The following is a 958725-nucleotide window of genomic DNA, read 5'->3' as shown; positions in this document are numbered from 1 at the left end:
CTTATTTTTAAATGAAAAAATTAAAGGTGGTGTTACTAACTTCCAGTGTTTATCAGATTTATTATATTTTTACTTTTTCAGATGTCTGCTATTGTCAGAATTTAACAAGCTAAGATTATGTTAAGACTGAAAAAGAAGAAACCTAAAACTAGTCCATCTGCAATGAAATTGAGAACTGTTTGATGCAAGAAAATGAGAGAACTTATCAAGGGATCTGATTACAGCCCCCCTATTCCCTGATTTGATCTACACTGGAATCGACAGCAATATTTGACTCCTGAGCCATCCATCACAGGTCAGCCAGCCTCTAGGGAATGCTTATCTTTCCAGTTAAGATATAGAGCCTTAAATTGGCTGAGCAGCACATAGAGATCAGGGAATCTAGCTTGCAGTTTTTAATTTATCAGTGTATCATGATCCATTGATTGAATGCTTAAAAGCAGACTTGTTTCAATGTGATCTAATATTAGAAAGCGCTCTGTGCTGTCTGATGAAAGACTCCTGTGCAATTAGCACATCCGAACAGGTGTGATGCTTTTGGCTCTGGAAATACATTGACTATGGAAAAATTTATATATGGAAACAGGTTTGGGCTTTTTTTGAAATTATGGTAAGGGGGAAGAGGAGGGGGGTTTTTTCACAAACCTACTGTGAAGACTTCGTCCCTTTAGCTCTCAACCTTCCTGTTGCAGTTCCAGTTTAGGACAGCTCTTTCACCTCTAATTTCATTCAACTGCTAATGAAAGAAAATGCCAGTTACAAGTTTATTTTTTTCTTAGTATTCTTTCTGCGTTAAATGTAATTCTTGCCAGCAGAATTTTGTACCTTTGCCACTTTTTCACCATGATATTCCTTTTTTCATTGGTAATATAGGAGATTTAATGATAGAATACTAAATATCCATCATAAACCTCAAAGCAGGAACCTTGTTCATCTGTCTTATGAATCATTTGGAGAAATTCCCCATTCATAGGGTGGAACATCCACTCCTGTCAGTGGATTTCTTTTGAGCACAGCGGGGCCCAGGCCAGGCCCAAGCTCTAGACAGTTCCTAGTGATGCAGCAGGGGGCCTGTCAGGGAAGGAACTCGCCTTGACAATCCCAGGTCTGACTGCCCTCCCTAGTCCTCACCAGGCTACTGCTGTGTGGCTGCTGTTGCTCAGGCACCCTCATCCCTTCATTCAAAGGGTGGGACCCCACCATAGTATCTTTGCTTTCCCTCGTTGCCTTTTTTTTAATTTTTTTGTAGCCTAGGGGCTGCCAATCTCATCATAATTTTCTCCCACTAAAGAGGCTAACTGTAGGTTAGGATGGCATAAGGAGATATGAATTTTTAAGTAGTAAGGTTTTTGCAATAGTAGCCTGCTCTTTCAAAGTTGGTAGTCACTCCTTGGCTTTACAAAGAGCAGTGCATCCACGTTTATTAACACTATTCCATAAGAAAATAATTCTGTGTCACTCAACCCACTTAGTCGTATCCAGTAGAAGCTCTATTATAGAGAGCAGAAAAGTTCATGGAAAATGCTCAGCCTAGAAGGAAGATTCCCCTGAGAAGTCAAGTAAGTGTTTTTGTTTGGTCTTTGATGCTCTATTGGAACACTCTGAACTACAACAGAGAGCAAAGGGAAAGCTTTTAGAAGTAGTGATCCAGAACAGAAAAAGAGCATCCTGTCTCGTCTATTATTTAACTTTTAATAGTTTCACCAGAACCTATGACTATTCTTAACATAATCTTGTACTTACAAAGACACATAATGTAATTTCAGTGTAGTCCTGTGGTGGGTTGACCCTGGCTGGATGCCAGGTGCCCACCAAAGCTGTTCTATCACTCCCCTTCTTCATCTGGACAGGGGAAAGAAAATATAACAAAGAACTTGTGGATCGAGGTAAGGACCGGAGAGATCACTCACCAATTACCATCACGGGCAAAACAGACTCAGCTTGGGGAAAATTAACTCCATTTATTACAAATCAACCAGAGTAGGGTAATGAGAAATAAAACCAAATCTCAGAACACCTTCCCTCCACCCCTCCCTTCTTCCCAGGCACAACTTCACTCCTGGATTCTCTACCAACCCCCCCAGCAGCACAGGGGGGACGGGGAATGGGGTTTACGGTCAGTTCATCACACGTTATTTTCTGCCACTTCATCCTCCTCAGGGTGAGGACTCCTCACACTCTTCCCCTGCTCCAGCGTGGGGTCCCTCCCACGGGAGACAGTCCCCCACGAACTTCTCCAACGTGGGTCCTTCCCACGGGCTGCAGTTCTTCACAAACTGCTCCAGCATGGGTCTCTTCCCTGGGCTGCAGTCCTTCAGGAGCACACTGCTCCCACGTGTGCCCCCCACAGGGTCACAAGTCCTGCCAGAAAACCTGCTCCAGCGCGGGCTCCTCTCTCCACAGGGCCACAGGTCCTGCCAGGAGCCTGCTCCAGCGTGGGCTTCCCACGGGGTCACAGCCTCCTTCGGGCACCCACCTGCTCCAGCGTGGAGTCCTCCCCGGGCTGCAGGTGGAGATCTGCTCCCCCATGGAGCTCCCTGGGCTGCAGGGGGACAGCCTGCCTCACCAGGGTCTTCCCCATGGGCTGCAGGGGAATCTCTGCTCCGGCGCCTGGAGCATCTCCTCCCCTCCTTCTGCACTGACCTGGGGGTCTGCACGGTTGGTTCTCTCACATGTTCTCACTCCTCTCTCCAGCTGCTGTTTTTGTCTGTCCCAACTTTTTTTTTCCTTCTTAAAAATGTTATCACAGAGGCGTTACCACTATTGCTGATGGGCTTGCCCTTGGCCAGCGGTGGGTCCATCTTAGAGCCAGCTGGTATTGGCTCTGTCAGACACAGGGGAGGCTTCCAGCAGCTTCTTACAAAAGCCACCCCCGTACCCCCCCCCCCCCCACTACCAAAACCTTGCCACACAAAGCCAATACAAGTCCAGACAATGTTCCTTTCCCCAGCTGTCATTACCATGAACTTTCCCTAATTTTTTTTTTTTTTTTTCTGGTCACAGCATACCCTCACAAAAAAGCATACCTTCCTTTAAAAGAAACACATCACAGGCAATGGTCCAAGGAGTTTTCTACTCCAAGATATCAGAATGCCTTGAACAAGATTTTCTAATTTTTTTACACTAGAAACTATGTACTTAATTTCTTTTTTTATTTTTTGCTATTCAAAATAACCCATGTCAATAAGCATTAAGCTATAAAACTGATGATGGTCTGAGCTCAGTTGTTCTTGCTCCATTCTGAGTTGCTATCAAACATATTGTTCAATTCTAGATTTCATCCCAGTATATTTCTTAATAATACTTCAAGTTTATAGTCATACAACAGCTTTAGCAAATATTCTAGCCTCTAGGTCACCACCAGGTTTGCTTCCATCTGTTACACTGAGCAGGACAACAATATTTCCCGGAGAGAACATAGAGAGAGGATGAGCTTAACCCAAAAGCATATTATGTCTTCAGCAATAAGCAGCTGAAGCAAGAAAGACATGCTGGAGAAAAAAAATGGAGAGGAGCACAAGTGGCTTCTTGATTGTTTGCTGACCCACATTTCTTACCAACACCACAGCAATGGGCAGGAAAATGCAAGCATCCACACTTTGTGCCTTGTGAAACTAGATCCTTCCTCATATGTAACACATGAAAGCATGGTTTAAGAACACTACTAGAGCTGAAAAGTCAGGCACTTGAAAGTCAGAAGGTATCAAAATGAAGATGTGCACAGCTTTAGCCTCACCTTTGGTTATGTGTTGAAAAACATGATATCTTTAATTACATTAAGACAAGTTACTTATTCCACACAAACTGTTCCCTACTTAGTGCTCAGTCCGTGTCTGCTCTATGGATGATTCAAAACCCTTGCTGTTGACAACACAGCAAATATTCAGAGCTTTTTGTCCACTCATTGTTCAACATATAGCTCTACACTTAATCTGCTTCATGCTATTCATACCCAGCTCTGAGGACAAAACCGTTAACTTCTGCTATGGCGTTACTACGGTACTATTCACTCCAGCCCCAGAATTTCACAATGATTCACGTATCTTTCCAACTCCCTGTAGGTTTACTTATTGCCGTTTTACAAATGTACAGTGAGACTAAGTTAAAAAATTTCTATGAATTTGGGGAACTCAGGGTGAGATGTCTCATTGTATAGCACTTGTCAACTCAGAGCACCTGTCTCCAGCTGCTGTTGTGGGCACTTAGCACTTGAATCAGACTTCAGGTTCCCAAGACAGACACAGAAAGTAAGCGCCACGTAACCAGAGCTCTCCAGCAGCTTTAATCAACTACAGGCCTATTCTTTCAGAATGACAAAGTGCAGTAATCTCATTCATCCTTTAATTTAGCACAAGAGGAGTGGATACCTCAGGGGATTAGTTATCGGTTGTAAAATCCATTCACCAAGTATCAAATCTTACAGATTAGCAAAGATGGCTAAAAATAGAAGGTTTTAACTGTTTCTGAACTCCCTCCCATTAAAAGCACCTAATTAATTTAAAAATTTGTCTCCCTATTGACATTTCGAATCAACTTTGATCAATGGCAACCAAATCTAATTATTCATTGCACACCTAAGGGTTTTGACCTGCTTTTCAGAGAAGAAGAACCCATGCGCAAAAAAAAACATTTACTAATGTCTAATAATTTAATCTGGATATACCACCTTGGTATGCTCAGACAGTAAGTTTTTCAGCTGTGGTGAGAATGCTAAGCACCCATGAAAATCAGTAGGAATTCAGGTGGGTTTGATTTTGAAATGTGTCTCCAGTGACTTCAAGATAGGCAAGTCACAGTTTAGCCTCTATGTTGATCTGAGATGATGGTGGGCATTAGCAAGAAACCAGGCCTTTCTCAGTTAAAAGGGGCCAGCTCTAGTGCATATCAGCAACCTGTGCTTGTTCTCATAGAGGCCATCCCTCTCCCATTGAAGCCCAAATTACCTTTCATAGCCTCACGCTAAATATAAAGATGTCAGAAGTGGCCTCAGAGTGGTTGTGAAAAATTGGAATGTGCTTCCCAGGGAAGTGGTTGAGTCACCATCCCTGGAGATATTCAAAAAGTGAGTGGACAGGGTACTTCAGGATATGGTTTAGTGGGCATGGTCAATGGTTGGACTCGATGATCTTGAAGGTCTTTTCCATAAATGATTCTATGATTCTATGATTACTGTATCGCTGTCTTGAGACACTAGAGGTCTGTTCTTCATAGGTTCTGAACATCCATACGTTGTTACTTGCAGGTTGCTTCATGCCACCTTTTCCCTCTCTTCAACCAGGTTTATACCAAACACAGCTTCAGCACCCTGTTTGAAGTAGGTATCACCATAAGTGGTATTTGAACAATTCAGCTAGACTTTTAAATGAACCTCAAATAAATTTGGGTTCAATCCAGCCCTGCAAATGTCTACCTTTACAGAAGCTGCTCTCTCTAGCATGCCTAGCAAAACAGCAGAAGAGATTATGGAAATTTTCCTCACAAGCCCAAACTACCATGCACACTAAAGTGGCTGATCTGGTACCAAGGGTTCCTACAGCCTCAGAAGTCAGCTCAGAACACGCTACTCTGCGCACTTATATACACAGATGTTTAGGTCTTCAGTTAATGTAAGTCAAATTTATAGTTTTCAGTTAACGTAAGTCACATCTCCTGCTATTCTCACAGGCAATTTTCTCTAGCTGCATTTCATCTCTTAGGGCCTGAACACTCCATTTTAGGCTCCTTTCCAACTGTTCTTTCCAGCGACACATAAAAACCATTATCATTCAGTTACAGCACAGGGAATAAAAGACCAGCTCACAGCTTACCAGTCATAACTAAAATCAACCTACTTTTTTCTGCTTTCCTTTTTTAAACTCTACCAAACAGTCATACAGTTGCACAGTTCTCAAGGATTTTTCCTTTTGGGTCTGTGTTGAACTCCTGTTCCTCAGTGATGCAGAAATTATCTAGAGTAAAACTTTTAGCATGCTCCAGAGTAAAGACATTTTCTAATACAATTTTGGAAACAAGAAGAAAAGCTTTAAAATAGCTGAAATCAACAGTACATTAAAACATTATTCCTAGATACAACTTAATTACTGTCATATTCATAAAATTAATCCTACCACACTCTTCCATCAAGCAATCTGACATCTTCTAGACCCTGCGAATATTTATTTTCATGCTAAACTGAATTCAGTATGAATTCATTTTAAAATCTCAGAGGTTCTGCTAGTTTTATACATATGAAATAACTAATATTGAAATTCAGTAATTTATGGATTGGATGGTAAAATCCTTTCAAGTACTTTTAGTTATACTAGGAAACATTCAATAATTGAGAAAGAAAGACCACAACCACTGCTGATATGACCTGGAGCTACAACTTTTTACACCACCTAAAGATTTCTCCCTTTAGAAACTCTCTATTCCTTTAATAAACTTAGTCCCTGAATGTAAAATTCAGCCACTAAATTGAAATTTAAGTGAGTATTTGTACAGCTCTGGAGAGAGTTATATGACTTTAGCTCTCAGTAATCCAGGCTTCTGTATAGCTTCTCATATTCTAAACACTCTTAGTGTCTCAGGCACTGGATGGCTTTTTGGACATATTGCTTATCACTATTGCAGGATAAAGTCCTTCATTCTTAACTGCTTTAAAATATTAACTATTTTAATTCTATATTTTTAAAATATTAACTATTTTAATTCTTTATTTTTAAAAATGTGTACGTGGAATAAGTGATATGTTTTCTCTTAATGAAAGAGTTGAATATACAGAGCTATATAACCATGCATGTAGTTTTTCAACATACATAAATAAAAGAAACTACTTGTAAGTTCATAGTGCAAAATTTCTGGGTTTTTTTTTTATAGGTTTTAATCCCAAGAACTATTACAGCCTCTATAATACAGTTGAAATAGCCCCCCCCCCCAACTTAAAAAGAAATCTTGTCACTTTAAACTTTCCATCAACAACAGTGAATAAATATAATCAGAATATTCCAGGATATGAATGTGTGAACAGTTCTGCAGTCACTGTTCAAACAGTGTCTTTGCCAGATCATCCAGTGCTCGTCAGCCTCCTAAACCAGAGTTTATGACTGCTGACACCACTATGCAAAGCAGCAATATCAGTACTGTTCCTTTTGTAACCATGGTACTCCAAGATGTGGCTCTAGAGATGTTTTTTCTAGCCTTATTTTTCCCAGTCTTCTGAAAGAAGTCCTCAAACCACAAGCAAGGTGCAGAAGGATTACTGCTGCTCAACCAGCTCCTTCTGCCCTCAAAAAAGAAGTGTGGTGAAGGTTACACATGCAGCACTGAGCCTCCAGAAGAGTCCCTTTGTGTCTGTATATACATCTACAGGCTTTGAATATTTTACCTATGTCCTCTAGAGCCAGAAAATGTAAATAACAAATGTCTAAATTCTGCCGTGTCTGGGCATGGATATAGCACAAATCTCTCTATCTCTTTCTCTCCTCTTTCACCCCTACCGCCCCCCCAATAGATCTTAAAGCTCTGCCAAGATATGTAGGTTATTGAATCTTAGACAAACTGCCTGATAGATATTGTTCCCTGTGGATTTTGGACCCATTAACAGGACAAATGATCTGCAATTAACGTGCTCAGAAGTCTTGATTTGGGGAGGGGCGGAACAGGAGGACGAGAGGAAGAAAGAAAACGAAGAAGGTAATTTCGATGTCTTTTTTTTTTTTTTCTAAGGGTGTGTTTGCCTATGCAGGTCGACTGTATTCAGCATAGCTGGACCTGACCTTTTGTTCAGACTCTTCTTTATACTTGGATAAACTGACAAATAGCTCTGTGATCCTTAGATGAGACATGCAGTTCTACGCTGTTCAAATATACCTATATAATTTCTACAATCCTGCAGGTGTACCTATGCTTGTACATATAATTCCCTTTTGTAATTAAAAACCAGACCTGCAAAATGACAAGCCTAGGTACAAACATGACTTCAGTGGCTAAGTACACAGTAAATCGCAGATGCTACTTTCGTGTTTTATACTCCTTATACTTAGCCTTTAGCTATCATTTAACTATTATTTTAACCCTGTTTACAATATTTTACTCATATCACTTAATTAATTATAAGTATATAACTATTTATTAAGAGTATTTTCCCTTTGTGTATTTTTATGCCTAAATTATTCTCTGGCAATGTTCTACTGTAACTGAATCCTGTGTTTATCTTCTTTTTTACCCCCACCCAATTTTTGGCTCATGTAGTTTTTGCACCTTTTCTTCTTACATCTCCAAAAATTCTATCATTAACTCAGCTTCCCAGCTTATTAATTCCTTGCTTCTACTATTTCATTCTGAGCAGTATTAAATTTACAAAATTAACCTATACTCATCTTCTTGCCTCTTCCACTTCTGCCTTCATGTCTTTTCTAGCAGGGCTGTTTGCTTGTAATATAATTTTGAATTGCCCGGTGAAATTGAGAGAGAGAGACTGACCTTATGTCCAATGTCCATGTTAGATCATGTCTTTGAATCAACCAGAGCAAAAATTTGAACCTTTAAAATATCAGCCCACATGTCCTGGCTACCAGGCAATTAGCCATTCTGGGATAATTTCTGGCCCTTTCTGGATAATTTCTGGCCCTTACTAACAGATTTTTTATTAAAACATGTATGTTTCTTATGAAAAAACTTAGTCAGACAACACATGATTTTCAAACAGAAAAGTGTTTCCTTGAAAAACTCCTGTTCAGCTGTGGTTACCATGGATAAGAATTTAAATCTTTCAAACGTATAAAATCATATAGATTATCCAGCTCTTCTTTCACTTTGCCTAGCATGTTTTTCACACCTATATGGGTATCATATAGAGACTCAGCTCCAGCAATTAAGGACATGCTAAACTTCAATATGTTATTCACTCTCCTAAAATTTTCCAATCTATAATTTCCAGTGTCATTCTCCATATAGCCTCACATTCACCTCCAGATACATTAGCAATGCAGAGCTGATATTCTACCCTCTCAGCCACCATTCAGTATCTTTACTAGTTTAGAATCCCTTACCAAAAAGATTTAAATATGCCCTTACATAAATAACCTACTCATACCCTCTTCTATTCCTTTTTCAAAACTATCAAGTCCTACAGTTTTCTTGGAGCCCCACAACTTCCCTGACTGCAAGAATGGAGTTTCATTTTTCTAGTCTTTCTAGTAAATTTCACAAATGACTTATACCCTTTAGAATTTCTTTTTCCACAGTTCAGAAACTTATTGAAAACATGATAATAAAAACCACAATCGAAACAACCTCACAAGGTTGATAGACCTAAACATGGATGCTGAATTTATTATACAAACTATTAAAAACCTTGGCTCTCAGAAATGTCTTGAGAAAACGACTGTGAACCAGCAAGTAACCTGCATGTGTCATAACATGTTATTTACACTGTGATTCTGTTATTCATCTAATTTACACACAGACTCAAGTCTTGCAGTTTTTACACATCATTAACAAAATTCATTACACTTAATACCACTGGCTTCAATCTGTCTGTTCCTGGGGCTTTAAGACAGATCTGTGTATCTTTGCTAGGTGCAGGCTACTATAAAACTGTAAAATACAACCAGGTAGGGCATGCTTTACACTTTCCAGTCCTGAGAATTGCTACTTGAGTTACTTCCAAATGCCCAGTTCACCTACCAATTGACTCTTTACTCTTTCCTTGACACCTTAGTCCTGTCTTTACTAACCTTGTGTACGCAAGGATTTCTTCCTGTCTTCGATGAATGCCCTTTCTCTCTTGATTTTTCACATTGCTTCACACACATTTGAACAAATGTCATTATTTTGCTAATCCTCTGCACAGAGTGGCTATGAGAATTTTAATTTCCTTTCAAAATCTGCATAGTATTTGATCATAAATTCACAGGAGCTATGCAAATCATTCGTTTCAGAGCTGCAATGACTTCCAGTAATACTGCTGCTAGTTTGTATTTTGATGAACAACTCGTTCTCTCGCTGTGCCTGCCATTTGCTCCTTTCTTACCTTCAGTTGTTTTGCAGTTCTCTGCTAATTCAGATGACCTTTTTCCTTGTTCCTACTACTAGCTTTTAAAGCCAGATGGTTTGCATAACCCATGAGAATATACTAATTTATGTTTCAGCACTTTCATTTCTCATCTTGTCCTTGCCATAGAATGCTTTTCCCTCCTTTTTTGTTTCTCCCCTTTCAGTGCTCAGATTTCTTTCAGAGTTGTCAAAACTGATTTTCCTGAGGTAAAGGGTCCTTCTGGGTTAGTGAAACCACTCTCTGCAAGATGTAAGCAACCATGTAACAGAGCTCAAGGACAGAAATGCTTGAGAAGGACCATCCAACCCTTTTGCAAACCCTGGGCCAGCAAACACTATCCAGTATCAATATATTTTTTTGAAATTTCTGTTTTCTGAATCAAATATTGCCCTTTTTTGCATCTGAGTCACCAATCTGAACTACAAAGGACAGGCAGTGACTACACCAGCACTAGAAGCCATGACTCCTTTTCCCCGGCACAGAGGCTCACACATTTCCCATGGAGCAAAACTGAAAGAATGAGAGAAGTCCGCAACTGTCTGTCAGGGAACCAGGAGCCCTAAGTGCCTTGCGTGGTCCCCTGAGCCACCCCTCAGCCCCCCTGCCCTGAGCCTGGGGCAAAGTTCCAACCTGGGCCCCCAGGCTTGGCTGACCACCCCTACGGCAGGTCCCAGCTGGTCCCGGCGTGGTGGCTGAACTCCTTGTGTCCACCCTCGTCTAGACGTGTTGGCGTTGTTTTCTCTGCCACCTTCGAGGTGAGCAAGGAGGAACAGCTGTGCTCTTCCAGGGTTAGTTTGTTCTGTGGGCTTTTGTTACTTCGTTTTCTGGTCTACGGCAAAGCCACTTCATGTATTACCATTTTTACTCCTCTTAAATACCCGGAGTGTGAGTCTGTTATGACTGTACGTGGTTAAGGCCAGGGATGAAGCATGTCAGGGAGTACAGTTAGAGCTGTTTCCCTCAAGTATGAAGAAGATCAGGATAACCTGAAACTTCAGGGAGGAATAAAGCAGATGTCAGGGTGACAGAGGGAGCTGGGACCAGCCATCACTTGCCATGGATGGCATGGAGCTGGCTGTCCAGGTCAAAAATGCATCCCCTGCCAGGAGGCATGGCAGCTGCACTGTTTCACCCCGGTGACTGTGACTGCTGCGTTAAAAGGCTAAACATTATTACACCGAGTTTGTGAGAAAAATGAGAGCCTGTGAACAAGGAGGGAGTCAATGGGTTCCTGCCTGGAGACTCCTGCTCCCTCCTGGAAGCCCAGACCGAGCGGTCCCACTCACATGGAGTGAATCGGGGACAGGAGGTGGAGGATAAACACGTCACCCATGGGGACGTCTCCCAGGCAAACATGCAAACCTCAGCTGCGGGAGGTATTTACCTGAGGGCTTATAAAATCCTTCAGGATGGCAAGTCATTTTCTGTGGAAAAAACGGCGCTAAGTAAACCACTACCGAGGAGGCCGCAGGGAGAATCCACCCAGGTAGCGCGTTTTTCAGGACAAAACTTTGACAGGGGCCGAATCGTTTTTCTCATACAGGTGTGTGGAACAAGCACATTTAATGACTCCCTTCCCATTCTCAGCCATCTTTCCGGGGGATTCAAGCGAAGAGCCGTTCTGGCAGGAAGGATCCCCCCTGCCCCTCGCCCGCCGGCGCAAGGCTCGGGCAGTGCCCGGAGGCTCGCGGCCCGCCTCAGGCGGAGCCTCCCTCAGGGCCGGCGGCGGTCTGAGGGCCGGGGGAACATCCCCCGCCCTCACCTTGCCGGAGGCGGGGGGCCGCTACCCCGCGATCCCGGCAGGGAGGGCAGGGCCCTCCCCCGCGGTCGGTCGGGCGGGCGGGCGGGCAGCGGGGAGAAGAAGCGGGGAGCGGGGAGAAGCGGGGAGCGGGAAGGCGGCGCCGCCGAGCTCGGGAGCGAGCTGCCCCCTCCCGCCCCCCGCCGCGCCTGCCGGGCGGGCGGGCCGGGCCGGGCCGGGCCGGGCCGGGGCGGGGCCGGCTCGGGGGCGGGCAGGCGGCGCTGGTCGCTGTCCTGGGTGTTGAATCTGCTGCTGCCGCCGCTCGCCGGAGCCGGGGAACGGCTGCGGGAGGCAAAGGGCGGGCGGGCGGCATGGAGTGAGGGCTGGCGGCGGCGGGCAGGGGAGCGGGACGGCCGCCTGCGATGGGCCAGGCATGATGGGGGCGCTCGGCTCCGTCCTCCCGCTGCTGCTGCCGCCGCTGCTGCAGGTCCTCGCCGCCGCCCCGCGCAGCCAACCGCCCTCCGCCGGAGCCGCCGCCGAGGCGCGGATCGGTGAGTGGGGGCGAGGGGCGGGAGGCGTGGGGCTGACGGGGAGCGGGGCCGCGCCGTCCCCTCGCTCCCTCCGCTGCTGCCCGAGGGCTTCCTCAGAGGCAGCTCGACAGGCCCCCGGCGGCCGCGCCCGCACGGCTGCCGGCGAGGGGCCCGTCCTCCGGTCCCTCACGACCGGCTCCCGCTGAGGGGCCCCCGCCCTCCGGTCCCTCACGACCGGCTCCCGCTGCGGGGCCCCGTCCTCTAGTCCCTCACGACCGGCTCCCGCTGAGGGGCCCCGTCCTCCCGTTCCTTACGGCGCGGCTGCCTGCTGGGGGTCCCTGTCCTCCGGCCCCTCACACCTCCGGGGTCCCGCCTCTCCCCGCCGGTCCCTGGTCACCCCGAGGCCGGCCCAGGGCGCCGGCTGCCCCCGCGGCGTGTCCCGGCGGGATCTCTGGGGACACCTCTGAGGAGCCGGTCTCACCGAGTGTCCCCACACGCTGAAAACTTCCGCCGAGACAATCACGAGGCCCCTAAAGTCGAGGTGCACCAGTGGCGAGTCACCAAAAATGCATCCAGCCTCCGCGTATTTAACCCTCCTCCCCGTTTGGTGGATTCAGCCCACTAAACTGCCCTCATACTTGGACACCCCAGGAAGTCCCCAGGCCACAGACCCCCAGGTGCAGCCCAGCCTTCTCCGGTGTCCACCCCTGACTGGTTCTGCTGGAGGTGGAAGCCACCACTGGCTCCTGGTTAAGGCTGGTTTAGAGGTGTCTAAAAATACCCAGCGCTGCCCAGGGAAGAACATTAAACAGCCTCTTTCTGTTGAGACATTCTCCGACCAACCCCTTCCTCTTGTAGAAAATACCATCTGCACTAAACATGCGCAAATGACCCACAATAACACGAAGGGATCCTGAAAACAAACTCTGTGTGTTTAAGATCAATGCTATTCTCCTGTGCCACTCTCCCTGGCAGTCCTTTCCTTGCACTTAGACACTCATGACTGTGGGCTCACCAGAATTATCTCCAATGATATCTACTAATTCAGTCCATCTCATTTCACTTACAGTGTCTTTCCAAAAGTCACTTTAAGTCAAGAAGGTCATAACCTGGAGAATTTTGTATGTGGTTATAGAGATTAGAGAGTGAAAGCTAAACTGGCTGTCCCTAAGAAATTTTTTCTTCTAAGACAAAAAATGAAATTACTGTAAGAAACAAAGGAAGCCTCTCACAGAAGTATCAGTGCAGCCTTCCTCATGTACATTCTGTTTATTAAGAAGGACTTAAAATCAGCTGACCATGTTTTTAATGAGGCTTCAGACAAGTGGCAATAAAAATGAGCTATTAAATGCTTGCTATAGTGAAGATAGTGATGCAAGGTTTTAAGGAGAAATGGTTGCTATAGATATAGACTGTTTCTCCTAATCTACTAAGGAGAAAGCTTGCATAAAAATATTGAAAGTAATAGCTGTAATTTTTACCTTTAATAATGCAATAGGCTATACATTGTGCTTTCAAACTAGTCAGATTTTGATTGTCTCTCCCTAAACATAAACTGCAAATCAGTCTGGGTGACAAAATATTTTTCAGCGTGTTGTAGCTACAAAGCAACATTTGTGTGTTTGTCACTTTCCTGTAGCTCCCTGTGCTTCTGCCTCGGCAAGGATGCCTGCCTGACAGTTAAGGCTGTCCTTGCATGGAAGGGAATGGGGGAAGAGAAGGCTTGATTTTACATAGTGAATCCGGTAGTCTGAGCGGTATAATTCAGAGATATTTCAATAGCAGTAAAACAAGTTGAGCATTTCTACTTCTTGCTGGAATAGGGAACTAACTGATATCTCATGGATCTCTGTGAAAGATGGGAAAGGATCTATTGTGTTTGACAAGATGCAGGAAAATGTTTGCACTGCTGGAAGTGAAACAGTTTTAGCTGTCTCTTCCCTTAGAGTTCCTTTATTTCTTTTATTGACCAGTGTTTCAGATCTCATTAAACTTGAGTTCAAACTATTAATTAGAATAGATTCCGTTCAATTTTAGAGTACAATTTTTAGACACAGTCAGGAGATGCAACTGTAATTTTACAAGGTATCTGAGTTTTGAGATTATTTGTGGTTATAGGTGGAAGATAATAATTTGGTTTCTTCTTGTGCACAGTCCCATCTTCTTTAATTGAAAATTGAACACAGATGCATTATGAAACCTCTATAATATGTGCTGGAAACTGCCTTAAAAGCCATGTAATTATAGAAACAGTTTTTTATTAATTTGTTCCTATTAAGTGTTTCAGAAGTCTTCCTAAAAGCTGGTCCAGAAGTAGAAGTTCCTGACCTTCACCATTTCATAGGATGTTTTCATCCAATTTCATTCTTTTCCTCTTTTTTTTTGGTCAACTTTTGTCTATGCTTTCCAATATAGTAATCATCTCCAAATGGTGACCTATTTATTTTGTAACATACTTACAAACTTGTTTAAGAAATTGGAAGTTTTAAAGTACAGTTAAATAAGGTAAAAGATTTGGTTTGTGCTTCTTCTGCCTATGTAATTCATGAGGCTTTGTAGATTGTTCCTGTGGGAAGGTGTTTTTATAAGATGCTATTATCAACAAAAGCACATATTCTTCCATTTCTTGACATTTACAGTAGCATTTTAAATGTGACCAAATGAGGAGAAGTATAGCCCTTCCCCTCTCTGTCTCTTGACCAGGTTTAGCCTAGGGGAGAGATTCTTATCCTTTCTGAAGAAAAAAATCAGCTGACTACGTTGTAGTGCTCATTAGTCTTTGATGAAACACTGGGGCTGGGAGATTAATATTCTAAATAAATCTTTATTTGTTTATAAATGGACACAGTCCATTTAAGATTATGGAACTTCTTTTTAAGTGTTTTACAAAGTGAAAATCTGTGAACAATATATCCTGATCATGTTTGCTAAATTCCACAGATTTGGGTTATTCTGCTCCTGTAGCGATGGTTGTATGGATTTTTTTTCAATAAGACATTTTCTTATTAGCAAATAATTATGGTGAGGAAGCTGTTAAACTTAAAATGCCTTCCAGTAAACACTAAGCAGTTACTTCAGTGAAAATTGAAGCTCCAACAATTAAAGTATTTTCATGCAGTTGTACAGCTTTTTAAGTAAACTAATCTATTCAGAAAGTTGCAGTGTTATTTTATTTTCATATCAGATAGTCTGGGTGAGGTAGAAAACTTGGCAACAAAGTAAACTGTGAATATTCTTAATCACATTATTTCATTAGTCCTAAAATACCAATACTTTACAGCGGAAGTCATCCTCATATGTTTTAGAAAAGAGAGTAAGTGTGTGCTTGCTGCAGTTGCCTTCACATTGACCTCTAATGTGTAAAATGATGCTTATAACCTTCAGTGAATATAATTTTGCAATATGATTTTATCTTTTGTGCTGCGTGCAATCCTATTTTTCGGTCTGCATTTTCTTCTTAAATGAGTATATTTATATGCTGTGGAAATTTCCAGAAACAGTTGTTCCATACACCATGTGGAAGTTCCTTCAAAGTTGTATTCAGATCATCATATGCAAAATTTTTGTGAGTCAAATGCCTGTGAATTTAGTTTTTAACTAACTAACAAAAAGACAAATCTGTCACATTTCATCTTATAAACATGAAATATTCTGCTCAACCTGTAGCTGTGAGTTCCTAGCGTGCAGTGAGCAAAGACAGTATCTTACATTTCACTAGGGTTCAAATGTAGTTGATAGAAACTTTACTCAAAGACTTGTAAAAAATGTTGCATGTTAATTGTAGGACTTTCACAAAGTATGATCTGCATGTTTAACAGCTGAAAAAAAATATTTTATACATGGGCTAGGAGTTTCAAGTGATTAAAGTTGATCAGAAGTAAGAAATTACAAGAGCAGGGACTTCATTTACCATTGGTGGAAAGCATTTCTCCATTGCTGATTCTTAAAATTACAAGAGAATGAAATAGAGAGTAGGGCAGATGAAAAAATACACATTTTTTGGCTTTTCAGTCAGTGCTTCAAATACAATCCAAAGGAAGTAGTGACAGAGATCTTTTGTCTACGGGTGTTTCATGGGGAATAGCAAAAAAGTTTATCTTGGTTTAGTTCTTGTTGAATAGATGTTACCATAGCAAAATTAACATAACTGTTGTTGTTCTCAGCCATCATTGTCAACTGTCTTGGAGATCCATGAGGACTGAAATTTTGCTTCTTGCACCAAGTCTGAACTGAGCTGAAACTCACCGAAGTCAATGTCAACCTTCGCATTGACTTCAGTAGCATTTGGATCAAAATGCTGCTTAAGGCTTGCAGCAGACTGGCTGAGAAAGTAGGGGAATTACAGTGTTACCATCTGTTCAGTGGATAAAATTGCCTGACTTTCTAGTTACATTAATTTGGAACTTCTCATAGGCACTCAGGTATTTCGATATCATGTTGATTTGATGTAATTGTTGGTGATGGAGTGTAATTTACGATATAATGCCAGCAAATAAAAATATATAAAAAAAATTTAATTAAGACAATGCTATGTGCTCAGAACGTGAAGCTCTGTGCTTCCCTTCATCAAAAGTATTTTTGTATATCCTAGAAACGTTTCTTAAGTAATCAGTTATGTTAGAAAACAACTTGAAAGTAGCTTGATACTAAGGCATGTCTGTCTGTTAGTTCCATTGAATTAAAGGTAAGAATATGCATTAATGTTTTTGGCATCATACCATAACTGTTCTACAATATCTTTTTACTATCTAATTTGTATTCATTGAAAGTTTTGGATGGACAGGAAGTGAATTATTTCTCTATCAATAAAAGGAAGTAATTGCAGGGTGCTCTAAAGGTTGTTTGTAGGATGGGATTTCTAGGGAGAGTTTTCTTCTTTTTGTTTGGTTTACTGGTTGAGAGAAAACAGACAAGGTTTTGGAAATAAAAGCTCATTTCTGCTTCCCACCTGAGTGTACCCCAACATTTCTCTGAATTTGGTGAAATAAAAGAGAATATTTCTACTTGTCTTCCTTTTTTTTTTTGCTAATTATGACTAATACCAGTCCCCAAAACTTCATCATACCACATCGTCATCATCATACCATGCTGTCAGTCAGCCTACTGAAAGGAAATTAGGTTACTCCTAGTTGTTAGATCCTGGAATATTTGGGCAGTTCTGCTAAAACAGCAAAGGGTGGTTAATGTTGACACACTAATGATAAATAGGCAGCTGCCAGCGTACTTAGTTACAGTGAACAGCAATGCTTATAAACATCAGCGTGGAGAGACTGTCATTAGTGACAAAGGACGACCGCAGCCCCTGAAGGCAGTGGAGCCCACTGGTAAGCAGGGAGTTGAGGTCTTCCACATCAATCAGGTTTCCATTGGCTGGAAAGAGCATACGAACACGAGCTCAGATGTAGGTGATTACCATCGGTCATATGTATCCAAATCCATAAGAAGACCTGTGGAAGCCAAAAGGCAGTGTATATTCCAAGTTGCGGAAAATGATATATATTTTGGCCTCATCCCACTTACACTGTGGCCTAAAATTTAGATAAAAATCTGTGAAGTTATTCTTACAAATCAGTAGATATAATGTCTTGCTAAAATCTGTGTTGGTGTTTACAGGCAAATTTAGGAGGGCATTCAGTAAAGATTGGAGGAAAGATTGATTTGGTTTTGGTGATAAAATTGGCAAAGGAGGGAAAGTATCCAAGAGGGAAAGCCCACTGCTAGTCTCCGTCAAAGACAGGATGCTAAGCTGGATGTATTTTTGGTTAGGCTCAGGATGGTCATGATTAATAAGTCTAGGAAGGCAATAAGTGATATTGTTGCTGGTCAAACAGTTTTATGTTTACAAATGAAGAATAAACAGTTGAAGATGCAGATGAAAAGAGCGCGTTTGCAGGGAAACAGTCAGAAGACATGCCAAGGAATAGAGGCATGTTGGGAGTGTGGATGATTAAAGGAGGGGATGAGGGGTGAAATGTTTAGTAGAACTAAAATTATTGGCATTGGAGATCACGAATGGAGATTAGTGAGTTGTATACAATCTGTAAAGATGTAAACTTAAGATTGGGTGGAGTTACTTTTTGTCATGGCAGAGATGGTGAAATGCAGCAGCAAAACTGAGATGTTCAATGGACCGGTTTGAGGCATGAGAAAATGAGGCAAGGTGACAAGAAGGAAAAGGGATTCACAAAATAGAAATTTTAATTCATTCATGTAGGCCAAAGCTGTGGCAAAAATGGAGTCAGGAAATGAGTGTAGACTGTGAGAAACTTCTCTGGGAATAGAAAGGATTTATTTCTCTTAATGTAAGGGGTGGGAGTCGTCTAACTAAATGTAATTATTTGAGCTAATCAATCTAGTTTCCTTTTAACCTATATCTAGTTTATAAATTTCAATTAATTTTACCCAACTGTACATATCTAGCACAGGTCAGATAAGCGTCTCCCTGAACGCAGCTATTACTTTCCACTCAGTACTGTCTTCATATGTTTCCCAGGCTAGCGTGAGTATCTGGCTGTAAATATATACATGGTAGGTACTGCACCTTAGCTATTAAAAAATCAGATGCTCAGGTTAAACTTGGGGAGAGGTAAGCACATTTGAAGAGTGATTCACCTGTCTCTCCCCACTGAGGTGAGACTAATGAAGCAGCTTAAACTAAAGTGAGGTTGGTTGAGGATCACCTACTACATTACTTCAAAACCACAGGCATGACTTTGCGATATATGAGGTCTTACAAGTAAGCTGTTTAGGAAGGTCCTGTGAGAAGTCAGGCAGGTTTGTCACATAAGGGACTGAAACAAGTGAGGTGGCTGAAGGGTATTAGTAGTCCTGGAAAAAAATTTCTCAGAGAAAATCACTCTGGTAATCGCAAAAAAATGAAGGTGACTCTGAATGAGACAGAGAAGAAATGGGCACCATGGAATGAGCAAGTGAAGGGAAAAAAGCAGGTAAACGAATAGGAGATCTGCAGGTAAGATAGACAGATGGTAGGGGAGTGTGGTATTGGAGAGCTGAAGGAAAGGGACACTGAAGACTTACTAGTTTTGGACAGTCAAGAGAAAGCATGAAGGGCATGGAGGTTAATGTGTACATAGGATTACTGAGTTTTCTTATGTGAGTTTTAGGGGCTTTACTTGTGAGGGGGGTGGAAGGGCTCTATTTTTATCTCAACCATTTCATAGCATCAATATACTATAGCGTTCCCAATAACAGTATGCCATTCAGAACAGCTGTGCTCATCAAAAAATTAGGGAACTTTTTTCTGAAAAGATTAGAGGGGCTTAACTTTATAGAATTTATTCCTTTTGAGAAGGAATTTTTTGAGAAGTAGAGTAGCTTAGTAAATTACGGCATCTGACTGCGTTTTTTCCTATAGTTTCTTTCAGTGAAACATACTTAAATACTAAACATAGTTTGTTGATGCACAGTCTGTCTGAATGGAGAGCACTTAACATTGCATACCTATTTTGCTTCAAACTAATACGTTGATAAAACAAGCTATTTTAAGGCATAAAAATCAGTAACTAGAAGTTTTATGGGAAGTACAGCTGGTTGTAGTGGGTGTAAGGTCTTTTCTTTCAGTCATAGTTTAACAGCATGCAATGATGGTTACATAAGCTTGAAATCATAGCCAAGAAGTACAAGTTAATGCACAGAGATATATGTGCCTCCCAAAATGTAATATACTTCCAGATGTCCTCATAGAAAACAATGCAGCTGAGACCAAACACACACTACATATTATAATACAAAGTTCAACAGAAGTTAGGAAATATCCGGATACATGTAAAAACCCCATTTTTACCCCCTCCCCCCAATTAATCTTTGATCTCTCAAGTTTGAACCTCAATAAATTCTACAAAATACCCTACGCAAATCAATCTTGGATGCTGAAAAACTGATAGATTTTTTGGATTTCTGGCACACAGAAATCTTCTGCTCTCATTATTCTGCAAGAGATAATTACCTGTCTGTCTGTTGCAGTCCTAAAAGGGCTAAAGATATTATAACCTATTCTCTTATTAATATTCTGCTCTGCACCAGGAGGGCTATCTTTTCTCTACAACATCTTTAGTTCATTAATACAATTCATTAAACTCAGGGCAGTTGTTTCAGACAACTGCTTTACTTCACCTAGAAGGTCATGTCTCATCTTTAGGCCTGAGGAAGAGTTTGTGTATTAAGAAATTGTCTGTGTTTTCTCAACTATTATCAGGCTGCAGCTTTGCAGTACAGAATGTTTGGCTGTAACAAAAGTTTTTGGTATTCCTGCCAGTGACTGCTTGATCTGACCTTTGTAAAGGGTATTGGTTTGGGTGAAACAAACAAATAAAATGGATCTAAATCACAGCCACGTTCACAAGCAGTGAAAACAGTGCTGGTATTAGTGCTGGTATCCATGAAATGGCAACAGGGAGGTGGGTTTGGGGATACGATCAATTTATGCCACTGGTGCCCCTGAGCTCTCCATGGCATGAAACATTGACTTGTGTTCTTATAAAAGATAGTCTCCTATTAACCTGACCTCTTTTACAGAATCGATTTGTAAGTTAGACTTTAAATTCTGTTTACTCTTCAGTGCTGAATTAAAAATGTGGCATCAAAGATTATAACCCTTGATTAATGCAGATAAATCACCACCAAAGAGTGTGAATGTTTCTTCTGTTTTTTAGAGAATGTATACATTATGGTGCATTTCTCTTGGCAAAATGATTTGTTATAACTTTAGTTTAGATTGTGGAATACTTTATATACTTGCTGTTTATATTTCAGCTCTATTTGATATTTGATATAATAGATGTTAGCTATCAAAATCTTCAGTGAGCTATTACTCATAAAATCTTCCTTCCTTTTCTAGATTTTCACAGAGCTCAGTACTCTTTCTCAGTATGTAGTCACTGCAATGCCTTACTTACACTAGCAAAATATTATACCAGACTTCTTCTGTGACCTGGCCTCGCCTCTCATCCCAGCTTCTCAGCTAAACACTGTTTCTTACTTTCATGGTGTCACCCTGTGGATTATAGCAACTCCTTCCATTTGTTGGAGAAGGCTGTAGTCACTGGTGGCTATCCCCCTTCTTAGGTACAACCTAAAGGAAGAAAAAAAGGAGGGGAAAAGGGAAATTTGGGAATTGTACATCTTTCATGACTTTCTGGAAATAGCTGGATGTTATTGAAGACAAGATACCAAGATAAACATCATCAAGCATTTAGGTAGGTGAACACATCTTGGAGTTAGTTACACAGCTGACAGAGGTACTGCCCCCCCCCCCCCCCTTCTTCAGCACAGTGTATTCCTTTCAATTTTTTTATTTTTGTTTGATCTGTATTTCAGAAATGTTGGGGGGGGGGGGCGCCCTTGAAATCTGGGGTCAGATTCTGCAATTTTCCCTTTCCTCCATTATGAGGTGAAATTTCAAAGTTGTTAAAATATTCTTGTTAGTACTATCTATCTGGAGGTTTATTTGCTTAACTAGGTCAGCTCATAATTACCATTTACTAACATGTATTACAAGCAGGGGATGATTTCCAAGGACAAAGGGCAGCTATAAAATTTGCATAATCAAAATAAATGCAACAATAATGAAAACAGAAAATTTGAAGGAAAACCCAAAGTTAACTGATGCTATCTGCTGAATTTCCATCATAAGAGCTGCAGAAAAATAAAACAATCATGTTCTTTGGGAGCAATCACTCATACTTTTAGGTGGTATAAAATTTATAATGCTATAATCAAATAGCATTTAAAAAGCAGAATGGGAAGGTTGTTTTAGTATTATGTGTGTTTGGTTTTATGCTGCCCAACAAGACAAAGATCTAGTTGAGGGCTTTTTTTTTTCCTGTCCATTTGCTTTTGTTTCTCTGAGTAACACCTGCTCTAACGAGTTTATAATCTGAAAGTAAATAACTGAGAAGGGAGGAGGAAATGGACATAGCACACAGGCTTGAGAATAAACAGCTGTCAAATGGCTGACATTTTAGAAAGCAGAACAAACACACAGCTTTTATGAAGGATCTGATTCAGCTTGAATGATGGAGCTGATCACACCTGTTTGTCAAACTTTCCTAATTAAAGAATTACTTGAGAGAATTTTAGAACAATAATTTATCATCTTCAGGTTATGGAACTATTTCAGTTTAGCAGATAGTGAAGAACTCTGACACGATCAGCTGCCCAGTGGTGGGGTGGCTACACAAGTTGTTAAAAGGAGCATGGTTGTGCTTCTTTCTCTTGCAGTTTAGGGAGGTTCATGCCAGAAAGACTAAATAGTGGTGCGTGTAAGGGAGGATGAGCCTCACCTAAGCCTCTGCATGAAGCTGCCAGAATCTGAATTTGGGTGTACATCTGTCTGGCCACCTAATGCTCCTTTAACAGGGTGGGCTTCTTGTCATTACTTTTCTTTCTTTTTGTCCATCCGGTATTAGAATAATACTAACTTGCTTTCAGATGAAAGTTCATCTCTGCACAAGGAGCCTCTGTTATCAACAGAAGTATGTAAAATGCAGCATTTTATGAATAGCTTCACCAGTTTGCCTGAAGTTATTTTTATGTTTGGTGTAAATAAGAACACTTGCAGGTTCAGTTCCTTCTGATGTCCCTGATATTAGTGCAGGTTCCTGGTTTTAAGGTGATTCAAGGCATCAAATATTTGAATAAGGCTTGCCTAGAGCTGGTTTTATAGAATATGTTTAGCTCTATTTAAGACAGAGTATTAGCAAATAAGTATTTGAGCATTTTCTTTCTAGTCACTTTTCTATTGTCTCTGTTGCAGTCTGGAAGATAGCCTTGGCTTTGGGGCACCCATGTTTTCATGCTATTGACAAAGATACTCTGCTTAACTCTTCTCAGTTGAGAGAATTCTTCTTGCCGAAGGATGGGCTTTGGTGGTTCGGTGGTGTATCAGCTCACAAGCCTCATCCTGCAGAATGGGGTGTGAGCGTTCCTTTATTTGGGATTGTCACTCCCTGGAAAACAGAGGATGTAGTGTTCTGTAGTTTGCCAGCCACACCTGAGTCACTTCTCAGCGTTAGACAATGTTCATGTGAAAGACAATGTTCAAATGAAAAGAAAGCAAGTATTCAACATTATGCAAAGTTCAGTAAAACAACTATTATATAAAATAGGTGCAGAAAAAAAATCACATAACATTCTTATACCTGTAATCCTGGTTTGGCTTCACCAGACTGTCAGATTAACCTGATTATCAGAATGCTTAATGAAATTTCCCAGAGACAGGTTATTTTTGGTCAGCTTTCATCCTCCAAAATGGGTAATGACTTAGGTGAAGAATCTACCTTTCTGCTGTGGTTTCTGTTGAGTGAAGACTTATTCATACCTGGGATTTTTTTTCCACCTTCCTGTCCCTTCAGCTCTTGTCAGCTGTGCTAACATAACTCTGTTTGACCTGCTTCACCACTGCCATGTGACTTCTGGAAGGTCCTTCCCTGTTGTGCAGATGTCAACTAAATACCAGTTTGTAAAAAAACCAGCTGAAACCATTACAGATGGCAGATATGACACTTCCTGAATACACATTAGAAAAAATACATAACCTTCTTACGTGTATAAATGAAAGCAATGAATGCTGGTAGAGACCAGATATGATGGCAAACACAAAAACAGAAAAAAAGGGGGAGAGAGAGTGTTAGGAATAAATAGCCTTTAAATGTGGCAAGCTGGAAGCTAGCATACTATAATAATCTCTGTTACGGTGGAGTCAGTATACAACACCTCTTTTTCCTAGTCTTTGTAAGTAAAAAATCAGTGAACTGGCAGCTTTGTTGGAAGTAGGTTAATTTCATTATGTAGTTTATTAACACTAGCTCATTCCACAGTATTTTACATTATATTTATTCATAATCTATTGTTAGCCACATTTCATTTGTGAATAACGTAGGTCAGGTATTAAGATGATAGTTTTTTCACGTCATAAATCACAGGACAGCTGTTTCTATAATAGTTTATTACCTGAAAGCTATGATTAAGTCTGTTTAATTTTGGTTCTGATTACCAATGCAAATACTTAGGCATGTGCCTAACTATAGGTAAGTGCTATTGTGACTTAGTAAATGGGGACTCTTTGCCCCTTTTGCTTTCAGAGGGGGGAAAAATAGGTCACAGCAGTTTTGGTTATACCTTGAATTTTTGCAAAATCAGGATTTTTATTTCACTCATTTCTTTGGTATTTGATCACTTTAACGTCATCAAAATTTCACACACTAGAAAAGTCTGTAATAACAAACTTCATAGTACAGTCACCTGTGTACATTTAGGGTTACTTGTGGCATTCCAAATAAGATAATTAGGACAGTTTTTTTTAAAATGAAGATAGATAGGAATTCCTCAAATTACTTTCAATCTGCTACTACTGTTTGGAGTGCCTTCTGCAATAATAATACTTCACGTGTTTCATTTACTTTTTTAAAATTGATATAGCACACCACTTTAGGATGAGTTAGAAGCTTTGGTTTTCATTTTCCTCTGATGAGTAGGTATCTGGTGACATCTGGGAAGGACTGTAAAAACCTACATTTGAGAAGATGCAAATTAACTGAAAATTTCTCTGAAACCAGATTGGTGCCAAAAATGCACTAAATGATGCTTTACAACTGCATGAAAACTGAAAGAGGTTGTTCCTCCTTTTCCAAAGATGATCCCCAGTATGCATACTGTCAACTCTCCCCCAGAAGAATGACTTAAACTCTGGACCTTAAAGATCAGTGAGAAAACACCAGATATCATGTAGTTATAGAGCAAATAAATACAAATTCCTGTTATAATCCCCAGGTACCTCATGAATGATTTTCGTATTCGCTCTGCAATTTCTCAGTTCATATATTATCTATGTGTAGCTATTCTCCATATGTGAGAAACTGGAAATAGCTTTTTATTCTTGGTCTTATCTCAGGAGGTGCAAACTTACATCTGCAAATATATCTTTTTGCAAATCTAAGCTTTTTTTTTTTTTTTAATGAAGATGATATGTTGCTATAGGATAAAAAATCATTAGGAATTTTCCCTTAGAGGCAGTTGAGACTTCTCTCCTCGGAAGAGAGACTACTGGATGGCTAAGGGGAAAGAAAGTAGGACAGACCACAGCAAGTGAGAAGTCATTATGGAAATAGCTAAAACTTTAGTTCACCTTTTCTGTTGCATTCTTACCCATGCTGAATATAAACTTTATTTCTCTGAAGAGCTTGTCTGTGCTTTTTAACTTGACCTAGAACTCTCTTAAGACAGTGTTTAAATTTAAAGGGCTTATTAGGGAGATGTTGCTGTAGCAACAGTAAAGTAATATTTTTCAGATTTGATAAAAAGCTTTAGTGTCCTTTTTGACTGAATCTTTTCCAGATTTCACAGTAAGAATTTTTTTTCAATGTCATATATGGTATTTGTGGAATGAATTATCAAAAAATAGTCAAGTGATGCAAGGAGGAAAAGGATGATTTCAGATAGTGACTTTCATTTTTAAGAATCTTACCTACAGTAATATTTTGCCATTCATTTATATGACACTTTAAAGTCTTAATAGAGTGATGATTCCCTTTTGCTCTCTATCTGCTGAGGGACACATCTCTGTCGGTGGATTGGCTCTCCAGGCTGGTATGAGACCTGATCTGAGGGTTGTCTGACACTGGCGGACGGTTGGCAAATGGGAAGGTCATACCAAGACCAAGTTGAGTGTCATGGTATATTTCCCCATTCTTACCCTCTTTCCCTCAGCAACTGCTGGTGATCACTGTGAGAGACAGATTTTTGGTCTAATCTGATATGGCACTTTGTGTGGTTTGTTCCTATGAAACTTTTGACTAGAGCAAACTGAGTAAGCACAAATAGCATCCCCCTGAATAATGCTTGTATTCCCCTATAGACTGATGGGGACAAGAGACTCGCAGTCCTGAGGGTATTCTGAATAATGATAGAAAAATTCGGAAGCAGACAAATATTCTAGATGCAGATATACACAAACTTTCCTTAAAAGAAAAAAACCTGTATAGCCACAGTAATTGTGAATCAAAAATTACACTAGTATTTGCTCATTAGGCCCTGAAACACTAGTATTTTGTAAGAAACGAAGTGGATTTTTGCTAGTAAACTGCTAATACAGTGTTAAATATTTCTTGCCAGTGTGGGCAGAAAATACACTAGGTTAGATTTTTTTTTAAGAACTTTGGCCAGAAGTCTGTAGTCCATATTAAAGTGCTCCTACTGGGTTCCCATAGCCATGGAAAGTATATAACTAACTTTGGTGGCAGAAAAAAACCATCTCTTTGCATTATACTTTGGATTTCAGTACAGATGAGAAAGTGTGAATGGAAAGATACTACATCATGACAGAACGCACATTTCAAGTATTATGGGCTGTTGAGCTGGATCATTCTACCCATCTAAGCAATACCATCACTTCAGTCTTTTGCCTGTTGCAGAAGGCAGCAATTTAAGACTGCGTGGCAGTTCTGTCTGGTAGCTTGTGAAAGCTATTGAAATCAAGTTACATGGACTTTTGAGTAAGTGAGTGTAAGTGGGATTTAGATATGCCCTTCAGCTAATTTCTTTGCTCTTGACATTAGGAAGGAACAGGACAAGGATTTGTTTTAATTCTTGTTTTAAAGACTTGTTTTTCAATAATCAGTTACCCTTCTGTCTCATTTTGGAACAAAGGGCCAGTACTGCTCTAGAAGGATGTGTGCCATTCGTAGAATTATGGTTTCTGCAACACTTGTGTAATGTGGAGGTTTCACATGAGCGCTGGTGAGATCCATTCCTATTCAGTTGATGAGAATTTGTGAGCTACTAATCTGTGGTACTGTATTTTGCACATAGAGAAATATATATGTAATTAACAGAAGAAAATGGAATTTTTTTTCCTCGGGTGTGAAATAATAACAGTGCACCATTGTGCATGACATCTGCATGAGAGGGAAGATTAAATTGCAAGTAAGCTGAATTTAAAGAGAAAATCGGTCTGTAGTGCACTCAGAAAATTTGTAATTGAATAAAGTAGAAAGAGGTACAGTAGGTGTATATTTTACTGATTTATCATGATCTTATACCAGATTGGTGGATATTGTAACCTCAGCTGAACCCATCTTTTCATTGCCTTGGTTTACTTTCACAAATAAACAAAGTCTTAAAAAATAGTCAGGTGTAGAGACAAGCAAACAGAAGATTATAATACTGATGAGAAAGGCAATAGAGCTTCAGGAAGATCCATTAATATTTTGTAACCTTGAAGTCACACAGTTTAAAGAACTGTATCTTTTGAAGGCTTCTTTAAAGGAAGAAGGTGAGAGATTTTAATTAAAATGAAGCATCTTTGTTCCTTTTAATAATACTTCTAGTTATCTGAATCTGCAGTTTAAAACAGAACAGGTCCTTGAATCTTCTAGCTATCAGAACAGGTTTGTTCTTCTAAAATAAGCCTATAAATATATATTTATCACTTTAAAAAAAATAAAGATAATGCAGGAGAATAAATAAATTTAACTCCACCAAAAATTACTACAGTGACAGACAGTGGCTGTTGTTTTTCTCATCTTTGGCTGTTGTATATAGGTTATTTGAGCAATGATTATGAGTTTTTGCTTGAAGAGCAAGAGATCTCAAATTACTCCCAAGTGTAATATGGCTATTAGATACCATATAGCTGCTATTTTTAACTTCTTGAGCCATTAGTTTTGTGTGATCATTGGATTAAAACTAAGTGCAGTACAGATACTACAGTTATGTTTTATAGGAGCCTACAGAACAAGGAAATAAACGATATTTTGGGATGATTCTGCCTCTAGACTTTTTTTTTTTTTTTTTTTGCTTTCACTCCTTAATTGCAGCAGAGAGTGTTCCTTGAAGAGGTTTTAATTTTATCTGTTCAGTATTTGGAATTTTTTTCTTATGGGAGCTTCCTATATTTCAACATTTGTTTTTACTCCCTGTCAGGACAAAAATGAAAAATGAGGATGTTTTAACGGAATAAAATATTTTTAAAAAGGTTATTTTTGGAGAAGGCAAAATACTGAAACATTAAAAAATAATTTTTAAGGTAACACTGAACTTTGTCAGCCTGGACTGCCAGGTTTGTCAGCCTGAGGACAGAGAGAAGGTTTTGCTACTCCTGATGCTAGAAGTTGTATCTTTAGATCCTTGTATGCCCATGATGGGCAGGAGGGAAATTGCTGAGCTACTGCTGTGCAACAGAGGCCCCAGTCTTGTCACTGGATCAGGTTTCCTTGTTCAATGCATCCATGAGGCGTTGCCACACTTTAGAAGGGGGATTTGAAACACCTGAAATCAAAGTCCCACCATTCATATCTGGCTCAGATGCATTGCAGTGTTAAATTGACCCCAAATTAAATATTTTGATTCAATTAACTGGAATACTTTTTTATAGTTTATCCGGTGAAGTGTTTCATTAGAAGTATCCTGTAGGACCTCGATTTTCTGAAAACTACATTTTTAATTGAAAGACCTGTTGACAGTCTCCAAGCAAGTTTAGTTTATATAAAGATTAGAATGTTCAGAGAAATTAGTTGGTTTTGTTTAAAAAAAACATAAAAATAAAGCAATCTTTTATTTTTGCTTATGTAAGAGCAGAATGTAAATGGAATTGTCCTGGAAGTGATATTTCTAAGCTTTTACTTCTCCTTCTTGAGGTATCAGCTGCCTGGTCTGTTTTTTTATAGCAGGAAAAAAAGCCTGTTTTCCAACTGTCTTCAAAGAATATGCTGGTTTCAGTAAAATTGGTGTGTTTTTATGTACTTTCAAAAGCTCCAGCTTTTTCAAAAGATCACAAAATGTATAGATATCTGTCCTCTAGAGGGAATCACAGCAAAAATGGGTTCTGCTCAATTTTTCAATTATTTCCTAATCCCAGACAGACTGGACATTATACCTATGGACAAACACTATGAGAAATAATAGCTTGCAACAAATTCTTTTCAGCTCTAGCAATTTAGTACTTTCTCAGAAATTAGACTGTATTAGACTAGATATTTAAAATTCTGTCTTTATTTTGTTTAAATATCCTTTTGATAAGAAACATTTCAACATTATTTTATTAAGAAAACTTATGCAGGATAGTTAGTTGTGGGGTGTGGGATTCATCTCACTTCAGATGTCTGTAGCTGAGTCAGTCACTCTGTGTCCCATTTATAGTCATTGAAGAGAAAGAGGTACTTATGGGACATAATTATCTGACCTATTTTACGTGTCTGCTTCAGGATGAGATGAATGACACTCCAGGAACATTTGGCTAAACTGACTAGATTTCCATCAACTGCAGAAGCAGCATCGTGTGAACAGAGGCTGCATTGTAGACAGAGAAGTGTAGAGGAGTATAAACTCCCATCCAAACTTTCTAATATATCTCCATGAAGTTTTTAAACTTGAGATCTGCATCTTACCTTCAAATGGGATAGTTTCCAAATCCTCTCTCTTAAGAGTACTTTTTAATGCTGAAGTATATCATCTTTAGCTGTGCCTTTGTTGTACCTAAAAACCTTATCGCATAAGAGGCAAATATATCCTCTTGCAAAGTTTTTAAAACTTAGAGAACCATAATAATAGGAACTCTGTAGAATGATAGCATGATCTTCCTTCTCTTGAAGTACATTTTAGCTCTACAGCAATGGAGTATATTATAGTTTGGGATTAAATGATATTTTTGAAAAATCAATTCTTTTGAATTTTTAAAGTAATCTTCTTGATTTCTTTATAGATTAATTCTTTGTTTGAAAGAAGCAATTAAAATATAAGAATTTCCGAAGTAAATTCTAAGTAATCCTTAACTCTAAACTGAAAAGATGCAGTTAAATTCCAGTTTGTTTCTAATCTCAAAAAATTGTTGGCCATGAAATATAATCATGCAAATGTACCAGCACAGACACACTTGACTGAAAATACATTCCTTCCTTCTTGTTCTACAGTATAACAGACTTCATGATTTTTGATGATTATTTGCTTCATAATGCTTTGCTCATATTCAGCATAGTCTTTTATTTCCTCAGAGTACTAACTTGCCTTGATAATGTGAAAAGTGCGGAGACACTTTTTAGGGATTTTTCTTTCACCTGTGTTCATTAGAAAACAAACCTTGTATTTACATCTGATGTAGAGTACTTTATATATAGAAATACTGGTGTTTTTTTCAAATTTCTATAATGAACTATATAGTGCTTATTTATTTTATGTTGCCACCAAGTGTGCTGGGAATTTTAAAGACCTTTGAAAAGATGCACTCCAGCCTGAAGGGGCTGATGAATTAGGTAGACAATATAATAAATGCAAGGATTTAGAACTTGCATAAATGAATAGTAATATAAAGATCGTTAACAACATGCTGTTTACATTAACTTATTTTGACAGTGAATGCTTTTCTGTAGTAAGAAGAAAAATCTTTTAGCTCATCAGAGTAAGAACAATATGTAGTTATTGTGTGCTGGCAACTCAGTTGCACTAGGCTAGAGGAGCTGAAAAATTGTCTGTAGATACGGGTAAGGACCAAGAATTGATTACATGTAGGGACATCTGTGACAATCCATGACAGTCAGGAATGACTGTGTTTTAAGCTGAGCATTAGTAAGTAAAGGAGAAGCTGTACCTTGGTTCAGAAAGGGAACTCTAAATGTATTAGCATCATGAAAGGAAACAGGGAATAAGAATAAAAGAAGTTAGAGGACTCGAGTGTTGAAAGAGGAGGGGGTGACAGGGGAGGAGAGGAATATTAGGAAGCAGATTATGAAGGGCTTTGAATGTCAAGTGGTCATAGAACAGGATTTGATTTCTGTTTCCTGCTATGTGACATTAGGCAAATCATGACATTCCTCTATTTTTTATGAGCAGAAAATGTGGATAATGCTTGCATACCAAGTAGAACTGTGGTGACAGCTCTGGTCTTGGTGCAATGTAAATGAGATATTTATACTAATTTTAAAAATTCTTGAATGAACATGCTGATGTAAAATCAGTAGATTTACAGCTTCCTTGACCTTACACTTTATTTTTTAGTAGCACCCATTAACATATTTTGCTGCAATCAAGATTTCTGCGGAGCTTGATTTCTGTATACAAAGCTTTTTATTTATGGAAAGCAAGTTTCTGCAAGGTAATTTTCTTTCTAATCTGTAGCCATATTGAATAGTTAATGAAGAAGAGTACTTCTTTTTTGGACTGCATGATCCCAAGCTGCTTCTTAAAATACAAAGATAGGAGATTATACTGTATCACTAACTTAATTTTAGTGTCCCTATTCATTACATAAGAGAAACATGTGAAATAATACTGTCAGCGGGAGCAATCCTTGCATCAACTGATGTGTTGATTCTATTTTCCAGATAAGATCTTGCCACATAAGATACGCTTATAGTGGTACATTTTGTAAAAGTAAAATACAGTACAGCAGAGAAACTACATTGTTCTGGAGGGAACACTTGGTTTTACATAGACCATTTTTGTGTCAAATGAGGAATTTGTAATGATTCAGGCTTGCCAAAGGCAGGAGAAAATCAATGGCTTTCTTGATAAATTGCATAAAAACAATAGTTTACGTATGGTTGGTCAACCCCCAGAATACAGTGTTGAAAAAGGAAAATATTTAAACAGTTTAGGAAAACAATGAGTTCTACCGATGCCCTTCTTATCTCTTTCTCATGTGCCAGTTTGCAGTGCTCTTCTGTACACTTTTTGAATTTATATGGAAGATATGCTCACAGTTACATGAAATTCTAAATTGTACCACATATAGAGCCCATTAATTGCAGGTGCATTTAGGAGTTTTAGCAAGAGATTGTGGTTCCTTTTGTTGAAGGTGAAAAACAGCAAAGAATTAAATCCGTTTGAAGTTCAAGAATGGTTGTGAGGTCCCTGATGATTTCACACAGTACTATCTCTAAGGATTCCTGTTTACCATGTCCAGCTGGCTAAAGTACTATGTCTCATGCTGATTGATGGTGACCAGACCTGGATTTTACACACTTTCGCTGCCTCTCGTCTGGATTTCAGTGGTGTAATACACTGTGGTTTAAAGTTATTGTTTCTTAATAAAGAGTGGGTAATACAGAACATAGCCCTGTATGTGTTCAGCAACACAGTCAGAGGTAAGTGCATTTGAATTGTTTTGACACTGGTCTCCTACAGATCAAGCTCAAAGCCTATACCCTTGTTTACAAGACACTCACTAGCCACATTCCTGATCCTCTAATAGTCCAAGATATCCAGTGGTTCCACCACAGATGTAGGATGAGGACTGCTGATAAAAACTCTGCTTCTCAAAGACAAATCTTGTCTGCACAGTGGAGAGGGGCTTTTGAGTAATTTGAGACTTACACAAAAAACCTGAAGCAAGACTGAGAACTGAGAGCTGTGTCACATATACTCATTATGTATGAACTCTTTTATATTCTGTCCCTTAATACAGATACACAGTACATATGCTTATAGTTTGTAAAAGACAAATAAGCAACTGTCCTCCAAAACAAATTCCACTGGAATTGAACAAGCAAGACTGGGAGAAAGTCACAAAGAAAGAGAGAAACAGAGAGAAAACTATTTCCAAAAGTTACATATTAGTCATGTTACTTGACATGCCCTAGAAAACATTTGGACATGACAGCAGTCCAAAACCATAATGATATGAAGTTCTTCACAAAAATGGGATGGAGTTCACGTTTGAAGATGGTAATAACTTTATTGATATTTGAAAATAATTTATCTTTTCTGAATATAACATTTTATGCAGAATGAGTGAGAGATCTGGGGAAAACCTGTATCTGCATGAGTCAGTTTGTGGGTGTGTTGGTGGCTTAGGTAAATTAAAATGCAAATAATTTTTCTTTCTATTCATATTTTGTTTTTTCTCTCATCTGTAGTAAAATACTTGCTGTTAATATTCCTGGTATTTTTATTAAAATTTTACTTACTATTAATTATGACACCAAACCCATTTATAAGATCCAATGCAATAGATGTCCTCTTTATACTTGTGCAAAAAGTAGATTTTGAAACATGGAGGTTTGGACTGTGGAGAATTTGGAGACTTTCCTTGAGGGCAGCTTTGGACTTCTGGTAAAAGAAGGAAGTTGTTAAATTTGTCAAGAAAAAAGCCATAGTGAGTGCTGGAAAATGAAACCTGAAGCTGAATAAATGCATGCTAAAAGATGAGTATATTTTAATCACTGGCATAATAGGCCATTGAACTGATTCAAATGGGGCATATGATGCAATACTTTTACTCAAAAAGAAATTGTGGACTGATTGCAGTGACCACCTGATGATACTTGATGATATTCTCTGATGTTTTTAGTGCAGAATGCACTTACCATGGTCTTTTCTGACCTTGAAATCTATCTATCACACTTCTGTTTATGTCATACGTTAGAGTGCATTACATTACTGTGAAATGTATTCTGTATAGATTTTTCCTTCTTCAGTGTTCCTGTACTGTTCATGCAGTGTGAATGGTTGTACCCATTAATTCCAGAGTAAAATGATTTTATGGCAGTTTTATGATTAAAACAAAGCAATTTTTACTTACTCTAAATAATGGGGTCTAAGAAAATCTGGCCAATCTTACCAGCATACGAAGACAAAAATGCTTATCACCTTCAGTTAAAATCTTACTTGATTGCAAAGTGTCTTAATGTATTTTGTAATGGATTGACCTGTAGGAAGTTGGTACGGATGACTATTTTGTATGCATAATTTTTACATTGACTGCATGTAGTCATATAAGTAAGTATATCTAAATGTTACATACTATTTCTGTACAAATTGCAGAAGAAAAGGATGGAGGTCCTTATTCTATAATAATGACTGGCTAAACAGAAAATATTTTTTCTTTTTTTTTCCCCTTTGTACTATTTTTAAATTGATGTTTGAGGACTTGCTCCTGAAGCACTCAAATCAATAGGAATAAGATCACATCCTGAAGTAGTAAAGCAGAGAAATAGTTTCTTAAATAAACTGTCATCAGTCTTCTTCCTAGTTCTTGCTTTTCACCTAGACAAGTTGTGGAGAAGAGTGGATTCTTCCAAGGACAGTTTTTCCCTTGAGGACAGTGATTTTCATCTCCACCAGAACTTTACAAACTTTGCTAAAATCTTTCGTTGTTGTTCTGTCTTAGAAACGTAGGAGCATTTCAAGCTCAGTTTCAACATAACAAAGACTGTATGAGTTATTTACTATCAAGAAAGTACTAAGATGAGAGCATGTAGTTGTTTTATGTTGAAAAACAGAAAGAATGAGCATTATTACCTTGTAGCACTCTCTTACCTGTCACTCATATTGCTCAGTCTAAATTGCTACATTTTGGGATAGACAGTGAAATCCTCAACATGTAACAATTTTCCATGTATGTGTGTGTACATATATATATATATACGTATATGTTATTAATATTGAAATCAAGTGCAGGGTTCTCATGCATTCATGTACTAGTTCAGTAGCACTCACTACTACTCAGTGTTTTCTTAAACACTGTGTTACAGACACATGCACACTGAAGTCTTCTTCAGAGTTCTCTGTTGCGATTCACCACCAGTATTAGAAAGCATTAGAGCCACCACTGGATTCTTCTGCACTTGTCTGTTTAGTTCCTTCTGCAGTGTTTGCAGTCGGATAAACCAAATATGGCTGGCTGATTTTATGATAACTGGGAATGAAGTTACACATAGAAAAATCTGACTAATCTGAATTTAAAATATAGCAATAATATCTTTTGACCCAAAACCACTAATGAATGTTTATTCTTTTGATGGAAAAGGGATCATTATTCTTTTTGGCCTGGTATTTTGCTGCAGTGCAGCTTTCTATGCCTTCTTCTGCAGCTTTTTCTGGTCTATTTCTCACTGAAGAAATAGAATGAGTCCTGTGAATTCAGGTCAGTACAGAATCATGGCCCAGTGGGCACTGTATCACTGGCTCATATAGACTCTTTAGTCTTCTTATTTATTGCCAAACTCTACATCAAAGAAAAGGAAGCCAGCAGGTGTTTCACATATAGCATGGAGAGAAATGTATTTGAGCTTCTGTTTTTTAGCATTCCACAACTGCTGCAGAGATTTTTAGGGAAGCAGAGACAGAAATATGGTCATCTCTAAAAAATGAATAGAAAGTTTATTCAGACAGTACTTTATCCATTACCCCTCTACTATTTTTTATGATTAGACAATAGAATTTTCTTATTTTTAGAAATGGTTCCTAATGGCTCACCCCTCTGCTGTTGTGTTTAAGTATCATACAAATGACAAGAAAAATAAGTGGTAGACAATGCAGTAATAGTAAAAAAAAAATAGCCATGGCCATAGAAACATGAAAGGATCCCACCTGCCCTTATTTTGTTTGAATTAGAATCTTATATGTAACAACAAAAGTATACCTAGAAAAAAATTTGTGTTTTTTAAGAAATTTTCCTTGAAAATATCTGTCCTGCCAAGACAAATGGCATATGAGTCATTAGGAGGCGTGGTCTAATTTACATGCAGCTAATGTCATGTTTTGCAAGAATAGATTAAATGATTTTCAGTAGCACTAAACCTTTCTTGTTGATAGCGGAAGCAGTTGTGGTTTACATAATAAAACAGGCAATATAAAATAATTTCATCGTATTTTGCGTCCATTTTACAATGTAGGAATTTGTGTAAATGAAAATGTCAATAAGGAGAAAAATTACTGGCTTTCACAGTGAAAAAGTAACAGTATGATTTTCTCATGGCAAAAGATACAGCAGGTATCTATGAAAAAGTAAGACAAGAACAGGTGTTATTGAAGCAGCAGAGGTTTCTTCCATATTCTTGCACATATTTTTTCTAGCTATTGAAATGTTGCAGATTTTTTTTCTAGCTGCTGAAGTAATGAAGCTACTGAAATATTTCTGTCCTTTCAAAATTGTTAAGAGATAGCTGTGATAGTTAGGGGGTACTTCAAAATAGTGTGCTGTTCTAGCACTTTGTTCTAAAGAAAGGCATGTCCTTATAGACTGAGAGTCTTAACGTATGGCCAGCTTCAGCTTGTTTGGGATAATGGTGCAAAAGTGTCACAGCTGTTTTGCTAAATGACAAGAAATGTTGAAAGTGAGCTGAAAAATGTTTAGACAGTGAAAGCAGCAAAGAACGAATATGTTCAATGATCACTAAAGAAGGCTGTTAGCTGATATTTATAAGTACATGACTGAAGCCACAGATAATGCTATTATATGTGTGGTGACATAGTATAGCTATAGGTGATGACCCACTTTGTAACTGTCATCCAAATAGTGACCTACCTCTGTTACTCTTGGTCAGACAACTTGCTTGTTTTCTGGGAAGGATTTTTTATTTCAGCTAGTAAGACTGATTCTTTCTTTTATTTTTAAATATTTCTTTCATTAATTTTTATCAGCAACATAAGAAATGACAATATTTAGAAATGATTGCATGCCTTTTACAAGGTCTTATGTTTTAGAAACCTGATGGACACACCTCAGTGTGTCACACACCTCAGAGTACTTTTTGCAATACAGACTTAATAAGGCGAGCTTCACTTGCAACTGTGTGTTGATTGTGGATCTGAGAATTACAGAAATAGTGAGGGAATTGTCTTGCTAGGAGTGAGGTGATTCAAGAGTTGGGAGATTTCCCCTCAGAATCACGGGGTAGTTTTACTGAAATTTTATCTGACATAGCATACTGTCACAGCTCAGCAAATGAAGGCTGGAAACATGATATAGGGCAGATTAGTAAAGGAAAAAAGAGAAGACAAGAATGTTTTTAAAATCTGAATTATGGAAAACCTAAATTATGGAGTATATGTGTATGGTTCTATTTATATAATAATGGACATTTGAAAACTCCTTATCTAGCAGTTCTAGTCAACACTAGTGAATTAAATCCAAATTCTTACAAGATGTGCTTACCTAGATCCAGAATAGAACTACCCTGGTGATGCATCTACCCATGACAGAAAGCCCACATTCTTGATGATGGTGCCACTCATTTCTAGAGGAGAGGTTTCTGGTTCTGGTAGACAAGAATTTGAGTAACTTAACATCATTCAAGGTTGTATCACCTTATGTAGAACACAAGGTTACTGAAGGTGCAAAACTAAGATTTAAAGGTGGGACATTGTTAGACTAGAATCCTCTACATAAATTTGAGATAAAGAGCTGCTCTAACTGAAGTATAATAAAAGGCAGTGTGGCCAGAAAAACATAAATTATTGGTGACTGAATTGTGACAAATTTATGTTGACCTGAAATTAAATTCTTTGATTTGTAAAGGTGCTTTGTTAGATTAATTTTTAGGAACAAAGGCAAACATCTCATAAGTAAGAATAAAAGAAAGGTGGAAATGAAGAGCAGGACTACCGCAGGGCTTTAGGCATAATTTCCAAGATGGCAGAGGTGGTGCTTTCTGCCTCTCTCACCAAGCTACTCAGCCGGTCCATTGTATTCTGAGCTCTAAAGATACTCAAGGGCGAGTTGGTCCTGCTGTAACTGTCCCATTCTGTATAAAACTAATTAGGTATTAAGCAGGCCATAGGAACAGTTGGTGGTTTGGGTTGTCCACGGAAACCAGGGTGCAGGTCTTTTGTCTCTATGAGGCTGCAAGGGCATTTTTGCTCAAATTCCTCACATTGTCTTTAATGAGGTGCAGCATAGCAGAAAACACCAACCACATTGTGCTTTCTCCATCAGGACTATTATAAAAATTCAGATCAAATTACTGAACTAGAGTTGGATTTACAGACAATATTTCTGCCATGCAGCACTAGGATGAGATTCTAGGATTATGGCCTAGAAGTACTACTCAGATAAGACAGTAACAGTTCATTTTGTCCAGGAGGGAGAATTACAAGCAGCTATCATTACTAGAAGCAGATATTTCCATTTGTCACAGTAGGAGTAACTATTTTTAATTGCTGACAGTTAACAATTCCCTGGAAAATGGAAACACCGGTAGCCAGTAATTACAGCCTCTTCTTACCCTTCAGCCCTGGGGGATTCTAGCCCCTGCTAACAATTGCAAAATCTGGGACTCCTGGACCATGCTGCATATGAGGTTAAACCTAAGTAGCTGTCAGGAAGGGGAGATATCATGCCCAAGACAGGCAACCAAAGTACCGTTACATTTCCAAAAAGTTTGAGAATTGCTGCTTTATGCTGTCCTAGAGGCATAGATTGGAATGAGCTGTCAAATACAATTTTTCACAGACTATTGTTGAGTTTATATAATGAGGTGGAATCTACCTGCAGAACAGGATGAAGAAAGAGAAGATTAAAAGAGACATTGAGCTCCATTGGCTGAACTCTAGGAAAGCAAGAAAAAAGGTGAATGAGATTTTTATAAACTTAGCTGAAAACTTGTTTTGGGATTGTGCGGTGGGGTTTTGGTAGCAGAGGAGGGGGCTACAGAGGTGGCTTCTGTGAGCAGCTGCTAGAAGCTTCCCTGGCTCCAAGTTCGGCCCACCTCTGGCCAAGGCCGAGCGCATCAGTGACAGTGGTAGCGTGTCTGGGATAACGTATTTAAGAAGGGGAACCTGCAGCAGAGGAGGGGATTGGAATGTGAGAGGGACACCTCTGCAGACACCGAGGCCAGTGAAGAAGGAGGGGGAGGAGGAGCAGGAGGAGGAGGGGATGCCCCTGCAGCCCGTGGTGAGGCGGCAGGCTGTCCCCCCCCAGCCCACGGAGGGGAGCAGGGGAGCAGATGCCCACCTGCAGCCTGGGGAGAAGCCCACACTTGACCAGGGGGATTCCCCCCAAGATGGCCCGGACGCCATAGGCAAGCCCGTGCTGGAGCAGTCTGTGCCTGAAGTACTGCAGCCCGTGGAAGGGACCCACGCTGGAGCAGTTCATGAAGAACAGCAGCCCATGGGAAGGACTCACATTGGAGAACTTCATGGAGAACTGTCTCCCGTGGGAGGGACCCCACGCTGGAGCAGGGGATGAGTGAGGAGTCCTGCCCCTGAGGAGGAAGGAGCGGCAGAGACAAGGTGTGAGGTACTGACCACAACCACCATTCCCCATCTACCTGTGCTGCCGGGGAGGAGGAGGTAGGGAATTCAGGAATGGAGTTGAGCCTGGGAAGGAGGAGGGGAGAGAGGGAAAGGTGTTCTAAGGTTTGGGTTTACTTCCCATTATGCCTGTTTTGATTTGATTGGTAGTAAATTAAATTGATATTGTTTTTTCCCCAAGTTGAGTATGTTTTTTGCCTGTGACCATAAGTGGTGAGTGATCCCTCCCAGTCCTGTCTCGACCCACGAGCTTTTCTTTATATTTTCTCCTCATCATCCCACTGGGGTGGGGGAGTGAGCGAGGGGCCTTGTGGTGATTTGTTGCTGGCTGAGCTTAAACCATAACAACTCTGTATCTAGTTATTTTAAAGGCAGGAATAGTAAATATCTGAGGTTTTGGGTTGGGTTTGGCTTTTTTTTTCTTTTTCCAAAGCTATATATGATAAAGGCAGAAACTCAGTAATGGATTATTTGAGGTGGCCTTACAGAACAAATTCCGTCTTCTGCAGATACACACAGTTCTTTGATGAGCTGATAGCATGGACATATCAATTTGAGTGTGATATCCAAGCTTGATGTTTAAGTAGATTTGCTTTATATTAAAGAGCAGGAATTTAATTGTATGAAAGTAGTATATGCAATTTTTTCCAGTAAGAATGGCTCTTTTAGCTTCCGAGCAAGATTTTGCTGCTCTTACAGATCTACACTCGTGCTTAGTTGCAATGCTAATAGTGATTTACCATCCCTGGAAAACAGATGTCAGTTTTCCAAGTGTAAACAGCACAGAAAGAAATACAAATGAAGGAGACAAATAGATGTACGCTGCCTGGCTAGAGGAGTTATATCAGGTTGACTGATTCATGAACGTATACTGAAAGAATTTAATATGTGGCAGTCTGAATCAATGATTTGTAAGAGATGACAGATGTAGCCAGAAACACCTTACTAGCTGAGGACTGAACACAGTGTTTCTGACCATCTGAAAGTGTTGTTATAAATGTCAACTACAGGCTATGTTTTCCCTCTGCTGCATATCTTTGTTCAGACAGTATGTACTTGTCAGTTATTCTGATTTGGATAAAATTGCAAGTATCCATGTGCAATGTGGTTTCCTCTGCCCTCCTCTTTCTACAGGAAACATGCTCTTAATTCAAATATTTCCTGTCTTCTTGGAATGAGGGACAGTGATAAGGTGTAGAAAGCCAGAATTAGCAATTTGGACTTATCCATTCTCTTTTGCTCAAGGAAAGAATTTATTAGATGGATGTTGATCTAGCTTTCTGTTGATTTTTTGGTGTGCTTTTTTGGTTTTGGGGTTTTTTTAAGAATAGAAAAAAATGCAAAATACAGTCTGTTGAGGTGTGAGACCTAATACAAAAGCAATGTGAGACAGACTGTTTTGCATAGATGTTAGATTCTTACTTGACTGGCTAAAATCCCAAAAAAGTCTCCTGTGATTTAGTTTTAACTAGTTGGCAGATGTTGAATGATCTCAGCAAGTGTCTTTGTTGCTGTACCATAGTAAATATGTAGCAGACTGACTGTTTATAATCTCTCTAACAGGGGATTTGTCAGTCTGTCTTTATTACCTGTAAAATGGATTAGGAGAATAGTAAGATTGCACTGGTTCTCTTAGGAACCTAAGAGAGTTAAATGCCCATCCTTATTGGGGATTTTAATGAAAAATATGTCTTCAGTGATTATATTAAAAATATCAAGACTACTGGCTCTCTTCAGCCTTCTCTATTTCTCCTCATCCAACTAGATCACAGTACTCTCACAGTTTCCACCTTTTCTAAAATTACTGGGAAATTACATTCATCTTTGGGCAGAAAGTGCTGAGCATCTTACTAGAGCCAATTTATGATATAAAGTCTGTTCTCGGTGATGCAGTAGTAATGAAGATGCAGATCTGGCTGGGCAGATAGAAAAGGTTTATTTTTCCACAGATGCATGTTTTTCCATCTCTTATCTTTACGTGTTTTTTTCTTTTCAGGCTTTATTAGAAATGAGTTGAAAAGATCAACTTTGACACACGTGGTGTGTCTGTGATTCCAAACTGGAAACTATTTCTAGCTTCCTTGCTGTGGAAGCACATTACTGTTCAGCTGAAAAAAATGTTCAAATAAGTCCAGTCAAATATAAAACAGTTGCATGAGAAAATGTACATTTTAATGAATTGATTTTAAAACATCACATGGCAACTGGAAAAAACCACACAATTTAAGGTGATAAAGAAAAATTACCCCACAAAGAGCCAGTAGGCATATCTCATCAGTTGAAGTGTACACATGTTGTGTTGGACCTAAAGTGTATACATGTAAAAAAAGTGTATACAGTAAAAATAAAGAACCTGATAGACCAGTCTGGATAAGTCACATAGTTAACAGTCAAAGAGACACTCAAGAATCAGGTTTTTATTTCATCAATGTGAACGAATCATCCTGTGGTTCTCTTTTGGAGTCTAAACCAGTTTGTCTTTCTTACCCACTGCTGCTAATAGGAAAATCTTGTGTGTGTAAGTTCATTTATATGGTATAGCAAGAGAACATAAGACAGTCAAAGTAATTTATTAGAATGAATGCAGTCTGTTTTACTCAGGAAACAGATAGCTCACAGTGAAACACCAGAGTAAAAACAGTGCTAAGACTGTCACATGAGTAAGGACACCCTGATTAACTGTTTATCTGAAGAAAGATTCACAGTTTCAGCTCTTCCAAAGTAACAGCTAAATATTATTGTGGATACATTGGTTCAGTGTTTTCTGGGAACATAGAAGATGGCTGACAGCCAATATGAAGTAGAAAGTAAAACTGTTTTATTTACTGAGGTATTAAGCAAACTTCAGCAATCATTGTTAATGCTTTGGATGATATCCAAGGCAGAAGACAGGAGTCCTGTTGGCTCAGGAGTATAAGAAAGCTTACTAGAAAATAAGAATGTTAATGAAAAGACTACTTATCTTACATACCAGGACTTGAGCAAAAGGGTAGAGCATCAGATAGAAGTTCAATGGTGATTTTTCGGAGAGGTTCGTTTTTTTCTGAGAGGTTCTGACTTCTTTTGGAATAAGACAGCATAGGATCGGGTCCATACCTATATATTTATACTTTAAAAATAGATGAGAACTTTTAAGGTTGTATAAAAATCATTTCGAACTATACCTAAGAGGCAAATATATCACAGACATATCCCCAACTTGGTCAACGTTTTTATTATAGTTCAAGGTAAATAAGACTTGAGGAAAGGCAAGTAAAAGTTGTATCTGTAATAAAATGCGAGTGGCTAGAGGGTTTTGTCAGTAATTTTCCACTTAAAACCAAAACCTGAAAAAGTAGTCAAGTTAGTGACCAAAACTCATGTGAAAATCTTGGCAATCCCATACCTTTTCCAGGCAGCCTGGAATGCTTAGAGACTTTGAGGGAAAAGGTAAGTTTTATAGCTTTTATATGCCCTAAAGTTGCACAGGTAATGTAAATGATTTGTGCAAAACAGTTATGTGTGAATGCTGGGTGGAAGTTGTCTTGATGAATACTTCTCTGAAGTGCTTCTGTACCACAGGGAGGTCATATACCACTAATTTAACTTACAGATAGTTCAAGGTGGATGAAATGAGCCCCATCCCTCCAGTAAAACTGAACTGGTTTATAGTTTCATTTGGTTTTACCCAGCTGCCACAGAAATCTCTGGAATATATTTATATTCTATATAAATTAGTTGCCATCCATTACAGTAAACAGAGCTCTACAAAATTCCTTTAGCTTACAGAGGTTCAAACCCAATAAATGTTACGTGGTAAATTCTAAGATCTTTACAAAATAAATGTGTGTGAAGATTATGCTAGTATGAACACAGTAATACCTAAACTACAAATTCCCAAAGGAACTTTCATCATACTCCTTTATTATTTTTAAGAACATTTTTGCTTGCTTTCCAGATGCTGTCATTCTGTTGCTTCTATTATATTACATTTGTTTTTCTGTTCAGGATTTTGGCAATGCTATCAGGTACAGATTTACTTGAAGGCATGAAGGAGTCTATACCCTCTACTAAATCCAGCCACTTAGATGTGATACCCATGTGCAGATATGCAGCTTCCTCATTCAGATGGGCTGCATTTATTCCTGAAGCTGAAAGGAATATTGTTCTCATATGTTTCTCTATTTCCTTTACAAGTTTAATTTATGATAAAAGAAAAAAGAAGTTTTTACCTGCAGTTTTTAATGTGGATATTAGCTGTGATTTAAAGTAATCTCCACATTTAGAGGTATTAGGTTAACTGGCAACTTTCTGCTAAGTTGCATCATATAGTTGCATACTATTGGCAGTTGGAATAGATGATCTGTGTTGGTCCCTTCCAACCAAAATAATATTCTATTCTATTCTATTCTATTCTATTCTATTCTGTTCTGTTCTGTTCTGTTCTATTCTACTATTATCAACTGCTGAGTGTCTATTTCCAGAATACTATAATCAACTTTAAGCAGTGCAAGTTTTGGAAGGACTGGTCAGAAAATGATGAGAGAGGGCAAGCTCAGAACAGCAACAGTACAGTGAGGGGTGTGAAGGTAGAGGGAGAACAGGATTGAAAAGACTCTAGTAAAAAAAAAATAAATAAGATTGTAACAATATTGGAAAACAAATAGAAAAATCTGTAAGTATTTAAGAACAGAAATGTTGACATATATTACCATATCTCATTAAAATTGATAAGGAATATTTTTGCCTGTGTGTTACCTCGTGAAAAGATTTTTCCTTTTTCTTTTTTAACAGTAATAGTATTACTGACACATTTCCTTCAGCTACATGAGATGCCATTTATGCTTAGCTGAAGGGCATGGTCAATTCTTTGAGCATACTGCTCTGTAGGCAAGCTATCTCCTGAGCAAGACTATTCTTAATCCACTAAAAATTAGCAAGGTATTTAATATTAAAACAGTTGTGGAAGTGAAGTAGGTGTCAAAAGAAGTGACTTTCTATGACTGCAGTGAGAACAGAGGAGCAATATGGCAGAAAATGAGGGTTAGTGGTAATTATCTGCTAATGATGAAATCCTGTGCAAAACCTGCAAGCGAATGGAGTTACAGAATCATCAATACACATGAAAGGTCTTGTGTAGCTCATTAAATAAAAAACTAAAAATAAACTGAGAAACTGGTTCTCAAATATGCAGCAAAACATAGTGATTACAGTCTGCACTAATAAACCAAATGTCTGACCCATTGTCTGACCCACAGTGACAGACTATAGACAATTAAAACAGAATTTATTAACTTCCGCATTTCACACAAACTGCTGTTCTTGTTTTTGAAAGTAGCACAGATTGATCACTGTATTGTGGAACAAATCCAATATAAAATCAAACTGTGAATAATTTATGACAGTGCTTGTAAGCCTATATTAAAAAACTCCTCAAATATATAAGTCCTCCAAAGGCCAGAGAAAAGTAATGAGTTTATATTTGTCTTATTTCTGCAGTGTAGACAGGTTCTTCACTGTATAGTGAGAGACTATTCATGACTTGAAATCACAGAAGTGACTTTTTTAAAAACAAAATTGCTGAACACCTATCTTTTTTGCAGCATTCTTGTGAATTTTTTTCCTGATTTTATCATAATGCTTGACTAAGACCAATGGTATTTCAGGTGGCTTCCTATTGTTACTGGCATATATAGATTGAAAAATACTGTTTAAATGAAAACTTTACCAAACCCTCAAAAAAACCCCAATATAAGCAGAGGTACCTCCTCCTCCCAGTAAATCTAGGGTATCTAGATCTCATTCTAGAATGGGGAGTCTAGCTATATGATAATTTTATAGTTATCTTACTGCCCAAATACAAACATTATAATGAAAAAAGGACATAATACTAATTGTACTGGTCAGATCAGCACTACAGTTCTGATTCAGAATCTATTTCACCAGTCAAGTTGTGCAGAAATGCACATCTGCCATTATGCTAATGAAATAAAACTATTTGAAGATGGCAGTATGAGCCATGAATCTCTTCATAATTGTCACCATGTAGTTTGCAGGTGAGATGCATGGCTATTTATTTAAGACTCACTGAAAATATGACCGTTTTACCAATAGGTTTTATATTTTCCTTTGCCCTTGGGAAAAAATTACTCATTGTTCTGTCTTCTGTTCTGTCCCCCATCCCCCACCCAGAGACAGTACAATTCTCCCATATTAAAAAGTTTGAGAGGCTAATTTGTTGTGGTGATAAGGACACTAATTCTCATGATGAACATGGCTCTGCGCTTTGCTGTGAATTATTGACAAAATTAGGGGAATTTAGGAACGCTGCCTCGTTCTGCTCTGCTGAATTCTGAAGAACACAAAAAGCAATATGAATATTAACAGTAACCCTGTTCCACTCCCCCAAGCCTGCTCCTGCTAATGAGACCCTCAAAATTTTGCTGCTGGTCTATCAGAATTTCTCCCAGTTCCATCTCCCCTTATTGTGTTCAGAAAACAATATATAATTTCTGCTTGGAGCTGAGAAAGATGAGGAAACCCTTTGGGTGGGGATATTAAGGTTTGCCCTCCCTCACCTTCCTTTGGCCTGTACTTAATATGGAGAACCTGGTAGAAAGTTGAAATATCAGAAAAAAGAGGGAGATGGGTAGAAGGTGAAAAGAAGATACTTGCATCTTCTGTTACTTTCGGTCACCAAGAAAACCTCTAGTTTATAACCAGGTTTATTCATTGCTTTGAGAAGCAGATGAAGGCTTTCAATTAACATCCCCTTTGAATGTAATAATAACAATTCTGATGTTAAAGATTAGAGTGCTGTGATCATAAGACTAACTTTTTCTAAACTGGATCCCAACTGATTTTGGAAACTTAAGAAAACCTTACATTTCTCATGTCATGTGTCACCCTATTGTTGAGTTCTGGAAGTTTGCTGCACTGCGCACATATATTTAATGTCTATTTTATGGTAATACATCTTATGAGACAAAATGTAATATAGGCTTCTTAAATCCATTATTCAAAAGTTACATTTATGTCACTGCAGTAGATCTGTGGTGAGTAATTCCAGTATTTTGGAAAGTAGCCATCAGCTGAATGACTCAGAGCAAAGGGTTTTACACAAATGCAGATCGTAATAGTATAAATTCTTTCATAAAAAGGTAGAATCATTGACAGTAAATGTTGTCAATAATGACATATTCCAAGGGCCCAATTAACAGGAACTTTTTTCATGCAATCTTTGTGTTGTGAAAGAGAGAACTTGTATTAAAAAATAAAATTACATGTACTTTCTAGTTTAATCTTATTTTTGCCTAAGTATTCTGCGTTCTCCATAATAAACTTATGGAGAAGAATAATGTGTTACTGTACATGAAAGGACAGGATGGGCTTTAGAGAAGCATTGAAGCTTTCAGGTGGAGTAAACATTTAGATGCTTGCATCTAATGTTTTCATTTTTAATTGTAATGTCTTTGATAAAAAATTAGATAAGAACAACAGAAGGATGTGACAATGAAATAGCTTTTGCAACAAAACAAGTTGGTGACTGTTCAGTCTTTTGAGGGGTGTTAAAAAGAGGTGTTGAAATAGAACTGAAATGGTGAAAATACGGAAAAATGTAGAAAATAAGAGACAAAACAGTATTTCTAAAAGTATTAAAAGACCGAACAGTTCATACCAAGTCCAGACCTCATAGTACATCTTTACATTTGAAATATAAGAGGAGTGCAGATGGATAGAGTAACTTTTGAGTAGTAGTAAATCAAGGTGACAACTGAAGAAGACTAGGATTTTCCTAGTTTATAGTTGTGTTCGATTATTTGTCTCCATGGAGTCAATAGAACTAAACCAGGAAGAAGTAGTAAAGATACTGCAGAAAAACTAGAAAGGCATGTTTTCAATATAAGAATAGAAGCTGTAGCTTTGAAGAAGAAAAGTCTCTTTAGCAAAGGCATGTGAAAGAAGGAAAGCACTACAAAGTGCTAAAAAGGAAATTGCTAGACTCTTGAGAGATGCTTGTTAATAAAGGAAAGCGATTATAATCTCCATATTTCCTGAAAGGTTGCTAAGAAAGAAAAGAGAAAAAAAATATTTGATTGTATGATTACAAAATCCAAACCTGCTTCTATCATAAAAGGTAAGACTGATACACACTATCTAAATAGTTAAGAACAATAGTGAAAGAAGCAAGAGCTTTTTGAATGCATTTGTCTCTCAGATGGTAAAAGCCAAGTGCTATTTCAGCAGAAGTAAAAGTCTGAATGAAAAATGGCTCAGAAAGGATCTGCCAGGGAACAGCAACGGCAGTCTGCTCCCTAAAGGAAAGTGAGCCAGAAGCTGAGGATGGTAACAAGGCTGGCAGAGGCAGTTACCTCACCGACAAGGACCCAGTCCCACTACACCTGAACAAGGCAAGCAGGGCAGATCGGGTGACCTTAGCCAGGTTTAGCTGAGAGTCCAGGCCACTGAGCAAGCCCATAGTGATGAGAAAGCCCTGAGAACAGACTGGGATATTACTTCTGAAGGTCTGGGTCAGGGTCTGGATCAATAGGGTGCATGCCCAGGCATTGATATGGTGGTGACACAGCTGCAGCACAGTTCAGGCTAGCGCCCGGGGTCTCAGCTTAACAGCGGCTCCCAAGAGACAGAGTGGGGAGCCCCTACTTCCAGCACTTTTTTCATAAGAGCCCCTATCAGTGAGCTGGCCTTGAACTGCCATGCTTCTAGGAGGAGAGGAGGGAACTCAGAGCCCTGAGAGCATCACGGTAAAATGGTGGTTTGCATAAGGAAGAACTCACATATAAAATACATGATTTGGGTATCTAGAAGAGGATTGGGTGAAGGAAAAAATCAGAATATAATAAGGCAACGGGTAATTTTTTTAATGTGCGGCAGAACGGACAAATAACAGACCTAAGACAAGGAAGAGCTTTCCCCCAGAAAAGCTAACGAAAGAAAAGAGGTGAAAGGGAGGACATGAGATAAAGCAGCATGTTGTTTAAGGAACAACTGATGTTTTCAAAATGAGAGAACCGAAACCAGAGAAATATGAAGGGACGGAGAATGAGAATAGCGTAGGAAAAGTGGAAATGATATCTGAATTAGGCAAAAGAAGGCAGCAAAAATGTTGAGGACCAGAGCCAAAGAAGAACTTGGTCAGTGTTAGGACCACCTGTACTAGCAAAGCAATATAAATTAAGTGTTTGGCTAAGCAATTTTGGTTTAGGCAACAGAGTTTTCCGGTCAAGGAACAGGAAGAGCTAGGCACCTGAAAGAAATGGGGCTCTTAAGAGCATGCAGGGCTCCAAGGCTGGAAATACACAGCAGTAATTTGGAGTGAAGAAGAAGCAACAGTCTAAACTCTCTCTTGTCTGGATTTGGGCACCTGTCTCAAAGTTGTAGTTAAACTTCCATGTAGTTGAGACGGTAGGTCTTCACCTTTTTACTTTGACACTTATACTGTGAAGGTGAATTGAATAGACACCTCTCAAAATATTTTTGTTAAGGGGTTTGTTAAGACTGTCTTCTGAAATTCACACTGCCAACCCTTGGCAGAGAGAGCCCGCCACACTGAAGAGATGACTAAGTGATTTTTGAGTGATTTCTCCATTTTCAGAGTATGTCATTACATCTTCAGGCTAAGAAAGGACAGGGAAAACTACATCCCCAGGGAAGAAAATAATTGCTTTAGGAAAAAAAATCTTCAGTGAAATATACCCATCAAGAGGTCTGCTTCTCCTTACAGTTCCAGACTAAAAAAATCCAACTGTCACCCAAATTGCATCATACTCTAGGAGCATGAGTTTATGTCTTTGTTAATAAACTAATCATGGACAGAATTTGGGCCTGATATATGATCATCCATACTGCTGAATTGCTAGCATGGTCATGTCCATGGTGGGGTTTGGAGTGTTAAATAAGCACTTTTCCAGACAATACTCAGGCAAGGACTGGGGATATATTATGGGCCAAAGACCACTTCAAAGAGGCAGGTAGGATGCAGCTGTTCTGTTTTGGAGGGCAAGGAGATAGGAGTAGAACAAGAGAAGTCAGCCAAATGGATGTGAGCCATGCTGTGCTAATCAATATCAGGGTCAGAGAACTGTTGCTGGCCCATTTAATTTATTTTTAGAAGCAGCCTGAAAGAACAAGTACTAGCATCCCAGAGTTATCTTGACATTTGAAGTTATGTGTTAAGGAATTATAAGACTGGCTAGCAAGCTTGTAATGGTACAGGCATCAGCTTTGGTTGTAGTCAGGTAAGTAGCTCCTCATTTTAAAAACAGTCCTTTAAACCATGCTTCGTGTCAGTGATTACCTGCTGTCTGTATTGAGTCAGAGTTGCAGAATGTGAATGGTTATAGGAGTAAGATAAGGAGTTTCAGAGAGTTAAAAGCCCAGTTCCCAGTGACTGCTAATGAGAGCTGAGAAGTCTAATCCTTTAGGTCTCTTTGAAAATCCTATCTGAATATAAAAATTGGATGAAGTGTGGGATTTATTGGTTCTGACTAAAAAAATGAATAGTAGTAGCAAGTTTTCAGACAAGCTGCAGACTGAAATAACAGAAGAGAAGTGATATGCATTTTCCAACAAGACTTGTCAGTTTTCCTGTCCTTATTAAGAAGAACAGAACATCTGCAAATGGGGCAGACATGGTCTTGAAAATAAGTCCTGACTCAATCAATTCAGCAAAGAACAATATGTACACATGATTTTGATTTTGGCAAATCATCAAACAGCTATTAACTGGAAAGCTAGATGGGAGCAAAGCCTGGCTGAAAGATAATAAAATCATAAACGCATTATAATAGACATTTTTTAAATATGAATACTTAAGGCACATTTGGATTATATGTGGCAGGATTCAGCTACAGATTAAGACACCTATGTTTAGATGTCTCCATGTAGGTGTCTATACATGAATTAGTTATCTAAGCTCCCATTATAGTCAACATAATCTGTCAAGTCCAGAGAGGTTTTCAGCTGATCAAATGTGGGTAGTTAAGTTCGAGTGAATGAACAGCTGTTGGCTTTTGTGTCTACTGGTTACCTATCACAGCTACTTCATTCTTTGTGAAGAATATGCCTTTAGTCAAATCCGTCACAGGAAACTTCTGCAATGTTTGCATTATAAACAAAGAATTTAGGATTATTTCCAAAATACCTTGGTCACCCTATTGACTGTTTCGTCAAATTGAAATATATATCCCTTCACTGCAATATCTGTATCCAGCTGAACAGCCATACCCATATGCTACAGAGAAATAATACCTGGAACTGAATATCATGTGGAACTTCTGTATCTATTTCTGGTTTCTGTTTACTTTTGTGTAACCTTGGTCCTATTTTTCACTGTGGAACATCGCTACCTGCCAGTGAACCTGATAAGAGCTGTTACAGGCCACACTCAGGATCCATACAGCCCCATACACTCTCTGCCCATTGCCTATAGCATTTACCTAAAAGGGTACAAAAGAATAGGGCAAGTATATAGTCACCCTTCTCTGGTATACTTTGCCAGCCTTCAGAAATTTTCAGCTCAGGGAGTCCTAAATCAAAGATTATATCACATTCTTGGGCACTATTTTCTAGAGTTTTATGAGTCTTTTTAAAAAAATTGTGCTTGCTGTGGTTGAAGGGATGGTGAACTTAGTTCTTCCTATTTACTTTTTCCATGCTACTTAAGAATTTTTAAGCCTTCTGTCTTACCCCCTCCCTCAGCTGGGGAACAAGCTGAATCCTTTCACTGTTTTTTTCTGGATTTATTTGTTTGATCATAACTAAGGACAGAGACAATGTTTTCATGGAACCTTGTATCATAAGTCTAAGATCTTGTTCCCTAGTCATAACAGTTAGTTAAAAGGAGAAATGAGTTCCTATTCATCTAACCTCTATGTTGGCAAACACCATTTACATCCTAAGTGTTGTTAATCTAATCTTCGTTTGCACTAATGTCAAATAAACTTCATATGGAACAGGTTAATAAAAGCAATTTTTCACAATAATTGTGGTTCTACATTTTGGACTTTGCTAAAATTGAGAAATATTTTGTAATCATACCTTTTCAAGGGGCAAGAACATTAAGGATAACAAAGGTTTTCTAAATCAATAGGAAACAGATGTGGTTCCCTAGAAAACTCTTGCATTCACGCTTCTTTACTATTTTGTTCAGAATGTTAATCAGCTCTAAAATAAATAGTACTGTGGGGCAGAGGATATCGATGAACTACCCGAGTTTGGAGGGCAGTTCTACCCAAGTACAATTTTACAGGCATAAAGAGGAGCAGAAAATTTCAACTTGTTTCAATAGTAGCAAGAAACCTGTGGTTTATTTGTCCTATAGCAATATATACTCCATTATATATTTTCCTTTTTAAGACTATTTATACAAATTAAGAATGTTACTCTATGGTCTAGTTTTGGTTTTTGCTTAATTTCTATATTATAGTAATATAAAAGAGCAGTTGTTCATGGGATTACACATAGATAGTAATCCTAACCAAAACAATGAATGGGATATACTTTGAAAAATTATATTAAAAATTAATGAAATGAGAAGATGCTGTTGCCTGAACTAGTGTAGTTCTAAATCTCCAAATTAAGCTGATAATTGGAAAAATTAGGAAACAGTAAGTGTGTGCTATTTGAGTAGAATTATATTAATTGCTGTAGCTTGAAAAAGCCTGACACAGACAGAATGGTTGAGGTAAAAAAGCTCATATAACTTGTGAGGCTTTTGGATGGAAGTGAATGGGAATATAGCTCTGGCAAAATTTTGATTGTAAATAAGCTAGCTTTTTAAGTGTAAAGAAACAATATCAGCATGAATGTTATATTTTGCTTTGGAGATGCTAATTTGCTATGTTTCATTATGCTTATGATTATAGTTATTAATATGAACAATAAATTGTCAATAATCTTAATTGAAATTTGATTATAATTTTACGTTTATATTAAAAAAAGTGATAAAATCTAGAAAAGTTTTAGGCTAAAAATGTCAATCCTTTCCTTTTTTGATTGATTTGCTAGAATTTTTTACTTCTCTTTCCACTGTATGTTAGGCTTAATTAATCTTATTTTTTTCTTCTTTTTGCCTAAGTAGCTAATTTTGCATGTAGCCTGGAGAATGGCTGGCAGCTTTGGAAATAAAGGTTTTAACTATGATGATATATATACCAGTTGCTTCTGAAGTGAGGTCATCTGGGATTTTTTACCTCTCACTTTGAGCTCCGGATGAAGTTCAATCACCCCAGAGAGCATCGCTATGGCAGGATACCAGATGCTCTCTGTCCTCCTTACCTTTCCCATCCCAAAGGATTCAGCTTTCTGCCTCCACACTGTTGCCTTTCATCATCACAGGGACTGAGTGACTACTTTGATTTTCATTCTGCATAAAGTATGTTATGATAGAATTTGGCCAATAATATTTGTTTCCACTGCACTACAATAGTAACTCTGCATTAGAGCTTAAAGAAAAAAACTGTGTTAATTACGAAGTAGTATAAATTTTATATTTAGAGACTTTTTTTCAAAGTGGAGATACATCACAGTGACAAGTAAGAGCAGCTGAAATGTAGTAGTGTGTAATAACTGATTACTTATTGGCAGACAGAGCAGTGATTTACTGGTGAGAAAAATTCTTCCTCTGTTCCTCCGACAATCACCAATAAATTACTGTGTCTTTTCCCGAACTTTAAATATTTACAAGCAGCCCAGGAGAAGAATGTATTCTTCATTCTCTGTACATATTTCTGTGTCTTGTATTATCCCTTACTACAGGTATTATGACACAGTGCTATTTAGTATCTCTTAGAATCCACAGCTTTAACACATCTCTGTCTTCTGTTCAGCTATATCACAAATAAGGTGACATGTTTCTGTTTCCTTTTAAATATGTCCTGTGGATGTGTTAAATTTAGTTGTTGAGTTTAATGGAAACCCAGAGATGAGTTAAACCACTGACCTCCTGCAGCAAGCAGTTATCATTAATCTTGCAGTTTTGTGAATGTCACATTTGGTTACCAGACTGCTTTTAAAGCAAACTGCTCCAGACTCTTCACTGGTATGAATCAGAGTGGACAAAAAATAATTTCTTCTATCTACACCCAGGAATTTTAGAGGTTTATAAATGTGCTAATACTGCCGCTATAACTTGATTACTCACGTTTCTTTATTTGGAATAATGTTTAATTTTGGCAGAAACTATGTGACCATTTTAAAAATCAGTCTAGCATTTTTATTCAAATTTTATGTATATAGGTATGTCCAGAAACTGAAAGAAGGCATAGATGACATTCTACAACTTAAGAAAAAAAAAAATTAGAGAGAAAGCTTTTAATATTTTGGAACAGTTGTCTGGTTTATATCAAATTTGTGCCTTCGCACAGGAGGGCTACAAGCTAGTGTAACTTAGAATATCTTTATCTCTCAAAAAGTTTTCAGTTGTGAAACTTTTGACAAGTTACTATTTCAGCCAGGGAGTGTGCTGGGAGTGCTAGGCAATCTTTTTAAGAAACTGGAAGCCAGATTTGTCCTCAGTTATTTGAAACAGCAAAATTAATATTACTTTACAGAGTATATGTATGTTTGCTTTAACGTGAACACCTATGTTCTTTATACACAGTAGCAAACTTGACAAAACTACACAGAGTAATGAAAATGTTTGGGATTAGGATTGTTTCATCATCCTTTTGGACTGTCACTGTCTTGAGGCATCTAAACTTATTCTGGCCAAATATATCTGCTGCAAAGAATGACCTTGATTTGGAAATGATACTCATTCGGCATTGCTTGCTAGCAACAATTAAGCACAGGAACTGGTCTGGAATACGGGATCTTTCCATAGGAACTAAGATCAGTCTGTGGCAAGAAGCAGGAAGGCACAGGGCTCTCAGTAGAGATAAAGGGATTTGGTAGGAGCTGAGCTGGCCTTCAGTTTAGGTTTGGCCACAACCTCCAGTCAAGGACTTGGAACAGTACATCTGAATACTCTTCCTGCAGAATTCCAAGATTTTTATAGGAAGCGGACTACAGAACAAAATAGTACTTTTCAGTTCTGGCAACAGTATAGTAAGTATTAACAGCATAGTTCCATGCACATTTTAAGCTAGCACAAAGTTACCCTGCTGCCAAACAAGCTGTCCTCCTCATCTGCCTTCTACTGAGCTGGCAATCATTTCGTGCTCCCACTATGCTGCCCTCGTACTGCCCTTTTCCTCTGCAGGTTGGGAGAACTAATCCCAGCTAGAACTAGCCAGAGGTGAAAGAGGCAGGAATAAATAGTCAGGGCTGTGATCATGCCAGTCTATGCCAGTATTAAGTGCTCATGGAATTGTTATTTTCCAGAGTTTCTTTCCTTCTCTCTATCTCTGCGGATACTTATGTCCTCTTCTTCCTGAGACAGAGCCACAGTAAAATCTCCTCAAGGCTACTCATCATCAACAAGCTACTATATTCTAGTGTCACAGAAAGATTTGCTCCAGGACAGGTATTTTTTCTTAGAAAATGAAAGTAGCTGGAGCTGGTAATGGGTTGCAAATGGCTCAATTAACTTGTCAGGTGTCAGAAGTTCAGGATGGTTGTCAGATCTAGTCACAATGAAATTTCTACCAGCTATGAGGATTTTCTGCCAGCAGTGTATTTTTAAAGTCCTTAATTACATATTCTTATTGTCTAAAACTGTCAGGATTATTTTTATTTTGCTCTCTGTCCTTTTATCTCTTTTTACTGCTTTATCCTCGTTAGGTTGCTGTGGTTTCTCATATCTACAAGACTGCCTTCAGTTATTTGTCAGATCAACAAATTGTCAGGATTTGTTAAAATTAACTCATAAAATTCATAAAACTAATTCAAATACTGTTTTTGACTACAAGAAGGCAGAATGAAGAAAACAATCTAGCATGGAGCACTAAGATTTTAGCAGAGGCTTATTTTACTTTAGCCCAGTGCCTATACCTAAGGGGCTTTGACAACATGGTACTTGACTTCAGAAGCAGGGATGGAGAGAAAATGGCAACACTACTCTGGCATGAGAAAACTAGGAAAACCAGTGTTGAAACAGCCTCCTAGTGAGAAACATTGAGTCAGTGAACTTGGATATCTCCTAAAAGCATTTTTGTGTTGAAAGTGGAGCCATATACTCCTGATGAATTGTGCTGCATCTGTAGTATATTCACGTCCCAATGTGTCACATCAATAGGGGATTCAAAGAGAATGACAAGTAAAAGCAAGGAGTAACAGTGTGATGGAATGTAAGTAACATTAGAGCGTCTCTTTTTTTCCAACATGCTATTTAAGAGGTCTGTGCTTTGATGTATAATACAAAAGGGCACTAGTGGAGTGAAATGTGAAGGATGGGTAGGCGTTAGTGATGTGCAAAATAGCAAGCTTGCTTTTAAATGGTTTGGCAAAGACCTAGCTGTGAAAAATAAGGCACTGTTGACAACTTGGAATCCCCCTAAGTGTGATGTCCCTTCTCCTTGAGTAGTCTTAAAATTGAAATAGTGATATGCTTTTAGTTTTGTGCATTTGCCTTCTCGTTATTGAAAATAAGTTAGGAAAATTTTTATTAATTTATATAAGGAGAAGCAGAAGGAATGCTTTCAGCTTGAAAATTATGTTTCTATTTTTAAATAATGAAGGTATTTTACTTACATGTATACCCATTTTAAAGAAAAGATGATCGCAAATAAGGTGTATTTACCGTGATTTTGTTTTATTCTTGTGACAAACCAGGTTAATGTCTTTGCTGATGATCTTTTGCACTTCCTGGCACATGCCTTCCATGTTGCTTTAGCTTAAATTCTTATATGTAGCTTATAACTTCAGGTAGAAAATGTTTTTAAGAAATACATACTATCATGTACTACTTGATATTTTTAAAATGAAAGTACTGAACTGCTCTGCTACCCCAATTTGTGGAATAAATATTCTGATGTAGTTAGAAGTCTGATTAAAGTTTTAGATAGAAGGAAATGTTTTGTTATGTTTTGATCTGAAAGTGTTCTTTGCACTTTTATCTCCAAAATGGAATGACACAATGAACCACCCAAGTGTAAATGCACACCACCTTTGCAGAAATAACAGTCCTTGCAGAAGGAAAGCCTGACATCTGTTGAAGTAGTATGAGGGGAAAGAATGGACTCCTGGAAATTAATTCCCAGCTCAAGGTCAGCTTGATGCAGTGCCAGCCTCGCAATCTTCTACTGCTTTTAGCAAAGGGTATACGCCTATAGGTTAAGTGCTAAAGGCCTATTCTACAGAGCAGACAGCTGCTGATGCACAGGTTTTGCTACAGTTGCAGATTTTTCTGTTTCATTTGAGTTTGTTGTTTTTTTTTTTTTTACTTTAAAACAAAAGAGTAAAGAAAACATATTCCCAAATTATGAAAATATCGCTTCTTAGAGTTATTCTGCATGTGCCCACATAAGGAAGATAACCTGAATTATTAAAAGTGTGAATTTGAAGGGGATTTGTTGTGCCACATTTGTTACACACCCACTCTGTGTGGGCACTCAGAAGTAAAGTGATTTTCTTTTAATTCAGCTTAACTGGTGAGTTAGCTTTTTCCACAGAATCACAGAATGGTTGAGGTTGACAAGGACCTGTGGAGGTCATAATGTCTAACCCACCTGATCAATCAGGGCCACCCGGAGCCCAGGACTGTGTCCAGACAGCTTTTGAGTACCTCTAAGAGAGGGAGACGCCACAGCCTCTCTGCGCAACCTGTGCCAGTGCTGTCGTCCTCACAGTAAAAAAGCATTTCCTGATGTTCAGAGGGAACCTCCTGTGTTTCAGTTTGTGCCCATTGCCTCTGGTCCTGTCACTGGGCACCACTGAGAAGAGCCTGGCTCAATCTTCTTTGCACTCTTCCTTCAGATATTCATACGTATTAACGAGATCTTCCCCAAGCCTTCTCCAGGCTATACAGCCTCAGCTCTCTCAGCTTTCCTCATAGGGGAGAAGCTCCAGTCCTTTAATCATCTTTGTGACCCTTTGTTGGACTCTGTCCTGTCTGTCCATGTGCTGAGGAGCCCAGCACTGGACCCAGTACTGCTGATGTGGCTTCACCAGTGGTCAGTAGAGGGGAACACCCCTTCAACCTACTGGCAACACTCCTCGAATGTAGCTCGGTATACCATTAGCCTGTTTTGTGGCATGGTTATTATATGTGGCCAAGTCTTTGGCTGTGGAATTTGGCACTTCAAGCTGGAAAACACCTGTTTTAAATTGCTCCCTTTGCACACATACACTGTGATAGTTTTTAAAATTATGTACTCAGATACCATTTTCGCACAGATCTCTCTCTCAATCAGTCTCTATTCAGTGAATAAATCTTTATGGAAGGTTACATGGTCACATGTACTACTCTTTGGCTTGATTTAATGAATGCCTGGAACTTAAATTTCCAGAAATGCTGATGTATAATTAAGGTGTATATTCTGTGAAGCATGCTTGGAAGGGGGTCACTGTTACTGGGTTCTTCTCTGTATTGGAACTCCTATATGTTACTTTAATGGAAGTAATGACATGTTCTTCAAAAGGCTTCCTCATTCTTTTCTGGCTTTGGGATTAGCCATATGGTCTTCAGTCAAGTGCTGACTTCAGCCAGGCTGTGAGAACAGTAGGAGAACACACCATTCATACCTGAACTGCAACGATTGCATTTACCTGCATTGCTGATAGTTCGGTGCAATTTAGCTCTCTGGCTTTCCCAGATTGGCGTTCAGTAATAATGCTGAGGGCTGAGACCTATGGACTCTGTAGCACCTATGATGATGTTTTGGGTTCGTTCTGAGAGGAAGCACCATTTCAGGTACTTCTATTTATCCCTGTAACCACGAACATCTGAGGAGACTACCCTTTCCTTTATTGCAGAGTAGCCCAACGGGATGAGCCTGGCTGCATTTTCCTTGTCAGTGGAGCAGAGGAGGTTATTTGTCAGAGTAAGGGATGCCGTCTCAAAACTGCTCTGGCCTGAAGCCTGCTGGTTACACAACTGTGGCAGCTGACTAGGAGATAGTGCGTTTTTTATTAATGTCTTAATTACTCTTCTTTTGTAAGAGAGTCACTAAAAACTGAGCTGTTGAAGAAAATTGTCCTTACTGCTGACTTGTACATATTTATACAAATGTAGCTGTTTTCTTCCCTAAAAGAGGAATGGACATTCTTTGCAGAAGACATTGCTATACAGTCTACCATCATGTTATTGTCCAAGAAATGCAAGTGTAGGAGTTGCAGTTGATTGTTCTGGTTATTTTAAATGGTGCCCTGACAAGTCTGGGGCTTGCTGGTAGACAAAATTTCCTCCCTAAGGCAACGAGACTGTCTATAATGTATTCAGTCCATACCTACTCCATTTCCCTTGTGCTCCATCTTTTGGGGAGTTAACTTTCTGTGGTAATTTAAATATTTTGATTATCGTTCTCTACTCTTTGCAGTAAGCAGAGTGGGAACAGGAAATTCAGTTTAAGCACATAGCAGCTGCGGACTCAGAAGGCCTCTCAAACTCTTGGATGTCCTGCTACCTCTTTCAGATGACCCTCCTCTTTATGGATAAAGAGTGCTACAATCAAATGCAGATATTATTGACCAGCTTGCAATTTGGGAGCAGTACACCTACATGCTAACGAAGTGCACTGGCTGGGGTAATTTATTGGGTTTCCAGTACACAACCTAGCACCAAAGAACCCGTAAAGACATTCTTAGCCATTAAGATGGTGGTGTTGAACGGCATATGGCAAACATGCCCTCTACATCCTTTTTTCTAGAGGAAGAGGTGTGTGCAGCCAGATGCATTGCCACCTGGCAATTTAAGAACTTACTAGGGTGACTGGTGAAACTTTATTTAGGGTGTAAATATTTTAAATAGCCTTGGATTCATTAAGCATTTCTTTCTCTAGCAGAGCAGAGACCTTATCTCTTTATTTATTTATATATTAATTTTTGCTCTTGGTCTGCAAAAATAATTGAATCTTTGCTATCTAACTTCTTGCACACTAGAAATCTATACAGATCAATTAATCAAGGTGAGCTTTAAACATTTCATTTACAAAAAAGTCAACACCAGGAAATTTTTCTTTTTTTTCCAAAAGTCTCTTTTTATGGCAAGATGACTAGAAAATGAATAGTGCAAATTCAGTTTAAACATAGAAGCCTATGATAAGATGCTTTTTGACTTGTGCTCAACGTATGTGTATTATTTATCATCCTCAATATTTTGTTTCTGCTAGTCTTAGCATGTGGCTTTGTTTCATTTAAGTACTATATTGTCTGGGAGGACTGTTTAGGAACAAACTGTACAAGGTAATGAAAATCTCTTTCAATTTTTATTTTAGAAATCAACCTTTCCATGAGAAAAATTATAAAGTGCAAGGAATGCCCAATACAAAATTCCTTGCATTTTGGTAATGTATTTATGAAGAAAAGAATTACTACAAATAAGAGTTTAGGTAAAATCTTCTATTTTTCTATTGTGTGTTTGCCTCTGTTAGCATAGGTGATGTGTGCCATGAAATGCAACCAGTGTGCAGGAAATTCTGAAGGTAAGATAGCTGTAGGATGGAGACAAGACCTTCAATAGAGTTTTTTAACTGATAGTAAACTGAGTTTTCTCTATTTTTTTTTTTCATTCACTAAGAAGCAAAAGCAAATTCATTTTGTAAGCGTTTCTTAAAAATCATAAAATAATGTCTGTAGCACTTGGGCTTCTTACACATTGACAGTTTGATTCTCGGTTTCAAATTTCTGGGTGCTTATGCTTTCTTCCAAAGCACTGAATAATGCACCTGCTTTAATTTAGCACTCCTCCAGACTCCTTTTTTTGATTTGCTAATTTTTACTTTAGTACATTCTTTTCTACTTTGGCTTCTGATCACTTGTACACAGTTATTACAGGGAAGTTAAACATCAAAAGTTAGTGTTCTGCTCTTTTTGTAAAGTAAGGTTCTCTCACAGTCTGTTTTGTTTTCTGTATTATGGTTATCACCTTTAGTTTGCTCACGCTGTGTTTTCTGTTCCATTTCTTGTTTGTCGAGTGTCAGGAACTTGGTCTTGTTATCCTAGTGGGGATCTGTGCTGCTGATTAATAGCACAAGGGACTAAAAATAGGTGGAGTTCAAGTAGGCTGCATTTGCTGATAATAAAATTTTATGCTTTTAACCCAGTGTTCTCAAACGTAATTCTAATCAGGTGACAAAATGACCACTAATACTCACAAAATGAATGAAACGTTATATCATTTTGTTAAAGTCATCCTCTGCAGAATGAAAATTTCTTGTGTGTGTAACGGGGAAGGCATAAACGTGTTAATCAGTTTAAATGTTATCTACTGTTATTTTTCTGCCACTGGTGAAAGGCTCCTGCTGAGGGAGGCTGTTGTGAGTGTTGTGAAGAGCACCAGTTGCAAATGTCTTTCATTCCTTTCCAAAGTGGGAGACTTGCTTGCTTGTCTAATAAAATATAATGAGTTTTGGTTTCATTTGCAATTCTGAATTCTATTGAGCAAATGTATGTGTAATGAAGACACCAGTCGTTATTTTATTGCTTAGCTGGAAATATACGTTCTGATACTTATTTATGTTTTCTCTAAATCCATATGTAAGTTGTAATTATTCTTGCAATGAAGTTTACAGTTATGGTTGTCATTAACTTTCATGTGGAAAGCCAAATACAAGCAACTGCAGGGAACTATCGTACCCTTCGGCATTTTTCTTCAGTACTGCTACAGTTAGGTGCACTGTGCTGTTTTGTAGGATAAATTGTCCTTCCAAAAAGTGATAGACCTCTAGTGCACAATTATAAATATTACATGTTATGCTTTAGACGTAAACTGGCAGTATTAATTAATCCTCAGATGTATTGAACAGATTATACTCACCTAAAACTTATGAAGCAATGCATAAGAAAACTGAGCACTTTTATAGAAGAGCTGGTGGCACAGGTTACGTAGCAAGTATAAAAAGTTTCTGGTCTTGCCCCCTTTTATCACATGCTAATACATTTCCAAAAGTTCCATCTCTAGAGCTTAAACTTTGCAAGTTTTGTTCTTCCCAGAAGATTTATGTGCTTGGGAAAACTGTGGCAAGTCCTTTCAAATGTCTTAGTTAGATGTATATGTTCATGTATTTGCCCACTGGAAAGGAAAAGTCAGAAATTTTAAAGTAGCTCAAAGAGCAGTAAAACTCTAATGTATGAACCATAGATTTTGTGTTTTCCTTTGGATATACTTTACTGCTTGGATAAATGAAATAATGATTTTTACTTTTTTTTTTTTTTAATGCTCAAGTTGAAAATATTGTTTGGTGCATAGAGAAAGAAAATTTCATTAGCATGAAAAAAGCTGTTAGTTGGATATAATCTGTGCATGTTTGCATAACTTTCCTCATATGAACACAAAATACCCTACCCTACCTATCTCCTTGGCATTTAGATCCCAGAAGTCTATCTCTGAATTTATTGAAAGTAAAAATTGCTGTTCAAAGGCAGAAAGATTAAATACACTGAAACCTGATTTCCAGCCTAGCCTAAATTCTAGTATTTGAATCTTTTATACCTTAGAACTTATTTTATGACTGAAGAATAGGAAAATAATATTATCTTCACTTTACTGATGATCTAATTGGACTGTAATGAAGATGGTAATGCCTTCTGGCCTGTAAAGTAGTTTATCTTCTGCTGATGGCTTAAAAATGGTTTAACTATTATATGTGGGAAAAGTAATGTACTGAGAAAGTAAGAGAAAAACAGGGAAGCATTTCGGTCTAATAGTGTTGTATCAGATATTAGGAACCAGAAGGCCTAATGCATTAAAATAGAAGAAGAAAAAACCAGTCACCCACTCCCTATATTTAAAAATAATAATAATAATAACGTTACCAAGTGTCAGGCTAGACACTTTTTCTGTTCTGCTGGAGTATTTTATGCCATCTGTCTAGACTGTAAGATCTTTAAGGCAAAAAGAGATACACAAGTGGCACATAGACCACTGCTAGGACTGTTAATTGCCTACTTTTCAGAACATCTGGCACACATTATATAACACATTTTCTTCTGCCTGTTAAAAGTAGATAATATTTATTTACCTGCCTGTCACTAGGGCTTTGAAGAGTCTCATGGAAGCCAAAACAATAAATGAGCTCTGAAGGGGAATTGATATTTCTCAGACATCATATTCCAGATACAGCCTCTAACTCTAAGTTTTTAAACAGTGCATTGCCTCTCACTGGAAAGGTTTTCTGATGCTCTCTCCCCAAACATCTGCTGATGGCCACTTTCAGAGCCAGAATCCAGGTCTGGACAGAGCTCCCCTGGTGCAAATGGCCAGCCTGATGTTCTTAAAATTTGCATGCTATTGTGGGACACATTAAATTTCATGCTGGTGATTTTATTGTGCTATCGGTGCCACCTCAGTTGACCAAATGGCAGCTGTCATAAAAGGGGAAGAAAAACATTCCATCTTCTGTTGCCTGTGTTTCCTTCTGCTGAGCTGAGGAGATATAAAAGAGCCCTTGGAGTATGGAAATTGAAAAGGTCTCGGCTGGAAATGCTTGACAATGTTGCCTTCTACAGAGCAGAAGAACAGGAAACAAAATGGGAGGAAAAAGTTCACTGTGCAGGAGTAGCATATACAGAGTTAAGTTTGAACTGGGTCACATAACAGGAATTTATTCTTTTTTCCTTTCTCATTATTTCTCCTGACTTTGAATCATTTCCATTAAAAATGAAAGTTCTTCAGTTAGTCATCATAAATTAGTCATCCACCAGTGTTTGAGGTATTGGCCCCAAGTGAACTAGCTTACTACAGTAAAGTACGATTCAGATCCTGTGGAGCCTTTCTCTGTGAACTGGGCAAATGAGCTTGGATGCGGTCTCTGTTTCTTTGTGCTTGGATTCCAGCTGCTCTAACTAGTTATGGAGGGCTTATACATTGCTGTTCTTTATAAGGACCTTACTGTGGAAAGTAACCTGCTGGTGCTGTTTCTTACATCTTTCTGACTGCATGAAACATCCAGATCCTATCTAGCCATATTTATCTGCATGAAGCTGCAGAAGCTATAAAGTCATCCCACGGTGTTTTAGCATATGTTGAAAAATGAAATACTGTCAAACTCCTACTTGAAATAGACTGGAAATAACCTTACATTTTTGCTCCTTCACACTTTTTCTGTAGAGATCATTCAGGGATTCAGATGCAGTGGGGCACAGAAATAGAGAATGAATCTCTCACTTGTCGAACTAAAAATTAACCTTCTGAACTAAGATAGTTTTAGATAACTAGAATCTCTAGTTTCATGCCTACCTTCTGTGTTACACAGTATTAGCGCTTCTTATTGTTCTGTGCAGAATGCATAATTCAGTAAGTGATACCCAAGTTTATGTTTTGAATAGAGAAATGTCTAGAAATTTTGTATGAATGAGATCTCATCATTTTTTAAGCTTGATTACTACCAGCATAGACGATGGTCTAAACAGGTGCTATTTGTTTTTCTATCATACCAATTCAGTGTATCCAGCAATGAAATTTTATGTTCTGATCAGTAGTATAAATCTGCAAAATAACATTCTCAGAGCCTGTTGCAACAAGTGGGAGTTTGCCATTAATTTTAAGGTGGCAAAATTTCACTGCTATGTGTACAGTTAAAACAACTTCAGAGATGGGAGAAATACTGAATATCAGTGCCTCATCATAAACAATTATGAAGCCATCCATCCCGGTTCGAGTATGGTGGGTGCTGTGCTGCTTGAATTTTGTAGTTTAATTATTTTATCTTTTGTGTGTATATATACGTGTGTGTGTGTGTTTGATGGCAGTCTTCTCTACAGACTGGTTTCTTACCCCATGATTTTACGGTGATTAAATAGTAATGCAAGGAAGATTAAAGTGTTAATTTCCATTATCCTACTGTTCTTTAAGCAGCCAGCATAAAGTAGGGTAAACCCCCGTTAAAACAATTTCAGCTCTAATATTGACTGCAGAAGTACAGAATGAGATTTTACTTTCCCATTGAGTTGAAAGGAGAAAAAAAACAAGCTAAAGTTTCTAAATCATTGCCTTACTTCCACAGATGAACATTTTTAAGTTGGCAGTTGAATGTTTCTAGAATCAAAAATCTTAATGCTTCCAGAGGCACTGTTTTGTTAGTTTTCTAAACTGCTTTTTAAATACTGTTTAGGTATACGTAACACACACAACAAAAAATATAATCCCAAATACATTGGTTAGAAGCAGACCTGTGAGGAACGTTCTGGATTTTTTCATGTATGCAGTGATTATTTGAATCCATTCCTGGCTATGTTCAGTGGATGATTTTTGGGCTGCAGCTGTCTTGCTGAATATTCATTATGAAATGCTTGTATTTAAAAATAAACCCATTAGATTTGTTTTCATCACACAAACTTGTCTTTCACTATGTGCCAGTGACCTGGCATGGTGACTGCATCTCTGAGCCTTAGGTCTCCATGGAAAATCTTCATGTTTTAGACTTCTTTTTCTAAGAATATTCAACAATATTTAGATAATTTCAAGTATTTTTGTGAATGATTCCTAATAAATATAATGCAAAGTTATTTAGCTGTATTCTACCTTCTCCTTTAAAAGCCAAGGTGGGCCTACTTTCTTTTGTGCTAGGCCTCCATCTCTACCATAATACTTGCAGGCAAAATTGTGTGGTTTTCAGTGTGAAGTTATTTCTGATTCATAGAGTTGCTTACAAATAGCAGAAGGCATTCTGTGCGACTAAAGCAAAATATAGGGAAGGGAAAGCATATTGCTCCTTTTTCAAGTAGAAAGAAAGGCTAATTCACTTTTCTGTTGCTAGTTAGTTGAGGAACAGTATCTCTTCTGTAATGAAGCAAGAGCACTTCTCCAGTCTGCTTTAAGTCCTGTTCCTGCCCTGAACATTTAGGATCCAGACTTGTTATTTCAAAAATCAGTGAAGGCTTGTCAGTGCCTATACCAGGAACAAGATATTCCCTTGGTGAATGTTGCACTCTATATTGTGGAAATACAACCACCTGCAACACTGGAAAATGAGGCACATCATAGGAGCAGACAAGCCAAGGTTACAAAGCCAACAGAACTAGTATCAAGTAGAGACATTCAACAAACCTTAAAACCTCATGAAGAAGTTAAACACAACATACTGCACCTCCTTTTTAGTTCTTCCTTCCTCTTGAGTCCTTGTGTCCTCTGAATCTATATTTTTCAAAGGTATTCAGATGATTAAGTCTCAACATTTTTTTGACATGTCAAAGACATTAGAGGGGTCTCATCTCAGGTAATTAGTAGTACTTAGACAGTTGACATTTACCTCTAAGATCACTAGAGGGAAACCTGCAAGACTAATTGACAGAAATAGGACTTTTGTGTCATGGCTCACCTAAATTATTTTAGAAAACAAGGCTGGATTCAGTTTCCTAAAGAAGGGCACCTTGTGTTTAAGGTGCTGTGGGTATTTTGCCTAACCTTCCTGACACTCCAGAAAGGACTGAATCTCCCACAAGTCCTGTACCATAGGCCTCAGTGCTCTGTGGGTATCTTAGTCTGTGGTATCTCAGATGGCACTAGATGCTAATATTTTGGCAACAAATCTTATCCTTATTTTAGCATGAGAATAATAATAATTAAAAAAATCCTACGTATATAATACACATATAATATATACATGTTTAATATATGTATATTCATACATGCATAATACAGATATATACCTGTAGTTTTCAAAGACAAAGATTGATTCTGTTTTGCAAAGTGGATGGCACTGACTGAAAGTGGGAGAACTAACACATAGCAGTTAGTAAGATTAGCAGTCATCTTTGATCTGTAATTGCAACTGTTTGGTTAGTGCTTATATCAGCCTCCTGCTGATATAGGTGGTATGCATTCAGGAGCTACTCAAGTAAAAACATAATGTACATTATTATTCTTATAAAAAGGGAAGGTAGAAACTAAGCAGAAAATAACAAGAAACAAAGCAAAGTACTTTTAGCTTCCCTTCATCATAAAGGAAAAGACACACAGGAGGAAAATAGCTTCCATATTTTTAGGCATTTGTGAGTCACCTTAAATCTCTTAGGATATTTTAGTAAAAACTATATTAAAAATGCTTCTATGAAGTAATGAATTAGTAAGTTTTTCCTTCTGAGATATTTAACTTTTGTGTTTTCTTTTTTTTTTAAAAACTTCTTCAGGGTATAGAATCAGTTACCCACCTGGGAATGCAAATGTTGTGAAGTGAGCTATGTGGATTGTAAAAAGAAAGAAGACTGGGTAATGTTTTCTGAGGCTGGCTGTTAGAATTCTGCAGTTATGCACTAGACTAGTAGTAGCAATAAAGGTGTTCACACATCTGGAAATGTAGTGGTTGGGGGGGGATAATCCATCTCCTAAATGCACTGTCCTGCCCATAAGGTCCTTATCGGTAAACTGTTAGGGTCCGTGAGATTAGGCAGGCTATGGAGGTGTGGTGGAGATCTCAGAAGAGACCAGAGTAGAGCAAAGTAATAGTGTTGGCAAAGAACAACGACAAGGGAATCACATCCTTAGAGAAGGTTTTATCAACAGTGCAGGTAAAGGCTTGGGAGCTCTGGAGTGATAAAAGGCTCTAGTACTGAGTCGTTGTTTTGAAAGTGTGCAGACACTTTCATATCTCTGTAAATAAAGCATTACAATGAAAAGCAAGAGTAAATGTATAGTAATTATATTTTATATGTGTGTTCTACCTTTAACCCAGAATTACATAAATTGCATGCTATTATATCATTAGATGTCAATGGACAGAGCTGCTGAGTATAAGGAAAGTAAGGATTTTCTGGGAGGTAGGGAACATGCAGGTATGTTCACATACTGTCAGACATGAGCAGCCCTCTCCCATGCCATCACAGTTGTGCCCTGTCCTCATGCTCTGTTTAAATTGGGAAGATGAAGAGCTGGGTTACTCTGATGTAATACTCCAGCAGGCTTGGGCCACTCTGAGAACTATTTTTTCATCGAACCTACACATGTTCACTTCATGGTTTTAGCTATCTAAAATTGTTAGAACTGTTTGTGGTGATTACACAGAAAGTGGTGCAAAGTATTTTTTGTTTTGGTTGTTCTGACATTACATTAATAGCTAAAGGGAAGTTCAATTGACAGACAAAACCTTTTAGCTGTAAAAATCCCAAGGCTATCCTAACCAAGTTCCAGCCAGGAGTCTGCCAGTGCATGTTTTTCAACAGCAGAATAACAATACAGCTCATATTCTGTGCACTCCAATTTTTTTTCCATGTGCCCCTCAGTGAAAACATTCCCAGAAATTATACAAAAGGAAGAGAACTGTATATAAAGTGATTGTTGTTCTGGTCCTTGACCTGATACTCTTCAACTGTCTGCAGGAAACTGAAGCCACCTTCTCTAGAAGGCTAGTACTTGATGTGAATTTGATAGTAAGCTTTATTCTCATCAAAGCTAAATGAAGAGAACTAGCTGTGTATTGTTTCCTTGTACAGACTAGTGTGTGATAACACATCACTCTTCCATGTTTTGCATTTTTTGACATACCATTAATGAAACAATTTCAGAGCTTTCAGACATTCTTGTAATCTCACGTTGGTTTGAAAGAACACTTCAAATGAGGTCGCACTGCAAAAAAAAAATCATTCATTTACACATTTGGGCATAGTTTTAATATTCTTGTTCCTGTACTTCTGCTGCATGATGTATAGTTTGTAGAACAGAGGATAAAGGTCACGAAGCTTTGTTTTGTTTGGGTGATTTATTGTTGTTTTTTGTGGTTTTTTTAAAGACTTTTATAATTGGGATTTTTTGTAAACACTGTATTGATGTACAAAACATTGCATACACATTGTTCTTTGCTGTCTGAAGAGTATTAAATTCAGAAACAACACAAGATTAAATTTGTAAGATATTCATCAAATAGGAAGTCTCCAAGAATACTTTTAAAGATTATGGTTTAGTGTTTTGGCTGAAGTTCAAATCCTGAAGGAAAAAAAATATTTTTTTGAATAATACTGGTTCATTAAAATAATTTAAGAATTCTTAAGAAGGCTCCCATATGAGGTGCCAGACTGATTCTAAACCTCATTGAATATTATGTCTCACAGAATTATGCAAATGCCAGTCAACTTACAATCAACTGTAGACTGAAGACTCATGTCTGGAACTTCATGAAATATTATCACCAAGCATTTTTGGAGGAAAAAAAGTAAAATCCAGTCTTGAATTAATGAAACTCTGGAATAGGCTTGCAAACTATCAATGGGATTATTGTAAAACAACTTCTGTTCTCAGGATGCCTGCAAGAAATGAGGCAGCACTCCTGTAAAGTCAGTGTAACATGCTATCAGGAAAACTCAGGTCTGTTCTTATATCTGCCACTGGCTTATCTCTGTACTTTGGACTTTTTATCACTTTTAACTTATCATGCATTACAGACATTTCTGTGAAGGTTATTCTCCACTTCCTTTCTCAGACTCTCTTATTTTCTCCTGTTTCCTCTTTTCTTGTACATTTTTTTCCTTCACTTATTGCATAGTGAAATGTTTACTATTTCCTCTGTAAAACCATGGTTCTCTCTCCAGTGTTTTCTTTTAAATTTCTACCTCTTACTCTTTCTAAGTTTCTAAGTTTCCTCATCCATCTTCATTCTCTAAAAAAAAAAAAAAAAAGCCTCTGAAGTAAATTTTGGTAATCCCTTTATGAAGTTAACATGCCCCATTCTTTTTTCATTGCATAGGCTCTGGGCTAATTACCATTACTAGTGAGAGGCTGGATTCAGCAGGCACAGCCAGCTCTGGAGTTCAGAGCAGCTTTGTGGGGCAGCGGAGGAAGCTGGGAGGTAGTTTCCTATTGCTGAATAGTGATGCGAAAATCCCCATTCCCTTCTCTTTTCTATTATGTCCCTTCTACCTGGTAACTCTCAGGAGCAAAGAACATCCATGACGGGATAGGGAGTGAGCACAGAGGAGGCTGTAATGATGGGAATAAAGATTGCTGCATAAATGCAAGCAGTGAAAGGTATTTGGCTTTTTATAAGACATGCTGTTATGTCGAGATGTGTGGAAATTCAATGAAGCACCTGCATATTTTTGTGGGATATGTTGCCTTCTGTATGGAATTTATTTTCAGCAAACATGATTTGGAGACTTTGAGTGATGCTAAAGAAATGCAGACGTCCTTGACTTCAGTTTTCGACTTAAGTTTAGATGGGAATATGAAAAATATGCAACACTAGCATTCATTTGTTCTCAGAATTGGATTGTTATCCTCAGGTGGATCATGACACTCTACAACTCCAGTATGCTACACATAACATGCATAGTACAGGCTTTATGAATTGTAACTGCAGTGTAATCATGCTGACTGCAGTTCCTGCTCATCCAAAAGGAATATGATAGAGGATGGACACAAGATTCATACATACTTTTCCCTTACTTTATATATGCCTTATTTTCCCTTTCATTAAAATCAAATTGTTCAATAAGTCAACCTCACAGTAGAAAGAAACAATCTGAGCTGAGACTTGAAGAGCAATCCATCACTTCATTACAAGTATCTGTATAACAAGCCAAGAAAGAATGACAGATACTGCTCCTGAAGCCATACAGAAATTTGTACAGCTTGTCACCTGAGGCTTGGAGGTCTCCTTGCCTGTCTGATACTTGGTGACTTTAGGGCCCTAGCTAGAAATCTTGTCCCCTGCCACACTTTTCAGTCCCCTGCCACCACCCCACCCCACCCCACTTCTCAGGGAATATTGTAGCGTTCGCTACATATCAAGTTGCCACGCTTAGATCACTGGTCGGCCCGGACCAGGGAAAGAGACAGATAACACACACAGTGTGAGCGGCAACTTCCCCCTTTTGTTGTGCAGTTAATTCCTTTTATACTAACAAGGGGAGGTGGGGTTACAGGTACATCACAAGGCTGCGACTAACCCTCTAACTTTCCGTGACATCGCGAGATCTTCCGAAGGCCGAACGCTACAAATATAAACTCAAAAGCTCATGCACTGTAGAGTTCAGTGGCAGGCGAGGAGCTGTTTCATATTCTCTGTTGAAATCCCTGCACTTTTTGAGAAGAGGTAGAGGGCATTGGCTTTACTTAAATCGCCATTAAAAAATACTCCTCAGGAAATGCTTGTTTGCAGTGTACTGACTGCTTCCCAGTATCTTTATGCAGCTACTTCTTTTCTTTAAGGTTCAAAACATTTCTGCGAGATGTGGAGAAGTTAAATAAAGACATAAAAATGTTATTATTTGTATTACAATGATCATTAGCACTCCACACTTGACCAGATCTCTGTTTTGCCAACCACTTATAAACACATGATAACAATCATAAATTTTAGCATTTAACTAGACAAGACACACAAAATACAGAGGGGAAGTCATGGTGAAATGATTTGCCCAGGCCAGCAGCAAAAATCAGGACCAAGACTAGAATTCCAGTCTGCTGGATTGTAGTCTGGTAACCTTGCTAGTAGGTTTGGCTTACAAGTAGCTTCGTATCTCCTCTTTATGATATTCAGGTATTCAGGGGACCTGCAACATCAACTGTTTGTTAACATCTTTTTTCTTATCTGTTCAATAGAAGTTCTAAAATTTTTCTTCCTACTGCACAAGTTTCACACAGACACTTTAGAGGTTATTATTTACGGAGGAAATATAACAAAGGTAATAAACATGAAAAAAAAGTAGATATTTGGGCCCTAATTCACAAAGCTGCTCAGATACTTCAATTCCATCAAAATCAGTAGGTGTTAGAGGCTAAGTTAATGAGAGCTGGTGACTATATGGCTATAATATAGTAATGACTTTTAGCTACTCTTAATGGTGAAAGGCACCTCAATAAACTTCTGAAGGCATCCAGGCTTCAGATTTTTTTTCCTAAATAAATGAAATTTCTCATTTTCTCAAGGGCAGTTTTTTCTTGTTGTTTAAACAGTTAGATGAACTTCTAGAATCTGGGAGGTTTAGTTGTCTAATGATCTTTTTTTTTTCTAGAGAGAAAAACTGTCTTTTGTGTACTTTTTAGGAAGGAACCAGAATATGAATTGTGGTGCTACTCCACATGCATCATATTTGTAATGTTTCAGAATTATCTCTAATTTTCTTGTCTTCCTCCCCAAATTGCTTTAATTATTAGTCTTTTTCTTAACTACTTCTCTGATATGTGTCATTATGGTGGCTGCCTCTCAACAGCTAGCCTGGGAAAAAAACATCCCACTGGTATCACAGGGTAGGCAGAGCTACTTCACGGAGACAATGGCATAATGTATTCTGGGACAGCTGGCTCTAATGCCAGCCTCAGATAGATCAGGGTGAGTCAGAAGTAGTCAGGGCACAATTACTGGTCAAAATCAGGACCATTCACTCGCAGTTCCAGATTTTCTTTGAAATTGGTGTAATTTCACAAAAGGAAGTAGAAGAGGATCATTTTACTCTATAATGAACTTAAACTACCACCTGGAATGAGTTTTGAATCAATACAGGATAGATTTAATTCTTTATCAGCATAAAAAAGTATTGTCCTAAGTCTGCCCCTTGTCATCATGATGCCCATGTGCACGGTTACATATGCCACAAGTCCAACAGGACTTGAACAAAGGCACAAGGTGCTACACATTGATTATACGTCAAGAGATAATTTGTATTGATTGGAACAGCTGAGTTCTCGGTAGCTTTAAAAAAATTTCTGGTACATACACATTTATAAAATTCTTTCATTTTTCTGTGGAAAGGGAAAAGTTTTAGGCATCTTCACGAAGTACTGTTAACTTTGATGTGCTATCAGTATCCTTGTATGACCTATTTCTCATAACTCTGTCCCATACTAGAGAATGCTGGAGCTTCATTCACAATTCACACTCCCAGGGTGAATTATATAGATAAATCATGGTGCCACAGTCCATTGAATTTTACCTAATATTATTCTTTTTCCTTCAAGAACTTTAAGAGACTATGACTTTCTGCACTGACTTTCATTATTTTTCTCCAACACATGAATAATTAATGTGGATTACTCTGGACTGTTTAAACTCTTTATTAAAGAAATTGCCAAGTGTATATAATAGTGTTGCTTTCATGAGATGAACTCAGATGATTTTGGCACTCTAAATAAACATTATAATGTGATTCAAAATTGCACAATAAAGGTATGAAGCTGTTTTTTCCAAACACACTCCCAATAATAGCAATAATAGCAATTTAAAGTGTTTTCAATATCTGGCAGGCTTCAATATGGATACACAGAAATAGACAGTTTTAGAGTACTGTTTGGGTCCTGTCTCCCTGTTTGGAGCTCATCTGTTAAGTGTAGCTCCCAAACCCATGTGTACTGTTGTCCAGATTAGAATTACTTCCCTGCAATAAATGACTGTGGACTATCTCCTTGCACTTCAGACTCCCCTGAGTTGTATGATTCTTTTTTTCCTTCCCAAGTTGTTTTTACCAAGTCCACATGATAATTTACCCAGCTCAAATTAACTGTGAAATTGAGATGGAACAAAAAGGAGGGTGATTTTCTAAGAAGAATGAGGAAGGGAAAAGATGGGTTCATATGTGACAGGTACTGGTCATACTGCAGCTGTTGGCACAGGCATCATCAGTTAAAAGATGCTGTACTGTTTTCTAAATAAAACGGAACAGAAAAGCCAATCATTCCAAAGAGGTCCTCTGCAAAACATTGTTTCTGCCTTTGAAGTCTGCTCGACAGTGTTGGGAGAGGCACATTATCCCTAAATATTGGGTAATTACTTACTTTTAGAGGCAATATAACTAGATGAGAATTGCTGTGAATTCCAGTTATGTTTTTTTAAGCACCAAGGAGATACACATTAAGAATCTCTGACAAATAATGAAAAGAAAATTTTGGTGCTTGTTAGAGGAAAATGATAAACATATCTCTTTTCCTTCCTTTGATTATGTGAATAATGGGAGTTTTCCCAAAATATGAGCCACAGCTTTAAAGAACTGTTTTAAAAAAAACCCTGTCACTGAATGTGGCTCTTGGAGACTGATTAGCTTCAGATAATGGGACATAAGCTTCTTTACCATAAGTGTTTTGGAAAATTTTATCTGAAAGAACTATCTTCCAAAGTGCATAACCACCAGACACAGTACCTGTTTCCTCTAGCTAATAGTTCATTACTTCTTTGACCCAGTTTGTCTTAACCCTGACTGGAAGAAGGCTAGAATTATGTTATAATTAGGACTTGGAATTCACTCCCATTCTGCATTTTTGTAAAACAAGTATACAAGAATAGACTGACAGTTGATGGGTAAAATGAGGTTGACAGATATAATGATGACAGTAGTTCTTTCACAGAATAAATATGACAGAAGCCGCTGAACTGCAATGCTTTCTGGCCTATGTGCAATAATATTGAGGAAGGCTTTGCTGGTAACATCATACTCTGGTGTATGTAAGCCTCAGTGTTACCTTTTTAGTATCTTACAGCTACGAATAATAATAGAAGGCTTTGTGGGGAGGGATATTCTACAGGCAATAGCAGGTAAAAAAATCAGGCTGTTCGTTGATGTATTTAAACAGCAAAGTGGAATTACTCATTTAGAGTCAATGGCGTTCAGCCCTCAAATTCTCTGCTAAGTGCAAAAAAATTTTGCTTAGTCGCAGTTGTGATTTCAGTGGGTGTTGGGTGATTTCAGTTTACTGCCCAGTAAGAAAATTAATTTTAGCAACTGGTGACCAGAAGAAGGTATTGAATCGCAGTTATTAAAGGCCTGGTCTGGGTCTTTATGGCATTTTGTATAGAGCTTATGAGCACTTCAATTAACATTTTTTAATTTTGAAGGGACAGACCATACATTTTATATTGTAGAGATGATAATTTTGTCTCAGTAAGGGCTACCAACAAGGCAAAGGTCTTTTGTCTGGGGCTGTGTTACTTAAACAAAATCAGATTTGACCCCTCCTGCCACAGTCAATGGGTGTGGGTAAAATATTTCAGTCTTGATCCCAAGAAATAATAATTTTAATGTTAGTTTTTAAATGATGTGCTATTTGTTCTCCAATAATGGGTTTATCTGCGAATCTTTTATTTAAATAGAGAGCATCTTAGTGTTCAGTTCAGTGTAACTAGGTATTAGTGGAGCTACTTGTTTGCCAGATTATATCTCTGCTCCCCATTTGCCGTGTGAGCTAGTGGTGGTCTCTGCTAAAGAAACAGAGATGGAAAATGTAGCATTGAGAGAACTGTAATTTTTCAGGGGACACAATGCAAGCGCTTTTAATATTTATTGTGAAAAAAATTACAAAAAGCCACAGCAAAACACATTGCCTGTATCAACCATGTTCTTTCTGAGCCCTGGGCAGATGCAAATGCTGTTCTGGAGCTTTCCCAGTGATGGCCTTTCCCTGTCTCTTTGCCTTATGAACTATTATTACTGCTCACATCTTCAATTATTCTTAGCAGTGACCTTTCCTCAGTGCTCCCCAGAAGAAAAGCCTTACATCATTGCAATCATGGCATTAGTAATCAGATAAGTTAATAGTATTTTCACCACAAAGCAATTCCTTTCTTTAGTGGTGGACAGGCTCAGGACTAATTACATGCAAAGAAAAGATGAAACCATTTTTTTTTTCTAAATGCAGAAAGGACAAAGTACAACCCTTACGTAGTGAGAAATAGTATCATACATCACAGCGTTTTTGTACTATTTTGCCTATTTAGTGCGTCAATCCATACATGTTGAAGGGCAAGTCATATAAAGAAGGTAACTGAGGCACTAATATGTACTGACATTGAGGCTTCAGTGGCAAATCTTGGCTATAAGTTTAGTACTGACATTTTCCCTTTTTGAATGAAAACTCTTTTCCATGGTGAATTGTTCTGGCTAGGGTCATATTTCAATATACAAAATCAGTGTGTATGAAAAATGATTGAAAGAAGGAGTAATTCTGAGATGAGGAAGTGTTAACACCATATGGTAACACTTATGGGAAATCTTTCCTTACTTTAGTAAGGAAACTTTTCATGTAAGAAATTGCACAGTCCTCCAGTTAACCACTGCAGGGATTTCTTTTGTCATCTTTATGACTGTTAATTTGGATTACAATAAGGCCTGGGTTCCTCACCAGGGATCAGTGCTTCATTGTATTAGGCTTTGTACATGCACACAATTAAAAAAAAAAAAAATCTGCTCTCAAAAGTTTACAGTATTACAAAAACATCAGGCACCTATTACATTCACAAAACATAAAAGGTGGAGTAAAGGAAGAAGATCAAAGCTCAGTGCTTATTATAGAGTCATGTATTTTTCTTAGCTTCTGTCTTGGGAGAAAGAGCCCCTTTAGTATGATGTGCTCCTTTAATATTATTTTTGACCATATTGATTTACTTTTCTTTCATAGTTAAACTACTATTCCAAGCAGTTGTTGATAAACCATCACAGGTTCTGATGTCCTGATAAAATGCCTTTCTCAATGAAGATTATTCTGGATATCCTGAGAACCCAAGGAGAAAGAGAGAATGTGGCTGAACCTACTCCACTCCTGAAAAGCTCTGAATAGAGGGAGCAAGTTGGAGCAAATTCTGCCCCTCTCTTACCTCCTGTCTCTTTACCTCTCTCCTAGTCAACACACCAGAAGGGAGGTAGAGGAGGAATGGGTTGAGTGTGCTAGAAGAAGGGAAGTGGAGGGCACCCATGGGAAAGGGTGAGATTGGAGATCCAGAAATTGCCAGCAATCAGTAATGACAAAAAGGTGACAGACATGCTGTTCACCTGCATGAGTAAAAGGAGAGGGCACTGGTAGGAAGGGCAGTGCCCGAGTATGGCATGCACATGCTTGGGAGGGACAGAAAGGGGCGACTGTATTCTGGTGGTGGAACAATGCTTTCTTGGAGAGTAGAAGAGAATGGGTAGGAGTTAGAAAAAATGCTTCTCAGAAAGAGAATGGAGGAGTTTGGAACAGAAAAAAAAAGCAAAGAAAAAAGGGGATAAAACCGAAAATTTAAAAATGGGGTCAGGGAATATCCAAATTTATTACCAAAGTGAATGCAAAAATAAAACTAAAGAAACAGTAGTTGATTTTTCACATGCAATTGATAGATTTTGAGTATGAGTAATGCTTACATTACATGTGTATGTACACCTATGGCACCTATGCAACCACAGAGTTCGGGAAACTGAGTGGAACTCTGCTTAAAACTGTGATCAGCTTAAAGTACATTTTTCCCAGCCATTCTTGCATTTTTGTGTAATTCTAGACTTGTTAGGCTTACATGTACAGCAGACAGATGAGGATGTGTTGGAGAGATCACAGCTTTAGCAGACTGAGCAAAATTTTCTCTCACCTCTATTAATGAGAGGAATATGTCTCAATCAGATGACTCCTCCATTCAGTTTTCTGCTTGAAAACCATGTTTGACTCTTCCTACTGGTCAGTTCATGTTATCATTTCTTATTGTTGTTGTACACTACCTTGACTTCTTTTTAGTTAGAACTATCCCAGCAGTGTGAGCTGAGCACTTTAAAAATGTCATTCTTGAACCATATTTCTTAATCCTACTATTGGAAAATAAACATGTGTTCTCTATTTAGAGTCATTCACAGCTGGTGTTAAAGACTCAAGGAGGCCCATCAGGGATATCCAATGTTGGCATACCCAGGTGTTTCCTTTTTAGTTTCTCTCATTAGCAGTATTTAGTGGTACTTACCCTTCAAGGTCTCCTTACTAGATAGGAACTAGATCTGAAAGCAGCAGGTAAGTGTGGTGTGAGCTTTCACTCTAGACTGTTAAAAATGCTAATATTTAATCATTGACATATTTTGATTAAAGAAACACATACTGGTTAAAACTTTGTGATGCGGTGAGGTTGTTATTGTCTGCAAATGTGAAGAGACATTAGGTGCTCACACTACTGTGTTGGGTGAAGAGTATGAAAGGAAGAGGTAGAGAACCCTCAACAACAGAAAGGATTTAGGAGGTTTGTATTGTCCTAGTTTCTGACTGATAAGTATAGAGAAACTTAGCTGTTCCTGCCTATTGTTTGTTTTCTTGTTTCCATGATTTTAAGACAATTTTTGACAAAGAGGGGCTATGGCCTAATTTTTATCTTGGTTAATAAAAATGCTTACAGATTTTGGGCATTCTTAAAAGAGATGTGTAATGTTAAAATCATCATGAGTTGGTTAACTGGGGGAAAGGATAGAGAAATTAACATCATCTATTTGATAAGTGGATTTTAAAGAAATATTTTTCTGGTAAGTGGATTACTACAGCTTTTCTAGATGAAGTTCAAGTGACTTCAGCTGGTGCCTTGACTGTGGTCACCTTCAGAGGCACCTCTTATAAATCCAAACAAGCAGTATATTCCAGTGTGATTTAAACTTTCCTATTTTGTCTTTAGGAAAGCAGAACTGCTGTATATCTGATGAAAGGAGGAAGGCAATAGTTTTATTAGAGTCTCATGAAAAGAATATCTCAAGAAAGAGATTTAAACTCATATGTCCTGTACTTGCAACAGTATTTTGTGATTATGTTGTGCTGACTGTCTGAGAAACAATACTGAAGGTGTAGGGTAGAGGGAGAGGAAAGGGAGATAGATAGAAGATCTTGTGAGGCCCTATGGAATCTCTTTTCCTGGCTAGTTAACAAAGAATGCACCATGTAAATGTACTGTAATATATAGCATAGATACCTACCCTTGTTTTAAGCAGTCATAAAGAACATTGAGAAAATGCGTGTATACATGAGTGCGTTGAATAGAAATGGTCCTCGTACCTGACACAACTTAGTAGAATTGAAGACTACCGAAGTCTGTGTTAGGAAGCAAGGATAAAGTTAGGTATGTATTTATTTATTCTTCTTGACTTGTCTCTGAGAGACCTACTTACCTTCGCGTATGGATGTTCACTGTATTGGTTTATATTATGCAGTCAGCCTGGGCTTTTCTGACCTGTAGCAAGCTTTACTCAGGTAAACCCTTGTGGAATTCACTGTGGTAAATTAGCAAAAAGATAGTTTATAAGTGCATGATTTATGTCAGTAGAAGTTAATGGACATATACCACACCTTTGCAAACCCTTCTGTTTAAGAATGTGAAAAAACATATAGTTATCCAAGTATATGGGATAATCCTTACTGCTGTGTTAAATGGATTTTAAATAGCTCCAATATGTGTCGGAGAACTACTCTCCCTATATGACAAGATGTGCAGTGTAGGCTTGTGTGCCTTGGTTACAGGGGGAGGGGATGATCAGCTGAACTTCTTGTGGGTGCTGGTGCACCTGTGTGCAAGTCATTGCTCCAACCTTCTTTGTCACTACTGGGATGTAAGGACCATACAAGTGTTAGTGAAGAGGTGAATCTTTAATGTGAATTAAGAAAGAAACCTGTGTTTAAATTCTAGGTTAAGCAAACCAATAGATGTGTACCTGGTCAGTTTTCTTCTCCGTCAGCTGGTTGAATAGTGATATGGAGAATTTGTTACTTCAGGGCTGCTGTACAGAGTAAGATTGGGGGATCAGTATTGGGTGGTTTGGGTTTTTTTTGTGGGGTTTGAAGGTATTGCGTCAACAGTTTATGTGGTTTAGGAGATGATTTTTGGTAGGAGGGTTGTTTGATAGAAAATTAAATGTAATTTTGATCCCATAAAGCCTGAACTGAATTAAGTGCTTTTTGGAGACAATACCACTTCTCTCTTCAGCAGTGACTTATTACCACCATTGCTATTAGTAGGTAGAGGATATTTAAAATGAAATATGATGCTTCTTAATGTCATAGCAACAAAAGATAAATTAGTAGTTAAATTAGCATATTGACTGGTTGGGTGACAAATGTATAACAATCAACTCTAGCAATAAGTAACTTGAAACAAAATATTTTTCAAGGGGTTTTGGAGGTCCTTGTCTATTTTAGAGTTAACATAGTTTGCCATGCATTACCTTTTATTAATTTGCTCTCCAAGACATAAATTTCCAAGGCTAATTGCATCAGATGCCTTGCTGTGGTGAGCATCAAATAACCAACTATTATTAAAAGAGAAACTAAAACATGATAAAATCAGTTTTCTTTTGTGCTTTTCATGGAAAATATATGAGGTGATAAAGCAAAGCGTATCAAGCAAAATCAGAGTGCATTTCAATCGGAGTTCTGTATGGAGGTAGCCTGGTTGTTTATTTCTTTGTACCTGAGCATATTCATTTTGTTCATCTTGTACCTGGATTTTTCTGCTTCTGAGAATATCAGTACATTTAGTGGGTGGCCATGGGCAGCATGTGCCTGTGATCCCAGCTCCCAGGTGCTTCAATCAGCAGGGTCTGGGTGAACCAGTCACTGTTTTAATGTGCCACTCCACTAGAAACATTCCGGGTTGTAACTTCTCATCTGACACCTTTTGGATCTACAACACGGCTTCTGCAGGATGGGGAGTCAACTACAAACCTGCCTGACTTTCCTCCATCATAGGATACCTTCTGCAGGCCTTCACTGGACATGGACATTTCAGGCTTCTGGTTTTAACTCTTTTGTGATCTCTCAGGAAAACAAGGCAGAGATTTAATGAGGCATTTTTTCCTAACCATAAAAACTTTTCTTTTAGAAGAGAACTTCAGATTTCTGAAAACAGGAATATTGAAGTATACCTTTCATTTGTCTAGTTTATATTTGCATTTGAAGTCTATTACCTTTTTTTTTCTGCAAGCATTCCTTTTTTTAAGTGGTTGTTACTATGCTTTTAATTAGAGCTTTTCTGCTGTATACTCTGTGCTGATGTGTTTTGGTCGCTGCCTGTCTTCGTTCTTGTCTTATGTTCTTTAGGAGTCAATATATAGTTAAGGCATCCTTCTGCTTTGCTGGGTCACCACCAAGGTTGCAAGCAGATATCTTCAGTGAGTTTTCAGACACCATTTCAGGTCAAACGGCTGTTACAGTAGACTTGTGTGGAGCACAATTATACACATCTCAAAAATATGTCAGGAACATGTTTGTGGATTGTGTAGATGCATGCTGTTCTACCATACTCTGCTTGCAGAAGTTTTCATGGTCTGAAACTTCATCTACCTTTCAAAAGCTGCCAAATGTATATCCACAGTTTATTTGTGCACAGGTAAAAGGATGAGAGAACACTTTTATTGGTGTGCATATTGTAGGCTTTCATTATCTGCTTAAGGTTATGTATATGTGGTCTTTGCAGGCAGGTGTGGGAGAGATGTAAGGGACTCTGCTGGTGCTCCAATATGTCTCGAATTCATGTAAATGTGCTTACCTAGCTCAGACCTAGCACTGTGCTAATAAATCCTGCTGAGAGACACAGTATATTAGTTCAGGCTTAATGATGTGCTAATACAGTTACCTGCTGAAAAGCTATGCAGGCATGCATAAGTCACTCTATCCCCCTGAACTTTTCTTTTAGCAGGATTAGGACTCAGGTAATTCATAGGCAGAGAGTCTTGAGCCTTTCGGGTTTTTTTTAATAAGAACAGCCTACTTAATCCATTTGACTCTGATGAATAAAGATGCTTGTACTCTGTGCTTCTGTGGAGATACGCACAGCTGGGGAGAGAGGATTTGCTCCTGTGTTTAGATGTGGTGAAGTTCCTGGCTGTTTTTTGATGCAGTGCGAAACTGTTCAAGATCGCTTAATTTCTATAACTCCCTGTGTCCATTTATAAACTTAAAGGTACTTCCCAGAGAAGCTGAAAGGTTTAATTGTGAAAATGTGTTCTTTAGGGCAGTTTCTGCGTTCAAAATACGGCCTCATTCCTTGGATTTTATCCAGTCCAAGCTCTTTATCTTTGTCAGAAAACAAGGTAAAGAAACTACTTGTTGGGTTAACAGAGTGCCTGCCCTTAACAGCAGCGTGACGTTTCACGCTGCTTCTGTACTTGGTCCTTGTGCCCGTCCCCCAGTGTGGAGTGACCAGAGCAGAGGTGCATCTTGCCCACTGGTCTGCTGTCCTCACAAATATCAGCAGGAGTTCATTTTATTTGAAGATAAAGGGAATAATAGCTAGTGTCTCGTTACCTGGCTAGGTGATACTAGCAACAGGGGAACAAAATACTTCATCTGTGAAGATGTGTATAAGTGGATAAGCTGGGGTTGCCAACCTGGATGCAGTTTCTAGGGTGAGGTATGGAGCTGGTGTAGCAGGGCCCCATAAAGCAACATGTTTTGCAGCAAATTTCCTACTGTAAATGGAAAAAAACCCCTGGGATATTTTTCATAGATGTCTACCCATTTGTCAGCTGTCTGTGGAGGTATCATGGTGTTGGTATGGATGGCTTAATTTTTAAGCCTTTCTCCAAAGAGTTAGTTCTCTTGAGCATCTAGGTGTGGTCTATGGTTGCAGTTACTAAATCCAAGCCTATTTTGAGCAATTTATACCTGATTCCTAGGCTTGTCTCATTGAAGTAGAAATCTCTTTAGGAAACTCCTGATTTCTTGGTGTATACTTCTGTAGTGTATTGCTGCATTACTGTGCTGTGGTATAATAACATATTCAAAATTGAGAGAATGTACAGTTCCTCAAACTACTAAACAAGAGACAGGCATGGAGAAAACTGAACCCTCAGTAGAGGAATGAGGAGGAAGAAAAACATTGGAGGTTATTCTGGACATAACCACTTAGTAAGATGTACTGGCTAACCAGACCTCTTTGCATGTTCTTGACCTTCTGTACTGCCCAATTTAGACTCCAAAGGCCAACCAAATGTCTGACTCTTGCTGAGCGTTTAATAGCCTGAGAGGTCTTCAGTCTGCACTAATTATCCACAGTTTGAAACCTGTATTAATTTTTGCATTTCTACTGTGTTTTAGGCTGCCTGTTTGAAGATGACCTTTGCAAATCTTTTGAGATCTGTGTAAATGGTAAGTCTTCAATGTTTTGTTTTACTACTGTGTCCTCTGCTGTGTAATTGCTGTGTGGTTGATTCAATAAGCCAAATCTATATATGAATGAGGAGGAGAGCAAAAAGGCAAAAAAAACCCCAAACCAAAACAAACAAAAGAAAAACCCAAACCAAACTACCAGGTGTGACTATTCTGGTCAGCAGTTAGGGGAAATTTAATAGATTTAAAAATATATATAAATATTCTCTCAACCTTGAACAACATAATCTCCTCTTATGAGAAATAGATTGTAATTAAATTAAACACTGAAATATGTTAACATTTCATTTGTCTTAATACAGGGTGCAAAGAACTGTTTTGTTATCTTCAGGTTGTTCATCCTTTCAGAGGAGGATGTTAAGTAATTATCAGTCTCCTTTTCTTCAAAAGGTTGTTATTTATTATAGTAAGAAAGGTCTCAAAGGAAGACTGCCATTGCTCTTGATTATGCTGCTTCCTTTTTCTGTGACTTTACTTGAACTATGCAGAAGCAGCTTTCTTTGGCTCTCCTTCACAATTTCTTTTCAGTAAGTCAAAAAAGCCAACACAAATGTATGAATGAGTCTAATGGAATAGCAGGAAAGACTTTTTCTGACAATAGTCAAAGATTTTTAATGTGCTATGTGAAATCATTTAAGTTCTGATGAAGGACAATGTTTAAAGATAGATCTTTTGAAGCAATTAGTGTTGTAAAATATGTAGATCAGTAATTCGGCTTTTTTAAAATTAAGTATTATATATGAAATTTCTCTTTGTGAATGTATGGCATAAAGAAGTAGTTTTGTTTTCCATCAAACACAGGAGACAATAATATGGGTCTATTAATTGATAAACTTTATTAATATCCTAATTAAGCATCTAAGATGAAATGAGATTAATTTTCCAGTATTGCTGAACGTCAGACAAAAGCACACAGGAGAGGAAATAAAAGACAGAACTATGATTGAGGAGTTGGGAAGAATTAAAACAGGTAGAAGGTTAGAAACAGTGCATTTATTAACATCTCCAAAGGTAATTCTTGTGTGAAACTGTCATTTGAAGTTGTTCCAATAATTGCAAAAACTCTGCATTGTTAATTTCCTTGACTGACACCAGGAATGTTAGTGGCACTTTTCCTACAGTGGTACATTTTGCTGACTACCAATGATATTCAGTGCCTAGCTGTAGTCTTTCCCAATGCAAGTATATTTGATGGGGTTTTATAGTAGGCCACTATTATATCTGGCAGACAACGTATAATGGAGAATTTATGCAACAGATGATAGTAAAGAAATGTATGTACTTTAAATGATAGCAAAAAGTCTTCAAGAGAGATGAAGTAACCTTTATAGGAACATAGCTTCTTGATTTACCTGTTTTCTTAATTGAAGATGTGCTTTCTAAAAACTCAACGTGACTTTCTTTAACATCAAAATTAAACTGTGGAAACTGTATCTTTGAATTCAGAATGGACCTTTTCTATAGATCTACTCTTATTTTGGCATAACTAACTTAAAGTAAGGTCAATAATAAGCTAGTCAATCAGTGATATTTCCTAATGGATGATCTTAATTAAAAAAAAATACATGCAGGGAATCTGTTAATGTGTTTAAGGTCACTGCAAAATATTTCTTTTTTTGTTCATAACTGGAAAAATGTTGTCTAGAGTGGGTTTTAAATGCTGTCCTTGAGGCAAGTAAAAATACATCATTCTTGAGAAAATTCACAGGATCTTTGGAAGATCATACTTTGAAGTACTAAAATACCATCAGAATTTACTTTCTATATGTACCAGAAAAGTAGAGGGCCACCTGCTTATGAGCAGTCCTTCCCATTTTTCCTGTCCAAACTGTTTCTGGTTCAACTGTATCTCTGAAGTTCTTCAGAAATCCTGATATATTAAAATACAAGTGCTTTGCTGGATTGAAAGCTCAGGAACTTAAGTCTGTGTAGGTCACCATGCTCAGGAGCAGAGCTTTCTTTGTGTATTGCCAGGTCATGGAGAGGTTTGCCTCCCTTCTTGTCACACAAGTGCGTATTTCTGAAATACATTGTGAATGTGGGTAAGAAACAGCAGCTACTTTTGGGTAGCATCTTTGAAGCATCTGTGATCTGCAGATCTGAGTCTGACTCCTGCAGGAAGGCTGATAATTTTGATCTTTCTCTTGGCCTCCAGCAAAGGTAACTGAACTGACTGTGTTTTCAAAAATGAAACTGGGTTTGCCTATTGAAGACATAAGTCACAGTATTTGCTATCTCATGTTATGTCATCAACTGGAGACTTCAGGTACCTGTCATGCATCAGGCTTGTGAAAGGATAACCAAAACACCAATTACTGAGCTGTTTCATAACTTTCAAAGAAATACTATCCTTATTTACTTTGAAGAAGAGATTGAGTGAAAGACTTTGATAAATGTTCATTTGTATAAATAAAAAAGGAAAGTTAAAAGAAATTTCTTTTATTGTTAAAAGCAATGTAATTCATTTGTAAGACCTCCTATAAACAGCATAACTGTATCAGTTACATTGCTTACATTTGTTTAGGTCATGTGCCATTTTCACAGGGCAAAGAACCTGCTGTAATAATGATTGTTGACTTTTCTGTCACTTTCCTTCATCATATAAATGTGTCTTGGCTTCAGTGATGGGTTCTCACTTATGTTTGTTTAATAGCTCTAGCAGCATTCATGCAATATTAATTTATTTCCATAAACCTTTTATCAGTTTCCTGAGCTGCACTGACTCATCAAGTGGTTAAAAAGGGACATATTGTGTCATGTTTACTTTCATGGCATAAGGATAAGCCAGGCAAAAAGACTGAGTTTGTTTTCCTGGACTCCTCCTTAGCAAAGCTAGAACTTTGCAGGGTAAAGTGGCTTAAGGGTCATTTATTTCACTTCTGGTACATCATTACTTCTGTTCTACAGTTGGAGGAACTGATATTTTCACCCATCTAAAATGCTTGAAGCTTGCATCTAAAAAACTTGATATGAAAGGTGGATATGCTTATGAGCTGCAGACCCTAATAGAAAATAATCTGTCATGCTATAAGCTTGGAAATGCTTGCTCCTTAAGAAGTGCTGATAAACTGCTACAGATGCCAAAGGAAGCAAATAACATCATCTTAATTAAACAAGATGTATAGAAGGAAAAAGAACAATATAAGAGAGGATTTGAAATGAGGGTATGTGTAGTGGCTCAGCTGTGGGTAAAGAAGGATATGGCGTTCACATAAGTTTTGCTGTCTGGGTTAGAAGCTTAAGCAAATGAGTTTGCACGTGTGTGTATTTTCATTTTCTGCACTATTATGCCTGGAAAGTGTTTGTATGAAAAGGAAAGAAAAAGAAGTGTCAGGAAGGGATTTTTAGACAATCTCTGAGATGGAGTTCCTTCACTTATCCTTGAACACTCCTTGTATTTATATATGAAACCTAGTACAGTTAGATAAGTGGGTATATGTCATGTTCTGTTTTGCATTTTAAGTTATAAGTAAAATGGTTCATGTAAAACATCAGCTCCTGTAGCTTCCTCGTTGGAAGGCTTAAACAAACTGTCTCCTGAAAGCAGCAAAGCTAGTTCTTATCCTCTCTTATGAAACCATGCTATTGAATTCTGGTAGTGCCACTGGGAAAGACACCATGTGGTATAGATAAAAGCATTCATTTCAAAATAACCATCCTTTATTGTCCTCATTCCTCCCTTTATTAAACTGTTTGAACTGCTCATTTAGAAGGATGGCATTCTTTCCTTTAGGTTTAATCTCCAGATATTTTGCTTCAGAAAGAAGCTTTGTGCTGTGCTTTGTCCATGAGTGGATACCATGATATCTTTGCTCCTTATCAACAGAGCCTTTATAAATCAGGGCAGTTTTATTTATGAAGGATGTTGTGGCTGCAAGCCTCCTTCCTGCATGAAATCATAACAGGGTTCATGCAGACAAGATCAGATTGTAGAAAACAGCTCTGTGAGGCCAACCAAAAAAGTTAATTAAATACAGTCATTGGTGCAGTGTGCATCATTAAGTCAAGCCTCACTGACAACCGCTAAACTTCTAGGAAGACACGGTCTAATGTCTGCAGTAGTGTTTGAAGATGCTGTGCTCCTGAAAGGCTGTATAAACAGCTATGCACAGCTGAATCAATATTGCTTTATGTATGCAAGCTGCACTTGTTAGGAGGGACTTAGGTTAGCATGGTGTGTCAAAGGTGTCCAAGCATTGCAGTACAAAGTCATAAGACTTTCCAAGTTTGGATGTCTCCAGATAGTTCAGAATATTAATGTACTTTCTTCCTCAGCTACAGAGCCCCTTGAACATTTGGAATATAAGTGATTGCATGTGCTGGTGATGAGCCATAAATGGTAAACATGTGCTACAGATGATAAGGGAGAGGAGTCAGGATCCCTGAAATGGTTTCTTGAACTTAATGTGTTACACTTTGAGGTTTTCCAGATCATTGCCTAGTAGGATGGAATTACAGAGGGAGATGCACCTCAGCATTGTTTAGGTAACAGATGTCTGCAGCTACATCTGCATTTGCAAGGCACTGCTCTTACAAAGGCTGTTGAATTTTTGTCAAATGACACTATAAATCTGTGCCTAAGCTTTCTGAAGCTTTTCAGTAAGCATCAGTGCTTGTTGTAACTAAATTCAGACTTCTGAGGAGTAATGCGAAGTGGTACCTCTACATACTGTTGCTTTACTGTGTGTACAGAGAATTTCTGTGCTTTCCAAGGATGTGGGAATTCTTCACAAATAACTGAAGCCCTAATAGCACCCTATGAGGTAAACCTGATTTTGTCATTTCTAACCTGAATTACGTGGTAAATGGGAATACATGTATGTTTGGAGTAAAAACCTGACCAATTATTTAAATACAAGGATTTCCTTTCTATGGTTCTTCCATACCAGTTCAAGGAGATTATGGGATTTTTTTGGTCAGACGTAATTTTTTAAAAATATGCTTTGAATAAGTATGTCAGAAGAATGTCAGAATCTGGTGTGATACTCAAGAATGAGTAAACTTTAAAATTTACCATTGTATAATGGTATTCTGAAATCCCACACCTTCAGAAGTATTTATACACTTAATTCAACTGAATTCAAGGGTAAGTTAACACCTAAATATTCCCAAGAATCTGTGGTTATGAGGATGGTGCCTTAGTTATTAGGAATATTTTACATTTCTTAAAGAGTTCATACACGCCTTCTAAAATAATTGTGTGGAAATAAATACCAAGATTAAAATTTGCTCATTTTTTTCCCCCCAGACTTGTTCTCCATTAGATTATGTGACAGTCATGTAATAGGAGCAAGTAAATGATATGGACTTTGGGAAGAAGACTTCAGGTTCCCATTAGCCTACGTACTCCCTCACGTTACCTCTCACTTCCTTTTGTCTTATGAAGGTCTAAAGACACCTGTATTATTAACAGTGTCAGAGCTTCTCAGGCTTAATGAGCGAAAGAGATGTTGCAACACAACTTCTATTACCAATGGTGATAACACAATGAAAGGGAGCAAGTCATTGTGACTGGATGAATTTGAGGATTTCTCAGCTCTAGTCTGCCCTACCATGCTGCTGCTTTGCAAAAAAATTGTACCAGCTCAGCAGATACACTGTGTTCACTAACACTATCAACATTGGTAGTGAGTGTTTCTGAGTTGTATGAGGTAAAAACACTGTGAAAAAATAACATTTGAGTTTACCATGAGGTTAAAAATGCCAGTGCAGTGATGACTTCATCTGCTTTACCTTGCAATAGTGTGGTGCTTTTCTCTCCTTTCTGAAGGAAAGGCCTATCTATCTTCCAAGCTATCTATTTGTGTCTTGTGTTTGTCTCAATGTGGTGCTAAACCAGCTACCTGTGTGATGGTGGGGTAGAAGTGTCTAGCACAACTGGCATTAAAACTGAATTAGTGATGAAAGGTGAAGTTATAATCTTCTCATTAGAAAAAGATGCTTAGCTTGATAATGCAAATATGGTTATCCACCATCCCAGCTGTCACTTACTGTGGGGTTTCTTGTGGAGAATCTCAAGTTGTAGCTCTTGCAGGGAACAAAACCATCACTCAGACTTCACTGATAGCCTGCTGTTCAGCACCACGTGGGAGGCAAGTATGTGCAACCATAAATCTACCACCAGCCATGGGTAATCCTTTACATTTGTGTCCTGTGCTAGGAAATAAGTCTTGGAGTTGCTGAGTGTTGCACAGTCTTATTTCCTGTGGACAGACCTCCTTTTTCTTACAGCTCAGGTGAGAATGCTGCTGTGTTGTCACATGGAAACTTTCATTTCTATCTTAGTGTTGTGACTTGTGGTAGTGTATTTTCTTGTTCCAAATATCAGTATTGGGTTTCACAGAACCAGGGCAAGCACTGCAAGTAAAACTGCTTAACCAGTGTATGTGTGGGCGATTTTGGTGGTTGATTCAAGAAGTTTGGTTAAAAGACTCCACCTCCCCCTGTAGGGTGGGGGGGCAGGAGGGGCCTAGATCATTGGAGAGTAAACTTAATTATCTAGTATCTCTCTCTTTTACCCAAACTATGTATTTGCAGTGATAAGGTGGATGAGTCTCCAAAATCTAATGTAATGATCTGATACTAGGTAAGGTTGAAGTTCTGGAATTTTTTTATTTGCCTGCTTTTTTTCTTTTAAAATAGTCAGTATTTCTCCATTGAATATTTGAGTTGTAAGTGTGATGGCTGCATATCAAGACCTGTGTGTGCTTTTATTAGAAAAAACAACCAAACCCTATTTGTCTGCTGCTTTTTGGAACTTGTACTAGGCAGGATACATACCATTTAGGGTGACTTTGAAATTGTATGTTACACAAGCATATCAAATGTTTCATTAAAACTCTTTCTGGGTAAGCTGTGTAGCAGCTGTTGGTAGATTTGTTGGACATGTTCAGAGTTGTTCCCTATTTCATTATTTTATTGCACTCAAAAATTAAAAAAAACCCCAACCTCAACCTGTAACATTTGGGAGACCATGGAAAAGTACAGCCCATTTGAAAAAAGGCATTAGGGAGTCTCAGTAAAATTCGTGCCTGATGAATCATGAAACACAAGAGCCTGAAAAGGACAGCGTGGTCTGTGGAGAACAGGAGAACACCAAGGGATCATGTTCTGGCAATGAGGTGGAAAGCAAATGAATCCTGGTTTGGAGTGACACTGCAGCAGTGTGTGTCTGCTGAAAATCCATCATACTTTCTCCCCTTCTTGTGTCAAGGGGCATTCAGAAGTGGTGTAGTTTACTTCATGATTAAGGTGTTTGTGTTGTGGCTCTGGAAAAAAGAATAATATCCACATTTTTTCTTTAAATTGTTCACCTCTACTAAAAAAAACCCCAAACACACCACAACAAAAAACCTGCATAAACATATTTATGAAAAAATAATAGTAATAAAAATAGTAAAAACAAAGGAGATGTGAAATTGGTGAGTTGGCAGTGACAGCCACACAGCCATATTGTGATTATTGGGCAACTCCAGATTTGAATGAGATACCCTTTAAAATTCTTTTTTTTTCCTAGTGTATCTTCTGCTTAGCATGTTGATTACTTACGAAGGTGTAATTCCAAAAATGAAGTGCATAACTTTGGATCTGCTTGCTTATTTTGGGCTTCACCTAATCTGTTAGATGTGAAACTGTGATATTTGCCTTTGTCTCTCTGAATAACAATAAGTGAATATTGTCTCAGTGCAGTGGTGGTTAACTGGGTCAATCAGATTAATTATTATCATTAATTATCAGGGTACCTTGGTAATTAACAGAGGCATTAACAGGAGTCTCTAAAAGAGGATAGACTAGAAAACTTTGAACACATTTCCTGCCGGAGAAAAATTGTATGCTTTTTTAAAATAATCTTGTTGCTTGTATCTTTCTTTTTGAAAACTTCAGTAACCTTGTCTAATAGTACATATGCTTAAAATATGGGATAATGAATCAGACTATATATTTTCAAAATGTACCAATCTTACAAGACCATTAATGAATGACGCTTGACTATTCACCCTGTGTTTTCTTGTGTGTGTGGGAGGCAAAGCTGTAGATTTCTTAAACGTCTTCTGAATAACATCCTTTCGGATGTTTCTTTACAGTTACAAGTTTCTCTGTGCTTAAGATGCCATACCTCCCCCCCCCTTTTTTTTTTCTTCAAAAGTTCTGTCAAAAATCCTTCTCCCTGTTTGCTGGCCAGACTGTGCATCGGTTGACTGCTGTTGCATTGCAATAATCATTTAATGAACACCTTTTTCTTGCTGACTTTATAGCATTTAACAAGCACTAATAGGTTTTTGACTCTCAATCTGCCTTTAGACAGTAAACATAATGTGGGGAAAAAATTAATTATGGCTTGCAGGGGGGAAATGTTGTGGTCCTGGCCAAGAAACTTCTCAAAGAATATGAGAGCAGCAAAACCTTATGACTTGGATTACCTGAAAGCATATCTGCCTCAGCAGAGCAAAACTCTGATTGCAGTTTCTGCAAGGCACAGTGACTTTTTTGTTTGAAGATAACTTGTATGTGAAAACATATTCAATAATAATTAACATTCATGATGTCATGTAAGAAGCTAAGGAGGAGGGAATTACTTTATAATATTCTAAATGAGATGCAAATTAATATGCACAAGAAAAATGTAAATATATAATATATATGAAAATAACTTTCCATGACTATGACTGTTCTGAACAGATGAACTAAACAGATACAACATTTTCTTTTCTTTTTTTATTTTTAAATAAAGAATATAGAAGTCTTATCCCAAGTTGTGTACCTTAATTTGGACTGGATTGGTTCCAAAGTAGAACATTCATCTAAAGAGAGCTGGAAAATATATACCTTCTCTCTATTCTAATGCTTAGAATAAGTGCTCTGTAATAAAGAACAGTGAGAGGCTTTTTTGTTCTATGGCCTCACTTAATAAGTAAGAACAATCTGAAAGTGAACGAATCATAGTACTGTTGATTAACAGGTAAAGAACTGTTAATGAGAAGTCATTCTCTATTATAAGCCATTCCAAGCCTTTAATTTAACAGTTTTCTTTCATGCCCTACAACCTCCATGGCAACAGCAACAAAAGTTGCTCTAGAGGTAGACAGAACAATATATTTTTTTTTTTTGTTTCCAAACTATTTATTGTAATTTGTCCTTTACTTAAATAGCTTTGGCTTCTGCTCTGCATAAGTTGAGAAATATTTGGTTGCTTTTGCTGCTGTGTCAGAATGTCCCTCTATTGGCCCCAAGGTAGGATTGGCATGATTTAAGAAGTTTGGTAAGAGTGGTGGATGTAAGGGAATACAACATTTAACATTTGGACTCTAAACTCTTCAAGGAAAGGAGTATGTCAAAAGGAAAATATTTTGGTTTTTAATATAATGCAGCGGACATTTGTGTTAATATTGAATTTGCAATATTATGATAAGGTTGAAAATGTGTGCCTAACTTATTCCATTTAATCTTAGTCCTTTTAGGATTGTATTTAGTCTTTCAGCTGCATTTTCTCACTGGCTCTTTTGGAGATTAGACTATACCATCATTGTTTTTTCCTGGAAGTAACAGGACAGTTATGACTGTGAACAGTTCCACACTATGCAATTTTTCAATGGCAAGAATGTCTTTTGTTAGCTTTCTCTACCTGGTATCGGGCTGTAATTGATTCGTTCTCTATAATGGATGAGAGAGAGATATTATCCAACCAGAAACTGTATAATGTCCCGGGGAGGGGGGAATGAGGGTAGAGTTGAAAACTAATGAGACCTTCCTTCAGATTTTCTTTTCATTGTCCTGTCTTGACTTTTTTCATTGTCTTCTCTCTTGATTCTGCATCATGCTGCTGTATCTCTATTCCTATGAAATTCAGATAAAAAGGGTATTAGGGGTAGATTGACAATTAGATGGATGGACATTTCGATGGTATGATTGCAATAGTTTCATAGTTTATTGGACACTTATAGAAGACAACCTGCAATACCCAATCACAGTGGAAGCAGTTATATGGCTTGTGTATTTCCAAAATTAAATCAATTTGTTTCCTTTGGAGGTGGAGTGGTTTCTCGGGGGGGTGGTGGTGGTGGTGTTTGTTTTGTTTTTAAATTTTAATTCATTTTCTACCTTTAAGTAATGAACTTGACTGCTTCTTGTGTTTATTGTGATGTAAAAAACAAAACCAAAAAAACCCAAAAACCCAAACAACAAAAACAAATCAACAACAAAAACCAAACCCCCAAACCTTTCCAAGTTATGGTAGTCTCCTGTTAGTCTTCTGATTTCACTTCTCTTTCTAGGATGTTGTTTCATTTCCCTCCAATGTTTAACTTCCAAGTTTGAGATGTAAAGATTTACTAGACTTCTACAATAATTAAGAGTTCCTACTTTACTGACAGCCTGCCTTCATTTTAATGCAATTTTGCTGATGCCTTATACTGGGTAATTTAATGGAACAAACTGTTCTTTCACTGACAGTAGCTGTTAGAAAAGTTTCCTCTTGAATTTGTACCTATAATTTTGATGTCTTACATGTGTTTGATTGTGTTCTAAATATTTGATTCTTAAATGAGGTAATCTCTTTTAAGTCTTCCACTTATTTTTTACTTAGTTAAAAAATTTCTGTGAATAATGTTTGCATAAAAATGGACCAATATGTTCAACAAAACATACGATAATGTAATGCTGATACACAGTTACATACCAGTTGTATTCTATGTCTCAAATTCTTTTTATTTGCTTCAATTTTGTTATGGTAAATTTAGATGCCAAAGATCCACTCAATATTTTTGTTAAAAATGTTTGAAATTGAGTCTAATACGAATGTTTCCTTTTCTTTTAGTAGATCAGTCACTGTTTTAAATAGGGTCACTGCCTTTGCCTTGAAAGCCCAAGGGGTAGTCTTTCTGCTCCTTCAGTTAGAGCTCACCCATGCAAACATTTGAGTCAGAAATTATTATAACTGAAGAAATGGAAACATCTGAAAGGATTTTGGGCAGAAAAGAGTCCCTTTTTTTAGCACTATTTTACTGGAGGGTGGAGTACTCGGTGGCAAAGGGTTGATGGACATGTTTAGCATTGCAGTACAAATTATAAATCCATGTTCACTAAAAAGGTAATCAGCCAGTTAGTGCCCATTTCATGTCTCTAGATCTAATGCATTGCTGATTAGAAGTCATGACTTCTTGCTGGGTTTTATTTCAAATTATCAAAAAAGATATTTATACTAGCCCCCAAAAGTCTTCCCCCCTCCTCCCCCCAGCTCCAAGGAATTAGGTCATTGGGGGGGTAAAATGATTTTGTTATTTCATGAAATATCACCTTCCACAAATGATGCCAAAAAAAGTTTTTTACAGCTTTCAATGTATTTTGTTGGCATGGTAATGGAAAATAAGTTATGACTGGAATAGAGGTTAATAGCATATTTTAGAATGGAAGGCAGCTGCAGCTTCAAACAGGTTACTCCACCTCAAAAATCTGTAGAAAGAATCAGTCTACCACAATTCTTTTTCTATACCCAGGCATCTCTTGGCCAACACACATTAACTAAAAATCTCAGTTCTGGAGATGCCATACTGTGCTGATTTTGGCTGGAGTAGAGTTAATTTTCTCCACAGTAGCTAGTATGGGGCTATGCTTTGGCTAGATTTGTGCTGAAAACAGTGTTGATAATTCCGGGATGTTTTCATCACTGCTGAGCAGTGCTTACCCAGAGCCAAGGCCTTCTCTGCTTCTCACCCCACCCCACCAGCGAGGAGGCTGGGGGGGGCACAAGAAGCTGGGAGGGGACACAGCCGGGACAGCTGACCCCACTGACCAAAGGGATACCCCAGACCATATGGCGTCATGATCAGCAACAAACTAGGGGGAAAGTTGGCAGGGCGGCTGCTGCTTGGGGACTGGCTGGGTACTGACTGGGTGGTGAGCAATTGTTTTCATTTGCATCAGTTGTCTGTCTTGGGCTTTATTTATCTATCTTTGTTTGTTTTTTTTTAATTACAATTCATTATTATTTTATTTCAATTATTAAACTGTTCTTAACCCATGAGTTTTCTCACTTTCCCTTCCAATTCTCTTCCCCTCATCCTGCTGGCAGGGGAGGAGTGAGTGAGTAGCTGTGTAGTTCTCAGTTGCTGGCTGGGGTTAGACCATGATACATCCTTTCCCAGGGCTGCAGTGGCTTGTGAAGTTAATGCAATGGTTCCTTCCTGCTTTGCTTAAACAAGTATCCCACAAATGCAGATCAGCTTGCTCAAATAATACTTTATGATTTCTGTCCAGTTATGGGGGGAATGACTACATTACTTTATCATAGACCAAAGGAAATGATAGTTCAGAATTCTAGGGCTAGGGTTTTTTTATCATATGTTTCATTCGCATACAGTAGTACATGAGTAAATATTTCCCTCTTTTAATCTGAATGTCTCTACATTAGATATAAACGGGAAACGGGTGTTTTTTAATTAAGCTGCAGTAAGTGCAAATTTTGGTGCCATTACAAGCTGCCTTTTTAGAAACCATGACAATGACATTAAGCATTTGCTAAACAAAATCTGTTCCTGTATGTCATGCAGTTTGCATCCTGTTTACTATTAAGAAGTTGTTGGCACAGGCAGAAGACTTTTTGTTAAAAACAATAAATAAACAGAATTTTCTTGGTCTGAAATCAGCTGTTTTCAGAAGTATAGGTTTAGATGGGAAAGAGGAGGCATAAATAGTTTCCTTACTACCTTTTTATGTCTGGTTTTTTTATGAGCTAGTGCTTGTACATCAGGTGTTATAATTTTTTTATGGACCTGCAGCTCTCATTATTTGAACCTGCATCTTCAAGCAGAGAAATACTTTATAACCACATGAAAATATAAATCTGTTCCATTCTCACAAGGAAGTCTTACAAGGAGCTATTTATAGATGTCTCTTACAGGCCATTGGGGACCATGGTTTTGGGTCCCTGTCTGCCTCACAGAGGTGGAAATGTTAGTTCTTGCTCCCAGAACAGTGACCTGGGATAATATCTGCCCTCCCCATGGCAGCTGGTCATCTTGCAGTAACATGGACAGAAATCATGCAGCCAGGAGAAGAGCAGGAGGGGATTTAATCCCGTTGCATGGAGTTTGGGATGCTCGCTTGGATGTCAGTACATATGCTACAGAGAAAGCTTTTGGATTAAAAAAGAAATTAAAATCCAGAGATAATGCCAAATCCCCTGAGGTTGAAAATTGTACGTAAGTAATTGGCTATGAACTGCCTCTTGTTTTCAAAGTGCTGCAAAGCTTAGTCCCATCCTCAGTTCATATCCCCTAGACTGTACGTTGTTTCAACTAGGCAGGAGCTGCTCTGCAGTCTGTGAACCCCAAGCTGACTCTTTTGCTGGAAACAATTGCATGTTATGGCTATATAATCAATGACACAGTCTAAAACCACTCCATTAAAGGAGGAAAAAAATGCAAACAATGTGAGAACTCATCTATCTCTTGTATAGAAAGATGATTACGATGATATGTAAGGTTTTCTTGGTGGAAAATACAAATTAATGCAGGTCATTGATTTTTAAAAAGCATTATCCTTTGCTAGATAAGGAGGTTTTGTAGGCAGTCTAACGTACTTGCAGAGGAGCAGAGCCATATGTCACTGCAGCAGAGTTGTCCTTTGGCTTGAATAAAATGAGAATGTGAAAGATTTTATTGCTTTGGGTGTTAATACTGGTTGTAATCAGGATGAAACAGAATTATCTACAATATCAGTGTGGGAGATACTGCAGTTCAAGTGGCAACAATTTTATGGGGGAACAGATTGATTTATTTCTACTTGTTTACTGTCTGTGCCCGTGAGCCGTGCTGTCTGCATGGCTGGATCCACGCTCTGCAGAGGTCTGTGAGCACCGTGTGCCGAGTGGCTTAACTCTGCCTGTGAGCAGCATCTCGGAAACGTCTTGCACAATTGCACTTGCAGAAACTGCAAAGGCTATTGATTGGTGGCCATTTTTACGAAAGGTGGAAGAGAATCTGAGTGGGGATTTAACAATAATCATAATTTTGTCTTTTGCTGTTAACAATATCTGAATCAACTTCAGACTCAACTGAAGAATGCAGCTCTTTCTGGCAAGGCTGAGAAGATGATGATGAGATATTCTGACTTGAGCTGCTCCGTATGGCAGCTTTGTTGTGGGAGACAGGGTCAGTAAAAGTAGTGGTTTTCTCTTCTTTCAGCTGGGCCAGAGTAAGCTCTGTTGTCTGGAGCTCTTCAGCGCAGTGTTGTTTTTCCGTGTCCAGCCATGCTGACATCACCATATCGGAGCGGAGTCTGACTGTGACCTGACACCTTTCCTGCTTGCCATAGTCTGGGATGCTCTGTGTGAGCAGCAGTTGCTGCTCGAGGGAAGGAAAGCTGAAAATTTTTTTTTTTGGCAAACTGAGTGTGGGGATACAGAAAGGATGCTGAAATGAGGGAAGAGAGATGCTTCGGGATTGTGGAGGGAGCCTGGAGGCATGTAACAGAGGGATGAAGAAGTGAGAGAATCCCAAAGGTGGTAAAAGGCTGGGGACACCTTGGTTCTCCCCAGCCCTCCTTCCCATACACACCCTCTCACCCTTCCTTCCCAGGGTGTCACCAGAAGTGACATTCAGTTTTGCTTCCATGGCTGAGAGATCTCCTAGGCAAATCAAAGGAGCCTCAGAGTTGGGTGAGGAGAAGACATGACTCTGGGTACTTTTCTGAAAAGGACAGCTATGGAGAAAGCATGATGGTGGAGAGATGTGGAGCCAGTGCAAATAACTTTTATTTTTGCTTCATCAAGACTGGGATAAAGAAGCTGTTTCTGTTGGGCCAGGTACTCAGATTAACTTGCATATTGTCTTCTGCAGCAGCCAGACCCAGTTAGGTCAAAAGCACAGAAATCGTTTAGCTTACCAGACCACTACAGAGAAACCTTGGACCTTGTTTCCATTGTCACTCCCTTATACCTCCACTTCCATCCCCAAATCTGTTACTAACCCAAATTAGTATTAAACTCAAATACTTGTTCTTCAGATTTGAATGAGCCTTCCCGACATATTTCTGTGGTAGGTCTTGAATTCTGAGTCAAGTGTCAGGGTATATTAGTAGCTTACGGGTTTATAGAAGCTTATATGATCCTGAGAGATATGTAATGTTTTGGTAAAGCTACACCTCACCAGCAATTTCAAAGAGAAAACAGTAAAAAAAAGTACTTAATAAGGGTTCTTGTATATATTCAGAAATAACATGTGAATACTATTTGCTGTAGGCACGCTTTGACTTTTATATTTGAATCAATCCATAATTTAGTTTTGTTTAAAAATATAGCAAATATTTTCATTTTTGGAAAAGAATATTTACTTTTAAAATGGCAAACTTGCCTTTTTTTATGGGGAAAAAGTACAACACTCTTGGGAGAAATAATATATGGAGTTGGTCCCTAATTTTATTCCATGAGTCACTGTTTGCTCATTTGCATCAAGAGTGCTTGTGTGAGGAAAGGGCTAAAAGTCTTGGTTTACTTGAGGAGTGAGTTAGCTTCAGTGCTAGAGGTCTGGAACATCATATCCAAGATGGAGACACATAATAAGAAGAAACTTTCTTTTCCTGATTCTTCCGTATCCTTTTGAGGCCTTATTCTTGGAGAATATGAAGCATGAAAATATAGTAAATTAAATTTTCTGTCTAAAGTGAGAGCTTATGAAAGAACATGTCAGAAAAGACCATAAGAGACAGCACTTGCATGGACATCGCTCTTGTTCTGTAGGTTTTGTGAGAGTTCAGTTGTTTGGTTGGTTGTTTCTTTTTCCTGTCAGTCAAAAAAGCAAAAATTTTGTGATGGGCTGATGTGATTGTTTGTATTTTAATAACTCTCACCTGATAATTCTGAGCAGTCAACAGTCTATCTGTCACCAGTGCTGAATAAAGCCAGTAGGCAGGGATAGCAGGTTAAGGTGTCTGGCTATCTCTATTAATCACTATGCCTGTTTAAATAGGTTTAGTCTGTTATCGTTGTCTTGCCCTAACGAGCAGCGGTTCAACAGCAGCTGGATGAATTGGCTAATCTCTAAATCCCATTACTATTTGTTTTGCCTGATGCATTTTCTAGGTTGCTACACTAGGATGAAAGGTGCTAGCACTTGAGAGCTGTCAGCTGGACGGCCTCGACTGACAGCCCCACAATGTCAGGGTCGTGACTGAAACTCCTGCAAAGAGAAGCATAACTGGAGCAACATAATCTGTGATTCTGCATAAAATACCATTACTTAAGTAGCAATGTGATCTGTCAGGGGTTGGTGCCAATGTGGTATGTGGAGTTGTGGGTAGGTGCCATAAAGGCAGCTCCATCAATATTACAGGAAATTCTGAATTAATGGATTAAGCCAGATGCCAAGTTGTACTCCAGAATTACCTAATAGCTGCCTTTGTGTGTCCATTGTTATTTCAGTGGCAGACAATGTGAAACTGGTAAGCAAAAACATTACAGAGGTGAATTCACTACTCTAACAAGTTTTAGTCTCTTAAAAATACTTGCTTAGTCTGAGGTGAGCTTGAGTAACAATAACATGGCTTAGAAAGTACACTTTAGTACTGGATTTGAAATACTTGATATATGTTCTCTTTTTGTTCCTTTGAGATGATTGATTTATCAGATGTGGTGGCATTATGCATGCTAGAAAGGAAATCCAAAGACATTGTGTTTCCTGAGACTAGTCTGAGGCAGCTAGAAATACTAGTTAATCTGCCATATATTCAGCCGTGTACCTTTTCCTGCTAAAATTAGTTGTCATAGAATGGAAGAAAATCAGTGAATTTGGTGTGCAATAATAAGGAGCAATAACATAATGCGGTGTGGAAAGCTGATGGATTCAGGACTATTTTTGGTAATAGGCAGTAGAAGTAGCAAAGAATTTCATAGCTGCAGAAGATTCAGACAATTTGATAGAGCTGGCAGATATCAAAGAGAAGAAAATATCAAGACTTCAAAAAGTAATTCAAGATGGCAAAGTTTTGCAGTATTTATGTGAACACTTGCAACTTTGCAAACCTTTGCTGTTTAGAATGATGCAGCATCAGCCACAAGTGGCAGCAGTGACTGATACTTTATTGTTTGTTTAAGACTATTTGGGTTCCCTTAGTAAGGCCACTGTTAATGTCAGCCAAAAGTTTGTTTTCTAATGTCTTAGAAGTAACTTGTTGAAATGCAATTATTTTTTCTTTGTGACATGTCACCTGTCTTACAACGTTTATGTGTACCTGTAAGCACCACAAATATGGTCAAATATGATGTGCAAAAAGTCTTAAACTGGTATTGAGAAGTTTTCCTACTATGCAAAAGAAAAGATAAAATTATGTTTGTGTTATCCATACCTGTGATATAGTTTTTACAGGTTTTGAAAACTCACATGCTTAAAAGAAGCTGTTACCTAAATAATAATATTATGGTCTTATGCATGGCCTCAGCAGATACGACTCTCTCAAGTCTGCCTTGTTTGTGCTGTTGTGGCCAGGATGCTTCTTCCAAATCCTAAGCCTCATTTGAGACTCTTGGTTGCTCTCTCCAGCTTCCAGACACTCCTTCCCCATCCTCCCTGGGGTCTTCATGAGCAAAAGCAGGCAGCCTGGCTGTTCTCATGAGTCTCTGCCTTTTTCTTTGCATCTTCTGGTCAGAAATATTGCTAATGTGAAAACTGCACTTACTGTTTTCTGTTCCCTGACTGTTGCGGCTGGATTGTCTGGCTCAGGGTGTCTGTGGCTGATTCTCGCAAGGATGATGTGGGATCCCCTTTCTATTCTGTACCCCACAAGGGTCGTGTCCTGTGTGGGCTGTGCAGTCCAGTGGGTATTAGGATGGAGAGGGTTGCCTGTTGGGCTGGATTTGGGCTAGGCACACCTTATGAAAACCTGTCTGGCCCTTGGCGTGGTGCCTCTTGCTTTCATCCCAGGAATATCCTGGGTCCAGCTGAAGTACTTTTCTTGGTGCATTTGGGAAGACCTGGGTATATGCCAGAAACGGTGTCCCCTCTGCCACTTTAAACAGGTGGCAGGAGGGAGCAAGATGTTCCCCCAGGTTTTCAGCCTTTGGTTTGCATGGAGAGAAGGAGGAATAAGATTGATTGTTAAGCTGGGTTGTGTCTTCTGCATGGTGAGGGCATGTTAATGTTGGCCAGACGTAGGTTGCACGGGACCTTTGTGCAAATAGAAACTGGTCTGCCAGAGGCCATGTTGTGATGTCCTATATGCTAAACTCAAAAATCTGTGAGCACATAGCTAAGGTGACACTGGGATTTAAACTCAGCTTGAGGAGTGTGTCCTGTCCTTCATGCAGCTCCATACCTCACTAAGGATCTCTTCCTAGATGATCAAAAAATCCGTAAGCAGAAGCACAATCCCCATTTTTGCTCCAGGGAGAGTCCTTCTCTCCTCCTGACCCAGTAGAGGCCCAGACTTGGAGCCTGTCGCTGGGTATGGTAGTCTGATTGCCGGGTGGGCCAAAATTTGTGTTGGGGGTCTTGCGGCTGGAGGCATGAATTTGGCTAGTGAAGTTCCTCCGGGTTGTGCCTGAGGCTGTGCTGCTGGTGGGAGGCATCTCACAGTGATCCCCGCCAGGCTGGCAATGTGGCTTTGTGGCTGGAGATGTGCCCACAGCACGAGGCTGCTGTAGCCACGTGGGTATTTCCCTGGGCCCTTTCAGTTAAGAACAGAGCAGCAGTGGTATTTTTCATACTTTTTTTTTAAACCCCAAACTGAAAGCCTCCAAAAACTTTTGCTGAATGTGCTTTGGGAGCGCAATTTGGACCATAACTCTAACTACTGATAGTCAGTCAATCATTATGTCCCTTTTGGGGGATAGTTCTCATCCTTCTTCCCTTCTCCCATATGTACACAGGTTTATTTTGCTGTAATCATCACAGATGCATAATAAGGAATGTTCCATTTTCAGACAGTCCAGGGGTATGCAGTGTTCATGTTCAAGGGTATGGCTTTAACAAACTAATTTATTTTTAAAGGAGAAAATATAGCAGTACTCGCTGTCTGGAAAACGTACAGCTAAAATGACTTATTTGATAATAACCATATCTATAGTGTAATGGTTACCTTGTATGTGATGAGAGTATTGTCTGGGGAGCAGTTGCTGCAGCAGAGCTCCCCTGTTTGCTTTGCAGTTCTCTGACCTGCTTATTAGATGACATTCTTATTAAACAGATGAATTTATAGGAGATGTGTTTAGGGGGACTGTTAAGGGTCTGTCAGCACTTTTTGTTTTAAATGTTTTATAATAAATGCAAACTCTGTTTTAAGCAGCTGCTCATCCTTGGTCAGTAATAGGCAGAATACAGCCTGTTATGTTCAAAATACTGTTTTATTTGCAATTTTATATGAGAAATAGCTGCAAATAGAAGTAGGGAAAACCTGAAAATGCTAAAATACATCAATCTTTTATCCATAATTAAAAGATTGTAGTTTTCAATTGTGCATTGTTTTACAGTTTATAATATTTTTCTGGGTCGTAGTAGGGGGGAAATGAAATGTTTCAGCAAAATGTAATGTTTTGCATTATGTCATAATTATTTAGTGGGGTTTTGTTTCATATTTTTTATTATAAGAGTACTGCTTTTGCTGAGAGGGAATTGGTGTACCAGTACTGTTGTACTGGAAAAAAATAATTTAATTTTGAGAGAAATTTCTTAGCTTCCCATGAAATATAAAATGGTGAACAGTCTGTTCTCCCCCAGAATGAATTGCTCACTCCTTCTGTTCCCTTTCATTAGTCCCTCCTTGAGTTCTGACCTTTTATTTTCCTGCATTAATGCAGTGCGCTCTCTTGACTGTTCATCAACCTCTCCCTCTTGTACCCTGCTGAGGCAGGCATCCCTCTGAAGCAAGTGCAAGAGTGGATCATACAGGAGCCACAGCTAAGGATCCAAATATGCCCTGTGAATGTCATTGAAGGGTGATGACAGGTAGAGCTGATCAGAAAGCAGAATTCATAGGCTGGGCTGTTGTGGTAAATCCTGAAATTTCACAAGGAAGGGGAATTTTGAAACTCAAGTTTTAAAAACACAAGAAACCAGCCCCCTCTCCCCACAACTGATACAGCATTTTGATTCAGTTATTCAAGAGAAGATTGACAACTTCTCAATTTTTGGTGGTGGTTTGGTGGGTGTTTTTTGGGGGGTGGGGTTTGGTTGGTTTGGTTGGTTTTGTTTTATTTTTTTTTAATAGAAAAGCAACCTGTTAGAAGACTGTAGAACTGAGTTCTTAAAACTAGGACTGCTACAGCATAATGATAGTGTAACTAGCCTTAAGTGTTATGCTTCAGTGGTAGCTGGAGCAAATGGTAGCTGGTAAATCCTTTTATTATATGATGTGGTTGGCAGTTACACATGCAGTATAGCTAGGGAAGCCTTTCAGTAATGCTTGTACAACTCAAAGTCTGTAGATAGTTTCATCTTAGTACTCATGTGTTATTTATTGGTAAGTCAGCATGAATAGGTGTAAATTACTTTGATGTAACATTGTGCTGACCCTGCTTATATCATAGATGAGCAGATGGTATGGAAAACACTTTGTACTTATGCCAGGGAAAGGCTATGAGACTGAAAAGTAAACCTTAGGCTGAAAGTCTTGGGTATGCTGAGTTCACTGTTAACATCTCTCGATGAGCTGGCTGGAGAGTAGCCCGGCCATCGCGACTGTGAAGGCACCTTTCCCCAGGATTAGCAAATCCCACAGAAGGCACCAGCTTACAGGCAAGGAACTGCCTTGCCAAAAGAGTTGGAAAAACCAACAGTGAGCTGTGACTGGTATGTCATAGTGTGAGGAGACTGTTAATTACCTCCCAATCAGTTAGTCACAAGTGCAAAAGGAGGAGTGGATACGGGAGGGTTACAGGTCATTTTGGGCTTGACCTTTTTTACCACTATTTTCCTTTTGTCTGCATAAAGTTGGATTTGGGAAAGCCAGGGAATGTGCTGCTGAGTGGGGAAGGTTTGCATCTTGATGCCCTGATGTGGTAGTTGGGTTTCCAGATTTCAAGGTGAGGATTCAAGTTGGTGCTTTTTCTTAGCAGTGTGCAGTGCTAGAGATCAAAATGCAGTTTTCTGACTAGCAGCCAGTTGCTAGGAGAGTACAAATATAATACAGAAATGAATAATTTAATTCATACTAGCACAAGTGTGTAATGGGACAGGTTTCTGGAGTGTCTGTATATGTTTATCAAAAAATTGTTCATGTGTATGTCAGCACAAAGTTATACTAAGTATATGTTATATAAATCAGGAGAAATACAGAGTGTGTGTCAATCGTTAGAGACCCAACTCAGTTCACATATAGAACTGCAGGAGAATACTGCTAAGGCTATGGGAACTGTAACCCCTGCTTATACAGGCTCATTTATGGCTGTATATTGCTCTTTATTTTAGATGCTGTAGTGGAAATCCACAAGGAAATCATGCTTTTGAATTCACAAAAGTTTTTATGGAGCAAGAAATCAGTTCACACCCTCTACAGCCATAGATTGAGATGCCTAGTTATGAGCCTTCAACTATGAATGCGGAAAGGGTTCTTTAGGGGTAAAATACTCTGTGTCATAACATATAGGTACAAAGGACTGGCTTAAGGGGTGTTAACCTGTGTGAGTTTTATTCTTTTTTAGGTGCTTGACCTTGCACATAGAATTTTTAGGTGCAGTGTTTTGTTTGAGATGCTTTGAAAAGCAACAGCAGTCATGTTACCATCTATATAGTAAACACTTTAATCTGCAGTGCTTGCTTTTTTAGCAGAATAACACTTTTGAACTAAATGTAAATGCCTCACAGGTGTTGTTTCCATCTTCCAAGTTCCTGACTTGCTTCATAAATGTCCGTACCTCTGAGGATTATAAATCAGTTAATCACCTAAGTATGTGGTTTCTGTTTACTGGAGAGGATGGGAAAGGGCATATTAATGAATGAAAACAGAGCTGTGCAGATCTCAAAATTCCTTAGATTGCTGCTGAAAACACCTGTTGGAGAGGCAATTGTCACAGCTGCATGGTGTGTCTAAAATTGGAGATGTTTTAAATATGAGTTTGACTTGTAGCTGTTACTGGTTCACAATAAAGTGATACAATAGCTGTGGAAATATGTCTTTCATATGTATTATGTTGTAGATTTGTACTATCCAATGCCGTTATGTAGTTTGAAAGATTTCTATGCAAATATCTTCCAGGTGATCTCACATAATGAAATAAAGTGGATCCGTATGCACAAAAATACAACGTGATCTGTTGGATGTGGATGAACATAGATTTATATGCATTAAATGCTTTGCTTTTATTTGGACGTCCTCATATTCAGCTAGTGATGCAATTTCCTTTCTGAAACTTGAATTTCCTTGATGGTATGATGGCTGTTCTGATTTGGAACAAATCTGCAGTAGTAATTGTAAAAATTAGTCCTCTTCTGCAGTGATTTGGAAATGTTTTTCTTCTCATTGTTCTCCTACCATTTAGACCTTAATGAGAAGTATGGTACTAATGATTACTGAACGCTTCTCTGAATGTTCAGAGAGGCTCATAGTGTGAAGCAAAAACAACTTCAAAAGCATGTCCTGTTGTAAATTTTTGATGAAAAATAGTGCACGGTGTTGGAAGTTGATATAGCATGGGATTATTGTATTGCATATGAAGAAGAAAACTGTAGAGCAGAAGTGAGGAGGTGGGTTGCGTTTTTCGCATGAATAATATACCTTTATGAAGTCTGGTAAATACCTTAACTGAAATAAATATCTTAGATCAATCCATCTGGATCCATTCATCTTAATTTAAAATGAAGAAACGAATTGTGCTAAGGATACAGCTAGTTTTATGACAAATTTAGATGTTCAGTATTTTTTTTTCTTAAGGGGAAGGAAAGTTAGAGTAATGATTTCTATAGAAGCATGTAAACGATTAATTCCCTGTCCATTTTATTTTATAAGTGGCACAAAAATTGACCTGAGGAAATAATACACAGTGCACGTGTAGGGGGGAAGGTCTTTTGTAAAAGAAATCTCAGCAAAGACTCAGATTAAGCACTTTGCCAGAACTCTGGGAATACTGCACTACATCCACTAATTTCAGACTTTCCTTTAAATTTACTATTTACCTTGGGAAAGTAAACATGCCAAGTTATGTCTGCAACACACAAAACGTTTTATTTAAATTTGTTGCATAGCAGAATGAAGCTGACTATACAGGTCTTGAAACTGGAACCTGTGCAGCTGTGTAGTGTCATAGTGTTGTACTTGACCTAAGTAGGTCTTCTCAGAGGTGAATTTTAGGGTGCAGTTTGCTATGGTTAAGTCAACCAGATGACCATTGGGGTGATTCCTGCCTCTTCTACCTCCCCAGCCACAAGCACACGTTGCTTTCCTTGTGCCAGATCTGGGGCTTTCTCTGGTTTCAGGGCCCTTGTTTTCAGATCTGCTTGGGTTTTGGTAAATCTTCCTGACGGATAAGTAATGTGCCTGCATAATTATGTGAGGGAGGGAGACAGGCATCTGTAGCAGACTGTTTGGGGGAGAGGGAACTACCGTGTTACTGTCAGCAATTTTGCCTTACCTATGATGCAAAGCAGCTTCCTTATTAGCTCAGTTCCAGAACTAGAATTATTTTTTTCCATGCTTTGTGGGCACTTCAGCTTGTCTGGCCCTCACTGCAGGGATGTCTGTGCCATAGCCTCAATTCCTATGATTCTGCAACCTAATTCGAAATAATGGAGTTTAATGAATTTACTTGTCATTTGCATTGTGGTTCACGTGTTGCTAGGGGAAGTGTGGTTTTTTAAAAGGTCTATTTTTTTTGATTTAGAAACTAAAGTGTATAAAAGAATAGAGGGTCAAAATCAAATTAATTCTGTTTTTTTTCAGAGGTTGTAATTAAGAGAGACTTGAGCAATAAATCAAGTCTTTACAATCTTTTATTAAATGGGTTTGAGTCAGCAACATGAAACAGTTTTAGTTGGGATCACGTGGAAGAGCTCACCCTTATCTGTAATAATGTATTTTAACCAGATTGCATTCTTCAGAGTAAGCTTGTCCTTTTAATGATAGCATTAGGGAATAAGTACTTGTACTATTTAAAAACAATAATCTAGCTATTTCCAATAAAAGGTGCATTTTTCTAAAACTGATTTTATAAATCGAAACAGAAAGCATGCGTAAAAATAAGCTCTAAGTGTTATGCAAGAGCTGAGCTTTTTTGTTTACAAACCAGGTATTGGGTTAAACTTTCTCTATTTTGAGAGAATGTGGATATTTAATATTTGCTAGAAATAGATTTTTTTATTATTATTATTTTTTTAAAGATTTGGAGTTAAGTATGCAAAATACCTGAAATTCTTTTGAAATTCTTCACCTCTAAGTCATCTTAGTACTAGAAGACAAAACAATGTGTGCTATCTTTGTAAGGAGTGTTGGACTGGTGACACTGCTTTGAAGGCTTTATGGGGCTTCCAATCTCTAAAAGCGCATCCTGATTTTAAAGAGATTATTCAAAGATGTAATTAAATTACATAACCATTTTGGAGTTGTTGACTCACTGTAAGGTGTGCTGTGTAGGAGGTATGCAGCTATTTAGCTGAATACTTTTATCTTGCAATGAATAGGCTTGTAAAGGTGCAAGTTCTAGTTCAGAATTGGAACTTGCAGCTTGTCCAGAGTTTGGGCAACAAAATAGCCCTGAAGCTTTGGCCAAACTTCAAGTGAAACTTCAGTTAGTCTTGGAATAGGTAAATACATATTTTTAAACTGGATTATATGTCTTCATCTGAATTCATAAGAAAGTTTCCTGGACAGCTTACCAGAAAGGGTTCAGGCTACTTTGTAGAGGTGGGTTCAGCTTGAGTGCCTTATACTGGGAATGAAAAGATAAACCAGTCTCTGTCCAGGCGTTTGCTGATCTCACTGCTACCCACAACTCTGTTCCAGGTGGGATTTTTACATGCCATGTATGGGCGTGATTGTTTCTGTCCCCTAAAGGTTGGACAGGGGTCATCAGATCATTTTGCCATAAAACAGAAGTCTTAATGTTACAGGTCTTAAAGCTCCAATACAATGATACGATGAAAAACTCAAAGTCCAGGTGTCCCAGTGTGGGAAGTGCCTAGCTGTGCAATGTCTTAAACTCTTGGTGCCTTCAGCAGACTCTGAATCACTTCATGATAGTATAAGACACAACTGCCAAAAAAAAGAAAGTGTTAAATCTTGACATGTATTTACAAACTGGTAGTTTTTAGGCTTCTTTGGAATTACTTCAGCTTTTCTGAAATTAACCCTGTAATAAATAAATATCTTGTTGGTAATGCAGGGGGCAGCAATGCCAAGGCACAACTGTTCTGGAGTATAAGGGTCAGCATCTTCTCTTCTTGATTTTTTTTTTGTGTGTGTGTGTGTGTGGGGGGAGGTGGGGGATGGTGGTGTGCCTTCTGGCAATAGAAAGAAGTGCAGGTGTACCATATCATAACTACATGTAGCAAGCTTTGCATATTGAATGACCAGGTGTGGGAAACAAACACATACACCCCTGCCAAAACCCCTGACAAATATATGTATAAACACATACATATGTATATATAAAAAAAGAAGAAATTTTCATTAAGGTACAGAAGCTCAAATTAAAATTCTCCTTAATTCTTAATTTGTCCTTCTATTTTCAATGAATTAAGCTCCCATATTGTAGCTTTTTCCCCCCCTTCCCAAACATACAGCAAAAAGCTCAGGTTCATGCATAACTCAAGAGGGCAGGGATGACACTGAGCCAGAGCTTAGTTCTGCTTTATTGACAATAGAGCTGACAGTTAAGAACAAATCTACAGGATGTAATCGCAAATCCTTTAACCAAGCAGCATGCTGAACATCTGCAATGGAATTGGCACCTAAATTAAAGTTAAGCATTAGTTTAAGTTCTCAGAAAGCAAATTAGGAAGCTAACTAGATCTGTAATTGCAGCAGAGATTGTAATGAACACAAAGCTGGACTTAGGAATTCATTTGGTTTTTAAATGCAACAGTAAGCAATTGTAAACCTCTTGTTTGCAGGTATGGTATGCGTTTAAGTGAATAATCAATGTGTTTTGTGCGTCTTGCACACTTGCATGTTTTCACTATTTATATAGCTACAGTAGCAGTGAGCTCCAGTCATGTGGTAGATGCATTACAAGCAGAAGAGAAATGGGCTTCCTTGCCCGCTTCCAATGGACATAAAAACCAAAAGGAGACAGATAGGGACTGTGAGGATGTGGAAAGTATAAATGAAACTAAACAATAATAATCTTAAATCCAGGATACCAAATATACTGATGTGAGTATGCAATTCTTAAAACCAGCATGCGTGTCTGTACAGCTTTTGTTGATTTTTCTTAATTTCTGCTTCTTTAATATATTAAAATTAAATATGTTAATTAAATTAGCTTAAATTAAAATACTAATTACATTATTTAAATATATTAATGAAGTTAAATATATTTTTCCAGTTATGCAGAATGTAATTATCCTCTCGTGCTCTGTGCTCTCTCTTGCCCTCCAAGATCTCTTGTGAAGGAAAAAAAAACCCCATCTGTAATGTCGCTGTTATTATTAAGGGAATAATAATTCCTTAAGAGATTTAAGGGCATAAATCTGGTATAACTATAGAAGAAAAATCTAGCCATGGTATAAGTTCATTTAACAGATATGTACATCTATTTTTAAATAATGTCATAAAGCCAAAAGATTTTGAAGTAGAGCTAGCAAAGAAAGTAGGAATATGGCTTGGCCGATTTGGCCTTGTTCTCAGCCAGAGTTGATTGATGTCAAACTAGTCATGAACTGGATTTTAAAGTAGGGTTCAGCTTTATTCAGTTTTACAGATTATTAGGAAAAAAATAGATAACTTCTTTCCTACAAATAAGTAATTGTGAATGACACAAGGAGTGGGCGGATTGGTTTCTGATGAGGTATGTCTGCTTTTGTGCTTTCAAGCATGAATAGTTTTGGTACACTCAAATGTAAAGATGTGCTTCTAGAAGGGGGGAATGCATGCTGTACAAAACAGGGGAGGACAGTCTCCCAAGCAGTTCCTCAGTAATGGATATAGGTGGAAAACAACTTGATATAGGTTTTTACTCTGGTATGATAGCAAAAAAAAGTTAATATAATTCATGATGTGAGAACAAAGAGTAACTTGGGGACATGGGGGGTTGGCTTTGATTTAACTTTCAAGTCTAATGGTAAGGCCATTAGGAGAAAGTTGCATAAAACTGTCGTGCTAGTGTTTAAAATTATTGTCAAAAATTGCAATGGAGACAGAAGAGAGTAGCTGAAATTATTTTAGGTTTGAGCAAATGTTAAGGCACATGAGACTTAATTTGTTCAATTTCTCAAAGAATATTGTGAGATTGCATGACGGCAGTGTGATAGTATTTTAATGCTTAACAAATACCATGCACTAGGACCTCTTCAAAGCAAGAAGATGGTCTTAATATGAACTGGTAGGCAAAACCTGAAAGTAGGTAAATAGATTATTTGTCACTTGTCTTCAAATAAGCCTGATTGTCTTTTTTTGAAATATATTTTTAGTTGAATGTGTTTTTCTGCAGCATTGGGTAGTTGACATGAACAGAGGAATGAAGCTGAAGGCTGAGAGGCATGAATAGTTTGGTTAAATGGCCAAATGATCTCTTCTGGCCTGAACGCTGGCTGTTCAATTTTTATAAAGCAATGGAGCAGTTTGGGTCACTTGCTGTATCAGTGCATTGGAGCACACAGACTGCAATTCAGGAATAAAACTTTCTGTAAATGGACTAAAGGACATTTGGAGTATAATTTGGGAACCAGACAAATCATGCTCTGCACGGTTTCTGGCCTGCGTGCTACTGTGGGGACACAGCTTGTCGTGATGGAGTTTGAGCCATCACTAACACTTTTAACATGGCCTTAATCTGACTACCTCAGATCTAAATAACTGAATTCCTAGGGCAGGAACTGTTGTATTAATTATAGCCTGGCCATTACTAGCAGAGCTGCACCTTATAACAGGCATGGGGGAGGATTTTCATTAAAATATCCTTAGCAGAGAAGGTTTGAGAAAGACGGAGAATTTGATCCTGGGTCACTTCCTAAATTAATTCTTAGTTCACTGCTTGCTTTGTAGGGAACATTTCTTTCATGGCCAACAGTCTAGTGCCTCACTTTTGGAGGCATTCTAGTCAGGTTTTTTAATTAATCTTTTCTGCTTTAATTTTGTCTCAGAATAATTTATGGATTTATTTCAGCTTTCTTAGACCTTTTACTGTGTATGTTATCTATGATAGCCATTCCTAGCCTAGTCCATCCAATTACACTTCTTTTTGAAAAGAAATTGGCCCTGAAGAGAATGTTCTCCCAGGACATCAATGGTATCAGCAAGGTGCAATCTGACATTCGAATTTGAAAAACATCTTCTCTAACAGTTAACAAAGTAGGTGTCTGTGTGTTTAATTTCCTTTGCAAAACTAGTGATTGGCTTTTGAAATTTTTCATTAGATCTAATGGGTGAACTGCAGTCTCTTTTTTTTCCTCCTTTGGGTACTACATATGGATTTAAATTTATGGTTGTACTGCAAATTTGTGATAAGTACTTGGTCTGTTCTGATGATGAGAGTTACTTCAATTTACTATTTAAATTACTGAGAGTTGAGTAGGGAGTGAGATACAGAATGAGAACCTCTAAGTTTATAAGGTTTGATCTAATGCTTATTGAAGTTGAAACCTACCCAAAGCACTATGAAATAACCCAGTGTATTTTGGGGTTTGGCTCATCTTCTCCTTTGGCCCAAAGCAGGATTGTGGTTAGTATGTTCATGTCAGCATATGGGAGGCTGAAGGATGAAGTCAGAGAAAGCTCTGCTTCAGAGACATGTGGAGGGGCATTCATCAGGCTTAACCTTAGATATTTGCAGTTTGGATGCCAGTCTCTGAGCTGGGTGCCCAAAGGTTCCCATATCATTGAGAGTAAAGTAGGCATTTTGATGTGACAGCTGATCTAACATGCTTTAGATCTTTTCTGTAAGAGGAGATAAATTGTCCCCTTGGCTACAGCTCTGCAAAAGAAGTGGATAGGATGGCTAGGTGTGCTCTATACATGAGACCTACTTTTAACCACGCGAATCCCATCCATGCTGTCTTGGCTAATGGCCAGGTTTTGGTACTGACAGGCAAAACAAAAGAACTGGCAGGTACAAAGTACCTAATGCAGTCAGCACTCCCCAGGATAACCGCTGTCCCCTTCCTTTGATTGTCTGAAGGGAAATCGAAAACCTACCCCCTGTGAAGGAAACTTGCTCTAATTAGGTAAAGCAAATACTGGTCATGTCGGGCAGGTGAACAACAAAACATGGCATAGCCTTGGCCAAGGAATCTGATACCACAAGAAGTCAGGGAGGATAGAACCTTTGCTGGTACTAGTAGCTGTCACCTTGCACCATTCCCTTCTTCTCAAACCATGGTTGATTAGATATGCCAACAGTTTAAAAGGTGTCAGCAGGAACACCTGAAAGTACAGTCTGAGATCTTATTAACTCCTAGGGGCAGCACAATAATTACTAAGCTACAGACTGCATGGAGCGAAGACAGACTTTCCCTTTTGCGAAAGCTATTGTATAGAAAAGATGACAAGATTTGCAGAGCTGGAAAAGGACAAGAGGGAACAGGATTGTACCCTCGTGGTTACGCTGTGATTGAGTCCTGTTCTCAAGATTATGTCAAATTTTCACTGAATAGCTACTTAATGTACAATGCATTAACAATCTTGGGAGCAGAAGCTGGAAATGATAATTGCACTCTCTCCAGCTGAATATCCTATTAGGGTGCAGAGTCATGCTTTTCCCTTTGCTCTCTTTCTGGCTCCATGCAGCTTTTCTATTTATTGGCATGGATTCAGCAAAAAAGGAGAGTTGTCTCAGCCCCTCTTAAAGCCTAATAGCTAGGGACTAGCCTGTGATATGGCAGATAAGGGAGTGAACCCTCTTCAGACTGTTACTTAGATTTCTCATTTCCTGAGCAGAAGTGCTAGTCAGTTGGGGGGGGGGGGGGGAAGGGGTGTGTGATAGATATATATATATATATACACACACACACGTAAACGTAACTCCCTCACAGTTCCTACTAGCCAAGAGCTGCTTTTTAGAAAGACTATACCTTCACTTTGAGTATTTGGATCCAGTTGGTGTTCTCAACACACTGAGTACACTGAGCTACTGGCTTGTTCAGAGGCAGTTCCAGTTTGTTACTGACAACAATGCAGGCATCACGTTTTTTTAAAGCAGAAAAACACAGGGCTTTACTGGTATTTTCTGGGCATTGGCTGGACTTTCAGTTGCAGTCTGGCTCCTGGTGCCTTAGTATTGAGGATTTATGCTAGCACACAGAAGCAGAGCTGTAAGTACTTGTAGAGTCTTCAGGTCAATGAGGGCTATACTTGTGCTGCATCTATGTAAGGATGTATGTTGTGGGTTTGATTATCTGGTTATTCCTGTTGGGGTATGCTGTGATTCCCTCCCTGCCAAGATACAGAAATGAAATTTTATGCCTTTTTCTGAGCGTGCCCTTGGAACATGACTACTTTGAGCATTATTGTACGCTGCAAGTCACTACCGTGTTTTGGGAACTTAAGCATTCTGCAGCCTTTTGAAAGGTTTGGGTTTGTATCCCAGATTTGAACTCCAGTGCATGATTTCAGATCTATAGTGAGAATATTGTAAATAGTATTACACATCAGACTATCACTCTGACTTTTGTACCAAATGCAGGTTAAGAACAATTTAACAATTAAAATAGTCTCCCTAAGAAGGAACAGCTTACTGTGTGATGGTAGGCTTTATTTATCCTGAGGTATCAATACCTTTTGTAATGCATTTTATATTTTAACTTAAATACAAGTAGACATTTTTTTCTGCTACTCTATCCTGCCTCACATACAACGCATCAGGTGATAATCTTTAAATGAACTATGTAAAGCTAGAAAAGGAAATATATTTTCCTTTTAGGGACAACACAGTGCTTTTATGATGAAGTTTTAATTTGTTCCCAGGTGACTGTTACTGAGCTAAAGTGAGTAAATCTTGGAACATTTGGTGATGGAGCAAGGAGCTGTGTTCCACATACCATGCTAAAATTTATTCCTGAGCAGAGCAGTGCCTTATTTTGGGATTGCTCAGCATCAGTTTGGATATTGGATATTGGTGAATGTATTTAGCTGACTCAAAAGTCTTCTCTTAGTTTTAGTTAAAGGGCAGCAATTAAGACACCTAGTAGCACATTTGTTTATGAATCATTCATTGGGCTTTATCATCACTAAATACACTGGCATCAGTATTGTGGAAATTGCAGCTACTTGTAAGTGGGTTTGTTGAAAATTTGTTGCGCAAATACTGAAGTATTTTGTGGAAAGCTGTTTGATATTTCTGGCTGGCTTAAATAATTTCATATTTTGAAAATGGCTGGATTTAACCTTAAGTACTGCAACAATTATCTGTAGAACTTGCTGTCATAACTCTCCATAGGTGTTTACCACAGCATTAACCGAAACTTCTGTTTATTTTTGATATTTCCCTTCCCTCAGCTACAATCTCCCACCCTTTTTTGAAAGGCTTTAAAGTACTATTTCTAGTACTGTTGCTGCAGTTCATAAAATGCTACTTTATAAAACATTTCCCTTTGCCTTACCAGCAGTAATTAATAGAATTTCAGAGTCCATTAAGTTCTGGGTTTATTGATTTGAATGAATGAGGTCTACTTTGTATTTTAAGGTGTGACTTTAGTTTCAGTTTCATTCTTTTCACAATGCTTTGTACATTAGTAGTGCTTTTCTGTCAGTGGTCTGAAAACACCTAAGAAACTGTGTTACATGAAGGTCCTAATCATTGCTAGCCACTCCCCTAGAAGTTCAGCAAGCTTTGTGGGGTAAGTCCAAGCAGGAGAAAACTGAGCTCTGCCACTTGTCTTCTACCAAGAATCTGCTTCTCTGCCACATAAATACAAGAATTTTCTTGCCTATGAAATAAAGAATTAAAGCAAAAATAGCCCTCACAATGAGAAAAAACTAAACTCTGTTACTGGAACACTTCCTTTAAAACATGGTTGGCACTGTACTGGAATCTGTTCAGAAACCTCTGCCAGATCATGGTTTTAAAAAAACCCCCAACACTTCCAGTGAATCTTTAAGCATTGCATTTCCTCCTTCGTTTGCTATAGTTGATAACACTTTGGCTTGTAAACTACTTGAGGATGCGGCTGCTTTGAAGCCACTGAACACAAACCCACAATCTTGGACTTGGTACTTGAGTACGAGGCCAGGTGAGGCCACAAAAGCTGGAATTGTAGCAAGCTAAGATAGGGCCAGCTCTTGGATCCTGAGGATTGCAGGTGACCATATCCCCACACCCTTTAGGAAGGCGAGTGTAAGTAGTCATGGGTTGTATTCATCTCCTAATGGAAGATAAATGGAAATTTAGCCACCCACAGTTTGGTGACAGTTGTCATCTTAGCCAACACTAGAACTGGGAGCTGGTTGTGTGATACCCTGCAGCTGGGATTGATGAACCAATATGTGTGGCTGGCTGTAATAAATTTGCATCCTTTTGGAGATATTTTACACAAGAATTGAGGGAAATCTTTTAGTTTACAAAATTATAGTAAGGAACTGAAGTATGTGCTCAATAGCAGGTAACACACACGGCTCTGTTTCTACATACTGTGGGAATGTCTCTCGGATCTTGAGATATAGTTATGTATTAATTCAATTTCTTGCTCTTTAAATTTTACATGAGCTTAATGTACTTAAAAGTTAACTGAAAATGTATTGCCAAGTTATATTGTTACACTGGGGGCAGTTAAATTACAAGTTGAGTTCCTCTTGTTAAAGGTGATAAAAACATCTTTTCTGGCACCCCCTCCCCCCTATATTTTCAACTTTATTAGTTATATTACAAAGAACCTGTTTTCTACACAAGGGTGCTCCATTACAAAAACAACTACCTAGGTTGTCAGACAACAGAGTAGGTTTCAGTTAAAAGAAAAAAAGCTAGAAGTAGCTGCTGCTGTTGATTGATATGCTTGTATTTGAAATATGATACATGGGAATATAATAGTTCTGATGAAAAAAATGTAGTAGGAAGGTGGTTCAGTATGGCCTGTTTACATTTATGAGAACTTTTATCTAGCTAGCTGAAAAAAAAATGAAGATCCAGAAGAAGGAACGAAAAACTTCCAGGCCAATTGATGTATTATCTTATATGTGGGGCATTTCTAGAAAACATTTCATTTAGCATCGTTTGAATTTAGCATCTCACAGTCAGACTTTGCTTAATCTGGTTGTCATCAGAACAGTAATGGACCACTGCAATTTAGATGCTTCCTGGCTGCAACAGTAGGAGCTTTGTTAAGAGCATTTTTTGCTATCATGTTGGCAAGCTGGGCTTTTCTGTTGGGATAACATTTCTCATGCTCAGCACAGCCAGCGTTTCACATGCAGTAGTCCTTTTCATCAGGAATGGATGTCATGGGCACTACTATTAAGGTACCAAATAGCAATAATTTGAACATAGGTTTGTGTGTATGTCAGATATCTTTAAGATCCTGTTGGAGAAAAATACTTGTATATTGATGAATATCATGTATATTTTCTGTTACATATTCCATCTTGAGAATGAATGGTCTTAAATGTAGTTATGCAAACGTCACTGACCAAGTTACTTCCCTGAGAAAAGGGCTGGTTGCACAGCAGAATATGTGAAGTATACTTTACCCAAAGAGCTTTTATAAACTTTGTGTCCTTATGTGTAATTAGCTGAAAAACCTGATATCAACCTAAACTGGAAATAAACTTTTTTTTCAGATACTGAATTTTTGCACAAGGATTATTTTTTTCTACTGTTCTGCTGTATGTTTTACTTTATCTTCTATATCAAGCTTTCATTTTATATATTTTAATTCTTCTTAAAACTTTCATTTTTATTTTTTCACTCTTAATTTTTTTTTTGCTTAGCTGGAATATCAATAAATGTACAGATGAGTTATTACGTGGTATTATCCTTAATATCCCAGAAAGCAGGCATATATCTTTTGTGATATCATCAACTTGTCAAGTGTGTAAAGACTGCCTGATATGATTACTGTTATTAATAAAGACCATAATATGAAATTGCATGGACAAACATACACAGTTTCCAAAAGGAAACCATTTAACTGACGTTTAACATCCAGTACTGCAGTTAAATGACATATTTGCTGATAGCTAGCTTTTACATATTGACATGCATTTTTATTTAGCTTTACCTGGAAATGTCAGGAGGAGAGTTCAGGGAAAACAGAAGAGAGATTTTAATTAATATTGCTCGCGGTGGGATGCAAGCATTGTTTCAGTTTCAAATTAGAGCAGTGCTCACTCAGGCATGCACTGCTAATATGTTATAATTAAGAACTTGTAGAGCAAGGAAAAATTAATGGCCAGCATCTCTAATAATGATGCTATACTTCACTCCTGAGTTGCATTACAGCAGAGGGAATCAATATGGCCTCATGGTTTGTCTATCATTTGCCTTTGCTTCAGATTTCTTGGGGGGGGGGTGGGGGGAGCTGATGTATATGTATGTGTGTGTATGATTAAAAGTCACCAAAGGCCAGAAGTTATAAAAGGTATAGAGATTTTCCGTATATGTATGGCCATCAAATAATCAAAAGGTGCTTTTAAAAGTCTAGGTGCATGCTTGCATGTGATATTTTGCAGTAATAGGAAATTTAGCACATTTATAAAGTTTTTGTCATCTTATATCCCCAGGTTTAATAACAGACTAATATATTCCCTGCAAAAGCATTACTCTCAAAGAATCCTGTGCATTATAATTTTATAGGTAGACACCTGGAAGGAATATTGGTTGTGGAAACTACTGATATGAGGAGGACTAGTTTTATCACTCTTGCCTCTCCCCTTGGTCTATCATAAGTCAAAATCGAACTGTTACTTCACAGGTATATACATAAGATTGTAATCATTAGCTACTCTACAGAAATAATAAAAATTTACTGTAGAGAAAATAATTCAGGTAAGGGAAATTTCGTGGAAGTCATAGAAATGTATTTATAAGCATGATAATAGTAACAGCAAGAGGGATCCACTTTGACTTGCTTGTCGTATGGAAGATTATTTAAATCTTTGGTCTCTTGGGTTTTATTCAAATTTTTAAAATAATAACTAACTGACTAGAAGCATTTCTTATTTAAAAAGCTTCCTGCGAGAAGTATGCTCATGTTATGTATTACATATTATGGATCTGAGGATGGCATGGCTGCTATGAAGGTGGGAGACTAAGTTTTGTATTTGGTTTGAGTTATCAACTGAGTATCTGAAATTGCTGCGTCCAGATGGCTAGTAGCTCCTTCTCTATATACTTGTGAAAAGAGATTGTCAGACCTTGTTTTGGTGATGATTCATCCCTGACTGATAGTTTTACATAATTATATGATTCTCTGCCTAACATGAACCTGGTATTTTTGTGTTGTGGAACAAACACATCTTTCATGAAAAAAATGTAGTTATTATGAACTTGCAGTTTAATTTCCATCCAAGGATTTCCAAACATTTAACAAACTTAAATACATTAGGATTCATAACAATATCTCTTTTAAAGAAAAAAATAATAGACCTTAGATAAGACATCTAAGGGTGGTAAGAGTCTGAATCAACCATACAGGCTGAATTTTGAAAATTTTTTGATTCCTGATATGTACTTGTACAGCAAATCACATAAAATATAGCATTAAAAAACCACAAATGAAAAAACCCAGAAGACTAATGCACAAAATAAACTGGCTATGAAATGAAATTTTGGAACTTTCACTTCTAATGATCAGTTTTATGTGTACAAAAAAAGAGGGTTAAAAATTTGTTTGCCTGCCATTAGAGAGGCATAGATTGCTTCTCCCACCAATATAGTCTTAATCCTGTAACTGTACCTATCTGAGTTCCAATGACTAGATTTAACTAGTATGTCAGACCTAAAAGTTGTCTTTTGATAGCTCTTGAAATAATCTGAGAGATCCCCATTTAAGCAATGTCAAAGCAGAATGAGATTCTTGCTGTTGAGTGTTCCTTAGCCATGTTGTATGGTGGTGATTTGAAATAAAATGTGGGTTGTTTGGGGTTTTTTTGGGGGGGGACAGAGGGGGGAGGAACACAGACATGACAACTTTTCTGGAAATAACTTCATGCGCAACATATATTATTTTCATTGCAAGATATGAAGTTCTCAGTTACTCTGAGAGCTGTCATAGTGCAAACACAATCCACATGTCTGTTGACATTTACTGTTTCTCTTCCACCCCACCCTCCGCAAAAGACACCCCATGATAAAGCTGCCTCTTAAGAATGTGTATTATACAAAACCAGTATTTTGGCAGTACCTACCAAATCTGAAATGTAGCACAGCAGTAAATCTAGAGTGAAATCCTCAATTTCCTCAAATTGAAACAAACAGAGCTTGTACTAAGTATTGTACAATTTGCATCCCTGTTGTGGAAACTCAATAGTCTCCTGCAGTTTGAGGCTTCACTTGAAGTGTTCAATCCTGCCTTGTAGTTAGAACAAACTTTTAATCCTACCAACTTTGGCTTTCATATTTACCTCCTTTATTTGTTTGTTACATTGCCTGCACAAATCTGATGACATAGGGCTCATAGGAGACTTCTCTTCTAAGGATCTTGAGGTAAGTGCAGTGCAGCAGCATTTCCTTATGCAACTTCTGTGATTCTCCAAATATAGACTATAGACTAATTTTTAATTTTTTTTAATGACCATTTTGTGGTTAGAGAATTCAGAGCTGTTTGTATGACTTCAGTATTATAATGTCTATTATCTTTCCACTAAAGACAAAGTCAGATTTTTTGATGCAAAACTTATTGAAGTCACCCAAGGTTGTAGACAGTTATCTGTAAACGTATTCTAAAGGCTACTAAGTTATTTAAATCCCTTACCTTACTCTTAATGTATTTTTCCACATCATAATTTCATTTGGAGTTGAAGTCCTCTTCACTTATTTGACCTGTGCCACTGGTGTGGCTAGCTTCAAGCCAGTTAGAATATAGTTGTTCCCGCTGCTGAAAAGGATTCTCAGATGAGAAGAGATGCCCTTCTGAGACCTCTATTATGGTACATAGGAGATATTCTTTTAGGGAATAAGTCTTTGAGAGCTGTCTCCTAGTCTAATAACATGTGACTAAGGTGCTTCAGGAATTCGATCCTAGGATAAGTGCAGCAGAAAACGTACCCAGATTTCCACTCCATCTACAGACTGCTGTTGAACTGGAATGTAAGCTTGTATTTAGACTCTATGGAGCCTTAGAATCTGTATACATTATTTTACTAAAACTCATGCTTTGTAAGGGTGTGATAATGTTTTTTCATGTAGTTAACCCATTAAAATTCCAAAATTTCTTGTCAGGAAGTGTTATTCAACTATTCTGTATCTTGTACAGCAGACTATTTCTACCTAGGTATAGTATCTCACATTTCTCCTTACTGAATCATGTCCTTTTTTATGTCATTTTTCCAATTTGTCAAGATTATGTTGATTCTAATCTTGTTATCTAGGGGCTTGAAAGAAGCTGCAGGCCTTGTATTGTGTGCAGACAAATGTCACATTTAATAAACATTCACTGGATTCCATCATCTAAATGATTAATAAAATTACTGAATAAATACTACCAGACTCAGGACAGACCCTCTGCAGAATCCTACTTGATACATCCTTTTCTGACATTCTGTTTTGACAGTTCTCCATTGATAGGTCTGAATATGGTTTTCAAAACAGTTTTACTCATTTTAAAGAGGGTTCACCTAGAGTTGATAATGAAAACGACATGTGAGACAGTACCAAAAGTCCTGCTAAGGTAAACGTAAGACATCTGCTGACTTTTCCCTTCATATAGGGGCTTTTTATCCTTTTGTGGAGAAAATCAACTTGATTCAGCAGTCTGTTCTTTACATAAGTATTGTCAACATGGATTTTTAATCTGTTTTATCTTCTAGGTGCTTTTTAGTTGTTTCAGTGTTTTTCTGGGACTTCAGTTTAAACCAAGTAATCCACGTTTCCCAAAGCTTTCAATTTTCTCTCTCATGCTGAAGATAGGTATTTTTGGTTTACTTTTTCCAACCTTCTTGAGCCACACTTCTTTCCCATGAGTCCTCTTAAGTACTAAGTGCTCTAAATTTCCTCTAGTGTGCTTTCTAAGAATGAATTTCATCAGGTCTGTGACTTGAAAATGTAGGTTTTGGTTAAATGCTCACTTAAGTTATTTTAGCTTCCGTTTTATTCTTTTTCCTAGAGTGTTGTGATTAATTGCCTGATCAGAGTTCTCTTTCTAATGAAAAATGAAGCTAAAGTAATTTGAATGTTTTCTCATGGTCATATATTGAGAATTCTCCTGAGTAACATGCAGTTCTTACTTTCAGTATACATATTGTTGTGGGGAAAAAAAAAACCCTGGAGAAATCCATGCATTGCCTAATAATTTAAAAAAAAAAGTTTTTTTCATATGTGTAACTATGATGACTTTTATTTGTGAACCAACTGCAGGATTTTATTACCTTTTCTCTTACTCTATTTTTTCCTGCCAAATCCTGCAGAAAATTGTACACATTTTCAAAGTCTATGTGGCTCTTTTTTGTCATAAAATCATAAAGTCCTTTAAAGGTCATCTAGTCCAACCCCCCTGCGATGGGCAGGGACACCTTCCACTAGATCAGGTTGCTCAGAGCCCCGTCCCACCTGACCTTGAAAGTTTCCAGGGATGAGGCATCCACAGCCTCTCTGGGCAACCTGTTCCAGTGTTTCACTACACTCATTGTAAAAAATGTCTTCTTTACATCTAGTCTAAATCTACCTCTTTTAGTTTAAAACCATTACCCCTTGTCACTCTTCTCTACTATTATATATGAACCATCTTCTGAGGGACCACAGGTGATCTACTAACTGTAGACAGAAAAACTGGGGAGGATTGAACTGTCTGTTTTCTGACTGTTTTCCTACTATTTCTGTGTCTTTATAGCATGTCCTTTTTACCTGTTCCTTTATGTTATATGCTATACTTTGATCTTGCTGACTTTTATCGCACTGTGATCTTGCTATTTTTATATTCCTACTTACTAACTTGACTTCCAAAGTCCAAAGAGCTTGCAATTTATCTGCCTACCAGATCTCTAGGCACAGTGAAATTGGTCTTTCCAGAATCCAGTCTTGTCTTCACCCTTTTTCTCTTATGAAGAATTCATGACCTTTGCCATTTTACCATCTTTTGCACCCCTAGCTCCTTTGACAGGTTTTGAAAAGCCCTTCTTTTCTGCCAGAACAAGCTGCTGAGGCTATTCCTCTATTGCTTTCACATGCTTTTATATAAATAAATAGCCTAGAGTGTCCTGCTGCATTCTGCTTCCAGCGAGCATTTGGTAGCTCTCTTCTACTTTGTGCTTAGTGTTCTTTTTTTTATGATAAAACATATTAAAGACCTATGAAACGCTGTTCAGTAGTGTACATAAACATACAAGTATATGCATACAGAAATGTCTATGTCTATACAAAGTGCAAACAAACTGCAATGAGAATGCTGATTTAGTTTTGTTTTGTGCTCAGAATTAGCAAAGGTTAGCACCTGCTTCACAACACTAATGGTGTTACTTGAAGACTGTATTTTCATGATACCTAACCAAGTTTTATCATTTACAATGAACTTAGAGTTAAACAATAAACCAGTATCATTTGAAAAAAAATTTTTTGGTAGAAAAGGTTGTATGCTGACATTTTGCCTTCCTCTGAGTATTTTGGTTTGTCTTTTCAATACGATTTCTATACAGCTGAGTGAGATATATACTCAGTGTTTTATAGTAAAAACGGACATTCTCATCGTGAAATGTACAAGATTTCGCATTTTGACAGCACCAAAATAATTTGGGATTTCTGGTAAAAATTAGAGTTTTCAATCAACTTGCTAATTTGGGCAAACTAACAAAAATAGTATTTTTTAAATAAAAGCAGTAACTTGTCCAGGTTACATTATACAGATAAATTTTACCTTTATCTCCAGAATGACCCTATGCTTCTTCCTTGTTTCTGCCCCAACCAGGTATAGTAGAAACACTCTATTTCTGCTATTTTGACATCATCTGTTATTGGCTTTTGTGGCAAGAATAACAGAATTTCAGTTGTCATCTAGAGCAGATGAGAACTGAAAACAAAAATTAAAGCCATTTGCATTTAAAAAATCATTAATATAGGGAAATTGGACAGTTACAGCATTCTCGCAGCTATCATGAAGCCTCTAAGAACTGGTGGATTGAATATCAGACAAAAATGATACTATCGTGAAGAAGATTCCTAGTTGCTGTTTTTCGAGATCTAAGCTTCCAGATGTATGGTCATTGTTTGAAATAATAAAATATGTCTAAACATAATGATCTTTAGGAAAGTGTTGTTTTTTCCAGAGGTTGTATGACCTTCCACATGTATACTTTTTATTTTTATTTTGTTCTGCCCTAAAGTGCGTACCCCAGCAAGGCTATCAGCAGTGGGCAAATCAGTTGTGTGCACACAGACTTTTTGTTAACATTGAGAGGAATTAACATTTACCATGTAGAAGTGGTGGAAAGCTCGTCCTTAAGTAATTTGCTCTTTTAGACAGAAGATCTTGTGGCTTTGTGGCAAACACAGTTCAGTGCTTTTCTCCTATGTATCTTTCAAGTGGCAAAAAAAGAGCGATTAAGAGAAGTTTAGGAGTTTCCTGGAAGCTGTAAAAGGCCTTCTCCAATTTGATTTCTTCCTGCAATGTCATCACCACCTTTCTCTACAGATAAACCTATTTATCTGTACCTGTCTTAAGGCTTTTCTTCAAAGTAGAATGACTCTTTCTCTCTTCAGTACTGCAGTTGTGTAGTGTGATAATGAGAAATTCCACCTACCATCTATATGTTTCTCCCAAGACATCTAGCAAATGTTGTTGAGGATGCTGAAGCTGCTAAACCTTACTGCGTTTCTTGTTTTTAGTTCTCTAGGTGAAGGGAAATGCCTTAAGTATTCAGTTTTCTTCCTGCTGTTTTAGTGACATACGGATGAGAAAATTAGAAAAAATCATTTAAATGTCAGGGACAGAGACTTTATTCTACTTTCCATAGATACTGTTTACCTACGGTATTCCTATTCATATAATCCCTGTGTATTAGCATTTGGATTTATGTGTATATCCTCTGCATTGGCTGCTAGTTGCCCTGTTTGTATAGAATAAATGCATTTTTGCTGCAGCAAAGCCTCTTTTGGCTCCCTTATTTTATTTTCTTGCTGTTTCAAAGTTGAACACATTTCTGAGGTACCAGATGGCCAGGTATTAAATGCATAAAGTGCATTATTTCCTCCTTCCCTTGCCTGCAGCAGTCTGTTTCCATTTAGCTATGCAAATAGGAGTGGTTGAGATTAAAAGCAGGAGTTGCAGCTGATATAAACCCCGATAAATTCAGGTGGCATTGAATATGTCTGAAAAGTAAGCAACTTTTAGCATTCTTAAGCTGCTTAGAATAGTGTTAAATAACATTGTTGGCTGAAGAGTATTCATTGTGTGTTTCATGCTGACTGCAGGGAGAGGGGATTTTGGAGGAAGAGCTCCTTAGTTGGTAATAACATCCATTACAAACGAGCTGGGGTTCTTCGAAGTCAACGTGATAGATTGTATGATAGAAGTCACTCTCAACCTAATGACTTGAGGTGAATTTTAGCATGACAGTGAAGAATGTGTAGGGAGTTCAAATAGTTAACCATGCTGTTGTTGACTTGACATGGTAAGGCTACACTAAGAAACTGTTACTCCCTTATGCTGATTTAAAAACCTTGTAAAATGCAGATATAACTACTAACTCCTCGCTCATCTTGTCTAATAAGCAGAGCTGTGTCTTGCATAAACAGGGCATGTCAATGTCAGGTAGGTATAGCTAACATATGGGTTTCTGGTGTTCTATAACATGGTTCTCAAAGTAGTAGAGTGTTTCTGCAGACACACTTTAATTAAGCTTGTCTCAGTAGGCAAAGTTGCATAACATTCCAGCTTTGCTGGGTAGTCTGTGTCCTCAGACCCTTTTGCTTCATTGGGTTAAAGTTGTAGATTGCCGTTTAGCTCTTAAGATTTTGCAAGTAAGACAATGTACTATAGAGACAAAAATGAGTATAATAACTTTAAGATTTTTAAGGTATCTTGATCTTTTGTACGAAAGTATGAGGTATAATTTTTTATGACTGTATATATCTGAATATCTGAGATGAATTTCACAGCTTTATGTATATTATTACTGTTTCCAAAGTATTTTAGTTCATCACAGGGAAGCGCTCCTGTAAAATGCGGGGCTGACTTTATGCAGCCGTGGAGGCTGTAGTATACAGGACTACCGAAATTACTTGTGACCTTGCCTGTCATTTGTTAGTGAATGCAGCAGCAACATTAATCAAAATGTACTCAGAATTTTCATCTATAGTATCCTGCTCCCATAACTCTTCCTGTGTTTTTCCTAGTGTCAGCAAGATCTGACATTTTTAGAGCAGATGTGTAATTTCTGCAAATATTTGTAATTCACTTTACAGGGCAGATATATCACATAAGAAATGCTATGATATTCAGGCTTTAACATGTACAACATTTTATGGTTCTTGTGGTCTTGACCTCAATTTATTTGCAAAATATTTTTTCGAATACTAGCACAGAAACTTTATAATACAAAGTATTTAAGTCTCCCAAACTAAGTTGGGTTGGTGATCTGTCATAAAATAGCAAACAATATATTTTAGTCCATGAGAATTAGTCTGTGGAAATGCTAGAGCACAGCACCTTGAATCAAATTGATGCATAAATCATACTGATTTCAACAAAGTCAAAATATGACCTGCTCTCTCCCCTAGTGTCTGTCATGCTTGGCTGTGAGACCTCAAGCATCATTGTCTTTCTGAATCCTGGTTCTGATGATAATCTGACCAGGCTGGTGGCTTATTGGTTCTCATCCTATGTGTTTGTTCCAGCACCTTTTCTCTGTACCAAAGTATGTGACAGAATTTCATCCTTGTTTTCTGACAAAAGTAGATCAAGAGTAGGTACATCCCTGTTGTCAGTTCAGACTGATGGAAGGAAATCTCAGCATCTCTCTAATACCTTGTTATTCTTGCTTTCACCTCTTGCTCTCTGTTTCTTTGCAAAGTACAAAGTCTTAAATTTCTAATGTAGGGCTGTGTTTAGCAGCAATGTTAAAATTTGTTTCTTTGGGAGTTTATTCAGGAAAACAGGTGCATTTGTTAGTCTACAATAAATCCTTGTAAGGATAGCCTTGTGGTAAGAACAGTAGGAAATGTGAATGGAAAGCCATCTGGTCTGTGCCACTACCCCTGAGGATACGTCTGTGCAGACTGGAGTGACTGTTGTGGAAACTGTGTGTTCGTAACAGGCGTGCTGGGGTGTTCCTCCATCTATCCTACCCGTTCCTTGACTATAAGCCTGGGGCCCTGGTGTGAAACAGTGCAGGGGACATTACATCTTAGTGGTCATGCTGCTGGTCAGGTCCTTTGATGAAATGTGAACAAGCAAAAGATTACTATAATGCTGAGTTAATTTTTCTCTGTGGTCATGTATGTATGTATTGCATATGCCTTGAATCATACATTGTGAAAAGGGGTATTAGGTTCAAATATTATCTTGCACTCTCGTGTATAATCTCAGTCCTTCTCCCACAAGAGGGAGACATAAAATATGATTGAATCAAAGGAGGAAAGCATCTGGTATGAGGAGACCCTAATTAGCAAGCAACTTTACCATTCCTGAGGGAACGAAACTCACAGAATGAGTAAATATCAATAGTGTGGGAACATTTGGTATGACAGAATGTTTTCTTGTAAAGGAGAGAGAAAGAGACTGTGTAAATGTGATTATAGATTTTGAAGGAAGGCAAAATGTTTCTCAGCTAGATTCTGGCTGTGTTTATGTTCGCACATAATGTGGTGCAATTGGAGCAGACCTACCAAGCAAAACACTTGATTTGCAAATCTGACATCCAGGCTTGCACAGATTTCAGGAGGTGCTTTCCCTTGGAAGACCTTTAGTCCAGTCCCAGGACTTGAATGCTGCTAGTGCTCATTTCCATCAAAAAGGTGAATGCGTGTGCTCCACTAAAGAAACCAAAGTGTGTTCACGGAGGGTGAAGCAGAGATTTGCTGCAAAAACATATGACTCCTGAAATAAAACACTGCTGTAAATACACCTTCCTCCTTACATTTTTGTAAGTCTTCATGCCAAAGATTGCGTTTGACATGAAATTTCATATGGAAACCCTGTCCAAACTCAGGTATCATCTGAAATGTGTTTCCTTGTTATGAAATCAAGGGATTTTCCTAGAGAGAAAAGCAATGAAGCTGAAAGTGCTATACTAACACCATCTTCCATTACTTGAAATGCTTACCAACCTCTGAAATATATAAACTAATATAAGACCATTTTGTAGAAAAGGACACCAGAAGAGATAAAGTCTAGTTTGTTTGTTTGGGTTTTTTAATGATGCTTACATAGGGAGCAATGCTGACAATCTCCCCTAAACAGAGGAGTCCTATCTATCCATTCATCTGCAGAGGTGCTCTCAGAATCAAGTTATTATTGATGGTCATGGCTACATTCCTCAGTTCCTGGATTTTTTTGTTGTTGTTGTTGCTGATATATTTTTCAGCAGTATTCCTCCCTCTCAGGGTTATTGATTGGTTCCTGCCATCAGAGCTGCACTGCTTTCTGCAACAGTGTCTTCAGCTTCTGATTCTGCCTGAATTTTTTCTGCAGATTTGTACATGAACATCCTGATTTTGCTTTAACCTTTATCTTCTTTTGTGAACAGCCTGTGCAGGCACTGCAGTAGCAGGGACCTAAGATTCTGGTACATCATCCAGAGGTTTTTTTTTATTTTTTTTCCAACTTGTTTAAGGGCACCCTTTCTCATTAGGAATAAAAGCAAAACTAAACAAACAAATAAAACCTTCCAATGCAATAAAATTGTGAATGATCTGAGAAAAATGAGATTAAATGAGAATATTTATTTCCTCTTCTTACTCCATCCATTGCTGCATGGACTAATGACAAAGTTGTTTTGCTCCCCAATGGAAAGATAACAATGGAAGATTACTGGGAAGATGGAAGTGTTTTATGTTTTGTTCTCCCTCCTTCAATACTACATCTGAAAAAAGATTAGCTCTGCATCGTTGACACAAGCAGCAGAGGAGTAACAATGCTGCTGGAACAGGAAAGAAGCAAAAGTCAAACCATTTAAGTGAGATGATTTGTGATTTGCTTCACCCTAGTTCCAGGTGCTTTGCAGTGAAATTATTCAATCCAGTCTTAGAGCAGCAATCTTATTCGTCATAGAGAGAATCTGGTGTTCTGGGAAAAATAAAGGGTAACATAGAGCTAACTCAAAAAAGGAGGATGCAAGACAGGTAGAGGATGCATTCTCAGCTTAACTTAAATTCCTAGGAAAAGGCTGAAGTATGTATACTTCACCTGCCTGTTTATAAACCTCTACATGATTTGGGAAAAAAACAAAGTGGTAAGTAACAGACAACATGGATTTGTCCAAAAATAAACCCCAAAAGGATTTCATATGACCTAATTTCATCCTTTGACAGGGTAGCAAGCCACAGGGATAAGCATACACAGTAAACATAATTAAATCATGACCTTAAGGAGGCTTTTGACCCTTACGTTCTCACAAGCAAGTTGTACAGATACTGTCCATATGAAAGTCCCTAACCTGGTGTGTGCATCACTAATGGAGCACAACCCACTCCAGGATAGGATCTGGTACTGGTGGAGACCCTGTGGGCAGCAGGATGACCTGGTTTTGCCTGTGCTGAGTCCTTTCACCCTATGACTCCAGTCAGTGTCTCCATGGGGGCAGTTACTGACCAGCTGCATCTGCTTGTTTGGAGATGCTTATCTGGTGCTTTTCAATGTTTTCATAATGATTTACATGATACAGCTGAGAGCGTGCTTGTGGAATCTGCTGGTGACGTGCAAGCCAGGAGGGCCTGTTAATGTGTTCAAGGACACGCTTGAAATCCATAATGACTCAGAAAAAAATTTGGAGAAATGGCCTGAAATAAATGCAGTGCAATCCAGTAAAGTGTAAAGTAGTGTATGACATGTGGAAGGGGCAAGGCTAGCTAAGAAGCAGAAAATGCTCTGGGATACAAAGTGCATTGTAAGCTGTGCTTGAGTCAGTCCCATCATTACATTGCACAAATATCAAGCGTCCTACTGATATGTTTAAGAGGGAATGTTATGTTGAATGTATGGGAGAGAATCCTTCTACTCCGGTCAGCACTTTTGTGAGGCTTATTTTGGAGAAATGCCCCGTTTCGGTGCTGGAAGGGATCCATTTGGAGCAATGTAGGAATGATGTGAAGAAAGACAGATGAAAGAATCGGTGTTCTGAAAAAGAAAAGGCTGAGAGGGAAGGAAAAAAGCTCTCCCTGTATTGAGAACAAAACCTTGTAGTTCAAGCTACATCATGGGATATCAAGAGAAAGCATGAGGAAAAAACGTCCAACCCCTACAGACAGTGAGTAGATTCCTAGTGAGGATAGATTCCTATAACAGATTCCTAGCCTATAGGAATCGGTGAGAGATTTTGCTTGTGCCTGCAGGTGGGTGATGGGCTGTCTGATCTCACAAGGTCTGAACGTACATCCCGTTTTTCCTGAGATGCCAGCTTGCCTGGGTGGAGACCTCAGTGAATTGAGAGCCAGAGGAACTGTGTGCAAGAGACAAAAAATGGAAGCAAAATATGTTCAGCTTCCCAGGACTTTAATCTTTGAGTAGAGAAAGACACAGGTGCAACCAAATGATAGGCAGTAACTGAAATGTGCCAGAATACAAGGATATGCTGCGCTCTACCATCTGTTACATTAGTTACGATTCTCATTGCAGCATCCTTCAGGCCTTGCTCTTGCAAAGGATTTTGCCTGCCTACACACTCATCTTGTATGCCAGCCTCAAGCTTTAAATTGTCTTTAAACTTTGAGACATGAAAGTTTTTTGTCACTTTGGTCTTTTATATTGCAAATCATTTGAGGTATCATATGGCTTGTGGGGAAGTATTTGGATGGTATAGAAACCTTCCAGATAAAATGGTTCTTGCAGGATGCCTGTTGTTGCAGTTTTCCTTGTCCGTTCTAAACTGACTTCTCAGGTAAGTACTGTAAATCTAATTTTCTAGTTGCTGATGTTTTTATTCACTGTTATCACCGCAGGTCCTATTCAGTTGGATGCTTCAGCTTTGAACATGGGATTAATTTTGCCTAATTTTAGCAAATTAGAGGCTTAGCTATTTAGCCTAAACAACTCTGGGCTTCTCCTCCAGGCAGTGGATGGCAATAGGTGCCTTCAGACAAGGATTTAGTAGTTAAGGTTGAAGGAAAGGACTTTACATCTGGAAAGAAAGGGGAGTAAAAGCTTTGGTTACAAAAGAATGGGAAAGCATGACTTTGGTGTGGAAAATGTCTATTTTTTAACTAGCCGTTAAGGTAATAAGTTTTGTGGTCCATTGGTTTGTTAGTTTTGGAATAGGTTTTGCTTAAAAAGATGAAAAACAACTGAGGAGCTTTTATAATAATTTTTTTGTTGTTTTTACTTAGTCATACATATATTTCAAAGATACTATGATTTATTAAGACGTAATTAAGTCATTATTATTATTGTGATATGAATGCAAATGGAACTGGATTGAATAGTTACTTGTATTTTGTTGTGGCATCATGTATGCAACCTATGATTGAGTCATTAGTGTGTAAATAAGCTGGATGGAGGTTAAAACAATGTCAAAAAATGGCTTTTGGGGTTCTCTTTCCCCCAAGTTTCCTTATGACATCTGTAGTTTAATCTTTTTCTCTGCTACATGAGTCTGGAAGAGCTTGTCTGACTTTTGTAGGTGGAAGCTACAGAAAATTAAGCCCATCCATGGAGTTATGTTTCTATTTGCATGCAAACATTTTGCATATTTTTAAGGAGGAAAGTAAATTGTGCCAGGCCTTTACTTTGCACAGTGTATAGCGTACTTGCGATAGTCTCAGGTAATCAGCAATGTCAATGAAGCTTACTGGGGATTAGTATGATCCAGCTTTGTAACTGAGATCTGGCTTTTAGCTGCTCCCTGGAAATCGCAGTATAGCCATAAATGTATAAAATTTGGCCATTTATGGGAAGAAGTATTTATTTAATTCATTTTTGCATTGTAAAGATGTGAATAGTTCTTGGATGATCTTCATGAGTGTATTAGTAAGTTTTACTTGTAAGTTTTGATTGTGGAATAGTAATGTGTATTTTCGCCTTTGGAAGTAAAGCCTTTTGAGAAGTCACATAGATAGAAATATGCAAAATATTTCCCACAAGCTACTTCTAATATGCTTTTTTTGTAATGAAATACATCTTGGCTTCATATTTACTTTTTTGGCTTTTATTCATGATTTCCATGATTAATCCATGTGAAAAGTATGGTAAAGTTTGGATTCTTGCAGTCCAAGACCTAATGTCACTATGAAAAAGTCCGTAACTGTTGGAAGTGATTTGGGACAACTTCCTATTCCCTTTTGGAGGCTGCCATCTTGTGTTCTGAAATCAAAATTTCCAATACCATTATCTCACTAGCCAGTGTACTTATGAAAAAGGCTTTTAAATTGTGAACACAGTGCGGATAAATGCTGCAGTATTTACCCTAACGCATAGATAGTCAGATATACTCATATAAAGTCATTCTTTCATCTTAAAGCAATGTGTTCCTAATAATCTTTGAAAGATGTTTACTCTGAAACCCATTGCTGGTCATTGAGAAGACAACTGATATGAAGAGCTTTGCAGCAGGCTTGGATTTGATACTGAAACATCCTTTTCTCATAAATTTTACATGAGATTGCTAGCAATGTTTTTCCTGTAAAGTTCTTGCTTGGTGATAAGCTAAGAGTGAGTTATGCAGGATTTGATATTAAAGAACACATTTTTGGGCTACCTCTTCCAACTTGCTCTATGAAATTGTCTTAAATTTTAAAATTAAAAGTAAATGTCAAATGAAGATTCAAATTTCGCTAAGGTTCTTCTATTTTGTTCTATTTTATTGTTTTAGACTTGCTTCTAGTTTTAGGCTAATTTTGTCTTCTGCAGTATTTTCTTGTATGAAAAGTTGAATGTGCAAATGCAAAGGCTATCTCATCTTTACTAGCAGATAATCAAATTGGGATCTTCCAGAGCTTTGATGGTCAGGGGGATGCCTAATGAGGCCCCAAATGTAAGAATACAGGGGATTTGTATCTTCTGCTATTTAGTGGTAAAGGTGATCACCGATCTTCTTTAATTTATAGCATTAAGTGAGTTACTTTTAGAACAATTTCAACATCAGGGAAAATGTTTAGGGAAGTTTTCATTGTCTCATATACATAAAAATGAAAGCTGGGGCTGGACTTCTGAAAGTTGATGTGAACAGGAAAGTTTTGGGGGTTTGCAGACATCAGAACTGATTTGCCTTGTGCTTCTTTATAATAGTAGTATATTTTCCCAGTCTCTTTACAGAGTGACTTAAGCAGAACTTTGCTGTAATATCTACCACCTATCTTTTTGAAATTAAATTCAAAGTGGTATTTGGAAATTCACTTCCAAGTGATATTTTCCTCACCCGTCAAGATATAAGGGTTCTGAATTATTTTTGATTCGCATATGAGGAAAAAAGAAAGTATATGTGATACACCTAGTGAAGAGGTGTTGCAATTGTTCTTGATTCATCCATGCTCACGATACAGTTATAATTTTAACATAGCTGCTCCAGTGTATGATGTACTTTTACGAAGCTTTGCTTATTATGTAAAGCCTTTCATGTTTATTTTTAGCACAATTTACGTTGGGCTGAACATGAAAACATAATTAATAGTATGGGCTGTATTCTCAATCATTGAATAAATTAAACCTCCTTGAAGCAATCAACAGCAGGTAACAGAAAAGCAAGGCATTTTGATTGTGAAACCATTAGGAAGCATGTGAGATGGCTCAAATGCAAATTTAAACCGATCAGTGAATTATGAATAAAACATAAGTAAAAAGCAGTTAGAAAAGATACTGTTTCTAGAGCTAGTATACAGACTCTACAGTTGCTTTTAGGGTAATCTGTGTAATTGCTAAGGTTCACTGAAGGAATGGAGGACAGAACAGTTCACAGTGCCAATTTGTGTACATCCCTAATCCAGCAAAGCAAAATAGACTTTTTTGAGAAAGTCAAGTAAAATGCACTATCATTTATTAACAGCCCGCCCCCCCCCCCAAAAAAAAAAAACCCAAACAAAACAAAAACTAACCACAACCACCCAAAACCCAGGGAAATTATTGTCCCACATGGCTTGTGTTCTAGAAAGGACTCTACCAAGGTCTGCACAGTACTGTGTAGCTGCAGATCTCAAAGGGCCAGCTGAAATCAAGGATGCGTTTGTTTATCCAAACGTAGCAACTTTCAAGCCTAGTTAGATAAGAAAACTAGGACTTGCAACGCTGAAAAAATCAGTAGCTTGTCGGTGGTGGTGCATAAAATGAAGACACAATTGTAGACACAAACACAGAACAGGTCAAAATCAGGTACTTTGCTACCACACCGTCAAATATTGCTGTACGCGTTAACAGTGCAAATCTGTTATCATCAAAAGTACCAGCAAAACCAAAAAGTCCCCAGGCTAGCTGTTATGCTGGCAGTCCTAGCAGATGGAAGAAAATTGCGATCATGTATCACTCTTAAAGACAATGCTAAAGGAGAAGTTGCCACAAGGTGTCATCTTCAGATGTCAGGGGAAGGGATGGATGACATTGTAAATTAATTTAAGACTACTGTTGGGCTGCTTCAAATTGGTTAAGCCAGTGCCTTATTAAAGCAGATAGCAATGTGTGGTGCTTTCCAAGGAAGAAACAAGAGGAAACGAGTAGTAGTCTGGAAGAATAAAAGCTGCTCTAGAGGCTATTGGGTTCCATTAATTCCATTTGGATAAATCCAGAAGTGGATTTTCTGCTGGGAAAAAGATTCTTACTACTAGCCGAACATATCTAGCAAGCCTGTCACTAAATGACTGGAAATACGTTACATTACAAATACTGCAGAAAGGGCTGGACCAGGGGTATGGTTAACATTTTTCTCAAGTTCAGTAGTAGAAAGAGCACTGTCATTTCTTTGGATTAGCTAAAATACAAGAATTGTCCAACTGACTGAACTTGCAAAATCCTTATCCTTGTCCAAAACCTAGAATAAAGCTATTCTCTGTTCTTATCATTATTCTGAAACTAATATAAGGTCTTTCTTTCAGTGAGTAGCAGTTTTTTCTCAGTCAAAGCAAAGAGGTCTTCTCTGCAATATCAGTTACTACTTCATCTTTTTTCTTTCAGCAAGAAAGAGACATAGCAATTTTAATGTGAAAAGTCTTCAATTTTGTAGGTAGAGAACAAGGGAAAAAGGTAGAAATTAAACCAAATTCAGGCTATTATTTGATGCAGCAAGAAAGAGGGGTGTCTCAACTGTTGTTTCAACAGACATGCTAAAATTACCTGCCCCAATAAAAAAAGTAGACTTCATTATTTCAGTGAGGATCAAAAGCATTGAGATGAAATCTTGTAATATTCCTTTCCTAGGGGAAAAAATGTGTCCAAAATCTCCTATAAGATCTGTGATGAAGACTTTCTTTCCTTGGCTTGCTACACCAAAAAGATTTAAATACGATCCACTAATCTTTGCTTAAAGAAACAAAGTTGTGGTTACTTTTTCTGAACTTTAGAAGTTCAGAAATTTCCCATAGACTTCCTTCCCAAATTTCACCCCTGTGGAACATCAGGTTGCTGTGGCAGGAGCAAAAGGAGAGGGATGGAGACACAAGCTGTGGCATCCTGGAGTCTTCCCATCACAGTGCTCTAAGTAAGACGAAACGTGCTGTAAGTAAAGAGCGGGGTAAACTGGTGAGCAGCCATTTCTGCTCATTCCCAGGCTGTTGCTAATCCTGTGACTGCAGGAATAACATACACACACAAGAATATGGGACCAAAGAAGGTAAACGTCCCATGTAAGCAGCTCTTCTTCTAGGGTGCGTGTTGCCTTAATTCAATCATTTATCAAGTGACTGTCTCCAAGTTACTCTGCATCTCTTGAATACCTGTTAGTGGTAGAAAACAGCTTGAAAAGAAAAGGAAAAATAAAATACCTCCTGACATGACTTTCTGCCTGAGGGCAAGAGCGCTCTGATGCAAGTGTGCTGCTGGTTCGTTCTCCGCAGCATCGTGCTTTCCCTTTGCATTGTGTACAGACAACCTGTTCCTTTAACAGGAGGCCTGAAGATTTGTCTGACAGAGCTTTCCATCTGTGGGAGTGCGTGCTGGGAGGTGCATCACACTGTAATTTTGCTGTGAGACTGGCACAAGGGGACGTCCCACCTGCCACGAACTGCCTGATGATACGGTTTAAAAATCCATCTGATTCTTCTTTTCCAACAAGGTATAAACTGCAACTATTTTTTGTAGCTCTTAAGAGATCATAATGTGGAAATGAGTAGCACTAAAACTACTCATAATTTTTATAGCGTTTAAGGCTTTTCACAATGTTGTGTAAGCTTCTGCCAGTGAGACTCTGTGTGTACTTGGCACTCGTTCTGCAAATGCAACAGAACGCGGGCAGCAGAGGATTCAGCTGGTTATAGGCTTTCACCAGCATCTTGGGAATTTGCAAAGCCAGTGCAATTATCAGGTGTTCTTTCTGCCATCCTGTGGCAGTACTGATATACTGCAAAGGACCGGTCTTGTCAAGTTTTCCTTAAACATGGACTACAGTGTGATGCTGGGGCTGTAATGAATCATGCCCTGATCCTTGTTTTGAATTGAGGAGTTGTTATTCCCGGTGTATATCCATATGACACGTGTACTTAAAGGTGTGGTATGAACAATATGGATTTATTTTTCTGCCACCTGTGTATGCAATTTGGCATACGCTGCAGCTAGCTGCAATTGTTACTTGAGCAAACAATGACGTTTATTGTGCTTCCTAAGAGAAAAATGCAAAGGGAATTTCTTCTGAATACTGCTCTTTGGGTAATTCTATATTCTTGACATATTTCTGAAGTAAAAAGGAGTTATATCAACTATTAATGTTAAAATAAAAAAAAAAAACCAACAAACCACAACTGGTTACTACTTAATACACTTAGAAATAACTTGTCTTTAGCTTTTACTTTAAAAAGAATAATTTTGATGGAATTTCTGGGAAGAAATTCTCTTTAGTTTTGTATTCCCAGATAAGCCAGCATTATTGTTATTAGTGTTTTAATCTTTCTGCCCTGGAATGGCTAATTTCTGTAAATTACCTTTATGACAGCTAGATAAATTTTTAATGACATTTCATGCATAATGACAATATGCCTTAAATTAGAGCTCGGAACTTAAATTTCTTAACACCTCTGTGGAATAAGCCCAAAACATATATAATGAAAACATCAGATGCATGTGATTTTGTTCTTCAATTACTGGTTTCTTAAACACATTTCTATAAGTTGAAATTGTATGAGTGGAAGAGCCTTGAGCACAGAGAAAGTGTTTGTGTCAGGCATTACTAATATAAATCGAAGTAGATTAGTGAACTACCTAAATGCAAGAAAAAACTAATCTCCATCCTTAAAACCTAACTTTAACTTTTTTAAAAGCTGAAAATTATACCTCTGTTCATGGATAATGATGTTTTAGTCTGTGGCTATACATGCACTTTGGTGCTCTCCTAGAAGAAGTGTTGAGCTTTCTGGAGGAGTGGCAGAGGTTGTGTACACTAAATATTAGAAAATATTTGTGATATAAACTCGGAAAGGTCATTCCATGTTGTCTGGCATAGAGACTCTGCAACACATATGGCGTGTGGATGGGACATGGATGCCACTCCAAGAGTTCACGTACTGCAGGTTGGTCTGGTTTTAGTGGCATGGACAGGTCGTCATTCTGGTGTACTTGGCACAACTGTTTCAGATTGTTCTGGATGTGGTCTTCCTGAATGCCTTTGGTTTTCCAAGTCTTTTTATGTAACTTGGATTACATAATTTCTAAATGGAAAATTTATCTCGAAAATTTTTTCCAGCCTGTAAGAAATATTAAGCTTTCCAGTCTTGTTAATCACCTTAGTATTTACTATAGAGGCGTGATGAAGCTATAGAGACAGAGCAATTTTGAATCGAGGGAAATTCTGGGTGTATAATAGAAGCAGTAGAATACAAACAAAACAAAACTGTGGCTGAATTCATACCTTCATTCTGTATTCCTTGCATGTAGATATTTGTATTTTGACTATCTATATCTTAACTGGGCATTTGACCCTTTATTTTCTAACATACACTATGAAACTAAATCATTTAGGAATGTTATAGCTTTTGAGGCCTAGGCACCTATATATGTTTATATCTTAGTATATTCATCCTGTTTGTTTGAACTAAGTCACAAGTAACTCTCTGTTTGGTGGATACAAATGATATTTCTGTGTTCAGCAAGGCTGTTCTGGAAGAGTGAATTGTTTTTCTGGTTTATGAAACCTGTTTATACCCATGACCCGTTCACAGTTTAAATATGTATGTATGTGCATTGGGCTTTATGTAACAGTGTGTATTGTACAGCAGAGGGAGTATTTTGTCAGGAATCGAGAACGCTATTTGCCTCTGCGTCACTGGGTACTTGGCACATCACCGGCTTTAGCAAGATATAGTATATCTTTTTATAAGAAACAATCAGGCACTAGCATGTTAAACAGTATGCAAGTGCAGAGGTTGGTTGGGATAAGCTTTGAGTTACTAAAATCTTCCATTTTGTCAGCTTGTACAGAATAGATATCAATATTTCTGAAAATGGAGTGGAAAATGGATATGCATGTTAAAGATTAAATGTTTGGTTGCTATCAGTATTTATCTTTTCTCTAGACTAGGATTTTTAAATATTCTTTATGAATTAATTAGTTTTGAAAAAAATTCTCCTCTTTCTGTTCCCTAAATCAGTATTTTCTAATGTCTAAGGTTTTATGCTCTTTATGACTTTTCTGCCTCTGCATGTAAATTTGCAATAGTCCAATACCTAGTGGACTTTATGGCATTTGTCACACTTCTGCTGGAGTTAAAATGTTGTATTTTGGGCATTGGTAGGGGATCCAAACTGTGCAATGAGGGATGTGGGTGATGCTCTAAATGTTCTTCCATTCATGGTTAAAAACAAAAAAAATTTAAAAAGACTTAGAACGAACAGGTTGAGCAGCTGGAAAGAGTGGGATCAAATTAATCCTGATATTCTTGTGACTTATTTTATTACCATGTTGCCCATGATTTCAAATTTTGGACCAGTATCTTTTGTACAAGGCAGGTATTTATTAAAGCCTCAAAAGATCTCTTTGCTTATAGTATTACAGAAAAGGTGTTCATTTGCAGCCTAGTAACCACAAAGGCAAATTGACTTTAAATTGATGATGTCTTTCTGCCTTATCCCTGTGCTCCCCTCATCAAAAGTGATTGTTTAATTCTATCGGAATGCTATTTAATTCTATTGGAATTCTAGGGAACAAGTTGTCATCACAGCTCTGTTTCTTCTGTTTCATTTTTTTGTGGTTTTTTTTTTTCCTTTCATTAGAAGCTATTACTTGTACTTGCAAATCTTTATACTGGTAAAAACTGCCAGTCAGAAAAGAAAGTGGATACAGTATGCTAATGGCTTAAAATGTTAGCTCACATTTCTGTTATTTCACATTTCCTATTAGAGTTTCTTTTGAAAACTAGATTTATTGTTACCTGGCATCACAAGAACCAGACAAAAACACTGTCCTTATCAGAAGGCTCTTGGCAATTCACTCATCACAGAAGTGTGTGTCAGCAATGCAGGGCTCAAATCCTAGTGGAGTTTAATTAGTCTTCATTCTTGTCCATTAGGCTGCTTGTTAGAGATGTGTCGAAACAAGATGCATTCAGTTCTGTGTTGATGCGAGAGACCTCACCTTGCTTTCTTATTTCAAAGATATTTTTTTTTTCCGTAAGAAGATATCTGAATTAAAGGTACAAAGACAACTTCCCCACTGAATAAATAGGAAGCTTCCTGGCCAAGTCATGCACAAAAAATTTTGTTGACTCCTCTATGTATATGTTATGTAAAAACACTGGTTTTGCTTTTATACTGAATGTCAAACAGTTCCTTCTTCACTGCCCGATGCAGATCACTCTATTGCCTGGTTGAATCCACCTGGTGCACAAGTCTCATCTGCAAGTGCACCCAGACCTGGGACCTAGCATCCTTCCAGGGCAGCTGGCCCCGGTTCTGGCTCACTTGCCATTTCTAGTTTGGGCTCTGTAAGGCCTCTCATTGACACAGATTTGTTATCAGCTTTTGCATCTGACACAACAAAGGCAAACTCTCCTAAGCCTTGAAACTTGTGATGCCTTGCCAACAAAATAAGAAACCTTTTGTATTGCACTAGCTTTTACTCAAAGCTGGTCTTTAAGAGAACCAGCAGAAGTCTGGACCTTTTCTCTAGCCTTTACTTACCTTTTTTTGTCTCTTAGGGCCTACTGAGTATGACACGTGCCTAGTGAGATGATTGTAGCCACCCTAGACTCCAGTCCTGCGATATTGTTCCCCTCAGTTCAACTTTTCTGTGTAGCACAACTGTTGGTCTAGTGGTGGAATTTCCCATTTAAACGAAGATCTCAGTGCCTAGACATGTTAATCCTTCATTTTGATGTTCTTGATAGATGAAGCAAGACAGTGCAGTGCATCATGCCGCTATCTCAGAATAATACATCCATTTCTCATGATTTTGTTTACAATTCTGAATACAGCGTGGGGCAGAGATCCCTGAGCTACTGCTGAATAATCTAGCTCCAGAACCCAGAAGCAGCAGAGTGATATCAGTATGGTGCTGTACTGGGAATAATTAGCCTTGCTTGAGAGGCAGGCCTAATTAACCCATGCACAATGTTGCTCTAACGAGGTTATATTCTCTCTGAGACCTCAGCTAATATCCCTGCATGGTGCTGTATAAATGTGCTAGTTTGGCTAGCTCTGACATGGTGTTGCATCGCGTTGGGTAAATATGCATTTGAAAGGGTAAATGGGTGTCCAGAAAGAACTTTTTCCTTTTTTTTTTTTTTTTTTAATTTATCCTTTGCAAGGGTATTTTATGTGTATCTGTGGGGTACTGTTCTGTCATCCTTGCTCACTAGGAGCGTTCTACTGAAATCAGTAGAGCCACTTGCTTATAATTCACTCAGAAGAGAGCTGTGTCATTCAAGATCTTAGAGTTTTAGACTTATGAAAATGTGACTTCTCATAGAAATATATATTAATATGACTGACTTATAATCATGCAAGTTATCGGATCTCTATTAACATGCCTCAGTGGCAGCAACAGACTTTACTTCTCTTTGTTAATTCTGTCAAAATGTTAGACAGATGTGGTTTAGCCAATTAAGAAACTCCCATTAATTTTTCTTCTGCCAAGTTGAAAAGTATTGCTGATGACCTAGTCTCAGTGCAGGCTGTCTTTCATCATTGTTTTCAGTTTTTAGTCCTGTTATAGCTTTTGAGGCCTAGGCACCTATATATGTTTATATCTTAGTATATTCATCCTGTTTGTTTGAACTAAGTCACAAGTAACTCTCTGTTTGGTGGATACAAATGATATTTCTGTTCTCCTGTTCTCCATAACTTTCTGGCACAGACTTGTAGAAAATATGTCTGCTTAAGTGTCTATTGATTATGGGAGTAATTTGTGCTTCTTTTTCAGCATTGTCAAGGCCGATTTGGTTTCAACTTTGATTTTGTAATTTTTTTTTCCCTCTGTTGCTAAACATGCATCCAAAATATTTAAAACTTGTCCCAAAGCACGTGAAATGAAGTGCCCTGAAGGGTGGGATGACCCAAGTAATTCCCAGATATTTACCTTGTGAATTTCTAATGCTCTAATTGGGCAAAGTGAGACATTTGGTACTGGAACGCTGCTATGCCCTAAGGCTGAGAGCTTCCCGCGCAGCGAACAGCACAGGCACGGCACCACCCTGAGCGCTGGGCACCGTCCAGGTTGTGGGTGCTTAGCTTCCCACCAAGCTGTCTAGCGATTGCCACTCAGATAACTGACCCGGAGAATAACGCCAGCAAAATTATTTCAGAAGGGTAGGGAGGAAGGTAATACTTCTCTGTACCTTTGTCAAGCTCTGAATCCACTTCATGGCCAGTATCATAAAACTTGTGACTTCCACTGAAGTGCTGATTGCACTGGACCAGTCTAGTCGCCTTCTCTCACCAGTGTGGAAGTGACACTGCTGCTGGCCCCAGCGCTGGGACAACCGGGGGTCTTTTTTGACCCCTGTAAAAAATATCTCCTTTCACTTCTACACAGAGTAGTTGCATCCCTACAAAAGTTGGTCTTGTATAAAGAATGAACTTGGAATTTATGTGAGGAGGGCATCTAAGGCCATTAAGAAAAGAGTGTGACAGTGCTTTAACATGGCAGCATCTGAGATGTGGGAGCTGTTTTTTTTGTTATGTTAGGCACTACAAGTAGAATTACACAGTGTTTACAATGAAGAATTGATGAACGATGGGAAAGTAAAGCACAAAATGGAAGTGATCATGAAATAAGCCTCGTCCTGACTTTGTGGCTCAGCTTAGGAACTCTAAGCTTATTGACTAAGAATGCAGTAGTTTGGCAAATGGAAAATTTTTTTCCCTGAATAATTTTTTTTGTAAGGTCATCTGAGAAGAATTTTATAAACTAAAGTTTTAGACAGTAAAATGGAAGCTCACCATGACTGCATATTCCACAACTGAGATTCAGATACTTATGGCAGGCGTATGCTGTGTGAATGGTTTTTAAAGAATGTAGTACTCCAATGTACAGTGCTACTTATGCTGAATAATACAATCTCTTTGGTGGTTTATGAAAATGTTTACCTACTGTTAAACTACTAGAAAGAAAAATTGATTCCATGTTCTCCACTGTAATTCTTGCTTTAATGTTGAAGGAATTTTATAAAATACCAGTATAAAATATTATAATCCATTGTGTCTAGATATAATAGGAAGGTATGAAATACCTCATCATAGAGTGAGCATAGTTTCAATCTTTGGGTTTCTCCCATTACATTTATTGCATATTTTGATGTTGCTCTTCCAGTGCATGTTTGTATAAATTCTTAGTGGTTTCACTGGGGATCACTGAAAGGAAGAAACGTGGACTCTGAAGCACAAAAATTTTGCTCCTGTTCAGTATTTCTCTCTATTCTTATTCAGTTGTGATCCCCCCCCCCCCCCGAGTTGTTTTATATGTCTTTTATCTCAAATACTTAAACCCTTCTGAGATTTTCTTTCATTCTTTTCTTGGTCTATTTGATTATGTTTCATGTCTGTTTTCAAGGATAATTTTCATCTAAAAAAAGCCATGGTGTCTTAGTATGAAACATGATTATTTTATTTTGGATAATATAATTTGTGAATTCAGTCACACATTGAGTGTACCTTGCCAGAATATTAATTTTCTACAAACAGGAGAGCAAATAGTGAGACGTACTGTACATTTTGATCATGAGGTTAAGCGCATTCAGCTTACTGCAGAATGGAATACTGCTCCACAATTGTTATTTTGTTTCTTCCTGTTGATTACCGTATTTAGATCTAGAAGGAAGCTTTTTACAGGAAAAAAGCTGGAGAAAGTATCGGAGAGAAATTTCAGGGTTGGGGGAAAGAGGAGAATTGCACAGTAATTTTCTTATGTAGGAACTAAGCATGTTAAATATTTCAATATTCTCTTTTAAAGCAAATTAGATCAAACAAATCACTCTACTTTTGATCTGTTTCAAAGGCTTCAGACAGTTTTGTCATAGTGTTTTGATTGTTTCTGGTGTTGTTGATGCCTTGACTTTTAACAGAAGCAAAACAACCCCCTAAACATTTCTATTTCTAAGCAGAATATGTAACCGAAGACTATGGCTGTACTGACACCTATCCTATAGAACAAATAGTTTTACTTCTTAAATAAAAGCGACCTAACTGATCCACAGTATCACTGCAATTGCATTGCAAGGCTAATGTGGACTTTTATTCACCAAGTGCCCTAACATGTTCGTTGTCCAGGTACTAAAACCTCTATATGGAGTTTGAAGGTTTTAAAACTTAAAGCTTAGTCTTTCTGGGGGGATGCAGGCTAGCGTTCACGTGGCAGGTAAATGGATTAGGTTGCAGTGTACAATATGTAGTGAGTCTGCACATAACCGCATTCCTGCTAAATCTCCCAGCACCTGAACATAAATGTTGTATTGCAAACAAAACTTCAGAAAGCTAGAAAAAACCCTACTAGCCACATCTTTTGAGTCTTGCCCAGTGGTTACCCTTCGGTTTTTGAACCGAGTTAATGATTTTTCCAATGTACGTCTCCTTTTTACACAGGAAATTTTTGCAAATAAGTAGTACACACAGAAGAGTAATCACATGGAGAAAGCCTGTTCTTCATGTCAGTCAGTGTGTGTTGCAATTTTTTTAATAATGACATTGTAAATGGTAATCTAAGTCAATCTTTCAGATCTTCAGTAGTTTTGGTATCTAATCTTAAATGTCAGCTAAAGAAATTGAAGAAAACTAGCATAGGTTCTGTCAGGAACACTTTTAGCATTGTATATTCTTATTTTGATTTGATCTACTGTACTTTTATAAATAATATATGTATTACATAGATATAAAAATAGATAATTTTATAAAGCATATAGCCAGAAGGGTAGTCTCATGGTGGGATGAAGGAATGTCTCATAATTCAGCTCAAATTTGTGACCTGTCTCATTACTTAATATCTTAAAAATTTTAAAAGTTCCACATACTGGTGTTCTCCATTTTTCAACTAGAGAATTAATTGAACTGACAAGGTATGAGGAAAGCATTATAAATCTTTTTCTAATGAGCCTATATGTCTGAAGCTTAGACCAAAAGCTATAGGCAGTTTTAATACAAGTTAGGTTTGACTTCATCTTGGCAATGAATTCACTAGTATCCTGCTGCAGCCACTTCTTTTAAAGTTGATATTTTGCAAATAGTATCTTATATACATATAGATCACAAGGATAACTATGCCATGCCATGCCAATCTTTGTGCTCTGTACAGGAGTACATAAAAAATGCAAGGAGGTAGAGCAAATCTTTGGCAGAATGGTTAGCTAGTAGAATTCCAACAAGAATTAGTTTCCTTTCTTCTGCTAATGGTATTTTGTGTACACTCACAATAGATACTCAATCTTGGTTTTGGTGTTCCCCCCCACTGCCCCAGAAGTGGTGGTTCTAGCATTTTTAACTGTAAAGTTTAGACATGTTTTGAAATAAAGCATCCCAGGCAGACAAGATCAGTGGTTTTTTCTTCTTTTCTGTGAATAGCAGATGCCATAAATTATTGGCCATACTTGAGTCAGTTGTCATCAGTTTGACTAACGCTATGTAGTTATATGAAAATGTTTACAGCTACTGAATGAAACCAGTTTATTTTCTTACCATAAGGATTTTGAGGAAAAAAGAGAAAGATAACTGTATCACTAGTGAGCTGTTGGCTTTGTATGGAATTAATTACTGCTTTTTAAATATAAAATATGGCACTTTTATGCCAAAGTCCTTTTAATGCCAACAGTCAAAAAATTCCATTTATGATTCAAAACCTATGTTATTTCGCTGCTAATGCCTTCAAATATACTGGAATCTATATCCCCACTTGAATTCAAGTAGTGAAATGGCAAATTTAATCAGTGCAAGAAAGAAAGTAGACACATTAGATTTTACAATTGTGTCCTCAATTTTTTTTAATAGCATTATGTGAAATGAATAAAATTATTCTGAATGTAGTATTTTATTTGGGATAGAAGAGGATGAAAAAAAGTGATGGAAATCTATTAAATATTCAGCAACTATTTAAGTGTATGGTAAATTCTTGGTGGATTCTTGACAGTGGAAGTCCATATCTGTACAGCTGTATTTGGTTTCAACAAGCTAGGATTTTTCCTGAATATTTTGCTAAGTTATCTATAGAGGAATGAGTTATAGTATCCTGATTTTCATCCTGAATCATAATACAGATTTAGAGTTTTGGGAGCATATCCTGCTCAATCCTGACCACATTCCCTTTATCTTCTCTCTGTGGAAATACTCTGCAAGTAAAAGACTGCATAGGATTTTCTTCACCGTGTTGTCTGCTCTGAGTGGCTCTGAGTTTTCCCATATTAACCAAAATATTAACAGCTAAGAAACTCCAGACCTGAATACACTTTCTAAATAGCAATTTAAGGAATAGTCAGAGGGGAGCAGGAGGATTAAATCAGGTGAATTTTCATATCTAGGATTGCAGAAAATACAGCTTTATTTTTTTTTGGGGGGGGGGGGGGGGGGGAGAATCTCAGTAGTACCACACCAGTTTACTATCAGTAAAGAAAAGTCAAAAGCAAGATGTAACTTCATGGGCAAGAAAAGTCAATGGCAGAAAAGTCAAGGGCAAAATATAAAATTTAGGCTCTTAGCACTTTCATTTTCTTTCTTACCTTAGAAAAGTTTGCAGATCACGGAATCTATTTCTTCTATCTTTTCCATGATTCCTCAGCTGGCTTTTCTCAAGATATTTAGGCTGGTGTGATGAGAATTGCTGCTTCTAGTTGGAACTATTTCATTTCTTTTGTGCATATTAATCTTAGAGTGTCTGTGCATACCATTCCTTACTCTTTTATTTTTTGTTCTGTTTGTTTTCCCATTCCTTTTTCTCACCATCATTGCTCATTGGGGAAAACCAGCAATTACAAACCCCTGTGCACTTGTTTATTTTCCAGCTTATGACATTATTAATTTCCAATTATTAAATAGTTGCCCAATATTGCCTATTGCAAAGTGAAGCAATTCATTCACTGACAATGTAGTAAACCCTTCCTGAGCAAGATGAAGAATATACAGGAAAAGAAGAGTTTCAGTAGTATTTGGATTCATTTCCATTGGGTTACAATACTGACATTTTTCTCCTAGCTACCATGCCTTTCACTAAGAGTGGTTTAAATTTAGGAGAATTATTTTGATCGTCAGAGAGGTCTTCTAATTACCAGAGCTTAATTCTGACAATTAAGGTCAAACTCATTAACAAAAAAAAAAAAAGGAACTGAATACTCCACTGCTTAAACTCCCAAATTTAGAATGTCCAAAATTCTTCTGTTTCATACCCATATGCAATGTCATGAAAGTTGATCACCCTTCCTGTGTGTTTTTTCCATGCTGATATAGTTTGGGGTGAACAGAACAATTTCTTTATTAAACTAAGTAAAAAGCCGATCTGTATCAAAGTGATTTTTTGTATGCTGTGCTCCTGTGACTGTTCAGCGTCAAGACCAAAACCCAGAAGCATCTTCAGCGCTGAGTACTGTTAGACTCTCATTCGGATCCCACAGTCACATTGAATGTGAACGCTACTCTTTTGTAAGTGAGTTTGGTTGGAGGGCTGGTACTATAACTTCTAGTTGTCAAGGACTAAAATTCTCAGGAGAGGAAATTGCAGTAAACAATGTAAAGTCAAATAGATGCCCTGGGTGCTTTGCTGTAATGAATATAGAAGAAACATAGTTAAACAGTTCCCAAATTGACTTTATGCACTGGTGACCTGTTTTTTCCTTCGGAGATGTTTACTTACTAGGCATACACCATGGTCCAAATCCATTTCCCTGCCAACATAAATAAAGCTGCAAAGTCTATTTAAATTAAATAAGTAAGAATAATGATATTTCTTTGTTTCAAAACCACAGAGAGGTTTAGAAATTGAATTTTTATATTGCTGGCTTCTGAACCAAAGCTATAATCTTGAATTTAAAACCTACTTTTTTTGTTGGGTTGGTTTTGCTTTCAAGTATTTGTATATTGTTGATGAAACCAAGGCATTTGCCCTTTTGAAAAACGATCAGGTGTGTAAATCTAGTTACCCAACACAAATGTTAGCAGATGTGTATGTTGATAGTGGTTGGGCTGCAAGAAAATATCTTTCAGAGAGACAATTTTTCTGTTAATATGAATTCTGGTTTTCACATGAAGACATTTAACATATTCCCATAGGTCATATTTGTCCTCCATGTCTGTTCACATAAATATAAATCGCTTCTTACCCTTTAGGATGATGTCACAAGTGATATTTATTATCTAACATTCAGAAGTGGCTTATTTTGGGCCTGAGTGGGAGAGAGAATTGCAGTTTTTTGCCCTGTGGCTTCATACCTGAAAGAGGTTCAGAATCAGTGGACCAGATCCCCAAAAGCACTTCTGTGACCAGACCTGTGCTTACGCAAGTCCACCTTTAAACTGCTATTTGAACATAAGCATCTGAGGGTGTCTCTTTGTGCTCAATGAATACTACCTTTTCCTTATTTATTTTTATTTTCATCAGTCTGTGTATACTGCACACCATATCCACACCCGATGCTGAATGCAGTTACTAATTTACTCTTGAGTGTTTCAATGTCAATCACTACTGTACTATTTACATTTTTCAGGAGGATTAATGAGTTTACTCAATGGGGAAAAGTGATATTTCACCAATTGGGAAATTGGAGACCAGGGACAATAAGGCTGAGACTGTCAACATGGAGCATGTACAAACAAATTTTTTCAGTCCCTGAGGCTTATAGGTACACTAAATGAGAGTGGGTTTCCACAAAAACAATTCTTGGAGTTGAGAATGATCATCTGCCGTATTCTAATCTCTCCCCAAAGTGTAGAATTATTGTATTTGTTTTACTTATATTTTTTAAAGTATTTACATATGAGGATGCGCAGGGAACTGAACTGCTAAATCGGCTGCTTGCGTGACAGTTTCCCTGTAAGCGACTGCAAATGGACCCAGTAGTACTGCCAAAGCTGCTACTGGCCTGCGCAGTGATGACAGGGATGTGCCCCAGGGTGCGTTCCCCATCACGCGCTGGACCAGCCACACTGTCATGTCAGAAGGGAGTCCCAGATGGAGGATTCGGCCATCCAGGTCTCAGGGTGTATAGACAGCCTGGTGCCTCGGCTGGGGCTGGGGCTGGCAATGATGTTGGCCTTCCCGGTGAGGGGTGTGCTCTAGTTGAGACACCGAGCCACGTAGCCATCACGCCAAGGAGCTGTAGGAGATGGTGTGCAGACTATGGAGACGAGCTGGGTTTTTGCAGAGACCGTGCAGGGCAAAAGCTCAAACCCTACATTTCAAGGAAGGAGGGAGGGATGTCTGGCTGCACCTGAATGAGTGGAGGCTGGAGACTCGTACAATGGGGGAGGTTGGAAACTTGTGATGTCCAGGAGGAGGAAGGCTCTTTATCTACTGGCAGAGGTACCCTTACAGAACAGATATAGGGCCATGGTAACAGGTGAAGGGGAACCAGTTCCCTCTGGGGAGACGTCAGCCAAGCCTGAACCACTTAAAAGCACCAATGGGAAATGAATCCCTTCTTGTCATCTCTAGGATCCTCAAAGGGATGTTCAGTGAGTGTGGTGCTCGGACACGCACACAGGCTGTGCACAGAGTCTGTAGGGGCTGACTGTGTGTCTTCACTTGGGTTCGAAACCTTGCCTGCTTGTTCCTGCCTTGCCAGTGAGGGCCGTGTTGTTAGAGGAGAAACACGGCTTTAGCAAATGGAAAAGGTGTGGTCAAGAATCATCCTCAGACAGGTCACTTGACAGATCTGCTTCATTCACTGTCTCTGTTCACTCCCTCTCTGTATATAACTTGAATGTCTGTTATATGAGATTTTTGAAAACAAGTTCCACATTTCTTCCTTAACAGTAAACTTTTCAGTTTGAACTGTACACACTTATGACACAAAATATATGACAGAAAATTTGAAATGCATGTAACTAACCTCGTGACTGAGCTTTGTAATTGTGTTGAGGTCCTTTCTTTGCCCTGCTGATTGCTTTTTGAGCTATCTTTGAAGAATCAAGAGTACATTATCCATTTGCACTGATGTGCATCATCGTTTTCATCGTTCTTATCTTATTATTGATACTTATCTGAGATGTTTTCAGGCAAAATAACAGATTCAATGTCCTTTATCCTGAAGAATAGGCAATATTTTCTCCAAAGGTTGCGTTTATTTATAAAGTATACCAACATTGCAGGACCAAAGGGCATCCTCTTAGAAAGTCATCTGTGGCAAACGGCTCTTTTGTTTTTATTACACATGCACGCTGTCTCAATTTCTTGAAGTTTTGATAATTGCTAGATCCTGAAAACATTAATTTTCCTTCTGTGTTGTCTTATATGTCTGTGTTGTGCCAGTTCTTCTGACATCAGTGTTACTGCAAGCATTCTTTCTCATTTTTTATTGTTGAATAAAATGTCACCGGGTGGTGAATCCATGCTTAATTCAGACTGTTTTATAACTTAACAGCATTATAATGAACTAGAGTCCAGCTCTAAAAGCTTTCTCATTGTGATATTAATTCTTACTAATTTGTTTTTGAGGGTTAATGGTTATATGTCTAGCAATAAACATTGCTGCAGTCTGGTTGAACTCAATCATTAAACTTCATCTCGTTTATCACATCTCCTGTTCTATGTCCAGCAAAAATAGTTTCATTATATATATTCACCTATTCGTAACACTTATGGGGAGTCACCATGGCTCCTCCTCTTATTAACATGGCATGGATAACCACAGAGAGGAATGCAAGAGTAAACAGTGTGTGTGAATGGAATACCCAAAACTGCCTCAGAGGATGTTTGCCTAAAACCTGGTAGTGCTAAAGCAGAAATCAAAAAGAGCAAAGTTTGCTTAACGGGACTATCAGCTGGTTTCAATGGTAACTAGGGAGCTACCTAGAGACTTCTGGGAGCTTTAAAAAAAAAAAAAAAAAAAAAAGCAGTAGCTTGAAAAGAAGTGTAAAAGAAGCATGAAAACTTGCTACAGTGGGGAGAGAGAGATAGGAACAGAGCAGCATCAAAATGGGGTTTGCCAGTTGCTGGTTGTGCTGCCCCACAACCACCACAGCCTACGTCCAGGGGGGTGCATCCTCCCTGCTGGAGGCTGTGGTTATCCGGCACTGCTGGGACCCACCTTGGGTATTCATACCTGGCTCTGGGAGATGTTGTTCACTGCCTGCAAATTATTCAACTGAAGAAAGCAGGAGAGGTATGCACAGAGCTGGAGCCGTCACATCTCCCAGAGGAGGTCCTTGTAAATAGGAGCCTGCACCCCAGAAGAGGGAGATCCTCATATGCTGCCTGTGACTAGGTTGTGGGTGTGCAGGCGACTGTGTGAATGTGGCCGTGGGGATTAGGAATTTGGGGGGCTAGCGGTAGAAGGGTGTTTAGAAAATTGTAAGCATTTGCTATCATTTTGTAAGTGCCTGGTATTGTGGTTTATCTGTTCTTTTGCTGATATTGATCCTGAATGTATAGCTCACTGATTGCCAGTTAATTATGTACCATTAATAAATCAATAAACCACTTCAATCCTGATTTCATTTAAACCATGTGACTTAGCCAATTTTTTCCTGTCACAACACTGTATGTAAGACTGAGGTAAAGGAAGATAATATCTCCAGAAAATACATAATGAATGCCTACTTTATTTAGCACATCAGTTTAGATCATGTGGGTTTTTAGCATGGTGGTTCAGGCTAGCATGTTGTGAGAGCAACATGGGTTTTGTTCCTCAACTGATCCTGTTGTTTTGGTATGTGTGGCTGGCTCCAATAACTCCCTCAGTGTGGCTATTTTCATACAACCAATATAAAATAGCCATAATCTTTCTTTCCATTTAGAAGTTTTGATCTTTAATCAAAAGTACAATTTTTCATAGTGTTTTAACATTTGTTGTCTTCTGCTTCAACCAAATTTCCATTAAAACTTCAAGTGCCTCTTTGAATTGTACAGCACACCTGGGAACATGCTATTCTGATCGCTCTGTGTTGATAGTCATAATCACTTTCTGCAACATCTTAGTCTAAGCCATAGCTCTGGCAATCACTGTCTGTTTTGTCTGAAAGTGGGGGAATAAAAAAAAAAAAAAATTCTATCAGTATTTATAGTACTAGATGATAGACTTTGTGTTTTTACCAGATGAATTACGGAGCTCCACACCTATCATGTCTCTCTGTATCTAGTTTGCATATCATATATTAATAAAATTGAAGTGTTTTATCAGTCAAGGTTGTATTAAAAGCCAAAGAACCAGGAAGGCTTTCAAAAAGTATTTATTCTCTGAGTATATATGGTATTTTCAAATACCCAGGCTTAGAGTTACAGAATTAATGGCTATTTTGAACTTTTACTGCTGTTAGTGGTGTTGTGCTTTATGTTTCAGCTATGTAACTCTAATTTGCATTGTGAACTTTTTCTCTGGTGGGGTGGTGTTCGAGATCCCTCTGAGACAACGTTGCATAGAGAACCACTTCATTAAATTTGTCAGTTCTGGCTCTAAATGAATGCCTTAAAAATGAATTCCACTCTAGAATAAGAAAATGCTTTTAGGGATGAAGTTCATAAGGACCGTTTCTGCAGGTGATCGAAGCTAAAGGCATTGACACATCTATGTTTTTCTCTAGCTAATGACTTGTAAAGGATGAGAATAAGGAAATTCTAACATTCATTGCTCGTGATAAATTATGTCCATTAAATGATTTCAGTAAAGTGTTTCAACTTCTGTAAAACCTCTCTCAGAAAATACCAGAATAATTTTTGGTTGATAAAAGGCTCATGTCGCTCATCTGCAGGCTGTGACTTCAAATGAAACTAATAAATTAGAGGGCCAAGATCTAGAAGGAGAAGCAGGATTCAATGCGTGTTAGAAGTATATATGAAAAAAAAGATACGCAGGCCTTGGGATGGTTGTTTAAACAGTTTTATAGAACAAAACATTTAGAGTTAAAATATTATTCAGAGGTAAGCCGGAATTGTACCAACATAGATGCTGTCATTTTGCTTAAAGTTTGCGTTTTAGCTATTGGAAGCTATCTTCCTAGAAAAGTTGCAGGTTATTTTGAAAACTGAGAACAATACATGCGGGTGAAATTTTTGTCAGCAGGGTGCTTTTGCTACTGCAAACCTTCAGACTTGATTTAATAGCAGTCTGGCCAGAAAATCAGCTTCAGTCTGGACAGTGTAACATTGGCATGTACCAAGAAAGAGTCTGCCATGTTTAATTTTAGGACCTCAATAGGCTATTGCTTGTGCATCAGCAGATTAATCTGTAATGAGGAGCATGTAGGAGTTCTTTCCATTATTGAGTGTTTTGTGACCACTGCGGTGACTGCTCTGTTCTTACACCCCACATCACAAATTCGGCACAACCTTTTATACTAATTGGCAAAACGATCCAGAGCTTCACAGGTTATGGAAGCAGAACTGCCCTTCAGTGACACCAGGAATAAATTCAGGCTCGAGGCAGGCTGATGGATAGTTGTACAAAGAGAGCTTTCTTCAGCTCAGTAGAAAGCTGGAAGTTGGTAGTCAGGTCTGCCCAGTAATTTCTGAAACACTTCACAAAGTTGCAGCTTGTGCACGCTGCCATGCGGACTTGGAAAACGGTTTCTGGGGAGTGCACAGAGAAGTCTGCGTGTTGACAGATGTTATATTCATCTTGGCAGGTGCTATTCAAACTTAGTTATTTGTATAAACTATGAACATTTTCTATAAAGCTAATAAATGGTTGTTATGGCTCAATGCAGATGGCATCAGTACCTGGTTTGGGGCTTATGAAATGCATATATGTATTTCCATAGATAACATTTCTCAGAGTTTAACAAACTATTAGAAAGAGCATTATGGAAGATTTGTATGCTGTGTACATATTTTTGAGACCTGAATTCTGCCCTTGGGGAATTGACACTGCTACTGCTCAAAGGAGAAGCTATCAGGGGAAAAAATATTGAAAATCCAAACATGAGCAAATAAGAGATGTTTTATTTCCCCTTCCCCTTTTTCCATTTGCAAAAGATTGGAAAATAACTGATATTGGAACCGTAGTGGCAGAAGCCACTGAGAAGAAAAAAGGATCTGAGAAAAAGCAAATAATATTAGTGCTTTGCTTTCTATTATATCTTCATCCTAACCTGCTGGAATTACAGTTGTATCATGGCTCTGACAATGGCAGGGTTGTTTTTTTCCTAGATTAATGTTATTTTTCTTTCAGTTGTTGTTACAGGCTATAAATTGCATATCTCTGCAAATTTTCTATAAGGTACTGCCAGAGCAACTGGAAATATATTTTTATATTGCATGTAATTGCTGTTATTTTGGATTTCCTTGCCCTATAATCTGAGTAGATTCTAGATCCCATATATGAGTATTTCTTATGTTTAGAGATTCATTCTTACCGTGTCCCTAGATGATAAAGAACATGCAAGAGAAGAATAATTTACTCCATATTCAATTAGGTGATAACTTTGAATTTTCATGAGAATATTTCTCCCCATTTCAAACATTATATCAAAAGGCCTCGGTCCTGTGCATTTGTCATTTGGTCAATACAGATTATTTCTCATTCTGAATCTTTGTGTGTTGAGAACTCATACATTTGTGTAATAAAATGCACAGGTTGTTTTGATCTTAATTACTTGGTGGTTTGCAATATTAGAGCAATACAGTCAAATATATATTTTCCTGAGGTACAGCTATTGCTGCAAGAGGTGTACAATAAATGGATTTTGTGGCAGGGCCTTGGCATTTCTTGCCGTACGAAGCAATATTCCTTATTGTCAGCCCTTAGTTATGGTTTGCTGCTCACCAATTTGGAATTAGAGCCTCATCGAAAGCCTTGATTCAGCAATTGCAAGTGGGAATCTGTATGATGTTTTGTTGGTTTTAAAGGGCCTTTGCACAAATGCAGCAGTTTATCAGCACAATCTGATTAGAAGATTTATGGCGTAAGAGGAAAAATCAGATGTCTGATATAGAAAGGAAACACCCAAGAAAAGGAACTATGATTGGGGTAATTTTAAGCACACTTCTTACTGGTTTAGTTACTGAAAAGAAAACTTTTATTTTTTTGCTGGCAGCCTTGTCAGCTTCCACATTAAATAACCCTCCAGTACTCTGTTCCTATTGCACCCTGTAGATTGAAAGCCAGTGTGAATAAATAAATGGTAAGTCAGATGGTATCTGTTTTAATCCAGGGCGCTAGAAATAGAGACATGACTTTTAATGCAGGAGCAGGCACAGCCCCTGGCCATAAAGGCTATATCAACTCCTGCTGCTTTCTTTCTCCCCCTGCCCCTCTTTCCCATGAATAAAGTAATGATGGAAATTGTGCCACAGCTACATCTTCACTTGGGTGATTTGTCCTCTTTTGGCTGCTACTGAGTAATTCTGGGAAGCAGACAGAAAGCTCATCCCAAATGAATGTTGCTAACCTACGTGTAACACCACAAGCTCAGAAAATGTGTGTTGCAAAATGTTACTAAAGATTTCACTATCACTGGGGGCCTTAAAGTTATTAGAAATCTAATGATAAATATTTAGTTATGATATACTTTACAAGCATGGGCTCAGAATGGTTAAAATCTTCAAAAGCACCTCAAAACTATGTTTAAAAACATACAATATGAAGATTTGACATCTGTCATCTGTGTAGGTCAGTATCTCTTTTGGATGGTGGATATCTGCAGTGTCCGGCTTAGGAGGCCCACCAAGAAGCTGATTTAAATGCTTTTCAATTTTACATGTAGATAGTAGTTGCTGATGCTGAACTGATATTTCCGAAACTGCTGTCATTTGAATGTTAGCCTGCATTATGGTAAAGGTACATAGTGTTTGTAGCTATGCTGTTCTGTATGTAAGCAATACATAATGTATGTTTGTGTAGACACTATCATATCTCATTAATACATACATAAAATATTGTATGCGAACATTACTGTGGCAGATGTGTTGGAAAGGCTAAGCCTGCTTATAAGGCTTGCATGTAAATATTTTGATTCTGAATATATCCCAGTGTTACAGGCAGAGCATACAGGGATCCAATGAGTGTGTGGAGCATGGCGGTATCCTTGCTAAAGTATAAAATTGCTTCTCTGTGGAGATGTGTGGAACAGAAATAACCAGTCAGTGTTTCTGAATGCCAAGCAACTACACAAGAAACATCCAGAAGGCCAGACATTAGAAAATCCCTTTTATTCAAGAAAGCAACTTTCGCTTCTTAGAAGTCTTAGCTCACTGATGTTACTGCTAGTGGAAGCAGAGATGGAGCTGGACAGCTGTTGAAAAACAGATTTAAAGGACTCTAACAGGAAGAAAATACAATGCCTATCTTCTGGGGGTGGGGTGGGGTGGAGTTTTTTCTTCTTCTATTGCCCCTTTCCATTTTGTTTGTAGGTATGGAAATTGTTTGGGAATAGATAGTAGCTGAGGTGAGTGCATGAGTTGCTGTGCAAGGCACCATATCCTTTGCTTGACTGTACTTGTGATCTGGCCTTGAGTCGCAGCTGGTTTTCCAAGGGCAACAGAGTCTGAATTCTCCACAGTGCTGCTGTTTCGCTTTTGCCGGCCCCTCGGCAGCAATGCTGTGCACATAACGAGTTTAGGGTCAAATTGCAAACTCCTTGTTAAACTAGACTACACTGGTTGCATTGCACTGTGAGAGTAGTTAGCTGGAGAAAAAAGTTTTTATGAGCTCTTGCTTTAATATTTTCCTTTCTTGATATGAAGTCCCAATCCTCACCCCAACTGCCAGTTTTCATGTCCCAGTCTTTTTCTGCATTTTGGGATCTAAAGCTGAGGAGCACACAGAGAAGCGCATACAGTATATTCACATATCTGATGAAAATAGATTTTTAAGTTAATTAGCAGATGGCTTTTCAATTCCTCTGGAGTGCCTGATTTAGCAACTTTGCATTCATGTGAGTGATCCCATTGACTTCAGTGGGAGCCTGTATGAAAGGCTGTACGCTCAGGAGCCTTTTGCCAGCAGCTGGCAGAACTTAGAAGGGTATTTCCTCTAGTCTTTTCTGCAGATATGAGAATAAAAAGGTATCTGTATCCAAGAGGCAACGCACTAGAAATCTCTACAACTTCCTAAGCTGCTCGGTGTCTCTGTCAGCCTATTGTCTGCTATTAAGAATGAGGCTGCTGACATTAGAGAAGCACAAAAAAGCAGCGTAACACTTGTGGGCTCTACCAGCGGTAGGCCTGTGAATTAGGGCAGAATGTTGACTCTGGTATCTTTTTCTTTTTCCCTCTTTAGAAGCCTCAGGCCCCCTTTGGGATAGCTGTCTACATGCTATTAAGCAGTAAAAGCATATGTTAATAGCATCTTACTTTTTGATCCTCGGAGAGATTGACAAATTCCATCTGTTATATGCAGAAGTGCTATAGTGTGGGAGAAATTGGGAATAGAAAGGCAGGGGAAAGGGAATGACTTCTTTAGGACTCTTGCATCCCAAGACCTGCCAAAGTGGCCGTCTTGTTCTTCGTGGGCTCCAGCCGGAAAAGTGTCTGCCCAAACTTACAGAATCGCTCCTCTCTTTCAACATCACAAGCACAATGCTGCCTATGTCAGAGCCGGAGGCAAACTTAAATAGCAATAGATATGTAAAGGAACAAAGTGAAGAAGTCTTTTGAAGCCCAGAAACCACTTTGAATAATTTAGGGATCTTCCTTATCATCCTACTGTTTTCGTTGGCAGTTTAGATGTACAGATTCAATGGCTTAGTTTGTCAGAAAGAAGGCAGAGGTTGGGTGAATGAAACAGCTCAGGTTTGGTTTTGTCTGTAGCTCATTATGCGCAGCCTCTTTCTCCCCCTGTTGGAAATAACCAGCTTTTTTTGAAGATTTTGGGTATTTATGAATTATGAAGGACACTTAACATAAAGGGGCTTTTTTTTCCTGAATGCGTTTATTGTAATGGTGCTGAGCTCTCGGAAAGTAAGTTAATGACTATAGATTTGCGTTTTGAAATACGAATGTCCTATTTCTTGCAAAATACTTACAGGGTGTATTTTGTACTTAAAATTAATAATCTGGCTTTTACCGAACAAAGTGAGAATGCTTTTTTGGAAAAAAGGTGCACAAAGGTTTGAAATATTCATGAAGGTCTAAAAATGACTACTGACTTTTGTTTACTATAGATTGCATTGGCTTTCACAGAGATGAGAATTGGCTTTTAAAAGAGAAACCTAAATCCCTCTGAATGCTTCGTTTTGGGAAGGAGGGGGAGAACCGACACCGTCTGATGATTTGTTTTCATGAGATGTCTGCATTAGCTCTCAAATTACAGAGCTGATTCGATGGAAAATTGCAAGAGGCTGCTCATTTGTGACTGACCCTGCCATCTAACAAGAAGATAGACCTTAGGCATAATTGGGTTGATGCTGATTTGATCGCACTCAAAAAAAAAAAAGCTTAAAATAAGTCTTAGATCTGCAGAAGCAAGGCAATGCTCCGTCCTTAAATTGCCCCTTTTGTTGGTTGTTACAGGATTTTGCTACACGGGATGACTGCTTATTGGAAATCATATGCCTCGTTCAGTGGATTGAGGATAAAGTTATTTTTATTGATGCTTTATGCAACTATGTTTTGTGTATATGTTTGGAGAAAGAAGTATTTGCCCAACATCCTATGCCAAGAAATGCTATGCACCTTACACTGTGTAACTTGAGAGGAAGCAATAAATCTAGTGAGATTAGACTCCCTGAAAACTTCTCACTCACGCGTTTTAAGTAGCCTTGCATTAAGAACAGGTAAAACACCAGATTTGGCTAATGAAGGTAACGCGAATCTTGAACAGTTTATGGGGAAGTGATTTTATGGGTTTGTTTCCCTTTGCACTGGAAATCCAAGAATGCACGAGACCATGAAGAGGGCATTTGTCTGGGAAGGATACTCAGTCCTTATTTCACTGTGTATCTGTATACATCTTGGAAGATAGATCTGGATATTCTATGCTACCCCACATATATGAAGGCAGCCAGCATAATTTAGGGTGTCTGGAAGACTTGTGGGGGCAGGGCTGGTTTTATAAAGCAGAGAATGAGTGAGGACTGGGAAATCTGTGAAATGTGTTAATTCGGCACCTCTCCAAGCTAGTCTTCACTGCTCCTGTGGAGCACGGCCAGCCAATTAAACTGCCTCCACTCAGCCACCAGTTCTTGCTCGGACGCCCATGTAGATGCAGAGGATTGTAATTTGCAACAGCCTATACAGGTGAAAATTTTGTCCAAACGCCCTGCTGCTTGAGGACATAGTTTTCATGCTTCCAAAAAGATTCTTAATTATTTGGGAATCTCACAACTTGTACTAATAATGGGCTTGCAGAAAGACATTTTGCATGAGGTTGAGAGTATTTTGCTCAGATCTGATTAGAGATGTAGACAAACAAAACGTTCCTCTAAACGTAACCTGATATTTTGAACAGCTATTATTCTGAGGCCTCGTATATTGCAATGGAAAAGATTTTTTTAGGCTCATTCTCACAACATCCCCAAAGATGCTGCAAATAAGTTTCAACTATATTTCAGCATAGTTGCAGCAAGCATTGCTGTGTTTGTGATAGACTTCTCCCTTTGATAAGGGAGTAAATTTGCATGGCTGAGTTAAGCCCTCTGAAAATAAGGGCTTACAATGAATAAAACACCAATGTACTGTACCCCTTTAATTACCATAGTTCTAAGACAGCATAGTTATAACATGTAATTAAATTTCATTGTATAAATGGAACATGGGCTGTGGTAGGCACATCTTTCATCTTTTGATGTATAATGACATTCAAAATATTCTCTAGTACTCAGTTGATAAACAACTTGAAGAGTCAGGGTCTACAGAGTAGCTTGTTTGATTTTAAATTTGTAAGATTGGCACGTGGTCTCTTTTGACGATACTGCATTCTGATGTGATCCATTTATCTAATGTCATTAACAGTACATGCTGAATGTACAATTAAGCTTGAAACTGTCAATGTCAGTGGCTGTTAAAAAAGGGTTGATAAAAATGAGAAGAGGAACCGCTGTTTTGTAATAAGCATCTGTGTTGCTTTTAAGTCAAGAAAAAAAAAATCAATGAATTTCAATATATTGCTGTCTTCATTGCCAATGTAATTCAATAAATATGTTAATTCACTTTTCTGAACACTGAAGAGAGTTGAGAGCTTTTTGTGTCATTTATTTTTGTCAGTTCTGGTTTTCATGGTGTTTTTTTTGTTTTAGTTAGACTTCCAGCTTAAGTCTAGTAATAAAAATGCTATTAAATTGAAGTAGAGAGGAAATATTCTATATCTCAGATTTTTAACTAACTGTGGGATTTTTTCTTTATTTGCTGTCTTTGAAATAGCAAGCCAGCAAAGAATGAATGTATGCTTTTATCATTAACAGTTCTGTTCCTGCTAGAACAGAAAAGGAGCACTTTGAGGTTCAACAAACAATACAATTGTCAGTCCACATGCAAATTTCAGTGCAGAAATTTCTTCCTGACCACATTGCTGGTCTTTGCCATGAAACATGATAGATAGACTTCATGTATTTTAATCCTATTTAGGAATTTGCATGTTCTGTACTTGCAGGAATCAAATCTGAAGCATTTCTTTAAGAACTCTTTGACATAATGCCATTATTTGGTAGCAAATTATATAAACTGATGTGAGAAATACCTGTATTTCTATCTCTCCACAAATGTTCCCTTATTTTGTAATAGTTACATCTGTTTTCTAAAGAAAATAATAAAATATTGCTAAATGCAACCGTATAGGGAAGGCAGAGAAATCATGCTAACTACTGTAACAACCTTTGCTATTGTGGTTTCCAGAAAAACTAGTAGGTGTGCAAATACTAGAAAGGAGATGCCTACTTGCGAGTGTGCAGAGCTGCAAGCTCCTGGGTGTCTTGCCATCAGCTCAACTGGTGTATTTTGGAAAAGACTGAGAGGTGATTGCTGAGTGAGTAGGAAAGAGAGCCTGTGTTAGAAGCACAGAATGCTCTTAGGGGTATCTACGTATCAGTCTTGTCTTTTAGCATGTGAAATCTTTCAAGAGACTCCATTGTTATTGCATCAGACCTCTTTTGATTCGCCCCTCTTAATGCTTTTCTGGTTAATCTTCTAAATAAGAGCCAAGAAACTTAATATAATTGTCAGAATATATATATTTATATATATTTTTTCTTTTGCCTAATTAAGGGCTGTGGCTGCTCGGACCACATGTTACTAAACATCCATCTGGAAGTAGTTATTCAAAATGTGGCCTTCTAAATGGACAGGAGATACACAAACAAAGCTTCAGTTTATAAAATTACCCCTCACCAGTTAATATTCCAGGTAATAAAGTAGCAACAGATTTGCCAGCCAAACTACTTTCATGCTGATGAAGGTTTTCAAAGGAGAGAATCCTATGGCTCTGTTAATACTTTGCCCTGGTTTTTATAAGATTGATGTTAACCAAGATGAGTAATCATTAGCTAAACCAGAAATTATGATAAGTAAAACCCATTTAAGAAACTTGATGCTGAATAATCTCCATTACAGCTTCCTGAAAGAACTGACACACCAAACGGTGGGTCTGGCAGCTAGTACTGTAAACACAGCAACAGAGTGGGGAAGATAGTATTACTTATATGTAAAAGGCAGAGAGTGTGAGTCAGGCAAATGCAAGCCTGTAAATCTGATTGGAGTTAAATGGGAAGAAGACAGTATAAATCTACCCAAGATGCATCTTACCAGTGGCCTGAGAAGGTTTGCTTTGTTTTGTTCTGTTGTATTTTTGAAGGAGAACTGACTTTCTAGACAGGAAATGGAGGCAATGGCATCAACTGGACTTCAGTGAAGTACTTGGTCTGTATAAGAAACTTTTATTTAAATTTCAGAGTACAGACATTATGAAAAGAATTGTAGAGTGAATACAATGTCTTAACAGAGTATGCCAATGGGTTGTATTGATGAGAGAAGTACTTGGACTGAGCTTTGTAAAAGAATTTCTGAAGAATTTTGTAAAAGATCTCGCTTTATTTTTATTAGTGACTTTAGGACAAATATTAAGATAGTGCTGACAGAAAACTGAGCTACTTTCTTGGTAAAAAGAGAAGAGGAATATCACACTGAAAAGAACATGTAGCTCTGAGAAGTGGAATGTTAGAGTCATATGAACAGTACAAAGTGAAAGTTCATACAGTCAAGGACTAAAAGCTCGACTATTAGAACATTCACAGTTGGAAATGGCAGAGGAAGAGAAGGGCCCAAATGGATTTTTCAACTGTGGGATGATTGTGCACCCTGACTATGATGTTACTGTGAAAGACCATGGACAATTTTAGTATGCATCTATCTAAGCACATGGAGGCAGAGATATGCGAGTAGCAGTGTATATAGCCTTACCAAAAGATGGCCTGGAATACTCATATGGACGTTTTCTTTCCAAAGCATTGAAGAAGATTTAGCTGAAACTGAGAGAGTGCAGAAAAAAGGCTGGTAATAAGATTAGAGAATGAAGTCTCTCACAGTAAGGGAGCTCGAGGAGGACATCCTATTTAACCTTGCAGATTAAGCCAGAGAGATGATACCTGATATGCAGGTGATACCTGATGATGCAGTTGATATCTGTAATTATGTTATTGATAAAATACCGGGGGGGGGGAGGGGGGGGAGAGGTATTTAAGCTAAAGACCAGTATTAGCATGAGAACAGATAGGTATTAATGAGTCATGGGTAGGTTCAGAATCGGACTTAGAGGACCCTTCCAAGGCTTTGGGCTCTGGAGCCCACCTTTCAGGTAGGACCTTTGAAGGAAAAAGTGAGAAATGTCTTGAAGATTCAGTTGGTATATTTTTATTACAACATATATTAGAGGAAGTTCCTTTCATTCTTCCTATCCTATGCTTGGCTTTAAACTCAGTTGCTACACTGCCTGTTACACAAAACTGCTCTTCTGTTAATGGTCTCAGATGCTTGTGATATGCATAGGCTTTTCAAGAAAAAAAAATCTTAAGAGAATCAATATCCACTGCTGTTTATGCTGTGTGCTTAAAAAATATGTGGCTATATGGGCTATAAAAATGACCAGGGCTCACTGTCTGGCCCTGCATCTGTGCAGCATAGAGTGGTCCATCTCTGGTCAAGAGGTGGACAGGTACGCACTGCCTCCTGTAAGTGTGTCTTGAAATGTCGTAGCTCATGAGCTATCCACATGGTTAGCGTGGAAGAGTATTAGTTGGGACAAAACCACGCCAAAGACCTTTCTAACGTGTTACTGATGCAGGCCAAATGCCAGTGCCCAGAAGGGTTCTGTAGCATGGTTTTGTTTACCAGTGCATACGGAGCTCTTGGGCGCTCTCTTAGACTGGGACTGTGGCTTGAGGAGCACATGAAATACAAATTGTATTGCTTTATCTTATCTCTGATATAAAGCAATAGGTCAAATATTGATCTAGTGTAGAATGAAACAAGACTTTTTTAAAAAAAAAACTTGGTAAACTGCTACTGAATACTATCATGGATTTCTGAAAGGTTTTCGCTGTTTGTGCTTGATTCCACTTTAGTAGACAAAAGAAAACCAATAATATACTGAAGAGTAAGATTTTGTAAGAGGTTGCTAATTTGAAAAATATGGGGTTTTAATTTGAAATTTGCTAAAATACATAGCAAATTTAGAATCTCTGTGTTTAGACATGTGATTTGAGAATTTTTCTCACCTTGAATACAGGCTTAGAATGTCTTAGGCCTATTTCTTATAAATAATACATGTTTTAATTCCTTTTTCTGTTTTACCAGTTACCTCAGGCTTTATCTTCTTTGTATTCATTTCAATAAGCACCTTTGCCCTTCTCCCTTATATCCCCCATGTTTGACAGAAGATTGTGTAACCACTCATGAGCAAACTTAAAGCTGTCTTTCAGATTCCTTCTTGAAATTCTCCTCTGTGAAGCATACAAAGTTCAGGGAACTGGACTGTGTTTAGTATTGCTTGTCATTCTGGCTGGTATTGCCAAGCTCTTACTTGTGTATCCATGTCCGAATGCCATAAATACTCATCTATGAATGTAATCTCCTTGGAGGAGAGTTTTTAAAATTACTATTTTATTTTATAAGTATATACGATACTAAAATATCTAGATGCACATATAAAATATAGTTATTGTAAATATATATATGGATGAATTTTTTGTTGTATGTTTGCATTTCTAATATATTCCCTGAACAATTCTTAAGCATGCTAGGTACTACTATCATATCAATAATTAAAACTAGTGGTGTAAAAGATGTGCTGAAAGACTTGTGGATCTTACAGCACGTTCCTTTCCTTTGGTTCTTGGTGCTATTTAATATATGCCTGGTACTTTCAAGGACAGTACTGCATGCAAATTTTTTACTTTGCCTATAGTATGATCCATCTGTGACTTCTGCTTTGTTTTGATTTATTTTAGTTCTGGCTTTAACCGCCATATTATGACATTTACCCATTCCCTGAAATGGATGCACTGATGGCCATTATTAAATAAGTATCATGTTAAACAAAACTCATATTTTTAGCTGTTATTTTTTTCTACAATGGATGATATTTTTTACCATTATTTGAAAGCGATACGACTATTTGAAGGAATGTTCTCATGTTCTGTATTTCACGTTCACTTATAATATCAAATGCTCAGACCAATGGATCCTGTTAAATCAAGAATAAACACTTGATAAATAAGTATAGTACATCCAACTGATTCAGCTGTAGCAGGTACTTCTCTCTGAAGTGATTTAAAAATTAACTGTTAGAAATTGACTATGATACAAATCACAGAAAACTAGTTCTGTTTTTCTACGAATAAAAATAAGACTTGAAAATGTATTTGAATACACTTAAATAACTATATTTAAGAACACCCCACTTAATGCTAGGAAATTAACAGTCGTTTTATTCATTTGGAATAGAAATGCCTTCAACCTTTCAGGGAAAGCAAGAGCAAATTACAGCCAAATTTTCATTTCACAAGTCATCTTCATCCAGGATAAGCCAGGGCCCCAAGGTCAATTCTTCAATTTGGTATCCTATTTCCATAATGTTATTCTGCAGTGTACTTCCATTATTACTGGAGCAGTGCTCGCTTTCCTATTAGTTTTATAAATGGCTATGTTAATGCCTTTTTGCAGACAAAACCACCTTTTGTTAATATCCCAGTGGATTTCTTAAGGATTAAAATATATTTTTAAGCAGCTATTGGTTCTATTTATATTTTTTCATTGATGATTAGCCCTTGTCACCTACCCAAAAGTGGCATTGTTCAAACAGAGATCGAAGTAGTTTTTAAGATGTGTTCACTGATTGGCTTGACTGACAGAAAAGAAACAATTAGAAGCTGAAAATTCTAAGAATCTTTGTAAAATTTAGTAATAGCTAAAGCAGTGCAACAGTGCGGGGGAAGGGGGGGGGGGATGGGGGAAAAATGTATTCTGGCTGGGGAATAGCCTTTTGTTAAGGCATGGAGTTCTACAGATAAAACTGTTTTCTTTGTCTTTTCTGTGCTGTTAGTAGTGATAAGGTACCAGTTCAGCTCAGCTTAGCTGGGCTACAGCTGTTACCCCTAAAAACTTGCCATTTTTGTTTTAGATAATTAGAAATTTACTTCTACAGTTATAATAATTTGTGTATATATTATATGTAATATCTTATCCAAGATAAAAATGGATGGAAGATGTCTGCAGTGTTCAATATTGTATATCCTTACTAGGAGGATTTGTGTTTACTGTGCAGCCAAGTATTGAGTAAGTTCTCCTTAGACCTTAGATACAGTGGAAAATGCCAGTTCTTGGGAGCAACACTGATGAAATTTTTTTCCTGGGGTGTTTTTTGATAGGAGGATAAGTGATTTATATACATAAAATATAAATTTATTCAAGAAGTATGGTGAAAGAAGCTATTGATTACTTACCTTGATTTTCCTTAGTCTACATATCTTGTAAACACTCTACAAACATTTTAGTAAATATATGACAAAATCCTGTTCACAGTAGCATAGTATTCTGTTTTGCTCTGAAGCTGAACCTTAGAATAGAATATTTGCGTTAGAAGGGACCTACAACGATCATCTAGTCCAGCTACCTGACCACTTTGGGGCTGACCAAAACTCAAAGCGGGTTAAGGGCACCGTCCAAGTGCCTCAAACACTGACAGGCTTGGGGCATCAAGCACCTCTCCGAGAAGCCTGTTCCAGTGTTTGGCCACCCTCTCAGTAGAGAAATGCTTCCTAATGTCCAGTCCGAACCTGCCCTGGAACAGCTTTGAACCGCTCCCATGTGTCCTATCACTGGATCCCAGGGAGAAGAGTTCAGCACCTCCCTCGCCGCTTCCCCTCCTTAAGAAACTGTAGAGCACAATGAGGTCACTCCTCAGCCTCCTTTTCTCCAAACTAGACAAACCCAAATCCTTAGCTGCTCCTCATAGGACGTTCCTTCCAGCCCTTTCACCAGCTTTGCTGCCCTCCTCTGAACGTTTTCAAGGACCTTCACATCCTTCTTAAACTGTGGGGCCAGAACTGCACACAGTACTCGAGGTGACACTGCACCGATGCTGAACACAGCCTGGTAATCACCTCTTTGGACCGGCTGGTTGTGCTGCGTTAGGTCCAAGTTAATAAATTTAAGTGGATTTTTGTAACAGAAGATATGTCTGAACTGGAACATTATCTTCCTGAGAACAGCTATCCAAATGCCTATGTTTAATTTCTGAAATCAGACTGATAAATGTTTGATACCTGACCCTGACCTGCTGCAGCTGGAACAAAACAAGTGGGCTTAGTACCATCAAGACAGAATGGTCCTTTAGCTTTGGTCAGCACAGCTCCCTCTTGTGTTTTAATCAGGTCTTTTAAAAAAAGAGAAGCCTTTCTGCATGACTTTTTTGTACATCCTCACATATTTGTGTGTCTTGGAGATGTATGGTCTAGCAATTTGTCATGGAGCACAAGCACTTCTGACATATTGTCTCTGATGAAGTTATTTAGGTTGAAATGTTCAAACTTAGATGCTTAAATATGAGTATATATGACAACTTAATAACAATCTGCTGAGTATGGTTTGCTGTTCTGTCACTGGCAATTTGGGATAAGCAGACACTTTAAAAAAAACAAAGAGAAGCATTTTTATTTTAGTACCTAATACTAATTCAGGTTTTCACGGCATGCTATACTCTGATTTGGAGCAAAGTTCAGAGGTCCTTGAAGTGATAGACTTGACCTAGCATCCCACACTGTACAGATGGAACCAGTTTAGATCCTAAACATATTTGCATACTCTCAGAAAGGCTTATTAACACCTGTGAAGAACACCATTGTAGTTAAATTGCTTCTAGACCCCCTCTGCATGCATTTAGCTAACTCCAGTGCACCTGCTTTTTGGGCTTTCCCCAAGTGTCCTGTTTCTAATTAGGTGCTGGTGTGAGCACCTGCTGCTGGAGACAGGCTCTGGCTTTACCTGACCTCAGTTCAGGCACTCTGCTGAGTGTGAGTTAAAAACTGACAGTCTCTCCAGAGTTGGTGCAGAGAGGCACTTTTGCAGAGTGCAATTCATCCTACCTAAAATTTGAAATATCTTCTGAATGTACTCCCTTCTCTTTTGCTCTCTTGGAGATTCTCCTCTTGGAGACTTTCCCCTTTCCCTGTAGTGTTCTTCATTTCTTCTAAAAATCTCCATAGGTCTTGTGGCTTCCATTGTATACATGCTGTCTATTAGTTAAGATACTTTATATTAAAAACTGTCAAAGAAAGGAAAGCAATTTCATACAGTTCCCAAATTAATGACAGTCTGCTTGCACATTGGTTGCTTTCTGTTGGCATCTGGGTCCTAGTACAGACTGCCATTCTTAATCATATTTTAATTTTCAAATAAATTGCTTTCATTATCCTTTCATTTACAATACCATGTGTGCATTACTGCTCATTAATGTTTGTCATCTACTTTGCTGAGACTGGGTTTTTAAATAGCCATGGTTGCAATACAGTAATTAAAGATGATCCATGTTGGTTTTGTAGAAATTATTCTGAAGCCTTCTTACAAAAAAAAAAAAAAAAAAAAAGGAAAACCAAACCGAGAGTGCTGTTGAAATCAATTCCTTAAATGTATGGAAGCAGCTTAGCATAAGGCTTTGCCTGTAGGTAAAAAGAGGGCACTTCTAATGGTTTTACTAGAATGATGCCTAATGATGGATCTGTATGAAAACTATATTTCTCTGTAATTACTGACAGGCCTGTTGTTTTTGAGTGTAAGATTTTATACTCAATATAAAGTAAGATTTTTTCATACTGCTTTCCAAAATTTTAATTCCAATGTCTGTTTAGCACTGTTAGTTTCTATTCAGCCAATTCTTTCCCCCCTTTTTCCACTCCAGATACCAAAAACATGAAGGGACTGAAACAACATGACAGGGATTTTAAAATTACAGTTTTGGAACAGAATCCCTGTGGGACAGAAGTCAAAACAGTAGCAGTAACCTCTGTCCTGATTTTGGCATAGCCATCTTCCATAGCTTGTACATCATAATACGGAAATTCTTCCTGTATCTGCACTTGCAATTAGTATTTGCTTGCCTATGACACAGCCTGTATGACTGATTTTATGCACACACAAAACTGTGGATCTCAATACCTGTGCCTATCTGATATTTTTATTCCTTTGCTCCTTCAGTGTATGTGCTCAGCTTTGAAAATCTGGCCCTTAGGGATCCTGATGTCAATGTTCAAAAGTAATGTCTCTAGTGATATGGCACAGGAGTAAAGGAACAATTATACATTATTCAAAGAGAAATTTAAATGGATTTTTGAGGTATGATACTCTTTATGAACTGCCAGAGAATTAGTTGTTTTTCTTGTACTAATATTTTAAGAACCAACTTCAGGTGATGGATATATCCTAACATAACAGTGCTTGGCCCCAAGAGTTGGTGCACTCTTCTTGATGGGACTTGAGTCCTGCAATCATCTGCAGCGCTTCTGTGTCACACTATGTGGTCATGGCTGAAGAGGTCTCTCATTTATATCAGGCTGCATTTGCTTCTGAGATGAGATGATGAAATACGTTCTGCTTCTTTCAGTCTATGCCATTATTTGCTCCTAAAGAACCTTGCCCCCTCTCCATGACTAAGATCTTAACACTCTCTCCCTGGCTCAGAGCAAAAAGCAAAAGTCTTAAGAACCAAAATTACTGATGTTCCCAGTTTTTTTCTACAGTTTGTATATCTTCATGGAAGTGTAATGAAGGGAAAATATTTGGAAATGTGAAAGTATAGTAGAAGCGAATATATTTGGAAATACAATTTTTTTTGCAGTGTTGTTGCACTCTGGTTAAAATAACACTCCATAAATTATTCAAATAGTATAGTAATAATTGCAAATAGTTAGATTCAATTAATGATAAATCAATAGATTCAAATTAGTAATAAATTTTTAAATTTGCTTATTTGACCGATAGAAGAAAATGCGACACCTTTCTTTTTGAACCTTCTCTTACTTTGTTATTGTACTGAAGCAAGTTGAAATAGGTGTAATGCCTCCTCTTAGTGTTTATTAGCTGAAAAGTCAAGCTGGGTGAAAACTGAGAGTAGCGCCTCAGCTGGGATTGAATCCACAGATTTTTTTTGAGTTTGTTCTTTTGTTATGGCTAATCCATTCATCACAGCTTTGTGGCTTTATTCGTATCAAGGTATATATCTGTTCAGTTTAATGATTTAGATTTTAGTTTTGCCAGATCACCTTCAGTATGTGCCCCTCTCTCTTTGGTAGCTCTGGAGGAAACCTGTCGCAACTACACTACTAATTCATCTGTCCAATCTCATTTGCAAGGTTCGGTGAGCTGAATCAGATTTAAAAACACTTTTTCCTAAAACTCAGGCCATTTAGTATGAAAAGAAACATTGCCTTTGTTCATTGTTAGAAATAATACTTTCTCTTATTTGAAATTTCTCTGTTCTCACTAATGGTGAAAAATGGAAGATGAGAAGGTAGAGAAGTTGATAACCCTGCTCTAGGTCATCTAAATACATTGTGTAGGTAAAATTGCAGGTTTACTAGGGAGAGTGTGGTGAGCTTTGGGAGTATATCTCAGAAGTTATTTTTCACTGAAAGAAGGCCAACAATTATGCCTTTGTGAAATGAATTCATCAATCCCATTCTAAATGTAAGAGAGCCCGTAGCCATATCACACTGTATCATGATCCCATAAGACATTTCAACCTAAGTGCAGTCAGTACTTTGAAATCACATCTGCATAGGAAACTTCAGTGCCAAAGAAAGGTGTGTTTCTGCTCCAGTAGATGGTCTTCATCTCATGGGCTCCGTGTTGCAGCAAAGCTTTAAAATTTCCTGAAGGGTATGATATGATAGATGCAGCATTCTGCAACTGCTTTTAATTTTCAGGTTTTTCTAAAATTGTGGGAAAGCAAGACAGCCATGGAACACTAAGGCTGCAGTAGAGACAATTGCTTAAGCAAATAGTTATTTTTAAGCATGGAAATATTCCCAGTAGCATCTGGGAGACTTGCAATGAATGTAAATTTAGGCATGTGCTTAACAGTAACTGAATGCATTGGAGTTTGTACGGAAAGAGACTGTAACACGACATCCTTCAGAAGTACTTGAGACCTCAAATGCTTATAAATATTTGCCTTAAATCCAAACCTGAACTTTGTTTGAAAGACAGAGAATTCCATGAGTGTAAAATTTGTTGCAGGATATTCCTTCCATTTTCAGGGCATGCATAAATATACCAAAGACAAAACTTTGAGGGGTCATAGCTCTCTGGATATGGTGACTTGTGGATGGTTAGTCATTCTTTTGGGTGGAATAAAGGTAAATAAATTATTTTCTAATTTTTGCAGTATATCATTACATTCTCTGATAAAGTGAGTGTCTCTAAGTATATGCTCTTCCTATTTACAACTTTTCCTGTGGTGGGTAATGGTGTAATTCTGTATAAGCTGATTATAACATGCAAATACAGTGACAGTTACAATTCATCATAATTCTGGATGGGCCCAGATTTAGATTTCAGTAACCAGATAATCAGAAAAGGTGATTAGACTAAAAATCGTAATCAGAATGGGTGCAATAAGGCTTTGCTACTCCTGTTCCAGTACATGAAGGGTATTAATATTCGAACAGAAAATCAGAATCTGTGCAGAGATGAAGACAGGAAAGAGAAGTAGTAATGCGGTTAAAGAAATGTAATGTTGTCAGTTTTGCATAGATTGTCTTACTATGGTCATGTTTATCAAGGTTTGAGGAATATCCCACCTACTGTGAGAAGACTTCCCTTAATGCACTGAAGCTGCTGCAATAGCTTTAGAGTAAGCAGTGAATGCTTGCTTTTCAGTAATGTAATAGGGATCTATGCAACCCTTGTCTCTCTGTATAAGAGGTATCAGTAATGTCAGTGAATTGCTGAGGACCTGCCAACAATGTTAAAAAAAAAATATCTTGTTTATGTAGATATTTTTCTGTTTGTTTCGTGGTATTAAAATAAGCAGAGCAGAAAATAATAGATGTTTTGGGTGGTGGGTTTTTTTTGTTGGTTTTTTTTTTTCTTTTTTTGAGTAACAGTCACTGTCCAGATAAGGTGAGGGCTAAAAGATTTCTCTTCTTCATACCACATAATATGCCATTTTCATTTTGTGCTGCTTATAACCCTGAGTGTCACAGCTTTCTATTCTAGTCTGAATAGTCAATGAAACATTATGAAGCCGATAAGAAAAGCTGGTCCCCGTTACTTGGCAACGGCTGTTAAGCAGAGCTGAGTGCTGTTGATTGAGAAGATTAGCTGCCATAGATAAACCTCCTCTTTTTGCTGCCCTGCTGCTTATCTTTCCACCCATAACAAGTTGCACCAAATATGACAGCAGTCAGTGGTTTAGGCAGAATATGAACTTTGTGGCAAACGAAGTTTGTGCAAAAGACTTGGGGTGCTGCCTTTAAAGTCTTGAATTTATTAAGATTTGCAGGTTGTTTTCTGGACTGTCCTTTCTTGACTTTGGGGTGAACATTTTTATTTTAAAGGCTGATGCTCCAGGTGTGAGAGAAAGGGGATGTTCAGCTCCTACATTGTCCATTCATAAATACTGAAAATAGCAGCAAATTTTTTTATCAGTTGTCTCTGGCTCCTGTTCTTAGCAACGTTGAAGAAATAAATGACATACGCTGTAAAATTACTGCAGTTACTAGATATGTAGAAGTTGGATTAAAAGATAAAAATTGACTATTTTGTTTGATGCCTTTGGGAGAAAATGCCATTGTAGATTAAACAAAAATGTCTGGCTGCATCAAAAATTGTTTATATATGTACATGGCTTGGAAATCTTTCTATTTTAGGTATATCCAAATTACGTTTCATCAGAGAAGGATTTTGTTGACAGGCGAATTAGAGCTGAAATAGGGCTAGGGTAGAAAGTGGTGGTTTTTTCACGATGTCTTTTCTCTTTCCTCTCACATTTTTAAAATGTTGCTTTATCCTTTTGCTTTCATTAGTGATTGTACAGTTCTGTTTACATTTTTGCCTTTGGAGAGGTCTTTGCAAACCTTTCCACTGGCCAGAACGAGAGTGTAGGCTTGACTGGTTGAATAACTGGGGAATGGCAAAGCACTGGCAGAAGAGTGAAACTCTGAGGTGACATCCTTAAGAAAAGTAGTCTTTGTGCAAGGATCTGGGTAAATAGTTACTCATCTAGTACGTGTTGTAAGTTCAGAAATATTATTTAAATGCGTGTTGTTGTTTTCAGTAATCCAGCAGAAGCTTCAGAATCATAGATTTTGGGTCAAAGCATTTTTCTTCACTTAAGATTGCAATCGTTTTTGTTAGCTCTATCAAAACATACTAAAAAAAAGTGATGGTTTCTGCCTGGAAGAGCATTCATCTGGAGTATAAGAAGAGACAACAAACAGATATACTGTTTTCTGTGTAGTTCTGTTATCCCAAGCAAGAACCTGGCACTTCATAAGCAATATAGTATGAGGGAGAAATTTAGAAAGATACAGTATGGCGCTCATTAGTAAAATATTATTTCAGTGGGTTTTTTTGCTGATCCTGTAGTCCTCCTGGCTTTCAAGTTTGTTTGGTTTTTTTTTTATTTTGCATCTTTGATGAACTGTTATTTCCTCCTTTTGTAAGATGAATACTTTGTTCAAAATTATTCTTATTTATTCTAGCTTTGAAGAAGTACATGTGCTGAGTATACAATTTCTGTACTTAACCACTCGAATTGCAGGAGACTCTTAAGCTGTGAGCAGCTTAAATTCTGCCCCCAAACTCCAGTTAAATAGTGGCTTTTGTGTACAGTATGTTAAAAAGCATATTACAACTTACAAGTATGCTCAAATGTTAAATATTTCCTGTGAGCTGTATGTATTCTGTCAATAAGACAGGAAGAAATTTGGAGTTGCACATTTCACAAACATCGAGGAGTCTCTGCTCTGCACCCATTGCAAAAGCAGAAAAATCTTGCTTTTCAGATTCATTCTTACCATAATTTTAGACACTGCAAATCTTAAAAGTTGTTATGAACTGTAACACACACAACTGAAGAGAATTAAATACTTCTGAAACTGCTCCCAGTCCTGTTCCAGATCTCTGTTCCCATATCATTTCATCTGTCTGCAGGCTTACTTATAGAGACAAAAGATCATCCTCTATTCTGAAGACTTCTGCGCTGGAAAAGGCATTTCACCATAGGGCTTTTTCCAGCCTGGAGATAATCTCTTTTGCTTCTCTCAATGTCCTTTCCAAAATTTATCACTCATTTTAAAATTTGGACACCAGAACTCTGTATTCCCACACTGACCTCATCCATGCTGCATACTGAATGACGTCACCTCCTCATTCCAATTTATTGCTGTCATGTTCCTATATCCGCAAACCTTATTAACGCTTTTGCCCTGGTATTGCCTCAGACTGAATGCCGGGGTCTGAACCAAGCAAGGAGGACTGTAATGTCTCACGCCCTCCACCTATTGCCATTAGCAAAGCTACGGGCAGTGCTCAGGCTGCGTCCCACAGCGGGGGGACAGCTGTGTCCGGACCTCTGATTCATTGTGATAGAAATAACTTTTCCAAATGCAGCTTCTGATAGGTGGTCCTAGGTATGTAACATCATATTTAGCTACTTTAAAGCACAGTTTGCTTGAAAACTGTCAGATTTTTCACGCTCTCCAGACTGTTCAGCAGAAACTGTTAGCATCCCTCTGTCAAAGTTTGCAGTGAGGTTCTTGGCTGTTCCAGTGCCCATGATGTGCTGTGGCTTCTGCAGGCATGCTGATATTTCATACTTGAGCAAGGTGCAGAGATCTCCGAGATAGCTTCAAACACTTTTAATCAGTCCACAGGGTGCAACACTCTGTGAAGTTATCCTAGTTTATAAGGGTTTTCCCTCCCCTTCATAAAGGAATGCATTTAAAATTTTTGCTGATGTGTTCAGGTTGGCATAACGTAATTTTCTGTAATTTTTGTAATACTCTCCAGCTAGGGAACAAGATGGAGATCTTTATTACTATAATTTCATGCATGTCTGAAGTCAATTCCATTTAGAAATAAATTCAGTAGCTCAGATTACAAAAGTAATCTGTGGTCTCAATGAATATTGTCCTGCAAAGATCTAGAAAGCTTCAAGTTTGGCAAAGGTCAGAAATAAACCAAGTTTGCTCTAACTATTAAATACTGCATCTGATGAATATGAATGGAATGGTCATTAGTCATGTTTTCACAAGAACACTGTCTCCTGCAAACTCGTAATAACTAACTCTTAAAATACAAGTTCTTGGCACTTAGACAGCACAAGTTAAAACTTTCACTACTTTGTTTTTAATACAAAATGAAAATTAATGCAGAAATCCATTTTGCTGAACATGTTTCCTTGCAGAGTTATTTTTGCCTTGGGAATACAGATGCAAGAGCAGCTACAGTCAGATCACACAGTGAAGACATTGCCAGCACCAAAGTGGTTCTTGGCACCAACCGAAAATGTAATGGGGATCCTTCAAGTGACTGAAGTACATCTCAGTGATACTTGGAAAATTAGTGTGCATAAATAAGCATTAGTATATTTGCATCTCATTGCTTCCATAAATAAATTCTTAGTCCCTCCAGTAACCTCTGTTCATAAATGCATACTGAGTAAAAAAAAAGAATTGTTCATGTTCCATCATTCCTCATTGCTCTGGCTTAATTTTAAACAGTGCAAGCAATAGGAGCTCCACTACTCTTGCAGGAGGGGGTTTAACAGCTTCAGAATAGTTTCTCCCTGCTTGAAACGTGTTCTGATTCAGAGTGTTCAGTTTTGTCTTTTCACTGCATTTCTCCCAATAATGTCATAAATAATTGATCAACCGTGTTGCATAAATTTTTAGTCTTTTCCCATAAAGAATCAGATAGTTCAATGCTTAAGGATCTATGTGGCTATCTCCTTTCTCTCCTTTTTCTCTGAACTTCTCTAGTTTAGCTTTCTGGTAATGATGTGGTCAGAATTTGGTGCAGTATTCCATCTTTATTCTGGAAAATTATTAGCTTTTTCTAGATGAGGGGTGCTACATGGCTCAGATTTTTCACTAATGAGATAGCAATGTAAAGTATAAACTTACACGTTATTCTTGCAGTCCAATGACTAAATATGCTAAAGAAAAAGAGATAGCTTTATTGTAAGGCTACTAATACTTGACTTATACTTCAATTTAAAGTAATTTTCCTTTTGGAGAAGGATTTATATGTTTATGTATTTTCTCCCTTTTCTCTTTAGTACAAGTATTGACAAAAAAGGAGTTGCTGTTCAACTGATTTTGAATGCAAGCTCTTTTTTCTTTGAGACATCATAGCTAATATTGAGTATGTAGTTTTGCTTAGAAAAGTCATCTTAATGTATTACAATTAGAGCTTCTTGGTTTTCTCAAGTCTGGATTGGTCTCTGTGATCAAAATTAGAGGCAGGTGGTTTCTGTGGCTTACAGACCGTAGTGGTCATCTGGATGTGGAAGATATTGATTCAGTCACACTTTGTCATCCTTTGTTGTCCTCATCATGCAGCCAAACCCAGCTTCTATTCCACATAGTTACCCAGGCTGCAGAAAGTTCAAGTCTGATTCTCTAAGAAGTACCAAGCTATTCAAGCATCACTCAACTTGAACAGTAACTCTAGCAGCAAAAATTTAAGACTTGCTTTCTTTTCATCTCTACTTTTTCCTCTCCTTAAACTCCCTCCTGCCCTTTCCTCCCAAGGCATGGCCATTATTTCTGTGGTTGGGAGGCCTGTGTGCGACCTGTTGAGACTGAGGTTCATTTCTGTACTCCAGATTGCAGAAAGTAGGCATTGAAATTTGGACCTCTCATTCTCTTAGCTGAATAACTTAACTCAGGGGCTTTTTGGAAGCGGGAAGCACTTCCTTTCATGGCAAGCCTGCTCTCCTCTTGCTTTGTTAAACTGTAGCTAGCTTTTTCATGGTCCTTTCCTTCCCTCCTTTTGCTGTACACAAGAGAGCAGGATTTTTTAGTTACTTTCTCTACACTTTACATATTTCTATTTTAACTTAAAAAAAACCTCTCAAGTGAAAGTGTGCATAATATTCTGGGACCGTCCAATCCACCACTTAAATTAGCAGGTTAGCACAGAAATAGTTCCTGAAATGATATTTCCCCTCTGTTGAAGGTTATATCTTTTTTTGAGGAAGGAATAACGGAGTCCTCCAGAACTTGCTCTCAGAATTACTCCTTGAGACAAGGGGACTGTAAACCCCAGAGGAGCGATTTGCTCTCAGATGTGCCTCGGGATGATTTGGAGCTTTGCAAATCCCAGCCCTATCACACTGTTTGCACAACAGCTAACTAATGCTGCTGTTAATGTGAACTTTTATCTTTGAATATGAGCACTTTCATAATCACTAATATGCCATCAAGTTCTTTCAATCAGCAGAAATAGTCTGGGGTTTTAGGTTTGAGATTTTTTTGGTTGAAAGCAGACTGTCCATCCACTTTTTTCTTTAAATATCTGTGTCCAAAGAGGTGAGGAAAGGCATTAAATCTTGTTAGAGTCCTTTTATAGGGCTGTCAGGTGGTCTGGCTTTCAGCAGAATTTACAAAGTTACCTTTGCCTTCCAGGCAGCAGTTTATTTAGTAGCTGAGAAAGAGTGTATTTACTAGACTGTTCTTAAGACTATCCACTGCATGGTACTTTCTGGTTGGATTAAAAAAAAAAAAAAATTCAAATTTAGAACATTGTTGTTTTCTGCTTCTTATGGTGTTTCTATTAAATCTACAACATAAATCTACAAAAAAATATGCTTTGTGTTTTATTTACAGTTGAGGATTTACTTTTATTGCATAATGTTTTGTGGCTAACACACTAGCAAAAGCAGAATACCACCACATACTCTTTTTAAAACAATCTGTATGCACTTTGCTTACTTCTCTTAATAATACATTACTTCCAGAAATAACTCAGCCTCTTTTTTTTAAAATTGTATTTCTTAATTTTAAATAACTGCCTTAAAAACTTCCACATTCCTATCGGCCACGTGGATAAGCAAGACTGAGGGTGGCTGTAACTGCATAGCACTGTATTCCAGATGAAGTCAAATGGATCTGAAAGCAATAAATTTAGAAGGTGAAGAGCTTGAGCTCCAGGACTGATCCCTGAGCACGGAACTGTCCACTAGATGCCACTATGACTGCTCCGAAATGGAAATCACCCAGGACTACTGAGGCTGCACAGAGATAAGCAAAATAAAATGGTAAAAAGGTTTTAAAAGTTTAACAGGGGGAGATTGCCTCCTAGGAAAGCTGCATTCTCGTGGAGCGCTGCAGCTTTGCAATGCAGTTAACTGTGATTGCAAGCAGCAGCTTTTGTGACGAACTGCTGCAGTGAGACTTGTAAGCATTTGCTGTTTGAAAGCATTGGAGTAGTATTTTCAAAACATTGCATGAGAAATGACACTGTAGAAGCCACTGTTGCTCTATCCATATGATCTCTACCTTGCTTGTAAAGAGAATTTTAAAGTAGAGGTATAAATTATGAACAAATCTATTTAATAAATGGAATATTAAAAATATGCAGTTTGCTGAAGAGCTTACTTGTAAATGTTGAATGTGAGTTTGTGGACTATGTCTTCCAAAATAAGCCTCCCTCCTGGTATGCAACTTAAACATTACCATTCCTTGAAGAGGACATTAAGTTTTTATTTTTTTTATTTTTGGAAAAGGGTTTTGAAAACAAACACCTTACTGGAGAGAAGCAGCAGGGAGAGAAGAGTAAAATACTTTAACAATCTCTCATACTTCCTAAAACATTTAATATCTGTGACCTTGAAGTCCAGTATCATGAGACTTTTGAGATGCAAATATTATGTTTCCCATTGGAAAATGACTTAAATATTTCTGGTAGGCAACTCAGACTCTAACCTTGGGTTATAAGACATCAAGCACTGGCCTTTTTGTTAGTCCTGGACTGCTCTTGGATCTTACAGCACCTTAAACCAATAGCTGGGGGAAGGAGTGTGAAATAATGTCCATATTCAGTGAGAAGAAAGAATCCTTTTCTTACAGAAGGTTAAGTGGCCAAAGAATGATGCCCACTGAAAACTCCGCAGAAACACTAGAGGAAGTTCTCTGATTAAGTGCAAGAGCCCAGATGATACAGTCCAAGGTGGCAGCAGAGGCCCTCAGACACACCACTGAGCTGTGGATTTTCTTGCTACAGTACGACACAGGAGCAAAGCACAATGCCTGCAATATGGGGCAAAACTTCTGTTTTACACAAAGCTCTATGTGATAATCTTGTAATGATTGTCAGGTGATTAGGGCGAGGAAGCTGAAGCATTGGTCAACCCAGGTATGTGAACACGCTCGCTGCCTGGAAAGCCGCTTCTTTTCCGGCTGCTGTGGGAAGTTTGAAGAGCAGAAGAACCGGGTGCTTCAAAGCATCTGCTCGAAGGCTCCTTTGCAAAGGTCACTTGTCACTGCCATGTGAAAATTTCACTGCATGTAGATCTAAATAATTAATTACTGCAGAACACAATCTTTTAATTTACATCTATCAAGCTTTCATCAGCCTGCAGACGAGCTCCAGTGTCTCTACCAGTCCTCACAGCTTTGCTCCGTAGCAAAATACACTCAACAAGAACTCATTCTTTTTTTTTCTGGGGTTATTCAAAACTGTGCCGAGTCTTGTATACATCTTAGTTTCAATTGTCAGATTAGCCATACTTAGTGGTTCTAGGATGGAACATGTTTCTCTAGCCGAGGACAGCTTATTATACGCTAGGATGTTTTTTTGTAGGAAACACTACTTAGAATTTCATGAATCAGCTGTCCACAAATAGTCTTGCCTTCAGGGTGAAGGTGGTCACTCAGTGCAAATTTCCAAAGACTTTTTAGTACCTGTTAAGCATGTGATGCCTGTCTACCATACCAAGTGAACATGCTGGTGCAATCAACTCTTCAAAACTGTTTCAAAGTAGAGATTTTTGTGCTTTCCTTTTACATAATTCAGTATCTAGATGTCAGTCATGAACGTAACGTGGTGCTTCCTTCCTCAGTAGGTAATAGAGGTCATAAATATCCACCAATTCTTGGCAAATGGGCAATAATAATGAATTAAGATGGGAGTTTTCCGTTTGCTTCTAAACCTCTCTCAAAAAGCACCTTTCCAGAACTTGTGTTTTGACTTGTTCAAGGTTTAATCTATCGGTTGTAATTTTTTGACTGGAAGTTGATAAATATTCAGTGTAAATACATGTACCATGCTTCAGGGTGTTGTCTCTAACAAAGGAGGTTCATCTGCCACTATTTGAGATTTATTGGGCACCTGGGTTACGTTAAATTTGTGTCTTTTGATCTTAGCACCTAACTTTGTAATATGTAGTTGTCAAAATTCAAGATTTTAAATAGCAGCTTGTAAAAATTTAGGCTTGCATTTTTTCTCAAATATTAAACCTATTAGCAAAATAGCCATATACATAAAGAAGCATCTCACTGTCTCCTTGGGTATATTATTCTTCTGTTTTAGTCTCTTCTTTGGAAACAAACGTAGAAGCCGTCTAAAAGTCAACATTACCATGCTGTTAACGCAGATGTTTCCAGGTCTAAGTATAACTTGTAAGATATTACTATGGAAATTTCAGATACTACTTTTTGCTAACGGTTAGCAAATGATAGCACTTTAATAGCAACCATATGTGTATATTGATCGGTTGTCTCAGCCTTCCCTCATTCCGGGCATGTGTAAAGAGCAGATGTCTTTTGCATATTACGTTCCTTCTCAGAATACAATTTTAATCAAAGTTCAGTATGAACACACTCTGAACAGCTACAGGCATGCAGTGGATGGTGGTTATTAAAGCATCACTCATGCTTTGAACTTCCTCTGCTGTATGACATTTGCTGTAAAATCTGGGAGCTTTTCCATTTTTCTTTTTGCTTCATGACAACTTTGGGCAGCTCGCTTGTCAGAGGCCGTTAGAGGTCAAATGGGTGCGTGACAGGGTGCTCAGACACCAACACGCTGCAACAGCCCCGCATCGCCCTGCGCCAGAGGTGGGTGCAGCTGGTCTGGAAAGACGCACTATGTATTTACCCACTGTAAAGATCACAGTGGGTTTGGATAGTTCGTGGCAGACTAGGCTGGACAGTTTTTAAACATTAGCTGTAATTTAAGTGAAAATGAGGTTTGTGCTGGACCAAAGCCATTTCTGAATTTGGGCCACATCTGCCAAATAGATTTCTTGGGAAGTAAAAGAGGGGGAACTTTTACAAATATTTTTTTTTGTAAAATGGCTCTCCCTTGCCTCCCCCCCCCCCCCCCCCCATGTAATTTTAAGAAGGTTTGATTAAAAGGTACCCTGAAAATTGAATGCTCAACCTCAGTTTAATTTTTTAGGTTTTATATCTTGCCACAGAAACCTCACAATCAAATAAAAAATAAAAAAACCCAAACAAACCAACCCCAAACAAATAGAAAAACTCAGGAAAATTCCTACTTTTTTAAAAAAAGCTACTGAACTGAACTATGAAATCTACTATTTGCACAACTCCAGTCCAACTGTAATCCCCACTATAAAGACCCTCTGTAGTTTAGAGATGGTATTTGCCAACCGCTCCTTGGGGCATACTACTCCTTCTCCACTCTCCTAGTACTGCATTTAGCAGAGCAGAGCACTATTTGTGATTGCAGCCTCTTCAAAGCTTATTATGCCCATATTTCAAGTACAAAAGCCAAAGTAACTTGCAGTTTCTCCCTAAGCAGCCCCAGCATTTTGGGATAGATTGTATAATGCAGCTCAGACTCATGCGCTAACTGTTAATTTTAGAATTTAAATAGGTTTTGTTCTATTCAAGGGCAGTAGGCTAAATGTTTCTGAAAACTCTGGTTTTAGGAAGAAAAGTTAGGTCTCTTTTAGAGTTTGTGTGTGAATTAGCTTTTGCATCCATGGAGATATCTTTAAATGATACTTAACACAAAAACTTTAATTCGTGTTGAATGTGTATGCTCTTCTGGACTCTAAAATAAAGTTATATTTATCTTTAAGGTATGTTATCTTCAAAAAATCACGGAATATTAGCTGTTTATATAAACACAGATTTTTGTCCTAATTATTTGTGGCCAGTAATAGTGCTATTCTGAAATAGAGCTGGCTCGTTCAAGTTATGTTTCATTTTGAACAATCTTGTTCTCCAACATGGAAATGTTCTTCTATCCCTTTCTGATTCAAGACCTTATTTATTCCTGTTATCCATCCATTTACAAGTGACTGGTATTTATATACTTTGCTTATTTCCAATGCAACAGGTTTTTAAATGGAGATGAATATTTTAATCTGCTGTTAGGCTGCTTTATACATTATATGGCAGAAAACCAAAGCAGATCTGTGTGTGTGGTTTCTAAATTAAACCTAGTTTCCAATAACAAAATTAGTCAGAGGTAAGTTTTTAATTTGGATTAACTTAATTTGGCAGTTGTAAGTGACAGGAGGATTGGAAAGGCAAAGAAAGAAAAAATTGGCTAATTTCAATGAGGTATTTGTGTTTAACAGTGAAGGCTAATAATGCCCTTTTTCTGTATCCTGTATTGGTTTATTTTCTTTTATGCCATTATTTGTGTTTAGTGAACAGCTGGGCCAGTAGTTCCCATTTGTAGTCTTTTAGCTCTGTGAAGTAGCAGAGAAAGTAATGGACGTTTGCAAATTAATACTTACCGTTATTTTCTGCTAATCTGATGTAGCTATCCTTTTTGAGCATAGATGTAATATCAGAGCAGAAGTAATTACTCTGTTAAAACTAGTACTGGAGTAGAAAATTTTGCTAATTAAACTTGTTGCATTTAAATTGCTTCCTTTGGATCACTATATAGAAGAGAACTGTTTTGAACAATAAATGAAACCACTTTCTTTCTCAGAGGCCTAGAATTGCAGATGGTCAGATTGTGTGTGAAGCACCTAGGCTCTGAATTAGTCTTTTGTATGAAAGAGAGAAAGGTAATTTGAATGTTTGAACTCCCTGTTCCTCCCACGCATACACAGGAAGCTTGTCTCAAAATGAACAATTCTCTAAATAAAGACTAATAAGAAGCTAAATTAATTAGAAGGTGTGATTTGAAAAGACATTGATGAGAAGAGTCTGTCATTTTAGACAAATGGAATGGAGCTAAATAAATTAGGCCACATTAATATCTCATTGTTCTGTGAGCAGCTTTCTTTTATTGCATTCATTAGAGGGTACTTCTTGAAATGAGCCTTTACTAGCCATTACGGATTCAGTTCTCATTTACCAATGCCTAACACACAGCTTCTGCATTAAAAATGTTTCAGCAAATCCTCATAGTTTTTGCAAATTAATATTTATATTTCTGGATGCTGCACTTTTCATCTGCAACATAGTAGGCGCTGAACATTAAGGTTTTTTTCCCACTGAATTGTCAGTAAAGAAGTCTTACATCAAAAGATTTGGGAGGCAGAAGTCTGAAATGACTTTATAAAATAAACTGTATGCATAACTTGTACAGTAGAATCTTCCTCCAACTAATATTCTTTCCAGTATTTATTTATTTTGATAGAAAATACCCTGCCTCATGACTTCAGTAGTCCTTTGATAGCTTTTTAATGTGTCTTTTAAAAGGTTCCTTCAGTATATAATTAGGATACATTAGAAATGCGCATCTCATCACGCGTTTCTTCCTCTCAGAAAATGGAATGTATATTTTTCCTTTTCTTTTTCTCTCTCCTGCAGATGGAATATTTGGGAGATGTCAGCGAGTGCCAGTAATAGACATCTATAAATATGACATTTCACCCCCTGTTCTTCAGCGCCTAAGAATCATCCTGGAGAAGCTCTCACACAGAGGTATAGTAAAAATTCTGGAGTAGGCTTAGTTGCACTGGGGGTTACAATTATTTTGTGCTCCCTCGGAGGTGATGTCTTCAGAAGTTTTCGAACGCAGTGTGTTTCAGGCCTGGTAGTACAGACTTTATAAAAGTAAAAAGCCTTCTGACTCACTGAATCTACAACAAGGAGTTGGTGAAGCAATTTCAGGAGAGGTGCTTCCTCCCTAAATAGTGCATGTCTGTGACTGACACTCTATACAATAACATTTTAGCATCTGTGATTGCTGGTGTCATATAAATAAATCAGTGGGAAAGAAAAACAATTTGCCATGTATACTTTTGCACCACAGCATATTTCAGAGTGCATGGGCAGAAAACAAAACTTCCAATTAGCTAGAAAGAGTTCTTAACTTTCTAATGAATTCAGATAAGTAGAACTGCTCTGACTTCATTACAAGCTGCATCTACTCTGTTCCTTTTAATTTTTATTCAGCTTTCTGAAGTCAATCTCTGTGCTCTTTCCAAAGCCAGAAAGCATGTTCTAGCTTCTGAATGGCATAACTTGAACTAACGAATCAAAACTTGGATAAAATGAAAGCCAGTATGGCAAACAAACTTTTTAGGTACTAATACATGAAATAAACCTCTGCTGTAGACAGCCACAGGACCAAGAAATCTTTGTAATCTAAATTGTTCCAAGAACATTGTTGGAACAGTTAATTTTGCAATTGCATCATCTGTGTGTGTGTTTGTTCCTAAATATTTTCTAGTTACAATCTCAATTACAAACCTAGTAATACTGTATTAACATAATGCTAGTTTAATTGTGAGAAAAAATTGATTTCTTGGAAGTTCATGACTATGCTTAGAGGCTGGACTACTAGTTTGGAAACCACTGATTTAGAGGTTTCAAAAAATTTCCAGGGATTTATTTCCTGTCCAGCAGCCCATCCAAATGAAGCAAACTCAGCAAAACTTGATTGTAGTAACTCCTGGCTGATTAACAGTTATGTGTGAATAGTACTTGTGGCTCTTTCACTTGTCATTTTCTAAAGGCTAAGTTATGCAAGCAAACTTAGAAAAATACTATTTAATCAGGGCAACATTGTATGAGCGGAAAAGCTATTATCTGCTCTCTGTTTGAATATAATGAAGATGGGGGGGGCATATTCCTTGCACTAAGACACCTAAATTGATATCTAAATTGATCATGCTTGCATGGACAGCCAGCATTCATTTACATTGCCTGAATATCAGTGATGAGTCCTATGTAAAGCTTCCTTCACGGGAATGCTGGAGGTAAAAGACCTGCAGGAGCCCCATGCCCTTCTGGAGGGGCACATATAGAGGCTGATGGGATACCCGAGGTCACCTCAGAAGATGCTTACCTGTCTCCATCTCCCTGACTACCATAAGGTTTTGGTTAGTTCAACGGAATTGATGTGACCTCCCGCTACTAAGTGCTTCTCTGATCAATAAACTAACCCTTCCTAGGATCTCTGTTACCAGCAACCCAGTTCCCTGGATATATCTGTTGCAGTAAACTGCAGTATGCTTCTTTTAAGGAAACTTGGGCATTGAAATTTGGACTTGTCTCATACTTTTTCATAGCAAGAGAATGACAAGGAACACACAGCTTGAAACTGTGGTGAAGAGTGAAAGCAGTTTTGCTTTTATCTTTTCTTACTCATGACATTTAGAGGTGCATACACAGATGTGTATATGCTTTGAACTGATATAAAAGTTTTGCAAGCAGTTTTTGTGGCCTGTAGGTATCCCAGTGAAAAGAATCTTAAATATATCTGTAAAAGATAATAGAATGCTAGAACACTTTTGTTCAAATGGTTGATGTGATAAAATCACCTTTTTTTTTTTTTTTTTTTACTCTCAGTACCCTTAGCGAATTCTGAAGTGTTTGGTGAGGACAGAAATATGGAAGGACTAGAATCAATACGGGCTATCAGCTTAATGTATTACTGACAGCAGATTGCTCAGACAAGACTCTGCTGTTTGCTAGTGCTATCAGATGTAGTATATCCAGCCCTTAGGTTGTGTTTTCTGGCTGTGGTGGTCACTTGCACAGTTAGTACTGTTCTCCTGCAAAGTGCGTGCAAAACATCATGACCATTTCTGCAGTATAGGTTAGCAAGACATTGTCAAGACCACACAGATGTTCCATGTTCCAGGTAACTTCAAGAAAGGGCTTCATTTTTTTCAGAGGTCTTACTTCCTTTATCTATATGATACCCTGTTGTTCTTGTCCTCTCCAAAAAGTACTGGCCAGCTCCACTTGGTGATGCCCACTTTCCCTGGAAAGGATAGGGGACAGCATCTGCTCTCTCCTTTTTGTAAACAGCAGGACAATTTTCTCTTGGAAGACTATATAGTAGGTCCCATGATAAGCAAAACTTTTAGTAATGTCTGTATTGAACACTGTCTACTTTTATTAGATGTAGATACAGTTAAGGACCAGATATTTTGGAGGTTATTAACTTGAGTGGTTTTCTAGGTTCTTACTTATTTATTTTTCTAATGTGAATTGGTTTTTCTTTTTTGTTTCCTTCCTGGTGTCTTCTTGCAATATTACTAAGCTCTTCTTTTTTTTTTCTAGCAATACTCTGTTGACATCTATTTCCATAGAATTAATAAAAAAAATAAAAATCCATAGAAAGCCTCGTAAAATTTACGTCCTCTTTCTTTTCTGTTTGCTGATCACTTTTAAGTGATGCCTATATTTCAGTCATGGTCCAAATGGAATATTGTATGGTCAGGTGCTATAAAACAAAGGACAATGTGATATGAATAGCAAATATCATTTGTGATTCTGCCAGCTCGAAATGTTTACTACAATAGGGAAGCATAGGACAGAGGCTTAGATGAGTGGCACACCTGATGATAATCTGTTTAATAAAGGACTTTGACTAAAATTGAATTCAGATTTCATAATGATACAGTTTTTATGTCTTCTTTACACATTGAGTCTATCTTTGTCTACACTGTCTACTAGTAGATTGATGATAGAAATGAATGCCTTGGAATATTAGATAGTTTCCCACAAAGAAATGATCTGTTAGCATTCAAATACCTTTGTTCATGGCATTTTCACTCACGCTGCCTTTGAGTCAGTCAAATCTTTCAAAATACCCTTCATGAAGAAGATTTTTCTGAAGATTCAGGTTTTATAAATGTGACTATCTATATGGGAAAAGCCCTTCTCACAGTTGCTGAAATGTGATGAATCACTTTCTGAGTTGGTAGTACTATGATTTATAATTTATGAGGAGTTGAAACATTTCTCATTGTCTGATAAACAGGACAATCAAAAGGATGCTGTTTAGATAGGACTAAATCATTGGTAAAGGGAAATGAAGGAAGCGTCAACACAGCAGGGTGAATGAGTAGTGCCCGGAGGAAATGGAAATACTTATCCCTATGGTTGGACTTCTGTGTCCTCCTGTCCAACTTGGGAGAAGATACTTCTTGGACTATACCAAGAACGGTAAATTATCTATGCACTTCCCTGTTTGAGCTAAAATGCACAAAATACTTTTTTTTTTTTTTTTACTTTAATGAATTAAATAGATTATAAAAAGTTTTGTTTTCTTCTTGTTCCAGCAATATTACTGCAAAGGCAAAGTGATTGCATCACTAAGATTGTGGAAAGTTTCACACTGGTGGTTGACCTATAAGACTAGGAGCATGGAAAATGAGATAGGAGGACTAATCATGGTACATTATAACTCAAGCATGTATGCATAAATGGTACTTGAATATCAGCATAAGCAATAATAAAAGAGAACAGTAGTATTTCTTGACTTGCTTACTTCAGGAGGGATTTCAGTTTCATAGAATAGTTTCTAACCACTGATTCAGACTAGCTGATAACATAACATGGTACTAACTCTGTGAAAGCGCAGCTGCCATAGCGATGACCATTACTTGACTAAAGAGGTCAGAGATGGAGCCTGGAGGACACCCTTCCTTAAAGACATCAGAACAAGGGTATTTGCTCAGCATCACAACAAGTGCCCACCTCACTTATGATTCTGCCTCTGCGAGTGGCCACTGTGCCTGTTCAGAGAAAAAAAGTAAGGGAAGTTCAAGCATTTTTCAGCGTTTGTACCTTCTCAGCATTATGTGCTTGGTGGCATAGGGTTCTCCTGAGCTAGAAGTTCTATTTTTGTGTTTGCTGGATGCCCTGTGGACACTGTTTCTAGCACAGTTCAACAGGACACTGTGTTGTAGAAACAAAGCACGGTAGACTAATAATCAGTAGTTTAGCTTCTGTTTTCTGTTTTACTTAAGTTTTAACTAAATTACAGCTGTTATCACTTTACTGCAGGAACCTTGCAGCATGGCTATTTAAAAAACAAATCTGATAAATGTTTTTTGGTTTGTTTATGTCAGTTGGAGTCATTAATAATGATTCCTGAGTACACTTGTTGCTACTTAATCTTTGCTATAACCCCTTCTTTTTCAAAACTGTACTTTAAAGGAAAGCGATTTCTTTCACACTGTTATGAAGGAAGTCCTGCTTAAGATATTCAAATATCAACAGTGTTATTAAGAGAACCAAAAAGAGTAGGATACACTTTTAAATTTATTTAGCAAGTCAGCAAGGTATTCTGGAGAGGCTCATGGGCTGTGGAAAAAGGCAACAGACTTACAGACTATTTGAAAAAAAATAGCACTTTTTTCCTCTTGTTTATTTTCTTTGCAACCCAGGAAGCTCTTGAACAGGAGAAAAAAATATTTGTGCTGAATTAATTCTAACTAGTTAAATGTAAGGTGATTAATATAACTTTGCTAGAAATAATATTATATTCTTACAGCAAATTTGTTTTAAAAACTAAAATGATTTACAATCAGTTAACTTGAAAATTGAAATGAATGTGACTTGTCACATGCAGCTTGTGAATTACGAAAGGGTTGCTAAATGTTTCAGTCAGGACTATTTTTCAAGGCAAAGTATCATTTGTTACTGCAAGGAAGGTAACGGACTTGAAAGTGAACCTTTATAGGCTCAGTTTTGAAATAAACTTAAAAGGAATAATGCAGTTGTTGCACACATTTGCAAGGTGATTATCACATCATTATGGAGGTATGTAGAAAGATGAAACCAGGAGAGGTAGAAGAAAGCAGGTTTTTCTTTAAATTTAAATATTGATATAAAAGAAGGCAAACTGTTCCTGTGGCCTTCAGGAAAAAAAAAAAAGTAAGTTTTACTTGAAAAGAGCAGTGCATTTACATCAAATTTCCTGGGCATCAGCTTGCTTCAGACATCTGTGTACGGAGCAAATTCTTCTCCTAGATGGCTCCTGAAGCCAGGAATTGAAGCATAAACCCCATGACATGCTACACTGGAGGAACTCAGCTGGGACTGGACATATTTACCTTCTCCCGGTATCACTGTCACGCTGCCTTAACTCTTTGGCTCAATGGACAATAATGCACTGAAAAGGTTGTAAAAAATTCCTGCCCTTGTTAAGTGCTAAAGCACCACTGATATTTTTTGGTCTTCAAAGACCTAAACAGAACTTCAGAAAACTAAGAATGAGTTTCAGAAAAAACAAAAAGATTTATTTATAAAGCAGCAAAAAGGATACACTTTGAAATCCTTTTTGGCACACCTATGTGTTGCATAGCACAGAATTAAAAAATATAGATTTTTTTTTTTTTTTTCCTATTTGGTTCCTTGTGTGGCTGCTCTGCTTACCAGACATAGTCTGATATGGCATTGACTTGCTCTTTGCCATATAAGACATTTGTGAAAAATGTTGTTTTCAGGAGCTTGGTATTTATGAAGAAAGTATTGGCATTCCAAAAATTTATTATAGGAGCAAAGGAGATTCTGTGTATTGTGGGAAAGATATTAGAAAGTAAAGAAGAAACCTTTTTTATATATATTTAGTTTTATCTGCGTTCATAGCACTGTTGTGTAAAGCTTTCCAATTTCGCATCATTTGACTATTGCTTTTATGTCATCCCAATAGCATCATATTCCTTTTGTTTAAAAAGAATGATCAATCAGAGCTTTTACTTGTGTTTTTGATAAAATAACACATTAACTAATATGTTTGATAGAAAGGAGAAAAGGTCTGCATGTCTCCTTTGTGTCATGTTTCTGTCAACTAGCAGCGACAATTGCTGACTGGGATCAGGATGTATCAAATTCTTTGTGGCCCAGATAACTTTACAGCTCTTCTTCCAAAGCAAACATAGAAATTAGTGATAATATAATGCAAATATCAAAGGCTGTCAATCAGTTCTTGCCTTGCCTCCTTTGTTTTTAAGATCTCTGTGGCACCTCATGGATTTTAACCTCTGCTTTAATGCTCAGCATTTTCCGTTAAGCTCTGTATGCTGGCTCTTCCACAGTTTGTTCTCTTTCTGATCTTTGAAACTTGGAGACAGTCTCGTTTCCTCCTTCTGTGGAAGAAGCTAAAGAAGTTTCTTCTCGTTACTGTTGGACTTCACTGAGCAAGCTTGCCAGGCTTCCTCTGGATGGCCTCGTTCTCAGCATTAGACTGAGCAACAGCTCAGCAGCAGAAAGTCTTCATATTTGGGTTATTCATTAACATACTGCCCTGTTAATGATGTCACATGTGGCTCTGAACTTCATTCTTATTTTCTTAGATCATTCTTTAAAAAATTGACACCTTCCACAGGACTACTGGACTGGGCATATACCAGGCTTGAAGTGATATGGGTACATAATATGTTTTTAAAACACACTTGAAACTGCAGCAATCAAATTGCAGTTCATTATCAGTTGTTCCCACACTTGGAATGTCAGCAAATATCAATTCAAGCATGAGATTACCTCTTTAGCTGCTGTATTCTCTAATAATGCTACTTTTGGAAACTGTGAATAATAATACAGCATAACCAAACTAATTATACCATTTTGTACAATTAATCTATAATTATAACACATTCACGTATTCAACAGAAGACTTTTTTATCACTGCACTACCAGTGTTTTCTTCCTTATTTGTTTATTACTAAGGAATTTGTTTTCCTTTTTTATTTCTACATTAATTGCATTTCCTTATCTACAGCTTTTATCTCTATGTGGCCTCACATTCTTTTAAGTTATCTCTTAAGGACACCTAGTGTTTGACATTTTTAGCTTTATAATAGGTACTCTAAATTCTGAAACATTTAGGCTTACTTTTTCAAAATCATTATTTTAATCTTATTCATACAAAACCTCAATAGGTAGATCGTGTCCCTCACAATACACCATAGTATGACTCAAATTTTACTTTGTTTTAATAATCAGTATGATTTCCCACAAAAGTTCTTTTTTCCCTTTGCTATACAGAATATATATACATTTTTTTCGTGTAAGATGTTTTCATTCTTTATCTTATGGCTTTGGCAGAATACTTCTTAAATATCTTTTTTAATTCCACTTGTGTTTTCTTTCATACTGATTCTTAGCATATACTCACTGTATTTCGCAAGTTGCTCCTTCTGTTTTGTTTTGCCTGTACATGTGTGTATGGTCACGGATAGACAGTGCAGTTCATGATAATGAAATTGTACTTTCCCTCCAACACTTGTCCATTGCTCAGTTTTTCTTTTGCAGCTTCTCAGAGTCTTAAAATTGCAAAAAGGACTTTTCCCCCATTTTTAGTCTTTTATTCCTATTGCTATCTGGTTTCTAATTAAGCACTGCACAGACCTGCTCTGCATATTTAACTAAAGTATCTCCAGTCTTTTAGGAAAACTTTGAATATTTTTCCTCTCTTTGACTTAGCATATGTCAAACATATAGCTATTAAACTACTTTTTTTATTCTTTACCCCATTTTGGGAGTTGTGGGGGCTTTTTTGAAAGCAGTATTTTCACATTTCTTTAGCATAGTCAGATAAGTGATTTTCTTTTCCTTATTTTACCTCCAAGCTACCCTACAATGCAAAACCTCTGACTCGGAAAGAAAGTGTAAGGTTGCTGAGCTTGCAATAATTTAGAAGCTTACCTTTTTTGTTCCTTTTAGTTTTTTGTAGCTCTGCTTGCTTCTGTGAAGAGGCAAAATTCCTGTCTGAGCATCCTCTAGTTGTTTGATACATTCCTAGGAAGCTGTGCTGAGTCTTTAAATGCCCCTTCATACTTGCTATTCTATTACTTTTTTCTTTGTCTGATAAAAAAGTGCTGTTAGACATGGAAGCACTCTCTGTCCCCCTATCGCTCTCCCTTCTAGTAGTTTTTCATCTGTCCCCAGTTTAAATATTATTTGACCAGACTTGAGCTTTGCATGTTGTAATAAATATCATGAAATGCTTTTCTGCCAAATCACGAGCTACGCAGGGGAGCAAAAGGGGCATTAGTGTCACTGCTGGCCTAAAATCAACTGTTACCCGTTTGTTTAGAAGCAGCTGACTCTTGCATATGTATGTTACAGCCAATGCATTATTTCTGTTTTTTGGAGCTGTTCGTACCCAGCCTGTGGTTTACCCAGCTGACAGGCCAAAAAGACTATCTGAGACACATGGAGAGGAGTCACAGATACTGCAGAAAAATGCAGGGGGGGTGAGATCAGGCAGGGGGAGAGCATGTGGTATAGGGGAATAGCATAGGTGCTATTCTGACCCGAGAGAATTGTACCAGACGCACGGGCTCAGGGTGCTGACAAACTTTTTTATAACAAAAGGAACTGACTAAAAAGGCAATGGGTGGAGGGAGAGGGACTGTAGGGTTTTCTTCTTCATCAGGCTCTAGCCAGCTGACAAGCAGCAGCTGATTTGCATCCGAGTGTCCCAGATCTGGCCCTCGAGAGGGCTGCTTACTCTTATAGATACTATCACACTGATTGACTTAATTGATGGCACAACTGAAATGTTAAAAGTATAAAACAATCTAAAAATAATAAAAGGTAGTTAGCCTTAGCCAAGAATTTAATTCCATAATCACTGGATTTTATTTAATCATGTTTTGTGGGTTTTTTTTTTTTCCTCACAGTGCGTGCCTGGTTGGTAACACATTGGAATATCTTTGCTGTACTTGAATGTTAAGAAACAGCCATGGTGAACAGAAGCCTGTGTTAGTTGTGGAGGTAAAGGAATGGAATGAAGGTCACACATAGTCACAGATGAGACCCGTACCTCTTTCTGTGCAAGACCAACCGCACAACTTGACACTGACTGCAGCTTGTCTGATGTCTTGGCTACTCAACTTTCTGAGTTTCCAGGAAGTTTGTATTTGCTGAGATATTCCAACCAATATATATTTTACAAAAGATTTTTTTTTTCCTCTGTCTTCAAGGACCTATTACGTTGCCATTTATTCCTATATTTGCAAGGTGAGATCTTTTGGCAGGGTATTTTTCACAAACTTTAAATTCCACATTGGTCTTCATTGAGAGCTGTTAGTTTATGACCTTCATGGTAAATGACCAATATGCAATATTACATATCTGTCCATAGTGAAAAAGACTTTCTGAGAAATTACTAGGTTATGTTACTGTATAATTTCCTTTAGTGTTGTCCTTATGTGAAAGGTTTAACTACAGGTCAAATAATTAATGTTAAATAAATGGAAGTGTTTAGAGGAATCACAGAAGCGCTGGTTAGATGGACTTCTGGAGGTTGCCTAGTTCAGTCTCTGGCTAAAAGCAGGGCAACTGGAAAGTATATCAGATTGCTTACTTGAGTCTTGGAAACTTCCAAGGATTGGGATTTTAAAGCACTTTGTGTTTTACCCCAAGTTTGACCTGTTTGGCTAGCTCCTGAGAGAAGAGTTTCTTGCCATGTCCAAACTAATCCTCCCAAACTACAACTTGCAGCTTTTGTCCCTTGTTTTATTATCAGCCAAAAGTAGGAAGAATTTGTCTCTGTTGTCTTTTCAAATACCCTCTATGCTGCTGTAAGCTGCATTGGTGGTGGCTAAGGTCCACCCAATAGCCACTTCTTCACAATACAAAAGCAGCTCCTGTGCCATCTCTTCTTACTGGTCATATGACTCAATCAGCTTGGTGACCCTCTGTTGGACTTCCTCCAGTGTCTCAATTTCTTTACTGAACCCCCGTTCAAGAAATTGGGTCAAAAAATGGACACAGTAATCTAGATGTGGCCATCCTGCTGCTGAGTAGAGGGGTGTAATACCCTCCTTTGAACTGCTGCTTATTCTCCTACTGTAGCCCAATATGGGCTAATAGAATCACTTCTATTTTATTATTTTTTAGTATGCCAGGAAATCAAGCCAAGAGGCACTCCTTGGGCCACATTACCTCTTTCATAAACAATTCTTTGAATTTAAGTAAGTACTAAGTTGGGGACCGTTATTTTTCTCCATTGTTCTGAGAGTTGCTTATGCATTTGGTACAGATGCTTTCTTCCCCTCCTCTATCCCTTCCTTAGTAGCGGAAGAGTAAGCACATGAAAAGACTTTAGCACTCCAACTCAGCTTTTTCAAATAGTTTGGTGAGTTTCAGGTCTTTCCACATAGGCTTTAACCGAACTATGTTAATTTCTGATACTGTTATAGTTAGTGACATTCAAAATAGCATCAAAGATCGAGCTTTTTATTCTGTTCATTGTTACTAAGTTTTAGAAGGCATCCAGCTAATAGTCACATTTAAGATGTTAGCGGGATTTAATACTAGCCAATACTGCAAAACAATGTAAAAAAATCCCCCCTAAATCAAAACTCTGCATGATCAAAAGGTCGGTTATTTTGTTCAGCCACATACCTTTTCTCTTTGCAACTCTTCATGGGATAGGTCTGTTCTCTGCAAAATTCCCGCTTTCCCGTTTGAGCAGCAGTGTAAATATATAAGCAAGAGGTAGTTCCAAACCAAAAAGACACCTTCTTTCATCTCCTACTCTTTCTGCCCCCCAAATGTTAGCTGGAAGCACAGCGCTTCCCTGCCTCCGTGGGGCCTCCCTGCTGTTACTCACTTGCCCTCGTCCCTGCACGGAAGCATCACGCTGGCAGTTTGTTCCCGTGCACAGACCTGAGCTGGTCACTCAGCATATGGAGCCCTCCTGAATTTTTGCATCATTTTTCTCTGGAGTAGTTGCTGGACAGAATTTCCACTGTCAGACTCCTAACCCATCCATCTCCTCCAGGTTGCTTGCTGCTCCCACAAGCTCTTTTTCCATACAGCACGTTCGTGGAGTACCAGCAACCTCTTCTTATCTAGGAGGAGGGTTGGTGCAATATGGTTGTGCTAAGTGACTTTCTGGGCCTCTTCCCCTCAATCTCCTCCTGGTAGCTGCTGTAGTTTTTCTTCTGAAAAAAGGAAAAAAATTAAAGTTTTGGGCTTTTCCTCTTTGAAGAATAATACTTCAATTCTTCAAACAACACTTGGTAATCCTAAATTTCTAACCTGATAGGCTTCTTATGCTTATCCTCATTTCAGAAAAAACTCCACATCTGTTAACTTTAATGAGTATCACCATGCACTGAAAGTATTTGCTAAGGTCAGTTCTATGTGACTTGGGCCAGTAACTCCCAGTGGAAAAAGAAACAGAGATTAAAAAATTCATTAAGTTTAAAATTGTTCACCTAAACACTTCATAAAATATTTATGAATAATGAATACTTTTACAGAAGTCAGAAATGAATTGGAAACAATTTATAAATAGAAGAAGGGTTAAACTCACCCCTAATGAAATCATAATGAATAAGTCAATCAGCCTTACATAGGAAGGAAAATGCATTGTCTTATGTTTTGAGTTATAGCTCTGACATTACCACCAATCTTTACTGGAAACTCTGCAGAATTGGGCATTAGCATGTGTTTGCATATATGTGGGAGAGACAATGATAAAATATCCTTCCCTGTCTTTCCACTGAACTGAACTTTGTTGGGACACTGCCTGCAGGGTTGAGCAGAGGGCAGTGAATGCTCAGAAAGCAATACACTATATTTAAATTTAAAACTAAATGTTCATCGACACTGAAAACTTCTTACTACCATCTTATTAACCTGTGAGGTAATTTCACCAGTCAATAAATAAAAATGACATGTGGCCCTCAGTGTGAGTTGCTTAAAATGGGAGAATTTTCTTTAAGCTGAGAATAACATTAGAAAGACTGGAGACCAAATTCAATTCAGAAATGAGAAAAATATGCTTGAACCCATCTCAGTGGAACTCAGCTTTTTCTCCCTTGTGGCCAGAGCAAAACCTGTCTGCTTTTAAATTTTAATTAAAACTTAGATTAGTTATGATCATCTAATCTTTCCTTTGCACTGCAGTGTCTGATCACTATGTATAAGTATCCAAAGTTTAATCTACTTCTGGTCCTCCTAGATTTGACAGTCTAATTAAGTGCTCAACTTTAGCACTTAGTATATAAGAAATCCCACTTCATGTTTCGGTAAGATTTTAGATAAATTGGTCACTTACATGTTCTGCTGAAATCTTTCTGAATAATTTTATTGTTTCATCTTTACTACTGCATTCATCTGCTTTAGGAACCAACAGATTTCCTTCCTAAACTGTGCTAAAAAAATTATTTGAGGGCTCAGTCAAGCATTGATAGTAAAGCATTACTGACCTCATACTGGGTTGTCTTAAAGACATACCTCAGTATCAAAATTAGTATATAAAAATATGTGAACACACAAACATTGGTTCTAAAACTAGTGGCTCATTGGTAATAAAATCTACTCTGTTTTTCTCCCTAGGGAGTGGTGCCTGAACAACATGTGCAAATATCTCTTTGTTATTTCTTGCACATGACCTTGCCCTTCTCTCTGTTGGTCTGTTCTTCACTTTTCTTCTGTCTGGGAAGCTGCCCTTCACCTCATCCTAAGTTCCTTGTGACTAATTTTTCCCTTTGAACTTTGGGAAGAGATGACATTCATCTCTTCTTAGGCCAGCAGCTAATCATCACAGAAAGCTCTAGCACAAGCCTACTGTCTCCTCTTAAGGAAGTTGATCTTTTTTCCTTATGCCAGTTTGCTCGATGTGTAGGCAGGTGATCCACATTCTGGTAACGCCAGCACGTAGTATGTGGATGGAGATGTTATTTCGATTGCTCCTAGCAACTTTGTTGATAGCAGGCTTGCATTTGCTCTATGGGGGGCCATCTTGACTCAAAGAAATATTTAAGGGGTTGCAAATTTGCAAAACTGTTAATCCTCCCCACCCTCACTTTCCGCCCACCCTGTCCCGTCCCATTCTTAATGACAGTGAGTGCCAAGACGGCGCTTCCAGCACTTTGCCGCCTGGGGTTGACTCTGCCGTTGCTGAACTGAAAATGCGTGCTCCAATTGTGCGGATGGCGTCTGTCTCGCACAGCTGTGGCTCTACAGCCTCTGCCTACTGGGGCTCTCTTTACGAACAGTAGAGAAACAGGCGCTTTTAGGGTGCGATTCATCTGTGTAATTTCAGGCAACTGTAGGATGAAGCAAATCATATCCTAGATTTCACTGACCGTATTGCTTAGCTCTCCACTGACTGGGGAGTCCACGGCTGATTACATCTGCTCTTTCATTTAGTCACGTGAATTTTGTCCTTTGTGTCTCACTGAACGCAATATTTATATTCAGCCATGTTCCAGGCCCTGTGGAGAGGTGTTTAGAGGAATTAAGTTGTACTTTAAGGATAAGTAGCTTCTGGTACAGCTTTAATAGTCTTATACAGACTGAACAGAACCTGAGAAACAATTCCAAATTCCCAGTGCCAGGGTCACTGAAAAAAAAAAAATCAACTTTGCTGCAGTTTGCCCTGGCCCATACTCTTGAAACATTTTAATTATTTTTCTGAAATCCTCTGGGTACTCATCAGTTATCCGTGTAGCCGCATAAACTAATCAGTGCTCAAATTCTGACCTTTGCTGAATAGCAGGCACTCAGGTAATTTCTAATCCTGCTGTGTTATTTCGGCATAAACTTTTCTGTGCAACTTCTCCTAATATAGATCCTGGTTTTATCTTGAGCTTTAGTTTGACAGGTCATGGTAGGGGCCCTGGCCTACAACTGGTGGTATGAACTTAACTTCATTGGAAGGTGGTTCACCTTTTAGCCTTGAGAATATTCTTGTGATCTTAAAATTTCTGTTATTTTATATTTCACCACTTTTTTTTAAACTGGGGACAAGATAAATCTGTTTACATGTCTTTTATTTTCTAGTGACTCCATGTCACATAGTATTATTTTCCATTTTCCTTAAAACAATGCTTTGAAACTATGCAGTATATTGACTTGGATCTTTCAGAATATTTGTCTTCTGTGGGGGAAAAAAAAAAAAGCTATTGTATCTTTATGAATTTCACAAATGCTGTGGTGACATATCTGTTGGAATTGTCAAACTACAATATTTTTCCTCTTTACAAAGAAAGTACATCTGGAATGTCCTTATTTGATACTATTTCATTAATTTCAAAATACAGCACCCGTCTGTTTCTATGTTAGTCACTCTTTGCTAAGGCTACTGAAAGTATCCATTTTTATAGTAAAACCTGCCATTTTAGAGGCTTTCACATCCCTGCTGTTTTACCGAGCAAGTTGCAGCTCAGAGTGGGTGATACTGAGAAGGAAATGGCATTGATTTTCTACATTTTGTTATGCAGGAGTATTTTGAGATGTTTCTCTTTATTTTAATTTCTCTTTTTCAAGGATTCAAAAAAATAGAAGAAAAATACTTAGAAGTACAAGTCTAGGACTGTGAAAGCAAAGCATGCCTGAAAAAACCCACAAATGTTCTTATTTTCTTGAGGATTTGTGCTAACACATTGAAAGGCTTGGGAGAACTAGCTTTTCCAGACCAAGTTTTATAACGGTACAACCATCTAGGGCTTGAGAGATCAAAGGGTAAGAATTAACAGTCTCTTAGTTTCCCACATGGATGACTGAGCAATAGGTCAACAAGCTCTTCCTTTAAAATGAAACTTCTTGCAGAAGTATAACAATATTAATTCTGGGAAGCAGCATATTATGAAATCAATATTGCTTTTTGTTGTTATGCTACCAATGACTAATGGTATAGACAGTGTTTGCATTAAGAACAAGGTATAAGTGTAATAGCTTTTCTTTATTTATTTTATCTATTTTTTTTAGATTTTTTTTTCACCTGATTTCTCTTTTAAGTTTTTCACCTGCATAAATAATTTCAGAAATGTATCTACTTAAAGACCTGATAAGCTGACTGTATGTCTACTGAAAATGTACTTGGGTAAGTTGGTAAGTTGCTTTTACAGGTAATTCTAGGTATGAAAATCAGGCATGATGTCAGAAATCAAGTGAAACCTTTTCTAAAAGTCAGAGCATTTATAACTCTTTATAAGAATTTCCAAAACATCCAACATCACCCTGCATAGATGCTGCAACTTTAGCAGCGCAATAAAAAGTGAGCAGCAGGTGGAGCATGCATATTGATTTTTGCCCTGCAGGACATTGAATCCCCAAAAGCAGAATTTAAACAAAATACAGGAACCCTGAGAGTAGTGTCACCAGTCCTGAGATGGGAGAAAATGTCCTGAAGCTATTACCCGTGTTATAAGTGGTAGTGGGGACTTAGAATTTTCTTCCTGGTGGTGCTTGCTGTATTACTCAGTACTCTGAATAATGAATCTTACATTTTCCATGTGTTCTTTCAATTTTTGGAGGATTCATCAGGTATCTGTGTCTACTTTTGAAAGAAAAATTATCGATTTGGGGTTGAATCACAGATATATGGAGAATAATCAACAGTCTCCTCACCTGCTTTGCTAGGACACCAATTAAAGGATTTAAGTTCGGTGTTTCTAGGTTTAGTTCTCATAGTAAGCACAATCCATTGTTGCTCAAGTGTTGCTTACGTTCTTTAAGATTTGTGAAATGCAGTAAGAGATTTAAGGAACTTTAGATCAAATTAAAGTGTATCCATCATCTCCAGGCTGCAGAATTGCTCAGCTTTCTTTTGCTGAGTTAGGCAATAAAAAGTCAATCATTGCAGAGTATGTTTATAGGCTGTGGTGTTGGAAGGAAGCTGATTTTTATCAGTGGGTTTACCGTAGTTGGACCACGTACGGCAAGTGAGCTGTATATATTCATTCCGTCAGGACTGGTCTTATACAACACCAGTTAAGGTTATGTGGCTCTTTGTGCCAGTAATTATTTTGTAACTCATAGCTTTAGAATTGTGAAAATTACATTCTCAACCTCAGTAATCATTTTCATTAACCTTTGTATCTATTTGCTTTGTTTACAAATTAAAGATGAAAGGTCATTGGGACTTTGGCTATTTGCTTCAATTGTCCACCATTACATCCAGTGTTTCTAATATTGAGTGAGGATTGTGACCTTGACCTGCCGTAGGACTATTCAAAGAGAGTCTTTGAGCTGCTTGAATGACTCATTTCTGTTTTGCTTCCCTACTTCACACGGGCTGCAGAATAGAATCCAACTTGTTTTGATGTATTGGCAAAGGGAGGTGAAAACTTTGTCAGAAGATACCTGGAAGATGCAGAAAGCACAGTCCCATCATGTAGCTGGCTTTTTTGGTTACAGCTGAGCTTTATTTGAAATAAGCTTTTATTGTAATTACCCCATGGCAGCAAAACACCATTTTGAATTTTTACATTTGTTCCTGCCCTCCCCTTTAAGCCATTAGGCCTGCTAACATATTTCTGCAGATTGAAAGAAAAAATCTAGAAGTGATTGTCTGTTTTAAGGAGCTAGACAGTCTGGATAGGAGTAAAAACTCATTGCTCTGGGCTGGTAAATGGTGAAGAAGTGCAGTGTTAGCTCATTCTGATGATTCATCTAGCTGAACACCATCCTCTGACAGTGATCAGTAGCAGATATTTAGGGATACAGGAAAGGAGTGTAAGATACCGAGCAAGCATAGAATAAGCTTTTCCCATGTATGACTTCTGACACTGAGTGGTTTAGGGACTTCACAATTCTTGTGTATTACTAAGGAAAAACTATCTGTAATACGTTGAAGCAACTGAAGTACTAATGTTAAAGCAAAGAAGCCATGACCTATGATGAAATAGGAGTAAAGATGAGCAATAATTGCAGCTACTCAGCGTAGACAGCATTCCCGTAAAAGTCCTTTGTAGATCAGTGAGATTCAGTCTATGAATATTAGAAACATTCTTTTGGAATATTGCCTTTCCTCAAGCAAAAAAAATCCTTATTATTCATAATGACTCTTGAGTTCTCTCAAGAAAATGATACAGCACATTTCTGGGATGGCTGTCCTGTTTTTCATTGAAATAACTTCTACAATAGTTAATAGTTCCTTCTTTCGACCAAGGCTTCCAAAGCTTGTTGTGAACACTGCTTGGCATCCCTCAGAGGAGCCTGAATTATTCTGCAGTAGAGCCACAGTTGCAAAAAGTTCTGCATTTCCAAGGACAAACATTGTGCTGGTGCCAGAGCACAGGGAGAACACACTACTCCCCTGCCCGCTCCGCCAGAGGACACTTTCTCCTTAATTCTAATTAGTGCAGTATGGTGTAAATGAAACCTGGATCTAGTATTTTTATCCTAATGTTTTTTGGCCACGACAAGGAGTAAAGGTGGGTTTTCTTAATAAATGAAGTTAACTGGTTTCTTGAAGTCAGATTTGTAAGTGATGATAGGCACGCTAGTGACACGTTTCATAGGAGGCTTCCTTTAGGTTTTCACAGTAACAGCCCATTGGGCTACTGTCCCATATTCGCTTTTCAGGATATCACACAGACATTTCCATGGTATCTTCTGTCTCCTTACTTTGGCTGTATCACCACTGATTCTCATTATGAATTTTTCTTACGTCACGTGTTAGTGCTTTTAATGGAAAAGGAAAACATCAGCACCTTCTGGTTTGGGTAGGGAAACAGATGAACTAATTTTGCTGAAATGGTGGCGTTGTGGAAAAGTACAGGAAAGTTTAAGATCAAAACTGAATCTGCCATGGATCCATTTCAAATCCTTTTTTGGCACCCCGAGATTAACTGTGATCCAGCTGTGGATGGGACCCAACTATTTGCCCCTTAATCTATTGCAAACTGAGTTCCTGGAAGCTGCATTCCATCTGCCTTGAAATCTGTGTGTTGGCTTATTTTTCACGAAGAAATGCTGCAGCCTCTAAAGATGGACAGCTTTGGGATTCAGAGTGACTATGCCATATGATACATCATTTGACTGTTAGACAAGCTGTTTCTTTATGGACAGTATATTTAGTAGATAATCTAATAGGTCCATTTACCCTTTGATTTCTTACATTGCTGTTAATTAGTATCAATTTCTGACTGCATTGAAACACTGCTGTCGGCCCCATCTCCCATTGCTATCTGGGATCAAGTTTCATTTTTAATGTTCTATAGTGAATTTTCATTACTATAGAAAAAGAAAGGATTTTTAACTATTAAAAAAAAAGGATTTTTTTTTTTTCTTTCTGTATAGAAGCAATATCAAGGCTGGTGCTTTGGGGTAATTTTGTTGGAAGTCTAATATTAGCAGAAAAGCAGTGTGCCAGAAAAAGTGTGCCAGTATCCTCTAGATGCTGCCCCAAAACGGTTTAACAGGATCTGGGCTTGCTGTGTCTTACCTATATTCTGTTTGTAATCATTGCTATGAGGTGTTATTTTGGACAAGATGCCTTTTAAAGACACTTCTGGGTTATCCACTAACTCTCTTGAAAGCTGGCTACCTGTAGTAAGCATAAATTTTAACAGGTGCTCTTCTTGAAAGTATTTTAATCAGATTTTTGCCCTATGAATTTTTGAAGAAGCTGAGCTCACTGAAGAACCAGACTTGCTGCTGGCATACTCTGCTTCAACTCTGCTAAGAAAAATGATAGAGAAGGTGGCATCAATTCACAGCGGAGCATGCACGTCTTGATGGAAGACGCCTGGGTATCTCTTTGGGCTGAGGAGGAGTGTTAAAGGTCTCTCTCCCTTAACTCAGAGACCTCAGAAATATTCCAGGATCACCTAAAGACATGTTGCCAGGCAAATAAGGTGAAACTGAATTAGTTTGGCTATTTTGCTTCTGTGTTCCTGTTGAGGAAACAGGTTCATCTAAATGAGGCAGCAAAAACATGGAACAGAGTGGTTGGGCTTAATGTTACAATTTATGAAAAAAATCATGACTGTCAAAGACTTAAAAGGTTCAGCACCTGCTGTATCGTATACTGCCTGCATCTGCAGGGCGATTCAGGACAGCGTATTCCAGAAAAGCAGCAATAAGAGAAAGGTACTATTGAGTTTAGAATCATTCCTTTGTATCTGAGAAAGTTTACACTTAAGACTAACTAACTCATCACTGAGTCCAGCTATGTTTTCTCCTCCTCCTCTGATTTTAAGGCTTTCTCCCTTTTAAAATGTTTTTTTTGTTTGTTTGTTTGTTTTTCCATTACAGTGAAATCTGAGCACCTTTTAATTTTCCGTATTTGTGTTCTCTATCTCTGGTAGATAAAAAATTAATGTTATCCTCATTTTACAGATGGGACATGGAAGGACTAAAGGGTCAGGTTCACAGAGATATGTAAATGTTTATATTTCCATTGATACCAGTGGCAAGTCTCTTACCTATATAAGATGCTTAAATGTGTTTTTGGTCACGGACCTTAGTGATTAGCTGAGATTTTACAGGAAATCAGTAGTGACACAGGGATCTGAACCCTTTAGTGTTCTTTGAGTTCATCTTTTTTGTTGTGTGCTTGCTGGGATTATGTGAAGTCTAAGCCTTCCATTCTCACCAAGCTGGTTTTAGCATAATGGGACAGAGGTAGAGAAAGCTGCTTTGATAGCTGTTTGCCTTGGGCATTATAAAACAGAATTGACTTTAAAAAGGCATTTATAAGTGATCTAGTGCTTGCTAGGAGATGGCCGCTGCTGTTGGATCAAAAGCTAGAGGAGATACAGCTTCAGGACAGAAGTAAAATCTCTTTGTGCTGTTAAAAGAATCAGTATCAGAAGAATTGGAGCAGGGGTGAGGGGAAAGCACAGAGCAGGTAAAAGTGAAAATTTCTGAATATTTATAACCTCTTTTGTGCTATTGCACAATTGAAAACAAAGGAGGTGGAGCCTGTATTCATAATTAAACTCTAATTCTCCAGGTCAGAGGGTAAGGTGACCTGTGTGCGCTATCTGCTTTTCAGGACAACATATGGTGTGATTGTTATTGGCTCTAAAGAGTGGTCCTCATACAGCTGTAATGATGGGGATGCGAATATGATATCAGTTCTCTAGGGAAAAGTATAAATTTAACATTGGGGGATAAAGTGAATACAGTATCAATAAAAAGATATTGCTGCTATTTTTGTCACTTGTGCACTGACACTTGCAGTATTGGCAATAACATACAGGTCAAAACACCTTCCAAAATGTGATGAAGAACTGTTACTCTGTTCTTCAGTTTCACTGACTGGGAGCACAGATTGGATTTTTAAATAAATAATTAAGGTCCCTTGTTTCTACTTTGGGAACACAGATCGGATTTTTAAATAAATAAGGTCTCTTGTTTCTACTTTGATGTAAGGGCTGTTGATACGGTAGCAAAGGTTACTTGAATTAATTCTGGAGAGGACTGTAAATACCAAAATGTAGGATAACAAGATAATTATATCGATTGTTACAGTAAGGGTATTTTCTTCCCTTGCATGAAAAAAAAGTCTTTTTTGTTTTAAATATAAAATGAAAGAATAAAGGAAAGGCAATAAAAACAATATAGAAAAAACAGTGGGAAAAAAAAATATAAAAAGCTGCCTGCCATCAAATATATAATCTCTGAGTTCAAGAAGGTAATACATGATGCAGGGCTACTGATTTAGATTGAGGTTGGCTTGCTCCTAAGAACACCATTGTTTTAGTTCTTATTATCTTGAAGATAAAGATAATTACTCATTCAATATCTATATAGCAATTCCATTTCTGTAGTGAACACAATTATGAAAAGTGAAACAGACTTTTCTTGTGTACGTGCAGATTAGGCAGATTTTTTTTTTTAAGCTGTGAGCACAAAATTAAATAAATAAATTCCAAAGCATAGAATTGTGATTCTTTTAACCAAACTCTACAGTATTATCATAGTGCTTAGAAGCTCTTCTTGTGGACTTTGTTTTTGTTGCTACAGTATAGAATCAGTACAGACAGGTTCTGGAGAACCTACAAGTTAAGAGACAACAGATGGACCCTTAAAGAGCATCAGCGCAGCATGCAGAAACTGTGAAACAATATGGGTCAGTGTGTAGACAGTAATTTTGCTATGGCAGGAGCCCTACGGAGATGAGGAAAGGGTGATACGTCTTTGCAGGAACAATTCACTATGTCAAGACTTGAACATACAGCTTTAGGCAAGAATATTAGATACCTCAAGTCTGATATATGCAAAGGCATTTTTCCTAGTTCAGTCACTTCTGTACTTTCCAAATGATTGGTGAAAGGAGATCAGTAGGTTGTAGCTGGGGTTCCTGGCTGATTTTTCCTTCCATTGAAGGTCCAAGGAGAAAACTGAGAACTTATCTGGGGATTTTAATGGTGAAAATTCGATACTGCAGCCCCATTACTGTTCTGTTATGGATTCCCTTCATCCAATATCTTGATATTAGCATTTATAGCAGTAAAATTGTTTCAGTTTATTAAACTAAGTGTTTAATAATGTTTAGTTGCAGAAAATCAAAAGTGCATGCTAATGTCACTGTATTGACAACCCTTCATCCTTGCTGCTGAACTGCCTGTATTTATGTTACCGTTCAACGGGACGTTCTCTAAATGTTTGAGGCTGAAGTGGTAGTGAAGACATTTCTGTCAGGTTGCTGCTGCTTAATTAGACAATGTTGCTTTCAACAATTCTGCCCAATAGTTGTACTCTTTAAATAACAGCCTTTACCCGTGACTTGTGTACATTATGACTTGTGGAACATGGTCTCCAGTCTAAGTACTTCTAAAAATTCAGTATATAGATATTCAGAATGATTTTAAAAGTCTCCTCTTCAGTTAGAAAACTGGCAGTATAAAGAGTTTTGGTTTGCCTAATTTTGTAACATGTTTGCACATATTTTTTAGAAATAAAATTTCTATGTTCCTAACTAATTGGCTGAGGCTTGATTGACAGACCAAAATATTTGTAACTACAAATTCTAAATCTAATTTAAATCTCATTTCATCTATTCTAAAGAAGCTTGACTGATTAAAGGCATTTCATGTCATTGCCACCAAACAGATATGATCTTAGTGCAACCTTTTTTTAGCTGGCTTTTCAAGGCCAGCGGTGGAAGTGAAGCCTGTAGTCCTGAAGGGAGACAGAGAGTTATATAGTCTTCTGAGTACAAAACTTTAGTGTCTCATCCACAAATAGCAATGGCAAAAGTTGAAGAATAAGACAGCTTAGTGGTCGTCTTCTTTAAAAATACACCTTGAAACTAACTAAATAAAAGTTATCATCATCGTAAGGGTGAGTGTCAAGTTATCTATCAGAACAAATGTTTTAGAGTGCTGATGGTAAGAATGCAAGTCTTTCATGTCTGGACTAACCAGCTTAGATTTACTGCAGGTGATCTGAAGTTGTCATACTGTTTGGGCAGTATGAAAGAAGTTAAAGTTAAGTTAATATCAGTTCGAGTGATGTATACTTTGGAGGAAGAGGTAATAAGATTTTTGTAATAGCTGATATACTTGCAAAAAAAAAAAAAAGGACAACTTTCTGATGTGTCAGCTTTTCTTCTAAAGTATAAACGGCAGGGGTTGAACAGGCATAGGAGCTGAACTGATGTGCCCCTAGATGGAGGCATATTGTCAAGGTATTTAAGGAATTATGCTTTGCTATTTCCCGTGCACTAATTATTTTGTGGGTGAAGTTTTAGCCTCTAATATTGACAGTCTGATAGAAGTCAAATGAGTCTTTCTGGGGGGAGGAGGAATGGCTCTGTGTAAGTGTTATGAAAAAAAGTGTCTGTATGTGGAATAATAATGCAAATTGCAAATGGATCAGAGAAATTGTCGTCTATATCTTATTTCTGGCAGTACCAGGACAAGATATGCGAAGGAGACATTGGTGGTTCTGTAGATTCTGTAATTTGGACATTTTCCCCCTCCTATGTTAACTAGCAGTGGAACAGTGCTACAGGGTACCTCTCTTCTACGTTACAAAGGAAGTCTGTTGCTCCTGTCTGATAGAACTTTGGATATTTTTTGTATTTACTCAAATACAAATACCTATTGGTAGTCTTCTACCGGGATCCCTGTGAAGTCAGGTATCAGTGAGTCCCTCTCAATTATTTAACTGATGTGATTTTATTGGATTTTTTAACATAGCATTGTAAAGATGGGAACTGCCTGCCCATTGCATTAGTTCAGCTCAGTCCTTCAACAATTTTTTAATTTATTAGCCAATTTGACAGAAAGGCAAGGTCCCAAATATGTTCAGTATCCATGAGCTTTGTGGAAATTGGTGGGTGGGTCAAGGAGAGACTCCCAAGTGAATACCCCTACAGAGGGAGAGACCACCCCATGGTTGGGGTGATGTGTTTGGCTGGGTGATAAGCGGATACTTTGAAACCAACCACAAGGTGCAGGGAGGCACCTGAAAGAGAATTAACATTTTAGAAGAATAAGAAGAGTAAATAAAGGTGAGAAATAGATAATGGTGTAGGACCTGTGGTGACATAAGGAGAATGGGAGAGAACAGCAGGAAAAAGCCACAGAGGATACTTGAAGGGAGTAGGTATTTCTGTGAAGGTGGGACGTGTACCTGAAAAGATAAAGGGTTTAGGTATAAAGGAATAAATGCTGTCAGTATAAAGGAATAAATAAGAAGAGCCATTCCAATATTTCTTTGTAAACATGCTTTCTATTTCTTTAATCATTCTCACTGTCTGGTGTTGAGCCTGTTCTTCCTTTGTTTTTAGATAAACAGGGCAAAACTGCTCAGCGTATTTTAGTGAGGGCATTCAGACATTTTAACATTTTAGGACTAGCAACAGCCTTCCTGTGCTCCTCAGCATTTTTATTATCGTCTGTAGTTGCGCATAGAGAGGGTTTCTATTTATTCCCACCACCCACCCCCCCAAAAGAAGAGAATTAAAGTGGCTCCCAACGAAGTATGGGCATAGATTATTTTGTCCGAGGTATACAAATTTGCATTTTTCGGCAGTTACCTTTCTGTTTTCTCAGATACCCACATGTTGCTGAGAACCTGATTCTTCACAATGTTCTCAGATTTTCCTTAACCTGAGGAGATATATATTAGCCTGTGAATAGGTCCATACCACCTGTCACACCTCTTTTATAGACCATTATTAAATAATCCAAAGATCCTAAGGGACCTTAGAGGTAAGCAAGAGCACTGAAATAGAATCATTATTTATATCATTGTAATTGCAGGAGGAAAAGGGAATTCTGCTTACTGCTATTTTGAAGTTAAATATCAACATTTTACATAACACAAGTCTTTAGTGGTAGCAAGTGAAAAATTTATTGATGGAAATGTTTAAGATAAACAGCAGGGAGAAAATGCTTGCACGTGACTAAATGTGATTAGAATATTTTTGGTCAATCACTTCTTGAATTTACTCTCTGAAAATCAGTGTTGTCAGTACCTGCAGTCCAAGGAAAAAGATAAGCGGCAAGTGTGTGGCAGTCGTAACCGAGTGGTTGTAAGAGGTGGTGGACACTCCTCCCTCTCCCCAAGCTGCCCCGTTCACCTTTTATTGTCTTTGCTAAAATTCTGCTGCATGTGGAAACCTTCTGGAAATGGATATTGGTAGGAATGTCCCAACCACTACGACTGCAGCAGAGATCCACTCTGCCAGTGGGAGTGGAGAATTTAACCCCTATTCATATAGCTCCTTTCTTACTAAATGAAGATGTGCTTTGAGAAATAGAATACGTTTGACACTGTATTTACCATTCATGTCTACTATGAACAGAATTATTTTATAGACAGACACATTGTTCTCTCACATATTAATTTTTTTAAATGCATTTCACTTCTGCTGACAAGCCATTAAAATTCAACATTTAAATGTCACACTTTGGCATGTAATTTGCTGTCATGAAAACAACTATGGATTTATTTTCTGGTGAGATTCTCATTAAGTATTGAGCAATATGTCAAAACCAAAAAATGTCGGATTTCTTAAAGGGGGAAAAAGGAGAAATCCCCAAATGGTATGGAATATTAAAAATTTCCTGCACCAATAGGAAGAGATTTAACAGCATTGGTTATTTTTTTTTTCAATTTGGAAAAGGCAATGCAATTGTTCTGGTGGGTTGCAATTTTGGTATAATTCTGAATAGGTCAGACCAATAAAAATGTAAGAGTTAATTATTGAAGCTGAGTGCAGTCAATTCTTGAATGGGAGACCACCAGTGATGAACTGAAGATACTATACAAAGCAGTTGTTTTGTTGCTGTTCCTTTTTATCTTTTTCCTTCTTTCTGAGTCTGTTTAACATCAAACCAATAATCCAGCATGGCTCTAAAGAGCAGTGTGCTGTTTCAGGCACAGATGCCACTGTGGAGTATAATGCCTTGATCCCCTCTGGATTTTAAAGATGATAGACACCTTTTGCAAGAAGAAGAATATAAATTTCAGTGAGTAACACAAACTTAATTTGGACAATTTTCTTTCCTAAATTCCCTCCACACCTGTATAAAATCCATTATACTTATTTAATTGTTATCCTTATCAGCTGTCCAGTTTTGCTTTGTACTGTCAGACAGGCACTGTATTGCAGCCCACATAGGGCAACATATTAATCTTAGCTGAAAAAAAAAAAAAAGCTAAAGTTTTCCAGTGCTTTCATACTAAAAGTTGTTGGTAACAGTAATAAAAATTATTTTATGCTTAATACTTTTTGATTTAGCAATATTTTGAAAGTCCGGCTAACAGCTTATTTTTCATTCCCACATTATCCATAGAAATTGCTTTATTCCTTTCATTTTCTTAACACTAAAATATATATGAAGTGAAACCAAATAGCATATTTGTTATTTCAAAATATTTTCACTGTAAACTATTTTCCATGATGTACAATAACATTTAATAACACCGAATGTGATTACTTTCTTAGATAAATGCTATATTATCTTCCAGGCTTCTGTAAACTCCCCCCCCGCTCCCCCCCAAGTGATTTCTCTGTTTTTTCTCTTCTATTTTTCATTTTTACTAGAAGCTGTAACAGTGCGCATAGATTCGGTGTGGCTATGCAACAAATTTTCACATGAAAAGTACTTTGAAAGATTTTTAGTAACGTTTTCTTTCTGTCAGGTTACCCTTTCTTTCAAACGGCCCTTTTAGAAATTCTGTTAAAATGTGTGTGTCTAGTGTCAAGAGCATCAGATACAGGCAGGGATGAGCAAGCGTTCAAAATGACCTGTCATTGCAAGAGAGAAGTGGTAAAGAACATTATGCTGCTTTGAAAGAAACCTATCTGGGCTAAAGCCTGTAAGAGCTCCTGTATGGAAAAATGGGGGGAAAAAAATTCACATCTATAAAATTTTTAAATGTAATTGTGAATTTTATTTTGAATATAGAATAATTTTTAGAAATAAAATTAATACTGTGGCAATGGTTGTTACAGAAAACTCCCAACCTGGATGTTGCTTTTAAAAGTCCTTCCCCACTCTGTTACAGAAATCAAATATTAAACAGAGAACAAAACCCATCTTGTGTAAGGAAAGATGCCTGCATTGTACAGGCACGTCAGCTGTTGGTTGAGATGGGGCCCAGGGATTCGGCACCGAGGGCATTAACCTCGTTACTGCAGGCAAAGAGGTAATCATGTAGCTGTACAAAGAACTTATAATTGTTATTGGACTTAATGAACAAAGCTTCTTCCCAAGGCCTCATTGGCATCCCGGTTGCTTTTAGAACAAAATCGCGTTGCAGTTCCAGCAAACCTCATGTTCTTTGAGAGCCAAGACTGGTCCTGGCTGAATGGAGAAGAGATACATGAAGGGGAAAAAGTGTCATACTTTGCTTTTAGCAAGGGAACGGAAATATGATAAACTGAAAATGAGAGCTGGAAAGGACCCGATCCCCTTCTCAGTAAACCTCAGGTGGAGGCAGGCTCACCTGGCCAGGACAGGATGCTCTGCCTGGAGCAGTGACAGGGAAGGGCCATGTGAGGAGCAGTGGGCAGCTGTATGAAATCTCACCATGATTGTGATAGGCAATTGGGCTGCAAGTTTTATGGAATGAATTCTGCTGTTGCACTTACTTCTGGTTATCTTGCTCAAAAACAGATTAGGGTGCTTGCTTAAACCTGGGGGACTTCATGGAAAACTGACCTGTATGATGGCATTCGTTTAGAGCCTGTGAGAGATCAAACCATGCTATGGCAAGTAGAAACAGCATAGTAAGAAATTACCTAATAGCATAAATAGCAAATAAAACAGCACAACAAAGTAAATAGCTGTCATTAAGAGTATTCCAATTTATCTTCCCTTTTTCATTGTTCCTAATGAAGAAAGACTCAGTTGGGAGTTTTAATCTATTTCTCTTGCATTCTGCTGGAAAAGGTGAGATTAGTGCAGGAAAGAGAAAATCCAGTACCTGCTTGTGCTTGCTATTAACTGTAAATACCATTTAAGCAAAACAGTGCTCAGAACACTCTAAATAAAGTCTCTATTCTCCTGCTACATCTTGTCCCTGATTTTCCTTTCCCTTATTGTCACAGAGAGCAATATACAAATATTTTTATTAACAGGTCACCAGGTTCAGCTTTCAGCACGCTCAGCCACTTTAAGTGAGTGAATCCAGGTAGAAATTGTAATGTTAAAATAGTTAGTTAAAATTTCCAAGATGTTTTTGTCTTTGTTAGGGAAGTAGAGTATGCTTTTATGTCTTTGTGTGCTCATTAGCAGTGAACAAGATAGCTTGGATAGGATTCAATATAACTGTGTCGGGATAGTGCTTTTCCTGGGTTAATTAGCCCTATTAAGCTCTATAGTGCTTTGTTTTGTACATGTTATAGCTTTACTAGAGCTAGCTTAAGTATCACTTCACTTTAGTCCATTTGCTGTGCAGATAGACCATTTATGGTCACTTTAAGAATCTATCTTTTTTGGCCTTTTTTTGGTGTTAAAAATGCTAACCCCTTACCTTAAACTTCTATCAAATTTTTCAGGTATCAGTTTTGTGCTTACCCTGTTTATTACATTTACTTAAGTTTTGCTTAATTTTAGTGATTTCATCATATTCATCATTAGAAGTAGAGTGGGTTGTGTATTATGGCTTAAAAAGATTTCTGAACAAGTGCTGTGCATACGGACTTCCTGCTATAAGCTAGCTTACAACATGAAAGGCTTATCAAGTTTGCTGGTTTTCTTCTCTTTTCAGAAAGGAAAAATTTTGAGTTTATTGATAATTTGCCATGGGAATCTGACCACTTAGGGTAAAATTTAGTCTGTATGCAAGGAACCCTTACAAGGCCAGTAGAACCCTTGCAAGGCCAGTATCTTCAAATTCACCATATGCATCAGTTGTCTGGTATTTCTCCCCAAGGATACTTTTCGTTTGATGTGATAGTGAATTTACATGCAAAAGCTTTATTTGCCTTTTATTTACTAGCAGTTTTGTAGGCTTTAAGATCTGTGATCCAGTTCTCTATAGAATGTCCAGTTTACAAAAACCTGCCTACCAAAATCTCTGCCTTGGCAGCTGGTTTCACTAGAGAAGCCAGTGGATGAACAGGCCCGAGACTGAATCATGAACAGCTGAATTCAATGTTTTCCAAATTAGCGAATCTAGGCTTTTGTATTTTGGCTGAAGTACATAATCTTCCTCCTCCATCTCTGGTGAGTAGGTAATTCAAATTTTACATGCCCTTTAAAACACCTTTTTTTGCCACTCCCAGCTATCAGTGAATGGGCTAGCATTGGGTGCTTCCCCGTGAATGCCCTTTAAATGGGAAATGAGAGGCATATAAGCCTTACATCACTCTGTGCACAAGGAGGAATTTTACCTAGTAGATCTGGGATGAATTAAACTGAGAGGAAAAGATAAAGTTTTTTTGATTTTTTTTTTTTTGAAGAGTGATGAAAAAGAAGTTTTGCCACTGATAAGTGTTCTTCTGTCCATATCTCCAAGGATTATAATGTTATTACCAGATAATTGATCCAAGCCTTTGCACTGCCCATAGTGGATCTGAAGTGCTCACCAGGGAGATGCTCTGATTAGAGGCATAGCCCTTCTACTTTTCACAGAACATTCTGCATCCCAAAACACAACCTCTTTCCTCCCATTTACATGGCATAGACTGATAGTTAGTGCTGTCTAAATGCTGCAAATGAGCTTCTTGCTACACTAACAGTTTCTAGGAGTCATAGATTATATTCCCAGGCCTAAAGCTGTTTACTGCATCTATCATCAATACCATTAAATGGTAGTTCATCTAATCTGCCTTAAGGGACAGAAGTGAATTTTGTCTAGGTACTCTCAGACAAATGATTGTACAATATATATTATTTCTCTAGAGCTATTTATAAATACATTTTAAGAGAAAAAATGTACTGTGGGAAAACTGATTGGCTTCACAAGAAGTAACAAATGAACATCACATTAGCTGCAAAACATCACGTTCATTCAACAGCTGTGCAAGCAATCAGGCACTGCCAACATGGATGTCACGTTCAAATTTTACTTCTACACCCATGTGTGTCTAAATGCATGATAATGTCTCTAACTGCATGAATACATATAAAATGTTACCCTTTTACAGCCTTACTTCAGAAATAGACATTTATTTCCTCAGCTGAGAAGTTATGGCCAATTCAGATGACTGGGACTGAGCAAGACCTTGTTTCTGAAAGGCACAGGGTAACTCCGGTCAGAGCGAAGAACGCCAGCTCCCTTCAGAAGCAGCTTGTCATTTTGCAGGAGGGAGCCTCGATGCCTTACACTGAATTACAGAAATCTGTGTCAGGAAAAAAAGGCTCTCTTCTCCCATGGGCATGGCAATAAAGTAAATATATCTAAACAAGTTCTTTGAAACATTCCACAGGCTTTTCTGCAAGATCATACATTGTTAGATGAAAGAACTGCTCAATGCCAGTTTTTTTCCGAAGATTTACTAGTAAGATCAAATCCAAAACCAAATTGCTTGCAGTACAAGGCAGCGTGATGGATCATTTTCTGGCTTATTTTCTATTTTCAGACCTCAATTTTTCAGCTTTAGTACTGTTCCAAAGAGCAGAGCATGCATATAAAACGAAAGGTGGGATTTTGACTTTCTCTTGAAATGCCAATTAGGGTACTGAAATTGTTTTTAAGAAAGAAAAGGAGAATAATCTTGGAACCCCAAGCCTAGAAAACATTATTCCAAAAGGAATTGGTATCCTGTGAAATGGGGATAGGGTAAAAGCCCAGAATAGAAATTATTATGTAAGAGGAATGAGTGTACGTGGTTCTGTTTCCTACTGACTTTTTTTAACTGAGGCAGATTTTTTCTTAAATTTTGAGTAATATGGCAAAATGTGCCACTTTTTTATCTTAACTTGAAATAAATGAATTAAGGAGTGTCATAATAGTAGTATTGAGCCAATGCGAATTGCAGGACAACGGATATAGAGTAAAACTAATGAAACATCAGAATTTCTCACCTGTGAGAAATACTAACATTTGAAAGACATTGTCTTGGGGGCTATGGGTTGATGTATAGAGGGAAATTGTGATCATTCCTAAATAAACTGTATATAACTCATTATTTTAGAACTCCCAGAGGCTTGAGAAGCACCATCTATTTGAAGTCCTCAGAGTTTCAGCTCCTGTGGATTGAAGAATTGCCAGGATTGCCTGGCTCTCTGCTGGCAGGCTGGAGCTCCCAGGGCTTCTTGTATAGCTTTTCTTCCTAGGCGAATAGGTAGGAAAGAAGGTTGCTGTGAAATATTTTCCAGAATGTTTTCTAAACAGAGCCCCTGTCTCTGAAAAGTTCTAAGCTAATACAAGATTCAAATCATGCCTCCTTTTGAGTAGTCACTGTTGTCTACTCAAAACTAACAGGAGTACAATAAAGCTATGGGCTTTACTTTTCCAACTTTTTTTTTTTTCTCAGTATGTGGAATTGTCTCATTAGGCATCTTACAGACCTAAAGCTGAAATATTCTCCAGTAGTGCTGAGGAATTACTCCAGGTATGTTATACCTCTCTGATAGAAAATCGCTGCTTCAAATGAGATGGAAAGAAGAGATTGTTGATTGTTGGAGTGGGGAGAGAAAGCATTTCGGCCAGGGAGCATTGAACTCTAAATTGCACTAATATTGGTTAAACTATTTTGTCTGGAAATTGCGCAAAACAGATAACGTCCTGTATGGCTTGGGGATGTCATTAGGAAGAACGATCATATTCTGGTATGGCCAGTGATCATCTGGTGATTGCCCTTGTGATTTTCTGGTAAATTTGATGCAGTGCAATTAGCTTTTCAGTGACCTGGGTGTGGGTCATGTCTCTGTGTTGATTTGCATAGTCAGAGTTACTCTTACATGGCAGTATTTGACAACAGTTAAAGTAGTGCTGTGAAACACTGTGATTACTCTCTGCCTTTGATTAGCAGGAGGGATGTCTTCTTGTGACAATATTCAGATATCTACCTGAAATTTAGCATTTTCTGGTGATATTTTACACCAGTAAAAAAATTTCATAATCCCTATTGAAATAATACTGATTCCAAAGTTTTGTTTCAGAATCTAAGACACTTAAAATGAAAAAAATGAAAAATTAGCAGTCATTATTCATTATGTAAAGTTGTCATGCAGTTACATCAATGGAAAATATGTGATTGTGAATTTATTATTTTTTTGAAAGTCAAGAGAACAATAATGCTAAATAAGATTAAAACCCTCCATTAATTTACAGTGATTCTTACCAGTCTTATCTATTTTCCTATTGAGATGGATAGGATAGTGTTCATAACTTTGCAAAGAATAAGATAAAATAAGCTTGCTAGATGATGGAGGAAACGGTAGCTTCTTTTCCATCAGTGGTTTAGCTGCTACTGTAAATAGTGTTAATTTTTGCATGAAGATGGGACGCCCTTGTGTTAAAGATGGTACAAACACATAATGAGAGATTTTTCCTCCCCCATTGACTGAATCTAAGAAAACTTTATAATAAATAATGGTAGAAGTTATAACAGTGATGTTCCAAAAGCCCACAGATGCTCAGTGGTCCCATCAGACACACTACCCGGGTCACTAATACCTGTTCAGTGAACAGCAGTGTCCCTCCTGCTAGTCCCTATTTGAGTTCTCAATCAGATGTTTCATTAAAAAACAGCCCGATGACAATCCTGGTTTTGTACTTTCTGCAAGGTTATGTTCCCCGATAATAACAGGATGTTCTTTTCAATCCCCAAAGGATAATTGTCATGGAGTTCAAGTTGTCAAAACATATTATTAGGATTGTTGGAGGAAGAATATAAAGCTTTGAATAATCATTAGGTGAAGCTGGCAAAGATATGTACATGGAGACACCTGTTTTAGTGCAGAAGGTGAAAGATGATGAAGGAGAACAGTAAGACAGAACGGTTGAGTAAGGCTGTTTGCTATTTGCCCCTTTCTAAGGATGCTGTGAATTATCTTAGCATGTAATGACCTCTGATCTTGTAACTCCTCTCGGTTGCTGCTGTGTGCTGTTGGTGACTTCAATGCAGTGGAGAGCCAGGCTGGATTACTGTGAGTGACTGAGTTACAGAGGCAACTACTTGGTTTGGGTGAAGAATAATGAAAACATAGGAAGACAAAGCTTACCACCAGATGGGACTTGGAGAGAAATGCTCCTTTTTTATTTTTCAGTAGAAAGAATTAGGATTACAGTGGGTTGAATTGCTGTGATTTTACCATTTATGTGACTAAGGTGGCTTGCTTTGTACTGTCAGTGTGCAGAAGATGCTGCTGAACCTGAGGCTGGCTAGGTGTTGATGGATAGTTTACCTTTTTGCAGTCACTCTGGAATCAATGGACTCTTCAAGTATCGTTACATACTTGAGTTCCAGTCAAACATTGGTAATTATTACAGCTCCTCTTCGGATTATCAGTAGGTTTTTTTCTGTTGTCTGTTTCCTTTTTGAATTAACTTCTTTGTAGCCATTGTACCAATCAATACTGCGGAGACTTAAAAAAAACAAAGAGGAACTGAACATAATGCCAGTAATCAGAAGCGTTGTTGTATACAAAGGGGATGAAAAATAGGTCTTTCTCCATGATCCATGTGATAGAATCCTCCTTTGTGTTCTTCTGCTTTGATCTTACTATGAACTGGAGAGTTGGAGGTGAGAAGTTAGTGACAAGCATGCTGAGCTACCACACACTGTCCATTACATCAGTGAAGGAAAAGAAAGCCAAAAAGGCTTTGACCCCAAACTGTAAGATACATTTTCAGACCTACCAAGCTTTTCTGTTCTGTATTGTTAGGATCATTTCCTACTGAGGCAGAGAGAGCCAGAGAAAAGAACAAATGTTTTCAAATATGTTACGCTGCCTTTATTGCTTCTTCTATGCATTGAGGTGACTGCTTGGAGGAAATTGTTAAGTTGAGAAACTTTCTTGCTGGGACGCATAAGGTTCAGTTCCCCTGATCTCTCTGGTTCAAGGCAGTCTGGAAAATAATGCAAAAATGTAGGGCTATTCAAAGGCACAGAGGGGTGACAACTTCAGAAAAGTAACTGAACAAGACTATAGTCTAGATTTCATAGTGATAAGTCCTTATAGTATACACAGTTTAGTGTGTGCATGCTAGACAGTTACATAAAGGCCATAAGATTTACTCTGCAGGGTAAGCACTCTCTGTCAAGGGAAAATCTGAGCTACTTAGCACAGAGAAGTTCTTGAGAATCAGGGAAATGGAGAAACCAAACAGGATCTAAAAGTTGTAACACTACGATTTGGAGCAGGATGGCTCTTTTGAGCAGAGTCACGCCATGAGCAGAGAAGCAAACAGGGTCTGAGGACAGTACTCTCTTGCACATTTGTGGGATGGAACCTGCAAGATGGGGTGAGGAGAAGACAATAAATTTTCCTTTGACATGGGAACTGTGATGGGCATTTCAGGCTGAAGGTGTTGGGGAAGGGAGGGGACAGAATGTTATTTCTTGGGAAATGCTCATTTAACTGGGAGTTAAATGAGAGGCTTATACAGAACTGACATCCCGACCAACCAAATGAAAGGCAATCTGTATGTTAAAGAAGTCAAGAATATAAACAGGGGGGAGTGAGAGATAAGATATTTCAAACACTTTAACAATTACGCTGAAACTAGATTAGAGTGGAATCCAAAGAGAGATCTTTTATCCTCTGTAGAGCAGTATGAGTAATTCTTGTTTTCATTAAAAGTTTTCATTTTTTTAATGATGTTACATTTGCTTTTTTTCTCCCCCTAAAAGATAAGAGTTGATTAGCAGTGCAGTGAGTTTTACTTCTGTCTTCTTACCAAAGCTTGTTCTGGAAGTTTTATGGACTTGCCTCTTCAGCCACGTTTGGTTTGTTCAAAGGCCAGGTGCTGTGTTCAGACTGAGTAACAGGGAGAAGGATAAAGTGCTGAAGGTAATTCTGTGGGTTTTTGTTTGTGCTGGCTAAGTATTTACATCTTCCTTTGTGGTGTAGCTTAGAGTAGCCTCAGAGCTGCTCCTATTTGTGTTCAGGAGATGACATTTCCCAAGGGACTGGGTGTCAGCTGAGTTCTCTAAGGGCATTCTCTACTGCTTTTGTATCTTTTTTCCTTAATGTGTGCTATCTGAGAAATTTCTGCCAATTGAAAGGAGTCATAACACAGAAGAGGATTTGTCAGAGAGTCTTGGGGTGTTTTGCATCAGCTTGGATGAACCATTCACTTTGTGCTTCTATTGTCTTGTTAACCCACCATTAATTTAGTATCTAAGCTGGGAAATAAGAAGGAACCAAATAGTGTTGATCTCTACCTTGCTTCCTTTCAACCTTTTTGACCCACTAGAAACCATTTCGAGTTTGAGAACAGACGGGATAACCTTGCTTGCAGCATTAGCAAATACATCAGCAAGTTCTTTCGACATTATGTACTTTACTGTCCCTTCAGAAATTAAGTTCAAGTGAAGCAAATGTTGGAAAAAGACATATGGCTTATGGGGACAGGTTTACTCTCTAGTGAAAAGTAAAGTTATTAAATGAGCAGTGCCTGCCAATTGCAGAAAATTTGGCAGGGATATATTGGCACTGTATTTTTTTATTTATTATTTAAAAGGCCTCATGCAGGACTTCCAAATACGGCCTTAAAATGCTAGGCAGTGTACGAACATACAGAGTCAGTGCAAAAATTATGTGTTGTTTTATGAGCAGGAAGAATACGATACTACAAAAAACATCTCAGAAAAATTGGTAGATATAGTAATGAAAAGATCTCACCTTAATAGATTAGAAAACCCTTCAAAGGTTAAAACTATGTACAAGGAAAGAACTACTTGTCTAACTTTTTCTGAGGTCAAAGCAGAGAGCATTCCTTATTTTTCATGGTAGTTACTATATAAAGTTGGTTGATTAGCAGGGGAAAAAACCAAACAGGCAATTGAAATTTTCTATTTTCTTAGGAAGAGTTGTCCTAAAAACTCAGAACAATTAACTTAATTTTGGAACGGTTTTAAGAATCTTAGATTGATAAAGAAATTTGTCACACTTCCAAAGTATGACCTAGCTAGTGCAAAGGAATCCTGACATACATGACAGCAGGTACTTCAATTAAGAATCCAGGTTATTGTTAATACGAGTGGGATGTATGTATTTATCCCAGGGAACTCTTACTTATCAAGATCCAAACCACTTTCAGACTAATACACTTAAGTAATACTTGATTCTTCTGGATAAAGCCAAGAGAACAAACCCAAATATTCTCTCCAAAATTTAAATAGTTCTGTAGAGATATATTCTCTACAATATTAATGGTATAATATGTTTAATATTTTAACATAATAGTTCACCGTAACTACCATGTCTTCCTGGAAAGCAATTTTCAAGCAGGCAATAACCATAAGTAAAAGCATGTGGAGACAACTTTGCGTAAGAAAGTTGCAACTGGTATCCCACGCAGAAACTTTCATGGGTTTGGATCTGCAAGACTGCAATGTATGTTCAGTACCACTGAACAATCAAAGCCTGGGCCTGTAGTCACCTACATGCTCTGTTGGCATCAGGCCACGCGAGCTGAGGCGATTAAGTAGAGTGACCTGAATATGGCCCTCACACTCTTTGAAAATGTTGCCCTTTGTCTTTTTTTTTCAATTTGTTGCAAATACTCAACCTTGTATTTTTTTTCCCCTCATATTCATTTGACTTTATTTTAACCTAAGATAAGCTGTTCCCTGGTATTTTTGTACCTTTTGAAATATTTATTTTATTTATCATATTTTTATGCTAAAAGTTTTCCAGGAAAAAAAATAATTCTAGTGCTGAGCTTCTGTGTAAAAATAACACGATCATATGGTTTGTAGTTTACTTTTAAACGTGTTGGAAAGGGTTGCTTTTGTACAGGGGAAGCTTCAGATCTTTTGCAAAGCCAGAGCCTTCACTTTCAGTGGAACGAAATGTATCAACATTGGAAGAAACCGAGTCCTATTTAAAGCTGAAAGCCTACTAGATGGGACAAAACCCCTGCATTTTTAAAGGGGGAAAGAGCGGGGAGAAAGCCATTCATGAGAAGTATAAAATGTAATTTTGTTTTAAAGCTCACTAAAAGCTATATAGGTCATGAAGACAATCAGTCTTTTATTCTTTGAAATAATTCACATTACAGCCCTATGTATTACCACCCTTATCACAGAAAAGCCTTTAGATTTGTGTTGGCAGATAATTACAAATTGATTTCTGGACCCTCATTTTGACGATGGTTTTGAAAACCTCCCCCCCCCCCCGCCTTTTAAAAGCCTCTTATGATTTCTCCTGCATCATACTGAAGAAGTACTGTCATGATGAGCTGGCCAGGTGTACTAACCATTTATACAAAAGAGCCATAGAATACAAGACCCAAAATATTCTGGAAATGAACTGTGAAATGCTGCAGGTAACTGCAGTATATTTAATTTACTTTTATTTTTGTCTTTCATATAATTCAAACTTGAAATAATTTTACAAATAGATGGTAATTTAACAAATGGGTAACCTAAAATTTTACAACCTACAGCTCGCTCCTTTCACTAACATACCAAATCCTGGTTTCCTTATGTTTTTTCAGCACTTAACACTTCCAAAAAATCTTCAGGAACCGAAAGGCTTAACCCTTTATTGCTCATAATTACCCTTATGGGATCAGGTCTGTCTCCAAAGATGCCATTGAGTGATTACCAAAGTCTTAGGCTGAAGATTTAGTTTACAGTTTAAGACCTGTTCTACAGGTAGTAACTAAGTTTAGAGTGATAATCCGTGCCTTTAGGATTCTACAGTTTAAAACTCAGCATGTTACAGCTGAAAAACACCTTCAGGTAAAGTTGATGAGTAGGAAGGAAGAAGATGAGTAACAAAAATAACTAGATATCTTGGCGTAGATTTGCTGTGTGCACAATCTGCAGTCAATCAGTGACAGCAAGCGCAGTAATAGCTACTCACCACCTGCTTAGCTGTGCTATTTTTAAAGTATAAGTGAATGGCAGCAGTAGTGGGGTTTTTTAATTGTTTGTTATTCCAGAGAATTAAATAGCGTTGTCTCAGCATTTGGGATACATCTAAAGGATTCACAGCACTAAGAATATCCATGCAGGTACGTGAAGTAGCCTGTACGACATGCAGTAAACACTGACATAGAGTAACTGGAGGCTAAATTGAAATTTTTTAGTGTTACAGACTTTATTGATTTGGTTTTGAGTTGTTTTCCTTTCTAACTCAGACTTTATGTATTATTAAAATGTTTGCAGAACATCAAGTATGATACCATTTTTCTTAGGTTTATTTTTCTTTCAGGTGAAAAAAAATAAATCTTTCAGATATGTGGGAATGGTGGCCATTAGCTTTAGCTAATAATGCACGTGCATGCCTTTAAAGTACAATTTTTATTTTCTACACCTCCCAGAAAGATGTAATTTGTAAACACTATTAAGAATAGCATATGAAGTGCCACTGTCTTCAATATTCTGTAACTCTCAAGGGAGGATACATTTTGATCATGCTTCTTGTTGAGCTTGAACCTGAATCTGAATACTACAAAATTTTATTTTCTTTTCCTGTTCTTTATTTTTTTCCTATGTATTTATAAGTTATTTCTTCCATTAACCATTTCACCTTCCTTTTACATTTCAACATTCTGTTTCTCTAGTCTCCTTTAGGTAAAGAAAATGTTCCACTTTAAAACAAAATAGAAAAAAATTAATTCTTTAAAATGACCAGTGGAAGACATAAAATTATATGAAATAAAAATAATGAATGCCCTAACTTTTTGTGTAATTAAAATAATTCAGGAAAGCAGGATGTGAGCAGGTTGAGGGGCACTTTTCATTTCTCAGGGGCTGATCCTTAGCTGAAATTAATTATCAGAGTTCCATTTATTTCAATGGGCATTTAACAATTCACACAGCTTGGAATCTGTCCTCCCATTTCCTCCTTTTTTTAAGAGTATCTGTCACTTTTGTCTGTCCTCCATTCTTTCCTGTGCCAGAATGTGTGTTTTTCTATGTATGTTTATGTATGTATGAATGATATTTGCTATAAGCAGTCTATTTCTTCTAGACAAGACAGTTTAGGATTCTTCTGGAGTATCGCTAATTTGTCTCCATGAGGATGTTGCTGTCCTGTTGCTGACATGAACTGCTGCTATAGACATGCCAGCAAAAGGCAGGAATTTATGCCTGCATTTAAAGTATTTAAAATCAGGGAAAAAAAAATATGAGCAAACTATTGAGGAAGGAGAAAAATGGCAATTAGGAATATATTCTTCCCTTATCCTTCAAACAAGATCAGAAAAGAGATGTTGTAAGTGACATGGCTTTTTTTTTAATTAAAGAATACCATTTGAAGTGAACAGGATTCATGTTTTCTGAATTCAGTTGCGTGTGTTCTGCTGTGGACATGTATCTATAGAGGAGGGATTGTCTATTCTGCCTAAGTCTCTCCGTCTCTCAGTCAGAGGGAAGAGAGCAGTATAGCTTGGGCTGTGCAGAGAGAGAGTCTTTTGGACCAGTTTCTACACTCTGGTAATGCAAATGCGAGGACTCATTTCTTCCCTGTAAAGCCAATGCTCAGACAATATTGCAGAACAAACCTTTCCTTACACAAAGGTTATTTTCTCTCTGGAGCATTCCCTTTTTTACTGAAAGGCATTGTAGACTAGAAATTCTCTGAGAGTTCATGACACCCTGAGAGCCTTCCTTTCAGAGACAAGCTGTATAATAATAATGTGGTGACAGAAAAATCGCGGAGAGGTGGCTTTCTCTGATAGAGAATTTGCCTTTAATTCTACCCTGAAGAGATTGCAATGGAGCACCAACCTTTGTTCTTACTGTAGTGCCTCACTGCTATACCAACCATTTGTTAAATGGGAAGTAATTGAGGTTGAAAAAAATTGAATGAATAAAGCTTTTGGCAGGGAAGGGGAGGAGGCAAAGTATGGGTTAAAGGTTATTCTTTGCAGAAATTTCATAAAATGAGAGGTAATGTGACTTTTGAGCTAGAATTGTTTGTGCCTCTGGAGGGGGTTTGTGGAAGAGAGGGAAGAAGGCAGATTGGGGGGAGGGAGATGGAACCTGCAGAAACACAATAAGAATAATAAGCTAGCTCCAAATATTCAGCTTTGTGGCATCTTATTGATTATATTACAAATTTCATCCTGAGATGTGCAGCCTTGACCATCTCTCTTGGTGAGCGGAGAGCAAAGGAGGAGGAACTGAGGAGTCAGGAGTAGTAATGCAGACGCCCCTTAGAAGCTTTCCTATCCAAGAAGTTTTTCAGCATTGCTGTAGTTGCCTTTGCTTCTTCCAGAGGAATGAATAGGCTTCATGTTTCGGTGCTTTCCTGAACTCTGCATTTCTGGTAATTTGAAAAATAATGAAGATTTTTTTTTTTTTCTATTATGAACTTGTATCTGCTTTCAGACTTCTTTCTTCACACTGACAAAACATTTTTCCCTCTGCCTTCCTCCCGTCCCCAAAGAAAAAAAGTCTGTCATGAAAGTTAATCTTATGTTATTTTGGGCCTGGGGACTCTGGGAACAGACAGTAAGGATTTATACCCTTGACAGAGCCCGTGTTGAATAAAATATCACCATTATGGAAGCATTAATGTACTTCCATCTAGTGTGCTTTCCATACTATATTGCAGTTATTTGAAATTTTTTAATTCTTGTCTTTGTGGACCAAATGTGTATAAACATATACATTCTTTATTTTGTACAGTATTATTTTGTGTTCTTCTAATGCACATTGAATTGTGCAAAACACGAGATCTAAGGATTTTTGCTCAAAATAAATTGATTTTTAAGGACTGCTGTTTTTGATACGTGCATGTTGTTTTCATACATGGCTTTTACATTTCTGTGTAATGAAGCTTATCATTTGCTATGCCTTGAAAAGTCTGGCTTTGCGTGTTTTTTAATATAGGAATAGTGCCCCTTATTTGGAGAGAAGGATGCTTCCCACTTCCAAAATAATAATGAGACTTAAGTAAGATTATTTTTAATGAAATTCCTTAGGGATAGATGCTGGCTCAATTCTCATCCACAACTTTGTCGGTAAGTTGGAGACACGCTTATACTAGCTGCCAGTAAAAAAACTTCCAGATGACTTATAGACTATTGGAATTGTGAATAGTAATCAAGTCCTACCAGTGAATTTAGGATTGCCAACATGGCCCATTCAAAAAAACCATATGAGGACAATGCAAGCTGGAGGTTGCAATGACAATATCTGTTCTGTTGAGGGTTTGTACTCGAGAAAGTTGTTAGGGTCATACCAGACAAGCAGCTCATTGGGGCTGTGAGAGCTGGGGCAAAGAGAGCTAATGTGGATTGTGGATATAGATTAGAATAGTGACTTAGGGAGAGGGAAGTAATTTTCTCTCTATGTATTGCATTAGGCAGCTACTGGAATATCTTGTTCGGTTTTGTGTCTACATTTGTTTAAATTATGTCGGCAAATTGAAGAAGGTAAACGAATAGGCCTGAAAAATAATTTTGAGAGAATGCCTTACAGTGAGAAACTTAGAACTCCATCTGTTCTGCTTTTCTCAAAGAAAGAGAGACGATTTGTTTACAGTGCAGAAGGGCCTTAATGTGTTGAAAATATTGGTTACCTCTATAATCTAGCAGAGAAAGACAAGACTTGGCTGAAGTAGGCTGGAAGCTGAATCCAGATGAATTCAAATGGGAAAGTAGAAACAAATAAACAAACAACAAAAGAAATAACCTTAATCATGGAGTAATACTTCATGAAAAATGAAAGTCAAGATACTAATTTTTTCCAGCTTGAATAAGGCAGCCCCTCAGCACAGTATCACTATTGCCATCTTTGATAAATAAATGGGGAGGACAAACATTGCAAAGGATTATTCTGTGTTGACAGAATATCATCATCAGTAAATTTTGAGAAGATCTGGACTCAAATTTTGAATCTTGCAGTAACCAGTCATAACATCAGACTAGAAGCTGGTAACACTGGTAAATGTAATACTCCATTGTTTTGTACAAGCAGTATTATAACAACCAGAGTGATCAGCTTACTCCATACTATTGGAACTTTGCTGTTCCCTTAAGCAGGAGATGGCCTTTGGATTTAACCAGTTGGGACTGTTTGGGAAGGCTTATGTTGTCCAGGAAAGGTGTCTGTGTTCTTACAATGGGGCTAGTGCTCCAGCTTGTGTCCAACACTACAGCTTCGTCCAGGTAAACAGGAAAGTAACGGTTACTGCAATATCGGCAAGATACCGAACCAACGGTTACATTAATGTAAGTTGGACTGCCAATTTAATACAAACGTTTTCTTAACGTGTAGTGTTCTGGAGTCACTACATCACGTCAGGGTCAGCAGGTCTGAACGTGAACCTTTGCACGAGTCCAGAGAGCCGGTTAAGGGCCAGCTTGAAAATGCTCCGTGCAGAGGCGGGAGCAGCCAAAGCCTGTCGTCGCTTCCTGCTGCTGCTAGGAAGGCTGAATTCAGAGGAACTATTATTAAAAAAAAGTCACGAATCATTCGCAGCTGAAATAACTTTTAAAATTGGGGTTAGCAGATAGATATAAAAAGTGCTAATTCTGTAAGTAATGTGTTACAATTAGAAATCATTATTAATTAAACACACTCATTTACAGAATGAGGTATTTTCTTTGTGGCATGTCTGGGTGTTCTCTTTACTTATATCTTTATTACTTGCAATTACAATTTATTACTTTCCATAAAAATGATAATTTTCAGGCATCCTAAGTTAAATGAATGATTCAATAATTTAAATCTGAGTATTTGTTATCTTTGAGGACTGCGAAAATGAATTGCATATTGTTGAATTTAAAATGCCAGTCTTGTGGATAAATCAGTCCCTGGGGAAGCTGTGAGCAGCACTGTCACAAAGAGAGAATGGGAGAGGTTGCAGCGTACAGATATTTACTTCTCTTATATTTATGGCCTGATAGTCAGAGAGGCTGAGCGTTTGAAGATTCAGCTGCAGTGAATCTAGTTGAAGGTGCTTCCCCAAAATCAAATCTTCATATATATGTTTGCAGTTGACTGGAGGGAAAGAAAAGTTAAAGCAGAGAAATAAAGCAGGAAAAGATTCAGGCATGAGAAGAGTCTGAGTTGTGTGAAGTTAAATGCGGGCTGCTCTTTTGTATCTCGAGAGATCAGAGAGATTCCCTTTTTGTCTGAGTGGAGAATTTCATGCAGGTTTTGGAGAGAAATGATCTGCTGTCCTGGACCAAAGTCAGTGCCAGGGACACTGACAGGTTGGACTTCACCCTGTTTGTATGACTTTTACACCTGGTACAGGATGTTTAGATAATTTAGCATCCTTGGGGGTGGCAGGCACTGTATAAATGGAGGGTACTGTGTTATTAGCAGCAGTATCACTTCAATTACTCATTTGCAGGGATTGCCCTGCTATTCCCGACCACTTTGCTGATGATTTTAGTAGGTGGGTTAAATGGAGCGCAAATAGCACATGGAACAGTTTCGCTGAATTCAGTGGAAACAGAATCAGTTCCTGTGTAATTTCTGCAAATTCATTTTGTTGTCATTGCTTTTTTCTCAAACCCTTGAAGTAACCCAAAATATTACAAATCAGATTTTTTGCTGTTATGCTTCATGTAAAAATCAACAATCGTGTATCACAGGCAATCATGAAGATGTTTTATCATGGTATTAATTTCTGGTGATCTGAACACGTGTGCACACATATGTATTTAAACTCTGCGTTTTTTCTCAGTTCAGGATCACATATTCAGGATGTTTACTTTGATCTTTAAGAAAAAAGGAAAGCTGAGGCTTTTGGCAGGGGGTGGGAAGGTAGCAAAACTAATAATTGAGGGGCTTGAATATGAAAACTAGCCTTGTGTCTCCCCCTTTGTCTAGAAGAGGAAGTGAGATTTTTATCATGCGTGGATACTGTCATCTCCTTTGTTGAAAACAGAATAAATATCCTGCCTAAATTCTTAAAAAAAAAGAAAATTACTTCAGCTTTATCTGAAAAATGTACCTTATTCCCTTTTCAAATTAGTCATTTCTGCTACACTTGGCATCTCCTGCCATTCAGTACCTTAATTGAAACTGTAATAATTGATGCCACCTATACATATTTATTTCCTGGAGAAATAGTTTACACAGAGTCACAGATTCAGTAGATAAAAATAGCATTCTGGTCATGGGCTTTTCCCCTCGACTTGCTGCAATGATAAAAGTGATTTCCTGTTAAACAGGCAGCCTGGGACTGCAATCGCACGTGCATGAAGCTTCTGATTTACAGGGGTGCTTAGCACCCTGAACTCCAGTTTAATTCAGTGAGAGCTTTAGCACCAATAAATTAAAGTCAAGTATGTGTTTGAACATATTTTGTATACTGTGTGACAGGTTCTGATTACTTTCATTGTTGGATAAACTCAAGACTGCGGTTTTTTTCCCCTTACTAAGTACTTTGTGGTGTTTCTCATGCTTATATAAACTATTAAGAAAAAACACAAAAGCAATTCCCCTGCCCCCAAAGCTCCTGCCCCTCTTATTCTGTGTTTTAGCCTTTGCTTTAATGCAAACAATAGCATAACTGAATATTGTTGAAACCGATTCAGCAGTGTTTATCAATGATGCATCTGACTTAGCAAAGTGGCACAGGTTTACTGTATTGCGACCAAGCTCAGAAATTGCTTAGAGAGTTATGCCGGTTTTCAATAGCCCAGATCTTTGAGTCACAGAAAATTCTTGAGACATCAGTGTTTATGATAATTTGGTTAAACAGTGTGTGTGAGGCAATCAAGTGCTCATATGCATGAGTGAGCTGATATACAGAAGATATAATATCATTAACCACTGGAATATCCATGTCCAAGTAAGAAAAATACCAGGACAATTAACAAGCAGGAGCTGCACACAAGAGGTCTCATTATTACCCAGTACTGTATCATATTCTCTGCGTGTGTTATACACAATAGTTATGATTAATAAAAATAATAATAAAAAAACCCTTCTGAGGACGGCAAATCAAATGTTCAGAAGGCATTTCCTGCCTTAATTCAGCGTCTTTGTGCTTGTGTGTTACAGTGCAGTGTCTGATTATATGATCGCATGCTATTTTTTTCCACATAATCCCTGCATCGTTTAGTGCACAAGGAGAACCTATTCTTTGGATCACCTGGGATCTGAAATAGCTCCATTTGCAAGCTGATAGTTTAAACTCCTAGCAACCCAGACATGCCTACATAACCACCAAGCTTATCTAAGGTCTTCTGTCTCAGGAAATAAATTAACCCATTCATTCCCAATAGCTAACCATGAAAAAGAAGAGAAATCAAGTCACGCATGATTTTTATTTAAAAGCATTGTAGTTATTTACTGTTTTTCTACAATTTGAAGTCTCATTAATCATTAAATATTTATTGTCAGTAGGGTGTGAGCATGAACGAGTGAGATGTTGTCATAAATGGATTGCTGTCTGTGTTTCCTCTGAAAACTGTAGTTCTTGTTTATCATTATGAAAAAGAAATAATCCCATGTCAAACTTGGACTGCCGCATGGAATACAGGAGCACAACTGCCTTTCTAGGAACATGTTAAATCAAAGCAAGGTTTATTCCTGAATTGAGATTTTTAATAGGAAATTTAAGTGTTTTTGAAACCCCAGTTACTGTGAATGCTGGAGGGAAGGAATGTGTTACTGTATCTACTTCTGAGCTGTATTTTGAGAGAGAGTCTGCATGAGTCGTCAAAGGTGCCTGTGTGAGATGTGACCTTTTCAGTTCATATTTATTATGTCTTCCCAAATACACACCGTAGCTGTACAGTGCCTGTCAACATTACATTTGGTGAAACCGGTTCTCTGGAAGGGAAGAGTTCTTTTTTAATCCTTAAATACTCCCGTTCTGAAGCTGGTCCTGAAAAAGAGAAAAACACTGTGAAGAAAATTGTAAGAAGGAGAGAAGAAATATGTTTAAACCTTCTTTCTTCCCTTTCTTTTCCAAAATCCTTCCTCCTGTTATCTCATACTTCCCCTTGTGATCTATTCTTTGTTATTTCACTTTGTTCTTCTGAGGGCTTTTTTAATAAATGAAGTGCAAGTATCCCATCTCCAATAAAACACAGTGCATTTATGCTATGTTTTATATACACTGCGGAGTGCACCTCCCTTCCCAAAAGCGTCTCAGCTATAGCACCTGTTTTTTGCTGTCCGTGGCAATCATGGAAGGAGGCATCAAAATATTTTCAGCCTTTCTAACACTTTTGGTGTCTCCTCCTGACTTGCAAGGCTCTAATTATAGCCCTTAAGCTCTCGCTGGAGTTGGGTGTCTACAGCAGGGTGGGCATAGAGGGATCAGAACCATGGACAAGAAATAATGAAATGTACATTAAACCCATTGAAAACATGAAAAATATTCTGTAGTATAACCCTTGCTACCCGATCAGTATGCTGCCCTATTTCAACGTTATGGATGAAAACCCTTGTGACATATACTGGTTTGGTGAAGACTTGTCTCAAAGCTGAGTTCAATAGCTTTGTCCCTTCTGAATTAAATGGGGCACTCCCCACTCTATCTGCAATTAAGAAAAGTAACCGTTAAGTGTAAATAGAGGGTATGACATTCTTTGAAGTGAATAGTTAGGATTGGATTGGTTTCAATCCTGAAAAGGAACTTTTTGGAAACTAGTTTTTAACAAATGCTGGTCAGTAGTGTGAAAACTTATTACATTTATCTGAATGCCTGAAAAGGAATCATATCAGACAGTCTGATTTGTGTCACTGCAGTTTCTCAAATCTTTCAGTTACGTCAGGCTATCAATATCTCCAACAACTGTGCAGTTGGTCTTTATAGTAGTACACACTTCCTAAATCCCCACTGTGAAAACAGTTGGTTTTGGGTGGGCTGGATCTCATCTTGTCTAGAGGAACCTCATCTATCTTACTGCTTTGCACTGCTGCAGACAGGGTGGAACCACTCTGAACACAACTGGACTCTGAAAAAGGCCTTTGGGCAATCCCATAATGTTGCCAATAAATCAGAATAAACTGGCCAGCTGCTCTTTCGTGTCCTCTCATTGTGCTGTATGTGTTGTTTGAAATAGGAGAAGGTCTTTTACGGACTGAGTATTTTGGCAGGGAAACAAAAATAGCCTCCAGACCCCTCAGGTAAGCAAGTCTGGGTGATGGGAAAGCAGCTGGCAGGGAGAAGCTTGTGGATGGCTGGGAGAGCTACACGAGTGCTGGGAGAAGAAGGAACCGTAGAGGAACACAAGTTCTTGATTTTGTGATTGCAGAGCGCATCCTCTACAGTCTGGTGCCAAGAGGAGGGCCAGAGCTACCTTTTGTTTTAAGGAACCTTTTTGGCTCTCCGCAAACATCACCAGAGAATGAGATTTACAACCTGTATGACTTTGGTCTTTTTATTTATCTTTTATTCATCCATGAAAGAGTGACAATTGACCATCTGAAACATCCTTCACAGTCCTCATGGGCGTACTTCAAATAGGATGTTGGTGCAGATAAGTAAGCGGCAGCATCTGTACATTAAATGCTCTGTGGGCTTCACCGTTCTTTGCTTTGTATGGGCTTCACGCCGTTGTGGCTCTATGGGGTGGAAATTAGACTGCTCATATTTTCTCATGTATGAATCAGCAGATAGTCCTAATTTTTGTCTCTCATTGAGGAACTGGAAAAAATAAATAAGGTCAAAAGTAAACATTCCTAAACTTCTTTTTTGGGTACTGACTTTCTGCAAAAATTTCTGCAGGTCTAACAGCTGTATAATGTATAAATCATTATAAACAAGGCTTGAAAGGAACTTCACTGTTTATACTATAGCTTCCCTGCCCTTTAGCAGTGATGAAAACTGAAAATACCAGTGCATCTTGAATTCAAAGGAGAAAAAAATAGATGAGAGATCATAAAGGGGTAACGTGGTTCAGCTAGACTCAGCGTTTGGAATATTAAGCAGATTTGACCCATGCTGAGAAGAGTCTGAAGAGCAAATTCTTCTCAGCACCATCTCTTATGTCAGGACCCTGATTAACAAAGACATTTAAATAATGTCACTGCACTTCATACAATTTGAGCCTATTTTCTCTTTTGTATAGCTTGTGAATGTAATTTTTTTTTTTACTTGCCATATTTGACCTCTGTCTCCTAATAGTGGCAGGCAATGATACTTTGAATTATTATGCTGAATATAAATGTAAGCTTCAAAACTAACAAAGCTTTTGTTCCTTTCCTGATGAAAGCACAATTTTGCAGTTGCTTTAAATATTATAGGCTCTAAGTCTGCCGTTGCTGCTTCTACTAAGGATTTCTCAGGGAATTCATTAGAAGTGTCTGTTTTCATAGCCTGGCTTGTGCAAATAAGAAGCAAGGATTTGAAAGTTCAGGGTATGTATTGCTGTGCTTAAGCTGCAGCAGTGTTACATATGCTGAACCTGTTTTTATGTTACTAGTGAGGAATAATGCAAGCTGAACTCTGAATTCCCTCATTAGAGGTTTAAGTCTCTAAGGCGAAACTAAGGCTAAGTTTTGATATTTGTTAACAGAATCCTGTGTGAATTAATATTTTCTGGGGGGCACACAGAGTTTTGAAAGAACAATTCTAGAAAGATAAAGGTAAGGAAAAGCCACATGTGTTTTCCAGGCATGTGAAAATAATTTCAAGGGTCAGTGGCTTCACAGTTGGAATTAACAACATGGTAACAGAAAAAGGAAGAGAAGAAGGCGACTGCAGTCCCATTTTTTTTGTGTAATGCAAAGAACAGTCATGTTCAGAGAACGTCCCTAATGAAATAATGACGTTTCTAGAGATGCTGGGTGCTTCTCTTCATTACATGGATTTTTTAATTTATTTTTTTTTTTTTTAATCTTCTTAATTAGATCTGTTTCTAGATGGAGAAGGGCTAGAGGAGAAATGAATGGACTAAACCTGTTGGGTGTCTTTCAAGCTATATCTAGAGATTCAGGGCACAACAAACTTCCCATGATGATAATTTCAGCTTTCAAGTGTTTTGTACCTTTCTGTTTTTGGAAGAATGGAAATGAAACTACCATTCGTTTGATTGATATATCTCAAAATGGAAGGGATTTTAGTGAGAACCTGTTCTTCCCTTGCTGAATATTTAAATCAGAGTTTGCCCAAAGCCTCTGTGCTACGTTTCGAGGTAGTCTGAACTGTAGAGAATGACTGCCAACTGTCTAGATGGAAACTGTAAATCAGGCAGCAGGTGAATGCGGGATTGCCTCTGCAAAAAATAACATTTTTCAATTGTTTTGCACATTAGGAACCTGTCATACTTCATCTCTGTCATACCATCCTAAACATTTTGTAAGGAGACACAGGGAGCAGAGCGAAGAATATGAGATGACTGAATACATTCTTATGTAACAGGAAATTGTATCTTACTTAGATTTCATTCTAATCCATACCATGAACACTTTGTGTTTCTTCCCTCACACCTTATTCTAACCCCTTAATTCATTGCACTTAGACAACATTAAAATTTTCCCCAAATTATTCCAAGTCAAGGCTGTCAGTTATTGCTGTATGGAATCAGAGCCACAAAAACTGAGAAGCTACTTACAGAGAATCATTTCTTGCTTCCAACAGGTTCTCAGTTCACTGTCACATAGCCAGAGAGAGTTGGTGAAAGGGCAGCTTTCCAGCATCTTGACACCTAGCTTTCAGTAATTTTCAAACAGGAGGGCTGGAATCTTTTCTTTCAGCCATTAAGATATCTTCAGGGTTGGTGTATAAGATGAAAGATCCTTTGCATTACACGTTTGGAAACTTTGCACAGTGTGTGATGTTTTTGCCAATATTTAGTGGCTGCCATGTAATCCGCCTCTCCTGCAAAGATCCAAAATATCCTGCTATTGTTGCATTAAGTTAACTATTTAACAAAGCATACAGGAATTAGAGAAAAAGAAGTGGTATGTGCTTAAGCATTTTTTTTTAAAGCTTTACAAATCACTGCATGCAGACATCAAACCCAAATCCAAAATGTAAGAGCAGTGGGTTTATCTTTTATTTGGAATAAAACAATGCAGTAATGTAATAATCACATTTTCTAAAGTCTCATGGACTACAACAAACCTCTTCTTGCCAACTACAACATACTGTCCCCAGGGATGTCAATAAATAGAGTAAAATTGCTGACTTAGGTTATTCATTCTACCAGTCTCTATCAAATATTACTATAAATGGGAAAGGATTAGAACTACGTTTTTTGGGTTGTTTTTGTTTTTGTTTTTTCTTTGTGAATGTGCTTTGTTTAACTCGGAAGTAAAAAGTAACAAAGTATCTCATAATCTTTTTATCCTCCATTTTCCTGGATGTGTGCTTCAGAAGTCATTTTTTTGCTCATCATCACCATCTAGGCTGTGGGGTTTTGTTTGCTTTTGAACTATTCCCATTTCAAGTCCAGTTTTCCATTTTAAGGCAGTTAGCAGCCTGGCAGCCATCAATAGATGGAGCCTTTTTTTTTTTTGTCTTTTTTTTTTTACTGTGATCACTTCTTCCAGCAATAAGCAGAAGGTCTTGATTTGAATCAATGTTTTTTTCTATTTCACTTTGTATTTTATCAATGAATATTGCCCCAAGATTTCATCTACCATTAAAATGTCGTTTCTATGACAAGCTCTGCCAACTATTTTCTGTTTAATTAACATGTTAAGCACCATTTGGGAGTGAAAGAAGTGCAGGTTTTGCTAAAAAGAAAAGAAATGCTGGTTCTGGTTAGTGAGGGAGGTGCACTGAAGGTGTGGGTCAAGTCAGGAGAACCACAGGTCCAGTTTTTCCCCTGAAGAAAAGATCCTTATAAAAGGAGCAAGCGAAGGGAGCGCTGCTGTGTCCCTGGCTCTGTGGCTGGGAGGGTGCAAGGTGCTGTGGGGATTATAACTCTGACAGAGAGAGACTCTCTGTTGCTGGATCTCCATGGATTCTCTTTATCTGGTCTCTTTCCTTGCACTGTGCTGACAGCATTTCTCCTCAGGGAAATTCCCCAAACTCTGAGAAATCCACCATGGGCAAAAAGATGATATAGCTGCAGCTCTGCCATAGAAACATGTCATTATACTAAGCCAGTTGACATGCTCTTGAAGAATACTATTTGCTGTATAATTCAGAGCCCTGAACAGACTACCCCACACTCTTTGAAACCATGGCTGTTACAAAAACAGCTGGAAAATGAAGACGTTGCAATGCTTTCCTTGGAAAAGCATTCGGATTGCGCCATGTCAGGCATGGCAGCAAATCTGGACTGTGCTGCTTAGCAGAGCAGCTCTGCTCTTTGGAGTGGACATCCCACTGACACCGAGCAGACTGGTCCACAATTGACAGGTGACATTCAAGAAATTGGAGGAGATATAAATTTTTTTACTGTACTGTTCAATTTTTGTATTTAATTTCTCTTTGAACCTGAAGATATAATTTAAAAAATCAGAATTATCATTCAGAAAACAAAGGATACGTATTTAGGAAACACAAATAAATACACAGCGCATAGTATTGCCTGCTGTTATGCCAGAATAGTTTCTAAATTTTGCTACAATTAGGTATTGTAGCTCTATATTTTGATTTTTTAATTTATTTTGTATTGATATTTATTTCAGAAGGTGCTTATTGTGATACTAAAAACATGTCAAAATCAACTGATTGCTTTTGGGTAGCATATGGAAGACCACTGCAAAATATTCCAATGCAGAATGGAAGTAAATTAATGGGCTTTGAAGTAGCATATTTCACACAGCTTACAATGAAAGTCTAAATAAACAATAGACGAGCTTTCCTGTTTGTACTTAGCTTTTGCATTTAGAGTAACTTTTCCTTTCTTTCCCCAGTGCTTCTGGTACATTGCGTGTGTGTTTACACTGCGTGTGTTTCTGAACAGGTTTTTAGAATTTGGACTCGGATCCAAACACGTGAATTCTTCAAGGGCAAAGGCAGCATCACTTGTCATTGATTCTGCCAAGCATTTAAGAAGAAGTGACATTTACCAAGGCTTGTTTTGAAGATTTATAAATGCAGTATAGATTTGGCAAGAATAGCTGCTTCAATAAATGTTGTGCTGTAGCATGTAAGCATGGGCTTTACCACCAGTGGATTCACTAGCACTTTGTCATCCAAGTAAAAATAAATATTCAATAAACAATTTATTAGGGATGTGAGTTCACTTCTGCTTCATTCCACTTGGAGGGACTTAACATCTGTTGCCTACATAGTGTTATTAAGGACACAATGAAATGAAGACAAATTAATTGTGGAATTGTCAAAACTATGTCAGGGAAAATTTCTCTGGCTAACAAAAATAATGCAAAGAATAATAGGAGAAGGGATGTATCTTGGCTGTGTACGTGAGGGTGTTTTGTATAACAGCTAGGGATAACTGAAACATAGTGTCTGACTAGAAGCTATTCTTTCGTGGACCCAACTTTTGTTTTCACAAAAGCGCTTTGCATTGCTCAGGTGGCAGTTGAACAACTTACACTACAAGTAAATAGGATTTACACTCATTAGGATCCTCCTTTGGACTACCAGATTTGTGTGATGTTGCATTAATGCGAATGATAACAGGATTAATAAAAAAATATGTACTGCCGTTAGCAATGCGAGGTCAGGTAGTGTGGGGTGAGTGGGAAAGGGTCTATTTTATCTTTGTCGATACAGTAGTTACGTGAGTTCCCATTCAGGAGCGTTTTCTTGCACCGGTTCATCCAACCACATCCTGCAAAGCCCCAAGCCGTCAAAGGCTACACAAAGAATTGGGGCAAAACCTGTTCTGGGCGACTGTCTAGCTAAACTTCACCAGTACTGATGGAGAGAAAGATTTATTGTAGAGTGTTTATCCACATAGAATAACCCAACAAAATAACCTGCTCAGTCTCTAGGAAAGCCACGGAAAATAAGTGGCCCTGCTTCTGTGCCAGGTACCGCTGGGGGAATCCTGGGTGGCACCTGAATGCACAGGACGGGCAGCTCGGCAGCAGGGACGCCTGGTGACGGCATCACCCCGGCAGCGCTGGTGCTCGGGCGGCTGAAATCTGGTGTGTCGAGACAATCTTATTTAGCCTCAGCTGTAATCTGGGATCACAGATTAATACAAAACATCATACACACACAGAGTATGTAAACATCCCAGTCAACCAGACAGATTTTTTTTTCTAATTACAGAATGGATGGGGAAAGAGAGACTTAATTGTTTTTGATGACATATCAACGTGGCATAGGAATATCTTTGCTGTAACCTTGGAAATCTTGACCAATTCTAATGCACTTTCAAGCAAACAGGATGGTCAAAAATTATCTTTCTGAGAAACACTGAATACATTTCACTTTTAAAAATGTAAAAGATTCAAGGGCATACCTTGGTACTGCATATAGCGAAATGAATCGAATCTGACTAACTGCTAAATATAATGTAAAGTATAAAAGCTACAGTCTTATTTGGCTGTCAGGACAGGCTTCTTCAGCTTATACATTTGAACCTTTGGCATTTAGTTAAGAAGTAATTGATAGAAGGAAATATTTTCTTTCGTATGTCATATAATCTGAGTAAAGTAAAATCTATATCTATAAATATAGTTTAGCTTATATATAGACATAGAAGTAAATGGTGTGTAGGAGTAGCAAATTAACAATAAATTGTTGAATTTGCAATGCCCCATGTTTCTGTTTTATTTGTTGTAGTAAATAAAACAAGTTAATCCTAGGTTCTAGTTTACTCCTTGCAACAAATAGTCCTAAAGTGTAAAATAAAATGATTGTTTCTCTAGAAGAAAGAGAGTATTTTTTTCTGTTAGAAAGTGGTAACACTGTGTGAGGTACTGTAATTAGGGAGTACCAGACGAAGGCCAGATTTGTAGCATGTAAATGGGTAAGCAGGACATTTTCAATAGTTCATTCACTCATTGTTCTTTCCTTTCCAAGATTTGTGCATTTGGGGCCACGATAGCAAACATTTTCTAGGAAGATTGCCTTGCTGAGCTACAGATTTGGGGAGCTGAAGCACGAGCATTCTAGAGTGAGAAAAGGGCAATTCTTTGTGTTTTCATTCTGGTATTAGGAACAGCTAGGGAGGAATGTGTGGAGCTCTTGGACACCTTAGCTCTCAGATACATTTACAGGGACGTTTGCTCATAATTTCATTCCTAAGGAGCAGAAATCTGGTCCATGAAACAGAGATCTTACATTAAATAACAATATACTTGTAAAATACATGCAATAGTCTGGCTTTTTAACTTTATGTCTTTTGTTGTGAATTAGCTTAAACTGCCATCAGAGCAATCAGATTGATTGCTGCAGGTTTCATCTATCATGACTGTTATAAACAGAGGGCTAACACTGCTGATAATTAAGGCTGCATTACTTTTTCCAGTATTATTTATATGTCTATTGGAGTAGTTTATAGATGAATAGAATAATCGATGTTCCCTTCTTATTACATTTACGCCTCTCTTAAAAAGAATTAATATGCAGGTTTTGTTTTCTTAACATGGGAGAAAAATGCATGTGACATTTAACCAGGATACTCTGAGGACGTGGAAAATAACGCACGTGAATGTTCCACCGCATGAAAAGTATGGTAATAGGTAGCAGTCGATTATCTAGAAATATATCACTATTTCTTAAAGCTGACAGCCACTGATCAGAAGACTTGTCTTCAGTAACAATACTAAGTGAAAGAGTGAAATATGAACTACACCACCAATGTTTTTGAACTGGTTTAACATTATTGCTGGTTCACTTCAGTGTTTGCTCTAAAGGAGGTTTGCTGCTTTGTATGCCATTCAAAACTGCTGATGGACAAATTTCTGGAATAATGGTATTTTTGAAAATATATTCACTTCCTTGATATTAACTGTTAGTCCTTAAACAGTACAAATGCACTGAAGGTAAGAAAGAAAAGCACCTACGTGCCGCTTAGTTAGTGGCTCATTGCAGTAGGTCCTGGTGGATTCTGTCACTGTTTCTAGTTTATGCCAGCCCAGTTCTGAAATATTTGAATGCCTCACAAAATGCAGTACAGCTTTAACCCCTGAAATTGTGTTTTATTATATCCATCTTGCAGATAGAGAAGTGAATCCCAGGGTTTTTGTCGCATTACAAGTTGAAGGGCAGATTCGAAAGAAGGCGGACGTGCTTTCGGTCCCCCCATCCCGGTGCTAACTCCCCTGTGGCTACGTCTCAAACCGTGGTCTTTGCCCAGAGGAAGTTCTCTCTGGTTCATATTGAGCACAGTGGGTGCAGCAGGTCTGCGCAGTTTATATTGGACCTTGGTGGCATGAAGCTAGGGGAGCTATTTCAGAATATTAAGATTTTAGCTGAGCATAGAACGTGTAAAGGTAAAATTGCTCCCAAGAAGGATAGGAATTTTATATTCCCTCTGTATGTTTTCTTTCAGTGTTATGTCATCATGACATGTTTTGAGGCATTTTGTTAATGTCAGAGTTTTCAGTAAATGACATTTAAACCTAACATCTCTTGGTGATTATGAGCAAAAAAATGAAGGAGCTTTTTGAATGAAGTGATGAATGGACATCAGCTGGAACTGTGTTCACAAAGACTCAAATTTAAGGGACTTTCAGTTCATATCTGATTATTCCAGTTCTTCCACTGTAAAAATTTTAATTCATCAATAGTCTTGCTCAAAACTCATTCAGAGATTAAAAAAAAAAAATAATAAAAAAATCTTGGGTTTAGTAGTATCGTGATACATTGTGATAAAATTGAATCACAGCTCATAGCATGGCATATTTTAAATATTCAGAGAGATCAACCTCAGAAGGCAGTAAAGAAGCTAGAAAGAACTAGAAATCTGAGTGCGTGCAGCTGACAAAGCATCAATCTGAATCTGTGAATCAGCATTACATGAATTGTCCAAAAATGTTATTAAAGCTCACTGAGGTATTAACTCTGTGAAACAAGGGAGGGAAAATGAACACCAGGTAGGAAATCATGTCAGTCAGAGCTTCTCTCACTAAATCCTTTACATTGTTGGCTAAAATAAGTCAAATAACCTCATTTTTACCCATGGTCACCAGCTAAATACATGGGCAGACACCGTACCTTAGCTGACATGTGGTACAGTAATTTGTTAATTGTAATTTGCTTGTAAATCAGAGCCCTGAGGTGCAAAGACTAAAAATGCTTAAATGAAAAAATATCTGTCATGCAATGTACAGTAAAGTGTATTGCATTCTCTGTTGCACTTGTTGGAAGTTCAAGACCCGAAAAGTTTAGGTGCACAGGGGAATAGAAAAAAATATAATTCAAATATTCCTCCAGCTGAAAACGCTACGCTACCTTTCAGTGTTGAACAAATTCACAGTGTGTATTTTCTGTACACGGGGTGAATTTAAAATGAAACCTGAGGAGCACTAATCAGCTTTTTGGGGGAGCAACATGACCTGCAGATTGTTCGTCTTTTCTTCAGGCGAACTGACTTGGCTAATGTACTTCCCTGGAAAACTCCTGGCTTTCAGCCACCAAGTTCTTTACAAGGTTCCTAAGGGAACCCTAGCTTCTGCAACTGCTGTGTTTTTATTAATAATAATAGCAACAATAACAATTATTGGTTTTATTGCTGTAGAAAGAGACTGTACAAACGCATGCAATAAATGGCCTCTTCCTGGAGGAATTTACAGCCCAAGAGAAGTGGCTTAAAAGTGGAAAATGGAGGATATGGTTCCACACAAACTATATATAGACTTTCTGCCTCTCATTTAAAATAAAATAAAAAAACCCAACACAAACCTTTTTTCTGCTTTAGTTTGCATTGGTCTTGATGCAGGACAGAGCAAGGTGAACAGGAGACCAATGGCCCTTGCTAGAGAAAAAGTTTCAAGTGTGTTGGATTTCCCCGTGTGATACACTGTGAATATCCTGCAGAAGCCTTTGGTCTGACTCATACGTTCCCTCCACAGTGCTGATATAGTGGTCTGTACCTTGGTCTTAAAGACTTACGTTCAGAACACAAAGTGGAGGTGCATTCGCATCTGCAACCTTTGCCGTGCTGCCCGGTTTGGCACTCCTGTATATTGACTTTGCATGTGCAATTGAAAGCACTCCTCTGGCAGCCAAAAATTGATTTCTCACAAACATCAGTGAGACTTCAGAAGTTACATAAAATGGGGGTGAGAACCACTATGCAAAGTGGAAAGAACAGTTCTGCTTGTAGGCATTTAAAAATACACGAAGAACTGTAGAACTGAGAAGAATTTGCTAGAATATGTGTAACCTGTATATCCACTTAGTTTTCTATACTTATTTAAGTGCCAGGACATTTCTGACCAATTCTACATTTTTACAGGTGATGTTTTAATTCCCAGACTGAAGACACTTCAAAAGTCCTTTCCCAGGAACTATATTTTTCATGACAATAAGGCTGTCATCCTACTGTTAGCATCAAATGAAATGGATAAAATAAAATGAGAAGGAAGACCTGCTGATTTTATATGCATTGTTAACTACTATTTGGACAATATGTCCATTCTTAGCATTGTACAGTCTAGCATTACAGCCAATTTCTGCATATTAAAGAGATTCTGCAGTATGAGATGAATGAATGAAAGTTTAGAGTAGTGTAAGACACCTCAGAAACAAATAATAAGATAGAAAAGGAAGGAGAAGGGAACAGAAAAAATGAAAGATATTTTGACAGAAAATGGAAGACCACCACTACTTATTCTAAAAAGAGATTGCAGAACATTAATGTAGTAGAGAGAGCTGTTTTGCAGTGTAGAACTAACGTCAGGCTTTTGGGGTTAAATCTGGAATAGTCACATGCACTTTGATGTGATTGTCAGCTAACACAGGTGGGTTCAAAGCTCGGTGAAACAAGCAAAACAGTCTCATCTTTATTTTAGTATCGCTATTTTGGGTGCATGTGAATATTTCCTCATGTTCATGAAAACTCCTTGGGCTGACAGCACTGAGGAAATGTCTGCGCATAGTTCAAGGTCAGAAGGAAATGGAGGAATAGAAGATGCACCTTTGCTCACCATATATTAGATTTGATTGGTTTTTTATAAATATGTCACAGCCTACACACCACAGAGAGCCAGTCAAGTTAAAGACGTAAGGGTAAGGGACCATGAATTAAATTAACGTTGAACATTAATATAAAGTTGAAACCACGCAAGAAGCCCACTTTTGCATATCTTCCTTCCTGAAAAGTGTTGCTGTGAACAGAACCATCTGCTTTCAGGTTGAGGGTCACCAATTTGTGAAAAGGATTATATGACATGGTGAATAGCATGGGATTTATGTCAAGCATTTGGGAAGTATTTTTCGTGTATCCATTCTGTTTTAGTCTTTGGAAAGTAGCCTATTCTAGTTGCAAGTTAGATGATATATTTTGCAGTATCATATTATTCTTTCATTACTCTCAGTTCCAGTGGCAGAAAAATCTTATGTAACGCATAGAAACTTTCTTTTCATGTAAACCAATTATTTGTAGCTGTCTACAAGAGCTGAAACAGAGGTAAGGAAACATTGCACACTGATTCCTGTGAGAGCATTTTGTAATCTCCTTGGCAAATGAAGCACTCATTTGGCTTTTTCAAATAACAGAAATTCCAAAAACTGAAGAGAAAAGCCTTCCCTCCACCTTCTGGGATAGTTACTTAGAGTAAATTAAAATCAGGGCTGTAAGAAGATCACGCTGGTAATTTAATTCTATGGAGATTATCACTTTTATGTATAATAAAACAATATATGAAAATTTGAAACCGTAATCCTTAGGCAGCCCTTTCATCTGTTCATTCAAATGGAAGCTCTTTGCATGTGAGTGTGAATGAATCGCTGCTGAATGCAGCGACTGAAATTCTTGCGTATTATAAAGAACCCACTAGAAGCTCCAAAAGAGGGCAACAAATTTGCTGATGCAGATCTGGTACTTGACACTGCTGCCAGGGAATGCAGTGGAAAAGGGGAGGAAACAACAAAAGCTCCTGAAGACTTCCAGGAGAGGATGACCACAGTTCCTGCTGAAATGGGTTGAACAAGAGTGGTGATGACTGCTTATAACTCCCAGCCATTTCTTCAAAGACAGTCTGTACCAGATTTTCTTTTCATCTAGAAGACAATGCAATGTTTGACCAGAGCAAACCAATCTAACTGGAGTAAGCTTTCATGGAAGTGTAGTGCAAAACCGTCTTGGCAGATTTTCTTCCAATTTTCTAGAAACCATCTTTAGTCACAATTTTCAGAACAAAGGAATATTCCAAGCCAAAGATACAGGGGAATTAAAGGGTTGTGGTTTAAGAGATGGGTTTAACTTATCTCTTACTGCTTTTAACATTATCTGCCATTGTGAGTTTTACTGCAAAATTGCTTTCTGAACAAGTTCTAGTTTTCTTTTATTGTAAGAGGAAACATCAGGGTTTTATAATTTGGCTGCATTCTCAGGTAGAAAATATAGCAATTGAAGGAATTTTGTTATACACATGGCAACCTCAGCATTAAAGCTGCAATTTTGACTTAGTCGGTACTGAAATTTGTGAACATTATTGAATATGTCCTTGAGCTCTGAAAATGGAGGTCTGAGACGAGAACAAGTGCAGCTCCTCTGGAGAATGTGGAAAGGCAGCCTGCAGAAAGGCATGGCTATATGTTGACCTATCTGTTGTGAAAATAGGGAAGAAAGCCAATCATTCCCAATTCTGCAGACGTTCTGACAGCTAAAGTAGGCATTAACAATTTGCAACACATGGCATGGGGGATGAAAGTCTCTGAGCTCTGCAACTGAGAGTTTCCTGGCTGAAATGAAGTAGCAGTTGAAAGTAGCTCAGAGAAAAACCTATTTTATTATTCACCATGTAGGGACAAAACGGATAACATTACCAAAAACCGGGGAAAAAAATAATGTCACAACTCAAAAATAGTAACATGTTCTGCTGAGGTTTTTTGGCCTTTATACAGGGATTTTCCTGACAGAGAAGAATCAAGTTTTAGTATACAGGTTTCTGCCAATATATAATAATCTCCTGTTGCTTTGAACGGACTTGGTACCTAAAAAAATTTTGCTGCTAATATATTGATGCAGAACTAATCATTTTGGATTTCGATTGGCCCAAGAGCTGGAGGAGTCTCACAGTGTTATCCTGTCAGGCACAGGTTTCGCTGGACTTGCCTGCAGAGCCCTGTGCAGCCTCCGCCAGGCTAGTCGGGAAAAGGGTCGGCAGTACAAGCAGGAAGGCTTACCCGGCCAAATCTTGGGGTGGCGAGAGCTGTTTCTTTAAATTGGGCTCTACTGATTTACACCAGAACTCCTCTGCAAGGTTAAAAAGCTGTTGTGTTTCTTGCTTAGGCCTTCAGAGGCAGTGAAGGTTATTTGTATGAATAATTCTGAACTAGAATAAGTTGAGACAGAGAAGTAGCAGATGAATGTTTTCAACAGTTGCTAATATAATTTACATGCATTGAAGATGTGGTCAGGTATATTTGGAGAGGCATCAAGTTTCTCTAAGGTGAAAAACAGAATCAAAACCACAGGAAAGAATGCCATTACTTAGAAAAATTGAACAGCCAAGAGAAGGAAATACATATTTGAATTTTGATTATTTTTCAATAATTCTGGGTAATTGGTATAGCAGCAAGCAAATTAAGCAGGTTAAAAGTGAAATTGTATGATAAATGTGAAAACAGTTTTGACTTTAAATTTGGAGACAAGTTAGTATTATCTTCACCAGTGTGAATCTGTGAAAAATGTTTTCTTCACTATTTACACTGCTTGCTTTTGATTTTATTTCAGTTAATAAAATAATTCTTAGACATATACGCTCTGTTGACATTAGTCATTGCCAAGTGTTGAACATAATGTGGACCTAGACAATAATAATTTCATTATTCTTTTTGTAGTTGTGGGTAGTAATAATAAGTTGTGCTGTGGAAAGAAGAGATCCAGGGAGATACCTGATGATAATAAGGAAAGACTATGTTGTATCTGGAGCACCTCCATTGGTTTTGATGTGCAGGTTGGGTTTACTAAAGGTGTTAATATCTTGTCTTCACTCTTTACGCTAGCATTCCCTTTTTGCATACATTTAAGTTATGGAGTTTCAATTAAAATATAAAAAAAGAATTAAACCTTGGGCTCTGACACCAGTGAAAAGTGCTACTTTTTGTGGGGAAAATTTGTACCAGTGCCTGTTTTTCATAGGGTCTTACTACTGTCAATGCTCTTCAACTGAGAGCAATTTTATATCTGCTGCTGCTGTTGTTGTCATAGTATTTGCGTCACTCCAGTGTCTGCTGGACTCCTCCTCTCTTTCAGTGGCATTGTCCGTCTGTGGGAATTCACAGTTGGGAGACGCAGGTCCTGGGCAGACCTGCAGCAGGGGGGATGGTTAATCAGGGCTTGGGCGTCCCCCCCGTACCGTTCCCCGTTAGTGACATGGAAGTAATATGTGTACAAGAGCACCGCTGTGATCCTGCTCAGCCAGTGGAGATAAATCGTAATAATTGGGTGGTGAGGCAGGAGCTGGCGCGAGGTGTGACGGCAGAGACAAAGGGAACAGGAAATCGCCATACGGCGTCATATGCTCCTTCTCAACCTTAATTTTGATTGCAGCTGTCAGCGTGGCATTATGGTTCTTGAATGTGCTGTTGTATTGAGCTCAGCGTGTGGGAGAGCTTTTTTTGAAACTGAAACAATGCTGGAAAATGATTGGCATAAGGTTAGCTTTAGACACGTTGCAGTTCCTGAGGTGGTTGCATAAGAAACAGCAATATGAACTTATTGATGAGGGGATTTTTGAATTAGTTAAGATTTGCATTTTTCATCCATGTCTTGTTCTAAGTCTTATGTGAGTTAGAAGTGCTAGGAGATACAGTTGAGAAGGCATATTCCCTTAACTCTAGTTTCTTAAGCTCTATAACAAGTATTCTGTTTTTCTTTCATCTATTTGCTCTCCTTTAATGCCACACTTGTATTCTTTTGCAGTATTAAGGATGTTATACATGTACTGGCTTGAAATGCATTAGGAGAAAATGTTAAAATAGTGCTGCAGGAGAAAGAAAATATACTGAACTTAACAAAAGATACACCATTATCATGACCAGAGAGAACTGGGATTGCAATGGTTTCTCATGCTCTTTTACCAAAAACATTGTTTTGTGGAGGCATAAAAACATAACTGACTATTGACCCCTCTGTCTGCAGCCATATATAATGCTCAGGATTGAGAGAGATGAATTTCCTGTCTGTACGGAGGTACTACAGATAAACTCTTCTTGCTTTAATTTGAACAAAACTCTTCAGAGTAATTCTGTGTATTTTTCTTCAAAGTTTATGTTATTTATTTTGTATTCTTTAGCCTTTAGTAGGGCTAGTATTGGCTTAGAGTTACAAAGTGAAACTGTAGTGACTTCGGACACATAGTTCACAAATTAGTAGTTTTATGGCTATGCTAGTGATTTTAATATATATGTATTTTAGCTGAACTTTTTTTGTTGCACAGTCTTCTAAACTGAATGTTATCTTAGTTTTTTCTCCTGCATGAATTTATAAAACAAACAGAAATGTGTAGTGCTAGGCAACAGAGAAGTAAACTCAAACATACATATACATACATAAAAACTTTCATGTAAAAATCATTTTAATAACACTTCACCAAAATAATCATAGGTGCATGGTGACTCATTTTTTGGTATTCACATAAAAACATGCTCTGAGCAGCCTTAGATTGAGATTTGTGAAATTAGTTGAATCCATCTACTTACACGGCACATTTGAAAAGGTGAGATTTGCATTTGAAAAGGATGAATCAGAACTAAAAATAGATTAGATAGAGATTCTTCCCCCTCCCAAGGGTCTGGAGTCATTTACTGTAGCCATTAACATCTAACATGATTTCAGGTGAAGTGTTTCCTCAATAAATTTGAGTAACATTTTTATTTAAGAAAAGGAGCAAGAAGGAGCAAAAGCAGAATGTCAGAGAAGTGTCAGAGAGCTTTTTTGTTTCTTAAAGCCTTCATGCATACTTACATTGGTTCTAGATTGTTGTTTATTAATAATAATAATATTATATAATATATATTATATATAAAAATATAATTATATTATTAATATAATATAATATATAATAATTATATTATTAATAAATAATAATAATAATTATTTTCATTAACAACAACAACAACAAAGTTTGGGATGCAGTCCACCTAAATCTTGCCCAAATGGGGACTTTATTTCCTAAAACTTGTCTAAATCCCAGACAACAGCACAGTTTGAATACTTCCTAGGACTGTCTAATCTTATACCCAACTTCTCTAAGTATCTCCTTCTTAGGCTGAAAATTTGATAAAGTAATTTTTACTTCTGCATGCTCAGAACTGTCTGCTTTGGCAGAATGGGCAGATCTCCTATTTAGACTTCTTTTTTAATTCTGGGCTTAAGTAAACAGACCATGAAATCCACCTCAATACGGTGGAAAAATCTGAAGAATGCATCCCCTTTTTTTAATAGTCCACTGGATAAAGCCCTCATCCAAGGAGTGAGGCAGTGAAGTTTTGGGTTCTGCTGGGACTGATGATGTTTTAGCTGCATCATAAGAGACTGCCTATACCAACAAATCTGATGCTGACTACAAATGGCGATGAAGTTTGTAACGTGTGTATGAAATAGGGGCTGAACCGGACATCCCCCTCCCGAGACTGATTCTAACTAGATACATCCCCTTCCATCTGGTGCTAGAGAGGATTTTTCTTTAGGTGGTTTCTTACAGGAATATATTAGCAGGATAACCATATCTGGAACTTTTATCAATATTAATTTGAGGGGTTTGTGGTGTTTTACTGCACATGGCGTAAAAGAAGAAATTCTCTTTAATTATGTGATATTTAGTTATTAGATAATTACATGGGCAAGTTCTATGAACTAAAGTGTTACCATAACATCTAAAATCTAGAAATCGGGTAACAGTTATGTTTGGAGTTATATCATTATTTCAAGTATAATTACCATCAGATTGGCAGTGCATGTAATTAATGAGCAATCACTGGAATTTGCCTTCATAGTTGCACTTCCCTCTTGTTGTAAAGTTCTTTGTCACAACATTTAAGCATAAAGATAACATAAATTGACCTCCACATGTGTTATACTAAAACTCAAAATACTTCCACTGCAGTACTAGCTCCTTAATGTTCTAAAAGTGTAGTTTCATGGAGAAAACAGAGAAAGGACAGTGTGTTGTGAATGGGGAAGAAGTGGAGCAACCTTTCAATAGATACCAGCTGGTGAGGTAACTCTTTTCCATAGCTGTCCAAAGTAACCCTTTTTTCTCCATTAATGCTAATTTGTAACTACCTGAAATTCTGCTAAGAGAAAAGTATTTCAAAATCTCCTCACATCATCTACTGTCTTCCTTCCATTGTAAGGGAAGTTTGATTAACAAAATTTCATACAGAAGAGAAGAATCTGTATTTCACTCTATGGTTCCAATTAAACAGAGCTTCTTTTTTCTTTCTTAAAAATATTGCTTATCTAGGACACACTTTTGCCAAACTTTGAAGTTATTAAATAGTGGGTTTTCTTTTTTTTGTTGTTGTTTGTTTGGTTGTTTGGTTTTTTTTTCATTATTTATTAGGTTTTACCTGGCGAGATGATTATACACAGCAAGTTATTGGTCAGGAACTCTCAACCATTCACAAAATCCACAACAGACGCCCTGATATATTTGCATCTGAAGGATCTGATACAGGAAGGTAAGTCTTCAATGGTTTTTTTGCCTGGTAGGTTTTTGGGAGGGTTTGCAAATGATGAGAAATAGATTGGCATTGAAGCTGAATTAAACACATCACCAAACCCACTATCTATATGATAAAGGGAAACCAGTCGTACGACAGCACTGAAAACACCAGTAGAAAAACAGCAGACAGAATGAATGAAAACACCCAACCCTGTTCTGATTATCATCAAGTTCAGATAATATGCCTTCTTTTGTTAATTTAGGTGTCAGAATTCAAAACATCAGGTCTTTTATTCAGTTTATGCAGTGTCAAGTGTCAGTTTGGCCAACTCTACTTATGACTGGCTTAAAAAAGCAGAGTTATATAGTAGCTCATCCACAGGAGATATTTTATTCTGGAATAAGCCAGCAAAAAGAAACAAAAAGAAGTATTGAATGACATTCTGAGCAACTAATTATATTTTCAAATTCGTATTCCTCCAAAACAAAGATGTAATTGATTCTAAGTCCATAGATTCTCGGCTTTAGTTGCAAAATTTGTCCAGGAAGGAGAGATTCATGCAAGTTCCCATGACAGAAAACTATAGTGGGATATTTTTATCTATTCTTTGCATTATAGAAGCCATTTTCCTCATGGCTTGAAAGATATTGAGGGATGACTTAGCAGTTATTGGTGGCAAGAGACGCAACATCTATAATTCTGTAGTGTCATATGGATGTAGGACCTGCAATTATATCATCTTCATATACAGATACACACATAAATGTACTCTTTTACCTGGTCTATTCTGTCCTACAGGTTTTTAAGTGCAACCCAACCACACAAACCCCAGAAGGAAAGTTTAAAATGCATAAAATTTTAGGAATGTTATAAATGGTAAATTTTGCTTCCTCCTACATAATTTTAAGAAATGCAATCTCAAAATTAGTGAAATTGAAAGAAAGTGCTCTTTGTTAGAAAACTTTCTTCATAGTGGGACAAAGCTTGAGCTTTTAGCCTTGATGGGCAAGATGTTGACTGTTGGACTTTAGATCTTCATGTACTGCAGTATGTAGTTTGCATATGCTGCAGAACCAATTCTTTTCTAGATTGCTCTTTTATGGAAATAAAAATGCTGTGTAATTGATACTGCCCAGTGGCTTCAGCTGTGTTTGCCTCAGTATGTTTTGAATTAATTCATAGAATTTGACCCTGTATTTAACATATTTGCTGATTCAAAAGCATTCCTTAAAATCACAGCACCATACATTTCAGGAGTGCAGTAAGGTAGAAACTTAACTTCTAAAGAAGGTACTGATCTATAGATTATCATAAAGGTGATAACAACATGTGGTTGAATCCATAAACATGTTTTCACTGCTTAGATACACAAAATGCCATTACTGTATGGATTACTCTCTGTACATGGTATCAGAAATGATTTGAAATATCTTCTGGAGGCTTTTTTTTTTTTTTTTTTTTTTTTAGAATGAATGTGTCTAAAACTTTTATTCATGAGAGTATGATAAAATAGGCCAGATTTCCATGAGATCAAGACTGTATTCTGCAGTGTTCCAGATTCACAGTTATAGAAAAATAAAATGTCTAAGAAGATATAAGAAATAATTTAATTTTTAGACTGAGAACAGATGATCACTTTTAGGAGTTCCTGTTGTGATCAGGTTTGAGCTGTTTTGCATTTTTATCCAGAACTGTACATTAAAAAAAATAACCCATTTTGTGTATTGACACTTTAGGAACATCAGAATTTCAAATGCGTTCCACTTATAACGGTTCCTATTGTGGATAGATTTTCTGAAGTTACCAAGCTGTGCTTCTGAAAGCATTATCTTATGTGCCAACAGTTTAAAGCCTTAATTGATTTTTCTGGTTGTCCATTTACAATATATTCTGTAGGTCAGAGAACAGTAGGAACTTTTTCTCCGGTGTCTTGCAGATTCTGATCAAGTTTGCTATATGCTCAGTATGCTCAATGCACTAGCTAAAATCTTATCAGATAATAATTAAATAATTAAAAAAGCAACTTAGTGTAGGTATCTAATTATCAAAGAAACATTATGGCAGGAAGACCTTTTGTTAAGGGTAAAGTGTGTAATAAGACAATATGAAGTCATACTAATGAGTCATTAATCCCCACAGAGCTAGTGAGAGCAAGAAAATAGACTCAGACACTTGAAAGGTAAATTGACTTAGGCTGAATTAGTGCGTATGAAATCTGATGAAACAGAAGACATGGATTTCATCTTAAAAAAAATGCTGAAACTGGGAGCTTGATTTCAAGATGAAAGTTCTTTCTTTGGTGGCTAACTGGAGTGTACGTGGTATTTCCTGGGCCCTTATTAAATTTCAAAAAAACCCACTCTTGAAAGAGGATCCAAGATAAAGGAAGAAAGTCCATTCTGCACAAAGGGAATAAATGTCAGTTGCGTTCATTGGTGCAATTAGGCAAAACCACAAACGTTTCCAGCAAACTTCAATATAAGAAATGGGGTATAGCATTATTTCTATAATAAAACCATCATTAAGTCAGTAATAAGATTCTCACAGCATTTAAAAGGAAGAAACTTTATTCTAAAAAGTGTGGTATCTATTAATTGAGAACATTCTAGAAGTATCTGAGGTGTAGTGACTGAGATTTCCACACAAAAGCTTCTAAAACGCTGGTTTTTGTAGGAAATACATTATTATTTCTATGGATAAATAATTATATATGTTATTGGCTTTATACCCTAAAGTTCATTGTATGCAAAGTCCTTTTTCAGAACAAATTAAAACTGAAAATACTTCCAAATGAGTGCACAACAAGAACTCAGCTGACAGTCATTTCTCCTACTCACCAGGTGCTTTTATATATTTGTCTTTCATCCATTTTCCATCACTTTGTCAAATTTGCAAGAAATATTTTAATTCAGTTGCAATAATAGCTCATTAAATGTATTTTACTTTCTGTGTTAACAGGGTGAACAACAGTGATATACTGGTGAACTACAAAAATTTTTAAAAATCTTTCAGTGTATGTGTAGGATTTATTGAAGTTGTAATGCTTTGTCAGACTTCTACGTTTTAATTGTTTAAAAGTTTATAGCATAAAATACTACATCTAATGTGAAATTTACACACAATTTGAGTGCAATTACTGTCTCCATAAGAAAAATGAGAAATCTTAGACCCCAGATTTTGCTTCTACCACCAGTATGAGGGATTATATACTGTAAATAATGGCTTGAAAAGCTAACGTAAATACTGTCTTTTATCTGTGCATTCGGTTCCCATTAGCTCCAGTAGAAATCCTTGGGGCAGAATTTGGTCTAGTACTTGCATTTTCCCTTTCTTTTCAAAGTTAGCAAAGAACGGAGAAGATAGGTGTTGGAATTAATTGATGAATGAAAGATGAGTGTTTGAAACTAGGATACCTTCTATGATGAGAGCCTCTTTGGATTAGTTCATCTCTATTGAAGCAGAAAGCCTACTGCCCAGCTCTTTCTAAAACTGCAGAACCGTTTTAGTCTGGCTTTAGGTGGAAAAGGAGGTGGATAATATTACCTGGATATCCACCCTCCATCATAAGGCAGAATTTACAGCTCTGGAATAAGAGAAAAATTACAAACAGCATGAGGAGGAAGCAAGACTTGTGGTGAATGACATGAAGATCGCTATAGTGCTCTGTGCAGTAAAACCTTTGTTTTCCTAGAGTTTGTGTGCCTGATGGGCAGCTGGTTGTTTTACCCTGGGGAGAGGTGGAGGGTTTTTCTGGTACTTCAAAGTGAGCAACACTGTGAGCACTATTGGTTGCAATGCCACCACAGTAAATTAGATTATTAATTACATTTATTGGTATTAAATTAGTCGGGACATGCATTTGATACAACTGTGAGCATGGAAGGACGTCTGTTACTTTGTGCATAAAGTAATTAAACCCAAGATTCAGAAAATGCCATAATGGTACTCTCCCCAGCTGTGCTCCTACATAAGCACCATGACGTGGGCTAGTAGAATAAAATCTTGCTTACAGGGGCACAGAGATGTTGAAAGCCAAATGATGCCTCATCTCCCTGAGCTGGAAAGCTCTTCCACCTGGAATTGTTCTTCACTGAACAAGTGTGTGGGCCTGTGGGTAGGAAACGGTGACACCAAAAAGGTGATTTCCCTCAAAAGAATGTGTCACTCATAGGGAAGGAAGCAGACTGGGAACCCTGTCTCTGCTTTCTTGCACAAGGAATGAAATAGCTACTGGTGTTGACATTTAAATTATCATCATCATTGACACTTGCCGAGATAGATGAGGAGAGCCAGTAATAATTCAGATTCATTGCCCACAGCGCTCTGAGTCCCATATAAACACCTCTGCATTGCTGTTGTTTAATCGCATTTTTAGCTTTTCTTTGCAAACGTCACCAAGATCTGTCTAAACCAGTCAGGAAACACTGCTATTCTGTGAATCCCAGGCACATGAGAAGATCAGAAGAGATACTTGTTCCGTCTCATTATTCCCTTTTCAAGTCTTTTGCTGAGGCTGACTTGCTCAGTTATTTCTGCACATCCAGTAGTCTCACTGCATTTTGTAAATTGGTGCAGGGCCAAATTGATTTTGAAACTCATCACCATCCAGCAATTTTTTTAAATCTTAGAACTATCTCATATTTCTTTGGGGTGCGATTTAATCATGCATATTTTCTTTTTACAAGCATTTTCTTTTCTTTCGAATATGGCTTTGCCTTGATGTAGGCATTTTATTTGATTTACTGTTGGATCATTAACTTTGATTCATGCAATAAATTGTTAATAGTGTGAGATTTTTTGACTGCTTTTGCTGAAACATTGAATTTTCTATACTTTTGTGGTTGCTAAGCTTTTGAGTGACTTTTTTGTTATGTATGGAACTAACTTCAGTGGTTTGCAGTGCCTTTTTAGTTGGGTGCTTTGTATGTTGTACAGGCTGGTAACTTGCTTTTCCTTGCTTTTGTTGTGCAGGACTTTGGGACAAAATGCAGATAATGAAAGAAATTACGATCTGGAAAATGATGTGAACTTGGCCAAGTCTCTTCAGCAATATTTTAAATATCTCAGTATTCTCTCCCAGTCTGCAGCTACAAATTTGTATCCAAGGAAGACGAATGACAAAGCTTCTGTCAAGGTAGTATTTTTAATGTGGTTCCTACATTCTGTGATTTTGGCTTCCTTCTTCTCTGAATTCTCCTTATTTTTCAATTTTCCCTTCTGTCTCAAGACCAGACATTGTTTCTTACTGTCTCCTCCAATTGATTATCATAACTGCACCAACCAAGTTCTCTCCAAATGAGTTGAGCGAGCTTCAGTGTTGTAAAGGATAGAGCTCTTCTAATCTGGAGCATTTTACCTTAATTAGGGATCCATTGCATGTGAGGAAGGAGGAAGAGTGGGATAGAGGTGATATCTTCACTGGCTGATCTGAAACCCTTCTTACAGCATCTGAACTGCTCCTCTCCAAAAAGCTGGCTGAACTACCCTGTGAATTCTTGCTAGTGTTTATGGTGCTTAAAGTACAATTAATATAGTCTTTGAGCAAATTTTAATAATGGATCTGACAAATTGTGCCTCAACATTTCCTACTTCTTATTGATCATAAAGGAAGCCTATCGTGACCAATTAAGGTTCATATGTATACATTATAAATATACAGGTAGCTAGGAAGATAAATCACAGCCATTACATCCTGAGTATTGGCTATATTAAAAAACTACACAAATGCCTATTTGAGGACTAAAACAATTTTTTTCTTTCCTAGGGAAAATCTGTCTCGCTCTAAGATGGAGCTTGATAAATTTGTAAAAATGATTGGATGAAGGGGTTGCATATGACAGGCCCTTATAGCTGTATATCTTTTGCTCAAAAAATGTGTTAAACCAAAGCACTCTATTATTTTAAAGAAATAGGCTGCTATTATAGTGATCCTTTAAAAAAAATGGGTACGTGCTATTTGCATGAATACAGTGTAAATGCAACAACCTTAGCTAAAAAATATATTCAAGTTTTAGTATAAAAAAATCAGTATAAAGTATAAAAAAAGTATAAAAATATACTTTTAGTACAAAAAAAATCAGGTGAAGAAAATATAGGGTCAAAGCCAAACTGCTAGTTTTTTCCCAGAACTAACAGAGACAGAACTACTGCAGTGCATCTGCAGCAGCAACTCCCAACAGTATCAGTTGTATCAGCTACTTAGTCATGGTATAACTGAAACGTTATTATTCTTGTCAGAAGCCGCAAGTTTCCAATTTCACTGATTGGTATATATAACACTTATGATTTATGGCGTATGTCATTAGGTGTTCATTTGGGGTAAGAGAAACTTGCAGGCAGCAGCAAGGCAGCTTTGGGGATGGATGAGTGACCACCTTCATGGTACTTTTCCTCCACTCTCTACTCCTGGGCGCTAACTACAGTGAGGATGCCCTGCTTTGAATCACTGGCTTTCAGAGACAAGAAAACTTGCTCAAGGAATATTTCAGTGGGTCTGGTGCTGTCATGCAAGTTCATAAATAATCCATATGGCTGAGACCTTCTGTGGGGAAGCCTGCTGTGATAACACCACCCACCAACCTTATCGAGTGTTGTCATGGAGATGGGTATTCTGAAGCCTGGGGGAGTGGGATAAAGAGGAGACAATCTGGAAATGAAGCACGTACAGGAGCAAACTGTACACTTCTGTTTACTAAGGAGCATTTTGAAACAACAGACATTGAGTCAGATGTGTTACCTATAATTTAAAAATTTTAAAAAAGGAAAATTATCTTTAAAATTAGTAATCAACCATGAATTCTAAATTATCCTGGGGACGCTTCCCTATCCTCTGCAAATCAAATGCAAATTCTATTCTTTAAAGAGAAAGAAGAGGGACACACTGTATTTGTACCTTGATTCATTGGGTTAGTAATTGAATAACATTTAAATAAAAGAGAAACCAGGATTTTTGCTACTCTAGAAAGCAGAAAAAAACATAATATGTAATGTTTTGAAAAGAGTAGGAAGGAAAGTAACTGCAAGAGCTGATTTTGATATGTTCATACCACTTGAAATTGAAAATGGCTCTCTCAGGCACTTTAATTGCATGCTTCAACAAAATCTTGGTACCTTATTTTTGCATTTCATATATTGATAAATTATGAACCTACATTAAGAATTGCACCAAGATCTTATCTTTTTAATTTGCTTGCACTTTTCTGATTAAAAATAAGGATAAGACAGAGGTACTTTACCCTACTTAAACTTAGATTTGCAGCTTTTGGGCCTTTGCCCTTCTTAAAAATAATTCTCCTTCAAGTATATATTTACCTCTGTCACTTCATTCTTGCTGTTGGGGAGTAGGAGATGTAACACTGCTCTGGTTGCTTTGATAACTTACCTGCTATGAAGTATAGCTGAATCTTACAGAAATTTAGTGCTTCTAGGCAGACTTCCTGAGCAGATTCTGATTTGTTCCAAAACTTTCATCAGAGGACTCTGGCCAAGAGTAAAAAAAAAGGAAGAAAAAAAGACAAAAGAGGCTTTAAAGTATTTGTTATACTCCAAGAGTGTTATTTAGTATCTTAACATAAATATTTTTAATCAAACTGTTTTACAAACTTTTGGTCTTTAGTTTTCCCACTATCTTCCACATGTATTATCAGAATAAAACACAGAGCTTCAACATCACCAAGCAGACAGCACACATACACTTATGCATAAAGTTGTAAAATAAGATACAGCAAAACATAAGCCAGATAACTCTTTTCCTATTTCCCTTGTTAAACAACTGTCAGGTTGACGCTTGACACAACAGTGACAGAAATAACACTATTAAACTTAAATCATGTGATGGACCAGAATTCCTATAATATCTACCATTTATTGCAATAGCTCCTTTGAGTAATTTTTTGAAGCACTTGAGGTTCATCACTAACTTAGAATTTTTTTTCAGTATTTAGACAGCATCTGCTGCAGGCTGTAATTTAGCCAGTTGATAATGACTCTGCCAGTGGATAAATAGCGGTAAATCAGAAGACTTGGTGGGTGTGTTTCCTGAGGATTACAGTTGTAAAGAACATTTCACTTTAGTTCAGCTGAAAAGAGCTGCTAAGAAAATGGGTACTTGGTGGCATTTGTTACTCAAGCATTAGCTAGCGGGTTTTTGCGTTTGTTTTTTATTCCCTCGTGTGGGCTTAATGAAGGTTTTACCATTCACAAAATGCTGCATTATCAGTCTTTGTGATTCCCTTCTACCAAACCTGGACTTAGTATGCAAAATAACATATAGCCAGGCACATACACATGTTGAGAAAGCTTGGTTTATCTTATTTACTGAGGCAAGAAATACAGAGGTTTCAAATCACGTGTGAATTCCCCTGCTCGTCTCCCCTCCAGCTAGCACAAACCCCTCTCACAGAAAAAAAACCAAAGCCAAAACCCAGAAAAAACCACTACACTGTTGACATTCCCCCAGAAACTGAGAAGCAGAGTTTTGCTGGGTTCGAAGGGATGGCACCTGGCTGATATGACTAAAGCTAGTCGGCTGTAAAAGGAGAGCTTGCTTGCTTTGCTGCTGGTGGCAGCCCTGCTGGTGAGCTCTGTGTGAGCGTTTGCATAGCAGGGGCATGGGGGAAGCCTTGAGGAAATCTTTAAATAAAGGAGGTGGAAAAAGAAAAAAATAGCTATGTCCACAGCGGCTGTTACAACAAAGCAAAAAAGAGAGGCAGCAAAAATGATCAGTGTAGAAACAAATACTCCTGTTGTCTACTTTTCACCAGCTGGTAGCCAAGGCAGTGAGGAATGATCTTACATGGTAGTTTTTTGAAGTCCAAATGCCTGCAGTTGAATAGTTACAGAAGATTTCAGTTATGCTGCTTTTGTCTGACCGAGAACAATTTTTTAGTCATCATAGAAAGAGGAAAGATTTGAAATGTGATCCAAATGTACTTAAAAACCTCAAAATCAGAAGAAAATAAAAATATCTCACCCGGAACTGCTTGTTTTTTCCTTGAACTAGCTATCATTTTTAGCTGGAATTGCTTGCTTTTTTCTTCAACTAGCAATCATTTTTGACATATCCTCTTGCCTTCCGGTAGCCCAACTTGTGAATTTGTTAATGCCTCAGGCTGCCAAAAGCGCACTGCTTTGGTAACACAGCACCGCACTGGGCTCGTTTCAGACACAGCAGCTATAGCACACAGGGGTCACATCCAGCACACCCCATGGCCGCGCATCTCTTCCTCACTCTTCTGATCTTCCACCTCCACTCTGGGGCTGGGCGCTCCATCACAAAACCCTCTGGCAGGCTGTAGGAATAAGGCAGTTCCCCCACTCCACTTGTGCTAGTGCTGCATTTCTTGTTGCAGGGGTCTCTGTTGTAGGGCTTGGGGTTTATGGCTAGAAGATTCGGGTAATTGCTCATATTCCTTCCCCCTGACTTGGCCTCTGGGGTCTTCAGACATGACTCCTGCCTGCTGCGACAGTCTTCCTCAGGCTGGTGTGCCATTCAGGCCCTAGTAGGTAGTATAGGGAAAAAGAGAAAATTGTCTCAGTGTCCTCAGGGAGTTTCATCCATTTTCTGCTGTTTCTGTTTCTTTGGTTTTAATTACTTACATTCATTTTCAAGGCAGAGTTTATGTATAAATATTGTCATTGCAGAAATCTCCAAATCTTAGGTATTCTTATAAATTTTAAAGCAAAGGAACCAGAATCTTTACATCAAAGAAGTCAGTAATAAAGTTAAAGGTGTCTGCAGAATTGTGAAGGGAAAAAGAAACAGATAAAGTGACGGGTTAGTGGCAGAGAGGTATGGCTGGTTGTTAGACCAGCAGTACAGGGGTGCTGAAAGGGGAGAAGGTGCAAAGAGAAACTGTTGTGGCGGAGTCAGTTTGCTGGAATCTAGAAGGGTACGAAGGTTGGACAAGGCATTTGGTAAAGCTTATATTTAATCCTTGGTAAAAGAGGCAACCTTCCACCTATTTTTCCCTTTCACATTCAGGGAAGAGTACTCATATATTTGCTGGATTGAAAATCAGTTGTTTGATGCTTTGTAATCGATCTCCTGAAAGAACTAGGATGTGTGATAATTATTAAAAAGGATTATTATTTATTTTAGAAAATGTGAGTGCACGAGTGCTCAAAGATGTACTCTGAACTTATCTGCAAATAATAATTACTAGTGATTAACTAGTAAGAAATTACGCAGTCATTGCTCATTTTAATCTGGAGCTTTAATTCAAAATAGTGGGACCCTTATTTATCTAACACTGATTAAAATACAGTACTGAATGAAGATCATCAGAAATTGATTTGATGGCTGACTGCTGAGAAGCAAAAACCTTTCTGCAATGTATACATTTAAACTCTGCTTATATAAATATAAATTTAATGTTTCATATATGTGGGATTATGTATAAGTAAGAAAAATGTAATTCACCCTGTGCATAAACACTTTCATAAAAATATCAGAAATAATTGATAAAGGAGTGTCTCCCTGAAGCTACAAAATTGCCCGTCTATTGGTATATCTATACAACAACCTTTAGAGTAATATCTGAATGTGCCACAAGCATTGATGTATTTAGTTACCTAGTGCCATTACAAAGTAGGGAAGACCTAATACCCCTACTTCACAGACAGATTAGATAGCTTTTCTGAGGTCATGCAATAATTTTTTGGTAGAGTGTAGACTAAAAGTTAAGCCTCAAATCCCAGGAAGGTATTTCATCTTTTGGATCATTCTCCCCTCTATGGCTCTTTTCAGTAAAATAGAAATATTAAAGTCCTCTTAAAAACCCCACAAAGCCAAACCAAAACAACCCCAAATCTCAACAAACAAGCAAAACTCCATAAGCACTGGAGTAGAATTAATTTGACCAAATATAGGTGTTTGTATTGGGTCAAGTCAACCTAAACTCATTTTATGATCAGTGGAGGGAAAAAAAAGGAATTTTCAAGTTGTGATCCATCCGTTCTAATTTAAATATATAAAATAAGACATTGTAAATTCTATCCTGTTGGCCATGCTGCATGAATCTGGTGTAGATAGCAATTTTTTTCTGGGAGGACTGGTACCCATACATTTGAAGATCTAACAGAATTATGGCTACAAAGCCTATTAAAACTACAATCAGGTTGTTTGCGGCATAAATATGCAGTCTGGTGATCTAATATGACCTGTGATTTAATTTTTGAATTAGTAATTTGGCAAGTGAAGATTCTAGTGCCAGTATCGTACTCTTCAAGTCTTAGACCTAACACCTACCTTTACCTACATCCTCTCAGTTTATGTATGATGTAATGACAGAATTTCCACATCTAGCATAGAAATCATAATTTCTCTTATCACAGAGCTATCTTGTAAAGATTAATTATTTTTACAGCGATTTGAAGATACAAGTGCTGTAGAAATGAAATTATAAAGGATGTGTGTCAAGTCTGGAGGCTTATTTAAAAGGGCAGATCATTTCTAGTAATTCATAGATGAAACATAGATTGATAGTTTTAAAATCTCAAATGCTGACTGGACAATAAGATTTGCTTCTTTTTCAGATCCCTCCCCACCCCTTCAAAATCTACTCTTTTTTTGCCAAATACCATGTGTTTGGAGCTTTTTTTTTCTGTCCTTTCTCCTGCAAGCTTGCTGTTTGTCTTGCAAATATTTACTCATGGCACTTCAGTACACTGGGCTCAGTAAGTAGAAGATGATGAGCTGGTACAAATTTTAAAATGTATTCCGTATTTATTTTTAGATCATGCTCATCGAATGAGAGGGTAGAGCTCATGAAAATATAAACTTATTGTATCTAACCTCTGTGTGAGTGTGCTGGTGTACACATTTCAGGATGGTGCAACAACAAATTTTTTTTAGGGGGGGGGGGAAACCTCACCTTACCTCCAGCAGCTGTCCAGCAAATGGTTGGTTGCTTTCAATGGGCTTGTAAAGCAATGTTGGAGACATGGATCCTGTAGATCTCTCTTCATTCGCATTTCTTTGGATATAAAGTATTCTTTGGATTCATATGTTAGAGTTATAAACATATTGAATTGGTGCTAATGTGCTCAACTTTTGGCAGATGAAGATCTTCATGTTTCTATGTAAATCATCTTTAGATAATGAGTTAGCTCAATATACCAGCATATGCCTACAGAAAATGTGTTTAAACATCATTCACTGAAACCTTAAGTAACAGACTTATTGACATATGAGCAAACTGTTCCCAGACAAGGGAAGCTGATATACCCTGGTATATCTATCGGCACTGATCGCCATGCTGCACAATTTCTACCATCCGCTGGGGGCTGACTGTCACTTTTTGGTTCCTACTTGTAGCGTTAGGGACCTTCTCAATGCAGCAGCCTGACAGAAGCAAAGCTGCCTCAGGTCTGTGTCCCCACATCTAACCAGGAGCCAGGTGGAGCAGGTGCTGCCAATAGGCACCCCAGGACCCAGGGTCCAACTCCGGTTGTTGGCACTCAGACCACCATACACACACATACGCACAGAGTAGAGCTTCTCACCGGGAAGAATAGTTAGAAATGGAGTTTACTGAGAAGACAGGACAGACTGCGGTCAGCAAACACAAGGCATGGTCAGACAAGTACAGTGGGCAGCCTGCTTGCGTGCTGCTGTTCTCTTTTACTCCGTTTTCCTGCTGTTTTAGCAGAGCTGCTCCCCAGTCCACCTGGATCCTCCCTCTCTGGTCCTTTCTCTAAGCATCCCGTAATATGCCTAGTACAATCCCAAGATGGTCTTCCCGGAATCCCATAAGGAGTCCCACACCCCTGCAGGCAGTAACCCCTTAAATGTGCGGGGTGATCCACAGAGCTTCTCCCATCGACCCATCTGGTGGGTGGCACTCCTGGACATCATGGCTGATGGCTCGCTGTGATGGCCTGGGGTTCATCCACCCGTCATTTTTCTCTCCACATATCTTATCCTTTATGTGTGGAGGCAAGCTAGGTTATCATGTAACCCAATGTGTAAAACTAACATTTTTTGTTTATGATGAGCTAATGGTGAATGCCAAGGAAAGATCATCCAGCACTCCTTCTACGCCAAAGGAAACTTTGTTTTAACCCCTAGGATGGAGATTTGTCAGAAACAGAGAGAACAACCAGCAGTTAGTTATGAAGACTAATGCTAGCGAGTTCCTCAGCGGTACAAGAAACGACAACTAACGATAAAAATTATTCATGCAGCAGAGCCTGCTGGAGAAGGTTGAAAGGTAGGCATGCAGCTAAGATCATCCCAAACGAGATCAAGAACAGCTGAGAACATCTGAGACTTAAAAGTTAATTTCTTAAATAGTAACTTATACGTGAAAGAAGCCAATGTATTTATCCTCTCTCTTTTTTCTTTTGTTTTGGAGGGTTGTTTTGTTTAAGAGTCGTAGAATATGCCGCTCACAATCAAATCTCTGTCAACTGAAGTTACAGCGGTGTAGATTATTGAATGGTACACAGTCAGACCCCAGACGATCCTGTTAGAGTGCAGTTTCACAACCAGAATTAGGAAGCAAAGTCATCACTAGTTTTGATCAAAGGAAACTCAGAGGACCCCTTTTGCTTGATCAAGCTTTTGACACTGCAAACTACAGGGTGTTAATTAACAATCTTTGCCATCTTTACTTCTCTGATGTAGTTCTTAAATGGTTTCAAAGCCATTGTAGTTCTCAGAAAGAAAATAGGAGATAGTTACAGAAAATTATTAGTGAAATAATAGATCAGATGAGATTACTGTAATAGTGCCTGTTGCCTTAAGCCTGTGAATCTGTCAAAAGACCATGGCCTGGTGCTTTTCCATCATGCAGGAGGCACTGGTTTGGCCTCTTAACCAGTTTCTGGATGCTCAGTTAGTCTTCCAAGTTCTTGGTTTTCATGCAGTAATTTCTTGCATGGTATAATATCATTATCTATAGAAAGTGAAAAGGTCATTCTCAGCTGGTAGAAAGGCTTTTGCTCCCCTATTTCTCAGAAAATTGAATTCTTTCATTGGCTTTACCTATTATTTTCAGACAAACCTAACACTGAATTTGGTGCAGAGTGCGTAACATCTTATCTATAGCACACAGAGGCTTGTAAACCAAAGTTCCTCCTTTCAGCTAGCTTGAACCTAGCTGGAAGGCTGCTGAGATATCCTCCTCACAGCACAGCACTGTATGGGAACAGCAGCTCATCAGCTGAAAGAATTAAGGCTTTGTTAGCATGGGACTGGCTACTTTAGCTGTGATGCTCTAAGGACACAACTGTCCTGCTTACTTACCTCCACCCCAGGGACTTTTGCACTGTAGTCCATGACATCCCTTTGGCTCTCAGGTTTCATTGTTGGCTGGATTTCTCTCAAAGTAAAGGTAGATTGATGTGTACAAATTCACAGCCCACACTTTGATCTAGCGAGCCGGCAGTGGCACTTGTGCTCCTGTTTAGTTAGGGGTTCACATGAGTCCATGTCTTTCCCATGTAGTGAGTTTACATGAGGCAAGTGTGTGTGGGTCGCAGAGTATCTACACTGCTTCTGGTAGAAAAAGCTAAGCTTCTTTCACTCCACACAAGTTAAAGTATGAGATCATTTCATTTTTTGGTAGCCTTTAGAAACTTTTATTTTATCCCACGATTGGTGAGGGAGAGCCTGGATCCAGTGTTTGTTGTGTTTTTATTTTCTGATTTCAGAGAACATACTGCCACTGTCTCAAATAGGCACAGTAAGTTAAGTATTGTAGGTGGAATCATGGTCCAACCAAATTTAGGTGGTAGCAAACATGAATTAACATCTGAAAATGCATCAAACAGAAAAAGCTAAATGAAATTGAGGGAGGAAGATTTCTTCTTTAGGCATTCCTAAGGGATTTTTTGTTAGCTCTATATGCCTTCAAGATTTAGTGAATATATCCTCAAGAAAGGAAGTATTTTGTCATAAATTTAATTCCATTCTTTCTGCATTTCGGTGAAACATTCAAATCAATCTACCCCTTAGTGGATAAATTGAACAGCATTTGTCTGTGCCTTGGGTTGTATGTATGTAATGTTGCCCTGTTTTCTAATTCTTTTTTTTTTTTTCCTTTTTTAAGAAAACATGTAGTCCATAAATGATTGCACAGTGCATCTGCTCAGTGTAATTTAATGTGCCCTTCTGTGAACTTTCATGCAGAAAATGTCAGTCAGTTACATACCTAAACCATACGAGACATTGCCCTAACAATTCCATCTTCAGAAAGGTTAGTGTGGGGGGTTTTTTGATAATGTGTGAATTATTGAGATAGCTTATTTGAAAGGTGGTGAAAGAGAGGGAAATCCTGTGCAGATGGAGAAATAAGGTTTTTTTCAACTGAGTTTTTTAGCAATTCAGAGTACTTTTTAAAGATGTATCAGTGACATGAGAAAATTGAACAATAACTTACCTATTAAAACATTTTTTTCCTTGATATTAATAGGGACTTGTAGTCTAACCCTATTCAGTATAGACCATCTATATGGTAACTAGAGCATTCTTTTTTAGTTCCACACATTTCATTTAATGTTTGTCTTTTTTTTGCTCTTACTGGCAGTACTTCATGTAAATCCAGTTTAAGCTATGCAGAAACTAATTTTCTGTTTAAAATTTTCCTGCTCCATGTTTTCCTCTGTTTCTCCATAATGTTAGCAGCTTCTCCAAAGGCACCAGCAAGGGAATTTACAGATTCTTCTTTTCACTGACCATGGATGATGTCAGTTAACCTTGAAGTAAGTCAAACTGGCAATGTCCATGTTCAGGAGGTTAGATTGCAAAAACACTTCAAGTAAGATTATCACAGTGCTCTGCAATTGTTATTAATAACTTAAGATGTAAATTGACACTGGATTCTAAACTACATATAACATTTTTGTCCTATCTTTTTCTGTAAAAAATAGATTTTTTTTTTCCCATGCTACTTAGACAAACCAATAGTCTAGGGTTGTATTTATCTGTGCTGCAATTTTACTTGGATTTCACCTTGCATATTTCAGTTGGTACTTATGCTTTTTGTGCTGTGTTTTGTTTGAGATGGGGGTGGCAAGGAAGGGGATTTTTTTCTCCTCCAAGTTGAGGATTGCCATACAGCTGTGAGATCCCTTTAATTAAGTCGGACTAAGCTACATCAGATGGGCTGGTATCTGAGTGCCCTGTGAAGACAGCTGAGCTGTCGTTGATGTACTTTAATTAAAACTTTTAATATTTCATCCCTTACTACCCGAAGTGTGACCTGTCAAGCTGCTGAGAGACAGCTCCTTCTTGATGGAGGTGCAGCTCTGAGCCCAGGACTGGCACTTACTTATCTCCAATTTGTGTACAATCACTTGGTGGTTTTGTTGTGTTTTCTTTCTTGGTGTGCTTGTTGTCTGCAAGAGCAGGAAATCACAGATCTCTTAATGTTAAAGGATATTTGGACTTGTTAAATAGCTCATCAAAAGCCAGCCCACATCTCCTCACCCTAATCTTTCACAAGTGGTTTGAGAGTGTCTAGCAGTTTTGCTCCCCCTAAGACCTGATTTATTAGTAAAGCTTTAGAGGCAAAAGAGGCAGCTGGATGTAGGACAGATATCCAAATTAGGGTGTAGTTCACAAGCTGCATTGAGCTGATTTAGTGTCTTTCCACGGCTGAATGGGGAATGTCCTCTTCCCCCCATCATGTTTCTCCCTTTCCCAGCTCCCTGTGCTTCCTTCCCAGAAGGTCTTCAAATGGTGGCAAGGTGGGGAGTACAGGGGTGGGAAAGGCAAATGGCAATTTATATGAATTCTCTGTAAACTACTTGGTGTGTCTGGGACTGCTTTGTGTCATCCTCTGCAGTTCCTTCAAGGGAGTAAGTATCATTAGAGAGTTAATTACCCCATGCAAAGACCCGTTGAAATTGAGAGATAAATACGCTCGACTAGTAGTTTTTCACATCTAGGATTTGCTATTAAGTATGTAAACAGTGTTCAACTTGTATTTTGACAACTGGCTCCCCTCTTGGTGTTGATCAGAGCAGTGCATACCCTGCAGCTGGTGCACTGAACCAGAGCTACATTGCTGTTGTTTGATACAGTTCCCAGGGGACATTAAAATTTTTCATAGACAAAGCTGCTTGATCTCTAGCTCTATATTCTTTGACACTGTCTTACTCTAGCCCAATGTCTTGGCATTAACAAAACATGTTTCTGTGTTAAAGACCACCTGCAGAAGTCAAAAGCCTTGCATTGATGGATCACAAGCCCAAAAATCCAAAGTGCCTTTTTTTCTGTAATAAAGTTGTATAAGCCATAAATCTACAAATCATGATATGGAATCATGGAATGAACCTCTTCAGTCATTTCTCAGGGGGAGGATAACTCTCTTGGAAAACAAGATTTATGAATATATATTATAAAATCAGCTGACTGTTATCAGAAGAAGTAAAATTGTTCAGATGGAGAGCAAAATTATTGTCCATAAATAACGAACTAGATAAAATCTAAAAGTTTTTATTCATCCCTGGAATAGCTCATCAGCCTTACTTATTTTGCCTTTACAAAGTCCATTAGGAAATATATAAATAATGATTTTTCTGGCCAAATTCTACTAATTGTTATCCTCTGAGGTGTATAGTCTCTGCACTCTATATGTATTTTGCAGCTCTTTCTGTCCCAAACCATTATGCTATCAGTGCACAGGGACACCAGTGATCCACTGTCATTTATAGCAGTGAGAGCTGAAATAATCCCTGTCCTAAGTTTCCCACGTTGTAATGTAGTTTGTATGACAGTTTAATCAAGCAACCACAGCTGAAAAGCAGGACTCATTCTTCAACACGCATATGGTATGGGTTGCAACTTCAGCAATGTCCTGAAAGAATTATAAACAAAGAATCTAATTGAAATAATTCTGAATATAAGTAAACCTCTCTGTTCAAATTTGTATTTAGCAGGGAGTGAAGAAAAAATATTTTTTAAAATATTTAGGAGGGTGGAACCGGTTTGTCAAAAACAAAAAGTCCTGCGTTCAGGTTGTGATCATAAGAAAAATATCTCTAGGATTAAATTATGGTAAATGTAATACTAATTAATGAGTTTATTGTTTCATGTGCTGGATAGAGGCTTAAAGTCCTTAAGGGGAATTTAGAATTTGTCCTCAAAACTAAATTTCATCAGCAACAACAAAAAAATGGTCAATTAAAAAAATAAATGTTGTCTTGCAATGCTAGATTCCCAGATGGTGCATCCTTGAAAATCTGAAACTGAAAATAGAACTCTAGTGCCAGCCCTCCTTTCCACTTTTTTCCCAGCACTTTTTCAACAAAAATGTGGTTTTAGTTTGATTGAAACATTTTTTACATTCTTGTTTAATTTGCTGAGTTGTTTTACCTGAAAATAATAAACTAATTAAAAACCAATTTAAATGCTGGTTTTACATTTCTTTATACTGTCAGAGGACATATTGATTAGAGATTTAATTTAGTGAAAAAAATAAGAGATTTCATTTAAAATAGAACAAGGTTTTTCATATATACAAAAGATTTGTTTTGTTTTCTTGGTGTTCTTTAAAAAATGACATTTTTTATTTGACTTGTTAGTTTTTGGTAAGTAACTTAAAAAAAAGTTATTCTCACAAGTCTCGTAAAAACCAAAGGGAAAGTGGCTTTACTAAACTTTCTTTGTCTGACTGAATACAAGCAGTGCATACATAGTTAACATCAAGTTTGAATTGTATCATTCTCTCTCTAATCTCTTTCTCTTGCTTTTTAATAATTTAATAAACTGTTTTACAAAAATTCTACCAAAGTCATATTGCCTCTTTAAAGCAAACTTACCAGTTTGAGGTTTGCAATCTACATATGCATTACAGATTCTATTTACTGTTTTCCTGGGTGGTAAAACTCTAAGGGTTATGCCTGTGTTTCCTGCATAACAATAATCATCACAAAGCAATAATGACCCGTTCCTTTTTTCCACCTTCTGCTCTCTCTAGAGCTACATCTATAATGATCCCATCAGGTACTACTTGATGCAAAAACCCAAAGAGCGAGCACCTCCTTTGGCTCATGCATCAACATCCCATCAACAGCACACGGAAAATCTCCTTGGAAGGACCTTCAACCAGCCTCAGCCAGACAAGTTCTCGCCAGAGTCAGAAATGGGGCTTGACCAAAAAACTCTGATGGCGGCACTGCATACGTACATCACTCGGAACTTGTCGGCCCAAAGCAATGATAAAAGCTCTCAGAGCAGGACTAAAGGGTCTCACGTTTATGCTGATAGATTCTACCCTTCGCAAGTCAGTCCTTTTGATGGAAATTTTGCCAAAGGAAAAGCAGATTTTAAAATGAAGCTGTTCCAGCCAAGACCTGCATCTGGAGTGCTGGGGCCAACCCCTGAGATGCTGAATCGTAAGTCTGCTTCCCAGGATGATCCAAAGGACCCTCTGAGTGTAGTGGATGGTAAAGTCGATATTTACTTATTTTAACTTCTCTGAAGTTTCCCTTATGTTCACTGAGCATTTTTGAGAAAAAAAAATTTAAAAAAGTAGATGTTCTGATATATGTCCTACAATTGGCATATTTGTATCTACCATAATACTCTCAGTAATAATGTTCACCATTCTAACTACTCTTTCCCTGCAAACATCTACCCACATTCTTCAACCCACCTTCCATATGCATGCAGAAATATATGGCACTCAGTAAGATGTAGCATTTATGTAACTTGTTATATTTTCAAAGTATTTTACAAACAACACGTAATTATGGGTACATCTTTGCTATCAAATCTGGTTTTTTGCATGCATCCCACACTATATATAGGTAATATAGAAATGCCTGGTTTTGTTCCATTTTTTCTGTATTTAACTAGAAATTCAAGGACCATGGGTAAGATTCAAAGTTAGACACAGAAATTAACACTAAGATAAATTCTGGTGCAGAACACAGAAAGGGTAGGAGTCTGTCAATTATGTGGATAGGTGGACACCGAATATTGCAGGAAAGTGGGATTACATCTAGTTTTGGCTGGACATTCTATAAGAAACAACCCATTTGCTGGATTTTAATCTTTTTTTTTGCTAATGATGTTTAACAGTGACCCGATCCTGATTTCTTTTGCATGTGATAGTTTGACAAATAGTTAAACGGAGATGGAGTGTAACATCTCATGGGACCCTGTGATACCCTTAAAGCGCTGCTTTGTAAGACAAGATGGGTCTTCACGGCATGGCTGGGGATCAGGTAGAGTTTAGAAAATAACTGTCATTCATTTTATTGTTTCTTTAAACTAATCTAACTATTGATGTTATTCCAGTGGTTCAGAATGCCTGAAAAATGAAAGAATTGATCCTCAGCCATTGCCAAGCAGTTACAGCTGTTACACTGTAGTCACCACTATCCCAATGGATTTTGGTGATATGTAAGAGGGTTCCTTTGAATCCCTTCTGTACTTATTATCATCCATAGAGTTTAATGTTCTTTGATTTGTTTTGGTGTGGGGTTTTTTTAAAAAAAACAAACACATAGAAATGTCAAGGTTGCAGCAGAGGAAGGATAATGCTTGCAATCTAAAGGATGCTCAGAAGTGAAAGCATTCTTGGTATGGTGCCCAGAGATAATAGGTTTCAAGGAACGAACTATAATGTAAAATCAAATCCAGGTGGCACAGTAAGTCTCTTGCACAGGTTAGACAATTTTGTTGCTAGACTCAAAACAAACTAGGCACATGCTGGTTTCATTATCCTCCAGCTGTTCCACTTCACCTTTCCTGGTAGGAGCCAACCGGGAAAAAAATGCTTAACACTTAGAAGGAATAACATGTTTCACAATTCATTGAGTTGTGCTACTTTGACTTCACATACATAATGTGCCCTGTAGGAACTTCTTCCATTGCATTAGCTTTTAAATGTTGCATAGACATAAAATTATGAATCATTTGAGTAGGAAATAATACAGTTTCCTTTGTATTTTTGAGCACTTAACAGTCTCATAAGGAAGTGGTGAGGACAGACCCCAGCGTATTCGTTGTTTAAAATGCTGTCCATTGGAACGATGGTGGTTTGGATTCAGATTTGCCAGGCTGACCACGCCTTCTCTTTCTGCTTTTAACCTTTCTTCAACCTCTCTGGTGCTTCAGGATTTTTGCATGCTTGTGGGTTGTTATGCTCTTGCACTCTCTAAACCACAGAACTGTTCAGGAACTGGAAAGCATGGGGTACAGTCACATGAGCTCAGTTCTCTGCTGCATCTGATACAGGATTAGACAAAGGAACTTGACTGGGAGAACAATCCAGAAGGTACTGAGCAGATTAACACTGAGAATTGCTGCAAAACACTGGCAGGTAAATTAGCTAACTGCACCCTGAAGGAGAAATACAAGAGAAGGAAATGTGGAGCTATTTTTCTATCAGATTTGGAAACTGTTACCTCTAGGAGTAGCATGATGTGCGTGGGTACTGCCTTTGTAGTCACTGTGCTATAGTGGAATGGTTAATCTGCCTTCTGCACCAGCCGTATTTAGGATTTGGCTCAGTTTTAAGTGATTTGTTCTAGTCTATTTATTTTTGGTGTATTAAATATTACAGAATACATCTCTCTGTTGCTTTGGAAAGGTCACAAAATTAGTAATTCAGATGTCTTTTTTTTTTTTTCTTCCAAAAAATAACAAACTTCCATGTTTGTAAAGCAAAAATATTTTTGTACGTTCTCTGTCTTGCAAAGCTGTGGTCACCAGTCCACGTGGCACCCTGCTGCTGAGGATAGCTAATGTGTGGTCAGGGGGGTGCTGGGGTAGAAGAAGACAGACCACCCTGTGGGACTGCTAGCAAAGTTACCGCTGCTGTACCATTGGGCTGTCAGGCAAACTCCTCTTGTTACCGACTAGGGGAATTCTACTCGTGAAGCTGATATTAAAAATTGCATCATCTAAGATATATGTGCCTTTACTGTCATCATGGTTCCAAGGCAACTATGAAAGGCAACTTGTCTTCTTCAGTTCAGAAGCCGGAGCTAAGGGAGAAGTCTGGTTTGCAGTACAAGCCCTGTGAATCATGGGCAAGCATTGCCGATTCTATTTAGAAGGGGTCAGTGGGAGAGTATAATGGCTGTGCACAGGTACAGGCATGTTCGAGTACATGTGCTGCTTAAGTGATGTGCCATTGCTGTACCCATCTGCTTTTTGGTCTTTCTCCAACAATATTTTCTGATTTTAATAAATTAATCATAATTTCCTTTAATTACCCAAAGGTGTTTGTAAATAGATGCACTGATATTTATTTGTGTATCAGCCTTGTCCAATAATATGCAAATGATATACAAACAGGGACAGGTGCCATAACAAGAAGTGGAAGCATCCATTTTTAACATGGGCATGTATTGACATCATATCAGTAACCTCAGGAAATTAGCAAATCTCTTTGTGTAGGCTTCCATTTCACCAGGCTGTTACAGACATTTTGGTGACTGTTCCTCCTATTGTACTGAGAACATGACATTCTTCATACTTACTAGCTTTGGTTATCGTCTTTGGTCCCTGACATTTTAGGTCACACTTGCAGTTGTTCAGTAAAGGTAGCATATAATGCTTAAGTTTTTCTCGTGTTGACACAAGTATTTAGGAGTTTGTTTGATGAACTGTGCCCAGGTGGCATTGACCAGGGCAGGAATAGCAGCATCACAGGAGCAGGAGCCTCCTCTAAAACACGTTTATTTAATGAATTAGGAGGACCTGTAGTGAGCCTCTTAGTATTATCTGGAGTAGGGCCTGTGGCCATATGTTTTCTCATGTGATTCCCTGCCCTGTTCCCCCATTTCCATTTTGTTTGAGATTGAGACTGCTTTGTTATTAACTATGAACCTGTGGAAGTGGACTGGAGAGGTAAGACTTGGCTAAGATAATAGGTACGGAGAAAAGTTAGTTTGGAAAAAATGAAATGGAATGGAAATGACAAGGCAATATTGACAGTGTGTTGTTGAGTAGCTCATTAGTTCGTCTTGACAGGTGGCTGGGAAACAACAGAAATAAATAAAAATCTAGTAGTGCTACATGAATATAGCTCTTTTAATCATATATGTCCTGAAATATAATTCCCTTTTAAGTTTTGTCTTCAAATATTGATGTAATGGCCCGTGACTAGCTTGAATAAAATGTAACAGGCAAATGCAGAAGCAAATTATTTTTCTGAGGTTCAAAACTTGCTTTCAGCTTAGAAACCTCAGGTTGCTGATTTTTCAAATCAGAATTTTGAGCTACTTTTGACTTGAATCTGCTGCTGAATTTGTGTAATTTGAACTAGCTTTTTTATCATAAATGAATGAACATTGTACAACTTTTAGTCAATGACGCAATTGCTTTTATGCTGTTCTGTTTGCTGGAATTTGCTTGAAATGCCTCCCTGTGCATTTTGCTAAAAACTTCATAGTGTTACTCAGCACTCTTTTGAAGCATTTTAAGAGTCTTGGTCCCCTTCTCAGAAAATAGATAAACTGTCAGGACTTTAAGTAACATTAAGGCTGAGTAAACTTGAGAATCTGAGAGTCCAAATTTTGAAAAAATGGTGCTACTAGGCATGTAAGTGTTTTTGAATTTTTTTTCATAAATCCGATTTCTTGATAAGATGTTTCCTAATAGCTTGAAAATCACAGGAACTGAATGACATTCTCCTCAATGTGTTATGGCTAGAAAGCAAGGGTTCTAAGTCAAGGGAAAAGAAATGTGGTTTCTGTTCTGAAGTTGAACAAATAAAAAATGCTTCAAAAATATTGTAGGAAAGTGAGCAAGTGATCCTAAAGCAGTCAGTACCATTTAATAGGAAATGTAACCTGGATTGTGGGAAACTCATGTTCAAGGCTCTAATCAGCTGGCTGTTTTGGGCATGTTCTCTCTTCTTTTGCCTAAAATTAAATATTAATGAATGATGTTAGTGTGACTTAGAAGCCTTTCATTCTTGACAGAGATGTTTTCTAAGACCATTCCACATTACAAGGGGTTTAGAAATACAGAGGTGGATTCTTGGTCTGCACTGAAAATAATTATGAACATTTGTAAATATTATTCCAGACGGTTGCAAAACCCTTCAAAATCTCATTCATAGATTGTTAGCTGCTACACATCATGGGTTATTCACATCAGTGGATAAATGGCAAACACTCTTGAAAAAAAAGTCACTGAAGTCATCACAGTTTTCATTTTTTTGTAGGCGCACTGATGTCAGGTAATCAAACAGCGTTCCAAGAACACTTTTTCCTACTGTGGTGTGCCTTGCAATGTGTCTTTATGCATTTAGTTGAAAAGTTTTAGTTATGATTTGGAACTGACATATATTCTGCCTTTTCTTTGCTGACTTTATTAGCTCTGCTTCAATAATTCAGGTTTTTCTGTCAGGTTATTGCCCAATAGTTCTATAAAACATAAGAACAGAAATTATACCTATGCAGACACAAGGCTTTTCCAGTTATCTGGCAGTGCTGCTATTCCTACAGCTTAATTTCCTGCATGGCTGCTATGTGTAACATCTTCTCCAAATGGCCACCTTCCTGGTAGCTGTTGTGTTTCTTGAAAAAGTTTCTTGAACTCAGTTTAATCAAGTCTAGTGAAAACGTTATTGCAGTTTGGATCAATTTGCTCCTGTAGATTACCTTCCTAAACAAAAGCATTTGGTCATTATATTTTTACTATATTATTAAATTCATGACAGGGTATGGATACAATACAATGAAATGTGGAAAGGAAAGTATTCAAAGATTTCTGTGAAGTGTTACTCAGCTTCCATCAAACTTCAGTCCTAATTTTGCTGACTTCAAATATCTCAGTCAGAGTTTGGCATAGATCATGAGATTAAGTCTTAGACTCTCATTACTGAACACTTTCTTTCCTGTAGAAAGCACTCTGCTATTTCAGTATTGTACCATAATCTTTGTTGGCTGCCATAGTTTGAAGCAGCATCATAGATTTAACTTATCTTTTTTACTGATAGTAGCACTTAAGTGTGTTTAAACCTATGTTTAAGAACATTTCAGAAGTTCACAGCATACAACCTCAGCTGAATATTATAATGAAATCAGTAGAATTTTGTAACATCATCATGGGGCATTATTGGAAAGATGTATCCTTTTAACCTAGAAAAACAAGTACATCAAAGTACCACCTTCCCCATGTGCCGAACCCCTCTGACTCACAGTAAACCTACTATTTAAGCTGCTTAAGTTATCTTGGTTTATATTGACTAATTCGTTTAGGGAAAACAGCGTTAGTTTAGCTGGTGAATTATGGGTCAGGTCAGAGGAAATTAATCTCTGCCTTGAAATGGCATTGAGAAGCTGATGGTCAGCTGCAGGTTCTAACCTCTTCAGCTAACACTGTGGGGGCCAAAGAATGACAGACGTGTCCAAGGTCTTGGCCTCTTTTCCCCAATGACAAATAATCCTTGATTCTTGTCTCCCTGCAAAATCACAAGTGTTCTGCTGCCTCTTCCCTGGAGCAGAAGAGTCTCTAACTACATCTTCTTCTTCTTTCCTAGTCTCTAACTACTTCTTCCTCCTTTGCTGTGAAAAGCAAAACCTTCTCTTTAGCCCTTTTTCCGGTAGTGTTTTCCCCTTTGTGCACCTACTTTTTAATTCACTTTCATGTAAGCCTGAAAGCTCACAGCATGGTCCCAAAGTCTTGTTTACAGATGGTAATGAACATGTCCAGCCACAGGGCTTAACAGGGAGAATGTTACCATAAGAAAAAAGATTGGATGTTGCCTTCAAACTGCTTATATATAAATCCATACATTCAACAGAGATTTGAAAGCAGTCCATATCTTCCTCTTACACAATACTACGTATGTAAAAGAGTTTTCTTGCTTGCATGCATATGCATATGTATGCTAAATTCCTGATCAGCATGAATAAGCAGAACAGAGGCATGATTGAAAATGGTTTTGGTATGCTAGACTAAGCCCTACATTTAGCATCTCATCCTCCAAGGGACCTTAGGCCGAGTTTTTCAGAGTTACACAGAATGGTACTGAAGGATACATGCAGTCAGAAAAGTACCTTCCCTGAAGAGCTGTTATGCTACATTATCTAACTCACCTTTAATATCCGTTGTCCTTGAATTTCCTCATCTTCAAAACTTTTTTCACATCAAGGTTGTTTTGTTGTTTTGGTTTTGGCTTTTTTGTGGCCTTTTTTGGGTTTTTTTTTGTTTGTTTGTTTGTTTTTGTTTTCCCTAAAAGTAAGTCCATTTGCTTTTCCTGGCCCAGAACGTCATCTTAACATTTCTTTCCTCAATGTGACTGGTAAAACATTCACAGCTGACAAACCAAACCAGTAAAGTTCACTTTTGACAAAACACACATTTTCCAAGAGAAAACAATACAATTTAGAAGATTTGTTCATTACATATCCATGTATGTAATGGACATATATCCATATCCACTTCTGACTGAAGAGGAGCCTTTTGAAAGACAAAATATCTGACTTTTTTTTTTCTAGAGCTCTATATAGCTATTTACCTTGCAAAAAACAAATCACCAAAGAAACCTGATCTCTAATAAACAGTAGCGTTGTTTGTGCTGTCTTGTTATAAACTCTAACATCCATTTATATTACTGTGTTTTCTGTAAAGATGGCAGCATGACTGTGTATGCACTCTTTTGGAAAACACTCTCCATGAAGGAAAAGATATCTTTTAGGAAAAATGAAAGATACTTACTGATACAAGCACACATGCTTCATGTACGCAGCTAAATCTTGTGCTTCTGTTGTTTTGTGATCCAGAGGTACTTATTAAAGATGTATTGAAGGACCTAGAGAAACACCAAGTGAATGTGGAGAATCTCAGCTCAACAGAACTGGATGAGATTGCTGATACTATCGCCAATGCAATTCAAACCGTTGGCATTCAGGAAGAAACAGAAGAGGGTGCTGGAAAAACTAAAGAAGACAAAACAGAAGCACAAATAAAGAAAGGAGACGCTCAAGGAAGGGCAGAGGTTCAGAATGAATTAATGGAAAACAGTGTTAATGTACCAGGTATTAATTCTAATAGTTAAGTACATCAAAAGATAGCTACCCTAATTTTCCTTTATTGTTTCACATTACTGCTAGACTTTTAAAAATCAGGTTTAAAGAAGACAAGAGGAAAATTTCTGTATTTTTCTCTGAAGGCTGCAGAATTTTAGCTTTGTTGGTTTCTTTTGACAAGAGGTACTTTATTTACCAAAAATACATCTGTTTGTGAACCCTTGGCCTTCCAGCTTCACAAACAAGATAAACCTACATACCCAATTATATTAAAATACAAATTGCTTTATGTGTGGTCTAATTTCCCTTTCTTGAAAGAAAATGAGATGTTTAAGCAAAATGATAAAGAAAAATTATTATATTCCAAGAATGTTTTTCAAGATATATGGGGATAAAAATTATGTTTTACAGGTAATCATTCTTCAATGTACCGCAATTACTTGCGGAAGAAAGTCTTAGGTACAGGTAGAAAACTTTCCCATTCCTGCTTAGGGAAATAAAAGAGTTATTATGGTTATTTTCTTCTGTCTGGACACATGTTTTCCTGGTGGTGCAGATTCAGGAGCTGCAGTAATTGCCATTAAGGAGTTGATACCACAGTAAGATATAAGTTACCACTCACCCGTTCTCTATTTTAGGAACGTTATGATATCTAGGACACTAAAAACATATGTGTCGTGGTTTAACCCCAGCCGGCAGCTCAGCCCCACACGGTTGCTCGCTCACTCCCCCCCCGGTGGGATGGAGGAGAGAATTGGAACGGTAAAAGTGAGAAAACTCGTGGGTCGAGATAAAGACAGTTTAATAACTCAAGCAAAAGCCGTGCACGCAAGCAAAGCGAAACAAGGAATTCATTGACCTCTTCCCACGGGCAGGCAGGTGTTCAGCCATCTCCAGGACAGCAGGGCTCCATCGCGCCTAACGGGGACTTGGGAAGACAAACACCATCACACCAAATGTCCCCCCGCTTCCTCCGTCTTCCCCCAGCTTTTATTGCTGAGCATGACATCATATGGTCTGGAATATCCCTTGGGTCAGTTGGGGTCAGCTGTCCCAGCTGTGTCCCCTCCCAACTCCTTGTGCCTCCCCAGTCTCCTTGCTGCTGGGGTGAGAAGCAGAAAAGGCCTTGGCTCTGTGTAAGCACTGCTCAGTGATGAAAACATCCCTGTGTTATCAGCACAAATCCAAAACACAGTCCCATACTAGCTACTATAAAGAAAATTAACTCTACCCCAGCCAAAACCAGCACAATATGCTATAAGTCATAAACAGTGATTTTAACTTACTGTCTTTTTTCATGGTGATATACTGAAATTCTTACTAGATAGGGATACTCTGGTTATTTTAATTGCCAATTCTTTTTGTAGATTAAAATGAGCAGACTTGAGGGTTTGTCTTGAATCATGCTGGGAGAAATGAATAAGACTCAGTTCATAAACCAAAAAGGCAGCATTATTTGACTGAGGTTAATGATGTGACTGCATATTATCACTGTAGTTAAACTGTAACATGGTTTTGGTAGACAATATCAATTGAAATAAGTCATCTTCCACCAAAATGCATATGAGGCATGTATATGTCTCCTTTTTCTTTAACGTAAACGTCCATTCAGCTAGCTAGAGCCATTTTATTGCTTTTTTTCTTATATATTGATAAACTGATATGAAGATTGGACACTTAATTAGCAAAATAACACTATTACATTGGCTCTTGAAGTACTCTGCCTATTGATCTTGCATTAATTTGCTATCGAAGTAGGCTTAGAATAACAATACTGAATTATACAGTGCTCTTTACTCTGCCCTTTCAGCTTTGATGTCTTAATGTTTAAATTGCATGAAAAGGCCACCACTACAAAGCAGCCTATAAGCAGTGTTTATTTCATATATGATGTTTTCCCTTCATAACTACGTATTTGTGCTTTTCATATCCTACAGACGATGGAGCGCGTGAAGCCAGTGCCAGAATTGATAAAGAGGTAGAGTACCAGTATTTTAAAAAACCAAGTATTCCATCTCAGAATATCAGGTTTATAAGCAGTGAAGGTCAAAAACACACTTCTGAAATGTAAGACTTGTTTTGTGTTTTGTGTGGATATAATTCAATATCACAGCAGAGGCATGTTGTTGATGCTTTGAAATATTAAATGAACATTTATTTAAACCTTAACCAAAATGAGTTTTGGAGTTCAAAAACCCAAAATCAAGTCCTCTTTTGCCTTTCTATCATTCATGAATAGACAGAATTCATAACAGATCCCAAAGTTCAGACAAATTCAGGCTTTTCCTTTGGTTAGTAAATTTTGAGGATTGAGGTGTTCTTGAAAACACCCTTCTTCTTTGACCTGTCCTTTGTCTTTTAGTTCTGGGGAATGTAAGCATCCTTGCTCAGAAAATCTTTCTGTTTTTCAGAAGAAGATGAGTAAACATATTCACTCTGAGGGCATGTGTTTGTGGGAGGGTTCGAAATTTCCTCTCCTTTCATGGGATCTGTCATTCTTCACTTTTTCACTTTACCTTTAATTCTTCCAAATCATTGAACATCAGAGGTATTTCAAAGGCACTAGGCATTACATCTCATAGCCTAGGTGGTTAAAATTGGGGATTTTAATCCAGATTACTTTTACAGTATTCCTCATTTTCTTTGAATCATATCCTATAGACTTATGTCCACTATTCAGCCATGGGGGGGGTATATTAATCTTTCTTTTTCTGGGTTGCATGGAACAGAAAAATCTCAAAGAAATATTCTTAAAAACAGCCATGAAACTTCTCCTACAATATACTCCATCAAAAGCTAACAGCTAAGATTCATAAATGGGCAAAGCCTCTTGTGTTCACAGTAAAATCTCTTTAGTAGCTGCCCTTCTACCAAGCAAGGAAAACACACAAGTGGACAATGTGGCAGGAGCTTTAACCACACACATGAAATTCTTCAAGGAACAAAGCGCTACATTCACACTAGACTTAGAGAGGACTCCATGTATAGGTTTCTTAGTGACAGGTTGAATAGGGGATGTGGTAGAAAAAAATATATTGTGACACAGAGCACAAAGTGCCCATTAGCCATCATTTCCTCCCAAATGTTTGGCTGCAATAAACTTATGTAATGAAAAGAACTAATGAATTGTTCCAGGCATGTGTTTTGACTTTTTCTCACTTGCTTATTGTTTTGGTTTATTAGACAGATTTTTTTCTGTGATCATATGTTTAGCTTAGTGGCTCACTCGCAAACAGTTTGTCACAATTTCTAGAGATGAATAAGTGTAATATAACTTGTCACATAATATCTGTTCCCTTTCCTGTGTTATGACTCGTGAGAACCAAGAGGTATGCAAGTTTCCTGTCCTAACACTTAGGCATATTGATGGATATTTCTATTATTTCTCCTTTTCATTAACTTACTTGATAACAAACTTTTATTCTCATCAATACTTAAACACACAGACACATGAAAATGAACACTATGAAAATACCACCAGCATTTTTTTCTAGCTGTTCAAGACAGAGAAAAGGCTATCTGGATTCTGTGATATTTGAAGAAGAATGTAACTGTTAACTATAGAATTTCTTTGCCCTTATTAAAACTGTTGAAAAATACAGTGGCATAATTTAATGCTTTTTACTATTACTGAATAAACATCATGTTCTTACATAGTCTGGCAGCATATAGAAATTAAGAAAATTACCATGCAACTTTTGTATGAATAGACTCTACCATATCAATATGAGTTTGAAAGATTATGTCCAAGTTTGGTTCAGTATAACATTGCTGTGTTTAATTTTAAAAATAGTAAAATTCTTTTAATACAGGAGAACACTGCAAAACTAGTTAACTTCTTGAATGAGAATGCGTTACCTGAAAATATGCCTAAAGACCTTATACCTGAAGAATCTATTAAGACAGAAACCAAGAAATCGGAAGACACTGACTCTTCTTCCTCAGAAGAAATAAATGCTGGTGTGGAAAATGTAAAAAGTGAGACTTTCTCAAGGGAACTGACAGCTGCAAAGAATAGTGAATCTGACTCCAAAGACCCGAGTGAGATCCACTACTGGATTAAGAACACTTTAATGCAGGATGGAAACTCCTACAAAGAGCCTCAGAAAAGTATGGGACAAGGCTTGCAACTTGAAGTGAAGTCTTCGGAGGAGAAAGAATACGGCTATATTGTGACAGTGAAAGAGTAAGTATAACAGCCAATTTGAATGGCATTTTTAGCTGGAGAAAAGATAAAGTCATTGCACCTAATGAAATATGAATGTACAAGAGGAAAATGCCACAGGCCTGTTTTTTAATACATCTGAAACTGTTTGGAACCTGTTTGGTACTTTGATGAAAATACAAGAAAACAGTTCCATTTTCTTACAGTTGCCTTTCCTCCAATGCGGAAGATATTTAGTTTGTAGGTCTTTTGCTTAGACCTCTCTCTATCTTCTCATGTTCCAGTGACCTTCCAATATGTCAGTAAGTGTGCTTATGGTTAGGATGTGGGCTTTAAATATTTGACTTGAAAGTAGCCTAAATATCAATGCCTGAGTCATTCTTTCAAAAAATGACACACAATAATAAAGCACAATATTTTCTCTGTGGTTTCATTTTGATCTGAAAATAACACACATAGGAATCCAACCATCACATATGCAGCTAGTTTAGAAAGGAAGACCTAATGATTTCAGGTCATGTCACTAATGAATTTGACATTTAATACAATACTTTCAAAAGACAGCTTTTTTTCTCCTAGTGGTACACAGTTTATTACAGGAACATTTGGGACTTTAGAACGATGTGGGCACTTTTACATCCTTTCCACCCTGTGAGAACGATATTATATTTGGTTAGCGATCCCAACTCATCTTCTGTGAGAAATTAGGAATTAGTAGGATGGGCTTACAAACCTCTGCCTAGCATTGTAGAGAAACTGAGACACAAACTTCTGTAGCATGGATTGATTCTTTTGACTGTCTCAAATTTATTAATGGGATTGAAGGCAATAGGATTGTGGAGGATTCTTGGTTTTACCACCCTGTTGTGTTGAAATGCATGTGGCTGGGTATCAGAGACAGCTTCTTGTTCGCCTTCTCCCAGGGGCTACACTTGAGAAAGATGGGAGCACGAAGAAAGGATGCCATGTGGGGGGAAGAGATTTTATACGGTGCGTGGAGGGACAGGCTGAAAAGAGGAGAGTGAAAACTGAGGCTCAGCAGCCTGCAAACATCAGAGACAGAGGCTTCTCAAAAAGTAGGGAACAAACACGCGCTCCTCAGAGATAATGGAAGGAATATATTTCATAAGGACTCAGATTACCCTGCAGAAAATAAAAGTTGCTTAGTTACTGGAATGAGAGGTGCTGAAGGAAAGGGCTCACCTTGTGAGGATATGGTGGGGATGAGAGTTATGTTAACAGATCCTTGCATTGCTATCATGTCCCATCCTGAGTTTCATTTTTACCATTTTAGTGTTAAATTTTATTCACTTTCTAAAGATACTCAGGTCTAGAGTTTAGAAAAGACCTTTGGGGAGATTTGGAATACTTGCTTTAAGGAAAGTCCCAAATGATTTGAGGTCCTCATACTTCTGTTAACTTGTCCGTGTGTCAATAACCACTGTTAATCATTATTTAATGACCAAGTGCTTTGGATTTAATTAACCAGTTTTAACTGCTTTTGCCATTACCTTTTTCAGTTGTTCTCCTGTAATGTTCATTTTTGTTGAGTGGTTCCTGTAGCAGGCTCGCTATTCTCAAAAACCTGCTCCAGGAGAAAGCTAGTTATTAGAGTATTCTTACAGTTTTTTGTCTAGGTCATGCCTTAGTCCTTCAGGTAGGTTGCATTCCTACTTGATTTTGCCAAGGGGGCACTCAGGAGTCGTCTTCTGTGTTTTTGAAACCAGTCTACCAGAAATTGATGGGATACCCTAGTTTAACCACGCCTCTTGTTCCTGCCTATGAATGCTATGTGAAGCAATAGAAGCTAGTTTTTCCGCAGCTAAGCGCTACTTCCCCCAGGCATTTTAACTCACATCAGTCTGGAAGGCACCTTTACATCCAACAGTGTCTTAATGACACCATCTCCCTTGACCATCCAGACTTATTTGGCTCAAATTCTCTAAGAGCTTAGAACTTTCACAGGTCTATGTAGTGGGCGATGTTCTGACTTTCAGTCTTCACGGCATGTAGATTCTTCACTGTGTCATCTTATCTGGTTTTCTTCCTAGCTAGTCCCCACTGATGGGTTTTTCCCCAAATTATGTCTATTATTCTTCAATGAAACTTGCTGAAGAAGGTCATTTGTCCAAAGGTTCTTGGTCCTAGAGGACTCCATATACACAAATATAGTTTAGCATAGATTTGTTCAGCTTTACCAGTTTTGATACCAGAAGAACAAAACGTACTTTTCTTATATACTAGATTATTACAATTTTAGTAACTTTTGGGCAAGATGCTTTCAGCTAAACATTGGGATGCTGTTAGAAATGCTCAGAAACGATGAGAAAAAATTCACAATGAGTTAGATGAAACTACTTCAAATGGTTTGAATTAAAAAATATAAGTTTATCAAAATAATTTTAGTTTTCAATGGTAACCAGCTCATTACACAAAGCATGTACTACGTGTATTCTGAAAACTTAACTGGTAACTCCTCACTACATTCTTAGCAGTTTGAGTACAACTAGATGTCATCTTCTCCAAAGTTATAGAGAAAAAGAGAATAAGCTTTCATGCTTTTTTTCCTGTTCCTAATCTAGAATGAGTTGATTGTTAAAGAGAATTAGCTGATTGAGTTGAACTAAAGAAACATTTCCGTTTGTACCAGGATTACGTTGCATTCAATCTGCAGCAAACGGATTTTGGTTCAGTGATTTCGCCCTCCTCAGCATTTCAACTCCAAAATATACTGGTTTCATTTTTGTTGTTATTGTTGTTGTTAGACCTATTCAAGCCAAACAAGTTTATCTGAAATGTAAGAGCAAAATGAAAAGCCTGTATTTTGCAAAACAAAATTTATATGTTCTGGAATTTTGTAAGAATAACAAAACCTGTTCAGGAAATTCCACATGCTAAAAATGGACTTGTCCGCTCTGCAGGAACAGTGAAAAGCTTTCCACAGCAGTTGAGGGATCTGTTACATACTAGTATTTCCCACAACCATTATTTAGTACATAAAGTGGCCTTAGAGAGCAATTGGATCAGTATAGCCGAGAGTTTCAGTAAGGAGTTGTTTTCATGAATGTTGCTGTAATTGTGTTTTTTCTTGGGGGATAGATAGAGAAAGGGATGTTTGTTAACTATCACTGCACAGAAGAGAAATTTTAATGTCCTTTTAAGGAACATTTCTTTAGTAAGCGTCCTGTTACTGGTACAAAGTGTCCTTTGTACCGAAAATCTTACTGGCTGTTTGCATTAAATAAATAGTATTAAGAAATGGGTTAGGTGTATGCTACACATTTATACATAACTGTACATGCATGTTATATTCATACAATGAAGTAAAGGGTCTGGAACTACTCCTAGTCAGATCTTTATGTCAGTCTAAAATCACTCCTGTTTGAGAGGTGATTGTAGTCTGTAAGTACTCAGGAAATTGATTTCACAACCGATCTTTGATATTTTATGGTTGGACTCGATGATCTTGAAGATCTTTTCCAACCTAAGTGATTCTGTGACTTATTGGTAGATCTTTATGCTTTTTTAAGGTTCTTTATTTTAAATAGAGAGGAAGTTGGAGCTAAAGGTAGGCATGAAATATATCTTTCTGAGAGGCTGAGTGTTAGACAAATTCATTTGTGAAGTATCCTTCTTGCAGCAATTATCACATTTAAGATTATAAACCTAAAATTAGGATTTAGGTGGGGTTTTTTAATCCACTCTTAACTTGTGCACACAAAATGAAATGCCAAAATACAACACAAAAGTTACTTATTTTTGATCCTACATCTTTGTATGGTTTTCTTCTTCCTCCATAAAGTAATAGGTCATAGTTTCAACCCATCACTTTTTATTGGCCATGATTTTTTGGAGCAGTGCAGCTTCATTTTTCAGCTGAAACAGTGGTCTTTTGGTGAGAAAGGGAAGTGGTCCAACATATTTGTACACTGGGGATAATAGCTTGGGTTCTTTTCACCTTCTGATCTGAAAATGGAACTGAAAAGATTATACTCAGTGGTATAGTTGACAGATGTCAGGGGTGATCCATTCACTATTAGATTCTCAGGCTTCCATGGCTTTGCAAGTGTGATCCAAAGGAGATATTAAGACTGCTTCAGTGAACTCCTAAGATGCCAGCTTTTAATTGTGCCACAAAGCAAAGATAAACATTTCGATGTAATACTTGAAGAAAAGATTTGTGATAGTTTAAAGACTTGTCAAAACGGCAGTCTGATTGTCAATGGCAAGAACAATAGGTCACTCCTGCTGTGTTTGTCGAGTGACCTTTCAGATGGTTGGAGCAGTGCAATCCATACCAATCCATAATATCCATCAGTGCTAAGCTGTGGAATGAATTGACAGTTTCAGTGTAGAAAATTGTCCAGCAAATCCTCCACTGTGCTGCTTCAGCACTTTATTATGCTGAGAAACCAATCAAATTGGGTGATTTACTTTGTTTACTTTTTTCTTCTTCAAAAAATTGGTATTCTACCACTGCAGGATTTGTGTGAAAGAGTTTTGTTTCTTTCTTAGTGTAACTGCTTTCAATTGTTTCTACTAATTTCAGCTCTGAAATTCTAAAGTAATCTTATGAAACAAAGTTACCTACAGGATGTTATTTTCATTTGTATGCTACTTTGGCCGTAGTTATAAAATACTTCTCCGTTATAGTGGGGATACATCAGTGTGAGCTCTCAAATCAGAGAAATCTTTGCCTTTGGACAGAAGAACTTTTCCTATTTTCTGAAACTCTTGTTCTTCAAATATGGAAAACTTCTTTTTGGGTTGGAAAAAATGCCAACACTCCCATTTTTCTGGCAGGATATGCTCTGAGGGCTAACATCCCACAGTCAAAATATTTAAACAATGTTTAGCCTTTTGAGTCTCTCATGAGGAAACCCAAAGCCTGACTTTCCAGAACATGTAGTTCTTCCCACCTCCAGTAAAACTAAATGCAAGCTGCTGCATGCTCAGCAGTTTAAATAGTCAAGCTGGTGTGCAATTTCTTAAATGTGAGATTGAGTAGTTAGACTTAAATGTACTAAGAAAAATCCTAATTTGAGAGTAGAAAGTTCATCTCTTTTCACTGCTTATCCCAGTCTTTTGAGCTTCAAAGTCAAGTTGTGCTTTTCTGAAGCCATGCTTTGACACCCAATGCAGAGGAACCTGTCCTGTTTGGTGATTTATCAGAAAGCATGTGCTTGAAGTTCTTCGTATAAATACAGGATTGCAGACAGCTCACGACAGCTCTGTTAGCTTGTGAGCCAACTTCTGGCATTGTTGTATTAGGCAATTCCTGGATATTTTCTGCTTTGTCATATGTTAACTCTCAATTCCAGACCGTCTATGTAAAATCATATAGGCTGTAAATCTGTTCACAACACGTTAACTTAATTGGATCATACATGCATTTCTATGCATCTAATTTGAAGTAGCTGGTATTCTGCTCAGATGCTGTGAAAAAGCTGAAAACAGATCTTGTGTTCATAGTATAAAATTGCTATGGAATATCGTTAGTCTGACCATTTAACGTGCTGAAGGGTTAGGTTAATTCCAAATGCTTGATATTTTATCTCCACCTTTATACAAAGGTGATAAATGATACTGCTTTGCATATAATGATTACTTTCCCCAGGATGGTGTTCAGGTTAGGACCCTGAAGCTGGGTTGTACAGAACCCTTGGTTTATTCCCCAAGTTTTCTGCTCTTCTAGGCAAGTCATTAAAGAATTGTATTTTTACGATCGTCATTATTTGTTTCCCCTACCAGGTTAAAATATTTAGCACATTTTAATTGCATTTAAAAATGAAATTTAAAATAAATAGGAGAAAATGAATCACAATATCTACAGCGATGAAACAGAGCTGATAGGTTTTATTGTTCTTTGTTGTCTTGATGTTTCTTGGAAGCTGAGCTTTTGTATTGCATGAGGCTTTTCAGCTGTTCTTTAGAAAATAATAACAAAATGTTCTTGTCCTTTAATACATATATACAAACAGAAACACTGATTTGACCTTCTCTGCATATCTCAATGTCTTCTTTGAAATTGTTATTCTACCTGCAAATGCACTTTATCAAGGGAAAAAGATTTGTGCATATTCTTCACTTCTACAACTGGCTTTAAAAACTAAAAATTATAAACATACATAAAACAGAAAAGCTCTTGCTACTAAAGTCTGTTAAAATCAGCAAGGGACAGCACTGCTCACATTAAAAAAAAAAAGTTAAATGTAAAATTTTTATCCCCCACTTTGTCACTTTCCCTAGCAGTCTCTACCCTTGTATAAATAAATTCCATAAATGTCCATCATTGATTTTAAAGCCAAAAGTTTTGCTTCTGATAACATAGCTTGACCCCCTACCTAAATAATACAGGTGGAAAATATTTGCCTATGAATTTATCCAGTGGAGACAATTCTGTCACTCTGTCTTAGCACCATTACTGGTGGAGATGTAAATCTAGAATCTTCCTTGGCTAACTCTTCACATGTAATTATTCACACTGCCTAGAGTTTTCTAGACATAAAAAACATTTTTCCCCCTCTCTAATCCTCCAGTTTCCTTGTGATACTTAGAAAGTGAGAGAGATCATATCCCTCACACTACTGCTCCACTGCCTTAATTCTGACATTATATATTCCCATAGGAAAATGATACTTCATGCTTCTTATTAATGCACAAGAAAATAACAGAAAAACAGCAGTTACTGTAGTTTGACCATAGAGAGCAATAAATACTGGTGTGGTTTTTTTCAATATGAGAGTTCAGCTTTGAATATTTTGAATTTCTTGTCTGTTGTATACGCAGAGATATGATGATAGTCTGTTCTACTTCTGTTGCCCTTAGTTTTTGTGCTTCCAAAATCGGTCGAAATATTTTATCCCTGAACATGACTTTCACCTGCTGATGTAGATCACTTTACAAGTCCTTCCAAGGGTCCATCTTTCCCTCCTCTTAGGGCTTCACTTCCCCAAATGTTTTCCTCTGCTTTCCATCAGGACCAGATGTGCATTTTTACCTCTAGAGGAACATCCAGAGAAAAATTTTGAATTGAGGTAGCTGGTGACCAGTCAATCTGTCTCACTAGCAACATTAATGGCAAGGAATCACTCTGGTCCCTTGAGTTGATGAAAGGCAATGGGGACTTGTAGGAGTGCGCTTGGAGTCCCCAGTAGTGCCACAAGGACTGGCTCCCACTTGTATCTCTCCACTTAGCTGCACATATTATGGCTGTTGGCCCCTCGTCTCCCAGAAGAGACGTTCCCAGGCACTCCCCTTTCTGTCTTTCCACACCTTCTGTGCCACGTTAGCAGCCCTTGTTCAGGCATCATGCGCCGGCTTTTTTCGGGAGAGTGGCTGGTGCAGGTACTCCACAACCTCTGCGTGAGCAGGTTGGCGTTGCTGTCTCCAGGCTATAGACCTTTAACCGCTGAGGCTGCACGTTAACGTATCTGCAAACCAGGCATGGGGCTGTGAGCTGTGCTCTGTTTTTATAAACAGCGTAGTCATTAAAACCCTGAGATGCTGCAATATCTCACAATACCATATGGTCAATACTGTTAGTGTATCGCAGTGTTTTTCGGGTAATTGCCATGTAGTTCATTATAAAAGAGTGGTGAATTTTAAGCTTTTGAAATGAGTGAGAAGGAGAAAGCCAAAGATCAGGATTCCCGGGAACGCAGCAAACTGAATCGTAATGCAGTCTATTATCTACCAGTACTTTTTCATCAGTGCTGTTCTGCCCAATCCTGGGAAGCTCAGATATAAAAATGCCATCATGTAATTTTCACACCTGAAATTTTTTTGGAATTTCTTAACTCGGATAACGTGTACACAATGTAAATGCCTGACCACTTAAAATTAGAATGAAGTAATATTAATCTCACTCTAAGTCAATTTTATTTCACGCAAATGAAATTTATTAAGGACAAAATCAGTGAGGACTAATTCAGAACACAGAGAATAAATCAGAACAGAGACAATATTTTAATTTTTCTTTCAAGTAGATATTCTGGTTTTCCACTGGCACTTGTCTGAAGAAGGTATGCCACAATCTAAAGACTAGGTATATCTGCTATAGGAATAAATTTAATTTCTTAGTAGTGTGCAGAATGGCTTTTATAAAAAATCCTTAAAGTTTGGATCTCTTACAGAAATTTTTGTGCTTCTTTAACAGTAGGTTGTTGGATATTCTTTGTCATTTTTAATTTAAACCATCTGCATTATAAATTGGTCTGGGCTTTAAGCTGCCTTGAAGGACGAGGGAATATATGAAGGAAGGGAAAGAATTAAAAGTTGGAAGTGCATTAAAATGTGTATGATCACTTGTCCTCAATCTCATTTATTAATTATTTTTATGAAGGAGTAATTTGATATGAAAGAACAATTTTGCATCTTCAAGTATTTTTTGCATCAGAGATTCAGGGCTCGTGACAAGGGGACTCCAGCACTGTTTCTACCATTCAGCTTAAAAAGCATGAGGGATTATTTTGGCGGGGTCCGTTTCAGCCTCAGAAAGGAGGACATCACAATTATGGCACAAATTATTGCCATTATTTCCATGCTTATGCTAGCGACAAAGCATCTGTATGAATTTGTTGCTATTAACACAGTTGGAGGTAGTGTGTGTTTGAAGTAATGCAAGTACAGGCTGGCACAGTGTCATACTTCCATTATAACTCTAGAGACTTGATCCTTCTCGACTTCTCTATCACTCTTGTGTTTCCATGATGCCGTTATCTCCTCTGACCTTCATAGCCTGACCACTGCCATTGATTTTTAGAAAGTGTCATTTGTGTTACAAATTGGTCTGGACTTGAACCTGTCTGTATTAGGAGGTTTAAATTCACACTTACTGGTGGTGGGAAAAGAGGGAAAAAATTACGGAAAGTGGGAATTCGCTGAGCTGTCAAAACAGAAGTAAGCTTAAAAAGGTTTTATGGCTAATAAAGCCTTTGAGGAAACAAGCATAGAAAAATGAAACTGCAGCCCAATGCAATAAAATTGCAGTGTCTTTAGAATGATTACAATAACAGTGCCGTGAAGTCAGGCAGCTCTCAAACAATTCGGTGAGTAGCTCTGTGCTCAGAAGTTATTTGGTTGCCTTCATGAATCCTGAATAAATGTCAACCATTTACAAAATTAATCATTATTTAACTAAATTTAAGGCACGGACTGTGTTCAAACCAAATTAAATCCACTTAGTGCTGAAATACATTCCTTCTCTAAGTCTTTACCAGGGACGTGTGCTTCAAGATATATGAGACTACACTGAAACATGGACAAAAGACTCAAACTCAGACAGACAAGGGAGGCTGTTGTAATGCTGTGGACTTGAAGCATCAGTGCCCAGGACTTTCATTATAGATTATTGGATGAGTTACTCTCAGGGGCACTTCCAGACAAGAGAAATAAATACAATTTTGGTGTCTAAATGCTTTTTTTTTAGGCTTGGTAGGCTCAAAGAATTTAACGGCAACACTATAAATTACTTTGATTTTAAAACATTCCCATTAGTCCTTGCTATGCCACTTACCTCCTCTGTGACCTGGAGCAAACCACTCTAATGTCTGTTTCTTCTCCACTGTATGGATAATACACATCTTTCCTGTGATGAGTGAGACTTCCTTTGTGTCTAGGAAAAGAGAAGGAGTTGAAGAAGGCTGGATTCAATAGCTTTATACTGGTGGTTGCCAACCTGATGAGAATGGGAGAGTCACGTCACTGTGTTGCTCTGTCTTCTCTGACATGCCCTGTGTTACCTAAGGTGGCAGGAGCCCTCATTCCTTCCATAGGACATGTGCAGATGACACCATTTACCATTTATTCCCTCCTCAGGCAAACGTGATATCTTTCCTCTGGATTGCAGGGCATGTGGCTCAGGTATTGGTAGCTAGTAGCTAAATCAGCCAGGTTTGGTAAGTGACCTTTCAGGTCGGAGAATAGTGGTGTTGGTGTGCTAGAAAGTGCTGTGAAGCCAGTTCCCAGGAGATAGGAGTCAGTGGGAAGAGGGGAGTGAAAATCTCTTGAGAAACCTTGGTAAAGCTATGTCTTTTTATTGTGATAGCATCAGAAGCCCTTCCATAGTTCAGTTACTACCGAAATTTACAGACAAAGAGGTTCACATCCTCCTATTTCATACTTCAGTAGTTGAGTTTACCATTATGTTGCTTGTTAAAATATTTACTAATCTTAGCAGGAAAAAAAAAGAAGAAAAAAAAATAGAAAAGAGAAAAAAAAATTAAACGGTGTCCTTAAAATAAAAGGTTTCCTAGTATTGTTTTCAGCTGCTCTGAGGTGGAGTAGCACTTGATCACCAGCTCTCGGACCACATCAACGATAAGCTACTATTCACATTTTAAACCTTGCCTATTTATATCTGAAGGCCACTGAGCCTCAGCATCCAGAAGGCAGTGCCAGGGCCCCTCTCTTCTCTGCCCTGGAAGACCCTCAGGAGCAAAGCACCTTCTGATGAGATACATCAGACTCTCCCGGGCGAAAAGCTGCTGTATCAGCAAAACTGCAAGTTGTACCTACCCTTCAAATCAACAGGAGATAAATGGGATGCTCTTCATAGGGACTTTAAGGAGAGTGAGTCACAGAGCAAGGGCCAGGGTGTCACTGCGGATTAAGAACTGGTTATGAGATAGGAGAGGAAGATTCGTCATGAGCTGCTGCTTCTCAGCGTGTAGAGAGATTAGTGGTACCCCATGGGCAAATTGTCTCTTTTAGGAAGAACTATGGAGGATTTAGAAAAATTCCAGATGGATTTAAATACATTGAGGGATTAAGGAGCACAACGGTAGATGAAATTCAGCTGGAAGAAGTGTGACAGAATAATAGACATTAACAAAAATAGTTCTTTTTGGAAAAAAAAGAAAAAGAAAAGGTATTCTTAAAACTCCTCATAGTCTGGTCTTTGAGGCTGTGGAAAATTTTGAAGAAAAGATTTGCTGTGTTTAGATACATGAATCCTGCCCTTGGTATGGTGGCGCATATTTTCAGACTTGAAAATTTAAACGAAGGCAAGCAAATCCTGAAGTCGGTGGCCCATTTCCTTGCTGTGTATTTCTAAAACAGAAACTAGTCTAATATATATCACTGAGGTTGAGAGTTCAGCAGGAGATTTTTTAAAAAGAGAGAGATTTTTATAAGTAATGAGTATATATGTGATCACATTAACTAATTGTTTGTAGAATTATACCATAGTCTTATTTATTTATTTTCAGTAGGAATACTCTTTCTGCAGGGTACAAGGCAAGAGGTACTGATTTCTGATCTCTGTTCTTTGCCTAGGCTGCAGTGCAGTGGGTGCACTTTGAAACAGAGTGCGTGGCTGAGATTATCATCCCAATCTGGAAAGACGAGGTTCATGTGTTTCATGAGGTTCATGTAAGGATAAAATGGCACCATTTTTGTATCTGACCGCTGGAGTCAGAAACTGAGTCAGTTGGAATCTGGTCTTTTCATATATAATATTCTCATTTATTTGGTCAGGTGTCCCTAGTACTCCTGGGATAGAATATGGGTGTTTTGCTACTATTAAACTGGGTTTTGGGCAACTGCCTGAATACTGGCAATTTCATAGCAACCCTCACATCTTTTAAATTTTTCCTCAGGGAGCTGAGGCCAATGTTGAATACTGTTACTGGACAATATTTTTAACATCTATTTTTCTTGATTTTTAGCAGTGTGAACACAACAGTGCCCAAGACAAAAAAAAAAAAAAAAAAAAAAGAACTAATGGTTTCTGTCTGTCACAGCATTGTTTTTCCTAGGTAGTCCTTACAGAGATGTATCTCAGCTGACCACTTCTCTTTCCCTCCTTCAGAACTTTTCCAGAATTATCTTTGACTTTATTTTATTTCTTAGGTCTTCTTTTTGGACTCTCCTGTATTTACTGCTGGCTTAAGAAAATCAGGCAGTAGCATGTCCGAGGTGGTTTAAAATAACCTGCAGTCTTGTGCTGGTGGCTGCTGCTGAGAACTGACTCAAGGTCTGGGGTTAGTACGTACTGCTGGGGATGTGCTCCCTTCAGCAACTGCTCTTCTCGCTCCTTCTTGATCCCAGCAGCAGGAACTGGAAATTGCTTCCCCCCTCTTTACCCTTTTCTCTTGACTGCTTTTAGCAGGCAAAGCAGTCATAGCTGGTATGCACCAGCCTCTTGCCCGTGGAGGGGCACTGCTCAAGTCCTGGCATTCTGGCTCCTCTGCTTCTCCTTGCGAAGCAACGCACTGAGAGTGGAGATACGGTGTGAAAGGAATCAGGTACTGGCCTGCGAAGGTGGTGGTTAAAAGTGCTGCAGCTACTGTCACCTGTTCAAATAGACTCCCTCTACTAGATTTAATCTTTTGTATTTGTTAGAGCAAATAATAAGCAAACAGACAGTTCCTAGCGTATCTGGAAGTCATTTTAAAGAAGCTCTGACATGCCTCCATACACCTCAGAGTCTCATCGCTCAGCCTGAGCCCTGTGACAAATATACCGGCTCTTTTCCAGGCATGGAGGGAGGATGGCAGCTTGTGCTGGAGCTGGCTGGGCTGTTCCTCCCAGCTTCCCATCAGCAGGGAGCTTACCTGCAGCCTCGTCAATGCCCATGCTGCTGCCAAATGGTTTTAGCAGCCGGAGAAAGACAGTCCTCAACATTATTCATCCTAAAGGTGGCCTCTTTATTTGACTCTCTAAAGCATTCTATATGGTATTGCAGACCCATATTTCTGAACTTTGATTTTTTTTTTTTTTTTGGTTTAGCTTTTTATCTGCAGTACTAAGGAGACTGTGCTGCATATTAAGAAAGTGATACTGTTAGAGACTGTTGCCCTGTCAATGAGAGGAAGCCAATTTGATGTCTATGCACAGAGTCATTATTGAGAAATGGCCAGGTGAAACTTTCTTAAATAATTATTTTAAACTGCAGAGTGCACCCTTCTTAAAATTCAGTATTTAAAAAGACTAGACGAAAAAAAATATGTATCCAAGATCAGTACTAAAAAAAAGAAAATCTTCAACATGAAAGAAGCTCTTGTGTGTACCTACTAAGTGAACAAGTGTTAAAAAATCCTAGTTATAAACACTCAAAATAAATACAGAGGTAAGCAGGACCAACAAAATTATGTTTGTCAGCTCAAGCCTCAGATTAGCTCCTACAGTAAGGTACCACCACTAGAAAGCAGTGATTTTTGGTGAACCCATCCAGGTGGTTGTCAGATTAGGTCTTCTAGTAGATTATTTTTGCTGACGTGTGAATCTGTGGGGTAAAGGCCCAACTGAGAAAGAATCCTACAGTTCTAACCCAATGCTTTCACCTGCAGGGCATAATCTACATGCACCTCTCATTGTTTAAAAAAAGTTGATTACTGAAATTAAATTATTCAACAGATTTAGTCCATTCAGCTTCTGTTTTCAAAAGCGTTGGGCATCTGTCTTGTTATCCATGTGGTTAATACCTTTTCCTTTTAAGGCACATTTCTAGGTTTAAAGCTGAAATGCAGTTATTTCAGAGTTTAGGGTGAAAGCCAGACTGTCTCATTTAGGTGCTAAACTTAGAGCTGCTGGATGCTGCACACCTTCCCCAAGGATGGGGATGTCATCCACTTCATTTGACATCATTGAGCTCCCCGAGAGACAAATGAAGACATGCCCACGCAGAGAAGTTAGGCACGTCCTTTCCTCCACTGATTAGAAGGGACTTGTGGAGACTCCAGAAGACAGCCCAAACTGCGAGGTATCTCCTTGTTTCACTGAGACACGCCAAACAAGCAGGCTGTTCTGGGATCCAGTGTGTCCAGTGCTCCTCTGCTAAAAGGCACCATGTGTGGTATCTTCTGCCTGTCTTCTGCTTATTACTGCAGGGGTTAGAAAGTGAAGCAGGAGATGGAAGAGATGTTACTGAAGTTAGTCTGAACAGGTTTAACTCCCATATCCTGGGAGAGCGCTCTATGTACCAGCCCTGAGTGATAGCACTGTCCATCATCCTCTTGATGGCCCTGTGGTTCATCTTCAGGCAAAAAAGCAACAAAGGAAGATAGACAACATGCAAGAGAGAACATGACTTTTAACTTGCAGCACTTGGGAGGAAGGAAGACTGCTGGTCCAAACTTAGTTTTCAAGCATGTGTGCATTTTACATTAGTAGACATTGAAAGTGTTTTTAAAGTAAGCATTAATCTAAATAAAAAATGTCTACTCCCCAAAAGTCTTAGGTGCTGGGCTCAGGTTCTACCTTGCTCTGGTTGAGATGTGGATTCAACACTATTCAAGCTGAACACAGGTGTAGCCAAACTTTTGAACCTTCTTCAGAAGAAATGGGTGGAGTGGAGATGCCACTGTGCTCAAGTTTGGATAGCAAAACTGAGGCTGGGTGTGAGAGTGGCATTTACCTCCCTAGAAAATGCACTTTCTGATACTGCCAGAAGGACTGCAGTTAAGCAGCACTTAGGCAACTTTCAGGCTGTAGAGAAATGTGTTGCAATTTTAGTGCAGTGCTCAGCACTCTTAAAAATGGGCAAGCTGGCCTTCATTGCCTGTGTCCCGATTTAAGTGAATTTTAGGTGGATTGAACCCTACCTTACTTAAGATTTCACTGGGGATTAGACTGACATTTAGTTTTAAGGAGTGCAATTCCCAATGTCAGGCCTATTTCTGTACTGTAGATTATTCTTCATTTTTGCAGAAAATGATTCAATTGAACTAATCTGACAGGCCTGACTGGATGTCCATTACAGTGCTGCATTACAATTGCTAAACAGAGTATTGGAAGGGCACTAGGTACAGTCTGGTAAAGACAATACATAATTTGAATGACGGCACTAAGGGACCATTTCAGAGTTCAGTAAGTGGGTTTCTGAAGACACTTGGCAATTGGGAGGAGGAAAAGCAAATGAGAGCAACTGCTTGTGAGACTGACATAACCTCAGCGTAACATTGAGCTACATGTTGCTCTCCTTGGGCTGGGAGCAGGCTTGGCAAACGCTAGCAATCAAGCCATCTGTATAACTGGATCAGATTTTTCACTACCAAAATGGATCAATTTATGGGATTGTTTTGACAAGCATGTTGGGAAATACAGAACATATAGTTTTCATCATTGTTTACTTCTGTTTTTCCTCTTGTTCCCTTTGACATTGCCCACTGGCTTTTATTAGAGTTTGAGCTCCATTTAGCTCAGCATGCAGAGCTGGCCATGCTGCCAGTGTTGCTCCCTGCAGAACAACTCCTGTTCCTTCATTTACATGTTTCCTTCTTGTTCTTTAACCAGAAGGGGAAGCTTTGAGCCTTGAATGCATAAATCATTAGGTCCAGGTCAAAAATAGGCAACCCATTATTCAAAGTAGTTGTTCTCACTCATCACATCTGTAGTTTATCTTGGGAACTTCGTGGAAACGTGGCATCCATTTGTAGCATTGTTCAGATAATTGCAGCATGAAGCTCAACTGGTCTTGAGATCAGCATCCAATATTCAGCACTACTCTTTTGTTGAAGTGCTCTAATTGGCCATTCGTGAGGCACATCTGGTCTGTAACTCTTGCCTCCTACTCCATTTGCCCATAGCAGGCATTTAGCAAAGCTACTAACTCACCAGTGAGGGAGAAGTTATCTTTACCTGGATCCGGGTGCTCTAAATATGCTCTAAAATCAGTCAGATGTGCTCTAAAACCAGTCAGATCCCCTATGCTGAAAAAGTTTAGAACAAAATTTTTGGTAGGGAATGAGAGAAATTTTTATTATAAATAAAAGTTAATTTTTGGGTTTTGTGGTATTCAGTACTACAACAACATCTCCATATTTGGTAGGGAGAAATATATATAGCTTTTAGGGACAGCCAGTAGTGCTGCTCTTTCTATTCTTAGATCCAGAAGGGATGCAAGTCAAATAATAACAGTCTTTTATATAACAAACTAGGCATCTGACAAAGAAAGTTGGTATTATTACCTTCATTTTATGGGTAGTGAAATTGAGGGTCAGGAATATGTCTTGACCAGGGTAAATTGATAGGCCTCTTCCACATGAAGGCATATTCTCGTCATCATTCATAATTCATCCAGCAACAGATCTTCTCTCACTTATGTATAAAACCACTGAAGACAGTGGGATTGTATAGACAAACTAAAAAAAAAAAGGCTAGCAAATTCTATAAATTTTGTAGCAGTGACTGAGAAGAAAATCACTTAATGGGATTGTTCTAAGTTGTGCCAACTTTCTGGGACCAGATTTTAGAAATGACTCCTCATCACTGTACTTTTCTTGTAAATTGTGCAAATGAAAAGTGAAATCTTTAATAGACAATAGTAGAGGGAGACTATAATCCAGTGTTCTATTATTTAAATTACCTCTGTAAGTGGACTGTTAAAATACTTCTGTTTTCAGCTCCCTCACTGGGAAGGATTTAGATATTGGAAGATACAGAATGTTATTTTCACCAGGCAATCTAATTTTCCTGTATTCAACATCCAGTACGCTTTGTGGAAACATTTTAACAAACATTTACATAAAGTTGGGCTCCCAAATCCACTCCTGAGCATTTAAATGGATTATGCTAATTTTCAGAAGTGCTTAGCAGCTCACAATGAAGTTAAGAGATATTTATTCCTGTACTTTTATTTCAGATTCATTTCTAAATAATACAGCTTTATAACCTAGATCTGCTTTTTTTTTTTGTTAGACAAAACTCTTGATGAAGTTATAGGGAGCTGGTTGGCTCATGATTATTTTAGCTCAGACAAGTAGGTATGGATTAGATTATTTATTTTTCACATGGTTAAAATGGATAGGGAAGTTTTCCTGGTTATGTCATGATGTTAAATCATGACATCAGATTCTTGCACTGAGCTGGGGAGTCCTTTCATCTGAGGGGATAATGTAATACTACCATATAACATTGGCTATTTTTAGCAGAGATATAAGCCATATGCTCCAGCAGGTATAACGAGTTTAGTGCAAGAGCTGTGCCCTGAAAAGTGAGATTAAACAAAAGCAGCCGTGAAATATTTTGCAGATGACATTGACAGACTTTAAAACTATATATATCTACATAAACCCCAAAGGAAATATTTATATTTCATTCCCCATTTATTTCTTCATTGTCATTAACCTGTCAAACAAACTATATTCTACAAATAATGTGAGATAGAGACTGGCATCTGAGAGAGACAGAGTTCTGCTACTGGTTCAGTAGGGTCTGAATCTGTCAACTGAAAAATAATATTTAGGCTAGCACTCACAGACAGAGATGGCATTAGAAGATAAAGCAATGGAAGTTAGTTAGTTATGCATGAATTTTCCATATTTTCTTTCTCTCTTTTCATCTTCCAAGCTGTAGAGAACTGGAGATGGAAACCTAAAAAGGACCTCAAAAGGATTGTTTTAAACTGTGAGATGTATCACATTTTGTTTTGGCTATTATCGTATCTTAGCACAGTTAACTTGAAAGAAGAAGCAAAAGAGAAATCTACAGCAAGTGAAATGAGAGCACAGGTAGGAAACCCAAAGTAACCACTGTCTCAAGATCTCAGCTGGCAACACCTATGTCATCTGCAAAAAGGTGCTATTCCATCCAACATTTTATTCTTTCCAAGGCCAAAATTTAGATCAAAGGTGATCAGAAACCTGCAAGGCAATCAAGAAAAGTAGTGGTAAGATCAAGAAGGACTGTTAAAGACACTGTAAGAGTCATTAATTTTCTTTGACATAGAAAGGGTTAGCCAGCCTCAAGAGAACTTGCAAAGCATAAATAGCATCCATGGGTAGGCCTTTTGCTTCTTCTGTTTTTTTTCCAGTATATGCTTTGTATCTCTGAGGCCTATGTAAGTAGTGATTTCTCTTTTAAAGGTTTACCTTACTGGTGTACTGCAATGGTGTACTGAAATATGTTATCACAGGCTCCCAAAAGAAGATGCGTACGAGTTGGACTTGTGTCGTAGCATGTCTGGAAACTGAGGGGCCATAGCCCAGAGACTCACTCTGTGCCGTGCTGCTCCGAGTGTCCCCAAGGCCTGTCACTAAAAAGAGGTTTCCCTCTGTCCTCCCCCACTATAGGGAACTGAAATGACCATCTTAACAGTTCAGACAAAGTAGTATGAATGCTCTCCCCACCCTTAGCTTTTCCCCAAGTCTTTGGCCTTGATAAAATACTTTCATTGTCAGGGTTGTCTAAAGAGTCTTTTTTCTACTATTACAATTTCTGTCTGGAGTATCTCACTATTTGTTCCTTACCTGAACAACCATTTTTTCTCTTTCTATCTTGGTTTCTGTAACACTTTCCCTTGAATTAATTCCACAGTTGTTGAACCCTCACAATCAACAGATGAATCATATTCATAAGAAAAACCCCACTCTATAATACAGAAACTTCTTCCCCTGTAGGACTGAATCAAGCAAGCCGAAAACCAAGTATAGTATAGTATGTGAAAGATCTCAAATAGTGGCTGTTCCACAAGTAGTGTGTGCTTGCACTGGGGACGTGTGGGAGGACCACAGGCGGGAGGACAGGTGATGTTTGCAAGTTGTCTTCTAGTAACAGTCCTTGTATAAACCTGAAATCAGATGGGTGATGTCGGTGTACCGTGCTGTTGCAAGGTAGGCTAGTTTGCTTAATGCTGTGCTGGTGGGAATGGTGTATTCTCTCTGTGCAAACAAAGCTAAAGGCAATCACTGTACAAACCATGCAACATTGAGCAAAATGCAACACTAAACAAAAGCAAAGCAGAAATAGGGTGTGGAGAATAACGTTCTGGCATTTTTAGAGGAAGGTTTTGAATATTCAACTCTCCTACAATACAACTGTAACAGAACTGTAATAGACAGTACTAGTATGTATCAATTGTTAAGAAGTCAGAAAAATTGCATTGGAAAATATCGTGATATAAACTAATCATTCTTAATGTGAATCCTCAAATATGGTAGTGTGATCAATAATAGTACCAAAGAGTACTGGTTCCGCAGCTTTCCTGTGCCATTATGAATGACAATTTCTTAGCCTAACAAACTGCATGTGATTTTGTGAACCTATGTATGTGTTTTAGTCTGGTATAGGATGAGAGTTACTAAGACTGCTCCTGGATGCTCAGGCTTGGGAAAGAATGGCCTTCCAGCACCATTTTCTCTCCAGCATTCTTGCTGGGTTGTAGGATTCAAATGCTGTGATCACATCTCCCATTACTGTTGCTACATTGGCTTGTAGCAGCATACCTTGTTTCTTAAGCTGGGGAATGCCTTTTCAGGGGAGGAGGAGTAAGCGGGGAGTAGGAGGTTGAGCTTTTACAAATGAGAGTCCCCTGGTGAAAAAAAAGACACCAATGTACACAGCAGACTTTGCCTGCACTGCTGTGTAGACTTGCTATTACAGTAAAAGCCCACTTGCAGACACCAATCATTTCCATAAAATTTAAGCCAACATCTTTGGGAGAAAAGATTTAATTAACACATAAGCCCCTGAGTCACTATGACAATCTGCTTTCATAGTGATGGGAATAATCACATTTCTACCCACTGTCAGTCCTTGAAATATAAGGGTTTTATGAATAATCTATAGTACATTTTTTTCCTTACAGAAACAATCAGGTTCTTTTGTTACTTTCACACAAGAACATTTCTGTCTTAGACATCTAGAAAAACTAAATTTATCTGGTGCCTTGAGGGGCTACCTCTGCTTGTGTGACAGGAGGTCTCTTGAGCATTTTGGGCTAGTAGCATGAAAGGAGGCTGAGCAATTCCGTCCTAACCGAGATCCACATGAGACATCCCATTATTTAAATAGAGGTGCCCTTAGGGCAGTGTATGCAGAACCCAGTGCAATAAATAAATAAATAAATAAATAAATAAACAGTGTTCATTGCAGACAATAAATAAAATTGTGGCAATGATTACCGTAATATAAAATTAGATTCAAAAACTTTCACTGTGAAGCAGAAATAATAACCTAGGTGCAGAGCTTTGAAAAAACCTTTTTTCCCCCTTAGTCCAGTTGAAAAGATCATGTCTAATTGTACATTTTTTGACACCTCCTACTTGTTATAAATCCTTGAAGGAAAAAATACAGAACCTTTTTCCCCTGGATTAGTCTCATCAAAGTTGTTTCTGATTTACTGTGGCATAAGTTAGATAAGTATCAAGCTTGTAAGGTTTAATTTTATGATCTTTGGCGTTTTAACAATGTTGAGAATAATTCTATAATCACGATTTAGACAGGGAATGTTGTATCTGTTGTTCTTACTGGACATTGTTATATCTTTTCCTTATCTTTTACTTTCTTAATACTTTCGTACTTGGTTCCGCAGTACTGAACAACAACTAAACAAGGTGTGATCTGTATTTTAGGAACAGAATGTTCTTAATGCATCTTTAGAGTTGTAACAACTCCAGTAACCTGAAATTTTTGCAAATATAAATTTTGCATCTAGATAAGTGCTTTTTTAAATGATAGCAGTCATCCTGTGTTAGGCTTGATTGTAACCTGTTTTCTAAATTAAAAAATGTAAATGTGGCATTGACAAAGGTTAAAAAGATTTAAAGTGGGTTCTGTCAGCAGTGCATGCACACACCAGACTAAATCCTATGTATCTAATCAGTGTCCTCTGGACTGTATGCCTTGCTCCATTGTTTACTTTCAAATCCATAATAATTTTGTATCCTTTCACTGGGCGAAGATTCATTTTAAAAACTAATGAATTTAAAAATATGCTTTTCCCTTGTCCATTTGATACCGAGCCTGCAATTTGACTTTCATTGTTTGTTTCCCTCCTTGTCTCGTCAATCCTTTTCTCTCTTTCTGTCCTTTTACTTTATTACATTTTTTATTGAGGACTGAGATGAACTGGTTGCTGCATCATGGGCCCATTACACTTCCTAACAATTCCATTTACACCTTATTGTTTGTCTTATTGCTGGAAAATTCAGGTGATTCATCATGCCTGAAGAAGCACCTGATCCCAATTCCCTTGATATCACGATCACTATGTGACAGGAATACAGTTAGTGGTGGCTTTCAGACTCTAAGAGGCCAAGGTGATAACTCTTTTGGGACTTTTAGCCTCTCAAGTATTGATGAGTTCCATTTTCGTAACGCTCTGTTTTCTTGCTCCCTTTCAACAGCCCCCTGAGTGTGGAAAAGGGCTTGGAGTTAATAAAGGAAGTGGCAGATCTCCTGAAGCTGCAGATGAGTGCCTTCGATGATGTCAAGTACGTACATGGAATTTGCCCCTTTTTTTTTTTTTTGATTTCTCATTGTTTTTGAATAGTTTGTCTTACAAGGAAATATCTACTCTTTAATGCCAAAATTAATGAGAGTGTGCAAGAGACAAAAAAGAATATCATGATGCTCTTTCTAACATCCCCTACACACAGGAACAAATTATGTTGAAAAAATGATAAAGACTGAACTTTTCCTATCCTTCCATAGGGAAAAATAGTCTGTTCAAAGTGCTGTAAAAATATTGCCAACCTTATTTAACAGTTTCTAGATGAAGAAAGTCTTGTGAAGAGTCATTATACCCAGCATTGCTGAGGGGGAAAATGACATCAGAGATGGATAGGAACTTGGGTCCCTGGCTTTGAGTCTGGCACATGGCACACTAGGTCATGCCGCTTTGTCAGCTACTCATTTAGCAAGTCACAGGGAGTTCAGCTATGATGAGCTGCTTTTTTTCTTCAGATGATTCATACTGATGAATGCTCTGCATGTTAATCTCTTGAACTAGGAGGTTATGATTTGCCATGTCCGGTACGAATTTTTAGATTGGGGATTTTCTGAAATCATTTTTTGTAGGAACATTTACTTCACAAAACTTAAGTCTTCCTTTGTAAAAAGAAAATAAAGAAAGTTTGATAGAAAAGTAATGGAAAAGAAGGGTCAGCAGTGGGAGGGGTTTGACAGCTTGCTGGAAAGAAGTCACAGCCTGGTTCACAGAAAATAACTGGTGTCTGGGTATCATCCAGTTCCTGCCTATGTTTCGGAGGGTTTGGGGCTGCTTGTTTTTGGCCCATGAGTCAGGCTGCTGGACTGCATCATCTTTCTCAGCCTTACTTGTGCTGCCACCAGGTTTTTCTTTATCCTTCAGTTCCAGGGAAGGTAATTCATCATTTAATACTGTGTTTTATGCGATATCTGAAGATGTTTCATCTTTAGTGGAAGTGTTTATTATTATTTGGAAAAAAATTTCTACCCTTTCTATTACCGTATTTGTAGGGAGAAATAGACTACTGGTGAGAAAATCTTTTTAGAAACCTGAAAAATACCAGGCATATTTGCTTTAGTTGTTTAGAAGGAAAATATTCCCATATTTTGTTTGCTAGAAAAGTCTTTGTATTGCTGCATGTCTTTTTGCTTGTATTTTATTAAAAGCATTTTTTTGAAAACTGCATTTTGAAATTACAAGAAATGATGATATTATATGGTCTTCCTTCTAAAGAGAATTTGCACCCTTGACTTTGAATACTAGCAGATAAAGTCTGCTGCACATTTAAAGGGGTAATCCCATGGAACAATTTCTCTGCTGGAATCAACGAGTTCTGCTTCATTAACTTCATTCATCTACACTATGAGAGCACTTTCACCTACCTTTCTAATTGTTAGCATAAAGCCTTTTGGTTATTTTTTATCATTTGATAAATCACAACAACATTGCAATTGGCAGGCTGTAGATTCATTCTCTAATGAAAAATATCCCTCTAGTGATATAGCTGGCTATGAACAACCTTTTCTTTTTTTAATGTGCGACATCGGGGAAGCTGGTCATTTTGTGTCTATTAATATGCAGTCATATGACTGTACCAAAGGTACTTCTATGGTCAGTACTTTAAAAGCATGTTATGAATTATAGTAACTCCAAACAGGACTGAGCATTCTGTCTATCAACACAACATTTTTATCAGTCTTTGCCGTTTTAAAAGATCTATAAATCTGTGAAAGGTTATCCCAAATCTCAAGTTAGTGAAGAATTCATCCATAATAAATTTTCTTTGTTCAAGAAAATGAGATGCTTTGACTCAGGTTAAACCCCTTAAATGCTAAAGAAATGTGGAGCTGGCCAGTAGATATAGCAGTAGTAGAAGCTTGAGAAAGAGGCCTCGCCAAGCAAAGAATTAAAGCTTTCTGGGTTTGTTCTTTTGTCATCACTGCAAACCATCAGTGGAAAACTGTATGAATTTGAAGGCTCTGGTTAGCTTCTGAGTGGCCTCATGGAGAGGGGTTTCAGGAAAAACTTGATGTCATGGTTATTCCTAACCCACCATTGACATATCAAAGTGTGAGAATGAGGCCTCTCAGGAAATATCCTTTTTACTTGGCCTAAGGCATCACGGGTGATTTAGATTATTTTTTTTTCACTGACAACCAGAAGTACTCTTTTTCTTAAGGATTCAATTTTTTTAAAAATGGCAAAATTATGTAGGAAAAAACCTACCAAGAAGCCTGACACCAAGGATTTATAAAAGGGGTGGGAATATGACATACCAGTCTACTTTGAACTCTGACCTGCGTGTTAGCTTGGTGTAAAATTCTCAATTCTCTCTTTCCCCTCCAAGAATTCTGAATGGTAAGAAAGTAACAGTGTAGGCCTGAATTTTGTAGGCTATTGCAAAGATTTCAGAGTAAAGACATGTTAATGAGAGTCACAGAGTTAATTTGAGAGTATACACAAAGCCATCGCATTAAATAGGAATAGTGTAAGAAGAACTAAGGAGAGAGGTTGAGTGGTGAGTTCTTCTAAAGTTCTTTAAATTCTCAATGAAAAGTTTCTTGTCCTTTTCTCTGAAAAAAATAATTTAAAAGGACTGCTTCACAAATACATTACTACCTTTAGTTAGTTTTGTCTGCAAGTATCTTTCGGTCTTCCCTATATTTGGGGTTTTTTTCCTGCGCTTTGGAGTTTGGTAACTGAACGATTCCTTTTGCCATGGATTCCTACGGATTCCTGTGTTAGTTCTTGATTAGTTGATGCATGGTAGTAATCAGCTTAGCTTATCTTCTCTCTTTCACAACCCTGCCAACTTTAACCGATGGCCTGCAATTCACAGTATAGCCTCGGGCTTGGCTCCCAGAGCGTTCAGTCCACTTCTACAGTTGGTTTGTTGTCAAGTTTGCATTGACATAAACTTTGCTCGCCCTGTGAAGCAGATGAGTGGGAATAGATTTGGGGAATTCATAATTAGAAATATTTCAGCACTGAAGAAAAGATCCAACATGTTAGCTGTCACTTTTGGATACAGCCTGAATCTTTATGGAAGTAATAGTTATGCTTAATATGTTTTGTTAATGGTTATGTAGCTGTCAAATAAATTCCATTATTTCTTATTACATCATTAGAGACCATTAAAAGGATATTAGCATGCTGATGTAATTATGCAAGCAGACGTAAAATGACTATAGTTATGATTTTATAATCTAATTATGGGTGTCCAATGCCCCTGGTGATTGATTGTTGGAGTGGTACCATGGATTGAAGTCAGATGGGTAGTAGGGTTAGGAGGGTTTGTATTTATTTTAAAAAAAATAATTTTACCACTCTGCAATCTGCAGCGTTGGCCGCCTTCATGTAATTACAGTTCTTCACACATTATATAGTAAACTAACAAACATGATATAAAAAAAATACTAAAATCTGTAAGCTCAGCTGTGAGAGTAGTGGAAAGGACACTCAGAATCCATAGTCAAAGCCATTGATTAGAACACAGATGATTTACTTGGTTTCTGATGGGAATACAAATTATTTCTGAATTTTTATTTAATGCTCTCATACTTGGGGTATTTACTGAGAATATTGCTAAGGGGACTTTTCAGCTAGAAGCTTAGCTGAATACCTTTGTATGGAAAGAAAACAGATTATTCTGATTTCATAGTATTTCAGACTGCATATCCTACCATTCTCAGCCTCCAGTTAAGAGTGAGATTTTCAACTGAATATTACTTTCTCTGATGGATGCTGCAGTAGCACTGATTTTTTCTTTTCTTTCTTATTTCTCTCTTTAGCCTTGTATGATTTTCCCTATTGCCATTGAAGATCTCTTGCTCTAGGTGTCTCTTCTTTCCCCATTTTGTTCTACTGCTTTGTCTTCCTCCACCCGTTCATCTTAATGTGTATCTTTGTCACTTTTGCCTTCTAATATACCTAAACTCAGTACTCAAAGAACTGTCCTTTCAGGAGATGCGATGACCAAAAAGCATGCCCATTTCTGTATCTGACTTTTCAATGGAAACCCTGTAGCAAAGCCCTCCGTATTAATTTCATAAAATGACATTAATCTCTATCTGCTGCTGTTGTTTTGAAGTGTGAGAATAATTGCCTATATAAGCATATAATCTCTCTATATATAATGTTGGGGGTGAACAGGATACTTATGCTAAATTTCAGATGCTAATATAAATAGATTTTTCAAGTTGAAAAAGCTGATTCTTATCTAATATAACGTCATGGATTGCAAAAACATAAAATTTAACCAGTATTCCCCTATCATGTACGATTGGTTGCATCTGTATTGTACAACCAAAGCTAAGTTAAAAGACCAAATTACTGATCTTTCAGAGTCTAAAGCTCAAACTCCCAGGCCTCGGGTTGTTGTTCAGCTTTCATCCAACCTCTCTCCCTACCCACACTGAGACTAGAGGTGATTTCAGTGTTTTACTTGAATAGTTTATTACATGAAAAATGGAAATTCAGGTTAACTGAAGGTATGTATGGAAACTGTATGGAGGCTTCAGCTGAAAAATACCTTTCAAAACTTGTAGCAGCCACAGCAGTGCAGTTTGACATTTTGAAAATAAAATATTACAATTTTTAAATTCAATGTAATAACTAGTTTCAAAATTCAACTAAGTGGCTTGAAAGGAAAATGCTTTTATTTTGGTGATAAAAATAAACAAAAAATTGATTTTGTACTGAACTTAAGCCTTTATTTTCCTTTTTTTTTGTGTTCAGCTGACCAAAAATATCAATCTTTTGATAAAGACTACGATATAGTCTTGAAAAATTTGCTCATATCTATGTATTTTTCTACAGCCCTCTGTCTTATTCCATATGCAGGAAATAAAATGCTCAGTTAATGAGCTCTTCAATGTTTCATTTTATTCTCATTATTCAATATGTGGCTTCAGGATTTATTTATTGCACATTATTCAAATCCTGCTTTGAGGTCAGAAAACCCATTTCCTCTTGTTTTGTTTTGTTTGGTTTTTTTCCTATGGTGCTCTTCACTACACTATCAAAATGCCTGACAAACATGAATCGGTATACTTAACTCACATGAGATATGGGGTATTATTAGGACCATACAGAGCTGGAGTTATGCATGAAGAGATTAACGTCAAAGCATTTGCTAATATGAGGTGTCCAGTCTGACATCTCAGAGTATAGCTTATTCAGCCTGTTCTGTAAAGAACTTCACTTACCGAGACAGAAATCCCATTGGCTTCAATTACCATTCTGAGTGTTCAGCAGTCCCAGAAGTCAGCTCTCAGTTTAAACAGTGCTACTTGGTTTGTAAAAAAAATTGCCTGAAATTACTTGGCTTCAAATGAACTGAGTCTGAATCTGAATCTGAGGCAGGACTGGATGGTACGAGCAGAATTCAAAGTAACGGTAGGACCTTTAGCTCCTTGTAGTTCCATACCTTATTTGCAACACACTCCCTGAAGTCTGATGAACATGAAGTTGAGGCCCCTAAAAATATTGGTCTTCTCTACTACCTGACCACCATTCATCCTTGGATGGCAGGGATCCTACTGAAGAAACACTTTGAAAAGAAAGACTACATATCTAGATATGAAGTAAGTCAAGACTGATTTTTCCTGTTATGCTGTAGTATGTCCTTAGTGTCAGCTACATATTTTTCATACTTTTGTGTAAACAGTGATCTGACAAAAGCTTGAATTTGGAAGGGTTATCATGAGGACAGCTACAAGCACATTCTTGCCATACCTCAAATCTCTGTTTTCAAGTAGTGGGGTTAGAGACACTTTCCACCTCCTTTTCAAAGGCCCTACACGACCAAGCAATAACTGTCCTTACCCTTGTTCTTAGGAAGGGCTGAAACGGTTGGGCTGGAATAAATACAATTTGAAAAGCCAGCCAACCATCCCAGTGAAAAGAACTTGAACTGAGGAAGATGTCTGAAAATCAAACCAACTGGTGAAAGTTTGGAGAAGCTTTAAATGAGTTCAAATCGGAAGTGTTGGGCAGACAGACTGATGAGCGGAGCTCCCAGCCTCACTTATTATGAACATGTGCATTGGCTGTAGTGTCCTAATCGTGCTATATAGGTATTGTTCATTGTTTGTCATGTTATTTTTCTAACACCTGAAAAACTCAATCAGCCAGTTAATCATATTCAGTCATCCAGAACCTAAACACTGGAACAGTACTTGCTATTTTCACTTCATCGTGTTGATGGATTATGACATGTGGTATATGTATGCTCTAAATGTGAACATCTCAGGAAATTATTAGTAGCTTGAGAGGCAGGATAGTGTGAGGGAGGGTTATTTAACCATTGAGCAGTAGTGGGACAGGTAGCACAGTGTCTTGTTAAGTTTGTATCTGCAAACTTCCCTCTACTGTACAGATTCTCCATGATTCCTGTCTTCTTGATTCGGTGTGATTAATCTTTTCTGGTGTTGTATGTTGAACACCTGTGGATTGATATTCTTGCGAAGTTTTTTCTAGATTGGTAGATTCTGGATTCTGCCATCTATGCCATTTAGATTTACTGAGAGGAATGTTCTAATATTGTGCTTGTGAAAAACATATAGTCTATCCTGCTCTCCTTAAGGTGCTGTAGTATAAACTAGCAACAGATTGAGTTTTTATTTCCATTCCATTTATTGTCCAGAAATTACGCAACATTTTTATTTCAATTTGAACTGTGCTATGCTTGGTCTCAATAAAAAAGATACACCTTCCAAAAAAGTTGAGCTATATTTGTCATCTGTTCTTTGATTTTAAACAGCAAACCAACAGACTAAGGCTATTTGGCATAATCTTGTTTAAAATGTTATAAAAGCATAACTCAGAAATAATGGAACCACTTTTATTCAAACTTGACTTCTTCCACAGATTTAATGAGTCTGGAAAACAAATTGTCTGAAAAATGTACTGCTGTAACTCATTGCATGCAGGCTTTTATAAGAAATTACATTGCATTTTCTGGTACATATTGTCTTATTTGACAACTAATTTATAATATAAAGATACATCAGTTTTTAAAGGAATGAGGATATGGAAACAAAAATAAGGTGGAAGTTTCAACTATGCATTCCTTTACTTAAAAATGAGTGATTTCTCAACCTTAGCATTACATTAGTCTTGTGGCTTTTTCCCCTGAGGTACAATATATTTTGTGTGCTTTTCTTTAATAAATGTGCATATAACCAAGATCATTTTGCCTCCTCCACTGTAACTTTCCTGCTAGAAAAATATAAAAATACATTAAAATAACAAGAAGGATTTTGGCCTGCAGCATTTTATGAATTCTAGGTGACAAAACAGAAAGACCATAAAAATCTAGTGAGACTCTTATAAATAAAAATGTACGAAGTTTGGCTTTCCAGTACAACATTTCATCTCATTAAATCAGAGGATTTGCACTTTTGTAATCAAAAGCAGAATGAAATTCAGTATTATAGATACATTTCCATTTACTCATAGGTTCCTACTCAAGAGAAGGTTTTTACAGATAAGTGAGCCTCTGAAGTTTATCTGTCTTTTTTTAACATCATATTTCTCTACTACTCATCCTTCTGTGGGACTGAGAATGCCATCCTGTTCCTTTCTACTAAAATTAAAGTTCATAACATTATAGGGTAGGCAGGATATACTCCTTTGTTTCAAGCAAGTCACTGAATATGTGCCATTGCATTTAATTTATATAACATTTCACATATTATTAACAGGTAATCATTTCCATTCTACAGATGGGTAAATTGAAAATCAAGACAGTTTGCTTGATTTTCCCTAAGATGGTACAGAACTTGGTGACAGATATGAGAATAGAAACAGAGAACTGTGATTCTCACTCTTGAACTAAAGCTTGGTCCACAAATAGAATGACTAATATTAGAAATGGGAAAAGATTATCATGCAGAGATGTGTTTAAAAGAATAGTCCCTTATGAGAAATATACAAAATTAATCTTATGTCTGTCTGTCTTGATCCTCCTGCCCTTGACTACCTGGTTCTCCTACGTAGACAAACACAAACTTTTTATCTCTCTGTTACCTGGATGGATGTATGAATGGATTGCATTAATATTACAGGCCTGCTGACCCAGCTGAAAACAATAAATAATTCTTCTGCACAATTTTTTGTACACCCTAGCCAGCAAATATTGCATATCCAGGCCTATGAACTGCACCACGACCTGCCTGTGGAAGCGTTTGTATTCCTTAGGAGCCATAAAGGCAGTCAGAGCAAATATACATCTCTAGGTGTGACTGAAAGAGCCCAATAAATTCCACTTGCAGTGCTTCCTTTGCAAAGCAAATGCCTCTACCTCACAGCTGGCAGGGGAAGCTCGAGAACAAATCTTCTAGTTGGTCTCCTCAGAGCTAAAGGACAAGCCAACAGGTTCTTAAGAGGGCAAGCAGGAGGGCTCTGGTTGTAGCACTCAGTTTCATAGCTTTTTGAATAGAGGCTGTAGCAAAGTTTCAGTTTTTTGGTCTTTGGTTGTGCTGCCTAATCCTCATCAAAGAAATCCATATCCTATCTGGCTCCTATCAAAGCTATGAGCATGCTGAACCTTTACCTCTGCAAAAGTCCTAACACATGAGTCATGCTCTTCATTAGCTATTAAAAGTCACTTGTGCCAGCTGAGCATAAGGTGACTATCATCCCAGTAGATGTATTTTACATGTGATTTCAACAGACTCTATTAACACAGGTGTGCAGAGGGTAAGTAGACCTGAAGTCAGTAAAATGCATTGAATACTTACAGGCTAAAAATTAAAACTGTCTGCTGTTTGTGTATCAGGCAGACTACTAAAAGGTATAAAGAAGAAGAATGGAAATATAAACAGAATACAATTATCTTTTTTTTAAAAAAAAAAAAATGACATAACTTGTTTATCATTTAGCTTAAGCTTTGGGGAGTGAAAGAAAAATCACTGTATGTTTAAGTAGCATTTTGAGACCATTTTCCGCTCTCTCAGGGTCCAAACACTCTTTTACTGTAAAAAATTATAGCACTTGTATGGTTTGTTCTTTTAAATACTGTAATTAAGAACCTTATTTGCATGGCAGGCAAAGCTGGCAACTTTCATGTACTCAGCGTGGTGAAAATGTCAAGTCTCATGGCTTGTGACAGATTAATAGAAAAATTATTTTAAAACTCTGCAAATTATTCATAGATATTGAGTAATCATCAGAAGTTGCATTTTGTGAAGAATAAAAATAGGACAAGCTGAGTGTAGCATCAATCTCTAAATTGAGCGTTGTCTCTTTTTTAAATCATTTAAATTGTAGGCTTAGCAAAATAATCTTCACCTGAGATGAAGCAAGTTGTAAAATCTCTAAAATACTCTTTCATCATCTTTTGCACTGTAAATCAGTATCAGTGTACTTAGCGCAATTTTGATGCACATATATTAAAGGATTAATATAAAATTAATGATTAATGTAAAATAATTCAAAGTCTATCTTTTAGTATTGGTTGGTTCAGAGACCCACCAAACATGGACTGCTGTTGTGGAGACCATCCCTTTCTGGACCAGTCATCCCTTTTCTGTGACTTTACTCTTGAAATTATTCTAATGGCAGTAGTGTGTCAGTCAGAATACATTCTATTAGTCGAACACCTTGTAGTGCCCTATTCCCACCTCCTGAAATGATGCTCCATGAAGTTGCTCTGCAGCACTGATCATTTCAGGGGGAAAGAAGAGAGCAGTACAAGGTTTCCAAATAATTACCTGATTTATGAAGGCTGTAGATGTAGCTTGCAGAGGTAAGTCTGAGCTGGAACCAACAAATCCAGACCTAAGTTTTGTTTCCATGTATTTACATTTGCAAGATATGATTGCTCCGAAACTGTCAATTTATCTAATCTTTGTGGTCTATCTTTTGCACCTCACCCAGATGCATGGTGTAAACCACTCTAATGAAATACAAGTGGTGATAGAAAATCAACCACTAACTGGTGAGCACTGCAATTAATGTCTTTCCTTTAGCAGGGATTTTGCTTTTTCATCTGTAGTACTTGGTCACCATCAGACATAAGGTGTGATGTTAGTACAACAAGTCTTTAACTTTCTCTCTCCATGCTAGCTATATGTTTAATATAGAATGGAAGGATACAGGCTGTTTAGGAAGGAGAGGCAGGGGAGATGAGGAGGGGGTGTTGCCCTCGTACATCAATGACCAGCTGGAGTGCACGGAGCTCTGCTCTGGGGATGGATGAGGAGCCAACTGAGAGCCTATGGATCAGGATTAAAGAGAAGGCAGGGACAGGTGACATTATAGTGGGGGTCTGCTACAGGCCACCCGACTGGGAAGACTGAGCGGATGAGGCCCTCTGTAGACAGATAGGAGCAGCATCATGTTCACAAGCCCTGGTCCTCATGGGGGACTTCAGCCACCCTGACGTCTGTTGGAGTGACAACACAACAGGGCATAAGCAATCCAGGAGGTTCTTGGAATGCATTGATGATAACTTCCTTCTCCATGTGATAGAGGAGCCAAGGAGGAGATGTGCTATGCTGGACCTTGTTCTCACCAACAAGGAGGGGCTGGTAGGGAATGTGAAGCTCAAGGTTAGCCTTGGCTGCAGTGACCATGAAATGGTGGAGTTCAAGATCCTTAGGGCAGCGAGGAGAGTGCACAGCAAGCTCACTACCCTGGACTTCAGGAGAGCAGACTTTGGCCTCTTCAGGGATCTGCTTGGTAGAGTACCATGGGATAAAGCCCTGGAGGGAAGAGGGGCCCAAGAAAGCTGGTTAATATTCAAGGATCACCTTCTCCAAGCTCAGAAGTGATGCATCCCAACAAAGAGGAAGTTAGGCAAAACCACCAGGAGACCTGCATGGATGAACAAGGAGCTCCTGGACAAACTCAAACACAAAAAGGAAGCCTACAAAGGGTGAAAGCAAGGACAGGTAGCCTGGGAGGAATACAGAGAAATTGTCCGAGCAGCCAGGGATCAGGTTAGGAAAGCTAAGGCCCTGATAGAATTAAATGTGGCCAGGGACGTCAAGGACAAAAAAAGCTTTTTTAGGTACATCGGTGATAAAAGGAAGACTAGGGAAAATGTGGGCCCTCTCTGGAAGGAAACAGGAGACCTGGTTACCTGGGACATGGAGAAGGCTGAGGATACTCGGTGACTTTTTTGCCTCAAACTTCACTGGCAAGTGCTCCAGCCACACCGCCCAAGTCACAGAAGGCAAAGGCTGGGACTGGGAGAATGAAGAACTGCCCACTGTAGAAGAAGATCAGGTGTGAGAACATCTGAGGAACCTGAAGGTGCATAAGTCCATGGGACCTGATGAGATGTGTCCCCAGGTCCTGAGGGACCTGGCTGATGAAATGGCTAAGCTGCTACCCATCGTATTTGAGAAGTCGTGGCAGTCGGGTGAAGTTCCCACTGGCTGGAAAAGGGGAAACCTAACCACCATTTTTAAAGAGGGAAAAAAAGGAAGACCTGGGCAACTACAGGCCAGTCAGTCTCACTTCTGTGCCAGGCAACACCATGGAGCGGATTGTCCTGGAGACCATGCTAAGGCACATGGAAAATAAGGAGGTGATTGGTGACAGCCAACATAGCTTCACTAAGGGCAAATCATGCCTGACAAATTTGGTGGCCTTCTACGATGGGTTTAGAGCATTGGTGGATAAGGGAAGAGCAACTGATGTCATCCACCTGGACTTGTGCAAAGCATTTGACGCTGTCCTGCACGACATCCTTGTCTCTAAATTGGAGAGACATGGATTTGATGGACAGACCACGCAGTGGATAAGGAATTGGCTGGATGGTTGCACTCAAAGAGTTGTGGTCAATGGCTCGATGTCCAAGTGGAGAGCAGTGATGAGTGGCATTCCTCAGGGGTTGGTATTGGCACTGGTGCTGCTTAACATCTTTGTCAGTGACATGGACAGCGGGATTGAGTGCACCCTCAGCAAGTTTGCCAACAACACTGAGCTGTGTGTTGCAGTCAACACACTGGAGGGAAGGTATGCCATCCAGAGGGACCTTGACAGGCTTAAGAGGTGGGCCAGTGCGAACCTCATGAAGTTCAACAGGGCCAAGTGCAAGGTCCTGCACATGGGTCAGGGCGATCACAAGCACAAATACAGGCTGGGCCATAAGTGGATTGAGAGCAGCCCTGAGGAGAAGGACTTGGGAGTGTTGGTTAACAAGCAGGTCAACATGAGATAGGACAAGAGGAAATGGCCTCAAGTTGAGGCAAGGGAGATTTAGGTTAGATATTAGGAAAAATTTTTTTACTGAGAGGGTTGTCAGACATTGGAATGGGCTGCCCAGGGAAGTGGTTGAGTCACCATCCCTGGAGATATTCAAAAAGCGAGTGGACAGGGTACTTCAGGACATGGTTTAGTGGGCGTGGTTAATGGTTGGACTCAATGATCTTGAAGGTCTTTTCCAACCTAAATGATTCTATGATTCTATGACTGAGCAATGTGCGCTTGCAGCCCAGAAAGCCAACCGTATCCTGGGCTGCAAGAGAAGCATGACTAGCAGGACAAGGGAGGTGATTCTGCCCCTCTAATCCGCTCTTGTGAGACCCCATGTGGAGTACTGCGTTCAGCGCTGGGGTCCCCAACATAAGAAGGACATGGACCTGTTGGAGCAAGTCCAGAGGAGGGCCATGAAGATGGTCAGAGGACTAGAGCACCTCTCCTATGAAGACAGGCTGAGAGAGTTGAGGTTGTTCAGCCTGGAGAAGAGAAGGCTCTGGGATGACCTTATGGCAGCCTTCCAGGACCTAAAGGGGGCCTACAAGAAAGCCAGAGAGGGACTTGTTCCAAGGGCATGTAGTGATAGGACTAGGGGTAATGGCTTTAAACTGAAAGAGGGTAGATTTAGCGTAGATATAAGGAAGAAGTTCTTCACTGTGAGGCACTGGAAGAGGTTGCCCGGAGAGGTTGTGGATGTCCCATCCCTGGCAGTGTTCAAGGCCAGGTTGGATGGGGCTTTGAGCAACCTGGTCTAGTGGAAGGTGTCCCTGCCCATGGCAGGGGGGTTGGAACTAGGTGATCTTTAAGGTCCCTTCCAACCCAAACCACTCTGTGATTCTATGATTCTGCGAGTACAGGACCACATTTCCGTAGACAATGTTGCAAACAAACAGTTTATGCTTAGTGTATATAAAGGATATAAATATGAATAGATAATATATTTTCGGCTGTGTTGCAGCATGTTGTGGAACACTGTGTGTCATTCTGCAGTTTAAGGAGCACTTTAAGGGTTTCTGGAGAAGGGCTCAAGAAGCTCCATTTGCTAAAATGGAAAGATTTTTTAATTGATCACTGGCTGTAAGTACATATATGTCAATAGAAATGTGAGAATACATGCAGCCGTACATTGACATTTGTTCAGTTCAGGTGCAAAATGAAGCAAATCTTTGAACAGTAAAGATATTAAAGAGTGAAAGATGTGTGGCTTTTTGGTATTAAGTCTGGGTGATGATCAATATTCTCTACTTAACAGTTCAGGTAAGTTATTTTGTAGTAGGTCAGCACAATACATCCTTCACAGATTTCCTGAATCTTTGAAGTTTAGTCAGGTACTTGCTTATGTAATATATAGAGAGTATGACACAATGTTTCACAAAATAAATTTTGGTCAAAATTTCTGGTCAAAAATGTTGGTGAAACCTGAATCAAGTGGTCAATGGATTTACAGCTGGTCTGAGTAGTAGAAAGAGAACAAAATAGCCGGTATACACTTCTTAATCCATTTATGAATTATATGACAATGACCAGCTGCAATTTTCTGCCTTTGCTTTGTTCTGTAAATCATGTCATATAAACATACTGTATTACAAAAATGCCTCTTTTAATCACGTGCTTTTCCCCATTAATTTGATTTGACATAAGTATATTTATATACCCATGTATATAATATACAACACATTTACAACTGTATGAGCATTTTAATTTTTCCAAAATTGAGGAGGTGAAAAGGAGGCTTCAGTGCAATGTAAACAATGGACATAAGCTTCAAATTCCTAAACACAGTAAGCCCAGAAATGTGTACACATTGCAAGTCATTAGTTCAAGCCCACCAAACATTTCCTGAGACAATTACCTTCGCTGCTATAAAATTTACTTTGCACAATCCTCTGGAGCGTTACTAATTGCTTTTCTTAACCTCCAGAGATTAAAGGATTTTGAAATGAACATATAGACAAGTAGTGACTCTAATTTCAAATCTAAGCTTTATTAAGGCAAGCTCTGTTTTACGAAATAGGGTCATTAAGAGAATGTTTAATGTTGGAAATACGCAATCCTAATCTCCTCATCTTCCTCCAATCTTGAGAAATTGCACTTTGCCTGTATTTTTTTAAAAATGCAGTGCAACCTCAACTCATTTCCATCTGGCATCAGCTCTATGCCTCATCTTCAAGAATACACATAACCATGTTGGCACTTGTTTCTCAAATCCTTTTCCACTAGGGGGTATGATAGACTGTGACTGTATTTCACAGTAAATCTTTGTATGATATTGTAATACTAAAGTATACACACATGAGGGAGAAGAACAGGCATGCAAAGCTTGGTACATAATTTATGGAGATTTAAATCCTGTCATTCATAAATATAATTATAACCTACGGCTGGAAAGTGATATGGACCTTGCCATATTGATCATGGTATAGCTCTGTTTATTCAGATCATTCATTTGTTGACAGGCAAAATATAATAAGAATGTTGTTAGTCAGTAAAACAATTAATGAAAGGAAATACTTCTATTTTACACAAAGAATATTGTTTGTTTCTGTGCATGTTTTGCACCCTCCCACCTTCAGAGGGGAAATATAAACCCAAGGGGAGGGGATATTATTAAATCAGCAATCAACCTTCAAGTCATTTTGGTATAAACACTGTAATTATTTCATCTATAGTAAACAGAATATAAGACAACAGCACATAAGGGTGACAATTTGCAATATGCTTTGAATGTCTTTGTTAAAAAAAAAAAAACTATTATGGCTGAAGGCAACATTATTGAAATTAAAAAAAAAGCAGAAGTTGTGACAGCCAACAGAGGGGGTAATTAGTCAGTAAATTTCAAGTAGTAAATTTAGCAGGTCATTGCAACAGACATTACATTTTGCGTGGGGAGAAGTCACCGTTTATTAACCTTAAAGCCAGACCTGCTTACCTTTATTAAAAAAAAAAAAAGAAAAGAAAATATTAGAAAAAAATGATAAGTGCGATTATAATAGTATAGTCTGGATGCCTTCTAAAACTCACAATCTTCTCTTATTTAGGTGGGTGTATGTTCACTTATGTCAGAAGAGTCAACTACAAATGTACAGAGGTTAATTGTAGTAGCACACAGCTTGGGCGGAAAAAAGACAAAAAATATTGTCTTTCTGGATAAAAAGTGCTCCTACCTAGCATTTTTAATCTTGGGTGCAGCAGATGCATGTCTGTCTTAGATGTAGGTGATGTTTCAGCCTGGACATTGTGGTTTACATTTCTGATTGCTTTCGCCTACACAGCTGGCTGAGTGCGGGTGCGATGTAACCTGCCAGCCAGGAGGGATGCCTCTGCTAACCGGCAGCACCCTCCCTCATCTCCGTCAATGGTTTGTTTGCAATTCATCAGGTCATAAACAATCCTGTGCACTTCAGTGAGCCTCCATATTTAGAGTGATGTAAAGACAATTGCCGTTAATATTAGCTAGGCTTCAGAGGGTTTGACAGCCGCACGAAAAAGCAGTCTCTTCTATCTAATTTAAAGTTCCTGGTTAGGGAGTATCAGGCATCCATTTTATACATCTTAGAACCTTTTCTCAGGCCGGTTGCCCTCTTGCTAAAAAGTCTTAAAAATATTTTGAACTCAAATAATTACTGGTTTTGTTTAAATGTTCTCGTCCAACACATAATGAACAGCGAGGAATTCCCCAAAGGGCATCTATTGTTATTGAAATGTTTATTTATTGAGTGCTTTTGCCAGAAGCCCCCCATGAGAAAAATCTCATTTTATGAGCTCCTGAAGCAGTCAGTTCCCAAAACGTTGAGCAGAAATGCAATTTTGACCAAGTAATCTCAAGGTCTTTTGTTTGCTTTTAAATAAACAACAGAATGCCAATGTGCAAAAAGTTGTGACAAGAGCTGCTTTATTTTCTGTATTTTGTAAATATCCGTACTGAAGCTGTGCTTACGTGGTGCTCGGGTGATGCCTTATGTTCAAGCATTCAGTTGCTACAGTAGAGAAAAACAATATCCCACATAGCAATATGTGAGTGGCTATTGTAAATGATTCTGAGATTTCTTCTTTCCTGCAAAAGAATGGTGTTAACCCAATATCATCCCACTTGCACAAGAAATTTTCTTCCCACCCTGTTTTTTTGCTCTTTATTTCTCTACATATTCTCATCAGCGGTGAGGAGAAATGACAGTGCTTGTGGCAACGCGTACATGGGCATGACTCGGATCCTGTCGTGTTCCTGGGTTATCCAGGTGGAGTCACTAGAGAATAGTGTGATGGTTCCTGCCAGCTTTCACTCCCCTGAAATCTCTGCCTCTCACTGCCTGGGCTCGATCACTGAAATGATCCAGTTTCTATCTATGTGATTTTAATGATTCCATTAAGTGCATAGCTGCAGTGAGTAGGGTAGGGGGACAACTGAAGGGGGATTGAGCTCTGGGCCAGAGACAGAAGCAAAAAACTCAGGCAAGGGAAGGAGGGGAGGAAGCTTTCTGTCATTGCTGATAAAGCTGAAGTGTAACTACTCTGCGCTTGAAGTTGGCCTTGGTTCCAGGTTCTTGGCTATAATGGAATATGCAGTGTAGATGTGGGGCAAATATTTAAAGTTGTTTTTTCACCCTGTCCTGGTCATGGGACAGCTGTGTACTGGGTTGGTGCCTGCTTTTATTTAAAGCAGACTGCTAATTACACTGTAAACGTCTGAGCAGCGAGAGAGGAATCATCATTTCTCTTAGACTGGCAATGCAGGAAGAAGGACAGTGCAAGATTAGTTATATTCAGTGTATGGTATTATGAAACTCCTAGGTGCCTTTTATGGTTGATTATCTCAGCGTTAGTGACAGAATTGGGGAATGGCCTGAATTTTTGTAAAGCAGTTATCTCAAATAAAATATACTTTGGAATTGTTGACTATTATAACCTAAAATATTGTTTAAATTATGCTGATAAATGCTTTATAATTACCTAACATTATTAAAATATATTTCTTGTACGTTAATGAGTTGGCATCTGGAGTGTCCTTTAGCAACAAAATCTCTCTGTTTTCTTTTTCTCCAACCCCCCCCCAAAGAGTATTTAGAGAAAAATGATTTATTAATGACAGTTCCTGTTAACTCCAAAATAAAATGTGCAAAATAAAATGCCTGCTTTGCTAGTAAAAGATTGAAAGGAAGCTTCTTAGTCTTACTCTGATTCCCTTTATGACCTCGAAGCAAAGTCTTGGCTTTAGTAATATTTTTTTTTTCTTCCTGAAATGGAAAAGTTTAAAGGTATTTCTGTCTAGGATATATGTGATGCAATTAAGCACACTTCATTAAGTGCTCTCCGTTGTATGAATGTAAAATATTAACATGTTAGTAGAAGAATAATTTAATACTTCATTTCAAGCCCTGCAACAAAAATATTTTTCAAGTTATTTCTTTTATGCAGCAATTTTTCAGACTTCATTCTCTCATAAGCCATAGCTGTAGGAGGTCAAAGCATGTTACATGTATAGTTCCAACCAATGTACATCCCCCTTTAAGCAGGGTTGTTATTCATAGTTTAAATATAATTCTTTTCACTGATTATATGAATAATAAAAGTTTAGGAAGTCACACAATACATAGTATGTAAGTAAACTTTTATAATAGTGCCAATTTTTGTCTTTGTTGAGCCCTTGTGCTCTTCTCCCCTGTAAATTATTACGTTAGAGTTTCTACAGTCTCTTGTTACCTGGAAATTTTCTTCAAAAATACATTTACTATATTTGTGTGTGTGTGTATTTTTCTTATGTTTTTCATATATATATATGTACTTTAGTATAGTTTTAAGGATATCAGAACTGAAATTTCTTTATTCCTTTCATCAGATGTGGATGTTATTCGTGGATGTTAATTGGATATTATTGGGATGGGTGGACAATGAATGCAACATTACATATATGGATTTATTTTTCTTTAAAAATGCACAATGAAAATTTTTTTGTGAAACCCTGAGTACTTTACTCTGCCATTCTTCATCTGGCTAATCACTACCTTCTTCTGCAAATGTCTTATAGATTTTAATGCCATAAAGGACCATCGGGCTACATCCAAAAAGGTCACCACAGAGTTAAATCATTTCCCCTCATAAGTTATTCAAAGAGGTGATTGCCTCTGCTGTTAAAAGATAAATACTTTGTGGTATCATTCTGGTCAAAATCAGCCATTGGATCAGATATGTCCAAAATCTTTTTGCCACACATGTACTTGCAGAACATGATCAAGATTCTGAGTTTCTTTATTGTCCCTCTGACTTGCAGTCATGATAACAGGACTAAGCTTGTATTGACGTTAGGCACATAAAACTTGAAACTATATGTAATCTTCCCTGGATGCTGAATTCCAGTGATGATCTATGCTGTACTTGGGTGAATAACAATTTCAGTGCCTCCATTTTGCCATCTTCATAATAAGAATATTATTTACAGGAGTGTTCTGAAGTTTAGTTAATGTCATTGAAATTCTTTCAGACAGGCACAAGATACACACAAGAAACCACAAGAGGTATAAAAATGTATGCAAATGTAGCTAATGAAGCAAAAGGAAGAAGGCTAAATGGTGTCTTAATAGGTTCTCTTTAAAAACCTATTTTGATAAGGAATATTACGCCATGTCTCTTGATTATGAATCTTACATTTTTTAATAATCTCTTCCAGCGTGCTGGGACCAGCTGTGACCTTCAGAGTGCACTCAAACCTCCAAAACATTTCAACTGCAGATGTTGCCAAAGCAGCAGGTAAGTCCTTGTCCTCCATTCCCAAACTGTGACCTCCCACGCGTCCGTTTAGCAGGCAGTAGCCCTACAAACAGCACAGAGACATCCCATTCTCCCAGAAGATAGACATTTAAAGAGGGAGACAGTCGAGAGGTGAGTGGCACATATGGGAAACTGAAGTGTAACATCTCTGAGTCAATTAAAACTGCCTGAGACTTCCTTGTTTGTCAAGGAAATGGATTAAATGGAGACTTGTAGTCAAGGCTTAGCATGGTGAAAAACTCTTCAGTGTTGTCATGAACTCATAAAACCAGATTGGTTATTTGTAAATAAGGATGCAATACCTTTCCTTTTCCAATACTTTTTTTCAGGTAACAAAAATGTTACAACTTAGCCTTAATTTCTTTATCAAAAGATGGTAGAAGTATACTTTTGTTGGTGTGCTGTTTACACAATTTCAATGACAAATTAATCTTGGGACTAAATGTTGTATTTCTGGAGCTAAACTGCTTCTGAATAAGTGTCATTGTTCTAAGGACTCCTGTTGGCTTCTTGTCAACTTGGTTACTAACTGTATTATGGAGTTGTTGACTGCAAGAAATAATTTCTGCAAAATAACTGAATTGATAACTGATTTGCTTCCAAATTACTCAACTGATAGGTTTTAAAAATTCTGAGTAAAAAAATTTACAAGGTTGCTTGAAAATAGAAACAAAAAATGTTCATTTAAATAAACACTGGGAGCCCAAAACTGTCAATTAACTTCTCCTTTTGCCTCACCATGGATGACTTCAGTCACAGAAAGAACTGGGTTAGTTCTCATGCTAGAATTTTCCTTTGCAGGACCCACTGCAGAAGGGTCTTGTTGACTGGTGATTAGAGAGTAGCAAATGGGATACCATTTTTCTTAAAAGGGTTTAACATGCTGTAGATGTGTACTTTCAAAACTAGGAAATTACAATAAAGTGATTACTGAATTATGGGACACCTGAATGTGTATGATTTACCTGGGAAAATTAATATGGCTTTATTATAGCAATGGCCTGCCATGTAAACTTGTTGAATCTCTCTGAAGGGATCAAGAAATATGATGCAGCTGGCAGAGCCTGCCTGGATTGCCAAAGACTTTTGACAAGGTCTTTCGTTAGAAGTTTCTAATGAAACTAGTATCTTAGAACGTGGACTATGGAACACAAAAATGGTGGATCAGTAACTGGTTAAGAGGCAAGAAACAGAGATTAGGAATAAATAATTAGTTTCTAAAAGGCTGGAGATAGCAGAAAAGTGGAAGGATCTCTGCTGCGACTGTGGCATTCAACATACTTATAAATGAGTTGGAAAAGATGGTGAGCAGTGTGATGCGAAATCCTACTAATACTACTAAATTGTTCACAGTATTAAAGGTGAAAGTTGATCTTAGAAATGTATAAAAACCTCACAAGACTGACTGACTGGACTCAAAATGGCAGATGAAATTATTTTTAAATTAGTGTAAAAAATGTGTATGGAGAATAAAATAGCTTTACATATGAAATTGTAGGTCTAAATAGATTATTACTGCTCTGGAGTAAGAACTTAGTGCAGTAATAGCTAATTTAATGAAAATAACAGTAAAATGACAATTCAGTCTCCATTATCAGTTGAACAAGGAAAGTGTTTTTAAGAGTTATTTGGAAAGGAATGAAAACAGAACAATATCGTTTGTTCTTGCATAAAGCTATCCCTTGCCTATATTTAAATGCGACATACAGTTCTGTTCCTCATACCTCAGAGAGGTTGGAAACTGATTGAAATGGAAAGATTCAGAGAAAGGAAGAAGGCATGACTGTAAGTATGGGATAACTTCCATATAACAAATGGTGAAATAAGGCAAGAATCTTTATTTTGGAGATTTGGTATGAGGAAGGTCTGTCAAGTGCAGAGTGGCACAGTGAACGTGGACAGGATTGTGCAGTGGCTCTTACGATGCAAGAATAGATGAAACTGGCAGAAGGCAGGTTCAAAATAAATCAGAATGCAGTTTGTAGCTTTGCCTGTTGTGGATAATGAAGCTTACATGTGTTCAAAAATTTACATGTAAACAAGTTCATGGAATAGACATCCACAGAAATTTAGCAAGTCCATAGAAACCTGGTCAAGTTCAAGAGGTTCCTGATGTGCCTTGGCCTGTTCCTAGCAAGCTACTCTGAAATGTATAAATGTTGTGACTAGTTTATTTCAGCAAACCTCCAGAAGCAACATTAGTTTTTTTCTTACCACTGGGACCAAAGTATTGTTTTCAACTTCCTTAAATTAAATATTGCTGACAAAGTAGGGAGGTTCTGGGGACAAAAAAATGTCACCTCCGGAGAAGTTGTAGAGATTCACCAACTTAAATTAATCTTTCATGGTGTAATTTTATTGACTCTATATATTCATATTCCAGGCATTCCTAACAAACTTTCCGTTTGTTTAGTACATTAAAATGTTCAGGTTTTGATGGCTGCAGAAAGAGATTTGTAGGAGTCTTACATCAGCTTCTCTCGGTATGTCAGCATGGCCGTAGTATTGTTATAACTAAACCTTGTGTTTGCCCTTTACAAAGAAACGGCTCACAATTCTATTCAGATGTCAAACATTTTAAACTAAAAAACTATCTCATTTTTCTTTTCTAATCCATAAATAAGGTTGCAGTAGCTTGTCAATGTACTGGCTAAGCAGTTAATTTATTTTAAGCAAACTTCTTACTTGCAGATCTGTAAAGCTAAAAATAAATTCAGTTAAAAGATCAACAGCAGTATATACTTACGTAAGAAGTTTTTTCAGGCTTTAGTTGTAATTAGAAATTTTAAAAGTCAACAGTGTCTTGAACTAAAGCATTCCAAAATCTTAATTTACCAAAGGAAACCAAAGCAGAATAAATCAATGCATACTTCCAGGGTAGGCACAGGTAAATGCATTACTCCATGCTCTACTGCTATTAGGTAATTTGACATCCATCCAGGAACTCTGAAAGCAGATCTTGTTTACAGAAAATGAATAGACCAAACTGACAGAAGAATTTCACTGTCCATTGCATCCTTAGAAACGAAAAGAATTTAGAAATTCAGGTAATCAGATGCCATAGTAATTATGGGAATGTAAATTATCCAGATTTGCAAAAAGGAATCTATTTGTGCAGATGTTATGTACATGCGTGTCTCACTGATATTCACAGGAACAGTTTCTGTGCAGCAGTTTGATCTTATTATTTATGTATTATATATTTTTGTAACCAAAATGAATAAACTGCATATTTTCTTTGCATTATTTAGGTTTAAATATAGGGAACTATATTTAAAGTTTTCCATCCTACCCTGTGGAGTTTGACAAATGTGCAGGTTTGAGAAGGCATGGGATTCTTCAGCAACTATGCAAACAGATGAATGATTTAGAATACCTACAAAAAAAATAGAGATATGGTAGTATGATAATAAAAATGGTTTCCTATGTTTTCTTGAGTTTGAGATCTGTTCTTCTTGGTGTACACGAGACCTGGCTTGAGGAGAGATAAAGCGCTCTCAAATCCTTCATCCACATTCTTGCTGATAAAACTTTTTCCAGTAATCCACAGCTGCAATTCTGTGTAAATGTTTTGATTACTTTTTCTGCAGTTTCTAGGGCTACATAATTATATGGGAAAGCTGACAACAGAGTAATTTAAAATTGTGAATAGCTTGCTTGCTCATATTAACAATACCTGTATTTGCTCTTTGACTACAGAGCAGAAGGACAGCCAATGTTTTGCCAGTGTCGCATACTTTGACGTTCATAATATAGAACATATCTTGCATCAACTAGCTGTCCTCTGGACTGTTTCTGTTTAATAAGTCAGGCCTAACAGTGCAGTGTAATTTCATCTCAATATTTTGAAGAAATAAACTTTTTCTAGACATAGATGACCTGGTCTAGAAGTAATTACACTTGGCACATGACATCATTTAGACAAATGAATGTGGATTTCTTTTCTCTTCAGTTTAAAGGTTAGGAGAAGTCTAGCACAGAACAATTATCAGTAAGATAACTCTATTTATATAAAATTGCAATATAATCAGTATAGTAATGAGCAATGAGTTTGCTTTATAGGTACTCCAGAATCCCACCTTTCATGCAAAGACATGTATACTAACAGTGACAATTAGAAAAGAGGAATCTTCTGAAGTTTCCAGGCATAGAATTTTAGCATCAGATGTAACGATCATATATATAATGCACACATGAAAAAAAGATGTAGGAGAGAAGTTTTGTGCATAGACACTCCGCATTGCTGAAATTAAATAAAACCATTTGCTTATCTGTAGCTGCGGCCTTTTACTAGTTAGACTCATGCTTGCAATTTTTGGGGTATTGTATTAAAATGCAGCATTTTAGGTGTTATAAAAAATGGAGACTGAAGAGCAAAGGGATGTGCATAGTGTAGGCATATTAGTGATAAGGGACAGATAGCACAGCAAAAGGCAGTGCATAATCAGATATTGGAGAATTATATAGGTCTTGTGTGCAGGTTCTGTGTGTAAGGTATATTGTGATATACAACATTATGGAAAGTCAATCTTGATTTAATTTTTTTAAATATATATTTAGAATATCAATAACTTTTTTTTTTTTTAAAAATTCCCCTAACTTTTAACTAAGCTATTGATTTGGTTTTGTTTTGGTTTTGTTTTGGGGGTTTTGTTTGTCGGGTTTTTTTTTTACTTTTCTGTTGCCCTGCTGGTGAAACCAAAATTTTCACAACATGCATGGTTGGATAGGGACAATTAATCGTGACTTCAAGAGTAGGGTATTGAATCATATAACTTTCTTGTCTAAAAATTATTTCTCTGCCAGCTTTCTAAGTCTTCAAAAAATGCATTACAAAATTAATTCCACTGGAAAAAAAAATGCAAAAATACTCTATTATCATTAAAATTTAACTGTATAACATGCTAATTTGAATAAAGATACTGCCTCAAACACATTGGAATAGATAAAAAAAATACATATAGAATTGCTTAGCAGTTTTAAACAACTGCAAATGATTAAACTTTTAAACTTGCAGATTTTGAGATTTGACACCTACAAATCTTGGTCATGTCCCAGCTGTGGTGAAATATCCATGGCAACAAATATTGCAATAGAACTTTTTGACATTGAAGCTGAATATTTTTGCTAAAATTGGCGGCTCTGAACAGACAACATGATCCTTAGCTCTTAGCATTAAACAATCCTTTTGAGATGAAAAGGGTACTTCAAAACCCGTAGAGTTATCTTACCCTGTCTAGTCATTTAAGCTGATGGTGTCATTGGTTTGGAGTGGTCCAAGATGTCATAGTTTTAATTAGGATGACTAAATGGTCGGTCGTATTAGTGACCCTGGATTCAGTTGGTGAAGAAGGTATTTATGCCTTATTCTGCCTTCGATGTGTTTCTTTTTCTTGGCAGGTCTGAGCTGTATTTATAGGCATCAAAACTTACCCTTCTAGATATGTAGGCCTAAGAATCTAAATCAGTGATCTAGTTTCAAAGGCTTTTAGTCCCCATCACACCCTACAAACCTTCAATGACCTTGGATAGTTAGCAGGATTGAAACACAGAATTTTCTGATGATCAAGAAATTTAAAATTCAAAGCCATGTCAGACAGTGAAACAACCCACCTGCATTAAAAATTATTCCAGATTCTTCTTCAACTTGAAAATACTGGTGAGGAACCTGCCCTACACAGTCACTGCAGAAATCTGTTTAATGCTCCCATTTCTTAGGCACATTCAGCAAAATCGCAGTTTTGTCACGCATCCAATCTGGGCCCTGTTAAAAAGGGCTGAGACTCTGACATGAACATACTTTGATTTCCTTATAAATTCAATGCTACAAATATCCATTATAAATATAGTTTAAAAGACTTAACTATGAAAGTACAAATGATCAGTTAAAGCTATAATGCTTAGATGCACTTTTTAGCTGTTTGCTGCAATTGTTTGTATTAGCTTTCCGTATAATTGAAATACACATTTCAACTTTTAGCAAATCAGATGTAAGTCTAAAATATTACAAATGATTTATATGACTGTTCTCTTGTATTCATTCTAGTCATGAAATGTAGTCCTCTTTTTATTGGCCAAAGGGGGTTATCTTTCCAGTTTGCTGCATAATAGAAATAAATATAATAAAAAGCACATTTATGGAATACCTCTGTAAAGCTTGCACACCTCTTAATTTCATGGTCTGAAATTTGACAAAACAAGGCACAGAGGGAAGATAATTTATTCAACGTTAGAGAGTCAATAGATGAGGATCTGGGACGCAACTTAAATTGAATGTTCATTTCTAGGAACGCTGCAGAGGCTCACTCTGCTCTCTAGCCAATAAGTATTGACCATACCAGCACTGTTGACGGAAACATAACAACTCTATATTATTATCCATTATTAGCAAGAAAAGTTTTCTAGGAGGTTCTCAGGAGAACAAAAGAGAGAGAACTGTCTTCAGATTTCTTTTCATATAATATAGGTCTGGATCTTCACGTAATAAAGCTACATGTAATGTGTATATGTAAAGAATGTATAAATGTAGGGAAGGGAGACTAGGAGAAGGAATAGTAGAACAATGAGGAATCAACACCAACTGCAAGAGTAAGATTATGCAAAGGTTTTTTTAGCTATCCATTTAGTTAAAAGCATAGCTAGAATAGATATTACTGACCCGTCTTAAAAACCTCATGGTCTGAAGGAAGATTTTGAACAAAACCTGGGAAAGGTCATTTAATGCAATGAGTTTGGAATGTTGTGATTTTTTTCTCTCTGGTTATTTCAGCTTGTAATTAAACACTGTCTGGCCTTTGATGCTTTTTAGACCATTGTTGGTTAATTGTTAGAAGTTCTTTGCATAATATATTTAACTTAACTCAGTGTAATCCAGGAATTTATTATTCTTTGTACTCCTGTTTCTGACATAATGAAACTTGGCAATGTCCATTGTGTTGTTTTGGTAAATGGAAACATCCATCTTCTTTTTCATGGTGATCGTCAGTGCAGGAGATATGAATTCTATATCATCAAAAGCAGGAAACTTCAATTTCTGGATAAAATGCTCCTCTTCTCTAAGAAGTCCTTGTTCTTTCTAAATGGCTATAACCAGCCTTGGTTGTCTTGTTGATTTTTGGCACAAGCTTTGCATGTCTCAGAAAGGTTTGTTTCTTCACTCACAAACACATCCATGCTGGCATACTGTCTTGGTTTCATTTTTTCTACCCCACAACTGCAAGCAATAATGGTTGTTTTAAAAGTATTTATTGGCCAGTCATTGTCAAATTCATAAATCAGCTGTGATGAAGTGAACAGCCCAAGGTGAAAGTGTACGGCTGAATTCCTTCCCTCTATCTAGATTGTTGTAGACCATGCAATTAGATGTCTTGCTCTCTGAGGTGGTAACAAAGAGTGTATCTATGAATAATTTGAAGTTCATCTTTGAAGTGAACTGACAGCTTTTGTGTCAGAAGCTTCGAACAACATAACCAGGAGGCTGTGAGGTCCATCTGATTTCCCTTGCCTTTGCCCTGGTTTAAGAAGGATTACGATTCTTTGGTCTATAATGTGAAACATAAATGTTTGAAGGTCTTTTTCCATTGCTAGCTCTCTTAAGTCTTTTGGTGCAAATCCTGATTTCTTCTACTCAAGCCTCCTTAGTTCACATTGTCCTTTTTCACCTCTTGACCCCTCTGTAGTGGATCAATTCTCTTTCACCTACTGTATCATATCTGAAAAATCTATCTCAAGTATTTTCCTCAAATCCTTCCATTGCTGAATAAAGGATGTCGTTACATTGTTGAAGTATTATTCAGAATCTGAACTGCATCCTGCACTACCAAATGTCTGATAAAATGATTAATGAGTTTTTGAGATGGTATTTCCTTCCCACTTTGTTCTTTTGTTGAAAAATGGAATGAGTTTTAGCAGTTAGTATGGGTGCTACCATTCGGTAAACGTGCCTCAATCCTGAATAACAGCAAGTATCTTTGGTTATGACTCTTCTCCAGTGACGTCCGTCTAATTATGATGTTCATTGCTGTGATTAGTAAGGACAGATTTTCTTTAATATACACATCTCCTCTAAGAATAACTGTGAGGTATCTAATTTTAGAAAGAAATTTTTTGCTTTAAAACCACTTTCTATTGTAACAGAAAACTTCAGAACTTCCTTCTGTTCACCTTATAAAATTATATAATCTATTCCAGCATAAACCCCTACATTAAGCCTCTTAACTGTTGGGAACTCTAAAGCTAGTTAATCATTTTATAGAACTGGGGAGAAAAACAAGAGCTAAATAGCATTATGTAGCCAGTGTTCTTTAATTAAAGCAATGATTGTTCATGTAATTACATTCTGATGCCTCTTATTAAACACCCATTCATAGAAAACCATCAGACTGGTATTAAAGTAAAATAAAAAGAAACACACAATTGGTGTAGTATATGTATTAATATTTTAGAATACAATAGTTGATACCGGAACCAGCCAGTTCTATCAAAGGTTCAGTGGAAAGACCAGAATTGAAGCTTAGGTTGATTTGCAGCTACTTGTGTGTTTCTGTTAGTTTCTTTTTCTAAAATCTATAAGCATGCCTATGAAGACAGGTAAAAAGTCCTCTTTGAAAGAAATTTATGTCATGGTTTAAAGGTTAATAGTGATTTTAAAGTTGACTTTTTTAAAGAGCTCTCTAGTAATATAATTAAATGCATTTTAGTAGTGAGGGTAGAATTCATCTAACCTGTTGTCAGCTGTCTCAATGTTAGGCATTGTCTAGATTGCTTCTACATTCAAAGAAAAAAGATAGATTGTATAAACTGGCACTTACATGTGGCAAAAGGTAGGTAAGAGAAAGCCATCACTAATATCCACAGAAATGTATAGATATTGTTGATGATACGACTGCCGTACATAAATACTGCCAATAAAGCCAGGGAGATTGGTTGAAGTCAGGATTGTAGAATTTGGTGCAATGGAAAGCTTTCCAGATCTTCCTGTAGTCCCTGCTTGGTAACATATTCAAAAATATCTTTTTTTTCCTAGATCTCTTAAAATCTTCTGGTGCAAATCCTGATTTCTTCTACTTAAGCCTCTTTCATTCACGTTGTTCTTTGGTAATATATTCAAAGCTCTTTAAGAATTCAAAATTAATTTTAGATTGAGTAAATTTACAAAGATTTCAAGTCTGATAAACACTACCATTTGTAATCTTGTTAAACAAACAAATTCTTGCAGTCAGCTTGTTCATACCTACAGCTGGTAATGCAAGATGAAACTGCCATGTAGTTGAAGTGCAGAGTGGTTTTCTTTCAAGTCCAAGAAATCTCCCAACACATTTTTGACTATGGAAGTGAAAAGACTTTTTCCATATTAAACTTGCTACGTATTTCCTTACATAGATGTTTCAAACTGACCTGTACATTTTCAAAGGACTGTTTTCAGCTGACGTAAATCCACAAATAGCTGCACTGAAGTCTGTCATGCTGAGACTGTGTGACTGAAACAAAACGGTATTATTTTTTGTATAGCAGCAGTACTATGGGGTCCCACTGTGAACACAGTATCAGAAAGTCCCTATACTAAAATATTTGAGAACTGAATTTCATTCTAATTTAAAGCAAAGCAAGGAGATATCCCCAAACCCAAGACAACCTGCTTAATGTCATATTTCAACATATCATTTAGCAAAATTGCTTCTATTTAGCATGTTTATGATAAGCAGCACATTTTCCAGGAAAATGGAAATATATATGCAATATGGCATATACAACAGTAATACTTACAATTCCAGACATCTTTAAATGTTATAGTCCTTTAACAAAGTTTTATATATTTTTGTGCAGTACGCTTAAGAGACTATCTCTGTTTACAGCACATCCTAAGCATATTAAAACAAATTATTTAGGAATACTACAATTAGAAGTCTGGTAAGGCAGGTTGATAAAAGCCAGCTTTTATGTAAGGATTACGCAGGCTGATCCAATATTTTTTAGTGACTATGTAACTTTTTAGGTAAGCATTAAGTAAGGGAATTAAAGAAACCCTAATTTAGGTCAGAGAGTATTGTAACCTAACCTTTACCTGGAAAAGGGCAGTCAGTACTTTTTTTTCCACCCATTAGACAGATTTATTACAACTTTTCAAAATGTGGAACAAGATAAACCTAACAATTTTAAACTATGCATGCAAATAAACACTAGGTGCCATGTGGAACAGGCGATAATGTTCTAATTTAGTTGATACAAACAGAAGAATGTTCTTTATCTGATGTAACTAAATATCCTATTTTTAATATATGAAATTGGATGATTAGCAATCTTGTGATTGTAACTGATAGCTTTCATATCAGCCAAATAATAAAAAATTGTGAGGGAGAGCGGTGCTACTTCAGGGCTCTATGAAAAACAGCTGTTATTTAAAGCATAAGAAAAAACACAAAATCAATTACACACAGAATCATCTTAGAATCAGGCTGTCATCCCTTTTTGCTGGAGAAAAGTAATAACATGAAACGGCCCTTCTCCAGAAACATGGCATTTTGGTAACAGTGTGTAGGGGCAGCTGACCCAAATCTGGTAGCAATCTGTTCTCTCGGTAGAACACGATTTATGGGATGACATCTTGGGAAGGAGGCATATGACAAGGAGGCAATATGACCTGGGATGAAAGGGCAGGTGGAGGGTTTCTGGCTGAAAAAGGCTTCGTTAGGAGGTCCGGAGGATTCATGTATCATCTGTCTTGAAAATAGACACTTGCATGACCTTCTACTGCTGATAGCTCATGGAGGAATGTATCTGAGAGGGGAAATAATGAGCTCTTGACAGTGGGACAAGGAATTATTTGAGAGCTTTGGGAGGGTTTTTGAAGATAAGAGAAGTTTGTTGGCAGTACTCATAAGGGCACACTTGTCAGCAGTATTCAGTCCCGTATTTTAACATGGCCTTCATTTTGAGCAGTCTTTCTGGTATGGATTGAAGGCTACCTCAGCAGCTGCTGCTGCTGCCTGGTAGCGTACACAATTGTTAGGGAATGTTGTGACTACAAGGCGAGTGATTTGATTTTCATAAATTGTTTTCTGGGCTATGTATGGTCAAAGTAGTTTTTTGGTTTTGTTTTTTTCCTTGAGCTTTCCTGAACTCCAGATATCCATTCTGATATGTAAGATAAGATGGAGTCAGATTTATAGACCTTTGATCTTGTTCCTATTTTGAGATAATGTTTTCCATTGTCTAACAAAAATTGTATGCAGGATTTAAAGCTTAATGACCATTGTAATAATCTGCAAATACTTAATCTTTCTAGTATTATCTAGTCTTCAGGAAAACATGTTAAATCCCTTTGTTCTCTTTAGAAAATATTTTCTATAAATGTGAACATTCTGGATTAAGAGAAATTGTATGGCTTTATGTTGGCGGAACTCAAAAGACATGCTAGATTTAATCTAGCCATAGATTTTCAAGAAGCACTTCTAAATTCTCTGTGCCTCTATTTTCTTAATTGTAAATCTGAAATATGAATGGGAAAAAGACTTTTTATGAAAAGAAAAAAACCACCCTATAATACAATGATTTTTTTAAGACAATTCAGAAGATAGTATGGTATTCTATGGTATAATTATGATAATTTGTTCCTATGCTGCTTCTGCTGCTTTTTTTGGTTTTTTTTTTCTTGCTTGCATCAGTGCAACAAAATCAGGATGACAGCAATCATAAAATCATTTTGGTTGAAAGATCTGTCTAGTGGGTTATTTAGCCTGTCCCTCAGAATTGTGACGGGATTGGCTGGCAGGAGATCATAGAGCTAATATTTGATAGTGTGTTAAAAAAAAAAAAAAAAAAAAAAAAGACAGACAGATAAGAAACAAATGTGTATGCCAAAATCCAGAGGGTGCCTCTTGGCAAAGTTTTATAGACATTTTAGATCAGTAACAAGAAAAGGTAGGTAGCTACACCCCATTACTCCTTCCTAAACAGCCAGGTAATTACTTCTGGCATTTTGACAAGTGTTTGCTGGAGTGAAGGTCAAAGCTGTCAGCAGAGAAGATCTATGCTAATCTGCTCAGCTGGAGAAGACTCAGGTAGCTAATGTTTTGTAATTAGAAGTTGTGGAAACCAGTTTTCGCTGCAGTTTTGTACTGAGGATAAGTGAACTAATAATATAGAGTAATTTCATTTATCATAGTTTACAAATTGGCTAGATGGATGCTTAGGGGTAAGCATGCAATGTGAAATTGGAGGAATATGGGGAAACTGATGTTGTGATACAAATGAAATATATATTTTTATGCACATATATGTGGGTTTGATATTATATATACATGCATATACATTATATGTGTATATTAAATGTGTGTGTATTTGGCAATACATATACACAGAGCTGCATAATGCTAATACTTTTAAGTTACATTGAAAAAATATTAAGCATATGAAAATAAAAGAAAAAGAAATAGAAAAGAAAACACGTACTTATTTTATTTGATAAGGCTGCAAAATTTTCCTGCAAATTTCACACGCAAAAATTCAATACATGCAAAACCCTTCCATTTTTGTTGTGGGAGTTATCAATATCACTTCATCCACCAATACTTTATGAATGGATTCCTATAATGGATTTTAAACTGGCAAAGTACTTTAGCAAAACATAAGAAAATAAGCAAAAAAAAACCCCCAAATAAATATATTAAAACAATTATGAAAACAATGAAGATTTTTGTAAAAAGTGTCATTTGTTTTATAATGTTGACTGCCTTTTCATGGTGTATTCCTGTTTTTATCAGGCTAAACTAAAAATTACTTTTCTCCCTCACCGTGCTATTCTTTGTGCTACAGAAAGTGTGTGCATGTGTATATATAAAAGACAGAAATAGATAAATAAGGAATTTTTCAGAGGAGCTCAAGGTGTTCAGCTATGCTTCTATACCTCAGCTAGGACCTCAAGTCTGCGGTGATTTCACACACATTTAACTGTTCGTTCCCTCCGATGTTTCTTCTTGAACTGAAATACCTAATACAGGTATATGGTGATCATGAAATACTTATCGTGCATGGAGAAAGAATGCAAACCTTCAAAAAGTAATGGTTTTGGGCAGACTGGTATGTACCATGGAAATGCAGATTAGAATTTAATGGCCTAATCCTAAACCTAAGTCTAATAAGATGAAGTTGCAGTATTTCAGTGGTTGGAGCTGGACTGGAACCTCATAGTAGTAGCAGTTAAAAAGGACCAATTTTCTTCTGATTCAGTTTTAACCTTGATCACCTCTGCCAGACAAACTGTTGAACTGTCACCAACAAAGAGTCACAGGGACGCAGCACTGATGAAAATATTCCTCTAGTTCTTTTTTACTTTACATGTAATTCAGAGCGTGTAGAGAAATAAAATGGGGGGAGGGGGGGTGGGGGTGGGAAGAGATAGAGCTTTAAATCTAGGTCTAAAGAGCAGTAGGTCCATCTCAAACATAGACTGTAATTGAGAAAGAGATGGGTTTTTTTCCTGGATTTCATGATTTGGCTTTATAGGAGACTGTTAAGTCTTTTTCAATTGTTAAATCGCTGCAGGGAACCCAGAACACAACTGATTTTGGAAAGAGACCAGAAAGTGCTTCCTTCCCCCCCCGCCCCACCATCCTTCCTTCTCTGAGTGGATTTTGTGTATTATATTATTCTTTCTGACATTTCTTTCCTTGGCATTTTTCCTCTTCAGGGGAATCACCACATATTCATTCTCTTCTTTCGTTGCCATTTAACAACTTGAGGGTATATTCTCTACCCCTGTGCAGCGATATAGCTGTGAAACTCACATTAACATTAATGGGAAATGTGCAGCTAAAATCAACCACACTTGGTGTAGTTACTACCCTTGGCTGTAAAACAGATTGGCATGTTCAGACAGGATTTATTATCACTTAAGAACTGAGAAGTCAACCAGGTTATTACATTCTTTTATGTCAAATTAAAAGTATTTTAACATTAATTTTTTAAATGCATTTAAAATTGAGAAATCCACCTGCTGTGGAACCTGTTATTTTATGTTACAACATAATGTTTTCAAAGTTAGGTGACATTTTAAGCAAGTAAGCTATCTTTCACTTGGCAGCTCCCAGTACTCTGCTTTCTATAAGCCTTTAGGAAAATATGTTAACAATTATTATTTGATGGTAAGTTAATATTTTGTTAACTGTGAAGAATCAGATGCCCCTATCAGGTTTTCTGATTTAAACATGGATGAAGTTGAAGGTTTGCAATGGTTTTCTCAGTCCTTCTGTGATTCTGGTTTTCTGTTCTAGTCCCTTTTCCTCTCATATTCTATCCATAGCTCTTTTTCCTACTGGCAGCAGAGCTCACATAGGATAACTAAACATCTGAAATCAGCAGAAAGGACAAAAAAGAGCTGAAACCTGGGAGAGGTGGGCAACCTAGAATATTAGAAGTACAGGTAGCTGTTTCCAGAAGTGACAGTATGGAGAAGGAAGCTGATCCTCTTCTGTTATTATTAAGTGGGTGATGAGGCAGAGTTTGCATATCTATCACATTTTTTTCTACATATTGCTTCAGTTTCTCTCATACTCTTTGCCAGTGTAAGTGCATCCATCTTTCACATTATATTGGTTTCTTGGTGTGTTGCTTGTAGGTGAAGAGTATCAGAGAGTTTAAGAACTCTAATTTGGTGTCTTCTGTTATACTGTTATACTGATATCTGTTATATACTGATATCTGTTATACTGCAAGAAATCATAAATGTTAGAATTGGCATACATTTATGTGTAGAGGCGTATGTATCAAAATGAATTATAACTTGCCCTTAAGAGTTTTAAACAAACTTAGTGGAATATTGCCATACAGTTAAATAAATCTTTGCTTTAGACAGAAGGCATTAAGTTTCTAAGAGTCCTCATTCCAAAAGATGTTTACATCTCAGATTTCTTCACTAAGAAAAAGAAAAATTGTAAATGGAAGCTATCAAGACAGAATGGTTAGTAACACATAAGACAGTCCACAGCATGTTTTTACTATCACATGTATACTTTCAAGTTCAAATTCTGGTACCCCTAGGAATAAGTTCAATCTGGTTCTTAGTGTGTATGTAGTAATGGCGATCAGCTTTTCACAGAATGTGCTGTTAGTGCTGGTGAGCATCCTTCATCCCCCGAGTTCCTCTTCTGTACAAACACAACAATTCACACATGTTCATTAAACCACTGTTAGTAGTTGGTATCACAAGAGGTAACACTCAGTTTGGGGTAGATTCCTGCAGAGATGTGAAAGCTATTGCTGGTCAAGCCCTACCCTCATCAGGCAATTACATGGGAGAGGTGGTCTGTGTTGATACTTACACATGCTAAAGTTAGGTAGTACATTTATACCTCTTATATTTAAAGATACTCTGCACTCTTTTGACACCTTTATCTTATTAAAGAGGTAATACCTAAAAGGCAATGTACAGATTTAAAAAAAAAAAAAAAAAAGTGAAACCAGTTCTATCTGATTTCCATGGTCTTTTCCTTTTGAACACTGCTGGAGCTACGATACCTGGCTAAAGGAACCAAATATGGCCATTCATATAGAAACCAACTCCAGGAAAACATCACTTTTTACAGATTTTAAATGTACTATGTCTTTCTCTGTATAGATCTCAAATTCTTTTTTTCAAGTCTGAACTTCAGTCATAAGAAAATACAAGGAATTCCATTAGATTTCCATTCTTCACTATTTTATTCAGAAACAGTTGTACCTGATAGAAATGCAATAGAGTCACATTGAAATGGTATGATCTTCAGTGTTCTTATATTTCTATCAACTTTGTGCATTCTGCACTTTTAATGCGTCTTCTATTCATGGATATTAGAGAGTTCTTGAACATGTTCTGAAGCGTACAGACGGGTTCTGCCCTTGTGTTAAGGGAGGTGGGAGTCATAGGTCTCCACCAGTGTACCATTGAGCCTCAGCTACTGTAGTGACTCTTTCAGCATCACTTTTTAGAGGCTGGTATTTATCACAATAAATCAAAATGTCTGTGATTTATGGTGAAATAGTTATTTTTAATCTTGAAAATTGTCCAAATAGCCTAAAATATTGGCATACAGAACCTCTAACAGTAAATGTGGGAGCATGCAGGGGTAGATCATGCCTGTGTAAAATATCTTCCATGTTTTATTTCCAAGTATGTTTAAACGCTCAAAATGTCATATATCTATGGAGCTGACAGTTATCTTTTCTCCAGGAAGATTTCTGAGAAGATTATATGAACAAAAATTCACTTTAATAATTTAGATTTCTGATGAATCCTGAGTGAGGATTACCAAATTTAGATATGACATTTATTTTGATTGTTAGCTTAATTCCTATGACAGGATTTTTGTGTATAGAAATGAAAGAGTTTCTCTACATTTGACATGTCATAAACCAATCAAACTTTTCATAAGTATGCTTGGCTAGTTCATCTCTTATCCTAACCCTGGAATATTTCTTTTGAAAACACTGGAAATAAAACCATGACATTCTAATTTCCTTTTTTATTAATACTATTATTTTAGTTTATGAACATTCTTTGCTGCTTTCCAGCATCTGCTCCATTTTTAATTTTTTAGGGCATAATTTCCCACATTTTAATAGAAGATATTTCTTTTTATCTGTAATTAAATCCGTAACTTGTTATTCTCAGAAGGTTATTATGGATTGTAACTTGACTGTTACAAAAAATTAATGACTTAAAGAGGCTCCTAATATCAATTTAGTGTAAGGATTTAATTTATTATTCATTAATTTTGTATTCATTGTAATAGCAGTAATCATTATGAACTCATTGGGTAGGTATGAGAATGTCAGGCACACTATATTTCCATAGGAATTCAGTTCGTTAGTCATCTTTAGAAAACCATAAAATGCCATTCACGCATTAATGCTGTCACTTGTTTCTCTTTATAATTCTATGCCTGTTATTTTACGTAAATATCTTCATATGTATAAGCTGTACTGGAATTTAAAAGTTTCAATAATGTATAAACTCCCTTGTCTGTCCTTATGGCAACAGAAATTTTGCTGTTTTAAATGAAGATAATTTCACTCAACGTATGACAGTATACAGGCTAATTTCACATTTTATTTTAAAGAAAATAGTTTCAAATATTGTCAGTTTACATTGGCAAAATGTCTCAATTTTTTAATTCATAGAGTCTTGCTTTAAAAAAAAAGAATTCAGTTTAGCAATGCAGAATTCTAATTTTTATTTCAACACTTATTCATGTGTTCATCAGAACATATGTAATTTCCCATTTTAAAATGGGAATTAATATTTTATATCAATTAATATTGTATATTTTAAAGTGTCCAGAATAGAATTGCAATGGTTTTATTCCCATAAATACCTCAGGTGCATCATTCTTAACTGCCCCATATTTCTGAGACTGCATCCTTTGACTGGTATACGATTCTGCTCATGTTAAAAATGAGTTGACTGAATGCCTTAGAAAAAAAAAAAATTGTATTTAGCATCGTGCCAACTAATTACAGTAGCTGCCTTGCAGCTCAGTGTTGAATTGGAGTTGTCCTTCTGTGCACGGACCCAATCAGTCATGGTCAGTATTGTGTCAGCTAACTCAATTCTTTGTAATCAAATTTAAACGTAAGAGTGGATTTCATCTCCCCTAACTCAGGTGTCTGTCTTTTAGGTATTTTAAGTGTAAGCTAGTCAACCTCAGCTCCCGTTACAATCAGTTGAATGTAATAAGTGCTTCCAGAGGGTAATTCATTTCATCCCATGAGAGGTGGCTGTCTCATCTGTATCTCCTATATCTCATCTATCTCATACATGTCTATCACACTTATGATTGGTGTCTAAGATAGGTCGAGTATATATCATTCCCTTGAGGGTCCTGTTATTCTCCATTAACTCCAACACTAGCCTTGCTTAAATTTAGGGCCAACCAAGACCTCCCGATGAAAGCAAATCCCTTAGATCTCGCTCAAGCACCTTTAGAGCGCATTTCAGAATTAATATGGCCTTAGAAATCTGTGGCTGAGGAGTAGGCAGCATTTTTTGGAACAAGGTATTTCTGCCTTCCCTTGTGCAAAGAAGACGGGATGTAGCTCATTAACAGCGCGATCTGGTGACAGTTTGGGCACTGAGCAATACCTTGTGTGGCTGCCAAATGCTGCTTCCAAAAAGTGCTGGTTTCTCATGGCCCTGTGTCATCTCTGCCCTCCCCATGCTGGTATCTTAGGTGCTTGGGTCACCTCAAAGGGCATGTGCTGCTGTGTTTAGTCAAAAGAATAAATCAGTGGAAGAAAAGGGGAAAGGGTAACATTTTGTTGGCCATGGCTTTTTAAAATTATACCTGCTCAACCTGTACTTCTGTCTATGCTCATGTCATAACATCAGGGATGACTGTGAGGGAGTGAAAATGCTCTTCAAGAGCTGTGTAACCCTATTTATGACACCAGATTTCTTAACATATGGAAGGGCTTGATCTTGGATTGCTTGAATCTTAGGATACTTCCAGCCCTATGTAGTTGAGCTGTGACTGTCCCCTTTCAACCAGGATGTTATTGAATTGTTAGCGAAGTTCATAATTGCAAATTTCCTGGAAGACATTGACCTTCTGAGCACCACAACTATGACATATGTTTTGAATTTTAAACATAGTTTTTATTTATGGAAGCCCATACTCTTTATTAAGGAAATGTGGGGTTCTTCCAGTCCTTTAAAAATTGAGGAAAACAGTCTGAGGGTAGAAATAACAGACATTAGTACATACTTGGAGATGTACTTGGTGGTGGTTAGGTAGGTCACAGTATTCACGTGCATACGTTTGCTTTTATGTTACATCATTACAGTATTCCTTAGTGTCAATGGCTTTTTAATTCTGAGCACCCTGGATGTTCAATAGGAGATGCAAGTCATTTTGTCATGGTTTATTCTACTTCAGTGCACAGCTAGCTTCTTCTAAGAGCAAACTCCATTCACTTAAAAATAATTAAGTAGGACACTTAATAACATTCTTCCTTTCAAATTCTAAAAAAACCCAAACAAAAGCTGAGCTATCCTCACAGAAATGACTGTCGCAGTTTCAGCGTTTCCGTAGAAGTCTTTGGCTTTGACTCTACTCCAAGGAGGCTGCCATTTTTTGGTAAGAAGTGACAGTGTGTGATGGAAGTAAAGTCACCAGTTCGCACATCAGTGCATGAGAACAGCAGGCCTTTTTGAAAGATGTTTTCTGGTAGGTTGCAATTGATACTGAAATTAATTTCTTTTAAAGGCTAGCTTGTTTCTAATATAAACCGTCACTTCCTTTTACTGTTCTCCCCCACCCTGTCTTCCTCTCCACCTCTGCAGAGGCTCTTTGGAGCATCTCTGAGTATTCTTTCAGAAGCCACTGGGTTTATAAAATTGTCTAATGTAGATAAATAATGCTGTTTCCTACACAAACTGCGCATGTATAACTAAATCTCTGTCTAACTTGCTGAACAAGAACAGCAAAACACAACAGTGAAGCTTGAAACCCGAAACACATACATTCCCCTCTCAGCCTGCTCCTTATTGCTGGTAAAGGCTCTTGTGGTTTTTGAACAGAAACAATCCTTATTTTGTCCTTTCCTGACAACATTTATAGCAATAAAGCAAGGACATCCTTTCAGGGATTAACTAGACTGTAATTTAAGTTTCTGCTTGTCATCACACCGTAGCCTTCCTATCATGTTTGTTTGTCCTTTTAGGAGAAACTTTGACTTGCCTATGCCCTTTCCTGGATATTGAAGAAAATTTGGGCACAAGGCACGCTGCCAAAGAAAATTGTTCTTACTTCATTACCAACCTGCTGGAGGAGAACGTCTAGGCCAGCCTGTGTTAGGGAGACCTTCTGGAGGTCTCATGTAGGCACATGATGGCTAAAAACCCCTTGGAGGTAGAATCGCTTCAATATTTCCTGCACACAGCCCAGTCCATTTCACCTTGTATTATTAGATATATGGTCAAATGTATTTTGGCACAAGATGAGGGGAACCATTTGCTTAGGCAATGGGGAAAGTTCCAACACATCTATTAACAGATTTCTAGTCTTGTTATTGCAAGATACATTCAGGATGTGTAGCAGTGGAGCTGCTTGAAACAATCATCATTATTCCCTTGTGATTAATTAATTAATTAATTTCTTCCTTGGGAAGTATATATCTCTCTTATGTTTATCTCTGCGAGAGGATTACCAACATGTTTTAGCCTTGCCTTGCCTTTTGTTGAAACCATAACCTCACTGCAGTTTGTATTTGGTAAAAAAAAAAAAAAAAAAGAAAAAGAAAACGACAAAACCATTTAATTTGGGGAGAGAGGTAAAGTGATGTTCTACTTGGAAGAGGATATTTCAGCATACGTAATTGTATCAGCCATTAAACTTAGACTATTAGCCTCCTCAAGCATGCAATTAATGTCTTCTCCTTTTTATTTGTGCTACTTCCTAATCAAATAATCTACTGTGTTATTAAACAGTCTTTTTTGTTATTTTAAGAGTAATTTAGATTTTAGTTGTGTTATGAATAAAAACTTCAAGAAATCCCATTTTGGACATGTCTTAGTTAGCAGCTTTAAATGTCATTGCCTTTAAAAAATAAGGAAAAAGCCATATGCTCCTAAATCACAGATGTGGTTTTTTTCACTTTTACTTGATTTGATTTTCAATTTTTCAGTATTTTCCTGTGATTTTTCTCAGCTTTAATAGAGGGAATATTACATGCATTGTTGAATTGTGACTGAGTCATTTCCCTATTACCGACAAACAGAGTCTGAAAGTCACCAGCTGAAAAATTTATACATTCTTGGAAAAATACACAGTATGACTTTTATGGCACTGATTGTTAAAAGAAACAAATTATACAGCTTTATTAACAAGTGAAAGATGTTTTCCTCTAATGAAGTGGGGGGGGGGGGTTTGGACATTCTCTTTTACATACAGTAAGCTAAATCTTGATTGTCGATAAACTGAAATGATATATTTTTAAGCCACAGGATATGGAATTTCACGCTGCTTTGAAAAAAAATCTCCTTTAGAAAAATGTCTATGTATGCTTCCTTCTCACAGCATATATGTATACTCTTTTAGTCTGTATAATAGTGGATTTTTTCCTCTCAATAAGTCAAAATCAAATCATTTTTCATGAAGTTTGATTACTGATATTTTCCACCATTTTTACAATACCTGATGGTACAATCTAAGAGAAGATCAAATACCAACTTTCACTCACACAACTTGCATGGGGCAAGTTACTTTATTTTCTCAGAATTTTCCATGCAGTCACATCTACTCTAGTTTATAATGTACGTGAATGGTCTCTGGAGCACTGTTTGGCTATCATTAAATGAAGGAAGTGTTTAGATATAACAGATCTTTTTGTTGTATGATACAATCTGAATAACTAGTTGTACTCAAAGGAGCTGTCAACCAAAATGCTAATGATTTGAGAATGTTCTTCTGTCTTTAGAATTCTGTCTCTTCTTTCCACAGGCTTGATCCTGAGGTATCTTATGGGAGGAGAGGAGGGGGCATTTCATGCAGGCCTTGGCTCAGAAAGATACATCGATGTGGATGTATAGATATAAGTGCCTACATTTGACCTATGTGTGTAAGCACTCATTATAGTGATGGTGGGATTCATTTGCCTGATGGAGACATCTGAGGCCACTGGAAGTGCTGTAGCTGTCTTAAGATACTTGCCTGGGACTTCACTTAGGGGGGGTCTGCATCCTTTCTGGAGACCAGGTGGGGTAACCAACAGCACTTAGAAGGGCACTAGACATTTAGATATCGACGTCTTGCTCCAGGTTTCTTGTCAATCTGCAGTCAGCAGAGCCGAGACAGCAATTCAGCTGAACAAGAGTAGGTGGCTGATTCAGGGAGATCTGAATAGCCCTCCTAACTGTATTAGCTTCGGCCTTTATTAGCTACATTGGGAGCTTAGGCAACCAACTGATATGTAGCATGTCTGTGCAGGCACTTAGGCTTAGATGTCTTAATTTGAGAGCTGAATTCTGCCCATAGCTTCCACTGAATTTAATGGCCTGGCACTCTTAATACTTCTCAGTTCTAAGCACCAAAAGAGCTGGCAATGTTTATTAAGTGTAGGTCTTGCTTGACTTTTCTGCAGAAACTGTGTAAGATGCCCTTCAGATTGCAAGTTAGTATCAAACAAAACTCGGGGAAAGAAGGTAATTTTTTTTTCTTTTTAAATAAGAACTTGTCTATAGCTTTCTATTAATAATTAAAACATCAGTAGCTGCTTGGTGTTACTAGAGATAAATTTTCATAAAGGGATATGTTTCATTTTTAGGAAGTATAAAAGAAGTAAAAAGTTTCCTACAGGTGATTTTTTTCTTTCATTGTTCAGTAACAATTTTTTTGTACTTTTATTAAGCATCTATACCTGGCTTCCAGCAAAGGTAAAATAAAAGGGTAGGCAGTCGATTTGAATTCACAGTTTTCTCCTTGCTGTAGCATTTGAAAATTTTTCATCACTTATCACTGTCAGTATTATAACACCATCCCTTTGACAGCAATTAGAACTATAACAATAAATTTCTGTTTTCAATTTCTTTTAGAACATTCACAATTCAGATTGCTATTAATATAGACTGCAGATTGTGACGTAGATTCAAACTTGTTAAAAACATTTCTTCACTTTTAGGATAAAAATTAAACTGCATTTAATTCTGCCAATATTAAATCTGGCAAAGAAACATTCTAAATTGCTGATTTTAGATACTGGAAAATGCAGAAATCTGTTCTAAATTTTTTATATATTAAATGAAGTAACAGAACCAGTATATGGATTTAATAACAACCACAGATAGATTTATTTTAGATTAAATGAGACCTGTGCTTTTTGTAATGTCAATAAACAAGATGTCATTTCATTGTCCTGATATTTCTATTATTTCACTATTTCAAAACCCTAGATTTATTTTGAAATGCTCCTCAATCGCATTTCTTATTTCAGACTCTTACTTGAGTTATGTAGTTCATCTTTCCATACTAGAACATACAGAAGATTGAGACACTGCAGTGGTAATAAGCATATGCAATTTGATAGATTATCTCACCCTTAGGAGACACACCATTACGCTGCAGAAAATATCTCCATGCTATGTATTGTTCCTCCCATTGCTCCTCTGGTTTGTGTGAAATCAGAAGCAGATGATATGGATCAAATTAACCACGTGTTTATTTACATGTGGGACATCATTAAAGTCAAGGCTGAGGTGGCCTCTTGTTTTCCTGCCATGCTCAGTGGTAGCCTAATAGAATTTTCCGTTGAAGTCATTGAAAAGACTTGATTTCACCTGGAATTGTTTGCAACTGTCAAATGGATCTAGTCATAGATACATAGGTTTTTGTCTAGTCATAGACACAAGGCTTTTTGTCTTTTGTTGTACAACTACTCACTACTTTCCTGACGTGTTGATTCCCTCTGGCCTGTACTACAAACCACAGTGCAAATCTGTATAATCAGTCTTCATGATTAATTTCTATAGAAGAAATCTCAGTCTCCTCTCAGAAATGCGCTTGGTCAGGATGAAGATACGAATTCATTGTTTTCTCTGCCTCAGGGAGTTTGAACCCATCTCCTTAATCATGATGCTGGTAAAGTATTGGGAGGAGATCCTCAGCATTTCCTCCAGAAGCTGTTACACTTTGCATGGAATAATTGAACCTTCACTGACCTAGCGTGCACAAAAGCAAAGCGAACACTGCGCTGTAGCCTACTATGTGGGCGCTCCTCAGGAGTTTGATGACTCAGCTCTGAGTCCTTCCTTCGTTGTGTATTTAATGTAAATTAGTGAACTATTCACTGGAGCAAGAATTGAAACTGGGGTCTTCCCTTTGGTGGTTAAGAACAGTAGCTACAACATTCCCTTTGGGAGTTCAGTCCTTTATGATTGACTTCAATATTTTTTCCACTTTGGGGGGATTAATTTGATCTATCTGACAACAGTGTAATTTCTTTTACTGTTTCATAATGTGTGCTAGCATAAATGCGTCTTTAGAGGTTTCGGTTGGAACCATATCGTCCATGCTTCATAGGGGGTGCACTTTGCTTGTTTGTTTTTCTGTTGCAAGGAAGGTCAAAAAGTAATGAATAAATGTCAAGAAAGATCACTTATGAGAAGTGGATGGTGTGCATAATAAACATTAGCACATGTTTAACAAAAAATTTCCTCCAGTAGAAGTCATTCCCATATTAATTTAATCCTGCTGTCTAAGATAATACAATCTCTTTGAAACAGTCTCGATTCTTAGTGCATAGGGACCTTTTCTGGATCAGAGGCCAAATTTCCATTACCTGATGAGCTAATCTGACGTGACAGCCTCATATGCAGATGGGGAATCTCTTGTCAATAGTTTTCTTCAGAGACAAAGAGAGACAAATGTCTATATTCATTGTCTCACTTCATGCATGAGTAACATTACCTTTCTGTCTCCCTTTCGCTCTATTCAGGTAGTCATTGAGAATTTAAATATAAGCTTTTGTGTTTCTGAGTTAGCTTATGCATGCAAAGCTGTTTACAGAAGACTGGCATCCTTGTCTGTTTGTTTAAGTACAGTATGTATTTTGACATGTAAATTTACGTGAGGCATATTTAATCAGTCACAATGATATGCTAATTGGATTCCTGTATGAACTGCATAAAAACAGCATCTGAAAAAAAAATTATGAAGGGAACTTATTACCAGCTGAGACACTTTCTAATCAGTATTATGCGTCATCAAAATGCATAAAGATAAAAGTGATAGATTTTCAGGACCTTTTTTACCAATAGAGAAAATGCGAACTAAAAAAATATTAAATGTCTTTCTCCAAAGGAGCAGCCTGAAAGTTAGAAAACAGCAACTGAAATCCATAAATTAGAATGCCAAAAATCTCTGAAATGCCTCTGCAGGTTTTGGATGTTGTTCGCTGACATAATTTGTGTTCTGATAAGGTTATAGGTTGATCTTGTCTCCAAAAGAGCAGTGACATTTAGACTTCAGCTCTGTCTGCCCTGGGGATTTGCTCAAGTATTTTGAATATAGGTTTGTTTAATATATATTTTTATAAGCAAATCTCTAACTTGGTCAGGTGCAAGTGATTCACTCTCCAGCAAAGGCAAACCATGCCAGTGTAAACCAGCTACTATATATGCACATGTATAAACGTACAACACTCTCCCATTCCTGTTCTGGTCATGTACCACTGATCCCTGAATTTCCCCGTAATGAAAGTTTTAAAGCTGATAGTCTTTATCCATTTTTTTTTTTAATGTACTCTAGGATCTGTTATTTGGTGATCACGTTGGACTGCTTCTCATTCTAATTTCTCTTCTGTGGATGGCTATACTTATGTGTTTTCTAGCATACTACAACGTATGAATAAGTTTAGCACGCTTAGGTTCCTTGACTAGTCAACTACTCATTTTAAGGCTATACTGAAAATAATCTTAGTTTCTAATATTTTACTTAGATTTTGACTGCACAAGAAACAGACAATTACAAACATCTGTGAGGCCATAGGATCTCCAAATTAAGGGATTTATCTTCGAAGGGAAAGGTAAGCCTTTTCCGCAAATGTAGTCAAAGCAGGGAGAGGGGAAGCAGTGAAAATGATGCAAAACATTTGAATCATGAGCTGGAAGCCACCTATAGCTAGCCAATGGGGAAAAATGGACAAATAGAGTATCTCAGTTTTCTTGCCTCAGTAGAGTTTAGCTACCTGGATAGAGCTGAAAATTTGGTTTACTGAGGATCCTGGGACTAGAGCTCTTTCTGAGGATAAACAGAAGGGCAGAAGGAAGAAAACATAATGATTCTCCTCCAAGAAGTGGTTACTCAAGAGTCCACACATATCATACCTTGGCGAGATTGGAAACCACAATTTTCCCAGCCTTGAAGCTTACTCTGAAGAGGAGGCTACTGGGCATTTGCAGGTGAAAAGAAGGGGTAAGGGAAAGGTCTTTCCTATCCCTGCTGTAGAAACCTGCCCCACATGTGTCGGACAGCTGAGCAGCTCTGGCTCCAGCAGTGACCAGCCTGATGGCAGCCAGGCACTGGTCTGGTGGCTGGGGCTCTGAGGGTAGAATAGGAAAGACTTCAGAAATTTGATTATTCTTTTGCACTATTTTTGCACCTTTCAGTGATGGTAGAGCGTAACAATATAGAGACACTCTGGGAGGAAGGGATCTTTTTTCTCCACTCTTGGGTGCCCTAACTACTAAACTGGGAGGGAACATGAGATTTGAATGTACTTGTGGTTCCTCCCACATCCAGTCTTATATTCATACTGCAAGTAATTTATGTACATGAATGTTGGATCAGACTTTCATATACATTTCAGTTCAGCTGAATGTACATGCAGCCTTTGTAGTAATGACCCAGTTATAATTAGAGGGACATTAGGAAGAGCTTTTCCATATATACTTCTAAAAGAGAAGAAGGAAGAGAGCTGGCACCTCTGTGCTTTTGTTTTGTTCAGGGAACCACACTTAGTTCTTTCTGGCAATAGCTGATACAAGAATAAATATTTATGTGTATGTTGTAATTGTTCACCATAAAATTTTTATTTTCTTCTTGTTGCCTTTATTTTCTCTTTATTTGTACATGTGTTAGGATAATAAAAGCCTGTTTGAAATATAAAATAGGGAAGTAATCGGTTTAATTGGTTAAGATAAAGTATTTTAAAAGTTACCCGCTTAAGCTGATGTGAATTTCACTGTAGACACTATTATTTTGTTTACAGTAGCTCACTTGTTTGCTTTTTCTTGGCTGAGGCCAGACGAACCGAGAAAACAATAAGTGTATGGTGGTCTCCTCACAATCTTCCACATATTAAACTCAATCAGTTTGACACCCACCTTTAATTTAACCAGTGCCATTTGTGTGACCTTAGTGAAGTCCCTTAGATCTTCCTTTAAGTGGGAAAAATAACAGAAGGCCTAACACAGCGAGAAAGTTTTCTGAGCTTTGATAAAGTTTGCAAAGAGCTGTGCGGTCCCAGAGAAGAGTTCTGAAACTGCATAACACGTAGGGTGATGAAAAACACATCTCCGCTTGCACAGCTGCTTAATATCCATTTTTATTTCATATTTTTATTTCATATTCCTCACTGTCTGTGAGCAATGTTAGTAAATAGTTACATTTCTTTACTCGCAGTAGTCTGTATGGTGCTCCTGCCCCTGTGTATCAGTCTTCTTAGGAGGCAGGAAAGTATGCATTTCTTCTGCATGCCACAGAGTGTGGGGAAGGTTTACTGCACAATTTAATATTTTGTGGTGAAGATTCTGGATCTCCTTCAGCATAGGCGAAGGCAAAATATGTGTGCATTTTTTCCCTTGAAATGTGAGGATGCATAAGGTATGGAAAATTGCACATCATGTGTGCATGTATAATGTATGAAAAATATATTTTACTATTTGGATCTCACTGAGATTTCCACACCGTGGTAATAGCACAAGATTGCTCAGGCTTCTACGTATTCAACATCCCTGCTTTGGCTTCTGCATATTTGTTGCTTGCAACCTTATTAAAATCTCTGTGTATCGTGCTATAGTTTTCTGAACTGTAAGTAGTATTTTAAATGTTTCCATTGGTAGATTGTGTCTAGATAAATGGCATTGATATGTAACAATCTTTTAATGAAGTTTGATGTTATTATTCTGTAACTCAATTGTTATATTATCCATAAATGTTTCTCTGTAGAGTCTGCAGTGTCCTTTTACCAAAGGTAATGATTCCCACTAGCTACACCTCCGTGCTAGGTCATAGAGCGCACATAGAATGCTTTGAATTGCAGGTTGTTCCAAAAATGCATCACCAGTTCCCTTCCCTGTGCCTTCAGGAGGTCTATAGCTGGCTCGTGTTCAGACTCCTTGCAATTCGTGTTTGCCCAGATGAAAAGCTGGCCTTAGCAGGAAGGCTCTCGGTCGCCTAGTCTGGGCTGTCTGCAAGAGCAATGGGGATAGATGGAATCCCAAGACTCATCTTCAGTTTAAGTACAAGCCAGAGTACCTAACTACTGACATAAGGAATATATTGCAAATTTGGAAGGAAAGCTGTATCAGGATACAAAATGTGTGAAGGACAGTGTGAGTCCCTTGGTGAATTTTTGTGGAGTTTTAGTTTCAAGTTTTTATATGTTAAAGAAAGCTGACAGTCAAATCAGATTAGCACATCATGCAAAGCCATGTTGGTGAGTTATGATTGAAATTCCAGTTCTACATAGGAAAAGGAATACAGAAAGCAGAATAAAACAAAAAAAAATTATATAAACGAGTAATAAAATATGCAATGCAGTAAGGGAAATATGATAGACTTACAATGGATACAGTGACATGCTGAGTGAGATTAGAAAGGCTGTGTCCTGTCTGGATGACTTGCCACATCTATGTTTTTTGACCCCATTGACGACTGTTTGATGGAACCAGGCAGTCAGGTAACCTGTGAGAAGTAGCAGCTTGGTCCTGAGCACTGGTGAAAGACTTGATTGAAAATGTTTGTCTCAATAAACTGCACTGTAACAGAAACAACATTTTACTTAGATTCAACATGCCAGCACGTGCATAAAAATCCACTATTCCTGTGCTTAATTGCAAAAACAGAAAATCCAGTAAGTGGGAAGAAATATAGCTAAAAATATACTAATACAGCTGTGAAAAATGTTATATATGTTCAAGTTCTATGGAGATTATTTAAAGACATCATATTAGGAACTCCAGCCAAATTCATGCCATGTCATAAAAAACTTGAGGAAGACTAAATCATGCGAACATGGTAAAACAGGATGAAAATGGAAGTTACTAGAAGATATGTCAAGAAATCTGAGGTATGTTCAAGAGAGAAAAGTAGAAAAGATGATAATGGTAAGTGAAGTATAAAAATGTAGTCAAGTAGGCAAAAAATTCAGACAAGCAACTTGCAAAATTCTTAAAAACTAATAATAAATCATTTTCAAATTAACTGGGGGCAGGAAGCCTTTCGTAGAGTCCATATGATCAAAGGTGGTGAAAAACAGCTTCAAGAAAAGGACACCATAGTGAAAAAAAAAAAAGTTTTATAAAGCTATACTCACTGTCCAAGTATTTAGCAAGGTTTCTATGAAAGAACCCTTCTTTACAGGAAACACATCAGACAATGTCTGAAATTAAATCTATGGGACAAATAGATGAAATGGAGTAAGTCACCATGGCCAGATGATACCTGCTCAAAATCATTCAAATAGCTCTCCAGAATGAAATAGCTGAGGCAGTAGGTGTAATGGGAAAGCCTCATCCTAACAGACTGGAAGATGGTAAATGTAATATTAGTTTGTAGAAAAAGCCACAGAGAAGTTTGACAGAAATAACAAATCACTAAACCAATGTCTATATTGGATAAATTGGTATAAATTATTCCAAGTACTAAATTAGTGGACACATGCGTGTGTATGGCATATTAGGAACGGCTCAACTTTTGAAAAGGAAAGTCCTGCCTCCCAACTTCAGGCCCTTGAATTCAGTAATAAGTGTGCGTAGGAGGGAGATACAATTGATATTGTTCCCATGGAATTCCAAAAGACTTTCAACAATATCTCTTAACAAAGCAGCTAAGTTGCTCTTGGATAATACGGAGGTCTTCACATGGATAAATAGTCAGTAAAAAGAGAGGCAGCAGACGGTAAGAATAAATGTTCCATTTTCACAATGCAGAGATGTCACCAGCTGAATTCCACAGAGGTTTGTGCTCTTCAACAGATTCATAAATGATCTGTAAAAAGGACAGAATAGCCTGCTGATGATTTTGAGATATTCGAGATATTCAAGACAAGGGCTGACTGTGTAACATTGAAGAAGGACGTATGAGTGACTGGGCAATAAATTAGCAGATAAAATTCAATTTTTATAAACGTTATGTGATACTTAGGGGTGAAAAAACCCTCAATCCTAACGTTACATATACAGTGATGGACACTGAGCTAACTGTAAGTACTCAGGAATGACATTTGAGGTTATAATATATAGTTCTATGAAAATGCCAGTTCAGTGTTCAATAGCAGCAATGAAAGCAAATTAGATGTTGGGGAAACAAAGAGAGAAAAAAAACAGAAAATATCATTATGTCATTGTTACAAAACCATGTTGTACCCATGTCCCTAAACACATGAAGCTCTGCCCCCCATCCTCCCCAAAAGGTATATTATTATGGGCAAAGATATAGAGAGGTGTGACAAGGAAGATCAAAGGTATGGAACATCTGGTGTGCAGGGAAAGATTAAATAGAATAGGAGTCTGTTTAAAGTGGTATGACTGATGGAAAGTTATGATAGAGGTCTGTAAAATCATGACTGACATGGAGAAGTTGTGTAGGATTTGAATATTTCTCTCTTCGGAACAGGAACTAGGGGCCGTCAATTTTGTTATGTTTTATGTAAAAAACAGTCCTTCTAACATTGTATATACAATGTCCTCATTGCTAACTACTGGGAAACAAGCTGACAATAAGCAGGAAGAAGTGACTTTGCAAACAATGCAGAATCAAGCTGATAAAGTCCTTGCCAAAGTTTGTTGTGAATACTAAAGTTTATGTGAATTAAAAATACCTGATGCACAAATTAGTGTAAGAAAAAAACATTAATTGCTAAAACACAAAACACCACCTCTGGCTCAGAAATGCCCTGGCTTATTTTGCAGCACTGTTCTGGAAGATATTCCTAGCAGTCTCCCTTTCTGCTAGGCTTCCCTAGGTATTTAGGATTAGTCATTGTTGGAGACAGGGTTTTAAGCAAATTATTTGTGCCATCAATTGTGTCATCAGGTGGCAGATTTACTGTATTCTGCCTTGCTTTTTTTTTTTTTTTTTTTTTTTTTAAGCTTTTAACCACTTTATTATTGCATTTGGGGCTCTGTTTTTAAGGGATGTTTGCATTTGCAGCTTGATATCTTAATAACAATTTAGACTAATTAGTAAGTTCTTAAGTGCTCCTAACAGAATAATTCTATCTTGAATACTATTGGTCCAGATTTATTTCTACTTGATTTTATCTGAAATCAATGAAGTAACAATGGTAATAAAGTCTGCTTTAGGACATTTTTTTTCCTCCATTGGTTTCAAAGACTAAGACGTTACAGAGATGTGAATGTCAAAGCTACATCAAACAAAGTAGCCACAAGGCAGTTATATATTTCCAAATCATCTGACAAGCACATGTGGCAGAGAAAGAGAATGTGCGGAGAACACATTGGAGGATAAACACCAGCGAGAAATGGAGAGGAAGGAATTTTGGAGCCTTTCGGTTTGTGCTGGCAGATGGGGCAGAACATTTGTCTTAGGAGACTTAATACAAAAATAGACATTAAAATTATGCTGCTTTTCCTACTTAAGACAAATCATATGCTACCTTTTTTCCAGGGAAAGTATCATATGTTGAAGCACAAGTAGAATAAATTAGTATTTGGATACATGGTTTTATATGTGGGTTTCCTGGGTGTGAAAATTTCATTTACTCTTCTTTAAAAGGATGATAAAGCTTCCTGAGTGCACCAACCCTAGTCTTCATAAATCAAAACTTCGGTTTGGTTTGGTTTAATTGGACCATCAGCCAAGGTATTCAGAGAGAAGAGACATGACAACTGAAAGCAATTGGATACTAGTCAAAGGGAGTAATAAAAAGCCCAAGGGTGTAGCTAGGGTTCTGTGACTCCAAAACGCTGAATATTAATTGCTGCAATTTTATTTTAAAATAATAATTAGACTTATAATAGATTTATAAATTTTTGAGCTATAGATTACAGTTTTGTTAAGGATAACAGTTGATCTAGTTGTTGTAAAAATGTCAAATTTCTTGTTTGATGCTTATAGCTACTACAAATGAGAGAGTATGGGTGAAAAGCATTTTTTCAAAGATCTTTCCTAATTTAAAAAAGTATAGAAAGACCACTGAAGGTCCCTTTACACTGGAAACGAAAGGTTTGTCCTGAAATCCTTGTTGGAATACTCACTTCTGGACTACACTCTGTTGTCTGAGTGGTGGACAAAGAGATCATGTCTCTCCTCGACACTAAAAATTACAACTTACAAAACAATTCTGTTCTTTGGCACTGAGATAAGGGTGCAGAACACGCTTGCCACAGGCAGCAGAAAGGTTACCTTAAAGCTACTGAAGAAAAGCCACAGAGGCTTCAAGGTAATGTGAAGTTACATGCTGTATTAACTCACTGAAAGAAGTCACAAACACACAGAAAATCTTCCATAAAATCAGGAGTGCCAGAGCTCATGTCTTGGGACTTCCCATAATGAAAACTGACTACCTCTTTAGACTCTAGAAATGTGTGATTTGTGTTTGCATGCATCAGTGTACTAGCCATAATTATTAATAGATATTTAGTATTCAGGTTTGAAGTGGAGTATACATGGATGTAAGAGAGAGTTTAATTAAGTATGATAAATATTAATTTGGGGAAGAGCAGATAACAGTGAGCATTCTTGTACAGTAAATACTTTAAATCTTAGTTCAATTTCTGTTTTTATATGTAGAACATTTGGGTTTTATTAACTTTCAGCTGGCTGACTTTATTTTTTCTTATCTTGGGTGAAATACAAACAAAATACCTACTTTAGGTGTTTGAGGGATACACCTGTAGAAAACATTGCTCTGGGAGAGACAGCAGGAACAAGGCATCGTCCCTCCACAGTCACGTCCATACAAGAAGCAACAGCTCCTCGGTGCTAACTGATGCAGAGGGCCATGCCCAGGCTCCCTTATTCTGAGAAGGGGCAAGCCAGGTCTTTCATGTTTCATTCTTGAGGCTTACCACAAGCAGAATTGTTCTATCTAACCTGGCCTTCATGTTTAATTCCTCTGTTGGTTCATTTTGTGTGTTGGTTCCTGTCCAGACATGGATTAGTGGGCTCTTGGGAAGGTGTTCAAGACCCCAGAATTCAGGCCACCTCCTTCATATGGCTAAATTAGGACAATCTCCTTATGTAGATCTCAGACTGACGGAAGATTCCCCAGAGGACAATTCGGAGCATTTAAGTTAAGGTGCAGCTCTGAATCACCCTGTGTAGGAGGTTCTTTCTTCCCATTCTCTTACAGGGGTCTTTGGAAAATTAGCCTCTTCATACAGGCATCATAAGTTAGATGCCTAAAATTAATGAGTTGTCCAGTGGTGAAATGCAGGTTGGTGAGATATGAGACAGCAGTTACTTTCTTCTTTTGAACCTGTTTTTTGCTAATAGACACTCAAAACTGTTAGCATCTGTTGGGTAATTTTATACAACAAAATTTGAGGTCTTCATATTATTTCCAACAGATGTGTCCACATCCTTCCAACCATTAATACAATGCTGGCACTGCCAGAAAGTTAGAGCAGTTAACCTGAGTGTGCTGTTTCTAGCCCATATGTAAGGGTTACAGGAGCACCTCAGCAGGGCAACACAGAATTTTGTGCTTCCCCTGCTTGGACTTCACCTCTTCTATTGTATTTCATTCCTAAGTCTTTGTAAAAGCAATCGATGAGTAGACTTGTAAAACTTTTTTTTTTCCCTTCCTTTTTAAGGTGAAGCTTCTCTGACCGCATTAATGCAGTATTTCCTGAGTGCTAAAACTGGAAGGCTGTACACTCCCAGTGGTATTGTGTTGTGGCTGGGAACCTGACGTTCCTTCCTTTCATTTAGTTTTAAATTAGAAGCAATGTGAGCCAGTTTATGTAAAAATGTTTTAATTAACAGGACCCAGATGCAGCATCAGAAGTTCTAGTGGAATTAAAAAATATATACCTAGGATTTAGTCCTCTAAATAGTAGGTGGTTTAGAGCTACCTAAATTTGTCTAGTGTAATGCAGGCTAGTCCCGTAGTTGCTGCCTTATTTTTGATTTTTTTTTTTTTTTTTTTTTACAGTAAGTTATGCTGGGCCATGATAAAAGGATGCCATCGTTTCAATTTGAAACCATGGCAACTAGAAGTGGTAATTTGCATGTTTGCATGACAATGTGATCTTGTTATCTCTGGAGATAATGCACATAATATACATAGTGGAACTGCTCTACCTAAATCTACAAAGACAGGTGGAGGAAGGGGAAGGGGATTGCCTCTGCTGCTGCAGGAATCATGTGTAAGAAATGAAGTTATGTTTTCCCCTTTGGTGAATTGGAAGGTCAAGAAAGCTATAACTGTGCATGAGTTCACCTTTTGATTCAATATATTCAAATACTGAACTCAACAACAGCTTCCAGGGAAATCATCAGGAAGTAAAAAACTCCTCAAACTCTTCCTTTTTTCTGGATCCTCTGTCCTCACACATGAAGAAGGTCCCACTAGAAAACATTTCCTACTGTTGATAGAACTTTCTGCTAAAATGATTGCCAGAGGATACTTGGAGAGAAATCGAGTAATCGAATATGAAACTGAAATTTTTAGTTTCAGTTTTAAGAGCAGATTTGAAACCAGCCCTGGCTCTCTCATTCCTGCCTTTGCCTCTATAGCATAACAGAAGCTGTACTAGGTGACTGATTTGATTAATTTATGCTAAAGTCTGGCATATATTTGGCACAACTGACTGCAGAGTAACCTTCAATAGATTAAATCAGCCTTCCCAAATAGGAACCAGAAACTCTCACAGCAGCAATGAATCTCTCTGCCATGAATTCTAAAGACGAATAGCAAAAGCAGGGTATGATTTTTTTTTTTTTCTCATTAATGGTGGAACAAACAGAAAAAGGTCCCTTGAAAGTTAAAGCTTAGCTACTGCAGAGTGTCCTCATGTATTATGAGTGAGAAACAAAGGAAACTGAGAAACTTCAAAGCTTCCTGTGGCATTCAGAGCTTTCCATCTTCAAAGCACCTCTCTCTTTTGTAGTTCTGCTCTGGGTTTAATTAATACATTTTAAATATTGTTACTGTAAACAGCGTCATCTTTGTTTTCTACCCAGTTCTTTTTCAGAGTAATTTAAATTATTTTATGAAGCTATCTGTCATCTTTATTTAGTGCCTCTTAACCTCTTTTCTTTTACAAATGAGTAGTCACCTCCAGTTGAGATTAAAACAACACTGGAAAGGGGTGTATGTGCATGTGAAGCAGTCCAGAAAAAAAAATTGCTTTGCCTGCCTTTTATCTACATTCTCTAAAGTAAAAATAGACATAACCCTCTCAGTTCATGTATTATCAATATTTTAATATTTTAAGATGGGAAAGAGAGATTTAGAAGATATAATGTATCTTTTTTTCCTTTAGAAAGCCAATTCTAGACAACTGCATGAGAAAAAAAAGTGTGAAAATTACACATCTGCATACTTGGAGTCTTACTTTTTTGTTCATGCTGTCATGAAATTTTTTCGCATGTATTTTGGTGATTTGGAGATGGGGAAGAAAGAGAAGAGAGGTAGAATGTAATATTGAGGAAATGTCATTTTGCCAGTTAGTCAAAATACCATCTTGTAGTTAACATTACTTGGTTGCATGAGTCTAAATGGAGTGATTGTTTTATAGAAATATCACAATACTAGGCATTTTAATATTTTTTCTGTGTTTAGTTCACTAACAATAGCAAGAAGAGGGAAAAATAGCTAGTGAGGTAACTTGAGGAAAACATAAAAATATTTTTCAGCTCTGGTAAGTGATGTGAATGCAATTTTGTTCTTATGGCCGGGAGTCTCAGTTTCCAGTCTTATTCCTGCCCCTAGTCACACGACTGAGATCATGCCACACTTGAGGCAGAGAAGAGGCATTTTTAATGCCTGTGTAGCATGATTTCAATCTCTCAGCTTTCCAAAACATAATCCTTCCTGCCCTCCAGAATGTAAAAGAACTCGAGTCAGAGGCCACTGAAGCTAATGAAAGCTTTCCTTTTGACATCCCTGGCCCTCAGTTCAGGCTTAAAACGCGCAGTGATTGCTGCTACCTTTAATTCCTTTTTAAGTCCTCTTTTCAAATCATGACTCATCTCTTCCCTCTCCTATCTGAATATCCACCATTATGGCATTATGGCCCCAATGCATGTAAATGGGAGATTCTCCAGTGCCTGCAAAGGAGCAGAATCGAATTTTAAAGGCAGTTTAAGGGTCAGTAGTAGTCCAATTGCTGATACAGGCTCACTGTTGTCTTCCCATAGCAATAATTTATATAATACTAATATTTGTAAAGTTGGGGGGGGGTCGGTCATGCAAAAAAGCAAAGACTTGCATCTTGTCTGTCTGTGTTTGTACGTGCGTGTAGACAGTGAATTTTAACTTTATGTCAACATTATTGCAAAGAATGGAAGAAACTCATACCAAGAATGTAATGTATAAATATACAAAAATCAATCATTGTTTACTAGACTTGTGTGAGGCAAGCTGTTATTAGTCCTACCTGCTCCTGCAATGTTTTAGGGAAGATATAAATGGATGCTACAAACCCAACACATGTTTCTATTACTAATGGAAAAGAAAATAACACACGTATTCTAAACTGGGCTTGCTTTGTGAATGTCATTTATTCACAATTTGATTATTCTGTCTTTCTAGTTACACAGCATCTGTTTTGTATTCATCTCTTGCATCTTACTGCAAGTTTCATGCAGACCTTATTCAGCCCTTCCATTTTAATTCTTCTTCTAAGTTCAGGTTCTTTTTATTTCTTTTTTGTTTTGTTTTGTTTTGTTTTAATATATTCTGCACTTGTGATGGATGCTTTATTTTCCTTCTTCTTTTCTCTTATCTTAAAATCTTCTTTCCTGGAAATCTTTTTCACCTCATTTCTATTTTTGTCTAATTTTCTGGTTCCCCAACTCCCTATTTTTGCTTTTATTTTCTGATCCTTCCTTTTTCGTAATTCATTTTTCCTTATCTTTCTTTCTACTTCCCTGTCTCTTTACGACCCCTATCCTCACTCTTTCCTCTCCTTGGATCTTGTTCTTGTTGTTTTTGCTGGCTGGCTGTCATTCAAAATACTGCAGTAACATAACAAGAAGATCCCCTGAGACTCCATGAAAAATTCTGTGAAAGCAGCTGTTCTTGTGATGTTTTCGGCAGGAAAAGTGCACAGAAAAGACTGGCTGGACCTGGGCCCCAAATCATGATGCTCATGGACTGTCCCTTGTAGTTGTTTCTCCAAGGTCTAAGAATGGGAAGGGGTGTTCTTCCAGTCCTGACTTACCCATATCCCTAACTATTATTTAGCGTACTATGTTCAGGACTTTGGCTTGCTATCAGAAATATTATCCCAGTAAATTTTTGCAAAGATCTGGTCTGGGGTTATTTGTGTGTGTGGCAGAGGGGAGGTGTGTTTGGTGTCTTTTTAGATGAAATGTGATTTAAATCATATTTAAATAATAAAATATAGCTTCTTTCAAATGTTAAATGCCATTTTGAAGTTTTGCTTGATATCAATTCATTAATTTAGCTAAGGCCTTCAAGGGATTTCTAAATTAAAAAATGGATAATAGAAAAGAAGCCTCTGTAGCAACACTTTTTGCATGCAATTCCACAGCAAAATGTATGCTTTCTGTCTATTTGTGCACTTCTATGTTAGGTTATAAATAAAAACATCTCTAATAAAGAGAGAATCCTAACTTTAAAGATACAAATTTAAATGTGCCCAGAAGGATATCATGTTTCTAAGGTATCATCAGCATTATAAAATGCAATGGCTAGTATTAATTACAGCTGGAAGCTTTTCTTTTTGATTAAATTATGCTTATCCTTATGCCATACATACTTGGGGTACTGCATCCAGTAGAAAATAATAATAATTCCTATTGTTATTATGTTTACAAATAACTAATTGTCAGTGAAAAAACCACCTGCCATTACATACATTTTTGCTGGAATTAGTATGGGGCGCTTTTTTTCAACATTCTACTAAATGTATATAATCTTTACATTTTTGTATGAATATATGTGATACAGTTGGTGATGATGTTTGTGACAGGTGTACTTGGGTTATTTTTCTTTAAAAGAACTTACTTGTCAGGTGAACCATAACCTAATTTGTAAAGTCTACTAAGTCCTTCTCTAATGTTTTGGTAGGAAGATACACCAGGAAGCATTTCATTTGTTTATTTGAAAACAGCTCATCATTGTTAGAAGGTTTCAGCTCTCATAAGCTAGTGTGTAAGAATCATCTGCTTGTGTGTGTTTGACTGGAAGTCGATGTTTCTGCACTACTAAGTCAAATAAGTAAGTGTTTCCATGTGAATACATTTATTTGCCAGCTTGTTATCAGAGATTGTGCAGTGTTTCAGTTTGGTCTGCAAGCTCTTATTCACACAATAATCCTTTTGATACTAATACTGTTAATTAACAATGTTTCTGTACAAACGGCTGGTAGATCAGAATCAGAATGAACAGAATATAAGGATAGTGGCTATCTCCCTAAACTTTAGCATTTGTCAGTCATTTCCTCGTGGCCCTGTAATAGTACACAAGTTTGGTAAGAACTGCAAAATACGGTACACTAAACAGCAAACTGTATTCAATATATTTTTAAGTGGTATCTGAGGGTCTCAGCTTTTTCTCATGTTCATTTCTGCACATGTAAAATCACTCATAAAATATTGCATAAATTATTGTGATTTCGCTTTCAAGTACAATATCTGGCCCAAAAAGAACATTATCTTTATGATTTGTGGTAGTTTTCTAAGGAAGTAGGGCTATACAGAAAAAATACATTCATTTCAGTTGTTAAGTTTTCAGTCTAGGAACTATTCTTTGTCTGTCTCAGTTAAAAACATATTAGGAAAGTGTCAAAATAAAAATAAAACATTGGGACTGTAATCCAAGCTACTAATGTAAATGTTATGATCTCTTGTCACCTTTCCATTCTTCCCTACCTTTGTTAGTTGAATACATCTTCCTTGCATTCTTTTGCCTTTGCCTCTGTAAGTCTGTGAATTTTAGTATGTTTCAATATTTGAGAAATTCCCAATTAGTTTTCTCAAATCAATCATTTGACATTCCTAGGTATTAGAATCAGTGGAATTTATGTGATAGGTTTCTCTAGTGTACCTGTTTGGGAACCAAGCAGGTAAGGCTCTATTTTTCTTTGTTTTTCACAACGTAGTACTTTTTCCAGGTATATTTCTCAAGTTGAAAAAAAAAATAGATCATCACTAAAAGCCATTTTCGTGGTAGCTACAAGAACAAATAAGTCATATCGTCTGTATCTCTTTGGTTCAGAAGTAATTTGATGTACCTGTATTGAACGCAGTGATACCGATTCTATAATTTTATCTAAATAGGTACTAACTTCAGGTGAAACTATGAAAGCTAAATAATGCATACGCATCAGAAAGCACACTATGCCCTTTCTATCTTCCCCAGCCCTCTGGTTTCTATCTAAATCAATATCTGTGTACTGCTGTGATGGCTCACAGCACGATGTGCATTTGGCATACTGAAACTGTTACATGCTTTAAAGCAACATAGCATCTTTTGGAAAGGCACTTTTTCCCTGAAAATGCTACTGCCAATGAAGCCCCATAGAAATGGTCAATAACAACCAATTGCCTCCGTTACAGAAGTCACTGAAATGGAAAAGTAACCCATACAACAGGAAATAAACTGAAAGGAAATTTTTATTTTGGATCCATAGGAGATTTTCTGTTTCACTAATCCAGAAAGCTTAACTTTGGTAATATATGCTTCTCTCTTTCTTTGCATTTCTTTCTGGTCTTTATCTCTGTTATTATATGAATTTTTTTTCACAACGTTCTGCATCCCTTCTAGAAATAAATGGATTTGGTCTGCTGAATTATTTTAGTCCTTGACTTTTGTTTTGGGGGTTTTTTTTGGTTGGTTGGTTTTTTTTTTTCCTTTATTGATAATGTATTGCAGAAATATCCATACCCACAGCAGCAATTTAATTTTGAGCCACCATGAAAGGTATGGTTACAGATCCTTTCCTTTACCCATCAGCACTCCTGGAGATGTAAAAAAAATTGAGAAAATTTGAATTATTATAATCAGTAGTAGAAATGTAAACAGGGAAATAAAATGTAATGACCAGTGACATGTCTTACAAGATGCTGCAACAGAAATATTAGCCAGTGTCTGAAATTCAGGGATTGATGAGAGCTTTCTAATTGATATGTGGTTATGTTTACTTCAGCCAGGGCTGAAAATATGTGAGAGACCGAACAAGCCTGAAAATGGCTCCTCTGGCAAAATATGATAGTTATATCATATCACCGGGAGATGAAATGCTTCCCGGGTAGCAGCTTTGTAAAAGGTGAAATAGGTTTGTTTCCTCCTTTTTAAGTCTTCCTGGGGTGGATTAACAGGTAGCCATTATATCTCAGAGTATTTCTCAAACAGTGACTCAACTGTTATGATATTTCTCTCCTTTTACAGGACATGTTTTTTGTATATAACTCCAGGTTCCAGGTACAAACTTGTGAATTAGAACAACTTGTTTTCTATGATCCAGACTGTGAATAACCTGTCCTGGCTATCCAAAAAGTATCCTGTTCTGACTATGTCTCAAAGAGGACAAGTTTCATCTTTCAACCTTGGCCACAGCTGATGTGCAGCTCCAGTGCTCTGGGAACATACAATTTTCTACTGCTCTAATTTCCCTGGGGAGGGCTGTGATCCCACCTTCTACCCAGGCTGGGATATAGTGGAACATGTGGGAGGTGATAACACTTTTGTCAGTATGCATTTCTTCCCAAATTCTGGGAAGCCCTAGGAAACATCAAACTTCAGCCAATTGTGGTTACACTAGGGTAGTGGAACTGTAGGTTAGTCTTTATTATAGTCTTGAAAAGAAAATTGAGGTCTGGGAGTCCAAAGGTAGAAATGTTGCCTTAAATTTTCTTCTTGTAATTTGTACTCACGAAGTGAATGTATTTTTTTGTCGTATACAAAGGTCAATCAATACACTAAATGTACCACACATCTCTTTTGTTTCTACTTTCAAAATCTCAGGACCATTGTTAGAAAATACATTTGCAACTCTTGAGCAACCACTCTAGCAATCATGACTGTACACTGTGCTGTTATTTGTGAAGGTATCTTTAAAAAGAATGACAAAAAGGGAAGAAAATGGTGAAAGGGAATTTTTTGTGCTTTTGACTTTCTTTTAGTTTCTACATTTGTTTGTAGTATGCTATTTAAACATTATGCATTTCTATTCTTTCATTCCAGTGACATTACTAATCTTTCATTGATAGCTTTGGGGAGACTAGAATGAAAAAATATTGTTTGTTTGTATAATTAAGATTACAGATTGCTAACTAGAGTAGTTCTGAACCTACACTAAGAATTCCCAGTTTATATATCATACATTTTGCTCTTCTAAGTCCAAAGGAGTTACCTGATGTTACAAAAGATATGTGCAGATTCAATAGCCACAATTATATTTAAGCAATGTATTTTAATTGAATCTATTATAAATTAGATTAAAATATCTAAAGATACCTTCTAAAATTAGGTCAAAGCTTTTCAATGCAAATGTAAACCTTCAATACTAACACCTGAACAAATACATTTTCAACTTTATTATGATCTATGGTCCCTGTGGCAAAGCCTGGTTTATTTTGCCTTTGTTATCTTACCTGACTGTTTCAGCCCAGTGAATTCATAGGTTCACAGTGAATCCACACAACCGAATCACCAGGCTTGTCACATGTGCTGGCAGACCCCATAGTGACCCTCAGGTTGGGCTTGGTGTGTCCTGTCCAGTTCAAAGCAGGTTTGCTCCTAAATCTTCATGTTTGCGGGGATGTCTGAACTGGCTACCCTGCTCCCCTCAATCATCCCATAACTGCAGGTCAGCGCTGTATCACTTTGTATACAATTTTATATACCTAGAATGGGAAATTAATGTCACACTCTAAAATGTTTCTGCCTTTCAGCCTCTTGATAAATGACATGGTCTTCATGTATCGTGTGCACATCAGATTACGTTTGACTTGATAACCATAGCATATGGAGTAATGAAAGGCATAATAGTAATACGGGTCTAGGAACACAGATTGAGGGATGTTCTTGCATCCCCTCTTTTTGTTTACTTTCAATCCACAAGTGAAAATCTTCTTTTTCTCTCATTACTGAGAGAAGGAAAGCTTTTCTATCCAGTTGGTGAATCTTACAAACTCTACTTGTGGAAGCCTTGCAGGAATAAACCAGGGTTTTATTTTCCTGTATTACCTTATGTTGGTACAGATTATTTTTGAAATCTAAGGAATGCTTTACTGCTTTGCATTGTAAATTATACTATTCAGACTCACCCTGGACTTCGATTTCACTCTCCGTGAAGGTCTCAATGACCTGTAGAGAAAGAGCTGTTCCCTTTCATGCTAGGATTATGAGGACTTTTGAGAGATACAAGTAGTACCCGCATATATGCAATAACATGGCTCAGATTAAAAATTAGAAGACTTCCTGATTCAAAAAAATATTTCTCAAGGTATACATTCTGCAGCTCTTTGCAATTTGATGTCCAGTAGTTTTTTGAAGGAGTTATATAACTTATAAAATTAATTACTCTGACATATATTGAGCATGATCTTGTAATTCAGAAAATGCAAATTTTACTCCATGTAAATCAGAATTTGGGAGGAATAAAGGCAGCATGGCAATGGGATTCATCTTGGCCCAACAGAGTGTCTAGGTATTTTACTTACCAGGTTTATCATGATTACATTGTGCTATATTTTGTAACCTTAAGAGATTACAACCCCTAGAGCTACCATAGCATCTGGACTTTGAGTCAAGAGCAGTTATGTCAACCGTGTGTAGAAGTCTGTTGAAACTGTCTTGGTTAGTAGAAGGACAGGTAGGATATTACTGACTCATGCTGATGTGGCTGCAGCGCTGTGATACTTGCATTTCAAATGCTTGTTGGCAAAATGACAATGAGTTCTCTCTCCATATCATTTCCATCCAAATTTCAGTGATTTTATTGGCTGTGGCTTGCAGAATGCCACGTTCATATCTTCATTCATCTCTCTATAGACAGTGCTTATTTTTAGTGCTGCAGTCGCCATGGTGCCTGGGAGAGAGAAAACATTTCTGTATAATAATAACTTGGAGAAGTTCCCTGTTAACATAGTAAAGATTGTCATCTGTGATATCACATCTTAAAAGTAGCAACACTGAGTAGAAAATAATAAAAAATCAACAATCCAGATTTCCAGTACACTCAGAATGCATTTCTACTAGCAGTTGTGTGTAAACCTACTTTATTATGATGGGATTGCAAACTCTGGAGCAAAATGAAGAAGCATCAGAGCTCCAGCAATAGAAAATAACAGTGTTATTTGATTTATCCATGTCCCAGATACTATTGTAGCCACATCTTTCTCAGACTTCTTTAGGAGGATGGGATGTCTCTTCCAAAGTTGGGTCACGAAGGTGAATTATTTTCTGGTTTTGAATCCTTTCTGACACCTGTAAAAGCCCAGCTAACTCATATCAAGAACTAGGAGCAGTATATCCCCAGCCAGGTGGAAAAGGCAAGTGTGTTCAAGGACAATCAACAGTGTCATGAAACCTTGCCCAGTTATAATTTTAATGATTTTCGTGCTTTCATTCTCACCCTCTTCCTTGTTTCTTGTCTTTTTAATGTCAAACAGTCTTCAAGGAAGAGATCAGCTTCTTCCGTGTGTTTGTTGGGCACAAGTATATTGTGAGTGTGGTGGTAACTGTTTATTTCTACATTACAATTTTAAATGTTTGGATTTCTGTGGGTCTTGTGTGATGTGCAAAAGAGCATTTTCATATTTGCAAAAAAACCCAAAAGCAAAAAGCAACAAAAAACATGTCTGAAAAAGGATCTGTTTGAAAGATTCCAGTTCTAATTTCAGTGATCTTCTGGCCTAAATTGTTTCCTTGAGTTTATTACCCTGAGCATATCAATTCTTCCCAGCTGGTCAATTAAGCTTTGGGAAATGTCCTGCATCTCACTTACTATAACTGTAAACTGATAATTTGTAATACTTGCTTTATGTTCTAATCATCATATTTGCCTTCTATTGCCAAGTAGCCTTATTCAGAAGTGGTGAGTTTCCTTATACCATGATACTGGACTGCTGTTCATGAAATAATTTTAAAGTGATGTTTCTTTCTCAAGAACCAGAAGATTTGTTGCTCATCTATCTACAACTTCAGGGATAGAAGGCAGATCATAATTTTGTCATTCATTGCAAAGCTATCTTTTTTCCTAATAGCTTCCACACTTCCAACAATTTCCAGCAATCTGATAGCTTGTTTGCAGAGATAATCAGTCAGATTTTTCAGTGCTTTATAATCTTCAGTAACAATTGTGTTTTGTTATCCTTTGATCATTATCTCGATTACTTTAATTTTTCTCTTTCTCTTTAAGCCCAAGATCCAAGGTCTTCAAATTCATACATTGCAACAATTGAAACCAAAATGATTTCTGGCCCCTTTTGAATAGCTGCTAAGTTCTTGCAAAACAAATTTTACAAATCCGTATCTTTTAACATTATGGACAATGGAAGTGAACAGACCTGCAGTAAATTCCTGATTGGAAGAAAACTCTGAAGAGAATTCAAATCTTTAGCTATCACAGGTGTATATGCCAGTGGTATTGGATGTCTTTATCATCCTGTGAATCAATCCAAGAATATGAAAAGCTCAAGTAAATAAATACACAAAAGAACAGAGAGAAGCATGTCGTTTAGAGGTAGTTCATTTCTGACAAGACCCATCTGTCTTCCAAAGTGCATAAAAACTCGTCCCTTCTAATAATCATTTTATCAAGTCTGACAGAGTTTCTCTTGCTGTCTTAATGCTGTACCGATCTGGGCTAAGCACATTCTGGCAGCAGTTGCGATTCAAATTTGTATTTTGTCTTTTGCTGGAAAATAGATGATTGATTGCCAGTGCAGTTCAGAAACACATGGGCCATTCATTCCTGGCTAGTTTTCTTCATGCACTTTCTACAATTGTCACTGTTTCCCTCAGTTCTTATTATAGAGCAAATCATTCCCTTGCCCCTCATCCTGCTGTGCATTCAAGGTTCCCAGCTGTCCTCATTTTCTCTATTCTTTTAGGAAAATCTCTTCAAGAATCTGCTCTTCAATGCCTTTTCCTAATTTTCTGTGGTTTTAGGATCTCTTGTAGTGCAAACCCACATGGGATATGGTCATTTGCATTATTCAACCCTATTATCTTGTTACTTTAAGCCATGCCACTTTCAATTGAACTTGTCTAGTGTACTACTCTAGTTGTGGTTATTCTTTGCAGCATTTACTTTGATCGTCTTCTCTAAATGCAACATTTGAAAACCCTCTCTACTTTATGCTTTTCTTCTTTTTCTAAGTGTCATGTACATGTGATGGCTGACCACAAAATACATTAGTTTAGCAAATATTTGTGCTCTCCAAACGTTTGTCGTGCTGCATGCTTTGTCTTCTAAAAGACAAAGGTAAAGGCATAGACATAATTTTATGACAAACTAAATGATGACAGGAGATTTCATATCTGTTTCTAATTCTACATGACTGACACAATTAAGAGAGGCACAGAAATTATCTACAGAATGGGAAATATCATGCTTCTTTTCCTCATAAAGATTCAATGAAGAATCGATTAAAGTTTCTACAGCACTTTGGGACTCTGGGTCCCAAAAGTGCTGTGGTCTTTATCACACCTGAAAGCAACTGAACCAAATGTTTGTAGGACCTTGTTTTATTTGTCATCACTGTTTAATTTAATTTGTCACAGGAAACAATTAGCTAAGTATACTCAAGGTACTTTGTACTTCTAAGTGGATGGGTTGATGGTAGTGTTAGTGGCAGTGTCTGTGGTTTAGTGGTAGAGTTAGTGGCAATGTTTTTAGGTGTTCTTTCTGTCTAATTATTCAGCAGGTGCATATCAGAAAAGTAATCTCACAGTTTCTCTAGTGAGTAAACTTCAGTGTCTCATTTACAGGAGAAAAAAAGTAGAAAATTCATTTATTTTGTCTTTTTCCATACCGAGAAATCTTTGAGGAATAAATAAAATTCAAATAAAATTTCACTGTTTCTAGGTACTGCCATACCATCAAAAACTTTATGGAAGGATTTCATTTAACTGCTTTTTCTAGGTATTTCTCGTCAAGGGCTTCCCTAACTGAGGTGAATTTTACCCTTGGAGAAATAAGGCTTAACTTATGGGGAGGTCTAGATACAAAATTCATTTGTGTGCCCTTTCCTATACTGAATTTAATATTTGAAAATAAATAATATTTTAATTATTTTTTTAAAAAAGATACTACACACTTGGACCAGTTAGACTTAAGGTCCTCTTCATAAGCCTCTCTTCAGGCTAAAGTAGTCCCAAATCCTGTCAAATTTGGACTCTCCTGCTTTTTGTAAAGTATCTAGTAACCTGTCCATAAATATATATTATCCAATTTTCTTTAGGACTTTTGATCCAAGCATTTTCTATCCTTATCCCCAATTTTCCTTTGGACTGCTTCATTCAGAAAACTTCCTACTCATTGACATCTTTACCGGTCTCTTTTACCAGGAGGATTTTCATTTGAGTTGAATAGATTTTACTTGTCTTTGTTTTGTAGCAAACATATATTTTCTTAAAAAAAAAAAAAAAAGTCACTGTTTGGTATTTATTAACAGTAATTTGATTGCCTTCCTTGTTACCTATATCTAATTTCCCTAATTCCTTATGTCCCACCAAATTCAGAAGAGTATACTAAGGTCTGCATTTTCTTTCGCTGTAAAAATTTATGGGCTATTTTAATACAGATTAGTGAAAGTGCAATACCAAAGCACTGTAGGTGGTAAAACCCAGTTATCATTTGTATGATTAGTTTCACCTTGTAGCCGTGTCTCTGAAAAATGCAATTAACAGTTTCATATTCAGCATAGCTGGCTTTTATTCCTGCTGCATGGTGTGCAACATTTGCATCATAAAAAAAACCCTAATTGGTAAACACAGCCTTGCCAGATTCTCTGCAATTCACCCAATTCTCGTAACGTTAATTGGCTCAGCTTCAACACACATTGGATGGGTTTTCAAAGGCAGCCGCAGATTAGAGAGCTTGCAAGCACTTGTGTTTCACAGTACTGACTCCAAGGAGACTGAGGGAGGAAAAAAAAATATTTTAAATTAATGCTGAATGCAGGCAAGCTCTCTTGTCCAATGGTTGCCATGGAAACTGTTTTGTCTGCTAATCTGATAGCAGAGTGTATGTTTATTGGTACACATCTCTAATGACCTTCAGAGACTAAACTCAGCTGGAAAGTAGTATTCTACCACTGTGGTCAGAGACAGCAGCTAAGTGATTACATCCTAAACTCTATTATTGTAGCTTATACTGTTGTGGGGTTTTTTTCCCTTCGTTATTGTTATTCCCTGCTACGTATTGCCCCAAAAATGACAATTTGCAGTGCTTAGATGCATGTCTTTGGTAACAGATACAGTGTGTCAGATACAGTATGTAAAGTTGTTATGGTGAGGTCTTTAAACTGCAAATTCTTGTATTGCTGAGCTGAGGGAATTTGTCACTTTTCTGCCTCTAATAATGGGTTAATTCAGAATAGCTGTGATTCTAAAAAAAAGAAAAAATAAAGAGAAATTTAATGTGATGTATTAACCTGGAAAAATAGGGGGAAAACCGATATTCCTCTTCTTGATGAACAAACCCATTTAGACTCAACCTTTTAAAACTGAGCAATGTTGTTTCTCATACCATTAGAAAACGTAATTCTCAAAATTCAGGTGTTATGCCTTTAAGTCAGAAACATTAACTATAGCTGCTTTGCTGACGGTTTTTAATTTCGTAATAATAGTACACAAACTTATTATTGGAACAATTTCTAGAAGCACACAAAAACAAATTGTATCCTAATTAACCAAGCAATCTTTCTTTAAATCTGGGGGTGTATGAGTGTTGACTCTGCCTTAATTACCAGCACTGCATGCATGGATGCCGTACGATAGCCAATTAATACAGGAACTGTCAGACTCGTACAGAGAAGGATTGTGGGTTTGGTTTCGAACCCTACAGACCAAATGGCACCTCAGCCTCACGCAGTTCGTTCACGTCAACCTCCACCAGGTAGCATTTCGGCCTTTAGGAATTAAGCATAAGCGTGCAGCGTACAGGAGAGTGCGAGGTGCAGGAGAGGGGCTGCCTGCAGCCTCGGGCTGTTGCCAGACCTTGTGGTTTGCTGCTTTTTTGCCTAAAGGAGAAGTGGGAAAGCTGCTGCCGCGCTCGTCCTCCTGCCCCGCGAGCGGTCCACGGGCGGGAGCTCCTCCGAGCGGCTCCTCGCCCGCTCCTGGGCTTCCCGTGGGGGGAGATGGAGGGTCCGAAGGTACAGAGACCCAGCAGAGAAACACCTGAAGAGTAAAGACACAATAAAGAGTGAGAGTTAAGGGAAAGAAGAGAAGATGAAAACAGGCAAGGAAAAGAAGCTGAGCTAGGAAACAAAAAATTACTCTGCGATAATTTAGAAGTGATTTAGCTACCTACATCCACCTTCACCGTTCAAGTGAGTGCAAATGGTGAAGGCCGCCAGAAAGAACGAAGGATAGATCTTGAAACAGAGGAAGAAGTATAGGAGAGACAACAAGGGAACTGCTATTAAACAAGGCAACAATCTGAATTATTTTGCCTACCAGGATGTTCAGTTTGATTTCCTCACGTTAAAATCTTTGATTTCAAAGTTTTAATCCTTGTCGTTAATGAGGAAATAAGATAATTAGCATACTGGGGGCTATGTCCCTGTTATCGTGACCCCCTCCGTTCTTTTATTATTATTGTCAGAGCTTAGGACACATTGGAAACACCACAGTTCTGCAAACCTTCCTAGTCGTTAAGTCTTGAAATCTTCAAATCTTACCAAGCAGCACCGGCCTAACCCTACGGTCCTTCAGGGACCTGTCTCCTGCGGCACCTCTCCCACGGGGCTGCAACGCCGGCTTCCTGGGGAAAAAGGATGAAACCTGTCTCCGTACTAAGGGATCAGGTGTTTCCTTAGCAGACATGTTTATGTCAGATCTCCAAACTGAGTTAGTGCAGAGAATTTATTTTTAAACCTTTCCAGGAGTGAGCTTTCAATCCCTCCTTGTCATTCCCCTCCTTTTCTCCCTTGCCAAAATTTGGTCATTCAGCATGGTATCAAATCACCTTGTCCTCAGAATGCTTCATTTTTAGGCTTGACTGTCTTCCTGTTCCAACCTTCAGTCTTTAAAATGAAACATATTGGAGATTAATATAAACCCTTCTTTTATTTTCATCTATATTAGCTGTTATTTTCTTTTGAAAATATCAGTCCCTGCATTTTATGAATTTGATTAAAACCATTGGCTGCAGGTGCTTCAACCTCAGAGAGCGGTGTGCTAACTTAGCAGTGGATGCAATTCAAAGCTGTTTATTTGTGCAAGGGCTTCAGGCAGAGGCCCTGCTATGTGTTACTGGAACAAAACAGGCATCTTCATGCAGGAGTTTGATTCCTTTCTCAATGAGATAGAAAAGTGCATAAAGTAAAGGCTAGGATGATTTTTTTTTTATCCTTTTGAAGTTCTGCTGACCTTCTTTACAAGAGTTGACTTATGTTCACAAAAACGAAAATCTTCCAATCACTGTCAGGTACATCTCTTTCACCAATTAAGGTATTTATCTTCATATATATTTCAAAAAATAATGACAATGCTTTCTGTTCTCCTCAGTAAGGAGTACCTGAGACTCTTGGTTTACCCAGAAATTGATTTTCTTTTTTTTAATGGGAAGAAAGGCAGTTGCGATTTTATTCTTTCATTTCTGTCCTTATTCCTTGAATGCAGTCCTCCAGTCTGGTTTTGAAAGGTGCTTGAGAACCCTGATTTTTTTCCCCCTAAATTACCAGGTTATTAATGATCAGCTTTGTACCTAAGTAAGGAATGCAGATAGACCTTCTTACCTAGCAGGCTGTTCAAAGCTAATTTCTACATCTCCTTTAGGGCCCCAATCCCAATGCAAATAAAGTCAATTGAAAATCTTCAGTGAGGAAGGACAAGTTCTAAATTGCCTGTTTCTCTTAGTTATGGTTTGCTCTGAAAAGGTTTCTTTTTTAAAAAAACAATCCATTGGCTGTTTTCTGCCTGAAAAACATGGTTATAGGAAATGTATTATTTGCACTTTAAAAGAGATAAGGGAGCAGAAATGGAAAGCTGAGTCTTGTCCCCTGAACTAGAAAAGGATATATGTGTGTATTAGTGCTTTTTACAGTTTGCATAACTGTATATTGTGTCTCAGTAACAAAATCTTTCCTTAGTATCTGACTCTAAAATATGTATTTACCACGTCTGTATTGCTGTACATATCTATGCTAATGTTAATTGCACAGACCACATTTGAACCGGTTTTTAAATATAAGGATGCTTGCATCAAAATGCACTGAAAACATATTGAAGTTCCAGCCTTATACTTTTATAGAAGATAAATAAAGTAGATCAGAATGAAAGCACAGTTAACTCTTTCATTTCAGGCTGATTAGGAAAAAAAAAGCCATATTTCAAGTTATTTCACTTTTCTCCTCATGCAGCACTGCGATGCTCAGTACCTTCTCCATTACTCTGTAACGGTTTGTGTCAGACTGTGTCATGTTCTCCACATTGTGCTGGTTCCTCTTTGCAATACAAAAGCATAGTTAAGGCTATATCAGTGTAGGATACATCTTCCAACAATTAAACTGTATTTTCAGGACTTGAATTGACTGCTGTAGAGAATTTCAAAAGCAGCTCACTGCCGAAGCATGCCACCTACATTTTCCTTGTTTTACAAAAACTCTTAAGATACAAAGAAAATCTTTGTGTTTTCTTGACCTTTATCTAAACAACGCAAAGCATTTGACATATATACTGAAAGGAAAATGCAGATGAAACCTGCAATTCTTTTCTTCTCACTGCACTCAATCTGGACATAACATCATGTGTGGTTTTAACATAAAATTTTCTTGAGAAGCAAATTCAGACTCAAACCTTTGCTTATATATACACACATACACAAAAGAATAAGCTTAGCACGAGAAAATGGTCCTACCATTTAAAAATTCTATTTAACTTTCCTTTTGTTAAAGATGTTATTCTCTGTAATAGGAAATGGATAAATCGGTGGTGCTTATTTCCAGTGCAACATGGGTAATTATGTCCTTTAATTCTGTAATCTCTATTTTTAAAAATAGGAACAAATGATCCCAAAAGTCCAGCAGCACCCGCCATTACAGAGAAAACTTCCATTGCTTTATGACTTAAAAATTTCTAAAACAGATTAACCTATCCCGTAAGAGTGAAGGGTCTGTTTCATGAAAATACTTACATGTTCTCCTTCATTCAAAACTTATTCTACCAAACAGCTCAATTCAACGATGTCGCTGTTTGCACAGTTATCTTCAAAGCTGATCCTCCACTCAAACAAGAAGCCTATTTTGAATTTAAAGTATAAAATATTCCCATTAAAATTAATGGAATTTGGCTTATCTATATTGTTCTGAACATTTGGCATTTTAAATAGTATGGTAACCTCTACAAAAGGCAAGATAGATGAAGACTAATGCCAAAATGTCAAGATTATGCTGCTGCCTCTACTCTGTCATCACGCTACACAAATACAGTAGAGAAGTTACTGCAAAGCTAAAGGGCCACACAACATGAGAAAACCACAGAAATATAAATATATGCAATAATTCAGAATCTATGACATACATATTCTGTTGACATATATATGGAAATACCCATATAGAAACACAGTTAGCTTCTTAGTATTTTTTCTCAGTCAAATTTTATCTTTTATTCATGCTGTTTCAGATAGCCCCTGAAGTGCACCTCAGAGAGCATTTCTGGTTCTCTATCCCCAGCTCTGTCTATTGAGATCGAAATAAAAGTTTATCCTTCTCTCAGATCATCTCCTGACCCTACAGCTCCTAGATATCAGCAGGGGTTTCTACAGTAGATCTGACTTATTTGCAAACCCTCCACTTGGAGACACTGGCAGCAACCAAATAATGACTTAGAAGCCATTTATAAGTTGTTTAGGACAAAAGTATGTCAGTGGAGAAAGATGTAGTTTTAAACTTAGACTGCATCTAAGTTTTCCCCAACCTGGACCCAAGAATGAGCAGTGCCTTTGGACACGCTTTGCAGAGTCCTATTCCCTTTGTCCCTTTGCCAACCTGCCAATCCAGATTGCCTTCAGCGGGGCTTCTCCTCTCATCTCAAAGTTCCTCTAATTCAAACACTTTGCTATCCAAGCTTGACAATGCAGGTTTGTATCCTCCTTGGATATCTCTCAATTGGTAATTTAGTACATCATGCTAGAATCTCTTCTTGCCATTGCACTGTCACCCTGCTTGCTTTTTCAATCACTTCCAGTATAGGCTTGGTCTACAAAACTCAGTATACAGTAACTTCCTTCACTGATCTGGACAAGTATAGTTTTCATAAAATTGTTGCATCTAGCATTCATTACAGTACTAGATGTCAGCTCCACTGTCACAGATGTGTTCCTCAATGACGTGTTATGGTGCTCCAGCCTTGTACTTTAAAAAGCTTTATTCGGTTTGTAAATATTTATTTAGTGATCAAAGTCTGAAAGTAGCTCTCCTTTCTGATTTGGGGGTTATTTTTTCTCTGTCTAAAGAAGGTTTCACAGTGAAATGCCAATTCTAATCTGATTTTCTGTGTCTAGAGTATATTTTATTAACCCTTTTTTATTTTCTTCAGTGATAGATTAGTAAATTCCAGAGTAGCTTAGAAACATTGCTTAGTGACCTTTTTGTTCTTTGCATTTTTTGAGGAGAAATCAACAAAAGACAACAATAGTAACCTTTCCATATTCATTACCATAAGCTGCACTGACCTTAAGAAGCAGTCTTATGATTCCACACTTGTATACAGGGTATGGCTACTGTGCTGATTTCAAGAACTTGACAATTTTTCTCTTCTTAGGGCTGAGAGGGACAAAGAAATTAGGTATATTATAATATCTGTGCATTTGCACAAGATGGAATGAGAGATGAATCTCCCAAACCTTATATTGTAAGAGTAACCTTTTGTGAATATTTCCTCAAAAAAGAACTTCCAGGTGATATTAAGTATAAACGTTTAAAGGTGTCTTAGAAATCTGGTACAAACAGGATAATTTTCATTATCGGTTTTGATTTATTTAAAAATAGGCTTATTGTTTTTTGTATTTAATTTTTGAGAGAATGAAAATTAATTTTGAAAAAATATTCTTTGCTTTCCCTTCCCTGGAGAGGAGGATAGGCCAAATGAGGAGCATTGGTATTTAAAGGGCAAACAAAAAATAGAAAGTATGTGTAAGTTCAGCATTGATGAACCTACATTATTGGATTAAGCTCGATTTCTGGACTTTCTTGAGATTTGATCTTGATAGCTCACCTAGTGTTGCTGCTAAACTCTACATTGTTTTCTGGGAGATTTTCTGAAAGAAAAAAGAGAACAGAAAATAAAAAATATGTGTAACTTGTGGGCTTATCTGGTAAAATCAAAATAATTTCTAGTTCATAAAGAATTAAATGATGATAAAACTAATGTATTCTATATTAAGCAGCCCTGTGGTTTTAAGAATATATTAGTTGGTCATAACTTTAGACAAAATTGCCAAAAAAAGACAAACCTATGTTCTGGCAAAACTCTGAACTCACTATCCTCTCTGTCCTGAATAACCTGAAAAATTACTATGTGCCTGGTTTGCTGCCTACCTACACACCATCCCTTTCTAGATTATTAATGAATCCATTAAATAGCCAGTGACCTAGAAAGTAACCACAAGATGCCCTGTCATTAAACTTTCACCACGATAAAAATGCACCATTTAATCATATTCTTTGTTTTTTCTCTTCTGGCCATTTGTTGGTCTGGGGAAGTGTTTTCCTCTTTACTTTATAAGTCTTTACCTATACTCATCTCTTATAAGGGAACTTGAAAAATCATTTTGGCAATATGAATAAAGTATGTCACGAGGTTCTTCCTTATTCACTATTTTATCAGCATATCACAAGGTTTCTAAGATTGTAGCTCTAAGACATGTTTTCTTCAGCACTAAAGCAAACTTAAAGATCTTGCTTTTTTCCTTTATGCCACTCTCACTGCCTCCTCCATAGTAAGCACTATGGGAGCTGTGTATGCAATCTGATTTTCAAATATATTATATAATATAATTTTAAAGGAAATTTATTTCACTTGTAATCTAATGTACAGAATAATTCTCAAACAGTTATAGTGGAACAATTGTTGTAAGGGCATTGCAAAATACATGAGGGGAGTGGAAACCGGGGGTGGAGGGCATTGAAGATGGCTTTTCTAGAAAATAACACGTAGAGTTGTCTCTTAAGAGACAAGACATGGTGATTCTTCACAGAAACAGCACTGATTATCCCCTTTATTACCATCATCTTCCAAGTGTTTTGTTTTTCTGATTTGAACTGTCATTTACATCCACTGGTCAGTAATTCCCTGGAGTGATTCTATAGCTCTGGATTGATTTTAAATATAGCTGCAGTGTGCTGCACGCATCAGAATCAGCAGAGAGAGTGTATTTTATAAACGTTTCAGATAATTTGTAGATGAGCTCTTTCAGAAGCTTTGGACACTTGCTATTTGTTCCAGAATGCCTGGCACCTTCATTTTGATAGTATTTCATCTTAATTAGTGGAAAGGAGCAAGGGTGTCCTGTTTCACTGAGCCAAAGGATCGTTTGGCTTCTCAGATGGACTTTTCTCTTCCTTAACCACTTCATTAACCTTTGATGGTGTTGAGCAAATTTTTCTCATTCTCCTCGTTCTGATGTCCTCGAAGTATCTCTTATTTGGTTTTCACTTCAAAATAGTTTTAGACTCTCAGATTTTCCTCTTTCAGAGTGTTGGCTGTGGCTTATACTTCCATTGGGGCTCTACCAAACACTTTAGTTCCAAATTTTAATTAATTTCTGTCTAACTTAACTGGCCTCTTGGATCTTGCCATTAAGAATTTTTATACTCGTCTTCCTACTTTCTTCATCATGCATTTTGAGACCCTCTTAGTTTTTCTCTGAGTAGCACCATTCCTTCCTGGGGATTTTATTTTATTTCATTTCTGTTTTTTAAATTCTTATTAGCCTTTGGGCTATCATTCATCCACAATTTCTCCTTTGATAGTTCAATAACACTTCTGGCGCTCTTTTGCTAAGAATACCCTACAGACTGTATCTGGAATGGGATTGTCTGTCGTAGAACCATAGGAGCAGCAAAACACTATGATTAGCAATGCTACATCTTCAATTTCTCAGATTTCATGAAATAAACTCTCCTTTGCTTTTTATGTTTTTTCATGGGAGAAAACAATCTGTCAGAGAAGTAATTCCAGTTTTAGAAGATTATTTTCTATTAACAAGCAAAAGTGCAGAACAATAATGCTAAGCCTTGGCTTCTGTTTAATGGAGGAAATCCTGTCCCCTACACCAGTTCCACTAAAATGCAATCTCTTCTGTATACTGGAGCAATATAAATAGCCCCTCATCACCAGAGGGTGTAATAATAGTGTCACCCCTTGAGGTACGGTTCATCTGAGTGAACCGTAGTCAGAAAGTAGTAGTCCCTCTGTAGTCAAAGCAATGGAAGTTCCTCCAAAGAACAATTCATAAATTGTGTTTTACAATTCATATATTTTGCTGTAGACATTTATTTTAAACACCACTTCTGGAGCTGCCTGCCTGCCTCCAGCTACTATAAAGAGAGCCTAAGTAGGTGGCAAAGTTAGGTGTAATCAGTCGCACTGCTACTGTCATTTTGGGATTCAGGAAAAACTGCAACTCCTGGTACCACCACTGGCCCCGTGGGCAGCTCCTGCTGTGTCCATGGCTTCTGTGGCAGAATGGAAGAGGGGCAGGATTTTCCCCTTAGATGTTTTATGCTATGTATCTAAAAAGGTCATGATGTTATATCTGTTTCTTAAATGTTTTTTTTTGCAAGATATCTATAAAGGTCATATTTCAGCACAGCCTGAGGTGTCTGTCCTAACCAGGGAACTGTGTTAGCCTGTTTCTCTTCCCAAACTGTCATAAAATACATGCTAAAGCATAAGTTATGTGCTTAGTTATATTACTGTAAACTCTGTTGCTCTGAAAACTTTAATGCATCCAATTGTTTCCAAAATGTTGATATTCCACATACCATACATGTGGTATTCCACAGTCATAAGGTACAGCTAGAGGCTTTCTCTGTTTTGGGTTTTCTTTCTTGGAGTCTTGTGACTATGTGATAATTTCAGGGGTTTTTTTCAGGAAAAATGTCTCCAGTTACTGAGGCTTCTTGCAGATAAACACTTGCAGCATTTTGCATTGCATAGATTTTAGATGCTGGGCCATCAGCTATGCCAGGGGTTTTTTCAAGGTTCTGGGTTTAGAAAGGATAAAACTAAAATCTCTAGCTGGGGACTAGGTCACTTTTTCTGCCCTTCATAAAAACATTTAATGAGTCCATGTTTATGGCACTTTTGGAAAGGCATCTGTAAGGCCTCATGCCTGCTCACGTTCTGGTTCTTGAGAAGTTGCCTCATGATACATGTACACGAGATATGAAAACCGCTATTTTCTTGTTATCATTGCCGTCATGGAGGATGTTAGCTTTTGCTACATCAGATTTCAAACTTTCCTTTTGTTTGGGTTTGTATGCATGGTGGGAATGGGAATGTAACTTCTTAGTTATACAACCTAGCTTCAACCTGAGAGGAAAAAAATCAATGCAATTAGCCCCTAGTAATAATATTATCATATTTTGTGGCATTGAGATATACCTATAAAGTCTGATGAACTCTCACTGTAAAGGGCCAGTGCTGTAGTTCCACTAGCTGAATTTTATCAAATGCAAGGAGGAGCAGCAGCAAGCTCTGAGAGAGTAATTGCAAACAGTAGATCTTTCCCTTGATTTGATAGTATGGATTGGGTAATTTTCCAAATCACTAATTCCTCAGTACAGCGTACGGCACAGGTGGCTGCTGATAACTCAAGCCTGCAAAGAGTCACAAAGCTGACTTGTTCGCGGCATTGCTGCTGCTGCATATGTTGATATAAAATACACAACCATGCTCCTAAGGAGGAGAAGGAATGAGAAATGATAACATTAAATCAATAATCTTTATTTGACTCCTTTTATCTTTGTTCAGCTCAGTAGCACAAGAAAATGAAAGCAATGGTTTTTGTGAGAAATTTGGATAGCAGAGAGCGCTCAGCCACCATGAAAGTAATTTCATATCTGGAGATGAGCTGTGAAAGCAGCTTTTCTGTTTATTTGAGGGATAGAGCAGAGAGGCCCAATATGACCAGGAGCGGTTTGAAAACAGCAGAAAGGAGTAGCTGCATGTTTCTAAGTGTCTTAAATCTCTTTCCGATTAGGAAAGTGATCTCATGAGGAGGCATTAAATATGGCACACTTCTTCAACCTGCTAAATGGTGGTAGCACTGCCATCATTAGCTACAAGTTTATTTTGGTAGCATGCAGAGATCAGATTGTATAATTACTGCACTAGCTCTTGCAATATGTTATTGGCTCAAACCTTGGCAGACACACAGTAGCTGAGCAGACTGATCAGGTTCAGCCCCAAATAGTCTGATTTTTCAGGATATGCAAGCCATGTGACACACAAAACCCACGGGTTTTAAAACTTTTTACAAATATCTGATACAAAAGGAAAGATCTTTTTTTTTCTCTGTCCCCTGCCACCGCACCCTTCTCTCATTTTTTATTGTAGACCCAATACCTGAGTATTACCACCCCCAGAACAAGCATTTGTCTTAATAGGATTTGGAGCTCACAGTCCAGTCACTTTATTATCGTTAACTCTATGGTCATCATTAAATGGATGACAGCAGTTTATGGGCTGGATAGGGAAATATTTGCATGTGGATATGGAATGCCTGTTGTACTTTTTGACCACTACTTAAAATCTTCCTGTCGCAATATGGTCATGTATTAGTCTAAAGGGAAGTGGAAAAGGCCAAAGCAAAAACTCCTACCAGCTGAGACTATTTAGCCTACCATCTGTTTCTGAACTGCTGACTAGCCTCTAGTTACGGACGAAACTGTCAGCCAGTTAACCTTACCGAGCAGCATATTTCTGGACTTTGGCTAACGGAGGCAGAATAGGAAGAAATGCATAGATTTTAACTTTTGTGCTTCTTTTCATAGAGAGCTTGTAGTCGGGAGTGCCCTTGTGAAAGTAAAATTGCAGCAGCAGTACTTCTGAGATTTTCTCACGGTGCTGTGTATTGCAGATTCTGTGCAAGTATTAAATGTGCTGTATTATGATGTCAAGCATGTGGGAAGACTGTGCATCCAAAGCAGGCTTGTTCTGAGCTGGTAAGATTATTTCTTATATCTGTAGTATTAGCAAAATTTTCAAACATCTCTTTTGTTTAGCAGCTTTGCTATTACATTACTTCGCTTTCCAGTTAATTTATTGGCTCTGAGAGCACTGCAGCTTGGATTTGATCTCACCAGACAGTGCTAACTAAACATCATCATAGATGGTCTGCAAATGGAAAGGGGACCTAATGTGTTGAAGTAAATATTCCTAGCAATTCTGTAGGTGGCACTCTTTGCTCTGCATCAGTCTTCAGTCCAGGCCTTTATACAGTGCTAGTTGTTTTCTATACAAGATACCAGGACCGGTATCTTTGTTTACATCCAATTTCAGTAGGCAGACTGTATGCAAATGATACTTTCAGAGTCAGCTATATAATATCTACTTGCTGTCCTAGACTATCACATTGTATTGCTGTGTGTTCCTAAACCCTTGATGGCTTCTGATGGTGGTGATACCCACTACTGCATTCTTTCTTTTGTGATAATGGCTACAGGCATGGTTTTACTGAACGTAAAAATTGGTGGGTTAATTACTACTGTTGTTATGATTATTAACAGGAGCTCTGGGTTGAGTTCTGGTATGTTGGCTCACACTGAGTGGTACCTGTAGCTGAAATAATCCCATTGACATCAGTGAGGCGATTCAGAAAGGACGGCTCAGCCTGGTGGGGAGTGAGACCGGCTGACTCCGCTCCAGTGGTAGGAGGCTGTCAGCTCTTGAGAAGTTAAATCTCGGACTATTTTCACAGACTTGAGCAGTTTCCCAGGCTGAACAGGGAGTGGGATGTCGTTCCTCGCAACTGAGCATTGTCAGACCATACATGACAGGGCAACAGCTGCATCGTGCTTGGTGTTTCCAAGAAAGAATAATCTTTAAAAGAAGTCTTATCTTTTCATCAACACCTTGCTCAGATTATGGGTAGAAAGAAGCTGGAGATGGCATTCCCTTTCTAAAAAAAAAAAATAAAATAAATAGGTGAGCTGGGAATGAGACAATTTCTTCCCCTGCTAACAGTTCAGTCCTCCTTGCAACACAAAACCCCTTGTTTGTGAAGTTCCTGGGGAGTGAATTCTGACATTTCAGCCCACTTACCACATCTGAGATATAAGACCTTAACTATCTAGCCTTAGTTGAAGGGAATGCCTGAAAGGAGAAACCATGGGTGCGTGCCTTCTTGAACTAGTAACAATTTTATCAACTCACTGACATCAAGAGATGTGAGACACTGATGCCACCTCAAAGGCTTCCAGCTTGTTAGCCTTTCACACTCCTATTAGGATGCTCTTAGTCTAGCTCATTGGGTAAATTCAGTAATTGTCTTTAAGAGATGTATAGAAATCTGAAAGGTGGCTGTCAGCAGAGCATTAGAAGCTGCAGGCTGGTTAGTAAAAGGAGTAGAGGGAAGCTGAACAAAGTGAAATGTTTACCTGCAACCACAAACCTTTTAAAACTCCTTCCCTGTTTTGGGCAGCCTTTAAAGCATTTACTGTAATAATTATGTATGCATACTAATGTAGAAGAACTTTCAGAATAGCTATTTCAATCACAGATGCAACAGAGATCTCTAGGTAAGTATGACAACTAAAATTAGATCGTATATTTCTAAAAAGATAGATGGAAAAACATGTAAGGGCACAATACACTGGCCCAAATTATGCGTTCATGGAACTGCATTGTGGAGTGAAATAGACTTATGAAGGGCTTCACTCCTGAGGTGAATCAGATTAATAAGAAAGTAGAGAAAAAAAATCTTTTTTTTTTTTAATTAAGCATCCAAATTATTAGCAAATATAGAAATTCAGAATGGAGATGTAGAAGATACTTGTACAGATCTAACTGGGGAAAATCTGGTTTTTTTGAAGATTTTGGAAGGTAGGAATTTTCTCTTTATGTTGACTGAGTAGAGTTTTCCTTCTTATGTTTTCTGCAAAGATGAAAATTAATGTATTGAAGAGTTTAATTTATGTTACATCTTCTTGTTTGCTGGTTTAAAGCTCTTCTGTAATTTGTAGTCTTTTATTATATTTCAAATATAATAAAAGCAGAAAGCTCATATGAAATTTACCTAATTGATTTTCTCTTTCTTAAATAAACATAATAACAATATGCATAAAGTTCTAAAATAAAACACCTGTCATTTTGTTCTAAAATAAAACACCTATTAGTAGGCCTAATAGTACCTACTGGCCTGATTCAGTTTCTTCCACTCCTGTTGACATTACGTAGTATCTTGCTGCTTAAGAAATCATAGTGGAATAGCTTCTATTTCTAGAACTATTCCTTGAGAGGCAGGTTTTGGCCCCCACTATTAAGTTTCAGTTAACCGAGGCCGCAGACATGGATTATTGGCTATCATTTATTTGAGTGCTGATCATAGGTCCACTTGTATAAGGTAAATTCAACTTCTTAAATGAGCCTGAATAAGAGCTACTGAATGCAGGCTCCAGAATACACGCACTGAGATCATCCACTGTCCTACTCCTCATAAATGTGCGTCCATTTTTGCGTGGCGTAGTCTTGCCTTTAACGTAACATGAGATAGCTGGTTGTACTCATCGTGCTGAGAAAATAATACATGAGTATAATGCTCACTGCCTCCACTGAGCATAGAGATAGTTTTAGAAAACTCCTCCTAAGGACCTGGAGAGCCTAGCCTATCTTTTAATCACAGGATAAAAGAACAAGAAGATTATAGTTAGACCAAATATGAACTAACGCTAAAGGTTTGGCTTGATACTGCTGGGTGATCTCCTCACCCTCTATTCCCTCCGGACCCCTGCAGGAAGGGTTTCCAAGCGGAATGTGGGTGACCTTGTCCTCACCTGTCCCCAGTCTCCTTTGAGCCAGGCTTTGGAGGGGAGGTGGTCAGGAGGCTTTGCTTCCAGGGGACAACAGCTCCACATAGCCCCTGGGGACTTACTGTCAGCCTTCGCAGCCATAGGAACCACTGGCAACTTGTTTTCTCCCAGCGGCTCTCCTCTTGCCTCTCAGGTGCTCGGGAGCCCAGCTGTATCCAGCCAAGACCCACCTGCGTGGGGTTTTGGCTCCACTGTTTGCAACTCGGCTAAGCTGGCTAAAGTTATGACTCACGGCAAAAATTCATGCATTCCTCTTCATGCTGACTTCATACTGTGGCCAGGCATAAAACCATTCCCTTGAGTCTGTCAGCTGATTCTAGATATTGCATCAGCATCGGTCTTTCTGTCTCCTCAGTAAATCACAATGCAATTACTAAAAGTCCTTTGGCATGGGTCGAGAGGCAGAAGTCTGCTGGGCTGTTTTACCCTGGCCAAATAAGGAAATGGTGCAACACATGCAATTTGTTTTCGAGAGGATTTTAAGAAACACTTCTGAACCAAAAGAAAGACCTATTAAAGCTTGGCTGACAACACTCATGTCCTTACGGTATTCAAATCAGTTTGTTCATCTGGAGAAAGACATCTGTTAGGACTTGTACACTGAGAAAATCTGAGCTTATCAGGCATGAAAAATAACATACAATTGGAAGGAGAACCAGATTTGTGAAGTTGATAGGTTTTGTTTACCAAACTACCATGTTATGTACAAAGAATTTTTTTTTAACTTGGTTCTGTGTGCTGTGTAATATAACGTGACATTTCTGTATATGACAGCAGAAGATTCAGCACTCAAACTTCTCACAGCATGACTCAACACCTCCTGACAACTCAGCAAATAACAACAAAAAAAATATCTTTAATCAATTCCTTTACCCGGTAATCTCAGTTGCGATCATATAGAATTACCCATTAGTCTCAATTGGGATCACACAAAATCAGTCCAAGTCTTTCATAACTACATTTTCATCTTTTTCCACCAGAAAAAAATATATTCAGCTAATGAAAAGGTAAACTCCCTGTGTACTCATTGACATAAATGTCAAATTTTAATGATTGCCCTCTTTGAACTTCGGACAACTCATACATACTGTGGGATCCTGCATAGGAAACAGTAAATGTCATCAAGACAGTGCATGGGATGTAATATAATATAATAAAAGGCCAAATGACTTAAAAGTCAGGTTTTCTTGCATTTTTTATGAAAGAAAAATAGACCTATTTTTGTGAAAGATGTCACTAAGTCATAGTATAATTTTTGTTGCAAAATTGAAGTCAGTGACCGAGACTTGTGTTCCTAGAGACAGCTAGACACTTTTGGAAATGATTCTCCTAATTAAAAGATACTGGCTGATTCAACCAAAAATGCTTTCATCTTTCATCCTGTAGAAATTGGTACATGGCCATGAAAACTGATTTTTTTTTTCCCTCTTTCTCTCTGAGCTTTTGCAGACTTCAGCTGCAGTATGGAAACAGACTATATTTTTGGCTGAGCAGAGACCCTTCTGTTGAAAATAGCTTTGATGTCTAGGAAAGGATAGTGGATGCGTCTCTGCATTTGACATTTTTCTTGAAATTAAATCAAAGAAAATCTTTATTTCACTGCCTCCATTTTACATATATATATATACATGTATATATAAAGGTATGTATTTACTTGGCAAAGAATGAGGAGCTAAAAGACAAAGAGATTCCTTTGCATTTTAACTTTTTCCTACCTTTAATGATTATTATTAATGCTCTCTTGCAGAGCACCTCACTCTAAAAAAATACATGGTAGTACTTCGTGTAAGCCAAGAAGCTAATCTAACATGCCTTTTATTTTACATTACCAAAAAGATTGAAAAGTAAAAATGGGAATGAAACATAAATAAATATAAATTCTGCATTAGGTCAATCCCTGGACATGACTAAATACATTAATAGGTGTTCCTGTTGTAGTAGTATCAGTTATCCTCCTAAAATTGTGGGTTTTTTTTTCTTGAAGTCAGCATTTTTATCAAGTCAAGGTTAATTTAATTTATGTAAAAATGCATAAGGAGTAAGATTTTGGAATTTGAAGACACCCCTCCCCCTTCGTTTCACATACTGGGAGTACACAAGCATCAGTGGGTACTAGTGAAAAAAGAGGAGGGATCAAATGCAATATTAATACTTTCTGAATTCCTTGTCATGATATTCACAGCAGAATGCAGCAAATTGGCCATGAACATTGGAAAATTGTGTGCAGGATGCTCATTTTTGGAGTTTGCCCTCTGTTTTAGAAAGTAATATATATGAAATTGCTGTGGAAGGAGAAGAAGAAAGAATGTGACACAGACCAGCAGGGAGCCTGTTTAAAAACACAGTTCAAGCCTCCCACGGTGGTACAGTTTAGTTGTGCAGGGAGAGGAATCGGTCCTGTAGCCTTTCCTCGTGAATCCAAGCAACAAAAAGGGCATGACAGAACCGCAGGCTTGATTTCAGTGCCAAGGGCTCAGCAGAAGCAGATCTCTTAGCTTGGCACCCTTCTCCTTGACAGGAGCAAATCGAGTTATCCTGACTTCCCTGCGGGGGAGACAAGCTCCAGAAGTGTACAGGCTGGTCTTGCAGGAGCAGCTGAGCACTTGGAGCAAATTAGGATGTCGAGTCGTACCAGTGACTTCCCATCATGCCGCCAGCCCTGGGGAGGAGAGTGCCCAAAGGCAGGGTGCTGGGAGAGGGGAGGTGGGGATGGAGCTTTGGAGGACCAAGCGGGCGTGAAAGCGAAGTAGGGAAGCCAAGATCTCCTCCAGGATGTCTTGATGTGTTACGCTTTTCTTCAGTCTCTTGCCCTGTTCCTTAAACGTAATTATTCTTCATCTGCTGCTCTTTGTTATTTGCCGCTATTGGTAGCATATGTGGAACGAGCAGCATATGTGGGACTGGACATGCAGGCGCACCAGAGATAGCTGTGCAGCGTAGACAATTCTCATAGGCATATACTGATACCCTGTATCATAGGCTCTGCTAATGTGCAAGCCAAACTTCACAGTAAATAATGGTAAATGATTTTGACAGGAATGGGAAAACAGATGCTGGTTTCAGAACCAGCCCCTATGACTCGTTTCTTTATCATTTCGTATTGCTGAAAACTTTGCCACAGAACAAACTCCTCTGGAAGTAATGCTTGCAAAATTAAGATAATTCTTCTCCATTTTTGTTCATTAAAGTTTTCCGGTAATAATTGCCTGTCCGTATTATCTGGAAGTAAATTAGCTATCATCAGGCTTGACAAAGTGCTGTGGATTATCTGTAGGTTCATTCTGTTCATGTTCCTGTTCAGGGTCAGTTCAGTTCAGATGGTCTATACAGATGGTACCGTTTACTTTTTAAGAAACAGCCAACACAAAAGGAGAATGTTAAACAAATTCCAGAATTGAAAATCCTTGCACACATATTGTCGTATGAGACTACTCTGTTTGTATTCAGTCTGATAGTCTCACAGTTCTTTTACTGAAACTAAAAGCTTACATTTTGAATAGCTTTTGTTTCAAAAGAACCCTTCCTCCCCAAAATATAGGAAATACAGTTAATCAAACACAGAAATATAAGCAGAGAGTTTCAAAGATTCCTACAGCGGAGGGTAATAGGTATTTAGGAAGATACAGTTAGCACTCCAGAATAGTTTAGCAGTTTAGGGGAGGAATTAGGTGTGTAGAATACAATTAAACCAATTTGCTTCCACAGAAATTTGGGGGCCAAGGTCTCCCGTATTAGCAAAAAACTATCCAGCGTCACTCATGACTACACAGTGATCAGGAGCTTTCATACTTTGTATGAAAGATGGCACTTCCTTTGATATAATCTTCATTAGCACCTTCCTGAGGCATTGACTTCAGGGACATTTGTCTGTTATTTTTAGCAACATTTTATGTTTTTCTTTAAATTATACCACTCAAGTCCCACTTCAGTGCCTCCTTATCTGAAGAAATCTATTTTCAGTTTCTTTTTGTAGGGAAGGAAACTGCTCACCTTGGTGTTAATTTCATAGTTCTAAAAATTATTGTACATTTAAGATAAATTGCAAATTAAATCGTTCTGCAGTTATATTAAAGTTCCATGGTAGGAATTGTTATTTTTTCCCAATATTTTACCACTTTAATTGCAGGTAAATGGCTTAGTCTAATGCATCTCAGTAAAGTATAGCCCTATTTTCAAACAGTTTGGTTAAATATTAATGGTGAAAAGTACACAAAAGCTATTACAAAACAGTAAATAAAAAATTCTTCCTTCAACTCCACTTTGTAATACTGAGCTGTTAAAAATATTTCAATACATTCACACCATCCTCCACATTAAGAATTGCTGCTTAATCTTCCTATGTAAACTTCACGTAAAAAAGGAAATCTGCTGTCATTTTGCACCGAGTATCAGCTTTAGTATTAAAAGATGTGAAAAGCTGAACTTTCTGATTGTCATGAAGGCTTAATTCAGGCATGAAACAACTGTGCTTGCTCGTATTGTAGGACTATATGCATATTGAGGTCCTCCTAATACTATCTACACCTGCACCTTGATAGACAACGCTGCTTTTTGTACTCCTGTGGACCAGGGCTGCAGCCACAATGGAGCCAAGAGGTGCAGGTATATGGGATGATGGTAGTCCTTGAATTCAGGAGCTTTTGTGTCTAGCTAGAAAAAAGAATCAAGAAGTGGGCAAACAAACAAACAAAAAAAGTCCTCACTGTGTGGCTGGAAAGCAGAGTTATGCAAAGGCTGTGTCTAGACTTCAAAGTAGTGCAGGCTGCTCCTGTCCCCCTGTTTTTCAGACTCGAGTAGTAGCCTGAATATGTGATAGCTCTTTTCTGCATCAATTTTGTGGGTTTCCTTCCCTTGGAAACCAGGGCATCCTTGTGGGCTGATAAATACCCATGGCTCATTTTATCAAATGAAGTCAAATCTCCCCGGTGCAGTGTTTTCTCTTCACATGTATCTAAAATAATGTGACGGCTTGTGTTAAGAAGCTTGGGCACTTCAGCATCAGGACTTCCTATATATCACTCCAGACATTTATCAGATTGTAGCACTATTCTAGGAAGCATATCTTAAGAAGTTGCTTTAGTGAAAACAGAAATTAATTGCTTTACTAAGATAGGTTGATGATTTGCTGGGTCTGCAAGTACCTCTGCTGATTTTACAAGTCAAGAAGTTGCCTAAAGGAATGGTTCACCGTATGTCTGTCTTAAGACTGATGTCCATACGCTGGCATTTTATATTTGCTCATTGCAAATACTACCTTGTTCCTTGATGACTGGGGTAGAAGTTTCCCAAATATTCTTTGTCCTGCTGGTGGTAAGACTGAAGTCAGATGTAGGCAGGTGTGAGGGCCTCCAGCCTGCTCACCTAGGCAGAAATCACAATTTCCCCTCCTTACTCCGCAAGAATAAGTAGCTCCTGTTGAAAGTGGTGGTGAAAGGAGCAGCAAGAGCAAAGGCTCGGGAGCTCTGGCTCCACCACTGTCAGCTATTTGGGTTGCGGTAGCGCGCAGGTGTCAGGGCTCTGCTGGGCTGTGCAATGCATAAACATGACACAGCAATGGCTCTGCTCTCTTCAGTTGCGTGGAAATGCTCTTTTTTAAAACAAATTCAGTGTTGGGGTGTGGGTGTCTCCTGCATTAAATGCTGCTCTTGGTCCCCAAAGCATGTGGTGGTAGAAGTCAATGTTTTTTCATGCTATTTTCACCTGCTATATCTGTGGATGGGCAAAACTACAAAAGTACAAAACTACTCATCTGCATTAAAACAGCTCTTGCTGTGCGTTTACTGGCATAAGTAATTGTATAGTTTTCTCAGATTACCCTCTGCTTTTTTCATTTTCTCCCTTGCATTTTCTTAAAATCTTCTTGTTGTGCCATGTGTTTTCTAAGGCGTTTGCCAAATCACCGTCATCACCATCATCATCATTGTCATCATCATTGTCATCATCATCGTCATTCCTCTTCTACTTTATCAGGTGCATCAGGAAGAATCCTGACAGTACTGTGCAATGAAATCTTGAGTTTTTCTATATTCCTGCAATGATTACCAAAATGTAATCATAATGCTTATTGGGGACTGTAGCCTTATTTACTTATTTACCTAAATAAGTAAAGTGAGTCTTTTTGCCCTAGTGAGAGCAAAAAAATATAAATATTAGAATTTCATATCTAAATATATTTATACTCCATCCAGGAGTTTAAAATTGTTTTGTTCTATCCCCAGACAAAAATTTTTGGATGAAAGAAGCTTCCTGGTGCTTATATCACAAATCAAAGAAGTCTATTTATCTGGATCTGACTCTGTCAGTTAAATAGCTAGTTTGAATCCTGGAAGGAATTATACCTCTTGTTCATGGATCATTCATTGCTTGCAAGATGAACAGCCAAATTAACTAAAATAGTCCGTGTACTTCTGATTTCCTGATACTCAAATGGAATTGAGTGAGGAGGCTCTTTTAAATGTTTATTTGTAATCACAATATTATTAACTGCATTGTTGCTTTAGGAATTAACATGTTGAATATTTAAAAATAGTTATTTCCAAAATATCTTGCTAGGGCTCTAAGATAGGAGGTGCCTAGTCATTGTTCAGTTCCCTTAACCATGTTTTGCTCTGCTCAAAATTGTGCATGTATGTGCATGTACATGAGGAAGGAGAGAAAGACCATCTGCTTTTAAAGTGGGAATTGTATTTTCTTTCTAATATTAATAAGATGCCAGGTGAGATTCATACATCATATGTTGAGAAACGTACTTGGCTGAAGGATTTCAGTTGACTGTTACACTGTTCACCTTAGTTTGTTGTCATACAACCGCAGTATTAAAATGCTGTTTAATTTGAGGCATGAACATCAAAGGGCTGCTTTGGTTTCGGTACGGGTAGCAGAATATAGACCCATTAAACTTTTTTTTTCCTCAATATTGAATTGCTTTACATAACGTTTTCCTGATAATCTGTAAGTATCATGTCTACATCCTCTCACTGCTTATTTAATGTATAGCTTTTGGTTTGGTGTGATCCAAAATAAGCAAAGTCATAAACTACTTTACAGAGGCAAGTAATGTGGGGCTGAATCTTCACATAGTATAAACTACCACAACTCAAATGACTTCAATGAGTCCATGACAATTTATGCCATCTAGAGTTTGGAATGAGCAATTTGCACCCCTGCTTGGTCCTAAGGTCAAAGTTACAATTTTTATTCTGCTCTGATCAGGAAAGCTTAGAATGAAGATGTGAAAGATTAGGGATATTTAATTTATTCAGCATGTGGATTTAGGCTTGGTAATTTTTATGAATAAAATCTTAAATATTTTTTCTTCTTCTGGCTAATCTTCTCTAGGCCAAACACTGGAATTCATCAAGAGAGGATACTTTTAATCTCTTGTTTGCTTTTCTTTTCTTCTCATGCTCTAAGTAAAAGTTACTTTTATTTCCCTTAGTGATTGAAATCATTTTCTTTGCTGTACTAAATTGGTTTTGTATTTCATAATTTGCATGCAAATCTAGTGAAAATACTTTGACAAATTATAAACCTCATGAATGAAACTGCTTTAAGCTTTAGAAAGCAGGCATGTTGTCCTGAAATTTTGAAGTTACATATTTGCTTTCTCACAGGCAATCAAATTTAAAATGTACCTTAAAGCCTATCTTCTCTCCCAGTGTAACACCTGAACTTAATGCTGAAATGGATGGCTTGGTTCATTATAGGAAACTTGCATTTTAGCTTGATTCCATTATTTGCTGATATATGATCTTCTGTGTGGCCTGTAATATATTTTGGCAAAGCGAGTGTCAGCTATAGCAGGTATCAGTAAACAGAAGGCTGCCAACCAGGGTGAACAGTAAAACAAGGCATTCTGCAGTAATCTTTCCCACAACTTAATATGCACGTTTTATAAGCAAAGCCATGACCCCGTCACAATATTCATTTCTTTCATGGCTTTCATAGAACAGAGAAGTTAGTAACGAGATAGGACTTCCCTGCACTGTGATTTTCTTATCATAACTCCAAGCTTTAGTGAATTGCCAAAGTAGCACCCGTTACTTTCTTCTTCCAGATGAATCTGTTTCTATTAATAGGAAAGAGCAATTCACCTCCTGTTTTTCAGTCTGTGTGAGTAGAGGTGGGCAGCCTTGGTGCAGGTACAACAGTCGGCCCGGTCATACCTCAGGTTCACCCGGTTACGTGTCCTGTCCCGGATTTGGCAGACACAGTGCTGGAGTTGCCCAGCTGAGATAAGCCGTGATGTGAAAGCCAAGCTCCAGGGCAGACCTCAACCTGCCCAGCCCATCTGATGGACCCGATAAGGTTTAATGCCCCCTGAGCTCATGAACAGAGAAGTGGGTGTCCACTGGTGGCCTCGGGCATTGGCTGCTCAGCCATGGTCTTCCTGAATAAATGACGGAGACAAGGGGGTCCTGTCCAGATACGAAGCAGTTATTTTCTCCCCGCAGGAACATCGAGTTTTTGTAGAGTTAGGTGAGGCTGTCCTGTTTCTGAGGACGAGCTTGGATGCAGCGTTTCCAGAAGGTGGAGCCACATCCGTCTGGATGTTCATTCCAAGCCACATCAGTCTGGACATTTATTCCCAAATCCAAGGCATTAACCTTTATCAGATTCCACCTCTTCTACATCTGTATGAAACACACATGTTTAGATTCAAACTCCATTTTGTCTGTGGCCTAGGTTAGAAATGGGAGAGGTGGTAGGTGCCTGGATTCTTCACTTCTTCACATAAAACCTACAATATACATTTGAATGCTTCTCTTAGAAGCAGACAACACAACTCCAAATTGATCTGAAAAGAACAAAATCAAGCCCACACAGAAACTACGTAATGCCAGGACTAAGGTTGCTTCTGCAAAACTTAATTTGGCCCCTTTGAGTGCAGGCATTCTGACATTCTTTTAAAAATGAATTCTGTTTTTCCACATGACCCTGCTTCATCGTCAGTTAGCCTGTGTTTCTTTCCATCCTCTTCATGTAGCATGTGGCCCCAGGGCTTTCCTTACCACACATCACTCAAAACCTGCACTGAATACAAAATTATTGGTTGCTTCATTGTTCTCACAGCTATCATACCTGAATGCTTCACACACAGTAATGAAATTACCTGCATAATACCCTGCCCATTCATGGGTTTGTTATCCCTACTTCACAGGTGATGGACAGAGGTACAGAGAGAGGAAGAACAAAATAGTTGACAATGTATCAGCTAATTTCTAAATAATATTCTTTTCATAGTCTTTATAATTTTAATCAATCTTTATGTGTGTATAAATACAGCTTTAATCTACAATTGCAGCTATAAATGTTCAATAGCTCAGCTCAATTGTCTTGTATAGAGGCCAGAAAATGAGGAACATCAAATTAATGGTCATCTCTGGGAAATGTGAAGTGATTTGTCCAACATCACATAGGAACTCTGTGGCAGATCCAGAAATGGAATTCAGTTCTTCAGTGGCAGCTGCCTTAACCATTAAATCTTATTTTCTCGTTCTGTAGTCCCTTGCTGGTTCATTATATACCTTCCAGTTCCTGAAACAAATGAGGCAGAGAGAAATGAAAGCCTCATTCACTACATAAACCTGATTCATTCCCAGAATACCATTTCTCAGAATACCATCCACAGTGCAGACAAAAAGAGCTGCAGCTATGCCATGGAAAAATAGTCTGTGATCACATAACTGAAGATGGTTTCATAGCAGATATGTTCAAGAGGTCCAAATTGAGTTGCATAAGAAATTTTAATCTGGCATTTCCTACCTTTTGAATACTTGAATTTGAATGGGGTCCTTAGTAATTATTTCCGATACTTTGAAAAGAAACAGTAAAACAGAATTTCTGCTCTTTTGAACAATACTGACCTTGAGCTTAGATGATCAGAATTTATATCTACATCTTTATAGTAGACACAACTAGCCCCTGAGCTCTTAAACGTTATTCATAGGTGGCTACTTAACATTTATGAGAATCAATTGGTAGAGTGAAAACAAAGTGCACCTTCTTTTCACAAAAAACCCATAAAGTACTAAGTCTCTACCTTCACATAGATGTCTAGAGGGGAGTTTGGTGTATACTGGAAAGACCTTTTAATTTCTGTAAGTCTAGGCTCTCTTTCTCTCTTTGTGTACCTGTTTGTTCCTTCACCCTGCATGCCCTGCCCCTTGTCCACTTATTTCTTTCCATCACACACTTCAGAACAATATATGTGTCTGTGCAGGTTGAAAGAACTGATAAAAGGAGAGATGGTAAAAGGAGTGCCCTTATCTAGACACTGCAAGTGATAACCATGTTTGGAGAATAGGTAGAGCACTGAATTGAGCTGAAGTGCTTTTAGGTTGTTGAGGACCTTCAGAAGGCTGGGATGCAGAGGAGAGTAGATGGAATTGGACAATCAGGTAGATTATTCTTGCTAAAGGGATCCAGGGTCTATATTTCTTGACCAGAAAATCAGAGATACCCACTGGGCAAATGTCCCAGGCTGCCTCAGTGTATTTTGAAGTTCAACGCAAGGCAGTAGTTCCAGGTGAAATTACGCAGCAGCCGGCTGCAAGCCTGTACTCCCCGTGGCACAGTGCTTCATTCCATGCTTTGGCTCCTGGCTTTCTGGGGTCAGATGACATATACATTGACAATATTTTGCCAGTGGGACAAGAGCATACTGGTGGGTCAAATTTCTCTATGAATTTGTTGTTCTTAAGTGAGTCATGGCTGGGTGACAAAGCATACCCTTTTAGACCCAGATTTGTCTGCCATTTTTCACGGTGCTTTACGAGAAGTTCTAATGCTGCAGTGTGGAGAATAAAAGTCAATGAAGAGTCAGGCTTGGGCATGGATAAATCTATTCCTTTCCTAAAGAATTTTGCTTTAGCTTTCTCACTTCACTTGTTAGTACATTTTTCAGTTTCTGGTTTCTTGGTCAGGAGCCAAAATTTCCCCTCCTGTTACATGCTGCCATAGGGGAAGGGTAATCCCTGTGGCTTTGGCAGGTGCCGATAACTTCTGAAGGGAAGTAGCTTTTGTGAAGGTGTATGGTGACAGGGAGCGTTGCTCTATAATTCATTCCTATCCCATTTGCCTATCATAATTCAGCTGTGCAGGACCAGCTCATTTGAAAGAGCCTCCCGTTTGTTAGCTATTAGTGCATGTCAGATTGCAAAAGAAGCTACGGCTTGTTTGCATATTGTATATTTTCCCTCAAACTTACCCAGATTTCTCAGTTTTACCATTGCAGCTGTAGCTCACATGCAAAGAGGATTTCTTTTACACTTTCTGGTAACTCTTAATAACTTTATTGCCTTTTTTAAACAGAGTTTCTCCTGATCCATGCTCAAGGATTAAAACCACATTGGTCTTGATTTCTGCTCTGCTTTTGACACCTGTTTCTTTGGTTGTAATCCACCCACATAAATTTTTAGAATGCAAAATAAAATTAGAAAAAAATTATTTTAAACTTCAGTTTAAAAAAAATCATAGCTTCAAGCCTCTTTTAGGGCTTGGTTCTGGTCTAATTAGAAGGGGTTTTTTATTTCACTTTAGGATATGTACTATAAATTGTTTATAAATCATAAGGAAAATGAATGGTTTCCATAGAAATTAATTCTGTCCCCAGGGAAGAGGTAACACAGATATGAGAATAAGCCCCTGGCACAGCCCCCAACACTTGTGTCCACTCAAGTCCTATTTCGAAGATGCTGTGAAAAGAGGTAGATGGTGTTCTGGCTGATTTTTCAGGAATAAAATCAATCTTATCTAGCAGCAGGGTTTATCAATCTGAGGTCCACAGATTGCAAAAAAGAAGGAAAAGAAAGCACACTTTTTCTCACATGTAAGTAAATAAAATATTAGAATAGCTACATATTCAAAGTTTTGCCTATTTTTTATTTGTTTTTTAAACAAAACCATTGTGATAATTCTGTACAGGGTGAAACAAGATATTTTCTAGAGAAATTGTTTGGATCATTTCTAAAGGTATTTAATTGTATTTTAATTTCAAAAGATTATGAAATACAAGACTAGGGACAGCAGTTGGCCAGACAGGTCATGCAGGCATGTTATCATTAGATCTACATGAGCCCATGCAGTTGATGACAGAAGCCGTACAGCCAGCCTATTCCCTCGAGATCAGAATCCGGCCCTGAAAGGTCAACAACAGAAATTGCATTCATCAGCTCCAAAATAATGAGTCTTCCTCTGTTTTTATTATTCTACCTTTGTCTGGCTGGTATCCATGGTAAAACCTTTCCACCTTTACAGTAATGGACACCTCAGAGCCTGGTTCTTCCATAAACCTTGTGCTAGTTTACCATGCTGTTAGTTATAAAGCCTGGAATCCTTCCCATTGGATTATTGCAGGTTCTAGTCATTGGTTCTCTGGAGGTTTGGTTAGTTTAGTCTGTCAGCATGTTCAAAACTGTGGGGAGCACGCTGTCGTGCAGAAGGTATATTGCTCAAGGCCAAATGCAAATGTTCTGGTTTGCATACACTCCCAAAGGTTTTAATTGCTGGAGCAAGGCCTCACACTTAATAAACAAGTATTGGTGAAGCTCACATCTGGAATAGCTAGTTATGTTACTCTTTGTGGGGGAAAGAAATAAAAAAAGGTCTTCTTGGTTTTATTTTCAAATTTTGGAAGAATTCCTTTGGTTGGTTGGAGCTATATTCCTATTCATTCAGTCCCAAAAGTAATCATAGCTGTTCTTTGTTCTGTGCCACACATTTTGAATGATTTTATGGTTTATATGTCATTAAAAAACTGTAGGAAACATTTCTTATGGCCTAAGGTTTTGAAATAATTCAATATTCATAATGAGGATGAGAGTAAGAAATGGTTTAGTAAAATTAGTAGTATGCTGGGCTGTCCAAGGCTCTATGCAAATCCAGGCTTGATGCCACCACCACTTTTCTTGAGTTTGTGGTGTCAAGAGACTAAGGATGGGAATGATTATTATTCAACATTGCAGGTAGAGATCCTGAGCTGTTAGCTCAAGGTTATGTGGTTCAATCTGGGGCAGAGCAGGGAATGAGACTCCTGAGAGCTTCTGAATCCAGGTCCACATTTTAACCACCACAGCTCCTTGACATGATACCATGATTGTCTTATACATTTTGTCCTGCAATCAAAATGAAGGAATAATTACTCATTTAGAGACTGTTTCCTACAATGACAAACTGAATGAAATCAAAGAGGAGACATGCAAAAATCCTTAATCCAAGTCTTGGATTTGAGGAACTCTTTATTCAAGCCACGATGAGTTATAAAAATTAATCAGAAAGCTAATGATAATTATTATTTTTATTTGAGATGAAAAGCCAGAAGTGAATTTTGAATGTTGCTTAGATGTGGTGGTCTGTTTATAGCCCTGGAAATTTCTTACCAATTAAAGGCGAGCCCAGAAGCGCACAGAGAAGCAAGACCTTCATTCTCAGCTTTCCATTAGGTTGTTAATTAGCCATAATGTTTATGACTTTCTAAAGCAAGTTGCTGGAATGGGCTTAGGGTAACATTCACGTTCTTTTGTGTCCTGGCAGTTTATAAATTGCAGCTTACTGTAAGGTATATCAAAGTGTAATACTTCACAGAAGAATGTAATGAATATAATTTGTTAAGGAGAAATTCTGATTATAAAGCATGTATTTCTTCTGTTAAATATACATGTGCCAAAAAATTTTTTCTGCTTGCAATTGAGTGGGAAAGGACAGATTTCTGGTCAAATCTATGCAGGGAGAGCTTCAGCTTATTGCTGGTATTTATGAAATGGTTTTATTTTTTGTCTCAGCTAACTCTGCATGTTGGGGTGTATTTTTTTTAATTTCTCTTGTGATCTCTCCATATTTCTTAAATTATCCCTTCTTCTAGTTAAAGAAATACATGTAGGGAGGAGGGGGAGTGTGTGACATTTTTGATGAAGAGCAAAGCAGTTCTTAGTCCTGATGTGATATATTTTAAATTTTTGAAAGTAAATTTATTTTTTTTACAATATTGAAGTGGAATCGATTTTTTTATTTGCACAGATTGCTCAAAATTTCTAACTTTTAAACATTGTTAAAAATATCTGGTTTAGTTTTTTGCAATGTAAGACTTGGAAAAAACCTTATAGCACAAATTTTATTTAATAAATAAAGCAAGAGCTCCTAGAACAGCTATGTAGCTATTTTTGGTGATGTTTAGTGAAACGGTGACAGCACTGACCTTTAGAGTGTTTGTCGAGTACGAGCAAAGTGCTTGAACCATTCACTGTAGTGATGTAAAGCTGCCAAGAATATAACCTGTGAGAATAGGTGCAAGTACAGTAATAATTCTTTATAGACCTAAGGTTTTGTTCTAGCATTTTTAATACTCTGTGTGTTTATCCTTTCTTTTCCTATCACATGTCTACCGATGGTAGAGTTCATGTGTGAGCTACATTGTAGTATGCCGAAATAAAAGCCTAACTGCATGGCAGTACACTAATCTACAGCATGGAGTTGGGCTCATGTAATTTAAATTATGGCCAGAGGTAATAAAAATTCCTATTACTAGTTTATAAGAGAACATCGTGAACCTTAACAGCTGTAGAACAGTTCACAAGAGACAATTTACCCACAGATGTGCTGAGGCTGGTTTATAATGTATGATGAGCTGTCACAGGCTGGACTTTGCATTTTTAGATTGTCCTATTTTTTTTTATTGGTAAAGTTAATAGCAGAATAGGACTGCCACTATTCCAGATAGGACTAATAAATGTAGTAGGTGCCAATCTGAAAATATACGGATAAAAAGTATATGTCTTGAGAAAAAATTAACCTATCGACGTTACAGTTGAATGGAATATACATATTGTCACATTCTGCAGTACGGTTAGCACTGACAGGAATTTTAGTGAAAGGGGAAATTTCTAAAATACGAAAAGCCTAAGAGAGATTGTACTTAGATTTAACTGAAAATCAAATAGTGGTCCTTCTGAAAGCAGTGATCAAAAGTGTTGTCTTAGACTTCAGAGAGAAGGGGTTAACCGCAGATACCTTTGTTTCAAGAAAACGTGCAACTGGGACAGATGTCTGAATGGCAAAAAGAACTAAAATACTTCCAGCAGAGAATGAAGAAGCAAATATTTTAATCACTGTAAGGAGACAGGTAACTCAGACTCACACAGTCCTGCTTCACCAGAGTTAGCAAAGTGCAAAGTGCATTGGAAAGAAATTAAGAATTCAACAGGACATAAATGGGCAGCATAATAGAAAATAATTAAATATAGATTTGGGGCATGAAAGATCAAGCTTTTAAAAGTGAGCTTTATAGTTGAGTAATTGAGATGAAAATTATTTTTTTTTGTTTCCTGGTTGGTCTCATCTATGCTTTAACCATTTCACGAAATTCTTTTAAGATCCCCTCTTCCTCCTTCCTCATCTAGGTCAGTGTAAAAATGCATCATTTTCAGCAGCAAAACAGCTGCAAAAGTCTGTAAAGAATAAAGGAACAGTAACTTCTTGCTTTCATGTAACACCTTTCATTCTGTAGGCTCCCCAAATCTTTTTATGTTAAGATAAACTATTCTGTGATTCTATAATTCTAAGATGTCCTTTGACTCACCAGTTCTCAAGTGCAAAGCTACAGGGTTAAAGAGCATAGTAACAACTGTCCAAAAGTCCAGGCCAGAAGCAGAAAGCAAATCCCCTTCCTTTTGCTTAGCAGTGAGAATTTTGGTAAGCAGAATGCAATTAGTCAAACTGGAATTTGGCCATACCATTTGGGATGATGCCCAATAATTTTGCCCTTATTCTGGGACACTTGCAAAAAGCATCTTGAGACCTTTGATAATGATAAATGGTGAGCACTTGGCTTTAAGGACCTTTTTCTTCAATCAAGGTAAATCAGCTAAGTCTGAGCATCTGGCACTAAATCTCATTCAAATTATTGTGCTTCAGGAGGCTGAAACTATTGAGGGATGTTGACTCTGTGGGGACACACAGCAGGAGAATATTTCTCAAGGGTGGAAGTGCATCCTTTGGGCAGGAAGTCCCAAAGGCCAGATTGACCCAGATCTTTGGTTACCAAGGTGAGAAAAGCTGGGAATGGGAACTGACAGTTGGCTGGACAGTTTAATTCCTCTCACTAGGGTCTTTGCCAACCACGCTTTGCTTCTGGCTAGGAAGATGCCATCTTCTGAATTGCTGGTATCATTCCTTGCAGCTTATGGACTTAAAGAAGATCAAGCCAAAACTTGGCCAAAAAGCAATTGTCCAAGTTGGCCTGCTGCAACTGCAGCAAATACCTTTACGCAACATGAGAGCATCGCTCCCAAAAATTCAGCAATATTTTATGCAAGGTAGCTGGCCATTGAGCATTGGCCTCTGAAATATTCTTCAAGAAAAGGTGTTGTCCCTTGTGAGGGAGAATTAACAAGTAGAAAAAGAATAAAGCCATAAAGGCAGTAGTGACAGATCGGGGGGGTGAATGAATCTTAAACACTATACATATTTCTTTTCCACCAAGGGATTCTTATGGCGTAACAGTATTTTTCATCTCTAATCACTGGTGCTGCGTGTCAGTATCTCTTATTCCTTTCCCGATTTGAGTGACACAGTGTGATATGTCTAATGACAACTAGAACAAATTTCAGTAATGAGGTCACCTTGGGCCTGTATTACTGTCTGACTGCTGTTTTCCATAGAAATTATTTGTGAAAGCAGACCACATGCTCTGCATAACTTTCTCTGCTTTACTGAGAGTGACGAAAGGGAGATATGTTAAAACTTGCAAGGTGCAGATGGTTTGCATTGATCTATTCCTGATTTTGAGCTGTAAATTGATATGTAATGAGAAAGCTGCCACTTTGGTCCCTAGAAAAAAAGTTTATGGTTTTGGTTGAATTGCTTAACTTTTCTTTATAAATGTAAAATCATGCAGATTCTAACTGACGATGGGCAAACATATGCCAGCAAGGAAAATAATAAGTGTTTGAAAGATGAGCCCAAATGAAAATCTGAAGTCAAAAACCTAGCTTTGCCTCCAGCTCAAGTTGAATTGAGATTTTGGAAAATAGCGCAGGAAAGTAATGATGCTGAGAGACCGGGAAATAGCAAAAGTCAGGTTAGAACTTTTCTAATTATAGTAAAATTCCACTGTTTGCTATAAACACAATATAAAGCCTGTTAAAAAAAGGGAAGTATTTCTGCTTCTAGTGTGTCACAGAAAAGTAGTTGTTTAGAAATTTTTCTCAGTGTTCCCAACAGAGAGGAAAGAACTGCTGTCAAATCTGCAGAGACTATGGTGGTCTCAGGACATCATTCTGTTGTCCACCATGCAGAAGTAAATCAGGAATACTTGGACAACAATATCATCTAATTTAGATTGGATTAATTCCAAAGACTACAAAGGATTTGAATTACAGTGATGTAAGGGAGGTCAAAATACTTCTACTGGGTATGCACTAGTTGTCATCCTATAAAGGTCAGCTGAGTAACTTTATTCACCCTAAGAACAGGATTTCTGTGGGACTACTCATCAAGACACTCTCCTTTGCGCAAGATCAGGCTTCAACTAAGCTTTTAAACTAGATTCACAGGAAGGCAAGGAATCATGAGTGGATAGGAATATGGATTCAGGGCTTCAAAATAGCACTGTATTGAGAAAAGGTCCAACGAAGAGAGAATATGTATTTGAAAATAATTTTTTGTGTTAATAGAATATTTTGGTGTGTACTTAGAGTCCAGTAGGAAAGAACAATTTCAGGTCTCCTTTTGGTTTTGACAGGAATCTCCTGCAACCATATTTTCTTCCAGAGGTAGTGACAAATAGCAAACTCCCGTCCTTTACAATGCCACTGTTGTGTCATTATTAAATAAGATGGTGCTGAAGCAACAGACTACGTAATGTTTATGCAAGAATCCCCACCAGAAAACTAGCCATTTATCTTAAAAATCTGCACCATTTCTCATGAATTAACTGATCATTGTTTTATTAGTTAGTGGGTTTCATTACATATTCGTGTGCATTTGAAATTCACAATACACTTACAGAGCTACATACAGATGATCGCCAGGCCAGGAATCAAATTATAACTAAATCAATACATTGATCAGAAAGAACATTTCTAAATTAGCTCAATTAAGGTGTTTTTTCTAGTACATGGGCTTATAAAAATCCATGCAAAGCCTACACTGACTGCTTAGTGCCTTCCACAGAGACATATAAAATATTCTCTAGATTGAAAGCTTTTTCCTGACAACTAAACCTGGGAGTTTTGCTGGATCCTTGCAACACTCATGCTCATTGAGGCTAATTGGTCCTGAGTCTGTTCTCTGATTTATAGTTAGTCAGAAGGTTAAATTAATTGAAATCAATGGAGCTATGCCAGTGCGAGACGTTCTGATCTCATATTAAATGCTATGAAGGTAAAACCAAGTCCAGTGTTTTCTCATCTGTAATTTCATTAATTCAGAAAATCAGTGTTCTTTGAAATTTGTTACTGTTTTTACTAGTACTAAGACACTGAAGGGAAAGGAGCTGCTTTTTTTTTACATGTCATAGATTGTCACTGTACTCTTTCATTGTCTATTTTCTGATTCTTGTATTTTAATGTCAATCACTGCTTTGGTTTGGAAAGATCTGTCAGATGTATTAACTCAGAGCCTTGCCTGGCGTAAACAGACAGTGTCCTGCTGACAGCTGGTATGGTCTTAGATTTCACTTGAACTATTTTATACACTTTTTCGAAGCAATGACCCCTCAGTGTTTGCTGGAAAACTTGTGACTCAATCGTCATATTTAATTTATGCAAACTGTATCCCAGAGTTGAGGTAAAAATTGAACAGCAAAACTAAAAATGCATTGAACTTCGCCCTTCTCTGGAATGTTGGCCTGTAACTCCTAGAGAGTAGGCATATGTAGCTAAGGCATACTGCTTATGGCAACTACATCTTCCCCATCAACTTGGGTGTCATTTTCAGTTCTTTTCCCATGTTCTTTTTTCATCTATGGGCTGTACATCAGTTTTGCTGACTCTCCAATGTTTTCTCTTTGCATCTGCTCTCAGTCCTGGCCAACTCAAACATAACTCCGACATGTACCAAGTGTAGCTGTTAGGTTTATTACTGTAGCTTGTGATTTGACCATTTCACTCCTCTCTTTAAGTATCTCTGCAGGCTTCCTTTGTTCCATTACAGATTTATAATTCTTGATCTTGTCTTCCCTATTTATCTGATTGTATTCTTTTTTCTCTCACATAGTAATGTTATGTGGTACTCCTTACAACCTTCTTATCTGGCTTGCTCGGGACTATATGCAGTCATGCTTCTTACTTCTTTACTTTAGTAATCTCCAGGTAAGATTTCTAGTCTTCTTACTGTAAAACTAAATGTCTAAAATTAAGCTTCCAAATCCACGTTTAGGTCCACAACTAAAAAAATCTTTTTCTTCTGAAAAGCTGTGTACTTGTAGTGCCCAAGGAAATCAAGACTACAAAAGACAGGTGAACAACTTTCTCTTGCTTCTTGCTAATTAGAAATAAAATATTTCGTTGCGGTAAAATTTACTTTCCTGAGAGTTAATTTTGCATCATAATGCTAGATTAAGAATTGTTGGCAATATGACTTGTAAACAGTGATTTGACTGCTGCGTTCTCAGAATCCCAAGCTTTATATGCCGTATAATCTACATTATGATGGTGTAATCGTTCTTTCCAGGGCCTAGTTTGTGTGAGAGAGAATTGGTGCCAACTAAGAAATTTCAGCTAAAGCTCCTACAGTGTTAAAATCATCATCAGAATATCTTTAACTTCAGTGGCATTAGACTGGATTTCAGACTGCATCCTTTAGTTCAGATATTTTCAGTTCTCTAATGATATATTTGGCATATCTTTTGGAGGATCCTCCACCTCTTGCAGAAAGATATGTGGAAAGGAGGTAACATAAGTAGTTTATGTAGGTTATGTAGACTCCTTACTTTGGGACTCATGCCATCCCACTCCTATCAAATATTAAACATCTGATTTAAATGCTCATTGTGTTCCCACTATTGCAGGAAGGACTCAACTGCCCTCTGAGGGTGTCTTCCTCACTGACAGACTCCAGACAGCTCAGACTTAATTCTTCTGCCCACCCATAGGTGTCTGATGCCTTTTGAAGTGGTACTTGATACTTGCACATGAATTGTCAGGTACGACACAGGACATACAGAAGATCTGTGCCTTTCTGCAGTGACTGCAGGAGGCCAGACAAAGTACCCAAGGGCATCTCAGATAGCACTAGCTATCAATGAGTAAGCAGTCTAAACTATAGTTTAGACTGGAGATGGGATTCACCCTAAACATGCCTACATGTGAGATTGTTATTTGCATTCCTGCTACAGTCAATACAGTGACTTGTATTAGCTGAACTTAGTGTAGGCATCTACCTTATGTAAATTCAATAGCTCTTTTGACTCCCTTTGCCTTGTTGACTGGATCAATGTGTAGGTCACAGATAGACCTATTTTTGGTTGTCTTAATCTGAGACTTGACTCCTAAGCTGGAAGTAAACTTTTAAACTCCATCTTTGATATTTAGTTACCTGAAGAATTAAGTATTTCATTATGAGTGTACTTGTCCTATAGATTATGTAATTTTCTAACTGCCTTTACCACACAGGAAACAAATATGCTTGTCTGTACTGCCAGGTACACATTTTTTATGCTGCTAAATAAGACACGGACAGAGACCAGTCTTGATGAGTGGATCGCTGACTGTTGGGGTCACTGTACTGCGTATCTACTAACATGATCCAGAGCATAGGCCCATCCCAACTAGGATTTTTCCCCAATCCCTGAGTATGGCTCAAGGAACAGTGCACTCCAAGGTCCATCACCTTGTAGGTAGGTAACAAGACTGCAACAGATTTTGCTTTCTTTATAACCCTCCAGTGCTTTCCCTGAAGGCTTTATGGCATCAAATACCCTGTATATGCCCTCATAGCATACTCCAGGGAAATCAGCATACACAGTCTTCGTGCAACGGAAATATTTCTCTGGTGAGCTACACCATGGCCCTTATTTCAGATGTCTTGAACCCCTCTCTGGAAACATTAAATAATTATGCCTTATGGTCACAGAGTAGTGCAAGGGCCCAGAGGAGGCCCATGGCCAAGTGTGAGGTAGAGTAGAAGGGGCCTCCAGATTAGAGCTTTGTCACTGGCCATGTTTTATTTAGCACTACTGGAGTAGCCATAGTTACGAGAACTGAAGGATTAGGATTGTTAGGATTTGTAAGAGTACTTTTGTTTGAGAAGAGATTTAATGGACAAGAAGTGGTAAATAGTAAGTTTGAGTTATAAATAGAGTATAGATGTTAAAATGCTAGATGATACTGGGTGGGGAGTTGGTAAAGTGAGCCACAATGTAAAAATTCGATGAAGTGTAAACTGCAGGACAAAATAAAAAACGGGCAAGGGAGATACTGTTGACTGTAGAAGATTGGGATAGAAAGCTTTACTTTGTGAAGAGAAAGGTGGGAAGTTATCAACTGTTTTCCTGGTACAGTGAGGGAAGCCAGAACAGTGGTAAATGTTGGCTGTTTTTGCATTACAGGCTTGATGGAATTGGAAGAGTTGGGGTCCCAGGAGGTCCACGTTAGTGCTGAATAGTTCCGGTAAAAATCAGAAGAGTAAAGAACATTGCTGATTCACTAAATCCCCGAAGCTGACTTCCCTTAGTAATTTATTATTTTCCCCTGATCAGTGAATACAACCAAGGAACATGTGTGGCAATTATCTCTGATTTTTGTTCTGAGGCAGTAAAAAAGGAAGCTTTTTGTCCTATATGTTAGGAAAGCAAGCAGGCAAGCATAGATTCCTCTATTGGAACATAGTTTTTATTTTGAAAAACTCATGAAAATTCAGCATCATTAGGCTATTCCTAGACTATCAAAGAAAATTATGATACATTTGTTGAGAAATTTGCTCATAGATACCAAAGCTATAAATGATTAAAACCAAATCTGAACTAGAGGGAACAAACAAAAAAATCTCATTTTATCCCTTAGTGAGAAATAACGTTATGGACAGCTTGAATGGCCATGAATGTTAAGAAATTATTTGAATATCAAGGGGAATTACAAACACTAACATGTAATACTATATTGTATTCCGAATGATCTTAAAACATACTTACTGTTCTTAAGCTCAACAGAAACAGGAGTTTTGCTTGCTGCTGTGTTCACAGGGGCTTATATTGTTCTTAAATGATTGAACAATCTTTGCTTGAAATTCAGGATTGGTTTGAACTCTTTTTATTTTTCAGTGTGATTCAAAACATTTCTTGATTTTCTGACTGTTCCTGCATGCAGGGAATAACCGAGGCCACAACATCTGAACTAGCAGCACCCATAGTATATTTTGTTGGTTGTTTTACAATTCACTAATCAACAGTGAAAGTCTAAGCTCCTTAGCACACTGATCAGGAGCAGAGGCTGCATGATATGTCCACGTCTCATATCCTTCAAACCTAAAAAGGAATGGTCAGGGAGATCTAATTATAAATGTGTCATTCTGTATTTACTTTAAAAGAAAAGCTCATTGAAGGACTCTTAATGTAGATGACAAGTGAACAAACTGAAACGTACCCCAAGCTGATTGCTACCAGAGAGATTACAGGATTAAAGGAGCTGTGTTGCTTTTCTCATTGTCTCCTAAGAAAAAAATTCTTTAAAAAAAGCCACCACATAATATATTTCTTTAGCCTTTCACATTGTATGTCTAATGATAGAAAGGTATTTAATATTTAAGGGAAGCATTATAGTTTGGGTTAATGAACACAGATAACGCAAATCTTCCTCCTTTCCTTTATTATTTTGCTATTGTTATATTGTTAGCATTATACATTTTGAGGGAAGCATAACTAGACACTAACTGCAGGATACATGTTCCCATATGTAGTGCATCTCCTCTGAATAGTTCAGTCTGCTGTGAGGAAGTCATTTTCGTCCAGTTACTCTGCAATGCAGCTCTCTTTATTTTCTTAACATAGGTCCTGGCTTTCTCCCAGGGGGAGAATTCTGAATGTTTTTCCATCCTTGTTAAAGGTCTAAAAAAACACTCCTCATTTCCCCCTCTGATTTAACTCTTGCACAAAAATTGATAAGGTTTAATCAAAGACACCATCTTCTTTCCAGCTTCAGGCACTGGCTTGGGTTCTCTCTGGAGCCAGGATATACCATTTCGGAACTGGCTGAAAGAAGCACTGCGGAGGAGCGTGTGGCAGTTGCCCCCTGCTCCAGGGCTTTGCTGCTGTTTGTGCATCACACCCCTTCTGGAGGGTTAAACGCCCTGTAAGGGCCTGAGTTCCTTTGCCACGGTTTTCTTCTTTCCATACTGCCCCTCAGCTGCACACTGTCCCTCTGGGAATACTCAAGCCCTGTTTATTTGCATTTTCATGTCCTTGAATACCGGTCAGCAATGCAGTGTATCGCACATTGATTCTGGCTTTCATCTTTTCAAGTGTGGGTATTATTTGTTATATTTCAGGTGCCAGTATGAGTGATTGTCATCCACAGACAGATGTGCTTTTGAGGTAGCAAAAAAAAAAGATTGACATGACTTTTGACATGATTTTTGTCAAGACTTTAGCATGCCATTTGCTGGAATACCTAGTCTAATGAATACCTTTTACTCCTCCGAGATGTGCAATCTAGTGTTATGCTATCTTTTTTCCTCTTTGATATCTAAATGTCAATCATCAGTGGGAAAATTATGTTAGTGAATAGGTAGCATGCAATTTATCCCATAAAAATTAAATATCTATCTGGGTTAGTGAAAAGAGTCTTTTCCATACCCAAATGTAATTTCTGCATATAATTTTGTGCTTGCCAAAATCTCATTTGCACATATGGAACATTGTTTTTATAAGTCATCTTGGAGTGAGTGTTTAATACATGTGGTGCTATTTTAAAAATAATTTTGTACATGTGCTGCTAACAAAGGGAAAGTTACTGCCAGCAGTAGAATTAAGGCTTCTTGTTTCCCCATGGAGTGCTCTGACCATTGAGTTAAACTAGTAGCTATTGTAGCCTGAGGCAAGAAAAGCTTTACTGTTTCACCATAGACTTTCTTACAACAATGCAACACTTTTTTGTTTAAATTCATCTGGGAGTTGTGTCTTAATGCAGATGTGAAATGTATTCGTCTCTCAGCTGATGCTAAAAATTCTGATACTTTACAGTCACTTAATGCTGAATTATGGTGGAAATACTATGGAGGTACTCATAAGGAACTCCTTGTTTACCATAAATGATTTCATCATGACTAATGCTATCATAAGAAATTCCAGAGATCTAATAATGATTTTCATAATTTCAAACCACTATTAAAAAAAAAAATTGTTATTCCTTTCAATATATACTTAAAAATGTCAACAAACTTTTGTTCTATGTTCTGCAGTGTTTTGTCTTTTGTGCAAAAGAAACAGTGAAGCTTTTCAAATCAAGTTTGGAGAGTGTGAATGGTCACCAACTTTATCTGAGAAGTGTCAGAAAGATAAACTTTTCAAATTCATGTCTAGAGACATGTTGGGGCTGACCAATTCTTCCTTTTTTTTTTTTTTTTTTAAATTTTTAATTTAATTTCTAAGGATCAGCAGCATGAATTTTGGCTGAATAAAGGCAGAAGAAAAATTGCCCCTCTGAAGGATGGGAGGGTTTGGCTTTATATGTGTGGAGTTGTATGTTTCAAAGACAAAGAGAAGGAGGTGACAGAGCTGTCTCTGTTCATGTTGTACCAACTGAGCCAGAAGACTAGGCCACAGCACGGTCAGTGGGTGTCTGACTCTTGGCAAAAGCACATGTGAAATGTGTAGCTTTCTCCAAACATTAGCACTGTTTTCTACCTAAGATAAAACAGGAGTCTGCTGAAGGATTTAGTATTTGCAGGCGAACGGTGAGGTCTCATCCATTCATCATCTTGCCAACTCAACAACTTTTCACCTCTCCTGACCAGGGAATCAATCACATTATAATTAGGCTATTTGACACTGTTATTGCAATATAAGCAGTGCCTAAGACTACCATAAAATTGCATATTAATGCAGAAATCACAAGAGACAAACTACCTTTGTGATTCAGTACATGCAGCTGCTTTGGCTATAGCAGATCAATAATACTGGAAGAAATTTGTCTTCGGCTTCTAAAATATCACTTAGAGAATCAAACCGGGAGGGTTTCTACAAGAGATTTACCTAAAGTTTTCTTAAATCATCACAGTTCACAACTCATTACATGAGGTATAAAGCTGGGAGGGAAACATTTACTCTGGCAAGTAAATGCACAGTGCTTGGGATGGGTGTGTATACATATACAGAGATGTACACACAAATGCAAATATATGTTTTATAGCTTTAAATAATTTACTACAACCAGATACAAATAGTTTAGTTTAAAATTCCTTCTTTAAGCAAGAAAACCAGTAATGTGTGTAGACTGCAGGTAATTCATATCTGAACATGTGTTTGTGGAAGTTTTACATGTGTTGTATGCATTCCAGAAGACATTGAACTACCTGTACCAAAAGGGAGAGAAAAAAAACCCAACCACTATGTACAAAGCTGTCTACATGAACTTGTCTACTTACATAGTTATTAGACATTTGATCAAAAAATAAAATTTCTTCTTCAGGGAAATACAAATATTTTCACTTTCTTTCAATCTGCATTGAATTAAAAAATTGCAACTTAAAGAAGAAATTCCAAGAAAAATTTTGAAGTAAAATTATTTCTAAACCTCTAGACCACTGTTACGAAAAATTTCATTTCAGCAATGTCAAAACAGTTCAGCCTGACAATCTCAGCACATTAGAATATAATATTGAATTATAGGAAACAATATTGCATTATTTAGAAATTAAGTTTTAAAAGAAGTGCAAGTAGAAATAGAACAAGATTGTACCATCAGGACAAAATCAAGTAAGAAAGCCCACTGTTCCATTTTTATTTGAAGCATTTAAATTTTTCTGTCAAATACTATAAAAATCAACATGTTCACTTGGAACTTTCAATTTCAATGAAACACTGTTTCCTGATGGAGGATGGTTCTTTGGAAAAATGTTACCGGCTCTATCAGATAAATGCTTTGAGATAGGCACTCTTCTCTGAAAAGGACCATTAATTTTGAAGGTGACAATTTCTGCAGTAAAGGAATAAGGTAGACAAGGATTGACGTTACTTCGTCAAGAGGGAATCCAGATAACTTCTTCCCTTTAAAAGAGAAAGAGACCATACATCTGTTTGCTTCAGTAAGTTGGCTGCAGCTTCATTTTGGGCTGAAGAGTAGAGAAAATTGGCTCGAGCAAATGCATGTGAGAGGCAGTGTGTGTGTATATGTATCTGTGTGTATGTCTCTCAGTGGTCATAATATTGTCAGGGCAAGAGGAGGGTTGTGTGTTTTTCCACTGTCATGCTATTGTCTTAATATTGTAGCAGAACAGGGAAGAAGGTTTTGAATGACTCGATCTTGGAGACACAGCTGCCTGGCAAACCCAGAAACTTAGTGACTGTGAACTCCGTCCCTCTCTGAATGATGCTAATCTCTGGCATATAAATTTTCCAATTTCTATCCCATCCTGATGATGTAATTTCTGTAACTTTTCCCTGAACCTGTAAAAGAAAAATGCTCACCATCCTTGTCATTTACCTCAGTTACAAAAGGCAAAAACCCCGCTGTTCCTCCATTCATAAAAACCTGTACCCCTGTAGGTGGACAGATCTTTTCATTCATGTGCACGTGGAAGAGGGGAAAGTACTTTGAAGAGAAAAACTAACATGCATAAAAGTGGTCTCCAGAGTATATTTTTGAAGAAGTGCTCAAATTCACACACAACTTTGGTTAATGGAATTTCTGCACCTATCCCCCCTGGAGGGCTTTTGAAATGTACTCTGTTTATGAGCAGCTAATTAAATGTGCTTTCTGGTATACAGGTAATTAGTTGTTTTTAACAATTATTCAGGTGCTGTAAGTAAAAAGTAATGATAAATTTTAATTTTAAAATGTTGATTCTTTTCCCACACTGAAATGCATTTGCTATATGCTAAAGGGCAGATGCCACCACCTTTCCAATTCGGCAGTCAAATAACCAAAAAAATGAAAATGCATTTCTTTTTTTTTGGAAGTGTCAACCTTAAGGATTTAATCTATAATCCAGTGGATTTAGCAGACCTGGGTTTAGATACGAACTTGACTTGTCATAATTGTAGGCACTTAATTTAAAAAACATGCATATATGAGTATATGTGTGCGCGCACGCACACACACATGCACTCTCTCAGCTTGAACTTAATCAAGAAAAATGTTCATTGGTTTATGAGGTCAGATTAGATGATCATAGTGGTCCCATCTGGCTTTACAATCCATGAGGTTAATTTATTGATACAACTGAAAAATAATGTATAACTGTGCAAAATTAAATTTGATATATGAAGACTGATAGCTGCTAAATAGAAAAGGTAAATGAAATTTCATTAATAGTGACAGGAAGTCAGAGTTATTTGTTCTTTTAAATTTTATTTTCCTTATCACCAGAAAGTGTGTATTCTCATGGTGATGGTTTGAGGCGCTTTTTTTACCTTCTATTTACTCCATTTTCATAATGTTGTAGCTCTTGTTACTTCAGCAAAGCAACTCTTCACATTTTTCAGTCTTTACAAGGTCAGCATGTGCTCCAATAATTGTGAGGAATTTTGACAAATATAGAAAAAAGATTGTTTTGCCTAATTTGTGTTGTCATCTCATGTATCTCTAAAAAAGAATGAATACCATCTATGCTGCCTAAATTAACATTTATGTAAAATAAACATTTGTGTTTCTGTCAGGGCTGCTGCACCATATTGTTCTGTGGGAGGCAAAGGCGAACTCCGTTTACCTTGTGGCTTAAATGGCAGCAATAGATGCTTTGCTTCACCCTCACAGTGCAAAGTAATCAGCATTTCTTGGTGATTGCGTCCTATTACTCCAATTAGTGATTTTTGTCCCGTAATTGCTCTCTCTTTAAAATAATATTATATAAGCCGATCTGTGGTTGAATGCTTTTCTAATTCTCGAAAAGCAGTATAGTATCTTCACATTCCGTTTCAGACCTAGGAAATCAAAATAGCCGGCCCTAGAGGTGGCTAACACAAATGGCTCATATATATCACTAATAACTTGTCTGGGATGAAGTGACAATTCTTGAAGGCTGTAAATGGTTTAAAAATATGTTTCATGAAATTCAAAATTGCATTTTGGAGAGTGATGAGGTAACACCCAAAGTTTTGCCCAGCCTGGGGAAATGGAAGGTCTGCCTTCAGTGAAGCGTAGAGCTGAACACATCCCTGGCTCTTCAGAGGGAATCAGCTCTCTATCCATAAGCTGATTTTTTGTTATTGATTTCTGTTGGCATTCTGGTATTATTATGGTGATAGTGAAGAACAAAATTTACGACTGACAGCAACACCACCAGCTAGTTATTCACTGTATATCTTTCCTATGGCGGGAGCAGAAGAGACAAAAGTATGGCTTCCTACAGATGATGACTTTTGGTGAAGGAAAAGGCATCCTGGGGAGCTCTTTCAGTTCTGGTGGAAAGGAACAACTGAAGCCACTGCAGTTTGGGGCCATTAACAGTTATGTGGTGAAGTATCTCGCATCTAACCTGGTGAAAGGCTTTAATAGGAGCACTGGAATCCTGCTTTGCACTGTTTAACTTGACATATTATCAGAGTTCCTCAATACTAGTGCTCATGAAAGGAAAATTAGAAATAGGATTTTGTGTTTCAGTATGACATGTATTTTTGTGCCGTAGCATCATACCGCTGACTTGTATTCAAGTTTTCGATGTGGCTTTTGCTACGCTGGTGCCATGAAGCAGGGTTCCTGGCTACAGTGTCTCACAGATATATCATGACCAACAATTTGAAGATCCCTGGTGTTCCTAAGCTTGTTCTCTTTCTGGTGATACTGCACTTAAAAGGGAGAAACACATCTTTGCACATCCACAAATCCATTTATTTTATCATAGAAGGCAGTGTGGTTGGTCAGGCATGTTTTACCTTTGGTGAATTCCTCCTGGCTGTTCCCAGTTACCTTCTTCTCCTTCATATGCCTAAAAATGTGTTCCAAGAGGGCTATTAAAGTTACGGTGTAATACTTCTCATACTGGAAGACTAACTCCCCTTTAGTTAATAGAAATATTTGGAGTATTTTTAACTTTGACAGACTGTATAAACATTTTTACATTGTACTTACTTGTTAGAAATAATGTCATAAACTGTAGAACATCTCACTGCAACATTGCTGAGTCCAAACCTTTCTTTCCTATTCTCTACATCTTTTCCAAACTCATTCTGTTAGATCACAAATATATCTTTTAATTGATCTGATTGCATAAAATGGAAAAAAAAAACCAAACCTGCTTCCCCAGTTCAGGTTTCCATATTTGTCTGTTTTCTTCTCCTTTTTCATTCCTGGCTGTTGCTATAATGTTTGTTAATTCTGGTTTTGTGACATACTTTGCAGAGCGACTGAGCCCTCTGATGATCAAATATTTTATAGAGCCACTTGCAAACAGCCAGAAGTTCCTATTCACTGTTTGGTTAACTAAACCCAAGATTTATGAGGAGGAGAGCATCCCTGGGAAGGTTTTGCAAGTTACTGTAGAAATGACATATCATATTTAATCTGTGAGGTCAGCTGAGCCTTGATGCCTTACACATTTTCAAATCGATCCTAAGCACCTGTAAGTAGATCTGTAAACCTATTCCTTTGAAGTATACTGCCATGAGAAAGAGCTATATTACTGTGACTTTGGGAGCACCTTTACTCCCACTGCAGTGCAAAGGATATCCACATGAATACTTAAGTGGGAGGTTGAAATTGGAATTGTATGGTTCACAGCATTTCACTTTAGAGGGACTAAAAAGCGTCCTTCTCTCTGTACAGTTTTTTTAATTTTCTTCTGCTGAATATCACTTGGCCTTTAGTTAACTGAAGGCTTTTTAGGCTGCTGGAAATAAAATATCAAATTAGGTTCAAATAGCTGCCTTTTTATCCTGGCAGCTGCAGTTGGCTTCCTCTCACCTGCAACCTCTTTTAACTTGACACTAGGGGGAAAAATCTCTTCCCCCAAACTTCATAGAATAACTTTTTCCACATTTATCTGCTTTTGTGTTCTGTGGGGGCTGTCAGCCCTAGGATGTGAGGTCAGGGGATGAAGCATGAAAATGTATAACCCACTGGAGAGCTCAGAAAGTGCTGCTTCTCAGCACCACTCAGTGCAAGCCACTGAAAAAGAGGTAGATGGCAGCCGGGTGTTGGCGATGGGGGTGTCCCATGGGCCACCAGCAGCCGGCAGGGTGCAGCCACCACTGCTGTTTGTGGTCCCTGGAAGCGATTCCCACGCCATCACTGATCACTGCTCCTCCAGGTTGCTGGCTTTGCTCCCTGTCCAGGAGATGCTGAGGAGCCTTTTTGTTGTCCTCTCCATTTTCCACAAACATCTTTCTGTTCTCAAACAGATGAATTTATCCTCTATCTTTTCTTCGGTTTTCACTGGGAGCCAAAAAAGCCCACAACACAGTATCTTCCATTTAAAGCATTTGTTTTTGTGCTCCTGTTTTTCTTACATATTAGATTTCTCACCAAAGTCCCAACTGTTTTCTCTTATCCTTTCTCTATAGTTTTACAATAAAGAAGCTGATGATGAAGCACGATCCTATCAGACATGTGGCAATCAGTGCACAAGAACTGAAATGCTGGTTCTCCAGTGTGCTTTACTGGCAAGGCCATTTCTTTCACTTTAATCAGTATTTTTATTGGCTTTTTCATCTGCACTGAAGCTTATTGGACTCTGTAGTTCTAACAAATGCAGGTTGTTACAAGGGCATGCAGAAGTGCATTTTTTTACGTGTCCCATAGGAAGAAATACAGAAGGGATTGCTCAGTTGATTGAAGAGATAGGGAAGTGGTGCATGACTATTCGGAGTGAATGTTATGATTTGTCTGGTTAACTCTGATGCCAGCTGAGATTGCCATTATGACTAGAGGTGCAACTCCCAGAAGGTCAACCTTCACTTGAGCCGTTCCTGTAATGGACTTACAATATATTTTTGTGTTAAGACTTGGCTCGGTTTGAACTCTGCACTGATTGAATTACTTGATGAGGACCAGCAAAGGCAATGATTCCTCTTAGGAGTTTGTGTTTGATAGCACCCCGATCTCTAATTTATTGTGTGCATGTGCAAGAATGCAAATCATTCTCACAGGATTGTATAATCAGTGTTTATCCTGACCTGCTATTTGAATAAGTACATTATGTAATGACTCTGATTTTATAATTTTCTATTTTTTATGAAAATAATAGCTCTTTTCCTTAGCTAAATTGAGAGTTGGGGCTCCTAGGACTGACCTGATAGCCAGTATTTTCTTCTTCAAATGTCTTTTTAAAACCTATCTTTGCATCACACATCTTCTCTGTATGGTAATATTCTTATAGTTCTGATCCTTAAGGATGTGAGAGAAGGAAGGACTCTAATGATGTAAATACTTTTTCTGGACCCACTGTTACAGCTGGAAAAAGCAAGTAAACTGTATAATCCATTGAATAAAAGCTGTTGCCTTCTTTTACAAATCTTGTCTCATAATATGTGTCAACATAAATCACTTACCAGTGGGCAGGTTGGGGACAGATGAATATAGATGGTGTTTACAATTCTTCTTTTATAATAATAAAAAATAATGATGCGTATATTTGATTGTACTCTGCTCCATCCTTCTAAGTCACTTTTTTCTTTCACAGTATGGAGCACATTTATCTGCTGTAATCTAAACATCAAAAGTTAGACATGTAAGTCTGAGTTAGTCACTTTATATTCTCTTGTAGTCAGTACAGAGAGGTAGATACCTCTGCCTTATTTTCAGATAGGTATCCAGGATATGTCAGAGGTTTTCCTTCTAGATCTACATATGTCTTTACACAGATGATAAAGTGTGGGCTTGAACATCTAACTTTTGAACAGTGATTTATCATGAATCCACGATGCAGCTTTTCTAGGTAGGGATATTTTTTTTCTGTCTTTGCATCACTTAGCACATCAGGGCATCGGATCTGAATGCAATAGAAATAGATGGCGGTGGCAATACCTTTTCTCTAAGAAAGAAATTAAATAGTCAGTAGAACATATCCAAGTTTAAAATGTCAGCCAGGTAATTATTAGTTAGGTCCAGTCTTCACATGTGGTCTCTTTATGTCCTGCTTCTTGGCATGAAACTTGCAATCTGCACATAAATGTACTTGCCTTGATCACCACTAGCTTTCTCCTTCTGCCACTCCACACATCCTCTGTTCAGTGCCAGCGCAGTGCCCAACATACTTATAACTCATGCAAAAGCTTGGATCAGAGGTGATCCGTGGAAAGCAAAGAGACAGAGCCCTAAGCTCTGATGATTCAAAGTTTTCTTTGCATCTTCTCCTGAGTTTGGAAAGGACAGTACATTGGTATTGGTAAGTGTGCATGCATGCTAATACTAATAAGTGAAAGCGTGCAACCTTATCGTTTAAGGTGTAAAGCTTGCTCTTTGGGGAAGCATTTAGAAATCCATAGCATTTGTATTTTGATACTAGAATATTATTTGAAGTGGGGAATTAAATACTGTGGCAGATACAGATTAAATACTGCTCCAAGCAACATTGCACTTTGAGTTGAAGTAGTAGCAGTAAAATTACAAAAGCATTTAGGAAGCGTTAGATGATCTGTGCAAGATATGTTTCATCCACATAACTGAAAAACATGGACAAGTAAGCAGACGAGTGGGATTTCTAAAATAATGAACAGATACCAAAACAACTGAGAAGAAATAAGGCAAAATTTTGTTATGCGGTGAGTCACCTTGTTCTGACAAAGTGCTTAGCAACCCATTGGTTTGAGTTGATGATTTTCTGTGACAGTGAAAGTAGTTAACATTAATTTAAATAATAGAATCTTAGAAGCTCCAACACTTTTTTAAAGGAATAAATAGTGATTATGGCAAATTCAGAAGGAAAGCAAAGAATTCCTGGGCTAATTTAACATAAGACCAGAACCGGTCGACTTAACCATTCACAGCTATCTCCAATACCTTGTGTTTCTCTCCCAGGAGTATCGGACGGGATGCTTAAATTTTAGATGGCTAAGATTATGTCCTAGAAACACACTTTTAGTGCCTTTTCCTTTCTTCTGTGTTTTTAGAACTAGAGATAGTATTTACTTCATTAACTGTATTTTTTAAGTTTGAAGTGGAATTATTCAGAGCTAGTGATGTATTTTCTCTTATGTGTGTTCATCATTTACCTCACTGTGAGTTCAAAATCATTTATGTCCAGCCTATTCTCTTATAATACAATTCAATCACATTGCTAAAATGTGTATTAGCTAAAAGAGATTTGAGATTTTTATTCCATTTCGACAATATTTTTCTCCATTTGTTGGCCAGCTTTCTGTGTAAATTTGAAAAATGCAGCATCGTAAGCCAAGAAAAACTAGCAAAGGTGCTAAGGCCAGAGTCATGTACCTGAAAATATATGACCAATAGATATTTTTAAAATAGATCTAGTGATTTTCTAGGATAAATAATTTACATGGCCATGAAATGTATTCATAGAACTTCTTGCACTACTTTGCCTTCATATAACCTTAAGATTTGAAAATAGGTTTGTCCTGTCAAGAGGTTCGTCCTCATTATCTATTCAAACAAAATGATATTTTTGAGAGACTAAACACAACAGAAAATTAGTGGTTTACTTCTTTCTGTGCATTCCCATTACCTCGCTTCCTTTGCCCCCTGGTCTGTGTGCTGATTACTTGGGATACATCACTAAGTAATATCTCACAATTGCAGCACCCTGAACAGATACCTAAGACAGCATTTAGTGAGCCAGCTCAGGTACAAGAAGCAGGTTGGTTATGTTACGGTGTTTTGAACTGATTTACGCATCTTCTCTGCAGGGCTAATTAGCCCAGGCAAAGTGCCAGGTTAAATGCTTCTGCTACCCAATGTAGCCTGTTAAAAGATACCTCACGTATTTCTGCTTGCTGCCAAATTTGCTATGAGAAATCATATGGGCTACCAGCTACCAAGAAAGTCCTGCCGGGGCCCTTGAGCAGCCGTGGAGAGCCAGGCTTGTGGAGCAAGCTGAGCTACACTAAGATGCTTGGCTATAGCACACGTATGGTTGACCAAAAGCTTCTCAGCTGCCTGGGGTTGCATACTGGGTAATATTACATTCCTTGTTCAAACAGATCTGTGCTTTAAAACACCTGCTGATTTTCAGCCCAGTTTTATATGAAGTATCCTTTTGTATATGCATATAGACCTTTTTTCCCTTAGAAATTATGCTACTAAAGTGTAGCCATTCGTATGCAACAATGATAAATATCTGTGTTTCTAGATGTGTATATTTTTGTTGAATAAAAATTGTGTGTATGGGATATCCTTGTGGGTAGTAAAGGATATGAAATGTTTGAAATACTAGGGTAGCAAAATGGCCATATCAGGGCAAGACATGCCAGTCAGTTTCCTACGGCAAATGTGTAATTTCTGTTGTCATTAGTGGCAGTTACATATCTGCCATAAGAGAATAGTTTCTTGAGAAATATATTCCCTGCAATGTAACATTGCATATTGTGCACCAAATTACACCTCAGCACTTCAGGTGTTCTTCCATTCAGGAAAAATAAAACATTCAAATTGCTGAAGACAATTTCATTCTGATCTTTACTCTCTGAAGGAAGGAAAAAACGCTCCAAACCTCTATAACATTATAAACACTACACATTTTCCAATTCTTCTCTTTGCCATCTGTAAAAAAAAAAAAAAAAAAAAAAGGCAATAAAACTGTTCCCACTGGTAAGCAAAATAATAAGAAACATAGGATGGGTGATACAGCGAGTATTATCTTTTGCTTTTCTAAACGTAGACTGCTTGACACACATGTATAGCAGCAATTTTTTTTTAGTAGAAGTGCTTGCTGTTGACAGTGTAAATGTACTTCCATGTGAAGCATTTGAATGATATAACCCAAACCATTCTGCTGTCACTACTTCCAGCAGGAGACTGTTCTGCAAACTAATAGATCTCCCCTTTAGGAATTTTTTTTTTTTTTTTAACTTATCTTGATGCTTCTTATTTGAATTCCACCCCAGTACTGTGTAGAAATCTTTACGGACTTCCTGAGATAATTCCTCTTCTTAGTTATTTATATCCTTCAAACCACTAGCAAAGGTTCTCCTTTCCCAAACCTACCTCATGTTACCTTCATTTGCTGCTTGAGATAGGACCTTTTGCTTCTTCCCCCTCTGGCTCATCTATTCAGGCACAGATTCAGCAGCCAGGAGGACTATGGAATGGAGGCAAGGTCTGAAGGGGACTGGTGTTTACAAAGTAAAGAAAAAGCAGAAGATCAGCATGGAACAAATTCCTGCTTGGTCCGTAAGGAGGGCTTCATATAGTTTCCTCTAGAACCAGCAATGCTTTGCATTCTGGAGATATATAGAATTTCCAACTGTTTATTTTACAGGCTTTTAAAAAAAAAAAAAAAAGAAAGAAAAAATAATCTATCTTGTCTTACAGGTCATTTACCTGTCCTTTTTGAGCAGCTCCTTATACAACAGTTCTCAGAGTGTTTAGTCCTGAATGTCTAATGAAAAGGCTATGGGAACCACTAGAACATGAAGGGTCACATGCTGATAACTTTAATGATACATTCATTTCTCAGAAATGCTTTAATGACCTCTTGGCAAACTTCAAGTAAAGAAAGACCAAAGGAGTAATACTTTTGCAGTTACTTGATGTCCTCAGGAGAAAAAATTAGTAGTTGTAATAAATAAATAAGCAGATAGAGTTATTAGAAATGAGAAAAAGTCGTCTCAGATTCTGACCTGGCATGTTCTAGTAATAAGGTCTATCAGCAGAGAAGGAGTTACCAAATCTAAAGCCTTTAAGATTAAGGAAAGACTTAAAGAGTTGAGATCAAAAAGCCTAGAGCTTTGGTTCCTGAAGACTGAAAGAATTTTTAGATGGACTGAATACTTGTTTGAAGACTTTGAAATGCTATGAGATGAGATAATGCTGTAAGACCACAAGAGCTCTGAGGCCTCAGACATCGTTGCCTTTGCTTTTTGGGGTCATTTTCCTGGATTAATTTAGAGTATGCTGCACTTAAAAACATCTTAAAATCCTCCCAAGAAATACCTTTAAGTTAGGAAGAGTAAAGTCCACGATGCCCAAAATATGGTGAACTACAAAAATTTATGTAAAGCTCTTCAGAAAGGCAGGATGGAAACATGCTGTGAAGTGAAATTTAGGGTGCAATTGTGGGTGGACTCAGCCTCACCAGGATGAAACAGATTTTCCAAAATTTAGACAACACCAGTCATGATAGCATTGTGTTTCATTGATTTGATTCTCTCCTGCCTCACATCTAATTTATAGCTGTGCAGCTGGTATGATTTAGAAGCAAATACCTTGCAGAAACTGTAAATGACACCATATGGTGCCAAGGTATGGACTATTGCAATTTATGAGCCAGAACATTGAACCAAAGTGGGACTGCAGTCAGAATGAAGGAATATGTTCACAAGGAGTGTGTTTTTAAGGCAAAAGGAGACTATCCCAGGCCAGTACCCTTGTACAAAGTAGATAAATTACATAGGGAACCTGCTGCTACAGCCTGATGGTTCTTCCTAGGCACAGGATTCTCTGAATGCAGTCCAAATTCACTTATTTTGAATCTAGAATGAAAAGTGGAAATGCATATAGAATGAGTCAAATCATGTTTCTGTACTCATATCAGCATATATTATTGTACTAAACATATCCTAATTAGTGACCATGAAATAATGGAGTTCAAGATTTTGAGGGGAATGAGGAAGACATGTACCAGGCCCTGGACTTCAGGAGATCAGATTTTGACTTTTCAGAAAAAAGGTAGGCAAGATCCTGTGAGAAGCAACTCCAAAGAAAAAAACAGCTCAGGAGACCTGGCAGGTCTCTAGGGACAGAAAGCACAAGAACACTCTTTCCCGGTGCTCGGGAAAATGAGATGTACCAGGAGACTGGCTTGGTAAGCCAGGACTGAGTTCCAGTCAGGTATATACAGGAAGGACAGGCTACAAAGGAAGAAGAAAATCTATAGAACCAGGGATGGTGCTAGGAAAGCCAATCTGCACTAGAGTTCAAACTGGCAAGGGACATCAAGGGCAACAAGAAGAGCTTCTACCACTGCATTAGAAGTAAAAGAAAAAAAAAGAGGAAAACATGGGCCCACTTCTGAATGGGCATGGGGATTTAGTGACAGCAAATGCAGATAGGCAGAATTGCTCAGTATTGTCATTGTGACCTGCAGCAAAAAGCTCTCCCAAGCCTATATATGCAGAGATAGTTTTCAAGGAGAGAAACTACAATCTATGATAGTAGAAGACAATTGAGTCAAAAATCTCTTAAGAAATCTTGACATAGGAAAGTCCCTGGGTCAAGATGGATGCATACAAGGATGCTCAGAAAGGTAGCTGATATCACAGAAAGGCCACTCTATCTTCTTGGAAAGTCATGAAGGTTGGGTGTTAAGGCTGGAAAAAAGCCACTGTTGCACCCATCTTCAGAAAGAGCAAGAAGGAATGCTCCAGGAAACAAGAGGCTGGTTTGATCCCTGAGAAAATTATGGAGTGTGTTCTCTTGGAAGCTATTACTGGGCACATGAAGGACAAGATGATGACTGGGACTAGCCAGCATGGATTAATCAAGGGCTAATCATGCCTGACCAACCTTATTGCCTTCTGCAATGAAATGACAAGCTCTGTGGATAAGCGGAGAACAGTGGTTGTTATCTACTTTGACCTAAACAAGACTTTTGACATGATCTCCTGTAGCATCCATGAATTCAAGTTCAGACATTTCAGTCTCAATGAGTGGATTAGTACAAGGGTGAAAAACTGCCTGAATTGTTGGAATCAAAGGGAACTAATTAATGGTTTGTACTCTGCCTGGAGGCCTGTTATGAGTGGAATAACATTGTGCAACTGGCAATATTTGCTAGAAAAGCAGAAAATATGACAGCCAGGAGACAGCGTTGGAATTCATGACCAAGATGTACCCCTCTGTCAGCGCATTGCTTGGCTGTCTAGATGCTTGCTCATATTTGAGATAACAAATCTGCTTCCTTTAAGAAAGAAATAGGAAATGAAGGCGGGAGACTTACTGCAATGTTGAATTCTTTGCAGCATGCAGAAAGAGAAGTAAAGGGGTCTTAAATATGCAGGTGTACCTAGAGACTCTTGGCATATTGACTCTGACAGATTTCATGCCTGTCCTGCGAGGATTCCTTAGGGTGAGGATGATGAGGGAGACATGTCAAGGGTAGGAGCAAAGTGTGGGGTGATGTGGGGACTCCAGGTAGTGTTCCAACACAGACCTATCCTGGAGGATGCTCTGAGGCATAGGAAAGTCCTCAGACTATGGCAGTTTCCTAATATTTCATGGTTCCTAGAAGAGTTTAAAAGGAAAAGACACAAAACCAATGCAGCAGCATCCTATTTTTTTTTCCTTTTGGCAATGTACTAAGGCACATTTTAGGATGAATCTTTTAAATATCTATCAATTTCCTCTCAGAAAACTAAAAATTTTCTCTCCCACCACTCAACTCCATCAAAATGACCTGGGGTATTTAGGCTTTTATTATAGCATTATCATCTTGTCTTGCTCAACAGAGCACGATTTGGAGTCTGTTGTAATAGGGCCTGTTTCAGATGATGAATAGTCCACAGCGTTCATCCAAAAACTGTCACTACTTACAGAAAAGATGTTTCTGAATACACTGTTCCTACTGTCCAAGGGCCAGGAGTCATGGTTGTAAGTCACGTTCTCAGTCCTCAGCATGTCTTCCTCAAATGTGAAACAAACAAACAAACAAACAAACCACAGTTAAATTTTGATCAGAGTGAAGTCCATGGCAAACTTTCTGCTCTACATAGGGATGGCAGGATTTTCCCTTCAGGTCTGGAAATAAAAGATCCTGAGGATGTCGATGTTTCAAAGGTTTTAAACTACTGGGGGTGCTGCTAGCCGTTTAGCTGGGGCACCTTGGACCAGTGCCTCACGTTGGCCTTTGCACTGCTGTGGTGACCCAGCAGAGCCGCCAAACTCCACGGTTTAGCGGTGTTTGCACCACACTCCCATTTTTTACACTGTCTCTGAAGTAACCATACCAATAAAGGAATATAAATATTGCATATTTAATAAAGCTTTGCTTTTTCAAAAGCGTTAATAATGACAATCTGTAAAGAAAATAAATAGAAATAAGAAAATGGCCAGAAAAGAGACAGATGAAGAATGAGTATGAAGCTATTTCCCTTGCTACACGAGTCTTCCTTCTGCCTTGTGCTACGGCAGGGCAAGTTGAGAACCTGTAATTGTGCTTGCTGACAGGTTGTCTCGAGAAACAAGCATTTGATTGTGATCATCCTTGACAAAGATATAGGGCACAAGCACCCATGGACGCCTAATTTATGGATTTTTATCTTGTTTTATAAACTGTCTGTAGGGTTAAATTGCTGAACAGGAAATGCAAAGTGAGCTGGAGACAAGGTATTTGAAAAGCAGAACTCAAGGAAGACTAATAATAACGATAGACTGAGAAGATCAGAGAGTTAAAAGACTACTTCAGCTAAATAAACAAGGAAGCCTCTGACCTCTCTGAAATCCAGTAAGCTGGTTATCAGTCTAAGACATAATGTTGCTTTATCAGCTTATTTTTAAATGGGCCCAAAGTACCAAGTACAGTGAATTGTTAGATATATTTATAATAAAGAACCCTTCAGTTAATCTATGATTTTATTGTTGTGCACTGATTGCTGCTGTTTTCTCAAAGGTGGCTTCTCCTTTTCACAGAATTTCCTTTACCTTTCTTCAGAAAAAGGCAGTTACCTGAGGGTAAAAAAAAAAAGGGGGGTATTTAGTCCAGCTGATTTCTTTAGCTCTGTAATTTTATTTTACTTTTACTTAATTCTTTTTATCCTGAACCCCGCCATGGTACTATTTGATTACAAATTCCAGGCTATCAGTATTTCTAGAAATACTATATTTTTCATTGCTGAACCATGGGATGAGATGTAGTGTCACTGAGTTTGGCTTCAGGACAGTGAGGAATTTCCATTTCTGGCAGTGGGCTGCTGGGTGACTCGTGGCAAATCACTTTTATCTCACTGTTTCACAACTTTCCCATCTCATATGGAAGACAAATACTTTTACTGACATAGGTATTACTGTATAAAGGGGATATGTCTACATTATGCAATCTCTTTCCAGTCACAAAACAGAAGCAGCTCAGTGTGACTTTCATGTCTAACTGAAACTAGTGCACAGCAGTTATATTTTGAGTGAATTGAACTGAATACCTATGAAAATGTGACCCTAGAAAATCAACGGGGTAGAGTTCCCATTTGACAGTGCCCGTATGGAGCAAAACAAAACAGTTATGACCTCACACCAAGATTCAGCCCTGAATTAAATTCTGAATTATCACCTAAGGATTATGCACAGAAAACTATTCTTCAAATTAGGTCTAACAAAGCTTTAACACCAAGATGTTTGCAGAGAACTTACAAACACATAAAAGAATTTTGTATAAATTCATGTTTATATTTGTATACTATTATTATAACTGCAGATTGTTCAGACACCTTTGCTCTCATCAGCCAGGTAACCAACACTGTGCCTAGTTAGCAAGTGCTCAAACAAAACTGCAAAACAGGAAAAATCGCAGGCTCAGTAGGGAAAATATCCTTTTTTCAGAGTTGAATTCTTAATAAAGTGAGATTAATTGGGCTGCATTTAGATGCAGGGATGCACGGGGATGGCTTCAGCTATGGGACTCAGGCAGACATGCTCTGATAGCTTTAGCTGCAAAATGTGAAATGCTATGTGTGGCTCCTACTCATTTATTCTGCCAAGGGCTATCATTGCCATGGCAGATCAACAGCTTGGGGCATGTGTCCAGCTGTCCCCTGGTACTGCCAGGCCCAGGGAGGGCAGAGCGTGCCAAGATGCAGCGTTTCACCTTGGCAGCTCAGACACAAGCACATATTCTGCTCTATAGTAGTAATTTCTGTGAAAGGAGTACCAGCTGCAACTTTTATTAGCAACATCTTAGGTTCCCCCAAGTATGTGCTCTAGACTTTGCCAGGGAGCTTGCCTGTCTGTACATCAGACGCTAATTATATGAACAGTGGAAAGAATTGTATTAATTAGAAAAAAGTATTTTAAAATACATTTGAAATAAAAGCTAATAATGGAAGAAAAAGATAGTTGTCTTCTTATTTTGTTCTCATTTTTCATAAAACCACTTTCTCTGGTTCTCAAAAAAAATTTTTTTGAACATATGCAATGTTCCTTCCCATACTGGTGCATCTTCCATTCATGCAGATTTTTTTACAGTGTCCCAATTCCAGATAAAGACTGCTCCAAACAGATTCAGTGAAATCAACAAATCAAATTCTATTTCCTTCATTATAATCCCAAACATGCTTTGGATATTTGGAAAGATTAGTGTGGAGAACTTTTGAGGGGAGTATTGTGTTTTGGGGTTTTTTTTTTAATAACCAAACCAAAACAAACTTTAATTTGATTTGGGTAAATACCTAAAGAACAATTGTTTTTATTTTCCTACATCTCCTTGCATGATTTCTATTTAAACTAAGTATTTGGTTTCAGTTGTCCTTTAAGCTCTGTTCTTGCCTTTTCAGCAATTAGTTCTAGAAAAATTCAAAACAAATAATAATAAAAGTAAAAATATAAAATGTTTTTCATGTCAAACAATGCATTTTGGTTTGGGTTTTTTGGGGGTGTTTTTTCATTACGTTTAACCAAAATTGCTAGCTGGACTTAATTTGGAAAACTTAACCCAGCTCTAATCTGGAACAAGAGGGTTCAGTGACATAACTAATATTGGGATTGTGTAGCAATGTAGGTCACTGCAAGATAGTAGTTTAGTAACTGTCCCAGTTGATCCTCTCTCCTCCTTCTTTGAATCAGTTATGGAGGGTGTTCATCACTAAAAAAATAAGAAATAGTTAATGGGAAAAGTTTTTAAACTATTTATGTTGCCAGATGTGTCTAACCCCACTGCATTTCCCCAGGCTTCATGGTTTTAGGTTTCTTGGCTCCTGCTTGGTTTTGTCTTAACTAGATATAATGTTTGAAATATACATTTATACGGAAAGTACTGTCCTAATGGCCACACATCCAGATGTCATTTGGAGAAAGAAATCCGAATACCGAATACCACACAGATAATATTCTTGGTTTTCCTTTTCATGATCTTCACATATGTTATTATCTAGCACCTAGGTTTAAAATGGGATCACCATCTTGAATATGACAAGAAACTCTTGATTTCATTACAGGTAAAATAATGAGCATGGTCCCTTTGAAATTCAGTATTAATTAACAGTTAAAATAAAACGTGAATAAAATTAAAAGCTGCAAGTGTGAAAAAAGACCTAATGCGAAAGTTAAATCCAATGGTCAGTTTAATTGCTTTGTGGCTTCTCTAAGGCTGAAAACATATTGTATAATATTAACAGTAGAAAAAATAAGTTATTTAAGTATTTTAACTTAAATGATGTTAAAAAAGCAACCTCTGCCCACTCTATAAAAGATATTTCAAAGTAGTTTTTTCATAGTCTACTGAGGATTGTAAGTACAAGTAATATTTGTAGTTTTTATAATCTCTCTGGTCCAAAAGCCCAATGTGTCATATATCTGTCTCTGAATTACTACCCTGTTTGCCGATAACAAGCATAATGATAGAAAAACTTGTATGTCCTTCTCAAATATTACATTTTAGTTAAAGCAGGATTTAAACTCTTTGGGGTCAGTTCAAACTTTCATTGGATCTGCTAAATATTCAAGGTAAAGGAAGCCTTTCAAAATATGAAATCAATACACGCATTTTGTGGCATCAGATGGTTGGTCCTCCTTTGATGCTGCTCTGCTCTTCTATCCCAAGTACTTCATGTTCCACACCAAAGGCGACACTTCACTTTGAACAACTGGAGTTCAAACTGTGCATAGAAAACATATTTAGATACTCTGAGTGCTTTTACCTTCAGATGTGTTAGGCTTTATAAAAACGGTATTATCCTTTAACTCTAACACTACTGCTGCTGAAATAATAATTTTAAAATGTGGCATAGTGTATTTTAAGTACATAGTAAAATTGCACAAGTAATAATATGGTAGTTTACAACAATGAGGTAGATGCACTACTATGATTGATATGAAAATGGAATTGTATGTATATATTGTAATTACCAAATAAGTGGTATATTTTGATTCCTTTTAATGAATTGTCAACAGTGCCTGAAGTTTGATTTAGATAGGCTTATGTCCTTAAAGTACTAATATGATTTCCACAAAGTTATACAGTGCTATATTTAAAAGTTAATTTGATATTAATTATTATTTAAGTATCAATATCTGTGGATTTAATTTAAAGTTTGTAATTGAATGCAAGGTTATAATGCATTAATAATGTCTATTATTTAATGTTATTTATAATATCAAACATCTTGTTAATATTTTTAAATAAGAAAATAGATGGGTAGTTCATTATATAGTGTGAAATTAGGAAAATGAGATGCATCTTCTTCCTGTTTTCTCTGTTTCTATTCCTCCCTTTATTGCATTTTCTTTCACAAGATATTGAAGATCTAATGAATTTTCAAACATATGCAAATCCTGTTCCAGCATCATACATCATACACACAAAACACATACACTTTACATATAATTACTTCCTACATATATCTCTATTTTACAAGACCTTGGTGCTTTTATCCATTATAGATGAGTTTTTGTAGGAACTGCATTCCTAACTTGACCCAAGGAATTGTCCAGATACAAAATTACAGAACAGCTAATTAAGTTGGCTATCAAAACCAAGAGATGCAGCAACCTGTTAATTATCTTGCATTCATCTCCGCACTCATCCTACACGTGAAAAACAAGCCTCCTTTCTCCTTCGTAGCTTCACTTGCAAGACAGCAGGACACTCAGATTCTCATTCAACCTTTGGTGAAAGTAATTGCTCAAAATTGCGCATTTTTTATATGTGGCACAATGTTACCTGAAGGAGCATCAACTCTTCCTGCTATGTGACAATGTAATATAGAGAGCTGTGCTCTTTTGCTGGTGCCTCCATTTATATGAATTCCCACAACAACCGAATCCTTTCAGGATAACCCTGGAGGCACTTGTTCCTCCTGATAATTTGTCAACTTTGTCTCTTCAGCAAACTTTTATAGGAGGAAGGTTTTTGTAAATTTTATCAGAAATTAACCAAAACTGATTCTTATAATATACAAAATTCTGCTTTTTTTTAAAATGAAATTATAGAAACTGTAACATTCCATTACTTCAAAAACAGGCTGCTGAGTACTGAATGAAACAATTCATATATTCAAGTATTTAATATAACATAATTGCAGCACACAAAAGCAATTTAATGATTTGGAAAAAAAAAAAAAAGTTGCTATAGCCTGTACCTAGTAAAAACTGTCATGATGTTTTCAAATTAATGAAATATTTTACAACTATCATTTTAACTCTTGTATTCTCTTGCTAGATTAAGTCAATCTTATCACTATGTCAGTATGACTCAATACTACATTATATCCTAAATTATATAAAATAATACAAATATATGGATGGAGACAAAATACTGACAATTTTTTTAGGAAAAAAAAACCAAAATTAATTTTGAGTTTAAAACTACAGTCTCAAAATTATGGGAAAACACTACTGTAGAATTTTACCCTTCATGTTACCGTCTGGGTGACTAAGACTGTGGTTAGCAGAGACCTTCCCTTCTTTCCATCTTGATTTTTTACCCATTAATGTGATATCCCCCTTCCTTGTGAGATCACCTCCCTATTTCTGTATCACACAAATCAGTTCTTTGAATATTTGGTGCAAACCCCCAACTGCTTTTGGCGTATCACATCGGATGGATAGTGACATTTGATTTACATGTGAATGACATCCTTCTGAGAGAGGAATTGCTCTCTGGAAGTGCCTCTCTATCTATCAGCTATAGGGAAAGTAGTCAAGAAGCTTTTACTAAATGCCTAATTTTCAGATGTAAAAGACAGGGAGTAGCCAAACCCGATCTGAAGTCCTGGGTAGTTTTTCTTTTACCCTCATCCCTCCTTGTTTCCATGGGTCTATCTCTCTTCCTCCTCTACCTTTGTGTCTATCTGCCTTGTGCCTTGGCAGCAGTAAAACTCAGTTGTGTCCTTTAATCACCTCCCATTTATGCAGTGACATTATGCTGCTTCAGGAAGAGACCTTTCTTCATACTTGAACAACATTGCATATTATTCCTTTTCTACTATTTTTTTGCCTGTTCTAATATTATTGTTTTCTCTAAAAAAATTTCCTTGTATTTTTTCATTATTCACATAATGTTCCATTTTTTAGTCTTTTCAATCTCTCCAGTTTTGCTGTCATAACCTAGTCCAGCTCTGTTGTGATGACCATGCAGATTTGTGTGCCACAAAAACTAAGCAATAAAGCCCAAATGTTAGTTTCTTTCGAATTTTCCCAAATTTCTGTTTCTCTTCTTCACTCCACTCCAGTGCTTTTGGGCCATGATTCATCAGCTGAACATGTCTTAAAGTGCTTTGCTGTATAAGAGCAAACTGAACCAGAAATAAAAATGCTTTGCTGAACCCATGTCTTAGAGATGATGGTACTCTTGAGGACAGCAGCCTTTCCTCATAAAAACATGCAGTACCTATTTCAGGGAAGGGTTTATCGGTATTTCAGGGAAGGGTTTATCAGTATTTCAGAAACATCAGGATGGAATTATACAGTCTTTTGTGAAGAATCGCTCTCTTTAAAGATGTTATATATGTATTTATAGTCATAGAAAAATTTAAGTCGGAAGGGACTTCTAGAGGTCATTGGGACCAACAGTCAGGGTAAAGCAGTGACACATCTGAAATTTGGCTTCTTGAGCCCCTGCTCCACCTGAATTATGGAAATCTCAATGAATAAAGATTCTGCAGCCTCTCAAGGAAGCCTGTCCCAATGCTCAACCATCACTTACTTACTAAGAAAGTAGTTTTTCCTTCTCCCCAACCAGAATTTCCTTTTTAGCAATTTGCCTCGAGTCCTTTTGGTATGAGTCTCTACAAAAGGCTGGCTCCGTCTTTTTTGCAATCCGGCCCAAGTAGCAGTCAGCAGCAGTTAAATCACCATTTAGACTTCTCTTCCCCAGGCTGAACAAACCCATCGGTCTCAGTCTCTGCCTGAATTCATGCTCCAGTCCCTTTGGTGGCCCTTCTCTGGTCTCTCTCTGTTTTGCTGATGTCTTTGTTGTGCTGGAGACCCAGAACTGGACATAAAGACCCTGAAATTATGACATGAGTCAGCCACCAGGTAAAAAATCTGTAGCTGCAAAACACTGCATCTGGCTAAATAAAGCAAAATGCTGGTAAAGTTCTGCAAAGACGAAGAAGAACAAGACAGAAATGCCCTCCATCCCCACAGTGTACAGCAAAGCAACAGAAGGGCACCAGGGAAATTCAAATTATGAAACATTCTTGATGAAATATTAATAAAACCATACTATGGTCTTAATTGCTATAATTTAACACCCTGTATGGTATAAATATTTTAGAAACATGGTAAAATGGAACATTAAGAAGGGGTCAAGGGATAATAATATACATTAATCTTGATTGGCGGAGATGTATACCTCATGCTTAATTTATGTTTATACTACTTTTCTGTGTTCATTTTTGAAGAGTAGTGGATGGAATAATCTATACGTATGTATCTTATATAGAGACATACATGTTATGTGTGTATGTGTAGATTATTGTAGGTATTTATAAAGTAATGGGCTCTGGTGTAAGATATATATATATATAAAGGAATTTTAAAATGCTTTCACAAGAGCATCTTCTCCTTTAGAAATCAGTCACGGATCCAGCAGTCTACAAAAGCAAGGGGGTCAGGAAATATGCAAAACACTTTCTCACAAAATTCTTTCCTGAGGAAGTCATTATCTGTACTGCCCTTGTAATAGCCACCTTTCTTTTTCAGTAGCAAATATTTCTTTTAAGGCTGGTTTCCATACATTTGCATCAAGGGGAAGCTCTGGAAACAAGCCTGCGCTATGGCCACGCCATCAGGGAGAGGAGAGTGCCGCAAGGGTGGCTTTGTGCACAGCCTGAGCTGGACTTTACAGCCTGTCTTGGCAGGAGAAAGCCTGCCTGCCAAATGGAGCAGTCAGAGAGAAGTCAGAAAACGTTTCACCGAGCTTTTAACTGTCCTATAGATTTTCACCCCATAAGGAAGCTATTGTGCTAATTTTTGCAGAAAATAGCATGCAGAAATTGCTTGAAATTGCTGGCACTCTAATAGTGACCTATGCCCATGTATGCATAAAGCGGATAGGCATTTCATTTACATTTATCGTAAATTGTATGCAGTAATGATTTCTATGTGTTAAATTGCATAATCCATACAAGTCTGGCAGTCTCATAAAGGCTGTGGGCCAATGTCCTCTTTTGAATGCATCAGTGCCAATGAAAGAGGTTGCCGTACCCTTCACAGAGGTTAGCGCTGCCTTGTATCTGCTGGCGGAACTGCTCCTGTGATCACTATCTAAACCACGTCAGTCAAAATTTACCACGTAAACTCAAAGAGTCTAAATAGCAGATTCTTTGCTAATGAGGCACATTTTGCCAAAAAGAGGATAAGGGGCTACTCACAAGAGCGCATAGCTGGCATTTTGATGGACAGTAAACTCCTTACCAGCAGGGCTAGCTCCTGATACACAGTACTAGTCCACAGCCTCACATTCTGTCAATTCATCTATCCTCTTTAATTCTCATATTTCTGCAGTTGCTTATGATTTCTTTACAAAAAAACCCAGCATGACAGAAATGCTTTTCTTTCTGAATGTAGGATTCTCCTACGAAGTGCAGAGATCTGAGATACGGAGCGGCATTTTGCCCAATGAGCGGTTTATAATCTGATTTGTAATCCACTTGGATTGAACTGGCACCACAGGGAGTGGAGCAGTGCAGGTATCCTTTTTTACACTTTGTAGGGATATCCTAACAAATGCTTCCATAGCATTGTTAGAGGAGAGATGGTGCCAGCATAAGCTGATGCCAATAAGTACTGGGTTAAGCCTACTGCAAAAGAGAGACCTCTCCATCGCACCAATTACAGAAACGGAAAGCTTTGCCTTTGCTTCCAGCACTTTTGGGAGAGCTGATCAGAGTGCCCTTTCCTGCCATTTCTCCTTATTTTAAACCCTGCCAGTAAGTCTCTTCTGCTCCTCTAAACAGTGAAATGGTGAAAGTGCTGCAGCTTTTAAAGGATTTATAAGGCTTAGCCGATCACATCACTTCCTGTGCCAAAAAATAAGAGAAAGAAAGAATGTTGTGTGGATGGATGCTGCTTTGGTATTCTGCTGTTGTGTTGCCTGATATCAATTCCTTATTGTCTGTACCCCTCTCTGTAGCCATCTACTGTCTCCAGTTGTTCGGTAGATGTAAGCTTTTTTGCACAGGAACCACATTTTAGTTCTGTGTTTGCACAGTGCCTTTCCCATGGCAATCCTGGCCATGAGAAAAATTTGTCGGTGATGTAGTAATAATCATAATATTTTTAGTATCCCCAAGATCTGCAGAGTAGCCATTCTTCACACACTTAGGTTTTTCCTGTTAAATCCTTCTCCTCATTCCCATCAAATGTGCGTACCTGCACACGCACACATGCACATGCAAATTCTGTAAATGCACTTAGGACCCAGGCAGCTCTATAGACAAGCATTTATCTTCCTTATTTTGCACTTCACCCATCCAAGGATAAACAATGCTTTTTTATTATATGATTAAAGTTTATATTCTTTGAAAAATATTGGGCCTTTATTTCTGAACTATAAGCAGGCTCCACCGATTCTTCCACTTTTTGCTGATTTTAAAGAAATTCCTTTGAAGGTAGCAAAGTAGCCTTCAAAGTTTTCATTAAGGCAGAATTATGAAAAATTATTGTGAGAAACGATGGGCAAGTTAACATCGTCCCTATTCACTCTCACCTGAAAGCTTTATTGTGACTCCTGTTACTAGTGGCATCCTTGGTAATAAATATTTTCATTTTATTCTGAGGCACAGCAAATAGATTTTGTTAGCAAATGACCTTGTGCATTAGCTGTGTTATTCATGATTTAGTGAGCCAGTCAGCTGAAATATTGCTAATGTTTTTCCAACTCAGTCTTGTTACATTTGTGCCACGAGGATGACATTAAGTGTAGTTGTAGATGAATAACAAATAGCATGGCTTGAAGTTGTGTTTTGGATCATTAAAGAAATGAACCTACAGGGTACTGTTTTATTAACTGAGGAAATGACTGAAAAAAAAATGACAGTTCTCGAATGTGTATTTATTAAAAATAACAACAGTTTGGCATGCTGAGAATTAGTGGTAGTGCCCCTTAAATTTTTCATATACCAGTGCAAACATACTACAATGTCCATCCAAAGTTTTTGACAGATTTTAGATAAAAGTAATTCATACATTTCAGGCTGTTTATTTAAGAAAACTCAAAGTGGTGCAAGCAGGAGATTGCTAAAAAAGTACAGCAGAACAAAGATGAGGAATAATAATTAGAGGCCAATATGTGTATTTTTAAATATTATATTTTATAATACCAAAGAGGGCGAGTGTACTTTCCAGGGACACCCTCAAGAAGGAGTGGATCACTTCTTTAAAAGCCCAATGACTGCTCTTGCTTTTCTTTTCCTGAGCCCTTTGGTTTGTTTTGTTAAAAAATAATAGAAGCTATAGAAAAAATATCTGGTAGGCTTCTGGACAGATGGTTTAGTCCTTTCCCTTACCCTGATAACACATCATCTACTCTAAAGAAACCATACAAGGTCAGTTAAATTCCAGGTAACTGGGTTTCCTGAATTTTACAAACCTACAACTGTAAGTAGCAAGTTCTGGATCATTTCAATGGTTCTTTCTGCCCATAAACCACCCCAGTTGATATCGCTAGAAAAGCAAGAACAGGGGAGAAAATTGTATTTTTGATACTACTATTCTGGGACACTAGGTAGATAATTTTTTTTCCTATTAGATGTAGATGGCCATAGAAGCTTATAATTTTTCTACTTTTTCTAAAGCATTACAAGGTCAAGGAATGGATTTTACATAAATGTTTATGTTTTTTAAGAGGACAGATGGTTCTTATTTAAAAATAATAAAACACAAAAAGGAGATGCAGTGGATATGCTGAGGGATCAAGATAAAGTATATGGAAGCAGAGAATATCCAAATAGAAGCAAAAAGCAGTTACACAACTAGAATATGTAGCTACTTCGGAAAAAGCTGAGTAACTGCTATTATCTGTTTGATTTTTTGGTAGTATTTTCATCACAAAAAAATTAAAGCAATCTGTTGAATCCTTGACTATAAATAAAAGAAGGCAGCAAAACGGTTCTTTTGTAATGTTATTCCAAAAACCTATTTAAAAGGAAAGGAAAGAAGCTGTGCCCTTAAGCTCATTTTACGGTGTGTTACTTTCCACAGCGTTGTGAAGGTGAGGAGGCAAAGACTTCCCTGCACTGGAAGGGCTGAGAGAGGTCCAGGTGGTTCTTCTCACCTGCTCATCCCCACGGACCATGAATCTTGCCTTCTAATTTGTAAATGTTAAGATTGAACATATGATGGTGAACTTTGATGTTAAGCTAACTGGGACTTTAAAAAGTGCAATTAAAAGTTGCTCTATACATTAGCCCAGGAAGAAGCTTGCTGAGAAAAATTGTTTGCACTTGCACCGGTAGTCATGCCACTTTGGTCTACTTGAATGTATTCTGCTCTAGCTTCAGCTCAACATACTGAAGGTTGTTTAATCTGAATTTTCTGTATAGAGCTGAAACTTGTCAAAGAATATTTATGTGAACAAATTTTGATGTGAGAGGTGGAATGACACTTCTTTTTTTCATTTTCTGCTAACACTGGCTGAATTGGCACACCTTTAGCCATAAATAATGGATAAGTGTTTTAAGTATGCAAGTGAATCGTTACACATTCATGTGCTGCACTCCATCAAGTAATGTGCAGCATCGAATTGTCACTGTTAAAATGGTCAATAGTATTAAAAATTGTCACTGTTAAGACTTCATTGAAATACATTTTGTATTTGTAAAACATACATTGCCAAAGCATGGTTTATTTTTGTTGTTAGTACTCAAAACTCTTCTATTGATGGACATCAACTTCCTTATATTATTTAGGACAATATTGTGGATAATGGGTTTCTGAAGCTCTGCAAGGAACTATTTAGAATAGATAAAGTTTTTTCATTTCTACAGTACTAATTCATATAAACTGGTTTTGTTCATACTTCAAGAACAGAACCATCACATTGACACCACACCTTGAAAATTCCTCTCTCTAGCCATGGCATTTTCTATAGGACTGTTATACTGCTGAAGTATTTTGGAGCTTGTACACCTATGTTTCTTACAAGGGTATGCCTACGGAAAAAAAAAAAACCAAAAATTGGATTGATTGACCCAACAGGCCTTTCCAGGCCTATATTTATAATGATGAATAAATGATACCTATCTCAGGAAGAATAAGTCAACCTCTGGTGATACCTATTTATTACTCTTGCCTAGTGAGGGAAGCTTGACTGATTTCTTAGTTGAGATAGCAAAGTTGGTAGAGGTGGATCCCACCATTAACAAAAAAGCTCCAGAAAATACAAAAATGTTATTGCCTATATCCCAAACTCCTTTACTATCACGTTTTAGAATAGCAGTGTGCTCGTTTTAAAGGACAGTTAAAGGAAAACACACAATTAAGAAGCTATTTATTAAATAAATATAATCAATGCAAGCGGTCAGGCAGAAAGAATGTGTTTAAAATACATACCTAATCTATGCAAACAGACAGCTACGTGAGGTCCTGATGTATCAGTTCTTTGCTGCTATATCCTTGAATATTATCTGACCACAGGGCATTAGGAGCGTGGGAGGTAGATGGTTTAGGGCAGGGAAAGTGATGTTGTTTTAGTGAATGAGTTTAAAAAAATACACATCTCTTGCCAGCTACTCAAGTATGGGCCAATTTTTCTCTTGTGGCAACATGCAGTGTTGCTATTTGCCTGACAAATGGATTTTGTGTGTATTTTTTGAACAGAATTAAAGACAAACAGAGATGGAAAATTCCTTGATTGCGTGCATGGAGATTTGGCTGTCTTGTACCAAAAACTGTGAGAATGCTAAGGTGCACTGGGAGCGGTGAGCATGGCCTGAATTTCCATCTGCTTGTTTTATTGGCTAGAGCATGTTGTAAAGGATGTGTGCCCTCAAAATTGCTGGAGATGCAAACAATATTTTAAATTACTCCAGGCAGCAAGGTGCTGCATCTGAACAGATTGAAAGCTGAAATGTTGCTATCAGAAATTAAATTAATGCACGTGAGATTGAAACAATATCTAATTAAAATAATTTGAAAAATGACTTGAAAATTGAATACGACATAATATTTAGCAGGCTGTCGCTAGTACAGCTATGCGGCTCTGACTTTTCTGCAACCATTTTCATTCCAGGCCTGGCTGCCAGTTAACTAGAAATTACACATGAAGCAACTATCTCATGCTATCACCTAGTACAGATTGGAAGAAAAAATACCTTTTGCCCGCATCCCGTGTACTTGGTCCTCACTAACTGAACTGTAAAATTTAGTAAAGGGACCCTTCTTCTCCTTGTATCTGGCCACCTGAGTTAGTCATTTGTGTTTCAAGCTGGAGCATTTTGAATGCTCACGTTGTGTTTTTGACTTTTTTACTTACAGCCTGATGCTACTCCTGCCCAGGGAGAGAAGTTACAGATTCACAGGCTGTAGCCCCTGGAAGAAATGCCCAGGGCTGGACACACCACCCTGTAGACATATGCCAAAGTCAGGGACATTTTATCTTGTATTCCAGAAAGTCTGTTCTTCTGAACATGGTCGTACCTAAGTATCTAATTCAATGTTCATTAAAGTACTTTTTAATTACTTGCAACAAAGGAAAGTGAATGAGGTGAGGGGAAATGAGGGGAAAACCTATGTAACATTGGGTTGTTCTGTAGGGAAAAGACTTAGGGAGCACTGAGCCAACTGTGGTTTTCCTCTGTCCCATTCTCATTCAGTGGTGTGAATGTCTCAGCAGTTTCAGGAGGTGCATTGACTGTGCAAAGGCAGGTTTATTCTTGGATTGTGTTCTTCTCAGCAGGGAGAGCGCCCAAATATAATGGGAATCCATTTTCCTTGAATGGCAAGGCACAAAGGTTTTAGTATCTGCTATGTATATGCACAGCACAGTGCGTGGGTCTGCCAAACATAAAGGCGGTCTTTCTGGTCCACCCTATGAAGAAGCTTTCCATATAATCACGAGGTTCTTTGTAGGGGAGGAGAAAGCAAAGACTAACTTGATGTAAATAAATGCAACGTCTGCTTGTCTTAGATTTGGGAAACTTGTTAAAAAGTTAAAAGCTGTAATAAACACTTACTATCTCTCTGGATTTCCCTTCCTCCTTTTCCCTTTCCTTTCCTCAAAGAGGGGAAAAGAAATGAAATTCTTCTGAATGTGGCTCTATGAAAGGAGCTTCGCAACAAGCTGATGGGAAGACAGTTGTTGTAGAATTCATCTGACAGCCTACAGTAAATCTGAATTAATTGCCCTCCATCACTTTATTGACTAGAGGTCCAGTCAATATAGTTAGTGAGTCTAGGACAGGAATTGGCTCATTCTAAAATGGGCTTGTAATAGAGGTCAGGGCAATCATGTGTCTGTAAGTACTTTTTTTTCCTTCATTTAGTTAATTACAGCACACCCTCAAAGTCAGATTCACAGCAGAAAAATAAGGTTTCCTTGTGAGTCACACCATCTTCCCACAAATACTATTCATATCTAAGGATGGTTTCTTCTCCGGAGCAGGTAAATCCTGCAGCAGCACAGGAGACAGACCGAGGAAGCCTCCTGCAAAAAACCCTTCCCTCGTCTCGCTTGTGCTGGTGTGCGCTCCCACGAGTAAACCGGAGGGTGCGGTTGTACTTGGCAACCTGCTTTATAGCTAACCTTTGGAAACCACTCATTTCTCAGGGCTTCCTTCTTCCAGAAGTGCTATAATGAGAGTGGAGGTCTGCTGGAAGCCCTCTATAACTTGCTTCTCCTAATAACCGAGGGACTCTAAGGTTAAACCTGCCAACTACAAAACTAGACGCTCAAATTCCTGACAGATAACTTTGCTAAAGGAAATAAATGTTAGCCCTCAGAAAACACATCAGACCTCCCTCAGGTTAGTGAAGATTATGAACAGTGACAATCCCTACCCTTAAACACTCAGTAACACCCTCATCGTGCTCTCTAATAGAGCAAAGCCATTAAGTTGTCCCCATTGTAATTTAGATCACAGAAGAGACTTCCACAGATTCTTTCAGGTTAAAATAACTGGTATACAGAGAGTAGGCAAAATTATTCCACTGTAGCTACGTGCTTAATTATATGGAATACTGCATAAATTGTCAAGTGCAAAGAATTATTCTGATAAATTAAAATCCTAATTAAATAGGCTATTGCAGAATTTTGAGAACATTATAGGGCTCCGCTTCTTCAGGTAATTTGCATATCCTTCATCTAGTGAATTTAATTTAAAGGCCTCCTTTTTTGTGTGTTTGGAAGCCCTTTTTGTTTCAGTGGAAGATTAAAAAAGGGATTTATATGTTGCTAACTGGGTTGGGTTGTGGGGGTTTTTTTTGCTTTTTTTTGAATAGCTGTTTTTATTATGCCTCTGCTGATGAGTTTGTCAGTTCTCCATTAGTATTTCAGGATTTAAAACTGTGGCCATAAAAAAATCAACTTTGATGGAATGTGCAATATAACATGTTACCCAGAATTATCATTTCCAGTTCATAAAATTTGCAAGAGAAACATCATCTGCTGTATATTTGTACTGGAATAAAAGTTAGCAGGTAGTACACTAAAATACTTTAACAAAACTTAGGGCAATTTTCAAAGGATTAGTAGCTTGTTCTTAATAAACCATAGAATCATAGAACCATTTAGGTTGGAAAAGTCCTTCAAGATCATCGAGTCCAACCATCATCCATGCCCACTAAACCATGTTCTGAAGTGCCTTGTCTACGCGCTTTTTGAACACCTCCAGGGATGGTGACTCAACCACTTCCCTGGGCAGCCTGTTCCAATGCCTCACAACCCTTTCAGTAAAGAAATTTTTCCTAATATCCAATCTAAACCTCCCCTGCTGCAACTTGAGGCCATGTCCTCTCGTCCTATCTCCAGCCACCTGACAGAAGAGACCAGCACCCACCTCACTACAACCCCCTTCAGGTAGTTGTAGAGAGCGATGAGGTCTCCCCTCAGCCTCCTCTTCTCCAGACTAAACAGCTCCCTCAGCCGCTCCTCATAAGACTTAATATCTGAATTTATTTTCCCACCATTTCTTCCTCATCCATCTATAGGCTGTTGACTATGTTTTATGGTCTTAAGTTCTCAATTATAGTTATGCATAGAAAAGTTAAGTAGTCATATTCACTGTTCAGCAGCTTGAAGCAGCTGCTTGATATGTAGTTGATGCTTCAGCTTCAGCACCACCGTTTTTGACAGAATTTCTTGACCTTCCTGAACTGCTTGTGGAGTTCAAGGTTAGCTAAAATATGCTCCTGAACATGCCAGAGACTGTCTGCTGTGTCTCTCCCTGCAATCTGACGGTGCCTTAGCTTGACCATTTTCAGGTTATGATTTAATCAATAACACGTCATGCCTTCATGCCTCCTAATTTTGGCAGGGTTTATGTTAGCATGGCTGTCAGAGCTGTCCTTTGTGTTTTAGCCAATATCAAGGGGGAAGAGGGGCTTTAAGTAAACTTTTTTTTGTTTTTTTAATATCAAAGCTTCAATAATTAAAGTCTGCAGGAAACCTATAAAAAGGAGGTCAAATATGTAATAGTAATTATAAAATTCAGTGATTCAGCAGACCCAATATTTTCTATTAACTGTTCATGTGGTAGGAAACTGCACGCTGGGATGTTAGCCTTGTTGTTTACTTATACTCATTTATTTTGCAGCCACTCTGCTGTGCATTTTTCTTTATCCTAAGCTACCAAAGAATCATTTTTTGGACCATTCAATTTCTTTGAAGGAGGCTGTGGAGCTTTCTGTGTTTATAAATCTTCTAAAGTTTTGTATTTGGTAGAAAACTGCCTTTAACATGTATGCTGGGTGTGAGGCAGCCAGCATGGTAGCATGGCACACCTTTGCAACAAAATGGCTCATCCGAAAGGGAGAATGTTGTTATCTGACATGGCAGGTCATCAGCCATCAGTGAAGCAACATAGTCCAGAGTCTATCTCAAGGCTGAAAATCAAGCTTGTTAGCAAAGATTTACTTATTTGGGGGAAATTCATACCACACAACCTATACAACACAGTGAAAATGTAGCCTCAAATCACGTGGTCCAGGCAAATCTCCTTCTCATGTGGTCCCTGTGACTCCAGGTGGAATAAATAAGTTTGTGAATGTGTAAAGCACGGCATAAGTATTAAATATGTGAGCATTGTATGCGGTTTTTACGCTGCCATCCAGAAAAACCTTTAAGCTTTCTTAGCTTGGGACTCCATGTTCCTATCTGCTTAATCAATAGCATATTAAAAAGAAGCAAAAATAAAGCTGTGTGGGTCTAAAAGGTGGACAGAGCTTTCCCCTCCATTTAAATCACAGGCAATATTCATCCCTTGCTGAAGGCAGTCAGAAAAGTTTGTCTGTATTAGAATTCCTTGAGGTTTCACTTCTTGAGCCTTTGCACGTACAAACTCTTACCAAAAGCTTTCCACATTTTGGATATATGAGATGAGATTGAGCCCTAATGATAAGACTTGCCTCTGAAATAAATGTGAGTCATTTGTGTTGCACTTTGGACAAACTAAATAAAGTATCAGTTCACAATAGTATTGCTTCTGAGAATTGTCTGCTGCGATCTGAACTGTTTTGAATATGTTTCGAACGCCAACAATTGAGGAGTATTTTTCACAAATGAAAGAAAAATATATTAATTCCTTTCAGTATTTTTCTGTAAATTTGCAGTGTACAATATGTTCCAGCATACTTCTTGTCCTTTCCGGTAGGAATGTTTCCTTTAGGCAACTTAAATTGAGAAGCCGAGTCTATCCAAACTGGGTCTGTAATCAAAGGAAAGAGATAGGTGCCTGCAGATGTGTGTAAGTTATGTGGCATGACTCATCGCATTAAATGTCCGTCCCTTTCCATTGACTGCTGAGAGAACGTAGATGACTCACTTGGATTACATAGTGAGTGACTAGACGGCTAAAGGGAGGAGAGTTTAACAAGGCTGCAAGGCTTCATTTCTACTCATAAATAAATCAAGCCAGGTGTCTGGGTTTTGGCCATGAGCCCAACTGACACAGTTTGCATCCAGAAGGTTAAAGTCTTCCCATGCAAAATGGGGTGACCTTACCCATACCCCCAGCTGGGAATAGTCTCATCCTTGTGCTGTCCCCAGAATGGTGGTTGGGCATTGTTTTGTGAGAACACTAGCGGGCAAAGGTCAAAGTCATGTGAAGACCTTAGTAATGGTTTAGAAATAGGAGTAATGGTAAGACAGTGCTCAAGTTCGTGCCCTGGGCATGTTTGGGTTGCAAGTATAGATGTAGTCTTAGTGATTACTAGCTCTACTTTGCATTTAGCTGTTTTATGCTGCATTACTTTGTTTTTGTTTTGAATGCTTTTACTGATACAGAAGACGATAAATAGGAGAAAACTAAATTTCAAAAAAAGAAAACATTGTGCATTGCATCCCTATGTTGTGAAATAAACTATCTATCTTACCTGCTAGGTAATAGTCTGTATTTGTTATGAAATGTCTTACACAGTGACAGTGCTGTTGTAATGGTAAGGTGCTGCTCTGCTCTTCACTGCAAGGAAGACAGTGGAAAATTTCCACTGAAGAGAACTTTCCAAACACGTTGTGTATATGTGTTAAATGTTTGTGATAGTTTGTATACAAGGGGACTAGTTTGGCTTTCTTTTTCACATAATAATGAACAATTAATGACATACCTACGCATTCAAAAAACTGACCAGCAGAGTTGCTGTCAGGGTAAGATACTCCATAGATGGCATAGGTAGGAACTGTCATGAATTTATTGATGGAGGAAAGAAGGTTGCTTATGTTGTACATGCTGCAAATTCATGCATATTCCAGCTTTCCCGTAACTCTTTCAATCTTAATTTTCCTTACAGCTATAAACAAAGAGAAGCTTGAAAAAACAACTGGACTGAAAATTCTGCAGACTGGTGTGGGGGAGGTAAGTGGCTTGGGGGCATTTTACACTCTCAAAAAGATTTTAATTTGGGGTTTTTTTTAAGAAATCCTGGAGCTCATGAACGTTTGTGAGCTACCAGTCTGATAGTGCTAAGGGCCTTTTTATGATACAGTTGCATCTGTCAAAATACAATCTGCTGCACAAATAGCACTGTATCCCACAGAGAAAAAAATACCATCCTTATGAGAAAAGTGCAGCCGGCTTTAAGAAATGCAGTTTTTTGCTTTGTTGTATCACAGGAACAAAATCCCCAAAGATGAGTACAGCAACTGAAGTCGTCGTATTATTCCCCTTGGTTTTGATGGAGTGCTATCTCATCTAGATCAATGAAAGTTTAAATTTGGGGTAAAGAGTCTTCAGATGTTAGAGAGAATCTAACAGTGAATGACTTGCTTATTTTGGATGTAACTCGAAACATAAATAAAACATGTGTCTGTTATACTGGTGATATCACTAAGCAAGAACTCCACTAAGCAGTTCATCATTTATTAATAAAGATGATGCTATCTGCTAAGAACCTTGTATGAACTACAGTTGATTGCTAATTCTCGTGCTAATTTTGTGTACACAGTTATCTTTTTTTTCCTTTTTCATTTAAGTAATTTTGCTAGTGGTGAATGCTCACAGGGCTAGACAAATGCCTTTTTCTTGTGATTACATTATTCTCAGTATTAAGAATAATGAATTACTAACTTGTAATATACTGAAGGAATTTACTTTTTTTTTCTTTTTTTACTGATTATCAATTTTTGATATTTCTAATTTTTATCAGTTCACACCTAAGAACTTAACTTGCTGGGATTTCTGAAGTTCTTTGTGTAACTTTATTCACATTATTAAAAGACTTGGTTCTGAAGAGGTACCAACACTGAGACCTGCTGAGATGCTTAGGGTCAAAGCTGTAAGAATTAGAACTTGGAAGCAAACATAGGTGAAATCATCAGAAAATGAAAGCCAGCGTCTCTCCTTAACTGGAGCTGATTTAACTAGTTGAGGTTCTCAAGGGTGCATAACCTCAAGAGCTGGGAAGTGTATCCTGGAGCATGGCTGTGCACCTCAGGCTGTGTCCTGACTTCCAGCCAGAGTGAAGCTTGTGTTTGCGCTATCCGCAAGCCCTGTTTTCTGCTAAATAACAGGAGAACTAGGACTGTGGCACAGGCTATGGAAGCCACATTCAGTAGAATTTTACCCAACGGGAGTCCTTTAAATACTTCCATGTATTTTGTCCAATTCCAGTCATTGAATGGATTCCAGTTGATTTCAAAGTCAGCTGGAAAACGAAAGCCCACTTCACTTCAGATACTTACTGTTAAATGAATTGTTATCTTATATGTCATCAATGGAGAAAGAAAGCACTTTCAGATATTTGAAATGCAAGAAATTGTCACCTGTTAAATGCATCATTAATCCACATTGGAGTAATAGGGTTGTTGTAACCATGGTAGTCTAAGGATGTACTGGAGATACAGTCTTGAGGGTATCCTAGCTTTTTTTAAGACCAGCTGGTCTTAAAATTTCCAGTTCTAAAAATAGAACTGGAAAAATGGACAAGTTCTTAGGCTAGAAATCGCCCCAGTTTGGTTCTTGTGCTTGGTTTAGTAAAAGTCACTGCAGAGCTCGCTTCCCATTTATTTAGGCTATCATAGCTTTTAAAAAAACTGGTGATACTACTTGGATTAATAAAGATTTTGACAGAAGGTTGTGCTTTACACTCTGCCAAATATGTATTTTTAAAAGGCAAAAAGTGAAAATGAATTAACTGAAGGGAAGCAGACATTTCAGCCTAAATAAATTCCAGGTTACATCTGAGATATGGTGATCAGCAGCGAAAAAACCAAGTGGTTTGGAACATTAAGGTGATGGAAGAACATTTATTCAGCTGCTTATATATTTTGTTGGATGTGAATTCTCCCAGCTGTGTACATTCCCCTTTCTAAGTCTTATCAGATATGATAGTGTACATAATGAATACATTTCTGCAGTCTCACCTACATGAAAAATAATGGAGTGCTGTAACCAAGCTGTTTCTTTGTTGAGAGGGTATCAGATTCAGGCTATTTCAGGTTAAATCTAACTATGTTAATCCAGTTTTGCTGTTTGTTTTTGATTCACCCTGGTGTTTAACAGTGTTAAAATAATAGAAAGTACGTATTTTAACATAGTGAAGGAGCATTTTGTTGAATAAGGATTTCATTTTCTTCACGCTGAAGGAATGGAATTATATGTAATGCTAACTGTAAACCAAAGTTAAGATGCTCAAATCAAAAGTACTTAGAAAAAACTCTTTAGTTTCAGAACGAGAAATGACATTTTTGTTTGGACAGTAGGTCAGATTCATGACAAAGTTAATGAATATATAATCTTCACTTGCAGGACTGTAAAATAAAAAGGATTGATTTTGCATGGCAAGTTTCATATCTGAGATAGCTCAAGAGAAATACAGCTGAGATACTAGTGGCAAATGGAGCAGCTGTATAAACAAATGCAGGAACTGTTCTAAGCTCAGCAATAATTCATGTGTTGCTCTGGACAGTGGAATCTCTTTTAGGCATTGATCTATGATAACAGGATTTGTGCCTCAGAAAGAAACGTGTAGACACCAGTGACTACCCAGGCCTTGGGTGCGGTAGAAGGAAACTGTTTCTTTCTCTGTGGAGAGGAGAAATGCTTTTCGGAGCTCCTCAATCTCTCACTTTCTCTATCTCAAGAAAAGCATTTCAAAAGCAACAACAGATTATAAAATTCACACCAAGCTTACTGAGTCCTTCAGTCAAGTCCGGGGAGGGCTGATAAATTGCTTTTATGTCACTGCATAAATATGTGCTATCTAGTCATTAACAACACGGGTCTGGAGTCTACCACAGCTACAATACACTTCATCATCTTTATGTCATGTGAAAGATTTCCACAGCTTCAGTGAGTTTTTTGGATAGAGCTGAGGTTAGCTGCATTGTGTCAATGTGGGATAGGCTTTGCTTTAGCAGGATTAAAAATGAGTTCCTAAGCTGCAATGTCAGAAGCTGCTCATGTGTCACAATGTTGATTCAAAAGTTCTATATGTTTCATGGGAAGGTTTAGATAATATAGTGCAAAGCATTGTCTGGACTGTGGGTAAGCAGAGCTTCTTTCAGGTCACTGTGGAACAGACCCTTACTTGTACTCCCAAAGCATATCTACCTCAACATCTAACATTTGCCAGCAGAATATTCAACAGTCCAGGGATCCAGAGAGCTGGATTGAGTTTGATGTGCTGTGTATCACTCTTAAAGTGCTAATTATTTTGGCACCTATCTTGTTTGTGAGAAGGCTGTTGTACTAGAAAACCTCTCTGCTGTAGAGAAAACCGGTGCCGACATTGAAATCCTGAGGATGTGTGCACTGCTGTAGTACTGACTACCTCTGGAATTATATTCCCTAACATGTTTATTTTCTGTTTGGAGTTTTCCAGCACCTATAACAGCTCTAAAGCTCCTATACAGTAGCCCTCCCAGATTTATTTGGCTCATTGTCATGCATGATGTTTGCACCACACAAATTCATCATAAGCTTTTCACACCTTCTTGGTTATTCAGATACAACGAAGCTGCTGTTGTCTTTGAGGTATTTTCTTTTGATCTCCCACACATGAAATAAATCTCTGAAGTCCTAAGGTCATCTTCAGAAGTTCAAGAACCTCCTACAGTTGAGTGTATGTGAGGGTATGAATGTAAGTGTTGTGTTATCTATGTGTATATTTGCATAATACCATAAGAGGCATAGTACTGGTAAAAAAACTGAAGAGCTGAACAGCTGAACAGCATTTAAGCAGGACCTGCAACTCCATTCTCCTATCTCCCAACTCGATGTGAGCAATTGCATTTTGCAGAAATAAGAGTTGAATTTGTTGCTCTGCTTGGCTGAGCACCCCTGCGAGATCTGGGGGACAGCATTTGGTCTCACGTGGAGGGAAAGCCTCCTTAGCAGCAGCACGGCTCCACCTGACTCCTGCTGAGTTCAGGATTCAGCGGGGTCTGGACCCCCAGTCCCAGGCAAAAGTTAGTCCAACTGGACTTCTACCCAGGAGCTGGTCTCCAGCCCAAGGGAGCTCAGCAGGCACCATGAACCGCAGCCCCGCATGGAGGTCACTGAGTAACCTGGAATTCCTTCCACATCCTTTAGGAACTTAACCACTTCTTTGTCTGCACATAAGCACTTTTGAATTATTATAAACACGCAGTATTTTTCAGTTCAACTCCATGCTGAGCTTGGCTGGGACCGGAGTTGGTCTGGTTCAAGTCTAGCCCTAGTTTAAGAAAATTTCAAATAATGGTTCAAATGCAGTTACTATGGCATGGAAAAATAACTGTTTATCCAGCTTTTGGTTCAAATTTGTTTTCAACAACAATTTCAGAATAACTGGTCAGGCTCTCGGTGACTCAGGAAAGTGTTATGATTCAGATCAGGTTTTGGAGGCTAAGGGTCTGTGATTTGAATAATAAGTTATCTGAATCAAGGCCTGAAACAAACTGAGGGAATGGCACTGTTTCTGTCTTGAACCGGTAAAACAGCACCCACTGTGGAATACACTATTTTAAATTAACTCTTTCAGTTTCCCAGTAGGGCTGCACAAAATACACTCATCACTGGAATTGTAACTTTGTAGGATCTGAATCGTGATTCTCATAGGGCAGCCATAGGAATTAGAATAGTTTTCTAAACCAAATGGAAATAACCCAAAATATATGCAAAATGAACACTTTGCCATACCTCTAGATGTTCTAAAATAGCACAGTGATATTTTGACATGTTTCAGGATATTCTCATTTATAGATATTTTGATAGGTGTAGAATTATGTTGATGTTGCATAAAGTGATGTTACTACAATAAAGAAATCTGCATTTGAAAATTCTAGTGAAGCTAGAGGACATGATAAGACAGACTTTCCAGTGATGTGCAAGCCTCTCTGAGGCAGGAGTCAGATTTCTAACTTGTTATCTTCCTTAATGTTGCCAAATTTTGTCATTAATGTCTGTGTATCCAGATTTTACCCAGAATGATATTGGAAATCCATAAAAATCTGGAGTGAGTGTAGAACTTGACAAATATTTGCAATTGTTGAAGAATAAGGTGTCAGCTTTCTTCCGATCCTCTCTGACTACTAGGTAGGATGCTGAGGGTTGGCTTTTGGCTTGTAAAAACCAAATTAGCCTGGGATTTATCTACTCCAGCTGCCTTTCTTACAGTGACATCTTGACAATCAGCAAATGCTCCTGATCTGGAGCAGGTATTGCGCCCAGAAGTACACTGGGATAGGAAGGGATGCTATACCCAGGATCACTTAGCCAAGGTAGCTCTGATACTGACCACAGTGTAGGAACAGCAGCTGTACATGCACAAATACTCAAGTTTTAGCCCAAGTTACAGATAAGTTTTTCAACTTCCATTGAAACCCACCCTCCGCTTACCAGAACTAATTAGGCTGAAGCCAAGCACAGGTGCATATAAGGGAATACACCTCTGCATTACAGTGTAAGCGTTCTTAGACCAGGGGACACCAGGGAGGGCTTTTTCCATGAGCCTGCTTTCAGCATCTTTTCCTACAAAACCCAAGGCTTAGAGATCAACAAATTCATTTGTTCCTGTTACATGAGATCTGGGATTGGAGTTCCTGCAGACGGCTCTCACTGTTGGCTTTTGCTGATCACTGTGGCTGTGTTGATTAGCAGTTGAACAGAGATTTCCAGGAGGACAGAATTTTGGAGCAACATACATTGCTATGGGCAAGGCATGTGTCAGGTCACAGATGGGCTCTTTGCTTTAAGGCATGTAACTTTAAGAAAAGTAATCATTAAATGAAAAGCTTTAAGGACTGCAATCCTAGAAATATTCTTGGTGAAGGCACAATGAGGAAGATTTACTTTATCCCACACACACAAATTTAAGATTCTAAAGCTGTGTAACCCTTAAAAATTCATAGATTATATTTTACATAGCATGGTACTAGTAATATACTACTATTATGGAGTTTTGCTGGCAGTGAATAATATCTCACTATTACAGTTTTGTGAGTATACATGTATAGTAAAGTGATGCTAATCAGAAGTTAGTCATACAGTAGTGTTTAGAAGTAATGCTTCAAGAGCTTTAAGGAATAAAGCTAAACAGAACATTAAATTTCTCCAAAGAGAATGATGGAGCTCTATGGCTCATTTATTTAAGATCTTGTATGTTTTTGCAAAATGCGTTTTAGCTAATATTTAGAGATAATGTTAATGCTATTTATTAACTATTCATTATGGTACATAGCCCACTAGAGGGCTGCTTTTCAAATAAATTGCATCCAGAGTGTTAATAAATGGCAAAATAAAAACAAAAAATATGCAGCATGAATATGTATATCATTTTACCACATTATTTTGTCATATACCTTCTGTGACTACATGTTATATACAGAACATACTAAACAATATAAATCATGGCCGCAACTCTGCAAACGTTTAGAATATGCTTAGCTCTAAGTATGTAGTTAGGCTTTCCTTTTAAGCTACTGATAAGTTTAGAGTTAAAGAGATGCCTGGATGCTACTGAGACTGTCTTCTGTCACATATCACACCGTCTCTGGTTGTGGAGGGGCAAAGTTCCAATGTTTATCTCCTCTATTTGATTTGAATATTGCATAGCAGAGGTATTTTGACATCTGAATGACAGGTCACAGCTTCAGTTTGGAAATCAGGTGTCAGTAGTAATTTCTTTTCTTGTGCTCTGATTGTGACAACGCCCTCCACCTTCTTTACAAATTTTTAAAGAACACGACAAGGAAATGAGGAGATTATAATGTTAAGAAAAATACAACAAACCTGATTTTCAGAGACAACTATCAGTGTATATTGATTTATGTTTTCCTCCTGAAACAGTATAAAAAGCACAAGTATTCAAGTGTCATGTTGGTTCATGAATTCCTTTACAGTAGCACTGTGTGATTTAAAGGAGCAGAAGTGCCAAGTGATGTGGCAGTTGCCATGGCAACTACAGCAATTCAATTTTTATTCAGTATCATGTAAAATGAAACAAGATACGGTTTGCCTTGTGGCTTCAGGAACTTATGCATCCTACCAGTGTTGTTCCTTTTTGTCTTTTTTAACATTGTTCCGTTAAAAAAGTAGCATATGTTTGTTTTAAGGATTAGTCTTGGTTTTAGGCCGTGTCATGCCATTGTTTTCAAAGCAGAGTTTCCCTTACAAACCGTTATAGATCTGCAGAGAAAAGAGATTTAGATACTAGCACCGACTACATAAAGCAAACTGCAGGGTAATTCTGCTTAAAAATCAATGCTATTATCTACCCTATGATTTGGCAGCCTGCATTTGATATATTCATAAAGAAGATATGTAGGGTCTTCACATAGGAGAATGTGATTGTTTGTACTAGATATCTTACTGATTCATGAAATTCAGCATCCTCCCTCTGCCAGCAGCCAGTTCATTATGACTCAAAGGAAAACAAATTCTTCAGTGGTGTAACGGGTTGGCTGGGGAAACTGTAGATTAAGAATAAATTCTGTTTAACTGTCTGAAGTTTGAGTGATAGAGCTGGTCAGAAATTGTGAGAAATGAGATTCTTCCACCTCCAGACGCAAGAGCTTGATCCTGGCAGGAACACATGGATTTCAAGCAATCTCAAACACAGATTTAACTATTTGAGGAGAGGAAAAGGTAGCAGATCCCGGTCTCTCAGCCCTCTCTCTAGCAGTCCCTGGGCAGCAAATGTTCCCCTCCAGGTCGACATGGAAAGCCATTCACCAGGATAATCTGCTCTCCTTCTGTAAGCATAGGACAGTAAGTGTCTTGGGCTAAGATTCAAGCTGTGAGACATCCAACCTTTCTATATGAATCCCTGGATCAGGGGCCTTACAGCTACGTGAGCGTTAGTAAAATAAGCAAGAATAGGGCACAGAACCTGTCACGGTCCCACACTCATCTGTACTGTTAAATTGTTGGCACGGTCACTCACATTGTGTCCTGTGCCAACTAGTACTCTTCTAGGCTGTGTTGCTTCCAAGTCTAAGCAAGATCCAGGCCAGGGACCATTCATAACAGGCAGCTTCGGTGTGGTCTGCTTTGGAGCACGGGTGTTAAGGCACATGTTTTCCTTAGAATTAAAGCTTCAGCTGCAGGTGCTGATATTTTTTTTTTTCTATCTAGTTACAAGAACTGCTGTGCCATTTATTGTAGGTTTTGTAGCACTAGGCTGTATAACTTAAGATCTGACCTGCTTTCTGGGAAGGCTGAAGGTTTGGTGGCACATTCGCATTCATCCTGCCCAGAAGAGTTTTGCACCTGTACATCACTAAGTTTCCACCCTTTGAGGCAACATTATTGTAGTGCTGCTGCATGTCCATCGCTTCAGCATCCTTCAGAATGCAAGGCTTTATGTGCTATACATATAAAATCATATTTTAGTCAGAATATTTTTAACCAGGTTCTAAATTCAAGCATGAGGATTCCTATTAAATTTCTTTTGTTGAAGCCCAGTTTTGTCTCTTTTTTCCATGAATCAGCAAGATTTATCCTGACGAGATAGTTTTGAGGTTTAGTTAGGCAGATGTTTGAGTTGCTTTGATTAAGCATAGTTTTAGTTTTGCTTGCACTTTGACTGGTATCAAAGGGAAATATTGGGATTTTTTAATAGAATTGCAGACCTACTTAACTGAATTTGTAACTCAAAGCTTCTGTAGAAACAGCAATGTAATGGCTCATGAACTGCAGAATGTCACTGATAGGTCTCTATTTTCACTTTGGTACATTGCTGGGCATTAGGCACAAGCATTGAGGATATAACTGATCCTTTATAGCTCTATACTGCAGCTCCAGCAAAACACCCGTTTCAGTGAAGATTTATATGTGTCTATGGACTGCACACCAAGACCTGGATAGGGCATGAGCACAGCATTTTGGCATGGGTGAAAACAGCTCCTGGGTCAATATGACTGCTTTTAGCACTGCAGATAGATCTATCAGAGAGCGATTTTTCAGTGTGATCTGAGCATATCAGGTGTTTGAGTATCAGAACCCATGACAAGGGAAAGGGACATGATTCTGTGCCACGGAAAAATGACCTAGTCCATTAACGCCCAAGGACCATTGCAGCTGACAACAGTTCACTGAGCACTTTGCTTTTGCAAAGGGATGTCATTTTGCAAACTATTTATCTCTCTGGCTCTTTACCTTTAGCAGGTAGAGAAATTACATCATTTTACAAACGTCAGTGCTGTTTTTATGATACAGATTTCACTTGATTGTTAAACTGTTAATTTACAGATCTCTACTAAGTGAATGCAAACAAATTCTGGTCCTCAAAGCTCTGCTAATGCACAATGTTCGAATTTTAATTTCCAGTCCATCTTAGATTACGGTGATGAAAAACAATATTTAATCCCTCGTTAACACATGAATAAGCGGAAACTGTCATTTCCCACCAAACAATAACGGGATTATCTCAAGAACTGTCAGTTTATGTGAAAACATTATGTTGCCCAAATTTTCATAAAAATTAGCAGTGGGTAATATTCAAGATCAGAGCAATGGAAAGAGGGAAATCTGCATTCATGGTAATAAATATTCATATTTGTCTGCTCAGGAGATGAAAATCTAATCAAGGGGCTATTGATGCGCTGGCTTTTTTTTTTTTTTTTTTTTTTTAACCAAGATGTTTCATCTAAATTGGGTTTGATATGGAAATTAGTCTCACTCCAAGTCCTCCAGGCCATGAGCATGCTGGGATAACACTGGAGGTGTCCGGTACATCAGATGTTGCTGCTGGCATCTGCCTCTACAGACAACAAACACAATAAAATAAAATAAAAAATTGACAGCATCTCAAGGGTCAAGCTCCCAGTGGCTTAGGGTGTTGCGGGGGGGGGGGTTCCGCCTAAACATTTTAATTTTATCCCAGTTAAATCCTCAGTACTGCAGGGTTAAAATTGTCGGCATTTTTTGCTTTTGTTGACAATTACCATAAATCAGAAGACACTCTGCATGAAGCTTAATGAAATATGTATGATCTAAAAATGGGAAGAAGATAAGTGCAGTACGTTGCTTTAGGGTTTTGTGTGTGTATCTACGTATCTGTGCGTGCATATGCACAACCTGAAGAGCTAACTTCTATTTTGTGTGCTGTGCACTGAATGGAAGAGTCAGGCAGTTACCAACTGGAGAACATATAAAAAACATATCACGTGAACAAAATGTATCACAGTTTATCCAAATGTGAGAGTAGTGTGCTTTCTATATCAGTTAATAAGTTCAATTAGTATACTTGTCTGTTAAAATATTCACTTAAAAATATTTCTTGATATTTTTTGTCTACATTAGTATGAAAATCTGGTCCACCCTAAAAGAAATGTTTGCCTTGACATACTTTTTTTATTATTATTCAACTCAGTAGTTGTACATAGTATCTTGTCCTTCCTTGTACTTCTTGGGGGGTTTATGACCTTTCTTAAAAATTAAATATATTCTTAAGCACATCCTTTCATGGAAGGGCATTGTTTTTTCTGAGATCTACCTAGCAGAGTTGTGAGGGCTACTGGACACTAGACAGTTTCATCTAGCTACCGTGCACACACAAGCAATGTGTGACTCAGTCCTTTTAAAACTCAAAATACCATTAGTGAGTTTATTTAACTCCTGGGGAAATTGTTGTACAAAAGGTAACTTTTTTAGATTTGGAACCGGACAAAAGTCCTATCAGCAGCATTCAGCTATATTGCCTGTAGCAGGAGAGAGCAGAAAGGAAAGATAAGCAGAGACTGCTCTGAAAGAAAGGATATTCTTACTGACCAAGAAAAGAGAATAGCTAGAATGCAAATATTGCTTGTTGAGGAGGTTGCATCCTTTCATTGTCAAATCTATACCAAATAAAAATATGGAGATATGGCTTGTACTTTTTCAGAATTCCAGTAATTTGTGCAATAAATCATTAAGAGGCAAGTATAAGCAGCCTGCAGAGTGTGGTGCGCATGTATTGGCAGACCTGATATCTTTTACTGTACAATCTGTGCTGGCATCTCTGTCCAAAATGTTTTTCAGAGATTTTATCTTCCTAATCAACTGCTTTGCCAAGCTTAAAAAAAAAGAAAAGAAATGTATGTAGCATATATAGCAGATGGGTGTTCAGCAGCGTACAGGTGTCTGGCACGCAGGTGCCAGATAATGTAAAGTAGTTAGATATTTTCTGGGAAATCCCATTATTTGTTCCTAAAAGAAAGAGTTGCCCATTTTTCTAGTGCTACCTGCACTAGCAAGATGTACACCTGAGAGTATTAATGGCCCCTCTTAACTGTCACCCATTTGACCAGAGTGGTGCTTAGACCAGAGCTGCGATTTTTCTCTTTGCCTTTTCCCAAGACACTAAATTGACTCTGTGAAGTTCATCGTGTTCTGTAGCAGAACAGCAGCAGCCTGTGCTCAGGTTAGGCAGCACTACCTGATCCAAGTTCTTCTTTATTCACTGCACCTTCTTACATGTTTTGCTATTAATTTTAGCATAAATAATAACTGTTTCATCATGGAGAGAATTGGGAATTCTTCATATATAACAAGGAACTTCGGCTACAATAGAGGAATATTTAGGAAAAAAAGATCAAATCAGTTATAGTAGCTTCTACTGAATGCTGATTTGAGTTTGTCTTAAGTAGAGAGATTATGATGATGATCTATTGATTAGAGAAGCATTAAGCCATAATACATCTCAAGGTAGTATCTGGAGATAAGCAATGCAGTGCTACTTGTAAGCAATATATCCAGTACAGTGTGAGTACTCACACCACTAATCTCTGCAACCTATTTTAGCCGTTTAAGGTACTTTGTATTAAATAATGTCCTTGGGTTCTTGCCAGAGGTAAGGAAGAGGCTTCAGGTGCTTCATGGCCCTCAGCTGTGGTCCTGGGTCCCATTTCCAGTCACCTTCTTACAGGGAGCTGCTACTTGACCCTACTGAAGTATCACAGGCAGCTTCAGGATGTGTACTCTGATTTTCCTCCCAAAAGTACCATGTATACACCTAGCAGTGCTCAGCAGGATGCAGTTCTGTGTGTTGCAGAGCTTTTTGATATTGTGGAGCATTGCTGGTTTCCCATTTGGATGAAATCAAGTCTTTTCCTAGTTTTTAATGATAGAAACACAACAATAGAGACCCAGAATAGAGTGGAGGTGTAGGTCCTCGTGCAGGAGGGAGACCCTGGTTTTCTGCACTGCTTTTCTATGTGGGCTAAACCTCATGACTACACTGGGTAGTAGCCTCCTGGAATTGTTTCATTTTATGTAGATATTTTAATATTCCAGACAGTTTATGAGAACCTGGGACAGGTAGGTGTTCAACATAGCTCCTGGTTCATACCAAGATCTTTGTTCTGAGTCACACAGGTGAAAGCTTGAACTTCAGTTTCCCATAGGAGTGCTCTGACACTAAAGTGTAGATGGTGGTAAAGGTTTCTGTCACCTGAACTGTAACCAAAAATCACGTCTTTGACATGAAAAAATTCCCTTTTCAAACTTTCCCTAAAACTTGTGTGGATCTATGAAAAAAATCATTCTGTAGCAAATTGATATTTCTTTGCATAAATCATTTAATTGAAAAAAGGCTGAGTAGTTTTGATTAACAGGGGCATTACAGTAATGCTTTCTAGACAGGATTGGGATCTCACTGGGTGCCTGCTCACACATAGAGTGATAGGAAAACTGTGCCTTTGAGTGATTACAGATAATCACTCGAAAAGACAAGATTAGAAAAGAAAGGGAATAAAAATTATCATTTTTCTTGTTTCACAAATAAGGATCTGAGTTATAAAGATATTAAATGAAATTGTCCAAATTTGAAAACAAGCCTGTGAGAAATTTGGGACTGGACCCAAAGCCCAATCCAGTCCCTGAAACAGATGCACACCTTTCCTGCCCATTAGCATGCAATTCCAGGAGCATCAGGATGAAAGCTTATCTTCAGACTTGACTTAACAAAATGTTTTAATAATCCTAGCTATGAAATGCTAGGAGCTGATCTTGGATTTTACAATAAGAGACAAAGTGGTTGTGATACTTCATGGTATGTAAATGATATGCAAAGTATATTGGCATGCAAATTTGAATGCTAAAAGGAAAATCATTCTTTTCTAAACCAGAGAAGAGTTTTTCACCCATAGAAGCCAGAATCTGCCAATAAATTTTTTTAAACAAATTGACAGGATTTCATTACATTTTAAAACATATTTGTCTTGTCATGCAAAATAGTCTTGTCTCTTTTCTAAACAAGCTCAGTTCCTTTACTTTGCTGATACCAAGCAGGCAAAAATGCTAAGAATCTGTCAGATAACTAAGATCTTACAAGGATGCCATAATATTAAAAAATTCATTATTAATCTGTGAAATTTTTAATTGTCATTTTAGGACTTTGGTCTTTCGGTTTCAACAGTTGAAGCTTGGAGCAGATCCAGGTGTTGTCTGTGACCTTGTTGGTCAGTAACACCCACAGTGGCTAATACCATGTTGTTATTGCTGTTTTGTATCCATTAGACAATGGAATGTTCCTCTATCTATTGCCATGGTGAACTTTGGAAACACTAATGGGCAGATATAAAATATTTCAAGAATAGGTAATATTCATAGGGCATGACAAGATACACCTAGTTGTCTCTTTGGCTTACCAGTAACACAATGGTGCTATTAAGCATATTTTGTTAGCTGTGACAAGAGAAAGCAGAGCAATAGTAGCTGTGTCTGCTGTCTTTTCTGTTTTATCTTTTTCATTTTGAGCTTGAGTTTTGTGCCAGACTAATAGCCGATGGCAATGGGCTGGGGAAATGAAACTTTCTCTAAGATTAGGGAATGTGCAGAAAACAATGTGTGAAATCCTGATTTGACAAGGATGAACAGACTGGTGAGGGCACAGAGACATTTTGTGAAGTGAAACCGTATTTGTACCCAACGTGTCTAGAAAAAACCTGTAACAACTGAGGTGGCAAAAGATCCCACCCAGGAGACAATAAAATGACATCCTCATTATACCAGTCAGAAAATAAAGGAGGTATGGAGTTTATTCTGCCCTTTTCAATTACTGGCAGCTTATATTAATTTATGGTAGTGGAGCGATGTGTGTGTTGTTGTGCTCCTGGGTGATTATCCTTGTGAGACTGTAAGTTCAACAGTTGTCACGCAATTTGGAGTTGCAGACTGGCAATTTTTTGTAATTGAATCTCAGCAAATAAACAAAATATGGCAACTTGATACATTTCAAGCAATTAAATTTCTGCTGAAATTTCTGCTTCATCCTGGGGACTCCCAAATTTGCTCAGCCAAATTCTGTCTCTGATTAGGAATGCAAATAAACTCCAAGAAACGGAAGAAAGCAACCACCTTTATTATATACAGTGGCACAACAATATATTGTATTGACACCTGCCTTAAATTAAAACATGGTCTTAGAAACCTGCCATCAAACCACAAGTCAGGAGAGCAGACTTTGAAAAATTGTGTCAGCTGTGGCTTTTCTGGCTCAGGAGAGGTGGAAACGCAGAATTCCTCTGTTGCGAAATGACTTATTTGCAGGGTGTGAATTCAGTATTCCTACCCAGCCCATTCAGGCTGTAAAGTTTTCAGAGCAAGGTCTCTTCCTTGCTGCATGCCCAATACCTAATACCTTTATTATTAATTACCGTGATGGAGCAGGTACAGGGAACCCCCAGGCTGGATTCCCCCATGCTAAATACCTGACAGGTTAGAAAATACTCAGAGGTTTGCTGCGTCATTTCCCTGAGAAGATGAATGATATATGCAAGTTATTTCTTTGGTGCAATCCTGTTCATTTACAGAAGTTGTACACCAGCTCTGTTTCACGGGACACTGGAGGAACAAGCAATTGCAGGCACACAGTTTCCAGCCTCCCAGTTCATAAGACTGGCTCTGGCTTTTTCCAGAGCTTTGAAAGACTGGCGCACAGTTTCCAAGACTTCCCTGCCCCCTTACCTGCTCCAGTGAGATGCGAGCCCACTGATTAGAAAAGTCTATTAGCAGCTAACATTATCCACCCCTGACTTAGTTGTACTGACACTTAACTGAATCGTCTGTGATAGGGGTGTAGTCAACTGAGCTCTATAATCAGCAGAGTCCAGCTATGATTGGAGTTGCCTTTTATTTCCCACCACTGATTACAGGGAAAGCCAAAGGCGAGGGCTGCGTAGTTAAAGGGGATTCAGTTTAAAAGCTAAGACTGAATAGGTGGGATCTTCACTAGATCTGAGGCATCAAGATGATTCTGTCATATAAATAACTAGGTAAATTTGGGATATCACAATCTGTAGTGTTGGCTGAAGACGTAAATGGTACAAATAACGTTCATTGAACTCCATGTTGGTCTGATAAGCCTGTCCTAGGGATTCCCAAGTGTGATCTTCAACCGTTTGTGGCCATCCTTGACTGTCTGAGCACTGAGGCTGTGTTCATGGAGTGTGTGAGCACACTGAGCTTGAGCGGTCAGATAATCAAAGTCCAGCAGGTCTCCCAGCCCTTGTACACTTCTTGGGCCATGGTCCCCAAGACTAGGTTGAGGTGATTTCCTGAAATCAGGCTGCAAGGTCTCCTGTTGTTGTAAGGATTTCCCTGGAAAAAGACTTAGCCTGAGGGGAAGTGAAAGCTCATATCGGGCTGAACCATCTTATTCTGGGCCAGACTGGATCTTGATGGCCCAGTGGTTAACTTACTTTCCAGGGCAACCCTTTGAGACCTGCTGGCCTATGCAGTGAATAGTCTGTAGTCTACATTAGTTTCATAACTGATCCCACCAGAGAAAGAGTCTCTTCTAGCAGCTTGAAGCCCTCTCTTCACAGGCAATGAATTCCCTAATATTAACTTCTGAACACAAAGACAACAAAGATTTCATTCTTTTTCTGCTGGTGTTGAAAAGTGGCATGAGATCGGCCATGCTGACAGGGCACTACTTTGCAAGGAAAGAGGAAGGTATCTGCTGTAACTAGAGGATGTTTCCTTCTTTTCTTTTCCTTTTTACTTTGTGTTAAAGATGTATGACTTCCCAGTCAGCGCAGCTTGCAGTGTGCCTTTGTTTTCCAAATTAGAAAAACAAAACAAGCTGTTTCTCAATATAGTTGTCGGGCAGTTTGTTGCATCAAGCTGTGAGCAATGTATGCCACGGAAAGAGCCCTGGCTGATGCCAGCAGAGGAGATGTATGATTGGGATACAAAAATAGTCATGCCACTTGGAGTGTATGCAAACAACTGTGTTTGTCTTCTGGTAGTGTAGAAACCCCTGGTGCGTCCCCTAACCTCAAAGCTAACTCAGAAGAAAAATATAATAATGTTGTCATCTCTTTTGTTCGTTCTCTCATTGCTTACTCACCCCTTCCTAGGGGATGATAGGTAGTCTCATGGTAGAGGACAGAGCGCTTACTATGAAGAAAATGTCCAGTTGCAAACCTGTAGCTGTAGGTAGATGCTGCAGGCTCCATATAAACTCACGCACATGAGAGAAGCTGATTGGGCTGTGCCCAAACCAAACCTGGAGACTCACGTGTTTGAACAGTTGTATGTCCCTTGGGTCATCTGGATCAGCCAGAAGAGGGAGACAACTCACATACACTGTAAAAATCATAAGTTTAGAAGGGTGCAATAGCTTTGAATTTATCTTGATTCCTTTTAACTAGTTTGCTTGAGAGTGCCTGATTTTCCAGAGCAAGGAATAATATTAAGACCCATCATTAGAGATATAGCAAGTCTTTTTGCCAAAATAGTTTGCAGAGTACATATACTATACTGAATGCTAGACAGCTGGGTAAAAAAAATCAAACCTATTATTTTCTGCCAGCAGTTTCCGTGTAGCGCTTCATATTGGGGATGTCTTTTTCTTCTCTGTTTTGTTTTTAGTCTGGTTTTTGGTTTTATGTTATACAGAACATATAAGCCAGTATAATATTTCCTCAAAAACTGTTTACTGAATTGGCTTAGCATTCATTTTAATTTAATATTTACTTGGTGAACCAAAATAAAGAAAAAAAATGCTCAAATAGAATTGAATATCAGGTTTCTATCAAACACATAACTGTGATATTGTGAAAAAGAGAGTAAAAAATATTAAAAAATTGTAAAAGGGCAACACTGCTCATAAATGCCAGTAGGTATCTGTTCCTCATTGATTTTCAGAGTCAGCTTCCAGTCATCTGACTCTTCACATCTTATGAAATATAATGCAGTATATAAAAATAAATCAGTCGGAGAACTCAGGATTCCAGCACGCAGCATTATGATGTCAAGGGTAAATGAACCCATTGAAAAAGCAACAAGTGCACTTCAGTGATTGCATTTTTTTAGGTTTTATCAACTAGCGTGCAGATTTCATCTGTCTAAACACAATGTAGTCAGCATTTATCTCCTATAAAATCAGTCAAAACAGAAACTCCTATGTAATCAGTTTGACTCAGAGATGGTTTTGGTGGTGGTGGTGGCAGAGGGAATCACTTTTCTCTAGTAATTCTCAGGCAGCCAATGCATACATCTTATCAGGGGTTACCTAGTAACTGTATGCTGCCATTAGTTGAAGTATAGTTATTAGTTAATAGCCCATGACTTCACAGTTTACTTTTTTTACACTTACATACAAGTATTTAGCATTTGTTTTCTTCTGAAAATCCCTTCTCATACAGAAATTTATATCAGGTCAGATCATGACTGGCGCTTCTCTCTCCAGTATATAGTTAGTAAGTGCTTCCTTTCCTTCACCTTCCCCATCATATTTTATGTCTTCCAGGCGATTGCTACAACTTAAACAGGTTACCAAGAGAAAATTATGAAGTGTCAAAAAGAGATTGGTGCAATTTTCTGGAACTCTGTTTATATTTTAAATTTTACCTGGGAATTGCATGAAGAACTGAATGTTCACATCTCCCATGTCATACGAGGACTGGGAAAGGAGAAAGACCTTTCAGATGCAGCACTGGCATAGGGGCACATTTCTATTTCAGACCTACTATTTCAGGGTTTACAGCGTGGTATAAATGGGAGGTGACTGCCACATGCTTAGCTCAAGTATTCAGCAGCACTTGAGTGTTTTGATGCAACCCTTCACACAGTATTTTTCCTCGGGCTATTTTTTACCTTTTTTTTTACCTTATAACTTTGTACTACAAACATGCACTTTTTTTTTTTTTTTACTGTAAGTGCTCTTGTTTGCAAAGCTCTGTTAGCTTTGAGTATAAGGTTTTCACCTAATACCTAACAAATCCTCCCTCTCTTCTGTATGATGGCTTTATGAAATTTGGAAGGGTGCATTCCCTAGCTTAGCAGGGAAAGCAGTTGTTTGTACTGCCCGGGTGACATCCATCAGATGTGCAGCATTTGGTTCTGTATGAAGACCATAGCCCAAAACAGGGACAGGAGTGAACTGTCAGCTATGTCTTATTCTTCCTGTGGCCCAAATAACCATGACTGTAATGCCCATCCCTGGTGACCTGCATGGGTGTTTCTGAGAAATGTGGTCAAGTGTCCTCATACTGCTGTCATATTTCAACAAAGCCTGTTGACTCCTGGAAGCATCTGGAGAATCAACCACAAAATCGTGAAAACGGTGACTGAAGGGACCCTGGAATCACCTTGTCCCATCTTCTGCTCAAAGCAAAGTGGTTGCCAACACTGCATCAGGCAGATTTCCTCTCTGTACTGGCAGTTCCAGCTCCAGTGTTAGAAAATAAGGACTAATTTTTGAAGGCAGGAGGAAAAGGGTGGAACTAATACCTTACCTATAAGAAAAATTCATCCTTTAGATGCTCCCAGTACTAACTTGCTTGTGCAATATGGACTCATGCCTTTTCCAAGGACTTGTTTTCTATACTCTTAGTCTTTTGCTGACTGCTGGTGATCTTGGTGTGTCCCTAGGACAACCATCCTGATCCTGATGGGATTGCTACCATCTGGCACATGATAAATAGTAATAAATTCTCTTTGTCTTTCTTCACCTGCTCAAAGTCCATGCTCAAAGCCATACATCAAAGGCTCTGCATGTAATAAATGTATCTGCCACAGATGTCTTTGGGGTGACAATCAGCGATGATCACATAGAGCATCCTTTCTATTCCTACCAGGCCAGGGGGGTGGTGACCTTGTACCGCTGTGCAGGGTGAGGAATGCCATCCTTTTCATGGCTTTCTGATACCTTGTCTGGTATCAGGACTGGTGTCCTGGTTTCAGCTTCTTTTTGCTGATTTTCTCCCCCATCCCACTGGATGGGGGGGAGTGAGTGAGTGGCGGCGTGGTGCTTAGTTGCTGGCTGGGGTTAAACCACGACAACTGGCTAGGGTGAGCTAGCTTGACAAACAAATTTAAAGTTCCCTGCAGCTATTTTCCCTCTATGAATCACCAGAGGATTTGGATGAGTGTGCTGCAGTCTTGTTTGGCCCAAGAAAAACTTTTAGAATTGACCGGAATTGTTCTGGACACAGTCGCTACCACAGCTTATTCCCCTGTGCTTGCTTCCAGCTCTGAAGAAGCTCAGGACCGTGTGCCTACAACAGTTCTGGTTCAAAATGCAGTGAAATCAATGGAAGAATTGCTTTGGTTTAGGTCTCACACAAATGCTTTAGGATCACTAAGATGCAAGATAAAGCATAGGTAGTGGAAAGTCTGCTACACCCACGTGTCCCTGCATATGAAGGAAAGACAGGGAAAATGAGGAGCTTTTCCATAGTCCCCTCATCCCTTGGCTTCACTTTCCTGGCCTAATTCCAAGCCAAAAACACCTCTGTGAAAATTTCCCAGAAGGAAAAGCACAACCTGGCTTGCCACCACACTCCTCAGCAGAGCTGGCCCCTTTGGAAGGCAGTGGTGTAGCTGCCCGTTGCATTACCCTAGTCTCCCCAGGGATCCCCCTGGGAGTCTTCTAGCATGGACTCACTGAATACAACCTTAGTCTGACTTTTACATACCCACCACATAGCCTTTGCTAGTCTTAAAAGCATGGATTATGTTTCGTGTAATTTGCTTCAGATTCAGGAATTTCTGAAAGCTAGAACAAATTGTAGTTAGTATCTTAACGGCCCTTTGTGAGCTATTCTTACAGGCTCAGGAAAGAGAAGGCAGAGCTTTGTTCTGTTCGTATTTTTTAGTGGGACTTGCTCTGCTACTAATGGTGATGAGGACAATGCAAATTCATGAAGAGATAAATGTACAAAATAATTTATTTCCACTGCGAACTCAGGATAAAAATACACTACAAGTTTTATATAAACTTTATGCTCCTACTGTAATTCCTATTCCGTGCACTACGTATATCTATGCATCACATAAGCCCAATTCATATAAGTTAGTTAAAGAACAATCCATTTATAGTTTAGTAAAATTTGAAGTGCTTTATGGGTGCAATGGTTGAATTTTGGTACTTGTAACAGAACAATAATTATCATTGACTAGTATCTAGTAATTTTAAGCTTTGATCTCATTTATAGGGTCAGATTTTGTTACTGTTGGAAAGGGCACTTTAAAAGACAGCTGCTGTGATTTCTGAATAGAGATCATAGAGGTTGGATTAGAATGTCACAATGATTTATGTGACTTACGAGATATTTTATTGTACAGTATTAAATATAAACTGCAGGCACAACAGATGGATTTTGCCATGCAATCCATTTACACTTCATTCTGTAATGTGTGGTTATCACTGTACGTATACAAGATGTTTTGTCTTGCAGAAGAAGTTTTTCTAAAAGATTGCAGCAGGATTTGTGCTGTCATTTATTAAACAGCAACCCCAGACCACAGAGTGGTGCTACACCGTGGCAGCTGCTGTTCTTCACAAAACCAGCATTTTTCATGTGGCTGACTTTTTCTCAGTCAGCTCCACAGCAACTTTAAATCATTCATCTCTTGCTTTGTGTTTTGAGGGGGAAATGTAGCTGGAGATTGACTTAAGCACCATTTTAGCATGCTTGGGTCTCTCTTAAAGAAGTACCATGTTCATTTTTAAAGTGGTTGATCGGTCCAGTGAAAGGAGCTGTTGCTACATCCCTGCCTCATTAGCTTTTTAACTGATTGTATTGGATGTGAGCCCTGCTTGAAAGTATAGGGAGGTGGTTTGCTTCTGGTATCATCAAAAGGAGCTTTCAAGCAGCAGCATGAAGATATGGGAAGTTATTTGTTAAATCGAGCTGGTAAGAAGGAGACCAAAACTGGGACCAAAGGCTCCTGTCCCTCATCCCCATGTTCAGATATCCTTTTTTATTCTTTCTTAATAAATGGTTTTCAAATCCTAGCAGGCAGATTTGGGGTTACTAATGACATTTTGAATGGAGCCTCCCTGTCATCCTCAGGAGAGTGCACAGAACCCTGGGCCATGTCCTGGAGGAGCACTGCCTTGTGGTTTAAGTGACAACTTCACATGCATGTTCTTTTGGCACTGGTCATATTATTTTTCAATTTGATGTGAGTATGTTATTTAACACTGACTGCATTAAGGTTTTCTAACTCCCTGAAGAGTATTTTACTGCATGTTTGATTCTCTTTTATTGCCACGTTTCACAGTCAACAAAAGCTTTGAACTGAGAGCCTCTGCATCCATTGGCATTGGGGAGCAAGAGGTTTCATGCTTTTCTTTTAGACACCTGTTTTACCAATCTGAGCACCTAAGTGGATAATTTTAAGAACAGAGCCTATATATCCAAATCCCTCCAAAACCCAAACCATCCTAGATACAAATGACAGATAAATAATGAGTGGCTTATCTGAAGTTCATATCATCTACTCTGACACAAATGCTTGTCTAACAGGTATGGGCAGAATCTGCCCCTGACATCTATATCTCTCATTCCCTAGTAAGCTCTCAGTTGTCTCCCTTTTGAAAATTGTATTCCCTGTGAAAGGGCTTATCTCAAGTTAAATTATCTGTGAGATCACTAATTCTGTCTCCATCCTAGTGTTAAATTCCTAACAATTTCTCTCAACCCTCAGTATCAGCAATGATGTTTAATGAAAACCTTATAGTATTAAAACTACATTGTCTTGGCATGGGTGATGATGAGTCAGAAGACAGCCCCAGACCACACTGTTAACTTATTAAATAAAGAATTCCTACTGGAGACATCCCCAAATGCAGAGTTTTTTACTTTTGCTTTCTTTTACTTTTTAATCCAAAGGACTAAACTTTGAGATTTGTCCGAAGTGGTACTCCTGTTGAAATGAAAGATGAGTGAGTTTACATCCATGTTTGGAGTTTATTTCTTACAAGGTTCTTGCAGGTCTTACAATAAGGCATTTTAAATTAGGCTTACGTAAATAAATAATCTTATTTCACAGGTTGCAGTACAAAGATTTTTCCTCCTGTGGCATTTATTCTCCCTGACAATTTCATTCTGTTGTTGCGTAACTAAATCCATCATTTACATATGCCCAACATGAAAAAGAGAGCTGGATGCAAACACTACCAGTATTTTAACAGAGGTTTTGTTTGACTAGAGGGAAAATAAATGAATACCCAGAAGTTCAAAATATACAACAGGTAATCAGGAAACTTCTATGAGTAAATGGCCATTGTGATAAATTTACTTTCATAATTTATGAAGACATGAGAGTGGATTCTATGTACCATCTTTTAGGCATCTGCTTTCAGCCTTGCTCTATAGTATGTATTTAAATACTACATTTTCACCATGAAAGTGCAAAAAAGCAGTGCAAAATTGGCACATAGCCCAGCAAAAGACAGAGTGTCTCTATTCTAGCTCCATGAATGTAACAGAGTGGAAGCGACTGGCTCACAACAGTTACTCTGCAGGAACTTCAGATTGAATTCTAGTCTGTGGAGCGGGTAGGAGACAAACTTCTCAGTGTTTCTACTGCCTGGAAGGGCTGCTGAGCAGCTGGCTAAGTACGCACAAGAGCTTTATGGTACAGGTCTATGAGCTCAAACGATCAAAATAAAAACTTTAAATGACCATTGCAAAACAGAGTTAAACAAAGCTGCCTGCAGTCTCAGCAGTGACGCTTCCCAAACTTCTAATGACGGGGCACTTCAGTGTGCGCTGACTCCAGATCAGCCTCCGCTTTCACCCAACCTGCTAATGGAAAGGGTCTGTTTGATTACTGACTCAGGGAGCAGATATTTGCCCTGCTTCCTGCAGTTTGGTAGTTAATGTTTAAAAACACGCTCTTTTAATAATAAAATTTTAGAAAAGAGTATCCACTGGGAATAAACATTATCCCTTAATTTCTAAAAATAATTATAATATGTATCTTAAAATTCAGAAGAGTGTGGCTCATGAATAGGAATGTAATTTCATGATTTAAATGCTGATGGTACAGCTAGAAAGCAACTGAAGTACATTATACACCAACCTAAGATTCTCATATTTTCTGTAATATCAATTCAGCATTAGCAACGCTAAGCCACCTGCTCTTTTCTTAATAGAGCATGAGTTATTAAGACCAATGTTTTAAATTATGTTTATGCTCTAATAGAAAGGATCTGGTTTCTTAATTTAAAAGGTTATTTAGTTTATCTGCTTTACTTGGCATATTAATTATTAAGTCACTGTCTGAGTGTCATTTAAGATTAAATCACGCTGAATTGCTTTGAAATATACAAACAACCAGGAAAGGTGGGTTGAAGGAACAACTCAGATGAAATAAATTAGCATACAATAAAGGAGATCATGACTTAGGGGGGTAAGAGTAGTCTTGTGGCCATGGTTGAGCATTTGTAGTTAGGGGACTCAGAAATTCTTTTGAGCTGTACTAAAAATGTTTTTTTCATCTTTTATCAAGACTCTTACAACTAGAGTTTCAAAAGTACTTTTTAGTTTTGAATTGTTTAGATTTGGGGCTCAGTGTTTAGCATGTGTCACTGTGATTTGATTTTCAAAGCTGGTGAACACTCAAAGCTGCAATTTGAATCAGGTGAGACCTGGAATGTCAAGCATTTTTGAAAATGAGGCGCTTTTTTTTGGAACTTTACAGCATAAATTACTTATACAGCAAACTGTGGGTTTAGGGTAGAAATTTCAGTAACTTATTTTTCCGTCTCATACATTACCTAGTCATATTAATCAAAACATTTATTTCCATGTTTACCATTTAAGAATGAATTCACTTATATTAATTTGAGCTTTGTTCTTAAGAAGTTACATCAGGAAGAAATGGTAACTTTTCTGATTATAAGATATCAAAGTGGAAATTTTGAGAATTTAATAAATTTTCTGAAAAGGAAAATCAATCAATCTGACTATTTCTGAGTGTTGTCAATGGCTCTGATGCCTAGAAAATACTTGTGCTGAGAAATTTCCTTTTAGTTCCAGAAGTAGAATTTTCTTGATGTTGCATGTTTGGCAAGGAAAATTCATCAAGATAAGTGAGTTCATTTTTGTTGAATTTATGGATAGTCAGAGCAAAGCATAACTCTATCAAATTTCTTGAATACCTTTGTGTCATGGTGCAGGATGTGGATAAGAAGACAGACAACAACTGCACAACTGCAGGAGTAATTTCTTTGTTTGTTCAGCCTTTCCTTACACTACTTTCTCATCTCAAGGGAAAGCACAATTATTATGCTTGGGAGTTAAATATTGAATTCAGGCTCCCCTTGATAAAGCATAGCAACCAAATCTCCACACATACCATCATTAAAAAATTCAGATCTTCCTGGCCCTTTTACTAGGCAAGATCAAGGCTAATGCATTATAACTTTCTTTAAATCTTAACATCTTTATCTTGGAAACAGTTCAGGTGGTTCTGACTAGACTAGAGATTCCCAGCTTCAGTATATGAAGGCAATTTAAATGGGGTGCCTCTACAGTGTGAGGTGCAGTAATATGCATCCCCCCCTCCTCTTAGAGGCATGAATAGATGCATTCACATCATGGGATGCCAAAGCATGTTTCAGATCAGGTGGCGTCCACAGAAGAGCTCAAGATCCTTCAGCCTCCAACCTAAATCCTGGAACATTACAGAGTGGAGACTGAGAGAGAATCATCACATGGCCAATGTGAGTGCAAGTTCTGCGACTTGCTTCTCCAGCTATTCTTATACTCTTCTCCACGTACCCACTAATGGGTGCTGCCACAAGCAGAGTGTTGAACTATGTGCATTTTTGGTCTGACTCAGTATGGTCTGACTCAGTATGGTCACTCCTATGATTTTAAAGACTGAGAAAGCCACATCTCAAATTTTCTCTGTTAATTAAGAAAAGAAGGGTTTCCATTGCTGATCAGATCCCATTATTGTAGATAGGTGTTTGTATCATCCGTGCAAATGTAGGAAAAGGCAACACTTACCTTGCAGAATGTAAAAAACTGCTGGAGATTTAAATGATTTAAACTGTGTCTTTCTTGTCTCCAAGTATCACCTCTGTCAGCGTCCAGCAGAGAGAGCAACATTAAATCTTACTTATGTGACCCAAACTGTGATTTCAAAGGACTGCAGAAGTCCAGCTCTATGCAAAATCAGACAAGGCATGCGTTTGCTCTCAGTGGTGAAGTTTAGTGAAGACATTACTATGTCAAATCAAAATACAATCCTGTCCAGCCCTCCCAGCAGCCTTGTGGCACTGACTTCAGTGGGATGACAAGGCAGTCACTGTCTCACACAGTGAGTCACAGACCTCCAGCAACAGCAAAATAGAAAATGAGTGATCTAGAAATACCGAAATTACACTAAGACTCTCTAGCTTCCACCAAAACCAGCCCCAAATGCACAGAAGGAAGAAAATGCACTACCAAAAATCACAGTTCTTCCTCTTGTGAAAAAATTTTGGATTGTCTCTAAGGCAAGTGGCAGCCTTGGGGCCTCAACCCCTGGGTGTGTTGGTCCCATTCACGCTGGAGCCGCCCTGTCGATAAATAAGAATGAGGCTGCAGAAACCAGAGGTTGAATCAGGCTGGATTTAGGGACTTCAGACCTTATCAGATGTAAGTGGCTATTTGATATGAAGTAGCTGTTGTTACCCAGCCTTGCTCCAGTTCTTAACATACAGCTATCTGGAAACACTATTTTCATGTGTGATACTAATTCTGCCCATCTTATAGCCACCATCACTGCCACGGTGTGAGTGCTCCCAACCATTAATGAAGGGATGCTGGGAACCCCCCTGAGGCGCAGCCAAGTATTATAATCACTCTTACAGCTGGGAGCTGGAGCGTAGAAATGAACTGTGAGTGTCTATAAGCCCACATCGAAAGTCAGCAACAGACTTGAGAATTGGCTTCGTTTCTTCTCAGTCTCATTTCCGTACCTTCTTTTCTTTGTTCTGTCTTGTTCTTCTTCCTTACTTTGCTCCTTTCCCGAATCGAGAGCATTATGTGGGGGCTAAGGGAGGAGGAGTTGTGCTGGGAGCTGAACTACCCACGGGCAGCTCAAGTCCCACAGCACCATGGCTCATAGACCCTGTGGGAACCCAGCCTCTGCCAAACTTCTCATAGAAAGGGCTTACATTTCTAACGGTGGCACATTTTACAAGGACTCATTCATTTTTTAGTTTAAAAATCTCTAATTTGCTAGCCATGCAATTTTTAAAGCTTCTACCTGTGCTACTCGCCTATCTGCTCTTACTATAGCATCCAGCTACCTGGCAGTCTTGAAGGCATTTGCTTTTCTGAGAGTCCATCAAGGTAGGGAAGTAATGTGTATCCTTCAATTACAAATGGAGAATCGAGTCACGGAGAGGCTGTGTTAGCCCTGAGGATGTGTTTTGTAGCCCAGGTCTCCCCCGTCCTAAGCCAGCTCCCTCACCGCTGGGCCATCCTCTCAGCCCTTCCTCGAGGGTTGTTGAATTATGGGACTCTGCCGTCATAAAAAAAACAATCCTTTCATCCATCCTTCCATCCGTCATGCATTGCTATCGCATCTAGCAGCAGATGCACACATTTGAACCATATGAGGAAAAAAAAAAAAGGAACAAAGACCAATGTTTACCATAGGATGGTTTGAAATCTTTGTAGTTGGCAACTAAATCAAAGGAATGCTTATGTTTTGATGTACAGCAGTCTTAAATCATTTGTAATTTTCTATCACCTCCTTTTATCAACAAATTAGCATCTTGATATATAAGATCATCAGTAAATTAGCAATCAGCACCAGAACACAAATTTATTTTTTAATGTGTGTGCGAAACAAAGGACAATTGATAATATGTGGTGTAGCACTTTGCATTCTAAAGGGAAAATAAAAATATTTATATATGTTAACATATTTGTTAATTTATTCCGGCACCTGCAATTCGTGAATTTCTCTAGGCTTTGTGTCATTTTGATGTATGTGCTGTCCAAACTCTCCCTTGCAAAGAGTCTTCTATTTTCATGAACAAGAGGAGAGGATGGGGAGCTATATGAAGGAAAAGGAAACGCATCTGCATCTCTCTCAAGGAAAATGTTTTAAATGTAGTATTAAAACCCCACTAATTTCAAAGATAAATTCTATGTGTAAGGTGAGGGCATTTCCTGTAAACAAAGCAAAGCAGTAGTTTAGCATGGATTTAAAGCTAACATGTAAAATTGCAGATCAAATCCTCCTCCCCCCAACAATCATTAATTCATTAATCCTTGAAACCATCACTGCATTGTTTTCTGGTAATTATACACACCTCATATGCTGGCTTTTTAAGACATTAATTGCATGATTAGTTTTATGATTTCTTCTGATTACCAATTAAGTTACCTTTTTCTCTCTTTTTTGTATTTCATACATACCATTAGACTTTATAGTGCTTCTTTTTTAATTTCTCACCTAGCAGGGGTTCTCACACATTCGAAGACTGCATTATCCACTCAATAAACAGAGAGAGAGTTTAATTTTCTGTGTAAAGTATTGCTGTGGACTTGGAAGGATGATGTTTCAGATATTATGCTATCAAGAGTGACATTTAATTTTACAGGGAAAAAAATCTTGTTTTTCCCTGTCATAACAATGTTCACAGAGCATGATTTTAAAGATGTGCAGAGACCAAATCAAGTGATTCTGTCTGTTGGCTTAGCTAAAGTTGTCACATCTTCCTTTTTTGCCCAACGTGTATTGCCAGCTGGTCTTTGATTCTATTAGTGTAATTTCTTGTTTAGAGTTCTCTAGGTCTGTGTATATATAAAAAAGTAGCATCCCATATATCATAAATCAGATACACATGCACAATGCTCTCAAAGACTCAAGAAAAAAAAAATTATCAGTGGGACTACAAGTTTGAATAGAACTGAATTTCCAGATCCCCAGTATAACTGCATCGCAAATATCTTGTAGCCTGCGCCCTTCAGATACTGAAAAATCTCAACTTTTTTAATACACATTTGACTTTCAGCAAATGAGACTCCTATCAATCGCAATTGCAATATGCTAATACCTATACACATCAGGTGAAGCTCATGTAGGTGTTTTTAGAGACTTACAGATGAAAATATGGCACAAAACACAGAAATACAAAACTAGATGCAAAAAATGTTTTTTACTTTCAATATTGCACATACATGGACAATGGCCGTGTATCTGGGTACATCTTTTTGTGAATGTATTTGTGTGCTTGGTATATCAAATATTTGCGTGGGATTCATATATATATTCTGCATCATCTTTGTAGTGTAAGAGCAATTACATTTAATAATCACCAGACAAGATGCCTAAATGGAAATTAATTGAGAAAGACCTTTATGTAAAGGAACCATGGAACTGACTCATAGACCTTCTTGAAGAGAATAATAGTGTCTATAGCATACTGTGTGTGTGGTTTTGAGACAATCTGGTATCGACTTAAATGAGTATGCACTACCAATTTCCTGACAGCTATGTCAGGTCAAAGAACAGAAAGACTCTGGGATTTGCAGGGTAACTCTAATTGGACCACCATAGAAAATAAACTCCCAAGTTTTCTGTTGATCCTTAAAATGCTTGCTTGCCAAAGCTCTACTATGGTTCTCTAGTAGGAAAAAATGTCCACGGTGTACCATAAGCTGTTCTACAAGCACCCTGCAGACAGCAAGTCAGCATGGAGAAATGTGCAAAATTGAAGGTGTTCCTGTAATAACAAGTAAGGACACCTCCAGCTCTATGAAAGCTGCAATTTTTTTTATAAATGATAGGAAAAAAATATCGGGTTCTCCGATTAACCTTTATTTTTCTGTCATGGTTTTCCTTTTTAAGAGATCTTTTAAATCTATTTCATTTGGTCCTGCTTTGTATTGAATAATACATGAGGCAGCAGCAAAGTCTGTCAGTCCAGAAAACAGAAGACTCCAGGAGTACGGGCGCTGGTTGTCACTGGCCTGACAAGGCCAGGATGGATTTGGAGTGCCCAGAGCTTGCCATCGCCTTTAGTTAAAACTGATAGTAACTTAAATATTTCACTAACCAGGGGCATTTATCTTTGATGTCTTTAGAAGTATTTTTTAGGCATAATCTGCATATTTCACTCATCTTTTATATTGAATAACCAATATGAATTGTTTGAAATACTTTTCCAGCCCCCCAAAAGGTGAATGTGTATTTTTGCCACTTCTGTCTGCTTTCTAGGCTGTGTCAAACTCAATACTCTAATCAAAGCAGAAATATTTACTTCTAATAGCTGCATTTTTTTAATTGCACTCTTTCGCTTTCAGCCATTCATAAAAAGTTATACATATAGGAGGTGATACCAAATGTTGTAGCTAACTTGAAAAAAAAAAAGAAGAAAAGAAGTAGTATAGATTTTCCTGTTTCTTTCTTTTTGGCAAAAATTACTTGGCTGCTGGTTTTGAAGAAACAAAAATTGTGAGAGATTTAGAGGAAAAGCGGGGGCGGGGGGGGGAGCCATAACTGTGGCTTGTTCTTGCATAAATCTTTTATTGACAACAAGGCAAACAAGATTCTCTTGAAGATACATTCAACATTTTTCCCAAAAGATATTTAGCACTTTTTTTAATTCTGTTTCTTCTTTCCAAAAGTCTCCAAATTATCATTTGTCCTTCCAAAGGCTGAGGCCATGACAAATACATTCTTTCACTGTATGGAGACACTGCCTACAGGCTATTGCTCCTTCTCTTCTCACACCCTGAGAAAAACTTATGCCTTCATTCCTAAATTAATGTGTTTAAAAGTCAATAGATCTACTTTATTTATAGCATCTCATGGTTTGAATCAAATATTATAGGATCAAATGGTGATCCCTCTTACAACTTTACAGCACTGTGGGCAGTCATGTTTCTTGGCATAAAGGACCATCTCCAAATAAAAAAACCCACACCAAAACCCAATAAATAAATCAATACAATTAATAAAATAAATCAATAGCCAGTTTGGTTAATGTAGAAAAAAGATACATTATACATCCTTTCCTGTGACAGGCGTTAACCCCAGTGGTTTTAAAATCAGAGCAACAGCGTATTTCAGAAAGAATCATTATAAAAAAGGAAATTATTCTGCATGGGACTGATGTCAGCTGGGTGATGATGGGCATGAGGGACTGCCCAAAGGCCTGAAACCTGTGAAGCATCTCTCTCTGCATCCACATATTTCCCATTCTTATCATGTGAGAAACAAAGTTGTTTGCAGCTCGGATTTAACACAGAAGTGCTGCCCCACGGCGCGGCTGGGATGCTGCGACAACACAGGGGTCTGCGTTGCGGTGCCGCTGCTCAGAGCCACTACAACCCCGTCAGCCTCCGCTTTCTCCCTCGCTCACTCCGTTGCCTGCTTTACTTGTGCGAACAAGCCTCCTGAGCAAATTTCTCAGTCTTTTCCACTGACCTGATGAGTGCCCTTGGATAGGTTGCCTAGTACCTCCTCTTCAGTAAACCAACTGTATGTGTGGGCAGTATCAGGAGGATGATATAGGCTAAGCAATAATAATAGTACTGTGCTGAAAGTGTTTAGTGCTGAGAAAATGAGTTACTGCCCTCAGAGAATGCTATGAGTTTTAGAAGTTTCATTGGTATATCAGACAAGGTGCTTTCAGAGCAATATAGCACATCCTTGAAACTAGAAAGTACAGGCAAACAGCACGGAAATACTGTCAACACACTCTCTGATAGCCTCCAGCCTTATTTAATAGAAGTATGAATAAATGAGGCAGTAACAATTCCAGGTATTCCTTCATCTTGCAGACTGATGTAACCTGAAACTTTAACAGAAGTTTAATAATATTCACATAGCCATTTGGACAATGTGTTTTCATCCTCTTGCAATTCCTGCATCTGTGGGTTTAGTTTTCACTGGATACATGAAGTGCTGAAAGTGTCACGAGAGGCTTTTCTCTTCCTAAGATCATTTGCAGTTGCACGTTCTATAAGCCCAGCAGGTTTGGATAAGCAAATGTGTGGGTCCTTTTCAAACCGAACTGCACCTCCAGAATTTCAGTTTGCCCATCACTAATGTTCACTCAAATCCATGTTTAAATTGGGAACAAAACTATCTCCAGTTTACAGAAATGTAGCCATCCATAGCAGCCCAAATGGATTAGGATTGCTGCATCAGAGAAGTCCATTAGTGTAGTGTAACGTACAGCTACAGTATAAGCCATTTCAAAAAGTACAGCTGCCTCTGATCAACCTAAAAAAAAATCCTTTTACTTCTGAAAACACAACGTAAAAATGCACAGCAGGCTACAGGCCAGATATGTCAAGTACATCTTTTTTAAAAGTGGAGTTTAACCCATTAGAGTCATCATTCACTATTAAATTTCTGTTATCCTGCTCTTCTTGATACCGGCCCAATTTAAATGCGTGCTGAAGGCCACAATGGACGTCTCATCTGCTTCTCTCCCGTGAAGCACCCAAGGAACTTGATGCATTTTTACTGGCCTCGTGCATCAGGCCCTGACCTCCGTCAGTGAGTTGCATACAAGCATGGCATGCGGCAGGCCACCTCCAGGCATCAAATGACAGGAACCAAAGAGTAGGCGATCCTGGAGTATATTATACAGTTGTTTTAATGAGGGATGTCAGAATTAGAATACCAGTATTAAATTTCTCATTTCCTGGATCATGAGAAGAGGCAAACTACCCAACCTGCTTTACTCTTGCAACATGCTCCTGTCAGTTCCTCGCTGCAGTGTTCTGTTGTGGCGAGGGATGGACCACTGAGGAGGTCAGCCCAGGCTGATTTGCCAAGGTTTGCCAAGAAGGGCTGATTTTCCTCAATGCTTTTCCTCCATTTTTCCACACTCATCAGAGGACGAGATCCTAACCAGCGCTGAGGAGCTGGGGAGGGTTGATGGGCAGGATCTAAGGCAGATATACAGTAACACTTGGTTTCCATCTGCATTAACATCCAAACCTAAAGCCCCTGGTCCATGCCTGATTGTTCAAGCACAAATACAGGGGGTTTTGCTGGTATCAGTCAGAACGGAAGGATGTAATTGCATGGCATAAACCACCGTATCCTACACCCTCTGTGGAAGTTGTGAACCCGAAAAGTACAGTTCCCATCATGTACTCTGGAGTGGGAAGCAAAGTGGTTCAGTTTTGGAAAATATAGGGGTAGCTTTCAAAGTGGCAGGACTGAAACGCCACACTAAGCTGCTCTAGTCGGGCATCTCATTTGAGATCCTTTGTCTCTTACCTCCATTTTCAATAAAGTAATCTTGAAACCTTGTTTCTGAAGACAGGATCCCTATTTATAAGGAAAGCTGCTGCTTTTTTACATTTTGCAGGAGCAATCTTTCATATCAAAATTTGTTTGATATGGAAATATTGTATACTTGCTGCTTTTAAGCCCACCTACATGAACACCAAGTTTCTGAAATTACCAGTAAAAATCTATAGGCTTTTGTGCACAAACTCAGCTTTTTAGTATGCACCTGCTTAAGCAGTTTCTTTGAAAAGAGCATACTTGGATTTTTGTTTTTTTGCCTATAAATAGCCTTGCTTTGTAGAATGCAGTTTATTACGCGTTCTTTTAAATACATTTCTAAGGGGAAATATGTAGTTGTCCTTATTAAAAATGAATTATATACATCAAAATTAAAGTTGTTTGCAATATCACAACATTCTTCTGCATCTTGTGCTAACATCAGCATAATCAGTGGAAAACATAGAAGGAGATATCCCATACACATTTAAAATTACAATTACAGTATCAGGGGAGGGGGTCTTTTAAGTCAGAGGGTTTTTTCCTGAGAACAAGGCTGGTTTTCTTAAGGACTTGTGTTTCCCACAGACCCCTGGCTCCAGCACATACCTCCAAGTCAGCTGCAGGAGGAGGAAGTTCTGCCTCACACATTGGTAGATGCCATGAGGCTGCCTAAAATTACAAGATATACTACAAACTTAAATTTTAAAAACTGTTAAATAATCATTATATCGTTATCTTTCCATCACTTCTGAGACACAAAATACTTTTTCCTACTGGCATTAGCTTTTTTAGCGTTCTTTAAAGTGTTTTGCAAATAAAACTGACTCCTTGGGCTATTAAAATAACTCTTTGTGTGTATAGTTCATGTTTTGCCGCAGTCAGTCAGGAATACATATTCCAGGAGACTTCAATACATCCATGCTACTTTTTTAAATTTCTCATAAAAACGATTTAAAGTTATAGATGGTTGCTTGGATGAGATCTGAAGAAGTGATGTGATAATTGGATCGTATCTTCATAATCGAGTAGTTCTCTAGTAATCTACCAATCTTGTAGCAATGAACCAGAAATTTGGACTATTAGTCATTCAATTCACATCGTTTTCATGATACAAATGGTAGTCAATAGCTGACAGACTACTTAGCAACACTGATGTTTAAGGTTCATCTCTGTCTTTGAACGGGTGTTTGAGGTGTACATGGGTGGCTTTTATGTAATGTTATCTTATTGGGACCTTAGTATTTTTTTTCCTTTAATGTTTTTCTCATTTCTAGACTGTCATTAAAATATTTCAGCTTCCCAGCAGTACTGGATAAGTAAGCTTATGATCTAGTGTTGATAGACACATCAAAGTTAATCACAGCCTTAATTTAAAAGAGATAACCCAGAAAAGCATAACCAATAAATAGAAAGCAAGGTTTGCACCCATTTGGAACCAAAAATCATAAATCCATTATCATATTTATCCTAAAGATGGGGCTGATATCAGGGCCCCACAAAACTCATGAAGTTTCCTTTTTTTATTTTGGGACTGACATAAGTACAGGTTGATGCTTACACATGCTCTAGTCTTCCTTTAAGCTAGCTGTCTCTGCCAGTCCTGAGAGCTTAACGGAAAATTACGACAGCTACATTTCTTAAACGAATTTACTTGAATATGAAACAATGAAGCACGGGAGCTCAAAACTGTAGCCTGTGCACTTATCTTGAGTATTTGCTCATTTTTTTTAAGTTGTTTTTTAAGTCTTTCTGCTTTTGGAAGCAGAACAGAGGATACATTTGTACGCTGTGTGTTTTCTCTTTGGAAGATAAAAGGCACTTTTGATGGAGGTACAGACTGTCTTCATTCATGGTGACTTTCAAGGTATGGTGAAAAGAAGTCCCATATAAGCATACTGAAATTTCTTTCTTAGGTGTTTTGTTTATAGCTTATACCTAGAGGCAGGTTGGACAGCATTACCAACCATTAAAGTTTCTTGGCACTTCCTGTTAGAAATTTCAGCTGCAAACTTTAATCATTTGAAAATTTCTAGCATCTACTCTCTGCCTCTGGCTGTATTTTCTTAGGAAAATTACAACAGAAACAACTCAGTCATTTCTGAAACTGCACTGTAGAAAATTAACCTTAAACCAGTGTTAAAAAGTTATGGTGTTTTTTTTCTTTCAACTGCCCCAATGATCCATCCCTGTTACCTTTGCTCGGTGCTGATGGGTAGTGGGAGCCATGTGACAAGGATTTATCTTTTGCTCTTTTTTATGGAAATTCAGGAAATCTTTTCCAAAGTAGTTGTAAATCTGTGTATCTGTGTGGTTTGCACATGCCCTGAAGAAACTTGCGGCATTTTAGCATCTGAATTCACCAGGGAATCCATCCCCATGGATGGACAGAGGGGATGTATACAATGGACAGAAAGCTTGTTGAGAGCTTGTGAACCATGATTGAAAGAGTTTGTTACAAACTGCATGATCAGGGTGAGAAGTGGAAGAGATCTTTTCTAAACAAATTAAGGAAGTGTCTGTAACACAGACCTGGTTAACAGAGGGGACTTTAACCTCCCTGATATTTGCTGCTTCAGCAAAGCCGCAGGAGACAGCAGTCAAGAAGATTTTGGGAGCATGTCAGGGATGACTTCTTGGTACAGGCACTGGCTCCAGGGCCAACCAGGGGTGATACACACCTGGGTCTGCAGAAGAAGGGGCTGGGGAAGCTACAGCCAAGACAACTATGGAGAGAAACTTCCATAGTGGGCCCTGGTAGGCAAAGAACAAGGGGCTGGGAAAAAGATGGGTTCAAATTTGGAAGACAGTAGTCACAAAAGCTTTGCGAGAAGTACCTTCCTTCACAAGGTGGTCTGAAGTCACTGGGTTTTGTCCGTGAGTCCCCCTGCATCAGCACAGGGATGTGGAACTGATGGTCACACTTCCACTCTCTTTCACTACTCATACGTTATTCCAGTAACCCAAATGGTAGAGGTCTGGGTGATGAATATTAAGTTACATGATGAGCTCTGTTGGTGTCAGTATGAAGACACATATTCAAATTACAGAGGGAGGGTATTTTTTTAAAATCAAAATCTTGTAGATGTCACTTTTTATTCTGAAAAAATATTTTCTTTGCAGAAAATCAGGATAGTCTCTTGGTTAAAACAGCAAAATTTCTTTTGTTTTACCAGTGGGTCTTTATATGTAGTTAGGTAATTTTCTTACACCAGTTTTGTCAGAGATTGCCATTTCTTTCTCATTTTCTAGATATACAAGACCTTCTGTGTAAGGCTTGACCCATAGGTTTGGTGAGCACTTACACAACAAATATATGAACTGGAGAGTGCGTGTGAATATATGAAATACTACAAAATACAGACACAGCTCAAACTGGGTACCCCAAATTAATGAGTACTTTTTGACATAAATCTCTCTGTGCCTCAAATCTGTTTTTTACAGAAGTAACAATACCCACTCACGTCCTAGGCAGGATATGAAATTCATTAAAATTTTGGAGTGTTTGTATACTGGAATAATGAGTACCAAAGAAGGAAATTAAAATATTGAAAATTATTAATCTATCCTTACATCTGACATCTGTCATCACTTTGCGTAGGCTTTGTGTAATGTGAGGTAAATAAGGCCAATGGCCAAATGCGAATATAGACACAAAAACCACCGGCCACTCTGTGCCCTGAGTGAAGAGGAGTCTTCTAGAAAAACACAAATTCAAAATACATGTACAGGGCAAGACTGAGTTGAGTAGGTGACCTTAATCCTGACTTTTCTTGTCATCTAGAGTGCTTGATTTTCCAGCCTCAGTCCAGTAATTAAAAAAAAGCTTCCCAGGAACAATTTGCTCCAACTGAGAGCAGCAGGTAAGTCCCATGAGACACTGAAAAACTCTTCCCCTGAGGCATACAAGTTGACTTAACCTGCACCCCAGACACAGGATGAAGTCAAGTCCCTCCTCCCCATTGCAGCACTTGACCCACACGCTTGGTCCCTCCGGGTCCTGTGCTGAACTGAATGCTGTCATGTCTTTGTTCCAGTAAATTCTTCATAGAAAATACTTCAACATTCATCAGAGCAGGGATGGGAATCTCTCCCTGGGGACTGCCACAACTACTAAGCTACAGTGTGATGTTGACTACTCTCTGGCGCAATGAATATTTAATTGGGCCACGCAAAGAGGAAGAGTTTCAACAGAACGGACTGAAAGGGGCCTCAGTGGGAAACCCCAGTTCTGGCGGCTTCAGCCGTCCGGCGGGAGGGATGAGCCCTGGTCCCTCAGGTGGAGGAGCTGTTTGATCAAGGTAGGGGCCCACATCCTATAGACAGCTGCTTTAATTACTGAGCTACTAGATGAAAAGGGGCACTATCATCTTGCCCTTGTCCTTTGAAAAGACCAGACCTCCTTTTCTTATCTAAAGGAAGGGTTTAGCTACGTGAACCCTAAATGCAAATGGGCACCTCTGTGGAAGTGAGTGCCTGAATGAGGCAGGGCTGAAGTCATATCCAGGTATTTGACATCTTCTACTGGCTGGGCTGGGCAGATCCAGTGAGGTGGTTGCTGTGAAACCTTCAGTCCAGCCTTTTTCTTACCCCAAAATGCCAAATTCAGAGTTGGGAAATCTCTCAGCAGCACAGTGCCTGAGAGGTAGTTGTTGCGGTGACACTACCCTTGGATTACTCTAGCCCAAGGAAAAAAAAAAAAAAAAAAAAGGGATATTTAGGGATGGCAAGATGTAGTCCACATGTTGTTCAGTAGCATCTGCAGGGAAATCTGCATAATCTCAGAGGAAAGCTTTTCATTAATGTAAAATACAAGGTTGCTCCTGAGAAACCTTTTCTGAAGTGTGTTTAAACTTTGCACTTCAAAGCATGCTAGTGCTTCTGTGAGCCCTGGCTTCACAAGAAACTTTCCCACAGACACAAAGGAGGAGAAAATCTCCAAAGTAATATATGGAAATAAGAGGAAAGGCTGTTTGCTCCTTTTGCATGAATGCACCTGACTTTGACACAAGAAAGGAAACGGTAGACAGAAGAAGCTCAAAGCTCCCAGTTGCAGCCCTTTTATAGTAGTAATAAAATATGGGGTTTAGCCAAAACTAAACTTTCCCCATCGATTCAGTCTGCTGTTTTCTTGCTCGTGACCTGCCCAGCTTGCAGCCCAGAGCATCATACGTGTCAGTGCTTTAAAATGCCATAGATGTACCCTTCTCAAGATAACTGAGTGCTAACAGTAGGTGGAGATACAATCCAATTGTTCTGTAGTGTTTCCAAACAATCTGAAGCCAGCCTGACTTGCTATTAATTTTAATTAAGCCTTGCAATAAAAACCAACAGAACAGTGAAAAGTATGAGCAAAAATAAATGTATAGGTCATGCCTTTAGTTCCCTTTATGCAGTAATCTGATAGCTTGTTTTGGCATTGCAGGTGGAATACACAGACCTAAATTTAATCTCTGTTGTTTGTTTTTCTCTCAAAAATCATGCTTTCTGCTTTTTGTTTGCCTCAGCGAAAGGAAATTGTAATAAAAGGAAGATGGTTCTGAGACCACTGCAAGCATCAGAATACAAGCTGATTTAAAAAATGTATCCGCTTTTTCAAGGTTCCTAGTTTGTGCATCCTATTTTTTAAAGGAAAGGCAATAGGAAATGCTGACATTCTTTTAATTAACTTTTACCATAGCTGGGTGTCTCTGATCTACAATTCCTCAAAGTTGAAACAAACAGTGACTGGTCCATCTTTGTGGGTCTAAATTTTGGAGAATGAAGGGCACAACCAGTTTTTTGCTTGTGCAGCTGCACCCACTTTTCTCCCCAGGCAGTGGGCAGTGAGTGTTGAAGGGCACTAGCAAGAACTTTTAATCATGTTTTTAAAGTGCTCCCAGACCTGTAAATCTGTAGAAAGAGCAAAATGCCACCCCTGGGAATGGTACCCCTGAAGATATTATGTCTGTCCATTTTGATTGTACATGCTGCCCAGGTTTTCAGATCTTTGCAAGCTTAATGTTTTAAAATTCACCTTCAATTTGCATCCTTTTCACTCAGAATCAGTCTAATCCAGCTGGATATCAGGGAACCATAGTTTTCTTCTTTTAAAATCAGGATTATATCCTACTTGCGGTATGGCACTGCCTCTCCTTCTGGAAGCCTCCAGAAATACAAAACCAGGAAATCCAGCCAGAGGGGTGGCGGAAAGATTAATGTGGATTAAGGTGCAGGGAAGGGCTTTTCTAGGAATAATTCTGTTTTCTGAAGGTAGCTGCCATTTTGCTTTGTGCTTTTATGCAATTTGTTTTGAAATATCTGATGATAAATACAGCTCCCTGGATCTCCAGCACTGTTACAAAGAAGCTCTAACTAGAGGTAAAGATATAAGGGAAATAAAGAGATGAAGTTACTAGGCATGCAGTGAACCAGAGAATATCTTATGGAAGTACCTGTAGGTCCTAGAAATTATTTGCTCCTCTCAGTAGCCTCTCCCAGTTCATGATTCCTTATTCCCATGGCAAAATGGCCAGATATGTCACAAGAGGTTATACTAAGATGACAAAAATGATAGTTAATGGAAAGTTATTTAAAAAAAGCTCTGTCTTTCATATCATTACTTTGATGAACTCGATTTTCAGAAGAAAACACCAGAACACCAGAAATTCACAGTGAACTTCAGGGAAGATGCAATTACCTCTCATGTGAAAAGTAAGTCACATATGTTTCACCGGTGTTTTTTAAATCTCACATCAGATAATTGCTACCACTGGAAAATATCTGTCTTTCAGTGCTGCATATCATATTCATCCTACTTATAGGACTTCTTTCATTAATAATTGCATTAAAATATCACCCCACTCATGTTCTAACGCAGCACTCAAAACTTAGTAATTACTGAATTTTTAATTACATGATTTTCTTATTTCTTCACTGTCTTTAAGTTCTTTGCTTACGCCCATGAAAACTAGGAGGAAAAAAAATCAAGCATTGAAGGAAAGAGCACATGGAGCTTGTGTGTAGGTATTTCTATGTGTCTGCCTTTCATATAACAAATTGAATCCTAAATGAACAAAAAGAAAATGTGAAGAGACAGCCACATCTAGCCAACACCAGGCTTCTAGAAATTTATGGTATGGTCTGCCATAAACCAAAATCCTAATAATGAGATACATTACTTCCAGCAACAGTGTATTATGTATTGCATCATTTGGTAGCACATTTTGATAGTAGAACCCCACACTTACGCAACCTGCCAGAGGTCCTTAGTGGCCCTGCAAAGCAGAAAGGAACCTGGTTTCAAGTTAATTCAATTGATCCTTGCTGTCTTACGTGATTACCCATTTTCTGGCATTGTGCACGTTACTGCGATGTAGCAAAGAGTGATAATTCATAGTACTTCTCTCACATCAGTACAAACGCAGCTTTCCTTAGGCTTTATCTCCATAGGAAAGTAGTTTTATGGTCACATCAATATTTTATATCTATATGTTTGAAACAGCATGAGCCATTTCAGGATCCTTGAGTTCAGTTTTACAGGGTCTCAAGATTGTTTCAACTTGCATGCAGGCAAATTCAGCTAAACCAAAAAACATTTAGAAGAGTGTAAGGGTGTTCAACATGCAGATTTCATTAGCTTGATTACCTCAGTCCAGATCTATGCAATAGGCCACAGAGGTTCAACTTAAATTTCTGGGTGATGTCTTACAAAGCAGAGGCTGTGACTCTGCTGGGTGTCTGATCCCACAGTCCCAGAAGATGCGGTGCAGAGACAAACCTGTGTTTGTCACTCAGGTGAGGTTTTTTCCCTCCTTCATTTATTTTGCTGATAGCCATCAATAATAGTTTCAGTGTATGCTGTCACTGTATATCTCCCTGTGCCCTGGGCTGCGGATGTGTTTAGAAATTGAAAGATTTCTGACATGATAGACTGTATTTTGACAATAATTAGAGCATATGGTGACGTCGACTCTTAATAGAAACAACTCTGTTGCAAAGATTTCAGGCTGCCAGTAATGGAAATCTGACATTTATGTGGGCTTTGTGTTGTTTGAAGCTACTGGCCATTATAGCTGAATTGCTATGCAGCTCCGCTCAGCCATTCTGTTTCCCAGAGGTGTTTCAAGAGCATGAAGCCATTTCTTTTCCTCTTTTTGTTTGTTTGTTTGTAAAGGGCCTAGTGAGTTATGCAGCTTTCCCTGGGAAATAAAAAGACTTGCAAACATAAGGCTTATTCCTCCCTGACATTTCAAATCTATGTGTTGGTGGTTAAACATTTAGTTACATGGCTATTTTTCTAATGAACTACCTTACTTAAAAATGAACTCTAAAATGCCAGTCTGCCTTAACAGCTAAGTTATGGTCAAATTCCCTGGTGAAGTATGTGTAACTTGCTGACTTCAGTGGGAGCAACATACATCTGAGAGCAAATTTGTCTCATGGATTGATTGATTGTCAAATGTTTGGTACTATGTGCCAGATATTCAAAGGCGCTTAGCTCCCAGCAACTCTTGTAATGAGACCTCCGGCTGAATTTTCACAGTCTTTTTGTGAATCTCACATACAATGTGTAAATAAAAATGGGCCTGAGTCCTTATGTTCAATGGGAAGTAATTTATTCTCAGGTGCAGTCCCAATGCGTATCTAGATCCTATTGAGATGATTAAGTACTTATTAACATGAGTAAGAGTTACAGATTACAGCATTCTGTTGACTATTTAAAAAATTATGAGGCACGATTAAAGTCAATGGGCAGAGATAGGAGGAGCAGGAAGCATTCATTAGAGACATGGACTGCACTGGCGTCCCTGGGAGCCTGTGTTTGTCGAGCTTGAGGTGTGATTTTTAAATTGCATCTTTGGTTTTGTGGGTGCCACTTTAGACTTGCAACTAATTGTCCCCGTCGTTTTGAACTGACAAGGTATCCCACTTTCTGTCAGGTTTTTCTTGTGGTAAATCTCACTCGCAGAATTAGAATGCAATGTGAAGGTATATTTAAGAGAGAATATTGTTTTCCAAGCAGATTCTGTTGTCAAAACTGATTTTCTCTCCAGACTACCCCACTATCAGCAAGATACCTATATTTTCCTTCCTCAGGTTTATAGTTTGGGGAATGTACCCGAGGGCACTTGGTCCTGGTTTCCAGCTGCCTTTCGGGGTCACAGTTTCTACCACGTTTCATGAGGGGGCTGAGGAGCGGGAGAACCCATGATTGGAAAGGTTGTAACCCCCCCCCCCCGCCAAGTGCTGGTGATGTTCTACAAAACTGAGCCCCAAGCCTGAGCTGTCTGCTTCCGATTTAGCCTGAGAACAGTGCTCAGGCTCCGAGGTGTGAGCTGTGTTTTGAAAATGTTTCCACACACATAGAACATGTTTTACAGTTGTTTAGAGTAGACCTTATAAATTATAGGCATCCATCTATCAGACCTACCACGCAAATGGAATAGCAGGGCATTTTTGACATTTTGGGATGGTAAGTTAACTTGCTTGCTTCCTTGTTGGTGAACATTTATGATGTTTTATTTGATGGAAAACCAGCATACATTGATCATTAGTTTTATTTTGAGTCTAGTCATCATCCATTTATAAAATGAGGTGTTGCTTGTATGTTGGTTGATGGAGTCATGCAGATTTGTGCACCAGACAGTCTTACACTGGAAGCAGCTTACACAAGAGAGAGGTTTTTTTCCACAGTAGAAGTCATTCACACACTCTTACGAACAATCTCATTGATAATCTAAGAAAAAACATATGGTTCCTTATCTTGAGCTAGCGATAATGTAATCAAAGCTGTTGAACATGAGATCTTGGAGCTCAAAAGGCTTGGATTTATCTGAAGAACGTGTATGTTTATGCACACATAATTATAGAAGGGTGCATTATATCCCATGACTTCAAGCTAAATACCTTGAATTGAGAAGGCATCTGACATTTGTGTATCTTTTTATTGTGTCATATGTGTATATGTATATATATGTTGCAAAGAAATTCAGAGACCTACAAATCTCATGTCACACAACCACAGACCATATTATATCAGTCCCTTGTGAATATGGCTCAGTTTATACCGGACATAAAGGCTAGGGCTTTTGAAAATCAAAAGAGTATCATGTGGCTGTTAGAAGACTTAAATTAGTCCATTCTACACATACGGTCAGGGAGAAAGATGCATAGATCTGGGCAACAGCTGAGCATATTATTTCAGAGTTTAAGCATAACAAGAGGCCATCATGAAACCTTAGAGACCTAACTTCAAAACAAAATTATTAATAGCCAAGAGGGTAAAAGCTTTAGTGAAATTTGGAATCCAGTTCTAAATAGGATCTCCACTTCAAGAATGAATAATAGATGGAGTCCAACTGTTCTGTGGTTGAGCACAAATTAGTGATTCATTGATTGTAATCAAAAGCAGCTGCTTGTAATCAAAGCATAGGTTTTGATAGGTCATTATCAAATGATATGCTAATTTCCTATGTATATAAAGAGCAGAGATGGAGCTTGTCAAGAAAGGTCTTGATGATGCAAAATACAGATTTTTGTGAGAAGTTTACCTCAGTGCTTGCTTTCTTATCTGTTCTTTTTCCCAGACAGTATTTTCTGTCTCCATAATTAGTTTGAGTTTTGTGGCAGCTTATTGGAAATGTCACCAACATCTGGGTTGGTACAGCACAATAATGCATTTATAGGAATAAAGCAGGTCTTAGCCCTTCCTCTTATTGTTATTAACTCACAATGAACACTCCTTTCCATTGACAGAAATTTGTGAGTCTGAATTTTGCTAAATTCTTAGGCAATTATTTTCAAATTCACCTGTTTCAAGTTAAAAGACCTAAGTAAATGACAATAATTAGCCAGCAGTTGTTAGTGAATGACAATTACAGCTGTCCAGAAACTAAAAATCAGATCACTATTTAATTGCTTAAATTTGTACACACATTTGGAAGTACCTTGCCCTTAGGTCTCTTAGTCCTGAAGTTACCTGGGACAAAGCTCCAGGCAAAATTAATTCCTCTAATCAAAGTTGGTATCAAAGAACCCATATTTAATCACAAAACATCTTTAAAGTCCAAAGTCTCCATGACATACTTCCATCCTTTGGGAAAAGAGATATTATTTTGCCTGTTCATTGCTAGGAAGGGATTGTTAGTGTCAGGTAGGTATCTGGCTATCTCCTTGCTTGCTCTGAAGCAGACTTATGAGCCAGAAAGTCATTCTCTGGGTTTGAGCTTAGGCTGTGGAACTGAAACAGAGAAGGTGGGAAGGCCAAAAAGGACAGTTGCAATCCCCTAGTCTGACTTTACAACTCAGCAGCCAACTCAGTGGAAATTAGGCCAAGCTCAGTGTAAATTAGGCCAAGCTCAGTGTATTTCAAAAGGAGACTGTAACTATCCCTTTTTACCATACTTTTCATTTGCCATTGATCCTGGCGTTTGCAATCTGTAGTTATTGTTCACTCCCTAGCTGCTTTTAGGTGCTCAAGATGAGTTTTCCATATCAATACAACAAGGATTTTTCCATTTCAATATAGGCAGGAAAGTAACTTTTTTTAGCCTCAGACCTCGCTTCTATAAACCATTCCCTATGTCATTGCCAGACAGTCTTGCTGTGGTTGCTATTTAAATTGATTTGGACTCTAAAACTGCTACACCTCCATAACAAAACTGTCAAGCTCAGCTAGTGACCACTGGATAAGTATTAGAATAATATGAATATGTAAGCAAACAGACAGCTCTCAGACATGCTGTGGCCTCTCAGCCTGGCTCATAAAGTGTGTTGTTTATAGAAGCACTGGCAATTTGGCACATTAAGTTGGGCTTCTACTTCTGTATCATGATTTTTTCTAACTAGTGTGATTTTTACTTTGGGGATACTTTCATTTAAGTGTTTCTGATATCAAGACATGGCTGCAGTGTGATGGCTGCTGTAGAGAGGAAATCCCAGCACGCTTGCACTGACACCTAGCTACGTGGCGCGCATGTCAGACCTCTGAGACTAGATTTGCAGACTAAACGGTTGAAAGGCTTAAGAGGGAAGCTCTGTCCTTCCAATTGTAGGATTTTGCATCCAGGGTGATGAAAGACCTGTCCCAGAGTCACAAAGGGGACCAGCAACTCAGGCATTGGTACTGTCCTGTGAGGATCATACCAGCATCCCCCATTACCTACAGTAATCCACTGCCCCTTTCCAGCCCCTCTGTGGCTGAATATGATCACAGCTGGTCTTCAGCACCTTCCTAGTGGGTAAACACCTCTCTAGTTCTGTAACTAGTCCCAATAGTGTAAAGAGCATTTCTAGCTTATCCTCAGCTTTTCCCCTGAATACGTCCCAGGACTTGGAACCATTCTCACCCATCAATATGTGCTTATAAAGCAAACACAGTTCAGATTATGCTATGGTTTCTGAATGGAAAAGCACAGGAAAACAGAGGATTCTTTTCTCATTAATCATAGGTATTGTAAGTAAGAAAAAAAATGCAGACAAAAACAGTGAAAACTATTGCTATAGGCTTAGGTGAGTTGTTGGGGTATTTTCATTTTTCCTTTCAGAGAATGGGGAATAGTTTTCTTCAGTGAGGCAGTTTAAAGTGACTCTTTTTGCTAAATTGTGAATGGATTAAAATAATCCCTTCACTTATATCATGTTTGAATTTGGCCCACAATATTTATCAATGTGGATGGACAGACACCAGCAATGTCACAAAAATAAGTGAAATCTCAAAGAGCTAACTGTCTTTGCTTTTTACTGAGCATACTCTCTGTCTTCATCAGAAATATGGCATGATCTAAAGGACAGCTAATTGTTTACATTGTTTCTAAGAGCTCAGAGATATCAGTATATGGTTAACATCATTGTATTTTTAGAATGGCTGTTGTGTGAGTTTTTCAGTTTTGGACAGTATGACTGGGGACAGTCTTGGGTTAATTCAATATTTTATTTCCAAAATGAACCAGTAAACACACAAAAATATGTTTTCATTATATTTTTTCCAAGTAGAAAAAAAAGTTTAATGTAGTTATTCTCTCTTCTCACACTCATCTCCTCACTATTTCTCACTTTTTACTCTCTTATGGCAAGGTTGGGGTCTGATTATCTAATGCTGAAAATTAGATAGTCTAGTTGCTTCCATTCTGTGCTTCAAAGGTTAATATGCAGAAAACAGAACCATAATTTAGTCAAAACTTTAAATCTTTAAAGTAAAAAATTAAATTTTGCTATTCCAGAATCCAGGGGACAGGCAAGGCATAGCAGCAGGGTGGAGAAAGGGGATGAAGCCCTTGCTGCTGAGATGTGAGGAACAGATATGGACACAGTGGCAATGGTATACTCCAACCTTCACCACAGCAGGAGTCACATCCTAAATTTTTCCCTTTTGGACAGCTGTGGTGACAGCCAGCCTGCATGGTCAGTGCTTTGCCATGGTCAAAGTGGGCAGAAGAACCAAAGGACTTCTTTTATTACCTCTAGCAGTGGTTGATTTTGCTGGCTTTGCCGATATGTAAGACAAAAATGTGTACTCCCATAAAGAATAAAAAAGAAACATAACTTCGACTTAAAAATAATATTACCTTTCTTTCTTACAAAGGTTTTCTTTGAAAAAAAAGAAGATAAATGATACCATCTCTCTTATTTTTCCAGTCTCAGCCTCAAGCCATTATAATTGCTCTAGCGAAGGTGAACAGCAAGCCAAACAAAGCCATGCATTTTGGCTTCCTGTTCTGCTGACTGATGTATTAGTATTTGAAGTGTTGCATCCCTCATTATGTGCAGTTAATAAAGTAGTACTGTGGGCAGATCTGCAGTGGCCTCAGATCTATGGAGCAGGTTAAAAAGTGGACCAGCACTCAAAGGCTGTGAAGCAGAGAAAACGATCTGCAAAATTCCCAGTGAGTAACAATGGGTGCCTTCCATCACTCTGTGTTGCCGCCCTCTTTTCTGCTCTTAACCACAGCCAAAACAGCCCATTCTCATTTTTTCTCTGTACATATACTCCTTGGTGCATTTCTTCAGCTATTTGTGGGATTGCATTCAAATATTCACACTGGGACCGCAAGGCTAAAATGTCATTTTCATTTTCTAGGTGAAAATGTCTTTTTAATAAATGGGAAGTTAAAATTTGCACCTAACTTCATAAAAGGAGTAAAATATTTCTTATCAAACTGGAATTTGATAAAAAGTATGCTACAGAACACAGCATTTCTTTAATTAGAGAGTCTGTGGATGGAAAAAGAAATCAAAATTTTAACAGTTTTCACACAAGACTTCAAATAAAGGGATTTCATGTAAAGGTTGCAATACAAAATTCAGAGCTTTCCACATCTTAAAGAGAAGTGGTTTAGGATCCCATGTCTACTGCTTTTGTGGACAGGCCAATTATCAGAAGACTAATAGCATAATTGGGTGTGCTGGAAGATGTTGATTTAGCCTCCTTGGCCACTTCAGTTATAAACTTCCCTCTCTGTAATATACTTTTACACCTTCTGCATGCATGAAGGTGCAGAAGGGGACAAGGACACTCCTGCAGCAGATCGCGGAAACACTCAAATGTTCACAACCTCTCTGTCCCCGTGCACCACAGTGGCCCTCACTGTAGGCTTTGACATCCTCTGCCAGTGGAAAGCCTGTGCTCTCGCCAGTGCTAATTAATGTGGCAGACAAGTTGGAGCTTTTTCTCCATTTTTACCGCAGTCCCTTTGAGGAGCATGTTTGCCCCTCCTACACATACCGGCACACTCGCCAAGTAGTAAGTTCCAACAAGTCCAGACGTTTTCAGACTTTGGACCACAAAAACCCATCTAAAAGGAGCAAGTTCATCCATGCTATGAGCAACCCAACTCTCTGAAACTTTGAACACCAAAAATGTTTTAGGGATCTGGGTTGAAAAGTTTGAAGCCACCAGTTGGATGCAGAAATTTAAAATGGGCAGAAGGGATATCTGAAGAAAAGAGGAGGATTTGTGAAACAAATGTGTAAAAAAGCTCTCAGCCATTCCTTTATTTATGGGAATAGGAGCCTTAGCTAAAGATTTTACTTCTTGTTTGTCCTACAGGCCTCCTTTATGGAGCAAAAATGGGTAAGGCATAGGCAATCAGTTAAACAGAACTAAATTAAAGTTGTTGACAAAAAATCATAATGTGCATTTGATTATTCAGCTTTGGTGAAACAAATATTTCAGGCAGCATTCAAGATTTCATTGTTTTTATGACCAGTATGTTTGCTGCCATGAACTCAATCACGGCACAATAGGAGGTGAGACTAAATGGTTTGACACATAACAAGTAATCATGATAAAAGAATTGACACTCTACGCAGTGCAGAGGCTGTTATATTTTTAAATGCAAAATTAATTTCAAGATTGATTGAAGTCTTCTCCCTTTCTTCTAGCAAAGGAATTAACGTATTATTGTGGGCCTTCCGCAGCTCTTTGTCTAGTGTATGGCATCTGCAGTGAGTTCAGCAGTGTTTAAAAATGCATTTAGATTTGAGCTTTAGAATAACCTTTGCAAGTACTTTTCCCCCTTGAAACTTCACAATGAATTTGATACGGGAGATGGAGGAGGAAAAGGAGGAGGAGTTGGCATTAGAGCTTCAGAGGATACTGAAGGACTCTGTTTATCCAGAGCCCAGGTAAATTGCTGGAGATTTAGCACACAGCTCATGCCATTTGTCTGAACATGACCTTGAGAGGACACCTTTCTTGTTTGAGGGGGGTAATTTTGTCTCATGCACATGTCAATCTTGTGGTTGTTTCTCCAAAAGCAAGCAAGCGTGCTGAAGGAAATGTGTGACAGTGCTGAGAGGTGGCCCGCAAAAGTGTAAGGATTGATTATTAATTAAGCTGAGACTGCATCCAAAGCTGCAGTGCTACAGTGCAAAATTATTTCTGTTGGTTTTGGGGGGGGGGTTATGTTTGCTGGGCTAGCACAGTTCAGATCTTACACGCAGGGTTATTCGCAAACAAAACCAGTCACCTATATATGGTAGTCCACGCTTTTTTTGCAAGTCTTCTTGCTAAAGGCGCTGATGAATCCACATTGCTGGAGGGCTGTGTTGGAACAGATCTGCGTTAATCAAGGTGATTTTTTGGCTCTTGGGTATTCCTATGGTCTCAACTAAATCAGGCTTGTAGGGCACTCCTAATTGCTTCACTAGCTTCAATATGTAGCCACAAATGAAAATGGTCTGCCCTCATTCCTATGTTGATTATCAACAAGTTGTGAAGTGTTTGTGTGTGAGAGAGTAAACTGGCATTAACTGGATGGTCAGTGCTGAGGCTGCAGGGGCACAGGGACAAGGGAAGTTTCCCCGTCATTGCCTTTGGTATGCTAATGCTCTTGTTCATTACATTAACTCTAGCATTGCAATTAAAAATAAGAAGAAAAAGAGTGGCAGTAAATAGTGCAATGTTTAAAATACTGAGTTATAATACATCCTAAATCTACTAACCCTTATCAGCGAAAACGCAGATTAGCCAAAATCTGCTAACACTTACTCACGCTGGGAGAACAATTCCTCTGGATTTCAATAGTTTTCCCAAATTGGATATATTTCTTTGTGCTTCAGTTGAACTGTAACAGGGCTACACAGAGAATGAAGCTCTTACCACTTCAATGATATGGCCAACAGAAGTTATTCTTTAAGGTCTGTTCAGCTTAATTTTGCCACGAGTCACGAGGAATGAGCACTGTGAACGACCCGCACAGAGGAACTGGCAGGAGGAGGTGTGTGCCCAGGTTTCCCCAGTGCAAAGCCAGAGGGTTAATAGGAACCCCTGCTCCTCAGCGTTAAAGCTTTGGATTTAGCACTGAAGCCGCTGAGGTGCAGACATATTTCTTTCTGCCACTTCTGTCGCAGACGGGTAAGCTCAGCAGGAGGACAGAAGAGAGCCCTGGCAAGAGTTAAACCTTCACCCCTTTGACCAAATTTCCCTCACTTTTCATATCACCCAGTTCAGGAGTGAAAAAATGACTGTCAGGAGCTATACCCTTATTGCAAGGAGTACTTCTACAGGTAATTAAGATTCTTGTAGAGGTGATGCACAGTCACATGTGGCTTCTTCAGATGACTTCCCATTTGCCAAGAGGCAGGACGTGGATGCAGAGATACCTACTGCAGAATAAGTGCATGGCAGCTTGGCGTGTTGGGAAGTGAGCCGAGGTCCCAGCCACGCACTTCGGGATGTTTTACCCAAGATAAATAATAATTAAAATAAAATAAAAGAAAAGAAATGAAGTTATTAAACAGTCAGAAATTTACTTTCCAAGTCAAAAACCTAGAAATAATGCTTAGATTTAAGGACCACAGGTGATACACTTTATGGGACTAGTCAAAAATTTTCCTTTTAAATTGTTTTTAAAAGTGTTTTTAAGAGACTTATAATAGTAGATAGTCAGTTTTAAAGAGTTACTTGAATTCAAGTTTTTAAAAAATATCAGCTTTGAAATGTTGAGATGCACGCTTGGACATGTTTTCATAACTGCATTACCATTTTTTTCTGAAATTTTAAAAGAAGTCTATTTTAGAACTTAAAAATTGCCAAAACAGCAATAAATCATTTTAAATTATTTAAATAAAGTGTTTACAATGATTCAAGTAATTTATTAAAATTTGCTATAGGGCAAAATTCAGATTGTTGTTTGATCCAATGAATATAAGTCAATTTTTGAAATCCCATAACTTTTCACAAGGCGAGAAAGACTGTTTCCAGCTCAGCTCTGCTGTTTTGTGTGTGGCATAGCAAAGAATCAAGTACTGAAAAGAGTTAAAGCAATTTAGGGCTCTATCTTGTTTCTTACTAATGGCATCTTCACTGCAAATCAAGCCTGAACTCCATGCGAGTCCCCCACTCCTAAATTTTCTTTAGACATTCAGTAATGCTGAATTGAAATCTGTACCTTTCTAACCACTTTAACGGGAGCAGTATTTTACCCTAACTGGGCCAGTGAGGCATTGGCATAATCAGTAGCTTATGCTTAGTTCAGCAATAATAATTTCAATTATATATGGATAATTCTTTTGTGTTCATAAAGACAGCTCTAAGCCTCCAAAATCAGGCAATCTGTATTTACTAGTTTGAAGCTATTTCAATTTTATCTTTTACTTTTGAATTATTTTTATACAATTATCTCTCCCCATGAAAATTCTTTTCTGTGTTTATTGAATATTGAAGAGCAATATGTTTCCATTTGAAGAGTCTTAGCATTCCAGATTAAAATAGATCTATTAATTACTGGTTTTCCCCAAATTAATTTCATCTGCCTCTATATAGGTCTCTGCCTGTATTGTACCACTTGGATTTAATTGTAAGGAATAAATAAAAACAAAAGATTAAAGACATTTAATGCATAGGGGGAAATGCCAGCACCATCTACCGTTATGGTTGCCTAAAACTCCCAGAATAAGATCACCTTTGCATTTTTCTATACATAAACAATCCTTAACTTCTTCAACCTGAACTCTTCCCTACAAAGAATTTTTCAGGCTGAATTTCATCAATAATTAGTGAAACTATTTGGGTCATCATAGAATCATAGAGCAGCCCAGGTTGGAAGGGACCTTGAAAGATCATCTTGTCCAACTTTTCATGGGAAAGAGAGCCTAGATGAGGTTATCTGGCACCCTATCCAATTGCATATTGAAAACGCCCAGCGATGGGGAGCCCACAATGTCCCTGGGGAGGTTATTGCAGTGAATGATTGTTCTTACTGTAAAAATTTTCTTTCTTATATCAAGATGAGACCTCTCCTGCTGCAACTTGTACCCATTGCCACTTGTCTTCTCCATGTGGCCCCTTGTAAAGAGAGAGCCTCCATCCTCTTTGAACCTGTGTCCTGGTTTCAGCTGGGGTAGAGTTAACTGTCTTCCTAGTAGCTGGTACAGTGCTATGTTTTGAAAGCAGTATGCGAAGAATGTTGATAATGCTGATGTTTTCAGTTGTTGCTCAGTAGTGTTTAGACTATAGTCAAGGATTTTTTCAGCTTCTCATGCCCAGCCAGGGCATAAGAATTTGTCACAGGACACAGCCAGGGCACCTGACCCAAACTGGCCAACGGTGTATTCCATACCATGGGACGTCCCATCTAGTTTAGGAACTGGGAAGGGGGGGGCGGGGAATCGCTGCTCGGGGACTGGTTGGGTGTCGGTCGGTGGGTGGTGAGCAATTGCCCTGAGCATCATTTGTACATTTCAATCCTTTTATTACTACTGTTGTCATTTTATTAGTGTTATCATTATCATTATTAGTTTCTTCTTTTCTGTTCTATTAAACCATCCTTATCTCAACCCACGAGTTTTACTTCTTTTTCTGATTTTCTCCCCCATCCCACTGGATGGGGGGGGGGGGGGGAGTGAGTGAGCGGCTGCGTGGTGCTTAGTTGCTGGCTGGGGTTAAACCATGACAACCTGCCCTTTAAGTACTAGAATATGGTGATGAGGTGCCCCAATCCTTCTCTTCTCCAGGGAGAAAAGACCTGTCTCCTTCAGTCTTTCCTCACAGGGCAGGTTCTCCAGCCCTTTGACCATCTTTGTGGCCCTCCTTTGGACCTTCTCCAGTTTGTCCACGTCTTTCTTGAATTGTGGGGACCAGAACTGGACATGGTACTCCAGGTGCAGCCTGTCAAGCGCTGAGTGGAATGGGATGATCACATCTCTACCTCTGTTAGTCGTGCCCCTGCAGATACAGTCGAGGATCTGATTTGCCTTTGTGGCTGCAGAGGTTCTCCACTGACTCCTGTTCAGCTTGTTGTCCACTAGGTCCTCCAGGTCCCCTTCAGCAAGGCTGCTCCTCAGACACACAGCCCCTAGCCTGTGCTGGGCTCTTTGGTTATTTTGCCCCAAGTGCAGGACTTTGCGCTTGACTTTGTTAGACTTCACATTGTTCTTGCTTCCCACTCTTCAGCCTGCCCGGGTCTCTCTGTAAAACTTCAGACATGTTCATCTCACCACCTGGTTTGGTGTCATCGGGAAACTTGGTGAGGGTGTTTTCAATCCCATCATCCGGATCATTTCTGAAGATGTTGAACAGCATGGGGCCCAGTATTAATCCCTAAGGGACCCCGCTTGTGACAGGCTGATACTTTCCAAGAATGCAATTGACTGGGTAGGTTACAGAAAAGTTAACACAACTGAGCAAACCGAAAGCATGTTCAGCTCCTTCACAGCAGTCATTCCCATAGGTACTTTGACTTCATGGATAATACCGTCTTTTGCTTTGTCCCCAAGGCTTAGGGCAAAAACTAAATAGTGAAGATAAAATATTCAGCAGTTGCTCATTCAGGGAGCACCAGCTGAGAACTTTGTGAAAAAGTGGTTTGTGATCATGTAATTAATGACAGTAGCAAAATACATATTCATGAACTGGATGGATTCTGGTATTTCCTAATTTTTGAGCGCTTGTAATCTTAATATTTAAAACCTTTCTTCTGAGTGTGTAGCATGCCAATCAGGGTGGGCAACAGAAGGCACAACTGACTCCCAAACCTGCTGCTTGTAAGAGGCTTCCCTGGCTTCTGGGCACCACCTAACAGCCAAAAGAGCCTTTTTGTCTCTCCAACAGGGAGCTCAGTCCATGGGGCCTATCCTTCCTGATGAAAGGCAAAGGGAAGAGGTTTGTGGGTTTTTTACCCCGTGATCCAATTCACAGAAAACATTGGGTCTCTTTCCACTTGCATGCAAGTTATCTTACAGATATAGGTGATGTTAAGAATTCAGAAATTAGAATTGAAAAGGACTATCTAAAGCATTTCAAAACCAGATGTAGGATGGCTGTCACCAGATTTATTTTAATTAATAAGCTGAATGGCTTTAAATATCCAGTAAAGGTCTTCTCAGATCTTAATCACTCCAACTCCCTTTATTCAGGCTTGCATATTCTCTCCACAGTGGTTAGTTCAGTTGTAGTAAAGGCAAAGTACTAGAAACAGAAAGCATGCAAATAAAATTCCTGCACGTCCTTCAGAAACTGTCTGTGCAGCCTGTAATTTCTAGGGCAAAGGTTTGATTTCTGATGCTTCAAGTGAAGTTTGAAACTGAAACAAACCCTGGCTCCTGTGGAGAAGAAAATGTGTTGAGGAAGTTTGTCCTTTTTAATCAGAGCACCTAGGAAAAAGTGTTAGATCTAAAATATATAGGTTTTGTCAGAACAGACTGCTATAAAAATCGAAGCCAGAGAAATGTTTCTGTGGCTTTTTAATAAGATTTAAATTGGAAAATAAGTCTTTAGAGGACTCTTTCTCAATGCTACCAACCTAGACAGAGCAGTAAAGGAACCAGGAAGCCAAGATGGCTTAGATTTGACTATATAAAAAATATGATGGATTAACTTTTTAGCTGAAGATAAGAGAAATGCAGAAACACAATATGTACCAAAATAATTATTTTTAAAGTATTCTTATAAAAATATTTTTTTATTACACAGTTCTGTTACATTTTACTTAGAAACAGTGCCTGCCCTAGTTTCTGTGATTGTTTGTTACAGCACTTTCAACATCTGTGTCCCTCTGTAAGAGCATAGCAAAGAGGTTCAGGAAAAATTTTCAATAATTCTTAGAGGCAGGTCTCCAGGCAGAACACCCACCATCAAGTTCCTGTTATATCATTGGTTTGTTATGTTGAAATAAATACTGCAAGAGCTTTTGGGGGGGGGTTAAATGTTTTTAAGCAAGGATTATTTTAAGGTAATATCTCATAATGTATATTAGGTCTTTCCCATATACATGTGCTTGCGAGTGCACATGCGTGTGTGTAAATACACATATAAAATCTTCTGGGAAGACAGCATCTCATTAATGCTCTTAAATCCTAGAGACATGAGCACATGCCAGTGTTACAAATTTATCTGAGAGAATTTATAGTATTGTACCAACCTCTAAAAAAAAAAAAGGATTAAAATAAGGGGCGGTAGCCATGGAAGTAAAGGTGAACTTTTCCATCAGATTCACTAAATGTCAGCTATGGCTGTCCCTAAGACAATATTACGCATTGATCGTATCATTTGTAAAAGTTTGGAACACGTATGACATCATATAGAAACATGAAAAAAAAACCCAACTTAAAGAAGAATTCTTACCTGTGTATGAATATTTGGTCTAAGTCTCTGAGCTTCCTTGAACTCATGGCTGTTGAGAGTTAGTAATTTTGTCAGCAGTTTCATTATTTGATGCCTAAAGGTAGGCAATTACATTTTGTATTTGAGTTTCAAATATCCTCTGAAAATCAAGTGATTTATTTAAGTACTTCACTGTGAACTTAGCCCAATTTCTGTTACTCATGCTGGAATATATTGGCCAGCGTTCTTCAAAAGTTTGTCTCAGAATTAATAGGCGTATGCAAACATATATTTTGATCTGCTCAGTTTTTGTGCTCCTGCTTCTTTTAATAGGTACTCAAACATCACATATAACCTTTTGTCCATCTCCTTCTCCACAGGGCTATATTTATAAATGGTTTCACCTTTAATATGGCCCTGCTTTCCTATTTTAGAGAACAGAAATGACTTATCAGCCTGGTAGCAGATCCTTATTTTGTCTGCCTCCCACAATCCATCAGGAGAGGGTTAAGAAAAGGACCAGTTATCTCATAGCAGTCAAATTCTTTGTACATCATTGAGTTTTACATTGAACATCTCTGTGTGCTGTCAGCTGCAGAGAAAGAAGATTACACTGTGTGTCTGCTACATGAATACCCTGTAAATACTGCTTCGGTGCAAAAGGCAGATTTCTAATCAGCTATGAAATAAACAGAAACTGCTAGTTATTTTAGCATTCAAATAGCCAAATTTGGTTGCTTTAATGCACAACAGCAATTTACTTAATGTATTAACAGACATCTAATAGCACAACAGTCAAAATATCCAAAGGAGTGAAACGAACCCCACAAATGAGAGACGTTATGAAAATATTTAACAAGAGCAGTCCTATGTACTGGGCTGCTCATGGGCATTTACAGTGCAAACAGTTCTTTTTGAATCTATAAATGATTTTGAATCGCTGATCCCCAAATTGGTGGGGAATAAGGATAGTAGAGATGAGCACATGAAAGACTGTTTGGGTTTTTTTGTTTGTTTTTTTCCAAGACAGTCTTAAACACCATCTTTCCAGGCACCACTGAATACAATTGAAACAAAAGCTTTTCTCTAATTTGATAGGAAACAACTGCATAAGGGGAAAAGTGAAGATACAGGTTAGATTTAATATTTTTAAAACATCAGGCTGTGCCTTTGTAAGCATACACACGTTGCAGGTCAGCTGTTTATGGAAATGGCAATGGGGGGTGCAATCAGTAATAGTCTTGACTGTATCTTGTCACCTAAAGCATGTCTGTATACAGGAATACATAAGGCTCTAGTACATTCTAGAGGAGAAAAACTCTGAATTAGAGCAGTGAAGGTTTCTTGTAGGATGATCTTGTATCTTTTGAGAAATGACAGGGATCTTTACAAAGTGATGCAACACTTGCAAAATCACAGCAAATGTGTGGATTGCTCATTCTGCTGCTGGTGGGAATCGTAATAGTATAGCCTGCAGGGGCTTTGTTTTCACAGTCAGACACAGAAACAAATCCAAACTTCGTAATTAGGGCATAACCCAAATCCCAGGCTTTTAGAAACTTCTATTTCAGTCTGCTGTTCATTATGTTCCCCTAAGGACTCAATACTGACCAATGGCTGAAATTTGAATGCTGGCCATAGGGGGCTTTTACAAATAATAGCCCTTGTAAAGTCCATAGTGCAACGAACAACCTTGCTACTGCAGATTTACTGCTTCAGAGATTCCGACATTTAGAAGCCACTTTCTTGTGACACTGGTAAATATTATTGTTTAAAAATTAGTGTAGACCCTTAAAAAGGTGCTATAAAGAGACTGTTTTAAACTTCACAGAAAAAACATCAGCTTCTGTATAAAATGATCAGGCTTTGCAAGTGATATGATATAGCAGAGAGACAGCCATCATGATGGTTTTATGTCATCTCAGTTTAATACAGAGAAAATTCTGCATGTCAGTAGCTATTCTTTCACCTTTTTTTTTTTTTTTTGCTATTTCTTCCATTTTCATTTCAATACAGGGGGAGTCTTCAAACTGTTTAGATATTTTGGTTGCCTCTTTTTCTTATGCAACACTGGAAGCATTAAAAGGGTCCGCTTACAAGCGGGAATGCCTAATGAATGCAATGCTCTGCTGGGGTACAGGGATTTTCATCCACTTCCCAGCTCTGTTACTGGCCTGCTTGTGACCACAGGTTAGCTGCACGGTGGCTGCGTACTTCCTGCAAACAATAGGTCTAGGTTAGTGTCTTTAAATTTAATGGGTGCAAAATGCAGCTTAGTTATCTTGGTTTAATTTGTGATCCACATTCTTGAAAAAAATCAAACTTGGAAATGCCAGGGGCTCTGAAAAAAATGATCTTTTTCTTAGGTATCCAGTTTCTCCTACTGTTGCCAATTTGAATTCTGCAGGTACTTTAAAAATTGTACTTCTTAAAATCTTGGGCATGGCATTTTATTCCAGCCTAGCCTATAAGGAAAAAAAGGGCTTTCAACTCTAACCAGGACATTTTAAGAAGGAAAGAAGGAAAAAATTCTTTCATTCTTGAAAACTGGCATCCTTTATTTTTTGTCTGAGCTTTGAATTACTGTTGTTGGGGTTTTTTTATTTCTCTTTTAATGAAAGTGTTGTGGGGAAAAAAAAAGAGAGTCCTTTCTAGTATGTGACATAAAAGAAATAATAAGCGAAACTGAAAATAGCTGGAAGAAATAAAAACTCTTTTGGTCTTAGCTTTCTCTTGCTTCAGTTTTCCATCAGTGCAACTCTCTAGCCTAGCCTGGGCAATGGCAGTCACATTAGAATTAGCTTTTCCTAAATGCATTTGTGAAAACACTTGTTTCTTCAAGTAGTATAGAATGAAGTACACTATTTTCTTCTACACCTATTCATTTGTTTTCTTCTAGACTTATTTGTTAGAGACTGAGGTCCTAGATTTGCTAATCAAACCTTCTTTCAGACTCAGATATACACTGACTGGATCTAATAAAGGTCAGGGTTTTCATGTGGAAATAACTTACAATTTAGACACATTTACAATTATTTTTTTTTATTTTCAGAGTAATAAAACCCATATATTTTAAATAATACGTAGCCTCTGATCATGCAACTGACTTTGCAATGTATGCTGGCTCCAGGCTTGGAGTCAGTTGCAGATCTGGAGCCTTGTTTTGTATTTTCAAAACAGTAAGCATCCCATTTCGCACAGTAGCATATAGGAACACTGGCTCCTTGGCTTTGGTCTGTTCAACCACAGATAAGCAAGTCATTCCAACTTTAAACTAATAAGAGCTTGAATTGTTGCCAAAAGATGTGTTAAAAGTACAATAGCAAGTCTAAAAATCAAAATACATCATTCATTCCCTCTGGAATGGATTCCTGATGCTCAAAGGCTTCATTTCAATCCCAAAGTAAATATGAGCAACTTTGAATAGCTGTGTACCATCTTTTGAAGTTATTTTTATAAAAAAAAAAAGAAAGAAAGAAAACTTTTCTTACTATGCTGTATCCTCAAATCTTATTAATCAATAAAGCCTTAAAGTGGCAAGTCAGTCACATCCTCCCGCTAGAGTAAATGATGGTTTAAACCCTTTCTAAAAATTGCTTCCTTTTTTCCTCTCTTCTCCATCATAACATTTGTTTTGTTACAGGCTGCAAATGTGCTTTTCTGACTGCACTTTGTCACCCACAGATTCCACTGCACAGTGGGTGGAGAGCTGGGGATTTGTGTTCTGTTTTCATGCAGAGCTGTGCATTAAAAAATGTGCTGCTGCTGTTGTATTGTGAGTGGAACATCTTACCAAAACAGATTAATGATAGTCTTTCCAATCTAAATAAAACTAAATAAACCAACTTTATTACTTTCTATTCAGAAAATAGGAATACAAAGAGAAAAGAAAAAAAGAAAAAAGCTTAAATCTGTGATGATTGCTATGCATGTATGTTTGGATGTGGTTCCGTTTATAATAAACTAAAGTCTAGTCCTTTAATGAGGAGACAAGAGGCATCAATGGTGCCCCTTGTTATTAGTTCAACTTTTCATTATGAGTAATTCTGACCTGTATAATGAAATCAGATTATGTGTGAAAAATGAAGCAATGCTATACTGAAATGCAGTGTGAAGGTCAAATGTGGATTTTGTAGCTGTGGGAGAGTGAGTAAGAGACAACTCATTTCTTAATAGACCAGGCAAAATATTTCTGATTCTGAAATACAATTCAAGAAGGAGATTGAGGGAACAAGAAAAGAGAGGTGTGGTTTGAACACCCAAAAAGAAATCAAGGAACTGGAAAATATTGTTTCCTGAGACAACATCTGACACAGAGCTTGATTCCAGTCACTAACTCTCCTTCTTCTGTTTTGTTTTGTGTACACAGGGAATTATAATACTCATCAAGGGTCTGGGTCAGGCCCCTGGTGTTGTGAATGAAAACATATTCACTGCTGTAGTAGTAGCTCACCACTCAGTGCTTCCAGAAATTCATGCTCATTTATAAGCAGATTGCTCCTGGATTAATTTTTATTATTTAGAGGTGAAAAATGTCATACTGATGCTCAGGAAGTGAAATTATATGACAATATTGGCCCTGCATTTAAATGTTTAAATTCTGTGCGGTGCACTTTAAGTGGAACGTAGGCATTCTAAGAATGATTATGGCATTAATCAAATACCATCAATGTGATGGGTATGGATTTAATACATTTAAAACACAGTTTTGTAAGTTTCCTTTTCCAAAACTTCAATTTTGCAAAAGTGCAAGAAACACTGAAAAAACTCTGATTTTAATATTGTTGGGTGTAGTTGAAAATAACAAAGCTGATAAAGAACAAAACATATTTCTAAATAATTATTTCAGGATGGAAATGTTTAAAATATCCAAGTGTTACCACGAATTATCTAGCTTGCTGTAGCAAATACCCTCTGTGAAACCGATGCTTCTACTCAAAGAAAACCCCAATGTAAATGCACTCACAGTAAAGACTGCAGATCTGTTTAAATTTAGAGAAAAGAATTATGTACTTCAGAAGTAATTCCAAAAGGATGGAACAAGTAAGATAGGAACTGGACACTCTGGGTCTGGGAACCTGCAGCCTACAGACCGTGAGGAGCAAGGTTTCAGATACAAATCTGTGTCCTGGACTGTCCTTTGTTCGTAAACCCCAGGAAAGGTCAATCCCTATGTTGATCTTTGAAAGAGAAAAATAAACCATATCGCTCTGCCAGCCCAGGCTTTACTTTGATTCACCCTTTCTGGCCACAGCTGTCTTCACTTTGGGAAGGTCCATAGGGCTCCCACTCTTCTTCCAAGTGCTGCTCGTTACAGGCACGTGTTGGGGTAGCCCAGTCTCAGTGGAAGAATACAGTCTCCATGTACATCCCACAAAAGGCTGAAGTTTCATCTATTTTCCATCTAAGTCAGAAGAATATGACTGTTAGAAGGAGGCAATGTAAATTCTGGTAAGGCATCAATGACTGGATTATTTTATTTTTGCTGATATTGATGTCTCAATTTATTTCATATTTTTCAACAAACTGTCTTAAATGCTTGCCTTGTCCTCTAACAAACTGATCTTTTTCTATTTATTAGTGGTTACATTTTGTAGAAGAAGGTATGAGAGAACAAGGTGATTTCATAGTTGGTGTTGTGTGTTGTTAAACCAACACTGACTTTCAGTGAGGAATTAGTGTTTGTCTTTCTAGTTCGCATATTAGTTTAAGTTTGTGAGGGACTTTGATGACAGGAAATATATAAAAGTGAGTTTTATTATGCAGATAAGCAGAATAGATCCTAAAATGCTTTCACACAATCCCACACAATTTCATGTGTTAATATGAAGAACTTGTAAATTGTCAGCACTAACAAAATAATTTGCTGAGCTGCCTCTTTAGGACAGCTATGTACTACTGAGATATTCATTTTTGCTCTATAAATACAATTCTATGTAAAGAAACATCTATGTCACTAGATATCACTGCAGAAGTGACATTCCTCTATTGAAATTCTGAGTTTAAAAACGTGTTCCAGTTTTTAATCTTAAATAGATCAAAATAAAAAAATGCAATAGAGAAATGACTACTACTGTTGATCAAGTTTCAGTCCCCAAAGTGAATAAAAACCCAGTTTACCAGGGAAAGATGAATATCATGGATTTGAGGGTATTGGGAGCTTTGCCAAATTTTTAATTAAAGTATGGGGAGTCGCCTGTAAAGCTTCAGGAAACAATGGGAGAAGAGGAACGTAGGCCGCTCTGTTTCATGCAGCTTACGCGCCTCCGTGGGGAAACACTGATTTCTAGCAAAGACATCGTTTATGCAAAAGCTTGCCTTGCCTTGACCTGAGCTTGTCAGTTTGGTCTGGAATGGAAGACTCTTTATCAGAATGTCTGATTAATTGTGTATCATAATGTCTGATTTAGCTGTTGACTTCAGTTAGCTGTCACTTATCCAAGTTTATCCAAAATGGAATAACAGCTTCTCGGGCAACTAATCCTTTATTATATTAGCTCAAAATGAAACACTGCTGAAGAGAGGATCTGAAGTTTGTCTCACTCTGTCAAAGGTATAATTAGCTAGTTTATTTGTTTGCAGGCTACATGTGTTGTGTTGCAATTCAGCCCTCTTTAGTAAAGCATGCAAGTCCGGAGGGCTTCCTCCCGGCTCTAATCTCTCCAAGGAAGAAGGTTATTTCCCTTTCCCCTGGCAGAACTGAGGACACCAAACCTCAGAAAGCCTTTGGGTGAAGGATGCAGGGGTCAGGGACTGCTGGGAAGAGCAGGAGGCCTGCCTGCTGCGGGGGCCGGCAGTCTATAGAGACTTTCCCATGTGTCCAGAGGTGAGCGTCAGGGTTGGTTTGACCCAGTAAGGCACTGAAAGTCACCCTTTCCAAAAATCGTGGTCTCACTGTTGCTGGGGTTTCACTACGTAATGAGTGGTTATGGCATTCAGGTTTAGTGTTTTGTGCTGTCATAGAAATTGGTCTTGAAAACTGAGAACCTTTTGGTATCTCTGCTTGTCTCAGTGAAAAGGTGGTCCCTTTCCTCGCAGGGCTCTGGCTGCCCAGGTGTCCCATAGCATTTACCTTCAGGGCGAAGCTGTAAGTCAAAGCTACCTAGCTCAGAGGTGCAAAAGTCTTCCTTTTGCAGCCAAAGGGGACGAGCTGGCTCTGGGCAGCCTCATTCACATACTGTCTTGTCGACCTTACTTCTGGTTCCACGTCGCAGGTTGGGCTGAGTGTGTGAATGATTGTGCAAGGGAGGCTCTAGCCTAGAAGGGCACGGGGGTATCACAGGGCTTTGAAGTCCTGGACTCTAGCTTAGGAACTGCAGATACAGAAAGTTAGAGGTTGATGCCTTGCCTTTGAGAACCAGGTGGTCCACACTGGAGCTGACTCTGAACTTAACATTACACTAGGCTTTCTCAAATGTGATGGAATGTATACATATTTAGTACTGGGATTATTTCTTTTACAATAACAGACTGAGGACCCCATGAAGATGAGTCCTGTTTGTCCAGAAAGTAGTCCAGACTTCTCCATTTTATTGATTCATACTCTACAGAGCAAAGCCTACTGTTAGAGTCTTGGCAGCGTTTGAAAAGGCTGACCCATATTGTCATCTCCATAGCATTGGCTATCCTAATTGGTAAGGTTTATGCGGTCCACCTAATCCTGCATTTTTGAGATTACTTAACTTCAGGACCGTAGCTCTATGAAAGCTTCTGGGACTGAAAATTGCTAATCTTGCATGACATGCTAGAGTATAATAGTTCTTTGTGAAGTCCTAATCCAGTGCTTCTTGTACGATGATTGTAATAGAGCAGTGTTGGAGAAGGAAGGGGGCTCTAGAGTGAAGACTCTGTTTTACTGAATGAAGAATCCTTATCTCTCAGAATTCATCTGTTTCCCAAAGTCGGAAACCAGCAAAATGTTTCTCTGAGGTTTTTATCAGGCATCAGCTGGTGTTTAAACGATTATAAGCATGTTATGAAAATTGATCTGTGCTCAACTTGCTTTATAGTTGGAACTAAATCATTATTGATTTTATATTTTTGTATTAAATTATATATCATGGCTTTAAAGTGCCAAGTGCATGAATAAATAGAACCCGTTTTTAAAACAGGTTGTTACACGTATTCTCCCAGAAGGTGGCAGCTGGGGAGCTCATACTACTACGTAGTACACTCAGACTACTACAGTGTGAAACACTTTGTGTAGGGCAAGTAATCTTATGACAGAGCAGAAAGGGGGAACTACACGTCCTCACGACACCATTCACATGATTAGGCTTGAACCGGGAATTGCATCAGAATGTTGTCCTGAACACTTTTAATGGTATGAACATCTTTTTCCACAGAAAAAAAAGATAAAATCAGAAATTTTAAGATATCTATTTTTATTTATTTTATATACACACACACACACACACACACACATATAAAATAAATATATATGAAGGAAGCAAAAAGTCTCTGCAGAGGGAAGACATGGGAAGCCAAGGCGAAGTAGAGCGGGGAAGGTCTAGGTGGCCAAAATCCAAAGAGGACACCGATGTGGCTACTAGGTCTGGGTCAAGAGGCTCCAGTGTAAGGTCATAGAACTTGTATCAGGGGGCAGAAAGATGCCTGGTGATCCAAAATGATCAGAAAAAAATGGGAAATAAACACGGGGAGAGTGATGGTGGTAGGTGCAAATTCCTGCAGAATTTTTAGAATGAGAGGGTTTTTTGGACTGACTTTTGAAACTAAAAGAAAGTTTGTCTGAAGTGATGACACAGTACGTGTGAGAAGGTGGGCGGCGGATCCCAAAAGCTGAAAAGCTGGGGCTTACTGAGGTCGGAAAGAAGAATTTTGCAGCTGTTAAGACTGCAGGGAGCTTAGTGATTGTATAGTGTGGTAGTCTGGCTTTTCCTTCTTCTATGCATATTTTGAGTCAGCCATGAAACACTTGCAGCTTTACAGGGATGGCTGTTCTTTCCTGGAGTAACACCTGATCACATTTTCTTAAAAATGCCTTTTAATGAATTGAAAATGCAATATTTCATCATTTGCAGGGAAAAACATTCTTGTAGCAGAATGGGGGGGGGGGTGTTTAATTTAAAATAAAACCAAAAAGTTTGTTATTTCTAAAGGAGTGAGCTATGTATTTAGCAATTTACATTAAACTTCCTCTATGTTACATCAGTTTCTTGAACACTTAAAACTGTGAACAATCAAAAGTGTACCTGTTTTAGAAATAATTATGAAAGTTCCAGCAGAACAGTCTGTGCTTTGCATTAAAATGAGAAAAATACGTTTCAATGGCCATTTCCAGACCCTTAATGCATGTGTTAGCTGGAGATATAAAATACCAAGTTTTGACAGAAATTTTGTAGTTAAATAAAAATGTCATGCATTTTTTGTGCACTGAAAATAAAAAAAAAAATCTTCCTTGTCATGAGCAGTTTTGGTATTGCTGGAATATTAGAGTGAGTTTTGAGAACAGTTTTTATAAACAAAGCTTTATTAAAAGACCTGCTAAATCAGCAGCAATAGTTTCAAATTCTGGTTTCATTTGTGCTCTGTCTTTATTAAGAACAATTATAATTAACAGTTTCTGTGGGAGACTCTCAATTTTAGCTTTAAACCTTCACAGGAATCTCCAGAAGAGCACAACTGTTCTCTGTTCTATGAAATTTAATTGGCTTTAACACGGTTCCTGCTAATAAAATAGAAAAGTAATATATCAGTAGGTGTCCTCCCTTGTTGCTTTCTCCTATTACAGAAATCCCACATTGGACTGCGAGTGCAATTTGATTCGCAAGTAAATCAGGAACAGTTTCTCAAAGGGCGATTTGTGAGGTGCACCACTGCTGCAGAAAGTAGCTTTGATTAGTGAGTGGTTGACATCCTTCCCTGGAAAACCTCATGTTACAGGGAGCATTTTGCAGTAGTTCAGGTGGAGAAATTAAAAGGCTATTGATCTCTTGTTCATTAACAATCTTATTACACTTTTGCTAGACTGACTGCCTAATGCCCTGTCAAAATTCACACTTGGCTGCCTGTCATCCATCTGCATACTTTCCAGCATCAGCCCTGTAGGATAATATGACATTTTTTACTTTCTGCCTCAAACTGTTGTGCAATCTTGTCTTGTGATATTTACACTTATCTAGAAGCAGTTGCATATCAGCACTTAGTGAGAGACTCCCTAGACACACTTGAGTTGTACAAATGTTAAGGCCCCACACTTACGATAAATATTCTAACACTCATACAGTATTAATAATACAAATTCATAATATTTATAATACATCCCAGGGGAGAGGAAGGGAGGTTTGCTTGAGTATATTACACATCATTTCAAAAAGATTTGGAAACAGCTGCTTTCTTTCCTAGCTTGTGGCAGCTGATGGATGCTGCTGCTGTTGGAGACGGTGCTGTCTGACATCAGGTAATATATGTACTGCTGAGGAGCTACAGCATCCCTCGGGATCCAGGGAGCCTCGTGGCATGGTCGTTCAGTGTGATCCAATACAAGCGCAAGTCATTAGCACTGTAAGAATAGCAGTTGTTGGAAAGCCAGTACACCCATTGCCGAATCCAATTATAATTTAGGTTCTAAAAGTTTGTGGGAAGAAAACAGTTAGTGAGTCACACCTGTTGGAAAATACTGTGGTGGTGTTATTTCCCCAAGGAAGATAAATTGCACTTCGATCAATGACAAATCAGAAACATCAGTCACTTTTGAGAGCAAAATCTTTGCGACCAGATGCCATATTTTTATTCTGAGTTCTATTAGATGAACCCAAACCTCAGCTCTGCAGCCTTTATATTTTAAAAAAAGTAAAGATAGAGTAACCCGTGAAATGTCCTATCAAGCAATTAGGATTAGGGTTTATGGAAAAGATCCTAAATGGAGTTAGGGCTTCAATCCTTTGAAAATCCTATGCTAAGTCCACATAAGGTTTCAGCTTCCAAAGGATGATATGATCATAAGCATTCAGAGCATCTGCTAGGTGATGCAGGAGAAGACAGTGGTCTGTATCAGCACAAGTACAGAACAAATTCATGTGTTTACCGTTTCAAAATACCTACCCCTTTCAGTTTATGGGAAGGGTTTGTGTTCAGGTTAGCAATATTCATTCTGGCTTTCTCTAAATTTTGACCAAACAATCTCATTAAAATTGCTTTATTAGGTTCAAAAAGTATTTTAAAATAAAAGGTGTTTTGCTAACTACACTCAAATTGGCTGCATGCAAGTTCTTGTCCTTAGGGCAGGCCATAACTCAAGGATGTCTTATTAAGTCCACCTGCGGGTACTTTTAGACCTTCTAGCTTTTTTATGTTGAGCACATCATGTTCCTCCTAATCCCCCCATTATGCATTCCTGTGTGCTTTCTAAGTAGGAAGAATTGACGCTGCATTATTTTTAGCTAAACTAACAGGGTCCAGGTTAGGATTTTATTTGATAATCATTAGGATGCAGCAGCTGAGTGACTTTGTCAAAGAGGTATTTTAAAATCCACCAAAATGCAGTCCTTGATATTTAATTACTTGAAAAAAATTCTGAACTATAGGACACCCAGCAAAAGTATCTGTAGCTCCTGGGATATCAGTGAAATTGTAACCTAATTAAGATATTGTGTATAAGCATCACAAGTAAGAACTAAACCAATGCCTTCATAATACCTTGTGCCTATGCTCACATGAGTTGCTCACATGAGGTGCCTCACAGAGTTGCAATGGCCCAGTCTTCTGTATTAAAATTTTAGTTGCATTTTGGTAGGGATTTAATGTGTATAAAATATATTTCTGTATGACTCAATTACGTATAACTATTTGTCAGTAACCAGCAGCTCACTCTGAAGCAGAGTAGATCAATTTAGCTGTTGCTATTGGGGGGGAGCTGGATTTCTTTGGGAGCCACAATATGCAACGATTTTCCCAAAATATCAGTGAATGTGCAGCCTACCAACTGAATTGATTGAAGTTCAGCAGAGGGGTTAAGTTGTTTGAATTTGGTGCAAAGGTTCTGCAAAGTTCTGTTTGCCTTCTCTCCTGAAAGAGTATAAACGTATATAAATGTTTATAAAGTGTATATAAATCTTTCTAAAAGAGGATAAAGCATATAAATGTGGTCTTTTTCCATTTTGTGAAGGGGCAAGGGCAGATTCACTTATCCAGTTCAGTTTTTTAGAGAGATTTGGACAGAGGGAAGGAAAGGGGAAAAATAGTTTCCACTGATGAAGAGGATGTTGATGCTGCTTTTGCTGGGTTTACTGTATTGCAGAGTAGGAATTACTTGCATAGCTGGAAATAATCAAGACACCAAGGTAACACTCCTCCTGCAAAACACATTAAAAAGCCCCATTTCTGCTGTGTTTGAAGGACGGGTTTCAGAGAAAAGGTCTGAGCATTCTTTTTAGCCAGACCATCATGACATAGTGGTGCACCGCTGTGGAGACTGGGAACCTGCCATGCAAACCCACTGCACAAATCCCAGAAGCAGGAGTGCAGCAGGTGCTGCTCCTGCAAGCAGCAACTTGGCTGTTCTCTTTTTTCTGTGCTGGTGGGGGATGAGAAGATAAAGGTGATGAGATCATTTAAAAAAAAAATAAATTCCAAACTGAACAAGTGATATTATTTGTAGCACCTACCGTATGCATGTGTGTGTATGAGTGCCATCGCAGGTCACCAAAAAGATTATTTAATCAGACAGTTGAAAAGGGAAAACCTGTACCTGGCTTTCGTCATAGTGATGGTCCTGGAAATGCCTTTATACCTCCACAGATTTATCACCAGGAAAGTCCCCTTGCTCTCATTTTGTGCTAGTCTCAGGGCTCAGTTCTTAATGCAGCCCTATAAAAAACACAAACCTGTAATACATGCCTGATTTCAGCTGTAAAAGGCTTTTGTTCCTACAGTGGCCTCCCTTTGCTGAAAATCTGCTCTGCGTGAGCTTTCTCAGTATGTAATTACTTGAGGATCTATAGGTAAGACTTTTCAGTACTTAAATAACTAGTATATGAAAACTCCATGGTGAGGTCTTTCATAAATCAGAGGAGGCTTTGGTGCAATTGATTTGATGATGCAGTTCACTCTAGGGACTGTGGATGGTGGAGTCTAATGAAGAATATCAAAAAGGTTACGGAACTTTCTCTTGGTTTATGTGCTTTTTGTCTTGAGGCTGATGCCTGAATGGTAGAAACAGTCAAACTATTAAAACCCACATCTTTCAGTTCTATTTAAAATACAAATCTCTTTGATTTTGTTTCAAAACACACATTTGTCTGCTTTTTTTCTTTTGGCAGCGCAAAAATTTTTATTTCTGGCTAACCATGTCTGTTTATTGGACTAACTAACGCTTTCTCTCATGCACTTTTTGCAAAAATATGCAAACATCCAATTTAGACCTGTGCTGTACTAAAGGTGTTCATGAAACAACATACTCCTCGGAAATACTTTGACTGCTGGTACTTATTCATAATGTTTTCCTTCAATCTTCCCTCCCTTGCAAGGAGTTGTTATGGCTTCCCTGACTTCTGCATCGCCTTGTAAGGGCAACATTTAAGCCCTGTCAAGGATGCATTGCAGCAAAATGGCTAACAATAAACAATTTTCAATATGGCATTTTAGCATGAAATTCTCTGAAGGCCTCTGTTATAAGAGAGCAAGCACAGTGTTATTCAAGATTGGGCCAGTGTTTCCCCGAAATGTCAGTGAAGCCCTTTCTGTGGAGGACAGGGCACGTAACTCGGCAAGTCTGCAAGCAGCAAAGCTTTCCTCTAGTGCATGTGTTTCTGGTTTTTTTTCGGTGTGTCAGTCTTTCTGGAATTATATGTGTGGAAATAAGTAAAATATATAGTAATGTTTACTTAGGTTTCTTGATTTGGCCAAAAAGACTCATATTTCTTTCAATCCTTCCTTTGTTGTTTTGGGGTTTGGTGGTTGGTTGGTTGTTTTTTTTTCAAGATAGCAGAAAAGACTAAGGCCGTCTTATTCTGATTTGGTTAAAGAAATCTTTAGATAGCAGTGTTAAGCTTACGGCACAAAGGCAAATACCATTGCACTCTTACTGCTTTTATATAGCAATCACATTGTACCAGAAATAATAATCTCTTGGTAAGCTAATTTCAAAATGATGATAATGACATTGATCTCCTTTCTAAAGTGCCTTGAGATTTACTGATGAATGTCTCAATGCAAGAAATAGATATAAATTATCATCAAAAGCATTCATGTACAGAAATTCCAAAGAAAATGATCAGAAAATTTAGGTTCCAGAGTTTAGTACTGCTGTGGAAATTCTCTGTTCTGCCATTACCATCAGCAAAGAGTGAAAATGAACAGGAAAGTCTGCAAGGCCAACGAAGTAACCCTATGTGTGAGCCCCCCCTGCTGCCTGTGACCGCCATTACCTAGCAAGCCTCTTCCCCAGATCACTCCAGAGCTGATTTATGAGGTTCAAGGAGAAGCAAAGTTGTGGGAGACATAGTGGTTGGGATGAGGATTAAATTCGCTCAAGAGAGATGCCAAACCGAGAAGGGATACTTGTTTGGGTGGTTTTTTTAACCAAAACTCTACAATATGTTTCTAAGAAAGGAAACGTTTGACAAACTTCATTAAAGCTAAAAATATTGTTTGCTTTCAAAGGTGTAACTGTTATTTTCAGAATTTCATCAGACATAAAATAATGTTCAAAATATATAAATCCCTTTGCATTTATGCAACTTTAACAGAAAATTTTAATTTCACTGTCTTTAAAAATAGTCTCTTCTCCGCTAAGCTTTTAAGTGCTATGTTTCTGATAGAAAAGATTTGGTAATGAAAGTGCAGGTGTAAGGATTTACACTCTGCAGCCTTGCAACTTCTTTGCTCATTTTCACCTGCTCAGCAGGAGAGGAGAGTGGGAGTGAGTGCTACAACAAGAACTATAGCACATTATACCTTTTGTGCAAAAGTATCGATGTCTAGGCAAGGCAGTGAAGGATCAGGTCCCTTGGGAGGTGTCCAGGAAAACAGACTGCACCAAAACTTGTGCTTCTTCAGCTGAAGTGGGGGGTGGGTTGCTCATGAAAACTGTCTTTCAGACTAGATTTAAAATTTAGCATCTATGGCTAGAAATGAGACCATGACACATTTTGCAGTTCTTGGATGTGCTGTTTTATAACTGATGCCAATATGAGCCACAGTACGAGTGTAAATTCTATGTTTCGGTAATTCTGCAGAATTACTATTTGTTTATATTTTTGCTTTCCCGGTTTAATTCCCAATATATGCTGAAGAAAAAATAATTTGTCATTTTGATCAAGACAGGAAGCAGATTGGAAGGAATCCCATATACAAGTACATCTGCATGTCTATCTACTCTGGTATGTAACATCTGTCCTCTGGTTTGGTATGAATGAACCGCTGTAGAAGAGCTACAAATGAATAGACGAAGTTAGACGGGCAAAGAAATCATAAACCACTTACTTTATTTGAACAACGGAAAGCCAGTGGAAGGAGGAAAATACAGAGCTGGGTTGCCCACTACTGCAACTAATGAGCTGCAATGTTAACCATGTAGGGGTAGTGATGGCAGATTTGGGGTAGGAAGATAAAACTGGGAAGACCATAGGAACTGGAGCAAACAGTGTTGCTGCATGCCAGCAGACTGAAAGTGCTGCCTTTCCTGGGAAGCCTGTCTTGAACGGCTGCGTCATTCCCTGAAGGCTAGAGACCTTACCTGGAGTTTAGAGACTTTGGGATTCACTGAGAGAGCTGTGGGAAGACGAGGTAAATCTCGTTCAGGGATTAGCTTTAAAATAAAAAAAAAAAAATAGGACACATAAGGTTACGTTCTCAGAGGGACTATACAGAGATTCAAGGCAAAACATATGCTGCTAAACTGTGAAAGTGATTACATTGTACCTACCTAAGATAACCCTGGAATGCTGTTTTAAAGTAGACTTCACATTTTCTTCCAACGAATTGTGTAGGTTTGCTCCAAATTGTTAAATAGTTGCTCCGTATCAGTTTGAAAGCTGCTGAACTTCAACAGTGTATGAATGTGTGGAATGCTTACATAGCCTTCAAGATGAAAAGGACATTATGGGTTTTATCTGAAAGTCAATGGGAATATTTGTCAAGACTTTTGTGACCTTTGGCTTAGACTAAGCTGTCATTTATAAGTAGTCAAAATAAGGAAATGAGTGCCATTGCTTGGCAAAATTTAGCACTCCTGGATGACTTGGGAACTCCTTCATGGTTTAACTAACATAGGTACCAAAACTGAGGTCAAGGTTCTATCATCTCCTTCAGATGTATCTGTTGTTAGCTGAAAGCCTTGAAATTTTTATGCTGGGAAACTTGTGGCAATAAAGTGTCAAGCTGTCTTACGTAAAACTTGCAGCAAATTGGGAATCCATTGCAACTGCTTAAGAAAACTCTTTGAAGGCCACTGTTGACCTTGGATTTATAACTGTCATGTTTTTGATATTCCCTTTCTTATTTAAGGTGTATATTCACTTTGCACTGTCTTCATCACAAATATGAGCTGAGATTGATGAGACCCATCCATTAATGCCAGCTTTTTTTCAGGACATGTCTTGCACATTTCCTGTCCCACCTCCAGCCTGTGCTTTTTGTGTTAAGTAATAGTTTGAACTTGCATAAAAGCAGTTGACTTACAGAGATACAAGGGGAACTTGGTCTTTCTAGATAATACAGCTTAACCTCTTGATTTTTAAACGTGATTCCTTTCAGGGACGCAAAGTGGTGATATTTCTATTTACACACTGAAAGTCACTGCAATTTATGCTAAAGTTAAGGCAGTGCCTAACCCCTTTGAAGGGCTGAGCTCAAGGTCCTCATTGCCTCACCTCCAGTAATCTGTGACTTGATTCCCATCCTGGTTTGCACCTAGATAATAGTATTGAGTTCAGGATTGTTATTCCCATTCTAAACCTGTCTCATGCATCTATCCTGAAGGCTCAGTAATCAGATGAGATAACTGAGCTGAAACAAGAATCCTTCTTTTGTTGTACCTGCTGCAGGATGCACTGTAGTGTGTGCCCATAAGGAAGGTCTGATTACTCCTGAATCTCGAAACAAACAAGGGACACAATGCAAAGACCATAAAGAAAATAATATAGCAGTCAAAAAGGCAAGGAATCTTCCTTATTTTAGCCAAATCTTGAAATAAAAACCATCATTTACTGACATCCTCATCTTAATCACACTGCAGAATCTGAAGGACACTTCTGCGATAGGTTTAGTAAAGGATTACAGTTACAGTTGCTCTAGTACATTCAACCTGCCATTTTTGCTTTCTGACCTGTCAATACTTTTTTGTAAAAGCTGATGGGAAGCAACCACTGTGCTGTTAGTGAGCTAGACATGCTAATAGTGGCACAACCTGCTAGGCTGCTGGGCAAATAAAATGCTGGTTTTAGGAATGCGTTCTTTGCCTTTCTCTTAGGTGAAATAAGGAAATCCTGGCTGACCAGAGCACAAAGAAGGTGAGCGTAGGGAAATTGCTTTTATGTCACCTCAATTCACCTATTTGCTATTTTTCTGGAAAGAGTTAAACAAGGCCTTTAAAGGAGGGAAAGGGGAAATGGAACAAGGGAAATCAAGCACAGCATGGAAGGGGTCACTGGTGATAACAACAGGGTTGCTATTAATTGGGGAAGCCCTCTAGCCTGGCTCTATCTAGCCTGGCAAATGGTAATCTTTGCAGTTGGAACCTGTAATTGCATAAAATACTAAACCACATAAATGAGACTGGGGGAGCTGCCAGAAGTGGCCAGTCCTTAGTGAAAAAGACCCTGAGAGCGTGTTGCAGTTTTGCATCTCACAGATAGAAAATTGTATGGAGGGTTAGGTAAGGAGAAACGTGCATATACACCTTTATTGTATTTACTCCTTTGACATGCTGTGCACCGTTGGTGAGTAAATACTGCTCTGTTCTCATAAATGTTTTGGGGTTTTTTTGTTGGTTTTTTTTACTCATTAAGGAGGTTATAAAAATGCTAGATAGAGTGGTAATCCATACTAACGTAACGTGGAGAGCTGGTAGCTGCTGCTCTGACACCCAGATTAGCCACTGGCTATGGAAATCAGGCTGGTAAGTGAGGACGCTTAAGTTCCTATGGACACTTAAGTTATATTTAGTTTTAGGGAATTTCACAAGAATTTTTAAATTTTTTAGAGGAAAAATGGATATTGTCCTCCCTCTGCCTCAGTTGCTACCTAAACAAAGTAAAAAATGTTTTACTCTGCAAATAAGTGACTTTATAGATGCAATTAATTTTTTTTCTTAAAGTGCATTTTCCAGAGGTGTTGGACATCCTTAGGTAGTTTAAAAGGAAGGAAGGGAGGTGGGTGGTGGTACAGGGAGAATTAAGAGGAAAGTGTATATTCATTAAGGACATAATACCATAGCGCTAATCCTGTCATTGGATATTTGTGCAGGACCCAGGGTCTGTGCCTGTTCAGAACCACAGGATAACAGTCAAAAAGTATTGTGGTTTGTTGTGTTTGTAGACTGCACCTGAGATTTTTTTTATTTTTTTTTTTTTTTTTAATTTTCTCCCCCTAATTTGGACTCTTTATCTCAGGGCTGTTGGCTTTGGTGAGCCAGCCAAGCTCTGCCTGGGCTGAATGCTGGCTGTTGCATGTGTGCATAAGCACGCAGCAAAAGCTTAGTTATTGTCTATATTATCTCTGTGCACTGGGCTGTGATTTTTCATTTCGTAGCTCTGTCACAAATTGGTGTGCTTGAACTGGTGACACAAAGGAAAGGATTTGGACACGTATTGGCATGGGTTTCATTAGCCACTGCACTGCCCTGGTCTGAGCTGCTTTTACAGATAAATCCTGTATTCTTACCCCAGAAGTAAGCAACAGAATAATTCTTTAGGGGTGTATTTTGTGTAATCTCCATATAGGAACAGTCACATCTTATTTCATTTTACAACAGGCACTTTGTTCTGCTAAATGCTTTCCTTTCCAGGGAGGCAGGAAGGGGGAAAATAGCTTTTCTTTGGTTTTTAGCCTGTGCTACATGTCTATGTCAAGTTACAGAATCACTAAATAGATTTGCAACCCGCAAACCCTGCTTTGGTTTAGCTGCAACTTCACTGGCCATGGTTTTGATGTCCTTCAGCTTCCATAACTTCCGTGAAGAGAAGGGCTCCTCATATCTTGTAGGATTTGGGGGGATGGGTCAAGCAAAAGGTTGATGTTGAAAAAGGAGGTTTTCCAGCATGGGGCAGGTCAGGGAAGCCAAACATCCTGATAGAGGGAGAAGAACACAGAAAAGGCATCATGAAATTATTGAGCTGCCTGCCCAGAATCTGAAGTACTTTGGATGTTCGTCACATCTCAACACCCAGCTATTTTTATTCTCTCTGGTCATTATTTTTTTTTTTTTATTACAAAGGCCATATTTACTGTGTTTGTGCGGATATTAACACACTTCCAGAGACAGCACAAACTGGGAGCTCTGAGGCTGCGTTTCTGCGGACGTCGCTCTTGGCATCAAAGGCAGCGTGAGCCATTCCCACTCTTCTCCTCTTCAACTCCATCTGTTTATTCCATTTATCTCCAACTGTTCACTCCAGGGGTGGCTCCTCAGTTGTGCCATTACCACTTTTTGCAGGGCTACAGATGAACTGGTTGACCTCAGTTGAATTAAAAATATGCTCAGTCCTTTTTTTTAATTCTTTAACAGGATTAGTTGTGAGTTGAGTTTCTGAATCTAGTTCACCACGAGGCCGTACAGGCAAACAGAGTAGCAGGGCTGAGGGACGAAGGCAGGAGGAAAGAACCACATTGGCCTGTTTTGCCTCCCAGAAATATGTCCCAAAACTGTGACCTGAAGCACAGTCAAGTGTCAGAACCAAGGCAGTCATTACGAGCCTTGTGCCCGAGACCTTCGCTTCCCTTATCAGGAAGATTAGGATAAATAGGGGACCAAACTGTGCTTCTCAGAACTGCAGAAAAGGTGAATGGGTGTTTAAGGATGGACCTTGGCTTATTGTTAGGTTTGGCTTTTAAACTGCCTTCTACCCTTCTGTGCAGTATATTCTAATTCCTCTTTGTTTATATCCAGCACTTTGCGAGGTTGCCTTTATCATCTGATTGTTATCCCTTTCCCAGCCATGCAGGAACAAATTTTGGCTTTCTTTGCTGGCTCACCTTTTAACTTCTCTTGTTCCTGTGCTGTTTGTCTTTTTCACACTGAATGCTGATGAGGTACTATTTGGTCTGTCTTCAGCAGTCATTTTCTGGGTAATTTCTTTAAGCAGCAAACACTAATTCCTCCCACTCTTTAAAGTGCCATATGGGATCAGATTACCAGATTAAACATGAATCCATTTTTGGATGGCATTTCTGTCCCATGCTAATTCTATTAAAATTATTGACTATCTGGCCAAAAATACTGCCTTCTAAAGACTGACACACAGCTATTTCCAGGCCAGAACAAGAAGGGCAAAGGGCCATTTTCAAATGTTGTTTCTAACATCTCTATCTCAAAGTTTGCACTTCTGCATACATACTGCCAACTGGATTCCATTTCTTCATGTTAACAGGCACTGCTACAAATGCAAAAATATGTTTTTAGCAGTTATCCTCCTAAGAAGCATTTCCAATCCCAGCTGACACATGCAGTAATTTTGAAAGATCTTGTGGGGGGCCTCAGCAAGAGAATGTAGCCCTAGAGATTATTATCATCATTCAGACAGTAAAGTTGCACACATTTTAGGAGCAGCTGATAGTTCACAGGCTGATATTTGTAGCCTTAACAGAGCTAGATGTTTGTTAAAAGAACTGGTATAAGGAACATATTTAAAGGAATAACACTGTTCTCCTGGATTGGTATTTCTGATGCATTAATACGTAGTAGGTGGACCAATAGTCAGGGAGGAGCAGCCTGGCATTAACTGGGTACTTCATGTTATTCTCTCTTGCTGGTTTTATGTTTATTTGGTGAGGCTGAGTAATGCATGGCTCAATGGCATGATTCCTGCTCTGGAAAGGAAGAAGAATGTACTATATTTAGTCTGTGGCTGAATGGTAGCTGCCTGATTTCCATACCCAAACCAGTGGGTCTCCTCTACCCTTCCCAATAGGTGTTATGGTGCAGTGTATGGGAAGTCCTTCACCCTGGAGGCTTCTGGGGATGAGGGACTACTGCATCAGCCAAAAATGGAATAAACGAGATTTAAAATCATTAGCATGGTTTCTGCCATTATGGTCTCAGCAGATATTGTAAACTTGCAGGATTTGATTCATCATTTGCATTGGTGCAAAATTGGCCGTGACTGCCAAAAAACAATTGACTGTTCCTTCACAGCTGTTTTCTAATTACATTAGAATACTGCGGCGTCTAATGCAGCCACTCAGCCATGGTGTGGACCTGCCTTCTCCCAGAGGGACCTTTCCAGAACAGCAACACTTGCTTTGAGATGAAATCTATAGCAGGGGTGGCTTGTACACAGGTAGCGGTGACTCTTCAGTCATGGCCAATTCGTTTCTTTCCTGGGAAACCATCCCACAGGACAGCCGACTGCAGAGAAGTTGGGCTTTAGAAAAATAACACTGAAAACGTCAAGTCATCTCACATCATGCTGGCACACAGCCCAGAAACTTGTAAAAACGCAACTTCATCAAACAAAAATGAGTTACTGGAAAAGGAATGGAACAGAAAAGAAAATGCCTTCCTGGCTCTAACTTGTGATGTTCCTGTGTTTCGTACGCTGTGTGCAGCTCTCGTTACTCTGTCTCCAACGGGATGCGATGGAACTGGAAGAGCTGCAGACAAGGTGACAGCCCACACAGAGGAATTGAACAGTTTTGTACAAGCAGAAACGGAATGCACCAAATCTCTTCACCCTGGGGAAAAATGAGTCTCACAGTGCACATAATACTGTGAAAAACAAAGATGTAAAAAGGTATAAAAAATTATAACTGATCCAGAGGATGCAGAGATGAGATGATCATCCCCTGCTACCACAGAACAAGAAGTAGGGGCACTCTGAAATTGCTAGGCAGCAGGAAAGCACTTTTTCTTCATAATGCAAAATAAATTGAGGATTTCAATGCTACAAGATGTTTTGGATACCACATGTTTAAAGAGGTTTAAGAAATTATTAGACAACTTCAAGACAGAAAGATGCATCAAGGGTAATTAAATGCAATGGTCTGGATACAACTTCCAGTTCAGGGAAATGCAAAGTCTTCGACTGACAGAAACTAGATTACGTTAGGGAAATATCATCTTACAGTGTTGGACTAAATGAGGATAGACTAGTAAAAGGATCATTTTTCAGCTTTCTTCAGTTCTCTGGATATTTTACATGCTTTCTTTCCTGAGAATGGACCACTGAGACTCAAGCTTGGAGATTCCCTCCACCCAAACCCTGCTTCAGTGGGTGTTCTGCCTGGTGAACATCAAGAAACACAAACTTGTTTTCCCTTTCCCCATCTTTCTGGCTTCCCAGACAGCTGGTTTGGTTTTTCTTTCTATCATGCTCCCTTGGACTCTTTCTGTTAGGCTGAGGCTTCTTGGAAGATGACTTGAGGCAGGAATAGGCATATCCTCAGGCAAGAGCTAAAAATCAGTTAAACCAGCTCAAATAGCAAATACCAAGGGGTACAACTCGAGAGTTGGTCGTCTGTGAGCAAAAATTTACTTGTTCAGTAGTCCCGGTGCCTTTGCCCTATAGGGCAAAGGAAAAATGCCCTTACAGTGTGGTCTGGCTTTTTTTTTTTTTTCTTTCTCCCCAGGCAAAGGCAGACTGAAAACATCTTAACTTATAGAGTTTTTTGTCTGCAGGGAGTGTTTGGTTATGTCCTCAGTTTCTATTTAAGTAACAAAGAAGTTAGCATCTTTTTATGGTTGAAAAGATAATGAGGAGGCAAATTAAGTGTAAACCAACAAGATGAGACTGTTTGAGTCAGAACATGGTCTAAAACAAGACAGAGGCAGACTGCCTTCATCGCAGTGATGGGTTACTCGATGTCCAGTTAGGATGATATTGCCTCTTTTACTGCTAAGGAAGACTTTAAAGGAGAGAGGTAGCTAATATTAATATAGAATATTTTATACATATAGTATAATATAATTTATATAACACAACTGCCTGCTACCATCCACTGCTGTTGTTTTAGCATAGCTGGGAAAGAGTAAAACACAAAGATCCATACAAAAATCATTCCCTGGCATTGCTAAAGCTATTTTAAAACACATACATGTTGCAGCTCTTGCTATTTACCAAATCATATGAAAGTACCAAACAGGGAGCCTAAAGATTGCTTGTGCATATTTCTTCTTTTTCTTGTCTGTAAATAACATAGATAAGAAAAATCAGATCTCTTCTTAATTGAGGAACATGGTTAAGAAGCTTAACAACATTTTTCGCCAAAAAAACCACATTTGACAGAGTATGATTTAAAGAATTCTAAACATGCTTAATGATGTGATGGAGAGAGCAACCTGAGTTAGTTTTTCTAAAGGCTTTCAATATCCTCTGGGTTATGTTGACAAAGATGATTCATATACCTTACTAAAAATAATTTGAAATGGAAGGTGGGTGTTTGTTTTTCTTCCTGTCCTACAGAGATTATTGTAGAAGATGGCACAGTAACTGTCATGTGAGAGAACTAAAAACTAGGGGCTTGTAAAATGGCTTGACTTAGTCCATCATTTCAACAAAAGTGATTAAACTGTTTAGAATTTGTGATTTTTTTTTCACCTCCCCATTATAAATATATATATACCCTAGAGCCCTTACTTAGAATAGTGCTTCAGTGCTTTCTTAATGGTTCCTGCCTTTGTCTTTCCCACAGCTCACTGGTGAATACGGCTGTCTGCTGAATTTGGGGGCTGCAGGCTGGCAGACTCACCAGTGCTTATAAGAAGTAGAAGTCTTATGCAAACCTGATTTTTGGGACCACAAAAAAAAGGGAAGGCTGCAGCTACTGACACCCTCAAAAGTGCCTCAGTGTGAATACTGAATATTGCCATAGGATGGGAGGAAGACTGCTGGCGTCCTTTTAAAGAGTTGCTGTTTGGTACAGAAGGGTTAAAAGGGAAAAGTACTATCCACAAGGGCTTTAGATAATCCAAACCAGTTTGCATCTGGGCTTCTCAGTGCTGCATGTCCAACTCTGCACAGATTCTGTACATACATTGAGCTGTTATTGCGGCTAATGATGAAGATGACCCCATTTCTGTCTCGCCATGGAAGGTCCTTTGATGTTTTTCCTTCTCATTGACAAAAAAGCAAAGTGAGGTCCTGCCTCTGGAATTTTACCTGGTGAGGTAGAAGTGGGTAACAGACACTTAGGCCAGCTTTGACAGGATCCCAAGAGGACACACAATCCAGTGTGGTATAAATATCTAAACTAATTGCTAAAAACAGTGTCACTTAGGCATATGGGCTAGTAAAATGAGCTAGCTCTTTGAAGAAATAAAATGATAATTTCCACAGACAGAAGATAGGACAGATTGGCAATCTGCCATTTTTATGCCACTTCTAAATTTTTATATGTTTTTCAGACCAATGCTTTTTTATCCAGTGTACATATGAATTACATCTGAATTTTCCAGCCCAGACATTTTACCTTCTTGAAATAAGACCTGAACCTGACTGGTAAATTCATACTGCAATTCTTGTTTATTTTTCTGTGCAAGAGAACTGTGAATGTGAGTAGGGTCATCCTACCTTCTAAAGAAATTATTCACTGGAAACAGCAGGTGTACACCTAACATTTTTCTAAAAGTAGTTAAACTATCAAACAAAAAAAACCCCATAATTCATATACGGTGGTGGTGGTGTATTAAAGAGAAAGAGTAGATTTGTTTCACTTGTAATTTCATCAAGATAAGGCAAAAGTTACAAGCAGTCTTTGTTCTTGAATTATTATTATTACAGTGTGTTGTTATTTTTAGGGTTTCAAAGATATATCAGGTCTCTCATAAGATAGGGGAAAAGCTGACCTCGTGACCAGGTAGCTGCATTTATACAATGCAGAAACTGCGACTCGGACAACATTGAGGGAGAGACACATGAGAAGGCTATATCCAGATGACCGTGGCATTTTTAAACATCTTTGCTTTCTGTTGTTTCTTGCAGATGAGATAGTGTCATCCTTAGGAGAAAATTGCTATAATAAGGGAAGTGTCTGGGAGTAGAAGTAGAATGTTGTGCAGATACTGTGGAAGGACCCTTTGAGAAAATGCAGCGAGGGCAAAGAGGCTGCTCTCAGCGTCAAAGCAGTCACAAAGTGGTCAAAGGTCCACAACAGGAACAAGCACTGCTGAAATTTGTTTTGCCGTATTGTGTTTCAGTCATCTCTTTCAGCAGTAAAATTCTGGATGGTAGGAGGAGGGAGGAGGTTCTCTGAATCTGAAGATTATTCACTGAAAATCTCCTGTGTTGATGAATTCTCCCCCTTATCCTGCACACACTTCGTAATTTTACAGACAGCATAAGACATAGTAACAGCATAACCCCTAAGGTCTACTGAATAGCAACAAATAAAAGTTGAGACATTAAACCTCATACACTACTGTAAGAAAACCAAAGCAGGAGATCAGAAAATCATCACTTTTAAGTAGTGGTGATATTACCCTAAAAATGGAAACACGTTACCAAAAAAAAAAAAATACAAGGGTCTTTGTGATTTTTAAATCCTGGATTCAAAATGTATGTGTTAAATCTGAGAAGCAGTTAGTTGCAGAATTCATGGTTTGATGAGTTTTAAGTGAATGATAAATGTTTTGTCCCTATATATGTTCTTGTGCATTTAAGTAACGGCTAGAATTCCCACTGACACCCAGACCTCTTCTAGGGATACCTTTCATGCCTCTTTATTGTGTTTGGGTGGTATTACCCATTAAGCTGTTTTTCAGTAGCAGTGAATATGCTTATCTTCCAGGGCTGTTTCAATAGATATTTAGATTCCTGTTCAGTACTAGGGATATTCAAATGTGCAAATCAATCGATCACATATCACCATTTAAAGAGAGGTTTGGGGTACATCTGGCTTTGCACCTTCAAATGGCATGCCATCAAGGGCACTTGTTTTTAGAAGGTGCTTAGCCCAATATATGAAAATTAGTACCTTTTGTAGTATCTTTTCTTTTTTGTTGTTTTTGACCACACAGAAGTAATTGTTCTGAAGAACAATTCTGAAGACTAGACTGAAAGATTATTCTTTGAATATTAAAGCAATTAAAACTCAAGAATATGCTTGCTTTTGTTTGCTGTAGTAAGTTTTCAGCTTACCAGTGGAACTGTATGAATACAGAACGTTTCCATTTATGCTCATGACTGGTAAAAGAATATAAGGCTCTACAGAACAATGTTTGGTATCAATATTGTATGCCTTTTCACTTTCTGTTAGAGAATGGATAATTTAGGTATAACTTGAAAGAGCACTTGGCTCCAATGATTCTGATAATTGAAATGTATGAGAATTCTGTTTAAATACAAATCTAATCAGGATATTGCTGGTTGCCCAAGTGGAATTCAGAGCACTCTAATACTTTGATCTATGAAGGTCTTTTCTAACAGGAAGGGGAATTAGTCTTGGTTGCTAAACAAACCAAGTTTGCTTTCTTTTATTTTCCCTTGCCTCTGACGTTTGTTTCTGTTTGAAGCTCTCTCCAGTTTTATTCATTTTGGTTTTCTCTCTCTGTTCACTTCAAATGCCCTCTCTTTCAATTCTTCTGTGTGATTCCTCAGATCCCTTCTTTCCATAGCAGTGACCTGCTACTGCTGTCTCACTCCTGTCTTGCAAAAAACTCAGCAGCAATATTATTTTAGAATAATAGAAGGCAATTGCTTTATTATAACTTAAAAACTGAGCCAGTTCAAACTGTGTAAGAAGTGCAGTCTCAGCAGTACTGGGTCTGGCCACTTGGTAGATTATTATCTGAGAAATTCCTTTTTTAGGGGAGAGTACCATGCAGGATGCCAGATCCACAGCTATCCAAAACTGATGACCTCCAAATTCACAACATCCAGAAGGAAATCAACTCAGACTTCTTGACAGTCTGTTCTTTGATTTGCATTGCCTCCATGTGAATAATGTGTCCCTGCATTATATTTTAGAAGTCTTTGCTCATCATGTGTTTCTTTTGTCACAGCGTCCATCACACCACACTTCACTAAAGTACCCTACATTTGTTAATGACATCTCTTACTTGATGCCTGTATCACTTCAATGACAAAAAGGCTTTACACTTGTGCTAGCAATTCCGGTTTATGGGAAGAGAAGGATAATTCAATGGCTGTGATACTTTCCATTATTCAGAATGACATAAAATGAGTTCCCTGCTCTATTGCAGCTTTTCAGTGCAACTTGCTCCCTTTGACCCAAATTTACAAGGCCTCAATTTTGCCAAAGTCCCCAGGTCTGCTACTTATTCTTGACTGACAACTTATCAACCTAGACTTTCTGATGGATATTCAATAAAAGGGGAGAACCAAGTCAGAACTACAAATGAGAGTGGGTATTTCCTTGCCTTCTATGTTGGGGTGCATCTATATGGACAACCCACTGCTACGTTAGACATAATCAGTTTAGCTCAGAATAAGATAATATAGGGGTTTAAGTGGAATTCAGATCATTTGATTCTCATCTTATAGTTGTATATACATTCAACTACTACTACTATTATTATTATTATTATTATAACCGTGTAAATAAGGACTGTGCCACCTTCCTTCCTTCTCTTCCGCCTGCTGTACTGATAGAGTTTGTGGAGTTTTCCAGTGAACCAAATCAGAGAATTTAGCCTTATGTGGAAATGCCAGTTTTATTTACAGGGTTTCAGATCTTCCACGTAGCTATACCCTATTGGTTTGGTGGCACCAGATTACATTCTTGCCTTATAGATACATTCTAAGTTACAAGATAAGGGAATTGTAACTCTTTCATACATGCAGTTCCTTGCTCTGCATATGGGGTTTTTTTTCACTTTACACCAAGATTTCCCAGTTCCTTAGCCAGCTAAGGCAGATGAGTATCAAGGAGGTGTACTAATGGAGACAAGCAAGATCTTAAACCTAGGTTTTTTTCTTCTTCTTGTTATTATTATTTGTGCTTCATAGTTATGCCATACTTCTGTCATTACTGACAGACTTCTAGTTCAGTTTACCTGAGACTGTTGTGGACAGGGATTTTTTGTGTAAGGTTTATGGCATAGTTTGACTAGTGCCATTTTAATGTCTGTGTCAATAGGGTCTTAATCACTTTGAAATCTCTGGATCTCTTAGATTTACCAGGAGTTCTCCAAGGAAATCAGAATTGCAAAGGCTGGAGAAAGCCCCAGAGGCTTTCCAACTTAATTAGGAGTGAACTCCTTCCCTGTAAATGAAGTAGTTCTTTAAAATGACTTGGAGTCTCCATTGGCATCTTCTGACAGTGCTATGATGAAGTACAAAATATTATTAGAATGATGTTCCCCTCCTGTGACACTCTCTCTCTCTCACACATATCTTATGGAAATAGTCATATTTTGTGAGTACCCATAGCATTATTTTTCTTGTACCAAGATAGAGTAAAAAAAAAATAGGTAAAATAGGTTTAAAAACACTGCAAAATAACCAATCTCTATAGCACTGCAGTCTGGACTCTTCTATTTTTAAATACAACATTGTGAATGTGAAACAATCACTGATAGAACAGCTTTTTAATGAATGGATGAGATAATATGATTTATAATAGACTTAATCCTATAAAGTGTCACTGTCTTGCTATATTACACATTTAAATGACACTGCTGTAAAAAGCAAGTGGTATATTCTAATATTTACTGTTTTATTAAACACCTTTATCTGCAAAGAAGTTGTGATTTTCCACTCTGGTCAGGTATTCCTAGATGCCCACAAAATTCTTAAAAAGCTATTTTCCTTCAGGTTAACTGAGCAACACCAAATTTGAAGTAATGACAGATAAACTTGAGACAAGCACAAGACAAGCAGTTCACATGCTTCAAAATTTGCTCTAAAACCTCTTATTTATGGCTGATTTCTCTATCATTCTTCCTCCCATGTCATTTAACGAGCAAAATGTTGCCTAACCTTCTATTTATATATCATAAATCACACACAGTAACACTGAAACACAATTTTTTCTGCTTAATTCGAAATGGGCCAGAGTCTGCTTATGGCTTACCAGAGTAAACATGAAATAGCTGTATGAAGGTTGCTGAAATATCTAGGATTTACACTGATGGGGCTCTTGCTTCTAATAAGTTACTTTCTTTTTGGACACTCATTAGAGTGTAAATGATTTTGTACATTAATCAAATCATCACAGTAAATATTTTAAATAGAGGCTCTGCTCTGGGGAAGAAAAAGGCCAACACAAATTTATCCAAAGGGACTCTAATGCAGCGTACACTCGTAATGGGTGTACAGAAAGGCAGATAAGGGGCCCGCTTCTTTTTCTTTTCCTGGAGTTACTCCTGGTGTTTGCGCTGGGGTGACTGAGAGAAATCGGTGCTGAAGAATTTTTTCTGTGCTTTTCTTCATCTCATAGGAGAGAAGCTCAAGAAAAGGGAGGATGTGCAAGTTGCAGCTGTTGGGTGATGTTCACTGAGGGCACTGGTCATTTTGCAGGGTCGATTGCTATCCAGTTTTATAATTAATTCCTTTTACAATAAAACCCTTTCAGAATAGTCTATGTTCTCTTTTGCAGTGCTGTCATAGGTATTTTCATTTGCTGCCTAATTCGGTGATGTCCAGCTGCAAAAGTCAAGGAGGTCTCCATCCCAAATTTGGCCCCGGTGTGCCACCATGGATGTTCTGCAGTGATCTGCTAATGAGTCTTCTCCAATTATTGATTCTTTTCTTGAATCAAAGCTGTTTGGAAACTAACATTAAACAGGGGTTTAAGTGCAAAATACAAAGGCATCTTACAGCCTGCTTCTGAAATAACACCAACTTGTACATGAGGCTCGTCTGTTCTCTCAATGCAGTTGTGCAGAGAAGGAGAAATTACTTGCTTATTTCAGGGCAGGGGTGTTTTAATAAAAAAAGAAGAATGAAACAGGGCGAGTTTAGCCATTATTGCTTTGATTGCTGCTGGCTCATTAGCATTGGCCACGCTCCTTCAGATTAGCAGTAATTAAACTGTGAAATCAGACCGATTGCCTTAAGCTGAGACACCATACCAGGCTGTCAAGAGAAATCACAGGGGATAAATCAAGGGCCCTGTGCATCTTGGATCACCCTTGGCATGGGTGAGAGTGTAAGAAGCGGAATAATGAGGACATTCAGTTTTTTGTATCTGGTGAACTCTCGGCAGACAAGCTTTGGAAGCGTTGTCATGACAATGACAACAGCAAGGATAAACTCTTACTCCCACTAGCTGTGGTTAATGAAGATGATAATGAAAAATTATGCCAACATTACTGCAATTTTTTTATTCTGACTGGCACTTGTAACCTTACGCCTAATGACACAACACAATAGTGACAGTAATTGTGCATTGATAAATGGGGTAAAGATGCTGAAAAAATGTCTGACTCAAAGATATACAAGTTTAGTTAGCTGAGTAATTTCTTCCAATAAGCATTTGCTTTGTTCTTTGAACTCTCACTAGGTGGTTTTGGACTGTGCATGCCAAAAAACATCTCTAATCACTTTTCATTGTTTACTAAAGAATAGGCCCAGTAATTAAAGCAAAGAGCGCCTGTGTTTTATTTCTTTTAAGCAGAACAAACGCGATCAAGATAAATAACAGTAATAAAACAACAATACTTTTACAAATTCTGAATAGGTTTACAAATTCAGTGTTTGTTTAACTGCTGGTTTCTGGGACATCCAGTGTGTCCCACTCAAAATGTAAAGCTTTGGTGGATAAATCTCCAATTACATTATGTAATGGCTGTCTCACCCCCCCCCCCCCATTGCCCCTGCCTAAATGCCACCATTTATTCAGATTGCATTAGCGCTTACGTAAGTGTCTTTTTCAACCACAGCTCCTAAAGCATTGCACATGGGGAAGGATTGACAGAGAGAGAGAGAGACATAGATAAACTGATGATGTGATTTAACAATATAGTTAAACCACTGTAAAAATTTTCTTCTGTCCTACCCCAGCCATGTCCTTCCATTTTCTTTCTTGCATTAAGCCTGTGATCAGTCATGGTGAACCAGTTCACGGTGCTAAATGGGCAAAAATCTGTTCACTTCATATTTTTTATAGTCTTTTACCAGTTCAGCTCCCTGATGCAGATGAGGGCTGGTGATGGGGCAAGAGAAGCAGCGAGAGCATTTAGGCAGAAGTGGCAGCGAAAGCCAGCCTAACCAAAAACCCAAGTCCCACCCTGAAGTACGAAGCGCGCACATGACTTTGGGGAGGGATCTGCACTTGAAACTCTCGCTGCCTTCCAGTTAAGCACTATGGGACCATAATCCTGAAGAGGCTTATGGAAGCTGTTCAAAAAGTGCTCACAGCGAGAACAGTGGCAGCCTCCCATGCTTTTGCAAACACATCTCACAGTGATTCCCAAAGGGCCACGCGGCATGTCAGGAATCCCTCCTGCTCCCCAGGCTGCCCGCTTCCCACTGCTGAAAGGTTGATGTTGTTTCAACAAACGAGCGTGATACGGACAATACAGAATAGCAAACTCTTTCAATTTACGTAGTTGATTCCAACTCTGCTGAAATCCAGCATCCACACTCCCACTTTAGAAGCCACAGCACTTGGCTTTATAGAATAGCCCGATTGAATGTGTGAGTATGCTGCAGCACAATAACCTCTCCGGGATTAGACAAATAAATGCAAATGAATCATTTAATGCAAACAAATCACTTAAAGGAGTAAGTGTTGTTTTATTTACTCCAAAACTACCTAAAAGAATAGCTCTTTTGATAGGTTTAGTAAAGTGTTTGGGGTTTTTTCTATGTAAAGTTCTACTGTTGCTCACCAATGGCCTCATTCCATCAAAGCTTTAGAAATCTAGATTGTCGGATGTGGGAATTTTTTTGTTCAACTAGTATTTGTTTTGTTTTGTTTGTTTTTAAGAAAAAAGATTAATCACAGAGCATTTGGAGGTGTATCAGATATATGAGGGCTTCTCCTTGACTAAGTGGTATTTGTCTCTTCACTTCTTGAAAGGCAGTATTAAGACAGCACTGTAGTGTTTGTGATTCATGGTTGCAATTCTCTTTTTATTGCTGAACACCAGCAGTGAATAGGAGCTGCAGAAGGACACATTTCCAATTACTCTATCTCAGAGTTCTCCATTGCTTCTTAACTTCTCTGTCTCTGAAAGTGAGTGTAATCCAAAAGTTTATTAAAAAAGAAAAAATATATCTATACACACACACACCACACATGCATACACCAGAGGAAGTTTTCTTTGCTCTTTCGGCTACATTCTGTCTTAGAGTTGACTCAGCCCCTGCCGCCTTGTTGCCACTCTTTTCACTAGATTAATAAAGACAATTTAACCATTAGAGAAAGGTATATACATGAAGCAGTGTCCAAAGAAGATTGAATGTTGTTTGGGAAGAGATGACACAACTCCTGAATCCTAAGTGGTGGTCTCCTTGCACAGCATGAAGAAATGGCTTATTAAAGCAAGATCGTAATTCCCTCAGCACGCAATATGAGGGACAGGGGGGTTCCAAGCAGGAAATGGAGAGATGGATTCCTGCTTCCTGAAGAAGAACTTTTTCCTGGACTACAGTCTTTAGTCCTTGGTGATTTTGGGCCCTTATTCTGTAGTAGGATGGACCAAAGTCTGTTACCTGTGCAGGTGCAGAGCTTGATGTAACTGAAATGGAATTTCTGGCCCATCAACAGTTATTTGACTATTTTTTCACATAATTGTGAGGGGTGGAGAGGAAGAACAAAAGCCTCAATTACATTATACTTGAGCGTCTTTAACCTTTATCAGCACCAATTTTAAGAGAGATATTTTTAAAAAGTGAGACAGGAAAAACATCAAAATACGCTGTCTAAACATTAACACAGGGCACAGCTCCCAAATTGACAGAGAAATCAGTGCTGGGGAGAAGTCTGGAATAAAGGATCAAAAGCAGACACACTCTCTGAAGAAAGGAGGATAACAGTACAGAGCACCATGCACGGAGCGATTTTGATTTAAAGCATTTTAAAAGAAAACTCCGTTTACTTTAGAGACTGACAAAAGTTTATACATTCATGAATGAGTTCTTTATGTATTTAAGAGGGATGACAACAGACAAAGGGAATATTTGATGAATGTTCAGGCAAGATTCTGAAAGTCAGAGATCATTGAGAGAGGACAGAAGCTTTCGGCTTTTTCTTACAAATAGCTGCATCTGTTTGGCACTTTGTGTTTCCATTCTGTGTGCTGGAATTGTGATAGAACCAGAAAAGGCATTTGGGAGCTGACTGAGGAACTTAGAAAATATAAAAGGTTTAGGAAAGCTATGGCTCACATCCTTTCATAACTTCCTTTTCATCTTGCCCTGTAATGGAGAACCCTGGCTAAAATTAGCAGCTAACAGAGACAGGACAGCTGTAGAGAAACAAGGATGTGACTTGAATTCATCAAGAGAACAAGTGGGAGAGAAAGCTGAGGTAGTTTTGATACATTTTTGTTTTCCCATCTTTTGTTTTTAAGGCTTTTGATGGAGGTGCTTCTTTCAACTCTGCCCTGTATCAGGGTCAACAAAAAAAGACTGGACACCTGTGCTTCAAGGGCATCACTTTGCAGACTGATATCTCAGCAGTTTGAAGGGGCTGTGTGAGATACGGACCCACATTTTAGTTTGCCCTTCTGTCCAGGGGCAGTAACTTTGGCAGAAGAATGGGAAAAATAACTGAGAGCAGTAACATCTAAACCACCTCAGCAAAATTTGCTGGAGTTCATCTGTTACAACCCATCTTTTCTGCTAAATCAGCAAATCTTGAGGTTTCAGAGAAAGTTCTTAATTATTTTTGATGGAGTTTAGCTTGCAGAAGAATAGGAGACCATACAACAAATACTGCCGGTGAATTTGTAATATGATGGTCAGTATTATAAGGTATTCAGACCCTCTCTTGGAGGGCAAAGTGATTATTTCTTATTTTAAAACATTCCTTATGACTTCAAATATACTGAAGGCAGAGCTGCTGGTGAATGGATTATGTTAATGAAGCATCATGGCACTGATGGGAGCAGGTTACCAGACTTTAGGTAGCAGATGTAGAGATCTCTAGGTCTCTACAGTAGCCTAAGAACCAAAGGCTGTAGCTGGACAGTAGCAAGAGGGCTCTTGGTGCTTTGCTGAAAAAGGAGCAACCAGGTGACACAAATCAGTGATTTCTCTGCACCACACTGCACCAGTTCAGAATCGCTAACAAGTAAATAGGTAATATTCCCGACTGAACCGATGTCAGCAGACTTTATACCAGATTAAGTAACATTTGCCCACGCCAGAGTTTTACTGCGTCTGCTGCTGTTTCCACACAGGCCTTTTCTTCTGACCCACTTTCTGTTCTCACAATGTAATCGCTGGAGTGGCTGCACAAGGATGTTCTCGCCCCTCTTTCAATGCAAGTTCAATGCAAGTCACTCCACATAGTGCTACAGCATCCCCTGGATGGTACACTATCTTTTTCAGCAATCTGCATAGGTGTTTTTTCTACCCAGTGCAGCAAAGCGCCAGTCTTTCTTTGGCTTTTTCTGTCTTGGGCTGGCAAGAGTAGTTGCACGTCATTGCATGGGATACCTCTGAAATGAGGAAGATATGGTTATCATGGCCTTCTGCTTCTGCTTTCTGTGGTGTGGACCCGTGCCTATTGACAGGGCAGATAGTCCTTGTGTGCCTTAGTGAGCCAGGACAGCAGAGGCGAGGCCGAAGTCACAGTGCAGGAAAGGCTCTGAGGTTGCAAAAGGCTTCACAAGCTACGTGTCAAGGAGGAGCCACATCAGCGAGCTCCTACCAGTAGCCAAACTGGAAGTCAGGAATACACCATCATTCCGTACCTTAGGCCTCAGCTGAGAGCATGAAATAACCCTAAGCCCCTCTGTGCTTGTCCATGGTATGCCAAGGGGAGGGATGGCAGCAGAGGAGGGGTGTCCTGTGCACACTGTGCTAGGGCTTGAAAAACACTCTGACCCTCACTATCTTTATCAGTCAGAGATCACTGGGGTGAGGAACCTTCCCCATGGCTGCTGTCACCTCCCCAGCCACAAAGAGTGACTGTTGCTTTGGCAAACGAAGACCTGTGCTCCCGCTGCCGCAAACGAGGTAGTTCAGGGCTGCTCTGACGGTGCCGCGACGCCGTTGCCAACACGGCAGCACCTCTTCTCAGACCCAGCGGGCAGAAGGAGCTGGGAGCCACTCAAAACAGCTCATGGCTGGCACCCGACGGTCCGCAGGGAGGGCGAGTGGTGGCCAAGCTGGCAGGCGGTCTAGGATGTCAGCACTGTGCCCAAGGCTCGTGCTGCGGTGTAAAACCCTCCTGCAGATTTGCACAGTTGGCAATGGCCGTGCAGAGTGTGACTGCGTTACCAGAGCCACGAGCTGTCTCTGGCCACGTCCCGTATCGGGCTGCTTGCCCGCTGTCAGCGCTGACTTTGGACATAGAACAACAAAACAGTAACTTTCAATGAGACTTAAGCCTTGCTTACCTTTCAATGTTTTTCATCTTAAAGTAAAAAGCAGCTCCGTAGGGCTTAGATGCATCTGTTTGGGTAGAAAGGTTTGGACAGGAATTGCTTACTCCTTCCCTTGTGATTCCAGGCTGCTTACCCTCCATTTCTTTCATCCATATCACTCACTCCATATTATAGCTAGCATTTAGAAATCTAACTCAATGCTTTTCTGATTATGTAGTAATTCTTACTGTTAAAGGTACATTCAGTGTTCAGATTAGTCTATTAATTTAACTTTCCAACACTTTTCATCATGTGACTTGCATGACCCTTGTGAACTTTTATATCAAAACTGCTGTATCAGTGGATATGCCCAAACGAACATGGCAAGTTCCTGTCACCCCACAGAAATTGGACAACTGTATTATGCTTCTGAAATGTAACATTGAAGACAAACAAGAAATCGTGATGAAATTTATAGTTTATTGTTTTTATATTCATCGACCCCAATGATAATGCCTTTACAAAACTGATTTCTTGTTTTCTCTTATCTCAAATCTTTTCCTTCTTCTAGCAGAAGGAGTTGTATAGAGACATTACAATGACATAGTGTTATTTCATATTCTGGAAACCACCTTAGATTTTTAGTTGTTGTAAATGCTGAAGGATTGAAGTTGCGAATCAATTTAAGTCAGTGATAGCTTTGCTGTTAACTTCACACATATCAGGATTTTGTCTAGCTGTTCCTAATGAATTTGAGTCAGATTTTCTGTATTATTTATGATGTTACACATTTAGGAATACCACCACCAAAAAAAAAAAAAAAAAGAAAATTAAGTCATAACTTAACCTGGAGAAGGAAGTATACCAAGATAAAAAGCATGTGTTGTCCTCTCTGTTTTGTTTTCCCCTATTGAAACTGGCCCTTCCTTCAAGTAGAACTCAGCTGGTTTAGCAGAGATTTCCAGCCAGTCCATTGTACTACAGCATACAGACCTTTGCCCACTGGTAGCCAACAACTTATTTAAAAAGTCATCTAGATCTGCCCTATGGGACTATTTGTATGGCTAGAATTAAGCAGGTGTACAAATGCATGGAAGGTTAGGTCCATTGGGATGGTTTTGCTCAGTTTTAGCTGGTTTGATTGTTGTAATGTCTTTCCAGAGTTCAGCCCCAGAGCTAAAATCTCAGACTTGGAGTTTCTTTTGGCAAGGATTTCACTACTTTCTAAAGTGGGCAGCATGTTGCATAAAATAGCCACTTGTGAACACTAATTGTAGTTACATATCAGGTGTCAGTGAAAATAAAATATATAATTGCAGCATTGTTCAGTTGATCCCGTTGGCAGAAAATGATCAAAACTACACATTGCCTTGTAGCTTTCTGCCTCTGAATTAATCATTCCTGGCTTCCTTTACACTCAGTGGAGAGAAATAGGCACTTTTCAGCTGTGATTCTTCTGGACTATTTTAGATATCTAGTTTAGGACAAGATGAACTGCAGCCTAGAAGTGTCTATTTCTCTTTACTGATTATAAAAGGAGTCTAGACATCTCCCAGAGAAGTAGGCAGCCAGATTGCAGATGTTTTTATTTGGCATTGTGTGTCTTCATGTGGCATGGGTGACTAAAAAGGCTTCTAAGCTCTATTTTGTTAGAATTATTCCAGTACAGTAAATTTAAGCCTTACTACTGAAAATGAGAGATCTTTTTATAGGTTATTATTTTGTAGATAGCAATTAACCACTCAGAAGAGCTGCTAGTTTTGACACGCACACGCTCAGCCACTTCATGCTTTAATGTTAAATTATATTTGACATTTAATTTTAGCTGATATTGCCTTCATTCAAAAATAAACCCTACTGCATTAGTAGTGAGAAGGTGGAAGGATAATTTTTCTCCCCAAATTCACACTCAGTGAAATTTAAACTGATTCTTCATGCTTAGTTTTTCAAGTATATTATGTGCATTCTTCTGAATATAAGTCTGTGCAATTGCTTCTCAGATGTGAGGGAAAGAAATCAATGCATCTATCTTAGTAAACAATTACAACATAAAAATGTATTTTTAATAGGTGCTTTGAAGGCTGCCTATACTGTGAGGTTTGTTGCCCCCTTGAACCAATTGTAACCAGAAATGACATAGACCATTATTTGTTGGGCAAAGCAGCACTGATTTTGTGGTTTTACCAGTGTGTAATGTGATCTCTTTAGCTCTTATAAATTAAGCAGGATGAAGACTTAGCTAACTAACACACATGTAATAGCAGGGTGCAGGAGGAGGTTCTGCCTGGTGTCCTCCCAGTGGTGTTTACCCTACCAGAGTGAGAAGACAGATGTGTCCCGTCAGGTCTCTGCTACAAGGCTGGACCTGAAAGGAGGCTGTAAGGAGATTTCTTCTTCCTTGGTATGGTCTGGCTAGTGTGAGCCATAACTTAGCTCTTTACTTTGCAGGCTCAGTTTCAGTCCTTGGGTGCATCCCTCTTGCTCTTAAAAGAGCCAGACCACGCTTTATATCTACCTACCTTTTACTTCATATGCACACCGCAAAAAATGTTGCCATTCCAGGCAAAGAAGCGGAATCTCTCCCCACTGGAACACTGCAGCACCGCTGAGTGAAGTTGGAAGTCTGGCATCCTGAATGCTGTTTTTTGTGAAAGACCACATGGGACACTTAAGGAGCACAGTTTATTAAGCCAAATTAGAACTAGGCCATCTACATTCTCTTCATCGTTTAGCCCTTCAGCCCATCTTGGCTGCTTCAGGCTTTCTGTGCACACCATGACCAAGACCTGCTGGGAAAACTGAAGTCTTCAGCCATAGTGGAACTATTATCAGTGAGGTTTGCAGTCATGAGAAGTGGATGGTGATTATTCGAGGGAGCTGGTCATCCCTGGGTATAGCTTTACTCAAATGTTTTCAATGACCATGAGTCTCTAGGTCTTCTAGACAGAAACAAAACAAAACAAAAACCCACCAAAATTAGAACCTCCCAACATCAAATAAGCCAGTGCAACTACAGCTCCTCTGCACATTCATCTTTGCTGTTAAATTGAGCGATTTATCCACCTTGCAAAAGACATTAGCATTAAGGGACATAGTCTTTCTCAGATGTAATTCATTATTAATCTTAATGGGATTATGCTTCAAAGACCACTAAATGCACATCTTCAAAGTACTTAAATTACTCCCTATTATTACTTCTGACAATAAAATAAATAAAGCTTAGTTAAATTCTACATGCTAAACCCAAATTACTTTTTTTCTTTTCACTGTGGCAACCAAAGCAAAACAGACCATTCAAAAAAAAAGAACCTGAAACCCTCCACTCAAAACCTTAAGGTTTTAATGGATTGTGATTAACAAATAATCATAAAACCAGGTTGAAGACATTTGAAAATGCATTTTTTCTTTGTAAATGTATGCAGCATCGAAAGTATGATTACAGTGAGAGAAGAATAAATATTTAACATCAAACAAATTTATTTATTAATATAATTACATGGTGCAAAATGCATTTCCTAATATTGCTTTAAAATAAATTTTAAAAATTCATATTGCGAAGCTAGCATTATCAACAACAGAATCTAGATAATAGGTAAATAGCTCTTAGGGTGACATTTGCTTTGAAAACAGCAGTGAAAGCCAAAATTTCCATTTATCTCTGTTTTCTAATGCAAATTCTTCATAAGCTTTGCACAGAATGAATGTGTTCAAGCTGTGCCCTGGCTATATGGAGTTGTGTGATGGGGAGACATTTTCTGATGTTAGCGCTAATTGTATTGGAGCTGGACTCTTCCTACGGGTCCACTAGGTCACTGCATGGAGTCAGGCGGAGGGAGAAAAGAGAGTATCTTGGACAAATGGTGTAGAACATTGCTGCAGATAGACTTGCCAGATGTTCGGGTTATCCCCAGACAGCCCCAGGCTGGGACACGTATCAGTTGCCCGTGCCGCGGTGCCTCCTCACCTGCAGCCAGCACCTCATGCCCACTGTCTGGGTCCCCTGGCACGCTCCCTTCCTCGGTACTTGGGGCCCGAACTGAGGAGCGAGCACATTTAGAGCATAAAAGAAACACATCTGCTTTCAGAAACAACAGGATTAGGGCTCAGGGTTTGTGCTACCCCAGCTCAAATTCTGTCCGATCTTGTCCTTCTTTGCTACGTCCTGAAACAGGCTCCACCGCTACATCAGTGCACAGTCCGGCTCTGTATTTCACAGGCTGTTCAGAAATGGAGCAATCTTTTTTAGCCTTTTAGCAAGTCCCCACAACACGTTATTTAATTCTGCACCCCCCGTTAGGGGGGCTTCAAGGAGTGACATCTCTGTTCATCTCTGTTGGGGCATCTGTCATCCAAGCTCATGGCCCAGCTCAGGGACTGTTCTTTCAGGCCTCTTCTCCTTTTGGAGGCCTTAAAACTACAGCTTTCCCTCCATGCCTGGGGCACCGCTTGCCCTGTGGTGTCTCTAACCCATAGAAGAGACAACTATGCTGTTCGCTGGGGTGGGGGGATGTTTCACTCTGGCTGTCCCCTTTTCTCCCCGCTTCAGTTACCTCAGCGGGCTCTGCGGGTTCCCTGTTGCCTTCCCTCTCACAGAGTGCTTGGGCTTACGTCCCTCTTCCCACCGCCATCATCCTCTCTCTGACTAGAAGGCAGGTCATTTGGAAAGGCACTACCTTAAACTTTATGGGGAGACACTCATACAGGAATATTGCTGTTCTGGAAGATGTCCATTGGTGCCATCAGTCAGTTCTTTGGCATGCAGGCAATTACAGAGTTACTTGAAGCATTGGCTCTACTAAGCAGATGGTAGGACTCCGATCTTCAGTTTTCCAGATTCCCCCCCCCCCCAATAAATACAGTTGATTATAAATGTTCACGATGATTTTCCCCTGGCTACCTGAGAATATAAAAACGTCTTTCTTGGACTGTGTAAATATGTGTCCAACTGCAGGCAACAGCAGGATGGAGTAGGGCCAGAGCGTAGTGATACTTTGCTGATGTATTTCCCAAGCTTTCGATGATCTGCAGTCCAGGGACTTCCTGAACCACAGATGGTATCTTTGTGTTTAATAGCCTTTGATACATTTTTCTTCCTTCAGCTTGCCTCCAACATTCCCCTTGAAATTGTGGAGGAGAGCAGATGTGCCATTCCCAAAATTCATCATGTTACATTCAATAAAAAAAACATGACACCGAGCAATGTAGAGCCTCCCAGTCTCAACAAGTTTCTTTTATTATATGTTTACAGTAGTCAGGGCTCTCAAACTTGGTGGAAGCAGATGCAGCAAGCTATAGTCTGATTCAGTTTGTCACCACTGGGACATGGCTGGTCCTGCCTGTTGGCTAAACTCAGTTAATCAGAATGAAAGAAGAAGTCAAGACAAATCTTGACAAACAAAACCAAGAACTGGAGAAGTCATGAAAGAGTCAAACCAAGGGGCAAGGCAGGAGCCTGGTAGGAGTTGCCAGCAAGATAGTATGAGGCCTGGAAACAAATGCAGGCAGTGCAGGAACAAACATGAGGATGACGGCACAGAAGACAGGACAAGATGTAAAAAACAAGGACAGATGAACAGGGCTGCCTGCAAGAGGAAATATTAGGGCCTGAAGCTAGCAGTCAAGGCCTCATCAGGTTTCAAAGCAGGACACAAATTGCTAGGGTGATCTTCACACAGGTACTTGTTTCATGTTTGTCTGCTAGTTTAAAGTTGTGTTAGGGTGACATCCACTCTACTTTACTTACCTTGGTGGAGAGTGACTGGCCACCTGGAAAGATATGTCAGCCCCACCTGGGCAATAGGTTGTTGCTCACCGTCCTTACACACAGCCTTTATGCTTAAGTAAATCCCCATTGACCTGGAGTGCAGTTTTGTCTTTGGGGCTGTGGCTTTTGCCAGGCCTGGTCAATGGGGTTTCCAGCTGCAAGCCCACATTTGTAACTGTGGTAATCAAGTTAGGCAGCAAAGGTTGTATTTAAGTGTTAAAATACATATAATTCTCCAAGTGCTCATTACGCCATGCCTCAAGTTAGGATGAGTTGCATGTGCCCACCAGCTCTTTCTTTAAATCAGGATAGTCGGGCATGGTTGTTTGAGTTTTGGTGCTGAGACCAGGCTGCTGAGATTGAACAATTTAAGTATGGCACATGAGGCTTGTCTCTGTTTACACAGATTTTATCTGAACCAAGTGACTTAAAATGTTTTAGTAAATGTACTAAGCCATCCAAGTGCATCTATTAGGAGCTTCTGTGCCAAGGCTGAACAGAAATATTTAAAATTTTCATGGGTGCCTGTGCAGACTTAGGAAGACAGTTGCAGTGGCTGAAGCCAATGTAAAACAGAATACATCAAAGTGTGTCCAGTATAGAGGACATTTGGGTTTTTTAAAAGACACCTTACATTTGTACTTTGTCAAATTTAAGAAAATGCTTTTTTATTGTATATTTATTTTTTATTTTGCAACATTTTAGCTGCAGTATTAAAAAAAAAAAAAAAAAGTATTTTGGTCTGCTCTACCAGCGTTGGCTATATACTCTAAGTGATTCCTGGGAGGGAAGCAGGTCCCGATACAAACATCAAAACTAGACTATTTTGTGTCAGGTCATCTAAGAATTTTCATTTTACAACATAGAGACAGTATAACAGAGTTGTCAGAATCACAGAGAGAAAAATTGTTGTTAAAGAACTTCAGTGAAAGTTTCGCATTTATTTTAGGCAAATGGAAATGTGCACAATGACTGCATAGAGCTGAATAGCTCTTGGACACCGGATTGTTAACAAGTTTGAAAAAAACCGCATCATTAGGAAGACAAGAAGTAGGAAAGCAGGATCTAGCTTTCTTATTTCTGGATATTTATGGCTTGTATAAATGTCAGAGGCCAGATAACTGACTTTTATTGGTAATAGCCTGAACTGTATTACAATGTGTATACGTAGTTGTTACGGCAATATATCAGCAAGCTGCCACACTAGGTCAGACCTGGTTATATGGATTATAATGGGGTAATATGCAGGCTCAGGAGTTCTCTTCGGATAGGACCCTTTGTGTCCTTTTCTTATAAAACATTTAGATATATATAGTCAACTGCTATAATGAGGAACCATAAAACATCTAATCCAGCAAGACACTTAGCATCTTCAGTGCCAATGCAATCACTATTCAACACACAGAAATTGAAAAAGAGACTTTTCTCCTACAAAATTTTTGGGTTTTTTATACATGCCTCATCCAGAGCACGTAATGGTGAGCCAACAGTGCAAGAATTCTATGCAGCTTAGTTAAAATCATGACATATTGTGGTCTATGCTGTAGTTTTGCTGTTATTTCAAGGCTCAGGGCAATTAAGATTGCTTGCATCTGTGTTTAAAGATTGCTTCTCTCCACTGTTAAAGAGCTTAGTCCAGTAAAGCCATCCGTATGCTGAGGTTTTTCTATACTGATTCTTTCCACATTAATATTTTCAGTACACATTAAAACGTTTCTGATGAGAAGGTGCACATATATTTCTTAGTGCTTCAAAACCTATGGTTCTGGTGCAGTTATTAGTATTTTAGCACTGCATAACTTCTTTGATTTGTTACTTCTAAGATCTTCCACTGCGTAATGCCAGGGAGCCTTACCCACTGGAACTTGCGGTCTTTTCTTCAAAATCCTTTAAGGAACACACACTTTTTCTTTGTACCTTAGTGCTTCATACTTTTGCGGTATAGGAGCTGAATACTTCCATTTTAAAAATGCCTAGGTCTAAATGGGCAAGCTTTCAGGTAAAATAAGTATAGAAAGCTACATGATCAGAAACACAGTTTCTACGGTATTTAGCAAAGCAAAAGAAATTCCACAGATGTATGGGAAGAGCAGGACTGTCAGTGCATTAGGCCTATGGGTAGAGTCACGAGTGGCTGATGTAACCTTTGGGCTTAGAGTTCAATACCACATCCTATGCAAGAGGAAAGGCTGAGAGAAAAGACTAGAGGCTATTAAAGGAGCAGAATTCCTCCATTTCTGTTTGTCTTGATATCTCTAGAATTGAGGTTAGATCCAGCAGACCCAGTTGATGGATGATTGTACCTGAAAGAATTTGAGAAGCAAGCCGTTTTATTATAAAGAAATATTTTGTCTCCAATGGTAAACCACACTCAATGCAACTGTCAGTCTTAAGGAAAATTTTACAGCTCCTCATCTGGAGCAATCTAGACTTCTCATTTCTAATTATATATGTTCTAAGTACACTATATCTATACAGTTTAAAATTAAGATAGATTTTAAATCTAAAAATAAAGATGAGGTTTTGAATAGTCTCAGAAAAGAACAAGTTATTTCCAGAGCTCATTCAACTTTTATGATCACTTCCATGTAATAAATGAAAGTTCTCCTAAAAATACTGATGTACCATTACCTAATTAAACTATTCCATGCAGTACAACCTCAGAAGCCTGGATGCTTCTAGATTTAATCTCTAGTAAATGTACCTTCCCACAGACAGAGCAGGGAGTTAGGAAAATACCTGATTTTAAAAAGAGCTGCAACTGAAATTATACTGTTTCTCATGCTAATACAGATCAGTCAGTATGGATGAAAATAGAAAAGGTCAACTCAAAAAAGAGGGATTTTTTTCTTCTTGCCACAGGCCTTCATTTGCATTCCAGTTGAACCTATTTTGAAGATATTTTTTTTTTGTGGATCTAACGAACTCTTGTATGGGCCTGTGTAGAGGTGTGACTTTCAGAAATGTCCGGAGAGGTCAGTGGAAAGAGAACGTCTTTCCTGGGCACAGGATTCAACCTTTCTCAAGCACTAGACAGAGGAGACTCAGTATCTGGTTACGTGGCACAAATCCCCATCTCTAACTTGCGCTTTGAATCAGGTTCCCGCTGTGATCCTATGGGCTGCTCACAGAAAGGATGGGTATGGGGAAAAAATTCTCCCGGAAAGAAATGAGCTGTCCCTTGATGTAAGGGTTACCCCGCCAATTTCTGCTAAATGTTGCCCTCTTTTAGCCACAGATTCTCGAAAGGAGGTGTGAAGCCATGCCGTGTGCTCCCTCTGCCTCTCACGCACTAATCAGGGAGAGCAGGTCCGGCCCTTGGCACCTGCACACCTGAAAGAGAGGGCGTGGGTCCTAATCACAACCTGCAAGGATAGTGCTACGGTTCTTTTAATTTTAATTTATATTGTGTTTATAAGTGGTCAATGGCAGGCAAGGATTAACGCTCAAAACAGCATATGCTGGTTGATTGTTAGGAGTAATGCTATTAAAAAGTGATAGTGCTCGAGCTATAAATGGATGCAATTTAATGGATAGTATTAGTAGCAGAGCTGTTCAGCTGAAGCCATGGCTAAAGGGACTCTGGTTTAATAACTTTCTAATTACATCTGTATAAGCTGGGTCACTTAGCAGTAAACTGACAGGTTTACATTTCCTTATATACTAGGTATTGCTCTGTGTATTAGCCCTACACTAGAATTGCAAATAGAAAATAATTGGGTTGCTTTTTAGCCTCCCCAAATGGTTTAAATTAATGGCAGTGCAGATCAACACAATGCCTTCATGTGCGCGATTTTAACCTTCATTGATTTTCTCAGTTCCAGGGCAGCATGACATTGGCTAGAAAGCCATGCTGATGTGATGGCTGTAAAGCCAAGCGGTGAAAGGAGGTTTACGCAATATTAGATTAGTTCCTGGTGTTCAAGAGCACACATTATAGAAAACTGAAGGCTCCATTCTCCAAATTATAAGAGTTTGGTATTGTTCCTTAGGGCAGAGAAATTTAGCATCATTCAGTTTATGAACGGCTGGCAGTGGCTTTGCACAAAGGTTTGAAATCTCTGAAGAAAGTCTGATGCCCGGCTGAGATGCATCAGGCGAGTTTTTGGATAGGATAAGCGGGAAGGCAGGAGTGGCTTTCAACAAACGCGCTTGTGGAGGTTTCTACCTAACATCTTCCACATATAGCACACTTTAAATTTTATTAATTGCAGTCGTGCCTGTTACCATGACAGCTAGGTGCTTCAATTACCTCACACCTCAGGGAATTCCACGCTTAGTACAGCATTCAGAGTCTACTTCCTTATATTTTGTTTTTATTTTGCAACTTTTTTGCACTTTGGGGAAGCATTGTAGGAAGCAGAGATGTGCCATGGAAGAAGAATGCAGCTTTATAGTCACGAGGCACCACAAGCCCTATTTAGCCATGGCCTGAGGAAACAGTAAAATGTAATGATCTCTGTGGGAATCAAATGCAGTGACTGTGGTTTTTTCCTTTACAACTGCCCAGGATGGCCAGGACTCACTGAGAAGAGCTTCTCAGTGAGAGGAACATGCTGCACTGTAAAATGACTTTGACAACAAGCTTTACCAGGTGAAACCCACGACACCCTCATCCAGAGGGATTAACCTGAGGTCTAGCCGTGAGCTTCTGCGTAACCTAGGCACTTCAGGTTTGGGGAAAGGCCACAGCAAAAAAACTGTATTTAGGAAGAATGTCCTTTTCTACTGTGATGCCTTTGAATGGGAGAGCTGGTTGCCATAACCAGGTGTACTGGGCACAACGGGTATCAGATTAGGGCAGGGACAACAGTGCTGCGAATCTTGAGACAGAAGTGAAGGAGAAAGAAGGAGGCTCACACACAGTGCTTGAGAAAATACATCTGTTAATCCCTTCTTTAAGGTGTTAAGTAGGCTCAGCTGTCTGCTACAGCATACTTTTTCTAGAAGTAGCTGATTTGAAGCTTGCTTAAGGTATGCTATTACTTTGAAGAGTATTGTAAACAAAGAGATATAGGCTAGGCAACATCTGCTGGGCAAATTTGAACCCTTTGGGCTGAAGCTGTGAACTCAGACATTTACACCCAACCAGTAATAGTTCATGGATCAAGTTTCCCACCTGAGGTAGCAACAGTGCCATTTTATTCCAGTCTGTCAGCATTTTCACATCATAAACCTCAGTGTTGCAGTATTTCTCAGCTGTTTCTAATCCCTGAGAAATGAGACTCGGCATAAATTGCTAACCCATATATTAATTTGAATAGAAGAGGATAAAGCTGTGTCTAAGTTATGCAACAAATTCTATTGATTTTTATTTCAGTTACAGATGCGCTCTCTGCTAAACTCTTGTAAAATATTTTTTTCGTTACAAGGAATTGAATGTTCATTATGTTTTACATTAATTAGTATCTTTTATATTGTTTCTAAATGCTTTTGAAATAGCTACTCTGTTTACACCAAATTAGCTAATATTCCTTTTTGTACATCGTTACTCCCTAATATTAGAATGGCTTCTGTGAATCAACTGCAGGTCCTTTGGCTTTGGTCTTGTTCTTAATGTATGTAAAGGTTTGCTAGAACTTCATTTTGAAACTTAAAGCCATGTATTACAGTATTTGCTGACAAAAATGCACATCTCGGTGAGAGGCAGAAAGATTATTACTGTCCAAATGTCACAGCATTCAAATGTTGGAGAGATTTCTAACAGCATTAATAAGAATAAGTTTATTTTAATCTTGGGTATTTACAGAAGAATGTTGGTTATATTTTTGACCTTAATCCCATTGCTGGTACAAATTTATTTACCTGTGTGCTGGGAGGGAACTTGATTGATTCTTTCTTGAAAAAGGGAAAAAAAAATAATCCCTGGCAGATAGAAAATAGCCTCCAGCAAACAGAAATTATGTACCTAGGATATGCAAAACATAAGTGCAGTCCATTTTCTGTGTAATACTGTGCTCATGTGATAGCTTGACAAAATCAGATTTATTTCACCTGCCTTCTAATGAATTTTGAGCATTCTAAAGAGAAAGTGCTATTGTAGCTGGAATGAATAACATTTGGCATATTAGTATATACCAGTCCAGAAGTCAATGAGTTTTCTCATGACTAGGGAGTTTTCACTGAGATGTTAATTGAAACTTCAGAATTGTGAGACAAGTCAGATTCTCCACTGATTTAAATCAACTCAGTGCTTTCTCTTCTCCCCTCAACCCCTACTGCCCAAATAGACTATCAAGAAATAGTGATGTTCAGCCAATAAAACACAACTCAAAGTCTTTGGAGATGAGCTGTAGAGTAATTAGTGATCCTGAGCTCAGGGTGCTGTTACTTAGCAACTTCTGAGAATAGATTAACCTTCTGTGGGCATCCCTTGCACTGCATGTATAACAAGACTGCTTCTTATGCTCGTTCTTATGGTCAGATACGTCTCCTACAGATCAATCGGAGATTTCCCTGAAAGATATATATCTGTTGTGTTGCATCGCATGTGTAGTGAGCTGGGTGCATTTGGGATTAACCGAGCAGCAGTATCAATATAGTATAGTTGGTCTGCCCATGTGCAGTAGTGCAGATGTGCATCAAACACCTTTTTCATGAATACATCAACTGTATAGTGCATAATCCATGGTTTCACTATTATAATAATTCATTAGTGTTTTATGTATATTAGTATTATAATAGTTCAGTGGTTTTTTTAATATATGTGTTATATTTAATATATATATTAAATATATTTGTTATAGCGTGTAAAACAGAATAGGTTGGTGGACTCGTGCAGTGATTTTTTCCCTGAGATATGCTGGCAATGCTTTGGTCATTCTCACAGCTCTTTGAAAGTCCTCAACAGCAAGCCAAATTCCCCTTTCTTCTCCTGCACAAAAGAGTGAACTTCAGAAAGTCTAAATACTTGGGAAACTTTGTTAGACAATAGAGTGCAGTGTGGAGACTGCTTTTGAAATGAGACTCACCTGTAGGTGAGCGTTGTCTATTATTTTGTTCTGTTCTTCTCATGTAAATATAAATACCCATGAATATTAATGGCAGGTTCCTGTGAATTGTCTAAACAGGAAAGAACAGACACTCTAAGAAACAATTCATTTGACATGACTGGTAAAAGACCTTATGCTATAGTAAATTGTCAGAACCGTTCTTTATCCCTCTGAACAAAATTACTGCTTTCACAATTGCTATACTTTTTATTATCTTTTGTGTAAATTGTTATATGCACCCTGTTAATGTACATACTTAGCACTGTATGGGATTACAGAAACGGTGTTTGGAAGGGACATGAGCAGGTCTAGGCCAACCTCCAGCTCAAACTGCACCTCCCACCAACACACTCTCAGGTCAGTCGTCGTGCTATGGTCCTCCTGAGTCTTGAAAACCACCAAGGGTGGAGATTCCACAGCCTCTTTGGACTATCCTCATCTCCCAGGCCACAGCTGATGACCGTTGTCCTTGGTATGCCATTTAACACTGCTGCAAAGAGTTTGCCTCTGCCGCCTTTGTAAGTAATCCTTAGGTAGCTGTAGACTGCTATAGATTGCCCTTTCAACTCCTCTTTACCAGTTGTACAATTAACTTAGAGTATGAACTTTTGCCCAATACACTTTTTGTTCACGTGTTATATCTGTCCAATCGCTGTGTATGCTCTACTCAAACCACTAAGGGATAATTTTCTTTTAGTGCAGCTTGTTCCCACAGTATTCTGTACTACATCTTTTCTGGTGCATGTGGGGAGCAAAAGGCTAAAAGCATCTGTACTATGAAAAGGTTCCTCCACCCTCTGATGACTGATTTCAGTAGGTAGAGATAAAGATTTCAATGATGGTAAGGGGCAAGACTGGGCCCAGGTTGTAAATGATCTGTAAATTAAGAAGACAACCACAGTAATATTTTGCTCATCTGTTTTGGCACAGAAACAGTCAAGAAAGATTAGGCTCAAAGGCTTCGTGCATTTATTTTTTTCCCCCACTTTCATTAACCTGGGATGGCCAGCAGGTGATAGCAATTTATGCAAATCCTTCTCTCTATAAGACATTTTACCTTTTGACAATAGGCAACCAAGCAGATGACACAGCTACAGACAAGAGGGTTTTGAAGACCCAATTTAAAATCTGAGCTACCATATTTATTTCAAAAGCTTTTCTAAGGATAAGATAAGAGTGTAATCCCTTAGTTTGGTGCAAATGTTTTAAGACTTTGTGTTTCTAAAATCCAATTTGAATTAGCCTTGAACTTTAAAGCTGTTTATGTCTACTGAACCAAAAGATACCATGTGATGCATATAATAGAAAGTATTGTATAGTCTCTTTTTTTCTCCTCCCCTTCTGACACTGGTCTATAGTATTTGCCAAGAAAATCATCCACAGGCAAAATGTCATAACTTTAGGAAAGGAAAATGCTAGTCCCTTTGCAGCAAAGGACTTACAAAGCCTCCTTTTCCTTAGGCATCTCTAGCCTTATAATTTATTAGGAAGTCTTGCCACCAAATATGCTTAGGATGAACTTGACATTGTGTGTGAAATTATTTCCTATAGCATGTTGTATAAAATGTTTCCTGATACTCATAACAGCTTGGACAAGTCTGCTGCATCTTTGGGAATCAGCGCTTTGGGAATCTGCATGCTGATGTGACTTGTGAGAGGAGAGTACATCAGATAATGAGATGTTGACTTGCTCTCATTTCAAATCATGCATTATTTAAGAAATGAGAGGAAGAGGTTGGGCAAACTGTCATGAATTCCTTTGCTCCCAACATCAGCCTGCCTATACTTTTACCCAAAATAGTCATCTTTATCTGTGGTTACATACTTTCAGAATTTATCATCAATTCTTTTCAAAAGTCCTCATACTTTGGGCCTTGGAGTAGGTTACATTTTTGTGACTTAGATTACTCCTTAAGATACAACATGGATTTAATGAGGTGCATCCTGTTTTAGCCTTAACTCACCAATGTGGTTAGAATAATGAGGACATGATTCATAAGCACTGTTTCTGAAAGTAACTTTCTTCTACTCTGCTAGTGAAAAAACTCATGTTATACCAGGTATTTTATTACCCAAGCCTATATGTGTTGGTAGGGAGTTTGCAAAGGACAAGGAAGAATAGTCCTTTGGTTACGACAGTAGCACACTAGTCACAAGGCTGAGATTCAAATGTTGCTCTAACTCGGGGAAGTCAGTTAAGGCTAACCCTATAAAATGACATAAACTTCCCATTCTGACAAGTTTAGCACCTGTACTTCTGGGTGTATTGTTTGGGTGTCCACTGTCTCAGAGGAATTCACTGTGCAGGTTACCCATTCAGTGAGTAGGAGGGCTTGCGTATATCATAGATCCTCTGTAAAACTAGCATGCTGAGCAGGGAACTGCCTAAAGGGGCCAAAGAGGGTTAAGCCACATATCTCTCAGGAAATACAGAAAATCAGGAGATCTGGATGGGAATTAAACCCCTGAACCTTCTACTGCTAGCAGCTTTTTACCTGCCAGCCAGTTTTCAAGGAAAAAAAAAACCAACAACAAACAGCAGCATTTGGAGACCATGACAACGGCCAATGCCTTATCTCCTGTCCTGTAGATCACCAAGGATATGGGACAACCAGATTCAATCTCCATGCTTTGGGACATGCCTAATCTCCTGGTAGATGTTGTAACTCACCAGAGCATTCTCAGATGTGTTCTTTCAAGCTGTCCTATTAAAGCTGTTGCATCATACATGGAATAATTAAATATGTATCATAAAAGCACAGAATTATGGGTGTGGGTTGTTAAGATCGTATAGTTCCACACACCCCCTGCCATGGGCCGGGACATCTTTCACTAGATCAGGCTGCTCAGAGCTCCATCCAACCTGTCTTTGAACACTTTCAGGGATGGGGCATCCACAACTTCTCCAGGCAACCTGTTTCATTGCCTCACCACCCTCATCATAAAGAATCTATTCCTTATATCTAACCAAAATCTATCCTCTTTTAGTTTAAAACCGTTACCCCTTGTCCTATCACTGCAGTTCCTAGTAAAAAAATCTTTTTCCATCTTTCTTAAATGCTCCCTTTAAGTACTGAAAGGCGAAAATAAAGTCTTCCTGAAGCTTTCTGTTCTCCAGGCCAAACAACCCCAACTCTCCCAGCCTTTCTTCATAGGAGAGGTGTCCCAGCCCCCTGATCTGCATGTGTCCATCGCTAAACAAGTGTACAAATAACTAGGCCAGTATAAGGTATAAGAGAACTGACAGCAGTGCCTTTGGCAGCCTCGATAATAGGATCTCCCTGAGTATTTAGCTTGTTTCAATGCAAATTTAATTTATTTTAGCATTAATGACAAAGTAGACCCTATCCTAGGTTGCGCCAAATCCCTTTTAAGAGGTGCGAAGATACATTGTACTCTGTACTCTCACAGCAGAGTACAATGAACACACCTGCCATCTGCTTCCTACATCTGTAGGTGATGCTTGTATTCAAGGGCTAGTTCCTGTTAGAGCTGTTTTGGATTAAACTGCAGAGATGACCTAAAAAAATGGTGGCTTAACAAAAGAGAGACTTAGAGCAAATGGATAATCGACAAAGCATTATTTACAGGGTATCAGGCCATTATATTAAATATCTGGCTTTTTGTCTCATTCATCTATGCCTGAGTGGGAAAAAATCCATAATAAGTGTAGCTTCCTAATGAAAATAAGATGAACAAGAAAAATCTTCTTAGCTTTAAAAGTAAATGTCACGATCTATGTAAAAGTTAGTCTTTTGATACTGTTTGTGAGACCAACATCTTATTGAATTACCTTTGTGCTACTTTTCCCCTCTCTAAACCCCACTCTTCAAAGCTTTATGGCTGCACATTGCTGTGTGAATAGGCTTATGGATGGTATGAACTCTTAACAAAAAATCCATTATAATGATACTTTGCTGTTTCAGGGATATTCACTGTATAAAAACCCTAATGGTTCTGGTGAAGTAATAGGTATGGAAATGCTGGGTAGAAGGCAGCTTCTCCCTACTTGAGTTGCTGTATGGAAGGTTCTGGCTTTAGTTATCGATGATCTAACCACCTGCAGCACTTAAACTTGCTTTTTATTTTTGTCCCCAGCAGTAGTCCCATTGCATTCAGTAGGACTGCATACATGATTAATCTGATCAAGGTCTAATTAGTGAAAGAAATGCAGCCGTCGGTGCTGTAGACAGAAGGCTATGCCTCGAGCCTGTCTTCCAGTCCCATTTTTAACCCCTGTACCCTTACCCATGTGCCCACAGAGGCATGAGCCTGGATGTGTCTGCATGCAGAATGTTATTCTGAACAAGCATTTAAATCCAGATGTAAATTAGTTTCATATTTTGAGTCCTCTGGAGAACTAGACTAAAGCTATCCATTTTGATTCTAGACTATTTCAGAGGCTTAATCAGGAACATTTGGTGAATGCAGAGATCCCTTTCAAGGGGAAAAGTAGCAAGTGAATATTTATTTGTCCTGCTTTTAAAACAACAGGAACATCTTCAGTCAGCAGTTAAGGGCTTGATTTCTCCACGAAGTGATTAAAGACCAAAGCTGCTCTGGCCCTGTGTGTAGTCACCAGAGAAAGAGAGATGCGTTTCCTCAAAGTATTTCAGCCCACAGCCAGAATTGCCCTGTAGAGCACACTCGTTACTTTCTGTAGCCCAAATAGCATGCAGAAACTAATTACCCAATTTAACCAGCCAAGGAAGGTGCCTCAGGTTGGATAATCTCAATCTTTCAGGTCTTTTACTGCTAAGCTCCATTACAAATGCACACTGATGGTAATGATTATTTGCAATATTTAGCGATATATGTTTTGAGGAATAAAAAGCAGTGATTGAGATTTGGGGTCTTCTTTTGTTGAGACAGCCACAGTCTGATGTGTCAAAGATGCCTTTGTCACATTTTCTAATGTGACAGGCTTATAAAAGGCATTTAAGTTCTTGGGGAATTATTGAATTAATACTGTAAAGGTATATTTTTCTGTAAATACTGGTACTGTTTAAAAACTGTTCCCACCCAAATTTCGATCATCAAACTCCAAATCATCATGCAGATATTAATTAGTTGAAGTAAGCACTGGGAGTAAACGGGAGAACTGGCTAATGGAACAACTGGGAAGGAGGCAAGTTGGCAGATGAAGTCAAATAGCATGAATGTACGTAACATGAATAAACACACTGAGATCCACTCCACAAATCATGCTGGTCATGAAAATACTGGTGAGTCCTCAAACCACTGTGAATTTTTGTGGACACTGAAAAGTCATACTAAGTGAATATTCATGATTCAGTGTTGATAGTGACTTTCCTTCCAACATTTGAAAAATTTCACTCAGTCAGGATAAAGAAAATAATACTGTGTTAATTAAATGCCAAACTAAATGACACAAATAGCAAATATGTAATAATTAAAAGGAAAAGTTCCCATAATAGTTCAGATAAAATTTTTCAGGTTCTGAATATTTGGCAAATATTTATGAATTATAAATGAACAGCTAGAAAATTAATTATTGACTTGTGAATTATTTACTAACCAGAACAGATGTTAAAGTTCTGCATTATTTATTATGATGCATTTATTTCAGTGCTGAATATAATCTATGAAGATAATAGCGATATTATAACTGTATTATTTAAACAGGTTGATCAGTTGTAATTATTATCCCTATTTAACAGGGAAGTCAACTAAAAAACACAGGAAGAGAGATTTTCAAAGGACCCAAGGGGTGGAGTTGCACAAGTCTAATGAAAATTAATGAGACTTGCATTTCTGAATCCCTCTGGTGCTTATGAAAAATCTTTCACAGGGAGGTTAAATTGCATGCCCAAGAGAAGTCAAGAGCTAGCAATAGAGCCTGGGAGTTCTAGTCCCTACTTAAATTTGCTAGTGATTGTATGCTATGTCTCCTCTGGTTTGGGGCTGGGTTTTTTTCATGTTACTGGAATGTAAGAGTATCATTAGACACCAGGCTTTCCTAGCTAAAGCAAGCAGTTCATCCCTCTGACCAGCCTGCCGGTAACAAATTTATCTTCCAGATATTCATATATTTGGGGTTTGCCTACCAATTCATATCTCCCTATTTTTTCCTCTTTCTCCCCAAGACTACACTGAAACAAGAGGTTGTTCTTATTGTTGTTGTTTAATGAAACAAACTATGCCCTAGCAGCCACCTCATTAAACTCCAGATTTGTCATGTCTTATGGGTGGAGCTGAGACAGATTGTGTGACTTTGCATATCCATGTTATATTATAAGATCCTAGGAAGATCATGAAATTGCAGTGTTGGCCCTACAATAATATGAGTGAACTTTGAGCCATTCTGAAGACCAGTTAGAATATTTTTTTTTTCCTCCACAAAAATGGATTATTTTTAGTCCCTTATTGTGCTGGCTTTGGCATTTTTCACAAAGCCACCTTTGTTTACTCCTGTTTTATGGCACTTGTTACAGGAATCTGTCTGAACATCTGTCTGTCAGCTGTGATATTTAAATTAACTGCATTGTGCCCCTCTTGCTTATTTTTAAGCCAGAGTAAAAATACTTGGATGTCTTGTTTAATTTAATTTTATTTTTTTCAGTGCTTGGTCTGATTTTCAACTTCTTGTTAGCAGTATTGTATCACCTCCAGCAAGCTTGGAGATCTAACCCTGGTCAGTGAGTTAATGCTACTTCTGTTAGCTAGAAATCCACACAATCTGGAGGCAGGTCTCTTCTGGTGGTCCCAAAGGGGAGTCACACCTTATTCAAAAAGGATGTGCCACTTGTGAATACCTACTTATAACTTTTCAGCTTGGACAATAAAGGAGAAGATAGAAAATGGCTACAGTAGCACAAGGAAACCTGTATATGTGATTATTTTTTTTCTTCTGGTTTGTATTCAGCTGTGTAGGGAAACAGATGTTACAAGCTTTGCAATTTATACAGCAACTTTCGGCTAAAAACTTGAATGCATCTTATAAATTTTAATGAATTGGACCCTACAACAGCCTTGTGAGGGACTGAAGTTCTGCTATGTCCATTTTACAAACAAGAAAACTCAGGAACTGATAATTGTAATGGCGTCATGGACAGACATGGGAAGAAAACTAGAAACTCTATGCCCACTTATTACTTCACCTTCTCAAGGTCCAAAAATGTATGAAAATCAGTAGAGCAAAATGCTTTGCTGTCATTGTTAGCTCTGGAGGGCTTTGCATGCTGCTCTGATGAGATCTGGCATGAGTCTGAAGATGGAGATCACCCAGTCCTCTTCCCACTCATCCTCTTATATCTGTCTGCCCCATTGTATGCCAAAAAAAAAAAAAGTTTTAATTTGAAAAGGAAAGTATTATGTAATGAAAAGAAACCGTTTAATTTGGGGATGAGCACCTTGGAGGATTCAGAGAAGGCTGATAAACTGTGTAGTTAAGGAAGTTTTCAGAAGTTTTGTCCCCCTCACCTGGAGTAGGTGCACTGATAGCAACCCCAAATGTGGATTTATTGGTCCAGCTTGTGAGATGGTTTTATGCCGAAGTGATTTTCCTTGTGTGGCCAGGCCATGAGAAGATGAACGGGGCTTTCCATGAAGGTGTCTTGACCTGTCCCCAGGCAGGCATCTTGATTTCTCCTCCTAGTGGCCCAATCAGCCCATAAAATCCACAATTCCCCTCCCGTCTGCCCAAATCCTCCCAGCTAGCAGCTCTGGCCTATACCTACCATTAAAAGCCTGTGATAACAACTGTGTTAAAAATCCCCTACCCTTTAAAATAAACCTGTTGTTGTTGTGCTGGCAATCTTATTAGGCAAATGTAAGGAAATAAATAAAATGTTTGCATCTTTTATTTTTTCAGAGGTCTCTGTAATCCTCTTTTAATTCAGTTGTTTAAAAAAAAAAATCCCGTCTTTCTTTTAAAATAAAATTGAGGCCTATTCTTATTGAAATGAGATGCATAAATCATTCTGCCAGGACAAGTTTTTCAGATCTGATCATCAGAAATAATAATAATAATAATCTGGTATATAGAAATTAGTGTGAGCACACATTTTCCACTCTGAGGGGCAAAAAGTGATCTATACAAGAAAAAATACTCTGCTGGGATCCTTTTTAATAAAGAAAAGCAGCAAGCCACTGGAGAGGTGTTAAAGTCAAAGCACATCTTAGTCACAGAGTTTATAGCTGAATTCCAACGAAAGAGATGTTAAGGTATGGTTTGGTGTTCCTGTAAGTAAAATCTGCTGCACTGCACATATTTCATAACCATTTAGAGTTTTGCTGACAAATAGATTCCTATTAATATTTTAAATTAATGTATAAGTAAGAGTGCTTGATTTTCTTCAATGATAAATAATCCAGCAGTTCTGTAGATGATGAATGTCCCTGCTCTTAGAAGCTTGAGAGCTGACACTCTGAGGAAAAATGCATAATGCAGCTGCTGCCCCTGAAATCTGGGGCTCAATTCAGTGCAGGATTTCGGAGCCTGCAGCGAGAAGTGCCTACATTCAAAATTGCAATCCAGCTGCCCTCCCTTCTCCCTCCTTCAGTTACTGCCTGTCGTTAACACACACGTCTATGTGACTATGAAGGTCTTGTAGCGCTTGGGTTTGGTTTCTTGGGTGGCCAGGCGCAGATCTAGCCTGGTGGGTGCCCACCTCCAGCCAGTGCCCGGGGACCTGGGCATCGCCCCAGGCCACACGGTGCTTTGGGAAAGCTTGTCCGCAGCAGGCGAGAGCACAGCACCCGCTCTGAATCTGTGCATTTATTAGAAAGTAGCAACATTTAGAACTCCACCAGCTACAATTATTTGTGTCACCCACATCGGGTCTCTCTGCAAGTAAGCCTGGCTGGCCTGCTCGCCCTGTGTTGGTCATGCAATGTTTCTGCAAGGAGGGGGTGACAGGCTCCGATGCTCAGGCATGGCCACTTTTTCGTGTGAGAGCTCGGACACATGTTAAGGCACAGGCTGGGCCCAAGCTCTCCCCGCTCCACCGTTACACGGTTCTCCAATGAGATGGAGAACCGAGGCATGAGCTTCAGCAGGTGACAAAAAGTCCGTTCTAGATCTGGGCTGAGAGCTTCTCTCAGAGGCGTGAAGGATGGCCCCAAGGCGATCCTTTGGTTCTCTGCTCCAAGTGCCTCCGTGTGCGGGGAGAAGGAGCGGGCTGGCGGCTGCAGGCTCTGCCTTCAGCCCTGCTGCCTCCCATGCTCAGCACCCTGTAAACCTCAGGGGTGGGAGTTCCTGGAAGTCGTGACCCCCCTCCCCTTGAGCAGCATCCCATCTGCCTCCAGCAACCTCCTCTCTCTTCTGCAAAAAGGCACGGCTCAACTGTCTAAGGAGCTCTCGACCGGCCAGACACCGTAAGGGAGCGGGGAGGAAGGAGTGACCCCCAGCTCTGAGCTCGCAGAACGGGAGACGCAGCATCTATCTTCAGCCCTGCAATTAGCAGTGACCTGCTGATGCAGGGGAGCGACGGCAGCTGAGGTAGCGACGCTGTCAGTCCAGGCATGTTTGCTTAGCGTGCAGCTGAGGGACGCGGTCGCTCAGCCTGTTTTCTCCATTCAGGGAGTTCACCCTTAAAAAATTATGATTTGTAATTGTAGCCCTAAACCATACACTGTAACTGTGAAATAGTACAGTTGCCTGATTTCTTCTCCCATAAAAAGGACTTTGGATTTATTCCCTTCCTCAGTCACTGAAAAGCAATTTATAGCATTCTTGTTCTCTAGCTCTTGATTACAATGAGGTCCGGCTCTCTGGCCAAATGTAGAGTTTATTTTGTTTAACATCCATTTTAGTAAATGTGTTAACACAATTGCAATTAAAACTGTATTTTGTTAATACACTCTTAAGAAATTCTCTTCCCCTCCTTATCACATGTCATCACTGACACTTACACAACCAGGACTAAAGCCAAACTTTTGGATCTCTTCATTTAGTGTTGTAATAGGGTGTAAAGCAACAGAGCCTTCTTAGTCTCAGATCCATGGTCTTCTCCTTAAACTCCGTTCTACACAGCAACAGAGAGCAAAAGTCAGGACTGTGGGAAACCTACAGAAAGGAAGCAGCTTAAAAATAAATAATGATCTTGATTATCTGTTTGTTTGGTTTTCTGCTCATTATCCTTCAGGCAGATGAATTGCCTTTTAAAATCCAAAGTGGTATGGAGAAGTCGTTTCAAAGATAATATAAGTGGTGAGACAGAATGGAGGCTGGAAAGAGAAATTAGAAGCTGGTCTGATATTAGGGCAAAGAGACACAGCTTGTTCCTAAGCATCTCCCCTCTACTGCTCCATCAGCTGAAGGAACCTGGGATACAGAGTAAACACTTTCGCAGAACCGAAGTGCTATCAAGGCAACTGGATGATCTGCTGCATTTTAGCCCAGCTGTGCATTTATTGCAGGCAACCAAGTGCAACAGGGAAAGTTCTTGTAAAATAGCCCAATTTCAACCAAAAGTCCTGTTGACAAAAGTGCCAGATCAAATGGCCGGGATGAGAAGTAATTTGCAGCCTTATTCCATCTCTCATTTCCATGCAGATGAATACTTAAACTTGGGAAGAGTGTGCAGGATTCATAGATTGTCCCACATGGATAAGACAGGAGAGCTTTGGCCATCTTCCCAAGACATTTCCCCTTTTGAGGGACCACTCGCCCAGCATCACCCTAATTAAAAGTGGAAGGGGGCTCTCTAAAAAGAAGCTTGATGTTCTTGTTTTCATGCACTCGTGTTGTATTCCTATGCTGAAGGAGTGGCCTTTCTATAGAGGCTGGGAGGAATCAATACAGAGCCACTCTTCTGCCTCTTTGATGCAGGAGAGTGCTCAGGGACCTGCCTACCCAACCCTGCAGTTGCTTGAAAACTGCAGAGTCTCACGAAGCAACTGGAGTGGGCCAAGATCCAACTCTCATCCATGTATGAGATAAACTGATGTAGAAAGAGATCATTTTTCTTTGTCATATGTATGATAGTCATGTTTCCAAACCCTGCAATTTCAAAATTGTTTAATTTTCATATAATGGTAATCATAGTTATTACACTACTCTATGTTATGTCTAGGGGGAAAAATGAGTGGGAAATTTGTTCTGCATGAAACTACCAGATTGAGGTATATAGCAAACGCATGAGCTTGTGTCTACATTAATTTACCCACTGACTGCATCTTAAATTTCATATCTGTTCTATCATACTCTTAATTAAGCCCTAAGTAATTTAAAGCTTTGAGGTGGACTACTATTTTATTTCTAGCTGTGGTGCATGGAAGTGTGATTCATATGTGTGAATAAAAATAGGTGAGGACAGACCTTCCCCAGTGTAAACTGTTACAGCTCCAGCGACTTGTCTTTCGCAGAGAAGACCGGAGAAGTGGCACACAGAGATTTTTGTCATGATTTTAGGGCGAGCTGTGTAACTCATACATGGCAAAGCTAGAGGACAGTGCAGAAGGGGCTTCAGGGCTGAACCTCAGGCCTTTGTGTTGGTCCCATTTCATATTTGCTTCTATCTAAAGGCAGATGAATGATGAGGTGAACATGGAGAAATTCTCATGTGTAAGAGAAAGTAAATACATCCTGCTGAAGAAACAAGGTGAGGAGGTCTGCTGAAGAAACTAGCACCTCCCTTTAGCAAATCTCACACTTCACATAAAAAAAGCCTGTGCTCAGATGTGTGGTCAGCAGGGAGCTCTCTGCCAGGGCAGCTTCAGCACATTAATCACCTGCCTTTAATATCCAGATGCAAAGTCCATCTCTCATGGGCACCCTGTAACGTTATGGCACTGAGTCCATAAACCAATAAATGTGTTTTGCTGATCCAGACAATGCTGAACAACTCTGATTTGAAACAAACAGATCTATTTCTATGGGAAACTCCTTCTGTGGCACTGAATATAAACATAATTACCAAAGATTTAAAATCAACTTCCAGCTGAAAACTTGCCACGATATGCCTGTGTTTCATATCTAAACCTTTCCCTGCACTCCTTGCTGGCAATGGTATGCTTCTGCCTCTTGCTAGATGCCTGTTGAGTAAAGCCTGTTATCAGTGTGGCTGGCGCACAATTTGGGCTAAATGTGGGAATATGACTCTTCAAGAGATCAGTGCCGGTGAAAAATGATATCTAAATATTTCCAAAACCTGCTCTTTCTTTTTAGAAGTAATAAGAAATTAGATCAGAAGCAAGATATCGAAGATACCTCAGTTTCAGCTGTACTATGCGCTGCCCTTCCTGGTTTTAGGAGGAAAAGTACTACAAGTGTTTATCTTTCTGATTGGCAGGAAATTTATAATCAAAATCTATAAGTTAATTTAAAATGTGGTGTCACGTCCAGAATATGTTTTTCTGTTGGTGTCTTCTACATACATCTGTCCTGATACCACACGTCTCCTCACGTTCACATAATCTCACTTTCATTCCTTGGGTTTATTCTTCTTTTTCCATGTCATTCAGTTGAAGTGGGAACAGAAAACACAATTCTGACAGCAAAAAGCTAAAAGTATATTTTGACTATCAGACTATGATGATTATATAAATTAATAAGTGGCTAAAAAATTTGACAAAATACTGTATTAGAAATTTCTCTTTAATATGGGAAATGTATGCAGCATGTTTGACAAATTTAAATACACAGCAGAAACTGAGTATTGGAAGAAAGAAAAATAATTTTGTTTGGCTTTTTTTTTAACTGGATTTATTGTTTTTCTTATATCTGTCCTTCAATATTTATTTCTTTCTGAGTAAGTGACAAACAGGAGGGAAAAACAGAGGAAGAAGGATAAAAAAGGAGGAAATAGGACTAAGCAGGAATGGGAGGACTTCTACCACTAAAAATTCAGAAGTGAATTTCTAAGACTCCTTGCATTAAGAAAATGAAAGAAATAAAACATTTCTATAAGAGCCTGCAGAACAAAAATTAGTTCAATTTTGTTGGTTTTCCTCATTTTCAGGTTGGCTCTACTACAAAGAAAATGAGAAAACTGTCTTTATTATCATTAATCTGGTTCCATTCAGCCATGGTATTTATCTACAGCAGAGCCAGTAATGCAAAGGGAAGGCACAATGCCTTTATGTTATTATCTCCTCTAAATATTCAAAAGTTTATGAATAAACTATTTATCAGCTTTATTTGTGACTAGTTCTGAATTTTCTTTAGATTTGCATTATTATTACTTGTGGAGCACCTTCCACTTTGACTCCAGCATATTTGCTTCAGCTTCTGGATGATCAAAGTGTCTTATGCAGATGGACCTTCTTCTGCTCTGCCAAAATCTGTCAGAGTTTGCCAGCTATCCCACGGAAGAAGGATGGAGTAGAAAAGTATAAGAGATTGACGTTATACTACAGATTGGCACAAAGAAGTGGAAATCAACTGATATAGCACAGCACCACAGCCTCAATTAGTTTAAATTAGGAAATTTTTCAATTTAAAATTTTCTTACTTTAAGATAGATACAACATTAAAATTCTCTCTCTGTGTGGAGAATGTCTGCACTGTGTCTCATTTCAGACATTTTTCTTTCCATTCATCTTGTCTACTACTATGTAAATATGTATTCAAAGTTATTCTTCCTCTCTGACTAGCTTTTCCTGGTGTTTCTCACATTCTGCGTGTTTTGTCACTCTTGATTTTTGTTCTCTCCTTCCTCAATCAGGTGTTTGAACAAGAAACGACAGTGTTCAAGTTTTCTCTGGGGATGTAAAAGAGAACAAGATAAAATCAAAAGTTGGGTCATGTCGTGATACGTATTTACTGAGAGAAAACCATCTCTATTTTTGAAAGAGTGTATGTTTATGGATATATTTTTAAACTAATGACTCACTGGATATGTTGCAGTTTTTAATGGTGCATGAGTAATGCCTGGGAGTCCATATTTAAATGTGAGGGAAATCTTGACATTTTTGAAGGGAATTCTCTGGTGTTGTTTCTATGGCAACTTTTCTAAAGAGGTGATATTTGTTTCAGTTAATTTTTAATTGTGATCAACAGTAATTAATATATTGAACATAAAAGAAAAGAGATTATGTTATGAGCCCTTTCAGACCAGCAGGAGACCAAGGGACTGTTGCACCTCACTTAAGCCCTTAAATAGGGGCCTAAAGTACTTTTTGTGGTTCATGGACTTGACTTGGGTTTTTAGAAGCAAGAAAGCAGGGTGAAAGGCACAAGCCTGTATCAGGGAACATAGATAGTGGGGTTACAGCAAAGGAGTCCTCAGTAGTGCCAGGTCAAATGTTTGGCTTGGTGAAACAGAAGACAGCATAATCAGTCCCAAGGCTTAACTTAGCTAAAGGAACAAAACTATTAAAGACAGTGAGTTAGAGAAAATGACGTAGGAAAACAAAGACCGTTAAGAATGCCTTTGCACCTCCCTTTCTCAACAGCATCTTCTCCATTTTCTCGAAGAGCTGAACAGCAGGATATTTCTATTAATCGTAGTTGGGACTCTCAAAACTTTCAGTACCTTTATGTTTTAAACATTGAAATACTTTAAGGCATAGTTTCCTTTTTCCTGTGAAGTCAGGCCTTAGTGTGCTTTTGTCCTACAAGCAAGGCTAGGTGGTAGGAAAAGGTGTAAGCTTTGATCGTGGCACTCATTTCCTGGCCTCTGAGGTGCTCCCGGGAGGGTTACGCTTTCATGCACAAAGCGATTGATCCAAGCACCAAACCTGCAGCTCCTCCCTGGGTGTGCTTAAAGTCCGTCCTGAGATCTCCACGGTGCCTTCAGGAGCTCTGAGGACAGGATCAGAGGGAGGCTGGAAGGACTTCCAGAGGAAGTTTTTCCATAAGTACTGCTTCTCATTGATTTCCCTGAATTCACAAGGAAGCATAACACATAAAACTTAGGAGCAGCTGTGTTGGAGAGTGTGGAATTCATTGTGGAAAACTAAATTCTGTACGTAGTTTGGGATGGTGAACCCTAAATTTTCGTAAGCTCTGCATTTGAAAGGGCTGTATCGTTAATATTACTGACAATTTAAAATTTGGTATTGAATCAAGAGAAATCTGAGATTTATTGGAAAACTTTTTGAACAAAGTTATCATACACAGAGTGAGTGATTAAGAGGAGAGAAGAGGCAAGAAGGTCTATTCTTTCAACAGCCTGAGCAAATCACAAAAAAAATGATAAACAGAAGATCTTTTCAGAAGCTCTGACTTTCCCTCTGCAATTAGCTTTGCATGAGAGGCTTGTCAGTGCGCGTCTTATCAAGCTCTGGCATGACCCTTCATTCTTTGCCCTTCCAAAACTCTGATGATGTTATGGGAATCCAGTGATAGGCATGTGGATGTAGCTCTCAGTGCCACTTGCAAGACCACTCTTTAAGGGTGAAAGCTTCTGTTCGGATAAATCAGCACCGTTGCTCTTCTTCTTCCATTTAAAAAAAATGAGACTTCAGTGATAATTGCTTCAAACACCAAGTGTCTGAGTACGGGTAAAATCTTACAGACCATACCTACATTTAGTGTAAATTGACTTACCTGTGTCAGCAAAGCAGTGACTTTAAAGTCTTACTGATTTAAATGGAGTTTTAAATCTATAGAACTTTGGTTGGAAATTAATTGAAAAAAATCTAATGAGTGTGTATACGCATGCTACATTACCTGCAAAATGCAAAACATAGGATAAGTAGTTTTTCACCAATCTTTCTGAGTTCATGTGTAATCTGAAGGCATAAATTTAAAGCACGTATTTTTAAAATGACTGTGTGATACATTCATTTTAGCATGCTGTCACACATGATTATTTATCTAGGTTTTATAGCTTGTGGTTGCATAAACGGATGTAGTCACCTTCCTGTTTCCAAAGCCAGAAAAGGCAATTTTTTCAATGTTCTTCAATGCTTGTGTGACTCAGAGAAAAAAAGGGCCTTCCTGAAAGTTATCTAGTCTCTATCCTCCTTCCTACATGTGCCAGGGGCTTCTTTCTCTTTTTTTGGTAAGTGTTCATACTTTCAGGAATCTAGTTATATTAAAAATGCCACACACATAGTGCCTACTTGCTTTACTGACCAAGGGCCTGCTTCCAATCAAGGGGCGTTTTGTCATTTCTTCAGTAGGAGGAGAAAAAGAAGAGGAAAACACTGGCAAATTACTTTCTAAAATAAGGAACTAGGGTGGGAGTGGGGGTGGTGTCTTTATTAGATGTAGTGAAAGTATAAGAAGGATTTTAATGGGTGTCTGCCATCTTTGCCAAATTATCCATTAAAGCTCAGCTCCAGGACCAATATTACTGGTGATATTGCTAATACTGTTCAGACTTCCACCGTTTCTGTGTGTCATAACGCAAAAGCAACACCCTTCTCAGGGACCCTACAGCAATGCTAGCACCAACCAGAAATCTTAAATAGGAGTACTACCAGTGCATGAACTTTAGTTGGTCAGGCAGTGGTCTGTAATTCTGACAGTTGTTAAAACTTTGTATACCAATTTAAATGCTGTCTTAATACGTTTTCAGAAGGGGCATTGCTGTGTTTTCCGCAAAGATGGTCTTTCTCTGTAGTCCGAAATGGGAGGTCGGTGCGAAAAGAAACTCAACGGGACTGTACGAAGCACATAAGAACTTTGTAAACCATGTGCTTTAGAACTTTAAACTCTTTAGAAAAGCATTTTGTTATTTTAAATTTATAATGCAAACAATTTAAAACTAATAAAAATGTTCTAACATTAGATTCAGGTAGGTTGGAAGTGAATTTCGATCAATATAATGAAGGACAATTTTCTAACGTAATCTATGTTTGTCCTGAGGGTACCAGTATTAGAAGATAAGATAGAAAGAGCAATATTTGTGTCAAAGGCAGAAAAAACCACATCTTGATTTAAGATCTCATAAGGATTTGCAGCACTGACTACTATTCTGAAAATACTTGTTCCCATGTAAACTGTACTAGTTTGTTTTCATCTCAGGAAAGGAGAAATAAATATCCTTTTCACAACAATATTAAAATAACACTTTAACAAACCTAATCTGCTGATGTTACAGTAGAGAAAACTGATACCTAACAGTTCTCTGAATTCTTGGCACGCACAATACTGATGCGTAAAATAAGTTCAGCATTTCAATGATAGCCACATTTTGTTATAACAAGATCACAGTGTAAAATCATGCATTTCTCATAATGTTTTACCATTAAACAGGTTTTGAGTTGGCATTTTTATAGGAGCTTCTTAATCAGGCTTTCATAATAACAGTATTTAGTCCCATGTTAAAACTTACATTAATATTTTTATCTATATTCTGTGCATATAAACCTAATCACAATGCAATTAAGGTTTCAATATTGCAAGTATTTTTTGTGGAACATTGATTTACATAAAGCCTGACCCTGAAAACATTTACTGTCGTGTTCCGGTTGCTATTCTGATTAGTTCTGTTGATCTATAATGAATTTCTCAGATTGAGGTGGCCAGGATTGGGCCCTAAATTACAAAGAGATTCAAATGTTCTGAAATGTATAAAATGTTTCAAAACACCTGCTGTGACTCCTGAGGTATTCTGAAACTTTTTCTTCACTATTTAGTTTTCCTTCAGCTGATGCAGCTGCTCAAATATTTGAAGGCTAGAATTATTACTGAATTAGGTAGAATGACACTTTTTTTGATGTAACTACTAACAAGACTGCCTCTGTCTTGTCCCATGGTTTATCTCAAGAAAGAGGTTCATCTGCAAATATAGAACATGTCAGCTTTAATTAAAATTAATATTAAAACCACAATTCATCCAGTTGTCTTGTAGTATTTTGTCTGTGGATCAGTAAGCATCACAGGCAAGTGGATCAGAGAGATCTAATACTTTTTTTGAATTTACCTGGAAAAATGTGAGAAAAGAAAATCTTCATTTGTTTAAAAATTTCTATAAAGGCATCCAGTTTTATATCGCTGATTACCTTTATAAGCAATATGTTATCAGTATGCTGCTTTTACAGGGCTTATCAGCCTCCTAGAAGGCTGAGCTGACCTTTTTCAGACAGTTGGACCTCATTTCACTAGTGGGAACCCCCAAACATTTCTGCATCTCTTTCCTATTTAAAAATAAACAGTCAAAAGGGCCAATGTGAACAGAGAACTAATCAATAGAAAAATTTGCATTCAAGTTTGTTTGATTTGATGAAGCATAGAACTATTTTATTTATTGAAACTGTATTAATGTAATTAAAATAAATGGAAAATGCACTCTTTACTTAATTAATATTTTAAGCTGTCTCTGAAGAATAGTATGCAGCTTGAATTTAGTTATCATTTTTAAACTGCAAGACAGATTAATTAGATTCAAATCTTAGCCAGAATGAAATCATTTTCTTAATAAAGCTAAGAGCTCTAGAATTTACTTGGAAGTAGAAAGTGTCTGGTGTTGATCTTCACAGATGAGCATGAGAAGATAAGACATAAAACTCAGTGAAGTCTAGTGGTTAAAATATTGCTAATTCCATTTTCAAATTATGGTCCTAGGTGTTGGGTTTATTTGTAACAAAGGCATGGTGGTTTCAAGAGATGGGGGCTCTGTCTCCTTCTTAATACATGTATTCCTAAAGTTATGGTAATTTGAAAAAATGTGTATAGGAAGTTAATATTTGGAAAAGATTTTTTGTTCATAGGAGTGAAGGAAATTCAAATTTCATTTTAAGATCCTTACAGATAGCATATCTGTGGAAAATCCGCTGCAACATACTTGGATTTGTAGTTAAGGAGCAAGGCTCCAAAGGATGTTAGATAAAACTTTTAAACAAAACAACAAATGAGATTAAATGGTGGTTTAGCTTTATCATACATCCTTTAAAAGAATGAAAATCTATTTCATGCTATATATTGTGCATGCATTTGCGGAAAGAAGTGACTAAACTTAAAACTGCAAACAGATCTGTTGTCAGAAATCAAGGCAAAAAGGTCAGTGGGGTTTTCAGCACCCAGTTATGAAGAACAGATTTTTAGGGAGTCCTGACAAATATTGCTGGTTGTCAGACAAGAATTTTGTTCTGCGCAAGCTAGAAATATGTTTCAGCATCATTCTCATTGAAATTGCAAGATTCAGAATATTTTGAGTTTAGGCGCAGTTCAAAGACAGCTCTTGAATTTGGATGAATGTTAATGCGGATCTTCAAAATATGGGTATTTTAGATGCGCTAGAACCAAAGAAACTGCCTCAAAGTCATTTTTACTTTCGATTCTAAATGTTTTCCAAGAAAAAGACATGAAACTTCCTAGAAATTCTGTAATGAAATGCTGCTGATGTCAGGTTTTTTTTGTTTTCCCATGTACAAATGCATTAAATCATATGAGAAAATGTATTTAGATCACCTAAATGCAAGTTATTCGATTGAAAATGAGGTTTTATCAAGTACCAATAAGCTGATTCACAAATAAGGGCTGTGAGTAACAGTACTATGAAAACATTAGAAACAGTTTTTAAGTTTTCAATTAGTAAACTATTGAAAATTATTTCTTCTATCTTGCAAGACTTCCTACATTTTTAGTGAATAGCACATTAAATAACCTATGTTTAAATAATTTCTTCCCTGTGATGTAACCCTCTCAGATATTTGCCATCCCTTCAAAGGTTGTATTTATCACATGATAGGTGTAATGAAAATTACATAAAAATGAAAAGTATTTTAAACTTCACTACAAATTTCTCAAATTTCTCACTTTCTCCCTGTTAAAAGATGATGTATTTTAAATAGTATTTTGCTGTCTCTTGACACTTGGCCAGTCAATTTCATGTGCAACCCATTCAGCACCTGACAGTTCTGAAAAGATGCAATATTTGCCTAGGAAATGATAATTAATATATTTGTAAATAAGAAATACAAACTACAAAGCTAATGGAAGTATTTATCAGTTTCAGACAGTTCATTAGAAGGATCAATATGCAAACACACGTGTCCTTTTAATGAAATCTCTTGGCGGGTTCATTTATCTTTCAACTTAAGTAATACAGGTTAGTGAGCAAATTATGTATGCTATGGCTCTTACCGGGGCAGGATAATATTAGACGAAGAAAAGTGCTATCAGGCTGACAGTCTGACAAAGTAATAAGTTGATACCGTGCACTAAAAATGTAGCTGATTAAATGTTTGGAGAAGCCAAGGTGGTGTTAATCTGTGGGAACGTGAAGGATTTTCCATGAGGAGAAGCCAGGTAGGAGCGAGAGGAGTACCTCTTCTCCCCGGAAACCTTCTTGTCAAACCCGGTGTTGGTGTAAACAGCATCTTCCTCAATCCGAAACGGGAAGGGTCGGTGTGGGGGGGTGGTTATGGGGCGGGCGGGGCGGGGGGTGAGCCTCTGGCACAGCTACTTCTGGATATGGCAGAAGGACCCTGTACAGTGGATGGTGATGGCACTTTTGGTGCTGTCCTACAGGTTTAAGTGAAGTGTCGCTCTGGGCGGGGGGGGGGGGGAAGGAGGTGGTGTTGGGGGGGTGCTTTGGGGACACAAGCGGCCCTTGCTCTTCCTTGGCTTCCCGGCCAGGCCCGTGTGCTTACCGAGACGCCGGCTGCAGAGGGGCGCTGGGAGGATGAATACTGTCGGGGGGGGGACGGGGGGGGGAGAAAGGAAAAACTACATTGGGGTTGCTGCAGTGTCACCGGGACAGCCGCGGGGAGCCCCGTCCATCCCATCCCATCCCATCCCATCCCACCCCATCCCACCCCCGCAGGCCGCCCCCTCCGCACTGTCCCGGGCAGAGGGGGGGTCCTTTCCCGAGGTGGGGGGGGCAGCTCCCCCTCCCGGATTTGCGGCTTTCTCGGCTCAGGAGGGTTTTGCCCGGGGGGGGGGCGCAGGGGCTGGGGTCTGCGGAGGGGAAGGGGAAAGAGCAAGTGAAGGGGGGTGCGTGTCGTGTCCCCCCCCCTCGGCTCTGCCTTGCCTGCCATCCCCTGCCGTAGCGGTAACGGGAAACAATGGGGAGAAGCAAGCGGGAGGGGGCTTCATCGCCCGGGGGGGGGCGTCCGAAGGGGCCTCCCAAGGACCTGTCACTTGTCACGCTCGCTCTGGTCCCACTCCCGCAGCCGGGGCGCTCCGGCGGCAGATGCTTCGGGGGGTGCCCCCGCAGCGTGTTTGTCGGCGGCACGCTGTCATTTGGGGGACAGGAGGAGGACTGCGGGCTCCGCTCCGTTATAGAAGTCGGTGGTGCCCCGGGCACCCACGCGGGAAAGCGGCTTTAAGTGGGAGTTAGGGGTGCGCAGCGCCGGGCACGGCCCGGCCCCGCGGCCGCTCTCAGCAGTCCCTGCCGTGATTTATCGAAGCGGGCTCCGCCACTGTCCCATGGCTGGTGGCAGCACACTGCTTCTTCCTAATTTCGCGTGTTATTTAGAGAACGAGGATGGGAGGGCGGGAAGTTTGGACCTCCTTTGCTTGGCACTGTGTGGTGGGTTTGTTGTTTGGTTTTTTTTTTTTACGGAGGAAAGTCTTTTCAGGAAGAAACGTTGCGGGCTTCTTTGCTGTATTGTCATGCAAATGATCTTTAGGTTTTCCTTGCTGTCCTTGTTTGATTTTATTTTTGGCTTTCCGTCATTGTTCTACCCTCCGCTTCCATCTTGCAAGAGTGGCACCAGAAAAAAAAAAAAAAAAAAAGAAAAAAAAAAAACAGCCGGGGAGGGGGGACGCGGACGCTTAAAAAAAAAAATCAGCCAAAAAAAACCCCCAAGACCCCACCAAAACCCAACCCCAACCCCCCCCCCCCATCCACAACAGAAACCCCAAACAGCTTTTCCAAAATGAGTGACACAGCCCGTGTCCATTCACCGCCTCACTCCGGCGAAGGGTTTCTGAACAGCCCAGACCTCCTCAGCCAATTGCTGCCAGCAACATGTGGAGGGGAGGCATCGCTATAGCAACCGGTGGATGGGCCATGTGCGGCAGCCGGCAGGGGCTGCCACCCGCCCGATATAAGGAGGGCAGCGCCGGGGCGCGCCGGCATCCTCCACCCGCGCCCGCGCCCCGCGGGGACTGCCGGGGGGGACGCCGGTTCCCCCCCACCCCCCGCCCCGCCGAGCCGAGCCGGGAGGCGGCTGCGGGCTGCGAGGAGCGCTTGTGCTTGCCGCCGCCTTTGTCTCCGCTGAGGAGGGGAGTGGGGGGGAGCCGGGGGGCTGGGAGGCGGGGGGGGGGGTGTGTGTGTGGGGGGAGTTTTGGCACCGGAGGAGGATTGCTAGAACCCGCCGAGGTGCGCTGAGCCCTCCCAGGGAGGAGCCCGTCCCGGCACGCCGGCTGCGGCGCCATGGCAGCAGGTAAATGCGATGGAGGACGGGGCGGGAGGGGGTGGGAGTGTGGGGGGGGGGGGAAGCGGCGTGTTTCGTGGCGGCCCGGCCAGGGCTCGCGTGGGAGCCGTGTGCGCCGCGTGGGGCGGAGGAGCGGGGTCTGGGGGAGGGCGGGATGGGGGGCAGCCGCCGCCCGCCCCGTCGGTCGAGGCCGGGCCGGGTCTCCGCGAAGCAGCGCGGGAGGGAAGGGAGGGCCACTTCGCCTCCCCCCGGGCCCCCGGCCGCGGCTCCGAAAGCCCCGGGCGGCCCCGGCTCAGCGGTGGCCCCGGGCTGCCCCTGGACTCGGGGCCGTCAAACAGGAGAGGGGCGGGAGGGGGCGGCGGGCCCGGCGGGGCGAGGACCGGCCCTTCCCTTCCCGCTGCCCTCGGCCGGCTCACGGCTGGGGGCCCCGAGGACGGGGGTCCCCCCCGCGGAGGATGCGCGGAGGCGGCCGCCGGAGCCCCGTCCCCGAGCGGGGGCGGTCCGGGAGCCGCGGGGCCCCGACCCGGCTCCCTGCGAGACGGGGCGGCCGCTCCGCCGACGGGGCCTCCGGCTCGGCCAGCGTGTTACCGAGCGACGGTTCGCTTGTTGGCACTCGGGTTTATAGGGCGCTTTATCTAATCCCTAAATTATGTGCCTTCAGCATCAGCATTAGATCAGCGCTGGCAGTACCGCTTGTGTTTGTCTTGCTTGCTGAAGATACTTGATTAAGCTCAGCTATCACTGGCCGTCCTCTTGGCTCGGGCTCTGGCGCTTTGGGACTTCGACCCGCTGGGTCCCTCTGTTTATCTGTTTCACTCTGGCTTACAAAGCCCGGGCCGAGGAGGAAACCTGCTTCGCGGTGCTCCCGTTCTGCTGCTTTCCCCTCATTGCTCCCGAGTTCTTAGAGATGGGAATGGAAGTTTCTTCACCGTGGTGTCTCCACGCCCTCCTCTCCTTGCTGGCATCCCGGAGGCGCGCTGTGCCGCTTTGGGCAGGACGGGCCGCGCTCCTCCGTCCCCGGCTCACCTACCTCCTCCACAGGCATGGATGTGGCTGTCCGGTTTCCCGAGGCGTGCGTTATCCCTGCGGCGTCTCGGTGACGCTGTAGGCTTTTGTGCCGTATGCTTTAACTAAAAAGCTGACTTAAAAAAATATCTGGATCCTCAGGAAAATCTTGAAGCTCTTTAAATTTCCTCTTTCGCAACCTTATTCCTTCCACGCCACAAACCGCTTTGGGGTTCTTGGACATTTTGGCATTTCAGCGTCACCTTGTAGTGGGATTCAGGATAATAGCTGTAATTTCTTGTAACTCTAACCAGAAACTTCACTTCTGTTTGCCTTTAGGAAGCCAGAAGAAAGTATCTACTGTTGATCAAGGGATCTTTGAACTCACTGAATTCTTGATTGTATTCAGTCATTGTTCGTGGTATTAATCCTACTAAAAGGTATAGAGACGCTCCAGAGTGCTTTGTGGTGTTGAAGGTTGCGGAAAGATCATTGTACCCCTACAGATGAATAGATCTGTGGCTCTTGCAGTGACCTTTCTCAGTGATTTGAATAAGCTGCAGTTCCCAGAAATCCATCTGCCTTTTGTGTTTGTCGATTTGTCTAATCTTTCCGACCCCTAAAAGAAGCAAAAAGTACCTTCCCATCCGATTTCATCCTCCCGAGTAAAAGCGTTAAATTGACCTCATTTCAGGTGATGAACTGACATTTGCTGAAAGTGATCCTGGCACCAGGCGAGCTTTCCCGGGGCGGGGGGGCTGGGGGTGGTGGTGTAAAGAGGGAGGCAGAGGATAGCTGCCCCAGAAATCTCTTACTAACTCTAAAAGTAGTACCTTAAAACCCCGACAAGTAGCCCAGACCATACAGCCCGGGAGCGCGGTGCTGAACACGAGGAACATTATGTGCACTGAAGGTGAACATCCCCAGGCCCTGCTGCCCCAGTCCAACCTGACTGGGAGTGCAAAGCAGGGGAGGAGAAGCAGGAATCAAAACGGAGGGAGACGCTGCTTTCCCTTCTGTTTTGCTTTCTTATTTTGCTAAAGGAAAAAAAATCTTATCTGTAGGTTTCCTGGGAACAGAATAGGGTAGCCAGGCTCCTCCTGATGTGAAGTGTTTCCCTGGTTTTCTAGTAACCTATCAAAACTTAACCAGCATAGTGTATCTCAACCTATGTCTCAGATAACCTTACAGAGGGAAATTACTACAAGTGAATTTAAGTTTAGATTTATTTAGGTGAGCAGACATACACAGACATAATATGAATACATATTATATATCTCTCTCTCTCCATACACACCCACACACATCCCTTTCTTCAAGCTTTCTATATTAAGGAAATAATACACGTATCCTTTATGGTTTGTTTTAATGTCTGTAGCTGCGACTATCAGCAAAGGATCCTGTTAAAAAAAAAAAGCCCAATGAACTAAAACTTATTTTAGTGAAGTTTGTGTTTAAGAATAATGATTTTCTTGTAGAATTCTTTTCTTCTGCCTAGGCACTTTTTTCCCTCCTTGAATGGCAGATTTGCAAGTACAATTTCATCTGCACAGAGGAACAATAGCTTTCAGTTGCACAAAGGATTTCTCCCACCCTGAATCCAAACCACAATGCCTCTTGCTCTGATAATAGCTTCTGAAAAGATTTTGTAATGCACAGAATTAATACATGATTATTTCCGCCTCACTTCTCTCATTTATTAGATTCTATAGTGAATTCCAAATTAAAAATAGCACCTCTTGGGTTTTTTAATGTTCTAATATTTTGAAACAAATCATATTCTGAAGTTCCTCTTTTTGCCCCTGTTTACTAAGAAATCTGCATTTTTTAATTATTGCTCCAAAACAAAACTGTGTAATATAAATGTAAAAATCAAGGCATGCAAAAATTGCAAAAAATCATAAGGTTACATTGTTTTAAAATGAATTGTAGTGCTTTTTCCTTTGCAAACTGGAAGAGAGGTTGGGTGCAGCAACCGGCAAACTGGGTTTTAGATCAGGAGGATCTTTTTAAATTTATGAAGCAAAACAAAACCTCAACTTCAGTTAGAGTTTTGCTTTAGCAAGGACCAGAATCGGGCCCTGTGTCCTAAAGGAAATAATGAAGTGTAATTCTGCTGAGACATCTGGAAGGTGAGCTTTCACATCACTGCATGGGGAGCTCCTCTCTGCTCTTACAAAGACTTTCTCCCACACTTCCAACATAGGTGTGAGAACTTATTTACATGAAAGCGTACATTAAATATTTACTGACATTTGCCTGGAATTCGTTTGAAATGTCGGCTGTTCTGCTGCATCATGGGATGACACCGCGGAACGGGACGCTGCTCTTTGATTAGAACAGTGATTTGTGACTCCAGCGTTGTGGCTGCTCTAGTTACTGACTCACTTTTGGGTGTATATAAAATGTGTTCTGTCGAGGGACTGGGAAAGCCTACATGAGATCAGATCCTAAGCATTTTTTCTTCCCTCTTAAAAAGAAAAAAACAAAGAAACAACCACAAGCCCTCACAGAAGTGGTGTACTTCAAGCAAACACTGTTGAGTCTAAGTGGTAGGTGTAATGTTGTTCTGAGACAGGGTAACTCTTCGCCTTCTAGCATTTAAGCTCAGGCCGGGCCGTTTCAAAGCAAGTAAAGACTGGCTGAACATCTCCAAAGCCTCCGTATTTAGAGTCACTTCCTAAGCCATCCATTTAGGCATTAGTTGGTTTTCCTTCATGGGGACTCTGTGATACTACACAATTTTCAAGGAGAAAATCATTCAGAGGAATGTCAATATATTCTGTTATATAAAGTTTAAAAAATGCATAGTTACATGTAGCTGAGTTTAATATTTAATTACGTGTAATTTATGTGGTCTATTTATTTGTTAAGCTGGGGGGGGGGCAGGTGATTTGTTTTTCTTGTTATGCAACAGCTATTTTTCCCCTTCCACCCCAGGCACACGCACCATGGCAGCCCCAACCAGCACAGGGAGAGGTGTTCTGCTTTAAAAGACATCCGACTGTAAATGTCAAATTCATAAATATTTAAACATTTTCCTTTCAATTTCAAGTCAAGTCTGACAGGACGCCTCTAATTAACCCTGGGCTCTGTTTCAGGCTGGGGCCTTATTGCAGGGAAGAATCAGGGGTTTAGGTGAGGTGGGGAAATCTGTGCTCCTGACTGGGAGTGTGGGGGGGAGCTGGTAACTAACGCGTTGGATTAATTTTTACCGGTTTCATAATTCGATGTTTGGTCAGACATCAAGCAGGATGAAAGGGCAGCGGGTTTCTCCGGCTGACTTGGGGGCAGTTTCCTGAAGGTCTCCTGACGACACGCGCCCGGGGCGGGGGGGGGGGTACCGGGTCCCGCTGCCCTCTGCGGCCCCGGCTGTCCCCAGCCCGGCGCCCGGCAGCGGCGCCGGTGCCGGACCGGGAGCTACAACCGGAGCCGGGCGGCGGGGCTTCGCCGCCGGCTTTACTCGGGGCTTTACGCGATCACTGATGCCGGGGTGCTGCGCGGGGCAGGCGTGGGGGCTGGCCGAGGTGGACCTAAGCACCAAGCCCCCCCACCACCCCCGGAGGCAGGGAGAGGAGAGGGGAACCCTCCGGGCCCCGACGGCAGCGTCTCCGGAGATGCTCCCCGTGAGGCGGGGGGTGGAAGGAGCGGTCTCCCTTCCCCATCAGCCGCTCCGAGGTGGCGGGCACCGCCGGGCGGCCGTGCCCCTCCGCCCCTTCTTCCCTCCCGCTGCGGGGCCGCCATCCCCTTCCCGGGCACGGAGGGTCGGGGCAGGCGTCGGCGTCGGTTCCCCCCAGACGTGTAGGATTTTTTGCAAACCCATCGCTAGGGAGACGCTGGGTCCCCACGGAAGATGCTTCCCGAGGTGTAAAGAACGCGAAACACCCCCACCCCCACCCCGGCAGGTTTCTAACTCTTCCCCGTGTCTCACGTCCCCGGGCGCTGGGGACGCGCGGGGTGTCTCGGCGAGTGGGTCTTTTGTTAAGGGCAGCCCCGGTTCTGCGGGGAAAACTGCCTGGCAAAGTTGTTTCTCACATCGCCGAAACCGCGGGGGCGGGGGGGGGCAAGGGCAGCACGTTCTTTCTCTCCCCCGTGTTTACTCGGGGCATTCGACAGCACTTCGCTGCCATCACTTTCATTGTTTCTCCCGCATAGCCCCCTTCCCCGGGTGCTTGTGCGGCAACCGGCGAAGGAAACCCGTTTAAAACCCCGGTGGCGAAAGCAGAGCACCGGGAGATTCGGGAGCGGTGCCCCAAGCTGCCCGCCCAGCCTCTTCCATTCCCGGCGGCGCAGCCGGGCTCCGGGGCGGAGGGAAGCGGCCGGGGGGGGAGCGGGGGGTCCCGACCGGGGGGCGGCTCGTCCCTTGCCTCACCGATGGGGAGGCCGAACACCGCGGCGAAGCGGATTAACCGTCCCGGGGCGCAGCGCTCGGGGAGGGGGCGCCGGCACTTTGGCGGGAGCTGCCTATTTAGATGCAGATTGCGACCTCTGGCCCCGAGGGGACGGCGGCCTTTCACGGAGATGCTAATGGCAGAGCGCAGCAGCCCTTCACCCCCCTCCCCAGCCACACAGACATCCCCCCCCACCGCCCCCGGGGCCCCCAGGGCCGAGGCGGCGGGAGCTGCGAGCAGGCGGCGGCTGCCGTCGGTGCTGCTCCTCCCGGTGCGAGCGGGGCAGGTGCCCGGCTGCGGCCGCGGGGAAGCGGCTGGGGGTGTCGGGGGCGGGCGCGGGGAGGCGGCCCCGGAGCCCCCCCGGGGCTGGGGCGGGGGGCGGGCGGTGGGATGTGGGTTGGGGGGGTAGGGGGGGAGGCAGCCCCGTCCTCCTGGTGGCTGTTGGGATTTGGAGGAGGGGCCGGCTGCGGGGGAGGGGAGGGGAGGCGGCGGGCGCGGCGGTGGCTGCGCGGGCGCGGAGGCGGCGGAGGAGGAGGCGGGCGGCCCCGGCGTGGCCTCGGCGAAGCCCTGCGCCCGCCCCCCCACACCCCCCCCCACTCACCCGGGGTTTACAAACCCGGCAATCGTCCTCCGCTCGGCGCATCCAGGCAAGAAAATCCGGGAGTCTTACTGAACCTGCATTTCCATTAACTCAGCCTCAGCCCCGGCTAATCCGCAGCACTGAAGGCAAGGAGGCTAATTAATGACAAGCTTTTACAGTCAAGACCAGCGATAATTGCTTTGGTGGCCTTTATGATTACAAGATAAAAATGGACCGGGCCTGACATAAGAGCCACTGTGTACACTGCGAGACAGGAGGAAATTAAGAGCTGGCTAGCTGAATACGGAGCAGAAAATTACTAATAGAGGAGAGATAATGAATAGGCCGGCTAGGCATTCATGGGGAAAAATCCATTTTGTTACCACGCGAAATTAGGTGGTGGAAAGGAGTTTGCTAATTGTTCTCATCTTGTAGCAACCAGGACTGAGGCAGGGGCGTGCTTTTCAATTCATTTCCCTGGTAATTGTGAAAGGGGGAATGCAGGCCAAATGAGTCTTGCTGCAATTTGCGCGCCTGGTCTTTTCATTTTCACGTTGCGTTTTTAATTGTTGCTAATATAGCTTATAATGAAGCTAATGAGGGGAAATTATTGTACAACTTTTTAGCACATGGAGACAAGTGAAATGCACTAGAAGGATTCTCTCCTATTGCTGCAAAAATAATAGTAATCTGGAGGAGTTTGGAACTATCGGGCTTTTTTTATCCTTTTCCTTCTACAAGAGACAAAAGGAAGGACCGCCACCTACTTTTTTTTTTTTCTTTCTTTCTTCTCTGTCGTTCCGTGTTTTATTTTTCACTCCAAGGGAAAAAAAAAAAAAAACCCAACGGATTTTCCCTTGCTGCCCCCCTCGCAGCCCCTGGCCCTGGATGCTGGGGGGGACGCGGAGCCGCGGTGCTTGCGCGCAGGCAGCGCGCCCGCCTCCGCCTTTCGGTAGTTAAATACGAGCCGCCGGGAGGGGAGGGGACGGAGCGGGGGGGGGCATGTCAGCAGCGCTGTCCCTGCCCGCCCAGTCGCCTCCATCCTTGGCCGAAAGTTAGCGCTGCCGGCTGGTCCCCCCCCTCCCTTCCCCGCCCCGACGGGGGTCCCCTTGCTCCGCGCCCGCGCAACTCAAGGCGCTGCCTCTCTCTCCTCCCCTGCAGAAAAGCGACGTCCCGCCGCTCCCGCAGCGCGGGGAAGAGGCAGAATCCGCCAAATTCCTCCTCCTCACCCTCCTCTCCCTCGCCTGCATCGCCGGGGTCCTGGCGGCGTCGGGGGTCGCCTACTGCCTCCGCCACCGCGCCCACCACCGCCTGAAGGAGAAGCTCTCGGCCCTGGGGGCCGACGCCGGCTCCGACGCCCCCGCTGCTTATCAGGTAAGTTCCAAGCTTTCCTCCTCCTCCGGCCCTGCTCCCCCGGGCTCTGCCGGGCACCCCGGGGGGGACCTTCCGCGGACTGGGAGCCGAGGGGGTGGGTTTGGTTGCGATGCTGGCGTGTCCGTCCCCCCCCCGCTCCGTTCGTGTTCCCGCGGATTCACCGTAGCGGCTTTTTACTGCTGGGTATCAATCTTGGCTATTCTGGGAGTTGCTGTAAATTCGTGCCTAATTAGAAACATTAAAAAAAAAAAAGGGAAAAAAAGAAGCCCTCGCCATTGAAATTCTCTGGAAAATAACATTAATATCCATAATCTGTCACCCCTGCCACTATTAATAACGAAAAATCTTTAACATTTATGAGGAATGGATTGCACGGTTATCTGAAGATGTCTCTCTTTTTGAGTAATCGACTTCTTCAGGGTCTGATATGAAAAGAGCCTTTGACCCGATCTGTTGCCACCTTCTGCCATTATTCAGATAAAATGAAATCTAATGCTGATAGATGGGGAGGTAAACCAGGACTGGTTCTGGGAGAACAATGGTAGCAGATGTGTACCCAGTAATACGGGGAGGACTGCACTCAGATTTCCTGAAATAAATCAGAAACCTCAGGCTTTCTCTTTCAGTTTCAAAAGTATTGGGTGCAGAGACGCTCTGCACCTTCCTGAAGTTTGTTTTAGATCGTGGCACTTATTTCTTGGTGTGTTGGTGGTGTGGGAATGCATGTGTTCTGGTTGTGTACCACACAGCCCTGGTCTGCTGTCCCAAAATATTTGGAGTGGGACCAGGAAAAAGAATTCGAGACTGTGTAAATGCTGTTGCTGTAGTATCTGTGTCTGCTGTGCACCCATAGGGTCTCGCTAATGGCACTCTTCTGTCAAGTTTTATTTTACCTTCTTGTTTTGCTTAGGAGCAGACATTATGGCCTTTCTGTATTCTGGAGCTGAGATAGATTCAAATTGGCAGCTGGGAGTCATGCGGGAATAAACTCATATTTCCTCGCAAAGTTGGGATCTGCGTGTACCTCTTGTATGTTAAAGATGTAATGTATTAAGTACGTCTCCACAGGCAGGGTCCAAGGAGATGTTAGTGCAGAATGATAATATGAATGTTTCTGTAACAATTAGTGTCTTCAGGAATGGTTTTGGTCTTCAGTTTAAGTGGAATGTTTACTTAAAAAAAAAAAAATCTTTAAATTAACTTTACATCTTTAAATTTAACGACTTCCAAAACGAGAGAGAGCGAGAGCAAGAGCATTTCTAGTGGAAAAAAGGAGTGTCCTCCGGGATAAAGTGTGAACAAACCAGCAGTTTCTCTGATCAGTTTTGTTGGCCAAAGAGACTGTGGCCATAAATATTTTTGTTTGGTTTTAAAAGGGAACTTGCTGTTGGCTTATTTAAACCACAGAAGCGATAGGTAGTCTTTTTCTTCCATTAAACGTGAATACAAGAATTCTTAATTTTAAAAAAAACCCCTCCAGGTTCCAAAATCACACTTGAAACTGAATTTGTGATAATTAACAGGACAATCTTCCTACTGACAGCTCTAATTAATAGTATCTGTAATTAAAATCGTGCCCTTCCAGCAGGAAAATTGTTTGAATTTCTTGGAGTGACCTTTTTTGCCATTTCTCCTGGGAGTATAGTGGTTAAGTTGATATTGATTTTATAATGAGCTCTGGTTTGTTTAATAAGAATCTGTAATCCAGACACTAAATGAAATGTGTGCTTCATTTCTTCTTCCCAGATTTATATATATTTTAAAATCTTCCTAGTTAGATCTGAGAGTGACATTTTCTGTTGAAAAACAACAACGGTTGGAGGATGCTGCTCAGTTTTTCAATAGCAGGACTGTATTAATATTCTTTGTTCCTGACCTTTGGGCCCAGTCCTAACCACCTGACTTCTTCAACATTTCCATTGGTTTTTCGGGGGAACTGTAGTCATGAGTGGGAGGAAAAATGTTTTTCCTTAAATACAAAGGTTTCTAAGGGCTTGGCTCTCCTCCTGTGGAAGTAAATGGGAATTTTGCCATTTGTTTCAATGGCAGCAGTAGGAGGCCCCAGTATAGGCAGACAAAATACTCAGGCAGTTTTGATGCTGCTAAGTAGCGTTTTATCAAAATGAATCACTGAGCCTGGCTCTGTATATAATAAACTATTCATGTGGATTTGAAGAGAAATAGGATTGAGCCCTATTCGCATCGTCAAAATCGCCTTATGTTGAGCTGTGTTAAATGTAATGGGTATCTGGTGTGATGCATGTTTTGGATAACATCAATTAGGTCTCAGAAAAGCATCAATTATCTTTTTCCTCATCTTCTCTGATACTCATAGGGGAATAATGTAACCCGTATTAATACGGGGGAAGAAAAAAGCAGAGATAGCTTTCAAAATTGTACCTACTTTGTTCTCTTCTGTTAAATGTTTCCCAAGTATCTACTCGGTTATCTCGGTGTATTTTAAAAATACGGAATATTTCAGCAGCTGCTGCCACTAGACTTTAAAGCACGACACTCCAATATGTTGCTGCTTACAGCTTAAGTGACAATTCAGATTTATTTTCTTTAATTTGAAGGGGGAGAAGTTGGTCAGTGTAAAAGGGCCTGGTGGCCCAATGTGATTGAAAGAGAACGCTGAAATACCACTTCGATTCACGTGCTTCTCAAAATGTCAGCGGTTTATATCTGCACATAAACAAGACTGACCTAAATTTTCAACATTTAGCAGAAGCATTTTTCATCCTAACCCAGTTCAGCCAGGAGAGTTCATTCAGGGTTTTACTCCTTCCCTACTCACCCTGTGAACTTCGAAGAGTTTTTTCCCACAGCTGCTTCCCCCCCCCCCCCCCCCCCTTCTCATTTGTGCAGTGAAATACCAGCTTGAGAAGGGGAAAACAGACAAACCGTATTGTCAGGGAAATAGCAGGTTGGCTGCTGAGCCTCCCCCCGCACCGGAGGCGTAGCGCCTGTCATGCAACGTCACTCACCTGCTAGCACCAGCACTTCTTGTGTAAGCACGCTCGCCTACTAACACGAGTATTTGTGGTGTAAGTGCGTGCAGAAGTGACCGGTCTTAGGCAGGACAACCAATACTGTTTAGAAGTTGAAGCAGGCAAATAAAATCTCCGCGGTGCCCGTCATGCGCTGCCAGACGGCCCCGTACCCCTTGGAGAGGTAACTGGTTCTCCAGGTGTTGGGTAAGGCAAGCAGCTGGCCTTAAAGTGTTAGAAGTAAGGTCTGGGAGGCTAAACCCTGTTGAAAGACTAAGTAACAGGAGGAAGGGTAGATACAGAATTGCAACTTCATTTATCTTTGAATGGCTACAGGACAAAATGACAGGCTGGTTTGATCAGAGGGTGGCCAAGGAGCTTCTCAAAATTAATGGAAATGGTGTATCTCGTAAAGTGGTGCGTGTGCATAAAACACATTTTGTACAAAGGCGGGCAATTTTTGTATACCTTTTAAACACGTCTCCTGTCCTTTCAAATCGCACATGTAATGATTAGATAAGTCAGCGTTCGCATTTGGGGATGACTAAAAAGAGGTTGCTCCTGCCTCTGCGGTGCCCCTGCGCATGCGCACACCTGCACCCGTGTTTTTAATTGTTGCTCGTGTTGCTTTGATCTTCTTTGAAAAGCAAGTTTAGCATTCTGCAAGCCCACTCTCTGGTCCAGGAGATTAGGGCAGAAGCGTTTTAGGAATTTTCAGCAGACACTCTTTGATTTATTTCACAACGCTGAGCAGATTTTCTTCGTGCACTTTGAAGCCTTTAGAACATAACCCAGAGAAAAACGGGCATTCAGACGTCGGGGGCGGGCTGCAAACAGGGCCACTAAGTGCACATCTTACTTGTCACTGCTCCCATTAGCGAGCAATTTATTAATGTAATGAGTGTATGTTAGTGACTGCTACTATTTAGGGATGCTCTGTTTGATTCAGGGTGATGTATTTGTGAGTCCAGCTGAACTCTGGCTTTTGACCCCCGTGTGGGGAATGCTGGGTTGTGCGAGATGTTAAATCATCAGCATATTTTATACTTTGCGCTGCAGAACTTTCCTATGAGCATGGTCTTCTGCATCGCTGATAATGCTCTGCAAAACATTGCCCATAATGGAATTTAAAGCCAAAAGTTAAAATGCACTGAAGCTGGCTTCAGAAAGCCTGCCTTTTAATATTTTATGTCAATAACGTTCTTTTTAATTTTCCTTCATCTCAGCCAAAAGAACTTCCTTTAAAAAGCAAGGGGGCAAAGACCAAACAGTTTACAATGAAGCTCCTTCTTAAACTGCCTGAAGTACTCAAGGTTACGTTAGCTGTGCGCTGTCAGCGCAGCTGGATTACATCATCAGCTCTTTTAAAAACTTGTTCAAATAACTTGATTTGGCAGGCATATAATTGTAAATTATATGTTAAATTCTACATTATTACATGTATTATATTATATATAAATTATATATTCCTTTGTCAAATACAGTCTGATTAATTACATGATCCTTCTGGATTCAAAGCCATTAAGAACTTCTCTGTGCTTTTATGAATTTCATCCTGCTGGTATTTTTTATTAGAGATGTTAAGAACACAGTATTCACGACACTTAGAATAAATATTTTCCTGCAAATATTTTAAAAGCCTCCAACTGAAAGAATCCGCTGGAAACATACTCTCTACTTACCATCATGCCTGGTTTGTGTGTTTAAATACAGATAATTCATTACCTCTGATACAGCTTCATATTTTACACTCTAGACTGACTTTCATCAGCAAACTTGTTATTATAGTATTAGACCTTAACGTTATAGTAATACTCTGTATCAACTCCTTAGAAAATGGAATTTTGTGAGCTAAGTGAGATGGAACAAAAAAAAAAAAAGGAAAATTTCGCAGTTCCTATTTATCAAGTTCTCGGTAATATTCCAATTAACATCAGGATTGGGACCAAAGAAAGCTGGTAAACTGGGGATAATCAGTACCATAAAGTATTACCTCCTATCTATGTAAAACTTCATTTTCGAGGACCCTCACTACACTTAAGCAAAAAAGATATCACTGAGGACAAAGTGTATTCAGCACATGAGTATTTAGTAAACATTTCAGTCAGGAATACATTTAGTAAGGATTTTGGATAGATGAATATTTTGCCTTAAAGCTGAATGCTATGAAGGGCTTGCTTGTGTTTTCTTCTGGGAAAACAAAGGACTTAACGCATTTTTAATCTTTTCTTTTCCTGTGTCCTTATTAGAAGAGAAAAAAAAGATCATCTCACGTGATGATGTAAAGCAACAGGACAAACTGTAATTGTTTGTAATAACACATATGCAGGGAGGCACATGCATTAGAAGAGTTGTTCTTGTCCATTTCAGTCTACTTATTGTGTCTTATGTGAACAACTTTATCTTTAATTAGAATTTTGTCTTAAAAGAAATTCTCAGGAACCTGCAAATACATCGTAAGTCATGTTGTTACATAAACCACTGTACTTTAAGGTGAGACAGTTTTCACATTGTACAAAACACGTATTCTACACAACGGTCATGCATAGCAATAATGGGAGAGGAAAAAGAAGTGGGGAGTGTTTTAAGGGGATTGGAAGAAAGTTTACCTTACATTTAAGCACTTTGTTGAAGTCAGACAGTGGATGGCCAAAGCAGAATGAGGCAAAACAGGAGGTGTACAAATATGGATTTAACTTTTAATCTGTTTTTTATCTGATTAGTGTTCAGAACAATCCACAATTCCTGTGGTGCAGTGGACTATGTAATTCCCTAACCTTGCTTCCTGTGGTAGCCATAAAATTGAGTTAAATGGTAGTGATGTTCAAAACAGCATTTCAAAATACTGTATGAATTTATAAATCAGCAGTAATTTATCAAACATGCCTGTTTGATAAATTGGGGTATAAATAAATAAATAGGTTTTAAAATCAACTTCAAAATACTGCTTAATGAGAAATGCCCATCTTAAGTGCTGAACCTCGATGGCACAGATTTCAGAGGGCACTTCAGGAAATCTGCGTTTGAGCTTGTCGTGTCCGTCTGCGATGAGCAGTGCTCTCCCATCCATCGCCTCCTCCCCTCCCCTGCCCACTGCTCCAGCACGCACGGATCTGGCAACGGGGCAGCCCCGGGGGGACCACGCTGGCTGCATGAGAGAGGTTTATTGGGCTTGTTACGAATGGCTCTCCTCCACGCTTTTCCTATTTAAGAAAAGAACTTTTGTCAATTACTCAGTGTTGGAGAAATGGACTTGCCCTGACCAGAGCAGGTTTTATCTTCGCAGCTCAGGTCCTGGGCTGCTGCGGCAGTGGCAGTGCAGCAGCACTTTGGAGTAAAACACTCTTTACATTAGAGCGGGCAGGTGGAGAGAGAGGTTTTTTGCAGGTATGGAAGGAAAATGGATATATATGCATCTCCTGGAGTGCTTGGATGAGAAGGTGCCATGTGGGTTTAAGTTTGAGTAATAGAAACCATCTTTTTCAAGTAGGTGGCTGTTTATCTGCATAGGACTGGTGCAAAGTGGCAGAGAGAAGGTGATGTCAACCCTCTTCTCTTACCCAACCTTGTTTATTTTTTCCCTGTCTAAAGAATACGGTATTTTAGCTTCGCGTTAAGGACAAACGTGCTCCAAGCATCTTGCAGTATAATTTCTGTGTATTTAGAATGTAAGAAAATGCTAAGAAAAAATAGTAGGAGAGGAAATTAAGTTAGTGACTCATTTTTAATTACTGGGAAATCCAGAATCCTTACCCAAACAGGCATTTCTTAGAAAATGTGCTGGAGGTGCTCTGGACTTGCAGGCTGCATCTCGCCTGGTAAATTAAACCGGTAAATTGTTCAAATGGTCCTGGCACCATTTCAGGCCAAGCCACCCAACTTTCTCCCAAACAATTTCTCAGCACAGTTAGCACAGGCCAAGAAAAAGACATTCACTGGGCAGTTCTCTTAATAATTTGGCTATTTAGAGGGTGAGAGTTACTGTTGCTTTATCTGCCCTAACTTCCCGTCCTGGACTGCTAAGGTCCAGGCTCCCGCTCCCGAGCATCCCGCTCCCAGTCATCCCGCTCTGGCTTCAGAGCCCCTTCCACCCATCCCTGCCGCGCCACGGGCTGTTTGCCAGCTGAGTGCGGGCTGGTTCTGGATAAGTACAATGGATTGTCTCCCTCTAGTAAATTGATTATGTCCCAGCGCCTGTATGTTATAAAGAAGCCAAAGATAACCACAGCCTTGCCTAATGGGCTGGAGAGTATTTGATCTGCAGTCCCAGGCAGTACATCATCTCAAGTGTCCCGATTTCTTTCTGGAATAACTATACTGTCTTCAGTGGCATTTTTTTTCTGATGTAATGTGGAGGATAATCAGGCCTGTCTTTGCTACACACTTCTGCCCTTTTTTCTGTTTTAGGATTTTCCTTTTTCTTTTGGAGCAGCTCTGTTACCGTGTTTCAGATTTGACACAATCTTCTATTGTATATTCGCTGAACGCTCGGCAGCTAACACTGCGATCTGGCTTGCTGAGCCTTTCATATTCCTTCAGAGAGCTGCACTAGAAGAAAAAAAAATATTTTTTAAAGTTTTTAACTGGAAAGTTTTTTTATTTGCAGAACGGATCTTGTACCAGGGTCGCATTCCCTGGAAGAGAGTAGAAGTTAATTGTGTGTACACAAAAAACTGTTGTCAATGATGTTTGTCAGTTCTTGCAGGACCGTGTTGCCTGCGAGCAGGAACAGGTTGTAGTTTATTCTCTGAAGGCTGTAAGGTACGTAAAAAGCATTCTTCCTACTGCTTTCTTCTGGGTACATCTGTTCATCCTGCACAGCGGTCCCACACGGTGGGCAGTGAAAGGGAAGAGGAGCGGGGGATGCAGCGACCCTTCCTTTCTCCTCCTGCGCGCGGGCAGGGACGACGTGCTGTGCTCAGCAGCGTGCTGCCAGCGCAGCTCCGCATCCTGCCGAAAGCCAGCGAGATCTCGGCTTCGGGGATCTTTGTCCTTCCTGCGCTGCGTGTTCGTGCTTAGCCTTAGTGAAGGGTTTGAGGCTGACGGCAGCCACCTAAGGTTTTACCTCGGTAAAGCCGTACGGACTTGGCTGTTTTGTGAGGCAGATGAACAAAAGTAGGTGTCAAATCCCAGCTCTTGCGGCGATGTTGCGAAGTTGAGTATTCCGAGTGGACTGTGATGTTTTCGCTCGTTTTATTGGGGTATAAACTGTAAGAGAAGTTTGGGTAGAGCAGACTGGAGCTCTGCTGGCATCATGCTGCTCAACTGCTCCAATCTTCCCAAAGGCACAAGTGAGAGGTGCTGTCTCGAGTGGCCTCGGGAGCATGCGTGACACATGAGGGCAGGGGGACCCATGGATGGCCTGTGTGCAGACCTACAGAGAATTGGGCGTTGAGGATGTGATTTGTGTTGGCTGGACAAGAGGCCTCATTTAGTTCCTCTCAACAGGGACAAAGCTACAGCTCCAGGGATGAGGACCTTCTATCCAAGATATTTGCCTTCTCATGTATTTACATGCACAACAGAGATCTAAATACTTTCTAGCAGTTTAGAGAACTGTAAAAGAAAATTTGAGTGATTTACTGCACACCAGCAAAGTATGATAAAGGACTGAGACAACTCCCCTGACTTCTTTGTACTGTGATTTTTGCTATTACAGGTTCTAAGCTCTCACAGTACCAGTGTATGTCACTGCGGTGTAGGTCAGTCAGCTGGGGCATTCCTGCAGCTCTTCATATTCCAGTTCAGGTTCTCAGCTTTCAGCATGAAGATCCAGTTTTTGTCGCTTGTATTCTTACCAAATAACCAAACCAAGACTGAAGAAGGGAGACTGTAAAAGGATGCTCCTAGAAGTTAAATCCTTGAAACAACCAAAATTAATTTGGAGAGGGGTGGGAGACAATAGCATTTCAACTGGAGAAAATCAAATTTAGTGTAGGTGGCTTACCCAGAGGAGAAAATGTATGAGGTTTTCTCTAAGCTTTGCTGACCAGTTTCTAGACTTTTTACCAAAGACAAATGAGCGATGTTCTATTGATGTTTGCTTGGGATGACCGCATTCCAAACAAGTGCAGATTTTGATCAGGAAGATAGTTTGTTAAATTTTTAATATTTTGGACTGATAAAATCCTATTCATTTTTGGTGGAGTTTTTGTTTTTCTGTTTTCCTGTCTAGCTAACAGTTGCAGGCTTCTTGATGATTCCTGCTTTTTCCTTTTACATAGGACTGCTGCTGCTTTGCAGAACCATGTTCTGGCAGCATCTCAGAGATCTCAGAAGTGCCCTCCAAAGTGGGAACAGCTCATCATTATGGTGATAAAACTCACTTTTGATGTTGGGTTTACATGCATACCTTGGCTGATTAAAATCATTCCCTTTCCCCTCATCAAACGTTACCTAACTTGGGAGATACAGGCATTGCATGCAGGGAGGAAGGCTGTTCCTTGGTCGTGCAGTCTGACAACAGCAGAGGTGTGTGGTTTGAAGTGGGCTGCAGCAGAGCCATAACTACCAACCCTACGCATTTTCTAGTACTGCTGGTCTGAACATCCCCCTAATCTTCAAAGATGTATCGGGGAGGATATTCACATGTCAGAGAAATATTGATCTTTCCTACTAACTATTAATACAGAAGAACAAGGGAAAGATGAAAAGGAAAAATTCACTATGCTGCTGCTTTTCTGACGGTGTGGGGAGAAGAAACTTGGATTTTACTTTTTTCCAACTTTTCAACTGGAGTTCATCCTGGCTTCCTGGGAAAGAAAAATGCCTCATGTGGAATGAAACGTTGTAATTTGCTGAAGAGCTGTCGCTGCAGTGGATGACAGCCACTGCAGCCAATGGCTGGCTATCCACATAAGATGAAAAATGTGATGGAGCTGAATGTAGTTTGGGGAGCAAGAACAGTCTACATATGTAAATTCATGTTACATAGTGAAATTATGCCATACAGCTTCTCTTTCTCTACTCTGGGGAAATAATATGTACAGTAAAATGGGAATGTGAGCATGTAAATTCCATATATACTGTCACCCACAAGAGTGAAATAAAGAGCTGCACTTCCTAATTAACCTCACTGGAAAGCTCTTGGGTGTGAAGTTAAAACATACAGAAGGGTTGCTTAGCAAGCTGTTCCAAATTTCAGCTTCTTTTTGAAGGTCTGGGTCAACCCAATGGCTCTCCAGGCATTGTTGACTAATAATTTTGTTTGCTTGTTTGAGGGCTTGAGAAGTTAATTAAGTATAAATCAATGCTTGAGGCTTTTGTGAGTGCTGGTCACTCCAGCGCCAAAGGAATGCTGCAGAAATGGAGGGAGTGAGGAAAAGGTGACAAGAATGATTAAGGGCATGGAAAACTTGTATGAAGACAGATTCAAAAGACAGATTATTTCTTCTAAAACAGTAACAAGTGGCAGCATAGAAAAGTATATAAAATGGGCAACTGAAGAAAGGGTGAAACTCTTATTCTGTCTTCTGCCTAGCACCAGGGCAAAGACGTTCAGTTATATTAAATACATAAAACAAAAGACCAATAGAGGAAAAGCTATCTGCATAATACAACTGCAACATGCAACACTATTTCTGCAGAATGTTGTTGATGCACAAGTTTTTAGCAGGAATCTCAAAAACCAAAGAAGCACGTGAGAAAAGATACTCTGGGTAGTAAAATAGCTGATGGTGGTTTAGAAGATGTCTATAATTTCATGCCCCAGGTCTTAAAATAATCCAAAATTAAGATGTGACTGTTTTAGGATTGTGCCTACCTTGTATGTGCTCTCCTGTGCTGTTCCCGTGGTGCTTCTTGCAGGCAAACTGGTGCCTGGCGGAGAGGTCCAAGTGGAGTAATGTCCCCTGCGCTTGTGTGAGTTGGCAAAGGGAAACCCGGGACCTTCAGTAACGGCCAGGGAAGTTCTTTTCTTTGAAAGCAAACACACACATTAAGTCCATGCTGCTGCTGCAGGGTATTTATTGGAAGTGGTGCGATGGGGCAGGTCAGGGATGGTGAGGAGGTCTGCAGCTCTCCTCCGGGTGGGCAGTGCCGGGCACAACAGTGATGCGGTTGAGAGCGTGGTTGTACAGAGAGCCAGGGGAAAGCCCAAGAGAAGTGTGTGGTTTTGCTGTTGTTGCTGTTTTATCCAAAATATGAAGTCTTTCTGTATCTCTGACCATCAGTACTGAGTACAAAAACCCTCTTAGTTTTCCCAGTATCTCTTGTAACACTAATCTAGTGAATGCGTAGAAATATTGACCGACATTTTTAATCCTTAAAGACTGTTGTGGTGTGTGATAGAAAGCACGTCTACTCTCAGAGACACGATGGAACTCATACATACTATTTTTTCCCATTGTTCAGTAGAGTTTCTCTGTATTAGCAAAGATTTGGCTCATAATAACCTGCTCTGACTTGCTAGCAACTTTGTGCTTTATAGATCCTTTTTTTACAGTTTCCTTGTTCACAAAATTTGCATTTGTTCTTCCTAGCAGAGCTGAAAAGTGATTTCATTTTTATGTTCAGTGGGGAATCGGTGGAAAGCAACGACTTTAGTTTCCAAATCAGGAGAGGGTAATGACTGGCAATTTCAACTGTCATGATAGATGATGTTATGAAAAAAAATTTGTCGCTGATGGCCATCCTTGATAAATAACTTCCTTATCCCAGCATCACCTCTTATGTGTAGAGCTACCTTCTATGAAAAAAATGTATTTGAGGTTTTAGAAGTTTTTAGGACTTGCATTTCTCTGACTGTTTTTATTACCTCTGTTACATGAATGCAGTTACACAGACTTAAGGAGAAGTAATAATAATCTTTGCAATGGGGTGAAATAACATTTTTAGACATAAACTTGTGGCTATGTGTTTGTTTCTTTCCAGGCTGGAAGTGCATGCTGAGTCCTGCTGGCAGCTGGGAATTCTTATTTCTAGCAGAAATGATCTCCCATTTTTAGTCCTGCAGGGCAATAAAATAGTGGACTACACAGCCTTAATGTATAGCTTTCCTGAGAAACTACAGCTGGCTTGGGCCTGCATTTTTTGCCTGCCTTGGGCCCCAGGCAACTATAAACGCTGGGAGTGGAAAAGGAAACATTTGTGGCAGTTATCTTTTAGAGCACTGGCATCTGCTGGAAGCTGGTTGGGCTTTGGGTGGGTTAGACAAAGTCAAAATACATGATGAATTTGCACGTGGTTCTGCATGGCCTTTCAGGTTAATTCAGTTGTTACTACGGTTTATTTGTAACCCATACTGTGCTGTATGGCTCTCGCTGTGCTAGCGGTGAATTTACTGTGCAAATTCATATTAAGAAGCGGCTGTGCCCTCATGAGCATGTATTTGAGTTAGTTAAGATGAACAAAATATGGAAAAGGTGAAGTTTGGTTTGCACATTATTTCTCTCTGTCTGGTTACTCCTTAAGAAATCTTTCTCCAGCTTCATGCTTACCAAATACTTGTAAAATGCTACATGGAAGCACAGCTGAAATGTGGGAAATGCAATTTAGAAACCAGCATATGTTGAAACTACCACAAAAATATGTCTTCTCTCTTTTTTTTTTTCTTTTTTTTTTATTTGTGTGTGTGTGGCAGGTAGTCCAGTCTCATATCCTGCTGCTTCCAGAATTACAGTTGTCTGAATTGCAAGACCAATAATGCTCAGACACGGTCAGGGTCACTCTGAGAAAAATCTTGGTGCTTTTACACCAGTAGATCTCAGGTGATTTCAGGTCTATGGTTTGCAGATCTTTCCCATTAGAAATAGTCCCTGGTTTCTTTGGAGGCATCTAGGTAGTCTCTTTAAATCCTGAGAGAAACCACCATGATGTCATTATGACCATGATGGCATTATGCAGGGAAAATACCAGTTCAAATAAGTTTAAAGAAAAATGAACTTTCTTTGTATATCTTCTATCTGTGAAGTCCAGTGTACTGCAGTCATGTTAAGTCAGGCATCTGTTTCATAAAACTCTTCCCTCTTTTAGAAATCAAGGATATAAACTGTCATACTCACACAGTCCCAGTTAGACTGGTCTCTTGTATTTTTGTATAGGAAAAAAGTCCACAGCAGAGTAACCTAGACATGGTCTTCAAATTTCACTGACTCTCTGGAAAGCAGTATTATGCCCAGAGATGCCTGTGCTTTCCTGGCATGGATAGCAGGGAAAACACACTACCGTTATTTCAGGAAAATATTAGACCTATGCTGTCATGTCTTCCTTGGTGACATGAGCCATGTAAAAGACCTCTCCCTCCTTCAGGAGTTTCTGGGCTACTTAGATGTCTACCTCATTGATGAGAGGTTACTGAAAGAATTAAAGTAAAAATATTTCCTTAAGCTGTATTGCATAGTCAGTGTCCTCGGTTCTTTGCAAGCCAGAAATTTTTGTGTCTGCTGAACTTCTGGAGATGTGTACAAGACCGTGATGGCTTTTTGTTTGTTTGATTTGGTAGGATAAGACTGGGCAAATGCTTGAATTTAAAGAGAGGGAATAAAACAAATAAATGCAAATAACAGAGAAGTCATTTTCCATATAAAGCTAGCCATGTTTTCTTTGCCTTTCCCCTCCTGCATGGCCTCTACTTTCTTCATGTACATGAAGAAAGGGGAATCGTAATTACATGAGTCACCACCAGGAAACACTCGCAATGCTAAAATAATTGAAATTTTTAATTTCACAGACCATAATCAAAATTGGGGTTTTGTTAGGAAAATGAATCTCAAGCCTGTGTTTGACTGCAATGCTCTCAAAGAGAAACAGCAGCCGTGCCTTTTAGGTCATTTAAAAATCAAACAAAGCAAAACCCTTACACCGAGACTCGGGAGTTATATCCAGATAGAGAGAGGGTGGTGTGGTACGAGAGGGCAGATAGTAAGTAAACTGAACTGGGCAGGCTGAGGCTATATTGACAATCAAATAAATACATTTTACTTTCTTCTTTTTTTTTCCTCCCAAGATCTAGCACATACAAGGCTAGATAAATACGAATTGCACAGAGTGTGGATATGTAATGATACATTTGATGCTGTGTCTCTCAAAATATTACTCTCAAACATTTTTCCAATATCTCCCTTTGTTCCTTTTCTGAAGGCACACTGATCTCAGTAGTTGCCTTTTCAGGCAAGGATAGAAAATATATGTACAAATATTCCACATATGTAAACAGCTCTTTTACTTCTGGACAAAAAGTATGTTAAAATGAAACTAAAGCTTGAAAGTGTATTTCAATAACTCAAAAATAAATGGTAATAAAGCTGTAATTATCCCCAAAGCTACAAACACAGTAAATAAGTTAAAGTTAAATTTATAACACCTGCAAGCATATTAAGTATGCAAAAGCAAAACAAAGGCAGCCAAATGACTTTAACTTCACCCTGTAGTAACACTAAGCAAATTTAGTTAGAGAATAATGATGTTTGTAGTCCTAGATTCATTTGTTTAAAAAAATGAGCTTACCTTATTTTTTCATTTTTTTAAATCTCACTGTGTTTTGACTGCATCCATAGCAGAACAGTTAAATCCATGCTGTACCTGCAGACCTCGTCTCATCCTGTGAATAATGCCTCCTTAATCTAAAGGAAAGTGAGGCTATTATTTAATTAAATGTATTAAAGCTAAGAAGAAAAGCATTTTTAGAGATCTTATTCTTCCATACCTAGCATATAAAAGGTTACATATATTCTTAGTTTTCATTATATATTTTGTCATAAAGTATAGCCTTGAATCCTTTAGAATTAATAGCCAGCATTTTTAATCTAAAATTACTACAAACCAATTTTGGTTTGCATGTAAAATGAACACAGTGCTATTGTGATCGTGCCTGCTTAAGCAGATTTGTTTCTGATAGGATATTAGGCAGGTCAGGTTGAAAGGCCTTGGTGTACACTCAGTTATCACTTTTAATAAACAGTAATTTCTTTGTGTAATGTCGCTGCATTTTCTTAATAATTACACCATGGAAGGATTTTTTCTCTCTTGTATTTTGTTAATTCTGAAAGTAATTGTGCCATACTTTTTTCTGGACTGGCTCAGGTGATTTCCATTTGAATTTGGGAAGCAAAAGATTTTTAAAGGCATGGAAATGTTAGGCCTATTTCCTGGACTTTATGTTTGGAATTATGTAAATTTGGGGATCAGTTACAAAAATAGATTCTTTTCATTAATATGTAGTAATGAAATTGTATTTCTTTTTCTAAATAAACTGGAAAGTTGGAATTTCCCTCAGATCCCAGGCTGCTATTAAGCAGATCTGAGGTGAATGTGGCTGAGGAAGGAGAGCAGTATTTTAGATATGAAGCTATTTTCATTTACTTTGGACTGAATAACTTCATTTATAGTGCGCCCGGTACCAGCTAGATGAGAACGGTTCACATGCTGTGGTCAGTGACTGGGCTCAGACCACCTGAAGATGTTGCATATTGTATTTGCATTAAGCAGGTATATTTTAATAAACAGCAGCATCCTCACTGGAGGCAGCTTTGAGGTGGGGTGGCTCATCTTTAAGAGTAATGAGTGGAAAGCCAAAGTGCATGTTGGCCATCCCTTAACCAGGATGCTCAGGTCAGTTCTCCTGCTTGTAACGTGCCACCCTGGGATTTTCAAATTCCATTTTTGCAAATAAAACAAGGGAAAAGATTCAATATTGACCATTCAGGCCTCAGTTCCAGCTGGTTTTAGTTCCGTGCTTGCCTATACTCTTAGCCCTTACCAGGGTGTATACATAGATTTCTCTCCAAACCCAAATGTTTTAGCAAACTATGTGGTCTTAATGGATTTTCCGGGTACCTACTGTATTAGCCGAACCTGATGAAAGATTAAAATTTGTCTAAATTATCATTTGCTGCCTTGCCCTTCTGTGACACTGATGGCTGCTGCGCATCACGAAGCCACGTGGCAGCAAATGCTGCTGCTGTCACTGGCTGGGGATGTCCAGGAGGGGTGGCCTAATACTTCTGGTGGTAAGCAGGTTGCATCTCTAAACCAGACATGAGGAGAGTTTCTTACTCATCTCTTCAAGTTCAGAGACCCATCTAAAACATAGTGGTGAGGCTGGCTCTCCATCCCTGTGGGTTGGTGTCCATTAGGCACAACAAGTCTCTCAATGCCCTTCCTTAAATGTGGATAAACTACATCTATGCCACGGTGTGGTACATTCACAAGTGGACTGTATGGATTTGAAAATCCATTTGTTGTACCTGAGGAAACTAATTGTTGCTTCGTGCTTCTCCCTGTCTCTGTGAGGAACAGCCAAGTATTAGGAACACTTTAAAACCTCATTGGAAGAGGTCCAGGGGTTTTCTGAGAATACTGTTTATGGTTTGTTTAAGGTTATCAATTATGTTTCAAATAAAAAGCTCTCTACAGATGATCATTGTGCTGTACTTTGAACTCATTTAACTGGACATTATTTACAGAATATTTATCTTGGTTATGGCAGTTTTTGTCACGCAGCGGTATTACTTTTCCATTATATACTGCATGTGACCACCACATAAGTTTGATAATAAATGTTGGGAAATAAAAAACAGAGTAAGTGCCTCAGTATGATAGCAATTCCCATGTGATGGGAAATAATGTCATAAACTTCAAATTACCTTTTAAATAAATGTTTACGTCCAATCCATCCATTAGATCATAGCCCGAAGGGTCAGGAGGATCATTTCTTCATATTTCACTGTATGCATTATGATTGCTTTTTTAGGTGTAAATGATGTTTTTAAATGAAGAATGGCACTCGAACTATACACAAACAGCGGCTAGACATTACTGAGTCGCAGTACGGCAGAAATAGCCTCAGCCACTCGGCTAAATATAGAAGTGCAGCAGTAAATTGAATTCATTCTTAGAAAATATTTTTAATGGTGTACGTGCTGAGACGATACAGAAATACAGCTCATATCATTCTCACAGTTTGCAGCTTTGACATTTTAGTCAAGTTTAAATTCTAATTGTGGTTTTGGTAGATGGCTGATTTGCTAAATGCTTATGAGAGTAAAGATTTTGGAGAGCAGGGAAGAGCATACCTGAGCGTGCAGAGAAGTGTGCAGGTAACAGGTATCATATTAATAAGGGTCTTAACCTTGTAAAGTGATGCCACCTATGTAAGTGCCCAGGGATGGTGTTTCCCTGAGAGCACCCAGTGTGAAACACCCCACACGCTGAGACCCCAGTGCCTTTCGTAGGAAGGGGACATTGCTGACCACCTCAAGGATGAAGCAAACCCAAATCCCATGTTTAGACCTTTCCCAGCTCCGAGCTGGACCTCCCTAGTCCGTATGTCCTGGAGGAACCCATCTGGCTCCCCAAAACACCCCATGCATCAAAGCTTTTATATGTGGTGGTGTTAACGATGTGATCCCTCCGGTGCTAGGCTAAAAAACCCAACCGGGAGTGGAAATGGTTGGGCTAACAGGGAGGTGGCTTTGAAGAAGTAGAAGCCTTAGGTGCCCTCAGACTGCTGACGTGCACGTGGGGATGGGGCAGGTTCCTCAGCCTGGGCTGGGCTGCCTGGGAGTGGGGGAAGGAAGAGCTGTCAAGGGCCGTTAGACCAATCTGGAAATAAATTCAACCAAAACCCGTCTGTTTACAGGCAGGGGAAAACCCATTGTCCTGGAGATTTAAAACACCAGTCAAGAAATTCAGTGGTGTTTTTGCTGCAACTATGATTTGACCTTCCTGTTTACATTAAACATTTTTTATGGTGGTGTGCACTGACATGGTTGCTTTGTTTAAGGTATTTGACAGTTACAGCAGTTCTGGGAATAATTGTTTTGGTTCTATATATGTCAGGAAATAAATATGTTAATATTTGAGAGCAGTTTACTTTGTTTTAAAACTTATTTAGATTTGTTGTTTCTCAACTTTACCTTCTTTCATGAGGACTGTGGACATGTTAAACAGTTTTAAAACAACATTGCTTAGTAACATGTTAAATATTTTATGTCCAAAACATTCTTTTTAGTTGGAGGTTAATCTATTCCAGAACCAGTTGGCTATAATGTTGCTTCTTTTGTCATTTTCATTTGCATAAAAGTGGTATATTAATTTCTTAGAGTTCACTTGATCCTGATTCTTTTTTGTTAGCAGAGGTCTATAATCCTTTCCACAGCAACCACTTGTAAAAGCAGAGGATTATGACTTGAGGCAGGATATGAGCAGCAGGAACAGATCAACTTAAAAACAAAGATCCTGTTTGAGTACAAATGCTATTGTTAGCACAGAGTTGGGGTGAGTCAAGTGGCAGGATGTCTATTAGAATATAATAAATTTGTATCTACGCCACATGGCATGCTAGCCAGAAGACACATCCTTTTAGCTGTTATGTGATAGACTACGTATTTTTATACCTTTACTTATAATACTTTTGCCTAGACCAATAAACCATTCCCTCTGAGAATGGCTGATATCTAAACATCTGAACAGCTTTTTTCAGTAGATTTATTTTTCTGTCTAAAAAGTTTCCACACTGTTATACTTTTCCCAAAATCTGCTAAAAGCAAGGATTTGAAATTACACTACTGCAAGGTCGTTCCGAGGTTAGCAATAACCATTTTGGACTATTGCTATCTTATGACGTGTGTGATCCTTCAGAGAAAAGGAGAAGGAGAGATTTTTTTCTTTGTCCCTATATTTAAAAAAAAGAGATACAATAACATTTTTTCCTTTATTAAATAGTCTTGGTTTTAATACTGATAGTTTAACGGACCTATCTAACACTACTGTATGTGGCTCAATTTAAAGTATTTTTGAAGTTTAATGTTTTTTCGTAATACTTTTCCTGTTACTGTCAGTAGGAAGTAATGAAGGTAAAAAGTTACAGAAAACATTCTAGTCAAGTGTGGAAAAAATCCTACTTTTTGTAAAAATTTGAAAAATTCTTACATGGCATGGACAAAATTAATAAATACACAAAATGCAGTGATGGAGTCAGGTAGCAGTTTCACTTGGGACAGTCTGTACAGTTATTCCAATAACTGACACCACATACAAGGAGTAATCTGTGCTTCCCAAACTTCTGCTTACTGTATTTTTATGATGGACAACAAAATATATCCTGTTTATATACGATACGCATTTTGTCTCAGTGTATCTTAATTTGTACGCGTGTGTATATATATATTTATAAAAAAAAGTATTACACACCATAAAATAGTGTAATTCCACATAAGCATCTGTAATGGCAAGTCAGCCAAAAGCTTTGGTAGAAGAAAATGTTTGGAGGGTTCTTTAATCATGGCCATGTATTAGCAAGAGGAGAGTCAATATAACGGTTTCAGGAGGTTTGTCTGAATGCTTGCTACTGCATGGATTAGGATTCCTTTTCAGTGTCCTAAAGTTTGCAAGGTTAAAAGAAAAAACATAGTCTTAAAGTTATATTTCTAACTCCTATCTGAAAAGCAGATTTTATTGCACTTGATATTTGGAGGTTTTCAGATCATCCTGCTGATGGCACTTGGGCTGCAACTATATTATCAATGAATAAGAAAACAGAAGCCATGGCATTTCAACAGTATGAATTCTTCAGACTGTATTATTTTGTTAGCCTGAGGCAAGAGACTGTGCTCTTAGTACTCATCTGTGCAGAATGAGTAATCTGAGACAAATGTGTAACCACACCGTGTGTGCAATATGTCCAGATACTATGGACTAGCTGGTCTTGCTGTGCACCACAGGCAGCCAAGTATCTCTCATGGACAATAGACATATGTTGAAAAATGATAATTTTATTATACTGTCTGGGATTTCACCACACATATCTGATTCTAAAAGCATTATAACAATGGCGGTGTAACTGTGGGTCTGTTTATCCCATTAAGAGTCAGAATTTTATACTGTAAGGAGTTGGTTTTACCAGCAGGATTTTCCGTTACCTAACCAGGATTCTGTATTTTTGCATGATTTCTATGCACGGGAGCAACTGAAAATACGTATTCCCAGGGCGATCTATTTTGGTGTTTTAACACGGCTTGCGTTAGCGTGTGTGATAGTTTGAATTTTCTTTCTTCGCCAAAGCTGCTTAAACAATACAATGACAGATTTCTGCTTTTATTCTTCATTAATGTCATTCTTCATCCTCTCTGCCCCACATCAGGGAGGAAGTGTTGTGAGTTTGCTATTTTAATGAAGAGAAATGAGGCATCTATCAACTAGGATTTATACTGGAGAGCACATCAATTCAGTTGCCTTGAGCTTGCTGAGTTTGCATATCCAGGGCCAAGCAGCGCTCTCAATTACTCCCGTGCAACCCCATTAACTTCAGGAGGTTGCGCAGTTCAAAAGTGGCTTCGCAGAATGCGGGGTGGTATTAGGGAGAAAAAAGGCTATCTGTTAGAGAAGTCGAGCTTCAAAATACTATTTTTTGGTTATCTAAAAGGAGATGTGCGTGCAGCCCTAATTACACTTTTGAAAGGTTAGGGTAGTCATCATATAGTAATTTCATTGAGTATTTCTTTGTAGATGTGCCTAACAGAACAGACCGCCTCCCAAAAATCACTGCAGTGAGGGGGAAAACACTTCCAGCCTGGAAACATATTGTAAATCATATGTCTTTAGTAGACTGTATCCTGTAATTACTCTTAACCGTAGGTTGTTTCTTCCTCTTTCTCTCTCCAGGAGCTATGCCGTCAGCGCATGGCAGTGAAAACATCTGATCGCCCGGAGCCCCTGCATGCTTCTCGAATAAATAGCGTTTCTTCACAATTTAGCGATGGGCCCATTCCCAGCCCCTCGGCCCGGAGCAGCACATCGTCCTGGTGCGAGGAGCCGGTTCAGTCCAACATGGACATCTCCACCGGTCACATGATCTTGGTAAGGCATTTTTGTCTCCGTGGCATGAGAAATTCTGTCAGAATTTAAGGTACCTGCTCTGCTTTTGGAAAGAGATGACTTTTAAAGAAAGGGAAGCTGTCTTTTCACAGGTAGAAAATATTCCTCAGCTTTGTTGGTAATCTTAGCTTTGTATAATTAAAACTAAAGGGGGTTTTATTTCCATTTCTTTTTTATTATATTGGGTTTTTTCCTCTCTGGGGAACATTCTTTTAGCTTGGAGATACAAATAGTTTGTGTGCTTGCTTTAAAAAAGATAAACCCTGTGTTGTCCTTTTGTCCTATTAATTTATGTTTACCGCAGCTTGGACAACTGAAGAAAACTGCTAAATTTCTGATTGGCTTGCTGCTTTTTCTCATGTATCTTCAGTGTGTGGAGGTATCTGAGCTGAGAAGGCAACAGAATATTAGTGATGTGGAGCAATTTGTTTTCCATTACTCTTAGAAAAGGATCTGAATTTTGAGCCTTGCCTGAATTTTGTTGTCCTTGGCTGAATTTTTTCCAAGCTGGATGTCTTCTATGTTTGAAATGATCCAAATATATTTTATTGATGGAGTCTGCATTGGAAAACTTGGGTTACTTCCAAACATGACTTGCGACCAGTATCAGTGCAGAAGATGGACACATGAAGGTCTGTGTGTATGGAAGAGTCAGGGTCCAGTGGTTGGAACTGACTGCAGCTTGTTTGTCTCTCTCTGTTAGTGTCCTGCTGGGAGAGCTGTAGAGTGATCCCCCATTTTTTGTGCCTTATTTTCCTCCTTCTTCAAATATTTGCCGTCTTTGTAGAGTGCATTGAAATTAGCTACGAAGAAGTTAGGTGATGTTGAAGATGATGAGTCAGGCGTTATTTTGCTTTCTATATTTGATTTCTGCTCTTTATTGGTATGGTTGATCTAAAGTAAGCATCCTTTCCAGTTGGTAGTGTTGCCATGCTTTTGGAAACTTCCCTGTTGATCTATTTTACTCACCACTGAGAAGACTCACCAGCGGGGTCTGTCAGAAGAAAACCTCTCCACCATGCCATACTTTTGGGTCATAATTTTTCAACTTCTTTGCCTCTTTTTCTGGACTGACATTTGAAAGTACTATCTTCTTAGGTATTTTTCAAGTTCTTATAAGCCACCTCACATAATGGAGAAAGGAATGAAGGCAGGCAAAAAACAAAGAGCTAATTTGACCTCAGCCAAGTTACTGACCTCCTTCAGCCTTGATCAGGTCAGCTATAAAACTGAGCAAAAGCAGGGCAGGATTGTAAACCAGATGCTTCATTGGAGTATGTCATCCTGAGTAAACACTTCTTCCCCTGTCGCTGCCTATCCCCCCAAAAAAAGGAGTTAATTAAGTATTATGTTAAAATCCGGTATACAAGTGCAGTTTGGAAGGGTTGCTCCCATGACAGAAGATCATTTATTGTAGTTTTTACTGTCCCACTTGTGCCTAACCAGAATTAAAATTCACTTGATTTCCTCTCATAGTTAACTAAAATGCTTGGTGGAAAAAAGATTGTTTTCAATTGCCAAACCTCAAAATAAGTACAAATTCCTGTCTTAAGGTTCTAAGGCAATTTATTTGTATGGAAATAAGAGCAAAATTTCCTATGTAGATGGAAATGTGAGTTTAACATTTGCAAACAATTTCAGCTACTTTAAATTGAGCAAAAATTGGTTTCGGTTATATTATTGGGAAAAATAAAAAAATCACAAAATCAAGCTTAAAGGAGAGAAAGTTGCATATGGGAACCACTTCTTCTGGCTCTTGGAATTTCTGCAAAATTACAAGAAAGAATTTTCTTCATATGGTCATAAAAAAACTTTAAAAAATAGTCAGATTGGTCAGGATCACTGTTATGGTCTTCAGTGTCCATAATTCACTCAATCCTCTTTAACCCTGATGATGAATGCATACATATGTTAGCTATCTATCAGCATATGTTATATCTTAGATGGTGAGGGTTCAAAGAAGGGTAAAAGAAATGTTGTAGTGTCTTGAGAGTACAAGCCACACAGAGAGTAAAAATAGTTAATTTGTTTAGTCTAAGCTGAATAAACAAAAATCAGTGATTCAGGGGAGTTTCCCTATGTGCTTTGAAATGCAGGATGGGGAAAAGTTGTTCTTAATGGACATAGATGATACAATTGGGAAGAAAATATGGGTTAGAATCGAAAGGATGCATTTAGCCTGGGTATCAGGGCAAGCCTAATAGGAGGGTCAGGCAGGCAGTGGGATGTTTACTTCAGGGAAGTAGTTAAACCGTAAATTCAAGATGTGCTGAAGGTTAGGTTTACATGGGAAGAGCAGCATCGCTCAGCTACAGCACTGAAGCAGATGATTGGACTTGATCAGAAATGCTTGTGTTTTGTGTCACCGTGGGTCACGCTGAAACCAGAGAGCTGACCCAATTTATGTTTTGCTCAAAAATAAATGCACATCTCTGTAATACCTTATTTGCCTGAATTTCTCTCCCCCTGGAGATGCTGTGGCTTGTTGGAGTTCAGCCACAGAAGGGCCTCACCAGAGGTGAGATTTTCCCCCCTTGGCCTGCAGCTACAAGTGGAGGAGAGTGAGGGGCCACTTCACAATTTTTATATCATTCATTATAAGAAGTTTTCCAGTTCTTCCCTTTTCCTGCTGCCACAATCCTCTTATCTTTTAAATTTTGTAGATATTTTCCATGAAAAATTTCTCAGAGCCTAAAAAAGCAATGAGAAATGTTAGCGAGGGGCCTGGTAAGAATGGCAAATACCATCTGCTTTGTAGGGTAGATGCACTTACAGGTCTGTAAACGTGTTTTTCAGCTCCACAGTGTGCAGCAAAGTAGCAGTTAGCTGAGCTAGGGCTCCTCAGTCTTTATTGTTCGTAGGTGCCAGAACCTCCTCAGAGAAAATTAAACAATGGATTACAGTATGAAGTGGCAGCAGGAAATATTTTATTTTGATTTATAAGCAGAATAAATCTTTAATGAAAGTAGCTTAGCAGAAATGTGTCTGCGGCTGCTGACTGACTCCATGTAATCTTGCTCAGAGGTAGCATTGGTCAGAAGCATTTCTGTAAAGCTGTTTAATTTGCTGGAAAATGCTAGCAAGTCGTACCTGAAGTGATATCCCAGCCATCTCAGGTTTGGGTTTACTGGAGCTTGTGGTTGGTCACAGGTACTGTTTTCCTGGAGGACTTGCCACTTGTGGTTAGCCCATCATTTACAGTAGTTGAGGTCTGGAGAAAGCAGGAATCTTCCAAACCCATGTGGCTGTGGGACGGTCTCCTTACTTAGACTGATACCAGTCTTTCAGAGAGAAAAATGCTGCATTTCTGCCACTTTCCTCTACAGCGAAGACAATGTCTCCGCACCGCTGACAGTAGCATGAGGTAGTTTGTACTGTTGGCAGGAGGAAGCCAGGAGGACTCAGGAGGCCCAGAAGGACAGCGATAACAACATTCAGAGCTTTTTTTTTTTCCTTTTCACTTTCTTTTTCCTCACATTTATAGCAGGAGGATGGCCCATATGGCACTTTTTGATTCTGTCTTTCTAAAAGATCCAAGCACTTTGGAAAGTGTAATTAGAGAGGCATGTTTTATGCAGTCGCGTTTGTGGCACTGACTGGCTGGTTTTAGCATGAGCAACAGCAAAGTGCCCTCATTTCGGTAACCGTTGGTTTTACAGCAAAACAATTGGGTTTTGGAAGGTCACAGCAAGGAAAGGAGTAGGAACTCAGAAATAGATTTTCATCCACTTTATTCACAGATGTGCATCTGTATTTCAAGTGCCGCGAAGTCCTAATAAAGCGCAACACTTCCCTTCGCAGTCCAGCAAGAGAACCGGGGGTGTCTGAAGGTGTCCAGGAGAGATTTAGTCTCCCTGACTTGGGCTCCTAACTTACACCTTCATTTTAGGCACTTAATGAAGTCCTGTCATTGACTTGAGTCCATAAACTTCCCTTCTAGTTGGTGAAGTGAGTGGGTGGCTGGGAAGGTCTCCAGAGGATCAGGCAGGGAGATGGTATCTCTTGGGACGCCTCCCGTTGTGCCTGCACCGTCCCATTGACGTCTGCAGCTTAGATGAAGGAGTCTCTTTTGTTCGTGCTGAAGCACAAGTTTAGCACGTAAGTTAGGTAGATTGGACCCCACATCTGCTTGGTATCTTGCCACGCTTGTTTGGTTAAAATAATTATAATCTTTTATGAGTTTTTAAATTAAGAACAGTACTGCAAGAAGGGAGCGTATGCTTTTGATGATAACATTTTGAGGTTGTTATCTGAATACCGTATATGAGAGGGAATTTGCAGAAGCAGAAGTGATTTTCTGTGTTTTGGGGTTTTTTTTTCCTTGTAAAGACAGACGTGCAAAATTTGGAGCATTATACATAAATTAGAATTTCAGAAGGTGTGAATCTCCAAAATGTCCTCTTCAGTACTTGTTTAAGCTGGAAATCTGAAGATTCTTTTCCCTGAGGGTAGGAAGCTGGTGTATTGGGAAATAATAATAGCCTGTGATAGTTTGCACATACCATACTTTTCAGAAGGAAGTTTCGTAACTGGGCTGAATGAGGCAGTGGGAGCAAATGAACTAGAGACTGAATTCTAAGGCTTCACATGTAGGAGGTGTAAGTCCACTTGATCCCCTTTTTTTTGGCAATTTGCCTGCAAAACCGAAAGGTCTTTCCTCATAGAGAAGGATAGCCTCATATGAAAACTTCATGTTAAAAGAAGGTTCTGGACAGTTTGTGTCCCAGAGGGTGAGCACCTGTGAGCATCTCCTGGGACAAAACCTGAACTAAGGGGCACATGGGTCAGAGACCTGCTGCTGGGAAATCCGTCAAACCCAAGATGTTGAATTTTGCATCCAATTTAGTTCTGATGCTGAATCAGTGGCAGGGTTGCTGTGGGACTGAGAAGGGTAACAAGCAGGGAATAGTTTCCAAGGTTGAACCTGTTTTTTTTGATAACATCGGTATCCTGTAGTCTCTGCATAGTAACTTTTTGATGGTTTCTAAGCAATTTTCCCTCACTCTCATTTCTTAAAATAAATTCTGTTTGAAGTGAACTCTATGGGGTAGCTAGCTGCTATAGATTTTCTTTTAATTGAATGTGGAAGAGTGGGGGATTGTGTGATAGAAGACACTTTCCAACAAGCAAAAATATTTGTTAAATCCTGCACCACATTTCGCTGAAATATCTTGATTTTATTCCTAAAAGCTGCAATAAAAGCATGAGCAAAAGGCATCTAAACACACTTTTCTAAAGAGGGAAACTCCAACATGTGAGGACCGATAGCACTGTGCTAGATGCAGGTGTACTTTCCACCTTGAGCTTAATCTATATACACACAAAACATTTCCTGAGCGAAGGAGCATGATGCACAGTATGAGTGCAGTGCACTGCCCAGGGACACACGCAGCAGAGTTGATTAATGCTAGCAGGGACAAAGGTGAGGACTGCAGGTATGGAAAACAAGGTCTTTGTCACAATTATAGTGTATTTGATTATTTAGTGGGTTTAAATTTTTTTTTTCTTTTTCCACCATTTCCTTCTACCACCATTAATTTCTCTTTAGCTTTTTATGACTTTCAAGAATAGAAATACTCTGTTTAAAAAAAAAAGTTTACAGCTGAGAAAATGAAGAAAAAAATCCTCCCTCACGTGGGAAGGGAAACAAATCAGTGGCAAAGTTTAGCTAAAAGCATAAACTCCTTAAACATGTCCTAAGTGGATCTAAATCCCAACTTACCTTTCAACTGTGCCAGTTTAAATAGTTGGAGGAGTCTCATGAAATGTAAGTCCCAAGAAGGCTTTGGCCCTAAAGGCCATTTCATCATGAACAGTCAGACAAGAGGAGTTACAAGGGAAAAGGCTGTTGTGTATTGCATTACTCAGTGACAAGATAGCCAATATTCCAAAAAGACATATATACTATGAATGGGAAAATCTTTACCCCTCTTTCCCTGAGTTGTCATGCTTTTAGGGATGAGTGGAACTGGTTGCCACCTGAAAGATCTTCTGCTGATGAAATGGTGTTTATCCCTTCTTTTTAGTTTTTTTCCCCTTCCTAAATGTTTAAGTTATTTTTAAAACATTTGCCTCTGTCTGTTTAAAGCCAGGACTTGAGATACAGCAACAAAGAAAAGCTTTGCATATGAAAACAGCTTTACTAATAGAGCCATAAATCTAATAAATGGATGTATGTACTACATAGATTTCATCAATAAAACTCAGAAAAAATATTCATGAACAGGTTACCCTTTGATTCTTCCATTTTTATTTGTTTCATGTTCAGTTGCCTCCCTTTTTCTATATTAATCTTGTTGAATGGGCCTTAGGAAATAACGACAATTACAGAGTCGGTATTAAATCAAGAAAAACATTCCTCTTGAACATGGTATGAAATTAATTTCAAAATCTTTCTTTTTTTTCCTAAATTCTTCCCTGTCAGTCGTTTTCCCCAAATGTATTCATGATTAGAAGTAACTTGCCAAATTTCTGTGACTACACCTTGGTGTGTTGTTTGAGTGTGAGGTGTTTATTCCAGCTTTGTTTAAGCTGCTTTGGTTGAACACTTTTAGCCACCTTATATCATTCCCTAAGGCTTTTAGTCGAAGGATGAAGAAAACATTGCTATTAATATTCTAGTGTACTAATTTTAAAGTGTTACATTGGGAGAAATATTTGACACAAACTTGGTGGCTATCTGAACTTATTTTCCATTTCTAGAGAACATCCAGGTAATGTCAAGGCAAGATAAGTACCAGTTGTAGCAAGTAGCAAGAGATGCTAGGAGGTCATTTAATGAAAAAGATCCGGGTTTTGATACTTCAGATTGAAGACAAGGGATGTTACTGGGTCCTCAGCTGCTTCTGAGCATCTCATTAGTGGCAGAAACCAGAGATGAGCTCTTGTCTAGGAGGCTACCGGTCTGGTCTTTTGGCTCCAAATGCATCCTAAGTAATGAAGTGCTCTTCTCTGTGTTTGTCCTATTGTGTGTGCTCACATTGTACATTAAGGTGTTGATAATTCATTGTAGCAGATGTAGCAGTTAATCATATTTTGGATCTAACAGGTGGAAGTGCCTATTTAGAAGGAGAAGAGCACTAGAAAGAGGGTGGTTCAGAAGGACTTCTCAGGCAAGAGGCCAAGATAATACATGTTATAACATCTCTGAGCTGGTGGCAAAGTTCAGGCATGGGAAGGAGGTGAGCTTTGACTCACTGTGGGATAAAGAAATGGCTCATGCACGTTGCAAGATGTGATGCACCACTAAGATCAAATGATGTTGGTAAATGGGACTACAGCTTCAGAGCTGAAAATACATAACAGTCCAGGATGAAACTGCAGCTTGCTTCGTGGTGCTTACAAAGAAGGGACATCATACTGGCACTGTGTTTTTGCACTGCTATACCAGTTGCAGTTTAAGGTACCCAGGAGAACTCCAGTGGTATTTTGGAGAGCTCCTTCTCTTCATGTGGGCTATGCCAACAGAAGTTATTGGAAGTGCTCTGGTTAAGATGCTACTGGCAATGAAGGGAGCTTAATCCCTCCATTGATGGACCAAAGTTCATTTATTCTCATCGTCAGGGCAAGGTAAAAAAATTCATACTTTGCTTTCTGCAACTCTTTCTGGGATTAGGCCTTAACTTGGCAGTGTTTTGTGAGTATGGTATCAGAATTTGGGTGGTATTTGGAAAATTTAATATGTAGAACACAGAAAAAATGGTCCAATTTTACATATGTACCCACAATGCAGCTGTGGAAACATTTGTAAATAAGGAGATAAACATTAAAATAAACTGTGAATTTCACTTGTGGATGACATAGTATTTGCTGTTCCATAAAGGAGGACTATGTTACTTTTTGGTCAAAACCAGGTAAAGTTAAAGTCTACTACCCTCAAATATTCCAACTCCCCCTCCCTCCAGCATGTCTTTATAAGATACATACTTCTGCTATGAATTTCTGCCTTTTATATAACTCTTCCTTTGTTTCAGATTAGGGTAATATCTTTTTGCTTTTTCTAGCTGGTAGCTCTCGTTCAGTGCTGTCGTGTCTCCCTCATCCTCTTGTCCTAAACTCGTGTGCTAATGCTGCTTTAGGTTGCCCAGCTGGCCAAGAAAACCCCATTCATAGCTAGGGAGAATTACAAGTTGCCTCTTGTTTCTGGCTGCTTGCTGTACCATCGAATTGAACCAAGAATAGAAGGGAGGGGTGACAAACTGCTCACAAGCATTACCTCCTTCAAGCATGAGCTGTTATTGCTCTGGGAATTATTCTCTGCCCTTTTCTTTTTGGAATGACTATGAGGGCTGGTGTCCAGGTCCTAAAATGCTTCTGTCCTCAGTCTGGTTAGTAGTAAATCCATTAATGTCTGTTGAAGATGGTTGGTTTCTGGATATGATGTGTCTTTATAAAATATTTCTCTGACTATGTATCACAACTGCATTATTTTTAAAATGAATTATGTGAAGGTTTGCCTCCTTCTGACCGGGCTGTTTGTACTATCTAAAATATTCCAATGAACATCCAGTAACCCTAGTGCTCTAAGCTCTAGTAGCTGTCAGTGTAGTGAATTGAAGCACGTTTCTGTATTTCTTTTACTAAATATGTGCACACACAACACATTTCTTTAAAGAAAATAAACAAAAAATAACAACGTCTCCTTATTGGATGCATTGTATTTATACTCTGAGCATTGAAGAGAGTCTGGTAATTATAAAGGTGTTTAAGCATTTTTGTTTTAAAATTAAAAAGGTACTAAACTTGAGAAAACAAAGACAGTCAGTTATTTAATAGTGACTAGTTCTTACATTCTTTTCATATTTAATGTAAGTGGACTTTAGCTGGTTGCAAATAAAAATACTAAAGGACTAGCAATGCACACCATGATTTGTGTTCTTGCTGTCATCCAAATTCACAGAAAGAAGGAAACATATTAAAGAAATTTGATAAGACCAGGTGGTCTGAGTGAATAATTTCCCTTTCATTAACATATTCCCCTTATTAACTCTGTAATTAATTGTACATAGCTAAGGAAAGCTATGGAAATTGCATTTTGAGATGTATCAAAGCTGACTTTATGCTTCAGACTTCCATGCAATTTACTATTAATGAAGCAAGAGATGGAGGCCCCAAATCTATAATTATTACTTACTATTTGAATGACAAGCAAAGAATTTTATCAGCACAGTTTCAAATGAAAGGGGATTAGCAGCTAATGTTGAAATTGTTAATCTTTCTTATTAAAATAATTTTGACGAGAGTGTTTAGCCTGAAAGAGGTTTCTGGAACATCATTTACCATTAAAACAGCTATTTTCTGAAGCTCAGTATGAATTTGTCTAAGTTTGACAGCAGGGTGCAAATATTTTTTAAATGAATGAATATTTTATGGGAGCTAAGGCTGTTCATGTGTGAGCTGATGCCGAGCTGCTTGCTGTGTGCATATCTCCTGGAATGTGCAGCAGGATGGTAGTTCAATATCCATCTTACCAAAGTGAAGATGTCTACTGAGATAACAATAGAAAAAAGATACAGCAGAAAAATCTGAGAACTGAAATTGCACCCAAGGCTGTATCTGCACATGACTGATTAACAGGTGGGAGCCGGATCAGATTCAGGCCCTAGATCTTGGTGATATTTTTATGACACAGAAAAAGCCTATAATTACCTTTGGTAATAATGTTACTCCATGTTTAGCTAGGCCTTCTTACTCCCTTAAATAGTGGCATATTTTTAGGTTTCATATATTTTTATTAGTGTCATGTGCCTTGAGATGAGTATTCGGTGGTGGGTGCTTTATACCTACATGTATGCTTGTGTACAAATACCATGTACAGCAACAGTATCCTCATGTAAGTATAGATAAATGTTTGTGAGCAGAGATATAATATACGTCTTTTAACTGTTAATGAAAAACTACATTTTAAATTTTGGCATTTTAAATTTTAAAACTTTTCCTTGCAAAATTTGCAATTTTCATCTCTTACAGAAGTGTACAAATGAAGTTGACAAGGCTGTTTTCGCTCCTCAGGATGAGGAAATTGCAAATATATAGTGGCATAAATGATGAAAAGCAAAGTAGTGATAATTTACAAAATTTAATTTTCAGTGGTCTCAGCCACATAAGTACTGGAGGAGATGTATGTAATAAGAACACTATTAATTTGCCTGTGTCCCATTATAGAAAAAAGCTAATGTAAGAGATGTCACATGTCTTTGCCAGTGACAAATCTTACCAGCAGAATAGATAGAGATCATTTAAATGCTTTAATTGAGACATTATTTGCTTGAGTAGATGGACTTTATATAAAGATACCATCAACACAACAAACCCCCATGTACCTGCTCTACCATGAGATTATTCCAAGCATTACCTGCGTGTGGACCACGTTGGAACTTTACTGGGTTCACTCAGAAAATTACAGGTTACAGAACTAACCTTATATCTGTAGTCCTACAAATGTTCTTTGCAATGCTCTTGCAGACAGTGTGGTATTGTAGCAGAAAGTGCCATAGGCTGTGTGTTTGCTTCATTCATCAGACAGAATCAAAGGTTTTTTAGCTTAAACATAGCAGTTGTTAAATAGCATGCAGTAATAATACCTGAAGAAGCACTGTCATTATAAAATCATGTTTTGTATGTATTATAGAATCACAGAGTGGTTTGGGTTGGAAGGGACCTTAAAGATCATCTAGTTCCAACCCCCCTGCCATGGGCAGGGACACCTTCCACTAGACCAGGTTGCTCAAAGCCCCATCCAACCTGGCCTTGAACACTGCCAGGGATGGGGCAGCCACAACCTCTCTGGGCAACCTCTTCCAGTGCCTCACTACCCTCACAGTAAAGAACTTCTTCCTTATAGCTAACCTAAATCTACCCTCTTTCAGTTTAAAGCCATTACCCCTTGTCCTATCACTACATGCCCTTGGAAAAAGTCCCTCTCTGGCTTTCCTGTAGGCCCCCTTTAGGTCCTGGAAGGGGGCCATAAGGTCTCCCTGGAGCCTTCTCTTCTCCAGGCTGAACAACCCCAACTCTCTCAGCCTGTCTTCATAGGAGAGGTGCTCTAGTCCTCTGACCATCTTCATGGCCCTCCTCTGGACTTGCTCCAACAGGTCCATGTCCTTCTTATGTTGGGGGCCCCAGAGCTGAATGCAGTATAATTATGTGTTAGGTCAAAGACATCAAGGGTTCTTGATCTGTAAGAATCATAACAAACCATGTAGACCACAACAGTAAGAGACAGTCACCATGCCAGCGTGGTTGGCTGGTGTAGTTAAGAGGTGGAATTTGTCAAGGATGAAGCTAAGGCAGAATCCAACCCCAGAGCTTTTCTAACTGGAGGTATCTACTGCTTTAGTAGGGAGGCACCCAGAAGAGTTGGTTTGATTAACCACAGCAGCCACACAGGAGCAGCAACATAAAATCCCCAGGACAGTGCTGGCTTACAGCAAGAGGGATGTCCTGCTACTGCTCGGGTAAGCATATGTGATACCTGCCTGAGAAAAGTGCTTTCTTCTTTCCTCATTGCCTCCTTTCACCTACTGGTGTCTTTGCATTAGACCAGTTTGACTGAAAGCATTAGAATAGTGTCTAATTACTATTGATGTAGTGAATGTACTAATGGTGCCTAATATGCTGTTCTTCTGGAAGTCCAGAAATTACTTCTGCGTCACTTAAAGTTCTGCTGGAGTCAAGAAAACTCTGCAGTATCTGAGGGTATACACCAGCCTTTGACTTAGCATACATGTATCCTTACAACTGAATTTTGAGAAACTTTGTCCTTCAGGTAGGATTCTGGGGCCTGATAGAAGAAATTTTGATTAAAGTCACCGGGAGTCTTTCAACTCACTTCAGTAACCAAAATAATAATAAGCCAACTCTTACATAGCACTTTTGATCAGTAGGTTCAAAGCTCTTTTTAAAGGTCAATATCATTATCCTGTCTTTTTAGTCCAGGAGGCTCAGGCAAAGACAAGGAACTGTCTTGACCAAGACTAACCTTAAGGTCAGAAGCAGAGCCAGGAGTAGACCTCCATTCTCTGGTGCCCTAGTGCTCTGCTCTCAGAACTAATCATATTGACTTTAATAGAAAACAGATCGTATCGAAGGGTAATATTTTTGCCCTTTTTTGTCCCTCATTAGTCTTTTTTGAGACATGAAAGTACGACATGAAAGTGTAAAGGAGTTCTGCACCTGGGTTTGTCAGATTTGATTCTGCGAGTTTAGTTTTGGCCTCATTATCTAAGAGCAAACTATTCCATTTTTGGAGAGCTCGCTGAAAGATACTAAATACACATTGGAAAAGCTTGTGAAAACCAAACTGAGGATGTGCTGTCTATGGTCAGTTACTTCTATGATGGAAAAGGATGCCATCTACTCATTTTTTCAGTCTCTTCTGAATTGATCACAGTTTTTCTTCAAGAATATATTCCCAATCTGCTAGATCCTTAGCCATCACACACATGCACTGTATTTTAGGTTCTTTATTTTGCTTTTTCCTTCTGTTGTACGTGTACTGTCTACTCAAAACTGCTACTGTCACTCTCTCAATGTTTTCTCCTTGGTTCAGCATGTGAGAGGAGGTGTTCCGAGGAAAAGAAACAGCACAGGAGGAAATGTTGACATTTATCAGTTATGACCAAAATTCACTTCTTCCCATAGCATTTTCTTCATTTGCTGTGTTCTGGTTTTTGTTCTTCTGATTTTCTTTCTTTGCAGTACGGTGTCTTCTTTCATCATTTCACTTTTTTGTTGACCTCTACAGTCTGCTCTTGGCTTCTTTTTCTGTCCTCTTTAACATTGTCTTTCCCTTGTTCTTATTTTGCCCTCTGTCACTTCAAATATCCTCATCTGTGGATTAGACCAGTGTTCCTCAAACTTCTTTAAAGTGTTATCCCTTACTGGCTTCCATGGAAACCCAAGAGTCCCAGGAGTAGGTAGGATGTCTTCAGCTTATGCACTTCTAAAGCTTTTCTACTATCACTTCACAATCCCTTTTGAATGCTTTCATAAGAAGAATATTTGAGAATTTGAGAATCACTGAGCTAGGCCAACCTCAGCTGAAAATCCCATGGAGCATAGACAAAAGGTTACCTAAAAAATGGGACACTTCCTCTAGATTTGGGAGCTGGGTAGATGCCAGCTGCATCTTTCTCATGGCCAGCATTGCTCGGTCTCCTGCTGGATGTTGGTTTGACGTGGCTGTGAGTGTGACATGGAAGGGATAGGGCAGAAGTCAGGCACGTCTTCTCCCACAGTCATCTCCATTAAGTCCTGAAAGTACTTCTGTGGAAAAGAGTTTCTTCACTGCTTACTGTCCTCACTGGCGGTTACTCTAATTGGGTTGCTTCTCTGCCATTTGCAGTGTGCAAACATGGAACTTCCTAGGTCAGGAATCCGGTTCCAAAATGATCTTAAGTATGAGGATTTGACCAGTGAAGATGTCTGTGGAGTTTGAAGTTTCCTGTCTCTGACAGTTATGGGAGTTTTCTAAGGAAAAGGCTGATTATCCAGTCTGTTCTTTCCCTGCTTTTTCCCACAGGTGACCATATGTTCACTTGTGTTTATGCATATTCTGCCGCTAGGCTGTGGGTATAGCGTGGATTGCAAGACTTCTTGGATTTCATATTGCGTATTCTCAATTTTCACACAAACCTGTATGTGTGTTTGTGTACAAACTCCCACTATCAATTTTGATACCCCCCTTTTTTTTCCCCAAAAAAACCCCACTGAAAAACAGAGGGGATTTCCTTTATGAGTCATAATTTGCTCCTGGAGAAGCACCTTTTCACTTTTATTCACATATTTAAGAAGAGTAGTAAAAGTATTACTGCTTACCCCTTTGCTCTAGCAGGGATGTTATGTCTGTAGAAATAATATTTTCCTTTCTAACCTCAAGATGGCCACTGTCTAGCAGAGGCATAATTTGCCAGACTATCTATAAATCACATCATGTGCTGTATCGCTTTGATGTACTTGGTCATGGTTGCCTGGGTTTTCCTGGTCTCATTATCTCTGAAGAACTTGACCATGCTTGAAGAGATTATTTTTAAACATGACGTTTTCAGAATTCTATATTTATCTCTTGGTAATTTTTATATATAGTAAATGAAGATGACTGTACAAGTGCTCTGAAAAGAAACACAGACTTTAATTCATTAAAATCTAAATTTGCAAACACAGTACCCAACCGGGAACCCAAATTTAGATGCTTAATTGAGTTAGCAGGGCTTTCAGAGGAAGAAGGCAGGGAATTTGGTTTTGTGTTTTCAGCTAGGTAATTAGTGTGTAGTAATATATTTTTAAAGTTTTCATTTCAGACATGCAACATCATTAGCAGGCATATAAATGAATCACAAATATGTCTTGGATTGTGGTATGACGTTCAAACCATTAGTAAAAAAATGAAGTGAGAAGAAGGGATCATCTGAAAAATAGGTTTAATGTGTAAGAAGAAAATAGCAATTTCCTGTGAGAATGGAACTGGGTGTCAATATTTATCACAAAGAGTCAAAGGACTTGATGTGTATATTTTTTTGCAGTTTTCCTGCTACTTTTTTATTCAGCTGTGTAGCTTGCGCTTGTACTTTCTAACAAAGCCACCAGAAGCGCTTCCCAAAATGTCTCAGTTGATGAATTCAACTGACACTATCCTTGGCGTCAGCTCCTATACTGCAGAGTTATCTTTAATGGGGAGGTTGGGTTTTTTTTTGTTTTGGATTTATTTTTAAGAAATGTCACAACATATCTCATGCTATGAAATAGCAGTATTTGGCTAAGAGGTTTAGCCCTCCATTTTTTGAAACAACATTCTTCCTTTATTTAAAGGCTATTTATAATTGCAGATTTTTATTGTGAAATCTACTATAAGAAGTACAGAAAGCCTGGAAACTGATTTTGGCTAATTCATCTTTTAAATCTTTATTATTTAGTTTGGCATGTCTTTGTATAAACAGAATCTAATGTGCATAAATTAAATTCCTCTACTCATCAACCACTTAAACCCTGTACTTCTAAACAAAACCCCCAAACCGAAACCTATTCTAATTCCATTAGAGTCAGAACATTTGGTATGCTCTAATTACAAAAATTTTATCAGATATGGATTCATGAAGGTTGCATGACCTTTAGCCCTGTCTACAAACATGATCATGGGAAAAGGAAAAAACAGCGGTCAAGAAAACTGAGTTCTGAATTTCCCTGTAAAATAAGTGGTTTAGGAGCATATTCTGTGGCCCTGGGAAATTCACTTCAGTGTTTCTGCCCTTTCATTTCCCATCTGTGAAACGGCAATGATACTTGCCTCCCCTGCAGAAGTAATGTGAGTACTTTCAGACAGTTGGACAGAAGGAGCTATAGAAATACAGAGATTGTAAGGGAGCAAATTATTTTCCTTTTATGGTAATCATCATCTCCTTTTTGTTGAGGTTTATTTAAAGCAAAGTAATTGCAGGGGTGAAACTTCATAGGCATAATTTAGATTTCAAGAGAGGGGGTAAGGAGGAGGAGATGGGGGTGGTTGTATTTTAAGACTGGGAAGACACCATTAAGTAGCTGATAATCCTTGAGAAGGGATTCTTTGTAGAGTGAATTTCTTTATCTTCTTCTATATTTAGAGAGCCAGGTAGAGTAAATATTTCATGATTAAGCGTTGTAATTTTTTTTAATGTTTAATTTCTTAGCTCCATTTCCTTTCAAAAGCATACCTGCTTCCATCATTCCTATTCAAGCAATGTTTAGCATCGCCTGTATTTTCCCATATTTCCTCCAGAGCTGAAAACCTGCGTCAGTCCACACCAGGTTGTATCCAGCCATTTCATTGGGATTTCACTGAGCACCTTTGGCAGCTGGGAGCTGTAAGAAAAGGGATTAGCGAGTGTTTGTCTGACACACACTGATCCCAGCACCTGCTGATTGGATTGAAGTAATCCTTTTACAAGTTACAAAACTCTATTATCAGAGCATTAAGAGAGGGGAAGGCAGTGATATACACTACATCAAGGGTATATTAATTTAGGTAAACAGAACATAGGTTGCCATTTCATGTACTTGTGAATTACAGTCATTCTTGCAAAAGTTTCACAATAGTCTAGTCTAGCAGATAATGCCATACACTGCTCATGCAAAGATGATACTTCTCTAGAAACCCAAGAACAATCATTTACAATTATTTTAGATGGCATGCTTAAAGCACAACTGCTCCCTGTGTACATGCTTAGTTGTTTACAATAATCCTTACATCTACAAATATAAAATTGAAACTATGGAATGTCATCGTTTATTGTTGGCTGACATTACCACGGAAGTTAATTTATTTCTGAAAAATACAACCTATTTGAAACAATCTAGGACTATTATTCTCAACCAGGCTGAATAGTTGCTTTGTCAGAGAATTGCCTTCCTCTGTTTTTTTTTTAGTTTTCCTTCATCACCTACCATATTATGTATGATATTAGTAGTGTTTTATGCCAAATTACTAGTAAATCTTCATAGTAGTTTTCAATACTTAATTGAAAAGGCTTCAGAACTACTCCTTTCACTGGTGTAATCAGGTACTAAGAAATACAAGAAAAATTAGATCAAAACACATTATGGTAGTAATATGGGTGCAAAGACCGAGGAGGAAAAATAATTTCTCAGTACTTTAAAAGACAAAATACAAATTCCCAGGTTTTTATTTGCTAGATTTTTTCATTTGTGGTTACCTTAGACAGTTCTTGCTGATAAGATCAGGAGATCCGGGATGGCACAGGACAAGTTAGAAAAGAGAAAAGAGCCTTTAGCCTGAAACGACTGACTAATCAGATGATGAAATCCTGGCTCCAGTGAAGTCAGGAGTGTTGCCATTGACAGTAGTGGGTGCAGAACGCTCCACAGGATTGAAAGTATGTGAGACTTTATAGCCAGATGTTAATTTACTGAGATTTACGAAGTTCTGTGAGATACTGACAATGAGTTGCCACAACAGAATTTTTATTTTTGTATGTATATGTATAAACTCAACATAACTAGCCCAATAAAGTCACATTTCTCTACAGTTAATGCTGAAAACTTGATTTGCCACGTTAGGACTAAAGCTAGTGCTTTTAACAACAGTTATGGAGTGACATTTCAGAGATGGAGCTGGTCTTGGTAACAGCTATAGGCTCTGCATTGTTGCAGGTTGGTTGGATCAGAGCATCAGAAACATCTATGGTGCTTCAATAGAAATATAACTATTGGAGAAAACTGATTTTCTTAACATGTTAGTTGATCGAAAGAGTTAAATGGGTTGAGATAGTGCATCCTCTCTTTATTTAAGGTCTGCTTTCTTAAGGAAGAAAGGTAGGAAAGGTATGGGCATAGTTTGGCTCTGCTCCCATGTTGTCTTCTACCTGGGACACCACTGAGAGCATTCTTTATGGAAACACGTGTGATGAGCTCCCAGCCTTTGGTCTCTGCAACACCATGGCAGCTCAGAGAGAGACCGACCTTCCGTAAAAAAGGAAGAGCCCCAAGTAACTTCAGTATTACTATGAAATGGTGTTAGGAGATGTGAGAAATCGTTAGAAAGTGTGAAGAAACATTGTGGTGCTCTGCGTGGTCTGAATATGCTTCAGGGTTCTAATAGTGACACTTATCTCAGGGAGCTTTATTTGAGCAGATCTGGACAAGTATGGGTGCACCAAAATAGAAGAATAAAGTAATCATAATTTTGTACAAGAGGAAGGGGGAGGAGGAACGAGGAGAAATGAACTTTTCTATTACTGTTCCCTGAGTCCAGACTCCAACCCTAGAAAATAATGGAGCACATATTAAAAAAGAAATTGCTGATTATCTAGTGAGAGATTTTTCAAGGGCATAAAAGGGAGATAAGTGTGAGGGTCTCATTTAAGAGGATGGGGAAGGCTGGAGTCTTTCCTTTGTGTGTTTGCTAATCTCCTCCATCCTTTCCATTGGATAGCTGCACAATGAGTAAGAATGTGCATAATTTTATAAAGAATAAATCTTGCCTGGACAAACTTGATTGCTTTTTATTTAACTAAAACTACAAAACCAGTAGATGAAGTGAAAACAACAGATGTAATAATATCCAGATTTTAATAAAGCCTTGAAACTGTCTCATGAATAGTTAATTGAAAAATTAATGTCAATTTTTTAGAAGACAATTATGTGGATTGAAATGTGGCTAAAGGGTGATGTACAAAAAGTAATGATCAAAAGCTATGTATGGGAGTGTCTGACAGAGTACAGGAATTGCTGTTAGATCCAGTTATATTTAATATTTTAAATAATGATCTGGAAGTGGATGGAAGTGACAATGACTTTTACAAGTGGTATCACAGTGCAAAGTTCTGCACAGAAGTGATGACAGAGGAGTAATTCAAAAGTTTGAAAACTTTAGACCTGAAAACACATACAAAAAATAAACTATCTTTGAAGAAAAGACTCACAAGAAGAGATGTCTATAGTTTGCATAGATCCATTAATGAATGATCTGTGAAGACACTGAAATATATACAAGCAGAAATTACACAGAACAGCAATATTCTGTGTAAGCAGACTAGGGTTGCAATAAGTGGATTGGTGACAATGGGTAGCAAATTAAGTTTGCAATAGAAAAGCAACACTATTGGCATCCCTATGAAAAAGCCATCTCATATGAGGACTGCTATTCCGTATTGAAAATATTTGAGTATTTCCAGGAATGCAGTGTATAGTTCAGACCAGTTTGTGTCCCAAATAGTAATGAGCAGTGTTTTAAGCTTCTGCTTTAGATACAGGCCACCTAAATGTTAGAAAGTTTCTTAGTAAAGTGCAAGAAACGACATTATTTGAAGGCCTGGAAATGGGTAATCAGGTAGACTTCCTCTATCTCTAAATTCTATAGCACTGCGAGTAATATGAGTGGGAACAGAGAAATTTACTGTGAAGCCACTAATGATAAGGTATTCAGCCAGGAAAAGGAAGGAGAAAATCATGTGCTGTGTTGAAAGTAATTTGGATTTATGCAGAAAAGTATTCCTCTTACATGTAGTCAGTGCAATATGTATTGAAAAAGACAAAGAAGTTTAAGCAGAATAGCAAAAATGCTGGGGTGTCCTGTGCCAGAACAATGTAGCCTACAAGTTAGCAGGGAACAAAGGCAAAAAAAAAAGCTTTTACTTAAGTCAGTTGGAGAGAATAACAAAACAAATTGTTTCAAGTATGGTCATTTAGTGCACAATTTGCTATATAATAGCCAAGGCCAATTCTCTTCTCTCCAGATTCCTTCTGAAGAACCCAGTGAAGCACTACGGCACTGCCTGGCCCTCTGCATCTCTGGAAAAAGAGGCAGCAGTTTGAAAGCAGTGGCTCTCACACTGTTAGGTGAAAGGTGTGGATTTGAGTGGTCACTGTTCACAAGGATTAAGATAATGTCCCATCCACTTCTTCAGCTGACATTTGAGATTCGATTAGACCTGTCGAGGCCTGTCAATTTAACAGTTGCCCATCTTTTCATTAAAAGAGACATCCTCAGTCGTGAAAAGAGTGTCTAATCAAGTACCATATTGGAAGTGTGTTGTCAAAAATAATTGCTTTTTGTAATAGCTGAACATCATCTAATAAAATACGTGTTTTTAAAACAAATATCTTGACAGATGCAAACCATACTATCTCTGAAGAAGGTATCTGGAGATTGACCAGACAATTAGAATTTAATTGTTGTATTTGTTAACCTTAATTTAGTCACAGAGCGCGTACTGGATGCCACTCCTTGATTTAAAAAAAAGTAAAGAAAAACAAAGTGGTTTGACACCATATTACAACATCAGCTGAGTGCTCAGGAAGTTTTACTAAAGCCGAGGCAGGCTGTTGTGCTCCGTCTTTGTGTCTGTGTTCAGGCACGCTGAATCTGTCTTAATATTTGCCACTGGCACTGGTTCTCTTGGCCAGAGATTCATTGTCCCTGGGACAGTTTTTCATCCTCTGGCTGAAAGCTCATCTTTTGCCTTACGACTGGCATGTCTCACACAATAATAATAGATTTGACAACACATCCCCCCCTCTCCACATAATGTCGATGCATCCTTCTTATCCCCATAACATGTCTGGTAGCAAGAGCATCTCAGCTGTGTACACAAGAGAAAGTATGAACCGGGCTACCAATTGTCCTTGCAGGTGAGGCCCTGGGGAAGGAAAATTAAGACTTAATGAAACTTAAGGTACCTCAGGAGATCTGTCCAAGCAGACAGTGTTTGTTTAAATAATAGCATATACTTGGGATTACAGGACTTGTCTTGATGTGGACCTATTGGTGAGACCAGACCTCTACCTTTTTCAGCAGGCTTTGAGGAGCATTACAGTAACAGTGGTGACAACCTCTATTTATTTTACCTGCTGCTTTGGGACAAGGAAAATCATGTGCGTTTGACATGTTGGTAATGAATTTCTTTTGTACCAGGCAAATGCTGTAGAATGTCTCATGAAAACATCCTAATTAACGAGTGGATTTGAGTAGACATACAATCTCTAAAATATCAGAAGTTCCACTCAATTTAATGTACATCCAGCAGCTCCCAAGAGAGTGTTTCAAAATCACTCAGCTTCTGTTTAGCAAAATGGGGATGAGCGTAGGGGCTCTGAAGGACTGTAAATGAAAGATTACTTAACTCTGAGGGAATTGTCTGAATCCTGAATGTTTTAAAGCAAGCTTCTTTCTCGGTAGCTTTTTTAAACGTGTGTAAAGCAGATGTTCATATTGTGCAGAGCCTTCCACAAGCCTGTTCAAATAGTCAAACACCTTTTCAAGACCTGTCAGGAAGTGCCCTGTGAATCTGATCCATGCGATGCAGGTGTTGAAACTACATGAAAAGTGGTTGTCTGGTTAAAGTAAAGATTTCAGTGTGTTTTCATTTGAACATTCATTTCTCTTTACACTCAGGATTCCCTGAAAAAGGAAGGTAAAAGTAAAAGTATTCCTTTTTAAAGAGACATGAGTTATTTAAAAATTCATGTGCACTAAAAGCAATCAAATTACCTTAACTGTGTCACATTTGATGATTTAAAAAGAAAACAAATTTCTTTTTGAAATGCAATCCTTGAAATCATCGCATAGGCAAGCTGGAGCCAATGGGAAGCTCCTTGCTATGTACAGCCCTGCCTTAGGAATCAAATGTTCATGGCCCTTTTCATACAGCTTCGTGAATCTTACAGTACTTTGGAGAGATTCAGTGTTGGCGGATCTGTATATCTGCATAAAATGTCCCTGAAGTCTATGGGACATTGGTGATGGGCATGTCAAAATGAATCAGATTATAAAACTGTGGTTTAAAATGGGAAGATGCTACGGGCTGGTCCTTGATTGCCTGATCTCTGCCTGCTGCATGCTAAACAGCTTCTCTGAAGCCAGGAGTCTTGGCTCAGTGGTATTGTGATTTTGCTATTTTTTCCTTTTGCCTCATAAAAATTCTCATATACCAACTAGTCTCTGCTCAGGAGGGATTATCTTTTTATTATGTTCAGTATACATATCAAGGCAGAGATTTACTAGGAGAAACGAACGGGATCTTTAGCCTCCCTCCTTTCCCCAGTAGCAACAGCCTTTTGGCAAGGACAAGCAAACTCTCAGAGGATGGTTTCCTCCCGTTAACTTGCAGGTGAAGGCTGGGAACACGTTAGCTGACCAGCTCCCCTAACATACGATGGGGCCGCGCAACTCTCCCAGCTCCCCATCTGTCAGGTCACAGCTCTGTCCACTGCAATGCTTTTTCCTTCATTATAGAAAAGAAGCAATCACCCAGTAGGTGTTTTGATTGTATCTAGGCCACCACTATTTTTTATGTCCTTTAGAAACCTTTCTTCTAATGCAATATATTTCTATGTCCCTAAAATACCCTTTCTGGAAGCGTCACTTCTTGAATTGCTTTTCAGTAACAGGTTTGATTTACAAATCTCGTGTAAAGATGCACGCACCCGACAAACCCTGCACAAAACAAAGCTGTGTGTCAGGGGCTCTTTTGTAACTGCAAAACCCATTCAAGCTGCAAGAGAGAGCAGGATCCTGCTTCGCCGGTGGGGTGGGAAGCGCGGCGGAGCGACAGCTTTAGCAGAGCTCCCATTTGGCGGAAGACAAGCTGCAAGCTTTTTGCACCTTCTGTTAAACCTGCTGAGAGGGCACGAGAGCCTTTCTTCTTTAAAGCATGTTTGGGAAGAACTATTTGACATAACAGAGATTGTTTATGGAAAAGGGTTTTCTAAGCAATTAAACTGCTTTTTATACTCTTCAGTGAATCCTTTCCAGGAGCTTTTTCCAGACAAGTGTTGCTACAGATTAGGCTGTATTGGGGAGTGCTCCAGCAAGAACCGCTTTGACTGGTGTTTGGGCCAGAGGCACCCACAGCTCTGCTCCTGACCCCCGGCCAGACCCCGAGCCTGTCCCCTAAACAGCCTGTCCCTTTTTTAATCTGTTTAGGGATGTTAACTTCAACCTACCTTGTAAAGGTAGTATGGAGTTTAATTTACAAATATGAACTGGGTGTAATGTGAGATTATTCTGTTGCTTAGCGTAGGAGAAGATGACAGACTCTGAAAGGTAATTTGACTGTATAAGTAGGCTTACAGTACCTGGTGATCACTTTCTTAATTTTCATGCTAAAGGGAAGGGAAGATTTCTGGTTTTCCCCACCCCTCCTCCTTTCTGCTCTCTTCCCCTCACCTGCTTGGCCAATTTTCAGGTCCATGGGGTGAAGGAATAGGGTTTTAGTTCACTTTTGGCGAATCTTTGGAACTGAATTCTCGATCTACTGCTGTACTGAATCTCTAGCCTTGGGAGATCTGCAAAAACTTAAGACTTGCACCAATATACTCTGATCATTCCTGCCACAGCCAGTTAATTTTTCTTTCGTGATGCTTCTAACACTGTTGACTTTCCTGAATGCCAGGTACGATCTTTAACAACATATATTAATATTAATTAACAGCACCTTCTCAGTTCAAGACCCTCTCTGTGCCAGTCCATGTGCAGGACGAGTTCCTAATGACCTGGTACTTGAGCCATGACACTTCAGCCTGACAAGTTTTTAATTCTCCTCAACAGCTGTATCATTGTTGTGACTTGCATATGTGCTTGAACTCTAGTTTTAAAAGCCTTTGGTTTGACGTGAGCTGTTGTTGTAGTAAGTAATTTTTATCAATGGGCTTTTGTTTCTTTTTCATTGCCTGATGAAAGAGACATTTGAGACATTTGGGCTTACATTTTCTAGGTACTGAAGAAGAAATAGTTTTTTCCTGAAGCTCAGTAGCTGAGGGTTTCAAGCATTTCTTCTCTGTTAGCACTGGTATGTGTTAGCATTCTCATTTTGTATAGCACAAATAAGCTTAAAGTTAACTCTCTTAAGTGAATGAGTGTGTTTTGTCCCCAAAGCTCAGGATTCCTGTGCTTTCCTTCCTAAGATACATCCTTTTAGTTTAGCTTTGAGCTTAGCTAAGTCAGTGCTTAATACAGTATTCTTTTAATTCCAGTCCTACATGGAAGATCATCTGAAAAACAAGAATCGTCTGGAGAAGGAGTGGGAAGCTCTGTGTGCTTATCAGGCTGAACCCAATGCCACCACCGTTGCACAGCAGGAGGAAAATACCCAGAAGAACCGCTCACGGACTGTAGTACCATGTATGTATACTTTAATTTGGATGATTGCCTTTTAAGTTCTTGATGCTTTTCTCAATATCCTTTGCACAGTGATTTGAAAGCTACAGATGACAGGCAAACAGAATATGGAGTAGCTTATATGTGTACTAGAAAACTAGCTACAGCTATGGGCTGGGTGCATGTCCTGTTGTCATATCAGACACTGTTTGTCTCCTTATAAGTTGCATATATGTTACAAAAATGCATAACTATGTCACACAGCACTGCTGCTGCAGCTGTGCTGTCTCATGAAATTCAATAGCCAGAGTGCTTTTCAGTGCTGGAATATACTTTCTGTACAAGAGTGGCATCTGTAGCCATTCAACAGAAAGAAGTTTGGCTTGTGTTTCGACAAGTTGGTAGCATGTCCATCCAACAGTAATACCAGCAGTCTATAATCAGAGCTAGATGATCTGTTTATCAGATACTCAGCTGTACTGAATGAGTCCCTTTAGGCTTTAGTGGATAAGCTTGCAAACTGGCTTCTCTCTGTGCTAGGCTTAGGATAAAAAGAGAAAAAGAAAAAAAAAAGCAGCCAGTGTTTATATTCCTAGAATCTGCTCTTTCCTGTAACCAGCCACCTTTCTGAGCTTGAAATAAAAGCAGCATATATTTCCTATGCAAATATATGTATCTCATAGATTACATTGGTAATCTATGGCCACACGTTTTATTAAGCAACCAATGAAACAAAACTGAAACTGAGAATATATGCACAGTCCACAGCAACAAAAATGCTCGCAGTCAGTGTGCCCACAACCCAGCTGGGTAGCTTGGCAAACGTATATAGCTATTTTAATTTTTAAAGTGCCCTGAAAACATTAATTTTCCCTATGAGAGCCTTGAGTAAGTACTATTCCTCCTTTGGAAATGAGGAATGACAGGTAACACGTTAAGTAAATGTCAGAGCCAGATTTAGAGTGAAGATTCTTTGGAAGTACATGATAATTTAACTGAGCCCATCAGTCCTTGCCTATTTGCTTCAGCAGTATTTGGCTCTCTTGTTTATGTAGTGGCTTTTTTGCAATACTTTGCTGCTTAGGAGAGGAGTACGATAGTTTGGTGATATGAATTCTCCTGAGTAAATGTGGCGCTGGTGGAAAGCCTTTTGGGGCAACAGCAACAGTTTGCTGACTTCCATTTGTTTTGGGATCAGGTCTCTTAAAAAGTTCTAAAGAAGTCACCATGAAAGTTAAAGGAGTGCAAGATTTCCGTGCTCTTTTCCATCCTGAAAAAACAGCATTTAACCATTATGACAGGAAGTGAAAATTGCTTTGTGATAATGTGTCTTGATCCAAGTTAATCTTCCTGCTTAAAGTGTTCTTTTCAATGTGGACTTACAGTCAGACCATCTTAAGCTATTCCAAGTCCCTGCTCATAAATTAAGCCAGATTGTTTCTGGTTGCTGCCTTGGAGACAGCATGGGAGCTACAGGTGTTGCCAGATATTGCTGCTGGTTATTCAGCTGATGTAGGAAACATGTCTGCATGAAACAATGAGCAATAAGATAGGGACCCTCAGACTAGACAACTCTAGCTCTGAATCCAGAAGTAACATAGCTGCGGCAGTCCTAAAGAGCAGAGATTTTTAGCTTGTGTGTCATACCACACTAGAGAGCTGAACTATTTTCAGAGCTAAGATAGTCTGTCTCTTTTTATCATATTGTACCATGTGGATGAATCAGCCTACACTAATAAACCTTCAGCTGACGAGTGTCTACCATTGCTTCTTCCATGGCACATTGTTACGCCTGTTCTTCCTATTCTTCTGTTCTATCACCAAGTCTAGACTGAATCGGTACTACCTGGGAAGGTATTTGGACATGGACAAGGTGGCTGCAATTTATCTGAAGCTTTAATTAGAAGTAGTTTATCACATTTAAAATCCCTTAGTACTTTTACAAGAGCAAAATGCTATTTTTTGGCTTTGTGACAATGTGGAAACTTCTATTATAGCTATTAGTGCACTGGGAGCTTTCCTTTTTGACTGAATTGCACAAAATTACCTGCCCTCACTTTCTGAAGTTGCTACGCACTGTTAAACAGTCATGTTATATCCTTAAAACTACTTTGATGATGGGTGGAAAGTGTGGCATAGAGTTTAAACAATATCAAATTTTGATAAGGTGATGGTTATTGTAGACTCTCAGATTAGACTGAGATGAGAAAGAGCCCAGTTTGCCCACTTTTTTTTTACTATGTTTGACACTAAATCTATAACAAAAAGTCACAGATTTGCTTCATAATGAATTAAGAAGCAATGCTCATATGGTTTTAATATGCTACAAAGTTGTTATGCCACATTTAAAGTATTCTCACAGAGTAATGCCTTGTTAGCATTTCCTTACCCCTTTCATATTCATAATCACCTTGACAGGGTAGAACAAGATTGCCAGTTCATGTAAAAGATTTCACCTTAGGAAGGCTTAAAAGAAGCTTTAATATCATGTTGCATTTACTTTGCATTTTCGTTTCTTAAGCAGTCTTAAAACAATACAATTTTATTTTTTGCTGATTATATAACTAATTTCTAGATTAACGTTATCTTTAATCTCACAATTTTATCATAGTTTTATATCTATCTTCTCTATTTACAAACAGCTTTTCAAATACTTGGTAGCAGAACACCTTGACACTGCACTTAATGAATTATTAGTTAAAAAAATTCTGCCTGTTGAAGTAACTTGGACCTTCTCGATTAACAAAACTGCATCCTTTTATCCAACCAACAAGCAGATTGCTATAATTCAGTGCAATGGGATACCTTTTTTCCGTATGAACACATGAGCAGCTCTATTTGTTGATGTCCAAAAAAAAACTTTCCAGACTTTATTTTCTCTTTTTGCATCTTTGCAAAATAAAACCATCTCAATAGGGTCAATGCTGTATGTTGTTATTTATGTATACCATAGATACATCTAGGTATTTTAAAAATTTAGCAAACAACTTTTTGCAGTGGTCATCTGTCAAAAGCTGTCTACTATAGCTGTGCCCATGAGTCATGGCATATATTAGAGCAACCTACTTACCTCTGTGCTTTGGTTTTCCTCCAAAGGAAAGCAAAGTATTTAGGGGCAGAGTGTGCCCCCAGCTCTGAGGTTTGTGTGCTGACGACGGGACTGCCTGAGCAGAGGGTACTTGCTCTGGGTGTGTGCATGATCCGTATCAGTAATGCATGTACAAATAGTGCTCTGGCATAAATGAACTTGATTTCAGTTCAGATCTAAGAAGAACTCTGGTTTGTGCAGATAACCTATGGGCAAAATAATCAACACATTATGATTCTTTGCAGTCATCAGACTGCACTTTTGCTCCTCAGTACTTCTTCACTTTCTTACTTCAGTGTAGTTCCATAGAGTGCTTTGTATGGAAAAAAAGAAAAAAAAGTCTAAATCTAGAAGGAAGAGAATGATGATCTGGGCAGAATGTACCAGACTGATAGTTGTGAGGTTCACTCTGCTGTGTGATGCCTAGATTCGGACAACCCAAAGCCGCCCATATTCCTTGTTTGCCTTTGTTTGTTGGTTCTGTTTCTTCAGAAGTATCTGACTAAAAGGAAACAGAAGACACAGAGAATTAGGTAAGATGTGAGTCTTACTTTTCCAAGCTTTCAATCCCCATCTGAAAAACAACAAAAGTAATAGATCTTAATTAAGTCGTAGGGCTACTGTGAGATAAATAGAAGACCGTGAGATGGCATAATACTGTAGTATTGGTCACTGTTTAAATAATCCAGATAGATACGACGTTTTGCACTCAACTCAGTCATTTAAACACAGGAATCCAGTGCCATTTGAGATGCCTGAAGTATTCAAGGTACCCACACAGAGCTAGTAGGTGTAACACAAGCACTATGGGAGCTGCTAGCCTGAGTGTCCTTAGGGCATCTCAGATATCACTAGAAGCCTACACTGAGGCATTGAATCAAGTTCTCTGGGCATGATTCTCTGAAATCGTAGATTAAGATGCCTAAATTTAAGTGTCTCCATGTAGCTGCCTCCATATGAGCCAGGTGTCAAAGCACCCATTACAGCCAGTGAAGAGCTAGTCAGTGCAGTGGCATCGAGAGAGCTCTGCAATGGCCAAAAGTTGCTCTTTGGTTTACAGTGAAATTAATAGCTCTAGGATGCCCTCATATATCCTGTGCGAGCTTCAGCTGCTCGTCCAATAGCACACAAGTCTTTACGTCTTGTGTCATGTGTGTTCTCCTTGTGCAATGTCTCATCTACTCCAGCATTTCTCAAACAGTACACGTTCATGTTTAGCCAACTAAATCAAGCTCCATTAACTGTAACCTAGCCCACATGAAGACATCTGTATGTAGACACCAAAACTTAGGTTTCTCAGTCTATAAATTAAGTTTTTATATACTGCAAACTCATGTGTGTTTGCTTTATATTTTGTCCTTTATCCTCTATCCTTTATACTTCATAATTTATATTTTATATTGTATACTGTATATTTTATATGTATATAAAATACAACTGTGCTATGTTTCTCCTCAGCTATAGGTTAGTACTAGCCTTCTTGTTGAGGAAGCATCTCTCTGCCATACATATTCATCTATACATTTTGCTTTTCTTTCAGCTGTGGCTTGGCTGGAGCAATAGCAAATGCAAACTAGTTCAGCATTCAGCAGCAGCCTATTGTAGATATTTGAAATGATGACTAGCTGTAGCTTGGCCAGATTGCGGTAGCTAGCAACAGCATTTGTCTTTTCTCTCACTTCCTTATTACTGTCCCTCTCCTCTCCTCTTTCTTCATTCATCTTTCTTTCTCGCTTTTTAGATTGATCTTACATATCTTCGTTTTCTGTCATCCCCTTCCTTCCTTTTATTTCCTGCTTCTCCTGCTTCTCTTTTCTTGCTTCTAACATAATCAATATGCAGTTCACCAAAAAAAATCTTGTACATTGGGCATTTCCCCCATAGTTGCTTATTGTTAACATAACAAACTGGTGTCCATGGTATCCTTTTTTTTTTTTTTCTTCTTCTGCCTGTTTCTGAAGAGCTGTTATGCTAGTTCCTAGAAGCTTTGAGGTGATAACAGGCATAGACAAGCACAATCTGTTCATTGTCAATATGAATGCTTGATGCTGCAACTGAAGCACACATGGGTGCAAACTCTTGATATATGCAGAAAACACATGTACAACCTTTTTTGCGCACTTTTTTTTTTCTGAGTGCAAATACAAAGTCTCACCACCTTCTCACTACCAAAGCCTTAACATGTCTCACCCTCTGATAAACCTTCCAAGACAGCAGGATAATGATATGGCACACTAAATCAGAGGGTCTGGATAAAACATTATGTTTTAAAAAAAAAAAGATCCTGAAGTTAGTGATCTGACACTTGACTTTTACTGGAGAATCACACTGACAGCTGTTTGCTAAATACTGATGAATCACTGTCTGCTCTCTTTCCCTCATCCATTTGAAAACATTTCACACATTTTCTTCGGTGATTAGTTCAAACACTTTTGCTCTCCAATGAATGGGGCTTATCCTGAGTGCTTACTTAGCTTCAGATAGGTGAGAGACCGTATTTAGTGCAGGTAACCTGCATATCTCTTGCATAGCCAAAAGGTTTCAGAGCTGTAGTTCCTCAAGCACTCTGTGACAATGTTTGTTGTAAATCTTCCTATAAAAAATCTTGGGTAGCCCCAAGATCTCAGATGTCACAAGCTCTTTTGGGGTTTTTTGTGCAGTGGTGCCAAAGTAAGGTGGAAGTGGTTATGTGCATGAACGTGTTCCCTTTCTCATTTTCTTCATCCTCCCATTGTGTTGAAACCTTACTAGAAGAAATAATTTTATGTGAATAGTGAAGAATGGCTCTTCATTCATTTGACATGACTTGTTCACCTCTCATCTCATTCCAGGAGAAGGTTACTCACTTTGGTGGGTTAAATATTGCTGATGAGATTGAGTGACTATAAACAACACTCCTACAAGCGCACCTTTGTCTTGCTCGCATATTGAACTGCCATGATATTACTGATGAATAAACCTAAGCAGAGCCCAAACCCTCTGTCTCTACTTCCCTGTGTGGTACTTACAATGGTTGGTAACTAACTCATTTATTGTTCTTCTAATGGTTTAAAAAGCCAACTTGGAATTCTGCTGTTAATAAAGGTGTCGTAGCCCACTAGACAAGATACAAAGGGGGACAGGGTGTATTCCTGTACTCTTATTTTGTCTATTTGAGTAATTCGTGGAAAGATCCTCTCAAAACATCAGTATCCATATTCAACTGTAGAGAGTTACAGAATGGGCACCTCCACGACCTCTCACCACAATATGCTGTGCAGGGTAGGTTTGCTGAGAAGTATAAGTTGTGCTGGTTATGTATCAGGTACAAGTTGTTAGAGATTCGTATGTAGACTTAGACATCTCTCGCATAAATTATCTGTGTGTGGTCTGGTCTTTCTTTCTTTAGTCAATGGAAAGAAACAGGCACTTCTCAAGTGCAACTTGGCCTGTTTGAGACAGCTAAATTGGGATGAGATGATTCATGACATAGAAATATTTATTTTCTCTTAGCAGAAAGTGGATCTAGGTAGCTGGAAAAGAAGCAGACATCTGCATTGTCACTATCTAAATACAGACAAATAAAACCCATTCTTTACATATGTCCTGAAATAAAAAAAAAAAAGGACAAGAGTTTGGGGTGAACCAGCTCTAAACACAATTAAGCTAGCACCAGTAAAAATACACATTAAAAAGTGATAAAAGAATCTTGACAATGGGCAAACAACATGAGTAATTCTCCTATGTCTAGAGCTGCTGCTTTCTTTACTAGTGGTGTCTGAACTAGCTACATTAGCAGCAGTGCAAGGTATCTATATATGCTCCAGACGTACTTTTAGGTGCAGTTGTTACCGGCATTTTCTCTCTCCCACAATCATCTCCAAGTCATATTGTCTCCCCACATCACTAGCACAGCACCACAGGGCACTGGTTTTGATCAGGACAGATTACCTTACTGTCCAGCTCTCAACTGTACTTCCATGTTCATTTTATAGAGAAGCCAGATGGACAAAGTCCATCAGTTTACTTCTTCCATGACCCTGCAAACACAGGAGTGTTTTCTATAATATGTTTTTTACTAGTGATTTGCCTAGTTTAAATCTTAAACTCCCTGAGCAGTAGAGATTCCCCTTTTTCCTCTGAGAGGTTGTCACACATTATGGTACATCTCATGAAGACATGCTTTCTGATACTCAGCCTCTGATGCTCAGCATCTTAGTGCTTCATTCCTGAGTCAGGCTGTGACACTGTGGCTGTATCAAGGCTATGCTAGGTTGGGAGTCAGAAGGAAATATCCTTTCTCATATTTACCGTTTGCCTGCCTTGAAATGCACATTAATCTGACTTTGCCTTGTTTAACCTTAAATGGGTAGAATACTTGTATAGAAACTTTCTTCTCTTATTTTCTCCTTTGCAGATGATCATTCCAGGATATGTCTGAAAGGTGAAAATAGCCACGACAATTCAGACTACATCAATGCTAGCCCAATTGTAAGTACGGTAACCTATGAGAAATAACCCAAATAGTCATTCCCTGTCTGTCCTTGTTGTTAAATTATGCTAAATAGAGGCACCTCACTGCTCAGATTGTGAGCACCTCACAACTCTGATGGCTCAGGCTGTCCTTTCAAACTGAAGAGAAATAAATCTTCTACATGTGCATGCAATACCCTTGAAGTTTCTGTACTAAGAAAAGTCACTAGATAGTCATCGTTCTACCCTGTAATACTGTCAGGTTTTCTGTACTTAATGTTATTAACTTACGGATTATAAAATTCAACGATATACCCTTAGCGGAACTTTTCCTTCCCTGAGGAGGTAAAACTTGCTTGTTCTTTTTTTGCTTTGTCCTACTAGCTGCAGTCGTAGGAGGAATAGTTTCTGTAGGCATAGGGAGCTGAGCTCCATAGGCTTCTGAACTTCTGCATCAGGAAGTGATATTTCCTCTTACCTTTCTTCCTCCGTTGCCCTATCGATGCATAGCTCGGTGTTTCTGTAGCTCTCCTGGTTCTTCTCTGAGGTTGCTGTTTTGAAAGCAAGAACGAGATCCCTTACCACCTGTGTATTCATTCGAACTGCAAAATAGGTCAACCCAGTTTTTGCCTCTGAATACTCCAGTGTGGCCCAGCTGCCCTTTCTCACTCTACGTAAGCTGAATATGCATCCTTTCTCGTCTGTGAAAGGTGATTGGGAGAAAAGGTCTCTATTTTTAGACATGAAACAGGTATGATAGAGCCAGTAGCATTGCCCTGTCATAGCATCTCAATGGAAGTGCCATGATATCCATTTGAAGGGGGAAGAAGGTACTGTGCTCTTGACCTCCATGAGACTGCTACTATTGGAGTCACTTTTGCTCATGGTTCTTATTCACATTAATTAGGCACTAAAAAGTTATTGTAGGGAAACTATGAGAAAGAACTTAGGATGGAGAATTAGATCGCACTGCAGTGGGCTGTGTATGCCATTACTGGCTCATTTTCCTGGGGAGTATCACTCCCCCAGTTAAATCACTTTGTGTGGGCAAGGCAGCTGACAATTTGCAACAGCATGAAATTACAGGCTGCTTCGCTCCAATGTTGTTGACAATACTTTTTTTCTTAAAAAAACCCACAACTACATAGAAACTGTTCTCTGAGCTTTGTTTTTATTACTTTCAGCAGAGTTCAAAAGCTTTATTTCCTTGAACATACAAAAATGTTTTATTCAAAGAGTTAAAAAATACATAGAACCCAACAAACATCTTTGGGATGCTTTTGGCTTTGGCTTAGGGTAGAGGGGAAACCAAAGCACCTGCACACTTCAGGAATTGCCAGCTGCCATTTTAGAGGACAGGAGCAGATGCACACAGATTAAAGCAGGTTTTGGACTACTTTTAACTATGTCTCTGACTAGACCAAGCTCTAGCTGGCCTGGTATCAGGAGATCAGAGTAACTTAGTGCTTCAAGGAATATGTATCCTGCTTGTAAAGTCATGCACAGAGGTCCAGCTCCAGGGCTTCAGTGCTCTGTTTGCCTGTCTTCAGGGCACATTCGGTGAGTTATGTTTGGTCAAACCTTAGTTTGATAGTAGAAGCTGAGAGGTTTTGTGGCAAGCACAGGAGTGGGAGGTGTTAACTGGAAGTGAGATATTGTATTCTTGTAAGAGCTTGGTTGTAATTCGCGTGACTACAACATGGTGCAGAAATGGATTTACAGCATCTGTAGACAGTGCTAAGCCAGGTTCAGCGTTGGCAGCAGTACAGATGCTGTGTTTTTACCGAATAACGAAGATGGGCTTCTGCAACCTGCCCAAAAGTCTATGTAGACACAGCTCACTGTTTTTAGTATACAAAATTGGTTGGGGAAGGGGTAAATTCTTGCATGTGTGTATATGCCTGTTGCAATTGTAGTTCTGGATTATAATGTATCTATTCCCTTAATTACACTGAAGAGTATTATAAAGTAGTGTTGGGGTTGGAGAGACAAGACCAAGATATCCCATTGAGATAACTGGGAGGAGATTTGCTTTGTCAGGATGCCCGAAGCTAATGCAGGCAGAGGATCTCTGCTTCCACAGCTTTAACTCTCTTGGTTTTACAGGGGGTTGTAATCTTGCCTTTCCATCCAGCACTTAATAAGGGTATTTTCTTCTGCAAGGTTAGAAGGTATTTATTTTTTGTAGATTTCCCAGACTCAAGAGTTTTGTTCAATAAAACAAGTCACACTGATGAAGCAAAAATTCTTATGGTTGTCTCTATACTTCTTATAGAAATATTTCTATGCCCAGAGATAAGGGGGTGCACAAGTGTTTCATTGGATTGGGACAAGCACCCAGTATCTTGCATAGCCATGAAAAACTGCCAAGAAAAGCTCTTGAGTTCCACTTCTTCGTGGTAGGATAGGGACCCTACTGTGTAGACGACCTGTTATTCCGAGGAAGGAGATGCTCCAGATGGTTTTGTGGGTTCATTTCACTAAGTCAATAGTCATTTTGCTATTTTGAAAGCAATAGATAAAATGTGTGTTTCCTGAAGGTGATGCAGTGGGAGGTTGGTAGGAGGAAATCACTACTTTGCAAGCCCATAGTTTGGAAAGATTCCTTGCAAATTGTTTCATTTCAAAACAAATTAAATATCTTCAGGTTAGCGTAAATGTGTTTGTTAATCTGGTATAGGTTTTGTATCATGAAGTAGAATATAGGAGTGGCAGAGACATTCAGTGTCTGTTCTCCCCACCTCCGAAGCCTACTGGAATATTATATTGGACACTTGATTCTGCAGCATTTACTGTGGCTGTACAGCTATTGCAGCCTGAGCTGGCCATACATGCTGTTCCTAGTGCTGTCTATTTGAGATCTTTTCTGTTAGCAGACACACGTTTAATCAACGTCTGTGTAAGTGTACAGTGGATGTGGACTATCAGGAAGTCTCCCTTTATTCGCTCTTGCAAAAATCCTACCATTTCTTTCCTTCAGACTGCTGCCTTTCAACTTAAATAACCTCAGTAATTATCATGTCAATACAGTGATGTTCCTGGTGCATTCGCGCCTTGCAGCGCTTGGGTTAGGAGTGAGCACTGCAGTGAGCTGCAAGACGGGCATTAATAGCACAGGATCAGTATGGTCTGAACTGACTAGAAGAGGCTTTTCCCTCCCTGCGCGTGTGAGCTGTCTGGTGGGGGAAGAGTGTAAAATAAAGTAATTATATTTGAGCTTCGGAAAGGGAGGCTTCCAGTCGTGTACATGTCGCTGGGTATCTCCAGCTTCTGGGTCAGTGGTCCAGTCTCCAGCTGGGGCTCACTCAACCTTAACTTAAGTCTAAATGAGTGCAGCAGTACACCGTAAAAAAATCCCTGTGCTAGACAATGAGCTGGCCACCTGCCCACATGTTTCTTCCTTTTAAAAAATGCTACCCCCCTCAAGACCTCCTTTCCCTCCCTTATGTTGTGAAAACTGGGGTTAGATTGATGGCCTCACCACGGCTGGGGGTGGGTGAGGAGAATCAGCAAAGATTTAGTCCAAGTTCTTGCCGTAGGTCTTTAATTTCACTGTAGCATGAGGCCAGGCAAAATGAGTCCTTAGGATAAATTTGCAGGGTAAAAGTGAGGTAGAAATCTGTTTCCCTCCTCTCTGAAATAACATAAAGTACTATGATAATAACTCTGCTATCGGCAGCTGAATGAAAGGCTTGCAATTACAGCACAAGAAGACCCTGACTGTGCAGAATAAAACTGTGATAATTACATCTGTCATATTTGTACTTAGTCCTCATTAAATTTCGAGAAAATCATCCAGTAGTAAATAATGTGCAATTTTTGCTTTTAAATCAGAGGTCATGAAAGTAAATGGGAATTCTGTTTTTCCTCATAGGGTGTCTGAGAGAGAAAAAATCCCATCAACTACATTTAAAACTCAGTTTGCTTATTATTGAAGACACCAGACTGAGGAATGTCATTAGCATGACAGTTTGTTCAAACACAGCATACAGATTTCATCACCAAGAATAGACTCTGAAATTCATAATGGCATTCACAACCAGATTTACTTCTTTCATTCCATTAGGGGTTTTAAAGGAAGGATTTTAAAATTGTTCTAAATTTTAACTCAAACAGGAAGATGAGGACAAGTCTACCTTTCTGATTTTAATGCTGAGATGAATGCGATTACAAAGTTCATCTACATTTGCTGGATATGCTTTCTTTTACAACAACAAATACACTTTTTTACTTTTAGAGACTGTCTGTGTAATAAATACATGCATGAAATAGATTTTATGGTATTATAAACACATTAAATCTGGAAGCTACACAGTAGCTTGAATCCATACGAATTTTGAGTTCAACTTTCTTTCCATTATATTTGGTCTACGTTGGATCTCATTCTGATCTCATACAATTTAGGAATATTTCAGCTGAACTCAGAGGATTTATATCAAGGTAAATATGGTGTGAGTAAGACCCAGCATCTTTCCGTGTGGAAAGTAAGGATCTGATAAGCTGAGAGGAAAGGTAAAGGGCAGGAATGAATCGGTGTGTCATTTACGTGAGATTTCAAAATGGTCATTGATGCCTATTGACACTTTTACTTCAGTTTACAGTTTTAGAAGACTACTTAACAAGAATCCATATGGACCACTCTTTAAGTCCAAATAAATAAATTTGAGGATTTACTCCCGGAATGTATTGATTTTGCTGTATTTCATCAGCATTATCAGTGACATCAAACAGCAGCATGATCTCTATCTAAAAACTCAACAATGTTCAGAGTTCTTCAGGGAATCCTTGCAAAGTGCTAGGATAAGGAAACTGGATAGTAGAACTCTGGAAAAACTAAAGGAGTAGCTTTTATTCTCTAGTAAACCAAGGCTGGAATTGTGGTCTGATATTAATTTAACAAAGGTGCAACTAATTGTGATACTCTGTTCTTTATATATGTTCCTACTCTAAGATACTGTAAGTCAACTTATATTACAAAGCCCTGTAGAAAAACACAAGTTGTGCCACTAAAGTTTTCTGTATTTTTTCTTTTCCAACAAGAAATCTGAATGCTCCTCCTTTTTGTTTCCATTTGCTTTTGATATTGGTAGTGATGGAAATCACCACAGTCAATTGCGTGGTCAGTTATAGTAATCCTTGATCCCTTTCTTTCCCTAATACAAAATCACAGAAAAATAGATTGAAACATTATCAGCAGACTGGCCTTTGTTGTACTGCAGCAGAAAACGAGAATTCCGCCATAGCAGAACAGTTGTAATAATTGCAGCTTTTTCTTTCCAAAAATGGCTGTTCGATCCAGTTCTGATATAAGCCTTGTGAACTTTGTGCTTTGATGGGGACATAGAGGGAAAAATCTTGGTGGTTTTGAAGAATTACTATTAGGGTGATTTCTGAAAGTTGTTCTGATGTAAAATGTTAGCAAGCAGTCGATTTTTGTTTTAATACTTGATAGTATGGAGCCTGCTGCTCTCTTATTGTTCTCTGGAGAATACATTTTCTGTTTTATTTTCGTGAAGTGAGAAATCTAAGGGATCCTTGAAAGAAGATAATGACTACTGACGTAAAAAAAAAGCCTTTTACTTGATCCTTGATTAGTTAGTTTAAAACCCATTACTGACTTTATTTCTTTATTCAAACTTTTGTTAACTTTGATAGATTAAGATGCCCTTAGTGTTCTTGGTGACCTTGAGAGAATAAAAAAGAACATAACAAAAACATTCAAGAACCATCCCTTGCAGTCACCTACTCACATTAAATTGAATGTGACTAGAGTAGTGATTTTTCACACTTTTCTTGAAATATGTGGCCTTTAAAACAGTACATATAATAGAAAATTGATGAAACTGGGAACTTTTTTTTAATTAGTTTAATCTTTGCTCTTATTTTTGTTCAGTTAAAGATCATTTAATAGTGTGATAGGGCTTTCTGCCATCTTCTATTTGCTCTAAGCAAGAAGAATTTCTGCTCATAATTGTTTTCTGTGCAACACAATGTGCTTGGAATGTAATAATTGTAATTGTCTTTTGTATTATTGTTAAACTGCTGATACACTTCACTACTCTGTGCTTATTGTAATGTTTGCCACGTCCCAACAGCACCTTTGTGACAGAGGTTGATTAATGCTGAAATGCCAAGATTGGCCTATTCCTGATTTATCAGCTGAATGTTGAGAAGCATTTCCTCCATGACAGCGCTATTTGCATCATCCTTGATTTTTTTCTGCCTTTGTTTTCTGGCATGTCTACATACGAAAGGATTTAGTTTAAGAAGAAATTCAGAGTAAATTATTATTTTTCTAAAGTTTGGTGTATTCATTGTCAGTTACATTTCCAAGTCAGGCTCTTGCCTGTTAGACGAGTGATATCATTTTCAGGTGGATGCAGCCTACAACAGTTTCCACTGGGAGTAGGAAGTCCTCCTCAGTGCAGATTGATTTTTCTGAGCTAAGATTTTTAGTTCCAGCATAGGAAAACATTGAAGCATATGATTAAATCCTATAGATCTCTGTGGAATTGAAAACAAAACAACAGAAATTATTTCAATCATAATGGAGAAAAAAAACCCCAACCTTTAAGGCTGCCTTTGCTTAATCACATTTGCTGTTGCTTTCAGCTGTGTTTAGCTCAGTGTCTCAGTTCTTACAAAAACAAAAGTTGCCCATTTTGAAATGGTTCCTAAGGGTTTTTTTTATAATACTGCTTTCTGAAGAAAGCTAGTTTTTCCCTGATCTCAAAATACTCACAGTAGTAAATGTCCTGCTATCAGACTTGCTTTTGTCAAAAAGCAAAGAAAGCAACGTTGAAATTTGTTGTGAGCAATTCCTTGTTGTGAAGAGTTATTTGCTGATAAGAGAAGCATCTCAATGAAGCTCAGAATAAAATGATGGTATTGTAGACATCCTGTTCAAGGTTTTTTATAACTGTGAGTGGTGAATCAGAAGTAAGCTTTTATTCTAAATGGATTCAGTGACTTCATTTTACCTGTGTTGTGTTGTCATGGAGAGTTTTAATATTAAGTCCAGCTTAATTATACATCAGAAAATTAGAAACATAAAAGTATTCTCCTCCTTTTTGCAACATTCATCATATTGTTGTTCTGTTAGAATAACTTACATCTGTTCTTTTATGGTTCTTCCCTCTTTTATGTTGCACATAATTATGAGGTGCCTTCTTTTACGCTGACATGTACCATCACTGAAAATTTTGCTAGGCTATGAATAAATTCAGTAGATGCTTGTTAATGCAAATGTGACTCACATTCATTCTTATTCAGATCTTTACTTATAGAACAGAGTCGTGTATTGGGACAAATTCTGCCTTCAGCTACATGGGTACAAGTTAACTCTCGCCGACTTCAGTGTCACTGAGTCACACCCACACATCTGAGAGCTGAACTGGGTCTCTTTTCTTTATGTTCAAAGTTTTGTCTTGCCCAGTTCAGGGTTAGAATGAGTTTGTTTGTTTTTTAATCCTATCAGCAGATCTTCTTTTTCAGCAGAATGGGTCCTAAGATTTAGAACCAAGAAAACCACCCATCAGTTCGAAAACATTCATTGTAACACACTAATCCTATTTACTCTTGATGGCTTTGTTTCTTAGATTCTTTATTTTTTCTGCTCAGTGAATTTTCTGCTCCTTGAATTAAATGTAATAATTAAGGTCTTTAAGCAGAACTTCCTCTATTGAGGCCAAATCCATGCATTTAGATAAATCAGCTAACCAGAAAAAGCCAGAAACTGAATTTGTTCCCCATTTTTGCTGTTTTTCAGTTACATGTGCCCTTGACTGGCACGGTGGAAATGGAGAACATATTTAGATGTGTGGAGCATTCTTAACACTCAGTGTAGAAAAATGTTTCAAATGGCTCCTAGGTTGCTATGAAACCATGAGTACTGATCTCAAATAAATGCCTTTGTCAACCACCATAAATGATCTTACGCTGCATATTGAGGACATAGGACATTGCTCATCATGTGTGCTGATATTCGTCTGGTAGCATCAGTCTTTTGTGGAAAAAGTTCTCCTCTGAGCTTAAAAAGAGAAATAAAATTCTTTGCTTGCCAATAAAGGATGGAGGAACATGACAGTTCTTTAGGAAGTCCCTTGTTTCTGCCCTCACATACTTTCTGTCTCTAACACAGCAAGGGATTTTCTTTTAAATAAACCCAGTCTGTGTTCTTTTTCCTTATTCCAGATGGACCATGACCCCCGAAACCCTGCATATATTGCCACCCAGGGCCCTCTCCCTGCTACTGTCGCAGACTTCTGGCAGGTAGGTTAAACATCTGTTTGAAAACTGAATTTATGTTCCAAGTCAAATGTTCTCCTGTGCTTCTAGAAATGTAAAGTGTATAAAAATATGTTGTGGTTGAGTCACAATAGGTGGAAAAACCTTCGTTCAAATGTCTTTTTTAAAATCTAGTACATGGATATTCAAGCGATTTATGTATATGACAAGCCTTCCTAAGGAATAGTTGATCTGGAAATTATGTTGAAAACCTCAGGCCAAAGTATGCATATTTTAGTGCCAGGTCTCTGTAATTAAACTACTGCCAAGGACTGGATGATTTTCAGAGGGCCTGACCTTCTTAAGAGTGTAGCCAGAATTCATTGTCACTCTCCAGATCAAAAAGGACCTAACACTATGTGCCATGAATTTTTCCATTGAAACCTACTTCTCATATGTCCCAGTTCCCCAAAATGCTTAAATTCTTATGTATTTTCCCTACCACAGGTAGCTGAGTTAAAGGCTGAGTTAAGACCCTGCTGCATAAAGTTAAGTAGGTGCATAATTTTTTGCAGGATTAGGGCTAAAGGCAGTAGTTACTGATGCACAAATATGAGCTTACTTTGCATGCAGTGTTTTTTATATGCTAGTGCAGCTCTCAGATTTGAACATACACACACCGTCAGGCTAGGTGTGTGCGATTGTGTGACAGATATGCTGCTTTAGATATTCCTTTGTAAGTGTAAAAGTGTGCCTGAAGGCTTACTGAAGCTGTTTGGGGAGGAGGCCGACTGTGGCTTATTATCAACACAAGCATGTTTTTATTTTTTGTTTTGCATTATGAATTTAGAAACATTTGTTCTGAAGATAAAGAATATCTATGTAAAAATTTCAGAAGTGCCATTGTATTTTAGGAGCTTGCATCAGTTGAAATCATCATTTCTCTTCATCTGCATCACTTGGTCTATGATTAGAAAGTGTTAACTGATCCTTATTGAAGACGCTTTTCATGTCACCATTTCCTACTGTTTCTGATGAGGAATCGGGACATTTCCAAAACATTTGTTTGATTTTGGTTGCCTGGATATTTAAATGCTCAGTCTGAGATATTTTGGGGCTGGTTTTTAGAAGTGCAGAGCAAATGCTTTCTGCTTGAAGTCAGTTGAGCTGTTGATCTGGCTTAAATTTTCAAGTAACTCGTGATTTTGGTCTTCACTATTTGGTAATTAGACACAATTGAGAATAGTGATGTTTTTTCCCTCGCCAGGTGGATTCCTTATAACACGCATGATACCCGAAAATGTGTTCCTTAAGTTAAACATGCAAAACCATGTTAGCTATTCTGTAATGATATTTTATGATTCCTAAGGCCCAGGATTTTTAATTGTATTTTTTTTCATATTTGTATATTTATATTTTGTATATTTTCACCTGTAACTGCACCTTCACATGCTGAAAAAATGTAGGTTCTCATTTTTAAAGGAGGCATTTAAAGAACACACTTTTTATAAGCATTGCTGCTGACACAGAAATCAGAATTAATCATACTAACATAGTATGAAGGGTATATTTTGTTCTTCTTCCATTCCGATTTGAGCAATTAGGAAACCTGTTTGCAGAGACACAGAGACTAGAACTGAAACATCATTTCTTTGTTCTGTGATCCAGTCTTCTTCATTCCAGCTTCGTACACAAAAGGTCTGTCTTGACTTTCTTTCTTCATGCTTTTTGTGAGTGGAGTCTTCACTTTCCTTCACTTTCCTTCTGCTCTTTTTAGCTCTCTCTCCTCCCAGTTAACCATCAGTGAAAGTTCACTCCATCTCCCCACCAGATTTGCTGTAAACATCTCTACAGAAACCATTTGGCAGCTGTGGTTCAGCTTCTGCTCAAGTGTGGCTATGTGTCCATTTTTGATGTGATATTCTTTTATTGTTTCTTTTGTTAGGTTCCATAGAAAAGTTTGTTTCTTACAATTATTTTGATGATGTCTGTCACTTCAGCATAACAATCTACCTATGTCAGATTGGTCCATCACCCGCTTTCTTAAACTTGAACTTCCTACAGATGACATGTCAATGTGCCAGTTCCTGTCACAAGCTTTTTACATGGCCCAGGGTATCAACCAGGTGTAATGAACAGGCCAAGAGAGATTAACTCCTTACAGAACGCTGCTTCCGTAACCGCTGAAATGTGGTAGGTCTGTTGTACAAGTCAAAAGCCATGGCTTGACGTTGTTGTGGTTTATGCCCAGATGCAGGAGCAAAGTTTATATCCATTTTTCACCTAATAGTACCTATTTTAAGGTAGAGCATGGGAAACCTGAACTTGCTATGGAAAATAGAGTATTAACTCCTGTCAGGGAGGAATCCTTTGATGTTTACTTGAATACAATTTTCTGTAGTTTATACAGACCATAGTGCTGCCACCAGGGATTGTTTAAAGATTCAATTATTCATTCCTGATACATCTTCTCGGTGATTCTCCTCCCTCTCCCTCCTCCACTTAATACCAGCTGTTGCTGAGCTGTGTTGCTTTTTTCCCCTTTTGTGTGCTCAGTGAAGCAGTTTTTTGACTGATAGTGAGAAGAGTGACTGAGTCCGGAGAGACCTGGGACTATTCTGCTGTTCCTTGTCTAAATGCACAATGTCATGCTTTAGCAAGTCCAACAGAAATTCTTGGAGCTTGGCATCACCTTCTATGGCAATATTTACTAGATGTATTGCTTCCTATTTTTGCAGAGACTTAGCTGGTAAGACTCCCAAGAGCCTAGTTGCATGGTGGGTATCAGCCACTCCATTTTATCTTGGCTGAAAGGCTACGCCAGCAAGAAACAGTGATAATTGTTTCCACTCCTATAGGCATTTCAAGCTGATTTCTAGAAAACACTTGTCTACAAAGCATTTGTTTGTCTTGAAAGTGTAAGACAACTTTCTTGGCATTTGCATCACAGCTGATACCCATAGTGAAATCCAAACTGCTCCTAATTTGTCCTGACTGTCTAGTTTTCATGCTCTAGTTTTCATGTCCAGAGACACAGTTTCTAAACCTCGTTTCCCTTAAACTTGCATTAGATTCTTCCACCCATCAGTGACTATGTCTACATTAGCAAGCAGTATGGCCCACTAGGAATGGATTTGTAGAGTGTCACACTACTTACTTTGTAGGTTTTACTTCAGACTAACTGTTCTCCAATGGACCAAATGCCTGTTGGTGAGGGAGAAGACTACAGATGCGTCTGGAGGAAGCTTGTTCCAAAAGGAACTCAGTTCCTGAGCTCTAACGCTGCTCTGCCGTGCATGTCTGTCATCCGCATGATTACATGGTGACATCCATTATCTCTCTTTAAGACCAAACAGATGATTTGGTCTGGAATAATCTTTTTTCCTAGTTTTATTGGCAGGCCCCTCTAAAACCTGTTACGTTGATCCAGTGCCCATTATTTTTGTGCAAGTGCTATTAGACACTTAGCAATCAAGTTCCCATTTACTGTTTTCAGGTTGCCCAGATCTGAACAAAGATCATGGTCAGCTCAGTGTCTTCTCTTTCCCAAACTGGGCAGAGCTTTTTCATAAAAGATTGATGATGCTTTGTCCCGGCTCAGCTTGTTTAGAAGATCCATGCCTAGTACCACTATGGGACTGGAGGGGGACCAGTTTCAATCATCTCTCTAGTGACCACTTCTTGGAAGGTTATATCCTTTTTGGTAAGGTGAGGAAGAAGAGCAGGTATTGTTCTTCAGTACCATCTAACTTGAGCCACTAGAGCTGGCTATTAGACTCAGCATTTTCTGTACACCTTTCTATTCATTTGGGTTTTCATTTTGGCCTGAGAGAGATCAGCTTGGTGGAAGCTTTTCTTTCAAAGATGCAGTCTTTGAGCTGGAGATAGTCCAAACTCCTGTATATTGGTCATTTTCAAATGGTGTTCAGATTTGTATATGTTGTAAAAATAATAATGATAAAAAAGGCAAGAATCTTACTCTGGCTTTTCTAATGGCATAAGACACTTCCAGGCATCAGACTTCCACAGTTGTCTGCGTCCCTCCAGTTTACTTCCCCAGCTCCTTATATTCTTGGCATAGCTCCTCTAAGTCAGCAAGTGCCAAGTTAGTTCCAACTTTCCTGGCTTACCTACTTCTTTGAAAACTTTCTAGCCTGCAGGAGTTGTGTTGTCAGTCATCTCATTGATCTGTTTTGCCACAGGGCTTCCTAATCTGTCTGGATACTCTGTGTTTGTGGCTCAAGCAGAGATTTCATCTCTGCCTGCATGTCATCTCTTAGACCACTCTGGAAATTTTCCAGCTACTACTTTAATTAATTTTGAAAAGCCTCCAGCTGATTTAAGTCTTCTTTTAATTTCATCTCGTCTTGTTTTCGTCTGTTTTTACCAATTACTTTTTCTGAGAGATACCTCCTTCATTGATTCTATTTCGGTTCAGTGGGAATTCCACCTCACGATTCCCTTTCTTGAAAACCGGATGCCTCTCCTCACATGGTATTAATCCATTTTTACCTGAGTGGTTAAACAATTTGCCAGGTCTGTGGGTTGTTTTCGTCTCAGCTGGAAAGAGAATTCATCCTCAGGATAGGGTTTTGCTTTGATATAGTTCCATTTTATTTACAAAGAAAGTACAGAGTTTTATTTCCTTGAACAAAGGCAGAATCAAATAACAGGCAATAACTTCTTTTTTTCTGAACCTCATTTCCAAACCAGTGTTTTACCCCCAACCTCTCTTTCAGCTTTTCTTCTACCAGGATCACAATGCTAGTTTGTCGAGCTGTGCTGGTGGTTTCTTTATTCCTTTTACACATTTTTGCTGCTTATCTGGATTAATCATCTTGCCTTGATTAATGCCTCTCTCTCTGCATTAAGCATATCAGTTTCTAGAGAAACTCATGGGTCCATATGCCTCACGTTTCTCTTGTTTTTGATGATAACTTATGTAATTTCAGTTATCAGGCTCTATAAAAGAGTTTGCTTGTTTCTTACATTTATCTTGAATGAAAGGTGATGATTTTGTCCAGCAGCTTCAGTGAGATTTCACTCAGCTCTTTCACATAATGCTATTAAAATTCAACATCACTTTGAACATAATTCAAAAGAAAGAGGATGTAGAACATTTCTGATCTATAACAAGTTTTCGCAGCAGGAGTTCCATGTTGTGAATAATTCTGGAGGCATAAAATTTTATTATTTTCTGTATGTGCTGGGTTATAATTCCATGAAGTATTTGACATGAACTACATGTCTTAACTTGCAAAGTATTCTTAGAAGCGAGGGATGATAATATGCAAGAAACTATTCCTAGGAGTTAGGATATTTAGAACTAACTGTCCTTGCATTGAAAAATTGTTCTTAATTATGCTAGTTTTATAAATTGCATGTCTGCTAAGGTTCATTGTCTCCAAATGGACATTTCTGTAGGAGGCCATAATTTTTCCCTCAGCAAAATACCCCACATTATGCCTTGCTTTCATAAATCTACCCACATTTGCCGTTCCTTCCCCTCCCCCTTTTTGGAGGGAAGTGCATTTTCATGGGTTTTTTATTTAACCATATTAAGTGAAATAGAGGGAGGGATCAGGCAGTCCCTGCCAAGTGACTTAAGAGGATGTGCTTTAGTTGCCTTAGAGAATGAAACCACATATGTTAGATATTTTTGTATTTGTTGTGTTTCTGTGATGTCATCCCTCCATGACTGACATAATTAATAAGTATATGAACATTATATAACTGAAGGGCTCCAGTCTGGCAGGGATGACAGAGCAGATACTACTCATGAACAGCACTGAGTGGGACAAGGACCAGGAAGGCAGACTCCAGGTGCTGCCCCTTTGTGGTTAGGATGCTCCTCCAGGAAGCAAGAGCGAGCTTCATCCTACATGTTCTGAATCAAACCCATGCTTTTCATTTCCCTGTCTTTCCTCCACTATTTGCCAATACATTAAATACTCTTGAAATTGGGAATGCTCTTCACCCTTCTTGTTACAGCTGGGCATCTATTGCCAACAAACAAAAAGAAGGCTCAAGGGAGTGGAGGTTTACACTAATGTGATTACAGGGAGTGGGAAGACCTCATCTCTGCTCCTTTGATTATTTTCTATTTTTATTGCAAGAGTATTAAATGTAAAGTGCAGAAAGAGTCCCAAGAGTAAAGACCAGAGCCCTAATCTGAGCCAAGGAGTTCGGTTGCCATTTGCTTTTCATTGCCCTCAATCCTCCATTTCTTCATCTAAAACTATTTTCAAAATATTTTTTCTCTACCCATATTCAGGAGTATATTGTCAGACTCAGTTCAAAAACTGACTGTTGTTTTCCTCCCAGGATCACACCAGCATGTTAAGAACCCAGTTCCTGAGTCACAGTCTTCAGGACGTGATAAATCTTTGCATGTCTGTTTGGCAGCACTAGCTTTTCTCTTCCAGTTTTTGAATTCAACAAAAGAAATACAAAATACTGTCAGTTGATTGTTTCCTGTGTAAAAAGGATTAGTCATCAGTGATCTCCGAGGGCAAATCCCAGTGGGCAGAAGACCATGTCCCTGTAGGTGAATGAGTCTCCCTGCAAAATCGGTGTTCCAAGCCCATGGGCTGAGTAAGAACAACTTTACCAAACCCTCCCCTGCTCTAATTGCTGGTTTCTGTGCTCCCAGTTCAGTATATTTTGTGAGTGCTGAAATTAATTTACAGATTAAATTATTTTTCTGCATTTTGTTCTTCTGTGCAGAACACAGCACTTTCAAGCAGTCTTGATTCCCAAGTTTTATTTTGCTTGCCTGGAATGGGACTTCCTGCATGTCTAATCAGTTCTCACCTTCAGAAAGAAGAGCAGATGAAAAGCGACACAAAGCAATTCAATGTGTAAAATATGCATATTTTAATTTAATAAAAGAAAAACAGCAAGGGAGAGAAAGGCACAGAACAGCAGCCCCTAGAGCTCTAGTAACTTGTCAAGCCACGTGAAATAAATATAGCATTAGGAATTCCATAGTCGTTCAGTAAAGGAGTGTGCGTTTACCGTGCTCACTTCTAATTATGACTGCAGTTGGAGAAGGTACTCAGAAGTGGTCCTTTTAAAATTTCTATCCCTTTATTGTTTAGTTTTCACCTTTCCAATACTAAAGTGAAAAGCTATTTACCGGTGATTTTGGTGGTCTTCCCCTCCTTAATGTGGTTTTGTCAGCACTGCAATACTAAATAGCACTCATATTTAAATTATTTAATAATAAGCCTTGAGCTAGGAGTCTACTGAGAAGAATAAGAGCAGTTTATGTGTCTCTGAGAAAGCAGAAGTTATTGCAACACATACAGTCATCTTGAGTTTGCCTTTCCCGTTGACTTCCAAACAAGCGTTGCTGCAACAGCAGGGACATAACACATGGAGCCAGTCTAATGACCGCGTACTTATATATGGTCCTCTCTGAAGCTGTTTTTTCAGCTGCAAGAGTCAGATTTTTTTTAATTAAATATAGATTGTTGATCATTAAGTTTTCAACCTACAGATTTGCTTAGCTGTCTGGCACAGCTGTGACTTTGCAAATGGCAATTCTGACTTTGCCAGATTTGACCCATTTCATATCAAAACAATAAGTCATTTTCAACCAAAGTGTTTCACAAAAAAGGTTGCTCTTTGACTGGCATACATTGTGAAGTTCTAGTTGATAACAAAAATCTAAATTCCCCTCCACCCCTCCCCTCAGCCTTTTCTTAACCCATTAAAACATTGGGGTTTGGTTTTAAAATATTACAGAAAAAAAACATTTTCTGACTGTCTCCATTCAATACAGTGTTTCCTGTTTCCAATGGGGAACTTGAAAGAAGTCTCAGTTGAGCTAATTACTTTCAAGATATGTAATGGGATGAATATTATCTGATCCAGCAAGGGTTGGTACCTTGATTTGTTGGTGGTGTAGGAGTAGTGTCTATTCATGTTGAGTTTTGATTATCATTAGAAATTATTTGCGTTTTGTTTGCTTGTTTGTCTGCTTTTCCAAATAGTTGCATTTACCAACTATTAGGGAAGCCTAAAAGACTGAAAAGGTGAATTCTTTCGTTTGCTGGAGATCTCTCACAGAAAGCAGCTGATGTGATAAGCCTGTTATTTTTAGTGAACAGGCTGGATTTAACTGATTATCCCATCTATTTTCTACTTTAAATCATCACATTTTAGAAACTTCTTCACCAGTCCCCTTCAAAAGAAGAGTGTCTGGTTGCAGCACGTATCTTGTCATTTCCCCATCACTAAAATAAAGAAGAAAATGATTGAAAAAGGAGTTTGGGGAGGATCATTCATTATAAAAAGAAGCTTCAAAATGATGAAGTGTCTGAAAAAAATAAAGGGATTCATATTAACCATTTTATTTACAAGCTAGTAAACAAGGATATTTCAAAATATAAGCTTTCAAAAACTGGTGTTTTATCAGATTTGTGGCAGTGTTGTAACACTGATGCTCCTCTTTGTGACCTTTATTTTTCTCCTTACTTGAAAACAAATTCTGTGCTCCTTTGAGAGTACTTCGTACTAAATATAATTCATCCCAATGTGGAAGTCCTTTGTATGGGACTGGCATGCTGGGTAACCACAGCATGAGGTCTCTACACGTGGCAGATTTCATCAACAGGGAATCCTGCGGATGTCAAACGCAGTGCTCATCTTTGGGTTGCAGGATTCAGCCTTTAATTTGCAATAAATGGAATGGGATGGTGTTATTCTTGTCTAAGAAATGTTTTGAGAATGATGCGTACAGAAGAACCTCATTAAAGATCATTAACATCTTACTCTCTAGGCACATAGGCTGAAGGTAGACATGTCACACAAAATTATACACTGTCTTCCTTTTTCAGCAAAGCATGCATTGCAGAGCTCTGTAGTGAGCTCCTATATGTAACTGAGACTCTATTACCTCCACTCAGAAGACTCCATTCAACATTTCTTCTTCTCCTGGAAGTTTTACCATAAATTATAAACATGAAACTGCCTGTACTAAGTGATCTAAGTAAGTTTAGTATTATATAATATATATTATATATATAAATATTTTTATATATTTAGTTTTTATAGACACTTAGAGTCTAAGGCTTACTTTTGCTGGGCTCTACCTAAAAAGAAAAACCTCTGCCCCAAGGACCTTATATTCTCTTTATTCTTATATCACATGCATTGACTTAATTTCTATTGTGCAAGCATACAAAGTTCAGAACCACATGAATTACTGTGAATTTGCAGCTGAACATCCTCCAGAGGTGCTTCTCTGAAGGCTGTACTGGGGTTGCGCAGACCAGATCTCTGCTACCTGTTCCTTCATTAATTACAAAGACACACTCCTTGGGGCCACTTTCTAGCACGTGGCCATGTCTAGACACTCTGAGCACAGCAAAGCATTAGGTGTTGGGAGATGGGGCTTCTGAAAAACCCATCGCCAAATTAAAGATGGGGTGGTGCCTAGGCAACAGTAGAAAACTCTGTGAACTGCCTTTGACTCATCCAGCTTCTGCGTTATTGGGAAAGAAAGCCAGATGACAACCTGATGGTGTAATATTTAAGTTATCAAGGAAACAAAGAAAATGCTGTAGTCCTCCAGTCACAGGCTGTGAGTCGTAGTGAAAATCCCTTCTCAATGGTAAGCACAGGAGATGCAATGACAATTGCTTGTGACAGGGATGACGGCACTAGATTGTATTGCCTTCTTGATTTAGTAGATTTGACTTCTACATTTTCACACAATGACCTAAAAGAAATATTATACCCCAGAGTAACTTTGAAATTGTTTGTTTAAATTAACTTTCATTTGGATTTATGCTTAATGAAATCTTCAGAGATGCAGACAGCCCCTCTCTAATGAAATGCTGTATCTTTGAACCAATGAACAGGGTTGCCAAACTGTAAGGATTCCTCTCTAAACGAGTGGGCTTTTATAATGTTACACTTGGGTGGCACAAGCAGAGTGCTAGATGATTAGTTTATGGTCTAGATCATTGTATTTTTATTACACTCATAAAAACTGTGTTTCTCCTCATTTTCGTAATGGCTTCAATGAGCTTCTATACCTTCTAGAGACACATTAAATCGTTATGTGATGAAAGTACTGATTTAGTGGGGCTAGTTTTAAAGTAAGATACATGTTTTGAATCCTTATCTTAGTCTGATTGCTGACTAAAAAAGGTGAAACTACATTAGAATGAATGAAATCTGTACCATCTTCCTTACACACAAAGAAGGTTCCCAGCTGTGGCCTAAAACAAATGCAATACAAGAAAGATACAAATGATAAGTCTACATCTGTCTATAAAATAAATTCTCTATCAACTTAAAGTAGTTTTGCTGGTTTTGTCGCATTGTGAGTTTTTAACAGGAGGATGAGTGGATTACAGATATTTTTAGTTAAAAAATCCTTTTAAGGGGAAAAAAAGAAGATAAGAAAGATTACATTTATTCATTACATTCACTGTAATTTTTTCCCCACTTCTGTTCAAAATTATGAATTATCCTATTCTGTGCAAACCCTAGATTCATTTCTCTAAATAATTCTAAGCTGGTTTTAAAAGTTGTTTTAATTATGTTGCAAAATGAAAAAAAAAAAGGAGGAAAAATCTTATTTGTTTCTCTATATGCAAGCTATTCTTAAAAGAGAAGACAACATCATTATCCATGAATGGGAAACCTTTTTATTTGATATGTAATTAAAAAAAAATAATCCTTGAATTGAATGTATCATCTCATCTTTGCACAGTTTAGACAAAGGCCTTTTTTGTTTACAAAATTTACATGTCAATACAGTTGCTTATAAATATTTCTGTGAAATAAACATAACCCTTCACAAAAAGAGCAGTTTACTCTTCATTCAGTAATTTTATATGCTAGCAAAAAGACAATGAAAGTTGTATGCAAATATAACATCAATGTACAGCATAATAATAACAGTTTTTAGTGATTATGCTGCTCGGTATTAATTCATAGGAGCCTTTTTGTTCAGCTATGAGCTGTGTTTGGAACAGAGATATGCCAGACCAGAGCATCTTTGCTTGTTCTGCTGTTTGTGGGAGACATCCACAAATCCTTTACTTGAGGATGCACTGGATTCCTGTAGCCTACTCTGTAGCTGGTGTAAATTATTAAGCAATCATGCTGGTAGTGAAGGTACACTGTTTTCCTCTGTTCCTGCTGTACCTGTCTTTTGTGAGTGCACAGTCTGCAGCAGGAGCTGGACTTTCCTTCTACCTCCAGAAGAAGAAAAAAGGAAAGTAAAAGGGGAAAGACAGAAAGAAAAGAGGAAGGGGTGGAGTAGGCAGAGAGAAAGAATGAAAAAGTTAAGGAAAGAAAAATAAAAGAAAAAAGGAAAAGAAAAGATAAGAAGAGAAGAGAGAAAAGAAAAAAGAAAAGAAAAAGAAAGAAAAGAGGATAAAAGAAGAGAAAAGAGATAGAAGAAAAGAAGAGGAAAAGATAAGAAAAGAAAATAAGAGGAAAAGAAAAGAAAAGAAAAAATAAAAAGAAAGGAATAAAGGAAAATTGAAAGAAAAAGGGAAGAAAGGAAGGAAGAAAGAGAAAGTAATGCACATTTGCAACAAATCTTTTATAAGTGTGCTTTTGGAGGGACAATTTCTCCATCTGAAATGTTTCTGGAAGAACAGATTTGGTTTGGATTTTTCCTGCCTTATCCTCATTACTGTTGTTCAGATGCAACTTTTATGATTGTTTCAGCAATGCAGCACTTTAATACCTTTTGCTACGTGGCAAACTGTAAAAAAGACACAGGGTTGAGTACACAAACAGGTTTCAGTACGTGCGACTTTAGTAGGTCCATGGTGCTTTAGTATTAAACATCAAATCGCAAATAGCTGTGTGTTCTGCAAGCATCGTTCAGTGTTCCCTTTGTGGATCTAAAAGTTTGACAGAAAAACAGCTGAACATGGTACCAGGAATGAGGAGAGATTTTGTGGAAGACCCGAATTGAAATCGCTGGAAATTCTTAAATATTTCATGGACGCCTGCAAAATATGGTGCCAGTTTATTCAGGGATTTGAAAGCAGCTGCAGAGTAAAAGTGTCTAATGAAAATGAAATAAATTTCCTGTGAATGGAATAAATTTTGATTGTGTGTCTGAGTGCAGTAATTATACATGCCACGCAGTAATTAGGCAGTCACAATGTGGCCACGGTGTCTTTCTTTGTCTGCAGATGGTCTGGGAGAACGGCTGTGTCGTTATTGTCATGCTGACACCCCTCGCGGAAAACGGAGTCAAACAGTGCTACCACTATTGGCCAGACGAAGGGTCAAACCTTTACCACATCTATGAGGTACCTAAACAAAATATCTGGTTGTAAATGTGACAGTAAGTGTATGGCGTGATTTCATACCGGGCAAAATGGTGTTTAAGCCGATCTAACCTGGAGGCTGAGCTCAGGGCTCTTAAATACTCTTCATGTGCCTTCGAGTAGTTTTAGATTTGCAAAAAATTCAAGTGCAGTTTTTAATAGCAAGGTGGTTTCTGCTGAATAAAACCTAGTAAATAATGAGCCAAGTATTACAATGAAAATAAGGACAATAATTTTGTTTTTCAAACGGTTTTGCAAGTGGTTGAAATATGGAAGCATGTATTTATATTTTATAGGAAAATAGTATTTTTAGAACTAGTGAATTTTGCCTAAGGAAAGCCATATGTATATCTTTATAGAAAAGCCTCTATATAGCTTTAGTAATTAATGCTATCTATTTTTGCCTCTCGCCTCAGTCACAACGACAAATACATATTTTCATTTTCTGCTTTACATTTCTAGCCCAAAATATCATATCACCAGTTTTGTTGCAATGTAACATTGACAATGGCTGTCAGATTTTGCCAGTTGTCCAGCTGAGTAGAGGAAGAAAATAATACCACAATGCCAGATATGAAGAACAGGAAAATGTGAAGAAATATTGTTATTTAAACTAAAATGTGAACAAACTCATTTTCTGAAAAGATGAACTCTGCAAAGAAGCTGCATTTTTAATGCTTATTTTTCTAGATATAAAGAAGAAGATAGTCAGAAGATATAGTCAGAAGACTTTTCTAGATAGTCAGAAGAAACTGACTTTTCACTTCTCATGTGAATTCAACTCAGATTTTTAAGATCTCTGTGAATGGCCTGGGCAATGCATTGTGGGCACTTCCAAGTAGAAAGCAACTGGCAGTCTAACATATTTTCAGGCAGTGTCTTTTGTATTCACAGAACGATATAAAGTTTCAGTTTAGTTATTTTTTTCTTTTGCATTAAAATTGTCAAGAGGATTTTTTATGTTTTCAATAAAATAGCAGTGGCAGCTAACCCCTTCCTGACAACCACACTGACTGCCAAATTAAAAAAAAAAAAAATCCCAGCAATGGCCAATTTGCTAATAAAAATAAAACTTTCATGCGATTCCTTCATCCCAGACATCTTACACCTCCAATCCTGAAGATATGGCTTGCAACCAAAATCGCTGATCTCCATTTGTTCCTCCCTGTGGGGTGTAGGTAAACCTTGTCTCTGAGCACATCTGGTGTGAGGATTTCCTTGTGAGGAGCTTCTACCTGAAGAACCTGCAGACGAACGAGACCCGCACAGTGACACAGTTCCACTTCCTCAGCTGGAACGATCAGAGGGTTCCCACTTCCACAAGATCGCTTCTGGATTTCCGCAGGTAAAGCACAAAGTATGACAGTTCGTTTAAGACTATGCAGATCTGAGGAACTAAACCAGTCCTTTTAATTGTCCTTTAAATATTTCTGGTTTGAAAGGGGGTTCCTCAGCCTGTGATGCCACGGTGCTAAACTAACACAAAAATCTGCAGTAGGTTGATGTGTAGTGTTGTCTCACACATAGATGTTGCCTGGTTTTAAGACATACTCATTTCCCATTTAGAGATTGATACCTTTGCTCCCTTTGTACAGCTCTTCAGTGCTTCTGTATTTTTTTGTTTTCCAAGTATTTATCAATTCTGCAACTTCCAGGCTTTTTGTGTCACCCCCCGCTATGATCCTTATTGCAGGAATCTCACAAATAAATTATGTAGTATGAGCACGCTTGAAAAAAAAAAATCACGATGGAGTCATATGGCAATAACAGCATTCCCGTGGGAGCGTTTGCTCGTAAGGATCAAACAGTGAGGTCTCTAGACCTTCTTTGGATGCAGGAAGGTGGAAATTTGAGAAAACAGATGAAAATGTTGACAAAGCATACCCTCTGGACTTTTAAAGAAAGTCAACGTGGCTTTAAAATACAAATATACAAAGGCAAGACCTTTGAAAGTCCTTGCCACCTTCTCTAATGTTTGCTGTGTCTATCTAAATTTTAATTTGAAAATTAAAGCCATGCATGATAAATACTGGAGCGAAATAATCTTCATTTGATTGCAAACCATGCCCAGTGCATCGTGTGTAGGTGTTAGCATGTATCAGCTAATCCACAGCGATGCGCTTATGATTAATGAAAAGAATCTCCCGGAGGTTTGGGGAGTTGGTTCTCAATCCACAAGCGGCTTGTGGGATCGCATGTTTTCCTCTCTGTACTACAATATTATCTACAACCCCCCAAAGTGATTATAAGGGGCTCAGTGCTCAAAAGGTCCAAACTTGTTTCTTTCAATAAGCTCTGACTGATGCCAGTCGGAGTTACGCATCTGCACCTGAGGGGAGAAGCTGGCGTATATCCAGCGGGAGCTGGTTGCACAGTTGCCTGTTGGCAAGACTTTACCCTTAAAAATTTAGGAATAAATGCCACCCTTCGTCTGTCAGTACTCTTGTACATATTGCAAGGCTTTTCAAAGCAGAGGGTCATCTCGCACGGTGCAGGTCAAGTAACGGAGTACAGCTGTACTGAGGCACTAGGAGCTATGGCTAGTTAAGAATATAAGGATATGCTACAGAGTCGCAATGCAAAAGCAGTACCGGAGGAAGGAAGCACGGCCATAGGATGGAGTTGAAATTGTAATCAAATTTTCAAGGTTTTCTTCCCTGGGTTCAAACTTCAATGTGATTTTTATAGGTTGATTTCCCTTTGCTTGCGGTACTGAGGAAGTTGCCTGTAGTGAATTTCTGTAGTGAAAATTCTGAATTGGTTCCATTAAGCTGTGTGAGGCTGCAGCACGGAGCTAACACAGTGTCTGATTTTGCTCTTTTTGAAGTTAGTGGGAAATCTGCTAGCAATTCTAACTAGACTATAAATGAGCCTGTACAGCCAGGACATCTGAAGTTCGGAGCACCTCGACTCCGACTTGCTTCAGTAAGAATTGAGGTCCCTGCATGAAGTGCAGGATTAGATCTACAGTAAGTCACCGTTCACATCGCCAAGAAAGCACTTCTTAGAGTGACATTGTGTAAGGGTTAAATAGCCATCTTGAAGAAGTGTTGTGCAATACTTTGAAAAAGAAAAATTATAACTAGATGAGAAAAGTAGTGGAGCTCCCATTCTTTGCATTTAAAGCCAGTATGGGAATGAACCTGTTAAGTTTTAATTGAATTCTGAGTGTTCATTTCATATGTATTCACAGTCCAGTGTAGGGTACTGTAATCATTTGCTACGTGCAGATTTTGTACAATGAACTCATAATACTGAATGCATAGTAAAATTCCCCCTGAAAAGGAATTTTGGCATGCACAATAGCAGGTCGATGAATCTCAGTTTTCTTGGTCATCTGATGTTGCTGGTTTTTTAATGACAAAAAAACTAATGCACTATAGCTAAAAATAATGTATTTGGAATTAATTTATACAATACATGTTTTGCACCTAAAGCTACCTATTTAAAGGACAAACTCTGCTGGATTACGACAGCTGAGTCATAAAGCCCCCAAAATAAATGTCTGACAGCGCTACCATACTTGTAGTAGGGTAGTGCTAGGAAGGGGCTGCTCTCATTTCTTTTAATCTTATCTATGTTTTTATGTGCATTCAGTGTGTTTGTATATATATATGGATATGTGTGTATATTTATATATTCACATACATATATGAAATTAAGCATATACATAACCAACCCTCTATTTTTTATAATTCATCACCAAGAAAAATTGGATTCCCAAAATTACCTTGCCCAGAGTCTGTGGAAATATGGACCTTAAAATTTTTATTGAAGTAAATTTTGCAAGTCTCTTTGAAAACTGAAAGCTTACATTTCTCTTACTGTGTATCAGACAGTGTTTTAGATGATTTTGCATCTAGCAGATACATTAAACCTTGCAGAATAATCTGTCATACTTTCATAATGTAGGTATAAATTGCCAAAAAGAAATTATTCTATATATTTTAAAAATCTGTACAAAAGACAGTCCCTGAGAGGTGAGGCTACTACAGAAACCACTGGTCAGTTTTAAATGCTTCTGGAGTCCTAATTTCATTTTGAACAATAGACCAATCATTATTGCTCTGGACTAGCTTGTTAGTCATGCACTGATATGTGTAATTAAATATTTCTTGAGCCCAGAGGGAGCACATTTACACTTTAAAGAGGGACTGCTAAGCTAAAAGATAATTAGCATCACATGTGAGGGCTTTGCTTAAAATATATATCTATTATGCTATCACTTCTCGCTGTGTGCAATGGCATTTACTAACACTGCTCACTTTAAAAATGGACAAATTCTTATTTTGCCAGCTAATTAGCGGTTGCCAGTGTCATTTTTGTGATGTTGCAGCTAGTAATATGAGCCCAGTTGCATAGTCACAAAAGTGATCATTGGAAACTGTGACTCTGCTGCAGGGACAATGTGGGAAACCCCTTTTCTGAGCCTCTAACGACCTCTGACCTTTGCTTGCTGATGGTTTGCATGATGATTTCTTTTTCACTCAATGAGCCAAGGGTTGGTTTGTATTACTAATCATTCTTTCTAAGTTAATTCTTCCTGTATATGTGTATATATATAAAAAATATATATTTTCTTCAACATTCAAGAACTTTGCTTACTGATGAATTTTCAGCTCACTCTCATTAGCCAGAACTAAGAATGAAATGAGATGTTGCTGCACTTCTAAATATTTTCATAAACTATATATAGACAAAGCTATGAACCAGCTGGATTGAAATCCTTTGTTTTAATGTGTTTTCTGAAATGTGTGATAATGAAAATGTTTGAAACGCCTTCAATAAAACTGACAAACATAAGGTGTCTTTCGCTAACATGTGTCTCTGGCTGTCTGATTTACTGGGAGGTCTGATTTACTGATAGGTTTAGATCGAGTTTGTCATTGAAATTGTATTAGGACTTTGGTAGATGGCTAGTCTCAACTTGCAAATATCCTATTAGTGGTGCCATACAAGGAACAAAGGAACCACACAAGCAGAAAAAGAAATGGTAAATACCCCTCTGTAGTTATTAGCTTTTATTTAATACTTTAAATGCAGAAACGACTCTTTACTAATGCACATGATGGGGGTTGGGGGGGAGGATGACCAGCTGCACATAGAACGCAGACTGACTATATCAGATGTTACAGACATTTCAAATCTAATTTACTGTACAATACAAAACATAAATATCAGTCTTTATATTGTGTAGAAGGAGATGATCCTCAGATATGACCATCAAGAATTGAATGGTTCATTCATATGAAAACTCTACTGCAGCTTAAGTCATTGAAGTTTTGCTTGGTAGTGCCTGCGTATATATGCATTTATGGACATATAAATGGGCCATTTAACTTCTAAAGTCAGGTGCATCTCAATGACTTGCCACTTATTTCATAGAACATTGTTCTATGAAATAACATTGTTCTACTGCGTTAATTACATACATCCAAGGAATATAAATAAAGACAGAATGGCTCTGCAAGTATGATTTATATCAGTAAGCAAAAGAGTAAGAATTGTGAAAAATGCCTGAATTCTAATCTTTAAAGGGAGTCATTACAAGAACTTAATACTGTTATCAAGTTTGGTTAGAACCTTAAATAATAAAAAGGAGAATGTGAAAACACAGTTTCATGAGACATCACCAACATTTCTGTAGCCTGTTTGGGTTGAGTTCCAGGTATCTCGACTCCCTGTCAGATTTAGAAGTTTAGGCATCTTCAGGCTATACTGTAAGCAATGTTTAAAGATATATGCATGTTTTCACAGCACAGATGTTAGTGAATAGATGAACAGCCAAGAACTAAATGATTCAGTAGGTTAGTTATGCTTTAAAATTCATAATAACATCATACCACAGTTGCCAAATTCCAGCAGCTCACTTCAGTTTAGCAGTCAGGATCCTGTGTAACACTTGTGCTGAGCTGGGGACTATTAGAGGGTCTGGCCACCCCTTGGAACCCTATGAAATGGTTTTATAGGAGACCGTCTAGCTCCAGTAAACTCAAACATCTCATCAAGTAAATTGAATGAAAGGGTTTGATTTTGTGAAGCAATGCTTTCCCATTTTAGCCTTTATTCAGCTTGCCTTGTTAACATATGTGTGCATATTTTATGTTTTTTTGGGCCTGTAACATACTCGACATGCAAAATATATCCTAGAGCAGAAGAGAGGGTTTGGGATTTTGGGTTTTGTAAGGAAATTTTAAATAGATTTAAACCAACTTTGTGGGCTCTATTCTTAGACTGAGTATCTTGGTTTGCTTCAGCACTAGTTAATTCCGTCATTGAGTTTACATATCAGCAGACCTGTTCTATAGCTGTACTTTTATTGATTGACTTCACATATATTCTCTTTCCACTGAGAATGTTTAACCAGGAAGCTGTAGCAGACAATAATGTGTAAATATTAAATATATAAGACTTCTGCACTAGAACCAAAGCAGTAAAGCTTACTGATGGTTTTAGTTATTTTTACCAAAATAGATTACATTTAAGAATTTTGTGGGAAGCTTTTCAGGAGATTTGGTATTTGCCTTTCTGGGGAGAACTGGGTTTACAAATCAGCACACATTGTACAAAGTATACCAGAATAGCCATTTTTAATTCTGGATTCAGTTTGATGCCCCTTGATATTTCTTTGAGCAAGCTTATGAACTCAAAGCTGGCTTTAAAATTAAAGCATCTTAAGATAATCTTAGTTTTGGAGCTAAGATATGAGACATTTGAGAAAAAGAGATCATTTATTTTGCCTAGCCAACAGCAATAATGGGATGTTTTCTGGGATTTCTACTGCAGCAAAGCAGAAGCAAACTTTAAAAAAGACTTATGTATGTAACAACTGCTTGTTATATTAGGAAACTATCAACCTGACTGTTTCTTTCAAGATTGCAATATTTGCACTTTTTTATTGCTTATTTTTGACAGTTGGCTAAGGAAACAGTATGTAATATGCTTAATTAATTTTTTGTGTCTGTTTTATTTCAGAAAAGTAAACAAGTGCTACAGGGGTCGCTCTTGTCCAGTAGTTGTTCATTGCAGGCAAGTACCATTTCTGAAATAGCTTTAGAGAGCTTTGTATGTGTAAGAATTTAATATAGATATAAACAAAACGGGCAAATTAAAGCTTTAGATGAATCACTAAACAGACAGTGAGGTAGGGTGAAGGTATTAAATATAATTCAATTGCTTTTTAATGCTAATTAATACTTAGGTTCTGTTTTCATAATCAAATTGTCCTTTCCTATGATTTCGTAGATGTTGTGCCATGACTTAACGATGTATGGCCACCCTTTCCAATATAAGTAGCACTTCAATTTCATAAATCTCCTTCAAAATGATAGTGGTTCCTTGCATTCCTTCCTTGCATAGTCTTCTTTATTTTATTAACACTCAGTTATGTTTTATTTCTTCTTTGCTTACTTTTAGTGATCATGGTAAGAAGAGGGCAATCTCAGGGAGTGGAAACCTACCCAGAGATTGAGTAATCCTTTAAGCACAGATTATCTTTAGGCCTGAGAGTCTGGTAGATGCACATGAAAACTATCGGGCAGGTCAATGGAAAACTATACCATAATAACGTTAATGTTTGGTTTTGCCATTGGAGGTTCTCAGTTATAAGGAGAATGTTGCATTTATTTATCGAAGATATTCATGTAGATAAGGAAGATAGAAAACCAGCCCTGCTAAGAGGCAGGTTGTTTGACATGTAGGACTCTACTTTGAGTGGGAGTGAGGAGGAAGGGGAGCTCTTTCTCCCGTGTGGCTCAGCAGAGTCACCTTCCACTGGATACGAGTTGCCCCTCTGCAGAGGTGAATGCTCTGGAGGAGGCTTGTTTGCCTTGCCTTCAGGAGGCCTGAGAAAAGAAACATTTGATGCAGAATGAAGAGCCTTCAAGTTTCTTGCTTTCCTTACTGTGATGGATGGAAATGTCTACTGTTGGCTCAGTAGTTTTTGTTTTTATTGGGCCTGATTGCTGCCTTGTCTCTCATTATTCAGCTTAACTAATAAGATTGTGTCTTTGTTCCCTTCATAGACATAGAAAAAAAAAATTATTACCATTACCTCCTTTTCTCTAAGCAGTGATCTAGTAACTGAAAGAAAAAAACCTCTGTCTACAGAGACTTAACAAAAATTAAGTTTCATAGCCTGCCTGTAAACAGAATGTAATAACGTGCTTCACGCTGTTCTATTATTTTTCCTTTCATTAATTCTTGTACACAAATTGAGCTATCAATAAAAATAATGGCTTAATTAATAAAACTACATACCAGTCTAATTGGTCACACATGCACCTTTGTAAAAATTTTGGGGAAGGAAAGAAAAAAAGCTTTTACTTAAAGTCTTAATTATGTTTGCTAACAGCGGCTCTAAAAGAGCATCACGCTGGCAATTACACGTTGCTCTCTGAAAAGGACACAAGCTGCATTCAGATTAGGGAGCTTTCCCCCTCCAAAGGCTTGGTCTTACATCTCTGAGGAAGGGCTGATGATACACAAAAGTTAAAGCTGTTTCTTAGGAATTACATGATAAAATTTTTTCTGGTCATTGCAACTAAGGAAGAATTAAAGGGAAAGGTAAAAAGAAAAAGCAAACCACTCGTGATGTATAGTGAAGAAAGATTGCTGTCCCTCAGTAATCAAATATTTTGGTTCTCAAACAGGTCTCTGTATGCATTCCCTCTGACCACTGTGTTCAAATGCAATCTGTGACATTTTGGGACCATTCTGGATAATGTTGTGGCCTAGCTTATTCTGTGGTTCTTGATCTTATATACAAGTGACTATAAGCTCATTATATGTATACTTTTTGAACAGAAACGGTATCCTGTTTTAGAGCTAGTGACTTTTCCACTGTTGTTTAAAATGCTTTTCTTGCATAAACACGACTTGGCTTAAAAAAATCAAAACAAAGCCCTGTTATCCATGCAGGCTAATAGTTAATCTTCCATGAACAGCTTGTGCTAATTCAGTGCAAGCTTTCTCTCCTCCCTCAGTACCCTACTTTAGCTCCTCGTTCTCTCCTCTTCCCCCATGTGTAACAGTATAACATTAAGGGCAGGTACCTTCATGTTGAGTCTAGATGCACATTGATAGGCTTTATTTTTTCTTTTTTCCTTTCTGTTGGCAGCGATGGTGCAGGAAGAAGTGGAACCTACATTCTAATTGACATGGTTCTCAATAAAATGGCCAAAGGTGAGAATCAAAAGGCTTGTTACTTCCTTGGTACTGAAAGATGTGCTTATGTTGCCATGACAACGCAGGGAGCAATATTCACAGAAAATCAGAGAATAAATTAGAGGCAAATTGTACTCTTTCCTGAACGTTCTTAAGTTTTATTTTCACAGCAATATTTCAAACAACAAACCCAAATGCAAATGCTTTGTGAATGAGCAGGTGTTTTTGTGCTGTTGAGAAGTATTTGAATTTTTAAATTTATCATTTAAAATAGTTATTACAGTTTTTAGAAGATACCTTGGGGCTGTACAGTCCTTATTTAGTGGTTAAGTGAGTTAGGTCCTGGGCTGCTTCATGGCTGTTGCCTAGTCCTCTGTCAACTACCCAGCCACGATGGTCAAATGTGATTACTTTTTGTAGCTGCCCATTGCCACCAAAGCACCAAGAAGAGTTGGTACCAGACCAGGCCTCGTGTGCTGCACAAATTTGTCTCTTAGAAGGAAAAAGGCTGTAGTGAACAGGACAGAGGGATGAAAATAAATCAGCTAATGCTCTGTTCCCAGTTCTGCCACTATCTGTTCAATATTGAACAGTTTATTTAACTTCTGTGTTCCTTAGTTTCCTTATCTATGAGATGTAATTTTATTAAATGGGAAATCATCTGTCAACATAAATATGTACCGTTGTTTGTTTAAAATGAAGTCTATAGATTCTCTAGAGATTGGGACCGTTCCTTTACTTTTTATTGATTGGTAAATGCTTCATGGTGGGAAGTACTTGAGATATCCTGAAATAACCTTTGTATGTTAGAAATAAACCAAATTTTTAATACTGATACTGTCTTCAAAAGGAAGGAGGGTAAAAGTGGGCATGTAAACCTGACCATATGTTAAAAAGACATAATAGTCAACTTTATTTATATACTGTACCTCTTCCTCATGCCTTTGGCAATGTTTCTATCACAGTGTCATAGAACTGCATTTTAAGAGGAAGAGAACTCTTGTGAGGTTGAAAATAAACAAAAAATAGTCATTTGCCTTTCTCAATTCTGAACCCGAGTTAAGCCATCTTGATCTGGCATTATGCACATATGTGTATTTAAAGAAAAAATATTAATTGTAAAAATGTATATTAATTTATATAGAGAAACAATATTTAGTTCTTTGAGTTCTAATCACTCTACAGTTGTTGTTTAAAATCTTCTAACATAGACATATTTTTAAACGTAGTCTAAAAATACACTCCATGCTTTGCAGTCATCTGCTATCGCATCCTGCATATCCCAGTCCTGTGGGACATAGTGGCATTCTATCCCGTTAGAAAGAAGGGTTTAGCTTTTTTTTTTTCTCTCCAGATTCTGTTAACATGTCTCGTCAAACGTGGACTGAATTTTCTGCCCGTGAGCATCATGTGGAACTTGCTGCTGATGTTAGAAGTTGTGTGTTTGCCTTCTCCTTAGCACTGTACTGCAAATAAATTTTTCAGTGGGATGGGATTAGTTTTTCATGCTCGTTGGAAAATAGGTTTTCGCTCTGTGAAGAAATATGGAGATATCTGCAATGCTTGTTACGTGCCACGTGACAGCCTAGTCTTTAAAAATCGGAGCGATGGTATGTCGTAAAATTAACGTAGACCTTTGTTAGGTATTTGTTCGGCTCATTTCAGCCATCAGCAATGAGAAACCGTAATGAAAACTAGATTTAAAGTATATGCAATTTACTTGCATAAAGAAGTAAATGAGAAGTATTTTCTAGCTTGGGGCTTTCAGCCACTTAAGGGAGGGTTGACTTTGTTGTAAAAGCACCGAAGAATGCCATTTATTGACTCCATTGTACCATGTAATGTCAAATTCCATTTTAAGTGTGGGCTTAGCGCTTCACAATACCAGACAAGTCATGTGAAACTGGCCAGAGAAAGGCGTCACAGGGCTTTTTGGAGATCGGTCACCCCCATTTTGTTCTTGACCTGCTCCCCTCTGCCCGTGGGGGTGTGCGACGCGAAATCCCCTGACCTGGTGCTTTGGCTGGGGTTTAAATGAAAGATCAAAGGGCAGAGCGGGCATCTCAGCCCTGCTGAGGTGGGCCTTTCCCAGGCTGTCACACTGTGCGGCCGCCAAAGGTTTTGTTCGGGCGGGAACCGAGGCCCAGCCTGTGCGGCCGGGGCCCTCTTTGTCTGGCCTGAGAAGCTGGAGGCCCAGGTTGAGGATCCAATGTTCATCAAATGATCAAAGGCCTGAAGCCCTGGACATGAAATCTTTCTTTCCATTTCCTTTTCTTAGAGAATGAATTGCACGAGTGGCAAAGAATGCCCTTTCCAAAGCTTTTATGTGGAGTGCGAGGGCTAACTTCAGAGTCCTTCAGCACTAAACATAAAAATGTAAGTGCACTTTCAATCTGGGCCCAGCTGCAAGGCCAGCATCTAGTAACATTTCTTTCAAAAAGGCTTTTAAGGATTAAGGCCTTCAGTCTTTCAAAAAAAAAAAAAAAAAAAAAGAAAACGGACTTTTAAGAATAAACTTAGAATAATTTGAGTTTCTTGTTCCACTGTCTGGTTTATTAGAAAGTAGACAATAATGCATTTTTAAATCAAAGTAAATAGAGGAGTACTTAGTTTCGGCAGTGGGAAAGTAGAAAGCAATCAATAAATGCCTTGGCTCTTTAGTGGGGTTTTTAATAGGGTAAGTTGAGAAAAGGAGCTCCTTTTTCATGTAATGATTTACTTCCCTGCATTCTCTTAGACAGTTAACTGTAAATGCCTGTGTCATTTACAATTTCTTCTCCTACTGCTCATTGAATTAGTGCTAATACTTAGTCTATTAAACACGTTATAAATTCATATCTTCTACTATCTTGCCTGTTGCCATCCCTCATATTATTTTAGATGCTGAAAACCACCAGCAAGGGAACTGTTCCTAAAGCCTAAAGCGGGGGAAAAGAAACCAAACTGGGGAGGATTTTGTGCTTGACACCTGCCCCATCAGTCTGACAGCCCCGACCGCTTCGAGAAAGCGGGAGCGAAATTTAAAAAAAGGCAAAGCATGCTACTTTAGTGCACCTGCACGATGGTAAAAGTTAGTCCCAAGGGTAGAAGTGTGTACTTGAGGGGTGGTTTGGGCTGGCGGGAGGGCACGCAGAGCTCGCCCCGAGCGGACGGGAGCCCCCGCGCAGCAAACACCTTCCTGGCCCCCGGCTGCCTCTGAGAGCCGGGCAGCGCTGGCCCGCGGGACTCCCGCCGGCTCTGCACAGCATCAGGAAGGATTTCCTGTTGGGTCGGGTTTTTAATGAATTTCACTATCCTCTGAGCAGCAAATGGAATGACTGCATCTGTGCATTCACTCCAAACAGCCACATTAAATAATCTTGTTAGATACTGGAACAGTCGGAGAACAACGGTGCCTATTCAGTGCTATCATTCCTGTGTCGTGTCAGCGGAAAGTTTTAAATGCAAGTGGATCCTTTTGTTTAGTTGCTCCAGTAACTTAGTGCTGCTATTTATCATGTAGTTTATTACTATAATTATTTTTCTTGCTAGATTCATATGCAGAGTAGTTACAAGACCCTGTTCCTATACCCATCAAAGTAATAACAAAAATGAAAGAGTGTTGAATCTGGTCTTACAGTAACACGTTTAAATACTATTTAACATGATTTAACTATGATAACTATTTAACTGTGATACTGTTTTTACATGGGTGTTACAATTTTAAGACAGTTACCAAGTCACCTCTCATTTCATTGACAGTTTAGGACAAGCTTTAGTGAGAAGTTGAGAAGTGATTCATTTCAACTCCATGCGTGCTTCCATGATTTAAATAAATACAGAAAATGATAATGGATTGGTTTTGTAGGTAACAATGCTTGTTGGATTTTTGACAGAGACTGTTTTCCTGAGGCTGATTTCTGCTGAGAATTTCACTGTTCTTGATGTATTTATGAGTTTTATCCTTTGTTACTAGGGAAGATAAACTGATTTAGATTTAGTCTACTTGATATTCCTTCCTCACCCCAAACTGACAGTAACTCCAAGCTGATCAGGTTTTTTCTTTTTGTGTGATCTAGAGAAAAGTTGAGAATTTTCTCATTTCTTGTCTTTCCTGCAGGCTTATTGTAGTGACTAAAAGTCTGATATATTGCAAGACATTTTTATTGAGTGTTTCTGGCACGAAAAAGAAAAAAAAAAAGAGATTATGAGTCTTCCCACTTTCATTTTTCTGAACTGAGAGGCTTGGATAGTGTAGATAATAGTTTGATTTTTAGATATTAATCCAGCCAGCAACTGCTTAGGGTTTGCTGACCATCCATTTTCTTGTGTTTGAACGAGCTGGAACGAGATGAGTCAAAGGGAAGGCGAATATGAATTTTAAAATCCTTTTAAAGTATTGATTTCTGAATTCTAAAACCCAGCAAAAAGATTCGATTTAGCAAAGCCGAACCAACGGTTTATTCTCTCGCATTCAAAAGCTTGGATTATAATTGATGAGCACACACGCTCTGGCCTGGGCTGGCTGCGGAGGTTATCTCCCCAAGTCCTTTCCTTGCCCCCGCTACCCTATTGTCTGAGGGTCTTGTGAGTCAGCTCCTGAGCAGATGCAGTTTGTACCGTGACATTTTAAGGCAAAACAAAAGATTCCTTAATTCGCCTTCTGACTCATCGTGATCAAATGATTTTGGCTAATCTGAACCCTTGCTGAGGTTTTGCTTATCTGCTGTGTGGATTTAACAATCATAATGAAGTTGTGGGGTTAGCTCCTCTCTGAAAGGATTTTATGAAAGAAAATGCTTGCCCATATTCATGTTAAAATGGATTCAATCTGCTTATTTTTGCTTATGCAAAGTCTGAGAAAATTCTATTGTTCAGTTGTGCTGATAGAAGTCTAGAGCAGACTTATTTCTGACATGCTTTTGGTGACCGAGATAGTATTTCTTCAGCCCAGGATCCAGCTTCTCCCATGAAAATAAAACTTAACATACTACATGTCATACAGTAGTTGAGAGAATATATATTGTAGAAGAGAGGGGGTTTTTAAATGGTATTTAATGGTAAGAGGGCAAGAAGTAGGAATAAAAATAGGTGATATATTGAAGAAAAATTTACAGCAGAAAAATTCAGGACTTAAAAATTTAATTGTTTTCATGTTCTAAGTTTGAATCGATCACATTGCCGGTCTTTGAGATTTGGGTGAGATAGATTATTATCTCTAGGAAAAAGGAAAAAAATTCAGGCCAGTAAAGCCAAAAAATTATGTTTTGCTTTGTGAGGTATTGTGCTATCCACAAGACTGCTTCAGTTCTCAGCAGCAATAATGCTAACCATGTAAATCTGAAATGTTGCTATTTCAGTTTCTGAAGGAAGTTCGTAGTGTCCATGTAAACATATCATATGTTATAAGGCTGTTTTTTCAAATGAGCTACATTTATGTATTGTAACTTTTATGTAATGAGTTACCCTGGAAACACAATTAGGCAAATAGTGCTCATTCTTGCAGCCTTTCCCAGCAGATAATTAATCACAATGAGAGCTGGGCCCCCAGCTACATGCAAAAGTGTATAGGGAATGTATAGGACAGTTTTTTGCGGTCCAGCCTGTGATGCTTAGCGAACTCTCGCTATTTAAAATAGTGCTTATTTCCTTTGCAAAACACATTTTGATGTTTGAAGCTTGAAAGCTTTTGACACATTATTGACACTATAGAGTCCTTGATCAACAGTTCATAAAATGAAGATAAAAATGTAGCATGTTCTACAAGCTTCTGTTGTGAAATGAATTAGTGACCACAGGGAAGGTGGTGTTGGTTGATGTCTCCTAGTGTATGTTGTATGGACTGCATTTTTAATGGTTTCCTTTATGGCATATAGAGATTTCAAACAAAAAGCAAACAAGTTATTGATGTAATTTCTTTGGCTTTTTTCTTTTTTATATAGTTTAGTGGTCAGGTGTTACTCTAAAAGAGCCATATTTCTTGAGTTATTTGCTGTTCTGAGGATTTTATTGGAAAAGAATCAGGACTAGGAAAGTGTGGTAGAAAGCAATCCTAATTATTCAGGGTTTGGGGCAAATGAGTTGTGAAGACAGACTGATCAGACATGGGCTATTCCTTGGGAAAGGGAGCACGAAGGGGGGTCCCCATAGAGCGTTAGAAGACCCTGAAAGGAATGTATTGATGTCAGTAAGCAGCTTGAGATAGTGACTAATTTGAAAACAAGAGGTCATTGACTGAAACTAAGGAGGAGACAAGCAGATAAGGAATTTGGGCGGCATTTTTTCACACAATAGGTAGGTTAGAATATGGAAAAGTGAAAAAGCTGGTCATAGAAGTACTGTGGTATCAGTTTGAGAAGCAGCTGGGAAAATGTTTGGAAAAAGAGGTTTATATACAGAGTGAAGAACTACTTTTTTTGGAGCTAATCTCATGCAGCAGTCCATAGAAGGATTTGACGAGAAATGTTTAATTGACCAGATGGTAGTCTTCTGGCTGTAAAGGGTACATACAATGTATATTGCCTAACTAAAATGTAATTATTCCACAACTTCTATAGCTGGATCAGTTTAGTCACTTTCAAGGATAAACTTCATTGAAGAATGAATCCATAATAGTTGCATCTTTTATCCAGGTCACTCCATGTACTGTCTTGGAAAGCATTGCCACCTACATGCAATGTAAAATGAAAGTAATGTCAAATGTAGTTATTACAATGTAATAGATTTCATGTGGGCGAGCTACTTCTGTGTCCCCGTAAAGAAAATTCACATTTTCTGAAGGGAACTCCCAAGATTTTTTAGAGCCAGCTGAGGCATGTTTTCTGAAATGTCGTTTTTGCAACAGCACCTTACCTTTGTTTGTGTTTGATTCAGCATGTGGAGATGAACTGCCTCTCAGGTAATTCGAGAGTAGTTTCTGGAAGAAGTACTAAAAGAAGCAAATTGTGTAGAACTGTATGGAGGCTGATACTGGGGAACACCTCAAAGCAGGCAGTCACAGCACACCCACAGTTCTTGCTGTATGTACACTTTGTATGTGTGTGTGTGTGTGCACACATGTCTGTGTAAGTGGAATTTAGATGTGTGCACTGGTATTTTCTAGAGTGACCATAGGTGATTATGGGATATCTTACCCCATATGGAATATAACTCATTAACTTCTATTTCTTGCATGTAGTAATTTAGGCATATTCCTTTTACTTGTAACTTCTGGAGAGGCTGGAGGAAATCTAGATGAGAAAGAGAAACAATTCCTGTATGGTATAGAATGTGATGTGACATTTCTCATGCACAATGGGAGTGGGGAAGGATTGGTCCTCAAATTAGCATCCATTTGCATTCAGTTACAGTGAGTAGTTTCTGCATGTTTTTTCTCATTGACAAAGGATATTAGCTTAAAAGCTGACATGTCAATAGTGGATTTCTATCCCTGCAAGACTGTTAAAATCAGTGTAAGCTTAGAAGCATTATTTTCCTGTAGCAGTTATAAAATATTAGGCTGTTCCTAGGTGTTCCATCTTCAGTATCACCTTCCTTTGGATTGTGTACTGACAAAGCCATATCACTTACATTTATGCATTTATAACATGCTGTTTTCAAGTATTAATATAAAATGTGTAAACAATAACATATTATGTAATGTATACTCTGTGTGTATATGACTGTCACAATAATTTTCATTACATCACTTTTATTACTTTAAGTACTCTCTTCTCCATTTGTATGCTTGCTTTGCCTGTTGGGTTCTTTTGTTGTGGTTGGTTTGGTTTGATTATTTTTTTTAATAAAGGAAGTGGAATTTTAATTTAGGTCACTGTTAGGTGTATAGAAGCACTTATGTATTTTGTCTGAAATTACAGACAGTTTACTGATTCAGGTGTACGTTGGGTCCATCCCTAACTACATACACTCATGCACACAGATTTTGTTCATCTTGGAGAGAGAATAAGCTTTTAATGAAAATGCCAGCCTGAATACACTTATCTTTTTTGTTATCTTTAAAAGTGTGTCCCTCACTAGGTTTTTGCTGATGCTTTCTCTTTCCATGAAAAGCATCAAATGGTCCTCCTGGCCAATAGCAAAATTCCAGCAGCTACAGCAGCAGACATCTGGATAACTACAAATGAAAATTGCTTTAATTTTTGTAGTTTGTAGCTGTTGTTCAGCTCCCTTTTTAAACTCTAATATTTACAATTGTTTTTATTTAGCGGGCACTCAGACAATGCAAGTTGAAGGAAGAAAATGCTCTTGTTTCTTTGCAGCAGAGTACTATACAAACAGCAGTTACTCTTACAACACGCTTTTCACTTCCATGGCCTTCCCTACACCATACTGCAACCAGTTTATCTTTTCATTGTGGTTCATGTGGCTTTTTACTTTTTCATTTCCATCAAAATTGCCAAACTGGGCAGGTGAGGGCAGAGGGGAAGGCAATAGACACAAAACACAGATCTCAAACACTGTTAGATTTGGCAGATTCTGGCATTTGTGATCCCGAAACTGCAGAGCAAAAACTCAACTCTTTTCAATCCAGGTTCATTCCAGCTAACTTTAGCCATATAAAGCATCTAGCATTAAGCATCTTGCCTAACCTAGTTGTCTAGGTCTCCTCAGTCATCAATGGAGAATGGTACGCACCTCTGGAGGATAATTCTCAGGCAAAGGAATTGCCCATCAGAGCTTCCCCTCTCTCTCTTAGCTGTTGGGAGAGGAGATGACTAACTCTGATTCGCACTTCAAGGATGGCTGGAGTAGAGGAGATGAGGCTGGGCCTTTGAGACTAAGCTAGTTAGTAAATATTACCGGTATGCCATTAAAACTAATGGTCAGTGAAGAAGTGGTGTTACACTCCCCCTAGTTATGACCCTTTCTTCTTTAATCAGATTGAGTTTGCCCCTCATATGGTGTGATTAAATGTTTCACTGCAACATTAAGTACTCAATGGGGCAAACACTCGCCGGAGCAGCTACACGAGCTGTCCTTTAGAAGTTGTCAGTAGGAAGCTGGAGGCATCTAGAACTTTGGGGGCGTTGCAAATCTATAGCGTATCTGTGCTACATCCAACGAGCTTGGGTATTGGAAATGGTATAGCTGTGACAGTGTAATAGTCCTTGGGGACTGATATACCCCTCTAGCTCCCCAGAGACCCCTGGGGAGGGGGTTTGTTCCTATACTATCACAGCCAGCACTATAGGTGGGCCCTTTTCGTGTATTAGGCTCCTGGCAGACCTGGATCTAGTTACTGTCTGTCCTTCTTTAGGAGGTTTCTGTCTTTGGGTCTCCACAGTTCACTTTCTACCTCCTTGCTAAGGCAAAGCTGAACACAGAAAAGGGCCAGAAAATGTTGTACTAAACCCAAGAAAGCTTATTTGTCAGAATCCTCACACGGGGAGGGAAGAAAGGCAGCATAAAGCTGCTGTGCACAAGTTTACTTTGACCATGAAGCATCACTACTAGGCATGAGTCATGCAGTCATCACCCAAACATGAAAAACACTTGTATTCTAACTAAACACAGACACGCTGTGATGAGACAGCTCATTGTCCTTGCTGACACTGTATTTTTGCCCTTATTTTCTTTCTCCCATATATTTTTGCTATTTCATAATATTACAAGTGTTCTTCCACGGCACTCCCAACTGCCTGCAAATACTGCATCGTGCGTGACTCTGAGGCTAAAAGCCTGCCGATCTGCAGCATCTTGCAAATATTAATTGGATCTTTTTCAGCTTGTAGCAACAACAGTGGAAAGAATTGCATTAGGGACTCTTCGTTCAAGATTTTAACAAGCCAGTTTTTAATCTGACCTCACAAATCCCTTTGCCCTTCAAGGCCTATTTCAAAACCTATACAATATAATAAATATAAAAAGATGCATTAAGCAGGTAATATCTGACTAGAATGAAACTGAATACTTACTGCTGCAAAAAGAAAGGCACTTGACAGGTCATTTCTGTAGTCCCCTTAGTACCCTGGTTTTTTTCTGTTGGGATAAATGCTTATTCCCATACAGATCATCATCATCTTCTTAAGGAGAAGTGGTAACAATGCTAATAATCCCACATTTACAACTGCTCAGCATGACTCCTACATCATATATTCAGCTTTGTGATCACTTTATGATCAAGGGGAACAGAAAAAGGGCTGAGAAAGATGCAAAGGGTGTTGGAAAAAAAAATTAGAGTATCTATCTAGGTCCTCACCTCTCTAGTGTCCAAGTACCTTGTAATCATTAATGGATTTGCCTTCATAACAACTTATTAAGTAGGAAAAAGATGGTTCATTTTATAAATGATGGTGGGAAACATAGGGTGAATTTAATGATTTAACCAAAGTGGTGCAGGAAGTCAGAGTCACAGTCTGGAAGAAAATTCAAATGTATCTAAACATAGCAAACTAATGACCAAGCCATCCTTTAGGACTCAGTAACAAATTTATAGCCGTTCTGCAGAGTTATAATCGTATCTTTTTGAGGGTATATGCTGGTAGATCTGAAAGTTGTTCCCCACTAGAAAAATCCTTTTTAATTTAATATTTATGAGTGATATGTATTTGTGAAACATTCACAAAGAAAACTCCTCAGTTTGGGTTATTTAAGAAGAAACCCCCACACACAAATAACTGCTTTGATGAAGTATTTAAGGATTATTTTATTTTTATAAATATACAGAAAATTCAGAACTTCTAGACTCTAAAATATTCCTTTTAATATAGTCCTTTAATATAAAATTCTATCAGTCTCACAATCTACACAGCACTTTTCATTAGTAATGAATAAAATAGGACTTTTGACTTCACTTTCAATGCATGTTCAAGCCTATTACATAAAAATACTCAAAGCTTATCTTAATTAAGCCAAAATTTCCATACATTTATGTAACAAATGCTGATTGTTCTTATAACTGAAAAAAAAAAAAAAAAAAAAACAGCACATTTTCAGGTGCACAAGCTCTGTGGTTTGCTGAACCTGAAAGCCACTTTTTAATGATATGCCTTCATTTTTTCTTCCCAGCTAATAGATTAAAAGATGTTACCCCTCTCGACAAACTTTGTCATATTCCTGTACCATCACAGTGACAGCAACGCTGCTACAATGTGGAAGGGATTATCCTCCACAGAGTGTTTCTCATGTTTCTTGTGCTTATCAAAATGGGTCCCCTGCCATGTTTAGGGGGAAGAGAAGAGGGAGAAGACTTCATTATTATAGTCATAAAACTAACATTAGGTAATTCATGATGTTTTTAAATATTGCGAGCTGCTGCTGGTCACCTCATGGAGCCTATTGCAGCAGAATTTGGCTAGCTCGTTATTTATTGCAGGAGGAAAAGGGAATTCAACTTTTACCCATGTTTTTATGACATGCTGGATACTCCACTTATGTGACTATCTAAGGGCAAACACTTTAACCCCTTGAGATCTGCTAATCAGGAGCACCAGCTGTTAAGTGCCAGCATGCATCCTGCATTGGTGCCTGCAGGGAGAGAAAGGGTTGCAAAGGATATGACCCTAAACTTCAGAAACCACTTCTCTCCTTGGGGGCAAAATATCATGCAGCTTGCATCTTCTCTTGTTTTCTTTTAGTTTATCCAGTTAATGTTCCTGATGTGGGTTGTTGTGCACTCACTGTGAATGCTTTAAGCCTTTAGGAAGATGATAGTTAATTACTGAAGTTAAAATCTGGCTTGCAGTGGTGTGGAAGTGCTTTCGGAGGTATTTACTCAGCTAGCTCACTGAGCTGCTAAGGGCAGGGGGAAAGCTAGTAGTATCTGGCTCAGTGAATTACTGCAACTGCATGTTCTGTTTAAAAAAAAACACCACATTGCACATTGCACAGTCATTTTTCACAATGCTGCTGGTACAACATTAGCTCAGTCTCACACTTAAGTTCCATTCGTATGTTCATTTAAAACAAGCAATGAAATCCATTGTGAAAAAGGAACCTGTCACAAACACAAACCAAATTTATTCCCTGCAGAGTAAAATACAGTCAAAAGGTGAAAAGGCAGTTCTTTATTCTTTAAAGGCTTCCTCTTTTATCCCTCTCTTTATTTTCTGAAACCAGTAGCACTGTTAAGCAGACAGATATGTATTGGTGGGGAGAAAAGATAGAAAATATTGCCTTTTTGACACATATGTATTCTCCTTTCCAATTGTCAGTGCTCTCCAGCCTAGTATTTTTAAGCCTTCCTCTAGATTATTTGTTGTATGACAATAAATTGACATCTCCATCTATTACTGCACTTCATAGTTTAGTAGCCTGAGCAAAACACTTCCCATAATGGGATATCCTTGGAATCAGTGGATCAGGTTCTTCCAGCTTTTACTCTAAACCACTGCATCAAATTTAGTTTGTGGGCTTTCCAGATAAGCAATGTTTAAAATACCTTAGCAGTGTGTGGATATTTTGCAGCCATCTCAGTAAGAGCATGATTTGACCCTAATGTCCTTAGATGCAGTATCCCTCTCTCCCAATGTCATGTAGCATATGCTGTATTTTTTGTCACCTGAAATGGCTCAAAAGCATAAATAAAGTGTTACTGGGTACTATAGAATGTTATGCCATACTGTTGTACTCTCAGATTAAAGAGAAAGCCTCAGCGTGGCGAAGAAGATGTTGAATTTGTGTCAGATTTCAACGAAATAATTCCAAAGAGAGTTGAAAGCTCCCACTGCAGTGAAACACTGAGCTCCTCTCACCTGTGAATGCAGGTTGGGTTCAGACCTCCCTTTGTGCCTTGAAAATCTCTTTCTTTGTCCATCTCTGTCACTGGAGAACTTTCTACAGACTACCATCGCACACATCAGTGGAAGTGAGCTGAATTTACATAATATAACAGCAATCTAGCGTAAGTTTGAATAGAAAAAAAGCCCTCATCACAAAATGAGATTTAATAGTGGACTAGCAATATATATTTAAACTCCTTTGGTTTAGGCACAATAAGGGAATAGATGCAGAACATGTAGTGGTGGATGCGGGGGAGGAAGAGAGGTTTGCTCATGTAGAGAGAAAACAAGTCATGCTGGCTTTATCCTATGCCATTGATTTCATCCTTTTTCCTGTGAATTTTCTTGTTCCAAGAGATTTTTCTTCCAAAACAGCTGCCCATCTTTGCAGCACTAAGTTTTGTTGATCAGCCTCTCTAGGTACTGAGGTAGTTCCCATCACCATAGTATCAGAGGCATTCAGAAATGGAAAAAGGGGGATAGCAAACCGATCTCTGCCTCTGCTTCGCCTTGCCTCTACCCCCCGGCCTCTCAGCAAGACATGTGATTTGGGCAAAATCATACTTTGCTCTCCTTTTCCTTTTGATTACCTATGGCTGAGGACATCAGAAGTGCTTGTGGGTGACATGCTGATCACAGCCCATGGACTGGGGGACACTAATCAGTAAAAACTGATGTATTGGGGACTTCTATTGACAAAACACTTCAAAACAAGCTTCCGTTAAGCACAGTGGCCCACTAGGACTATTCTTATGTTCCAGTGCAAGCATATGCTTTGGTGTTTTGCTAAATCAGGATTTTATAATCAGGCATTGTTCATACTATTAGGCATGTCATTCCATTAATGATGATAAAAAAGCAAGCATTAGTTCGCTAGTGAATGCCTGCAACCTGCATCACAGAAATGGAGAAATTAACTCTTTCAAAGGTAAGCTCAGAAGCCCATCTGGCAATTAAAGATTGTTATTAAGGTCTTGTCATGAACCTTTTCCCATTTTGTCCTGAGGCTAGAGTATTTTCAAATAAAGACCATCCCTCACTGAAGGGGGGACGTACATGTTTGCAGCCATGGGGAAGCCCACGTGGCACTCGAGCCTGCCAGCTCCACTGGGAGGATCTCCGGGTTCATCCTTGCAACACACCTCGGAGGCCAGCTCAGGACTGGGGTCAACCTCATCCATGGATGCTGCTGTCTGAATTTTTTCTCATAGCTTAATTTCTGAAAGAGAGAATTCCTCTTACGTTGAACCAAGATGCTACTGGGACATATTAATTCCTGGTTATCTAATGAGGCCACAAGTAAGGCTGTAAAGCATGTGCAGTACTCACACAACTCTGCTCCTATGGACATCTGTGGTGGAACAGGAAAATCCCTCCTAACTGCATGTGCGTGTGTGAGACTAAATGCTAAAATGAGCTACCATGTTACACCAGTGCTAGGGTTTACAGAGAGTGTACCTTTACTGATGCTTTCCATATCAACTGCCACTGCAAAACCTGCAACAGACTTAAGGTATAATTACTGTCACTGTTATCAGACTTTACAACGTATGTATGTATTGCTTTGCTCCATCGTAAGGAGGTTTGGGGGTTTTTATTTTAAAATAAAACTTTCTATTTTTTCCAAAGCTCATCCATGTAAATTCCTGTACAGTGTGGGGGGTTGTGGAGGAAGCAAAAACCATACAATGCACAACCCATGGTAATTAGCAAAAATATCTTTCAGATACCTTTTCTAAGTTGTGACTGAATGAATTCATTCCATTTCTGATACAGCTGAAGAACATATATTCAACGATATGAAGAATATATTGCAAATCAATTATTCTTACAGAGCTGATGTTATTTTTAAATATCTTCTCCTATCTTTTATCAAAGGAAACCAAATGAAATCATTCACTATTAGTTGCTTTTCTGAATTTTTTTAAAAGATGGTGCTGAGTTATAAAGTTGAGTTGGGTAAATGAGGAGGTGCATGATGTTTATGACATGAACCTAATTACAGTTAGACTTAAGCCCTTAAATTACAAGAGTTGTAGGAGGAGTGTTAAGAATTGGGCCCAATCCTCCAAATCCAGTCCTGGGAACTAAACAAGTATATGTTCTAGATGTGTACAAGTTAGCTATTGCAGCAGCAATGCTTTAGGTGCGTGGCCCACAAGTTAGGCACCAAGACCCCTGTGAATAGTTGGGCAGATTTAAATGCCTCCAGAAGGAAGTCCCAAATTGGCACAGGCTGGGCCGGGAGATTCCTAGAGCCAGGCAATAGGAAATGATTGTCAAACTGCACAGCGAAAGGCCACGGTCTTCTTCAGAGCACACCATCGAGTATCCTTTAAAATAGAGCAGATTTCAGAATTGTAGCTGATCCCTGTTCTTGATAAACCATCTAATGACAAAACTGTATGTACAAAAGAAGAGAGACGTGAGGTCAGCATCTTCCTAAGCTTCAGAAGCTGTGGACCCACATCTGCCCTAGGAGAATGCACGGACAACCAGGGCAGTAGGGGACAGGGGAGCAGAGGTGGGGCAGTTACACTTTGGCTAGGGTGACCCTCTGCCCATCTGCCTGATGCTTTGGCAGGCACTGTGTGAAGATGCATAAGGGGACGGATGCGAAAGAGCCAAACTCTGTAGGTGAACTTCTCAGCTCAAAGGATTTCCAGCCAGGCTTCTACTCTTGGAGTTCATACAGGAGGGACCAAAATCCTGATTTCCTCTCAATCCCTTCAAAAGACGTGTCAGGTTAGGCACTTAAGGAAAATGAGGAAGATGGTCTTAAAACATCTTAAACTGGAGGAAATCAGCATCTCCCTGTCCCCTTTGGCTCTCCAGGCTCTGGGTTATTATAAGAAAGGTGAGAAGCACAAGGACTTGCTTTGCTCTCCACAGATCACGTCTTAAAAGAAAGCACCTCCATTTGCACTGAGGAAGGGAGCCAGTCCCCGCAGCAGTTAGGCTGCATGTGCCTGTTTTCTGCATCTTGGTGCTGCTGAGCACTGCACAGCAGCGGTATCCCGACATCCAAAGTATAACCTAAAGAAAACGCTGTAGGTTTGCCGGCTGAAAGAGTGATCGCTCAGCAAGGTGGTCTGGCAGGTCTTGAACTAAGAAGCCACAGGCAGGTTTTCTGGATCTTGGCTGCAGGTGACAAAAGTTCACCTAAATCTTGTTTCAACAGTATAAATCTTTGTGTGGTTTGGGCCCTAATTCAGTGCATACTCTTAGAAGTGACAAAGGGGCACTCGGTGGCATTGCCACAACAGACCCTTAGGTTCTGCAAAATATATTCTGCTCTAGGTGCAGATGCATTTTTAAGAATTTGTTTTTCTCTGGCTTTTCTTGAATTAATGTTAATAAAAGCTGCCCCAACCTCTTATTTTTCTATATGAACACAAAAATTGCAGCTGCCTGCCAAGTCTGCTGAGAGATGGATGTAATAATTTTCAATTGGACTGTTAGCCCAAAGGGAACCCGATAGCAAGAGATTGACAGATGCAGCATGGATTATCTTGTGCTCTGAACTCAGCCCAATTTGTGGTTTGTTGCAGGTGCTAAAGAGATTGATATTGCTGCTACCCTGGAGCACTTGAGGGACCAGAGACCAGGCATGGTCCAGACAAAGGTACTGTCAATAAATCCACTGGGATTTTAAATACATTAAAGGTCTTTCACAGTAGTTGTTTTCATGACAGAAGAGAGAGAGTATGACCTAATTTAACGCAGGTCGCTTGCTGATTACTCTGTTTGGCTCCCTACCAACTGAGGTTTATTTATGCTGAAGATTTATCTAGGCTACTTTCTTTGGTGTTTACTGCTCTTTCTTGTAACATCTCCAACATCTATCTTGATTACCATATATGAAGGGCAGTCAAGACAACAATCTATAGCCTACTAAAGAAAATGTGCATTTGAAAGAATGTTCTTGCTTTCATCCTGAAATATGGATTATTTTCTTAGAGTATCTGTGCATGTAATATTTTTTCAAAAGCTTCAACTCATTAAAGAGAATGTAACTGCTGCATTTGATTTTTTTCCTGGAAAAAAAAAAGTTTTGAATTAAGGGAAATATAGTTTTGTAGGAAATCAAGTCATTTTTAGTATTTTTGAATGGAAGAGCTTACATTGTGCCTAAAGCCGTGTCCTTTATGGATGTAGCATGGTAACTATATTTGTACCCTTTGGTGAGGTGAACATTTTGCTCTATAATTCCTGTCAGTTGTAATAGTTTTGACATTTTTCCACAATGTAAAACTTTTAAAGATAGCTGATGGTGTGATTATAGTCCCTTAAATTAGAAATGAAACTTTCTATTATTAACAATTTCAGTCATGTATGGAATGATAGTTTGTAGTATTTGCTGCAAGTTAAGAGCTACAAATAGGACAATAAAGAAACTCGTTCATGGCATGGAGACCAAATAAATCAGCGTATGACATTGTAAAATATCGAATGAGAGCTATAGCCCCAAATGGAGTAACAAGAGCAATGTGACAGCACTCCATCTTGGCCAGGCTGGAACTGATAGGAAAGTCTGCAGCATTTAGGGAGTTGAAATTGCTGAGGGACAAAGGTGAAATAAATGTGTGTTGCAGGAATCATTGGTTCCTAACTTTTCTTGAATCTCTTCCTAATCATTTTATCTTCCCACTAATACTAGAAGAAGTGGTGCTGGAGAACAGTTGGGGGGACATTAGTTATTATTTACCAATTAAGTAAGTGCATGAAAAGTAAAGATGAGCCAGTCAAAGCTGACTAATCTTTATCTGCAAGTAAGACATAAAATTGCACAAATCTTTCTTCTGCTCTGATTATTCAGACTGGAAAAAAAAAATGCATATAGCACACCATATCCAACGTCACATATATTTACTCTGAGGGAAGATGCAAGTTTTGAACTGCTCTGTAAATGCATCCAAAATATATGGCAGCTCTGTAGAAATATAGAGCTCAGATTCCAGTTTCCCTCTCAGAGCAGAGAAACTGCAGCTTGTTGCCTTCAACAAAAGAAAAAGCATAGCTCCAGAACCAAAGGATGAGGTTATGTGAACAACTTCTCTTACTTAGCTCAGAAGTAGTTACGGGAGTCCCATGAAAATCTCACTCGAGACGTGTTTTTCCCCTCCAAACATTTATCTGGAAAAGCTCCAGAAAAGAAACGTATCCTGTGTTTTCATCCAGGATGAAAAATTTTCTCAGGATATTGCTTATCTCTCCTCTTGCTCCTTCTTCCATCATTGTCATTTTCTCAAAACCACCCAAATCACTTATTCAAGCTAATGTCTTGCAAATTATAAATATCTGGTTACATGCTAGCAGTGCACGATCCCCAGAGAATTTTTCTGATGGATTTAAACAAACCCCTGTGCTTTCCCAACTGAATACAAATGAGGAATATTAGACTCTTGGAGTAATTTAAAACGATGGATTAAAAGTCAGGTTAGAAATGCCAATTACAGAATATCCCTAGGCAAAATAAACACCAACTTACTTCAGCAATGTTATTGTGTTTCCAGCAGGCAGCGCTCCACATTTTCAATAAGCATGTGAAAGATTTGTTTGCAACATTTTGTCTTCTGGAAGGGATCTTTAATTCAAAAGCACTGTATATAATAAATGGTAATGAAATTATCATAACGACATTCTGCATTTCTGAGAAGCATAATAGAGGGTTTGTGGGTTTGTTATTTTTTTTGCAGGGGAATCATAAAATAGAATTGATATGCCACATGTGAGAGGAAAAAGTAATGAACGAGGAAGTGTATTCTCTGTGATGGGAAAAATATATATTTCCTTTTTTTCTCTCTTCTATATCTTTCCTCTTGCAATCTGTAATATTTAGCTAAGGTTCTTTATTGTGTCATATATGCTACCTGTTCTCAGTTTGTTTTCCTGGGCATTTTTATTTGTAGACTTAATGAAACATAGCTTATTATTTTTTACTAAATATATTCTTGTCACCTCTACATTATAGGTGGACTGACACCACAAAATGCCTGTCCAGCCCTGTTTTCTAGGAAAAGCTAGATGTTAAAATTCATCTCCAGTCGATCTTGTACATACGAATAGCATATGTGAATGATAGTGTAGCTGTACAAAACAACAAACTGAGCTCCTTTAAAAATTACTGAAATTAATTTGCTCTAACTGTGGTTGTTCTCGTGGAAAGGCGCGGAAGGTGTGTAAAGGCTTTTCTTCGGAGGGTGTGATCCACATCAATGGAAGCTGCAGTATCTGCATTTCACCTGTGCATATTACACAAAAGGAAGGAGGGGGAAGAGCTCAGCTGTGCCATCCTAGAGAGACCACGTCCTCACACATCTCATGTGTCTGCTCTACTGTCCCTTTTACTGCAGTGTTTCACAGTCAGTTTTGACCTCTGGCTGTAAAGATGATGCTTTCTAAGTTGTTTCGCCTCAGTAATTTAAGGTCACACCTAATGTTAGCCGGTGGTCTCCACTGAACTTGTCTCCAAAATCCACACTGAACTTGGGAGTTCATGTTGATCAATCCACGGTCCTCGGGCGAGACAGACACTTTTCCTCAGGTGGTGTGCTCCCATGAGGGGTACGCCTCTGTGAGGGGTAAAGGCACTCGCAGGTCAGATGATCTCCAGCCTGACAGGTCTTTACAATAAGGTGAACACGTCTGGGACCAACAAGGTTAAAGGGCAGATTTGCTCAGTGAATAACTTTAGAGTAATACAAGTTATTTTCAGGAATGGGACTAATTTTAAAGTATCATAGCCCCTGATCTTACAAGCTTTTCCTGACTGTAAAATACTCAGATGAAGAGCACATTAGGTAGCCTCATTGCCATGGGCAGCTTCCCTTCTTCCGAACCGACGCCCACATCTTGGAAGAGGCATCTGCACATCTCTGAAAACTTGGCTGCATCACCACGTCAACCCCGTCGTGCTCAGATCAGCCTCTTCTGTTGTTGTGCTCCCCGAAGGACTGGCAGCGACGGGGACCAGCTGTCCCGCTCACATCTGAGTGCCGGCATCCCGGGAGCACCTACTTTGCCCCCCTCCTTCCAGCCCCAGCACAAAGGTCTCCCACCCTGCCCAGGCTGCTCCACCGTGGGTCTCTCGCCTCGCAGGTCTGCACCGATGGGGTCCAGCGGCTGCCGGCTGCTCCTGCCAAGGCTCTTTTTCCCAGAGGCGAGCACTTCTCATGCATCAGCCCAAATTTCCCAAAGCTTTTTGAGCTGGTACAAGGCACCCGGTTTGGTTCTGGCACGGCATGTCCAGATGAATGCCCTCTCTGCCTCCGCTGCCCTCCAGCTCCTCTTACACATTCAGTGTACTCCGGTTAAAATACAACTGATGCTCCTGGGTGGCCACCAGCACTTCCAGTCTTTTCTTTAATTGCAGAGACCTTGGGGAGTGCGGGGAGGCATAGGCAGGCATGTACACCATTTTCTATGCCTAATGAGGGTGAGTCCTACTCTTTAGGGTGAACTGGTATCTGATTAAAAACTATTGGCTGCAGTCCAGCAAATGTACAAGGATGCCACTTTGACAGCACCAAGCAGGCAGCAAAATTCTTGAATGTCAGTGTCTCTGAGAAATTATTCTGAGTTTTGTTCTTCTTTTCCTGCTCAGGAACTGTGCCCGTCATTGCTTCTCTCGGAGGCATCTCCACATGGGAGATGACTCTGCAGCGGGGTAAGACAAGGCAGAGAAGATTGGCACTGAATTGCAGGAATTAGAAGTCAGCTGCCTTTTTGAACTACGAGTTGCACATCTGTAGTTTGTTCTTTCATCCTTCCAGCAGATTTCCACAGTAAAGTGAAACGCTGTGGAAAATGAATGCTGTTAGCCCAGTAATCACCTCTGGGGGCTGGCTGTGTTCTGTAGCCATCCACCACTGCTGCGTACATACCTGCAGCCATCCCGCACAGCCCCTGGCAGGGCAAACCTACTGGACCACCAATTTTCTAATTGGAGACACAGAGAGTATCCCAGCAGTGATCTCAGGATGCTTTGCGGGGTGCATCCTCAGACCTCCGTTCTTAAAGTCGGTTCTTCAGCAGCTCTTGACCCCGGCTGGCTTAAACCACTGGAGTACTTCTAGAAAATCCAGAAACTTCTCCACAGTCCTTGTCTGCTGTCCTTGATTTGCCTATATTCTGAGTAAACTGCCCCCTTTTCTTTCTTCATCTGAAAAGCTGCAAATGCCAAATCATCCTGTCAGACACTTCAGTAAGGTAAATTTCTGAGAAAAATTACTTGCTAAGAAAATATAACACCTCTTAACCTTGTGAGGAAGTAAAACTCCTTTGTCCTTCTGTAAAACTACACAGTTCAGGAGTGTGTTAGGGTTGCACTTAGAGGAGGTGGCCATTCATGGCTGTGTCCTTCACACCTCTACCAACCCAGCCCGGAAGCCCGTTAGTAATTTTGGGTTTATGCTTACAGTAAATTAATAGCAGAGAAAAGCCTTCCTGAGTATTTCTTAAATAGGAGTCGTCTAAACGTCATTAGGTAATTTGTGGGTGCAGAAATGCCATTAAAAAGGGAGGCTGAAAAAGAAGAATAACAAGTAAACCAAAAAGCAGATACTGTACTGTGTAATAGATATACAGTGAGGAGTTATTTATTCCAGCTGATTTCACCTAGAAACAGTCTTGAGAAAAGCCAAAGGCTCTGCTTTGCAGCATCTCACCTATTTCATATCTCAATTATGTTAACGAGTTTCCATCTCTGTGTCAGAGGGAAATGGCTGGTGATCAACTACTCCCAAACCCTTCTGACCATGCAATTGCAATACATCATTGTGTCCCAATAGCTTGGTTTCTGCTACCAACATTTTTCTCCATTAAAATGACTCCAACTTCAAGATGCTGTCAAACATGTTATATGGCATCAATAATCCCAGAACATTTTGTTCCTTTCCGTTGCAGTGTACAGTTCCTCCTGCATATTCATATTTTTAACAATGTCTTGAGGATGCTCGGCTGCAGAATAGTGCACCAGGCTTTTGGAAAGTGTTTTATTATTCAGAGTATGCGTTTCTTCTCTCCACAGGAGCAGTTTGAGTTTGCTTTGACAGCGGTTGCAGAGGAAGTGAATGCAATACTCAAGGCACTTCCCCAGTGAGCGGCTCGGCCTCCCAAAGGTTCCTGCAGGATCCATCCCTCGTTTTCCTCATCCTCAGTCCCTGTGAATGTTCTTGGAAACCGTGACCTGACCTTAACTGTGTATCTTCTGTTGTAACCACATAGTGATAGGGTCCTTACAAACTCGTTTAGCTGGTAAAAGTTCAACAGTTAAAATGTGTATTCTGTTTTTGGGGGTTTTAAACAAGTTTTTAAAAGTACATTGAAGCCTCGGATTAAGTGACAGAACAATCCATCTAATTTCTTTCACATCCTCGAAGCCCTGAATGTCACACTTTGAAAGCACACATTTATGTTCTTAATAGCAAATATACAGTATTGTGGGTAATTAGTGCAGTCAATATAGTCTCAGAAAACAGTGTTCTGTTATATTCTGTAACTTCTCAAAGGCTGAATAAGGGGGGGGGGGCCTGAAGAGGATGGTGATTGTTCCTATACAATGCCGAGCTAGAGCATGAAACAGTGCTGAGGGTGTGAGTAAACACAGGTCCAGGCTCTGGCAAAGAGAGCTTGCACCTTCTCATGCTGGGCTTTGGCAAGCAAATGTTTTCTTAACTGTTGTTTACTTTTCAGCTTTGTGCCATGAACGCAAGAAAATCTGAACTGTAAGTAAGTAGGCCTGCGCAGTTGTTGCAACTGGGGAGAACGAGTTGGTCACATTAATGGGAAGCCGGGGGATAATGAGCACAACAACTCTGACCGTGTACCTACCACTGACAGTGCGGAAAAGGAGAGTGTAGACTCACCTCAGGTGATGGGGAAAGGCCCTGTCAGCAGTCGGGTAAATGTCCGGAGCTGTTGTGGAAACAGATGGTTGATTTTATGGGATTACTGAGGAAGAAAACGGGACTCTCCTCTTTATATTTTTGCATTTCCCTCTGTAAAACTGTGCTGTGCCATCCTTTTTAGCCGGGAAAAATATATTTCTGTAAAAGCCTGGCTGAGGGAGAAATCTCCAGTCTGCATTTTATGATTCTCATCGAGTCTGTCTGATCCAGACATTCGTTGCACCTTTCTGCAGAGGCTCTGCTTGCTCCTTGTTCTGAATGATACCTATTTTAACTAACCATTAAGGGATAAAGAAGCACACGGGTTGAATTTCAGAGATTCTTATGTTCTCAAAATCCTAATGCCTACTGTTGCAAAGTAATGCTAAAATGTGTCTGTGAATGGTTTGGTTATGCAATCTTGCTTATGTGAATTCATAGCTTTAGTTGTGGTACTCTTCTGAAGGAATTTAAATTATTGATAGAAAGTACTCTGATATGTTTGAATGAAGGGCCTGAGTAAAATCATCAAAGGTACCTATGTGATCTAGGCTCTTAATTTCACTTTCAAAAGTGAATACTTTGATGCTTTTTCATATGTTATCCTACATCTCCATGGTTTAAGAATCTGGGGTGCTTTTTTTTCCAAAATCTTAACAGTGTTGTGTGCTTGAAACCATATTAAGCTAATCGTTTAACTTCAGCACTGGAAAATATATCACTGAATTTAATTTGGGAAGGGGAAGCTTTTATAAACTTCTAATCAGTGAAATGTTAAAGATGACAATATCACAGAGTTTTGCTGGCACAGAGGTAACAGGCATCTGTCGAAATCAACCATGTTGCAATTTTGTGTTGTGGGTGTGGATATTGGTGATTTCTTCTTTTTAGCAATTAAAGACTTATTTAAAAAAAAAAAAAAAAGCAGAAGGCTTGTTACTTTTTGCCATACATTTTTGTATGCTTTGCTTGGTATGTGCTGTTGCTTAATTTGTGCGTTCCATTACTATGGCGGTACAGAGCAGTTACTGCAGATGCCATCATCCTCTTAAGTACACATACTGTACATTAAGCCACATGTTTATTTTATGGCCTAAGCATTTTAGAGCTTTCCTAGCAATAACTAAAAAAACTAATGGAGTATGAATGAGAAAATTGCCTTTTTCATTTGATAATTTAGGTTTAACAGGATTCTTTTATTACTTTAGCTAACACAAAATTGCAGATCAGGGCAGATGAGATCAGTTTGAGCAGTATCAGCAAGTGTTTGAAGTAGATTTACTGTGAGCCATGTACTGCAGCTTTCTGAAAATACAGGTAGTTATATCCAAACACACTGTCCAAAGAATCAAAATCAGGGCATCCTAACCCAAGCCCTCCGATTATTGGGTAGAATTATTTCCCAGAGCAAGATGCTGTGCTGTTACCTACTGCCAATGGGCTAATGTGTTTTTAGCACAGATTTCTGCCCTGGGATTCATTAGCGTTCGCCTTCTGACTGTCCCTGTGCATACCGCAAACATGGCTGACAAGCTTTTCATTTGCACTTCAGGAATATTTTTTAATCGTTCTTTTGCAAATATTTGCATTTCATAATAGCAATTTCAGGGTGATCCCTATTAATTCACAAGCAGCTGAGTGTAGGACTTAAATATTGCTCTTCATGCTTTGGAGTTTATTTAGCGTAGATTAGAGGGCATTAATCTTCCCCAAGGCTAATGGGGCAGGGGTCTATTGTTTTATTCATACTTGTAGACCAGTTTACACAACAGAAAGATGCAGTCTTACTCAGAGGGTTAGAGTCTGTCCCACTGAATGTCATTGACAATCCTGTTATTTCAGCCATGTTTTGTACAGTTCTTCCACAAAGAGGTGTCAGGCTTATTCTGTTGACTGTAAACTATCACACAGAGTATTTTGTCTGCAGGTAGCGTTCTGTTCACACCTCTCGGTAAACGCCCTGCTTCTGGGGGTGATAACCTGCCGCGGGGTCTATTAGTGAAACGCAGGTTTCAGTTGCACCAGGGCAATCCGGAGGGGTTTGACAATCCATTTCCCGGGAAGACGCCAAAGCCATGGATGAAGCCACAGAGATGGGTTTCTCATGCAGGGCAGGTATTTCTTTACCCTTTTCACTGCAGTTAACTTAGTCCTTGTGATTTGGCGAAGGATGTTGTTCAGGCCACCGCTGGCCACTTGCACTGGACGTGGGTCCTGCTCCATGTTCACTGCCAGCTTGAGTTGAGCTTCTTCCTGGAAGCCAGCATCACCTGAGAGCTCAGAGTCAAATGAGAGCCACCGTCCTTCCCCGTTCAATATTCTGCTTTATCTTGAGTAAACTTATTGCGATTGAAGCTTGGGCTGGTGCCCGACGCGTAGCCATAAACAGCGTGTGTTTAATATTGACCATCCTCGTGTTCTTGATAAAGACAAATTGAATCTACAGGTGCTGTGTCTGTGGATGAATCTTTAAATGACATTTAAGCGGGAGAGCTGCAGGAGGGCAATTCAACCCCGGTGCTCACAGTTTCCTTCCTCACTGGTCAAAGCCTGTGGCAGAGGGAGAAAACCCTGTTTTCCCACAGGCACAGCAGCGAGCACAGCCCACAGTGACCTGACCAGACCCCACGCTCCTGTAGTCACAGTGTGTGCAGAAATGAGGGATGGAGAGGTGGTTGTCACCAGCGTTGATAGTTTGTAGGAGTAACAGCACAGTTGCTTTCTCCAGCCTTCGCCCTTCCCATGACAAGGGCTGAGATTTAGAGGGATGGAGGGGCAGGACAGCACCATTCCCCAAAGACCAGATCCTTGAGGTTCAGCCCTAGCCACAGGGAAAACGGTGTGGGGTTTGCTGTTGGCTTCACGTGTTCCAGGTGTGAGCTCTGCCCAGTGCTCCTGACCATTGTCTGTGGGACCTGGTGCAGCCCAGATAACATCCAGTGGAAGTCCTTGGCAATTGAGAGGGCCAAGAATGAATTTCAGCAGAAAATCCCATATCCAAATCTCAATCCAGTAGTAAAACAAGCAAGATTATTTTTATAGATGCTACTAAACATTTAAAACATTTTAAAATATTTTTTAAATCTACACCAATGACTAAACCTTGTTCCTGTCTCTAGCATGCATGCAGAACCAATCTCCATCTATCCCCAGGGGAGTGACAGCTATAGTACCTGTAAGGAGTTCATGCTTTATTAGTCAAGTGGAACATTAATAAAACCCAGCCCACCTCATAATTTCCAGAATAGTCATTAATTAAAAAAACCTGTTTATTGGAATAGAAAACAAGTATTTGATTAGGTTTGTTACAGAACAATAGCTCTCCTAATTTTTATTCTGCATATTTTATTCTTTGTTTAGAAAATTCTCTTAAGAAGCAGTTGAGATAATTCGCTTTTTAAAACTGTACAGTTTCTATGGTTTTGCTTTTTAAATGAGAGTACACTTTGTAGATTTGATTATTATATTTTTCTGTTAAGATTACATTGGGCATTACAAAAACATTCCCCACCACAGTGAAAAGAAAGCTATCCTGTTGGTTTATTGTAAAAGAAAAAAAAAAAAATTAAAATTGCAGAGCTGTGGCATACTCGATCCAATTAGAGCATGACTCTTTACTACTCTTCGTTTACCACATTAGAAATAAAGTTACACCAGCAAGGTTTCATTTGAAGCTGTTCTTGCATGCTGTTTGTACTGTATTTGATGGCATAATATTGTTTTGTTTACACCTTTTCTTTCTTGTCATTCTATTATATTCTTTATATGTATATAGTTTAAAAAAAATTATACAAAGTATTTTGTTCTACCTCTGTAAAAATCATATTTGTGAATAAAGTCACATTGTCTGTGGAGTATGGTATTGTGAATACAGCATTCACAGCTGGTGCTTTGCTTTTATTTGAGGGGTGGGAGCCGTACCTCCATGCATTGCTGGAGAGCTGGATTCTGAATATCCGAGGTGGGCACGCGGAGCTGAAAGAGAGTGGCACAAACGTCCTGCTGACGGCTCAGAGGTGCACGTTTAAGCTGCTCTGAGCAGAAGAGATTGCAGCCACCTCTGGCTTGGGAGTGTGGCCTGTGATATTGGAGCTTCCAACGTTTTGATCAAGGCAGACTCCTGTGTTCAGACCAGAAAGTAAAGCAGGAGAAAAATGACCAAATTACAGCCACCCTCCTTGTACAACCGGGAAGTGAAAATATTTGGCTTATAGTGTGTGTCACAGAGCGTACAAGTTGACAAATGGAATAAATGATACCTTCTTTCAGGAAAATTAAAGGCAGGAAAATGTTTTGGGGGAGGGAAGGCTGGTGGATCAGAGCATCACATAATGGGTGGTACAGGCTGCCCAAGGATTTATAGTTTTAAAATAGTAGCAGGATTCACAGAAGGATTTGAAAGGGTAAGGGAAAATACTCACTGTTAAATTAAACAAGGTTAAGAGGGATAAAGTGTAAGGTTCCCACATGAGCACAGCATAAAATAACCAGTCTTCTCCTCAGGGGATAGGAAGTAATTTTCCCATAAGCACTGTCCATTATATGAAGGTTTGTATCTTCCCATGAGATATCTATTGTTGGCTGTTTTCAGAGGCAGTCTTTAGGATTAGACAGCCCTGGTATGGCAATTTTCATGGTCCTATATTGTGTGTTAAAATTTCACTTGTGTTTTGAAGAAGACTTAAAATAGTTTGCCGCTTACCTGGAAATAACTAGAAAAATGTAAATAGAAAGGTAGAAACTGTCCTGGTCCAGCTCACTCCCTTCCCATCAGAAGAATCACATTTTACATTCTTTAACCTTGTTTATGTAGTTGCGTGTTTTAATATCTATGCCTTTCTCAGTGTAAGAAGGTGACTTTCATCTTGGAAGCAAAATACATGCACCATTATAGCTATTTTCCTGGTGGTGTAATTTAGGAGGTCTTTCATCTCCAAGATAGCTTTCTGAAGCCTCTGGTAACATCAGATGGAGGACAAAAAGAGAAATACATTTAACTGTATAACTACTGGAGCATTATGTATCTTCTAGGCAAACACAAAAGCTATCAGTTGCACATACATTGATTCGTGCAGCCAGCACTTGCTTTTGCTTCATGCTACCCAGATACACGCAGCCTCTCCCTCTCTGGTGCTCTGACTATAGGATAGCGTCTCGGCTGCTGCCAAGGGGCATTACTTTGTTGCTGTTACTCTTGGGTTTGTATTTATGGCTCTAGCCGATTCTCAGACTGGGTATTGGCTTCCAGTAGGGCTCAGGAAAGAGCTGGGTTTGAGCTGATGCCTGGAGCATCCCGAGCGCACCTGAATACTCTTGTCGCGCAGCCCGGGCTGTGATAACACACCTCTGAGGCCGAGCTGTTCACGCTTTTGGGGAAGCAGGAGGACACAGCACTCGGTGAACTGGGGGCGAGGAGGAAAGAGCTGCCTGTCTGCTGCCCTGCTTGGTGCCAGTTTGAAAGGGAGGGACTTGCTTCTGCTCCTAGATAAACTACTGCAGCCCCTCATACAGTATAAAAACCAGGAACTTTTCAAGTTGCCCAGAGTTTCTCGGGGTTTTATTTTTAGAACTTGTTGTAAAACTTCAGTGCTGATGGGATTCGTATTTCTGGTTCGCATGCTGAACAAACACAAAGAACCATGGACCCACAGGGAGGGGTAACCGGTAGGCTGGGTTTATTCTTGGTTTAGTGATAGGACCACCACACTGTGTGCTTGAAACAACTGAATCCTTGGTGAAATTCTTCTTACTGCAGTGGAGATAAGCCAAGAATTAATTTCTCCCCTTGAGAATGCACCAGTTAATTAGCCCCACACGCAGGTAAATCAACAATCCAGAAAAAAGACTCTACGTGGATGACTATTCTGGGAGATACAAACTCAAAGTTTTGGGCTATATGACTGATATATTGCCCTGAAACAGATTTTTCCCCGCAGGAGCTTTGTCCACAGTTCTCAAAGATAGAGGAATGTGTTACTCCATGATTTCCAGCAGATGTTAGAGGTGGGCTTCATCTTAACCTACCTCCAAGTAGCTTTTGCATGGACTTCTACAGACAAGCAACTCGTCATAAGCTTCCTGTGTAGTCAGTGAGGGAAAATAAGCACTTTTAGGGTGTGATTTATCTGATCTAGTTTGGATGTCTACTTTACCATAAGGTGATTCATCCTATTCACCCCATACCCTGAAACAGGGAGTTTCAAAATTTAACTATGTGTAAGACAGAAAAGCATTTTCTTTTGATATTGTAAACCTATTGCCTCATAACTGCATTGGATCACTAGTGAGAAAAAGGGAAATAAGTTCTGATTTTCTAGACCATGTATAGACATCCTTATCCTATTCCTCCTCAGTTTTTCTGTTCCACACGGAAGACTCATTTCTCCTCTTACAGAAGTTGTCCTGTGCCTTTGATCATTTTTGCTACACCTCACCTTTCCTTGTCCTTTTCTGTTTCTGCCATGCTTGCTCTGAGGTGCACAGGGCCCAGGCTGCAGTCCACTGTCACATAGTGATGCTTTTATATTTTTTCCTTTTCTTTGCAATTTCTAACACTCCATTACCCTTCTCCACTGCTGAGCACTGAGCTGGTGCTCACAGGCCACCTTCATTCACAGCAACAACAAATCCTTTTCTTCAGGGCAATAGCTCACCCAGAGGTGATCATTATGTCTTTATTGTTACGGATGTGCATTACTTTATCATCAGCGATTTCATCTGCCATCTTCACAGTCCTGCATTATCACATGGTTTCTCCATGACACTTCACAGTTACTTTTGGGTTTATGATGTTAGATAGTATGTGTCATTCACACTCTGCCACCTCCTTCTTTTTCACATTGTTTATATTGGGGAATCACCACCACTGCAAAAACTGCCCCTTTCTTCACAACCTGTTTCTTATCTTTTAATTACTCATTAACCCACAAAAAACTTCCTCCTAATCCAATGGCAGCTCAGTTTTTGTAAGAACCTTTCATGAGACAGCCTTTGCCAAACACTTTTAGGAAAGCCAAATACACAATATCAAGTAAATCACCCACATCAATGTGCTCACTGATTCTTTCAAAGCCTCTTAAGAGGCTTTTGAGACATGACTTCCCCCATGCAAAAGCCATGTTGCTTCTCGCTCCCCTTTATGCCATCAGATATGTAGGATCTAGACATGAAAGCATGGCTGCAGCTTATAGAATAAGACGTACTAAAATAGCTTTGGTATCCTTTGGGAGTCGGTGGGGAGCTGGTGAATGGACTTTAAAATGGAGCTCCGCAGCTCAACTAGTGCCCACTCAATGCAGCACTTGGAGCACATTGCTCAGGGTCGTTTCCAGACAAGTTTTGAGGATCTCCAGAGATGCAGATCCCTCTGGGTCCTCTTTGTGAAAAATATCTTTTCAAGATCTAATTGAAATTTCCCTTGATGCAGATTGATTGCAAATCAGCTCCCCAAAAGGAGACACCTACACTTGGACAGACAAATCCCTCTCTAGGCTCCACCAACAAGGTTGTCATTTACTGTAGTGGACACTCAGGCATGTAGCACACATGGAAGCATTTATATTTAAGTGTCTTAATCCATGAGCTGAATCCCACCCTCTGGGCAGGATTCAGTGCTTGTTTGTGAGTGTTCGATGTCACTGCAGATGCTGTGGGTATCCTGCCTAGCCTCCAGCGCTCACGCCAAATGGCTGAGAGTCTGAAGGCTTGTGTTTTGTTTGCCAGCCCTGTGCTGGTGGCTTAAATCTCCTGAGGTGCCTCAAATGACGTTGGACGCCTACATTCAGGGAACTCAATCCCACATCCCGTGTCCACCAGTTGGATTCTGTAGCTTCTACCGAAAGTCAGGGTATGGGAAGGAATTTCACAGGGCAGTAGTTTCCCAGATATAACTCACTACTCCCAAACTGGCAGCACCTTTTGAAAACCCTCATTATGCCTGCTTGAACATCCATCCGTACTGGATTTAAGGTAGGGCTATGACTTCAGCAGCAGACAGCATTGCTTGAGCGTATGCCAAGACCGGTCACGAGGTGCTTGTGTTGACCACAGCAGGGCACAACTGGAAAGTAGCCTTTATGCTGGGTAGTGTTTAATGGCTTTGTGTACCTCACAGCCAGTGACAGCGTCGTGTGGGAGCACAGGCACTGTTGCTTTCGAGCACAAGAGGCGAAAAAAAGGAAAAGTGGCCAAAACCATGGTATTTAGACTTTTGAGTTCATGTAAAAAAAAACAGTGAACAGCAGTGTTCTCGCAGCACTTGTTTCTAAATGTGGCATCCATTTCCTTCACGCAGGAAATCTGCTCCATTTTCCAGCAGATTTCATTTGTGTTGTCCAAGTTAGAAATGTTTGTTCCTGCATACGGATATTATGATAGAGAGCGAGCATGAGCAAGACCAGTTCTTGCAGTGTTACTGATGTTACACCTAATCTGTTGGGCAGAAGCCAAAGTAGACCCACAGCTTTGCGATCCTGATAAAAGCATTGCCAAGGCTGAAAGGAAGCCAGTGCTCTTGTAAGTGGCTGAAGGGGGGGGGGGGAAAACACCATTTATTCCAGAATTACCTTTTGATTATTTATAGATTTGTTTCCATGAGCAGGAACACACATCTCTTTTTGAAAAGGGAGATTAATTTATGATTTGGTGTGTCTAGCCATGCATGGTTGAAGGAGTTAGGTAAGTGACCCGACTCAGCGAGACGTTCCTTGCAGAACAGGAGGTCTTTAGCATTGACCTTTTAATCTGTTCTAATGTTCATTCTAAGTAGAGACCACAGTTTTTTGTTTTGTTTGTTTTGTTGTTTTTTTTTAAATGAGGTATTAGAGAAGCTGAAATAACAAACAGATCAAGGGATCTATTAGGACTTGTCTGAAATGAGTTACAGTTCTGCCCATCCCATGTACCTCCATTGCAAAGACCCACAAGACAGGCAACCAAGCCAAACTGTGTTCCTAAGCAGTTAGGTAGGACTTGGCCTTCCTTATAGTTTTAACACTAAATGCTGAGCCTTTTGGAGAAACCCTTAGGTTATGTCTGTTATGTTAAATGACCTTTATTTTTCTCTGAAGTTGAGGGAGTAAAGACACTATAACAACATGATGAGATAATGCGATGTCTTGGGAAAGAAAACATTCTTGATGCACTGCTCGCTTGTACACTTTCAGGTATTTTGCTCTGAAAGACTTTGTTATAGCTGTGTTTGCTGAACCAGACTCTAGACCATGTCTTGCTTGGAACCTCAGTTGTGCCAGATTCCTGCCCTGGTTGACTTCCACTTCCCTTATCCCCCATGACCAAGATGCCAAATGGAGATGGACATGGTTTGTAGGCTGGTGCCCCTCTGACATGAAAGTGTAAGGCATAAGAATAGAAATCTTGAAGGTAAGACAGCTGTTAACATGCTCTCTGCAAGAAAAATGTGGGGCCTTGCCCTATAGCAGAGAGGTTACAGCAGTAACCTCATGCCATGACACTTGCCAAGGAATGGGATGGATGGACACTTTTGTAGTGATCTGCCAGTGTTATCATCTCACTGCGTGGGCATGTTCCAGTCTCTAACAATGTTGTTCTTCACAGTAAGAAAAAGAACACAGTTTTTGTCAGGGCTGTAGGAATTTACCCTGGGAGACCTTCACAGCTCTTCCCGTTCTGCATCCACCCAAACTTGCTTTTCTGTAAGTTCCTAACACAACATCTAACATGCACAAAATCACGTAAATGTCCACAAAGCTCCTTTTTAGCAGAATGCGGGCTTGTAACAGCTTTTGTAATTTTCCTTGATGAATGCCAGTCCTGTAAAAGCAGGACTTATGTAAATGGCAGGCAAAAACAGCCCTGCCATACATAACCAATGCTATTCCCCCATCCTAAAGCAGACTCCTGCCACTATATATGCAAGTCTAGCTGGGTCTGACTAGCATGAGTCACGGAGACCATCACATTTTACAGGTTTGTTCTGAATAGATGGCTGATGCTGCATGTGTTTGTTACACTATTTCTAATGTATGTCAATTAATTAACAATTCAATGCTGGCTGAAAATGCCATTATAGCTTTTATTTTTGGCATCTGTGAAAGCTCATTTAATATTATTAAGTTTTTTAAGTCAGGGAAAAGTAATTTAATTAGTTGTCTGAGTTTCCCTTTAATGCACAGTGAGATATGGAGGGTTGGGCAAGAGGGGAAGGAAGCACCAGCATCTTGATAAACTCCCCCTGCCTGTACCCAGGATCGGGGAATGCCTGGTACCTCTGTGCAGGTTAAAGCATGCAGGAGATGACAGATAACAGCACAGCAGTGTACCACTAACAGATATTTTTATAAATCCTCCAGTAAATATTCACTTACACACACACACACTTCCTCTCCCCATCCCATCTGATCCCCAAACCCTTCAGTCTGTAATATAGGCATAGAGAGTGGGACTTGCTTCCCCTAATCCAACAAGCTAAAAATTAAGTGGTAGTCTCCACTAATCCCTTCTGCTTCCTTCCAAGTCAGCAGAGAGAGACAAGCAGTGGTGAGTTATTTAGCTCAAGAATCATTTAGGGGCTGAAAGTGGAAAAATACTGTTCCCAGTGGAAAATACAGGCTGGGTGTTAGGTAGGCAGGACATTAGTGAAATAGAAGGAATCTCAGAAGGCAGCTTCTCTCGCAGAAGGAAACCACCACAAAATGTGGAAGGTCTCCCACCTGGCTATGGGCTTTAGGTGTCCCCTGAAAGTTGCCACTCCCCAGCGTGACCAGGGCTCTCTTCAGGGAAACTGCATCTCTTACGGGAACGTTGCACTGCCAACAGGGAACTGCTAGACCCAGCTCCCACAAACCCTCCCCGGTGTGCCAGGAGGACTGCAGTGCACAGCTGAGAGCGAGGATTGCCCATGTATAGGCTAAGTTTGTGTGAGGATTATGAATAATAGACATTTTGAAGTTGCATAGAAAAAAACGATGACTTTTGGCTTTCTTTTTTAGCCAGAGAAAAACAATACCGGACAGTGTTCCAGCTCTTAGAGCTGTCCCACGTGCTGTGACACAGGTTTGCTCTTCTGCCATCTTCAAACTTAAGTTTGCCAGATATTCATGATGGGAGTGCAGGTGGTGGGCAGTACCTCTGGTGTCCTGAACCAGAGCTGAGAAGCTGCCCTGGCATGGTGTGAAATGGCTCAGAAATAGATGGGGACGGAAGGCATCAACAAAGTTTGAAGCCACCTGAGTGATGTTGCAGCCATATGGGTTAGTACCCTGTCCACATCAGAGGTGCAGAATCACCTCCTGGCCCAACTGCAACCATAGTCCAGCCTTCTTTTGACCATATTTCAGCCAAAAATTCACCCTTGTTCAACATTTAGGTGAAGGATGGGGGAGCCCATTCCACTTGGTTAACGCCCAAGTTGAATCAGCGAAGGAGCTTTTTGCACTGTAACAGGGAAAGCAGCCCTGATCTGAGAAAGGACGAAGGTGGGGGGTTTTTTTCATAGTACACCGTGGTCCCTCCTGACCTCAAAGGCTCTGAAACAGGACAGCAGCCCTTGAGCAGAGTAGCATCAGAGCTAAGCGATGACCTGCCCTCTTACAGCACCAAGCACAGGAGAAAGGAGAGACCAGCACCAAGGAAGCTGAGCAGGGATTTCTTTCCCTGCCTCACCTTGGCATGAGATTTGCTGATAATGGCATCATTTTGTGAATGACAAGATCTTCTGCCCCTAGAGAGAGGGGCATAAATTCATTAGCCAAATGAAGGGCTCAGAGGTGAATCATGACAGGCCTGGTAATCTGATAAAAAGAAATGTTTCCTTATTAAAATACAAATGGAAAGCTTTATTATTGTTATTTAAAAACCCTGTCTTCCCCACTGAAAGGCCAGCAGATAAAGGATGTGATACACATCACTTTTCTTGGCTCTGGGAAAAAGTGAGCTATGGAAAGGAGGGGACAAGACAGGTTTGCACTTTTCACCTGGCTGGTCTGGAGACTTTATTGCTCCTATTCCTTATGTCTTTTCTCCTTCCTGTCCGCCAGGCTACTATAATCTGGTCCGCTTTCCTTCTGTATTTGACTTAACATCAATATCTCCACTGTCTCTAAACACCTTCTGGCACTTGAAGGGCAACAAAATGAGTTTGTAGTGCCTTGTTAACTTTCTTCCTGATTTTTTTTTTTAAGCTTTGCTTATTTTTGAAAATGCATTTTGTTGGACAGTTGCAACTAATAGGACTGTGCCTGCGACTTTTGACTGCAAATTTATGTTAACTTGTCTGCTAACACAGTGGGGTTTTTCCCACTGCAGACCAAACCTTGCCTACAGATGTTTGTCTGCGCAACTCTCTCTGGAGCTGTCATATATATATATCACAGATCTATGTATACATAAACAACAACAACAGAAAAAAAAAAGAAAAAATAAGAGCACAGCTATGTGGATAGCCAACAGATGGATAAGCGTACCTCCAGACATTTGTGCTGGATAAAAGAGCACCACAGCACTCCTACCAGGCACATGTTCACTTACTCATGGTTGGGCATCTATAGCTTTTTGGTGTAGGAGATGGCCACCCCTTCACTACCATCTTGGCTCTGGGAGTCATTTTGCCTGTACTGGTGTCCCTGCACCTGGTTGGCAGCAGTGCCTCTCACACCAGTTCCCTCCACTGACTCCACCAATACAAGGTGGTTCTAACTGGTAGGAAACTGCAAAGCTGATAGCCTCCCAGTAAGCTGTCTCTCATTGTAGCTGTGATTTTTGATGTGTTTAATGAAAGGGAGGTGGTGAGGGACAAAGTTCTAAAGAGGAAGTCGGTAAATTTGGTTTCCTAATGGAACTTCAAGGATAAACAAATAGTTTCATTGTGCCACATATAAAATAGGGATAGTGATGTTCATTTTTGTTGAGTACTGGGATGTGCATGTAGATAGTGGCACAGTCTGCGGTTAATTCTTCTCTCTCCCTTGTGTGGCTATACAGAGTGGGTCAGGGTGCAACATACAAAGTCAAGATAGCTGAGTTTCTGTAAGGATTCCTGGAGCTAATTTAAGATATTGGAAAGTTTTAAATTGGATTTTTTTGAAAAAAAATTAAGATGTCCACTTTCCAACTAGCGGGAGAGTCAGCTGCAAAACTGAAAGATTTCTATTGAAAAAAACCCCAATATTTGTGAAAAAATCGATGGAAAAAATTTCATTGAAAGTTTGTTCTTCAGGACCCTCTGGTTCAAAGGACTTTTTCCTGAGGCTTGGCTACCCCAGGCTGAGACTTTAGCCCAGTGCCCACAGCTTCTGGTTGAGTAAGAAACTCTCCATTTTTGTTTTTCATTGCATAAAAATTCGAGGTTGGATTCTGTGCATTTGCTACCTGCTGGGTTCTCAGGGAAGAAAATTACCACCTACCACGTCCAGAAATGTTTAATAACAAAATTACCTCAGACTTTGAGGAGCTTCACACCTGCAGAGATAGTCACAAATACTTTGCCTATTATTAGCCTTAAAGACAAAAACTAGAAGGTAATTCAGAACCCAAGTAGGTGTTCAAAAGGTTGTGATAGATGTCATCGTAAGCATCCTTATCCCTGGGGCTTTAGTCCTAATGGTTCCATGCCTGAGGGTTGACATATGTTCCTGTCCCACATCTGAGAATCTTGTGTCACCTCCCAAATCCCAACAGGACAGGCCAGCAGCGGGCGTGAAACACACCAACGCGTTGCTCGCACCCGTAGCTGGCTGCTGGGAGGACCATACCCCAGGCAGGGCCTGCGCGAGTTTTTCTCATTGCATCCTCCCCAGAAAGGTCCCGGGGTTGTCGGCCCTGCCAACAGACACAGCAGATGAGGCCAGGGCTGTGTCTGTCCCTCCAGACATCCCTCTGTGAAGGGGCTTGTGCAGCCCAGCGCTGCCGGTGCGCGACGCTTCGCCATCAACACAACAGGCGGCGGGGGATGCTCTTTACGCCATCCTCCATTTAACACATTGCCAATCATCAGATGCGTTTACTGTTTGTTTCCTTCTTTTTCTGAATGTTTAAGCGAAGGTCTAGGTTTCACTAGAGTACTCTCTGCCTTCGGAGCCGGCAGGGTGAAGAGCTTTATTACTCCAGATCCAATCCTGACCCGACCTCGTCCCGCAGAAGGGGCGTGAAGTGTTCCGCTCCTACCCAGCCGTACTGCACGAGGGGGCTGGCCTCTGCCCCGGCGCAGGTTTGGGATATCGGGCTCTTTTGTCTCGTGAGCCTCTGCCTGACCCAGCTGCCTGCCGCAAGCCCGTGTGCTCAAACCCTGGCTGTGTTATGTAGGCTAATCCTTCCCTGCGCTCATCAGGACGGCGTGTGCTTGCACATGTTAATTCCTTTGCAGTCACCGCTTGGAAAGTCGCCCCCGTCAGCTCCAGGGACCGAAGTCCTTCATCTGCAGCGCAGGGACAGGAGCACTTTTAATAAGGCTAAAAGGACACTGCCCTGCCTCTGAAGGCAATCCACTCTCCTTCAGCCCTCACCCGGCCGTTGCTGATGGCTAATACTGCAGGCGCCGCGGGAGGTATTCGCACCAGCTTCTTCATGTGTCTAAATTACAGGCCTAAATTAGCAGCCTGGAGTTATTAGCTCATCAGTGGTTGGAGGTAAATGCCGGACCCTGTGGCTAAGCAAACCTGCTCTCATTGACGCAGAGGGAGCTGAGAATCTCACCTGCGGCATTTAACCGAGGCACCGAATTTCGTGCGAATGCTGCTCCTCTCCCAGAGGGAGATGAGCCTTGGCACGTCCCTGCCGGTCCCCTCGCCAGGTCACGTTGGCATCACCAGCCTCGGTCCATCCCTGGGGAGCGGAGGGGCAAGGCAAGCTGCACCGCTGGGTTATTAGAGTGGGAGAATGAATAATTTTCACAAATTCAGTTAGGAGCTTTCAGACAAATTGCTAAGACATATCAAATGTACGTGACAGAAGACTAAAAGGTGAAACTCTGAAAACATAAAATTATTCTTGCTCTCAGCTCCCCTGGGCCTTATCCAGCAAATGCCTGACTTGGCTTTTCCATATAGCGCTACTGGTTTCAGGAATGATGTTCACAGTGTGTTGTATAGAATTGGGTCCTTATTTTCTCCATCTGCATTTCTCCTCTAATTTATTGACTTCTCCAGTTCTGATGATTAGGTCAGGTGGTGTCACATGCTTCAAGTACTGAGGCCAATTAACACACTTTCTGGGTGACCAGGATTGCTGATCGATTAAGCTGCTCTGTCCCACTGAGATTCCTTGCTGTTGCAAAGGCAGATGCGCAGTCATATAAAATACATTGAAATAGAATTAATGAAAAGGCAGGCCTGAATGACAGCCGAAATGTTTTTTTATTTCTGGAAGGAACCCAAGGAGAGGTTTATTGGACTCCTCTTCCCAGCACTTGGAAAGAAATAACAGCTGTTATTAAAAAGAAAGCCTTTTGGGGAGGGGGGAGGCATTCAGTTCAGCAAAATGGATAGAACCAGCTAAAATAACCTCTGAACCAAATACCCCTCTTCCTTCCAGAAAATGTTGAAAGTGGTAAATCCTAGCAATAACAAAACTGAGGCTTCTTCTAAAAGATATCCACATTTTGCATACTCCCACCTATCCAGGAGAGATGTATTTTTAAACAATATTCCAAAGCTGTACAGCTCATGCTTCTCAATTTTTCAACACCCAAATTAAAATGAAATTAACTGGGTGTAAGGATGTACATGACCCTGAATACCTGCGCTGACAATATTTCTTTCTGGAAATCCAACCCACATTCCAGCTTGCATGATGTCTGCTGGGTACCTTTGTAGTGGGTAAAACAGGGGCAGTGGAGAAACGGAGAGGGCGTTTGCCTGTTGGAGAAGGTGACTCTCGACCCACATGGTACTGTTTCCTTCTGAGAGTGGATCAGACCAGCCCAACCTAGCACCAGAGACATCCCTTGGGCATTGATCCAATTTTTCTCACTCCCAGCCAGAATAGCTAAAAAGCAATTCACATCATTGCATAAAAAGCAAACTCTCATCATTTTCCTGGCTAAATAAATCCTCAGAAGAGCACCGGGCAGTTGAAAAGCCAACACTTCAACGCATGTGAAACTTGGGTGAATAGCCCCACTAACTTCTAGTCTGCATCAGAATCCAAGAATCATAGAATGGTTTGGGTTGGAAGGCACCTTTAAAGGTCATCTAGTCCAACCACCCCTGCCATGGGCAGGGACATCTTCAACTAGATCAGGTTGCTCAGAGCCCCGTCCAACCTGACCTTGAATGTTTCAAAGGATGAGGCATCTACCACCTCTCTGGGCAACCTGTTCCAGTGTTTCACCAACTTCTTCATAAAACATTTCTTCCTTATATCTAATCTGAATCTAACCTCTTTTAGTTTAAAACCATTACCCCTTCTCCTATTGCTACAGGCCCTACTAAAAGCCTGTCCCCATCTTTCTTATAAGCCCCCTTTAAGTACGGGAAGGCTGCTATAAGGTCTCCCTGGAGCCTTCTCTTCTCCAAGTTGAACAATTCCAACTCTCTCAGCCCTCTGATCACTTTTGTGGCCCTCCTCTGGACCCACTCCACCAGGTCCGTGTCTTTCCTGTGCTGAGGACCGCAGAGCTGGACGCAGTACTGCAGGTGGGGTCTCACCAGAGCAGAGAGGCAGAATCACCTCCCTCGACCTGCTGGCCATGCTTCTTTTGATGCAGCTGAGGATGTGGTTGGCCTTCTGGGCTGTGAGTGCACGTTGCCTGCTCATGTCCAGCTTTTAATCCACTAGTACCCCCAAGTCCTTCTCCACAGGGCTGCTCCCAGTCCCTTCATCCTCCAGCCTATATTAATACCAGGGATTGCCCTGACCCATGTGCAGGACCTTGCACTTGGCCTTGTTGAAACTTATGAGGTTCACATGGGCCCACTTCTTGACCTTGTCCAGGTCCCTCCGGATGGCATCCCATCCCTCAGGTGTGTCAGCCGCACCACTCAGCTTGGTGTGGTTTGCAAACTTGCTGAGGGTGCACTCGATCTCACTATGTCATTGATGAAGGTACTAAACAGCGATGGTCCCGACAGACCTCTGAGGGACACCACTTGTCACTGATCTCCACCTGGACATTGAGCCTTTGACCACTACCCTCTGGATGCAACCACCCAACCAATTCCTCATCCACCGAACAGTCCACCCACCAAACCCGTATCTCTCCAATTTAGAGAGAAGGATGTTGTGGGGTACCATGTCAAAGGCCATACAGATGTCCAGATAGACAACATCTGTAGCTCTTCCCTTGTCCACTGATGTAGTCACCCCATCATAGAAGGTCACTAGGTTGGTTGGGCAGGACTTGCCCTTGGCGAAGCCATGCTGGCTGTCTTGAATCACCTTCCTGTCCTCCATGTGCCTTAGCCTAGCTTCTAGGAGGATCTGTTCCATGATCTTCCCAGGCACAGAGGTGAGGCTGATAGGTCGGTAGTTCCCAGGGTCTTCCTTGCTACGATTTTTAAAAATGGGTGCAATGTTTCCCTTTTTCCAGTCACCGGGGACTTCACCTGTCTGCCATGACTTTTCAGATATCATGGAGAGTGGCTTGGCAACTACATCAGCCAATTCCTTCAGGACTCTGGGATGCATGTTGTCAGGTCCCATAGACTTATGGATATTCTGGTTCCTCAGGTGGTCACAAACCTGATATTATCTTACAGCGGGAGGGACTTTGCTCCCCCAGTCCCTGCCTTGCAGTCCATCCTCTAGAGAGGTTTGGGAAGAGAGGTTGCCGGTGAAGGCTGAGGCAAAAAAAACCAGAGTTCATGTGTGTTGTGAGTTGCCTGCACAGAGCAGGACTGGAGCCATGGTAGAGAGGGGACCTGAAACACTGGATGACGGCAGCTTTTATCAGCTTTCTCAGGTAGCTGGAGCCTCAGGCCTCTCAGAGAATCTCAGCATAGGTACTCTACCATATTTCACATTACATAATGCTTGACTTTCCATTTTCTCTTTTGTAAACTGCCACGCAACACTTCTCTGACACTAATGCAAGCTGAGCTGACACTGAGGTTTACAGCCTCTGAAAAGAAAAAATCAGTGAGCGTGCAGTCAGAAATGGGGCTTGGGAAAGGCAGAGCAAAGTGGGAGTGAAAGGCAGGCAGAGGGTCCTTCCTCCAGAGCAGGAGTCTGGGAGCACCAAGGTGGGAGAACACAACACACATTTTCCTTCCAGTTGAAAACTGTTATTTACCCAAAAGCAGCCATAATGTCCCCAGCCCAGATTAGCATCCTCTGTACCAGGCGCAAACCCACCACAGGGGTCTGCTGCAAAGGGTGAAGCCTAACTGCACAAGGCAGATGAAAGTTAAGGATGGAAGGAGCTGAATGATTGATTTAGCTGCAGGTAATGTAGAAAACCTGAAGAGGTTCCCAGTTTGATAGGCTGGCCTTGCTTGGCAGAACATCTTTCTGTGCTACAAGGTCCTGCTCTTAGTCTTGACTCCTCATCCTGGGATTTGCACACACAGCAAATCCAGTCTCAACCTGGCTGAAGATCTGACAGGGCTCTGTCTATGCAAAGTATCCTGTTAGCACCGCTAAAGATTTGGATACAACAACCCCACACAAGACATGGTGAGAACAGGACTGCGTAGTCTGCAAACCTTCTCTTGGGTATGTGGAAGATTTCCCTTGTGATCTATACCTTCTGGCTCCTTGGCTTGGATGGTCTCTAATGCCAGTCAATTCATCAGCTTTCTGCAAAAAGAGAGTAATTTTGGAAAGCTGAAACATGGTCTTAATTAACATGCTATTGTGGTTAATCTGTTTTACCAATCCCTTAATACAGAGAATCAATAGTTACAGACATCAAAGTTGATGAGTTCCCTCATAGGAAAAGAAAAATCTATAAAACATAGATGGTTACACTTCCCAAAGCTGCAAATTAAAAACAATGAGTTCCACTAAACCTTACCCCAAGGTGAAAATTGCTGGTGTTTTAACCCAGCATACAGCTGGTTCCTGGGCCAAAATTCTTACACAGCCCTTTGAGCAGTAGGAGGATTGTGACAACTGCCTTCATAACTGTCCTAGCCTGAATGGCACCTCAGTGCATAACTTGGTGGATTTGCAAAAGTAATAGTATTTTTCTTAGTACAGACCATCCAGTTGTAGGTGGCTGTGGCAGTTATCTAAATACAATAGTAGAAACATTTAGCTTTGCAGACTTGTTGAGAAAATTTACCAGGCACAGTATTAACTGGCCTTATCTGACTTTTACTGTGATTGATGTGAAAGTCAAACGTGAATCATAAGGTACTTACCTGTCAAAAAATTATCTGCCATAAAGTATAATATTTTTCATTTTCAAAGTATGCAGGAAAGATTTATCCCTGCAATAATTTAGTGACTTCTTTAGAATTCTACAGACTGAAAACACCTGAGACCTGGTCAAGGTCCACCTGCCTACCCAGCCACTGGGGGTAAGAGCTTCATCCATCTTTGCAGTTGGTTGTTATGGTCTAACTAAGTTAAGTAGCTCTTGAGCTGGTCGTCTGTATGGGGGTTGCTCCTTTGCCTCTGATAAACATATGAGAGAAAATGGCCACATCACTCAGTAACATGTTCTTAAATGTTTTCTTATAGCAGATTCTATGCATGGCTATTCCTGATGTTGCTAGTGAGTAGGATAACTTCAGGAGAGCTAACTCACATGCCATACTGATAGGATCCATAGAAATATTAGATACAATGGAATGGCCAATGCATTAGCGGAGGTCCATTCAGATATGGAGCCTAAAACAAATCTCGAGTGATACCTCCTTAGATGTTGGTGCCAGAGCTATACATTAGCCTCAAAACAGCATTCAGACAAAACCCATGTTTTATCATAGCAACCAGCTGACTTTGCATCAGAGAAGTGACTACCTTGTTCTTGTGTGGAGGGTACTATAATGTGACACAGACATGGAGACAAGCTGAGCTGCCAAAACTCGTGAGCTCAAGCGGTGAGTCCTTCAGCTCCTCCAGGGAGTAGCTGTACAACATGTGTCAGTGAGGCACACAGCTGGACACAGCCAACAGGACAGCTTTAGGGTGTAAGGGAGGAAAAGGACGTCTCCCAGCCTGCAGGGAATATGCAGGAATTGAGGCTTACTGCCTGTCTAATCACATTTAATTTTACACTTACAATTTATTTTATGATTCTTTTCTCTACAGGTCTGCTACAAAAGGCTAACAAAATACTCCTCAGACAATCTGAATGTTGGAGCATTTACTGTGGGGGACAGTTGTAGCTCTGGCTCTGGGAAGACAAACAGCCATTCACCAGCAACTTGCCATTTCAGTGCCAAAGTCTTACTTCTTTCCTTGTAGCCTCCCTATACCAAAAGCCATTTCCATTAGGTACTTACAGCTCACAGAAAAGAGGACTTAATCAGGCAAGTTCATTAATGGGCCATGCAATGGGACACAAGGAGTCTGGTAGTACCTTTCCTTGCACATTGGCTTTGGCATGATCTCTTTGGGTGTGAAATGACCAGATGAGAGCACATTTAAGGTTTTTATATTTTCCTTGGAAAATAAATTTTACACAGGTGCCCAAAAGTCAACCAAGAATAGAGTAAGGAATATTGGGTCAGTGTAGTAGTCAATCCCTGCTCAAAAGAGCTTTTACAATCTCAAATACCATTGTTTAAGCCTTTATTTATAGCTATAGCTGTCTGAACACAGCTTTCAGTCAGGAAGCTGAGCAAACAGGTACCTCCCCTGTAAAGGAAAATCAGTCTTCGGGGTCTCAGGGCCTCTGAGCAAATACCTGAGTTCATGGTTGGGATTCTTGCTGCTGCACATGAGGCATTCAAGTAACGTAGCTTTTGCTGTGCGTCTGCCTGCCTGCCTCAGGGGGACGTGCGAGGTGGGTAAGGTGCACCACCGTGAATCCAGTTATCAAAACAGACCCTTCGCTGTACATCTCCTGTTATCACAACTTCTGTTTCTCTTCCAATTTTCTGATAAATCCTGACTGCTGTCAGCCTGAGTTACTGATGTGACTTTTCACCTTTTGAGTAGGTCCTTCCCAAAGTCATCTGTTTTACTGGACTTGTAGAAAGATTCTGGTTTTAGCAAAACTTCAGTACGGTGTGCCTTGATCCACAGTGTTACTTCCTGTGCTCCTACAAAGACTGATGTCATCGTGACAGCATCTGAACAGGGAGTCCCAAATGCTCTAGCTCATGGGACTGTGTTGTCACTAGGGGAATCATAGATGTCCGAAGTGAAAAAAAAAAGAAAAAAAAAAAAAAGATTGAAGTACCGTTCCTCCTGGCACTAAGCAACAAAATTCTCAAAGGATTTTTGTAAAGCATCCCCCATAATATCTGTTTCTCCATCTGATTAAAATCTCTTCTTTGTTTAAAAATAAGTCTCCCATTCTTTCAGCTTTCTAAAAATATTCACACTTCTATCTGAGATGCTGCTAATTGGTGACATCTTTGTATTCTGAGTCTTACTCATTCCTTATCAAATATAAGAGTCAGGCTTCACTGATTCTTTGTGTTGGTGTTAAAACCTTTACGCACTGGACGTACCTTCCCTGTCTTATGAAAAGCAGACCTTGGGAGTTTTTTCCCTTAATGTGCATGAGATTTTGAAGGTCATTTCCTGCTAGGGCTCCTGACCTGCCTTATTACTGTTTTCACATGTTTCTGTTTTCTTTCTGTGGCGTCCTCTTTATAACAACTGAGAGAAGAAGCTGCGTATTTTAAAAGTCTGCTGGTGAAACAAAGTCTCGTCCATGAGTAATTGGGCCCGAAGCCAGTGCTGTAATCTATGTGGGCAGCATGCAGATCCATTAAGTCCATTAGGAGTCCATGTGTAGGACAATCCTGTGAATAAACCCAGGGAAATCAATGACTTCTGGTGAGTTAAATTCACTGATAAGAACAGGACTTGCATATGGGATGGGAGTGACAGCACATATAGGATGAAATCCTGGCCCTGTCCATGTCAGGGATGGGAGTTTTGAGTCAGTAGTTTAGATTCCACTCATGGTTTGGGTTTTTTTTCCTCCCTCCAAGTTTTAAAGACATACAATTATTTGCACAAGTAGAACAGGACTGGCAAATTCAATAAGGCAAGTTTTTGATAAAGGTCTTTTGCTAATTTAGTACCAGACTTGGAAAAAAAAATATATAGCCTTAGGTTGTTGAGATTAATGAAGTGCATTTTGGAGGTGTCCTGAACTGGATGCATTAGCAAATGTATCTAAGCCAAGAAAGCACCAGCAGACAACACCAGCAAACAGATCAAGCAAGATGCTTGACTCAGGGACTCCAGCAACTGAAGAGCACACTGAGGAGCCAGAAATAAATAAAGCCACAGTGCAACAGGGATGCAGTGGGCTGCTAATTGTTGTGGGTTGAGCACATACAGAGCACCCTAGACGGGAAGAGAAAGAAAACAGGAAAACCCTCTAGAAGATGCCAGGCTGACATTGCCTCTGTACAGTAGAGCATGGATGAGCAAGCCACCTCTCATTATCACTTCCATCTCTCATGCTGGGTTTTGTAGTGTGATAAAGAATTAGATTTAGCAAATTAGGTAAGGGAAAGGGAATTTGGAAATGACACCCCCGATGATTGATGATACTAATAAGTATTGTGCCAAGAAGATCCCCTTCCCCCATCAAACAGGGCACATGCACACACAACCTTGCACACTGTCTGAACATAAACATCACTGTATACAACATATATTGAGGTATTTAGAAAGGGGAAATAAAAAATGTACACAACAACCTTTATTCATGCAATATCTGTACAATGCTGCTAAATATACACACACTATTCATCTAAGTAGAAGCATGCAAAGAAGTACACAATTTATATGCACAGAAATATGTATATTTTAAAAATCCCCCTGCACACATATCTCCCTTTACAAAAAGATAATGGAACCAAACCATGACAGATGATTGTTAATCTTGTGCTGCAGGAAACTCTAGCTCAGTTCCCTGTTTTTGCTTCATTTGAGGCAAAATTCCAGCCTTTCCCCTGGGGGCAAGGTGTTCCGCAGAGGAAATCTTCAGCCTGTTCATTCAAACAGGGAGAACTGGAATTAGGGCAATGGTAGGATGTGGCAGGTGTACTTCTCTGTTTCAAATGATTCAGAGTAAAATTTGAACCTGTCTGTCGCACATCAGTGCTTTAACCACCAAGCTGTATGGGGCTGCCAGGATGGCACGACCAGTAGGTACAGAAATGAATATATGGCCACACTTGGCTGTCCACTGGGTGAGCCACAGCTCATTTAACCATCTTCCCAGGGGGTTTACAAGGCACTGAAGAGTCAAGGGGGGAAATTCTCACTTTGAGGATCTGTCTTCAAGTCCTGTTTTGGCTTGAGCCCTTAGCAGCTTCTCAGCTATGGGCAGCATCTGTATTCAGGTACATTGGGCACACAGAGGAGTGTGTGGAAGCTTAATAATACTTTTGTGACTGCAATAGCACCCAGCTGGTAGATTTGGGTGCTGAAGGATACCTAAATACCCTTTGAAGAGCTGGACCTCTGTTGCTATGGTGATGAGAACTGTATAAAAAGCTGCATGGAATGGAATAAAATATTGTATTTAAATAGATCCGTGCAGATCTACAAGTTTATTTCTTTTTTAGGTTTCATATCCAGGCACACTGATGTGTGCCTGCCATAGCTTCAATCTGATGCTTCGGTTTGACACACGCGGTTAGGCGAAATGGCAGTGCACTATTTGTTCTCCAGGCAGCAGCCAGCCCATACGGTCAAAGACTTGTCGTACAGCGAAAACTGGAAATGCTACTTTTGCCCACTCATCGGGAATGTGTTAATCACATAGGAAGTAACTGGTGAGTGGTGCTAGAAGGTATTTGAAAGATGATGTAGATGTGTGCGCATGTTGACAGCAGACTTCTTTGTTGCAGACTAAATTGGGGCCTATTGCTACATGGGTGACTGCAAGCCTGAGACTTCGGTATTACTCACTCCCAAACCCAGTAACAGTAAAATTAATGCTGACTTCTTTCCTCAGGGTATTTCTTTCTCTCTTCCTAACATTTTAATCCAGAGAGCTACCACTGGCAAGAGCTGGATGGGGCTCCCCACACTCAATTGCTCCTCGGTCTCTGTAAGAATAATTTTAGAATATAAAAAGACTTCGTTCTGCTGTCAGCTGAGAGGCAGCTTTTCACTACTTCAGCATGCAGAGCCTCCTTCCAGCAGGCTCCTTCTGAAGTTATCTCCAGCTCTTTGTACCATGACAGCAGACTCACAGTCAGTCCATTCAATGTAATGGCAAACACCCAGCTCTTTGTCTTATACTGGCATATGGATAAAATTATTCCAGTTTTCTGGTGCATTGGTTTTTAGAGCAAAACTTTTGCTCTCAGATTTTTTTGTTCTAGTCTCCTGGTCTGACTCAGTCTCATTCCAGAAGCCTGGAACTGCATTTATGCTACAGATAACAGCTACAAAAATGCCCAGAATTGTCTAAATCACAGAATCACAGAAATGTTGGTTGGAATGGACATCTGGAGGTCTCTAGTCTCCATCTTCCTATTCTGCTAGACTATCACCCACATGGGACCAGGTCTGTGGCTTTGTGTAGCTGATCCTTCCAAACCTTGAAACATGGAGGTGGCACAACACGTCTCGTGAGCATTTCCACTGCTGTGCCCTCCTGCTGAAACACATTTTCTTAATGTCCAAACTGAAATCCCAAATCGCATTTTGTGGTCTTTGTCCTTCTTATACTTCCTGGCACTACCAAGAAGGATTTCGGTCTCCCATCTTTGTAGCTGCCCATCAAGCCATTTTATTTACAAATTTGTCCCTTGGCCTTCTCTTCACAAAGGCAGAACAGGTCCAACTCCTTCAGCCTCTCCTTGTGAGCCATGAGCTCCCAGCCTCGTGCCATTTTGGTAGCCCTCCATTAGACCTGCTGCAGTTCCTTCCTATCCCTCTTCAGCTGGGTGCCCAAACCAGACACAATATCACAGATGGGATGTCACCAGAGCCCAGTACTCTGCTCATTGCTGGCCACCAGTGGGACATCAAGCCATTGATTACTCCCCTTTGAGAAGTGTCAATAAAACTGTTTTCCTTAACTGCAATAAGGATCTTGTGAAACTCTGCCACTGCCATAATTAACTCCTCCTACTCCAGCTGGGAAGAGCTTCAGGACAGAAAGCACCAACATCATGGTCAGCTTTATCGTAGAACCATATTCTGGGCTGCATCAAAAGCAGCATGGCCAGCAGATTGAGGGAGGTGATTCTGCCCTTCTGCTCTGCTCTGGTGAGACCCCGCCAGGAGTACTGCATCCAGCTCTGCGGTCCTCAGCACAGGAAAGACACGGACCTGGTGGAGTGGGTCCAGAGGAGGGCCACAAAAGTGATCAGAGGGCTGGAACGCCTCTCCTATGAGGAAAGGCTGAGACAGTTGGGGTTGTTCAGCCTGGAGAAGAGAAGGCTCCAGGGAGACCTTATAGCAGCCTTCCCGTACTTAAAGGGGGCTTATAAGAAAGATGGGGACAGGCTTTTAGTAGGGCCTGTAGCAATAGGAGAAGGGGTAATGGTTTTAAACTAAAAGAGGTTAGATTCAGATTAGATATAAGGAAGAAATGTTTTATGAAGAGGTTGGTGAAACACTGGAACAGGTTGCCCAGAGAGGTGGTAGATGCCTCATCCTTTGAAACATTCAAGGTCAGGTTGGACGGGGCTCTGAGCAACCTGATCTAGTTGAAGATGTCCCTGCCCATGGCAGGGGTGGTTGGACTAGATGACCTTTAAAGGTCCCTTCCAAACCAAACTATTCTATGATTCTATGATAGAAGAACATGAGGGTGGGATTAGGAAAGGTTTTGTATATTATCACTGGGTAAACAATGAGTATATAGGCTGCTGTGGCCACTTTGGAATCACTTACTTCTGTGCCAACCAAAGAGCAATGCATTTATGCTTTCTGTCACTGAAAGGGGGTAAAGGGCTTTGCCTCTTTGCCTCTGGTGCAGCCTTGCACCCCAGCACCCTGCCACACAAAGGAATGGCCACCCCCAAGTCAGACATCTCGGCTGCCCATACAACACCCAGGAGCAGCAGGAGTCTGAAGTCTGAATGCCATATCCCTGTGACCCACCACCCACCCCGACCAGGGAGCCAGCAAAACTGCGGAGCTGGCAAGGCAGAGGTGCTTCCCTGTGAGTTGCACAGAAATATCAAGGACTTATGGGCCCACACCACAACTAAATCTTTTTAAGGCTTAACACCCAAAAAGGTGGTACCCCCAAAACCATTCCTTCAGGAAATCCGGTGGCACCTAAAAATCTGTGGGTATCATCGCAGCCTTGAGCAGCAGTGTTCCTGAGGCAACTAATGAATTTTTAGATGTGCCCAGAAGTTTCTCAGTTTTAGCAGGTCTGAGCACTTCAACATCTATTTTGGACATGACTCCTGTTGGTATCCACAAATTAGGCATCTGTCTTGCATGCAGGGGAGCCTAAGCTAGTAATTCAGGGGCAAAAGAGCAGATGATACACAGAGAGAAAGACAGCAAATAACCAGCGAAGTCTACTGTGACAACTCACTGCCAGACCCCTGTCAGTGTCCCTGCAGATCTTCTCTTTTTCAGGATATTGGCTGCCTGTGACATTTTTTTCTTCATCCAACATTCAAATTAGAGTGATCAGAGGCTGACCCGCAGAGTCTAGTTCATCATGAATTTTTTCCTACTGATTACATAAATAATCACAGGAAGGGAAAGTGCCTTTTACATTAATAGACAATTGCACAAGCTTTTGTAAGAACATAAGGAGAAGTATCTTGACTGGTAAAGCCATGCTTGAATTGTCTTATTTGTTCTTGTGAGTCTAAAGGCCTGTCATCTGCAAAGTGACAAAGCTGTCTGTTTAACCTAAACTCATCTCCATTTTGTAACCTATTAATGTATTTGGAGTGCACGGGTAAACAACAGCATTGAGCACCAGTGTTCCTCATGATACTCGTTTCTCTGGGTTCTAGGAAAGTCTGTACATTTTGTACCTTTTTTTTTTTTTGAGGGATTGATGGCAGAATCATGGGCAAATTCAAGGGATTAGGATGGGATTCTTTGTCAAACAAAGGAAATGTGGAAAAGCAAAGGAACAGGCAACCTGCCACGCAAATCAAAACTATGGGGTCAAGTAGTAGAAAATACATCTGGAATTGCCTAGAGGAATATGATGAAAAGAGGCCCAGACCTGTGAAAACATGACAAGGGTAAGTTTATCAGCTCCCTGCATTTAAGAAAATATGGAGGCTGTACTGTAAGGTCAGAATGATGGAAAAATCTGCCTTTTGGGTGACCCTCCTCATCTTTGGTCTTCAAGGAAAGATGGGCAAATGCAGCACAGAAGTTTCTTCATCTCAGTGAAATTTCTGAAATAAAGTCCCAATTTCTTCCTAATGACGTGATTTTCCAACAGATGATTGAAGGTCACAGGAAAAAAGATTGGAACCTCTGTGTTTGGTTGTGCAGTTGGGGTAGCAAATGAGTCACAGGCTCTAATATTAAACATAGATGTCTACATTTCCCAGAAATTAGCCTCTATACCTAGGCTCTGCAGCCACTCAGCCAGCTGGCACAAGAGCCCGAGACACCTTTTGAGCAGTCTTTCATGTCACCGTGGCAGAAGTTTCCTCTGTTCCTTTCTCTTCTGGCACAGTTACGGAGCCTGCTTGTGGCTGGCCAGAGTCTCTTCAAGCTTCAGATCTGTGTTCAGCATCACAGCTGGGTCCTGCTGCTACCAGAGCTAATTAGAGTCCTGCAGGTCACTGCCTTCATGAAGATGTTTTTGTTGTTCTGGTACTGAGTACCCTGTTCTTTTGCTACTGGCACTTATCCTGCTTTCAGCACAGAGCCCTTAAAGCTCCAAGACACCAGTGAAGACAGACTCTCAGTACAATAATTAGGCTCAAACACAGAAGGAAAATGGTCCATTTTCTCCTGCCACAGCTAGCATCACTTCTTAGGTCCTCCCTCTCCCCCATCCCAAATTCCTTTGTGGTATGTGCAATGGTAGCACGATCTAATTAAGGCATTCAGGTCTAGTTTGTTGCACCCATGTTAGATAGGGAGCTGTGCTGGAAGGGGTGAATCACACAGCGGATTGACATCCATTCACCTCCAATGCTGAAGTTTCCCAGGCAGATGGGGCAAGCTCACAGCTCACTACTCTGGGGGGCAGCCCCCACCCCTGCATCCCCCCGCTGCTGCCCCATCCTGTCCCTCGCATTGGCTCAGCTAGGAATACAGTGAGACAGATCAGCTCACTAATCTAAACTTTCATTTCTTCTTTTCTTTCCCCACATTAATGTTTTTTTCTCTTTAATGATACAGACTGGTTGCTAAGAGGTCCAAAGAGCTGAGTGAATGCAAGGGAAACAGACCGCAGGATCCGTAGAGAGGACATTACTTTTTTGCAGACTATGAGCTGTAAGGCTGAGCTGTTTCACGAAACCTTATCCTAAGAAGTACCTGGGCTGTCACTCATTGGGGGCTTACAAAGGAAAATGGACTCTAGTCTTAATATCTTCTTGAGAACATTTAACATTAAAAACCTGCATGCACTAAGCAAAGATCCAGCCCAAAAGGGAGATGTTGTACCCTTCCATACAGCATTTGTGGTATTCTGTTAAGGATGTTACACTTATCTGCTGTATCTACGTCAAGAAAATGAACACTGACTAGTGCATCCCGAGCACGGGTAAAATCAGCCAAAGACTAGCAAGGAAAGACAAGCTCTCTATTTTCTGTGTAAATTGTGGAGCCTTTAGATATGTGGTGAATGTCCAAAAAGGAAATGTTACAGCAACGGTAGAACAAGAGATATTACTTTCTTCTGCAGGCATATGGATTAGTCTGATGACAACACTATTATCTGGTTAGGTAAGGAACAAATCCCATTCTCAAAGAGGCAAATGTGAAATGCTGTTTTGCTGATCAGCTTCAGTGATACTTATCAAGAGTTATATCAGTGCAGCATCTAAAATTAGGCCCTTTGTGCTTAATTTTCAGGGAAGGGAAAAACCTTTCTGTATAATCAAAATATGTGAATACGGATTGCATATTGTGCTGGAGCCTCTGGAACCAGATTCACGGGGGGGTTGGAGGTGTCTGACTGCTGCTCTATGTGCTAACTTCCAAAACAGCTATCCTCCAGACCTCCTTGGTACCTAAATTACATAGATACCAGGGCTCTCCCCTCCTCTGCAGAAATCCCCATGGCACCTGAATTTCAGCTACTGCTGCTCCCTATCTCAGGCTCACAAATCAAACATTCCCCTGCTTGCTGTGCTCATGGGACCTGAGCTATTCCATGCTGCAATAAAGACATAAATATTCATTAAGTCACAGGGAACAAGAAGCCGTAGAGTTGATTCTGCAGCCTTGGGGGTTGGATCCTTACCTGCACTGGTGGAGAGGCAGGGCTGGGTCTCTTCCTTACTCTGTGAATACTGAATTGCAAATGTAAAGGGAATTGGAAATAACTGTTACAGGATTGGCCGAGAAAACTACGTCCCATCTCACTCAGTACCCCACTGGGTAGAAAGCCTCCAGAAAGAGGGGAGATCTGGCTGTGAGTTTCTGTCCCAAAACAGGCAAAGCAGGGATTTCATCTCAAGGATTATCAGAAAAAAAACCCCAGTATGTAGCGGGGAGGAGTGTTTGGCTGCATTTTGTGAGAAGAAGCGAGGAGGTGGGGGGGGAAGCAGGGTCCCCTGCTCTAGGAAAGAGCGACAATTTCTCAGTGAAACAGATGTCAAGCAACTCTGTCATCAAATTGCAGGTGAAGGTCTATCTGTGCAAGCCCAGTGCCACGGCACCTGGCAAACTTTACCAGTGGAAACTTTGGTATTTAGGGAATTAAATGTTTCCTGTGAGGTGAGAGGAGAGAGTTAGAAAATTTACATTTGGGCTTAGAACATAAAATGGCTGTTAGTATCCTGAGCTGGCCTTGTAAATCCAGCCCCAAGGCTGTTGCTCATTTTTTATTCTAAGTTTGTGTTTTTAACCACTTGCTCCTTGCCTCCAGGATTTTCTAAAAATAGTAAGAATAATACGGGGGAAGAAAACACAAGATCCAAAGACCCTACGGGGCAGAGCCAGCAGCAGACAAATGGTCACTCTCTCCCCTGACTGTACAGCAGGCAGTTATCAATGTCAGTCTAATTGTCCGTCTCTGCTCTTGTGATACAGCTAAACAAAAGGGGCCAAACAGATCCCTGGTGCCATGCCAAGGAAGTTTCCTGAGCTACCTCAGGCATGGGTTTGCCCAGCACATGTACCAGTGCAGTATGTCCTAATGCGCAGGCATCTCCTCGGGTGGATCGGCACCTGTCTGTGGTCTAGACCAAGTATCTGCCTGTCACTGCATTTCTCTACTTGTCTTCTGGATTCCTATGAAATATATTCTTGCCTCTTTTGTTTAACCTTTGTCTTCCAGTTTTTGTCTGCCTTGTGAATTCTGCCTAATTAGGAACCTTTCGAATTCCCTTGTGGCCTCGAGTTTTCTCATGCAGAATTTGGAATTAGTGCATTTTTGTGGCTAGTTTTCAGGGCCAGGTTCATGCTTTTAAAGTGCTAAAACAACAATTAACAATACTTTGCACTTCCATACTTTTTTTTTCCCCCTCTGGGGATCTCAAAGCACTTTATAAGTTGCGATTAATTAAGATTCAACATCGTGAGGGGAGAAATGTATAGGGACACATTTCTTTTCCACTGTAGGAATGCAGCCATCTCTGGGGTAGACAGTAATAACTGGTTTAAGAGAGTTACTACAACATACTGAATACCAGACGGCAGTTTTTAGGCTGGAAAGTAAAAACAACACAATACCCAGTTGAATGTGCAAAAGAGATTTATAGAATCAGAATGAAATTACACAAGTGAATTTTAACTACGATGCCAAGGTCAGTCCTCCTCCCACCCAGGGCCAGAAACGCAGCTTCACATCTTGTTCAGAAACAACCAGCCCCCATAACGGGTTTACTTCCAAGAGGGCACTTCGGCCTTACGGCTCCCCACACATCGTGCCGGGACTCGGCTTTGGTCCTAAATCCAGAGGAAATAGTGCCACCTACTGAACCATCAGCCCCACCAACGACCAGTGCTCACGGGTGATTTCCCAGCCAGCCGCAGCAGTGATACCCACCGCCAGCATGTAAAATCCAGCGTGTTTTCTAAGTGAGTGATGTACATGCAACACATATCCAGAGGAAGAGACAGACGAGAGAAGAGGCACTATGCCAGAAAAGATGCAAACTTGGGCTTGTGTAATTATACCACTTTTTTATTACGGTGATGAGAAAAGACCTGAGCGTGGACCGAAGCACCAGCTGGAAGCTATGTATTTCGAGGCCCCACGGTAGCTAGCAGTCATGTCTTGCCTTTGCTCCCATAGTCTTCAGAATATTAATGAAGGAAAAATTGTTTGTTATTTTCAGCACTCCTTCTCCCTACAAGGATAGTATTAATGATGTAAGGAAGTAAACAATTCATTGAGCCACAGAGCTCTAACAGTTATTAATTTCCGAGGAACTATCCTCACACCAATCTAGGAACCAGAACATTGGAGAATGGCATGAATAAGTATGAACACAGACACACTCTGGTTTACAAATATCAGACATTGGTCCAGTTTGCCAAAACTGCTCCTTTTCAACAATCATGGACATTGACAGGTAAAACCATGCAGGTTCAGCCTGAATCTTGCCCAGGCTCTTTGCTGCAGTTGCTGGTGCAGGTGGCATGGTTGGGGCTACCGATCCTGAAGCAACCCAAGTGTAGGCAAACAGGCACCTACACCCTGCCTCAGTTTCCAGATGAGTCAGGACTTCTTCTGATACCACCAAGGTGGTGCAGTCATTTCCCTATTGCTGTTATGGCTGCAGCATGCTGGGGTTTCTCTGCTCTTATAGTTCAGCATCACTGGATGAAAACCAGGAGAAAGCCATGGCAAAAACCAACACTGCTCTTGAGTGCCTGGTTGCTGCCTGGTTCCCTCCTGCTTGCTGTCTCTTCCATGTGACTCTTGACAGCCTGGCTGTACCATGGCTTGGCTTGAAAAGAGCTGGGAACTGCTCTCATCCAGGATACAGGGTGGTTTGCTGATGAGGGCACCCTGGAGATCTGGGAAATGGGAGAACATTTCTACCTCCATCAGAGGGAAGCTGAGAGCTAGATATTCCCCACCTTAAGTCAGTGCTCTAACTACTGCCACATACTTCAAAACATAAGAAATGCCACCATCTAGGTTCCCACCTTTAGGAAAGGATGATGAAGCAGATTTCAAAGGTGTGAAGACAACTAACATTTCCAGTGGTTCCCCTCTACTTTTCTTACACCTCAGAAGTAAGGGAGACATGAGCAATCTCTGCAAGTCTTTATAGTTGCTTATGCCTTTACATTGTCTGGCAAAGAAATTTAGGTAGCTGTATCCTTCTCTTTCTCCTTCTTCCCAGGCCCCTAAAATTTCAGCCATGCATGGAAATTCGACCAATCGGGTTCAGGCCGCTGGCAGTAGTCCTCATTACCCCTTTGTGGGAACCCATCGTGTCTTTTTGTGCAATGCCAGGAGGACCAGACCTCAGAGAGCTCTGCAAAATCCAGGCAGAAAGGCGCATTTCAGGATCAGCTCTCAGCAGAGTTTAAGAGTGCAACGCCAGCTCAAGGCTGATCCTTACTACAGGTAAAATTCAGTTCTGCAAAAGCAAGGAGAAGATTTCAAGGAAGGGTGTAGGAAAAGCTGGGAGATACCAGTTTGGGGGACGATTGCTTTTCTAAGTTTTCTCTGGGCTCCTGGACCATCTGCCTGAATGCTTCATGAGTGGGCAACAGGAGATGCTGGATCAAGTGAGAGAGGGAGGGGACAGGCCTGGAAGGAGCACTGGACTTTCTTCTCTAGTTGTTGCTGAGGAGGAGGAAAGGGGGGACCTGCCCCCCAGAATGGTAATTGTTGCCTCCTACAGTCTCTGCCAGCAGCTGTGCAGATAAGAGACTGGCCAGACTGGGGACCGGGGCAGTGCTATGCCACGTACCTTGTCCACGTGAAGCAGTCTGCCAGCCCTTGCTACTGCAGGGAACCACCACTGTGCCTGTCTGTAACGGCAGCCCTGGAGGAATGAAGACAGAGGGGTAAGTTTCTACCTTGGAGCACATTTTTTACCAAAAGCTCTGTGTTGGTGCAGAGATTCATCTTGCTGGAGCCTTATGGAGATATGGGACCTTCCTAAGGAAGCTCCATTGTGCACCATGGCAGCTGTCCTTTTCAACCACCACTGTCTGAGCTCACGTTATCGACCTGTTGGGAAGGGAATTCAATTTTTCTGAAAGGGAATGGCTGGTTTCATTTTCTTATATATGAATCCACATTCGATTGCAATCTGTTTGTACATGGTACTGAGCACAGAGGACCTAATCCTCACCAAAGCCCCTGGGTGTGCCTTCACTACAGGAACAAACAAAAAACAGTGATTGCATTAGGTATCCATTCATCAAACCCAGGTGCCGTCCAAGGATGCTGCTTCTTACTGTCCCTCTGTAGTGCATTATCTTCCAAAACAAAAATAATTTCAAATAATAAATTAAGTTTCAGGTTGCTCAAAACCAGATACTCATAAGGGCAGGCTGTCAACTTTCTAGCACCAATTAATGTATTGATAAAGCTTCTGGAGTAGTGACATTAACAGCATCTTCTTAAAAAGATACCTGCAGGTAATATCAACCCAATTACTATTGAATCTGAAGTGGGGGAACTGGTGAGCCTGCCTTAACAGAATTACTAAGATACATTGAATTATTTCTACCAATATGGAAACTTATATAAGAGCGAAGCAGCGAGTGAGACGTATTTGTCTTTGTTGAGCAAGGCTGAAGCACAGATGTTCCCCAGGCCATTCTGGCCCATGTTGGTGATATATTCAGAGCTCTGGATGTTTCAAGTAAATACATCCTTAGCCGCACTCCCTCTGCTGTCCCTACTGGTTTTGATTAAAGGAACAGACCCTTGAAGCGAAAAGATACCCACCAGCAGAAAGGTGACTTATATCTGACACACCATAGCCAGGGAGGAGGCTTAGCACCAAGGTGGGACATCAAAAGAAGATGCTTTTACCAAGGTATGGACTGGCACAAGCCATTCATCCACTTTCACTCCTGTAGCAAAACTCAGTGGCCAAACCAGTGTTTAACATCCTTTGGACTGACTCCAGTCAATGATGGTAGCTTCAGGGTGAGGAGAGTGGGGAATGCGATCAGACAGGAACAGTCACAGGGCATTTCAGTGTAAACAAAAGGAAAGGATGCTGGATGAGAAAAATTTGGGACGTGTCCATCTTAGCCCTATGTGGCAAATGCTTCTACTCTCTCAAAATTTGTGTCCTCTTTAAACAGAGATTTTAAAAGCATAATGTGCCTCAACCATGCTTTTTCACTTAATCCCTATACACACACACACACTTATATGTATGCATGTATATACATATAAAAATACATATCATTTTTATTACTAAGTGATTCATTAAAGAAATAAAGGAGCAAACAGCACACAGGATGAACAATCCTACACAGAGACATTGCTTTCACTGTTTCACTTGCTTTGGTAGATTGTTACATTGTGCAGTGATATCTTCTCGCTGTTTTCTCTTAATTATCCTTAATTCTATTAAACAGACAAACATCAGCTGCAAATAATGCATACTTAATTATGCAGTGTTGGTGGTTGATACTGTATTAGTATCAGCTTTTCTTTTAATATTTTGGCAGCACACAAATGAAACTGCTACAGTATGTTTATACAGCCTCTATCAGCGTAATGGTCATGAGTCCATTGCATGCACAGTAGCCTCACCTCTGCCCGTAGAAGGCCAGCAAGGATGGTGAACGGGAGAGCTCCCATCCCAAATGAGCTTCCAGATGCCCTTGCTTGATATGGATCTGATGGCAAGGAGGCTTGGAAATGGTTGAGAGGTGACCCCAGAGATAGGCAGGAAGTGCCCTCATGCAACACAAAGCAATCATTTTCAAAATAAAGCAAAAATTCTCTGGGTTTTTTCATCATTATTATTTGTAATCACTTCTGAGGATGGAGAAGGCTTGTCAGACCAGATGGGACCAGCATATGTAATGAATGACACAGTACATTGCCCAGGAACCAGAAGTAGCTGAGAGCAATAGGGCCCCAGGACTGTCACTATTGCATTAGTGACAAACAGATCCACGGGGAAGTATGTAAAAGATGCAGCCATTTTCACAAAGACGTTGCAAAGATGCCATACGGTGGACAGCATTTTTCACCTGCAAGCACAAAAATCTGGCATAATCTGGTACAGCAGCCACCAGAGCCATTCTTCACTGGTGCTGTGGTAGCTTGGTCTGGTCTTCCAAGGGTCTAGGGTCTTCTTGAGTTTGGCTTTGTGTGGTATATTTGCCACAGAATCCGCAATTAAAACCAGAATCAATGTTGAACATTTCCAGGAACAGATCTAGGTATAAAAAACTTTGAAGTGGAGTTTGTTTTGCTAGGTGCTTTGCTTTATAGTCTTTATTCTTTTCCATCTACACACTCCCTGTGCAGAAGTGGTAGATATTCCTGCCGTTACACAACAACTAGAACAGATCCATGAGCCCTGTCCTCATTTCAGAGGCCGCAAAACACCTCAGGAAGGCCCTGTGCTTCAGCCCTGCCCTTGGCAACCTCCCATCGTTTATCAGCGTCCAGGCAACAAGAAGCACTGAACCGATTCCTCAGCTGGGTGGCAGTGGGCCCAGAGGACGGTTGGGAAGTAACTAGATAGGAGAAGCCTTTTACAGTGAATTGGCCAAACTGTTTCAAGCCAATTTGTCCTCGTGCTAAATTACAGCAATAAATACTGCTTGAAGACATTGCATTTGCTCGGAATGAGACTATGAAGAGGACTTGGCCTTTAGCCCATGAGTATACACCGTACCAAATGTAACGTGCCAGATGCAGTTCTCCTTCCAGACCCACCCAAAATACTTTAAATGGGTTGGGCAAAGTAGGTCTGAAGCCAGTGCTGGCCCTGCTTGGAGAGGGGGTTTGGACTAGGTGGTCTCCCAAGGCCCTTTTCAGTGCAAATGGTGCTGGGACAGTGCGGTGATGAGGAAGAAACCTGGGCACCCTGAAGGCCGTTCAGAGGTCTTGAAGCATCCTAAAGCTCATATTGCCAAAAGTGGCAGGAGTAGAGACACCTTTCTTCACCATCTTCATACAGTGGCCAGTAACCAAATCCGTTAAGAGCTTAAAACAGCTTTGTGGCGCAGAAGCAGCTTCCTGCATTAACATGGCTGAGTCACACAGGCCAGAGACAGCCTTCCGCTAACGCGGGGCTGGCACAAAAGCTGAATAATGAAGAGAAGCTTACGCTGCTGCTGCTGCCTTTACTCCGGGACTCGTTTTGTTCTCGCAGGCTCTCAGGCAGTCACCATTCATGCACAGGTGCAACCATAAAGGGGCCAAATGTGGAAGGCAGGGTGTGACTAAGCCCAAAAATGAGCGACACAAATGCATTATTCATGCCGAAAGCTTACAATGCTCTGCGATTCCTTTCTTCAGAGCAGATCACTCCGCTATCAGCATCAGCTACACGATTCTTTATTTCTGACACCTGCCTTTGTTTCTTTTCTACCTCGGAAGCGAGGTGACCTGGGTATTCACATGAAACGTTTGCTCGGGCCAAATTTCCCAGCAATGCTGGGTAACTCCCCGGGACTTTAAGGGAGTAGCAGTGACACAAGCGGCGATGGGGTCCAGCTGTCTTGTGCCGTCTGCCCCTCTGAGCACAGCAGTCAGTGTTGTGTTAGGAGCTTTGCTAGAGAAATGTATTAGAGGAAAAGAAGGGTAGAAAAGGGAGAGGGAAGAGGAGAACGAAGAAAGCAAAAACGCAAGGTGAGGACAGGAAGAGAGAGGAACTTCCAATCAACATTAAAAAAGCTGGAAGCTTGACTTCGTTGTTGAAAATAATAGGGTTTTTAACAGTTAAAAGGTTTTAAAAGGTCATTATGCATTTAGCAGCAAAAGAGCAATATGAATTTCTAAGCAGCAACATCTGGAAGATCAAAAGAAATCATACTTCAATCAACATGAAAATCTCTGCTCATTACACGCAATCATATTTAGTTATTAATAGACACCGGCTAGACACTGACATTTTACACATTTCATCCTATGATGCGCCAGGGACACTTCTGGCATTTAGTTTATCATTTTCATCAGTGTCATGGAAAGAGTGACCGATATGACCCCAAAAAATCTCACACTGTCAGTCATCGTAAGTGAATTTATCAACACATACGAAATCGGAATCCACATGAGAGTTTTAACTGTTTGCATACTAAATTACTTCATTCTTCATGCTTCAAAAAAAATTCAGTTTTGCATAATAAATAATGATAAGGGCCAGCGGACAATTATATAGGTGGAAACAGTATGCAAAATACTTAGAATTCAAATTTGTTGCGTGAATATATCCCAAAGTTGCTTAAGTAATCAGCTCGGCGGCTGTATTACCCATTGTTAGAGCTTAATACAAAAGCTCTTCAGCTTATATTAAAAGCAGCCCAACTTAAACTGCAGTTGGCACATGTCCTATTAGTATTTTCCTTTTGTTAGACAGCTTCCAACTGATTCAGATGTGCAATTAGGTCAATAGTAAAATTAAATGGTCTGCTGTTTTAATTCAGAAAATGAAGAGATCTTTGGGAGGAAGGAGTCAGTCCAAAAATAATGTTGACTTCAACATGAGCACAAAAGGAGAGTGTTGTAAGCCAGCAGCCCTAGCCTAAACCTCCACATTAGAGTGTGAGAGGGAAGGCTCTGAGCTGAGAACGGTTTGCTAAACTGGCATATTCGATTTCATGACTGATTTTTGTGTGTAATAATTGCATTAAAAAAATAATGAGAGTGGGTTTCTTTCTAGTTTTACCAATCACGATGGCAAACATGCTGAGATGCTTCAGACAGAAATGTGATTTTACTTCTAATGACAATTATTTTTGGACTGAATTGTAATTTAGTTCGTTAATTAGATCTGTCACTGCATTTTCTAACCCGGTTATTGCATCCTTTGATGATTTTACCAGAATTATACTTCTATTTCTGCCACTTTGCATTCTATGCTTTAATAATTCTTCAGACAAATATGCTAGGCAGTTGATTACATTTTGTGGCAGCAGTAATGTAAACCCTCTCCTGTGCTACATTGATTCAAAAATCACGCTGATCACTGAACCAACAAGCTAAGCCAATACCACTCTGAACAAGTGAACTATTCAGAGGAATTCAGCCAGGGACAGATTGTGGACATGCTTTTTTAGTTATTAAATGGATATAAACAGTTACAAGCAATCATAAATGAAAACAAGATTTAAAAAAAAACCACTTTGTATGTTCTAAAATTCATTTAGTTATCAGCAAAATGAGATCTTATCTACTAAATTATTTGGAGGCAAGCTGGCATGGGATTATTACATACTAATGAGCTGACAGATTTTTAAAGATCTTACTATTTTGGCAACTTTAAAAATTAGATTGTTTTTATGTGAGTTCTGACTTCTTGCTGACCCAGAACTGTGGGTGTAGTTAGAAATTCACTTTTGGAAAACAGACAATATGATCAAAATAGTCATGTCCAAAAAATCTCCGGCGCTTCCAAGCTACCAATTCCTCCAAGCCTCGCTGTGTATCCAGACATCTGCCAGTCAGGTGCTGTGTGACGTGGATTACAACACAAAATCCTGATTCTGAAAATACCCACCGCTAAACATAGCTGTTATGGCAGTGAGCAAGCCCACTAGGCTATGCTAGGTTGCAATTTCACTGTCTGCCCTGAACAGGCAACGGCTTGTAGCTGCCTTGCAGCAGGGGCAGAACAGGGAATGGTCACAGTTTCCCTCCTCAATTTGCTTGCTCAAGGGAGAAACATTTGCTGTGCTTCTTTTCCTGGAATTAAACTGCTTCTTTTCCCTCTCTCCTATAAGAGAGAGATCACGGAGCCAGGACTCCACAAATTACCTAATTTTGCCTGCCATCTTCTTATCCATTTCAGCCCCATCCCTAAGAAAATGTATTTGATATAAGATTTTTATTAACCATAGTCAGTGAGGTTTTTAATGCCACTTTAGGAGGATTCTCATATTTATTGCAATGTTGGATTTTTTTCAAAATAACTGTGCAGTGTCCCAGGAAGATATCCTGTGATCCAGCATTCGGCCATTTGACCTTGGGAATGCTATGAATTTCCTAGTAGTGCACTACAGAAGATCCAGGACACAAGGACCAGCCAATCACTTCCCAGTAGTCTTCCTCCTGCATTTCATTTAATTCATCCAAGTGGGGTCAATTTTCAATCCACTAACCAACAGCACAGGGTAAAAATATTTTTAATTATAATAGTTCTGCTCAGATTTGTAATTATTTATTAACCTCCACAGATTTCCTTTCTGTAAGTGGATGCTTTCTGGAAATGTTGGGCTGCAAAACAGAAGTGGATATTGCTTTAAAAGTCTCTAAAAGACGTGGTAAATGGAGCAATGCTCATGTACCAGACTAGTGCTTGGAAAGGCCTTGCTAAGGTAGGAAGGAAACACTGAATGAACACAGCCCTGTGAGGAGGTTGTGTATTATTCTATAATCCAGGCACTGAAACTGAGCACTAATTCTCTTTGTTTAAATCCTCGCCCATATGCTTTTCAATCATAAAAGAGCACTTCCAAATAACTAGACTTTATAATAATAGATTTGAATCCAACTTGTTAAAAATTCCAAAGATCTGACCAAAAATAGCCAAGAATTCCCTGTAATGGTGCTTCCCAGACTGAGGCATGCACCCCAAGCAGGGAATGCTGGTGGGGATGAGCTCATGGACTTGGAAGTGGAGTTGCAAGAGAGGATGTCTGGGAATTTCTGCCTTATCATCTGCACAGATTTTTCTAATGTTGTCACGGTTTAATTTTGGCAATTTACCTCCTCTGCTATAAATGTAGTTAAAAACACTAAGACAGTGTTCACTCATGGCTTTTCGAACCTGGTAAACATGCCGTGTGACATACTGATACTTTAATGTCTACTGTGCTCTGTGGAGAGGGGAGAGAGGGTAAAAGGAGAAGAGTGGTTAAACGGACAAGACAGAGAGAGATAAAGCACATGTACATGTGGAAAGGGTGGGACATTTGGCCAATTATTGCAAAATTAGACACTATGAACAAAACAAAGCTGTTAAAAGTATAAAGCTGTAGGAGCATCATATGAGCAGGGCAGGACGGGGGTGGGTTTGAAGGGAAACAGCAAAAAAAAGAATCACTGATCTTACAACAACCACTATTTATACGTACTTAAAACTTTGCAAAATCAGGTGCAGAACTTTAGGTAGAGGGAGCAGTACGAGAGCACCTCTGTATTGCAGTAATGCCACCTGTGTTCCTTGGATGTAGTAGGGTGCTGGCCCTTGTTCCCACTAGTTCTTTCCTCCCACATGCTCTGCCCCAGACACTGGTAGGTCATGGCAAAGCCCTGACTAATTCAGTGAGGACTGGACAGGGTCTTCTCCTGGGAGAGAAAAAAGCCCTGAGAAATCCAGGGGCACAGCATCCCCACTGGGTCAGTAATTGAGTGGAAGAGGAGAGGAGGGGGAAAGGAGCAAGAGGGGTGTCAGGCAAGCAGAAAAGCAAAGGAGTGAAAGCGGTTGCCTCTCAGCATGAAAACTGCCCTGTGACATCTGGTCAGGATGCTTGTAGAGCAGTAGGGTTCATGCAGGTAAAAAACCCCAGACTGATGGAGGCCTGAAGCAAGTCAAGGTGGGCTAGCTGTGGGAGGACTGTCAGAAGGGATGTAGTCACTCTGAAATAGAGATGCCTCCGCACAAAACTTGTACCAGAGCAACTCATTCCAAAACAGAGTCATGCTGCTTCCAAAGTGGTTTAATTAAAGCAGAATCAAAATGTCAGCTTAAAAAAGAAAAAGAAAAAGAAAAGAAAAGAACTTTTGTATGAGGACACAAGGCATCTGATGCCAAAAAACAGAAGTTACAGGGGAGGGAAAAAAAAAATACCAACATTTCCATGTTGCCAAAGACCTTTCTCACTGGAGGGAATTTCAGTTGAATAGTTGCCACTGCTGGCAGCTGGAGTTGCAAACTGAGCAGGGGAGCAGCAGGGTTCTCATTCTCTCGCCTTGCTGACCGAGGGCTCTGACAATCCAGTTCATTATTTTCAAAGGCGAAGCTCAAAGCAGTAGGCCCAGCTCTTGCTGGGCCCACATTAGTCCATTTACAGCATTTGTACCAGCCAGTGACCAGGATTCTGGCAGGGACCGAGATAAAAACCATCTCAGAAAGGAGATTTGGCGAACAGCAGCGCTGAAAAGCACTTCTGTTTTCACCGTGCGGGGGGAATTTGACGAGAAATCCAGCACAAGACTGCACCCAGCTGCGGTTATGGGGGGGCAATTCTACCCTGAGAGGAGAAGCCATAGGTGCTCTTCTCCCACTGAACATTAGCGGCAGGTTCGTGTACATCCACATGCACTTTGGAAGGGGGATTGCAGAAAACGAACTTGTGATTGCTGCTTTTGCCCCAGACTGGCTTGGGCATCTGAGCAGTTCCTTAGCTGCAAAGCAGCTCCCACCTTTACTCACCCTCATACACGCTGCAGACAAAAGTCCAGGTAGCAGCTCAGGAACTGGTTTTGGCACCTCAACGACAGACTGGGCCAAGTCAGCTCATGACAAGAAGAAACTCAGAAAACCTGCAATGAAGGAGGTTATTTTTGTTAGACGTTGTTACAGATTTTCTAGTTTAAAAACAACAGTAAATAAAATCCAGCAAAATTTCCTCTAACTGAGATATTTCACCATGGAGCAAATTTTCATGCCTGAGTTATAAACCCAATGAATTAACAATGCTACAATGGAAATGATAGTAAAATGAATACTACAATAGTGCTATTGGGAATGTCTAACTCTGGTAGATGTTCTTCCCTTTGTCTTGTTATGGTTCCTTTCTTCCCAAGCTCGAAATGAATATATAAGTTAAATGGAATAAAAATGCCCACCTAATTGTGCAGATGCATAGTTAATTAATCACTTAATTTAACCCACTTAGCTTCAATACAAAAGAAATGTAATCTGACAGTCAAGGCAGCAATATTTTTCCATTCACTCTAGTGTTTGAAAACATCTACATTTTTTAAATAGCGCTTGCATTCAATGGTTTGATGCTAATGTTTTTGCTTAATTTGGTTTTAGAAAGGTTGTATAACATTTAATAGGTAAAGCATGCACCTTGGGTAAAAATAACAGTGCCATTATGTGTCTGGTAAATATTAACAAATTTTATTAAAACCAAATATATATATTTGTGGATAGGTAGATTAGAGAGATACTTAGCTGAGAAAATTTGCTTTGGGCTGAAACTTGATCAAAAAAACTATGTGCTTATGACTCCAGAGTACACATTGCTACAAAACATTGAATTGTGTGGTTCGTTATATTTTAAATCTAAGATTCCCATGTTAATGGCTCTCCGGTATGCATTAACATAATGCAGCATTAAACAAGCTATGCTACACTGCCTCCACAATGTGTTTCTGTCCATCAGTGGGGAGCTGGGCACTGGGGACCTGATCTATAGCTCTGTGCAGCCAAAGGCTGATCTGCTTGTTTCCACTTGCTTTTCAGTCACCTACAGAACGAGGTGGCACCTGCGCCCCGATGGAGCGCTCATGTTAAGCACCGCCGAGCAGGTTGTGCTGGTCGTGCTGCACCTCTTACTCGACACACACTATCCATATATAAAGGCAAAGGCGGCTCAATCTGACGTAGGGGGCAGGCAAAACTGAGCTTTGGCCTTGAGGATGAAGGATCAGGGCCAGGTTGCCGGATCCATGCCCACCATAGAAGGCTTGGAGCTGAATTTACCAATCCTGATGTTACCAGGGATGGCAGCAAGCGCACCTTCTCCGAGAGCTGTGTCTTTCTTACCCCAAATAGCAGCTACTGCCCTCAACACCTTATACACTGTCGGCAGCAGTGCCAGATCTGCTCTCCAAGGCATCTGGACCGTGACTCTTATACAGCATGCTACAGCCCTACTTATTATGTCTGCTCTTAGAAGTGGCCCTCTTTGAGGGAACCAAAGAAAAGCTGGGATCCAAATGCTTAGCACACAGAGCACACAAGCCTAAATTGCATACATACATATCACGTCACAGTGGTTTCCAAAACAGAAGAAAATGAGGGATATTGGGGACTATTAAAAGGGTTAGTAACAAAATCCCACACCGTATATTCATGGAAGACTTTTGGGAAAGACTTAAGGAAAACTTTCAAGCAAAATTTAGTGCAATTACTGATATACTCAAACATAAGTATGTGCTTAAATCTTGGACTGGGTCCAAAGCCATAACGAAATAATATCTGTAATAACGCAGACTGCATGCCTCTATAAGCTATATTGAGCTACTATATTTGAGGGCAAAACTGCTATGGCATAATGTACTTGTTGTTTACAGATACACACTCACACATTCATATATGTGTATATATAAACACACTGGTGTACACATATATATGAGATATATATATACATATAAGTGCACAGCATCTACCACCTAAAGACCATAAGATGCCTTCAACATAACATTCATGACTTAGACTGTCTACTCTGAGCTTTACAGATACTGGATTTTTATCTCACTAGTAGCTCTGGAAAAATGTCATTGAAATAACTGTGTCTCATTCCAGACTGGTTTGTTAGTTATCAGCAAACAGAGAAATATTTTTTAAATCCTTGTATCAGGTAAAACAAAATCCTTCATGTACCAAAATAATTTATTTTTCTTTTGATATTAAGAATTTAAAATTTTTTGAAATAAATTTTCATGTCACCTCTAGCTGAAATGTACTTTCCAATAAAAAAATAGAATAAACCACCCTGACATTATTACAAAGAAGCATACTTCCTATAAAATTAGAAAAGAGATAAAATCTGTTTTAAAATAAATATTTAGTATCATGGAATCTTCCTGGTTCACCAGAAATTTTACATAAAATAGTTCATCCATTTCTGTCTTTTGGGCCCCGCATCTGGTTCCTGTTGCAATTCTGAAGTTGCAGGCAGATTGGAAAAAGTTTAAGGTATGTCCCTACTCCCCCAGTCTCGTGCAATTATATATTTTGTGCTGTTGGAGTAGGACACAATAGGGGAGGGAATACGCATGTAATAAATGGTACTTGGGCTGCATTAGTACTGGAAAATGAAATATTTATTTTGGCAATGAATGTATTAGCGATAGGAAAAAAGTGAAAGGAGAGTTGTTACTTGTCCACAGCATAGCGAACTATTTTGCTGAACGTGCTTCTGACATGCATCACAGCCAACAAGTCCCTGCATGTTTTCTCCGTCCTGCTTTGCCTTCATCCAGAAGACAACTCAGCAAATCCAGCAGGTGAGCACGTCCCCCTGCCTCCATCCAGGGCCCTGGCAAAGAGGCTGTTACCTGCACCCTGCCACACCAGTGCAGGGCAGGGAGGGATAACCAGATGTGGCCCAGCTCTCACTGGGATGCTGCCCCTGCATCTGGCTCTTCTCCTCCCACCTTCACTGAGCAGCGAGGGAAAAGGGAAGGGCAGAAAAGGAAGAAGCTCGAAACCAAGATCCACTGCTGTAGCTACCATGACCTACAAAAAGTTGTTTATCTCCTGCCTCACACATACTGATGTCATCTTTGTCAGAGGCATCCTTCTCCTAGGACAAAAATTGGGGTCCATGATTAGTCCTGGCACTGCTGGGATCTCCGGCTGCCTGCAGGCAATGGAGTCTGACAGTCCCGTGTTCAGGGAGCTGAGTAGGAAACCAGCCTTCAGGAGCTGGAGACAGGTGGAGGAAATCAAAGAAAGCCTAAAAATTGTTATTGCCTAAATGCATAGCAATAGAATTTAATGAATATCCAGCTGAAAAGATAAGCATGAGCATGTGGAATAAACCCTGAGCAGTAAATAACAAGAACAGAAAGGCCAGGCTATGCTATGATTTCTTTAATCAAAAATATAATGGGTGACGGTGAAGGAAAAGGTCTTCCCAGTAACGCAGTATAGCTGGATCCTTAGTGAGGCATAAGCTTTACTCTCAGAAAGTCTTTCTTGAAAAATAAATTCATATGGGCTTGAATACGAGCATTGTCACACAGAGTGACAACTGGCTGAGTGGCTGTAAACAAAAGGTAATGATAAATGACACTGCATCAGGTCGGTGTGTCTGCATGGAAGTGACGGCCAACGAGATACCATCGAGAAGAGGCTGGAGCTGTCAGAGAGCTAGCCCGGTTTTATTTAACATCTTTGCTAATGATCTGGAAAAGGAAGGAGAAATGCACCGTATTTACTTCATTTGATTTTCAAGAAAAGAGGCAAGACTCTCACCTGCTCCTGGGAGACCCCTAATATCAAAGCACTGTTATCCTACTGTCTGCAGAGAGATGGATTGCTCTGAGGCTGCGCAGGCGATTGTTTGAGAAAGCGCCCGATGGTGGAGGTGGTGGCAGCAATACAAAAGAATATGTAGCAATTATCTGCCTGGCGAGGGGGCTGTACAGGAGCAATCCAGCTCTTGACGTAAGCAAAATGCAGTACAGCAGATAAATAAATCTGTGTGCGTCGAGGCTGGGGGGGTGGGGAGGGGTGGGGGGTGTTCAATAAACCTGCAGGGATTTTTGCTCCAAACTATTTTAAGTATCTGTGATATTTCCGTGAGGGGATTTCTTATCTCCTCCTTCTGTTGTCAGTGGGTTCATTCACCTCACAGAAATATGAGTAAAGAGAAAGAGGTGAGATGGCATTCACTACCTGGACATTGAGGTTTTACATGACAATGGGGGGGAAAGAGTAGCAAGTGGAACGTTTGAGCGGGCAGACCAAAGGAGGAGCAGAGGCAGAGAAAGAGAATGGTGCAGGTCAGGCAGAGATCCCACAAAATATGCTAAAGCCAAAGGGAAAAGGACTGTTTTCTTTCTGCCTTTTAGATGAAGGCAGGCCTGGCTCTGCTGTGTCCTGCACACCTTGCTGCCAAAAACAGCAACACTGTTCTGATGAGAGAAGGAAAAACCTCAAGACAGGGGAAATAGAGTAAACGGCAGACAAAAAGAAGTCACAAATAACCTTTCATGCTGGTGGAAGGGATAATCCCTCCACTCCACAACAGGCCCAGGGGATTGAGATTGCCTCGCTCCACTCCTGTGGCTAGAGGGAAGAGAGGGAAAAAAGCAAGCAAGCTCTGCTGGATTTCTTCTACACTGCATCTGACTTCTCTCATTCATACAGAAGATGGCTCTTAGCAGCTGCTCAAGAAGCAGATCATCTAATCACTCCCCTTACTTCTTGATAATTTCTGCTGTATTGTGTAGGTGCTGTTGTCAGATGCTGACAGCCATTGGGATTTGAGGAAGAAGGAGAGCAAGGCAAGGAAAACAAAAACAAATTATTAGTTATTTCTTCAGGAATTCAGCAAATGACTCTAGAAAACAGTGCAAGTCTGCGCTTCTTTCCAGGTTTTGGCAACCAGAGTGTACTGTTGCCTTTTCTTGATTTTTGTCTTATTTTCCTAAAGGTATTTTTAAAAGTGCTTTTTCCTTTACTGCTGTTCTATAAGCCAGGGAATAATATCCCCATATACAGGGGAGTCCTGCCATTTCATTGTAATGTGTAGGGGGAGGTATGTCATTGCTGAAGATCAGTATGCTTGCAATACCTTGAATATTGAAGCTGAGAGGTTGGGGATGTTCCCTACAGCCTGCACAAGATTGTCCCAACAGGTTGCACAAGAAGAGCAACAGCGGCGGTGAACTGGCACTGTTTCATAGAAGTCAGTCTTGTTCCCACACCTGCCCTGAAAGCTGGAAATGATGGACTTTCAAGTAATGTCACTCTGTATGTTTGGACAAGATACACAAATTCATAGGTGCTGTTGGAGTAAAAATAATTAATAAAGATGACCAAGAGTATGTCTAGTAACTGCTTCAGCCAAGGAACATCAAGCATCAGTACGCAACAGCTTTTTAAACAAATCTTTTCACATTGCCATCATAAAATAAAATTGGCCCTTGACTCTTTAAAAGGTTATTTCCCTCAGCTCTGATTCATATAAATACAATATGATTTCATGACTTTAGACATGTGGTACTGTCCAGAGCAGGCTCTTCTGTATCACCAAGATGCCAAAATATGGCTAGCAGAAGTGGAAACACAGCAGGTAACAACTTAGCAGAGGCAAGCTGATGAAACTATTTTATTCTGTTCTGCGCTGTGACCCATGTTACAACAGAAAAATATATCAGATTGTTGTTCTTTCCTTGTGAGCCAAAAAGAAGGGAGTGTTGTCGTGCCTCCCTGAGACACAGTCATGACCCCAGGTCAAGAATTACTGACACGACGGTCTAATAAAACTCTTCTCTGACTACGGCAATCAGATCATGCTGGGAAACTTCCACCTCTCTTGTCATAAGAGATTCAACAGTCAGAATTCAATCCTATTCCTATTCAAGGGCAAAGATGCCACTGGCATCAATAGGAGCAGCACTGGTATGAAAGTTCAAATGTCAAGTGTGTATTTGCAGAAACTGATTCCGCTGAAGACTATGCAGATATAATTATGCTGCTCTCTTCCCTATTGCTCTCCTTTTATATTATCTAAGGCAAAGTGCCCACAGAGGACACAGATGCACTCTATTAGATGTAGAGTGAGTATTGTTAAAAATATCCTCTCTAATACCAACTACATATTTACTCCTTTGTAACCTCATCAACTGTGACACTATGTAATTACAGATTGTTCAAGAGTCTTGTCTGCCCACTCAGTGCCAGAATGAAAAACAACTAAAGAAAACATAAAAAGCAAAACAGACAACTGAGCATGAGCCCTCCACCATGTTCCCAAGAGGCTCAGTAACCGAATATACACTCCACATCTCAGGGGAGATAATGCCCATCTACAGCATTCTCCTCCTCAGCAAGACACTTTTACTACGCTAAAGTTACTAACAGAAGAAAACAGCAACATGTGGGAAAGTAAAGGTTAGACAGTATCAACACGGATGAGTCACTTTTAATTTCTTACTTCTGTTGCACAAGCTCTCAAAAAAAGTCTGTTTTTTTCTGGGTAACGATCTCTTCTCTCATGTGGTGTTGGTGCACCCAGTGCTATTCCAGGACTCCACCTAAATGCTCTGAGAAGTGCTGTCCATGTTGCACAAACCTCAGTCCTTGTCCTGTAATCAACCCTGCATGGACAGAGCATCAGTACATGCAAAGCTCTGCTGAGTTTTGGGATCTCTGCATGGCTGAGACAATCTTCCCACGCAGATAAAAGATTGAGAGTGGGGCTTAAGAGAGAAAATAACAAACAAAAGGATAAAACCCACTGTGAAATACTGGGTAATTTTTTTTAAATGTAATTTAGCAGGTGTTTAGTTATTACCCTGAATATAAGGCACGAACATTTTCATGACTCATATTTGTGCTTTAGTTAAATTCTCTCTTCCATGCTATAGCTGTAATTTAAAACATTTGTTTCATCCTGAGAGAAAAAAGAAAAAGAAGACATTTGAAATAAATCACTGCTGCAGAACTTACCCCTGTAGGGTACACACAGAAACTACACCACCATCAAATGTTGAATTCTGATCATGGTTCCTCTTTTGGGAAAAGTTGTACTCACCTTCTTATTTTGGATCTCTCGTTCCTTCTACACTAAATGCTTTGATCTGGTCAGCTATAAATAGCTTATGTTACAGTCCCACAAGCTTGCTGGGATGGGGACAACATTACATTTTCATCCTAATCTAGTGATGTCCTAGACTGGCAGGTCTATCTTGATGTTTTCATAATGTAAAAGTTAAGTGCTAATTAAATATACGAATAACTGGATGAGTAGGGTGAGAAACTAGACTTCTCGACAGAAGATTGGTAGTGAAATTTCTACTGTTTCTTTATGTTTAATACGGACTTGCTAAGTTAAGTGGTTGGGGTTTTCTATGATTTCACTGTGACTCCGCTCCCCACCTGTCCTGGTTTCAGCTGGGATAGAGTCAACTGTCTTCCTAGTAGCTGGTACAGTGCTATGTTTTGAGTTCAGTATGTGAAGAATGTTGATAACACTGATGTTTTCAGTTGTTGCTAAGTAGTGTTTAGACTATAGTCAAGGATTTTTCAGCTTCTCATCCCCAGCCAGCAAGAAAGCTGGAGGGGCACAAGAAGTTGGCACAGGACACAACCAGGGCACCTGACCCAAACTGGCCAACGGTGTATTCCATACCATGGGACATCCCATCTAGTTTAGGAACTGGGAAGTGAGGGCAGGGAATCGCTGCTCGGACTAGCTGGGTGTCAGTCGGTGGGTGGTGAGCAATTGCACTGCGCATCATTTGTACATTCCAATCCTTTTATTACTACTGTTGTAATTTTATTAGTGTTATCATTATCATTATTAGTTTCTTCTTTTCTGTTCTATTAAACCATTCTTATCTCAACCCACAAGTTTTACTTCTTTTGACGATTTTCTCCCCCAACCCACGGCGGGGGGTGGGGGGGGAGTGAGCGGCTCCGTGGTGCTTAGTTGCTGGCTGGGGTTAAACCACGACACCACCCAAAGTTTGGAGGGCCCTATATTTTTACTGAAGGTAGGAGAATTAAGGATACAGAGCACCATACAGGATGCCAGAGGTTATCACTGCTTCAGCAGAGTGTTCCTTAACATCCATATGCCTCTTTGGAAAGCACTTTCTACATCCTCAAATGATATAAAGAGCGACAGCTCCACTGGCAGGAACTGACCTCACTGGAGGTTGGCTGATTTATGTCAGGTGTGGTCCAGGACAGAGGATTGCTCTGCAAACATTTAGTATCAGTACTGCAGAAATGAGCTGACAGCCTGTTTGGGGGTAGACTGGGAATGTTTAGCAGAGATTTGCTTTTCAAGAGAAAATGCCTCTTCCAAATAGATGAACAGTGATCAATCATCAAGCAAGTCCTTTTGAATCTCTCCTATTTCTTTCTTAGATAATTTCTTCCACTTTCCTCACCACTTGCATGCAGCTTATAGAAGAAAGGAAGCTCTGTCAGGGAGATGTAGGGGAAGCAAGAGTTGGGAAGTGCTTTTTAGAAGCAGAACTTCAGGTAAGTTATAGAATGACTCTATCAGTTTATATAGTATTTCCTGGTGGAAAAGATACCTAATGAAGGGCTTTCAATCTTGTTGACAAAAGCTTGAACAAGATTGAATGGCTGAAAGTTGAAGTTAGACAAATTCAACCTTGAAGCAAGATGTAATTTTCTTGCAGACAAGATAATTAAACACTAAAAGATTATCAGTGAAGGTGAGGGTCTCACTATTGGCTGGAGGTTTCAAGGCAACACCACATACCTTCCTAAAAGATGTGGTTTAATACAACCTCATAACAAGGCAGGGCAGGAAGGATTCCCTCTCCCTCTCATGTGCAACTGCCCAGACAGAGATGACTGGGAGTTTGGAGATGGGATTTTTTGTTTATTTTCCATTTGAGTGGTTTGGGGGTTGGATTGTTGGGGTTTTTTTTCAAAATTACAGACTTGCCATAACTGACAAGAAGGCACAAAACAATGTGTTCTGAACAGACAGAGACAAATGTTCCTAGATACTACATTTGTATTTCTGGCTTACGTGCACAGAATCATATTGATTGGCAGATTTAAGATTGGAAAGAATTTCTCAGGTCAAATTGGAAATAAATTAGTTAAAAGATGGGAGAAGGTTATTTCTTTCACTAATTGTGGTAAATTAGGCATGTCCCATTTAATAAACTCTCCATCATAGCTGGGCCCTCACACATACTTGGCACTATAGCTTGTTCTTTCTGTTCTATGCCTGTGGCATGTAACTGTTACCCCTGAAGAGATAAATAATTTAATCTAACTAAAATCATCATGCTGAAAATATACATGAATCATGTGAAACTGAACAGAGTGTGTTATACAGGAGATCAAACTAGACAATCTTATGGTGCTTTCTCACCTTAGAGGAAATTACTCTTAAGAAATCAAGGCTCAAATGTTATTTCCATTGGTCACAATATGAGTTTTGATACCAATGACAACAAAATTCCCATAAATTCAAAGCTAACATAGGCAGATTCAAACATGCCAACTTTGCTAATAGCTGTAAGTTCAAGACCTTCTTGAAAAGCTCAAACAATACACAATGCAGCAGCCCACTGCATTACACAGGGTTTGCTGAAGGGGAATTGGAGCTTTTGCTTGCAAATAAACTGAGTAACATTAATTATTACAGGCTAATAATCTATGCTACTTTTATTCGCACAACCAGCTACTGTATCAAAGTTTCTGCAACATGGGCACTTACTCCTTATGAAACATCCATAATTCTGGTATCATGGTCCTTTCTCCAGAAAGATCCTACCCATCATAGTACCTTTTCTTCCCAAGCTGTACATAATAGAAGCTATTTGTAATCCAGTAGAATTATGCCATATGGGATCCACATCCAAAGTCCCATTATTACTCTTATGTAATTGTTTTATCTCAGTTTAGGATAAATGGTAACTTTTTGACCAAATCTCTTTGACCACAGATCAGGGGCAATCAGTGTGTTGTGTCACTATGGTAATCACTGCAAATACAGTGGTTTCTGGAGATGTATTAGAGATCTCACTGCTGGTTGGCTTCAGCTTCCCAAGTCAGCTGGCAGCTGACTTGGGAAGCTGAAGCAGCTACCAAGCTGCTTTTAAAGCAACTTCTGTGGCTACACATGCAGTGATCCTACCAACAGCTGCTGCATGAGGAGTGGGAAGGGAAGGCCAGTAACCAGTTGCTTTGGAGTAACTGTTCTCGGCTCATTCAGAAGGCTCTTTCCACGCTCAGAAATTGTGTGGAAGAGGATTGTGTGGCTGATAGCAAAGACCAGCATGTCTGAAACACCTGATAGAATCATAGAATCCTTTAGGTTGGAAAGGACCTTTAAGATCATCGAGTCCAACCACTAACCTAACACTGCCAAGTCCACCACTCAAGGATGTCCTTAAGCGCCACATCTACACGTCTTTTAAATACCTCCAGGGATGGTGACTCCACCACTTCCCCAGGCAGCCTGTTCTAATGCTTGACAACCCTTCCAGTGAAGAAATTTTTCCTAATATCCAATCTAAACCTCCCCTGTCGCAACTTAAGGGCATTTCCTCTCATCCTATCACTAGTTACTTGATAGAAGAGACCAATACCCACCTCACTACAACCTTCTTTCAGGTAGTTGTAGAGAGTGATAAGGTCTCCCCTCAGCCTCCTTTTCCAGGCTCAACAACCCCAGTTCCCTCAGCTGCTGCTCATAATGCTTGTGCTCTAGACCCTTCAACAGCTCCGTTGCTCCAGCACCTCAATGTCTTTCCTGTAGTGAGGGGCCCAAAACTGAACACAGGACCTGAGGTGCGGCCTCACCAGTGCCCAGTACAGGGGAACAATCACCTCCCTGCTCCTGCTGGCCACACTATTTCTGATACAAACCAGGATGCCGTTCGCTTTCTCGGCCACCTGAGCACACTGCGGGCTCATATTCAGTTGGCTGTTGACAACACCCCCAGGGCCTTTTCCACCAGGCAGCTTTCCAGCCAATCTTCCACAAGCCTGTAGCATTGTATGGGGTTGTTGTGACTCAAGTGCAGGACCCAGCATTTAGCTTTGTTGAACCTCATACAGTTAGCCTCAGCCCATCGATCCAGCCTGTCCAGATCCCTCTGTAAAGCCTTCCTACCCTCAAGCAGATCAACACTCCTGCCCAACTTGGTGTCATCTGCAAACTTACTGAGGGTGCACTCGATCCCATTGTCCAGTTCATTGATAAAGATATTAAACAGAACTGGCCCCAACACTGAGCCCCAGGGAACACCACTTGTGACCAGCCGCCAACTGGATTTAACTCCGTTCACCACAACTCTTCAGGCTTGGCCATCGAGCCAGTTTTTTACCCAGCGAAGCATACACTCGTCCAAGCCATGAGCAGCCAGTTTCTCCAGGGGAATGCTGTGGAAAATGGTGTCAAAGGCTTTACTAAAGTCTAGGTAGACATCATCCACAGCCTTGCCCTCATCCACTACGCAGGTCACCTTGTCACAGAAGAAGATCAGGTTAGTCAAACAGGACCTGCTTTTCATAAACCCAGGCTGACTGCACCTGATTGCCTGGTTGTCCTGTAGAGAACTCTTTTGAAGGAAATATAAAGTGAGTTTCCTGAAGAGCCAGGGTCACCACAACCCGCTGTGACAGCATATTGTTTTGGGCCTTGTGATCCCAACACACATACTTCCAGGACATGGCTTTGTCTCAACCTAAGGAAGACAGAACTAAATAGATCAATTGAATTATATGCAAAGGGGCCTGTTTATCTCCAATGCCTGGGCCTACTAGATCTGCTATAGATGTCTCTTCTGTAAAGGTCTAACATACTGTTGTGGTTTAACCCCAGCCGGCAACTAAGCACCACGCAGCTGCTCACTCACTCCCCCCCAACCCAGTGGGATGAGGGAGAGGATTGGGGAAAAAAAAAAAAAGTAAAATTCGTGGGTTGAGATAACAACAGTTTAATAGAAAAGAGGAAACTAATAATGATAATAATAACAATAGTAAAATGACAATAATAAAAGGATTGGTATATACAAGTGATGCACAATGCAATTGCTCACCACCTGCCAACCGATGCTCAGTTAGTTCCCGAGCAGCAATTCCTCCCAGCCCCACTCCCCCCAGTTTATATACTGGGCATGACGTCACATGGTGTGGAATATTCCTTTGGCCAGTTTGGGTCAGCTGCCCTGGCTGTGTCCTGTGCCAACTTCTTGTGCCCCTCCAGCTTTCTTGCTGGCTAGGCATGAGAAGCTGAAAAATCCTTGCCTTAGTATAAACACTACTTAGCAACAACTGAAAACATCAGTGTGTGACCAACATTCTTCTCATAGTGAACCCAAAATGTAACACTATACCAGCTACTAGGAAGACAATTAACTCTATCCCAGCTGAAACCAGGACACATATGATGAGATAAATCCCATCACTGTGAAGAGGAAGGTTTGGATACATAATAGACGGCATCATATTGGCTGTTCTTTCTTCCTTCTGTTGCCAACACACAGGACAATTACTTTGCAAACAGGACCAAATCAGAAACACTGCCTTGCTCTAATAACCAAAAACTTCTGTGGCACCAGCGGGGCCTGAGTCATTCAGGTCTCTCTTCCCAATCTATATCTCCCAATATCCATTATTCAAGCAATACAATTATGACAACATACTTGTATATTATGACAACTTTTAAATGAGTAGGCCTCAACAGTTTGACCAGTGCCCTGGCTGACCTTACAGATTTTGTACTGAGAAAGTTTGTTTCCTGTATCTTAAAAATGTATAAGCCATATCCCACAGCATGTTAACAGCATGCATGTTAGGAAGTACATTGTGCAGTGTTATATTAGGATTTTTCCTCTGGTACAACACATAGCATTCAAGGACTAAATATGTATTTAGGGGATCCCTGAAAATTCAAAGAGATGGTAAAAACATCAGCAACAAAGAGTCAAACCATGCTGTTAACCTGCAAATTTCTGAATAATCACTGCAAAATTCCTTGTATTTCACAGCAGACTTGGTGCACATCTACATTGAGGTACAGAAAGTGCCTATTATGGCTCTGAAGTTACAGGGCCAAGCTGCTTTGCTGTTCATTCCAGAGTGGATGTCAACACTCTTCTAATTTTGCAGCACCTTGCTGGGGACATTTTGTCAAGCAGTATCAGCATGTATCATGATAGTTCCCCTGAACGAGATCCTGTGCTTCCTAGTCACATGAAATAGTGCCCCATCCTCCATGAAAGGGCTACCTATAGAAAGGTTCATCAAGCTATTAACCTGCCCACGCTCTGGTCCTATTTCTTCAGAAGTTTCACCTGCTTATTCAGTACTGTACCAAGAGGTACAACTCCCTCAACTGGTGATAAACAAGGTACACTCACCACCCACCATCTAACTGCTCCAGAATAGCACACCAAAGTGCTTGAAGGCAAAGGTGTGCAAGATGGAAATGGGCTTGACACAGGTACTATTAAATACTGTGGTAAAAAAACAAGGGGTGAAGAAAGATACTTGCTGTCATGGAAAGTTAAAAAAAGAGCAGTTGCCCACTATTTTCTGCACTTTCAAGGCCTGGCACTGAGCCCACATGTCTCCTAAGAGCAGGATTTTCACTGAAATCCTGGCCTTTAGCGAACCTGATGGGGAACATTAGAAAGGCCAAAGACAGCATGTTTTCAAAAACCCCCAGCAATCTCACAGAGGTAAGCCCAAATGGGACAGATTCATGTCTGGGAAGCTAGAAGAAGGCCCAGGGACAGATTAAAAAGGACTCACCATATCCTTGTTCATACAAATAACATGAGCTGCCTGTCTTAGGGTTTGCTAACAGTGTTCCCAGTGCCCTTGACCTGAAGCTCACTTTACTTTTGACATTTCCTGAGCAGCTGGCATTAAACAGTGGGTTTCTTTATCTGGGCTGCCATACTCTACTTTATCCTTTGTTGATTCTCATCAGCTTCATCACACTATACAATGTTTGTGGATTAATGTAAACTCTATGAAGATTACTGATAGCATAAACCGGTTGAAATTACTTCAGCAGAAAATATTTTCAATTATAGAAGGATCTTTGTGAAGAATATGTTTGTGCTAAAGCACTATTTTAAAACTATTATTGTTAAAAATGTAAAGCTTTTTTGTTTATACAATCCTTAATACAAAAGAAGCCTTAGAAAGTTTTCGTTCTTTATAAGTAAATTGAAAGAAGCCCTTTAGTTTCTAAAAGAAAGAATCTTCTATTGAAACAATAACATTGAAAATTTGGGGGGGGGTGAAATAACTTTCATATTTTCCGTGGAAATAGATTTGATTTTTTTTTCAATCAGATGCTACAGATACAAAGAAAAAAAAAAATACCATTTACTTCCTCTCCTTCCTTTCTCATAACCACTCCTACTTTCTGAAGATTGCTCCTGCTCCACCCTGGCCACACACCAACCTCCCACTCATCTTGCACCAAAAAGTTCCCTTTCCTCATTCAGCTCTTTCCTTAAGAACTACTTCTTTTGTGAAAGCTTCCTGCATCATTTTTCTCCCTGTTGATGACTCCAGACCTTCTCACACTTGAACTATTGTCCAGTATGTATTGTATCCATTTGAGTCAGATTGTTAGGTCCATACCATAAAGGCCTCCAGCCCCTCCTTCGCCCCTCAGGACACAAACACAGCAAAGGGAATTATAAAATCTTAATCAGGAAAACCCAGCAAGGTTCCTCCTGAGGAGCTGCCTACAAAATGTCCTGGGGGAGACGCAAGGCTCACTGGAGTCGAGGTCTCTCTGCCCTGCAGGTTCAAGCACTCTTTTAGTGAAGTTAGGACCAATGCATGAAGGCAAAAGCTATGCTGCAGACATCGTTACAATGCCCAGCTCTACTAAAACTTTTCCACAAGCTGACAGCATAGCTACAGAAAGAGCTTGGCTGCTGCTGGTTGAATTTCTTGTGCCTCCTCAATAGAAGCATGAAGAGATACTAAGGCCATTTATAGCACTGGAAATACGTATTTGTTTAAATTGCATATGTGCTGAAGAAGTCATTTTCTGGCTCTTTGCTGACTATTTAAGCTATTCTAAATCTCATGGTGCATGCTGTATTTATATAGGTGTGGGAATAATCGTCTTCCAATGGGTTAGGCATAGAGTATTATATACAAAAATAAAGATCACTAAATGAAAAGTTTAAAACACAATTATTTGGTTCAAAAAACATGACCTACATTTCCTGAAAGTACAAACTGTTGACATATTTTTCATTTTAATGTATGTTGCACAGAACCACTGTCACAAAAACAACAAATTTAACACATCCATATACACAAATGTTAATACTGTGTTTTCAGCAAACTGCATCCCAGACATTTCTAGGCTTTAAGCATCATTGGGTCGCTAATGATACATCTATAGCCTGGATTTTTTTTTTTAATGGAGTTTGATGAATGCTCTGTCAGGAATGGGTGGGATAGGCAATACAGTTTCGCCTTAACCATTTTCTTCAATAGAAAACATTTTAATAATAGAAAATAATAAAACATAAGGGCCATTGCAGCTGAAGGTCTTAGAGACTGCCTGATGGCCAGAGTTGAGTGTAAGTGTTTTCTACTCCAGGATGCAGTGTTTCACAGACTTTCTGATATTATTTTTTTTTCCAGTGCTCATTGGTTTTTACACAACAGAACATTTTGGTTAATAATCCTAGAAATAAAATATCATTCTACTCTGAATCACAGGAGGGTCGGATATATTTCATCTTCATCTCAGAGCTCTTGCTTAAGTCATTTACTTCTCCCTGAGGAAGAGCCATGAACCAGTCAGGATTTGAGGTGTAAAAAGCATAAATTACACAATACAAAATCTGTAGAAATTAATCTAATTGCTCAGTCATTTCCTTGCTGAGTAAATTGCTTAGTGTGCAGTGCCTTAAAAAAAGGGCTTTGAGGAGGAGCAGGGCTGCATCTTCCCTCACATCAGTCATGAACCTTCAAGCTACCAAGAGACCTCCACCGAGGTCAATATTTGGACAGCTGAGGATGCCCACACTTGACTGAGTCTGGCCAAATTACACAATCTGACTCAAAATAAGGATCGGGCTCATTATTTTCTCAAAAATTAATAATTTTTCAATTCACATTTTTCCACAGAGGCTTGACACAGAAAGGATTGAAATAATTCTTCACCAGTATGAAAAAAAACCACAAAACTAAACTCTGCATGAGCACAAGAGATGTGTCTCTTCTGACATCAGTATTCATTAGGTATAAGAAAATATTATAATTTCTGTAGCATAACATCCACCGTACTTCTTAATAGATGAAGATTAGGGAAATTAAATGAAATGTAGCAGCCTGTTTATTCAGGTATGAAGCATCAGAGGCTTTGTTCATGTGGGGAGTTATCTGTGGGTAACAACATCCAGTTTTGCACTTGGGTGAAGCTGGCGTGTTATAGATGTGGCACTCACAGGGAACCTCTCTTCAGCCAAAGGCTATGGAAACCATTAACGAAGGCCCGAGCTGCACGAACTACGCCAACAGAAGGTCTTAGGTCATGTTTGGGCAAAGACAGCTTTTACGAGGTGAGAAAAGCCAGCGGTCTGGCCAGCCTAGCTGCTGGATTCCTCCCGCTCCATCGTGCTCCAAGGGGACAATTTCCCCTCCAACTGTTAGAAAATACCACCTCTGGTGCTTGCATCCTATTCTGCCTCTGAACCAAACAGGGGGGGAAAAATAATACCCCAACGGGTCACAGAGTTCAGTGAAAATCCTACAAGCTTTTCCTGAACAAATAACAGATAGTGACCTCTGGCCCTGTCTTTGCATAAGAATTAACATCAGTATTCAGGAGTCACTGCTGTGACTGGGGACGACGCAAATGCCAGATTCTGATTTAAACCTCAGATTTTTTTCTTTTTTTATTTTTTTTAATATTTTTTTTTTTTTTAAGAACCCAGAAGAAAAGGGGGGCCTTGCATCTCATCTGCATTACAGATCAGGCCTCTTTGAGAAAATCAACCATCCATAATTCATTACATGTTTCCTGCAGGGCCTGGAGACGGCCGAGGCCCTAGCAACAGAGTCATGGCAACAGCAGCCGGCCCCAGCCAATCGGCGGCCGCCTTTCTGACGCCGCTTAGCCAATCCGGCGGGGCGGTAGAGACCGAGGCGCCAGCAGCGTTGCCCGGCGCGCAGCCGGCCGGGAGCCTGCGCGAGGAGGCGCCGTTAACGGCTGGGCCGGCGGCGGGAGAGCGGGCGGCGGAATTTGTTTTGTGGGGATTAGGTTAATTTTGAAAGGCTGTCCAGCCAAACCTTAGCGGTGTGTGTTGACGCTAAAAGAGGCGGGCGGGGGGGGGGTGTTGATCAGTAGGAAGTGGAAAAATGATTGATTTATTTTTTGCGGCAGACAGGCGTATGTATTTCAAAACACTTGTACCTTGAGGGGGATGTTTCTGAGAAAAAAAATGCCTTGTACCTGCCTAGCACAAAACCTAAGTAAATCTTTTTTTTTTCCCAAATAAAGACTCTCAACTGCAAGTAGCTGTGTGATTCGAAAAAAGCATGATTTTGTATTCTGTTTGTCTTTACGAAGCAGAATTACTCAGCTACAACTCACTGCAATACTCTATAACTGAGAGATTACTTTTGAAAGAATTGGCTTAAAAATCTGGTGGTTTTTTCCTCAGTTGCATCCTACAACAATAAATCCTGTTTTGTGACTTTGCCCTTCCATGCCAATAGCTTGTCTTGCCTCATACGACACGGTCATTGTTCTCAAATGACATACGGGAGAACAAAGCAAAAATGCAGGAAGTGTGGAAACAGAATAGTTGTGAAAACAACCAAAAAATCTGTAGTAGTAGCTGTACTTGGAGACGAGTGCAGAAAGTGTTGAGCTTTCCCGCATATAATTCTTTTGTGAAGTTTTGTTAAGTCTTGTAAAGTCATAGTACTGCTACAAGCACAAAAATGTGTAATTTCCTTTCTTTGAGGGGGAGGAAAGGTTTGAGCTTTGTTTAGATTAAATAAGAATAGTGAAGCCAGAAAAGCTGGTTGATCACTAAAGGCACATGATGGTGGCTTACTGCAACCATCGTGTTCTGTAAAACAGTATAGTTTTTCTCAGAATGGCATAAGGAAATAGTGACTTTTGCAATATTTGTATTTAATGTACATTTTAAAAGACATACTTGATGTCCATGTATATGTGGGTACAGCGGTCTATAAATCCTAGTATAAAACTATCTTTTATCATTTATCTTTGGGGAAAATGAAAAGCAATCATTTATCCAAACCTGAACATTACACTTGAAGCAAAGATACTGTAGGTTATCTAAGTAAGCATTTCACCCCTCAACCTAAAAGCCGATCCCAAATTCCACTCTAATGCATATGTTACTCAGATAGTGAAAGCGAAGATTAGAAGATTTGCTATGGATGCTTCAAAGTACATTTTGGGACCCAGTGCCCCATATTGAACTTTAACAGATGATGCATAAATTGACTAAAGCCGTGAAGGCTGCCAGCAGAAGATTGAAAAATACATTCCAATCTTCCCTCATACATTTTATAAAATGTTGCAAACATCCTGCTTTGTCAAGGCCATGCCTTCTGAGATTCCACAGATGAAAAAATACCGTATCACTAACTTTCTTGATCTGACAAATGGCTGAGAACTATGCTTTATCATTCATGTCTTTCAACAAATTAGTAGGACTAATTACTATGTTTTCTGTTTAGAAAGGGCAGTTTTTCCCTTATCTGAAGAGAAGCCATGTTAAGATTTTTACAGCAGTATTCTGCAGCAGTTAAACCTGAAAACAAAATGTTTATTTTACCTTTAAAAAATCCAAAACAACAACAATTATTCAAAAAGAATCTGAAAACATAATTACTGACCATAAATTAAAAATTGTATTTTTTTTTTCTTGGCAAGAAAGATCAATTTAGCAATTTCATATTTTGCTTGCAGTTAGACACAAATGAAGATTTGAACATCAGGCCTGTGACTGTTCATTAAAATCATTTAATGAACCCTGTGGTCTGCATAGTTAAAAATAAGAAATTGTCTTCCGAGATGGTTAAGTTGTCCCATACCTTTATCCTTAACTTTGACAGATTCCACGTAGGGCTGGAGGCATGCTCACTCTGAAAGGCACAGTGCTCTCTAATGAGCTGTTACAATCACAAAACTTAAGCTAATGAATTTCTTATCCTCTTATACGGATAAAAGTTTCTGTTAAAAGTCAAAAGATCTCCACTTTTTAAGTGGATTTGTAGTTTGCATTCGGGGAGGGAGGGGAGGAAAGGATACTATAATGACTGAAATTCATTGCGTCCTTCTTAACAAGCAGCACTGTGTGGCAATAACAAAATCATCACAATTAACAAAGAATCCTCGCATGCTCAGTTTGAAGTGTGGAACACTCCAAGGCAGAGCCATGGATCCACGGGCACAGGTGGAAGTAGGAGCTCACACTCGAATGAGTCAAGAGAGTCTGTGCAGGAGAGCAGACCCTGTTGCCCCTCACATCCTTGGATGGCTCGGGGCTTGGGCAGAAAGGCTCAGTGCTGTCCAGAGGACCAGCATCCCGCCTGTGTGCAACCTAGTATGTAGAATAGTATGTCTCTTCTATTTGCAAAGGCTAAATCCTTCATTTGTAAGGGGGGGGGTCATCTGAAGCACTGATGGACAGCATCAGTCCTAAACGCCACAGTGGTGAGGTGCTGTAGAATAACAATATTACACACTTACACGGGGATCTCAGAGCCTTTTGTAGCCACGTACCACCCAAGCCTCACAGCATCATAGAGATATATTTCACCTAGGGCACAAAAACTTATGTTGTTCCCCATTAAGTGCTATAGCTTCTGTAGAAACAATGCGTTATCTCAAGAGCTGGATGGGAAAGTCCTGAATCATATCAGTGCGCTGAAATGTGCAGACTGTAATCACAGTACCAGGGGTCAACATCTGCTTTAAGAGAAGTCATTCTGACTTTGCAGAGAAAGTGGGGAGGAGGAGAAAAGAAAGAAGTCTTGACTACAATGTGTTCTCCCATAAGTGGTCTTGGAGTGTGTCAAAAGCAGCTTTGAATCTTGTTAAGGAGTTCGCGTGGAAGTTCTGGGTACATGTTAATTTATGCTGCCAAATTAGTTTCTCTACGCAGCCAGTCTTATGAGTACGTAGAAAGTCTGCGTGTCTTTTCTGAGCAACTTGGTGTGCCTGTCATTTAAAATAGTGAAGGCTGAAATTGTAGGATGCCTTAACAATGTAAAAGTGTATTTTCTGCTTTAATCTTAGGGCCAAATTCTTTTTCCAAGGTCAGCAGCTACACAATGCTTATTTCCCTTGGCTCTGCTTTGGAGGTGGCAAAGACTAGCTCATTGACTTCAATGGGAACAGCAACCCCCTCTCTCTGAACAAAATTTGGCCCCAAGACTTGAAAGAATCAGAAGCCCATCTGTGAAAAGGTAGCTCTTGACAAGAACTCTTAATTCCACATTAGCTCCTTAAAGGTCTTCCCGGAGGCTAATGTAGAGATGGAAGCACATGAAATTCACCCAGAACACTTGCATTATTTCAGAGGATTCAGATCAGGCCCTAAAGGAGTTACCTGCAACAGTTCAAACACCAACAACAAGCAGGGTAGGTGTTTTTATTTATTGTTTCCTGTCTGGTAACACAGAACCTGAATTTTCCAGCGTGTTTCACATGATCCTTGCTTTCTTACAGTGCTTCACAGGAGCTTAGTGTTTTCCCCAAATTTACGACTGGTGTGTACCCAGAGGTCAGTAGAAATTTTGCCATGGATTTGCAGCTGTGCTGGGCAGTGTCACCAAAACCTCCAAGTGGCTCAGAACCTAGACTTCAGCATTTCACTTTTATTTGGATTTTAAGGCTTTGCTCAGCTAATTCTGCTATGCCGCAGGAGCCTGAAAAATCCTCAGAAAAAAAACCCCTAGGAACTGCCCTTTTGTTATTGTCTCTTTCCGAAAGGGGCCCAGGTAGTGACTTGTGAGTTCCCTCTACACAAAGCGGAGAGAGGAAAAAAGAACTAATCTCCCCTGCCCCCCACATGCTAGAGAAAGCGAGCGCGCAGGAGAGTGTGTGCGTCCGCAGCGAGAGCAGGGCTGGGGCAGGGGATGACCTCCAGCTGCCTATCCGCCACAAAGGGACCGTGGCATTGACACAGCCGAACTGCTCTCCTTTGGAGGGGACAGATTGAGAGGAAGTGACCCTTGGTGCCCCCCTTCTGCGGGGGACCTTGTGAAATAACTGTTGCTCTTCTCTTCCTTCCTTCCTCGGACAGGTCAAAGAAATTAACGATGAGAAATCTCTGTCTTTTACTTCGTCATTTGGAGAGCAAGAAAAAAAGAGACTTTTTCCTTGAAAGGGATGAGGAGGAAATGTAGAGGTGCTAACCTTGACTATTTACTTCTCTCTTGGGAAATGCACAGTGGTTCCAAAACCAGTCCACAGGGTTCATGGATGACAGGGCAGCAGACAGCAGCAGCAGGAGCTCTGGGTGAGGCTGTGTGAGTCTATCTGGGTTTGTTTTCTAAGGGGACTCATAAAATGATCCCTGCAGCTCCGTTCCCAAGAACCAGGAACATCAGGAGGTTCAGAGCTGTTCGACACCACTCCCTAATGGCATCTGGTTAATTCCTAGTGAAACAGAGATCTAGGAGGAGAAGGAGGATCCTGGGGACTGTGGGAAGAAGGCGGCTGATTTGGGGGAATAGAAAAGGAAGCAGAAACAGTTAGGCCCAGTTAGTTGTGTGAGAAATCTCTGCCCATCCCTGCTGAAGTTCACAAACCTTGAACCCGAGGCCAGGCCTGAGCAGGTTTGAGCGTCAAGGTAAACATTTCATGCACAGCCCTGGTTCACATCTCTTGGCTGTTGAGGGGCAGTAGGTAAAGCACATGGACTCGGTCTCTCCCCTCCCTCTTCAAAGGAGTTTTAAATGTTTCTCAGATGCACTTGGGGTGAGTTGGGGAGGGAGGGAATGACCTTTGGATTCTCCCTCCAGAGGGAACCTGAGAAAATGACCTTTTGGCCCTTAGCTCTGCAGGGGCTCGGGAGAGGTCGGGAGGAATGACTCTTGGTCCAATCTTGCTCTCCACAGGAGCTGGGGCGGGGGGGGGGAGAGAAAGAACTCCAGGAATATGTGATCACGGGAATTTTTGTCTTCTGAAAAAGGGGCATATTTACTTCACAGTCCCTGTAAGAAAAATAACCTGCCACTGAGAAACAAGCAAGTCCATTTAAAGCAAGAAAGAGCCTTCAACTCGGTGACCTAGAAATCAAGGCAGAAAGTAAAAGCTGATAAATAAATAAATAAGTAAATAAAATAATCAGGGATGTCGCACAAAATCAAGGGGTGCCCTCTGAAGAGGTGTAATCAAGGCTCTGAGCCATCAGTTATAATGGTTTTGATTAAAGAAAGCTGTGCAGAAGTAATCTATTTTATTTTTAAATGGCCTGATTTTCCCTCGCTGTTCTCTTGGAGGCTGAACCTAGAACAACTTGAAGGAGGACATGAAATGTTCAGTAAAAAAAAGGCAATTGAAAAGGCATGCATTTAAAAAAGAAAATCCACATCTATTTAAGTTACTTTTGGGTTTTGATGGCACACATTAAAATTGGCTGAAAATAACAATGCTTTAGTTAAATGAAAACATGAAAGACCTTCCAAATCCTGGCTGATCAAGCCACACAGTTTTGCAGTTCATCCACAAAACCTGCAATATAATTATAGGAGCAGTTGTCACACTGAGCTGGGGATGGGGCTCATCTTATGCTGTGTATCTAGAAGCATGAGGGCTTTTATTTATTCTGTGTATTCTTCACAGTGTAAAAAACTTATAAAAACTTCCTTCCTACAAACTTCATAGTTATTCACAATTTTGAACTTCTTCACTTGTTTCTATTATAGCTGAAAGCTTCTTTAAGTCTGAAAGTCTTCTGTTCTTATATAGGGTCAAACATACCTTCTTTGCTTGATAAATAAAGACAAATAGTAGAAAAGAAGCTCAAAAGAATCATAGCTGGGGTGGGAGGGGAGGGAGGTTTACACTTTCTTCCTCAAGAAGGTCAGATGTTTATTCAAGACTATCCAAGCCTTTTGAACAGAGCATGGGCTGTGCTGGAAATCTCATGAGAACAGTTTCCTGGAGAATGGAAGGGTTAGCTGTCTTCAGAACAACTGGCCACAGAGTGCTCTGCTGGTTTTAGAGTCTGAAAATGCTGAAAGTGCACTGAAATACAAGGTGCACAAATGTAGCCTATTTCCAAAATGGTTATTTGAATAAAGCGAACTGAGTTCTAATAACCAGCACTGGGGCAGCAAGAATAAAATGTGCATTATTTCCTGCCATTTACGCTCTGCCCAGCACTGAGAGTTCCTCCCAGATAACTTACACAGTGGAAATGGGGGAGGCTGTGGCCTTACCTAGGGTTTTGTGGGACTACATTTTTAGTCACAGTGGTTTTAGGAGAACTTTGAAACATTATTATCAATGCACAGCTCTTTCCCCCCCTCTTTTTTTTTTGATTATTTAAAATAAGCTCCGTAAAATATTACAGCCTAGAAAAGCAAAGGAAAGCCAAACCTTCTACTAAGTGTACAACTTTGGTTTGGTAAGTGTGCTGGTTTTGGCTGGGATAGAGTTAATTTTCTTCACAGTAGCTAGTAGGGGCTATGCTTTGGATAGATTTGTGCTGAAAACAGTGTTGACAATTCTGGGATGTTTTCATCACTGCTGAGCAGTGCTTACCCAGAGCCCAAGGCCTTCTCTGCTTCTCACCCCACCCCACCGGCGAGCAGGCTGGGGGGGCACAAGGAGTTGGGAGGGGACACAGCCGGGACAGCTGACCCCACTGACCCAAGGGATATCCCAGACCATATGATGTCGTGCTCGGTATATAAAGCTGGGGGAAGAAGAAGGAAGGGGGAAACATTGGGAGTGATGGTGTTTGTCTTCCCAAGTCCCCGTTAGGCGTGCTGGAGCCCTGCTGTCCTGGAGATGGCTGAACACCTGCCTGCCCATGGGAAGTGGGGAATGAATTCCTTGGTTTGCTTTGCTTGTGTGCGCAGCTTTTGCTTTACCTGTTAAACTGTCTTTATCTCAGCCGACGAGTTTTCTCTTTTACCCTTTTGACTTTCCCCCCCCATCCCACTGTGAGGGTGGTGAGTGAGCAGCTACACGGTGCTTGGTTGCCGGCTGGGGTTAAATCATGACATTAAGTTACATGTTTCAGTGGATCCAGTCACTGCTGAAAACGAGGCCTCAACTTCACTTGCCTCTTGCCAAATTTTGGGGAGGGTAAGGTAACTGTTTGCAGTTGGTTTTATTTTGACAACTCCTGATGCTTCAGGCTCATGACTGCGTTATTTTCACATTCCAAGCTTGATGTACAGACTCATGTACACAGAAAGAGGTATGTTTTCATGAAGAAAAAAACCCGAACCATTGTGTAATTTGGCCTATAAAAGCATCAAAAGCACATTTACAACATGGGAGAGGTTTAAAGCTGAACACCTTAACACTGATTCATGGAGGATGGCTGTAAACATGAGCACAGGCAAGATGCTGATGTCCTCTTTGCAAAGGTAGGCAACAGCATTAGACAATGCCTACAGCCACAGCTTCCTCTGGAAGGACTAGGAGCTGGAAATACTGCTTAGGAGCTGGAAATACTGCTCTCCTGATAAAATATAAGAATACAAACAGACCTGCAAAGTACAATTTTTGTAGAAGCCTGGAAATTATCTTTGGCCACAATGAATGGGCAAAAGCTTATTGTGTCCTCCAATCCTGACTCATAATTAACTTTTGATTTCTGAAAGCGTGGCAATCTTGTATGTTCTTTTCAGTAACAGCATGTGTTCTCTATTCATAGGAAATCAAAGTTGTATGATGTTTACATTTCAGCAGCATGCTTCAGAGAACAAATTTAGCCATTCAAAGCAGAGCTACTTTTAAATAATATTAAGATAACAAGAAAGTCATGGAACAGAGGACCAAACGAAGTTAGATTCCTCACCTGCTAAAACTACTTTAATATGCCATCTGTCACCTTAGCTTCTAAGGTCTGGAGGTAAAATAAGCAATGGTCTAAAATAAAGCTGTTTCACCCATTTGTGAGGAAAAATGTAATGGCACTCGTGGTCTTGCCTGTATCTGGACCATCCCTTTCCCAAAGTGAGACTTGCCCTCCCCAGCTATCTGGGAGCATCCTACCCAGCAGACAACGTGGCACTTTTTCTGCTGGAAGAAAATGTTCGATCCTTTCAAAAAACTTTTTACAAGATACTTACGCATTGTTACACTGCCTGCTCTGAGTGACAGTTACAGGAAAGCACCCGAGGTGTCATTTATAAGGCCTGTGGTACCTTGGTTGTCTCTGCATAATGCTGAATCATGCTGTGTAGGTACACCCTTGTGTTGCTCTTCAGGAGAAAATCTACTCCTTTAACCATGAGGAGAAGCTGGACAAAATTTGATTTATCCAGAAATAATGTCTTTTTTTGTCCTCTTCAGGTAGCAGTTGTTTAGGTAGTAGCCAGACACCTCTTTTGCAAGGTGTACAAAGAAAGAAAAAAATAGTCAGCTCTAAGATACACAGTCACTTTAAATAAACTGGAATTCACCACCTAATTTCTCACATCACCATGGTGTACAAATGCAGTGGACAAATGCCCATGTTTATTAAGGATGGTGAGGTTGGTTGGCGTGTCACCTGCTAAGCTAGGACCTGGCTTCAGCTGATTGTTCTCCTCTTGGTTTGTGTCCCAGCCTTGGTCAGTTCATGTGAACTCTTTACAAGTTATGCAGGGATCCCTGGAGCTCACATTCCATGTAGATGAAATGTAAATCCACTGAGTTTTTGCCATTGACGGTTGAAAAATCCGTTTAGTACCTTATTATTAAGTGAGAAAAGGCAATGCATGACCGAAATCCATGCCTTTGCAATCAGTGAAGTTCTTTCTGTTAATATTGGTGAGTTGTGGTTGTAAGCATATGTGCATTTGTGTGAACAAGATGGAAAATAATCAGAAAGATGACTGGAATCACAGTGGTGTAGGGATACAAATACAACCACCACTGTTGTACAAGGATTGGTTGCCATGCCCTTGGCATGTGTTTTTTTTGTCAAAATACCACTGAGCATACATGTTTGCTGGGTATATATTATAGCACATACTAACACAAAAAGGGGAGGAGGCATTCAGTGACACATTTTGATTAATTGGTTAACAGGAGCTTCCTCATACTCATTACAGCTATTCAGCCATATCACTTTCTAAATCTGAAGACACAATTTTATCTGAGAGTCCATATGGCTTATCAGGAAACTGTGCATATAGAAAACTACCACAATCCTGAACTGAGATAATATTTATCTAATAGACCATAACAGCTCGGAAAGAGTCAATATGGTCTCTCATTTGAGCATGCATTTTGATATGCATTCTACCTATCCAAACACAAGTCATTTACATTGCAAGCTATCTGCCTGGTAAATCCATGTTTAGGTAATTCTTAGAATGGTGGATTTTTTTTTTACAAGAAAGATTATAAAGATCACTTCAATGTATTGTAGTCCATGGACTAATTTGGAAATTACTGAGTATTTGCCTGATAGATTGTAATGGACTCTGATGGAGCTGTTGGCTTTTATCAGCTAAACCCATATTTTGATATGTAAGCAAATTTGAAAAAGCAAAATATTTGCAGAATAATCATCCAGGCTGCTCTGTCAGACTTGCAGCATCCTGCCTGCTTTGAGTCACCAGGTCAATGAGAGGAGCAGACTATCTGCTACCAGGGTCCTGATCCAGCAGAAATGAGCCATTACCATAAATTGTCTCTTATCCCTTCAACTCAGAGAAGCCCAGGAGTATGAAGAGCAGATTGCTGGGGGTTAATGGCTGAGTAGAAAGTGAAGAGGTAACGCTGCTCACCTAATCCCATACAACTTTGCAGAGAATATCCTATGGTGAAGCCATACTTGCCCTAAGAGTCCTGATTGGGTCCCTGGCTGCGTGTATAAAGAGTCTTTAACAGTATAGTTAAATAGGCTTAATGTTCCTCGCTGTCTGTATTTTCTGTTCTGTTTTCCCTCTGTTGGAAAAGCAAAGGAAAAGAAAGAGAAAAATGGAGAGAAAGCAGGGAGCATTGGAATATGGAAAAAGAAAATTAGCAACAGGATATTGTTTAGGTTTTATTTCAGTGTTTGGATACTGTTCAAAGTGAAGGGTAAGAAAATTTTCAAAGAGCAGTTTTTTGTGAAAAAGACACTTAAAGAGAATCTTTTTGTCAGTATTTTTTTTTTAAGGCAACATATTTGGCAAACCACAGCCAATGAAAAGGAAGTCTTCCTGAGGAGGGACTGTCCAAAATCACAGTGGCCCCTCAGCATAAACTCTGAGAGCCCACAATAAGAGGGATGAAGGTGTCTCTCCTCTTCACTGAATGTAGAGGGACCCCACGTGGCTGGTGTAGACTATGTGCCTGCTTCCTAAATGACTCAAGTTAGGGGAGACAAAACCTACTCCAATTCTGCTTTTTCACCAAATCCTCTCATGGAAGAAAAATGGAAAAGCAGCCAGGCAGTACCGGCCTTTCCAACAATTTTCTGTAAGTTATCAAAGCAAATCTCCCCATATATCAAGGTTTGCAATCCTTTTAAGTAAATTGATTTCAACAATGTGTTTATACCATCTCCAAGTCATTTGGTGGCATTTCCAGAAGAGGCAGGAGGTGCTGACACTGAGTGGAATAGAAAGAGAGTTACTCTGTGGTGGAACAACACAGAGAGCAAGTGACCTTGTTTGCTAGAGTTTTGGTAGTCTTAATGCAACCGTGCACAGAGTTGCAGTTATTATCATTATGAGACATTTATGAAGTCAGCCACAGAATACTAAAATTAAAATTCTGATAAATAATGTAAACTGAAGCACAAATTTTTATCAGGTCTCACTTTTCTGAAGGAGTATCAGTAGAATGGCAGTTGACATAGTGCCAATAAGATAGTATAATGAAAGGTAGTATTTAATTTCCTTGAAAATGCATTTAGATTTGATTGTTGAGGGTCTGCCATGGGCTGTTAAGCCACAAGAACAGGCATCAAGACCTAATAGAATGACTACATTACCCAAACCCTTCGTACTAGTTAAATAAATAAATCTAATCCATATTCGATTGAAGCTATTGAAGAACCAAGTTGCTGTGTGGCAGAAATGAAAGTGGCATGAAGAAATGAAGATTCTGACCGTAGAACCTGCACTAATTACTGCAGCTTTGCCTTAGGTTTTAAGAAGAGGATTAGAAAGGAATATACTGAAAAGAAATGGGCCACTTTCTGCCCTGCCATGTCTTGCCCATCTCGCAAAGTGAAAGAGGAGAGAAAATGAACCTTTGCCCAGTATCCCCAGCTTACCTCAATGTAGTATAAGGGTATCTGGGAAGCCCCAAGCTTGTTACTGCGTATTCTGCGTAGTAAGTTTGCTACACTTCATTTCCATTGAAACAGCAACACATATTCAACAGTGCATCTCTCTGAGGCTTCCCACATACCTTTGTATCTTGTCCATCACCTACTAGCCTCAGTTCTTGCTCTTCCTCACTTCCTACTGCCATCAAACCAGTGATAGTTGTGCCTGATATTCTCAACAGTACTCCTATCCCAAGCCCATCTCTGACCACCTCCTGTTTTGGTCTTCAGCCGTATGTGTAGCTTTTGTCTCAGCAAAGTAAACGTATGCATATTTCTAACCATAGAATAATTCTAAGTGTAGCCATCACATTATCCCCGTTTTAAGGAGGAGGGATTTGAGACAAACAATTACTAAGTTCAGGAAAGCAGCATTTGCCATCAGTGAGAATGGGCTGTGTTTGAAGCAGATATTTAAGTGCTTTGCAGAATCAGAGCCCCAATCACCTGTGTGCCTCAGTTTCCCCATTATCACTGGGGGACATGCCATTTACTCACATTACTGTTGTGCGGTGAGCTCCCACTGATTGTATGCTCATGACGTGCTTGGAAAAATGCCATTAGCTTTTCCAAAGGTCTGAATTGCCTCTCTTTAATTTTAACTGGTTTCGGTCATAACCTCCAATGTTCTTTTCCTGTAGATTGCGTCTGTGCGTGATTTCTTTATCGGTAAAATTAAAATGCATCAGGAAAGTTTCTGAACAACAAAATGCAGCACTCCAGCCTCCTGGAGTTTAATTATATTTGTATGCCCACTCCTGCTTCAGTGACTCTTTCAGAGGTTCCCACTCACAGCTGCAGCTAAGTGGGCACGTCTTAAGGTGACAGATTGAGAATATATGTTCAAGTACATATATAAGTGTATATATAGATTTCCATTTCTCCTTTGTTTCTCTCTCCTGCTGGCTGATGTTAAAATCATACACTTGCAATTTAAACCCCAACATACATTGTTATTTTGAAAAAAATAAAAGTATTGCTCACCTTCATCCCTCCCCTTTCACAGGATTTCACACGTTATTTCCTTGCTTGCTCACCCTCATTCCCGGTTTGACAAGGGACTCTCATAAAGCTAGTGATCCTCTTCTTTGACCATCTCCTTGTCATCCCAGCAGAAGTATTTCTCGCACCACAGCGTTCCCATCTAGGTCTAAGCTGACAGTTGACTAGGAAAGCTTCAGATCCAAATCAGACTTTGTGACATAACTGATACGTTCCTCATAAGACTCTGTGGAGTCTCATGGCTTGTATCACATTATATTTACCTGAAAAATTCAGTGTCTGGTCAATACTGTAAAGCTTTCAAAGTTTAAGGCGCTCACACTGGCAGGGTGGGGGGAAGCCATGATTCTGGGCTTACGTTTTTACATGTTTGCTTCAACCATGCTTGTGCTGCTTTTGTGTTCACTTTCTTTGAATATTCATGTGATTGAATTCTGTGTCCATTAACATTCACAGAAAGTGAACCTCAGAGCTGCACACATATATTTGCAGAAGCAGTGGTTTACATTTGCACGCTTAGGTATTCATAGCTAAAAGCACTCACTCAAGGAACAAAATCACTACCATTTAGCCAGCCAGTCCCATGCAAAACTGTTTATTACCCACAAAGAACTGATTTTTGATCCTGCTATAGAAATTTTTTTGCCTGCTCATAGGAAAAAAATGTGTATTTAAATAATCCAAGGAAATCACTACTTTCCATAGATTTGTGCAAGCAGAAGAAAGCTGAGACATATTATGTATTATAAAGTATTTGTTCAGAATTTGGATCCTCCTGCCACAAAAGTGTGACCTCTTGTAGATGTTAGTGGTATAGAAACTATGACACACAGCTGAGCAGATACAGGCTTTTCAGCAGAGATGTTACACATCCACCTGACACAGTTAATTAAAATGTCACTTCTATAGGAGTAAAGGGAGATGAATGTGAGCCAAACAGCTGAGCAGAGAATTTTGTTTTGCCTTTGAGCAATTCACTGTAATTTTGTTTAAACACAGGGTGGTTTTTTTCCCATTGTATTGATCAGTAGAAAGCTACATAATATACCCTAAAAAAACCACTGGCATATTCAAACCATTTGCTTGACAGCTTACACCTATTGATCTTAAACTTTTCAGCCTATTTGGTGTGGTGACCTGGCACACTAACATCAGTGCAAAGACCCCTTTTGATTTCAGTGGGAGTTACAACAATCGTGCCAAGAGGGTGTTTAGCATCAAATGCTGTACTAAGTGACGACATGGGGTTAAGTCATCCTCTGTCAGGGTATGTGAAGTAGCATGTGGTTTGTTGAAAATGTAGCCTAAATGCAAATGCTAAATTGGCACAAACGTCGGGAGCATGTTGATGATGTGTGTGGATGGTACAAAGCTGGGAGGTGTTCCCAAACAGAAGAACTGGTATGTTGTACAGAAGGAATTGCATGGCACTTTGGACTGAAATAATGCAAACAGCAGGAAATTCATTCAAGGTGCAAAATATTAACTGATACATGTGGAACTAACACCCAAAACACCTCCTGTAAGATGTGAGCTCATCACTGGGAAATGACTGAAAGGTCGTGAGTTGATCTTAGGGCAGCTGTGAGCCACCAGCCTGGGGCACTTGCAATCATATATATAAATATGTGTGTGTGTGTGTGTGTGTGTATATATATATATACATAGCGAGATATATATAAATGTATATATATAACTCCAGTTATACCAGGAGTAATATTTCTAGGAGAGCTAAGGATGTATTAAGCTGAGTACCATGATCTGGTGGGCTGATCTAATGGCTCACTACTGCCTTAAAAATGGCGACATGAGTCTTGTGCCTTTTCCCTACACTCAGCCACATGCTCCCACTGTCTCCTGTGCACCATCTCTAGTTTCCTTAGACCCTTTTCACGGTCTTCTGCTGCCTGTCAGTCCGGTCTCCTGTAATTTTTGGTAACCAAGTTAAAAAAAATGGGTCTTGCGGTGTTAATGAGCTGCATCCATTTGCAGAGGGATCCAGAGAGACCAAAAGTGCCACATGGTAAATGACAAGAGTGTGTAGCAGAGAGCAGAGATAGGGGAAAGAGTAAGGAGTAGGTTCTTCTTCTACTGGGAAGTGGCTGTTAGGTCCGTGCATCCCATTTTGGGAAAACTGCTGCCACAGTGTCTTCGAGTAAGGCTTTGTCTGAAGCATTGCGTACAATGTGAGGGTCACAGTGGGGATGCATCCATCCAAGGGATGGATCTTTTGGTGGTATCTTTTCAGAGTAGCCGGAGAAAGGTTGTTCAGACTGCCTTGCTGCCCTCCAGAGATGCTCCTGGGGAAGTTGGTTGGACTCGATGATCTTGAAGGTCTTTTCCAACCTAAATGATTCTATGATTCTAAGTTAGGGGTTGGGACTTGCTTGCCAGTTGAAAAATGTGTACTGCCAGGTGGCAGCCTCGGTGAGAGACTTACTCCTAGATCTCTAGTCTGTGATAGCAACTCGTCAACAAGAAGCAGACAGTGCCCTACCTCGAGGGAACTCTCAGACTCCAGCATGCCAGCACACAAGTGCTGCAAACACCATTATATGGTCCTTTTTGTAAACCTGTTAGGGTTTGGGTTTTTTTCCCCTCTATTGAAAAACTGGTCCAGAACCTGATTCTTCTACTCGGTAAAAACCTACTGATTTTCAGCTAAGTGTATTTAAGACCAGTGTACACAGGGGATCAAATAAACTCAATGGCAAAGCAAGAGATGAGGCAATTAGCAAGATATAAGGCCAGGCTCCTAGTTACCACATTGAAAACAAATGGTCACAAGGAAACAAATAGAAAAGGCTACCCGGGGATGACAACCAACCACCAGCACTTAGACTCCCCAAAAGCCTTTTCAGTTGCCAGACCTGGGAATCAAGAGCTCCCGGAGACACCCTGCCTTCCAAATGACTCCCGTTTCGATTTCTGCTCATACTGCTGGTGTTGTGTCAGCTTCAGGAACTGGTGACCTGGTTTTCATCCAATAATCCCTTCCTGGGCACTCCTTCAGCATCAAGATCTTTCACCGTATACAGCTACTTACCCATCTTTGTCGGAGGGGCTTTGGCAGATGTTACGCAAATGTAAACAATCTTGATGACTCTCTCAGGACCCAAATCTGGAGTAGTGAGAGGGATCCTTTCATCCTTTCCCATGTAATCACTTTGCCGTAACCATGCCATGCAGCGCTCTCTCCCCCTGCAGATACTCCTTTACTGCTGTGCTCAAGTCTGCAGGTCTCAGCATCCTTTAAGTGATACCTGAAAGGATACAGCAGTGATGAGGAGTGCCAGGGCCAAGGTCTGACCAGTGCAGTGCTCAGGACAGCAGGAGCATGAGGAGGCTGGGCAAAACATGAAGGATGAGGTGTTTTCTGTCTTTCAGAAAGAGAATGGGGAAATAGGTCTGGAAAATAGAGTGGGAGATGTAAGAGGAGAGGTGTGAGAACTGGATGATTTATGTGTATGTACACATGAGAGAATGAGAAGCAAAGTTTTGAATTGGCAATTGGTTTGGATTTTTTATTGATTATAAATTGAAACTCCAAGCTATAATTAATAACCTGAGCCTGGACCATACCTGTTATACAGAGTTGCTAACACATCTCTATAAAATGTCTTGCAAGGCAGTAGCTAGACATAAATTCTGTGAAGCTTATGATTTCCAGCCTGTTACCAACTTTCTATAAAGATGGTCCATTGTTATAAAACATGACACCAGACATGGCCATGAAATGCTGCTTGGAAACAACTTTTCCAGCAACCGTTTTCACTTTTTGTGTAATCTTTTTAAGATTTCTGTGGCCCATTTCCCCCACCTTCCCCTTTGTTCTTGAGTAAAATAGATGCAATAGTCATATGTGAAAGTATGTTCAAAGACTACTAATGCTATTTTAATGTCTGTGTTTGTGTCATAATTCACAATTTTTGCTTTGGAGACAGTGATTTTTACTCACGGCTGAAAATTCAGATTTGGGCTTGGGGCTGTGTGATTTGGGCTGAGTTGGCATTGCCATGTTTTGACTTTGTGGATGGGGTTTTTTTATACAAAATTTGTTTGACTTGACAGGCCTAAAAAGGGGGCAAAACCACCCAAATGCTTTTATCTCTTCTCTTACACGACTTCAACAATAATATAATAATTTTCATTTTAAAGTGCACTAATGCCATTTTAATCATTTATTGAGCAACTAACATAATACAAAGGAAAGGATGAAATGGAATATTTGTGGCTGCAGAGACAGATATCATTATTCAAGGGTAGAAGCATGTGAAAGGGTAAGGGGGGTTTAAAGAGATACTCTTTTGTTGTACTTAACACTGATAAATGACATACAAGTCAGGGTAACAGGGCAGAGCTCCTGTCAGGGAGACAATGATAAATGTGGAAGCTGGGACAGAAAGGTCCACTAAACAGAAATCTGTATATGACACGTTGTACATTTGATAGACTTGTCTGCATGGTCTGACTAAGCCACAAAGCATTCCTCTTGGCTCAAATTATGGCCCCCGAGCACATTTTATACAATCACTGAGCTCATGTTTGTTTTCCCATTTTTGTATGGCAGCAAAGATCAGTGCCCCTTAATCAGTGCAACACACAGGACTAAAAACAGTGAGGAAAAATGTCCTTATACAAATATAATTGATATCTCTTTCAGGCTAATCATTGTATAATATAAAACAAAAAGCAGGCAGACCTTTTTATTATTACTGCTGTCTCAAAAAAAAATACTCCTTTTGAAAAAATGCCCAGCATCAGCCTGTTAATCAAAAGTTTCATTTAAGAGAAAACAAAATCCCCGATTATTTCTTCTTCATGAATAAAACAGAACGTCTGTGATTCATGCATTAAGCTTCCTACATTCCATGTTCCCATGCAACATGACCTGTACTTCTCAAATGTCCTCAGCATCAAAGATGAAGACGGAGGAGTGAAGACAGCCAGAAAAGGCATTCATGTCCTCAAGAAGCAATATTAACAGTTCACAAAGGAAAAAAAAAATCCAAGAATACACTCATGTAACATTCACTCTACCCTCTTAACAGGTGACTAAGGCTTGCGCTTTCAATAGGAGGAATGTGCATGAGGGGATAAGTGTGATACCAGGTAAGAACACAGAGATTCAATGAAAGTAATTCAGCAAGATTGGTGGAAGATTAGAGGGTGATGGTCAGTCCCTTTTGGATTCCTTTAAGCACACAGACATTTTTACTGGCATATACTGCCAGTCTCACTGAGCGCTGTGAGTCTAATGGCGTAGTGGAGAATTGCCAAGTTCTAGGTGGAAACACTTTCTCTGTTATAGCAGGTTATGAACATAGCGAGTGTCATCTCATGCCTTAGGTGAAGTACCGTACATATGCTTGTGGGTACCAATATGTGCTGACACAGTCTAACAAAGATGAGTCACAAGGACAGTGTTGAAACCTGAATTTCAAAGCTATCCAGCTTCATATCTACAAGTGCTGAGCATCAGTTCAGAGCCACCTGCAGTACACTGGCTGCTTTTGTCCTTTCCCATCTCCAGTACAGTCCCAAGGAGTGACGGACCAAGTGTAGAGGCACATCTGCACTCCAAGCCACGCTCGCCTCTCACTTAGTGAATTTAGGACTGGGAAAGCAGATGGGACAGAGCCTAGTCCCCCTCTCCAGCACTGCAAAGGAGACAGAGACAGCCACACAGGAATCTATGTTCACTTTTCTGCTGAAAACTCCCTTCTTCCAAAGTCTGCTGGGACTGTGGGAGGGACCAGCGATGGCGCTCTCAAAAATGTTTTATAGGGAAAAAATATTGGAGGCCTTCCACATAGGTGGCTTTGCTTTCCAAGCACTTGCTGAGTCCAGGAACGGGTTCTGCAACCTGTTCTGCAGAGGAGAGAGGGCAGAAATGATCTCTACGACCCTACAGCTGAGGAGAAATCCCAGGGAAGTGTCCCTGCGAGGGTGGCCAACCCCAAGCCCCTCTTATCAGTTATTGGTGCGGGAAGTGTAAGAGCCACAGATTTTAAGGCCAGGCAGCTGGGTGCCCACAGAAAAGCTGCAGATTTGGGGGGAATCTTAAGAAGAAACAAGTCCCTTAAATAAATTCTGATGTGTTTGGGACCACTGCTTTGTAGAAATTATGTTTAATATAATACAGCCTCAACACTGTGCTGACATACTAACTACTTCTGCTACTAAACACTCATAGCCTTTGCCTCTGGATCTCGTACGTCCTCTGTACACTAGACGCAGTGGGAGGAAAGAGAGTACTTGGTTTTAATGCAACTTTCCTCCTCACTGCAGCTCAGTAATGCTAGCTCTTGCAGCAAGAAGGGCTTGTTTACCCGCCTGTGTTTGCACACGTACACTGGCATGTTTTGTATCGTGTCAGTAAGTAACAAGGGTCCGTATGTGCCTCAAATGGCCTACAAAATACCCCGGCAAATGTGTGGGAGCCCCTTCAAAGCATCCCTTTTCATAAAGTGTTGCCTTGATGCCACAGCTAAAACTGGTTCAGTCTAAACAGATTGATTTGGGGAGGAAAGAGGGAGAAGGGAGGAAAATAACATGCTATCCCCCACACGCTGCTTTCTGGCTTAATTTGTTACCTCTTGTAATGCAGGTAAGAGTTAGCTTACAGAAATCTCCTGCGAGTCCCTGGAATCAAATAGTGCATTAAAATAACAGATCTCACATTCATGATTTTAAAACTATATTACAAGAGTTTCTCCAACTAAAATGCATTTCTACTACTGAATCTAAATATTGATTTCAGGATAGCAAAGTTGGCACTTTAGGATGGAAAGAGAGAAGTATGCTGCATTTTCCCCTTTTTCACTATTACACTACCTTTTTTGGTATTAAAATAGTAAAAAGGGAAGAATTTATTAAACGTTAGCTGTTTGTTTTGTATATCTTTTTTTTCCATTTTGTTCCTGTAAATTTTTTACAAGAACTGAAATAAACTCTAGGGGGATTTTTTGAAGAAGAAAAGTCTATTCAATAGTAACGTAAAATGCAAATTAAATATTTGTTCAGTGTTTAGTCATTCCTCAGAGACCAAAAGAAATTCTTCATCATGACCTCTATGCTGACCTTCACATCAAATTAGAAAGTTTTAGTGTTTATGTGGAACCATATACATTGTCCCTATAAGTAATTGTAAAGAAGAAATTAATATTTTACAGCAATTGCAATTTGTTTCAAGGATCATTTTGTGAGATATCTGCTCGCTGAAGACTACAGTTTACCTTTTTACAATTTCATTTAACGATCTGACATTTAAGACACTTCCTAATTAATTCTGTATCTGCCTAAGCCAGCTGTGATAAATTTAACCTGTGCATACAGGATTACATTGTCGCTTCTAGAAAATACATCCAATAAGAAAGGGTGAAGCTTCCATGATAGGACATTTATGTCAACCATATTGTAAACAGTGAAACTCTTATTGTTAATCTAGAGTAGCTACTGTACTAAATAGCTAGTGTGAAAGGCTGCACCCAGTAAGGGTGGGAGCATAGACTGCTTAATACTTCACAGAACATTTTTCATGGTAAAAGTTGTTTTTTAGCACATGAAAACAGTTACTTCAGAGTTTGGCATTTGTAGGATGCTTGTTTATAAAAAGTTTGCTAACCAAAATAGTTCCTGTATGGAGCACATCCGCACGGCAGCAGTCAAGGCGAAGCAATCCGACAGGAATGTGGCATGTGTAATCCCCTTCGTAAACCAGAGGGAACCGTCCCAGGCAAGGACAGAGCGTGGGCTGCAGCTCGTCGCTGGGTCGACCAGAGGATGCTGTGGTTAAAGAAGTCACAATACAAAAATCGTCTCCCACAAATCAGTGGTGGGTTCATTTTTAAAATGGCTTTATAAGCAATAGCTGTGACAACTGTTGACACGATTTAGAGAGACCACTGGACCACCAGGCAGAGTAGACTCTTCGTTAACTGTGTACAGTTAGCCATGGAGCTTGCTTATTAATCAGTGAATAAAAAAGCATTTTTAAATCTGACAAACACTCCTGGATACTGCCCTAAAATTATGCACTGCAAGTTCAAACTTTTTCCTTGCATCCTACTTCCAGGTAAATATTCCAGTTTTTTTTCTCTTTTTGTTCAGCAAATTAAAGCAGGAATGTGAAAGGGCAGTTTTACATGCCACAAAAGTTGGGGGGGTTTCCATCAAAAAGCAAAAATCTCTGGAATAAGATTATAACAGATCTCGAGCCGTTCATTATTTGCTATAGAACAGATCATGCTGTGGAGGAAATAGTAATTGTAACAACTGGATAAGTCTAATACTTCTAAATTTCTGTTTCTATGGTGACTTTAATAAATACTCTTTTCAAGATAAATTTAGATACTCAGGAACATTAATGTTTCCTGCCTTCTGTTTCAGACAAAAATAGAATTGTATTTGCAGAGATATGTTTTAGACATATTTGGCATGTCTTCCTCAGATTGCCACTTTCTCAGTAACTATTATTTTTTGTGGAAAAGTAGTGAATAGCCATAAATATTAGTTTATTTATCTTCGAAAAAATTGTGGTTTGGAAAGAGTCAGCTTGCAATAACAGGAGTAGACTTGATGTGGAAAAGGGAAATTCTACAGCTCCCGGGGTCCCAGCATGAGACGATTTCAGCTTTGCTATGGCCATCGCTCCCGAAAACCCGCAGCAGCAAGAGGAACAGCCTGGCCATCAGAGATACTTGGTTGCTTAAATGTGTCCGGTGGCTGCGGGCTTGTGCTACAGCTGTTCCTGGCCCGGTCTTGCAGCCTTTGCTCATGTGAGCCAGCCCCACTTCAGCACAGGGCACTCTGCAAGTTGGGCTTCGCAGGAGCAGGTCTTCTCATGTCCTCCCCATGAAGTTTTGAGTTTTAACGCTGGTCCGAAGTGCCATAAGCATTTTTTTTCCTTTCTTTCTTTTCCTCCTATGTCTATAGAACTAATAACTTTAGGTCACATTAGGTCTTTGATCTGGAACCAGAAATAATTTGTAAACAGCAAAATAACGCCCATGTTTGAAGTCTTCCACCCAAGAGGGAGCAGGAACGGATGAGGCTGGAACCGCTGGAGCAGGTTGCGGCTGGTTTTAGTTTTGTAGTGGAGGTGTCCCTCCAGTGGCTTCTCCAAAAAATGCAGGATTGAAGAAGAAGCTGGTATTTTATACTACTGACTGAAATGAGGTGCTCTCACGTCTCCCAAAGCTAACAACATGCCTTATTACCTTGGAAAAAAATGGCAATGAATTAGGCAAACTGATGTCAACACTCATGGCTCCTAATGGAGCTCACAACATCCGACTGACAGGAAATTTAGGCATGTCCTTCTCTTGAATGAAAAAGAGTTATTACCCTCCTTTATTTATCCTTATGATATATTTATGTCTTCTCTAATAACAAACACCTGAATGTGATTCTTACCCCAAAGAGCTTATAATCAAAGTGTAAGAAAAAATGTACAGGAAATATGGGAAATCATGAACAAATATATTATTTAGTAAAATATACTCTGTATTATATATATATAATATACTCTGTGTAATATCAAAGGTGGTGGGTTTTTTCTTAAGCCTTATGGCAAAGGAGAATTTAAATAAGTGCTTTGAAGGCAGGTAATGATGTACCTTTGCGGCTTTTTGCAAGATGTCTCTCCCCAGCCTGAGGGCCTGATGGAAGAAAGTATACAGGTTCTTGTTGGAAAATTTAACAAGGGGATGATGGCACCCCGGCAGGGAGTAACCGCCTCGACAGGCAATGAAAGCTGATGCAGAAGGAACTGGCCAAGCTGCACCCGGAGAGCCAAGGCAAGATGCTCATGTTCAAAGTATTTGAGAAGAAGGTGTCAGTGTGGAAAAAGAAAGGTGAGAGGCAATCCAGTCTAGAGAATGACCTTTGATAGCCCGTGGGTAGGAGCAGGGTAGGATTTAATTTCTCAAGGGCAATGGAAAGGAATCTGCAAGGATCTAGGTATGAAACGCTGGGTGTCTGGAGGAAAGATTTACCTGTGTGCATTGCTGGGAAGGATTGGCTGTTAGACTAAGTCAGAAATCACAAACCACTGAGATTTCAGTAATCACAGCTCTGCTAAATCCCAGTTAATATGATGACCAGGTTGGGAGCCTGAGTGACAGGCAGAACAGTGTTATCACTTGCCAAGATTAGGAAAGGATATAGAAAGGAGGAAGCACCGGGAGGAAACATTAAAAACTGAACCAAATCCAACTGGGCACTCACAAAGACATGCCAGGATGTTAATCTGGACAGCAAAGGTAGGATTCAGCTCCTGCTTAGGACATGGAAGTCAAGGTGTCTGCCACAGTGGCTGGCGTGTAGGGCCCTGTTACAGTCGATGTCAATCTGATCACTGGAGCCCAGAGGGCAGGTCAGCTGGCCAAAGGGAGGTCAGTACTTTAGGATGAGCTCAACTATTCCTGAGAGTCAACGGATGGCATTGGCTAGAGCTCCACTGTCGGCAGTAAGTAGGTGCTTAGACAGAAGGCTCCATGGAGACAGCTCTCTACGGGTGCTTGCCACCCAAGGAATCCAGTAATTCAGAGAGCTGTCAGCACTGAGAAAATACTGGACCCAGAGATCAAGGCCAACGATGCCCCAGAGAGGGATGGAAAGAGAGCTGAGAAAGGAGCAAGTGGACATATAAGAGGAGAATCAGTAGAGGACAATGTCTTGCATGGAGCAGGACCAATTTCATATTGAAATATTTAGTTCTAGGTCAGCAGAGCTTTGGCTATCAGAGGTATTGAATATTTGTTTACTTTCATAATTTTATGTAGCCTGAGTGAGGATTTTTGGAGTCCTAGGTGGAATTCTTTGAAAGGTAGCTTTTTTCTTTGTTTATCTATGTATTAGATTTAAAACAGACATTTTAAGCCAGGGACACTATATTCTCATCATAGCATGACCCATCACTGGCCAGATAAGAGAAGTTTCATCCACAGTTTAGCAAAGCACATTGTATGTAACTTAAACATTAGTGCCTCCTAAGGCCAGGAAACAATTCACACACTTAAATGCATCTAAACACTTAACTTGTTTTTAACCAGAATCATGGAAAATTACTCAGTTAAATACTACCAGGGATCATAAGTCTCTTCCCCAGTCTCACTAACTTTTACGGCACTTGAATTTTTAGCATTTAACATTAAAATATAAGCGTTATGATCTTTATTTTTGGATGTAGTTTTACTTTGCTATAGAGCTGCTTAATTCTCTGCCATATCTGGAATGACATTTGCCATGGATGCCAGCCAGTAAGTTTGTGAAAGTTTTTCTGGTTCCCTGGAAACCTTCCCTAACATCCCACCCTGCCCAAAGTTTAGACAATGACACATCTCGGCGTTAAATACTTCCCATGCCTCAGTTCTGAAAGGATTTTTCCCCTTTGCATATGAAGAAGAGCTGACATAGCCTAGATCGGCTTTTGAGACATTCTTGGAATAGTCAAGATGCTCCATGTTTAAGAGAAATATTTATTTTACAGTTCACAGCCAAGGGCAGCTGGCCTGGCTCAGAACCCATTGACTCCATCAGGAATTGGCTCAGGCTGATAGGAGCTGCTCTCAGCCAGCCAACACATACATGACCGACCGAAAGTGTAAACCTGAGAACTGGAGGAATTGTGCTACCAGCTAATAAAAAAAAAAAAAAAGAATGAGCTTATATAGATAACACAAAGCAAACGATGTTTGGCCTGCAATTTTAAGAGGATTTACCTTCGCCCAATCCTTAAATGGCTTAGAGAGCCACTGAAATGCAGATCTGGGCCCCAGTCCAGTGCTCCCTGGGAACAGAAGAGACGCGTATCAGTATCATCGAGTACCAGACTCCAGCCTAAGAGACCCAAGCAGCGGATAAGCAGCCCCTGTGGCAACACTTCCAAAGGGGGAGCAGTCAAAATGAAAGGAAATAAAATCAGAATACAAGTTGTTTTACTGTAAAAAAAAAAAACCCAACCCACAGTTTAATAACTACTCCGTAATAATATTCTTCAGGCTCTTTCTCCATATAGACAAGTCCTCCAGCACTTCCTCAGGCTATCAGAGAGATTTCCAGAAGATTTCCTGATTTCTAGGCTTTTTGCACTGTCTCCTGTTTGTGGAGCATCTGTTTCTTCCAAAATAAGCAGGACTTACTCCCGCTGGCGTTATCCCTTTTACACATAAAATAACATGGGTAGAACAATAACAAACAGATGTGATATATGTTATATCATAAACTATAACAGCAACATCTCTCTCCAGCCCAGGAGGGTTATTTAATTCATCAGGTTTAACGAGTGTTCAAGCAGTTTATGGCACGTACTGATTCATGCAATCTAAATGCAGCTATGTCATTAATATCAGATAAATCTTTCTAAGCAAGAATCTATGCTTTCACACAAAAAAATAGTATCTGTGTTACATCAAGGGCTTGTGTTTCGGCAAATAAATTCAACTGGGATTTAGGCTAGTGGTTTTAAATAAAATTATTCTACGCTGAGTTTAGCACTTTCTAATACTAGTTCTGCTCCTGCGCTGGGTCAGTAGGAAGGTGCTGAGATCGTGCAAAGAGTAACTAGCTCCCATGAGAAACCTTGCAGACAGATTGGTATTTGGGGGTGTCTTGCTAACAATGTGATTTTATTCCCAGTTTGTGAAATCTGTAACCCGTACTTAGTAATAAAGCCTACACAGAACAGTATTACAAGTAAAGAGATGAGACAACATGAGACTTGAATTAATAATATAGTGGTTTCCAGCCAGGGGTCAAGGTCAAAGAGCATTTTGATAGCGAAATCAGCAGCCGTTATTTTCATGTGCCTATGTCTTGTCCACATCCATACGTTATGCTGAAAGAGCCATGTATACATCACGAGCAGACTGATGAGAGCTTCTGGCAACACTCCAAAAGTAGGCTATAACGAGAAAATGACAGTTGGGAACTGGCAAATTTGTGGTTTTCTTCTAAGTTTTTAAAGTATGAATAGATTTTCCGGTGGGGTGAGGGAGGTACCAGTAAAATATTTCCCTGGCATCAGAATTATTCATCTGAAATAATTCAAGGCAGGCAGTACTGGTCTACAAAATCCTGGTTAGAAGAATTTTTAAAACAGGAAAACTAGGCAGAGTAGGGATTATGGTCACTTTACTAACAATACAGAACAATACACATATGTTTATTTTGAAAGCTTATCATTAGCACCAGTCAGAATAAAATGCCTGAAGCTAAATGTATAAATTTGTAAAGATATGGAATCCATTTTAACCACATACTGAGCAATGAATTCTTTACTACAGCTAGCCTTGATACAGCCATATGTAGATCAACAGCATCCTTGAATACTATTTGACAACATAATATTCATATACTGAGGTAATTGTATTTACAAGCCCTGAGGTTAAAAAGGGGGTGATGTAGATTCAAACTGGATTGATATCTTAGCTTCAGAATAAATTATCCATTTTCAGTTGGGTGAGTTACTTAGAAATAGATTTATAAGAAAAACTTGGGCACTCTAATACCTAAATACTGTGATACCTGGTGCAAGCCAGACACCTTAGGGAACGGCATTAAGACAAGGTAAACTGACCTCACAAAGTGTTGTAGGGAAGGGGCTAAGAAAACCCACTTCCATATGAAGCTCTCCTGTGGAGAGTACTCTACAGATGGTAGACATTAAGGTCAAGTCTACCTTTTTTTACAAAATGTGACATCTCGGAGGCAAGGTTACTGCTGCAGACCTATAGAGCCCATTACATGGTGCTCACAGGCTGTACGACTCTTGCTCACCATGTCTGGCATTGGGTATAATCTTGAGCTGAAGCTTTCCCATGCCGTATGAAATTCTTGAATAGCAGTTTTAAAGATGCCCAGTCACTCTCCTCCATCCAAGAGAAGAGCCTTGTGGGCAGAAGATAATGCTGTGAAGCCTTTGGGCAGCTGAGGGTTGTGAACCTGCAACTGCTCCATCCCAGCAGAAGGTCTCATCTGCTGAGCATGAATTGAGACCATCTTTAGGCATGTGGCACTTTTCAGGGTAGGCTCTGAAAGTGAAAATGGGCACAGAGCATCTTGCTGGTGACTACCAGCAGGAACGCGGGTTGCTGCATGGACTTGGTGGTTGTGTGTTTCTGAATGCAGAACATACAGGGATGTTTAGGGACATCTCCAAGGAGAACCTGAGGAGGCTGCAGGCTTAGGATACCGTCAGGTTTAGCCAAGGAAGGGTGGTGGCTGAAGGCTGGGCAGGTAGACTTTGAGCTTTGGCACTGGAATTGCTTTTTTATCTCTCCATGCCCTGTCCATATGAAGGAGATATAACAGTTTTTCCCCAGCTGGTGATAGAGTGGCAAGGAAAATTAAAAAAAAAAAAAAAAGAAAAAGAAAAAGAAAAGAAGACAGTTATACAGTGGCAAAGGCTTTATAACTAAAAGCTAGACAGACAGAGACACATTACCTCAACAGCACCAGAGTCTGAGGCTGAAAAAGAGAGAGAAAATTGTGTCTGTCCTGGAATTAATAACTTTTAGAAGAGTGAGTTGAAAGCCCAGAAGTAGACTCCAAATTAAAACCATATCTGTTCTCTCTTTAGCAGAAAAGTGGTTAAAGGCACAAAGCCGATGGTGGGAGCAGGGCCGAATTACAGTGTGACAGTGAAGGACCAGTCATGGAACACACAGTGCACCAGCAGGTCTGAAGGTGAGTAAGTGAAGATGCCCAGTTATGCTGCCCTGGCATAGTTTACTATAAAATGACTGCAGGAGCCATACAGTAAGAAAGGCAAGGGATGCCCCAAATGGAGGTGAGCTGTCTGTGCCCCCTGAAAGCTGCCACCAGCCCAACCTGAGAAGCTGCAGGAATGAAGAAGAGAGGGCTGGAGCTGGACTGAGCCTAGAGGAGACTGTACCTGGAAGGGTCTCATAAAGAAGAAGAGGACAAGGCCAACGAGGTGACTTGTGCCAGAGCTGACGACTATACAGTAGTAACGTAATCAATCCCCTCCCCTCAATGCTTAGAGTCAACTACACACTTGAGCAAAGGCACGATAGGAAAAGCTGAAGGCTCAGTGAAAAAATTTTGAGTTTTAATAAGGAATCATTTATTCACATGCCAGTAATAATTTACCCGATTTCTGCTACTTGTAAATACAGTCACATTGTTTTGTGGCGGCAGGGAGGCTGCGCGGCGGGTGAGCGCAGTGCTCCTAGCATGGAGCAAACAAGCTTGTACCACATTCTCATGGCAGAGGCTGTGCTAATGTGAGTATGCTCGGGGCATGCCTGGTATTTTTGGAAGCCTGAGCAGATTCAAAATAGCTGAGTGGTGATGTGTCTGGGATCAGGAGCCCAGGTCAGAGGGGATTAGGAGGCAGGATTTGTGGTAGCGTAACTGCTTCCAGCTCTCCTGCATCAGGCAGCATCCAGGACCCTCCATCACCAGCTATGTCCTTTCCTTCTCACAGCCAGGCCAGCTCACTCTCATGTTCAGCACTGTGGGACATGGGTCTTCACAGATTTAACCAAAGGTATAAATGTTTCACACTGCCTTTGGGGTCACCGTGCAAAGCGGAGCAGTTTTATAATTGTTAAAGTTGATGGACCTAGAAGGACGACATAGGCACTGGTCCCACTGGAAAGACATTACCTTAGGGACTGTATTATGTATATTTTTTTTCTTCCAGTCTTTGCCACAGCTGGAAATGGAAAAAAAAACAAACCACAAACCCCATCACTTTCTGTTTAAGTTGCTGTAAAAATCCAGTCCATGCGTGCTTTGATAGGGAGATAGCCTAATCCTCTTCCTGCTTGAGTGGTCTCTCCAATTTCTGCCGTAGAGCTGACAAGTCCCTTTGGGTTTATGGTGAGGGATTTTTTTTAGACTTTTTTTTTCTTTTGCTCTACTGATTTTACCTCAGGGGAAGTCACTGAGATTTTTTTCCACAAGCAATAGCTTCTTATTTATTTAGCTAAGCTATCTAATTCCATTAAAGGTAGCTGGTTTGGGGGCCTTTTTAAACACTCCTCCTTTTGCTCTGGATTCTTGAGATCTTACGGCATCTTTTTACCACACTAGTTGGCTTGGATAGTTAGGGTTACATTAGGTTTGTCTAACAAGTAGAAAAATATATTTAAACTCCTCACAGAGGACAGTTACAGGGTCTGTTCCACACCAGTGGGACTCATGTCCAGCGTGCTGGGAGCAGAACTGAAGGAACGCCAGAAGAGAACCAGTTACATTGCTTCTGCACTAACCCCCGCCCCAAAAACGTGAGTACCTGCAAAAGGGCAGGTTACAAATGCAGAAGATAAATAACTGAAGGAGTTTAATAAGTTTTCCTGTGATGGATGTGCTGAAATTTTCCTCTAAATCAACAAGGTGTCTTCCGATAGCCCTGCTCTGTGTCCCATCCCAGAGTGGTGGGCATCACAGCACAGGAACAGCTGGATAAAGAGTTACAGGCTGAATTATGCCAAAGGGCAGGAATGTGTTGTTCCTCCAAATACAATTTAAGCTGTTCAGTTTTGTTTTCTCTTGACAAACACGGGATAAACGAATTACATTATTTTGCAGATAGCTGTGGATGGAAGTGAAATAAAACCCCTTATCTCTGGGAAAGCCCTTGGATACGGCTGTGGTTGTACAAATACTTGCACCGCAAATACAATTAGGCAGAATGAGTGGGGATGCAATGAAAGCCACTAGTAGAAGGGTGGAGTGGGGCATTTAGGAGACCTCACCCAACTCCATCTCTGGTGTGTCTAGATTTCAGGGAGAGGGAGAAATGTGTTGTCTCAGTATTGATAGTAAGGGGGAGTACTCTGTAGGGTTGAATGTCATTTTTATAAGCTACAAGACTGTTTAATCTGTATTGCTCCACATTATTTCTCTGTGCGCTTGCCTTGTGAAACAGCATGATTGAGTTCCTGGTCTGAAGAATTAATGAGCTAAATGGATCGAATGAAGTGCAAGAGAAAGGGATTAAATTACCTTATTTTATACATGGGGAACAGAGAGATAGGCTGACTGGTAACCACTTTAAGATTGACTCAAGAAGGCAGGAACAGAGTCAAGAACTGCATGCAGATCCTCTAAGTCCCAGGCTACTCTCTTAACCATGAAAGCCACCTTCTCAAGTACAGAGTTATATTTGTAGTGTGGCCATGCATCATACATCAAACCACTTTCTGCCTCCAGCCCACCCTCACTCCAGCAGATTTCCAACTTTGAACTTCATATCTGTAAGGGCTGATTCCACCAGCAAAAACTGGGATTCCAGATTAATACGCTTTGCAGCCCCAAATGCTCAGGAATTGCAGAAAACCAGAAGGACTCTAAAGAAGAAATTGCAACAGATTCTTTTTTACAAAGGTGATAAATTAGGCTAATATGCTAGGAAATTCAGCTGTATCAAAAATGAGGATGAGGTAGCTTACAAAGTAGAAAGCTCTTGGCTGATGCCGAAAAGCTGTTTTAGTAATAGTTTCAATTTGACAAGAGAGTCAGGAACACACCAACCTCTTCCTAAGGGGAAAGCAGAGCACTGCTTTATTTATAAAGTCAGGAACCAGATGGGAGTACATTAAGCTTTGTGGAGCAAAGTTCCTTCTAGGCTCATAAATGATAGCAGGATTTGGGGGTTTCCTATGCAACTATTGGAGTTAACTCATCACAGTGAAGTGCTCCATGCTTGGAGCAATCCAAATTTGTTGGCGAAGGCTGCTTTAAGGTAATGTGGATTGATGGGATTTCTTCACCACTGCACTTGGAAGGATGCATCATGATTTAATTCACTGAATATCAGTATATATTAGTGCAAATAGCACAGCAACTGCCAGGGCTAAATTAAGGAATGGTTAGTTCTATTCAGAAAAACATTGTGCACTTCACAAGGTTTAATTTAAATAGGGAGAACTTTTATAGAGGACACATGTCGGGGGATGCAACGAGCCTACGGAATTCCTGACAGTTCGAGAACAGCACGACCTTGAGCAGCTTGTAGTGTATCCTTGAGAGTCTGGAAAGATCCGAGAAGACCAGTACAAAAACAAGATAGTGATAAGAAGAACCGTCCTAACGAACTCACCAATCATGAATTGTTAGTTACTAACCAAACAAATCATATACTAACACATACTCAAAAGAAGGGTATAAAAAGGTGTGTTAGAACAATAAAGTAGCCATTTTGCATGATCTATTACTTGTCGTGTCCGTCTCTACTGCGACAGACACATCCTGATAATGTCATCAAATTCTGACCAGCTCCTGAGGTAGCAACATCCTGAGGTACTTCTGTTACTTGGCTAGTCTGTTTCCTGATCAAAATAAAATACCCTTCAAGAGTGAAATTCAGTGTAATGATACACATAGCAATAGCTTATTTATGTTACTTATGCGAAGCCTTAAATAAGTCCAGAATTTTACCTCAGACTATCTGTGTCAGTATAATTAATGTACAACACCTCTTCAAGTTCATGTGTCATTATCCCAGTAAAGGTACTTATCACTAGAAATACAGTGCTAAAACACACCGTGCCGAATCCTGCACTAATAGCCAGGTGAACACAACACAAATATGTCCTCTCCAAAGTGGGACAGCAGGAAAAGCTGCACCTGTAATAAGTACATCCACGTGCCAAAAATCCCAGACAGAAGGAAAGAGTCTGATATAAAAAGTATGGTATTTTTTTTAAATTAATCCTCAAAGTACAAGAATACAGCTGTGTCCTGGGGCTCTAATTTCAGATAAGGAAACAAAACTGTGGCTTCCTTTGACAGCTCTCTATCAACTCTTGCAAGTTGAAGAAATAAACTACACCGAAGTCCCGTTAAGAACAGTGTAATTATATTTGTCAAAGTCTGTATAATTATAGCTATGCTGGCAGCTGAAACCCATTCCTTGTAGCTAACTCAGCACAAACCCTGTGTTTAGTCCTGGCCAGAGACGGTCCTACCTGTGTAAAGACATTGCAGTCAGACAGGCAGTTGCTTGGAAGAAGGAACTGAGTAAACTGAGGTACCTTCTGTAAGGGATGATGCCTAAAAGAGATAATAATTCCAGTTGTGGCTGGGTGTTTCTCTATGAGATAACTCTGGGTTTGCCATGAGATCATAACTTCAATGAAAGCGTCATTAAGTGAAATTATATGGTCCCATGTAATGTAGCAGATCAGATTTTCATAATATTCTCCTCTTGACCATAAATCAAAGGAGTTCCACTGAGGAGACCCAAATCAGGCTTAGGTCACTCCAGTGTTTGGCACTACCTGAACATAAACTCAGAGGCCTGAAAAATATAAAGGCTCTGCACAAAGATACTCAGAAAACTGCTGATTCCACTGTTTTAAACTGATAAAGGCAATTCCAGTTTGCTTCAGCTTCTTACAGCTAGTACAGTAACCATACTCTTGGCCTAAGAAAAGTAGTTGAAAATATCCAGAAGGGTGCTTAAGGTACATATAGATATGCATATGTATGCATGCATATTTATTTCTATGGAGAAAGAAACAACTTTCAGGTGTTCACTGCAGCTTGACCAGAAATCAGCCCCAAAGCACAGCAAGAAGGCTAGCAGGAAGGGATAATAAAACATCTCCAAAATAAAACTTTACCTGACAGAAAATTGACTTTTTAAAATTAATGATCAACTTCTTCCCGTCTGATGTACCTTCTTCCTAAGGGAACATTCGTCTTTGTCAAAATACCTTAACGAAAATCTCTTGGTTAACTATTTTTCTGAGCAGCTCAGTTCTATACAGAGAAATAATTTGCACCCTGTGTCTTTGGCCCTTTGTGCAGCAGCAATAGGTGTGTATTCAGTGTTCATCCTTTCCTGTACAAACATGCAGATGTACCTTTTTGGAAATAGGGCTTCTTTCAACAGTAATTTTGCAAAAAGCATGGCCCCTTATGCAGTGTGTTGTAGGACAGAATCATCTGCTGAAGTTAAATTTGATTCCTAAGAGGTGAAAAATTCCGCCCTGGGCTGGAATCACTTGGGTGGCTCTCCAACATCAGGGGGTTTGGGGCATCGCAGCTCTCCCAGAGCATCCGTCCTTGGAGGTGTGGGGTCCCCGCGCCCGGCTGAGATGACCCACAGCTCTGCTGCACCCTTCCTTGGCATGGGAGATGCAATTACGGAAGAGCTCAGGGTTTGGCTTCAACTATAATTTCTTGCAGAGATGCTTATTGATGCACTCAGCCAGACAACATCCTCTCTCTATGTAAATACACCAGAACTGTAGTTTAAATCACTGTGAAGCCTAGAATAAGCCAGAGGGTTGAGGGGACTTGGAGACCATGTCTATTTTAAATTTAAAAAAAAAAAAAATCCAAAGTGATGAGGAGCTCCCTTAGTTTCTTTGCTCTAAGAGAGGCACAAAAAGTGTCCCCAGATAGGTAAGCTCTTTATTTACTAGTTCTTCAAGAAACACAAGACATTTTCAGCACAGGCACCGGGGAAGAGGGCCCACAATTGTGCTGTCTAGGAGCAGAGTTGGCCCACAATAGATAAGGCCAACTAGTAGGCAGCAGAGAGGTTGCTGCAAAAGAGCAAGAATAAACAGAAAAAACAGGAACAGCCTCATAGGCCTCCCCAGACATCTCTAGGTAATGCCTTGCACAGCTATCAGGTGAAGCGGTTCTGCTTCCCTGCAGTTAAATTGGTCCATTTTTTGCTATCAGTATTGTGGGATTTTAATAATAAATCTTCAGTGCTGACCATTGTGTCTCCAGTGAGTGAAGGGAAGTGATAGCAGGTGCTTGATGGTCAGCTTTCCCCTTCCTCCTCCCTCCATCATCTCCAGCATCCACAACGTGTCCTTCCCTGCCAGCGTGCTTAATTTCACACCAACGCAACTGCTTTCCACATAGGCATCAAACCCTTAAAAAGACAACAGATGTTTTCTTTATCATCATCTTTTAAAAAAATTCTTAATAAAAGCTGAGATTAAAATATATATATATTATAAATTGCTCCTCAGCACTAGACAAACAGCCTTCACACGCCAAAGGTAAAAGCCTTATTTCAAGAAGGCAAACACTCTGATGGAAGACACAGACCACTATTGATTGCTGGTCCATAAATCACATTTATTTTCCAAATAATAGGAAGATTCATTGTTTTCTGCCAAGTAGTGTCACCTGGTAATAGGAGCCAGTCAAAGCAACAGTAATTTTCACACCATAAAAACAGTATCAAGCCTGTTCACTGAGTAGGATGAATGCTATTGATCAGGGGAAAAAAACCCTATAAAAACAGGAGACAAAAGCAAAGAAATTAAGTAATGATGTATTGGGTGTGTAATGAAAGGTCTGTTAACATTTCCATTTTTCAGCTTCCCTCCCCAGATGCCTCCTCTGAAGCATTTACAACCCTGCTAGGAAACCTTCTCCTCAAACCAGGGCTGCAAGGGGTTAATGGTGCGAGACCGACACTTAGAGAAGGGGAGTTCAAACCATAGTATAAAAATGAAGGGAAAGGTCCTACCCTGATCTCTGTTCACTGACACAGCAAAAGCCCCGGAGCATTTCACTGAATTGACTTTTTCTGCCGCAAAGAGACGTAGGGCTAAAGGGACGGGGACTGTCAAAGAGTCGCAATCAGGAGAAGGCAGAGCTGTGGGAGAGGAGACACGTCCACCTGCCCCGAATCTGTCCGCTGTCTGAGGGGCTAGAAACTACAGCCCCCCAGCTGAGTCCACTCACAGTCAAAATAAATAGCACAACAAGAGAAGCTGAACAAATAAATCCTTATTCTCAAAATTTACCAAAACTTTCACAAAAAAACCCTCATCCACCGTCACCATAGCCGGTCATGTACACCAGATACTTCCAGACTGCCCAGCCGAGTGGCTGTTTGCTTGTGCAGCCTTGGGAAATCCATGGGCATTTCAGCAGGAGGCAAAGCAGTTGGCTGAAGGTCTCACCAGATCAGTGGTGGAGAGGGACTGAGACCCATTGGTCTCCACTGATGCCATCACCTGCATCCCAGAGACACAATTTCATACCCAGGGCTGCCGCAACATCCTGAAGGGTCCTGTGTGCTTCTTCTTAAGGACCACCAGCAATGCAGCCAGCAGTAATGGAAATGAAAAGCCTACCTTGAAAACCCTTTGAGTTTTTCTGCCTGTGTCTAGGCATCTGTCATTCTCTGGATTAAATTGAGAAGTATATGGCCAGCCTGTAACCTCCTGCCTTTCGAAATCATGCCTTCATATTCTCAGTTCTACAGCAGCGACGGGTGATGGCATTATCACCCTCTTCTAGTCAATGCCAGCAGAAAGAGGAGCCCTAAAACAAAGGCAATCTCACAAACTTTCCCCTTGCCAAGAGAGACAATCTCATCCTGATGACTGGAGGTTTTGAGCAAGGTTAACCCTTGCTAACAAGAGACTGATGACTTCTCTGGGTGGAAAATAGATTCTGAGGCAACTCTTTGTTAGCAACTTAAACAAAACATTGCTAAACCACAGACCTAAATCTATCTGCTAACTAGCCTAGGAAAAACTTAGTAATCTCTGCATGAACCAGCGGTTGTTTCATAATTGGGCTGGTAGAAACACCTATAGCTCTCTAGCGTTCTCAGCTGACACATCACAATAAAACATGATATGAGGTGACTCATTACCATCATGTTCTATCACATCCCAACTCCTAATGCAACCTGAGACTTGTATTACACGTGAACTGAATAATATTTTCCTAAGTATTCATGATAAAAAAATCTGTGGTTCCAAGGGAAGTCATTTTGTTGATTAAAAACCCACCACCAAACCTGAATCCTGCTGAGAAAGAAGAGGCCATGGGCTCAGGTGCACCCAAAAAAACCTTCCTGCAAACCACAGCAGGGCTGTCTGCTGGAGCAGAGGCACAGCGAGCAGAGGTCACCTGCCACTCGAGCCTGTGTCTGCATTCAGATCGAAAACCTCTTGGGCAAAATCGTATTTAACGTGGAGCTGGATCTGAACCGGAGCCTCAGAGCCCAGCACACTCTGAGCTTTGACAGATGCTGACACAACCTTTTGGGGCATTGGATCAACGGGCCAGCTTTGACTTTGCACTTTAAGAATGAGTGTTTGACTTCCTGGACCCTCCCATCCCTCTGGATTCTCCCTACCATCACCGGTGTTTCCTCTTAACTAACTCTCCAGACATTTAAGATTTCCCAAATGACGTCGGTGACCCTAAAACCCAGTAAGTGAACACTCGCATGGAGCTGTCCCTGCCCAAAAGATGCTGAGGGCAATAGGGAGAGTCACAGCCCAGCTTGCTACAGATGGGAAATATCATCCGCATATTGGACGAGGAGGGGCTGGACGTGGAAAACTGTTGCACCGCCATGGGCAGCACTGCAGAAATCAGGGACGCATGGAGTCGCAGTGCCCATGTCTCCAGGCGCTGCCTGCAGGGACGTGTCACACCAGGAGCAAGGTGTCTTCCCAAGGTCACCGGACCCATCTCCCTGGTTGGCAGGGATCACACAGCCAACGCCAGTTTTCCGTGGGAGCAGGCAAACTGGCAGTGGCAACACCAGGCGCTTCTTACAGTAAAGCACTTACTCCACACCTACAAGTCCGAGGAATGACAAGCGGCGGCAGGAGCCGATGCCTGAGTCAGGAGGTGCGCGTCCCGTCAGCCACCAAGGAATGCCCCGTGATGCCATTTCGTCTGAGGGGGTGGGAAGGAGGGTGAAGGTGTGTGGGACCACGCTCTGGAGATTCCATCGCTGCCGTGAGCTCACGCGTTCTCATTCCAGAGCCTGTGAGAGCCTGGTGAGACTGAGGGCATCAAAGCTGGGTCTCAACCATTCGTCTGCTCTTCCTGCGTCCTGGGCTTTTTCTCTTTCTGTCAGACTGATAACGGGGTATTAGCAAGTTGTAAAATGCTAGGCATGCTTGTCTGAGTGGTCATCACAATTTATGGAGCTGAGCGACAGCTGCTGTTTAACGAGCTTTCCTAACCTAACTGAGAGGGTGATCAAAGGTAGGAAACGGCTTTTCTGTGAGGAATGGTCCAATATGCTGGACCTCTTGAGCAGAAAAGAGTTGGCCAAAGGCTGGCATGAGCGAAATGTGTAAAATCATGAGTGGCATGGAAAAGGTGAGTGAGGATGTGGTGTTCAGTGTCTCTTCCAATGTCAGGATGGAGGAGGGGGGAAATCAAAGGGAGCTGTAGGAGAGGTTTAAAACACAGGGGCTACCTCTAGCCAACAAAGTCAGATGAAGAATCCCTTGCCATAAGACAGTGGGTATTGAGCAGTTTTCTAGGTTAAGAGGCAACTGAACAAGTCAATGGAAAAAAATACTGGGCAACAGAAAGACCATTCCTGGATCCAGGAGCCTCTGCCCCACGGAGTGCCGCAGCTGGGAAAACATTTGGTGAAGTATAATTACAGGCTTAGCCTGTTCCTGTGCTCTCCCCTAGGCATCCACCATTAGTCACTATCAAAGACAGGACAGCGGGCCAGGTAGCTGACAAATCATTTTTATGGGCATAAAGCATGACTCATAGCACTAGGAAGACTCTAGTGCTGGTTACCTCCTCGCCTTGAATCCCGAAGTGGTAAAACCCATGTTGTCACAACACTACCAGTACGGCAGGTTATGGCTTGCATCTGCTGCCAGGATCAAGTCATGCACCTTTGGTGAGTGTCCCTTCCAGGTGCCGTGGGAAGTGTTTGCTTAGTGCTCCTTAATGTCTCCTGAGAGCTCCCTCCCTTCCTCAGCTCTGAGCATGCAGTCTATTAAAGAAGCTTCAAACTATCTCTTGGTCTCATGTAGCAATATGCAACCAGCACTGCTCAGCTTAACATATTAAACCATCCAAAGATGTCCCACACTGGGACTCCAAAAATCAGGCAGAAACATATATTTCATAAGTTTTAACCTAATACATTTAAGAGGTGTATTTGCATAATGGCTTTGGTGTGATCTACCACTTTTTGCACTGTTAGCTTTCATCTTAAAAAATGTGGAAGTAAATTTTGCATTTTAAGTTACAAGAAATCTTTCCAACTGCAACTCTGTAATATTGAGATAATGTAAAAATAACACCTGCCATAAGGCTTCGTTAAATTGCAACCAGCAGCAGCCTACCGAACAAGCAAGCTGCTCTGCATTGACCAAAAGATGAGTACTTCCCAAACAAGGGATGGAAAAAATTATGTATGCTCTTTAAGTAGAAAGGTGTATGTGCATGCCAATGGAAACAGATATTGAAGAGATGCAATTAAACATCCAGCCAGTGCAGTGAGGTCCCGCTCCCTCCTTGGAAACGTCGTAGAAAATCTGTGATCACTTCCAGGCAGACATGGAGGCATTTTCCTAAAATCAAAGTATTCAGACTCACTATGAGAGCATGTGTTTTGATCTTCCTCTCGCAGTCATTTCTTGCTTTTTGGGTTGGTTTTGCAGTGACAACATGAAGCCTTCTGGAAGAGGCAGAAGGAAAGTCTGGGATACTTGACACTGGTTCAAGATGTGCCAAATGACACGAGCAGTTTCTGCTTATTGTGATGAGAGCAGCAACATAACCTACCCCACTCTTGGAAATGTCATCTCGGGTCAGCTCAGCCACTTTGGAAGTTCTTCTCCCACTGTCAGTAGTTAACAGCTGGTGGCTCAGAGGGCACCAACAAGGTACCAAACAAACCTGACGCTTCCCAACACCCCACCTAATCCTTTTTGGCTAGAAAGACTTGTGAGAAGTCAAAGTGTGCTGAACACATGGCAGCTGAATCGATCATAGGTTCAAATATGAACATTTATTAAAATTGAGATCTGTACATGGCTTTAAGTGCCCTCTTTTAATTCTTGTCAGTGGAGAGGAAAATTGCCTTGCCTTGCCTAGAGTTTTCACTGCTACAGGTAGCAACGAGCAAAGTTTTGCAAATAGCGATAACAAGTCTCTCAAGACCAGATTCCAACTTGCTTATTGGGAAGAGGAGAATTAAATATACCTAATCATGGGCAATTGTAGCACACACACCCCTGCCATCAATATGTGAGTTACAGGGGAATAAGGTGCTCCCCAGGCAAGGTAGCGTGAGAGAGCACTAAAATGTGAGCTAAGTTCAGACATAAAGGAGCAGTAGTGCACATGAAAGAAAGTAACTGAGATTTGAAATGCAGGAAGGACTAACCTGTGCATCCCAGGAATAAACAGTCCTGTGCCACTGGCACACAAAACAAAGGAAGCAAATGGAAATGAGTACATTTCTGTATAGGCAGAGTAAAACAATGACATTCAATTTAGTAACAAGCTAATCCCACCACTTGATAGGCACTGGTTTGGTGGCACATATCTAGGAACATTCCTGAAGAACAAGTGGGTACGAGTCACACATTTCAGATGTGGTTGGGAAAACAAGCAGTTTAGTGCTTCCCTAATGATTATTGCACATTTTCTGTGTATCTGACTCTCTTCTTTTCAAAAGAAGCATCTTTTCAGTGTGTTATTTCAACAAATACATACAAAGGCTCATGAGATGGTTTTGAAATTTGGGGGAAAAGCAAGTCTGTATAAAGGCAGCCAAGCTGACAGAGAAAAAAAACCAGAGTATTGTGTTACCTCTAGAAGTAGGATTTACAGGTCTGCAAGCTGCCCACAGAGGTAGGCAGCAGCATGGAGCAGAGACTGGACAAAAACTTGAAAAAATACATTTTTATCATTTTCACACCTACACGCTATGAGATCATTTATTTAAGATCAAAGTCTTGCCAAACCTTAGTTCAAAGAGCAGACTGCACACATGTCTAAAAGGTGTGGAGAAAACAACTGAATTTAAACCATTTTCATAGTGGCAGCTTCCAAGTGAGGAGCAGGAACCCTTATCTGCTGGTATTTTGTTTGTGATTGTGTCCCTCTGTCTTAAAATTGTTTTGTTTTCAGTGTATCATTTTAATTATGCTGTTACTTAGCTGTTCTCTATCCTAATAATTTGATTTTCTCATGGGATACATTTTGGGCCTCTGAGCCCAGGTATCTGCTCTGTAAAGAATCATTTTGCAATACAGTTTATAAATCACTTCAGGTCTGTATTTAAACTAGCTCTGCTTCTGTCCTCAGCTCTTCCATGGAAATGTTGTAGGATGGTCAGGAATCTTTCCCCAAGTTTCACAATACATTTATTCACAGCCACTCTTGGGCCAGCATCATCTGTTATCAGTTGTGGTTTCTCACACCCACCTGCATTTTTCCTGCCCCAACACATACTTTAAGTAACCATATCATCATGCAGCCTTCACCTTTGGCAGGTGGATGCACTGGGATACGAGACCTCACATACATACGTGCCCACTCATACATACGTGGCACCGTGTCCAGGCTGCCCTGCGAGCAGCATAGCCACGTGAGCACGGCGCTGCACCCGGGCTGACAACCCTGCTTCGTGATGCTCAGTTAAGCAGTTACCCTCCAGTTAAAATCCACTAATCATCAGGCTGAGAAGGAAGGAATTAGGCTCAATGGCCACAAGCCCACATTTCTTAATTTCTGGACAAGCTTGGGCAGATTCTAGGTAGTTATAGGAAAGATTATGCCCATGGTTCCCTCCTCTGGGGACTCTGTGTTTCCCAGGAGTTTTTCCCGGCGGGAGGTGCAGGGTGTAGGAGCCCAGCTGCAAGCACACCAGCACCTTTCCAGTGGGATAAGGATGCCCTTGGCGAGACAGGCTTCCTAACTAATTTACAGCCTACCTTCAGGTCTCCTAATTAATGCTCTATCCTCCTCCTTCAAGCCTAACAGAGGGATCAGAGTCAAGAAGGTATTTGTGTACCAAATCCCAGTCTGCTCTAACTCTCCAAGGCGCATTCCCGATCCGGAGCCACTCTGTCCCGTGACGTGAGGCTGCTCACAGCACTGGGACAGCCCGGGGGAGACCAGCCCTACGCTGGTGTCACCTCCCCCTCTCCTGCTTTTCCAAAGTATGCACCATTTTCGCAACAAATAAGGAGCACTAATAGCTTAAAATTGGCATATGTACCGGGGGGACACTTTTCCCAGAGTACAGAAGGCGTACTGAATTGGATGCAATTCAAAGTGTGGTGTATTATCCAGGATGAATGTTCCTTGCACAGCTGACGTGCAAGCTCTGTTTGAGGTAGACGCTACTTACAGTGATGTTTCCAGCAAGAACAAACCCTCATTTTCCAGTATCAGCCATTTGACACAGGGACTGTATCGACTTGCTCATGGATTTAGCAAAAGGAATAACTTGGTATGCTTGTGGTCGTTTGTGAATGTGGACTCTCCCCCTTGTGCTTATAGCCTAAGCTTTAATTGAAATTAAACATGAACAATTGATGCCAGCTGTAGTCTATGGTACAGTGCAAGAGGACAAAGTATAAAGGAGAATTTTCTTTATTTTTAAATATTAGTAACACTGCACAAAACAAAAAAAGTGGTACTTAAGTGACAGAAAACCAGTACTCAGTCTTATTTCATATTAACCGTCATTTCAATCCCCTAACAGAGTTCATGTATGGTTATATGTTTGCATAGGTTTACATTGGGTAATGTAAGCATTTGAAGCTAAACCATTCAGATACTAGAGACACCAGAATTTGTTATATCAAACCACACTAGAATGCAGGCTTGATTTTTCTGTTTAGCTTCTTCCTTACACCATTATGTGCATTCCTACATCTTTTAAACGTTAGGACGAGTGAGTTTCTCCAGGAACTGTGGACCTTCAATATTGCCAGGTTTAAGTCTGTTACATCAACAACGTATTGGTGAGAGGAAGACAAAGAAACAAAACAAAACCATAAGCTGCTAACTCCTACCTGGAGGTTAAAAAAAGGAGGCAACATACTGACAAGAAACATGCAGGTAAATGCTTGAGGCAATGGAAGGGCTCTGTACAAACTAAAAGGTTAAGAGAAGCAATGTGTCATGCACATGAGACAAGTATGGGAAGCAAGGAAGTAATCTTGCCAGAAAATATATATTTCTTTTAAATTGAAGACATCTTTTCAAGCTAAAAAAATTAGTCCTGCAATAAAACCGATGCAAAATGCTTTCATACATAAAGGTGTAAGTTCTTTGCGGAAACAATTTGATAAAATCTTATACGGATGCTGAAAAAAATGTTTGTTATCTAAAACCTACTCAGCAGAAACAAAGAGCAGTTTTAAAGTAGCACTTAGATTATTTGTCTCTAGGTTCTGAAAATAAACTTTTAAAATAAGGAATGATTTCACTAAATGATTCATTGGGAGTCAACTACGCTTAAGGAAATCAGTAGGAGTGCTTACAGGAGACCATCATTACACTAAGTTTCTTAAAATCAGAGGATATAACTTCATGATACAATTTAAAATGAAGGAACATTTTAATAGTAATGACAAACCTTTGCTGCCCAGCTTGGGAAAAAAACCCCAACCATAAAAATCACTTATTAAGCTTGCATAAATTACCCTATAAGAGCTCATGTCTCAATCCCCCATTCCCAATGACATGAGTGAACAGGACTCTTCTTTCAACAGGCCTGATGTTGATGCCAGAGTGACCAAACAAACAGGCATTTGCACAACCCTTTATATCCTGCAAGACAAATAAACAAACACTAGACTAGAGTCATTTTAGTCCCAGGGAAGAAAGAGGTAAGAAATTCTGTAACGCTTTCCAATCTTCAAACATAACACACTTCTAACCAAGATCAGCCTCGTTCAAATTCCCTAACCTGACTGGCAAGAAAGCCACTCCGTGAAACTAAAAAGAATAACATAGTGCAATTTTAGTACAGTTTTAAACATGAGTCACTTCCTTGCTAGCAGTGTGAACAATCAAAAAATATACACAAAAGAGGTGTGCTCAAATGTAACATTAAGTTGTCATTATTATAAAGGTATTGGCATAGCAGAGAAGTCCATTTTAGTAACTCCCTTTGGTTGACTTCTTCTTCTTCTGTTCCTCTCTCTGCTTCTGCTTCCTCCTCTTGCTGCCTTCTTTGTGTCCTGAGGAAACATGGCTTGTAAAACACTATTCACAGCATTCATGGACTTTTCCCTCTAGCAAAAGCACATGTTCTCTGAATGGTTTAAGGAATCTTAAAGAAAAGGTCTGGCTTTCTAATGTGGCTTTTAAAATGTTCATTTCTGCTATATCCCCAGTTCTACTGTATCCCTTACATAGGATAGAAGGGAAACCCTATCAATCTTTGAAGTTTGAAAAGATCGGGAGAACTTTCAAAAGACTTCAAAGCCATTCAGGAAAAGCTTCAAAATTAGAGCACATGCAAAACCAGAATAATTTGCAAAATGGAATCAATAAATAAGACTTATACAGCAGGAGCTATTTAAGTACTGGTGTTTTCCTGCTCACAGTAGTCAAAGTTACCACGATATTTGCACTTCCATTTTAAGACTAGGGAATGCCGAGAATCCTGAGTAAATAAGAAGGTGCTCAGTGTTTACCAATCTGCATTTTATATATGCATGTCATGAGCCTGCTCATGCTTAACTATGCACCGTAGGTTACATTCTACTGCAGCTCCAATGGTGCATGGAAGCATTAAGTTCAAGCAACAATTACTTGCTACGAGTTCAGTAGGCACAAGTTTCCAGCCCTGTGATCATCATCCTAATGTTTTTTTTTCCCCCACAGAAGATGCGTGAAAAACAGTTCTTGCTCTGCATCAGGCCCTTTCCTCCAAACCTGCAGTAAAATGCAACTTGCCAGCAGACTTGCATGGACAGTGAACTGTGCAGAACCAACACCACATCTACCCAAGCGCACTTATAAATCTAAACTCAAAGCTAGCAAACATTTCCCTCAGATAATCATTCTGTGAGGCTTTGAGATAGCTGGAGGGGTTTTTTAGCTCAGCAGTGCTCTGCCACTGGGAATCGGCACAATCCAGTGAACGGGGCCAGCACGGAGCGGAGGAGCCCCTGCAAGCCAGCTGGGAGTCAGAGGAATGGCCCAGGAAAGGAGCAGCTCTGCCTGTCTGGAAATCTCTTTCTTTCCCCCATTCGGTCTGCAGGCAGGCAGAGATGACCCTGAGGAAGCTGCGTCACCATTGCACCTGGTTCTCCACCAGTTTAGCACCAATCCCAAAATGAAGATGGGAAAAGGAAGCGGTGGGAGGTCGGAGGAGTATGAAGCCACACTGTGGCTGAAGTTTGCTCCTCATCAGAGCTCCTCCCAAGCGCAATGAGGGTTGTGCCCATGACAGAACTGCAGTTCTTTGGTGTGAGACTTGGGGAGAACCACAAGATAGTCTGAGGGCTAAAATCACTTGAGACGGCTTGTGCGAGAGGAAACGCGCTCCCTTGTAGCAAAGGGAAACTGTTCCTAGATTATCATTCTAGCTCCTACGCTGTATCAACAGCATGACTTCATCTTTTGCAATCGTCTGAGTCAAGAAGCAGGATATTTATTTAGAAATTCTGCCATGAGCGATTAGCCTGCACAAAGTTAAGAGTGGAAACCAGTTTTATTGTTTAAGGAAGAGAAAAACTGGCAGCGCTTTGCAGAATTGCAGATGACGCTGTGTTTTCCCTGCACCCTGCCACCCTCCTGAGCTACAGTCCTTCCCCAGGGACACCATGAATGTCTCCTAACTAAGAACCGCATCCGTGAAGTTTACTTCCATGTCAGCCCCTCAGTCACCCCTATACATTGTCAAAAATAGGATCCCTTGGCATTTAATTGACTGCTGTAAGGCACACACCCCAGAAGGGCTCAAGCATCTCTCTGCTTTCCCAAATGGAGGCGGAAGAGACATGCTGACTCTTGAGAATCAGTCATTTGAGGGGTGTTATTCAAAGGATTCTTCCCTTTACTGGAGGGAAAAACAGCATCATATCAGATGATCAGCACTAGTTCATGTAGTAACTATGAAACATTAACACAGATATTTGGGAAAGGATCATTAAACACTAACAGGTTATTCGCTTCATAATTTTCTCATTTTTCACTCTTAAAACACTGTCAGTATTTCTAAAGGCTTCCACATCCAGGCATGATTGCATTTGATACTGTTATTTTAGATCTTTTCTTTTTTTTTGCAACAGTCCATTTTCTTCAAATGTTTGAGATTTTGAAAGCAATTCTAGCAACTCCTCCTTAAAAATACTGTGAGTCAATGTAAATTATGACTTGAAATGAATGCCACATAATTCATTGTCTTACAAATGAAACAACTCAAATGTTAAAATAATGTGGTATGGAGATATTTAGGCATTTGACAACACAGTCTCCTACCAGCCTCCAGAATGATAAGGGTGAAAAGTGGAAATCTTTCAAGTGTTATCACTGACACACAGAAACAGATTGGCCAAAGTAGGAGATAACGCACAAATACAGCGTATTTCTCAAGAGAAAACTGCCAGGTCTTTTCTGGTTTGAGCCTGCTGTGATAAATAATTTCACTTGTGACCGTTTCCTTTTCTACCCCCACCAAAGAAGAAAGGATGGGTCAAACTTAGCCAGTCTGTTAGCTCCAGTGATGCTATGTTGGGTGATAATAGCCAGAAACCTGACCCAAACAAGTAAAGCAGCTTCTAGCAAAAATAAAAATCAAACACTAAATATGTAACCCTTTGGTGGTTATTTCACTCAAATACTTAAATCAGCACTAATTAAAAGCATATTTAGCTGCCTTGGTTACAAGACTAGGCCCAAAGTCACAAGAGAACAAAATCTGAATTAGAAAGCAGCAGTCCCATTACTGTTTGATTAATTTGCAGTGAACCTGTGTCCTGGTGACTTGCCAGCATCACGAAACGGTCATAGAAACTTCCCGTGGTCATTGCCTGGCTGAACTGGCTTCAGCCAAACAGTTCTGGCCTTGGGGATGGGCTTTTCAAATTTCTACCCTTAGAAGTAATTGTTAGCCATCTAAACTCTAGATATGCGTTACATGAAGATAGAGAGTCTTAGGGAAGGGTGGAGGGAGATAGGTTGCCGAGAGCTTCCCCAAGCTTTGACATTTGGAAAACAGATTCACTCAAATGCAGATAGGTATCAGCCTAACTTGGTATGTTCTTGCTTTTATCAGCTGCCAGGAGCAGAGATGCATGAAGCAAGAATCTACACCATTTGGAATTACACCTGGTTTACAGCCTGGGTAATTCTTGTTTAAAACAAACAGCACCTGCTGGCCTGTTCTTCCCATTTCATCCCTTCTCTTCTACTTCCAGAGCAACCATAAACAGCACAGAAGCTATCCCAGCTTTCAAAAAGCTGCTAAAGGCTGAAAGCAACTTCCAACAACGCTTAGTAGCAACTCCCTCAACCACTCAGCAGGACCAAAACAAATTGGGAAGCCTCTCTGCTGCGTCTCAAACTGACTTTCCTTCTGGCTTTCTACTTCTGTGCCATCCGCACCTCCCAAAGACACAGGGTTGTTCAGTCCCTGACTACGAAACTCATCGCATTCTTGGGCGGCAACTGCAAGGGAGGTAGGAACATTGAATGGTCGATCCAAAGGGACAAGCGTCCTGGGGAAAACACTCCTGCCCAACCCATTTGTGGTATCCTTCTTCTTCCTGCCCTGCCTGACACCTGCCTGCTCTACCAGGATGCAGAGAGCAGCCACGGCTCTGCTCCACCTTCCTTCTGCCAGCACAGGAGAACACAGGAGTCAGCAGAGAGAAACAAGGTGTTCAGTCACGACCATTAACACACAGCATTGCTGCTTCTCGACACACATCGGTCGGTAATAAAGGCCATGGCCTGATTTTTATAGAAGATCTCCTGCAAAGGTGAAGACTTGGGAGGAGCCTCCTTCCACCTTCAGGTTCTGAAGCTCTGAGGTTGGGTGTGGGAGGGATTCATGCTTTCTGCTTAAGTCCCAGAGAAAGTGGTTTTCAAGATCTACTAACTTTTTGCTGAGATTGCGGCCGTTCTTTTGCCCTCCTTAAACCATGAAAGCAGTCATGGCTCCAACAGGCACATTAACAGGGCAGTAGGTCGCAAGCACCTTGGGTTCAGTAGTGCGCTTTCTAATTTTCTGCTCTTAGAAATATCTCTCTAGTCAAAACAATAAATTGCCATTTCAAAGGTAGCCAGCTTACTTGGGAGTTGCAGCCACCATCTGTTATTTTAGACTGACCACACTTGCATATGCCATTACAAAAATTCACCCCAGATCACAGCTTCAGTATAATTTCAGGCGTGTGACTCAATTTACAATTACAGCTTTACACTACACTTTCACATTCTCTCCTTTCAGCCCGAGCCACTGCCCAACGCACACCACAATTTGACCTACCAATTCTCTCATCGCATCCATGGCACCTGCCCATGCCACAGAGCATCGCGGAGAGAGAACCTGCCTTTACGTAAAGACCTGAGGTGACAAAACATCCCACCCTGTCTAGGTATGCCACTCCACTATTTAATTACCTGTACTGTTAAATCCAAGGGGCGAGTTCTCCAGTTTCACTGGCCAACCCAGTGATGTAATTCCAACTTTGATGTTTTAGGGGACTGAAAAGCTTTAGCAACTTACTGGGGCCTTCCTTCACGCTTGCTCACCGTACCATTTTCATTACCAATTCTGCCTAGAATTGCTACAAGAACATACCAAGCCAGATACAACCTGCTTGCCTGCTATTCATTAAGGTATTACTATTACTGAATAGAGTCCAAGGTTTTACTCCCACATGGCAAGCAAAAGCTTGCAAGGCTCTGCAGCCTTGGAAGCCCTTCCACGTGCAACCCAGCCACCTTCTATGGGAAGCAAACGGGTAACGGGATGCTCTTGTACTAGCAGCCAAAAAACCATGCGTGAAGGCAGCTCTGGCTAAGCCAGGGAGCAACCAGCCCACTTCCAAATCCACCAGCCAATCTTCCCACCCTCTGTCTGCAGAAGAGTATGGCTCTAACCCCGTCCCACTCGCACGCAGTTACAGCCAGGGAATGTGGAGCAAAGGGAGAGTGAACTCCCTCCCACCTCCCCACCTCCAGCATTCCTCGCATATTAGATTTCCACAGAAAACAGCAGCTTTGCTTTCCTTTCTCTTTCCATTACATGCCCAAATACAAGTATGTGAGGGAATTATAAAATAATTAGTTTGGATAACCAAGCATATCGATTTTACTAGTTAGTAAAGTGTAATTCAGGAAACCGTATGTCAGTGAAAAGAACGGAGACTGCATTAAAGACGAAATAAAGTACAAATAAGCTCAACTTTCCAGCAGAGGAATCCATGCCAGGAAAGGATCAAGATTAGTTAAGCTAGTTTGTTTAAAGTGGTTTCCTCTTCAGGGATGCCAGCGGATGAAAATGCAGCAAAAATGAACTATTAATGTTGTAAATTTTAGGTTAATGCAAGCTATTTCATTCAAAAGGAAGAGCAAACCTTGCAATATTATCTTCCAAATAATGATCTTTCATATCATGTATTTTTCAGTCTTTTAACAATTAAACATTTCAACCATTCTTGCTAGATAAAGGTCAAAACTCTCAAATCCAGAGAAGTAGGGGTTTAGGGGTAGTTACCACTACCCCTACCGTTAATGGCTGCAACCCCTAGGTCTCTGCTAGCGTTACGACCGCTTTGACACAGCTTGGATACCACCAGTCAGCCATACGTCATACAATCAGGGAGCACATTACTTACAGTATCTGAATTCTTATTAAAAAATTACTTGTTTGGAGCTAGAGAACTGTTTGAGATATGCAATGACTTCAGAGCACAAGAGGTGAAGTTTTATTCTAAAAGGCTATTATGAAACCAGGAACAGTATGAAACCCAGAACAATTTCTACTAAAACGCAAAGTGCCAATGTTAGCTGGCAAATCAAATTAAACTCTAATTTTTTTATTAAATACCTGCTGTAATGACTGGAAATCCTGACTAAGGAGAGGATTCATCTCACCTCTGGGTATCAGTTGCCAGTCTAAGCAAGTTGGCCAGCCCTTCTCCTTGGGTGCTAGAGAGAGAGATGGCCACTGCCAGAGGGATTCCCCACCACGTAGTCACGGTGAAACCTATCCCCTTTTTCCTTCATTTAAATTTGCTACAGACTTACAAATTAAAAACTCAAACCTTCCCACCCTTAGAGCTGGGAAAAGAAAACCATTTCACCGCAAGTGAATCATTAAGGACTGAGGATTTACTTGAGGTGCTCTAACTGGGACAACATCTAAAACTGCCGCGCAGCCTCGCTGCCAAGGGCCGCGTGCCAGCGGTGGCAAAACCATCTGATTCGAGGTGGAACGGCGCCTGGTTGGAGGCCGTTGGACTTAACTATTTTCCACTGAATTGAGCGGGCTTTGGACCAAGGCAGAAAAAGATGCTATTCTTTCCCAACGCTGGCCCGTGTGAGCATGGCAGCTGTTGCAGTGATCGAGGAGAAGCCAAGCGGGAGCAAGTAAGTGGTCTATATAATTACAGAGCTGCGCCGGTGAAGCCTGCTTGCTGGGCAAGGCGGTCGGCAGAGGTGAACACCCATGAACGGCATTACTGGCCAGGGCTCGTGCACAAACTTCCCAGGGAGGGATTAAGACACTCACGTAGGTTTTTATGACTGACTCGACCAGTCCTTCAGCAGCCCTGTCCATCAGAGGAACAGTAGGCAAAATATTTAAAGCAACAGTAAAATCTTAGTCTTGCTGCAATCAAGTTTTTACCCTGAATCTTTTATGGCAACTCTCAATCTACTGGTAGAAGAGAGGATTTTGTGATTGCACAAATACTTCTGGAAATTCATTTTAATTGCAAACGTGTGCATCTTGGAGCGTAAATAGATTCACAGCAAAAAGTCCCAAGCAATCTTAAAAATTGCTCCAAAAATTGCAAGGTGCACATCAAACTCGGATGCTCTTTGGAAACCATTACACAGTATTGTTATGATTGCAGAGAACCTCAAGTCTCCAAATGCAGAGCCAAGGTTTTGTTTTGCCAGCTACAGGAGACAAAACCTGTAACCCTTGTGTGGGAGATTTCAGGACATCAGCCCAGAGGTTACATTCAGGCTTTTGTAGAGAAATTTTCTTTAAAAAAAAAAAATAAAGTTTAAAAGATTCAACTTAGCCATCCCTAAAGAGACAAAACTTCCAGCAACTGATCAGGAAGACATTTATCTAAATATTTCTATTTTTTCAAGCTGTCATCCCACATGTTATTGTTAGGTCTTCCATACAGAAGACAGTGTTAGACTTGAAGGCTCATAAACGCAGCAGAAGTTGATACAGCACCGAGAGTAAGTAAGCACATGTTTTGGGCTACAGTGCATGTTTTTCATGCTCTGTGTTTACTCTGAGGAGCTTCATACGCTCACACTTCCTAGCACTTCACCTAATTCAGCACTACTGAGAAGGGCCCTTGGTTTGGGCATCCAAGTATAAAGGCATCTTCATGTTTCAGAAGAACCTGTCCTGGCAGTCCTGGATTGATCTTTGACCACAGGTTCAAATTAAATCAAGTAGTTATGAGGGCTTTGTTGTCCAGGATAGCCTCTGGACTATATTGCTGAAACATTACAGACAGGAAATATATCAAAGGACTAATTACTTCCAAAAATAACCAGGACAATTGCCACGCTTCTGCGTTCGCCTGAATGGTCTCAACCTTCTCTATTAAGATTTAGGTGCCTAAAATTGCAGCTTCCAGAAATAATATCAAGGTGCTGAACTTCTCCTTCGATGAGGAAGCCACGCACAATTTAAGTAAATGAATGTGCAAAGTATTGTGATTAGTTAATGTCTAAAAGGCCTTCACTTTTAAGAGCAAAGAGCATAGGCACTTCAGCAGCAGCATAACAATATTTGCCCTGGATCCCTGAATATCCCAGAGCGTTTGTGAACCTAGACTAAATTGAAGAGCAGAGCTAATGCAGGATGAAGGCACACAAGCTGCCATTCATTATCTACTGGGGAGCTAACATTAAGTCAACACACAGCAACAACCTCTTGCTTGGCTTTTTGGTTTCGGCTTTTGACTAGCTGATGGATCCTTTTCTGCGCATTTCTCATCAACATGCTTGTGCGCACCTGATAAATAAAAAGGGGTCTCCAAGCTGCTTGTAACCCGGCTTCTATCTTGTTCTTCCACCTCATCGCTATTATAATGATAGGCATATTTGGGGGAACTGGCAGGTTTGTGAGACTTCAGCAGGCGAGGGTTGGTCGGCTGGCAAGGCAGGGCGTGTTGTCCTCTCCGTCTGCACTCCTCAGCAAAGGCTTCTTCATCTGCCTCACCTGAAAAAGCAAAGAGTGCAAGAAAAGTGAGCTGCACCCAGAATGCTTAAGTTTAGCCTGAAAAAAAAAAAAAAAAAAAATCTCAAAACTGCGCTGGAAATTGGGTGTCACAGAAGTACTGCCTTGGCTGTGGTTAGCTCACAGATAGTCCTGCCTATCTGCCAGATCAGGGAGTGTCTGGAGCAGAAAGCTCCTTCAGTGGCCTCTCACCACACTGAAGCCACCCAAAAAAAGTCACCTAGATATGACAACTCTGGGGCCACTGTTTGCTTTTTCCCAAAAGGCAGGGCGAGCGAGCTGAGCACATGGCCCTAGACGATGCTTCTGTCCTGTGCAGAGCATGTCGTCTCATCCCACCTCACCCAGACTGTCTGCCTAGGAAGGGTCGGCCCTGCTCAAGGGAAAACTATGGGGAAAGGAGGAAGAAACACCCACGTGGGCTACAGAGACGGTGGGAGAAAAACAAAGCTAACGTGGGTTCAGAGGGTCGGGACATTGGACATCCACAGCTGGTAGGATGGTAAAGAAGTGTGAAGGATCACATGAAGATGGGAAATTGGGTTGAAGATGTAAAAGGTAAGCACAGTCCAGGGGGCAAGACAGGTAGGCGCAGCAAAGGCGAATGAACGCAATGGAAATAAAAACCCAGTGTTTGCAAAAATGAGTATGAAAGATGAGGTATTCCAGTCATACTCATGCTGTTTTGCAGATGACACTTTGCTGCAGAAACTGTAACAGTACCAACGCTGTAAAGTAGCGAAAGCTACCATAACACAAAAAAACCCCCGAGCAAAACCACACATCGAAAAGGAAACAGTAAGATAAATAAAAAAGCCAAAGACATTCAACAGAGAAAATAAGAAGAAAAAAAAAAAAAAAAAGAGTGAGAAGAAAGGTGTGTACCACCTCTCAAAGGCTTTTTAAAGTTTCATTAATTCAATTACTTAAGTACTTTTAATAGATCTGATGAAATATGGCGTCATTTTATTTGCATCAAAAGTGGTGTGTCACATTCTGGAAGTTTTTCCTGGGATGTGCCCGGCATCAGCTGCTTAGGCAGGGGTGTGCGCTCTCAGCTAATGCGTGTGCTCTTAGTTCATGGCTGGAAAATGCTTTGAAGATGGAAAAAGCACCACGTATGCAGTAAGGAACAAGAGCAGTAATACCCACTTCGTTGTGTGCACCAAACCACAGACACTTTCAAACAAAACAGGTTGCATTGTCTTTACCTTGTAATCGTACATAGGGAGATGCTTCTGAGGGCATGAGAAAAAGGAGGCAAGGTATGTTTAAAAAGTCATTTCACAGTGCAATGCGGCACCCGAGGCCTCACAGGAGAAGAGGACTTCAAGACGTGCCTCACATCGCCCCGCCAGATGTGCATGAATATTATGCAGAGGACCCTCTTCCCTGGGTGATTAAATGCCCATTCCCCGCCCCCCTCCCAACACTCGTGCTTTTTTACCCTGGAGTCTCCTGCACTTCCAAAGGCACGAGCAAACAAGACAAAAACACGAATGATGATAACACCAAGGATTTCCGCATTTAGACACTGCCTGTCTGCGTCCCACCAATGTAAAACTCTGCGTGTGTTGTTCTCCTTGCAGTAGGAGAGGGCTGGCAGGATGGCTTTTTTCCCCTCTCACGGGGCACAGTGCTTCAGCTATGAGAGGCGGTGGGCAAGGAAAAGCTCAGAAAACACCAGAGGCAGAATTGCCAGCATTTCCCATAAGAGGCCATGGGATTTTACACACTATACAAACAGCACTGAAGCATGTATCGATCTGATGATACCACGTCTATGAAGATGAAGCCTATAAAATGCCAGGAGTTAAAAAAAAGGCATAGGAAACCCATGTACACCAGTTGCACATACAAAAACCAGTCAAGAGAGTTCACTTCCTAACAAATTATAGTGCACCAGAAGTAGATCTCTCCCCTCCCATGGAAACAGAAACTGCATGGCTTTCTTTTTGATGTGCAAAGTCTTGCTTTGATGCATGTTTAAAATTTATAATGCTAAGCAGATGCAGGAACGAGAAATGTGCTGAGGCTGTTCTCGAATCTGTGTGTGTGTGTGCATTGCAGAGACACCCCAATCAGACTCACTAACACTTAACGCAGTTAAGTACTAAACCAGATGCTTTACACGCACCCCGACAACTAACTCCAAACTACACCAGAGATCAATCTCAACACCTTTACTCCAATGCCGCTGGTGTGAAAGGCACAGTTTAATGCTGGAAGAATTCAAAATAATCTTGCCCCTCCCTGGTGCCTTACCCGCAGCACCGTTGCGTGCTGGCCCTCTTGCACCCTGACGCGTCCTTGTTCTGCCGTTTGCTGTGAACGCTCCTGCAGAGCTCCCTCGCTCTGGGAGCTGAGCTATGCCACCGGCCCCACAACACTGAGCACCTAACAAAGTCACGGAAAGATCTTCCAGCAAGCACTCGCTGCTTGAGTCCAACTTAAAATAAAACATAAAAATGCGAAAGACATTCCGTACTCCAGACTTTTCAGTTAAATCAACTGCAATCTAGAGAAGAGGCAGGAGAGCTTGTCCTGCTTTATCAAATCCCATGAGAGCTGCTCTCCAGAGCAGGTTTTAGCCTTCAAATCCTGACAGTACGAGCACAGACTCTGGAAAACAATGGTACCTGCCTGTACACACCTCCTGTGAGTTTTGGGACAAGTCCTTATAACTATGCCACTTTTCATCTACAAAAAGTCACGATACGCCTCCTCCAAGGCTTTGCCTGAGGTGTTCTCCACCTGCAGCTCTTCTGCAAATGGCCCAGAGCAAGGACTGTCCCATCCTCCAGCAGGGTTCGCAGTTCAATTGCTCCATGAAAGATGATCCACCAAGAAAAAAAAAAAAACACAAACAGATAATTCCTGTAACGCATATTTCTCTTTCCTTCAAAAACGATCCAAAACTAACTCCCAAAGCTGGACCCATCGCATCGGTTGAGGGTGCTGCACCAGCCCAGCGAACCGAGGAGAGCCCTGGCTGTGCTTGGTGCTGTGGGCACCCTGCCTGCTCTGCCAGCACCCTGCCTGCTCTGCCAGCACCCTGCCTGCTCTGCCAGCACCCTGCCTGCTCTGCCAGCACCCTGCCTGCTCTGCCAGCACCCTGCCTGCTCTGCCAGCACCCTGCCTGCTCTGCCAGCACCAGTCTGAGATGCAGGACCAGGCTGCTCCTGCTTGGGTTTTAGCTGTGCAACACAGCTACAGCTGAAGCACAAGGAAAGGGCACGTGGCTGAGGGTGGGAATCAGAATGAAACGCTTAGAGACCATCCACTGAGAGAGAAATGGTGAAGGGGCTGTTTGCAAACTTGTTCAAACCCACCGCTTGGCCCCAAAGAGGTGGCAAGCTATGCTAAAACCTAGAGCACAACTCCTCAGTATTGGACTCGGGGAACCAACATCCCTTTGGAAGTTTGTCTTCAGCCTTTCCTCGTAAGCTCCCTAAATTGCTGTCATCAAGGATTTGTAATTAGCATTTTTGCTAAGCTAAGCTAACCTGTGTTATACTGCAAGAAAATTCCCTCTTCAGCTGCCATCAGCATTACTCTTCCATTTGGGGTGAAAGCATCAGCACACCAGAGGGGCTGCATCTGCATGCCACAAAACATAATACAGTGGCAGCTGAAGTCAAATACTGTATTTACTTTGATTAGACTACAAAATTACCCAGTTTTCCTCCGGAATAATTTGTGTTTCCTATCTCTGGGCTGCCAGTGCCTGTCCCCATCTGTCCTTCACCCTATGGCAAAGCCCTGGGGGGATGCAGAGCTGCTCCCCACCACTACGCAGCAGCACATTTTGCAACTAAATCATAGAAACATAGAATGGTTTGGGTTGGAAGGGACCTTTAAAGGTCATCTAGTCCAACTCCCCTGCGATGAGCAGGGACACCTTCCACTGGATCGGGTTGCTCAGAGCCCCGTCCAGCCTGACCATGAATGTTTCCAGGGACGGGGCATCCACCACCTCTCTGGGCAACCTGTTCCAGTGTTTCACCACCCTCATCGTAAAAAGTTTCTTCCTTCTATCTAGTCTAAATCTACCTTCTTTTAGTTTAAAACCATTCCCCCTTCTCCTATCACTATAGGACCTACTAAAAGTCTGTCTCCATCTTCCTTATATGTCCCCTTTAAGTACTGAAAAGATTAAGTCCATCTCAATCACCCAACAGTCATTCAGTTTTCCATCTCCCCCTGAAATAAAGATGAGTTTTACTTCAACAAAAAGACCCCCCGAAATGCTCCAAAATTTTTCCCCTTTCTGAGATGCAGGAAAGCAGGATGACACCACAGATTAGTTAAATGCTGTAAAATCACATCAGCTGTGATTCAAATATTGAATTATCTACGGCACTGTGCACGGTATGAGCCTCCAAATCTTTGATTACCTATCTTTAATACAACTTGCAAAGCAAAACTGAAGTGTCATTTGCATCAACTATTTTCTCTTGTTCTACATATTTAAACATATTTGAAACATTCGAGCCAGACTCTGAATAGAGCTAGCTGTACCAATTGCAAATATAAGACTTGAAAAGAATTTACTCTGGGAAAGGTCAGCCACACAGGGCATCACCACCAAAAAGCATTTCAACAGTGCTGGAGCTTTGTCAGCGGTGATGTTTGTCCTGGAAAAGGCTTTTAGGAACACTGGTTGTACGGAGTGGGGGTCCATAGCTGAGTTCAGAGCTGGAATATCCACTTGAGAAGCAACTTTCAGCGGTGCTCCGGCTTTAAACAGCCCTTGGTTCCCCCCACGGCTCCTCCTTGCCACCTCCCCTGCCTCCAAGCCAGCACACCCACACAAGAGCCTGGGCAGCCGCGCCGTGAACCCAAGCAGGGGACTGACCCGGGTTAAAAATAACACTCTTTTTGCAAGCTTATTTTTAACCCAGCTCAGTGCCAGGATCCAGCTCATGATGCAGCTGCCCCAGCTGGGGCAGGGAAGCGAGCAATTATTGGGGGCTGCTGGAAGCAGCATCCCAATTAGTGTTAAGCAAAAGGTTTTATTCTACTAATGCAAATAATAATTAAAAACCTTGCAGTTATTTCACTTGCAAAACCAGTCTGGAGAAGTTACATTTCCAGGGGTTAATTCTGAAAATGAGGGATTCAGCATTACTACTAACATTTAGAAACAATAATTAAATCTTGGTTTTCTGGTGCACCAGGTTCTCCCAAATGAAAAGCAGCTTCTGGGGAAAAAGAAATCAAACACGAGCTGTAGCATCCTAAAAAGTTGCATTAGGACCAAAACCTGCATTCTGCTCCAAGCAAAAAGGGCTGAAAAATAATCTTTCATAGCAAAGTGCTGCTGTATGAAAGGGGAAAATATGGATCTTTTAACCTGTAATTAACCAGTAGAGGGCAATATTGCCTATCGTGAGGGGCAACGTTACCGGGAAAGTCACTGCCAACTTGTATTTATTCGGTAATACATTGATTTTATATGTCAAAGGCAAACAGCGAGTACAATTCTTGGACTAGGTGGGCACTTTGGGGGAGCTGCCAGCTACACCAAGGGGTCCATGGAAAATGGAGATAACACACAGGAATAAAACCACTAAGGCAGGGGATATTCCAGGTGAGGTGGAACAGGTTAAGTCATGGAGCATTTCACAGAACAGCAGCCCTGCAGGGGCTAGGATTATTATTTTGCATTACATTTAAGCATACATTCTGGAATTGAACTGAAATCCTACCAGGAACCAGCAGTAATTAATGGCAAGGTAGTAATTAACAGAAACATGCCAAACAAACCAGGGTAAACATCCTGAGGATATCGAACCACTGATTTACATTTACCATGTCACCTCCCGCAAGAGGAAGCAGAGCCTTTGTGTCTCCCACATGACAGTCCTACCGCTTGCATACTATTTTCTTACACACCTAACCAAGAAAAAAAAAAAAAAAATTATAATCAGGATTTTCCCCTGTATTAGGAAACAAAAAGTAGGCACACCGGTTTGCTTAGTCCAAAGGAAGACTTCCCTGAGGCCGCGAACACCTCACGGCCCTTCCTGTAACCGGCATCAGAAGATGCAGCTGGTGAGGGATACCTGGCTTCATCTAATGACACAAGAAGGCTCCGAGCTAAAGCTCCAGCGAGCTGGTTGTGCAAGGACGGCTTGCAGGAAATGTACTCCATTCAAATCTTTCTTGAATGATGGCCAGCAAAACGTCTTTCTAAGACTTTAAGACTTTAAAGTTAAGAGATGGTGTATTTTCTGAAGCTCAGAGCAGGACAGCGTATTGCTGCTTCTAGAGAAGACTCAGCTGGAAGTCTGATGTTAGTCTGAGCCGCTACCGATGCTGACTGACAACAAAACAAGTGCGCAAAAAAAATTTGCTTGACTTTTTCCCCCTCCTATTACAAGGGCTTGGAATTTACCCTGCGCCTACAGAGGGCACTGGGGTTTCTGATGTTTCAACTACATCCGCTGCTGCCAGGGAGAGCTGAGCTGTGACTGAAGGTGCAACCCAAAGAGAAAGAAGAAAGAAAAAACAAAAAACAAAAAAAAAAACCAAAAAACCCCCAAACATTTAAATACACTTATTTGAAGTCGATAGCACTACAATCTTTGTAATCTGTTGGTAAGATTTTTGTACTGATAAACTTCTCCACTGTTACAGCAGCTCTGGTATTAATATTTACCTTAGCAGAAGATACCAGGGCTCTTCTGAGACTCAAGTCCAACATTTGCTGGGAAGTCTCACACTTTAGAGGAGCCCGTTGGAGCTGAGAACTTACTTAATGGAAGTGACCTGTCTACAGGCCTGGATTACCCTGGGCTGAAAAATTCCTGGAGATTAACTGGTTCTTTTGTTTCTTCTCTTAAAAGCTCCATATCTAATGTATTATAGCACAGAGAAACATCAGGAGACCGAGTAACTCTACTAAAACATAAAAGAAAGTGGTGTAATCTGGGGGACCAAACTTGAAAGTTGTTTTCAGAAAGTTGCCAAATCATCATAGTTTCTTTTAATTTCTGTTGGCAGTGACGGATGCTCATTGTAAAATACCAAGCCCAGGGTATTTTCCAAAACTGCATGTGCACACACACACACCTTCCCCTCCTGAAACTGTAGGCAACACACTCAGCCAAGAAAATACTCCCTCACCATTACTAGAGGCTATGATGAGCAAGTTCTTCTGATGAATTGTTCTTAAACTTGTTTCTAAATGCCAGGAAACACTAATACTGCAACTCTTAACAGCAGGAGTTATAAAAACCACTTTCAGCCTGTGCTCTCTCGGGTTTGTCAGACTCGATAGAAACTAAAATTTGCATCAAGTCCTCTTTGGAAAATGTCACTGTCTGACAGTGACGGCCTCTAAAAATCTCTCTCTTGCTATTTGATGTGACGCTTATGAGAAAAAAGCAGCCATTTTAAAATCTACTGATAAAAAATGCAAGTAGTCTTGAAAGCCGAAAGAGCCTGAAATCACTCAGAAACTATCTGGGGAATGCCGGAGCAGCTGCCCCATCTGCACCATCGCTTCCACAGGCAGAGCTTTTGTAAACCATAAAGGGAGTTTATGTCAACACTGAAGTTTATCAGCTGAAGCACAGGATGAAGGACGACATTTTGAGTCGTCTAACACAAATCAGTGGCTTTCACCAACTATTGGCAATCATTTTTCTTCCAGAGCGACTGCACATTCCTCAGTGCTAGCGAGAGCACGAGGACATTCAGGGTTTCCTCTGGTGCAGCAAACTGATGTCTGAGACATCCCTCCTGCAAAATGCTAGGAAATATTTAGTCGAAGTGGTGCCCGGAGTGCTCAGCGGTTAGAAACTAAAGACGTCACCGGTTCTCTCAGTCTGCGCCCTCTGCAGAAACCTGCTGCCATGTCCCACCTCATCCTCCCCCGGTCTCACACCCTGCGCTGGCTCTGACCGCACAGCTCGCCCATCGCCAACGTCACCGCGCTCAGACACACATTATGTCTCCCCGCTCCAACCCAAAACCTCGGATTAAGTTTATTAACTTGGGGGATTTGGGCCGGGCTTTCCCAGGTCAGGACCAGCACTGCTTTTTCCTCTGCCGTGGGAGCCGGGCATTTCCTCCAAGGGGGGGAAAAACCCCACAAGTGGCAGGAGACAGCAGGGAGGTGGTGGCGAAGCCCTGGGAAGTGATGGAAAAACAACAGGGGTGGGATTTGGGAAAAAGGACAGAGACTGGCGGAGTGACTCTCGCAGTGCTATTTCTGTCCTGGGGGAGCCATGGCTGCAGCACGTCCAGTATCCAGTAAAGGGCAGGGCTCAGTACTTTTTGCTCAACGCATACAGCAATCCTCTGCCCTTCTGGCTTCAAAAGCTGGCAATGGACTTGCTCTTTTTATTTTTGCCCTCGTATCCAGCTGCTCCGGTGCCAGCTCACGCTGTTCCTACCCAGCCCGTACCCCCGCGGCGCAGGGCAGGGGCAGGGAAAGCCCCACGCCGGGTCTGCTCCCCCTCCCCGCCCCGCAGCAGCTCCCTTCGAAAGCTCAGCCTTCTGATTTTCTTATTTTTAGCCACCTGGATTTTACCTACCACCCCGTACACACCCAAGAACCCCATTATATCCTGTATTCAGCCCAGCGTGTACCAACACGAATCCTGCATTCCCAGAACACCGAGCTACTCAAGACAACAATGTTTCACCACCAAGATACCCCAATCTGCAACAAATAGGGAAAATTAAATGACTACACACCATACGCTAACTGCGGCGGCGCTGCCAAGGGGTGCTTTGGAAGGAAGCGTCATCATGCTGTTCCCCTGAGCAGCTAATGGGGATCGATGGCTAATGCCACTCCTGTTTGACCATATCGGGGGGCACCAAGCTCTGCTGCCTGACTATAGGTAGGGGAGTTGCTGAGAGCGCCTGGATTTACCTCCTCGCTGTCAAAACTTATTCACTGAAAGATCTTTTAAAGCCCAATGAATGGCCCTACATTAAATTTGAGGCCAGAGAGAAGTGCAGGCTGAGCACTTCCAGGCTTTTGCAGTTATGTTGCTTCTGTCGAAGCACGCCAGGGCATCCATATAGATTATGCCAACTGCTCTCATCTTAAAAATCTGGGATGTAGGAAATGCAAATAGCAGGAGGTAACACAAATCCCCATGTTTCCAGCAAGCAGAGAGATGACCCCATTTGCATGCTGCTGCTCAAAGTGAATTTTATTAATTTTAAAAGACTTTATCACACAGGGGTCTTTTATTCAGTTCTGCATGAATTCTGAAAGGAAGCAAAGAATGAGGAATGAGCTTCACAGCTTGACATATATAAATACAAATTAGCAAGATTTCAAGCTCAGAGTTTGAACAAATGGACCCGACTTTTAAACAGCAATTAAGATTACTTAAAAGTTGATGCTTTCTACACTTTTCAGGGTCATGTCACATCTCTATCATCGTTTCCTGCAAGTCACGTTGTACGCCGCTACGTTGCAGTGCTGCCTACCAGACCCCTTTAAAAAGTTGCAACAGGGGCTCCTGCTCTTGGGGCTTCTTCCCCCAACACACTCCCTACGCAACAGGCAGGTGAGATGGGGCTCAGATCACTGTAGCTGCCTCCCTCTTACATGGCCTCTCTTCCTCCAGAATTGGTATCACCAACATCAAAATACTTGACTGGGTTCAATATTTAGAGCTTTTTTTCATCTCGCCTATATTTCAACCTCAGGCAAAAATCCCTGCAGGTTTCACCTCGACCACGAGGAAGCCTCGCAGCTCGCGTTTCACTTTGAAATTCAATTTGAAGTGCAAACCAAAATCCTACTGAGGAAGAAAAAAAAAAAAGCACAATGCAACTTAATACTCACTACTAGAGGAAAACAAACAAATAAAAAATCCACAGCGCAACTACATGCGGCCCGGCCAGGTCCTCCATTGCATACCCAGACACGAGGCGCCTTCCACCAGTGTCTCCTCTCTCCTTGTGCCCGAGCAGAGCCCCGCGGACCTTTGCACTTCTCGCACTTGTGCTCCAGAACCTCCCAGCACCAGACAGAACAGCCCCTTCACTGCCCCAAAGACAAAACTTTGCTTCTTACCTTCAACTCTCCTAGGAGTTACCACCACCAAGTCAAGCAAAATTGGCTTCTAATTAGAAAACTCCTCAGGTAGCAAGCAGAGGAAAAGTGCTCTTCCATTTTCACAATGAACAGATCTTTGTAACTCTCAAAACCCAACAAGTTGAAGTATCAAGATGTCATCTTACATTTCCATTAGTGGCCCTCACTAAAAGGAGCAGCCCAGAGCAGTTCTGAGCAAGCCCTAATTTGCAAATTACACAGTTTTGTTACATATTTTTCCATTGATTATCAGCTTTAAATGAGTCTTCAAAACCTTAATGTACAGCAAATCCAGATTACCGTAAAAGAAAAAGATTACATATAAAGCAAAAAGCCATGCAGTTAAATTTAAAAAGAAAAGAATCTTATGAGTGACTGCACAAAAATGTGATGAATGACTTCCCCAGCTGTTTTGTCAACACTTCCATAGTAATTTGGCAAAAGCACAAAATCACCAAGTTTGTATTTTCATCAAATGGCTATTAGCGCTGTTGAAATCTCACAGACACAAAACAGTAAGAGCAAGCTCCACATTTTATACTGCATTGTCTGTGCTCAGTTTGTAAGCTCTCATCTTTTCAGGTTTATCCTTTGAAAAATATTCTCCCTTCTACCTTGAGCCTTAAATATGACACTGAGGGTTTCACATATTAATTACAAAAAAAAAAGAAGAGATACCCACCCTCTCCAATTATACCCCCCCAACGTGTAATTCATTCTTCATCTGTCCGTGCATTACTAGGACTAGGGCAAGCAAATCCCAGCTCCCAGTGCCTGCACACATCCCTGATTTACAGAGCTCCAAAGACCATCATCTTTTAATTGACCCGGAAAATGACATGTGCTCATAGTAACAGCACATCTCTTCTGACAGCTCAATAGGTTTCAAAATGTTTTATGAACCTTCACCACAAAACCCAATCCTATTTTTGACATCTTCCTGACAAGAGCACTAAGCCATTATTTGGCATTCAGTTCGATAATATTGACTACACTAATGAGAAGTCTGAATTTAAAGAAATAGTGTTACAAGTTGATGTTCAATACTAATTTTGACTAAATGCTGTATTTAATTAGGAACCTTACAGGGGCCATAACTCCAAGCTGCACCACTTTTTGCTGTTGGCATCTCTGATCCATCAGGGAACTGTCAAAGTTTCCAAACAATCTTTCTTTCCCACCCTGAAGAGTCAAGCTCTTCAGCCTGTGCCATAAAACCCACTGTAGTTTAGGAATACAAGTAATTTTTCAAATCCAAGACCTATCAATAACTAAATGTTTATACATGCAAACATACACACAAACACATACATACATATATTTACACACACAAAAAGAAATTGCTCCATGTATACTGCTCAAACTGAAGTTCTGACCAAAATAACCAATAAATGGAAAGCACAGAAATTAAAATTTTCTCCATTAAAAAAACCAAACACCAAACCAGAAACATGACTACCATCCAACAACAATACTTACAATTACCTTTTGTGCCTGGGAACAGTATTGTCAGTCAGTTTATATGCCCCCCTCTGCGGAGATCCAGTAGGAACAGGGAACGTCTTACCAAGAGAGCTTTGCGAGTTTTGGAAACAGAAGGAGAGTTCAAACAGTGACATTAGTACCTGCTTGGTGTACCCAATACGGCCACGCATCTCCTGGGAAGGTCACCCCAGAGCTGCCCACGCCCCGAGCGATGGCTGTTCCCATCCTATTGTGTTGCTGCAGCGGCACCATCCCACCTTCTCCTCTTTTAACACACCTCCGAGATCAATGGGACGAAGCACTAAAGACAACAACAACCATTTCCAACCACAATCTCTGGGGCCAAAGCAAAAGAGGGGGGACACCAGTATTTAAGAGCTACCACAAAGGCACAGGAATTGGAGAGTGCCACATTCCAGAACGGAACAAAAGAGCACCTGAATGCCCACCGGCTCTCGGCGGAGAGGTGGATGTGCCCGTGGAAGGGATGCACCCACTGAAACTGCACGACAGGACAACTCCACACCTGAAGTTACCATAACCAGCTTCTGCTCAAAATCATCTGGCGTACGCACATACCCGCATCTCCTGTAATTCTGTAATGCCAGTGAAAGCTCTTCCAAATATTTAAGTGACTATTTGTCAGTGGACTCTTTAGACCATGGTATAAATATCTGAAAAACTTTAAAAACAGATCATCAAAACTGCAGAGGTTAGAACTGTTTAACTACAAAGACAATTTTGTACTACCAGCAGCCCAAAGTGCAGGATCCAGCAAAGCCACTCCACCTCCCCCTTGAACACCAGCAATCTCAAAATCTTCTCAGAAACACTGCCAAGAGTTTTACTAAGTTTGAAGATGTCAAACTTCATTTACGCTACAGCATTTCTCCTCGGCCTTGTAAGATCATTATTGCTCCTTTCGCAGGGTTGAAGATGTCCTGCCGTCAGCAAAGTGATATCGAAAGGAAACCTAGAACAGATGCACAACAGATAAGACTGACGTTCACCTACATTTGTTATCATGCAAGTCAGCAACTGACACAAAAAGTCCCAGACTTTGCACTTTTGAGAACATTTCATCACTTTCCAATTAAAATTCTGACCTTGCCTGAACTCCCGGTATTGGATACTGCCTGGTATCTCTGCAGAAACAATCTCCTTTTACAGTAATTTTAAAAAATACTAAATAAAAGAATCAACAACTGTTTTTCTAAAGAAGTTGCTTACTCAAGACTGAAAAGTGGACTGGACACAAAATTACAGCTTCACCTGCCAGGAGTTTGTAAAAGCCTTCAAAGCACTGTATTTCTATTGAGAAGATAAACTGATAAATAAAACCATGCTGTTGTAGCCCTAAATATACTGGACATTGATGACAGTTCAGCTAGGACCTCAGAGTGTCCATCTCTATCACGATTTCAACTGAAAATTTGGAGGGCCTACATTTTAAGGGAAGATTAGCCAGAACTGTCACAAAATAGAGAACTGGACAGGCATTGACCTCTCTTAGCAATATACCGTCTAACCTACATTAATGTTGCACTTCCAAGTTGCTAGCTTGGCTCTGGGCCACTTACAGGTCCATAGTCAACACCAGAAACACCGAAAATTTGGGAAATTTTGCCACCACACCCAGAAAACACAATAGTGAGCCCAATCTGGAGCCTGGTGTGAACGAAGGGTGGGCTTTTTGTTTCAGGAGAAGCTGGGAGGCGTAAGGAAAACCACCACCCCCACCACCCCCAAACAGCTCTCGTAAAAAAAGCCTTTCCACTATTGGAAACTATTCTGCAAGAAGCACCTCCCCCGCAACAGAGCACACAGCACGGCCATGCACTCGGCTTCGTGATTTATTCTACGAGAAGAGCTACCAGGGATGTAGTCATCTCCTCCTATAAACATTTTGGGAGCAAAGCACACATGTGATCTCAGAGCAAGTGCTAGAGGAGAGGGAAGAGTGGAAACCACATAAGAGTAATCAGTTACTCTTATGTTCTTGTTTTTGTTCATCAAGAAGAACAGGGAGGCTCAAACACCTGCGTCTTCTTGGAAAAATGTTTTATTTCCCTGAGCTGAGCTTCTTATTTTAAGAAGCGATTTCAAGAAGCATCTTCTCGATTATTCACTGCATTAAAAAGCACTTAAAATTCACCTTCTGTCCTATGACACTTTTCAAGTCAGATTTATAGTTGTTAATAAAGTAATTATTAATGGCTACAAAACTGCCATAGGTAGGATTCAGGACAAATTACTCAACTTTCTTTTAACCTTTCAAACAGGACTATCTTCCAATTCTTTTGGGCTAATGCTTTCAAGATGGATGAAAAGTCAGTCCAGTGTTTCAGAAATACTTTGGAAATTATTTATGCAGCCCCCCTTGCAATAGATACTGCAAGTTACATACCGTATAGTAGTAGCTGGCATTGATGTAACGCCTCAAAAACATGAATATGCACAATAAAGTATGCATAAATTTTCTTTTTACTTAACAGTGGTAAAAATAATCATCTACTTGGTCATTTTCTACCCGACTCTCTAGAGAAATTGTGTTTTGCCTAAGAACACCTGGTGATATCTCTTCCAGCAATGTTAACAGGGGACTTCAGCTGTACAGCAAAGAGAATTGCATTTCTGAACTCTGAAATAGGTTCCACGTGGGATGTGACTCAAAAACTTTGAAGCTCCTTGGATAAAATGGATACAATTATTTTGCTTTGACAAGTTACAGCTCCAATACGTTTAAAAATAACTAGCTTTGAAGTGGTCTACTGCTAATAAACAGTCAACACATACAAGGTGTACACTGGCTACAGACTTTGCCAACTACAGAAAGATTTCTGTCCGAGGCTTCTTTTAAGCCAGAAAAGGGCAGAGCAGTACAGCACATACGCTTGTTTGCTTTTCCATTAACAAGTTTCCTTGTCACTACAGCTGGCTGTGTCTATACCGGTGAAGCTGTATTCCCTGACTCTGCTGTAAGGCTAAAGCCTCACAGTTTTTATTATTTGTACAGGAAGCAGACTGCATAAAAGCTATTTTAAGGGCTGAATATTTAGTTCTCAAAATATGGTTAATTTGACCACAGAAGAACTAAGACTTAGTTCTGGAGTTCCAACACTCTCCAAGCAGGATACCTTGCCCAGAAAATTAGGAAGGACTTTAGAGATACCAAGACTTTGCCACACAAGAGTTTACATTTGGTGGTTGTATGACCCAAATGCTGCTGAGTTATAATTCCAGGAATTTGCCTTTCCTCAAGCTTCTCTTAGAAATAAACTTGCTTAACAAATGCAGCTCTGCATATATACAAAACCCAAATCAGCATCTACAGAGATTTTTTTCACACACATAGTTCTGTAGGAGACTCTGCTCCGGCTGTTCCCTGTAGAACTATTTTTCTGATGTATTCCAGTCTTAGGCATTTAGCGCACTAGCACGGACAATCGAATTAATAAAAAGCCAGCTTTTTTCATCAGTCACTCAAAATTCAAAACACGCATACTGCTATCCATGTCAGATTTAACACACACTAAAAATAAAACCTTTACATCATTAAAACATTCCCCACACTTAAGAAAATGAATAGTTCATTCTGCCAAATAAAAGTTTGTCATAACATTACGTTCATTAACAAGAGCCCTTCTAATCTTCATCTCAGGAGCTGGAATTAGGCTGTCTCAAGCTCTGCAGCCTGTTGTTGGTGAGAAGACAGGAGATGAACAAGGGCTGACTAATGCAAATTCCAGATCCAGTTCCCTGGGACAGTCATCACAGCCCTCGCCCTGGTTCCTCCTCCTCACTAACCACCCCATTTGTCCACTACAATAAAGCAACTACTTACCTTAACGGATCCAGAACGTCTTCTGCCACACGAAGTCCACTCTCGTGCACTACACATGCCAAACTGGATGCTTTAGGGCAATAGTCATCAGGCAATAATATCTGCGCCCTAGATGCGCGCCTTGTCTCCTCTCTTCCAGCTACCCTGCTTCCCCGGCACCTCCCGACAGGCAAGGCGGCCTCCACGCACGGCCCCAACCATCCCTCAAATTCCTTCATCACAAAAGCATCCCCCAGTCTCAAAACCACGGTAAGAAAACATCACGTGCATTAATGTTAACGCATCAGGAGAGGGAGGGAAGAAGCTAAGATACAGGCCATGAAGAAAGGCCTGATGGAACACTGCGCCCTATGTTGCATCTCGATCTCTGCCCCAGGCTCCTGAGTTTCTGTTACTTCTCTGTAAAGCCCAAACACTCACTTCTCACTAAACCCTATTTTTCAGAAAGCTGTTTTTTTAAGACACTGAAAACTGGAGAAACTACTTCTCTTGGCAGGTTCTTCCAACAGTTAATCACCCATGCGTGCATGTTTATCTTCTTGCTTGAATTTGTCTAGCCTTATACAAATGTTTATACCCTTCTTCCAAACAAGGCAACCTTTAACATGCACAGTTTTATCTTACTGGTGTACGCATTTTTTTAGAATCAAACTGGAATTTGGCACACCATCCTCCAGCTGCAGAAGCACCTCCCTTGCCTGCGCTGGCAGGAACACAAGCCTTCACAGCAGCACAGGGCTTGGGCCGGCAGAGAATGGGCAAACACCCACCGCTTCTGCATTCACTGTGATAACTCGTGATCGTGTTTTCCTGATGAGAAAGGCGAAGGCCAAATGAGGAAAAAAGTCCTTGAAATTTATGTCAACAGCACAAAACGGGCTGCGTTGGTCTCCTGCCTCTCCCTCACTGGTTTCATGCCCTGCAAGTTACATTGAGAAGCAACTTCGCACCTATCAAGGATGTTAAGATTCGCCTTTCTTCTTGGGGCTAGAACATCCAGTCCCAGAAAAGACGGAAGTAGCACTAGAGGTATTTAATGAAAGAAACATTTTGGTGGTTGTCCTAACTCAAAAGCTGAACCTCCCCAAGAGAAAAATCTTCCACCTCTTTGCATTCATTCAGGAGCTCAAAGACTGAGGGCAGGAGGTTTATGAACATTACTCATGCTTGCAGGCCATACCAGATGCACCCAAAGAGGTTTAAGTGAATTTCTAGCTCTCTAATGCTCTCCTGAACATCCAGCTCCCAGTTTGTATAGAAGAGGTGAATAACGCCCTTTCGTTATTGAAGTGCAGTACTTTTGGCGATAAGGACCCGACTGTATTTCCCCTAAGCACCCACTAGTAATAAATGTATACGTCGAGATTAGCAGACTAATTCTGGGAGGTGTCTGAGTGACTACTTAACAGGGCATGTCCAAATAAAGTACCAAAGTGCTTTCTGATGAGAGGCAGTATTACTACAGAAAGCCTGGCCAAAGTCCTCTGAAGACAAAAGGCTTAGTCCTCCAACTCTGGCTAAGAGAGACTGGAGGCAAGACTGAGCCTCGGCCACGTGAGTTTTCTCCATCCTCCTCCAGGAATACTTTCATAGAGAAGTCCAAAGCAATTTTAAAACATCCATGGTCTAGCTCCCTTTGGAAGAAGAATGATGGAGACTGATAGTACAGAATACGCCCTTTCACAAAAGCAAGACACAGTACTCTGTTGCTGAGTAAGACAAAAATCACAACAGGATGACAAATTTGCATTTCATTTCTGTGAAGAGTAAAATGCAGCCTCCAACTACATGCCTAGGAAAAAAGTCTGCCAGAGGTGGCTATGGTGACGGTTATGCAAGTGTGTGATAAATAAGTGAGTTAATCTTACTCTATGTATCAGTTACAAAGATAAACACAGACACAGCACGTATTTCTGGAGAGAAACCGAGAGACTGCTGCATCTGCCCAGCTTCTCTACCAGATGTGTCAAAGCCTCTGCAGGCTTATGATTTTTTTTTGCCAGGTAAACTCCCCTCCTGGACCACAACTCCTTCAAGCTTGTGACTGCAACTGAGAGAAGAATTCTATTCCAGAGCTGCTGCTTTGCATCTTTAGCTGTTTTAGTAACAACTTCAAGCAACTCTGTTACAGACGCAGCCAAAATAATTCTCTCTTCTGGCCATCAGGAATGTGTGTTTCACCATTTGAATTCTATGACCAGTCACCCAGGCCGGATTCCTCTCCCATACTAATAACTCATTCAAATAAATTTACAAATAAGAAACAATGCAGAAGATTTCACATTTTTTAACAGTCAATAAAAGGAGGAATTGAAGCCTTCTCAATGTACTATGTCATTTGTTGCATCACGTAAGAGACTAACATGCTTACTGTAGTCTTTACAAACTAGGTGTTAATATTGAATCTCTCTCAGAATTAAAATTCAGGTGTATGAACGATTCAGCTTTATTTTGACCGCTGGTAAACTAGCGGCTACAGGGGTTTTCTTCTACTTTTATGAAGTTCATTTGAAGTTGGCTGCATTGAAAAGAATAGCTGAAAGAGCTCTCATTTGTGATGTAGTATAAAGGATAAGTTATAGGACAAAGCAAAGTTTTAAGAGTTATTACTGTAAGCCTCTAAAAATCTATTTTCTTGATTGTCAATTTTAAGTCAAGCTCAAAAATGATCTATTTTTAGTTATTTTAAAATGAACCCACTATCCTGCAAAAGCTAGCATTATTTAAAAAGCCAGAGAACTAAAGAGACAGTTCTACTTAATAGCACCCTTTTAATAAACTTTTTACTTATCTTCTGAATTAAATATACTTTAATCCCCACCATTACATTTCAAAGCTGACACCTTCTCAGGCAGAAGTCCTCAGCTTCCTTTATTTGGCAGATAATTAGCACTCAGGCCACCAGCACAATCTGCCTCACACCAGGACTTCATAGCTTTCAGATTTCGGTACTATCACATCCAAACTACTGCATGTATTTTAGACATGGTAAGCATGACAAGGGATATAGTATTCACGTGGGTTTTCAATTAACTTTCTACCAGCTGTTGTAAGTAAGATAACACCTAACCCAGCGCTAAGTCTGCCAGAACATAGTTTTCAGAGAAGTTTCAATGAGTTTGAATCAGCAGTCAGCTTGCATAGGTTCAGCATTACTGCTCAGATGGTCACAGCATTTTAATTTTTTATTTTTTTTAATCTGACAGCAGCATCTCAAAAGCGAGGCTTACTGTTTTGTGAATGCATGACCTATGTAGCAGAGTATAAACCAACCATCTTCTGCTCTAACTTTTCAGTACTGCATTTCACTCAACAACCAACTCTAGTCGAGGTATTTTTTTTTCCAAAACCAAAGCAGAACAAGCAGTAAACCCACTAAAATTATAAATTCAAAAGATATAGTTTGTAACATTAATGAAGTGCATATGATTCATTCCAACACTATTGCAACATAAGGACCATTTCAGGTGGAAGATAAAAAGCTTTTTACTTAAGACAACCACTTGAAGACAAGCAGTAACAAGAAGAAAACCCAATCTATGTTGAGTACTACGCTAAGCAAGTCTATGGTCACAACTCAGTCCCAAAATAAACAAGACCAGAGGGAACAGACAGTGCAAACAAGCTTCCTTGTATGTTAAAAAAAGTAAAGTTTCAAAGTTCGGGTTACTGCTGACTAGCAGACCACTGGGGTCTGTATTGCAACTACCTTGTGAGAACATCATTACTTTAAAATAAGCCTTAATACTAAGACATCCAAAAATCACAACCAAAGACGCAGGTTTTTCCAAAAATACTATGAAATGATGCCACAAAAATGTTAACAAGTATTCTAATACTAAGTTAAAGCTTGCACTAACACTGAGCACTTTTGAAAAGTTCCCTGACTGTAAGCACCGTACAGCTGTAGCTTTCATTTTGCAATGCAACCATCTTTAGAAGTAAGCACTATCCTCTTACAATCACAGATTCAATTAAGGCAAAGTAGGAAAGAAGTTTACTTTGTAAACAGAACAAAAGCAGATTCAGGAACAGAACTCATATTTCCAAAAACAAAAAGTAAAATCTAGCTGTCTTAATCACTGGACCATCCCAGAAATGGTCTGAAACACAGAAGCACAGCTAAATACAGAAGACAGACCTCCACTTACACCTAACACCAATATACGGAAGGAGACAAGCAAACAGGACAGCTGAACACAAACACTGACAGAGAGATATAAAACCCTTGGGCTTAGAGATGATGGGTTTAAGTCTTTTACAATCTTGTTTTCAGCATTCTAAGACTCAGTCCATCAATTAATCACACGCTGATACAGTATACATCTTAGAAATGCTATGTACACTTACTCTGCAGAGCAGCTTTGTCACTTATACCACAAAACAGTACCTGTCATTCTCAACAGAGAAGGTGGTGTAAGAAACAAGAACTACAATAGCTGCAGCAATTTTAAAATGTGAAGCATTCTAAGGCAAAATCCCAAACTTCTACAGTAAAGCCAAGTGAAAGGGGTAGGTGCCATGCAATCAAAAGAGAAACTTGTGTTACAGTGTATTGCACTGAAATTACTGCCATGCACGAGAGACCAAAAAGAGGCTGCACCAAGAAAAAGCATTACAAAGTTATTGTATTCTACCAATGAACTTTGAAGCAGAGCATGAAAGAGTAAGTGACTTAGCAGGTTCAAAAACTCCATCTTAGTTTTTCCAAACCACTGGAGGAAGCTTAATTTAAACAGGATTGTGTCCCTAAACATTCAAAATTAATCCCTCCTGTATGAAGAAATGGTACTTTTAATCAAACAGCACCTCTTTTTGAAAGCCACCTCATCCCACTGCACATTTGATGCCTAGCATTTGCTAGAATTAAGAACCTTTTCTGTTATTAAGTATTTTGTGCTATTTTGGCCAAAATTGAAGTTTAAGGAAATTTGCTGCCCTTGATGATCCATTACTTCCAGTGAATAGGTTTTGTACATCCATGCAAATCACATATTAGTAAGGAACGACAAAATTTTTCACAGGAACCTAATAAGTGGGTTTTCAAGAGAAAAGAAACTCATTTCAGCAGCAAAAATAAGAAGAAATTCTGAATATATAATACATAATAAGAAGAATTTAAATTGGATCCACAGTAAACATAGAATAAGGATTCATTTTGTGTACTAAAAGTGAAGTTGGATGCAAGAAGTTGCATTAAAAAAAGAAGTTGGATGTGGTGTTATTTAAAAAAAAAGCAAACCCCTGTGTTCTGCATAATGAAACAGGTGGAGACTATTAGGCTTAGGTCAAGTGTAAGGAGGTGACAATTTTTTACATCTGGAACTGGAACTACCAGTCCAATTGTATACTTGGACCAAGACCATGTAACCATCCAGTTCAACAATCAGGCTGTTCAAACACTGGTGTATGGGTATCTGCTTACTACTGTAGAAATCTTTACTAATTAATTCTGCCTTCTGCTGACTCATTTCTTCTTGTCTTTGTGTTTTGCCAGTCTCTCCTTCTACCAAGAAAGTGCAGTGCTGCCATTTAATGCTGCATTTTGTCCAGCTCTGACAATATCCAGCTTCAGTGATCTGAAGGCAGAAGAGAGACTATCCAAAACACTGGTTCTTCAGCAAATTTACAGTGTTAAAAGATTTCATTATAAAACCCTGGAGTGAACTGTTTGTATATAATGCTGTGAGAAGGACCATACTTTTCTGGGTAAGAAGATCTAAGGCAAGCATGTGGGTACAGATTGGCCACTAGCAGCTCTGCTATCAAAATTGTGTTCTTAACTTGAGCTAGGTAATTTAAATGTTAAAGAAGATTACCTGGGACTAAAATTGAAGGTGAAGTTTGGCAGCTTAGTGTAAAACCTATGGGTATCCACAGGAAGGAATTCAAACTCAACTCCAGATTGTCCTAATTTTATTTGACTCGGTTAACCAATTTTGAAGCACTTTTTACAGTTTACATAAAACTTAAAGGAGCACACTGTGTCCTATAAATATAAACTAACATTTTTAATAACTTGAGACATCACAACAAAGCCAGATTTTGAAATAAATTGTCAGTTTAGTTACCTGGATCAAGAAGGAACATACATGGGGAAGAAAAAAACAGCATTAACAAGAAAACACTGTTTAGTTTTAAACTGAGTTTGTGCTTCTACACCAAAAACACAACACTGAAGTAACAAGAACTCTGCAAAGAACTTGAAAAGGTACATAACTTCTGTAGTCCCAAAAGCAAAGTACATATTTATTTCTTCCTCTACCTGTTATTTTGCTGGGTTCTATGAAATTAGCATTAATGGTAGAGGGACAAATATAAGAAATATTAACTTTGCTACAAATATGAATTCTGTTTTTGCAGTTTAAGATTGTTGGTTTGGGTTAAGTTGAATTGGTTTTCCTGCACAATAAACAAGACCAAGTCTTTTTGATGTATTTAATAATCAACGCATTTGTTAGTACAAAGCAGATGGTGTTCAGCAAGAAGGCATTAAGTGATCTTTAAAAACACCATGCTTTTTTTTTTTAAAAAAAAAAAACAACACTAAGCCACCTTAAAGAGTTTTGTGAAGGCCAGATGTTCAAAGCTGGTGCACAGATAAAAACTGCACATCCATGATTTATGCATGAAATTACCCAGAGCCTGGCAGGTGTTAACACATGCCAATAGTTATTTGCATGCTTTCTCTATGACATACAGAAATCAAGTCATCTTCCACTAAACTTTGAAAATCCAGTCTTAGCTACAAATTAACATTTTGCTTCACTCCATTAATTTAACAAAGTTTCTGGTTGATGACTAAAAGAAAGAGTGAGATATTTTAACGCTAATACTTTTGTACAAATCTTCTTCAAAGCAATTACGTTTGTTCTCAAAACAAGCAAAAAAATCTTATCATTCAGAAAGCCTTTTTTTAATTATTCAGTATTTTCCTGTATATTTAGGTTCACTACAGATTATTTTTTGAAGCAATCTCAGAACTTAGAACTTTAGAAAACTTTTTTAAACAGAAATAGTTACTTTAGGCCTAGACCAAAAAAATAATGTACTAGGGCAAAAGATGGAGTTAGAGAGTCAGCCTCTGAATGCTTCTTAAAAGTAGGTGCTTCAAATACAGGTTTAGAAAAGAAATTAAATATCATGTTTTCAGACACACTGAAGAAAACATCTGCAAAGAAAAAAGGCCCTCATCCTTAAGACTGAAGAAAAAGGTGGAAGGGAGGGGCGGGAAGCACTGTTTTCCCAAGTTGCCCAAATTACACACAGACACAAGGTTACAAATGCCATTCATGAAAGAATGCACCACAAACATCAGCATTTATTCATTTTGATTTTTTTTTTTTTTTAGCAAATGACAAAAGACTCAGCTCACTGGCTTCACTTTTGTTTACCTTTTGCTTACATTACACATTTAAACATTTGTCAAAACTTACTAAATTGTCTGCATTCATGCACAACTAGAAAACAACCTTAATTTATTTAAACCAGAAATGCATTACCAGAAATGTATTAACATTGTTCACTACTAAACATTTAAAAAAAGCTGAAATTATTAAAAAGGTTATCCTGGAAATGTTAACTTCACAGCAGACTTAAACTACTACTTGGCTCACATTTCAAATTGTAAAAAGCAAGATTCATGCTAGTGTTAGTGTACATCTCGCCCTAGCACTACTGAAGGATCATGGTTCACCTTGATCATATATAATAAAAAGAAAAGTGCATACAGAAATTTACAACAATTTTAAGGACAAAAAATGGTCCAATTGATGTGGTCCCAACAATTAACTCAAAAGTCTATGACAAATACGAGCTTCAGTGAGCTATTTATACTACTTAAGTACGGATATACAGAAAGTTGAGTTCGTTTGAAATCTTCAAAAAATGTTCCTGTCAATCCTCAAATGGTGGCTGTTATAGCTTAAAATTTCTGTTAAATGCGTGCGTTGAATTACTTGTTATCCAAGCGTAGCAGCTGCTCCTTACCATTTATTGTTAGCGACCTTAACTGGCCATCTTCTTCAACTTCTACTCTCTCTTGTCCATTCTCAACAATTCTGTAGGACAAAAACACAGCCATTTTAAAGCACTGTAAGCAGTTTGAAAATACACACCAGACCTAGGATTTTAGATAATGAACTATAATGGAGCACTGCCTGCTTAATGCAACTGTAGTTGGCGAGCTTTTGTATTTAACAGCACAGAAGCTGTAACTAGTAACCATCTGCATTCCCCCACTGATACTGCTTATTTACAGAAGGAAAATTGCTTTCTGAAAGTTTGAATCCTCCAGCTTGTAGAGTTCACAGTTACAGCTGTCACCTCATACATTGTCACAGTTGTACTGACACTACAGACTATTATCTAGAACTAACTGTCTTTTGACATATCAACTGTACAATCTTGATGATGCATTTAGTACCTACCCATTCATTAAATGCATAATATTCTAGACCCAATGACAGTTTTGCATGATGTAAGGCACACAAGACAGTCTTTAATCCACTTCTAATTTGATCAGAGCAATTAATTTGGAGACCTACTGTATACCAAGTTTATGACCAGCAAGATACGTTGCAAAATTTAAGTATGCCTGACTGGAAGGAGAGATTATTAAAGACCTCTGTGGGTTTGGGCTTTTTTTGTTTAGAAATGGGAAGATAAGGAATGTTTAAATTATTTTCAGAACATTAAATTTATGCCTAAATTTTAACTATCTGGGAATTCTCTCCTCATGATTCAAATGAGGAAACCACATGGATGATTACGAATTTTTCTGGAGATCAGACTTACTGAAGAGAATACACCCATATTAAAAACAGAGTAAATGGCTTCTTGCCTGAAGCAAAGTACTACTCAGAGAAGATTTTCACTGGGTATGCTGGGATATGAATCTTCTTTAGACTTAGCCACCTTGTCAGCAGACATTCTACAAAGTAACTGGACTTCTCAGAGATAGTAAACATGTCTTCCTAGATGTGGCTAACCACATTTCTTGCTTCTCCTCCCGGTTTCTAAATATGCTAACGTAAGATATGACAGCAGCATACCTGATTTAGTCTATTTTTTAATATTAAAACAAACATGGTGCCTTATCTTCTTTTGCGTAAATACTTTCTTTGGTGTCTCTCACCTGGTACAATTCCCTCAAAAGTGGGCAGTTTTCAGATTTTTCTGGAATACACTCACAGAAAAACATCATGACCACAACAGCATGTGATGACAAAGGCTGCATTTAAGTGGTCAAGATGACAGGATCTCTCCAGTGTAATAGGACACAGAAGAACCTTGCATTTCAAAGTACGGGACACAAGTTACCAAACAAAAAAACTGGCTTTCCCTTGCTTTTCTGTAAATTTTTTTTATAAAGTACTGAAATTACATTTAACTATTTGTTCAGTACTCCTATAACGTACTGATGATAATGTTCCATGTAGGTTACTCTATAGCTAATATTTCGGTTTCCCAAATGCAGTGATTTCCCTATTACAAGCATGAAATAGTGAGAAGGTACACTGTATGCAGTACTTGAAAATTCACTTTCCAAACAGGAAACACATTCTCCAAAGCAAGTTTCAGTTGCTTATTTGACTTAACAGATATAGGAAAATTACTTTACACAAAAACTTCAGTCAAACACTGCCTAGAAAAGCAAACTAGAGCAGATGTAAGGGAAAACTGTTTCAAATTTCATAGTGTCTGCAAAATTAAAAGTCTTCCCAATCCCCAGTTGAAAGCTTCACAATCAACAGAAACCGAGCGCACTTTTCCCTTCCAGAAGCTCAAGCTGACTTGGCAGGCAGTAGTCAAGGACCATAATAAGAGATGCATCACTACACTAGAGGTTCTGGAGGCCTGCAAGAGCTCCATTGCCAGGTCCCTTTCAAAGAGCAAACAAGTTGCAACCTTCATTTTTTGTCAGAGCAGTTCTGAAAGCAGGTCTTACACATCTGAACCCTCCTCAACTATCAGGAGTTTACCATCTTCCCCATTTTCACATGCTACAGCTTTAAGTAATTCAGCAATGCCAAGAAGAGTCAGAGAATCCAACAAAACTTTTCAAATTTTTTTAAGCATTCAGAGAAATCCAAGTAATGTGATTACCACAACAGCAACAGTAAAAATACATATACATACATGTATCACTATATTTACGTGTGTGTATATATAGTATATTTAAATACATGTATTTATAGCTATGCATGTCTCTACATGTAGTTTCATACAAATATATTTATATCACTTACCTCTTTGTAGTAATTTTTCTGCCATTAACTATTTTTGTTGAGGTTGATACTGATTTGAAGTTACCCATCCCACTGCCACCAAATGACGTAGAGGAGAACGAAGTAAGGCCTCCGTGTCCCAGTGAACCAAATGAAGTAAAACCTATTGGGAAAGAAGGTATTTGACTAAAAAATGTATTTTTGCATGATCACGGGATCCAAGTTTATCATTCACTCAGACTACATCCTAGCTTCAGGATGCCCTTAGGTGGTTGCATCAACACAGTATCAGTGACTAAATGGCATTAAACACCAGGGTGAGAATAAAAACATGGCTCCAGCCCCATCAATTTCTGCCATATGGACCCATAGTTCAAATTCCAAATGCACAGCATGGTCCAAAAACCATTCGTCATCTCCTCTGATGAAACGGCATTCAGGCCTGTCTGCTGAACTTAAACCATTATATCATTCTTTCCACTCAAGATAAAGCTAGTAACTTTAATGGATCTGATTTTTTGCTTTAATATAGATGTTGGGATGCCCTGAGTTAGCAGACACAAGTAGTTCTGTATCGCTAACATCCAACTAATACCCAGAATCTTAACACTTGAAAGGATACTGACCACCAGCAACTCTCAGCAACCTCTGAGATACAGACATCAGCATTCAAACTGACTATCCCAAAACTGATACTAAGTAGTACCATGGGTTTTAGGCACACATTTTTCCAGTTTATTTTCAGGACCTTAAATAAAAGGTCCATCATACCCTCAATACCAAAAGCAAACAGAAAAAAAAACAATTTTAAAGCTATAAAAAAACCCTGTAGCACCAAAATTAAGAACACAAAAAGTTCTACCTCCTAGAGGTCTGTTTACTTTTCATGAACTTTCAAGTAGACCAAATACCATAACTATAGCTTTATTTACATTCAGACTTTACAGAGAACAGCTTAATTTAAAAAAAGCAGCCTCAGAATTCCCTGAATGAAGGAGGCAACTTTTAAAAAAGTATTTATCAGCTTATTATATTGAGATCCTTTGTAAACCAAAACTGCATTCCTTGTTAAATGTTATGATATTTACCTGTGTCAAATGAAGAAAAACCACTGCCAAAAGCAGGGAATCCACCAAAGGCAGAGAAAAATGATCCACCACCTCTGCTTCTGCTTCCCCTTGGACCCCGCCTGGCCCCGAAGAAGTCCTCAAAAGGGTCTTCTACAGAAGAGAAGACAACATTTAAGAGGTCAATATTAACTGAGTAATTCTGTATTTAATCATTAGGATTCTTCATTAAAAAAAATTTTCCTGTTACAGATAAGATTCTACCTTTGAAATACTTGATGCTACTGAACTCAACAGTCCACCAAAAAGGCAATTCCTATGCTCCTTCTGGACTAAATTCTGTCTCAGTTTTGGATAGTTAAAAATAATTACAAAAAGTGTCCTTATTTTAGCTGTTTAGTATTAAAAAGCAGTAAACCTAATGTAAATGCTCTTACATTTTTCAGTATAATAAAGTTGACAAGAGCTACAAAAACAGTATTATCTCCACCACATGCTCATATAGCATAATACACTGGAGGTATGATAAAAAATGAAATCAGTATTTATTTGGAGCTAACTATGTCCAGTCAGTTAGCATTTGACAGATTTAACACTCTTCAGATGCATAATCATGATCTCTACACACCAAGTCACCATAAGGCAAATCCTTCAGCTGTTCTACAGAACTTACTGTTGCCAGGCTAAGGTCAGGCTCTTAGAATTCGAATTTAACAAATCTTAAAATATTGCACACAGGTACATGAACTTCCTAGCTTATTTTTATTCAAGATTTATTGTACATCACCATGATGAGGTCTCTGACAAGTAACTTCCAGATAGGTTATATCAATTACTGAAATATAAAAACAGCAGCCAGGGACTCATGACTCATAAAGTGTTCAAAGTGTTTATTTCAGCACTTGCCACATCAGGTACTTCAAACACGTATTCTGATGCACATTTAGGCAGCAAAGTATGGAAGTTTACACACAGTGTCCCAAAGAGGCATTTGGTCCCTACCAAGCAGGAGGAAGAGGGGAGAAATAGAGAAAGGGGGTCATGGTTAAAATGCTATTTCAAATTCAAGTACAACTGTTATGTCATTCAGAACAGCTAGCTATTGTTCCATCCACATCAGGAAGACAATAGTCTCTTTCAAAAAAAAAAAAAAGGGGGGGGGGGCACGGGGGCAGACACGACCAGACACCTGTACAAGCAATCCTTATTTACTTTAACACATTTTCCTAAAAAACTAGTTATTGCTAGAATTATCGGAAAACTGCTTTTCACTAGTGCTCTTAAAACAAAGAACAACATATAAAATTGCAATAACAGACACTCAATAAACATAATACTTGCATTAAAATCAGAAATGTTTAGGAACTTCAACTATTCTCTCCATCAATCACAACTCTCCCAAAATCAGTGTTGTACAGTACCAAACTATTTCACCACGTTTTACAAGTGCGGACTCAATATTGAAAGAGAACAGTCTGAAACACTTCTCAGGATAAGCACTTGCTGAAAAATGCAGAAACTGGTGATAGCAGCAATAGAAGTATGAAAGCAAGGAAAGAGTCTTATAACTGCATGACTGCTTCAGAACTACAAATTGACAAAGCAAAGGTCAGAAACACAGCATTTATTCCACCTTTGGTATAACCACAAAAATCCAAGCTGATTTATGATATATCACCAAGTTAATGCAATAGTGACAATACTAATGCAATCAATAAGATAATAAAAAGGTATTAGTAACCATCTGGTTTATGTGCAATTACTTAACAGAAGTGAAATGTCACAACGTATTTATGCTGAACAAAGGCAGCTGCTGAAGTTCAGACACATACTCCCCATTAGCAGAGACGTAAAATGCCAAGAACAACAAAAAAAATAACGCCATCCTTCCCCCTAGCTTCCACAGTTATTGATAAAACAAGGCAGGACCAATACACTAGACAAGCAAGTGGTAAGATTTTTTCTACTTCAGGTGGTTTTTTGTTTTGTGCTTTTTTTATTTTCCATGTAGAACAAGTTTTCTTCAATATAAAGATGACTTGTTATTACCTTTTAAACAACAGAAATTAAACCAATGCTAGGGCATGGAAATATGGGAACCTACCACCAAAATTACCGTTTCCAAAACAAGCACTATGCCCATTTAAAAGAGGCAATTTTTTGTCAGACTACTGTATCAGGTAACGCTGCAATTGTTTTGTCCAATTTGTGGAGTGACCAATTTTGCTAGTGACTCATAAGTTGGTTATGAAGGTCATTCACTCACGTGTACAAATGATCTATATTATATTACTCCCACTGTTAAGCTTTCTATTTATAGTCCAATTTTTCTTGTTACCTGGAGTTTGAATAAAAACAAAACAACCTACCATGTAAGCTTTGAGTTTTTAATCGCCCACAGTATATCAACCTATTCTGCAAGTGAACCTCTCCTCCTCGGCACGACAGCAGCAGAAACACAGTTTTTTATGGGAGGATCACAGAATCTCCCAGAGATCCCTGCTATCAACCCAGCTTCTAAATGGCTTATTGCCTACTCCTAACCACACTAAAACCTACCCAAGACTTGGACATGCCTTATTAGCCTTTGGCAACCCTACGCACCAAAGAAATAGGTCAGCACTCTGTATTAGCAAATGTTCTAGCCTCAGGTGATTTCTGTTAGCAGCCTTGCTAATAATCCTCCAGTGCTCTTCCAGTAATTCTCTGCAGTAAGAAAGATACTCAAACCACTCTTCCGCAATGGACTGCGGAATGCTCAGCAAGATGGATTATGCGGAGACAGGACAATGGGTAGGACTTCCCTGAGGGAATATTTCTTACTATCCTGACAGCCATCCAGGTACAGCATGCAGGAAAAAAAAAATATGGCAAAAACATTGAGGAGAGAAGGCAGCAGGAGGCTTCTGCATTAAACATCTTTTGTTGTATCCACCACCAAATACACATTAATATAGCAACCTCACAACTACTCAGACCCTGTTTATGCTTTTAGTCCCTAAATTAGGATGATTAATAGTACCACTCAGCAAAATAATAACATTTCAGCCTGGTAGGTCTATTTTTGTGATTTAGCAGAACCTTTCCATGCATGATAACCTTTTCACATAGATGGCTTTTTCCAAACAGTTAAAATGACAATATCAGGGTGTTAGGTTTTTTTAATGACTGCTCTTATGATAGTCATTTTGGTGCTTACAATCCATGTAATTTTCTTATTGAATGTTACAAGCACATCAGATCAAAATTAAGCAGTAAAAAAACCCAACCCGTAAGCGAAGGCCTTTCTAAAAAGGGAAAATACTATATAAATACTATACAACTTAAAAGCTTCAAAAAACTGAAATGCTAGACTAGTGTCACCTCAGAGTATTACTAAATACTGTTTGAGGATAAATTCACAGTTTATTCTAATCTGGGTATTACCAGAAGCATATGGGAAGACAAGAGTATCAGATTCAGTTTCAACCAAAGTGTTGGAATACACTTCTGACAGAAGTTGTGGCGTCAAAACAGCAAAGATCGAGAGAGAACAAAAGGTGAGAAATTTCAAGGAAGCCAGTGAGACAGACTTCTAATATATCAACAACAGCAGATGACGTGAGGCTTTTGGGGGAAAAAGCAAAAGCTGAAGCAAAGAACTCATGCTAGCCTGTTACCAAAAAAGACAAAATGAAGGACTTCAGTACTCTTGCTGTTACTAGATAGGAAGACTGCAGTTTCAGAAGCCAAAAAGTTAATGCAAAGGTTGGAACACAAAACCCCCAGCAACACAAAAGATTGTACACTAACAAACCCACCTGACAATACTTACATTAGAGGTAATGTTTCCAAAACAATTTACTTTATTTGGAAAAGTCTTTGCTAATTCAAATGCAGCAGCTGTCTTGTTCCCCTGGGTAAAACATTAAACCTGCTTACTGCAAACCACAGAATCCTACCTTGCTCTTCTGTACTCACAGGAAAAGAATTTCACCTCTAAACAAGTAAAATAACAACAACAACAACTATAACAAGTATCTCACTGCAGTTCAAAATAAGGTAGGTCATGAACCGCCCCCCTCCGAGGAATCCTCAGCTGCAACACAGAAACAGGATCTTCACCCTTTCAGCAGTATAAGCCAATTGCAGAATACTACTTAAAAGATGTGATTGCTGTCCTTCCCTGCCTTGTAATCATGGAACCAAATGACAAGTTGCATTAATTCATTGATCCAAAAGAAAACACTGAGTGTTTGCATTGTTAGCTTTCTGTTGCATCCACAAGCTAATCTGACTCTGTATTGGCAAGACTGGCATATCTGAAAGAAAATGGGCAGGGAAGCACCATACAAGGGAGGAAAGAAGGCAAACCCCAGAATATCTACATTTGAAGCAGTCCACAATTCAGATAAACTTCATGAAATTCATTATATCAATTTAAGGCACTAGCTGAAACCACAATACACTATAAACTAAAAGTGTCACATCTCCTATGGCAGTCACTTCTACCATGACACTTGTACCCTGGCAGCTGCTTGGGGAACCAGATCAGGAACTGATCAACTGAAAAGAGCATCTCCAGATGAAAAGAAGTTCAGCCACATCAATTCTTCGCTACAGTTCACAGCGTGACTGTAAAAGCAACTGCTGGTTACAAGGAAGACAGCAGGAAGAACAGCCCAAGGGTCAAAAGCAGCACAGGAAGATGCTTTCAGCCATAGAACAATGCCATCCCTGATGAAAGTGTTGAGCACATTCCGGCGCAATGTCATCATTCACATCCAGAAAATCAGAAGTGTTGAGATAAATTGTGCACCGTCAACAAATGTTCTCATACGCACACACTGCTGCAGCCAGAGATGTTGATAATCTTATAGGAACAGTACGCAAAGGAACATTACCCTGTAAAAACAGGATCACTGCTCAGTCACCACTCACTGGACTACTCTTGCAACGAATGCAAAGAATAAAGGAAACAAAGTTCAATCAGAGCTACACTATCACCTCTGCCAAAACATGACACGAGCAGAATGCCCTTATTGCAGATGCAGGAGGATGACACTGTAGCTGTGTATTGGGTTTGCATGGCAAGGTTTTGGTAGCTGGGGACTAAAGGGGTGGCTTCTGTGAGAAGCTGCTAGAAGCTTCCCCTACATCCACTAGAGCCAATGCCAGCTAGCTCCAAGACCGACCCGCTGCTGGCCAAGGCTGAGCCCATCAGCGACAGCAGTAGCACCTCTGTGATAATATATTTATGAAGGGGAAAAAAAAAAAAGTTGCCGCAGAACAGAAATTGCAGCCAGAGAGAGGAGTGAGAACATGTGAGAGAACAAGGTCAGTGCAGAAGGAGGGGAGGAGGTGCTCCAGGCGCCGGAGCAGAGATTCCCCTGCAGCCCGTGGGGAAGACCATGGTGAGGCAGGCTGTCCCCCTGCAGCCCAGGGAGCTCCACGGGGGGGGGAGAGAGGACCCCACACTGAAGCAGGTGGATGCACCCAAAAGTGGGAAGCCCACACTGAAGCAGGCTCCTGGCAGGACCTGTGGACCCATGGAGAGAGGACCCCACGCTGGAGCAGGTTTTCTGGCGGGACTTGTGACCCCCGCGGGGGACCCACACTGGAGCAGACTGTGCCTAAAGGACTGCACACTGTGGAAGGGACCCACGCTGGAGCAGTTCATGAAGAACTGCAGCCCATAGGAAGGACTCACGTTGGAGAACTTCATAGAGAACTGTCTCCCATGGGAGGGGCCCCGCGCTGGAGCAGGGGAAGAGTGAGGAGTCCTGCCCCTGAGGAGGAAGGAGCGGCAGAGACCTGTGATGAACTGACCATAACCCCCATTCCCCGTCCCCCTGTCTGTGCCACTGGGGGGGTAGGTAGAGAATCCAGGAGTGAAGTGTGCCCAGGAAGAAGGAAGGGGTGGAGGGAAGGTGGTTTATGATTTGGTTTTATTTCTCATTACCCTACTCTGGTTTGACTGATAATAAGTTAATTTTCCCCAAGTAGAGTCTTTTTTGCCCGTCACAGTAATTGGTGAGTGATCTCTCCCTGTCCTTATCTTGACCTGTGAGCCTTTCGTTATATTTTCTCTCCCCTGTCCAGCTGAGGGGGGGAGTGATAGAGCAGCTTTGGTGGGCACGCCCTAGATAAAGAGACAGTCAAACTCAACGACATTGAGTATTACAGTCTGCAGTGTTTCAGTAAGCAGAGGCAGTATAGGCTGCCTGTCTGCCATCATTGCCTTATTTCAAAAGCATATTGTAAGTGACTTTATAGATCATGCCAGGAAAGAGTCTGAAATGCAGGTCTGAATAATGTGTTTATGCAAAGGGCTACAGATACATGATATATACAATAAAAGAGAATTCTTGGAGTAGGTATTTCTGTCTTGTCTTCTATTTGAAGAAAGTTTCAAAGATGCAGATTTGCAGTAAATACACACAGAACCTCATTCTACAGCTCTGGAGTGTACCCAGGTGCAAAAAGCCTACATTATCATAACTAGGCAGGCCACAGAAACCTGTAAGCACTTTTGCATGGATATATTTTCTTCATTATCTACAAAATAAGCATACTGTTGATGCCACTTACTCGGAAGAGACACTAACATGCTGTTGCAAGCACTGTTGATTCCCCTGCCTTGAGTGTTTCAGCATGGTCTTTTATAATTGCTCTCTTCCACAAAGTAGGTGTCAAACATGTTTGTCCCACTTACTTAAGAAAGTTTACCAGCAGGAGCATTTTAAAGTCTTTCTAATGGTATATAGCAGAGATCCTGGAATTAGTAATTTTCTAGAAAAAGGAGACTTACAACATTACCTTTGAATGCCATCTATACCATAATTACAAAGATGCTAGAGTACAGTAAATCCAACTCTAACCAGCACTTCATGTTTATGAAATTAATGCCCAAATGTTCAGGCATACCTTAAAAATGAAGGAATCTTCCACTACCATTGTAGGACCTGCTCTTCTTGTGCTATGTTCAGTATTTGTCCTCTGACCAATTTAACCAGCTAGCCATCCAAGAAAACCAAACCAAACCATTTTCTTGGGACTAACAACCTGAACTGGCTTGGGATGACCGAGACAAACTTCATCTTCGGCCAGCATGCTATCAGACAGCTTCTCAATTATCTAGTGGGACATTAGTCAAAGATTAAAGTTTTAAGACAGACATGAGAATTTAGAGCAAGGCCTCCTCCCTTTCAGCAGCAGAAGCTATATATTAGCCACCCATGGGGCCACAGTATTACTTACTCCTGTTTGATAATGCTGTCTGGGTGAGACAATTCCTGTGTTTCAAAAACCTTCTTCAAACCTATCAAGTTATTTCTGAAAAATTCATAGTAACGAGATTTGGACCATTCAGTGGATAATTATGATCTAAGACTGGTGCTTATGAAATACAACTGTGCACATTCATACCAAAGCAAAGAATGCACATGCAAATCTCTAAGCACTTCATAAATTGCACCAGAAGCTGCAAATTTATGTCAACAAAAGATTAATCAGAAAGAGGACAATGTTGTGCAAGATAGATTTAATTGAAAGGCATCTCCATTTTCAGTTTTCAGAACCCATCTGACTAACAAATATATTCTGCATTCGAACACCTAAATGTCATAATTATCAGAAATTTATTACATGTGGATTAAAACTATGATCTGACTCTTATGCAAAGCTTTTGCCCCAGCAAGACAATTTTATGTCCTTGAGACAAAAAGGTTGAAGCTATCCCATTCCTAAACAACATCCTAGAACACAGGCCATGTAAAACAGAGTTTGCAATGATCACTGCACATAACATTTTCCTCTTTCTTGTCAGGTGAAGACTGTTTAGCCTGGATGCTTAAAGTAACTCAGTATATTTTTCCAGAACACTCATGCTTCATTTTATGTAATCGATATTACAGCAATCTGCAGTAATTCTCTTGTTTGATGGAACCAAACAACATACCGTATAACTAGCTAGCTAATGTTCTCTATGACAAATATTTATATCTAGCTAGCCATATAAAGGTGTTTAGTTTTCCCTTTGGTCTCCAAGAGTATAGATTTTTTAAATACCACATAAACCAGGTAACCAGAATTCTCAAGGGAAAACTCCACAGAATGTATATGTTTTATATGCATCATCTGGTATTAAATTCAGATTAAAATACAACGTAAATTCTACTTCACAAACTAAGAAAAACATTTAAGACATTTATAAAATACCATCTCAGAAGGTACACTGAGAATACTGAAGTGTTTAGGAACTGTAGCAAAACCTCAAGATTATAATCTATGTTGAAAGAGACTCCACAAACAGACTTCTCTCTGACATCAAAGTCTAGAGAGGGCATCCATCTGAAGCAATTTATCATGTCACATTATTAACACATTCTACCACAGAGAAAAGCATGGTTCCTCGTAGGATTCATTTAACTAGACATACAGGCATCTAAAGCTGTTTGAAATGCCCTGAAACATCGTGTCGAACTTCTAGATACTGCTGCTGGAGGATACTGGTCTACTATAGGTCCCAAGTTGTATTTTCTAGCCCATGAAGAAATTACTCGGGCATCTCAGACACCCTAAACCATGTCAAATGTCACAAGATGAGCTCAACTGTATATAAAAGATGACTTAACTACTTAAGGAGTTGTACTACTACTGAATTGCCTGTTGGGTAATGTTACACTCTTGTGATATCCACTCCATCTTTCAGTATGATTCCTCACTGATAATGCCTTCCAAGGTATAACCCATTCTTGAAGTGAGAATCTGAAAAGCCTCTAAACCAAAATGAAGTCAAGCATTTTTGCCTACACCACAATACATCACTTTCTGTTCCTCACAATGCTTGAAGCAGCAGTCTTTAAATTAATCAATACACCTCCATTACCAGTGGTAACATTGGGATCCTTCCCTCACTATGAACTGTTAAAATGTAGAACAATGTCCTTGAAAAATTTACAAGTAAAATACAAACAAAACACTACATGGAACACAAACCAAATCAACGCAAGCACCATAAATTGAGTAGGATATAATTTAAGTCTAAAACAAACTTACTCAAATGAGAAATCAATTCCTATATTAAGAGTAAACAGTCAGTTCTAAAGTCAAAGGACAGTCAAAGAACAGAAGTAGTATATGGTACAGAGTGCTGAATACCAGTTAACCACATGTTGATATTCCAAGGCAGTACTTTGCAATACAAAGAGTAGTACTGCATAAGAAGCATCACCTTTTCTTTCATTTTCTTTTCTTCCTGTTACAAGAATTATCATCCATCTATAAGTCAGAGACTGAAAACTATCACTGGGAGAGCTCACTAGGAAAATGCAGATTCTGCTGTAACCAGGTGTCACAGAAAGCAAGACCACATGAAAAGTTAAGAGAGTTAACTGCTTGTCATATTAACAGATCGAGTTTTAAAAAGTAGTAGCCTTCATGCACCCTTATTTTTACAAAGAATTTGCCTGAAAATCAGTGGAGAGAAATTGTGACTGGATGAGTTGAGCTCCCACCAGTGTTTCAACACAGCAGAATCTGCAAGAGCTCTAGTTTACCAATACAAATATTCACATAATACACACAATTCTACTGCTTGTTTTGGCATTATTAAATGCACTACACTCAGCTGAAAGCACCTGTATTTTCATGTTGTAGTACCTTAAACAGTCACGTAAATGCACAGATAGTTGCAAACACTTTTTATGGAAAGCTGTGGAAAAATTGTTTTTGAGTTATACTTGCCCATAGTAGAGAATGTCTTAAGCATCTTAAAGCCAAAAAAATTTCAAAAGAAATAAGAGGTGCTCATTTTAAAGCCTTCTGATGTGAAAAATTACATGAGCTTTTTTTACTCAGAATCCAAAACTCAACACTGGTTTTAGGACTCTGGTCAATGACACTGCAATTATCCACATAAAGTGGAGGCAGCTTTGAAACAATTAGTTTTCATCAACTGGAGTAGACATAACAGTGCTGACAGTGCCAGAACCTTACTCTGCAAGAAGCAGAGCCTGTGCTGCATTACTCAAAGCTGACAATGACAGTTATCAATACATGAAGTAGATAACCCACTTTTGAATAAATAAATAAATTTGGGCATTGAGCAGGGGGAGAATGTTTTTGGAAGCACGCCTTGATAACAACATACCTCTGCACTGGTGACATGTCCACTGTTTCCACAGGGTAAGATTATCATTGCTCCTCTACAGGAGAGGCTAAAGTAGCTGCAATATCCCAGGAAAATTTTGGCAGTAGTGGTACCTCCATTTGATAAGCTAGATAGCTCTATGCACTATGTTGTACAGCCTTCCTTCTAAGGAATCTGAAGGCTAAGTCCTCAGGTTCTTCTTAAGCCCATGACTATTTAACATGCAGAACTTCGCTTCTCTCACAGCTTTCAGGTTAGTCAGGAACACTGACATTTTTAGAGACAGCAAGTTAAACCTTTTGCTAGTGCTGATGAAGTAAATACAATCAAAATCAAACAGAGCCTATGTCAGCCTCCCAGTAGCTAGAACATGCCTTACCTATACAATTTACTATAATGATATGTGATTGAGAACTATTTTAAAGTATCTTAGATTAAAAAATAAACGAGAGCTACACGGTGTCTCCCAGCTCCTCCTCACTAGCTTCCTACTAAACATCTTGCTCAGGTTTTTGTAGGTTTTCTACTACTCAATCACAGAATGGTTGAGGTTGGCAGGGACCTCTGGTCCAATCCCCTGCTCAAGCAGGGCCACCTAGAGCGGGTTGCCCAGGACCATGTCCAGACAGCTTCTAATTATCTCCAAACATGGAGATTCCACAACCTCTCTGGGCAACCTGCTCCAATGCTCAGTCACTCTCACAGAAGCGTTACCTTAAGTCAGGTGAACCTCCTGTGCTTCCATTTGTGCCCATTGCCTCTTGTCCTGTCACTGGGCACCACTAACAGCCTAGCTCCACCTTCTTTACACCTTCCCTTCACATGCACATTGAGGAGAGCCTTACCCTGAGCTTTCTCTATACTGAACAATTCCAGCAATTCTCTCAGCTTTTTCCTCATGTGAGAGGAGCTGCAGTCCCTTAATTGTCTTAGTGGCCCTTCACTAGACTCTACCCAGTAACTCTGTTTCTTGTACTGGAGAGCCCAGATGTGGCCTAACCAGCACTGAGATCTCTCACTCATCTCATCTAAACAGAAATCCTTGTCTAGTATTCCTTAAGATTCTTCTTCTACTATGGGCAGTGAAAAAAGTTGCATCTTCCCAGTTCAGTCCATCAGTATTTTGCTAGATGCTTCCTCCAATCTGTCCTTTACTGCTTCTGCTGATTTCCCACTGGATCTAATGCTCAAGTTCTGCTACTTATCCTCTACCAGATTCTTTCTCTAGCTACTTATCTAATTCATCAACTAATGTTCTACTGAATTCAACCTCTAACCCTTCAACCCCTTTTCTAGCCCTTCATTAGATTCATCCAACAACTGATGATCCCTGAATAGCAAACTAGAGAAAGATATAATTAAAATCTGAGCTGAATTAGCCCCTTAATGCTGCCAGCAGATAAAAAATTACCTTTAAAAATATTAAAACACCTACATACATTATTACAGAGATTCATCAATATCGAGGCACTGAATAGGAAGAGAGTTTTGTTTTTCAAGTACACTTCTTGCAGTTTTCAAGTTTTTCAATACTTTAACTAAATACTGAAAACAGAATCTGTTCCGCTTTCTAGGTCAGCATTTTATGCAGTAGAACATACGCAGAGAGACTAAGAACTCCAGTGCCTCTGAAAAGACCTTCAATATACTAGAGCAAGCAACATCACAAGCCAACAGACCATCAGCACTATGGTAAAAAGATTACTTTGACAACTTTATCACATATTGCTTCCTTTAACTAAATGAAGCATCCAAGCTTCAAGAACTATTGAAGTTATCTGAGCCTTTAGGGACTCTAACTCCCAAGCAAACATGTGACATGAATTTGGGAGAGTGGCTAGATTATGTATGCAGCTGTTCTTATTTTGATACAAGAAAATCACTCCTGCCATGATACAAGTTCACACTGAGAGCTATGCTGTTAACAGTTACAGTTAACCTGTCCAGTTCAGAAGCTCTCAAAGCTACTTTAAATATTTACGGATTAAAAGAGATCAAATTCAATAGACTAAGTTCACCTGGTCAAATTCTCAAGCACAAATTCCAGTGTATACTTTTTCTGTTGAATGTTAGTTCCCCAATGTATAGAGACATAGTATCCACAATTTTATTTTTTTTTTAAACCAGGCCTTCCAACAAAACATGAATTGGCAAGCCATATCTGTTTTGTACTATCAAATCGACCAAGAAGAAACAGGTAGGAAACAAACTCTTTAAATATAATACAAAATACCAATTGTTTACCTTCAGCTTTCAGAGCTATTTCTAATAAAGGTGCATTAGCTGTGTTTGTTTTGTAAGAGTAAAGTTTTAGCCACACTTTAGATAGACATAACTAACACCAGTGGATTACTTACCAAAGAAGTCAAATGAAAAGGGGTCCCTTCCACCAAAAAACTCCCTGAAGACATCTTCTGGGTTACGGAATGTAAATCCAAATTCAAATGGATTATCGTGATGATTTCCACCTGCAAAAAGTAGTTAAATTTCAGTTACCCTCACACATTCCTACTAACAAGAAAGTTCAGGCCTATATGGTATTTGAATAATTTAAAAATATAAACACATGTCTAAAATTTCTCCTTCCCTTTCAGGTGTCACTTAAGTTAAGTACACACAATACTTTTTATAATTAGTTCTCCTTTCTCTGTTTCCAGATATCAGTAATACCTTTCACAACAGCTAGAAAAATTGTAAGAACAAGTATAATTCAAATTTTCAGAAGATGGCATTTTAGGCCTTAGCATAGGCATTTCCAGATTCCTGTCTTAAAAAGAAAGCTGTAGAAAATGTCTTTCCACCAGAATAGAGAAAGCAAAGAACTGCTAGCTGTCAACATACCTCCACCTCCGTTTATTAAGCCTTCTTTTCCATATCTGTCATAGATGTCACGTTTTTTAGCTACAAGGAGAAGTTATACACCACGTCAGTAAATAGGCATACAGAATTTGGAAAAAAAACAAAAAGACTTAACTGGTATTCTCAGCTAAACATCTTCTCAAAGCTAGTTTATTTAAGAACGTTCTGGCATGTAACTAGTGAATGTTTTTAATGAGGATTGCTAAAGCTGTTTAGGTTTAGAAAGAAGACTACCATTTAGTTGTAGAAGCTCTGGTCCTGTTGTGTCAGAAAAAATTCTGGTCTAAGGACAGAATTCACAAGGACATTTGCCTTTAAAAAGAATACTGCAGTCTTCATCTTTACATAGGTACCATGGAAAGCTTTAGGTTGTAAAGGACCTCTGGAATTCTACCTTCTCCTCCAAACAAGTCTAATCTCAAAGTTGGTCAAAACTTGCCTGGAGAAAGCCCTGATCTCATCAATCTCCAAGAAAAGATGCCGCATTCTCTCTGGAAAACAGTCCCAGTGCTCAAGCATTCTCATTGTAAGCATTCTCTTCCTTCTATCCAACTGGAATTGCCCTTGTTGCAAACCTTGACCATTGCCTCTTTTCCTTTTACTGCAGAAGACCAAGCCCATTGTGACAGTTATGAGAACCAAAGGACAGTGTTTGTATGAGTGACTGCAAAACCCCTCAAATCAATTATAACCACTTCCAGTTTAATAAAGGGGAATGAAGTGATATTAAAAAAATGGCATGAAAGGATTTGACTCAAAACTGCTTGCTCTCTATTATTTTAGAAGGCATGAAATGGCTCTTTCTTAATTTCATTGCAGACCAGCCTTCCAATATCCATGGGAAGGGGGAGAAAAATTAACTCTATATTACTACATAAGATCAGACTGTGCTGCTGTTACTGGAAGGGAACCTGAAGAGCTTAAAGACGCAGAGAGCTTATTTTGCTTGCACTGGTGTGGAAGCACCAGCTAAAAACCAGTCAGAGCATCTGAATTTAGGCTCTTAATATTAACATGTTATTCCCACTGGAATCTCTTCAGTGAAAGATGTTTTTGAAATTTAAATAGCATCACTGAAAAGAACATGCAGTTACCTCAAACAGCTGCTGAAAAGTAAAATACTTCTAACAGGAATTAGAATTTTCTATACTGGTCACCACCTGCAAATAATGGAAGCTTGCAATAGGTTTACACACACACACCCAGCAACACTTGGTATGTTACCCATATTGCATCTCTAGAAAGCAATTTTTAAAGAAAGGAGGTTAACCTACCCACCAATGTAAAAAGACCAAAGCAGTAAGGCAGACAAACTGTCAGAAGGAGCAGGAAACAGTGAGGAAGATCTGAGGGCTCACAAAGCCTGAAGTTCATCTTGAAAAATATAACGTTCTTGAAACCACAAGGGAAGTGTGTTCTATGATCACCCAATTTCAGTATTCTTTGCTTATGTAACCCCCTTACAAAACTATTCTTCTGCCAAAAATCTGTCTTCATTTAAGCCTGTAATGGTGTCAGAAAATTTCATTAAGTCTGCAGAACAGTTGATTGCCTCTCAAACACGGGGCTCAGGATTCAGATATCCCTGCTGCACAAATGATTTTTAAGACACCAGTAACTTAGGATTTGGTCTAGATCCAAAAACAGGCAGCATTTTTAGAAGATGTTCTAAAATTCTTGCAGTATACTGTTTCCGAAGAATTTAAAGATCTGTATAACAACCAGACCAGTATCCTATTTTTATCTTGCTCAAAAAATTTGCTTAAGGTTAAATTACTCTAGGAGACAAGTATACAATGAACTGCCCATAAAGTTCTGTTTCTCCCATGTCAATTAAGTATCAAAACCAACCAAAGAAACAGGGTGTACAAGACTGCAGCTTGATAAACCAGGCCAGATTCTGAAAGGTAATCTAGATGCTGCTAGTGCTTTAAATATAGCTTTCCCATGCTCATTGGTCTCAGGTGAAATCAAGGACACTTCAGAAATAGCACAAACAGCTGCAGTCAATTACAGGAGAAAATAATCAAAGTAGCTTAAATCACTTTGTTATGATGCAGACTGCTTTTGCCAGAACACTAGCAAAAGTTAATGATACTTTTCAAGCAAAAAGATACAGGTGAACTAAAAGCTGAATTCCTGCACCACATGGGTCAGGCTAAGCATCTGTTTCAGAACAATTCTAAATAAACACTCTCCTCAGTATCACAGTTGACTGAATTTATAGAATTCACCCAAACACAATCCAAATTTTCAGCAAGGTTTACAGTATGCTTGGTCTTTGTCAAGACTAGTTTACTGTTACAAGAACTAGAAGCAGTGGGCACAACAGTAGATAGAGTTTGTCTAGCCTGATTTTTATTGGATAAACACAGTAATTCCCCTATACAGACAGTAACATTGGCTTTACCTTCTAAGATAAAATTAATCTTGGTATTCACAAATATCTCTTCAGAAACTTCTGAAGAGGGCCTGGCAAACATACGATTTCAATTTCTAGAAGGAAACTGCTTTGGTTACTCGTCTAGAGAGATCCTGAATTTTTTGTTTCAAAATTTCTGCTTATTTTGCCTTATCTGCAAGCTGCTTTTTCTCTCCTTTCTTTTGAAAAAGAAGTACTTGAGTTGAATAGCAAACCAAAGCTATAATATCCCTTTAAAGCATCATACATCAGCATTTTCAGTTTGATACCCAGACTAGCGACCTGTAGTTCAAGAGCCCTTTTAAAATACCTACCATCTGACAAAACTTCATAGGCCTCAGCTACTTGTTTAAATTGCCGTTCTGCCTCTTCTTTATTGTCTGGATTTTTATCAGGGTGCCATTTTAATGCCAATTTACGGTACCTAAATGGAACGAAAACAAAGGATATTTTACTCTGAAATGAAGGAATATGCTGTACAGATAAACAAAATGTTTCAAACAAATTATCAGGGATTAAAGCACTTCAAAATTCCCCAGTGCTTTGTATCTTGCACCTAGACCAGTACCAACAGATTCTGCAGGTACACAAAGAACCATCTAGTCAGATTTGGTTTAAAAAAAAAGAAAAAGTGGATTTGGGGTTCTTTAGTTATTTTGAGATTATTCCTGTGCATTTCTGTTGATCAACATCTGGCAGGTCTAAGCAAAACATTCCATAACATTTCTGCTGTGGGCTGCTTCTTAGAGCTCCACAATTATTCAATACTACAACCAACCATGGGAAGCATCAAGAGTACTTGTCTAGTACAGACAAAACCGATAAAGCTCCAAGAGTACCGTGATACCAAACTGTGGCAGCATCCTAACATCAGTGATGACTTTGCCTGCTACACCTGCACACAATTCCTAGCCTCAAATGAAATATTTTAGGCAAAGTGTTCATAACTTTTTAAAGCAGCAAAGCTAAGCTTGCACTTAGGTTGATTTGGAGTGTTTTACAGAGTCATACAAGATCACAGGTCAAACACTTCAGTTGACAAAGCAGTATGTGGAGGAATTTGCAAAAGAACAAGGGAGGAAAAACACATAAATCAAACTTCCACACACTAGTGCAATTTGACTAATAAAGCTTAGGCACCTAGGAGAAGGAAAGAGAGAAACACAGTATTTCCAGGTCACTTGAAACTGCAATTTATTATTAAACGCTTTTGACATACTAGAAATGCATACTACAGAAATGTTTCCTCCCAAATGTTTGTTGAAAAGTAAATGGTATCTTTTGAAAATGTTACAAACACCCATCTTAAAACAGTACATAAACAGTAAATCTAAACAAAGAACTGTATTTAATTCCTTTGAAGACTCCTAATTTAAACAGTGGGGTTTTTTTAAATAATAACAGATGTTCAGTCCATCAAAATCTAGGCACAGAAACAAGACCTCATGTTAAGAAAAAGCTAGTATCCAAAAAAGCAGTATGCCAAATACTCATTAATAGCTTTGAAAAAGCACCTCTGCAAACGGAGGGGAAGACTAGTTACTGCAATTCAGCCACAGAAGGGGCTGTCACTGCCTGTACCATATCAAGTTTGGAGGCACACTTGGACGAAAATGTATTTAACAGCGATCAAAAAACAGTGACTGATGGCATTTTCACTTTAGCAGTACTCAGGATTCTTTTCCCAATTTCATAAAAATGAGCAAATGCTTTTACTTCAGAACACTGAATATTTCTCTGTTAGCAAAGGCATCACCTCAGATGACTACTACTCATCCTAGTATTAACAATGAAGTGATAATCCAGAAACCACGTGATTATATTTGTTCCTTAAAATACATACCTTATCTTATATATACATAACCAGTGATACTTACGCTTTTTTAATATCTTCTGCTGAGGCATGCTTTTGCACTCCCAGAACTTCATAGTAATCCACCATGTTTCAGTAGTTGTCTTGTTAACAACAGCTGCGCCTTTCAAGTCCTGTAACAACAAGAACTTGTAAATGAAGCTAGTTTAGTAATGCTAATTCATAAAAGTCAGGTAGGAGCCTAGTATCTTCCATTACCAAACCTGATCTGAGAGAGCTGCTTGTTTTTAGAAATGTGAATGTTATAAACCTCATGCTTTATTTTAGGTTGACAGATCAAACAATTACTTTGATTCTGATTTCTGTTTATGTTCTTTAATCCCACTGAAACACAGTGCACAGAGACATAGGTAAACAGCAGGTTCCTGAAAAAAATTAGACTGAAAAGCTAGATTTAATCAGTATATTATGAAGACTATGTACAGTATGTCACCATTTTGATATATACATTAATAACTCTGAATGCAAAAGAAACCATGTATCACGTTCACTTTATATCATCTCTGACACCTATGTCAGGTCTTAAGCACATATGAGCATAAACAAAGGGCCACATCTGTCACATCTCCTGTTCAGAACATTACTTACACTGAGATACTGCTCCCTTCAAAGAAAGCAATGTATGTGCAGGTCTTAGAAATCTAAAATTCCACCTATAGTTTCCAATAAGCCTTTCTTGTACTCAAACCTTGACAGAAAATTCACATATTGCCAAAGCTACCAAATTCCATTTACTTCCTTTATGCTTATGAACATAAAGTATGTAGCCAGGCGAGATTGCTCAAACTGCAAGGTTAACCAACCAACTCAAGTACAGAGGCACCTTGTGTTTCTTAGAGTAAGAGAATAAAGTTTTCACAAGAGTCCTAAGAAACCTACAAGTTAAAAGAAAAAGCATTTGCTCTACTCCATTTAAATACTGACAGTTTCTTGTCAATATTAGAGAATAGTTACAAGGAACAATTATACTAACCATTACTTCAATTGAATGACCACCAAGATTAAAGAACCTTTCTAAAAATTTCAAGAACATATCATCTCCTTATGCAAAGGCGGCTTCTCCCTACCACTGTATGTCTCCACTCTGGCAATTCAACAAGGCAACACCGACCTTTTTAGTGAGTTATCAACGTGTTGCAGGCAAAGTCACCCAAATATACTTAGAACATGACCATACAGCAATGTATTAGTCACGTTTTCTTACCCTGTGCATCAAGAACAAAAATTCATTGAAATCACTTCCCCCCCGTCCCCAAGTCACTCAGTGTTTTTCATTTCAGCCCAGGCAAGTCTTGTTTTCATGTTCTTTCACATAAATGCTGAAAGAATCAAGCATGATATAGCCCAATGAAATATTCTGAAATTAATTTATTGTACTAGTATTACATGTATCTTTCAAAATTCTGGGATATAAACATTAAAGAGAGACTTTTGCAATAAATTGGTACATCTTCACGATACGTTGCTGTTGTAGGTTAAAGCTTAATTAGGGATGTCGTTACACACACATTTCCTCAAATGGCAAAAGCAGTTTAAGAGATACCCTGCCACGCTGTCTCCCCCCGCCAAACTACTTACAGAAGCAAACGTATTGCAGGAGCTATGTGTTTTTAAAACTTGAGTGGTTTTAGCAATCTAGTTAACCATAGAGTGCCACAAACACTTACAAAATTAAAGTGTAGCAGGCAAACAGACCTCTAATTAACTTTGCCCTTTGAAGAAACCTCCACACTTAAGAAAATAGTAAGGGTATAGTTAATACTGTGACCAACACCAAGGGAAGTTGGGAGACATGCATTAAAATGAACATTCAGAATGCCAGTACTAATATAGTAATGGCAGGGTTCAATATGTAAACATATAGATTACCAAAAATATCCCACACTATTTGCTATCAACTAGCCTCACTAGTTTTGCTGTTTCCCAAACAACGATCAGAATAACAACTCTACGAATCCACAAGTGAGGAGCAAGGTTAGCACGTGTTAAGGATGTTATCAAATCCTGTAGCCCATCCTTATGAGTAATAGCATATATGGAACATATAGTTGACAGAAAGAAATCAAGGGGAGGAGAATCTAGTATGAGTCAAGCTTAAGGCTAGAGGTCAGAGCCCCTCCTAATAAGAGATACTACCCTAAAACCAGTGAGCTAAGAGCAGGAAGCCACAACACATAAGAGTACATACCATACTAACTGTTTTTTCCATACTCTCCTTTTTTTCTTAAATACAAGACTTCCATTAGCACTCCTCTCAATTTAGGCAGATATCTTAAAGGGAAAATTCAAAACTCAAGCTTCTAGCTAGAATAAGCAGGTAGGAAAAGCAACTTAGGTGCAAAAAATAAATCACATCTTTTCCTAGAGAACTTTGTACACACTGGTAGTCATATTGATTTCAACATATATTTCTTTAAACACTTTAGCTGTTTCTTTAAAAACAGTGCTGCAGTGTTATAAGTTCAGACTCAATACATATACCAATATACCCTAAGAAGCCTGAAGTTGGGACCAAAAGTGAGTGCTGAGGCAACATGACCAGCTCTTTACAGATTACTCAGACCCTAAAAAGCAACTCCTCCAAGAACAGAGGAATTACTTGTTTGAAAGAAATGTCTGGGGCTTGCATATTCTATCTTTGAGTGTGTTATTGTTCAGTTTTTTCTTGCCACTAATATAAAGTCTGGAATTAAGACAAGCCAGCAGCTCTCTAAAGAAAACAAACTGTTGATATTCTCCTTCTCTTAAACATTTGGGTGACAGTAACAGTTCATCTCCAATTGATCATTATTTCTATTGCTAGTTACCACAAAGTTACCATAAAACTGCACTGCTAAAATTTAGGTATCACAGGAACTTTTCTCCTGTGTGCAAAAAGGTTTTAGCAATATTTACATGAAGAAAATTAATCTGCAGCTTTTTTTTGTCCAGCTTAAGCAAAACATGCAAAACCATGAAACAGCGTCAGCTAATATTTAGCCCCTTAAAAATATTTGGATTTTTGCTCAACTTCCAGTAAGACAAAAAAAAAAAAAACAAAACCAAGAAACAAACCAAAAACAACACCCAAAAACCCAACCCAACAGTCACAAACTAGAAAAGACCTCTGTCTCCAATCTTTCCAGGAAAAAAATATTGAAAATACTCACTCCAGAAAGCAACCACCATCAACTTATAGCAAAATAGAAAACAGCTGACCATCAACTTATAACAAAACAGAAAATGGCTGATTAAAAAAAAAAAATAAATCAGTAATTTTAAGGCTAGTAGAAATCTGCCCAGTGAAAATGCCTAAAACTTTCAAAGAAGCAAACCATATACCTTCCAGCAAAACAAAAAGCAAAAATACTCAACTGTCCTACCCAAAATGGCATGACAAAAATCTTCTTCCAACCCCAAATTTAAACAATTTGTCTCCAAATACACAAGCAAGGCTCCTTAACTAGGCATTCAAGAGGTTTTTTTTTCCAAAGCCACAAGGAAGCCACCCCACATTAGCTAATTTCCCACCTCCAACCACAGAAAATCTTCAAAGTCTCAGAAGAAAAAACAAGCAAAAAAACCTCCAGATGAAAGAAGTTGTTTCATGGCCTTCGTGTTTGCCTGCAAAGTCTACAGTTACTTGTGTTCCTAATTGCACTATGTTTACAGGATGCTATCAGGTACTCTAACTCCTTCTTTGGAGCATGAACAAATCAAACATCCAAATGTTTATGTGAACCAAAAGTTTCCATAGCTTACAGAGAAGTCAGCTTTGTTCTGGCTTACCAAGCAGAAGCCCTGAATGTTCATACTAACTCAAGGCAACTGATAGGAGTACACGACCAGGCTTGAGACCTCCCTCTTACACCAGAGCCCAAAGCTGGATCAGTTTAGTTACCCTGAAACCTGGCTCAAACTCTCGTATGGCAAAGTCCTCAGCTACATAAAAGGCATGAGAAGAATTACAGAAGATAGATATGTAGAGAGCTATAAGCTTAGAGAAGAGAAGAGAAATCAGATGCATAACCTTCAGGGATGACAAAGCAGCACCCCTAACTAAATACGGAAGGGAGGAAGGTATCCGAACAAGAAATTCTTAAATCAGTCAGGAAAGAATTCAGACAGCAAGGGGCATGCGACCTTTGCAGTCAGCCTAGTCAGAAAAAGTTATCTATTTCTGGCTGTGAAGCAACAGGGCAGCACAGACAGTCCTGAAAGGTGCCAGAACAGCTCAAGCTTAGTGACTAGTGCAGTCACCTGGGTAGAGGGAGATGGAGTTCCAAATTCCTGATTCATGCAATTCACAGAAGCAGCCAGTCATCAACATCCTGTGCAAGTTGCACATCCATCCCATTCCTAGTACCTGCCTGCTTTCTATGAACGTACCTAAAGGATTGCATCCTGCTGGCAACACAGGAAGAACAAACACCCTGTTCTGAATCCCAGTTCAGCTGGAGCTTGCATCTGGACGTACTCAATAGCAACTGACCAATATAGAGATGTCTCTGGTATGTTAATAGATGATGCGCATACTTGAGGATCTTTGGGAATTGCAACCTACGATTAAAAAAATGTGACTTTTCACATTCCAAGAATTTTATTAGAAAGCAATATGCCAGCTGGACCCGATAAAATTCTACACTCCATCAAAGTATAAGCAAGGCTACACTAGCATTAATACTATTGTGGATCTAGGGCCATACAAAGAATACCAAGGAACACACACACTTTCAGAGTTTTCTAGTATTTCTTAATTTGATTATTATATAGCTAAGACACCTTTGCTAAGCCTTTAATTATTTACAGTACAGTAAATTCAGAGACATATAAAAATATTTTCAGTCTTAAAGTAACAAACTTCAGATGAAATTCAGTCACTTCATTTGCTTACAAGCTACAGATTTCAAATGCAATCCATGAATTGTAATAACTTGCCTGTATCTCTCCCAAGCTACCTATCTGTATTGGGTTTGCATGGCAAGGTTTTGGTAGCTGGGGACTACAGGGGTGGCTTCTGTGAGAAGCTGCTAGAAGCTTCCCCTACGTCCACTAGAGCCAATGCCAGCTAGCTCCAAGACCGACCCGCTGCTGGCCAAGGCTGAGCCCATCAGCAACAGCAGTAGCACCTCTGTGATAATATATTTATGAAGGGGAAAAAAAAGTTGCTGCAGAACAGAAACTACAACCAGAGAGAGGAGTGAGAAGATGTGAGAGAACCAACCCTGTAGACCCCCAGGTCAGTGCAGAAGGAGGGGAGGAGGTGCTCCAGGCGCCAGAGCAGAGATTCCCCTGCAGCCCGTGGGGAAGACCATGGTGAGGCAGGCTGTCCCCTTGCAGCCCAGGGAGGTCCACGGGGGAGCAGATCTCCACCTGCAGCCCGGGGAGAGAGGACCCCACGCCAGAGCAGGGGGATGCCTCCCAAGAGGGCTGTGATTCCATGGGAAAGCCTGCGCTGGAGCAGGCTCCTGGCAGGACCTGTGGACCCATGGAGAGAGGAGCCCACGCTGAAGCAGGTTTTCTGGCAGGACTTGTGATCCCACGGGGGACCCACACTGGAGCAGTTCATGAAGAACTGCAGCCCATGGGAAGGACTCACATTGGAGAATTTCATGGAGAACTGTCTCCCATGGGAGGGGCCCCGCGCTGGAGCAGGGGAAGAGTGAGGAGTCCTGCCCCTGAGGAGGAAGGAGAGGCAGAGACAACATGTGATGAACTGACCACAACTCTCATTCCCCATCCCCCTGTCTGTGCCACTGGGGGGGTAGGTAGAGAATCCAGAAGTGAAATGTGCCCGGATAGAAGGAAGGGGTGGAGGGAAGGTGGTTTATGATTTGGTTTTATTTCTCATTACCCTACTCTGGTTTGACTGATAATAAGTTAATTTTCCCCAAGTAGAGTCTTTTTTGCCTGTCACAGTAATTGGTGAATGATCTCTGCCTGTCCTTATCTTGACCTGTGAGCTTTTCATTATATTTTCTCTCCCCAGTCCAGCTGAGGCGGGGGGGGGAGGATAGAGCAGCTTTGGTGGCCACCTGGCATCCAGCCAAGGTCAACCCACCACACCATCTAAAAGAAGTGTAAATAAAGATCAACCATGAAGCGCCACTTCCCAAGGCTTCCAAGACTCATTTGTACCAGCAGCTCAAGGAGTTTTCACTGGCTTGAAGAGGTCACTGCCTTGAAGATGTCACTGCCTCTAATACACAGATACTGGTTATAGAAACTGCCTTCTGGTGTCATCCTACACCCTACTCCAAAAAAGACAAATCTCACACCACAACTTTTCAGAGCGGAACACCACTCAGGCAACAAATACATTTTACCTAGTTCAACTCAGCAACACAGGAAATACATTTTACCTAGTTCAACTCAGCAATACAGGAAGCTATACAAGTCTCAAAACACTGGCCAAATCCCAAATAAAATGAAGATATCTTCATCAGTTCTAGCACCAATATCTGGGACGTGCCATATGTAACTGAGCTGAGACCATGAGCAGTCTCTTGGCTGTATTAGCAAAAGTCCGCTGTGCTAGCGCTGTAGAAGTGCTAACAAAAACACCCACACTGTATACCAGAAAAATCTTTGTAAGGGGAAGTTCAGGAATGCTATGGAACTAAAAGAAAGTTTAATTCTGATGAGTGCAATAATACAAACCAAGAAAACCTGTATAAAGCTTGCGATTAATTAAGCTGACAAATACATTTAAACACTGCACCAACATTAAATTTTTCTTTCCACTGATATATGTACAGTGTGGTACAGAGTAAGGTATATTAAAAACCTCAGTACTTTTAACTTCTACTTAGCTAAGCTCAGGAAAGCTGTCACAGTTTAACTTCACAGATTCCTGAAATTTCTTGTTTCATGGAAAAATATAAATTGACCATATAATTAAAGTTAATAAAATGTACTTAAATAGCAATGTTTATACTCATATCCTTAATACTACTACAGCATCCCCATGAGATGAATCTAATAAAATGAACATTCCAAAAAGCTTAGTTTAATCTCACGTTTACATCAAACATCCTGCTTCTATGTCAGAAAACAGAGTGGATTTGAATACAGTGATTATTATATGAGATGATGCAGTTCACAGAGAGGAAAAAGTAGGTAGGATGACTGCTTTATCTTCCAGTTAAAGTTCTATTTAAAAAACAACAACAAAAACCCACCACAACCAAAAAAGAGCCACCTGTACAAGGCTCCATCACCCCTCAATGCAAGAAGTTACAAAGAATCCTGCCCATTACTCTCCTCCCCAAGGAGAGCAAGACACAACTGTGGCAAGAACTACAGGACTTGCTTGTCCATATTACTGCCTGGCACATGGAGAGCCTGTAGAGGGCAACAAGTAAGAAACCATTAATAAACAATTAACCTACCAAAAATGGAAACACAGGAAATTGAAAATCTTCATCTGTGAAAGAAATGTAAACACTAGCTAACAAAAACTGGAAAAGGAAGTAAGTAGATCAGCAAATAAATAGGCTAGCCTCATACCCTTGGCTTATACTCTACTGCTTATCCATCTGATCTATGAGCATGCCTTGAATCAAGGGGTACTTATTCATGATCTCTCCTTAAAGCAAAGGGGCATTTTTCCAAAACACAACCACTCAGGTGTCCAAATTTGGAATTGTGTCATACAAATATCTGGAACACTGGCACCCTCCTAAAACTAACCATAAAAGGCTATTTTATACAAAGTAAAAATATTCCTAACTCATTTTAAAAAATGTATGATCTGTGTTTGATTAAGCGATTAAAAATGGTGAAAGCCTCAACTGGCAAAGATTGGGTCCAGAAAGTTTCAGCCAAATAATCACATGCAACCAGATGATCGTTCAGGGAAAAGAAAATAGTTTGAAGTTTCTACACACTTCCCCTGAAGTAGTTTCTGGAGTCATGATAATTTTACTTAAGCCAACCAGCAAAAAAAAAAAAATGTTACATTAAAGCAAACATCAATTTCTTTTTCAGAACAACGATGACAGGCTGTCATAGATTCAGACTACATTAAGACAGAAAATAATTTCTTCTAATCAAAAGAATTAACAAAGTTTTAACAAAAACTGGCTGCAATGTAGCTATGTCTGGCTTCAGACTTATTACATGAGCTTTAAGATCCTTATTAAGTACTGAGTTCTCACTAATATCAGTGGGATTTCACTACTTATTTAGAACAAATAGAAAACATAAATGAAACATACAACTAGTAACTGCAGGAGTGAAATTCATATGCATGAATTATTTCTTCCCTAGCAGTTAAACAAACAGAAGCAGAATAATGCTTTCATTAGGTTTAAACTTAAGAAAAATCTAACATTCATCCAAATGTAGTATTTCATTGAAAAGCAAAGAAAATATAATTTAAACCTACTAATATAGTAAACTACAGTTTTAATTTAAATCTATCTGGAAATAAACAACGATCATAGATCAGATCCAACAAGTTTTGACAAAGCTAAGTAATTTCTTCCTAATCCTTCCATTTCTTGAATACATCAAGACAAAGAAAAAGCTGTCAATAGAAAATGTTTTCAGGACACAGCTGACAAGGTTCTTTATAAATGCTATTAAAGAAATGGAGCACTTCCTACTTAAGGAGCAAAATACTAGAATATTAAGCCTCACACAACTAAATGGAAAACTGAGGGAATACATTCCCTTCAAAACATTATTTATATCGTAAGAAACAGATGGTCTGCTCAAGTCTGGAAGTCCGGCGTATTGACATGACTGAGATGCACTATCCTCTATAGCCAGCAGCACAAGAGCAGAACACAACTAGCACGCGTGGCTGCACTCACTCTGTTCAACCTGGTGTGACATTTCAGTCAATTCCAGGCTAGACCTTCAATGCCTCTGGACTCACAGTAAAACACAAACATCACCCTCATCCCACACGACCTCAGCTCAAAGACCTAACTGTATCAATGTGTTAAGCACAGATGTAGGAGTCCTGAAAGTTTTACAGTTTAAAAAACAAAAAAACCCCAAACTCAGTTATTTCTTTTCTCAATACAGTCCAAATACTTTTAGGAACTCATATATCCTTGTTATTGAGATGATGATTTAACATAAGTTGTTTCCTCTCTCCACGTACGTTCCAAAACTTCTGGTGGATGAAAGAAAGAACACACCAGGTATTTAAGTTTATATATCTATTAAAAAAATAAATAGCAAGACACATTATCTCTCCAACTAAAAATTCTGCATTACACAAAAGCGAAGCCTTGCATGCTTTTTCCCCAAAGTCCAGCCAAGATAAATTGGCAAAGTGCATCAATCTATGAAAGACAGAAGAAAATACCAGAGAGAAAAGTTGTTTTGGTAAGAATGTGCTGTAGTCAGAAAGCACAAGTGCTAAAAAGATAAATCCAATGGAGAACAAGGGAAACTTTGCAGTTTACAGGTAGAGAAATTATTATTAACATTGCAGTTTAAACAGTACTGCCAGTAAAAGTAGCAATTTAAATTTCTCCTCCAATGTCTGAAATTATTTAAGAAAATTTAATCCTAAATTAACTTCCATTTTGAGCAGTCTCTTGTTCTCCACTGAAAAGACAGCATGAGAACCAAAAAGGGGAAACAAAGTTAGACCAGTACTGTGCACTAGTTAGCATTTTGGCTGTTCAAAATAAAAAAAAAAAACCAACACAAAAAACATAATCACAGAGACAAGATCTGTAAATACACTTACTCACTAGTACAAACAAATCTTCTTTTGCAACATAATCCAGCAAACTAAATGGTACTTTAACCACTAGTCTCTTGATCATCAGCTGAACATAAAATCCTCCTAACTAGAGTACAGGGATCTCCAAAGAATAAACAAAAATTAAGGTCAGCAGGAAGCAGTAACTGCAACCTCAGAGGACCAGAGGGGCAGAGCCGACTTTCATTCCAGCTGTTCCCTCTGTGTCAACACCTTGTTCTTATCACTTTTTGACACTTTATATCCTAAAAACTCAGGGCTCAATCACTGATTGACTACACAATGTCACAAGCTTGACCATTTGCACATTAGCATTGTTATAAATTTAGCTTCTATGATGTTACTGTGTCCAAATGAGAACCAAACAAGTAGTTTATTATCAGATTTCAAAACAAATTCACTCAGTATTTTGAATAATCTTTTCTAATGCTTTCATTAGTATGGCTTAAACCTGCAGCACAGGTTTTCAGCAGCTAAGGAGAGCTCTGGCAGTACACCTGTAACACAACATAAAGCATGGCTACAAACAGGAACACTGGTCATAAATAAGTTCACTTCCCAACTCCCTGCCTTCTCCTAAGTCCAGCAAATACTGACGACAAACTATGTTCCTTACCTGCCAGTGGCAATTTTCAATTCAGCTTGGAACTTGGCAACAGCGAGTTCAAAACACCTGAGCCCTACCTACCGCCTTCACACACAACAAACCTTACTACTGACCCTACGATGAGTTAATAAACGCAAAACAGAATTTAACTAAACCACTTCTGTCGGGGGAGAAGTACTTTGAGTTTAGAAGCATACCAAAAAAGCACGCTGCGAAGAAAAAGACTTTAAGTAAAACGTCTGTTTAACACGTTCACGAGCAAAGGGTGAACTGAGGCTCTCCCTCACCTTTTTGTAACTGAAACCACTACAAGCAGAAAGGGGAACGCGGATTTTTTTTTCCCTAGGCCTTCTCTGCTTGCGGCAAACAAGAAACAAATCCGGATGATCTAGGATCGTACGGCCCGGGGATCCCAAACTGCATCTTCTCCGCTCCCAGTTACGGGATAAGCCCAACCAAGGCAGCCACTGCGCCCGGGGGCGGCTCCCTCACCGCCCACCCCCAATTGCCGGAGATCCACGCCGCCCGCTCCGCTCCCCCGCGCGAACCCCGCTCCGGCCGCCCCGGGGCCGCCGCCACGCACCTCCCCAACGGCTGGGAAGGAAAACCCCGGGTCAGGCGGCAGGCCGGCTCCCGGCGGGAGACGCTCCACCGCCGGTCCTCCAGCGCGCAGCATGGCGGCGCCGGCCCGGGCCTCCGACGAGCCGAGCCGCGCCGGCAGGGCCCGCTACGAGCAGCACCGTTGCTAAGGCCCAGAAACCGCCGCCCCCTCCCGCTTCCTCGCTCCCCCCCTTTCCCCTCACACGGCCGAACGAGGCGAGGCCCATCACCGGGGCAGACCCGGCCGGCCGGCCGCCGGCCCCCAGTCCCCCCCGGCACTCACCCGGCCCGGTGCCTCCACAGCGCGGCCGCCACCCTCCCCGCAACGGTAACGGCGGTAAGCTTACCTCAGCCGCAAACAGGAAACGCCGTCAGCGCGTGGCGTCACTTCCGCCCGGCTGTTTCCGGAAGTTTCTCGAACGGGGAGGGGGGGGGTGCGGCCGCCGGGAGCAAGCAGAGACCGCCCCCTGCCGGCGACTGGCGGTGCTGCAGCGGGGGCGGGGCCGAGGGCGGGGCTTCGCACCTCGGGGGGCGGGGCTTCGCGCCTCGGGGGCGGGTCGCCTCTCGGGTCACGGAGCAGCCGCCGAGGCGCCGTCAGCGCGTGCCGGCCCGTTTCCCCCCGCCCCGGCGGGGAGAGCCGCCATCATCGGCCTCGGCTGCCGCGGGCGGGCGAGCGGCCTTCCCCGGCGCTGGTTTCCCCTCACGGCACCGTCGGTATTCCTGCCCTGGGGTCCGTAAGCCCCGCCCCCCCCCAGAGGCGGGCGGTTGGGTGGGAAACCCCTCTGGGCTTCTCGGAGGGGAAGAAAGTGAGGTCCAGGTGTGTTGCTGAGGGAAAAGGAGAACAAAAGTAGTAACAGTTTAAAAGAGCAGTCTCTGAATAGGTGAGTTTGGCTGCTAGAAGCGGGAAGACAAAGTTTCTCCCCTCATGCGCGTCTTCCTTTCAGTCTCGAAAATCGTCGTCTTCGTGAGGCCTCCGTTTCCGGTTTGAGGCCTGCGGTTCATCGTTTTCCAGCTGGCACCTGGACAGATTCCTCATGCTGCTTGAATATATTTAAACATCCTTCAGGTTATATTTGAGTATGTGGTTTTCAGAGTGTCATGGCTGAGAGCAAAGTACAAGCAGCCAAGTTATTCTATTTTAAAAATTTGGACTTTATCCATCATTTAAATTGCTGTAAAATTACATTTCTCGCCCTTTATTTAAAAAGTTGGAGGCGGCATTGATTTATAGATCACCAAAGTGAAATTAGAGAGTTCCCACACCTAAAATGTCCGCTCCACAAATAAAGTCAATTAAAAGGCTACTCATTATTTTGGGGGTGTTCATGTTAAGGGAGTAGGATCAGTCCAAAAGGAAAAAAGCAAACTTAGAATAAGACAGAGGAGAACCTAATACAAATCAGCAAGGCAAGTAGTAGGACAACCCTAAGAGAAGTATACGCTTGGTGCTTTGGGGGAAATGGAAGCTTCGAAAGAAATATTGCTTGTAAGATTTGATGCTAAACTATGCTCATGGAAACAAGTCTTTAAAATTAGATCAAAGAGACACCCAATACCATTGTTAGTTTCTCATCAGCAAGTAGCTGTGAAGTCCAAGTTGTTGATCCACTTGGAAAAAAAAAAAAAAGACAACTAGTAGGTTAGACTGGCTCTTTCTAAAAGGTATGGTTGCAAACCTCAGAGGATTCCCAGCCTAGCAAGTGCAAAGGTAAGCAGCAGGTCAGTGCTGTGTAGTTTGGGAGGAGACTTTGATTTAATGCTTTAAACATTTCTTGATGTGGAAATAAAGAGGTTTTTTCCTCAACCTTTCGTAACCAATGACAGGTGAGAAAAAAGTATGGAAAGTCTTCAGTCTTTTAAAAATCTCACCTGCAGTAAACAAGCTAGAAGTAGCGCATGAGGCAGTTACTTCGCTTTAATTCTTTACAGAGTAGATTTTATATTAAAGTTATGGTACAATGGATGCCAACCGTAAATTTTTCTGTTTATCCACACAAGCAGAACAGTGGCAAAGAAGCATAATTCCTTATAGAATTACAGTGTTGAAATCGCAACACTGTCTACACCAGTGCAACCGGGACCACTGCGCTGTAACACAACTGTTTTATGGGTGACAGCGTTACATTAGTTTGCCCATAGATTTTCTAACACTATTCTGACTCTAGACTGCGTAGCTCTCCATTAACACTCTTCAGATACAGGAATAATGTTTGGGAAGGCTTAGAGACCAGTTTTGCACTTAGAGAAAGTAAAATATGAGAAGGTAAAAGTGCCTTGCTCACAGCTGAGGGCAAGGCTAGCACTATGAGATCCAGTTTGGCATTTTCTACAGCAAAACACAGAGAATGTAAATAAATGTTTCCAAACACAGTTATAGAAAGAAACCAAAGATTATGTAATTACAAAAAAAAAAAATCCAAAATGTATTTTAATTGGTTTATGTTTGTCTTTGTCTTAGAAGTGGGATATGAACACATTTCCTGAGACTTTGCAGAACGGGTAGTTTGCACAGTCACCAATTACAAATATAATTTATTGTGGCATCTTTTTTTTAACTTATTATCTTTGATAGCTGAGATTATCTAACACTGAACAGTAACAAGAAGTATTTAATTTTTTTTTAAGTTGGTTTATATTGTGCACTTGATATTTAATTTTCTGTTCTCTGGTTTACAGGGAAAGGCAGAGGATTGCAATAAATACAGCACATGGCAGAGCCAGCTAGAAGGGGTACTGTCGGGTATACTGAAGAACACTGCAGAGATCCAGGTGGGCATGCAAAGTCAGTATCCCCAAAACTCCCATAGTGAAACAATGTGACCCCAGTTTGTCTTCACCAGACCTGAGCTGGCTTCTGTAGAGCCGCTTACATGATTGTCTCCAGTGCTCCAGTTCTGAGAGATTTCACTACCGTATGCTTGTAAGCATACGGCTTGGTCAGCTCTGGAGCCGCACCCAGGTAAGAGCCAATCTTACTGACTCTGCAGGAGGCAGCTCAGTCTGGCAAGCTGGCACAGAGTGCTACTGGACCTCCATGGACTTGGTGACATTCAGAAACAATGGGACAGAGGTAGCAGCTGAGGGATTTCTATTTGTATCTCAAGGTCTTAGGAGCAGGGGAAGTAACTCCAGAGACTCCAGGCTGAGGTTGCCTCTAACACAGCGTCCATCAGACTGCTCAGCTTCTACCAAAGGAAGAAAGTCTCTGCATCCCACCTGTGGTTCAAGCTTCCCATGTTGGTAAATGACCAAGCATTCCATCCGAAGTCATCTGACAAGGTTTAACCCTACACATTTTTTCATGCACAGAAGTGGGTTACAAGTTAACAGTAATTTGGGGAGCGCAAGACTAACAGGATGAATCTATAAAAATGTTAACAGTGACAGATTTTTATCCCTTTTGATCAGCTTCCTGTAAAATTTATCAGAGAAACATAAAGAGTAGTTTCAAAAACATTCATGGTCTTGTTTTCCTGGCTTCTGTTTGTTTTCTGACCAGAAGAAAACGCTGCTTTGATGCTGCTCTGCCCATTGCACTTGTTGCCTTAGCCCAGACAACTAACAAAACAGGACTAATAAAACAGAAAAGCTTTTAGATTCAGAAAACCTTCTTCAAAGGTATTTGCAAAAGTACAAAGTAAAAGCATTCTATGTTTTTATGGCTAGCGGCTTGCAACAAAAGCCTGGAATATTGTGTTAAAGAGCATTAAATTTGATGTTGCTGGCAGAGGATCAACATTCCAATAGCAAAAGCTGATAAAGTCTGCTGGGTCTGTCGAAGCTGGTACCAAAGATCCAGGCAGACCCGGGCTGGTATCCAAGTACTGAGTCATAAGTCCAAATAAACTCTGTTAGGAAAGGATCTTCATTGTTCAAGAATTTTCAACTCTCACCTGGGAACATGAGGGAGAGGTCTGGTTCACTTCAACTAACTTCAGCTGTCTAAAAGTTAAGCATCTAGTTTAAGGCCTCCAACTATGAAGAGAGAGAGAAAGAGGGGGCACCTCCAGGGCACGATCTGTTCCACCCACTTTGGAGATGTGTTTTATTAAAGAAAGAACTGCCCTCTGGAGCTCTGTCTCTGGGTTGCCTTTCTTTCATCGGAAGTGCCTCGACAGCCACCTTACAGATGGCTGAAGTTAAGTGAGATGAATTCAGGCCTAACTGGTAGCTATAACCTAATGATGGAAATAATATGGCAGCATTCCAGGAGGTATTAGCAATTCACATAGTTCCCAGATTCTTTTTTTTAATCATTTTTTATGACTTATGGAGGTCAATTATGAAAAGCCCATCAGAACACAAGAAATGCTTAAAAATGCTGCATTAGAGAGATATTAATATTAGTCCGCTTGATGTGGTAATGGCTGCAGCCTTCTCGGCCTGCTGCTCTGGCCTGCTGCTTAATGCATCCAGTTTTTCTATTTACAGATTTACAGATTCTATTTTTGGTATTAGCAAAGAACACGAGCATATGTATCAAAGACTGTTCTCACATCATTTAATTATAGTACTACTGGCAAAGTAATTCTGGAAAGTGCCACTTAATTAAATATAAGCATTAACTTTTTGCTGATAGCTTATCAGAAACAATTAGGTTTGAAATATGGGCAATACACCTAATGTTTAAAACTTTAAGTAGAAGCATTAAAAGCACAAAATAACCAATTTTCATTAGCATTCTCCAGAGGTTTTTCTGCTGAGCACAACCTCAATTTTCATTGGTACAGTGCTTCTTACTGCAAGTTTATCTGGACTCCTCTTTGTAACCAAAAGCTTGAGCCGAGTGGACGCTTTTGAAAGCGATTAAAACATTTCAGGATAGCTGGTGCTTTTGCTAATTCCTCCTGAAGTACCAGGTGTATTCTGCTGATTATTTGAGGTGTGCAGACAACAACCTAAGAACTGTTGTGGGCAGTCAGAAGATCTCACAGCTTAAGGCAAGTGCTTATTCCTTGCAAGGACAGCTTGATCAGCATTTATGTTCATATACCAATGCCAAATATTAGTTAATTCTATGTAATTTTTCATCAATAGCCAGACAGATCAAACACATAATTAGACCTAAAGTATCTCTGCAGAACTTCGGGCTCTGCTGCTGTTTGCCTGAAAGTGCAGAGCGGAAAAACAGTAAGCAGAGCTGTAAGGAAAAGAATTATTCTTAATTAAAGATACAAGGGCTAGACGGAACTAATTTCTTTAGAAGGTGTGTTTGACAACACACAGCAAAACTACACAGCAACTGCTGAGAGATGCTTTTCCTAGATTGAACATTAGGGTAAGCAGAAGTAGCAAGATGATCTGAAACTACACCATCTGGTAAATGCCTGTTTCCTTCTTCAGCAATCAAGAGTTTTGTGTTAACTATAAACAGAGAATAAAATAGAAATAACGCAAAACTACTTTTCAGTCAAATGTTACACAGAATGAACTAACAGCTGCTCTGGGAATGCAAAAAAGAATGATCTTAAATATAGTAGGACATTTGAGCAAGCTGTTCCTATAAATACATTAACAAACACTGCAAACAGAATGTAGGTTTTCTACAGAGATGTGGACATGCAAACTTAGTCCCAGGCTGGAGAGCAACTATTCTAGCAATGAAACGTAGCAATGATTTAACCATCACACAAGTTCATCCCTTGACAGCATGAAATCAAGCCTGCAGGACATCTGTGCCTGCCTTTATGTATAAGCAGTCCTGCTGGTGCCAGTCAGAATTCCCATGTTTCTCCTCTTTGACTGTCTGATGTGCTTTGCTGGATTGCACCTAGCACTGAGCTACCCAGTCTTTGCAGAAGACAGCCAAATTACAGGAGTTTGTCCAGGAAGTTGCACTCCTACATGTTTGATACTGTTGGTGGCAGAACAAATGAATACACAGATTATTTAACATTTAGCATTAGTCCTGTGGTTTCTGCATCAATGTTTAGCATTGTATCCATAAAATGTTGTGAAAATAAATGAGACCAATTTTTACTAAGTCTGTTATTTCGCAATTGATAACAGATTTGCAAAATCCTTGAAAAGACAAAGCAGCACTGGAAGTTGAAAAAGCAAAGCCACAAAACCTTAAATCTAACCTTAACTGGTAAATGCCATCTATTAACTACAGACATCTACAGGCATCTGACAAGGAAGAGAATTAGTGTAGTCTACTCTGTCCCCAGTCACATCACATCCACAAAGGTATTTTGAAGATGCCGCTGTGTTCACTAACAAGCAAGTCAGAGAGAAAGATGATTAAGGTTTTGGAGCACATGTCATATGAGGGGAGGCTGAGAGAGCTGGGCTTGGTTTAGCCTGGAGAAGGCTCAGATTCCTCTTAGTACTGCCCAGTGACAGGACAAGAGGCAATGGGCACAAACTGGAATAAAAGAAATTGTGTTTAAACCTGATTAAAAATGTTTTATTGTAAAGGTAGTTAACACTGGAACAGGTTGCCCAGAGAAGTTGTGGAGTCTCCATCCACAGAGACATTCAGAACTCCACAGGGCAACATCCTGAGCAACCTGCTCCAGCTGACCCTGCTTTGAATAGAGGGGTTGGACTAGGTCATCTTCAGACATTCCTACTGACCTCAACCAGGTTCCGTGTTCTTTGAAATGCATTCAACTGGTACAACTTCATAATCACTTTTTGCCTTGTGTTGTCTCTCTACACACATCAGAAATATTATAAGCTTTCCAGACTACCAGATACATACTGAAAAACAGGCAAGGTATCTGGGCATTTTTGTTCTATTCATGCTATGAATTATGAACTGCCCTACAAGAGGAATCTTCTGTTATTTTCTGTTTACCACATTTTTAGTGGTAGGTAAGCTGAAGAATATATGGTGCTATTTGTAAGCATTCCAAAATACACATGCATAATACTATATAAATGCTATCGTGGAACTAAAAATGTATTTAGCAATGAAAATAAGAAAAAAGCAAAGGGAAGCAGATAATTACAATTATCAAAGGAGATAAAAATCAAATTACATGTTCAGAGGGGCCTACACATGTGCTAAAATTCCAGAAGAAGCTGAAAGAGATGTTTTTGTACGTGTTTGCTAAGAGAGTAGCATTCTTCACTATGAATTACAGCTTCTCATATTTTTATCCAAGGAATGAGTTTTCTTTCCAAAGATTCTGAAGTTTTTTCAAAGCACATCAGTGATCTTAGCTACGTTGTTTGAAAGACGCAATGAAACAAAGCTAAACCTTAGAGCTGCAGTTTGACTGACAAGAGTGGGAACTTCACAGCTCGAAAACTGAAGTTACAAATCATCCTGAAGCAGTAAAATCATAGAATCACTTTGGTTGGAAAGGACCTTTAAGATTGAGTCCAACCATTAACCTAACACTGCCAAGTCCACCACTAAGGGCCGCATCTACACGTCTTTTAAATGCCTCCAGGGATGGTGACTCCACCACTTTCCTGGGCAGCCTGTTCCAACAGTAGTAACCTCAAGACCAATGAACAGTTAATATTAGCTTCTCTTTTAGAACCTATTCAGTATTATCAATCTTTAGCAAGAGAATGCCAAATTTACGGGGGGGGGGGCGCGAAAGAAAAGAGTGTTTCTGCAAAGTTTCAAGAAAACTCAAATTATTTTATTCACAAAAGCAGAAGTCAATAAAAATATAGATATCCTGATCAGTTTTACAGACCATGTTCATTTCTTCTCTCCTTCACTGACAGGCAAAGCATCATGAAAAAAAATAGTATCAAGCATTTACATCACAAACCATTATTAACACAGATTCATGTATATGAGCAAATGTTTTAAAGTTTTTGCATATAATTATAAATACAAAAAAAAATTACAGCTCCAACAAAACATTCCAAGAAAAACAGCTCTCATGTTTTTTCCTTTTTGTTTCTGTGCTGTACTATTTTTCAGTGGTGAAAAGAGGATGTGCTGTCTCACTGGCATTTAACAAACAGGTTTTGGTTTAACCTGAAATTTAGCATGAGCTCACTGCACTCCTTAAAGTGTTTTCTTTGAATTCCAAAGCCCTTCACAGATCAAATTAGGATGTTTGTGCTAGATTACTCAAGTAATGCCAAAAAAACCTGTCCACGTTGCTACTAATAGCATCAGGAAGCTCTTTTTTTTTTAGTTATGGAGCACCACACACAAAAATAACTGAAGAAATCCTTGTTGTTCAAATCAAACTTCTGTCAGCTCAGTGTTTACACATGAAACTGGAGCCAAATCTTTCCCCTTCTGTAGGCATAAATTCTCCCTAGAAATCATGAGTGAGTTTTGTGAAATGTATACAAGTCTGGCTTTCAGGACCATGACAGAAGACAGCTGAGATTAAGGCCAATCATTTCTGGTTTGGTTTGGTTTGTCGTTTGTTATTTCCAGCTAGTAAGACTAAACCCACATCCAGAAAAATTCTCAGAGTTAAACAGACCAAGTCCTAATTTTATTTTTTTATTCCCCTCTTATGCCTTTTAACTTTGGAGAGATGAAGAATTTGCAACCTCTTCCATTATAAAGATAAACCTTGACAAAAATGTTTTTAAAATAGGTTACAAAATTATAAAACGAAAATCATTTGAAAACAAAAACCAAACAGAAAATGCTGTCATTTTTCAAAATGCAAGTACTGAAGTAGGAGGACAAAACACTGAAGCACTGAAATTGACTTTAAGGAAGGGTTGTCTTGCACAGAAAACAACTCCAAACCCATAATTATTACTGCTATAATTCTGATGATCAAAATCTACAATAATATTTCAGGTTACTTGCATGCAAGTGCTTCCTGCCTCTGCCTACCTAAACTCTGGCAGCATCACAACTGGGAGAGAGTTCACTCTTCTTTTGAAAAACAGAAAACCCATTTTCATATATAAACAATTCTTGCTACAGAAGAGCTACAAGAGATCATTTAGACCACCTAGCTCCTCAGGACATGACTAACTATACCTGTATTATTTCTCATACCTTTATCTCCTGTTCCTTAAAATATCCAGCAATAGATCATTGAAAAGTAGGGACTCGTGCTTCATCTTGACTATACAAAAACAGATGACAGTCAGAATTTAAAGCAGTTGTTGCCAAAGGAAAGCCCTACCCTCTTCTTATTGCAGTCTGGATACTGAAAGTGTAAGCTGTTGCAGCATAGATTTTCAACTGACTACCTGCAGACTGAAAACTAGGCTACAATCCCACTGACTTGAGTATGTCAGAATTTCATACTTAATGTACAGAATATATAAAACAAGATCACAGAGTACTACATACTGAAAAATTAAAAAGTCAGAGTATTTTCAGCAAACTCAAATTCTCTACTGAAGTTTTCTGCAGCGGTGTGAGTCTTGCCATTACATGACCACACCTATCTGCAACTCACACTTGCCCCCAGCCTACCCTCTCTGTTGAACTTGCACTCATGGTAACAGACAGGAATAGTGTGCACTGTCTCCTTTTACAAAAGCAGAAAGCGTACATTACCAGTCATGATTACTTGGCATGACTCCAACACAATCTTCAAAATATGAGCATTTAATAGAAAATTTAAATTTAATTTTACAAAATACAGACACAACACTACCCAATGTAGCAAAACAATGGAATTGAAAAATAATTTCAAAATATTTAAAGCATTAGATTCTAAAATAAATAATGCTATCTAAAAGAAGTGTTCAGGTTTTGTGATTAGGAGGCAGTTCCACTATTACTGATCTCTTTTTCAACTTCTTTACAAGTTCCATAATTTATGTAGAAAAATATACAAGAAAAGAATTTTGGGATAAAGAATAGGTTGGGTATGTAACATTTAACATAAATAAAAAGCCTAAAACAAAACCAAAAAGAAAACCAATCGTTTTATTTCTGTACATCAAGACTACAAATAGTATTTTAACACTTCATTTCTTACCCAAATTAAGAAATTATACATTTTTATATGGTTACTAGTAAACATCTTAAAATCACTCAGTTTCCCCACATGTAAAAGGATATTGCTGGTTACTGCTTATTAAATATGAAATCAAACAGAGGCTTCCAGTAACAGCAAAGTATTTTTTTGCATAAGAGATGAATACAAATTTGATTGTAAATTTTGATGATTTAAAATATAAAACTGAAGTTCAGAGGGATGCTCTTATGAATCTTACAGTTTGAACTATAATTCCTTTTTTAAATTGACTGCAGTTTGCATACGAATACCAACGATGTGCCTACTACCAGGGGATCAGTTCCTTCCATATGAAAGCAAATTTTTTCCCAGATATCAAATTATATTAAGCAGCATATTCCCACCCACTTTTCTTAGCAGAAATACTGCAGGCAGATGGATATAAAAGCTGTTTAATCACAAAAAAATAATGAATTTGACTAGTGTCTGCGGCACAGATAAAGTATTTAAGATGGAAAGAAATGACAGGGAAAAGGAATGTGAACACCACAGGCTTCAAATATAAAAGATAAAGCCTGGTAACTTTGGTTCAAATAATTTTAATAGTTGTTACATGTATATTTTTCCAAAGTGATGACTTTTGTATGTACTGTGTATGCAATAGGAGTCTGATACATTTAAAAAAAAAAATCTGTACAGGCACAAAAGACAGAAACAGAACAGAGAAAACATGGTTAGTCACACCCATTCACAACAGTGTTCAAGTGATAATGACGCAGCCGAAGATTGAACTTAAAATAATGCGAATCCAATTTCTCCAAGGTATTTCAGAAAGCACAAATGGAATATTAGAAAAGTTTTATCTCAGTGCCTACCATCTTGAGAGAAGGTAGTATAAAACAAAATCAGTTCTGCAACAACTATGATTTGTAAACAATTCTACAACGTAAGTAAAGATGTTAGGTTATCAGTAACGAGCACTTCCATCCTCTCAGTTCTGGGCTATCTGCAAACATCTGCTTCACTTCCATCTAAAAGATTAATTACAGGATGTTAGCCCTGTCTCATCCCAATGCGCTGCATGGTACACAACTTTATTGCCAGTTTGTGAAATTATTTATGTTTGAACAGCACAAAGCCAAAGCTTCATCTTTGGTTAATTTCACTGAGATGTCACTGTTCTTTAAATGTGCTCTTTCCTCGCATAAACACAGACAACAGCCACGCTGCACACAGCATTCATTGTTTTGAATCATAAAGCAGCGTCAATGTAGTATTATTTAATGAAAGCTAACTAAGAAACCATGTTTAAAAATGAAACCTATTTGAGGGCATTTGATAAGACACAAGAGCTGCAGAAATCTAGATAGAATTCCCTTAAAACTGCTTGGGTATGGGTGCTGCTTATAGAGTAGGCACTGGTTAGTTCCTCTGCAGATCATCCAAATAAGCATCAGTTTGACTCAGCTTAATTCAAATCCAGCAGCACATTCAATGGCATAAAGAAGCTTGCTTCGCATAAGATTTTCATCATAAAACTCAGGAAGCTTCAACAAGTTCATGCAGGTACTGGCAGTAGGTAGTCTGTCTAAATCAGATCCTCCATTGTGAATGCAAAATGCAGGATATAACTCCTGAAAAATGCAACAGAAAAAAACATCAAAAAATACACGCAAGCCAAAACCTACCCCGTAACAGCTGGCACAGATTTCTAGAAAATAAATCATTACATTAAAACCTGTCACAATGACATACTCAAATGGCATTTTCTTTCATTCCTGGTGGTCCCAAAAGCACTTTTGAGTTGTGTAGTGCCTCCCTCTACCTTGTCCCTACCAAGATCCATTAATTTGCAAAACACAAAGCAATTTATTTGGTTCTAAGGAAAAAATAATTATTTGTTATTGTTCATACACTCTACTCTGCAAATTTATGATGCTACAAAAATGGTGAAACACGAAATGGAAAAAATAATAGAGCAGCATGCAAGAATTTTTTTGCTGTGTTTGGGATAAACAACTGGGACTCCCAGCTTCAGACTCTCCTCCCTACAAAGCCTCCCAAATGCCCATGGATGCTGTTTATTCTGTAGGAACAGGAAAATGATGGCTTCCTGCTACACTGAAGTTTTCTGACAGTGAAATACATGCTGAACACGGGGAACAACAGACCACTAGCAGTAATGGAGGTAAATGGAGAAGGATGTTCTATCATGTTTGAATGGCATATAGTATTTGTCATTGTATAATGACACAGCTCCTTCTGAGTTGTTTTCTTCCTTCCAAGCAGGGAAGATGTTGTTTCTGTATACACAAAAATCCCAATAAAGGCAATTTCGCCCTAGCTAATGAAGTGATGTGCTATGCCAGTTACAACATTCTTCTGTTACGAGTTCAAAAGTATTGCAGTTTTACGCAAAAATTCTACACGAGCATTTACTTGTCATGTTAAAGTGATGCTCTGAGGAGAGCATGAGTAAGTGACTAGATCTAAGAACAAATTTTATAAAGCTACAGTACTACATCAGTTTCTTTCTGTGACATCAAAAAAAAAATCCCAAACAAATAAAAAAACTATGATCAAACATACCCTTTCAGTGTTTTCCTTCTAGAGCTTTAGTTTGTTAGCATACCCCAGATATATAAAGTAAGTTCAAGTGGATGAGTATCAAGCCATCATTTTCCTTCTACTCACCACCATATACAATCGTATATTTCATATATTCTTTGTTAAAATCGTCTGATACAATGTTAAAGGCATTTCTTGCCCTAAAGGGATTTCTGTCTAAATTAATCTTTCAGCAAGCCTACAATTTATGAATTTCAAGACGAACAGTACTAATGACTTCAGTGTATCTGTTCACATGTAAGATTAAGCAAGTATTTACACTACCATGGTCTAGAACTCTGAATCAAGAGGTAGTTTATATTCTCCAAATAAAAATCTAATTTTATTTAAAACAATTATACTTTGTATTTCTTCACAGAGTGATTATAAAGTCACTCAGCTGTTATTGGGATGATATTGATGTGCATAGTGAGTCTGTAATGATATAAACTTGTTAAATGCTGATTATTCCTCTGATGTGATAGCTATTGATCTGAGGAACAGACTTTTAAGACATTTTGTATGTAATATTTAATTGTTTTAATAATATCTGATTTTTTCTTCTTCTGAGAAAGAGTATAGTGAAAAATATATTTATTTGTTACCTCTAAAGCACTGCTTTTGCTGGCAAGAAAGTATTCATTTTATCAAATGCTTGCCTGAGGTAAAGCAGTTCTGATTTTAGAAACTGGAAAAAAATCCCAGCTCCAAAGGCAAAAGGTCAATGAGATTCTAAGCTAAATTATTGTTCAAATGGAGGCCTTAAAAGTATTTCATGGCTAAAATGCTGCATTTTTAGTGTTCCTTTCAAAATGCTAATTGAATTCCCCTACTTTAGCTTTAAAAATGGAAAAATGAAGTTCTAAATTGAAATGTCATGCCAAGGGCACCATTTGTTGCATAATTAAATACTGTACAGCAGGAAACTGCAATAGTTTGGAAGTGAAAAGTATCATCAATTTATTATGTGACCTGATTGGAACTTAACAATTTTCAACCACGCTTTAATGATTTTTTTTTTTTGTCCGTAACAATCACATTTATTAAACTTATTAAACTTTAATTAGCTTTAGTAAATGTTATTCTGAGTCTGAATCTGGCAGTGAAAGTTTAAGATTTTTAAATGATGCAAAGTTAGACTGTGCTATCTATAAGCTATGAGTGTCAAGACATTTCCTTATCTTAACAGGCACCAACTTTAAGGAAATGTGAAGGTTCCACAATATAAAGTGTACAGAACATTGCAGAGCGAGAACCAGAAAATGTGTTCCCCTCAGCAAAATACAGTACACATATTAAAACTGTAAACAGATTTTGAAGATACCTTGTGTGAATGTCTACCATCAACATAAATTTATTCAGTTATTTGGCCAATAATATTCAGCACTCCTGCAGCTTCACACGCTTCGCCTTCAAAGCTCTAAACACCACACTGTCACAGGCTACCAAGACATTACTGCCGATGACAATACCAGTTACCTACTTCCTTTTTTGGCAAAACCCTGGTTTGTTGGTAAATCCATGTTAACGAGATCCTACTGCAAGCACCATCCAAGTATTGACTGAACTCCCGCTCACCGCTGCCCAGCAAAGCAGCAGTAATGCCTTCTCACTCTGCTTTCTGTTGCCAAGACTGTTACATGTGGCTGAGCTCGCAAGTCCATTGTACAGTGAATTAATCTTTTAACTTACTGCTATCATGCTGAAAATTTGATGACTATTTAACTTCCATTTTTTCCAAGCCAAGTATTTTAAAGTCAGGTTGGGGCCTATCTCCCAAGTACACACACAGACTTCAACTTTCCACATTTGGCTTCTTTTTTAATGTGTCATGGTCAGCCTTAGTATTTTTAGACTTTTGATTCACTTCGTCCATCTCTTCAAATGTCACGCTGGCCACCTCAAAGCTGGGTAGCTACATCTGCATTTCTTCCTCTCCCCTTGTAATTAAAAAGGATGATAACAAATGGAGACTTCTGTTTACTTTGTTTCCATACAATTGTTTCCCAATTCTCCGTTTATTACATGACTGATGTGCACTGTTCTATCTTGGTCTCACCCCACAGTTTTCTAATTGTTCTTCCCAATGTCCTATAAAATCTTGCTTGTTGCTAAGAGTATGGTACAGTGAAACTCACATGGACTTGGAGAGTTTAAGAGAAATGCTTGCAGGCTTTTAAATAATCAATCACACAAATCAATCAATGAATACCCTAGGTAGGATTCATGTGTTTAAACAGCCATCTCCATTGTCTCCATATCCAAATCTAGTCACACCAGACACTCTTTTCTGTTGAAGGGGATCTAGTAAGTACGTTTTGCAGAGCCTAAGACATGATTCATTTCATCCTGAAGTAGACGCGTGGAGCAGACAAATTACCGACTGCAAGTGCCAATTCCTCTCCTAGGTGCCTATAAAAGGAGTGTAACTGAGCTATATATTGTAGATATTGAAGACACGTTGCCTATCCACAAGCTAACAGCACCACACAGCACTTGCTAGAGCAGCTGAAGGGATTGTGCAGAGGGTGAGACTGCACAGAGGGTTACAGAACAACTGTACCAAAGGGAGGTTTAAATGATCACACGCTGCAATGGCAGTGCCGCATACCTGTATCAGCTTACAAAGAAATAGGAAAATAAACAAAAGGACTGAAGAGGGAAGAGAACGTGAAGTTGCAGTATAACAGGATAGGTGGAAGTCAAGGGAAAAGGGCCGTGCTTCCCTGCAGAATGTGGCACTAGAAACAACTCTTCCACTCCAAAATCGCTCTGCAGCCTGGAAAAAAACCCACTGTTTAAACTACTGGGAGTATTCTTTCATCACCCCTAGCAAGTGATCCACATACTACTATATCACAACCCATGTATGATTTTATGTATTTTAAATCATTCAAGTGTCAGAGGTCTGTGTCTGAGACCACTGTGATTTCAATACTGGAGTGTCTTCTTGTTTGTTTTGCAGAGGAAAACCGTATTTTTGAAAAAATTAATCAGAAGTTTGAAAATTCTAAAATTAATTTTGTTTAACTCAATATGAAAAAAACAGTGATAAGTACTAAAGTACTACAAAAAAATCTAAGCTGTGTGCATGGAAGAGGAAGGTGGGGGTTTTTGTTTCATTTTTTACTTCTGACGTCTTTATCACGTGTCACTCCCAGGCCACATCACAAGAAAGGGCCCAATTCCTAGAGCTGAGAAGAAATTCCTCTAGCATTTGCAAGTATTTTTTTAAATGCTGACAAAAAAACCCAAACAAAAACCCCCCAAAAACCGCACCAGAATGAACTTCCACAATAAGATTCAAGAAAAAATTGTGCAAAATTCCAAGTGTGTTGTTTCCACCTCCAGACTATTAAGTGTATCTGAATTCCTTGTTCCTATATAAAATGTTAGTATCTGTCCCTGAAGTATTTTTATAATGAGAAAATGTTCATTCAACTCCACTTATTTTACAGAACAGCTAATAAACCCTCAGGACTTACACAATACCTGCATTCATTTCTTATGGGTGCATCTACCTGTTTTACCTAATAAATGTAGGAAATTAGTTACTATCCACTGTTAATTAAATATTGTACCACAGTACCTTATAATGTGAGAATTTATTAAGTACACGTACTCAAATTTTGTTTGGCAACAAATCTTATTCTTACTTGTAAGGAACTGGATGACGCAATGCCTCTATTTGTTCCACATAAGCCCACCATTGTATTAATTTTACTAAATAGTACAACAGTAAAGATACTGTTGACCACTGCACTAAAGGTGATGGCATTGCTATGAAGCAATTTATTCTTTTTTTTTTTTACAGAAAAGCATTGAAAGTTCCCACATTTTAGAGGCAATTAAGTCCATGGCCAGTTCTTAGCCAGAATTTTGCAGCCCAGCTGAAACTGATGGGTAGAATATCCTCAGAATTTAGTTTCAAAATGTTTTCAATTTACCTCAGCCTCTCTTTAGTTTTATAAGCAGTAGACAAAAGTTTTCTTCATACTTAAGCTTCACTGTCAATAGCAATCTAAAGACAGCAGCAAAATATTTAGATACAAAGGGTAATGACATGTGACCCTATAAGCAGATAAATGGTAATTAGAAGGTAACACAATGCATCTCCCACTTCAAATGGTTAATTTAAGAGGTTCAAATTTAATAGCTGCTTTTATATCCCAAATCCTCTTTCGCCTGATTTAAAAGACATTATTCTTAACTCAACCTGTTCCTTGAAACTGGTAGCAATACTGCTTGGGTTCAGTAACATTAAATGGTAGCAAGGATCTTCCATGAGAAAGAATAAGCGCTCTAACCAATGTGTTTGTAGGCTTATCAAATTTTGCAGTTAAAATAGAAAACAACAGAACAACATTTCATTAGATATTTTAAAACTATACTCTTTATACACACAAATGCAAACATCAAAACTGTTTCTGTAGTCACAGAGGAACATTATTCTCAAATTGTCAAGTCCTACAGACAAGAAAAGCTTGTATCATAACCTGCAGTATTTACAAAAACTTGCCAGGAAGTCAGGAAGATATATACCTTAAACCCCAGAAGAGGCGGTCGAGAGCAGCTTGTTACAAACTTGAGTAGTTTGCGTTTCTCTTCATCAGTGAAGCTTTCTACAACTCTCCAGAATATTTTAATTACAGGATGGTCTGCTGTGTAGCCACCTATAATGAGATTTAAATGATTTATAGGTAGAATAGTTTTATGTAAGAAATAAATTCTTCAGAAAACCTAGTATCAATCTTGAAAAGCTTGGGGAAAATATTATAACCAGCAGGCTTATGTTGCTGACTTCCAGTATCTATAGATCTCTTTGATCACTGCGTTTTCGGTTTCTCATTCATTGCTTACCTATGGCTACTATCTCCCTCAGCTTCTTAACTGCAGTTTTCTTCACCTAATCCTATTTATTTTAAATTAATTATATTTAGTTTAGCATTTACCTAGTAACTTTGGATTACTACCTTTACTCCAAGAGTCTGCAAAATCTGCAAGACTCAGGATGTTATTTAATGCATCAACTTACGTTGAGATAAGTTTGGATGTGAACTGATGATATAGTAGCTACTTTTTGATTACATGCATGATAAATGCAGGGAAAAATGAAGCAAGATACCTTACATTTCTCACAAGGAAAAAATACGAGCTCTCTCTTCAGGCTATCTGAGAAATGGTAAGTATCTGAATAAGGTGGTAAAACAACTATCCCAAAGTCATTTGCAGACTTATTTTCAGGGCAACCAGACATAAACATTGACTAACACCCATTTAGAAAAGGAATTACATGTTCTCTAATTATCCAGCTATAAACTTGTACTTAAGTGTGTGAATAAAATAAACTGTATACCTATATTTCCCAGCATTTATAAAATTAGGTTGCAATTTTACCCAATCTTCCAAAATTCAGGCCTGTCTAGAGAGTTTGGCCAAAGTTAACAACCAAAGTTAACAAGAATGACCCTACAACTTTCTTCTAAAAGCTAGGATAAAAAGCAAGTTTATTTACTTCTGAGTCAGTCATAACACATTTTTTTATTTAAGTAAAATATGCTTACCTGAATAGTTTGTGAAAGATTTAAGGTCATCCAAACTAATAGGAACCTGGGCACCAGAAATCAGAACCTAATAGTGAAGGAAATTAGACGGTTACATTACAGGGAGAAATTAGCATTTATTTCTGTTTAAAGCAATTGTTTTCTGCAGTTTTAAGCAGAAATACCTGTATTTCCTGTTGATCAAACATTCGAAGCCATTCAAGATTCACAACGTTGGCCAGTCCCTGACGGAAGGCAAGGCAATGCTGCCGAATTTGTTTGTTTAACCTGTAGTCTGCCACCAGATGGATGTATGCGATTCGGTTAGCGCTGGTAACAGGAATATCTTTTCCACCTGGCTTCAGCTCAACCACCTATAAACATAACAATTTTCATCACCTTGGTAAACTTTAATTGTGTGCTGTAACCGTAAAATTGAACTGCAAAACATTCTAGTAAGTGAGGTATATATTTGAAGTTTACTAGAATATAGTGAAGAATATTCACCTCAAAATAAGATAAAAGATTATGACAAGTTATAAAGGTAGGGTTTTTTCTGTTTACTCATAAAAGCACACTCTAGACATCCAGTTTTTAGACCTAGACCTCCAGCTGCTAATGCAGCTGACCGCATGGCCCTATGGTTTATTACCAGAAAGCAGATTCAGCAAAGTCAGAGTTCTTTTATAGGAGACAGCATGTAATACTAAATTCACCACTGCAAGTCAGACAGAAACTGAGGCGAAAATCTTCCCCTTGGCAAGCTCGCCCCTAGCTTCACTGATGCTATTAAATGCCCTGGAAGAGAGAGTAGCTTGTATAAGCACCAAGCTCACACAGAGCACTCTCCTTCCAGTTGGATCAGAAAAGCTGGGCTTGACTGGCTAGGCTCTTCTCTAACTGGTGATGGTGAATTCTGCAGGATCAACATTAGGGTAAAAGCAATGTCTACTGAGTCAAAATTAAGATTCTGATACAAGCCTAATTTACGGAATGATAAGCATTCACAATTCTTACTGTTGAAAATCCAAGTTATACATGCTCAGTACTTTCAACAAAAGTAAAAAAACCCCAGACAAACAAAAAAATCAAGCTTAAACCTTGTTTTTCTACTGAGAAGCTTAACTTTTGTCCTTCAAGTACACCAAGACACCTCATCATGGAAGAATTTGTAATGAAAAACCCTAAAACCAAAGATACTGTAATTGCATTAATATATAAACTAGGATCAAAGGTAGTTGTTATTAAAACACTAAAGACCTTTACATTTTCTACTGCATGAGGTTAATTTTGATGAGTAGCAGCCCAATTGGAAGTGATTATTAGAGTACTAAGAAGAGGATTAAAAAACCTGAAAAGCTGAGATACTGTCACCTTCTGAACCATTCCCAAAAAAGTTTGCTTTTCTACAGTCAAGTCAGCAATTTTTTAACTTTTTTTTTTTTTTAAACAACGGTGCGTTTCCGTCTGTGGTAACGACCACATCTTTAAAGCACAGAGAATTAAACACGTGAATAGCTTCTTTTGTAACATGCTACCTAATATGTGAACTGTTCTAGCACTAAGCAAAATACAAAATGGTAAGATTAAAAATTCACAGTGCTTTTGAGCATTCCGATTTTTACTTGATTCATAGCTTTTTAAGGCCAAAAGAGAACATTAAGATCTGTGAATCTGACCTCCCAGATAACACAGGCCAGTGGATTCTGTCTAGAGATTCCTGTATTTAACTCAATAAATCCATAGATGAGTTAGAGCACATTTTTTAGAGAGACAGGCAATCCTGGCGTAAAGACTTCATGTGATGAAGTATTCCTTGATAAGCTACAACAACCTGAATTACAATAGGTGTTAAAAATATGTCTTACTTCCCACTTTAATCCTTCAGCTGCAAGCTTCTTGCTTTTGTTACAACTACAGTAAAAAAAAACCTCATCAATACTCCACCATGTCTGTGTGCTGGTAGTACTGACTGCCAGTAGTACCAGGTAGTACCTGGTGCTACTGACTGGCCGAAGGGTGAGGATATTTTTACTGATAAAGTCCACAAGGAGCATTAATAGAGTGTGGGACATGATCCATACCACAGTGGAAACACCTGACAAGAAGGGGTCCCTGCGCTGCTAAGCTTTCTCCTCTGCTACTGCAGGCAACAACGCGGTCTAGGAATGTACTGTTTCATCCCACTATAGTAGTTTTACTATTGTTACTGGAAAGTTAGTCAATAATTGGAGTCATCTAATGATTAGAAACATTCTAATTTCCACTTCAAGTCTAATGGGTAAATTTTGTTCATACCCATTGCTCTTATTTCAATATTGTCCAATAGCTTAACCAGCTCTTCCCTTCCTCCTCAATTATATCCATGATGTATTACTTACGGCCAGCAACCTCATTAATCTTCCCAGAGACTTCTTCACTGAACTAAAATAAGTTCCTTTAATTTCCTCCTGTAAAATACCCTTTTACAAAACCTAACAAGATCAGAAAGCTTTCTCTTACTTATTATTTAAATTCCTGTCCTCTTTGGTGTTACAGGATCAGAGCTACCAGTGATGTTCCACATGAACAGATCGCCGCTGAAACCTCAACACTACTAATACTTCGCTATCTGCTCACTTACAAATTTTCTTTGAACTGCATAATTACTTGTTCTTTTGTCACTACTTTACCAAATACAATTCCTCTCTTTGAGGTATGACCACACTGAATTTGGCCATATTAAAGCATATTTGTATCACCTAACTCATCAAGCTTCTCTTAAGAATACAGACACCAACAATCAACTAACTAATAGTTTTGACTCCATTTGTGTACAATAATTTCTGTGAGCTCAGTATTTACACAAAAAGATGCTTGAACTGACTTCCTAAAATAGCAAAAGGGAACTACTGGCAGGGTGTTCTAGAAAACCACTGTGTTTTAAGATTCATCCCAGCACTGGGTGAAGTAAAACGTCTAACTTTCCCTGCAGGTCAGCAAACAGAGATCAGGACATAGATTAATTTATGCTTATGTTTGCATTATAATAGTATTGTCTCCACAGTGGTTTAAAGATGTCGGGAAAGCTGTATTCATTGTATAATAAAAGCTATTCTCTCTCCCTATAATTTTTTTCTCTGATTTGCAGGAAGAATGTGTTGTACTCTTCTTGACCACTGTTTTTAGAAAATAGGAAAAAAAATTTTTTTTAAATCCTATTGTTCCTTTTATTTTTATATTTTTAAGTAGCAAACCTTGATTTCTGATCCAGCAACACTTCTGTAGCCCCCCTTCCTCCCCACAACCCTGCAGTGCCACAAGTAAGACTAGAGCATTCAGTTAACCCAATTTCCTGGGGTTTTCCAGTGATCTAACTATCCATTTTCAGAGTTTATCAATGTGAGATTACCATTTTGTCAAAGTATCATCACAGTCTGAAACAAAAGGGCTAATGTAGCCGGAATAATAAATATATTATGCCATAAAGGCTAAGATGGATGTAAAACAGAACACAGAAAACAGTAACACTTGGTAGCAGTAAAACTATAGTAAATGTCAATGGAGTTCACTTTTTACTCATTCAGCGTTTTCATGGCATTTTAAAGGAACTATTGTACAACTCCCACTTAATTCTAAATGTCAGGAATAATTGTTGGAAGAGTTCCTTTTCAAAAAGGCCACAACACAATTTATTACATCTTAAAAGATTTATCAGATTGCACTTTTATTTTTATCCATCCAACTTTTGCCACTAGATGGTGCAAGATAACAACACAGGTTACACAGGATGGGCAAGAACAGAAAGTTACCCAAAACGTGCAGACTTGTGTCATCACCTTATTTTCTATTTTGTAAATCTAAGTTTAAACAAACGAAAAAATAATTTTAACTTGGTTCATTATCAAAATCACATATTTTAAAAGAAATCAAATCATACATATTATTTACGTAAGTATTCAGATCATTCAGACAATACCATAGAAAACTGAATTTGATTCCACACTCACAAAATATGTCTTCAAAATGAAGGGGAAATACCATAATGAGATCAAAAAGTCTCATGTCTTTAAAAATCTGCAAGAAAAGGTGCTTTGCATTTTTTAGTACTGTGGACAGAAGTATTGCATTAGGCCTCTGACTGAAGGTTAAATACACTCGGAACTACAGTTGCATGCACTTCGGGTCTTCTTGGCTATAAATTCAATTATATGTTTCTGCAGGTACATACTAAAAAAAATGTGATCAACTTACATTTATATTCTCATTTAAGAAAACCACAACAGTTTGTAAAAAAAAAAATTAAAAATTTACATCTATTTTATATATGGTTGCAGTTCAAGTGAACAGTTCAAACAATCATTTTGAGTTATTATATCTAATATTTTGAACATTAGCATAATAATGAAATAAATACACACTAAAAATCAGCAAAACAGTGAATAACATAGTATTTGTCAAGCAGAATTCAGGAGACTTATCTTCTGGCTTACTGATAATCATCAGTCACACAAAGTCTATCTGTAAAGTGATTACAGCAATCTGAAAACATCAAGTGCCTGTTGGTAGACAAACTTAATGCTAGCTGCTGCTCACACAGATCTGGCAGTAGCAGCTGCTTCCCAAGTTAATGGAAAAAAAGGTAATATTTAGAGGGTAAAGTGGGAAATACTTCAGGAAAGAATAAGGGACCTGTCATCTAGGTATTCTTTTTTTGTGTATGAAGACGTAAGACATGTATCTCCAGTGCAATTTCAAAAAGCACTTTTATAGATAGTCAAGAACTCTTACAAACTGGTTTTAGGACAGATGAAAATATTCTATCTTTTCTCCTGAACTCTGATCACTTCTGTTCACATCACCCCTGAAGTTTTTCCCCATTCTGAAAGTAAGTCGATAAAGGTTTTCTTTCTTTCCCTGTCATCTGCCTTCCAGATGTTCAGGCAGGAGTTCTAGGTAGAAGATTGCATTTGAATGCCTAAAAATGCATTTGCCGTAAGTGTTATAAATCTGCCTGAGAATGATCAGCCTCAAATTAAAAATTTTGCTTCTGAAAAACCTCCAAAATAATTCACGTAAGCCACTGTATCCTAGTAAAGAAGCTGCCAAGACAGGAACTTTCAGAACTATTTTTAAGGCTTCAAAATTTTCTCTCAGGGAAATTTCAAGGCAAAGAACTCTCCTTTAGTGAGTCAACGTATTTTCAGTAACAGCAATGGCATTCACATCTGTTTAAAAAGTCAAAGAAGATGTACTATACTGATTTCACAGAAACTGCTGCCATATATATCATAGTGCTTTTCTGTGGATTTGTGCTTCTACACTTGATTTATGGAGCCTTCTGATTGTGGAGTCTTCTGATCATATTCAACTTTTCCAATCCATGTAATCACAAGACTCAATGTTTGAGAAGACTTGCTAGAGTACAGAATCTAACATTTTTGAAGGAAGAGGAATACATATTTCAATCTTCCTCTCTTCCCTTGCACAGCCACACAACTCACCTTCCTCATTGAGAGAGAGGGGGCACGGGGGAGGGAGGTCTGAAAAGAGGAGGTATTTTCTGAATTTGTTAACCTTACACTTATTATTAGCATTTTATAACCATTTTATCACTATCTAATCTACAAGATAAAAGGAAAAGTAAAATCAATATACACAGCTACTTGAAGGCACCTGTAACTATAGGCTGACATTCTTCTGAGACTTTTTATTGGCCACCGTTTTATGCAGCAGATCCAACAGTTGAAATCTAGGCTGGTAGCACTGCATTAGATAATTCTTTATCAAAAGCTAAAGCTATTTGGGGTTGGAAGATAAGGTTGATGGCACAGCTCCCCTAATTAGCAGGTCTAATGTGCAAATTATTAAGTACCTTTTTCAACTTCTGGTGAATGCACTTTGACAATAGTTTAATGGGATCTAAAAGCACATTACAGGATTGGAATCAATATGCTGATAATAGAATTTCTACCTTCTGCTACTGACAGAGGCAATAGAGCCCCTTTTGAATGTGTCTTTCATTGTAGATAATGCTTTTGTGCCACAATTGCTGGATGGACACTGTCATGAGGATAGCTATTTACAATGATAGATTTATGATGCATTTATTGGGCACTAATTTATTAGACACTAAAGTGGTTGTTTAGCTGAAAACTACAGATAATGTATATTCAACATAAGGAGTGCAAATTAAGCTCTTTTCCCAAAGTGAATTAGCCTTACCTTGACACAATTATTAGTATGCAATGGTTACGCGAGTCCAATACCAGACAAAATGTATTTATCCATATGAGGTTTATTATGGTAATGAAATGAAATATAAAAAGTAACTTGTTGCATTAAAACACAGAAGACAGTGACAAGAACCAATTAATTCTGCTGAACTACACTAACATGCAGTCTCATTAAAATATGGTTAATACTTCACAGATAGTATTCTCTCTCCAAGCACAAACATAGCAAAACAGCATCAGAATATTTAACTTACATTTCCTTTAGTTACTCAGAAACTGACTATTATATTTGATCTTCCTTTTAAAGTTATGCAGAGCAATTAAAAATCAAAAGTCTTGATAATACTAGCCATAGCCCTTAGAGAATTTTAACAAACAAATTAGGCTTCTTGGCAAGAATGCACTTTTCACAAGCGTTTGTTGCAGCAGGTAGAGCTGGCAACATCTCTAACTTGGATATCCCTTTATGTTATTTCTAAGCTATTTCTCTTTTCTATGTCCTTCTACCTTACTTGTTGAGGTAGGTTCTAACTTGTGTGGCTAATTTTTAAGGACATACACAGTAGATGTGTAAAGTATGGAAACCAAAACCTCTCCAGAAAATAGTAGCTCCTTTTCGTTTTTAATTAGAGACTAAACAGGATTTGTATTAGGTGCAATCAACAAAACTATTACTTTAAGTGCATTTAAATGAATGGCTTTGGAATACGAACAACAAACTTTTTTTTTTCTCCCTAGAAAATCCTAGGTTGTATGGAAACTGCCATCTTGTGTGCTTTGTAACCTAGTAACCAAACACATGGATCCTACAGAACTCAATTCAGTATCAGTCACTTACGGCACATGGTACAACAGAGCAGGTGCTCTACTGTACAGTATTGTACAATAGAGTAGGCGCTCTAAGAACATGCTTTTTTGATACATCTGTATCACATGCCTATATTTAAAGTTTTTGAGTGTTTTTCTGAAGACAGTTTAGGTCAGAAGTTTTCATATAGGGAGTGTAACCCAGGGGAAAAAAAATGACACATGGCATATGTTTAATATGAAACATTACTTATATCAGGCAATTGTTGACTCTCTCTTTCAGTATGACTCAGGAACCCCAAATCTGAGAATACTATTTTAAAATTGTAATGCTGTTAAAGTCAAAGTCTTGGACACCAAACTTGCTATGATTTAAGCAGCAGTAGAGAACTCAACGTAACAATTTCGAGGACTAGCTGCTGCATCTCAGTGGCGCTGCTGCCTCTGTCAGATGTAGAAGTGCATAGTCCCAGGCTTCTCTGACCAACAGGCAAACCCAAGAGAACTGCTTACTCCCTTTTATAGTCTGTTTCTTCCACAAGGAACAAGGCTGAATTCAGATGCTGCTGCATGTCACAATGCGGTCAAGTCTACTTTTTTGATGCAATTATTAATTAAATACCATAATCAAGTATAAGTAGACCATAAGTAGTACACAATTTTAAATCCTCAAAAATGAGAGAGGAAGCAATACAAAAGACTTTAACTAAGGAGGTTAACTGTATCAGCACATAAAGGCACACTTTTCAAGCTCTTGTGACATTTATTTTCTACTATGAGCATAAGTGATCTTTAGTACTGACAACAGAGCAAATAAAAGCCATAATCAAATTATACCGTACAACTGCATTAAAAACTTATACTTAAGGACCTAGCTAACTGCTTTTTAGAAGCACTGAACACCCATTTCTCCCCTCTGACTCACCTGGTGTCTCAGCCCCTCAAAAAAAAAAAAAAAAATTTAAAAAAAAATGAAGGTCTAACTTCAGGCCCTCTACTTTGAAAGTTACAGCTAAAGGAGACAATGTTTATTGCACAATAAAGCATCATTATTATTTAAAACCATTCTGATTCCTAACTCTGATTCCAAAACCAGGCAGTACTTCTATATCTTACATATCATCTAAATTCTGCAATTATTTGAAGTGCAATCAAAGAAACAAGGTAAAATATTTTATTCAAGAAATTATCTTGGGCAATAGAACTTTTCATGTATGACTGTTAGAAAATAATCACTGTAGTTTAGTACTTAAAAGACCAGACCTATAAGTCATCATCAAAAGTTATTTTTTTAAGTACACAATTAGTTATTGTCTACTCCAAATATTAACTCAGAAACCCTATGATGCCTCACAACACACACCACCTTTAACAGTTGTTTCCTATCACTTTTAAATTAAAAAATGAGTTACTAGGGGTAATAATGATTCATCAGTCATACATAAAAGAAAAAAAAAGCGGAAACCATTCTTACCTGTGCTTCCCCAAGATCATTATTTACCACAGTGAAGTTTAGTCCAAGTTCTTCCACATCCCCCTCATAGCTCTTGAGAAAAAGCAAGTTTTTGTACATTTCTGGATCTAATGAAGCTAAATGATGAATGTCAACATCAGCACTTGTCCCCAGTAATTTTGAGAGGAAAAAACTAGCAAATGGCAGCTCCACCAGCATATTTTCATAAAGAGCCTGAAAAACAAAGCAATTAAAAGCACATTAGATTTTATTGTTGTATCTGCAGGAATTCTGAACACTATTGTCTATTTCTCAACTTTTTTGTAATTCCTTCTTAATTGGGTGCTTGAATATGATCTTCTGGTGTGGCAATAGCCCAGCTACTGCATGAATTTAAAAATATTCATCCAAAGTTTGAAATTTGAATATCCTTGTGAAATACCAAGCTCCCAAATTTTACAAGTTAATTATGTGGTGATTTAAAACGTAAGGTCACTGCTTATCTGTCATTAATCTTCTTGTCCAAAGTATGATCGCAAACAGGAAGCATATCAACTGCGTAGATTGGCAAGAAGAGCAAGGTTTGCCAAAGGACAATGCAACTGCATCAAGAACATCTTCCAAAAAAAGTTTGCATCTCTACCTCCATTAGCATTGTCACAAGCAATATTTTTCCATTCATATCAATTGCTACATGTAAAATAGTCTGCCCCTTAAAAATAGGTATGTAAACCCAGTACATTTTAAACTAATCCAAAGAAACCGGTTCTCTTGCATGTTATACGGATTCATTGCTCCATATTTTTGGTGAATTCTACAGCTTAATGGCATCATCAAACCATCCTAATTTCCAAGCCAAGAGCTTACCACTTATGACTGGTATGGACATATGTATCATGTCCAATCCTTCCTATGCCTGACACTGTTAAACCTGTCAAAAGATTACTGAACCAAAAATGAACCTGACCTGAATATGCAGCACTCCTGAAAAACGTATATTTACTGTAAACTGAGAGTTTCCTCAAGAATTTCAAAAATGCACAAACTCGAGCAATACTACTCTCAGTTGACCTACTGCATGACCACATTTTGATGTAATGCAAAGCAACTTTGTATATTTTTCATATAATAAGTAAGAACTTCTTGTTGATTGGAAGAAAAAAAGTACTTATGGTAGCTCTCAAAAGGAGAGATGGAAATTTAAGAGCTACAAAGAGAAAACATGACATCATTTAAAGAAAGCCTACATGAATAAAGCAAAAATAAAAGACCATTGCCTTTAGGAAAACATTCCTGAAATATGCTGTCTGTGCACAGCCTTTCCTATTATCCAGTTTGTTTGCCCCATCAGCATCTCTAACAATGACAAGCAAATCTTTATAGTATCATTAATATCACTGCCAGGCTGATCAGAAAAGGCATCATCAACATAACATCATTGTTTGTTCTCTTTTTACTCTTCAAGTGCAGTGTTTTGGCATTACTGAATTCCTCCATAATCTGCTGCAAACTTAGAAAAGGAAGCACAATGAGCAAAAAAAGGAAGAAAGAATAATAAATGTAGCTGTAACCACTCAACAGTATTCCAACAAAGATGTTAAGAAAAATATACACAATTCCTTAAACTTTTGAAAGAACATTTCTACGAGGTGAGTTAGACCTTGCAGAAAGAATTGAGAATAACGAGTTCAAAGCCAAAGGGTGCATTATATTTAGAGCTATATGATTTATTCAAGGTGTAGAAGTCAAAATCCTCATTTGTATAGTTGACTTTAAAAGCAAACTAGAGGGATAAATCATTAATTTGCAATGTATAAGGTCAGTGTTTGCTGTTCCTGCATTAGTAACAATAAAGCCATTGTAATTCCTTAAATATATCAAAGCTACCCGAATTTAAAATGGAATTCCATCTATGACTCATAAAATGTAAATGTAGAGGTGTAATTTTTTACACAAGGCAGGTTTAAGCCTTTAGAGCATTTAATATACAAGGACTAATAAATGATAGCACTAAAAACTATGATCACATCAGCTAAATGGATTATAAATTAAATTTCCATAATGTATGCAACTGAAATACAAATGTAGACATAAATCAAGGTATTTTCTAAACACAGGTTAATTACACAAATTCAAAACCTGTCTATTTTTTATGCAAAATAATCCACTTAGCATTTTTCAAACTGGTCTTAAGTCTTAGCCACTTGCAACACTTGATCCTAGAAGCCTATCAATAATTCCTTGTCAGGAAAAAACAGCAATAGGTATATTGAAGAAACTTGTATGTTATTTTTCAAGTGTCTGTCTTTTATGAGTGTTTATTGCTAGAAATTGTGCCAAAATGATTTGAAATAAAAAGGATTAATTATAGTAGAAGCTTTTTAATATAAGTGAGTGCAGCTGCAATGCAATTAATGCAAATTGTGACGCTATCAGGAAAATAAATGTGAACAACATCACTGGCTATTTCTGTTTGCTGCCAAATAACTTCAGTAATTTACTACATTAAGAATCAATAAAAAAATAATGCATTTCAAATGCATCACTATTAATCTTCAGGTAGTTCCAAAGTGAACATTTATAACTTCATCTAAAAACTATATAATGCATTTGTAAATAAACTGTGCAACTTCAGAATAACTTTAATTACTCCTTCTTCTCTTAGCTAAGTGATTGCAATATTAAAACCAAAGTATTTTTGGAAACAAGACAAACAGTAGCGTTTTAATTAGTTTGAAAGTCAAGCTATCCTAATAAACTATAAGAAAAAATGCACTAAAACTGTGGAAATAAAATCATGATAAACTTTGGTTTTGTTTCAAAGAGGTAAATTACACCATTACAGCTTCAGTATTGTACAGAGATGCTGAGAAACGCTGCGTACGACTGAACAGGACTAAATAAACTGAAACTTTATTTCTAGGTTTCCACCTAACTTCCCTGTTTCTCAGCCAGCATAAACTGATCAAACTACCTGTTGCTGCCAAAAGATGCGATTCCACCCATTCCTGGCAGAGCAATGTAACAAATCAGCCTCCTGATTCAACTGGGTTTGGTTGCAAGTAGAGTAGTTGTATAGAAAAGGTTACACAAGCATACAACATCCTGAATAAGGTTCAAAATTTACAGATTATATGAGTTGTGCTTTGTTTGGAGTGTTGCATTTTGGGTTTGAGGGCGTGGGGTGGGTGTTGGTGGACACGGCACAGACACTGAAGTTGAGCTTTCATTCAAATCAGAATCGGATCCAGCTCACAGCTATGGCTGAAAGCGGGTAGGAACATACCCAGTTTCAATGGGAGCACAACCTTAGCACTGCCAGTGGCTCATGGAAGCCCACCCTGATGGGTATTTTTCTTACTGCAGCTACTCTAATGGCCAAAAGGGGAGATTCACTCCGTCCCTTTTTTCCCTTAGTGAATTGTCTTGGGGAGCTCTAAGTTACCTGATTTTAAGCTTAGTTTTCTGCCCACTGAACTGGCCTTCTGCAACATCAACATAAAGGAGGCAGGAACCCAGCATCAGTGACAGGCAAGGGAACAGCGACCACCTCTTACAGAGCTGTCATATTAATTATCTGCAATATGAAGCTGCACTGTTAGAACACACCTATATATGTACTTTAATACAATATAAGGTCACGGTCTCCCCACTGCAGCAGTCCTCTTTTTTCCTTCCAGCAGCCAATGAGCAACAATGCTGATGGAAGAAACTGGCTTGTTCTTGGAGGGAGGTGACTTCTGTTTGACTAAGTCAGAAGTTACGGTTCATTCACTGCTTCAAGAGATCAAAGTCAGCAAGCTCAACCAATATGTATTTTAAAAATAATCTCTTCTCAAACTTCAAGTATTTGGCAAGTTTCCTTTAACACTTATGGTCGTCACCTATGGGACCAATGCCATTCTATGATGAATTCTGAGAGTTCACGATCCCAACTTTCCTAACTAACGAGCCACTTACTTGACTTCATTGTCTCTATCCTGCAGTCCTATAAACTCCAATTGACTTACATAAAGCAACAAATCCAGATAGGAAGTCATGAAAAGAGCAACTGGTGGTCAAATATGACATTAGACTTCTAGTTTCTAATGTTTAGATGGGGGCTGGGGAGGACAGCAAACACCTTAACAGCCTATATATCTCTGCCTCCTCGAAAGGCTGGGAGTATTAGCATTCCACTTTCATGGAAGTGCAATTTGCAGATGCAAGCTTGGGGCAAGAGGCTAGTCTGAAGCAGAGACAGCAATGTCTACACCAAGGGCAATCACACAAGCACTGTAACGCTCATAGGGTGATGCATTCCCAGTAGTTAAAAGGTTATGTCTGCTGAAAGGGCCAACCTGGATTTCCCAGCACTATTTCAAACTCATGTAGGTTAGGGATGCTCTCTAGGCAGTTTTGACATCTCTAGATAATCATTAAAATAACTTAAAAGCTTCTGAAACAACTAAACAAAACAAAGCAAACAAATCTGTTTATCAGTAATGAATTATTTTTGGTACTCCCCCCCAGTGTTTTCCCAATTATCTCAAGATGCCTTGCTTGCCTCCCCCCCCCCCTTAATTAATGGTTAAAAGAAGTTTTTTTCTGGTGAAAAGGCTGAGAGCAATTATTTCACTATGGAAGAAATAGCATTCAGTAAACGGAACTTCATACACTAATCTCCCCCCTTTGTGTGTAAATTCCTGTAGAACACACCAGAATATTAAAAATGAGCAGAACAACAGAAAGCCTACTGTGGTTAATAGGTTCTGACTTCACACACAAAGCACACAGGCTGAAGTCTATTGTTTCTCTGTTAAATAATATTAGCTGGTTGCAATTACAGTACAGTTCAACTATAATTGATTGCAACATGGTCTAACTACAAAAGCCTTCAACTCGGTTCAGTGACACAGATCACAACTTCATCACCTAAAGTGAAAAATACTATGTTCAGATACTTACGAATACACAGAATGCATTCATTAAACACCTGTGATGTGGGGGAACAAGGAATGGTTCTTTAAGACAAGCAACTTTCAGAATATAGGCATGTAATTAGTAGCTTTAATATATTATGGAAGAAGGATCTCAGCTGGAAGGACAGATGTATACAGTACACAGTAAGAAAGGAAGAAAAATGACACAGTTCTCTGGGCAAGGAGGACTTTTTTCTTGTTTTCAACATAATGAGAATACTATCCCACTGGGACTATACATGGTAACTATCACAATATTATTTAAGCACTACATGGTCACACAAGGTACTGTTCAGGTATGACTCCAAGATTTAGGAAACAGCTCTTCAGAAAGAAAGGACTTTGTGCCTTGTTTTAAAACTGGACAAAATTTAAGCTGGTCTAGTCATTTCAGACCAATTACGTATATATAGTAGAGCTTACATGAGCATTACAACATGCTGAATAAGGTTCAAATTATGTAAACAAATTTACACATGAACCAAATAAACCTCCCTGACTGTGAGGCAGCTTTAGTGCCTTTACTTACACTTTCAGGTCTACAATTAATTCTCCCATTTATTATTTCAACTAAAATCTTTCTTAAGAAAAATAACTAATCAGTCATTGCTCCTACTTTCCATTAATCCTTTACAACCCAGAACTGTATTCTAAAACCAACACTATGCTAAAGTCATAGCCCTAGAAAGACACACAGCTAGCTTATGGGCTGAGGAAGTAAATGACTGGGCTTAAATTCAGTTATTTCCCTAATCAGCCCCCAAGACCATAACCCTTTCTATTTCAGTAATTTTAAACAGTTGCTATTAAATAATACTTAGCACTTACAGAGTGCAATAGATCTTCAAAGCTGTACAGAACCATTAATAAAAATGATAGAAAAATAGCAAAACCATTATAACTTCCTTCTACCTTATTATTTATATCCTAGAAATATCTCATCACACTCAAAGCCTTTGGGACCAGCAAAGCCTTTTCTATCCTAATGAAAAGGATAAAACTAAAAATATAAGTTACATTAAAATTAACATGTACTCGTATTTTTGAAGCATTTTTAAAGCTAGCATTTAGTAATTTTAAGATAAAATAATTTCTTACAGATATACTTAATAAGGTGCTTTAAAGTGAGCAAAACAAAATTGATACTGTTCCTAACACCAATACGATAAAATAAAACTAATTCTATCACGTGTGTGTCACAATGCAATATGTCTGCTACCTGGTAGCTTTAAGTCACTGCTTCTCAGTTCTCCAAGCTCTACAATAGCAGAGACATCTAGATGCATTCGTATCACCACAGGAGTGGAAAATCTGGTGCATTATCTTCCCTATATAACTGCGAAAAGTCATAGTGCACTTTTTGTTCAAATACTGGATGCCTTTTCTGTTTCTTAAAAAAGCAGGAGTCCAGAATTCCACAGCTAGATGCCTGTAATTAGGCTTCTGACAAAGCTTTATTAACAGCCCTTGCAGCAGTGCTAGCATCCTCAGATTTAAAAATACTTTTTTCAGAAAAAATAAAGCCTTTTATAAATTAGTTTTACTTCTGATTTCCCACTCACTGGGAGTTTGAAGGTCAGTAAGTACAAGTTCATAGAAGTTCCAGAGATTTGGGATAGCAAGACTCAGACGCGAAGGTCCTGCCTGTCAAATTTGCTGCAGTCAGTGTAAATACCTGAAATGGGTTGCAGGTGTGTGATAAGTACAAAGCAAACTCATGACTGACTCATGAACACATTACCATAAAAATGTAGGGATCCACTTCCAAAGACTCCATTGGAGAATATCAAGTTTAATGACCTTGAGTTACTTTTTAATTTAAAAATTGAAAGTCATGCTAGGATTTTTATTCTAAGAATTTAGGACATTTAATTTTATTACAAGAATTTTTATTACCAAAATAGAGTCCATCAGAAATGTTGGTACCTGCAGAAAACCACCATTTCATCAGCTTGGTACTTTCTGTTTTAATAGGAACAGTTATCTATGTAACTTATGCCATGTACATGGTATAAATTGCTATCAATGTCATTTGTGGGGTTTTGAGGGATGGGAGAGTGAAGTACTAGAGATACCTGTGGATGCACTGGATAACTGATAGTTATCATTCACTACTAAAGTTCCAGTGAAGTCTTAATAGATTTTTCTTGTCTCAAACTTCAACATAATTTAGTAAGAACTGAAGATGAAAGGAAGACATCTCCTTATTTAAGTTCTAATCTTCCGAATAACTGAAACATTTACTACTATATAACTAACCTCTGGATATGCTTCTAAGATAAATCTGTATTTTAACAGCAGTGAAACTAGTCATTTTAGAAGACAGTTCAAATAGAATAAAGAATTTCTGTAAATATTCCAAACCTAATTGACTGAAATAGATGTAGGTGTTCCCAACTGTGAAAAAACATCAGGATACCATTACCACACACTCTAACTGTTTATTTATTCCCTGTCTAGGAACCTGATTTAGAGGCAATAAAATGCAATCAGTACACAAACCAGAAGGAGGAATCATCTGCTAATGGAACTTTTAATTGAGGAGCGACCACTGACATGAGGTAATTCTTTCCATGCAGAACTCCTTGCAGAGACCTCTATGCACTTTATCACAGTAAACAATCACTAACATATGCATTAAAGAAAATTTAAATACATTATGACCCAATAAATATCACAATCCATCAATACACACTTTTCCTTCCTAAAGATTTAGAGTTAAAATACCACACTTCAGTAGTCTTTTAGTGCAAGACATATATTTACAAGGTTAGTACTATCGTAGCTATTTGTAATCAAAAGATAATTGGTTATGTTAAATGAACCAGTACACAAAGGAATTGTCAAGCTGAATAACCGTGTCAGAAAATAGATTCAGATTAGTTTACATCTACATTCATAAATCATGAAATAACTTCCATAAGGTATCAATTTTGCTCTCTTATGATTGCGTTTCTGCACTGTAAATGCATAATTAAAAGAGCATACCACTTTACATGGTAAATTCCTGTTTTGATTCCACTTCAGATGATTCAGGATTTTCTAAGACAAATGATCATCAGCTAACTTGCTTTTAAGCAAAATGCTGAGTCTACAAAATCATGGGCAGGGCAACTGAAATTAATAAAACAAAAATTTTATACAAATTACCTCCACTTTGTATCAGTATCACTATTTCCATACCTACCTTACTAGGTACTAGTAGTATCAATTGTGGCTGCAGCACAGATCAATTAAGAGTGTACTGATTTAAGCCAAAGTGGGTCTTAATTGAATGGACAGTAAGCAAAGGGAAAGGGTAGCCTAAAAATCAGAAAGGGGGGGGGGACGGGGACGGGGGGGACGGGACACAAAAAACAAAAACCACAACACCCTTCAACAGTCAGACAAAGAGAGGAAGAGTAGCAGCACAATGCCTGATGCACCATCCTATCAAATATTCAAGTATATGAAACCCAGTTCTTCTCATTGTAGAGTTTTCTTGCTTTGTTTCCTCTCTACAAGCTTTTGGCACAAAAAGAGCACACAAATATGTTACTAGAAACATTTGCTTGAAGGTTTTAACTCCATATGTGCAGCTTATTAATGATTTAAGAGTTTAGGATCTGATCCAGATCTTCCTGTGAAAAGAGTCCCATTGATTCAATCCTTTTTAGATAAGGCCCAAGGATGATTAAGAACAACTTTAGTTTTTCTACAAAATGGATACTATAGACGCTGCTAATCTTAGAATTGTACCTTCCAGCCAGGAATAGTATCTCACACAACAAATGATCTATCGCAGCTCTATTCAAAGTTACTAACAGTAACCACAAGGCACACTCTCTAAGATATAGAGAAATAACCTAATCAATAATTAATGGTCCCACATTTACTACTAGGGTAATAAAATTTGTATTTGATCTACTATTACCCTTCTGATGTTTAATTTTACCAAAAGAAATATTTAACAACTTTTTTCCCAATTATATATGTTTAACAACATTTAGATATGTGCACAGAACAGTCCGTTATATCTTAAATCAGTATAATAACCTAAAAAGGTCATATGAAAATAAACAACTTAAACCTTCATCAATATAATATCCACCAGGCCACGCAAATTACTGACCTCCTATATAACATTAAATATTACTGATCAAAGACTAAACCTAGATTGTCTTATCTAGCCATCATCAAAATAATGCTAAAATTTAAAATAAACATTATTTTTGCTCAGGTCTTGCTGCTTCTTCTATCAAAGTTCTTTATTTGGATCCACAAAAAAAGGACTCAGTTCAAAACAACAGTAATTCAAAACACATTTTGTTCTTTACACTGCCTTCCCAACCATTTAAGACAAAAGCTAAGTTTGACAAAACAAATCTACATCTTTTCAGAAAACCCCAGTGTCTTCCAAGGACTGCTTAGAAAAAGAGACTTAATATTATATTTCAAAGATTGTGCGTATGTTCTTCAGCAAAATGAATGCGTGACTCACTAGTGATCTTCAATATGCTGGAGTAAGAGAAGAGAAATGGAGATGGTAGAATTCAGTATAACCACAGATGCTGAGAAAGAGTCAGAAAGAGTCACTTCGTTAAAGGTGCAAAGACCATCATTGCAAAACATAATACGTGCAAGAACTAGCAGGTTTATGTCAAAGAGGAAGAAGAGGAAACCGTAAAAATTATCATTCTAATCTTTCTATGGACTTCCTGCCACATTCTTAAATTAACACTGATACTTCATGAAATTTAAGTAAATTATCATAGGAATTAGCTACTTGATGTCAAATAATTCCAAATGCAAAGAATGTCCTTTCCACAACATCTGTCACACTAACATCATTGAATAAATGCAAATGTAAACTGGAAATGGAGAAAGATAATATGGTATACAAGACTGAGTTTAGGTCCAGACACGGTGAACTTCAGATTTTAATTCTCTGTCACTGTTCTACTGATCACTGCTTCTGTTGAAATTTTTAACCAGTCTTTCCCTCTTTTCAGGTTTGCAGAAAGAATCAGCATGGAGAAAATCCTCATTCAAGACTCTCAGGTGTTGCTTCCAAGCTTCCCTTCTCTGGCTATGCTGCTTCAAGTTTTGGCAGCCTATCAAAACAGCAACTTTTGTGTTCTCCTGAGCCAAGTCCGCTACATTGCCAAAACTGCAGCAAGAAAGTCTGCACGTGGAAAGATTTTTAGTGCTGCCAGAATAACTACTGCATGTGGAAAGAAAGTTAAAACAAATGAGGTGCCTCCCCACAGCCCAATCTTGCCTCCCAAGAGAGCAACAGGACTACAACATCGCATCCATACTTCTGGGACACCACATGGGACAAGACTTTACTTTCTAGAGAGAACAACAAAAAGAATTTGGGGCTAGGACACCTCTGTGTCTGAACATCCCCGACAGCCCAGGACACCCTCAGCTCTCAAGCAAAGCTTGGGACTCAGAAAGTCACTGCTATGCTTCCAGTGGGCAAAACTAAAAGGTTCGAGTTTCAAACCATGCCAGTGGCAGGAGACTGCTACCAGAGGTGTGCATGGTAAGCTGACCTTTCAAGGAAGAGAAAGGGAAATGCTTAAAAGTCACCAATGTTAAAATACTATTTACATTACAGAGTAAAGTAACTGAAAGTTGAGAAATGTAAACTTTGGAATTGTTTGAGTAGCTGTTGTTTAAGTAAACTCATTTCTACTTTTTTTTAAGAATTATTTCAGACAACATATGCAATTACATGATGACATGGTATTATTTCTACAAGACCTTTTGCTCATTCAGTGATCAGTAACAGTTGCATGGACAGCCGTGCAGTTTGTATAGTAAATAGACTTCAATTTCTTCACTAACTACAAAAACACACCCCAAATAGTCAAATTATTTTAACCCTAGATAAGTTACTAAGTTTTTAGATACAACATTTTTAAAGGTAAGTTTTAAATTTTCAGATGTTTCTACTTCTGAACTGACCAATTAACACAGAAGATGTCAAGCTGTTAGAAACTTCCTGATGAGAAGAAAAACTGAATTAGGTGTAAATCTATGGTACTGGAAGTTAAATGCATTTGGATATTAGTATGAAATGGTTACCAAGAGACAGAGAATTTCTATAAATTATTATATTTTAATGTATTTGTTTTTTGATAACATTGAAACTTCTTACGTGAGACTTTTTGGTGGCAGCACTCTTTACATATTGGTTTCCACAAATAAGAAATTGCTGTGGATGCCTGATTGCTTCCTTTGCATTATATCTATTTTGTTTACAAAGGGGCTTTTAATAATCCACTATTGCTCTCAAATAACCCTGCGCAAAGCATAAAATGGACACAATTTTGGAAACGGGTGAGTGAGTATTCAATAACTTAACCAAGATCACAATACTGGCAGATTTTGAATAGTATGGTCGTGCCTTATCTTTCTGTTTAATTCATCAAGTCTCTAAATACACTACTAAAAAGGTGTCTGTGCACCTGGGTAGGTGTAATTATTAAGTAACACTGTCAATTCTTACCTTATGTAAACATACTGCAAATACAAAAACAATTTATGCTTTCAAAATGTTAAATAATAGGTCCCCTGATTTTAAAAAGACAAAAACAAAACTATACTTTTAGCACTCTGTGGGAGATAAAACACATTTTGCAACTTCTCTCTTTATAATATTTGAAATCTAATTACAGAAGGCAATGTGTTGTTTTGACAGAGGAAATTAAAGATTCAGAACTACAAGCTTTTTTTTTAAATAATGTTTCAAACTTCCCCTTGACGACTGAGGCCTGCCCCATTCCTAGATAAACACTAAACATTTTTGGAGTGAAGTAACTTCCTCACGATACCACAGTAGTATCCGTCTCCCCACTCCAAAAATCAATAGATGCAGAAAGAAAATGAAGCCTTGGATACGTAACATAGGTCATAATTACAAACTTTTGTATTAGTACTGAATCCATCACCCATTAAAAGCAGGAACATCCTTCAAAGATTATTTTATTGAAATGGCTGATTTGAAATTTTCATTATTTAACAGGTTTGGATATTGCAATAGCTAGGATGCATTAGCAGAGAATTTGCCTACAAAGTGGCAGTTTAATCTAAATCAGTTGACTTAAAGAAGAGCACTCTGTTTCAACAACTCAAGTTTGCCAACAACATCCTCTTAAACGGCTTCCAGCTCCACTAAAAGGACATCCAACTACATGTTAAATCTCACTGCAAATCAGCAGGATTTTAGCCTCCAAAATAATTCAGGCAGTTAAACGGGACTTTTAAATACCTTCAGTTTTAGATAGCTGAGTAGCAATCAATACATTTTTTTCTGAAATGGAATGTATTCCAAACTTTGTTTCAAAATTGTTAGCTTTACCAAAATTATTTCAAGGCCTTAGAAGGAAATAGCCTCAGTACTAAACCTGACCATAAAAGAAAACTGAATGTAATGATTGTTTGTAATGGTTTCTCTCTTCTTTTCTTCCCCACTTCATTTTCATCTAGCTCAACAAGTGTGTATTAGTCTTTGAACATTCACAACATCAAAATATCAAGTACTAAAACTCGAGAGAGATGCAAAATGTATGAAAAACAAGCAGAGTAAGTGGAAGTTTACATATGGCTCTTAAGTACGGTAAATGCTCATGGCAAATTTTAAATGCTAGCAAGAATTGTACACCTCATAACTCCTGTTTGTTTCTGAAAATATTAATTTCATATATTCCAAATGATGAAAATGCAACTGCAGTAAAATTCCAGAAAGCTCCAGGTTAAAAATCACCATAAGCTCCAGGTTAAAAATCACCATAAGCAGAGCATTTCTGTTAGCTTCAATCAAATTTAAGCAACAGGATAAACACAGAACCCTTTGCTCAACTGACAGTCAGGGTATCAAATTCTCTGTACTTCTCTAGTATGTAACTTATTAAAATGAACCAGAAATTTGGGTGTTATGTGGAAATAATGTTCAGATCCAACATCTGAAAGTTATTTTCCCTCAACTCTAGAAAAATCATCATTTTTTCCCATCTACCCTTATCTAAAAAGAAAAAAAAAAACTTTACTAATTTCAGTACTGCTATAGCTTTTTATTATACAACACTTTTTACCTTTCCAAGCATTCTTCCAAGAAAGTAGTAATGTCGAGCGTAAGAGTCTCCAACGAGCATCTGTGCAGCAGGGTTAGGGTAAAGAAGTCCCTCGTTGGTGGTCTTAAAAAATCCCTGGTTAGGGTTAAATCCTGATTTAAGTAGTTCATTCAGAAATTCTCTGAAAATTCCACCACCATCAATACCAGCTTCATCAAGACCATGTGCATTAAGTAAGTGAACACGAATGCGCTTTTTTAGGTCAGGTTCTGCAGAGAAAGGAGAGAGACAAACTCAAATACAACTATCTATATACAAATACAACTATGTTCGGATAAAAACACATGTAACTACACATACAAACATATCTACACTAACTTTATACAAAAAATGAACTAGTAAATAGTAAGAAAAATCTATTACTGTCTTGAATTTTGGAATATTCAGTATGTGAAATTCGCTTTGTAGAAGGGGTATTGCTTTAAGAGTCATCAAAAGATGGAGTGGACAGACACTAGATAGGGGAAGAAAAAAAATTCTACAAAATATTTTAAAGAGGCCCGAGAATAATTTGAAAATTTTACTTATATAAAACATTGTGAATTCAAGGTTCAGCTTTCTCCTGTCTCAAGGAACCGTCAATCAGCACTGCATTCCCTTAGAGGGGCTGACTGTTAAGTTACACCACTAAATATTATTTGAAATAGAAAGTATCAAAAATACCAAGTTCAATGTCATCTAATTCCAGCAAGCAAGGTGTGGTAAAGATGGACATGTTCTGAAGGCAGGTGTTCTGCTTGTTTCATAGAAGGCTGGTACTTGAGAAAGGAAGCAGTATTTAGTCCTTGAACTACGTATACATAACAGGGAAGGAGGATCACTGAAGGCTTCCAAAGATCTAACCAAATCCACAGCTTTTATGCAAACCCTTGCGTTGACTACACATGCATCCCAGCAAAGCAACCAGTAATAAACCAGTAACAATAAAACTTTCTACTGCTTCCAGGTGCTACAAATGCACACATTATGGATGGATAGCTGATGTGCATAAAAGAATCTGCAGTACCTTGTAGCAACAGAATTTCTCCTGAACCACCGAGTGTTTACTCACACTCTCCCATTAGCAAATGGCTCTACATCTACTAGTAACTTCCCATTTCACACTCAGCTATTTTTAAAAATTACCTACTAGTTCTTCATTTAAGTGAAATGCTCTTCTGCACAAAAATTCTCCTGGCTGGAAATAGAGGATGGCCATTTTTAGCCACAGGCACTGTAACAGGTCCACTGATCACCATTCAAAACAAGAAAACAGAACACTGGCAAAAGAGAGTCTCAAGCATACAGACATGCTTTGTCTGGAGACTCCTGAGATATTGAGCATTAATGTTAAAACACTTATATATGGAAGATGTTGGTTTAGTGCTTTTTGGGGACGTGCAAAGAAAATCAGTTGTTTGCCTCTTGCTCTGTGTACTGACAACCAGATTTACAGCAAGGAGGGAAAAATGTTCCTAAAATAAATTCAAATGTCAAAACAGGTGACCAGTAGAGGTGGACCCCAAGTTAGTGCAACCTCTGAAGAGTTCAGTTTTATAACTCATACAGCCAGAATGTAACTAAACTGTTACTGGAGTCCACTGGAAGGCTATTATGGAATATTCTGAAAATTCCAGTCACAGAGGAAAAAAAAAATAAATTGAGAAATGCTTGCACGTTATTAAGCATATGACAACCAAATGAAAATATAAACCCACAAGAACCAACCTAGTACACTTCTGCTATTCCAAGCTTGTTTTCTTAATGACCTCAGTTAAGGTACTACAGAAACATTGACTTTGCGCAGGTGTCTTCTCAGGGCCAGTAGACAAACTGGATGCCTCTTCCAAATCAATGTTCTTCATGCTCTCCTGATCAATTCTAGGACCTCATCTATCACCTGTTCATTCTCCCAGATCAATTTTAATCCATTCAGTCTATAGTCTTGAAATTGTCTCTTGCAATTTTCAGGAAATTCTTTTTTCCTGCTATCCCACATGATGCCTGACCTACTACAGAACCAAAATTATTTCAAAAAATTATACTGTCTCAGAATACTGGCTTTAAAAAAAAAAAAAAAAAAAAAAGTCCAACCTTCTAATTTAGTCTTTATTTCTAAATAGCACTAGTACGGTACTAGATAGTACTGTATATATATGCATGGGTGTATATGTGTGCTCATACACGGTATGTCAGGCACACATGCAGAAAAACAGATTTTTCGGACTTCAATGGCCAACTACCACTATGGCTTCTCTATAGCTGTAAGCAAGACAGAAATCTTCACCTAGACATTACTCTACTTCCAAATCCCTTGCTACAAGCTTTTTGGATTCTCCCTTGTCACTGTCTCATGAGTAATTTTCTTCCCAAGGAAAGGCTGAAAACATTATCTGGAACTATAGACGTGTATATACAGATAAATTTTGTGTTAATACAAAAGCTCTTTCTGCTGAACAGAAGGCTTGACAGAATCACAGAATGGCTCAGGTTGGAAAAGACCTCATATGACCCAAAATCCCCACATCAAAAGCAAGGCCAATTTCCAAGTTAGATCAGGATGCTCAGTGCCTTGGTCTATTTGAGTTCTCCAATGATCAAGATTTCACAGCCTCTCTGGACAGCCCACTTCAGTGTTTAACAAATCTCACTGTGAAATGTTTTTTCTATATATGTCCAGTAAAAATTTCCCTTGCTGCTACATGTCACCACTGCACCTTATCAAATTGGCTTCTGTAACCTCCCAGTTGCAGTGAAGTTACAGCTTCCTCTCACATGCTGTGTGCTTCAGTCCCCTGTATCACCTTGGTGGCCTTCTGCAGGACACATTCTTGTATGTTAATGTCTTTTTTTGTACTGGGAAACCCAAAGCTGGACACAGTTCATCGGTGCTGAAACTGTGAGCTATGTTCTTGCTAATACAGCCCAGTATGCAGTTAGTTTTCATCTCATCAAGGGGAACTTGTTATTTGTTCCATTTGTTGTCCACTAGGAGCCCCACGGTTCTTTATTGCAAACAGTTTTCTGGCTGGTCAGTGTTCAGTCTGTACTGCTATACAGGGTTATTACAGCCCAGGTACAGGATTTAGCTTTGGTCATTCCTAAACTTCATGAGGCTTCTGTAAGCCCTTTTCTTCAGTCTATCAAGGGCCATCTGAGTGGCAACCTGACCTTCCAGTATATTGAATATTCCCCTCAATTTCATATTGCCTGTGACCTCGCTAATGGTGGAATACATCCCAGTACCCAGATTGTCAGACTGTAGATTAAGTTTAGGAAACATGCATTCTAAAACTTTTTTCTTAGTTCAATAAAACTACAGTAAGTTGAAATGTAGTCTTCACAGAAAATGTGCTTCTTATTTAAAGCTATCTTCTTATTAAACAAGTAGGTTGACTTGCTTGTTACTTGACATTGCACTATTCAAAAGCTTAGACTGCAGCTTCTGAATTGTATTTTCATACATTTCGGGGGAAGGGAAGGTGAACATAACAGACTCAACTTTTTCTACTTTCCAATTCATTTCATCTTTCTCTTTTTAAGAAACCAGTTAATGAGTCAAACTAAACTTAGTATGATGAAACTATTCACAACCACTAGGAAAGAGGCTAAGCAGTCAACTGTACATATAATTTCCAGACAATTATACAATGACATCTCCTGATTAGTCTTTAAAACTTTCCAAAACCAGGAGAACTTAATTTTTACTTAATTAAAAAAAAAAAAATTACTCTAAATATACCTCTTTTAGGTAGTTGCAGTTTTAAACACAGGTATTGAAATACAAAATCCTATTTATAAATAGAATAGTATCTTTAATACTACCAGAGTAAAGGAAATTAAGAAAAGGCATGATCTCCACTGATTTTATACAAACCAAGAATACCAACACCTCTTCTTCTTCCTCTCTAAATTAGGCAGTTCTCCAGGAGGGAACTTACGTGGCACGGCAAGTGAGATTCACATGGCAAACCTCAAGTATTTGGCAAATATTCTTTTTATATGCAAACCCATATAACTAATAAGGACTTTATTTTGGCAGGCTTTATCTACATTGGAATTTTGGCTTCTAGAGCAGCCACTCTCACACAAATTCAGGTATGATCTAAATCAATGTGGTAAAATATATACTACTACATACTATCACTACAAAGTGCTCTACATTATCCTTATGAGCCACACTGTATCTAGCAAATCCTGTGCAGTCTAGATATATTTGTTGACACAGATTACCAAAGCAGATAATATCTAATGAACTACATTGATAAATATACAAAGTAGAGTTATTTGGACAAGTAAATAGGAAGAAATGCTCCGTAAAAATAGATTTGAAGTACGGAAGGGTGTGTTAAGGAGAATGAGACTGCAATAATCAGAAAGAATGTGGATGAGAATTACTTTATGTAAAAACAAGGAAATTTTACTTTAAAAGAATTTTCACACCTCAGAGCTGATATACTTTCAACATCCTACTCAAGTAAGCAAATATGTAACTACATGGTAAGAATGGTTAAATGTCACAAACAAGCTGATGATAACTTAATCATAAACCTACCATTTTCAGGAGAAAGTTTATCATAAGCATCTTCATAAATATAATTTCTTCTGATAGTGACATTAATTCCATCCAAAAAGGGCCCATCTCCTTGAACTTCTTGTTTATCAGCATAGATCAGTCTTTGAAAAATCTGTTAAAGTGAGTGAAAAGAGAAATCATGTCATTGTGCAGATCTAAATATTGACTGAAAGATGGTTATTCACTACTATTACTGTCCTTTGAGTTGCTTCTGGGCACTCACTTTCAAGTGATTTGTCTTCTCTCTCATTGAGCTGCAGAAACATAATACAGAGCCATGTCCCAGGGGAGGGAAGGAGAGGGGAGAGACATGTAAAAAACTTTTTCATGCTAAGATATCATCCTCAGTTCTTTCTACATAAAGAGGCACATCTACAGACATTGTGCCACTGATTCCAGTTTTCTCTCCCTAACTTTCAGAGTTCTGAAAGGCAAAGTATTCAAAAACAAAGGGAAAAAGTCACATGAGTATTTTGCATGCACAGAGTCTATCCTCAATACTAGTAAATAATCTTTTTGTCATTTTTTGAAATGCTTAGGAACATTCCCAGTAACAAGAAATTAGGTATCAGTTCTCCTCTCAGGAGCAGTGAGCAAATAATTCAAAGCAAAATAGTGGACAGCACTGCCATATTAAACAAAGAACCAGAGCATCATACCAATTCAAAAAAATAACACCAGCTGAAGTACAAACTGAATTTCACATTGTCCCTTTATAAGTCTTCACAACAGGAAGCCGTTACAGCTCACCTGAAGAGCAACTGTAGCTAACTGTGTTTCTATGCCAAGATGCAGCATGGGAGGGGGTTGCCTAATGTATAATGAAGTTCAATATACCCTCAATCCAGGGAGTGCCTCTTTACTACATCCTCTCTTGCATCTTTTCCATATTCAATAAATAGTCTATTACCTTTTCCATGTGATGTAATCTCCCAATAATATCACAGACTGCTTAAGTAAGAGTCTCCAGGGATGTTTTAAACCAACACATTTACCATGAAAGCGGAAAATCTGACAACAGCAGGCAAAGCTAGAGTACGGTCTCAAATCTACTGTTTCTGTGACAGCTGTAGCTAGCGGAGAAGATGCTCTCCAACCAGGAATATTATAGTGTAGACAAAGCCAGATTCTTCCCTAAGGTACACAGGAGGAAGACAAGAGAAAATAGTCCTAAGCTGCAGAAGAAGAAAAGCTGAATGGACATAGAGAAAAAAAAACAACTCATAATGAGAGTGATTAAGTACCAGAAGAGGTTACACAGAGAGTCTGAAATCTCCATCTTTGGAGATAGTCAAAACTCATCTGGACAAGTCCTTGTACATCCTGATCCAACTCCAAAGTTATTCCTGTATGAGGAAGGATGCAGACTAGAGTACCTCCAGAGGTCCTTTCTGATCTAAATTTTTCTACAGTTCTACAACATCAAGACACATAGCCACAGACACCTTCTTTTTATGTACACGGCATAAGAATATGTTCACCACCATTCTCTTTCCTGAAATATGGCTAGATACAGTTTATTAACTATCATTACACAACACTAGATGGAAAGAATCGCTTGGAGGTATATCTCATAGCAAAATTCTTCTTGATACAGAGTCTGGACTCCTACGTATTCTAATGTTCATGCATATGTTAGTCCTGAAAATAAGAACCCTAACACATAACTGAAGAATTTGCAATGACTTCAGACTAACACATGGAAAAAGTAAGCAATGCTGATTGAAATACACACCACAGGAAGTAACATCACCACAGGCAAGCTGACGAAAGTATGGCTTAAGTAAGTTAGAACCAAGGCACCTGATACAAATTGGATGCATTACCTCCCACAGGTAAACATCAGATTAAAAGGTGCACACCAATGTGCCTTAAGGCTAAACAGGATAACATCCCCCAGGGTCAGAAGGCTGAAGATCCTACCATGAAACTGGACTCGGCAATTGCTTGTAAGAGTATCTAGTATCTGGTGATTCAAAGTAAAAATCTCATGAACAAGTCAGAAAATACAAGGACACATGGAACAACCCACACATGGAAACAGCATTGAGCTGTATTATCACATTAAATTACAGCATAATAGATGGCAATTGGTCAAGAGTAAAACAAACAAACAAACAAAAAACAAACCAGCAAGACCATGGTAAAGTATCTTCTTCCCTTATTGCAAGTTGTTTTGCAGGGGCAGTGGGAGCCTCCAAAAGGATGCAGACACCCACTATTACACAAAAATGACCACACATGGCCCGAAAAGTAGTATAGGAGGATCTCCTCTTTGAACTATAAAAGTTCAGTCTATAGCTTTATCCTTCTCTCCAAGATCTCATCCAGTTGTTATTTCAGTTTTTGTAATAAAACCAAACAAGGTTTTAGGAATTCCAGAAACTTTACATATATGCATCTCCACATAGCTTTAAGAAGCCCAGAGGTTGTAGACAGTGACTAAATCATGACATAGAGATCCCTGCTTGAGGTCACTTCCAATTGTTTCCCCATAACCCAAGTGCAATATTGCCATACAGTATTAAGATGTTCCGTTGGAACAACTGTTTCATAGAAGCCTGGAAAAAACACTCCTTTTCTACCAAAGCTGTCACTGTCTTTGACAAATACTGCTTTACTTTCCCTGTGGGACTATTCTTCATTCCCTTGATGGTGTCTTGCAACTTAGTATTTCCAAGACAATTCAGGGAGCAGTTTTTAAGTAACTGATACTGTTGACAAAAAAAAATTGTGTGTAACAGTGATAGCTTTAAAAAAAAAATATATGATGCAAACTGAAATCGGTAATAGAACTAAGAATTACATATTTAAAAACTAGAAAACATTTAAGAGCAAATTCAATAGTACAAGAATCTTGCAAGTTTTAAACTACATATATTAAAGTTCAGCTACTCAGCTATGAATGCTGAAATTTAGTCTCTAGGTGTTATTCTCCCAAAACGGACATCCATCATCTCATTCTGAGTAAATCCACCCACTGCAAAAAAGTATCCAGTCTTGACCTTGCCATCTGTTTATTAGATACACAACTAGTTAGTGCTCTGCTTACCACAAGAGGGTGCAATCATGTAGATCAATCATTGAATCAAGACTGCAGTTTATTATAAACATACAACTGGTCTCATATATCCTGGAATACATGTTTCTAATTTTAATGCAATTATTATAAAGGGTAATATAACTAGTAAAAGAAAAATAATTAACTTCAAATGTTCAGTTGCCACATGAGTACTGATGAAAACCAGTATGGCCTATCATATCCTTCTGTACGGAAATGATCCAGTTTCTACTTAGCTAAGTGCTCTTTTTAAACTTATTGAAAACAAAACAAAAAAAACACCAACTGCATATTAAATAAGAAATTAGGTACCTTTACTCTTTCTTCAAAAGGAACTACAAAAGGTAGCTCTGTCAGAATTGCAAGTTGTCGTTCTTCAGATACAGAAAGAGGTGCTGGTTCCAAACCCACTTAAAATAGAAAAAATAATTTTAAAAATTTTTGAAAGAACATTTTTTTAAACAGTTTATTTTATACCAAGTGACTCAATTTACTTTGTATAAAAATACATACATTAAAATAGCTTATTTACTAAACAGTCACACAAAGCCTTACCTTTCTTTAAACACTAGTTTCTACAGCAAACTGAAATGTAAGTAGTGAAAACACACTGCAAACAAAGTATGTATAAAAACAAGTACTCCTGTATTTTTTATTTTATTCAGAACAAAAAAAGTTATTTTCTTATGATTGAAATTTTAATTTTTCAATTAAGAAAAAATACATGATAGAAGACAATTAAGAAGTTGTAAGTAATTAGAATTTTCATCGCAGGAATACACAATATTCCCATCCCAATGAACAAAATAGTTTAAAGGTATTGTCCGTTCAGCTATCTACTTTCAATCAAACCATTTGAGGCATAAAAACTAGGAATTAAACTGAAGCTAATGAAACCACCAGAAAGATAACATCTATTTCAACAGGTTTTCTCTCCCAACAGCAAGGTCACGGTGATCACATAAAATTGTAGTCACTGCAGAAACAGTGAAAAGAACATCAAGAAATTGTATAATGTGCTTAAGAAAAAAAGATTAGAAAAGAATTCAAGAAGCCACAGCAACAGAGAGACCCAATCGCATGCGGTTCCCAAGCTACCATGCAGTTCCTTTGAACCTTCTTATACCCATAGAGGATGTTTTTAGGAAACAGCTCAACTTTGGGTGATGCACAGTAGAAGTGACAATCCTGCTCTAATTTCATGGGAAGAAGCTCAGCTGCTGAGCACATATCTGACTGTAAATTAATTAACTGCAGCAATTAAAAAAAAAAAAAAAAAAAAAAAAGGGTATTGGTCACTGACCAGACAGTTTGGTTAAAGGTCCACCTAGCTTCAGTCTACAGAGGAAACAAAACCCACAACTCTTTAGTTCTTTCATTTTCATGTTTAATAACCACCTTACCAAAAAAAGACTGCAGAGTCTAGACTAGTTATAGACCATATTACAAAACTGAAGTAAACGCTTCACATTACTACCCAGCCTGGAAGTCTATGATGACAGTTTCAAGTTTTTGCCTTTGGCTCCTACCTGTGGCAACCAGCATCTTGCTGCCCTTCTGCAACTGGACATCACTTCAATGTTTTGTTTTGTTTTGTTTTTCTCCACTCTTCAAAGCACTTTCAGTAGGGATATTTTAAGCAGCAATTTAACATGATGTTACCCCAGAACACCACTATACTTGATGTATATTCATCTGGGGCAGGTTTCAACATTGCAAGCCTTTGGAATTTCTGATAAAATGCTTATCTGTGATTACCCTTAGTTTACTCAGTAAACATTTTTAATTAAAGTCAATGTATGCAGCCTATTAAGCTAACGGTTAAAAGCATTTTAAATAAAAAGTGCATGTACAGCAAAGGTAAACTACTACATGACTTCGACAGTTCAATTATTCCAGTCAATTAGTCAATTTTATCTGCATTTCTCCATCACAGCTTCTTTCTTTAAAGAGAAATATGGGATGGAGTCATCAATACAGAGGGCATTTAGAACTCACGAGTCTGCCATTTAAGTAAATGAAAAAGCACAAATAAACATGACCATATGTGATTCAGCAGTACTTTCATGCTAATTGGCTTTAACCCATATGGAGTCAAGAGGGATTAAACAACTCATGTGCACATTGTTACCTGCTTGTTTTCACACACTCATGTTGTTGACTGCACTTTTTTTAGCCTGATTTCATATGAAAACGAGGCTTACATAAACACACCGTGCCACCTTTCCTCACCATCTTGCCTCCAACACACTTTTGAGCTCATCATCTGAATTTTAACTTTGACAGAGAATAGGAGATTCAAAAATAAAGTTTTGTGAAAATTTTCAGCTGGAAAGAGAAGAGAAATTCCTTTAGTGACCTGATTACAGAAACAGCAAGGAGAGTTCAGTTATCTGCTCTGTTCAGCGTGTCAGCTTGTCTGACAGCCAGCCAGCAAAATGAGGGCACGTAGCTGCTCCGCACCAACCAACAGCACGTGCACTCCTTATCCACCAACTGCCCAGACCAAGGTAACTAATGAAACAGAGGGAACTGATGCTATTATGGGAAAGAAGACAAGGGAGAGAGCTCAAGATACTGTATGTATGAGTGGAAGGAGACTAGTAGACTAGTAGCATGTGGGAGAATCTTGAAGTAATAAATACGGAACTGGTCTGACAGTGAAAAATACCAAGACAGCATAGCTGTCAAGAGCCATGTAGGTCAATGGAAGAAACAGGGATTACTGATGTAGAGTCTGTAAGGTATACAGGACACAGACCTGTTGAAGCCTGGCAATTTTTGCTAAAACACCTGCTTTTAAGATTTCATATTATTACTTAAAACAGGTGATTTCCAAAGAGAGAAACTAAACTGAAAAAATACTCGATTCAAAATTCTTAGTACTTACACTGGACCAACTAGTTGTTATCTGGCAACTAGATTAATAAAGTGATCAAAGTAAACTTAAACCATCATAGCTACTCATATAAAAAATATCATTATAAGAAGTCCTTAGGCTTCAACCTTGGACAAAGCCCTTAATTCTGTACAACTCTATGGCAGCATTCAAAGGCTATGGCCTTCTCTAAATGATCTACTGTATCTGGCTAAGATACTCAAGCAGATTACATCATCTTGAAACAGAGTACAGACTCTCATAGATGAATCATTTTGCTGCTTAAAGGCCCCATTTTTAATTCATTATTAGATCTGCACAAGTATTAGTGATTTAATGGTTATTTTACCTGAGCACAGCAAGGTAAAATTCTAGAATAGTGAAGCTACAAAGGTATGAAAAGCTGAAAGAAACAGACTGTCTACATGAGAAAGCATATTGGCATAACTAGTGTAAATTTACCCTGATCGCTAAGTTGGTCCAGTTCTCTTATCTTTCTTTGGAAGTTCCATAAAGTCCAGATATTCTGAGTAATTCAAGGGGTTAAGTTTCTGCCTTTTCTAATCAGAAACAGTATTTATAAACAGTAACTAATACTTACCACGGTACCTAAAGCTTGTTTGCTACAATCTAATATATAATAAAGAAGTTTCTTTAGAGTATACAGTAAAAGCAAAACCTCAATGCTTTACACCTTCTGCAACTTTATTAATTTTATATCTTATGCAACTGCCTTTTATACATATTAATACATATATTTTTAACACATATCATTTATCCACCTCATCCTTTCCCTTTATCAATGCCAGCAGAAGCTTGGGGAAAGCTGTTATACGTTAAATATTCTCAAGACATACACACACATGTATACAAATACACTTTTTTTTAAATATCTGAAACAAAATTATGAAAGATTGCCTTGCTTTTGGTTATCATTAAGACTTTTGTATAAAATACTCAACTGAGCTCTATAAAAGGTAGATTTTCTTTGCATAAGGCAAACTGTTATTTTGACTCAGTAAAGCAAAAATTGCACAGACAGTATCTTACCATCCAAGGTAGACTGCAATGGTCCTATTCTTCCCATTCTTCTGACTCTCCAGACATGTCTAGCAGATGGCACATACAGCTGTGTAACCTGATAAATTAACAGTATTTTACAGTTAAACATTATCTAATTACATACTGCAATTTACTATTACATAGTAAATACATAATATTGTCTGAATGCCTAAGTATCTTAATTTCTAATCACTCTTCCTTATACATGTGCCTTAAAGCTCAGCTGCAAAATTAACAGCAATGTAATACAAAGTCCATGTATCATTTAAAAATACCATGCAATGTTACATTCAATTCTGGTATTTAAGATACTAGAGAAGCTGAGTATGAATTTTGAGGTGTCAAATAAATTCTGTTTACTTTGTATTGAGAATCAGGTTAGCATCATGGTTTAAGACTACTACTACTTTCTCTAAGGTGTATAGGCACTATTTCCTAAGAATTATAAAGAACTGTCACACAGAAAAATGGAAATCTTGAACAAAAGGCAAGCAAATGTGCAACCATCGAAAATAAACAGAAGAGTTCACTGTTAACTATTCCGTGCACCTAGTTAAGACATCTAATTGTGCAAGGTAGTCTATCTGAGCTGTAACTAACTTCTTAAGATCCACGTTTCCAATGATTCAAAGGATGTACTTGCACATTCGTGTTAGCGTTCTCTTTTGCACACTCATACACATTTTTTAAGCTGAATGTCATTTTTTTCAAAAGCTCTTAAAAAAAAAAAGTAATTTCTCGGTGACATAAGTACAGAAAATGCTACTGAATTTTCTTTTATTTTGGAAGTGAATTTGGAGGGATTTTTCCCCACTTTAGAGCAATTCTTTATTTAGAATTTTTATTATGAAAAGTACTTCAAATAACTAGAAAATGAAATGCAACAACATGCTACCAGATTTTCAATTCTCCTCTGCTATAAATGCAGATGACTTACACTGTCACACCGTAGAGCAAGTTCTACTTTATGGACTGGAAATGTGATTCAACACAGAAGTTTATTAACAGACGCAAGACTTTTACATTACAGAAAAGCAGCATTACTCCAGGTTTTAAACCACACTAAATCTGTGCAACATCAACATCGCTGATACTGTCAGGAATCAAACACTTTACCATTGAAACTTTGGCACCTGTAAGGCTATGTGGAAAAAGGATATTACTCTTACCTTATCTGCTTTAATGTTTTCTTGTTCTGAGAGCCAGTGATTTGGTGGGCAGAAATTTCTCCTTGTATCTCTCGATTTCAACATTTTCACTAAGTTTGTGATGACCTAGGTGTCAGAAACACAGACACTGAATATACATTTAGCACTGTGAATGAAATTGTATAATCCACAAGCAAAAGCTTAGGAAAAATCTTTCAGTAATGTATGAAATTATTAAATATTTTTAACTTACAAAAACTTGCTCTTTTAAATACCTTAGAATGTAAGTAATTGTGGTTCACTTGTAAGTCATCAAAAATATTGGCTTATTAAAGTCTCATTCCAAAACCTAAGAACCAGGACTACCTAGGACTAAGTAATCCTAGGACTACTCTGCACACCTAAGAAGTTGTATGCCAGTTCAGGGAAGCCTAAACAAATCATTACCAGCATTAAATTATTTATTTGAAGAAAGTAACACCTACGCAGGTAATTTATACAATGACCTTTTACAGAGAATTTTTTTTTCTTTTTTTGCTTATATAGGTTTTCAGAAATGAAATGTGTGAATAGATTATGTTTTAGAAGAGGGAGCTATATAGCTATTCTTTACTACCTCTCATTCCAAACCTGAGATTCTGAACAATTTGGCTGATTAGTAGGTTTTCTTTGTCCACAAAGAGGAAGATTCTTAAATTTCTGTGCATGGTTTTTCAAGGAAAATGCTCCATGGAAGAATGGAACTTTTGCTCGCTGTCTCAAGACAAAGGTCACATATATCACTCCACACTAGGCAAATCTGAAGGACCAACTAATAAACAGTGGGTATTTCTGCCTATAGTCAATAAACTTAACTAACTAGCCAGCAGAAGATCATGCGATGTGCTTCTCAATGGCCAAACTGTACAAAAGCCAACATCAACTTCAGAAAGTAGAGAAGGAGAGGGCAGAAGCATTAAATTGGCAGCAAAACATAACAGCAGAAGTTACTTCTCTAAAGTACACGAAAGATTGACTGCTTCTGGTTGCTGTATTAACAAACTAAAGCATTTCCAGCTAACGGTGCCTCAGAGGAATCTTCAATGATATCACCTCACCAGACACTGAGGTAATTATGCATGTGAAAAAACAAATGCTGATATTTTTAAGGGTAAAGGTCTACATCTGAAAAGACACTACAGGTTCCTTTTCTTGTCAATATCTTCTTAGTGTTTTCAAAGCTGGCTACAGAAAAAATTATCATCTCATCCAGAGGTAGCTAACAATTTATCAAATTAACTGTACCCTCCAAGTTCTCGTCTCTATTAAAACAGATCCTAGTGTGACTAGCTCAGTTGTTTATACTGTACAGTAAACCCTACCGTAAGATAGTTAAAGTCTTCAACATACCAGATTCAGAAAGTAAAATCACTCCTGAGAAGGGCCTAGCCCAAACATGCCTGAAAGCAGATTAGAAGATGACCATTTCCAGAAGAAGGATGGTCACCAAATATTCTTCTGCTGATCACCATAAGAAGCACAAAAAGCACCCACAGTCCTAAAAATACATGTGTGTGGTGGCAGGTTGTAATTTTCATTTAATATGCACATATATACTGTATTATCATAATGCTATTTACAAACTAATATGTGCTAGGTAAAAGCCCTTTTCCACCAGAAGGTATAAACATTTACCTGAAAACCATCTAGTCACAGTGGTTTAACAAATTTTTGCTTATCAGCTGAACCATAGTGGGTGATTAGTTTAAACCACTACATTTAATTAATTTTTATTCACAAGGAATTCACAAGGTAATTCTGTCATTATTATAACCATACAGTCAGAAAATGAGAAAACTGAATAGATAACTAGTTTATGCACATCTTCACAACAAAATTGGGAGGCTGAGAAAAATGGTTATCATGGTCACTACAGTGTCTTTGCAATTTTAGTATTTTTCTTGGCAGTTTCCTCCAATCCGGCGGGGGGTGGGGAGGAGTAGAGATATCAAGCTAACAACTACTCCATCTCAAGCACAATTGTCATACCTGGTTGCATGCCTTCTCTCCAAAGCAGAACCAACTTAGCCCAACACTACATAAAACATAAGTAAGTGGAATCAATAGAACATTAAATTACTAGCCTAAAAAGACATTATCACTGCTACAATGAACAGCCATCTGTTTTGCAACTTAGAACTACAGCACTTGAAAAATGAATGCGGAAAAAAACATACACAAAGCTCTTCTGAAGTCATCTTGCTAAAAGACAGTCTTAATGGGCAGGTGTCAAAAGTAACAAACTGTTTAATGAGCCTTCTAAAGGATTCTGTGTCTAGATACTACACAAAAGACCTTTTAAGATCCAGTTTGTAAAGTAATGTCTTGAATAAAGACAAAGAATGCTATTAAGGGAACTGTCTGATTACACTGGAATTTTCATCACCTTGCCCTTATAGAATGCAGTGCAGGTTAGAGGAGTCACTGAAGCTCTGTGGTCCCATTACCACTATACATAAGAGAAAGATAAAAAAAAGGAGGAAAAAAAAAATTATCCACATGAAGACCATGCTAATAAAATACTTTACAGGCAGTTGAAGAATCCTTAAAGGAAGCTGAATCAAATTAGGTGAGATTGGAGCTTCTTCTACATAATGAATGAGTTCTGAGAACGCTAGCAATCTAAAATCAGGACTCCTTTGTAAAATTTCATATAAGTATGTATTTTATTGAAAGGGAAGACCCACTTCAATAAATAATATTAAAATGGGGATTCGTTTCCAATAAAGCACGAAATGCAAGTAACATTCAAAACTAAAATTCAGCAAAATTAACAACTTAATGTCATAGGATTAACTCATGATAGTGAAATAATTATTTTACTTGACAAAATCCATTTTCATGTATTCATAACTTAAGTGCTTCTATGGAATCTGTAACAGTTGACTACACTATTCAATATTGTACCAAGCCAAAAAAAGGGGAATCCTGCTGAATAAAGACATTTTCACATGTAAATATTACCAAAGACCTCCAATCTGTCAGCAAATTAGTACATCGTCAGCAGCCTCACTGTTTTCAAATCTACCATTACCTTGCAGAAGTAAAGCCTATATTTGTGTGTGTGTAAAAATATATATATATATACACACATATATATATACAGGAATGTATTTCATTAGACACCAGTGGCACGGAAAATACGCAAAACAAGTGTGAGAAATTAAAATAAAAAAAGAAAAAAGAGAAAACCATAGATGATAGGGAAGGAACGTGCCTTCTCTGCAGGCAGCTTGCAAAAGCTTTAGCAAAGATAAATCTCTCATTTATTTGACACAGTGTAAAAGAAAGAAAAGTATTTTCTACTTAAATTTATGAGTAACTAGTTTAGCTTTGTTTTAACGATTTGGAAGAGGATATTGCTGCCTGCTTACTGGCAAGAAGCTATTTTGAAGCTGCCCTCAGGAAAGACTCAATGCTGTGTACAGTAGTCTTCTTGATGAGATGAACTTTAGCTGTGTTGAATTTTTCTCTGTAACAACGTATTTCTGAAGGAGTAAACAAGGGAAGCTTTGTTATCAGCTACTTTTTTGGGTAGAACCAGAGCCTTTGAGAAACCCTCAAGATTTACATTCGTAATTCAGCTAATGGAACACAACCCTGGTTCCTGAAAATAGTAACAATACACGAAGTTTAGACCCTTCCACTATGAGTTTAATTCCTGACTGCCAAAGTGGGACAGACTAAGTTGGGATTTTACAACTCTCTGAATAACAGCAAAATGTGAACAAATTCACCTGAAATGTAAGCAGCTTATAAAAAAATGATTAAATATTACAAACTAAAGAGAAGAAATAGAAGATGGCATGATATAAACTGCATACGTAAAAATACTCCTAGCACAACCTCCTTCTTAGAAAAATAGACATATTGGGGTTTTCACTCATGACCTTTAAATCGAAAGTTTATTTGACAATTTAAAGACAAGTAATTAAATTAAATTGTGCAAACATATATTAGATCAATCCATGCAAATTACAAATTCAGTGGTGCATTAGGACTGTATTCAATGCAATCAAAACATTATCAGTTACTCTCACAGCTATTAATGCTTATGCTCATAAGTGAAATGTGTTGTAAAATCAGGCAGAATAGGCTGGAGAGAGGCTATCTTAGACTTGTAGAATGAATAAGCATTCCTTAATTAGCCCATCAGGTTAAGTGCAAGCCTTAATGGGCCTTTCCTAAAGTCTAGCATGACATCTTCCTCCAAACATGGCCAAGAAGAAAGTTCCATTAGCAATATTAATACAAGCTTAGTTGATCATTTTCATTCAATTAACTTCTTTCAATTAAATAGATAGCTTGACAAAAGCAGTGATAAAAAGACCTGAAGGGACAGCTGATGACTCGAACTGAACATTAGTGTGCGAGAGGTCGCCAGTATTAAACAGACTGTAAATCTAGCATTCAATTTGGAAAATGCATTTCTTCTGCTCCCACTTCTTTAATGAGCAATTTTAGCTGACTAGATGTGTTTGCTGCAGAATTTTCATGACAAGTCAAGCACTCCTTTTTTTTCGGCAACAGTTATATTAGGTTTTTTCCTGCCAACGTTTTCAGCTTCTCTTAACTCATGTCTTAGAGGTAGATACCATGGATAAAACTAACAGAAATACATTGGTAGATATCCAGAAAGAACATATATTAAGTTTACATTTGCCAAGCCGGATTCACCATCCCGTTAGTATTCCAGCAAACCCAAAAGGAGTAGTACCAACAAATTTTAGCAGAAAACCAACAATACAGCATGGTACCAATTAAGTGAAGCCTCTAACACAGTACTTGAGTAATCATGTGATTCAGTCAGAATTTCAAACCTACATAAAGTTATGATGACATGCTTAAGTACCTTGCTGAATGTGAGTCCAAGTTAAAACCTATATTGTACACAGTCACTTTTTATAAACAGGATAAGCAAGAACATAAATTAAGAGTTGCCAGAAGCAAAAAAAATATTGTTACGGCTATCAGAATTTAATTACAGAATTTAATTAAGTTTAGCATATATGCCAAAAAGCAACCTTCCAAAATCCGTGTTCCTTGTAATAATTGTGTTAAAAGTATAATCAGAGAAAAAAAAAAAAAACACAAACCCCTAATCTCACAGCTTCAGCAGAAGCCTTTAATTTTTAAAAATATTCTGAAAATTGACACAATTTACCTTGAATAACTGAATCCACCTTTTTTGTTCTGTCTGTATACATTGCTGCATTTCCGTATTTTTTGTTACTCCAACACTTCTAAATGCTGCAATATATTCCTCACGAACCTCTGGTTTTGTTTCTGGGTAAGCCAACTTTATGATTCCTAAACATGCATCTCGAAGGCAGCGTGATAATATTACAAGCTCTTCTAGTGTAAAAGGCATCATTGATGATTGTCTTTGACCTACAACTACATAAAACACAAGTTTCCTTAAACGACTTTTTCTTAATACTTTGTTATTAAAAAAAAAAATCATTTATTTCATTAGAACTTTAATATTCACACACAAAATCTAAAGGTACAGAAAAGAAACATCACCCAAAAAGAGAATTAGTATACATTCATAAAGGTGATTAGGTCTTGTAATTGTTTGCAGTCACAATGATTCTAATTACAATATTCTCTTACTCTATTTTGTGATTCTTGCTATGTTAAATTTTTCCATTAGACTACAGGTTCAGTCCAGAAGAACTTCACTCTCTTCACTAACTCATTAAAAAATATCACGATTAAGAACTTCCATATCAGACCCTGTAAAGCTAGGGTTCCCAAGGTGCAGACTATAATTTTTTTTTTTCCTCTTTTCTAAATGCAATCACCATGAAAGAGCTAGCTGACAGCTGAGTGCTCAGGGGACTATCAGCAAGTCAGCCTAGAAGAGCCTTCCCCATAGATGTCAGCAAATCATTACCCAGGGAACTCTGCAGCCTTACACAAAAACATTTTGCAAAGCGCTGCTATTTAGTATGCCTGAAACTCACCTTCTATTGGATCACCAAAGAATTCATTATCATGAATAGAAATAAGTGAATGACTAAACAAAGAACTGAAAAGGTAGAAGAGAGGGATAATTCGACTGGAGTCTTCTAAAGACATTGGAGAGCCTCTTGAAATCACTTGAAGGAGTGGCACCATAGACCTTAAAATATAAAATGCAAAATTAAAGAGATGGTTAATTAAATACTCTAAAAAAGTATACACTTCAGCTTTCTAGTAAAAATATTTAGCAGTAGTAGTTCCTACAGCAAAATAAGGACGGTGCTCTCAGTTAAGTAACTACTATTTCCCATTCTTGCAAAGTTTACTCTTTATAAATTCTTGTCACTATAGTATCTCAGCGTCTTGATGATACATAAACTCTGGCATTAACTATTACAGAATGCAGATACATTCTAGTTTAGAACAGAGAGATGAAGCAAAGAGTGATTAATCTGCACGTCAGCACAGAACAAATCTGTGGGTCCAATGCCTCAGTTCCTGGGAACGTGTTTCTGCCACCATCAATTTCTGGACTAGTCAAAGTATATGAGATAAAACTCACATACTTGGGATTAAGTACTTGGGGCTACAGTGTTTGTTATATTGATGCTAGCAAGCACTCCAAAAACTACAAAACATCCACTTTATTTTAAATAAAGATTTCATTTATTTACCTGTAATTATTTATAACTATCCAATTGTCAAGATTTTGCTGAGTTTTATGAAATCATAAGAGCTAAGTAACCATTACAGTTTTGTTTTTAATCATCTTCCACGAGCACTGTTATACCACTAATTGTCTCATTCTCTTTTCACTAGATATGCTCTACTTTAACAAAGACTGAGTTTCAGAAATGGTATAATACATACCCTGTAATCATTCGTGTAGTCATTGAAGATATCAAATACCAAAGATGTCTCAGGAATCTGGCATTAAAGGCTAAACTATAAAGAAGCCTGCAAGAGGAAGTTCAAATAAATTGTCTTCCAAAATACTCTATTCACAGAACACAATGCTTCTATAAGAACTTTTCTGTCAAGCATTTCTCAAATATTAACAATTTAATTTTATTCTTTCAAGATGGAGGTTCTTATTCTAATCAAATCTGGTGAAAGCCCCACAAGCTGAAAAACAAGCCTATATATCCTTATACCTAAAATACACAGTTCATTAACTCAGCAACAAACTACACAATATAAATCCAAGTTTGCAGTATTGCACAGAATTAAACACACATTAATAAAAATAACATAGACTCCGAGTTATTTATCTGGGATTTTTTAAAATTCTAATATAGAAAATCACATCCACTAGTTAACAGGTCACTTCTGCGGTTCTTCTGACATTAACAAACATAGCAATTTTTGCAAAAAGTAGATTAAAATACCTTAAAGTTAATTTATGCTAGAAGCAACTATTGATTTAAATTTGTGCAACAATTTTACTGGTATATTCTGCATGACAGATATAAATACACAACATCAATGGAACAATGTCTATCAGGACAGGTACCCATACACATACACTAATTTATCTGCAGACAGAGAATGGTTTATATACCTGTAAAATTAAATGTATATGTTCACAAGTCAGTTGTATACAGGATTGACTTTAACCATATTATTTCAGACATGATTACGGCATGATGAACTTTTTATAGAAACGAGAAATAAAAAGCTTCCTGGAATTAAAAAGTCTCCCCCAGCCTATTTTTAACCCTGCAGGAAGCAACTTATGTGACAAATATAATTTGAAACAATTACCGTCTTCTAGGAAACCAAACAGGATTTGACTGACTGAACTGTCATTTTTCAGATATTGAAGAACTATGTTCAGTTAGTTATCCTAAATGCTACTTTCCTAGGTCTCCTAATTACTATGAGGATAAATAAGGCTAAACAGATGCTCAGGTCCACATCTCCTCTCAGAGGTCAATAATCTCATTAATATCAAAAATTCCCTGTGACCATGCATACAAGAGGTAGGAGGCTGGGAAATGGGAGCAGGGAGGGTAGACTAGCTACTGCTTGAAAAAACAATATTTACTATGGACCACATGGATAAATTAAAATTTGCCAGATGGCAAAAGGAAAGGAAGCACACATTTCATTAAGGAAAAAGTAAAATATCGGTAAACACTTAAAAACATATGAGAATAGTTTAAGTGGCAATTCATTTAAAGACATTAAAACAAAAGAAAACACAAGAAAACCTACACGCCCACTCACAAACAAATATTGCATAGTGCCATATGCCTCTGGGTCCTCGCTTTCTGGCTGCTGAAGACCTGAGGGCTCTTTTTGGTGCCTTTGCAGAAGTACAGCCTCTCTCATGCATCCACACAGCTAGTCCCTTCTTTGGGCTCTCAATTCACACATGCATTCACCAAAAGCCAGTTGCACAGACAAGGAACTGTGCGAGGATGAAGCAGCACGAGGAAGGGCAGAACCCTTCACTAATCAGAAAGGACAGAATTTCACAGGTACAGGGAGTGTCAGAAATAGAATGGGGGCACGCAGAAGAAGGGAAAATGAAATACAAGCAACGTCTGGTTTGCGGTGCTTCTTTGCTGAAATATCACCCCTCTTGTTTCAAAAACTTTGAATTTTAAATAGATAGATCAGTACCTTTAAAAAGAGTTGGGAGCTTCACATATTCCAGAAAAGTTGCATTGTGGTGATGATTACTAAGTCTGAGTCAAATTTGAAGCAACTGCAGCTAATGCTAGTTTAATACAAGTTTTACTGTAAAATTAAGTTCTACTTTAAATATGTGTAATTTTTGAAAAAAATTCAACCTGAATTTGATATATGGGAATTTCACTTCCTTCTAAAATCACATTATTTTGACATTTAGGTGGAATTATGCAATATCATGTAAGGAAGGGCTTATTATATCTAGCTAATTTAGAATAAGGATTCGTGTTTTAATGTTTAAATATCTGAATGATAGTTCAGATGTCTTGGTTTCTGAAATGAGAAATTTCCTCAGTGACCTTCAGTTTTCAGCCTCATATTTGAAATGAAAAGTAATTTGGCACAGTGCCGTTAGGTCTCACAGGGCTTCCAAGTAAAAATTTGTTAATTTTACAATCATCCCTGGAAATTATGTAATAGTTTTAGCAGAAATGAACAAACATTATGGACACTGAACCTATCATAATGTAATCCATTTTTTCATTCTAGCAATATTCAGCAATAATGAAGGGAAAAAAAGGACAAACCTTAAGAGCTTATAATAATAACCTTTGTCTAATAACCTTTTATTCCATATCCGTGATTCAGGCAGTCAATTGTACCAACTGCTATATTTCATGGCCCAATTCCAGAAATGCTCAATGTATTCACATTTCCCTTCCCTGAAAATCTGGTTAAATACAAAAATGCAAATTTGGTAGAAGATGTTACCATACAGCCCGTTTTGTCAATATGAAATACCTATGAAATATGAAGCAGATGAGTCCATCATTTCTAACATTTCTGTACTGTCACCAGAAAATAAACATGAAACTGCAAACTAAACACAGAAGGGTGAATTAGGACTTGTGTTACAAAAATTTCACACCACTAGATTCACCTGAAATATAATCCAATGCAAAAGGAATGACAGCAGAAACAGCCTACCACTCCCCCACCCCAAGTATAGAAATTGGCTTTCAAAGTAGAAGATAAAAATTGTAACCTAAAAAATCCACAATGCAAGGATAGCCTTGAAAAGTCACATCTCTGCAAAATTTCACTAAATCAGGTGTACTAAAGAGTTTCAAAATTTTTGGCTTCCCACTGAAAAAAAAAAAACAAAAAAAATCCAAAAAAACCCCAACAACATAAAAAAAGCCTAAAAACTTTTCAAATAAAAAATTAAAAACAAAAAATAAAAACATTGAGAATTAAAATTGGTCAAAATCTAGCTCATTTGGTCTTTTTCTTTGGCAGAGAAAAGACACGCATCTGCTAAAAACCAGCATTTCCAGATAGAACTACATTAAAATGATGCAGCACAAGATAATAATTCCTGATAAACCACAGAACATTACATGGATAGCTTATATACCCTGAAGACAAAGCATTATCAATCCACAAAGTTTAGAGATCAGTTAATGTAAAGCCTGAGTGTCCATACAGTCTTAGAGTACCTTTTCCTTTAAAGAAAAAAACAAACACACAAACAGTAGAAAACAAAAAGATTAGACATTATTTCTTTTCATGTAAATTTTTATAATCTAACTCAGGGGTTTCATTTCCAATATTTGTACTATTCTAAAAACAAACCAAGCAACTAAAGTTTAAACATTGGGTTTTTACCCCTTCCATCTGGTGGTTCTGCATTTTCTTGAAAATCTCACTGCATACCACCAACTTCTTTATTATGAGATCATTATACATGGGTTTATATAATGGATTCATTAATAGATTTTCTGTAAAGTTCAATATTCAGATTTACCACTGTAATTCGGAAAAACCATTTTTCTACTACCAGAAAGGGTAAGCTCCTTTCAAGTGGAAAAATGCACACTGTCTCAGCCACAGGCTATGATAGAGTTAAATTCACTCCAGTGATTACTGTTAAGTATCTATTTTAATCATACCAAATTATATTATCTGCTCCCAAAATTAAGTACATAACAATCATTTATTTAGAACCTTGTTTCTCTCTGTAGGTATCTAATTGTCCACAAAGGCCACATGATTTATGTGTACTTGTCAAAACAGTATTTTGGGCACCCCTGGTTTAAAAAAAAGTGTCAAATTCCTCCTGCGCAATGGGACAGATTAAATGACCCATTAAGCTTAATTTAGCTGAGGCACCACTACAAGTTAATTAGTTAAAGGCAAGATTTTCAGTCTAGGTCATAAATTGGGCCCAGTTTCCCACTGAGACCATTTAAGTTAATGAAGAGAATACACTAGAATGAGAGGAGCTCATACAGTCTGCGAAAGGTCACTGCTGCCAGGGCAGTGGATTTTGACACTTCAGAACTGCAAGGTGTCACAGGTATGAGACAGCGTGCAAAGCCATCGTTAAATGAACTATGCTGCACTTTAGGCTGCTTTATGCTTCTGCCTCTCTTTGTATTGGGCCAAGAATGTAAAGTGAAGCTTAAAAAAAAAAGTAAAAACTTCATATATCATGATTCTGGTTTTAAGAAAAACACAACAGTTTAAGAACATTTCCTAAAGAACTACTAAAATAGCCTCATGTAAGCCTCAGTATCTTCAGCACACATATAAAGACAAGCTGCTAATATTACACCAGAACGTCAGTTTTCCAAACAATTTTCAACCAGGGGCTAAGATTAGCAGTGTTATGTTAATTAAACAGTAGTAATGTACGGGCACTATGAAACTCTTAAACCAAGGTTAGGAATCACTCTGGGGCACTGAGCAGACAGCTGATAGCAACTGAAGTCCCAGTACAAGCACGGTTTCCATCACTATTTAATATTAAGCCACAGTGATGACCTGAAGTCTATGGTATTAAATTACGCCCCTAAATATTGTGCAGAGACAGAATTTACTGGTTAGTTAAAGTATAGTTTTGACAAGCAAAGTCTTACAAATGTCTTTATAATGAGAACTATGCTCCAAGACTCAAGTTTTCTTTTTTTTTTTTTTTTTTTAATAACTGTATTCAATAATATGTATCAACTTCACAGTGAAAAGATGAAAGCCCTGGCCCTTTGAAAACAACTACAATTCCCAATGACTTCATTACAATCGGGATTTTATCCTATGCCTCTCATCTGGCTTACTGAACGCTAGCTACAGCTAGGTTTTTCCAGTCTTGCGGCCTTTTTCTTTAACTGGGCTTGACTGCATTCTTCCAGAACTTGTTCAGAATTTATCCAAATTCCTAACGACTAACCCAAAGCAACGTGCTTTTCCAGTAATCCGCCTTTGGATCCCACCACTCTCTGTAGAGAATCAGAAAGGAACTTTAGAGGCTTGCTCCTGCAGTTCAAAACTACACTGCACTTTTGCGTATCTTGTTCTGTTCTCTCTTGGTCTCTGCTGCAAAACCAAAGAAACTACTGAGATTATGCAGCAACACCAAGGTTCCTAACGCCACACAGTATCATCATCAGGCAAATCAAAGATGTACTAAGAAGCCACAAGAAGAAAAAGCATTCAGCTTTAACGGAGTGACATGTCTATACTATGAGTTTCTTATCTTTTTTCAAGAAGGAAAAAAGCCTCAGAAGTATTAAAAAAATACAGAGATACTTGTTGTTTCCTCCCTTACAAAGCTTTTGTTAACTTGAGCCTCATTTTCTCTAGTTATTCAAAAGTTATTTTCAGTTACTACTCTCTCTAATTAGCATCCCACTTTGCAGATTTGCAGCCTTTATATTTAATTATAATTTTCTATTACAGTTGTAAATGCTCTTAAATAACCAAAGTCTTTGTAACAACCTTTTCAATCTTTCAAACCATTTGACGCAGTCTGTTTCCAAACAGAAAATAAAAGAGCATTTTTGAGCTCTTAGAATATATTAAAAATATTTTTAAATAAATTATTTCTGCTTAACTATTTCTGCATGGTTTAATTAAATAGATACACTTTGAATATTAAATAATTCAAAAGTTAGTTTCAAAACAAGTGAAGCATCTTTCAAAAGACTATCATTAAATTTGGCAAAATCATTTGGGCAATAAAAAAAATCATAAGCAATTAAAAAAAGTCGAAATTAATGACAAAAAAAATCTTTTAATTGTCTTTTGAAATGGCACAATGTTTACTACCTTTAAAACAAGCATCAAATGTCCTTTGAAAAAACACTCAAAAATAATGTTTAGAATAGCTGCTGGGTAACAGGCCAGGTGTAAAATGCACTGAGAATAGGACAAAAGATTGACACCTCCTGACATGATGATGCCTTGCAAACCCAACACTTATGACTGACTTGGAAGTCAGAACTCATAATTAAATGTCTACATTAATTTACCAAATACCTGTATGAATTAATTTCATTTTGACCATGAAAGTAATGCCATTGGTATTACTGACACAAATCTTAATATCTTTACTACTTATTTCTAAAATTGGTACATTCAACTATTTTGGAGCTATTCAAAAGTTAAAATTTGTAAATTGCTTTCCATTATAAGATGTTGATTAGAGCTTTCATAACTCCTGAATTTATCCAATGTGTAACTAGCTTGTTATCACAAATAATTGCAAAGACCCAGTATGGCTTCTCAGAGGAAATAGATGCCATTCTCATACAATTAAAGTTCTGTGTGACTTCTTCATTCATTAAACACCCTTTTCCACACAGTTCACCAGCAAACCTGAAGTCAAAGCAGTGATGCATTTAAACTCAGTAATTACTATCCAAGGCAATGTAGTACTTGCAACAATAAAGCAGGCATACTAATTCAACTGCTGCTATGATCTTCAGGTCTCACATCCTGCTCTAACGCAATTAGTCTACAAAGAACTAATTACCCTAATCGAGCAATCACAGTTTCACTGACATCTTACTTCCTCTAACAGCTATAAACACCATTGGGCTAAGATAGCACCTAATTAGTTTTCCGTATCACTGTTTACAATGCAGTTTGAATTGATTATGTTTACAACATTCCCTAAATACTTACTTTACTACCAGCAACTACATACTTATTCAAAACTACTTGCACAAAACAGTGTTAATACTTATGGGTCTTAGTCTGATAATAAAAAGGTCAAAAATCTTCTTCTATTGTTACTGACGTTGTTTGCAGTCTCTGTAAAAGAATCCTGTACAAATGAACAAGTCTTTTATCTCCATCTCAGGTGCCAAAGCCCTTCCCAAACAACAGTGATTCTCAATAGCTAGGAATCACTTTAACTTGTAGCAAGAGAGATTTTGCTGTATATTAAAGAGGGTAGAGAACAAGTTGGTTTCAGTGCTCAGCTAGCTACAGAGACCATGGAATCCATATCATTGAAAGTTTTAAAAGCAAGCTAGGCAAACCTCTACTAGAATGACACTTAACAATGCTTCTGAGCAAGGGGACAGATAAAACTCCATTCAAGAATCTTTGCAATCCCTATTTGTGTGTGATTTTCACAAACGCTACCTGTTCCATAGTCCTCAATGTGGTGATAGAATACCAACTTATTTGCAACTCACTAAACAAACCAAGAGCTTACACTTCTGGACTCAGTGATTACTCCAGAGAGAGCACAATGAATAAGAAGAAAAAGAAGAAACAGAAAGAAATCACTCTTTGGTTTGCCTGGAATTATTATTTAACTTCTGAAATTCTTACTGATATCAGCTGATCATAAAAGAAAACAGAAAAAAAACCCACAGGTTATTTAAAACACATCTCTCTACTAAAACCAATTTTAGATGTATCACAGCTCAACATCACTATTATTTATACTTGCCTGACTTTTGGCACCATCATTCGGTGTTGTACCATTAGCGTGTGGCAGATTGATGCCATCAGGGTAAAGACCTCTTCACTAGCTGAATCTCTCCAAACCATATTCAGTAGAGTGTTTGTCTGCTGCTTTGTATCTAATTTCTTTAGACACTCCTCAGTTATGTACTGAACTGATATTCTCCCATCACCCTACAAACATACCAAAGAAAAATTTGCTTTCAGTCTCTTTAACGATCAAGTATCCCCTTTTTAAAGAAAATAATACTTCAGAATTTTACTAGAGCATAAATTTTTCTTGTACAGTAATTAAAACGTAAGCATATCTGTGTATCCCAATAGCATTCCTAAAAATATCAGACCCAAGAGCCAACTTAAATCCCTAGGTAGGCAACTGTTGCGTTGTGGTATCGATCGTTTCACTAGGGCCAGTGGGAAAGACTCCCTTTCATGTAAGCATGTTCTGCAAAACTTGGATACAATAAGGCAAGATCATTTACTTGCATAAAATATGCAAATAGTCATCGCTTCCCCACTGACATCAGTCAGCACTGAACGTGAAATCCAGAAATTGATGCCTACTCTAAGTTCCTTTACAAACAGTATTTTCACATTCATAATCCATTGGTTAAAATACAACAAAAAGCTTCAGGGGGGCTAACACATGTTTGGGGGGTACCAGAAGCATACGAAGGGGAATGCTTTCTCTTGGTATAGAACTAAGTGGAGTTCAACCTTTTCTGTTCCTTATTGATTCTCTCTATTTTGCCCCCAACAGAGCAAAGCAGTCTGGCTCATTGAAGGGTCCAAGTTATCCCATTAAGAATTTTTAAGAAAGAGGTGATCCACAACGAGCCCCCTGCTGTTTTGGGGGTTTTTTTTGTATGGCAGGCATGCATGAAAATATGGAATACATAAACTTACACGCAAAACACATGAAAAACATAATGCAATAAATAGTATTATGTATTAAAGCCTACCCAGAGCAGACCTTCTCTAATTTACAAATTACTATAAGTTACCTGTGAACAGGAATTTATGCTTTGTTTTTACCTAATTACCTCTTAAACATCACCAATATCTCTAAGCCACAAGTGGAATCTGCCAATATTTCCATCACATACAGTGTGTGTCTATCTGACAAATTAAATATTTTATTCACACTATCTTGGTAAAGATTTTGGGTTAACAGCAACACACTGCATCTAAAAATGCAGAAGTAAAAGGCTGCATGTATTCCCCAGCAGTATGGCTCTTTGTAAGAGGTTACTCTCAATATCAATGTCTTAAAAATGCTGCATCTTTCAGAAATGTACATCACCTTACTTGAAATATAAGTAGGCATTATAGGAACAGTAACTCTTAGAAAAGCTGGTACACTTTTGCTTTCAACAGTTAACCAAGAAAATGCCAGGAAACCTTAGAATACCTGAGACAAAAATTCGGAATTCCCAGTGTGGGGAGGCAAAATAATCTATGAGGCTTTTTTTTTTTTTTTAATGAACCCTAAATATGTTGAAAATTCACACGTTCCACAAAGAAAGATGGCACACTGTGTAAGTCCTTTGAATGGTAGTGTCTTCTGAGAGATTATATAAAGGCCAGTAAGAAACTGTTGAATTTATGTCTCTCCAACTTTGGCTGTGCAGAGCCTTGATCCAAGTGTTAGTAGGTTAAAGTTAGCGCAGATTCATTTTACTGGTGGAAGTTTAAACTACAGTGAAAAGTTCTATTTATAATACAGTCTCTATACATTATTATAGAAAACAGGTGTGCCCCCTTTGAGGGCTTTCAAGGTGCTGGATATATTTAAATACAGAGCTAATTCTACAGGGTAAAGACTGTAGTTGAACTTGTAATATTTCCACAAGAAAAAAAAAAAGAAAATACTAATTTGGAAGATCAGATTCGTATCTTTCATGATACCTTAGCATCATCACGGACTTAAAGAATACAGAGTGACACAGTCTCTGTAAAATACCAAAATCTAAAGAAGTTTAAACTTTTTTTGTTAAATAAAAGCTCTGTCCTTCAGCAGACACATTACCTGTACTTTAAGATTTTTTATTATAGTAAGGGTTTTGTTTTTAATGTAAGCAACCGGTTCCATTTGCTTATAGTGAGCAGCCATCTACTTTTAAGAAGTAAACATGCTCCCTTCTACATGTAGCTAGAAAAATACTGGACTACGGTGATCGTATTTTTGCCTGTATTTGCTGCTGGAATAATACAAATCCATTCAAAGAAATTCTGTAGTGCTTACTGGTGTAGTTGTCATTTTACTGATCTCTTCATCCTCATCTTCAGAATCACTGTTTGCATCTTGACAATTTGTACCAGCAGTAGACACAGGCAGCTGAGAGAGAAAAGTTTGGAGTACCCTCAAATACACAAGAAGTCCTTCCTCTGAAAGGGACCCTATAGCACATATATTGAAATAAAAGATCATTAGCCAGATCACACTGTACTATAATATATATTTTACCAGAAATACCTGACCAAAACACATTATGCTGAATCTTCCCAAATTAAGTGTATTTTTTACTGAAAAGTGTAAGAACAGCTAATAAAACAGCTCTCTCCAATACTTTTATCCACAAACTGTCCTTTTTGCTTGGCAATGAACCACATTGTGGAAATACATAGCATATTAACTCAAATATGAAAAAACAGTGAATTGGCCATTTAACTTTCTCACCCAAATATGTCTCTCCAACTGTTAACACAAAGTAAAAAAGCCATGGGGCTTGATCACTTCTTGAACATCCACTTTCTGCTACTAATAGTGCATTCAGAAAGAGTTCATAAGGGAAAATGGTCTGCACATCAGCAAGCGCTGGAATGATGAAATGGAATATCTGATCTGTAAAAGGTGCTGCCAGAAACTCCTCTGTGAAGGCTGCAAAAATCTGCTGCCTGAAATGAAGAAAAATTGTCTTTATAGAAAATATAGGCAAAATTTCCCACAATTATATCCATGGAATAACAGATCAATTTGCAAGCTTGAACATGTCCATCAAAAAGACCACAAAGCTATGCTCCATTAATCCTGTGCTAATAAACCAAATCTCTCAGATTTCTCAAAAATGAACTTATACTACATTATTTTCCTGATGATCTTACGTATTTTATCCTTTAAACTTTTCATAACCTCACAGAAAACTATTCTGAAGTTAAATTCATTGTTTATAATCTTGAACTAAAAAGTAAATTAAAAAAGCACAACTAGTCTTTTTTCCCCAAAGTACTACTTTAACACAGAACACTATCACATGATACAACCAGTTTGATTTTTGTTCCATCCCTGACTCTTTCTGCTTGTAAGCTACGACTTATTTCTCTCCACAAACCTCAGCTCCTGTCACAAAGTTCTTTTTAACTCTAAAATTCTTTTCATTTGCCTTTAACTGCATCTCTGCCCTTATCTAATTTTTTCCCACACCTATACTCCTATGTATTGATACCTGCTATTCTCTGTGCTGTTTACTGTAGCCTTCAGCATTTTATTGCCTTTTTATTAAACACACCTGAAACTCCATTGTTTCATTGATGTATAGCATTACCAAAAATCACTACTATTGCAAATAAATAAACAAACTGCACTGAAAGAATAGCTAGACACTCAACAAACTGCACACCTCTGACAATAACGAATCAGTACATAAATATCTAATATTATCTTTATTTACCTTGCACCTTCTGGACAGGAGCTATATGTAAAGTGCAATGGCTTCAGAACATTCTCCAGAAGTATTTTTGCAATAGGGACTCGAGAAACATCAGAATACTCAATACTCGAGGGAAGCTTATTGTTAATTAACAAATAAAGCGACTTGTAGTAGCCTGCAAATAAGAAATATCACTTTTTAAATACAGTATTATTTTTCTTCTTTTCCGTACAAAACAACTTATATACTTAACAGTAACTTGAAAAATACTTTACAATTCATTTCATGAAGCTTTACTTACAAAGACATTTTACAATAGTCCAAGTCACATTCATATAACTAACAGGATACACTAGCAATCTCTTTGGAAATACCGCTTTATAAAATCATAGGTAGATAATTGCATTCAGACTCAGCTTGATTTTCAAAGATTGATCATTCCTGCTGATGAAGTGAATAATTTTCTTTTTTTTAAATGATGACCTATGAAAGAGATGTTCTCTTCTCCTCTGAGTGACTCTAGTCATGTTTTTGACAGCAGTCCTTCCACCCTTTCAGAAATGGTGAATTTTCCCCTCTACTCCAAAACATGACTGCATCACACACATAAAAGTCCTGTTGGCAGGATGTCTCAATTCTATAAACACCTTGCCTTAGCAGGCTGAAGAATACAATTACTGTTTCCAAAACAGGGATCTCTCAGTAATAAAATGCATAACCACTCAAGCCATAAAGACATGTCTAGAGGGTAATCTATTTTTGTCTCACTAAAGTACAAATGGAATCACGTGATTTCACTCTTCTTAAACCATCTTCTTCTTTCTCAATGAACTCCTAAACTAAAATGCAAGTTCCACAACTACAGGAAACACTGTAAATGCCAAAATAGCGTTGCATGATTGAGAGGTCCAGTCCAAGACCCTTTGTCAGGGACTACCTAAGTTCACATTCAATGCAACAAGTGGAAGTCACCATAAAGAAATAACTTAGCAATGCTGACAAGATGCACGTGGAAGACAAATTATATGCAAAAACATATACTAATAAAAGCTGATTACAGATTTCTTACATATTAACCATCATAAATGATTAGGAGACAGAAAATTTGTAGTTGCACATGACCACTTTTTTTTTTTCCTATTGTAAGTGACTAGAAAGCTGAATTCTTTTACTAAAATATATGATCTAACATCTTGATAAGCTTTCATATTCAGTTGTGAGGACTGAATATTACACTAAAAGAACAAATGTAAGCATTTTGGAATATATATTTATTATATAGTAAGCAATGAGACAAACACAAATACTTCTATAGTTTCAGCTACACCTAGGCAAGTAAAATATATGTGCTACAGTAAGAGTCATTTTTTCTGTCATAGTGAGTTTGACATGTAGTAGTCAAAACCAAATCCTTAGTAACAGGATAAGATAGCCCAGTCCACTGAATGTAATTTGAAACTTACATAGAATTATTCCAACAATTAACTAACAAATTGGAAGGTCCTCTTTTTGCTTTTTATACCAATGAAGCTGGATCCAAGATGTTTATTTCATAATGTTTTTGTCTTTTCTCCCCACTCACAAGTCTGGCAAACTCAAGCTATGGTATCAGAAAGCCAAATTAATTTTTTCGCACATTCCCAGAGTAATAAAGTTTCTTCGAGACAAAACACAATTTTGGTGATAACTACACAATTCATTAACTTTCAGTACGTTTGTACAGGTGTAACGGATGGCAGTTTAGCAAACAGTTTTGCTGATGACAGTACAAGGGAAATAAAAGCTAGGTCACCATCTCTTTGCTAAGGTGTCTCTAGTGTTAGCAGGATGAAAAGGTAATGCCAATTTACGATAATAATGAAAGTTAACAGTTATAGAGAACAGTACTGCAACACAATGGCCAACTTTTACACAACTAAAGCTTGTATCTGCCACGGTGTGTGTGTGTACACACTACTACTGGAATAAAACTTTTGTTAGGAAATATCCACCTACTCTCAAAATCTGTGGTAAAAGTCTGTATAAGTAACTTGGTAGAATATTCAATTTATAAACAGAATTTCCAAAGAAATTAAACAGTAATTTCTCAAGCAGTGATCTCATTACAAGCAAAATACCCATCTAATGTATAGGTTAGTGTATGCAGCACTTAATTCATCATGTCTGTGGTAAAGGCAAAAATGTGATTAAAAAACATGGTCTTCAGGTATTACACATTCTGTTTAATTTTTGAGTATTTCCCAGAACTTCTAGATCCTAGCTACTCACCTTTTTGAATCATGTAGTGCAAAATTTGTTCAATTAATGATGTCACATAGCTGACATCTTGTAAAACAGGCAAATACGTATTCTCAGATGAAAATACCTCAAGCATTCTCATAGGAAGTGCAACATTCAGACTGTCATCATTGCAATTTTGCAATAGCCTATAAATGAAATTAAATCAAAATTATTTAACAAGATATTTCTCTTATTTCACCACAGGCATATGTACACTGGTTTAAAAATAAAACTACAAAAAACCTTTCACGTTCACCTTAAAATAACTTATTTCTACTTGGTTTCCAAGTGCTCTCAGTAGGTTAGCTACATCTTTTTGTTGGCACCTTTATAATAATAATTCCTGATTTTAGGTTTTCTACAAATATGGCGCGCTCTCTTTAAATCCTACTAAATTCTTGCTTTCAATGACTTGAAAGTTTGGAAGTCTATTGCACAAACTGGAAGAGAAGCAAAGAATAATACATGTTTTTCTAACATGTATTACTACTCAGATTAAAAATGAAGCCATGAAAGCCCCAGAGCAATATGGGCTGGGAACAAGTGCTGGGGAATGTCATATGTATAACTAAAACAATATGTCTTTGATTACAGACTGAAATATTAAAAATACAACCATTCCCATCCTTTTAGCAAGTTGCTTACGAAAGAACTACCAGTAACCACAGAAATGGTGAAGATTAAGAGCCGGTTTAGAATTAAAAGGATTTGTTAGTATGAGATGTATATAGGCATAGTTGCCCTAACAATGTGCTTTCCTTCCCAGCCATTCAGAAAGATGGGACCTATCAGCAAAAATTGTTTTGACACCATAGCTAAGACATTTCACTAAACAGAACAAAAGATACTCTGACAACAAGACCTTTTTTGCAGATGTAGCTGCAATCAAACTAACATTTTTTGCTACAATATTACACAGTCACCTTTTTTTCCATAGCATCAAAAGCTACAACTTCTCATGAATCTGAACTTATCCCAGGGAAATACTTTTTTGGCTACCTGTCCCACTGCTCACTTTCTGGGCTTCTGCAGAAAATTAAAGTAGCTCAGAAAGCAAGAAAGACACCCATCATCATGCTGGCAAGGTAAAGTTAAGAAGAGCTTCTTCCTCCATTGTCCCTATACGTATAGGCAGGGACAGCTCTTCCACTCCTTTTGTTTTCCCACATCACCAGTGAGGAAGGGAGAGTGGGAATACTAACAGAGCTGCATTTACAAAACCACAATTTCAACTGTAGTGAAAAGGTACAATTCAATCCAGTGACACCACAGTTGTGTTCCGCTGTACATGGACTCTGAAGCCCACCACTCTAGTCTTTAGTATCTGGTGTCACTGTTTATTATACATACAGTATACATAATTTTAAGAACACAAGGTTCAGTGACTTGAATGAAACAATTTTCTAAAAAAGCCTCAAAATTAAAAGGAAAAAAAAAACACTATTTTAAAGTTCTGGAGAGTATAACTGGTTCCTATTATTGATAAGAACAAATATATTGTTTTCTAACACTAGGCTTTAGCTGCCAGCTATTCAAGTCACCTTGATAGATTTACCTTCCTGTGATCCTCCAAGGATCCTCCCACTACAGATAATAAATGTACTGCTGAAGCCAGTAATGTAACTGCTTAACATGTCTTAAATTCAAAATAAAGTGCGAGGAAAGGCATCTTAAATAATATTAGTTTTAAAACAAAATACATCCAAAGTATATCCTTGGAACATTAGTCTAACTCAGATAGTATCGTCTAATCACTATCAGTTCTTCTGGTTTCCACAAATATTGCTAATGATATCGCTATATGCAAACAGTTAAGAACATACTTATGCCTATCTCTAGGCAGGGCATCGCTTATGCCCATGTTGAACTTAAAAGTCAACAGAGCTTAAGAACATTCCACTGTTCTTACATAGGAACAAGTATCCTATACCATGGCCTAAACATGTATTTAACATAAACAGTTCTCTCCATAAAATAAATTCACATTTAATACTTCACCTGTTGCAAAAAGAAACAAACAAGTGCCCAGCATAATTTCGCAACCCACTTTAGACAGTAGCACATTGGAAAAAGAATTTACCTGCAACACAGCCCCAACAGTCTTTTTATTTGGAATAAGCAAGTAAGTCTGTCTGGACCATCCAATTGCTTAACAAACTGAGAACTCTGCTTAATTAAATTCTGACACATCCATACCTGGGAAAAGATATGCACCAGTTTACTGTTTATAACAACAAGTTATATTATTTATTGCAACACAAACAGTAGTATTTCAATCCTGGTTTGGATGCCTTTGGAGGACTTACAAAACACAAAGTAAGACAATCATGTTCAGCTGATAAAAAAGAAATTGTTACACAACAAACTACACAACTGCTTGTACTAAACTTTCAAATTTAAGACTGAATTACACTTACAAATAACTTTACTCTTGCAGCAAATTTATCTGATAATTTTTTTGTTTTAAATAGGTATAATTCTTTAATGTCTATTATTAATACTCACTATGAATCATATTTACTTGTACATTTGGGATGTTTGCAGTCACTTTGCAATTGATATGCCAGTATTATTGACCAGTCATAAAAAAAAAAAAAAAAACAACCAACCAACCCAAATACCTTAGGAATGACCAGAGAGCTAAGTGGAAAATATTGTTTAAAAATTAAATTCTAATAGAAGCATATTATTTTTAATAAACTACTGTGAATAATACACACAGGATTTTTCAAGGCTTCATTTCATAGATTTTGTGTGTGTGTGTGCACATATAAAATCTAATTTTAAGTTATTCTGCCTAAATGAAAAACAGCAGAGTGCGCCAGAATTCTTAAATGAATTTACTGAAGTGGTCAAAGCCTTTTTTGCATCCCTTCAAAATCTTTTAAGTGAAAGAGTACTTTAAAAGTGCATGAATTAAAAGTACTATGGATCAAAGTAGGTAACAGTACTCACCAAACGCTTAGAATCCTCATTCTGTCTATAGAAAAAGAGCAACTGACGAACTAAAAGAGTCAAATTGGCTCCATTAGCAGTGGAAAAGGTTCCTCCAGACTGGGCCAAATCAGCACAGCGATCAAATTCACTTCTTTGGATAGAGTACTTAAAAATAAGAGATGCATCAATATATCAATAATGATTATGATGTAAAATAAGGATGCAAAATTTTAAAAACTTCATTTCAGCTCCCCATCCGAGGTGGTTGCAAAGTAGTAAAATGGATACAACACATATTTGTTAAGAGATCGAAACACAGACACAATATCATAGTTAAAGCCATAACTGCTTTCTGTAATTCAGGAAATAAACACTGCAACAAATTTGTTGCTTTTCAAGTAAAGAATATCACATCAAACATTTTCACCTAGTTTAAAATCGCTAATGTTTATTAAGTAAACAGATACAACTCATTCTTAAAATAATCTACCCAACAGCAGCTTAGAAAGAACATCTTTTTGACTCAAACTACCACCTTAGCCATAACAAAAAAAAAAAAGTTCCACTGGTGTGTGAAAGCTGCTAATACCTAACTGTTTTCATTTGCTTTGTCAGCTCAAAAAAACATTGTGTAATCCCACTGAAGTCCACTGGCACAGACATGCTTTGCAGAATAAATGTCCATCTACTAAAATATTGAGGTTCAAATGAAAATGTCAAGAGGAAAAAAGAACTTCCACTTTGTGGGCACACACAATATACAAGAAGATGAAGATTTTTCAATGGAATTATTTATTACTAGAAAGTCTCATTTGCAGCAAAACTGTTTTACATCTTTCTAAATAAATAAATAAGTACATACTTGATGTTTTCTGTCTCTGTACCCTCTTACAAATGACTGGATTATTATTGCATTTTTCAGCCTCCGCCTTTCTTCCTGTAAAACAAAGAAAGAAAACTGAAATCAACATTGTGGAACTGACTCTAATTTCTACCATTTTATGAAATATATTTGTATACAAAAGGAATTTTTTTAAATTAAAATTAAGCACTAATCATCAGTAAAATAAAGTGTTTGAAGGTTTGCATCCAATACACATAAATCAGGGAGCAAGCTTTTTATGTTTTTAAGTGTAAATTTACCACTAAGATATTGCAAAAGAATTTTTAATACTCAATAAGTATGTAATACTACAGAAATCAAAATAAACACATTTGCATTTTATTAGACAAAGTCTTAATACTAAAATGTTGAAGAATTCATCAAACTCAATGACACCCTTCCTCTTTCTGCATAGATCAGCTAACACTGAAGACCCGCTTATTTGCTTCCATTCAAATAATACATCAGTATTATTAGGCTGGTGCAGTTTAAACGTGGGGAAAAAAAAAACACAAACCACAAAAAAAAAAAAAAATCCGTTATTTGGACACAATACTGCAGTAAAAGGAAAATGAGCCTTAATGCTTTAAGCCCAGGAGCACAATATGGAAATTAATAAGAATTCTTGCTCTCTCCTTCAAACCAGACATGTAAAGTGAGTCATTTTATGATGTCTTCCTCAGTAGCTAGAAAGAGAAGTTAAAACCATCCTTTACAATGGCTCACTTTCTGAGGAACTGAAAGCCAGCTTGCTTAAGGTACTATGGAAAGAGCACTCAGTGAGTCCCCTGACAACACACACTCCCAGCATATCCCATCACAATAAACATCCAAAGGAAGTGGCTACTGTAATTAGGTTTCTAATAATGTCCATATAGTTTCTTACGGGATGAAAGAGGGAAGTAAATAAAATAGTTGCTTATGAACCTACAGCTACAAAGCAATCGTTGAGGAAAGGAAAGTACGAAGACCAAGAGTAAAAATGAGAGAAGCCTGCTTTGAGAAGAGAAACTTTAACCTAATCAATCCGTGAACTATAACGAGCCCATAATTCTGAGGGCTACCAAGCAAAACAAAATACCGAAATGTTTTTATAAATTTCATTAAAATACATTTGGGAAAGTTCACATAAACTTTCAACTCACAAAACCTTGATTTCTAATTTATTGTCCCATAAAGACACATCCAACTTCAGAACTTAACCTGAACTGACCAGAAAAACACCAGATAAAATTGCTATCCAATGTCTATTTTATTTTTCTTGGAAACCCCAGTTCCTAAAGCAATTTCTCTGAATAAGCATATACTTGAAAGACTCTGATTACCTCTAGAGCGCGGACCAAGATCAAAATTTTGATAGGCCAAATGATATTTTTCTCTCCAAAGTATCTAACAGTAAAAGTGAAAAGTATGGGGGCAAGCCAGAGAGAGTTTCAATTACAGAGAGGCACTGCCTCTTCATAATCATAATGTAATGCTTGACTAAAAAGTAGGTATCTTCTCCTTTTCTCTAGGTACAGGTTTTATCCTAGAATACATAATTGTCAATTAGCGACCCTTAATTGCAAAGGTTTTAAGTCTGAGGTCACTGCTAAGATTCTGCTACAGGCATTTTTTTAAAAGCCATAACTGATTTTATTCTCAGAGGAGTCATTCATTTTGTGAGAATCTGATATATGCCACAGAAAATCATTGTGTGTATGCGTGTACATATACAGATATATGACTTTGCATCAGCTTTGCAGCAGACAGAATTAAGGAACTGAATGGGTTATTTTGATATATGGCAAAAAGTTTATAAAGTGCTGTCGTGGTTTAACCAGCCAGCAACTAAGCACCACGCAGTCGCTCACTCCCTCCCCCCCCACCCAGTGGGATGGGGGAGAAAATCAGGAAAAGAAGTAAAACTCATGGGTTGAGATAAGAACGGTTTGATAGAACAGAAAAGAAGAAACTAATAATGATAACACTAATAAAATGACAACAGTAATAATAAAAGGATTGGAATGTACAAATGATGCACAGTGCAATTGCTCATCACCTGCCAATCGATCAATGCCCAGCTAGTCCCCAAGCGGCGATCCCCCCCGCCCCCACTCCCCCCAGTTCCTATACTAGATGGGATGTCCCATGGTATGGAATACCCCGTTGGCCAGTTTGGGTCAGCTGCCCTGGCTATGTCCCATCCCAACTTCTTGTGCCCCTCCAGCCTTCTTGCTGGCTGGGCATCAGAAGCTGAAAAATTCTTGACTTAAGACTAAACACTACTGAGCAACAACTGAAAACATCAGTGTTATCAACATTCTTCTCATACTGAACTCAAAACATAGCACTGTACCAGCTACTAGGAAGACAGTTAACTCTATCCCAGCTGAAACCAGGACAAGCACAAAAAAGTCTTTTTACATATGTTGGTAAGGACTCACTGATCATAAATTTGATTCGTAACAGAGCATTGTGAACTAACTGGTGAAATCCTAGTAACTTCCTAGTAAAGTTGGTCTGTAATTATACATCCAGATTGGAAAGAAAAAAAAAGCAGTATCTGTCCTTAGAAACAGAGGAGCCACTGCAGAACTTCTAGTTAATCTAGCAAGGGTCAAACACATCTTTAATGGCCAAATAGCTCTGCTTTCTTGACTACATAGTTCTACTTTTTACATCATTTTTAAGACCAAAATTTTTTTTCAACTCATATCTGGGAGGGAATGACAACATGAACATACTCACTTTAAATCCATACTACCAAATTTTGTTTTCGTGATGACACATACATTCATGTTTTAAAACTGGTGTGTTTTCCTTTCATTGCCTATTTCTCCTTTGCGTTATTCCAGACTGAATTATCCATGGCAGTAAACTTCCATCACAAACCAGTATAAGGCTTCCTAAAGCCTCACACATCAGCTTCTCATTGGTCCTCAATTATCAGGTGATTTCAAAGCACTTTAGGATGCATTCAAGTATCACTGTTCTGATTTTACCTTCACAGAACTGAGGCACACATTGGGGAAGTTAATTACTGCAGGTCATCCAAGAAACCATAGCAGAACCAGGAAGAGAAGACAGTTTGCTGAGACCAAACCATAGTAACAGATTATCAACAAGCCAAAAAATGCAATTTGCTAGCCAAATACCTATCTCTTCTCAACAAAGACTAGATCCAATGAGCACCAAAATAAAAGGAAAAATTCCCTTTGCACCTAGCACATGCTTAACTACCTTCTTTTGCGATGAAAATCACTTCTGGGAAGCACCTTAAAAGCAGACAAACAGTTTATCAATTCTAGTATACTGGAAGACTATACTGAACTTGCAAACTGAAACAAAACATTTCTGAACTAAGTACAACTGCAGCAGAAGTACTTTGGACTGTAAATGTTAATACATCAAAGAAAAATCCAGTGCACATGCAAATGCTTACAGTCTACTTTACCTCTCGTTTTCTCCTTTCTTCCTGAGTACGATGCAGGAGAGAAGCCTTTTCTTCCTGTAATGCACAAATAAAGATACTATTGCATTTTCATTCAAACACGATTCAAATGTGTTCATGATATTTAATACAGACTTCACTTTGGGGATTGTTCATAATATGTAATACGTAAAACACTGGAGAGAAGTAAGCGTTAATCATTTTCCGTGCTTACAAATACATGCAATGCAACCCTCTCAAAAGCACAGTGATGGAGGAAAGCTATGTAAAAAGAAAAGGGACAGGCAAACAGCAGCAAACTATACTGATCCCTGTCCAGGTTTGTGTTCTCAGCATCCCAGTAATCTAGGCAAACATCATCCATTTACAAATGGGGGAGCTGAAACATAATAGGGTCCCAATCCTACCAGGTAATACCAAATGTTTATCGAGTGTTTTCCTTGCTTGGAGTGTACGTAAGTCATTGGCCCAGGTGCGTACAGCAAGTTGTGGCATGTTCAAAGCAATCGCATACTGTTCCAAAGCCCCATGCTTTTGTCTAACTTGCAAAAAAGCATTAAGCTCTTATATTTACTTATCCTTTTCCTCAAAACGTGTCCAGAAAGGATGTCAAAACAGACTTATGTAACATAAATGGAAGGAATTTTTTCTTTTAAAATTTTGAACTCTTCACCCAAATTAAGGCTACAAACTGAAACTTTCAGGACAGTGATCTCTCCAATACAGAAAAAGAATGCTAAAGTATTCATAAGGCCTCTAAAGAACAGTACCATTACAATAGAAAACCTGTGCATTAGCTTTTAAACCACAATCTTAAATCAGTACACATAGATTACAAAATATAAACAAAGATTTATTTATTTGCAAGAATCTCTCACTGGATGGTTCTGTGTAGTTTCCAAGGAAATACACAAAATAATTCTTTTTTGATGCAGAGTATTCAGCTCCCACTGCAGACAATAAGAGTTGAAAGTACCCTGGCACCAGTCTAAAACAGACAATAGATTTAAGGAAACCATTTTCTTTTTTTGCCTCTAGGACACATGTAACTACTTCCTTTTTCTCCCTATGCCCGAATAATACACACTCAAGCTGAAAATGTATTGTAACTGAATACATAAAAATAAATTTTAAGTTGGCAAACAAATGTTTACAAAATATTTAACCACATCTAAAACAACCATGCTGGAATATTTTCAATGTCTATATGCAGATACAAAAACTGAGGGCAAAACTGTTCTGCATTTCTTTTTTGACAATACAGAGGAAGCAAGGTCATGATTCTCCTAGTTTCTTCAGGATAGAATATACTTTAACGCAGACCACCAAGAGAGAATGAAAAAAGAAAAACATAGATGCAAAAGGGGAATTTAAAATTGGGTTTGTATTTCAGATCATTTACTGGAGCAAGCATAAAGAAAAAAAATCCCACAAGAAGGTTAACCATCTTTTCCTCTAAAGACAGTATTTATGGCCAAAGACACCACTAACTACAGCTATTGCCCTCTAAGGATAGGGTTTTTTTCCATGTGTTAAACACAGTATAAACAAATCATACCAAAATCCATACATAAGATAATGTATCTCCACTCAAGCAATAGGAAAGGCTCCAGGTCTGCTTGGTAACATGAGGCAATGTACTAAATTAAGAAATAACCAACAGATGGCTTAAAGTATCAAGACTTTTTTTAACAATTACTTCTTTTTCAACAGCTGATACCCAATGCATTAAAGAAGTTAGTAAAATGTTCCTATTTAGAAGTGATCAGAGTGACATCTCTTCAATATGCTTGGACAGTTTCATTCTGCAGGCAGCACCATGCAGAGAGCATTTCTGCTTAGAAGCAGTGTTGGTGAATTAGTCCTTACACTTCAGAGCAGACTGAAAGAAAAAGCAAAATAACATACAGAAAATGGAAGACAAATTGCTACGTGAGTGGAGAAGAGAATCATACAAAAAAAAATACAAACACAGTAAATGCAAGGGATTAGTAGATAAAGGAAAATAAGTGGCCAGAGGGCTTACCAAAACTAAGTAATTTTAAGTATTTGGAGAGGGAGTGAGATATAGGAGGATAGCGTATCCTCACTTAGTGTATCACCAGCTTTGCATTGATCAGGAATGAAGTCTCTTTAAATCAATTCACTTTGACTAAAAACTTAAAAGTTTTGGGGTTTTTTTTAAATGTCACATACTTGCTTTGAGTATTTGTAAGGAAAAACACCAACTTGCTAAAGTATAAATAAAGTACAATAGAAGAACTGTCTTAAGACAAAGAATAAAATATTCAGGTAAGTACATCCCACCTTTAAAAAATTATTATGGGTCAAATAATACTGTTGTTCACAAGACACACATAGATCAGAAACATAAAGGAAAAGAATCATAACTATGAATAAAGAACATTTTTAAATTAAATGCAAGAAAAATATAACTCCTTCAGAGTTACTCAACCCAACTGGAATACATTGTCTCTTCAGAAATTAAAAAGTAACAGTAAATACGCAATAGAAAATAAACCTGCTGTGGGAAAGAGACAAAAAGAACTATGAAAAAAATCTTCATGTACAACAGGCATTCTAACAAAATTACTTCTTAAGGACAGCTAACTGCAGTCATCTCTGAAATCCTCCCTGCCTTGCCTCTTAATAAACAGCACAATGAAAAAGAGCTAAATTCAGTAGCTGTTGCTCTGTGGCTGGTTGTGAAGGTCAACAGCATTAAGATAAGTGATGTACATTTGACATCTATACGGTCATGTGACTGCTGACAGCTACAGCAGCTGTTCCACCACCTCCTCCTGCCTACCTACAGCCAGAGCTACCCACAGTACAAGATCGTCTGACAGTAACTTCCAAAGATCACACCTAGCTCATTCCTACTCCCAACCTTCCTTGCCTCTCTTCTGTGATGATCATGCTATCTTCTTTCTTCACCTGCCAGACAGGCAGACGTCAGGTATCAGGTCTACCTATTAAGGTAGGCAGACATTTTAGGAGGAATGAAGCATCAGCTTGTCTTGAAACCCTCAACCCCAACTCAAAAGGAGCGAAAAGACATGTACTGAATCAAATTCTCAACGCTTTCTATGATGTAGTCTTCTTTCTTCAGGAGCCTGACCTCCAAAGCGCAGAACAGGGAATACACTGTGTGTTTCATGCAATGTTTACTGTACGACTTGCAGTCCCTTTCCCATCTGCTCCTTCCCCCAACAGAAGATACTGGTAAAGACAACCAACCTCAGGCTCTAACACGCAAGCTGCGGGACCATGAAAAGCCCAATTTCAGAAGTTTTCTTCACCAAATATGCAAGGCATGACACAAAGAAACAAGCAAGCAAAGCAGCAGTATGTGACAGCAAAACACAATGTGACATTATGGATGATGACTCAAAGAGTAAGACAGAAGGTGAAAAGAGGCAAAAACAAGGAAGCAGATGGAGGACAGTATACAAAAAGGACAGCTTGTGACCACCATCAAAGAAATGTTAAGTAATATTTGAAATGTTAGTTTATACATCAGGATAAAACTCCTATGTACCATATTGTTCATCAGAGCAAAGTTGAAAGTTGCACCACCGCTGTAACAGACCAGGTGATGAGAACAGTCACATCCAACAGTGTAATATTGTCAATGTCAGTGCTTCAAAAACTCCAATTAAATATATAATGAAAGAAAAATTTGAATTAAAACTACTTTCTTGTCCTCATTTTGCTGAAATACACTCTTAGTTGGAAAAGTATGTTTACACAACTCCTAGCCTTTATGTATCCTAGACAAAGATTGAGTAACATAAACAAATATACTAATTACGATTCTTTTTGTCCTGCATTTTAACACTTTGCATTGAGAGTGATAATAAACTTTCAACCCTCTTGGCTCAAAATTCAGGTTCAGAAAAAAAAAAGTATATATAATTAAACTTTTTCAAACACTTCTATTATTTGTTGACTTTTAAAATCTGAAATTGAACACTGCTGGACAGTCATGTTAACAAAGCTATCTTAGCTCCATGCAAGTAAATTTAAAACCTAAATATGCTAGATGCAAAGGTGAAACTGAGTAATTATTTTCAGGTGCTGTCTAAACACCAAGCACACAAAAAAAACCAATAAAAAATACACTGACACAAAAAATTAAATATTATTAATAAATGTTTGAGATTTATTTGTAAACCACAGGAGTTTATTTTCTTTCTTTAGTTGAGAATGCTATTCTATTTAACATTACAATAAGACCATACGAAGTACAAGGCACGACTTCTAGGAAATATTCATGTATAAACAAATAAGCACTTGATCTTTTAACTTCTAGGGACAATTATAAGATCTTGTATGGTTTTCATCTACAAAATCCAGGAACTTGCATCTTTTTTCTTTCCTTAAAATGAGGAACATGACTCTTCAGCTGAATTTAGCTTGAACCATGTATAAATCAGTAACAACTTGCAAAGCAAACAAAGTGAGCCAAGCAATTTATAGAATAAAATTCCTTTCAACACAAGTATTTAATAAGTCCAACAAATAAAAGGAAGATTTTGTAGCATTGATTTGTAGAGAACAAAGGTGGATACTAGAAGACGTCCCCCTCCAAAGTGGTTCTCAACAATGTTTCTAGTGCCCAACATTATTTTAGATAGGATAAACTGCACTTCAATTGTTCTTTCTGAATATTAAAAGAAATTAGCATTTTAAAAGACTCACAATGTCTTGAACTGAACCTCTACAATTCAAATTCCATCGGACTTGCAACTCAGCCAGCCTGAGTAAAACACATTCAGCAGCTTGAAAAGTTCTGCTTTAAAACAGTTTGTGACTCTTCACATCTCTGATTATTTACATCATTATTAAGTTTATATGTAGAGAAGACCATATTTTAAAGTACTTAAAATATGACCAGGAAGAGGCATTTGGCCAGGGAAAGTCTGGCCTCACTGAAACCAATGTCACAGTGCTTGCTAGAAAACATCAGCATTTTAGCTCAAATTTTACTGCAGTGAGTATGTGGAACCACTTCTATCACAGTAGCTAGAAAGCCACACACAGTGGAACCAGGACCTCACTGGAGGCTCTAGAGGGCAAGTGAAATGCAAACAAGCTGCTTTTAAATTTACTCTCAGTTTGTCTCTGTTACAATTTTTAAGATGTATATTGTACACGTCATTGTAGTTGAGTGACTTTTCATCTTCTCAGAAACATGCAGGAAAAAAATATCTGTAAAAGCAAAAATTTTTGTTTTGAATTTGAGAAAATAGCACATAACTGAAAATAACAGTGTAATGACTGCTGTCAGCTAACTACAACTCCATCGTTCATAGCTTCCTTTCAAATGAGGAGAATTTTAAATGTCACCGAGAGGGAAAAAATCCACAAGAATCCAGTATGCATTAATTATATAGTTTCCTACTGACAGACAGCCATTATCTTACAACATGATGGTCTCATCATATTTCCATACCACAGATCTGAAATTCAAAGAGTACTTCAAGACTTAGGCTTTGACATTTCAATGTTCTGGACAAAACACAATTGTGACTCAGAATGAGGTATGTACTTGCATAAGGATCTACGCCATGTGCCTTATGGGACAAAGCAGTGCAATTCTTTCCCACCATTCAAAAATAAAATGTAAATTTGTAATTGCAGTCTAGAAATCCTGTACTATAAATCCCTAGCATCATTTCATTTCCGTTACCAGCTGGTGTATGTTCAAGTAAGATACAGTAAAACAGTAATTCTTCCTGCCTGAAATTATTAACAACTTTAAACAAAACTGTTTTTTAAATCTGTTCCATTGTTACTTAAATCCTATAGACATCTATCACCATAAGCAATCCCAACCCGTGCAGCCCTCTCCATACACTGGCTATCTTGCAGCCTACTGTTTTTAAATCATTAATTTTTATTCCACAAGAAGTTACTTCATGCATAGAATACAGACAACAAAGAGCAAACAAGGTGGTTCTGGAGTTCCACCTCTGCACTTCAGCTGTGAGCAAGGGGAAAAATATACAGGACTATAATGCTTAATGTTGTGCTATTAACTTAAGAAAGCATATCAGTAACTACTAAAATAAAATATAAACAAGCTTTGTAAATTGAAAATCTCTATTGAAAGTGCACACATCAAAAGAAATTAGACAGACTTTTTAAAATACAGATGGAGTCATCACTGTTTGTTCCTTAGTAATCTTCCATGTCTTCCACAAAAACAAAACCAAAAACCAAAAAGAAACTCAGTGAAGTTGGTTTCACTTTCATGACAGTGCTAACTCATCTGTATCACAAATTCCTGAAAAGGAAGATTTTTTTAAAGCAATCTCATACTGCATTGTAATTTTAAAATACCCTGTTTTAAACAGTGTTGGGATTTATAAAAGCATGTTTTAGATCTCTCAAGTGATACTGTAAATTTGACTTCATAATATTCTTTTAACCATTTTTCCTATTAAAGGTTTACAAGTTGTCATTAATACATTTCACAACCTGAACGAATAATGTGGAGCTACAGAGCCCCTTGTACATCTCAGCACAGGCACGGGGATGCCCCTACATGGATGTACTAAAGGACAGGTACCTTGTATTATTCTTAACACTGATCAACTTATTATAAAGGAACACTAGGCCCAACTGTACCAAATCAAGCTGATGTGGTTAAACAGATTCTGCACTATGCTACCAGGAGTCCAACTTCATGATAAAATGAGTGAAATCTGCCAGCTGCCACAAGAAGGCATGGTGACGCTCCACCTACATGAGACGCAAAGGATGGGGTGGGAACCACCCAGGTGAAGGACCAGATGTTTCAGTCCACTGCACAGTTAGGTTGGGCTAGTTCAATTTGAACTGCACTCCAAACTAACTCTTCAGACACACCTCTTTTTTCCTGCCTGACACACCACAGAAATTCAGCCACAGCCTTTTAGGCAACAATTACTGTCCTGTACGAAAAGTCCGTGAATAAGTCAAGACATTCCCATATTGAACTCCAATAACAACATTCATTTTTGGAAGCTATTTTACTTCAGAAGTAAAAAAATATGTTTTGCCAGTTACAATTAAAACTAAATCTGAAAATATCTTTTGAATAAAGCAGGGAATCATGTTTTGAGGGCAACAATAAGCAACCCCAAAAATTTAAAAAAAAAAACACCCACAAAAATTAACTTATCACATTGTAAATAAAATACAGTATCTATACCCTCAAACACCTATAAAACTAATGCAAATAGTCCAAATTAATCAGCAGATTTTTGAAAGTAGATATTGAGGGAAAAGTCCAAACACTGACAATATCATCTATATTTTTACACTTTATTACGTACAATGCAATATTAAAACGTTACAATAATATTCTGAAAGGATCAGTCACAGGGAGAGTTGAGAACATTAATTTTGCAACCCAGGATTTTAACAAAAATAAGTGATACTTAAATACTACTTTTTTGGCAAAAGGTTTGGTTGAAGTGCCTCTCTACAGCATCCGCAATTCAGACCATCATAATGCACATGAATGTAAGATGCAACCAGTATAAAAACAAACCTGAAACTCTCTGCTTTTGTAATTCAAAAATGCCATAAAAGTTAGTGGTGAGAAAGCACACTATATTCAGTACCTTTCTAACTGCCACAAGTCCCCAACTACACTTCCATCATTGAGCCTATACTGATAGGCATAATTGACATCAACCCCTCATGAGGCCTAAGGAAACACTACAGACATACATGTCGATCAGTATCAGACAAGGTATCGACACATGACCCATGACCAACACAGTTATTGTTTGCAGCTGCAGTTATGTTAGCAAAACCATACTTTTAATAGTCAGTTTTGCTGATCGTTTATTTTGCTGTAGTTGTATCCACATCAGAAAGACTCTGCTGGCATCTTTAGCACTGACTAGCTCCTCAAACTGGAGTCCCTGCTTTCGTACTGGGAGGGTTTTGCTAATGTAGCCACACAGGTGCAACAACATTTGGGAAGCTTCCCCAAATTGGGTAGAGAGTTATTCTTAGCATTAAGCAGCCTGCATACAGATTCTACCAGTATTTCTGAGTTGTGCTTTAATCCACCAAAGGAATCAAAACAGGCAGTACTAAGCATCCAGCTAATAGAGCATCACAGAGGTGTGGGGTTGGAAACACACCATATCTTTCTAAAATTACACACATTTTGGAGGGCAAGGGGGTTTGTCAAAGAACAATTTTTTTTCCCATGTGCACAAAAAGCTGAAAGGAAACATTTTACAAATCAGCCTTCTGTAAAACCAAAGCCTATAGGTATGAGAAACAAGATCCCAAGGAGCCTGTGACGTGAGATAATGAGAAGCTCGTGAAACCCATGTAAACACTTGACACGCCAATCTGTGCTGTAGTATGCTTACACAGAAGTTCAGCTACACTGCATTTTTAAAACTAACTTAGTACTGTTTAAAAAATTTCTTTCATTAGTACTCTACACAGTTTCTGAAAATAAGCAGCTATTTCAAGGGCATTCTACAGTGTCCATGTAACCATTACGTCCAAGGCTGCGACTAACTGATTTGCGTTGACGCAGCACAAGCACTTCACTGTACCAATGTAAGATCATGAAATCTGTGGACCAGTCAGCATCAATCTGATCATGAAATACCACCTCTGTATTGGACAGAGTGAAGGTTATGCATCAATTTCATTTTCCACTTCCTTTACCTTTTAATATTTGCCCTTGGAAATGTATACCTGTGCAACATTAACAAATTTGTCCCATATAATTAAAATAGATAGAAATCTGCTGAATTTTCATGACAAAATCAGTAGGTGTAAAAGAAGATATTATGACAGTTGTTTACTTCTGTAGAAGGAAACATGTTGTGCAAGTTACACTATTAGCAAGTCACTGTTAAAAGTTGCAAAGTACCTAAAGCGTACAGCTGAGGACCAGGGCATGTTCTGCCAATTCCTGCTTCATCTGGGGAATATTTATGGCATTTTTGACTGATGTAATGCCATTGTATGTAGTCTGATGAACAGAAATGTCTTAAGATAAACAGAAGATTATTCAGATGAAAAGCTGCACAATTTAAACACAGTTCTGCTACACATTCTCTTTAATAATTACGTAAGACAATACACCAAAACGCAAACTTCACTGTGATTTTAATATCACATGGTACAGTATTTTAGCTCAAGTTTTCTAACTGTATTGCCAAACCTTAAAAGTTTCAGAGAACCAAACTTGCTTACAGTGCACAATAACAAAAACTTAAGACTTATTTTCACCCCTATTAAGATTCAAAAATACTAATGAAAACTCTCAGTAGCTTCCCACACAATCATGTTCAATGACAACACGGGGAATCAGTATTTTAGCAATGAATTAAAGTGACCCTTACAAATCAGGCCACTTCTAAAAACACTGTCCCTTTTCTTGTTCTTTGGTAGTTCTATGTCCCTCAGTGCTTGACTAAACCTTTGACTACCCTATCCAATCAGCAAGATCCAAATAAACCATTTCACTTCTTTTCCATCAATAAATACAAGGACATTCAATAGCCTGGTACAGCAGACAATTTACTACTCACCCTGCACACGACAAATTGACTGAAAAGCTGAACCTGTGTCCCGGCAACCCCCCACTCACGTGAATGAAGCCTCTCCCAGCAATTTGCATTGATCCCGAGTTGTGTAAGGCTGTTCCCCCCCACCTCTCCAGCGAGGTGGGCCCACACAAGACTTTCCCTTTGGACAGAAATAACAAGAGGTCTCCGAGTCCTTCACCCCGGGAGCCCTAGAGACGAGCTCCTCGGGAGGTGCTACCAGCCACAACAAACCGGATTGCTTGCAGGGGGGACGAGCTAAGGAGACATTTCCTCGCTTCCCACAATTCTTACTACACTACAAGCCTGGGAGGGTGTGTGTGGCCTGATTTAAAGGAAGGGGGGAAAAAAAAAAAAAAAACAACACAGAGCCACGGAGATCAGAGATAAACACATCATCGGGAGGGGAGGATTTCTTCGCTCTATTAAACCTTAGTCATAGCTGCTCCCATTTTTGAAGGCCCAACGGTAAAAATAACGATAATACAAGAAGGGAAGGCGGGCGGGGGGGGGGGCCGAGGGAAACCGACACAGACGCGGAGACAGACAGGCGCCGTTTCTTACCTTCCTACTCGCTCCTCCGAGAGACACCTTGGGCCTTGTTTTGAAATCCCCTTCAAAGCTAAACATGTTTACAGCTTATCCCATCTAGAGCGGGGTCCGCCACCCACCCCTCCCGAGCTGACCCCGCAAAGGGGGGCGCCGGCCGGCCGGCAGGGGCGAGCGGAGGGGCCGCCGCCGGCCCCGGGGAGGCACAAACCCCCCGGGCTGGCACCCCGCGGCCCGCCCGCCCGCCGCCGGCGAGCCCCCGCCGCCCGCCCCCGAGGGGCTGCTTCCCTCACGGCGGCCCGACTTCCCCCCCCCCCTTCTCCTCCTTCTCCTCCTCCCCGCGCCTTCCCCGCCCCGCGGCCTTCGCTTTCCCCGGTCGCCCCCCTTCTGACCGGCGGCGACGGCTGAGTGTAGTGGGAGGGAAGAGGAGGAGGGAGGGAGGGAGCGGGGGGGGGGGGGGCTGGCGGGGCTGCTTCACTTGCACTGGGGGAGCAGCCGGCTGTCGAGAGAAGATGGCCGCCGCCCGCAGCCTCCCCGGCGCGCTCCCGACGGCCGAGCGCGGCGGCGCGCCGCCCCGCAGCCGCCGGGGGCGCGCGCCGCGCCTCGGCCACCCCGCGAGGCCGCGCCTCGGGCCGCGGCCGCCCCAGCGCAGGGGGCGGCGGGAGGCGGGAGGCGGCCGCTTCTCCCCGGCCGTCGCCTCTCGTCGGCCGCCGCCTCTCCCCGGCCGCCTTGGCCGCCCCCCGAGCCCTCACCGGGCCTGCCGCCCCCCCTTACCGGGGCTAACGACCGGGTTGTGCCCCCCGCCCGTTGGAGCCGCCTCTCTCACAGCCCTGACCGGTGTCCGGTTTGTCCCAGCTACGACTGTTTCATCTAAAACTTCTTTCCCATTTTAAATATGAGCTTTGCGGGGGGGTTACAGGAGCGTTTAGAGCAGAATTTGGAACCGTTGTACCACCTCCGCCCCAGCCGGGCCGCACTGAGGAGAGGGCCTGAGGTGAGGGTCCTGCCTGGCCTCGGCCCAGAGCTGTCTTCCTCAGCGTCAGTGGGCTGTGGTAACATGCAGTTTATATATATATATATATATATATCTCGGATTTGAGCATTTCGTAGGATAAGCATATGATAGACATTACCCCATTGCAAAGACTTCATGACCAGTGTGAAGACGGAACACTGAACACCCGAGTACAGGCTCTTGTGCTTACACAGATGTGAAAATCCACTTGAGAAAGTTCCTGATGGAAGTGGGCTCTGCACAGGATCGGGGCCTCAACAGTCGATGAAGGATGGAAGGAGAGAAAGACTGTAACACCAAAGCAGCAGACCTGAATGGTGACGCTACACCCAAGGCCCCTCTAGTTTGTATTTCTTAGCCTGCGCTCCATTTTTCAGTGCTGTGATTGCATCCTTCCAGGTACAGAGGTGACACGGACAACAGCAATAACAAAAAGCAATTATTCAGTCTGCAGCTACGAGGTGCTAAATAAATATAGGTGGCCAAATCCAGCTTTCGTTTGCTTCAGTCGAAATTTGATTGAGCCCTAACTCGTGAATTCTCACATCGGCGTATCACAACAAACAAATGGCAAGGATCCATGTCAGGAGACGATGTATGTGCTTCGCAGCTGTTCATACCGACAACGCAATGCCATTTAACTGTCACCAAGCTGACTGAGAAATGAAAGACTTGTTGAGATTACTTTGGATTTGGATGATTTAGAAGAGTCTAAATTTTAAAATTTCAGACTTTTCATAAGGGAACAAGTGCTTGGCAAGAGTAAACATTAGCCCTGCATTTCCCAAGTTAACATAGTTTCAGTATAAGCAAGCCTGGCCTCCTATAAATACTGTTTAGGAATGCAGTTGAGGTTTAGGGCATTGTGAAATACCACATCAAATGTTCGTTCATAGTTTCAACATGTTGCATTGTTGATGTAATATCACACTGCTTTATATGGGAGTGATAGCAAGTTTTTATCCAAGCATGACAGCATTCTTTTCAAGGGGACTTAAGCCTTGATAAACTTTGTAAGTCTCATACAGAAAAGGACTAGTCTACGTGTCCTTAGCAGTTAATTCATTGATTTTCATTAGCACAGAAGCGACCTGTTAGGTCACAACTTTGTGCCAAATTTTTATCAGTGGCAAAGCCAACTTACGGATTCAATCCCTCCTCACGTAAGAAGCCAAAGAAAAGCAAAACTGTGGAGAGCAGGGTTTCTGCGAAGTAGATTTTGGACTAATACACATTTGACAGGTTCCAGCTCCAACGTCAGAAGGACACAAGATCCTCTGCTGACCCTGACTGTTACCTTCTGAATAAGTAGTTGGTAAATGCCATGGGCCCAGCTGATGAATGTTTGTCTGAGAAATCTCAGTCATTTGCATGTGCCCCTAGAGGCCACTCTGGGTGTAATTTTATTAAATGAAAACTTACATAACAGAATAAACTGAGTGTTTGTGTCTCGAATACAGTGAATTTATGGAAGCATAAAATAAACTGTAAATGTGTTTTATTCTTATATTCATTTTTTAAGACAAAGCATACATTCATATCACAGTGGAGAAAATATACAAAAGTCAGAAAACTCAGTGTCACTTAGTCAAAAAGAGCAGAGGCTGGTTTAACATTCTCAGGAAGCAGCAACAGCAGGGCTGGTCCTTGAAGGAAGCCAAGTGGGCACGGAGCATGACCCCAGCACAGGCCATGCCCTCCCCAGTCAGGACAATCCCACAGGATCCAGACAAAGAGGGCAGAGCCCGGCAATGGTTACAGGGTCCACCGACAGCCCTAGGCAGGGCGAGGGGATGAGTCTGAAGGGTCCAGCCACGAGCAGAAGACAGTGCTATGACGCAGGTCCAAGGTCCATCCAGGAGGCAGGGCTGGAGACAGGTACGCCTGAGCTTGGATGGACTGATGAGCAGTGGGGTGAGTGAGTGGGGGTCCTTGCTGAAGCTGTTCAGGGAAATTAAGTCCTGTCAGTGCACTCAGAGCCCTGACAAACATATACTCAAGGATCTAGGAATATTGCTCTCGTATGTATGCTGTGTTAGCACCCACCTGCCTCACCAGCTGCAAATGAAGTTAGCTCCATACGCAGTTTCCCATATTTCTCATCTCCTTCTTACTGCACATTCCACAAGATTTTTTGCATTCTTCTAATCATAGTTCTTTGCCATTTGATTGTTCCTTTTTTCCCTCTGCAGGCGTATGTACACATTGCTTCCCGGTACAGCTGGACTGCAGAAGTCCAATTGTTCATCAAAGGCAGTGTCTTAAAAAGATGTCACTACTCAACATTCTCATCACTCCCTGCAATCAAGTTTTGCAAGGGTGTGCAAATACCTTCTTTTTCTTGTAAATGCATGCCATAGAAATTAAAACAGCAATACAAAGATAGTCACGGTTGTTGAAATTAGGGGTAAAGTGTGATTTAATCCACATTACAGAGAAACTCATCTATAGATTCTCTCCTGGACCTGCCTCTTGGTACCAAAGGACAGGAAAAGTTTTGTGGTACATATATGACTATTGTAACATCTTCTTTTTCCTTTTTCACTGTGACTCGGAGCAAAGCCATCTTCTACATGTAGCTTGTTGACACCTTGGTACTGAGTAGAAGAAAACCAGGAATGAAGATTTGTTGGGGAGCAATAATAAGAGAAAATAATACCTTCCCAACAGTGATGAAGATCTTCAGTTTGTATTGTGCTGGGTGCTAAGGATAACATTACTAAGCCGACTTAAGAACTTTTAAAAATATGGAGATACTGGTACCTTAATGCAAGTAGCGGCACACTCTGCCTCTGTCAGGGGGATTTTATAGTTTTTGTAAACACTCTTTCTACATAGTAAAACAAATCAATAGCATTTAAATTTTAAAAAGAGAATAAATATTATACATGCTGGTTTTATCCTTTGAATGAGGCACCATTTTATATCTACAACCTTTTTTATTCTCAAACTAATCCCCAAACAATTTAACTTCTGATTCATTGCCCTTCTGGCCCCATTCTGTGCGTATATTCCTGATTTAGACAGGGTAAGCAATCAAGAGCATATTTGGCAATTGCTCAGTTCTGTAGGGTATAATGGCCAAATTGTCACCATCTTACCATTACTTTCCGTTCCCTGTGCAATTATAATAAAGTGTCCTAAACTTTTATGCTGACTTGCTGAACTCAGATGAAAATCTAAGATGCACTGACAGCACCTCATTATGTGCTACATTACTTCCCAAGATGCAGAAGCATTTTTTACAAGAGTGCATAATAAATGAATGGTAAATAAGTTACAAATACTTTAATTTACAGGAGATGAGGCTTGAAGTTAGTCCAAATGCTGTGATAGGCCAATATCTGATTTCTAGTAACATTTTAGTAAGGTTTGCTATCATATGGACTGGGGGTAGGAGGTAATTTATTTTTTTTAAATTTATTTACTCTGAGTAAAACACTGAAAATTAAATCTATTCTATCAGGGAAGATACTGGCAAGACTGCAATGTAAAAAGCACTTCACTTAAGCACTTCCTTTAGTTAAACCTGAGTGCCAACAGACACTGCCAAGGAATGAAGACATTTTATTTAAAATTACACTGGCAAGAGACCATCAAATTATCCTTAACATTTTCATTAAATTGAGATACAGATATAGTTAGGGTAGTAAATCTTTTCAATACAAGGAGTTTATTCCTGAGCCAAGGCCAGATTCAGCAGTAATTGTAGGAACTATTAAGACCTAAAACCTCACCTACATTACCAAAACAACTGTTCAAGGCTTTAGCCCAGTTTTGAAAAATGGATGGGCTCCATCCTGTACTACAGAGCTAATCAGATCAGCAAACTACAGTGATGAATTTGGATTCCAGTCTGGGGTGATCATTCCATGTTTTGTTGGCTTGGTTCCATGAGATTTTGGGGGTTTCCATTAGAAATCTATGAATATCTGTAAGTTGTCTGCAGTCCATGCTCTCAAGGCTGTAAAACTGTCAAACAAGTGGTACCTTTCTGAATATTGACACCTTATTACTCTATAGGAATGTCAAGCTGAAGAGGCTAAGGAACCTTACATGCACAGTTTCTAAGATGAAAAAGATATTACCTTATGGTCTCAGCTCCTTTATAAGATCTACATAGATAGATTTCCCCCAGAGATTCCTACATTTCATTCACAGCTTCTGATTGCACAAGATCATTTATTTTAGGCATCCAGTCTTCTGAGGAGTGTGGGGGTAAGGGCTTTTTATAGTGTTACAGCTATGGCTGTGAGACATTATTATGTTAGTTGGCAACTGTTAGTTAACCATAAAACCTAGTTTATTTTCTGGAGTTAAAAATTATAAACATATTTCATTCCAATACTAGTGCTGCAAAGATGTTCAGCTAAATAACAAAATAAAGATTAGGAAGCTCTTTTCCAAGTCTGCCTAAAAACTTAACTATCAAGTTATTTGAATAGGAATGGAGCATTCAGCATCCTTAGATGTTTTTGGAAGCCCAATTGCAAAGAATAATTGCCCTCAAGTGAGCACAAATATAACTTCATATTTACCTTGTTATCTTTGGCTCACCTTTAATATACCTGGAAGCTTTCCCTATACATAAGCATTATAAAAATTGCCATTCCAAGCAAATTCCAACATGCTGATTTTATGCTGACAGAAACATGTGCTATGGGCTGGTACACATCCACTTCATTTCCTATTTAAATTGGTTGGAGTATTTTCACCTTCCCTTGGTGCCCATGTAAACAAGAGCCTTAACAAAGTCAAATCTTTCATGTGGTTTCAGGAAAACCAGACCAGATTTTTTTTTTGGTTTAGGTCATCTGAACTTCCTTGTGATCCAGAAAAACACATACACACACACAGACACTTACATGTGTGTGTGTATCTATTGATACATGGTTATATGGAAGTGTTTTCTTGCAGTTCTCAGAATAATTTAAAGAGGTCCTTCATAACAAATTACTCACAAATGTTAAAGGTCTTGAATGTCCGAAGAAGATCTCAGTACATCCCAACTATGTTCATTACGTATGAATGCTCGGATGGGTTGTTTGGTGTACAGGGCCTTGGCTCTTGTAACAGTGAAAAAAATTAATGAAAACACATGCCAATACCATGCCCACTCAGAAGATAAGTTTTCACTGACCAGCTCTTATGAAACGAAGTGACCTTCAAAACCTACAGGAAACAGTGGAAATTAAAGGCAGCTGATAAACTTGTTGTGAAGACTCATTCAAAAATTATTTAAGGGGCACAAATTATGATCTCATGGAAAATCATTAAGAGAAAGCAAGGGGGAAAAAAAAACAGAAATAAATTCAGATAACTAAGAGGAAACAATGGTATCCTGAAATTTAAAATTATTCTGGAAAATTTACTACAGCTACACCATGGAATCCTAGAAGATTGTTTTGACTTACATCTGTGCGTCATTCAAGCTATTCAGGTTAATTTTCTGCATGGGTGTATTCGCTTAGTCCTAAATGAGCTGTATAGGTTCTTTTATAGTATTAGATTTTGCACAGCTCAAATCCATTAATTTAGCTTTGCAGTTGATAAAAATCAGCATGATTACACAGAATTCAGTAGGGGTGAAGACAGTTTATGCTGCCTTAGAATAAAGTTCCTGAATTTTACTCCTACCTACTCTTGTATTTCTTTATGAGTGAGATCAGCGTAATCTAATTTTAGCTGTCTAAATATTAGGCATCTAGTCTGACCTCCTCATTTAGACCTCTCAACAAAGAGATTTCCTTCCTTTGTCTTCTAAACTCCTCTTTTATAGCGGGTTCAGCTCACTGGATGTGTTTATTGACTGAGACTTCATGATGAGATTAGGCACTTGCCATATGCATGGCTGAAGTTAGCTGGGGTGAGTTCACCCTCCATGAGACTGAAGACAAGCCACACAATAAAGAAGAAATTTATCCTTCATCCACAAAGAAGGAACAATGATGCTTAGACACTACTAAACAGACTTTAAGACCTAAATGACAAATGAGCAATAAAATTGTTCAGGATTATTATTAGTCCCACAGAAGGATGTTGAGAAAAGTGCCAGAGACTGTTGAATAATTCCCACTTTACTTTAGTACTGATTCTAAAGGCTGTGGTTAGCATCGGCTGTGAAAGTAAACATAGAAATAACATTTGTCTTCTGCCAGTAAATTTGTATTTTCAAAACACCATTAGGAAGAGAAGAAGATGCCACAGCCAGGATTCGGGAGATGTAGTTTAAATGCCCAGTACTTCCACTAACCTGTGTAATTGTGATCAAGTCAACTAGCTGGAAAGCATCTTTGCAGAGAAGAACCTGGGGTCCTCCTAGGCAAGAAGTTGAACATACGTCAGCAGTGTACCCTTGCAGCAAAGAAAGCCAACCATGTAGCAGGTTAGCTATATTAACTAGAGCATAGCCAGCAGGTTGATGGAAGTGACTGTTCCCTTTGTTTGGCACTTATGAGACTGCTTCTGGAGAGCTACATGCAATTTGGGGCTTCTCAGGGCAAGAAAGACATTGAAGTACTGGAGCAAATCCATCAGAGGACCAACAAGATGATGAGGGGCTGGACTGTGTGATGCAAAGAGAAGCTGAAAGAATTGGGTTTGTTCAGCCTTGAGATGAGAAGCTGAAGGAAGGACCTTACTGCAGTTTATAACTATCTAACAGGAGTGTATAGAGAAGGTGGAACCAGACTCCTCTTGAGGCAATGGACCCAAGTTGCAACCAAGAGGCAACAGACACAAGTTGCAATGAGGGCAATTAGGGTATTTTCAACTAGATATTAGGAAAAAAAATTCATGGTGGTGGTGGTGGTCAAACACTGGAACAGGACCCAGGTAGATACCTTGTGAAACCTCCATCCTTGGGGATATTCAAACCTACACTGCACAGGGTGCTGAGCAATCTCTTGCCTTGCTTTGTGCAGAGGGTTTGGACTCAGTCCACAGGTCCCTTCCAACCTCAACTGTTCTCTCATTCTGTGATTCGGTTCACCTAACTAATAGCTATAGTGTGGTCATTCACATTTGACCTGGTTGCTCTGGGTTCCCTTTGACATCAGTGTTGTGATTCATCCAACATTGACTTTAAGATGAGATGTACCAGTCCATGATCAGTATTATTGCTCAATTGCTGAGATCTTTCTGGTGATAAAGGGGAGTCCCCTCTAAGCCACAATGACTTGGTCATATCAGTCCCACGGTCTTTACCTCTCCTTCGCATTTGTAAAGCAGAGCTACTCCTACCTCAGTATTTTTTTGGAGGAACACATTCGTTAATATTTGAGTCTCACTCAGAGACTGTGATGTTGGCTGCTATATATGGAAAGAGAAAAAAAGAAATAAAGTCTTCCAGATGATGACAGCACTGTGGCTCCCTCCTCTCCTAAGCAATGCCAACAATAATTTTAAAAAAGCCTTTTATCTTCAAACGTATTTCAGAGCCACTTCAGAGTGAGAAGAGCTTCTTAACATATGAACTTTCAGATGGCTGGGTTGAAGAAAATATGGAGCTTTCCTTTAAACAATTAGAGCCCATTTTGCTAATCAATTTTTGTCAGGCGCCTAGAAACATTTTTCATTATCAGATTCCAAATTGTCTTGAACAGTATGAACTAATGACCTTTTATCAGTCCAGTTTGGGGCACTCCGATACATCCCTGCTCAAATTAAATAAATCACAAACCTTAATTAACAAAGACTGGCATGACTGCAAAAGCAATGAATTAGTTTGTACGCTGAGAGATCACAAACGTACAGTAGTTACAATTAATGGATTTAATTTTAAATGCTAGGGCTCCTGCATGAAAGTGCCTGAGAAGTCCATCCTGGCATTCTTATTACTCTTTAATTATAATTGATGTACCTGGGAAAGATGTCAGCGGTGTACATTTTAATACAGGTGCTAGTCTCCCTTAGGAGCTCATAGTCCTTGCTTGAAACAGGCAATGATAAGCAACAAAGTTTTGATGAAATCCAAATTTATTAGGGTTATTAAAAGTCATTAATTATTTGGCACTGTAGAGATGTAATCTGGTACTATTTTTTAATAGACAGCTTTATATATTTAAGTTTGAGAATTGAGGTTTATTTTTAGTTTAAAACACTTCTGTCCCTCTTGGCCCCCTCCTGCCATTCCTGTTTCTTGCAGATTTCTCTCTTTTTTTCCCTCCTTAGCCTGAGCTCTTATCTTCCAAGCAGATACTTCCAGCTATTTTCCATGCTTTTTTCCAGCCCCAAGAGAGGTCGTCACTGCTCCACTATCACTGTTCTTGTGTGAAGCACCTCCCAGGAGAGTCAACCAGCAATGAACAGTTAGTCAAGTCTGAAAGATAAAGTCAGCTAACATCAGCAGAAGATAAAACCGCCTTCTGGAAAATGACATCAAGTCCACTGGCATTGTTTGAGGTGTCCAGCTTGATCTGAACGTAAGTGGCCTGATAATTAAATATTTTCCAAGGGTATTCCTCTGCTTCCCTCCATCCCACAGGCAGCCCAGCAAGCAGGGTTGACACCAGGCACAGCTGAAGTCAATAGCCGCCGAGGGCAGGCAGCTGTCAAGGGCAGGACAGCAGCTCTGCTCTCACCGTGCGCTTGCCTGTGCCATCTGGAGAACAAGACCAGCAGCTCCTGCCTCTCCACTCTACATTCTTCCTGCAGGGTGAGTTTAAAAGAAGTATTTGTTCTCCAGCTGACTCCCATAATTACACCACAGACCTTAAGACAACTTGTCCTTCTCTTATTGCCTCAACTTCTGGAGTTATTATAGGAAAACTCCAGCAGTCAGTTAAAGAGCAAAATTAATTTTCTGGTTACAGAGACTGGAAATGGCAAGCAAGTGAGTCCTGAAGGCTCATAAAAAACAAAAGGCAATTAAAATTAATCCCATATGGATTTCATCACTGACTTTACAAAAGGTTTGTCATTGACATTAATGCAGTCAGAATTTTCTCGATACTTTAAAAAAATGTATTTTTTAAGGATGTATAATGATTATTGGGGTCTGATTCATAATTTTTGAATATTTAGGGTTGGCAATAAAATATTTTATGGAACTTTGTAACACAGGTATGACCATTTGCTAAATTTTGTGTATTATGCATCTCCGGAGCACAAACATATAATTCAAAAATTTAATTATGTGAATCAAATAATGGAAATAACATCTAAACTGTGTTTTGTATTAGTTATATACTAACTTTCATCAGTTCCATTTTCTATGCTTACCAATTAGTCACTACAGCAGTTGAAGTCAATAACAGTGATTGATGGTGGAGAATCAAAACAAAATACTTTTAACTGAGGAATGGAAACTTGCCTACAAGCTTTGCCTGCTTTGCACTATCTGGTACCCTAGTCTTAAGCAAATAAATATTTTGGCCAGATAAGAACACTGATTTGGTCTCTTGTGGAATACAGGACATGGAATTTGATCCATTTGCCTCTGCAGTGATCCATACACTTTGGATGTGGGACTTGAAAAGGCATCCTGCATCATGCGCTCCAGTCCCCTGCTGCCACAGGCTCCATATGTATAATCCTTTGCACAAATATATGGAGCTCCATCCTAGGAACACAGGCTGTTTGAAGCAGAAACTGATGGGTTTCCCCTTCAGGAATTAGGCCAATCCCTGTTTGAGTCCATTTATCTTTGTGGCCTCTGTAACATCCTCTGACAGCAGAATCCTGTTGCTGCATGCCTATAAATGCTCTGTGGGTGAAAAAGTAACGCCTTCTGTTTGTTTTAAGTTTTTTACTTGAGTATTTATTGGTTGTCCCTCAGTGTTTATGTCTTTCCCATTTTCCTGACTAATCCTATTAGAAGCTTTTGCAGGTTCTGGCTGATACGGGGCCTAAACCCCTTCTTCTGATTTGTAGCCCAACTCTGTTCATGGCCAGTTTATATCCATTTGTTCTTGCAGCAGCATTGGCCTCTGTCTTATCTGGTTAAGTGTTGATAGACAAAATCTTCTTTCTGCCCTGTCAGGTCTTGCTAGGCTGAGCAAGCCTTGCTCTGCTGAGTTTGGTGAGGTTGCCAGAAACAGACTGAGTCAATCTATCAGCCTCTTGCCATTGAAAGGGATGATCCCTGACTTTCTTCTCCTCCTCCTCTCTTTCCTGGCCATGCGTATGTTTCCTGTGCAACCGGTTCTGGCTCTTGTCTGACCTTTCAATTTAGCTGATTAAACCAGCAGAAAAATAACCCAGCAGAAAACATGAAAAGTTTTCTGCTGGTTTAGTGAGCAGGATCGGTTTGGCAGGTGGTCAAAGCCAGGCTGGTTCAGGCCACCTCTAGGAACCGCACCGACTGTGTCTTCTTGTAAGATGGGCTCCCCACTCCCTTCATCATCCTCTTAGCGCTTCTTCACACTTTTTGTCGACACGGCTGACCAGAGCCGGGTCCTCTGTTGCAGAGCAGGTCTCCCCTGTCATAGTGAAAATTTCCTTTCACTCTTTGAAGTACTTCTGTGAATGTGTCGTTTCCATTTACTTCTCTCATCTCTGCATAACGTTGTTGTCTCCTAATAGTCTTGGCATTCACTGGTACGTCCTGATCTTCCTTTTCCTCAGACATTTTCAGTTGATGGGTTCAGTTCATGGCAGAAGTTCCTCTGATGGTTCCCCTAAGGCAGGGCACTTCAGAACGATGAAATTTGGTCTCAGTTTTGGATTCCAGTACTTTTGGTTATTCAGTATTTTCTTTCTGATGGCTATTCAGCTTCACTTCAGTATTGACAGTGCCTCTCAACTTTTTACTGTTGGCAAATCCCTCATGTGTGTGTCACAGTCACTGACAGAAATATTGTACAAGACAGGCCCGAGGCTGGACAGCTGCTAGAGAACATCGCTGGTGAACCTTCAGCTTAGACAATTTCTGCTTGACCGAAGTTTTTCTTCACTAAACTGGGATTACAGTAATTTTAAGGAAAATGTAATGTTGCAAAGCAGCCAGATTATGCCAGACAACTTGACCTTGAATTTTTAACTCGCTATGCAAAGTACTGTAAAGCCTAAACATGAGTAAAAGTAGAAAAAGGAGTAAAAAAAAAAACACAGGTTAAATACCATCAATTACTGTAGTCCTCTTGTTACTTTCATTTGTTCATATGAAGCTTTTTAAATAGGATTTGTTTCTAGGGTAGACTATCTTTGGAAGGCTTCCTGGAAATAGTATATTTTAAAGCAAACTTTAAGTAAATAGAAGGTCATGAATTTGTTTCAAAAGGAGACTGGCTCATGCATCTGATCTCCTTATTGCTTACAACTAGTGTTAATAATTTTCAGGTGACTATGCTAAAGGATTTGGGGAAGTTTATTGTTATTTATTTTGCAGCTAACTAAATCCCCTGCCTCCACTTTAATTATTTTTAAATTACAGTGATGTTGTATGTTCAACATGGTTGGGAGTCACCAGGTAGTATACCACAGATAATCTTCAGGTATTTATTTACCTGACTATAGAGATAGAACAACGAGATCTTGAATATGAGCTTGTTGTTAGTTGTAATGAAGTTATTTTGAGAAATTGTCAGGATAAAGTTTGATCTTTCTTCCTGACTCTGCACCAAACAGACATATTTCCTAGGTAAAGCTCCTGTCCTCAGGAGCCACACAAGCAAACAAAACACCATGTGATGGAAAAAAAATATACAGCCTTTGATCTGTATTTGTTGGCCCTGCACTGTCCAGTATCTATCTAGTACACAAGATTGAAAAGGAAACCAAATTTTACAGTTATGTTTAACTTTTGAACTCAAGAAAAACTGTTTACTTAGTTTCAGACTGTTGCTGCTAGAATGACAGTTTTGCAGAGCAATCTTATGCTGTACTTAATATGCTAGCAATATGTCACTGCTGATAATTAATTTACTAAATAAAGTAGCTCTGGTAACAATTCCCCAAGACATGACATCTTTTGTAGATTGTATTTTGGCGTTAAGAACATTAATCTCAAGAAGTCCAATAACAAGGCCTGAGGGAAAGTAACATTTTCCATAGCACAACCCTGGTATCTAGAAAAAAAAATTATCGCTGAGTGAATACAGAGAAAGTATAATTATATTCAAAGAGCAGTTATTGCTGTGCTTGCATTAACCTTGCAAGTCTCATGCCTAAAATGTCTATATAATGTATTTAACCTTGCATTTGATAATGAAATATGATTAACAGATCACTGTAGCAAAGTGCAGAAGATGATCAGGAAATGCTTACCAACCAGCCCGCATGATCAAATGCTGCAATATGGAAACAAGAAATATGGCTGTAAATACACACAGTGTGACAGATAAAGAAAAACAAGGGAAGAGGGAGAAATGTCAAGAATTGAAGTTATTTTGATCATGGTAGATCATCTAGAGACTGCCTGAAATTGGAGTTTCATTGTTTTTGAAAAAGTAGTAAAAAATAGCCATTACTTTTGAGAGTTTGAGTCTAATAGACACAAGAGTGATGGAAGGCTGAAAGTATTTACTACCTTGAAGAGACAAGGCAGAGACTGCATGGGTTGCCCAAGATCAGGTGGGAAAATACTAGCAGAGATCAGCAGAATTCGGTGTGGATCTCTTTGTGTCCTCTTTCCTGTAGACAGGCTGGGCTGCAAAGGTTTACTTCAGGACAGAGATTTAACCTATAAAGTAGAAAACACTGTTAGTAGTTTTGCAGTGAGGTCATCTATTGTTCATGTTCAAACATGCCAAAGTTATTGAATCCCACTTTGATTCTATTTGTCAAAATTTTACTTTTCATTGTTAATCCATGAGCCTTCAAAAAAGCTCTGATTACTGGTGTTCAGGCAACCAAGGGACAAATACTTTTGGAATTAAAAGAAAATAGATATATGGCTGGTATTTACAGCAAAGTTAGCTGATGTCATCGCTGAAATGTAATTTCTAGTCACAGTCAAGTCCACATACAGAAACTTTTAATCTGAGTGAGATAATGTGTTGAACTCAAGTTGATTAAGCCACCAGGCTAGAGATGCTGAAGTAGCCTGGTCAACGCTCGGTACTTACACAGCCACTAGGTAGTGTGAACGCAGACCAGCTCTATTCATCCAGGGCCTTCTCACAAATCCTCTGTGAGCCCAAAAAGAAAAGTTCTTCCATGTTCACTAGGAATGAAGTTGCTGAGCAGGTCAGCTTTTACCAGTGCCATGAATTACAAGACTCGGCTTTGTCAGACAATGAATAAATGCGGAACAATTTGGACACAATTTGAAAGTTAGTTCACAGTGTACTTCAATTCAAGTGAAGCTAGCTCAAAAAAAGAAACCTAAAGGAAAATAAATTGTGTTACCTCTGTAGTGATGACACTACTAAGACTAAATTAATTCATAGCAGTTATGGATGTTGACCCCTCCTACTATCAGACCATAGTTGGCAAATGGTGCAATTTTCCATCATCCAAAAGAACTAGAATGTTCATGTTTAATATTTGAGCATTAAAACTGCATGAGCTCATTTAGCTATTCAAATTTTGCTTAATTTCTTTAGAGTTAGTAGTCATTTTGTGCTGAAAAAAATTCCAAGACTTTTTATGTTACTTATCTTGTGCAATTAGTTTCTATGACAAGATTACAAATACAGTTTTGGAGGCACTGTTTAGTATGAAACCACCAAAATGTCTCTCCATTGAAGATTTCATTGAGATATGCCCTTAAAGCAGGAATTTAGATATTTTTGTACTACAGAAAATTGTAGTTGACTACAGTAAGTTTTCTGAAAATTTACAAATGCATTTGTCAAACAGCTTATACAACACAAAAAAATCAACATAGTTCTTTTGAGGTGTTCATTGTTTCTCTATTTATTCATAGTAGTAGTAGTAGTATGAGGTTTCGGTCATGTTTACCCTGTACTGAGGCCTTCATGTGTGAAGCAGTGCTAAAGGTAAAGAAATACAATATTTCAGAGATTTACCACTGTGAAATCTGGCTACGAGACTGTAGCAAAACAAAGATAGAAGGTACATTCCGGTTGTATGAATCTGCTAAGGTAGCATGTCTTATTCCTTGGATTTACTGTTCCTTTTTCTTTTTAATTATGTTCATAGCAATAGCAGAATACTATTTTTAAATTTTGGCAGTTTAAAAATCTTATACATTTGGGGAAAGATTGAAAGTTGGTTCAGTAATATCTTTTTGTGCCTTGCCTCCACAATCTGCAGATCATCACATGGATGTTGTCACTTAATGTTCCACTGATGATTATTTTAGAAGAAACATTGTCTAATGTGACAAATGGATCTGATTACAAATGAACTTAAAATTGGGAGGATTAATGGATTTGATGACAAATACTTAAAAGGCAGCCCAGCACTTAGGTTTGCACAGACATTTGCATTTAAAATAGGAATGAAATTATTTTCTAATATATGAATAATAAGATGTCTCTGTCCCAAACTCTTAGTCATAGGAGACCAAAACCATTAGCTGAAGATGTTAGATAAAGCCATTACATTATGTTCTAACCATTTTTAAAGCAGTTCCTTTGGAAAATTTTATTGGCAAATAAAATTCATCTTTGGATCTGTCTAACAATAGTTTCTGAAGTCTGTAGGTTGAAAAATGACCCATTTGTAGATTATTCTAAAATCTAGGACATGGACTATTTTAAGGTTTACAAATGTGTAAGTGTTGGCTTTAATAGAGTCACCACAGTTTTACATTCCAGAGCTTGCCATATAACACTCTTCCCAAAATGTATCTGTTGTAAATTACTTTCCAAATTAGTTTGTCATAACGTTTTTTTCATGGCAAATATTGCGTCATACAATTGATTTTGTATTACTTACTTCTGATGAAGAATAAGCTATGCACTGTATTTTGCCAGGACAAGTCACACAGAGAACAGCAGTGATAACATTTTATCAGAGGAGTAAGTTCAGCTTTGCCAGTTGAGTGATTCGGCATTTCACTGAGGTATAAAATCATCTCCTGCAGGGTGAGAGCCTCTTGGCCAAAGAAGCCCCTAGCTAAGGCCCCATCTCAGCAGTCTGAGCCCCAGACTTGCCCTTTTTCCATCTCCCTGATGTTCTGCCAGCTCCTGGAGCAAGTGGTTCTATGGGAGTCCCAGCTTTCAAAGTTAGAGCTCCCACAGCTCTAGAGAAAAACTTGAAATGCAAATCAACCAAGGATGATCGTAAGCTAGCCATCAGCAGCACTCAATTATTTATGGATTTTGTTATCATTTTTAAGCCATGCAAGGTCTTGCAAGAGATATTCCAGAGTGACCCAGTTTGATGTCTTCCTTCATTCCCCGGGGGGTGGGATTCTCCCACAGCGATTCGAACCCATCATTGCTGCTTCAATGCATCAACCTGATATAGCAGCTCTGGGACCCCGGTGAAGATGCTCAGCCACTGGTTTGAAGGCCAGAGCACCATGAGAAATGGATCTGAACCCATGTAACTAAAACCGAAAAAATCCACCAGCAATCCCACACCTTCCCATGAACGATCAGTTACTCCACGGTACTGGGAGGCTGGTGCCAGAAGTTCACACAGTCCCATCGTGGCTTCTCCCAGTTAAGCCGGTTTAGATGTATATGATCTCGGACTATTGTACAAATCATTCTGTGGATGTAAGCATTACAGTAATGTGCATTAGCATGCACACATAGAGGCAAAAAAAGGAGGAAAGGGGGTGAAACAGCCTGAATATGGGCCAGGAATTACCCTTTACAGGACACAGATTCCCTGAAATTTTTTCATTTGAACTGGGCTTGTATCCTTTTTTGCTTCTTCATGACATTCAAGGAAGGCCTGAAATCTGTTGCATTTACACAGTCTGGGCTTCATGAGAAATTTTTTTAGGGTATGCTGTTATTTCTTTTTTTAGACTTCTTCAGCCAGCTCCTGGCTGGATCAGAAATCTGTGGTGCCTCGCAGCTGGTGAGTCAGGAGATCACAAGAGACAAGAGACTGACAGCTGTGGAGGTGATCAGTCAGATGGCTTCCACTGGACTTCTGGGTGGTTTGGGGTTTAACAGTTGTTTTGTTTCAGTTGCTGGCATTGGGGATATAAGACATCAGCTCTCTCTTTTGGAGACACCCTGACACCTGTGAACGGAGACATCACAGAACACACCTCCAGGGTTACCCAGCCCCACCTAGGAAAAACAGAAATGACCAAGATACAAAATATCGGCTAATTTTAAGGCAATAAAGAAGTAGAAGAAACCTTTTAAGACACAAGACAAACTCTTCAAGTGTTCTTTACAAAAGCCTATCGTGAAAGACATGACTTGTTCTTAAGAGTAATTTTCATGTTGCTTTTAAAGCACAGAATGGCGCAACTGGGTGTTCTGAAAGCAGAGAAAATCCTAAAGAAATTATAGAGGTCAATTTAACAACCAAATCAATTATGATTAATACTCTGTACTTTTATACTTTATAATCTCACAGAGGAAACTTCAAATGACAGAAATGTCTGATGAAAGATGGCCATCAGCTGGAGTTTCCTCCTCCTCACCTACAAGATTTTACATGGAGAAGATTAAATTGGCTGGCTTCACAGCCCTATTTCCTCTTAAGCTCATTGCTCCATTCACTTGGTCACTGCTCACCATTTGCTAACGTTATAGCTAGGAAATTCCCTGCAAAAGCAAACAGGAATGACATATGAGAAATTCCATAAAACCCATTCCTCAAAAAAAAAAAAAAAAAAAAAGAAACCAAGCTAAAATACATTTTAAAAGTGTTAACTGCATTCCTCACTCATTCAAAAACATAGAAAACCAGCAGTATGGTACCAGTGTTCATACATAGTCCTCTGCCACTCTGGTGCTGACCCACAGGAGCAGATTTACACTGCACCAATGCGCTTGTTTTCCAGTCAATATCCACACCCACAACATGAACAGAATGAAGCAGCAAAATTTGGGGCTTTTTTTCAGCATGGGGAGGAGATGTTCTGTCCTTCAAGCCCCTCAGATGTCCACGAGATGTGAAACCCTCTGTCCTTCAAGGGACATGTCTGTCCCCATCATCTGTATTCTCACTCCCCAAGATGGCAACATCTGTATTTCAAAACACGTATGGCTAATCTGCACCCACAGGCATTTGCCCTGTATTTACTGAGAGAAATCTGTGCTAAGAGCTGTGGCCTTCCACTCCTTTTTTCCTTCTGCCTTGCCAATACCTCTCTCCAAAATCCTACAGAGCTCAACTGCTCCCAGTGTTATCCTTAGGATCATGGGAAGATAGGAGGGGGCAAAAGCAATGATGTTGCTCGTGCTGGTTTCTGATCCTTCTGATAATTTTCTAGATGTTTTGGATTCCTTTAACCAATTTGGTGCTAAACCACAGGTTTTCAGCTTTGCAGACTCTTAATTTAAGGCAATAGAGCCACTTACAATGTAATACTGTCAAATGCGATAACGCAGGATAAGGTTTACAATATCTAAAATCATGGTTACAGTGTCATGGTGGTCTGGATTTATTTTTTTCTCAGTTTCTTTCAGATCACATCTGGTACAGTTTCAACTTTTTTTTCATCTGCAAACTACATGTGGAATGAGAACGATAATAAAGTTGCAGCTACAAAATTGGGCTGATAATGAATAAACCAGAACAGAATCCAAGGATCTGGGATGGAAAGCATTGTGACTTTGTTAGCTGAGCTTTTATACTGACTTAGTTCCCAAAATTTAGAAGTTGGGCCTCAGCTTAATCCAGCAGGATTTGGGTCTTTTATTATTTTTACTTCATTTTTTTTTAGGTTTTTACAACATGAAGCTGCCACTCACGTTTCTCAGCAGTTTGGATAACTCACACAGGAAGGGTGAGCTGTATTTTGTCTGCCAGAAAATATTCCCAATCCCCTGACTTCAGAGAAGGCAGGGCTGGATCCTGATGGTCTGCTTTGCTTCTTTGTCAGAAAACTCTGTTTTTCATAAGGTTAGAGTACAACTTTACAAATCCTGTTTGTATATGACGATAGTACAAGAAGGTTGGGTTCGCCGGTCAGGCTAAGCTGTGTTCAGCCTAGAGAAGTCATGAGGACAAAGGAAACCTGGACATGGCCATCCTAATCCTGGGACAACTAGGCTGTTCTTCATTAATCCCAGCTGCCCGTGGCCCCCAGGATTTATGGTTCACCATAATGGTGGGATTTTGGCTATATCCCTTTCCCTAGGAATGCATACAAGGGTCAGGGTAAAGCTGACTTCCAGGGTCTTTGCGATGTTGAATTGCTAGAAAATAATTACATAAAGTATAAAATAAAATTAAATGTCTCCTCTCCTTACAGCTCCCATTTGCTTTGATGCCTGATGAAAACATGTCAATAATTCTGATGCTCTGGAACTGGTGTCTGTTGTGGTGTTTCATCATTGTTTAGTGCTTTCCTACCTATCCCTATTCTTCAGCTCTCGGGCTTAGAACTGTTCTGTCTTGTGTTTGTAAAACACCCAGCACATTGGGACTCAACGCAGACAGTAAATAGCATTACAACAATAATTAAAATTAGAGACCAGTGTCCACTACTGCCAAGGAACAATATCAGGTTTTTCCATTCAAGGGATTCCTGAGAGAAAGCAAAAGCAAGATCCCTTTCCTTTCTTGGCACTGAGTCACTGATGTGGCTATCAATTAGACATTTTAGGAGCAACAAAGATTATGATATGAATGCAGTTTAATCAGTCATTTTACAGCAGCAACAGTGGCAATTAGAAGTGTTTTAGCACTTTTAGGTCAAGATTAAAAATGATAGAATTTATTGCTGCTGATTTAGAGATTAACATTGTGCCAATTAATCAATTACTCAGTATAAAGAATTGACAATTCATCGACATTCTTCTTCCAGGCTGGCAAACTACTATTAACAGTTGAGGATTTAAAAAAAAAAATTATATATATATATATATATATGGAGCTAGAACAACAGCTATTTCAGAAGAAAGGCAACTGGGAAAGTATAGGCAAAATGAAAATAACATTGATAACTTTAGTAGTTTTCATCAACTTCTGTAGTCACAGGGTTATTTCAGAATGAAAAATCAGATACAGCATTTGATTTTTGTGCAATATATAAAAATACTCTAAAGCAAGCATCCTGCCTTTAGATAACTCATTAAGTACACAGGCAGCCTAGCAATTGCCTCCTCTCAGCCCTAGTTCTGCTACTGCCTTTCTTAATGAGTTATCTGAAGGCGTTTGGGGAGAGTGGAATGAATGAATACCATAACAGGAAATTCCCCTTTAGCTTTCTCGTTGGGCTTGACCATACCTACATTTCTTGTCTCAAAATAATCCAACCTGCATGTTAAATCTAGGCTGCAAAAATAGCCATTCCCACCTGATGCCCTGGTTCAATGCCAGCAGTCAGAATTGCCCAGAGCGCTATTTCTGATCTGTAGAAAAGCAGGGTCAAGCTTTGAACGGTACCTCCAGACTAGTGTTTGTGCTGGTGCCAGAAGAACTAGCTTCAAAGGAGTTACACGGCCATGAGATTTGTGTGAGAGAGAAATCTGTCCCTAACTTCCAGTGCGATTCCCACCTAGCCCAGGAGGGACAGAGATTATTGTTTCCAAGGTGCTGAGAAATCATTGTGCTGTGGGCTGGTGGACTCACTCTAGTTTCTCTACTCAGAAGATGCTGTCTCAGCAGGTAAATCATCTACATCAAAACGATGTGGCTACTATGGCTACATAGTACTGTGCTACTCAACCGTAAGAGTGTACACCAGTATCCATAAGGTATATTTGCATCTGTGCGTATTTGCAGGAAGGAGAAAGAAAAAGGAGAAAGTCAAAGGGTCAAATTCCTTCTGATATGAGTATTCATACACACACAGAAATTGTATAAATGCAACATAGCAGAATTTTTTTGTTATTTGCATCAAATCTACCGGTAGGAAATGGAAGAGTAAAAGAGGGGTTTTGCATTTAAATAACTTGTTAATGTCTGGAAACCAAAACAGTCACAGAACAGCAATAAAGCAGCTCTTCAATTGTTGCTGGAGGATGTCCATAAAGAGGATATAATGAAAAGGACTGCCCAAAAGTGCAAGGATAATATAGTTAATGTATTACTTCTTTTATTATTTTATCATCTTTCATTAATTGCTGGCATCTTTCCTGCAGGAGCTGGTTCCATGAAAAGGGCTTTTAGTCAAATGTCCTAAATGAAACAACCACTTAGAACCCAAGAACAAGGTTGAAACAAGGTTCACCTGACTTCCCTAAATCACACTGGAAGGGGGAGGGGGGTGCAAAATACCACATTGGTTTCACTTTGTGGCATCCCTGTGTCAGGATTGAACCGGACTCCACTGAGTGATGTCCCCAGCAGTACAGCTACTTCTGTATTCTGGAGTAGAGACCAGGTCTGAGAAAATTAACAGGTATTTCTATCCACCTTGCTGGCTGTGAGTTCACCTGGGCTTGGGCTTTAACCATCTTTACTGAATTCAGAAAGAGTCAAGCCTGGGATATGTGCTGGCCAAGTAGGCTGTAACATTTTTTACTCTTCCTAGCCAAATGGCCAGGCCAACGCTTAGGCACCGGGCAAGCTTGGACTCTCCCCTCCAGGTCTCTTGGGCACATTTTTGAACAAACAAGAAGGAGGCTTGGCCAGTGAAAATATTCCCTCTCAGCATCGGCTATTGAAGGTCAAAGAGCTTTCCCAGACACCCTATGAGCCTTTCACCAGGGCAGGAGAAGCAGCACGGAGGCGATGTCCTTGTGCATAGGAAGCTATAACAACGGGTAAATGGATCTCCAAGGGAAACAACAGTGAGAAAAGGCTGGTACCCACAATCGGGTATGTTCATCGAGGCCACTCCTCTGCATCTCCCGCTTGCTCACCTGTGTAGGAATGCCCATAGTGAGCCCAGGGCCTGACTCCAGGGAGTGAAGCGAGAGGGTCAGGTAACATTTGGAAAGGCCTGTTTCAGTTCTGTGCCTTGAATTTCCCATGTATGGACACTTCAGAAATGGAGTCCAAGAAAGGGGACATACTGCCTGCTCTGAGCTCTGGACCAAGTCCAGTGATGTCCACAGAAACGTTTCTACTCCATCTCAGTGGGCTTTGAATCAAGTCCTTCATGCAGGAGGGTTTGGATAACTTCTCTTCAGAAGCAGCAGTGACCACAAGTACACACCATCCTACCACCCACTTGAGAATATCCCTGTCTCCTCTCCCGTAACTCTTAGGATCCACAAATACACTCCCAAGTCCAATGGTTGCCCCCATCTTCTTTACTAGAGAAAGGTAATGAACTCAACTGCATCAGGAATATGGGAGTCACCAATCACATGCAGATGTCACCACTTTTGACTGACTGATTTTTATTAAAACATAGTGAGAGTCAGATATGATATTTCCCAGCATTCAACACGGACACTTCCTTAATCACAAAGTATCTATTTTATGTTCCCATTGCAATCATTTGCCATTCTTCTGTAGCAGAGACTCAAACTTGTCCCTTTTCCAGCTACCAAACATTCAGCTCACATTAAAAACATAAAACAGCAAAGGAAATGCTGAAATTTATGGAGAAAATGTCTAGAGAGAAACCCATTCGCTGATACTGGTATAGGCACCACAGAGACAACCCAGCAAATCAGAAGCAGCCAGAAACAAAGACAGATTTTCTTTGTCAGAGCAAATTTTACAAAAATCCTGTGCCTTTGACCTTTAGACCATAACAACTGATTTTAGTGAAATTGCTCCCAGGTTGCTTGACAATAGTTGGGAGGAGAATGAATCCATATGTCTTCACTTTATAGTAATTTCTAACACTGTAAGTAAGCCTTAAGGGCTGCTTGGCTCTAGGCAGTGTGCTCAGAACAAAAGAACAACCCCTGCCTCTTGCACAGGTTATGTTGCTGCTTTCGCTTAATGACTCTAATTAAGCTACACTTAGTTAACTGTATTTAACTATATCTAGTTAAACTGATATAACATATAAGGGAAACATATGGAAGTCTTGATTATATTGGTTGGGACTGCGCCAGTTTGTAACCGTTGGGTTTGGGTCTGTTTGCATCCCAGTGTGCTTGCTGAGAGTTTGGTGTCAGGATGCACCAGAGCTGAACAGAAACTTTTCAACAAAATCCTTTCCAATTAACAAAGTGTTTGGCAGAGACACATGGGTTTAGAAGAAACAGTTTCCTCACTCCTGGTTGGAATTTCTGGCCAGAGAGAGGAACAAAAAAATTGATTTCAGGACTCACCTGCCTCAAGGGGAAAGGGACCACGTCTCTTACACAAGCAAGTGCTGCCAGCTGCCAGGTTTGGTATGTTCACAAGGTCTGTGGGGAAGACTCGGTGCTTTCCACTCACAGAGTACAGCCTGCTCTCTTCCGTTCATGCCCATGTGAGGAGTTTCTGACAGTGCATTCAACATGGCCGAGCCCTGGCACATCCATTCCCCATCTTGTTTTGGGCAGGCTCTTGTGGCAAGAACATGCGTCCCAGGGACCCAGACCTGTGGATGTGGGAAACCATCATTGCATGCAGCCTCAGACATCGCTCTTTCCCACTCATCTTTCTGCAGAACCCACTTAAGCTCTCTGATGCCTTATATCGAAGGCAACTGCTGCTCATAACTACCTGCTAAGGAAATTGCAATGTCGCCTGAGGTAGCATTTGGACCACCACACCTATTACGTTCATGGGATCCCATCCAAACCCATTGAAACATAAGAATGTTTCATTAATCACAGTGGCTTCAAAACATGAAGTTACTGTCGATCCACAGATAGGGAAAGTGAGACAGAGAGCAGCCGTGAGATTTGCCTGTTACAGACTCGGTCACAGGTAACATCCACCGTGCTTACAGAGGGTATTTCTGCACAAGGGAAATAAGACCTTGAAGGCAGTTCCTTGCTCAACAAATTTAACTCTTCTGTTTTATTCTTTTGCAAGGTCATTCAGAAATTACCTGGGACCTGCAAGCAGTCACTGCACAGTTGGGTCAGCAGTTCCAGCACATGTTTACAAATTATGAGGTAATTTTTCATGGAGTATTTGCTCTCTCTGACATATGCCACATGGCTGATTGATTGGCAGAGTGAAAACTTTGAGGATGAGAAATGTGATGATTCACAGTAAAGGCCATTCTTGGTAAAGAAAATGAGGTTTCCCATTGGCAAAAACTGCCTGTCATGTGGTGACTCGGAACAAGGGCAGAAAACACACTTGCTCCACAGACACAAACCATACACCACCCTGGCCCTGAAGAGCAAATTAAAAGAAACAAGGGCACACCTGAATCAAACAGCTTCTGGAAATCTGCACAATGGTTCCCATAGCCTGGCGTGTGCAAGCAGCTTCAGGGCTTCTGCGATGGTTTTTAGTTTTGCTTTTTAGCTGGGGACAGTTGTGAAACGAGTCTCTCTGCTTCACTTAAGTCTCAGAAGTCTGCATGAGCTCCTGTGAGGTGGCCTGTGTGGACCCAAAGACCAGGCATTTCTACACCACCCTTTGAAGACCACCCAAAGGCAGCCGTCCTGGCCAGATTCTCTCCATATATAGATGAGATCTTCAAGCACCGGTTGAACTGGGGCTTGTCAGGGGCATGAGGGATCCTTCATATCCAAGACTTGATCATTTAGCACCTCACAACAGGAGCTCTCAGCCAGGTCCAGGTAAGTTATCTACAGGCATCTGGCAGGTAGTCTGCATGAGAGCCACATGGGTGGAAGATGCAAAGAAGGACAGAATGGGAGATCAGGAATGAATTTGCAAGCCACAGTGTGTTGGTTCAATCAATCTATGAGATGAAAAACTCACCCTAAACCCAAAAATAGTCTGCAGACAAATCAACAGCATGGATTGCAATCAGATGACTGCTAGAGCTGACACATGGCAGGAACCCCTGGCTGAGGATGAGGAGGGACCACTCCTTCAGCAGCAGCATAACCTAATACTGCCTGAAGTCCACCAGGAAACCACAGCAGCAGATTCAAGGGGGATTTGTAACCATGGTTCCATTATGGCTAGGCATAGGGTTTATGAGAGGCTCTGATCTGGGCCTGGGATGGGATCGAACAAACCTAAGCTATCCCTAGATGCTGTGTTTCTAACCCTGACTGGTTTTCAGACTTCCATAGCATTGGTTTAACCTGCACCCATGCTCCAAAACTACTTTCCATTAAGAAAACGAGCAGATTTTTGTTCGTTTGCATGTCGTTTGCTTGGGGGGGGGGGGGGAGTTAGGGAGGTGGCTATGAAAAGGTCTGTATTTGGGAAGGATTTTCTAAACATATAAAGAATAAAAATTCTCCTTCCAGAAAAAGAAGATTCCTTAGGTTGTTGAGGTCAGGGATCTAGAGAGATGGACTCTGGTTCCCCTTCCTTATCCGCAGCAGCAACTTCCACTGTTAATCAGACTGAACTGGAGCTTTTCCTCTTCATCCTTTAGACTTGGTAAGTAGGTGTGTGCAAACATCCTCCTCCAGGGATTTGATTTCAAAGCTCTTGCAATTTTTTCTTTTGTGGATACTTTCAGTCATTGCCAACTATTTCCTTCTTTTTCTTTCCGCCTTTCCCATTTCAAGGTCTGGTGGGACCTTCTTCAGCTTCTCCCTTTTTAAGGGCTTGGCAGGCAGTCACCATCTTGATTCCTGTGGTCCCAGAGTAAGTTCAGTGATCCTCATTCTGCCACGGCTTCTCCTCCTTAGGAGAAGCTCCTTTTCACTGCAACTTTTTGCTGACTGTGTTGCTTGCTTTCTCAAGAGTTTAATAGTTGTCGGGTTTGATGATTTTTTGCCCTGCTTGCCAAAACCCAAAACATTTAAATGCTTGCCTTGCCTCTCACAATGGAAAGAACCTAGCGTGCTAAAATGTGGGTTTGGGAGTTCAAAACCCAGGCAAGAGGAGATTGCCAATGTTTTAAAGTCATTCATTTCCAAAACGGAGGGGAAAGCAATTCTGTCACGATCTGTATTTTATTATCCATCTTATGATTTGTATGCCAGGAGGACAGAAGGGACATTTTCTCTCTCTTGGATTGGCCAGAATAACTCATAGCACTTTTTAAAATCAATTATATTACATAGCAGGTTTTCAGCAGTTCAGCCTGGAACTGCTGTCAGATCTTAGAAAATAGGGTTGTCAGAGACCTTGAGAAGCCCTTGATCCAGCCCCAGGGTGTGATCAAAAATGTCTACGTAATCTCTGATTGATCTTTCGCTAGCCTAATCTACTAAAAATGATTTTGCTGCATTAGACTTCAAGACCCTCCTGCTTCTGTATATATCCCTTCATGCTTTACGGGCTGCTCATGCAGGGAGACAGAACTCCCTGATACAACCCAATCCATGATCAGATTTTGATTCTCTCCACCACCTTCTTAAATTCCAACTTTGCTACATACCTGGAGTTCATTCTTAAGACTTTGGTTTCCTTTAGTGAAAGTGAAAATCCCCAAAATATGTATATTTGATGCTACATAGTTGTGTTCCCCCTATGGTTCTGTTTTGGTACTGGAGGGTGCTGGAGGTATAAAGACTGGAGCTACTCTTAAATTGTTTTTAAACATTTTTATTTTTTTCAATCAGAACAGATGGGTTTGTAGCATCTGAAAGAATGCACAGGCAACAAATTAATAAAGTTTTCAAAGACAAGATTTCCGAACTCCTGGGTAGGCCTCCAGGTCACTGCAAAACTGCCGATGGAAAATGGGGCTTGCTTTGCTCCCATTTTGGATGCCTGCGAGCAGATCCACTTCTCAGGGGCCAGCTACAAAAGCTCTGACTATGGGCTTAAGAAAAGGGCTGGCCTTAGTAATTCCTACCTTTCTTGACTCCTTTTTTCTTACGGGTGGGATAGAAAGAGATAACATACCAGAGACTGGAGATGCATTGGCTAGAAGGGCTGTCAGTCCCAGCTAAGTGAGGAAATTTGTTCAGAGTGAACATGTAGCTATTTAGAAAGGAGGCAGTATTTCTATTGAAGCGGGACAGGTGATCTATAACATCTACTAACTGACGCCTCCCCTAACTAAAACTTCACCAGGAGCTTTGGATGGCCATCCTTTTTTTCTGCTCCATGTGCAAAGTTTCAAAGTCCTGGGTTTAGTTAAGCAGGTTGATTTAATTTCAGTGGTGAATGGCAGCAAAGGTGAAAATCTCAGCAGTGCCACTAAATGAAAAACTGTCCTGCTCTAGCAAAGCTGTTCCCTTCAGCAACCCCTTCTCTCACTGTCCCACAGAGGCGGCTGCTGACAACGTGATGGGCAATTTTGCAGAAGGTGACTCTTCAGCCATATCCACCTGCACAGTGGAGAATTTGCTCAAAAGTAGACTTGGTTAGCAAGCCCAAAATACCTCCAGATAATCACTGGTGTCTATTTGTGTATAAAATTGTCATTGCATTACAGCCAGCAGTTCTGATAAAGGTTAATTACTTAGATAAATTGAAAAATCTATGTTCATTTACAAATGGACATAAAATGAAGTCTCAATTATTATAATTTATTTACACTGTCAACTTAGATGAAAGCATATTCAAAAACACTGCTGAAAGCTGAGGCCCTGGGGCCTGATTCTTCAAAGCCTTTCTGGCACTAGGAGTTCTTATGCTCTGAGTGGCAGCTTTTGAGTCAAGTGAGTAAAGAGAGAATAGAGCTTTTGTTTTGCGGAGAAATAAAATTGATCTTGTCTAAGAATAAAGTGCGTAAAGAATTCTTTCCTTGCCCAAAAGCCATGCATATTTGATTTGGATAGTCTAGAGCATTTTTGTGCTACAGTAAATTCATAGCAAATATAAATAGACAGTTCCATATATTTATTACTCCAGAGAGACTTGTAGATGGATTTCACCTCACTTACCATACCACAAGCAAATTATGTTGAAATCCTTCCAAGATCTGAAATTATATGTTTATAAATTCTCCTTATTGAACTCTTGGCCCCAAGTAACTTTATTATAATAAAACATTTAGGTGTTTATGTTATTTATTTATTTTTTGAAATGCATTCTGTTTCCTGCAAGAGAAGTGGCAGCAGTTTGTAAGTTCACATCCATCGGCTGAATTTTATGCCGCAAAACAATCGTAAAGCATAAGTGCACCAAATATTAAAATAACACCCCAGTGTATCAGATATGTAATGAATTTCTGCATGTGCTGTTGTTTTCATTATGCTGATTTACAGCCACTTTAATGTACACAATCTTCTCAAACAACTTAGAGTTGATTGTTCTGGAACTAGACTGTGATTCAAGATAACATACTGGCTCTTTGCCATCTTTTAGGAAAGTTATCTAAATCCCTCTGGGGGCAAACAATCTTGGACGAAAGAGTTTAGGTTATTCCACATACAAATGATGTTCTAGCCACTAAAGCCAATTGCTCAAATGTAGTGGAAGCAAAATCAACACCACTGGAGCTGGAGACAAGCAAGCAGCGAGGGACCACGGTGTCCGTAGGCATGTCGGTATCTTGCAAATCACACATCGATCCTGAAATCTTTAGAATTTCTGGTGCACTCAGGGTAACTTTGCTTGAGGATTTACCTTTCATGACATGATGCAATTCTAGCAATACTGTGCGTTGTTTGTATTCACATGCAATAGCCTGGCAGAGTCCTTTTTGACAGTGGCACGCCCGTAGGTACGTGCAGGCAGAAAAGCGCGTGGTGCGAAAGCCTTGCCGCAAGAGGACAGGGCTTTCCAGCAAGGTTAGTATTGCAGCCAGTGCCCCAGATCTCCAGAGGCTGGAGGAAGGAGGCCCTCTTTGCAGTAGAGCCAATATCAATGTACCTGCTGTGCTTCCAGATGATACTCATGTCTTTCGAATAGCAGAGAAAAAAAAGGCAAGTTTATATGTCCCAGAGAGAAATCAATGTCACTAGAAATCCTGGAGCCCTGTTAAAGAAAAGTGTTACCACAAACTTTCACGTTCTGTTCACTGCCAGAAGTTCAGCCCGAGGATGGGCTTCAATACCGGTTTTCCAGAGCTGCCCATTCACCACAGCGCAAGGCTCTGCCATACTGGTACGTCCCCAGCATCCCTGCTCCGGGCGGGTGGCCTGGAGGCTGGATTCGCACACCTGGACCCTTCCTCGCCCCTTGCGTGGGGCCTCGGCACGTCAGGGACCAATGCCGCTTTCCCAGGTACAGGGATGCTTCTTAAAATATTATTCGGGGATTAGTTGCCCCGATCAGCATGAGGCTAAGCCAATAACTATTTGTCATAACTGGGACTAAAGCAAATTTGTTGCTTTAGTGGCAAGGCCTGGGAAGCCAGGTATGGAACATAAATAGAAAACAACCCGCAAAACCTTGTGAACGTCACGACGGCCACGGACCATGCCAGGAAGGGGCTTTGCCTTTTCCTCCTCGAGCATCTCCCTGCATCACTGCCGCAGGTGCACGCTGCCATCGAGTTCCTCTCCGTCTGCTCCCGTTTGGTCAAGACAGCTCTGAGCAGCAGCCGATAATGTTGCACCACACGAAACCGGGTGACAAAATGTCTCTGATTCATTCCCAAATCTGACTTTTCCTGCTCAACACCTTCTGCTCTTCTTTACCACCCAGCACCCAGCATCCTCGCAGGAGCAACCCCTGAAGCTACAAAGCAATAAATGCCAGCAGTGACTGTAACAGGAGTTAAAGCAAGTGCTGCGCTAGAGTTTGCTGCCAGAAATGTGGCTGAAATTACTACAGCTGTTATCTCTTTTAATCTTATCTCTTTTACAGGCTCTCTCACCAGCTTCTCAGTGAGCTGTAAGTATTGTAATGACATCAATTAGGTGTCCATTAGTATTGCAGATATCACTTTTCATGCAGCATTATGGAGATACAGATTTATAAAATGTCAATATTTTCTTTCCCTGCATTATGTTAATCATGCTGTAAGTTGCCACACTAACGGTCTTCGTGGAGGCTGTGATATTTATGCTGATTTAACATTTACAAGCCGCCAGACTGCCTGGGCGCTGCGCTCCACACAAACACATGTGAAAGGCTAATGGGCTGAACTGAAAAATGTGTCTGACTTAAGTAATTTTATAAACACTTTAAACGCATTAGGACACTTACGCTGCTCTGCAGACACAAGGCCTGGTCCTATTCGCCGTCAAACTGGTGGCAAAATTCCCACTGACTTCCCTGAGACCCAGCTCACTGTGTCTCAACTAAATAAATGTACAATAAATGTGCAATAAATGTAGAAAATGCAGAACTGCTTCCCACCCACAGCGGAGAACTCCTCGAGTACAAGATACACAGGCTACGTGCTGGGAGACTGGACCATGCCTGGGCTGGGCTGAGAGCCTGTTGAGGAGGTGTTTCCAGAACAGCAGCATTTGGAGCAGGATTTATTCCTGCCCCGTTCTCAGGGTAGGTGCCCATAGTACCCGTGCCATGTGTGAGCTGCCTCGTAGATACTTAAAATTACCCGAGGTGGGTCCTGCCATCCAGTTATACATATTGTGATGCCCTTGTAGGCTTAAGGCTGGACTAAACGGACATCTGACAGCGCTACTCAGCTGTGCTGCATCTGCAGTGTTGGACGGACAGGTAGATCAGGGCGCAGGCAAGAACATGCCATGAACTTCACACTGCAAGGAGGTCAGAGGATGGGACATATCAACTCATCCCTCCCAAACATATTAGTTATCTTCTTAAACAAGGGGCTAGTTAGGAAAGGTGTTGGGTGACTTCACCGTCAGCTTTTTCCTTCCCATCAGCATCATCTTGCCAACTCCCGCTCCAGTTCTCCAACCGCCCTCCCCTTCCGCTCCATGTCCCCATACAGCCTCCAGAGCATCACCCTCCTCATTCTTCACCTCTCTCCATTGCGTACAGAAAATTCAGCAAAGCAGAGGTCGCTTCCCCCGCGCTGACCACGTTGTCCTTTTGTCTCTTCGTACGCTGCCACGTCCCCTTTACAGGCATCTGCTGTTCCCCATCTTCGGCAGCTTTCTGGGCCAGGGGAGATTGTGTGTAGGTGTGTGTTTGCTCAGCACCAAACATGGCAGGGCTTGATCCACCACGGGAGCTCCCAGGCCTGGTGGAGCTGCTCCTGCTGCTGATGGAGTTTGTAACAGAGAAGCCTGTTGATTTCTCTTAATGAGAGAGTAATTTCTGTTCATATTGGTTGGTCTAAATGTCAGTATCACAGTATCATCCTCATTTTGCAGCACTTATTCCACATAGACCTGACATGATAACAATGTCCACTTAATCTTGCATGGAAATTTCCTTTCAGCGTCCACTGGTCTGCACTGATTTATGCGGACACTGCTTTCTTGTGTCACTGTGAACTGCTTGCTCTCCATAGATTTTCTGTGTCATTGATTTGCCATCATCTCCACAATCCAATACAATTTTCCTCCACTTGCATTTGATATTCTCATGTTGACACCAAAGACCTGCATCACTAATATTGTATTAACATCATTCTGACATGGGAACAAACCCTCACGCTAATAACATTTACAGATGATAACTCACCATAATGCAGTTACCAGTAATTTGCTTCCAGAGGATTCAGACTTTGGAC

General features: G+C 39.1%; 3 protein-coding genes and 1 long non-coding RNA gene across 5 annotated transcripts; 2 read left to right on the top strand and 2 right to left on the bottom strand.

Annotated features, from left to right (window-relative positions):
• The first annotated feature begins 11393 nt into the window (after window positions 1–11393).
• Window positions 11394–673828, top strand: PTPRN2 (protein tyrosine phosphatase receptor type N2). The gene is given in 27 exon segments (XM_075022535.1): window positions 11394–11636; window positions 11638–11757; window positions 11812–11886; window positions 11918–12128; window positions 12131–12328; window positions 82050–82100; window positions 181346–181459; window positions 245502–245619; window positions 250576–250738; window positions 264531–264999; window positions 272305–272559; window positions 274488–274528; window positions 276363–276736; window positions 297784–297870; window positions 316741–316820; window positions 436315–436379; window positions 568589–568801; window positions 589393–589587; window positions 613069–613216; window positions 620677–620750; window positions 628926–629003; window positions 641132–641251; window positions 642448–642614; window positions 648245–648298; window positions 650388–650452; window positions 666687–666760; window positions 672167–673828. Coding segments are annotated over 27 exon segments (3924 nt in total). The 3' UTR covers window positions 672239–673828.
• Window positions 673829–772550: 98722 nt separating this feature from the next.
• On the bottom strand, window positions 772551–837636 carry DNAJB6 (DnaJ heat shock protein family (Hsp40) member B6). Of its 2 annotated transcripts, XM_075045464.1 has the most exons (10): window positions 837560–837636; window positions 826368–826476; window positions 824805–824914; window positions 822051–822110; window positions 821567–821677; window positions 809099–809230; window positions 808032–808173; window positions 805771–805841; window positions 782156–782362; window positions 772551–774164 (listed from the first exon to the last, which is right to left on the bottom strand). In XM_075045464.1, the coding sequence occupies exons 2-10, from the start codon at window positions 826430–826432 to the stop codon at window positions 774082–774084; spliced, it is 981 nt and encodes a 326-aa protein (XP_074901565.1). In that variant the 5' UTR covers window positions 826433–826476; window positions 837560–837636; the 3' UTR covers window positions 772551–774081. The 2 variants fall into 2 exon arrangements, with proteins under 2 accessions (XP_074901565.1, XP_074901555.1); XM_075045454.1 differs by lacking the exon at window positions 772551–774164 and having other exon boundaries at window positions 774171–782362.
• Window positions 837637–837908: 272 nt separating this feature from the next.
• On the top strand, window positions 837909–840715 carry LOC142028600 (uncharacterized). The gene is made up of 3 exons (XR_012649633.1): window positions 837909–838157; window positions 839953–840045; window positions 840381–840715. It is a non-coding gene; the product is annotated as an uncharacterized LOC142028600 (long non-coding RNA).
• A 6371-nt stretch (window positions 840716–847086) lies between these two features.
• Window positions 847087–927559, bottom strand: UBE3C (ubiquitin protein ligase E3C). The gene is made up of 23 exons (XM_075045441.1): window positions 927275–927559; window positions 917136–917189; window positions 913679–913753; window positions 912835–912981; window positions 911960–912075; window positions 909868–910025; window positions 907621–907774; window positions 906630–906847; window positions 906195–906349; window positions 903936–904123; window positions 896426–896512; window positions 895558–895715; window positions 894753–894985; window positions 889571–889675; window positions 888390–888477; window positions 884774–884871; window positions 881380–881512; window positions 876807–877054; window positions 863783–863995; window positions 855472–855660; window positions 855308–855374; window positions 854286–854416; window positions 847087–848770 (listed from the first exon to the last, which is right to left on the bottom strand). Exons 1-23 carry the CDS (start codon window positions 927338–927340, stop codon window positions 848600–848602), a joined length of 3252 nt encoding a protein of 1083 aa, XP_074901542.1. The 5' UTR covers window positions 927341–927559; the 3' UTR covers window positions 847087–848599.
• Between the last annotated feature and the right edge of the window lie 31166 nt (window positions 927560–958725).

The sequence above is a fragment of the Buteo buteo genome, chromosome 2 (assembly GCF_964188355.1).
Source record: "Buteo buteo chromosome 2, bButBut1.hap1.1, whole genome shotgun sequence".
Taxonomy (NCBI): domain Eukaryota; kingdom Metazoa; phylum Chordata; class Aves; order Accipitriformes; family Accipitridae; genus Buteo; species Buteo buteo.
The sequence above is the reverse complement of the archived record's forward strand: the minus strand, read 5'-3'. Positions and strand labels throughout refer to the sequence as shown.

Coding starts and splice junctions, on each gene's coding strand:
- DNAJB6 (XM_075045454.1), bottom strand. CDS start 826,432: ATGGTGGATTACTATGAAGTTCTGGGAGTGCAAAAGCATGCCTCAGCA. Junction 821,678..822,050: donor CTTAATAAACGGAGGTGGAG/GTATGTTGACAG, acceptor TACTTTTTGCAG/GTGGAAATCATCACGATAAT. Junction 782,363..805,770: donor AAGGTCGCTAACAATAAATG/GTAAGGAGCAGC, acceptor TTGCTTTTTCAG/GTGAGGCAGATGAAGAAGCC.
- UBE3C (XM_075045441.1), bottom strand. CDS start 927,340: ATGTTTAGCTTTGAAGGGGATTTCAAAACAAGGCCCAAGGTGTCTCTC. Junction 912,982..913,678: donor ACAGAGACAGAAAACATCAA/GTATGTACTTAT, acceptor CTTATTTTTAAG/TACTCTATCCAAAGAAGTGA. Junction 906,350..906,629: donor AGTTGGAGAGACATATTTGG/GTGAGAAAGTTA, acceptor TATGTGCTATAG/GGTCCCTTTCAGAGGAAGGA.